General features: G+C 38.4%; 62 protein-coding genes, 9 long non-coding RNA genes and 1 other non-coding gene across 209 annotated transcripts; 34 read left to right on the top strand and 38 right to left on the bottom strand.

Moving 5' to 3' along the window:
* Positions 1 to 23768: 23768 nt before the first annotated feature.
* LOC107224702 (MAPK-interacting and spindle-stabilizing protein-like) lies at positions 23769 to 36764 on the bottom strand. Of its 8 annotated transcripts, none has more exons than XR_006902626.1 (3): positions 32855 to 33007; positions 31633 to 31811; positions 23769 to 23943 (listed from the first exon to the last, which is right to left on the bottom strand). XR_006902626.1 is itself a non-coding variant. In XM_046730354.1 (3 exons), the coding sequence occupies exons 2-3, from the start codon at positions 31702 to 31704 to the stop codon at positions 30828 to 30830; spliced, it is 789 nt and encodes a 262-aa protein (XP_046586310.1). In that variant the 5' UTR covers positions 31705 to 31811; positions 36390 to 36764; the 3' UTR covers positions 28890 to 30827. The 8 variants fall into 8 exon arrangements, 6 of the variants coding, with proteins under 6 accessions (XP_046586310.1, XP_015520358.1, XP_015520356.1 ...); XR_006902625.1 differs by having other exon boundaries at positions 23771 to 23946; positions 32855 to 33006; XM_046730354.1 differs by lacking the exons at positions 23769 to 23943; positions 32855 to 33007 and adding exons at positions 28890 to 31544; positions 36390 to 36764.
* A 3082-nt stretch (positions 36765 to 39846) lies between these two features.
* LOC107224700 lies at positions 39847 to 51934 on the bottom strand. Its single transcript, XM_015664867.2, has 4 exons — positions 51875 to 51934; positions 49166 to 49525; positions 48541 to 48979; positions 39847 to 40204 (listed from the first exon to the last, which is right to left on the bottom strand). Exons 2-4 carry the CDS (start codon positions 49518 to 49520, stop codon positions 40147 to 40149), a joined length of 852 nt encoding a protein of 283 aa, XP_015520353.2. The 5' UTR covers positions 49521 to 49525; positions 51875 to 51934; the 3' UTR covers positions 39847 to 40146.
* A 1715-nt stretch (positions 51935 to 53649) lies between these two features.
* LOC107224699 lies at positions 53650 to 57468 on the bottom strand. Of its 4 annotated transcripts, none has more exons than XM_046730357.1 (3): positions 57142 to 57468; positions 55797 to 56308; positions 53650 to 55699 (listed from the first exon to the last, which is right to left on the bottom strand). In XM_046730357.1, exons 2-3 carry the CDS (start codon positions 56296 to 56298, stop codon positions 55608 to 55610), a joined length of 594 nt encoding a protein of 197 aa, XP_046586313.1. In that variant the 5' UTR covers positions 56299 to 56308; positions 57142 to 57468; the 3' UTR covers positions 53650 to 55607. The 4 variants fall into 4 exon arrangements, with proteins under 4 accessions (XP_046586313.1, XP_046586312.1, XP_015520351.2 ...); XM_046730356.1 differs by having other exon boundaries at positions 57123 to 57468; XM_015664865.2 differs by lacking the exon at positions 57142 to 57468 and adding an exon at positions 56771 to 57101.
* Positions 57469 to 98476: 41008 nt separating this feature from the next.
* Positions 98477 to 100411, bottom strand: LOC107224221 (insulin-like growth factor-binding protein complex acid labile subunit). The gene has a single exon (XM_015664195.2). The coding sequence runs from the start codon at positions 100379 to 100381 to the stop codon at positions 98984 to 98986; it is 1398 nt and encodes a 465-aa protein (XP_015519681.1). The 5' UTR covers positions 100382 to 100411; the 3' UTR covers positions 98477 to 98983.
* A 9901-nt stretch (positions 100412 to 110312) lies between these two features.
* Positions 110313 to 118170, top strand: LOC107224227 (farnesol dehydrogenase). 3 transcript variants are annotated; one of them, XM_046731688.1, is made up of 6 exons: positions 110313 to 110397; positions 111929 to 112270; positions 113560 to 113686; positions 113769 to 113907; positions 113975 to 114118; positions 117512 to 118168. In XM_046731688.1, exons 2-6 carry the CDS (start codon positions 111955 to 111957, stop codon positions 117650 to 117652), a joined length of 867 nt encoding a protein of 288 aa, XP_046587644.1. In that variant the 5' UTR covers positions 110313 to 110397; positions 111929 to 111954; the 3' UTR covers positions 117653 to 118168. The 3 variants fall into 3 exon arrangements, with proteins under 3 accessions (XP_046587644.1, XP_015519691.1, XP_046587645.1); XM_015664205.2 differs by lacking the exon at positions 117512 to 118168 and adding an exon at positions 114717 to 117319; XM_046731689.1 differs by lacking the exon at positions 113975 to 114118 and having other exon boundaries at positions 117512 to 118170.
* Positions 118171 to 120394: 2224 nt separating this feature from the next.
* On the top strand, positions 120395 to 124050 carry LOC107224226 (myogenesis-regulating glycosidase). The gene is made up of 7 exons (XM_015664204.2): positions 120395 to 120690; positions 120825 to 120997; positions 121200 to 121619; positions 121694 to 122273; positions 122363 to 122837; positions 122914 to 123070; positions 123413 to 124050. Exons 2-7 carry the CDS (start codon positions 120835 to 120837, stop codon positions 123709 to 123711), a joined length of 2094 nt encoding a protein of 697 aa, XP_015519690.2. The 5' UTR covers positions 120395 to 120690; positions 120825 to 120834; the 3' UTR covers positions 123712 to 124050.
* Positions 124051 to 124238: 188 nt separating this feature from the next.
* On the top strand, positions 124239 to 127425 carry LOC107224220 (myogenesis-regulating glycosidase). Its single transcript, XM_015664194.2, has 6 exons — positions 124239 to 124568; positions 124779 to 125195; positions 125252 to 125831; positions 125913 to 126387; positions 126463 to 126619; positions 126915 to 127425. The coding sequence occupies exons 1-6, from the start codon at positions 124412 to 124414 to the stop codon at positions 127229 to 127231; spliced, it is 2103 nt and encodes a 700-aa protein (XP_015519680.2). The 5' UTR covers positions 124239 to 124411; the 3' UTR covers positions 127232 to 127425.
* Positions 127426 to 134453: 7028 nt separating this feature from the next.
* Positions 134454 to 137236, bottom strand: LOC107224222 (gastrula zinc finger protein XlCGF8.2DB). Of its 2 annotated transcripts, none has more exons than XM_046731674.1 (2): positions 136942 to 137236; positions 134454 to 136719 (listed from the first exon to the last, which is right to left on the bottom strand). In XM_046731674.1, exon 2 carries the CDS (start codon positions 136711 to 136713, stop codon positions 135820 to 135822), a length of 894 nt encoding a protein of 297 aa, XP_046587630.1. In that variant the 5' UTR covers positions 136714 to 136719; positions 136942 to 137236; the 3' UTR covers positions 134454 to 135819. The 2 variants fall into 2 exon arrangements, with proteins under 2 accessions (XP_046587630.1, XP_015519682.2); XM_015664196.2 differs by having other exon boundaries at positions 134456 to 136719; positions 136947 to 137235.
* A 975-nt stretch (positions 137237 to 138211) lies between these two features.
* On the top strand, positions 138212 to 140100 carry LOC107224224 (syntaxin-17). The gene is made up of 5 exons (XM_015664198.2): positions 138212 to 138583; positions 138704 to 138899; positions 139123 to 139334; positions 139423 to 139639; positions 139712 to 140100. The coding sequence occupies exons 1-5, from the start codon at positions 138449 to 138451 to the stop codon at positions 139846 to 139848; spliced, it is 897 nt and encodes a 298-aa protein (XP_015519684.2). The 5' UTR covers positions 138212 to 138448; the 3' UTR covers positions 139849 to 140100.
* A 139-nt stretch (positions 140101 to 140239) lies between these two features.
* LOC107224223 (motile sperm domain-containing protein 2) lies at positions 140240 to 146167 on the top strand. 2 transcript variants are annotated; one of them, XM_046732632.1, is made up of 10 exons: positions 140240 to 140437; positions 140629 to 141126; positions 141666 to 141812; positions 142026 to 142203; positions 142549 to 142915; positions 143809 to 143884; positions 144196 to 144302; positions 144477 to 144668; positions 144815 to 144955; positions 145060 to 146167. In XM_046732632.1, exons 2-10 carry the CDS (start codon positions 141045 to 141047, stop codon positions 145225 to 145227), a joined length of 1458 nt encoding a protein of 485 aa, XP_046588588.1. In that variant the 5' UTR covers positions 140240 to 140437; positions 140629 to 141044; the 3' UTR covers positions 145228 to 146167. The 2 variants fall into 2 exon arrangements, with proteins under 2 accessions (XP_046588588.1, XP_015519683.1); XM_015664197.2 differs by having other exon boundaries at positions 140240 to 141126.
* A 1619-nt stretch (positions 146168 to 147786) lies between these two features.
* LOC107224225 (transcriptional repressor CTCFL) lies at positions 147787 to 156531 on the top strand. Of its 11 annotated transcripts, none has more exons than XM_046732627.1 (14): positions 147787 to 147978; positions 149273 to 149449; positions 149579 to 149814; positions 149977 to 150335; positions 150454 to 150623; positions 151834 to 151970; positions 152347 to 152497; positions 152601 to 152742; positions 152848 to 153120; positions 153602 to 153652; positions 153749 to 153885; positions 154351 to 154493; positions 154595 to 154843; positions 155003 to 156531. In XM_046732627.1, the coding sequence occupies exons 2-14, from the start codon at positions 149320 to 149322 to the stop codon at positions 155060 to 155062; spliced, it is 2238 nt and encodes a 745-aa protein (XP_046588583.1). In that variant the 5' UTR covers positions 147787 to 147978; positions 149273 to 149319; the 3' UTR covers positions 155063 to 156531. The 11 variants fall into 11 exon arrangements, with proteins under 11 accessions (XP_046588583.1, XP_046588578.1, XP_046588586.1 ...); XM_046732622.1 differs by lacking the exon at positions 151834 to 151970 and adding an exon at positions 151646 to 151782 and having other exon boundaries at positions 147791 to 148083; XM_046732621.1 differs by lacking the exon at positions 151834 to 151970 and adding an exon at positions 151646 to 151782 and having other exon boundaries at positions 147792 to 147978.
* An 11071-nt stretch (positions 156532 to 167602) lies between these two features.
* Positions 167603 to 360105, top strand: LOC107224435. Its single transcript, XM_046732611.1, has 23 exons — positions 167603 to 168778; positions 198099 to 198929; positions 218881 to 219078; positions 276906 to 277085; positions 277233 to 278094; positions 289558 to 289647; positions 294717 to 294834; positions 297681 to 297774; positions 297920 to 298009; positions 298162 to 298251; positions 299521 to 299738; positions 300009 to 300147; positions 317939 to 318064; positions 353964 to 354414; positions 354514 to 354769; positions 355215 to 355290; positions 355437 to 355610; positions 355720 to 356100; positions 356214 to 356357; positions 356457 to 356670; positions 356779 to 356895; positions 357031 to 357234; positions 357337 to 360105. The coding sequence occupies exons 1-23, from the start codon at positions 168707 to 168709 to the stop codon at positions 357561 to 357563; spliced, it is 5352 nt and encodes a 1783-aa protein (XP_046588567.1). The 5' UTR covers positions 167603 to 168706; the 3' UTR covers positions 357564 to 360105.
* On the top strand, positions 226525 to 226665 carry LOC124293184. Its single transcript, XR_006903131.1, has one exon. It is a non-coding gene; the product is annotated as a U4 spliceosomal RNA (small nuclear RNA).
* A 199-nt stretch (positions 360106 to 360304) lies between the features above and the next one.
* On the bottom strand, positions 360305 to 361353 carry LOC107224436 (protein SREK1IP1). Its single transcript, XM_015664486.2, has 2 exons — positions 361158 to 361353; positions 360305 to 360956 (listed from the first exon to the last, which is right to left on the bottom strand). The coding sequence occupies exons 1-2, from the start codon at positions 361194 to 361196 to the stop codon at positions 360492 to 360494; spliced, it is 504 nt and encodes a 167-aa protein (XP_015519972.1). The 5' UTR covers positions 361197 to 361353; the 3' UTR covers positions 360305 to 360491.
* A 9329-nt stretch (positions 361354 to 370682) lies between these two features.
* LOC124293110 lies at positions 370683 to 372049 on the bottom strand. Its single transcript, XR_006903025.1, has 3 exons — positions 371855 to 372049; positions 371169 to 371312; positions 370683 to 370798 (listed from the first exon to the last, which is right to left on the bottom strand). It is a non-coding gene; the product is annotated as an uncharacterized LOC124293110 (long non-coding RNA).
* A 556-nt stretch (positions 372050 to 372605) lies between these two features.
* LOC107218642 (PR domain zinc finger protein 5-like) lies at positions 372606 to 376743 on the top strand. Of its 2 annotated transcripts, none has more exons than XM_046732619.1 (2): positions 372606 to 373363; positions 373459 to 376743. In XM_046732619.1, exons 1-2 carry the CDS (start codon positions 373058 to 373060, stop codon positions 376003 to 376005), a joined length of 2853 nt encoding a protein of 950 aa, XP_046588575.1. In that variant the 5' UTR covers positions 372606 to 373057; the 3' UTR covers positions 376006 to 376743. The 2 variants fall into 2 exon arrangements, with proteins under 2 accessions (XP_046588575.1, XP_015512060.2); XM_015656574.2 differs by having other exon boundaries at positions 372607 to 373363; positions 373462 to 376743.
* Positions 376744 to 377069: 326 nt separating this feature from the next.
* On the bottom strand, positions 377070 to 421743 carry LOC107226646 (kalirin). 6 transcript variants are annotated; one of them, XM_046732596.1, is made up of 35 exons: positions 421533 to 421742; positions 419377 to 419665; positions 419177 to 419287; positions 418373 to 418697; positions 417610 to 418268; positions 416055 to 416150; positions 415016 to 415194; positions 414330 to 414477; positions 414048 to 414239; positions 413754 to 413957; positions 413316 to 413600; positions 412904 to 413230; positions 412193 to 412604; positions 411837 to 412075; positions 411448 to 411749; positions 411086 to 411332; positions 410805 to 410996; positions 410422 to 410685; positions 409949 to 410305; positions 401076 to 401376; positions 386963 to 387035; positions 383898 to 384249; positions 383507 to 383590; positions 382749 to 383074; positions 382433 to 382592; positions 382128 to 382355; positions 381853 to 382041; positions 381438 to 381670; positions 379790 to 380048; positions 379354 to 379392; positions 378717 to 379248; positions 378076 to 378604; positions 377672 to 378007; positions 377374 to 377566; positions 377070 to 377282 (listed from the first exon to the last, which is right to left on the bottom strand). In XM_046732596.1, the coding sequence occupies exons 2-35, from the start codon at positions 419635 to 419637 to the stop codon at positions 377175 to 377177; spliced, it is 8742 nt and encodes a 2913-aa protein (XP_046588552.1). In that variant the 5' UTR covers positions 419638 to 419665; positions 421533 to 421742; the 3' UTR covers positions 377070 to 377174. The 6 variants fall into 6 exon arrangements, with proteins under 6 accessions (XP_046588552.1, XP_046588551.1, XP_046588554.1 ...); XM_046732595.1 differs by lacking the exon at positions 416055 to 416150 and adding an exon at positions 416833 to 416943; XM_046732598.1 differs by lacking the exon at positions 416055 to 416150.
* Positions 421193 to 422861, top strand: LOC107226642 (U6 snRNA-associated Sm-like protein LSm5). 2 transcript variants are annotated; one of them, XM_046732633.1, is made up of 3 exons: positions 421193 to 421358; positions 422431 to 422627; positions 422732 to 422861. In XM_046732633.1, the coding sequence occupies exons 1-3, from the start codon at positions 421337 to 421339 to the stop codon at positions 422762 to 422764; spliced, it is 252 nt and encodes an 83-aa protein (XP_046588589.1). In that variant the 5' UTR covers positions 421193 to 421336; the 3' UTR covers positions 422765 to 422861. The 2 variants fall into 2 exon arrangements, with proteins under 2 accessions (XP_046588589.1, XP_015523011.1); XM_015667525.2 differs by lacking the exon at positions 421193 to 421358 and adding an exon at positions 421968 to 422192.
* A 42-nt stretch (positions 422862 to 422903) lies between these two features.
* LOC107226645 (serine/threonine-protein kinase mos) lies at positions 422904 to 424214 on the bottom strand. The gene is made up of 4 exons (XM_015667528.2): positions 424058 to 424214; positions 423780 to 423988; positions 423305 to 423690; positions 422904 to 423238 (listed from the first exon to the last, which is right to left on the bottom strand). Exons 1-4 carry the CDS (start codon positions 424129 to 424131, stop codon positions 422924 to 422926), a joined length of 984 nt encoding a protein of 327 aa, XP_015523014.2. The 5' UTR covers positions 424132 to 424214; the 3' UTR covers positions 422904 to 422923.
* A 139-nt stretch (positions 424215 to 424353) lies between these two features.
* On the bottom strand, positions 424354 to 482330 carry LOC107226644 (band 3 anion transport protein). Of its 6 annotated transcripts, none has more exons than XM_046732616.1 (11): positions 482006 to 482330; positions 481071 to 481422; positions 458361 to 458574; positions 445272 to 445446; positions 441699 to 441780; positions 435400 to 435840; positions 431654 to 432338; positions 430397 to 430459; positions 428510 to 429104; positions 427355 to 428426; positions 424354 to 427259 (listed from the first exon to the last, which is right to left on the bottom strand). In XM_046732616.1, exons 3-11 carry the CDS (start codon positions 458433 to 458435, stop codon positions 426587 to 426589), a joined length of 3861 nt encoding a protein of 1286 aa, XP_046588572.1. In that variant the 5' UTR covers positions 458436 to 458574; positions 481071 to 481422; positions 482006 to 482330; the 3' UTR covers positions 424354 to 426586. The 6 variants fall into 6 exon arrangements, with proteins under 6 accessions (XP_046588572.1, XP_046588570.1, XP_046588569.1 ...); XM_046732614.1 differs by having other exon boundaries at positions 458361 to 458571; positions 481809 to 482330; XM_046732613.1 differs by having other exon boundaries at positions 481809 to 482330.
* Positions 477690 to 496277, top strand: LOC124293109. The gene is made up of 3 exons (XR_006903024.1): positions 477690 to 478186; positions 482844 to 482854; positions 496265 to 496277. It is a non-coding gene; the product is annotated as an uncharacterized LOC124293109 (long non-coding RNA).
* LOC107223804 (disco-interacting protein 2) lies at positions 483364 to 527597 on the bottom strand. Of its 10 annotated transcripts, none has more exons than XM_046732606.1 (13): positions 527304 to 527597; positions 510189 to 510260; positions 507199 to 507438; positions 497396 to 497527; positions 493172 to 494980; positions 492615 to 493045; positions 492277 to 492508; positions 490912 to 491042; positions 490403 to 490789; positions 489926 to 490261; positions 489483 to 489779; positions 488812 to 489365; positions 483364 to 486539 (listed from the first exon to the last, which is right to left on the bottom strand). In XM_046732606.1, exons 1-13 carry the CDS (start codon positions 527386 to 527388, stop codon positions 486287 to 486289), a joined length of 4959 nt encoding a protein of 1652 aa, XP_046588562.1. In that variant the 5' UTR covers positions 527389 to 527597; the 3' UTR covers positions 483364 to 486286. The 10 variants fall into 10 exon arrangements, with proteins under 10 accessions (XP_046588562.1, XP_046588558.1, XP_046588557.1 ...); XM_046732602.1 differs by lacking the exon at positions 527304 to 527597 and adding an exon at positions 514937 to 516528 and having other exon boundaries at positions 490912 to 491024; XM_046732601.1 differs by lacking the exon at positions 527304 to 527597 and adding an exon at positions 514937 to 516528.
* A 712-nt stretch (positions 527598 to 528309) lies between these two features.
* LOC107223802 (ATP-dependent DNA helicase Q4) lies at positions 528310 to 540798 on the top strand. The gene is made up of 10 exons (XM_015663610.2): positions 528310 to 528443; positions 534290 to 534494; positions 534603 to 536951; positions 537028 to 537139; positions 537215 to 538014; positions 538190 to 538477; positions 538571 to 538912; positions 539003 to 539165; positions 539240 to 539562; positions 539685 to 540798. The coding sequence occupies exons 2-10, from the start codon at positions 534384 to 534386 to the stop codon at positions 539913 to 539915; spliced, it is 4719 nt and encodes a 1572-aa protein (XP_015519096.2). The 5' UTR covers positions 528310 to 528443; positions 534290 to 534383; the 3' UTR covers positions 539916 to 540798.
* On the bottom strand, positions 540661 to 549949 carry LOC107223803. 2 transcript variants are annotated; one of them, XM_015663611.2, is made up of 3 exons: positions 549149 to 549949; positions 543053 to 543345; positions 540661 to 541641 (listed from the first exon to the last, which is right to left on the bottom strand). In XM_015663611.2, exons 2-3 carry the CDS (start codon positions 543227 to 543229, stop codon positions 541222 to 541224), a joined length of 597 nt encoding a protein of 198 aa, XP_015519097.1. In that variant the 5' UTR covers positions 543230 to 543345; positions 549149 to 549949; the 3' UTR covers positions 540661 to 541221. The 2 variants fall into 2 exon arrangements, with proteins under 2 accessions (XP_015519097.1, XP_015519098.1); XM_015663612.2 differs by lacking the exon at positions 549149 to 549949 and adding an exon at positions 546071 to 546230.
* A 962-nt stretch (positions 549950 to 550911) lies between these two features.
* On the bottom strand, positions 550912 to 552995 carry LOC107223801 (39S ribosomal protein L38, mitochondrial). The gene is made up of 6 exons (XM_015663609.2): positions 552820 to 552995; positions 552574 to 552729; positions 552131 to 552461; positions 551847 to 552005; positions 551619 to 551755; positions 550912 to 551280 (listed from the first exon to the last, which is right to left on the bottom strand). The coding sequence occupies exons 1-6, from the start codon at positions 552947 to 552949 to the stop codon at positions 550991 to 550993; spliced, it is 1203 nt and encodes a 400-aa protein (XP_015519095.2). The 5' UTR covers positions 552950 to 552995; the 3' UTR covers positions 550912 to 550990.
* Positions 552996 to 553153: 158 nt separating this feature from the next.
* On the top strand, positions 553154 to 583529 carry LOC107224815. Its single transcript, XM_046732631.1, has 7 exons — positions 553154 to 553791; positions 553912 to 554303; positions 557009 to 557117; positions 579266 to 579598; positions 581967 to 582199; positions 582723 to 582980; positions 583246 to 583529. Exons 2-7 carry the CDS (start codon positions 553927 to 553929, stop codon positions 583436 to 583438), a joined length of 1503 nt encoding a protein of 500 aa, XP_046588587.1. The 5' UTR covers positions 553154 to 553791; positions 553912 to 553926; the 3' UTR covers positions 583439 to 583529.
* A 3356-nt stretch (positions 583530 to 586885) lies between these two features.
* Positions 586886 to 601297, top strand: LOC107224818 (CCR4-NOT transcription complex subunit 1). 2 transcript variants are annotated; one of them, XM_015665016.2, is made up of 22 exons: positions 586886 to 587379; positions 588300 to 588512; positions 588684 to 589118; positions 589203 to 589514; positions 589630 to 590573; positions 590673 to 590820; positions 590953 to 591954; positions 592062 to 592385; positions 592467 to 592580; positions 592690 to 592938; positions 593029 to 593316; positions 593461 to 593703; positions 593783 to 594199; positions 594534 to 594797; positions 594918 to 595135; positions 595252 to 595458; positions 595893 to 596019; positions 596109 to 597637; positions 597781 to 599852; positions 599975 to 600580; positions 600683 to 601022; positions 601229 to 601297. In XM_015665016.2, exons 1-19 carry the CDS (start codon positions 587278 to 587280, stop codon positions 597857 to 597859), a joined length of 7215 nt encoding a protein of 2404 aa, XP_015520502.1. In that variant the 5' UTR covers positions 586886 to 587277; the 3' UTR covers positions 597860 to 599852; positions 599975 to 600580; positions 600683 to 601022; positions 601229 to 601297. The 2 variants fall into 2 exon arrangements, with proteins under 2 accessions (XP_015520502.1, XP_015520503.1); XM_015665017.2 differs by having other exon boundaries at positions 589218 to 589514.
* On the bottom strand, positions 598860 to 603813 carry LOC107224823 (pyruvate dehydrogenase phosphatase regulatory subunit, mitochondrial). 3 transcript variants are annotated; one of them, XM_015665023.2, is made up of 14 exons: positions 603307 to 603808; positions 603007 to 603219; positions 602696 to 602859; positions 602426 to 602589; positions 601840 to 602023; positions 601548 to 601753; positions 601123 to 601438; positions 600843 to 601000; positions 600616 to 600764; positions 600327 to 600534; positions 600136 to 600225; positions 599536 to 599715; positions 599252 to 599452; positions 598860 to 599151 (listed from the first exon to the last, which is right to left on the bottom strand). In XM_015665023.2, the coding sequence occupies exons 1-14, from the start codon at positions 603558 to 603560 to the stop codon at positions 598942 to 598944; spliced, it is 2697 nt and encodes an 898-aa protein (XP_015520509.1). In that variant the 5' UTR covers positions 603561 to 603808; the 3' UTR covers positions 598860 to 598941. The 3 variants fall into 3 exon arrangements, with proteins under 3 accessions (XP_015520509.1, XP_046587409.1, XP_046587410.1); XM_046731453.1 differs by lacking the exon at positions 600136 to 600225 and having other exon boundaries at positions 603307 to 603809; XM_046731454.1 differs by lacking the exons at positions 598860 to 599151; positions 599252 to 599452 and adding an exon at positions 599965 to 600047 and having other exon boundaries at positions 599574 to 599715; positions 603307 to 603813.
* Positions 603814 to 603884: 71 nt separating this feature from the next.
* Positions 603885 to 605149, top strand: LOC107224824 (selenoprotein F). Its single transcript, XM_015665024.2, has 4 exons — positions 603885 to 604132; positions 604315 to 604433; positions 604546 to 604664; positions 604869 to 605149. Exons 1-4 carry the CDS (start codon positions 604088 to 604090, stop codon positions 605048 to 605050), a joined length of 465 nt encoding a protein of 154 aa, XP_015520510.1. The 5' UTR covers positions 603885 to 604087; the 3' UTR covers positions 605051 to 605149.
* Positions 605150 to 605217: 68 nt separating this feature from the next.
* Positions 605218 to 611741, bottom strand: LOC107224825 (zinc finger protein on ecdysone puffs). The gene is made up of 10 exons (XM_015665025.2): positions 611597 to 611741; positions 610818 to 611056; positions 610420 to 610560; positions 609569 to 609804; positions 608052 to 608358; positions 607769 to 607927; positions 607405 to 607645; positions 607094 to 607294; positions 606820 to 607007; positions 605218 to 606630 (listed from the first exon to the last, which is right to left on the bottom strand). Exons 2-10 carry the CDS (start codon positions 611049 to 611051, stop codon positions 606157 to 606159), a joined length of 2181 nt encoding a protein of 726 aa, XP_015520511.1. The 5' UTR covers positions 611052 to 611056; positions 611597 to 611741; the 3' UTR covers positions 605218 to 606156.
* Positions 611742 to 612224: 483 nt separating this feature from the next.
* On the top strand, positions 612225 to 613821 carry LOC107224820 (3-hydroxyacyl-CoA dehydrogenase type-2). Its single transcript, XM_015665019.2, has 3 exons — positions 612225 to 612497; positions 612840 to 613004; positions 613110 to 613821. The coding sequence occupies exons 1-3, from the start codon at positions 612489 to 612491 to the stop codon at positions 613701 to 613703; spliced, it is 768 nt and encodes a 255-aa protein (XP_015520505.1). The 5' UTR covers positions 612225 to 612488; the 3' UTR covers positions 613704 to 613821.
* Positions 613822 to 613918: 97 nt separating this feature from the next.
* LOC107224819 (protein nervous wreck) lies at positions 613919 to 622796 on the bottom strand. Of its 3 annotated transcripts, XM_015665018.2 has the most exons (22): positions 622667 to 622796; positions 620905 to 621002; positions 620135 to 620180; positions 619464 to 619549; positions 619213 to 619357; positions 618972 to 619108; positions 618700 to 618763; positions 618374 to 618502; positions 618147 to 618269; positions 617952 to 618055; positions 617727 to 617871; positions 617549 to 617626; positions 617412 to 617463; positions 617155 to 617258; positions 616861 to 617020; positions 616592 to 616764; positions 616185 to 616494; positions 615886 to 616100; positions 615676 to 615775; positions 615429 to 615563; positions 615092 to 615123; positions 613919 to 614788 (listed from the first exon to the last, which is right to left on the bottom strand). In XM_015665018.2, the coding sequence occupies exons 1-22, from the start codon at positions 622685 to 622687 to the stop codon at positions 614222 to 614224; spliced, it is 3024 nt and encodes a 1007-aa protein (XP_015520504.1). In that variant the 5' UTR covers positions 622688 to 622796; the 3' UTR covers positions 613919 to 614221. The 3 variants fall into 3 exon arrangements, with proteins under 3 accessions (XP_015520504.1, XP_046587407.1, XP_046587408.1); XM_046731451.1 differs by lacking the exon at positions 620135 to 620180; XM_046731452.1 differs by lacking the exon at positions 615092 to 615123 and having other exon boundaries at positions 614646 to 614788.
* A 787-nt stretch (positions 622797 to 623583) lies between these two features.
* Positions 623584 to 629214, bottom strand: LOC107224826 (BTB/POZ domain-containing protein 10). Of its 24 annotated transcripts, none has more exons than XM_046731461.1 (8): positions 629168 to 629214; positions 628540 to 628587; positions 627478 to 627603; positions 626124 to 626219; positions 625585 to 625722; positions 625157 to 625428; positions 624278 to 624475; positions 623584 to 624139 (listed from the first exon to the last, which is right to left on the bottom strand). In XM_046731461.1, exons 3-8 carry the CDS (start codon positions 627591 to 627593, stop codon positions 623679 to 623681), a joined length of 1281 nt encoding a protein of 426 aa, XP_046587417.1. In that variant the 5' UTR covers positions 627594 to 627603; positions 628540 to 628587; positions 629168 to 629214; the 3' UTR covers positions 623584 to 623678. The 24 variants fall into 24 exon arrangements, with proteins under 24 accessions (XP_046587417.1, XP_046587413.1, XP_046587415.1 ...); XM_046731457.1 differs by having other exon boundaries at positions 628519 to 628587; XM_046731459.1 differs by lacking the exon at positions 629168 to 629214 and adding an exon at positions 629023 to 629161.
* A 512-nt stretch (positions 629215 to 629726) lies between these two features.
* Positions 629727 to 640811, top strand: LOC107224821 (tyrosine-protein kinase Abl). Of its 4 annotated transcripts, none has more exons than XM_046731448.1 (14): positions 629727 to 630447; positions 631784 to 631937; positions 632187 to 632296; positions 632485 to 632783; positions 632868 to 633009; positions 633152 to 633282; positions 633376 to 633638; positions 633731 to 633902; positions 634043 to 634298; positions 634479 to 634613; positions 634740 to 634893; positions 634983 to 635110; positions 636974 to 637185; positions 637530 to 640811. In XM_046731448.1, exons 1-14 carry the CDS (start codon positions 630321 to 630323, stop codon positions 639714 to 639716), a joined length of 4470 nt encoding a protein of 1489 aa, XP_046587404.1. In that variant the 5' UTR covers positions 629727 to 630320; the 3' UTR covers positions 639717 to 640811. The 4 variants fall into 4 exon arrangements, with proteins under 4 accessions (XP_046587404.1, XP_046587406.1, XP_046587405.1 ...); XM_046731450.1 differs by having other exon boundaries at positions 629728 to 630447; positions 634983 to 635089; XM_046731449.1 differs by having other exon boundaries at positions 629728 to 630447; positions 634740 to 634872.
* On the bottom strand, positions 639785 to 643241 carry LOC107224816 (NTF2-related export protein). The gene is made up of 4 exons (XM_015665014.2): positions 642854 to 643241; positions 642361 to 642447; positions 642019 to 642163; positions 639785 to 641918 (listed from the first exon to the last, which is right to left on the bottom strand). The coding sequence occupies exons 1-4, from the start codon at positions 642860 to 642862 to the stop codon at positions 641743 to 641745; spliced, it is 417 nt and encodes a 138-aa protein (XP_015520500.1). The 5' UTR covers positions 642863 to 643241; the 3' UTR covers positions 639785 to 641742.
* Positions 643242 to 643425: 184 nt separating this feature from the next.
* Positions 643426 to 658705, top strand: LOC107224822 (PHD finger protein rhinoceros). Of its 6 annotated transcripts, none has more exons than XM_046731445.1 (10): positions 643426 to 643444; positions 645784 to 645836; positions 645927 to 646444; positions 646797 to 646953; positions 647190 to 647342; positions 647447 to 647749; positions 647927 to 648100; positions 648223 to 648392; positions 648520 to 648643; positions 648763 to 658705. In XM_046731445.1, the coding sequence occupies exons 3-10, from the start codon at positions 645984 to 645986 to the stop codon at positions 655735 to 655737; spliced, it is 8517 nt and encodes a 2838-aa protein (XP_046587401.1). In that variant the 5' UTR covers positions 643426 to 643444; positions 645784 to 645836; positions 645927 to 645983; the 3' UTR covers positions 655738 to 658705. The 6 variants fall into 6 exon arrangements, with proteins under 6 accessions (XP_046587401.1, XP_046587398.1, XP_015520508.1 ...); XM_046731442.1 differs by lacking the exon at positions 643426 to 643444 and adding an exon at positions 643564 to 643838; XM_015665022.2 differs by lacking the exon at positions 643426 to 643444 and adding an exon at positions 643565 to 643838 and having other exon boundaries at positions 647462 to 647749.
* Positions 658706 to 667420: 8715 nt separating this feature from the next.
* On the bottom strand, positions 667421 to 669180 carry LOC124292749. Its single transcript, XR_006902656.1, has 3 exons — positions 669128 to 669180; positions 668767 to 668887; positions 667421 to 667629 (listed from the first exon to the last, which is right to left on the bottom strand). It is a non-coding gene; the product is annotated as an uncharacterized LOC124292749 (long non-coding RNA).
* Positions 669181 to 675621: 6441 nt separating this feature from the next.
* LOC124292764 lies at positions 675622 to 677051 on the top strand. The gene is made up of 2 exons (XR_006902671.1): positions 675622 to 676596; positions 676705 to 677051. It is a non-coding gene; the product is annotated as an uncharacterized LOC124292764 (long non-coding RNA).
* Positions 677052 to 691708: 14657 nt separating this feature from the next.
* Positions 691709 to 693138, bottom strand: LOC124292765. Its single transcript, XR_006902672.1, has 3 exons — positions 692798 to 693138; positions 692221 to 692399; positions 691709 to 691819 (listed from the first exon to the last, which is right to left on the bottom strand). It is a non-coding gene; the product is annotated as an uncharacterized LOC124292765 (long non-coding RNA).
* A 12-nt stretch (positions 693139 to 693150) lies between these two features.
* LOC124292763 lies at positions 693151 to 698620 on the bottom strand. Its single transcript, XR_006902670.1, has 4 exons — positions 698431 to 698620; positions 698065 to 698141; positions 696989 to 697195; positions 693151 to 693551 (listed from the first exon to the last, which is right to left on the bottom strand). It is a non-coding gene; the product is annotated as an uncharacterized LOC124292763 (long non-coding RNA).
* A 48829-nt stretch (positions 698621 to 747449) lies between these two features.
* Positions 747450 to 749481, top strand: LOC124292761. Its single transcript, XR_006902668.1, has 2 exons — positions 747450 to 747688; positions 747764 to 749481. It is a non-coding gene; the product is annotated as an uncharacterized LOC124292761 (long non-coding RNA).
* Positions 749482 to 762394: 12913 nt separating this feature from the next.
* LOC107226149 (UDP-N-acetylglucosamine--peptide N-acetylglucosaminyltransferase 110 kDa subunit) lies at positions 762395 to 801195 on the bottom strand. 4 transcript variants are annotated; one of them, XM_015666855.2, is made up of 12 exons: positions 800539 to 801195; positions 796766 to 796916; positions 796362 to 796605; positions 796064 to 796132; positions 791299 to 791495; positions 768560 to 768649; positions 768016 to 768196; positions 766097 to 766699; positions 765419 to 765933; positions 764790 to 765240; positions 764301 to 764677; positions 762395 to 763240 (listed from the first exon to the last, which is right to left on the bottom strand). In XM_015666855.2, exons 1-12 carry the CDS (start codon positions 800630 to 800632, stop codon positions 763054 to 763056), a joined length of 3159 nt encoding a protein of 1052 aa, XP_015522341.1. In that variant the 5' UTR covers positions 800633 to 801195; the 3' UTR covers positions 762395 to 763053. The 4 variants fall into 4 exon arrangements, with proteins under 4 accessions (XP_015522341.1, XP_015522340.1, XP_015522339.1 ...); XM_015666854.2 differs by lacking the exon at positions 800539 to 801195 and adding an exon at positions 797631 to 798022; XM_015666853.2 differs by lacking the exon at positions 800539 to 801195 and adding an exon at positions 797568 to 798022.
* A 359-nt stretch (positions 801196 to 801554) lies between these two features.
* Positions 801555 to 803295, top strand: LOC107226150 (nucleoside diphosphate kinase). Its single transcript, XM_015666858.2, has 3 exons — positions 801555 to 801799; positions 802675 to 802776; positions 802905 to 803295. The coding sequence occupies exons 1-3, from the start codon at positions 801671 to 801673 to the stop codon at positions 803142 to 803144; spliced, it is 471 nt and encodes a 156-aa protein (XP_015522344.1). The 5' UTR covers positions 801555 to 801670; the 3' UTR covers positions 803145 to 803295.
* Positions 803296 to 803382: 87 nt separating this feature from the next.
* On the bottom strand, positions 803383 to 809329 carry LOC107226147 (probable low-specificity L-threonine aldolase 2). 3 transcript variants are annotated; one of them, XM_046730601.1, is made up of 6 exons: positions 809133 to 809328; positions 808940 to 809013; positions 805539 to 807061; positions 805349 to 805466; positions 805173 to 805256; positions 803383 to 804891 (listed from the first exon to the last, which is right to left on the bottom strand). In XM_046730601.1, exons 3-6 carry the CDS (start codon positions 805596 to 805598, stop codon positions 804014 to 804016), a joined length of 1140 nt encoding a protein of 379 aa, XP_046586557.1. In that variant the 5' UTR covers positions 805599 to 807061; positions 808940 to 809013; positions 809133 to 809328; the 3' UTR covers positions 803383 to 804013. The 3 variants fall into 3 exon arrangements, with proteins under 3 accessions (XP_046586557.1, XP_046586558.1, XP_015522338.1); XM_046730602.1 differs by having other exon boundaries at positions 805349 to 805505; positions 806057 to 809013; positions 809133 to 809329; XM_015666852.2 differs by having other exon boundaries at positions 805539 to 809013.
* A 338-nt stretch (positions 809330 to 809667) lies between these two features.
* On the top strand, positions 809668 to 848638 carry LOC107225894 (myosin heavy chain, non-muscle). 3 transcript variants are annotated; one of them, XR_006902664.1, is made up of 12 exons: positions 809668 to 810283; positions 832739 to 832895; positions 833528 to 833646; positions 839101 to 839124; positions 839584 to 839616; positions 840460 to 840552; positions 840652 to 840814; positions 840901 to 842237; positions 842358 to 845277; positions 845374 to 845989; positions 846117 to 846183; positions 847453 to 847610. XR_006902664.1 is itself a non-coding variant. In XM_046730595.1 (11 exons), exons 1-11 carry the CDS (start codon positions 809927 to 809929, stop codon positions 847580 to 847582), a joined length of 5949 nt encoding a protein of 1982 aa, XP_046586551.1. In that variant the 5' UTR covers positions 809668 to 809926; the 3' UTR covers positions 847583 to 848638. The 3 variants fall into 3 exon arrangements, 2 of the variants coding, with proteins under 2 accessions (XP_046586551.1, XP_046586552.1); XM_046730595.1 differs by lacking the exon at positions 846117 to 846183 and having other exon boundaries at positions 847453 to 848638; XM_046730596.1 differs by lacking the exons at positions 839584 to 839616; positions 846117 to 846183 and having other exon boundaries at positions 847453 to 848638.
* LOC124292762 lies at positions 838368 to 847190 on the bottom strand. Its single transcript, XR_006902669.1, has 3 exons — positions 847146 to 847190; positions 840718 to 840802; positions 838368 to 840523 (listed from the first exon to the last, which is right to left on the bottom strand). It is a non-coding gene; the product is annotated as an uncharacterized LOC124292762 (long non-coding RNA).
* A 1216-nt stretch (positions 848639 to 849854) lies between the features above and the next one.
* LOC107225750 (26S proteasome non-ATPase regulatory subunit 10) lies at positions 849855 to 851322 on the bottom strand. 2 transcript variants are annotated; one of them, XM_015666354.2, is made up of 4 exons: positions 851187 to 851322; positions 851001 to 851099; positions 850353 to 850641; positions 849855 to 850271 (listed from the first exon to the last, which is right to left on the bottom strand). In XM_015666354.2, the coding sequence occupies exons 1-4, from the start codon at positions 851292 to 851294 to the stop codon at positions 850075 to 850077; spliced, it is 693 nt and encodes a 230-aa protein (XP_015521840.1). In that variant the 5' UTR covers positions 851295 to 851322; the 3' UTR covers positions 849855 to 850074. The 2 variants fall into 2 exon arrangements, with proteins under 2 accessions (XP_015521840.1, XP_015521917.1); XM_015666431.2 differs by lacking the exon at positions 851001 to 851099 and having other exon boundaries at positions 851187 to 851319.
* A 67-nt stretch (positions 851323 to 851389) lies between these two features.
* LOC124292760 lies at positions 851390 to 853307 on the top strand. Of its 2 annotated transcripts, none has more exons than XR_006902667.1 (5): positions 851390 to 851528; positions 851624 to 851873; positions 851957 to 852115; positions 852642 to 852806; positions 853175 to 853307. It is a non-coding gene; the product is annotated as an uncharacterized LOC124292760 (long non-coding RNA). The 2 variants fall into 2 exon arrangements; XR_006902666.1 differs by having other exon boundaries at positions 851624 to 851861.
* A 1567-nt stretch (positions 853308 to 854874) lies between these two features.
* Positions 854875 to 857266, top strand: LOC107225659. Its single transcript, XM_015666236.2, has 4 exons — positions 854875 to 855423; positions 855532 to 855698; positions 855790 to 855996; positions 856096 to 857266. The coding sequence occupies exons 1-4, from the start codon at positions 855174 to 855176 to the stop codon at positions 856435 to 856437; spliced, it is 966 nt and encodes a 321-aa protein (XP_015521722.1). The 5' UTR covers positions 854875 to 855173; the 3' UTR covers positions 856438 to 857266.
* On the bottom strand, positions 856617 to 861229 carry LOC107225570. 4 transcript variants are annotated; one of them, XR_006902665.1, is made up of 12 exons: positions 860972 to 861228; positions 860428 to 860549; positions 860120 to 860290; positions 859818 to 859915; positions 859400 to 859444; positions 858851 to 859001; positions 858633 to 858767; positions 858440 to 858574; positions 858186 to 858317; positions 857868 to 858054; positions 857466 to 857685; positions 856617 to 857364 (listed from the first exon to the last, which is right to left on the bottom strand). XR_006902665.1 is itself a non-coding variant. In XM_046730599.1 (11 exons), the coding sequence occupies exons 2-11, from the start codon at positions 860545 to 860547 to the stop codon at positions 857519 to 857521; spliced, it is 1341 nt and encodes a 446-aa protein (XP_046586555.1). In that variant the 5' UTR covers positions 860548 to 860549; positions 860972 to 861228; the 3' UTR covers positions 856617 to 857518. The 4 variants fall into 4 exon arrangements, 3 of the variants coding, with proteins under 3 accessions (XP_046586555.1, XP_015521607.1, XP_046586556.1); XM_046730599.1 differs by having other exon boundaries at positions 856617 to 857685; XM_015666121.2 differs by lacking the exon at positions 859400 to 859444 and having other exon boundaries at positions 856617 to 857685; positions 860972 to 861226.
* A 235-nt stretch (positions 861230 to 861464) lies between these two features.
* LOC107225480 (uncharacterized protein C1orf112 homolog) lies at positions 861465 to 867048 on the bottom strand. Its single transcript, XM_015666005.2, has 13 exons — positions 867030 to 867048; positions 866676 to 866781; positions 866094 to 866240; positions 865563 to 865780; positions 865255 to 865412; positions 864942 to 865138; positions 864577 to 864722; positions 864207 to 864333; positions 863908 to 864073; positions 863398 to 863599; positions 862791 to 863118; positions 862402 to 862602; positions 861465 to 862233 (listed from the first exon to the last, which is right to left on the bottom strand). Exons 2-13 carry the CDS (start codon positions 866769 to 866771, stop codon positions 861613 to 861615), a joined length of 2607 nt encoding a protein of 868 aa, XP_015521491.1. The 5' UTR covers positions 866772 to 866781; positions 867030 to 867048; the 3' UTR covers positions 861465 to 861612.
* A 3334-nt stretch (positions 867049 to 870382) lies between these two features.
* LOC107225394 lies at positions 870383 to 880940 on the top strand. Its single transcript, XM_015665886.2, has 5 exons — positions 870383 to 872207; positions 875494 to 875836; positions 878456 to 878597; positions 879069 to 879229; positions 880255 to 880940. Exons 1-5 carry the CDS (start codon positions 870383 to 870385, stop codon positions 880316 to 880318), a joined length of 2535 nt encoding a protein of 844 aa, XP_015521372.2. The 3' UTR covers positions 880319 to 880940.
* Positions 880941 to 881717: 777 nt separating this feature from the next.
* Positions 881718 to 888065, top strand: LOC107222529 (E3 ubiquitin-protein ligase LRSAM1). 4 transcript variants are annotated; one of them, XM_046730597.1, is made up of 13 exons: positions 881718 to 881974; positions 882359 to 882601; positions 883447 to 883860; positions 883950 to 883994; positions 884391 to 884492; positions 884550 to 884658; positions 884738 to 884899; positions 884977 to 885076; positions 885159 to 885402; positions 885516 to 885641; positions 885760 to 885954; positions 886045 to 886263; positions 886349 to 888065. In XM_046730597.1, exons 1-13 carry the CDS (start codon positions 881867 to 881869, stop codon positions 886472 to 886474), a joined length of 2193 nt encoding a protein of 730 aa, XP_046586553.1. In that variant the 5' UTR covers positions 881718 to 881866; the 3' UTR covers positions 886475 to 888065. The 4 variants fall into 4 exon arrangements, with proteins under 4 accessions (XP_046586553.1, XP_015517431.2, XP_015517430.2 ...); XM_015661945.2 differs by having other exon boundaries at positions 881719 to 881974; positions 883950 to 883979; XM_015661944.2 differs by lacking the exon at positions 883950 to 883994 and having other exon boundaries at positions 881719 to 881974.
* LOC107222520 (DNA polymerase epsilon subunit 3) lies at positions 887293 to 889354 on the bottom strand. The gene is made up of 2 exons (XM_015661929.2): positions 889132 to 889354; positions 887293 to 888944 (listed from the first exon to the last, which is right to left on the bottom strand). The coding sequence occupies exon 2, from the start codon at positions 888942 to 888944 to the stop codon at positions 888567 to 888569; it is 378 nt and encodes a 125-aa protein (XP_015517415.1). The 5' UTR covers positions 889132 to 889354; the 3' UTR covers positions 887293 to 888566.
* Positions 889355 to 889482: 128 nt separating this feature from the next.
* On the top strand, positions 889483 to 892772 carry LOC107222531 (gamma-soluble NSF attachment protein). Of its 2 annotated transcripts, XM_015661948.2 has the most exons (8): positions 889483 to 889677; positions 889800 to 889867; positions 889943 to 890027; positions 890236 to 890253; positions 890720 to 890927; positions 891017 to 891265; positions 891344 to 891595; positions 891721 to 892772. In XM_015661948.2, the coding sequence occupies exons 1-8, from the start codon at positions 889628 to 889630 to the stop codon at positions 891853 to 891855; spliced, it is 1065 nt and encodes a 354-aa protein (XP_015517434.2). In that variant the 5' UTR covers positions 889483 to 889627; the 3' UTR covers positions 891856 to 892772. The 2 variants fall into 2 exon arrangements, with proteins under 2 accessions (XP_015517434.2, XP_046586560.1); XM_046730604.1 differs by lacking the exons at positions 889800 to 889867; positions 889943 to 890027; positions 890236 to 890253.
* A 1554-nt stretch (positions 892773 to 894326) lies between these two features.
* Positions 894327 to 898241, top strand: LOC107222530. Of its 2 annotated transcripts, none has more exons than XM_015661947.2 (5): positions 894327 to 894725; positions 895191 to 895482; positions 895945 to 896587; positions 896790 to 897065; positions 897212 to 898241. In XM_015661947.2, exons 1-5 carry the CDS (start codon positions 894599 to 894601, stop codon positions 897908 to 897910), a joined length of 2037 nt encoding a protein of 678 aa, XP_015517433.2. In that variant the 5' UTR covers positions 894327 to 894598; the 3' UTR covers positions 897911 to 898241. The 2 variants fall into 2 exon arrangements, with proteins under 2 accessions (XP_015517433.2, XP_015517432.2); XM_015661946.2 differs by having other exon boundaries at positions 894329 to 894725; positions 895188 to 895482.
* A 75-nt stretch (positions 898242 to 898316) lies between these two features.
* LOC107222524 (protein CLEC16A homolog) lies at positions 898317 to 918378 on the bottom strand. 11 transcript variants are annotated; one of them, XM_046731273.1, is made up of 15 exons: positions 918374 to 918378; positions 903777 to 903839; positions 903395 to 903523; positions 903192 to 903325; positions 902936 to 903093; positions 902473 to 902702; positions 902118 to 902310; positions 901325 to 901963; positions 901122 to 901245; positions 900884 to 901038; positions 900610 to 900771; positions 900321 to 900459; positions 899786 to 900089; positions 899490 to 899620; positions 898318 to 899338 (listed from the first exon to the last, which is right to left on the bottom strand). In XM_046731273.1, exons 4-15 carry the CDS (start codon positions 903304 to 903306, stop codon positions 898881 to 898883), a joined length of 2808 nt encoding a protein of 935 aa, XP_046587229.1. In that variant the 5' UTR covers positions 903307 to 903325; positions 903395 to 903523; positions 903777 to 903839; positions 918374 to 918378; the 3' UTR covers positions 898318 to 898880. The 11 variants fall into 11 exon arrangements, with proteins under 11 accessions (XP_046587228.1, XP_046587229.1, XP_046587225.1 ...); XM_046731269.1 differs by lacking the exon at positions 918374 to 918378 and adding an exon at positions 904199 to 904307 and having other exon boundaries at positions 903777 to 903926; XM_046731268.1 differs by lacking the exon at positions 918374 to 918378 and adding an exon at positions 903999 to 904088 and having other exon boundaries at positions 903777 to 903926.
* On the top strand, positions 904458 to 906351 carry LOC107222525 (tRNA (cytosine(38)-C(5))-methyltransferase). Its single transcript, XM_015661934.2, has 2 exons — positions 904458 to 904595; positions 905315 to 906351. Exons 1-2 carry the CDS (start codon positions 904541 to 904543, stop codon positions 906286 to 906288), a joined length of 1029 nt encoding a protein of 342 aa, XP_015517420.2. The 5' UTR covers positions 904458 to 904540; the 3' UTR covers positions 906289 to 906351.
* On the bottom strand, positions 906703 to 908070 carry LOC107222523 (transcription factor MafK). The gene is made up of 2 exons (XM_015661932.2): positions 907859 to 908070; positions 906703 to 907207 (listed from the first exon to the last, which is right to left on the bottom strand). The coding sequence occupies exons 1-2, from the start codon at positions 907889 to 907891 to the stop codon at positions 906842 to 906844; spliced, it is 399 nt and encodes a 132-aa protein (XP_015517418.1). The 5' UTR covers positions 907892 to 908070; the 3' UTR covers positions 906703 to 906841.
* Positions 908128 to 910325, top strand: LOC107222522 (NADH dehydrogenase [ubiquinone] iron-sulfur protein 3, mitochondrial). The gene is made up of 5 exons (XM_015661931.2): positions 908128 to 908356; positions 908425 to 908508; positions 909172 to 909419; positions 909596 to 909841; positions 909970 to 910325. The coding sequence occupies exons 1-5, from the start codon at positions 908290 to 908292 to the stop codon at positions 910123 to 910125; spliced, it is 801 nt and encodes a 266-aa protein (XP_015517417.1). The 5' UTR covers positions 908128 to 908289; the 3' UTR covers positions 910126 to 910325.
* On the bottom strand, positions 910574 to 925233 carry LOC107222527 (longitudinals lacking protein, isoforms H/M/V). Of its 3 annotated transcripts, none has more exons than XM_015661936.2 (6): positions 925032 to 925233; positions 923146 to 923494; positions 922094 to 922447; positions 921410 to 921539; positions 913402 to 913979; positions 910574 to 912889 (listed from the first exon to the last, which is right to left on the bottom strand). In XM_015661936.2, exons 2-6 carry the CDS (start codon positions 923455 to 923457, stop codon positions 912617 to 912619), a joined length of 1647 nt encoding a protein of 548 aa, XP_015517422.1. In that variant the 5' UTR covers positions 923458 to 923494; positions 925032 to 925233; the 3' UTR covers positions 910574 to 912616. The 3 variants fall into 3 exon arrangements, with proteins under 3 accessions (XP_015517422.1, XP_015517421.1, XP_046587241.1); XM_015661935.2 differs by lacking the exon at positions 925032 to 925233 and adding an exon at positions 924560 to 924990; XM_046731285.1 differs by lacking the exons at positions 910574 to 912889; positions 913402 to 913979 and adding an exon at positions 914788 to 917884 and having other exon boundaries at positions 925032 to 925232.
* LOC107222513 lies at positions 924231 to 940154 on the top strand. 2 transcript variants are annotated; one of them, XM_046731284.1, is made up of 7 exons: positions 924231 to 924338; positions 925601 to 925711; positions 929272 to 929351; positions 930479 to 930572; positions 931415 to 931481; positions 931882 to 933320; positions 940143 to 940154. In XM_046731284.1, the coding sequence occupies exons 1-6, from the start codon at positions 924246 to 924248 to the stop codon at positions 933168 to 933170; spliced, it is 1734 nt and encodes a 577-aa protein (XP_046587240.1). In that variant the 5' UTR covers positions 924231 to 924245; the 3' UTR covers positions 933171 to 933320; positions 940143 to 940154. The 2 variants fall into 2 exon arrangements, with proteins under 2 accessions (XP_046587240.1, XP_015517398.2); XM_015661912.2 differs by lacking the exons at positions 924231 to 924338; positions 925601 to 925711; positions 940143 to 940154 and adding an exon at positions 927540 to 927705 and having other exon boundaries at positions 931882 to 933170.
* LOC107222521 lies at positions 933201 to 936188 on the bottom strand. Of its 2 annotated transcripts, XM_046731300.1 has the most exons (7): positions 935980 to 936187; positions 935642 to 935768; positions 935411 to 935557; positions 935173 to 935297; positions 934841 to 935079; positions 934459 to 934657; positions 933201 to 934378 (listed from the first exon to the last, which is right to left on the bottom strand). In XM_046731300.1, the coding sequence occupies exons 1-7, from the start codon at positions 936034 to 936036 to the stop codon at positions 934346 to 934348; spliced, it is 927 nt and encodes a 308-aa protein (XP_046587256.1). In that variant the 5' UTR covers positions 936037 to 936187; the 3' UTR covers positions 933201 to 934345. The 2 variants fall into 2 exon arrangements, with proteins under 2 accessions (XP_046587256.1, XP_015517416.2); XM_015661930.2 differs by having other exon boundaries at positions 933201 to 934657; positions 935980 to 936188.
* LOC107222517 (anaphase-promoting complex subunit 2) lies at positions 936567 to 940253 on the bottom strand. The gene is made up of 8 exons (XM_015661924.2): positions 940131 to 940253; positions 939377 to 939815; positions 938744 to 938982; positions 938469 to 938649; positions 938156 to 938381; positions 937881 to 938065; positions 937250 to 937795; positions 936567 to 937173 (listed from the first exon to the last, which is right to left on the bottom strand). The coding sequence occupies exons 1-8, from the start codon at positions 940230 to 940232 to the stop codon at positions 936734 to 936736; spliced, it is 2358 nt and encodes a 785-aa protein (XP_015517410.1). The 5' UTR covers positions 940233 to 940253; the 3' UTR covers positions 936567 to 936733.
* On the top strand, positions 939113 to 968104 carry LOC107222515. 4 transcript variants are annotated; one of them, XM_015661923.2, is made up of 9 exons: positions 939113 to 939155; positions 941376 to 941605; positions 941686 to 941824; positions 942271 to 942506; positions 942735 to 943246; positions 943424 to 943668; positions 943777 to 944012; positions 944099 to 944356; positions 967951 to 968104. In XM_015661923.2, exons 2-8 carry the CDS (start codon positions 941390 to 941392, stop codon positions 944342 to 944344), a joined length of 1830 nt encoding a protein of 609 aa, XP_015517409.2. In that variant the 5' UTR covers positions 939113 to 939155; positions 941376 to 941389; the 3' UTR covers positions 944345 to 944356; positions 967951 to 968104. The 4 variants fall into 4 exon arrangements, with proteins under 4 accessions (XP_015517409.2, XP_015517408.2, XP_046587238.1 ...); XM_015661922.2 differs by lacking the exon at positions 939113 to 939155 and adding an exon at positions 940291 to 940426; XM_046731282.1 differs by lacking the exons at positions 939113 to 939155; positions 967951 to 968104 and adding exons at positions 940291 to 940426; positions 957742 to 957762.
* On the bottom strand, positions 944367 to 948795 carry LOC107222512 (uncharacterized protein C1683.06c-like). Its single transcript, XM_015661911.2, has 5 exons — positions 948539 to 948795; positions 947202 to 947418; positions 945868 to 946039; positions 945263 to 945519; positions 944367 to 945142 (listed from the first exon to the last, which is right to left on the bottom strand). The coding sequence occupies exons 1-5, from the start codon at positions 948676 to 948678 to the stop codon at positions 944825 to 944827; spliced, it is 1104 nt and encodes a 367-aa protein (XP_015517397.2). The 5' UTR covers positions 948679 to 948795; the 3' UTR covers positions 944367 to 944824.
* On the bottom strand, positions 949811 to 959487 carry LOC107222511 (pyrimidine-specific ribonucleoside hydrolase RihA-like). Of its 3 annotated transcripts, none has more exons than XM_046731298.1 (5): positions 958856 to 959487; positions 956993 to 957209; positions 951045 to 951216; positions 950494 to 950750; positions 949811 to 950235 (listed from the first exon to the last, which is right to left on the bottom strand). In XM_046731298.1, exons 1-5 carry the CDS (start codon positions 958963 to 958965, stop codon positions 949918 to 949920), a joined length of 1074 nt encoding a protein of 357 aa, XP_046587254.1. In that variant the 5' UTR covers positions 958966 to 959487; the 3' UTR covers positions 949811 to 949917. The 3 variants fall into 3 exon arrangements, with proteins under 3 accessions (XP_046587254.1, XP_015517396.2, XP_046587255.1); XM_015661910.2 differs by lacking the exon at positions 958856 to 959487 and adding an exon at positions 957584 to 957893 and having other exon boundaries at positions 949812 to 950235; XM_046731299.1 differs by lacking the exons at positions 956993 to 957209; positions 958856 to 959487 and adding exons at positions 951843 to 952059; positions 953160 to 953583 and having other exon boundaries at positions 949815 to 950235.
* On the bottom strand, positions 959619 to 972800 carry LOC107222518 (sensory neuron membrane protein 2). Of its 3 annotated transcripts, none has more exons than XM_046731287.1 (9): positions 972783 to 972800; positions 969569 to 969726; positions 969210 to 969351; positions 967973 to 968242; positions 966309 to 966523; positions 965971 to 966167; positions 960746 to 960864; positions 960318 to 960443; positions 959619 to 960189 (listed from the first exon to the last, which is right to left on the bottom strand). In XM_046731287.1, exons 1-9 carry the CDS (start codon positions 972783 to 972785, stop codon positions 960001 to 960003), a joined length of 1419 nt encoding a protein of 472 aa, XP_046587243.1. In that variant the 5' UTR covers positions 972786 to 972800; the 3' UTR covers positions 959619 to 960000. The 3 variants fall into 3 exon arrangements, with proteins under 3 accessions (XP_046587243.1, XP_046587242.1, XP_015517411.2); XM_046731286.1 differs by lacking the exon at positions 972783 to 972800 and adding an exon at positions 971445 to 971480; XM_015661925.2 differs by lacking the exon at positions 972783 to 972800 and adding an exon at positions 971174 to 971479.
* A 1616-nt stretch (positions 972801 to 974416) lies between these two features.
* On the top strand, positions 974417 to 993130 carry LOC107222514 (H(+)/Cl(-) exchange transporter 3). Of its 10 annotated transcripts, XM_046731277.1 has the most exons (13): positions 974417 to 974583; positions 975165 to 975213; positions 978467 to 978591; positions 981751 to 981949; positions 988356 to 988382; positions 989474 to 989823; positions 990304 to 990465; positions 990564 to 990851; positions 990965 to 991147; positions 991256 to 991470; positions 991855 to 992415; positions 992500 to 992877; positions 993003 to 993130. In XM_046731277.1, exons 3-13 carry the CDS (start codon positions 978481 to 978483, stop codon positions 993091 to 993093), a joined length of 2565 nt encoding a protein of 854 aa, XP_046587233.1. In that variant the 5' UTR covers positions 974417 to 974583; positions 975165 to 975213; positions 978467 to 978480; the 3' UTR covers positions 993094 to 993130. The 10 variants fall into 10 exon arrangements, with proteins under 10 accessions (XP_046587233.1, XP_015517401.1, XP_015517403.1 ...); XM_015661915.2 differs by lacking the exon at positions 975165 to 975213; XM_015661917.2 differs by lacking the exon at positions 975165 to 975213 and having other exon boundaries at positions 989483 to 989823.
* Positions 993131 to 1010043: 16913 nt separating this feature from the next.
* Positions 1010044 to 1039696, top strand: LOC107222528 (nocturnin). Of its 5 annotated transcripts, none has more exons than XM_046731296.1 (5): positions 1010044 to 1010677; positions 1035964 to 1036184; positions 1036555 to 1036620; positions 1036754 to 1037341; positions 1038240 to 1039696. In XM_046731296.1, the coding sequence occupies exons 1-5, from the start codon at positions 1010454 to 1010456 to the stop codon at positions 1038536 to 1038538; spliced, it is 1398 nt and encodes a 465-aa protein (XP_046587252.1). In that variant the 5' UTR covers positions 1010044 to 1010453; the 3' UTR covers positions 1038539 to 1039696. The 5 variants fall into 5 exon arrangements, with proteins under 5 accessions (XP_046587252.1, XP_015517429.2, XP_015517424.2 ...); XM_015661943.2 differs by lacking the exon at positions 1010044 to 1010677 and adding an exon at positions 1017812 to 1018164; XM_015661938.2 differs by lacking the exon at positions 1010044 to 1010677 and adding an exon at positions 1026134 to 1026944.
* LOC107216641 (proton-coupled amino acid transporter-like protein CG1139) lies at positions 1038256 to 1056786 on the bottom strand. 4 transcript variants are annotated; one of them, XM_046731292.1, is made up of 10 exons: positions 1056660 to 1056786; positions 1049912 to 1049983; positions 1049504 to 1049623; positions 1049115 to 1049387; positions 1048856 to 1048940; positions 1048475 to 1048747; positions 1048188 to 1048366; positions 1047925 to 1048094; positions 1044850 to 1047172; positions 1038256 to 1038294 (listed from the first exon to the last, which is right to left on the bottom strand). In XM_046731292.1, exons 2-9 carry the CDS (start codon positions 1049971 to 1049973, stop codon positions 1046886 to 1046888), a joined length of 1449 nt encoding a protein of 482 aa, XP_046587248.1. In that variant the 5' UTR covers positions 1049974 to 1049983; positions 1056660 to 1056786; the 3' UTR covers positions 1038256 to 1038294; positions 1044850 to 1046885. The 4 variants fall into 4 exon arrangements, with proteins under 4 accessions (XP_046587248.1, XP_046587249.1, XP_046587247.1 ...); XM_046731293.1 differs by lacking the exon at positions 1056660 to 1056786 and adding an exon at positions 1052875 to 1053071 and having other exon boundaries at positions 1045396 to 1047172; XM_046731291.1 differs by lacking the exon at positions 1056660 to 1056786 and adding an exon at positions 1052875 to 1053071.
* On the bottom strand, positions 1055122 to 1096637 carry LOC107226820 (proton-coupled amino acid transporter-like protein CG1139). 2 transcript variants are annotated; one of them, XM_046731289.1, is made up of 9 exons: positions 1096451 to 1096636; positions 1077776 to 1078297; positions 1066486 to 1066568; positions 1065535 to 1065669; positions 1063797 to 1064069; positions 1061770 to 1061854; positions 1060759 to 1061031; positions 1060070 to 1060421; positions 1055122 to 1059231 (listed from the first exon to the last, which is right to left on the bottom strand). In XM_046731289.1, exons 2-9 carry the CDS (start codon positions 1077812 to 1077814, stop codon positions 1058969 to 1058971), a joined length of 1503 nt encoding a protein of 500 aa, XP_046587245.1. In that variant the 5' UTR covers positions 1077815 to 1078297; positions 1096451 to 1096636; the 3' UTR covers positions 1055122 to 1058968. The 2 variants fall into 2 exon arrangements, with proteins under 2 accessions (XP_046587245.1, XP_046587246.1); XM_046731290.1 differs by lacking the exon at positions 1077776 to 1078297 and having other exon boundaries at positions 1096451 to 1096637.
* Positions 1096638 to 1099895: the final 3258 nt, after the last annotated feature.

A 1099895-nucleotide genomic window follows, 5' to 3' on the forward strand; every position in this document is an offset into this window, starting at 1 on the left:
CGGTTCCTTACATGCGCCGGAAGTTCCTCAGGGAATTTGATTATTCTCAAACTTGGAACATCTCCGGTTCGACTCACTTTTTCACCGTATAGGTATTTTCCCGACGAGATAAGTTTGACCAGCAGTCGACTGGTGTCTCCGTGAAATGGACTTGGACACCATGTGGTTGGGACTTCTTGAAAACCCGAGTCAGATTACTTTGTGCACCTGTCACATCTGCCCAACGAAATACTCGCAGATATATATGCTTTCACTGCATGGGAAATAATTCAACGTTTCAACTTCGTCCGTGTAACTCTGCCAAAGTTTCAGCCTCTCAGTCAAGACGCGGGTCTAACGTACGCGCTGTGAGTAGTTCGATCCGTTTAAGACGGCTTAAAAGTCGAATTTCGAATTCCGGTCTGTAGTTTACGACGCCGATCGTGAAATGGTTCGATTGAGATTGGAACAATCTGTACAAGGTCATCGTTTCGCTCTTTCTTTCATCACCAGATGGCAACCATCATCCGACGCCGATAGAGGATCGTAATCGCTAGAAATCGACCGTTGTATAAGGATATGGGGCTTGGAGGCAAACCGAATGGTTCAAGCTTCTGGCGGAACTTGAAAAGTTTAAGCCCAGTTTCCGGTTGATTATAACATTCCGGTGTCTGCAACGTGGGGGATGGAATTAAGTGAAGTGGCACACGACATGCAGCTGGGACCATCATCAACGGTTGCGGAGAATGTGGTGCGGCAATCTGGGACACGTTTAGTGCATCGCGCGTCGCCAACCGCCCGGCAATTCCGCTCTTACGACAGGCTACCGCAAGCTCCTTCCAGACTTAACACGAGCCGAGTGTTAATGCGAGTTTAATTAGGCTTAATTGCAGTTAATTAAACACAAACGTAGCGTATTACAGGCCCGGTTGCGTTTGTCACTTGTTGTGTTCAACGGTTTATGCTAATTTTAATCACTCTCCATCCCTCATCTCTCTCCCTTCTCCAAAGTCTTATTCCAATTTACGATAATTGTCTTACACCGTTGGGAAACTTTGGCCGCGGAGAAAACTTTTAACAATTCTTATAGGCACTCGGGACTCCCAACTCGTCTCGCTCTTTCATTACGTCCACTTTGAACATCTTCAGTGCGCGAGATCTCAATCTCTCAGAATGGTTTTAACCCTCAAAACTTGGGCTGATAAGAATTTAATCTTACCTTCAGGATGCGTTCGGACGTAACTTGCTGCACGTAATATGCACAACATTGTAGCCACTTATTCACACGGGCATTTTACTCTTGCCTATGAAAAACGAATTGAGTGTGGCATTGGCAACGGTTGAAAAAATTATCGACGATGTTGTTTCACCGAGTATTTTTATACGGATTCCGTTTGCGGGTTATCCGATTGCCGAAATTCTGGCTCACCCACGTTACGCGTGTTTTTTCCAGTAATTGCATCCACCTGACTGACTGAGTCGATCCAATATTTCCCGGTACCAGCTGCTCGGGTGTCGGTATCGCGTTTCAAGCTTAGTTTTTCACGTTCACTTTTGACGTAAGTTTCTGCCTGCTGTGACAAAACCTGTTGAAATTCCTAAAACCGCACATCCTCTCCGCGACTAAGCTATGACTGTGTTTACGAATGAAGCGGCAGAACAACGATCGAGTGGCTAAAACGAAGAATCTACATCGAAACGAACGGCAATTAACCCAACACTTGTCGATGCTGGAAAGCGGCGAATATATTTTTACTCTCACAGGACTCGCACAAGTAATTCTGCACGCAGTTACGCGGGTAGAGTTATACCGCGAGTTGAGATGAGCGACGGAATTAACCCGGAGTTCTCGGGTGTACTCGGCATTCGGTAAGTGTCATTAGAATGCGACGAGGAGGTTTGCAATCAGCCGACGGTCCGGGTGGCCCGTCGAGAATTAGAAGGACCCTTGGCAACTCGGTGTGACCCGAAGACCGGTTCAATTGGTACCCAAGACACGTCGGTGTTTAACGAGATTACGACGTTTACCGGCAGGATGCAAGCGAGCTGATCAGGCTGCAGCGTAAAATTAGGGCGTCCCGGTTCCAAATTACCGGCACTGCATATCCGGCTCCGAGTCGGCAGCGGTTTTTGTTTTCCGCAAAACGATCCCGCGTGCGCGATATTTTTTGCAATCAAGTTGTAAGTCGGGTCCGGATCCCCGCTGCAGAAGGGCGCGTCGAGCCGCTGCGCGGTGGTTGAACGTGTTTTACGGAGCTTTTCCTTCCTCCAATCGAGCCGCCGGAGCTTTGCTTGCAATTTATCAAGCACCACCACCCAGCTAGAGCATTTTCCCCTTTTTTCGCCCGCCCTCTTTCATCCCCCTCTTCACCCCCCGTCTTTTTTACCACCGTCCTGTTTTTCACGGTTCTCTCCTCCTTGCCCCCAACCCCTAGTACGCAGGGTCCGGCCTGGTCCGCACTGCGTGACACTTCCGTCAGGGCTATAATCCCGTTGACAAATGATGCCGCCCTGCAACGCCGCCCCGCGACGATCTCCTCGGGAGGAATGACTACGCAGGGAAGCCGGGACAAGGTTCAAAATTGGCAAGGCTAGCGTAAAAACAGGATATTAGAGTGCCGCGAGGGCTGTACACCGTGCACGCGGTCTGCCTAAAAAAGATACAATTTACCAGGGAGAAAATTTCCCGAGATAAAAGGACCTAGGCATAACAATAACAATAATAATAACAACAACAACAGCATAGAGACGAACGGAAATGTACAACCTCTCGAGGAGGGCGAAAAGTTCATCGCGCGCTCGTCCGCTCTTCGCGTAGGTGTAATTTATTCCATTGCGAAAATATGCTGAAGACTCATTCCCGCCGTGCCAGCATCACTATTATACTTGGGGCGACGAGGATGTTCCGGCAATGTCAAACAGTAATAGCCGCTCTAATGAAGCCATCAATTACATATCTCTCTCCCTTCGCCGCAAGGATTTCACCCCTCCTGAAAAGACGAATGAATTTTTCACGTGCCCTCGCGAATGAGTATTGGAATGCGGTAACGGAAACCGCCTTTGGAATATCAGACCTTGACGATCCGATCAGGGAACGCTTGCAGCCCGAAGCGATTATCATTTTCGCAAACGAGTCGGAAACAGCTGGACCGATTTTGCTAAACATTTTGTAAGTAGTTTGCCAAATGAGCCCCAATCGGTGGCCCAGATCCCGTCTGAAGCAATTCATCCGTTGTCGAATCAGTTCTTCAACGATTCTAAACTTGTTTTCCTTCCACCGCAGGCGCGAGGTTGGAAAATACCGAGGATCACCGAAATTCACGAAGTCGTGAGCGCGCCTTAACGCAAAGGTGGAGTCCTTGCCTTCTGACTACGTCAACGGTAGGGCCATTAGCATCCTCCCTGGACATGATCGATCACTGACATCGCCTGCCAAAACGCGAGAGTCGTTACGAAACCCCGAAGGTGCGTACTTTCGGTGAGATTTTCGCCGAGTCTTCGAAAGACGGAAGTCGAGGGCTCTCTGATGAGGTTCCGAAGGATTTTCACGGATTTTCTGGATTTTTCTCCCACTTGCAAGACTGCGATACATGCCGATGTGCTCTGGTAGCGGTTCGGAAAGACTTTCCGCGGCTCTTCAGTCACCCCCTTAATGGAAGTTAGCCGGAGCTTTCATGTCGGGATGATAATTACAAGGGTAAAAGGGTGTAATGTAATAACAGCGTGACGCGAGCTGATGGAAGAAATTTTTACCCTACAATTGCCTTTTCTAAAAATCACACCAACTTCCGCTGAGGGTCTGCAGTTTCCCCGGCTCTTTACTATTATATTTTCCAACAAAGTCGTAAAAGATGATAATATGGTTAAACTTGCGAGGAAAGATTGCCTTCCGCTGCTGAGCCACGGGTGTGATGAAGAAGCCGAGGGGCTAGCAAGAAAGACCTCCTTTTTTCAACCACGTTATCTGCAAGCTTCTCGTACAATAGATGTTACAGGAACTCGGATGCTTCAGAGTCTGCGGCTACGAGCTATATAAACGGAAATTTCCAGCTTTTACCACAGCGTCACTCAGTTTGGAATATTTTAAGCCAAGGTCCGTTTTGACCCCGCCAAGGACGGAGGGAACCTGCGAACGGATGAAAAAATAGGGGATGTAAAACTATCCGCCAACATCGGCCGTCAACCATCGACACGGAGTTTACATCGCCCGTATAATTCCCGATAAACCCACTTTGCTCCTTCGGGCTAGTGCGCCCGGTATCGATAGCAGCGTAAAATATACTACCCGTAAACTCCTGCGCGTCGATTTGACTGCCGGGCACCGATACCCGCTCATTCCGAATCGACTGACGGGACATTTATACGTATCTAAAAGCAAGCGGAACGTCTGAGAAGTAAAAAATCTTCCGAGTACCGAAACAACATCACAATAGAAATACGAGAACAACTTGGGTGTTGCCAGTCTCTGTAGTGAAATCAGGAAAGAACCCCAAGTACTTCGATCTATTAGCGAGTAGATTTTACGTCGATGTCTCAGATTAGCTTTATAATTTTTGTACGAAAGTACGTGGCGAAAAACGTAGTCGCAATTTTTTTCAGAATTTTTCAACTCAGTGTGTCTGAGGTGTGATTTAAACACTGGAAAAACAAACCCACTTTCTAAAATCTGCAACAATTCGGAAAAGCTCGTTGTAATATGAACCGACAAATATCTATTCAGAGAGATATTATAATAATCTTTTATGTTTATTCTTATGTCAAAAATACAACCCAATAATAATAATCGTACCGTTAAATAAATGAAATGTGTTTTTTTGCCGACACAATCAATTTTGCATCTCAACTACTGATTGATAACAGCTCGTTCAATGTTATTAACTTATCGAATTTGGAACATTTTTTTCCTTCTGCCACTTGCAGCTCAGTTTCATGTTTTACAGAATTGAGGACTTAATGGGATCGAGTCAATTGATCGGTTAACTTCGACCATATCATCGTACTTGTATAAATGCATTACTCTGCAGGGTTCACACGTTGCGAATCTAAATTTTTGATTGTCTCATCATGTAGTCAATTTTGCATTGCATAGATGCGTTTCATTAATTTCTTTTTGATTCATGTCTCAATTGCCATTGATTGCGGTCCGAATTGCAAACTATTGTTGATCTTGCCGTTATGTTTTGAAATGTAAGCTAGCCCCCGCCATAAAAAAAATAGGACTTCGAGTAGGGTTGAAAATTCGTTGACTAAAAAAGTTTAGACGCTTGTAATTAGCTCGTAACTTCTATTTGAGGTTTTTTTTTCTTTTTTTTTTTTAGAAAACATTGATTTTCGATTCTTGGTTATTCCCACTAACTGCTTCGGGTTCCGAATTATTTCCCGTTGTATCCTGTAGAGTGAAGAAGTAGAAGAAGAAGAAGAGAAAGAGAAAAATGTGCTTACATTATCTCTGATGATAATAATGGTAAGCAAAAAATGGATAAAGCTAATTAATAACTTCACCAATTTCGATTAAACTTAAACATTGAGGTATGTGAGATTAAATCATTTCAACGACATTCTTAACCCAAACAGGCTTACGTTCAAGTGTATGTCAAGAGGATCTTATCAGACAACGAGTTATAGGCCCAAAATACTATTTACAAATATGAATCTTCCTTGTTGGTCAAGATTCCCTACGAATGGAAAGAACCAATGAGGACGTTTGTTAAAAACTGAAAACGAAAGAACGAACTCTAAGAAAAACCTTGCAGATTTATAATCCTAACCAATTTATAATCATCTAATTAAAATTTGAAAGAGAACAGATAAAATGCAGTTCAGCCTTTCAATCTTTGCATAGAAATTATCACTGTCAATACACTCGTTTTAAATCATTCAAAGTGCAAAGTGCGTAATCAAAACGAACTCAAGTTATTGAATTCCAAGTTTTGTCTTTTGTCTAAACACCATCATTTCTTTCTTTTTGATAATAACGTTTGCTGCTGTTACTTCGATTCAATTACTATTTGTCCGCAATCTTTTTTGTTCTTTCGTGCGATAACATTAATGACGTGAAAAACTTTATTCCGTAAAAAAGAGATCAATTTTGTCAACATTCAAGGGAGGAAAATTGATTATTCATCCAAGGTAAATCGTGTTCAGGGATTTGTCTTGGAACTTGGCGTTAAATTATTTTGCGAGTTGTTTTTTACTTCGAATAAGCAACGTTTTAATTCGATTCGTCGCACTTCTGTACGCAGTAAAACCATCCGCCAACATCGGCCGTCATCCATCGACACGGAGTTTACACCGCCCGTATAATTCCCGATAAACCCACTTTACTCCTTCGGGCTAGTGCACTCGGTATCGGTAGCAGCGTTGAATGCACTTTGTACCCGTAAACTCCTGCGCGTCGATATGACTGCCGGAGCATTTATACGTATAATAGCGGATAAGCCCTGGGAATGCTCGGCAGTTCGCTAGCTGTTCGAGTTTCGGAAAATCGTGTTCGAAACGCGACATCGAGTTGGGTAATCCGGTAAGAAAGCGTCGCAACGACTATTTTTCATTTCCTCTTATCGAAGATGTACGTAATAACCGTCTACAGTATTTCCAGTTTACGTACCAAGACTTGTAGCCACGTACAACGGAGCAAATTTCAATTTTTTTGATCCCTGATTTGATTTCAGACTTTAATTTTTGAAGTAGTTACCCCCTGAAGGTGAAAATAAGGGTGAGTCGGGGTAAATTTTTAGTCTTATCGATAATTGATTTGCTATAATAATACAAAAACCCTCGAGTAACAAGTTTAAACAGACTTATTTTACTTCTCGACGTTTTTATACAAGGGTGCTGAAGCCCAGTCGTAATTAGCGGTATTTGAAGCCGCCATTTTGAATCCCTAATACTAAATTTCTTAGTTCTGCTTTTAAATTTGGATTCAGTGATCCCCGAAACGGAAGTGAAAAAATTTTCGACCAAATCCATGGAGAAATATCAGAATTATTAAAAAATGTACGTATACGATCCATTGCCAGTTTAGGCACTTTCTTTCTGTACATGTATGATCCATCGCCAGCTAACCGATTAATCAGGAAGTGGAGAATTAAAGCTTGGTCATTTCGCAAATCTACAAATGCAGCTGCTTTGCCACGGCCGGGAGGCAGTGACGAATTATGGTAAAACAGTGTAGGTACCCATTCCCTTCGGTAATTAGCATGAAGCATTAGAAATATAAGAGGCAATCTTGAGCGCCATTTTTCAACATAATCTGCTCCCCGTGCGCTTCGTACCGTTTACATTCAAAAAGGCTGCAGCGATGCTGTCGAAAATTTATTTCCCCTTTCATTCTTCCCATTTTAACCGTGAACGATCGCATCTACTCGACGAGAATTCCCCTCAGCTTTCGCAGTCTCTAATTATACAAGACAAATGTCGTGAATATTACCCATCCGAAAGTTGCAAAATACCGAATAAGCAATTCGGTAAGTCGGGAGGCACGTGGGAAATCAGTCTTAGAATTTGAGCAACGCAATTCGCACACCTGGTCGACGATTAAATCGGTATATTCGCGATTCTATTCAAAGTTTGATGTTATCTAATCGCAAAAACTTGTCGACACTGCCGTCCGCGTCGTGTAGTCAAGAGAAACATGATTATGAAAATATCTTTACGATTATTTTTAACAATTGATTGTTGCGATTCTCGGAAATTTTCTCTCAATTTATACACGACTCTCGGCGTACGGCGAGAAAAGTTTCCTCGTCAATTTGACAGGAGTCTAAAACTTTCCACCGCACACTTTATTATTCCTGTTTTGTGAAACGAAACAATACGCGCAACGAGTATGTGTCCCTGGAAGAATGGCACGTTAACGAAGACCCGCATGTTCGACTCGTCAAATGCGACTATTCAATTCCGTTGTTGTGCAAATGAATAGCATCCGACTAATATTCACCTCACTAGTTTAATTATGTTTCTATCCAAAATAAAAAAAAATAAAAAATTAGCGCATCGAACACAAGGAGGAAGGAAGCGGTAACAGACAACGAATTAAAAGGAGATCGCTGAAAACCCCTGATTGAACGTCTGGAGAAAGTTTACCATCCACGTGTTTCCAGATTCGAAAACCGGTAGGCGACTAAGAAGAAAGTACAACAGTGTCTTGGTGTTGGAAACAAAGCGGACTTATCAAATAGTTCAATTCTACTGTTCTTGGGGTAATCGAGTTCTGCATTTCCACCGAACAAAGAAGCTGGATGCGTCGAGGCTTGGACAACTGGCTGCAGAGTGGAACAAGCACAACCCGCCATAGTCATCGATGTAAATCCATGCAGTCGGTATCTGCAGGTCTCACTCTTAGATCGACGAGGACTAACACTCTAAATTGGCTAACAATGCGCCATCTGTGATTTACTTCGTGTGAATCTATTTTTCAGACTCGCAGTTTCCGACGACTGCAGGGATCCTTTAATTTCATTACAGTGTGTCGGCTAAAGAACCGGAGGGAGACATTGTCTCCTGTAAATCGCATTGTTCGGTGGATGTACGAAATTACTCGATTCGATAATCAGCTTAGGAACGCGACGCCTACGGATTCTCCACATTCCTCATCGTGAATACGTAACTCCGTTTGCTTGCGAATTTTTGCTACAAAATTTAGAATGCGCTCGTGGCAGGGGTAAAAATATAAGTAGAGCCGTTGTTTCTCTTTCGTCATCTCAGACCTCGATGCTTTTGAAAACTGCCCTGACGAACAGGAGTTCGAAGTAACGCGTAGAAGATGACTGAGAAGTTTTTAAAACAATCCTGAGCAATTGTGGTAGGGTACAAAAATGCGGAAGAGCAAAAAAACTACGGGACGAAATCCCGAAAGTCAAACTACAGAACGGTTAAAAACGTAGAAGGATCGTAAATGCGATAAGATGACTTGTAGATAAACAAAAATTGAGAACGCAAAAATGTATGAATAAAACTGTACCGAAATTTTTTTTTTTTTTTTTTAATATTGGACATGACTGCGAAAGGCAAAATATTGAATTGCGAAAATACCGAAGAGCCAAAAAGCTCACTTTTCAAATGTCAGACTCGTGCCTTCGTCGATAATCTAAGAATCCGAATTTATCAATAACGGCTGACCAATGACTCGAAAGGTCGAAATCCCGAAACCCGCTAAAGACAGAATTGCCAAAATGTCGAAAGGTTGAATGTCTTCGGATTTTCAAATATTCTCTGCAACGCCACACGCATCCGATAGACGGTGTCTAGTGCCATCTAGCCTAAGTCGGCACAACTCTGAGAATTGTATCGCGACCTTTCGGCTTTCTGGCCCTTCTGCATTTTGCCGTCCGTAATTTTGCTCCTTCCGAACTTTGATTGTCGACAGCTAATTTTTTCGGTTTTACGCTTTCAATTTTTAAATTCGGAGCTTTCATTTTTCGGTATTTTCTACATTTTGTGCTTCGGTTATTTTGAACCCCGACTGTACTGAAAATACTTTTTCGAATAAGAAAGAGTGTTCGGTTAAACGAACTTTCAGGAAAGCAGTTGTTCCACTGGGTGATTTATCAAGAATCCCAGCTTCGGTACGCTGATCATTCCTCGTTTTAAAATTGGTATCTCGAAAATTTCGGGTTTTCAACCAGTCAACTTTTGTTTAATACAAGGGTTTGGCTCGGATGAATCGTTTAAAGGACCAAACTGAGTCTGCGGGATGAAAATATATATTTGAAAGTTAATTATAATAAACGAGGTAAGATAGGAAAAGTAATTGAAATCGGACGAATAATCGTGGTGTTGTAACGTGAGTAGATCTGTATAGGAAGAATCTGAAAAGTAAAGAAACAGTGTTAATTCGTTGGTGATTGAGGAGGTTTGTCCAGAGATGTAGGCACAAGTTAGTTATTTTCAAAGATGAATATACAACATATCCAGACTTAAAGGAAGCAGTACATACAATGCGATCCATGATTGTAAACGAACGAGTCGTTTAAATAAAATAGCGCGAACTAGGCGCTGTGGACAAGATTGCACGAACTGGGTGCCTTAAGATAGAGTCCACGAAATAGCGTAAATTTATACATACAGAAATTTATTAGTTTAATAATAATAAAAGAAACCATATAACTGTGAGGTTACTAAACAACTTTTTGTTCTTTATAGATTTTGACCCCCACCCGCAATTATTGAAACCAATAGATCAGCGATACTCAAAAACATGGTAGCGCTTCAGGTTGCAAAATACCATAGCTCATCCTCTGAAGAGAACCAACTCCACGTGCAGAGGCATGTATTTAATCTATACGCGTTCTTCCGTCAGCTCAAAGGTTGTTTAAGGGATCGCCGGTGAGTCGAGCTTAATTGGGTAAATGGCCGGAGGGATGACCGTCGTGTAAATACAAAGACTGCAGGGGACTTGACATCCGGTAAAACCCTCCAGATAGCCATCGCATTTTCTGCAACCAAAAAGTCTAACCTGCTACATCCTTTCCTTCCGAAATTGCAGGGGAAATTCTGATCCAAAACTGAGAAAAATTTCGTTTCTTGTAGTAACTAGAAAAATTGAATAAAACAGGTATCGATAAAAAAAAACTGTTTGAATATTGTTGGAATTACGAAAAACGAGGTACGCCTAACCATTTTGCGCTATTGTCGATCTTTTTTTGGTTATTGCAACGAAGAATCAGTTTCTGAGGTTTACTCTACTTTTTTAGTTGAACCAGGCTTTAACGTCAATTTATTCTTGCACAAGCGTTAAATTTTCGCAACATTTGCACGAAAATCTAGCAACAGTGATCGTAATGATAAAGAATAGGAACGGATACTAGACTTTCCGGTAACGGCTGGAAAACTAATTTTCATTTTCTACCTCTAACTATATTTTTCGATTGTGGTAAAATATGAAAATAGCTAAGAACTGAGCGGTAACCGGAACTAAAAAATTCTCTCACTGACGGTGAAATTCGCCCACGATTCGAGTTCGTTTTCAATAGTGAAAATCGGGATTTACGATTAGCACGAATATTACTGAGCAGCTTTCAAGCGGCGTAACTGTGGTACACAAACTGCGAATTTATCCACAGATGCCCTCGACTTCGTTGGTTACAGGCCTACAACTCCATAATTACCCCATCGTACCTGCGTTTACAGTGGTTCTCAGGACTGGCTCGTAGGCTCAACCGACCGAAACACTGTGTCAACAGGTTTGCATTAATTAAATTCACCTATGACTAATTATATAAGTGGTCCTAGTGTGTCAACGTAAATTATTCACCCTTATTTTCAAAGATTTACGGTTCTGGATAATGTAAGAATTTAAAGTATCAGCGGAATTCCGTTCCTCTTTTTTAACATGCAGCTTCCTCTTTTTTTGTGCTTGTTTCTTTTTTTTTCTCCTTTCTTTTTTTTTTTTAACGGAACATTTCTCGCCCAACGAACCGCGGCGAAACTTCCTGAAACGTTCCTGAAATATTTTCCAGTCCACTCTCGGATGTCTGAATACAAGAAAAAGGGGGAAAAAAAAAATAATCCACGGTTGTTATTCTTGCTTCACGCGTCATCAAATCGGACGCGAAAAGTTTTGGCAACTTTTCTCGCTCAAAGGACGTGACTCGGCGTACAATCGACCACAAAAGAATTGATACAACGTTCAGCGGTATAAAGGATAGAAATGAATTGTTTCAGAATTCGCATAACGGCAGGAGGCTTATAAATATTTTTGCAATTTGAAACAAAAAATTATTGTGATTAATTGTTGAACATATAAATCGAGTCAATTGGCCCGTTTGAAAGAAATCGTTTCTGAAGTGTTGAATATTTGAAAATATCGCGGCGAAAACAGGAGAGAAAAACACTTGATAAAAAATTACCATTATTAATCAACCCGCGGTAGAGAAATCGCATGCAACGAACGATCACGTCGCGTGTTCAGAACAATTTCTCCGCATTCCCTTCTCCTACTACAAATTTCGTTCAATTAATAATTATTCCAGTGCGCAAATATAACGCGTGGGCGCCCATTAACACGAGAATTCGGTAATAATTGAACGAAATTTGCATAACCCGTACCTATATTGATTGATAAATTCCGGACGATAATTTATATTCGGAGCTGGATATGCCGTAGCTTTGATATTGCTCGCGAGTTGGAAATTCGTACCCATATTACACAAGGGCAAATAGTTACAGGTTGTAATAAGGGTGGGAAAATATTTGAGCGATATTCGTAGTGGAAGCTTGATTATTTCTAAAAAAAAAAAAAAAAAAAAAAACAAACACAGCACGCCGTAATGGTAAAAAAAAATTTCGCTTAATATTCTGGCTATCGCAAAGAATAACAAAAAAAAAAAAAAAATTAAAATTAAAATTAACAAATAAAAACATTCGGTTGGAATCGCGTTAGCGATACCTAATCATTTATCCGATCAAATAACTCGGTCGTTAAAAATGCAGGCGTTAACTATTTTACGAAACACTTGACTCTCTCACTCGTGATTTAATTATATCCTACAGACTCCGTATAAGCGAGAAAAATTTTCAGCATTGCAGAAGAGAAAAAATTAACGAAAGAGGCGAGAGGGGGGGGGGGGGGGGAGAATAAAAAAGAACGACTCTACGGTCGAATATACATATTACGTGTATACGTATGTGCCTACGTGGTTGGGCCGCGTCGGATGGTGCTGTACATTAAAATTCACATTTTCTACCGGGAAAAGCCCGCAGTGGCTCATCAACATTCCCTCCGCGTAGTTTCGGCCCGGCGAAACACTTGCAACCCCGGCTACACGAGGGCTCGCGGTTCTCATGCACCACTGACGCTAGTTGGCTCGACGTTTGAATAGGATGTAGAACTGAAACTACCTAACCCCGTAACTAAACCAACTGCAATGCAACTCCAACTTCTCTAACGTTTGAAAAACAAGACAATTACCCGCCCGTCAACCCCGTTTCTACCCCGGAAACAACCGCACGCAACGCCAAGCACAGAACGCTCAAGAAATAAAACGAAAAACGTCGCACTTTGATTTTTGTTTCCGATTTTATTTTGTTTTCTTTTTTCTTTTTTTTTTTTCTTTTATCTTATTATTCGTTCGGATTTTGTTTTGAAAAGACAATTTTTCGCACGTTACGAATTGTCGTAACAATTTTGAAAGACGGTAGGGGAAAGTTTGTCAAGTTTTCCAACCGGATGTAAACACGTGTGTATATGTATATTATACACTGGGACAATCCCTTGAAACTTGAAAATCAGCCGCGCATGCGTCAAATAATTCAATCTCGTTGGTCGGTAAAATCTTCCCGCAGCGACATTCTTGTCCGCGATGCAGGCAGGCCGACATACGCAAAATGTGTACGTTTGAATTTTCAGCAAGCATAAGCGTTAAATTCCGGCCGTTCTTTGAAGAATCAACTTTCCAACCCGACAACAAATGCTTCCCAAACCTTTCCGAGTCACTGCCTCAATTATTCGAGATTCTAACCTCGAAAATTCGTATCAACCACATCGCCGGCAGAAGCAGTTTGACAGATGAAACTCGGGATGGTCAGCCTGCCCGAACAGCCGATAAAACTCGCGCATGCGCAGTTCATTTCCAAGTTTCAAGAGATCGTCCCGGTATTCGGGTTCGTTTATATTCGTGACTTCCGTTCCATTCGGCGTGTACACCGAGTTTGGATATTTTTAGAAATATAAAAAGAGATTGCATAGCTGATTTATGTAAATACGAAAGTATTCGAGTAAACGAGTCGGGCGCGTTTTATAAGCTCCCTCGGATGTATCTGCAGGGGTGCTTCGCAGTCGAGGGTAGCCGGTAGATTCGGCCTCGAGATCCCGGTTCGTACCTTCGGGTAAATATTTTCCCACGTTGTCACTCACCTTAGGATTCCACGGTAGTTCATCGTGTTTTGCCCCGGGTTGTTGCAAGTTTAACTTGGAAAATTTTCGCCGGAAAAGGAGTAGGCGCAAGGAATGGAGCGACTGCTGAACCTCTTAACTTCCATTCGCGAGTTATGACGGGTGAACAAACCACCCCTTTTCCTCCCATCGCTTTCCTCGATTCCTTCGTCAAGGCCGTTCACTACCGCCTGTATAAATACAAAATAACCTACGGACAAGCAGTTGCTGCTAATTTTACGAATTTACATACACAGGTACACGAATTACGGAGGTGGTTTCAATTTGGATGCAGTGCAGTGTGCACTAACAATAAGATGCGAAATTCGATATTTCGAGGTTCATCCTGCAATTTTTTGATTATTAGATGAAAGTCGGATGATAATTAAAACGGTATAAATATTTTAGGAATGTAGAATATATTTAGAATATCCAAGATCTTTGAAACATTTATTAATACCGATCTACTTATGATCCTATTTTCGTCCCAATACGTAAATTTTGGGACACAGAATGTCTGCTTGATCGCATAATTTTTGGTTCATAGCGTATACCGGACTGCTAATATCGAAAAAAAGGAGGGTAATTTTTTTTGTCAGTTCCTAATGTGAAGTGACGAATAAAAATTCGAAGACAAAGGCTTAATTCGAAAATCTGATAAAATTGATCAACATGTTTCTAGAAAACGGTAAAGCCTAAATACCTAAGAATTTAAGATTCTTAACCTTTACAGTGAACCATGGTTTTCGGTATACGCAAAGTGAAACATGGGGTCTTTCTTACATTTATTTTGGCAATTTAAAACGCTCCGAAAATTCTGCAAGATTCAGGCAAGTTTTTCGAGGCTCTCAGTTGAAGATCCGATAATCCCTAAGTTTTTTTTCACCGAGGGGAGAAAGCCGCGCTAATTTTTGTTTACAAAATATACACATAACAGTAAATCACGCGAGCACGAAAGAACCCACGTTTCACTTTAAAGGTTAAATACAGAAGGCAGATCAGTTTTTGTAACGATATCTGTTCTGCTGAATTTTTCTAGTTACTGTAACAAATGAAATTTTTCTCAGTGTTAAACTTCCCCGGATTTCCATTCTCCGCGATGAATGATATCGAGTGGGGATTGTCGGAGTCGTCCGGGGCCTGTATTGATATTTTGGAAGCAGGTACGCGGGGCTGTAAGAAGGGTCGATGCACTTGACTCAAGAGCTAGTTTGGCGAGGGTGGTTTGAGGGCTGGGGTCGTCGTCGGTGGTATTGCCAACGGTGCTCCGTGAGTTCCTGGTGTGAGTAACCAGAGCGTTACCGTGCCTTACAATTTCTCGAAAAGCGGTTCTCACCACGAGAGGTGCTCCCGCATCCCGAAGAACAATATTGATCATTCGCCGATTCACCGAAGGATCAACGTCGTCCCGATGAGAGTTTCGCCTCGCGTTGAAGCGTCCTCAAATTGTATTTATAAATCTCCTTGGGCGCACGCGTGCGGGGGGAGAAAATATCACAGACGTTTTACAGATAAGCGTCGTCTGTTCACGTCACATCGTTTCAGAAGCTCGATAATCGCACGGCGACGCGTATGTCGTATCGAAAGAACCGTTTCTGGACATCCCGTCCACGGATATATTTAAGAAAGCTGTTTTCTCTGCCCTCGACGCAGCCAAGTGCAGTCCGAATTTCATCTCGGAGTTTTCCGAACACCTGCAAGCAGCGTATGGTCTGCAGTACCGTCGACGGAAGCACTTCGGTCCCTGTTTTATGCCGAGGAAAACAAGACGCGGAAAACCGTTTGGCTCGCGAGGGGTCGATGTGCACCTTCAAAGCTGCAAGGTATTAGGTACGTGACGAGAGTCACGCCGATGCGATGCGCCGATAGCTGGCTAGATAGGGGAGATTGAGAAACCGAAAAGAACTCCATCCCGACGAGAAGGGTGCAGCCAACCGAGAGCGACGATTCTATCCGCGCTGACAAGATACTGCCAAGTTTCATCCGGTGAAAAGTTTTGAATATTCAATACGACTGCGAGGTAGTGGAGTGCTGCAGTTATACGCACTATATACCCACTCGCTTATTTTCTTTCCCCGTCGGGTACTCGCTCTTCTTCCTCTTCTTAATCTTTTCTTTTTTTGATTTTTCTTTATTTTTTTTTTTTTTTGTTTTTGTTTTTCTCCTATTTGCGACACGGGTGCATTTCAAGCACTGCCTAGTCTGCGAAGTCTCGGTACACCTTATACTGCAGGGACTCCCCCGGCTCATCTCAAGCGAGACTGGAATGGGCGAATGAAGAAAACTCCGACGCCTCCGTTTCGCGCAGCTCGAAGAGCGCTCGGTTCGGGATATTTCCGATAACGCCTGACTACCGTGGTATAATGTTTGTACTGGAAATTGCCGGATGTTTGACGATATTCCGATTCAAACACCCCCGACTTCCGAGTGGAAAATTTTCCAGGCGTTCTTCCAGCACCGTCGGCGAAAGCGCGAAGAGCTTGCGATGTCGTTCACCGCGTAGTTTGAGTTCCAGGAGTATCGAATACGGCAGATATAATTGCCTCTGTGAAATCGTCGTCTCAAGTGTCGATGAATTCAGAGACGGACGGATAATTCGGCTCCCTTGTTATTTGATTTTCCGAAGGTCGCAGGCGCCGAAAGGTCGAAGGTAACGAGAGGAATTCACTCGCAGTTTCTCATCTACGTCGCAGACATCGAGTACGAAATTATCATCCAATTGGCGGGGCAATATTGACCCCATTGAGATATCAACACTTTCGGATGTGGGATCATCAAACTATCCCGCACTGTCCGCTTCCTTACACTCAAATAGTTCCCAGCCACTGGCAGTTCTGCAGTAACCCGAAACCTTCGCCTTTTTCCGAAATTAATTCCCCTCCACGCCGTATAAGATACAACCTTTTAACGTCGATGGGTATACGACACTTCGGGTGTCTGTCGCTCCCAGGCCAACCATTCGCGGCTTCGCTTTCTACCCGAAAACACCATTACCACGATTCGCGGAATAAGTCGCAGCGACAAACTTGAAGGCACGCTCCGGTGAATAAATCAATTCAAGCTTGGTACTTACGGTAACGTTCATTAATGAGTTCCCGGTACCTCGTTAGTTTTTTTTTTTTTTTTATTGGAATCAAAATTGGCACGAGTTTCCTTTCAAGCAAATTTTATACGCCAATGATCAGCGACGCGATTGATCGGAAAAGCAAACGATACGTTGATCATAAACACGTAAAATTTCTATGGAACGAAATCTCGTATTCGGTTTTGATTCCGAGATAATAGTGAGCCATTGGGAAATCGATAATGAACATCGTTATACGTACATATCTATAGTAGTATTCATTAATGCCTTGACCTTACGGCTAACTTCCTTATCGCCAGTCATTGTCACCTAATTCGTATAGGATTAAACTCTCGTCTTGTTTCGGACCCATAACAAGTTAGCTGGAAGTTTGAGGCAATAATGAATATTAATATAATCTATAATAATAATTATATACCGTACCTACCTTCAAACAATTCCATTATCGAGTCTGCATCGTCAAAGAGATCCGTGAAACTTCACAATAATGATCACCACTGGTAGTAGATACAGATGTTAGCCACTGTTAATGCTATTTTCTCTCACTGTCGACGATTTGTGCAAATCACTTTCTATCTACAACGGAGGATAAAATATATGGCTTCCTTTCTCTGGCTGAACGGTTGGGATGTGCGTTGTTAATAGCAATCGGCGTATCGCCATGGAGTTTGAGCGTGTTGATCGGAAGAGAAGGACATGCACGCGGAGTGGATCCTCGGCAATTCCCGTAAAATGTAATGGACTATCTGGAAGTGGCGGTTCCTTAAGCAAATCGAATCGCTTCGAATCGAATTCAGGGAATGCATCGCCACGGCGTGACCTGGAAGGTCGAACGGACCGGATTGGGGGATGGATAGATTCTCGTTTTTGCGCTTCTCACCTCCCTCATTTCTCTCCGTTCATCTCCTCGCCCCTCAATAACGCTACACACACCAGAGATAGCGGCCATTCTCAGCCCGGCTTCGATCCTTTGAAAGGATTGCCCGGTTATCTGCTCTACAATGGTTCGGGTTCATGCATAAATACGGCATAACAATAAACGGAGGTGAGGATAGCTCGAGGGACACTGACTGTATCATACGGGAGGCCTTCCTTGTACAGCCTCTCTTTTCGACAGGAGAATCAGAAACCAATGCGAGATTCGTTTCTATGAATGATGTATTGTACCGACTCCTTTCCACCTCCGCCGAATTTGATCTATGGTTCGCGGTTGAAGGGTGCTCGACGCGCCTTCGATTTTGAATAACCATTTTTCTTCGTGGATGTCGGTGAGGGTTTGCATTCTTCGCCTCATTTTCGCCCAGATATTGCGATTTTCTTTCTCTGCTTCAATCTCGTCCTTCTCGCCTTGTTGAAACGATTCAAATCGCTGGTCCGTCCGATGATGCATGGGTTCGTACTTCGATGTAAATCGTTCCTCGGGCGCGTGGTGAAAATATAGGCTGACTAAAAAATCTTTTCATGGTTTGTAATCACGCGGCGTAAAATCGTGACCGCGAATTTGTATCAGAGAGGAGAAACGCGGCGTGAAAAAACATTTCGTCGGCTTAATTTTCACCGTTTCGCAGTGGGTATAATAAACGGGGAACGAGGATGATAGCTTGTGGTTGCTACTCGGTGTGTATAAGGAAAGCGTTAATTAAGTATAAACTTGGCGACAACTCGGGAAGGTGGGGGACGTGGGAAGAAAGAGAGGGGAGTTAGAGAATTATGGTTGATGTACTCGGAATTTATACCGCAAACGAGACAAACTCGGCGACGACTCGACGTGGATTCCTTGGTAAAACGTTGAACCCATTATCCGGCTCCGTTCTGGGTTTAGTGATTCAAATGGCTTCTACACGAATGTAGGAATTAGAGCTGAAGGAACCCGTAGCTTATTGTTAGTTTGACACCGCGAGTCGTGTTCCTGCCGTTGATACACTACAACCGAAGAGAATTCTCCTGGAATTTGGATCAAGAATATATCGGCATCGCACGATTTTCAGCGGCTTAATCAACGTCTCGGTTCTGCGAAATGGGCCATTAATTAAACCGCGAGATCCGGGCGGCTCATTCTCTTGACATGAGCGCGAAAATAGACAATTTCGGGACGCGAACGAGAAAGGCGTTTGCCTCTCTTTGCCCGTGCAAAAACCGTATGATCCAATATATGAGGGGTTGAGAATGCAAGAGGTGTAAATCGGTTTGACCTAATTTTTCAGGACAAAGAAATTTGCATTTCAGATTACTAGCAATTCTGGTGTTGCATTCCAGGAAAATTAGATTATTTTCCGTTGTACTAATAGTTCGGAATTACTGTTGCTTAAATAATAAAATTGTATTGAAACCGAAATGAATCATCACGGTACTAAATGATTTATATTACTTCCATTTTTAACCCCTGATATCACGTCGCTCGTCGATGACACTTCGCTTTCCGAGATTATAAAAATAAAGGGGCGGAGTTGAAGTTTCGATCAAAGAAAAATCGAAGTGGTGAAATTCAACCAAGTCAGATATTCAAGGAACTGAGAATCTTCGATCAATCGTAATTTCGATGTTTCGTCGACGTTTGATTACTTTACTTCAATTTTTTCCAAGAATCAAATTCGGAATTTGGTCCTTTCGCAACTTTCCAAATTCGGAATTTCAACCCCGCCCCAAAATAAGAAAATGAGAATGACGAAGCAAAGGAAAAATGGGTGAAAATTTATAACGCTGAAAAAGTGCGATCCACGAGTAGTTCGTAGCTTCCATATTCTTCCTGGAAGTCAGAGAGCCGCGGGTTGCCGGGACGGCTGGAAGAACCCCCTTGGTCGAGAATGCATTGCAGGGTATCTGTGCACTCAAAATTATTTATTTACGAAAAACAGGGTGCACGGTGGAAGGGCGGAAAGTGAGTCTGGGCATTAGCGTGATTGCGCACCGTGCAGAGCGCTCTCCGGCTCTTTTCTGCAACGTACCTGCCCCATAAACTATGCATCGTCCACCACGTGCTGCACTTTTCGTTCACCTTGCCGCTTTTGCCTTTTAAGACGCGAAATACACGCGCGACGTTTCCGGGACAGCGTGTGGGGTAAATTTCCGAGCGTGTGCTCGCGCCCTCAAAACTGAAGGGGGAAAATTCTCGGCTACCCGGAATGTAGATTAAAGCTTTCCGGCTCTTACAGGTGGTGCGGTCCTCGCACCATCGCTCCCCGGGCTTCGTATTAACGATGTCTGAAGTAGCGAAAGGGCTCCAGGAGCGCCTCTCATGTAAAGTAATTAACTGCCGCCATCCGTCGACAAATACCCACCCCCCTCCACACCCCATAACCCCAGCCACTCGCCTTGGCCGAACCCGATCTCGCACCCCCGGCCCTCTTCGCTCGACTGACCGCGTCCTCTTTCTCTTCGTGTGGGAAATACAATATGTATGAATCTATTTTACAGGGCTCTACTTCTCGTCTCGATAAGGTACGCAATATTGTCGAATAAATTTCGAGCTATGGGAATAGGGAAATATTTTGGCGGTGGTTTCTTTCCTTCGACGTTGAAAACACTGGGAATCAAAACAAAACATGATAAATACTAGACCGTTAATTATTGTGATTGAGACGGTATAAACGGAATGCCTAAATCGTCGTTTGCAACATCGGTGAAAAATTTAAGCTCCCCCAGATACATTTGTACACAACGTGACTCGAATCGGGATATTCACCCCCTGATTTTGAAAAATCGAACGAGCGAAGGCTTCAGCTTTTCTCGATGAAACGCAATTTCCTTAAAACATTTGTAGAGGCGGTTTGTGCATCATGAAGGTAATAAACAACGATTATTTCTCAGGTTTTCGGAAGGGGACATCGAATTAAAAGTGATGCGAGTAATAAATCGGCGAACGTCATAGCCTTCGAAGAGCTGCAGCCATTTCGGAAAGGAATGAGGGAGGGAGATGGGCTTAATTGAAGATGAATTGCTACAGCTTGACTTTCCGATGCGAAAGTCGAGCTTGTCCCCTCTTTGGTTTTACGCACACGGAAGGCTGGCGAGTAGATAGGTTGGTTAGGTACGTGTTGTCTCAGCCAGTAATTTCCCCCGTGGCAGGAACGGGACACAGCCACCCTCGGCTTTTCCGCTTCGCGGAAAATGGCGTTGGCACAGCCACCTACCACCCCTTAACGTTCGCAGGCTGGCTGGCGAAAGTGGAAGAAAAATTGATCGAGAATATCGAAAAAGCCGAGGGAACAGATCGCGAGGATATGACGGTAATTGGATTCTGAAGCTAGGAAATTTTTTAATTTCAAGCTAGACAGCAATTTATCTTAAGCATCTTAATTATTTTTGTTGAGAATTAGATGGCCATTTTATGGTCAGATTTTTGGCGAGACTCGGTGCCTTTGCGGCTATAAGCCCTTCGTATTTGGCGCAAAGAAGAAGGAAACGAATCGTCGGAAAGTGAAAGAAAAATTATCCAAGAGGAACAAGCGAGCAAACTTGAAAACCGATTCAGTTTTTCTGTACCGTGGTTTCTACCTGTTGGATATTTGCCGAATGAAATGATGGATTGGAAAAGAATTAAACAAAGAGATTAAATGTCCACGTGAAAATTTATATAATTCGCATGAATGTAATACGTACGTGAAATGCGAGCAGCCGTATCATGTGATCACGATACTATTACAACGAAAAATGCAAAATATACGGCATACATGCAAATTTATGATGGTTTGATTTTTCGTTGAAGTTACTCTCCGTTACCAACAATTTATCCCCTGTAACATAATATATAATCTATGAGGTAGAACGAATGACTAAATAAAATATTTATACCTATACGGGTAAATGTTTATGCATGCGACTGAGTTTGAGCTATTATCACAATTGAGCTATCGATTTTATATCTTCATCGTGCATTATACGTAAATTCCTTAACGAAGACTCACGATAAAACATTCATAGTATTATTAGTACCAATATATGCATCGAGTATAAAATATGATAGATTATACATGTATAGAATATGTAAAAGTATGTAACATAATTTTCGCCTCTCGCATGTAAGTTGATTTGACACATCATAGTGACGACGTCTTTTTCCACAGCTATCTAGCCATAAGCTTTATTCAAAAAACGATATCAACTCGCCCGCATGACCTTTCTAAGTTTGAACGCTGTACAAGTGTATCTATACGGCGAATTCTATTCAGCCTCCAATTAATTTCAATTCTTCCCATGGATTTATCGTATCGTAGGTGTAGAAAATCATATATTCTCCTACGTTTGCCGACGAACGATGAATTTGAGCAGCTTTTCTGAGAAATACTGTCAAAGGCACACGATCCCTTCACGCATAATGACAACATTATGTTTCAGCAGAATTGGCACTGAATTCACAGTTTTGCCATATACATAGGTACACAACATTTAACGGCCCAACACTTCCGTTAATCAGCGTTTACCGAGTTATCTGTTATCTGTGAAGTCGAATCTCCTAATTGGAATGGAAATATAAATCATCCAGTTACGGAATGGCACTAAAAATGATTTGAAAAAAAAGAAAAGGATTCTAGAAGATCCGAAAGTTATTTCTAATTATAAAATCCTAACACAGACTTTTGCTCGCTTCATATTTTACGATCGATGTTCATACGTAAAAGTGCTGTACATTTGACTCTGATTAAGCCTCACAATTGAAGTGTCCGGTGGTTGATCAAACCTTGTTGAAAAATTTTTACAAACCTAATAATACTGGTTTTTCATTTATAAAAAATAGCTAGTGCGCTAGCAGCGTCAGCTATAATATGCAAATAAAAATACAAAGACAAAAATTTACCATGACGTTTTGTATGAAGATCCTCCAGAGACGTAGATGTTGTACCTGCATTTGAAATATATTATAAAGCCAAGGTGGCTTATCACAAGAAACATCGCGTACAGGAAAATTGCGAAGCATATTAACGTGATCGTGACAGGTTTGCACCGCACGCCAAGCTTTTTCCATATCTCCACTGCTGTAATAAATTAGAAACGAACGTTAATTCACCCGCGCTTTTGACCGTACTGTCGTACTATGTAGGTAACCGTCAAGCCTACATGATCGAACGCATCTACAGTCTCAGGTATTTGTTAACGAAAAACTTAGTATCGAAGCGGAACTGAATTTTGATTTTCATCCTCGCAATCATACCAGAAGAGGTTTGCAATAAATGAATATTGCAAAAATGGTTATAGAGTCAATTGCTTGAAATTGAGTCACTGGCAGTAAAACCTGTCGGCGTTCGGTTACACGATAGAAAGAAATCGGTCGTTCCGTTCGTCCACTAGGATACTGATGCGTTGACGAAAAAGCGAGGTAAATTATGATTACCGAAGAGTGACTAAACGATCGTCGGTTGCAAGGAGAGAATGTAAAATCCACAGTACACCCATAAGTGATTTACCTATACGTATACCTAATCACGTTCAAAGAAGCTTTAGCGAAACGACATTACGAGTCGTTGTCGATATCGCCGAAGCAGATTTTGAGGCAGTCTAAGAAGGCGTCGCAACAGATACAACAGTTCAACGCAATGCAGCAGACGTCAGTTGTACCTGTGTCAGCATTATTCTGTACTACGTAAACCGTCTGCGGCGGAGGAACCTGGTTCTGCTGGTACTGATTCTGCACTGGATAGTACTGGTCGCCGGCACCTGACAGCGTCGGATAGATCGTACCCTGGTTCGTCGGGGGCGAATAGCGGGGGCTGACCACGGATTCGGGGGCAACTCCCGCGGGGGCCTTTGGGTACGGGGCCTCTGAGAGGGCCTCGAAAGTGGGAGCTCCGTTGGTAGGGTAGGGTGCCGGACCGGTAGGATACGGAGCCTGACCATTGACGGTGGAAGAGGTGCCGGGGTGATTTAGCCAGGCTTGGGAATCCTGCGTTACGACTGAGCTGTAAGGCGGCGGTTCCATGCTGGGTACTCCCGGATTGTACTGACCAAATTGGAGCAGGGGAGCCAAAGGGTTCGCCTGACTATCGTGATCCGACGTCGCGCCTACGTGTCCCTGCTGGAAGCGGCGGAGGATAATTCGTGTTTGTAACGTCAGGTGAAAGAGTCTTTCAAGATTCTGCCGGAGCTGTAATAATTTCGCTCACCTCTGTGGTCCTCAAGGCCTCTGTCTCTTTGCTAGACGCCATAGTGGTGCCGTTGAACCTTGACGGATCCATGATTGAATGCTGGGTGTGTGCAGGCGAATTATCTGCCACTGACGAGGGTGCAACAGGTGGTCAGGAAAATTGACAACCGATCAAGTTGCTTGGCTACGAGTTGTTAACTGAAAATATACGTTCATCAAAAACCGCAACGTTGAGTCGAATGGATTGTTATGATGATTGGATTGAATTGAGTAACACGAAAGACGGAAGCCTACGTGAAATCTAAGTAAGACCGACCGGCGCAAACGTACGAATGATATCGCATCTCGTATATGCTCCCGGAATACGAGATAAGTACGCGCGAAGCTCGAGCTGCTGTGGATAAAAGTCAAAGGGCTATGCGTCGGTGCCAACGTACTTATGTATGCATCGCTTATCTACACAAACAGTGTTGTTTTCCATCAAGAAGTCGAATAGGAAGGTAGAAAGAAGAGGACGGTGGAAGACGTAGTGAGGTAAAGAGACTGTAAAAGCGTAAAGGAAATTATCTAAATTCCCCACAAAATTTCTGTAGAGCGAGGTACAAATTTAGTTGATGATGCCAAGGTATTGCAGTGCAAGATTTAATTGGTAAACCAAAAACAGAAGAAATTTACCAATGGCAAATTTCAAATTCACCTTACCCTCACGACACGTTTTATCAATCGGCTACAGTTACACCCCGATTAGAATGTATTTCGGATCAGTATTTCACAAATTGCAACGCACCAGTGTTATCACGTCAATCTTCATCTCCGCGTTAAAGGGCTAATACGGAATCAAAATAAGAAAAAATCAATCCAGAATTTTCAGCGAGAATTAACGGACACTGTGCAACACTAAAAAAACGAACGATTATCTCCGTGAGACTAATCAGACCAGGCCTCACTAGGTCCGCTGTCGGAAAATTGCGTATCAACGCATAAGGACCATGTGCTCTGGCCGTCCGAACGAAACGTACAAGCAGTCTTGGATCAACCAGATCAATCGGCTCAATTGGCACGCGCATGCTCCGATTAGTTTTACTGTTATAACTCCAGACTTCTGGCGCCTAAAACTGACGCCATTGCCAGCCGACTTCCTTGCCTGGATCTCTGCTCTCTTCGGGCCGCCAAAAGCGTCTGTCTGGTAGGTTGTGATCAGATTTATAGGAAGACTTGATATCATTGCGCTCTTTTGCGGCTATCAGCTCTTCGTATTCGGAACAATAGATGAAAACGAATCGTCAAAAGGTGATAGAAAATTAATACAAGATGGCGCGAACATACCTGAAGATCGAATTAGTTTTTTTATTTACAGTAGTTTGCACCTGTTGGATGGTCGCCAAACGAAAAGATGGATTTCTGTCAACAAGAAAATGAAGAAAGAATTAAACAATAAAATTATTCAAAAGGCATATATGCAAATTCAACACGATATGATTATTCATTGAAGTAACTTTCCATTATCTACAATCTATCTCCTGTAACGTGATATGTATTCTGTGATGTAGAATTTATGAGTAACTACAATATTTATTATTCATACCTACATAGGTAAACGCTTCTGGATTGTGACGGAGTTTCGACCCATCATCACAATTAACCTATCAGCTCAACAATATCGACATATATACGTAGCTAGACGCTGATACGTTAACGGAATAGCGAGGTAGCTTATAATTATCCAAGATGATCGAATAATTGGCATTTACAAGGAGAGTGAAAGGCCCCCGGTATATACATGAGTAATTTAGCTGTATACCTAATCACAATTAAGGAGAGACTCCGGTGAAATTTTGATTATAGGTTTAAAATTGTCGTATAAGAAAATCCTTCCACCAATTTTCATATTATGGTAGTATAAGCTTTGAAAGAAAAATTTCGACCTCCAACGATGAAAGTGAATGCGCAAGGAATTCTTGGTAGCGGTAGGCTCAATCTCCTTCGGGAGGTTCCTTGCGCATAAATTGTCATCGCTGGAGGTTCACATTTTTTTTCAAAGTCTATACCGCCATAATTTAAAAACTGGTGGAAGGATTTCCCTTCACGAAGTTTTTTAATCAGTTCGGAATTCAAATATCTTTTTTTGGCCAAACCAAAAACAAATGTACAAGGTTCGGGTGATCATGCCATGGTATCGAAATGGAAAATAATTTAAGTCTATTGAATTCAAACGTGCGGTATCCTCTACAGTGACCGTCACAAAGTGTGTGCATCTTGACGCACAGCTATCATTGTGCCCGAATCTTATTCGTGAAAAGTTAGGTAGTTGGTCGCGTGAGTTTATCATCACTCCTTTATGGAGACGAGGATCGAAGAATACGTTGATTGGCAAACCGATCTCCTCTGGCGCGTTTCTCGTGCACTCGAAAACTTGCGAAAGCTCGGTGAAGCGAAAACTACCCTTGGGCAATTGCAATCACGGCTCGACGCGTTAACTTTAAATTGACTGAAGTTCCAAGGCATGCGCCAGAGAATCAATCAAATCAGAATCAAAGCAAACTTGGTGATCAACTCGATGCTATACAAAAAACTCTTGTATTTCGCGAAAATCTGTTATGAACCGTGCGAAGAACAATACATGAATGGGAAGTAGGCGCGATGCTCTAACGACTCGAATCGCTCGAGCCTGCGTTGGAACCAATTGCTCCAATCGCTGCAGCATTCCAATTATCCGCGACTATTACAGGAGAATCAAAACGGCTACCGCGCATCGAATTGCCACTTTCTCAGGACATTATTCAGATTCGTAGTCTCTCCACGACCTCTTTACGTCAATAGTTGGCGAAAATCCGCACCTTTTGGAAGTGGAAAAATACAAACAGACTTCTGGGCGATTCTCATCTCGCGACACTTTTACGCGATTGCTCGCTCGCGTTCCGAATAAATGTTCCTCGACAATTAAGAGCAATACTTTATGGGAATACAGCAATAATTTTTTAGCTCTCGGTGCGTTTTAAGTTCTCGACAGTTCCGTGGATCATCGGAATCGCGTCAACGTGCACGTGGCACAGGTAAGCAACCACGTAGCTCAGTCTGAACCTATCAAACGATCCGTAGTTTTTCTCACCGTAGTTCAAGTGATCGCCTGTAATCTGGAAACTGGAGAAACAATCATCGACCGTGAAATATTCGATCAAATATCCAAAAGCTCCTTCATCGCGGAATCGCTAGTGCAGCAATTGCGTTTACAGCGACACCAGGCGACGATACCAATTATCAGCGCCAGAGCTCAACAATCGGCAGTGATTCGTGACATCGAGATATTACAATTGCAATATAAAATATGATGGAATAATAAAATTGGATAGAAGCGCTCGTCATCACATCGTTCCTACCATCGTTTCGACTGCTCGTCGACGACTGACATCGTCTTCGAAAACTCAGTTTCGATGAACCTGAAACTAGCAGCCAAAATTAGCAGCCTAACGGGACAAACTTTTTGGAAAACACAAAATACAATTCAGTTTTATCCTCATAATTGTATAATACGGTAATGTATGGTCTCGTTAGGGTTCCATACCTCGATTTTGGCGTGAGTCGTCAACTCGTTTATGATGAAGGTAAGCAATAGCCACTTGCAAGTAACGTCATTGTCGTCTAAACGTATGTGGACAACATCCTGTTAGGAGCGAAGGACGTTCATTAAATTCGCGAAAAATGAGTGACCTCAATTAATTGCTCAAAGTGGGCAGCTTCCAACACTTAAAGTGGATTTCATTCCACCCGGAAGCTCTTGTTGATATTTCTCAAAACAAACAAGAAACCGCGATGTATCTAAATACTGATGACAATCCATTTTACGGACTCTTGGTACCGCGTGGAGACCATCCATCGATGGTTTTCCCTCAAGTTTATCAAACTTGAAGCAATTTCACGACAGTCATTGGACAAGCTACTGTAACGTTCGAACAATTCACGACTGTCCTAATGCAAGTAGAAGCAACGCGGAACTCTCGACTTGTTTGCCTAATCTCGGAGAATCCAAGAGATCCGAGTGCTTTGACTCCAGATTTCCTTGTCGGCTCGGCTCTAAACACAATCCTCGAGCCGTCTCTCGCAGACTTAGCGTTTCAACGTCTGTCGCATTAGCAACATTTGCGCTAAATGCTGAGACATTTTTGGAAACGCTGGGGCACGAAGTATCTCCAGTTCTACCAGAACCTCTGAAAATGGCAGTTGCAGCATTTATTGTGGCACAATGGCAGATGCGGATCCATTGTCCTCGTGAAGAACGAAAATCCACCTCCATGTATGTCGCCTCTCGTAAAATTTATAGAAGTGTATCCGGGAACCAACGGTCTTATTTGGGTTGTGACCGTTAAAACAAACTCCTCAGTGCTCACAAAACCGATTGTTAAATTGTGTGTACTCCCACTGGTCTCTCAAAAATAGTAACTCTAAGAATTCAATCGCGAATGGCGGGAGGCAAATTTTAATTTGGCGTGGTGAAGTCGTGACTGTTTGAGTTAAACTATCGTCTCGAACTCGTTATATTTTCATTTCATTCGCTAAGATCATATCTGTGTATAATCTATGTATTCACTCGATTTATCGAGCCAGTTATTGTACTGATCTCTCGCGTTACAGTTCCTATTGCTTTCTTAAACGAAGTTTGTCGAATTATTGTGTCAATAATTATCAGCTATCATTGATTACCGTCCCGCTGACTCACGCCAGTCATTTATCGCTGATTCGTAGTTCCCACGTCGATCCGCTATTATCAACTATCTCTCTAAACACACTTATATGTAACACATACACAAAATCTGAGCAATCATGTCGTCTATCAGGATAATATTTAATTACTATAAAGAATGCAAAACACATTAATGTAAATTTATCATGTTTTGATTATTCAGTGAAGTAACTCTCCATTACCTACAATCTATCCGCTATAACTTAATATGTATTCTATGAAGTAGAATGTATGAGTTAAATGTATGGGTACAATATTTATACCTGTATAGGTAGGGATATTCTGTAATGTGACTGAGTTTCGGCCCATGATCGCAAGATATAAATTTAAAATCTTCATCCCATATTATACGTAGATTCCTGAACATACGCTCACGGTAAAACAATAATAATATTAGTAGTGTTAATATATGCATCGGGTAATCATATATGATAGATTATACATGTATAGAATATTTAAAAGTATGTAATAATGTAATATAGTTTTCCCCTCTCGCATGTACGTTAATTTGACATATCATAGTGACGACGTCTTTTTCCACAGTCATGTAGCCATAAGCTTTAATGGTAAACGATTGTAGCTAATTGTGGTTCTTAAAAAAAAAAAAAAAAATAATTCCGGTCATGTCATACCAGATACTGCAGAATAATGAACTGCCCGAATAAAGCTTCTAAGTTTAAACGCGGTACAAGAGTATTTATACGGTTAATTCTATTCAGTCTCAAATCAATTTTAAATCTTCTCATGGATTTGTCGTGTTGTAGGTACAGACAATCACATATTCACCTACGATAGCGGTCAAGGGATAAATTTGAGCAGCTTTGCTGCGAAATACTTTCAAAGGCACACAATTCCGTCGCGCATATTGGCAACGTTATGTTTCCGCAGAATTGGCACCGAATTCACAGTTTTGCCATATATATATGCACACAAAATTTAACGGCCCAACATTTCCGTTAATCAGAGTTTACCAAGTTCATCAAGTCTTCTTCGAAGCGTTGACCGGGGTTAAAGTATCTTCTTGATATCTTCTAGTCATCTGTGAAATCAAATCTCCTAATATAATGGAAATATAATAAATGATCCAGTTACGGAATGGCACTATAAATTATTTCAAAAAGAAGAAAAGGATTCTAGAAGATCCGAAAGTTATTTCTGATTATAAAATCCTAACACAGACTTTTGTTCGCTTTATATTCTAAAATGGATGTTCATATGTAAAAGTGCTGTACATTTGGTTTCGATTAGGCCTCGCAATTGAAGTGTTCGGTGGTTGATCAAGGCTTTTTGTACAATTTTTACAAACCGAATAATATTCCACTTTCAGTCATAAATGATGGCAAGTGTGCTAGCAGCGTGGGCTGAAATGTGCAAATGAAGAAACGAAGAGAAAAATTTGCCATTACATTTTGTATGAAGATCTTACAGAAACGTAGATGTTGTACCTGTATCTAAAATATATTACAACGCGCAGTGTTCATCATAGGAGGTTTCTCGCAATAAAAAACGGGCATACGAAGACTGTGAAACATATTAACTTGATCGTGACGGATTCACACCACGGGCCAAGCTGTTTCCGTATCACTACCGCTGCAATAAATTACAAACGAACATTAATTCACCCGCGCTTTAGACCATACTATTGTACCATATAAGAATCCGCAAAGCTTACACGCTTGAACCAATCTATAGAGTAACGTATTTAATAACGAAAAAGTTAGAATCGAAGCGGAACTGAATTTTGATTTTCATCGTTGCAATTCAGAAACGATTCGCAATAAATGGTTATTGCAAAAATGGTTACTAATTGAATTGCTTGAAACTGATTAGCCGGCTGTAAAACCTGTCGGCATTCGGTTACATGATCGAAAAAAATCGGTCATTTCTTTCGTCCACTAAAATGCTAATACGTTGACGGAAAAATGAGGTAGATTATGATTATCGACGAGTGACTATACATTCGTCGTTTGTGAGGAGAGTGGAAAATCCCCAGTAGACGCATTAGTGGTTTCGCTGCTACACCTAACGACATTTAAGGAAGCTAAGCCGAATATATTAAATATAATATGTATTACTAGTCGGTCGAAATGCAGATTTTGAGGCACTCGCATAAGCAGTAGCAACTGGCCAAACAACAGGCCAGCATAGCGCAGTCGTCATCAGTTGTACTTGTGTCAGCGTTCTTCTGTACTACGTAAACCGTCTGCGGCGGAGGCACCTGGTTCTGCTGGTAAGGATTCTGTACCGGATAGTACTGGCCGCCGGCACCTGACTGCGTCGGATAGATCATCCCCTGGTTATTCAGGGGTTCGTACCCCGCGGGCTGGTATCCCGACGTCGCTGACTTCGGTTCCGTTGTCAGGGGATTCGTAAAGCCGATTTGTCCCCCAGTCGTCGTGATGGGCGTCGGCATCGGCATCGCGGCTACGGGATACGGCGCTTGGCTGGCGGGTCCAGGCGTGAACGTTGGCTGACTGGTGATCCCGGATACCGCTGGATAGGGTGAGCTGACCACGGGGGCTGTTGGGTACGGGGCCTTCGAGGGGACCTCGAAAGCGGGAGCTCCGTCGGTAGGGTAGGGTGCCGGACCGGTGGGATACGGAGCCTGACCATTGACGTTGGAAAAGGTGCCAGGGTGGTTATGCCAGGCTTGGGAATCCTGAGTCACGACTGAGCTGTAAGGCGGCGGTTCCATGCTGGGTACTCCCGGATTGTGCTGACCAAATTGGAGCAGGGAAGCCGAAGGATTCGTCTGGCTATCGTGGCCCGACGTGGCGCCTACGTGTCTCTGCTGGAAGCGGCGAAGGATAATTCGTGTTTGTAACGTCAGGTGAAAGAGTCTTTCAAGATTCTGCCGGAGCTGTAATAATTTCGCTCACCTCTGTGGTCCTCAAGGCCTCTGTCTCTTTGCTGGACGCCATAGTGGTGCCGTTGAACCTTGACGGATCCATGATTGAATGCTGGGTATGTGCAGGCGAATTAGCTGCCACTGACGAGGGTGCAACAGGTGGTCAGGAAAATTGACAACCGATCAAGTTGCTTGGCTACGAGTTGTTAACTGAAAATATACGTTCATCAAAAACCGCAACGTTGAGTCGAATGGATTGTTATGATGAATGGATTGAATTGAGTAACACGAAAGACGGAAGCCTACGTGAAATCTAAGTACGACCGACCGGCGCAAACGTACGAATGATATCGCATCTCGTATATGCTCCCGGAATACGAGATAAGTACGCGCGAAGCTCGAGCTGCTGTGGATAAAAGTCAAAGGGCTATGCGTCGGTGCCAACGTACTTATGTATGCATCGCTTATCTACACAAACAGTGTTGTTTTCCATCAAGAAGTCGAATAGGAAGGCAGAAAGAAGAGGACGGTGGGAGACGGAGTGAGGTAAGGAGACTGTAAAAGCGTAAAGGAAATTATCTAAATTCCCCACAAAATTTCTGTAGAGTGAGGTACAAATTCAGTTGATGATGCCAAGGTGTTGCAGTGCAAGATTTAATTGGTAAACCAAAAACAGAAGAAATTTACCAATGGCAAATTTCACATTCACTTTACCCTCACGACACGTTTTATCAATCGGCTACAGTTACACCTCGATTGGAATGTATTTCGGATCAACTTTTCACTAACTGCAAAGCGCCAGTGTTATCACGTCAACCTCTATCTCCGAGTTGGAAGGCTAACACGGAAAAAAATAAGAAAATATCAAACCACTATTATCGATGAAAGATAACGGACACTGTGCAGCACTAAAAAGAAACCACGGATTGTTCCTGTGAGAGTAATTAGGCCAGGCCTCACTAGCTCCGCGGTCGAGAAATTGCGTATCAACGCATATACACCACGTAATCGGGCACGCGCATGCGCCGAATAGTTATACTGTTATAACCACAGACTTCTGGCGCCCGAAAAGAGACGCCATTCCAAGCCGACTCCCTTGCCTATCTCTCCGCTTTCTTCCACCCGCCTCACCGTTTGTCGAGTAAGTCGCGGTAGGTCGAGCTACGAGCGATCTTACAACTCGAGAATCGCGTTGTTTTCCCAAATTCCGCGTACATCCCACGCGCGGGATGTTCGGAATATCCACCACGTACCTTTCGGCCGGTTCGCTTTCTCCCCAAGGCATTCGGCGCGGATGTCCCGAGCCCGAAATGCACCGAACGACCACCTTCGCCACCGACAAAAATAACACTACGCCTCTTCCTAGGCCGAACGCGCGCTGCAGACTTACGATAAATGCCTTCCTAGACCGACTGCACGGCCGGCATAAAGAGTAGGGGAAATGGGACGCTCGTTTCGTCGATCGCAGTGCCGAAGCCGCCGAGGGCACCGAAGGCATTTACGTTTTTCCTGCTGCTTTTCGGGGGGAAGGGGCTTGTTTTCATCCACCGAGGAGTGAGTCACCCACTGTATTACGGCCCTGCGCTTATGCCTAACGTCGGGCATCCCGGAATCCGAGAAAAGTATACTTTTCCCAAGTTTGTTCGTCCAGCGTGTTATTCCGAAAAAGTCTTCACGATCGTCGTTAATCAAAATGCTGCAGCCTTCAATGATGTCACGTTTTCGATGCCCAGTGCCACGAGATATTAATGACATTAATATTGTAATCAAATTGATGCTACTGAAGAGTATTTGATACATTTTAAACATTCACATCTTAAATTAATACAATAAATATCTTTACCTACCGTTAGAAATAGTCAACATAGTATTTGTAGCTGTGGTGTACTTTGTCTGTGCAATAATATTTCATACCATTTTGTCGAATTTTCGTTACTCAGCTTTTCGATAACGAGCCGAAAAATATTTGTAGTCCGGTAAACGACTCTCAGATAATTGCAAGGCCGGTTATACATTGCAGTGGAATAAAACTCGTCAATTATAACGATGAGTTTACTTTGGGATAGAGCGTTCTCGAATTTTCGAACACATGTGAGATAAGCTTTCCCTCTATTTTTAAATGTCGTTCGATAATTAGAAACAGAAAAATCTGCAGCTATTCTCCAACGCCCGGTAGACATAGATATGTTGGAAGATGGCTGGCTTTCAAATTCATATTATGCAAAGCCAATTTTTTTCATACTCTGTAAAATACGTAAATTTAAATTCGTAAAGTTTTTCTTTAGGTCAGGGCTTTTGAGAAGGGCCCCGAGGAAGGGTGCTCCGTCGGTAGGGTAGGGCGCCGGGATGGTGAAATACAGGGGCTGACTATTGCTGCCAAAAAACGAGCTGGGGTGATTTTTCCAAGCTTGGGTATCCTCGACTACGACCGACAAGCTGTAAGTCGATGTTCGGATTATACGAAATAGTAGAGAGAAGGTGAACCAAAGAGTTCAACTTGTATGAAGAAATCCAGAAATATAAAATGGGGCTCAATTCATGACGAGGACAGATGAATTTCGTTGAATGGAATTTAAAAAAAAATAAGAATCTATACTTGTACTGTCTGACTCGAACCTAAAACTAATACTACCAGAGATTTGGCCAGAATACAAGAGGATTACGTTGGAGTGAATTACACGAGGTAATGTCAAGTTTCAAAAAATCGTCAACTTTCAACAAATCGGAGCATTTAAGTTCCTAACCTTATTATCTTGAAGTGCTTGTCGTTAAATACCACAGCAAACAGTTCCTGCACGAAAATAAGTGTTTCCGAGTTTTACGATCAACGTTCTATATGTAATGTAAAGAACGGAATTCCAGTACTGGATTTAAGGTTTGGAAACAGCGAGGTGTGAGTTTCGAATCATGATACTCTATACCTTTAAATTTAGAATTTACTGAAATGCCGTTATCTGAGTGCATAAGTTCAGTTACTACAACGAAAATACAGACTAGGTTGGGTAATGATAATAAACTAAATAGCATGAAAACATTGTGGATTATCTACTATTATCGAAATAAACAAACGTAAATTGAAGGGGGCGGTCACTCTGTTGGGACTGGATAAGTCTGATTACTGATGCTTCGTCGATGACTAATACATCGTGCAGCTCGACAGGTCATCGCCCTTGATTACCGTCATTATAAGCACTCAGCTCGAGTGACAGTTGTCTCACACAATTCGTGTATTCTGTTGGGTGTCAAGTGTAGAAACGGAAATCCTTGGAACAATGAGTTACTCAATTCATTTTTGTGATCCGACTTTTATACATCGTTTTACTATGACAGCTTATGTAATCAATCTTGACATCAAATGTCGCTAATCAATTTATTACTTTAATAACTCAAATAAAATACACTTCAATAGCTGACCAATAGTCCTGTATACTGTTTATGAAATTATTTTTACTTTCATATCAATTCATATGTTCTAAGGAATTCGTTACTGAAATATTTTTCTTTACAGTATTTTTAAATCCCTTCATTAACGCTAATCTGTCTTTGTAACAAAAATCCCGGAAAATAGTGTCAGCGCAAATTTTAGCTCCTTATTTTGTTGTACCAACCTAATGAAATATTATGGTAACTTTTAGTATTTCCTCTGGTTACATAGCAATCGATGCAGTGAATTTTACTATTCACTACTTGTATCAGATGAAACAATGCGACAATGTGAAACAGTGAGTTGGATGAAAATATGCGATTCCGGTGGATAATCTTCACCTCGTTGTATTCGGAAGAAGAAAAGTCATATTTGAGAGAGAAAAAAAGTGTAACAAGTTGTTGATTGGTATACAATCCTTCAAAATTTGTGATAACTGATAAGTGAAAATCAATAAAAGTACACACATGTCTAATTGGGATATAATTTCACGCTGATAAAAATTAACACGAAAGACCACTTTTGACGTGCCCGTGTACCTATCAAACATAGGTTTTGTTCAATTTAACTTTTGACCGCAAAATAGTAATAATATTAAATATTCGCCGATTGTTATTGTGACCGCAGCAGCTTTCCTCCGTGAACGTTGTTGGCCTGCAAAGTGAGAAGCATGAAAAGCGCGCTGAGTGCTTTCAAGGTGATTTTCAGACAATTTTGGGATACGCGATATATAGGCCAAGGGCCATGGGAACGCCGATGCGCGCGCCTGTCGCTTTTCCCCCCTAGAACTTACCCTCTGCACGTTTTCTCCTGCGAAAGCCATGATATTGCCAACATGACGTAAGCATGTTAAAGCCTCCCGTATACGCGCTATCGCAGCTTAATCAATGAAAAAGCTTTTGCGCAGCTAATACCTTTTTCTCTCAGTGGTCCCTTACCGTGAAAACATTCAACCCCGAGGATGCAGCGAAGAACTCGCGAATATTTTCCCGCACAATTGCCAATTTATCTCACGGTATGACAGTCACCACATTCCGCGCGATTTACTCATCCGGAATACTTTGAATACTGGTAACCACCTGCAGGGTTGTTGAGTTTTCACAAGATACTTCAATTTAATATCCAACATTCATCAGAGAAGTCAATCCGTCTTGTTGTAATATTACGATAAAAAGCACTGCCAGTTTTGTAAAAACTGAATTTTTGAACCCTTTATTTTTCACTGATGATTCATACTTATTATGGGGATACAAAGTGGGCAGTATTATCTTTGTAGTATGGAATATTGAGTACTAGATCATATAAATTACAACCATGTCCAAGTCGAACATGAATAACAATATATTTATGAAAATTGAAGCTACCTTCTTATTTTCACGATCGAACTGCGTATCTGGGCAGGAAGCAGCTTGCCTCGATGATTTCGCGATTATTGGTTCAACATCATTATTAGTTTCCACCATTTCTCAGTCACAGTGAAGCGAAATATTGTTTGTCAACAGTTTTACTCATGGTGATCACTTCACATCTTCTGTCGCGGATGTCAAATCACTAAAACCCAAATACGCCGTACATCATTAACGATGAAAAGAAAAACCCCCCCAAATACGAACATGAATTTGGTTAGAGAGTAAATAACTTTGTTGGCACAATATTCATTTCACGTGGCATGTCAATATCTCCAAACACGTCCCGAATTCAAGGAGCATTCTTCTATCAGAGTTCAGTATTTATCGTTTTACAAAATGGTGCAATCGCCACAATCAGCATCATTTCCGCAACAATCGTCACCGCAACAACCGTCACCGCAACAATCATCTCCGCAACAATCATCCCCGCAACAATCGTCACCGCAACAACCGTCACCGCAACAATTATCTCCACAACAATCATCCCCGCAACAACAATCCCCGCAACAATGATCTTTGCAGCAACCATCATCGTAAGAGTTTCCACCGCCATGATATACGACGTGATGACAAGAGGGATCAGGAACCATGATCGGTAAATACTCGAATGCTTTCGGTTTATTGGGCTGGTTCTTCTTGGCTGCTTCGTCGTCAGTAGACTCGATTATGACCACATGCGGATTGGCCGATGGCGGTTCTCCCAACGCGAGGAGTGCCTCCTTGAATCCTGTCGTTGAGGTTTGCGGTTGCACGGTTATGGGAGCTGTGGGATCGACTTGGGGCTGCAATGTCTCAACCGACGGGATTCCCGGGACAGGTTGATTTTCAAGCAGGGTAGATGGTCCGATCTGATTTCTCCCCGCGATTTCATCTTGAGTCATGACCGCGCTGTAAGAAGGTGGATCCATGTCGTGGTGATCCACTGGGTTCAACAACTGCCGCGAAGGAGCAGAAGGACCAGACGACACGTTGCTGAGCTCTGAAGGATTGCCGCGTTCCTCGCTGGAGGGTAAGGATAACTGGAATCAACCCATCGACGATTACGCATTACATTCGGAATTCAGATGTGCGGATAATTTTTTACTCACCATGTCTTTCCACGACACTGCCGTGCTCGCGGTCGGCTTTGAAGGATTCATAGCCAGCGATGTGGTTGGTGGTGCAACAGGTGAAAATCACGATCGACGAATGCAGGCAAGCTTATTCATCTTTACCCATCAGCTGAAATGGAAAATAACACACATGCTTTCTCATTGTATTTGTAAAATTGGGGTTGTTATACAAAAGTCGACGGTAAAAAACTGGGCAAATTAATTCAAACCATGTATAATACCGTGATTCTATAGGCAAAATGAAAAAAGAACAGTCATCAATTTTAAAGTCAATCATCCGTATTTTAATTCAAAAAATTACAGCATCGCTCATTTTTCTCTTTAGCTTTTAAATTAACAGAAAATCGCTTCGCTGATTCAAAGAGGACAAAATTCGAGACGCTACGTTAACAAAAACATCAGATCAAAGTTTCTAAAATTCTATGAACTTCTCGATATTAGAGTTTTTGAGTTTTTTTTTCGTGAACGGACCAAGAAATGACATGAAATTATTTCACTGCGGTTTTACCAAAATAAATTACACTCGGCAAATTCACTCTGGTATCACCACAAATAAGTTTTTTTGAAAATAAAATATTTCCGCATTATTTAATTTCAGTAGGTTTCAAGTGTAATTTTAGTTACAAGTGCTCTTTACACCTTTTCGATTTCAGTATTATTCTATTGATATAGTCGAAAATTTTTATTACACTGATTTTTCGGTAGGACATTGGTACCCTTTTAATGCAATTACAGTGAAAATACAGTATAAAAAATTCTTAACTATACCATGAAATCTAAGTAAAATATAACTGTAACTTCAGTTCAATTTCAGTGGGACAAAATTCGCCAGAGTAACAAGCATAAAATGACACTTCTTACTCAAAATCACGTCAAACAGACCGACACCTAGGTAGATCTTCTATAAATATTAATTGTTCGTATAACATTAAACAAAGTAAAGAGACGAAACGAACAAATAAAGTGCGTCGGAGATTCGTCCGAAAAAGACTGAATACCTACGCTCAGGCCGCGAAGAACTGGGTAACTGATTTTTGGAAGGGAATGCGCTTGATGTTTTGCTCGACATGCTATGTATTCCCAAACTGCACACTACCGACCTCTCACCATTACGGTGGTTTTAGTCGAACAGTAACTAGTAAGACAAGGAGAGCGAATGGGTAAAGCCATTGGGACGATAGATGAAACGAAGTTCGTCAGGTTGCCAGATTGCCTTGCAGCGTTGCCAAGTATCTCACTATAGTCTGTGACTGACAACTCCTGCGACAATGATGATCGCACTTTACAAGAGTGTGATCGAGTATAGGTACCAAAAAAAGTATTTAAACAATCAGGCGAAATTACTGAACATTGACTAATTTTAAGACGGGATGTCGTCAGATTTGACGGATCATTCGATTGTCACATCACAATTCGGGATCTTTAAGTGTACTTGACGATTGCGTGGCTCATTACTGATCACGTCTTAGTATAATCTTTCAATTATTCAACGTGGGACTTGAAAAATAACGATTGTCCGTATGTTGATAACGGCGATATTCACCCAGGTGAATACTTCGTTCATTTACACAGGCTATTAACAGGCTATTAGTAGCTTATATATATATATATGAGCATTGTTGCCGTTAGTTTCCGTTCACGCGAAGGATCGAAAGTATCAGGTAGAACCGTAACCGCTGTAACGGTAAGACATGCTTTGGTATAAGTATATAAGAACCCTGATATAAACCAGGTACGAATGGTCAACGCGTTTGTGTGATTGGGAAAATTTGGCAATACATGGATTTGACAACGCAGCTACCACAATCGCTTTAATAAAGTTCTTTTACTTAGGGATTTAAGAGCTGGCTAAATTATATTGACTGACACGGCTTATAGTTAGTCGGCATTTTGAACACAAAGTGACGTTGGTAACAGCACTGTACCCGTTATCTCAATTTGTTATCTGGGGAGCAAGGTGTAGCTCGGCTTCGAGAGTTCTTACATTACATACAAACACACTAAGAACCTATCAGCTTCGTAGGTACATGCATCAATTCCATATCCTTTCCAAGCATGTGATGTTTTTTTTTCTAGTATAAATTTGTCTGCATTAACTTTGACTGAGGAACACGTATCTGCGACTACAGGTGATGACTGAAGTCGAGAAAAAATGCGGATAGGGGGTGAGGGTTGAAGACATGGGGTACGGATAGCCCGTGTTGGAGAGCGTGTTGTCAACTTTTCCATGTCTTTCATAAATTGTCTGGATGAGACCCCATGCGTTCCCATGAAGTGCATGCTGCCACGTACCGTAATGAACATCAGATGCGGTAACGAATACACACTAGCGATTCCGTGGAAAGTACGTGTCGTGGACGAAATGCGTGGTATTGAGCAACTATCACTTTCTATCACTACACTACACACTACACTACACTACACTACACACTACACACTATCACCACACAAGGGCTCCATTCGCTTATGATGGCGTCGTGTGTCCGCCTCAGTGGATCCAGTGCTGATTTTAGGTTCCTGTGTTGTCGACGCTGCTATGGGATTCCAATGAAAATGAATCGGTCATCAGGGAAGAATACCGTTTTCTCCGTGTTCTTCGTTTAGGAACAACTGGTTATGGGGGTCCCACGTAAGCCGGCGTTCGGCTTTACGTATCTTCTGTCAACATTCAAAGTAGTCCCACGAGATTAAAGAACACATCTTATCAAAGTCACAGGCATCGATAGCGCGATGAAACACAATGAAAGTAATTTGAACCCAATAAAAAACTTCTTTTAATATCGACTTTTTACTTATAATATATATCAGAGAATAGGACCCAACTTCATTAAATGGTGACTCTTTGTCAGAGTCTAGAAGTCTTCATAGCTAAAAAATAGTGCAATCCCCTGCCCAACAATTGCATCCTCTTCTCACTTCTGAGAATTACACCACTGCGATAAAATCTCGAGCATTTTTTCCTCTGTTCAATTATCTCTAGTACTTTATCAACGATATTAAAATAACACCGTGACAAGTATTTTTCGATTTAAAGTCAACAGAGTGCCAATTAATAACCGCAAAGAATACAAGATTCTTTTCATTGTCACGAGCAAGTGGGTCCTGTAATTATGAATTGACACCATTTAAAAATTAGCCCGATCTAGTATGTAGGAAGATGTCCGTTTAACCGTAGCCGCAAATTTTGGCAATTCTGCATTACCTTATTTCAGTTGCCTTTGATTATTCTAACGTAAGCATTGGTCTTTCTCTTAATATCTCTCTTTGCCTTGCGATATCTCTTGTACCTGTATTGTTTCTTATCTTGTGTGGTCACTTCACCGTCGGAAAGGAGTATGGGTGACTTGTTGACGAATCAACATTCTCAAACGTTACCATAAAAAGCTCAACTGAATTACATACTCGTAATAACTACTTGGTACAGTATAATTTACGCTACAGCAAATTACGAAACAATATCCAATCTTGAGAAGTCGGTCTTGATCAAGGTAACGGGTCTTCCCGAAGTTAGCCGTCGCAGCAATCTCCCGAGGGGCAGTCTATCTCTGAACAGCACTTGTGGAAAAGAAAATAGTAGAGGATTTCACATAAGTACTGGTAACAACAACCTCGACAAGTTTCATCGTCGTCTCTTCGACTGGAACTCTCAGGCGCAAAGGTAGCTCCTCGGATCTGTCTGTTCGGATTTGAAACTAACTGACTGATCTCGTTACGTCGACGACTGTCGGCTGATTTATTTTCGATGAGCTCGATCAGGTCTTGACGTAAATCTCGAATATTCGTGCTTTGTATTCAGAACAGTTTGCACACCAACTGCTTCGGTAAAAATCAACCTGAGCTGCGAGAGGGTGGATTCAAAACTCTGTCCACTGGTTCCGAAGCATTGGTCTGCAAATGTGGAGCAATAGAAACTGACGATCGTTAAGTAAGGTCTGCAGGATCATATAGTGAAGATTTTTTGATTACAAGGTAAAAACCCCTAAATTCAGCATTTCACTGGATACCTGCGTAAGCTCGGAGGGCTCAGAGACTTTGGGAAGCGGTTCTGTTCTGGCGGTTGGCTTTGAAGGATTCATAGCTTGCAGCGTGGCTGTCGATGCAACAGGTGGAAAGGACAATCAAAGGCTGAAAAACTTGTTCGGCTACACGTTGACTACAAAAATTCAAACACTTGTACCTTCACTGCGTCTCTCGGTTCCGTGAGAACAAACCCGATATCGGGTCATTGAGACCGTATAAGATATCGATGATACATTGAAATGGAATGGCGTTAAGGAAACATTATTAATCAAGTAAAAACGATCAAGAATTGAGCAAATCTGGTGATACTGGATCTGACAAAGTCCGTATGAAAATCTCAACGATTCGTTCCCATTGCTATTCGAACTGTCGAAATGGGTAGAAGGATCACTTATATTTACAAATTGATCTCCAGCATAGAAAGCTTGTTCGTGATCTATCCGTTATCTGTCGTTTAGCCGTCACTGTACGGTTAGATAATGCGTAGCGCAGTCTTGGGCAGTTTCCAACTACCACAACTCTATACACGGCAGTGATTATTGCGTAACAGTACTTTGCAGCCGCGCCGACGTTGAACATCGTGAAACGTGACGCAGAGTTGAATATTTTTGTCGACTTACAATTAACAGAAACCCTGACCTTCCTCAACTCAACGACCTCAACGCTATGACGTGTCATTCCAACGAGACACTAGACGCTGTCCTTGACTATATTAATACAACAGCAGCCACTCCTATCTGACGAACGGACATTCATGAATGGTTAATGAAATGCGGTCACCGATCAGAGCCGTTATCGGAAACTGGATAAACTGCACATTGCCGAGGATCCGCAACCGCAAGGAAACATTTATTTATTGCAAGGCTGAAACCTGGCCCATAAGGCCCATTAAATAATGTTCGAAAACCTTGATTCGATTCGATTGTAGATATGAAAGTCGGTTCTGTATTCCTACGTATATACATATATATGAGGAAACTAAAGTGGCAGAGTAGATTTTATCAACGCTAATTTGAGCATGTATAAAAAATGTCAGTTTTTCTGAAAGGATATCGCCATCGATTTTCTGAGCTTTTTCAAAACTCTTGAATTCTGAAATTCAAGGTCCTACAGTCCTTTCCTCCGAACGGCAAATGGCGATTAGAACAATAACGTGGAGATTCTTTGGCGACCATTATAACTTTCCTGCGATGTGATGATTCAGCGACGCCGCTCAGCGAGCTTCTCATTGTGCTTCTCAGCCTCCCATTATTACCTCCGGGGGAAGTCTTGATATTGCCAAAATGACGCGGCATGTTAAAGGTTCCCGAGTATTACATGCGATATCGCGGGTTAATCAATGAAAAAGATTTTGCGCAGAAAATGTGCGCCTTGCAGTTATTCCGTCTTAAATGTTATCTCCGTCGAACTTTGATCCGCCAACTCACGTCTTATTCCGTATTGTCTCAAGCGGCTAATTGGCTGATTGGAATAAACGGAGCTCTCGCAGAGTATTTTGCGACTAACTTTCCTTGAAATCGAACGAGTTTTTTAAGGGGTTTGTCAATTTCTGAGTACGAAAAAATGGCTATATAGTCCAACAAACGAGTATGAAAGGTAGTATCATTTTTAGTATAAATCCGGAAACTCGATCTAAGGGTAATTCATTATTAAAAAAAAAAACGGTTCAACCGTTCAATTCGCAATCTAATAACTTTATGAAAAAATTTCTCAAACACAAGTTGTTGGGGACAAAAAAAAAAAAACACTCATTTTCGTATTTTCCAAAATAAGGGAAAAAGAACTAAAATCCATCAAAATAGCGGGGCGAAAACCTCAAAGGTTTAAGTAATAAAAAAAGAGTATTAAAATCGTATACACGAGACAGACATATCTTGACTGAAGAAAAATTTAGTTTAACAATCAGTTTTCATTCGCCTTTTTCTCTATTATTTTTGAAGATACGAAGATGAAAATGGAATGCTTTGCGTTTTTTTTTTTTTTTTTTTCAACAACAACTTTTGTTTGACATATTTTTTGACAAAGTCTTTAAATTTCGAGTTAAACGGTTTAACCCTTTTTTTTGTACAACGATCACGGGGGTTTATTGGAAAATTATTATCACCATTTGATTCAGCGTCATCGAATCACCCTTAGATTGAGTTTGCGGATTCGTACCAAAAAAGTTCTACCTTTCGATTTTACACGACCGACCCGAACGTCGATCGTTGCACCTTGCATCTCGAAGCATTTCCTCCGTAGTTACCCGGCATCACACTCTTTCTTCTTCCGCGTTCTCCTTATTTCGGGGGCTGTCTCACTCCCTGCTCGTTTCGAGACTCCTATCTCTTAAACTCGGTCTCAGAGCAAGAGCAGCCATACTTTACGCGAAGTGCGGCAGTAAAAATGTGTTACTACCGACCGCAGCGGAATTGCCTGGAACGAGAGGTGGCGGTGCATCGAATGAAATCCCGCGAATAGAGCCGTTTCAAATCCTCAACTATCCTTCGCTCCTTCGTCCTCTCTTTCCCCGGCTTCCGCGTATTCCCTAGGCTGCCTTTTTCGTTTTTATTTCTCTCTCTCTCTCTCTCTCTCTCTTCCTCTGTCTTTCTTTTTCTTTTCTTTTCAACCCGGATAGTGCCCGGTTTCCACCGCTCGTTACACCGAACAGTAACTACCCAGCAACCCTCCGTAAATTGTTGAAAATGTGGCGATTGTTTCGTTCCTCGAAACTCGATTCCGGACCAAATATCCCCGATTGCTTTTCCCGCACATGGAAGCAGCTTGCGCGACAAGAATTTCTTCCGCAAGCTTTTAAAACCTAAATAAATGCACGGCCTTCATCGCCTGTATCGATTAAAAATTTCTCCCGATCCAATCTCTTTCCTCCTATTTTTTATCCGACGGTTTGCTTCGAACAACAAAAGCCACCGACTTTATTTCACCCTGCTGCTCGGCTCGGGATTCGACGGACCACCCGGCCAACGGAGAACAAAGAAAAGGAAACAACCCTAGCTGTCACTACTCCTTTACGGGCGAGGGTTAATTTCTGTGTGGTGCAGGGAACGCCGCGATCCATGGTGAAAGAGAGACGAAAGACTTTGTGCCGCGTTAAAAAATTTCAACGGGTAAAATTCAGCACGAAACAATCAATTTTTGGTTTATTTTCACCATTTTTGATCCGTCGCTCTTTTTCCGAGCACCGACGACTTTCCTCCCCCTATCTTGAAGGTATAAAGCCTCGTCACGGAGGATTAGCTCGAGCTTCCCGAGTCCCACCTTTTCCATATTTTTTTCTTACCTTTAACGTCTTCTTACCCCCTTTTATTCAATCTAGGTCCTAATCTATTATTATATACCGACGTGTATATAGCGTTCCTTAAGTAAAATGACATCTAGGTTCGGAGAAACATCTTATCTTGTACAAACATTATTTTCCGCATCGACCGGAAGTTCGTCTTCTCGTGTTTTCAGATCCGCTTCATCTTCCGCAACTCGATTCCCGTTGTTTTTACCCTCAACCCGATTTAATCTGCTTACGTTTCGTTCAATTCGACCACCGAAGCAACGATACTATTTTATTTCTATGCTAGGAAATTCTTATCTTTTTCCTAGAAGACGAGGGAGAATAAATTCAATCGAACAGCTGTCTATATGTACCAAAAAATTGTAATTACGAACGCTACAGATCAATATATTACATCTCTTTCTAGCACCTACGTCAGAAGGGAAATTTGATTGACAATATTTGCGTCGCGATATCTTACGTTCAACGCCTTGAAGGGATTCGAGTGATATTAGATTTTGAGTCGTTCGCCAAGGACTCGTCAAAGCGAGTGTCTTACTAATTTGAATTAATTTCCTGCTACTTTGAAGAGAGGATCGCGTCCTTAATGGAAAGTAGCTCTCAATTTTAGAACGATATTAATTGGCTGGAATTCAAAGAGGTGTAAATTTTCGTGTATATTGTGTAATTTATTATACGTATGAATAAGCATTTGCTAATTCATTTCAGAAGAATAAAATGTAAATTTTTAAATATATATATATATGTAATATTTATAAATAATATAATATATATATGTATCAAAATCAACACGGAATAAAATTTCATTTCATTTATTCAAATTGGATACTACGTGCACGTAAAATATTCAGTCAACTCGACGGAATCACGTGCGATCTTACGCTCAAAGTTCACGTAAATAGCTTTCGTCGATTTTCGTCATCGTATTTTTTTGTCCTTCGCGGTCACATGGTTCACAATTTTTTGCGGACTGTCATCGTTGAAAATAGAGCAATATGTGAATATCAGAGGCATTGAGGAATAGAGCGTATTAGTTAGTCGCGGAAGCAACGAGCTAAATTTAAAATCGTTCGTATAAATTTTCTCGTTATTACCATAAAACTTCCCCCGCAACAGATACGGGAAAATTAAATAAGAACAAGGAAAGGAATCAGCGAGAAAGTATTTTTCTTGCGATCGTTGAAGAAGATACGGAGGGGAAATTCAAGAAGTATATATGTAGCAGAGACACAATTTAACTTGTGGCCGATCAAGATCGAGCCAGAGATAATCTAATCTACAATCGACCCCTCCGTCTTGGCGAGTTACATTGATTTTTTACGACGTCGTAAAAACAGGGAAATGAGCACCGTCGGCTGAAACGAACTCTTTAGTAAATCGACTAAATTGAACTCCGCCTATTTTTCTGTTTTGTTTTTCTTTCATTATATATCGCATAACTACACAGTTTCAGCTGTTAATTTTCTCTCTTGTTCCGGAAAATTCAGAAACCTTTGGAAAATAAAATCGGAGTTTCACTTCTTCGAACAAATTATACGAGTTTCGTTAGGAATTAAGTTAGGTAACGAATTGAATATGGGGGTGTCCATTGATTGCGCGATCTTAGAATGGGGGGAAGAAGGGTTCGGAAAAATCTCACCAAATCTCATTTAAAGGGAGGGGGGATGGTCGTTACTGCAACAGATAGAAAATATTAAATATAAACAATATCGAATAAATTTAATCATTTAAAAATTACAGGGTCAATCTCACCGCGGAGAGAAAGGGGGGGGTTCAAATTTTAAAAAAACACACACCTCACGTAATTAATGGACGCCCCTTATCTGTAAAATTTTGCATTTACCAAGATTTTCGGGAAGTCAAAAAAAAAGCCTTCATTTTCCGTTCTCGAGATGAAGTCGAAGGGGAACTAGAAAGACTTAGGGAGCGATCGAGGATTAAACGAGAGGCGGCAACCGCCCGGTAAATGGATCAGAAAAATGCGGTGAAGGAAGAGAACGAACATGAAAGCTGAATTGGAATTAGTATTTTAGTGCGAGGTCATAAGCTGAGGTACCGACGAAACGGTCGGTGAAGGAGGAAACATTTGTTCGTATTTATTCAGTGTTTCAGATTCAAGCACGTTTATCTCGTTGAATTTTGCTCCGCTTTGTATATATATATATATATATATATATATATATATATATATATATATATATATATATATATGTATATATATATATATACACACATCGTATCTCTCTGTCACTCGCGTCATGCACCGTAAATACGTTACAATTTTACCGCGTTTTATACGCGCGAATAAATCTGTTCGCATAAATTCGAATCCGAATGAACTGGTATTTACAATTTAACGCCCCCGCCCTCGGAATTTAATTACAGGATGATTATATACCTGTCGTTACTACTGTCATCAGTGACCGCAGGGAAAATCACTAAAGAGAAATCGATACTTGTAATTTTTTTTTAAATTTCCAGAAAATCAGTTACCAGATTTTGATTTTGTTAGTGAATTGATCTGTCGAAATATTGTTCCAAAATTTATTTTATGGTTTTACTTGTACTTTGACTGCTTTGTTTGTACTCCTTGTCGTCACCGTCATTAATCTACAACACAAATGTCTACTGTGTAAGAGTATATATGGGCCTGGAAAATATATATACATCTGTTTATCACACGCAGGTATCTAAGTACGCACGTGTATAATTACATCCCTATCTTGTGTACTCGAAACATAGATATATGTAGGTATATTTATAACGATATGTATAAGATACAGAAAGCATTGGCGGGATTTATGTCTTTCAATACACATGTCGAATCTATTCGTAATATAAAGATTATCGATGAAAAAAACCTCGTGTAATCGTGTGTATAGTAAAATTCTGAACGATGTTTAAATAACTCGCTGTCTAAAAATATAAAATACATACAGCAAAAAAAAAAAATCTTCAATCCGTCACGCTGCACTTCATTTCGTATTCAATGAAAGAATATTTATAATTTTTTTTTGTTTTTTTGGAAGATTTGAATAACTATTTGTGAAACAAAACTGTTAACATACGGAAATTTAAGAAACATTCGTCAATACTCATATTCAATAGGTTTGATGTAAGTTCAAGACTGATTCCAGCCTGACTCTATTTTGCGCGACCGATATGCCAAAGTTTGTATTACCGGTCTACGTTGCGTCTGAACATTCCCAGGTATCGAAACCACGTACTTGATAACGAATACGCCGTTTATATCGTCGAAACTTAGGCAGCAGGCTACTTGGCTCAAGTAGTTGTAAGCGATACTTGAACTAATCGAGCTAATCATCACGGTATGCAGGACTTCGCGAATCACCGAGGCAACGGCGTAACCACGAAACCGTCGAGAGCTTACGATACATTTCCTGTGATCAATTAGTACCCCAGACTATCGCAAGCGCGGTTGTGAATCGGCGAATTATAAACTGCCTGCGATTTTCTATTTCGTTAAACTGTTATACAGATCCTCGCGAAGAACCATCTGCACTGCACAAGTACCGCAACACGCGTTAAGTATTAATGGTTAATCGGTGTACATCGTGACGTGTAACGAACAGACGGAGACACTTGAGGGGCACGTTATTTTCTCAACACAAAGTAAGCATCACTCCTTAAAGTCACAAATCTGACAGCCGATGACTAAGTTGTATACCTCTTCACATGCCCCTGCAGACGTTTGTTCATGGTGTTCCGTTTGAAGAGAGAGTGACCGAATCTGTGGTCCGCGTCGTAAACGGTTGGTCGACTGTCCAAGTTTTTCAACTGAGGCAATTGCTTAACGAAACTGATTGCGGCCCTGTTCAAAGCCTCAAAATCGTAGTCACGATTTGGCAGCACCGAAGTTATCGAACGCTTGTACCGGTTCCCACCAGAATTCCACATTATGGGATCCTCGAACTCTCGCCGAAAATGATCGTAGTCGTTGAAATCGCCACGATCGCCAAGTTCCTCTTGTATTTGCCTGCGCAGTACTTTGTGCGCCCTCTTCTGCTGCAGTTGTCTCTCCTGAGTTCTTTGATGCATCCTCGAACCGACACCGATCATGATGAATATCGCTCCTATCGCTGCCAAGACCGTCAAGTACCGAGATCCTGGTCAAATTGAAAAATTGTCATCTGAATCAGGTGGACCAGTACCTATCATCTCAATAAGCCACTGATACCATCAACCCTAATTGTATGATTGTATTCCAGTCTAAGGGATCAAGCGAGTTCATCCCAGTGCTAAAGTCTAAAAAAGAACAGTACAAACTCCAGATGCAAAACAACAACAATTACTTTTGCTCCTTGAATTGGTGGCTTGGGAAGAAGCCACGATCGTCCGATTTGGAGTAATTACATGGACTACCGGAGGTTCGTTCACGATGGGAGCGTAAGTCGTTGAGGCGTAAGGGGTAATGTTGAATCCAGGTTGTGACATCGGTTTTCCATTCTCCATCGGCACCTGGTTAACGGGGTTGTAGTACGATGTGGTGTCCTGCTGAACCGGCACCGTCGTGGGATAGGGTGCAGGTTGACTGGATTCCATCGGTACCGGGACGTAAGTCCCCTGGGACTGCGAGGCCATGAGACTGGAGTACGAAGGTGGCGGTGAATCAGGTTCCGGCGCGCTTGGTTCCGGTTTGTCCGGCATGACTGCTGAAAAAATTCAGATGAGCGTGACGTCGTCCAACAGCTTGGTGTGAAAGTGAACACTGGTACATGGACAGCTGTCTTTCCTACGGTGTCGCGATTCCGATCCGCGAAACGGTGCTTCTTCTCTCCTCCGGTGGCCGGGATCAACTGCGCGCTATTTCTCGTCGACTAGGCGAGACTCGCGCGAGTAAAATAAAATCCTTTCAGCACCGCGTGATTCAACTTGAAGCGTGTTATTCTGGCGCGACTGTTTGGTATCCAATAGCGTGAAGAGACCGCGATTGTACGCGGCGAGGGAAACAGATTCGCAGCCAGTTTATCGCCGGTCTTTTTGCTGTAACCAGCGTCTTGTGCATGACCTTGTGAATTATTGAACGAGTCATGGATATACATGGGAATATGAATAAATGACGCAAGCTGAGAGACCCGCTTGGCTCTTCACACACTGACCTGATCGATCCCTTTTATCAGCTGTGACGGTGGTATCACTGTCAGCAACGTATTTGCCCGTCAAAGAACCCCCGGTACTGAGAGATATTCATTACGTGGACACCAACGTGTCGCACACTTTTCGTCTCGATTGACCGGAACTTGGTCCCAGAATACACTGACTTTCACAGGCTTTATGCGCAGCTCTCGATCCCGATTGCTATTTTAACGTTTTGCTACAAGGCCACACACATGACTGGTCCATACTCAGTTCACGATAAGTCGATTGGCGCTAGAACAAGCTGATACCTTGTGTGTTTGTAAAACGTATGACGGAATTAACAAATAAGAAATGATTCGGGCTCCTCACTGTTCTCGCAATTCCAGGTTCTTCCAAGACGCAATTCGGCATTGAAACTCCAATGTTTTTCAGACCATACACGGAATTCTGATAGCCTTCAAGTTTTTTTTTACTTTATTTTTGTTGTGTTCGTGGGCCTGTTTATCCTCAGCTAGAAATCGCCAGGTACAATTTATTCCAGTACGTGTTCGATTGACGTCAACGGAATACCGCAATCCAGTGACTATATCAGATCAAAATAAAAACCACAAGCTTTTGGAGCTTCGCTGTTGGTCGTATGTCTAGCTATTTGAACGAGTCCGTAAAATTTGCGCAAGTCCCGCGAGTTCTGTGGACCAAGACGACTGATTTATTCAACGAATGGATAGCACTCCACCACACCTCAGAGTCGTGAACAAAATAACCGGACATCAAACGGAGTGAATCGATATGCGAGATAATTTGGTTGGCTAGAATGCCCTTGAACATGTCGTTCGTACAAAGCATTCATTATGGAAGATGTTCACACCTTACATGCGTAAAACAAACCCCGAAACGACTGGTACCCGAAATATAACTTTCAATTTCCCCTTTAAATAATAATTCTGTTTTTTAGGTATTTAGGTATGTTGAATTAAAATATAGCGCTATGTTTTCTCAGCACATCGACATTTTTTTCTTCTACGATAGTATTCAAGACCAAGAACTCTCTGACTTTTGCTATAACGTACTCACCATTTCCGTTGACGCTTGATATTACGGGGATTCAATGGTCAACCCGCACAACACACACCACCGCAATCTTATCACTAACGAACAGGAAGTTCACTCCGTTCACGCCGAGCACTCTTCTAACTACCTGTACAGATGGTAAATTTGATGTGCCTAAAACCAACTACAACCAATCCTCAGAGTGGGAGTTGCAGACTTGCCAATGATTCCCATTGGCTGTGTGACACGCTTCGGAGCGTATCGCGACTACGCGCGAAATCCGGATTCGGTGATTAGGGAACGTTTAAAAACCAGGTGGATCGTTTAGGATAGATGGGGGAGGGGGGCAAAAAGTTACTTAAGGACCACCTTAGGATTGTAATTTTCCATTCTCGTATGGAAAGCATTTGTTGAAATATGTTGTTTTTTTTCGTATCACACTTTTAAACCACTTTTTAACTCAGATGATGCAGAGTGCCAGACTTTCAACGACTTCCGAGTCTACCGATAATGCTAGATCGTATGATAAAAATTATTAAATAAGGTCTGGTTGACGACACATCTGTAATCACTTATACCGAAATAAAATGCGAGTATCAAATGCTAATCAATTCCGTGTCAAACGAGTGACTATTTTCGACACTGGTAATGAGTGAAAATTCCTATCTGACCAACGATCTAACTTCCGAGAATGAAACGTAAGTAATGGTTACTGCGTTTACAACCATTAATTGCACAAGACAATTGTGACTCAACAATAAGCAGCTTGATGCTAAACGACTTTTGATCTTAAATTGCAAAATGTGTCTGTGACTCAGGAATTACAAGTTCGACGAAAAGAATAGTGTGAAAACGAAAACATGCTTACTTACAATTAGATTTCACAAGCGTAAACGCAACTGCGTAAGCGTCCTGCGTCGACAAAATGCTGGGACGAACTGCTAAGTTAGAATCAAAGGATAGTGTCTAGGATAGAGGCGGTCGCCATACTAATTGGCCAAACAAAACCTTAAGAAACACCGTCAGAGGGCAGCCGCCACGCGTACGTTACATTGGATCCCTACCTAAGCAAGATTCCAGCGACAATGGGGTTCCCTTTGTCTATGAGGTAACGGGATTGTTTATCAGTGCTGCAGGAAAAGGGCGTGTCAACACACGCTGATAGTATTGATTCATAGACAACGGGGATGTCAGTGCATCACACTCTAAAAGTCATGTCGAAATATCGTTCGTCATTTAAGGAGGCAGCACACATCCTGGTGTCACGTCGCCATTCCTTTTGCTATGTGCGAATGGCTATCCGATCTGCTTTGGTTTCTCCGTCTAATCCAGCAGCCAGCTGAGATACTCAAAATGTATGCGGTTTCACATTCGTTGAATTGATAAGCAGCATATGTGAATCGTCACTCCAACTTTTTACTAGATCGAGCCTCTTGGCTTCGACCTCAGGTTGCGAATATTTCTTGGATTCACTCTTTGCGTGTTCGACAACTTCAATTTACAATTATACACGATATTGATGGATCCGGAAATTGGTTAATGATTCTACGAAAGTGAGATTCACTTTCTACGAAACTGTGTCACATTTTTTTATCTGGAAGCTTGAAAGACACTGTTCGGTTCTTATCTAATCTTCCTGGTGTATGGGAGAAATGTACACCGCTTGTAAATTACTTTCACACTGATTTGACTCTGATTATTTCCATCGTTCTTGCTAGACGTCGTGTGCATCTACCTCTAATGGGGTTAAGATGAAGAGAATTTTTCTAATGTACATTATCAATTTCTTTAGACAATAATACAGTTTTAAACAAGCAATGCTTATTGATATTCATCATCATCTGATATTAAAAAACAAACAGCTGTGTACTCTGTGAAATCACAAAAGCGCTGCCTGTGTGAAAAACTGCGGCCGCAAACTGTAATCTCACTATTTCTTCCTACTTAGCACGAGTAACAATAATTCACTTCATATACAGTACAATAATATTCTGTATAGTACAGGTTTACAAAACACATTCATATCTCCTAACAAGATATTATTTCAATGAAACGTACATAAAATAAGTTGTAGAGTGCGAAAAAATAATTGATTCGAGGAATATCACCGCGTATCAAGTATTTTGATTACTTCTCCACGTTCTTCGAAATCATTTACATCACGTTGCAACAGTGAAACATTTTCCTTGTTACGTCATCTCATCCGTCATGAACATAGCACGAATAAGATCCTAGTAACGTAATTTCGTAACAAGTTCACAAAGAATCTGCATGCGAACTTATCAAATTGATAAAAAACGTTCAATACAATTATGAAAAATACACTGAGACAGAAGCAACTCACTCCCTTCTATTTGTTTAATAATTTAACAAGATTATTGACAATTTATACAGAATTATATTTTATTTTGAATTGCTTCTACTCGACGCGGCCTGGGTCAAGTGCTGTCGAGGCTCAGACAATTTTATTATGTTATGTTGGGCGCCAGTTAATTATCAAAATTAACGAAAACGAAATAACGGCTAAGCTCAGTAGGCTAACAAATAACAATAAATAGTTACAATTATAGACTCTATTCGCAAGGGAGTTCATTTGGGGACCCAAGGAAGGGAGAATCTAAATTTACAAGAGTATAGAAAGAAAGAATTGGATAGAATATACAATTTTATTTGTACTCACAAATTGTTGTCGAAATCCGACTCTCAGAACTGTTCGAAGAATACGACGCTGGTCGTCAATAATTTTCACAGAGACACTGTTATTTATAATTTCGGTTACAAATGAGCAATATAATCAGAACGCGAACAGCGTCAAGCGACAAAGATTGACGAAATGGATTGACGCAACAGTCAAATTACAAAACTGTGTACTATGTACGAGGGTCGACACAAGAGTGGTTGTGCCGGCTCGTACCGCACGTGGCTTGGGTCGATAATTCGCTCGACAATTTGAAGCCTGCGCGTTAGCCTAAATTTCAATGTCTGTACCCTATTCGTCTCGAGTTAATACGGCGTAGCGGCGCGTAATATTTGAATGATTTTAAGTGACTCGGAAGCTATTTATTAATTATGGATAACCTTATAATTAGGGATTTCGATTCTGTCGCTGAGTTGGATACGATTATTCTATGTTCCTGTTACAACACTATCAATAAAATAAGTTCATACAGCAAAAAACTTTGGATCTATGACAGTAAGGAATGTAGTCGAAAAAATGGAACACTACAGACGATCAACTGTCTCAATATCAATGATAGTAAAATTACTTATAAACGTGACGTAGCCAATGACCTCGACCAATTAACCATATCGACTCTTGAGGTCCTTCAAGAGTTAGACTGAGGATGCAGGACTCATTGGAACGTGATGGTCATAATAAAATGATTCTTAGTCACCGTCTGGAAAAAGGGATTAACCAATTTCTGCCAATCCCATAAAACAGTGTCGAAAAGGTTGTCAAGGTGACATCACTTACTCAATCTAACAAAAATCCATGTCCGTCACAAAATGTAAAATAACTTCACTTTTATAAACTCATAAAAATACATCCGATTATCCACGCAACATCGTATTTTACATTCATTGAACTACCTGTCTAAAAACGGTGTTGGTGGACCGGAAAAGGGAATTTTTAATCCAAACTAGAAACCCCGAACACCTTCAAGGTATCATTTTGGGGCCTCGAATGTTTATACAATGATCTCTCTATCATTCGGCACTGCGCCGATCCAGTTTCTCCAATAGTCCAGCGTTTTCGGAAGAACGAATGGAAAATTTTTGTTACAACGTAAACCTAACGCAAGCCTTGTTAAGGTTTTTTAAACTACAGAAATAATCAATATCTTGTTTCGTATTTTTTTCAGGACTCCAATTTCCATTTCAGTATATTTCTTTATATTTTGAGCGACGAACATACGATTTGCGATTGAAATGCGTTTTTGTTTCTCTCGCCACTATTATTTTCTACACATATGTAAATGATTATTTATGAATCGAAATAAGCCTGCGTACAGGTAACCTATTCTTTAATAAAAACATTTTGTTATGGTCTTCCGAATCCATAGAAGACATACGCTACATTCACGTTCTGAAATGAAAACATCTTAAGCAGAGCCTCGGGGAGCAAATTTTTACGTGCGAGTAATAGTCCGGTCATTATATACATTTGGAAATGCAAATGAACCGGAAAGGCTGATTTTTATGTATTGTATAATGCGGGTTTAAAAAAATTTACCCTCAAATTATCAATCAATATATTCATCTTGGAAAACACGTTTTGTTAAATATCTCGCAAACCGTGCATCGTGCGACAAAAACAGTAGAAACCTTACTTGTAGGCAATAAAATTCTCGACAACTTTGATGGCGGAACTTTTTTTTTACTTATGATTTTTGTTTAATTTTTATTTGAACAATTATAAAATGATTAAAATACTTGCAGATATCTGTGTTTAAGTAAAAAAATTGTTAATGGATTTTTAGGGGCATATTTAAGCTATGAAAAATTGTTCAAAGTTTGAACTGCTGATTGCAGATGGAATTAGAAAAATGGTCAAGTACCTCCCAAATCCGAACGCCTACAGGCTATAGCCCGACAAGCCCAAGCCTAAAGACGGTGTTGACGAATTCCCCTTATCATGACTGATATGGCAATTAGAACTCCACACATGACTAAGCCAATCGCGAAGGCACAGCACACTGAAAAACAAATTTTCAACGATCAAGTTCGGATTTCATGTATACCTTTTTCAGATATGCAAAACGAATTAACATTTCACGAGGATCATTAATTTACGTGTTGGTTTGTAGTCAGAGGTTTCCTGTTCCTGTGTAAAAACATGGACAGTTTGATCTCTGAAGGACGACTCAAGGCTGACGTCTGTCACACGAGTAGCCACTGCAGGATTGTAATCAGTGCCTGAGCGATTATGACCGTGGTCAGTGGTACTGAACGTCTCGGCAATCCCGTAACTGGTGGTTGTGCTTTCCCTGGGTTCATGGTCGTCGAAGTGCGACTCGTAGGTGATTCGGGACTCTGGCATCGGCATCGGCATCGACATCGGCATCGGCATCGGCATCGGCATGGAAGTAGGCATGGACATTGGCATTGGTACCGGCATCGGCATCGGCATCCGTTGAAACGTCTCTGTGTGATCCATCGTCACGGGATATGGTGCAGAGGCTGAAGACTGCTGGATTCCGAAACCATATCGGTGTGACCGTTCATCAACAACGGTAGAGTACGAGGGTGGCGGAGTGATTGGCTCCTCGCCGGTGTTTTTTTTTGGTTGGTTCATCTGACGAGCTCTGAAAATCGAATGAAATTGGTTATGGTCATCATGCTCCGTACGCAGCGTTCGACAATCGGATCGTGAGAGTATCAAAACAGGATGAAGGATCAAGGAAGCACAACGCGATAAAACCATCGGATTATTGAGAATACGAATGACTTGGAGTGCAAAGCTTGACACCGGTTGCCCAGACGCAGGCGCTTCGTACTAAAGCATAACGGTGAAAAAGTATCAGCCAAATCCGTTCGGTACGCGATAGCGCTGAATACCGTGCACGGTTTAGATACAATGTGACCCGTTCGCAAAGATCCGATGCGCAGAAAAACTAGAATAGTTGATTTATTGCCAAATGGATGAACAACGACAACGCACAAACTTCGCTTGTCACCCGACGAAGATTCGATAGTCCCTTCGCTAGTTTTTCCTGTTTTTTTTTTTTCTCACTGGATTGGAAAGGACGGTGTAAATGTGAACACACCTCGACCTCTAGAGCAGTCGCGTCCAACGACAACGAAGCGTTGGGAAGGACTGCGTCACTTCTGAATGCGGCGCCGAAGCGCACCAGACGTGGAATCGCATTCTAGACAAGCTCAAGGTCGGTCGACACGCGATCCAGACGACGTCTAAGGCTTTACGTCGAATCGGTTCAACCTACGAGAATCATCGCTGCGATCCGAGTTAGTTTAAACGCGTGACATCATCGCCGTCATGCGCGGTTTGGGATACAAGAACCTCATCATGCGTTACGTCACGGCATCACATGATTCGCTACGAAATAATTAAACTCCGTTCGTCATTGTTACACTCTGCGTCAATGGATGTACACTCACAATGTACTGTCACACTCACTGCGTTAACTGCGCCCCGCAGCTATTACACGATGACGTTTGCGGTGAGATTCTTTCAACACATCATCGATCTTGCCGTGTTTTTAACTACCAATTTCAGCAATATAGATCAACGGTTGATCGGGAAGCATTGTATTTGACATGGTAGTCCACCGGTTCTATTGAAGCACAAGCAGTCCTTCATTTCTCGAAGTAAATATCATACGTTCAACGATGACAACTTGACTCCAATTCAGCGTGTCAAGTAATGACAATACACAAATAGAACGACAAGTACAATTAACAAATTCGTCGACGTGGATAGCACTGATATCACGACAGTGTTTCCATAACTGAGCCTGCGCACTGTGTTTCTCACAGAATGGTGGGGTCGAAGGCGTGAGAAGAGCAAAGGAGTGTAAAACACACTAAACAGACGCTGACCGCAGAAACCGGCAAGACCCATGGTATGCGATAAGACCGTGCCTCGGAAGTAACAATGCGATTATGAGGGCGACAGCATATAATATGCAACGAGACCTGCATCATACCGGAAGTGGGCGGGGGGCGAATTGCGAAAGATCCACAGATCACAAGATCGTCTGCAAAAAAAAAAATAGAAAAAATGTGCGAAATGTTTTTTTCCCACGAATTAAAAAGGCAATAGATCCCGTCTTTTCGGTTTTTAGCTCTTGATTCATAAAATTTATCGCGTTTGTTTTACGGCTTTTGGAATTTCCAGACAGGTGATCGATCAGAAACGAATGGACAAAAATGAATTGGTCTGGTAAAAGTTAGAACAATGTTCAAACGATTGATTGAAAGCGAAGAATAAGGTATTGTTAAAAAGATTTCCAATAACGATCAAATGCTCAGAAAAGTTAAAATAAATTAACGGTGTAAAATTTCAAGAGCAATTATGTTATAATGGAAAATTCCCAATGTCCTTGATGACAGCATTAAAAATTTTCCCAAACATTCTTCGAGGTGGAGAGAAATCCCCTTCAAAACGCAATTAATGTCGTATGAAGAAAAAAAAAAAAAAAAAGTAAAGAAAACGAAAGAGATTTGCGAAACAATGCTTGCTTAATAAGTTATCACTGATTCTGGAATGAAACCGAATGAAATTAACAGAATGAAATGGAATTTTGAAAAATGTGAGTCGGTACGTAACACGGTGGTGGTGAGCTTGTGATGGAGAAACTCTTCAATACATATTCATGGGGCAATAAGCCGACTGCTGATCATCCGGGGAAGGTGGAACAACAAGGGAAGAATGAAAAGCAGGGTGAAATAAGGGGCGCGTGGATCCCGTTAGCCAGAAGAATCCCCGAACCCTTTAGCGTCGTTTTCTCGCCACACTCGAAGTTCTTCTCCCGTTTATCTGCGCGGCCACGTTTCCTTCGTTGTAACATTAATCAACCCCTGTGCAGCAGTGGCGATATTATACGGATTTCCCACCCTTGAACAGACCGTGATTCCGGCGCCCCTGAGCACTCGGCGATAGGTGGAAAAATTCCGATTTCCGAGTGTTCAAAAACGCGTCACCGTAACTCACCTAGCGCCTTTTGATTGGCCTCGTAAAACTCGCGCCACCCTAACTTCCCGGATTTTCCACCCTGCACTGCAATCAGCCGAAAGTTTTGCACCTCGTAAATCGCAGCGTGAATTTCTCGGTGTTGAATTATGACGCGTTGACGGGCGAGTGTCAAATGTGGATGGTGGTTATTCCGTCTCTCTATTTACGGGCATCCAGTTTTCCCAATGTCAAATGGTCCGCGGCGCCGTTTTCCCATAGAGATTACACCCCTCGCCAACACTCGCTGTGCTTTTATCTCAGCGAGAATGTGAATCGGGCGCATTTCCGCTGCGCTAAGAATCTAAGATCCATCTCCACAAAATACGCGGGCATAAATTAACGCGCGGAGTAAAAAGAAAAAAAAAAAAGGGGGGGGGGGGAGGAAGACGGTTGTTGCGAAAGAATTAGGTGAACAAGATCCACGATTTCGCCCATCGAACGGTTATAAACGGATAACGCAACGCGTCGTTCGGATTCTTTGAGCCGGATTATCTCATCTCGTCATCTGACCGATTGGCTCTGGAAAATATCTGTTTGGTAAGCTCTCGCAAGGGGGGGAAAAGCGCGAGCCAGAGGTAGAAAATTTACGGGGAAAAAAGTGTGTGTGTGTGTGTGAAGGCGACGACGAAACTTCGGATAAACCCGTCGTCGTCAGGGCTCGCGGAAGGGTTTCTTTCTTGATAAAATCCTCGGTTCCCTTCGTTCCACCCCCTCCGTTTCACCCCCCACCCGCCACGCATCATCTTTTCACCACAGAAATCAGCAATTTCTGCCGGCGACGTGGTTCAGCAGATAATTTCCGCCGGTCTGATATACCGCAAAACGAATATACACGCACGTTATTTACTCTCCGGAGGAAATATGACACGGAAAAAAGAAAGTTTGAATGAATTTTTTCCCCCCACAGTTGTTGCAGAAAAGATACTTTCGAGCCGTTCGGATCATCTCGAGCAGAAATTTTCTGATTGCAGATAATATTCGAGAGTCAATTTTTCAGAATGCAATCTAACAAAGGCAATTCAGACATTGTCCATGATTTTTTCTCCAAGCGATTAGTGAGGGATTAATTCTATGCCGCTCGAAACAGTCCTGAATCCGAGAGGAAAAAAAAAACTCAGCCACTTGTCGACCAAGGTGAGGAAAGGGTGGAGTGGGTCAGAAACTGCGATAACCTGGACCACTTCTAAAAGCTTTCAAGTGACAGTTTTAAGTCCACTCGACATATTTATGGGACCAAGGGTTGGCCTCTGGGGTGGCGATTCGAAATGGCAAGCCCAACTTCCCGGCACTTTAGATATACCTGTATATATGTATAGGTATATAAAGCACAGAGCAGAGACTAATGCGAGCGTAAATCAAGCCGCGTCTCAGGTTGTCGTATGAAAAATTCACCGAGAAACCAGGACGCGTTTAAGCCGCTTTCAAAGGCGGCCCATGTTTCGCGTACTTTTTCGCTCCAGTTCCTGGGGGTCACGACCCCATCATTAGCCAGAAACCCGTCGGCCAGCAGTCGTTATAAGACGTTCCACGTCGTGGCTGTTGGGGAATTCCTGATGCACGGAGTACACTGAGAAAATTTTCATTTCTTACAGTAACTAAAAAAATTCAGTGAAACAGGTGTCGTTGAAAATACTGTTTGAATATTGTTGGAATTACGAAAAACATTTTGCGCTATCGTCGATCCTTTTTTGGTTATTGCAACACAAGATCAGTTTCTGAGGTTTACTCTACTTTTTCAGTTAAACAAGGCTTTAACGTCAATTTATTCTTGGACAAGCGTTAAATTTTCGCAACAGTTGCTGGAAAATATAGCAACAGCGATCGTAATGAGAAAGAATAGTAACGGATACCAGACTTTCCGGTAACGGCTATAAAACTAATTTTCATTTTCTACCTGGAACTATATTTTTCGATTGTGGTAAAAAATGAAAATAGTTAAGAACCGAGCGGTAACTGGAACTAAAAATTTCTCTCAGTGTAGAATCGACCCACCATCTTATAAGCCTTCCATGAATTGCATATTTGCGTATATTACACTACGATTTCAGTGAAACTGAACGGATAGGCACGACTTTCCTCGCGTCGAAGTCAACGGTCGATGCCGCGACGCTGCAGGGCGGAATCGTTAAGGCGTCGATAAAACTGCACGGATTGATGGTTGACCGTTAAAAGAACATTTATTCCCTCGTCAACCGATCCCCGCAGCCAGCTTGGGCTGAATCGTTAGCCGCTTGCAGATTTGGACTGTGCAATGTCCTTCTTGGGCCTGGGGTTTGAACACCGGGGAAACAGGACGTTGCCCCTTTTACGGTGGAAGGTATATCGGGCGAAAAGGTGGGGGGATTGCACCCCCACATCGGGAGTCGACGAACGTCTGATGTACGTCAGCAAATTTCTCACGTTCTGCCGACTCGTGCGGGCCGTCCTGATCCAAGCCGGGATTTTTTCCCGACTCTCTGTTTCCTCTGTGGCAGTATTCCTCCCTCCCCCAATTCGCTCGATCACGTCCGATCGAAAGCGGGAATTCCGATAATCGTCGTAGACTTCGTCATCGTCGTCGCGAACTACAGGCTTGTTATTATTTTCTGAGTGAAAAAATTGCCCCCGGTTAAAGATCTTGGCAATATATAATAATCCATAATAACGGAAACAATACAAAGGTAACACGAATCGCGGGATGTAATCGTCCGGCGTCGATTTGTTCCCTGCAGCTGTTAAATGACTTGTTTATGTCCGATAACCGGTACCGACGTCTGTAAGAACCTACCTGTCTCTAATATCGTGATATAGTATTATTCCTCCTTTATATATCTATCATAAATATAAATTGTCACCACCGTCTCTGAAGTAACGGCCTCCCGGGTAAGTTATGATAGAAAAAGCGAAACTCTAACAGATATTATATACCTCGATATTATATACCTATAAAGAGAGAGAAAAATCGTCTAAGGGTCAATTCTCAGCCTGCCTGTATGATCGAGGTTCGCAAAATCCAAGTTCAAACAAAAAAAAAAAAAAAAGCACCTCACCGTTCCTTCTCGATGACCGGTACCCCAATTATTATTATTATTGTAGTTATTATTATTATTATTAGTATTGTGTAAACGCGTAAGGCACAAGGTCGAGGTTGCAGAAGGTCTGAATTATGGAGCTTCAAAGACGCCCGTAGGCAACTGATAGACTCGCTGTCCTCGCGCCCCCTTTCTGGACCAATATATTTGCGACGCAAACACGGCAAGCATCTGTCAGCCTCCCCGGTCTCATCCAATAGGACGCGATGTGAATATCAAACACCCTCCACCCATTCGGTTTTCACCCCCTCCCCCCCCCCCCCCCCCTCCACCCCAGGTTCGCCTGTGCGAACCGAATACCGAATATTACATCTGCATCTGATCAATAACCAAAGAGATATTTTTCCGTCTTACGAATCGATCAGCGCTACTTGTCGCCTTCCAATCGAATATCAAGAGTCCCGAACATAGGTAGAAGAATTCTCTTTTCACATTTTTTCTTTTTCTCTTTTCTCCTCCCTACTTTCCATCGGGCTTTCTTTTCTCTCCACGAACACTGGCGCATTTAAAATTCATTCTCTAGTTTCGCTTTTATCTTTGAACATGGTTTTTCGTAATGGTACGATATTAACATCAAACGATGATAAATCGCAAACGGCCGATCTCTGATAAACGAGTGCTCGCTACGAGGGTGCTCATTCGGTTTTAAAACTTTCTCATCTTTTTGGGACACGAATCTCTTCACCTCCTCGTTGGTTGCGGCAGGTGAAGAGAGGGGTCGAAGTTTTAATTAGTTTAGGAATGTCGAGGAGGTAGTAAGTATCTAGGGTATATGTATAGGCAGGTATAGGTGGTACAGGGAAAGAAACCGCCTGACATTGACGATGACAAACAACAGTTTGGTCGAGGGTTTTGCGCCTGCCTAGCCGCAAGATCGGGTCCTCTTGTATTACGCGGTGAAAGGGTGAAGTGCGCTTCGAGCTTGGTCCCCCACCCCCTGGTTCGTGTGTCCTAGCGATACGGTGATGAGGGAGAAGGGCATTTTCCCTGCGGGTCGATTCACCCCCACAAGCTCCAAAAGCACCTATCCAACGATCTACCTTACCGACCGGATGATTGGCTTGTAATGTCATCGGAAAAAAATGTTGGCCCCGAAACACTTCTGAGCAATCATGGGAATAATTCGCGGATGAGAATTATCGAGTGTTTTGGTTCGAATTTGTGGGTATAGTTTGAACTTGAGGATTACGAAGTTGTTTCTAATATTGAAAATTTCAAGTGTTCCAGTTTCTGCAGTGCAAGGAATTGTAAATTTGCGAGTAACGTTGAGACAATTTTTGAGGCACAGGGATTTTCGGCCGGGAAAAGAACTTGAGGGATGTCGGGGACAAATGTTAATTCCCGGTATTTTAAGAGGATAAGGATAAGGATAAGGTATGGGAAGCGAGAGAAGGTGAGGAAAAAAAAGCCGTTAACCAAACGTCAAGAGTCTTGTCGTGCGGGGAGGTGGGCGGGCAAGGCAAACTGAGCGAAGCAGAAAATTACACGATATCTAAAGCCCGAATTCGGGGTTTCTCCCCGGAAAAAAGTAGGATGTCATGAATACGAAATTAGGCCCGATGCCTCGCGGCGACAACCGCGCGCCGCACGGATCGGCGAGATCGTCCAACTTGCAGGAATATCTTCTCCGAGCTTCTTATTCCTTCTTCTTGCTCTTCCGCTTCGCGCCCTAGCCCTAGTTATCTCAAAGTTCTCCGACACGGCCGTAGAATTTTATGCGGTACAGACCACACTCCACCTACCCCGCAACCCAATCCCTGAAAGTTCAACTTTTCGTTACGGAAGTTTCGGCCGTAATCACCAGACGAGAGGAGATCTGAATCTGAATTAAGCTGTCGGGATATTGTCTTCGCCACAACGGCCACTTACCTCTCTCCCTTTTCCAACACGCCACGGAAACAACAAACAGCGGATCGACTTCCGGATCAATTTTGAACCATAAGTGTTGTCAACTTTGAAACGAATGATCCAACTTTTACCTTCAATCTCCTGCTATCCAATTATACAGTCGATCCCACTTCATACCCGAGTCCATGGTATTGGAATCCCGCAAGGAGTTCAGATGCTCTGCCATTTTCTGAACCCAGAAACTGGTCCAATCATTCAATTCACGATTCAACTTGTACCTTGAATCTCTAGCTGTCCGTTTAATCTCAATCGCACTTTGTACCCAAGTCCATGGTCTTGGAATCCCACAACGAGTTCAAATATCGTACTTTTTTCTGAATCCAGAAACTAGTCCAACCGTCTGATTCAGACTTGCTTACTTCAACCTCCACCCACCGTCAAAACAATGAAGAGCATACTGACCTTTGAATCAATTTCTAGTACTCACGAGTGTAGTCGACTTTGAAACGACCGTTCCGACTGGTACCTTTCATACTCGTTACCGAACGGTGAATAACAGACTCAACACCCAAGTCCACTGTCTCGGAATCCAGACACCGCGCCTTTTTCGTAACCACGGACCAGTCCAACCAACCGTTTAATTCATCCCTGCAGACCAAAACCTGGGGTTATAGATCTAAGGTAAGTGGGAAATCTAAACTGTCGAGAGACGAACTGCAGTTCGAACAGTAAATCTCAGCGTGCTGCAGATATTGCCAAGGCGAGTAAAACGACAGTCGAAGTTGGAACGGTGTTGACGTACGAGCGTAATAGTTCCTACGGGCCCGCGGGGTTGATAAATCGACGCTGGTAGCGGGCGCCAAGCTACGATCAGGAAACTGGAGTCGGAGCCGTTCGAATCGGTTTCAAACGGTCCCCGGTGGCACGGATGGTCACAGCTGGTTCGCGATGAATTTTGATGGACCCTGCAAGTGGTCGAAGCACAGTCGCTCGACACGGAACGACGCTCAAGAGAACCAGCTCTTGGTCTTTCCTTTCTTCCGATTTCTCGAAATACCTGCACCATGCGTGGGAGGGATGATCTGGAACTTGTCCTCGTCTAGCCTCTCGAACGTAATTGGTTCTTGTCCGCGGTCTCTTCGGGCTGATCCTCGATCCTTCGTTAGGTAAATTGACCCTTCGAAGCGACTCCTCTATCCTCGAATCGAAAGTCCGCCAACCGATCGGAGCATTGTAAGAAAAATGCTCTGTGGACTTCGGCGGACTATAATTTCGTGTCAATCCAAAGCTATTTCACGGCAATCCGATACGTCGCGTCGTGAGATTGAAGTTGTTTTCGTCTGACGGATCGTGTGTTGCCTCGGAATTAAAAAGACCCTAACCGTGGAGCAATTTCTTTTTGCTTTAATTAGTCAGCGAGGTTGTTCGCTGCAGGATGTGGAAAATAACGAAGGTTGCATTCAGCCGTGATACCCGCTGGGTGAATGTATTAAAACCGATATTTCATAAGCGGGGAGACGCGGAGCCGAGCGAAGGAGGATACCTACACCTTATACCTACGATACCCGGACCGTAAACCGCGTCGAAGCAGTAAAAAGTTGGCAGCATCATTCCGACCCCCAACCCCCCCCCCCCCTCCCACCCTGTTTTTTTTATACCCCAACTAATAATATTTACTATTCAAACTTTTCTCATATTATACCTTACCCAACGTTTGCGGGGTAGGTGTAATAAACTTTAATATACGCCGGACGAAAAATGGACAGAATTTCGCCGTTTTATCACGCGTTTTAGCTGCATCTCCTCTCCGTTAATCCGTCGAAGATGTCTTTTTCAATTTTTTTTTTTTTATTTTCAATAACTTACAGACACCTCGATGCTCGATTCGTGCAGGTATAACAGCTGATGAGTCGTCGGGCTCGGTCAGTTGAAACTTGTTAAATCTCTTCCCGGGAAACTAACAATGAATTAATTACCCAGGCAGAGGATCTAGCGTGAATAGAACGGATCAGATTCATTAGACTAGACACCCGGGATCCCGACGGTTTCGCGCGTGGTCTTGCTTACCGCCGACGGATTTCACCACCCCGGCATCTTGGGGCACCATGCATGTCGCGAAAACTATATCAATGCTTTCACCCGCTCCGTTTAAACTCCTCAAACTCAAACTCATCGCTGTGCCAACACCCGGCTCTATTCTATCCGTGTAACACGCCTGCATTATACAACAACCCCTTTCTACCTTTCTCCCATTTATTAAACTGAGTGAAATTTTTAGTTCCGGTTACCGCTCGGTCCTTTAACTATTTTCATTTTTTACCAGAATCGAAAAATATAGTTCCAGGTAGAAAATGAAAATTAGTTTTATAGCCGTTACCGGAAAGTCTGGTATCCGTTACTACTCTTCATCATTACGATCACCGTTGCTACATTTTCTTGCAACTGTTGCGAAAATTTAACGCTCGTGCAACGATGAATTGACGTTAAAGACTTGTTTAACTAAAAAAGTAGAGTAAACCTCAGAAACTGATTTTGCGTTCCAATAACCAAAAAAGGATCGACGATAGCGCAAAATGGTTAGGCGTACCTCGTTTATCGTAATTCCAACAATATTCAAACAGTTTTTTCAACGACACCTGTTTTACTCAATTTTTCTAGTTAATGTAACAAATGAAATTTTTCTCAGTATACTCGCAAGGCGCGGGAGCGACTCTTCTTAATTCCTCGTTCGCATCTCCCTCTTTTGATTACCTTATTCATCTCCTAATTATTTTATACAACTGTATTTTTCTACCTGGATAAATCGATTGCTGTGAACTTGTGAAACACGGTTGATCCCCCCCCCCCCATTGGAATTAGGAACGCATCCTACGGACGATTGGGGACAAGAGTGTTTTATGGGGATGTCCGGCCGAAGCGTGGATGCTGGACGTCCAGGGTTTCGGGATTTGGAGGAAATTTTCAGGAGAAACGAGGTTTTCCAGAAAGACTGACTAATGCGAGGGGACTTCGAGTGACTGGCAGTGAGTGGCAGCTCGCTTAGTCTTTGTCCTCGGACTGCGGCACTGATACCCATCCATCCGAGTGTATATATCTCTTCTACCTTTTCGTCCTCCGCCCACGGTGCCTATTCTTTAAGGGCAATCTACCGTGTTCCTCGTTTTTTTTTTTTTTAACTTAGAACGCCCGCGTTTCCAAAGAGAAGCTGAAATTGATGCTTTGTACTCTTAAATTGCACGGGAAGCTTCTTTTATCAAGAAATGTGTAAGAAGATGGCACTTGGCTGCTCTTAGAGGAAAACCTCTCGCAAAGTTTCGCTCACTCCGTTGTTTTCATGATACATCTCAGAAACAACTGCAAGTTTAACGTATAGAATCTTTAATCCTGGAGACGTTTCGTCACTCTCAATAAGTAAAACAGTTTTATTAGATAAAGTTTGTTTTTGTAGAAACCAGAACGATATTTTGGATTTTAAGAAAAATTGCCTATTGTCGCAAACGTTTATTGTGAATAACAACTAAACAAAGTTTAGTTTTGCATTTGTATCACATTTATTCGCAAATAATAATTTATAATAAACTATAAATGTAAAAGAATTGCTAAACAAGGTTTAAAAATGAATATTTTTCGTACTTTTTTCTATTTTCGCATAGACTTTCTCCTATCAAACCCCAAACGCGATCTCCCATTATGCTATCATTACACTGGCCGTGATAACGGTAATAACGATAAAATTCTTCACATCTCGGTGAAAACGTTTCCCTTTCCACTTGAACAGGCACCCATATCAGCAAACAACCAAAAACTACAAGACTTATTTATCAACGTAAAAACGACGAAAACAAACTTTGCAACTAATAAATAAAAGTTTTGGTTATTACTCGATGCATAGAATCGAAATTTATCCATCCGAATAGAAACTTTGAAAGAAATTTTTTTTTCTTTTTTTTTCTTCTTGTTAACCTGTGCAATCTTTTCTCGAAATTGATATCACCAGCGTTCGCTGCGCACGGAGAATATGCCACTTTGTCAGAACAGTGAGACCATCCGCTTAGAACAATGATCCAGCCCCGTCACTGTTTCGACTTTCATTTCCGCTGTTTAAATATGTCCAAGCCGTTGAGGTGCGACGATTTCGTCGTATTCGCCGCGTTACCATAGCCGGAAACGAGTGCGGAACAGAGGGTTTAGTCAGACAACGAGCACAGAGAGTAATACGCAGACATTGGCCAGGGTAATTTGGCGTTGCTGCGCCCGTCCGCCCGTCTCACTCGCTGTTCGCGAGTAGTTACCGTAAAAGTTCACGTCGCCATTAGGGTGTTTTTGCCAGGACGAAAATAGTCCCCGCGGTAAGAACTGCCGACGAGTTGACTGAGCCGCGGGGGTGAGAGGGGGGGGGGGGGGGCTTCGAGCATGAGGAAACAACAATATTCGCGATACAAGTACAGGTATACAAGTGTGCATAAAATTCCGCTCCCCCCGATGTTTGTATTTTTTACCAATGATACTACGGCCCGGTAGTTTGTTGCGGTTTGAGCTTGCGCACGCTTACGTCAAGCTCGCCGTTTTCCCTCTGCCCGACGTTTTTCGTTTAGCGCCATCCTCCGGTACTTGCAAGTTTATGGAGTGATTTGACTATTTTATTAATACCAGTCAGACCCTTGTCAAATCCGCGACACCGCCCGAGGACGCAAAAAAATTGACAAACTTTTCCCGGGTCCTAAGTAGGGGCGGCACTCTTGACTCGCTTGATAAATTGTCAGCTTCCAGCCTCACCCCCCCCCCCCCCCCCCCCAACTGCCGGGGGACTCATCGCTAACTTGAAATTTTTAACCCTCCTTATACCTATACGCGATCTCTCTCTCTCTCTCTCTCTCTCTGCTAACTCTGAGAAGGCTGTAATGAAACGACGCGTATACGCGAGTCTAACAGAGTTTACCGCACCTTATATAAAGGGTCAAAATGGTCTCGATGTTTTTCAAATATCAACGCCGTCCTTCCGGGATTGCGGGAATTTTTTGAACCGCTATTCGTTAGAGGTACGGAGGACTATCGACGTGTATAAAATGTGTCCTTAAAATAGATTACAATTAAGATGGCGTTGCTGGGGCGAAAGTTTCACATTTAAAAGACAGCGCCAATCAGATTGAAACTTGATTGTTGATTAACTTTTTGGTCGACACTTTTTCAGTTGATAATCCATATGGGATACTTCTCCTTACTTTACCCTCCGTTAACCGTTCGAAGAAACTTTAACAGATATCGGTTTTTTGATTCTCAAGCTCAATCTCAGTCGCTCTGGATTACACCGTAGGTCTGGAAAATAATATTTGATTTCAGTTTTGTGGGATGTTTTTGGTAAATGTCATATTTTCGAGTGTGCTGAATCGAAAAATCACTTCCATTTCCCTCCACCACATACAGTATTTGTGCAAAATACAAGGTGTTTGCATAAAAAAAAGCATAATAATAATGAAAAAACTACCAATTTATTACAACGAACTGAACAATATTTCTTATAAAATTAAATAAACGATTTCTTGATGAAATTTACTTGACATTCCGTGTTCATTCTTTTTCTCTATGAAACCTTTTCTTCTTCTCTTTTATACTTCTCCGAACACGCTTCCGCATTCCATTTTCTCTTTTCCTGTTTGTATTTATTCTTCAGTGTCACTCTAATCCATATCAAATGAACATAAGAAATAACTTTGGCACAGGATTTTCAGAATCAAGAAAAGGACACCAGATTTCGAGTGAAACGGGAATTTCACTCCAAACGAAACTACAAACACGAGTTCAAAAAAAAAAAATAAAATGAACCCAACGTGATGGAATCTTTTGAGTATTTTTCCCGGTTTCAGTGAGTAAAAATCTATAAGAAACAGCATAAAAAACCAGTGTAATTTTTTTCGTCGCAGACCCGTGGATTATCGATTTTTTGTAAAAGTCAATCTCTACCGGGCGTAAAAATAGTTGCGTGACTCCGGTCGCTGAAAATGCTTTCTCGGAAGCTTTCAGTGCGCATTAGGTACACCGAGGAGGATATTGCAGCTTGTAAATAAGGGGGGAGGCGAAGAACGGAGCCAGACAAGGGTCGCGTACTCTGCAACGATAAATCCGAATTTACACAGCGTACCTCTGCGTTGTATACGTATAAGCTGTATACATGTATAAGAAAGGGTAAGTATAGAAGATAAAAAATCGCTGCTCTGCGCTACGCCGCTCCTGCTGCAGGCTAAAAACCTGTAGTGAGAGCTGTTTGCTGGTGCAGCTTGTGTGCATCAGCGCTGCAGTAACGACCGCTCGCTATTTCAGCATTAGGAACCTGTATCTACCTCCTCCTTTTCCGGGCCTCACTCTTCGGCTCTGATAAGCTCGGTATAAACTGAGCTTTCGGTATAAAGATTGATCTTTATTCCATTCTCGACAAGTCTGCGTTTAATTTTTCATGCGTGTCGATGGAAACCGTTTTTATTTTTTTTTTCTTTCTTTCTTTTTTCCGTCTTCTACGTATTTTGAGAACGACACAGGTTTGATTCTTATTAACATATATTCGGAAAAGCTGGAATATTGGTAGAAATTTTGACGGAAATATAAATTGCATTGTAAATCACTGCTTCTACGATTATATTAACTATCGCGTAAAGAGAAGGTGAGCAAATGTATAATAATTTGCAATAAACGTTTATTTTTTTATCACGCTTCCTTTCCATTACAGAATCCATTGTTATTCGCAGACTAAATCCGTCGCGCTATAATAGTACGTATGTGTTGTTATACGAAAAAAGTAAGGTGCGAATAATAAAACATTCGAAGAAATGTAAAAGTGAGCATATTTTTTTTCCTCCCTTGATTTTCTCATTCTTATTCTACCTTTTCCGAGATATAAAAATAAAATATAAATTCCTTCTCGTTGGGCAGGTGGCTTTGTATAAATGGTTAAAAAAAAAAAAAAAAAAGAAATTCGTATATTCGCCAAGTGGGCGATAAACTCGTGCTTATTGTAAGCCGCTGTAGGCTACCTGTGGAAAAAGTGTCTCGTTTAGAAATGAAATAAGAAAAGAATAAAGAAAAAAAAGGTGAAGGAAAGGAAGTGGAAGTGAAAGTGGAATAAAATAAAAATTTTCGTCACTACCCCCGCAAGCCGAGCTGGGTTCTACGTATTCTGGGGTATATTGTGTATATATATGTATGTATAATATGTATAAAGGGGAGAGGACGAGACGTATACATTCTAAAAATGCTTATCCTCTCCCGGTCTCATAATAACCTCTCAAAATTCATGCGACAAAATTTCCCTCCGAAACGCCTCATCCTCGTGTATTTTCACCCTCCCCTTTAAGCCCTCGGATCTTTGCCGGTATTTTCCAGCATCACTGCAGCGGATTCACCGTCAACAGTGATGAAGTAAGAACAAGACGAGCACTACTCCGCACCTTCTGCCGTACGGAAATTACCACACTGCTTACTTTTGATATTCAAATGTCATCGAGTTTAATATGCGACTCGACATCTCGAGGCAATCAAACTTGAGCGAGTGGCGTCTGGTTTTAAGTCGCGTACGAAGAGGCGCAGCTTCACTACCGCCTTTACCCCCTCCTTCGTATTTTAATCCCAACAAGACGGAGAGAGAGAGAGAGAGAGGGAAAGAAAAACGGGAACAGCTGGGAATCGATGGAGATTCAATTAAAAATCCTCTCGGACCGAAGCGACGGTAAGAGGTGGAAAAAAGAAAAGGAATTCCGTAAAAAAGATGTGAAAGAAGTAGAAGAAGAAGAAGAAGAAGACACGGAGAGAGCCGCGTAGCTCTGCCAAATTTCTTGATTTGATTTCTAATTAAATTTAATTAAATGAATTTTAGCCCCAGCACTCGTCCTAACCGAGCGAGGCTGCATTTAAATGCTAATAGAAAGATTCTTCCGGTACTTCCGAGTGGAATTCGTACACCTAACTAAGTCCTCGTGATCCCGTCTCGTCTCCTGTTCACCAGCCGGCGATCTCTTACACGATTATAAACTCAAACTTGACTCTGCGGCAAAGTTCTAATTTGCGCGTGATTTCAAACACGGTCGATTAATTATCATCCGAACTTTCGACGTATATAATTAATTCAAACAGCTTATAATACTTATTGTTTACCGGTTAATTATAGTATTTTTATTATTGGACAGTATAAAAATCAAAACAGAGATCCACAATGGATTTTATTGTATATAATATTTTTTTCAACTTGAAGCAATATGTGTTACGTGAGATTGTACAAACAATCACCCGATCATTCGTTCATTCATTCCGTACATAGAGTATTGATCCAAAAGATGTGTCACGTTGAAAATTGTAAATTTAAACGATCAGATTATCAATAGAATTGTCTCGCTGTTCTTTCTTTACTTATTTATAAATAATCTCTCTTGAATTTTTATAGGTTTCGTGGAAGTTTTGTTTCTTTGATGTTTAAAATGGTTTTCTCAGTAATGACTTAACTTTTGATAACCCCTACCGAAGGTCTGTTATTAATAGCGATACGTTCGTTGAAAGCGTATATTAACGTTCTTTCGTTCTCTGAGATGTCTTACAAGATTTACCGTACACTGTTCAAAATTCGGTATAGCACCGAAAATATTCTATAAAAGTCCACGCTATTTTGGTATTCATTTTAAGACCAGTCAGTGTAAAGAATCGAACGATTTAAACTGGTGATATTTAATTTTAAACTAATCGGTATGGATTTTTATCCGCACCGTGAATTTTCTGACTGTTTACAACTTTACACTGAACTAGTGACTATTTAACAAATCTCTTCGTTTAAATGTTTTATGCGAGAAAGGTACTATATTTATTACCAAAGTCAAATTGTTCGAAAATATAGAAGACAGTTATAAGAGACGAAAATTCGGCACGTTGTGCTCTGAAGAGAGCTTGTTTCCGAGGCGACAAATGTAAAAGTTAATTACAACCGAGAGGATACTTTTTTCAATTTCCGGTGGAGATATTTAAATCGTTACAAAATATAGATCCATTTGATTTCCGTGTGTGTGTGCGAGTGAAATGACTGAAAAGAAAAAAGCCTCACCTCGGTGTTGGAATGTTTTCAACCGCGCTGTGTCCCGAAGCTAATCCCCGTGGTGAATATAAGAACGAGAATTATTTTCAGTCTCTAATTAGTGCGTGGCTGACAGCGACTGACAGCTTAAACAATGCCGTTTATAACAAACTGATTTCCCGCGTTATACCCGACCAGGTTTTTGTCTCGCGCCCGGGATTAAGGAAATTAGCGAAAAGCTCCCCGGGTAATTGGGACGATTGAATGAAACGAGAAGAGCGTGACACGCGTGGAGCTTGCGGTTTAATACCGTTGAGAATTAAAAAGGAGGCATTTAAATCGGCGCTAAATATATGCGATCCCGGTTGATCACGCCGAAGGATAGACGCGTCGCATTATGCAGCCCGAAACTAGTATAATAATCTTACGGGTCCGCTAATTTATCGTCAAACATCCGCGTCCCGCATGTTTACGCCTCGGTCACGATTTTATCATTGATAATAAAGCGTGTTATTGATTGCCCGCGAGTCCGAAGCCCCTTTAAATTATATACGTATAACCGTGCATAATATACGTACGTAACTACACACACACACACACAGACACACGATCAGGATCCTGCTGGAATAACGTAAATTATTAATGGCCTTGCAGCGGCACGCCGACTCGAATTACGACGCTTAAATTTCATTGTTTGCCTACCACCGACTATCATTCCCCGTGCATTAATTCACGGCTCACGCTAGATATCCGCCATACATGTATATATATATATATATATATATATATATATATGTGTGTATATAGATATGTATACATATCTCGTGCGTTACCCGCCGGCACGACTATCGCATTGTTTTATTCCCGGTGTGTAATGAACAAACAGACCGATTTCTCTCGCTCGAAATTATTCCCGCCAGCATTAATCTGAGCGCAGATGTAAAATTGGTGGTAAAAAAGCTTGAAACGTTTCGTACAATCAGCCAAAATGTCGAAAAGAAATACATTTTAAGGGAAAAAACATTCCAGATAAATGAAACTCGATTTTTCAGGCTCTCGAATTACTTTTCTCGTGGAATTCAGAACTGTCAGATTTTTTTTTTAATTCGTTACTTCTTCTCGATTAGATTTTTCAACTAGCTTTCATTTACCACGATCGCTTTTACGTACAATGGCGACGTATAAGATAAATGCAGAATACCGTTTCCGGAAGCGTATTATGCATTATATACAATATGCATATATATATGTGTGTGTGTGTGTGTGTATGTATAGATAAATGCAGGGTGCAACGCCCCCGATATTGCATTTAATTTATTTTACGACGAGACTACGCCGGGTTCTAAATGGGTTTTGTTATGATGCCACATCCCGACGGTTAAGGTGCATATGGGATAAAGATGCCGTAGGGTATACATATGTACGTATAAATAACGTGCGTGGTGGAAACGGAACCGGAAGTCGAGTCGTCCGAGCTCCGCGAGTTCGCGATTACGATTTCGACCTCTTATCGAAGTGCCTGTAATAGCTAAAGCATTGGATTGTTAAGGTGCACTTCTGAGTTTTTTGGTGGCGAAACTTAAAGTAAAGAAATCAATCAATCAATTTCGAATGATCCCAAACCCGACGCTCAAAGTTTCGAAAGTGCGAAAATGATAAACATTAAAAATCCGAAACATCGAAATTCCGAATGATCGAAGATTTTCAGTTACGTGAATTTCTGTCTTCGCGAAACTTCACCTCTTTGATATTTCTTTTTTTTTCTGATTTTTCACACCCCCTCGTTGAGTAAACTACGCTGTGTGATTATATTTTAATATTCGTAATTTCACTCCATCGAATCTTCATTTTTCGGAATTTTCCTCTGTCGGAAGTTTGCTTTTCGAAACTTTGCTCAATCGTAACTTGAACGTTCTAATTCTTGTATTTCGGAACTTTGAGCCGTCGGTTTTCCGACCATTCGAAACTTTGTTGTTTCTTCAAAGTTTGATTTCTTCACTTTAACTTTCGTCATCAACCAACTCGGACTTGGGCGCTTTCGGAGCTTTTCAAATTTGGAACTTCAACCCCGCACCGTGGAAACAGACAGAATTTTTCAAGCACCATACAGGACTCGTCGACTCCGTCCAGTAACCGGAAGCTCCGCCGTGGACGAACAAAATAATAACGAGGAAGAGCGTAAGAGTCCTTTCGGAGTCGAAAGCTCGAGTGGTTATTCTTCGGGCAGCGGTCACCGCGACACGTATGCCGACTTTCCTCCACAGGGTGTGTATAAAGCTCGTCTAGAGTGCCCCGAGATCCCAGTTATTTCCGTCCTCGTCACTGTGCAAGCTCTCGATTTCCGGTCCGTCGGAGAATTCGCCTGCGAGCCGCGAATTTTCGTCACTCCTAGACGGCTGCATGCATATCCTCCCTCCCCCCCCCCCCCCCCCCCCCCCCCCCCCCCCAAGCCTCGAGGATTCCGCTCGCGTTTCTGCATCGGGCAATTCCTGTCGTTGAGCAGAATTTCCGCACGGCTTGCGACGGCTTTTTGAATGCATTTGGATCCTCGAGATGATCACTGAAGCCTGCATCTTGTCCGCACCGCAATCTAAACTTCGCAAAGTCGATGGCCGACTGCTCGGACCTTGATCAGTTCCGTTCAGACTGCGCTTAACGTTAATTCCATCGTTTCGGAAGTTCCGAGACTCCCGAAGTTTGTAATCGTCGCGTGGCGGAAAAATCAAGTTGCGATTCCGAAGGCGGTGTAAATTTTTTCGAAATCTTTCAACCGAGTAAACATCGATCACTGTTATGATTTTTCGGTTATAGAATCCGCAACTAATTCTGGTACGATCCGATTGCCGACAATGAGTTGCAAAGTTTTAATTCAATTGTCACAAATCTGACTGAAAAAATATTCCTGACAAAATTCAAAATTCACACAGTGATCGGAATCGAGGTGTAATTTACAATAAACTTTTCACCATGAAAATTCACGTCCTATTTTTGGAGTGAGAAAATTGAACAGCATCCGTTTCGTACAACGATAATTTAATTTTTTAACATAACGCCTCGACCGTTCGAAGTAATTGTTTAATTGTATCTTCAGTATTATATAAGCGAGGCAAAAACCAAGTCGGAGAAAAAGCCGCGGCAATGTCGTTGGGCGGGGGGGGGGGGGAGGGGCGGGTTGGTTGTGTAAGTCGTGGGGATGCAGAGCAATATATCAGAGTCGGTGGGATTTAAGAGTCGCGAAAAAGACAAGATGACAAACCGCGGTAATAAGAATGGGAATAAAAATAAGAATAAGAAGGGGATATAAGGAGACCGAGGTGAGGGGGAAAAAAACCGAGAGGCACGGTTGTTAGACTCTTCGCGCATTGCGTAATGAATGTAAAATAAAAAATGCCCCGCATTTATTCTGTAAATTGCTCGTAACTTGGCTCCGTTTTTCATAACTTCAAGTCTGATTAATGCCCCCTCATCGCTCCTCCTCCCCCCCCCACTCGCCCACCCAACTCTTGTTCAAATACAATATTTCATGTATCAAGGTCACCCCTTCTCTCTCTCTCTCTCTCTGTCTGGACGATTAAATCCTTGATGGAAAAGTTTTTCAACCGATTCGCCTGCTTTTCTCAGCTCGGCTCGTGAACCAACCAAATGTTGAACTTGACCTCATCTCAAGCGTAAACAAAGGCTTGTAAAAAATGACGAATAGCGCCTTTTCTCTGCAATCGAGTCTCGTCCTCCTTACTCGAACAGTCCCAGAGTTGCGAATTTCGCATAAAAGCTCGCGGATTCGTTTGCGTTTGGCCAAATTTCGCGCTAGGGGCACGTGGCGAGAAGGTCGTTAAATAATTTATTCGACGTAAAAGCTTGTCCCGTGAAAGGAAGAAGAAGGCGGGGGCGATGTCATCGGCCTCCAATCTTAGTGAAAATGATTTCCCCGGAGACAGGACGGCGTGTCTTACATTACCCCGCTCCCTCCCCCTCTCCTCTCCTCCTTCACCCCCCCTCACCTAGGTCCCTCGGAAAGTCCTCGCCTCTTCGTTTAGGACTGCCTTTCCCCTAAATTCGTGCGGAATATAAATGCCGAAAATTAGTGTTACTTTTTCCTCTCTTTCCTTCTCTCTCTCTCTCTCTCTCTCTCTCTCTCTCTCTCCGATTTATTCCGCCCTCCGGCACGCCGGCCTCGTAAACTACATAATCAGGAATCAGAGATTAGACCCTCTCGCAGCAGCTAACTCGACCCATAAATTAAATTCACAGCCAGGATGTAAACCGGGCTGGAAGAAAAAACTACGAGGTCTGACGAGGGAGGCTGGACGGTGATGTGAAAAATCTGGAAAAATAATCGGAATCGGAATCGGGATCTGGAAATGATTCTGTGGCTTCGGTGGCTGCTCGGCGATCCAAGGAGAAAGTGCAGAAGTACGGAGAAGGAGGAGATCGGAGGTAGTTGTAAATTAGTTTTCGGGCGTTGTTTCGTTGATAAATGAGCTCGTTAAGGAGAAAACGTGCTGCCGACGTGATTATTTAGCAGTGTGACATCATCTATTATATATGTACACGATCCGTCCCCCCTCCGAACATTTGTCTCCTGGCCTTACTTACCGCGACTCCTCCTTCGTCTCGTTTTCGGTTAAAAGCTCGCGTCGCTGCCACGCGATATCTAAATTGCAAATTTTGTTTTCAAATCTCGATCGCACGGTTCAGGATAAGAAACCTGTAGTCCACGCGCGGACCGCGTGGAGCCTAATGCATTATTTACTCACAAATAGTCGTCCGCCGCCGTAACGCTTTCGGACAGATTTTCCCGTGATTGGTAAAATTTGAAAAAAATTTCATCCACCCCCGGACGTACGTCTTCGATTGTTTTAAAGCTCGAGCTTTCCTCCCACCGTTTCGACGGTTAAAGCTACGCTCCCTACGTGGAAACGCCGCAGGCCGTGGAGGAAGAATGCATTAATCAAACAACAACTCTCCAAAGTTTTCCCTTTTGGAAAGTCGTTTTGTGTTTTTGCGACCGTCGAGTCAGCCGCTTGACAAAGGTCAGACTGATATTAATCAAATAGTCTAATGTCGAGCACCGGCTCTCCGAACCCGCGTTCATCCAGCTCTCGCAAAAAGACTCTCTCCGTGATCATCGCTCAATGTATCGACGAACCGCTTTTAGACCTCACCGCATGAGATATTTTGGAAAAACTGGAAGAAGAAGTGGCCGTCAACCTACCGACGCGCCCGTCATTCCTCGGCCCACTTATTTCCTCTCTTCTTGAAAGATTAAGGACTTCTCTTTGATCGTGAAAGCCAGTCAGGGTTTTCCCGGAACTCGATGCAGTTTGATGGATCGGATATTTCCGAGTTTAAAGAGCTCAAGAGAGAGAGAGAGAGAGTGAGTGGCTAAGGGCCAATGGCGGCTGTCCTCCCTCGGTTCACGATTTTGTATTTTTTCTTTCTATTTTTTTCCTGCTTTCTTTCGCTAGCGTGAAGCGGACTTCTGGGTCTGATTTGTTCCAGGTTTACGAGGGCTTTATATTTTCGCGTAAAAAGTTCGGTTAACGATCACTGCAATAGTACAACGTCGAACCTTTGAAAGGGCGTGACCACTTGCAAGGGAAGTGCATGAAATGCACGTCATGGATTTTCTTAATTCCGCGACATGTTGTACTGCGTTAAAAAACATGATACACAAATTTTTTTTACGAGCCAATTCGGTTAAAAAGGTAAGAATCGACGCTAAAATCGACCGCAAGAATCGATTTTTCTGAACGAACTCACGATGAAGACGTAGAATTGTTCTAGGAATTCAATTATTGGACATTATTCACCAACAACACAGCGTGTAGCGTTTTTATTCTTTCGGGATAAGTTTCAAGGGTGGTTTCACCTCTTAAACGGCCGGATTGGCACCTGAAAAAAACTTCGCGTCTGATGTTTTTCGATGCGCTACGACGTATCGCAAAACGAAGAAAATCGGCGAGTTACATCTCGGGTATCTACTTTCCTTGGGGAGTCCTTGACGAGGTTAATTCATTCGTTATCCAGTCTTTTCCATAACTCCCGAGGATCTTTGCTGCGCACTGTTATTTCGTCGGGCATAATTTTTCAGACGAGAATTACGTGTCCTCGTTAAGCTCCCCCAGCGACGCTATTTGATCGAGTGCTTTCCTTTCCCTTCCTCTCCCTTTCTTCCCTTAAATTCCATCCTTCTTTTTTGAAGAGGGATTTTTGCGATACCTACACCATCTCTGCCGATTCGTTTTCACCGTTATACCGAATGGGGAACACAGCCTAGCTTCCGCATCCGGCCGCCATTCACTGGAGGCAGAAACACGCCGAAGGTCAGTTAGAAAATTCGGTTTGACAAAGGGACCGAGGTCCTTCACCCGAGTCGCATTATGAGCCCCCAAATGGTTCCTCGAGGATCAAACTCCGTTGCTTTAGACACGAGAGACGTGACCCAATCTTGCAGGCAGTGATCGCCCGGAGTTTCGAACAAAACTCCAGTCCACACCTGACGCCATTAATCCGTCAGCGTCGTTTTTTATGTTCCTTCCAGTTTGGCAAATGGTATTGTAGAAAGGGTCTCCTCGCTCCTCTCCGTCAATCACGAGCTTCAATTTATTCCCGCATCGGAATGAGCCACGTTTTATTTGGAACGACGAAACTGAGGTTAGGGTCGCGTATTGTCAGACTTGTTCGCGACAGCGCATGCGCGGAGTGCAGAAAAGACCACTTTCAACACTTGGGACTAAAATGTGGTATTTTCTGTACTCCGCGCATGCGCATTAGCTGACTCACTCAATCGTTGTGGAAACGGGTACTTTGTGTACGGAAATTACGCACGGAAAAACGCGTAAAACACGCTTCGTGGCTCGGGGGGAATTCCTCATATATACTCAGCTGCCCGGTATTTGGTATATCTGTGTGCAGCCATCTTATCCTTGAGAACTGTTCAGCCAAGGAGCCGTGTCAGTACGTGCAGGCTTTATTTATCTTGGCCGCAAGTTTGGTTTTCCTCGATTGCCGCAGTAAACCTGCAGGTCACGTATTGGCCAGTCCAGCGTTTCCTTGAAGCCAGCTGTAATTCCGATTTTTATAGAGATTCCGGCTGCAGCTTCAGTCTTCTTTATCCGATATTCGCTCACCGCGATTATCTGCGCACAGCTTCGCCAATTCCAGCCTCTTATTTTCGCAATATCTGAATCGCGCGGTTGCGAATCGGATTATGATTTCCAAAGCCTCTTTTTCACACCTGACTCGCTCGGGATTCACGCAGCGATATCAAATATTTCACTATCTGATATAACGTGCTTATAGCCTCATGAAAAAGTGAAAACAATTACAGTCATATCACGCATCGAAACGCTCCATATTCGCAAATCACAATTTTCAATTGCGGATGACTGCACATCCGCATACAGGAAAGCTCGGAAGAGCTGTCACGCGCATTAACAATCATCCCGCGGATTTGATCAGCCCGAAAATCCCTGACACATCCCATCGGATGCTTTCGTGTTGATGCGATTTAACGGAATCTGGGCATCGCGTCGAATTCACGTCTACAGCTTGTTCCAAAATCATCGATAAGGGTTATCGGTTCGTTTTTGGATTCGACGGGCCGCGAATATGTACCCATATTTGTTTAAAAAAATTAATCCACGTTACACAAACGTCTCCACACGTAAAGTAGACGGTGAAAGTGACGATTTATCGCGGAATGAATAATTTCCGCGTACGCGAATCGTTTGTGCGAATAATTCGGGAAGGGGATGATCGATTTTGGGAGGGGAGAAAAGCTTCGGGTACGGATAGGAAATCGCGGTTGGTTCACAAATGAACAGAACTCGAACGGACAATCAGGGGATACTGTCGATCAATCATCGGCGCAACCATTAATTGAAGGGAAATTTGAGGGGGATGAAGCCCAGGAATGAACCCTTGACCGATCGCCCAGGACGCTAAGTACAGTGCTGAAACAATTAAGCCTCCGCGTCCGGCGCGTCACGACTCGGTTCAACGCGCTCAAAATAACCCCCCAAACCCCATTCGGATCCACGATCGAGCCCAGGTGCAGTGCAGACTGCACGTAGCGGAATTTCAAACCATGTGGAATATCCGCATCGCAAAGCAGCTTCGAGAGGGTAAAGCGGAGGTGAATACCTGCGTCAGGAGTGAAAGGAAAATTTTTTAGATAAAATTTTGTTTGTTTTTCAATTTTTCTTGTTCCGTTTCTTATTTTTCAATTCTGTCACACGGAATTTCCCTGTTACGAATGGATTTTACTCCGCGAAGTTTAGGCTTATTCAAATACTTTAGATATTGCTAGATTAGACATAGAGATATTGCTTTCCAATCAAAATAACAATTATACAGGCTTTAAAGATTGATTGATCTTTTTATTTTTTTTGTCATGTCTAAAATGTCTGCGAGGTAGAATCGCTGAGTTTTTTTTTTTTTTTTTGTGACCCTTTTAACCTTCGATCGGTCTTAGAGCTTGCGAGAGAAAACCTTTTTTGCAGGAAAATGTATAAAAACTTTGACGCCTGTTCAAGCAAATTTTCGATCCTTCCAACGGACGGTGTAACGAGGATTGTTGAAAAATGTATAAAAGATCAGGATCCATTTAACGGAGGATTGCCTGTTGGAATGAAAACTTGGGATTGAACATTTCTGCGTTCGTTTTTCATCAACGATCGCTGTGCCATGGAGAAAAGTAATTTCAAGCTAGGCAAACTTCTGGCTAAACGGATGGTGAAGAGCTGGCGTGGCTTCGAATGCTTTGGTGCAAATTGCTTTACAAAGTACAACTTGCGCGTGTTCCGTAAGGTGGAAGGATACAGAACCCAGATGTATGTGGGGCATTCCATCCCAACTCGGTAAACGATTGACCGTGACATTTTTTCATTTCAACAAGGACTTTTCCGTCGTTAGTACGACCCCTGAAGAGGTTCCAAAAAAAATTTCAAGTTCTTTCAATCACTCGTCTTTAACCTATGATTTTTTAAACCCATCTCAAAGACACCCGAATTGATTTTTATGATACAAGAAACAAAAAAACATTTCGTTTCCGAAATGAAACATTTTCGCGCAAGATTCGGAATGGGACCGCGTTTTTTTCCATGTTTTAAATCATTGTTTCTATTTTTTTGAACGTTTTACATAGACACCACATCTAAGATTTCATTGCTGATGTTTTTGTTTTATTGCTTCTCTGGTTCTAAAACGAATTCACGATTTATTTCGAAATTTTTCTGTTAAAAATTTAACAGACGTGAGAATGTGAATAACGGTTTACAATAAAAAAAAAAAAAATTAAAAGAAACGAGTTCCCACATTGAATCTTGCGTGTAAATGTTTCATTTCGGAAACCAAACATTTTTTTTTTTTGTTTTTTTCTCGTTTCACGAAAATCAATTTCGGTGTTTTTCAGATAGGTTTAAAAAATCACAGGGTAAAGACGACGGTACAAAGAAGTGTGAAATCTTTTTTGAAATCTTTTCAGGTGTCTTACTAACGTAGGGAAAATTCTAGGTAAAATAAAAAAATGTAACGGTCAACCATTTACCGAGTTGGCATAGAATGCCCCATATATACCTAGGCATGTGCAACCTCCGCACCTGTAGGCCGGCTGGCCGGGTAGTTAATAACAAGTCTTGGAGCTTTGCAGCCGTGTCGAGATTCTAATGGTTTTATAATATCGAGAAAGACTTATCACGGGCAATTGGCTGGAGTTGAAAGGTTGTAGAACGAGGCGTTGAGTAGTTGTTACAACGGGGAAAGCGGCGAGCAGCTTCTCGGGTTCGGCACACCTATAACCGGCTCTTTAATCACGAACTGCTTTAACCGGCTCCTTGTTGTTCCATGCAGAACAGCCCGCGGCTCTTCTTTGTCTGCCCTGCTGTGGACGTCTATACCTTGGTTTATCGATTTTCGATCGGAGCTACCGAACGGTTGGCTCCGAAGAACCCGAAGCTCGAGCTTCGCCGGCAGCAGAGGTGATAATGTTGCCAATATCGTAAACGATAATTTAACATGATGCGAGCCAGTCTTTTCCTGCGGCAAACACTCTTCTCCGATCATTTGCCACATGGTGGATATTTTGACAGAAAAATAAGAAGGAGTTTGAAAGAGCTGCTTTTCGACACTTGCTCGTCAATTTTTGTCGAAAAATTCTGAGCACGTGTTTAACAAGCTTTCATGGAATATTTTGAAGGAGGAGATCTCTCTGTATTTTCAAACTTTTCAATCAACTACCATTTTTTGGTTATTCATTAAACTTAGAAAAATAAATGGTGGTTGAAGGGGAAAAATTGAACACCGAACGGTTGAAAGTAGAATATCTTTCCCAACAATGAAATTTTTATCACGAGTTTCTCTGTTCGTACGAAACCGTTTTTTTTTTCTCGCATGATCAGAGATCCTGAAAATTGTACCAAATAAGAACTGAATAACTTATCTGAAGAATTGTTTCCAATTCCAATTCGTGCATTGGTACACGAACGGAAAGCGAAACAAGTTAATCAATAGATGCAAGCCTCGATTGAAGCGACTGATTCCTTCCGTGCAATTTCTCCGAATAAAAATCATATCTGACCGTACCATTTTTCCCACTTATGAATTTTCACCCGGTGCACCGTGTCCCTGAGGAAGTTATAAGAGAGGGGAATGAAAGAGGCCGCCTCTCGGTTGTCTTGAGCACGGTTTAGCACTTGACTATATTAGTTAGCGGGTCGCCGGCCGGTAACTGAAACTCGAATAAACGGAACAGACTTCCTTCCCTTATAACGTTTCGCAAGTCGAGCTTTTATTCCCGTCCCGCGATTCTCGTCTCGGAGGGCCGGCACTATCTAAATTAAAAATACATGAGCCCGGCTCTCCGGGTGCAGGATGTTCATTCTTTTCTTCTTCGGCGAGAGCGCGACTTAATTACAAATGTCGAGAGAGAGGCGAGGGGGGGGAAAAGGTGGAGGAGGAGGAGGAGGAGGAGGAGCCAAAGAAGTAAGGGAGCTGGCGAAGGGAGGTGTTAATTAACTACTCGCGCCGCGTCACAGACATTCAGCGAAAGCTCGATTTAACTCGGCTGTACTGGCTGTCTCTCTCCTCTCTCCTTCTCTCTCTCTCTCCTTTCTCTCGTCCCGTTCTCGATGCGAGAGAGCGACGCAACCTAATATGAAAACGAAACATTGTACCGAAAGCGAAATTCAATTTCACCCTTGAAAAAGACATTTATTGAGAGTCACCGTCCCCTCGACGTGTTCGCGACGTCGTCCGTCGACGGTGAATATCGCACGCCAATAATGTCGAACTTAAAAGGTAGGTAGGTACATTATTGACGCCAGACTTGTACCTATAGGTTTAACCCTCGAACCGTTCAAACGGCAATTTCATATCGTTTCGAAGAAACGCACCCTGCGGAATAACGAGGCAATTTTTATTTCTTTTTATCTCGGTTAGGTACTTCTTGTTTGCCTGAGTATAAGTAACGAATATAACAACAATGCGAATTTTGTCAGCACTTCGCTTATTTTTCAACTAATCTTTCCAAACTGGTCGAATCTTCGAGAGAATTATTATTTCTCTTCGTTACGAGCCGCGATTTCTGTCGTTTCGATCACGCGATTGGTATATACGAATCGGAAAAACACAGATCGATTTATGTAATTGGTGCGAAGATCATCGGAACTATGATAAATGGTCTTGTTGAACGGGTTTTATCACTCCATCATAGCCGAGGGTCAGGTGTCTGGAGCTTTCAGCGTATCTCGATCCTTTGAATCGCTGTATTGTATGTTATATCCTTGCACAATGCGTGTATAAAAGAGGCGAAGTTTTCGTTGAATATTATCTAGCGATATTCAAAACACAACTTCGATCCTGCGGTCAGAATACAAAAAGATTCGTCGACGTATTTTCATCCCGTTGTACGACAGGATGAATCACGCGCGGCTCTGTATTCTCGATACGGATCGATATATCATGCGAGAATATAAGTGCGGCCGCAGGAACGGAATATTTGTCGAACCTTCAAATTTGGGTTCAAGTCTGCGCGCTTTAACCATCCTGAAAATTTAACGGCTGAGAACAGTCGGTGAAAATCAAGAACTCGTCGGAGACTTTTAAGTAATTTGCAGACCAATTGAAATTCCGAATTTTAAAAGTTCCGAGAGCGCCGAATTCCGAACTCTTTGATGGTGAAACGTCAAAGTTCCGAAAGGGCAGAAATGAGAAAGTTTAAAAAACTGAAACATCGCAATTCCGAATGATCGAAGATTTTCAGGTCCGTGAATGTCTGGATTTGGGAAATTTCACCACTTTGGTCTTTCTTTGTTTTGGATTTTCGATATTTTTACGGTCGGAATCCTGATTAATCTGATTTTCGGTTTTTCTGATTTTTTATACCCACTCGTCGAGCAAACTACGCTCTGTGAGTATATTTTAACTTTCGGAATTTTACTCCATCGAATTTTTATTTTTCACAATTTTGCTTAATCGTAACTTAAATTTTCGAAATCTTGCATTTCGGGACTTTGAGCCGTCGGCTTTCCGACCACTTGAAATCTTGTCGTTTCTTCCAAGTTTGAATTCCGTACTTCAAGCTTCGCCACCAAATAATTCGAAATCAGGCGCTCTCGGAACTTTTCAAATTCGGAACTTCAACCCAGGCCAGCAACGAGCAATTCCTTTGGGCAGAAAGTTAGCGAAAGAATAAAAAACGAATAAACAAGAACGCGGGCTCCTCTCGTCCTCGCATTCTGATTTAGCAAAGAGCGAAAATGGATCCGTCTTTTTTCGCCGGCCATTAAGAGGCCACGCAACCCTTAATTTACCCTGGAATAAATTTAGGACAAACCGCCGGTTTCCATGTGCGACATCCACGGAAAAAGGTCGGCCTAGCGCCCATTCTTACCCCGACGATTAATTTTTCCACTAAATTAGCTCCTGTACTGCAAATCCTCGAATCCCCGTTCTCTATTCCGGTTTTCCCACGGAAGCTGAACTTGGCACTTTTTCCCCCCGCGACGCGGTCCTTCGTTACGAATTTTCGGCCGCGTCGAGCTCCAAACGCGGCCTGGATTTGTATGCCTGGGATCCATGAAGTGGCCCAGGACGTATCCTCTCGTCCTCGACGACCAGCCTCCCTCAATTTTGCCAACGAGACCGTAATTTGCCGTATGCATGCATTCAGAGACGGATAGACGCCGCCCGGCGGACCGGAGATCTATGGATTTATGCAAATATAGGCAGTTAGAGTCCCGAACAGCCTCCGCGGTTGAATAATGCGTTGATAAGATTGGGAACCGTGCGCACACATTTGCGTCCATGCATGCGCATAGCCTCGAAAATTCAGCCAAGAACCGATATCAACTTTTTAAGGACGTAACGTACGTATATGTAATCAATTTGTTTATCCGACGATATCTCCAGAACGAGTTACCGCATTTCAATGATTTTCATCTCAATCGACGTGGCTTTTCCAAACTGAAAACTGATTAGATTTTGGCTTTGAACGGTTCGCTACTTTTTCAATTATTTAAATAACAAAATTTCGAAAAAATCAAATTACAACGGTTATATCTTGATGATGGATGAACGGATTCGAATGAAAAGTGGCACCGTGAGGTTTTTTGGGGTCAGATTTAGAAAATTTAAATTTGTCATATTCGATAAGCTGAAAAAAGCTAAAAGCATTTGGATTATGACGAAAATTGGTACTGGTCGGTTTGTTGAGTGGTTGATAACGAATCTGAAGTCAGATGGCGAGATCCGAAATGGCGATCTAATATGGTGAATGAATTAAGTAAACTAGTGTATAATGAAATCTAACGAAATTGTTAATAGATTACGACCGTTTTGAAACCACTTGAAATAAAGCATCGATATCGAAGCATTTGTTTATAATTCTAATATACTTCCTACTTTCATATTCTTCAAGAGATCTTAGCTCGGCGCAGTTTACACATGTGATAATTCGATAAATACTCAAAGCATTTTTATGGCTTAACTTTTTACGCAAAACTATTCTCGATCTGTCCAAAAACCCTGCAAAACCATATCGAATTTGCAGGATTCGTATTTTCAGGACGACCGAGATATTCGAAAATTGACCCTGCCCCGTTTCCTCAGGCTCCGCAGCATTTCCGCTCCCTCCGCTGCTATTCAGAGAAGAAGAGTCCATGGAACGGGCAGCGAGCGATTTATATATGAAATTCCAGTGTCTATCAGCTCCTTCGGGGAGAAGATCGAAAAAAGGACAAAAGCGAGAAAGGCAGGCCGAAGAAATTGCAGACCGCGTGTCTCGTTTAATTCAGTCGACGTCTCGAATAATCGGGCGGTCGATTTTACGCAGGATTCAAGGACGCTGACAATTTTTGTTTTTATTTTTTATTTTCTTGTCTCTTCTCTTTCTCAGTTAACGTTTCTTCGAATTGAAGATGCAACGTTTTCCTTGTAGCGTAATCAAGGCTGCACTTTTGGCGATGAGAGAAAATACGATGAGATAGGTAAAAAATGAAAATGAATTCTACTCGTAACATAGACAAAGTTTTCCTCGGTGCTCCAGACTCCCCGTCACCCCGCCTCTTTTACGTTATACGGCAAAGCGATGCCCAGTCGAGGATCGGGAGAGACGAGGGGGAGAAAAAAGGATGATAGGATGAAGGGAGAAGGGAGGCTGCTGGTATCAGGAGTGGTGTAAGCGGCTTACGTCATTTTTCAAACTGGTCACGTCCCCGACGGGGATATACGTGCGTAATAAGGACTTTAGCGGGATCTACATGAATCGGGACTTCCGCCGTGGCCGACCAGACTCCGGTATTACTACGTACCAGCCGAGATTCAGCCTCGACGCAAATTCGTTCGTTAACCGCAAGGAAGACGGCTCCGTTATGAGAGAAGCGGAATTCTTACTTTCCAACGTGTCATCTGGTGGAAAAAACGACAATCTAACGCAACCAGGCTGACAGCTGATTGTTTTGACCGTAACAAGCGTATCACACATGTCTGCAAAGAAATATTTTATTTCAACTGCACGGAATGTTTTTGGTAAATATTATGTTTTCGAGTGTGCTGCATTTTTGCAAAATACAAATTGTTTGCATAAAAAAAACATAAGAATAATGAAAAAACTACCAATTCCTTTCAACGAACTGAACAATATTTCTTATAAAATTAAACAAACGATTTCTTGATGAAATTTACTTGACATTCCGTGTTCGTTCTTTTTCAGTATGAAACCTTTTCTTCCTCTCTTTTATACTTCTCCGAACACGCTTCCGCTTTCCATTTTCTCATTCCCTGTTCGTATTCATTCTCGAGTCTCACTCTAATACATATTAAATGAAAGTAAGAAATCACTTTTGCGTAAGATTTTCTGAATCGAGAATAGGATGCCAGATTTCGAGTCAAACGGGAGTTTCACTCTAAATGAAACTACGAACACGGATTCAAGAAAAAATCAGACGTGATGAAATTTTTGGAGTACTTGTACCTGTTTCAGTGAGTAAAAATCTTCAGGTACCGGTATAAAAAATCTATGCAGTTTTCTGGTTGCAGATCTGTGTCGTTAATTACGTTTAATTAACTTATATGACACGAGTAATCTGAAAGCTCATGAATTACAATTTTCCTGGATTAAAATTAAAAACTTGGATTACGTGGTGATAAAATGGCACCGTCAACCAACCTCTGACCTCGTGAGGACATTTTCCAATACTAACGTCCTGCGATGTTCACAGCTGTCACAGATTTTCGGAGACGTCTAAACGAGACTTGCGTCCATCCAAAGCCTCGAGAATCATGACCTCTAATTTTCTCCCAACAATTTTAATCCATTCCCGATCCAATCGTTCCGACTCGTCAATCTGTGCGTCGACATCGAATTCCGTAAGATCGAAGCTCGTCGTCTCCGTCGGCGAAACGTCTTCTTCACGGTCTTTCGGGGTCTTTGGGTCAGAGGCTTCGATCGGCTTCGCCGCCTTTTTGGAGGATTGATGACCGCCGAGTCCGGATCCGCGCTTTCAGAGGAAACGTGGAGGATCAATACAACCCGAATCTCTCAATTCATTAGCGTCGACAAACGGATCAACTGCATTATCAAGAGCTGACGAACCCCGGAAAAACGATCCACCAGCCGTGATGATATCCTCTTTTATACGGCGTGGAATTCACGCGATTAAGGACGGTCGAAATTGCCAAGCCAATCGCAGATCAACTTCTCCTGATCGAACTCCTTCCCAATTGGACACCGAAAGTCGTCTTTCCACCATTTTTACTCACAAACTTTCACAAGGTTTTATTACAAGTTTCTTAACTATCCGAATACTTGGCATCCGATACCAGGATCGGCGTATAGTATCCTGGAAACTGTGATCACGGTAGGAAAAACTCGATCCTCGCTGACAGTAAAAGATCTCAGGATCAAAGCCCGATGGAGAAAACGAACAAGGATCAACAAAACTTGTATTACACTTGATGGGTCGAATTTGACCCCGAGCTGAATAGATCATTGATGAAAGGCGAGAATCGAAACGCACGGAACCTTTCTCCGGAATGAAATCGAAATGTTTATTTTCCAGTCGTGTTCAAGATTACGAATTACAGAGCGACGGATATTTTACCTCGAGAAAAAACACGTGAAATTAAACCCCTACTTAAGCATCACTGGACGGTGTTCTTATATTTCTGTGTATTCGCCACTCAACTCTGCAGCTAGATGGTATGTTTTCCTGCTTTTTCTGATCCCCGCCGAATGTTTGGGTTGAAACGGCATACCGTGTGTTGATATTCCCCTGTGAGATATCAACGTTTATACACCAACCTCGTACACTTACGCCAGACGCTGGATCATCTCCCGAAAGCGCTGCATTATCCCGGAGCTCGATCCCTATCCTACGTTTATCCCGCCCATTATTCGCTTTCGGTTTACATTGCCTAAAGACCGCCGGCAAAGGAATATCAAGAGCGAAAGTGCACCGATTCCGCAATCCGGGGATCGAGAGAACGAAGCTTTAGACTCTGCTGCTGCACTCGCAGCGTCGCAGTCTTCGCTGTTTTACATTTGTGTGAAGACTGAGTCTTTTAGGAAACAGTGCGTTTTCTGAATATCAATTTTTATGAACAATACTTGAAAACATTTCTGTCTACCAACTTTTGGATAATGTAGTTAACGCTTTCGGAAGCAGTCCTGAATTTATTCCGATTTCTTGAAAGCCTGGAACACTTCGAAAAAAGGTGTAAAAAGCAAGTCGTACGGAGAGTTGATTTAAGCACAGTTTGCAAAATTTTATCTAGTTACGTTTATTCTATTATCCTTATTATTTTTAATACCTGTGCTTCAGGAATCACGTTTTTCACGCGATTTCGTCTCTCGCAACAGATTCCACGAACCTATTATCTTCTGGGTGCCGAATTATCCAAGTTCGATGCGGTAATTAACGCGGGTATTAAACCTGTCATCCAGAAATCACAGGATTGCTCCTTACTCGATACCGATAGGTTCGTCAAAGGCGAGATTCTCGTTACCTGACCAAAATTGGCGAGTTGAATTCTAGTCAAATCATCATAATTTTGTAAATTAACGGGTTTCGATATATCTTGAGTGTCACGTCGCTACATGGATGATTTGACGAGGAATTTTGCGAGGAATTCAACTCGCCAATTTTGGTCAGGTAATGAGAATCTCGTCTTTGACGTGGGCGGCGGTTTAGGGGTGGAAATTTCAATAATTACACCACTAACAGAGAACAGGCTAGCTCTGATCCTCTCTCGACTATTTCGGTCTGGCATCGCAGACACTTCGCACTCCTACACTGAGAAAAATTTCATTTGTTAGAGTAACTAGAAGAATTCAGTAAGACATGTATCGTTAAAAAAACTGTTTGAATATTGTTGGAATTACGAAAAACGAGGTACGCCTAACCATTTTGCGCTATTGTCGATTCTTTTTCGGTTATTGTAACGCAATATCAGTTTCTGAGGTTTACTCTACTTTTTTAGTTAAACAAGTCTTTAACGTCAATTTATCGTTGCACAAGCGTTGAATTTTCGCAACGGTTGCAAGAAAATATAGCAACAGCGATCGTAATGAGAAAGAATAGTAACGGATTTCAGACTTTCCGGTTAAGGCTAGAAAACTAATTTTCATTTTCTACCTAGAACAATATTTTTCGATTGTGGTAAAAAATGAAAATAGTTAAGGACTGAGCGGTGACCGGAACTAAAAATTTTCCACAGCAAATTTTTATTCTCTTCCTCAATTCGTCCCGATTGTGGTTACTTAATCTAACGATACTGAGTCATCGGGACGAATTGAATCCTGCAAGCAAACCTGACAAAAACCCCTGGATGTAAAACTGGGATCCCTCCGCAGTTATTAGCCGTAAAGTTGAGCTTGCTGAGCTCTCTCAGTTGCGTCTGAGGTGGCATTTACTCGCATCTCCGAAGTGAATCGAGGCTGTCAACTTTGGTAGTATACGTACAACTTTGATTCCGTCCTTTCGCAGGAAGTATTAATAGGGAAAATTCAACGGATCGAGACCGGGATCCTTCGCGTTGCGCGCCCGTCAAACCGCCGGTTTTCAATTCAGAACTCAAGTCGTAGCTGAAACTTTGCCTTCGTCCCGTCAGCAGCAGACGGGCTCTCGTCTCGTCTCTCTGCGTCAAATTAATTATCATTCGGTGTGATTTCGCAACGAAGAGTTTTTCCCTTTCTCTCTCTCTCTCTCTCTCTCTCTCTCTCTCTCTTTCTTATTTTCAACCGGCGGTATAAATTCTCTGGAAAACTCGAGGGGTATGCATAATTATTGAAATATTATCATCCGAGAATAAAGTTGCATTAACTTCAGACTGCAATAACAATATTCATCGATATAAGATAGCGGCAACTTTCGCCTTATTTTCAACAGAAATATCCGATTTCTGAAGCCCTTTTTCCACGGTGTTATTTTTCACGAGTTTATATACGGTGCTGAGTTTTCTTACGGCTCGTTAAGTAACACAGTTACTCGGTGAATGTCTTAAATGAAGCAAAAGCAGGCCAACGTTGAACCTCGCGATGCTTTTTCAGCAAGCTTTTCACCATTTTGGTGGTAAAAATACTAAGGAAAGCTCCGCCGAGGCACCGAGATTTTCACCGTCCCTCATTCCCGGGTGAAAATTCGTCCCCTGAAATCAAGAACGAGACGTTACATTTTTCGGTTCACGTAACAAGTGTCAGCGTATCGCTGCATCGACGTCTTTCGCAGAGCTTGCGTGACTATTTGCCAATCGGAAACCGGCCTCCGTATCGATCCTCCGCGGTTACCATTCTAATAATTCGTCACCGCGTGTCAAGTTATCGGGAATAGATTTTGTCGCCAGAAGTGATAGGTGCCGGGTGAGAGGAAGAGGAGTCTGAATCTGATTTCCATTTTACGTCTTGTAACTAATAGCTCGTCTCGAGCCAGTCGATGCATAATGCATCTCGCCTCAGATTCCATCCCCAAGGCTCGGAGCCGCATAGGCGATGTATGCAGAAGTGTAAATGCCACGGTAATTGAGCTCTGATTACATCAAAGACCGTAAACTTGCCGCAAATTGATATTTCCATAAATTTACGGGGTCGCTCGCAGTGCAAGTCTATTCGGAACGTAATTCAACTTCCTCTCTCTCTCTCTCTCACTATTATTCAAAGCTGCGAATAGATAAACGAAAATATTTTATCGCGCTCGATTATATGATCCCCGTTTTTAACGCTCCAATGGAAAACAGCGGGTGTTTTATCCACGTTAAATGTGTACGTACGTATATAGACATTTTTTACACGCGCGTACATGCGATCCGCATGCGAATAGCCGACGGCAATTACGTAATCGGCTTACCGTAATACGCTTAAAATACAGGCTTTTCCTTGGCAAGAGCTTTGCAAGCGACCTCTGCACTCCAGCTTCGGGTTTATTGCTCTCTATTTCGCGAACAGGTGGCCAATGCGTCGAGGACCGCAAAACGAAGGGTGGAAATCAACCCGCGGGGTGTTTAAAAACCCTCATCTTATTCGCCGGCTTGAATGATCATTGGAATATTTTCTCCTCCTGTTTACCGATTCAAAAATTGTTCCTCTCCTCGAATATAATTGTATAGCTGTAGGAATTAGGGTCGCTGTTATTTATTTTAAATGCACCCTCTTATAGACACGTACGAGAATTGAGATGAAAATCTGAAAAATTTACAGAATTGTTTTTCAATTATTGTAAGTTGATTTTGAGCCGAAGCCAAGAAAAAAATCAACAACCTAAATAAAATTCGTGCTACCGAAAAATACAACATTAATTCGCTAACTTTTATACCGCAGTGCGACGACTGAATAATTTAATTTCTTATACAGCTTGCTGTATAAATTGCGTTCGCACGGGCATCGGGGTGCCATTATTACAAACGCGGGCTGCAAAGCCCAGAGGATATGTGCTCTCCGCTAGTTTCCCAACTATCTTCAACTGTGATTTCGAGAACCGGAAGCTTCAGCACAGAGATTTTCCCGTCGCTGATACTAGCAGTGTATCAAAAATGGAGATTATTCTCCCACGAGAGAGGAAAAAAATTAATTAATATCTAAACAGGTACAAAATTTACCTCTTCGTATAAAATTAAACTATAAATCGATGGATTAATTAACCCTTTGAATCATAGTGCGATAAGTATTCTTACCACCTATTTTAAATACATTTTTTGTATATTCAGAGAACTTTGAAAACATGTTTCTATTCGGTTTTCTGCTATTCCTGATAGTATACCGATAGGCTTCCAGTACTCGAGAATAATTATTGTAATTTGACGTAAAGTATTATTGTTGGAAGCGAATTGATTGAAAAAAATCTTGAAAATTGAAGGAATAATTGATTTCCGAGAAAGTTACCCCTCTACACGTATACGTGCTTTGCATAAATTATAAGTTTTTGGGGTCGCTGATTACGAATCTGAAATCAGATTTTGAAAATTCATTATAGCGATTCCAATCAGCAGCTCTGAAAACCCTTCCGTACAGTTTTTTGACCGTATTCGATCAAATTTGAAATTTTTCTCCACTGTACTGGATCCGCTATCCTGAAGTTTTGAATTTTGATTTCAGATTCGTAATCAGTGATTCCCAAAAAGCACGGAATATTATCTTGTTACAAAAGTTGACTAGCCACAACAACGTGTGACTCAAAGGGTTGAACAGAGATAAAATTTGCATAAAATTATATCTGTTTCATTTTATTCCGGATTATGCAGATTACCGTGCGCTGCAATATTCGCAGATGTAAATCTTTAGCCGATGTACTTCATCGAGACGCAGGGAAGGATTCTTGCATTCCGGTTCCTCGCGGTTGTCACGGGAATTAGTGCAGTACAGGCCTCGGTGTTTCAAGCACGCGAGCAATTTCCCGCCTTGATGTGCGACGCGAGCTTATCCTGCACTATTCGAGCGATCCATATTATTCCGCGATATTAATCGACCCGATACTATGACAAACTCGTGCCGACAAGACATGCCCCAGCTGTGCATTTAATATATAATCCGACCGCAGGAGAATTCGTTATCGAATTAATTCCATAGAAGTTAGCAGTTTGCAGTGCGAAACTAATCCATTGCCCGGAGCTTTGGCGAAGCCGCGAAATGTCAAACCTTGGACCCGAAATTCGTCATCGATTTCTTGATGAACAAAAAACCCGACGACGGTAGATTTGCACGAGGGAGTCCCAGACGATCGTCCGACCTCGTCGATAATTGGCTGTAACATGATTTTCGAAAAATTCCGTGATGCTGGTTCAAGTTAAACTTTCGATTCGGGAGTTGATTCCCCCGACGCTTAAACTATCGGTTAAATTCAACTCTCTAGAATGAGGAAAAGGCCGGTTGCTGGTTATAGCGATGGTCGGTCGTAACTTCTTGCCCAATAATTACCAGTTGTTACATGGCCGCGATGAAAGCTCGACTGCATCTCTCATCTTGGATCGATTAACCGCGCTGCGGGAGTTAGAATCTGTCAAAGATATTGCCGATCGAATTTACACGTTCAAAACTAGCGATGGAAGAAGATCTGACTTCTATTTTTCCGTTTGAAACTTATCCTCTAAGATAAATATTGAAATTGATTATTTTACGAAGATCATTTACCAATTTACGTTTATTTGTATTCGTCAATTTTATTTAAATCTTTGTTAGTTTAATTCTGTGCAATTGAATTTTGGAAGTCTTTTTATTCTTTTACGATATTCACAAGTTTAGCGAATCTATCAATTGCGCTTTTAATCTTGAGGAAGAATAACGAGGATAAAAAAGCTTCTATCAAATACACTGATTTCTTTGCAACTAGTTGTTTGCAGAAGTAATTGCTCTTCAAAAGTTACTTTTATTCATTCACAAATCTCTCTTTCTCTTATTTTATCTTTTTTCAACTGCTTCTTATTTCCGACAATCCCGAGATAAAGTAGCGAGTTGTTTATAAAATCTGAACTTAAATTTATCCGAATAATAAATCATATCGAAACTCTAAACAAAGTTAAAACTATTTAAATTAGAAAACAAATAGTTTGTTATTAATTCTCGCATTCTCATCATTGCAAGTTCTTCCGGAATTGAATGAAACTTGAGAAAAATAAGAAGAAGGAAACGGTTATAGATTTCTCCTCTCGTGTTGTGGAGAAGATGACATAATTTCTTGACATTCCAGTCGGAATGACATCAAGAAAAATTTCTGCATTGTAATATATTGCCTTAATTTTTCCGGAGTAAGATTCTTCAACTCCTAATAAAGAATTTAATAACCAAAACGGTAAGTCAATTAAGACGAGCATAAATTGTACAATAACAAAAGAAAACCCTCCTTTACAAGGCCTGAAGGAAAAATCCCGGAAAATCATTATTTTCCGGGAAAATTAAGAAAAAGCTCGAAAGCTGCGCGGCTGAGCCGATGAAGGGAGCATTTACGGGCTAATTGCATTTTCGTACACTTTCATCCCTCCTCTGGATGGGCGCGTATCGATTTTGCCCTTAAAAAAATTTTTCGGTGTCGAAAATCTTTAATTTGTATGAGTTTGCGTAATGCAACACTTTAAGAATTTAAACTTTAAATGCATTTTTCTTCACTTTTGATGTTTCAAAACTGCGCGCAGGGTTTCTTCTACAGTTTCTGACCGATTCGCCTGAAATTTTTACAATTAGTTTTTTTTTTCAACTAGTTTTCACGCATTGTCATAGAGTTTTGCCAAAATTCTCACCTGAAAGTGAGATACCCTAAATTTTGTGTTGAAAAACGGTTCATTTTTTGTCACGTTTTTAAAATATGATCGACTTTCTTTCAAAATGAAACTATTGAAAAGACCCGTACGCCAAGCTACAAATGCCTTGCGCGCAATGAATTTTCACCTTTTTACACTCTATTAAAATTGTACTTCGTGCATCAACTTGATACATTTAAATGAGGATCCAACGAGGCAAATTTACTCTGAAAAATATGTAAGAAATGCATAGCTAAAACATGTATAAGCATTTTTTACAATCTTCCTGAATGAGAAAAAAACGAACTAAAATTCCTGTAAATGTCCCCTGAATGAGAATTCACTGGAAATCGGTCGGCGTCTGGAGAGACGACGCATGGTTTTTGGCTCTGGACGAGGAAGAGGACAAGAGGACGAGGAGAGGAGGAGAAGGCGACAAGGATGGCGGTGCCAGTGGCGGGTCCCTGAATATTAAAGGGTTTCGCGCGTGAATTACGAGGCGTATTACAACGCGCCGGCACTTAATTGGCGGGCGGATAATGCACGCGCTTGTTAAACGCATTGTCAGCCTGAGTTATAGTTGGGTTCGAATTCTCCCGTCCTCTACCGCCGACGACGATAACGCACTCGACTATTAACTCGAGTACATACCTATAACCCGTTACCCGGAAGCTAACTGTAAACCCGTGCGGAATCGATCATCCGGGAATTCAATCGAGCGATTTTACTCGGCCCATCAGCTCGGTGAATAGAAGCCGGCGTTGAAATTCCCTTGAAAACTGACTTCCAAAAGCACCGACAATAATTTAATCATCTCTTACCCTTTCGGCGCCAAATTGCTATTTCCCTCTTAAGGAGCTTGGCGATTTGAAATTCAATACCTTTTTCTTAATTCCATTTTTACGAGGCGATGGAACATTCGGAATTTATTAAATTTTTACAATCTTGAGTTAGGATGATTTTTCGCAGAATTTATGAAAAAAAAAAACAACTCACTTTTTCATTTCAAATCACTTGAAATTTATTGGAAATCTATCAGATTCGTTCGTATCGAATTTAGTATTTAATATTCCTTTTCCATGCTAAATCAAATCAGTGCACAATGTTAGAAAATTTAATATTTACCGATAGCAACGTGATAAAAGAAGCGTTCGATTGTCGGTGGAATTGTGACTGAGAATATCTCAACAAGATAAATTATCGCGGAATCAGATCGAACGAATCCCCTCAGATTTTAGACCATTTCAAAGTGATTTAAAACAAATATATTCTTCTCAGCAATTTTTATAAGAAAAATCATCGTATTTCACAAACATGTGAATTCGACAGGGTCTTAATTTCGGATTATCTCGTGGTAAGCTAACAAGTGAAACAGTATCATTAACGAACACACTGAGAAAAAGAAGATTTTCATTCGGACAATAAAGTGCATCAACGTAAAGCATTAAACTTGTCAGGCTGGAGCGACGCGAGGACCTTTTAACGCATTCATTTAGCTGCAGACGTGGAAAGATAAAGGGAAACGGAGAACGGAGGTGAGGGAGAGGATAAGAGGGGGGAGTCGGGACACGAGTATACATGGGTATCTGTGCATGAATGCCTATTTACAGGCCTTGGTCAGCCCTAATGGAGGAACGAATGGCCCGAGGTTTCGGGGTACGTAGGATGGCGGAAACTCGAAGTCCCTCTGCAAGGGCTACCTGTGGTTTTACTCGGAGAATGAAAGGAGAGAAACCAAATGCCGGGTCGAGGTCCGAGCTTACGGCCGGCAGCCCTTACTTTTGACCCTCGACCCCGGCAGCAGCCGCTTTCACTCTCGACCCTGCAATGCGTAGCAGCTAGTCGACGACACGCCTTTGTTCAGCAATTCGGTTTGCCTCTGCGTTTCCACCTCTGATTCTCAGTATCTTCCTCCAATCAGTTCGTTTTATGCGTATTACAATTCGCACTGATTTGCCAATCCCAAAGAAGTGCCTGTAAAATCGCACCCACTGAGAAGAAAAGTATCCCAAGTCGACCTCTCCGATTTGATTTCTTTTGTGATATGATATGGTAAACTGAAAACTAAGCGACACGAATTTTTCTTCATCTGCCATTAAACACTCAAAGAGGGTGAAGCCACCCTTCAAACTAAGGCATGTCAAATGGCGATTTGGCGGTTTCACGCGCAAGAATATAATATTTTTTTTGACCGATCCAACTGAAAAAGTTTTCTCATAACGAGAAATGAAAAAAAAAAAAAAAAACTACTTTAATTGGAGGGTAGTTTCGCCCCTGAAATTGCTTAACGGCAGAGAGAAAAAAACACACGTGTCGCTTAGTCTTTGGTCTACTATGACATATCGGAAAAGAAATCAAATCGGAGAGATCAATCTGAGAAATTATACCTTCCGCGTAAGTTTTGTGGTGCATTATACAAGTTCTACTATGTATTTTCTCCATCAGGCAAGCTGTTGCTTATCAACATACTTTGGTTAGCATTATGATCCATAAAAGATTCCAGCATTACTTGTCTCGATGCTTACTTAAGACTCGGTGTCGAGAATGGAGCGTCTTTTGGTGCAAGGATGGATTCATGTAACACGTTGAATGAGAACAAGATGTTCTTGGTGCCAGGCACCGATTTATATATTTGCAAAACGCTTTGGTTGAAGAATATATTACAATGTGCAAGATTATATGTATAATACATGCAGAGAGGTACATGAGTGTTCGTCTATTCGCTAAATGAAATTTTCGCGACACGTTGCGTGTCTTTTTCTTTATCAAGATATCGCACATCGAGAGATAACTGTACAAGTGTAGGTATGTAACATATCTTACCTTATCGTCGTTTGATATTCTTAACTCTGTTATATATGACTAATGATTTACGATTGTCTCTAGATATGTATGCGTGCAACACTATTTGGGGAGAGTGTGCCGTCATCGGTTAAAATAATAGCGATAGCACTGATTAAGAAACTGCAAGGTAACTCACAAATCAACTGCCGATGCTAATCCTTATAATCTTCTACGCGAACAATGGGATCGGGGTGAAAAATAAACTCGTGCAGTGAAAATGAAAGTCTTGCGCGCGGGGTATCGAGTATCGGTATCAAGTTATCTTGAGCTTTTCAATGGAGACGAGAACCCTCGAGACGTCGTCCGGTAATACTTCAAGTCTGTTTTTGTAAAGGTCCAGATCCCTGACCCGTTCGACACCCTTGAAAACAGCAGCATCCAGCTGGCTTATTTTGTTATAGGAAAGATTGAGAACGGCGAGGGAATCGAGACCGAGGAAAGCTCCCTCAGGTATGTTAACGAGGTAGTTCCAGTTGAGCTTGAGCTCGTTGAGTTTTGCCAATCCCTGAAAAGCACCCGGCGCGATATCGGCGATGACGTTGTTAGATAGAATCAATTTAACGAGAGATCCAAGCTCGGAAAAGAGGCCCTTCTGAACACCGTGTATGCCGTTCCTGCTAAGATCGAGTTCCTCGAGGTGTTTCAGCCCAATGAAAGTCCCGGGATTCAGACCCTCGGAGAGTTTATTCCATGACAGATTGAGATGCGTGAGAGACCGAGTACCGACGAAGACCTCGTCGGGGAGCTGAGCGATTTGATTCCTGCTCAAATTAAGGTCCCTCAGGTTATCCAGTCGCTCAAAGGCGTTCGTCTCGACGTCGGCGATGTCGTTGTAGCACAGAACGAGTTTCTTGACTTTCACCAGTGGGCGAAAGACCCCGTCGGGTACGCAGGTCAATTGATTCCTGTTCAACTCGAGAACCTCGAGGCATTCCAGCCCCTCAAACGCTCCCGACGCGATGGTATCGAGCTTTCCCCATGACAGAGTGAGCTTAACGAGTTTCGAAAGGTTGCCAAAGACGCGCTCCTTCAGCTCGGTTATCCTAACCAGATGCAGGTCCAGCTCTCTCAGCCTTCGCAGGTTCCCAAAGGTCCCGGCGTTCACCTCGGATATCCCGTTGCACGAGAGCCTGAGGGACTCGAGGGACGCGAGGTCCTCAAAGACAGAACCGTGCAGGGTGCAGATATTGTTGTTGCTCAGATCAAGTTCCCGCAGCCTTCCAAGGCCTCGGAAAGCCTCCGGGTCCACTTGGGATATCTCGTTGTGCGATAGGTTCAGGCTCGCCAGAAACGGCGTCCCGACGAAACAGCGAGCCGGGAGTTCCTCTATCTTATTCCGGGTGAGCCGCAGCTCCCGAAGGTTCGCCAATCCGGCCAACGCGCCACCGCCGATCTGGCCGATCTTGTTACGGGACAAGAGCAAGGTGCTGACCCTCGAAAGCCCGACGAAGAGTCCCGAGGGCAACTCGGCTATCCCGTTGTCTCGCAGGTCGACGCAGTCCAGGTCGGACGGCGCCTCGGCGAAGGCGTTTACGGCTATGCGGCCGATCCCCCGGTTCTGCAGCCGCAACTCTCGGCCCCCGTCGGCCTTCCACGAAACCCGGAGAACCGATCCCTCGCGGATTTCTGCCTCCTGCACGTCCTCCGCCATCGCGGAACCGGAGACACTGCCGACCCGGGAGACCAGCGACGTTTATCGCCGCGTTTATCTCCCCAGCGTGGAACCGCGTTATCAGCTCTCATACGCCGGTTATATCGGCCTCGCCCTCGAATCACTCGCTCGAACTCTTTGTTTCCGCGAGTTTTTACCGCGCGTATCGTAATCGGCGTCGTTCAAACATATTGTTATTGAAAACGAGTGGCGGTGAAGATGAGGAAATATGAGGCGAATTTTAAATAAACCGCGAAATTTGGTTTTCCACAAACTTTACGACGTGAAAATTCGCACTCTGACAATTCGCTGTTACTTCGACTATTTATCACTTTCACTTTGTAGAATTACAATGTATAATTCGCTTTTGAAATATCCGATATTATTGTATTTTTCTATTTCCTGATCACTCGACATTTTTATTCCCACCTATTCCAACTGAGCCGGATTTTCAAATTTTACTAGCAACGCATTTTTTTTTTTTTCAACCCCAAATAGTTGCAACAATTTTCATAGTCATACATTCTGTTTTGTTTTTGCTTCATTCACTACTCCGCGTTTATCAGCACAGTGTAACAACCGACTGTATCTTTTTATACAGCATCGCAAGCCGCGCTGATAATATTATTATTGTATTGTGCAAGGGTGTTGATTGACTTAGTCATACTGTGAGAATAGTGTACAGTGGATACTCATAATTGCAGCACAAAAAGTGGAATGTATAATCTACCTCCTCTATCCACCCGGCTGAGACCTGTTGAAACTGAATTCCCGGGAAATTTGATCCAGGGTAGGGAGAAAAAATTCGAAGAGGCACTCCGGCATTCCCCTTATCGTTTTCCTGTTTAGATAGCACTTGAAACGTCGAGATTTTCAACATTGTACAGCACCGCGTCGCCTCGGTTTCTACTTAGTTATAATCTTATACGTCGAATCAAATGAGAGTATGTAGGTCAAACCGGAAGTTGTCACTTAGTTTCCTGCATCACCCATTAAACACATCGTACAATTGGGGTAAAAGCTTCTCAGCCAAAATTTGTTAACACAACTGGATATAAAAATTGAATTCACGCTGATCAGCCTGATGAGTGGCAGTAACGAAATTAAGAAGCTGATCAATCTTTCGATTTAGTAACTCAATAAAAAAAAAAATTCGTAGGACTCAAATTTTCCAGAGATTAAACGCTTAACAGCAAATCAATCAATGTACGTACATTTATCTATCGCCAATTCCAAAGTGTCGCACGTAATCAGCCGGCAGCTGTTTTTAGCCGAACGATATCTGAACAAAGATCGGGGCTGATAGCGACGAGATTTAGATGGGTATACATACGTGTAAGGGGAATGTGGGAATGTTCACAAAGGTAGAGCTGGCATCGTTTTTGGGGGTTGAATACTGGGCGGAGGAATGAAAAAAGTTTTCGGTTACGGACAGCCGGGCTCAGGGCATGCGAAAAACAATCCACGTATGTGTATTGCACACGTGATATAGCGTAGTTAAAGGGAAGTCTGGCTCCGGGATGAAACTTTGGACATACTTCAGGATCCGTGAGAGAGACGAAGCACCTTCGAAAACATTATATCTATCTCCACCTACGCGCGACATGATGATAACGAGAGAATACGCACGTGTCTCGTGACGCGAAGCGCCTCTGCAGATGGAAAAGTCTGGGAAATATTCTCGGCCGAATTCAGGGCGCGTTCAGGACCAGAAAAGGCGCGTGACTCTGGGAGGTATCGGGTCTTGAGCAAAAAAAAAAAACACTCACCAGTACCGTAATAAGGAAAGTTCTGCGCACAGATTCCAATATCGATGTATTACCAACACTGTATCCGCTTCGCAGCTCAGACGCAAACCCTTTTTTTTCGATGATCGGTAAAGTCGAACAGAGCGGGGATTACTCTCACACGAAAAAAGGGTTTGTGTCTAAGCTGTGAAGCGGCTAAAGTGCCGGTAAGACGTCGGTGTCGGGATCTGCACGCAGAATTCTCTTTATTAAGCTACTTTCAACCCTCTAAGCATTTGGCTAGGAGTATAATTTTGCGGGTCTTAATTTTTTCGCAACTCGCGATCAAAATTTACTCCCAGGCTCGAGTCTCCGATGATCGAGTCGACGATCCGAGAGTCACGATCGTGGCTTAATCTCACCGCAGCAGAGGAGTCAAGAGGGGGTTTGAGGTTGCGGTGGTTTATGTGTGTTATGTCCGCAGTTCGGGGTTTATGACTCCTGAGAGGAGCCACCACTTCAGGGTCCTGGTGCAGGTATGCGCTGTATATTTCGCGTGTTCGCCGCAACTGCGAAAGAATGGAAAAGTTTGCCAAGGATACCGTACTCAGGGGTGGTGAACAGAAGAGAACGGAACGGAAAGCGGAAGTCTGGTTGAAAGGGGTTGCCAACCTTCATTTCGGCGGCAACACTCGTCGGCTGGTTTATAATTTGCGGGACATTCTTCCCCCGGGTAATCTGGTTGATTTCGAGTTGTTTTTTTTTTTTCTTCAGCTTCTATTTTTAATTTTAACCTTCTCCATACATCTTCTCTGCTCATACTCTTTGCAGCCTCGAGTACCTAATCCACGGTTCAATTTTCACCGTTAAAGTAAAACCCCGCGGAACGATATTGATCCTCTCGACGAAGTGACGCACGACGTCGGTTAGCTCCTCGGTGGCATTAGGTTACTCTACTTTGGGCCGAGGACTGATCGCCCTCACCTTCAGCCGGGCACGTTTCGACCCCCCAGCATATCCACATCCTTCCTCCCTCCATCCCTCGGCTCGGCTTAGCTGAACCCTCGCCTGCCTTCGCCTTCCTCTTCTCGTCGCGTGGTTTTCCTGTGTGGTTGCTGCGTCTTGGAGTATATTAAAGGACGAGCTTTGTTTACGGGAAAAAATCGGTGACACCTTCGCCCCATCGACCCCAAGTCTCGCTCGTCATTCGCGGAAGTAGAACAAGAAGCACAGTATAAAAGGATGAAATCGTATCGATATTGCAATGATCCGAAAATCTCAATCGCGGAACTTCGAAGTATGGAAAAGCAAAGTGTAGCAAGTGAAAATATAAAATCTTCAGAGTACCAAGACAAAAGGTAGAATCATTGAAATTCTTACGATTCTATACTTTGTTTTTCTATATTTTACTTTTCAGCACTTTGAATCTACCATAATTCGAATTTGTACATTTTAGAATCGTCTAAAATAGATTTTTACGTTCTTTAATATCCGATATGGTGACCCTTTAATTGTGTAACCATTCTACTTTTTGACTCCATGCCAATAATCAAATACGAACGAACGAATAATGTTACATTGGAAAACTCTGTCTACTCAATTATTGATAAACCTACAAATCATACAGGATGCAGTACTAAAACACGTCTATTTCAACACAGTAATCTGTAAACTATTGCAAAATATCAGGACATGTTAATTACAAATAACAGACCTCTTGGTGCTGTTGAATGACGCTGGTCTTAATAATGGTGTTAATATATGGTGTCCCCTGATTAACAGCGTGTTTTGGATCTCATTAGTAGGGACGGCGAAAACGCGGTCGGATCAAAATGTCCACTGGTTCGAATTTGGAAAGGTACAAATTCCCGATGAGTCAACATTCCACACACGTAGTCCCAAGTTGTATAGTATAATCGACGATTTACTTTCGGAACATCGATCTTCATGAAATTGGAACCGCGGGTCAGAATTTGGACCATTTGATCCGACGAGATTCGACGCAATGCAATCACCCCGAATGGTCGACCATTCGAAATTTGCATCCGGAAGGCACGTAAAACTCGAGGAAAAAAACAAGCAGTGCAAATAATGCTTTGGAAATGATCACGCTACACAAAATCAAGATTCCACCTCACAGTTACTCTTTGCTTCATCTCGCTGTGTCGGCCCGAATCCTCCTGCAGAAATTGGGATCTCCGAGAGTGAATTGGCGCCATCGAAGCGCAACTTCGCTTAGGCTAAGAGATAATTTGGCAGTGGGAAATTGGGCTGCGACGATTAGAGCGCGGTTCGCGGCGGTATGTCACTGAAGAAGCGAGAGCAGCGGGGCTCAGGTTCAGGAAGTAGTTCACGGGGGTTATATGAGCCACTTATCGCTGAGCTGCTCGATCCCTTCATCCGGGTTATGCCTAAATCACGATCCTTAAACCGTGCGACCAATCTCTTCGCAGTTCTCTCTCTTGATGGGGCATCAAGACACCGTAAATGTCAACCGGCTCCCCCCTCCGGTGGTTTAATGCTTGCATTTCGCTCACCGCATTGTCGAGAAAAAGAATTTCGAAGCGCCGGCTTCCTCGCACGAAAAGTCAAAACCGTGGTTTCGAGTCACTAAAATCCGAACAAACGAATGTTACATGGGGTCATTTTTGGAAGCTGCGATTTTCGTTTATCTCTTCTCTACCACTTATAATATCGACAAGAACCCCCCGGCAACTTTATGGAAATTGGCTGGATTTTCAGTATATTGTAGTAAATATCCTTCCGATCAAAATTTCTCATCGACACAAGTCTCAAAAATCAGTACTTTCCAAAGTAGAGGCTTCGGAAGAAAGGTGTCCAGATTTTTTGATATCTACGGATTTCGTGATTTTCATGAATTATGAAGCTTCAAGGGGAATTTAAATCGAACAAATCACTCGAACAACTGTATGGTTGATTCTTAAAGATAGGAAGGACGCTGTGATTGATTACATAGATGCATCGATTCCATCCATGAACTCGCTGGTTTACCGGAAGAATGTGCAACGTCAGATTTTGCGTAAAGAAAGAGACTCTCAGACTCAGTTTTAAACATGTGCGGAGTCTCTGCCAATCGGCGGCGCAGTTCAAGCGATACATTCGACTTCAAGTCCCTCTTGAAGCTTTGTAATTCATAAAAATGACGAAATCCATAGATATAAAAAAATCTGGACACCTTTCTTTCGAAGCTAAGTATATTTCGGAAACTAATGATTTTTTGGACTAGTGTCTACACTGTGAAAAATTTCATTTGTTACAGTAGCTAGAAAAATTGAGTCAAACAGGTATCGTTAAAAAAACTGTTTGAATATTGTTGGAATTAGGAAAAACGAGGTACGGCTAACCATTTTGCGCTGTCGTCGATCCTTTTTTGGTAATTGCAACGCAAAATCAGTTTCTGAGGATTACTCTACTTTTTTAGTTGAACAAGGCTTTAACGTCAATTTATCGTTGCACAAGCGTTAAATTTTCGCAACAGTTGCACGAAAATACAGTAACAGCGATCGTAATGAGAAAGAATAGTAACGGATACTAGACTTCCCGGTAACAGATGGAAGACTAATTTTCATTTTGTACCGAGAACTATATTTTTCGATTGTGGTAAACAATGAAATGAGTTAAGGACTGAACGGAAACCGGAACTAAAAATTTCTCTCAGTGCATGAGAGCTTTTCGGATCGGGAAGATATGTACCGTAACATACCGGTAAATCCAGCCAACATGGATTTTTTTCAGGATTCTGCGAGGTCCTTTCGCGCTACAGCGAATTCGTTCGTCACGTTACAACAAATTCATGAAAATCCGAACTCCCGACGATTTGACGATCCGATCAAGAACCTTCGATTCCTGCTCCGCCGCATTGTTCGCTTCCCTTTAAATGTCGCCAAAGGCTAGGTTTGACTATACCTGCGGCATCCCGAGGCAACCGCGAAAGGGTCCGTCGGCTCTGCGGGATGGCGAAGGATCGGAGAGAGGGTAGAAGGTGCTCCTTACACTTGCCAAAGTTGTTAAGTGGTTAAGATTTGAGGGAAGCCCAGCCCAGCTCAACTCGACTACATCTCGAGCCGAATCTTAATCGGATAGTTCGTATTATGTAGATTGGAGCATTATATTCCCAACGGTCCAAGATCGGCGAGACCAAATTTTGAAAATTGCGTTTCCGCGGCCAAGTTTTTACCGCGGGACGAAAGTTTCGGTCGAGTGGTAAGAATAAAAAAGTCTAACTACCGTAGCGGAAAGGCGATTTGGAGTTTCCCTTTCTTCGGGAAAATTGGAAATCGGGTTTGCGCGCGGACTTCGCTTCGGACGTCCTTCATCGCCTTCCTTCGAATCTCCTTCGCGGATTTTCGCGTCCGGTGAAAACGGCCTCTTCGCTGCGGGGAAACAAATCCGCGTTTTACGGTCCGACGGATTCTGCCAGCGGAAGAAGGAAGAAAAGCAAATCCAAAGGATGCAGGTCTTGCTGCAAGATCCTTCGGCTCAGTCTGATCCTGTTACCTACCATCCTTCCGCGTACGCGTCCTCCACTGGCGTCGGCACTGCGCTCTCTTTGTTTCGAAGAAATCGTCACCGACAGGCTCTGTTTTCTCATATTTTCACGTCGCTAAACATCGGCTGAAACCCGGGAGCCGTTCGTCCCTGAAATCGGAGGCTGCGTCTCTTTCGTGCTGATATCTTTCCTTTTTTGTTTTTGAAAAATTCATGGAATCGACGGAAGCTTCCCGAAATCGTGAAACGCTGATCCTTTATCGGTATCTAATATATTATTCTCAGAAGGTACGATGCGGAAACTCGAATTCAAAATTGCACGCTCCGTAACTGAGCCGTGAGGAAGTGGCAGAAATGAATCTGGATAATCGTTGAGAAAATACGGTACCTCGTACACGAATCAAGAGTCCATCGACCGAATTGATATACGGAAAGCGTCTTCGCCGGGAGTAAAACCGTTTCTATACGAGCCGGGTAGAGTGGAGTATTGATCTGTGAAGCTCATCACCTGGTGCCTGCAGCTTTCGCCAAAGAGAATTTGGGGGAGTCGAAGACATTTTTCTTCCACCCTTATTTCGGGAGACTTGCCAAGAGGGCGAAAAAGAAAACAGATCCGCGCAGGAGAGAATTGGAAAAAATTCACCTGTCCTTTTTCTGCGTCAGTTATACCTGCTGATGTACGAAATTCACTTTCAACCCTGAACTCGATGGTTTCCTTCAAGCTGTGAAATTTGCTGCACTGAGAAAAATTCCATTTGTTACGGTCACTGGAAATATTCAATAAAACAAGTATCGTTAAAAAAAACTGTTCGAATATTGTTGAAATTACGAAAAACGAGGTACGCCTAACCATTTTGCGTTATTGTCGATCTTTTTTTGGTTGTTGCAACGCAAAATCAGTTTCTGAGGTTTACTCTACTTTTTTAGTTAAACAAGTCTTTAACGTCAATTTATTCTTGCACAAGAGTGAAATTTTCGCAACAGTTGCAAGAAAATATAGCAACAGTGATAGTAATGAGAAAGAATAGTACTAGAAAACTAATTTGCATTTTCTACCTAGAACTATATTTTTCGATCGTGGTAAAAAATGAAAATAGTCAAGAACTGAGCGGTAACCGGAACTAAAAATTTCTCTCAGTGTGGCGAAAAGATCGTTGACGTTACTGCGGTAAGTATCCAATCAGAGAACAGCGATTCAGCTGCTGGAAATTTGGCACGAAAATAATTTTGAGGGGGGAGGGATGGTGATAAACGAGCCGGCCTCGTAAACCGGGGATATTTTTCTGATCTCCAGACAAAAGTATAATACGGCGAGCCGGTATATTTCACGGGGGTAAGTATAGTGTCCGTCGGCTGTAAAACGGTGCGAGAAAATTTATCGGAACTATGATCGTAAAATATAGAAGGAAACATCCGTTGCTTAGCCAAACGTCACTCGTAAAGAGTATGAACGGTGAAAGCCAGTTTCACCGATAAAATACAACTCGGACATTTTTATTCCGGACGCGCTGAGCAGTTTTTCTATCCTTCCTTTCCCAGCAATTTTCACCAAACGTGGAACGGATTCGACAGCTGCGTTAAAGACTTTAGATCGGAATTTCGTCGGAGAAAGTTTCACCTGTTTCTTTTTTTTTTGAGGCAGGGTTGAAGAATTTGGATTTTCCGGAAGCGCCTAATTCCGAATTATTCAACGGCGAAAGTTGAAGTAAAGAAAACAAACTTTGAAGAAACAACAAAGTTTCGAATGGTCGAACGGCCGACGGCTCAAAGCTCCGAAATGCAAAATTACGAAAATTCAAGTTACGATTGAGCAAAGTTCCGAAAATTGAAGTTCCGATAGAGAAAAATTCCGAAAAATAAAGTTTAGTTTACTCAACGAGTGGGTGTAAAAAATGAGAAAAACCAAAAATCGTAATGACCAGGATTCCGAAAATAAAAATATCGAAAATCCAAAACAAAGAACGATCAAAGAGGTGAAATTTCACGAAGACAGAAATTCACGGAACTGAAAATCTTGGATGATTTAAATTTTCTCGTTTCCGCAGGTTCGGAAGTTTGATTTGTCGAAGTTACACGTTTTCGGCATCTTGTCCTTTCGGAATTTTGAGCGTCGTGTTTTGGACCATTCGAAACTTTCACGTTTCATCAAAGTTTGATTTCTTTACTTTAAGTCTCACGACCAAAAATTCGGAATCTCATCCGCGCCCCTTTGTTCAGCGACTCGCCCAATTACGGGAAATCCGATTTTTGAACATTTTTTGATACCGAATAATTACGGGTGCCGGTCCATTTTCCTTCGCATTGAGTTAAAGGCAACTTGTAGAAAAGTCGGTTCTAATCAAACTCGGCAAATTACGCAAGTCTCTTCTAATCTCGAAGCCATCAATTTCCGTCGCTCCCTCGTCAGCGTAAGATTCGTGAATCACCGTGGACGGCCTGCATATCCAGAACCGATCGCACCGTTAATAATTAACAAATTCACCTCACAACGCGAAACTTCAACAATCTCGAAAAGGTCTTCAACCTTGACTCTGAACAGTGAAGTGCGCGTAATCAAACGAAACGTGTAAATTTGAAGTGATAAAATAAGTCCAAATTTCTCGACAGACACCTACGCAAAATTTTCTGCAATTTGTAAAGTCAACGAGCGTTGGTAATTTCTCTTGTCTTTCAGGGCGAAACGAGCATGCAGAGACGTCAATTCTCCGAACATTCAAAGTCTGCCCTCGGGGAAGAGGTTTGCCGTTTTCCTAACCGAATTTTAACGCCCGTCGCGTGTGTACTTAGACCTGCGATAAATTGTCGCTTTCTACGGCAGCTGAGAGACGAGGGTTGGTGGTTCCATTTCCCATTTCATCCCGACTCCTTTATACCGAATCCGCTCTACCAACGCCGCCAGTTTCCTGAGTTTATTTAATACGCCCCCACCTCCCCCCCTTTCGCAACTCTGTTTTCATATTTTTCACCTAAAAGCATTTGTCCAACGCCAATTGGGTCTTCCGAATGTCATAATACCCGCCCACCGTCGCCTAGCCGAGGCTTTTTAATAAAAAAAAAAACTCAATTTAAAAGCCATGGTTATAACTTTTTGTGTAATTCCACTTGTTTCAAACTGGAATCGCGGTATTGTTTTATCAGTTTCTGAAAACTTTCAATTATACATTCATTGTCGAACTTTCCACGCCACAAGCGAAAAAATTGAAATCATATTTTACGAACATTAGCTTCTGATCCGACAAAATTAAACGAACAGTTCATTTTCAATATCGAAAAAGAAGAAAAAAAATAAATGAACAACGATTCTGTTATCCTCAGTCACACTTTTTTGAACATTTTACAGGACCGCACAATTTATCTTCTTTTTAGAACTTTCCTGACTCCAGAAAATTTACGCTCGACGTTACAGGCGTCATTGAGACGTCTCACATTCCAAAACGTAAACCAAACTACCAATTAAACTGCATAAAAAGTACAACGATTCAATCAAGCCTGATTCAAAAGCTGACCGACAAACGACCGATCGTCTCGCGTATATTTGTGCTCGGTACGCCGTTCCTCTCAGCAATGAATCGAGAACAAGACCAGCGAGTAAGACTCGTCACCATAGCAAAGCGAGCATTGTTATGTATGGATGAAAGTCGTTAACCCCACTCCATAAACCGCCCGGCAAACGCTCAGCCTTCAGACTTATCAGTTGTGAGAGTTGAGTCTTGACGCGAGGAAGTGTTATTTCCATTTCGTTCAGCGGTCGGTTCGCGGCTACAGCATTTCCAAGAGCAAGTAAGTCGTTTCAAGTGTGTCTTCTTTGCGGTGAACCAAACGCGAGAGTTCATCTCGACTGATAAGGTTTCACCTCCCGAGTCCTATCAGAATCTTGAGAGAGCTGTTTCTCATAATTGGATCCCTTGCGGACGTTAACGTCCTGTTATAAACTATTCTGGCACTCGGTGTGATACTCCTCTCATGTTAGAGCCTGTTTTATGTTTCGAGCTCCTCAGAAAGTACTGCAATATTGTCTGGTTTGGTGATAATATTATTCTACTTGCTCGGAATAATTATATGCGATAAGGAACCAAGGTTTCGAAAGTATAATAATTCGAATAGTAATGCGTTATCTCTTACCAAAATAATAAACAATGCCCCAAACCTAAGATCTTCAATCACCCGAAAAATTAAATAACACAACTGATGATTGTCAGAGTATGAAAAATGAATTTGAATCACAATAATTATTACCAAAGTAATGAGTAATGGATTGAAATCGAAGATGGTGACATTTGGACGCTGGGTAGATTTATTTGGACAGCTCCATATGTAGTTACTAAAATATTATTTTAAGTTGAAGTAAGTTCCTTATTTTTCAAGTTTATGGAAAAAAACAAAACAAGGTTGAAAACAAACTGTAAAAGTCATTAGAAGTAAGAGAATTAAATTTAAGTGTCGTGACAAATTGAATAATATGAACACAATACTTACCATTATACTTCGTAAGATTCGACATAAATGTATGAAAATAAATCTTCCCTATATTTTTTACCATCAATAATTGTGTCTACGATTCATCGCTTTTAATTTAGAGATGATTCTTAACGCCAGGAAAATAAACTCGACCAATTCCAGCTATTAAATATTACACGATTAACACTTCAATTTGGTATTACTACTCACACGTCGATCAATCTAAATATCGAAATCAAATTCAAGTATTGATCTTAATATTCAATGAATGAAATTTCACATTCTATGGTAGAGGTCTTGAGGCTATAGAGGACCAATAGAAATTTCAAATATGTGCTACTTTAAACCTAAACGTGGAAGAAAGGGAAATATCGGCCAAGATTAGGTCTAGAATAGATTCTCCTTTCAACACAAAGTTAGTCCACCACTTGTCCTACTACGACCTACCAAACGTTGGATTTGTAGGCGAACACGAGGGTCTAAATTTCGACTCGGGCTGACACGGTTGTGTAAACAGCTGATCAGTGTTTACGAATCAACCGGCAGCGAACTCTTGTAATAAAGATGAATTAACCGAAAGTTAGGAAAGTAGAAAGGGACGGTTTGAATAACATCTTTGAACAACGTTCATACTTCGTAACAGGAATGAAATTTGAACAAATTCGAATGACGCGCAATTAGTTAATATACCAACGATGTCAGAAAACGTTTTGTAACTTTGATGTTTTTTGTCCAATTCAACTGCTTTGATGTGCTCACTTTGGCAGCTGACCGCAGAAATTCCCTTGTAAGACTCGAGTGCGAATGATTGAACCTTGACGTCAATTCGCAAGCATAATTTCTCGTTCTCCAGGCGATACTCCAGGCGCTCTAATTCCGATGAATCGATGGCGAGGAAAGACGGCCGTGGTGACTGGAGCGGCGTCTGGGATCGGTTTGGCGATTACCGAGAGACTAATCGAGGAGGGAATGAACGTTGCTGCCTTTGACATCCAGTACCAACGTCTGAGAGACAGGGAAATAGAGATGAGAAGTAGAGGGGAGTCGGAAGGTCGGGGTAAACTTTTCCCGGTCAAGTGCGACTTGACGAACGAGAGGGACATCCTTGCTGGGTTTGAATGGGTGGCGGAGAACCTGGGAGGAGTCGACGTCGTCGTCAACAACGCCGGGATCACCCACTACTCGAAAGTGATCGGTATTCGTTTATCAATTATCGAACTGTTGTTCTTAGTTGGGAACGTTGATGGGATTAAGAGGGTTTGTCGTACGAATGAATATAAGACGGCCGTAAAAGCGGATGAATTTCCAGAACTTACCTCTTAACCAGTAATTATTCAATTCGATTTGGTTCATTTACATATTTCTTTCTTTTATCACGCAGAATGATTTACGCTCAGCGTCCCATCTTTTTTTCAGTTTTATATAAGCTGCTTTTTTGGTAACAACTGGCAAGTTTTTTGGTTCCACGTGGCCCGTGAAATATTTTTTAGTCCAGAACAAATATGAAATTTATTTATTTATTTAGTGCGAAAATAGCACATGTAAACAAATGGTCGAAATTTGTACTTTTTTAAGAAAAAAATTATTTTCTCTTAACCTGGAAGTCAATTTTTACACAAACTTAATAAGCGCGAAAAAAAATTTTCCTTCTATTGGTTTTGGTTGTCCGCCGTTATGAAATTTTGAATTTCGAGTTCAGATTCGTAATTAGCGACCCAAAGCGCCCGTAAATGAAAAATTTCACGTGAATTGCATGTAAGAAAAAATGCATGCATGAAAGGGTTAATAGGAAGAATAATTGTTATTGACGATAACTCGTCAACCACACTAAAAGAAATTTTTAGTTCCGGTTACCGCTCAGTCCTTTAACTATTTTCATTTTTTACCACAATTTAAAAATATAGTTCTAGGTATAAAATGAAAATTAGTTTTCTAGCTGTTACCGGAAAGTCTAGTATCCGTTACTATTCTTTATCACTACGATCACTGTTGCTATATTTTCTTGCAACTGTTGCGAAAATTTAACGCTCGTGCAACGATAAATTGACGTTAAAGCCTTGTTTAACTAAAAAAGTAGAGTGAACCTCAGAAACTGATTCAGCGTTGCAATAACCAAAAAAGGATAGACGATAGCGCAAAATGGTTAGGCGTACCTCGTTTTTCGTAATTCCAACAATATTCAAACAGTTTTTTTAACGATACGTGTTTTACTCAATTTTTCTAGTTACTGTAACAAATGAAATCTTTCTCACTACATGTTTTACTTCAAGTTTGGAGACATGCTTGTACAGCTTATCCTCCTTACCACCATTCCGTTTTTCTTCTAAATTTATTCTATGTTTTTTGTTCGTAAGAAAAAACAAGTCGAAAGTTGCGGCCAAAAAATCTTTGTTGAAAAACTAAAAAACACAAAAACACCTTTCGAAGATGGAATCAAATGTGTTCCAGTATTCGTGCAGGGTCATGTGAATCTGTATTTTTCAGAAAGCGACACCGACGTATTCAGGCGGATGCTGGACGTGAACGTCTTGGCAGTCGCCATTTGCACGAGAGAATCTGTGTCGTCGATGCGCGCCAGGAACGTCGAAGGCCACGTCTTCAACATCAACAGGTCAGAAGCCCGATCACCTCTTATTTTAGGATCGTCACCTCCGAAGTCTCCTCCACCATATGCGTAATAATACATCCTTCAGCATTCTGGGCCACGAAATTCCCGAAGGCGTTCTTCACCGGGGCTGGAACTTGTATCCCAGTTGCAAGCACGCCACGGTAGCGATGTCCAGCATTGTGCGCCGGGAGCTGATCGACGTCAAGGCCAAAGTCAGGATGACCGTGAGTATGGTTGGGATTTTCCCTAAGGATCTCGGGAATTTCACCCGCAATTATATTCCCCTTTAAGAGCGTTAGTCCGGGGCTTGTCAAGACGGAGATAACGTCCGGCACTCCGGAACTGAGCAACTTGTTCGAAAGAATTCCGACTCTCGAGCCAGCTGACGTGGCTGACGCGGTTGCCTACGCTTTGGGCACTCGGCCGGAAGTCCAGGTAGAGAAAGGTTCAATTTATTTACATTTAACTGACGATTCTATTGAAACGGGTATCGCTGCAATGACAGTTTAAATGTTGTTGATATGTTGCAAGCAAATTTGGTACACGTTACTATTTGAGGTGACTTATCGGTGTCCGTACTGCATTTTCTAGTCATTGCAACATTTCTGTTGTTTGTCTACTTCGCTACATTTTCATTTTAATCAAACAAAGCTTGAACGTTAATTTATTGCCACGCCAACTTCAAATTGTCCCAGCTACGTATGAACAAATATCGTACAACTCACCGTTATCTAAAATAATAGTAGCATGTATCAGGGCTGTGTGATTAATCGATTAATCGAGTTTTCCAATCGGTTTATGAATGGAAACCGTCGATTAATCGATGAATTGGGAAAACGGTTAATCGAAAAACTCAATTAATCGATTAACCGATGAATCACACAGCAGTCGTACGTCTACTAACTTTTCTAATCGCAATGACAAAAATCATTTTTATATCGTAGATAAATCTGTATTCGATTACGGCAAAAACTGAAAGTATTAAAAAAAAAAACAACTTTTCGTCAACCACAACTGAAAATTTTTCTCCCAGGTCACCGAATTAACCATCAGACGCACCGGAGAACCGTGAAGTAATTGCTGAGCGACGGTTTGTCCGAGTTCCGGAAGTGTACTATTTCCGAGAATAAAGTGAAACCTAGGCCGAGTAACGCGGTGGATTCTAATTCTCTGACGCTCCTGTCAATTTCCTTCTCTCTCGTAACACTTTTGAATATTTATTTGAACACCGATACACCTTACGCGAGATATTTGGTCCACGATTCTTGCGGGAAGATCGTTTGTACGTCAAAGAAAACGGGGGAGTCTTTAGCGGAGATTTTTCTCGACTCGCGTTGAGAGCCTTACATGACTCACGGCACCGCGAAAGGAACATAAAAGGGATCGCAAAAAATTCACGGGCACGAGGGATACGTAAAGGAAATATAAGTATACAGTCGAGCCGAAAAACGCAGGACAAAGGGATTTAAGGAACCCTGGAGGGCCGGGAGGAGAGAGTGAAACGCATTCACCCTCACCCCTCACCCTCCCCCCCCCTCCCTCCCCGCCGGAGAAAAATGATCCAGATAATATTACCCAGATCTCCTTTCATCCGGCGCACGTGACGACGACGCGTGTGCCGCGTTCGTTCGCTGTGTACATTTCATTATCGCTCCTTCGCTTTCTTTATTTGACTTTTTCGCGATATTCCCCACTCTGATTATTGTTTGTTTTATATATTAATCAGATCGCGGCTCGAAGACCTAGCCTGCGGATACGTGGTGAAATTACAGCCTCTTATAACATCTGCCTTGTCTTGGGTCCGCCTCGTAAACTCTCTTCTACCCTTATTACACCTACAACGCGATGCCCGTCGCATTGATGAGATTAAGCATCGGTAACCGCTGCATCCATCCCCTGATATCGCCGGGTCGTTCAAGTCGCCCTCTCTTTTCAAATATACCGTTTATATGTAGAAGTTTCTCCCCTGGTACGAATTATTTTCGACGATTTTCTACGAATTTTGTGGAGAAATCGGGACATTTCGTACAATATTGTGCTAAAAATAGTTTTCATGAAAAATTGTAGTTATGCATAGTTTCTCGTAAAAACTTGTTGATTTTCATGAAAATTTGTGTTTTTTTTTAGCTACTCCATGTTTTAACGAAAATTAACAACTCTTTGCGAAAAAACTATGCATGTTTACAATTTTGTAAGAAATATGTAATACGAAATGTTTTAATTTCTGTAAAAATTCGTAGTAGTAGAAATTTTCATCAGGATCGGCTGTGAAACCAGCGTGATTTTCGAAAGCTACTCCACGATTGTACCTTCGAGCGCATGTTTAATCGTAAAGCGTAACGACTGTGAAAATGTACATATTTGTATATTTTTATTTACTTATTTATTTTTCATCTTCTCTAAACTTTTAATACTTTTATATACCCTGAAACACTTTAACGGCACTGCGTTTTATAATTTTTATTGTCTTTCGTTTACATATTTTTACTTACTTTTGTGATCACTGACACGTTGTCACTTTTATTCCTTGTACATCAGATGATGGTCATATTATGGTCTTGGCCAAGCTGTAATTTGTGTTATCACAGACTGCTTGAACTTTGAATCATGAACCTCCACTCTGGAAATGTCATTAGTCCGATATTAATAAACTTCTCCCTCTCTCTCTCTCTCTGTCTCTTCCACGTGCGCCCTTCCGCAAGCCACTCATTTCGGCTTGCTCTCTGCTTCTGCCTCGCTCTTTTCTGCGCTTTTCCTGCCTCTATCCAGCTGCTGGCAGGCCAAAATAAACTGTCACCGTACGCCTGAATTCTCGTGCTCTCTCTCACCCACCAACTTCGTCACGTCGCTCCGCTGGTGGCTTTATCTCCGTAATGTTGTTAGTACTTCTCTACTATGCATACAAATCGCTTATACCACGGGTCAATTATAGCGAGATGGACAACCGGATTTATCACTGATTCTATATCCTATATAGGTAAACCAAAAAGCGGAGATATGGTTTGAATGAGAATAAAAATTCTTGATCGATCTAACGATTTCGACGACGTTGCAAATATTACAAATGGTATATTTCGGCTCGCCGTGCATCGATCGTATTGACATAGGGCTTGATTGAAAGCTCTTGAAATATATAAGCGTATAAAACTTGTCAAATGTCGGAGTTTAACGTGAGAGGGGATAAATATGTGATATAATATTTTCACCTGGTTAAAAAAAAAATCTCCCAAAATGACTTTAATGAAGGGATTGTTCTCCAGTACGCTGGAAACTTGAACTTTTACCAAAAAAAACTGTGTTCCAAATTTTATAAAAAAAAAAAAAAAAAAAAAAAAAACCTCCAAATCTCACTGGAAAAATTGAATATCCAGCGGTCGCTGAATACCGACACAAAATCATATAAATCATACGTAATTACAGTCGCCCCGACAATCGCCCTCTATATTTATTCCTACTCGATATGATTGAGCAATAACAACCCCTAAAAAAATGAATTGATTCCATTTAAATTTCGTGTGTACTGAGGGATGTCGAGTTGGAGTAAGTATGAGGTGTAAGAGCCGGGGGTAGTTGACATTTTTTTACATTTCGACGAAATAATTTCGATTGAAGCCGTAATTAGAAAGAGAGAGCAGCAGCTGGGGCCGGACCTCTCACTCTAATCGTACACTTGGCGGGAGAAACATATTTATACAAGTATACCTCCCCGCTTGCCTTATTCTTTTCATCTCTTTCTAATTACGAAAAATAAATATCTATCTCTCTCATCACCCTTACAACAAACTGCCGCCGCGGTTGCTTTTATTCCTCCCTTTGTTTTTTTCCCAGAGAACCTTCTTCTTCCACTTCATTAGATTTCGGAGAAACAAGAGAGGGGCAGATGCGATATTGATTTCAAATTCCACTTTTTTTTTTTTATTCGCATTATATCGTGGAAAGAGAAAAAAAATTAAGAACAGAAAAGAATAGGAGAAAAGAAGTCGTCTATCGGATTCTGGCTTCAATATTTTCGGAAGAACTTTTCCACGGTTCTGTATGGTTGGATCTCATCTTATTGCATCGGTGTTAAGGCGGGCAAAGAAAGAACGTGCTGTATGTGGAGGTGTATGGAAGAGGATAAAAAGTGGTAAAAATGGAGGGAGAGGAAAAAGGAAGAAGCAAAAAATAAATAAAGGACGTATACCTTTAAGCGGGTAACCAGAACAACGGGCTATATCGGTGAAACGCGGTGGAATAACACCCTAATTTATGGTCGTCACACAATAACCATCATAAATTGCATCTGAGCCCACCAACCAACGAAACGAGCGACCGAACGAACGAACGAACGAATGAACGAGCGAAGGGCGAGGAACAGCTCGCGATAGTCGCGATCGCCTATATTTTACATCACGAGCGAGGAGCCCGATGTACAAAACCGGGGCATAATTTATCTGTTTTCAAATATACGCTACGATAAATTTGCATATTTTAATATAAATTCCCGACTACCGAAGAGTGGATGTGTATAGGAATTTTTATCGATCCTTGCATTTTTATTTTATTTTTATTTGTTTTTTTTTCAATACTTTTCCATCTTGTCGGTAGAGGGTCGTATCTCCTGTAGTAAACATACACCGTCGAATCATATTTGACTTGTATTGTTCGTGAAATATTAAGTCAAGTATTTCAAGCAGACGTGAACAATCTTTTCGAACCTCCAAAAATCGCAAAGAAGTTCTGGTTAAACGGTTGAAATTTACGTTTACTTTTGTAGAAAAATTTCAATTTATTCATATTCTCGCAAGTGTTGATCCTGGAATGTTCAAAACGTGTTAATACTTAAATAATGATACCTTTGGTAACTTGCACATACCGGTGGACAGTTTCTCTGAGTTGAATTTTTCTATGAGTTCCAAACCGAAGATACAAGAATGAAGAAAATATGAGAAACTTTTTAATTTGCTCAATTTGTAAGTAAAGACGAGAAAGAAATAGATGGTGTATTTTTGTTGATACGCATGTGATTAATAACATTTCGTATTTGATAAATGTTGCAAAATTTATTTTACATCAGCGTATAATTTGAACGTCAATTAATAATCGTTATTCGAAAACATACACTAACACCAGTCATACATTAATTATCTCGTTTTACACTCGTGGAAATTATTAATTTTTCGTGTAATTAGATCTTACCATAAGAGAGCCAGCCTGAGGCAATTTGGTGTTGGTTGACGGTAAGATGAGACGTTGGTATAGGTGTTGCGTCGATAACTCTACGTTTTCTATCTTCGTCTGAAGCGTGAGATAAGAAAGGACAAGGCATTGACATCAGTATATCAGTGAGCATTCCGGCATTGCAGAATGCATATTTACTGGCTATTCTTTGAAATGTCGGTAACTTACTATTCGATCTTATCGATCCACGCGCTGTCTTAATGCTCAAAAATGCCCGACTCCTAAATTTCACGCAATTTACGCCAAATAGCAATATCCTAAACCTAAACCTAATGGATAAACATGATGGATTAAGGTTTAATTGGATGAACGAAGCTTAAATTAGTATAAATAAATTATCAAATGAATTATGATAACGTCCACTGAGGGATGATAGTTGACGAGAGGGTTGACATGTCTGACTCACAATCAGTGATTGAGGTTAATATGTGATTCCATTCGATAAGACAAAGATTCAAATACAAAAAAAAGGTAAGGCGAGCTTTTTTCCTTTGAACTTTCGTTTCATTCTGTTCACTTCACTCCTTCATTTTTATTATTAAATTTCAATATTGATTGTTCCTACTCCATTGATTAAATTTTCACTACTCAACTTTTCGATTTTAACTCAACTGTTCTTTTTCTCGTTTTGCAGTTTTCTTTGGCTCCCTCTAATTCTTTCTCAACCAACTCTACTCTCTCGTTGCCAAATCCGTTCGGTTCTGCACTCTTCGACACTCTGACTTCCAAGAAACATAGGAATCACATCGTATCTTATCCTCATCTTTAAGGAGCAAATTTGCATATATCCTGACCTGAAATCGGCAAAAGAGAACCCTTCAATTCACCGCTAAATTCATGCCACATCTGTCAGTATAAGAGTCGCTGAATTGCTGCACATGTACATTATCGTACATGTGGATTTGCCCGCATGAACACATTGAGCAGACTTTGCTCGCACGTATTCAGGAGCGAGTGGCTCAAATGAGCATGCTTACGTTGGCAGTGTTCCGCTAATGAACCAGGTGTGGTAGCTCAGCCATTCTCAGCTTGTAGGGAATGGGTTTACCTCCCACCTTCACCCAGAAACCCGGCAATCCCTTTCCTCCCCGATCCTCGGTCGCAAATATAGAAGCCGCAGAACTCCGGACCGAGATCTCGCCCGAACCTTATTGCGCCAGGAAACTGCACTGAATTCTTGAGCTGATTGTGAGCTCATAGAAACTGCTGCCAGACCGAGCTGCACACCACGTAGCGGGTCCCGCAGACATGGAATACCGCTCAACTCACTTCTCCGCAATGTAGGACTGCCTCAAATTGCCTGTAATCCCGTTCAATCAATTTCAACGAAGAACATACCTTTCGGTATGAAATTATTTCATGCCGTGATGAACGAGATTACAAAATTGCCACTTGTTCTTTTTCCCCGACTTATGTGTACCGACAATTTGACGTAACAATGTCAACTTGCTCGCCCCAATTCATTTTAACAAGTAGAAATTCGTCAGAGCTGATCTTGACAGCCGTAAACCTCACCAGTCATATTTCCTGATAACGTTATTATTGTACCAATAGAATTTGATTGCAAGATTTGCGATGGGATACAAAAGACACGCGGTACTACTTGAGGATAAAAATGTTACCTTTAAAAAAGTTGACAGGAATCATGAATAATGTAGAATACGTCGGAACGCAAAAACATCGTTACGTTACCACATAGAAAGTATTCCCGAATGGATAGGTACCAGAAATTTATCATCAGGCTGCTTATGGAGTCTGAACTTGGATTAATCCCCGGGAAATCAAATGTGAGTCGATCTACTGGCATGCACCAACGAAAAACTCTGTTATCGTCAAAGTTAGACACGCCAGGGCTGAGCTTAGCAGATAATACTAATCGCTGACAAAGGATATAAAAGTAAACTTAGCTCTTCTCGAACAGTTACACGGTTATGTGGGTAAGCAGCATGTGGTGGCCAGTGTTGTTTCTATGCGCTGCTTTCGGCGCGGTTTTCGGCAACGAAGTTACGTTGCCGGTCTCTGTGAAGTTTGGTGATGGCCTCCTAAGCTTTTCCAAAAATACCAACGGACTTTTTTACACCATTAACGAACAAGGTAAGACAGTCAAAATCGTTTTTCTTATGAGTATTGATCAGAACACCGTACAACTACACAGTCTGAGCTTTCACAAGAGTGAGAAGCAATAGAACAGATCGATTCGGTACACCGACGTTCATATCATCTACACTTACTATAAAGGGTGAATTTTCTGCACCCACATGTGCTGCTTAACGGTATTTTTTCCTCTTTCAAATAGATGGACTTACCGTGGAGAACAGCATTTCCACTGGAGAATCTAACGTAGCCAGGAATAATCAAGAATACACATTGACGGAGTGTTCGACTAATGAAGAAGCCTGCGTTGAATTTATCATAAACGACGTGAATGTCATCCTGAAAAAGGACCTGAGCAATCGAGCTTCGTCTGTCTCGCATGTCGTTGTAAACTCGAGTACTGATGGTGTGAGAATTGGTGCTTGCGTCGAACTTGGCGATGGCGTTGATTGGTTCGGCGGTCCAGAGGCTAAGTACCAGCTATGGCCGGTTCAAGATGCTCAATGGAACTACACAGCTTACTATACGAAGGAGGACGACGCCGTTGCAATAGCAGAACCATACTGGCTCAGTAGCCAGGGGACGTATTTGTACGTCAATCCTGCCACATCCATGTTCATAGGTGAGTTCTTAAATCGACACAACCGGTCGAAGGTTTTTTTGAATTGGAACCAAATAATGCACTATGTCTTTTAGATCAAAACTATCTCAACGAAGGATCACTCTGCATTTACGCGGAGAATGTGACCCCGTACAGAGAACGGAATTACACCAGCCTCGAGTATTGGATTGGTAGGTACGAAGACCCTAGAACAGCCCACGAAGCCGCAGTGGAGGAATTCTTCGCTAAGCCGACCGATGTCCCGGACGAACGGATGATCGCTCAGCCAGTCTGGTCCACGTGGGCGCGGTACAAAATCTACGTGAATGACACGATCGTGCGACAATACGCCCAGGAGATCCTCGACAACGGGTTCAACCACAGCCAGCTGGAGATAGACGACTTCTGGGAAACCTGTTACGGCAGCCTGACCTTCAACACCAGCGATGAGAAGTTCCCCGACATCAAGGGCCTCACCGACGACCTCCACGATCTCGGGTTCAGGGTCACTCTCTGGGTTCACCCCTTCATCAATGTCGACTGCACGGAGTACTACTCGATCGCCGAGAGCGCCGGGTACTTCGCTAAGGATGTTAACGGAACAATACTGACCACGTGGTGGCAAGGAGAAAACGCCTCTGTTATCGACTTCACCAACGAGGCTGCGGTCGAATGGTAGCAATCAGTTGCCTGATTCTCATCTCACAGTTGTACCAAACTTCTGCCTCCTACAACCCTTCCATAATGTCCGTCAAATTTCGCAGGTTTACCTCGAGGTTGACAGCTCTGCAGGCCAGCGCCGGAATCGATTCGTTCAAATTCGACGCTGGCGAGGCATCCTGGGCACCGGAACCAGCCGTCCTGACTGGTAACGTGGAAGAATCACCGAGCATCTACACCTACCAGTTCGCCAGGGCTTTGGCAACGTTCGGGAACGGCATCGAAGTCCGTACAGGCTGGCAGACTCAGGATCTGGCCATATTCGTTAGGATGTTGGACAAGGATACCTCCTGGACTTTCGAAAATGGCCTGCCAACTTTGATCACCACTCTTTTGGTCATGAACCTTGCTGGCTACGGATTTGTGCTTCCCGACATGGTGGGCGGAAATGGCTACATTGACGGCGTACTCGTCTCGACCCAGTACCCGAGCAAGGAGCTGTTCATCAGGTGGCTGCAGGCGAACACATTCATGCCGTCGATCCAGTACTCCTTCGTGCCGTGGGACTACGACAACGAGGTAGGCGTCGCAGTGATGAATGAACGCCGATATCCGATATCATTCTAAGTTTTTCATGCAATTTTTTCCCCCACAGACTGTCGAGATCTGTCGCACGTACACCGAACTCCATGAGGCGTACGCCCCGACGATAATCGAGGCGATGAACGCGCTCGTGGCCAACGGGACCCCCGTCAATCCTCCGGTTTGGTGGCTCGACCCAACCAACAGTGAAGCCTATAATATTTCAGATGGTAATCAGATCGACCGCTATCACATATCAAGACCGCTTACATGTACTCAAAGCAATTTTAGATAACGCCGCGTGTCATAGTCAATTGGCAGTATTGAATTCACCGCTTGTAATTGTGAGGCGAAGGTGAAGTGTGATATTCGATGATATCTACAAAATTTATGATTATTCTCTATGCCCCAAACAAGATCCACCTACTTAGTTCCATTGAACAGGTGACTTATCGTTAGTACCCACATTTGACCACGATCCGATATTCTATCCAGCTTGCATAGGCGTTACGCAATAGCGGATCAGGGTGAAAATTATTCGACAACAAAACGATGTGGATTTTATTCTGCAGAATACCTTCTCGGCGAAGTAATCCTGGTGGCTCCAGTTGTCGTGGAGGGTGCCGTGACGAGAGACATCTTCTTGCCCAACGGAACATGGCGAGACGCCACCTACGGCACGTATGACATCTACGAGGGTCCGACCTGGATCTACGACTACCCGGCTCCACTAGAGGTCTTACCCTACTTCGTTGAATCAAGTTACTGGGAGACGCTGAGTGCAGGGAGCGGAGCTTTTCTTCCATCGTCCAGTCTAACAGCGATCTATACGTCAGCAATTTTAGCTCTGCTCATACAACTTTTCAATTAATCACCAGCAACGTTATAGTCAATCCATTTCAAATTTGAAGCCATGAATAGATACGAACGGAACAATTATATTTGCTCTGACGAATGCTCGCTCTTTCATGATAAAAAATTATTGCATAGCCTTCACACGTCATACATCTATAACTTACCTGACGTTTTGTAAATATTATGTAACTAATTTAGAAATATAAGATAATGGATAAATGTATATCGGTACCAGCCATCATCGTCTCAAACATGTAACTTGAGGTCATGCCACATTGCAAAGCAGCTTTATCTAATAATAAGGGCTAACAAGTCCCGAACGTTACTGATCATTAAAATTATACTCGTTATTCGAGTCTTGTCATTATTTTTATCGCGACAACCCATTTCATTGACACCATAATCAGCAGTATCCTAATCGTTTTAGAAATATACGAAGCGTGTGTAACCAATTGCCGAATCTTTCGCTTTGCGATAGGAATTGAGTGTCAAGGTACCTATCTGTAAACATTCTTATCGACGAAACTCTGATTGATTTCATAAGTGGAGAACTCTATAAGGCACACTTTCAGTTTATCAAATTCCCAAACTGAATTGATTGCATCTAACAAGGTAGGATTGCTTTCATTAGGTAAAGAGGGTGAAGATAGTCCCAGTGCAACAACGGCTATAAAAGAGAGGGCTGTGTATTTCTCAAACAGTATACAGTGCATAAAATGCGCGGCATGTGGAGCTCGGTATTGACTCTATGGTTAATCGGTGGTGCGATCTCCACTTCCGAAATCACGTTACCTTTATCCGTGAAATTCGGCCATGGCTTGGTAACTTTCTCAGAAGAAACTAACGGGGTGTTTTACACGATCTCCGAAGAAGGTGGGCTGTTCAAAGAGTTATAAAATATATTTTTACATCTAAAATTATTGTCATTTGTTATTTAACGAGGACATACTCAAATACCAGTGACCATTATTACAATTCTTTTTCACGAGCTGAACCAAACTCTAGACTAGACGTTACCGCTTGAAATCATTAGTTTTTTCACACACTAATTTTCCACCTATTCTTTTACGCATTTTGAAATAGATAAGCCAACGATCAGGAGTACCTTTGTCACGGATGAATCGTCTTGGGCGAAGAGTGATCAAGAATATTCGGTAACTGACTGCACGACGGACGAGGAAGCCTGTCTCATATTCGTCGTGAATGACGTGACTCTGGTTCTAACAAGAGAAGTCAGCTCTCGAGTTGGGTACACACACGCAAGTTTAAATGCCACCAGCGACAACACCACGGTTGGAACTTGTCTGGAACTTGTCGATGGGGTAGATTGGTTCGGTGGACCAGAACAGTGGACACAAATTTGGCCCGTTCAAAATGACCAGTGGAACTACACCGCCTACTATACGAAAGAGGACGATGCAGTCGCGATAGCAGAACCGTACTGGGTCAGCAGTGAGGGAACGTACCTCTACGCGAATCCGGCGACATCTCTGTTCATAGGTGAGTTCTGGCGGTGACGAATCCGAACCGGTGAAATAGCTGGTCGTATTTTTCAGATCAAAACCACCTTCACGACGGATTCCTTTGCTTGTACGCACAGAACGTGAGCCCGTACAGAGCTCGGAATTACACCAGCCTTGAGTATTGGATTGGTAGATACGATGATCCGAAAACTGCCCACGAAGCTGCAGTGGAGAAATTTTTTACGAAGCCAACTGACATCCCAGATGAACAGATGATCGCCTTACCGATCTGGTCGACTTGGGCGAGGTACAAGGTTAACGTGAACGACAGCATCGTTCGTGAATACGCCCAGGAAATTCTCGACAACGGGTTCAATCACAGTCAGGTGGAGATAGACGACTACTGGGAAACGTGCTACGGCAGTTTAACTTTCAATACGAGCGACAGTAAGTTTCCGGACATCAAGAACTTGACCGATGATCTCCACGATCTTGGATTCAGAGTAACCCTCTGGATCCACCCGTTCATAAACGTCGAGTGTGACGAGTGGTACGCCATCGCCGAGAGTGCCGGGTACTTCGTTAAAGACGAGAGTGGAAATATGCTGACCACGTGGTGGCGGGGGGAAAACGCATCCCTCATAGACTTCACCAACGAAGATGCTGTGACATGGTAACCAGCAAATAAGTACATTCCACTCTGTATTAATGGTTCTGCCAAATAGCCATCGAACGAAATGGTGTATGTTCACAGGTTCAGCGCGAGATTGACTGCGCTGAAGGAAAGTGCCGGTATTGACTCGTTCAAATTCGATGCGGGCGAAGCGTCCTGGGCCCCGGAACCAGCGGTCCTCACAGGCAACATCGAAGAGTCACCCGGGATCCTGACATACCAGTACACAAGAGCCGTAGCGGCGTTTGGAACCGCAATCGAGGTGCGTACGGGATGGCAGACTCAGGACCTTCCAATCTTCGTCAGAATGCTGGACAAGGAGACTTCCTGGACCATAGACAACGGCTTGCCGACACTGATCACGACTTTACTGGCCATGAACCTGGCCGGCTATGGGTTCGTACTTCCAGACATGGTGGGTGGCAACGGTTACATCAACAGCTCCAGCACCCTGACCGAGTACCCGAGCAAGGAACTGTTCATCAGGTGGCTGCAGGCCAACACATTCATGCCCTCGATCCAGTACTCTTTTGTTCCCTGGGACTACGACAACGAAGTAAGCGTCGCGGCGACAAATGGACTCTGATATCCGATATCATCCAGTGTCTTTCATATCATTTTTCTCCCGTAGACTGTCGAGATTTGTCGCACGTACACCGACCTCCACGAGGAGTATGCTCCGACAATAATCGAGGCAATGAACGCCCTCGTGGCCAATGGGACCCCCGTCAATCCTCCGGTTTGGTGGCTCGATCCAAAAAACAGTGAAGCCTTCAACATTTCCGACGGTAATCAAGCCTGCGCTTATCTCCCAAATGTTCTAAATATATTGTTCACGCGTTAAAAGCGGCGCTAGATCGCATATCAGGAATTTACAACATCGCAATTAACCTATCAGGCAATATGTATTACGGAAGTTTTCGATAAGATCATACGTTACCACATTATTGACCCGGTTCCAGCAAACGAATATCTAAAGTCCTTTACAACAGGCCGTATTCAGTTCTTCTTTTTCCGTATTATATCAGTATCACTTTTCAAGCCTCTTCATCATAACTGAAGCGAAATCGACTCCGTTCGCAGAGTACCTTCTGGGTGAAGTAATTCTGGTGGCTCCAGTCATCGAAGAGGGTGCCGTGACCAGAGACATCTTTTTGCCCAGCGGTACTTGGCGTGACGCTTCCTACAGTCCGTATCAAACTTACGAGGGTCCAACCTGGATCTATAACTACCCAGCACCCTTGGAGATCTTACCCTATTTCGTAGAAGCAAGTTATTGGGAAGAGTTGGGTAAGGACACCACCAGTGAAACCACCAGTGGTGGATTCACTCTCTCGTCCAGTCCAACAGTCCTTTGCGCATCCGTGATCTTGGCACTAACCACAAAACTTTTCAACTAATAATCAACGGCATTCAGGTACATTGATCACATTCCCATTACACAATAATCAGATTTCGCTGAGACCGCCCAGAGTTGCGACTCTACCATAAATGTTCAAATAATTCGTCACATCGGTATATCAACTCCTCTGTAAATATTGTAACTCATGATCAGTTATCAACCGTCAATAAAATATCGCCAGTTTTATCGATATCCAATATTCACTTACTCTGTATTTGAGGCAAATGCACATCATCCGCGTTTTCCCCTTTTCCCCATAAGGCCTGAATAATGAAAAGTAATTATACTTCTCTTTGACACCCATTAGTAGTTGGCAATATCACCGAAGATCAAGACAGGGAGCTGCTACGACAGTAGCGACTGCAAAATATCGGAGTATTTCTGTTAATAGTTCAACGGTTGAACCGCACTGCAACACGCTCCGTCATGGTAAGAAGCGATACTTTGCCAACACGTTGAAAGCAGAGGCACGTGACTTATCAGTGGCGATGCTTGACGCTACATCGCAAAGTTCATTATGTTAACGATAAGTAGGTAACAGTTTAGAAACTCGCAGTGCCAGAGACGTTCGTCTTAACACTGAAGAAACTTGCGAGACACGTTGCGTATAATTGCGGTGAAGTGATTTGCGAATGGTGGTTATACTAAATGAGCCATTGCGAAGACGGCTGTATAAGGGGCCGTCCATTAATCACGTGATCTTTTTTTAAGCATTTTTCAACCCCTCCTCCCCCTTGGTGATACGCGGTGAGGTTTAAGACTACCCCCCCACCCCCCACCCAACATCACGTGTATTTTTAGTATCCAAAAAAAAATCTAAAATTTTTCAGAATATCTTAGAATATTATCCTAAGTACAGATATAAAATATAATTTTATCTTATTCTGATATTAAGGACCATGATAAAAATGTCTAGATAGAAAGGTTAATAATGAAAAAATAAATACACGTGATATCTTATTACACCCCCCCCCCCCCCCCCCCCTTGTGACATTTAGTGATTTTTGTCAACCCCCCCCTCCGCCCCTTTCAAGCCTCACGTGATTAATGGACGGCCCCTAAGTCAAATTGATGTGCCGGTAGTATTTAAATGAGTTAAAAACCCTATCAACGTAACAAGTGCAAAGATTGAATTTGAGAAATGATAAAATTCCAAAGCATCAGAATACAGGGTCGTAAAACAATTCAACGATTTCCGCTCTCTTGTACCTCGTGTTGTACGTCGATCCAAAAAGCGGTGTTGCGTGGGCGAAGAAAACTAGGACAAACCGTCGAGGCATCTACCCGCGTTGACTGGGGGAGGTACAGGAAGGGTGGAAAAGGAAACAGGATGGTCTCATTTCCATAGCAGCAATCCAGGAAGCACGTTTCCCAAATTAACTCGTGCGCGAGAGAATTAACTCGCTTGAAATTCATCCTTTTGTTGCCGCATGTTAATTTCCCTCCACGCTATAGAACCGAGCAAAATAGAGGAGGTGGCGAGGGTGGCGGGAGGGGGGGGGGGGGGGGCACAGCCACATCTTCCCCAAACGCTAATACACCCGCCATGAAATCCCCGCATCGAAAATTGAAGGACCTCAAAAATTGCGCGATGTCGCATCGCGTGAACCACGTTAAAGGTTTTCATTAATTTTCATATCACGTGCTATAGTATTTTTTCACAGGAAATATTCCTGCGGTAATATTCGTCCCGAATATTACCACCATCTAGACTTATAGAAAACAATTGCTGCAGTGCATACAGCCCGTGTGTATATATAGGTAGACATACCACATTTGTTATTGAGGGAAAATATTTTTCTGAAATTTAATAAAGACCCTCAGAGGAGCGCGGACCTCATCTCTCGAAGGTCCTCGAACTAGGGGGTGGCTCGGTGGTATAGGTATAGATAGGGTCACTCTCATAAACCGAGTAAGTCGGCCTCTCCCGTCCTCGCGTCCATAAAACTCGACGACTAAGGTCCCTTTGTGCTCCACCTCTGCCTTATTCTTGCGCAGAGGAAAGGGACAAGCGTGGAGGATGCGGAGGGCGAGGAAGCGGAGAGAAATAAGGGTGAGAGGAAGGGTGGCGGGGCGGGGAGAGGGGGGTCGGCAAACACTCGACACACAGGTCAACCGGGTCCAAGTGTCTCCTAGCTGGAGCCAGCGGGTGCAATTGATTATTTAAGCTCTTTCAGATGTCTCTTTGCCTGAACCCTCGCGTCTCTCTCGTCCCAGTAGCTCCTCTCCTTGATCGCTGCTAATCCTTTCTTTTTGAGAAAGCACCCGGGGCGCGTCTTCCGTCGTCCGCGCCTTCTCGTATATTTGTAAATTCAATGACGCCACCTCGGCTCGACGCGGTAAAACCCGAGACTTTGATGCCTCAAAGAGTTCAAAGACGCCTCGAGAGCTCCGGCTCTGTGTACTTGAATAGACCGAAAGGCTTTTCTCGCCGCGACCCTCGATTCTTGATCTTGTTTTTCAACCGGAAGTATAGCTGGACACACCTCGACCTATCGTTTCGCAATCTTGACGCGTTGGTGATAATTATACCGTCGAGCATCCGGCGTCGATCGGTTTTCATTACTAAGGACTAATTTTTAAAATGATTTTCATACATTCTTTATTGTGTTTAAGTTTTACTGTGTTTAAACTCCTCAAAAAAATTCAATCAAGTGTAGTTCGTACAGAAGAATGACATGTCCTTAAAGTAAATTTGAATATACGTATAAAATGTTCTCTAAGTTTCAATAAATTATATACATTCCTTTCTTGCCAAAAAAATTCATGAAAATCACTAAAATTAAAAAAACGTAGTCCCAAACCTATTTCTCCCCTTAAAGTGCCTCATGGATGCCTCACACCGTCACAAATCGCGGCTTCATGATCGGGCTTGCCAATTTTGTTTTTCGGGCTGAAGAAAGTTCCGGGCGAATTTTTCAATCACGATGCAATTCCACTTGATTGAACCGGCTGGTTATTTACCGGGAAAACGTTATAAAACTTCACGCCGAGGAAGATTTGAGCACAATTTACGCGCGACAATGGAGTGGAGTGTCGATTGTATCGTTTTCAAATGACACATCACTTCACCGATTCAGATGAATTAGATTCGGTATTGCCTCGAGGAGGGACAATTTTTCATACCGCCACTTTTCGAAATTTAATAAACCGTTTTTTCGGTTACACGCAAGAGTCGTTCAAACCGCGTTTCTGAGAAGCAATGGAGCCGTCTTTTTTATTCTGAAAAATTAATTTTCCAGCCAGGCTTCACTCGAGAAGCCGGAGGCGAGAGATTGCCATTACATGTAAACACACTGGTATACTTGATTCACGCGTCAAATGTATAACAAAAGTTTTTACCGTTTTCCTTATACCGATGGCTACAGAGCAGCCAGCAATTCAACCTTTCAGCTTTCTCCCTCTTTCTCTCTCTCTCGCTCTCTCTCTCTCTCTCTCTCTCTCTCTCTCTCTCTCTCTCTCGTTTTCCGCCCGTTTCCGCGAGTCGAGTTTTCATTTAATTTAATAATTTCGGTCTCAGAATCACTGCGCGCAAATATTTACTCGAACGACCCTTATTTCGACTGGTTAAATTTTCAATTCCCCGGTAACATTACTATTCAGGCGTAATAGCTCATACGGTGGGACTCATTCCGCAATGTAATATACTTTGCCATCAAGTTGCACGTAGCTAAAGCCTAAAACCGGAAACCGTACATAATGCAATTAATATAGGTCAATAGAAAAATTTTTTTTTTCCTTGAGTTTCTATTGTGATAAATAAATTTTGATTCTATACATCAAATAATAAACAAAACCTTTACTTATTAATCATAAAGTTTGTTTTTATCGTTTGTACGTTGGTAAATAAGTCTTGAAGTTTTTGGTTGATGGGTAATATGGGTGCCTGTGAGGAAGAAAAAGGAAATCGTTGTCACCAAGATGTGATGGACTTTATTGTTATTAACCTTATCAGGCGCAGTGTAATGGAACCACGATGGGAGATTACGTTTGGAGTTTGATACGAGAAAGTCCATGCGAAAATAAAAGAAGTACGAAAAATATTCATTTTTAAACTCTGTTTATCAATTCTTTCACATTTGCAGTTGATTATTAATCATCATTTTTGAACAAAAGTGATTTAAATACAAAACTGAAGTTTATTTAATTTTTATTTACAATAAATTGTTGAGAAAATGGGTAATTTTTTTTTAAATCCTTAATACCGTTTTGGCTTCTACAAAAACAAACTTCATCCAATAAAACTAATTTTTCTCTCATTAATTGCATAAAAGAAATCAAAATTTGACATCTAGAACTTAGACTCAAAATTCTTTTCGCACAGCAAGTTCCATCCCGTATCGGTCGCGAGTCTCGCACATATCATATTACTGCAAGCAATTTCATTACGCGGGTTGAACAGGGTGATGTTCCTTACCGCGAAAAGGCGCAAGGTACTCGCCGTTCTCTCAGCTGAGAGAAATGAAGTCTCGCGGACCATTACGCAGCAGCCTCCAGGCTTAGGCACTACCGACTAACTTGCGTGGCTCATCTTGTCCTCGTGTTTCAGCCCCTCCCCGAGCACCCAGGCTTTACTTTATTTATCTCAGTTTCTGTAGACGCCACCTTTATCGCCGCCATCCCTTCGACCCTGCTGTCAAGGGAACGACCATCTTTGTGTCTAGGGCTCTACGCGGAATTGTGTGCTCTCAGAATTGCGGAGTGAAACGGGCATATCAGGTGATAATACGTTCTTGTTGCAGCAGACAATTTATCGTTTGAGGTGAAATTCGCTTGTAAATAAAACGAATGATTCCTATTCGTTAAAATGTATTTAGAGCTATTTCCATTGACTTACAATGTTAACCCGACTTTGAGCGGTAACTGGATTGGACAGAATACGCAGAGAATCGCTACAAATACTGAAAGTCTATCGCTGTCACGTGCTTGCGAGTGATCAGCAATTATTTTCAATGATTTGACTTATCTCGATTGATTTTTCGTTATTTCGTAGAAAATTTTGGTCGGTCAAGTTCTTTTGTCTCGCTGATTGTTCTTCAATCGTTAAATGTATCGCAATGAATCTTGTCTAAAGAGAATAGGAGCTCCTTGAATGAGCAATAATCTAGCAAAAATTGCTTACGTGCAGGACGGACACTGCCATTGAAAACCCATGCCTATTATACCCGTACACAGCTTCGACGATGAAATGAAAAAAATGAAAGGGATCGTCGGGAGAGAAGAAAGAGGAGGAAGAAGCACGAAAACGCAATACAAAATCCTCCGCGCTTTTCCGTCTGACTGGAATATAAAAAATACGCTTTATAGTGTCCCTCCAGTGTATGAAAACACGGGGGCGGAAGCATGGCTGCGGTATATGAAAAATATCAATGACGGTGCAGGCGTCGGACCAATAACACTTGGACGTGGCGTTTGTCTCGCAGTGTGTAAAAAGTCAACGACCTTTGTATTGTATTGGCGAAGACCTGCAGTCCTGCGTAACTGCTTGCCTTCGGGCTTATTTCACTCTTGTATCATAGCTGGTACGTGTTAGTGATGACCACCAAGCTTAAAACAATCGATGAATCGATTGATCGAGTGAAAAAAAATAATCGAACACGATTCGATTTAAACGGTAAAAATCAATCGATTCATCGATTAGGTATTTCGTATTTTCTTAAAATGGTGCGTATGAAACTAAAATTTCATAAATATAAGTATGTAGTCTTAATGGTGGAAACATTTTTTTATAATTTATAATTTCGTTTAAAACATTTTTCAATTTCAGGTAAAAATATTCAGTTATTTTTCACTTATTACATCAAATAGGCACTTGGTAAGTATGGCAATGATAATAATAATTGATACTTTAATCACATAAATTGAGGAATAAAAAGTAAAAACCGATTACGAGCAAAAATAACCGAGTCTACGAAACAATCGATTATACTCGATTAATCGGGAAAAAGTAATCGATTATTTTTTCTCATTTATTCTTAGTCTGCGTGTGTATTCCCGGCTGACATACACCCGCCGTTTTCACTCCAGATCGGCAGGAAAACGCGAAAGCTCGCCTATCGTAAGATTTAGAAACATCGAAATGGACCGGTGACGTCACGTTAGACGGACCTTTTGATGGATCGCAGCTTTTAACGTCAAATATATAGGTACATAGGTACAGCTCACACCGCAAGCAAGATGATTCATAATTATTAATAGAGCAGCACGAAAAGTGTAAGCCTTGGTCCCGGAATGTTTATGCTCTCTTCGGTGCAACAAACCCTTCATCATTCCCTCGGAGAAGTCAAGCGAATGCCGAGTGTCACAGTTCTAGATGCGACAGAAGGGTGAAATGTATTTTCAGTAGTACGGCTGCGGTAGGGTCAGACACACAGCGCCTCGACGCTTATAAAGATCTTATAATTCAAGCCTGGCATCGTTCCTATAAATGTCCCCGCTTTCAGCTCATATATAACGGCAGAATATCTGTTTTACGCAACACGAATGGAAGGAAAGTTGTTAGAAAATTGTAAAAATGGTATATTTTAGAATAAAGGAATTCCTACTGTGTGTATGATCTGCGATTTTACGTGTTTCCTGGGAGAACAGTTGTTGAATAAGATTTTCACGAGATGAAATAAACATCGCAAACGAAGAACAATGAGAAAACGCGGATTTCATTCTATACGCTCCACTGCAACGCCTTTCCTTTATTGACGCAGAATTTAATATCGCACTTGAACTTGTTGGAGGTTCTATATTGTATATTAAGTATCTGTAAAGTCTCTTTCAAATGCATTCAGCCGATTTAACGTTGTCAAATTATACCATGCTTCGTATAATATCTTGAAGAGGATTCGTGAATTTCGAGTTAAGTAGAATTCAGGAAAAATCATTCCAGAGTAAAAATCAGTCAGTCGTCGTCCCTGATTCAATGGAAAAGCGTACCAATCAATACGGTTTTCGTTACTGTTTGTCGGCTCCTTCAGAATTAGCGACCAAATTCGTTCCTACCGCGTTGTTAGAGTGTTTTTTCAGTTGATTCTAAAATAAGTGATACTAAAGTGATATTTCAGGTAATAACTCAAATTTCACTCGATTCTTCGGTGCAGTTGTAACATTTCTCCACTGCGGTTTTACTAAAATTAAACTCAGATAATCCACTCTGGTATCACTAAAATATCACTGCTAAGTTTTTTTTTTTTTTTTAATACAAACTTTCCGCATTATTTAATTTCAGTAGATTTCACGTGTGATTTCAGTTATAAATATGAATATAGAATTCAGTATAATTTCAGTGGAGTTAGAAATCCTTTAAATTTTAGTGTTATTCTAGTGATGGAGACGAAATTTTGGATATTTTCATATGCTTTCGATGGAATTACAGTGAGAATACCGTGTAATAAAATCCTTAACTACACCATGAAATCTAAGTTCAAATTCATTTCAATTTCAATGAGACGGAATCCGCCATGATATATTATTGGCAAGTAAGTTTTACAGGTGGGTAATGATGTTAGAACGAGATAGGTATACATAAACATGTGCAGTACACAAGTGTGGCTGTTCAAACTCATCTTGCCGCCCCCCCAAAGCAAGGCGTAATTGCGAAACATTTTCCTCGACAATTTCCCGCAGTTGCGACTCGAGGGTGTTTGAAGCCAGATGGTACGCGAGGTATTGGATAAAAGTTCTCGGAGTCACGGGAAAATAATTTCGCGGGGAAATCTGGCTTCGAGTTCGAGGGAAACTGCCCTCCGAGGAGGATGTCTGGAAGAAGATTTTCTTTTCTAGCTAGTTGTCGACTATTTCTGATCTTTTCCATGTACACCCAGACACAGTATATAGACGCAAGTGAGCACCGTCTGGCACCTGACACGATCGCACGGGCTCTGAAGATTCTCCTATAAAACTTTTACCTCTTCCAACAATACGGTCGTGGTGTAAGGTAAGGTGTCGCATTGAATTGAAATCACGCAATATCTTTGACGCTCTCTTGTCGCCATAAGGCCGAATTTCTTTTCTCAGTGAGTATGGTACACAGATTTTTTACTAAAAGGAAACTTGTCGCGGGATCGTAGAATTTTAAACTTCAGAGATCCTGTACGAGAAGATGTTCGCTTTCCAGAATGATGAATATTTATTTAAAGATTCGAGATTGTTGTTATTTAATTAGAAAATATCATTGAATTATGGATGTTTTTTTTTTGGGTTCACTGCGAGCAATCAACATCTACCAATGGATTACTAACATATCGAAAGAAGTGAGACATGATTCGGTGGATAAAATGTATAAATGTATAAATACACTCAAAATATTGTATCTACCTAAGATAATTCAACGAATTAGTACGTGATTGAATAAATAAATAAATAAATAAATAAATAAATAAATAGAGGCATCTCTATCAGATTGGTACAATTTCACAGATATTGTATCTGATAGTGAGCCCCACAAAGTAGATAAAAATTTATACAACGTGTGGTATCCTTAAATATAAAAATCAGCGGTATCGATTCTAATAAATAAATTTCACTTCATTGCCTCACTTAAATATACAGTAAATAGGAAATACTTTTGAACAAAACCTTCGTATTTGATGCCAGCTACTTGAGCTCGATTGAATTGGAATGTACTTTCATGTGTCCGTTCAAATGGCGTTTGGTTATAAATTCTTGATTACATATCCTACAAGTCGGCAAGTCCCTGTTATCCTGACCGTTGACCTGTTTCACACTACAGGCGTGAATTCGCAAATTATGGGTAGTCAGATGGTGTTTGAGGGAAAATTCTTTCCCACACAAATCGCACTTAAAGTCTCTTTCGCCTGTGTGGAGTTTCATGTGGTTTTTCAAGTGAGTTTTTTGCCTAAACTCTTTGCTGCAAATTGTGCACTTGAAATCTCTCAAACCTGTGTGAATCTTGGTGTGATATAGGAAGTGATCTTTTCTAACAAATTCTTTGGTGCATATCTGACATTTAAAATATCTCTTCGGGCCACCGACAACATGCTGCATATTGCATGTGTGTATCTTTGAATTGTGAGTGGTCAAGTGATGCTTAAGGACAAAGTCTTTGCCGCAAACTTGGCACTTAAACTCCCTCTCGCCGGTATGAACCTTTTTATGATTACGCAGGTGGACTCGCTGTCGAAACTCTTTGTTGCAAACGTCGCATTTAAAATCCTTGAAACCGGCATGAATTTTCATGTGGTAATTCAGGTGATCTTTCCTTGCGTACTCCTTGCTGCATAAAGGACATCGAAAACTCCTCTTCAACGAACTTATTTCCACACTGATATCGTCGCCACGATTCTTCACCCTCTCAGACAAAAGCGATATATTATGATCCAATCTACTGCTCGGCTCCTCATACAATTCCTCAGAGTGCTCCTCTTTCATCAATATCGTTGCGTAGAATTGCGGATTGTCCACTTCTTCTAATGCCAGCACCTCTTCCCCAACTAATCTGTTATCTGTCGCATCAAATTCGGTATCCATCGGAACCTTTGAAAATTAAAATGATGAATATCGCAGCGCTTGTGAATTTTTTGCTTCTATTTTAAAGTTAAAATACTTTCCAGCCCTATTTTTGCATGTATTGACATAGTTTCAGCAATTGCAGTATAAAATCGAATACCCACACATTGTTATTTGTGTGCAGAAAATATCAACAGAACGTGAAGTTTGGTTAAACTGTAATAACATGTAATTATATTTATTTATTACCGCACCACTTCAATTTCCGGGAATTCGACAAGCGGTTCTACTTTGATGCACCGGGAATTCATCGTCAGCCCCGAGCTGGTGATATCACATCAATTTCTTCATCACTTATTTCTATCTTCTACTTCTCTTTGTTCTTCTGTCTTTTATTTGACTATCAATTTCCAAGTCCGGAAGCCATTCACCAATTCAATTATATTTCGATTTTCTTGTCCCGATATAGAATGTTTTGACGTTTCTACTGTCAAAACATCACGATGCATAAACACATGTCAAAGTGTCTAACGGGCGAAAACTGGGTAACAAATACGCCGTTGCTAATGTCGCGCTCTCTTACATCTGCCGTCCGACCAATCCTAAGCGTTTAGTTTCCGTTCGATCCGTACGTGAATAACATGAAGTTAGCCGCCCGTGCTATCAGCGATCTCCTATTTCTCTCACCCTATCGATCAGGCGCGTAGCTCTAACTCCGTTTTATGGTGTTTTCAAATGGCTACACTGCGTGCAATTTATCCTTATTTTTCACTCAATAGCGAGGACGAAATCCTAGGGAAAATGCATTCGTGGGCACTCTGGCTCCCAGTTGAAAATGAAAACACCTCTAAGTGCGTTCCGAAATTAGCTGCCAGTGTACTATCAACAATCTATTACCTCTCTTGCGCTACTGAGTTCTTGAGTAGCTCTGCCCAGCCCCCTGACACTCGCCACTGCTCGCATACTAAAAAATTGTACGCGTTTTGTCCCCGTTTTTTAGTTCCTCTACGTAGCGCCAGTAGATTTCTGACACGCTCGCTGCCCTCGCTGACCGCGCGCAAGCGTGTCAGATAACTACTAGCGTCACTAGTGGTGGAAATTGGCGGCAGAATCGAGGAACATCTTGCGAACCACTTTTAGCAGCGTGTGTCAAGGGGCTGGCTCTGCCTCCATCCTAGGGATTTTACTGGTGCCAACTAGTTTCGGAACGCATCTTTTGACTCGACAGGGGTGCCTAACAATCGAATAAAGCCCGCAATATTTTTATTGTCCTACCAGCATCAAAAGGTAGATTTTTCTTCGCTAAAATTTAAAAACAAATACATAACCTAAAAAACTGCACAAGGAAGAAGGGCCTTGACCTGTTCAGTTCGATATAGCGGTCTCTCTCTTTTCTCAGTCTCTCTCTGTTGCCCATCTTAGCGACAGCAGCACTCCTATCGAATTTAACGCTAAAAATGTACTCCACTTTCATAGACCACGTTCCCAGTACAGCGTTCGGTCTCCTTCTCTCTAGTCTTCATGTCTAGGGGTGTACCTTGATACATACGCCAATGGAAAGAGAAATAACAAAGAAGAAAAACAACTTTCAGTGCGCCTGGTGCTAAAATCTGCAGTTTCAAGTAACTAGAAAGCAATAAAATCAAACCAACGAACTACGTCGTTTTGTGACTGAAAAGGATCAGCAATAAACAAGCGCTGTCAGACGATAATTTAGCAGCTAACGTCTTCTTGGGTTAAAACACGTAGGCAAACCATGTCGTTGCACAGTGAAACCGTAGGAAATAAGCAACCAATCAAACGGCTGGAAATACCAATTAGCAAATTCAATGACGTCGCAATACCACATCACTTAGGAATGCTCAGAAGACATAAGACTAATATCGCCAAGGTTGAATTTTTTTCATACATCGATAACCCAATCTCCCATCTGCCCGATATTTTGCTCATGAGAAGAAAAACGGCAGCTAACATGATCAGTAATCTTGATCATCATGGTCTTACTTTTTAGCTAAAACAAACCGGAGACTGGGACCGTATCTATAAAGAACAGACGAATGCTTCTCGTCTGGTCAAACAGCTTAAACAGTTATTGTACGAAATGGATGTTCTGCGAGGCCAAGTACAAGACAGCGATATCGCTAAGTTCGATCAACTCACAGCATACTCTAGAGCAAGTACAATGAATGCCATCAAAGAATATTTGGGTAAGCATTGAATAATTTTCGCATTGTTCAAATTTTTTGGACATCTGCTGACTGAAAACTAAAAACTAAAAAGTAAAGCAGATATTGTAAGATGGAAATGATTAAATTCTAGCCATGTTATAAATAATTTGTTTATTCTTCCATACTATTAATAATGATAATAATAATAATAACAGCAATAATAATAATAATAACAACAATACTCAGTTATCAATAATTGCAGCGCTGGACCTCAATCTGCCTACAATGAACCGTTTGTCAACCAAAGATGAAGATGAGGCCACAAACCACCCATTTCAGGATGGCAATATCCAACTGCACGCAGAAGAGAAAGAATTGGAAAGGCAGCAGGCCTGTCTGCATGCTTGGAACTCTCTGCAGGATGATATGATACAGCTGCATCAATTGTTCGTAGACTTTAATCAACTTGTTCACGTGAGTTTAACTTTTGAGAAATTTGCTTCTACTACTGTTTGAAAATTCTTTCAAATAATATTTCAACGTTTTGTTCAAACTTTCACAGGATCAAAAAGAGTTTGTAAACAGAATAGAAGAAAATACTGAAGAGACTGAAGTAAATGTCACGGAAGGTACAAAGTTCCTAGAGAAAGCAGGAAAATACAAAATAGCGGCATACCCAATAGCTGGGGCTCTAATTGGAACCTGTCTTGGAGGTCCAGTTGGTTTAATCGCTGGTTTAAAATTTGGTGGTCTCACGGCGATTGGTTGTGGGTTGTTAGGTAAAAGTTATTCGTGTAATGAAGTCGTCAATATCATTACAAGTTGTAATATCGCTTTTGTTTTTCTAATAGGTTTTACTGGAGGAACGCTTTTGAAGAAAAAAACTATAAAATCAAGTACGGAAAGCCAAGCAGAAAACAGACTTGAACGTGTTCATGGTTCTGATTTGCCGTCAGAAAATATAAAAGCTAGCAATAAACAACTTTGACCATTACAAGTTAAACGCAAAAAGTGTAAGTTGCATTGCTCCATGATGTAGAGGTGAAGGAACGGTTAAAAAGCAAGTAGCACCGTAAAATCCGCACTAAAAATAAAAAGGATATGAATACGGAACGAATATATGGCTTGATAATAAGATAGCCTTCCTCAAAATGTACCTAACTGTGATCTAAATTGTAATTAACCATGTACAAATATTTTACTAATTGAATAAAATCACTCGCTATTTTATACATTCAAATTCAGGACTATGCATAACGTCCAATCGGAGTCTCATTGAAATAAGTAAATAATTCTACCTAATTAATGTTCGGAATGCGGTTCCTTAAAAGCTTTGACGTACAAAATATTCCCGTACCTTCTGTCAAGGGGATGGTGGTGATGATGATCAAGACTTTTTTAATTCTGCGATCCAAGATAAATTCAATTTTCGCGGTTAACGGTGCAGGCTGTCAACCGTGACGACTGAAACAAGTGCCACTAGATGCTGCGACTCTACAGGTACAGTCGATTATAGAAACCACCAATTGAAACAACTGTGAACTTATTCAATTGTTAACCGTTAAGTTCAATCGTTGGTGCGTAGTTTGTTGTGTATATTTACGAAAAACCGACCTCGTGCTAGATCAGAGCCATTCGATGTGTCACATTGAATATATGTATTCATAGTCAATGAATTAAAATTGTTCCTTCTTTAAAAACTACCGCTCAATCCAGCAAATTGAACACAGAATACTGTTTTAAGGGAGCTTTTTTCTTTTTCGTACAGTGTTTTCGCCTTTCTCCAATCCCCCCTCCCCCCTTCTCATCATCCAATTTGTTTTATCATCTACACAGTTCGTGGTTATCTCGCCCACTCCGAGCGGCAAAGGTATGTTTGGGTCGAAGGGGGGGGAGGGAGTGAGATTGGATGGACTTTGACAGCAATTGCATATCGGCACAAGACGTAGACCGGGAGCGGCGTAAGTTTTCGTTACGATAAATCAGTAATTTATCGCACGTTTCGCGGTCAATTTTAGCTGGTGAATTCGTCGCGTACAAACCACTGCTTGTGTTATTGTTTAACCACCTGCCGACGTCCCGAGACATTCGAAACTCACGATTGAAATATACGTGGATACAATTCGGTTACGCTTCGCAAAGTGTGCTTCGTGTGAGAAGAAAAGATTAATAAATTGATTAATCATGGAGGTGTCTGCTCAACTCATTACTGACCTCAGAAATAAATTTTTCAAGAAACTCGAGGCAGACGGCGCACCAGACCCTGGTAGGTAACCCCATTCTTTTTACTACCTTTGTTTTCCCCTTTAAGTTATCACAAACAAGGGGCAAAAGAAAACGGAATCATTAGCACTGGCAGCAATCATTAGCACTGGCAGCAATCATTAGCCTCTTAACCCTAGCACAATGTAAAAGGAACATACTTGTCGGAGCCAGTTTTTCAAGATCATAACTGAAATATAAACTTGCAATTACCATGAATGAACGAAGTTTTCACAGTTGACATTGATATCTAACTTAATTATTTGCAACATTATGATAACTAGCTTTCCCAAATTAAATTGCAATACTTTTATCGCACTTGCTGAACTTTTTATCCGTCGGTTCTATGACTTTCCAGCTGATTGTGTCAGATTTATTTTTGAGGCCTACTTGAGGATTCCAAGCATGAAATACCTACCTTAAGACTATCCCCACCTTAGAGAGAAATGAAGAGTTTTCTCCTACAGTTTTCTAATTGAATATTCAGAAATTGGAATGCGAACAACGCGACTGGAAGTTTATATTGCTGTTATATCATTCCAGATGGCTTCCATCCGGCTGATATTGCCAGAATACGAGATACGGATAACTGGCTGAAGAGGTTTTTACAACACAACGAACTGAACGTACAAGAAGCACTGAATATGCTTTGGGATTCGTGCGACTGGAGGAAAAAATTTGGTTGTAATGGTAATATAGGATTTTTTACAATGTCAGTGTATACTTCATATGTCGATCCTTTACTTTGACGCCTTTCATTTACGTTGGTCAAGGATAATTAAACTCTGTAACAGAATCAGAATTATTATGCTGGCGCAAGACCAAAAAACTGATTGGAACTTTGATCGCACAGAGTGCTAACCTTGTAAGATTTCTACTAGCTGCAAATAATTACTGTTATAGACATCACTGAAAACAACGTTAGGAGGGATTATTTAGAGGAAGGAATCTTCTTTCCTCACAACAAAGATAAGGATGGGAAAACGCTGCTTATTTTTAAATCTAAACTACATTTCAAGGGCACTAAAGACTTTGGAGAATTACAACGATGCATCGTATACTGGTTCGAAAGATTGGAAAGGTAGAATATTTGAAGTTCTGTTCGTATCACAAGTATATATACCGTGCCTCTGGTCGTCGGCGTTTTGCTGATTGTGTTCCCTGTTCCATATCACCTGACAAATTTATTAATAAATGCAGAAACGGTGTTATGTTTCATTTATTTGCAGTTATGGTCGAAAATATCATATTTCCAACTTGTTAATCGTGCGATAATGTTTCTTTAACTGAGCAATTCATAAATTGAAGAACATGGGGTACAAGTGATAAATAGAATATTCGCGATTACAAATGTTCTTTTTGTCCACAAATTAATAACTTAAGGGTAGAAATCGGTACAGACAGTTTCCGTTATTTTATGTTATAGACAAGACAAAGGAACCCAAATATCTGTGTTCTTTGATATGGCGGACACTGGTCTTTCGAATCTAGACATGGAGTTCACCAAGTACTTGATAGGTCTTTTTAAAACCTATTATCCGAATTTTCTCAACTACATAATCATCTATGAGATGCCTTGGGTCCTAAACACCGCTTTTAAAATAATAAAGTCCTGGCTGCCGGCGAAGGCAATTCAGAAAATCAAATTTGTCAACAAATCGACTCTGAAGGAATATGTGGATGCAGATAACGCTCTGTCTGCATGGGGAGGAAATGATGATTATTCTTTCACATTCGTCCCCGAGGAACGAGCAACAACCACGTCAAATAATGGCAAACTGGAGAACAAGAAGGTATGAAGTACTTCTCAATGTCAATTCGAATTCGCGAAAATTTTCGCAAAATAAGCTGCATAAAATCTACAAAGTCTAAAGAAATTTGAATGGAAATTATTCGTTCAGGGCTGTTATATTTTAATGGAACTCAGATATATGTTTGAAAAGCAGAGGATATGTTAATAAAAATGAATTTTTTATTTGAATAAACGATTAAAGGTTTTGTTTCTCACCTGTACAAACATTCATTTTGAAAATAGTTTCACTCGTCGGTACTTTGACATATCACTAATTGGTTCCTGAAATTGATGGAATTGACAATATCTTGTGCGCACTTTAATTAGGTCCTTTTATCAAGCTGTCTGATATGTCAGTAGGGTCTTCGACCTAGATTGCCTATATTGATGGAAACCCCACTACCCTCTTCCCCCACTCAACCTAATTGTGGCATTTTGCTGAAAGGTCAGATTCGAGCGTGAACTATTCACGGTTACTAGTGACTCAGCAGTGGCTGAGTTTACCTTGCACTCAGTCCGTCTACCCTGCTTGTCAAATTGACAAGTATACCATTTATACCACTACTTTTTATCGCCGAGTTGCTTGTGTCATACATAGATTCATTCGTCTTTGGACATGGAACAAACTCCAAAGGTATCAACGGCCAGTTATGTAACACTAAACTTGGTCTTTTGCATCCTGCTGAATAAGAGTCTAGCATCACGTATTCATAGATTTGTAATCTTATTACTTTACGTCATAAATTTTTTTAATCTGAATATACGTACCTTTTTTTTACAACTATGATGGTGGCAGTATAACACTTATTAAAAAATGTTTCAATAGCCTCGCTACTATTTTCAATCTATACTCGTTACTTTATGTCCCTTCATAACTGATAGATACTTTTTCAGGTTCACTTTGTCGATGGATCGCCAATGACTGAACAGGGACCTAGCGGAATTGGGGATCACGAAAATGAAGAATCTTGTAAGTAAATTCAGATCATATTTAACAATATTATAACTGTTTAAAAAAGCAGCAGGATATACGTATACATTGCTGCCCAGTAAAGTTGAAAATATTTTTAATTATACAAAAAGTCTCATTTAATTCTGTGAAATCAAATGATGTATATAATGTTTTGCAACTTATAAATGTGTTGGCAAATTAAAAACGCTGACGTAGCCTGGAGATATGCTTGTCATGTGTGATACTAGAATTGTGAAATTCAAATGAATACAAGTACAACAAATCAATGATATTTTTTAAATTCATGTGGATAATATTCATTTTTACAGTATTATCTATCGATTCTGAAGTAATAACGTTTAAGAAGGATAAAAATGAATACTCTGGAACAATAACATTCAAAAACATTTCCTTGGATAAATGCATTTCATACAAGGTAATATCATGCAATTAGCAATTTATTTTCGTTGATTAATAAACTAATCTTTACATATTTAGACTAAATATTCCAAATTTTATTTATTTATTTTAAACGATTTACAAATTAGTATTCGTCAATTTTAATTTTAAAAAATTGATCGATAAAACTGTTGTGAATTTTTTATTTCAGATCAAGACAACATCCCCAGATAAATTCAGAGTTCGCCCTAGCATGGGAGTTTTACAACCTGCGCAAATTGCTCAGGTGACCGTAATGTTGCAGCCCGGTTATGCGTTGCATGGACTTCCTCGCAACGATAAATTTCTAGTCATGTGTTTACCGATGAAAGATTTGAACGCCTCTATACCAGATCTTTGGAAGGTATTAATATAAGCTCACCAAAATGTAATGTCTCAAGTTTTTAGAGTATTAATCATTTTCTTCTCAGCTTTTATTGAAAATTTTTCAATTTTCTCCCATTACTTTGAGTCTCATCAATAATTATATGATCATTTATTCTCTTACAGACTTCGGGAAAAAGTGCACAGCAACATAGATTGAGATGCGCAGGTCTAGGTTCAGAAAATGGAGACACTTCAAAATCGAATTTTTTTGCAAACAATTCGGGTTCGAGTGGGGATAGATCTTTGGATAGACTGTTTTCAAAGGTGAGAACAATCGGGATATAAATTTAACCAGTCTTCACGAACCTAAAACATCTTTATTTTACTGTTCAGATTTATGAATATCTTTTCTTGTTTTCTATTTCTAGGTATCGCAGTTAGAAGACTGTCAAAATAAACTCCATGGAGATTTAGTATTCTCAAAAAGATTACAGTTGATATCAATTGCCCTAACCGTTCTCATGGCAATAGCGATCATCTACATTTTGAGATCGGATATTAGAAACGCAGCTGAACAGGTGTGTTATCACCGATAACATGTACAGTATGTAAAATTGAAATGGAACGAAATAACAATACCTGAATCTAACAAATGAGTAAGCATTATTTTCGTGGGTGCTGTTAACACGCTAGGTATACACGGCCATACGACAACTTAATTCATTTGTTACATCCATAGTTTGACATAGTTCATCTCTTGATTAAAATTGTCAACTTGAAATTCGTGCCTAAAAGAAACTTAGCGTAGCCAAATTATTGTAATTTTTGCTGAAAGTTTAGTTGAGTGGGCTGAGTTGTCGCAATGATCTCTGAGCAAGCCCAATTCATCCAAGTTTAGATTACGATGTAAATGTTACGGTATCTTAGATGTGCAACTGTGTCCGACCCAAGGAGTTTGATTATTGCCATTTCTTACATAACATTCCGCAGCTACGTGCTAAACTAACTTTCATTCGTAAAAATATGACGTAACACATGCATGTCATACATACTCGTAAGACGACCATTCTTACTATTACTACGTAAATTTATTGAATATACTGTAAAAAGAATACGGGAAGAAAAAAATTTAAAACCGAGCGAGTATTTGTGTATGCTATTCATATTATGATTTGTCCAAATTATTTTAGCTTTTAGCACCATTAGAATAATACTGAATTTCATATCTATTTTTCATTGGGTTTGTTATCTATATTCAGTCTTAGAACTACTTCGTTTTAGAAATTCAATAAAATTTTATTTAGAAAGTGTTCGACTATTATGTTTTTCATATTTTGCGCACAACTGAAATGCAATTTCGCACTCGTACATGCGTTAATTAAAAATCAACTCAACTTCGTCAAAAATTTACGATACGTTTTGTAATATGAGAAATGACTGTAACTTCACTAAATCAAACTAACTAAGTGAGAGAACCTTTTCATACATATGATTAACGTAATAATAATACTAATTAAAAAAAGAAAAAAAAAAAAACACATGAAAGATGTACAACTCATTAAACGTGCTATTTAAGCTTGAAATTTTCATTACACATATTTTTATAAGCTTTTTTATATACTACCTATGTAACTTGATGTATGCTACCATTGTATTAATTCAAAATGCGTGTTTCTATACGCTATTGTCACATAACTCATAACATTGTAGGCAATTTGATTTTTGAAAAAGTATGTCATTATATTTTGGATATTTTGTTGATTTTTGTTTCTGTTTTGTATATCTGTCCATCTATATAACATCACATAAAGTTACTCATTTACGATATTTTCTAATTTTTCAATTGTATGTCTTCGAATACCGAGTTACCTTTTACACATTTACTTTTTATCATTTATGTAAACCTCTCCTTGTATAATACCTGTACTTATACCTAATCAAACGTTATGACTTCCGTAATATGCAGTAACTATTGATGAGATTTGAATCATTTTTTCGTTTCTAACTCTCCCGCCTTAGAGCAGTATGAAAAAAACGAAATACTCAATAATAAGGAAAACTTTTGGATTGTAAGTGACAAACCGTTTCTATCATACTGATCTACATCTCTCTCTCTCTCTCTCTCTCTATCGTGATACCTACTAAGCTTGTGAAGTTGCTCTGTTTCTTCATCATTTTATTTACATCTCGTAATTATACTGCTATGAATAATTTCAGTACAAACTAAATAGAAAAAAATTTTTAGTAATATACGTAATTGTATTTTTCAATTCTGTGTCTAGGCTGCAATATAAATAATATACGTATAAATATTATTATTTATGCTGTGTATTGGAGTATTAGAATAATCTGTATTAAATAATGTTACACCATGCGACCTAAAATGTATCAAAGAAGAAGAATCGGGAAAAGATTAAACAGAAAACCGTTGATATCATTTATTTTATGTTCGGTCTAGAGTACCACCAAAATATATACATATATAAAAAAAAAATATATATCCAAATGTTACGTAATATGAAACGTGTTTCAATCGTTTATTCCTTTGTATCTCCACCCCGTGCCGATCAACGAACATGACCAGATGAATAAACGATTCAATACATTTACGTAGCAGTATGCGTAGAATTTTTTGTCTGCTAAGTGTTCAATTAATTTTACTCTTCATGCAAAATATACGTCGGAAATAAAAATGCTCAAATCGGGTATGTAAATTAGAACGAAATTAATCTAACGTTTTTCAGCAATCGTATGGGTATGAGAATTTCATAAATAATTATTTATTTACAAATGACCGTGTCCCCACTCCACAACAAGATCGTGCGTCATCTTTTTCCCCTTAATTTCCCGCCCAAATTTCGTGTTGGCGTCAATCGGATGTGTATACATACTTATACAGTATAATATGACGCGTAGATTTTTTAAAAATTTTGTCGGGTAAAGAAAAGTGAAAATCGCGTTGAGTAGTATTGGGAGACGGAGCAGCGTTATCGCGAAATACATAATATTGTATCGGCAAAGCGAGCGGATCATGCGTCGGTTAGAAGTAGCAAGCCGGGAGAGGAGCCGTACGATAAGTGTGCAGAATTCTGGTTAGCCAGTCGTCCAGTTTGGGGGCAAATGCATTCGAACCTCTGCGCATGTTCGGTCGCGCAGCATTTGAACTTTCGTAGTCGATTGTCGCCATATTGGCTTGTAGCTCTTACACAACGCCCTCACACGAATAATTTCGAGTTAAAAGGTAAGCGAATATTATCGGGAATAACGATTTGGAAGTGCAGTGTTAATGTGATAATCCGCGTACTAAGTGAGCGTGTGAAACTCCGTGCGGCATCGAACTATTCACGGTGAGTAGAACCCCGCAGTATTACGGTAAATGCTTCGGTCCGTTGTGGCGGAGGACGGAACGCATCCTCCTAGCTGCGCCCTCCATATTGATGACAGCGCCGACGGTGATAATTTTCTGAAATTTTTGCCGTTAATGCCCCCTGTGTCCTGAAATCCAAAGCATGATATTGTCTTAAAAGCTATCCGGCAGAATGCGCGATTTCTTATCCAACCTGCGGCCTCCCGCTGAAAGAGGATCGAAGAATTTTTTCATCGCTAACCCAATCCTGACCCTCTCCTCGCCCCGACGCCTATCGCCTACGATAATGCCGCTCTGCCCATGGCGTCCGAGTCATGCCTGCTCGCCTGTCTGACGTCCCGTTCTCTGCCTTTCCTCCTATCGCCACGCTATGCTCTTAACTACTCGCCGTTCCTCCTTTACCGCACCGATTTTCCTTTGGCCGATGCTTGACGCCGCTCGGCGTTCTCGGCTTCGCTGATCATCTGGAGCATCTATCGGTCGGAATACGGGTGTCCGAACGAATATGTCGAGGCCCCGCGTAATCGGCACGTTGTTGCGTTGCTGCGTGTGCGTATATCCGTTCCGTATTCGGTGGAATGAAATTTTTTCTTTCCCCTCTCTCTCTATTGATTTTTCCCCATCAACCCACGAATTCCCCAAATTACAACATCATGCAGCTCACAACGCTGGCCCAGAATATTTTCACCCTAACGATGTAGGAACGTGGTGTCACGTTGCCGTTGATACGCAAATTTACCTGATTCGATACATGTTTTGTTCTTCACTGCTGCTGATTCCTTACGGAATTTTTTCCTCATCACTTTGTATTTTCGCTGCAGTGAATTTTGGTTCAGGATAAAACGTAACTATAGCTCCTGATGATTTCTTCGGACTTTGAGATGGTATATGGATGTGAAAGTTAGTCCCAACATACAATACACAGCATGAAAACGCACTGCATATTTGACACGTTTGTCCACTGATAACAGCAGATAAACATTGTAGCTGTACACACAGTAACAATTCAGGGTTGAAAAACATGCACATGTTTTGTTGGAAAATAAATTGTTCGTTCTTCTTCAAGCCATGCCAAAATAAATTACATTCCATTAATCCATCGGTGGAATTAAAAACAAAATACATGCGCAGCACTGTTCTCTGGTAATCCATTCAGAAGATGAATTGGCGGTACTTAATACGGGTTAGCCAAGACATTTGAAGTAATCTACCAACAGATTCATAGAAAGCATATTAAAACCATAAATAAAATGAACTTCTCAATTGTGTTGCAGGTGAAGAATATTGAGGACCGAGGAGCACTAGCGTATGGTTACACACGATGTCCGGTAACGTAGCTGCGATTAAGTTGGAAGAGGGGCAAGAGTCTGTCACGGAGATACAGACGTACCTCGAGACATTCAACAAAGAAATTGAGGGAGGCCAGGGCGAACAGCTTCAGCATGTACAACGTGAGCACAGCTATAAGCCTAATTTTCCCCGCTTCGGTTCAAGTTCAAATTGAAAATTTCACCAAGATTTATCCATCGCTGAATTTCTTTCTTTCGATACGATCACCTGAGAATTTTGATTTCTGATAGTGCAACAAGTTGAGGGTCTCACCGGTGGGGACGACGGTGGCACCTACTTTGTCGATCAATCTGGCCAGTACTATTATCAAGCCAGTAGCGACGACCCACCAGTCATGACTCAAGTACAAATTCAAGAAGCAGACGATGGGGAAGGTCAGAACGACGGCGAAGATGGTCAGGATGAACAGTACCACGAAATAGAAGAGCTTGAGAATGTGCAGAGTGGAGAGAATGCGAGTAAACAGGTTCGTCAGATTTCAGGCTTCAAATAAAAAGTTGAAAACTTCGTCAACTAGATGGAATAGAAACGGAATTACTATATGACCACTCATGATTACTTTTCAGACAACTGTAATCGGTTTTATAATTCCATCTGCAAGAACTCAACACTTTTATTCTTTTATCAGGGTACAGTATCCACGAATGGAAATAGCCAAGTGGTTATTAACTCTGGTGACGCGTATCAAACAGTGACAATTGTGCCGTCAGATACAAACCCAGGAGAAGTTAGCTACGTGTTAATCGTGCAGCAGCCTGAATCTGAGGAAAAAGATGGTCGAACGGAAGACGTGGAAGTGGGCGAAGGTGAGGAAGGGGAACAAGATTTAACTGTTTATGACTTCGAGGACAATGAGGACAACGACGCACCTGTTGAGTCCGAAGCTGAAGATGATAAGACAAAAATAATCAAATTCATCCCTAAGAAATCACAGACCGTGACACAGGCTCACATGTGTAACTACTGCAATTACACAAGTCCCAAGCGGTGAGAAATATTCATAATTTCTCTACTTAATCTGCATATCGTTTAATGTTGAACCGCTTTAGTCGGTTTGCTATCGTTTCATATCGGCCACATGATACTAAGCCTATTTTATAAACAGATATCTCTTATCTCGCCACATGAAATCTCACTCCGAGGAAAGACCACATAAATGTAGCGTTTGTGAAAGAGGCTTTAAGACTTTGGCTTCCCTGCAGAACCACGTTAACACACATACGGGAACAAAACCTCATCACTGCAAGTTCTGCGACAGCGCTTTCACTACGTCTGGTATGATATATTTTTATAAATTTTATCACGTTTTCTTGCAAATTTGTCATGAACTGGTACAACATTTCATCTTCTTGCAATAATAATTGGTAATACTAGAATCGACATCAGTTGAATCACTTTAGAAAATTGTATGCATGTTTCTAAAGCAGTCCCTGCCTGTTTGACCGTCATATCTAACTTACGATGCATTGAAGTTTATCAGCAAAAAGTGTTTATTATTTCGTAGTATTCGAAAAGAGTTTAAATATTACACAATTCAAGTCAAAATTCATGAAAACAAAGGTCTCATCTTGATCGAAACGAAGTGGAATGTTCATACTGTGTACCATGAATTGTATCTGCTCTTTGTATACTTTGTAAATGTTGTCATGCTTGTGAATTTGTGTGTATATCTGCATGCGTTGTGTGTACCGACATGTTTTTTTTTTTTTTCTGGAGGCCTTGGACAGTTTTGGTAATCACATTTTGCTTAACACTTCTTATCCCTGTGCCATTCTAATGAAGCCGTGTAATAAAATGTCTCACAATATCTTTTCTTTTTTTATTTTTTATAACTTCTCCAGTTCAATTTTTCTTCCTGAACATCAACTTTGAGAAATATTGTTGTTACTAAATTACAAAACCTTATAATTTTCTGGATTAATTCGACAAAACATCCTTACTTGTTGCCAGCTGTACGTGGCTTGAAAAGTTCAATTCTATTCACAGTAACCATATGTGCTTATATAATATAGATCCCAACTCCTCGTGCATGTCTATCACCAGATACTTTGCTTTCAAGGTCCATTCCACGCTTTGAAATAAAAAAAAACCACATTATCGTTGTAGAAACTTGTACCGATAACACTTAGAAATACATCCCAGTGCGCAAAATCAGCACGTGGCTTATATCGTACTGTGCTTAAACTATCATCTTTCTAGTCTTATTCCCATTCTTGTATAAAATAATTTGAATGTGAAATAAAAAAGCTGTGAGTAAGACTGGCGATTATAGTGTGGGTCTCTATCTTTGGTTGCAGGTGAACTTGTAAGACATGTTCGGTACAGACATACCCATGAAAAGCCGCACAAATGTCATGAGTGTGATTACGCCTCGGTTGAGTTGTCCAAACTTAAACGACACATTAGGTGCCACACTGGAGAACGTCCCTATCAGGTACGTCCCTTTATTACTTTATACAATTTTCTTTTTCTTTTCATTATTCAGGGGAACTGGTTCGTCACACTCGGTACATGCACACACGCGACAAACCCCACAAATGTACCATTTGCGATTACGCTAGTGTTGAGAAGAACAAACTGCATCATCACATGCGCATTCACACGGGAGAACGTCCATACGAGGTTTTTCATCCTATAACGTTCTTTACCTCACAGTTCACCTAGTCTAATGAGTGAAAAACGGATTTCTTTGCCTTTCTTTCAAGAATAGGATGGTCGAAAAGATCCTTCCTTATCACGGATTTGTGGAATGGCTTACGCATTTATTGAAAAAATTTCAAAAATTCTAGCCAAATTTTACCAACTTAAGTTGCTTTTTTGCGAAAAATATAAATTATTAACAAAACTTGTCTGCTTCATGCAAAACAATTTGTTCTCATTGCAATTTACATAATTGAATTAGCAAATCAAAAATTCATTGTAACAGCAATTTTGAATATATTCCTGTAAATAATGATAGATCTTCATTGTTTTCATTCGTATATTTTTCTTGATATAGTGTCCACATTGTACGTATGCAAGTCCAGACACCTTCAAGCTGAAACGTCATTTGCGCATTCATACGGGCGAAAAACCATACGAATGTGATATTTGCCAAGCAAGATTTACACAGTCCAACAGTTTGAAGGCTCACAAGCTAGTTCACAACGGTGAGTAGAAAAAAAATTCTTGAACCTGTTACCTTCTTCTTTTTTTTCTGTTTTCGTCTGCGACTGAGCGTTATTTAATCAGCTGTCACTTTTTTTTATTCAGTTGGAGATAAGCCCGTATTTCAATGTGAATTATGCCCAACAACGTGCGGAAGAAAAACTGACCTCAGAATTCACGTTCAAAAGTTACACACTTCTGATAAGCCGTTGAAATGCAAGAGATGTGGCAAGACATTCCCTGACAGGTGAGAATCTGATGTGTTATGACAAATCTTAATATAATCGATGGCTACTTCACTTCTTGGTACTTGATATTCAATGATGACATAAATCGCGGATTTATGTTACAGGTATAGTTACAAACTTCACAATAAAACGCATGAAGGTGAGAAATGTTACAAGTGCGACCTCTGCCCGTACGCTTCAATATCAGCTCGTCACCTTGAGAGTCACATGCTCATTCATACGGATCAAAAACCATATCAGTGTGATCATTGCTATCAATCATTTAGGCAAAAACAATTGCTTAAACGCCACTGTAATCTATACCACAATCCTTCCTACGTACCACCACCACCTCAAGAGAAGACGCATCAATGTCCAGAGTGCGAAAGACCGTTCAGGTATAAAATTATGTTATTAATCATACGTATATACATGTATTTTTTTCTCGATTGTTAAATAAAATCATCGATACTAAATTAATTCGTCATTCTAAATTCAAAAGAACTTTTAGAATGCGGATGGTTATCGTTTTTCAATCGAGAATTAGAATGTTTACAAATCTCATTATAAATTATTAACCAACTAAAAATAATATGGCAACTGCGACTGAAGCGTGGTTGTAATAAATCTCGAATATCTTACAATTAAATACTGTTAAAATGAGTATGTGATCAATTGTTTGAAACGAATTATTAATTTTTTTCTTTACAATTAATAACATTGTTAGTCAGTAGTTAATTGACCCCTTCACTATTGCAAAACAAAAAAAAAAGTTATGAATATAGAAAGAATGAACAAATAAAAACAATGTCAAATGTCAGAGTCGTAAGTGTAGAAATTATTACGATGAAAATGTATTTGTATTTTTCTGATCAACAGCTGCAACCCGGTTATGGGTTGGAAAGTGTCTTGTTCTGGTGCTAAATACAGGTGAATATTTGCTGATAGCGAAGGGGTTCAAAGAAGTCGAATGCAATCTGATAGAATGTTAGTAGATGAATAAATCAATGTTTGATATTTGAATAGGCACAAAGGAAACCTCATACGACACATGGCTGTTCATGATCCTGAATCGTCCCTTCAAGAAAAACAACTGGCCCTTAAAATTGGACGTCAAAAGAAGATACAAATCATTGATGGCCAAAGGGTTGAAGTTATGACTGGTAAGTCGAAGTTTTTGAACCGGTAATTTGATTCATTTTACTATTCAGCCGGTTTCACACAAATGGATAAATTTCGTTAATTTCCACCCAAACTTTCTTTGAAGTATGTTGGCACAAGTTATCATTCTTCAGAACTACATTGCGTTGTTTTTAAGAGAACGGTGTCATTATGTAACTCCTTACCTTCTAAATCTGCTGTTTCTAATCTGATACCAAATTCAAGAAATTTAAACGTTGAGAAATATTCTTAAAAGTTGTCCATACGATGAGAATTTTAATCTTGGACTAGAAATGGCTGATTTAAGGAGTGTGACATCGAAAAATGTAGACCCATTTTCTCAACGCTTCAACTATTCCGATTGCGTGTGGGGTATGGATTCTCTACACTAAGATTATTTTCGCAAGGATGCTTACGATATGATGAAGATCATTGACTAATCTCCATGTGTTGTGTTGCCGTGGCAGGAGACTTAGCTTCTAAACTTAAAGGTTACGATGACGAAGATGAAGAAGACGAGGATGAGATGATGGCCGTCGAAGGAAGCGACGGGCAGCAATATGTCGTCTTGGAAGTGATCCAGTTAGCAGATAATCAAGGAACTGATCAGGTATATTATTGATTGAATTAAAACAAACTTGAAATGAAATACCTGTTTCTGAAAATAATTTATACGTTTGTATAATTAATTACTTTCTTTCCTCCTAACAGATGGCTGTTGTTGCTAGCGAAGATGGAGATTTGGTGATGCAAGATCCTTTGAGTCAGGACGAAGTAGTGGGTGGAACGGAAGAAGGTGAGGAGGAAGAAGAAGAGGAAGTAGAAGAACATCAAGAAACCATCGAATTGAAACTAGAAGATAGTACCCATAATACCAGAAAATCAACACGATTGTCCGAATCATCGCAAAACGATCCAAAGCTACAAAAAGACATGGAAACCTGCTTCGGTTTTGACGAGGTAAATTGACTAACTAATTATTTCAGTTCAATGCCGCGTGAAAAAACGAAATAAATTGAATTCTTAATTTCTGAGTGACAACTTCATACTCACATTAATTGTGATCCGTTGTTTTCCCTAAATGATAATAATTTTTCACTATTTTTTCCTCGTACATAGGAAGAGGAAGAGGACGAGGAAGACGATAGCAATATTCATCTATTACAGACAATATCGTAATAAAGAAACACCGGGGGTAATGTACCTATACATAGCTACCTACCTACTTAATAGTCAAATATTTTTCTCTTCAAATATGTTACATATAACTATACATAAGTGATAAGCAGTGACATTGCAGAGACTGTGAGAACAGATTAGATCATACACCCACAGATAAACACCCATATTATAATAATTTATAGATATGTAGTAATTTTAAGCTTTTACATTGGATAATAATTGTAATGATGACCTTATTATTAATGTTGTTATTATTTTTATTATGAAATATGAGGTACTACTTAGGTTATGCAACAATTGTAATATGTAAAGCGAGCGCGGCGAAAATGATGTTGGAACATATTTACATCGTGCTCAGTAATTCTTTTAAAGTGGATAGCAAGAAGTTAGATTTACAGTTAAATTGAATACATGTTAGCGGTACGATATACGGTATAATAGTTTGAAATTTGTTATTTCAAAACACAGGTGATTTGATGGTATTGAAAAGTGTTATATGTAAGCATTATCATCCACCATACATTGAAATTACCAATTTCATCTTGGGTACAAAAATGAAGTCTCGTCGAAAATTTGACGAACTTACAAAATTGAAACAAGTTCAATGCGCTTTGTAAATAAGTGCTTATTATGATTATGTTACCTATATTTCAAGTAAGATTTGGGCCGATAGATGTACATAAAGTACATCAAATATACAAACAAAACTTGGACAAGATATATTCTGATTCAATGGTGTATCATGTGTCTACTGGCACGATTACGTAATTGGGTTTATCTGATATCGCGACGAACGTAATTTCCAATTTTCAATGCACTCACAAAAAATTTTAGATTTTCTGAATGGTCTCATATTAATTAAAACGATGATGAAATAATGGCAATGTGTTATCAAAGTAAGACAATCGATTTCCTGGTATTCACAAACGTTATCATAGAACTTACTCTATTTTTTCAGTCGTGGAAACATTATTTGAATGTTCTTCACTGTTATCTCTATCATTTTTCTGCCGAGGCTGCATCTGATATTACCACTTTCTTGTGACTAAGATGAAGTTATACCGCACAATATTTATCATATCAGGGATCACCTGACTCGCCATTACATCTACAGATTCTGTTTCATTTTTTTTCCCTTGAACCGAGTTTTAATTTTTAGGACTTCGTTCCAGGTTAAATAAAAATAAGTTCTAAAGTTTCGGTACAGTGTAAGATAAGATAAACTCAATTTATTCATATGTACAGAAACAAAATATTCAAGAAAAGGGAAAAAAAAAATTGAATAAGAACAAACCCATAAACAATGTAATAACTATAGTAAATCGTAAGTAATCAGGTAGAAAAACAATTTCGTTCGATGCACGAATGTTTAGTTCATATTTCTGTTTAGATAGCACGATTTTTTCACATGCAAATTAACCTAGTGTTAAAGAAATCAAAAAAAGAATAAAAGAATATTATATTAATTCATTAAAGTTATTGCGACAGATAAAAGTATCTGATAATATTATTATCCGATCGTTTTACGTGTCGTAATTATTAATTTATGTGTTTCTTCTATACTTACTATCAATAATATTATTATCAACTCGGTACAGGTTTAACAGAATCATTCATTGCCGGACGATGTAAATGTTACTTGTTCTTCTGCTCGTTACTAACAACTTATAATGTTACAAGTAGCGTGGGGAATGAAAAAACAAAATAAGATTAAAACTGATCGACACAACGCAAAAGCAAAACAAACTATGTAAAAAGTACGTACGAGTTTTTCTTACAATTATAGTAATTGTACATAATTTAGATGGCTTATTATTATTACTATTAAGATAATTATTATTGTATTCTGGTGTCACAAAATTGTACACACTTTCTTACGTTTATTCCAAAGAGAAGTGTAGTGATTTCTCAACAATACATGTTAACTAATCAATAACTGCCTGAATGATTTTGCCATTCCAATGAAAAGGCTAAGTAAATGAATGTTAAAATTGTTCATAATATTGTTCGGGTACTTTTCAATTTTCAACGCCGAAACGAAATCCAAAAACTTAATTCGGCGGCATGAAGATACTATTTCTCTGTACAATATTAGTGTACGTATTTTCCCTTAAAAATAACCGGACATCCGAATCGAATTCGCCGTCAGAACTTGTCGCTGAACACAATTTTCTCCCTCGAGAGACTGCGAGTCGATCTCCACACGGGGTCATTGCCGGTCGGTGAGTAACCCTTGCCTGTCGAGTCTGCTCAACAGATGGAGCGACCAACGGAAGTCGCGCCGATCGTCACTCATCGTGATCCTGCACGCTGCAACGCTGATTAACGACTGGTGACCAAGACGCTTGCGACCCTCGGTTCCCCCTCCTTCGTCGCAACTATATGGCTGAAGTGCTGGAAGAGGAAGGAGGAATTGATTGATTGCAGATTTTCGAGACTTTTCAGTCCCGTTGATTACAATTAACAACTAGTTAGTCTGATCAAAATAGGTCTGAATTAAAAATATTCGGGATATTGCTGCATTCTCGTACAACAGGGGTTTTCGACCCTCACGAACTCAAATGCGAAGTCAGTTTTGAGCTGGATAGCCGGTGTTTCGAGAAATGAGGAAAATTTGACATCTTTTGTGTTTTCCTCAAAAACTGCTATCGATAGATGAAAAATGACTTGACCGTCGTGTAGAGCGGAAAATTCTACGTCGAATTGTGTCCTCGTTTGTCGGAGACGGAATCGGATTAATAAATTGATAAAAAAGAATTTTGGTGAAATAATTTCTTTTTTCCTAATTTGATAATCCGGCTCCGTTTCCTACATGTGAGGACATAATTCGATGCAAAATTTTTCGCTGTATACGATGGTTAAGTCATTTTTCATCTATCGATAGCAGTTTTTGAGAAAAACTAAAAAAACGTCAAATCTTTCCGTTTTCTCGAAACGTCTACTATCCAGCTCAAAAGTGACTTCAGATTCGAGTTCCTGAATGTCGATAACTAGCACACAAAAATGTAGCCATATCCCGAATATTTTTAACTCAGACCTACTTTGACTCGACTGTAATTAGCAACCAACTAAACTAACGAGCATTTGGAAATTATCACGAATCTCATTGCATTATTAGCTCAGATACGTATAACGCGAAAAAATGTTTGGCGAATGATTCTCTTATCTCTGGTGAATATATCCTGCGTTCAAGTACGCGGGGATGGAAAATGTACTAATTTACTTGTTTTCTCATTATCTGACGTAGGGGATGACGATCGAGTTAATTGCAACTTTCGACCCCTCCCGTCGGTCCAGAAAGGTGCAGATTACGTGCCCAGGTGCCGTGGGCATTAGTCTTCGCGAGACAGACGCCACCTTCTATCCCTTAGCGATATTACGGCGGCGCCACACCCACCGGATGGTCAACAACCCCAGATCCACCCTCTCTACGCTGGCTATCCGAGCTTTATTTATAGAACCAACAATGAACGGCCGGGTATCGCCGAACCCATGAAGACACGATTGACGTTGTGGAGGATCCATTGCGCCCTGGAGGACGAGGGTTGATTCGAGTGCGAGTTACGCCGCGCTTACGTAAGCAGGATTAAATTACCCTATCCGTATAATTGGGACCGAAAACTTATATCCTACATCCGCGGATAATAACCTCTGTTACACTGAGAGAAATTTCATTTGTATAGTAACTAGAAAAATTGAGTAAAACATTTCCCTAAAAATTCGAAGAAATCGTAGAAATCATCTTCACCATTGCAGCGTACACTAAACGATTAAAGTTGAACGTTCCGTATCACGTATAACAGCTGATTGTGACCGCCGAATGTTTTACCCCCGCGATATTTACATATATGCTTTTTAAACCGTGTTAGTCAGAATCGTTGTTACTATCATAGGCTTTATACCTATACTTATTAGCCTATTAACGCGTGGCTATTTTTATCCGGATTTAGAACAAAAGACCCGAGCGGTTCGTTGCGCCGTGGCCTGTTACACCGCATTGCACATGTATGCGTGTATTTATGTATGCCCATTGTACGTACGTGTAAATACGTGTAAATAGGTGTAAATACGTGATCCTATTGCGACTAGCGCGTTTAATTTACGACACCGCTGACGAAACCCTCGAGATAGACTGGCTGGCCTGCATTATGCGGAGAGAACACAATACCCTTGGATCAGTGTCGCTGTCACCTTCTCTATCGCTGATCTATTTCCTAAGGCTTAAGGTCTAGACACGCGTGTATCCGCCAGCGAATACGGAAGGGGTGACTAACGGTATCGCAACTGTATAACAACGCGTGTATCCTCGGGATTCAAGAGAACCAGCAGCAAGCCGAATTTTGATAACAAAAAAATCCTTGCTGTCGAATAATTTTTGAATACGAGGTACTGTAATTTCTTACGCAAGCACGATGTGCCGATTTTTTGGGAATTTTTCAGCAACTCAATCGCAAGTGGTTAATTTGTTTATTCGATCGTGTAAACGGTGTCCCAAAATTCACGCAAGTAATTTTGAGAGAAAACATAGGTTTTCGATTAAAAATTGTCATTTTTTTTTTCCTTGAAATTTTCATGATCATAACTTTTGTTTTCTATGAAAATTACTTCTTGCGTGAATTTTGTAACACCCTTTATAACATCGTTGAATTAGATTTTCGTCTATTCCTGCATAGGAGCCGCGCGATGCGACGACTTCGTCACTCTTATGCAACCTATGGATAAAGCGGCAGAGCGACGTCCCGTAGTTTTTCTCTTATACCGCTGTTGCGTTATTAAAATATATTATACGATCTCATGAAGCATAAAGCCTGCACGGCATCTGCGTGGGTCGTAGATTACGGTATAACGCATCTGCGTCGTTTATGGACACAAGTCTCGCGGCGTACACTGTGCGCATTATTATATACCTCGGCTTGCACGCTGCACCGCGGTGTTTGTAACAAGCAAACTTTCGGGTATCAGGTTAAGAAGAATTCAAGCATTCGAGATAAGACGAAGATAAGCGCCCCTGCACCGCAGTCGTACTATTTTGTAATTTGCGCAACGCGGCCGCAGACTTGGGATATACTTACTTACGATACCCACGATACAATTTATTCGGTGCACTGATTGGAGGAGATATTTCTAGATTGGGTCTTTAACTATCTTCGTTTTACAATCGAACATGTAGTTCCAGCTACAAAATAAAAATTCATTACGGTCACTCGAACTATATTTTTTCGTAACACATTGGGGACAATTTCAAGTGCGAGTCAAATAAATTGTTGCCAAGGCTTCGCTTGACCGAATGAAAATGTAACAAACTGAAGAAACAGATTTAATTTTGCAATAACCATAAAATATGGCATTTAAAACTATAATCGCACCGAATACTCGTTATACCTGTACCAAATTTTCCTGTAATTTCAAAAATGTTATCGTAACGTTACTCGTTCTACCGAAATGTTCTGGCATATAACTGTAACAAACGAAACTATTCTCTTTGTATAACATGTGTCTAGGAAAAAAGAGACGCGAGTTTCACTTGCTGAACTCTGCGTTAATCATCGCGACATGTTCAGGTGCGCACCTAATAAGCAAGCCGTAGGCAGCGTAAGTAGTCCGTCATTGTCGCAGGGCGAGTAGCGGAGCACGCGGATAAATAACGAGATTATTTTCAATTAAGCGAAGTTTCAAGCTATCCTGCAAGAGTTGAGGTTGAAATGTGTCCGTTGCAGTAACTGCGGTGGGCAGGCTCGTTTGTTTCGCTATAGTGCGCACGTATGTATATATTGTATAAGTATACCTAACGCGGCGTAAAAGTTTGGCTCTATTTATCCGCTATGCGCCGACAAAGGCAGATTTTATTTCCTCGTTCCTCGCTCCGTATACGTAATATGAATACGAGAGAGTTGGTACCCTTATTCATCTGCCAGTGCCAACCTTCACTGCACTGCTATAACCTGGATGGACGTGGGAATCTCCCCTCATTCGTATACCTACAGAATGAATTCCTAACGACTGCATCGTCTGCTAAAATTTAATGCGCATGCGCTACGATCTGAGAACGGCTGCTTGCCAGGGTGACCAACTCCCGCGCTTTGTGTAAACTCAAAAATTTTCACAGCTGTCGTTGGCCCGTGTGCTCAATTACCAATTGTAAAAATTTTTGATGCTACACAAGTCGCGGCGCACCGTCGCTCAAATTTATGATGGTTGGTAGTCCTGGCTAACAACCGCTCTCGGATTGTAGCGCATGCGCACCAGTGTTGCCAACACGTAACTGTGTAGTACATGTAGTACCATAATTTGGCCATTTCACAATTTATATTAGAGTTTGTACCGTAATTTCGGAAATATAATATATTTGTTTGTTCATTTTTTTCTCCTTCAAAGAGCAACTATGATGAGTATTGTTCGATGTTTTATTCAAATGAATACGTGTTCGAAGACAAAAAATTATGAACATCATCCACTCGTTATCTTGCTCTCCTTCCCTAGTATGATTTGTACCATGAAAATACTATGATTTTACGGCCCTGATTCCATAATAAAATAAAATAATTTTGGCAACGCTGATGCGCATCAAATTTTAGCAGACGACGGCCTATGCAGTGGTTAAGAATTCACTGTCTATATTATATACCTCCTCTTTCTTGTACATACACACAAAATTTAGATATCTTCCTGCAGACCTGTGAATTATATGTTTATTTTAAAAGATTTCGGTAAATGTATGTACAGCGATATATTTTTTTTACTTCGACAGTCTTACGTTCGATCCAAATTGCATTTAAGATCATGATCGATGGAAAAACACCGTCTTTAAAACTTTCATCTCTGCATGAAATATGGAATACTAAATAGCACCTACTTCGAAGATTTTCAATTCTTCTCGTGCACCGTCTGCAAGGCGTGTCTTATAGGTACATAACCTATGTAAATTTGTGAGCGATACGTGACCAAGTACATTCATATAATGCACGGGAAGTTCGTTCTCACGTTTATACATAATACCTAGTGAGGAAATATCGATCAACATTTCGCAATCAGCCACCGCCGGCGGTATATGTATAAATCATAATTATATACCTACCGGTTTATAGCTACATAAGCTTCGAGTCAATAACCATTAAAGCGAGCATCTGCAGCAGCGGCTGCACTTTACGGTGGGGCAGAAATGTGACGAGCTGCAGGGGAAGATAATGGCGAGCTAATTGCCTCCTAGTCATCGTCGTTCACCGCGTTGTTCTACAGGTAATATTGAAATTAGGAGATGATCCGGAGACGTAATAAACGGACGGTAAAAAAATTCCCTCCTATTCAACATAATTTATGCATTAAAATGCACGTCGCGTATGTACATACAGGGTGAGGAAAAAGTATGGAAACCCGTAGAAATCTCACGGGGTTCGGTGAAAAAAAAATTGACAACGTTAAATCTCAGGTAATTTTAAACAAGGAATTCAATAGTGACTTTTGATTTGACTTTGAACCTCATCTTCAAGGTCATTTTCAGATTAATTTTCATTTTCCAACGCTCGTTTTTCGTGCCAGAAGCGGTAAGAGCGGGAAATTTGGATTCTGGTACCAAAAATGGGATTTCCGTGTGAAAAATCAAAGTTTATCTCAAAACGACATTGAAGATTAGGTTCAAAGTCAAATCAAAGGTCACCGTTGAATCCCGTGTTAAAAATTACTCAAGATCTAACCTTGATCATCTTTTCTTCTCACCGAACCCTGCGAGATTTCTATGGGCTTCCATAATTTTTCCTCGCACTGTACACGTATGAATTAGGTATAGACGGCCGCAGTATGCATGCGCACACCTTTGTTCACCGTCGAGTGTAAAATGTCTCATGAAACACGTAAGTATTTCTTTCCTAACATCGCCGAGCCACGCGGAGTCTGCTGCGGCTCTAGTGCGAATGAGTCATTCCTTTTTCTTTTCTTTTTTTAAACCTTTTGCAATACGCGACCGGATCTTGCATCGCGTGTCGCTGGTTATACAATCTATACCGAAAATAATCGGCAAGCTTGTTATGGGATTTCTTATTTATATGTATACAGAGTGAATTCCTAAGGACTTTACGGTCAGTCGTTTGCTAAAATGTAATGCGCATGCGCTTATAGAATCCGGGAGCAGCTGTTTGCCAGGGTGACCAACCCGCATAAATGTAACCTTAAAAATTTTGACCATTATCGCTAGTACTTGCGATCGATTCGCTACTGTGGAAAATTTTTGTGGTTGGTAACCTTGGCAAACAGTCGCTATCGGATTGTAGCGCATGCGCATTCAATATTAGCGGATGTCGGACCATGCAGTCTTTAGGAACTCACTCTGCGTAACGTTAATACATCATACAATATTCCATATACGTATATCGCAATATAGTTTCTTTTCAATTCTGCAACTGAGAAAATTCTCAGGCGTTTTCGGTTTATTCCTGAATTAGACGATAAACATTTCACGTTTATTACTTGATTTTGTTTCAGTTTTACTTATACGTTATTTTCATTTTTATTCTTTTAATTTAAGCGAATCTTGTTTTTTCTCGTTTTATTCGCTAAATTGCGATAATCCTTTATCTTAATTTCGTACCTGCATTACGTATGTACGTAAAATCGTACGTAAAATCAAATTTTGGAAAGAGCAAACGCCCAGCTGCCGGCGGCTTGCAACGTACTAGGTGTTTAATATTAAATAGCGAGCGCGATCTCGGCTCGGACCGGACGGACCGCATTAATGTTTAATAAATTCAAGCCCCTCTGATCGAAGTTCTTGGCTCCGGATAGAAGTCCCCGCGGTATCGTGGTCGTGGTGCGGGAAAAAAGGAAGTCGATTAAACCGATTCACTCTCTCTCTCCCTGCCTCTTATACCGCACTTCGAAGCACACGTATACAAACCGCAATACTGACAAATTTTTTTTCATTAAATATACGTCATACAGTACGCGCGTAGCGTGATATATATATATATATGTATACGTCACAGACGCGATTATCTACAATTTATAGTTTGCAAAAGTCAAGGACGCGCGTTTCTCGTTTCGCGTTTGCATATTGCACCTATAACGCGTGACAGATGTTACACCTGATATGTATAGATCCCAGGCAACGAACACGTTACAATTGTAGCGCTGACAAATGATACCAATTATTTTTATTCCTACACTTCTATTTCGTGACAGCCGACCGGGCTTTCTATAGCTCATTTGTAACTTATGCAAATTTTCGTCGACGTACCTCATTTTGCAATTCATTCTTCGTAAGAGAACAAGTTGCATGTTGAACCAAATCTTTCGGAGAAAAAAAATCATGCATTCTGCACATATCTGCATGCATACATACATGTTCTACATATAGGTATATAAAAATTTGTCATTAATTCATTTGCAGATTTTCTTTTCTCGGCGAATGAAATTCGATACGAAATGCGAAGAAATAACAGAACCCTCTTGCAGGTTTCCGTCCCTGCATTGCTGCAGCGTGGACTTTTTTTTTCTTTATTTCCCCGGTTCCACGTACAGCTCTGCAGTATAAGTATAAATGTCTGTAGTAGGGTCAGGATTGCCTGACTCGCCGCTTAACTTATGAACGAACCGTCGAATGAACGAACGAGAAGCCGAGGAAGGAAGGAAAGGCAAGGTGCGGTGGACACGTGAAAGAGGCAAGAAATGCATCGGTGCAGACACCCGCTAGACCCAAAGTCCCGGTGAGCCTTAATAATCCACCGGGCGTAGCGAATCGTGAAAGAGGCCCGTTCATCCAGCACAATTTTATCCGCTGCCCTTTGGGACCGACAGCCGCGGCCGGGCGAATCGAAGGAACTTGAAACGATATAATAATTGTATAAGTTGTCTGCGTAACTTCTTTGCAAATGTCTTTGCAAATTTTGATAAAAATCGTTGGTGTGTTTTAGAACTGAAGGAAAAATTCCAAAAAATCACTAATCGAATCGGAGCGTGAAAATTTTCATTTCGGAAATCAAATGTTTTCTCTTTCATGTTTCTTAAAATTTAATTTAGGTGCTTCTGAGATGGGTTTAACAATATCATAGGATAAAGACGACTGATTAAACAAAATTTGAACATTTTTTTGCAAGCCTTCCAGGTGTCGTACCAACGTAGATAAAATGCTTGGTGAAATCAAATAATGTCACGGTCAACCGTTTGCCGAGTTGGCGTAGAATGCCCCATGCGTAAAGGTAATACACACGTGAGTTAATTCTTCCGATCGTTTACACGTTATCGCAATACGATATTGTAGATTTTACAGTAACTTAAACCCCCGATGCACAGGCAGATATTGTACAAGCTCACAATTTATATAATATATTACAACAACTTATATCGTCAGGGATAAATTTATAGGTACACATATATACATACCTATACATATAATACGTTACGGCGAAGGTGGAGCTAGCAGAGGCAGATAAACAGATATATGTATATGTATAATGTATATATATGTATATATATATATATATATCTATATAATATATAAGAGTCCGCGGCAGCAGGAAGGTATAATTTATTAATGATATGTTATTTTTTGGGCGTGCCTTTAACCGGGAGGAGAAAAAGTTCGGTAGAGCTGCATGTACGTGCAGTAGACGTGCCGAAGTGCGGGATATGCACCCTGCTCCGTGGGCACCTCGTTCGTTCAGGGAACTCGAGGTCCTTACCTGTTGAATCCCCGGGACCGAGGACCGAGCCGGTGCCCGTCTGTGACCCGGGATACAGTTTAGTCACGTAAGACGAAATCCCATCGAGACAGACCTGTTTTTTTTTTATTTTTTTTCTATTTTTTTACCCACCCCTGCAGGGCCGATGCCTTTCATCCCCGTAGCGGGGTCGCGTCTCCACACTTTGCCCCTTTTCTCATCCCAGGAATTATTATATTCAAAGCTTTTTCACTCCGCGGGGATGCCGGCGAAATGCTTTATTTATGCACGATAATACTGCTCAAAGGGTAGGTTGACGCATACGAAATTTATTGGGGGATCCTTCATATCTTGAAATTGATTGTATGCGTGTAGCAACGGGACTCCTGCAGTTATGAAAAACTAGGTAAAATATCCTCGAATTTTACTCTTTTCCTGGAAATATTCAGACATTTTCCTACTCAATCACAGCAGTATTGTTCAGAGATCTAGGATATAATAGATAACAGTTTCGTATTGGTCGTTTTGTTTATTATACAGTATCAAAGATGATTACAATCACAATATGCAAGTCAGCCTCCTTCGCGTATTATATAATACATCTGTTTTATTTAATTTTATTCCTGAAGAATTAGAAACTTTATATCGGTATTATATGTTATATATCATACGTGTATACCTTATATACGTGTAATTTTGAAATTCTCGGAAGTTGATTACTTAATTAAAAACGAAACACTTCCTTAATTGCGGAGAAATTGCTCGGTTGTTTCGTTGAATGAAACTTAATCGTATAATCCTGAAGATAGACCTTTCCATTAAACCTATACAACTCTGTGTAAGTACACCAACTTGTACGGGCGTTTGTATGTAAAATTTATTTCACGGAAGAAGTATATATAATATACCAACATCGTACAAATCCGGGACTAATAAAAAATTTCCCATCCGTTCTGCGCGGATAGAGGTACGAGATACGGAATATATAATATATAGATTGTAATGAACGGTAATGAGAATAAACACAGTTTTATTAATTGATTAAAACTAAGATTCAAGGAGAGGAGGTATCCTATTCGCTATGTAAAAAAAAGAACACTTGAAATTGCAATTTTTCGATAGCACTACTTTCCTTTTCTGATCCTTGGAGGGATATCATTATTATTAGTATAAATCCAGAGCCTAGACAAGTAATTGATACATCCAACCAGTTGTAGAGAATTAAATTTCCCACAAGTTTGGTTATGACCATTTTTAGTCACATGTTGAAAATGGACGAGTTATTTGACACAAACAAATTCTCCCATAAATCCAAGTCGGCGGTTGAAGCCAATACCGAATTTGGTGAAAACGTTGAATTTAAACTACCAATAACGACCGCCCAAAAGATGAGAAGAATAAAATAGCGGAGCGGAAAAATAGCAATTTCAAACGTACATCCCGACCGGACTGTAGAGCCGATCGTCGAGAAGAGTTGGCATGCGCGCGTTTCCGCCGTGCATTTTCTTATCCCCGATCCGCGGGTGAGACTCGGACTCGCGATTAGTGAGAACAGTCGAGTCCCTTTATTCTTTGCTCCGCGTGGTGCGCGAAGAGGCATTGTTTCAGCACCCACGCGATGCCGCGACGTAGGCTACACTCTAACAGACGTTTCAGTACTCGGTGGTGGAAGAAGAACAATCGTCGCTGGATGGGCGGATGGTGAGCTCGCCTCGGCCCTGCGGACACTCTAACAATCAGGTAGCGTCGGCGCCGGTCGTCGAAGCGAAGATAGATGCGGCAAACAGACACGCCTGTAAAGCCACGCGGAGTTATAGTCGAGTCGCGAGTCTCTTATGTCGCGTGTTTAGTCATTACCCGGCAGCCACCGCCGCCAGTCGCCGTCGAGCGCGATTCCTTGATTCCTTCCTCAAAACAAAGGAAGAACGGATCTTGCCTGATCGCTAAAAACGCCACGGTCGTCATCCGTGTCACATCGTCAGCTCGCAGTCTGACAAACAGAATTTGTCGAACCATAATCCGAAATCTGAAAACGGAAAAGCCCGCGTCGGGTCAATCGTCGCGAATCGAATCACCGGGGGATTCCGAAATCGCGAACTAACCCCGCAGATTAAAGTTCGACGCCTGTCGCAGTCGATTCTCTCCTGCCGCTCTTAGCATCGTCCTGAAGTTTGCCGCGTTCGAAAAATCGTCAACCGGCGTTTAAGCCGCCCGCCTCGAGTCCCGGCGACAGTTGAGCGTCGGGTTCGGCCGATCGCGGAGTGTTTCGCGTCTGTTCCTTTCCCTCGATAATCGTATCGCGTTTCGGGGGAGTGTTTTTCTCTTGTTTAAACGTTATTATCGTATCACAGTTTTCGTTGTTGTTGTTGTTATAATAGTTTCTTCTTTCTTTTCCATTTGAGACGTTGATAATTCGAACAAATCTTTGTAGTTCGTTCGTTCAGTGTTTTGTGATTGTTTGGAAGGTTTTTTTCGCCGTGTTATAAATGCGTCAGAGGGGGGGAGGACGAGGAAAAACAAAGACAATATCCTCCCCGCTCGTGTTTGCTGTTTATTTCCGACGACGATGCAGAGATCATCGAGTAGTTTGCGTTGGTGCGGGTAACGTAGACGCTAATTGAGGAATTGACATTTGTCTCTCGCGTCGAATAGTTGCTCTCACTAATTCTACCTGCACATGATACGTATCTGACCGTCTGTTGCGTAACACATACGAGATCGGATTCGTCCACGGTTGATGGAAGTTACGAAACTGTGATGAATTAACGTCATTTATGACTAATTCACAAGTTGCAGAATCGAAACGCGTCGCGCGGCGTGTTAATATTGTGCGTGGCTATGGTCTTTGCCAAATCTACGCTTAATGCGTTAAAATTATACGACGTGCGTGCTGTGATGTTTGTAATCAAATGTGCATTTTTCAAGTTTACAAAGTGAAATTTTTGTTATTATTATTCTTACTCGTCCTCGAGCAATAACTCGCCTCGTCGTCATGGCATACGTACTTTGGAGAGTCTTCATGAAAAAGTACACCAAGGTCCGATTGGGAATTAGGAATCTACCGGTGAGTTTTCAGTTTAACGATATTATGCAATATTTAACGAGACAATTTGTACGTTGTCTTGTCTACAAGCGATCAAATACTAAACGCGATATCAGCTGTTAGATAATTATTGATTCAGATCCTGCTGAAGTTAGTAACGTTGTTCTAACGATTCATGCTGAGGAAAAACCGTTGATTCGTAATTTTTGAATCGTTCCAAAATTCAGTCAACCGTAATAGAACGAAATAAACTCATATTTTGCAATCCTAGTTCTTTCGAAATCTTTATAAAAATAAGAAAATTGTAATCTTTTCTCAACCTTTCGTTACGATAACTTCAAACTCGTTAATTCGCAGAGGGTGGTAAAAAATACATAATAGTCTTTCCTTTTTTTAATCGTTATTCATTCGTCTCTACGAATGAATATGTATATTATCTAGATCATAAAAAAAGTTATTCTAGTCAAAGCTTATATATATATATCTATAAATTAGGTTGGTCCAAAAAAATATGCAATTCTTTTTTTCTACACAAATGTCCCATACATATTCTCGTAGGGAGTTTAATGCTCCGCAAAAAAGGTCTCTTATAATTTTTTGTTAGTTAAACTCTTTCAAAAGTTATTCAAGGTCAAAGTTGAAACTCTGAAAAAATTCACTTCTTTTCGAGTTTAACAGCGAAAATTCTAGACTCATCACATTTTTTTTAGTAAAGCATTTTAACCGCTATAAAATCATGTCATTCGGTTAATTTTCAATTTGAGCAAATTTATTTTGTAATTATTACAGGTAATAATATGTAATATATGTAATTGTAAAAATGATTTTACAGTGGTTGAAATACTTTATAAAAAAAAACCCACAATATGGTGTGAGAAGCTTAGTATTATAATATATATATATATATGTGTGTGTGTATCGAATTGTGAAAGTATGTATACGTATGAGAAATCGTTCAACACCGATTTTCGGTTTATTAGTGCGCACTTCTTCGTAATATTCAATTTCACGAAGTTGTGTGCTAGTAGAGGTCGATTTCTTTCTCCCCTTTTATATTCAGAGTCCGTGGTCGATGTTGTTGATAGTTTTTTTTTTTTTTGCTACCGTAGCTTCTTCACTTTCGTTGAAAAAATTTTCTTTCTTTTTCCTTGATCTGATTACGATTATACTACGGTTGGTATTTAAATATGTAGGTACGTATTCGTCACGCACAATTATTCATCGATTCTTTACGGCGGATTGAGGAGATGCATAAAAAACGAACGAGACGTATTGTTATAAATAAACTGGGACAAAAAAAGGCCTCGCCGTAAGATGTATTACCCATGCAGTATGTGTGTGTGCGTGTGTGTGTGTATTGATTGCAGGATATTATAACGCGTGGAACGAAACTCGAGGGCATAACATTGCAAAATCACGAATTAAGCAACCTGTATGCGTGTATTGTGACTTGAATTATCGCACGATGCGACGCAGGCTCGGCTAGAACAACGACAAAAGCTACGTTACAACTACCATACAGCGTAATACATTTAATGTCGGAATTGAAAGTCACCTTCTTTTCGATTCAAAGAGGCGGAAGGAACGAACACCCTTTTCTCTCTGCGTTGCAAATTCTATTACAATACAGCTGTGTGCACGGAGATTTATTTTCTGCAGAAATTTACAGAGGAAAAGAAACGCAGATATCGAGAGTACAAGTCTTCACCTCGTTGAACGAGGCAAAAAGAGATCAATCATCGAGTATACGTAGGAATGATGCGAAAGACGCGAGTGACGCGATCGTAGACCTATAATGATACGGTTGATTTCAGGTTACGGTCGTTTCATTTCACCTCTTTGTTTTTTTTTATTCATTTTGCATGCAGTCATTACTGATTCGTTATTTTATTTTAACTTCAATCATTTTTCATAAGTCTATTTATGTACAACTAAGAAGAAAGAAATACGCGTAAGGATAAGTTTAAACGCCGTTGCATCGAACGATGTGATTTATACGTTGGACTGAAAATGAAAATTTGTGATATGCTATTTTTTACACGAATGCGACTCACAAATATTGGATAAAAATACAAAGAATGATGAGAATAATTTCAAGAAAATATATATATATATATATATATATATATATATATATATATATATATAAAACTCAAAGCATTTTTAAATTTTCAAAAATTTTTTAGGGTACCCATTTGACCCACAATTTCCGGACTTTTCATGTAATGACGTTGCGGGTAAAATGAGCACCCTAAAAAATTGTTTAAAATTTTAAAAATGTTTTCAATTTATTTTCGTACTTACTTTAGAATACTTTCAATATGAGATTAGCTATACGTATAAGAGACTAGTGGATGAAAGGCGGGAAAAATGGGCCAATGTTCAAACAACATGTTTCAAAGTTTTGCGCAAATTTTTAGGTGTGCTCGTTTTGCTCGCCTTATCCTAAGTTCTCAAGATACACGTATAGTTTATTTCGTGTTTGAAGTTTGCTATTATAGAGCAAGCGAATAATGAAATTTAGAATGTTTTTCAAAATTTAAGACAAAACTAGGACAAATTTTCAGGGTTGTTCACTCTGCCCGTCCATCTTCTGTATATTATATAGAAAGGAATCGTACGCGGTCGGTTACTTTTCCGGACTTACATTTCCGGTAAAGGAGAAGACGGGGAAGGTGGAAGTGGGACTCGGTACTAATCCTCTCCCTCTCCGCAACTCTTCACGTTTTATAATTATGATCGACGCGATGCTCGCTGCAACTTTGCCGATCGCGCATTGGATAAACAGCTCACGTTTTCACCGCCATGCGTTTTATACGCGGACGTGCCTCAAGTGTGAAATTGAAACTGTTATGCGTCCCGCCCTCGCGATGCAAAGGGGAAAAGATGCGCCTTCCGTCGTCTTGTAGAAGAAGAAGAAGAAGAAGAAGAAGAAGAATAATGCACACCTGCGGTAGCACGCCTCTGGAGAAATAATACATATCTACGTACGCGACATGCGGAGAGAATTTTCAAATCGAGACTGCGACAGAGAAGAGCCGACGAATCTTGAATAAATCATCATTCAAATCTTCTCGATCGAATACGTATTAGGATCTCAAGAAATACTCGATAAAAAAACGGAACGGGGTTTAAATTCCAATTTTGAATAGTTCCGAAAGCGTGAAATTCCGAATTTTCAACTGGCGAAACTTGAGTAAAGTAATCAAACTTTGACGAGACATTAGATGTTCGAATGGTTCAAAGTTCCGAAAGGACAAAATGTCGAAAAGTCGTAACTTCGACGATTCAAAGTTCCGAAAGTGCGATAATGAGGAAGTTTAGAAAGCTGAAATACCGAAATTCCGAATGATCGAAGATTTTCAGTTCGTTGAACGTCTGGCTTTGTGAAATTTCACTCGCCACTTTGATCTTGAGTAAACTACGCCGTGTGAGTACGTTTTAATATACGGAATTTTACCCCATCGTAACTTTATTTTTTGTAATTTTCCTCCATCGTAACTTTACTTTTCAGAACTTTGCTCAATCGTAACTTGAATCATCGTAATCTTGCAAACTTTGTTGTTTCTTCAAACTTTGATATCTTCACTTCAAGTTTCGCCAAAAAATAATTCGGAGTTGAACGTTTTTGGAACTTTTCAAATTCAGAACTTCAGCCCCGCCTCCAACGATAAAAAGGCGAAAATTTACGCTGGAAATTTTCATCCGATCTTTTCCTTCGTATTAAGAAGATGAATAAATTCTGTCTTACAGATTTCTCGGTGATATCATTCGTACAGCAAAGTTTTCTTTCATCTACAACTCTTATCGAATCCAGCATTGAACTTCCCGCATCTGCCGAACTTGCGGCATGCACGTTCCACTCCGCGACCTTCGACCTAATTGTAGCCGCTCATCTTTTTGCACACGCTAGAAACGAAGGATAATTAATATTGTTGCCGCTATCGCGTAAATACAATAGCGATGCAATGGCGAAGCTTCGCGTTTGCTAATTATATCTGCCTCGGTGTGTTTACGTACGTTCTTTAACCAGTGTACGTATCTGTTCTCTGACAAGTGTATCATCATTGATGTGCAGACATCGGCGTTGGAAGGCCGGGCAATTCCCCTTCTTCGTAACGCGATGCTAGTAATTGTCGGACCGTAACTCGGCCTAATTTACACCGCCGCGTTGTATAAAATTGTATAATTTAAAACTGCTTTACTTTACCGCGAATCTCAAGGATATATAATTGTAAGCAGCATTTGAGGCACCCGTATGTTCGTAACTAGATTCAGCAAATCACTGATTAGAAAAGGAATTCGTGATGTCCTTGAATTTTGGTTCGAATTTGACAATTTTTCTAGAATTCGGTTACAAGTTCACGTTTGTTAAACAAATTGGAGTTGGTCACGTTAATGTAACGCGAAATATAGAAATTTTAAAATCATTGTTTTAAAAATTTTTTATTACTCTAAAGGAGTTTAATTTTTGCAAAATATCAATACACTAATAGATTATTCAAAGTTTGAAAGACAATTTTACAATTGTGAAATAATGATTTTTCCTAAAAACGGATCGTTACATTAACGTTAAGAACTTCGATCTCTTGTTTATTAAGAACTTTGGTCAAAACTTGCAAATTTTTTTGCAGACGGGCATAAACTTGACAAACATCAACATTATTTTTTAGTATCTTTTCGCCACTTGATCACTCTACACTTTTCGTAAGATTTCTAATAAGTTTCAAAAATCTTTCGCTATATGATATATACACGTATAATATGCAGCACCTTCGAGTCCAGCATTAAATTATACCGACATGTAATTGCAATTGCTGAATTTTAGACGGATAATCAATGCAAAATGCAATGCAGTGTTTTTATGTACATTTGAAAAGGGCAGTATAATTATAATGCGGATTTTATTACCTTCGTCTCATAAGAACCAGATTACAAAAATTTTATATCGTACGTATAAAACAGTTGAACGACGTTACTGGAGGCAATGCGTTTTAGCTAAATAATAAACTAGAACTACCAAACTACCTACAAGTTGCAACGGTGTATGTATACCTAGATGTACGTAGTACAAGTATAAAAGAACCTCGCGCCGTTATGTCACAGCTTGGCAATCTAAACTCGGTGTCCAGATGATCCGCAAAAACTGTATAAGAGCTAAAGAAGCGAAGCTAAAGAAATGTTGAAAATGGACGACACCATCGATCAACGCCACATCGTTATAGCCCAAGGCCTTTCTTACGTATCCTCATCCTTCTCGTAACCCTTCGAGTCGAACGTTATTGTGCCGAGTCAATTTAACTCTTGTAACAAGATAATATTTCGTGATTTTTGGGGTAGCTGATTGCGAATCTGAAATCAGATTTTGAAAATTCGAGGACGCAAAATTTCGAATTTTATCGAAAACGGTCAAAAAACTTTAAGCAGAGATTTTCGGGGTCGCTGATTGGATTCGTCGTACCGAATTTTCGAAATCTGATTTCACGTTTGTAATCAGGAACCTCAAAAATTCCTGGTCAAGAGTTTTTTTCCGGATTCGATCGAACTTGAAATTTTCATCCGCCATATTGGATTCGCAACCTTGAATTATTTTATATCCGATTTCAGATTCGTAATCAGCCGCACCAAGAACTTATAATTTATGTTAAACATGTTGTACGTGTGTGAGGTGTAACTTTGACGGAAATTAATTATTCCTTCAATTTACACGATTTTTTTCGATTCATTTGTTTCTAATAATAATAATTTACATTACATCGCAATCGTTACTTTCGAGTATTGAAAATCTATCGGTATACTGTCAGAAATAGTAAAAAAAACCGCGAAGAAATATGTTTTCAAAGTTAATAATCGATAACAAGTTACTCGCAATAAAATTCGACATTATGTAAAGAAAAGTATTGTTTTTAACGCGGTGTAACGTGCAAAAAATTGAAAAATCGAACCAGTTCATATTCACCCCTGTACGTCGATTCGTCCCTTCGCGAGTTTGAAACTACTTGCAGTAGTAGAAGAAAGGGTGCATAGTTTATAAGTGAAGTTTTTAAGACGTGGTAGGAGCAGCAGGACAGAACAGAACGGTTAGCGGTCAGACTCCCTTGACCGTGAACCTAGGTTGACCCGCGACACAAACGCACAACAAAACACTCCTCCATAAATCTACCCGTAGGACCAACGTCGTCCTGCATGCAAGCCTCCATCGTTACGATGCAGCTATGCCGCATTCCCTTTTATATTCGACACCGACAATGAGAGAAATTTTTAGTTCCGGTTACCGCTCAGTCCTTGACTATTTTCATTTTTTACCACAATAGAAAAAATATTGTTCCAGGTAGAATATGAAAATTAGTTTTCTAGCCGTTACCGGATAGTCTGGAATCCGTTACTATTCTTTCTCACTACGATCGCTGTTGCTATATTTTCTTGCAACTGTTGCGAAAATTTAACGCTCGTGCAACGATAAATTGACGTTAAAGCCTTGTTTAACTAAAAAAGTAGAGTAAACCTCAGAAACTGATTCTGCTTTGCAATAGCCAAAAAAGGATCGACGATAGCGCAAAATGGTTAGGCGTACCTCGTTTTTCCTAATTCCAACAATATTCAAACAGTTTTTTTAACGATACCTGTTTTACTCAATTTTTCTAGTTACTATACATATGAAATTTTTATATATATATGTATATTTATATACACATAGTAACTGATCATTAAAAAGCAGGAAATCAAATTTGGTTTTCTTTATTATAAACCACGTCTTAATTTTTTTCAAATTCCTTCAATGACGTGAGAACGAAATATCGATTTACTTATCATACGTATATTATACAGCTATACATATATGGCTGGTGAAAATGTGGGTAATGAGGGCTGATGTGAAAATTTCTGAATTGTATTACATTAAACATCTTTCAAAAAATTGGGTCACGGACGGAATTGTTCGAACCCTGGTCATTAGCCACGATCTATTTTTTCGACCCATTATATGACTCCAATACTAAAGCAGGGATATATTATCATCGTAGTTTTTTTTTTTTTTTCACCTACAGAGTTTGATTGTCATTTTAGTTTCTCGATAAAGTTAATGCGAAATTTATTTTTAAAAGTGATAACGAACGAAAACGACAGCAATTAAATCCGTTGAAAGTTAGTCTGACAGATAACATGTATAAATGAATAATTGTCGACGAAAAATCTCGAAGAAAATACGATCCATTATCGTAGTTACAACTGATGTAAATGTAAATTTGTATTGAAAATAATTCTATCATAAAAATGTTGTATATGTATGTATATTATATCTGTATATATATAATCTCACCTCGATTATCCGGACGGAAATAAACAAGACGACGACGCTTGAGAACACGCCGTGAAAACGATGAATGGAGTTCGTAGATAGGGATTGGTGGTGGTGTTTTTTCTCACCTGGTCAAAGTTCGCGGTTGTTCTCTTTTTTTCTTCTTCATCTTCTTCTTCCTCTTCTTTCTCTCGTTTCTTTTTCGGTGCACGTTTATGTATTGAGGATACTGAATGAACGGAATCGCGGTCGGGAGAATAAATAAAGAGCACGCGGATCGTCGACGAGACGTCGAGAAGACCTTCTCTCTTTAGTTTACTTTTTTTTTATTTTTTTTTTTCTGTATTTCACATTCTCGTTACAAATTGAACTTCAAAATCGATCGCCTTATAACGGTTCTCCACGGTCGGTTTTACATCGACGCTTTAGATAGTCGAAATTCAATGACTTTTCCTCAATTTCCAGATTACAAAATGAATTTTCGAACTTTAAAAATTTATCAAATTTATTTATCCCGTAAGATACGGTAATTTTTGTGTACAAGTTTAAGAAAATTATGTACCACAATTTTTATGTTCAGAACTTGGAGACCGATTTTTTTACTTCCAATCGCTTGAGTTAGTAACCTTATCGCAATGATTCGTGTTTCGGAAAACGAGTTGTTTGGTAATTTTAGGAATCTCCGAAACGAAGCAAATTATAACGAGGCAAAAGTATTTCATATTTTCAAAAATTTAAGTCACTTCAAATTCACTACAAAAATTGCAAAACAGTGATTCGTACATTCCCAATATGTTTCGTTACGATAAAGTTACCAACTTCAGCCTCGTAAATCTTGTACATTTGTTCGGTTGCACTCTACGACGTTTTTTTTTCTCGATAAAGAACATTTCTTGTCACAAATTTAATCAAACAATTATTTGTTCGTTATCAATATTCTCCCCGTTCCGTCGAATGGAAAAACTTGTCATCGCTACTGTATAAACCGAAACAGTATTTAATACTAGTATAACAGTCTGCTCGTATCACATGCGAATTATAATTTCCTTGTACAATTGGACTCATGGGAACTTTTTGTAATTTCTTGCTCTTTCTTCCCTCTTTTACAGGTATACAATTATAATACGTATAATGAACGCGATACGCGAATCTTTATTATATCGTTCATGTCCGTGCAACATATTGCACAGGTACGGTATATTCTTTATGCGTATACCTATTCAGTTCGCAAACTCACTGGCAAACTACTTTTATCATTGTCTCTGTTGTACCGAAGCTATTCCCGCCTCGGTGTTTTCTGTAATAGATTTTCTCTCCTCCGTACTTGGCAAGAACCTTTTTTAGCACACCCAGAGACACGATTACCGTCACCTTACACCACCTCCTACCTTACGCTACATCCGGCTGACTTTGCCTCAACCGACAAACGATTTTTCCTCTTCCTTAATTCTCCCCCTCCTCTCTCCTTATTTCGTCCACCTCGCGTCGAGACATTTTCACCATCGTTTTTACCGAAAATTAAATGTTATCGTTAAAATTTTGCATTACGCGTGCCGAATAAAGAGAGGAATCTACGCTAGTTAAACACTGGCAGAATGCTGCCGGTGTTGCGTAATGCTGAATAATGGCGAACCGTTGACTCTGTTAGCGACGCGACGGTCCAGCTGATTTACGTTTTTTATTTGTATACCTGTAAAACATCCTATACGACGCGATCATCATTTGCGTCAAGGTCTCTTGACGCCACGGATTACTTACGCTGACTCGAACTGCGTGCGGTGTTCGCTCAGGGATTTTTTTAAAATCCTGGTCAAAAAACCTATCGCCGTGCGAAAAAAAACCCGATTCCTTAATTATTTGTAGTAATATGCATTCGTCGGAATTTTAACTGCGTCGCGAACTCCTGTAAAATTATTGCATACGCACAGAATTTTTCAACACGTCACGTTGCATTGTGCAAGTTATTGTACGATTGAAGAAACCAAAAAAAAAAAAAAAAACTTTTGATTAAACTTTTAATCAAAAATACAATTCAAGAATGGAAAAAAAAAAAAAAGGAAATGTCTTGACTGTATCGTTATAAATTAAGAGACTCCTGTGTAATAATTTGGGAGAAGAAAGAAGCTGGTGAAAGAAGATAAAGAAAAAAAAAAAAAAAAAACTTTACGTAGTGTCTGAATCGACGAAAAAACTTTGATACGGTTAAAATATCGAGTATAATTTAAACGCGAATCTTGATCATTTTCATTGCGAAAAATGTACACATTATATTTCTCGTAGTTTAGAAAAAAAAAAAAAAAATGAGGGGCAAACGTGAAAAAAAGCAACAAAAAATTGAGCATAGTAGCAACGAGGAAACGAAAATGTAAAATCCGTTTCTCGTGCACTGTAAATTAGAATTTCCGTAAGCAAAAGTCGTATTATTCGGTAGAATTATTCGAAAAATCTACCGGTCAAAAAGTTCTACGGGAATTTTGACTTTTTCTACGTGTTTTCTTCGTTACCGCGATAAAAATCAGACGCGTTAAAAATGGTAAAAAGTGATTATGGAATTAGTCCGAGGTTACAGCTGCAGCGAATCTTTGTATTGTACCTTTACCGCAAGCTTGTAAGAACGAAATGTTCGCCGCGTTACGTAATCGGTCGCGATTGTAGAAAACGTGCGTGCGTGTGCGTTTGTCTCTACTTACTTACCATTCGCACGTTTGCTCCATTGTCTATCTTCCTCCCTCACTCCCCGGCTAATTTCCCCTCCGCGAATCGCGTTTCCTATTTCATTCATTTTTATTCACGGCACGAAACTTCTAACTCTGCATAACACACACGACACACACACATTTATCACGCAAATGTATATTTATACGTACATATATATATATATTAAAAATTAGCGACTTTATTCGCTCGGCCCTTATTTGAATAAAATTCGCTACGCTATACGGGGTGGAACAAAAGAGATAATTTATACCTCCCAACATTTGTTTATCAACTGTCGTAAATTCTCCTACGTTTCGCTTATTTATTTGTTTACTTATTTATTTCCCATGCTACGGAGATTCGAAATTTGGATTTTTCATATTTGACGATTTATTTCCGTATAAGCCGCCTAACATATATCCTCGGGTTTTTAGTCTTATGACCTCGAATTCAAGGCTGAAGGCTAATCGATGCATTTTTTTCACTGATAACAACACCGGTTGTATCTACGCACGTAAATCCATTGTGCAAACATAGATTGCAGATAAATAGATAAATAGATAGAGAGGGTGAGAAAGACGGCTTTGAAAAGCCCTTGAAAAGCGAAACTCGGTTCGCACGAGTCTTAAACTCTGCAGCAGACAAGTTAACGATTTCTTTTTTTCTGCAAAATTGTTGCTTCTGCGAAATTCTAAATCACCATCTGTTGCGCAATTCATTACGTTATAAACGTGTCATATATATAGATAGATATAGAGGAAAACATTCAAATGATCGAAAAGAAGGAAGTGATTTATTGATTATGAATCCAATCGATATGAAGAGAATATATGTAATGTTTTTAAACTTTTACAACAACACGGTATTCTACGGTTTTTGTGCTCTCCGATTACGAATCTGAAATTAGATTTGAAAAATTGCAAATAGATTCAATACGGTGGACGAAAATTTCAAATTTCATGGAATATAGTGAAAAAAAACTCCATGCAGTGGTTTTTGAGGTCGCTGATTGGATCTGCCATACTGAATTTTCAAAATCTGACTTCAGGTTCGTAATCAGCGACCCCAAAAACTTATAATTTATGTAAAACATGTATTCGGAAATTAATTATTCCTTCAATCTTTACGATTTCTTTCAATCAATTTGCTTCCAACAATAACAATTTACATTATATCGCAATAATTACTCTAAATTTCTCTAAATATTTAAAAAATGGATACGAAATAGGAGGTAAGAATACTTCCCACCATGACTCGAAGGGTTATAAACCCACTGATGTTTTTCTCTGCATTTATAAATCGAATATTATTGTATAATAATGTGCAACGTTCTTGTAACGAAGCTGTGAATGACGATTTTTTTTTACACCCAACCGTATTATTGTTAGAATAAGTAAGAAACAAAATTCGCGGCGAGATATTCGAACATGTGTTCGTTGTACGGTGAAAAATCGAAGCGGCAGGTGCTGCGAGAATCATTTTTCTTTTTTATAACATTTGTCGATTCAATCACGTTTCGCCAGTCATCGAACAAATCGGGCATCTTTTATTCCACTCTCAAACGGCACTTGACACTCGAGTGTAACAACGTGTTTTTCCTGTACATACGTATACGAGTGAGAAAGAATTCGCACGGTAAAAATTTCTTTCAACTTCTTCGTACAATAGCTTTGTAATGTTGTACGTATAGATGCGATTACCGTTCTAGCGGTATTTTTAGTTAAATTTAACTTCTAACAAAAGTAATCCTGAAGAATTATAATTGACGAAGGAACGGTTTTTGGGGAATTCAATACAATAGTAACTTTTTTACGGTCAAAGTAGAAATGTACAGAAGCGATATAATCGATCGAAATAACAATCGACGATCAGGTGGCGTGTTGAAATTAAAAATCACTTGTCAGTAAACAATGAATTGAATAATACAGTGTGTGTGTGTGTGTGTGTGTATTCAGTTCAAGATTTAAATAAAAAGTAACAATGAAAAATAAAATAATCATTCAAATTTTCCTCCAAGACAGAAAATCGTCCAAATTTATTTTTTTCATTTCTATTATTTTGTTTCTTTTTTTTTTTTTGTTTTTGCACTTTGTGGTATAATTTTCCAGTTCATCGAACAGTTTATTCTGCAAAACAATGTCAACCTTCTACGGTCATTATCTCTTATTCGTTATAAAATTTTGATTCAAAATTCCGATTGCAGCATCTTGCAGATCTATGAATTATAAGTACAATTGTAACGATTAGTCTTGCAGTTGATAATACGGAAAACGATAATTCAGTGAAATAAGGAAAATGAAACGATGCGCGTAAAAAAAAAAAAAAATAAATAAACCGGAGAATTAAAATTTACTTGTACACCGATTATTTCCAAGATTTAAATTACAGGCTCTTGGGACATCCTGTACATGATAATTACGTTATGTCTTGTATTGACGCAAGTGTACGGTATACGTACGTAAGTCGATCGTCAGCTGATTCCGGCATGCATTCATAGGATCACAAACGTATTGGTATAAAGTAATTATAATTGGGTCGTTAACCGAAGCCGGAAACGTGAATGGAAATTAATTGAAATTAAATCAAGTTCGATATGTTGTAGCATACCTGTAAATAATGACAAATTCCTCCGCACGCCAATTATCTTATTTACATAATATCCCGTATCGTATGCACCAGCCACCTGACACATATACATATACATATATATACATATATATATATAACTGTAGGTACATACGTTATATATTATGTAATCGGTATAATTGTCGAACACACGCGACGCGTCTTGTTATGCTGATTTTTTAATCGCCATTTATTACACACATTACGCAGACCTAACGGGAAAATTTATCCTCCTTTCAATCATTCGATTATTATTTATTTGTCAAGTCGAGACGGATGACGCGCGGAAATTAAAAAGTATCCGGATCTTTGCATTTTTTCATCCCCGTCTTTGATGACGACATATATATATATATATATATATATATATATATATATATGTATATATAGGTATAAGATTACAGATACTCGTCTCGTAGACCACGTGTGTTATTAGCATATCATTAGGGAATCATCTGCAGGACAGATAAACGACGTTAAATTATAGTTCGTATCTCCTGGACGAAAGTCTCGGGTGATGGTTAATTTAATGTACCTACCATCGGCGTTTCGATAGGAAGAAAAATTCGCATACAACAACAACAACAACAGCAGCAGCAGAAGCAACGATAATACTAGTCATTAATAATAAGAATAAAAATATTTCGCTACGCATTTTGGACTCGAAACAAACAATTTTAATTTTCAAATTTGAAATTCGAAAGAGTAATTAAACGTATAATCATATTTAACAGAGGGAAGTTCGTAACGTTAAAGGGGGAGGAGGGGGGTACAGTTTAAACGGTTTAAAATCATACCTATTTTTAGGAGCCGTCATTTTGTTATTAATTTGAACGAAGAAATTCTAAGATCTTGTTTAAACTATAAATAATAAAACCCTGAAACACATTTTTAGGTAAAATCATCATTTCGCAACTGTAAGATCGTCTAGAATTGAACAATTAATTTTTAAAAAGCAAAGTGTGTTCAGATTTAAAAAATTGAACTCTTTTAAAGTCGTTCTAGACTTTCGAAACAATGATTTTAGTTTCAATATTTCGTATTACAGATTAACGTTAGTATCTTGAAACTGGTTTGTATTTCGATTCAATTAAAAAACTATGTGCGTTATATGTTACAGAATTAATTTCTCGTAGGATATCTTTGTATGGAAAATTACTCGTTACAGTTATTATCGTTATAAATTTATCAAATTTATTGTTATATATGTATATGCGTGTTTAATGATGAGAAAAAATTTCCCTCTACATTCTGCAGAAACTTGGGATCTTACGTTGGCGATACGATATATGTGTATAATATTACAGACTTTGTTCTTGTTGAATTAACCGATCAAATCGTGGGAAAATTTACCTCTATTGAACGATCGAAATCTTTCCTACGATTATTTATAATAATAGCGTTATACGTCGACTATATAATAGCTGCGACAGTTATATTCTTGTAAACACTTTCGTCGTCGAGAGTTGTTGGCGATTGAAAGGGGCGATTATAGCCCCATTCTTGTTTCCTTATTCCTATTAGATGTATAAATAATACACCGTGCCGGAAATAATATATTTATACGGTAGATACGTTGTAATAAGAATAACGCTAGATACCACGCACGAGGAATGTAAAGATTTTCTTTCGCGTGTAACATTAAGTTGCAAATATTTGCGCATATTGAAGAAAGGAAATTAAAAAGGAAAGAAAAAATGAAGGATCGTAAAGTTTATATTGTTTTAAGATGTGTTTGCGTGCGCGCGTAATTGGATGACGATAAATATCGCTGTATATTCACAAATCACAATGTTGTGCATAATCAGGGGAACAAAAAAAAATCACAAGACTAATAATATGCCTTTTTTAATGATTAATTGGTGAACTCGTTATTTTAAATTTTCAATCAAGTATCAACGATACAATTTTTAATAAACTTTAATTCGCACTTATCGCGTAATTGGTTTCGAGTTTATTTTATATTCTGTATATTAGTTAATTAATTTGCAGTATATCTAATTTATTTACAACGGTTGTATGAATATACAAATATGAATGTATCGTTGTTATAATAATATTTCCTGCGTTCTCATTGTAAAAACTTGTACAATAAGCGATAATTCAACGACGTTGAATATTAAACAATTCTGTTCCGCGTGCGATAAGAAGAAAAAAAAAAAGAAAAAATTATGTCTACATATTTTCTTCTGAGAGAAATTTCGTCAAGTCAGAAGATAAGAGAGAAAATGAAATCGTTCGAAGGCTTGTCACTTGTACGTATTTTAAGACACTTCAACGTCACAAGTGGCGTATAAATAACAAATTTCTCTTCATAATCTTACGACCACTCTTATAATCCATCAAATATTCCCGACAATCGGTTAGCAGGGGTGAAATTCTAATTACGAGGCGTCATTAGGCGCGTCCAATTTTTCTTCGACTCGTGCCGTAAACAAGGAAATAAAACATTTAACGCACTTTAAACGAAATATTTTCACCGCCGTCAAAATCACGCATTTCAAAACTGAGAAATTGAACTGTTCAACGCGACGATTAATTTTTAGTAAAAATCATTATTGTTTCCCAACTTTAGGATCGTCTCTCAAATTTTGAGTTATATATTTTGGAAGTTAAGCTCCTTTAAAGTCGTTCTAAACTTTCGAAACATCGATTTTAGTTTCAATATTTGGTTACATTAAAGTTATTAATTTCAATCTGGTTTGAAATTGGCAATTTTTATTTCTTTTTTTCATCCCACCGTTATTCGTGCGAAACTTTTACACACACCCATTTTGTAAAACTCATCACGCAAATTTCTCTTTTGTTGTTTTCACAATCAGTGGTGAAAATCCGTGATGTAGAAAGCTTACGTGATGTTTTGTTTCTGTTGTAAAATAATTCCCATCATATGCGGTGAAATAATTTTGTTTTCTTAATAATATTTCAAGTAAAATATTATAAGTATATTTTTATATTGTACTATAATATATACGGAAAATATTATTTCGTCATGTTTCGAGTACAACACTGAGAAAAATTGAGTAAAACAGGTATCGTTAAAAATACTGTTTGAATATTGTTGGAATTGCGAAAAACGAGGTACGCCTAAACATTTTGCGCTATCGTCGATCCTTTTTTGGCAATTGCAACGCAAAATCAGTTTTTTCGGTTTACTCTACTTTTTTAGTCAAACAAGGCTTTAACGTCAATTTATCTTTGCACGAGCGTTAAATTTTCGCAAAAGTTGCAAGAAAATCTAGCAACAGTGATCGTAATGAGAAAGAATAGTAACGGAACTAAAAATTTCTCTCAGTGTATAATTTTTATCGTAACACCCACTGTAATTTTAATGTATCGAACTAACTTGTATCGGATCGCATAATCGTGTAGTGAACATGCAATTGCAATTTACCGGCTATCTCGTCGTCCTGCAATTGTAGTCGACGATAAATTGTGAGAAAGTATGAAGTAGGCCAAGTTTGTACGGATTAATTAAATGCTGCTCAAACGCCTCTCGTATAGTACAATACAGTACATGCCGCGTGTTTACACACGAGTAGGCATAAATGTACATGTATACATATATATATGCATACACCTACACCTCTATTAGGTACGCAAATGTAGGTATGTATGGGATGTACACGCGTTAACGTCAGTTCTGTATTAATAACAGGTTTGTTAAGCGATATAATTATCATCATCGTATGCAGACAGGCTTGTGCGGTGTGTAAAAGAAAAGAGTTTAAAAAAAAAAAAAAAAAAAAAGAAAAAAGTGAAAAAAAGCAGCAGAAGATCGTGTTATAGTCTCGTGTATTAATACGATTGCATACATATGTAGCATTAAACGCTTGGCAGGTTTAATCGTTTGGCGTTTGGATATGCTGATCTGAAATATCGTTGTCAGATTTAATAAAATCTCTGCGTGAGGAAAGTAGTTTCTTTGATACTCGCAATCATATTTATTTTACATACGTATGTTACAAACGCACAGTCACACACGTATAATTTATGGAATTAATTAACGACGTTTCTGAGTTTTTAGAAACATTTTTTATGGATTCGGCTGGTTTACTACGTCAAAGTGGAGATAATCATTGTTACATAATATTAAAGCCCTGAAAAAATAAGGTGAGAAAAAACTGCCAGAGAATTCTGCGATTGAAAATGCAAGTGCATTACGTATTATTGTACGCATAGGTATACGGTCGCGAATATCTTCAACGTATATCATTTCACGCAGTGGGGGGTTGATTGGAGTTGAAGTTCCGAAAGTGTCTAATTCCGAATTATTTTATGGCGAAACTTGAAGTCAGGATATCGAACTTTAATGAAACAACATGGTTTCGTAGGGTCGGAAAGGCGACGACGGCTCAAAGTTTCGAAATCTAAGATTACGAAAATTCAAGTTACGATCGAGCAAAGTTCCGAAAATTAAAATATACTCGCACAGCGTAGTTTACTGAACGAGTGGGCGTAAAAAATGAGAAATACCGAAAGTCAAAAATGGTGAAATTTCACTTATTGTTAACCAGAAATTCACGGAACTGAAAATCTTCGATCATACGGAATTTCGATGTTTCAGACTTTTAAATTTCCTCATTTTCCCACTTTCGCAACTCTTAACTTTCGGCTTTCGAACCTTTGACGTTTCGTCAAAGATCGATTTCTTCACTCAAATTTCCGCCATCAAAAAATCCCCTTTTTAAAAGTTGTTCCATCCACCGATACGGCGTCGCAACTGCATTTATGACGAGTTTTTCACAACATTTTTCACACTGTTATTCAAAATCGGCATTAATACAGTTTCTAATCGCACACCGTGCGCGCGTATTGCGCCTGGTTTGTTTATATCTATCGTCTAATTAGGCTCGTAATTACCTCGAGATTATTTCGAACGCTCTCTAGATCGGCGCGTGATAAATCTCGAAACGAATAACCCTCCTGTATCCGCCGATCTATGCCCCATTCGTACACAATACCCGTAAGAACCGAGATTCAGCCAACTCCACGCATACTCTTCGCCATTAGGGCTTAATGCGGGATTCGAGATTAAGCCAGACTCCGGATTACACGCTCCGAGTTGTTGCGAACTGTTGTACGTCACCCTATACAGGGTGGTCCATTCGAGTCGACGCAGCGAAATATATCGAGAACCAGCCGTTTTAGGGAAAGATTTTCGAAATAAAAGTTTTCCGGTTCTAAGGGGGAAAAAACACCGTGCCGTCGTACTTTTGATTTGGTGGAGGTTTACAAGGTCGTTCGGAGGTCAACATTGTTTTTATTTTAAATCGGACCGTTTACTTTTTGTTTTTTTCACAGACTTGCATTTCACATCAATTTTTCCAAGGTAAATTTAATATTGCGAAAATGAGCAATAAATTACAATTAAAAAAAAAAAAAAAAAAAGAAGAAAAAAAAGAAACAATGTTTACCTACAAATGACTGGTTCTCGAGATATTCTGCTGTGTCAACTTGAACGGATCACCCTGTATATACACACACACGCATATACGGTAGACCCTTCGAGTTACAGACTCGCCGGGTAATCAATGATCACCGATCGGCCGTATATCGATCACTCCTGATGATCTATACGGAACAATGGATCACTGACATTCGTAAGATGTAACGCGTATGCCTGTAAGCAGTAGGTGTACACCGATCGGTTGTTGGAGTCCGGGGAGAATCGAAATCAGGCCTTTCGCTCCGCGATTTCTTACACGCGTCTAGCGGTAATGGTTTTTTTTTTATTTATTTTGTTCTTTATTTTTACAATTTCTTTCTTATTTCCATACGGGATAGATTTTACGAGCGAGAAAAATCGGGTCCGGCTGTATCACGAACGGATTTTTACAACGATTCAGGTTGTAATACAGCTGCGCACCGGTGCTTGGGATATTACAGGATTTGTACCGTGTAATTTATGGGTATTCAATTATGTCGGGGAGGAGATGTTTGAAAAGTAGTTCGCACTTCGATCTGACAATTTGATTACCATTAACCGGTAGGGTTATCTTTATCTAGCCTACGGTAATTCGTGCATTAAGTTTATACGAAAAAAAATTGTAAACCAGATGCGTTCTAATGTACGAGATTCGTTCGCCGAGGGAAATTTATGTGGATATGGTAATATACGCGTATTCGTCTCTCTATGGTCGGCAACTCGTGCGTCTTTATGCGTTATTTTACGCGTTAAAGGAAAGTGAACCAGCTTTTGCATAGCTGCCCATCCGTAATACACATTATTTACAATAAACGCAGCTCGCAGGAATTATAAACACGTAGGTGCGCAATATCACGCGGATGCACGTTGGCTTGGAATCGCTTGTACGTTCATTTTACTCCTAGATTTCCCTTATAGTCGCAAATACGCGCTTTATGGCAATTTCAGTAATTGAAATTATACTTTTGTAGATAGGTTACGTTTGTACCTCGGTACCGGAATCGCACTTTTTGTAACTTTGTTGATTGTTGTTGTTGTGATTTTTATGTAACAAAATATACACAGTATATCACGTGTACGATGATACAAGAACGTATAACGCGTCAAAGGGAGGAATTTTTAGGATTAGAAATTATTCATTGAGTTAAAAGATCTACTTTTTTAAGCCGAGAAAAAAAAATTGGCTTAAACTCACTTTTTTTTTTTGTATAATCTTATATTTTATCTCAATTCGTATTTAATCCGAACCGAATATAGAGTTAATTAATAAGCCGAACGATTTAGGTTTTAGTAAGTTACCAGAACTGGGAAAATGTCAAGGAAAACTGGGTCTTAGATCCTGGAATATCTGAAGATGTGATGGAATTTTTTTTTATTTTTCTTAAAAAAATTCGTGCCTGACCTGTTAAATAAGAGATCGAAATTTCATCGTCCTCTGTGTAATAATCGTTTTCTATGATCGTTGTTACACATGTTACTATAAAAATTGAAAAACCGAGAGGGACAAAAACGAAGTCAGACTGATTATTATTAAATTTGATAAAAAATTTAATGTAAATATTAAAAATATTAAGGGTTTGTTTTTCATTTTACGTTTAGGAACAAGTACGCAAATTGATCCTCGGTGCTCGATGCGCTTATAACTTTGGCACTCTTCGTTTTATACGTATGCACGTAAAATCTAAAGCGTCATCCATTGTTAACACGATGTTCAACCTTTCACCCATAGATGGCACCATTCGCTCGCCGTGGGAGCAGAGAGGAGTTCATTCTTTGATAATACAGCGAACTGACTGTAAGAAGATCCGAAAGTTATTTAAAAATTTAATAAACAGATTAAACCGAACATTCATACGTCGAATCACGTAACGTTTTTAAAGTTTAAGTTCGATAAAATATGTAAGAAACTATTTTATTATATGATTTTTGATCTATCCGATGATTCGTGCTTTTTGTAATTTATTATGTGACTTCTTGTATGTTTTATTTTATTTAGAAAGTGAATCGTGTAATAAATTACATGTATACGCTGAATATTTTTTTAAAAAATATTACATTATTTAACAGATGAACATTTTCAGTAGGGTTATGATTAAATTGAGTAACGTTAACGTTGCATGGAATTGGATTAAATTATCGATTGAGTTGCGCAAGTAAGCGAGGAAGAAGAATACTTTCATTTCTTTTTCTCTTTTTTTTTTTTTTTTTTTACATCATTTTTCTACTCAATACAGATTTTCGAAATTTAATTATTGATAACTACCAGCATTGCAAGTTATCTAAAATGAGAGTACTAAAGTTTGGTATTCAATTTTCTTTAATTATCTTGTTTCTTAAGTTAATTCAAGTTTCGTCCAGCAAAATTACATACTTCGAAAGGTATGCGTTGTACGAAATTTGCGAAAGTAAAGAGGCGAGATATCATTATAATATGCATCGATGTATCCGTGCGATATTTAAAATCCTATTCGAGACCAGACGATCATCGTATAAAGGACTTGCAACTTATACGGTCAAAGTACAATAGCCTGGGTAGAATCGAGGTACATATATACGATCTTTTGTAATACGATCAGCAGGTATATGAACTAGCGAAAGGATCGGGAATCGTGAAAAAAACCGTATCGATGTACCGTTTTTTTCTTCCTTTTTTTTTCCTCTTCTTCTCCTTCTCCTCTTTTTCTTCTCTCTCTCTCTCTCTCTCTCTCTCTAGTCTCGCCATCTCTGCAGTCTCTCGTCAAGAATTGTTGTTCGTCAAGAATTCATGTACCCGGTGTTGGCGAAAAAATAAGATAAAAAAAAACAACAAATTTTGATTCTATATCTTCATTTATTACTTATAAAGTTTGCTTTTGTATTTTAAACATTGATAAATAACACCGGTCAATACAAGTTTCGAATTTGGGTTCTAGATGTGAAATTTTGATTTCTTCCACGTAACTGATAAAAGAAGAAACAATTTCATTAGATAAAGTTTGCTTTTTTAGAAACCAGAACGATATTTCGGATGTAAAGAAAAACGATCTATTTTCTCATACACTTATTGTAAATAACAATTACAAAAAACGTCAGTTTCGCGTTTAAATTACTTTTCATCAAAAACTTGAATGCTGAACCGAAGTTTGTTCATTCGTTATTTACAACGAGTATTTGAGAAGATAGGTAATTTTTTCCTAAATTCCGAAATATCTTTCTTGTCTCTAGAAAAGCAAAAATTACCTAATAAAATTATTTTTCCTTTTTTCTTTCCATTGGAATAAATAAAAATTCACACCATGTTTATATATTCACACGATACAGACACTTCGTTTCCGTCCCGATTCTCCATACCTCGGCAACACCTTGTACAACCCGTGTTTACGATATCGCTGGTTCACGCCTTGCGGCAAACGTATAATAATTACAAAATCGGAACTTGAGAGCGTTTGAACACGACGCGACGCGATCGCGGTTTTGAGGTTGCCGCGTATCGTAAAGATCTGCCAGCTGACCGTCGCGTCGTCGGTTATTCATACCTACTCGAATGATTAAACAATCCCAACTAATTCTCTCGTCGACGATTGGCCGGCGGGAGGTTACGTACCCACCAATGCCTGAAAAATAATTCATAAGCGTGTAAAAAAACTTCTCGTCGTCGGTTGCAGAGTCGCTCGCTGACGACGGCAGACGAGAACTTAAAGAGAGAGAGACGCGCAGGCGTCGAGACGTCGAGAAGCGATCGCATTGGTGTGGCCGAACTCGTCGGTGCTCCACCTTCGCAGTCGTCGAAAACGCGCAACCCTCGAAACCGGGATCAAACGGTGGTCGTTGGCCTACGTCGGAGGAGACGAAGGGCGGTTTTTCCGCCTTCACTCCTCCGCGTTTTCTTAGCTTAGAGGTTCGCGATAACGGAACGTCGATTAACGCGTGTGCAAAAAGTGCCGTCGACGTCGCTACGACGTAACGCGAAAACTGCCACCCCCTGTATTCCGAATTGCGCGTTTCGGTCTTGAGGGCGAATCGGGTCACTCAATAATCTCGCACCGTTCTCGTAAATCTAGACGTGAATTCGAAGATGGTTGCACGTGCCGAAGAAAATTATTTTCGTTTAATTATTCAATCATTCGTCTATTTATTGTTATTACGCGAATTGTAATCGGGGACAAAATGTGTAGCGATTGAAAAGTGATCGATTATATGTTTGTCATGGATCTCGAAACCGGGGCTGCTGGATCGTTCCGCGTTTTTGCTTCGTTTGTCGAAGTTTGTGGACGGTGGAATGAACGCGGATGATTTTTAAACGTTCAAGTTTCACGATCTTTCTCGCGTCAGACTGCGTGGGAATAAATTGGAGCAATTCTCTCGGGTATTTTCTTCGGGTACCGCGATTATCCTGCAGATCTGCAGTATTTCGACTGTGGGCTGAGGATTTATAAACGCAGAAACAGGATGAGTCACTTTGAGTGGAAATTACTACGCAGGAAGAAGGTATATGTAACGCATCGTTTATATGCCTACTTGTATAAATGTATGTATGCGTGATGCAACGTTGCCCGCGTTGATGAATAATTATTTCATCCCACATTTATTTACGATGATAAAACGATAAAATTTCTTTGTTGAATATTATTTACAGTTATTGGTTCGTACGAATTGTTACTCACGTTTTGTTTCCCGGTTCAGTTTTATGTTTTATCGAAACAGGATAAAGTACGGATGTGTTATTCCGTTTTACATAGATTATACAGGAGAGGCAATTGACGTTTTATCTTTTCCAGTATAGATTTCTTTCTTTGTTTTTATCGTGAATTACACGTATAATGCGTGTATCGAAGGGCGAGATTGAAAGTTCCGAAAGCGCCTAATTCGGAATTATTTTGTGGCGAAACTTGAAGTAAAGATACCAAACTTTGAAGAAACGACAAAGTTTCGAATGGTCGGAAAACCTATGGGCTCAAAGTTCCGAAACGCAAGATTCTGACACTTTAAGTTATCACAGAGCAAAGTTCCGAAAAGTAAATTTCCGGTAGGGAAAAATTACGAAAGATAAAGTTTCGGATATTAAAATGTAATCACACAGCGTAGTTTACTTAACGAGTGGGTGTAAAAAATGAGAAAAACCGAAAATCAGAATTACCAGGATTCCGAAAGTAAAAATATCGAACATCCAAAAAAGAAAAGAAAAATCAAAGAGGTGAAATTTCGATGTTTCAGATTTTTAAACTTTCTAATCTTTGCCTTTTCGGAACTTTGCAGTTTAAGAACTTTGAGCCGTCGGGTTTCGGTCCATTCGATGCTTTGATGTTTCGTCAAAGTTTAAGTTCTTTACTTACAGTTTCGCCACCAAAAAATTGGGAGTTTACCACTTTCGGAAAATTTTAAATTCAGAATTTCAACCCTTCCCTGAGAGGAATTTTCTCGACCGCGAGTGATGATTATGATTCACAAACACTTTTCCCTGTAAAAGTTTTCGCCAATTTTTGTAAACCATGCAAGTTCTAATTATTTCACCCAATTCGAATTTACGGTGAAAATCGTTAACGATAGCGTGTAAATTGACTTGATTAACCGTCGCCTGCGGTCGATATATCGGCGTTACATTATTATTATACACTGTAAAAGTAATTCGGGATGCCCTCACACGTATTATTACCGAGGGACTTACGCACATAACTTACGGCTAAAATATACGGTGCCCGGTTAATAGAGTTGCAGAGCAAGTTGGTATTACATAATCCTACGCACCAATTCCACGTTTTTCCACTTGTTTATTTTTTCTTCTTTCTAATCGTTAACGTTCATCCGCGCCACGGCGGCTCAAATCTAACGTCGTTAATTTCAGTCAATGATCTTATGCGTGTATCTTTACATACACACGTTGTACGTATACTTGTATACTTTGGTATTTTAAACACAGCTGCTTGCGGCGCATGCGATCGATTCAAAAAAACGTTCGAAACGTCGAGAGTTCAAATTCGAGGGGGAAAAAAAAAGTTTCTCGGATTAATCGAAAGAATAATTCTTCGATTTTAGGAATAATCAATCTTTTCCAAATAGAGAAATAGTAGATTGAAATCGTTTTTAACATCTTCCTAGAAACTCTTTTCGCTTCGTTTATCGTAACTACAGTGTTTCAATCACCGAATTAAGAATCAGACGGCACGCGCATCTAAATGCATAATATAAATTCGTGCCAGATATCTACTTACACAACATTATATATGTATATATGCATATGTATATATATTAATATACATACGTACACACGTAGGTAATAATTTTCAATTGACAGTAGTTAAATCAAACGACGAGATATCAGGTCACGTACTATTAAGAGCTTCCAGCTAATGCATAATTCGTATTAATAATACACAACGCGCATCACGTCCGTATTCGGTACTAACTATAATATAATACGTATAATGCCCAGATGACACTGTTTAACTGTTCAACAGTGCGACAACTTGCGCGTGGAGACGTCGTTTCTCGGTCTCTCTATGTATGTAATAATGTGATTGACAAATCAGAGCGAGGATTTCTGCATGGCTATAAATTGCGCGCTGTTGTATACCGGGACAATCTCTTGAAACTTGAAAATCAACCGCGCATGCGCCAAATAATTAAATCTCATTGGTCGGCGAAATCTTGTCTGCGATGCAGGCGGGCCAACTTACGCAAAATGTCTACGTTTCAATTTTCAAAGAGCATAAGCGTTAAATTCCGGCCGTTCTTTGAAGAATCAACTTTCCAACCCGATAACAAACGCTTCCAAAAACTTTTCGAGTCACCGCCTCGATTATTTGAGATCCTAACCTCGAAAATTCGTATCAACTGCATCGCCGGCAGAAACAGTTTGACAGTCGATAAAACTCGCGCATGCGCGGTTGATTTTCAAGTTTCAAGAGATTGTCCCGGTATATGTAATAAACAGGATCAGTGAGAGTAATAATAAAAATTATTCTCACTATATATCATGTATACATATTAGCGATAATTTCGTCACCGTTTATTTGGTGTATACATATATTATATAAGGCCCGATTTTTAAACTTTCTACATGGGTATAATTTCACGGTGTATAACTCCGGGTCACGCGATATCCAGGAAAGGTGGAAATGGGTTGAGGAACAGGAAACGAGCTGGTTAGGTAGGTCAGGAAATACACGCTTTTTTTCCTTCTCAAGGATCCTTTGGTATTTTTATACTGTAAACCTCGTTTTTCGTTTTTGCTTCTTTGGGAGTTACTTTTTTTGACGTATTTCGTAAAAAAAATTGCAAGCTTATGCACAGGGTGTATAATAAATACACAGTATCTGAAAGCAGTTCAAAAATCATCCTGCGCACTGTGCAATCCTGCATAGGTTCCTGAATAGCGATTCTTTTGCTTATTTATTACACGATGCATATTTGGGATAAATCGTTGCTTCGCACCTTTAGGAATGTATGAAATTTAGTAAAGCATGATAAAAAAAATATACTCTTATCTTGAAAAACCTACTCCTTGATAGTCGTTCCAAAATTGCGAGTTTGTGATTTTCTTACCTAACGTTTCGTTACGTCAACGTTACTAACTTTGGTCTCATGCTTATTATTGTATACCTGCTTTCAAGAGCCCCCTCCCCCCTCTTATACAAGTTTGTGTTTACATATAGCAGCGCATCGCAGTTATAGGAGGCATCGTTTCACGCGGCTATCGATTTCTGTATGAATACATACTGTACTCATACATATAGGTGTATATACCTATATACATATAACGTGTACGTGGGCCGAGCGATCCTCCCTCTTATTTCCCCTCTTCGTCGACGATTCCCCTCGCGAAAATTTTCCAATCGAACTTGAATGGCAACGGTATTGATGTCGTCGCTATGAAGCGCCCCAAAAGGTTATACGATTCGGAAAATTGATTCATGGCTGACAACGTCAACTCAAATTCATTTCACGTATTGAGCAGTTCTTGCGTATCGGTAAAACAATTATTATACATACTACAATAAAATTAATGGTGAAAAATTTTCTTGCCATTTATGTGAATGGTTAAAAATTGAAGTGATAATCAATAAAATTCTGATATTTAATTGAACCGGGTGTTGAAATTCCGGTAATTATAGCACGGAATTACAATTACAAGCGTAATACTCGGGAAACTAGGACGCAGTTATTCACAGTACTAATTGTGATGAACGGTGCATCTGAGTTTCATTTTATTAATTAATTTTTATTAGCCTTCCACGTGCTGTACGAGGACTCCGTCTCATGTATGGGTGATCGTTGAATGAACTTTAAGCGTGGTTTGGTTGGAATCGACGTGTAGTAAGTGCGTCACACAAATATAAACTAGGTGGTGTGCAGAGGACGAAGCAGAGGAGTGAGATCGGGCCCTAATGGCACTGTCAACACTTTTTACTTCACTTTTTACGGCTTTGCCTACGCCCACGTGCCACCGCTCTTTATACATCCAAGTAAATAACCCCGCAGCGTTTCATTGCTCCCCTATACTCGACCAGCCCACCCTGATCGTTACGACAAGGTCCGATCCGTTCTTTCTCTGGGTTAGCTTCTTGCTTTTTACTATCTTTTTCGCATCACGCAATGGTCATTGGACTATGCAGCGAGTGACGAAAGTTACAGGTTCCGCAAGAGTTGGAAGACCTTCAACCGAACCGCTAGAAACCAACGTCGACTATTTTCTACTCGATGGTTGACGAAGTTCCAACTTTTCTGAATAAAGTCATTTGCTGAGTGGTTGCATTTTTCTTTACCATTTTTTTTTTTTTTTTTTTTGCAAGGTTTCATGTATGTGCGAAAGTCGAGAAAACGCGATGCCGTTACAAGGAACAATTCCGTCTGCATCTGGGGTATCGAGAAAACGAACGAGAGAATGGAATACCAACGGTAAATGGCTAATTGAATATACGTCTTGTCAGGTATAAAACTGCCCTCGTTGTCAGAGGTATACACTCCGCAAGTCGTATGTGGTTGTATAAGTGCACGGTGAACTGGGTCAGTCGAAGGGATCGATAGGTGGAATCTGTTTGTCTGGTGACTGGTACGGTGACGCCCATAATGCATTGCTTTGCCTCGGTTCGTAACAGGTGGAGGGTAAAAATTACAGCACCACGCAACAAGGTAAAAGTGGAAGCCTGTCAACAAGGAACGCCGGCGATAACCTTCGGTTAATCGTGTCAGGAGAAGATTTTTACGGTTCGAAGATTTGACGATGATGGAACGAGGAGCCAAAAGCTACAAGTGTACGTTTGAATCAGAGTTCAAGGTGGAAATATACGAATCCAAAACTATGCATCGATCCTTTGTTTATAGTTCCTACTTGGGTATGGTTGTCGAGAAGAGAGAAGTAGGCAAAGGACGAAATGAAAGTAAGGAGGAACGGAAAAGAAAATTAGAAATTGCCCTGGAGTTGATCAACGGTCATCTACTGATGATGAATCGAACTCGGTATCTGTCGATCGAGCAAAAGATTCGTTTCTTAAAAAAAAAAAAAAGAATCTCGCAACGAATCTGATCGAGCAGTAAATTCTGAGCGGAGGTGAAGTCTCAGCTCCGCTGTTGTTGGATACATTGCCGGTGTGTGCGTCCTGGTTGGATTGATTTCTTTTTCCATCACTGGATCACACGGTGTGTCCGTCTGTTCTTGGCGGTGTCAGAACAGCTCTGCTATCTTAGCAGGTGGTCGCTCACTTTGCGGATTGGAATTATCGTTGGCTGACAACTCGTCGTCGATGACGGGTAACGAACGATTTTCTATCTCTGTATATTCTTGTTCCCCTTTTCTTTTTCTTTCTTTACAACTACGAACAAAGCTTGGACAGGCACAGATTGAAATATCCTCGTAACTGGTTTCTCTGGGTTGAAAGATTACCTCAACCCGATTCTCGAAGTCCTCGAAGATATTTCGAGACTTGAGCTCCTGGGCTCCCGTTTCCTTCGCCCCATCACGCCCCGATCGATGAATCTCTCATTTCCTATGTTTTTAACGGGACCGGAACCGCTTCGCCTCGCCTCCGCTGCGATACCAAACTCATTGATTTTTGGTCCCACGCACTGCCGACAGCGAGTCAAAGAGAGAAAAAAGAAGTCAACCGCTGCCAGCACGCACGGCTTATGGTACACATATACTTAGGTTTACCTACCTACCTTTGCCCGGAATGTATTACGCCGTAACTCTATACCTCTTCTTATCTCTCGCGACAAACTGAAATTGTAAATTCGCAATGATCCCTATCGATAATGATCGAGTCAGGAGAAACTCTCGGTGTGCTCGGATGGTTTCGAATTACATCAAGTCGCACTTCGCAGTAGGTACCTACAGTATATAGTACCTGTCATCGTGCTCCCATATACTTCTCCATAAAAACAACTCGATTCCTCAAAAATATGTACCGTTCGATCCCTTTCACTTGGCGACGATGACTGATGGAAGATCGAATTTTTTGAACGTTAACGGTTACTCGAAGTCGAAAGGTATATCATGGGCTTGAAGTTGGTAACGTTACATTAACGATGCATGTTTAGGAAAATCCTTACTTCGCAACCTTAGGATTGTCTGAAATTCAACCAGTCAATCAAACCAAAGGAGACATGTTCATATTTTGAAAAACGTACTCCTTGGAAGTCGTTCTAAAATTGTGCAACGATTTATTCCATGATGTTTCGTTACGTTAACGTTACTAACTTCGACATGGTGATGTATTCCCATCGGCGGTCCTCAGATCAGTTCGAAATCTCCTCCCTTGATTATTATTCGTCCATGGATTGATCTTGTGCTTGCAATTATCATCGATGATAGCTCCAATGCACTTTTTCACACCTTGTGATCCTTTGCGTCACAATTCCAGCTGATTGTGGTACGTTACTTATTAGTTTCCTAGGGCAACCCAGAAGTGCACCACGTCGAGTATGTCAGCGGCTGCGTTATGCGTATCTATGATGCGGATGTCTGTGTAATATTTCGCGCGAATGTAATCGCAGCAGGTACTGCCATCACGTCGTTCATCATCGCACGGTCGAGATTTCATCTATTTTCTACAGTCTATACGCGTATATCTATACTGTTGCTGCATCATGTGCCAAGTTGAAAAGTTTTCCAGTACTTGTATACAGCTTGAGTACCTACTCGGTACACTCTACCTATCGGAAGATGAAAGTTGGCATGAATCTGTCGGACCATGCGTCGATTACCGCCGGTGCCTATCTCCAATTACTGATCGACATTTCTTAACTTCCGCGAATTCAAATCGCTGCCGACGCGTTTAAACGACCCAATACTAACGGACGAATCGCTTTCGGTGTTTCAGGTGAATCCGGCCGAGCGTCAGGCCCCGGAAAAGGAGGAAACCTGGACCTTGGCGTCGGAGAATCATCACCAGGAGACGGTGGATGAAAAGAAAGGGGCATCGCACTCGGTGGTCACGCCCTGCGATTACGAGCCTAATCTACCGCGTAGCCACGAAACCCGAAAGAGCAAGACCAAAAGGGTGAAGAATTATTTGAGGAAAAAGTGCAAGGACGCTCTTTCCAAGTCAGAGGATGCGGCAGGAGCCGAGAAACGAAGGGACCAGAAGTGCACCTCTTGGTACGTCGACGAAAAATGTAGCGAGGAGGAATTCATGCGCGATCATTTGGACTCTTCGTCTCTTGATCGAACCGCCGATCGCCGAGTCTGCGAATCGGTTGAAAAAATCCAATCCAGAGGGAGCAGATCTTCGCTCTACGAGGACGCTACCGACGTCTTATTGGCCCAGGATGAAAACGTCCTCGCCGTTCCTTCCGTGAATTCTCAGGAAACATCCCGTGGGTTGAAACCTCTTCCAGCCTCATCTGCGGAGACTCTAGTTTCGGATGGTGTTAACCTACATTGTGTTCTCGACAAGTGCGAATCCAGTGACACTTTAGTGCCTGAATTATTGTCAACGGAAACTACGATCGTTGTCGCGAAGTATTCTTCTAGTCGCAAGAGTAATGACGGTTCTGCGATTGAATGTGGTGCCGATTGTGATGCGGCTACGTTTTGCGAGAGTCCCGATGAAGACGTACCTCGAGATCGAACCAACCGTAACAACGAAGCGGAAGTTGTTGCACCCTCTTCTCTCAGCATCGGTGAACCCGTTCAGCATTCGATACTCGGGGTGAGTTTACTTTTCATTTAGTTATTCAAGTTAAGGACCTTGAAGTGTTGAGTTGAAAAAAAAAATGCGAATGGTTGGGAAAGTTCTGCAAAAAATTTGGTGACAATGTTTTTAACTTCGAGGTGACTGAACACGTTGAGAGAAAATTAATATTTTTCAACTTATGGAATGATTTTGAACGCGGTGTATTTGCTAAATTTCAGTATAATGTTTCGATCTATTAAACTTGACTACATCTTAGACAGTTCTAAAATTACTAAATTGGGATTCTTTCGAAAAACTTATCGTCACATTAACTTTGTGAATTTTAACCTCATAATAACACATCGAAGTTGAACTTTTCTATACTTTTGTCAACTCTTGAAATAGGAACATTTGGAAGATGAAACAATTGGGTTTGACTTGTTATAACTTGGAAAATTGATAGAGTATTGGTGAAAATTTATTTATAAATGTGTGGTATTCGGTACAATAACAACGAAGAGTTTCCAAAAAAAATATATGTATATATACATATATATATATATAAACGTATTCACATTTTTCGAATCTCACGCCATCAAAGTCATTCTGAAGTTGCAGAATAGTGATTTTTTCATTCAACTTTCGATCGTTACGCTAACGTTACTGCAACTTTAACCTCATGGCACAGCAGGGTCAGATCGGACTCGACGTCTGGTTAAGTAAGACGTATCTGTAGGTAGAAATACACGCATATACCTACACCTTTGGGAGAGTATGTGTCGTGGTAGAGAGAGAGAGAGAGAGAGAGAGAGCAACGAAGACGAATAGAAAGAGAAGAAAGAGAGGAGGAGAGGGTGGAGGGTGTGTATGGGAATCACGGGTCGTGCTCATTAATTATATCGGACTGATCTATTGGGATCAGAGTATAGGCTAATAGGCTAATAGCCTGAAACTCAACTCTGTATTCACTTTCCTGTCTCCGGTTATCTAGCTGCAGCGCGGTGAGTGTCTCTTGGATATATTACACTTACTTGGTGAAGAAAAATAAAAAAAAAATAAAAAATTCCCTCGCCGTGTGTATCGCGACGACGACGACGGTTGTCGTCGACGATTGTCTGACGTAAGTTAACTATTCGTAGGTGTTGTGTGTGTACAACGTACACGTATACGTATGTACGTATGTATGCAAACGGCGCAACGCCGCAGCGTTAAACTTTTTCGTCCCACGCCACAGTTTTATTAACTCGTGACACGCTCTTGATTAAAATCTATCGAACTAACCAGACTAAACAATACCCCATATCCTACTTACCAGTAATATCGATACATCCGCACGATCTTATACCACCCACCCACCGACCAACCCGCAATGCGGGTTATAGAGCCAATCTAATCGCATGCCGCGTGCATGCACGTTATTCCCGTTTCAAGTCACCTTGTTAAATCTATAACACGGCATATAATACCAATTATTTTAACGCAAACCTAGCCTATTGGAATATATATATATATATATATACCTATTCTTCGATGCGGATATATGCAATTGACGACAATTATCTCCTTGTATTACGTACACGATCAGTTTCCTTCAAGTAGTTTCGTGTTATTATGTTTGGACTCGTTTTTTTTTTTTTTTTTTTAACTCCGTCAAAAATTCGTTATTACGAAATATAAGCATGTAGCCAGTGAAATGTTAATCTGGTGTAATTCATTTTAACTGCGAAGTCTTTGAACGTTTCTCAGTTATAAAATCTCGTTATCAATCACCGGCTTTTTCGTGTCACGATATTTTCGCAAAGGAATGGAAAGGCTTATTAATCGTTTTGGTTTTTTTTTTTTTATTTTATTTTATTTTTGCAAATTCCAAGTGAAATTATTCGTGGAGAAAAAAAACTTGTTCCTTTAAGCAACTGTTGCGGTAACTAAAATTGTCCATACCTAGAGATCTGTTATATTTTATACCGATATGAAAGTCGCACGTGTACTCGAGGTGTTATGTAATAATTTTCAGAGTTTTACATACATGTACGTAACGTGATATATGCTTACCTGTCTATCGGACTTTCTCGACTGATGATCGGGTGAAGCTGCCATGCAGGAACAATTTTAATGCAGTTCGCTGTGAGCATAGTGATCGTTTCTGTCAGCAAACTGACAGATTTATAGTTCGCATCACGCGTGCGCGCGCGCGCTGCGCTAACAGCAGCAAGTCAACAACGCCAGTATATACGTACACATGCATATATATGTATAAAGATTTGCGATTTATCGTGAAAAACAAAATTCATCTAACGCACACGCAGAACCGTTTTTTACTGTGTGAGAAATACGAGAGCGCAAGTACATATATAAGGTATAATTCACGTCGCGAAAGGGAATCTCTGCAACAGAAGAGACTGTATTCTGCTCAGAATGCAAAATAAGAATATGAAGTAAAAAAAAAAAAAAAAAAATACAAATAAAGTGACCAAAAAATAAATGGATTCCGCGAGACCAAAGTCTGGAAAATAATTCCTTTGCAACGAAGTTCTTCAATTCTCGCCTCGAACGCTTCAGAGAGCGATGCGGGGTGTAATTAGCGCGAGAGTAGCGCAGTGGAGCGCAGAGCGAACGGAGGAGGCGAATCAACGCAAAATGAGCAAATGCCAAACGCTTTCCGCGTGAGTGAAAAGAAAATCGCCCAAGGTTGTTAATGCAGGCGTCGATAACGACGCGCGCACGCGTTTCGCTTTCGCGCACGCGCGCTTTATGCTTGATGGCCATTAGCGTTACACTCAAAGATGGTATAATTTTCACGCGTATTCTTCTCTGGACTGACCATGTTGGTGATGTTGGACTTGGTACACTTGATAAACAAACAGCCTTCCTCGGCGGACACGCGCCGAAATTAAATCTCTTCACCATCGAGCCGCATAACCAGTCAGCCATAAATCACCAGCACCCACCGTTGAGGAGTATGGATTATCCATCGTACACTACTGGAACCAACAGAGTAGAGCGACGTTGGCACATCACTAAAGCTACACGTAACACTGAAACTCGTCAACGTTGAAACCACCAGTAGAGTGACGTTAGCACATCACTAAAGGCCACACATGAAGCTGAAACTCGGACCTCGGTATTTTCGCAACGTATCTCTGACGGATTGCTTCAAGTCAAGTGATGTGTTCTATCTCAGAACAGCAGGGTACCACAGAAGCCATGGAAGTCATGTAGGAATATTTTGATCAAATGTCAAAAGCTTCGTCGTTCACCAGATTTGGAGGTGCCGGTCAAGAATCTAACCTTGAGATTCATTTCCTTCGTGATTCACAGTCGGATAAGCTGTATCAGAGATGTGCACTTACGATTTCTTACTGATTGGAAAAGAATGAACCGAGGATGATTTTTACCCTGAAAATAAAGTAGTTCATCATCATTCATCAGAGAAACGTAGGTATAGGATAACCCTGCGTAATGTAAAAGTGGCGTGACTTTAGGGACCGAGTAAGAGGAGCGACTTTGCAAGGATGATGTAACGATCCTGAACACCCCTAAGAAATGACTAATGCGCACCCGATGACGTGTAATAACGGATCCAATTAAAATTTCGTTCGAGGGATAAGCGTGCGTACAAGTTGATCGTACATAACGTATATCAATGCGGGTACGCATTGTTAACCACGCGATAATCAATAACAAGGTACGAAACTACGGGGCCGGAGTTTTTTTTTTTTTTGCTGCGTGTCAGTACAAATGTATGAACACACAAATGTTACCATCATCCGCAACAGCCACTCGTCCATGAGGAGTCGGCTACACGCATGGTACACGAAACTCTCGTATCCTAAACTCGAATGCCTGCCGGTATAAACGCGTACATAGAGATCCGGAGATAAGCGCGGATATGGACGAGACCAGGGGATACAACACGTGTATAGATATATATTATTAGCCTCTTTTGACGGACGCGTGTCACGGCGGTACCACATGTGGCGATCGTCAGAATTATTGAAATTGAACACCATATCGTGCCGCCTCGCATGTTATCCTCGCTCAATTTCACCGCATGATCTTTCAACCTCCGTTCTCTTCGTTGTTCGTCATGCGATATCGCTCTGTTGTTAGCCCTGGTTAACCGAAGCATCCCCCTTCCCCTGTCATATCGTTCAATTCATCCTTAATCCAACGTCTGATCATCAGACCAACAGAAGTTCACTGCTAGCAGACTCACCCAAAAACTTCAGTGCATAACGACAGTAAAAGATGTGTTGTACCAAAAGGGAAGGACAATATTTACACCTGTTGAACAGTGTGTAGATCTGCCAAGTGATGTTTGGCACCGAACGGTGGAGTTCATTAAATCGGTACTAGACAGGCTGGTGCGGGTGATGATCATCGACTGCATGCTGGGTGTGAGATGAAGAAGAAGAAGACGAATAAGCTCGATGAAATGGAACGAGCTAGGGTGTGAATATAAACTTACCGTCGCCGCAATGTCTGATAGATGAAAATCGTCGTTATATGGTACGTGCTGCATACTACTTAACGGCGGAGAAAGTGGTCGGCGGGTAGGCGAGGGTAACCATAACGATGGTCTGTCGGTGATATTGGATCGAGTGGGACTGCACGTTGCAATTCAATGCGAAGGGGGCGAGTTTAGATCATCGACGTGCCGCATAGGTATATCTATACATGTCGGTATGTGTAGTAGAGGAGACATCGTGTGGTGCCGGTTATCATGCCGGATTAGGTCACGTTTCCGGTAATTAATGGCTCACGTCATCTCTATACTCGATCGGGAATTACACAGATCGTTTGTTCGATCGTATAGATCGTCCTCCTCCTCAGGACTTCGATGTCGTCGTTCGTTCGTTTTCTGTTTATATTTTACTACCAGCTATTTCCACCGTCGAGCATGAAATGGACAATGAAGAACTTACCTATATGGCACTTGTGATCCTCGCTCCTGCATATGGGGCTGCGTGGCGTTTCGTATGCGCTCTCAACTGTTGCGCCTTACCATTATATCCACCTATAACCCTATTCGTCGAGAGGAGGACTATTCGTTTCCTTATACACATTTAACGACTTATGGGCGCACGTGAAGTTTATGTTTCGTACGCGATTCTATCGTGTCGCGCAGACTCGAATTTCTTCTCATCTTCATTCCATTGCTGGTACTATCAATACCGTATGGTTAGCTTTGTTACTTTTAGCCTCATATTACTTGTACAACTGACCGAACACCTCAACGTTAAGTACGTAATACTTAAGCTTTTTATACAATTGCTGGATAATTTTGGCTAGTATAAACGAGGGTTGAGATTCGACCATGTTATTGAAACGACTCTAAGATCCGTGGTGGTAGTTTTAAATTCCAACTCTTTGAATATACGTATAGTTTAACGAATACGACGATACTCTTCAGATTATGATTTTACACGTCGATTCAAGCGACCGGTTCACTTACAATCAAACAATTCGAAAGGATTTTCAAAATCCTATTCCATTTATTTAACCGCAGTTCTTGACTTTCAAAATTGGTAACCGTTGATTTTCGATCTACCGTATCGATGTATCCTGACGGTGCTGCAGCACATCAATGCTCGACGTCGTACAACTCCTAAAGGCCGGGGTGCAGTGGTTAGGTTCTTGCCTCAAGCCGTACACGAAGAAAGGTAATAAATAATGAGGCAATCCGGGGAAATGAAGGCAGCGGCACAAGCGGGAGCAGCGGCAGCGGCATCGCGTCGTGACGCTCGGAGGTGAGATGACCCGTGACCTCCTCTTCGCTCACCCCAGTCTCTGATCTCAGCCCAACTAAGACCCAGCCTACGGTGCATAGGTATGAGCCTACCTCGACTGGCAATCAGCCGAGGCATGCCTGCCTCGCGCTGAAATTTTTACTCCCTTTAGGAGCGAGAACCTCGCCTAGAACCATGCTCTAGCCACCACACCATGGGGACACGGAGAAATCGGTTTGGTAATTAACTCCATCCCTGTGATATTATCTCTTGCGAGACTTGCTTCGCTGTTTCATCCGGTCATGCCGAAGGTAAAAGTCTCGGCTCGGCGGGGTTGGGAAATAAGGATCTTTGGTACAAAATTGATGTTTTGTGAATCTGGCGAATTGTCACTTTCAACAGACGGTGTTGAAGTTAGTAGTTACGTTATCGTAACGAAAGATTGGAACTTTATTATCTTAGAATGACTTTGAACGAATTATGATTTCGAAACATGACGAACGTCTCTTATTTTATTACAATTTTCATAAATTTCAGACAGTTCCAAAGTCGTGAAATAATGATTTTTGCCTCAATACATGAAACGTTCCAATAACGTTACCAACTTTAACATGATACTTTCAGTTGATAGTGTAATATGTAACCAATTTTAATCTCGTATTTCAAGTCTGTCCAAATTTTTCTTTCTTCATACTATTAGTATCATGTAGTCGATTGTTTTTTTAAGCGTACCGTACATCGTTTTCATAATATAATGCGACGAAGCTTAGCTCTTAATTTATCCGTAGAGCTATCCAGATGGATCATAATTCTGCACGGTTGCATTAGCGTTTCATTCAGAAATCCAGTGAAAGGAAGGAATAAGAAATTGCAGAACGATAACACGGGTTTAAGCACTTTGTGTCGTCGCGTGGGAGGATTCAGGGTGTAATGGAGTTCTCGGGCGTTGTATTCACAGTTTGTGCAACGTCTGGTATAAGTATAAGTGGCGAGGAGGAATTTGCACACTCAAGATTGGAGTCAGCGGACAGAACCCTGGCAATTACGCTCGGGATAGTACAAGGTATTATACGTACATATATGTACGGTAAGGTACACGTACAAGCGAGAAACCGCGATGCATGGATATATCGCGGATTGTAAACGGCGATAAGTGAGACACGGGAAAGTCAAGAGGGATAATTGCGACGATGTGGGTTAAAACCTCACTCGCTCGCACGCTCGCCGTTTCATTCGCCTTGGGACGCGACGCCCGACTGACTTCAAACGTCGTTCGTTTCTTACCACGGCGACTTGACAGCCGGTTGTAATCGCGAACTTTAACCGTCGACGGCACGCCGATCTTCCATTCTCGTCGCCTTTACCTCCATTCCACTCACTCGCTCTTCGCATCATCATCCCGACGATGTATCCTGGTCCTTCGTCCTCTTTCTACATGAATATTATACGCCTGTGTGACATTGACGCTGTGACTATCGTAGGGACGAAAACCATTCCAAGGACTCGTATACTTGCCGACGAAGCTGAAGTTCGTAGCCAAACGTGTTAAACTTTTATTGGAAATGGAAATATGAAGTTCAGATTTAAACCAGAAATCAAACTCTATGAAAGCATTTGGGCATTCAAGGCTTGTCGCAAAATTTTCATTCTTCGACTTTACCACCTTGTTCGAACGAACGTTACAACGTTTTACTGCTAATTCTGGCTGCCGGCTTCAGCGTCGTTGCTTGGTGGGTGAAGGATGGTCGTGACGGGTGTAACTCACACCTTATGTATACACCGGTAGCTTTGCAAAGGTTAATCGCCAAAGCCGAGGAAATTCGAAATGAAAGATGCCAGGATGCTCGCCGGATGACGGGTCAATTTCTCGTCGAGACGAGATGCGAGGTTATACAGGTACGATGTGCTTTCGTCGAGGTCAGTCGGGGTCAAAGGTCAGTCGGCGCGGGATGATGAGTCGGGAAAGTTTCGGAATATACCCGCTCGTAGCATGGCTGCCAGTGTAACGAGATGGATTGAACCGGTCAAAACGAATTTTCAGTCTGGGTTTTACGATAGATGATGTCAAATAGATAAAAATTTGTTTTTTTTTTTTCTTCCCCCCTTCTAGAAACCAGAAAGATATTTTGGATTTTAAGAAATATTACCCATATTTTCTCAAACATTTGTTGCAAATAACAATGAAATAAAGTTCAATTTTGCGTTTAATTCACTTTTATTCTGAAATAATAATTGATAATAAACTGCAAATGTCTAAAAGAATTGATAAACAAAGTTTAAATATAAATATTTTTCGTACTTTATCTATTTTCGCATGGACTTTCTCGTGTCAACTCCCAAACGTAATAATCCATCATGCTGTAATTACACTGAAATTTATTTACATAAGTAGAAGCTCAATTAAAATTTTTATTTTTTTTTTCTGTTTATCCGCGTCATTCAAGTTCTTCGTACCATTTTTGAGAACCCCTTTAGCCATCTTCTCAGATTTATATCGCACGCTTTGAATCATCCACTTTTTTCCAAGTATCTTGCAATATTTTTTCTCTTTCTTATTACATCTTTAAAACCGTTCTTCCGAGTTACGCAAAAATCGTCCCACTATGTTCACTACCATAAACAGATACGACGAACCGTTTTAAAGTTTCGCTTTAAGGTACCGCTCTCGGCGCGCTATCATCGTGTATTCTTTTCTATCGTGTAAGCAATTCGTCCGGGTTACAGTTACAACGATATTCATACAACGGTTCATCGTATGTGTTTTCTTAGCTCACGCAGATCTCGACTCTGGCAAACTACACCGTATCATCCTTTCCACTTTTTTTTTTCCCCTCTCTTTTTCAAAGACTCACTTCTACGGTCGAATGAATTGGCTAAGTGGGAAGAACAAACTGGACAATGGTCGTAAAATGTTGCCGCCTTGCTTCCTTCGGTACAAGAAATTGAAATTTTGACTTTCAGTGATCCTTTTTCCCCATTTTCTTTGTTGGGATCCTTTAAACGTACCATGTAATGTATATATATATATGTCTTTATCGATTCAGGTACTTTTCGCTTCTCACATCGACTGTTTTAGAAGATTATGTAGACGCATTTATGCCGTAGCCGTTTATAGACAGAGTTCTAGAAGAATCGTGTTGGGTTCTTACAGTCGTAATATCGGATATCTCATGACGGGTGCGGCGCAAGAAGGAAGATTTCACGACTCCAGGTTAAAAACCGTCATAAACGTGCCTTACCGTCGCCTCGGTCCCGTCGGTGTAATGAAATGGAAGACAAAAATGGCCCGATAGAAAATAAAACCGACAATTTATTTCTCCCGCGCTCTTTACGCGTCTCGCATCCTTTCCCTCTACGTGCAATGTGTAAAACCTTCAACGATCACCAATTATAGGTAACTAATTTCATCCTGAATAATTTTCAGCAGTTTGCAATTTCTTTTATAGCATCCGTTGCAGATCCACCTTAAATACAACGCCCCACTCTAACTGCCGAAAAACAAAAAAAAAAATTTCAAATTGGAGCACTTAATTTTTTCGGGTGTTCTTACACTACAGGACCAACTGGATATTGTTTTTATGACCCTAAAATATTGTTTAAGCCAAAAGAAATCGTATTTTCCAAAGTCCCAGTGTGGTGTTACCCCTTCATTTAATTACGTTTTCAAACTTTTTAACGCAAACACTTGGAAGTAGAAAATTCTCTCGAGGGGAAAACAGTCGGGTTCAAGGCAATGCGCGTGCGTCTGCCGACCGGAGGAAATTCGAAGACGTAGGCGAGGCTTAGACCTCGACGGCGCATAAATTACCGGGCGTACTCGCAGCCACCCAAGGCGCATTTCTTCAACCTTCTCGCCGCGCTATCAGCAAGCTTTTATTCGTAACTGGAATATTAATCAAGAAACTTGACGTACGCTTTATACCAAGCGCCCCAGCTCTTCTTCTTGAATGCCTGAATGGGTTTCAGTTCAAGCTGATCGTTAATAATATTCCCGATTATTTAAGGACGCATGTCAGGATTTACATGTGGTTAGGTGTAAATATGTCGAAACAAAAATATCTACAAACTGTGATTTCAATATTGCAGGTGAATTAAATAACACTAGTGACCTGTGAATTTTTGCATTTTTTTGTTTTTTAAATTTTTTTGAAAAAACATCGATTTTTTACTGTAAATAGCTTGTTATACAAAACTTTAACTCGCACCTTGGGGTCGTTCGTAAACTAAAACTTTTTTATCAAGAATTTCGTAACTTGAAAGTTTGAAAATGTGATAAAATTTTTTTAGCATTTTAAAATTAAAAATTCAATGTTGCGACCTTTTTATCTTGTAAAAGACAGGAATGCCAAAAAAACACAACAACAACAACAACAACTTCAAGACAAAATATTAAATTTTTTCGTTACAGCAAGCAATTTTTGGTTGGGGGCTTCAACGACCCCAAAGTGCCAGCTAAAGTTTAATAAAGCAAGGTATTTAGAGTTTCAATATTCAATAAAGAATTCAATGTTTTTTTTTTCTTTGTATAAAAAAAATAAAAACTCTCTGTATTTAATTTCGTATAAAATGAATTCATTGATTTTTCTGAATATCTGTGAATTTTTTTGAAATTTTCGGCAATTTTGAATAATTCCATTTTCCAAAACTTTCCAACCCTCCATTTGTGAAACTATTCGTTCCTTGCCTGTAAAACTTCTTCAGTGTAATGTATAACCATTTACGAAAATATATCCAAAAATTCAGGACTTCTGATCTAGCATGTTTATCAAAATTTTTTAAATTCTCGAAAACGGGTGTTTTTTTTTCTTACAAAATCGCCGAAATTCCAAAAGAATTCATAGCTATTCAGAAAAAATTAATGAATTCATTTTGTATGAAATTTCAAAAATTTCACCAGAGATATGTTGAAGAAATTTTCGTTCAAACACTTTATTAAAAACGTTTTGACATCATTATTATTATTGAAAAGAAATTATCTTATCAACTTGGTTACGACTGATTTTTTCTTTAGACCTTTATCTCATCGCGAAGTGTTCAATACTCTCACCCGAGACTCTCTTTTTCTTGGTAATATCCGTCCGATAAAACCTTAAACCTCCATCAGGTGCAGTTTTAAATATCAGCGAAACAAAAAGGCAATTTCGATGATTTTGTAAGTTCGATGAGCGAATACAGTCATGACAGTTGCAATTCCTTCCCTTTCCGTCATCGGCGAACTCCACAGGTATGCAAGGCTGCGGGTTTAACAAACACTCGGCGATGTTTATAGCGGGTTGATCTCTCGCACACGCCGGAGTCACAAAGGGCATGGGAGCGACACACCCACCGGATGTACTTTATATATATACATATTATATATATGCTCGCGTTCGTAGGTGACGTCGCGTTACCGGTCTATATTGCCCAGGGTGCGGCAATTTTGGGGATTCATTTCTTCCCTTTCCTCATTTTTCTTCCACCCTTCCTTCCATCCTTATACGCGAACCCTTGGTTTTTTTTTTTAATTTTTTTTTTTCGCAATTTCTGAATTTTCCGCAACGAATAAGATTATTAATTCATTCGTTTGTGCATTCGTTCGTCGTGAATTGTAAAAAGATACTCGTTCTTCTAAAAGGCCAATAAAAAGCATATTTATTGTAATTTATTTATTTTCACTCTCTTCATAGAATTATTTCATTCAAGCTTTAATAAGCATATAAATCAATAAAGAACAATATGTGAACAATATTTTATGAAATTTTCATTCTAATATTTTGATTATCGTTATGGTGGGCAGGATAACTCACGATAGTTTTAGCTGAAATCAAAAAACTAAATGTTTTCTGTTAGTAGGTGAGTATAGCGAATGATTGAACGAAGGATTTTATTATTATTTTTTTTTTTCTTTACAATGCAGCACATGGTGTAAATTTGCGTACGACTCTGAAAAAGATGTTGAATTTAATTTTTTTTTCTAATCCTTCGCTCAATCACTGTCTACAATCACCTACTGACAGAAAATATTAGATTTTTTTTACTTCGGATACAAAATCCACTTCTCGTCGTCTGAATTTTCTAAAATTTTTGCATGAGAATTTTATGAAATATCGTTCAACTACTGTTCTTCTTTATGCTTAATGTTTCAATACAATAATTCTTTTTTTACATTACCAAAAACAAATTTTTTTAAAAAATATATATATATATACTAGAAAATATGCCTTTTTTTATATTATATCCATGCAATAGTGCGTGATCTTTGAAACTCACGGAGATTCAAAACCCTGCCAAAATCTTAATAAGCCCGTGCTGTAACGATCCGTTAAACCTCGCGTGTCGGCCGGTGCAGGTGGGTATATATTTCATGAATGAACGCCCACTCGCTATTTCGCCACACTGACTATGAAGCGAAGTGATCGCTTGTCCCCCTCAAATTGTCCCTTAATGAGATATATCTTGGGCAACTTATGCAGGTGCCCACCTACGCAGCCTCGTACTTTGACAAATTTTACCTTCTTCTTCACAGTCGCTCCGACTTCAATTATTACTGGAGGGAAGGTTATTCAGCTTGGATGGTATAAAATGGTACCTATTTTTAGGAACTTGTTGTATCTTTTTTCTTTTTTTTGAAGATAATTAAAAAACGGAGCGATCTGTGTTTAGGGGCTTTATTATTTATAGTTTCAAGAGCATTTTAGAATTTTTTCGTTGAAATTAATAACAAAATAACGGCATGGCGCATATAAGTATCTAACGACCACGGTTTCAATCCGATGGCGCGGATTCCTCGGGTCAATTTTCATACGGTCGGCTTGAAATTATCTCACAAGCTTTAAAACTTGTTTATCGATTCGTGCTCGTGGCTAGATTTTTGAATTTCAATCCAAACATATTTGTGTAAAATTTTTTTTCAACTATTCTTTGGTTGAAAAATGAAATTTTTTGTTCCTGATCGCGTATATATTTGTATATTATTATTTTTTTTTTCTTCTCAACATTCGGGCTATAAGCTCCAACTTGAAACGGTGTATTTGACTCGTAAAAAATTTTTCCATCTGTTACAAGTTGGACAGTGATGTCAGGAGATGCGACACCGCAAAAGTTCTCGAGTTCGGAGTCGTTCGCTACTTATACGCGCCATGCCGCCATTTTGTTATTAATTTCGATGAAAAAATTCTGAAACGTTGTCGAAACAATTAATAATAAAACCCTGAAACTCGATTTGCTCTGACTGTTGGCATTTGTTTGAAAAAAAAACAAACAAAGTAAAAAAAAAAAAAAACTGCTAAATGTAGGTATGATTTTAGACCGTCCCAACTGTACCTCCTCCCCTTTAATCACGAAAAATTTTCAAACCATCCATTTTACGATTCGTTCAATTTTTTCCGCACGCACAAAGTTTCCGATCAACAGGTTTTACCGCCCAATATTCGCGGTAGTTTTTAATTCTCAATCAAAATTCCGTTCCCTTAAAAATTTGCGTTTTTGTATATAATTCAGCGATTTCATCGCAAAATCGTTTCTTATCCCCCCCCCCCCCCCCCCCAGTCAATGCAACGCGACTGGTGAATTTTTCTGTAAACTTTTCACGAGAAGATTTCTTTGCGAGTCAAGTTGTGTGTTAAATTTTTACTTCTCAAGGATAAAAATTATTTCAAATGAAGCCGTGCTGGTAAAACAAGGTATTCAAATCAATTTTGCTCCAGTATTTCAGTTTTAAACGTTTATTTTACACTGTATAATAGTCGTGACGCTTTGCGAATAGATATATGCATAATGTGTATATATATATATATATATATATATATGTACAGTGTACACACACGCACACACCTGCAAAAATTTTTACCCATTCACCGGCACATTAATCAAGCCGCAATAATTAGCAGAAACGGCAAATTAACACGTGCCTTAAAGTTAACGAGGCGAGTTACTTCGCTACTATATCTTGACCAACTGATATATGTATATATATACACGGGTTAAAGGTTACGGTGCTGCTGTTCTGCACGACTAGATTCGTTCTGCACGTTACCGCATATTCCACGTGTGTCACACTAGCATTTGTAAAATTTGCTAAATGTGACCGAGATGAAAAGAAAAATGTCACCGTACATTGTTTTTTTTTTTTTTTTATTTTTCCTTTTTCATTTTCCTCGGTATCTAAATGAGCGATAATTAAATGATATAATATGAGGCAGGGGGGAGGGGGGTTGGAAATTTTTTAATCAAATCGCCCGCGCCGTGCTGCAGCTTTTATATTTCCTCATACGAATCGCGACGCAACTCGATAATCACTTACGCGTGGGTTTTGATTAATGTGCGTTTCCAATTACTTGGCAAAGTCTACCCCCTCCAGTTACTACTACTTCTACTACTACTACTACTTTTGCTGCACGGCAACGTATATACGTATATAGGTACAAGGTACCTTTTCGTTCCATCGATCGATTAATCACGCCGACTTAACGCTCGTTTTAACCATTAGATTTGAGCATTATTTAACGGAAGAATTAAGCCGTGAACGTTTTGTGAATTTTAAACCGTGCGCGTGCTTGTACCCCTTTTGGTTTGTTCATAAAAATTCATCAAGCCAGCAGAGAATAAGTTACGGATAGTCAACTTCTCTATTTACAATGCTTTCTACGTATATCGAGCGTGTCGGCAAAAACTAGATATCGTATAACGAGAAATAAAACGTGATGGATTTTTTATTTATTAATTTTTTTTTTTTTTACTTCTAATAATCTTTGTCGAGTTTCGATGGAAGTATCGAACGAAAAAAGTTTGGTTACCTACACGGATTTGAATTACTACACTCGGACATTTCGGAAGACCGACAGACGGGAATTCGAGGCAGCCATGATCGGATGCTATGCAACGAAAGTGGAAGTGATTGATCCATGGATCCTTGAATGGAGGATTTTTATTTTTTCTCTACCGACGTTGTTGCTGCTGCTGCTGCTAGACGTTTAAAACCTCCGTAAATGTGCATACTGCATGTACATATGTACGTATGTATTGTGTTATTACACATTGTAAGCTGTGCACGTTTCATATTCAGGAGAACGAGGAGAATTCGTGGGCTGCAATGTAATTGTCAGGTGGCAGGTGCCGGTCAGAGTGATATCCTGTCTGTACCACGAATTCTCTCTCTCTCTCTCTCTCTCTCTCTCTCTGTATTAAATTATATTCCATACGACGCGGTGCAGTTGACATGAAGAATGCCAAACGGATGCAGCGCACTTCACTGGCTCATACGTACATGTATAATATATAATATGACGTGTATACCGATTGGCGGCAGAATATCGCGTTAATCCATAATAGGCGCGTTTATAAAGAAGCTACCTTCCACCTAAATGACACTGCATATTTCTTTCTTTCGTATTTCATAAGAATTTATATTAAATAACGGTTTAATCAGACGGTCGATTAATCAAACTGATCGTCGAGTAGAGACCATTATGTGTACGGTATAAAAGAAACGGGTAAATACAAAAATATTCAGAGTTGTGTTGGATTTTTTTTTTTTTTCTTACTTTCTTACTTTTATTGTGTTTTGAAACATTTGCGTTTTACAACTTTACTTGGATATAATATTAGGGGCGGTCTACGTCAACTCCACCACTTGCCACCGTAATTTGTTATATGGTAGTACAGTGGGAGAAATTTTTATTTTCGGTTACCGCTCGGTCCCCCTAACTATTTTCATTTTTTATCACAATCGAAAAATATAGTTCTAGGTAGAAAATGAAAATTAGTTTTCTAGCTGTTACCGGAAAGTCTGGTATCCGTTACTATTCTTTATCGTTACTATCATTGTTGCTATATTTTCCTGCAACTGTTGCGAAAATTTAACGCTCGTGCAATGATAAATTGACGTTAAAGCCTTGTTTAACTAAAAAAGTAGAGTAAACCGAAGAAACCGATTTTGCGTTGCGATAACCAAAAAAGGATCGACGATAGCGCAAAATGTTTAGGCGTACCTCGTTTTTCGTAATTCCAACAACATTCAAACACTTTTTTTAACGATACCTGTTTTACTCAATTTTTCTAGTTACTGTAACAAATGAAATCTTTCTCACTGTAGCATCAATTTAAATAAAAAAAGTGAAAAATCGAGCGAGTGCCATCTTAAATGTAACGTACTACGCTCATCGTTCGAGAGAATCTTTCTTTTAATCCAAACACATTTTTCAGAGGATGCCACGATAGAAATTTCCAAATTTCTCTTTCGTCCAGCACCCCAATATAATACATATATCGGATGTTTTTTTTTTTTTTTTTTTTCACCTCATGTTCCCTTCGAAAAGTTAGTTTTTAGTCTCAAACGAAACCTCGTGAATCCGAACTCGGTAGCAAAATTCTAAAACGTGACTAATCCGGTTTGAATTTTTCAGACACTCTAACGGAAATATCCTGAAAACTATACTAGTTGGGAAACCGTTTTTGGTTTCATTTTTTAGGCAATCAAATTTTCTGTAAAAAAAAGTTGAGACTAATATACACCTAAATGTTCATCTTGTATTCGATACGATCGTTTAAAGTTGAGTACGTTGAATAAATGAATAAAGATGCTTATCATACACACACACACACACATATATATGTATATATAACCAGTTGAACAACTCTTCAAGGGAATGATTCAATATTAAGACAGAATGGCTCGTCGTTAGGTGAAGAGGCTGAAAGTACCAGAGGATCAAGCATGTAGATAGTTCGTTAACTCCTTTCACGAAGTTCGTCCGCGTCTGCAAGCTTTCGAAAACGAATTAATGAATCTACCAGAGTAGAAATATCGCAGATTTAGTTTTGTACCTAGTACCTAATACAATAAGCTTGTAATTATTAAGAGTGGAAAAAAAAATTATACAAGTACCGAATTTAATATCGCTACAATTAATGTACGAAAGCTCTGATTTAAACTTGTTGCAAGAATTAAGAGAAAGTGAAGATTTACCGAATAAACAAGTGAATTAAAAAAAACAAAAAAAAAAAAAAATCGAAACGAATGAATAATGAATTAATAAAAAAGGAAAAAAAATATTCATGGGATGAGAAGGAGCGAATAAATTTTACGAAGGGCCGAACGGCGCGTGGCTTCGGAAACGAATGATTAAATCCATTCATGGGCGTAACGTAGAGCGTGCAATATATGAGCCTGTCTAGTCGCACGCGTGCGTCGCGCGTTAAACCTGTCCAAACATCCTACTTGGTATAAAACTACCCACATACGATACGCTGGATATGTACACGTTATATATATATGTATATTCCGAGCGAATATCACGCGGAGAATGAGAGAGAATTTATCACGTGCGTTTGGTACGGACATAAATTCGTACCGCTGCAAAGCTGCAGAGTCCGTGCAGGGGTGCAAAAGCTCTAAAAAGCCGGGCAAAATTCACAACTTTTTTTTTTTTTCTCCTCAAGGCGATACGAGAGGATAAATTCAATATCATATTTTGATGATTTATTATTACGAAAGATAGAAAAAAAAAAACAGATAACAAATAACAGATGAATGGTAAAATTGTAGAACAAAAGTTTAGATGCAGGTTTTATATTTGATATACCTATATATTTTTAAAACGATTAAGAATTTTGGATATTCATTTGAGCTTCACTTGACGAGGGCTTATTATTTTGTTGGGGAAATTGTTTTAGCGCAAAGTTACTGTTACAGATTTATATTTGGGTGAAACGGTGAGTTTGATGTCGCGGTTTGTGGTAAATATCGATTTCAATGAAATATTGAAGGATTGAAAATGCACGAATACCAAGAATATATAGTCTTCTTAATAAAATAAGCTATCGTCGAAATCTAACAAATAGATAGTAGATATTTTTATAAGTGATTTTGAAGCGATTTGAAATGCACAGTCAACATGTAGGCTCTATAATAGTTGATAATTCTGTAATTATTATTACCTTTTTCTTATATTTTCAAACAAATGTTCTTCGTTTATATCGTGAATATGTGTAAATTCTCGCTAATCCGTAAACAGCGACTATCTCGTAATAAAATAATCAGGAATAAAGTATCGGTTCTCGACCCTTTGAGTCACACATTATTATGCTGAGTAAATTTTTTTTCAATCAATTCGTTTCCAACAATAATAATTTACATTACGTCGCAATAATTACTCTCGAGTACTGAAAACCTGTTAGCATACTATCGGAATTAGGAAAAAACCGCAAAGAATATACAAAAAATGGATATAAATTAAGTGGGAAAAATACTTTTACCGCACTACGAGTGAAAGGGTTAAACGAGCGTTAATATTTCGCTTCTCGTTCTCACCGTTCGTCGTGCAGTCTAGTCATGAGGGCGGAAGTCGATTGCGGGTGGGCGAAAATCGGTACGCGATATCGAAACGCGGGTAGTTTGCGGCTTTTGAAGCACAGTTCGCGTATTGTTACGTAACACGTACCGCAGGATGCGGCGCACAATGAACCCTCATTGCGGTGGGAATCCGTATCTCTGTGGGATTGAAGCTGCAGCATCCTGCGGGGGATGGAGGAACATCGGGGCTTGCACCCTTCGTCCGGACCCTGACAAAACGACCCTCCGAATTATACTGTATACACATATCCTTGTAATCAATACGTTCGTAGATCCTCTCAGCAAACTTACGACGAATTGGCCAATTTATTCGCTACTCACTGGGAGGGGACGAAATGCATTTTCATTTCTACTTGATTCATCCATTCATTATATTTATCCGTTGAGGCAAGCTGAGCAGAATATATGTACAGTTTTTTTTTTTTTTGGTTTTTTGGAAAATTGACCTTCAACCGTCTGCTTTCCGATAATTTTTTTTTTTCCTGTAGGCGAATTCGAAGATTCGCGTTTGGCTTTTCGTAAAATACTGATCGAAAAATGCGGATTTTCATTATTTCTTATTACATTAACATTTACGTGTTTTTGGGATACGGTGTGGACGATTTGCAATCTATTGAAATGTAATATTTTTTTGTAAATCTTCGTATTTCTTTGAGTAATTCTATCTTTTTTTCTCTCCTCTCTTTTAAACCTTTTTTAGTCGATTAATTCAGTATTCCAAGTTTCATCTATGTTTCGAAATTTCATCTTGAGATCGGGTTGATACTTTTCTTTGATTATTACGACAGCGTTATACCTACGAATTTTCCCTAAAGAGTAAATTAAATTACCTCCATATCGTGGTGAGCGTAACCGAAAGTTTTCCTATATTTTTCTCGGGTTGGCTAGCCATTCAATTGACTTGTTTCCACGTCCTTGTTATTAAGTCATCCAAATTGAATAGTCTGGATTTTGCAAAGCTTAACTTGAAATTCACTGATTCGCTCTCAGCACTCTCGCGTCCCATTGAATTTTGCTACCTCTTATTATTTTGCGCTCATTAACTGTAAGCATGTAATTTGGGAAGACGAGACCTACAGGTAATCGCGTCATTTGCAAGACACACGCCAGATTTCAGAGCTAAGACACGTGGGAAAAATAAAAAAAAAAAGAAATGATAAAATAACAACTAGGCTAAAAAATAACAAACACGTTTGTTATTATACGACTCCACGCGTCTTTGCAACTTGAATTTTGATACGTACGGAATTTCTCGCATGTATGTACATTATGTATGTAATACGTCACGAAACACGGGCGTGTTTTATAACTTATGCGCATAAATATATATTTGCATTAGTAATGAACGTCTTCTCGTACGACTTGTACTATATAATTACCGGATCGCCGAACCTTTGATTTTAGCGTCAAAATTATTATTGTTACATCCGCATCTCACCCACCAAAAAAAAAATGATATACCTTTGTTAATGAACATTGAATTGAAAAAAAAAAAAAAATGAAATACGTGTCGATTGTTTTTCGTAGTTTTATCTGACTGATCTGATTACGTCTTACGTCTTGTGTAGCATATTATACAAACTGTTTCTGCCGGCGATGTAGTTGATACGAATTTTCGAGGTTAGAATCTTAAATAATTGAGGCGGCGGCGAGGAAAGGTTTGGGAAGCATTTGTTATCGGGCCGGAAAGTTGATTCTTCAAAGAACGGTGGGAATTTAAAGCTTTACGCTCTTTGAAACTTCAGACGCACACATTTTGCGTAGGTTTGCCCGCCTGCGTCGCAGACAAGATTTCGCCGACCAATGAGATTTAATTATTCGACGCATGTGCGGTTGGTTTTCAAGTTTCAAGAGAGATTGTCCCGGTATATATAACGCGCGTCACTGTCTAACAATTATCATATATCTAATCTGATTTTCTTTTCAGGGACGGTACGACGTCGCGACGTTGGTTAAAAATCTCCTCGGACCAATATACGGTAACGGAGTCCTCGACCTACTGACCAGACAGGCGCGAGACATCCTGGTATGCGCTTATCACGGGAATCTTGATGAATTTTTAAAGTCCTTCTTATCGCCGGCAGCCACGCTCCTCGCCGAGGTCAAGGAAGTAGCCATGAAAAATGTGAGTATTTTCATCAAATTTAAACAAATAAAACGATTGTGCGAAAAAGCTTTATATATATATATATATAATATATATATATATATATATATATATATATATATATGTATGTATTTACATTACATTACGTTACTCGACTTTTATTTTATGACTACGCGAAAAGAGCTACATTCGAGTTTTCCGGTCGCGAATTTACTCCCTGAACTTGAATACTCTCCGCGGGTGGTGTCGCGACAACGAATTATGGGGGAGACCAGGCTGTGAAATCGTTCAGAAACAGGCGTAATCCTTCCCCCCCTCTCCCTCCCTGTACCTCTCGACAGTCACGTTTACACGTGCCGACGTCGCGGCGTCGGGCCGCACCGCGACGACGTTGACACTCCAAAAGCCACGTGCTCCTCCTCCTCCACATCCTCTTCATCTTTCCTGCAGCTTTTCAACAGCTATACAACGTAATCGTCGAGAGTCGCGGCTTACCGCTAACTGGATTATTCCGACAACAGAGGGCGGCTCTTGCTCATATTCTATCCGGGGTTTCGTGTCGCTTGTTAATCGATCCGCCCGCACCAGGGGATTTTATAGTGTTATTGCATGGGGGGGGGGGATCGAATCCGGATCTATAATTTTGAAAAAGAGATTCGTTCTGAAAAGTCGTCAATGTTTTGTTGGTTTTTTTTTTAAATCATGAAATTGATACAAAAGAGCCAGGTAGAATTATTTTTGGTTAACAAGCAGATAGAACAAGGCAAAAAATCAGTTATGCTTTGTATCGTGACAACATGACCCTAAAAAAAAGCTCATTGGATTTGGGAACAAAATCATAGGTATGCCCGAGTAAAGAGAAAAGCAGAAAATGAGCTTGCAAATAGCGTGATTAGAATTAGATGGGAATTTCCGAAAGGGAGTTACGAATTACCCTCATTAGTCTGATGTGTGTAGGTAGGTAGTATGAGGCTGTACCTACACAGGTGCATAGAATACTCGAGAAAAGTCAAAGCGTAAACCGCAAGATACATTTGAGGAGGTAAGACCTTCGGCAAAACAACCGTAATCGTGATAAAAATGTGGTTCATCTTCTTTATATATTTATACAATTTACGCCAATTATAATAACATTTGCCCGCCTGGAGATTTCTTCGAGTAAGTTCATCATCTTGGCCAGGGTTGTGACTTGGCGTGGTGTTGGATACGTTCTTCAGTACTTGTACGTGTGTGGGTTTGTAGGTACATATAAAGTATGTAACATACCTGTGATATTCCCAGAAAGAACATTAAAGACTTCGAACGACGACGCCCACGCGACAAAATAACTGACATTGAGCGAACCTGGATAAAGTGCTGGGGTGCAAAGAGCAAGGAGAAGAGAATTTTCCATCTTTGAAACACCGCTCACACGGTTACAGTAATGTTCAGAAAATTCAATTTGATGGTTAATTTCTTCGTTGCAATCTAACGCAACGCTTTGTTGGCTATTTTTAGAGGTAGTACTTTGCATGTTGTGTCCTTTTAACGTTTAAAATCGTAATCGTGTATCGCATGGTTGTGTTGAAGATGAAGCTAGCAGCCAGAATCAGCAGTCAAATGCAGTTCAGTTTTATCCTCATATTTCTATCAAAGTATGGAGGTACAAAAGTAGGGGTGTGGTTGTAGCCAGTATGAAATTTCTCACGAGTAATGAGGTACCTACACCGGTTAAAGTTCGATGGCACGGCGAGACTGTGAGCAACCTAAGAAAACTATCCGCAAACACTGTGTTTACATATTCTCAAGTTCCAGTTAGCTACGGACTCCCATATACTCCCGTATTGGATATCGTATAGAGACGTTCGTCTCACCATTGGGCACGGTCAAAGTGGATGAAACCTTATACCGGTGATAGAATGTAATAGGTTCACCCACCACGAGGCTGAAGCTAGCAGCAAGAATTAGCAGCCAAACGTTTTAACGTTCATTCGAATAAGGTAGTAAAGTCCGGAAATCACAATTTTGTGACATACCTTGAACCCCGATACTTTTATACAACTATGAGGATAAAACTGAAGCGCATTTTTCTATTTCCAAAAAGTTTGTCACGTTTAGCTGCTAACTTTGGCTGCTAGCTTCAGGTTCATTCACCCATCAACTCAACTTACGCTCCTATTTTTACCCCGTTCCATATTGCAAATCGTACAGTGATAAAATCGGACCGAATGCAATGATTATGCGAACGATAAGTGATAAGGATCCTGACAAGCCACGGGCACCGTGGTTTTTTTCATGGTTTTCCATTATGTACTATACCAGGCAATGTATACTCGCAACTGCGTGTCCTACTATTCAGTTATCGACGTAGGACTCGAGTGTTCCCGAGTCTCAACCCAGCTGCGTATCGAAGCTATTCCAACGGTCTGGATGGCAAAAGATCATGCACCAGTCGTAAAGTCTCCAGTCTCCTCCAGTGTTCAAGGCCTGCGGTCCTGTGCCCAGGTTACCGTAAACGTTTTTATATTCTGGCACACAACGCGGTGACTTTTATAGTGACGTCGAAAGACTGTGAATCGCTTCCATTTAGGGAACTCACGATTTCCGGATGACCGGAATCGAATCGGAAGAAAAATCATCATCAGGGTTTTGGTACTAGAAACTGTGCAGGCTTACAAGTCGAGGAAGGGTGAGGTAGGCTGAGGAAGGAGGATGCAACGGAGCCGTTCTCACGTCAGTTTCGACGTTCAACATTGTTGACACTCCTCGCCCACTGGCCCCAGCCAGCCTCGCCTGCTTGCTATCCTGGGAATATTCCCGAGCTGCCTGACTGCAAGCGCCCACGCAACCGTTGGGTGACCGGATTCTGAGAGTAGTTGGCTCCCGGGGTCGGAGCCTACTGTGCAGGATCCAACGGAGCCGGCCGTGGATGAACAACTTTAACGGAAAATATACGTCGTCCTCTGCCTGCATCCCTTGCACAAGGAGTGTGTGCCTGCGTCGAAGTCAGGACGGGTTACAGAGATTAGTCCATCTTCACACTCGTGCAGAGATGCAGAATTTATACTGTAACGAGTAGACTTTTCTGGTTTCGGTTGATGTAAAACACCAAGGTTCGTTGTATACGACAGTAGCACAAGCATTCTAGGTATAAGGTACGAACTGGTGGTAGACGTTATCGTAATAGTGGAAACGGGACTGTCGCCTTTCGGTATATGCAGTATGTGGATGTGGATGTGGGTGTGTTTCAGGTATCGTAACTATCTACCTGCATAACCCGCGGGAAGGAATGTCAGGGGGAAGAGGATGTTTGTGCGATGACGTAACGGTGCCGCGTTATTCTATCCTGATTGACAATGATTGAAGGTTTCTTGTGTATGCGCTCATACGTAGATGATGCAGGACTGTATCCGCAGTTGGCTTACACGTTGTACCCTGTACAAGTAGACGTTTACACGTGAATACCCGTGTAACGTCTTCACCCGCAACCCGATCACCGTCTTTCTGTGCACTCCACAGGGTCGCGCCGCGCCGTTTCGGCCCATTGGAACCCGCGAGGATCACATCCACCTCCATCCTCTTCTGCATTTTAACATTTTGAACTCTGAACCCTCGACCACCGTAGGCATGACCATCGCGAGATAAATTCGAAGCCAGGAGAAATTTCTCGACCTCTGCGTAGCAGAGATAGAGTCAGCTTGTCCCACCGTGGTAGCATGCACGTGGTGGATGAGGTAGTTGGAACACTCTCGGTATTCCGTTTCGGTTTTTCCCGATAAAACCTACAACCGGAATACCGATTTTTAGTCGCTCGGTGCGACTCGCTTCCGACGGAGTTGACACTCCGAGCACGGCCTGCACTTACGACACTTATCGCTTACGACCATGCAGCGGATCTCGACCCTGTCTTCTTTATCCCCACACTTTGGCGGCGACTTATTAAACCGGGGATTAGGAATAGGACTCGACCCAGTTCCTTCGGGGTCCGGTCCACGCTCCCTTCCCTCCATAGATTTCATCGCTTTCATGGGTTCCGCCTCGGACAAAGGGGTTCACTTTCTTTCCAAGACGAATGAATCTAACTGCTTTTTCGTGTAATTCGTCAAAGTCATGCATCCGAATTATTTTAAGCATTGTTTATATCGACTCAGGATCGCAGCCATTTTCATCGCGATTCTCGGTTCACAACACACGGTAGCAGTATGCAGGAATTTGCTTTGATCCTTGGTGTGGGGCTCGCATTGTCCCGACGAAGAACCGGAAGTCACGGTATTGAAATTAACACCTGAATATATGCCTCGCGCGACCGGCGCTGCTGCTGCTGCTGTTGCTGCTGATACACGTGCTCGCGTGATCACCGTGTATATTCATCCGAACGTGCGAGCGCGAGATTCGAGATTTTGATAAGATGGTCATCGCCAGTTGTCCTCGCGCCGACTATCGTTTCTTGGCCTATCCGACTCGCCTCGTCGCATCGTTGCAGGTAAAGCACCATGATTCTTGAGGCACTCTGGACAAGCGCTTCATCAATTTTCCGTTCATTCCGCTATACGTGTTTATTTTTTCCCCCTCATTTCTCTTCCTGCTCACGCTCAGTGACTGTTATTTCTTTTATTTCTTTTTATTTTGGTCATTTGTTTTTCCTGTCTCACTTCGATGCCGATAGTCAATCACACGGCCTTAGACATCTTCTTATTCTTCCGCTTCATCTTCATCTTTTGATATAGGTTGCTGGATAGATGGTAGATGAATGGACAGAAGAAGGTTAGGATGTTTGCTGTGCAGCTCCTTAATGACCGTGTCTCCTGGATTACCCAATACTCTGGAATCGTGGAATTCATGGTTGAGCATTGACCGTAATTCATTTGTGGTTTACGGCTTTGGGTACGGGATTTCGAAAGCTCGATCTTCCAAGACCGTTAATAATGGTACGAGAGTCAATTACGGCATGGCATGTGACATTCAATTAGCGTACGCCTACTAGAACTTGCTTAAGAAATTGTAATAAACAATACGGAAAACGATCTTACTGCGTTTTGCTCCCAGTTTTTTACGTATACTCTCGTCTATAAAGTAAATACAGCATGTCTACTTCCATCTTTGCTATTCCGAAGATTGATATGCATGCCTGCAAATACATGCATATACAGTACGGGTTAAAGGTACGCGGGAGAGAGTTTTTGTACCACCCGTTCCTTCGTACGTCCTTCAATGGTCAATAAATTAATCTGCTGATAGGCCAATGGTTATACCCTGCACGTTATACCTTGCAAAAACTGATACACGGACAGTACTAGCAAAAAGCTCAGACGCTTCGTTCTTCATGCTACTCCTCGTCTTGTTAATAACGAATGGTGCGCGTAACTGCTAAGTGGAAACCTGGCGAGATAGAGAGAGAGAGAGAGAGAGAGAGAGAAAAGTAAAATTCTAGCCATGTTCTAGATTGGTTAATTGAACATAACCCGAAAGAGGTTTGGTTCACTTACCAGCAAAGCCGCGTAAGAATTTAACTCAGTCTACGGCGATCAAAGAGGCATGAAACCCTTTCGTACCGATCAGACTAGTTGTAAAAGTTACTTCTTCTTGGTGGCGGGTGCATTCGGCTCCTGAAAGACGGACGTGGATAGACAGATAGACAGACGAACGCGTGCAGTATCCGAACTCCTATCTTGAACTGGTCGTCGTTGCTCTCGCCTACTTCCTCCTCCTTCTCGATTCTTCTGATGTGTTCAATAGATGCTGGATGCGCTTGTACGTCGTAGGCTGCACGTTGTTATATAGACAAGTATGCGGTTCGTTCACGTCGCATATGCAGTGATTACCTGTATTAGGATCGTAATGAAATATTGGAGGGTATATATCCTTCACCTTCAATAGTTATTACCCCATTCATGAATATTTTATGTATATGGTACGCAGTATTCAGGTCTTCGGAAGTCGTGATTCGACCGCCTCCGCGTAACCCACAATTTTCATTCCCATGGTCTTCTTCTTCCTCTTCTTCTTCTGTCGTGAAAGATATTGAAGTCAGGATTCTCACTAGGGCGAGTAGATATTCATGGAAATTCTTTTCCTGTTAATACAATAAGCTTCAAATACAATTCACGATGAAACGATTTAGTTCGTATGGTGTAGACGATGCAATTGAAGACTGAAAAGTGATTTCAAGGAACGATTCACGCGTATGAGTCCAGCAGTTTCATTACAGCTTAATCGATGACGATTTATCCGGTTAACAGAGTATTAAAAATAAAACAATGAGTTGAAGGAGGTGATTAAGCTAATGAACCGAAAGAACATTCCTCCAAACTGCCTCGAGGCATTTTACTTTTGGGAGGGGATTGAAATGGGACGATAGAAAATCTGAACTAGAAGAGACACCGGTTTTCCAATCGGAAACTTGACGTGCCAGAAAGTGTTTCTGTTAAAGACAGATGCGATAATAGCGTAACAACGCGTTCCGAGGGTTCAAAGACGGCGCTGATAAGTCATGTGGGAAGGTATGGCAGGTATATAATGCATATGTATAAAACATTTCAGAGATACGTAGGTACATATTTACGTTTTGAGCTCGTGCTCCTCTTCATATAAAATCGGCCCCGGGGCGAGTCTTTCGATGCTTTCTACCTTCGAGCTGATCTCATGAATCTGATCTTTCGGGTGCAGGATGCGGACGGGAGCGCCGACTTCCAACCACTCGTAATATCATGGGGAGGGTAGGGACGAGGGGAGGAGGACTATTTATAGTCAATGAAATATACTTTTACGACTATGGGTCCTAGCTAGCTTCGATCGATACTTCTATGCACTTACTTCTTCTTCTTCTTCACTCGTGATTGGGGGCTTAAACTCACAGAGTCTAGAATGATTTATCACCACCACCCCGAGCTACGATTCAAACTGTTGGCTCAATTTCAATTCTGTTCTCTGTCTCTCTCTCTCCCTCTCTTTCTCTTGCAACTCTATTGTACCTTCAGCCATAATTTCACAAACATGAACCCGAAATTGATTCTAGTTTTATTTCGGTTTTATTTCCTTTTCTTCGATCTTTATTACCGGTACTCAAATAACAAGTTACTGAAAGGGTCTTGTTTAGAAATTAATTATACCGTAATAAAATTGATCTATGATTTTTTTTTACGGGTATCGGTAGTATCTGAACATGGTAAACGTATAGTTCAATGAATTCGCTTCGATAAACTTCGCTTTCGGCCAAATTGTAGATCCTGCATTTTTCTGCACTGCGAAATGATAACTCTACAACAAATGTGTAAGTTCCGCACACGAGAATCCCCGTTTTGCAATTTTTAATTTTTACCGTGCAATGGCGTCACTGCAAACGGTACGACTCATTTGTACTATCGGGTGAACAGATATCTTCTTTACCTCGAGTGTTCTGAAATTCACCACCGGGTGGCGACAATTCTCGCGGTGAAATACTGACTACATTTCTTATGGATAGGGCTTATAGTCCAAAGTTTTATCAGCTTTGCGCAGTGGCGATATCGTAACCAATGAGGTTCTACCGAGGTGCGATTTTTGCTAGTTGAAAACTTTTACCAATATCCCGCCAAGACGATGTGAAAAACCATCGGCGATGGCAATTTTTGATGGCTCCTACGGGGGCTGATTAATCATTACTCAAACTCAAGAACTTTGATCGGACAACCACCCTCAAGTATAAAAAAAATTTCTCTGATTAGCTGTCGACTTCGTATCTGTACTTAAGATTTGCGAACGATCTCGCAAGCATTGCGCAAAACCAGAAACGCAACTCACTAAACTTGGGAGGATTGAGGTCGTGCAATAATCTAGTGAACGGATTTCTCTATTTTAATTGGCTTGGAACGGAAACAATTATCGTTCTCCGGAGTTTGAGTTATAATTAATTTCGTCGAATAAATTTAAAGTTGACATATCGTCGTCGACGAAAAATTCTTATGTGTAGGAATATGACTTGACATTACCGTAAATTAATTTTTTGATTTCGTAAACGTTCTCGAAGTGAGAAATTGATCGCAACGTTATGGCATGGTGGTTACGAACTCAACTTTTACTACTTAGTCTTTGCATTATTTACTTTTTTTTTTTCTTACTATTTTCTGTCACAATTATCTATCATTCATTGAAGCTTGAGGTTCGAATAGAAAATATTATACCTAATTAAGAAAGGAAAAACGAAAAAAATAGTAATTTTCATGGAAATGAAAGTTCTCTCACGTATCTGTAAACGAATTTGAAAATTTCGACTGTAGCAGAATAATTCCGGGCATTGTTTGAAAGAAAGGATAGAAAAAAAAAAAAAAAAAAAATGAGGAAAAGTGAGAGTGGTTTGCCGGTTTAGTTAGTTCAACTTAACTGGTAATGCCCGCAAATAGGTATACCGAATCTAAGTATACATGGACTACATACTCGCCAATTAATGCTTCAACCTAATTACGTCACCAGGTGCTAACCAAGTGATCGTGCAATTAATAAAACACCGTGTCAAATGTCACTCTGTTGCTACTATTTCCAGCTTATAGGAACTCGTTGCGAAATGAAATGTTGTAACGATTGTTTTCCTCCTTTTTTTTTCGATTCTTCGTATCCCTCATCTTTCTCTGCAGTACCGTATAAAGATACTTCAGCGTTACAAAATAATCTCGATACGTTTAATTAAATTCAGGAAGTCGGTGATACACAGATTCATGAAGTAACTATTTTTTTTTTTTTTCACGGCGGCAATTTTCACCGGTCAATTACGTATTGAATAACCTTTGTCCCTCGCCCCATATTTTTTAACCACTTTTCCTGCATTTAATTCCCTCGTCATTAAACGCAGGCGCCAACCGTTTAAACGATCGATTAAACCAACAAAAACGAATGCTTCTGTTTCTCTATTTTTCTCCCTCTTACTATTTCTAATTCCGATTGAACGGGAATTCCAACGGTCGTAATTTCTTTCGCTTTGTTGCGTGCTTAATGCATCGGATTCAGCCTGAGCAGGTCGAGGTCACTCTTTAATGCTGTATGATCGGCCATGCAAACTATTTCCACCCAGTGAACACGATCAATAGGATAGATTCGTGTGTGCGTCATGCACATCACCCGCATAAGCACATTCGCATCCGTAACTAGTAGGTAACTAGAGTCGATTGTCGGTATATCTAGTCCTTTATTACTCGTAGATATTTATAGCCTTAAGACTCGTTCATCCGTGGCTGGTTAAACAAATGCGGTTGTAGGAAAGAAAGAAAAAAAAAAATTACAACAAAGGTATAACGCAAAAAGGTGAAAAAATCAAAATTACACCGCGATAAAAGATAAGGGAAGGCTACGAAGGACCTGCGAAAATAAAAGTTGAACGAAATATACCGTAAGCTGAAAAATTTAAGTTTCAGAACCTTATCTTACCGTACCACGTGTCGAGACTTACCTGCTCACTTAATTTTATCGCTACTCTGCCGTGCAATTTTATTGTCGAGCAATTAAAACTTCTTCCTCAATTATACCACGAGCGTCTCTACCTTCTGCAATGGAATACACGCCTTATCTTCATCTTCTTATTCTTTGTGTTTTTTTTTTTTGTTTTTTTCTTATTTACCTTTTGCTGCACCCTGATTTAACAATTTTCACCACTTTACGTTTCACGTTTCGGATTACGTGGAGAGAAGAAATTTCGGGAAAGTTTTTCGATACGCGCGAAAGTTGCAAAATTTTTCCTGAGAATTACAGTTTCGAACATGCGGAATGTGTAGCGTGTTTACACGATTAATCGACACAGAATTAACAACGATTTACCCAGGTCAATTTTAAATAGATGACGAAACGTCAGATGAGGAAATATTTCGAGGCAATTTCTCTTGTAGGTAAGAATTTCTCCACCAAAATACCATCGCCGTTATATTATTATACAATATATACCGTATGCCTGTAACTTTCGCAAAAATTATGTACGCCCGTTAGTTGAAAAGTGGGTAGCAAAAAAAAAAAAAAAGAGCGCAATTTTTATCACTCTCGGGCGTCTAATTCGCGTGATTTCTTTCTCTCGCCTACTATATTAATATATAATATATATATATATAGATATAGGTCAGAATCCCAGCTTTGCTTCCCATCATACCGAAAACAATGTTTGGGCGGGTTCGCGTGGCTAATCTATCAATAGACAAACAATGTTCACTGAATATCCAACAAGCAGAAAGTGTCAATTCTTTAGATCCAGATCAAAGATTGGTAGGTAAAAAGGAATAGAGTTCCGATGCTCGACGAGGAGGAAGAAAATTTCTTGACGTATCAGCGGTTATTTTGCAGTTTTTTTTTTTTTTTCTTCTAAAATTTTATTATTATTGCTATTATTGTTATTCATAGATTGTCGTCACTTTATCACGACGCAATAAACACGGAATTATTATCATTCACATTACACGGGGTTCATTTCAATTCCGTTTTTGCAATTCCGATCCGTACCGCTCCGCATTATACATATTATAAAATCATTCAGCTTGTGTCTCTTTCGAGCCGTTTTCTTTTTCTTCTTCTTCTTCTTCCCGTGTCTGGTCCCGTAATGCAAATTACAATATCTGGGCGTGCGTGACGGATTGAGAAGAATCGAGCCGCTAAACCGAGTCTTTCTGCGCAACTAATGATAGGATAATATGAATAGGAGTAACCGTTTTATGCAAAATTATGAGAATAAAAAGAAAAAAGAAGTTTCTACGAGTCGTAGCGCACGACTTCGCTGGTTTGATCAAAAACTGCGTCTGTCGGGAACAGAAGAAAAATAAATGAAGAATTGTATTTTCTGCTTCGTAATTTTAATTATTCGGCGTGATCAATTATTCCGCAATGCAATTATCGTGTACGTTTGTATATAAATCTGTATATATGAATTTTTCTTCTTTTGTTATTGCTTTGGATTGGCAAATTAAGTTAACTGTATTTGCGTAGCTCTGAAAACAAAGATTTATTTCATTAATTACAAGTTGCGTTTACGTTATTCACTGAAACTCTTATCTGGAAACAAAAAAAGACATTCAAGTTTTTCATTTCGATTTTCGCTTACTTTTTTCAATCTTTATCATTTAATTGCGATTCAATTTTCCTTATACATCACACATGATATCGTTAATTCTATAGACATGGTTCTTTACTTTACTTTAGTCATACGAAGCGCGGCAAAATTCAAAACTGATGAAACACATTTTCCTTCATCTTCTTCACTTTAAATGTGATTGTGCATGTAATTTAAAATTAAACGTCACGAACGCGGCAGCATGTGCAGTTGAAATGCTTGGAATATGCGGATGTAAAAATACAATCAATCGGTCAATTTATCAGATATATCAATAAACACCGCAATGCTGTCCATTTAACTAATTCCAGTCACTAATTGCAGCGTGACTTAGTCGCGTTTAACGATAAAATTTATATTTACTCATTGTCATGTAAAAATACTGAAAAAATATTTTCTCTCATACCGAACTTGGCGAGTATGGTTTAGACAATCGGAATTTTGTCATCGGAGAGTGAAAGAGTTTGGGATAAATTTTGAGGGGGTGGGGGGGGGATACATTCGTACGAATATATGATAAAACAACGCTGCAAGACTTTCGCGACAGTTTTTTTTTTTTTTTATTTCTCTTTCTCGACATCTTCACTGACTCCATAATTTGTACAAAATATATCAACAACGAAAAGTCAGCGAACTTGTCGATTTTTTCGACTACACGTACCTAAATATCTGAAATGAAAATATTCAAGAATAAATTTATATATTTTAATTTTTTGTTCTTTTTGAATCGTTCAGCACAACCCGATGCTTTGTGCTATAAAAATTCCAACAGGGTGGCTGTTCCTGCACAATCTAATACACGTTGTACAGACATTACCTTACATCGAATGTGTGTGGGGCAACATAAATTCCGGTATTAGACACTGTCGTAATTCTCATGCTTATGCGTTTATATAACGTCAACTGACGATGCCGGGGGTAACGCGATAGTTCATCCAACCCGAGGGATTTGTGCAGAGTACCACCTGGCACGGTAGTTTTTTAACTCCACCATTTACCTTCTTCTTCTTCTTCTTCTTCTTCTTCTTCTTCTTCTTCCTCTTTCTGCATGCACTTGCGCCGTAGACGTTGCAGGCTGCCTTATTACACTTTTATGCATACGAAGAACCGCCGGAGATTTATTCGATAAAGGTGGAAAAAAAAATAATTATTCGCCGGATACGACGAGAAAGAAATTTCGAAATAACTCCAACGGTGAATAAGTTTTTCAACACAGTTCGCCAAGGAAATTTAGAAAATTCTTGCTTACTCCATTTTTCATCTTAATTTACTCACAAATTTTCGCTTTATGTATTAATTGAAAATTTTTGTATTAAAACTATTCATATATTCACGGTTTACACGGTTCTTTTTTTTTCTTGTTTTTTTTTCCACAGGAATTTAATAAAACGATTTTCTTTGACTGAGAGACAAAAAAAAATGAACGGACAATTTTCAGTGTCATTATTACAAGAATATGAAAGCAAAAAAAAAAAAAAAGGGGGGGAAGAGAAAAATCGTAAAATGAACTCAACTTTTATCGTCTCTCGAATATGTATGTATACGTCTATTTATTTGTTTATTATTATTATTGTTATTATTATTTTTTTTTTTTACCACGTGTACCTCGTCGTGACTTTTACGATAACCGAAAAGTCTATAAATTTTTCTCACCGCGGTGTTTCCTCTTTATCTCGCTCTTTTTCACCGCTTTGCCCGCTCCGCGTTCCGTAATAAACAATTTTTTCCCTTCTTTCTTGTATATTCTATCCTTTACGAAAGTTCGTCGCACGTTGCCAGGAGTAGAAGACGTGTAACGAGATGAATGCAGAAACTGAAACGTAGGTAAACCGGACCTCGAGTCGGCTGCAGGTCTTTCGGAATAGCCGGTTTAACACCCCCATAAATGTAAATGCCAGGCTGCCGCCGCTGTGTTTCGCCTTTTGGGTTATCCTTGCTTCAGAATTGTCGCGACGCTCGGCATCGTCGAGGGAGAAAGAAACGGGTCGCTATAGATTATTATCAAGGGTGGCCACTCGCCTGGAAACCATGAAAAACCTGGAAATATCGGGGTATTTATAGGGAGTCATGGAAAACCGGCAATTGTCGGGGAATTTTTTACATCAGTCACGGTAGTAACCGAAACTATCAGTTTTCTATCGTGGGAATTGGAAATAATTTTTTTAGGTGAAGGAATTTACTTTTTTACGTCGAGAAAAAAATTTGGCCTTAGCTGATTATTTTTTTATTTTATTTTTTTTCTTTCACGTTATATTTTATTTCCATTCGTATTTAATTCAAACCGATTACAGAGTTAACAAACTGAACTATTTAGGTTTTAGTTACTTTACTAGGAACTGGGAAAATGTCCTGGAAAATCTGGACATGTCGTGGAACTTTTTTTTTTTTTCAAAAATTTCTGGCCAGCCTCGTTGTACGAAATAAAAAGAAAAAAATAAAAAAAAGATGACGAATTCTTAGCGAACGAATTCGAGACGAAAACGTTTCACGTGCGCCAGTCAGACTTACTGAAAATACCGCTTCTCCCGTGTCAGCGACTTTCCCTCAAATTATCCCTCAGGCTTTACAGGTCTTGCAATATTTTTCTCTCATCATCGTTATTCATACGCGTAATATAGGTATGCAAAGTACGTGGCGTAATTATTAACGAGCATATTTATAGGTCGAACGATTGTTGCGCAATGATCCGTCAATACGGAGTTTTTTCAAACGAACAAGTAATTTTACCACTTCATTTAAAACTGCCTTTACACGTTACTTCTCTTAATTGTTAATCACTTTTATGGTTGTATCACGTGTCAAAGGTATATCATCATACCACAGGCTCGGATTATGCATTCACTGATTCGATATATTCATTAAACTTGCAAATTCATCAATAATCGATCAAACGATAAAGTTCAACGTGTAATTAGTTCAACCTAATTACCGTACTGTCGGAACTAGCGTAAAAACCGTGAAGAAACATATTGAAAAGTTTTCTAAACATACGAAGCCATAAAAAAAAAAATAAAAAAAATGATATGAAACAGGTGGTGAGAATACCCACCAACTATGACTCAAAGGGTTTAACGACGGAATTTCCTGTATACAATAAGTATAAACTCGTTGCCTTACGACTATACTTGAAATGTGACAACGCACGTTCGCATGCACATGTACCTGTAATAATAGCAACGTCCCTCTGGGTCACGTTTGCGTCTTATTATAAGCGTCGCGGCGCTTCGGATCGGGGAGAGGGGGGGGGGGGGGGATGCCTGCAGCCCGACGGCGAAGGGAGGGGAGGGGGAATACAAACCGCCGCCGCGACGCTCGGTATCGAAGTCGAGGCATTGCCACTCAGGCCATCCGAAAGGTACGATCGTCGCGCTTGTCGTATTTCTACGGAGCTGTAAACGGTGCGGCGATACAAAAACACGTGCACGGAGTCTCGGCGCTTATATACGTACGTCTAGAAAACATACGACGACGCGTTTCTCTCGTTTGCGAAAAATTTTTACGCTTTGACATTTTTTTTTTTTTTAGTTTATTTAAAAGAAAAATTTTTTTTTTTTCAAATTTCATCTTCGTACGCATCTGTTTCCTTGTTTTGGTTTTTTTTTTGTTTTTGTGATTCATAATTCGCCCCGAGTCGAGAGGACATTTTGGTTCGTTTGTCTACTACAGATATCTAACAAGTACGTACTGTAGTAAACGAATGATCAATTAACCACGGTGCAATAATCGTGAATAATTATCATTCATTACTTGTGATTGATTTTTATTTTTCTTTTTATCAATATCGTGCGTCAAATTTTCGTGCGGTAATTAATTAATCGGTCGACCAATCATCGACTAATACAAAAAAATTCAAGAAATTAAAACCATTTGTTACAGGATAAAAAAAAAAAAAAAGACAGACTCCGACCATTGAGAGGGGAAAAATTTCGGAGTAACGAGTTTTAAATACAACGTGTTCGGTTTACCGTAAATTATAAACATTGTTTAAATCGAATGAAAATTAAACGTAGTTTTTGTATTTTTTTTATTTTCTTCTCCTCCTCGTAATTACTTCAGTGGTGTTTGTTGAAAATTATTTTTCATCGTGAATCGTCTGATATTAAAGCAAAATGTATGAAAGTAGTAGCTAAAAGAATGAAAAAAAATAAATAAAATTGTTTCAAACTTTATCCGTATCATCAGATTATATATTAAAATTAAAAACTCTCGATACGGTATGCGATAAAATTGAGCGTGTCTTTTTTTTTTAAAAAACTTCTTTTCGAATAACTTTTACTCAGTTTTTTCTGGGTCACGATACACCTGCAGCATGTTTGTTCGATAATTCGAGACTATAATACAATATCAATATCATATCTACGATTAAATGATCGCGTGTGTAATACGTACGACGATATTTCGACATATCGCAGATTGAATAAATTCCAAGTTAATTATAATACGAAACGTATAGGAAATTTGCATATTCGTTTTTATCAATTAACTGATCGCTGCCATGTTAATACACCTATATTACGAACGAAAAAACAATTTAAAAAATTGAGAGAGATTCAGCCGTGTCGTCAAGTGTGGTGTAATAATAATATTAATAATAATAATCGGTGATCGATACTATTATTTACCTTTATTATTAACGCATGTTTTTATTTATCTTTATTTTACACAACGCTTACATAATACGGTATGACACGTACATGGTGTAACGTCGTATTACAAATATATATATATATATATATATGTTTATAATATGCGTTACATAACGTGTTAATGAAAATTTGACGTCTTGGGCGATAGTTGGTTATATCGATCGACTAAAATAGAGAATTCTTCTCTGTAGGTAAAAAAAAAAGTGAAAACAATAAGAAAGAAAGTATGAAAAATTTAAATTGAAAAAATAAAATAAAGTGCTTGGACGAAAGAGTGTGTTGTGACTTTTGCAAGTATTAAACGAGACTGAAATCTACGCAAGGAATCATCGAATATTTTAATCTTCTGCTGCTGCTGCTGCTGCTGCTGCTGCTGCTGCAAGACTGCAGGAATATATTCAATCAAGGAATATTTTGAAACACCTGTAGAGAAATATCTGAGAAGAAATTCCTCGGGACGGTGAGTGATTAGCCCAGGCTATAACAGTTCTGCTCTGTAGCAACGATTTGAAAAAGCGAGACAAGTATCTCACCTCTCTTTTTCTATATTTCTCTTTCACTCGATCGTTGATTCGTCGGTCATTCTATTAATTGGTCATCATACAACTACCGGATCGTATTGCTGCTGTACATCTTCAGCCATCGCACCGTAATTGTAAGTTATATATATATATATACATATATATATATGTGAGCGAAGTTGTCACATGGCCGCGGGATATATCGACAAATGTCTCTGGATCAAGAAAATTCAATCATTAAGTGGTAAAACCACGCATGTGTCTTTTCAATTATACTCTTATCCGAAACGAATTGCTACCGTTGGTGGTGAAGGATTTTGCGAAATTGTTTAAATCGCGTTTTATTGTTTAAAGCAACGAGTTTGGGATTTATGTAACTTTTTTTAGCGCATTTTTTTACGATAAAAAATAAAAAAAAAAAAAGAAAAGAAAAAGAAGACGGTTCATCATCCGTTTCAATGGTGCTTCCCATTCCTTTTGTTTTTTTTTTTATTTTGCATACATACGGCTTAAGAATTGGGCAAGTTGGAGAGCAAGCAAGCGCGGGTCATGGAGATAGACAAATTTCATTCTTTTACCGTAATATGTACGCACGTATAAGGTTGACACGTTTGAAATGAATTGCGTTGATTGGCTGGGTGAAAATTGCATTGCGAAATTAGACGACGACGACTACGCGCTAAATGCGACGGTGAGTGACATTAATTAAAACTCATGGTACGGAGAAAAGAAGTTGCAACGGAAGGAGGAGGAACGTAAGAATTAAAGAAACAACGACCTTTGCGCAATTGCGGTCTTTGCGTTTATCCCTGTGTGTGTGTGTGTTCATTTTGTCCCAGAGTATAATAGACGACTTCTAGGAGATTCTGGAACGACGTTTTATTGCTAAGAGTCGCAAGTTGAAAGTTGTTGCCTGAGAATAGGGGCGGGGTTGAAATTTCAGATTTGAAAAGTCTCGAAAGCGCCAAATTCTGAATTGTTTGGCGGCGAAACTTGAGGTAAAGAAATCAGACTTTCACGAAACATTGAAATTTCCGAAAGGACAAAATGCCGAAAAGGCGTAACTTCGACAATTCAATGTTCCGAAAATGCGAAAATGAGGAGATTTAAAAATCTGAAACATTGAGATTCCGAACGATCGAAGATTTTCACTCCCCTGATTTTCGGCATTTTTACGTTCGGAATTCTGGTGATTTTTATTTTCAGTTTTTTTGATCTTTTACACCCGCTCGTCGAGTAAACTACGCTGTTTGAGTATATTTTAATTTTCGGACTTTACTCCATTGAAACTTTATTTTTCCGAATTCCGCTATTTCGGAACTTGAATTATCATAATCTTGTATTTCGGAACTTTGATCCGTCGTATTTTCGACCATTCGAAACTTTGTCGATTCTTCAAAGTTTGTTCTCTTTGCCTCAATATCCGCCGGCAAATAATTCGGAATTACGCGCTTTCGGAAATTTCAAAACTCGTAACTTCAACCCCGCCCCTGAGAATAGACATGGAAATCACACGTCGTGTGTCAACCTAATTCGATTTTATCTCTGATCGTAAGCTTTTCTAATTTTCGGTGAGAAGGGAATAAAAAATCGCCGAAAAACAAACAAAGAAAAAAGAAAAAAGGGACTTATTCGAAGAAACCAAAGAAGCATTTAAAGCTCCACTTATAATATCGTATAACTCTTCTTATCGCCAGTCTAGACGATTTTATCACCTCCGTTAGGTGAAGGTATAAATTTCATTGCTGGGGAAGAGTTTGAAAAAAAAAAAAAAAAAAATTAAAAAAAAACGCGCAAAATATATATATACATATAATAAGAGGGGTAGTGAAATTGAAAATATGCATTGTTAAACGAGGGTAATTCGGTTCGCTCACGATCAGTTAAACCCCCCCGTCATACGTACCTCGAGTACGCATGCGAGCTGATAAGGTGTTATTAGCGCGAATGATTTTCGCCGTATAGTCGAGAGACGAGACCTTTTGATGCTGGTGCTGCCGCCGCTTCGGGGGTGCCGATTACCGTAATTATACCAAAATAATTCTACATCGCTAGTCGGTTTATTTTATTCCCTCGTTATTATCTCATAACATAAGCGTGATTATAACGTGCGAGTAGCTCGTAATTCTGATTTATCGCGTCGTCAGAGACTCGGCATAATAACAATAACAACAACAACAACAACAAGAACAACAATAATAATAATAATAATAATAACGCGTAACGTAACAGACCGTTAAAATCAACCTCCACCGGGTTTCTTTCAAAGTTCAACGACAACATTCGAGATACGGTGACGGTGAAATTACTTCGAACAGCCGAACTTTTTACCACTCCATATTACCGCAATGTGAAAAGCTTCTGTGAACGTAACAAAGAATTAATTACGCGTACAAATTGATCTCACCGAAGTCATTTCTTCAATTTATTTCCTCTTCCACGCCTCGGAACCTTTTTTCTTCTTCTCCTCTTATTCTTCTTCTCGATATTATTATTATTATTATTATTATTATTATTAATATTAATATTGTTGTCGTTGTTATTTTTGCCGCCTCATCTCGTTACTCGGTGACTTGAGGAGGGGGCGTTGCGAGGATACATCGCGATATCAGATATTGTTGCACCCAGCATCGGAACTCACTGTAACTTCTGCAGCTGCGGTATTACATGCAAGAAGCTTCTCCACTCAAGGAGAGCTAATATTTTCTTCCCCCCCTTCCTCCATCCCCTTGCGTATCTCATTGTTATTACCACTTATGTACGTGCTCGGTACGTGCTTCAAGAGAATCGAGCTAATAATAATATCCGCAGTAAATGATTCTGTCGAATACGAGTTATTACTTTCCACCTATAATATGCTGTCTCTCTTTTCGTTCTCCACGCCCTTTTAATCGAAAATGTTTTTTTTTTTTTTTTATCAATCTTCCGTGTATTTTTAGGGCAGCAGTGTTTTAATGCCGTTTTACAATTTAAACAGTATCAACGTGTATATACGGATTTACAATCTGACGAGGAATAATTTATAATTCGAAATTGTCAAATCATGTTTTTGAATAGTCTCACTTCACGTTAGAAATTTTTGTTCAATCCTTTGAGTCACAGTGATAAGTATTCTTGCCATCTATTTTATATCGATTTTTTTTTGTATGCTTAGAGAACTTTTAAACATATTTCTTTGCGGTTTTTTTTTTCTTTTTTGCCATGTTCGGTAGTATACTAATAGGTTTTCAATTCTCGAGAGTAATTATTGCGATACAATGTAAGTTGTTATTGTTGGAAACAAATTAATTGACAAACATCGTAAAAATTGAAGGAATAATTAATTTTCGAGAAAGTTAACCCACTGCGCGTATGCACGTTTCACACAAATCATAAGTTTTTGGAGTCGTTGATTACGAATCTGAAATAGGATTTATAAAATTAAAGATTGCGGATCACATTTGGCTGACAAAAAATTTCAAATTCGATCCAATACGGAAAAAAAAGTCTGTCCAGGAGATTACAAGCGTCGTAAATCGTTTGTTGTATATACCTTGTACCTGGAGGGGTGGGGGGGTTTCTTTTTTCATTTCGATTTGCGGAAGTCTTGACGAATCACAGACGCGAGCATAAAATTTTACGACACTGCAGACTACCGGTGATCGACTTATTTTTTTTTTTTTGTTTTACGTTTTATGTTTTATTTATTTATTTGTCTAACCTAAGCACCGGTATAACTACAAGTACCGATCCACTTTGCGGCTTTACATTAAAACCTGTATGCAGCTATGCACCAGCTGTAACCGCTCGTTTATTGCCGTAATATCAATACGCAGACGATAGACGGAATTATCTAATCGCGAATCGTAGGCGTGTTCCTCAAGCGAGCAGCCGCCGCTGGCCTTTGAACACAGCCTGCTTCGACTCCTCCCAGTAAACGACCGTCGACGTCATGAATCCGTCGTCATCGTCGTCTGCACTTGCGTGAATAAAATAAAAAAAAAAAAAACAAGAAAAACAAAAGCTAATAACGAAATATAAAACGTCGACGAACAGTGACGACCTGGAGGCAAAATTACAAACTTGTATCCGCGCGAGAAGTGAAAGATGGGAAAATTTCGGGATTCAAAAATTGTTATTCATCGAATCTAAAGTAAAATAGAATCAAAGAAGATGAAAATAAAGATTCACGATTGCCAAAATATTGCCCTTCTAACCGTCGGAAGATTTTAATTGTACAAGGTGGTGATAACTTGTGACGGGATTGAGGATGGAAATATGTAAAAAAAATATATATATATATATATATATAGTACGTTCTAAGGGTTCTGGTATCACATGTACGTGGGCAAAAATATTTCTATACACGTGTAAAGAAACTCGCCAAGTGTAGAACCGCGAATGAATTCGTATATCACAAGGTATGATAACTACATACGTGATACGTATCGTATGTATGTGTATGATACAGGAATTTTGGAAGAATGAAAAAATTGACAAAACGACAAATGACACAAATTCACAAGCACCGGAATGCGGATCGTTATCTACGGCTCGCGTTCACGTCGTGTATCTACATTCTGCATTCTCTTGCAACGCTGCTGTTGCTGCAAAGAGTTGGAACAAACCCATGGACAAGGGACCACTCCTTACCAACGCTCGTAAGAATGCGATTCTACGCAAGTGTACGTATATAATTCGCGTAACGTAAAATAATGTGAGTAAGCGATCGTTACGAGGTAGGTATGAGAGAGGTGTGTATTCAGTCGGGTGCTTGTAATAGCCGCATTTATGTATACATACACATACATACGTGCAATGCGTATGTTTCATTTGATTCGTCGCCGGGTGTACAACATTGGCAAAACGATCGATTTTATCAGAGGATTACGAATTTTCCCGCCGCCTTGCGGGAATATAATGTAAAACCCCGCACGACTCACGTGCGGTTAAATTAGTCCCGCTAATAATAACCGGTCGTGAATTATATCGTGCGATACGTGACAGCAATTCTTACACGTGTGTATAATATGTACCGTATACAAGTGCGCGGCTGGAAAACGATTGCGAGCCTACTGCCGCATCGTTATTTCTATCTCTATTTTTCGCGCCAACTCGGTAAAAGGTTAACCGTGTGGACGTTTTTATTTTTTTTTTTTTTTTTTTTTTCACTTCGCCAACGATTTCTTCCCACGTTACTACGATCCCTGAAAGTGTTTCGAAAAATATTCATACGATTTTCTAAACCCATCTCAAGATCGCTAGCACTCAGATTTATGAAACAAGAAAAAAAACAAAAAACATTTGGTTTCCGAAATGAAACATTTTCACGCAATATTTAAAGTGGGATCTGGTTTATTTTTTTAATCGGTTTTTCCTATTTATTATTATTATTATTATCACTATTTCTTTTATCACCTACAGTGAAAAATCGACGCGTTCAATAAATTGCTAATTATTAGGGGAAAAACAAAAATTGACCATACGCATCTGCCTGTTAGAGACAGGTTATTAAAAATATAACGCACAACTAGCAGGAATGTATTATAATTTGTCGTTTATTAAATCCACGAACGCTGTAAATGAAGGTATTGAATATCAATAATAATAATGATAACGACGATGGTTACAACGGCTGTGTAATGACGATAATTTATTACCACAGTCGTAGAATAACGAAAGGTTCCGCCGTTCTCTCAAAGCTCAAACCTCTCTTCTCTACGCCTGGTCTATAAAATCAAGATTGAATATGTCCTGCATTATTGATGAACTGCACCTCAAGTGCACTTGTATTATACATATTGCTTTATAGCTGGTCTCTTACCTCTCTTCCGTGATGTATAGCACGCGTGTTGTCTGTGACGGTTGTGCAATGTGGCAATCAATGCAGTTACTCTATTCGCTGCTTCTAATTTCTTCGATACTTTGTATCCTTGAAATTTTCGACAATTTTTATCTCGTTATTGTACAAACACAATCGGAGTCGTTGTTGTGAAAGACGAATTTGCGGTCCATTTGACGGATTTCCAATGATTATCAACCATTTTATCCTTCTTCGTACAAAATTTTTTTATATCGAAAGGATATTTGCTCGAAAATGAGTTGATTCGGCTCGGTACTGATTCGTTAAGACTGTTCAGCATGTCATGTGATGCATGTTCGATAGAAATTTCACCGCAGCGTAATCTCCTCGATGCAACAGTAATAAAAAAAAAAAAAAAGAAATCGTACGTGCGCTATCTGTCGAAAAATTTCGTTACACCAACGTTTGCGAATACACGATCGTATCATCTAACGACGAGACACAATCCGTCACGCATTTCAATCATCAGCGGTTACGAGAAGCTGCCATAAGTTTATATATCATATTTCGCCTCGTCGTAAAGATGAATCGTTACCCTTTTTGTTCCTGGAACGAATTCGTCACATTGACAATTCGCCGAGTTATCAGTTGTAGTTATTCGTCAGGTTTAAATCACTTCGAGCTACTATCTATGAGACGGTTATCAATTCTTGAAATTTCTTTCGATTTATATACGACAGAAATGTGCGTGGTGCAATAACAAACGTACAAAAATGCTACCAATGGATTTTGGAGGAGGCTGAAGCTGGTAACTAAATCACTGATTTACAATATTACAGTTAAATGTGGAAGTTTAGTTTTCAAAATATGAACACATTTCTCCTTACTATAATTTATCGCATCGTCAAATATTCGAAAATTGTGGAATAACGATTTTTTTTCCGAAACGCGAATCGTTACCAACTTCAATCAACTTCACGATTCTCGATTCTGTGTTGGGGTGGCGTTTGTATTACTGTACGTTGTACACGCGTTACGCGAGTAGATCCCTCGACGAAAAATTAATAGGAGTCATTAGGGTGGCTTGTAATAGAGGCGGACAATGCCCGCGATTGGCAGGGATGAGTGGACCACGAGGAGGGGAAAAAGAAGCGTCTATGGAGTTAAACGCTGCCCTTTCAAAACCCGTTGTCGAGTCTTGTTTGTACATTAAATATATCGCACACTCAACGAGTCGGTCGGATGAAATGGATAATTGAAGAGCGTGGCTTGTTCGTTACTCATTTCCATCTGTCAGTCTCGCTTCTCGACTAACTCTTCCTCCATCCACTATGTACGTACGCGCCGCTCGGTCAACGGTCAAAACATGACGTATAGTGTATCATACTAACACCCTTCCAAAATAAACTATGATCGAAGCTTTTTTGCCGATTCGGTTATCAGGAGAATCTCGGTGAAACTTGGTAGCAGGCCCCTTTTCTTACTTTTTTACCGATATGACATTTTTGCCATTCAGGTATATCCTTTTTCGATTTTTCTCGTGCAAAGTGCAACGGTTCTTGATTTATTGGATTAAGTAGAGTTGAAAACTGGCCAACTTCAGCTAACTTTCTTTGTATACATGTAACAGCTCTTCCGATGTGTCAAATTAATATCCCACTTATGTAATGTCTGTAATACGAACTTACGAAGAGGTTGAATTTAGTAACGTTAACTTCACGAAACTTCAAATAGAAATTCAACAACATCTCCAAAACGGAGATTTGTTGGCCTTTGAAAAATATACGTATGTTTGATTAAATGTGGTTTCCTAAATTTCTGACCATTCTAATGTTTGCGAAGTAAAGATAATTCTTGAAGACCGATCGTTACGGTAACGTTACGGTCATTTCATCGTCTTACGAAGCTCCATCGATGGTTAAAATTTCTTGTCAATCGAGGAACACGTTTCAAGTTTCCCTGACATTCAGATTTCTATTGACTATGAAATCTCTACCTCGATTTTTGCCTCGCTATTTCTCGAATTCATACACTCGTAATGTACGGTTGAACAAGGAGCAGGCAGCCAACTCTGAGACACACGGAGCTGGTCAGTAAGAAGAAAATGGAGAAAGACAATCGCTTGCCCGTCAGATCGAACAATACCTTGGCAATTAGTTGTGTGTAACATATTATATTGTGTGTAGGTTATACGGATAGGTGGTTAATGGTACGTTAAGGTAAATTGTAAACCACCGTCAAGTAGCCATTACACGTGTGTTGTATGGATGCACGCATGAATGCTAGCCAGCTAGCTCCATTGCTACTGCTACTGGCTGCTGCTGCTGCATTGTCCGAGTTAATCTTACGTTTGTACGAATACTTCTTAAGCTTAAGTAGAAGTACGCCTTATCCAGCTTGTAAATACGGCGGTCTCCGCCCCTCCGTGTAATTGTTACTTGGAAATACTTTGAACAATTTCTACGACGGATAACAATCGGCTTTAGCTTTGCGCGAGTTACTTATCCTTATTGCTTCACCTGCAAAAAGTATCCATTCAAGATGGTCAGTGGTCAGGGAATTCTGGAAAACTTGGAAACGTCATGGAATTTTGAAATTCTGGAACATTCAGGGAAATTAGGGAATCGTTTATTATATTTTTTTTCGCACAAATACGTCCTACGATTCTTTAAAGCTTTGGATAAATTAGATCGAATAGAGTTTTTTTTTTTTTTTACCATTGCCGGATGGTTCTCTTCAAACTTTGAATATTCCTAAATATTATCTTACGATTTTTTTCAATTTGCTATAACCAATTTATTCGAATTGGTCAGGTAAAATTGTAAGATATTTGTCTGGAAAATCTGGAAAAGTTGAGGAATTTTAACGACGGCGATTTAGTGACCACCCTGTATATGTACTTCGGATAATTTATCACCGACTTTAGGATGTTCTGCAGTTATTGTCGGCATTTTGGATACTTGTCATATGTCAGTATTTGTTGTTGCACTCGATTAAAATCACACGGAATAATCGGAAAGTTTCAACATCGACTTTGCAACGTCTATGGAATATGAATCCTGATTTAGTGATATTTTTGGAAAGTATACGTCAACGCCAAATCCGTGTTTTCGAAGACTTTCACTTTTAATCGATTACGGTGAAAATCGATCCGCGTATAATTTTCAACGGTGATACTTGTATCGCTTGTTGTGTTCAAACGGACACTGTGACGAAGCACGTAATTTAAAAGAGAGAGATAAAGAAAAGTCGACTGAACGTCATTCTTCGACGATTGCTGGGGAAACTGATCGCTGATTGAATCTCTGTACAGCTGTTTGTTGCCGCTTGTCGTCATTGAAACACGTCGCGTGTGCAACGAATTAAGAATGTCCTTGTTGAATGAATAATGCGTAGTAAAATAATAAAGGTGGGTGAATCGATACCGATACCGACCGCAACTCCAGGCTTTTGATTATCTGGCCAACTGGACATTCATTAAAGTCGACATGTCGGTACCAAGTCACTTTCGCTTTTCAAGTTCATTGCCACACCGATGTTGACGACATCACGTCAATCGCGTATAACGTTCGGCAAATTGACGACTTACCGACCGACTGCTGGGCCGATTGATCGATTGGTCGATTGATTTATCGCTCCATCGATCCATTTATGCTTGAACAATTTGCTGGCGAACGTTGTATCATACGAAGACGCGGTCTTTTCCTCTTGTTGTCACGTTCGTTTCACGCATTTATTCAAAGTGATTGAAAAATATTTCATAACGATTTCAAGAAGAAAAAACAACAATGCGAGGTTTCACACTTTTTAACGGACATAGAAAATCATCGCGTCACTGACCAGCGCAACTCTCACTGTTCAAGTAAGAATCTTGCTTCGGATAATCGACCAAAAGGTTTATCCTTGTAAAATCGGACGACTTTACGGATTGGACTAGTGGAATTTAGCACGTGCATGCGTAACATTCGGGGATGGACGAATGAATAAAATGATGACCCGTGGTGAATTTTTAACCGACGTTGCGTGAGAGCTGCGGTAAAACGCACAACATCTCGCGTTTCTCGCACGTGCGAATTCAATTGCGGTCATATGGGTATTACAACGCGTTGTTATATCTTCGTAGGTGGCCTGAAGTTTGCGTGTTCAAGCTGTGACGTGACGCTGCCATTAATATAATATTCGTTCCTGTTACCTTACAATTAGCCATAAAACATGTGCTCGGACATTTGTTCCTGAAGTACACCGTATGCGGTACCTACACCTTGTACAGAGCTATACCACGTTACATAGCCGGTGTTGGTACTCCGCTTACGGTTGCGTCTCAGGAGCATATCTGAATCTCTCTTCGTCGTAGGCGTCCGATAATTTTTCATCGGTTAAAAAAAAAAAAAAAAAATGCGATCCCGGAATGAAAAATCTCGGCGTTAATTGCCAGTTGTATCGTCGTAAGATGCCTCTTAATCCCAACAGGTCACTCTGGGTTAATTTTACTAGAAAAATTACACAAGTTATCTTAACTTTCCCGATGTTTTCACGATGTTTAAACAATCAATTTTGGTTAGGAAAACTAACTAGTTTTTCTTTTAGAACACATTCTTTAAGCAGGATATCACTTTTTGACTTATTAGAGTTAAACAATTCGTTTCGAAGCCGCATCGTGCAGGTATGCGAATAATAATTTGTTCAATAAGTTACTCCTAATTTTCATCATCGTTTTTACGCAATAGGATTTTAGACGCTGCAAAGTATCACGCACACGTGTATGTATAGGTATACAGAAGCGAGACGATTTTCAATGATCCGAAGTTATTCGAAGTACGTCTCTCGGGGAATGGAATCCCGCAGGGAATTCCAATTCCAACAGCAGCAGCATCGAAGAGACTTGCGGAAGAGCCTTGATATCGTATAGGTATGTAGTAGGTACCAACCTCTATACCTACTCGTATCGTAGGTTCGTCGAGTGGTTGACCCCTCTAAAATGGTGTAAGAGTGGAGAGCTCTTGTCAAGGCTCGGGAGGGAGTCGCTTCGTCGTTCGCAAACTCCTGGAACTCTCATCTCATCCGTCGTTGCGTAACATGAGAAAATAGTGCACCGTGTACGTCAGGCAATGCGTTTAACGCTTTTACACCCAGCCAAACCATCGGTATCGGTATAGGAATGCATTCGTGTTGGTGAACTCGTTCGCACGAGACACACGCGCCATGTCTCTCTTTGGCATGCCGATCTTGCCAAGCCATAACCATTCGAATCGCGGCGCCGACAAACCGGACGAAGACTAAGAAGCAGGTAGTCAGTCTAGAGTCGTTAGTTCGTCCTGCCTTCGTGATATCTCTGCACGCGTCTCGTCATTCAATGCGGCAGCGTTTTAACAGCGACAAAGGTTCAAATCGATCCGCGGAACGACGATCGGATGGAATTAAAACTCGTGGAACGTGGAACATCCAAGGTTGTTGATTTCTTTTTTACCCAAGGAATACGTGTCAAGCTTCCAAAATACTCGTATCTCTCTCACTTTACAATTTCTACATTGTGTGATCTTTTACTTTACCTTAATAAAAATCGTTGGGGCTTTTTTACGCGTTCGATGTTTCATCGAGACAAGTCGGAAATCGTGTACGCTTGTACCGGGAGAATCTCATGAAACTTGAAAATCAATCGCGCATGCGCCAAATGATTCAATCTCATTGGTCGGCGAAATCTTCCCGCCGCGATGTTCTTGTCTGCGACGCAGGCGGGCCAACCTACGCAAAATTTGTACGTTTGAATTTTCAAAGAGCGTAAGCGTTAAGTTCCGACCGTTCTTTGAAGAGTCAACTTTCCGACACGATAACAAATGCTTCCCAAACCTTTCCGAGTCACTGCCTCAATTATTTGCGATTCTAACCTCGAAAATTCGTATCAACTACGTCGCCGCCAGAAACAGTTTGACAGCTGAAACTCGGGATGGCCAGCCTGCGCGAACAGCCGATAAAACGTATGGCGCATGCGCGGTTGATTTTCAAGTTTTAAGAGATTGTCCCGGTAGAAGTAATCGATGAATTCGATTTACCATCGCAATATTGCTGCAGGCCCGTTATTAATCAATCGTTTGAAATAGATATTTCGTTGAGCTTATATAGACTTGTAAGCCATTACATTAATAACACACTGAATTTACAAGTACACATCTAACGTGTTCGTAAATACAGATACGTTGGAATTTTTGCGTGGGCGGGGATGTATGGTGAACTTTCTTTGAATTTCGAAAGGTGTTGCATGCGGATAGAGAGAGAGAGACAGAGAGAGAAAGAGAGAAAGGTACAAGGGCCTGGCTAGGCCAGATTTAGACACCGTTACTTAATCCCGGTTCAAAAAAAATAATATTTACTTTTATTTAACTACGTTTAATAACACACACTCACACACAAACAGACGCGATGCTGCACACTAAAAGATTTTCTATTCCTAACCCACGTTTATGTGGATTGTGAAATTTGGGCACGCTGAGTGGTGGCAAAAATCTTGCAATCGTGCTGATTTTAGTCGGGGAGGGGGGGGGGGGGGGGGGGGGGATAAAAAAAGGAAATTCAATCGTGCCGCGACGGCTCGAGATCTATCTCGTTCAACGTGTAGAGAATCATGAAAGCTAGACGAGCCATAAATCACTACAGTAAATTCCTGACCCAATACCTCGAAAGTTATTCTCGGCTGATAGCTTTTAATCCGGTTCTGCATTCCGCAAACAAAAACGATAAATAAACAAACGCATGTAGAATTTAACACTTACAGGTTACGAGATTGGCCGATATATTATTTTCGTTGACGGTGAAAAATTTTTGTACACGAAGGAAGCTTTTAAAAAACACTTTTATATCACACCACGTATTATCGCGAACGGTGTAGAAGCGTGCAACAGTGAATTTGCCTTATGACAACGTATATATTACCTCGGAAGACTTTTACTATGGCGCGCAAACTGCGCAGAAGCAGTGAATTGAAGATAATTGGGTGATTATTGTCAAATAAACTTGAATAACAAATCATGAAAAGGTATTATAGGTATGCGTGTAAGCATCGCGGTTCGTTGAACGGCAATGCAGTGGTGTACACATGAATTACAACCTCTCGCGCGAATGAATTGCGCGTTCATAATAGCGAATGCCATGTTCGGTTTTCAGCCAAGCTCAAGCTACCGCACTTAAACAAACTGAACCGTAGCCAAAGCGTTCCGCTGATACCAGGTCAATAACATTTGCCATGTAACGATAAGGAGCCGTAATAACATGGAAAGAATCCGAGTGAACGCGCAGTTTTCTCATTCGCGAATCTCATTGTATGAGACAGTCTCTGGATAGGAGGACGGACTTTGCACCGTGTCTTGAAAATCAACGCAAAAGACACTTTTGTTTAGACTACTACCGAGTTCTAGTTCTGGGCAAACAGATCAGACTTTAATTCTGATAATCCTTTCACCGATCGATGGATATTTTCAGCATCCTGAAGATGTGGTATTCTTACAAGGAAGATGTATCCAAGGTCGATCTCTCCGATTTGATTTTTTTTTTTTTTGCAACATGTTATAGTGGACTAAAAACTGAGCCACAACTATTTCTTTTTATCTGCCATTAAACACTTTAACGGGGTGAAACCACCCTCAAAAGTAAGGCATGCCAAGGTGCGATTTGGCAGTTTTGTTCTTTTATTGAAAAAATTACATTATTCATTTCTCGTCAAGAGAAAATTTTTCCAATTGGATCGGTTAAAAAAATATTATGTTCTCGTACGGTGAAACTGCCAAATAGCCATTCGACATGCCTTACTTTGGAGGGTAGTTTCACCCCCTTGGAGTGTTTAATGACAGAAAAAAAAAAAAAGTGAGACGCTTAGTTTGTATTCTACTATAACATATTACAAAAAATAATAAAACGAAGAGACTCACCTGGGATACCTTCGAGGCTAATTTTTTTTTTTTTTTTTTTGTTTTTTGCTATCGTGTATTTTAGGGTGCATAGTGTTGCAGCTTTTATCGTGGAACATACAGGCATGGCAATGTCTTCAGGGTATCCTATATAGCTCGAGTAAACAGAGGGTCTGACCAGCAGCCAGCCAGCGAGGCGACCGGCCGGACGGCAGGATCTCAGGAGCGTCGTTCGAAAGAGTTATGGGTGCATTGTATGTTAATCGGGGCGAGGGACGTGCGGGGCCCCCGTATATAGTTGGTTTTAAAAATAACCTCTAGTCTCCTCCTCCCCCCCCCCCCCCCCCCCCAGCCCCGCTTGTGCAGTCTCTTTTGTGTAGGTCGGTGTATCCAATCACGGATTTTACCTGAACCTCGCGGTGTGGAGAGTCTGTCCCTTTTCACTCTCCCTCTTCTCTTCTCTTCTCTTATCTTTTCTTTTCTTCCTTCCGTTGAACAAATTTCGGGACCAATTTGCCGCGAGGATATTGTGTCAGCGACACGAACTGAACCCTTTGTTAACAACACCCGTCTGTGTTCTTTGCGTTTATGGTACAGCTACTTGTTTTTCTTTCCTCGGTGAATGATTTTCCGAAAGTAGATTTCAGTCACTCTTATCCTTCCAATTCTAATCTATGCAATCAGCTATTTATTATCGTCGTTCTCTTCATTCTCTTGGCGTTCGCTTCAGCCAATAATCACGTATCGGTTTGCATTCCACTTGGAGTCCTGCGCTGTGGTCCTCCACACATGCCTTTCGCACTGACAACCCAATTTATCCAGCTCACTCTCTGGTTCCGAGATTGCATCCAATCAATGAATTCGGACGTTGATCGACTCCCCGTGAAACTGGGTCGAACGTTCCTGCTCCTCGAGGCATGCCAACAAATATCTCCGATACCCATTTCCTGCATTGCATGATGATGATGATTGTGATGGTGCAGATTTTCACAGTCAACACGCTACCACCGTTTGATCTGCTCTGCATTCATGCAAATACTTACGAGCTTTGGCTGGCAGGTTCACATAAAAAACCATCGAGGCTGATCGCAATTTTTCGTGAAAACTTCGCTTCCATCGAACCCATTTGAAACCTTGCTCCGTTTCGTCTGACAAGGGGAGTGTCAAACTTGGGAATCACAGATTTCCATCACTTTTATATATATTGTAGGGCAGGGTCCCCTCAATAAATATATAAAGCGGCAAGACGCCATTCGTTTTTATTATTGAGAAATTTCAACTCAAAGTTCTATATGTAAGTTAAGTAGAAGGAACCTTTTTACCGGTTGCAGCAATAGTTCCGTGGCATAGCGGTAACGCTCTTGCTTACTGAGCGACTTTATTTTTGATAATATTGATTACTTTGTTATTATAATTATTACAAATCCTATTTTTATCATTTTTTGTATTTTTTCCTAACTTAAAAATAAAAAAATAATTTATAGAAATATTAATTATTAATTATTTATTTTTGTATTAAATAATTTATAAAAAAAAAAAAAAAAAGTAACTCTAACGGAACTTGAACAGCCGTTCGGTCCCTCAGTAAGCAAGAGCGTTACCGCTACGCCACGGAACTATTGCTGCAACCGGTAAAAGGTTCCTTTTACTTAAGTTACATATAGAACTTTGAGTTGAAATTTCTCAATAATAAAAACGAATGGCGTCTTGCCGCTTTATATATTTATTGAGGGGACCCTGCCCTACAATATATATAAAAGTGATGGAAATCTGTGATTCCCAAGTTTGACACTCCCCTTGTGAGATCCGCCTGCACTATTTGCTGTAAAAACTTGCCTGTGGCATGGATTCCGATTACGATTCCAAAGCCAGGGTCTATAACTCTGAGAGTGACACCCGTGAACCCCGATGCGAGTAGTGCTTGCGATGCACCGGCCTAATGCATTTTGGGTAAATATAACCACCGCTTCGACGTTCTGATCGTCGTCGTAGTCTCCGTATCCCGAGGTGTATATTTAAACTCCAGCAAGTGCGTGACACACATGCGCATGTTTTAGATACCCAGAAGTACGTATAGCTCCGATGGATACGGGTGTATAACGCTTGTGTCACATCTACGCACCAATCACTTGTTGTACGTATACGAGAAGAGCGTAAGCTAGTCTCTCTTTTTACGTTGGTAGTTGGGTAGGTAGGGTCGTCTAACACTAAAGCGGGAGTGCAGTGTCCCCGTGGGTTATTCACGCGAACGCGTACATACTAAGTCGATTATATTTAGCGTTAGCTAACTTTTCAACGAACACAGACACGCTTCGCCTCACGATGTCGAGAAGATCAGGGGGCACCCTGCCAACTCCAGAATCTGTGTACCTCTCTTCTATTCGCTTGCATTAATTTAGCCTTTGGTTCAAAATAACTCTCTACTATATTCTGACGTGTTACTCGTTCATTCCTAAAACTGCATCGCCACGCCGTTGCGCTATTGAACCCATTCTAGGTTTGAACGACTCGAACGTTCTACCGTTTGCACTTGCACTCTTGTTTTCCTTTTAACGTGACCGTTAATTACTGTCACTAATTTCAACTAACAGTTAATCACTACCGAGAAACAAACCTCGGTGATTCCTCCTGCAATGGGCTTGAGGATCTTTTAACTGTTCCTGACTTCCGTCACCGGCACTTTTTTCGTTACTGGTAATGATAATCAATCGGAAAAGTGACACGCTCTCGGTTGTGTGGGAAATTTCGTAAGACTTTGAAAGTCACGAATCAAAAGGACAAATTCCGAGAGTAAGCACGTAGTTGTAATGTATGATTACTAAAAATATATTCATACATATTTGCAGGTGGTCCTTTCGCCTCGCGAGAGTTGTTAGACAATTAGTTAGACTCTTTGTAGAGATCACGGATTCGTGACCTTTCTTCCGCAAGACCTTTCCCTGGGTTTGTGTGTGTGTGTGTGTGTATGTATGCATATAATATACGTACAGTGATTCTGTCACGTAGTGCAACGATATTCGTCGCAATTGAACAAGATTGACTTAAAGTCGGCATTAAATCGTGCAGCCGAGAGTTCCTTTCGCCGCAAGTGAAATTTGACTATCACACGATTCGATTTTCGACGCCTTGAATTCAACGTTTTATTGTACCAGCGATCTTTTGATTATTTTTTTTCTATTTATTTATTTATTTATTTTTTTTCACCCTTTTTTTCGACCAAGCCCCGGAAATCCAAGGAGAATTACAATTTACTCGAATAACGAACGTGATCTTTTTACCGTCGCTAAATGCTTCAATTAATTTTGTCAAAGACTCGCTCTGTTTTTTTCTTCTTCTCGTACCCTCAGGCTCATTCAAAATTTTCTCGCTCCTGAAAGTATCGCGTTTGCATTTTTGCCCCCAGGTGCAATTAGACTCGGTGTTTCTGTTTTGTATGCGAGTCGTCTCGAGATTAGTCAGGGGAGAAAATTACTCCAAGAACATCTCGCGTGAACCAGATTGCTTCGGTTAAATTGAACAATTGCAGACAATGGATGTTAAAGCTACTAAACACTTTGAATCGAGTTGTTTTTCTTCCCACGCAAAATCCGATCGGCGTAGTCACTCGAGTAGTTCTCCTTGCTCTTCTCCCGGTTCTCATTCTTAAGATAGAAATTTTATCCTCCTCTGCAGCTCCGCGTGCTTCTGTACTGCATCATCGGACGTCGACCTAGTCGGTTGTGAATTGAATGGAATGGAATGATAGTGATAAGACTTGGATTGAAAAAATTTCAAAATTCAATTTCTGAGCAATGTTTAACATATCGTTATTACGCAACCAACGATTTTTTGCATATACTTACGTATATATAAATTCACTTGGGAATATGAATAAAATTGAGCTGAGAACAGAAAGAAAAAGAAACTTACGACGAAAAAGTAAAAAAGAATTATTGAAAGAAGTCTTGTTGGTAAGGAGCAACTACAAAAGGTGATGTTAATATCGCTCGGCATCGCCTGGCTCGACCTACGAACTCTAAACCGTTTTAAACACGCGGCGGTTTGATCTGTGTAGAACAAATAACCGGAAATTCAGCCTTTCCATTACGTTATTGAAAGTGAATGAGTCGAACGAGCGGGTTCAAAGTATCCGAGTAAGATTTCATCTTTGCAGTTATACTTATAAACGCCGAGCGTCAATTTCTCTCCTCGTGCTCACAGCTCTGTTGCTCTCAAGTCAAGTTAGAGAAAATACATAACTGAACCTATTTATTATTTGTTGGCTGGTATGCGTGTAGGTATGCGGCATAATGTCACGTTTACACAATTGACAATCTCCGTTGTGTTCACGTATTCATTTAACCGACTTCCATTTGCACTGGCAAACGTTTTCGCTTTGCTTTGTCGATCATCATTTCTTCTCTCTCGTTTCTTCACCTACCAGCACGGTTGTTATTGCCTCACAGAACCGTCGATTTCTGTCCGTTAGAAAAGTCAGGAAAGCATTGGGAAGTTTAGATGAATAGTTAAAAAAAAAAAAAAGAAGTCATTTCGTCAAACCGTTTAAACCAAGAACTCGGTTGAATGGTCAGCCTTCTTCGAGTTTCTCGCTAATTTGACCACGGTATAAATATTTTGATTACAAAAATCGTGACCAGGTATCTTTCAGTAAACACCAGTGTTTACCTTGTCCAAATCCGGTTCAAAGTTTATCTAAACAAAAAAAAAAGACAACCAAAAAAATATAAAAAAATGCTTCGCGTATTCTTTTCTTGGATTCATCACTGAGCACGTGCCTGCCAGACGAATGTCGGACAGACGGACGTGATGAGATGGTGCCATGGTCGCGGTTCCCAGCAAGAGAATATATGCCTACATTCGCGAGACAAATCCATGAATATGGATCGAGCCTCGTCGGATAATTCAGTCCATAGACAAAGCCGAAGTCCAACGGATTGCAAATACAAATTTTTCCCTTGCTATAGATGCTTATAGGCATCCGAGCCGTGAAGAGATGAGTTTTAGGTGAAAACTATACAAAGGATGTGTTAGTTCGTATGAGCGTAATTAGTGCGGCAATTGAAGTCCTCGTGAAGTCGGAGAAGTTCCAACTTCATGATGTCCAGTGGTCCTGGATATATCCTTAAATTTCGCTTGTCATTCAAAAGTCTTGGAAACTGTCCTAGAATCTTTCTTCTATCCTGGAAATAATCTATTTATAATGTCCGTGAATTTTTTTATGGATTTTTGACTGGGCACCGTGTGAAAACTGACTACGTTCACTGAATACTCCTTGACTTCGCTTCACTTTGAGTAAATCGAACCAAACATTTGACCAAGCGTACATACCTACATATGACTCGAGATAAAGTCAACCCCTGGAAGATCCGAGTCCCATGATTTCCGAGCATCAATGCATGGCTTACGCACAAGTAATTGTGTAGAAGTGCACGATTCCATTTGCCTCACGGGTTTTGGTTCCCTTGGTTCTGACCTCGGTGATTTACAGCTGAGAGAGAGAGAGGGAATAACAACACCATTGAAGTATGATAATTTATGCTTCGTGTTTATATATATATATATATATATTGCCTTATATATATAAGGCAATAATAAATATTCGGATTTTCCGGAGGGCAAATATCGTACGATATCGTATACCTACTATATACGCACGAGATGTGCTGCGCGTTACCTTTCGTGGGTACAAAGTATATCGTTATTCTCATTTTTTACCATTCACGAGGCGGGTTTTGATTTACCACCACGTGACAGCCGGACCCCGCGAGATGACCTCGCGACTGCCGAGGGAACGGTAAGGAATCGCCGCTCCTTACTTCCAAGGGGTAAATAAACCTGGATTACAAACTGCGGCAGCGCGGAAACCGATCCTCATCCACCTTTATGAGTCCCATCCTGACCCAGACTCCCGGCTCCCGCACCGGACAATCCGGGACTCGAGTTGTGTTACCTACTCTTCGTGGTACCAGGAGACGAATCTAGATCCACGCGCGCGCGCCCCGGTGATTCCGATCTGTCGTGCATGCCGTTATAGCCGCTCTGCGCTGCGCCGTCTTTCCGTTACCTCGGACCTTGGCTATTCGCGGATATATCACAATATGCGCATTGTACACGTTACAGTGAATCCTAGGCGATTCTAACGATTCACGTTTCACTCGACCCAATGAGAGAACGCGTGATAAGGGGGCTATACGACGTATACCAACGGAACTTTGCACGGTGAAGTGAGTTACCGTTTTTTTTTTATCGCGTGCTTCACGACCCTTTCACTAATCTCGCGAAAGATGTACTCGCGGGGTTTACGTTTGACCGTAACTACGGTAAACAGCTCGATTCCCACAATTTAAAACGATATCGTGGTTCTTCACTTTGACGGAGTCTCTCTCTTCCTTCCTCACTTACAACTGGTCGACTGTTTCGACTCAACCGCTGCACGTATTTACCTTAACTTTTATATCATCCAACTACGTAACGAGGTTCGGTATTTGCATAGGGTACCCTGTACAAGTGTGCTCCACAGCTATGTACGCATTTCTTTATCTGCAGACATGCAACCGAGCTGATTGTATATCTGCGTTACAAAAGCGCGGTGGTAAAATTCGTGGCGATAATATACGAGTAGAAAGACTCTCGAAGCAGGCAGACCTTGGCGCAGTTCTTAGGTTTTTGATTCGCTCTCTCGTGAATACAAAATAATAGTAATTTCAACACAATGTTACAGCTTGAAAGATCAGATTTTTCGGTGACGATGACCGATAATTCTCATCTCTGCATCATCGCGTAATTCGTCAATGTACACCGTATGCCGCAAATTTCATTTCTCCTTAAACAATCCTCCGAAGATCACGAAACCTGTAACCACGGGGATCGCCACTCCTGGATGCACCATCGGTCCGGTGTCCAGGATCACCGTTAGAAGTTACGATCATCCCAACCTCTCCGTCACGGCCCCTCGGTGACCCTTGTCCTTTGCTTTTCTCAATTTTTACCCTCATCCCGTATCGCTGAGAGGTTCCTCAGGTAGACCCGGCAAGCTTTGTTGCGAATTTAAAACCGCGTCCGATCGAAGACGATGAGAAGGGAGACACTCCGAGTCCGGTACCGCAATTTTACCATCTGAGAAATCGTTAGCTTTCTCATTCCGGTTCCGAAAACGGTTTTCCATGCCCACTCGGTGAACCTGAGACGAAATGGTGCTGCGATGCGTCGAAATCTACGGCATCATGCACACGTAGGTATAATTAATATCCCATCGCCCACGGTCGATGATGGGCCGGGTCGGAGATTCGTCGAAATGTTTGAAGGGCCCTCGTGACCGGAAGTCGTACCGTTAGGCGCGGGGCTTGGTCGCCGGTAAGGCCCCGGTTCAGGTTATTTTACCGGCCTTACGGACCCGGCACCAGGAGTTCATTAACACCACGTTGACATAGGTGCGTCGCGCCCAAGGAGTCGGGTTGCTGCTGTTGCTGTTGCTGCATAGAATCCCGGTTCGTTGCAGAGGAGGAGTACCGCACGATTATCATTCCCCGGTGTCGTTGTACCGCAGTGGCACGCTAAACTTTTCGCATGCAAATGACCGCACTCGTCATGACGAGAAGACTCGGGATGCGTGATACAGGCGTGAAGGGATTTTCTTTCCTTACCCGTTATCCTTCCTTTTCCTTTTACATCAACGTTGTTATAACGCGGAGCTAATTGTGATTAATGCCAAGTTTTGAACCCCGGGCGGTTTTAGTCGTGCAACATCCATGGACAGATACAATTATAACACAAGAGAATTCGCAATGTAACATACCGGTATATGGTTATATGGAACGTACACGATATCATAGTTCATCGTGATTGCGAATTTCCCTCGACTATGATGCGTGCAGCTTTACCTCACGTACCTGTAATTATACCAATTATCGATACTACGGATTTACTTTCTTTTCGTCATTTCTTCCGCTTCATACACGTGCAATTATTCACTTTGTTATTATTACAACAATTGATTTTCTCGATACTGCCCAACGTGTATAAAGAACCAATGACGCTTCCCACGATCCACGTACAAAATCGAACGATTCTCAATGTGTGTCTGTGTGTGTGTTCAGTATTTGTGTATGGAGATACACGGGCAAACGGAACAAGCGTGTTATTGAAATCGTCCTCGTCCAGGGAAATGGAAATGGCCAAACAAACCTGTGCGGATAGAGAATCGCGCCGCCGTGAACTAGACACGACAGGAAACAATCCAGGCTGGGTTAGGTTAGGCAAAGCCAGAGATCAGAGGATCGTGTGATACTCGTGTGACTTAATTATTTTCTCCCGATAGTCACAGCTGTACTTGAAATGTTTCTGCGATTTTTGTCTCGCATAAAAATGACGATAGAAAAGACATAAGGTAAAGGTGAAAATTATGAAATTGGACATTGATCAGGATGACCTCTTAACAACTTGCGGTATGTAACCTTCATGGCGTATAGAATTTCGTTGAAATGTCAAGGCGTACATCGTAGGACGGTGAATGGGAGCCATAAGACTCTATGCAACTCTTCGCATAGAAAAGTGATCATTGCGGTATTGGATTCTTGTATTATTTTTCATCTCTATATTCCTGCGGGCAACTGAATGTATGATAAAGAACCGGTGGGTCCTCCTCAGACACTTCGGGTTAGTTCCGCTTTTGTCCCCCATGAAAGCACTGTCACTTTCATTCCGGCGTTTGTCCTCCAACCCCCTCCTTCTGTACCCTTTCCTTCCACTCTTTCCTCTTGCGACCGACAAAAGGAAACAGTGCCGTTCCGGCGTCGTGTTCTCCTTCTTCTTCTTCTTCTTCTTCTTCTTCTTATTCTTATTCCGATTCTTTTTCTCCCCTGGGAGAGAGGAAATCACCTTCTCTTTTATGCCGTGCTCAACACGGAGCGTCGCGCGCTGCTCCCGCAGCCTCATAGACATTCATTTATTCGGAGGACGCCGAGGCCGGCGTTCTCTTCCTCTTCTGGCTTCTAAGAATACGGGCATTAGAAACCGGTAGATCGATAATGACGTCCTATTCCGCCAAGAGCCAGAAGCTAAGTGTCAGCCGAGAACTGCACGGGGGATTGGAGAACTCGAGTCTCCTACCTCAGCTTCGTCTTCTTGTCCTTTCTCATCTTCTTCCTCTTACTTACTCCTCCATCTCTCGTTCTTCACGGAGAGATTCTCCTCTTGCACTGCTCAGGGGCGTACACCTCCTCTAGTCTTGTATTCCACGAACGTCAGTGCAGGCTTATAGAAGGCATGTGTCGACATGTTCGAAAGCAGTTTAGAGAAGAAAAATAGAGGAGATATAAAATGGAACGACGAAGGCGGTGTCTAATACATTATATATATGACGAGCGGCAGGAGGGTTATTAACGTCATTCTGCGTCCGTTCGGCTCGCGGTGAGTGAAAAAAAGAGAGAAAAAAAAAAGAAAGAAATTGAAAATAATAAAATTCAAACACCCTATACTACCGAACACGTTAATAACGACCGAAAATAAAAGTATAACGTATTCAGCGGCATAGGGTATAATTGATAATGGAGAAAAAAATTTTTAGAACCCGAGAAAGTGTTTCGAAATGCACGTCCAGGTTGAGGATCCCTCCGACTGTGCACCCCGTAGCGAAGAAGGTGAACCTTCTCTTACCTTCGCAGTCGGAGCCGTCAATCATGTTGCTTCTCTCGCGGTATGTCGGGAGAATTTTTTGATGCTGATGCACCGCCACCTGTGATGCAGCTAGCTGATGATTACAGACTGAAACTGATTTCTTGGAAGATTCTTTCGAAATAGTTAAATTTACTGCCGAATGGGGCGGAAACTCATTCGCGAATCTGATGCGAGTTATAATACGTCCGAATCTGAGAACTTGGAGCAACGTTAAGAACCCCTGTATCATAGTCGCGGTGTGCACGTATTTATTATCGCGGTCGATTTGTTACCTCGGAGTACAATCTGCCACGGGCTGAAGAAGATCAGCGCATTCTTGCCGAGGAATAGGTAAGAGGTGAGAGGAAGAAGGAGGGAATATACACCGCAAAGTAAACGTGGCAAGAAGAGGAGTCGAGTTGTTTGTCCCGTCCGTCTGTCCGCTTGCCCGCCCGCTATTGAAGCGCCAGTCGAGTCATTCCTGGCTGCATCCATGTGAACAGAGTGGATGGAAAGGATGCAGTCAGTCAGCCAGCCAACCAGCCAGCCAGGAAGGAAGGTTGCCGGTACAAGGGGGATCGGTGGTGGGCATAAGTACCCGCGGACCATTCGAACGCAGATAAATATTGCATGACGTCGGGATGTCGAATAGAAAATGCCGTAAATAATACTCCATTTGTAATTTACGGTCAACCACGTCGACTGACGTACAAGAGACGCCTTCTTCCCTTCTCTATCCAATGAACGAACTCTCTACCTTGCAAACAGCCACAAGATATCACAGACAAAGAGGACCAAGTCTTTACCTAAAGTAGTTGAACTACCTCGTTGGGGGTCAACGTCGTTAATAATTAGCTGTGCTTATGTGTGATTAGTTTTAGTTACCTAGGTACCAGGGTGAATGCGCCATTTGTGGTTACATTAAAAATTCTACATTCATCGATGTCACTGTTCAGCTGCTCAATTCGTTACTCAAATCCTACTTCGAGCAACTTTTAGACAGAAGTTCTTCTTCTCAACTCGTGGTGCATTTTATCATTTATAAAGATTGGCGCGTAATTATACGGATCAAAACATTTGATTACAGGTCATGATCACGGCCAAAATTAATACGTCTACCATGTATCGTGAGATGTGGGAGTGAATCCGGTCAGTCCCATTGACGGTGACGTGTGTTCGCTGAGCGAGCAGGTAGTTTCGAGTTTTTGGGGGCCTTTCTGCGTTCGATTGGAAGGTTTTCCAGGCAGTTCTCGGAAGCCTGTCTGGCCTATTGTCGGAGGAACTTTGACTTCGCTCATTGGAGTTGGTACACAACCATTGTTTGGGATTGCCGGGATAGTCGTCGAGTCGCGAAGAAGAGACGTGCGTGGGTTCCGGGAACCTCGAGAGGTTGGAGGAGGGCAGTCCAGAGTGCCTGTTGGGATGTTCGTGTACCGGTCGCGTGGCCTTCGACGTGCGTCGAATCCCGAATGATCCCTTGGGAAGAAGAGAAGCGACGAAAGACGGCTCAGAGAGACTACGGTCACTATTTATTTTTTTTACCACGTCGTCGCATTTAGCAATTATCACCAAACGACGTGCGAAACGCCTCCAAAAATTTCTACGACATCGATATACCGATATGGTGCTGAGGGATAGATTCGTCACCTTACTTGAACACGTTTCCTTGCCTCGTTAGCGAAGCTTACACCGCGGCGAGGTGAGGAGACCGAGCCGAAGTATCCTCGACGTTATACGTCCTCCGGGTTACAAGAACTGGAAACTTCATGGCCTCCCTCCCGTATTTCTTCTACCTACCAGCCGCTCGAGATGTCCGATGATTATCGCTCTGGCTACGAAGACGTTTCTCCGACTTGAGATCGTCGCTTTCGTTCCTCTTATTCCATGTACCACCGATCATGGTCTATTTATACTATTTATTCCGACAAACAGAGATCGTTATAAATATTTATCGCCGGATATAATACTTGCCTGGTATATATACATATACATATATATGTCACCTATGCCTGATTTATTATACCGTCAGGCTTTCCAATATTGCAACAAAAAAACAAAAAAAAAAAAAAACATACTCGCTAATCAATTATTATTCTTTTTTTTTTGGCTGGTTAACAATCCAAAAACGAAACTGTCGAAGCGGCGAGACACGCGTTGGGAGGTAAGGAAATAAAACGGTCTGCAGCCGGCACCTTGTTTATTGAATCTTGAATATCATCTTATTAGACCGTTTATGTACTAGTATTTATAATGCGCACCGAAGGCGGGTAACGCTACTATTAATCAACGCCAAGTGAAACGCGATTTACGACTCCTGGTTAACCCGCAATTAGAACACGGTGTTGAACGCACTTCGTCAACCTGTCAAAAAACGATTTCCAGCCTTATTCGATTTATTTAGCTTATAGTTCCGTGCACTCGACTTGTCAAATTATATAGAAACTGTTGAAAATAATAGGAAAATGGTAAATCTTTTTGGATAAGTTGTACGTGTTACGTCGATCCTCGATCCACCGGATTATTTTCTCATGCGATTTTAGTTACACGGTTTCGAGAGGATAGAGGTACCCAAGGATAGGTACCTGTATTAAGTCGCGAAGCTTGTTTTTAAAAAACATATTTCAAGCCGTTGAGCAGTTCCAAGCTTAACTAGGAGATGCTCATTACGTAGGAAATTGTTGCCTCGATGGTTTTAACACCACGCTTGAATGACCGCAGCTAATTATATAAACGGCTGGACGACGAAGGCGAAAGGATATAAGGAAGAAGAGATCGGTGGTTGAGCTTCAAGTTCTTCAGCAAGGATCGCAAACGCGGTGCGAACTTTATCGCATTTCGATTTCCTTTAGAATACCACCTCGACTCGTTTTAATAACCTGAGGAAAAAATCTCATCGTCTACAAGCCGTCCTATAATTGCACGGACCCCTTGAGGCCACCAAAGGTCCCCTCCCATTTTCATTTTCATTATGCCTCGCGATGCGATCGCATCCGATAACCCTTGAGTTAGACAGACTTTGTCAAGCGGGGTTACGAAGTTTTGCTTAACCCGGAACGCGATTATCCCGTCGTTGTCGTCGTCGTCGCTATGCCGCTCTCTGATCCGACAGCAGCTGCTTCCTTATGGGCCCGGTCTATTGACGTTGGTTCTGCGTACCTACAACCTATCCCCGTGCACCTCCTATCACCTTATTATCGCTATTATTGTTATTAACCAACGGAAACTGCGTCTCGCACGGCGTTCAGTGTGCGAGTATAATGTGCATGTAGCTACCTACCTTCGTATGCAATGTGCAGCTTGCCCGAGCAGCAGAAGTGCGATAACTCCTGGCCGGCATCTATGAAACGAACAAACGACCAGTCGGCCGCAGAATCGCAGACCGTGAATGATAAATGGATTTATAACTAGAATTGCAAGCGTCGAAAATCACGGCTGGTGCTTAAAAAACAAACAAACACGCGTTATACTGGCTGTCCGTATGCACCAAGGATCGAAACAACACGCCTTTCGTTAGAACGTACGATTAAACTACGAATTTGCAAACCTCGAGCATATAGAACCAACGATCTCGACGACCGAGTGCCTGCGGAAGGTGCGGATACGGGATCATCGGCGACGCGTTCTATCGCCATCCTCGGGAGACGTGGGGGGTTTTAAAAAATGAAAATTGGACGCAGGCCGCTCGTCGCAGTACAGTTATGTTTCCTATTGAGAATCTCGGCGCGCCACGGCAACGCGGGTCAGAGTTCACACCTGGGGTCCGGCCGGGGACATTCCCGGAGGGGGGAAAGACAAGTCCTTCCTTTCAATACAACGGGAAAAGGATGGATATTAGGTCGAACGTTCGAGGACCTGGGACAAAAATGATGGGGGGAACGGAATTAAAATTACAGGTGATCGGTGAAGGAGAACGTAGAACTGCAAGATAGGAATGCTAGAGCGAAGATTATATTTAGTGGGTGAGGTAAGTAAGTGTAACAGTTATCGAGACGTTTAGAACCAATTACTGACCCTTTTATTTTACAAAATTATAAATTGACCGCGTAGGTTGTCAAGTTCTCGACGACCAAAACCAATTGCTAGATGATTGGATACTACAAATTTATTTTTTGGCAATTTTGGAACTCAGTGTCAAACAGATACAGCCAAGAAAGATCAATAATTGGGACAGGGTCAATGACTGGTACCCTTACCTTTAGCCCACTGTGCATTGTGACCTACGCCCCACCTTCTGGTGTATAGTCTTTGTGTATCTACTCGTTGCACAGAGGCGGTTGTGAACCTCCAGGATGGGAGGCAGAATCGAGATAATCTTTCCTACGTCAATGATAAATTGGCGAGGAAATTATCTCGAGGCTTCTGGGAGCGGAAAAGACGAGGCTAAATAATTGTCACGCGGATATTCATTTATTTCTATGAAAACTGCATCGTCTCAACTCTGACCCATCGTATCTTGTTTCACTGCTATCTAGATTCTTATTCTTCTTCTTCTTCTTCTTCTTCTTATGGTTTCTTTTTCTACTTCTCGGTCTTTTGCAACCGCTACTGCTTCTTCTTCTTCTTCTTTTGCAACCTCTTCTTCCTCTTCCTGACTTCCAGATTCAGTCTCCCTTAACTCCGAGCTGTGAAACCTAGCTACCGACTAACAACACGCGAGTAGTGATTCAGTCCGCTACTGCGAAAACAAGTCACGAACCAAACAACTCTGACGAGTCTCATAATTTCCCATCTTGCAATCAGATCAGACACAACCAATGTTAATAATTTATGCGATGGAATTTGACGTGCACATCAAAAAGCTGGTCTCATATTTTCATGGTGAATACGTACGATCGGATATCTGCTAAAAAAAAGTATGAATGGCTGTATCAAAAGAGAATAATTCAAGGACTATTGCTGTTTGTTGATACTTAAATTTTTCTATTTTTTATACTCAATTTTTAAATATTGCTTTCCTATGTTTCGTGATTCCTGCTGTTGTTGTTCTTGTGTGTTCATCTTTTCTTTTTTCTTTTCTAATGAATGATAAATTCGCAGTATAATTGGGTCTTGTTCTGGTCTCGGCAGGAGCCTAGTCAAGGTGTACGGATGCCTTGGTTATAATATGCTTCCCTATGAGCATGACGATGACCAATCAAGTTACCGGGGTAATCAATCCGTAATTGAGTTTATTAAACGAGCCTTGGTTTAATCCTGTAAAAGCACAGTTAGTCTTCCGCTAAGTTTTAACCGGTATGACCGTGACAGGTGCCCGCGTATAATGGGGGCCAGAATAATCTCACCCCGATTGTTTGGCGCCTGTAAAAACCTGCCACTGGATCGCATTCCTCGCCCGGACGGTTACTCGATCATCGTTCCTCGATTTTCTGCATTTATCGAACTGCGGCAGAAAATCTTCTACGAATTCGTAGACAAAATTATAGATCCAACCGAATCGGATGCCGTTTTGTAAACTTGATTGATTACATGCGTATTCGACAAAAAATACAAGGTTATACTTTTTCATAAAACGCAAAATTTCGTGAATTCAGTTTCCGAATTATTGTTCCAACGATTTTTGTTCAACGGATTTTCACTGATTTATATCCGGAATTATTATTCACCTGTTCCTCGTTATTTGTACACTCCTTATCTCTGCACGATTCACGTGATCGTTGATCGGTACCTCTCTCTTTCTTTTTATACCTATCTCGCTTTCAGAAGCGTGTGAATACCGTCGTTAGAAATTCATGAAATCAAGTACCTAATAACTATGATCAACCGATCGTTCCTACGGTACATCGTGGAAATGTCTGTTTCCGGTCAAACAACAACCCGCGCGTATTTCCGGTTCCGTAAACACCTTTCCTGGTTTCTTCTCTTTCAATGCGGCATACGCGTACATACGTAGTACACACATAATCAAAAAATGCACGCTGCAATTCTCAAACTTTCTTTTCCACTGTGTAAACTCGTACATCTCCTATAAAATATCTACGAATCAATGTATACCTCTTCTCTCTCGCTCTCTCGCTTCCTCTCACTCTATTTCTTAATCGATTTTTTAAAATCATACAACGGTACGATCTTGTTCGTTCAAACAAAGCAACATGGTGGGTGCGCGAAATTGTACGGGGTAAAAAATATGTAAATACGCTCGAGGCTTTCCGATCAACGGTACGTCGTAACGCTACAGACACACCGTATGGTACATATTCGAACAACAGCTAATTTTTTGGGTCTGCAAATGCGATGTGAAACAATTAAAAGACTGTCTAGATTCTGGGACGTTGAACTTGATCAGGCAGACCGTGGAGCCGAACAGTTCGATGGTTGCGGTTCATTGCCGTTATGACCTAGCTCTGTTGGCTTGTGCATGTGATCGCGCCAAAATATCGTGTGACTCTTTATTCTTATGACCCGAATGTGCCGGATGGACTCTTTTCGTACCGAGTGCGTCAGGTGCGACAGATGAATGTAGGGTTACAATTCGATCCTTTGTCCAAGAGTTTCCTGCGGAGCACTATGACCCTCCGTGTAATCTATAGGTATACCAACGAGAAGTTGTTGTTGAAGACCATGGTGTGGAAGTACGCAGCCAGGCTGGATGATGATGATTGCGTCGTTTCTTTGATCGTCCCCGCGGAAACCCGGTGTAATAATTCTTCGTCATTTTACGCGAGTATCTTGTATACCTGTAACGTCCGGCTCTATGCATATCGTGTATTAAGGATCTTGCAGTGATGCAGTTTGCTAAACGAGACCTTTTACGGGAACTACGCAGCAGCCTACATTGAATCGTGACTCTATTACCCCTTGATTCATTTATAAATATAACCTGTACAATTGTGCGTCTATTGGTATATATGATTGTGAGTGTGGTCTGATGTTTCTCACTGGTGTTTTTTTTTTACACATTTTTTTTTTTTTGTTTTGCAGTCAGATTCCCGTGACTAAAGTATGTTGTACGAAAATTTATCAAGACGGAAATGTGCTCCAGAAAGTTAACGACGCTGAAGGAAGTTATATGCGATTGTTGTTTAGGTTTAGAGGTATGACAAAATATCGTGAGAACAGAGAGCCGGGCACGATGTATGATGATTTGTTCTCTTTGAGACAGACGTATTGTTATATGCGACGGTGTATAAATACAACTTGACGAGAAAAGATTCGATATTCACTATAAGACGTGAGAGACCTCTTCATGAATAAGTTATAATCGAAATTTGAACGTGCCAACTTGACCTGCTTATACATCTTGATGCATATGCATATTTTTCGAAGAGGTTTTTTTCTCTTTTTCTATCACTCATGCGGAATAGAAAAAAATGAAGAAGAAGAAGAAGAAGAAGAGAATCCCTTTGACGGAACAATTTTGGAATAGATTATACGCGCGTTGTGGTTATGGTCCCGGGATGATTTGTCGGATTTTAAATCTCGCGGACGTCGAAAGTTAGGTGAGAGTAAATCAATCAAGACGTATGTACGGTGCTAGACGTTTTACAAAGACGTCCTTTTCATTTTATTGCTTCGTCTCTCGCGCGCGTGTAGCTCTCTTGAATCACGACGACGGCCTCCGAGGTGTCATTTCGCTCGTACGAACCACCCACGTGGCTAGGAGCCGATCCCGGCGATCCCGGCGATCCCCGCGATCCTTTTCTTCCTAAACGAGCGTTTCAAGGGCCCCAGGTTAAGCCCCGTGCCCCGGTCTGTACGTGTCTGTGTGCATGTCGCGCCCTCCTCGTCCATTCTACTCCCCCGACTTCGCTCCCTTCACAAACGCCTTGTGTGGTCTTGCACACGGGCCTTTGTTGTTGCTATTGTACCCACGCCGTGTGCTCCTTATCGCATAAGATACGATAACCGATTGCGTTACTGCCACTTTTCCCAGCCACTCATCACGCCTCGTATCTCGCTAATAACAACTTTATTCCTTTTATTTTTTACACTTTCTTCTCTTCCAGGTAAGAGAATCAACCACTAGCTGATCGTTCTTTACCAGTCGGATACAATGTACCACTTGCAAAATAGATTTCGATCGATCTCACTCCTCAAACTTTACTTACTGCTCGAATTAAGTTTGTTCCCGGAGTTGAGAGTTGGGCGAAAAGAATCGAAAGTGCTTCATTAGTATCGCGGCTTGATCTCTTCTCCTAATTTCTTTACCGGATCGATATCTCACGTGTGGTTACCCGCATCTCATCCGCAAGGGCCATCAGACTTGCATTAGTCTAATTCGTTACTATAGTCGCTTTATCAAACCCCAGAAGGTTTTTATTGACGTGGAAAACGAGCCAGAAGCAACGGCCTATCTACTTTTGTCGGAGATGAACGGAGGTACTGACAACAAACGGAAATTCACTCGGCACAGTTAATGAGATCACGAAACGGTCATCAATCACAGACACGCGCTGCACCGCTCTCGTTCGAAACGTATAACATCGTCACGAATTTCACCGTAAAATCGATCTCAATTATTTACGAAGAAAGAGAAAAGCTGCGGAGGCGGTTAACCAGTCTGTGATAAATGCGAAACAATTTCAGTCGGGTTTTACTGCTCCATTGCTTTCTTGAAGATTTTTCAACCGACTTCTGCACAGAATCGATTACGTACAGCTGGCGAAAGGAGGTTTTGTACATTCGAAAACCTCGAAATCTTGGTTATAAATTTGTTTTTATCGGAAGTTTGTTTATCATCCGACTGACGCAACTGTCAAAGGCTGAAAATGGAGAGTCTTACTTCAAGCAGGAGAGATTCGTGAAGCGTTTGATGATGACATAGTAGGGTCTGAGGATGAGATGGGAGGAGTGGATTCTCGCCACCCATGAATGATCATTACACGAGCATTACTTATGAATCTACGGTATTTTAGCAATAATTTACCCGCTCGTAATTCTCAACTAACTATCAGTTGGCGCAAGTGGGGTTATACCGTCATTCGGTTTTATGAGTTCAAGGGGCCATTTCCCACGGGCTGATATTTGCCGAGAGCCTAAGCTCCGACCACAACAAGCCTGTATATGTATAGCAACCGGAGTGACTCGTCCGCTCGTGGCTTATTCGCCCCCATGGGAGGTCGTCGAGGATTCCCCCAGCTTTAAAATACGCTCATCTTATAATATAACCTGTACTTTGGGAGTGTCATCGTTAGGATAGAACGCCCGGTTGAACTTACCAAGATTTCCAACCTAATCGATGCCCTGCCTAATTGCCTCCTCTTTACTCTTTACTGCCCCGTTTTCGATTCTCTTGAAACTACCACCGGTCTTAATCGATCTCTTATTGCGTCCACGGGGATTTCACAAACCTACTTTGAGGGTGCGTTAAACCCTCTAAAAGCACTGATCTGATTAGATGAGACCAAACGTGGCGCATTCACGAGAGCAGCAGTCCTTCAATCGAATCTTAAGTACCCACGCTGCGCGACTCGATCAGCGATTTACGAAATCATCCCACTTCATCTTCGTCGAAAGAGGTCGAGCTTGCAGGCTGCGCATGATTTGCCTCGATCAGGATTCCGCAGTATGTCTCGATGACGACGTTTACCGTGAAAGGCAGAGCCCAGCCTCCGTTAGCTCTGCATTATCTTATTACACCCTGGCAGCAGCAGCAGCGGCACGTAGTCATCCTACATACGTCTGGTACTAAGAAGCTTGTTTATCCTCTCCCATGGGCGGTTTCCCACGACGAGAATTTTCAGATTACACCTTGTTTCGTACGTACGCATGCATGTGAATTTAGCCATCATCTCCAACACACCAATGAACCTGCGCTGAGAAAAATTACATTTGTTACAGTATCTAGAAAAATTCAGTAAAACAGGTACCGTTGAGAAAAACTGTTTGATTATTGTTGGTATTACGAAAAACGAGGTACGCCTAACCATTTTGCGCTATCGTCGATCCTTTTTTGGTAATTGCAACGCAAAATCAGTTTGTGAGGTTTACTCTACTTTTTTAGTTAAACAAGGCTTTAACGTCAATTTATCGTTGCACAAGCATTAAATTTTCGCAACAGTTGCAAGAAAATATAGCAACGGTGATCGTAATGAGAAAGAATAGTAACGGATACTAGACTTTCCGGTAACAACTAGAAAACTAATTTTCATTATCTACCTAGAACTATATTTTCTGATTGTGGTAAAAAATGAAAATAGTTAAGGACTGAGCGGTAACCGGAACTAAAAATTTCTCCCAGTGTGGTATACTCGATGACCGGAAACGTGCAGAACGCCTATGATGATTAGGTTTGTCCGCTGATCTGCACCGCTTCGGTTCGACGTTAAAAATCATTCTTCAAGCCCATATATCAAGCGCCGTTTACCCCACGAGGACGACGGTCCTGATTTCTTCATACCGAATGGCACCTCGCACCACCTTCACGTTTCTGTCTTATTTCTCACGTTATATCCGGTTTGATTTCCTTTCTCTCTCTCTCTCTCTCTCTCTCCTACTTGTGATGTTAATCATACCTTACGTTTGACAGGATTGAATCGTTCGCGTTTGATTGTTTAATGTGGACCTTGTTGGCCTGTGACTATCCCTACCAAGACCGACCGACCTTAAACCACAACTTTTCCCAGATAAAACGGAGTTAATGACGGGTTGTACTTTTGCTCGACGATCTGTTCCTCGTCTTTATGTATCTTTTTATCTTATTTTCATCCTGTTTCTTTTCTTTATACTTATCTGTTCACTAGAAGCTGCAAGTGAGATATTGACAATTTGACCAAAAATTTCGAATTAAACATGTACTAAAAATAATAAAATAAAATATTTACCGTGGTGTTCTTCATATCTAATCTTCCAAGCGGTAAAAATTTTCTCGTAACTATACATACACTTCTCTCGCAATTCTACATTGCGATATGTACACGTTATGTATGCTATGCCGGGAATAATTATCATTTCTTTTATACCAGTAGTTAATTTCTCGCACAGCGCGGTGCGACACAAGTTTAAAGCCCTCGAGCATTTTACTCTGTAAGAATAAATTTCGCCGGTATGGCAATTGCGTATAATACATATGTAAATGAATTTTCCAAATACGGGATTAGTCGGGTTACATATCCAAAGTCCGTTTATGCATAGGAGCAGGTGGGAATTTAGCTCTTTACCTAACTTGTCGAATAAAAATCTATTAACGCTCGACCGATGTCTCATAATTTGATCATATTTCGACAGAATTTTTTTTATTTTATGTTTGAATCACCGATCTCTGGTCTTGAACTAAGATTGGTTTGTGGGTGAGGCTGCTGTATGGCGTTATTCTCTCGTTTATTACAGTCGTACCCGGAAGTCCTTAGCGTTGTGATAATTTATTACCAGGTACATAAAACAAGGGGAATAAAATATGAAGCGTGTAAAGCAAGAGTCCAAAGGTATGGGGAATATATAAGTTTTAACGACGAGACTGAGCTCGTTTCTACCAGCTCTTATACTACCTGATACAGTGTTGCAGTGAAGACGAATGAAATCGGAGGAGAGCATTCTCATTGAATACAAAAAAAAACAAAAAAAAAAACAACGTCCTGCAGTGCTCCACCTGCGATATCAGCCTCGGTGTTATTACTGTATACCCTTCGCACTTCACACCGCGATGCATAAAGAAAAGGTTATCGATTACCACTCGGCAATTAGCTCGCCAACCGATCGGTCGGGTGTTGTGCGGTTTAAGTGGTTTGCGCCATAATACCGGAGCCAGCATCTCATTTCTGAATTCAGTTCAAGCCACTTAAGTAGGAAGGCAGTTACCTACTTTGATAGAGTACCCATTTACCGAACGTTTGCTTAGCGTTTGGGCGATGGTTCGGCTACCTGCGATCAGACGTGTCTATGGGGCACCATTCGTCGCACGTTACGCATACTCCCATACGGGGTCAATTGTGTTACACCTTTCACTGTATCTTTGGCTCTCATAGATTACCGGAGAAACCGGAAACTCCCGTCAACCATTATTCCTGATTGATATTCGTCGGCTTTCAAACTCCAGGTCAATATGTATTACGAATAACTTGTTTACTCTTACTAAAATTTCATTGGGTTGAACGCCAATGACCAACGTGGAAGTTGAAAGAGAGAAGAGATGGTCGCAGATGTGGAAATCAAAGAGAGTCGCACTTAATCGTCACTATGCAGACGACAGAAGTCGACCTATGAAGTCCAAGCAAAAGTTCTATGTTCAAGTAAACCACGTCCAGGCTGGACAAGCGTAATGGTATAAGATACCGATAAATGGAGGCACACGCACCACTCGGAGGTTCGATGGGGCCCCATGGTAAACGGACAATCAAACCCGGAACTGCGGTTTGCTGAGGTACACTTGCATAATAATCTCCGGCGTCGAACGAACGAATGAACGAATGAACGTGGTCACGCTCGGCCGGGACTTGCCGCCTGCCATGCACGCAATAGACCAACAAGCCGTAAGTATACTTGAGGTAATGACTATATGTGGAGTTGCGATGCGTACGGCCGTACAACTGTTGGCTGCTTTCGTATCTACCTGGGTACCTGGGATGCTGCCCGCGGCCATAGCAGCTCATCGCTCATCCAGGAATCAGGATTCAGCGCCAACGCCAAGAAACCCCGAAGAGTTCAAACCTATTGGTTCAAAGCTAAATGCGGTAATACCATTTGTTCAACGGTGTATTGATGACAAGATTTAATCAAACTTTGGAAAGTTTAACAAAAAAAAATCAAACGATTTTTGGACCTGTGCGTCTGTCTATAGGTCTAGATGAGAGTATGAGACGTGTCAAGTGAAGACGGTGGTAATGACCTCTTGGTCCGTAGTTTGTAATCTTAAACAGGAAATGCCTGTCTGCGCTTTGTTTGACGACGGAATGAGGGAGACGGTAAATTGATTGGCAGTTTGCTAATTAACCAGCGCTCATCATGTATATTGTTTATCATACGCCGTTATGCGTATAGACAAGCTTTGACGTCGTTATATAAATAGAACTCATAAACGGTGACCGTATAACTTCGTGGATCACTGAACTCTCTCTTTTTCTTCTCTGTCTCTCTCTCAACGATTCGGAAAAATGAGAAAAGCGGATGTTTACTTGCGAGCATTTATTTTTCAAAAACAGAGGTATAATATTTACGAAATAAAAAATTGCATCCATATATCGCATTACCAAATATTCTACGTATTCTCGATTTTTCCACTTGTCAACGGGGGATAATCGTTTGCTGAATAGCGACCTGTTGACTCGAGTTAGAAACCAGATAAAGATCTGGATAATTATACGACTGCAGGAGCGAGGAACAATCGAGCAGTAACTGAGAAGATGAATCGTTTGGATAATAAATAGGTACTTACCTAGCCTGTTCATATTTTCGCATGAAATGTCACTACAGTGAAAATTCTCTGAGGAGTAGTGTAGGTATAAGAATGAACGAGAAGCGGGAATGTGAAAAAAATAAATCGAGAATACAAAAGTACAGTATCGCTGTCTCGTTTCTTTACTATACAGAATTGATATATACAACAGGCACTACGACAGAGCAATAAATAATAGCTATGGCAAATCGTGCCGCGTCTCGAAGAGAAGAGAAAATATCAAAGTCGAGACTCGTCAGTTCCAATGCTGCTGCACAAAGTTTCACAATCCGTGTTCTATGGAACGAACGGCTAATCTGCATATCTCAGGGACGAGGTGATGATCGGTATTCTTGGGGTGCAAAAAAATAAATAAATGAATAAAAACCAACGACGAAGAATAAAAAGAATTAGCCGTGTAATTCCTGGGTTGGGACGGCTGAACAGCTGTTGCTGTTGATGCTGCGTTCGGTCTCCTCTTCTCCTTTCTCTGCACGGTCTGTCGAGCTTGGCGCATTATAAACTCGGTGCAAGAAGTTAAGAGGTAGCATTTAAGGAGTAAACGTAATTATTATCGCCCGAGAATCTCTCACTCTTCTTCATCTTCTTCTTTTGCTCCGGCTTCTGCGTCTTCTTCTTCTTCTTCTTCTTAGGCAAGCGCCGGTATTAGATTATGAATTATAGTCGATCAAACGGCAAGCAGTCACCGTTAAGGAGACCATTACAAGAGGAAGACCTGAACTTACCGGCGGTAGCATCTACTCCCGGGTTCGCCGATGGGTCTACGAAGTCCCGTTTTCATCTCGTGTGCACACCTCGGTATAACTCGTGATTGCTGTTTAGACGCGATTAACACGTCAGATAGAGAAGATCACTTGTCACAACGACACGTCCGGAGTCTCTCACAATCAGCTCGACGTCTCACTATTATAAAGCAGCCTCGAGTCTTATAATCCACGTGCACGTTTGCTTCCCGTAATTTACCCATCAAGTCTTTACATGCATACGTACATGATGTGCAATACTGTCGAAAAAACTGCTTCACTCGGTTTCTTCAACGCAATGTTATAATCAGTCGGAAGGGCTGGGTGAGAAATCAGAGTCACCAGGTATAATCGGACGAACGAACGAACCTAGCTTATGCTAATGAGGTGAATGTTATTAATCGTGTTGCAATAGATCGATATTGCACCATGACACCAATGCGAAATGACGGTCTTAGAACCCCCGGGGACATCAGAGGTCGGGAACCGATCACCTGACTCGGAAAAGGTTAACGTAGGTTCACAGCTACGCAGTTTTTGCGACATCGTGAAGGAGTGGAATGGATTGGGATAGAATGAAATGGAATGGAATGGAATGGAATGGAGTTCCGATCGGATGTGTGCTGACGCAATTCGACCCAGAATCAGGCGGGCGCCAGGCGTGACCCGACCTGGGCCAACGATAGTCGTCGAGGATGGAGTAACATATTCGCAAGCACGTAGGAATCAGCATGAGAATATAAAGGCGACATTGTGATAAGGATACAATATCAAAGGCGGCGTTGAGGCTTAACGAACCGAGAAATACGACCTCTCAGATGCGAAACTGGTACATTTCGTATTGTATAATTAGCAAGGTTAATTGTAATTAGTCAGGCGGTACCGCAGAATTCATGAATCTTAGCTAGCCTAGCTGCCTTTCTTCTCGGTATTCGCGCCATTGAACCGACCGACTGGACTCTCGAAGATAACGGAGTCGATATCAGCTGCTGGTTTTAATTAGCGCGTTATTATAGTCCCTGCATTATCGATGTCGGTGTTCATTCAACTCTTGTACATGCGATAGGCAGTTCTCTGAAGAAAACCGCTGCCAGTTTGTTGTGGCTTGACTGACGCTGTTGGATCGAGAACGTCCGGTGGGATTTAGCGTGGTGAATTAATCATGCAAATGAGTGAAGATGAAAATTTTTATATTTCAAGATAAAAAATCGTTTTCTCTCGTAGCCGTATACGAGTGTCTATCATCCTCGCACTTTGATCCGCAAGCTGTAATCTTGCACATCCTCTTTGTCCTTTTTGTACAAGTACGTGAGATCTATAGCACCTCTATTCGATAGTGAGTGCAGAGTGAGAGTTTCTACATTGTCATTAAATGGCCGTTTAACAGAAGAGATGCAAGTCTTTTAAAGAGGCAGAACTGACTGGGCCACAGCGCTGGTATAAGAATCGCGTGCCGCCTTTCAGAACGTTCTCCAATAATTTTCTTGCCAAGGAAACGACGTGTGCTAGAGAGGCAGTTTATCGTCTACTAGGATAGCTTCCGAGGAGTGTTATAAGAGGGTAACCTTATGACCTCGTTTGTCGCAAAACACTCTTATACATATACATATACGACGCATGCATGTTGCCGGAGTTTCCTATTAAGGGAAACAAAACGCAGTCGCAGTTTCCATCCTTTCTCCCCGTTCGGCGAACGTCACTGCCATTGCCATTGCCATTGCCGCAGCACATATAACGTATATAACGCAGAGGAAAACGACGGGCAAAAGCGGGGGCCGATAACTTTTGCATTCCTGTTGGCACTCGCGATCGCGCCCAGCGATTAAATGAACCGTTTTGCCCAACTACGGAGCGCGCACAGGCGATCTCAAATATTCACCCTTTATGGAAGTGTGTCGCGATTTCTAAGGAGGGCAACGACGTCGAGTCGGAACCGAAACCCGGATCGTCGAGGCCTTTGGACGATCGAATTATGCCCTGGTTCAACGTCGGAGTGCGCCGTTCGAATATCGGCTAGAAACGCAGCCAGCGGAGAGAACGCCCCTCCTGCATGGGCGAACCCTGCTGCATGATTAGAGTAGTGCAGCGGCGATATGGTCGAAGACAAGGGAAGGTCTAATCTACATTTCAAATGAGCCTCCAGTCGGTTTGTCGGTCCGTCCATATCGGTTACCGGCTCTATTCACACCGTGTTATTATTGAGGCGTAAAATATGCACCGCGCTTTGTGCACCGCACGTCGTTCATGCATCCATGCACCGCACCTACACCGTGCGGACCTTACGGTGTTGTGTGCAACTCGGACGACGTGCATCGCCCTGTACGATCTACGTATCAACGCGGTTCTTATGGTTGCGGGCAGTGCAGGAGGAACGGGCCGATCAAAGCGCATACCTACCTACCTAGCTACATGCCTTGGTTTCCTCCTGAGAAAAGGTTGCGTCGTCGACGCTGATGCTTGGCCCGTGATCTTGGAGGTCAGAAAAAATTTGCACAGAGTGACGCACGTCACAGTTATCATTTCCCTATCTCGAACGCTGGGCTTAGGAAATTTCTTGGAAACCATTCCGCATGCTGGGCTATTGTGATCACGTTCAGAGACACCACGTGTGTGATCTCTTTCTCCTCGATTCAACCGCCGTGTAGCGCGGCGCGCGATCGACAGACAGAAGTGCTTACCTGCATTGAGAAGCTGATGATTGTTTTGATTGCGAGTCGCCCCGGGACATGAAGGCGGTAGATGAGGCCTCATTAGTTGTCGGTTGTAAGGCGGCACGGGGCGGTCAATCGATCGATCGATTACTCTTTCGCTCGTCACGTGAAACTCGACCCACACCGTACGCCGTTATGAGTGTCCGCGAAAGTGCCCCGAGATCCGATCTCAACCTGCTTGTCGCGAAATGGAAAAAGGAAACATCTCGCGCTCGCCGCTGATATCGGGTTCCAAAAACCGTCAAATTTTCTCTATTCTGGGTCACTGCATAGTTCTACCACTAACGTCGACGTTCCAAGGGTCAAACGAAGCCAGAACAGTTACTGCAAACTTCCCGTGCAAATATCGGTGCATTGACTCATCCCACATCGCGTTCAACTCTGGCTCACAACCGGCTGTGCTAATTATTCCCTGAAACAATCTTTCAGCACCGTGAGTATAAATAACCTGAACAAAGTAGGTAGGTAATCCGTGAATGAACGGATACAGTATAAAACCCGTTGAAACATTCTCGTGGTACCCACGTAAGTTTGGCGAAGGAAATGAAAAATATCCCGATAAGCCCAGTGTACAGGATTTTGCCCTAATGAATATTGAAAGGACAGTTGTCAGATGATCCTCGCTTCTCATCTAGTCACATCCGCCTCGTACAGTAGAAGCATGTGTTTAAAACTTCCGTGAATCACTTGTGATATCTGATTGCCAGTGAAAGTATGTATGAGTATAACCAATATGAAATTGGCTTCAGCCGACTGTGCGAGAGTCAGAAATGATCCGGACGCTGTGATCTATCATCTAAAACCTTTGAAGAAGAAAAAAAGAAAAAGAAAACAAAACGAAGGAGGGGGATATTTAACGAGGTAATGGTACGCCGCCAGCAGGCGGTGACAGAAGCTGACTCTTTATCATGCTCGGATCGTTGTACGTATGTACCTACCCACTTATGCGCAGCATCGTCGTCGTCGTTGTCGTTCACGTTATCATAAATGGTTCCGGGCCGGGGCGTCGCGGTCTCGTCAGGGTGCCGACAATGAGGCATTCAGTTTCTACATGTAGAACCAATACACATATTGTACGCATATTTCCACCCGCCACCGCCGCAACGTGATGAAATTTCGCGATATCCCTTCCCTCGGGATTCCGTGTGTGTTGGTGCCAATGACGCCGCCACCCGGTGTTCGTTTATCTGGGACAGTTCCTTGTCCGCTCGGCCATACCTGCTTTACAGCTAGGCTAAATCCCCCACCGGACCTCACCCTGTAACCTGCGTGCCTTGATTTTCACCGTGGAACATGATTGTGCGTAGGCTGTGCAGAGAAAAGAGAGTACCGCGGTGAAGGTGTTTTCAGATTACCTTATGACGTTCTTGAGGGCTCGCTCGACGAACCGTCAGTCACTAGATCGATCGAAGAGCTGTACATACGTTACATACTAACTTGTACTGCAGCAGTAGTGTCTTCTCATGTTCCAATCCCAATTATCATATCCAGCAGCATTTCTGAGCAGTGTTTTCGCTTTTTGATGCAGGGTAACGAGTCCGTGGTTCCGAAAGGGTGGCCCTTGACACTCGGTGAAATCGGTCTGGTGATCCACCTGGGTGAATTGGAGGCTTCGGCGCTACGCGTCGGGGAATGCTACCTCTGCGCGAGGAAACCACGGGGGAGGAGCACAGACCCTAGTTCGAATCTCGTCCAGGAACCCGTCGAAGTAAGTTTATACCTTGAGTACGCGGCACAAGTTTTGCCAAGTTACGCAAAACTCGAAACTTGCATCTTGACTCGGTGGCGTTGGTAACAAGTCCCCGGCTTTCCAAACTCCAGCCAATCCGACTGACGCGACTCTATTCTCTTCCAGATAGCCCTGGTGTGGCGATCGTCAATGCGGGCCCCAGGGATCCTCGGCTGGGACCGCGAGGACGAGTTCATGGACTGGCGGGACTCGCACAAGCGGAGAACGGGGGCCAGCGAGTCGGTCGCTCGGCCGCGTCGCCGGTCTCGCGATGACCTGGCTCAGGGTGACGCTCCGAGCGACGTCGAGGTGGTGAGCAACGGGGCGAGAGGCGAGGAGCCGGTTCGTCGACGGCCAGACTCCGCCGACCGGATCGGACGACAGCCAAATTTGGCCCTGGCCAAATCCAGGTCCACGTCGAGCGTCGACTCCTGGCAGGAGGAGGCGAAGACGGAGCGACGGCGACGTCCGGGCGACGGTGTCGATGTCCCGAGGTCCGAAGGTGCCAGGATCAAGCGGGGGACGAGCGTCTCGCCGATGACCGTTGAGAACTGGAAGGAGAGCAACTCCAGGTGGGAACCGAAAACGCGAACACTCGCTCCCCGTGACCTGAAAACACCCTTCGCCCTCGAGGCGGTCGTAGCCGAGTCTGAGAGGGAGAAGGACGCCAGTGATCACCTGCAGGACCTTCGTCCCGACGCCGTCTCGGACGAGGATCTTCCGGGGTACATCGGCACCCTCTTGGTCAGCATCGAACGCGCCATAGAGAGGGTGTCTATCGACGATTTACCCTTTCCCTGTCCGTCCTGCAGACACGGCGACACCGACGATCCTCTTCTCGGATGCAAGTGCGGATCGCAATCCTGCGGCTGTTCCAACGATTACTGTGGATGCGCCACTAACCAGCCCGAGGAGTCTCACACCTTTGAAGTCGCTGGGATTAAACACATCGACAGCGACGATGAGGAGGAAGTCCGGATGGGATTTGGTGAGTCTTATCTTTTTTTTTTTTTGCAACATTTAGTTCTGTTTATTCTGTGATAGGTATTAATGATTTTTCAACGATTTAACCTACCGAGCGCGGTACATTCTCAATCTATTCATTGTTCGTGATTTTCAATTCCCTATTCACGTCATCTGTGTAAATGGAGTCTGGCATAGTCATCGGTATTATGCGTACTCGTAGTGACAATCGGACATTTACTCTGACAATAAGCTAGGAGCTTGAATGATGGTAGAAAAAAAATCTCCGACAGTGAATAACAGTAATATTACAATCGCACATTTACCTGTAGACGGCATAACCCCACCTAGGGACAACATTATACATGAACACAGACAGGGTATGTGAACACCGAATGCATGCCGCACGTACACACCGTTCTACATCGGTTGTCACATTTCATTAGCAGACCCGACGGCGTCATTGAGAAAGGTATTACCAGCTGCAGGCAACGCGGCAGGCTTACCTGGGGATCATCCAATTCTGCCAAGACTTTGCGTAGGACTTCCGGTTACAGTTTATTCAAGACACTCTTATACCATTGGTTTAACATTTTCGATCGTAGGCATTAGCTCCATGCCAAGTTACTCGCTGGGCGTGTATCCAGGAATCGATCGAAGATCGATTACACCCTTTGAGGTAGTTATTCACCACTGTGTTTATTCGCCAACTTTTCACGATATCCTGCATGCCCACGGTTCGGCCACACCTTCTCCGTCGGCGGTGCTCTTGTTCACCGCCTTCCTGAAGCCAGCTTGACGTACATGTGTACATATCAACGTACCATGCGTCCGTTTGATCCGTGAGGGGGGGGGGGGGGAGGGTCAACAGTCTCGCTCGTTTCCAGCGTTATAATACCGTTCACGTGACAACTGCAATTTATTCGCGGGTCGTTTAGAGCCGAACAACGACGCGTGTTCCCGCGTGCATATCACCACGTTTAAAACGACATGCGTAGGTACGCGTGTAATACTCCGCTTGTTACATACGCCCTGCGTCGAGGCTCTCTATACCGAAGTCCGTCGTGGAACGGAACGGAACGGAACAGAACAGACCAGCTGACCGACCAGGAAACACGCGTTGAAATTGCGTTTAATTTATTACCTACGTCAAGACGCGCGCTTTGTTCCCGGAGATAATCCCTCCCGTATCCCGGGTACACAACCAGCAACGCACTATAACCATGACCGGAACACACCGTTGGTCCAGCACCGCGGTGATGGATTTGAAAAAACCCGCTTTAAAGACTACTCTCCCTATTTACGCCTTATTTACCATCTCGATTCTCCCACGGGCTCGCACAGCTTACAACCACTCGATCGATCAGCCAGTGGTGAACAGTGGTAACTAAACTGTAATACATTTTACTCTCATTATCAAACAGAGTTATTCACATCCTGAGATTGAGGGTCGTTCGCGTAATTTTGGATCTTTTTTATCTACTGATTAAGCTACTGTCTTTTGATAATCCTGCGGCGTAATTTATGACGAACCTCGTCATCGTTCCATAGGTACGTACATACATTAATGGGCGTGTATTAACGCAGTAGCGTTTGGCCTAGACGCTTACCAATCGGTCGACCGTTAATCAACTTTGTTAATTACGCATTGCACCGTGTAGACGGCGTTCAACAGCCCGGCTACAAGAGCTATGTGTACGTTGACAGGCGCCAGCCGTTAAATTTAATCTTGGCGTACGGCTTGACTCACCCACGCAAGTTATTTCAAAGCTTGCGCAGGTTGATCTGAGGCCACTTCAGACTGATGAAGTAAATGCACGTACACACTTATACCTATGTAAGTACACGGGGTGGTTAACCGCTCAATGAACACCCGCTATGTAGGTACATCATAACACTCGGGCAACACTTTGAACGTGAAATACTTGGTTCGAGACAGAAGAGTTATGGGTGTAATATGTGCACCTATTTTTCCAACTTTAATCTCATACTCCGGAATATCTTTCTTATACATTGGAACAAAAAAAAAAAACTTGTCGAACGGTGCTTGTTTGAACTAGATGTGCCTTTGGGTGAAAGGGAGATGAAATTGCGTGATGATTTCTTTAACGTCAAAAGAGCGCCGTCGGACACCCTGTATAACCACCTGCCTGCCCACAACCGCGGTCGCTAAGTGGTTCATTGATCGTTGTAGGTACGGGCGGGAGCAAAACCCCTCAATCATGCCTTGCGCCGGAGTAGCTAGCCTCGACAATGGAGGCTGTTCACCTCCTCAGTAGACTGACACAACCGGTGCCACGACCGCGATGCCAAAGGCAATTTCTTAGCTTTGATTTTACCACGGAGTATGTATAAGGAGCACCCATGACGACGACGTTTCTCGGTGAAATTGTGAGATGAGATTTTTTTGTTTTCTTTTACATCGGTGTACAAAGAGACGAGAGTTATCGTAACTTCCAATTTACTTCGAGTTTCATTTTTATCACTCTATTTACGGCATCGCACGATTTATACAGTCTAAATTTATCGCTATTGAAGCCGGTTATTGAATATCCCTTATCTCGTTTACTTCTTGGCAAAGCGTCATCTTCCCGAGAAGGATAAAGTAGATTCGTCCTTTCTTCTCGAGGCTTGCGGCATGTAGTTTTGACCGTTTAAATGTCCGAAGTCAGCTACCGTGACCGTGCAACCGACCGACCACCGCCGATCGTCAACGAGCCAAATAAACGTTTCGATATTACACGGTTTGTTAAGCACTCACTTTACCCCTGCGGTAAATGCCTTGAACGGTGAACATCGCGAGGCTTACACGGTTCTCAAATCCGGTATTTTTCCAATTCATATCGGACGAGTACCTGGGAGTTTTTTAATCCCGATCTGACAATTTGAATATTGCATCTAGCGAGCGTCGATGAAGTGAAAAGTGATTTTGTTGGGTGGAAAACACAGGTCTGCAAAAAAAAAAAAAAAAAAATTACAGCTGCATGGGATGTTTTTGGTAAATATCACGTTCTCGAGTATGCTAAATCCAAAAATCATTTCCATTTCCGTCCATCACGTACAGTATTATTGCAAAATACGTGGTGTTTGCATAAAAAAAAAAGTATAAGAATAATGAAAAAAGCACCATTTCATTACAATGAACTAAACAATATTTCTTGTAAATTGAAGCAAACAATTTCTTCATGAAATGTACTTAACATTCCGTGTTCATTCTTTTTCTCTATGAAACCTTTTCTTCTTCTCTTTTATAAGACACAGTACGAAAAACCTGTGGAGTTTTTTTGGTTGCAGACCTGTGATATTGCCGTGATCGAAGCGTTTCCGCAGGTACTGTACCTCGTTAAACGTGGATCACATAGCGCCGTGGTTTGCGTTATTATATACTGGTTTTCGAGCCGGGATTACTTATAATCCAGCATGTATACGTATATCGTGCATTGTCCTGACTGCGCGCGGAAGTGCAGCGGCCGGGTGATGGTGACTAAAATGGAAACTGGAAAGATATTCGCGCACCGTACCTGGTTGAAGATCAAGGGGAGCTACCAGAGACCTCTCTGCATACCAACGACGTCTTCGTCTTCGTCTTCGTCTTCGGATCCTGCTGCGTCTCTACGTGATTGCTGCTGAATCACTGTACCTAAGCGTAATTCCAATTAGTCAAGTCAAGAGTCAGGAACGCCTCCCAGTGGATCCTGCGCATTACTATAACTTCTGGAGTAGCGGGTAAGGTTGCAAAAAAACCAGCCGTGCCTTTCCAGATCGCCTGTTCATCCATCCTCACTTGATAATTTACAAAACTGAATCAGAACTGTGAATTGTATCTAACGTCGAACCTGACGACGTCAAGGCTTTTTGAAAAAGTTCGATCATTGATTATCGGGCAAGTTCTACCTACCTACATGCCAGTTTCACGATGAATTATAAAAATGTCATAACTCTCTGCGGAGCTGAGATCCCATCAGTTTCTTACACCGATCTCTATATGCATACGACAACGACGACTCAATCAACTCTTGGATCCCGGCGAGAATAATTAATTTATGCTAATTTATTGGCCAGTGATACTAATAAGACGATGTCTTCTCGGCGCGCCCGGAGCGATGCCATCTGCGATACATATGTACTGTTGCGTATGTAAAAATCGTGCGTCTGGTGTCGTTTTGAAATATTGGGTAGAACAGAACATGGTTTCTTTGGACTTTTAATGTAGAAAAATTCGCAATTCGTATAGTTGATATCAATCAAATATTGGAACAAATGAAAGTCTGTACAATCTCTATAATACAGTTGATTCCAGCTGGTGGTAACGATAATTACACCCGTAGTTACATGTGTGGAACGTACACTCATGAGGAACGCTCGTTTCGCCGGTCGATATTTAGGTTGTACAATCGTAATTGGATCTCAAATGTAACGAGATCATTGCTCGCTGCGCCGCGTTGGGTTGCTGCTGTTGCTTGATTTAACTCTGCGAAGTCATTCATGCCGAAGATAATCGTCGCGCATCTACGCGCTCATACATGCCTGCTTAGCCCACCTTTTCACCCATTCAGATAACCGGGGCGCACCTCTTCTACATGTTCCTGATCAAACCTGATAGGTTGATTTCCGCGGAATTATGATAATGGTAGATGGTTTGTTTTTTTCTTGCCTCGTTTGCTCCTTTGGTTTGCAATCCATTCGATGAACCACCGCATGGAGTAATTATCAATCAGATTCTCTTGCGATAGATTCCGTTCATTGAGTCAAGTAAACACCCATCGAATCCAACCTAAGCAGCTGAATCCAAGTTTTGAATGTAGGTCAGGCGTAAAAAAAGAACTCTGGGAATCCATCAGAGTATAGCAACGCCGTATCGGCTGCAGAGTCGAAACAGGGAGGTAAGAGATGGATCTGAGAACGTAGGCCGAGTTCTATTCAGCCTAGCTGCAAGGAGCGATACCGATCTGTGCATTGATGAACGAAACGCAACGCAACGTAGCACAACGCGAATCGCTGAGGGCTAGAAGATTTGCTCGTGGCATAATAAGATGTACGGTTCACAAAGGCACAGGGTCCTGCACTGCACGTTCACATGTGGAATTGCATTCCAAGGCGGACGCAAAAGTACCAAGAAACATCGGCGATATCACGATAACGCGCTCTGGGCTAACGGCATGTGTTATGCCTATTAAACCCTGCATTGGGTACACGCGTAGATGCATACTTCTATTCGTGCCATCTAACCATCAGGTGAATTCATCCATTCGATTGGATATCGCCGTGAGAATACTCGCCGCGCTTAAAGTAAAAAAAAAAAGGAATTTCACTAATTCCAGTCGGGTTTCCATCCATGTTCGTCTTTCACCATGGTGTCCAGTGATCCTGAAAATGTCCTCAAATTTTACTTGTCCTTCAAAAGTCTTGGATACTATCTTTGAACTTTTTTCTGGATCCTAGATGTATTCTATTTTTAATGTCCATGAATTTGCTACGGATTTTTTGACCGGACACATCATTTTTCCGGATCCCATTCATTTCGCTGATTTCTGTTCAATCCACGTGGATGCTGCGCAACTGCTGAACCGTGAACTGAATCTTCTCCCCGGCTATTCTTAGTTCGATAAAAATAGGCATACAGGAAATTGCAGTTATTTGTCACTGCCGTTGTGTCGTATCGCTTCTTTTCGATTCAACGATAAAAATGGACACGTGACTGCCGAGCTGCAGCAACCTCGTAAAATCAGAGACCAGTCTCTCTTTCTCTCTCTCTCTCCCTCTCTCTATGTATGTATCTTTTTTCTTACGCGCTCTTTGTTCGTGTAGGTATTATAGGCACACAGGTATGACCATAGTCGCTGTATACCGCGTATTTACCCGCTGCAGCACTTGATTACGTATCGTTGACCTCGATGCACCTATATACTTATAACGCTTTTTATACCTCTTTTTCTTCATTATTCGCATTCATTTGTAATGTTGTTATACCTGCCGCGGCGTAAGTAGGTAGCTTATACCTATACCTAGTTGTTCAGGATCAGGTTAATCATGCGGATTGTCCAGCGTTGGTCCTTCACACGGATTGCGTCACTCGCAGCCCTTGTTCACAACCGATAGATGAATCACGTAGTTCACAAAAAAAAAAAAAAAAAAAATGTTCCACTTTTATACTCTCAAACGTTTCCATTGAAAGGCACGAAATATTTCAAAATGTCTTTAACGCAACGAGAGGAAATTTTTCCTCTCATCTCGCACATCCTTAAAAATAGTAGCTATGATACAACAAATATGAGAAGTTTCCAGATTAGACACTTATATAAACGCGATGTCGAGTCGACACAGTTATGTTTCCCTCTAACCGCAGGATCTTCATATTATAACCTGGTGCATATTGTCTCAATTTATGGTTACCATATAGACGCGAGCTGTATATAATAATAGCTTCACCTACTCCGACAGCCACCTTTTTCAATCAAACAATTGTCCCAGCTTCGAGTCGTGAAATGAAACGGAGAGAAGAAAATAACTATGTACCTGTTAAAATATTTTCTCACAGTCAGGGATGTCTAAGGTCGGTTTTAAGCCACCGTGGATCACGAATATGTTGAGGAAGGTTGGAGACCCCTGAATCGAAGGTGCATTATGCATTACCTTACAGTGCATATAATGCATATTTATGCCGTGGGGATGACGTCAGCGTCCCGTGTCGCCCCGATTGCGTGACCAAAAGTCATTCTCGAGTCGGTCCGAGCGTGTTCGCGACCTCGCGCAAAGGTGTAAATGATTATTATCATTATTTTTCTTTATTACCAGGCAAACAGAAATAATATGAAAATTTTCTTCAATTTATATTCTTATGTTCATTTCTCGAGCGCAAAAGAGGGCGAGAGAGGAAAAAGATGAAAAAAGAATAAAATGAATCGAAAATTTTCTTCGAATTTTCTTCAACAACTCATTTATCGTGTGTTTATGGAGATCCCATCTCGAAAATTACACATATTAAGTGAAATTGTCTCCAGGTTTTCGAAAAAAATATTGAAAAATATTTCATAATTTGGGAAAGACGAAAACAATGCTTTTTAGACTTTAAGCTCAACGTTGAGAGCCTTTCACGAGCATGAACGAAGAAAAAAAGAATGAATAAAATCAGTATGACAATATAACATGGAATGCCCCGTACAATGACATTGAAAGATAAAAAAAAGGGTAAAAAATCTGAAAACTTTGACTTTCGGTAGAAAAAAAAAAATTCGAAAAGATCTGAGGGGAATGAAGCTGGATCCGATGTCAGTAATTGGTATACCTGCTCATATGTATTCCAAGTTGTTATATTCTTATTCCACATTTCCTTTTATGAATTTTATCAACCCGACCCCACGACGGACTAACATAATCAAAATCCCAGAAAGTCTCTTGAGCTATGTTACGTTACGTAAACTCCCAAGAGATGCTGGGGTATGCCGGCGGCACCGGCACCACTAGCAGCAGCGTCATTAACTCGTAGGTAATAAACGTCTCGTAATGAATCTGGAATATGTTGAAATCCTATATACTGCACCGCGTTACCCGCGCGAAAAAGTTTTCGCGACAACGCCGCATTACGTCTAGGCATATATAACAACGTACTCTCGACCGGTATACACGTTACAAACTGCATGTGTATTTCGCTCTCAATCCGTGTGCCAATTTCTTGTGTGCTTACGTTCGACTCATTGTCTTTGCTTTTTTTTTTTTTTTTATTTTCATTTTTATTTTTTTCTTATTCATCGTCTCAAATTTGAAAGTAACGTGCGTGAGCGAAGTTTGATAATAACTTACGATTAACTAAAACTTTGCACAAGAGATATTACATTATAACGATGCAAATATTGTGCAAAGTATATTTCATTAGAATATAACATTTAAAAGTGTCGAGGCGTATATTTATACCTTCTCCTTATCGTTTATCGTCATATTTTCACGCAATTTGTAAACACTTCGACCGTCACGATAACACGATAAATCGGTCCCCTTGATTGTATATCAGCAAGTATTCTTTCTATTTATTTATTTGTTTATTTCTTTTTTTTTTTATTTTTTTTTTTTTTTGCGATCACACCGTTCGCGACGAGGTTAACGCCTCAATCAGTTACTCAACATCCTCCGATCCTTGTTCGCGACCGGCTATATTCATCGCTACGTATTGCGTCCATTCGGACGGATACGTACGTGTGTACCTACGTACTACGCTACGAACGACCGTTGTTAATACATGTACCCGATTGCGGCGAGTATCGAGCGCGTTGCATCGCCCGCAGTCGGCGACCCGCCCTGACCCCGATACCACGATCCCACGTGGCGCCACGATGCACTTCCATAGGCTTATAGATCCGTATTATATGCCTGCATTTTCCAATGCATATGTATAATAATGCACGTTAGTACCGGACGTGTGCATACCTGGGTAAGTATTCACATCGCGAACTCTATCCCTCGGAATTCCCACGATTCTTCGACTTTTTCTCTCTGTTATAGATTATATGCATTATTGTGTATTACATACTGTTTGTGTCGTTGATACTTTTTTTTTTTTTTTTTATTACAATTTTTTTTATCGCCGTGACGATACTGCATTCGACATATCGTGACGTATTACAATATTAATACAGAAACGGTCGTTTTATATTATTAGTGTTTCTTTGCGTAAACGATCTTTACATTATATAAAAATAGATTGATAACGATTTTTAACGGTTCTTTCTCCATCTCTTTTTTTTTTTTTTTGTAACGAGATCATTGCGACTTGATAAAATTTTTATGTTTTTATAGGCTATCAATTAGCGTTAATAACGAAAAAAAAAAATATACCACAATCTTGACGGTATATATTTGTGAGATTTTTTGTGAAAAATTCGAAACTTTTCAGGCTGACCATAAAATTCACGCATTTAATACAGCTAGAATATTCTCGATTTATTATTTATTCGTTTATTTATTGATTGTTCTTACGTTTTTAATCCCTATATATTCATCGCAGAAGGCTAATATTGATAATCTCTGGCCGAGGATTTTTGTGCCAACAATGTTAAATAATTCTATATCAATGTAACAGCCCTCATAGTTCGGAGAAAACACGCGTCGGTATTAAATGCATCTCGACGAGAACGATATTAGACCTAGTACATGATATATCTAGTTATACGAGTATACTTACAGAGATTCTACGTAGAGATAATAATTACACAGATCCTCGTTGCGCACGCTTTGTACGCATCAACATAACATTTCATTCATATCATCCGATTCTCGCGGCTTACAATAATATTCTTTACGAAACGCACGGTGATCATCTAATACGATTTATGCTGGTATAAGGCAGGTAGCCGAGATTCAAAGGAATGCCTAATCGTAATCGGATATCATTTTTTTCCGAGTAATTCTCAAAAAGTTTTACCTAAGTTCGACCTCGACCTTGTCGAATACTATTTTATAACTTGCCACTACCATCCAATTTACACGCTGCCACAAAAGCGCATCAAAAGGCTTGTGAAAGCTCAACATTTATTTCGCGTTATTAGCGTTGCCTCGAATTGAAATGAAATTTAGAAAAAGAAAAAAAAAAAAAAAACACGAAGCTCGTGAAATAATTGTAAATAATCCAACTACATCGTTCGGTTTCTACATTTAAAATCATTTCTAAACGTCGTGTTTCGCTCTCTGATAACTATGGTATATAATTGTTTTAACATTTATGCAATTTAAAGTCACAAACGTAAAGTTTTGTGTGTTTAGCATTAATAATTTAAGAAACACGCTGTTTACGATAAATGTTAAAAAAATTTCATCCGCCTATTTGAAATTTAACTAAACTACATACATTCGGACAAATTTTGTTAACCAGCAGACACTGTCTAACGAAAAACGAATTAGGTATTAGTCAAGCGTAATGAACATCACACACGAAATTTTTCTTCATTAAAATAAAAAAACAACAAAAAAAAGCTACAACATCTGTTCCTAATTTATTTTCAGTATCGAGCTTTTTCGACCATTTTCTTGATTATCATACTACCTACACTAATATCGTTGAATTTAATGGCGTTTAAACCAGATACTCAACCGCTCGCATCACTGTCGAGCTTGCAGTCTTCTTTACTCCCCCCCCCCCCCCCCACCTATACTTCATTCCGTTAACGACGCGTGAAAAATTTCATCGCGTCTCGCGATTCGCAAAGCCCGTAAAACCCTCCCCGTCCAATGCGTAGAACGTAATACTTTCTACGCAAATTACGGCCCGCATCGTATCCGCAGGCACGCGTGAACAGCCAGGGAAACACGTCGACTACGCTGGCGTTTTCCATAGGTAGGTGTGGTTTTAGAAAACGTATTATTGATATCGTGTTTCACCCGCTCGACGCTCGGGATTTCTATGCGAGCAACCTGCCCCCGCCGCCTGACTTAACTACCTGTCGCGGATTATCGGATGGTGTACGGAAACTTGAGGAATTTCTATCTCCTTGATTTTTTTATTTTTTTTTTTTTTTCTTTATTTTTATTTTTTTTTTTTTTTTGCGTCTGATCAGGACATGTCACTAGCAGCAGCTGCGCAACTCGCGCCACGTTTCAGGCCTCAAACAACCGTTAGTTACACGCAACTGATTCCGGCTATAATTACTGCCATATCATTAAGAACGTACGATTTATATATATATATATATGGCAAATTTTCATCACGCCTGTTCAGCGATGTTTCCTTATTTTTTTTTTTTTTTTTTTTTCTCCCATGTCCTTTTAAATTCGAGACTGTTATTCTTTTTAGAAACTTATACGTCTTACAATTAATCGAAATCGTTTCTATCCAGTTTGCAGATAACGACCTCTTTTTTTTTTTTTTTTTTTTTTTTTTATGCACTCTTTTCTATTTTCCCCACAATTTTCACATCTCGTATAATTTCTGCTGACTGGTCAAAGAAGAAAATACTACACGATGTGTATAATATTACATACACAACGACTATTGCGTATAAACGCGGAACATGCGTTACGGAGATTCGTTTGAAGAAGAACACGATCTGTGTGTGTATAAATATTGTATTGAATGTCATATCAAAGCAAGCACAGCTGTTAGAAATTTGCTGGCTAATGTATAACGTGTACATACATACATGTATATATATATGCAAACGGAGGGAGACATTATATACCTGTATGTACCATGATGTTAAATGCACACATGTGTATATATGTATATATTTCATAACGATTCACTCTCTATTTCTCTCACGTCCGTATCGAGTTACCGATCATTTTTCCTCCCGATTGCAAAATATCTCTTCCCTTTTTATTAATCCTCTCGAGGCAACGTTGCGGCTGTTTCCAGGCAGTATGAAAATGCGTGTGAAAAAATATTAATTATACACGGGATTTCAAATCGTATGTTGAAAATAATTTGTTCCGTATTCGAGTATGTTTGTGTAAATGATTTAATAGGTTTATTAATCTGGATGAAATTTCGGATTGTTTTCAGGCGCGAGGAAAAAAGGGCAAGACCTCACGCCACCGCGGAGTATTCACGACCTGCCGGATCACCTGCTTACCTGCGGTCTCACGTTACCAGGTAAATTGAAATTCCTCGTTGTAAATTGTACAATTATGTAACAATGAGATTTATAATTACCCTCGAACAACCCGAATGGTGCATGCACACACATATATTATATATATGTGTGTTATTACAACCGCCTGGTATGGTATAACTAATTACACACCAGGGGGGATGATTATTATTTATTTCTGTGCAGCATATCGTACGCGTCTATATTTACATTGCGAAAGTAACATTACGCGTTTCTTGATGTCCCCGAAATCTGAAACTTGTGGAAAAAAAAATTAAAGAAAGTCTCTAATAGGTTACAATAGCAAAACATTAAACCAACCTGTAATGAAACTTGGACAAGAAAATGCAAAAACTTGGAAATGAAGTACGGAACTTTGCGCAGTTCGCTGCGGTATCTTTGATGCAACATCGCGTGACGACGCTTCCTCTGCAATGAGAAGTACGAAAGTTTGCAATATGGGGCGCTGCGCCAAAGCTGCAAGATTTATCGCGTTCTGAAGCGTAAATATATACAAATTATATTCGGATCATACGCGGAACGGTAATCGTGCCACTTGAAGTTTTCGCAAAATTTTACTAACGATCTCAACACCACGCTCGGTCTACAATTTCATAAATCGTTGGGAACGGGTGGCAAAATTACGAACTAACCAAAACCCGTCACCTCGGAGTTTTCTTCGTCGTTTACGGATTAACCAAGATCGTGAGAAGCAATTTGAGGCTTGAAATACGATCGACTTCCGTGAACCATTCTATAACAGGTGGCCAATTTAACCATCGACAATGTATGATAAATCGAAGATTGAGGTTAGGTGGATAATGAAAGATTCCCGAGTGTCTGATTATGATGATCGCGGTTCCGGTTCTTCTGACAGTTGAAACGCATCGTTGTGCCGGTGAATGCAAATGGTTCGAGCGAGAAAATGAGGCATAAGTAGACATAAGTGGCGGTAAACGGCAGCGGTAGCCAGACGTTTTATACACCGAATAGACGAACCGGCATCGGGCTGCAGAGAGTTGACCGAGGGTCCGAGGAGGAGTATAATGCGGAAGCCGAGACACACCCACACACGGAATACACGAATACGCGATTCACACGGCACAGTTGCGGAGACTATTTGCGACATGCACTCCATCGCATGGTTGTGTGAAACTTTACAGTACCTGCCTTATACAGCGATCGAGTATCCGCAACAGTTCCTTGGCTGCCGGCCTTGAGGGTTCGCCGCGTGCCTTAAACCACCATTATACGCGTCTAAACGCGTTCCACCCTGTAACGTTCCTCCAGCACCATGAACACATCGCGTGTATAACTGTACAATATTCCATTAAAATAGAAACACTGCGCCCGCCTTTACCTGCTACTTACCACAAGATTTAAATTAAGACCTTCTTCTTCGGCTACGGGAGCTCTAACTCCAGGACGTCTGATACACTCCCCGGGTGTCTTGCTTACCGGTCGTCGGTGATAAAACCGATCTTTCATCTAGGTGTACTGTTTCAACGAAAAACACCCGGGGTGTTCAAACGTTTTTGAAGTTCATGAAACGATGTTACAACCTTACTTTTCTTCCTTTGTAACTGTATAACGACGGGTAGTTTAGTGAAAGAAGAAATGGGTTTGGTCCATTTTTCAGCTTCATCCACCTTCTCGATTTGACATCCTCTCCTTATCGCTTCTCCCACCGTGCACACTTCGCGCGCATTTAATTGCTCGACCTTTTTCGAGGGTGAGAGGCGGCAGGCTTCAGGCTTGTGAACATGTGTACCGTGTGAAAGACCCGACGACGTGGAAGATTGTAAGGATAATTAATATCTGGCAATAAATTACTGCCCTACCCCCTTCCCACCCGTTGTCACAACTCATGCACCATAACTATACGGTGAATGGGTGGGCTCGCAGGTCAGCTCTGCACTTTTCTTCTTCTAATAATAATAATGATAAATTTTTATAATTAACAAAAATCTTTTCTCATTCCACCGGGTATAAGTGGTCGCTCTTAATAAACCCGAAGAAGCACTCGAGGCAGTCACAACTTATTATACGACTTGAAATCACATAACTTGAACGATTTTCAGATCGTTACTCCCGATTGTACGAAGAACCAGTAACAGTAATTAGCGAGTTGTTACTATTGCACGGCTCTTTCGTATCTTGTGGCGGTGGCGAAACTTTGACTTTAACAACGCTGATGGTTCTGATAGTACAAGGAAACTACACCGCGTTATTGCAGTATTCCCGACTCTTAGCGGTGTACGAGTCCAACCAGCTATAGGGAACGTGCCGTAAATTATCGGGCACCGTACTTCACGCCGGTACAATATGACGCCTCTGACCTCCTTAGCCACCTAGCCACGCGACCCCTTTTGACTCCTTTTAACAAGCTAAATATCTTTCTTGTGGTATTTTTTTTTTTCTTTTTTTTTTTTTCTTTTTTGAAAAATGGATCGCGAGACAAAAATTTCTAAACTTCTTTCTATACGTTCAAACATCCTGAACCCTTTTCCAACGGGTGTGTAATATGTATTTATATTTTTTCACCCGGGTATCGAGACGCCCCAAGTTAATATGGTCAACGATAAGCAGCTGGGAGGAGTTGTGACCCTGTGGCTAATGGATAATTTCTCATCCTGTATTACCGATACAATCTCTTCTCTCTCTCTCGCTATCGCTCTCTTTCTCTCATTCTCTCTCTCATCCCATCTCATCTCTGCATATTGCCGAGGAACGGCTGTTCGCTTCGATGTTGTATGCATTCGATGTACATGTGGCAGGGGTGAAACTGTGTCGTGGGAAGCGTGAACGCATCGCCACGCAGCGAATCGGCACGGTGTTGATGGAAAAAAAATTCAAAAATCAAAGTAAAAATAAGAAAAAAAAGAAAGAAAAAAAAATGATAAATTCATCGGAGATTCTTCATTCGGTTACCTGCGGATTCTTAATTCGAATATGCTAAATTGGTGCCGCAATAATTAATACAGTTATTGAGGTAGTAATTATGAAAACGGTAGAAATTTCGCAAGATAGTGAAAAATGATAAAAAAAAAAAAAAAAATTAATCAACAAAATGGTGGAAATCACACGTTTCACGTAGGATAATATCTCGATACGTCTTGTAGGATAAATACTTGATACCTACGTGCGAAGTTGCAGCGGGTCGTGCAAAACCTTCGAGGACTTAATTTCACTTCGGTCCGCGACCACGCGATTAATTCGCCTTGTTCTCCAAGGAAGGCACGCCATCCTTGGCGCACGCGGGTCCAAAGCGGGGGCGTGGGAGTTCTCCAGTTCGAGTCGAAGAGTCGCATCTGCACTCCAGCGGCAGCTGACTTCGACTTATTTATCCCGTGAACGGTACTCTTCTACGTGGCTACTCCAACGTACCTTTTCCTACCTACGCGCAACAACGATTTACCGTGTATATATATATATATATATATATATATATATATATATACCGAATATGCAGTAGAATAACCAGGCATATAATCAGACCGCACGTGTTTGTTATTACTGCACGAGATGATGCTGCCACGAGTTCAGGTAGAAACTGCAATCTCTAACTGGATTAGGAGAATGTTTATAGGTATAGGTGTACACTGGAAAAAATTTCATTTGTTACAGTAACTAGAAAAATTAAGTAAAACAGGTATCGTTAAAAGAACTGTTTGAATATTGTTGGAATTGCGAAAAACGAGGTACGCCTAACCATTTTGCGCTATTGTCGATTCTATTTTGGTTATTGCAACGCAAAATCAGTTTCTGAGGTTTACTCTACTTTTTTAGTTGAACAAGGCTTTAACGTCAATTTATCGTTGCACGAGCGTTAAATTTTCGCAGCAGTTGCAAGAAAATATAGCAATAGTGATCGTAATGAGAAAGAATAGTAACGGATACTAGACTTTCCGGTAACGGCTAAAAAACTAATTTTCATTTTCTGCCTAGAACTATATTTTTGCGTTGTGGTAAAAAATGAAAATAGTTAAGAACCGAGCGGTAACCGGAACTAAAAATTTCTCTCAGAGTACTGCAGCGATGCCCACTGAGCTAAGAACAATCGATGCATCGATTAATCGAATCAAAAAGCAAATAATCAAGCACGACTCGATTGAATCGTAATCGTGAAAAAAAATCGATTGCGTTTGGTCATTCTTAATAGGTAGAAGTAGACGGGATCAATCAACGATTTGCGAAACGTTTTTTGAAAACAAACACAGGTTTTCAACATTCTCTGCACAAAAAATTTACCAAATATCATGGTCAAATATAGCGAAAGAAATTGCTTTTTTTTTTAAATTCAGAATAACAATTTTGGTTAATTTACTGAAAATATAGATTTGTATTTGAATTGTAACTATAAAACATTTTTATCGTCGTATTTGATCGACATATTTGGTAAATTTTTGTATAATTATTGTCATTAAAGTATGTCGAGTTAGTTGTCAATGTTGTTCTTCAGTCTCATAAATTCAACTGTAATATACATAATTATTATAACCGTCAATTTGCTGTGTATAAATCTGGATAAATGCATGATTTTAATTTTTATTATCAACCGTGAATGAAAAGCAACGATTGATGAACCGAACGAACGGACTGTTTATAAGTCTAAGCCGCAGATGCAACGAAATGCGTGCACTGCAAATTAATGTGAGAAGAGATGCGTTCGTTCAGTCAAGGCGAATCAATTTCATCATTCATTCATGATCCAAGATGCAGCATGCGCTTCTATATTACGTACCTATTTATATGCATATGTGTGCCCGGTCGTTCCCTGCAGAATTGCACAACACCCTGTTATTCGGATATTATTTATTTATACCTGTGGACGCATTATTCTTGCTTTATGTTTTGAAATCAGGTTTCGTGCTCGGTTTGTTCGTTGTTTTTTTTTTTTTTTTTTGTCCATTTAAACTATTTTTTTTTGAAAATATGTGTGTAAATCGTAAAAATCTTGCAATAAATAGAATAAAAATAAAAACTTGAATATTTAGAACTATAATGACGATGAGGAGAATAATGAGGGATGATGTATTTAATTTCATTCTTTTTTTTTAATCTGTTTCAGGGTACAAAGACTGTGCCGACAGACCTGTCATCGAATACGACAGCACTGTGTCACCGACGGAGGCTATTTCGCCGGTCGAAATCGCCTGTTTTATTCTCTACCTCGTTCACCTACCCAGGTTCGTAGAATAAATTTATTCAAATTCATTCTACGCCGTGAATGATTCTTAATCGAATCGACGCAGCTTCCATTCGTTTCGAGAGAAAATGTAGTCGGAGAATAATATCAAATACAAATTTAAAAAATTCATCGCCCTCTTGTACCACGGCATAATAAATTTACAAAAGATGCATGGTATAATCACGGGGACGTGGAGGTATACGGTAACTTGCACCATAATATAAGGGAAAGTAGGTATATTATTTGCTGCAGTTGTAAAGATGTGCCGTGCTGCAGTGCGGTGTATTACATTAAGATATTAAAATTAATGATCGATATCGATAGGTATGGAGGGAGTCGCGAATAGGTTATTTATTAATTATCCTGAAAGTAATATCCATGCATGCACCCGACAGTATCGTCGACCCTTACAATTATACCAGCGCAACGTAGGTACTTTCTAGTCGACGAATATCATTATAGGTACTGTATTTATAGACATAATATGTATACCCGTAACGCGCATATACTATGGTGTGTATATATATATATATATTATATCCACCGCAGTATCAATTATTATTGTTTACACATGCAAATTGCCCTGCGCGCACTCTTCCGCATGATATAAATCAATAAAGGTAGGTAGGTATATATATGCATGTCAAGAAAGACACCGCAACTTCATTTCGATTAGGTACATTACCTTATACAAGTAGATATGTAAGACCGTTTCAGTGTACAGATTCCGATACCGACATCTTATCGACATTTTCAGCCGTTTCACAGCTCAGACACAAACCCGTTTTTCGGGTGGAGGGTATCCCCACACTGGTCAACTTTATCGATCGTCGATAAAATTCATCGATATCGTCGGTAAAGTTGACCAGTTTTGGTATAAACTCCACCCGAAAAAAAGGGTTTGTATCTGAGCTGTCGGTATCGGAATCTGTACGCAGAACCGGCCTTATATATATGTATATCTATTTATACACCACCAGATATGAGTATAAAAAAGGGGCAACCCTGTTTTACACGATGTTGTACATTTTTAAAGCGTACGTTTAGAAATAGAGTTCGGCAGAGCTATTATAATGCAAGGAAACTGCGGTAAATTTGGTAAATTTTTTCGAACAAAGATGAGTCTTTCAGAACCTCGCTTTCGTTTTATTGCTAGCAAGTCGTATATATCATAATAGAAATGCTACCGGATCGTACAGAGAAAAGTAGTCACGCGGTGTGTCTCGAGATCCAAAGATATATACAAAGGTTCTCGCACTTGCCGACTTGTCGAGTTGATCTAGTTTTGCACACTTGACCGCATTTCCACCACCGTTGGGTATATATATATATTTTTTTTTTGTATAATACATTTTTAATCTTTCCCCATGCTCATGCTCATTGCCTGCCTGCACGTTTCTTGTATTCAATTGAATCTCTGTGCAGACATACCTGTTTCTATAGATCATGTTTTTCCTCGCTGCGCGTTGCAGTGCGGGACTTCTTCTTTGGTAAAAGGGGTTTTCGGTTTCTTCTCTGCATATCAAACCATCGTCATATATAAGGTCACGTTCTAGCTCTCGGTCCAACCTGTCACTGCCATTATACCTACCTACCTACCTACCTATATACCCTGGGAAAATTCTTTCGGGGTTAAATTTTATAACCATAAACGCCTCGCCGCAATGGCCCACCCAAGGCGAAGCTAAACCGCGTCAAGTTCCATCCTCGATCCTCTCATCCAAGTCGCACGTGCGTCTCACGCAGACATTGGGGTGCATAATACCGGCGGCCCGACTTACAATAGTGCTAATGCACCGCTGTAAAAGCATTTTAGAGAAAAAGAAAAAAATCCAGAGGCGTAGGATAAGCGAAAACTTTACGTAGATACTTTTTTCATCGATCCATTTTCACGCTGAACATAAGAAAAATTTCACGGGGCCGTAACGAAATTTATACCTTATACGTTTACAACCGGTCAGGAACAAATACAGGGTATTTTGCTTGGACAGTAAATTTTTTTCTATTTAGTCTCGTTGTACGCGAAAATACTTGTAAATAGTGAGAGAAGATTTCCGTTAGCGAAAGGATGTCTCTGGGATGAAATTTTAAAAGGTCGGTTAAAATATTCTTGTAAAATCAATAATTTGAAAGACTGTCAAAGATTAGTATTTGTGCAAAATACTTCCAGGATAAAGTCAACTCCTTGTCGTAATATAAAATTGTCGGATTTGCGAGATATCCTTTCGCGAAGATTTTTTTTCCTATTATGTAAAACAGTTTTTTATTGTAGGAACAAGATGAAAAGTTGTCGCTTCCAAACGAAAAACCTTAATCCGCGTATAGTTTTTTTTTTTTTCTCCCTGCAAAATTTATCCGTTTCCTTCTTTCGTCTCAATTTTCACCTACGGATTGTATCAAGAGTGTTACGCCAATGCAATGGCGTCTACGTGGGTGTTACAGGAGCAGCGTGAGAAATATACCCAGATAGACTCACGTGTCATAAGTTAATATAACGTCAGTCGCATGCGGTGCTGTTAAGCTAGCATTTTTATCGCGCTTGTACTGCAGCCTGTATAGGGTTACTTGTTCCATGAGCGCGTGTCCTCGCCTATCTAAGAAATCCTTTTTTCCTTATTTACCTTTCTTTTCTTTTATTGTCACCTTCTGTAACAGGTTTTCTACGAAGAAAGGAAGATAGAGGAGAGAGAGAGCGAAAAAAGAACAAATTTATCGTTTTTCGTCGGTCAATAACAGGCTAGGAGCTAGCCTAAATTTTCTTCGATTTTATCTATTTTTAAACACCGGTATTCCCGATAGTCTCAGATAATTTATCTCATTCGGAATTCCCTATTTTTGCCACAGTTCCGACCGATCAGATACCGAATTCACGTTACTCGTGACTGGCCAGCCGTCCGAAGAATTGGATCTTCTCGACAACGCGTTTCACCTCCTGCAGGTAACTCATCCGAGTCATTTTCTGTTCTTTTTTTGCTTATTTTTCTTCACATAATAAATACTTAACGAAACAATTATTTTCGAATGTATAAAGTAATATTATAGTAAAAGTCAGCGAACTTCAATACGTTGTTTTCCTTATTTAGCGTACATTGAGAGTTTCTCAAGCCTTGGTGCTTCGAAATTCATGTGACGAGGCACCCGGCAGGCCGCTTTTACCCCGCAGTCAAATCAAGGTAAGTCGTTGCTTTTCAAATACTTCTCATCGCGATTTAAACGCCTGTTTGAATAAAGTCAGCTATTGCGTAGAGTTTAATCGTCGACTTTTATTTCTCTCTTATTTAATTTTTATTTGCTGATTTAATATACAATGGTTATTCTTTTTCAGGTTGTATTCGTAGACGAGGAAACTATTTCCAAACACATCTCAAACCGCCATCAAAAATCCGATCATCTTCAATGGATATCATTTTTCAAGGTATGCAAAAAACGAAAAATTTTCTTCGACACCAAATACGTAACCGAATATAATTGCAATTCATTTCTCTGCTTTCTTCTATCGTATAAAATTCCATTAACACCGGTCAGTTTTCAAGAAAAAATTAGTGCAAAATCTCTAAGTAGTTTAAATATCGCCGTAGAATTCTGTATCGAAAATATCCTCTCCAAGTTATCCCTCAAAATTCTTGATCAATATGACAAAATTCCAATCCAAATGAAAAGTCTTCATATTTCGTTCCGTTGAAACCTGATTTGAGCAACCGAATTTCCATCGATACAATAATATATTCACAGTTCGAAAATCAGTACCGCGTTACTCGAGTCGGCAACCAGAAATTCGTCTCCGCAAAGCGGGTTGCGAATTGAGATGACAAGGCGCAAGAGACAAACAGGTGGACGAATTTCGTAGAATTAATTAAGAATTGAATTGACTTTACACCGCTCGCAGGTAGAAACCATGGTTAGAAAAATCTCCGCGTTCAAGGAATCCTCGAGTCGATGAGAAGGAGAAGAGCGTTCCAACCTCCAACCTAACTCAATGTAACTTGAAAATCAACCCGACCGTTTGAGGTACACCGATTGTCCCTCCTTCGTAATTTACCCCCAAGGGATATAACGCGCATACGACGAATTCCACCGTGTCTCCATCGACCCGCCAGTAGCTGCTACCACGGCACGTTCCGATTAACCGGTTTTAATTGACAGTGGTTCTCATCGATCTGGCGGTTCGTTAATTTAAACGTAAAAAAGCTGGCGTGACCAGAATTACTGTAATATAATTGTTTATTGTTACGCCGCCTTCTTATCTTGCAACATTTTCTCGAGAACGTGAAATGAAAACAATTTGCGAATATCGCGCAACTTTCTTCTCAATTTTTATCTCCGTTTTCTCTGTATTGGGAAATCTGACTCGTGACGTCAAAGCCGGATTATCGGCGCCATTTTGACGCCACATAACCTATAAGTTTTCAATTTCCATTGATGCAAATCGTGATTGTTCTTCGAGTATCAAATTAGTGTAATGTCTGGTCAATTAGTGACACGTAATAGGTAATAGACTAGTTCAATTCAACGAATTACATGCGAAAAACACGATCAATTATCAGTTATCAGCTTGGATGCATTACTTTGATTCTTTTCCCACCAACGTCGCATTGCAAACTGACTATTTCAATATTATATAACGTTTAATTAACGCATATTCTTTACATTTAGTTATTTAATTTGTCCTTTCTATGTTATTCAGGAATACGACACGGTGATGTCGAAGTGGCAGGCTGCGGGTCGAAAGCTCGCCATGGCCATGTCGGAATTAAAGGAGTGTGCGATTATTCCGCAACCGTTGGTTCCGCTCAGTCGTCTGCTGACAGATCCTACAGTAAAACGCACACCGGCTGATGCCAACGAGGTGATCGCCCTCCTCGAGGAACGCTCCCAAAACATTCGCCACGTCGAGCAAGTCAGGTAAAATTTCTGAATTTCTGTACATCCGTGTCTGTAATGCGTTTGGTAAAATCGGTTTTTTTCTTTTTTCACTTTCATACGTGCGAAATGATGAATTGTTAGAAAAATCTTCTATTTTAGATCTATCGTATTATCACTGTAATCAGTTTTATTGCGTTCGGAATAGCCAAGACTTTTCATCTGGACGAGTTTCCTTGTGCTTATTGAAACAGTGATCATCCTTATCGACATTTCGACTAATATTCGCTTTCCTCTGTAAATTATATCCAGGCTATCCCTGGATCGGGCTCGTCGACTGCTAACGGAAGTCAGTAATGCAGCGACGAGGCTTGAATCGTCCTGCGAATCTCGACGAGCTACGATCAGGAATTTAACCATCCTCAGAAACATCGAGGACCAGGCGCGCGAGGTGAGTAATGAAGAAAAAACGCTAACACAACTTGACGAATTCACACTACGCGTTACGTACACATTCTCTCACTACGAAGGTGAATCGATGAACATGCAGTAAAAATCATTGAAAGCGGTTCGGTAATCAAATGAAAATCCGTTGTCTTCTAGTTTAATTTCGTGTTAATTTCCCTTGATTTGTCGACAATGTTTTCATTTTTAATTATAGAAACACTCTTAATCCTAAATCAATCTCCCGATCTATAATGGCGTCGTTCACGTGCCAGGAATGCACTTGACCTTGAAACGATAATTACGTTATCATTTCACTTCGCTGGCCTTCCTCCTTGATCCTCGCGATCTCCCCGCAAGTCCATGCCGACATGTGGAAATTATACACGAGCAAAATACATGAGCGGGGGGAGTAAAAGAGGAGAAGAAAGTTGGCGCTGATTGTGTTTCCTTTATTCCTTTATACACGCATAGGTATTTATCTTCGAGTTAAGCTCGAGATAAAATATTGATTGATAATCGTTTAAGAAGAAAATAAGAAGGGTTGAAAAAAAAATAAATAAAACGTTGAGACTAAATAAAATCGTACAGCCGTATTATATACTTTGTAATCCTGCATTGTATTACACTGATCGCATTATACGTGATATTTTATATACATGGTATAGGACGTGTGCATCAACGATAATCACGTACCTATATAAACGCGAGCCACCGCGTACGACCATTCGCGATACTCACGATTCAGCTTTCTCAGCGATCATCATCATCATCATCATCATTTTGATCACTTCTATACACTGCACCTCGGTATTGTATATATTCTACCACACCGGGAACAAGAAGCAGTACATACTCTTTAATGTTTGACTACTGCACTTGTGACTGTCTCAAATAAAATTTGGGTTAACCCTGCGACATAGAATGTACATGTACTGTACGAACTGTAAAGATATGAATCAATTATTGGTACCTGGAGCGACGATTTATTTAATATATGTATACATGTATCCCCTTGTGCTATAATAGCGATAGAGCTATTACAATAAAAATGAAAACGAATTAGCTACCTGATCGTTGAAATATTAAACAAAGCACAAATTTAAATCTAGCGCATCCTTTTTTTTTTAAGGCAAGGATTAACTTTTTGTTTCTGTTGGATTCGAAATTTCAAACCTGTTTCATATAATGTTTAATAAAAATTAATATACAAAATTATCACACCGTTGTAGCGAGATATTTACCTGTTATACTCGATGTACGCACCAAGTGAATGAAAAAGCTTCGATGCAGGGCCAACTTTCACTTCTCGGATTGGTTTATATTGTACCAGTTTCAGATTAGCTAGATTAGGTTGATTGGTCGGCCCTATATATGTATAATTGATGGGCGGATTCCTGTTCCATCCGAATAAGGAAGCGCCGGCATTGCCGATTGTCGCGTGCTAATAGATAATCAAAGGCTCGAGATTGGACGCAGGTGTTGTATAACTCCCGCCCATCTATAGGTATACACGCTTCCGCACAACGTGGCTAAAACAAGTAACCGATGACGTTAATCAGGTTAATCAGCCTTCGAGATTGGCTCGCGTTAATTTGTGTGTTGTAAGTATACGGGATATGTAGTATACTACGGTAATGTAAGCACGCTGAAACTCGCGTTCCAATTTCCTGTCTTCTTCCTAGCGAAATCGAGGAAATAAAAATAGAGCCGGAAAAGATTAACCCAAATTTCTTATTACGCGGGCTTTTGAATTTTTATATTCATTTCCAAATCCGTGTTTAATATTGTGACTTATAGATATATACGTATAAGTTTCGATATTTTATTCACCGTTAGACGCAAAATAGAAAAATTAAAAAAAGAGAAACTTTCAGGGATAGAAGATGACGATTGTATGTGTGTAAGAAAAAAAAAATCTGGATGTTGAGGAAACAATCGATTGCAAGTAAAACCGGTGCTAAGGAAATTTGTTAAAATTTTGAGCATGCGTAACGATTCTTGTTTAGATTGTAACTTGTTAACTTCTTTTTATACACTCTTCGCGCATCGCCTGTGGCGAAATTCCTCCGATATTAGCTCCCGCATGATCGTCGCGAGAGAAAGGAAGAGCCTCGGAGGAAAAGAGAAAGGAGATTAGATAGCTAAACTAAATGATACAGCGGAAATACTTGCGAGTTGATATAAATAAATAAATAACGTAACGTAACATCGAAATAAGATGCAATAAAATTATGATAACGATTTAGAGATTATACGAACGCTGAAAAAAGAAAGAAGGAAAAATGAAACGTAGTCAGGCGAGTTATGTAAAGTCATGTCGAGTCGATTTAATTATCAACGTTGATTATGTAAATTGCAAATTTGAAAAATGAAAAAAAAAAAAACTGAATAAAATTAAAATTAGAAGAATAAAAAAACACACACACTCGTTAAAGAAAAATTAGAAACTGTGTCAAGGCGCAGATGATCGTTAGCCGCGTTGTCTCGAGGCTCTCGACCCGCCAAAAACCTTTAATTTCATAAATCTCGCAGACATTTTTTGCACATCTATTATAATAGCCGAGCAGCTTTTTCTAGTCCACTCGATAATATTTGCGTACGCCAAATAGGTACGCGCGTCTAATTTTCTCTGGTTCGCACGGCACGGATCATTCGTAACCACATTTGGATGAAAAAATTAAACCACAATCTCTCTTCCGCCGACATTGAAATCACCCGTGGCTATGCTTGCATGCGTGCGTGCAAATTAACGCAGTCTAATTGCGAATACAGCAATAGAAAAGCAAAAAAAGAAATAGTTCGCAAAAACAAAGAAGAATGGAAATCGACAAAAAAAAAAAAAAAAACGGAGGAATAATAATCACACGAAGCACGAAATCAATTGAAGGATCGAACGAATGCGAAAATTACCCCAGGAATTGGGTGATGGATACGAGATCAATGCTGTAAATGAAACGAAATACTGGCACATTTTTTCGCGTTTTTTTTTTTTTTTTGTTGTAAAAAAAATTTGAGAATCGAATAATGTTGGTTATAAACGATGATAAATCAACTTGTACAGTGTCTTTGTATAATATATTTGAAATTGAAACTTGTCATCGTTGGAAAAAAACGTGTGTTTTGTGTGCACTGAGTGAAATTTTTAGTTCCGGTTACCGCTCAGTCCTTAACTGATTTCATTTTTTACCACAATCGAAAAATATAGTTTTAGGTAGAAAATGAAAATTAGTTTTGTAGCCGTTACCGGAAATTCTAGTATTCTATACTATTCTTTCTCATTACGATCACTGTTGCTATATTTTCTTGCAACTGTTGCGAAAATTTAACGCTCGTGCAACGATAAATTGACGTTGAAGCCTTGTTTAACTAAAAAAGTAGAGTAAACCTCAGAAACTGATTCAGCGTTGCAATAACCAAAAAAAGGATCGACGATAGCGCAAAATGGTTAGGCGTACCTCGTTTTTCGTAATCCCAACAATATTCAAACAGCTTTTTTAACGATACCTGTTTTATTCAATTTTTCTAGTTACTGTAACAAGTGAAATTTTTCTTAATGTGCGATTTTGGAATGGGCACTGAAGTCGCTCGCTCTCTACCGCATCACGTATAATAATTATAACATGATGGATTGAGAAGGTGAACTTTGCCGCCTAATTATGATAAAACCGAGGATACACCGCATCCGTGCATCACGTTTCGAACGAAATAGTCTGCTTTCCACTAACGATTGCCTCCGACCCTCGTTCAGCGAACCTAATATTACCCGACCGCTGCGCGTATTAGAGTTTAACAATTGCATATATTACCGAGGTATTAACTGCGTTGCGGCCGTTTTCATCGCGGCGTAGCGCACGAATCACACGTCGTTCCATTAGAGTTGAAACGCGTTGTATACCTCATACACTTCGAAACTACGATCGCGAATCGAAGTCGAGCTTTCCTTATATTCTACACCTACTGCACGCCGTTATAATTTGTTATACCACCTCCAATGCAGACCCCGGATTTGAAGCTTTGTACGCCCCTGATTGCGCTCTCTTAATATTTGCCAATTTGAGGAAATGTAAGTGTAAGCTTCGCCCGGACGTTCGATTGCCGGTCATTATGTGGTTGCTCTATGCATGGATACTTATTTATACGTATAACCGCTTTGGGAGGAGTTACTGCATTTCTCGATGCATGCCCTGTTAAATCGATTCCCACTTCTCTACATCGCAGCTATATTCGTATATTTTCTGGTTTCACAATACCGTTCTCTTCAATTTTCTTTCCTTTTTGTCACGTCAAATCGACCAGGGTCTGGCTCTCTCAAGTTTGGACCCAGAATGTGTGTCTTTTTGAGCCGTTTGAAGTAAAAAAAAGTGGACCAAAATTAAATAACGGATAGATGGTTAAAAATTTTTTATACATAATGTAAGATTTTTAGTAGTTTTTTCAGATTTTCGCTGAAAAAAAAAAAAAAAAAAACGGTCGTTTTCAATAATTAGTGGAATAGCAAAGCCCCTTTCTCAACACAGATTCCTATACCGACATTTTACCGACACTTAGCCAAGACGCAAGCCTTTTTCGAGAATGTTTTATCATTAAAATAGCTATCTCCGAACTGCCGAACATTCTAGAAAAAGGTTTGTGTCTTGGCTAAGCGTCGGTAAAATGACGGTACAGGAATCTGCGTCCAGAACCGGCTGTGCTATTCTACTCATGTTTTTTAGCGTGAATAAAAAGAGCTCAGGAACAATGAAAATACAATTTGCGTGCGTGTAAAGGAATAACGCAGCAACTGCGGATATAATTGTTGCGAAACTCGGAAATCGGTTTTAACCGATCGTCGTTGGGTTTCCTCTCGCTTTTGTATCGCCGTTTTTAGACAGCAGCAGCCCTGCGGATCGAGTCTTTACGGCGCTAAACCAGCATCGCATCTTATACCGCAAGCCAGCGAAGTTGCTGCGCTTAAGATTCAAAGAGATTCCGCGATTTCCTCATTTGCATGCGTATGCACGCTGTACGTATCCCAACAATGGTAAATAGCTTTAGCTAGGTATACATACCTACGTAGGTATATCGGAACAAGATGCACGTTCCGTATGGACCGCGAGTCGCGGATGCTGCGAGGATTATTAAAACCCGAGATGAATTACCATCTGTTATTTTTTCACGCCATTTTCGAAATCATCGTAAAACGGGACGAATGAACAAATCTTCGACGTGCAACCGACATTTTTTTTGTTTTTTTTTTTTCTTCGTTCACCTCTCACGTTGTAATAATATTCATGCGGAAACGTCGACGGGCAAAATTTACACCTTTCGTTTCGTTGAATCATTCAAATTTTCATTCTTCCTTGACACTCATTTTTCCAGTCAATTTGACAAGTTCTTCAATCTTTTTTATCTTACCACGAAAGTGAACCGTTGGACTTATTTTTTCTACTTTCTGACGTCTTCAAATTCGATCGATTCACATCTCGGAGAAATTTTCAAAGAACGTGACTTAGTCGATTCTCCAGCAGCAGTATTTGGATTTTTTTACCGACTTGGAAAGAGAAGGATATAGAGAGGGAGTACGCAAAGGACAAAGGCACTCGTGTAAAGCACAGAGAATCCTGCGTAGACAATAACAACGGGGAGGAAGAATTAAAAAGCACCTCGAGTTCGCCTTCGTTGACTATGCACCACCATTTCAGCATCTTGGGCTTATCAGATCAAAAGACGCCGCTGGTTTTCTTATGACTCCCTCGTAATACGAAGTGCAGCTCGAGGAACGCAAACTGTTTGACTTGTCGCACTTTACCATGTAAGTACTTATGAAAAAAAATTTATTCACGTGAAAAAATTATTAACGAAGACACGTGTTTAAATAATTTCCTATGAAAATTAACACAACTCGAATTCCGTAAAGCTACTTATGCTTTTTAAAGTGGTTTTTAATGCGAATAATATTCTTTCAAAGTATATTATCGCTTATTCGATACACACGAAACGTGTTTTTGGAGAAAAATTTCGATAAAAAACGGATTTACGTTGATAAATTCTCATCGCAAATGCTAAGCACATTTGCATATATATGCGAGTATACCACGTATATAATTTATAGGTTAAAATCATCGTCCAGGTATACAGATTGAATTGAATTGAATGATTGCAAGAATAACTGGTTACCGTGCAAGTGTAATTTGTGTATAATTGTGATTGCGGTGTTCGGATCGGCTTGACAAACTTGTAGGTAAAAAATATCCCACGGGATTACGCAGTGGGGCTGCAAAGAGGGACTTAATGAAAGGCATAATATTTGATAAAATTTTTAATTTTTCCTTACCGCATCCGCGTGTATAATACGGTTGAATTATATCGCGTATCTGATTATTATAGCTACAAATCGCGTGTGCAGTGCCGTAGAAAATTACACGGCATCTCCGCAAAAGGATTAGCGAGTCTTTGACAGATCGAATTAAAACTGTGTAGTGCAAATAAATTATCGACTACTTTGTACTTTATTTACTTTGCTTTACGAGTTGTGCAGGCTACATACTGTAATTATCAATTATTTATACATGAAGCGGAATTTCTAGAACTCGTTTCCCGTTACGCATTCATGTAATTCAATGTGCCGTCATATTAAAAAAAAAATCTGCAACAACTTTTATCACTGACACAGTGTTTGTATTTTTTCTTTTTTTTTTTTTTTCTTTTCATTTTAAAATCTGAAAAATTTCATTTTATTTTACTATCCCCTTAACGATAATTCTGTCCTTCCTCTCTCGACGACGATGTGCACATACCATGGTATCAACGTATAATATAAGGCGAGAAAAGGGTGTATTAAACAAATATTTACACCATGGTCGCGTTAGTTGTGTAATCAAGCTGCACGTTATGGCTATCTATATACCGTCTCGACTCCAGACTTCTTTGAAGGACTTTTTATTTCATTTACCGTTCATTACAATTTCCTGGAATTTATTACAAGACATATTCATCTTATTTCTATTCTTTAACATCTCGACCGGCTTGACTTGACTAATTTTAAACAATAATATCTAAAAGACAAGTGACTTGCAGTATGAAGTGTGTAACAATTTCGTACCATTGATAAAACGCAACACTGCTAATGAAAGGAGTTAACCTTGGTGCCGTTGTACATTTTGGTTTTTGTAATCTCTGAATTCATCGTCTTATCCTCAACGAAGATACGGCTTTGAACCTCGGCAGGTGAACGAACCCTGAAATATAATTACGTCTCACTTCCTTTCTCTCTCTCTCTCTTTTTTCTTGTCATTTTCTCTCTCTCCCCCGAGAATACACTCATTACCCCTCGAATCTACGTAGCTGATCCGTGAGTCTCGAGTGTACCGCAATCTCCAGTGTCTAATTATTAGAATCGGATCGTAATGGGATCGAATATCGATCTTGACGCGCCGCGGAGCGTATTTCCAGGTACATATATAAGCGTTGAGGTGCAATCGGAGCCATGCGTGCATGTATACGTACATGCGTGCCGAACTGCACTCCACCTTCTCAAGAGCCAGCATCTTATAACGTGCATCTTGGTCCGATGCCTCTTTCGAAAGTGAAATATAACGAATCTTGTACGAGAGACTGCCTGTCCGTCAACGTCACCTCCGTCAATTGCCGCCCTTCCTTTACTACTCTTCTCCATCATCTTCTATAAGTTATAAAAACCAACCGCGAGGAACCGGAGGAACCGACTAACTAGTTACATACTGGCCGATGGACTCCGAGATGCGATCAGTAATCGGCCGAGGATTGTGCAACTACGCCTCTGCCCATTATTCTTTACACTTTTCTTTTTACTCTTTTCTTTCGTCCTTTCTTTCTTATACTCTCACTTTTCTCCTTCGAATTATCGGAACGCAACGCCTGAAAACCGTGGCAAAGCCATCATGCGCGCGTAAGGGACCTCCTCGTTTGTACAACTCCATCAATTCGCATTCTGTCCTCGCGATTTTTCGACGATGCGGACGTGCGGAGAAAAACTTGACCGTTCTTACGTGAATTCCAATTTCACCGACTGATTTATCAGGTGACATTGCACGAAAGTTATTCATATATTTTATCCAAGTTCATTTTATTTCACGTTGCAATACCTTGTACAACTCTTAAAGTGATACGTGGAATATTAAAGACTCGGGTAAATAATAAAACATACTTGTTTTTCGAATTCAGCTTTGCTTTTCCACACTGAGAAAAATTTCATTTGTTACAGTAACTAGAAAAATTGAGTAAAACAGGTATCGTTGAAAAAAAGTGTTTGAATATTGTTGGAATTGCGAAAAACGAGGTACGCCTAATCATTTTTTGCGCTGTCGTCGATCCTTTTTTGGTTATCGCAACGCTGAATCAGTTTCTGAGGTTTACTCTACTTTTTTAGTTAAACAAGGCTTTAACGTCAATTTATCGTCGCATGAGCGTTAAATTTTCGCAACAGTTGCAAGAAAATATATCAACAGCGATCGTAATGAGAAAGAATAGTAACGGATTCCAGACTGTCCGGTAACGGCTAGAAAACTAATTTTCATATTCTACCTAGAACTATATTTTTCGATTGTGGTAAAAAATAAAAACAGTTAAGGACCGAGCGGTGGCCGGAACTAAAAATTTCTCTCAATGCATCGATTTTACGATACTTGCTCCGAATTCCTGCTGGTAGTCTTGATTTTTAAAAAGTTTACACACTCTAAGGTTCTCTCCTCAAGGCACTTTTTTCGCCGTGTGCACGCGCCTCGCCAGGACAGATATTACGTATGCGCCCATTAAAATTTGCCTCCTCTTTTTACTCCTTCGTAACAATTTTCTTCCTCCCTTCGTTTCTTTTTTAACCCCCATTTTGCTCCGGCTTGTCCCGGACGGAGGTATTTTCTTTACGTTACAATTTGCACCTGCACTTGATTCTCGGCTGTAATATCTCTCTCTCTCTCTCTCTCTCTTTGGACGTGGAATTTTTTCTCGCAAGTATGTATAACGCACTTACGTGCCCTTACCGCGTATAATATACCTTTATCGACACGGTCGATCTTCTCGTCCGATTACGCATTCAAAACGCGAAGCGAAACGTCCTCCGGCTCTTCGCGGCGCTTCGTCTTACCTTATATTCTCGTATCCTCGATTAAACTTCACCCGCGAAGTTACGTGCGGAAATTTTTCAACCACCCCTACCGATTCAACGCTCGCTTTGCGCAAGCTAAAAATCATTCTTCATACAAATTTTGCAACTTTCCTATTTTTCTCAGTCTCTTATCCACGCCGTGTATCATTACCGTTATTTTTATTAATAAATATTCATGTCCAACGTACCTTATTCATCCTTTATTCATCCTTACAATTCGTATTTCAAATTCAATTTCAGCAGCACACGTAGGTACGGCAGCCGCAAAGTAAATTATACCTACAACGTACAATCAGAGACGCAACAAAGTTGCAGTTATGGGATTGAATTTCCGAATCTTTTTATTTCGTACTTACTTTTTCTTCATCCTCTTCCCCTTCGTCTTTTGTCGTTCAATTTTCACCTCGACTTGCAAGTACTCTCTCATATCGTCGCACAGTACTCTCTCTGTACGCTTTGTATCTACCTGCAGCTTTGCGAATTTTTTCCCCATGAGTTACTCACCGTTGCACGTACACCTCGCTTATAGTGCAGCGTTCGCGAATTTCTTCGCTCCATCGTCACGTCGTCGTTCCCGGAAGGCCCTGGTATGCTAAAATTGCGTCCAGATACGCCTACCAACATTCACCTGAACCTCGTCCGTTTTTTTTTATTTTTTTTTTATTACTAGTTCAAACAGTGTGAATATTTCAAAAAATTTAATCGTAAATTTTGGCGAATGTTTTTCCCTTTTTGTTTTTATTTTTTCTTCATGCGGAGACGCCGAGAGATTTTTACGAAACGTACGTAACAATAATGATAACAGTAATAGTAATAAACAATCGTATCGCGAAGAGTTTATAAAAAGGGGAAAGAGAAAATCTTCGTCGACTTGTTAACAACTGTGTATACGGTATACAATACGTACGATGCGCGATATAAATTCTGCGAATTCCCTTCGTTTCTTCATGATAATAACAGTAACAATCATTTATTACAAAAAGGGCACGGTGAACGGTTTCACGTATACATTATGCATACCACTTTTTTTGCAGAGACGGTGAACAAAGCCCATTTCCCCATTAAAAGTTCACCCAGGTGTTGTAAGTAAAGACGTGCGAATCGACGAATTAATTTGCTATAAAAACATCAAAAAAAAAAAAAAAGAAAAAAAAATGAGGCCAAATAATTACAAATAAAGAAAAATAGTCAGCCCTCAATTGTTTAATAACCTCTCAGGAGCAGTCGGTACGAGATTATTAAAGATCACGGAAAGTCCCGTGGCATGTTTGAGGCCCGGATCGGTCCGTCGTAAAGAATTTCTCGAAAGTGATTAACCCCTCGAACTGGCCGATCAATCGTCGACGTAACAATAACGAAGCTCGTTAAGCAGCTAGCTCGTGTCGGATCAAACGACCCGAAGATACGTACAATCCGATACAGCCGGTCGTGCCTTTGGGTGCCATAACTCGGTTTTAATCGACAACTAATTCAGCCAGGCCGAAGCCTCTGATCGGTATTGAAAAGCGAGTTCCCTCAGCGTCGCGATCAAAAGCAAGAGGGCGTGGGTGCCACGATGCATAAAACGTTGTAAGACCGCGTGCCGTCGATGCACGCATATTTTTTACGTCTCCCGAGCAGCGCGACGACGGCGAAGACAATTTACATTTTGATTTACGAGGGCCGCCGGACCTCGGCAATTGAACGATACGGGAAATAGGGATGGAATCACCTGCTCCGACGGCTTGCTTATGCCGTAGTTTACGCGGCGGATGAACAGGTATAATGCGCTCGGTTATTCTTGAGAGTATACGTATGAGGTTGAGGAATGGGTTCGATCCTGTCACTTACTCTCATCTTGAGAGGAAACTCGAGTCTGGAATAATTTATTATTGAGAAAGACTTGTTAAGGACTATGGAGCGGACTTGTAGGCGTGCAACATTCTTTAAGGACGAACGGGCTTTGACCCTCGACTTATAACGTCGGAGACAAAAGTTGAGAAATGAGATGAAACCGGTCCTTCCTTAACTCATCCTTACTTCAAACAGGACCAAGAAGTACTCGTATAAGATTCTTTAAGGATCAAAATTCGAGGTGAGAAAAGAAACCGGGGTTTCCTTAATTCATCCTCAGGCAAAAAAGAACTGAGGACGTACAGGCGTATCGGATTGTTTAAGGACGAATAGGCGTCTTATACCATCGGTATCAAAAGTTGGCAAAAAAAAAGCAGAAAATGATTTTTCCTTAATTTATCCTTATTAAAAAAATTATCAAAGAGTAGACGTACACAGGCGTTCAGGATTCTTTAATAACGAATGGGTCCCTTATTCCATCGGTACCTATGAAAAGTTAAGAAAAGAGAAGAAACCGGTATTTCCTTAATTCGTCCTTGGTCAAAAAAAAAAAAAAATCAAAATAAATAAACAAATAAATAGCCACAGATATATATATATATATTCGTTTATACAACGTTTGTTTTACGAATTCCTCGCGTGCGACGAGAAATTAAGCTTCTTTAACCGCGACGCGATAATTTTGGAAATTTCATTTACACCCGACGAGATTTTCATATTTTTTTTCCACTTATAAATTTACGCACACGCGACACGTGCGTCCTCGTAATCCAGACATAGGGTGCATGACGTGCGGATTATCGTTGCAGTCGTTACACCTTGCGTACCGGGCACTTCGGGCTTTCGGAGTCGGCCGTCCTCTTATTGTGGAAATGGAGGGGCCGACAACGGCGATCGCAGCGGCTGTTCGACGTCGTGGACCAGTAAGTCTCTCGCGGTCGCAGCATCCGAACGCTCTCTCTCTCTCTCTCTCTCTGCATTTCTCGATAAGAAATAGCAACCGGCAAGTCGAACCAAATAACCCTTAAATTCGACGCCGAAATGACGAGGAAAGTTTTTTTACCCCGCTACCGCGCTGTGCTAAACTTTTATGCTATAACCGTTTATTGATTGAGAAAAAAAAATAATTTAATCACTTTTTTTGTTTTTGTTGTATTTCGCTGATCTCTAACACAACGTCATAAACAAGTGATTACCAATTGGTTTCGGTTCGTGAATGAATGGATTGATTGACTTTCCAGGCATCAGGTATACATGTATATATAATACAATTTGTGAAGTGTTTTGACATCAAGTTTTATTCGTACAGTTCGACGTTTTCTTCGTTTTTCTCGGATTACTTTTATCGTGTAAGGTTATAATCCATTTTTTTTTCTCTCTTTTTTTTTTCAAATCCATCCAACTTATTCGTCGTACCTGCTTGTTTACTGGCGACGATCACCCGCCGCCTGCAGATCATTAAATTCGATGATTGATCGTCACGGTAAATTAACAGGGTGCATGTAGTGTGAAAAGTGTCGCGTTTGGCCCGGAAGAGATCGGATCTCCCAAGGCCGGTGAATATATATATATATATATAATATATAGTAAATGAAACCGCAAAACTATTACGGTAACAGTACACGATATCCGAATAAGACGATGTACGCGATTGATTGGCAAAAAAGTGCAGAATGTCCGACGGTAAGTTAGTCGGAAATCTTTTTTCGTTACACCTGTAATACCTTTCTCTCGTGATCGTTCATTTTCATTTAGGTATCATACAACCGTGCCGTTTTGTACGCTCGAGGTTTATGCGACGCCTCCGTGTACACCATGATATATCGATATGCATATAACTATATACGTATACGCGATGACCTCAAAGCATACTTTAAACTTATTCATCCGCCCTAAATTTCGCACCTGTCGTTTACGCATCGAATTGAAACCGCGAGGCGGCAATATCAGCCTTCTTCGATCAGCGTGCTGATCCGTATTTTTGCAAAATAAAAAAAATTACAAAAAATATCTCTCTTTTTTTTTTTAATCCAAACGAAAATGAATTTAAAAAAAATTATAATCACGACGATCCTCATACGCTCGACGACACCATGCGTACCTGGATAGGTATGTACATACAATGAGAAAAATTTGATGTGTTATGGTAACTAAAAAAATTCAGTAAAACAGGTATCGTGAACAAAAACGTTTGAATATTGTTGGAATAACGAAAAACGAGGTACGCGTAACCATTTTGCGTTATCGTCGATCCTTTTTTGGTTATTGCAACGCTGAATCAGTTTCCGAGGTTTACCCTACTTTTTTAGTTAAACAAGGCTTTAACGTCAATTTGTCGTTGCACGAGCGTTAAATTTTTGCAACAGTTGCAAGAAAATATAGAAACGGCGATCGTAATGAGAAAGAATAGTAACGGATACTAGAAAACTAATTTTCATTTTCTACCTGGAACTATATTTTTCGATTTTGGTAAAAAATGAAAATAGTTAAGGACCGAGCGGTAACCGGAACTAAAAATTTCTCTCAGTGTATAACACCATTGTCATGCTCGAATCGTACGTTGGCCGGGAAAACAATGAGTACCCTTGTAGTCTGTCGTGCGCAGCTTGCAGGGTGTATAAAGAGGAGGGAGAGATAGATAAATAGATAGATAGATAGATAGATAGACAGAGGTGCAATCTACCAACCATCTACCTAAATGTGACTCGAAATTTTCAGGTGAATATACGACGAGCTTGAAAGGGTTACGACAAGGTATACGAGATTAAGAGTCAAATACTTCACGCCTCTCTTTCTCTGTCTCTCTTTCTCACACACTCTGTAACTTATGCGAGCTTATCTTATCATCCAACTATACGTGATAGAGATGAGCGTGTGTTGTACCCAAAAGTTTTAAAACTTAGAATTTTAAAAAGTCTAAATTTCCCGTGTTTAAAATTAACGAAATTCACGGGGGGTGTTTGTTCGAATAAAATTAGAAGACGAAAAAATGAACACGAATGAAATTGGAAATCTGAAAAACTTGTCAGCGAATAAAGTGGAATTCATTTCTTATCCCCGTATATTTCGCAGTAAAGATATTATACGTATATTTCGTGACTGTATAACGGTTTGTAATTTCGTAACAAACTTGCCGCGTTTAAGGTACCCACCCATATACGTATCAACGGCAGATACACGTGTGTAAGTAGATGTTGTTGCAATTTCGTTAACGTTTGGAAAAAAACGAAAGAAGATAGAAAAAAACGAGTGGAAGTTGAGATGATGAACGGAGAGTTGAATAAAAGTTACGGGGATGGTAAAAGAGAGGAGAAGAAAAATTGTAAAATAAAATTAAAATAAGACACATACGCGCGCGCGCATACATATATCTTATACTTAATTACGAAATAAGCGCAGGATACTTTATTTCACCGGTTGGAAGGGCGCGGAGACAGCCGCGATGTATATATCCATCCAACCTAAGGAAAGCCTTACAAGGCGCGCGAGAAGAAACGCGGCTTGGCTCGTAAAATATTACACTCTGTATACACGTGTACATACATATCTATCTACATGTCTACCGTACACGTTGGACTTTTTTTTTTCTTTTCTTTTTTTTTTTTCTTTTTGTTACGAGTTAATCGTATCTCTCGCTCTTTAATAGGTCGCCGCTTGGGGGTTGAGGAAGCGCTTGTCGAGGCGTTAATTAACGCTCTGTTTTAACGCCGCGGTGGTTACACCTTTCGCAACTGTCGTCGTAAACCTCGGACTCACCCGCAAAATTTGACCGAAGGCAACGGTGTATTTTTGAATAAAATTTCAATTTTCACCTTACCAAACAATTTTTCTTTCACTAATCGCCGTTTTTTCGATATTCTTTCGCGTGTTGGGAATTTGTTATTTTACCAATGTGAAATTCGAGATCGATTCAATTATTGTCGAATTTTCATTCCACTCTGGTAGGATTATTTCACAACGTACACTTACGAAATGTCTACATTTTAACAAGAATGTAAAAATTTGGCAAAAATTGGTCCAGAATCGGTGAATTCTCGAATAAATCATTGTCGGTAATTTTTCACCGTCGATAATAAAATCGATGTACCCGTTTCTTCGTACAAAAATTCTAGCCTCGAAAAATTGGGCAAAAATTGTTTCAGAATCGGTCAATTCGAACCAAAATCATCGTCGATAATTTTGCTGATCGGAAGTGGTAGCGATGCGGTTTATTTCTTAGTTTATAAAACAGCTTGGGGCGGGGGTGGAAAATCAAGATCGACTCACGGACATCGCACATGTGTCCGTCTGGTGGGTTCATTGATGCAATTGTTGTAACAAACTCGTTCGATGATCATTCTCAGCCCGATATCGTGCGGCATTCGGCACGTGGGCAGAAGGCTGAACGAGTCGAACGATAGCGAGGTGATTCGACGTGGGCGAACTGCCGGCAAACCCGCCATCAGTTTCAACCGAACCCGATCGGAATTACGAGCCTATGTTTTACACACACGTGAATGCGCGTGTGTAACGCACGCGTATGTTTTATACGAGGAGGAAAACGCGGTGTTGCGACATTTTTGCCGATAAGATCAAAAACCGAATAGAAAGAGAGAGAGAGAGAGAGAGAGAGAGAGAGGACGGTAAATCACTCGAAACTCGATAAATCCTGCAGTAGTAATACAGATACAAACGAATCTCTGTGAGGAACATGTTCGGGCAGAGAACCGTTGTAGAATTACTCTATTCGAATTTATATCGCGACATATCTTGCACAGGGTATATTTTCGACGTATTTTTATCATATCAATTGATCGTGTAACACGTTACAGCGATAGAGGATAATTATAGAATTTTCAAGCTATTCGATACGCGCATACAAATTTCAGCGTATAATGAGCGAAGTGTCGATAAGTAGTTGATATATTTATATACATTGACAGTTGAAAAATTTTTTTAACTCGGTATCTGAGAGATTTAAAAAGAAAATTTATACCCGCAAGTGGGGATAAAATTTTCAACGACTCGATAAATGCAGGTTTATTTCGTTGAAAAAATTATCTCGACTTTAATTTATTTCGATGTATTGTACAGATCGTATGTACGTTAGCGTAAAATAATTCAAACTCGATGATCATTCGAAACGAAATTTACGAGTCGGGAGACAAACTTTCAGAACTGTATTTCAACTTTTGCTTTATCAACCAGCTTCAGATAAAAAAAAAAAGAACCGAAAAGAATATATAAAAAATCGTTGCGATTGTTATCTGTAACTATTAAATTAATGAAACTGATTTTATTTTCACCTATTTGAAATTTGATTCATTTGAACTAATTAATTTTAACCAATACTTAGATTTTTGAAAAATTCTTTACAATTAAATTTTAGGTAAATAAATATATTATAAATATCTATGCAATTATCTAAAGAATAGGATTTTTCCAAACATCGTGTTCCGTCATCTCGAATTTTAATTTTCTTCCGCACAGTTGTTTCGATCGAATGATTTTAATAAATAAATTTAATAAAGAGAAACATTTCGGGACGAAAAATCAGAGTGCGTTTTACAGTTGGGGGAGAAAAATGAATCAAAAAGATCCGAGATAGTCGAAAGGGTTAAAGGCTAGTCTCGAGTCAGCTTGAAATGCTCCGTATGTAATAAATTCTGAAGCGGAAAGCGTCAAACACCGTCGGCGTCTTTTCAAGACCTCTGAATATAATATATTGCATCACATAGTGCATGTATACATGTATATATACGAGTACATATATATCTATAGCGTGTGAATATGCATGCAGTCGACTTTGCGCGGGACAGACAATCGAATTGAAGTCACAATGAGCTCCTTGGAACGATCGACCCAATATCTATAACCTAGTTTCTGTACTATATCAAAGGAAAATAATAAATGCATGATCAGAAGTTCCGGATTTCTCTTTTTTATTCTCCACGAAATATTGGAATGGAAATTTTCTTTTCAACAATATCGGTGATAATGTATTACAGATAAACGCAATATTTTCCGACTAATTTCCATCCGATTTTTTTACCTTTTTCTTTTTCCAACCATCTGCTTGAAATTATTATCCTCAAGTAAATTATCATTATACACGAAATAAGATTGTATGAATTTGTTGAAATTTATTTGAAGTAAAAAGAAAAGGAACAATTTTCACCTCTCCCATCGCGTGAAATTTAATTTCAATCGAAAGTGAATTGGTTTTGTTACGATGAAACGGATGAAGAACGCGCGTATTCATGATCTAGGCAGAAAGTCGATTTCTTTTGAAACAAAATTTGAAGAAGAAAAAACAAAAACATTTCTCCCTTTTCAAACTGATTGAAAGAAGGAGAAGGCACGATTTTCTGAAAATCACGCGTGAAAAGTCTTACAATGTTTTTTTTTTTTTTTTTTTTTTTTACGGGACTATTTTGCGGTTTTTGATACGACGACGTACCTGCAACTTCGTCGCGACGACCTTATTGCCCCGTGCGGAGGAATAATCGCAGGGCGACGTTCTCTCGTTCCTCGGTTGCCCGAGTGACCTGGTTAAACCCGACTGAAAATGAGATCCATCCAATGAGCCGGAGAATTGCGCGGCGATATTCACCTAGGCCGTATTTCGCCCGACGCGATTATAATTCGCCAACGTAATTCGTTTGTAGTCGATTGTCCGCGTCGCGAAACTTTCCTCTTCCTTCCTTCCTTCCTTTCTTCATTTATTCACATCTTCCTTTCATCCTTCTGATATACCAATTTTTTTTATATCAGCCACGCTGTGTCAGAACGACTCTCGAAATGAATTGCCGTTTGACCGTCTTATATAATTCTCCCAATTTTTTTCATTATTATGCTTCAGGTTTTATCCTGGCTCTGCAAAAAGGGCGAGGAAACACTTTCGAGACACTCCAGACCATCGGCCACCAATCTTCCGGCAGCCAAAATCCACGAACGTGATTTCGAAAAGTTTTACTTCACGTCGATGGTGAGTTTTTGATGTATACAAATATTATACGCTTACTTTTACATTTGCTCGTTTAAAAATAGACAAAATAATAATGATAATAATAATAATAATAATAACAACAAGGTGTTACGCGATGCGAAAAATAAATTTCCACCCATTATTTTCGATTATATGCAAATCAAATCTTGAAGGCGAATGTTTCGAGCGATGAAAAAAAAAAATAAATAAATAAAATAAAATCGATATAGGACAGGTACAATCTTATCAATTACCCGTAATGATAAAATTATACAAAAATTAAATCTGCACGGATTTAATTAATTGAAAGAGTATCGGGGGGAAAAAAAAAACTATTCAAAATTCCCGCTCCTTGCACTCGGGCGCATTGGAATGTGAGCGTTGAGCTTTGCCTCGATAGGCGGCGCCATCTACCATTGAATTCTGAAAGCGTGAATACCGATCTGCGCGATTGTTTTACCGCCGTAGATACATAGGCATAAAACAGGTGTTTATATATATATATATATATATATATATATATATATATATATATATATATATATATATATATATATATATATATATATATATGTATGTATATGTATGTATATGTATGTATGTATGTATGTATGTATGTATAAATAATTGAAATAGTTTGAAAGTTCCCGTCACTGAATGCATGCAGAGCAGCGCCGTGCATTCGAACGAATTTAACTTATAAATAACGATTCGGAGATAAAAAGTTTTGATCGAATAAATTTTACCCAACGCGGTAGACGATTAATTACGATTTAATTTTACCCGGGTAGATATTCTTAGCGAATTTTCAATCAGAAACCTCGTAGAAACTTTTAAAAGCGTTCCAACGATGCGAGCTTACTTACTTTCCGACTTTTTCAATTAAGTATCGAATTAGCTTATCTACGTAATAGAAATAGCCTTTATATAACTCCTTATCGGGGGGGGGGGGGGGGGAACTATTCCACTTTACATGCTACCTTCGTAAAGGCATCGACGATTCTTTTGTATCTTTTTTACAAATCGTTGTTTTCACAGACTCGGGAAAATTCTTATGTTCATATTTTATTCTATTACCGGAATTAACGCGCGAGAAAATTTTTATAAATATACATAAATGGTTCCTTTTGTTTTTTTGTTTTTTTTTTCGACGTAGAGTTATTCCCGGGAATTTTAATATTTGTTTCGAAGCTCTTTACTTTTCGACCGATTTTTTCCTCGCTGAGTTATATTCCTTTAGACTATTATTATTATCGTTATTATTATTTATTGAAAAACTTGGATCGTTGAATAAGACGAACTTATTAACTGTACAACGCTAATGAATCCTCATCTTTTTTTCCATTCACGCCTTCACTTTATTGTGCAATTCACAGACAGGATAATTACATCGTCGTTTTATAACATCGCTTTCAAACTTCTCTGCGGAGAGATGCGTTGATTGATTTTGGGAAAAAAAAAAAGAAAAAGAAAAAAAAACGTGAAAGAATAAATTTATTTCGGTAGTTTCCAAAATCTCATACATATGTAGTTTGACATTTCACGTTTTGAACTGCTGAAATTATTTGTTGAAAATAAAACAACTTGTTCTTCCTTATGCCAAAGATGAAATATAGTTTTTATCTCATATCGAGATGAAAAATCGTTATTTCCAAAATAAAAATGTCGACAAACGATGGTTCGAACAAATGAATACGCGGGTTTGAATGATTTACATTTATTATCGCTACGTAATTACGAACCTCCTCGAAACCGAAGCCATCGACTGCATTGCTAAAGGTGTGCCGATTCAGTGACCCAATGGCCTCTTTGAACGACATTAGCGCATTTAATCAATTGATCGGGATTAATAATTAGCCGTTCGGTACTTTTGAACCTCCGCGGTTTCTTCACTCCAATGTCGCATTAAAACCTCTCGTCATGCCTCCCGTGTGTAAAACGCGATTTATCGCAACGTTACGTACGTCTATATATATATATATATACTTTACGCTGCAAACGTCAAGGGTCGTTAACACTTCGTTTATACCTGTATATATATATATATATAGAGGAGCTCTGCAACTTTTTTTTATTCGTTTCTTAATCCGCTGCATGCGTGCAAAGTGTCAAAAGTAATTCTACAGGTGCGGACTGTAATTTTCATACGAATAAATTGATGATAAATAAACCGCGTCTTTACGGTTCAGATTCACCGAGAAGATCATAAATAATATCGCGTTTCATACAAGGTGGTTTTCATTGATTTTCACTAATTTCTAATTTTTAAATCGACGTTTTTATATCCGGGAACTCTGCAGCGTGAGGCGAGAATTATGCAAGAAACTTACGCCAGTGTTATATACGCGTGTAGAGCAATTACAAAGGAAAGTCAGACAAGATAATTTTTCTTTATGCTTGCAACAAGTGCATGTGTGCATATGCTTCGGGTAACAAGCATAACCGCCTTGTGCCAATTTGAAATTTCGCCATTGCTCGCGTACATTGAGAAAAATTTCATTTGTTACAGTAACTAGAAAAATTGAGTAAAACGTTAAAAAAAATGTTTGAATAATGTTGGAATTGCGAAAAACGAGGTACGCCTAAACATTTTGCGCTATCGTCGATCCTTTTTTGTTTGTTGCGACGCGAAATCAGTTTCTGAGGTTTAGTCTAATTTTTTAGTTAAACAAGGCTTTAACGTCAATTTATTCTCGCACGAGCGTTAAATTTTCGCAACGGTTGCAAGAAAATCTAGCAACGGTGATTGTAATGAGAAAGAATAGTAACGGATACTAGAAAACTAATTTTCATTTTCTACCTAAAACTATATTTTTCGATTTTGGTAAAAAATAAAAACTCGAAACGATTTTCCGATGTGGTTGTACAGAAAATCTTTTCACAATTAATCCCGACGAGTCGAGCCGTGATTCAGCCGAATTCCCTGAGATTTTAACGAACTTCATTAGGATTATGCTTATTTAATCGCATCCGGATTATCATGATCAATTACAAACTTAGACGAACTTTGATCTGAATTTAAGAAAAATACATACTCGAGACTTAATCGTAGTGACACCTGGTATTTTTCCAAATTATACATTATCAATCTTCAATATTTCCGTCACAAATCGTATCGCAGTAATTTTCCATCGTCTGCCGCGTATAATTCCAGTAAATTAGAAAGCAGGTGCGAATAATTCCCTTTTTTACTTTTTTCAATACCGTATTAATTAACAATTAAAACGCTCCGGTCGTATCACATCGTATACACACGTACGTATAATCTAGGATACATCGACCTCTATTACAAAAAGCTTCAAGCCCGCACGGAAATAGATGAAACGCGCGTTTTCCTTTTGAGGTATTTGTACAGCAGATCATACAGTGTGAAAAATGAAGCGTATACATGGTTTAAGCGTAAAATATACACGATGATCAAGTAAAAACTGGTCACGTAAGCACAACTCGATGCCAAAAAGGCAACGGGACAATTTGCCGGATACGAAAGTATGGTTTCATTATAATATAATAATGATTTCGTCATTTGTCCTGATAATATTTTCAAATATTACGACGGTTTTGTCATTAACGAAATTAACGCCCGAACTCAATGTTTCCCGTTCACCGGCAACGTCGATTATTCAACGGCGCACAAAACATAAACCAAATAAAATAACGACACAAAACGAAAATTGTGAAGAAAAAACGATCGGAAAGAAAAAAATTTATTTTGTAACGGGAAATTGGGAACAAAATTTACTGTAACCACGTTTTTTGATCAGCCGCAATGATTTTGAAAAAAGAAAAACAAAAACACTTTTATATTACGGTGGAATTGTTATTTCATGTTAAGATAATTAATAACGACACTGTAATTCCTAAGTTTTCGTTTTTCCATTATTTCCGAATTGGTCCCATTTTTTATACATCGGGGTGTGGAGGAGGAAAATAAAAAACAAAAACCGGAAACGGAACACTCGAAGCAGCGAGGATAAATTCCTGTATAAAATACCGATCGTTATCTTACATCAGCGTTCTTGAGATGCTTTCCGCTTCTCGCAGGTTACGTGATTAACGGCTTCATTAAGCACGAACAATAACAAGCCGCATGCGCGTAATCAAACTCGTATAGGTGGGTACCTGCATTACAGGATGCATTATAATGCACAATGGCGGAGCTGAGAGGAAAGTCTTTTACGATCGTTGTAATCCGGGTTTATATCATATCCTACAAGATACGCGGTGCTCGCAGATATTGCGCAGAGTCCGCAGGCTAATTCCGCTTATATGCAAATCTTCAACTATCATTCGGTCAACTACGAATATCACACTGTTTTGTACACGCGTGTGGGAATATTGGTATAATATAATATATTGTGCATGTTGGATTGTCAAAATTCGAGTCGAAAATATTGTTCGAAATGACGAAATAAAAATGCTGTCAAAGTTTCAGCTCTTGATATTAATATTTAAAGTTGCCTAATCGCGATTTTCTACTTCTCGTTTAAATAACGTGGGAAAAATTTGCTTCGAACTTTGGAATTTTATAACTCGTCGACGCATTGGTCGATTCATAAAACCAGAACGCATTTTTGCAGGGAATTGAACGGTCTACAAAAACGGTTTCTTCACATTTTATGATAAATCTACTCTTTCAAAAGTTATTTAAGGTCAAAGTTTTAAAAAAAAAAAAAAATGTCACACGTCATTTAAATGAGAAACAAAAAATCGCGATGAGGAATCTCTAAGTATTAATATTAATTAAGAGCTGAAACTTGGATACCATCTTTTTTTTCATCATTTCGAACGATATTTTAAATTTTTTGATATATATATATATGAAAAAGTTAACATAAAGTGAGAAATTTTTGTACCTCAGGTCGAATTGTTCCTACAGAAAGAAATTCGAGGAATGTTGCGTGTATTTGAATCAGAAATTCTTTGATACAGCGGTTATAAGTATAAGCGAGCGGAGCTGTTTAAAATTAGCTTGAATATAACGAGATAAGACGAAAGAAATAGAGATTTGTATTTCTTTTTAACAAACGTCGCAACACACGGAAGAGAGTGAAACTTGCGTTAGCGGACGAATAATGTATGGCTAAATTAGTGATAGAAGAAGAGAAGGACGAAAGATTTAGTCTGCATCGAGATTTAATAGCGCAGTTTGGTAGTGTAAATATTATAAAAAAAATTTTAATATTACTCGGACGTAACTCGTTTCGGCGTAAATTTAGGTTATTATAAAAAGCACGATGTTGTAGCTGCTGCACACGAGCTGCATGAATCGCGGGTTCATCGACTCTGTGGAATTTGGTATAACACTGTAACCGATGCGTGTTATTGTACGAACAACAAAAAATAAAAAATAAAACAGAAAAAAAAAGAAACTAAAAAAGAAGATCGGCGAAAAGTTGGGTAAATTGATAATTATCTCGACAAAAAACTGTCAAGTTGAAAAAATTTCTTACTATTCTTAAACATTCCTTTTCTTCTTCTTCTTCTTCTTCTTATCCGGTATAATCTTGTATTAATCGCGAATCGAGAATTTGAAAAGAGGGACGTAATTTACTTGCCGAGGACAGAGAGAGGAGACTGTAAACACGGTGGAAACGTGACTCTGGATTATCGCGAATGCGATTATGCAAAATTGAGTTTTGCTGATTCTCCATCTCGTCGCTTTTCTTATTTCGCTAACGCGTTGTTCTCTCAGTTCTCGGTGACTAAGGTGATGATCTTTGAAACTGCGAAGGAAAATCAAATGTAATCTTGAACCTCGTACCTAGATTCTCCATTTTTGTATCGTTAAAAAAAAACGTCGCAATTATCGTCGACGATCCAGCATCGTAATCTCAGTTTAATTGGTCGTTTGACCTTTGGTAATTAGTGTGATATACAATTATCGACAAAGCTCGACGAGTTATTAGTTTAGTATTACATTTAGTATTACTATATTATATATATAGTATTAGTTGACCAAGATTAACGGCAGGATTAATCGTGAAAATATTTTGCAACTGACGCAGCAATTCATCTTCTTCTTGCTGGTTAGTTATGAAATTATTATTCTTTATAATTTGATAAGATGGTTTGTTTTTAACGAACTTTCAGAAAATCGTATAACTCTTTAACCGTACCTGTACGATAATTGAGGAGCTGCGAGCTTGTTTTAACGTTTCGCCTTTTTTGCGATCTTTATTGCAAACCGGTTTTACTATGACGAATGAAAAATGAAGAAAAAATATGAAAATTGTGAAAAAAAACGTATATATGTATACACATGTATGCACGAGTGTAAAAAAAACCTTGCCGCACACGACATCGTTGAAGAATTCGACAAATTTCATATGAGATTTTGAAGCAACGCTGAAAGAAGTTTTTAATTCCGGTTACCGCTCAGTCCTTAACTATTTTCATTTTTTACGATGAGCGGTTCAGAGAAAAAAAAAAATATTTCAAAAGATCCGTGATTCGTTTTTGCTCATTGTCAGAGTCGCGATTTCACGCCGCCGCATGTCATGCAAAATTGTACACTCGATAGTATTATAATATATATATATATATGTATACACACATATGTATACGTAGGCATGCGCGTGTGAGAAAACAGGTTGCTGGTAGTTATAGGTCAGCGAGTGAACGTGATCAAAACTGTGCGGAATGCGACGATGGCTGGTTGGTGCAGAATAACGAAGGTGTTTGCGTGTCTGTATAATATCGACGCACACCTTTAGCATCCTTGGATCACGTTCCTTATTGATTTTTCTTCACTGTGATCTCGTTGCTACTTCTAATTCGCTCGTTTATTTTTCTAATTATCTTTTTTTTTCCCCCCCCTCATTCACCCGTCTTCGATTCTCCTTTTATATTGTCTAATAATTGCCTTTATTCAAACCATAATTCACCCTATACATATACATGTTGGTACATTTATATATATATACGTATATATGATCGAACGTGATTTTTTAGCCAGCGGCGTAAAGAGAAGAATTTGAAAGGCGAGCAACACGACGGATTTAATTCATTTTATTTATTTATTTCTTTTTTTTTTCTCTCTCTTTCAGTCATTTTTCTTACCTGATATTTACGTAATCTTACGCGTAACATTGCTTCTTATTACAGTATTATATAGACAGAATAATAATCCATGTGTGAAATTTATACTCTTTTCAAATTATCCGTGCGACACTTATAAATAGTGGAAAAAAAAAAAAAAGTTTAGCATCAAAGTTATTTTGTACCAAATTCATGTTCAATTAACGTTGTCGGAAATACAACGAGACTCGTAAATTCGATAACCTTTCAGGAATGTTTAATTCGATCCCGTTAATAACAACTACAAAGAAAAAAAAAAAAAAAGATAAAACAAAAAACAACACATATTCGCTAAAGGCGAAACCTTTTTTTCTTGGTTGTTAATCGACGGCGTAAATGCGGATAAAAAACTTGCCTTGAAACTATACGTGCGATAGATGTATAAATCTTGATGTTAGTTTTTTCCCCTGACGTTTGGATCGATTATCGACTCTGACAAATGACCTTTCCTAATTATTGTTTAATACAATTCTCATTTTCTTCTTCTGTGTCTATATATATAGTTATTCCTCTTATATATACCGATAGCAATGCAGGTTCAAGAAACTTTCAAGAAGTTCGAAATTTTACCTCCCTGCCTTATTTTAAGCGGGCATCGTAATTTTCGCTGCGCATGTTTAGCCTAGGTTTAACCTGACCGTAGTAGGTAATTAGTTAACATGATTTTGGTTCTTGCGATGATCTGTACAAACCGACGAGTGGGTTTGAAATAGCTGTCACAGAGATGGAGATAAATAATCGTCGTTGAAATTTACGTCGTTGGTTATTCGAACGATCAGATCCTTCAGTTTTGAAAATTAACCGAAAACTGTGGGAATCGGATAATTTATGGTCGGTTTTACCGATTTACCGTTGATTATTAAATTCCTTTACACGATCCTTTTGTTCTAATTCGAGTTGAAATTTATGAAAATTTACTTATCCCAATATCGGTCTTGTATACGCGTCCATTTTCAATTTTCGAAAATCGAAGTGTTCAGTTCGGATGATAAGATCGTTGTGAATTTAATTCGAATGAAAAGTTTTCTAACTTTTAAATTGGCAACCGAACTCTTCCGCCTTCGGAAAAATCATCGCGTGTCTCACGCAATTCTTCTATCGTGTAACAATATCACCTGTTACTCAACTGTCGGTAATATTCAATGAATGCAATATATCGCTTTAGGTATTTAACCGGATAATAATAAAAGAAAACTTTCACCGAACCTCGGTAATAGATATTACAGGTATTACAACGTGATTGTCATCGATGTATGATTGTTTATTTTTTCTTTTATTTTTTTTTTCTCTTCACTTCTTCCTTTCATTCCAACGTTGATAGGAAAAATTGCTGCAAAACATTAACCGTTACGTGATTTTCGGTATTTGAAGAAAACGACGTGTATGTAATACACGATATAGGTACAGGTATGCAGTATACAATCGGTTTCTTCTAACTACCGAACGGTTGTTTCCTGTGAACGTAACGATTTTCGACCGAGGTTTTAAAAACCCAGAGATTATCTCTCTGCGTGTACAATTGGTGTAATTACCGTCTGCCGAATATGCCGTTAATCGATTAAGTGCGCAAAATTAGAGATTACAATACGCGTTTGAAATACATATTACAGTTGCGGACAAATTTGAAAACAAAAAGAACAAGAAAATTGGCGTTACTGATTTAATATATTCCTTTTTTTTTTTTTTTGCCTTTCTTTCTTTCTTTAACTCTCTTTGATTTTCTCCGTCTCTCTTATAATAATATTAACTATTGATAAAGGATGGTACAGTTCAATTTGTGAAAAATTTATAATATCGAAGACTGTAAGAATCGAGTCTCGGAGAATAATTTGAACGCTTCTTGCGAAACACGTTAGATCTACGTTGGTATACAATAAATATCTACTGTAATAATAAACTCTAGAGTTGTAGACTGACCGCGAAGGAAGTGAACGCCTTCACCGGCAACTGTAACGATCGTTTCACGTGGTATAATATATATATATATATATATATATACATATATATACATACACGCGTGTGTCGATTAGATATATATCGCGAAAACTGAACGATCGACTTTCCAAGCTCGCAGAACTTGGGTGCACGTATAGCTATCGGTAATTTCCAGTAACCTAAGGCGACCGATTAAATTCGATTTCACACCTTCGAGTTAACTGAAAGTTAAATGAAAAGAAAATAAACAGATCTCACGATCCAAAAATCGCTTGGTATAATACAGGAAATTGTAGCAGAAATTGAATTAATCCTCGAATAGAAATGAAACGAGCAGAAAAAAAATGAAGACTTGTTTTAAGTTATTTGAAAAAGTGTACAAAAAGAGAATTTTACAATTTCGCTAAATAACTATAGATCTGACCAAGATCTAAGGTAGACGAAACCGAAGTAACTAGATTCGTCTAAATCGATTCATCGGTTTTTGACTTACCGTCGTACGAAGAATCGATATATTTGCGATCATGAAATCTGTACGAGTTCAGTAAATTTTGACGAAAATCTAATCAGATCTAAGACACAAATAACCGCATTGCTTGAGACGCTGTAATTGATCAAAGGTTTAATTTTCGAAGTGACAATATAACGACTTACATTCTTCTTTGTGGAGTACAAAAAAAAAAAAAAACGGAGCTTGACGAAAAAATATGAAACATACAGTTAGAGAGAGGAGGAATCACGTATAATTACAAAGTTTCTGGGACAAATTTTTTTGAAAAAACGAAATGCAGATCGAACGTCAAATTTTCATCATACTGAAGTTAGTAACGATTCATGCTGAGTAAAAACCGTTATTAAGCAATTTTGGAATTTTCTGAAATTCGGCAAACCGTAATAAAACAAAACACACTCATAATTCGAATTATTAGTTTTCAAAAAATCGGGTTTCCGGTCTATATGTCTCTGAACTAAATTTTCCCGGACTTAATTTTCCGGGCAAAATCTTCCCGTACAATTTTCCCCGGCTAATAAAAACCTCCAGGATAATAAATGATGAACAAACATACCAAGTGTGCGAAAAAAAACTAATGAAATTAAAATTTTTTTCGAGGGGAATCGATTCCGGGGATCGTACACTGAGAAAAAATTTCATTTGTTACAGTAAGTAGAAAAATTGAGTGAAACAGGTATCGTCAAAAAAACTTTTTTTTTTTGTCCGGGGTGAATCAATCCAGAGAAATTTTCTCCCTAGAATCATAAAAAAATCATTGTAAAGTTAAGAAAATCGTATTTCTGTCGTTTTTTTTTTTTGTTCTTCTTTTTTTTTTTTGCAACAACGTCGATAACTCGAACCTCGCAACTTTTTCAATCTTCGTCGAGCATCGCACGCGATTCATTGTTAGTCTCGTAATTTCTACGACACTCCGTATACCGATTGGCCAGGATATACAACGGAGGGGGCGTCGCGACGCCACGCATGGCACTCGAAGGCTGGCTGGCCGGATAGCGAGAGTGGAATCCAGCCTTGCTCACAACTAAACTCTACTCAGTAGGGCAACGGCTCGCGCGCAGGCCGTTCGCTCGCTTTGCTCGCTTCGCGTTTACATTCCCGTAGCCGAAAATCCCCGACCTACGCAAGTGACGCTGCTGCTGCTGCTGCTGTTGCCGAGATTCCATCGGCTACCTGGACCCCATTTTGCTCCTTTTCTCGAGTCAATTGAAAAAAAGGATCAGCTCCTGGTTCAGGATTCTGAAATTGTGTGCCGTTATTTTATCAACCATTTTTTCTCATCCTTTCTTCGAACACACGTATCGTCGTCGTAGCCGTTCGATATCGCGCAGTGATTGATTTGTGATCGTTAATGTATGATGTTTGAACAAATGAGTTTGAAAATATCGGCAGTCATCGCTTTCGTCCAAAGTGCGGATTTCACGTAGTTATTGGATTCGGATGGTGCTGTAACTTCTTCTTCTTTTCCTTTTTTTTTTTTTTTTTTTCTTCTTATGACACTAAAGCGACGTGCGCGAGTTTTTTATTGAGCAAGAATCGAACGACAGCGGTCGTCGTGAGGTTGTTTAAAAAACAAAAAAAAAAAAAAAAAATGCGATAACCCGGCAGACCCTGAAGAAAACGAACGATGTTTTATCTGTCTTAGGCAGCGAGGATAAGTGATCCGCATCGAATCGTAGAAGAGTAGAGCAATTAGTAAAGAAAGTTGGACTATTTATCGTATCGTAACACGGAGTTGAAAAATTCCAAGCCGTTGAAAAGAAAAAAGCACGTGCAGGGGATTGGTTTCGGGCTTTTTTTTTTTTTTTTTTTTGAATGACGTCAAATTTCGTCTATTTCGGATGCTGGTTACCGAAGAGGAAACTGCTGGGAGCAGTGCCAACGGCTGTCGACTGATAGCCGTAAGGCGTTGCGTCGATTCAGTCAGCCGCGATCATCGACGCGAAGAAGAAGAAGAAGAAGAAGAAGAAGAAGAAGAGGAGGAGGAGGAGGAGGAGGAGGAGGAAGAGGAAGACGACGAAGAGGAGGAAAAACGACGGCAGGAATATTCGAAAAGCAATCCGCAAATCGCAAAGCGCGATGCTCGAAACAGTTTTTCCGCACCTCCCTCGATCCGCCGAATTGGCGAGACGGTTGTGAGGCGTTCCAATTCTCTCGAGATACCGAAGGATCCGCTCCATATTTCCTCGTCCTGCTATTATCCTTTGCCCGCTTCCGGCATAGCCGAGAAAGTCGAAGCGATGCGGTCCAGCGGCGTAGCCGGCGTAGACGAGGACTCCGGATGCGTCCTGCTTCGCGTAAGGAATCTCGATCAGACGCCGAGGACTCAGGGTGGAATCATCGCTCGACAGGACGAAAGGGCGACAAGGAGGGACAGGGAACGCGCGAGACTTCTTCGACGACGTAAAGTCGCCGGGAGATCCGCGTCCGTTCCCAGACTTTATCAAGTGAGTTCGTATTTAGAGTTTTTTTTTTTTTTTTTTTTTTTTTTTTTTTTTTTTTTTTTTTTTTACCATGTTTCTATCGAGTGATGATTATAATTTAAAAAAAAAAAAAAAAACAAAATAAAGAAAAGAAATATCGCAACGGTGCAACGGAATTTAGTCGGATTGGATTAAACCTTGAGTTGAACTGAGAAATGAGGTTGGCGAGTGGAGGACTGTGTTTTAAAAAGAGACAGTCGCTTCATTAAGTATTAATCAAATTCACGCTATTGCTAATAATTATTAGGTAAATTGAACGTTGTTTGCCGTAAAATGTAGATGGGCGTGAAAATAATTGCAAGATTGTTAACTAAAATATGGACATCTGATTTTTGTTTCGATATAATAGTTTGAAATTTTTTTTTGTTCTACGATGGCTTGTTTTTTTTTTTTTTTTTTTTTTTCCCTCGTCGCCGAGAAAAATATTTAATATCCGCGAGTCTTTTTCGAGAATATTCCGTGTAAAATTATATCGTTAGAAATTTATACGGTCTTTTTCTATTAAATTTGCGTAAGCTGATATAACCGATAAAACAAGTCGTCGCAGAGATGAGGAAAAAAAACTTGAATACTAAATTATTACTGTAAAAATCGCGTGCAAATTGTTTGAAGCTCTGCTCGAGATATTTTCTCGAGCTAGTTCGTTGGACGCATAGTTGATGAAAAAAAAAAAATAAAATAAAAAAAACCGACGCGTACAATCGTTATAAATTACAACCGATAAACTTGTCGGTGGGTAATAAATACTCGATTGTTCTTATCTAAAATCTAACTATTAACGAATATTAGGTAAGAAAGTAAAGAAAGTCAGGAAGCGTAAAGCATTCTGTTTAAAATTTTGAGTAATCGATCGAGAAATTGACGTTGAGGTTGTCGCTAATTTTTAGTTACGTAGTTGGCTAAAATTATTAAAAAAAAAAAAAAAAAAAAAACGTAATAGAAAGAAAATCTCCAATACATAGGATTATTTTGTACTTGAAGAAAAATTAAGATTCTTGATATCAATTTCACGTACACAGGTATACAGTTATATTATTATACATGTGTAAGCGTATAGGTACGTACGTCATAGCTTGTTATAATAGTAGAAGCTAACCGCGAGATGAATCTTTGGGCCGGGAGTTGTTTATTCTATTATTTAATTGGCTACACGAGCTTCGAATGGTTTATCCGTCCTATATCTTAACGTCTGTTCGTCTCTGCGTTTCTACGCGCAGAGGTATGGAGGGATTATTTACGCCCGTGATCTTTCTTACAAACTCTCCGTTTTCTGGCTATATTTAAAACCTTGAAGAGCTTGTGAATGCAGCGGCGACGCCAAGCTTATATATACGCGACGCCTTCTCCTGTGGAATGCGTACGTTTATACCTAGGTAAATATATACAGGTATATATTCATATACACATGAAACGTTGCGTCATTCCCGCCATCGCGAGTACGATGATGATTATCATGATGATGATGATGATGATGATGATGATGATGATGATGATGATGACACGCGAAAGGGTGCTAAAGCGACGGAAATTAAAAAATCACGTGCAACCGAGTGAAGTCGCTAATTAATTTAAAAGAATTTTTGATTCATTCGATTTAATTTTTTTTTTTTTGTTTTTTTTTTTTATAGTTTCTTGTTTTATCATTAACGCATATGTAACATGTCTACCCGTACAATCGTTCCTCTTGCATCAAAAAAAAACCCATTATAAACAACGGTGCTGAGAATTTTGTGTCGTCTCGATAGCGTATGAAAAGAAAAACAACCATACGTGTGTTAAGGATGAATCGGCCGGATCGTCTGAATCAAAAATATGAGGAGAAGAGAGATGACTGTTTTTAAAAATATTCCAGCAATTTTATATCCCCACAATGATGGTTAATATGAATGAAAACGAGACGTTTCTACCACGTAACAGAAATCAATTTAAATTGATTCGAATAACGCAATAATAACGATTGAATGTTTAGAGAATTTGAAAAGAGATAAAGATGTTGTTTCTCACGCATTTTCACCGTAATTGACTCGAGTAACCTTGCTGAAGATTGTTTAAACGTTCACATTTCTTTGATAACTTTTGATTCGGACGGTCCAGACGATTCGCACTCAAGTTCGTTGACTCTTTTGCATTCGGAACGCGACATCTGTTGGAGAAAGAATAAATAAATAAATAAGAAAAAAACAACATCGAAGACAAGAGACGAGGTAAAATTTTGTTTAAATTTTGTCTACACCAAAAGTGATGTGGTCCGATTTTCATTACGCATTGCTCAGAGGTAACAAGAGAGACTCGAAGGTATCGGAATCTGCGTCTCACGTTCGAGGAGAGAGAAAGAGAAGGAGAGACTGGTTTCTTGTTCGAGTGGAAATTTGCATACCTATGTAGATTTAAATCACACCGCGTTGACGTCACTGTTATAATAACCGAGAAGAAATAGCTTCATAGGCGTTGTACGTAGGCATATATCGGTATATTTTATTTCATTCTTGTCGACAAACGCGACGCGTTTTAGCATAAGAAGGTTTTTTTCGTAAGCCGATATACCCGCGTCTCCTTATCTCGACATCTCGTAAAATGACGCCTCCACCTATTCGAAATGTTGGGTTTCGTTCTCTCGCATTTGTAATATCTTGATCATATTTTTTTCGTAGAATTTAAGCCTTTCGAAACTTATTTTACACTATAGAATCCAAAAAAAGTTCTAACGATGTGACGGACGAGTTGGTCTGTTTCGTTCCCATTAATGCATAAAATTTTCATACAAGTACAGTTCTTGTATTGTTAGAATTGTTTCGGCAAAAAAGTGTACAAACTTTGCTTCGAAGGGAAGATTGAGAAGACTTTCTTTTTTTTTTTTTTATATATATATATTTTGGCCAATAGATCGTTTTACTTCAATATAATACGAAACAAATTATATCCATAAATTACACGGAAATGATAGATTATTAATATCAACAAATATTTTTCCCCCGTTCCGAACTGATTGTAAGAAATAAAATATAAAAAATACAGTTGCGTTGTAACTTCGATGAAACGAGGTCTCTTCGCAAAAGTCTTGGAATCTTTCAAGCAAAACTAGCTGTATTATTACAAGAGTTTTCTACGACCAGCGTCGCGTAAATTTTGTACAACGTATAGCTGTGTATGTAAACGTATTTATCAAGGTGCAACGGCGTGTTCGGATAATTGATTTCCCGAGGACGATGACGAGGTTCGGTGAAAATATCACTCGGCTAACTCTACAGTCTGATTGTCTCTGCATTCAATTAGGGATAGAAAGTCAATGGGATATACGTGTTTCGGTCAACCCAAATACGTCGTCAACTACATCCTCGCATTCTCTCGGCGTACGTTTCACCTGTAACGGAAATAGGGCGGGGTTCGAGTTCCGAATTTGAAAAGCTCCGAAATCGTCTAATTCAGACTTATTTGCTGGCGAAGCTTGAAGTGGAGGAATGAAATTTTGATGAAACAGCAATGTTTCGAACGGTCGGAAAGCCGACGCGGGTCAAAGTTCCCAAATGCAAGATTATGAGAATTCAAGTTACGGTAGAGCAAAGTTCCGAGAGAGAAAAATTATGAAAAATAAAGTTTCGACGGAGTGAAATTCCAAAAATTGAAATATACTCGCACAGCGTAGTTTACTCCACGAGTGGGTGTAAAAAATTTAAAGAAAAACTGAAAATCAAAACTACCAGGATTCCGAACGTAAAAATATCAAAATCCAAAATACAGAAAGATCAATTTTACCGAGACATTCGAAATTTTTAAGTTTTCGCACTTTCGGAACTCTGACATTTTCGGACCATTCCCAACTTTGATGTGATCGTCGAAGTTCGATTTCTTTACTTTAAGTTTCGCCACAAAAAAAAAAAAAAAAAAAAAAAAATCGGTATTCAGCGCTTTCGGAACTTTTCAAATTCGGAGTTTCAACTCCGCCTCAAGCAAATAATAGCTATCGGTCTCTGTGCAGAAACTGCCGTAATACGAGGCTCGCCAAAGAGCGGCCAAAGAGACATCATCAGGTGAGAAAATCGTTGAATGGAATGGAATTCAGGCCAGAAACCAAACATGTGTAACAAACACATCCGCAAATGCGACACGAGCATTACGAGATTGGCGCGATTAGCTAATGCGAAATCGAAACGTACACAACATCGGAGTATATTTGCCCAACGTGAAAGCTGACGATCTCTTATTCGTCACCGCACTCTGACAAATTCTCGTTCAAACGTTCTTGGATTTTTATTTATTCCTTATTTTCTATTCCATTATTTATCGTTTCCTCAACTTTTTTTTTCATCCGCGGTTTAGGATGTCCGTTATGGGTTTGGAGAGAATTAAAATCCTCGATTAGCCATGCCTTATGCAATTCGATTATAACATCCAAATCGTCATCCGTTCATTCTCTGTGCTAAAAGATTGTAAACGCCGTTTTTTCTCCCTGGTTCTTACCGTTAAAATCGAGTTTCAATTTTCTATTCCTCGAACTTACGCATTTATTTGCGCGAATGTGAAGATTGAACTGTTGAAACACGATCAAATATCGTTTTAACATTGACCCCAAAAAAATTTAAAAAAACGAGATCGTTTCAAAAAATTAACTCCATACAAACAATGATTTTATTCCTTTCAAAGACTAAAGTCCTGAATAAAGTTTGAATCTTACTAAATCGCTGACCGAAATAATTACTCAGACCTTGATTGTGAGGAAATGAAAAATTGTTCTTTATCAACGAGTTTAAGGTGCATGGACACGTGATGATCGCTAATTGTGTAAGTGCTCCGTTGACACAGATATCCTTGTATCTCTATTTTCGCACGCCTCGCATCGTCGTCACTCGCGCGGCTCTTCAAGTCCTTATTCTCATTCTTACATTCTTATTCTCGCTAATCTTTCGTAGACAAAACGCGCCTTCCTTTACACATTGTATATTGTGTATATATAATTATATATACCTGTACACGCGATACGTGTAATATTAGCCAATTGTAAATAGATGCGAGGCACGAGTTACGGATAACTGATTGCGACCATCGATTGTGGTTATCAGTTTTTTTTATTTTTTTTTTTAAATCCATTTTGTCACCAATTTTATCAATGTAATAACAGCCCGCAACTCGTTGCAATAAAATATATAATGGGTAAAAAATACACCGCTGTTATATCTCCAGCAATAAATACAATTACTGTAATAAACGGTGATCGAATACGCGTATTTTAGTAAAAAATAAAACAACGTCCTCGATAGAAACGTGATTTGGAGAAATAAAAAAGAAAAAAAGAAGGATTATTGAAACGGTGTAAAAATCGACGATAATAATCGTTGTTGCTACACGTTTGTTCATATCGCTTACAACTGTAAATGTATATCATGCAACGAATCAGTTCGCACCTACAATTATGTATAAAATTAAACATCGCGATATATTTTCTTGATAATTATAATTGTATCGATAGTCTCCGTTAAATCGTTACTTTGTTTAATTGGAATGTGGACAATAGTTCGTTGAATATTTATGTCTGTAAATATACAGTTATAATTTGATTTACGAAAAAAAACAAAAAAAAAAAAAACGAAAATTGTTTCAATATTTAACGCGAGTTGCGATTTAACCAGAAAATGATTTTTAACGGTATCTAATTACGGACATAACTTTGTGAAAAGAATTTTAAAAATGACCTGATTTTTGGTTGATAATTAAAACACGAGGGCTTCTCGATTCGCTGAGGAAATTTATGCCGGTCGATACGACGGCATGAGAAATTACGCAAAGCTTGATTTACGTCGGGAAATTTTTATTGAATTGGGACTATGCGGGTGACCCGCGTGAATATGACAAACTCGTAACGTAATTTCGCAATGCGGAATGGGAATTTGTTGTTATACATACTCATACAGGCGTTTGAGAGGCTAAAAGAAACTTTCTACAAATTCAATCGATAATTACACAAGTTTGTAACTAAAAAAAACTGCGCAGATTCCTTTTTTTTTTTTTTTATACTGTTTCTGAGAGGTTTTTACTCACTGAAAACAGGAAAAATATTCAAAAAATTCCATCAAATCAGATTTTTTTCTCGAACTCGTGTTTGCAGTTTCGTTTGGAGTTTAGAGTGAAACTCCCGTTTAACTCGAAATCTAGTATCCTATTCCTGATTCGAAAAATCCTCCGCAAAAATCATTTCTTACTTTCATTTAATTAATACGTATTAGAGTGAGACTCGATAATAAATAGACACAGGGAAATAGAAAATGGAAAGCGGAAGCGTCTTCGGAGAAGTATAAAAGCAAAGAAGAAAAGGTTTCGTAGGGAAAAAAGACTGAACACGGAATGTCGAGTAAATTTCATGCATTTCAATCGTTTGTTCAATTTTACAAGATATATCGTTTAATTCGTTGTAACGAATCGGCGGTTTCTCAATTATTGTTACACTTTTTTTTATGCAAACCCCTCATATTTTGTAAAAATACCGTACACGAGGGAGGGATTTTTGGATTCAGCACACTCGAAAACATATTATTTACCAAAAACCATTCCATGCGGCTGAAATAACATTTTTTTTTTTTTTTTTTTTCTTCTGCAGACCCGTGTTATTGCTGAATTTTTAATCACGGGTACCGCACGTAACTACCTTATACCTTCACAACGATCGTACCGTATGCACTACTCTACACAAATAGATGACATTCGTACGTAAATATGTATTTATACCTGCGGCTATTCGGTTTCTCTCCAAGATATTGTAAATTAGTGCGTGGCAGGCTGCGGTTGCCTTTATTCCAAACAGCATTCTTTGCCATTCCAGATGCGAAGAAAGAAAAGTCACTGCACCTTTGACTCTCTCTCTCTCTCTCTCTCTCTCTCTCCCCTCTCTCTCTCCTCTCTCTCTCTCTCTCTCTCTCTCTCTCTCTCTCTCTCTCTCTCTCTCCTCTCCTCTCTCTCTCTCTCTCTCTCTCTCTCTCCTCTCTCTCTCTCTCTCTCTCTCTCTCTCTCTCTCCTCTCTCTCTCTCTCTCTCTCTCTCTCTCTCTCTCTCTCTCTCTCTCTCCTCCTCTCTCTCTCTCTCTCTCTCTCTCTCTCTCTCTCTCTCTCTCTCTCTCTCTCTCTCTCTCTCTCTCTCTCTCTCTCTCTCTCTCTCTCTCTCTGTGTTGGCACGTATTTACTATACTCTATATGTATTTTCAGACATGACTCAACACCCTTTTCGGTCTGTTTCACTTATTATACACCTTAATTTAGCCTGCTAGCTACGGTGCAGATTTTCACCCGTTACTAAAATAACTCGTGGAATTTCATGCTGGTTTTCAATCCTGCGGATCTTTAATCAGCGATCGGTTATACGCGATTGGTTCGATAAAAATTCAGGCAACTTGCTTGTTTCACGGTGAAACGGTTCCATTGTCGTTGGCAGTCCGTTGTTTATAAGGGAAAATCCTTTTGTTGGTTCGAAAAACATTTAGATTTGGTAAGCTCAGTCAACTAGTTGTAAAAAGAACTCGATTCCCTTTAACCCTAAAACAAAAAAAATACCCTCGTCATTGATTCTTGAGTGACGAAAAAACAGCCGATCAAGTTCACTTCCCACCGTCGTTCAATTTCAGAGACCGGATAAAAAGGCAATTAGCAGTCGGACGACTGTATCATGTATTATGTATAAATAATATAAAAGCCGGTTGATCAACGGTCCGTGAGGAATGAGGTGTATAAAACCAGTTCTCTACTTGCGAACAATCTAAGCCTGCAACTATAGGTATAATAATACCTCTTGTTTCACGATTTACAACGTTTTATTTCTTTTATTTTCTTTTTCTTTTTTTTTACTCCTTGCCCTCTCCATTTATCTCGCCTCACGATTCGCTCGGATCGATTCAAAAGCGAAACCGAAAGGCTTAGGAACAAACGCCAAGGCTGTTGAGGTAGAAGTACGTCGGAGGATCGTCGATCGGTTTAAATATTGTATCGAATTAACGAACGTTGTTTGTTTGACAATTAAACAGCGAGGCGACAATATACGTCGCTTCTTTCTCTCACGGTCGAAACTTATATCCAACTCTTGAGTCGCGTAGACAAAACGAACGATATCGATCCCGGAAGTGAGCGATCGGAGCGTAAAAATACCACGATATTACCAGACCTTGGATGAGGAAAATTATGTTACAAGATTACGAACGTCTGAGGTTGAAAAAAAAAACAAAAAAAAAAGAAAAAATTAAAACCGATTCATGCGACTGCGTCTAAACAGCATCCGTGTGGGATTCGAACGAGATTCAAGAACCGGCGCCTTTCCATCACTCTCCGGATTGCGTAACGATCCGTGGAATGCCGATCGAGATCCCATGACGCCGTTCGCTAGCTCGCTTCCAGTCGTGTTCTCCAGGCTATCCTATTTTTCTATTTCTTCCTCTCCTAGTCGACGTCGTACGTTGTAGAACCGCAGGCTTTGATCGTAACGACAAATTGAATCACTCTTACTCTCCACTTGGAGTCGGTGCTCTTCCTTTTCGATCATCTTACACAGACGTTGTCTCATCTCTCGTGCTGTTCGCGAGTTTGACTTTTATTTTATTTTTTTTTTTTTTTTTTTAACATCCGTAATTGCACGTTCAGCCAGCCAGTGTCTTTGCGTATTAATTATTATTCTCAACGCCGACTGATCGACGTTGTAATTCATGCGCGCATCTGGACCATAACCGTAACCATAATCGTCGCTACGAAATCGGCATCTGGCACTCGAAGTCGTTTTTTTTTTTTTTTCATCAAATCGACGGCCGCATTATTTCCCACGTGGCCGAATGATCGAGCCGCTCGAATATTCGCTAATTGCAATTTGTACGTTGATATTCGCCTTGGAATATATGTATATGGGGCATCCCACGTAAAATTTGTAACCCATGTACCTCACGCCCCTTCGATTTTGATCAGTTTTCACTAAGATGTTGCAAGTTACCCAATTACGGTCTCGGAATTGTATTCAGATTTTTTTAATCACCAATGAGATTTGAAAAAAAAAAAAAAAATGAAAAATCAATTCAGAAAACCTCAATTTCAAGAGTCTGAGAAAATTCACATTGACTTTTTAAGATTTAAAATATGATTTTTAACCACGACACGATAATGAGAACTCAATATTTACAATTTTTTTTTTTCTATTCCCCGATTGAAACGGATCACTGAATCGTCGTGAAAATAATGCGATACCGTAATATATTTGGATCGAGGAATAGAAGAAAAAAAAACCAATTCCGGCATAAAGAAACTAAAAACTTGCAAAAGAAAATAGTTAATATTGAGATCCCGTCATCGTGGCATGTTTAAAAATCATATTTTACCATCAAATCTTCATATGTTAAAAAAGGGCGTTTGCGGAGTTGATTTCTGATTTTTTTGAAAAATTTAATTGGTGGTTGAAAAAAAAAATTGAAAAAAAATTCCGAGACCCTTTTGGGTCGGTTGCAACATCGTACGAATAAATGATCGGAACCCATGGAAGTGAGATACAACGGGGGTTGGAAATTTGACGCGGAATGCCCCATATACGTGTACAAGGAGTCTTACGCGGATAATGGAGAGTGTCTCCGGGCTTCGACCTTGACCGTAGGCGTTTTTAAAGCGTTGTTTACGTTGCCATTGGTTTTTCGGAACTAGCGTGTAACAGCAAAGAACCAGATCCGTGGATCCATGAAAGGTTTGCGCGCGGGTAATGAATATTTTATTATAGAGGCGAGCGGTGTATTGCGGGTGATTTATGCAGCTGGGATTATGTAACGATCACGAACGAGGCGACAAGCGAAATATTCAAATAATACTCCAGCTAACGAGATAATGTAGTCGATAACTTTGTTATTTAGATTACCGATGCGTGCGTTATACGCAACGAGAGCTTTTGTCACTCGATTTTTATACCGCGTTGTTATACGTCGGTACCCACACACGTCACTCCAAGCCGAATGTGTCTCTTCTTCGACTGGTCCTCGGACCATTCGCGTCTCTGTTGAAAATTGAGGGTTGATCGATTCCGTTGGGTAAAATTAAATGTTATCCGATACCGAATCCAACACGCAACGAAATAGGTTTACCCGGAATTCTGTGATCGTGGCGTTCAAGAATTTAAATATCACTCGGCATTCGTCTAAAATTACTTTACATTAAGCTTAACGTTCACCCGGAATCGCCTAAGAAAACTTGGCATTCGTCTGAAATCACTTCAAGTTCGTCTCAACCGCTTTCAATGATTTGGCCTTCGCTTAAAATGGCTTGGAACAACTTGGCATTCGTCTGAAAAGACTTGAAATTCATCTCAACCACTTCGAATGATTTCCCCTTCACCTAAAAGGGCTTCAAATCACTTGGCAATAATGCATGATGAGGGTGAACAGCTTTTCAGTGAAAATGATATTGCCCGTCCCGAGGTAACTCTCTGTACAGGAATGATGTGAGTAAAAATCGACTGTATATTCCAAGATAGTGCTCTTACTAGCCGTTCAGGTTACGGACCGAAAACGAGTCGTTTCTATTCGAATCACGTTTAACCGCCCCGTTACTGCGTAACCCAACTGTGGGTGTACAAAAGTCGACGATGCTCGGCGAGGACGAATCGTGACGTTTGAATTAAGAACACACCGCACCGCTACACAACATCTTCAGCAGCATCTAAGGCGAATTAAAACCTGAGAGCCCGAAAAACGGAGCGAGAATATATTTTACCGCGTACAACGAAACTGGCAATTATTATATAGTATATTATTTCTGAATGACGTCGTCGTCTTACGAAAAAAACATTATTAATATCAAGTATAATTTGCAATTCAGTCGCAGCTCTATAGAATAGAAAATTATCACTAGCTTCGTGCGGGGGTTCACGAACTGCTGATTCGGTGACTTTTTCGGATTAAAACTTGCCTCGCATGCCTGACTTCTTACGCAAGAGAGAAGAATCTAAAAAAAAAAAAAAAATACTTGGTTTTTTCGTTAACCGTTACTTTTTTTTTTTTTTTTTTCTTCTTCTTCTTTTTTTGCCGGTAATAACGAATTCATCGAAATTTACACACGATTACGAACGATTCGACGACCTCGCGACGACCTCGTCCGGGAAGATTCGAGGACTCGAGAAAATCGATTCGTTCGTTACGCAATTTTGTCGAAATTTGCACAACGTTCGCTCAGCTTGTATATCGTTACTAAACACGCTGATTTGGATGGGCAATGTTATAAAATTCTTTCGTCGTTCAACGCGATGCATGAAATTTTCCGTTTCTTTTAGACGCCTGGCGTCCGTTTGTCACGCGTTGAAATTTCGTTCACGTGAAATCGACGAGTCCTTGGGGGACACGGACTTTTTTCTTTTTTTTTTTTCCTTTGCTTTTACCGTATCTACACAGAATTAAACGCTCGTTGAATGTCGAATTGGAAAGTTCTAATCCTCGCCGAAAGATGATCGTATACAGTGACGAAAATCGGTGAAGCGCATTCCGACGCATCCGAAACATTCCTCCTCCCGCGGCGTGTATCACGTGTGTATTTAAGAACTATATTTCTAGCGCTTGCAATATCGTTGTACCGTAATGTTTATACGCTTATAAACTAAGCTTAAACACGCCACTCGGGATTAGATCGTTGAAATTTCAAACAATGCCGCATTCCTTCCGGTGAACCAGAAGTTTGTTTAGGTATAAAAGTTGCTGACTACGCGGTTCGGGTGCAGCGTCGTTATCGGTATGAGATTGACGAAAATAAACTGCCGAAAGAAGCCATTAGTCATAAAGAAAGACGGAGACCGCTCCCTAACCGATCGAACACAAGATTTCGATTATCGAGGTGAGAAATTAACTTTTTTACGTCGAGAAAAAACAAAAAAAAAAAAAAAACAAAATTGGCTTGAACTGACTTTTTTCAATTCAAATTGAATCCGAATAGAATGTAGAATCAATAAGTTGAACGATTTAGGTTTTATTAACTTGCTAGAAGTGGGAAAATGTCGTGGAAAACTAGGTCTCAAGTCCTGGAAAACCTGGAATCGTCATGAAATTTTTACCCTAAAAAATTTGCGGCAAACCTAAAGATAAAGTTAAATAATAAAAATAGAGAAATGTCGAAAAAGAAAAAAATTAGCTGAAAATGTGAGAAGCCAAAATGTACGTAGAATCATCAGAAATTTAATATTTCGGATCTATTCGTTCAAGCTTGTTTTATTTTTCGTTTCAAAATTCTGTAAATTTCGTCTGAAATCTTTGAAAATTTAATATACCGCGAACCTCGAATCCTAGGATGTTTCTATTCTTCTTCCGATCCTCCTCCCAAGAAAATTCTAATCATTTCGTAATTGCATTTCGGTCCCTAAATTTGTCCCGATTCCGAAAATAAACGTTAGCTAAAAGCAAACAGCGAACCACGCCCTGTTATTTGTTATAATAATCGGCGCGGGCGATGAGTGACCCACTGAACCAAAATAACCGGCTAGTTTACTGTTGGTTTTTCACTACCGGCAAAGACAATCGCCGTAAAGCAACGGGCAGGCGACGCGAATTGAATGACGATAAGTTCTGACATCAATTTGCACTTTAACGTCGTGAATCGACAAGCGATTCTTTCCTCCAGTAACGATCGGCTTCTTCGCGTGAGTTATTCGAAGCACGTTAGGGTGTCAGTGTTTCATGCGCATCCTGTTTAGGCGATTAAACTCCGGGAGAAAACAATTAGCCTCTTTTTTGTTAAAGGGAGAGGGCGGGGGGAGGAATCCTCTGATACCGCGCGTTTAAGATATTTTTTTCTAAATAGTTTTTTTCCAAGTAAAAACTTGTAAGAAACTTTCATTGGCTATCTATATTTTTGGTTATTATTAGACGAGGAAGATAAATTTTACTACCATCGTTATAATTATACTCGAGCTAATTGCGTCTCGGGTATATTTAAAACAACGAAACGAGCTCGAGATTACACAAATTATAACTTGTTGTTGTTCTTCTGTTAACACTGATATAGGTGCCGGAGATAATTACCGTGACATTGTTATTTTGTAAAAATATCGACGCGGTGTGAAAATTAAACGACAACGCTGCTATTACCGTTTTGACTTTTGACTCGTTCTATTTCTGAACGCACAGCAAGAATTTTCTGCAACAAAGACGTGAGAAAAAATATTATCCAGCGATCAATGACCGAACGTTAATATTCACCCACTTTGCTGTCTTTGTATTCGTATAAGCTTGTAATTGAATTTGCAAATTTACTCTTTCACTTTCGAGTTTCAACTCGCGCTGTTACTAGATTTTCCGGTAAGACCTAGAAAACTAATTTTCATTTTCTACCCAGAAGTATATTTTTCGATCATGGTAAAAAATGAAAATAGTTAAGGACCGAGCGGTAAAGGGCCCTTAAAATTTCTCTCATTGTCAGTGTAGTGAGTCTGATTTCCTCTACCAATCGCGCGCTTACATCCGGTCGTCGTTTTTCTTCTTTCTTTTTCTCCGGCGTATTTCTAATCGATCCCGATGTCGTTACATTTATTTATGCACATAATGCATCGAAAGAAAATTTTCACGCACACACGCCTAGTTTGCACGAGATGTTTAAAGGGTACACTTTCACTTACGGTCGGTTTCTCGCGATTAACTCGAACCGTTGAACCGTCGGTGAGACGTGAAAATTCCCCGGGCATTATATACATATATATACCGTTTGAAATTTGAAAACCGGTAAATTTGTGCGCCGATGATCGTTGTAATTTTGATTCTATTACTGTAGCTGTAGGCCAACTATCGAGAAATATGAATGACCGATTATCGTGTTCGGTCAATTTTACAGCGACTAGTAATTTTCGAGTTCGACGTTCACTTTCACCGTGAGCCGATATGCAGCAGAACGATCGTTAAGACGGAAGTTCAAAGAACCCATCAGCGCGCTGAATTTCTGCACCTAACAGTAAATCGTTCCTTTGACGTCTGTTACGATAAATCAAACAATTTTTAACGCAAAAAGAAAAAATGAAAAACTTTGAATTCGTTTTTCAGCACCTGATCCAAATCATTGTAACTTTGCAGAGCGTTGCTCGTCGTTCGCGCGGAGCTTTAAAACTTGAGCTTTAAATAATAAGGGCGTTTGAAGGACGCGGGGCAACCGTACGAATGATAAACCGATAACCATCCGACCTCTCTGTAAAATGCCAAGACTGTAACGGGCAAGTTGAATCAAACACGCCTACCTTTTTTTTTTCTATGTTTTTTACGGATTCCGTGTTCAAGGAAAATTTCGCACGCTTCGTAATAACGAAAATGGCACGTTTGTCAGGCCGCTGACTCTCTAGCTTTGAAATAATGACGAAATTCACCGAGTAACCTAATTGCATACCTCTCAACCTTGTTGTATATACTTACGTACCTCTCGGTAACTATACTTGGTCATGCAGTGCGTTTAACGCACTCGAGTATAAAGGGTGTCCAGTTAAAAGTGTCAAAGAAACCGACCGCAGTTAAATTTTCCGATTCAAATTCCACGTCCATTAATAGTTAAAATTCAACAACAAATTATTAATTCTGTATCATTGATTTTCTTAGCTGTAGATAATTTGCTTGCAAATCCCTTCTTTTTTTTTTCTTTAATTTTTTGTTTTCTTTTCGTTCTATACAGTGCAATAAAATTAATTCTTACATTACACAGCGTCGTTGCACGCACTTGTCTCTTCTTATGTTTTGTCCCAGTTAATTTGATAATCATCTAAACCTTCGCTAATAGAATTAATTAGAAAGTTACGCGGCACCGTGACTTGTGAGTTAAATCTGCGCTTTAAATGTGACCTATAATTGAATAATTTAATAACCGCTTGAGTATAACGTTATCGAAGAACCGGAAAACAGCGGCTATAACATTGTAATCGGAATTGCATCGTTAACTGGATGTATTTAAACCAAGAATTGGCAAAAATCTATCACGCAAATTTATACCGTTTGTGTCCTGTTAATTAATGACGTAAGTTTTCACGCTCGAACGCGTAAAATATATTTCCCTACCTGTATAATACGCCATAAAAATTTCTCGCCATATTAGTCACGAAACTCATGTATCGTTATTTACGAATGTTAAAATTAGCTGTGACCGTTTAATTTTCTTTCCTTCTCTCTCCTCTTTTCTTTTACAACAACATTATTTTACACTGCTTGGGAAGATGAATTGTCCACGAACAATTTACGTAACTCGCGGAGTCACGGCCTCGGGCGAAAAATGCCGAGGTATTTATTATAGCGATAAATTTGGAACCAAGGTTGATGAATAGAAAAAAAGATGTCCGTTACGAAAAAAAAAAACAAAAAACAACAAAAAACGAAAATAGTGTTACACACAACTACAAGCATTGTAAAATTACGCGCACGACTTGGCCTTATTTCTACGTAAAATTTCGCATGCCGCGCAACTGAATCACAACGCCAATGATCCTGAAACGCTTTATATCATCACCCAGAGAATAAACGCATCTGTCAATTTCCAAAATCTATACCGACTCGTGTTCATCGTGCTTGTTGCAAAGCCTTGATGTCTTTGAGATTTTCAAAATTCGATAAAAGTTTGACTGATTTATCTACTCGAAAAATATCTCAATCAAATTGACTCTCAAACATGTAGATCATTAATTAAACAAGGTTAATTACGCTCGGATTAACATGATCTTAAATACCGACTATGTGCGTGCGTGTGTGTGTGTGTACGTTTTTTTTTTTTAATAAACAATCGGCACACGAGTACAATTTTCGTCGTTTATTCCCTCCCGGTTACACGATTGAAAGACATCTGTTCCTCTCGAGCAAATCTATTGTACCGATACACGCGGCTCGTACCTTATTGTGTATAATACCCACTAGGAGCATTTATTCAATCGTCGTTGGTGCAGCGCAAAAGTGCATCACTCTCGATGCAGTCGTCGGGTAATTGGACAAGTAGAGGGAGCGAGGAAACGCCGGTTTCCAGTCCTTGTGATCTCGATCGGTCGCAGAACATTCAGACGAAACTTCATCCCGTGCACTCACTGCACTCTGCACGTGCGAATCGCAAAGTTCTCCCGATCGGATGCAGTAATTATTATTATTATTGTCGTCGTCGTCGAAGGCAGGGGCAAATAACGTCTGACCCTCCCCGCCAATTAACCTTTGTGCAATAATTGCAATGATTGGGTGCTATGGATTTTAATGTAACTCTACTCGTGCTGGGGGGGACAGGGTTGAAGTACCAAAAGCGCCTGATTACGATTTATTTGGTGGTGAAACTTGAAGTGAAGAAACGAAAAATTTGAGGAAACGACAAAGTTCCGAAATTTATGATTCTGATAATTCAAGGTACGATACAGCAAAGTTACGAAAATTAAAGTTTCGATGGAGGAAAGTTCCGTAAATTATAACAAAATATGTTCACACACTCGCCTGGTTTACTCGACGAGAGGGTGTAAAAAATCAGAATGAGCAGGATTCCGAACGTAAAAATCTTCAAACAGTCTTTTTTAACGATACCTGTTTTACTCAATTTTTCTAGTCACTGTGAGAAATGAAATTTTTCTCAGTGTTCGCCCTTTCGGAATCTTGCCACTTCGTAACTTTTCGCTTTCGTTTCGGACCGTTCGCAACTCCGACGTTTCCTCGTAGTTTGATTTCTTTACTTGAATTTTCTCCGTGAATATATTCTAAATCCGGCACCTTTGGAACTTCAACCCCGCTCCATGGTGGGTCAGCCTCCCTTGCAGAATCTCATATTTCAAACGGCGAAATTAGAAGCCTTGGGTCAACGGCGAACTCGAATGCGATTTTATCCATTATCCCGACACCTGGACCTTAAACGTTGTTACGGGCCTTCGTAACTGTGTGCACACACTTCTCGATTTCTATTACTTAATGCCCCGTGCGTGTAGTGCCTGTCACTTGGGTCCATTGTATACTTTCTACTCGTGCAGCGGAAATATTTCATCAATTTCGTACAGCTTGTAATACAGGGATTAAATACACACCTAGGTACGTGTATACAATGTCGGCATACAGCTGCTGTTATTATTATATACCCGATGAATCGTCGCATTTTCAAAGGGTCAGCTGTTCTCCGACTATGATCGAATGAACGCGCGTTTTTGTCGTGAAAATCATTTTATTCGATCGGTTATTTTACGTGTTCTTTTTTTTTTTTTTTTTTTTTAATAGCTAATCGATACGTACGAAACTCGACAGTTTTTATCAATTTTAATCTATGATAATAAGTGCCCTAAGGAATTTTTAGAAAATCGCAGTTGTCGTAGAGTTAAATCGAAATGAAACAACTAGATTTTCAAACAGTTGAAAAACGATTAAAAACGAAGCATCGATGTGTATAAGCTTTTTTTTACGCTTCTAGTATCTTCTATTTTTGTTATTTTTAAATACATTCTAATAATTTGCAAACGATATGCGACTATCTGGTAAATAAATTAATGAAAAGTATCTATTTTTGGAGAAACAATTTTCTTAAAATTACATTTGCTAATTTTTTCTTCTTCGTCGAACGAATAGGAGATACTGTCCTTTTTCAACAAATATTTGTGTCTGTGTGTGTGTGAAATTTCGCAAAATCGTAAAATAAAATATAAATTGTGAGTCAGGTATCTTTTACACGCGACTCGAATCGGCAGATTCGATGCAATGCGATAAACTACTTGCATTGATAAAAAAAAAAAAATCCCAATCGATCTTTACCACCGTTATAATATCTCTGTGCTAATTGGTCTTGATTCTCTGTATTTGGTAACAGCAGGTATGACTGTGCGATCGATTTTAATCCGAATTCGTTTATTATGTCTATATATGTATTTTCTTCTCGTTCTCTTGAAATTTTTTTACAAATCGACTTATAGCTTTTCCCATAGAAAATATTTCCTAGGTTGCGGCAACCTTTCTCTTTACCTTCTATATATCCATCCACCTGAGCCGAGATCTTTCTCTCCCGTTAAAGTTTCCCCCCGTATAAGATTGTCGTGTATAACCTTACCTTGCCTACCTGCAGTATTCCAGCTGATTATTCAATCATATACAGTGACTCGTCTACTGCAGCACGACGGTCCCGGATAATAAAACGCGATTCAATTAGGTTCGCTAAAAAAATTATTCAACTTTTTTAAAATAAAATTTAAAAATTATAAGAAGAAAATATTGTATCGAAGTATATGAAATTGAGAAAAAAATTGTTACATTTAATTTATAAATCATACGATTTTATTGAATATACACTGTGAGAAATTTTTAGTTCCGGTTACCGGCTCAGTTCTTAACTATTTTCATTTTTTACCACAATCGAAAAATGTAGCAATACAAACAGTTTTTTCAACGATACCTGTTTTACTCAATTTTTATAGTTACCGTAACAAACGAAATTGTTCTCACTGTATGCATGACACAAATCAGCTGGAGATTCGCTCCAATATTCCGACGATGATTGAATAACACATTTTTCTCTCTCGAGGTTCGATCTTGCGATTAGCGACAAATTCCAATTGTAATTGCCGCGAAGCGTGAAACGTTGATCTCTATTCGTTCCTAGCTGTGCTAGGTACTTGCACGACAAAATCCTAAAGCGATTGTATCTTGGGGCAAAAAATATCGTGAGAAAATGATGACATAGAATCGTTTTGCTTCTCGATCGGCACCTGCAGGAGGAGAAAATCCCTGATTGACAAGGTGGTCAACGTCCAGGCGGAAAGTTAACGAGAGTTGAATGCGGACGTCTTATGTCGCAATAGCTGCCTCGCATGGATTTATTTCAGTCGGAAAACCGCCGTCAGGATTCGCGAGATTTACCGCGAGTGAAAGTCACAGCTGTTTGCTTCTTCGTCGTCATCGTCATCATCGTCATCATCATCATCATCATTCGCATCTTCTTGCTCTTTTATCCGAAGGAAGGAACTTGCTGCATTTACATTGCGACAAAATTAGTGGAAAGTCGGTAATTAGCGACTCGATCCGAAATTTAGAAGATCTAAAAATGACCGTCCGTCGAATGAAAATCCAAGTTCTTGGATACAACGCGAAACATCAATCACGAGGAATGAGTTTCGATGCTCTCTTAGTTTCCCCGGAGACTTTGGAAGTTTCATTTCACACGCGATCATCCTGACCCGAAATTCTTTGTCCGAGTGAAATTTTTTATGGTATACGTCGAGCGTCCGACGAGGGAAAAGGACAGAGAACTAATGACTCTTTCACAAAGCTTCCTTGCTACTCGATTGGCCGAATATACGAACACTTGAAAAGAAACGCGAGATTACGGTTCAGTGGCACCAATAATTCCTGCATCATAGAGGATATTACAGAGATCGGCAGTGTGTCCACGCAACTTTCCTTACCGGCATTCCTGTCGGTCAGCAACCCATACTTTGGATAATATCCCATTCGGCGTTGCCTTTCGATGATTGTTGCGACAGGAATCGCAATTTTAAGGTCAATTGTAATTACCTTAACGAGTCGTAACCGTCCTCACACTTGCTTTTTAAGCGTAATCGACGCTCACTAAACGGACCTTGTTTCCTCTTCATCTTTATTCGAACATCTTTGAATTATCGAGTCCTTCGTCTCGAATAGTCCGGTCAAAATAGGTGGGAATTAAAAGTATTCGGGATATGACTGCATTTTTGTCTACAGGGTTTACCGAACCTCGTGAATTCAAATATGAAATCATTTTTGAACCGCATAGTCGCATGTTTCGAGAAAACAGCAAAATTTAACGTTTTCTACGTTTTCTTCAAAAACTGCTATCGATAGGTGAAAAATGACTTGATCATCGTGTATAGCGGAAAATTCTACATCAAATTATATCCTCATATGTCGGAAACGACGTCGGATTAACAAATTGATAAGAAAGAAATTCTACTTATCGACGGTATCTGGGGAATTTTAGTGACATAATTTCTTTTCTCTCAACTTGTTAATCCGACTCAATTTTCGACATACGAGGACATAATTCGATGTAGAATTTTCCGCTCTACACGATGGTCAAGTCGTTTTTCATCTATCGATGCCAGTTTTTCAGAAAACCATGAAAAACGTCAAATTTTGCTGTTTTCTCGAAACGTCGATTTTGCAGCTCAAAAATGACTTCAGATTTGAATTCCTGCAGAGACACGAAAACCCCTGTACACAAAAGTGTAGTCATATCCCGAATATTTTTAATTCAGACCTATTTTGACTGGATTACAATGATTTCTTACAAACGAACAACCGGTAGTGCACATACAGGTACTCATTTTCTGTCAATTTCTGCGACGTTGAGCAGCCGATTTCGTCGACTTCGTTATGTCTTTCGTAAACGTCAGTCGGTAACCTTTGTGCATTTTTGCAAAACCATTTCATCTCCTACTCGTTATTATAGCTTTCTCCCGTAGCGAACTTTGCTCACTGCAGATGCACGCTCGAATTATAGATAGAGGTAGAAGGACGCTGCGGAATATGTTTTCTGACATGATTCAGCCCGACATAAACTTCGTGCTTTTAGCGAGAATTAGTTGGCAACTTTTTTTAAATTTTTATAAATTTTGAATAATTCGTACATGGTGAATACTTTACTTCTTTACTTGACGATTAGATTATCTAGATACTCTGAAGGATCCGATCAGTCTTGAATCCATTAACCTTTATTTATCTTTACATGTTCTTTCCAATTATACTATAAATTGTTGATTAATCACCGAAGTATAAATTCATTTATGCATATTGTATAAATGATAATTATTTTACACGCCGATTTGTATACGTGATTTTAATTTGCCCACGTAACGAAACATTTGTTCTTGTATAATGAACGTGAGAATTAGACGAAACCGTTAATTTTGCTTTTTTTAACGATAACCAATAAAGAAAAAGTAATCGCTTCTAAATCCCACACGTCACGTACAGACACGAAAATAATCGTGCAAAACCTTCCGAAATGAAATGATGGAAACACGATTATTGTAAGCAAACTGGTTCACATTCCAAATAAAAAATTGAAATTGCTGTTCGAGTCGCGCAACACATCGCATGACGTGCTGTAAAATTCGTCCTCATTCCTTTCGCCTTTTTTTTCCGTTAACATCGTTTCTTTTCTTCCTTTCGGCACAGGTGTACAGTCTTTTACTTTTGCTACAGGCATACATTCATCAATCTTAGCAAAGTATGTTATACATACCTATACGCGTATGGAAAGTTGTTCAGATTCTGAACGATCGTGTACGTTCGAAAATGAATTTGCACAATGTGTATGTACCTATAAATATAATACAGCAGATTTTTCTTTTCCTCGCTTCTAATTTCATTGCAATATACTCTCTGGTATATAATAACAATATGTCTGTTTTAATTAAACATGCCTCAATGTAATCAGACCTTGACTCAGATATAGTGGCTCGTTTTTATGTCTATACACACGTTAACGAGTGAACGTCGAACGCATATTAGTCCAATGAACATGCTAATTTCTTGTAAATTGTATAGTGCGGTTAAATCGCAATTTCTCGAACTTTCGTCAAGAGACTTGGCGAATTTTAATCATAGCTTTATCGGTCTTAATTTTTCCGTAAGAAACAAATTCCATATAAACAAGAGAGAATTTCGATAAACAATTTCCGGCGCCCCCTTTGTTTATATATCGTAGCCCTCGTAAGCCAGCTTCAGCTTATATGTACGCCGGCACGTGTATTAAATTTACCAAATTCAATAACTACCCCAGCTTGTTTGTATCATATGGTTAAGTGCCTTTCACGCCCCGCACTTGGGCGTTTTCACAATGCATTCGTTCATCCGTCGACTTGCATATAGATACACTATCTACGCGCACGATGGCGTGGAAATTGGGATTTATGGAGCCCCAAAAATAAAATATCCCCCCCAAGAGACAGAGAAAAGGGGGACGGGGATCGTTCAGCCCGAAAGTTTTCCCTCGTGCCGAAAGGGCGGCCCATATTTCATGCCCAAACCGCAACATGCGGTTTTCTCGCAGAGTGCAAACAAGACCCGCAAGTTTCATCCTCCCCCCCCCCCCCCCCCTCCCTCCTAAAAATACAATGTTTAATTTAATTTGATACTTTCGATTCTTCTCGGTGCTCTTCTCTATATTTATGACCGAATAAAATTCCCCTAATCAAACATCGTTACCAGGCTCATTGTGGTTGACCGTAATATTTACGAGCTTGCAAAGGACACGCGACTGGAAACTGGGCCGGTCGGATTTTTCTACCCTTGTACAATAAAGGAGGATAAGGGGTGGGAAAAAGCTCCTGAGAACGCTAAGCGATTCCCTTTGTAATTATTCGATGCGTGATTTGAATTCCAACTAGGTATGTGTACCTAGCGTCCTCCGACTTTCGCAAGAGGGGAAAATTGCGAATTTCTAAGCATGTTTCAACCGAGGTTTGCGATTAAGGTGAACACGACGCGTGCTCGTCCCTCCGTCCAAGCGTATCGCTGACAATGAACAGATTTTCCGGTTCCCTGAGCTCACACGGCTGTAACTTGTACTACGAAGTTTGCGGCTCGCACAGTTTATGCCATTGAAATGTGTTCACCGATTGTGACAAGTATTTCATTTATTGCTACGGTAGCTTTAAAAAATTTTTAGCAAAATTTCTTTGGTTACGATAGCGGTTTAAACATTGTTGAAAATGAAAAAAAAAAAAGTTGTATTCGATAATACCGCATTTTTTGGTTAGTGCTGCAAAAACTCGTTTTCACTTCGTATCTTTCCGGAACTCTAATTTTCGGTCATGGTAAAAAATTATTATACAGTTAAGGACTGTGCTTAGAGTGACTGAAACTAAAAAATTTCTCTCGGTATGTGAAAAACAAATTTGCCGGACTACGTCCTCTAACAATAAGCCGAAGAACCGGGAGAAATCAAACCCCGCGTGTATAACGCGTCGATTTGTACGGCCTCTGGCTATTTCCGGTGACGAGGGAAATTAACTTCTTCACTTTTGCACCGTTCAGCTTCGCGTTATTCAGCCTCTCATACAGCACGCTCACCGTCAATCAGATATCGCGATTATCACGATATGTCTGTGTATGTACGTACATATATTATTACATTCGCGTAAATCCGCTAAGGATCTATGCATGATCGTCTTCAAGGTAATTTGCGGTTTCTTATTCGTCTTTATTCACCGAGTTTGCCTATATATGTTAAAAAAAAAAAAAAAAAAAAACTTTCGCATTTTCAAGTAGCTACGCTAGACGACTGAGACACTGACAAAATACCTATCACAAAATTGTACCAAATAGTCGCTCGATCAACGTTTAATCCTAACAGAAGTTATCGTTAATCGAGTACAATTTATATGTACGAAGATGAGCAGCCGATGGTCGTTACAGTTGATGGAGGCATCCTGGCTCGTCTATTGTTCGGTTACATCCCCTTTTGGTTCATCATGTGTTCTTTCTTTCCATGTGATATCACAAAAGCTCCCCGACCGCGAAGATGATCGATGATTAATCGGCCAATGAACGCTTGTGTACCCCCTTAGGTTCCATCGCCATCGAGGGTGAACCCGCAGTATCAAAAGAACCCTTACAAATTCGAAACATCCCGCATCATTATCGATCCTCGGTATTGTCGGCTTTTTTTTATTAATCCGACATTCACCGCTTCCTCCTGATTTCCTCGCTAATACCTCTGCGCATCAGGGCGAAACCTCAATGTCCCTAAAAACCTCTGAAAGCAGATGTCACCTCCTCCCCTCTTGAATCGCATCGCGTGTCGTAGATGACGTTTTTTCGACACCTCGTGTTTTCGGATCTCTGAAATGTGAAAAAGGCGAAAATAGGTTTCAGCTGCGACAATGCCAAATGGTCTTCAAACGTGAATCCCACCCGTCGATTGTCGCTAACCTTCGTTTAATTCTCCCTTATTTTACTCTCTTTTCAGAAACACCTGGACAAGGGTAGCGACCTCGCGGAGGCGGCGAACACGAGCGGTCTCCGGGAGTTGGCGCGTTCCCTGAAACAGCATCTACGTGGTTTCGGTTCGCGTCTAGAGGACACGAGGGAGCGTCTGGAGGACACTTCGCGATGTTTTCTGCTCCTGGACCGAGCCTACGAATGGGCACTGGAGGCTACGAGGGTGGTCGGCGATCGTCGTGCCCAGCAGTTTCTTATGGCGAGGCCGCCGCTTCCCCAGGAACATTTCGCCGAGATGGTTACCCTCGCTGAAAAACTCGGCAACGAATCACTCCTGGAGCAGTGTCGCGTAGCCAGAAACAGGTGCGCCGAAGCTCTCGAGTTGACGAGGTCTCAATCAGCTCCCGGAAGTCCTGCCAGGAGAAGATCCTTCGCCGCTACCGGATCTGCCGCTTCCTGGGACGACAGCCTGACGAAACGTTAGTTATCAGGGATTTTTCTTTATGGAAACAATGCTGCGATTAATCGCCGAATAATAATTATCCTGTAATTCATTTTCTTATTTCGATTTACTTCAGGCACTTCCTGGGACGACAGCGACAGCGCTTCCTGTTCCTGTCCCGTTGACGGCGGCGTCGGTTCGGGATCAGGAAACGGCGGTCGTCCTGCCCTCGACAACATCGCCGAGCTTCGCGAAAGCGCCGAACAGCTTCTTGACTCCTCTCCACCACGTTCACCGCCCCGATCACCGGCGCCTCGACGCCTTGCAAAACCACCCGTCAATTCGCACCTGCACCGAGCACCCAGTATTGCGCCTGGAATGAAAGCTAAGAAGTATGTTGTGACGCAAATATTAAAACATCTTACGTGTAAACGTTTTTATAAAGTAAATTTCTTCATCGATTATTGCTGGAAGCTATTGTCTCTTCGACATTTTCTATCTCCATGACGCTTTCTGTGAAGTAGAAGATTTTTTTTTTTTTTCTCTTGGGACCTGTACGTGGAAAAATATCCAATTTTTGTATGTTTATAAGACGCAGAGAAACGTTAAATAATTATTTGATTTTATTTTTTTCAATTTTCTCTACCAACGGATGGATTACGGATTTTATACGAGCAATTGAATTTTATTGCTTGATAATATAAGTACCTACATATAGTTTACTTATTAATCTACTGCCATGTCCTTGCATCAATTTTTGTTTTATCGAAGAAACACAAAACTAATTATTTTCCGTTTCTATATCATATAACTAACGAAATGTTTCCGTGCTTACAGAACAATACTGCTCATAATGAGGGAGATGATACAGACTGAACGAGATTACGTGAAATCACTTGAGTACATAATAGAGGTAATACATCAAGAATAACAAACTTGTAGTCTAGACAGTTTGTAGGTATAATGGCAGTTTTTGAATCGACTTTCCTCGAGATTAAAATAACTCACTCGTTTGGTAATATTTATGGACTTAAATTTCATTTTCTTTTGAAACTACAGAATTACATTCCGGAACTGGTGCGGGAAGACATTCCGCAGGCTCTTCGGGGGCAGAGGAACGTTATATTTGGCAATGTTGAAAAAATATACGAATTTCATAGCCAACATTTCCTCCGGGAATTAGAACAGTGCGAACAGTGTCCAATGTTCGTTGGACAGTGCTTCATAAGACACGTAAGTTAACTTATTGAATTTAGCATTGATTATTCTGGTTTAATTAGTTAGTATCGTCACTAGAATATTGCCACTCAACTTCAGCTAATTACGGCCTTTCGTTTTACAGGAGAAAAAGTTTTACCTTTACGCACTTTACAACAAAAATAAGCCCAACTCTGACTCTCTGATGGCCGAGTATGGGACAGCATTTTTCAAAACAAAACAGTTGGAGCTTGGAGATAAGATGGACTTGGCGAGCTACTTGCTGAAACCGGTGCAGCGGATGGGGAAATACGCTCTGCTTTTGCAGCAGCTCGTCAAAGCTGGCACCGATCTCTCCGATCAGATAGCCAATAAAGACGAGAAAGAAGACAAAGAGGAAAAGGAAGAAGAACCGAAACCTCTCGTCGAGGGGGAAGCGGATCTGAGAGCCGCCGAACAAATGGTACGATTCCAACTACGCCATGGCAACGATCTCCTTGCTATGGACTCTCTGCGAGATTGTGACGTAAGTATTCTTTCTTTATTTACTTTTGTCACTTCGCATTTATAGATGAATTGTGCATTCGTCATTTTAGTTACCAAATCTTTATCTCGGTTTCTCATTCCCTCTCTCTCCAGGTTAACGTCAAGGAACAGGGGAGGTTGCTAAGGCAAAACGAATTCCTCGTTTGGCAAGGAAAGGGTAAAAAGTGCCTGAGACAAGTGTTTCTTTTCGAGGATCTGATACTGTTCAGCAAGGCCAGAAGATTCCCGGATAGAAAGGTACGGAAATGCCCATTGTTATAGTGATAATTATTTTTAAAAAATGAAAACTCGATGCTGTACAAATTGTATCTATTATTTTATTTTTACCAATTCCAGAACCTTGACATATATATCTACAAAAATAGCATCAAAACGACTGACATAGGATTGACAGCTGTGATAGCCGATTCACCGACTAAATTTGAAATCTGGTTCCGCAAGAGAAAACCCGGGGATACCTACACCTTGCAATGTGCCAACGAAGATATTAAAAAGACCTGGACTGAGGAGCTTAGCAATCTTCTCTGGAAACAGGCGCTCCGAAACAGAGGTAAACTCATACACTCTGTTTGTACAGTATAATTACATGATTTCACACTGGTTTTTCAATTCACTTTTTTTCCTTTGCCACTAATTGAATATTATTATGATATTACAGAAGTGCGCCTGGCAGAGATGTCGAGTATGGGCATTGGCAACAAACCGTGTCTTGACATCAGGCCAAGTGCCGACCAGATCAACGATCGTTCGATCAGCGTTGCTCAGCTTTCCAAAAGTATGTATACGGTATACACCGATTTGTTTCTGGCGTTATTTTTGTCTAAAAACCAATGACGACTATTTTTTTACCAACGTTTGTATAAAAATCATATTTTTACTGCAAGTGTAATATTTATTTATCGACAAACAGCTCCGAGGTTCAGAAACTCCATAGCAGTCTCAGTTTCGGAGGATTCTGGTCGCTGTAGTCGAAGGCCACACAGCGTAATCTCTGTTAGCTCTTCATCGAGCAGTGGCGGGAGCAGCGGACCCACAGCAACGCTGCATTTAGGGCTGGACACAAGTCCTCGTCCGCATCACCGAAGCACCACATTGAACAGTCAGTGCAGCGTCGGTGAGTTGACTGAGAAAGAAAAAAATCGCCTCATTTCCTTATTCCAAAAGTTTTACCTGACTTGTTGTTATTATTATGTTTGTTTTTTGTTTCGTTTCCTAGAAAGTGGCATAATCGCCGATATTTCAATCGTATCCGACGACGGTGGCGAGGGTACTGAAAGAAACCACTGGAATTCCTCACTGGAAAGTCCAACGTCTCACCTACCAGCTACGTCAACTCCGCTCCAATCGCCAACGAACGCGACTTCGGTTCCAGTAACAATGCAGCCGTCCGTTTCTGACAGTAATCTGACACCTTATGACCAGGATATCTCAATTAATTTGTAATTATTAGGTAATAACCTATAGCCCAGTGACACGCGAGTTTAAAAATGCGATTGAAATTATCATCTATAGTTATACATGTGTATGTGAATCGATTCACTTGTGACAAAATGCATCATAATTTTTCTACGCGATTTACACTGGTATTAATATAGCTATATATTCAATTAATACTTATAGAAGATCACGTTTCATCTATTGATTATTATCGTAACGACGCAAGTAATTGTCCTACGCTTTGATTCTCTTGTCATGGGATTTAGAAAATATCATGAGGGAACAAACGGCAACTGTAAGGGGTTACGCGTAATTAAATTACGTAATTGGTTAACGTTTGTATTGCATTCTATTGTTATACAAAGTGAATCGATACTTAACTTTTCATCAGGCATAGATACTTCGGTCCAATTTGTCTACGACGTAACATAATGTCTTACAATTGAGCATCGAACTAGCTCAAACATGTTTTTACAGACAGGAAAAAAGTAAGCTGAATTTAGAGCTGTTGTAGTATGATTAATGCGAAAAAGGGTAGCTGAAAGTAATTGTTTTATATCTAATAATAAAATGGTCACACATCTGACTGCAAAAAAATATTTTTCACGTATAAATGATTTCTTTGAATAAGACATTGATTGTTTTTTCACAGATTGTTAGAGCTGATTTAAATGTCGATCCTCCCGATCGAGATTATAATATAAACGTATTATTCTTCGTCTGGACCAAAGATTCAAAACCATTTTCACAAAGTTTCTTAATCTTCATTGTGCAAACAAAATATGACAACCAAAAAATCTTGCCTAGCTGTGTGTTTTTAAAATTCGAACGTTAATTACAATGTTTTTAGTTATCGCGGCCGAATATCTTGGACATATACTACGAATAATTATTCAAAAAAATCCGTGATTCGTTCAGGAGGATCAACAATACGCACACGTACATAAACACATATATACATACATACATACCACTTTGTATTATATTGTAATATTGAAATTTATACTATACAGCCATAATTGATAGAAACAACCATAGTCTATTATCATTTCCAGATTATATATTAAATATAGAATATATCAGATTTTTCATAAATGATATGTATGTCAGTTTATTTGTACAACCTTTAATTACTCTTAGTTTAATAGTATATTAGCATTAACTCTGGCCTGTACACAGAAGCCAAATTTTTATTTCATAGATTTTATGTTTAATACTACAAATAGATATACATAGGTATATATAAATTCAAACATATGCACATACACATATAAGTTAAAGTCTACGCGTGTGGTCGCTAGTTTTAGAGCAGCTTAGAGAAAAGTTTAATCAAACAAATTATAAGCTCATCTTAAGACAGAGGCCACAAGTCCTTGAACTATTTGATAAATTAGACGCGATTGGTTCGGACAAACATTTGTTCAGATTTGCCATTCTGTATTTTTCTTTTATGCAATAGATTCCTCTTATATAACGTCATTATAATTAAAAATAAATGATTTTGTGTATTCGGCTTTACGTTGTGTACAGAAATTTACGGACCTAATTACAATAAACAAAATTTATATTTTTGTACTGTAATACAATTGATAAATAACTGAGGTGTGTTTGTCTGAACTATGAGAGATTGGAATGAAATGAATTTGAACCTTTTATTTGGGTCATTCCAACAATACAAAATCACTGTATCATCGCACGTATAATTCAAGCAGCTATAGCTAGCGTTCTCGTGCAGCCATTTTTTTCCATTTTATTTTAGTTTAATTTAATGGTCTGCCAAGGTATTGCAATATATCTTATGGAAAGTGACCGTAGTTGAAATGCGTTTTCTTTTACGTGTCAGATTATTGAAATTATAGGATAATAAATCGTAAAACTGTCAACTTAGCGCGTTGCAATTTGCAAAAATAACATCGTCCCAGTCTGATGCACCTGAATAATTCGATGGTAATGGATCAAATCATGCAAATGTTGAATTGAGGAAATTTTATTTGTGTATTAAATTGAAATCAAAATTATTTTCAAACAGATTCGTTGAAAATATACGTATTTATATAACGGTAGTTTGAAAATAGAAGTTGGTGCACTTGGCTGAGCACGTTCTCATAAGTTTCAAATAACCGAACTAGATCAAGAATACAAAATATCATAGAAACGATAACTATTTTTTACCATTTTCTTCGTACCACGTTTTAGTACTATACAAACTTTTTCACAAGTTATTACCGAAGTGATATGCCGTACATGTCGGTAGTACCTTGTAAAGTATTGTTGTACCAATAGTCATTTAACATTGATGTACTTTTAAGGTATTTATTATTCATATTATTTTTTGTTTTTAGACAGTTAGTTTTGAATATGTACCTACCTTGAGATCTTAATCTTATCTTACAATTAATCAATTGTATATATACATATATATATATATACATATATATATATAAAAAATATTATATATAAACACATGATTATCTCAGTATTGTACTGTGTCTAACACCGATGTATTTTATTACTTGATTAAATATATTATATTGGGTGCCTTTTGTAGCGAATTCAGTCTTTTTCTATTATCTTGGTCGTCGTACAATCAGACAGATTACCAGATTATTGCTTGTGGACAAACTCCTTTCCAGAACTGGAAATTTCCTTATAAAATTATATTTTCGCATTGTATTTTGCGTTATCACGCAAGTACTTACGTATTATATTATTCGGAAATTGCAAGGCGATCATGAAAAGCTCAGATATAAAAAAGTAAAATATTTATTCCACAGAATTCGATATTCTCAATCGTCACATGCCGCATAGAGCGATGTAACCGAATTTACCACGTAATTGTATAAAACTAAGTTTAAATATTTACAATAACATACTTCCTAAATCAGTTCATATTAATTCATTATTTCTAAAAATTACATGTGGTAGTTCAAAATTTCAATCAGAGTCGCTGTCGCTATCAGAATCGGAGGAGCTGTGCTTATTCTGTTTTTTGTGTTTTGATTTTTTACTCTTTTTCTTGTATTTCTTTTTCTTTTTCTCTGAAGATTCGGATTCGGAATCAGAGCTCTCTGATCTAGATCTGGATCTCGACCGTTTGCGTTTGGATGATTTTTTTTTTAGCTTCTTTTCCTTCTTTTTCTTTTTCTTTGCTTTCTTCTGTTTCTTTTTTAGTTCCTTTTCGCGCAACTCAGTCAGTGGAGATAGATAATTTTCATCACTATCAGAGCTCGTGCTACTGACGTCCAATACTATTTCCTTGTTTGGATCAACCTTTATGAAATTCCTGCATTGAAATGTCAGGTGACCAGCATAGCCACATTTCTTGCACGCCGGTCGAACTTGTTCCTTGTTTTGTGGAATTAATCTGGATAAGAATTCGGGATCCATTACGGCTTGCGTCTGCAAATATATATAATTTTGACAATTGCGAACAATTCTAAGTATGCTATTGAATGAAACAGAAAGTTTTCACTTTAATCAAAGTGGAAACCTTAATGTTGGCGGGAATAAATCATCGTGATCCCTGTGGAAGAGTCCACTCGATTCTGACAACTAACATTATGCAATCAACCTCACCGAAAATTATTGGACAGTACTCACAGTGACAGTATTACTGTTATGATTTGAACTCATAGACATGCTTGCGATCTAGACGTGTATTCTCAGCACGACACTTTTATTAACTTAAATTAATGTGAACAAACTTATAAAGCTCTTATTCCTTGCAACCTATTTCGTACTAGTGACCGTTTGCTGTTGTTAGTCAAACACACGGTCCTACATACAGGTGTTGCAACGAACCTGGTGGGGGGTTGTCAGTTCACGTCCGAAACAAAAGTACAACTTATGGCCACAGGAGCGGCGCTGCGAGTTATTCATAAGCTTATTATTATTATTTGGCCGAACCCTAACCAATCTTTTTGATATTCATAGAATAACTGACAGTGCCGCGTAGTGGCCAGTAGTGGCAAAAAAAATCTGAACAATAACGCGGCTACCCTCACCACTCAAATTTCAGTTCGTTGCAGGACCTGTATGTAAGACCCATCTATATTATTAATATTTTCTTGTTTACATAATTGTTATATCTACATTTTTTTTAAATTACAGCTCTCTTTATTTTTGTGTGGACCTATACACACTAGCGCTCAAACCAAAACTTAGATACACTAGAAAAAATGGAAACTTGCGTTCTATTTCGCCAGACGGTACTTTAAACATAGAACGCTCATTAGTCTTGTGCAGTTTGTTACATTCGGGAACAGCGCAAGCTCTCCCCATTTTTCACTCGCGATAATTTTTTTCGACTTACATAAACTTTGAACGGTAATTATTATCAAGAGATACAATGTACAGCGTATACAGCAATACTTGGAAAATAGAGGTTATGTTCTCAGCATAAGCAAGCCATTAGTACTTTTAAAAAATACCCCTAGATCGTTGCGCTTAACACGGTCAGAAAGTGAAATGCAAAAACGAGTGACGTTCTGGACCCTTCCCCCACCGTCGGAGCTGCCGTACCAGTATGTAAGACCGTGGTTCACACTCAGTGCAACTAGTAAAAAACGCTATGGAAGAAAACATATCGGCCAACTAGGTTGTAGCGAAAGAAAGACTGGTTGTGCGCACAGTGGCGTGGCATGTATGCTCTATCTCACTCCTCCGCCGTACTTTTTGTACCAATGGTAGTATATACTCTGGAGCAGCACCTGCTTCTACAGGATTCCAGGGATATTCAGGATTTGTGGGTAATTCACCTGGTGGACAGGGAACATGCCAGGAAAAATTGTTCCCCATCCAGCTCGATACTATCTAGCTTATAGACATGACATAGCATCCCAAGGCTAGATTTTCACTCGCAGCGAGATTCTGTGGCAATATTTAGCGTCGGTTTTTTCTTCATTTTTAGAACCAAAAATTTTTCGTCTCAGACTCGATTTGTATGACCCTTTCCTGACTAATTGAACCACCAAGAACTCGAAAAACGCGATGAAAACAGCATCAGATCAACGGCAGAGAAATAACGAAGGAAAAAGTACCTGCTGAAATATGTCGAAAACACAGGTCTCGTTTTTTGGCTGTAACTTTTGATGCATTGATCGCAGCGTATTCGGACTGCACCCAATCGAATTCTCTCGCAAAATTACGTCGGAAAAGTGCTCAGGAGAATTTCTTCCAGCACTTTTCAAAATCGCGAAAATTTTCGTCAAAAACACAAAGGGGTTAGCCTTACTTTTTTTTTGGGCGAAAAACTTTTGGTCTGAGATTCGATTTGAATGACACTGTCTTGACTAATTGGACCCCCAGCAACTCAGAAAACGCAGCTAAAGCAGCGTAGGACCAACAGCAGAGAAATGACGACGAAAGAAGCACCAGTCAAAAAATGTGGAAATCACAGGTTCTTGTTTTTTGGCTCTAACTTTTGATCCGTTGCTCGCAGCGTATTCGGACTGCGCCCAATCGATTTCTCTCGGAAAATTACGTCGGAATAGTGCACGAAAGAATTTATTGCAGCACTTTTCAAAATCGCGAAAATTTTCGCCAAAAATGCAAAGGGGTTAGCCTTACTTTTTTTTTGGGCAAAAAACTTTTGGTCTCAGATTCGATTCAAATGACCCTTTCCTGACTAATTGGACCCCCAGGAACTCGGAAAACGCAGCAAAAGCAACGTAGGACCAACAGCAGAGAAATGACGACGGAAAAAGCACCGGTCAAAAAATGTGGAAATCAAAGGTTCTTGTTTTTTGGCTGTAACTTTTGATGCGTTGATCGCAGCGTATCGGGACTGCGCCCAATCGATTTCTCTCCCAAAATTACGTCGGAATAGTGCACGAAAGAATTTATTGCAGCACTTTTCAAAATCGCGAAAATTTTCGCCAAAAATGCAAAGGGGTTAGCCTTACTTTTTTTTTGGGCAAAAAACTTTTGGTCTCAGATTCGATTCAAATGACCCTTTCCTGACTAATTGGACCCCCAGGAACTCGGAAAACGCAGCAAAAGCAACGTAGGACCAACAGCAGAGAAATGACGACGGAAAAAGCACCGGTCAGAAAATGTGGAAATCACAGGTTCTTGTTTTTTGGCTGTAACTTTTGATGCGTTGATCGCAGCGTATCGGGACTGCGCCCAATCGATTTCTCTCCCAAAATTACGTCGGAATAGTGCACGAAAGAATTTATTGCAGCACTTTTCAAAATCGCGAAAATTTTCGCCAAAAATGTAAAGGGGTTAGCCTTACTTTTTTTTTGGGCAAAAAACTTTTGGTCTCAGATTCGATTCAAATGACCCTTTCCTGACTAATTGGACCCCCAGGAACTCGGAAAACGCAGCAAAAGCAACGTAGGACCAACAGCAGAGAAATGACGACGGAAAAAGCACCGGTCAGAAAATGCGGAAATCACAGGTTCTTGTTTTTTGGCTCTAACTCTTGATCCGTTGCTCGCAGCGTATTCGGACTGTGCCCAATCGATTTCTCTCGGAAAATTACGTCGGAAAAGTGCACGAAGGAATTTATTGCAGCACTTTTCAAAATCGCGAAAATTTTCGCCAAAAATGCAAAGGGGTTAGCCTTACTTTTTTTTTGGGCAAAAAACTTTTGGTCTCAGATTCGATTTAAATGACCCTTTCCTGACTAATTGGACCCCCAGGAACTCGGAAAACGCAGCAAAAGCAACGTAGGACCAACAGCAGAGAAATGACGACGGAAAAAGCACCGGTCAAAAAATGTGGAAATCACAGGTTCTTGTTTTTCGGCTCTAACTCTTGATCCGTTGCTCGCAGCGTATTCGGACTGTGCCCAATCGATTTCTCTCGGAAAATTACGTCGGAAAAGTGCACGAAAGAATTTATTGCAGCACTTTTCAAAATCGCGAAAATTTTCGCCAAAAATGCAAAGGGGTTAGCCTTACTTTTTTTTTGGGCAAAAAACTTTTGGTCTCAGATTCGATTCAAATGACCCTTTCCTGACTAATTGGACCCCCAGGAACTCGGAAAACGCAGCAAAAGCAACGTAGGACCAACAGCAGAGAAATGACGACGGAAAAAGCACCGGTCAGAAAATGCGGAAATCACAGGTTCTTGTTTTTTGGCTCTAACTCTTGATCCGTTGCTCGCAGCGTATTCGGACTGTGCCCAATCGATTTCTCTCGGAAAATTACGTCGGAAAAGTGCACGAAGGAATTTATTGCAGCACTTTTCAAAATCGCGAAAATTTTCGCCAAAAATGCAAAGGGGTTAGCCTTACTTTTTTTTTGGGCAAAAAACTTTTGGTCTCAGATTCGATTCAAATGACCCTTTCCTGACTAATTGGACCCCCAGGAACTCGGAAAACGCAGCAAAAGCAACGTAGGACCAACAGCAGAGAAATGACGACGGAAAAAGCACCGGTCCAAAAATGTGTAAATCACAGGTTCTTGTTTTTTGGCTGTAACTTTTGATGCGTTGATCGCAGCGTATCGGGACTGCGCCCAATCGATTTCTCTCCCAAAATTACGTCGGAATAGTGCACGAAAGAATTTATTGCAGCACTTTTCAAAATCGCGAAAATTTTCGCCAAAAATGCAAAGGGGTTAGCCTTACTTTTTTTTTGGGCAAAAAACTTTTGGTCTCAGATTCGATTCAAATGACCCTTTCCTGACTAATTGGACCCCCAGGAACTCGGAAAACGCAGCAAAAGCAACGTAGGACCAACAGCAGAGAAATGACGACGGAAAAAGCACCGGTCAAAAAATGTGGAAATCAAAGGTTCTTGTTTTTTGGCTGTAACTTTTGATGCGTTGATCGCAGCGTATCGGGACTGCGCCCAATCGATTTCTCTCCCAAAATTACGTCGGAATAGTGCACGAAAGAATTTATTGCAGCACTTTTCAAAATCGCGAAAATTTTCGCCAAAAATGCAAAGGGGTTAGCCTTACTTTTTTTTTGGGCAAAAAACTTTTGGTCTCAGATTCGATTCAAATGACCCTTTCCTGACTAATTGGACCCCCAGGAACTCGGAAAACGCAGCAAAAGCAACGTAGGACCAACAGCAGAGAAATGACGACGGAAAAAGCACCGGTCAAAAAATGTGGAAATCACAGGTTCTTGTTTTTTGGCTGTAACTTTTGATGCGTTGATCGCAGCGTATCGGGACTGCGCCCAATCGATTTCTCTCCCAAAATTACGTCGGAATAGTGCACGAAAGAATTTATTGCAGCACTTTTCAAAATCGCGAAAATTTTCGCCAAAAATGCAAAGGGGTTAGCCTTACTTTTTTTTTGGGCAAAAAACTTTTGGTCTCAGATTCGATTCAAATGACCCTTTCCTGACTAATTGGACCCCCAGGAACTCGGAAAACGCAGCAAAAGCAACGTAGGACCAACAGCAGAGAAATGACGACGGAAAAAGCACCGGTCAGAAAATGTGGAAATCACAGGTTCTTGTTTTTTGGCTGTAACTTTTGATGCGTTGATCGCAGCGTATCGGGACTGCGCCCAATCGATTTCTCTCCCAAGATTACGTCGGAATAGTGCACGAAAGAATTTATTGCAGCACTTTTCAAAATCGCGAATATTTTCGCCAAAAATGTAAAGGGGTTAGCCTTACTTTTTTTTTGGGCAAAAAACTTTTGGTCTCAGATTCGATTCAAATGACCCTTTCCTGACTAATTGGACCCCCAGGAACTCGGAAAACGCAGCAAAAGCAACGTAGGACCAACAGCAGAGAAATGACGACGGAAAAAGCACCGGTCAGAAAATGCGGAAATCACAGGTTCTTGTTTTTTGGCTCTAACTCTTGATCCGTTGCTCGCAGCGTATTCGGACTGTGCCCAATCGATTTCTCTCGGAAAATTACGTCGGAAAAGTGCACGAAGGAATTTATTGCAGCACTTTTCAAAATCGCGAAAATTTTCGCCAAAAATGCAAAGGGGTTAGCCTTACTTTTTTTTTGGGCAGAAAACTTTTGGTCTCAGATTCGATTTAAATGACCCTTTCCTGACTAATTGGACCCCCAGGAACTCGGAAAACGCAGCAAAAGCAACGTAGGACCAACAGCAGAGAAATGACGACGGAAAAAGCACCGGTCAAAAAATGTGGAAATCACAGGTTCTTGTTTTTCGGCTCTAACTCTTGATCCGTTGCTCGCAGCGTATTCGGACTGTGCCCAATCGATTTCTCTCGGAAAATTACGTCGGAAAAGTGCACGAAAGAATTTATTGCAGCACTTTTCAAAATCGCGAAAATTTTCGCCAAAAATGCAAAGGGGTTAGCCTTACTTTTTTTTTGGGCAAAAAACTTTTGGTCTCAGATTCGATTCAAATGACCCTTTCCTGACTAATTGGACCCCCAGGAACTCGGAAAACGCAGCAAAAGCAACGTAGGACCAACAGCAGAGAAATGACGAAGGAAAAAGCACCGGTCAGAAAATGCGGAAATCACAGGTTCTTGTTTTTTGGCTCTAACTCTTGATCCGTTGCTCGCAGCGTATTCGGACTGTGCCCAATCGATTTCTCTCGGAAAATTACGTCGGAAAAGTGCACGAAGGAATTTATTGCAGCACTTTTCAAAATCGCGAAAATTTTCGCCAAAAATGCAAAGGGGTTAGCCTTACTTTTTTTTTGGGCAAAAAACTTTTGGTCTCAGATTCGATTCAAATGACCCTTTCCTGACTAATTGGACCCCCAGGAACTCGGAAAACGCAGCAAAAGCAACGTAGGACCAACAGCAGAGAAATGACGACGGAAAAAGCACCGGTCCAAAAATGTGTAAATCACAGGTTCTTGTTTTTTGGCTGTAACTTTTGATGCGTTGATCGCAGCGTATCGGGACTGCGCCCAATCGATTTCTCTCCCAAAATTACGTCGGAATAGTGCACGAAAGAATTTATTGCAGCACTTTTCAAAATCGCGAAAATTTTCGCCAAAAATGCAAAGGGGTTAGCCTTACTTTTTTTTTGGGCAAAAAACTTTTGGTCTCAGATTCGATTTAAATGACCCTTTCCTGACTAATTGGACCCCCAGGAACTCGGAAAACGCAGCAAAAGCAACGTAGGACCAACAGCAGAGAAATGACGACGGAAAAAGCACCGGTCAAAAAATGTGGAAATCACAGGTTCTTGTTTTTCGGCTCTAACTCTTGATCCGTTGCTCGCAGCGTATTCGGACTGTGCCCAATCGATTTCTCTCGGAAAATTACGTCGGAAAAGTGCACGAAAGAATTTATTGCAGCACTTTTCAAAATCGCGAAAATTTTCGCCAAAAATGCAAAGGGGTTAGCCTTACTTTTTTTTTGGGCAAAAAACTTTTGGTCTCAGATTCGATTCAAATGACCCTTTCCTGACTAATTGGACCCCCAGGAACTCGGAAAACGCAGCAAAAGCAACGTAGGACCAACAGCAGAGAAATGACGACGGAAAAAGCACCGGTCAGAAAATGCGGAAATCACAGGTTCTTGTTTTTTGGCTCTAACTCTTGATCCGTTGCTCGCAGCGTATTCGGACTGTGCCCAATCGATTTCTCTCGGAAAATTACGTCGGAAAAGTGCACGAAGGAATTTATTGCAGCACTTTTCAAAATCGCGAAAATTTTCGCCAAAAATGCAAAGGGGTTAGCCTTACTTTTTTTTTGGGCAAAAAACTTTTGGTCTCAGATTCGATTCAAATGACCCTTTCCTGACTAATTGGACCCCCAGGAACTCGGAAAACGCAGCAAAAGCAACGTAGGACCAACAGCAGAGAAATGACGACGGAAAAAGCACCGGTCAGAAAATGTGGAAATCACAGGTTCTTGTTTTTTGGCTGTAACTTTTGATGCGTTGATCGCAGCGTATCGGGACTGCGCCCAATCGATTTCTCTCCCAAAATTACGTCGGAATAGTGCACGAAAGAATTTATTGCAGCACTTTTCAAAATCGCGAATATTTTCGCCAAAAATGTAAAGGGGTTAGCCTTACTTTTTTTTTGGGCAAAAAACTTTTGGTCTCAGATTCGATTTAAATGACCCTTTCCTGACTAATTGGACCCCCAGGAACTCGGAAAACGCAGCAAAAGCAACGTAGGACCAACAGCAGAGAAATGACGACGGAAAAAGCACCGGTCAGAAAATGCGGAAATCACAGGTTCTTGTTTTTTGGCTCTAACTCTTGATCCGTTGCTCGCAGCGTATTCGGACTGTGCCCAATCGATTTCTCTCGGAAAATTACGTCGGAAAAGTGCACGAAGGAATTTATTGCAGCACTTTTCAAAATCGCGAAAATTTTCGCCAAAAATGCAAAGGGGTTAGCCTTACTTTTTTTTTGGGCAAAAAACTTTTGGTCTCAGATTCGATTTAAATGACCCTTTCCTGACTAATTGGACCCCCAGGAACTCGGAAAACGCAGCAAAAGCAACGTAGGACCAACAGCAGAGAAATGACGACGGAAAAAGCACCGGTCAAAAAATGTGGAAATCACAGGTTCTTGTTTTTCGGCTCTAACTCTTGATCCGTTGCTCGCAGCGTATTCGGACTGTGCCCAATCGATTTCTCTCGGAAAATTACGTCGGAAAAGTGCACGAAAGAATTTATTGCAGCACTTTTCAAAATCGCGAAAATTTTCGCCAAAAATGCAAAGGGGTTAGCCTTACTTTTTTTTTGGGCAAAAAACTTTTGGTCTCAGATTCGATTCAAATGACCCTTTCCTGACTAATTGGACCCCCAGGAACTCGGAAAACGCAGCAAAAGCAACGTAGGACCAACAGCAGAGAAATGACGACGGAAAAAGCACCGGTCAGAAAATGTGGAAATCACAGGTTCTTGTTTTTTGGCTGTAACTTTTGATGCGTTGATCGCAGCGTATCGGGACTGCGCCCAATCGATTTCTCTCCCAAAATTACGTCGGAATAGTGCACGAAAGAATTTATTGCAGCACTTTTCAAAATCGCGAAAATTTTCGCCAAAAATGCAAAGGGGTTAGCCTCACTTTTTTTTTGGGCAAAAAACTTTTGGTCTCAGATTCGATTCAAATGACCCTTTCCTGACTAATTGGACCCCCAGGAACTCGGAAAACGCAGCAAAAGCAACGTAGGACCAACAGCAGAGAAATGACGACGGAAAAAGCACCGGTCAGAAAATGCGGAAATCACAGGTTCTTGTTTTTTGGCTCTAACTCTTGATCCGTTGCTCGCAGCGTATTCGGACTGTGCCCAATCGATTTCTCTCGGAAAATTACGTCGGAAAAGTGCACGAAGGAATTTATTGCAGCACTTTTCAAAATCGCGAAAATTTTCGCCAAAAATGCAAAGGGGTTAGCCTCACTTTTTTTTTGGGCAAAAAACTTCTGGTCTCAGATTCGATTTAAATGACCCTTTTCTGACTAATTGGACCCCCAGGAACTCGGAAAACGCAGCAAAAGCACCTTAGGACCAACAGCAGAGAAATGCCGACGGAAAAAGCACCGGTCAAAAAATGTGGAAATCACGGGTTCTTGTTTTTTGGCTCTAACTTTTGATCCGTTGCTCGCAGCGTATTCGGACTGTGCCCAATCGATTTCTCTCGGAAAATTACGTCGGAAAGGTGCACGAAAGAATTTATTGCAGCACTTTTCGAAATCGCGAAAATTTTCGCCAAAAACACAAAGGGGTTAGCCTTACTTTTTTTTTGGGCCAAAAACTTTCGATCTCAGATTCGATTTAAATGACCCTTTTCTGACTTATTGGACCCTCAGGAACTCAGAAAACGCAGCAAAAGCAGCGTAGGACCAACAGCAGAGAAATGACGACGGAAAAAGTAAAAAAATGTGGAACTCACAGGTTTTTGTTTTTTGGCTCTAACTTTTGATTCGTTGCTCGCAGCGTATTCGGACTGCGCACAATCGATTCCTCTCGGAAAATTACGTCGATACAGTGCATCAATAAACTGATTTCAGCATTTTTGCAAATCGTCGAAAATTTCACCATAAATCCAGCAAAAACGCCGAGGGGTTTTACTCGTGATTTCTAGAGCAAAAAGTTTTTGAACTCAGTATTGACTTGAACGATACATGTCAGATTAAGGGGGGAACCTGCTTTAGAGGCTTTAAACAATCGGTTTTTTCAAGGATTTTTTTGGGAAGGAAAGAAATATCCGAATAAAACAAAACTCTCAGGGTTCATTTTTATGTATTTCAACACTCTTCTCGAATTTTTTCACTAGGATACATGTCATATTATGCCTGGTACAAGCATTTCACCGAGGCGTCTCGAGTATGCATTTGTCGTGCGGCCGGAAAGGTGCAGGTCGCAATTTCCATCTGAAACAAAGAAACCAAAAAAATTTTTACTTTTCAATAGTATAGCTTCTAGTTAAACCAAGAAAATTCCCCAAAAAGTGAAAAATTCAATAATTTTTCGCAAATTAAAAAAAAAAATTCATTTTTCTCGCGAAAAGAATTCACTTTAGATTGTTTAAAAAGTGGGTTAATCTTAACTTTCTTAAGGTTTTTTAGGTTCAACTAGAAGAGAATTTCATCCCGAGTACAATGCAATTTTTCTCGTTTCGAAAGGACGTTTAGTTTTTTCCCTATCTTTCCCGCCAATTAGGAAAAAGCGTAAAAATGAAAAACGGAGAAATCGTGCGTCAAAGTTTTCGTACATAAAAAATTGTAATTTTCTTGAACTTACCGCATTAATATGCTAATCGGCGATTCCTGGTCAATAGAGTTGCCCTTCAGATCTTGAAAAAACTGGTTCAGACTCTTCAAAAAACTGGTTGAAAACTTCAAAAAACCGCTCGTATACCTGCTGGACGCTTGCTCACTATTTCTTCTGTAACTCCGAAAATGTTTCGAATTTGCGACTGAAATTTTAGGGACACATTCTTGGATAGTTTGTGTAGACATTTATGCAAAAAAAAAAATCGGTTTTTTGAAGCCTCTAAAGCAGGCTCCCCCCTTAAATGGACACTGAAATATGTGAAAAACACATCCAAAACAGCGTCAGATAATTTTTTTCCATTCGAACACTTTTCGAAAAACAATTCTGTTTCTCTACCCAACGTACATACTTCACTTGCGACTAGCTAAAACAACGTTTCGATTCTATACCTACGAAAATTCAAAATCGAGAGAACAAATGAAAAGTTGTTGTAATAATTATGAATATTAATGTTATGGAATTCATCGAGCGCGTGTCGAATAGAATCCCATTTCGAAATGAATAATTCTTCTAATTTCATATTATAGCCGTATTATTGTAGATAATCTAGTTTGTCTCCAGGAAAATTATTAAATTTACGGTATGCACCACGTATCAATCGTACATGGATCATATATAATAATATCGTACATGGACCGCATATACATACATACTTCTTGGTCTCAGCATCATTATTACATCTGATCTATTATTATTTATGATCTATGTATACATTCTGCTCTCGGGTACCTATACTTCAATCAAATCACTGTTTTCAGGGTTCGTACGCTTTTTGGAACCCGAAATTCCGTGACTTTTCGAGGTGTTCCAGCCTGAAAATAGGATTTTTTTCAGTAACCTTCCAAGAAATATGCTGCTGGTTAATGACAATTTTTTTGCTTAATAATACTAATACCTTGAATATTACCTAGTAATTAATTTACTGTCCGACTACTAATTTACAAACAACATCCAGCGATTTTCAGTAAGAAAAAAAAGAAAGTAGGTTTGATATCAAGTAATGTACGTATAAGAACGAATTTCTCCAAGAAACTTAAAATTCCAGTCTTATTTTCGAAATTCCCTGACTTTTCTCTGCTGTAAGAAACTCCCTGAGTTTTCTCAGTTTTTCAGGTTTTCCCTGTGCGTACGAACACTGTGTTTTGCTACAAATTTTGGAAGAAATTTACTCCCATTATTAATTTCTTGTATCGCCGACAAGGTGATAAGTACACACAGGCTAAGTACCGGCTTGGGCTTACCATTTCGAAGACAGTGTTACTCGGAAGGTGGATGCAGCCAGCATTATCTCGAAATCGGCAACTCTCTGATGTTCTGCACATAAGTTCTCAACTCTACCGTTGGAACATCTGAAGGGGCGCAAGCGCACGACAATTTTCGCTTGTCACACCAAAGCTCATTGGGGCAACCAGGGGCAACTGTCTTTATAATTTTCAGTGAACGATCTAGTATAGCATTTTGTACAAAGTTCAAATGTCTGACTGAAAAAATTTAAAGGGCCGTTCCACTCATCTGAAATCGTGACGATCACTACAGTACCGCAGCCAAGGATGATAGTAACTGCCGTATAGTTTCTCATTTATTGAAAAACTTTGCTTCCGTGTTTTTTCCCCACCATCCGTATCAAACTTCAATGTTATTAGAGCGATCAGAGCTCGTTGGTGCCAGTTGTAATGTTAGGTTATGTATGTCGTTTGAGGTTAATTACCGGACATATTCAGTAATTTACGTAGTGTGGAATGTATAAAATCGTACTTGCATCGGTGAAGCGTACAACTTGAAATTGGTAATATTTCATAAAGTTCTTTAGTATCGCGGTATTGAGTAAAACGAGTTTCATAAAAGTGTATTTTGCAATGACCGAACCGAACACCGAGCGATGCAGTTACATCAATTGTGGTAAACAACGGCTTGGACAACAATTTCATTATCTGCCACTGAAAAATTCGAGCCTTTGTGTGAAGTGGTTGATAAACAGCGGGCGGGAGGATTTGCTTACACGTGAGACTCCTGCATTAGAATCATTGAAACTTGCTATTTGTAGCAACCATTTCCATGATGATGACTACCTCCTAGGAGGAGCTTTGAAGGAAGACGCAGTTCCAATTCAATATTGGGATCTCGGCTACTCTATTGAAATTGGTGGAATGAAAAATGCTGACGTAAGTTACAACAGTTGTGCGATGTTAATAAATTGTTGCATTCCAAATGCTATAAAGGTTATTATTTTTATTTTAACTTTTATTATTTGTCTCAGCAGATTGATCAGCAAACACAGAATAACAGCATTGAGAGCCTCTCCACTACAGGATCTGAAACTGATTCCAATTTAGGATCTGACAATAAATTCCGAACTCAATTAGGCAACAAAATAGAGGCTGTATTAAATTCAGTCCAGAATTTCCATGGTCAATCAGCAAGTACTGAGAATTTGGATTTTGAGCATTCGGTACAAAATTTGTGCACAAAGCTGAAGTTAAATTCCGTTGGATATAATGATGATCGAAACCACCTGACATCGACGAGTGATTTGATGAAATTGAAGAGAACTATCAAAAACATGTGTAGAACGTGTGCAAGGAAGAAAAATAATCTAGTCAATATAGTTGATGAAACGACACGCTCTTCCAACAGTATATTGACGAAATTAAAACTGCTTATAGAAATTAAGAACAGTGATGATCTGCCGAAAAAAATATGCCACGAATGTCTTGCAAAACTGGAACAGTCGTATAAATTTTTTCAACAAATATACAAAGCAGACAGTACTCTACGTGGTATGCTATTTGAATGTAAACAAGAAAGCGAATCTCTTTTTAACCGTCATAATAAATGCAATGGTGATGTAGCTTGTTCTCGAAATCCTAAGACTTCGGATAAACTCGTTAGTAAGGCACAGAAGTTTCGATTGAAAGTAAATAATCTATCGCTTAAAAATAATTTGAATACTACATGGATGGATAGTGAAGTTGCTAAATTTGATGAGATTATGAAGAATAACGATAATATTCTAGAAAAAATTAGTTTGAATAGCGAAATTTATTCAAGTGAAAATACTGAAAACACTGTGAGCTACTTACTGTCAGACTGTAGTAACAACGATGCTGCATTGAACTGGCTCGACGTTGTGGGTACAATAAAGAAAGAACATAAACCAAATGCATCAAAATCTAATACAGCTGTAGAGAAATCACCAGTTGCTGCTTTTCGAATTCAATGCAAACATTGTGACCGTACTTTCAAATTACGACGACAATTAAAAACCCATATAGCAATGAATCATTCTTCGCCGATAAACTATACGTGTGAACATTGCAGTGTTTCCTGCACGAGTAAAAAATCTTTGTCAGAACATTATGTTCAGGCTCATCCTGGACAGAGATACAATAGTAATAATTGCGACAGTACAGTCTCAAAGAAAGATGAGTTACTGTCACACATCGAGCAATTCGACTCAAGAAAATCCATTATACCTGAAAAAAATAGTTACACGAATCCACATCTTGATCAAACATTTGCCTGTGATGACTGTGAGAAAACATTTTCCTGCAAGCAAACTCTTTGTAAACATATTCACAGACTACATCCACCTTTTGCTTATACTTGCACAATTTGCAACAATGTGATGTACAGCGAGGCTGCTACTTATAAACACATGACAACTCACGATAAAGCCCCGCTATTTCCATGCCATGATTGTGGCAGAATGTTTTACAGCACCAAGAAATTAGAGAAGCATAAAAGCATACATGATAGTGACACATGGAATAAAAGGAAAAAGGTCTGGTTCCATTGTCAGTTGTGCGATGCTTCATATACAATAGCTGAGGAATTAATTAAACACATAGAATCTCATTCTTCAGAGGATTGGGAAAAGTATAGAACTAAAATTTTATATTGCGGTGAATGTAATGCCAGATTAATAGGTAAGGAAAAGTTCCGAATTCATAAAATGAAGTACCATCTTAGCAAAAGGGGTGATTTCATTTGTCTACTTTGCGATGGAGTTACCCAAGATTTTCAATCATTCGTGGAGTATGAAAAACATATCAAATCGCATTCTAATGAGCTTCAACATTTGCTTTTGAAAAATTTCAAATGTGAGCATTGTCGAAAGGCTTTCAACTCAAATTCTAGTCGAATAAATCACATAGATTTATATCATTCCGATGTTATGCATTCTTGTCCCATTTGCAATCTCAAAATAAAACGTGAAGATCATCTGAGAAATCATATCACCACTGTTCACAATTCCAACAGACAAAGTTCAAGTAAAGCGCAAAACTTTTTAGAAGAAAAGTGTTCAAGTTCCAAAAACCAAAGGAGCGATCATAATGAAGAAGATCAAGAACCGTTTAAAAATTTGGAGAAATTATTTCCTTGGGCCCAAAGATATTCATGCGACCATTGCAGTATGAAATTCTATTACATGCACAAACTACGGCAGCATCTTCTCAGTGAACACGGAGATAAAGAGAATGCAGCAATTATTCAAACATTGGAGAAATATCGAAAATTTAAATGCACAGAGTGTGAAGCAACTTTTAAGCACAAGAGCGGCCTAGATACACATATGAAACGAATTCATTCTGACACAGAACACACATGTTATATTTGTGGACTCAAATTAAAATTAGCAAAGGATTTGTGTGACCATTTGCTCACGCATGACAAAGATATGCAACTTCACAAATGCCAATACTGTGAAAAACAGTTTGAACATGAGGAAGATAAAATAAATCACGAAGATAATCACCATGCAAAACGGTTTAAAAGTGATTCGTTCGATTGTGACAGTGAATAAATTATATAATTCCAATACTTATTGCATCAATTTCAGTCAAAGCTTAGCACTAGTATAATTGGAATATTGAGTGACTGGCAATACATTCAATTAATTGAGATCAGTTACCACATATCTTGGTATGTATTGTTATTATTACGTTATTTTGAATTGCTCAGGTTAAAAACAAAGTACCATCAAGTCGAATATTTTTCTAGATATTGTATAATTAATATAATTAAAAAATAATTCATTTGTATATACAGTTGCCACCGATTATTTCCATAATTACATCAGCTATGTCGACATCAGCTATGTCGGTGGTAACTTTCGTACTATGAGGAATTAGATTTTTTTTAAATACCAAACCTTATGAGAATGAGACATATCGCTGAGACTAGTGATTGTCATTTGCAGTTCACACACCATCATTATCTATTATTAGTTTTTAAAATGAGTTTCATTTGTTTCATCAATTTCTTTTAAGTACTTTTTCCTGCTTATTTGTTAGTACCTATGTGTAATATATGCATTTTCTATACGTATAATAGTTGTACTATTGATGTATTATATATTTGAATTACTTTCTATTGATGAACCCAAGAGATTTGAAACAAAAATCACATACAAATGAACCTTTGATTGGGCCCAAACAGTTCAGAAAAGTTAAGGGTAAAAAATCTTTTTATGTATTAATTTTCTAACTGTCATATATTCAGCATTTTGGGGTAATGACGAAAATACAAGGTTTTTAAATCACTTATCGATTGTTTTTTCTCTGCCATACTCAACCCTGTAATCTTTATATTATTGTCGGAAATTCTTGACAATATTCATTTTACTTTATTCTAAATTTTTCAGACCGTATTACAAACAAATCAGTCCACTTATACGTTGTGAAATATCAAAACGTATCGTGTCTTCGTCATTTTTGATTGATGATTAATAATTATGTTGTAAATTATAATAAGAAAATAATGAGACAATAATAATAACAATACTACAACGTTTTAGCTTGCTTTGTGGTAAAGATTTTTCGCAATTCTAACAAATTAAAAAAGACGGATTATGAATATGAAACAACATTCGAGGTATACAAATTTAAATATATCTTTGTTATTTACATGTCACTTTTTGCATTTCCTTATAAACTGTTAATAGGATATAACACTCTGGACCAATATGTATTGTTAAGAATAAAAACTATCGTTATGGTCTTGATGTGATTTGGAACAATGTGCCCGACGCTCTGTGAATGCTGCCATTCGAGATGATGGTATCGTAGTGCCTTTGGGAATCTAAAAAAGTATGCATAAGAAAAGTTACTCACTCCCTCCTTCGTCAGTCATGTTTTAATTTACAATTAAAAAAATGAATTCTGACTATCACCTTAAACCACGGAGATTCTAAGCAATTCTCTGCTGACGCACGATCTTCTCCATGCAGGCAGAGCAATCTTCCGAGAAGATCTTTTGCATCATTTGAAACCTTCTTGAAATATTCATCAGGAAAGCAAAAATCACATTTTAATATATTTGCTGTCGTTTCCTCGACCGAATCATCCAGGAACGGTGACAAGCCACTGAAACATTCGGCAGCAATCAGTACAAAAATTCGATGAATATCAAAACCTGCCCTATGGAAGCAATGTATATTACTCAACAGCTCTATGAAACGCATAACGCACCTTAGCAACACATAAATGAATACTCCAGTTGCCCACATATCAGTGTGACGACCAGTAGGTCTGCCAAGGACTAATTCAGGAGCTGCAAACTCTAAGTCAGCAGGCGGTACTACTTCCTCGACAGGCCCTCGAACAGCTTCACCCAAGTCAACAAGCTTGACAATTTCTGTTTCTTGGTCGACCAGGACATTTTCAGGTTTCACATCGAGATGAGCAAAGTGTCGGGTATGTAACCAATCCAGAGCGGAAAGCAATTGGCTGGTATATTTGCTGGCAGCTGCTTCGGTATATTCTTTCTTCTCACATAGGTATGTGAACAGCATCGGACCCCGAACTCTTAAATAAAGCATCGATTACTTACTGTTCAATCAGTTAGAATAATAACAATCTTTCGTTGTACTCACAACTCAAGTACGATTGTGTCTACTCCAGGCTGTGGAGCATTTTCAAAAAGGGCAAATGCCCTTACGATGTTTGCGTGATGCGTTGAAGCCAGTAAATCGTATTCTGAACGAGTGAATGATCTAGATTGTTTGTGACGTGGTGTTTGTTTAAGTGCAACTTCATGACCAGTACCGCGGTCTCTGGCGCGCCGTACGACTGCAAACCTCCCCTTTCCCAGCTCATCCAACTCCAGATATCGTCCGACGAATTGCTCAGCTTCCCAGCTTATTCCCTCATCCATGGGCAATGTTATCACAGCTGAAGGTGATGTCGCGTTTCCAGTCTTTGCAACTATTCTAAAACTGTACGAAGTCCCAGGTAGTAATTCCAGGACTGTCGGACGCGTTTTGACTTCTTTTATAATAGTTATCCATTCTAACGATGGTATTGTTCTGTATTCCAAGTTACAGGACCCAGTATCATGGCACTCCCAATCTACTTCAACCTTTGTGGTGCCCAAAATACGTGCCCACGTTGTTCCGTTTCCTCCTATTTTTTGAAGTCAAGAAAATATACTTGTAGTTTGTAGTTGTAGTAATAAATTTAGTATGTAATTTAATTATGTTATTTCACTGACGTGCATACACACGGCATTACAAACCTGTTACATTGAGTGAGATTTTCGTGGAACAGGAACCATTATCACACTGTATACTACAAATATATGCACCAGAATCCACCGGACGACAACGAGAAATTTCGAGATATATAAATCCCGAATTATGGTAAAGCCTATGGCGTTCGCTCGGTACAATATCATGAGATTCTCCCTCCTTCCGCCAAACAATCGTGGCACCTTCAGCCCGTGCAACTTCTATGGAAAGTCTGGCTACCTCGCCGGCAGTAACTCTTACAGGTGTTAAAACACTGAGTACTTTTGGTGGCATTTTTTCTCCAAGCCCCTTCTGCGGACTAGACACTGCTTGATCTGGGTCTATTTTTCTCGGGCGAAACGACCATGCTCTGCTGATTGATGAGTTGGGAATGAAACTAGCTGGAATCCACAATTCTTCCTTTGCATCAATAGGAGAAACGACTAGCCCTGGTCCATCTAAGTGAGATACGACCAATTCGTCTCCAGCGTGTAGTTTGACCCAGTCAGCGGCTAATCGTACGCGAGCACCTGGAGCCACCTGAGGAATCGCCGCATTAAAGAGAATCCCTTTGCTTTCTGGCAACATTCCCGGCTTCGTCATGCGATTTTTATTCATATACGTGCATCAGAATTTCATGCTCACCCAACAGTAGGATGTACAGTAGAACCACCACCCATCGTGCTAGTTAGTTCAGAACCAATACTTTTTTTCTGAATTTTTTTTCATCTCATTTTTTTCTAGCATTTCTAGTTTATCTTTTGACAATGGATAATGTCTTAATTCTTCTACAAAGTGGAACTATAGGCATACGTATTTGTACTTTAGGGGCATACGGTATTTCTTTTTTTCTGTCTGTTTATTTTTTTTTTTTTTGTTATTTTTGTTATCTTTTCTTTTATTTTTTCAATAGTACAAGAGCGAGAGTTTGCCATTGCAACAACAGAAGGCAATGCAATAGATAGCGGATAGCGAGAGACATCAAGAGGAAGAAGCGGAAGAGTCCATTGGCTGTAAGTAAGAATGCTATAACAGTCTTGGGCTCCACTTCATTTCATAGCAGAGAGGGATTGGGGCTCACCGGAATTGAGTTGTTGCGAACTGGCGAACGTGCTCGCAGAGTGTTCCTGAACCCTTCTAAGAAGTTAAGTCTACTCTTAGTAGGGCTGGGTGTCCGAGGAGGCAGTGCATCGCCATCTAAGCCACCCGCGGTGTGTGACCGCTGAATCAGCTGCGTTTTACGTTGATTGCTTCTTTCCTTATTTGCTGCTCCAGACACTGTCAGCATTGGGGGAACTGACACCGCTGCTTGAATGACTGGTTCCGGTGTCGAGCCACGGCTGTACGCCAGCAAATTAAAAATGAATAGAAAACACAGTACTACAGATCAAATTTTTCCTACATTATTCAATCGATGTTAACCATATCAGTCGTCACGATTATGTTTTTTCTTGCTATCTAACAGTGAAATTGAAAATGATTTTATTAATGAGGGAAAATGTTGACCAGAACAGAAGCTGTGTCTGTTGCTTTTTTATCCAGCAAGGTAGTAATATAATGTAAGTTATTTCAAGCGCATCGCAGGTCAAGGAAAAAAGCTCTTGGATTTGCTTAAATTAAGTCGCCAAGACCTCTGGATAGAGTTATAAAATATAAAGCATGATTAATGTGCACCGTTCGTTTCTTATTGCTTTTTCGTGCATAGTCAAGCAATTAATGTTAATGTGAAAGTTACTCCTGAATCGATGGTTAAATGTTATAAAATTTGTATATTTGTCGAATTTATTATTAAGGTAATGTTGAATAGCTTTTGAGTATAGGTTTCAAGGTGTGGGTGAGATACAGAAAAATTTCACTACGGTAAATTTGCTTATTCAATTGCATAATCGCACACCCACGACTTTATTTATTGAAATGATAGTTATTTACCTTGGTGAAAGGGTGTAATTATTGCAAGTGGACATTGGGTAAGAAAGATCGATTTGATATTGTAGTACTGTGTTTTTGGTAAATCATAAAATAACAAGCAGTTAGTTAGGGTGCACCGGCATTAGGGGAATAGGGATTACGATGCATCACAATGACATTCTCAATCAATTTACGTTTTTATTCTAAACAAAATTTTTATGCGCAGGAGTTGATTATTATAGTAGTTTTTTTTTTTTTGTTTTTTTTTGTTTTTAGTTTTCCAATAATATGTATTATGTACACGCACTGCAGCTCGTTCACTTCAGCGCCATTATAAACGTTATTAAAATTATTATAAATATATCGTACATTTTGCATTATAATAATAACCAATTTCATTACTGTATGCTCTCTTGAGCGCCTCACTTTATTATTTAATTTATACATATATATATTATTATTATATATATATATATTATATAATATATTATATTAATATATATATATGAATTTTTTTATATATATATATATATGTCTATATGTATATATGCACATTGGAACGGATTAGCACACGTGACAGGCTCAGGGAGCGAGAGTAAGTAAAAAGACTAATAATTAGAGAGAAGATTCAGAGAAGCTAAAGAGCAGGGCGAAAGACGAGGGGTACGAAAGGATAAGTTTGGGGTAAAGACAAGGAGACACTACCATTAACTAGCTTACAGCGTTCGTATTTTTATAAAATATACAAAAATATGTTGAAACGAATATTCACAGGTTGAGTGTTAAATGTCAGTAAGAGTTGAGTAGTTGGAGACGCTTACAGTGGGTCTTTGGTAAGTTCCTTTTGGTAGGCAATTGGGGACTGTATTGCCTTAAGGAAATCGCGCTGTGTTTGCAGGATCGCTGTTATCGTATCCACCCATTCCTGTTTTCGCGCCTCATTCTCGTCCACTGCTGCGCACGAGAATCCCAAGCCTGGCTTGCGAGGATCCGTCGAACGGATCACGAACCTTTCAGGGTCATCTCCCAACTCGTCGAGACTCATTTTGTTCACCTGTATTGCGTTATTGGAAAGTTACAAGAGAAAATTTGTGTTATTCATCCATATTTACCACCCTGTTGATGGGCTTGATTCCGAGTCTAACATTCAACCGACTGTTAAGAAGCAGCTGCTTGCGACAGTATCTCAATTGAATCTAACAACCCAAGTTTTTGCAAATAAGAAACCGAACCTACCTGTATGTGAGCTTTGTATATGTAAGCGGGATTAGTGAACTGGGTTTTTTTCCCGACTGCCTCACTGAATATAATATTCTGCTCAAATAGAAAAACCTGCCATTCTCTTCCGCGAACAGGTACATTTCCTATTTCAGAAACTAACAGCGGGCCATGGAGTAGTAGTTTTCCCTGGGCGGTAATCTTACCCTGAAAACATCGAACCCTTAAATATTAAATCACCGAAGCTAGGAAGCAAACGTGAATAAGTGAAGAACAGGAAAAGATTGACCTACATCAAAGCCCTGTAATCTTCCTACGTCCATCATGTCATTGGCTGCTTTGGGAATGATGTGCATAACATGTGCTGCCGCACGAAGACCTTCTATCTCTGAGTGATTTTGCGTCTTTTCCGTTAATCTTAACGCCTCGCGCAGCAGCAATTGATACTTCATTATTCGCTGTACAGGCTTGATCAGTAAGTCGCATAACTGAAGCCTGTGACCCAACTTTTGCCGCAATTCCTGTAAATTTTAAGTTAACTTAGACATAGAATTCGATTGACGCTTCAAATGAGACTGTATATTTCTATAATAATTACCTCAAAGTATGTGTCGATGTGTTCAGATACAATATACTCGGAAACTGGCTTATTTTGACAATAGACAACATACATGTGCAATTTTCTCTCATACTTTTTGAACAGTGGACCCAAATCTTGTGGTCTCTCCAGGCAATGCTCCAACGCTTTGAGGAAAAAACTGCAATTCAAAATAGTGTTAAATTTCAAATATCGGGAGACCTTTGCATTTAGAAAAGACAATTTCATCAAAGCAGAAAATACGTCTAGCATGAAAAATTAGATTGAAATTTAATTAACATTGATACTATAAATCAGAAGTATAAATAATACTCACTCTCTGTGCCACTCATAAATTGCTTCTATATTGCCAAACACCATTTTGTCTTTTCCACCACGCAGATCTTCGGGTAGAGGAATTTCGCTGTCAGGATCTCTCATGAGCGCCATGTATCCCTCAACGATCTGCTTCAAATCACTGACGTAGAGTTTTTCAGTCTCAACTAACTCACTTATGACAAACTGTCTCTTAACGATTGCTGCACTTTCTGGATCTGTCTCTTCTACTGCTGACACACCAAGGCTGACTCCATCTTCGCTGCCCGTTGCTTTACTAGGCACTCGTTGCAAACTGTTCCTCTCTTGGTTTTCCGTATGTTGTTCCTGTTACATTTAGCCGATGTAATATATCCATAAGATAAAGTCCGATAGAAATAGTTAGAAGGTATATAGTACGATGAATTTGTTTATTGCAGGCCTTCCATTTATTTCTAGTTTCAAAAAAAAAATCAATGAAAAAACCCAGTAACAATTCAAATAGTTATCATGACAGAGAGTATTATAAGACACAAGTTTTTCAGATTATCCCTTTATTTTTTCTCTTACATGCGTTGGACTTTAGAAGATGGAATGTGATAGAATAAAATGTAACTAATGAGAATACTTCGTATTGAAAAACTGTCTTCCCCTGGTTAAGTAGTAACAAAAAGTGACGGGAAATAATTAAGAAATAGCAAATTGAGTGGAAGGTCTGTTAAAACACGTTTGTACAACGCCTGACGAGTATGCAGAAAAATAATCTTGCACCGAACTCACCATTCTCTCTTTGACTATTTGCTCGATTTCTGCAAGATCGGCCGACGTAGCACCGTCCAAACTACTCATGGAATTCTCGGAACCCTGCAATCGCAAAATGGTACACATAAATATAAATTATAGGTGTAAAATAAAATTCGCGATGAAAATGCAAATATCGTTTCGTTCCGCAATTAACTTCACCTTGATTGTATCGATAAACGCGGCATAAAAAAAAAAAATAATAATAAATAAAATTACAGTCTCGGATAAAATGGCGTCGATTAAGTGCACCCACACCGACGTTATCTGGCATATACGTAAGTATAATATCAGCGTGTAAAAGTCAATTTCCGTCAGGGAAAATTGGGTGAGAAAAAAATGAAATTAACCCTCATCGGATTAGGCTTACTCTTTTTCCAGACAATTCGTCGGGGATCGTTGAACCGGGTGGTCCGTTTCCCGTGACGACGACAATTGGCTCTGTTATCGGTTTCATCGGCGGCGGTAGCTCGAGATCATCCTCCCCATCCTCGCCCCCGTTTTGTTCCAAGAAAGCCGGCGTCTCGCCGTCTTCGCCCTCGACGTCTTCTTCCTCTTCGCCCTCTGAGGCCGCTCTTCCGGATTTGTCACCACTCGGTAATTTGAACCGTTTGTCTGATCCGGTTTTCTTCAGAGGCGGCAGTCTGTCCGGCGTCGATGCCGATGACTTTTCTACCTTCCCTTGACTCAACTTGCGCAGCGGTGGCGGCAGCCATTTTCTCCTGAAAATCAAATTGAATAAACATTGAAGAAACACGTTTTGCCACTTTAGATTTCTCACATGAGCATCATTAAAGGATTTATGTAAGCTATTTCGACATCTCAAATTGAATACATTTTTTTTACGAAATCCAGGAAAATCAATCACAAACTATTCAAGTTTTATGAAATTGAATACGCTGCAGCGTATTTTTTGTTTTTTGGTTCAATGTTTCTCAATTCATCAACTATTATTATCATATTACATCCTGACCTATCGTGAACAGTTTTTTAATAACGAGAAAAATAATTGAATCCAAGGAGAATTATTTTAGGCGAATCGGCAATGCAATTAATTTGTAGAAAAAACAAAGAGTGTGAAAACCCGAACAAAGATGTCGATGATGATGATGATGATGATGATGTTGGTTTAAAAACCGCGATGCGGTGTCACGCCGCTAAAGACCGGCTCTACGCCTATATATGAACAATAAACTCTGCCTCGTGTAATCATAAAGAAAGGAGGAGGAGAACATACAACAATTGTGTTGAACAGGATCTTCGTTTAACCGATCGGAAACACCAGCCTGCTCGTCAAGCATGTCGGGTTAAATTTTTTTTTAATTTTTTACGAAATTGCTGCACAGATAAAAAAAAACAGAGAGCGTCTTATCAAAAGTGCGTCGTCAACTGCAGTATTTATTTATATTCGTAAACTTGGGGATGCATCAGAATCCGGTTAACTCAGAAACGATAAGAACTGCCACATTCATATGGAACGATGAGACATCGGATGTTCTGAGGACTTGCAATAATCGCGCAATACAATTTTCTCGCAAGACAAATATCAACAGCATCCTCGGAGTTGCGAACATCACTCGACAAGGACACAGGCTGCGATTTAGCGATAAAATTAACCCAATGCATAATTTTATCTAATAAAACAACATTTGTAATCAAGTTAAATTCACAAGCAATTTTACTATAGTTTAAAAAAAAAAAAAAAAACCTGCAGCACATAAAAATTGGTCATTTTTCTATCAAAATCCCATCCGTCATTCCCAAAACTTGGAGTTTAGTTCGTTCGTTAATGGAAACACCCATATGAATGGGCGTGAAAAGACACAAACGTGTATTCTGCACGTATAATTGTTTAACCGGTAATCGTATCGAAAAAAAATTCCCCCACATCAAGGTACATACATATTATTATGCAAGCGTAAATACATCGCGTGTGTTCCGTGAAGAAATTAAATGACTGTATGTAAGTATATATATATATATATATATATTACAAATAATAATTACGACGAAGCGATCCAGAACGCGTTGTAACGTTTTACATAGTTTAACCCGTACAGTCGGTTTATTTACAAATGGCATATTAATCACACCGCGAGATTACAGATTTGCATACACGTATACGTATAAATATCGTGTGTATTAAATTGATTAAATTTATTGATATTAATTTCAGTAATATGCATATAATTACCCGCGTCAATCTATTAAATAACGCGGATATCGTTCTTGACACGCGATCGGAAATTCGTCCATGTAAATATTTTTTTTAACCACATAAATACATATAGTATATTATATATATATATATATATATATATATATACTTCTATACTGTTTTTCCTTCATTGATTTCTTCACTCTCTCTCTCTCTCTCTCTAAGAAAAAACAGAAGCAATAATTGCCTAATTTATACACGGCTTTTCTGACGTACATATATACTATGATAATATCTCAAATATTATACCTATATTGTCAAATGCTAAATCTGAATTTTCACGTGCCGATCAGGTTCATGAATCGCGGTGAAACTCACATACTAGTATAATTTCGCACTTTATTTCCGGATATAATATTTTCAACGTCACGGTATAATACATATTTTTTTATATATATTTTTTTTCTTTCTTCATTTACAGTAGAATGAAATCGTGATGATTTAACCGCGTTTGTCGTACAACAGAGTTACTGATTTCCGTCTACCTATACATGCAGTACACAATAAATCGTTCAGATAAATTTATAACTACGTGTACTACTACGTTAATTTTTATCGATAGATAAAACACACGGTGCGTATACTGTATATGTACAACTATACACAGGTACGCGTGTGATTGCATTGAGAAAAATTCGTAGCAAGAGAAACGTTAAAAACAAAATATATAAGTGTATATTAAAACGTTCAGTAAAGAAATTGTTTAAATCGCAATCTTTGACTTGTTATCTCACATCTAAATAAACTTATTTCATTATTTTCTTTCCCACAGTGGTAAAAATATTTACGTCTCTTTACAATACCTAAGCGAATATACTTAATCACTGAGTTCAATAAATTCGTCAAGGAAATTCTAGCTGAATCGTGATTATCGTGGTAGGATATCCGTCGCTTTATCATCACTACCTCACTGATTGGTGTTTTTAGAGTACTATAAATGTGAAATTACGTAGAGTGGTATACATAAAATAACAGTGTTTATTTTTTCTCTTCAATCGTAATTGCTTTTAAATGAAAATCTCTGAAGCAAATAAGACTTGTTATACACTGTATTATTATAATTTAAATTCTCCGTTCGCGGTTGCAGTAAAATATCATATCCTTCTAAACGTTAAACGGATTAAAACGTAACCCGGAAATACTTGTCGAATTTGAAAAATGGCTCGTGAGAGAGTGAAAGAAAAAAAAAAAACAAAGAATAAGAAACTTGTACTCACCCGCTGAAAACTCGCCGTTTGTTCCCAGGTGAGCTTGTGCTTGCAGAACCGCCTCCGTCGCTGGTTCCCAGTTCTAAAACATCGTACAACACATTTTGAAACATGTTAACGGTATTTGCACAAACGCGCGTCACCTTTATACGAAATTTATTCACTTTTTTCCCTTCAATTTTGCACACTAAATCCCTGTACATCAATTGTATTATATCTTGTAAATTTCTTTAAATCCCTGCGACTCGATCATTTCCGCACCCTTTTCACACCACAGGTAGAAACAAACCAAAAAAAAAAAAAAAAAGCAAAGAAAAAAAAATGCAACACTGTTTTCAATCCCAAATCGCAGCACCATAGAATCGAATATATTTCTTCCTTCTCCGCGTAACAAGTGTTAACTATTCTTAATACATCACGAGTAATTAACCAATTAATGATAGCCGTCTGTGCACCAGGTATTTTATATAAACTTTTACGTGTAGCCAGACAGGTCAAGCAGAGAGCGTCCAATATCGCGGACGATGTATTTCTGATAACGCGTGCCTCTGGTATAAAGCTCTCAGTTATGCGAGCAAAGGGGTTCTCCCTACTTCTTCACCTCGGCGTATATAACTAACGGCTTGAAACCGCAGCGGGTTGGTCTATTGCTCAAAGATCATTGAAGAGAAAAAGGAAAAAGAAAAAGAACCGTGGAGGGGGAAATTGAGATAGCAATGTTAAAAACTGACTCACTTCACGCACGCTCTACATAAATTGCGTTATTGCATTATAAAATAGACGTTCGCAAGTTAAAGCGTGACCAAAATGATCCAGTTTTCGCGCTCTGCCCTGGATCATGATCGAGGAAACTTTATTCGTCGACCTGCATCTCTCGGCGGCTCCCGGATGTCGCGACGCAAGACACGCGTCCTCTTCTCGCCTCTCATCTTTTAAACTCGACGATCAGAAATAGGCGTCCCTCACCGCCTTTTTGCTGCATCTCTTGGTGCGATTCCAATAAAATATACTTTTTATACATATAATATAATATGATATATTATAATTCGGAGACCGCCGTTTTTCGTCTATTATATTTATAGAATATAATATACGTGTAATTAATTAACAAAGTTAATCGCGGAACAGCTGAAATATAGGCTGCATTTTTATATATATTTTATATATATATATATATTTTATATATATATAAACGTTGAAACGATGTAAGATTTAAAAAAAATACATCCTTTCGACGACTGTAAAATATTAGACCTACATGTGTTACGAAAAACCCATCGAATATTCCACGAATCTAATGTATAGTAGACACGCTGTATTAATCCTCACTGTATAAACGATGAGAACACAGAACCCGCTAGCTTGTGGCTCTGTAACTTCCGGTAGGGAATTTCCGTAGTCGATTCGAGGCTCATCGTAATTTTAAAATAATGTATAACTCATTAGACCGATTTGCACTTGAACGCAAAAATTTCCATGTCCTAGCCTTGTCACAGTTTATTTATAACTTCGAGTGATCTTCGTTACTTCTTATAACCCCAAAAACCCCCGAGTAACAACTTCCGGTCAGAATCATCGAATTTTGATAGTTTTCTCGATTTTCAATCCGCCATATTGGATTCGCTATATTGTATTCGCCATATTGAATCCGTCATCTTCGATTTAGAAATAATCAAATTCGAACATGAGATTCGTGATCAGCGACCGGAAAAACCCCCGAGTAAAAAAATTCAGGTGAAAATATTTAGTTGAAAAATGTTTTTACTAAAAGAGTTGATTGGATTTCTTTGTTAATTTCTGAAGTATTGATTTTGAATTGTTTGCAATAAAAGAAAAAATGAAGAATCGCGAGAACGATTCAAACGACTTTCTTAGAATTTGATATACATTTTAACTTGTCCTTCTTTGCATCAGTTTCACGGGATGAAAAATTCGACAACGTTACACGAGGAATTAACATCATTCATTCAGACCGAGAAATTCGCAATTTTATATTTAGGAAGAAAATATAATATTCAAGGACATGTTATATGTATCTCTAAACAATTCTGAGCAGTTTGAAATATATAATTCTCTTACAGGTAAAAACTGAGAACACGGTTTTTATTCGTTATTAAAGTTGCTTCATCGTGTGAAATATCTCGTGGATATATTTCGTTGAAGAGATTGCGTTAACTTTCCTTAGAAAATGAGGAAATTAATTATCAGAAGACAATACAGCGGCGTGCAAGTTTTGCGGTAATCGCTAATAATCCATAATTGAGAGAAACGGATAATGCAATATTGCACCGCATAATTACGGATTTCGCAAAAAAATATCGACTTCGTATCAAGTTCGCCGAATAAAATCATTATATTGTCTCTTCACAACAATATCGTAACAAGTTTAATAACTATTTTGCTGTAAATATGAATTTAGAACGAAACAGATACGATCTGACCCCGACAAGAAATTATCGAAACTGTGGAAAATCTCGGTAAAATTAATAAAACCAGCATCCAGAATTTTGAATAAAATTATCAAACGAACTATCATAAGTAACAAAAATAAATAAATGAAAGAATGATTATTATTCTCACCGGCAAATCAAAGTAGCAACATAATTATCAAAAGTGACCCATGCCTTATTTTAAATAATTATATACAAATAATATCAGAGAAAAACTTTTTCCTGCCAGAAAAAAAAAAAAAAATGCAAGAAATGTTACGTTATATTTAACAAGAGGTAAATTTTGGCAATACAATAACATTCGACATATATTGGGAAACCGGGCAGCATAGCAGAAACGTCCAGCTATATAATGTACCGTACGAAGAGTTTCCAACGAAAATAAATTAATATTTCAGATACTGCGCACAGCACAAATTGTAACAATAACGAACCCTTGAGACCGAGCAAGCACATGTTCACCCTATAATATACGATTTTCACTGAATATTCCGTGCAGCCGCGCCAATTAATCGGAAATAAAACTTCGCTAATACACGCGTATGCATATTATATGTATATAAACATATATAACATGTAAATCGTATACAGGTATCTAAAATTTGGCCAGAAGCCACGTGGCTGTGGCCTTGCGACGTTGCCGCCCGTTGAACTTTTCATAATTTGTTTTTTTTCCATATTTCATTTATTGTATTATTATATAACTCCCCCGCTTTTTGCACGCAAAAATCGGGAAATAATAACAATAACAATAATAATAATAATAATAAAAACTCGCCGTCGAATTGAAAAAGAATTTGTAAATTGCGATTTAAATAATTTGTGGGTTAACCTGACGGGATTTTTTTTATCATCTAAACAGGCCAGAATGCGGTCTGGCCGTTGCCGGTAAAACACGAGCACGAGGTCGTAGAATCGCTTATATATATATATATATATATATAAGCAGGCGGTTTTCGTCATCGTCGTCGTCGCATAAAGTCGTTCTGATTAAATGCGACAGCGAAATTACACGCAGCGTTATTCTGATATTATACAAATATTAAGGTTAAATTTCAACCCGTGAAACCGAATTCGAACTAAGAAAGTAAAAACGATTTTCGTATACTTGAACGCTGGCAAAAATCTTTCGATGCACATTGTGCAGCTTGTTATACTTATTTACAATGTAAATGGTAATTGGAAAAGCTCGAGGTTTCAATTAGCGTATATATTTATAAATACGCTGTATAAATACGCTAAAGGAAAAAAAATGTTAAAAATTTCGTACTGGTAATATATATATATATATATATATGTGTATATATATATATCAGATTCGATTAGTGTAAAGTTCGGTAATTTCGATTTACAGTTTACAAATTGATATTATAAGAAAAATTCCTTAATGCCAACACGTTCCGACATAATATATAATGTGAATTCGAGGTGAATTTAGATAAAAAGAAAAGAAAAGAAAAAAAAAAGGAGAACATCAAATTTTTCGCAAATGTTTGTTTTTCCCTCGAAACTTACATACCTTACTTCTTTTACCCTGACCTTTTTCCCCAGTTTTCCCAACACTGACGGTGATCACATATGACGTATGTATATTTATTATACAATTTACGTTTGCACGCAGCTCGGCGGCGGTTGCAATGACGATAGTTTCGAAAAGAGCTTATACGTTGAAAGAATTCATTTTGTCACAGTTTATCCTGTACTTATATGTATATACTGACAACATACGCGATTACAAATTTTTCACAGAAGATATGAAAAAAAAAAGAAAAAAAGAAAGGAAATAAAGAAAAAAGAAACAAGCAAATAAATGCGTATAACACATGTAGTTTTTTTAAAAGGTGTTGTTTTTCTTTGTTGTATCTTTTCTCAGAATTTGTATAAATTCGAGTTATACTAGTTGCAAAATCTTCGCCGTTATCAAACGTCAAGGATCTGGAGCAGAGAGTTTGGCGATCACGTACTAGTCACAAATTATTAGTACAACTATCACTATTATTATTATTGTTATTATTACTATTATTATTATTACACATGTGTAACAAACGTTTTACCCAGGCACAGCCCATATGCACATAATATACATTACACGCGAAAATCTGAGAACGATTAAACCCGGATTAGACCCACAAGGACGTTATAATAATAGTAATAATAAAATAACATCTATATTTAAATATTACACCGTATTATTATACACATACTTGTGTAGGGGAATATTTTTTTTTATTCTCCTTCATTTTCTTTCATTTTACACCCCACCGAAGATAATCACCTTTGTTATAACAACCGTATATACGCTGCGTGATATAATAATACGAAAGTTACAGCGATAAAATCCAAAGGCGAGGAATTTGAATTCCAAAGTATCAATCACTCTTGACGAACCCTTCACGATATCAATATAATTATACATGTGTGTATATGTGTGTATATATATATATATATATTATTTACAAGTTTCAAAATAGAATTCGAACATCAAAGTATAACGTGCAGATTTTTTACCGCATCCTCATCTTCAACATCTTTATACATATACATATGTATAGTACATATACACACTTTAATCGACCTCGATAATTTTGTTTTTTCACACATATATATATATATATATATATATACATTTTTTGTTTCTATTACACAAGTGGATGTGGTAGAAGAATGAAAATAAAATTGAGCGAAAAAAAAAAAAAGAAACTTCCGAACGAGAAAACCGAGCCGTGAAGTTTCGTTCAAATAATTTCCGAGCAACACTCGTTGACTATTTTCCACTTGACTGTCCGTAATTTTTTTTTTTTTTTTTCTCTCTGCCATTCCTTTCGGAATTCTTTCCGTCACCGAAAACGGGGTCACACGGGGATGGTGGAGGTAGGTAAGGAAAGAGAGGGGAGAAGAGGAGGAGGAGGAGGAAGGAGGAGAGAGAAAAAAAAAGTAGTGCAGCGCAGGAGATGATTTTCTACCCTAGGATGGATAGATAGGGAGGGTGGGAGGGTTGCGATAGGTCGCGCAGCCGGACGGACATCCGCGGGAGGCTGCGAACACTGGTCAAGGACACGCGTATTGATCGAGGAACGAAGGGGGAGAGGAGAGGAGAGGAGAGGAGAGGAGAGGAGAGGAGAGGAGAGGAGAGGAGAGGAGAGACCTGCCTGCCTCTCTTCTCGTCGCCGGTTACACCCACTTCTCGCCGTTTCGCGTGCCTACGTATATCACGTATGTGCTTTTTATTTATTCTTGTACCTACGATGGAAATTAGGAGGGCAATTGTTGTAAAATTTTTCGAAATTTTATCTGGACGCTGGTTCCAAATTAAGAAAGAATAGAATCGTCGAAATATTGTCTCTGATTGTTAACCCTAAATCCTCTCGCTGTGTCTTCCGTCAACTTTGATATTTTTTACTACATGTATGTATAAAGATATAAAGTAACGAGAAAGCTATTGTATATTTTACTAAATATATTATTACGAATGCGAAAATTGAATTTTATGATTTTTTTTTTCTTTTTTTTTCCATACCCTTTGCGGCGTAGCGTCTCGTATATGAGGCATCTTTTTTGAACAGGTTGTTCAAGATTTATACACAATTTTTGACATATCGCTGTCTTTCAGACTTAAGATGTCAACGTTGATGTTTCAAAAGGGATTATACAACGATTCCGCGAATAAAATGAGCGCTATAAATGAACAGAGTGTTGAAAATGCCTGTTTTTACAGAATAAATGTAATTGTGGAAAGTTTATGGGGACTGGAAAAGTGAAACTCGGTAATCATCGGTTTTTGTGTCGCTAAAAACGAATTCGATGTAAAAATTTCAAAATTCAAGATGGCGGGTCAAATATGGCGGACTGAAAATATAAATATTGATCGTGTTCGCTGATATGAGATCTGCCATTCTGAGCTTTGAAAATTTCTCAGCTCTAGGCCTATTTCTTAAATCAGACAACAAGAAGAAACGTATGCTGCAAAGGGTCGAAGAGTTCGAAAAGTGCGAGACAATTCTTCCTACGGTATGGTTTCTGATCGAATGTAACAGAAATGATAATAATGATAATCACGTTCGTGCGAAAGGGATCGCGAGAAAATTAGGTGAAAAGGGGACGGAGAAAATCGAATTGGGCCAAAGGACGAAGGGCATTTAGAACCAACCCCTATACTTACATAGATGGCGAATTAGCTTCAAGGATGTCAGAGTGTAAGAAAGATTTGTGCAATATGCACAAGACATTTTTGTATTTCTTTACGCGCAATGTATTATAGATTGATTCAATTGTATAATAATGAAAATTGATGACGTAAAAAAGTGTATATATATACATATATATATATATATATATTTGCAGACTAAAGTTTATTTCGAATTATTGTTTGTCCATGAAGAAGAGAAAACACGCCCCTGTACTAGAAATAAGAATAAATTCTGTGCAATTCAATTCCCTGAAAAATCATGCATCGGACATTTATCTACATTGCCTCGTTACTCAGTTACAAAATTCAAAATGAAAGTAAAATTATTTTCGCGTTTTAATCAAATGGAAAATGAAAAATGGCATTCAAAAACCAGTAAATATCAACGTTAAGGGCTCAAATTTCAACAGGCGTTTTATTTCCACTTCTTACAACTATCGAAGTTGTAAATTTGAAAAAAAGATTTTTTTGATTTTTTTTTTGAACCACTTTAATAAACGTGTCGATGAAAAGATTCAATCTCGATTGAATAAATTACGCGATCCGAACAGGTACGAGTAAAATAAGAAAGAAATTTTGTTGTCAGATTGAAATTTCGCAAACTGACAACGCAAAGTTGATAGCCTGATACGTATAAATATTGTGAAAATAAAAATATTTATAAAATCGACATTACCGTTTGGAATATCTTTGTTGTCATTCCGCTGCCGTGACGAAAACGAACGACGACATTTGAAGAGGATGCAATTTCCCAACAAATACTTGGAAAAATTGTAACGATTTTCATTCGTACGACGCGATGAGGCGAATAATTGATGGCGAGGCCGGTGAACTTTATCTAAAACATCAACTACACGATTCCGTCTCGACGATGACGATTCGTCCGTCGAACTCGGTGTAAATCTCTTCGGTTTCATGACGACTCAATTCGTTTCAATCACAACAACGAAGTGGACGACATGCCTTTCCCCGCACTTGCACTCGAACTCGTAAGATATTATTATAATGTCGAATAATCGCCCGGCGTAAGACATTTTGAAAAAAGAATCGAAACGGATAATTTGACTTCAACGCACGAGTTCTTGACTCAACCAGAGGTAGAAACTCAACTAACTTTCGCACAAACGCACGGCTGTATTTATGGTAAAAATTTTCGTACAACGTAGAGGGTTTCGATAGCTCTGATTGGTTGCCGACTATTTTTCGGCAACCAATCCGACTGCGGGACATTCAATTCTATTGAAAACAAACTATTCCGTTAATGAGGTCATTTATTACCACCCATAAAGTGTATGTTCTCGAAAAATCCACGAAGAGCCTAAAATGCGTACAAAGGGTTCTACGGAGTGAATCATAGCTTTACCTGGAATAGAAACAATTTCAAACTCCAGGTATATGTGACGATAAAGGTTGACCCCTAATTTCAAGAAAATTGGGTCTGGTATTGTGTATCAGCTATATAATACAACGGTCATATCACAGGGTGAGCCGATATATCGGTTTTCCGGTCCTCTAGAGGTTAACGATCACCAGTGCAGTACAATTGCAGGTTCAGATGTACAATTTTAAACAACTTTGTCAGCTTTTATTTTTTGGATATATATTTATTCAATATTCGTCGTGTAACTAACGTGATCAGGTATACCGGGACAATCTCTTGAAATTTGAAAATGAACCGCGCATGCGCGAATTTTATCGGCTGTTCGCGCAGGCTGGCCATCCCGAGTTTCATCTGTCAAACTCTGTCAAAAACTGGAAGACCAATGAGATTGAATTATTTGACGGATGCGCGGTTGATTTCCAAGTTTCAAGAGATTGTCCCGGTATAAGTAAAATGCGAGATCGAAACACGACGATATTCTACTTTTATTTCTTCATTATATTCCTATTATATGTATACTTCTATTCAACTGCACTTATTGTTTTTTCAATTCATGTGTATTCATTACATGATCTGTGCAAAGTCTGAACACGATATAAGAATAAAATGAGATTAAACGCGTATTAATTGAATGAAAATATGCAGTTACAAACTGCACGCGCGCATCTGTTGCACAATTGAGTAAATTAATTCCGCATACGATAATACAATGATAAAGAATTCAATTAAACATTCGATAAAACGCTACAATATAATTATACTAACAATTAAAAAGAAAGAAGAAAAAAAAAAAGAAAAAGAGACAAATTCAGCCGCTCAAATCGCCGCGCTTATCTCGACTACGATAATTACTCTAACCTAAGAGAAATGTAATAAAATACATGAAATGGCAAAAGCATTCGTGACTTATCGGTATAGAGAAGATATCGTTAAGTGTAGAAGTAAAGCGGTTAGATAGATGGGTGCAGATAAAGACGGTCTAGAGCGCAAAGTGTACGAGGAGGAGGAAATACGGGAAAAGACGGAGCGCCGGAAACTCAAACAACCCCCTTTCCACCCCTTGCCCGAAACACTTCGTTGTCACGAGTAGGCAACACTCGTCGGGATAAGAGGCACGGAGTTGTTTCACCACTCTCATTGACGTTTCAGAGGGTTAGTCGGGAGCTCGTAGAAATTTGCCAAGAAAGTTTCAGTCTAATTGGGTACCTGGATTACCCTGCGTGATAACGAGCCCTAAACGATATTCTCGATTATACGGTTCAACGATTTTCACATCTCTCAAGCAAATTGGTTATACCCAAAACTATAACGAGATATTTGTCATTAATTTTACGAGGATATAATCGTAAAAGATTGAATCTTTGTCAAATTATTATATCTTTAACCCTCTGAGTCATTGGGGTAAGTATTCTTACCATGTATTTTATATACATTTTTTGTATAATTAGAGAACTTTTCAACGTATTTCTTTGCGGTTTTTTGCTATTTCTGATAGTATACTAGTACATTTTCAATACTCGAGAGTAATTGTTGCGATATAGTGTAAATTATTATTATTGGAAGCGAATTAATTGAAAAAAATCGTGAGAATTGAAGGCATAATTCATTTCCGAGAAAGTTACTTCTCTACACGTATACATGTTTTACGTAAATTATAAGTTTTTTGGGTCGCTGATAGCGAATCTGAAATCGGATTTTATAAATTCAAAATGGCGGATCCAATACGGCGGACAAAAAATTAAAATTCGATCGAATCCCGAGAACAAAAACTCTGTCCAGAGGTTTTTGGGGTCACTGATTACGAATCTGAAATCAGATTTTGAAAACTCATTACGGCGGTTTCAATCAGCGATCCCGAAAACTCCTGCATAGAGTTTTTTGACCTTATTCGATCAAATTTGAAATTTTCGTCCACCATATTGGATCCACCATCTCGAATTATCAAAGCTGATTTTGGATTCGTAACCAACAACCCCGAAGACCATAAACCACTATCTTGCAATAAAACCTGACTCAGCACAACAATGGGTGACTCAGAGGGTTAATCCTTGGCAAATAAATAAAACTGCAAACACTGAAATTATGAACCAAAGCTCAGACACCCAAACGTCAAAGTTCAAGTCGTTAAAAGTCTATTAGATTCGTTCCGATTTTATTTGCAATACTATATTTTAGACGGATTTATTTCATGTTTTCATTATTTATTTATTTATTGCCATTTGCCGATCGTATGAATAAATGTCGGTAAAGAAAAGCCTAAATTTTTTTCCCCGAATCAACGTCCTCGACGTTAGTCCAGTTTCGTCCTTTGCGACGATCCATTTCGCGGATTATCTGATACAGGATGAAATGTCCTGTTTCAACAAACCCAATTGAGGATAAAAGGCGGACGGGCGCCTGATCGCCTCGGCCATCACGCAGCTCTGCGATATCAATCATCGATCCGTTCTTTATCATTCCGCGTCAATCAGGGACACGAGTTACTTATTAGGAAAACAGTCGCTTGTACCGCGGGGCGTGATTTTCAATTTCGTTACGACCTATTTTTCCTTTCGCCAACTTCGTGCCGAAATTCAACAAAGATTCAGCTGAAAACGATCGTTGCTTTAAATTTATTTTTATTGTTCCGTATTTAAAAATTCAACAATCACTCCTCGTAACCATAATTCTAATCCGATGTATAATAATAGATATAATGAAAATTTTCGAGAATTTGAACATTTTCCTCTTGACTTATGCGGTGAACTAGTTTCATGGTATAATTGTAAATAAAAGAATTTTTTCCGCAAATATAATGAGTAATGAGAAAATAAATGTGGAAAAGTTCTTGGCAATTGCAACGCGAAATCAGTTTCTTCGGTTTGCTCTACTCTTTTAGTTAAACAAAGCTTGAACATCAATTTATCGTTGCACAAGCGTTAAATTCTCGCAACTGTTACAAGAAAATATAGCAACAGTAATCGTAATGAGAAAGATTAGTAACGGATTCTAGACTTTCCGGTAACAGCTAGAAAAATAATTTTCATTTTCTACCTAGAACTATATTTTTTGATTGTGGTAAAGAATGAAAATAGTTGAGGACCGAGCGGTAACCGGAACTAAAAATTTTTCTCAGTTTAGCTTGGGAAATACACCGGCGCAAAGATTTTACAAGCTTGCATAGAAAACGCGGATTTATTCGAATGATCGAAGAAGTGAAAAGAGACTTTCAAGAAATTCGACAACTTTTTTTTCTTTTTTTTACATAAGAGTCGGCACGTCGCGGAGTTCAACAATTTTCGATTTGATCCATTAACAACTTTATAGCGTTCCGAGTTTTAATCGATCTCCCGCACTTTTGTAATCGAAAATATAAATTCCGTAACACCGTTTAATAATATCTGATTGCGAGATGCTCTGTAACGAGTATCTACAATAAGAGATATCGCAAATAGGCTATCTTGTCTTCGTTTCTGTTTGCAATACGTATCATTGTGTCAAACGCATTTGCCAACCAGACGCTGCGACGAGACTCTCAATTTTTCTCTCAACGATGTTCATACCACCAGTATATTCGTGAATTTATACAATCACTCAAGATATCGAATCGATACGTAGTTACACACGTTGTACGTATAATAAACGAGTATACCACAGGAAAATTACTGATTGATAAATCGCAACGAATAAAAAGTGATATAAAATTTATGTATTTATTACAAGACAAATTTATTCTAGTTTCTTTTCTCTAAATTTCTTTTACCCGATCATTGCTTAACTCAAACACAAATTGAGGTGATGGATTACGAAAAGAAAAGGAGAAAAAACATCGAAATATGAGTATCGGTTATTTTTTTTTCGCATGTAAGATCGTAAACATACCGCACCGATAAAAAATAGAATTGGTATCGAGAAAATTAAATCTATATTCCATTAACTACAGAATCAGGCATATATTCGTTGCTGCAGTTCGGCGATAAGTTTGTTAAAAATTAATTGAACCGCGGTTCGGATTCACCGAGCAGTATTCATACAATTTAGTTCTGCAATTATTTCTCTCTCTCTCTCTCTCTCTCTCTCTTCATACATATACATATATAGATTTGCTGATGAGAAATTGAACGAAATCATCCAAGTCCATACGTCGCTTAAGGGGGGAAACCAGTTTAGACCGATCGAAAAATCGTCTTTTCTTTATTGCATGAACCGTTAGTACAACTATTCAAGAATATATGGTCAAAATTTCAAAGCAAATTTCCCGTTAGTTCGAATGCAATGAGCACTTAAGTGACCGCCCGTCGGTTCTGTGAAGAAGCGCACGGTAATTATAACGGAGCGGTCGCCCAGGCCCTTCTTTTCCAGCTACCTGCCTCAAATACCGCTGTGCTATTGAATAATAGAAAGAGGGATTGCTATACGGTGCTGGAATAGCTGATTAACCGATGAGCATTTTTTATAATTAATTACTGCCTTGAATTTCTCGTTTCCGCTACATTTTATTTCAAACGCGTTTTTCTCGAAACGACTTTTTTTCGACTTGCGTACATTCTAGCTCAAAAAAGTTATTGATCAATCGTTCTGAAATTTGGTGCAGATATTCTTTATTCAATTCCACGTGACATGAACCAAATTCGGGGATTATATTGTTATTAAAAATATATGTTTTTATGCAAGAAAGATGAAACAATATAGTATAAAAACATGACATTGTGTTCAAACACCTCAAAAACATGCAATTTTCAATTTGTTTGATCATAATTAGGTTCGTATTCTTAGAAAATATGTTTTTAATGAAAAAAAAAACAAATCCTGATGATTACAGATAAAAATTGCGACGTCAGGGATGTACGCCAGCCAAATGCTCGGATGGCAATCGACCATGGACTGCAACTCCACTATTTCCGGCGGAAATCGTTTGAAAAAATTTTAAAGTGTAGTTGAAAACATAAATAAAATATCCTCCAAGTTTAAACAATTTGTGATTATTCCTTACTGGTTAAAGAAAATCATGAAAAACAGCAAAATTTCGACCTCATAAACCGGTTTCCCCCCTTAATATACATAAAAAAAATATGCATCGACAAGTTGGCTTAAATATTTTATCAAATTCTTACGAATATACCCTTCATGATATATTTTTTTTCATATCTTCTCCGCGTTACTTGAAAGGTTTGTCAAAAGAAAAACGAAAAATTCGCAGTTGCTATTCGGACGCTAAACTGCAATGAAACACAAAGTATACCGCAAAATTAAAAGAAGAATCAAATAAACAGTAAATGACGATAGCTCGTGCGGACGATAAAAACAAAGCAGTTAAATTGAATGGAAATAAAGAACGAAAGGCGAAGTCTGAAATACAGCGAAGCTTAACTTCCGGTGCGCAAAATTAGGAGGACGTTTAAACGTCGAGTCTGGTGGACGGAATGAATGTAAAACGAATGACAAATTTTCGCCAATATCTAAATTCCTTGGAAAACGGCAATACATGTTGCATAAGTGATAACAAAGTGAAAATCCAACTCGATACGTTTTCTTACAAAGAGTGCGGAATGTTCTTCTTAAAATTTTTAATTTTCGTTTATTTTTATTATTTTTATTTTATATTAATTTAAAGACTTGGCAAAATGACACCAAAGATTAATGTAGTTAAAAAGGTTTAAAGTTATTAAAAAGATTTTTTAAAGATTCCACATTGGACGTCGCAGGGTTTATGAAAAACATTTCACGTGATTTGGATTTTGTTTTTTTTTTTTAAGACACATCGCTCCAGAAAATTTTTTACAGACTCTCAGGTGATTTCAGGATATTCCAGGGATGATAAATTCTTGACGATTCAAGTTCGCAGGTTCGTTGACGAAAACTCGATAAATTTCATCAATTTCATTACGATCAACAATTTGTTACGTAGCTATAACCGATTTTTTTTCCAATTTCCAGCAGTTGATTCCAACTATTTTCTATAAATCGTTAAAAGAGACCTTCGCAGCTTAATAAAAACATAATAATCCAACGATTGGGAAACGTTGACAACCTATAAATCTGAATAAAATTGACGATGTTAAAAAAAAAAAAAAAAACATCGACCTTCGCCTGAATTTGGATAAAAATAATCGATTTTTGACTCACCGGTGTCTTCGGCGTTGACGGATTGTTGAGCAACGGGTATCGTCGATTGTGACGGAGCCTTCCTGGACGGTGAAGTTTTGCAGGCTGTTGTAGGCGGCTGCTTGAGAACGGCGGTTGGAACGAGACCCTCGAGAGGAGGATTATCGGATTGTCCAGGTGCGACCGAGAGTCTAACAAGAGTCCATTCCCCGGTACCGTTTTCGAGCACCTCGACTTGCTGCCCCTTGGAAACGGTCAATTCCCTCGATCCCGGTGCTGCCGAATGATCAGCGACCACCCATGTCATTTCCGCGACTCCGGTCTGGGAGGAAGAGAAAAATTGATAGCGTGAGATGGATACGGAAGTACGGAGGTTTGAAAAGAAATAAAGAAAAAATAAAAAAAAAAACTGGAAACAAATAACAATTTATCGTTCAATCTATAGGTATGTAAAAAATGGCCTACGGGATGCAATCGCATTATGTGCTGTTTTTTTTTTTTTTTTAATTTTTTACCTATTTATTTTTTCTAAAGGAAGAAATTCGGTCAGAGTAAAAAATCAACCGTATAATAACGGAAATAAGTCGAAGCTTGACGATTTTCCAATTTTCATTTATATACACGGTATACCGTGTAAAAGGTTTTGAAACATTTTCGTTAAACCGAGGTGCAAAAAAAAAAAAAAAAAAACAAAGATCGAATTTTAATTCCCATAACTTTTGACGTTTCATAAAAAGCGTTGGTTCCAAAATAGCAAAACTTTCAAAATTTCTCCCACAACGACAGCGCAATTAACCTCAACTTTGTTTTTCGTTTTTATTTTTTCTTTTTTTTTTTTCCTTTCCACCATTTTCCAATGTGTGGAACGCGATGATATGAACGCGGAGATAAGGTCGAAAAAACTGGCATAAATTCTGAAACAATTGCAACTTCGTTGCATCGTTTATGATACTCGATGAAACCCGTAGATTGATACGTAAAAATCAGACAATGGACTTGATCCCGAGAAAATTTATACCCACGGCACCGACGTAAATACGCACGCAGGCACGAATGATGTGTGCGTAAGTGTGTCTCGGTGTTTGTGTGTGAGTGTGTGTGCGTGTGTGTACATCTGCGGTGTTTCCTTGATTGAAACGATCTTAAGATCTAAAAATAAAGTAATACGGTATACAAACACGGATCGGAAATAGAAATAGAAATAGTCGTAAGTATAAAAATATATCTATAAATATATGCATACATATAAATATATATACACACACATATATATATATATATATATATATATATAATTTCTGTATCCTGAAATAATACTGTATCATTACATTCAGACCGGTGCATCGAGATCCAGCTTGAAGTCATCCAGATGAACTTGCCCGAGGTTTAGTAAGTTATATAATTAGAGTAAAAAAAATTAGCATGAATTGACGTCAGATTTAGGGGGGGGGGGGGAATTTCGCATTTGAAAAGTTCCTTCTTTGGTGGTAAAACTTAAAATAAAATACTCAATTTTTCTAGTTACTGTAACGAAGTGACAGTGTAATTTGAATTTTCGAAATCTTGCATTTCGTAACTTTGAGCCGTCGACTTTCCGGCCATTCGAAACTGTATCGTTTCATCGAAGTTCGATTTCTTTATTTCAAATTTCGCCACCAAACAATTCGGAATTAGGCGCTTTCGTGACGTTTCAAGTTCGGAATGAAAATTGATCGAGAGGCAGACAGGTCGGTTTTTCCTTGCAACTTATTCAAGCCGCCTAATGTTTATTGAGGTTTTGACAACCGCGAGCGGCCTCCGATTATACGTAATACGAGCGACATCGGCGATATCGGTAAAACGTGTTAGTCGCTCGACGAACCGTGAATTCAAAGGGTTGAAACCTTTCGCCTCCATTCGCCCAGTGTCGTCGCTGCTTCTGCCGTTGATACCAGTTTCTGACAGCTTTTCCCCTGACAATTTATCGACCCCGAACGACCATCGACAATGTGTTCATGGTCCCACGGATTTCACCCCGCAGCTTACGTGACTTATTTTTATATTTTTTACACGTAAACGAATAGATTACTGGTTGCAAAAATATTTTCTTAGATAAAACTAACTCTAACGCGTCGTTCGTAAATTTTGCGAAACTTTTGCATAAATTGACCTGTCGTTTAATCGTGCATATGATTAAATGCAGTTTTTTTTCAAATTTTCTAGTTTCCGTATTTTCCCGCAAATTCATCTAAATCTTAGTTCATCTACCATACACTGAGAAAAATTTCATTTATTTACAGTAACTAGAAAAATTCAATAAAACAGATATCCTTGAAAAAGGTGTTTGGATATTGTTGGAATTACGAAAAACGAGCTACGCCTAACCATTTTGCGCTATTGTCGATCCTTTTTTGTTAATTGCAACGCAAAATCAGTTTCTGAAGTTTACTCTACTTTTTTTAGTCAAACAAGGCTTCAACGTCAATTTATTCTTGCACGAGCGTTAAATTTTAGCAACAGTTGCAAGAAAATACAGCAACAGTGATCGTAATGATAAACAATAGTAACGGATACTAGACTTTCCGGCAACAGCTAGAAAACTAATTTTCATTCTCTACCTAGAACAATATTTTTCGATTGTGGCAAAAAATGAAAATAGTTAAGGACCGAGCGGTAACCGGAACTTGAAATTTCTCTCAGTGTACAATTCGATTCAATTAATACAGTCCTAAAAATTTATACCTTGTCTTTTAAATGGATAAAAACAAAGAAGATAATTAAATAACGATCGTCATTCGTCAGGCTAAGTACATTCTCGTAAAATAATTTCGTCTTAATTTCTTCATTGTGAAAATCATCGTATATAGTATATATGTATATATATATATATATATATATATATATATTATACGGTCCCTCAAACACAATTAGCAAGATCCTCGGCGCTTTGATAATTGTGATATAAAGTACGAGAGGCACCGACGTTAGTTATATTCGCAAGGGGATGACGTATTCGTAAATTCGTGTACTAGGCAGGGCGGAGAACGTGATAAGAGAGCGAGAGAATTAGAGAATTAGAGAACGAGAGAATGAAAAGGGAGGTAGGGGAGAGAGATGGACAGGAGTCGACGCAGAAAGCGGAATTTCATTAACTCCGACCAGTGGTGGTGGTGGGGGGGGGGGGGGTTGAAACGTATAAATTCCGATTAAGTTTATACACCGAGGTGCGCGTTTACGTTTAATTCGGATACCAGCCGAGAGCCGTGCGTGAGAGAGCCAAGCTGCTGCACCGTAGGTGAAAAATTAGCGAAAAATAACTGTCTCGCTGTCCACTGCAGACCTGCCTGCAACAGATCCGAGTGGTAACATCGGACGTTTTTTTTTATTTTCGGTAACAATTTCGTTACGTCATTCCTACCACGCGTACAAAACGGATATATAGAGAGAGAGAAAGAGAGAGAGAGAGAGAGAGAGAGAGAGAGAGAGAGAGAGAGAGAGAGAGAAGAAAAAGAATGAAAAAATAACCTAGACGCTAAAAAAAATATATCACCGTTCCCTTTTACTTCCCGAACATTGTAAAGAACGTAGGTTTTTTGCCAACGTGTTATTAATAATAATACGAAAATTATATAAGCCTGTACACCTAATAATACGTGTTTCAATTTCAGTTAAAAACTGATTTTGTATTTGGTTTTGTTTTTTTTTTTTCCCCCTTTTCTTCATCCGTATTACAACATTACAACGCATCGCGCACGTAATTGCGAACAATATCTGCATCGATGAGTTTGTATACAGTGAAAATTGTAATGTATGTCCCTGTGCAGCTTAAAAACTGTACACATACAAACCTAGGATAGATATATAAACGTTAGTTTGAAACTAAAGTAAACCGAGAGATATTTATAGTCAACGGTTTACGGTTTGATTATTCCAAACTCATACCATACATACGTCTGTTTTACACACACATATATATGTTATACGCACGAAATGACATTGCAGGAACAATCCCCCCCCCCTCCCCCGTTATAAATATTTTAACGTGTTTAAAAAAATTCTCTCAACCCTTGCAGATTGTTACTATTAATATTATAATTATTTTCTTTTTTTGTCATTTTTCATCTTTCTTTCAAATGTATGCTCCACCGGTTATATCGGACGTATTATATTACATCGTATTATATAATAGTATATCGTATTATATAATAGTATACATACACGCGTAAATTTTTAATCTCTGCGATTGATGGTATGTACCCAACGTTTTACAGATAGATATTAGCCAGGTAAGCGGCGTTAATGACTCTAACGTAACAGGTATGTATAAAAACGCAGCGCATATGGATACGCGTGTTAAAACTGTGTATATATGTATCAAGCCATAAGGCGCACGTCGACGTCTGACATCTGTCATCTGTCAAACTAGTGACGGCACACCTACACGCGATATTACGAGGGTATACGTAAACGGACGTATTATTATAGTTAACAGACAAGAAACTACGATTTTTCCAATGGCAAAATTAGTCGCAAATGCACTGATTGTGAGAGAAATTTCATTTGTTACGGTGACTAGAAAAATTGAGTAACAATGGTATCGTTGAAGAAACTGTTTGAATATTGTTGCAATTGCGAAAAACGAGGTACGCCCAACCAGTTTGCGCTGTCGTTGATCCTTTTTTGGTTATTGAAACGGAAAATCAGTTTCTGAGGTTTACTCTACTTTTTTAGTTAAACGAGACTTTAACGTCAATTTATCGGTGCACAAGCGTTAAATTTTCGCTACAGTCGCAAGAAAATATAGCAACAGTGATCGTAATGAGAAAGAATAGTAACGGATTCTAGACTTTCCGGTAACAGCTAGAAAACTAATTTTCATTCTCTACCTAGAAGTATATTTTTCGATTGTGATAAAAAATGAAAATAGTTAAGGACTGAGCGGTAACTGGGACTAAAAATTTCTCTCAGTGTGGCAATGGAAAAGTTAAAACATTACAATATCGTTTTGTGTGATTTGAATTTAAAAATTGAATATTGTTCCATCTCTCTCCCTCTCCCTCTCCCTCCCTCTCTCTCTCTCTCTCTCTCTCTCTGTACAGCGATACGGTTTTAGATTAATTGCGCATAACTTGTACAAACATAGAGAATTTCATACACATCGTTATAACTATTGCATTCTAAACTCAGAGTCGCGTACTATCTATTTCCAAAGAAACTCAGCTGCATGGACATTTGTATACGTGCAACGCGGTTTATTTATACTTCCGTAAAAGGCGACAGTAGTCGGTGCATTTCTCACGATTATACACTTATAAATCACGTATTCAAACATTGCTGTGATATCACAAATTCAAACACAAACGAACTTCGGATCCGTGAAAATAATTGTAGGATGACGGATTTGTTTTATTTCATTTTTTTTATTTATATTCAATTTTCAAAAAAAAAATAATAATATTCATTTCATACGGTAAATTGAGAAGTTTCAATTTTTTTTCAGATAATGCGATAGAAAAATGACAGTGTAATTATTATTAGGTGTGCAATTAATCGTTGCAACATGCAACAGGGTTTACGGACGTTTTATCAGTCTTGTTTCAGATATATATATATGTGTGTATATATATATATATATGTACATATAAATATATACAAAGCTGGATCGAGGAGATCCCCCCGTATCGCGCGACAAGGTCGAGATGATCCGCCGCATCTGCGACCCGGTGTCCCCTTTCCTTACCAAGTTCACCCTTCGCCGACGAAGGTCAAACGCATCCGCGTTAAGCCATCCGTAGTGCGAATGTGTTCGAAACAAATAATAAAATGTAATTCGTAAAAACAATTGAATCAAACTCGTTCCTTCTAGATATTCGAAAAAAAAAAACAAAAAAAGGAAAAGGAAAGTAAAACAAAACTTACTTTCTTTCTTTCTTTCCGGAAAAAATTTTGGAAAAACCAACGAAAGATTCCTGGTACGCATAATATTTTTACAACGGTCGCAATATTCAAGGACTTGGGTAGGAATTTTTGGGGTATCAAAAAAAATCAGATAACGAAATAGCGCAAAGATAAAAAAGAAAGGCACGATAGACCGAGCGTGTGTGTGCGCTTGTGGACTTCTGTCTCTCTACCTGGGAAAGGGAAGGTTGCCGTCGAAGAAGTCTTGCCTGAAAGGAACCGGGTGTATCGATGGTGTGTTGCCTTGCAAGAGCGGGGTGCGGCGGAGCAACGGAACCCTGACGAAACCATGGTAGAGATATTTTCCGTCTGGCCTTTTGGGCGATGGAAGAAGTCTTGCTGGTCGAGGACGAAGACATGACAGGTTAATATCACCACCGCCGTTTTTACCACTCAACCAACAAACAAAAACACCGGGTTTTTGCAGACCCGAAATAATCCCCGATCGCGAGTCAACTCGACTCTGATTTAAAATTCATCGGTTATACCGGTGAGCGTAAAAAACGACCTGAACGAGCCGGCGCACCTCGAGCACCCGTCAGGACAACGACGAGGAGGTGAATCCCTTATCATCATCGTCACCGAGATCATCTCCTGCATTTCAGATTTGAGAAAAAGTGTCCGCGTCTCGCTCGATTGACGGAAAAAAAAAGAAGATGCAAACGACAAATCGACTCTACGATTGACGACAGCGATTCGAGCTAGGGCAATTTGGACTTTCCTTCGTTGACCGTGATCTTCCTAGTTTTTTTTTTCTGTACCTTCGACTCACCGTACCCGTAAGTATCTCTGACAAATGTTCAACGTTACGTTAAAATAAACGTTTAATAATTACGGTAATTGAATTGGCATCGTTAGACCGCAATGTGCGTATGAGAATGGAGTTGATTATTATCTGTATATACATATATACATATGTTAGGATAAACTAGCGCACATATGTAAGACGGGGAGCGGATCGGTCGCTCCGGAGGTTCCGAGAGTCGCGGTGACACTGATCGGTCGGTCCCTGAAAGGTTCCTCGACGTTCTCCGGAGCCGGCGTCGTCGCCCGGGCGGAGGCCTGACGCCGCAGCCTGAGCCACCGCGCATATCACCTAGTGTTAGATATATAGTAACGACGCTTAGCGCCGTCGATGGCGCGGTCACGACGCTGCCGTCGGCGTCGGCGTCGGCGTCGGCTTCGTCGGTCCTGCGGGGAACGCTTGGCTTTACGGTTTTACATACACAGCCGCCCCCTTATCGTCGCCTGTGTAACGGACGGTTGGAGGTTCAGGTTGAGGTAGCACGGGGAAAGAGGCGTTTCGAAAGGATCGATCCGTTAGGTGAAGAACCCCCGCGCAGCTGCCTCCTTCAACGGGGAAAGGGGGGAAGGTAGGGGTGGTTACTTCTACCACTCGTCGGCTGTCTCTTTCCCTATGGCTATATCTCCACTGACGATGATAAAAAAGGATTAAACATAAAGAGAAATTAAAAAAAAAAAAAAATTACGATAAAAAATATAGATCTACACGGAGAAAGCGAAGATGAAGAGGGATTCATTTGCACGTTTCGTGTGGATCTAAGTTATACCTTATTACTAGGTATTGATGATCAGACGGTTCATCGTCAATCTCGCATTCAGTACTTTACAATTGCATAACAGATACGACGATGGTGATGGGGAAAAAAATCTGAGAAACTAAAACGAGATTAAGGATCGAGAAAAGCTCCGTCCCATATCCAGTTTCCATGATTTGATATGGATGTTTTGAAATTCTGAGATTAAGTTTGATATATGATAAGCAAATTATCGGATTCGTCATATGATATGCATATGCATTTTTCATACGATATCGATTCAATTGATTCTGGTACGCAGTTTTGTATAACTAAGAAACTTGAGAAATTTACCAAAATGCGAGTCGACCGATCTCGCCTATCGGATTTAACGGAGAAATTTGTGACGATTCACGATTTTCATGAAGACAATATATAGAGTAGTATGCTTAAGGGTGGAATTACTTTTGGTATCAACAGATTTATTCTCCCAGTATGTTTTTAAGGATCTTTCCGTTTTTCTATTGCGAAAGTAATACGAAATTCTCAATGAGCTGTGCATTACCAAACGATTGTAAGAGTAATGTGGAGTAAAATTTTCAATCTCTGGACGATATTTATTCACTGTGAAAGACTTTCAACGTTTCCAGTTAGTTTAAAGACAATTGGGACGCAAAGAAACGATCATAGAGAATTTTTATCCCTTAAAGAAGTTCACACGAATAACAGTAACCATAATGAATAATAAATAAACAAAGAAAAGTAAAAACGTTGGGAAAAAACCTGAGTTCCTTCGTTTTTCTTACATGTTCCAAACCACAAACCATCAAGAAGGGTCTAGAGATAAGAAAACGAAACCGGATATGCTTATTCGTAAGTGTGAGCATTGTCTGTACATGCCTATAAGCGTATAAAGCTTATCACGCCTGACCTGATCGCATAAATTATAGTGTACGTGTGGAAATTGGCACGACTCACGTGGATCAAAAAATACACGTATAATACAACAGAGATAAAATTGTGGAGGTGTCCGTTGGCGAAAAACATTTTCTTTGAAATTTACGATCCTGGTGGATTGCAAAGTATTCCAGGCTCTTGTCTGACGGACAGTGCGAGCTAAATGTTTATTGTAAACACGACTGGCGAGGCTTGTGTATCTAAGAATAATAAGACCACAGTCAGTAGAATTGGGGCTTCGGTTATATTTTACCGTTAATTTATCGCTACCAGCGAAAAAAATATACTTATGCAATACGACATTCTCAACCCAAGGTGTGCAATTTAGAGTATTTTTTTAACACTTAATACAACGTCGAACGCGGCGATGTTTATATTTTTTTTTAAGCGGACTTGCATTTCCTAGTTTACCGCTCGAATCAGATCTAATGAAATTTGGAAAACCGTTGTAGATTCTCTTACCTTGTCGGAGTCCGTCGTATTTGTGGATCCAAATGACGCAAGGGAGTTTCGATCGAGATTTTCAACGCTGTCGTCCAGGGATGCACACTCCTCGAGGTCTCTGCTGGATCGTTGACTGGAACTCTTCTTCGCAGGACTCTTGGGCATGCTCAAACTGAAATACGTCTCCTGAATGACCTCGCGTAGCCTCTTCACCCACAACTGTTTCGCCTCCAAGGAATTGGCCCTCAAAACAACCCGAGTATCGCTGGTCGGCGCCCGTCCTGTCCAAACTGCAAACTTGCACTCGTCACCCTCGATGTGCTCCGTTACTCCCAGCTCAGAAGTCATCAGGCGACTCTTGTAGATGTACTTGACCTGCAGGTTATTTGGAAAACACTATCATAGTAAAATAAAAAAAAGAGGAAAAAAATTGTTTTGACGGTGTAAACTGGATAATCTTTTGACGTCAGCTTCTTCGATTGTTAACTAACCTTTCCAGCTGAATCTTTGACCTCTTTACTGAACAGCAAGTACAATTCAAAAAGGAATATGTGCCGATCTCGACCCTTTCTGATCAGCTGTTTAGGGTCCCAAACTGTGAAAGAGTCCTGAAGTACTACGTCTCCTAGTGTATCTATTCTGACGTCGCAGCCCTCCAGAAGACTCAAATGTAAAGCATCGTTTGCTTTTTTAGGCACGTTTAGCATTACTTCTAAACCATCTTTTATCTCACCCTGACCTTCCTGGCAACAGGCCTGTCAAAATAATAAAAAAAAATTACCGCACCATTCGTACGCATACGCGATTTGTTTCAGCAATAGAAATCGTCGCTTTTGGGTAATTGCAAAGTACAAAACATCATTGTGCTCTGTACCTGAAGGTCTTTTAAGAGTAGTTGGTACTTTGTGATCCTTTGAACAGGTTTAATCAGATACGCGGCGATGGGATGTTCGACTCTGTGCTTTCGCTGTAAATCTTCAAACCACGTTCCCCCGTGTGCGACTAGTAGTTGATTGCTCTCTGGCTTGTTTTTACAATATGTAACATACATGTCGAATTTTGCAGCCTGGAGAGAGGATCATCGATTATTAATAACGAGTTAGTGAAATTGGGCATCGAGCAAACAATTAACAAAAAGTGCATGACAAATTTTACCCAGGTAACAAAACAGTGACCAACATCCTCTGGCATAGTTTCATATTTTTCCAATTCACGTAAGAATATATCGCTGTGGAATTGGTAAATCTCTTCCATGTTACTGAATATCATTGATTCTCTTCCCTGTAGTCCGGCAGGAACGTTACCTCGTCCACTTCTCGTTTCCTCAAAGAAGCATCGAATACATGTTTCCAAATCTTTAACATAGGTTCGCTCGGTTTGTAAGAGTTCGGCCATGATGAACCTGGAAATGAAATATATCTAGTTATAGCCAAAATTTAATTTTCCTACAATTTTATGCTGAGTGTAGACTTGCGCGAAAATCATGAATATTTTGCAATCTTTCTCCATAAACTCACTCTTTTCGACGAGCAGATCGTCTCTTCTCTTCATTTAGCTCTTTCAAATCTTTTCCTTTGATTTTTTCTTCCAGAAGAGGATCCGAGTTTCTATCAATTGCCAGATCCTTGTGACCGTCATCAGATTGTATTCCCAGATCTCCTTCGATTTGAGTTTTGTAACAATCCATGCGCAAACTAAAGTCCTTGTAGCGTTGATCCACCTCAGCAACAGATTGCTTAATCGCAGCGGCATGAGCATGTCCTTTTTCAACAAGATTGTCAGCTAGCTGAATAAGCAGTTTAACCCTCTCTCGAGTTTCCTGAATGTAAAACGACGATTTCATATGCTATGATTGAACACACTCCGCAGTGTTAATATGTATTTTATAGCCCAGTAAATTTCCAACCTTTGCAGCTCCTTTAAATTCATTGTGTTCCTGCAGTAGCTGTTCATTTTCCGCGCGATTTTTTCCAACATTTGTATGCGTAGCGAGATAGAGTTCTCCAGTTTCCCGAATCCATTCTAGAGCCTGCTTTGCACTGCGTTCGAACAATACATATTGATGGCACTGATCAAGGCGCTTCTTTCGCTGTGTCCAGTGCTCCAGAACTTTATTCTCCTTGCTCAGTAGCTCCTCCAGAATACCTATAATATTATCAAGGATGCGAATATTCAAAGGTAAGAAAAGGTTTTGATTCAACAAAGAAAATGGATGAGTAATTTTCATTATTATTTCTGATGAACTGTTTGAATGTCACTAACTTTTAACTTTGCCCTCAGAGCCGGCACTGCTTGTCTGGTAGCTATAAAATTGTAAACTCCGATTGGTGTATTTGAGGAAAGTTTCTGCAGTACGACGGACCAAAGTGCAAGCTTTAAGAAATGCTTCTTTCTGCTCCTGATGTTTGCCAACCAAAGTAGGAACTTGTCCTCCTTTATCCCCGCTAGCACACCAATCTTCGTCTCGTCTATATTCTCTCTCCAGACTGTCAAGGACCGATCGAACTTGTTCGGCTGTTTTGTAAAAGTTTATACTAGCTGTGACGAGCTTGTGTCTTTCCTCGGCGCACGTAACCAGCTGTTGCCATCGTTTCGTTACGTCTTCTGCCACATCTCGTATACTCTTTGGATCATAGTGGTTTGCGCTTACCAATGCATCCGCTCTGTGTTTTACCTGTACATAAAAAAAAAATCAATGCAAGTGTAATAAATAATAGTACTCCTGCTAACAGATCTTGGAGCTCTCCTACCAATTAAAGAACTTCAATAGTCTGTGTAGCTCGGTGTATTGATATATACATGTAGTTAAATGAGTACCGAGTATACAAAGACTAGCTGTACTGTCTCCTGTTTGTCAACGAAACATCAAGGTTTGCATGAGTTGTACCATAGTTGACGCATTCACCGACAATGATGCAATGTAACATTATCGGTACGGGAGAGTATTGTGGAAAAAAAAAATTTTATTCCTACCTGAACAGCGGATGTATGAGTCTTCTCGATAGCGACTTGGAACTGCTCGTGTTCTAGCCTGAGTTGTTCGGCATCTTGTAAATTTTCCGGTACCCTGAGAGACGCCAGAAGCATAGCTTCTCCGTTGCGAATCCAATTAGCAACATGGGTTGCATCCGCTTGAAGTTGAACAAGCTGAGCCGCCTGCTCTAAACGAACCCGACGCATCTCGGCGAGATCTTCCGCATCCATTTCTCGCTCGTTTAAAAATTCTAAAAGTACTTGAACCCTGGCTGCAGCACTGTGCTGTCCGTCTGCCATGACACATACGCCAGCTTGCTCGAGAACCTGTGAATTTTTTAAGGATTGTTGATTAATTCCGAGTAAACGTTGACGAAATGCAGAAAAACGCAAGACACTCTACTCCACGTACCTGTGCGAGCTCTTGACCCTGTTGCAAAACTTGAAAAGCGGTATTTTGCATATGCGCAACACCGTCGTTGTGTACGCGCAACAATTGTTCTGGTGAGCCCTCTCGAGGAGGGCCTTGCAACTCTTGGGCCCACATTTCCAGCTGCCCGCTGGCTTCTAGTGCGTCTCTTTCAAAAACTCGCAACCGCAGACAGAGTTCCAATCTCAATTTTCTGGTCGCCCAAAGCTCCTCAAGCTCCTGACGAAGCCCTGATAGACGATCCAGAGCTGCTTCAACTGCAGAAACCTGAACACATATTCACATTCAAATCACTTACAGAGACTTTGTATTCAACCTTGAATCTTCTTCAGATTCTTGCAAACTGCTCTTCAAGCTGGCGGTAATAATGACAATGATGTTGATAATAGTAATAACAAATTACAAATAAAACTAACTAACCGATCCCGTTGTGTCTGGGGCGTCAGTAGAATCTCTCAGTTCCTGAAGAAGGGCTTCTCCCTGAGCAATCGTCGAGGCACAAGCTTCGAGACAAGAGGATCTGTGCTGGGCACATTGATCCAATAACCTTTCCGCTGTTTCAAGACTCTCTGCTACCTCATCTTGCTGGAGTTCTTGTCGCAATTCATCTACCCATCCAGAGAGCTGTAGATAGGTGATAATGAGGAATCGTTAGGTGAGAAATTTTCGAGAGACTTTATATACGAAATCATGTTTCTTCTTCGATACACTCACCTCTTTCTCATGAGTATAAAAAACAACTGCCAAATCAAGTCTACGACGTCTCTGTTCTACCCTGGCTGCAAAACTGCTGACATGCGCCTCTAGTTCCTGAGCTACGGCATAAATTTCATCCGCTGCACATTCTCCAGTGTGTGCAAGTTCCTCGGCTGCTGTTAGTAGCTTGGTGGCATTTGTATAAGTGTTCTGTAAAGGAAATGTTTTGTAAGGTCAGATTGCAGTTTTATATACAGCTTCATTCCAACTGCGAATTATTAACAAGCAATCGGTCGTTACCTGTGCAACATTTTCAAAGTGTTCGTGACTCTTTTGGTATACTCTAGCTTTTTGCAGATTTCTACCGACTCCTGTATTTTTTCTAATGAAAACTTCACCGTGATTTGTTAGCCAGTCCAAAACCTGCTTCACATCTTCTTGAAATAATCTGCACAACAATAATAGTAACATTAAAACATTAATAACATAAGTGTAAAATATTAATAATATAAGAGAATATTTGAAGAAAATCAGATAGCCACACTAAAATTTTCGAAATAATGTAACTTGAAAAGTTATAAAACGGAAGCTAATCAGAACTGTGTACAACTGATAATTACCTACTGTGAAATCATCGAATCATAAGCAATGTAAACGAGATAATTGCGGACAGAGACAAAATACATATTATCAATAAAATAGAATAATCTTCAAGCGATAAAAGGAGTATATTAATTTTCAACCATTTGTAAAGTGATTTATTGGCTACTTTGAATAAAAATTTCAATTATATTTCACGCTTGTGGGAAGAAAGTAAAAAAACACATTCTCATGCATACTTCTTCAAGAGTAAGAAGAAAAATTTGTACACAAATTTTACATAGAGCATTTGTGAATTTTATGAAAAGACTATGATTATGATTAGTGAAAGACAAAGATGAAAGAGAAGATGAAATAATGGCATGAAATGTGACCAAACACCATACCTCAAAGCAAGACGCTGATGCAACTTGACTTTGCGGGAATGCCATCGAGCCTCCAAAGCTCTGTGATGACCAAGGATCTGATGTATGACAGCTAGGACATGAGATGCACCTGCACTGTAATCTTCAGCTGGGTTTCCACTCATACCTCCTCGTCCATCCATAACGTGCCCTTCTTGACTCTACCCAATTTTTAATCTTCATTTTATTCACTCATACAGAACACCGTATTTCATACACAAGTGTGTATAGATTGTCTAATCTCAAAATACGTCTTGTGCCAATATAAAACAACACATAAAAACACCCATGCAAAGTTTCAACGAATCTAACAATAACAAACAGTTATTCCAGATTGTTAATTAGATAGACTTTACAACCTATTTTTTGACTAGCATTGACAATAGTAATTATTTATGTACCACTTATACAGAGCTAAGGGTTGGCATGCACATTGAATACAAAGGAGAATGGAAGAAAAGAACATGTTCCACTGTAGGAAAAATTATTTCATAAATCCAAGTCAAGTCACCTTAACCAATTAAAATTTCAATTTTATTAAAAGAGCAAAGAAAAAAAAAACAGTGATTTCACTCTTGCACTTGATACAGTATAATACAAAGGAAAAAACACCACCCTTGAAATAAAACACAATTTATTAAAGAAACAGTGTCAGCCAGTTTATCAACCTAAAAATATGTTAAAAATGTGAGAATTGGCACTGTATATTTATTAATGGAATATTGCATGTTACACAGTGACTTAAAAACAAAAAAAAATGAGCATCCAAGTGCATGTAATACTCGAATTTCGTGAAAATTCCAATTTTTTCAGGACTCCAGATTTTGCGTCAATTCCGTTCAGAACTGCAAATTCTCATCACTACTATTGAAAATTAGTGAATAACCATTATCTGCAGAGTTAATAATAGATGATTATAAAATAAGATAAATAACAAGCGAGTAAAAAATTATAGCAAGGTAGGAAACATAAGCAAATGCACACACAAACGTCAAACTAGCAAGCAGACGGACACACATACATGTTTTCTGATGGCGTGGTCAATCCCTTGAGGTTGGTTACAGACTTGAACAAGGTGATCCAGCTGGTAAAGGAGCTTCTTACTGGTACTGTGTACCTAAACAATATCACCATCCATACCCAAATTTTAGTAGATTCAACTTTGGTAAATATTAAACCACCTTTACCTCGGCCACAACCTGTACAGTACATAATTACGCTACAACTGATTTAATTTGTAGTTTATTCTTTTTCTATCAGGGATAAGTTTACTATTGATATATTGAACATCTCACAGCGCTAACGAGCCAAAACCAGTGTCATCTACTCTATTTACATATACGTATAGTAACTTCTTTAAAAAAATGTATGACTCTCTACTATTGAAAGTGAAAAAGAGATTGCGCAGGTTTGACATTCCAGTTGACTGGCGAAATATATATGCAACGGTTATTAGCTCGTCAGAAAAACATTGCTACAGAACCAGGAAGACAGGACATCAAATATGTATTCAGTGGAACATAATGACGAAAATACAAAAATATTTCGAAAGAAATGAGTATTTGAAAAATTCGTAAGCAAAAACGTGATTGAGAACGTGGGTTTATATATTTTATTTTTCGTCATTACGTTCTACCCGAACTGGAATAATTATCTGTGGTAAGGTATAATAATACTTTCCGAGTGTTATTTTGATGCATGGGAAAATTGGATTATTAGGATATATTTCCAATAGCACCGGGATACCAAGCTAGCATTGGACAGCCACCAGCTAGAAACTATAAAAAAATATTTCGTACATAATTGACGTGAAATTCATCCACCCCAGTGCTGCTGGTTGTACTTGCGCTATGGCAAACGTGGAGCATTGAGCCCAGCCCACTCAAAAGCGCTTGATACGCGTTGTATACCTGTTAAATATGACAATGACTTACCAAACAGACGTTGCGGTCTATTTGAATTAAAATTTACACAATAACTTTAAAATAACAATGGTAAAAAAGAAAGTTGAAATAAAACATAGTAAGAAAAAATATGCGCCATGCAATCCGTTATGCCATTTGTTTACTTTGTACTGCATTTTGGTTAAGATTACTTAAATGATCTTGATTTAAACCATCGTAACGTAAATAAACATAATGCTATTTATGCTATATCTTGTCAAACCACCAAAGCACCTAATCCTGATCATGAACCATTGAATATAACTGAATATACATTTGCCCAGATTTTGATTTTTTGCAATCAAATTCAGAAAAATGTACAAGCAATGGTTATAAAAATATAGGTGAATACAAAAGAGAGGATCAATAAAACAGCAGTGAGCTAGTTATTTGCAAGCCAATGTCAATGAAAATATAAAAACCTTTAAATTTTGATGATTGCATCATAAGATTAAAATTATGGAACAATAATGTGTTGCTCAGTAATTACCTCACTAATAGTTTTCATTTCAGCCATTCACCATAAATAATCATTCGAATTAATGATATTACCCAAAACAAGAATAAGTTTCATACAATTCTGTAAACCACTGTAGTAAATTACAGAATTGCAGTGAAAAATTTTAAACTCACCTCGGTGTAAGCCTGACACATAGCTTCGTAGAGAGTTTGATGCTGTCTGATGTGAGATTCAAGAACTGCAATTTCACTGGGTAAATTTGTTGCATCGCATGCTTGACTCCATCCGGCAACGCTATCTACGTATTGCTCTGCCTTGTGATGAAAGACAACGCTCAAACCAAGAACTGCGGTACGCTCGTCGAGTCCTGCCGCAAATTCTTTCCAAGCTCTGTCCAGTCTTCCAGCAACGGCGCGAACGTGACCAGCCGCGTAATGTTGAGTTTCTAGAAGTCTACCAGCCATCGTTAATATTCTATTAATATTAACGTAAACGTTCATCGAACTCATAGTATCGTGCTTGTGATTTTCTTGCAATGTTTTAGCTGCTTGATAAGATCTACCAATCTCCACGTAATTTTTGAGAAATTCTTCCCTGTTGTGGCATATCCAATCAAACATTTTCTCGCAATCTTGCTCGAACAAGCGAAGTTGGAAGCACTGGTCTAATTTCATCTTCTTTATGTGCCAAAGTTGCAGAAGATGTTGCTGCGCTGCGTGAACGGAATCCAAATGCTGGATAACCAGTGCAGCCAGGGCCCGGCCATCGGGATCTGCTCCACCAGTGGCTCCAGCCTCAATACTGCCGCCTTCTCCGCCTGTTCCGCTCATTCCTAGACACCAATAATTGACCAAAGGATCTAAATAAACTGTACTGCTACTTTTGAGTGAATTTCACCACTTAGCAGTGTACACTGAGAGTGTAATTTTTACATACCGCTGTTGAAGCGTTGAAGCAGACGTTGTCCGACTACTTCAACCTCTTCGACAGGTACTTTCATGATTTTCTTCTTCATTTCATTGTGAAGATCGATGCCATGTTTAGCACCTCCAACATCATCGGCAAAGTCATTGCGACTCAGATCCTCTTGCAGATCGTCCAATCTGTCGAGCAGGTCTGCGGCCTGCCAAGTAAAATCCTCTACAGCGAGCCGAGTGTCGATCCATTGAGCGTGATCGTACTGAAACGTTCCATCTAAATCGGCAGTGAGCTGAGAGGGTTCTATCACCTTGCTCAATGCTTCAAGGCTGATCATGTTGGTCTGAAAGTGAAAAAAAGAAAAATCGATGTGTTATTATGAGTAACACGTCAATCGCTAAAAGTAATTGTCAATCGTTTATTTATATCCACCTGTAATTGAAAGAAAGATATGCTGCTGACGCAATTACATGAGGATTCATGCGATATAGACAAACGAGTTGCATATTGGTTTTTAAAGGTCAGCTCCTCTACCAAAGTGTAATCCGGTGCTCGAGACATGCGTGTGAATGCAAGTGAGATTGTGAATGTGAAGTTCAATAATGCTGCAATGTATTTACTCTTGGCACCAATGTTTGCGGTACAATGGGGAGGAGGGCTTCACATTTTGCTGCATCAGTGAATTCAATGAACGCTCCATACAAAACTGACATTGTGCCAAACTAGGGCACAAGACCCTGCTGCTACTGCAGCAGAGGCCTTGCACAATTCCTATATAGCTCTGCTATTCACCCCTTACCTATTATTGATTCTAATATTTACCTCAAACTTGTATTTGTGGCTGCCCAACGAGGTCCTTTGTTTCTGCCAAAAGTTGTCAGGCTTTATGATAAAGGCAACATGTACTGATCCGGGAAAATGTTCGTGTAAAACCTGAAAGTGTCAATTAAAATTTATTGTCGTACAGCCAAATATTTGCATTGTCACAATTACGCTCAAGTCTCAGTTTTCTATAAACAAACCTTGAGAATTGGTTTCACTGTGCCCCAGGTAGCTCCACGCATATCAACGACGACGGTGAAACCAAGCCCCCTTGCTTCGTCATTAGGAATGGCTAGAAGATACTGTAAAAGACGACGATAATCTTCTGGTTTAGCACGTTCTCGTCTCGGAGTTGTAGGAAAGACGAGAACGGGACCGCCGCGGCGATCGCGTCCACCCGGTAATATCGCTAGTCGTTCTTGTAGCAGAGGAAGTACCTCTGCCGCTCGAGTGCCATCCATTTCGTCGGTACCCTAGTGAGCATCCGACCTGAAAATCAACTGATGAATAACAAGTTCAATGCAGGGAAAGGAATGGAAGTAACATTAGAGGATGAGACATAATGAGACATAATGAGACAAATGATAAAGAACGGACTGTATTTTTAGTAGATCCATTGAAATCAGGAAAATTCATCAATTTTATTCGACATCAAAGAATAGTAAAAGAATGAATTAAAATAAGAGAAAATCACGTTCCTGTCCTTTTCGGTGCTGAAACAGTTCACTGCCACAAAAGCTGATAAGATAAACTTGAGTAAAATTGGATAGCCTGACCAGAAACGGTCAGAGAGTACTGCAGAAAGGGCGAAGAATTCTGATGAAAAACTTTTCTACTTACTCAATATTAGCGATCAAAGTGACTAACAAAATACTTGGTATTTTAACATATGACTGTGTTAAAATAGATCATTAGCAGTAAGCCTTGGATGTTCTTTGAACTGAGTATCACATCGCTGATAAGTCAATGGTTTCACACAAAGAAGTACGGAAATGTTACACGTACAATATACAATATAACAATGAAATAACATCTAGTGAATAAAGATTAATGCAGAAAATTTTTTCCTTTAAATGTAACTCACTCACATAAGACTGAATGAAAAATTATGGTACAATCATTAACTTTATTTATATATATTTAAGAACATACAGATTGTATTTTCCACGTTCAAACAATTCTAGCAAATAATGAATTCAACAATGAAAGTACTTTAACATTTGTCAAAAATGCCTGAGATGGCCTTGATATGTTAAATATAGTATGCAGCAAGAGGCAACATCATTTCTGAAAATTAATATCTACGAGAAACGTGTTCCCTGGTAAAAGATTGTTATTGTTATTATTATGATTATTCTGAGCAGGACAAAGATTCTAGGAAATTTTTCATTCTTCACGAGTCAAGAGGTAATTCTCATACAGGGAAACGAGGCACAAAGAACAACGAGATGAGAATAATAATCGTTTCCAGATGGGTGAAAATTAATAAAATTTGTAACTGGCGAAATATTTGGGAAAATAGTTTTCATGGTTTAAATGAGATTATGAGGTAAGAGCTGGGGTAGTTGAGCGGTGTGTGATAGATAAATAATATTAGTATTGATTGAAATTCGATTAAATAAATCGTGAAATTTACACCTGTTGAATGGAATTATTTAAATTAGCAATTCGCGAGCAGCGTGCGACGAATTGCGAGGACAAGTAGTCAAATTTGGTCCGAAGATAGAATAAGAATAATAATACGAACGTTGAATGCAAAATGGAATATGTATTTGGCGTGTTCGTACGCATGCATACACGCACGTATATATGTGCGTAATAAATTTGTAGAGGCGAAAATTGTGCGGCAACCGGAATATGAGGTGATAGAATAGAACATTTCGATGGTATCATAACAGAAGACGGGGTGTTTTTGTTATCATTTTTTCATCATTTTCAACGGATAATATACCATGTGTAAATTAGGATGGAAGAGTGACTAGGTATCCAGATACCAAGTCCATTCGGTGAGTGTTCACGGGGCAAATCAATCGGGAAGTCTGTACGTTAGCGAGAAAGAGAGAAAAAGAAAAAAAAAATCGCGTGGTCAGGGAGCTGGGTAGACAGCCTCTGAAGTAGGTATATACAGCGTGAACAAAACGTCCCCTTTGACATTGTTTGATGATACATCTAACAAAGCGACGTGCGTATTATACATAACCGTTGTTGTTTCATTACAACGATATTATAATTAGATACTAGAAGTTGCATGTAGATATATATGTATTAATAGCTATGTATCTACGGATAGTAGAGAGCTTGTCAAATCCACCCCATCGGACACAACAATTAAAATGAATATTGTGATATCTCTTACCTCGGTACAGTTAACTCCGGGAAATCACTTTGAATCACTAACTTAATACAATTGTCATGTCTAATTGGAAAATAACTTTTAACGTAACTCATATTGCTCGCACATTGGCACATTTACAAAATCACACAAATAACGAAAGAGTTATACTTCTGCCATGTTCGGCTACAAATTCTACATTGCTGCTGAACCTCGCCGCTGATACCTTCTGCTTCTCCCGTCGACCGTCGCGGCGGCGCTGCTGTCGACATCGAATCATCACTGAATAATATGCGCCAAATGGGCAACGGCCAAAGGGCAATGCCAGTATACTCTGTCTCTCTTTCTCTACACTCTGATTGGCTGAGCATTACGAGATATGCGCGTTCGGCCAATCGCAGCGCAGAGCGAGAGAGACAGAGTGTACGGCAATTGCCTTTTACTGGGAAGCCACCTCCATGCGATATAAGCACGACGGCAACGGCAATGTGCGCGCAACTACCGGTGTTTCGAATCCAACGACGCGTAGTCATTTTACAGGACGTCCGGATTGCCGTCCCGCTTAATTAGTTGATTGTTAGTTGGTTAAAAAGTGAGGGTATATTAATACCGATTGACGAGACTATTCTGTTCCCAAAATGACTAGCTCTGTGACTACGAATCCATCCACGCTTTTGCCGCTAGGTAAATAAATAAAATAATAACGAAATTTTTCCTAACCTCTATGATCTAACGACAGAACGACGTTGTTTATTATTTATTTTTTGTGTATTTTTAAAATACGTTTTAAAATATATGCCATTAGTTCGGGGTAGTCCACGTGTCTTTTACATTCTCGTATTTTCTGCAACCTTGCTCATTATCGATCATCTTAATTTTCTCTATTAACTGATGTTTTATTTCATTGAATTTTACTTTACAGAATTGGTGGACAAGTGCATCGGCTCCCGCATTCACATTATCATGAAAAATGATAAAGAAATTGTGGGTACATTACAAGGATTTGATGACTTTGTGAATATGTTATTGGATGATGTGACTGAAAGCGAAGCAACACCCGAGGGACGCAGAGTTACAAAATTGGATCAGATCCTCCTCAATGGAAATAACATTACGATGGTTAATATGGAAATACAAATACATTTCGATAGCATGATGTGTTTAAAATGCACAACAAGGTTTATTGCAACAGTTTGACTATCATTTTTTCTTTCCTGTTTCAGTTAGTACCTGGAGGTGATATGCCAGAAACATAATCTCATCCCCTGTGATTTCATGTATAATACTTTTGACATTTACTGCTATGTGATTGTAAAAATTTATTCAAATAACAATGATTTTCTTTTGTAAACATTTCTGCATTGTCTTCCTTTTATCCCGTATCATCATTGAGCCTTTGCCATTTCTAATTAACTTCAACACTTTGCTTCGACCTCTAAATCTTGAAGCTCCGTTGCAACTCCATCTATACTGGGTCTATCTGTTTTTTCAAATGACCACATCTTTGAATACAACGCTTTATACTTGCCACCTAAATTATCATCCAGCATTGAATCCTCCGGTTTTATACCTTTCCCAGTGAGATACAAAATAGCGTGAGGATGGAGGTCAGCGAATGGCAAAGTCCTGCTTAGCATTTGCCAGGCCAAAATTCCCAGGGAATATATGTCTGAAGGTGGAGAGGGTAATTCCCCTCTGATTACTTCTGGGGCTACATAACCAGGTGTACCCTGAAAATATGGCATAAACCTGGTGATTTAGGGAATGAAATCGTGATGCAAAACTAAAAAACCTACTCGAATTCCTGTATATGTGTCTTCTTCCCCCAAAAGAACGGAGCTACCAAAATCTGCTAATTTTGGGTTGCCATCTGCGGCCATGAGAATATTTTTTGGCTTCACATCGGCATGAACCACGCCAGCTCGGTGACAGAATTGAATAGCGAAAGTAATTGCCTTGAAGATATTTAATCGCTCTTGACAGTTCAATGGTCCCTCATCCAGTCTTTCTTGCAGAGATTTACCACACAATTCCATAGTAATCATTGAGAAAACTTCTCCCTGTTCAATGCCCAGTATCCTGATGACATTAGCATGTCTCAAAGTGGTGGCATGTTTCTCTGATATCACGGAGTTATCACTGTCTTTCCTTCTTCTAAGTATTTTCGCAGCCACCTGATCACCTGTTATATATGATATGATAAAATCAGGATAGGAAAAAAATATCGGCTCCCTTTCATCAAGTGACCGCATTTCACAATATTCTTCAAACCTTTGTAAGATGCTTGAATCACGGTTCCAAATCCACCACTGCCGAGAATCTTTCTTGTACAGTGGGTAAGTCCAGTATTTAAAATTTTCTTTCGGTTTGGAGTATCGACATTGACTAGCGACAATGTACATGGTTTTGTATTTATTTTCGCTTCCACACAGTCTGTGCTCAAATTGTTCCGGAGAGGTGATTTTGGACTACTTGTAAATCTTTGAACATTGTAAATACATATGTATTACATTTGCAGTTTTAGCGACCAAGTATTAATAATAACACACCTTATATTTTGAACAATTTGAGGCGACCGTGGTGCCAGCCTTCCGATCTCAAAAATTCCTCTTGGAGAAGCCATTCGAAATATATTGTATTATATTTCTTCTGCAGGTAGAATGAACAACTTGACCAATTACAGTGATTGACATAAATATATACCTCTATGTGTCTACCGGAAGACTAAACACACAACTCAAAACAAATATTATGAAGGGTATTATTGAACTTGATGCATGTTTATGTATTATGTACAGATATTTTTTTTTCTTTTCAATTCTAAGATGAAGGTGAATGACTGACGTATTTTAAATATTTTCTTTATTCTCTAAACTTAAGGCATAATCCAGCTGCTACGAGCCTATTACTAATTATTACTTTTAATACTGTATTTTTAACTTGATTATTTACAATAACGTTTTCACTATTTAATAACAAGGATGATTGTAATAATCTCTCAATATAGGTAATATCTGTGGTGTGGCTATAATAACATGTCTCAATGATATACTGTAGATGTAAAGCCGTATACCTAATGAAATCTAATTTATTAGATAGTTAACAATAATAAGTACCGTTAGTTTAGAGCAACACGGTTTTCTATCACAATCATCTAGGAGAATTTATTACCATTTCTCAATTATTTGTGTTACGTGAATAACAATAGTTAAGTAATTTCGTTTTTCATTCTCTGTTCTTTTTTTAAATGGTTGTACTACGTGTTGGATCGAAGGAGTGTCAATAATGATTTTCAACTTTCAATAAGAACATATTGATTAGTAAAATACTCTACGGAATCAAAATACAATATTTTCTTTGCTTCTTATTTTGTATCGTATATATCATATCTAATACATTATATCTGCTTTATTGCGATACATCATTGGATGACTATCACTTTGATTTTGGTTCAAAATGTTTATGCCTTCGTATATTATAATTCTCGAAAGAGTTCGTTCATAAGCATACACGATTCTTATTTATCGAAAAATATAAGAATTTCCATATTATTTATACCTGCACGATATGTAATTCAAATTACACAAACAGATTTTTGTCAAGAGTTAGAATTTTATGGAAATCCCTCCTTTGTTTATCCGTACCGTACTAATATTTCCCATTCATCTCCAACAAAGCTCATATCTAATCCTGCTGCATACATTCACCAATCAGGTACTTGTGTATACACAGTTTTATACATATAGCACCAACTTTATTGTCTTACTAAAAAAAAAAATGCCTACCCAAATGCAACCCTACGCTCATACCCTATTACGCCAAAAAATTGGCTATACTTTTAACAAAGATCACATGCAATCCTCTTGGTCAATTTTAATCATCCCCTGGCGCCATGCACCAATCTCGTGTTGCATCTATTGGTACTCTCCTGACAAAGGCCTGAACATCATGAACCAACTTAGTTTAATAACATGCATGAGATGCCACACGGACAATTTCGGTTTACCAGTTTCGTAAAACCGTCTATACTTAACAATAGTTAATTTCTCGTGGATCTTGTCTGTTCCCATAGAGGTAGCGTGAATAAAGTACAAATGGAAATGATCGTCAGATAAATAGGAACGATCAGGGTATCAAAAAGTTTGGTGTTTTTAAACTCTTACTGTGATAGCTGAGACTTTAAAATGATCAAACTAATTGAACGCTGTGAATCGCAACAGAATTACACGTCTGCTATCATTAGGGATTCATAAAAAAATATTTAGAATACTGTACATACTGATCAATCTTCCTGCGTATTATTGACAATCGCGTAACAATAAATGGTTGAACGAATTCCTTTTGGCACTCTTACCCCCGAATTCATGACCGTCCGTTAAACGGTTAACGGGTGTAATATATAACAGCCCGTTATAATCATCTGCTCTTATTGTTGTTGATCTTACAAAACGTATAACCAGCGTAAATTTGACAGTCAACAATAATAAAAATAGAAGATTATAACGGGCCGTTATACATTGAGCGCATTAAACGTTAAACGGTCGTTCATGAATTCGGAAATAATTCATTTTCAATTTGTAATGCTTATGTGAAATGTAAAGAACGCTGATAATGCTATTAAATAATTGATTTATATTCTTTTTCGAATGAATTTCAGACAATCTCTAGACTAGCTAAAAATGAAATGTTACCGATACCACAAACGTTACATGCCCGCAATAAATCAGAACCAAAATTAATATGTTTCAAATTACAACTAGTCTAAGTAAAATAAGAATTAACTATAAATATATGTATGTACCTATACTTATATTGTATAATACTAGATTTCTTTTTCGTCCGTAAGTAAACTCTTACTATATTAAACTATGTCAAACCCCGTAACATTCATATCAAATATATTCTTTGTTCGCGTCAATAAGGGTAAAGATATGTTAAAAACAGCAAAAACTTTTTGAGTCACCCTGAATGTCGAGGTTTTCACGGGAAAAACTTGGATTATCTAACAAACGCCGTCAATGGATACAACAAGGGCAGTATGAAGGTAATTAATTGGACAAGGTAAGGTAAGGCACAGTCTAGCCAGGGAGGGGTGCTTCTTCATAAAAGTCTGGCTCATCCTGATTGCTCTCCATTTCTGGTTCTTTAGTATCGAGAGCACGTAGTTCCGCAGGTGTAAAATAACGCTTCATTTGAGCACGCAACGGTATCATCAGGATCAAAAAGAATGGGAAAGCCAAGGAGATTGCGGTGCTTTTAACAGCCCAAAGGACCGAGAGACAAAATATTTGAATCAAAGTGAATATGTGCATCTTATAGGTTTGAACTCTGCGTACATAATTCGCAGTACCATGGTGCTTAACAGGCATAAAGAATAACTTTATACGATCAAACAGCTGAACGCCGTTGGTTGACGATACGCCCATGTACAGAAAAACTCCAATCAACACTGCCATGGGAACACGTCTTAGTAGCGGTGCCATCAAAATACTCAGACCGATGAGGATCGCGACTAAGAGACCGCTCACTCTTTGTTCTTTGACCTCAACAATGTGAGGCTTGTCACCAGGAGCATGGTTCGTTGACATTATTGTAACTGCGGATACATGGGTCAGAGAACGCACCGATGCTGCGCAACACCAGGGCATACCGATGAACCCACAGCCAACGTTCATCAAGCTGACAACAACAATGTCCATGTGATAGCCGTTGCCTTTACGCAGCTTGCGTTCTTTCTTGTCAATGATGAGCCTGGTTGGGTGATAAAAAGAAAATTTGATTAAGAATAGTCAATTCAGATTTCTTTTAATATACTATTTTCAAAGTTTAATTAAAATAAGACTCACTCAGATATTTGGGTTTCCATGAAGATAAGGATGTAAACTAGAAGAGCCGGCACCACGCAAACAAGTGCCAACCAAACGGGAACGGATTGTTTTTCACCCCCTAGCGGTATTAGCCATCCTCTCTTGTCGGGATCTGAAGGACTCAAGCCGTCGGGTACGAGGAGTTTCTCGGTCTTAACTTGAGCGAGAAAATCGATCAAGACAAAAATTACGATGCTTATTGGAACTCCAAAGTCACCAAAAGCTCTTCTCGCGCTGCGACCCAGATAGTGACTGTTACGAAATATGCGCAGGTAGTACGCACCAAGGAAAGTTCCCAAGCAAAGAATTGTACACATGAGAGCAGTATTTGGTTGATTTATAAGGCCATGACCGTTACTGTCAGGAAGCCAATTCATCTGCTGAGAGTTGTCACACACAGCCGTCACATTCGTGTCAGTATTGTTAGAACTGGTGTCATTTTCGTGTGGGGCGAAGCAGTAATCAGGAAGAAGTGGATTTATTAAAAAGTATTTATAGATCTTTTGGAAGGCCTCGACGATATAGAGAATTGATATCAATCCGGTAAATATTTCTTCCGTAAAACGTGTGAATAGTTTTACAAGTACTGAACCTTCGACGCAAGCAATGATCAATGCAATCACACCGAGCCAAACGCCGACGTATATCCGGACCGTTAAGAACTCGAATTCATAGGCATTACACATTTTGTACAAGCTTTCATCGAAGAGAAGAAGCGGTCCAGTTGTACCGATAATGACGAGAGGTTGCGTGGCAAAAAGAGCCATTATCACTCCTGTCCATGAGGCAGAAATTAAAGTCTCTGAGATGCCTATTAAATTGTTTGTTTTGTCACTTATCAGACCGCCAAATGTGATAGCGGTACAAAGAGCAGCAAAGTACATGAAGATGGCTGCCGCAACGCTAGAGGAGTTCAATCCATCCGTGAAATCAGATAAATAAAGAGGGTAGCGTCTCTTGATATCGTTAATAAGCCCACCAAAAGGACGCCTAGTTCTACACAGCGGATCATCATCTGGGGGTTTTTTCTCATCTTCACCAGCTAAAAGAGCTGTAAACAATTATAAGATTGTGTTAAAAAATGGGATGGTATAATTGATCGAGTAATTGTTTCGGAAGATAAAGAATACGAACCTTTCTTAATAGCGGCATCGCTTTGTGTCTGCGGTGAAATTCTTTCCAATGCTTTAGCTTTGCGTTTTCTTATAGCTTCGCTCTTTGCCTTGAGTTCGTCGAATGGTAAAAGTGCTTGTCTTTCCCAATCGCCTGGTGGCAGCACGATCGAATCATCCAAAAACTCATTGATTGCCGATAACAGTTCTCGTCTTTCGTTAGCTTTGTAGGCAATCTTGTGAAATGAGGTATTGGCCATCAGCGTTGAGATGGATCGACCGACCTCGTGGTAGTCAAGATCGGCATTTCGTGGCCCCAGAAGAATAAACATAAATCGAACAGGAATGGTAACTTCTGTCAAAGAGGGCATGAAAACACCTTCTGCCAGCCGAACAAATGCTATCGTAGGTTGATCAAGGAAATCTACGGCACCTACAAGTACCGTAGTTGCCTCAGCGCCGACGGGAATTCTTTTCAATATATAATCATTGTGCCCTTTCTTCAAGTCCTCGTTACTACTCGTGTAGGTCAACTCTTCTTTTATATCAACCGCTGTATGGTTGCTGTCCAGAGCCAAGGTGGACGATACGATCTTTGGTTTAGAATCGCTCAGGTTCTGTGGAAATGATAAGAGCCAATTAGGTAAAATCAATATAAGACATCGACAGAAACTAATGCTGGGAATTTGGTACGTATATACATGGTGTCAGCGAAAACTATGCATAGGCTTTCTTACAATCAGAGGAGAGTTTGACAGATCAACATCATCCGTTTATAGTACATCAGAGAGAAGAGAAACGAAGACAATAAGATTGGAACGAACATGTTCCACTGTGAGGCAACGGAAAACACTAGATCGGAGGATAGTGAGATTTGTCAGTCTCTCCAATATTTGCTAAAATACTTGCACAGCGAGTATTTCACATTACAATACCTTCGAAATTTATAGGACAACGAGAATAAACATTGACAAAGAATACAATGAGGAGTTTCTACTTGAAAAACTTCTCGGTGAGCCAAAATGATTCTACGTGAAATTATGCTGCTAATTATGACAAGAGGGACAAAAACTATATTGCATTTTAATGTAGGAATGATAACTTCCGTTCTTGCAAACGTAAAAATTCTTCATCATTTGCATGAAGAACATGCGAATCATTTCAAACGTCAAGGTTAGTATTGGGTATCACACATATTCTACTCGGTTACTGTTATTTTTTTTTTTTTTCTTCTTTCTATATTCATTATGTACCAAAATGTGAAAGTACCGTAGATGGCCAATAAAATGAAATTGACAAGAATTAATCAAGAAAACCTATGCTATGTTTCTGATGGTCCATAAAGTGGTATACTGCATTATATATCATGTGTGTCTAAACCTAGGAATCAGTTGTAAAAAAATGTCAATTATACATGGGGGAGAAAGACATAAGGTGCGATACTTAATACAACCATGCGCAGGCTGTTGTTGCTATCAAATATCGACAACCCATTAGAATGGAATGATGAGTGGAAGTGAAGTGTAGGTGATTCATCGGCAAAATTAAATCAAACAAAACAAAAAAATTAGTCAAAACTCAAGCTGCAACGAGGAGGTGCTACGATATAGCTTCATGGACTTGCAAATACTGTAGAATCGTTTTTCGGTAGAATTTTTCGTCACATTGTAACATGTAGTTAAAATTAGAGTAAGGCATTCGAAAATCTCGTTAGAAAACGAGAGTGAAAAACCTTCACTAACACCGTACAGTTTCTCTGTAAGTTCATGAGCTAATTTTGTTTCGTTTAAGTCATTTTTGTTTTATTATTTAAACAGTGTTAACGACGGCAGACGCCTATTTACGAGGGCAGTGGGGCAAAGACAGATGAGCTAGCGATAAAATTTGTGTTTTGGGAAACGAGATTTACATGTTGCTTCACATGGTTCTCGGTCGGATCTCGAGCAGCCTCTTCCTCCTCCAGCCAGATAGACTACGGAAACAATATTAGCATCCGTCAGTCAAATCGTTTCTGAAGTTTTCAATAGCGTATTCCACCTCTACCTCGGCTTAAACAATTCCTCGTATACTCATCCTCTAGATTTGCGAGGTTTCTAAACCGCAGACGGTATAAAGAGAACATCTAACGAAGTAGAGGTGGAAACGCATATTTCTTTCATCTTCTTTTCTATGTATCTAATCTCTATTTGTCTTTAATCTGCGCAGCACAAACATTATGTCTTATAATTCACACTGTAATGTTCATCAGTTACAGGAGGAGATCGTACCTATTATACTGTTTCCTTATTTTGTCCTCAGATTTTTAATACTATGAAGTTTCGCCCAGAGTTTGACTAATCCTAATGAGGGTTTGATAGGTAATTGGAAAAATTCAATCGGATTTCAATAGGTAGTTTATACTGTGACAAGGATATCGGGGTTTCCACAACGACCGCATAGATATCTTTAATTTGGTAGCCAATTTTACAATCCTTCGCGGATTTGCTTAAAATTTTATAAACATCAACATTAATTCCTCGTAATCATGCCCTTGCGACTGCTAATTGACCAATCTATAGACTTCCGTACGCAAATAAATTCAAACGAGTATCAATAAAGTAGAATTCAGTTTTTCAGCATCATCACCATTAGCCTGATGATATAGATAGAGTAAATGTCTTTAGAAAAAGTTAGGTACAAGTATAGTAATTCCTGAAGAGATTGAATAATTTCAGAAAGTTCAACACTAATCAAGGAATGAAATTAATTTAAAAACACTACTTCCTTCAGTCGGTAAAAAAATGCGGGATAATATGTAGATCGGGAAGTTTCACGGAAGAAAAAGAACTTTCATCGTTTCATAAAGTAAAGTAGAGTTTCAAAATAATAAAATCGTACCTTTTGATTTTCGTTAAAAACTATGATTGCCAATTATATGCAATTGAATTTCGAATACGGTGAGCACGTTAGTTTTTGCCCAACTATACTAAAATACGAAATATTTATTTAAAAAAAAAAAAAAAAAAAAAAAGCAATCCATTAAACTTCCCTGATTCATCTTATCCACACCATAAATTGGTTTTCAATCTATGTTCCATTACTCCGATCATCCCTGAATTCTTGAATAAAAATAATAATGAACAGAAATTGTAAAAAAAAAAAAAAAAGTAAAAGATGAAAACATTACCTGCAGACTGGTGTAACTGGCGTAATTCCTCTTCCCCCCAAATCGAAATCTATCATGTTCATTGACGTGCCTGTGCCTTAGAAGCAGAGCCCTCATAACGACGGGTCGATCTTCGGGGAGTATCAACTCCTCGACGACCATCTGCTCGACGACCCTGTAAGCTACGCCGGGAAGATCACGTTCCTCGAGATCAAGGAGGCAAACACCGGTCTCGAGGCATCGCCGTAGGTTTAGAAGCGAGTGAAAGCTAAGCGATGCGACGTGTGGTCTCCCCCACCGGTCCGCACCCTCTTCAACGTCTTCCTCGTACTTTATCCACCTCGCCGTTTCCCGCCATTCGCGATCCTCGCCCATTCCGTGGAGTTCATCGAGCTGGACGAATACCTCGTGGGGCGAATGATCGTACATCTTTTTGAAGGTGTCGTGGAATATACCCCCGACCATTTTTCGCCCGATGTGAACCGTCGAGTGACCCGTCTTGTGACGACGCATACCCCGGGGATCGTCGCTCCTGTGGGACTCCAGGCCGTCTATGTCCAGCTCCTGGAGGGTGCTTGCCTCGTCGGGCTGGACGCTGACTCGACGTCCCATCGCGTTGTTTCCGTCCGTGATACCGGCACCCGAGCGTTTCCTCCATTGCGGATCTTCCTGGAGCGAATACTTTCTCGACTTGTGATGGTGCCGTCTGGAAAAAGAATATAATATTTTATATATTTTACAGCATTTTTGCGTAACGTAACAAGAATTGTTCTCATTTTCTTTCTCCTTTCTTTCTTCAAAGCAAAATCTGTCCAGTTATTTGCATGTACAGAAAAAAGTAATCGTCCGTAAAAATTTATCTCTAAGCATAATAATGACGATAAATAAAAATATAGTCAAAAATATTCACCTTGAAAATTCAATTTTCAAAACATTGTTTTAGCAGTTTAGAAAACGTTTAAAAAAAGAATCGAATCTGGCATACGATTCGAAGTATGCTGTGGTTTCTAAATCAATTTAAAGGACGACTTTTGTTTGTTTGTTCGTTTTTTTTTTGGTTTTTTTTTTTTTTCAACTTTCGATAGAGAAAGAAAAAAAACTTTAAAGTTGATTGTTCAGCAGCTTCTATTTCCAAACGTTTCGAAAGTAAGAAATCGGATCAAAAATAAGAAATTCGAAAATCAAAACTACACCTTGAGTCTACGAAAAAAGAAAAAAAATGCGTATAATTATTCGAATTTTACTCAGGTATTGAAACAAGGTGAAGAGTAAATTTTTAGAATATAACATATTAATACACGTATTATATTGTTGAAATCAAAGTAGAAATTTTACAGCGGGAAATAATAATCGATTCTTTAAACATCCTTGACGCTGTACCCAAGGTTTGTTATATATTCTTTTTTTTCAATTTATTCTTGGTTTTTTTCCCTGCTATGTATACATACGAAAATCTTATAATAACTAATGTAATTTCAAGGATTCATACGAGTCACAAATTCTCGAATAATATATTGTGTATCGACGCGTTGACGTCGCGACGCAACCCCGCAAAGCGTTTCAAGACGTCGACGTCGCGTGACAAGGTCGAACGCGTGCCAATTTTGCTAACGAAGAATTTAACCCTGGCATTGAGAAGCGGAGGAGGCTCAACCTTTTCCGTTCACATCGTTAAACTACCCGTTTCACGATCCGTTACCAAGCAACAAAAACTAATTATTCCCTGATCTTTCCATTCGCTTGTTACGCATCGTTTTTCTCTTCGTTAATAATTAAAAATCACTCAAATTTATATAATAAACGAATAAATGAATAAATAAAAATTACTCTCCCAAATTTTCTACGATTGTTTCGAGAAATTTTATAAGTAGAAAAAAATACAGTTCGAATCCAGGATTGTGAAAATATCGATCAATTTATATCGTCAATAAAAACGATTCAACTTCCGTCGTTTGATTTTCTTTTTCTTTTTTTAATTTCATTCCCACACCGCGACCCATCAATTACTATTAATTTACAATCGTTCTTTTTCCCTTCTATTCTTTCACATAACATTTATAATCACGTCAACTTCCGTCTGCGGTTTGACTCATTTTATCTCCGCGTGTGCTGGCTTTCTACGATACGAAGAAACAACTTCCAACTCGGAACACGTTACACCAAACACACGTTACAGACAAGTAACTACAACGACGCAATTATTGCACGACGATAATAATGAGGTACGACTTGCAAAAAAAATAAAAAAAAAAAATAAAAAAAATCCCAACAAAAACACCAACAATGTGATTAATTATTCTTTATCGGATTATATACCGTCGAAAGTTACCGATACGATCCTGGGATCGTTCGTACGAGACGGGCATTGCTGATGGCAAGTGGCAGACGCCTATACCTAAACTAGCCTGCCTGGCCGTTGGCTGGCACGAGCTTAGAAGACACGACGACTCGATTATTCCCGACCCAATTATACGTATATCTATACACATATATGTATTATTATGTACAAATAAATAAGCACGGGTAAATATATAAGTGTGTGTGTGTGTGTGTGTGTGTGTATATAAATATATAAATATATATATATATATAAAACGAAGAAGATAATGGCTGTGTAGGTACATCCGAAGGCCATGGCACCATCCCGTCCCAATCGCGACGTTTGGTTCTGGTTATGTAGTTATGTATTGTAACTGTAATCTAGTTGAACGAGTGGGTATAAGGTATCTAATTGTATACTATACATAGGTACATATTTAGGGGCTGCGCCGGGAACTGCCGAGATTTATTTATTTCCCCCTATTCGTTTCGTTCGTTTCCCCTGAATTACCTGATACAAATTAGGAGACACGCTTACGGTACGGAATCCCCATCGCGTTTAAACTGCAACCCGCTGCTGGCAAGTAGGCAAAAATTCAAGGAGAAAGAATTTCCGCATTGCGGTCACGAGATCGGGAGAATAAGGATCGAAAATACCGAGTCCATTTAATTAATGGTAATAATTTTGTCTGTCAATATTGCTGTTGTTCGAAGTGACGAATCTTCAAACTTCTTTATTGCTTGCTTTTTGTCGATTGTGGAATACGATTCTAGTTTCATCTACTTGTTGGTTTTTATAAGAAAAATTAGCAATATTCCGGCGTTTTCTTCGGTTTGAATGAAAAAATTGACGGGATTTGTTTTTTTTAAATTCACGTACATTTGGATAATTATTACTGACTGGTCGAGATAAAAAATCAGGATGTAAGATTCTTACAACAATATCAATATAGCGATGAATAATTTTAATATAAATTTACCGTCTTCACGCATCTTCCAACAATTCAATAACAGGGTGTATAGGTAACGCGATAAACGTTCAGATCCAATGAAAATATAAAAAACAATCACATATATTTAGTTACATCACACACGGAAAAAACACCCGATAATCAAGATCAACAACTCCTCGGGGTGCAAAAGTTACCCAATTACTATAAAAAAAAAAAGAAAAGAAAAGTGAAATCATAATTCAATCGATCACTCAACACAGACTAAACTTTCGAATTTCATATTTCCCATATAATCGTTGCGTCATAAGTAGGAATCTGTGAACCAAAACGCAAGTTTGATAAGAATATATCGGAATGACGCTTGCACCGCACGTTTCATACCTTGTGAGTTACACAACAGGAATATTCAACGAATGATAAAGAACAATAAATGGCACAAAAAAAAAAAGGAAACGAGAAAACAAACCGTTGAAGATAAATAATCGCGAGGCTTACTTGTGGTCGTGTTTGTGAAGCCGTCGAGGTTTCCGGTCCTCGTCACCGGGTGGCGTTTCCGGTTGCGGACTGGCCGCGCCCTCTTCTCTAATCTTTTCGAACTGAACTCTAGGACTTCCGAGTGCCGGACTTTCGCTGTATCCCGACGCCGCTCTCTCGGATATCGGCGCCTCGCTTTCGCTGCTCAAAACTGCTTCCCCGTCGTCGGGAATCGGCCGTTCGTCGTTCTCGATACCCTGCGAAACGTAGTTCGGAGCCTCGCCGCCCTGCTGTTGGCGATGACCTCCGCCGTTTATCAACGCGTCGACTTCCTCTTCCTCCTCCTCCTCCTCCTCCTCTTCCACCTCATCGTCGGGTTCTTCCCCGTTACCGGCCGACGAGATCGGATGATCGTTCAAGGGGTGATCTTCCTCCGGTCCAGGTTCGGTCACGGATCCCTCCCTGTTTCGTGGGATAAAAAGAATTCGTTAATCTCGCTGTGTGATAAATTCGTCTTAGATTAATTATTTGTATAAAATATTGCGTATAACTTTGTATTATTGAAATAATTTGAAAACGATGAGATTTTTCAAAATGACAAATGTCGCGTAGATTTGAACCAAAATCATTAAAATCCATTGATCCGTTCTCGATATATCACGAGTTGAAGTTTTTTTGTTATTCTTAATTTCTTTCCGTCATTCGAATAACTCGAAAACTACCGTACTAATGAAATCCAAAGTCAAGCCTATTTTGAGTTAAGAAAAGAAGCGTCAATTGAGAGAAAAAGCATCGAAATTCATTCGTTTGTAATCGAGATAACGTCGAACAAAATTTTCATCAGACATCTATTTGAAATGACCAGAGGTTCATTTTATGAATCTTGAAAACTCGATTATTAATTTTCGGGGTGGTAATAGAATAACGTTTCTTCTTCTCTTTTTTTTCTCCTCTGAAAATAGAGGAACAGGAATGAAAAAAAATTCAATCGTTACTTTGATTTGATCTTGATTGACTTGCTTTTCTTTACATTATTTCCCGTGTTTGAAAAATTTTTGTACAAGTCTCGAGTATAAAGAGTATTTTGGTAACGATTTTCTTTCAAACAGCTTAAATCGTGCATGATCGCTACACGATTATAGAATCCCGGAGAAAAATCGATGGATTTCAAATCTGCTTATAGAATCGCGATGCAATCGAGCTTTTTTCGTTCATCGAAAACTGGGCGGGTGAGATACACGAGGAAAAAGCTGGAAGGAATCGAGGTACAAAAATAGCACAAGATGGAAGAGGAAAGCTACTGCTGATCAGGGATACAAATGACAGACAGACCAGTTGACAGACGGACGAGACGAAGGTCCCAAGACACTCGGAGAGGTAAGAAGGTAAGTTGCAAAGGTAAGAAGAAAAATAAAGGGAGGAAAATTTGACGCGAGAGAAACAGAAAGGCTTATCCTAGCTGATTTTTCATCTAACTATACACGTACGAAATGTCATATACATGTATGACTGCGAGAAAGCGTAAGAGGAATAAGATATGAAAACAGAACGATTAGAGATAACCGTTGTTACGTATGTAAGCAGCACGGGTAATTCAGTTTAATTTGAAAACGATGTTGTTTGTTTCCCGAATTCTTTTCCCGGCGAGACATTATCGCCTGCGATTCTCGTTAAGAAAGTAAAAAAAAATAAATTGCGATGCGAAGATTTCATTCTGAATAATGCTATAATAATTGTTAACAACCGTCGACTTGCCCGACTTGAAAAATGATAATAGATATTATACATGTACAAATTATAATAAATCGATCGTTAGTTGCGTGCGGCGATGAGCCGAAAAAAGGATAAAAAGAGTATTTTAACTCTTTGAGTCATGCATTATTGCGCCGAGTCACCTTTTGTAATAAGATAGTATTCTATGGTTTTTGGGTCGCTGAATACGAATCTCAAATCGGATTTGTAAAATTCAAGATGGCGGATACAATATGGCGGAAGAAAATTTCAAATTTGATCGAATACGGTCAAAAAAACTCTATGCAGGGGTTTTCGGGGTCGCTGATTGGATTCGCAATACTGAATTTTCAAAACGTGATTTCAGATTCGTAATCAGCCACACCAAGAACTTATAATTTATGTAAAACACGCATACGTGCAGAGTGATAACTTTCTCAGAAATTAATTATTCTTTCAATTTTCACGATTTTTTTCAAACAATTTCTTTCCAACAATAATAATTTAGATTATATGGCATTAATTAGTCTCGAGTATTGAAAACCTATTAGTATACTATGAGAAATCGCGAAACACCGCAAAGAAATATAACTCAAAGAGTTAAGCCAGTGTTCAGGAGTATTTGGCAGAATCCATGTAAAGTAATTCGAGCAAGCAAATTTCTAATTCCTGGCAAATATTTGACGACAATTTCGAGTTCACTCGAGAAGAAGGATTCATAAAAAGAACAAAGATATGTCTAACAAATATTTTAGAAACAATGCCGAATAATATTGTGGTGCTGAAGTGAGGCGTGTCAGTATCATCGCGATCTCTCGGTAAATATTCCCAAGAGATCCTTGAAACGGTCTTTATATTCTATATAAAAAACTCAACCCCTCCTAGAAACGAGTGCCGAAACTTTTGACGTTTTTACAGTGGTTTTCAACCGCCTCCTAACCTCAAAGTTCACCTTTCGACGTAATCTCGATTTCGCCCCCAATGCAAAAGACAAGCCTTACAGACTATATTAGGGAGAAGAAGGAAAGAAAAAAAAAAGAAAAAACAACCCCGAACATTTTTCAACGCCTTCAACAGCGATTCAAATTCATTTTCAACTATTATTTTTGCATCGAAGTTGCGTGAAGACAAATACCAATATCGTATTAGGTTGTATTAATAATTTCGCGAAAAAATTATGAACAAGGAATGAAATTCTTCCAACAAAATTTAATACAAATTCGCTGACCCGTTTTTAAAATACACAAATGCGCGTACAAATTTTGCGTAGGTTGGCCCGCCTGCATCACAGACATGAATATCGTTGCGTAAATATTTCGCCGGCCAATGAGATTGAATTATTTGACGCATGCGCGGTTGATTGTCAAGTTTCAAGAGATTGTCCCTGTATAAGTCAGATAGGCTGGACGTTTCCATTAATAATCGAACAATAATTTACTTCTCAATGTTAACACGGAGTGCTTCTGTTTCTGTTCATGATGTCGGTTGCATTATAGGGCAGAAGTAATGCGTCTCTTGTACCATACGCAATAATTTATCCCCATATTATCGATCCAACCTGCCAACCGTTAGGCATTCAATGGACGATGCATACTGCAATAATTTATAATCGTATCGTTGTTGATCAAGGTTAAAGGATATTGCGTATATAAAATCTTTATGAATTGTACGGTGACGTTGATGTTAAACAATTGAAAAAATAGTACAATAAATTTTCTCCCTTATTTCTACCTTTGTCCTTCGTCGCGTTGATCGATTAATCGTAAAATTAGACAGACTATTTATCCGTAGCGTTGCAAGGACACGACGACTAAGCGAAGCGTTAATTTCCGCTCTTCAATTTACCCGCAATATATACGCACATATACACACGTATTGTATACATAAAGGTGTTAATTTCTCACAAATGTTAGTCGTTCGTCTCGTTGTTCATTCGCAGCCTTCATATAATATTAATTAATCAAACCGCCACCCTTATGATGACTAAATCGCACGCTGTTAATCCGATGGATGCTTCCTATTACATACACAAGCTAATCCGCTATGCGATGACGTCAACTCGGCGGTTAGAACAAATTTATAGCAAGCAAGTGGCATTTCGTAAATAAATAAGTATACACACGCGTATATATGGGTTATTCCATGTCAACTCGAGCAATGATTTTCCCTCACAATTTTTGATTTACTTCAGAATTTTTCATACGATTCTCCGGTCAGAAAAAAGCACTCCTGAATTTTTTCACATTTTTTACTATAACCGTTCATTTTTTATGATTATTCAAACCAATGTAAAATATTGGCATTTTTTTTTTAAATATCATCAAGATTTTCAAAAATCTTAATTTTCATCCCGATCGTGCTGACATGTTTCAAAGTTGAGAAAATTCTCAAAAAAATACCAAAAATTCTGCGTCTTTTGCGTCGAACGATTCAAAATTGAACGCAGAATTTTTGGTAATTTTTTGAGAACTTTTTGAACCTTGAAATACGGTCTTTTGTTTCTTCAAGATTTTTAAAGCGCTAAAAAAAATCGAGCAAAAAATCACCCCATCATGGAGCGAGGTCAGAATGATCGAAATTGACAACAGGATTTTTGAGACTTACAAAAAAAAAAAGCCAGTTTTTAAATAGTTTCGCATAATTATAAAAAATTAACGGTTGTACTAAGAAATTTTAAAAAATTCAAGAGTGCTTTTTTGTCGTCGGACAATCTTATAAAAAATCCTGAATCAAATGAAAAATTGCGAGGGAAAATCATTGGTCGAGTTGACATGGAACGACCCATAGTCCGTTGTCATATACTGTTTACATATGTATTATAGGCGAAAAATTAGAAATATAAGGATAATTTAGAGACACGCGATCGCCAAGAAGCACGAACGATTTTATATTTATTACACTTATACAGTATATGTATATGTATATGCAATGTGACTCGTAGACTGAAGAACGATTCGCGGACATTTATTTCCCCGCGGAATTCCTCGGACGGATGATAAACAATTTAATACAGTATAATTGTTTAGTTATACTCGGTCTCATCTCATCGTGGATCTATAATAAGTGACGAAAAAATTACCGAATTAATTATACTCATCGTCGATTGTTTATATAATATGTATGCTTAAGTGAAATAAAAATGACGACGAAACTGATAATTCTAACGATAGCAAGAGAGAATTATTTTAGCTTGAAAAAGAAATTTTCATCGATTTAGCGAAAATTCAAAAACTGTGGTTAAAAAAAATCTTTTACACAAGTATATCTCTGCGACAAGTTTTTAAGACGTAAAAAAATGTTCATATCTCGTAACTCGCCGAATACAACAACGCTGACAAATTATTCCATAATTCTATACAGTTTGTAAGAAAGAAGGAAAAAGAAAAACAAAAACAATATCACCACTTTGTCAGAGCATGTTTGCACTTTTTAAATTTATTTGCAAAACGGGAGAAAAAAAAAAAAGAATATAAATCGCACGCCGAAAATCAAACTGTAACAGTCGAACAAAAAAAAAAAATCTAATTTCTTCAAAATCTTTCACAAAAACTCATGTAGTACCATTTATACTTTGATATAAACACAAATTCGTAAGAAGAATTAGATATATATATATATATTTGTCAAGATATAATAATAAAAGGTTAAAGAAATTGTTAAACAGGAATTAATTCCGAATTGAAAAGTAAAATATCCTTTTTTTTTCATCCCCCTTATTACTGAAACATGTTAGATGCTTTGCGCTTATTGGATTATATGCAGATGTCGATGAGCTTCGACGTTACACCGAGAGTTACGCGATTTAAGACTGCACCCGGAAATTATCGAGGAATCGGTATCTTGAAGAGTATGATTAAAACTAGAATAAAGCCAGTTATCGTTGAATCGACGTCATATTGTTATTATATTAGTTTACGGACCTTCGGATACAAAAAAGTGACACGTTAAGGTCCTTAGTTATACCTTTAACGACGGGTATGTTTGATCAGAGTAATAATGACATATATCAACGTATACATATACGTGTAATATTAGCGATATATCTGTAGGTCCAAACGGTTATTCACGCGGATTATCATCGAGCACGAGATAAATATCAATCATGATTTCGTTCCGACTGACGCGTGCCCTTTGGAAACGGTGATAAGTAATAAAATATTGACAGCAAAAAAATATTCGCGATACGTTGAAATTTTTATACGTTGTGGCTATTTTTGTTTCTTAATCGAGTTCATGGAAAAAAAAAAAACAATAATTAACGATTTTCTGACGTGACACCCTCTGAAAAGTTTGTTGCCATTATGGATAATCGCGAATTATATTTCGGCGGTGCGCATTTTGTCAAAACCCCGGCCCGTCTCAATTACACGAAAGAAGAAGAAGAAGAATATGAATAAGAAAAACTTTCGACGTTGATCAATTTTTGTAGGTAAAAATATGAAAAATCAAATTCTTACGAAACTTAATTTATAAGAAACGAGATAGAGAAGGAAGGAAAAATATTCTATCAATTATATTTCGAGGTAAGAATTTTCGTTGGAAAATTATTTGGAATCAATCGTGTACAAGATAATAATTAATATACTCACGGTGAAAGATGCCGCCTCATTGACCTTGAATGAAGACTTTTCAATGGCATGTGGGGATGAGGGTAACTTCGTTTCCGATGTTCTGGAAAGACGAAGAAAAATACAATTAAACCTTGCTTGTTGTACTGTAATGTAAAAAAATAATATAAAAAAAAGTGACGGTACAAGCGAAACTTTGACAAATATTGCTGTAAATTTTACCACGTAATTTGAAGAATGATACAAAGAAAAGCTGACAATAAGTTCATCATGTTATTGGAAAATTAGAATCAAATATTGATTAAGAAATTTTAGCCACTTTGATGCCTGTCGATTTTTTTTTTATACTGTCCTCAATTTTAATTACACGAAATAATTTCGTGTCCCGAAAAAATTCAAAACTGCAGAAATGCAATTTCACATCGACGACCGATTATTGCAATAACATGTATTTACAAAATTTTTCTTCCTTGGCGTACTTTGCTTTATCCGTAAGACTTTTTTCTACGATCAAAAGTTTATTACACGCAGAAAAATATGAACAGTGAAACCCATTCTAGTTGTAATATATATAATTTTGTTCCATGATAGGAAAGAATGTAAACGAGTAGATGTCAGAAATTACAACTCATCGAAAATATTGGTTGGCTGTAAAAAAAAAAAAAAAGAAAAAAGAAGCAACAAAGTTTACGATAATTTGATATTGTGAATAACAGGATCAAGATAGATGTTTTCTTTCTTATTCTTTGCCACAGTAATTTATCATCATACTTTCAAAACCGTCAACTTTTACAAAATATGTGTATTATGCGACATATATTCACGTGACATGTAACAAATTTATCGTCCGATAAATTTTTCATTGCTTTTTTCCCCTCTTCCTCTCCCTCTCTCTCTCTCTCTCTAATAATAATACAAACAGTCTGCAGCTATTATAACTATTCTAAAAATCCACCCGTTTTGCAGTATAAAATAATTTATTTTACCGGTTTTTGTATATGAAATTTTTGTTGCATTGTAAATTCATATTTACACAAAACAATATCATAACGTAACTCGTATAATAATTAATAGTTCTTTATTACGTATTTTATGTTATATTATATTATATTATATTATATTATATTATATTATATTATATTATATTATATTACGGACGGTCAAGAAAAGTTTGTTTTGTACAAGGAACCGATTTCAAAGTTTTCTTCAATTCCACGAAATGTTAAATAGAAAAAGTAGTTAGTTTCAAGGATTGATTTGTAAAGTTTATCGTCGTCCTAACAACGTCGCCCCCTTACATAAGTAACTCTATACCCTTAACAACAATAATACCGACCATTACACACTCGCACATACAATGTATAGGTTTATAAAAACTGCCCGACTTATCGTCGCAATAATAGATGGGAGAAAAGACGAAAAAGAAGCCCGATAAAAATCGACAAGCAATATATAGGAGAAGAAAAACCGAAACTTCCATTCAGACTCTCGCTGCGTTATATTTTCCCCATTATATATATATATATATGTACATTTATATATATACGTATACCTTGTAATCTCCGTGATTCCGCAGAAATTAAATGTCTGAGTATAATGAATGTTATTGCAATTATTATTATTGTTATTATTGTCGTTATTACGGTTGGATATATATTTTTCGTAACCACGAAACGGATGCGGCGATAGAAAAACTATGAAAAAAAAAAAGAAAAGGGAACAACGATGCAACGAAAAATCCATTAACACTAATGCGATAATAATCGTCGTATAAAAATCGAATAACAATCGAATGCACGCGACGTCATAATATATATATATATAATATGTGTGTATATATGTAAAGATACGATTAAGTCTCACAAATCGAAATAATCGTTGCCGATTAACGACGTTTAAATCCAATGACGACGTCTTACGAGTTTTTTTTTAAATTTTTTTTATGGTTTTTGTTAAATAATAATAAATCACACGTGCGTTACGTACAATGAATTATATAAGAAACGCGTTGCTGCAGGTCTGGTAATAAAATATAATATAGTGTACCTGTAAATAATGATAAAGTGAAGTATAAAATAATATATACACTGCTGCAGATTATCGTTGATTAAAAATCGATTTACTCCGTAACGCGAATCAACGAGATTACACATAATACAATATAAATTGGACATAGGTTTTGTGTGTAATTCGACGTTGAAAAAACGTTCGTATATCGCTGTTTGTTTGATTTATTTTGCATTCTTACTTTCAACTTTTGCGTATTGTTTTTATCTGCGTAATACTCGTTATAATACTAATAATAATAATAATACTAATAACAATAACGAGTAAATTCGTAAGGATTGATCGACAATGAAACAGAGAAGAACGGAACGTGATTTTCAGTGAGAGTAAAACAAGTGGGAGTTCATTTATCCGATGCGAGAGACGATTGAAAACCTCGAGTCTAACGCACCTGATATAAGAACGATTATTTCTCTCCGCGCGTCTCGAATTCGCACTCCGTCAGAGCCAGGCAATAGAAATAGTAAATCAGCAATAGGAATAGTAGTAGAAGTGGTAGAAGTGGCGAGTAATACCATCGACGTTCCGTCTACGTGAGGTAGACGTAAGAAATCCAATTCAATTTGCGAACAAAATTACTCGATCAATCAAATCGGGCTTTCTTTAAGGAGGTTGGTCTTACAAGGAAGAAGAAAAATAAAAAAGAAGCTATTTGTCAATTTTCTTAAGAGACGATCGTGCGTTTCGAGTATTAATCAAATTATTATTTTCGTAGGCAACGAATGTTCGTCTGAAAAAAAATAAAAAAAAAAAGAAACGGAAATACAAAAAATACCGAAATCGTAAACGAAAGATTGGATATTTTTCAATATTTATACATAAATAAACACCGCCGGCCAAAAGTTTAAGTACTTTAGTAGAAATTTCTTGCCCCGTTAAAAGTTGAACAAGTTTTCAAAGAGAAAAAAATTTACCTTCATTTTGCATTTTTAGAAAATTCTCTACGATGGTTTCGTTTTTTTTATTTTATTTTATTGTTCTCTTCTTGCCCCGGTACGTATTTTTGAACATGGCCACATTTTTCGGCTGTTATTTAGCCATCGAAAATTAACCCCACAGCACGGGAAATATTTTTACTTCGCTTTTTTTTTTTTGTTTATGATAAACTTAAAAAGGATATCGAAAAATTGACTGTTGAAAAATGAGAAAATCCGTTTCAAAGACTTTTGCGGAAAATAATTTTCTGCAAATCGAACGTATTTAACGAATTTTTATAGCAATTTTCAAACGATGTCAAAGGAAACATGATTGAAGCATATCAGCTTTTATTTATAATTTCAGTGTTTTTTATTCACATACCTCCAGACTGTATATAAAATAACTTGATAAACTGAATAGCATCGCGTTTAATAATATTTGACGTTTCGAAAGTTATCAATTTGTAATTCAACCTTCGAATATCGCGTCACGTATAATGATATTAGTTTGCGCCTAGATGGAGGTTTGAAAAATTTTAAGAATTTTATTCATACGTATCTCGAATGTTTGGGCAAAGTAAAAAAATAAACTGCGATGAAAAAGGCTTACGATTAAAGTCACGCTCTCCGTATCTAGGCGGCGCTCCTCGTTCTCGATCCGATCCAGCCGATTCCGAGGGAGATCCAAGCCGTGAAACGTTGAACTTCTCCCCCATATCCATTGCGAAAACCTTCTCCATCTCCTCGTCGAGTTCCGGTCCCGTTTCCGTGCCATGCCCGTCGATCTGAACAATCGCCAAGAGAAATTTAGTAAAATTATTGACTAACTGCAAGCGCGCCGTTTGTCGAAACGACTGACGAAATTAATGTAAAGAAATCAAACTCTAACGAAACGCCAAAGTTTCGAATGGTCCTAAACCGGAAAGAGCAAAATTTCGAAAAGACGTAACTTTGAACTTTCTTTATTTTGGATTTTCCATATCCCAACGTTCGGAATCCTGGTAATTTTGATCTGTGCGAGTATATTTTAACTTTCGAAATTTTACTGCATCGAAAATTTATTTATTTTATTTTTTCAGGACTTTGCTCTGTCGTAACTTGAATTTTTGGAATCTTGCGATTCGGAACATTGAGCCTTAAAGTTACGCCACTAAATAATTCGCGATTAAGCGCTTTCGAAACTTTTCAGATTCGAAATTTCACCCCCGCCCCAAATCACCCTATTATGGAAATAATAAACGGACAAGGTGTTGTCCGCATAAATATGGATAAAACGGCATAAAAAGAATTGGCGGGAAAATTATCGTCCGCGGTTATTTTCACGAGCATTATAACGGCTGTTAGATGTTATGTTTCAAATCATCTTAATTATTATTGTATTTATCGTCGCCTCCTCATCATCATTACATTTACCTACATCAGAGATGAACGGAATGGATTCTTACGTATGTAAATATTTACGTGTTTTATTTTTAGATCGTTATGCAGTAAAGATGTACTATTGTTATTGCTTCTACATGTGAATAATACAAGTTTATTTGCTTTTCTGCTCATCATCTTCTTCTTCACCCTCTTTTTTCTCAGTTTTATTTTCACGATTATGACTTTAAAAAATCACGAGACCTATATACCGCGTGACGAGAAAATTGTCATCAAACAATCGAACGAACAATCGCTGCAACAATGCGGTTACCGTGTCAACGTTTTTCCTAAATTAAAATAATCTCTCAGATTTGCTGTCTCGGAATTTTTCATACATTCTGCTACACTGACAGTACCCGTAAAATAAAGTTGACAAGAATTTCAAAATCGTATCACAATAATTTATTATTCATTGATGAAAAAGAGGGGGGGGGGGGGGGGATAAAAACGAGAAATTGAAATTAGGAACGATTGAAAAAAAAAACTGGTATAAACATAATGCATACAAGGAAAACAAATTACAAAAAAAAAAATTAAACTCTGCAACATAAATTTCAAAGTAAAAAACAAAAAAAATATTACTCAACGACACGCATAATGTGTACCAATATCGACGATACACAAGCGTAACTCTGCCGACATGTTCTAAACACATTAAGTGATTGTATAAAAATTTTACGCGAGTCAAATACTCAAATTATGTTATTTACAAAATCATTCCTAACGATATAATTCTCAGGGATAATCCTCTGTATTCGGTATAGTAATAATAATAATAATAATGATGATGATGATGATGATGATGATGATGATGATGATGATGATGATGATGATGATGATGATGATAATAATAATAATAAATTTAAAAAATAACTCATCGTTGAAAGATGTTGTGAATACGAATTCGGTGCAAGTGTTGTTCAACAGTAGAAAAAATTGACACAACAATGATTTTACTGCATACTTCATGATTACGTAAATTTTACAGAAGTGATTACGAGAGATTATATTGAAAAATAATTTTATTTTGATATCTCAGTATTTCACAACGACTTCCCAAGATTACAAAGAGATCTCTTTAATACTACTAAATAATTTCTCACGACTACCGACGATCGCCAATGTAAAATTTTACTTCAATATCAGTGTTTTCAGTGTGATTTCGGAGATTACAAAATGATTTCGAACGATACCGAAACCATGGATACCTCAAGTGAAACATCCCTTGATTCGTTCACGGGTGGAAATAGAGCAGCATGTGAGGAATAAAAAACAAAAAAAAAAAAAAAACATTCGTCGCAACGAATCGTACGAAAGACAGAACTGAATGTGAATAACTAATAGATTATATAATAATTTAGATATTCTAAATTAAACATAATTCTTTGAGCAAAAAAAAATCTGAAATGCGGCAGAAATTTCCCTAGCACCAGTACAGTAAGTATACACTCTTTTCAATTATACACCGTATGTATAATATTGTTAATTAAAGGAGGAAAATATTGAATAAAAAAATTGCAAAAAAAAAAGAAGAAATCCCGTAGCGTTTAAACGATCACCTCACATGTTTAAAAAACTTTTTCGTCACATGCCCCACTCGACAGCCTCGGTTTTAATTAACGACGTCGACGACAGTTTCGTTTACTTATCTTTACTTCGTATTTTTCATTTCTATTATTGTAAATATCCCGCGACAAAAACGTTTCCGTATTTCGAATGAAACGGACCTGGGGCGTCCTGAGGGAACGTCGAAGCCAGCGCAGGACCTTGCCGCCAGCCCTTTGAAGGAATGACTTCCCGGAGGAACTGCCACCAGCCTCGGGCATGGCATCCCGGGCTGAAATGAGCTTCCGCTGCCTCCGGAGTTCCTCTTCGCCGAACCCCCGAGAGTCGTCGAGTCGCGCCGCCTGCTGACGGGTCGATAACAACCCCCAACATTCGCCCAAACGGAGAGGAGGGGGGAGGAGAGAGAGAGAGAGAGCGAGGGGATGCTGTGCTGTATCCCACTCTTATATGTATACATATATATACACATCTCACTCGCTCTCTCTCTTTCTCTCTTGGGGCGACGGAGCGTGGGAGAGAAAAGCCGAACGATTTCGGGACGATTCAAGGGTTTAAGGGAGTCAAAGGTGGATCCCTTTGAAAAATCGGTGGTGAATTTTATTTTCAACGATATCAGTGATCGCGCATTGAACGACTCCTGCATTCTTCTTTGCATGCTACGATCGTTCGATAGATGTGAGTGATTGTGATCAAGTTTAGGGTCGGTACAAACACGCGCGATTAATTTCTAATTACTAAATACTTTTTACAATTAGGAATTTTTTCAGTAATATATTATCCAGGCTAGCCGTTTCGGTCAAACATTATCGGATCCAATATGGCGGACGAAAATTTCAAATTTGATCGAATACGGTTAAAAAAATTCTACGCTGGGGTTTTCGGGGTCGCTGATTGGATTCGCCGTACGGAATTTCGAAATATTATTTCAGATTCGTAATTACCGACCCCAAAAACTCCTGGACAGAGTTTCTTTTTACGGATTCGATCGAACTTGAAATTTTTTTCCGCCATATTCGATCCGCCATTCTGAACGTTTCAAATCCGGTTTCAGATTCTTAATCAGCGAGCCCAAACACTTACAATTTATGCAAAACACGTACACGTGTATAAGGGTAAATTTCTCGTAAATCAATTATTCCTGTAATTTTCACGACTTTATTCAATCAATTTGTTTCTCACGATGATAAGTAATTTTCGCAAACGATGAAATGAAACAACCCGACTAACTGGAAAGGAAAAAAAAAAGAAAAAAAAACTATAATAAATATAAAAATAAGAATTCTAATAACGAGAGGAAAAAACGAGGATCGGTATTTCTGGGTTGAAATTATTAAAAAAAAAAAAAACTTCTCTTCCGGTCGTTACTTCGTCGGAGGATAATCGAAAATCTGCAGCCGGTTCTTAGCTCTGCTGATGCCGCAATGTCCCGGTACGCTTGGCCCTGACCCAGGAAACCGTGTCTCCGGAGTTCTCCGGAGGCTCGCCGCGTTATCGAACGCCACTTGAAATGCCTCGTTTGTTGTTACGCCGAAAGGAAACATTGAAGACCTTATCCGGGGCCGTTTACACAGTCTCACTTCAAAATTCACGGCTAATTCTTTGCTCATTTTAATATAACACGGACGTTGAAGAGCGTCGCTAATTACATGTTCGATAAACTTTTTCATCTTTTTTTTTTTTTTTTTTTTGTTTTTCTTTCGACGTGGCAAAGTGACTAGAAAAAATAAAACGAGGTTTAAATCGGTAACTTTATCGTGACGAAACCTCTGGGGCGAAAAACTGACTGTTTTCTTAATTTTGTAACGATTGTGAATGAACTAAGATTCCGAAATATGCGAGTGTGTTTTGTTTTATTACGATTTATCGAATTTCAAACAATTCTAGAATTGTGAAGTAACGCTTTTTCTTCAGCATGTATCGTATACGATAACGTTACCAGCTTCGATATGATCGTAAAAAGTCCCTTGCGGAATTTCAAAGGATTGGGTAAAGATGTTAATTTTTGAATCGAGTATGTGTATGCATGTGTGTAAAATAAAAAAAAAATAAAACAACTAACTATCAACGGAACAAAACGAGCGGATTTAGGCTGGCTGTGAATCAACCCTTGAATTTTACATTTTCACACTGCAAATACCAAGAAATTTTACAGAAAACATAAAATGCTAACATCCAATTCGAATTTCGAACTGCAAATTCAGATTCGTCGTTAACGATTTTCAAGCCCTCGGGTGCCGTATTGCATGGAAATGTGACAATTTTAATTCAATTTTACAACCATTGTAACGGGGATCCACCGTTACAAATTTTGGAAGTCTGACCTTGCATTCGTCATCGAAATATTTTTATAATTTTCTCCAGCATATTGGATCGACATTTTGGATTTCGCAATCTGACTTCAGATTCGTGATCAGCGACCCAAAAAACCGACGAGTACAAATTTTTATCAAAATCCAAACGTTTTCATTATTTTTCAGCTCATCGAATACGCCAAATTTAAATTTTGCAAATTTAACCTTAGATTCGTGATCAGTGACGCAGAAAACTTCACGGTACCAATTTTCATTCGAATCCATTCATCCACTCTCAATATATCGTCATTTATATACGATTTTTTAGAATTTTGTTGTTTAAATAATTGGAAAAGTACCGAACCGATCAAAGTCAAAATCTAATCGATTCTAAGTTTGGAAAAGCCGCGTCGATTGAGACCAAACTCGTTGAAACCCGGTAACTCGTTTCTCAAAATATCGTTTGACAAAAAAATCGATCACACACACACACACCCACAGACGTCCATCTGAAAATAACTGGAGGCGATTCTCTAATCTGCAAAACGTAGAAATCTAGTAAAAACTCGACTTATCATTTTCTGGGTGATAACAGTAACTACCTTTTTACTCTAAGAACAGAGAAACGGGAATTGAAGAAATGCACGATCGGATATATTGTTTTATTCTCATTCAAAACATAGATACGAATATCCGCTCGAATCAAAGGTCTCTTGAGCGCTGATCTTGTAAATTAATATACATACACACAATGTGTAATAGCTTTCATACGTAAAAGAAACGTAAAGTATGTTAAAACTATTTAGAAAAACGCAATAGAACGAGAAAGAAAAAAAACAACGATCAATCGGCTGCATGTGGCGACTCTCGGTGTTGAAAAATAGGAAACTGGACGACTCCGACAGCGCTGAATGCAGCAACAAGTGGCGTTTCATAGAGAGGATGAAACGTTAAAGAAGAAAGAAGGACGGACGGGCGTTGGCAGGTCACGTGAATGTAGAAGAGAGGAGAGGAGAGGAGAGGAGAGGGGAGGTAAGGCGAGCCTCCGCCGCTTTGCCGGCGTAATAAACGTGGGGAAGTCGGTGGTTGTTGAGCCGGGTGAAGGTAGGCCTAGGTCAGAGCGTATCGACCGGGTGATTCGAGCGCCGGCAATCAGGCAACCAGCCGAGCACGTCAGGCCTCGAATCCTCGGCGACCTTGAACCTGAAAACAAATGAAAGCCACGTTGCCGGGCGGCGACGCCTGACGCGTAGGCAACGCGCGTGCACGGTTACGAAAGAGGGACACGCGGGATTATTTTATTTTCATTTACTCGACGAAGAAGCGACGGAGGCTCAACGCTTTTGCAGAAAATTTTATTCGCAGACTTATCGGCGATTTTAGACATTAAACACGTCGTTTATGACGTGCGTTGTGATCGTTCGAGTCGTGGCGGGAAGCCATATTATTTGAAAAAATATCGTGGTAGGAGATGTGACGAAGAGTTTTAAACGATAGTTTGGATATTGATGAAATACTTTGTTGTAAATCGGTTGAAAATTGATTTAAACAAAAATCAGAGAGATCTTATGGATTTTATTTTACGATGGGTTATTTTTACAGCTGGAATACTGTATGAATTTTTACAATTTTGTTGCAAACACTTTTTCTCTGTCGCGTCGGCATCGTTGAATATTTTGTGGCTATTGAAAAACGAGGAAAATCTGTTTGATTGAATTTACGGATAATATTTTTGATTTTCAACCGTTTTACGGTGATCGTATAAACGAAGCATTGATACGCATCTTTTGTAATTCCAGTATTTTTTTTTTTATCGCGTTACTATTCAAAATCACTGCGTTAGTCGTTCGAAAGCACCTAACATACACGTAGCGGTGAAAAAATCCCGAGAATCGGGCGGGTTTGAAATTCCGAATTTGAAAATCGAAAAATCTGAAACGTCGAAATTCCGAATGATCCAAGATTTTCCGTTTCGTGAATTTCTCTGGCTCGGTGAAATTTCACCACTTCGATCGTTCTTTGTTTTGGATTTTCGATATTTTTATTCCCAGCATTCCAAGTAATTTTAAATCATTTTTTCACCGCGTGTACGGCGATTCCATGAAACCAGAAATTCGCTGAAAATACCCTGGAACGCAACGCTTTTGAAACCGCAAGAAATCATCGGAAGTAATATTGAAAGTAATTCGATCCACTATAAATCAGCGATAAAAACTAGAATTCTCGTCGCTTTGTTCGGCGATGATGAGACAAAAATAAATAGGAAAAAAATAAAAAAAACCAAGAATAAATTATTTCAAACAACGAATCGTCAATAATGCCAACTCGGTGGAATTACCTTTACGATAACACCCGTCTCTCCGTATATAAATGCACGTGGCTCATCGACACGTTGCACGGTAAATTCTCAACAACAATAAAGAATCCAATCACCAATAACCGTTCATCGTACGATAGAATTCAATTCGCAATAAAAGATGTTAATCAATTTCGTACCGCGGAATGCGAGCGATTAATCGTATAAGCTTAGCCGCAAATGCCAGCAGCGTAGACTTTTCAAATACTGTATCGTATAATATATATATGTATATATATATGTGTGTGTGTACAAAATACAATCATAAAACAGAACTTTCTCAACAAGGAAAAAAATTTTTAACACATAATAATTTTTTCCTCTTTCTTATTTTCGTAACACGTATCGCAACATCTATTCGCGCTAATTAATTAAGTAATAACGATGATGACGGTACAACGGGGAAATTTTTTTTTTCATAAACCACGGTATTTTTCATAAACACACATATATATATATATATATATATATATATATTGGCACATACGTCATTTACCGGCATAGCCGGAATTGATAATGTTACGAATTACTTGGTGTACAAATCAATCATCGCGCAATGGTCGAGATTTTTCCGTACCAACTTGCGACGACGCTTCCAGACCACATCAGGGTTCGCAATTGTGAAATACATATTTGTTCATCGTCCTAATAATTATCACGTAGATGTACATACGCATACATACGTAAGCCGTATACAAATAGATCGTTAACGGAAGGGTTAAGACTGTAAGGAAAAGAAGCGAGAGAAAAAAAAAAAAATACCAAGAACAGAAAGGAACGAAAAAAAAAGGAACAGGAAACGCGGCGCGATTTTTCGCCCGCGTTTTCTCTCTTCTTTTTCCGTCAAATCGCGATGGTTGAAACGACGAAACGAGATGAAAAAAAAAAGAAAAAAAAAAATCAAAAAACAAGAAACACGGACGTAACACGATCGAGGAGATGAATGTTGCGTATATTTGCCCGCGTTCTCGTTCTGCGATTTGAAATATTATAAAAACGACCTCGGTGAGAGACACCGTCGAACGCACGGCCTGATTGTTGGTTGGCGGCCACCGCCGCTTGGTGTCAACCATCCATTTAACTCCTTACACATTTTTTAACATCGTCAAAAAACACAAGCATACACGATACACACACACACACACACACACATATATATATATATATATAAACGCACAATAAACACATGTCGACTTACTATAAACCTGACGCAATACGACACGTATTAATAATGTGTTGTGTGAAAATTGCAGCTGTGACATGTGTAATAACAATAATAACGATAACAACGACATATACAACAATGATTTTGATAACGGTAACGATTGTGAGGAAAAAATTTTAGCCTTTTTGTCAAGTTTCCGTTGGGTTTGGTGTTGATTAAAAAAGAATGAAAAGAAAAGAAACCACGTATAATTATGCGTATACACGCATAATTGGATTTTGCGATGACTGTAGTTACAAATTTTGTACGTGAACATGTTATTGTTACTAGTATTATTATACACGTACGCGTATAAAATCTACAATAGTATACGTATAACTTGACACACTTTGAGCGTGTAAGTAAATTGCGTAAAACGAATAACTAAAGTGAATATTAGACGGAGCAGAGAGTATATAATGACAAAAGCGACTGATAATAGCTGTGTCAAAAGTAAGTATATTAACGACGAAATTAAAACAACGTTGCCTATAGTAATTATAACGAGAATGTGGAAAGAAAGAAGAAGATGAAGAAGAAGAAATAAAACAATTGAAAAAAAATATTACCACAACAAAACAAAAAGTTTCTAATTCTATAGGTCAGATACGTTGCTGTACAGTCTTTAACTGTTTTCAATGTTTGCACTATCAACGATAAATGATTTTTAGTTTTTTGGGTAGGGATGACAAGAAAAAAAAAAAAAAAAACGAATGAACGAGAAATGACTTTTCAACGATATTTAAACCGTAACACGATGTCCGTTTTAATAAAATTTTCCTAGTTATTGTAACGATATAACGCAAATATTTATTTATAAAAAAAAAAAAAACAAAGAATTCCACGACATTTTCAGATTTTCCATAACGTAAAACCCAGTTCTACCAAACATCTTCCCCAGTTCTAGTAACTTACTAGAACCTGAATCGTTCAGCTTATTAACTGATATTTTCAGTTTTCTTTTTTTTCCATTTAAAAAATTCAAAATTCCAAAACAATTGCAGGTTTTCCACGAACCGTTTCAAATACCCTGAAATTTCCAGGTTTTCCAGGTATGCGACCATCCCGTTGGATATGTCCAACCTTTCTTGAAGGAATAAAACATGTAAAAAAAAAAAAAAAAGTGCCACTTCCTGCAGCGAGATAAGAAAAATGAGAGAGAAAGAGAAGAAGATTGTAGGAAATTCCCTTGGCTCCTAGTGTAACATTGCTGAGTCCTTATCAGTCGTCGAAACTCAGATACGAGCTTAATCCGCACCGCTGCTACATCTTTATTTTTATTTTATTTTTTTTTTGCTTTTCCCCCCTTTTTTGCAAATACATGGTCACAGATATACAATTAGCCAGCAAAAGTAGAAGCAATTCTATGTTGTATTAATATAACAACAAGGCGACTGGTCATGAAAGCAAGTGAAAAAAAAAAAATTTTTTTAATTAAACTGTCGCCCCCCTCCTCCACCTGACACTAACGATAATCCATAATTTAGGTATAATTGATCGGTTACAAAGAATTATCTGATTACAGTGTACCCGGTGTGATAACATTAGAGAAAAATACAGTCGCTTGATTGTTCGCGCAATTTTTTTTCGCCCAACTTTCGTATTATATCATGTATATATATATATATATGTATAAATATTACGTTTATCTGTATATTAAAGAATTGTATTTCAGGAACAGAGATAGAATTTCAATTTTACATTCGTTTGTTACAACGTAATTGTTGTTATCAGTTTCGGATATCGATTTTCATTCAACTTTCTTACCGCGTTAGATAAAAATTTTTTCTCTATCTATGCGATTAGATTTTTATAGGTATACGTTAACCATAAAATTGAGTCTTCGCGTTAGCTGTAATATTATAATCCTTACGTTGTGATATCCGATCAATCGAAACGCAAGCGCGCGCACACGAAACTTCTGTAAATTAAAAAGAGTTTATTTACCTGCAGCGTTTAAAAACGATTCGATGAATATTGCGTAAACAAAAGCAAAATTAAATCGGAACGTACGCGGATTGCAACTTTTTTTTTTTTTTTTTTTATTTGTGCCTTAACGTTCGTTTGTTTGTTTTTTTTTTGTTTCTCCTCTCTTTCTTCCGACAACGAACGAAAATTTCGCCGCACAGAAGTTTGCAAATAAAATCAATATAATTATATCATGTATAATATTGAAAGATGTACATAGTTGAATATACAATAACGCAGTATATAATATTATTACAGCATCGCGACTGAATGAGAAAAAGAGAATTGGGGATAGAAAAACGGCTTTTCAAATTTTGCAAAAAATACGATCAAGGGCAAACGCCAAAGCCTTAACCCAATACGTGCGCACATTTTTACAATCACGTCGCGTTTGAGAGATTTTTCTCGATCTCTCGATCCCACGTGCTTAAGACAAACAGTATCGTATACATACACACACATATATATATATAAAGTAATATAAGATAATATATATATTATATATGTATATATATATGCTCCTAATCGTCCTTGTTCTCCTTTAACGGTCTTTGTTTATACATGTTGAATATTACAGGTTCATATTCATTGTACTTTACACGAATTGTGCAGTACAAAAAACCTTAGGTTACAATTTGTTTGTTTGTTTGTTTGTTTGTTTTTTTCTTCTATTTTTTCTTGCTAAAACGACGAAGAATTCGAATATCGTAGATTTTTTTTCCACGAGACGATCTTACGATTCGAACGACGATTAAAATCGTTTCGTATTATAAACGAACACCGAGTTTCCTTTTCTTTCTTTTTAGTTTGTTTCTTTTCTCACGGTAATTAATTATTACGCGGATAGCAAGAAGAAAAAAAGAAATTGGTTACATCGTCATCGGCAGACGTGTTTGTGTTGAAACGTGTACGTTGAAAAACGAATCTCATATTGATTGAATAATAATTAATCGATCGGTTTCATTCTCGCGCGTGTACAAGATACGTGAAAGTTGAATTTATTTATTAATCCCCCCCCCCCCCATTTATGTTCAACACTGCAGAAACGTGGGGAAAATTTACCGTCATCGACAAGTATACTGATTATTACCACAATTCAACGAAACTCTCGAATCGGTGGAAAGAAAAAAAAAAATCAATGATTTATTTACGAAATTGTACGTTACGTTAGCTCAATTCTACCATGTACGTACGAAATAATATTATAACTGTAAAATGGAAACCCCCGTTGATGATAGTTGGTTAATTTTCGTTTAGCCAAGTTTTTTCTTCCTTCTTTTTATTTATTCTATTACTTCCTTCGTTTGGTTCACTTGTTTGTGTTTTTTTTTTTAAATTTTTTTACACAAGCGTTATAAACCATGGCGTAAATTTTTTCGGGTAATTAAAATCGTCACTCGGTCAAATTATATCGCGCTCAATACAATCATCGACGAGTATACGCACAAGCGGACAAACAAATGTATTATACATGTGTACGTGCGTACGAGTTTCAACCAATTATTTCTTCCAATTACTTCTACTTGCGCTTCTTCTCCGTATTTTATACTAAGAGACAAATCCATACCTCGAATCTCTTATATTATATAATTATTATTATTATATAGTTATTATTATTACACCGCGAACACGAGCATAACGAATATTATATATTATATATATTATGATAAATTCCTCATTTTAATTCTTGACTGCACAGTATCTGTGTATTATATAATAAATGTATACATATGTATATATATACCTATAATACTCTCAAGAAGACGAAGAATAAGAATCGTGCGGCACGCGAGCTCGTTAAATTCGGATTTGTATCGTCAACAGTTATAAACTCTCCAATAAACCGTTCCGCAAACCGTTTATACCTACTTATAGACAAACGCGCGCACACGCACGCATTCACATAAAATTTATATACTCATATTACCGTATTCTGTATCAAACTCCGATATTACGACCGACCGAATTCTCGAGTCAAATATAAATACTGGTGCATTTCATTTTATTTTTCATGCACGCGCGGACGCAAATGAAGATGGTATAACAAGAAATGAGAATGAGGAATAAAATAAATCCGATCCTTGCGGCGTAATTTTTTTACAAGTAATAACGGAAATGACATTTTTTTTTTTTTTTAATTTTGACGTTAGAAAATAAAAGGGTTGGCGAAAATCTATTTTTTTTTTTTATACGAATAAATATAATTTCAAAACGTATATAAAAAAAACAACGCGTGTCTACGCGTAACGCATTGATAGAAAAAAATAAAGACCTTCAACCTATAATCTATATTTGCGAATTTCGATGTCTGTGTAAATTCGGAAAAAAAAAAAAAAAACAAACACTTTTTGAACGATTTTGAGATATTTCGGACATGTTTCAGAAATTGTGTGTGTTTTTTTTTTTTTTTTATTTTTCACGTTTTGCGTATTTCTCGCAACGCGCGAACAATTCTAGAAAATAAATAGCGGCAATCGATTTGTCGGAAAATTTTCCTCCTATTTCATACGTACAATACTTGAGAATTATTTAATAAAATGCAGTATATCTCGAGAAAATAAAGATTGGACGATACGGTGTACAAAATAATAATAACAACAACAACAACAACAACAATAACAAGCGAATAGTTTAACAATAATTCTGAACTTCAACAACTCGCGCCGCGAACAAAAGCAATGTAAGGCATGTAAGTGTTATAAATAATTGACCCTTTTATTTTTCAAAATTATCAAATTTGCGGCAGAAATTGCGAATACCTCGACGACTAAGACAAAGTTCCGGAGGGTTGTAGGCTCGAAACGGATACAACCCAGGGAAAAGTTAAGTAACCGTAAAACTCGGCTTACGTGTAACAACGTATATTGGAAAGAAGAAAAAAATGAAACTCACCGAGCTCCGTTTGCCAAATCCAAGAAAGGACAACTTGCGCTTGGTCCCCGGTGTACGTTTGTCGGGGTTATCCATCGCGGCTGTATAATCCTTGTCGACAAGGACTAGGGATGCAGATTGATCTTTTTTCTGGGTGCTCGGCCAATCCTAAGCTGGGACGGAGATGTCCACATGTGGAGGAGACGCTGGGATGGCAACTCCGTCCTGCTAGCTGCTGCAACAGAAGTTTAACGACTGACTGAGCGAATGACTCGAGTTTCCGGAGTGACTGACTGACTACTCCGAAGGGAATCGAGTGCAGGTAACAACGTGACTACGAGTAACAACCGAGACTGGCTGGCTCTACGATCAGTGATCGCGAGTCTGGCGGCTAAAGGAGGGGGAGTGTCGTTGATTCGGTGAAATATAAAAAAAAGACACTTTTTTTTTAAACATTTTTTTCACGAGACAGAGGCAATTTATTTTAAATTAACCGATTGCGGTATTGCAGTGTAACGTTTCGAGAATAGTTTCTATAAAATTTCGGTGGAAAATATTAAAAACTAAGCCGTTGGCGGCAAATCTCCGGTGACGTTTCAAAAAAAAAAAAAAATTTGTTTTGCGGCGACGGTTGTAGCTCGGTTGTCAGAAGATTAAATTGATTTCGTTAGTTTACGAGTTTCCGCAGGTAACGCTGTTGAGTTTTTTTTTTACTTTTTTGTTTTTTTTTTTAGCGAAATTCGCGTTTTTGACTTTCCGGTGTTACCAAAAGTTGAAGGAATAATGGAAAAAAAAAAACCGAAATTTTTAGAAAATATTCTTGATACGTTGCTGTACAATGCTGTAATCGGTTAATTTGAAATACATCGCCTGTATCTTGTAAAAAAATGTTTAAAAAAATTTTTTTTTTTTGGTTTCGCAATTTTTCACCATGTTTCGTGTACCTACCATCTTGGGAATTGAAAGAACCTCGAATCTGATACTTTCGAGCCATTAAAGTATACTAACTAACGTATTTTTTGGAAATTTTTGCATTCCACTTAACGTTAGCTAAAGTATTTTCAAAAGTTTATTGATAAATCGATTAATAGCCCGTAAATGTCAGAAATGTCATTCAAAGTTACATTCTGATCAATTTATTCCTATGCTCAATTAGATATTTATTATTATTAATTATTAACACACATTATTAACGTGTTAAATAAAACGTGAATTCATTATTCGTTGAGTATTAAATACATTTTATATTGTCTTTCTTCTTGAATCCATGCAATAAACGTTACATTTGCCAAGATATTGTTATCGAGCAATTCCTGCATTGTTAACAACTCCTTTTAAGGAAATTTCATGATTATTCTCAAGCAGGCGGCTTCGTGTTGGCTTTCGGCACGCCCTTCGAATTTCCCGTGTCAACTAAAGCTTGCCTGGAATGCCTAATACTATAGATTAACATTTGATAACGTTTCTACGAGTGGCGTGCCCTTGTTCAAGCGTTAGTTAATACTTGAATGGCCACTTAAGAATGAATGGACTGTATAATCGTCCGAGAAGAAGGATGCCCGAGATCTGGACGATGAATTTTGTTAAAATTTCTAGGACGGTTTCCTTGAGGCAAAATGTAAAGTCTGCGACATGTATTTCATCAACTTGTAGTCGTCTTTTCATTCCAGACGAAGTTCATTGTATCGGTAATTTAATGAGTGAAATGTCGTAATGAATAAAACCCGTTGCGCGTATCGTTCTTAATATAAATATGAATCTCCGTTGTTATCCGATCAATTTTCATACGACAGGATTTTACAGACTGAATTGTAAACGGATTTATCGTTATTTCATTTCGATAGTCAAATATAAGCTTTGTAAATCTTCGATGCATAATCCGATACGGTAGCTAAATTTATCCAAGAGAGTAAGAGGCTCAATAGATGAACCTGCACATCGGAAGCTCTCCATATATTAGGCTAAATAAATACGAAGATGGAAAAACCGTTTAAAAAATCTCCGGAATTCTACGTTATTTTCACGGGTAACAGTAAAGCAAAAACTAATCAAACAACATCCTTAGTGTGCGATAAAAATGAATCCGGGCAAATTAAACTAACCCAAGATATAAGATGTCTGGCAATTTGAAAGAAAAGTTTAATTATTCACACTTGAAAAAAAGCGCAGGATTGATCGAAGAAATGACTATCGTCGATCCTTTTTTAGTTATTGCAAAGCAAAATCAGTTTCTTCGGTTGACTCTACTTTTATAGTCAAACAAGGCGTGGTAAAAAAAAAAATGAAAATAGGATAATAAAATAAAAAAAAAAATAGGAAAAAATGAAATAACAGTAACTAAAAATTTCTCTCAGTGTGTAGAATATTTGAAAAAATTTTCGCACGAGCGGAGAGAAGGTCGGCGTATACGTAGTTACGTCACAGATACAGAGGTATGCGTATCAATGCCACGGCTAGAAGGCCGATCGAGGAGTTTGAGTCTTCCTCGGGATGATCGGTTGATCCAGACGTTGATAATGAACCTCGTTTACAGTGACACGCATGGGCACGGGCGCCAAATTGTTGGGTTTCGGTGTAATGCAGGGGGGGGTGAGGAGGGAGAGGGAGAGGAATTACGTTGTCTTTGTCAAATATCTCGCGACTCGCGGATTAAAATTGTCAGAAGCCTCGATGCGCGATTAAAACGCGCGTCTGATCAATACGTAGGAGTGTATGTGTGTGTGTGTGTGTGTGTATTGACAGAGAGAGAGAGAGAGAGAGAGAATTCGTAAACACTCTATCTATGCATACGTTGTTCGTGTGTAGATAGATAATTGTACACTGTGTATATAAATTCGAAATCAAACAGCTCTCGGCAATATCAACGATCGGACTCTGCAGTGACAATTCTGTGATAACGATCCCAGAAATTGATGAAAATATGATCAATCCGTGAATATTTCTGACGGATGAATATACGAGTATATATATCACTGACGATACGTGTTACGTTATTTATGTTACGTTTCAATGCCGTTACGGAGGCAACGGGAGGGGGAGAGAAAATGGTCGTTTGGATTCTTCAGATTTTAATTATTATTCTACGCACGTTGAATCTCGATAAGACGGAATTAACTTCCCGTTTCTTTGTTTTCAGGGAAAAAACGAAGTTGTAATTACTTCGATAATGAAAAGTCGTGTCCACGTTTTGAAGATTAGAGAATCACCTCTCATCATTTTCAGATGGACGTCTCTCTCTCTCTGTGTGTGTGTGTGTGATCAATTTTTAGTCCGACGATACTTTGAGAAACGAGTTACCGGATTTCAATGATTTTGATCTCAACAGACGCGGCTTTTACAAACTCAGAACTGATTAGATTTTGGCTCTGATCGGTTCGGAACTTTTTTAATTATTTAAACAACAAAATTCTAAAAAATCGAATACAAATGACGATACATTGAGAACGGACGAATGGATTCGAATGAAATTTGCAAAATTGGCAATGGTGCGAAATAAAAAAAGTCGTCCTATCACCATGTAACACGGTATCCGAGAGCTTTGAAAGCGTTAATCACGAACCCGAATTTATTGTTTGAAATTCGAATCGGATATTATTCTTTTTTTTCACTCTATGAACTTGAAACCTGCAATGTGAGAATGAAAAATTTGAGGGCTGGCTCATGGCCAGTTTAAAGCTGCCTGTTTTACGCAGATACATTAATCACCGAAATTTCAGTGAATAATCTGTCAACTTTTCAACAATAATTTCCTGCAACTATTCCCGCGTATCTTTGCGATATGTTTACATAAAGAAAATGATCTTGTAAAAATGATTGACCAACGTTACGTTATGTAAGTAAAATTGTGTAAACCTAAGTAATTATTAAGTAAGGTATTTTATTACATTTATATATATATATAATATATACACTTAATCCCTGCCTTACATTACACAACCGGGAAAATAATTCGAGATCTTTCAACGTACATCAGAGCTGCGTATATTTTTGTACCACGGGAACGAGAAGATGCCGCCACAATTCGCAAGCGGCTTGTTTTGTCATAAGTTTAAAAATAGCCATAATAATAGCTGCGATTTTCGGGATAAGACGTAAGCTAATTGTTGTTGTATTAGAATATTGCCGCATTACGTTCTTCTCAGTTTTGCACGTATCCTTTTCCTCCCCCCTTAATACGTAACTTACGTGTACGCGCGTAGATACGACGTACGATTAATCGCACGTGTATAAATGTTTCCATAGATCGAATTTTTGATGAAAACCTACCGTCGTCGATAATTCATAATTATTATTACCATCACGAGCGATATATCGTTCCACCTGCGGCACAAAGTGATCTGTGCATGTGCATAGCTGCTGTAGTATGCATTATATGTATTATTATTGCACCTTATATATATAAAAAATTGCCGCATGCGCACGGCTGTGTAATAATTGTCTGGCGATGTTCAAGGTGTACCAACTTTTGTCCAACCAATTGTTGTACGTTTTAAAGACTATTAAAGAGACAATTGCAATATTCGTCGTTGCATCAATTCCACGCAGTCGCGTCGTCTGCGGTAAGTTTTCAATTAGGTATTTAATAATAACGGTGATAAACAGGTGATTTTTTTTTTTTTTTCATACAATTATTGTACAGCTGCGCAAGTTTATTATCGTATAATTTCAACATTGTTTAACTTGGGCGTATTTCAAAGGACGCCACTTTTTTTCCTTTTTCTTTTTTTTTTTTTTTATCTACTCTTTTTTTCATCTTTAATAGTTACTGTATAAAGAATTCAATAATAGTTGTTCAGTTTACAACATTCCTTCTTTCGGTTGAACAAAGATTTTTCGTCAACGAATTCTCGCACCAATATCAAATTATCGAAATCGTTAAAAAAAAAATCATGTTTTTCATTTCTTACCCAGACTGTAACATATTTTTCAGTTACGGTAGAAAAAATAAAAAAATAAAAAAAAAATTAAAAATCGTCACGGACTGTAAGAAATTACTTTCAGTTTGTTAAGAACGTGTTATAAAATCGAGAGAATGTTTTGGCATTCCCGTGAAAGTTCGCGGTGCGAAACTGCAACGGAAAATTCAACAAAAGCGTACATTTTCAGGTCAGAGTGTAACGGGGCGAGGACGAATATGGGAAACTGGATACTGCCAGCCGTTGAAACGATGATCATCGGTGCAACACGTCGGTGCAGCTGCAGCCAACAGCCTCTGCATTGTATCGTGTGACAAAACACCTGCTCCTACTTTTTTCTTTATACTCTAGCACCAATTTACACGGGTCACAACTTTTCATACGCCGTTAGTTGAAAAATACAACGTACGACCCTTCGATCGATCGGTTTATCAGCGGTTGAATAAAAATTTTCGAGTTGCAGACTAACGTCCAGTCGATAAACAGTCGGTGCAGATTCCTCCTTTTACTTTTTTCATTTTTACTTATAGCAGCAGTTTACATGGGTTAGAAATTCTAAAAACATTCCATTCCCCGTTGGTTGAAAAATGAATTGTGTGACCGATCGATCGATCGGTACAACTATAATTTAATAAAAGTTTTCAAGTTACAGACTGATTTCCGGTCGATAAGCGGTCGGTGCAGGTTCCTTCTTTTACTTTTTTTCTCTTTACTGTAAAAGAAGACCGCGTAAAAACTGCAAATACGATATTTCCCGTAATATTTTTTTGCCACTATGTGGATAGTGAACATATTTTGTGATCCTGCGCGGTTTGCTGTCAACGCGGACGTTATCCGTCAAAGAGAAGGAGATAAAAAGAGAAAGAAAAAGAAGAAGAAGAAGAAGAAGAGAAGAGGGTAATAAAAGCTTATCGTATAAACACGTGATATAGGTACACGTAAAATAGAAACGATCGGATCATTGGATTTTCCCACTTTCAAAGAATTCTCTTTGATGAAACTTCGACTGACACGATATGCCCTGAAGCAGCGGAGAGAAGAAGAGAGAGGTGAGAAGGTGAATTATTACAAATGGGCGATGTTAAGGTTGCGAGAAGGTGAAGAAGCGACAAGCCTGCACCTCAAAGTAAACGAAGGCAGGTCGGAAATAGAAGAAATTTATGCATCAACTATTATGATAAAAGATGGAATATAACGTCTTTTCACTTTCCCAAATTCAACATTTTCTCTGACTATTATTTTATAGCGTATAAATAACAATATGGACGGCATCGACTCCGTAAAATGTACGATGAGAAGGAAGTCCGATATATCGGGGAATGAAGCAAACATTTTTATGGAACGTCATTAATTTTCATGTCTCACACGTGTTGATTGAAAATTTATTACAAAAAACACGAGATTGAAGTTTCCAACGTTATAACGTACAACGAAACATCTTGAGCAACAAATCACTATTTTACAACTTTAGATTACTGACTTTGAAGGAGTTAAAGTACGTACTAAATAAATTTCAACCAACGGTATAAATAAGTCGCAAAATAACGATTTTTCGTAAAATCAAGGTAATCTCGTCGGAAATCAATCAATTCGTTACAAAATTTCCAGCTTTTATCGCACCAACTCGAGTGTACCATGAAAATTCAGTAATTAACGGAGTCGTTCGAGACACCACCGATATCGCGAATGGAAAAGCATGCGAGTCTCGCGTAGAATTTACACGCGTACAATTCCACCGCCATGCGTCATCACGACGTTAAAACGCCCAGAAAATCATATCTTTCGTTTTCTCCATTTGTTAAATCGTGCGTTAAGCAATACCTATCTAGGCCAAAGTTGAATGCCAACGGTGACTGTCCGGCCAGAACGTTTTGGTGGAAAATTCCATGGCCCACACCCAACGAACCATCCATTCATCCATCCATCCAGCTGAAACGTGTCCACCGACTACCTGCCTCGAGCCTCTGGTCAATTCTCCGGATGTCGGAGAAGGTATTGTTCCGCGACATCGCGTGGAGGATACGTATAAATCGAGGATCTGGTAAGGAGGAAGGGATGCAGCATGGGAGTTGCAAGGATCGGAGTACAGCTGAGTCGAGAGAATGGGAGAAGGAGGTGTAGAGAGGTGGAGAGTGCGAAATGGGCTGCGTACCTACGGCATTATACATACACCACGAATAAATCGCGTATGTGTATGTACGGGGTGTCTTAATTTAAAAGACGCATCACGTTTTCACCCGACCTAATCGTTCGATTGGAAAATGTGTCCTACCAAAGTTGTACGATTCAAAAGGAGAACGCGTGAAGAATATTTTTCATACAGTCCGGCATCGTAACCGGTGATGCTGCGGAGGATGGACCGGTATTTTTAAATGGAATCGTAAATTTTTGTTTCAACTCAAATATTCTTTATTCAAAAACGTGCAACTTCGTCGGGAAATTTTTTTTACGAAGTGAATAGTTCGTGAGTTACAAGAAAAAATGAAACTCTGCGAGACACGAGGAGGTGGATTCAAAAGGATCGCCCTTGGAATTGCTCTGCACGCTTTAGTAATTCTATTCATTGTGTCTCAACCTCTCCGCGTCCCGCGGAATTTCATTTCTTGTCGTAACTCACCAACTATTCGCTTTATAAAAAAATTTCCCAAGAAAGTTGTACGTTTTCGAGTAAAGAATATTTGAGTTGAATCAAAAATTTATGATTCCATTTAAAAAAAAACTGGTCCATCCTCCGCAGCATCACCGGTTGCGATGCTCGACCTCGCGAAGAAAATTCTTCACGCGTTCCCCTCTGAAACGTACAAACTTTTGTAGGACACGTTTTCCAATTAAACCATTAGGTCGGTTGAAAGCGTAAGGCGTCTTTCAAATCAGGAGACACCCTGTATATGCATAATTATATACATATATAAATAATGCGACGCCTCGGGGCGACCGTTGGATTTATAAATCCAGGTCAAAAACCTCGAGGCCTATGTTACATATGTAACACCGTGGTCTGGGTACTGACGTGAAGTGTCTCGACACCTTATGGCTTGTGATTCATATCGATGTATGGACATGCCGCTGCACCGACGGCTGATCGGGTTGCATAACCTTGTGCCACAAATAAGGGGGAGTATGGAGGGACGAAGGGAGGGAGAGGGAAGAGTCAAAGGAACCAATCGCATCACGTGCAGCCTTTCTCTCCTCTCACAATCAGTTGTTGTGTACCGATCCTACGATCGTCCATGTCGTACCTTGTACATGCGTACCTACCAACCTGACTGTGATAAAAATTATACACCGACAACATCACGAGCAGAGGATGTTCGAATCAAACAGTGTAAACCATCCACGTGTTTTTGTTTTACGATTTTACACTGTTATACGATAAATTAAATTCAGTGGGAATGATTCCATTCCCAGACAAATCGAGTTCGAATTTCCCGCTAATTATACACATACAAGGTGGAATTATTATTTTCGCAGAATATCCGATCAAATTGATGTACGAGTAAAGAGAATTCCATCAAAGTTCAAGGTTTACTTTTCGAGCGATTTTATCCTTGATTATACATTTTTTCCGTATACGACGCGTATTTAAATATTCGGAGAACAACTTTTTTTCCCTCTACATTCTGTGAAACGGTTACGTATCATTTACTCCAGTTTCGATACTTGGAGATGTTTTTTTTTTTTTTCTCGCAATCACGTCGACCAAAAAGAAAAGCTGTTTTTACTTCGCGATTAGTGAAAGAAAAAAAAATATCATCCTCAAAGCTCTGTACAGGATGCGGAAACGAAACTATATCAAACGTTTGAATATTTATGTACGCGTGCAGCTGAGCTGCGTTATACGTGATAAAAAAAAAAAAAATCGAAAGATTCTTGAGGAAGGAAAAAAGAGTGCAAAATCACTGGAAATATTTTCAAAATTTATCGAATTCAATCAACTATACCGTACGTTGTACTGCATAGGTTGGCCAAATTCACAAACAATTACATCAGCTGATACGAGATTCTTTTTCAGTTCAATAAGTGACGATGACAACTGGTCAAAGAAAAAATAAAAAAAAATAAAAAAAAACCGTCTGGCAATTAGCCTATATTTGTTATTCCAACGTTGTGAAAATTTCGAGCTGATCGTGATACGAGTCTACCGTATTACGGATCACAAACGATTTCTCAGCGGTTGATCATGAGCCACCCTTTCAATTGACCGGTGTAACAACAACAACGACAACAACAACAATAGCCATGCCTGAAGACGCGTTTCGAGTAGAAGGAGGAGGAGAGAGGAAGTTAATTAGACGATTGTTAAAGTTGAAATAAACAAGGCTCGTTAATCCGACACGATTGTGATGTCGGTTATTATACGACGACGTTTTGTCAACGTCACCGACAGAGAACTGCGTGCAGGCCTCAACGTTTAATTTGACCAATTAACCGCGATAATTGTTGTTTGCCGATGTTCTTGCCGCTGGACGCGAACCCCGATCGTCGTCAAGAAGCTTCAACTTGACAGAATTACACCGTGCACCTAACTCTTACAGAAACACGTGGTTAATTATACATTTCAATCTCCTAATTTTTCCTAAATTCATACATTATCGCTGATTTATTTCTATAAAAGTAAACTGCAATGGGTCAACCACTCACGTCAACGTCAACATTTTTTTCTACAGGTCAATATATTATTATTATTGTTGTTGTTGTTGTTGTTGTTGTTGTTGTTGTTATTATTATATTAGACGTTATTTTCGAAAGATCCGTTACTTCGCCGATATCATACAAAGTTACGTACAATTCGGCAACAAAATAGTAACAAAGCATTAGCAAGATATTGCATTTTTATGCATGTATATTTATTTAGCAAACTCGACTGCTTTAAAGTCGTTCTAAAGTTGCGATATAATTAACGATACTATTTTCCTTTCTTACGATTTAATTACTTGATATAAACAATTCCAACGACGTGTAAGTAAATTGCGATATTAAAACTGAAATTTATATATATATATATACCGTTCTTCGATCATACACTGAGAAAAATTTCATTTGTACAGTGACTAGAAAAATTGAGTTAAACGGGTATCGTTATAAAAACTGTTTGAATATTGTCGGAATTACCGAAAAACGAGGTACGCCTAAACATTTTGCGCTGTCGTCGATCATTTTTTGGTTATTGCGAAGCAAAATCAGTTTCTGAGGTTTACTCTACTTTTTTAGTCAAACAAGGCTTTAACGTCAATTTATCGTTGCACGAGCGTTAAATTTTCGCAACAGTTGCACGAAAATATAGCAACAGCGATCGTAATGAGAAAGAATAGTAACGGATACTAGAGTTTCCGATAACGGCTAGAAAACTAATTTTCATTTTCTACCTAGAACTATATTTTTCGATCGTGGTAAAAAATGAAAGTAGTTAAGGACCGAGCGGTAACCGGGACTGAAAATTTCTCTCAGTGTATAAATTGCAAGAGTCGCAAATAGTTTTCTCGCCGATTTCAAGGACGCGGTTATCCACTAAGTATAGATAATACCTAACCTGACTATAATTCAATTATGAATAACCGTACGCGGAGTCGTCGCGGGTGACTGTATAATATAACAGACACATGGTATTACAAACATACCTGGAGGCTATAACGTAACACGAAGCCACGTGTCATATATTACACGTAACCACGACCGTTACGTTTATTAGTTTACTTTTTGTTAGTATTGCGAATTATCACTCGTTTAGTGGGTATCGATTATTACGCGCAAGTAGTATATATATATATGTATATATGGAGCATTCCACGTAAACTCTGCCAATGATTTCTTTTTTTTCCTCACGATTCATTGATTCTCTTCTCAATTTTTTGTACGGATTTTAACAGTCTCAAACTCAGCACTTCTGAATTTTGTTAAAATTTTTATCTCCGATCGTGAATTTTCTATGATTATTCAAACCCATCTACGAAATCGGCTTTTTTTTTAAACATCTCAAAAACTCTTACTTAACATTCCGCGATTTTTTCTTCTATTTTTTTTTTTTTTTTTGTTTTTTCAAAGCACCTCGAACATTTTGGACAAACAGAACACCACGTTTCAACGATCCGTTAACTTCCAAAAAATTATCAATAATTCTGCACAGAATGTTTGGAATTCTTTTCTTCTGTACAAAATTTTGGGGATTTGAAAGAAAAGTTTTCGGAACATTGAAACATCGTGTGTCCTTTGTACAAAATGATTAAAGTGCTGTAAGTAAAAAATAGTGAAAAAATTATCTCATTATGAGACAGATGTCAAAATGATTGGAATGGGAAGTAAGATTTTTGACAATTTTCTTAAAGTTCTGACAAAATACCGTTTTTTTTTTTTTAGATGGGATTGAATAATCAAAAAAAATTCATGACTGGAGATAAAATACTGAAAAAATTGAAGAGTGCTTTTTTGAGAGGGGAAAATTGTATGAAAAATTGCGAAAGGAATAAAAAATAGTGAGGGGAAAATCATTGGTCGATATATATATACACATGTATGAAATAATAATATTATATGTGTATAATGGATACATAACACGTTTGTAAGGTTGATGGATTTTCCACTCATGCGGAATAAGGTTCTTTATGCGGTCGCTAATCTGCAGACACTTGTTACAGTATTTGCATTGTTTACCTTGTTTCGCTCTTTTACGAGTTTTCATGATAATAAACTTAGTAACGTTGGTGTAACGATGAATGTTTCGGAAAAATTGTTACTTCGCATCTTTGGGAACGTCTGAAATTTAGTAAACCACGATAAAAAAAAGATACCATTATTTTGAAGAACCGACTTCTAGAAAATCATTATAAAATTGTGCGACAATGATTTTTTCCCTGATGTTTCGTTACGTTAACGTTGCTAACTTCAGCCTCGTGAATTTTCAAAATATCACATCGTGCGGTTTTCGAATCTCATTCATATTGCTGCAGGTTTGATTTGAGAAAAAAATAAATATACAAATAAATATCGCTGTGCGGTACGATCAACTTCAATCAATCACGTTCTCCGACGGTTGCGTTTTTTATTTTTGCATTTTAATCGTTCAATTGGAAAATGTGTCCTACCAATGTTGTACGATTCAGAAGGAGAAAACGTGAAGAATATATTTCACGCGGTCCGGTCACGTAACCGGTGATGCTGCGGAGGATGGACCGGTATTTTTAAATGGAATCGTAAATTTTTGTTTCAACTCAAATATTCTTTATTCAAAAACGTGCAACTTCGTCGGGAAATTTTTTTTACGAAGTGAATAGTTCGTGAGTTACAAGAAAAAATGAAACTCTGCGAGACACGGGGAGGTGGATTCAAAAGGATCGCCCTTGGAATTGCTCTGCACGCTTTAGTAATTCTATTCATTGTGTCTCAACCTCTCCGCGTCCCGCGGAATTTCATTTCTTGTAACTCACCAACTATTCGCTTTATAAAAAAATTTCCCAAGAAAGTTGTACGTTTTCGAATAAAGAATATTTGAGTTGAATCAAAAATTTATGATTCCATTTAAAAAAAAACTGGTCCATCCTCCGCAGCATCACCGGTTGCGATGCTCGACCTCGCGAAGAAAATTCTTCACGCGTTCCCCTCTGAAACGTACAAATTTTTGTAGGACACATTTTCCAATTAAACCATTAGGTCGGTTGAAAGCGTAAGGCGTCTTTCAAATCAGGAGACACCCTGTATATGCAACATACATAATATATGTATACAATATACATCTTGAACAAGTTTGAACGAATAAAATTCATACTACACACGGAGATTGAAAGAAGAAAAAACGAGTCACGATCAACCAAACCTCCGAGACGTCGTTTTTTCACTTTTGTCACAGCTGAAACACTCTTCTATCTATACATAATGCGATTGCGATTGACTTGAAGAAAAAAAAAACCAAGGTGTATGTAAAACGAAATTCTTCTTCTCGAGTTCGTTAATTTCTTTATGTACGCATAGCTGTAACGATCGATTTGAATTCAATTGAAATCGTCCAAAGGTTTGGAAAAAAAATGAACAAAGAATGAAAAAAAAAAAAAAATATCCGAAGATCGTTTGCTTGCCCGTGTTCGTTAATACTGTGAGTCACAGAAATTTTTATTATTTCCCTTCTACGTACGGAAATACCTGCATGCTATAATATATATACATATATACACATTCATAAGTGCATACATTCGTATTGTAACGAAAACAACACGACTGTCGATGAAACTTGCCCGTTTTTGTTTTGCGCGAAGGATACCGTGTGTCGTTTCATTATTATTATTATTATTGTTATTGTTATTAATATACATAATTACGCATACTATATGTATACCTATGTAAATGTATTATTATACCGTTAATTTTCAATGCGTATTGTACCCTGAATCATATTTTTCTCACCTTCGCACATCGATCTGTATTTTTTCAAACGTCGTCGTTTCTTTTATTACTACCTTCGTGTATAATATAATAAACTGCGTGTAAGACGTAAAACGTTACCGTGTAATACAATGCAACGGAGAGACGATGCGTCGATTATATACAGACTGGGAAAAAGAAGGGAAGAAGAAGAAAAAAAATTATTTCCAACAAGAAAATAATATTCTACACATACGTCGGTCTTAATCAAGCAGACTGGAATATTTTTTCCTCGACAACAATACGTGTTGTATATTATTAGACTGTGTCAAAAAAATCGACTGTTTTTTTTTTTAAATAACTTTTAAAAGAGTAGATTTATCGCAAAACGATGGCATAACTTTTTTGTAGTGCGTTAAATTCCCTATAAAAAAAACGTTCGGGTCTCAACGGTACGCTAAATGCCTTGACGAGTTATAAAATTCCAAAGTTAAAATAAAAAATAATATTATTACTATAATATTAAATTGTTATTATTATTATTATTATTATTATAAATCCCAAAGTATTCGAACGAGAAATATAAAATCCCAATGATTCACCTTTGAATATTAATATTAAGAGCTTAAACTCGGACAGCATTCTTTTTTCGATTTGAATTTTGAAAAAAAAAAAAAAAAAACGATGTTCGATTTTTTTATACAATCTAGTGTATAATATAACAGACATGTGCGTACCTAGATATTTCATTTTACACACATATCGAGACGCATGAAAACCTAGAGAGCATACCAAGGCACGCACGTAGATTCATTTGTTTTTAATTATTTTTGATTTCATTTATTTTTTGCTACTTTTGCGTATAATACTTATCTGCGAAATTGATTACAGGCAAACACATTAAACACATCTGTATATCCTACATGGGTATATTATACGATTATTAGTTTTCGCCCGCAGAATTGTTCGGTTTTCTGCAGCTTGTGTGAAAAAAAAAAAAAATAAGAATTCCGTCAAAATATGATGATCGCGGGTCGAGTGAAAGACTAGGGTAATTATGCACGTACGAATTTTTGTCAAAGACAGATGTGTGTGCTGCGGACGAGAGTAAAAGCTGCTGAGGCAGCTATTATTGACGGTTATTAAGAAGATGGAAGAAAAAAAAAAAACAGAAAAAAATACGTTACAAAGAATTAAAGACCAATTATACGTCGTTAAAAATGAATTCTCTGCATGCGTGGGCATACGTATGAAAATACAAACAGCGTGTCAGATAAATATTTCTTTTTTCTTCTACGATTGTAATAGTAAAAAGATGAGAACGAAAATAACTTTTGATTCTACTCAAACGATGAGCTATCACTTTTTTTACAAAAAATAACGAGCAAACGACACGATTCGGGCATCTAAAAAGATAGATATTATTATAGGATAGATAACGCCGTACTTGTGAATTTTTTACAAGTCACATGACTGTACATATGTTTATATTGTGTGTTATATATATACTCGTATACTTAGTTTTTTGTGATAAAATTGCCCGTCTCTTAAAAATTTTCCAGTCAAAAATCATTTCAATTTTCCAGACAATTTTTCTATCAGTGCAATAAATAAAATAAACATAAAATTCGAAACATTGAACATAAAAGAAATTTAATATACCGTTGCAAATGACGATTAATTTATTTCAAAGTCTACTTTACTATTGTAAACTGGAAATTTTTTTCTCAAATACAAACAATTGTAATCAGGTATCGCAAAAACTGTTGCATAATAATATTTGAAAGGATATAACGAAGAATTCAATTTTTATATTTCAATTTTTCGCGAAAATTTGGACAACCAAAAAATTACAATATACTATCCGTTATTTTTTCACGTAAACGAAGAATCCCCGTAACAATTCACCGACATTCATACACGGGACGGTAATTTTTTTTATTTTTATCGAAACATCGAGCGAAGTCGTAGAGTGAAAAAAATTAAACAAACAAAAAGAAAAAAAAAAAAGGAAAAATAATTCACGGGCAAGGAGGGAATAACAATCGAAATTTCAATCGTTGAACTAACAACGAGTCGCAGGCATTGCCTGTAATTCGTGAGAGGCGTTGATACGTTTTGCATGAATAACGCATGGGAAAAGGATTGTATCGGATCAAGACGCGGTTCGCACCCATTATTAGTAGTAGTACGTAGTAGCGGTCGTAGTGGAACCCAGGGAACGGAGGCCAGGGTCGCGTACGTTATTCCAGGCGACGAGACGTCAGCTGGCAACCAACAATAAGCCGGCATTACTAGGGTGGCCTCTAAACACGGGGTGTAGGTTGGTAGGGAGTGTCAATCGATAATACATACTAAACAGAAAACAGTCTTCGTCGTCGTTGCTGTCGTTTCCGTTTAAACACGTGGAAACGCCGTCGCGTTACACGGATTTACAACCGCGTTGGAAGGAGAGAAAGAGAGAGAGAGAGAGAGAGAGCGAAGAAAGGGGAAGAAAAAAAACTGGCAACGATATTCAAATAGTTTTTTTAACGATACCCGTTTTACTAAATTTTTGTAGTTACGGTAACAAATGAAATTTTTCTCAGTGTACATATCGAAATCTTACTTTCTTAAAAATCGTTGCAAGACTAAGAAAATCGTGATTTTTTTTTTCTTTCCAACGTTTCGTTGCGACGACGTTAGGTGCTGACTTCAAGCTCCGTTCTTGCGCCAAGCGTCCCTTTCTTCAAATGGCGACGAGGCAACAACGAACGGTTCAACTAAGAAATGGCAAATGATAAATACGGCTGTTCGTACGGTAAATCTTACGGAGTGCGGATCATATGATCGACGATTATAAACGTAAGCTTATCGATGTATATACGTGTAATACATATATCTTCTCATTTCTAATGCTTCCTGTACATGTAAGTATATAAGTGTAGTCTGCACTGTACTTTCGATGTGTTGGGTCAGGTCAGAACTGCGTTCTCAACTTTCGGAATGTCAGAATCACACACACAAACACACATAGACAGGACAGCGTTGTCCGCATTTTACACTCTGCAAACGAACGAAGAAAATCAAAGTATAATATTCTGAGCGTGCGACACAGATACCTGTTAAACATACCCAATTAGATAATTGTCGCACGGATGATTTGAGCGTTTAATTTTGTCAATACCTCGTCGAGAAGTGAAGGAAACACTTGAATCGGGTCACGAGTACGTAAAACCGTAAATCCTCAATGATCTTGGATCAAGATCCGTCGAACGTCACGAATAAGACTGAACAATGACTCCGCCGCAGATAGTCTTCGCACGTTACGTGTATCCAAAGCAAAAGGAGCGTCGGTTTAAAAGAAGCAAAAACACCGAACCGCGATTTCCTAACCCGACGGTTAGAAGCGTCGTTGCAGAGCTTAGGTATCGATAAACGACGGCGAGTATCGTCACGGTTGATGGGAGATGCAATTTTCTTACCTTCACAGACGGACGGCGATGCCCTCGGCGTTTGTTTTGCGGCGAGATTATTTATTCTCCGGAGGTTGCGGCAGTCCGGTGGAAAAACCGAGGTTCACGCGACGCGGCCGAATCGGTCCGTCGGATAGCCGACGCGAAGCGACGTCGACGACGACGAGCTAGCGGAGGAGTCGGACTTTGTAAACGGCTTGACGACGACAAAGCGACGCTCTACTCGGCGATCGCGATCCGGCGAGCAAAGGAAGCCTTTTCCTCCTCTTCTCTACCTGTGCTTGCTTAGCACACTGACCGGCGAGACGCCCGGCGACCGGTCAAAGCCGACCCCCACCATGCACGGAGCTACACCCTCCTTTTCGAACGTATAAAATGTAACGTGGCGCATGGCGAGCGAATCGCTAGCTAGGAGCCTAGATACACCCTGAGAAAAATTTCATTTCTTACAGTGACTAGAAAAATTGAGTAAAACGGGTGTCGTTGAAAATACTGTTTGAATATTGTTGGAATTGCGAAAAACGAGATACGCCTAACCATTTTGCGCTGTCGTCGATCCTTTTTTGGTTATTGCAACGCAGAATGTCAGGTTCATGGCGCCCGTTTGTTGCTGCTTGTATCGCATTTCCCTGCTTGAATTTGAAAAATCTGATATCAGCAGCTCTAGCGCCTCTGGTGTAGAAAAAACTTTGTTCAACATTTATAACAAGATGGTGTTCTAACGTTTTTGGGGTCCATGATTAAAAAGCGGAATCCGGATATAAAAAATTAAAGATGGCGGATCCATTATGGCCCGACGAAAATTTCAAACTCAAAATATGGTTTACACTCGAGACTACAACAATCACGTGACAATTTTACTCACTGACGTCACTCTGCACGCAACTATCGTACTTATTACAGTAACAAAATCGTCATCTCACCTCATGTCATCCAGAATAATCGTACATATCACGATTCACGCTATAATAATTAGCCGATGAACGATGGACGATCTAAAATCATACCTATATTTAGGTTTTTTTTTTTTACGAAAATGAAAAAGCTTGTTATTAATTTCGATGAAAAATTTTCAGAATGTTCTTGAAACTATAAATAATAAAGCCCTCGAACTCAAATTGCTCCAAGTGCTCCCAATTTCTTTAAAAAAAAAAAAAACTCATAAATATAGATATGCTTTTAGACAGCCCAAACTTTAAACCCCCCCCTTCAGGTTTGCACTTACACCTCTGCGACCGATTATCCTTTTTATCGAAGAAATAATAGGTATAACACATAAAGTATGTGTATCGAATACGCGCAGCAATTGATCCGGTTCCCATTTCCCCGTGCGCACGTTCAAAGAATACTTATCCGAACAATATGTATTACGGTACGTCACATACATATTACATGTTATAACGATCGAAAATAAACTTGAACCTCGGTGAAGCGCCTGAGTATGCTGCAGTTATCAGTATGTATAATAATATTCTTCTCAAGTTACGTAGCCAACTTATATGCACATCGGTGTAACCGCGATTCAAATACGTATGCGATCCATCCATCGTGCATACTTGTAACTGTGTAATCGGAATCGACTGCTGAACTGCAGCGTAAGTAACTACATGTGTCATATATTATAATATACACACAGTGTATTTAAATTTTCTAGGTGTACTGGGACAATTAAAATTATACCCCGACGACGACGTATGAAAGTGAAGTTAAAAGTAAATGAAATAATTTCAATAATTATGTACATGATACTTCAGCATTTTCATATTTCTCTCAGCATGCTGTACGCCAAATGAACTTCGTATTTGATCTTGAAGCAAGAATTTTTTTTATCCGTCGATTTTCAAATTCACCACATATCATATGTCTACGATTCAAATAGATATTCCATTATTTAACAGGTATGTATAAACATATATACATATATATATATATACATACAGTAGTTTGCCTCTCATTGAGCCAAATTCAACTTTCACGCAGCAAAATGTTACATCTATTATTTATATACGTATAGTATATACTATAATATAGATACACAAGATTGTTCCACAGGCGAAATAGGAACACAGATATATATAGGTATGTATATGGATGTAGAGGTCGAATTGCAAAATATTTTTTTGCTTCACGTACAGTCGAATTACCATAGCGAGTTTGTTTTTTTTATTCTCCTTTTCTCGATGGTCGATTTTTTTCTTCTCTCGATCTTTCTTTCTTTCTTTTACATTCCCAATCGGTACTCCGTGTGTCGTTATACATACGATACGCGTTAAATGTGTGCCTGTCTATTTCGCGAAAATATCTCACGTTTGTGTTGCGACTCTGCAATAATAATTACCAACACTTACGCAAAGGTAAGCGGTATTTTACTCACCGGGCTATGCAAAAGTTACCCGTCCGCATATAAGTACGTGTTTTATACTATCGCATCGCCGATGCACGATTAGAATACGAAAATTAAGCGAAAGCGATAATTTAACGATCCGTCATGCGCCACGCTTAAACCACGATTATAAACTACGTATATATATATAGCCGCGTGGTGTTAAATAATATTTGATCTGTACAGTCACGGTGTCGAACCGGTGTTCGTGATACACACCTATGTTCGTGTAATTAGATTTCCTCAAGCGTGATTATAATCAATATAAATCAATTTATACACATAAACGTCAACGTGTGTAATTTTGGATCTATGCAAATGAATTTTATCGACAAAATTTGGCCAGACAATCTCTTGAAATTTGAAAATCAACTGCGCATGCGCGAGTCTTAATCGTCTGTTTGTGCAAGCTGGCCATCCCGAGTTTCATCTGTCAAACCGTTTCTACCGGCGATGTAGTTGAAAATATAAATTATCGAGGTTAGAATCTCAAATAACTGAGTCAGTGACTCGGAAAGGTTTGGGAAGAATTTGTTATCGGGTCGGAAAGTTGATTCTTCAAAGAACGGTCGGAATTTAAGACTTATGCTCTTTGAAAATTCAAACGTACACATTTTGCGTAGGTTGGCCCACCTGCATCGCAAACAAGAATATCGCCGCGGGAAGATTTAGCCGACCAATGAGATTGAATTATTAGGCGCATGCGCGGTTGATTTTCAAGTTTCAAGAGATTGTCCCGGTATAGTTGTGTTGTAAGAACGTGAATATATATGCGGAGCAGCAGAGCTATTTGTATGTAATATAATAAACTATGAGGCCCGCATATGTATCGCGTCATGTATGACAGAAGAGAATTATGTACTGTAGTTAGAGAAGAGGGAAGAAAAAGAAAAAAAAAACGTTTTAGTGGGAGAAAGGAATGTGTCTCCTCGAAGAATGCTTCTATACGTATTGTCTACGTATTCTACGCGGTTGACTAACTCTTAGAATTATTTGTAGCGACCACGTTTGCGCGAATGCAATACACACATATTACAAAGATGGAGGAACATATGCGTGATTATGTATGGGAATTTAATAATTATTCCGCTAGAATCGTCCACGATAAGTACGTAAGAGAAGAATAGAAGAGAATATCGAGAACAGATTCAAAGTGTGAAATTTCCCGATTCCCAGTATTTTCAACAAGTGCGATTTAACTAATTCTCAAGTCGTCGTGGCAACTGTTTTAGTACGTGTTAACGAATAACTATACGTATATTGTTAATAACAATATCTACGCAATAATAATATCTTTCCGCGCGTGAGAGAACCGTGCAATAATGGATATAACGTGTGTTCGCACTTCTGTTTGTTGTCCGACCAACGCAGACGAAGTAATGGATCGAGGCGGAGGCGACATTCGATATTCCGTTAAAGAATATATTACGGTGAGAGATATCGAGTGCGTCTTATTGTATATACTTGGAAGCGCGTGACGAACACGTCAGTCCGGAGTTTTAAATTGAGTTAATATATACATATATGTGAGTATGTGTGTATGCATGTGCGTAAGCACACAAGTTGGATTTAAAAAAAAAAACGTCGAATGGAAATCAGATATCAGGACAAAAAACGTGCATTGAACGAATATCTGTAAAAACAAAAAGAAAAGAAAAAAGTAAACACCTTATGCCTCGATTTATAAATTTGAACCTTTGCAGATGTTCGATTAATATGATTTGAGAAATTTGTGTCCGCATCGTAGGTAGGCAGTAGTAGATGTCTTGGATATAACGTCGACTGGAATGGTAACGAAGGAGGCGTGTGTGTAATAATATGCATATGTACCCATTTGGCATCGAGGATTAAATCGAATTGCATGACACGCATAGCCACTATTATAATACCGGTCTGTTGTTATAACAGACGTCGCCGTCGACTAAATAAGTTACATCACGATCATCGCGTATCTCTCTATATCTCTTTCTCTCTTTACACTGTACAGCAACAATTGACACCAATGAATCTACTCCGGTCCAAAGACTCGAACGGTACACATATACATGTAATAAAGTATACTTCATGTATACGTGTATTAATTATTGTAAGTGGGAAATCAAATTGAACGGGACGTTATTTGGCTCTACATGTATGTTTATATAGTAAAGCTTCGATTGACTTTATCTGGCTGCAGTACAGTTCTCGGCGTTACTGGTTTCCTGTATTTACACAATCTGTGGTTAGAAAAGCGATAGCAATTTCGTTACCAAGTACGTAAATATAAAGGAGCGCACGTGCCTTCGATTTTCAGCTAGTTAGAACAAAAACTCTTTTCCTTCTAGACTTCCGCGAGATTCGTTGATACGTGAATTAAATTATCGTTGAGCATGGAAATATACAAGTTTTTGTGTTAATTGAATACTTTCATCAGTTGTATCCTGGCGGTAAAATTTTTTTAAGCATCTTTCCTAGAAACCAGTTAACGCCGCGTCATCTTTACAGGTATAGTAGCTGCTCCCGTTTGCCAATTGGCAAACTTAGCATACGACGGATACTATATTAAGATTCAAAAATCTCCATCTATTTTCATGTGTAGAATTTGCATAGGCATTACGATGCCTGATATATAAATGCGATACACGTGCCGAGATATGCGCGAATTTTGTATGAAATTTTTAATCTTCCCAGTTTTTCGCGACAGCCGTGTAAATAGTGTGTATATGTATGATTATATTCTAAAGTTACGAGTTTTCTTCAAATCAACCCAGAATAGTAATTCCAATTATTCTGCAAAGAATATATTTCCTTATATCTCCGTTTTCATAATTATAGTATATAATGCAGTGTCGTAAGTTTGCTTTAATTCGCTGCAAAAACTACATGAACCTGATTTTTTTTTTATTCTCTATGTTATTTTTCTTTATATTTAAAGCAACTAATCGATTAGTTGATAAGAACTTGCCTCACGTAGAAACGGCAAAAAAAAATTCAACAGAAAAACGAACGCCAGAACCTCTAGATTTCTGTAGCCTCCACACACGACAAAATTTCAATCAACAATTTATACGTCCCGATATTGGCAAATCGTTACGAATAACACGTCGTGACTTGATGGTTTTACCTACAATCATCTAAGTAAAATCAACGTTTCCCTTCTTCCACGTTTTTTCCCCCATGCCATTGCCGCGGCAATCGATGCTCGCGTTCCCGGAATTCCTGCGGAGTTTAGATTCTTGGCGGGAGTCTGTCTGTTATCCGCATGGTTTTATCACAGCTATAGACACACATCTCTCACAACACACCTCGGTCAGAATTAGCAATTCGCCACGCGGTCCTCTCTCCTAATATCATGACAACATCACGACACATGTGCAGTGTAAATACGCACCATCGTACAACATATCTAAAAAAAACATAACGTAAGACAAGAGATATAAAGAAGTTTGATCAGCGGGATGACGAACCCCGCGACATTCGAATCGTCGAATCGCGATCAGGGGCTCTTCAATTAATTTGTATTTATTTACTCGCCTCGATATTGAAGTTTGCCAAGCAGTATCCGCGCAGCCTTGGCAAAAAGGACGAAACGAAATTAGGCCTGTGTTTCTAGGGTTGTGTGTAACGATAAGTGTGCGTTGGTACGTACCTCTGACTCCGGCCTCGGTACGGTTAAACCCGGTACCGGACTTTCACCCGAACGCTTCGACGCCGCGGGTCGCACTAGCGATGCCGCAAGAGACGGCGCTTGCCTATTGTCAGTATTATATGCGGTGTCTGATGGACGAGTCCTTTGACTCCGTCGAGAGGAACGGAGCGCCGCTTCAACGCCTCGACGCTACTCGTAATGACGTCTCTCTCTCTCTTTCTCTCTCTGTTTGTCTCTCTGTCGTTCCTCAAGGCTTCCTCAGGGCCCGGCCGGCCAGGAACATCTCCTCGTCGTTCTTGGCCCGCGTCTGAGGTTCGTGAAGAAAGACCTCGAAACTTCTCGCGTTGTTTCCCTGTTTAAAAAGGTAGAAAGGAAGAAGTAATGAACGATTCCTTCACAACCCTTGTATGTAATTTATAACGTATTTTTATCAGGCTGAAGTTTGTAACGTCATTGTAGTAATGCAACTTTAGAAAACCTAGTTATTTTGAAACTTTAAAGTATAACCGGAAATTCAGGAAACCGTTAATAAAGCACGAACAAACTCAGATTTTGAAAATTCAACTTTTCGAGTTAATCTAACAAGATGCAAAATGGTAATTTTTTTTTCAACGGTTCGATACGGTAACGTTACTAACTTCAGGCTCGTACGTATTTCATATTTTCTCAGGCACGTGTCTATCATTATCATCACGCTCACGGTCCGATACATTTTATGTTACGTTATATCGTACATACCTACACCAAACTCGTGAGAAAACAAACGGCATAACTCTCCCAACTACATGCACAAATTTCTCTACGTATGGTTTACACATCAGACGAGAGTCCGGTGAACGAGCGGTGTAGCGATAGGTTATAAATAAATTCTTTATTTTTGTTCGGGAACGAAAAGCCCAGTTTTACGTATGTAATTATTACAGAGACGACGTTACCTCGACGTGTCTGTCCGTCGCGGTTATGTCACCACTTTATCCGTTCTTATTTTCGTTCTGCTTTTAACCACTGTTTTTCCCTCCAATTTTTCACGGTCGAGTTCAAGGCTTCACGATGGGGGGGAGAAGGACGGGAAGTGAGGAAAAGTTAACCGAAGAAATAGACCACCGTACGGTTCGCAAACAATTTATCGCATGCACCAAACAGATTTTATATACACGAAGCACACGATAGTTTACGAATGAAATGCAGCCGCGTTGCCATGTTAAAATTTTACCACCCGTATTCCAGTGAGATTGCCTAGCGGTTGTTACACCGTTGATCTTTATGTGCTGCTAGCTGCTACCGCCGGCACAGACTGAGCAACGTGTCGATACCGAACTGTAAATTTTTATACCTACTGGAAATAAAAAACGTCGTCGGAGACTTAGATGCGGCGTAAAACGACACCGCATATGTATATGTATGTATGTATGTACAATATCATACCGTATGTATGTACATAAGTATATACAAGAAACCACGATTAAACGACGCACAACTTTTTTATTTCACGAATGAATACCAGCGTGATGTTTTTTTTTCCCCCGTGGAGCGATCGGCATCGCGAATAATTTTTAACCGTCTGATTGTGCAGGCATGCGTGCGTGCAGATATTTACACGGTTGCAAGCATTTACATACTTATGCAAGATATAAACACCGCTAACAAGCCGGGCGAACGTCTCTCGCCTCGTAGATCGCGTCTGTTTAACTCGTCGAGCGAACAACGCGAGGCGTGCTTTTCAAAAATCCCCGGAGACTCGGTAACGCCCGGGAGGAGTCTGGAAATCGAGAGTCAAATTTCCGGTTCTCTAGTATCGTGCTGACGCGGATATCCCATTTCAGCCTCACTTCAAGTGACGCAGCAAATACACATCACAGTGTATATTCTATAACGGGAAAAAAAGTGAGATGAGAAAAAAAAAAAAATGAAGTACGTATTGAATATACGTTTGTGACCATGTTCAAAGCCTTGCCTAAATACATATACATGATATGTATGTATATTGTACACGGATTACCGTGACGAATACTATATTACTACAACCACGTGCACACCACGCGTTCACAGCGTCAAGAACAACGCATGGTGCCTACGTGCAGTTTCCGGTGTTAATTTTTTTTTTTTTTTTTTTTTTCATTTATAGTTGTGGGAAATTATGATGAAGGGTAAATAGCAGTAAATAAATAAATATCGTGCCGTTTTTTTCCCCAGAAAACAAATTTCATTGGAACAATGCCAATGACCCGCTGGACAATAATCGTTTAGGGATAATGTGACAAGCTAGAAATAAAATAATATACCTAACGCGGTATAAAAATGTACAATTACGTTTATTGATGATTGGCTGCTATATGCATTCATGTATTTACTAACGTACTTCGTATGTAATACAATGTCGATTACAAATTGTGTGTTACTTGGATGTAAATTTAAAGAGTTTGGGTTTGGGAATTGGAAATTTAGCTATAATTCTATGTATATATGTATATGATCTATCTCATTATTATAGAAAACACTACGAGCCGCAAAATTTTAACGGCCTCAATCTGTTATCTTTTCGTATATAATGTATTTAATAGATACATCAATGGGATTTTTATGATTTAATGGAGAGGGAATAATGGGGAAGAAAGTGATGAACGAGTGAACATTAATTATTGAAGATAATAACGCTACGCAACATATAATAATGATAATAATAACTCATATTATTATCATATTATTATTGATTTTTTTTTTTTTTTTACGTAAACTTAAAAATTATATTATATATACTTAACTTTAACGCGCGGTTGTTGTGCTTTATATACACAGTGTTAAGGGTGGGATGGATGGGTATTGGAAAAGTGAGGAAAGATAAAACGGGTAGAAAATGGGAATTAAGGACTTTGGATTTTAGGGTAATAAAGAGAATTGCCTACTAAGGATATCGGAAAACTATGATGACGTAGTACAAGTATACCCTAACGAGTTAAACTACTAACTAGTATCAACATTTATACATAACACAACCAAATTCCTCATGTATTCTCTCACTATGGGGTAGTAAGGTAGTTTCTATAAAGCACTTGACGAACAAGTCCAAACGAGATGGAGATGAGACGAGATGAAATGGCACGTTTTAATCTTAAAATTGTCACAAACAGATCCCTTCCTCTAGTCGTTCTCCGGTCACTCTAGTAACCCTAAAAAATCTTAACAGCATAGAGCGATCCTAGACTATGACAGACAATTGGCGTGATAATTTTGAAAAAATTTTTAAGCTCAATCGTTTTGTTACACACCCTTCTACTTCTTTTGGCTCATCATTCCTATCATTTTCTATGTACAAAAAAAAAAAAAAAAAATATCTGTCATGTCGAATTTCAAGATTTTACACAGATATTTTATATTATTATGTATATAGGTATGTATGTTTGTATTCATGTATATGTATACGTATATTGCACTAACGAAACGACAATAATATATTGGTACTCATGTAAGGTATGTGTTAATAAAAATAAACATAAAATATAAAACTATAAAACTATTAACAAATATACATTCCAATAGAGTCCCAACATAAAAGTAGAAATGAAAATTTTTGAAAACAAGTACGCATTTATTGTAGAAGATACGGCATGCGTATACTTTAGATTTGAGCTTTCGTCAAATAAAAGTTTTTATCTAGGATTTTTGTCCGTGTGAATTTTTATTTTTCACTGAATAAAACGTTCATTTCTCTTCCAATTTTTATGTGTTTTCCTTTTACATATTTAAATATTTGTAAATATTCGTGCGCATTTTTTGTGCGATTCTTCATATACATATTTATAATGGTATATAATTATATATAAAATAGAAAACACATCAACTTCAATTTTTGCTACGACGACAATGTGAGCTAATAAAGCGAGCCTGAACCGTCGGTGTAATACAATTGCTATTGTTTTAAGTCTATTACAAAAGGCAAATACTGCGACTATATATCTTTCTCAGCCATAGTAAAGAAAGATTATATAACAGATTATAAAGTAGTTGATAAGTGATAAAATGAGCTGCTCTTTAAATTCTGCGTAAGTCCTAGTAGTATAAATTCTAAAACTAAACGATTAGACAAAAAAAATAATAATGATAATAATAATAATAAAATGACAGTAGTGCGTTATAGCATTGAAACACCAAACGATATTCCAATCGAGAGAATCAAGGGTTTTGAGAATAAATACCTATCCTGCTTGGTCGATCACGTATTTCAATTAACTTACTAGTTGTGTGCAATTTGAGATAAAGCTTTCTCAAGGGAAACACGCTTCCTTCATAAATATCGAATTGTAAATTAACGCGCAAATCAAGAGTCGTGAAATTTGTAGATTTTTTTGATATTAAAAAATGCGATATCATTTTCTCTTACAATTATCTTTATACTGATTGAATAATCAGAGTCTCAATTGTGAGAATTAATTTAAATATAATAATATACGAAATTGAGTCTTCGAATCGAATTATTACGGATTCAATTCGACGCTAAAGTTTCGTCACTGTGACCAAAGACTTGAAATTTCAGTAACGACAATAATCTTATAAATGCGTTCGAGGTTTCAAAGTTTAGTTTTGTTAGTGCACTGAAACTTGATAAAATGGAATTCTGAAAATAGGCGATGACAAAGTACAGCGACGTATGATTGGCTAATTGATAGATGGAGCTTAGGAAAATAATGCGCATTGCGATATTCTCATCATTTGGTACCTTAGCACCCAGTGCGAGCTTGGTTCCTTGAAAAGAGAAAAAAAAAACCGAACCAGCTGTGAATTATTAAAAAGCTTTTTCATCCAACGAAGTGTCCCTCAGGGAGACTACGACGTTAACGACAACGATTTATGTCTGCCTTATAAAAGCGTATAAAAAACTTTTGTCACGATTTTGAAATACCTGTGATATACGATACATCTACCAAAATATTAATATTTACCTTATACACATACATACGTAGATATATCATCACACGAGTTACCAATCCTTTCAGTTTTTTCATGAAAACAAAGACAATTGCCACGATTCACTGCGTCATAAATTTCTCTGGTCGACCTATGTTTCTTTTACTTATGTCATCACCTTTGCCTGATCAACTATAGTTTCAAGTCGATTGACTCCCTGGGTAGTAGATATCATGTATAGTATATATATATATATATATATATAAATCACAAAAAGTCGTATTAAATCGTTCGTGAAATCGTGAATACAAGATTCACATATTGTACGCGACGTATATAGGGTCTAATTGATCTGCAAGGAAACCGTCACGAAGGTGCATTCGTTGTTTCTCGCCGCGAGAGTTTATTGGTACGACGCCAGGATCGACGACAACAACTACTCCGACAACTAAATGATGTTCCTCAAGAACAGCGCTTGTCACCAGAGCTACCAAGTCCAGGGCTTCGCTTTCACTTCCGTCCAACTCGACAACGACCACCAGGAGATTCGTCCACGTGAATACGGCGCTGTAACAGAAGAATACGATATAAGATACCGATTACTCAACACCCGCGATAAATTGTTAACTAAGCTTTTCACGTTACCAGGTCTCATTTTTTCTTATCGCTGCATGATCAATTTTCATGAGACTTAAACAGGTTCAACAACTTGTTGACGTTTTATTCTCACTTAATATCCCATCTTAACAATCCATTTTTCATACAATTCAAACAGCAGATTTTATCGTAGAGAGATAACGGACCATAAAATTTCGGTTTATTCAATAATAACAGCAGATTTGAAAAAAAAGAAACAAACGTCTGAGTTTTAGAAGTTTCATAGATGTAAAGTTGTTCAAGACTTTTGGCAGTTTAAAAATAAAGGAAGAAAAAAAAATAACGGATAATGATCCACGGTACAATAAACTACGCCCACTACAGTCTCTCTGAAAAACTTGTTGTATTTTTGTTCTCGTTATGCAAACGTAGACTGTACAAGCCTCTCATTGTCGGTGTTTTGTTTTCAAGGATAATTGGCACATTGCCCATTTGACTTGATTGGACAGAAGTGCAGCCAGGTTGTTGTTACTACGACTGTTGTATCAATTATAAAAAATTACGTAAAACTACAGTCAGTCAGTCAGTGGCACTTTTTTTTTCTTCTACAAGATAACAGTCCATAAATAAATATGATACAGTATGTGAAAGGTGACAACTGATGCTATTTAAGGGAACAGTTAATAAGCTAATGTTCTTTCACACACACAGCTGGGATTTAATTACAGACACCAAAGACTATCTCTTGGATGCGGGTTGTTATAAGTTATACATCGCAGGTGCCTATTTCCAGACTTCATTCAATTGATATTCAAATCGCATTGGCATTTAAATTAGACGACATTGCACTCAGTAAGGGGTAATCGGCGTGAATTCAAAGTTACGTAATTCGTTGGATAATAATCTTTACTGTAATTAGAATTAACCGAAACATCATTGATAGATAGAGATAATTACTGAAGTGTTTCACTTCAGAAGGCAGGGTAATTAGTAAATTACCCGAGTTCGATTATCGCGACGACGATCTCGGTCAAAACGAGACATCAACAACGAATGTCCGTTCATGTTTATTCATCTGAGCACCCACCTACTTCTCTCATAATAATAGATACTCGATTCACAATTTACTAAGTGACATAAATCAATATCAATTGAAGGCCATTAAATAACTGGACTGAATTTCTTTAGATCTATTCAACAGCTAATGCATTCAAAAATGCATTGAAAGATATACAGTTGAGCGGTGTAAAATTTCTTTAAAAAGGAAAAAATTTTTAATTCTATCCAACATTTTATGTAACACTATACAACGAAATTAATATTATCGATTTACGCTCGTAGGATGAGTTACGTATTAAATAGCAGTGTAAAAATAACGATTATCTAATCACGCGCGAGTCTGGGTTTCAAGAGCCACATAATTCACGGTCATAATTCCTCTAAGTTATTTCATTGATAATTATTCGGTAGGCTCGTTAATCTTGTTTTATCCCTGTTATATATATGCATCTTTTTGAATGATGATTTAAGAAACTTATCGTGAAACTTGATCGGGCAGCTGGAATTTAACATTTCTAGCAAGTCGAAAAGTATCAGACTCCACGGAATTCAACGCCAACCGTTAGAAAAAAGAACTTAATTGCGTCATTGTAAATATTGATCGATGCTTTTCACCAGACGTTTATTGTTAGCGAGTCTGGTGTGTAAAAGATGAAACTGGTTTCGGCTATTAAACAAACACTTACATTGATCAATTCGGTGCAAGCACACGATTAAAAAAAAGATTTATCTCGCGAATATACACATACAGATGCATGGAAAAACACAATCGCGTAAATTTACGGGAAACCGGTAAGAGAAAAAAAACAAAATTTCAGCAATAACAACTCTTCGTCTTGCAGCACAATCAATGACGGTATAAAAATAGTATATCTCGTTCTAAAATAACATCCTTACGATCCCGTATTTCGACGATCTTGTGCAAACGTTTTTCCAAAGACTCGACGTTTACTTTTCATCCATGCAATATTTCTAAGTAGATTTTTATCTACTACGGGTACAGGAACAAATCGACTATTCAATATCGTAATGGCTACGTTCCTTCTGTAAACTTGTAAGCTTCGTGTAAAAATCTCCATTCATGGAAAATACATCTATTCTTTTTATCCAGAAAATTTTTTTTCGCAGCTAGACAATTTGACTACAAATTATTTATTTACGTCGAGTAAATGTTGGGTCTTACCATTCAGCGATCTTCTTGTGACACCTCATGACGCTGTTTTCGATATCGATGGGATGATACCTCATTCCTCGGAGTAAAATTGCCTCATCAAGAGCACCAACGACGAATACAGCGTCGTGGAGTTCCGCGTCAACAGGCGGACCTTCGGCGTCGGAAGCCGAGCTGTCCCCAGTTGTGTCACCGACAGCAGACTGTTGGACGCTCTCGGTACGCCTGAGGAAGCCGAGATATCCAGTCCGCGCGTAAACTTCGCCGGTATTTCCAGTTACGAGACGAGCGTTAAAGTGGTCCGCATAGTCGCTTTCGTCGCCGTAAATCGTGAAGTAACCGCTGGCGTTGTGCGACGACTGAACCCATATTTCACCTAAATGCGAGTCCCCGCACTGACCCTTGGTCTCCGGATTCGCGATGATCACCTTCACTCCTGGCAAAAGTTTGCCTGACTCCATCAAGCAGAGAGAGTGCGGACTGCCTCTTTCCACCAACGAAACCCTATCGTTCCTCAGCGCCCGTAAATCTACATAAACTGTTGACGGTTCTGGACTAGATGCTCCCTGTTTTGAACGAAAATTTCCAAGATTGCTTGTAAAATTAGCATTGGTGAACTTTATAACATCCATTCTGTCGGTTATTCGTCAATTTAACCGTCAGATTTTTCTCCTTTTACTAACCTGAAGACATATGGCTGTGTTTACTCTGCAGCCGAAAGACGTTGAGACTGCACGAGGGCTCAATCCAAGTGCGGAAAATAGTTTGCTGAAGCTGGTCGTCAAGGCTATTCGTGGTCGCTCTTCGGCAACGACAACGCAGGTTCTAACACAGGCGAGACTGACCCCGCGAGCTTTAAGAGCATGCACCGAAGAGCCCAAACCTTTTGTACACAACTCCATTACACCGTAGGAACAGAAAGTGTCTCTGACCCTGTGCTGGCTCACGGCGGACAACCAAGAGGCCGGATTTGCTTCGACCTACACATAGTTGTTGGTAAAATTTTTTATGCTTTTCCTTCAAGGATTTTAATTTCTTGTTCTCGTGTGTTTACCGTGATTCCATTCGACGAATCAGAAAATAACGATAAATTATTTACTATGCAAGTAACGTTTGGGCGATTTACCTCTGATGGCGGTATGAGAATTGAATGATGGCCGCTGTATATGCTGCTCAAACACCACAACGCAAATCCGAGACCAGAGTACGGGTCTAAACACAAAGCTATATGGCGCGACGGGTATAATTCACAGGCGAGCTTCATCGCTCGGCACAACGAAGTCACTGCCGCATGCGACATTTTGATTCCCGCAAGCATTCCCGTTGTTGATACACTAAAATCTAGATACGCCAACATCTCTGCTGTCGGAGCCCTGTACATAACGGGAAGTTTCTTTTTCGGCATATCGTCCATGTCCAACGTCGTTGGCCAAGTTTTCATGTCGACTACGTTGTTTGCTTCCTGTTGAGTTTGAAACAAAAAATATTAAGTCATTATATCCAGAAGTTGAAAGTATTCGGAAAACTGTTGGGAGATATGACAATGATAATTTCAAAACTGACAAAATCTTGAACTCTAGACAACGGATGCATAGATTTGTACCTTCGATTTCAGAAGCTTCAGCAGATTTTGATTAGATAATACGAGTACGGATTTGCTGACGTCAACGATCATTCTAACAGTTGGCAGAGTAGTTTGAAGATTCTGTGGATGAGGTGGCCTGATTGTGACCGGAACAGCACCGACGTACAAGCACCCGTAAAAAGCACAAATCAGATCTATACCAGGAGGGAATATAAGCGCTACGTGATCCCCGGTATTGATCCGTCCACGATCGAGCAGCAAATTTCCAATTCTCTCTGCTTTTTTATGCAGTTGTGAACACGAGAGCGACGTCGCGATTGCACCCTTTGCATTCAATAACGTGAATATCACGTGATCCGAGGTGCTGGCGGCCCGCCACCGAAGAATCTCGGATATAAACTGGTACTGAAAATAAAATAAGTTTGGAATAATTTTCAGGAATGTGCAAATTCACACTGTGTAAGTCAGTTTGGCATGCATTGTCAGACATAATGCAGAGTATAAATGACAAATACATAGACACGAACCTTCTTAGCACTATCGCTGTCTTCGTCAAGGATCCCCATGTCGCGCCCCTGTGCCGAAGCCAACCGATTACCCTGTACGATGTTGCCAACCATGACGCTCGCTGGGCCGACGTCTGCAACAGAATCCCCCGCTACACGCCCCCGCACCATTCCGTTAGTAAACCAACACAAACACTCAACCCAGTAATGAGTACCTCGCACACTCTCCCCTGACTGAGGCCGGAAAATAAAAGTTAGCAAACAGGCGGTGTATTCTGTTCTGTGTTGGATTTTTCTTTGACGATAATCAATGATACATTGTTCAACAGTGTAGAATAGTACAGGTTTGGGATAAAAGGACCATTCAGGGCTCAGCCAACAGAAAGAGGAATGTAAAAAAAAAATCATTAAAAAAAAATTATAATAACTATAACTCATGGAGTACACATGCTAAGCACTGGATTTATAAGGGTACACAATATGACGCAGTGCGCAAGGGTGGCAAGCTAGGAAGTAAAGCTAATGTGGTGCTTCTAACATTTTGTTCGATACTTTGGCATTTTAAACATTAAGGACAAACAAATTTGACACTTCACCATGAGCCAGATTCATTGCTGGATAAAAACTTTGATCACTGTGTACATTTAAATGGAGAAAATATTGTCAACTGATTGGTTTGATGACTCGGTATCATGGCTTGTAGAACAATATTTACAGTAGGCTTACAAAAAGGGGACTTGGAAAGATCAGTTTTGCGTGTGTAAAAAGGATATGAACATTATTTTTATACTTATAGTATCGAGTGAATACTAACAAAACGTTCAATTGTTAAATACTCGACAGTCAGATAGATAATGAAACAATACAGTGTAATAATTAGTGTGAAAATAAGAAGCAATAGAAAAACGTAGAGCTAGTCGATTCATTTGATTCACACTGTTATATATCATATCTGAAATATACAAATACGAGTACAAACAAGTAGCAACATTTACTTCAATAGTGAGTCAAGAAGCTTTTAAAACTCGCCAGTGAACATTAAATACAAGAAAATATCCTGGAACATTTACGAATTGGTAACATAATATTTGATCACGATCCAGAACAGATGATCGAAAATACGTGCAATTGAAACATATTTTCGTAAGTAATTCGTTGTACTATAGCCTATAGGATACTTTCATTGGTATTAAATTTCTTTAAGAAAAAAAAAAAAACAAACTTGTGTCAAAGCTAGACACATCGAGTATTGGTTGTCCTGTAGCCAATGTTCACGATGAAGCAAAAGTATTTACTTACATGATTCACGTAATCTGATTGGAAATCGCGTTTACACACCTGATCCCTACAGATGATTTATGACATAGGCTGGACTGTATTGCTTACCCGAATGTACTTCGCGAGGTTTTGGTAAGTTGGTCACGCAAGTGTGCGGACAAAGTAATACATTTGCAGGATGCAACGCTCCCTCGAGGAAACGACGTTTTGTCTCGGACAAATGGATTCCTCCTAGAGGCGTTTTGGGAAGATAATTAGGTGGCACTAAAGCGAGACAATAAATGCCAACCGCGTGAATCGAGTCGACGGCTTGCAGTACCCTGGACATCCACTGGAAACTCTGTAATAAAAAAATATTTTCAACTCGCATCGTTTGACAAACGAAAGTAGATAAAAAATTTTTAAAATTAACTAAGATCAACTGAAGATAAGCAGCAGCTGCTCACCTCTTCTTCGCTGCAGTCTGGTCTCTGTTCCGCGACAACGCATATCCTTTCATCTCTGAGTACCCTGACGCTGAAGACTGCGATTCTACCTCGATAAATAAACTTCATTGGTTCAACAGCGAGTACCGTAGCGATAATATCATCCGCGTTGTGCTTTCTTCCCGTAACAGTCATCAGGCCGTCTCGCGAACCACAAACAAAAACGAGACCTCCAGGTCCGAGAAAACCGAGCAGTCCTGATCTTGCGTATTCAACTTCACCCTGCGGCGTTCCATCTGGTAGTAAAGGCGATACTTTAAACGTGTTGTTAGTCAATCCTTGGAGCCCCCAATACTGGCTACCCGTCGCAGAACTATGTACACATATCTCTCCAACTTCGTCAGTTTTGCAAATGAATGGCTGCCCTTCCATTTTGACAACCACAACGACACCTGGAATTGAAAACGAACGGATAAATCACTGTGATCAAGCTTGGGACAACGTAACGACTCTGCGATGATACCGTAGTACCAGAATATTCTTTAAACATTCGGTGAATAAATTATCCTTCAACTTACTTCCGGGCATAACCTGTCCGCAGTCCTGAAGAGTGAGCGAAGTGAGAGAATTTTCCTGGTCGACACGTACGACTCCATAACTCAAACCAGACATGGACAATACGCCTCTTCCAGTGGCGTTGACACCGGCACGTCCGGGTCTCCTAACCGATACAGTGAGTGCTTCGCTGGACGAAGCGCAGGGACAGACGGCGTCTGGTCTGAGACCCTTGGATTGAAAGACAGACAAAAACTGATCGCAGGATGACAATGACCACGGATTGGCGCCGTCGGCAACGAGCAGCAGTCTGAGCGACGACAGTGAAATATCCTTGTGATCCTTGGTAGCGAGTAAACCCCAGTGTAAGTCTCTCGACTTGACGACAGCGACGCTGGCCCGATGTTTCGTAATCATTTGCATCCAGCTAGCGGGACTGACCTTCATCAGAGCGTAAGGAATAAAGACAACGTGCATGCCGTTAAGAATACTGGTCAAAGTGCTGTGCCACAATCCGACTTCTCGCTTGAAATCCAAAACGCAAACGGCGTTCTCGCCCTCCGTGTAACCGCAGGCCATTGTCAGAGCCCTGCAATTAGCCAGCATAGCTGCTCTGGTGACAGTGACTCCCATGACGGATCCATCCTTGTCGGTAGTGTACTCTATGTAGGCAGGAGTGTCGTCGGTAAGCCTCGGCGGCGGCATCCAATCCTTGGGCGTCTTTCCAAGATGCTCGGTAACGAACCAGTGCAGCTTCGGCCATCCCTTAAACGCTACAACCTCGCCTGCAGCGGTCTTGGGCAACCCCTTTAGACAAGCCTCGCTGGTAAGAGCGACCTGGATCCCGCAGCTACCCAGTAAAAATCCAATCTGCTGAGAACCGGCGTCGCGTCTCGTCAACGGGACCTCGATAGGAACGGGAACAATCCCAGCCTGAAGACATCCGTAAAACGCGCACATAAAGCTTATCGGATCATTATTCGGATAGACGAGAGCTATCCGGTCCCCGGGTTTGAGACAACAATCACCACTCCGACTGAGCGCCTTGTTTAACAGCGTGTAAGCTATCTTGTGGGACCTGCTGAGTAGCTTCCCGTAGGTCAAAGGTACCGATGGCTTTCCATTGGGGTCCAAAACGGTGGCGGCCGGTGCCTTATAGCTGGCAGATCCGTACCGTTGAATGGCGGCTTCGAGTGACCTGGGCAGTCCCGATGGAACGGAAAGCGGTTCACCAACGGCGGATGTCATGGATCCGCCCTCTGGTTTCGGTGCGTTAGGATCCTTCGGGTTGGCCGCGATCTCCAGCTCGATGTCGTCGTCCTCGTAGAACTCAGGCAGCGGTCTCCGCTTCGGTCTCTTCAGTGTGTTCAGCAGCTGCTGGATCTTGGCCGATACCTTCCACCGTCCAGTGGTCCCCGTGTTGTCCTCGACGACGTGGTACCGGTTCACCCGGTCGGCACCCGGCCTCCTGGACTGCGTCGTGTGCGTCACGTCGGGTGGTTGGATGTTGCAGTAGGCGTGGGGTGCGTACTCGGCGATGTCCGTTATGTCCGCGGGCGGCCTCCTGGCCGGCGGCCTCGGGGGCGGCGGCGTGTCTCGTGCCGATCCCGTGCTGCTCGTGTCCGAGAGACCGGTTCCAGTCGGTCCCCCAGCCCCGGGACTCTCCTCGGTGACGACGCTGTCCTCGTCGCTGCTCGACTCGCCGCTGTCGCGACGTTCTCGATCCGGACTCCTGGCCATCACCGACGTACGCTTAGACGGCATCGGGAGAGAGGGTTTCGGACGACCCTGCATCGCGGCTAGTGCCTGCTGGACCGCCTCTTGGCGCACCTCTGGACAACCAAACACCTTGCGTTAATCATATACCATGAGAAACACTTTCGGCGAAACGTTTGCTATTCTTTCATCGAGTTGTCACGATCACGGTGTCACGTGACCGACTCAAAGAGTATATATAGTTTACGAGATTCCGTATAATATTTTTCACAACCGTCTGATCGATTTCCAAATTTTTGTCAAGGGATCATCTTAGTCTAGCGGACTGTTTTTTTTTTTATCTCAAATCAAAGCTCTCGTGAAGAAGAGGAAATAATTTTTAAACGTTACATATTCGTTTACGTTTTTCGATTTCAATCGAATTTAAAATCGAACCGATGTTTTATTTAGTTATTAAAAATTAGTACCGAATCTCATAAATACTCTGAAATCGGTCACGTGACACAGTGCTTAAAATACCTCGAATGGGAAAAGACTACTTTGTTATTTTAAACACTAATATTAAACACCAACTTCATTCTCTCCAGTTCAAACGTCAAACGAGTTACACATAGACATGTTCAGATACGCTACAAGGAGTGAAGGTTATCGTCGAAGAAAATTTCCTTCACTCCGATAATTGTAGCGTTATGTATTTAAATATTACATAAAATCACAACAATGGCAGCGACGAGTTTTTATTTATTTAATTTTTATTTGTTGGTTTTTTTTTTTTTTTTTAAGCAAAACACAGCGACATCTAGGCTCGTTAATTAATTAACTTCGCATCTTCGTTTTTTTTTTTTTCCAATAATTTCAATTTTCACAAGATTTTAGAACGATTAATGATGCAGAAAACAATAACAACGATTAGGGAAACAGAAAATTTTTTGTGGGTACAGTTAACATGGTTATTTATGTATGTATTTACTGAACAGGGTATATATCAATGTATAATTATAGACACATGCAACGTCAAAATATGAAATATATATGTATATATATATCATTGGCATGATCCACAATAAATAACAATTATTTTTAATAAATAATGCAGTAATAATAATAACAACAATAATTACACATTTAGCCGAACAACAAATAGACAATGCAGATTATCCAGCTTATACATGCAGTAATAACACTACATTCGTATGTAGCGCTGAAAAATTCCTCCCCTTTTTCTATATTTCATTATTATAATTATATCTTACTTATTTATATAGGCTGACCGTTTGATACGGCATAATTGCGTTTTCAATCTCACATTGGGCACACCGCTCGTGGATAAAAATATAGCGTTATAAGTGAATATAACTGCTCTTACGATACGCGCGTTATCTAATCGTAAGTAAGACAAGATGAAAAAAGAAATATCCAGTTAAAGTATCCTACTTTTTCAGTCCTTCATCTCTCTATTTTCTCTCCCTTTTAAGATATAGTATAATGCCTATAATTAGTCGATCTGTTTATCTACGTGCCTGTAAGAGATACCCGGAACGGCGTGATAATGAATTTGCGATTAACGTGTCGAGGTCGCAAGTATAATGAATCATTTCGCGATAAGCTCTTGAATAGAAGATAAGGCAAAAAATTTACCGACGATTCCAAGATTTACGGATTAGTCAGACTTCAGTTTCCCGTTTGCAATTTCGCAGTGAAATTGGATCGATTGTCGATCGGTCATGACCTTATAATCGTGAGTAATTCTATATCATAAGCGAATCGCAAAAAGAGGGGTCAAACCTTTGAGTCATAGTGCGGTAAGTATTCTTATCACCTATTTTATATACATTTTTCGTATATTTATAGAACTTTGCAAAACATTTCTTTGCGGTTTTTTGCTGTTTCTGATAGTATACTAACAGGTTTTCAATACACGAGAGTAATTATTGCGATATAATGTAAGTTGTTATTACTAGAAACAAATTGATTGAAAAAAATCGTGACAATTGATGGAATAATTCATTTCCGAAAAAATTACCCCGTTCTACACGTACACATGTTTTACATAAATTATAAGTGTTTGGGTTCGCTGATAACGAATCTGAAATCGGGTTTAAAAAATTCAAAATGGCGGATCGAATATGGTGGACGAAAATTTCAAGTTCGATCAAATCCGGGGAAAAAACTCTGTTCCAAGGTTTTTAGGATCGCTAATTACGAATCTGAAATCAGATTTCGAAAATTCGCCACAGCGAATCCAATCAGCGATCCCGAAAATTTCTGCATAGAGTTTCTTTGACCACATTCGATCAAATTTGAAATTTTCCTCCACCATCTTGAATTCTCAAAATCTGATTTCGTATCTTGTTACAAAAGTTGACTCGACACGGAAATGTGACTCAAAGGGTTGAATTGAAAAAAAAAAAAAAACCAGCGAATGATAAAATTTCGCTCGTAATCGTTGATCTCCCTCATCTCCTCTCTCGTCTCTTCTATTTTCTCACTCCTTGTGTTTTCTTTCTCTCTTTTTTATGTCATATACTCACCGGAATGGTAGCGACTTTCATTGCGCGTAAGTCTTCGATTTCCGCGTCTGGCAGCTGCCGTGTTTGTATTCGCAGCATTCCCTGAACCGGCGGAGCCCGAGGGACTCGCTATTCCTGGGGCCAGACGGCCTCCTGCATGCAACAACAACAACAACAATCTAACAACAACAGCAACGGCAGCACCAGCGGCAACGACGATAATTTAAAAACCGGAAAGCAAGAATTATTCAACCAATATTATTACGCTGATTCGACAATTTATTGTAAAACCTACGGGAAATTATACCGCGCGAAGTGATTCAAGTAATTTTATACGTACATATAAATGTAATAATGAAATTTCCGTATATTCAATATTATTTCTATATATTACGACTGTTCTTATTGTTCTCGACAAAAATTCATCACGTATATACGAACATAATTATTACTGTTCAAATCATACTTTCGAGCTCAAAGTTAAAACTGAATCACCTCGTAGATATAAAAACGCCTTTCAAAATCGTATTATATTTATTTTATTATTATTATTATTATTCTTTTTTTTCCTGTCACCATTAGTTGTGTATATATAAAAAGAAAAATAATAATTAGAACCCTAATTCATTCTTGCTGTTGTATAATATCGAATAATCCTTCCCATTCATTTAAAAATTTTTATTTACGTTGTTAAGTACCATGTAATATATATTTTCTTTAAAAATCATCACCACCACCACCACCACCACCACTACCACCACCACCATCACTGCTTTTGTATGTAATACATACATTATTGAATACGGTATGCGTAGGTAATTAACTACAGCGAAATTTATATATACATACATATATATATATATTGTATATATATACAAATTTTAATCGTGCATCATTGTGCATGCAATATGATACAACAATACCATCGCCTTAAGAAATTCTATAATTGCTAAATTATGTACCAAATAATTATACCTACGTATATTTATAATATATAGAATTGTACAGACGGTGTGACGAAATGTAAGTATATACAGTAAGAAAACCGCAACCCGCGATACCACCAGAACGCAACAATGAACACAAATATTTATACCCACATCGTATCTATTCTAAATTTACATAAGTTTTTCATAAATATCGTTATACGTATACTTGTCAAGCAAGGTTGTTGAATATTATTAATACTCGCAGCCTGAATTCAGAATAAAACGAATAAACGAGAATAGAGGTAAGTATAATTTTTTTAAAAGCGTTCAATACTATGTATAAAAAAAATAAAAGTTGTTACAATGTATATGAAGCATTTTACGAAGTATCGATCGAGATCGGAAATTGATATTTCCGATTTCATTTAATATTTTTTTTTTCGAAAGTACTGGTCAGAAAACAAAGAGGTGATTTTTTGAAAAAAAAAAATTCTTAGAAAATATTACAAAATTTTACATTCATCACAGCGAAGGTTGAAAAATTTCAAAAATTACTTCCGGGATGCGAAAAAATTTTCTCATATTTTCCTGGAAGTTCCCAAATTTTTTCAGACTAATCTCGAACACGAATGATTGAAAACTTGGAAAAAAAAAATCAAAGAGTTGTTTTTCGACCAGTACTTTCGCAGAAAAAGGTTCGGATGAAATCGGAAATATCGATTTCCGAGTTTGATCGATACTTCGTGGAATGCCCCATATACATATACATACACAATATGCAGGTATAGTTTGTCGAAAGGAATTGACACCGGGTTGTAAATTATTCTTCTGACCGCAGCCCGCAGTTGTTAAACGATTACGCTTTAAACACGCGTGCACGCACTATACATGGTATACGGTACGGGATAGCTGTATACAGGTATAGCAACTTTTTGTTGAATCTCTACTTACTTATATTGAATTTCTATTCTCTGAACGATTTCCCGCTATGTAATACCTACCGTATTGCAGTCAGTGCGATAATTGCGCGGCCTGCATAAGCCAACTGCAAAATTATCGGACAATGTTACCGATTATAGAATAAAGGCGGAAAACCAGTTTTTTTCCCGATACTTTTCATCGCCGTGAAAGAAAAAGAGAGAAAAAAAAAAGCCTGTCGATCTGTCCGAAAAACTTCTGCGACGATCTTGAAAATGATCGAGAGAAAAATCTTAAACCGACAGGACTTGGCAGCCAAATGAAAAAGTTTTGAATGAGAAAGTTGGAAAAAATAAACATTCTGAAAAACAGAATATTTGTAAATGAAAAAAACTGGGAAAAATATAATCGTTTACTCGGAGAAAATGATAAGAAGGAAAATTTATAAATTTATCGGTAAAACTTTGAAAATCGATTCATTTCCGGTATAACCGGAGGTTCGAATTAAACGTTTAGAAACGTAAGGATTCGTTGAAATTAGAGAAAGTGATTTGAGACAGTAAACAATACTTTTCTTATGCCGCCAAAGGTGAACGAAAAGTAGAGAATAAAAAAAAAATTGAGGAAAGAACGAAAGAAACAAGAAACCGTGTTGAAGAATCGAATTCAACTGCTCAGGCGGTTGTTGTATAAAAATTGAAAAAAAGTTACGTTTGACTGGCCAAATAGCTAATTTCAAATCGCACAAGCTGCGATTTATATAATTATCGAATAATTATCGAAAGTGTCGTACAATCTAAAAAGAAAAATAAAAAGAAACAAATTGCGATCGCATTTACAATGTGACTAACATTTTTTTCACATAAAATTCCCCAACTTTACTCGTCTAATCTCGTAAATAATTACAAATCGCAAAATACGATTACCGAAAATCAATTTAACTGAATTTACGAAGCATTATAGCTGAAGTTTGAAAACTATTTATAAAAAAAAAAAAGAAAAAAAAAAAACTTACGCTTTTTTGCATGTTTCATCATAATTCCCCAACTTTTCCTTGACATTCCTCGATAGACGAAATTCCCTGACTATTCCTCGTTTTCCCGGAAATATCGCCGCGCCAATTTAATCTACAATAAGCGTGAATGGCGGGTGAGTTTAACTAAGCAATTCGCAGTTTTCATCCGTATTTTGATACCGAGGTGAGGATCGATTAGCATCCTAGTCTGCGCCTCTATTATTCTATTCATGGCCAATCCGCTAATGGAGAGAGAGCCGAATATCTGCTGGGGTAGGAGCGAAATAGCCGGAGGAAGTTGGTGTTGAAAAAACACCCTGCTGATTAGCCGGGGAGAAACGAAATGGAGCATTCCGGTTGTAATCGATCTGACTTGAGAAAAACTTTGCAGGAAAATCACTCGACAGCGCGTTTCGAATTTGGTGAATATTTTTTTATTTATTTTTTTTTTTCTATTAATCAAGAAGATCTTAGTTTCTCGAATTTCTGTAAAAGCATACGTTTCATTAGTCTCACAATCTAATTGTAAGAATATTTCTGAGAATTAGTGCAGATAAATTAAAAAAATGAAATATACAAATTTCATTACAGGGCTACATTTAGTTGAAAAAATGTATGAATTGTTGTACTTTGTATGAGTCACTGTTTTACAATCGTGCCGATTATAAACGTGGAATGCACCGTACGTTATGAGTAATCCACACCCTCGGTCAGCCGGTGTGATTATTATTCGATTCTTAAGTGACGTCGGCGGTAAAAAAAAAAAAAGATAAAAATAAATTTACCGAGTGCAGTAAGATTTCCCGCACGTTTCTAAAAAAAAAAAAACACATCGATACAATTCCAGGACTTCTATTTATCGGTAAAGATAAGCAGTTTCGAAACTGAGATTACAAAAATTAAGAATCACAATAATTGTGGGAAAATTCGTGATACACACGATACTCATACTTTATACAGCGTTTCATTTGAAACTTTAGTTTAGAATAAAAGTTGACGATATTTGTTACATTATTAACCTTATATGTAATATTGTATACCGGGACAATATCTTGAAACATGGAAATCAACCGCGCATGCGCCAAATAATTAAATCTCATTGGTCGGCGAAATCTTGTTTGCGATTCAGGCGGGCCAACCTACGCAAAATGTCTACGTTTGAATTTTCAAAGAGCTTAAGCGTTAAATCCCGACCGTTCTTCGAAGAATCAACTTTCCGACCCGATAACAAATGCTTCCCAAACCTTTCCGAGTGACCGCCTCAATTATTTGATATTCTAACCTCGAAAATTCGTATCAACTGCATCGCCGGCAGAAACAGTTTGACAGCCGATAAAACTCGCGCATGCGCGTTTGATTTTCAAATTTCAAGAGATTATTCCGGTATACTGTAATGTAAAATACATTTTGTTGACACTATCTTCCTTTCTTTTTTTTTTGGAATTCCGGATAAATTATACGGCCGTTCTATCGGTAAAAGAAACACATAATGGACACCCGGATAACATATCGGTAAGATCTATGACCAAATAGTTAGGTGTGCCTTATTCGGAGAATCAGGGTCAAATGAGAACAATTTTCTACGCACTTAGGCGCGCGCTTGTTTTACCATCCTAGAAATTGTACAGTAGGCATAATGAGATAAGAAATTGTATCCTCTCACAATATTCGTCACGCATATACATATACATATGCACATATAGATACATATATATATATAGTATATAAACATCTGCAGCAGCTTTACTTTCAAGATTTTACTCCTCTCGTACATAAGAAAATGTCTGAAAACTTTCCCTCGACATCCTGTAGCTTTTCGTAACGAAACGGATGTAAGTAAGTAAGTGATTAAGTATATAAGGTAGGTATTATAAACGCATATAATGTGTGTGTGTGTGTGCGTGTGTATAATGCATGGGATGTAAATATGTATCGTTATTCTCAAATATAATAATGATATGACAAAATTCTAAGAAGGAAGTCGTATCGTTGCATCATTATTGTTACACAGTCATTACATTTCTCTTGTATTTCTTATTTTTCTTATAACTCCGGAGGAAAAAAGAAAGTAGAAAAAAAAAAGCACGGCGCGTCAAGTTTTTCGGCAAACCTTTTATCCGTTATACGATATATCTTACGAACTCAGTCCCAAATCGTTTATAATTATATATTTTATCTTCAATACGATTTACAGAAATGAATTTCTGTTTGTGAATATTGTTCTTTTGATTATTTTTCTTTTTTTCAATCGAGACTACGCACGTGAAAAAGAGAAAAGCTTAGCCGGGAATTACAAAATATAGTGAGAGTAAAAAATAACGGATATGGGAAACTTGACGTAACTGGTTTTTGGATGAGAGAGAAAAAAAAAATTGGCTCAATAAGATTAATTTATTTCCTTACCTCTCTTCTTTCGAGATACGTAGAACATTTATAATCCTGTTAGTTGCAATAATCCCTTTTTATAATCGTCGATGAAAAATGTTTTCGCGGATACACACACGCACACACATATACATATATATATATATGTATATTATTAGGTAAAGTAATACATTAATTCACATTTTTAACGGAGCTTATTGTCTGCATCGATGCGAACTGTACCGATGATAATCAACGTGTAACACGGAACGTAGGATGCATGGATATGACGCGTGACGTGACATGGATTAACATTTACTTCAATACCACGAATATAAACGTGACAAATAAAGGAAAGAGGCAAGCTACGGGAGGAGAAGTGGGAGAAGAAGGATGAGGAGGGAATTTCAGGAAGTTACATTGGAAAATACTTTGTACAACTTTTCCTAGTTTTTGAAAGTCGGATTTCTCAGATAAGATAATAAATAACCAAACGCGATAAACGTAAATATAAAATAATACAATAAAGAAAAGTGAAAAATAAGATGGAAAGCTCATCTTTTCACAGATTCTTTCCTTTAACCTGAACAAAACAGTTTTGAAGGGTGTCGGGGTGGAAAATGGTAAATTATTTTTTTCTCAAACATTCTAATATAAACGTGTATGTTTTAACATAACATCTGATCTGTTTGTAAATCACTCTGCAGTAGCATATCTGTATTACAGAGTGAAAATAACAGGATCTCTCTATGACACGTTATGCCGTCTGTTCGTTTTTAATTTTTTTTTTTTTTAATTTTTTTTTCTACTCCCCCGTCAGCGTCAAGTTTGTTCTTCTAGCTGTTTTTTTTTTCCCCCTTATACATGCATCAAGGTTGAAGCGTATTACAATATAATGTGAAAACTTGATACCGTTGCACAGAAATTGCGCGTACAAAGCGTGACAAATTTGTTCCCCGTGTGATAATAAAATTCGAAGAAAGCTACGCCTACGTGAAGAAACATATTTCCTTACTTTTAAACTTATTTCTAAATTGTGTATAAATAGATATATATCATCAAGTATGTGCATATACATATATATGTATACACATGTATGTACATTATTATCTATTCAAAGCGTGTATAATAATATACCGTTACGCAGCAGAGCAAGTCGACCGTAAACGTATATATTATACATGCAATATACAAACGCAGGGTGTCAATTCGCAATTTGCAATAATTTGAAATTCGCTTTGCACTCGAATGCGCCCTGTATACAATATATGTCTCTGATCGCAGGTAAAACGAGTTGCGGAAGAATAGAGAAAAAAAAAAGAACAGCAACAAAAAATAAAGAAAAAAAAAACCGACCGAACGGAAGTTAATCAGCCGCATCCGAATCGGGGAAAAAAAATTTCACACTTCGGCACTATTTTTGCAGCCTTTCCCTTTCCCCTGATTTTACTCCCTATTTTTTTTTTTTTTTTTTTTTTATAATGAATTGTGGAAAAAGTAGAGAAAAAGAAAAAAAAAAAAAAAAGTAAAATCGACAATAACGGTGAAAATACGAAAAACAAACGGACAAAGTGAGAAGAGAAAAAAGGACGTACGCGCATACATTGCACACGTATATTTGTATTACGACAGAGTTGAAGGAACTGCGATTAATTGGAATCGCTATGACGGCATCGCTACGTGACTCATTATATGTGCTGCACACATACATTAAAACAACCGTGACGAGTTGATTATTTCTCATTTTACACGACATTTACGTATACGTATACAATACAATAGATGAAAAACTAACAACGTTGGTTAAAAATTGAAAAAAATTTGAAGAAATAAAAACGCACACGTACATGAGTAATATTGAGCTGGGTTTATCGGGAAGACGACAAATTTCCGTCCCAATTTGTTCTCGTCATTTTTCAATTAAATTTGACAAGAATTTATTACAATACAAGGAAAAATTTTTCATTTCTCACGATTAGTTTTCCACATTTACAACCAAGGGGTTGGCCACTCGGAAAAAAGTGACACAGTGATTGCAGACTCTACAGAGATTACGGAAAATTTTTCAAGATCGCAAAAGATTTCCCCTTTTAAGTATAAAAATCTGATTACATATGACTGCGGACAAATTTCATGACTACCGCGATAAAGGAAAGTAAATGAAAATAAAAAGCAATCATATGTAATCGTCTGTAATCGTCGGTAATTTTTTTTTTCACGAGTTAAATAATGTATACCAAAGTACGTGCAGTGCATACTCTTTTCGCCTAGCTGAAAACGAGCAGCGAGACGGGAAGATTAACAGCATTCTCTGTTACAATATTTTTTTTTATTGTTTTTCAAAAAACGAGGAACGAATAAATCTCTTATTTGGACGATTTTTAAATTTCACATCATCGAGGTTTTGAAGATTTCGTCATTACTGTAATCACAATGACTACGATATGGTGGCAAATGACTACAATTTAAAAAAAAAAATGACTGTTGGATTACAGACGTTTATTTGCAAAATGATTACAGTAACGGATGACAACAATGAATGCTTCGGTGGCTAAACCCTTGATTTATCTACATAAAACTAGTTCGCGGTACAGAAAAATTAACTATGTTTCAAGACGAATAAGAAGTTCGAAAAAGAGAAACGGATATCTAATATTATATGTATTTGTATTGCACAGAAAATATTACTTCGTTTTTTTTTTCTAACTAAATGCATATGTATATATATATATATATATATATATATATATATATATATATATATATATATATATATGTATGTATACATACAATACATACACTTACATTTGCCTGTATACATTACATTCAAAGACATTAAATAGCGCTGAACTCTCCATTACGTATAAATTAAACGCCGTCTTAGCAGCCACGCTGTTGTAGCAATCAACGAGTGATTGACCGTAATTTCATACTTACAACAGTATGTATATTGTACATACAGCAATATGGCCTATACATGTTCGGTCCTATCCTGCACTGTGCGCTCAGTGAGAAACTGTAATGCAAGTATATGTATGTATATGGGGCATTCCACGTCAAATTAGCAGCCCATGTACCGCACCCGTTTGGATTTTAACAATTTTTTTTTTCTATGATGTTCTCATTGGACCAAAAGGGTTTCGGAGAATTTTTTGTACACACATGTATCATAATCCGTGACATATTAGTGTATGTGGTTACCCATGCACGTATATACGCGTAGGCGATAAAACGACGACTTACACTATGAGCTACACTCGCTACGATGTGTAACTACGCATTGTTGTTTATGTATAGAATAAAATATTGAAATGGAAATAAGAAAAATGGAAAACTACAATGCAATTATGATAACATTAACAGTAATAACAACACGCCTTTAATACGTGTAATATATTACACGAACGTACATATATACCAGCTACCGAGGGGTGATTCACTCTAGTTTTTTTTTAATTGCTTTTCTCTGACCCCTAATATCGGAATTAGGTATCTTGTTCTCAAATGAAATTTCAAGTGATTCGAGGTGATTTAGAATGCGATTGAAACAGCATTATACGGGTGACGGAGGTATACCAGCCAGAAGACGTAATCTTTTAATCATTAATCGTAAGAAGTGAAATTCCCCTCGGAATTAACATCATACTACAAGTTACGTTATACGCGTTTCAATAGTAAAAACCTACCTGCAGCGATTAATTTTATGCCTAAACCGACATAGGAGGTTTGAAAATCGAGGAAATTTCAACTATAATAATATAGCGAGAAAAAGGCTGAAGAAGAGAAAGAGAAAGAGGGGTGAGGACGAGAGAGAAAAAGAGAGAGAGAAAGAACACACACAAACCGAAGCGACAACCGCGTGTATGATAAATTAAAGCCGATCACGACAAAGCTATAGGTATATAGGTATAATATACAATGTTACGGGTATATCCATATATTATTAATACAAATGTGCTGATCCGCGACGCAAAATTTTTCCGTTTCGAAAAATCTTACCGAAAGCCGGAGAAACGATCCACATAATATATAATCATCAATATACCCATATAAATGTACACTTGGGGACAATGAATCTGAGGCTGATAATTTTTTCCACTAGACAGTTACGTTGGCAACACAGTGAAACCTACAGCGCCACCGTCGGCCGAGCGCGAAACAAACTCAATCTCAATACACGTAACATAACCCATGACCGCCGAATCTAACCTTAGAATACCGCGGGGATAATGACTTGTTGAATTGACACGTATTCTATTCTAAGTTTAGATTCGACGGTCATGGGTTATGTTAAGTTTATTGAGATTGAGTTTGTTTCGCGCTCGGCCGACGGTGGCGCTGTAGGTTTCACTGTGTCGCCAACGTAACTGTCTAGTGTAAAAAATATGTCGTCTCAGATTCGTTGTCCCAAAGTGTACCTACGTAAAACAACAGTGCACGGTGAAGACACTATTTGAGAAATTATGATGTGATACCTAACATGTATTAGGTATATACATTGTACATATATGCAGACAAGAAAGGGAGCGAATTCATAAGCGAGGGAAACGAGGGAGAAAGGTGGCGACAGAGAAAGAGAGAGAGAGAATACCAGCTACCTGAGTGATAGCGTTTCTCCGAGTGTGTGACGCGACGCTGAGTGCGACGGGCGCGTGGTTGGGGGCGTCCGCCTCCACCTCCGCCGCCTCCACCGCCTCCGGCATATCCGGTTCCGCCACTGCCGCCTCTTTCGGCAGGGCCAACAACCCCAACGACGGCGTTGCCTGCACCACCGCCACCATCCGCACCTCCACCTCCACCAACACCAACACCAACACCGACACCGACTCCACCAATCCCTGCGAGAGCCGCACGCGAAAGGCACGAATAGAAATATGGATAGGTGTGACAGTATGGGTTTGCGATAATTTTTCTCATTCATCAGTGAATAATGAACGACGCTTCGTCGTTTTTACGTTCGCTCTACACGCGAACCGGACAATGGCAGATATGTTTTAGAAGACAGTTCGTAAAGTACGACGGATTTTCTTCAGCAGTAGCGAATTCATTTCTTATTTTCATTGCTTTGAAATGCTCAACGTGACGCGCGCACTGTGTTGAGAAAAAAGAATTTTGACATCATTCCCGAGACGCTGGTAGATAGGTAAAGCAGGCTTCTCGGTACAGATTCCGTTACCGACACTTAGCCAAGCCACAAACCTTTCTCTAGAATCCTCGAAGGTGGGACGTATCTACTTTCAGGATTGATTCTCAGGTTTATTGTAAATTTAATCTCAGGACCTGATTTATTTATTTTTTTTCTTCAAGGACATAAATCTAATACATAAATCTAATTATTCTAATACTTTATGATTGCCGCAAAAATCAAGTTGTCTTATCAAATTCCGAAGAAGGATCTTTTCCTTTTTAATGTTTCGGTATCTCGACGCGACTACATCTGCGACAACTTCGTTATACGTTTTAGCACACATTTACCGCTTGTATAGCCGAGAGGGTTAAACTACCATACCGATTGAACATTATACATTGATATGCGGTTGTATTTATAATGTGCACTACATATTGAATTATTTATTCAAATTACTCCACTGTTCACAATCTCATGTACCGCACCGCAATTGTTATACATGCAGATTCCACAGGATCAGCTGCTGATGCAAAGTTCGAAATTTTCTCATGCAAATTGAATTTGAAACCATTATACACACGTTTTACAAATATCTGATATATATAAGGATCTGTGCAAATTTTTTGCTCGTATTCAAATCATACAAAATGTAGACTGTGTAAGAACACTTTAAGCTGACTATTACCCGTGTTGAAACGGATTTTTTATTATATATTTTTCTCTTGCTAAAATGCGTTTGTCAGGGTTTTGTTGGTCAATTTACACTGCATACACTAACTACGCATGTAATAATAAACTACCTAATCTACGTTCTACGGACGATTGCAAAACAGTATAAAATGAATCTGCTGCGGCAAAAACGTATAAGGTAGGTATATAAAATATACGCAGTAAACATACCGTAAACGATAAAATGTTACACAGGTATAAAGCCAACTTTCTACTTGTCAATTACTGTAATATGATAATATAATGTGTGCATACTTTTTTCCACTATATAAATATAGTGTATGTTGAATTTCAAGGCTAAAGCAGCATGAAGAGTTTGCTTGTATAAATATGGCGTGCGAATGAAATAACAATGTGTTATTGAAAAATACTTGTACCCATGTATGTGATATTATAAATGTGTTTACATATTAGATAATCAACTCGTGTATGAATGAATTAACGAAATCGAGTTAAAAACAGATGAATATGTTCGTAGATTATTACACTACAATACGGTTTGCGATTATACATGTATATATAAAATATGTGATATGCAGCTGCTGCGTGTGTAAAAAAAAAAGTGTAAAAGATGAAGAGAAATATCAACCGTTATTATACACTATAAATATTTAAAAAAAAAAAAAAAAAAAAAAAAACGAGTGTAACGTATAAAACAATTAGGTGTGAAAAATAATCAGCGTTGAGTAAATTTTTTTCTTTTCTCTTTTCTGTTTTTGTTTAGATATAATTTATAGTAACGATAGGAATTTCGCAATTCCACAGTAGGAAAAAATGTAGTAAATTATTTTCAAACCTCAAGTACATTGAAATAAAACTATTCACATATAATATGTAATAATAATAATACTTTATGCATAAATTAATAATATAACTACACCGCGTTATTAATATAAATGCGTTTTCACTTTTTTTTTCTCACTGATCGAGAGATCTGCCATTGTTCGTTTCGCGTGTTAACTTCGCCTCGGCTCGCCCGCCTATAACTAAGTATACATATATATATATATGTGTAATATACAGTTTGAATGTTATATATATATGTATGTAGGTGTTATCGTTTATCACATATTGCATAAAAAAAAAAGTTTTATGTAAAGTGGATATAATAATAAATATATAAATGGGTATACATGTATGTATGTAATGTATAAACGCGTAGAGAAAACTCTTTTTATATGTATGTAGGTACATTATTATGCAGAAAAGGGAATCCAAGGCGAATATATTCTCGTGTAATTATTTAATTATCTGTGTGAGAATTGTGACGAGGGAACAAGGTGTAAGTATACGGCTGTTATACGCAATTATTCAATTTTCACATTTGCTACGAGTTGATAATAATCACCTCTTGTGCAAAAGCGAATTGGTGTGGACTCGGAAGAGGAGAAAAGAAAATAAAAACAGAATGGAACGCGATTGTTAAAAAACGTTCATAAAATTATAGATAATATTATAGATATTAATAGATAAAATATTTCGTATTTTGTGCGTCTCGAATAAAAAAAAAAAAATCAAGACATGTGGAATAAAAAGAGTCAATTCGCTTTTCCACGAGATATTATAACTATAAATAATTTTCAGAATGTTATGATGATAGCCATGGAGGTAATAAAAATATGAAATGTAGCGGATGAATAAGTTTCTTTCAATTCCTTTGGTAATGTGAGTAAAATTTAGTATAACTATTTGCGATCCTTTCTCGTCATGCCGATAATCTGTAGGACTTACCCTGCTGTTTGGAGGTGTACTGCTGGAGCAGCCGCGTCCTCTTTTTCTCATATCCTTTTTGCGTAATGTCCCCTGCGACAGAGAGAATAAAGAAAAGAAAAATTAGCATCCATTAAATGTTTAATGCGCGCTTCTTCCTTTCCTCGCGATTTCTCTCTCGCGATTTTGAGTGAGGAGGATAAAGAAGAACGGGTGCCAACGTAGTCCAGTCAAATTGGGTCTGAATTAAAGATATTCGAGACGTAGCTGCATTTATGTGTACAGGGTTTTCGACGGCGTTTCGATAAAACAGCAAGATTTAACGTTTTTTTTCGTTTTTTTCCGAGAACTGCTATCGATCAATGAAAAATGACTTAACCATCGTGTAAAGAGGAAAATTCTACATCGAATTATGTCCTCGTATGTCGGAAATTGAATCGTCTTAACAAATTAAGAAAACAGAAATTATTTCACCAAAATTCCCTAGATGCCGTCGATAAGTAGAATTTCATTCTTATCAATATGTTAATCCGACGCCGTTTCCGACATACGAAGACATAATTCTATGTAGAATTTCCCGTCCTACACGATGGTCAAGTCATTTTTCATCCATCGATAGCAGTGATTGAGGAAAACGCAAAAAACGTCAAATTTAGCTGTTTTCTTAAAACGCCGGTTGTGCAGCTCAAAAATGACTTCAGATTTGAATTCCTAAGGGTCGAAAACCCCTAGACACGAAAACGCAGCCATATCCCGAATATTTTTAATTCAGACCTACTTGACTGGACTAAACGAGGAGAGAAGCATGAGGATCATCGTCCTCTGCGTGATTACTAAACTACAGTGACAGGGAATTATAAGATAAATATGTGTGTCAGGCTGAAATAGTGTCAATCTCGGTAGGGTCGTTATAAATTATACAGCTCAGAAAGGGAGAGATAGAGAGAGATTACATGGAGTAATGGGTATGAAGTACATGCAATTTATAGGCGAGGTACATATTCCACGCTAACTCGACAAATGATTTTACCTTGCCATTTCTTATTTTGTTAATAATTTTTCATACGATTGTCCCAACTCTTAATAGCATTCCTGAATTATATCACTTTTTTCTCTCCAACCGTTATTATATTCAAATTCCCAAAAACTCTTCGATCAGAAACAATCAGTTGATGCCAAATCCGGAAGTAAATATTCCTGAAGTGTAAAATAAAAATTTCTGAATTTTTCTGGGATACCTCCGGATTTGGCCTCAAATGATCATCTTTGATCGAATAATTTCTGAGAATCTTTTGGAAAATATCAAAAATGTAATTCTGTTTTGATTCTTAAAAGTTGAAAAAAAAAAAAAAAAAGGAAAAAACAGTTGGAGTTAAAAATTGAAAATAAATCAGTAGTGCTATTCGGATTTAGGACAATCGTGTAAAAAATTATAAACGAAATCAAAAACGGTGGTGAAAAATCATCTGTCAAGTTGGCGTGGAATACCTTCGTGCGAATACCTATCCATCTGTCTTTCGTATTAGCATATATCGGTGCATAACGGACTGCGGATGGTGAGTAAAATTTCTACGGATGTAAACCGTTGAAACGGTAACACGCTGTGAGAAAATTGCACGTATATAAGTGCAGGATGAAAACTGCAGGAGGAACGCAGAAACGCGTCGAAAATCCGCATCGGTAGTAATAATCGAGACCTGCAATGTCTCGTCTAAAACGATGCACGTTGCATTTGAAGAATACGACGACGAGACGGTGGTTTCGTTTGCCAGCGTTTGTGCAGGATTTTACGAAGTTAAACGGAAGTTGAAGTGGTTTATTACGGGTATTTTTCTCGCCCTAATTTCTACCAATAGAAAAATTCTCCTGCATCACGCCGTTTTGCATCGCCGAGAGTATTCTTTAGACGGAGAGAAGAATAATTAGAAGAATAACCGGGTCGTTGGCCTTTCTTGCAGCCCACATCGTCTTTCATCGTGATCGTGCTGTAATCATCGCATCATCATCATCATCGTCGTCGTCGCAGATTATAGAGAACGAGAAGTTTGCACGTCTGAACAACGACGGATTTTCATTGGATACAGGGCAAAATACCATGATTTTTTACCAACCTTTTCATTCGCACAAATATGATGATGCATAAATTGCGTTTTCGAAACGCCGTTATTATTTTTTTCAAACGTCGTAAAAAGGATCAACGAATCAAGTCAAGTGTAAAGATTATACCGTACATTAAAAAAATGGAAAGTTCGAATATTGAACAGTTTTTGTATCTTCCGGAAATCTGATGCGATCTGTCGTTGTAAGTGAAACTTGAAAGCTTACAGGATAAAAGCATAAAGTAATTTAACCTTTCACCATGTCAAGGAATAATTATTAATTAGTCTATCAATTAGCCGTCGTTGGTATAAAATTGGTTTAATTTAACCAGACGAGCCAGATGAATTTTTATACCATAAGAATTTCTAACTTTAATCCTGCGCAAGTTTAATCAATCCTCTCAATATGTTTCGCATAAATTGAAAAATTCTCCGTAATATCACGTGAGTTAACATTGCCCTAAACCTACAGCCTTGTTTTCTACCTATGTGTGTATATGTATTATTTATTCAGTGGAAACGTTGAAAAGTTTCTTATCTCTCTACGCATCACGTGGTTAATGATATAATAAATGCACTCGGCACGTTGCTTTACTTCAACTTTCTAAAACTCCAATTTATCCAATATTCCGACCTGAAAGTCTCTGCACGGTTTCTAAAATTTTTTTAAGAAATCGTAAATACGTTGTTCCTGATATATACATACATACATATATATATATATGAAAAGCAAAGTGTGAATCGAACAAAACAAAACTAAATAACGCACGACACGTTTTTCTTTTTTATAACTAACGAAGTTGTAACAAATTTTTGCGTTACAAAACGTTAGCGAATATCGTATCGTTTTGTAGGTGAAATCGATCAAACGGTCTAACAACAACGAATAGTTTCTCACGATTAAGCAACGGCATCTCGTTTCTCCGTCATTCGAAGGGGGAATAAACAAAAAATATAAGACGATAACAAAAAAACTTCCGAGCACCAAAGTCGGCATTACACGACGATGCCGCATCAGTAACGACAAGAAAGTGTTCCGTAAGAATAAACTTTTTTGCAGTCCGGAGTAAAAGAGCAACGCAAGCTTTTACGCTACTAGATACCCTGGAGAGTCTTGGAAGCCGATAAGGACGACTTGAGACGCGGGGCGTCAAATTCTGCGGATTCTGGTGAGAATAATTGAAAACCAGTTTCACGATCTGGTGAACGCTTAGCGAAGCGTTGTGACACAGATTACGAGAGTAGTAGGTATGATAACGATCGCGTATATACAGTATATAAAACCACGAGAATGTTTACCCGATTCTTCACTCGACCGTGATGTGCTCGCTCAATTCTTGCGGCGAGTTTCGGTTGAACGAACCTTCGCCTTGTGAGTTATAGGTACAATATCGCGTGTCCGATAGTGTAGGGACGTATGGACTGTTATACGACCTTTCACCACGCGTAAGGTTAAAAACGCGTATTTTTATCTGCTTTGTGCATTAAAAAAACATTGGAATTGAAAAATGGATATCAATTAACGGTGAAAGGTCGTAGGTACTGTCGATTATGACCCTTCATCGCGAACTTTATGAAAATTAATCAGGTTCGCTATAATGGTGTAAGGTCGAATGTGCCTAAATACGACCCCGTACATTTACGTTTGATATAATTTTTTGAGAGAAAGTAAAAAATTTTAAACATTATTACCGAAATCGACGAATCTTTCCGTATCAAATGTTTTTAAAGCGTTTGCGAAAGAATAAAATTGGCTAAGTTCGACGCCGTTTTTTGAGGAATAGAAATTTATATGTTTAGAAGGTTTTCGCATCGTTTACGAAGAAAATACAAAACTGGCGTATACGAACTTATGTCATTTACGAATTTGATAAATAGGAATATATTTTGGTGCCGAAACCGCATATCCACCAAAGATAAGGCCATTTATATTTTTACCATCAAAAAGTGTACATAACGTCACGCAGGTTGTAATGATCGTAGGACGATCTGCAGTTTCAATAAATCCATAAATGATATGAAGGTGAAGTTAGTACCGTTAACATAACGAAACATCAGATAAAATAATCATAGTCGCGCAATTTAAGAACGACTTCAAGGAGTTGGCTTTACAAACTATAAAAGAGTTAGTTTTGTTTATCATGTTTACTAAACTTCACACATTCCTAAGGGTGCAAAGTAACGATTTTTCCTAAACATGCACCGTTACACTAACGTTCCTGTCTTCTTGCTCATTAAACGGCAGTGTCTATAAACGGAGAGAAAATTTGAACTGATTTACGTCGATACCCTTGGATTGTATTTACTTCAATCGACGCGCCAGACATCGACGATCGAGGAGTCGTACTTCAACAGATTCTTTAACAGAGAATTTCAACGCTCCAACTCAGGGAATTGGCAGAATTCACGCCAATCTGTTGAAGTACGACACGTCGATATATTCCCATTGAAATACTCCGCCTTCATTATTCACCTTTTTTGGTCAATGGTCTACTTCTACTACTTCGTTAAGGAGTTGACGTTATTTAATCCAAAGTACTTAACGTGGAACACTTGAAATTTTCCCTCCATGCGACAAGCTCTGATCAAACCGCGAAGGAACGAACCCTGCGTACACCGACGACACGCAGTCGTCAATCAACAACTACGAAAAAGAACTGCTACACTCACGACTGGCGGGTCTTCGTCTGAGAGATGAGCATTTTCTAACGAGATAAACGGGTTGTCCGCTAGCCCGAGTCCGTTGAAGCTGAGACCTCCGTCTGAGGGGTCTTCGCCGTTGTTGATGATTGTGGTGTCTCTGATCGGCGGTCGGCGTACCACGTCGTATTTTCGACCGATTTTTATCATCTGAACCGATGACCAAACAAGGCGATGCCCGATCGACGATATTCCCAGCAGCGGTATCAACGGCAGCAGCGTTAACCTCGGAGTCACTTTCACTGGTACAATAGCAGCAGCAGGACCGTCGATTGTGAGAATCGCGTCGTCGCCTGATCGCTCGACAATGTGACTGGGCCTTGCACCGGTAGATCGGTAAACAGTCCGAACTGTTCTGTTCATCCTCAGGTTCGTGTCCCTCGCGGTGTATGAAGTCTGCAAAATTTCTAGTGGCGAAATAATTGTTGGTGATATCAGGACGCCAGCTTGGCCGTTTCGCCAGAGCACCGGAGACCCTGAGTTCGGCCGAGACGAGTTTGTCCTCGTTGAAATCGCTGATCTTAACAACGAGACCCGAGTAGTTGTTACGCCGACCTGATGCGGACGAATAAGATGGCGAGGAGGAGCCAGAAGGCGAAGCCGTGCGCCCGACAGACTTCGACTCGTTACCCTCGGACCATGGTCTCTGATTAAAGTCACCGGACAAGAGTAGCTTCTGATCGTCGAATTCGTCCGAGTGATTAGATGCCGTATCATCGATGTGGTTTTCGGTCCCCGGTGTGGAGGGTAGACATCGAACCTCCCTCCAGACGCGTCTCTGCCTCCTAGACCGCCTGCGTTCCGGAGGAACGAACCATACGGGACTAAGCGATCGATCAGGATTGGAAACCGCCGAGTCGTTTCTCCGAGTGCGGATTGATCCTGAAGCAGCAACACCAGCGGCTGCGTTTTTAGTCTGTTCGAATTTTCGCCCAGACGATCTCCGCCCCTTTCGTTGTTTAACCGACGAGGCTGATTTCCGCGGTGACGAAGTACGCTTGAAGTAACCATCGGGGCTTACGCTGAGAGCTGGTTTCGGGCAGGTGGTCTTTTTCCTAAAGAAGCCATTCCTCGACCTCCTGAACGCGGCCAACCGCGATATCGACAGGGAGAATCCGAAGCCCTGATTAGCTGTGTCGGTTTCAGCAGCATCCTCCCTTACACTAACATGGCATTTTTCCGGTGCGGAAACGGTCCTAGCAACAGTCGGTTGGGGCTTCCGTTGCTGGTTGATGCAACTGTCGAGCGAATGATGAGGCCCCAAATTCGAGACAGGTATACCGTCCCTCCATATCCTGCCTAGACTGATGCTAACGCTGGGCGAAACTCCAGCCACCGTCATCGTCGTCGTCGTCGTCGTCTGCTGATCGGCAATGACTTGCGAGGTCTGATCCGAGGTAGTCTTCTCTTTGGGGATCTGCAGACATTCCGTACTATTGCCCGTGCGAGTCGCGCGTCTTCCAACGACGGGAGATTTCTCGAGCTTAAGAACCTCAAAGCCGTTGACGAGGTCGACGCTGATGGAGTTCCTCGACTCCGGACCGGCGTCCTGAGCCGACGTCGCTCTGACCCCGTGAAGCCATTCGCCGTAGCCGATGACGGTGCCGTCGCGAGATGATGCGGACACCTTGGGCTCGGCATCTTCGAGCTTCAGGAGCGGTTGTTGCTGCTCTTCAACGGCGGCTGCAGCCTTCTTCTCCGCGGCATTCTTCTGCTGAAGCTTTTGACGCCTTTTACCCCGGTCCAAGTAGCTCTTGCGTATCGATATCCTCTTGAAGGACTCGCTCCGCTTGAACGACGGCTCGTCCCTGTCTTTACCCCGGCCCACCAGCCTCCTAAGGTTCTCGAACGACAGAGGCCTCATGAACACACCCGCGATGGCTGTCCCGCCTGCTGCCCACCACCCCTAGGCTGTATCCTTCAATACCGCATTCCAGCGGAGGCCCCACACGTTATACGCTTCGATACTCTTCTCTCCTCGACTTGCCTCCTCCTTTTTCCTCTTCTTCCCTCCCTCCTCTCTCTGACTCTCCGCCCTTCGCCGACTCAGCTCGACTCGGCCCGGGTATAACGCGGTACAGAGTCCGATATCCGATCGTCGGAGTATCGTATCAACGGTTCGGAGTGTAACAGGACTGCGAAGTACAATCGACGAAGGCAGAAAAGCTCGACTCGTTCCTATGCGTACCACTACTTTTGCAGTTCACACCTCCTCCTTGTCGACACTGCACGATTTCGCGTTATTTTTTCCTCTTCTTTCCGCACCGCCACAATCACCACCACCAGCACCGCCACCAGCACGTCAATCTTGTAATAACAAAACTTGTTTGAACGACACTTGTTGACATTCATCACTATCTTTATATACACAAGTAAAAAGAGAAAGAAAGAAGAAAAAGAAAAACGCACACTCGCGCGATAACAAGCTCTGTTACCGTGCGGCAGAAGGACCGATCACAAGCCGGAATGTAAAAGGTCCGAGGGATCGAAGCCCCGGAGCACTAAACCGAAAACTATAGACGGTTAAGCCAGCGACACTGGAGCGAGTCCGTTTCTTCCTCCTCTCGTGATTACGGTGGAACCCGTGCGGCTCGTGCTCGTGGCTGGTTACACACTCTCGGTGAATTCGTGGATTCGTTGTTGTGGACGGACGGACGGACGGCGATGGTGGTGGTGGTGGTGGTGGTTCGTGGTGGTGGCAAGTCGCTTGGCCACTCTCTCCGACGACGTGGGGGCCGCCGTTCCTCCTGTTACTGGTACTGTTGCGCTTTGCTTTTGCCCTCGACGTTGCTGCCGCTGTACCGGCATCTTCTTCTTCCTCCTTCTTCCCACCTAAGTGATGCAGCCGAGCATCTTCGCAAGTCGGAGAAAGCCTCTCTTCTTCTCTTCTGTACACCAATGTGATCTAGGCAGGTTTCGTCACTCGAGGATGATCGTCGTCGAGACGTCGTCAACAACACTACGTGTCCGTAAGAGCTCTTGAGCAAAACCATCTGAGGCAGACGGACGGATAGCAGGAGCGGAGGAGAGGAATCAAGGAAGAGTAGGCAGCGATCAGGAGTTTGCCTGACTCCTTCCTCTCTCCTTCTCCTCCTCGTTTGAGTGGGTCGATGAGCTGCTGCATGGACCAGTCGTCTGCGCCTCCATCGCATGCTTCGCAGCCCGCGCGATCGGTATTATAATACATTACACCTATACAGGTATATCTCTGCCGTTGCAGAGGAACTCGATGAGGAGGAGTAGGAGGAGGAGGAGGAATAGCTGACTGAATGATCCATCCTGCAGCAGCACCGACGAGGGGAACGGGAATGGAAGCAAAATACCTTCTACCGCATCCCATCCTCGTTTGGACCTCACGGTCTTCTTCTTCCATCTCTCGCTCGAGGTATGTGTACATAGATATAACATGGATTAGATTATACATTCGAGTGTATATATGTCGAGCAGTTTCTCCTCGATCACGTGACATTTACACACATATACATATGTGGTATATATTGTAACCCTGCGCATTGGAAACAAACTCGATGCAGTGGTATGTGTGCCCCATGCAGTTTTAATTCAAATTATAATCCCGTGTGAAACATCATCGGAAGAATTTCTTGCTGAATTTATTACAGCGTTTTCATTTCCGGGTATTTCGAACCATCTTTTCGTATTACCGCGTATCCTTCCTTTTTCTTTTCAACTTCTCTCTCTCTGTTTCCTTCTAGCTATAGGTATTAAACCTCTGCCCCATTCGTCCACGAGGTATATAAAATACATCGTCCAAGTAATAAAATCCGTCGTGCTTGACAATGAACTGAATTCATTCCTGATCGTAAGCTGTGTTATCATCGAATTTCGATACCGATATAACACCATGAATAAATAAGTACCTCCAACGTTTCTTCTGCAGCTGTGAGAGCGTAACCGTATAGGTATGTGCATGTAACACACCTAGAGGTGTACACGCCTTTCTTTACGGCTCTACACTGTTAAACTTGTACCAAGGAGACCCTTTCTCCGGTATATAGATAATATTGAGTCTCCGCAGCAGCAGCAACGGCAGCAACGCAGCGGAGGAACTCGATCAGTGTTACTTTATGGGTACAGAGTTTACAAAGCCTACATGCGGTTGTTGTAAACTCGCTGCATGATTGTGCAGGCCGTGATACAAAAGTGGCGCACGGGGTGATAGATGGAAAGAATAGCGAAATTAAGGTCAATCCAATCCCCCATCACCTGCTGCAGGGAGGGAATCTAAAAGGCTACTGCAAATTTTTTCAGGACAAATCACGTCCGGTAGAATCGATTATTATACTACCATTTTTTAGTAGCCAAATGTTCCAATGGAATAAGGTAGTGAAGTTCAAAAATTTTTTAATTTCGTGAAATACCTTGAACCCTCCATACTTTTATAGAATTGTAATGGTAAAACTGAACTGCATTTTTCTATTTCGAAAAAGTTTGACATATTTGACTAATAACTCTGGCTGCTAGCTTGAGCTTCATATTTCTTTCAAGATAGTGTTCGGTGACCAGAAGAGATAGAGATGAAACAAGGAAATACAACTGTAAACAGGGTGTCCATAAAAATTCCTGAACATTCGTAACATTATTTTCAGCTGTATAACGACAGAATATTATTCGTTTTAAATAGTAATCTTTAAATGCGCATGATACTTATTGTAAATAATATGCTCGTCGATGAATATAAATTTCCGAATCAGTTGAATCCCCCCCCAAAAAAGGGTTAAACATCCCTATGCCCTGCTTAAGACATGTATCTACGGTAGTTGCAGGTATATGAGATGTGGTGAGGATATTGACGCGAAAAAAGAATAAATTCTTCGCATTGCCGCGAAGAATTATATTTCTTAATAATATAACTATAGTAGATTGAATTATGATATAATATTTCGAAGATACGATTTTAATGTGAAATGAGTTGAGTAAGAGCTCTCATGATTAGACCTAGGACGAAATTTTACGCAAGTTCAATTGGATGAAAAAATTCCCGATTGCTATATGAAATTCCCCAATATTTCACGCATTTTCAAGAGCACTTTCGAATTCCCGTATAATTCCCGGTTCTCCAGGAATTCCCGGGCGCCTGACACCCTGTATAAATTAAATCTTCTACAAATTTATATTTCATACGTTTTTTCTCACTGTTAGCGTACTCGTTTCGCCTGTAGCTTCTAACCCAAAAGCTCTCCCACTTCCAGCTTGGACTCAAACTTTTCGTTCTTTAACAAAGAATTCTTGAAAAAAATTACACCCAATCGATTACGACTATATTCATTCGAAACTTGGGTTTTCATATTTTTCAGAGCATTAAAAATCAAACCCGGTGACGGATGTTGGTGTTTTTTTTTTTTTTTTTTTGACGCTACACCATGCTCAAAAATGAAAAAAAAAAAAAAAAAAAATTCGCCGACGGTGAGGATCATACGTATGTATAAATAATATACCTATACTTGCTATCAACGGGTATAAAAAGAGTTATTTTTCACATCTTCTTCTCGCAGTTCTTTTCGTTCGTTTAATTTGAATTTATATAACTTAAACGGGAAATATCCCAGTGATTCCCACCCACGTATATGTACATAACATTAAAATATGTATTTGGACACACGCGCGGAGAGAGAAAGAATTTCGTACAACATAAATCCATATACGTAGGCTGCCCGTATGCATGTATATGTATATATAGATGTTTTATTTATACGAGGATCGGATCGCAGTTAACCGATGTCGCCGTAAGTCGCCCACCTTTGAAGCTACGACAGACCGCGTTAAATCGTTTCAACTTTCCGCGGTGGGCGGCGATGATGGCGGGGAGGGAGGGGGATCGACTTGAGGTTCTTCATCGCTCTTGCTTTCTTTCTCCCGAGGATTTTGCGCGGCGGTTTCACTTTTTTTCTATTACAGGTATACCAGTTTCTATCGGCATCTCATTATCATACTTGAGCGGTATCGTAATCGTTACACCCACGCAACATATTTACTTCCCGCTTCTTCTACATACATGTAATGTGAAATACAATATCGTATACATATATTGCGATGAATGTGTAATTACGATAATCTCGATTTGGCGATCAACGAGCTGACGTACACGTGCTACAACAGCAGCACCCGTATAACTTGACACTACGTGCATGAAAGTGTGTTTGGTCACGGCGATCGAGTAACGTAAGAAGTGTCACACCTGCGGGATGATGAACGAACGTCGTCTACTTCCGCCCGTTTACTGCACGCGTTAACGGACACGTGGTATATACACGAGATATTATTATTAACGGGGATGAAAACATCCGTACTGTGCTTATAAGAAGACAAGCGTTATTAAATCGGGGTTGAAATTCCGAATTTGTAAAGTTCCGAAAGGATAAAATGCCGAAAATATGAAAATCTGAAACATCAAAATTCCGAATGAGTTTCCGACCATTCGAAACTTTGTCGTTTCTTCAAAGTTCGATTTCTTTACTTCAAGTTTCGCCGCAAAATAATTCGGAATTAGGCGTTTTCGAAGCTTTTCAAATTCGGAACTTCAACCCCGCACCATCAACGTCTGGCTGCCTTATACGGGCGTATCAAGTGTCTCCTAATCCATCCAGCACCCCGTATGGTGTATAAATGTACTTGTAGGATAAAAAAAAGAAAAAAAAAAAAAAACAGTTGCAGGACTTCGCACTGCTGTTTCAATGCCATACGACCGTCTGTACGACGACGAAATGAACAATTCACGTCGTATAATGAGAAATAAAGTTTTGGAAAGAAGGGCTCCATTGAATTGTAAAATTAAGGAAGCAGCAAGAAACGATCGATATATATTCATACATACAATACATTGTGTATGAAAAAATGGTGGTTTCGAAATTTCAATTTCAAAACCATGTTTACAAAACAACTTGAAATTTCAACATCCAGCCTTTACAGTCGCTGTAAGAGCTTTATACCTTATCATACTTTACAATACACTGTATAATTGGTACAGTGAAAAAAAGAATTTTAGACATAAAAGGAAGAATGAAAAGAAATTAAAAATATAATCAACGAGGGAATGAAATCCGCGAGAGCAGAATACGCTACATTTTCCAAAAGATCCACGTAATACGATTTACGATAGGTATTGATAAATTCCCCAATCCCGACTATCGAAAATTTCGTTTCTGGTCAAACTTTCCAACTGTAGCGAAATTGTTTTTCTCGTTTTTCACCCTCTTCCCTCGGACAGTTGTTGCTGAGAAATTATTTCCTCGACAGACGCGTCGGACGGCGTTATACACGGAATGTGCGATATCCGGGTTACCCATACTTTTAGATACGTACGGATAGATCTACGTGGTTACGATGGAATTCAGCTTAGAGGCAACGAACGAACGAACGAGCATCGTGTGGGAAGAAGAAGCAGCGGCGACGACGAAGTTGCAACATCGAGAAGCGTACACAGGTATCAGTAAAGGTATGGTAGGTATAGCCGAGTACTCAAGGCGTTTTGAGGACGTTTACCCAACGAAGAACGACCTTGATCTCCAAGAGGAGGTGGTAGGTGGTCCACGGGCGTGCAACGCGGCGAAACTCGGTGTGCCTCAGCACCGTTTCGATCCTAAGAGAGTGAATTGTTCTTAACGTTAATGCAACGATTCCTTTTTAGGAACAAATCATTCGTAACTGTGTAGGATCGTCTAAAATTGAGTGATATATTTTTAAAAAGCAAAGTGTATTCGGATGTCGTAAATTAAACTACCTTAAAGTCGTTGGAAATTTTCAGAACAATGATTTTAGTTTCGATATTTCGTTGCGTTAACGTTGCTAACTTTGATATGGTTGGATCATTTTTTTCCTATCACGGGCAACGCCTGGAGGCTCGAAATACGTGTGATAATGATTAGTTAATACAACAGGATCTTTACCTATCACGTATTTTCTATCTTCGTTTATACAGCTAAAAATTCATCAAATGATGTTCAAACGTGTTCGGTTATTTTCGCATATCCTCTTATTTTTACCTCAAAAATAGGTAATTTAAGCCCGTGTGAAAATTATAACCGTTCATGTATGAATTAAAGTGTATAATATTAGGGTGTTTCGGAAAAAAAATAATTTTCGATTTTCCACCATAGCACCCTCTTGAAAGTTTGTTTATATCAAATGAAAGATTCTGTGAAAAGATGAGCGTTCTGCGTTAAATGTGGAAGATCGCGATCGTGTGATTTTACACTTTCTTTTCACATTTTTTTGAATTCGTAGCAGCACTTCAATTATTACTTCTTTCTCGAAATTTATATTCAACCCAAACATCACGATCCACAACGCAACGATATATCGTCCGTCAATCTTATGCTCCTAAATTAAAACTTCGTGTTAAATTAAAACTACTTTATGAGATTAAATTAATAATGAAAAAGTCGTCAGATACGCTTGTCAAACATAAAACGAAGGCTTGATATTACAAGTGTGGGTCTTCTTAGTGACCTAAATTGATATTACGATTGATGTAAGCAATAAGTAAGAAATTATTCACGATACTTCATCAATTTAAATAAATGCATAAAAGTGATAAATCAACTGAGCGCGATCTCCCGGATAACGTAGAGCGCTCATATTTTCACAGAATCTTTCTTTTATCTTGAAAAAACTTTACTTTAAAGAGAGTGCTACGGTGGAAAATCGCCAATTTTTTTTCTAAAACACCCTAACATTGTACAAATTATACAAGGTACACAACGATAATACACATGTTAACATTTACCCCCGCGTTTAGTGTGAATTATTTTTAACATACGTTTTTAAAACATATTTCATATCGCTGATACAAAAAAGATGTTGTCGGCTCGAAACTTTCGTAATTCGGTGTTGTCGTTTCCCTTCTTTCTTTATCCTAGAATTTAGTTTAGATTACGAATAAAATAAATATAAAAAAATCGATGGATTAATAATGCCGAAAGATACAAGTGAAAAATAGTTTACTCTTCTGCTATAACGGGATCGCGTTTGAAACCTTTGCAGAGATATTTTGAAAACGACAATTGAATAACCGAATACCGGAGGTATATTAAACGTAAAAATATAAAAGGTACTATTTATCACATAGGCGATACACGTACTTATGTATGCGAAAATTGGAATGAGAGAAGAGGGTAAAAAAAAAAAAAAAAAAAGAAAAAATGGATGGAAAAAACGTCGCGCAAGTATGAATAGGAAGTAATACGTCACCGGTTCTGAATAGATAATGTGATATACCGTCGATTTGCTGCCAGCACCGGCGGCTCGCGTTATACGGAAGAGAGCGCAGAGAATATACCGCAAGCAAACACGTGCCGTGCAGCTCCGCATGAGGAGGCAGCAAGGCCCCGTTGTGTAATAATTTTTGTCACCCTATCTAGGGGCCTTGCCTGTTATAGGAAGTTGCCTGTGTAATATTGACAATGCGCTCCAGGATGTTTAAAAATTGATACACGCGTTTCTACCTGCCGCGTTAGAATTAAGACAGACTTATGTCGCATGTACAGTGTGAGTCAATCGAAACTCTTGATTGGCTGAGGGACACGACCTAATTCATCAACTATATAAGCTCCTCCCATTCTCGGAGTTTCAATTGACTCACTCTGTACATATATATATATATATTAGGGTGTTTGAAATTTTTCTTTTTTCCCTCCAAACAGTTTCAATAGTTCCATTTAGGTATAAAGATACGCCTGTTAAAATTTGAAATTTTAATGTTAACATTAAGAGGTTGCGCGTCGCACTTTTCTATTTTCCATAGAATGAACACGGGGAAAAAGGTCTCTTATTATTTTCTGATAAATTCACTCGTTGAAAATTTATTTAAGGTCCTTAAATAACTTTTGAAAGAATAGACATTTGTCATAAAATGACGAGAGACCTTTTTTGAAGATATTAAATTAAAATATATTATATATATATATACGTGGTGTTGTAAGTAATTCGATTTTAGAATTGCGCACATACCCCCGAATTTTTTTAATCAAGGATGTCACGTTGAAGTTAGTGGCGTTAACGTAACGAAACATCAGGGAAAAAATCGTTAGTGGGCAATTTTAGAACAACTTTCGAGTAGTCGGTTTCTCAAAATAAGAGGATGGATGTAATTGTTTATCCATGTTTACTAAGTTTCAGACATTCCCAATGATACGAAGTAACGACTTTTCCTAAACATGCATCGTTACGGTAACGTAACTAACTTCATACTCACAAGTTAGTAAAGTTATCGTAACGATTCGTGCTGATAGCGGAAAAAAAACCGTTATTTCGCAATTTTCGAACCGTTTGAAATTCTGTAAACCGTAACAACCAAAATATACTCATATTCTGCAATCCCAGTTCCTTCTCAAATCATTGCAAAGATAAGAAAATAGTGATTTTTTCTCCTCAACGTTTTGTTACGATATAATGTTACTGACTTGAACCTCGTTCGAGGATCGAAATATCCAGGATTAACAAAACAAATTTTATAATTATAATCTGCCGGCTTACTAATTAAATACGGTGACTCGTGTGAAATTTTATTCCAAGTATAATTTCAACAGTAATTCAAACCGTTTTTCCAACGATACATTTATTTTCCAAAAACTTTCCGTAGTAACTACAGAAAGAATGAAATTTTTCTCTATGTAACGTCACCGCTGTGATTAAACGTCGAATTCGATGCTAACAAGTGTCTATCTATCCACCCATCCGTCTATGCATGCACAACAAAACATACGGTGTGTATATATATATATATGCATGTGTGTATACAAGCCGTAACATCTGTCAGACACGCGGGTTTTGTAACTCGTTGGTAATGGGATCACGATGGTAAAGATAAACGGTGTAAAAAAAAAAAACGAGATAAATAAAATAAAAAAAAAAAAAATTGGGACGAAACGAAGAAGACGAATATTTCGTAATAACTATTATCATCGGCGGGTAGCCGCTGTGTGCGTAAAAAGCGGATGCGGAAATATTGGATGATGTTTGGTTTTAGGCAACGTAAATAAAATGCAACCAGGGCAGTGCTTGTACACTTTGGACGGTTATAAAATCTAAAAATAGTGTGCGAGTGCACGCTCCTGAAAGGAGAGATATTAATTTAATAATTTAACACGAGGATGACGCGTTTGGAGTGTAGCTGCAACGGCAGAAACTAAGCGGCTGAATAAGGGAATAAAGAAAGAGAGACAAGTGGGTAATTGGCGTTGGTAATACACGAATGCGAAAGCGAATATAAACGTGAATATGAATATGAATATGAATATGAATATTTTTGTCGATCTTTCCGAACTTCTGAAGATCAACCGTCATTGAACATCTTTTTCTTCGGTTTATAGCTGGACTGATTGTGAGAGTTGTCGGATATTGCAAATTTTCATTTCCCTCGGTCGGGTAAACGCTTCGTACCTACGAACGGGGCTGAAGTTAGTAACGCGATCGTAACGAAACGTTGAGAAAAAAAAATCACTATTTTCTTTATCTTTTCTAGGATTGCGGAATATGAAACGTTTTTTTCTCAGTATGAATAGTTACCAACTTCAACACGATATCCTTGACTAAAAATATTCACGAGGCTGAAGTTAGTGACGTTATTGTAATGATTAACGGTTCGGAGAAACGTTATTTCAAAATTGCAGGAACGTCTGAAATTCGGCAAATCATAACAAGGCAAGATTTATTCATATTTCGAAAACTCAACTACTTAAAAGTCACTAACTATAAACTTGCAGTAACGTTAACGTTACTAACTTCAGCCTCGTTCGCACCTGCAGCCCAGTGACGTCACACACGTACGTCTACTCGTCTCGAGGATTATGAGAGGACCTGCCAGACGGTGCTGCGAAGGAAACGCGGGGTAGCAACGAGTGTGACACAATAGAGCGGTCGGACAAAAGAATCGTTAAAGAGACGAGAGTGGTTCTTCTCCTGGCAAAGGAAGAAAAAAAAGGAAGGAAGGACTATTTGACCGTCTAACCTGCAGGGATTAAAGGATTTTTCGCCCGATTATCGAACGTCGTCGACGGAGATGAAAAATTGAAAATAACGTCGAGGTGCGGTTCGCGTTAGAGGTTCCACCGGGGGTTCAATTAGAGGCTCGTAAGCGGTAATTAAGCGCGGTTGGAACGAGCCGAGGGACCAGGCCGCACCTTTGGGCTTCTGGCGATGAGGTGGTGGGCATTATTCGGGTGAATTAAAATGGCAAGAGTGGAATATTATCGATTAATCGGAGGCGGCAGCCGCCGCTTTCGGCCGCTCAGCTCGCTCGCTGCGGGATTCGTACGCGGTGAGTCAGAAGGGGTTACCTTTCGGAATTGGGCACTTGCACTTCGGCGCGGCGACACCTTACCTTCGGATAGCTCGAGATCCAGCTCCGCAAGCTTTTCCCTAACGTCCTCCGGGAGCTTGCTCACGTCGATGTTAAACTCGGCCATCGCTAGGCCATCTGCGCTTTACCGAAATCTCCAATTTTTCCTACCGCACATTCCACAACCCGTTTAACACTACTTGGCCATCTTGCTTTTTACTCAAACGGTTTCGAACGCCCGACGCCAGACGGAGACACACGGCAGATGTGTCAACCTCGGAAACAGGTGATCTTCGATACCTTGCTTGATTTTTACCGTTCACCTTCACCAACCGTCGCAGACTGGCGAACGTGGCGCTGCCTCCGTCCCGGCATTCACGGGATTGAAGTTAGTAACGTTATCGTAGTAACGAAACAGTGGGGAGAAAATCGATATTTTCTTCATTTTACTGTGATTTTTAACGAACTAAGATTTCGAAATATCAGTGAGGTTTGTTTTATCACGGTTTGCTAGATTTCAGACAATTCTAAAATCGCGAAATAACGGTTTTTTTCTCAGCATCAATCCTTACTATAACGTTACTAACTTCAATACGATTCGCGTTCGCCGCTTTGTCGAACTTTCGGCATGTATCAACGATGAAAACTGACATGTCGATTCGTTTTAAAGCGGTGTTTAAAAGCGCCGTGCGACGTCCCGATAAAACCATAATTACCACTCACTTATCACGTTGTGCGTTGTTAATTAACAATAAGAAGCAAGCAACCGCGGACCAGCTCTATATCTCATTCGCCATCCCGCTCTGCTTTTGTTTCGATTCGATTCTTCGATATGTTCGAAATCTCACAGCCGCATAGTTGCCAATACTTATATACGAAGTTACGAAAGTCTCACGAGAAATCTGAATTTTGTGAATTCTACGTCTTGCAAATATTACTTGCACATTTCTTCGCTTACACAGTATTGTCACGTCTCAAGGAATTCACTGAATTGTCGGAAGAAACACTTTGTTTGACAAATAGTGATGGATCAAACGATTTATAAAGAATTCACTTACAGCTTCAATCGCAGAATGACCAACATTGCGAATTTAGTGCGAGTTTAACCAAGAATCGAAATGCGTTATCGATAAGAACGAATATTAGAATACTGATCGTTTATTGGCCACAAAAATCTTACAGGTTAGTATCGATCATCCCCCTGACACTCACCACTGCTCGCAGAGATGAGTAGGGAGATCTCCAACGCTCGGCTTTTCGTGATACCAGCTAGGTTGGAGCGTCGACGTGACACCTAGGCGGCCACGCACCGAAGGTGGCCCATTTCCGACCTGACACCTAGGCGGCCATGCACCGAAGGTGGCCCACAATCGTGCATATATAGATATACTCGGTCGCTCGAGCAAGCGGTTGCCAATCGCATCCTTGTCCCCGCTCGCACAAATGTTTCCAGGAATGCAAGAATTGGGATTTTTTTGTTTCAATTATGAATGTCAGCGAATAAAAGTATCTCCAGATTTGATAAATTTTGGATTCAATTAGCGGACGTTGAACCAAAATAATTAACCATTCCCAGCCCGAATGCTTTTTTTTTTTTTTTTTTTTTAATAAATATTATTTTTTTATTGATGTGAAAATATGTGACGCCTGGTGTTCTCGAATATTTGTATACGCAGTCTATGGAAAAATATACGAAGCCAGCTCGATAACATTTATGCAAAATGTGCAATGGGCAAGTGGTTGGAGGAAATTTTTTTTTTCTCGAACTGAATCTTCCAGAGAACCATCAGCGAATTCCAAGCAAGCTCCATAAACATACCGAGCAAACGCGCGATCACGGACGTAGCTGTGGTGTGGCTGAGTGGATACCACATGAGGATGAATTTTCAATGACAGGTTTTTGCGCGAAGTTTTCCTGTATTTAAGTTAATTACTGCTGCCTTTGCTATAATACTGCATTCAAGTCTTAAACAAAACACTAAAAAATTGGTTAACCAATTAATGTAAAACAACATGTTAGATTGAGCTTAAAATTTAAGCCGGAGTTACATAAACTAAGATAATTACAAGTGCAATATTGTAAATTTGAGCATTTATTGTTCATTTAAATAAATATGGTTTCCTCCTCAAAAAAAAAAAAAAAAAAAAACATGAGGATGGAGTGATGCGGGACACGGGTTCGATCGCAGTTCACTCTTTTTTTTTTTTATTTTTAAATTCAATCCCGGCTTTTTTTTTGTATTTTCGGAGAGAAAAAACAAATCAAAGAAAGAAAATTTCGAGAGCCGGTCGATTTTTTCCTTCTTTCCTTTTGCTTTTTTTTTACTGAACCCACCTTTTTTGTAGTGGGGGTAACCCAGAAGAGAACAAATAATTGAAACAATAAAATTCCGAGAGCGAATCGATTTGTTCCCCGTTTTTGGCGCCTCTTTTTTGACAAGGAAAAGTTTTGACAGTAATGTAAAATAGAGATTACTAAACACAAATGTATTGTTTTTTAATAACACCGGCCCACAAACAAAAAAGTGGTCTGTACTTTTGACCGGACCTACCTATCTTTATGTATTTTGACGCGCTGAATCCGAATCTGAAGTCAGTTTTGCCCGTACACCCTCAAAATTTTGAGTAAATTGCAAAAAACCATAAAAATCGCCAAAAATTAGCATTTTTGGTAAGAAAAAAATTTATGGAAGTATAGACCAAGTATGATTTTTATGCATTTTGGTCCGCTAAACCCAAATCTGAAGTTTATTCAACCATAAGCCTTTTAAAATTTAATTGGGCCGGTGTTATTAAAAAACGATACATTTGTTTTTAGAAATCTCTATTTTCCAATACTGTCAAAACTTTTCCTTATTAAAAAAAAAAACGCCCATTTTATATCAGTCTTGACGAGCATTTCTTAAGAAGTTTGAGAAATGCGAGATCGGAACGACAAAATTATTTCAGTAGCAACAATGTATGGACCCCTCTCCTTTTCTGATATTGGTAGCCAGTTAAGAGGCTTCACAGTGTTCAGTTTAGTGCCAGCAGCTCTCGAGGTAGCAAGATGGTAAGTGAATTACATAATTATTTTACATGTGTGGAAAAACCGGCAGGTTTGACGATCGTCTATTTACTTTATAGATTAAGAAGAGAAAAAAAGGGAAGGACCTGTAGTCGTATTTTATACTTTATTTAATTTTCCTTGAATTGTCAGACGTTTTTATTTTTGATTGTATAGGAAGAAGATGTGTGGGGAATTCCATTCTAGTGCCCAAGAATATAGTACACATTTTCGATCATTTTTTCTTTTTGGAAAACATTTTCCTCAATTTCCAAATTTCCTTAATTTTTTGGTATTCAAAATGATTCTTAACAATTTTGCGCACAGGTGGGATTTCTTTAATTATTTTTTCCCTAATCCTGAGGATATTTCCTATCTGAGACCACTGTCAATAGGCGAGATTCCGAATATCATAAAATTACCTTTTTTTCTAATTAAAAAGAAAATCACATAAGGCCACTAAGAACTCGAAATGAAAATCTGAAAAAATTAGAGATGTTTTTTTATATTCTAAGCCATTAACGTAAATAATCCGTTTAACGACCATCCTAATAGATATACATTGTATATAGGGCATTCCGCGTCAAATTTGCAACCCATGTACCTCACCCTCTTCGATTTCGATAATTCTTTAGTATGATGTTAAAACCACGGTTTCAATCAACTTGAAACAGTGTTGGAATTTTTCGCAGATTTCTTTAGCCACCACTGAAATAGAAAAAAATTGTAAAACCAATTCCGAAAAAGCTTCTTTTAAAATTCTGAAGAAATTCACACTAATTTTATAATTAAGAATATTATTTGTAAGTACGACACGATAACGTGATCTCAACATCTACTACTTTTCTAGCAAGTTTTTTTTTCTCATGCCGGAATTGGAGTTTCTATTTATTTGTTCGGTCATAAATTTCTCTATTATTAATGGATTTCAATTTTTCTGAAATTTAGAGGAATGCCAGAAGGCCTGAATACAGTTCATACCATTTCATTCTTTTTTTTTAAGTTATCCAAAGATCCAAGAAAACTAAAAACTTGCTAGAAAAGTAGTAGATATTGAGATCCCGTTATCGTGTCGTGCTTACAAATAATATTCTTAATTATAAAATTAGTGTGAATTTCTTCAGAATTTTAAAAGAAGCTTTTTCGGAATTGGTTTTACAATTTTTTTCTATTTCAGTGGTGGCTAAAGAAATCTGCGAAAAATTCCAACACTGTTTCAAGTCGATTGAAACCGTGGTTTTAACATCATACTAAAGAATTATCGAAATCGAAGAGGGTGAGGTACATGGGTTGCAAATTTGACGCGGAATGCCCTATATACAATGTATATCTATTAGGATGGTCGTTAAACGGATTATTTACGTTAATGGCTTAGAATATAAAAAAACATCTCTAATTTTTTCAGATTTTCATTTCGAGTTCTTAGTGGCCTTATGTGATTTTCTTTTTAATTAGAAAAAAAGGTAATTTTATGATATTCGGAATCTCGCCTATTGACAGTGGTCTCAGATAGGAAATATCCTCAGGATTAGGGAAAAAATAATTAAAGAAATCCCACCTGTGCGCAAAATTGTTAAGAATCGATTTGAATACCAAAAAATTAAGGAAATTTGGAAATTGAGGAAAATGTTTTCCAAAAAGAAAAAATCATCGAAAATGTGTACTATATTCTTGGGCACCAGAATGGAAATCCCCACACATCTTCTTCCTATACAATCAAAAATAAAAACGTCTGACAATTCAAGGAAAATTAAATAAAGTATAAAATACGACTACAGGTCCTTCCCTTTTTGCTCTTCTTAATCTATAAAGTAAATAGATGATCGTCAAACCTGCCGGTTTTTCCATACATGTAAAATAATTATGTAATTCACTTACCATCTTGCTACCTCGAGAGCTGCTGGCACTAAACTGAACACTGTGAAGCCTCTTAACTGGCTGCCAATATCAGAAAAGGAGAGGGGTCCATACATTGTTGCTACTGAAATAATTTTGACGTTCCGATCTCGCATCTCTCAAACTTCTTAAGAAATGCTCGTCAAGACTGATATAAAATGGGCGTTTTTTTTTTAATAAGGAAAAGTTTTGACAGTAATGGAAAATAGAGATTACTAAAAACAAATGTATTGTTTTTTAATAACACCGGCCCAATTAAATTTTAAAAGGCTTATGGTTGAATAAACTTCAGATTTGGGTTTAGCGGACCAAAATGCATAAAAATCATACTTGGTCTATTGTTCCATAAATTTTTTTCTTACCAAAAATGCTAATTTTTGGCGATTTTTATGGTTTTTTGCAATTTACTCAAAATTTTGAGGGTGTACGGGCAAAACTGACTTCAGATTCGGATTCAGCGCGTCAAAATACATAAAGATAGGTAGGTCCGGTCAAAAGTACAGACCACTTTTTTTTTTGTGGGCCGGTGTTATTAAAAAACAATACATTTGCGTTTAGTAATCTCTATTTTCCATTACTGTCAAAACTTTTCCTTGTCAAAAAAGAGGCGCCAAAAACGGGGAACAAATCGATTCGCTCTCGGAATTTTATTGTTTCAATTATTTGTTCTCTTCCGGGTTACCCCCACTACAAAAAAGGTGGGTTCAGTAAAAAAAAAAAGTAAAAGGAAAGAAGGAAAAAATCGACCGGCTCTCGAAATTTTCTTTCTTTGATTTGTTTTTTCTCTCCGAAAATACAAAAAAAAAGCCGGGATTGAATTTAAAAATAAAAAAAAAAAAGAGTGAACTGCGATCGAACCCGTGTCCCGCATCACTCCATCCTCATGTTTTTTTTTTTTTTTTTTTTTGAGGAGGAAACCATATTTATTTAAATGAACAATAAATGCTCAAATTTACAATATTGCACTTGTAATTATCTTAGTTTATGTAACTCCGGCTTAAATTTTAAGCTCAATCTAACATGTTGTTTTACATTAATTGGTTAACCAATTTTTTAGTGTTTTGTTTAAGACTTGAATGCAGTATTATAGCAAAGGCAGCAGTAATTAACTTAAATACAGGAAAACTTCGCGCAAAAACCTGTCATTGAAAATTCATCCTCATGTGGTATCCACTCAGCCACACCACAGCTACGTCCGTGATCGCGCGTTTGCTCGGTATGTTTATGGAGCTTGCTTGGAATTCGCTGATGGTTCTCTGGAAGATTCAGTTCGAGAAAAAAAAAATTTCCTCCAACCACTTGCCCATTGCACATTTTGCATAAATGTTATCGAGCTGGCTTCGTATATTTTTCCATAGACTGCGTATACAAATATTCGAGAACACCAGGCGTCACATATTTTCACATCAATAAAAAAATAATATTTATTAAAAAAAAAAAAAAAAAAAAGTATTCGGGCTGGGAATGGTTAATTATTTTGGTTCAACGTCCGCTAATTGAATCCAAAATTTATCAAATCTGGAGATACTTTTATTCGCTGACATTCATAATTGAAACAAAAAAATCCCAATTCTTGCATTCCTGGAAACATTTGTGCGAGCGGGGACAAGGATGCGATTGGCAACCGCTTGCTCGAGCGACCGAGTATATCTATATATGCACGATTGTGGGCCACCTTCGGTGCATGGCCGCCTAGGTGTCAGGTCGGAAATGGGCCACCTTCGGTGCGTGGCCGCCTAGGTGTCACGTCGACGCTCCAACCTAGCTGGTATCACGAAAAGCCGAGCGTTGGAGATCTCCCTACTCATCTCTGCTGCTCGTATATAGAAAATTGTACGCGTTTTGTCCCCGTTTTTCAGTTGCTCTACAAGGCGCTAGTAGACTTTTGACACGCTCGCTGCCCTCGCTGATCGCGCGCAAGCTTGTTAGACAGCTACTAGCGCCACTAGTGGTGGAGATTGGCGGCAGAATCGAGGGACATTTTGCGAACCACTGTTAGCAGCGTGTGTCAGGGGGCTGGTATCGACAATTCGGCGCGTTAAACTGTCAAATGATAACTGTCTTCACTTTATAATCTACGGTGCAGGCACAGCTGACTAACCCAAAACGTGATGTTGATTTCGATAAGCTGAGCTTATCGGTTGATCTTGAATACAGTGATTTTCAAGCACTGGAACAATATGGATCTCCTAGATGATCGGACGCTCAAAAACAAATATCAAAAGTCAAAACTGAGGGTAAAACTATGGGAAAGTGACTTTATGGAAAAATATGGACGGAAACCTAACAAGGTGCGTAAACTCAAAGTTTTCAACGTATTATGATCTCAATCGAAGCTGTTAATTTTTTACTCCTCGTTTCCAAGCATCTTGAACTAACCTTTAATATGTTATTCACAGAACGACATCAAGGATGCAGACGTGACCATAAGAGACGCATACAAAATGTACTGGAAGTTGAAAACTCGAGCCTTAGAGGCGACCCTGACAGACATAACATTCTCCGATGATATCCAAGCCAATATATCGACCACTTCAACGTTGAACACAGCTGCTGTAGAAAACGATTGCAATAAGCATAATACCCCACAGTCCGATACGCGCGATTCAGAAAATCTTAAACCAGAGTCTGTCCCAGCGATGAAAAACAGCGAATTCGAGGCAGTGCCTTTCGCGGAGGGATTAAATCCTGATGGTGCATGGGGCGATCATTTGAACAAGAAAAAGCTGCCTACGCCAAAAAAGAAACAAAATTTACTTGTCGGTAGATCGTCTTCGTTTCAATTGTCCCAAAAAATGTTCAATAGTACTAGTTTCACCAAAAGAAATCCTAGAAAGTCGCTGTCGATGGTCAAATCCAAGAGCAGATCGGAATTGGAAAACAGTAACACATCCTTAACTTCTCTGAAAGACGGTACTGCAAATAAGGCAGAGGATGGATTTGACCCAAGTGACATTTTCAAGCCGATGTTTGGGGACAAGATGAAAGTTGTTCAGGCTGAAAATAAAGTAGTCACCCAGTCTGTGAGTGCCATTCGTCAGCTGATAGATGGCAAGACGATCAATGTTTGTAGGAAACTAGACGCCGGATGGATAGATAGATGCTCAAAGCAGAATAATCTTGAACCCCTCTCAGGAAACATGAATAGATTGTCCGGGACCAGTGATTCTGGAGTTGAATCGTTGGAGGCAAGCTTGTATTCGCCTTATTACTCAACTTCTGTAACTAGCTCGCAAACTCCGCAGTCTTTTTCAGATGAAGAAGATTTCATATGTAACAGTGATTCGGAAGGGGAACGTAAAAACAAACGTATCAGAAACAAAAGGAAAAGTTACAATGCTGCAGAAAGCCAGATGGCTAAACGGCCCTGCATTGATTCTTATCAGGCAAATTCCCAAGATTTTACAACACCCGAAGACCCATCACAAAATCTTTCTCACTCTGAGAGACCTGCCGACGTTGTGAAAATTGATGCAAAACAAGAATTGATTACAAGAACTGATGAATCAGGAGTGCGTAAAACGAACAAAGAGGATATTATCGATGTCACAAGACCTTCACCTGCTGATGAAAAAAATAAATCCTTAGTTGTTGAGACCGAAGATCCTCCACCTGAGAATTCTTTGCCAGAAAATCCTCCTTTATTAAATAGACAAACCAGAGGAAAAGTTTATAGAAATATTAAGCATAATGTTGTCAATGATACAGAAACTGTAGACAATGATGTAAAAGATCAGAAGAAAATAGTTGGTAAACCAAGGAGAACACGAGTAGTACATAGTGTAAGAAAGCAGCCGACAAGAAGCGTTAAGAAAAAAAATGATGAAACTGATTCGGAGGATGAAAATATAGGAAATCATAGAGAAACTGCAGATGATGATGTAGAAGAAGAAAAGGAGATTGTTAGAAAGCCAAGGAGGACACAAGCAGTACGGGGTGCCAGAAAACAGCTGACAAGAAACAGTAAGAAAAAAATTGATGAAACTGATTCAGTGGATGAAAATGTGCGAGAAACTCCAATTTATGGAGTAGAGACAGTTAATGCAGTGCCTCGATTCTCCTTACCAACAGTTGAGAGCGGAGATTTAGTTGCCGATTTCTCACAAATTATTGCGAATGAAGATTCGAAAAATGAAAAGAACTCCAGTACGGGCATAAAATTGAAAAAAAAGTTAACAGATAAGGAAAAGTTGGAACAGAAAGTAGCAGCTGGAAATATAAACGAAAACTTTGTGAGAATAAATTTGAAAAAGAAGGTATTTGTCCGTGGAAAGAAGACAATGACCTTTCAGAAGTACAAAAAAAATCAGTGGAAGCAAAAGAAGAAAGAGCTGGCATCTGGGGAAGGTGGCTTGGACTTGGCTGACTTGGTTGAGAAGAAAGGAGTCTTAACTTGCTTCAAATGCGGCGATATCGGACATTTTTCAAAAGAATGTAGATCACTGAAATCCGCCGATCTCTTGCCACTGGCTGCTGATGAAGAGCCATCTGAATATCCGACGCTTGAAGAAGCAGCTAAGATGGCAAACGAAGCTGTTCTTGGCGCGCACAGAAACAGACTGAATCTTATCCCGCAAACTGCTTCTCGACCCATCGACACAACGATACCGAAAGAGAAAGTAGATGGAAATGATGTACCAAATGATTCAGAAGAACTTGAAGCAGTTCTGTTTAACGACGAAAACCTCACCGATAACTTGGACGATCTTGATTTCGAGGAGGATCTTGAATACCAAGAACCGAAAACTGTAAGTCAGGCACTTCATTTCTAACTTCCGAGCAAAAAATGATGGGGAAGTCGTAAAAATATGCTCATTTTTCCAGCACGTCCCTTCAAGCCACAAGGTACCCGAGCACTTGCTGGCACAACTGCTTCGTCCAGAAGTGGGACCTGTAAAACCTTTGTATCCCATGGGGTCGATCGACGAGCCCAGTGGTAACATTTTTGTTTTTTCTTCAGACAACCATTTATCGAACTGTATGTTTGCTTAACTGCTGTTTGATTTTTCAGTAACGCCAAATGAAGTGTTAGACGCATTAAAGAAGTTTGGCCATGAGAGCTTCAGACCTGGTCAAGAGAAAGCTGTGATGAGAATATTGACAGGCCAGTCTACTTTAGTCACTCTGTCGACTGGGTCCGGAAAAAGTTTGTGCTACCAGCTCCCTGCTTATCTTTATGCCAAGCATTCGCCGTGCATCACCCTGGTCATATCTCCACTGGTATCTTTGATGGATGACCAGGTAACCGGTGTTCCAAAGTTCCTGTCCGCGGCCTGCCTTCACACTGCGATGGGGGCAAAGCAACGTACAAAAGTAATGGACATGGTTAAGGAGGGAACCCTAAATATTCTTCTCGTCTCTCCGGAGGCTGTCGTTGCTGGCGAAAAATCGACAGGCTTTGGCGCCTTGTTGAGGCAGCTTCCTCCCATTGCTTTTGCTTGCATTGACGAAGCTCATTGCATATCTCAGTGGTCGCACAATTTCCGACCGTCTTATCTGATGGTTAGCAAAGTATTGAGAGAAAAGTTAGGTGTTAAAACTGTCTTGGGTCTCACTGCCACAGCCACAAAATCAACAGCCGAGAGTATTGTGAATCATTTGAGAATTCCAGACGGTATGGCTGGAGTCATTTCCGATACCCCCTTGCCCCGAAACTTGACATTGACTGTATCGAAAGATGCTTATCGAGATCGTGCACTAGTGGCTCTCCTGGAAAGCGGCCGTTTCAAAGATTTGGATTCTATAATTGTTTACTGCACTCGCCGAGACGAGTGTGTCAGACTCGCTGCACTATTGAGAACATCCTTATTTGTGAGTACATATTCAGGTATTATACATATCATAAAAGTAAATATTTCGAAAAAATAAGTTGAAAATTTATTTAGTCTATCCCACTTCAAGACACTCATTCCTTGTTAGATTCTGTGAGGAATAATATCAATCATCAAAATTCTCTGCAAATACCTAGTAAATTGTTCTTCAACAGAATCCCAAACGACATTCAAGAGCCGATGAAAAAGTATCTGCCATAGCAGAAGCCTACCATGCAGGCTTGTCTGCTAGTCGGCGCAAGGTTGTACAAAAAGCTTTCATGAACGGAGAAACTAGGATTGTGGTTGCTACAGTTGCCTTTGGAATGGGTATCAATAAGCCCGACATCAGGGCAGTTATTCATTTCAACATGCCTTCAAGTTTTGAGGGATACGTACAGGAGGTTGGACGTTCCGGGAGGGATGGTCTCCCAGCCCATTGCCACCTGTTCATAAGCTCACAGGTGAGAAACTTTACTGACTGTTGAATCGAGCACTTCTTTAAGCACACTTTTTTTTTTAGGCGCATCTTTTTCACTTTATTTATCTCTTTTCAGGAAGCAGCTGATAAGTCTGAGCTACGTCGTCACATCTACGCCAACGGTGTTGACAGACACATGGTTAGGCGTTTGTTACAGAAAGTATTTGTTCCTTGTTCTTGCACGAAAACTGGCTCTAAGTATAGTCAAGTGAACAAAAGATGTCCTGGACACGAAGTCGCGATACCTGTAGACGAAACTGTAAAGCTATTGGACATTCCTCAAGAAATTATCTCTACTCTACTTTGCTACCTGGAACTTCATCCAAAAAAATTCATCACCTCTTTACCATCAGTTTACGTTAACGCCAAAGTAACAAGCTACGCCGGTCCCAACGCACTGAAAGCTGCTGCTCAATCTGTAAGGAAAAATTAGAACTTGACTAGCATCTGATTTAAATTGTGATCTGTGAGGTAGCAAACTTCTAAGATTTAACATTTCTGTTACTAGTCAGCACCACTGGCCATGGCGATTGCTCTAGATCTACAGCGAGGTAAATCTCATGATGACAGCTCAATCATAGAGTTTCCGGTCGTTGATGTCGCAGCTGCTATTGGATGGGACAGTGGAGTAGTCAAAGGTCACTTGAAGGATCTCGAGTGGAAAACCACAGGTATTTTCACAATATTTCCGTTACTCCTCTCCTTATAAAGATCGATTACATTCTTGTTGCACGTATTGTGACAGACACGGGCGGCTGGAAACGGAGCGCGATATCGGTAACATTCGACACGCTCGGCTTCAGAGTAAAAGCACCAGGAGATCTTTCAAATGCAGAGTTGGATGAAGCTCTAGATGCGTTAGCTGATCGTGCAATGAATCAGCAGCGCACGAGCCTTTGTCAGCTGGAGTCAATATACTCTGCGTTAACAGAAGTTGGCGTAGATTCTGTGAGGCAATGTCAAGAACTCACTGAAGAACTAACGATTAAGTCTGATACTCTAAAGACGACAATCAGGAGTTACTTCCAGTCGGAAAATCCCATGGAAAATACAGACTTGACACTTGAGGTGTGTTTACAACTTTTATTCAATCACACTTGTCACGATTATCTTTTAACATATTATAAAACATGTACGAATATTTTTCCAGATACTATCAAATTTATTTCATGTGCATTTCAAATTCGCAGACAAAGCTGCTTAACGAAGACCAGATTGCAAGTGACGTTCGCAGCCTGGTCCAATGTTATAGGGACAATAATTTTACGGGGCGAGCGGTTGCTCGGATTTTCCACGGGATTCAAAGCCCCAATTATCCAGCTATGGTATGGTCTCGCTGCCGCTTTTGGAGAGCTCATCTCGCCTCGAATTTCGAGCTCATTTGTCAAGTAGCTACACGTGAGATTTTAGCAATGCGATAGCACGCGTGCACGCAAAATCTACAATTGTAATTAGTTATCACTCTACGATCTGTCAGTATCGAACGACTTGCGAATGACTGGTACATTTTATAACTTATTTAATTTCCTAATTTATTATCTCGCGATCATAAAATCAGAGGGTGTAGCAATAGTGATCACAAAGGGTTCGCTCGTTACCTCTGGTTTGTTATTTGAAAACTTGACAAATTCGGAACGAGTTTGACTGAATTTATTACTTGCGTATTCAGCCCTCTACAAAGTAATTTGAGAACATGAGATTTTTATCTCTTTAGTCAATTGAAGTGGTAATATGGCATACATTGTGAAACGAACGCTGGTCTACCGAAATATCAGCATGTTTTGTTATCTGGTGCCTTTTGCCGGTAGACCTGTGTATTTATGTACAAATTTTTAAAACCTCGCGGTTAATAGCAGTATCTGTATATTTTAATACGTATAGAATAGAATTACATTTAAATATTTGAGTTGCTAATAAAATGGGATGCGAACTACACGAACAATTTTACGCGTGTATTTTTTTCTATGCACCCGAGCAAATTGAATAACAATTTAAAATAAGGAGTGGTTGAACTTTTGCACGCGTTACACAGCAATTCGGAGAAACTGGAAGAAAAAATTGCATACACGAAGACTATAATTGTATATTTTCTAATATCTATTATACGCTAGACGAAAAGTTGTATTTATTACTAGAAAAAAGGCACAAAAAACAAGTAGGCAAGACTAAAGTCAAAGATCATGGCTATATTGAATTATTTACAATTTCGTCAGGTTGCATTGAATTCTAAAGCATGTCGTTTTCATAGCTGTGCAGAACCTCATTCGCTCGTCGGCCTCACGTAATCTACACAAATTACATATATGCCTGCGTAAAAAAAGAAATTCATTATGTACATCAATCACATGTTATACAAAAGCGTAAAAATAGTTGGATTCGACTATTTATCGCACTCGTTAAACCGAGCAGGACTTATTATTTACGTTGAATATAAGTTCCAAATCCGATAGTATAGCTAACAGTGTTGATAAAAAGCACGCAACTTTTTACCGGAACAACTTGTTCAAGTACGGAACTTACGTAAAACATTTTCCGATCTTTCGAGACGCTCGCGGGGTCCAACATAAGTGTTGAACTGATATATGTATACACATAATTTCATATGTACGTACCGCGTACACATGTATATATACATATGAATATCATTAATATATGTACGTATGCAGGAAAACATTGTTTTGATGGGATTCTTTTCTGTTTAACGATTACTCAGGTGGCTAGGGTCAATCAGGTAACGACTCTCTTCATGTAATTGCACTGTCGTAAAAATTTCCCTGCTCGTATCTCCTGCATTTTTCCCACCCTATCCATGCACGTTTCGCTTTGGCACAATGCGCAAAATTCCGAAGTGATGGAATGAAACGGAGATCTGAAATAGACGTCCGCATTTTTGAGGTGTTTGTTCTTGTGGTGGGCCCACACGTGAAGAAACACTTCTAGGCACATCAGTATCGCGATTACCCAACGAAAATAAAATACTAGGGGTATAAGTAGCATTGTTGGATTCGTTTGGCCGAATGGTTCGCTTCGCCTTAGAACCCGTTTTACTACTCGTGAACATTCGTGATTATCTTGATGTATGTGATCTGCTGTTCGTTCCTCCTCCTCCTCCTCTCCGCTATCTTGCCTCTGTAGTGCACGAGGTATCTGGAAAATTACAAGGTACACCTTATCATTATCATCACTATTATTGTCATCTTCATAATCGTTTTTTTATCTGCAAATATGTGCTACGCAATTTCTGCACAGTCAATTTATTGTCGTGGCGTCTATTTTTGGACTCAATTCCATATCCCGTCATTATCGCTACTGGTATTAATAACGAGTTACCTATCAGGATATGTATGTGTGCTTGTAATATATTATGTAAATTTAACAAGTATCAATCACGTATAAAATAAGGATGTTGTATCTTATTATTCTCTCTATCTCTCTCTCTCCAAATGATGATGCAAGTATTGCAACATCATTCAATGCGATCGTTCTGTTATTCACGCCGACATATTGTGGTGCAATATTTCACGCATGATTAAAAACTTTTGCTATCCACTCTTATAGGTTTGTTTTCGAATTCGACGCAAACCGTCCGTATTTCAATTTTGAAACAAATGCCTCCTAGCCGTTTCTTCTTTAATCACGTCGCCAACGTCGACGTATTCACTCTTGAATTTTTATTAATTTTTTTTTACATACTAACTCTTCACGCAACACGACCAGCTGTCGTAATTATGAGTTTCGCACGATGTGTGGTGAACACCGTCATAATGGAATAACCACACGAAGACATAAAGTCGGTGTTAATAAATAAAATTATCGGAATGAAACGCAGGAAGTGCATAAGCGTGTAACATCTGAAAATTTACGAATATGGATGTATGTATGTACTTGGATTGGGGGGGGTTTTGCTTGGATGGTCTAAAATCATACCTATATTTAGCATTTTGTTTTTTTTAACAAAATGAAAACCCTTACAACAATTTGAATTCGAGGAATTTATTATTTATAGTTTAAGAAAAAAAATGTACAATTTTTTCATTGAAATTAATAGCAAAATGCCGGCATGACGAATATAAGTAGCGAACGACCACGTTGTCAATCCAGTGACGAAGATTCCTAGCTCAATTTTTATCAAAACGACTGAAATTTTGACACAATCTTTAAAACTTGTCTATCGATGCGAGCTTGTGGTTAGATTTTTGAATTTCGAGTCCAACATTTTTTAACAAAAATATTTTTCAACGTTTGGGATACGAGCTCGAACCTGAAAAGGTGTTTTTGAGTCGACAAAATTTTTCCATATGTGTTCCAAGTTGGACAGTGATGTCAGGAGATGCGCCACCGCAAAAACCATCAAGTTTCGATTCGTTCGCTACTTATACGCGCCATGCCGCCATTTTGTTGTCAATCTGAATGAAAAAGTTCTAAAATGTTCCTGAAACTATAAACAATAAAGCCCTCAAACTCAAATTGCTCAAGTTCTAATGATAACTTGCATTTTCATAAGAAATAACAGACTTTGACTTCTTACAGGAACAATCTTTCCTCAACTTTTACCTACCTGGAAGGGAACCCGTCGGCGAACAATTCGACCGTTTCCAGGGTCTTCCTCAGGTTCCCCAGTTTCGAGATTATTGTTTTCGGGATCGGTGAAGTTTAGAGTCAGCGACTGGCCGGCTCCTCGCAGCGCCACGCTTTCGAGGCTTTCCCCTGTTTCTTCGTCTACGAAAACGTCCATTCTTAAAGCTCTGCTTTTGCGCTCGTAAGCTCGACAGACACCAAGTCCGCCTTGCGAGTCTCGACAAAGCCTCCGGGGTCGCTGGGGTCACTTCCCGGAAACTGGCTCGCGGTATGCTAATGAAAGAAATTATAATTACACACATGAGATGGACGGATGGCTGGTCGACGACTGCTGTCGGACTTTGTACGGAAAGAAACGAGAATTCCTGAGAAAAGATCACGAATCAGCGGATGTCTGCGTGGAAAAAAATTTAAGATAGATTTTACATTTGTCGTGGGGAATATATATGGACAACACTTTTTCCAGTCAAATCTACGTATCGATTGTGATGGATCTACCTAAAAGCATATCGTAACTCTTACCATTGGTTTTGTAACTCTTATTATCGGATTTGTAAATTGTTTTACCCACATGAGATTCACCACATGAGATGTAAACTTTACAATATTTTTCTGACCGTGTGCTCCCTGTTTTCTTAACCGACCTCATTTCTACCATTCTTTTTTTTCCGATTATACTTATGTGGCGGGAAACTGTAAAAATTCTACCATCGTACGTCAAAACGTTGATAATATCGAGATTATCAGTTTATACTTTCATCAAAGTATTTCTCGTTTCTTTTGCAAAATTGCAGTTCGTTTTATTCGACGATTTGTGCTCACTTAGCCAATTATTGTTGTAAAATTCTAGACGGTCAAACCGATTATAATACCGCAAATTACTGTAAAAATTCGATCACGAAAGAAAAATTGACATCTTTTGAAAAACTACAGTAGAGCAAGTGTTGAAAATAAATCACCGTTATAACGAATCTTCCTTTTATCTGCGAGTCGAATTTTTATAATCCGACGCAGACTTTTCTAACAAAAATCAATCAATCGATCGATCATTATGAAACAATTTCAGTTGTTAAAAAAAAAAGATTAGACAATTTTTCAAAGTCAAACTTCTCAAGGAAATCGATATTATCCCAGTGATATAAAAATCCGTTGATTCTATACTTGAACGTTGAAAAATAATCGTCAAACCGCGGACGAATAGACTAATCGTAACGACCTTCCGAAAATTTTAATTCTTGTAGCGTAATAGGAGAAAAAAAAAAAACAGTTATCACGTGATTCTTAATCGTATTCGGTACCTGCTCCCATTTGTTCAATCGCGACAATGAATTACAATCAGCTTGGTATCGCACAATCGGTATTCTTTTAAATTTCATTGCTATAAACGAGCTATTATTGGCCTGCATTTGTGACGTCGAATAAAGTCTCGGCTTCTGACTATGAGACAAGTTAATTCAAAGACTTTGAAACGTGTATACGTCACATATATTTCCTTCGAAGATACCTTGATTATAATTTACCGCAGTGGCGTTATACACACATATATCATAACATGGTCCGTTTGTTAATTATTATACCCCGTCGGTTTCTTGCGTGATCTACGTAACACAACCAACAGCTATCAATTGAAATTTTAATCTCTTATTCTTTTCCCCTGCCATCAAACACGTGCTCACTTGTCTGTTATAGATTGTCGATGCAGGTAACACGTTAAAAATTGAGATGAGCGAGGGTCAAAACTTAACGATAACCACTGGGCAAAAAAAATAATCGATGCATCGATTAATCGAGTAATCGATCATTTCGTATTTTTTGAATCTGTGCATTTGAAACTGAAATTTCGTAAATTTCAGTATATGGTCTTAGTGGGGGAAAATTTTTTTGTTGATTTATAGTTTAGTTCGCAACATTTGTCAATTTCAGATAAAAATATTCATTTATCTTACAATTATTATATTAAATAGGTACTAATTAAGTAACGCAATGATAATAATTGATACTCCAATCGCACAAATTAATATTGCATTGCATCGTTGATGGGAGTGAAAAACAAAAACCGATTGCGAGGAAAATAATCGATTAATTTTGGTCATTCTTAGGGTCCGTCGGCGAAATTATATTTCAACATAGTTATACATAAATTCGCACGATATAAATATACAAAGGTAAGGAATATAACGTTCACACGGGAAGCTGGCCAATTAACCTTGGCAAGGAACTTGACTTGGGTTTCTTTTCTGCGCGGTAAAAGTAAACTGTACAGTAGCATATATTACAAAAGGATGATTACCATCTTTTCCGAGTCTATCAAACATACAATTAAAATGTACGCGATTGATTTTATTGACGTTTGAAATTTTCCCGGTACATGAGCACATCATCATTCGCGTTCAGGTAGACAGGCGAGAAGAAAAAAAAAACATCTGAGTGACTATGAAAACGATAAAATTTCACAAGTATGTATGTACAATTATTGTAACAGCTAATCAGTACCATTATAACAATAAAATGGTTGATTGCGGGAGACAAGAGATTCAGAGTGATTATAAATCACATTAGACCTTTGCACGTGAAGAAATAATGGAGATATAGAAATTTTACGAGTATCACGTAAATAAAATCGTGACCGTTATAAATTTTGAATAAAAAAAAGAAACGAAGGAAATAAAGATAGGTAGAAATCTCTGCAAATTGTCGCACAATTCGAATTACATTACAAATATATAACTATAACAAATTGAAAACTAATCGTATTGAAGTTAGTAACGTTATCGTAACGATTTCATGCGGAAGAAAAATCGGTTATTTCGATATTTTGGAATTGCTCTGAATTTCTTTGAACCGTAATAAAACGAAACACACCTATATTTCGTAATGCTAGTTCATGAAAAAATCATTGTAAAATTGAGAAAATAATAATTTTTTTCCCCCAAAGTTTCGTTACGGTAACGTTACTAAAACTTCAATCTCGTTAAACACTAGGGAATTATCGAAATACCGTAGCTCCTGCAGCTGGGAACAGAGAATCAATCGCTGCGTAATCCTTGTCGTTGGTTACGAATTTTTCGCATTAAACAGAAACATCGCATAAGTGAATAATATATAAAAAAAAAAAGAAAGAAAAAAGAAAAGAAAAGTAGAAATTTCCACGAAATACAAAAATGGCGGATTATAGAAAGTCGGGCGTCAATATCACACCGAGGAACTTTTACACTGACTGCTGACCTTAACGGAGTTGATGCGATGACTGTAACCGGCGCTGCCTTTGTTTTTTCCCACTTTGCGTCGCCTTTCTGCGTCTCGTGTGCGTTAGTTTTAATGTGCATACGTATTGCACCGCGAGGAAATATACACGCTGAAGAAAATTAATCTTCCCGCGAAGATTTGTCACTGCGAGAAATTATTGTGACAATATTTTAAGTATAATATTAATAATGCACGCGATGCGGTCAGCGGTGTGATTCTACGTAGTAAACTTCTTCCTCTGATTCTTCCTGCTCGCAACAGTTGCAGAATGCGAACCCGCAACGTCTGCAAGAGTTCGCTAAGCAGTAGCAAAACGCTTCTAATATGCAACACATCGTCGTAAACTAAAACACCTCGTAACTAACTGTCCGCAAATTTTTAATCATTTATTTTTCTACAAACATTTTTTTTTTTTTTTTATTTCATTTGAATTTATCACCACAATGTTTCTTATGTGTACCGTAAGTTCTCGTTTTGCGACGTGGAGAGATGAATTTATCGATAGATGAAAGTACCACATCCAAGTTCGAGAAATATTCAATCGATTCACGATATTTTACATTGTACGATCGGCACGTTTATACGCGGTGACAAAAAAAAAAAGGAAAATACACAAAATTGTGTCGTGTACAGATATTTTGTTATCAGGCTTGAAGACGCTCAAATCGAAGTGGCGTAAGGTGTTGTAAGTTTGTTGTGCCTGCTCTGAAAAAATTGCGACTTTTCATATTAGATGTATAAATTATACGGGCTCGATAATCTGAACCGTATAACCGGTTCGAATAATATACAATACTTGTGTATATAATACAAGTATAATTTCGCCCATCGAGAAAAAAAAATAAAATAAAATGAAATAGAAAAACATTTTTATTATATTATGTTTAGAGTATTTTTGCGTGTTGCCTGTAATAATATTCTTTCTATAATAAAATACATACCTATGTAATATACGCGTATAAGTTTACGATGTTCGTGCCATTTTAAACGTATGGCAGAGACTCGAATCCACGAAAAAACATCTACGCCCGCAAAGAGCCATTTATATTTATATTTCTTCATGGTGATCGTACACGGTATATAAAAACGTTTGGGTTAATGATTTCCCTGAAAATACCTCAACTCATCAGCAAACAATTACGTGCACTATATGCTCGTCATTGTATTATTATACTGCGTGCAGTACGGTGCGATACCTGTATATGTAACACAATTTCTGTATATAACGTACATGTGTGTGTGTATATATATATTTTTTATACGTATATATGTATATGTGTATATATAATATCGATTAAATTTCAAAATTCGCACCTACGCTGTACATACACGATGATGGATTCATACATACGACATGAGCTATACGAATGGCGCGAACATTTTATATCATCTTGTAATAAAACATTCTATCTACCTGCGAATAATCGCTGTTAATTATACGTCTATACGGAAACGAATGTGTTATGTATAACATACCTACGCAAATGGTCGTATAATATATACTTATAATTAATCGCCGACGTGACAAGAGGTGGAAATAATTGTAAAATTGTACGGAAAAAAGATTCCACTTGACATACGGTGGTAATGCATATATAGATACACCGTTAGCATATCATCAAGTATGCTGCAATATATTATGTATATCGTGTTATTGTGGGATTTTATTTCCATAATCACGGGTGCAGTTTTTGCCTTACAGGCAATTGTGAAATATGCCTATGTTATAGAGGTATTGATACCGATAGTCATTACACTATACCGGTACCTACGTGTGAGGTACAAAATAGTATATTGTGTAACGAGCAGGCAAACTTGGTCCTCTAGGGCCGAGCGTAAGTTTTCAATATGAGTCGTAGGTGTCGAGACGAAGACGAATATTGAAAATGCGCGAGGCGAAAAGACCGTCGCCTCCTTATTGCACACGATTCTTTATATAACAAGAGTACGTTACGCGTTTTTTCATGAAGCGCGAAATTGAGGTTAGGATTGCGTGAAGTCAAATTTGTTCGCTAAAGCGCCTGCGCGCAGTGCAGAAAAGAACACTTTTAACTCCTAGGACTTAAAATTGGTCTTTTCTTTACTCCGGTTAAACGCATTCGCAGCCTCACTCAACAGTTATAGAAACGGGTACTTTGTGTACGGAGAACACGTATGGAAAAACGCGTGAAACATGCTCGCGTTATATAAACATATTTTATAAAATAGATAAGGAGGCGCAGAGCTCTCTCTGATACTCGTATGAATTCAAATTTGACATCCTCGCAAGGTCGGTTTGGTAATGAAATCTCAACGTTGTTTTAATGCCTGTAATATAGTCGCGCAGATGGAATTATACTACACGATTCCACGACGCATCCGTACAACGGTAAATCATTGAGAAAAATACTAAAATTTGTCCGCACCATTATCGTCCAATGCACCTGACACAACGAACTGCAGATAATAACGGAATATACCTTATCGTACGAGTTGCACGTGCGATGTTCAAATATGTGTATTAAACGGTTATACCTGCAATAAAAATTAACTGTTTGTCGTTGTCAAATAGAGAAACGCACACACACACACATGCACATAAACGTTGTGATAATTATTGAATTTCAATTTGCTGCCGAGTTTAATTCAGAATTATTGATAACGACAATAGAGATAATCGCGCGTAAAGTCAGCGACTTGAACACCTGCGATGTATTCACGACTTCTTGCGAAATTAGTTGGTAGAAAAAAAAAAAAAAAAATTAAATAATTAAAAATAATAACTAATCGCCGTCACGTAACGAATATGTGAAAATCGATGTACAAAACGCAGAACAAAGCGTAATCTTACCTGACTGTGAAATGAACCCGGATCACTGCAGAACTTGCATGTAACCGACTCGATTTTATTTGCCACGAATTATTTATTCTTCCAATTTAAAACGATGTAAAACAATGGCGACTCACGTTCGCATCACCTCAGATTTGTTTATTTGTTTATTTATTTATTTTTACAGTTTTAGGCGAACGTATAATTAGAATAAAAATAGAGCATTGCACAACGGTAAAACTACATATGCGAGTATTGTCTTTTGTTGCACAAGATATTCGTCAATGTTCATTGAATTTGATAACGCTGTCGGAGGTAAAATTTTCAAATTACTTATAAAAACTAACTAATTAACGAAACGCGACACATTTCTACGAAAAAAGCTAACAATGCTATCGGGAATCTGAATCCTCGATTAAATATAATTAGCTGTCACTTCGGACGTACCGTCGGGCTCCGAATACCGAGCGACAATGCCTTCGGCCAACGGCGTGCAAATATATCGTCATTCTTCCCCAACCTTGACACTTCCGAAGATTTGCACTCGCGCATATACACCTGTTAATATCATATGTATGTATGTGGAAACTTGGGTACCTGCTTCACACAGTGTGTGTGTGTGTCAGGTGTCAGTTATACCAAAGATAAAAGGTAATCTTTTCGTATTTTTCGGCAACGCAGTCATTTTTGGACGAGTATAATGTAGGTGTATGTGTGTGATAAATTATATCGGTAGACGATTAGATCTCCTACAACTTCAAGATATAATTACAATAACAATAATAATAATAATAATAAGTTCTAACAACGATGAATTACATAACTTATGAACTGGTACAGGTACGTACTTACACAATGCATAAATGATTAATTATTGACAGCCACGTAAAAATCAAATGGTAAAAAGTAACGGCGCATAATAGAGAGCCGAGAAATTGACTGATCGTATCTTGATTACGCTTACTTAAAAACTTGGCGTAAATTCTATACAAAGAAACACACGTACGCAAAATGATTGTTGCGTAATGCGTATAGTTACGCCGTCGTTCTATTGCGATTAATGCGTAAAAAGATCTCCTTGGCCATTTCCATACTCTTTGCCGCGTGTACTCAATTATTTTCACCGTGTTTACAATTTGACATTGAGAATACTACCAGACGATACAGGTTTGTGTAAACAATATTTCTCCTTGTACTCAGTTTTACGCAATTGTCAATTAATTAACGAATATCCCTGAACTTAAATATCTATATCGAAATATCGTAGAATCGGACGAGGTAGTAAGATTTTTAGAACAAACTGGTAGACGCTTTGATTATTCAAGAATTTATCAGAATAGCGGAATTGTTTAGGTAAGATAGTCGTCCGTTTTATTATCAAATACAAGCTAATCGCGTGTGGTAATCGGAACACTCGGGTTAGAAGTGGTGAAAAAATAAAGTACCTGTTCTCAAAAAATAATAAATTGTATGTTCATTTGTTACTCTTTTTTTCCTCTCCGTCTAATTACAGGTGATTTTTATACAAGGAAGTGTTATTTTGATGCGTGACCGCAAAAACAGAACGACGGTAATTACTAGTCCTTCATTTTTGGTAGCTTAAATAGGAGCTGGCACTGTTACATGATTGATTCATGTACAATAAGACGAAGAAACTTCAAGATTCGCCTTTTCGATGTGTTGACACACACTCACTGCTGCGTATGTTAAACGCATTTCTGTTTTTTTTTTTTGAAAGATTGAAATGAAAACGATGCGATAAACTGCTAAAGTATAGACTTTTATGACGTTTTACAGTTGAAAAAAAAAAGAAAAATAATATTCATACATTATGTAATGTTAACACCTATGATGTTGAAAAACCTAAACATCATTGATTCGTCCCCAGCCCAGGCGATCTTTTCTGATTTCAAGGTTCAACCAGGAAGGAACGCTACGATCAATGTATTGAGCATTTGGATAGCGCAGAGGTGCTTCTGGCTCTTTAAATGGATGAGCTTTCTTCAATTTTTTCAACAAATATTCTTTGTGAATTTGCTTTGGATCTCGATACTTGTCCATGTACAGATTGAACGGCATTCTCAGAGGGAACCACCTCTGTTTAGCAATATAAGGTGGTGGGAAATCGTACTCAAATGTGGGCTCCTTTGTACCTGTAATGAAACGATCCGTCACATTCAACCATAACATTTTTTTCGGCTAATAAAAAGTGAGCACAAGTATTGGATGGTTTGTTTTCACAAAGAATAGCTACGAAATTTTTTCATCATTGTTTAAAGTTTTGTATGAAAAACAGAGACAACACATCAGTTAAATGGTTAAACGGCAAGAATAGAATCTCGGTGCTAGCTGACAGGTTTTCTTTGCATTATTTTATGTTCAGATTCTTCATTAAAGTTAATTTTAATTCTTTTTCCTCAAAAGTTGTGTCAATGCAAGTCATGCTACTTGCGTAATAATAAATTGTAATTTAATTGAATACATAATTTACCAAGAGTTTCGTGGAAAAAGTCTTTGACGGAGGGATCCCAGTCAGCTTGAAAAAAGGAGAGCCCAGCAGGCGTCAAAACGTCCTGATGATCTTTGTAGAAATTGTAAGTGTTCCAGTTACGTTCCTTCAAGGAAAGGCTTGAAACAGAGAAAAGCTAAGTACCATAGTTTCAAAGCCAGAGGTAACAGTCCTTTTACTCATTTGCAAATTAAGAATATCGCTACTCACCATGGCTGTTCCTTCTTAAAAGCTGAAAAATCAAGTTGCTTATCTTGTTTATAAAGAATGAAAATGTATCTATGGTAGCCAGTTCCGCTTAGCGGAATGGGCTTCAGGTAATCCATCAACAGCTCGCCTTTTTCCACATCGCTTCCAGGAATATTACCACTGAAATTAATAATCTGTTATTACGCGTGAATCGAGTAGAATATAATTTGAAACACGGTATGATCTGGGTTAACCATCGATAATAAATAACGGTACAATTTTGTTCAGTAATTTTTGAAACTTACATAAACCAATGGCAATATTCGCTATTCTCCTCAACCAAGTTTCCATCTGGGCAAGTCAGCAGCAGCGTCCACAAGGTGTTTGGGTCGGACTCGTATGCAACTTGAGGTGATTTGCTAGTTTCGAGAGGCTTAAGAATATTTCCCCTAAAAACCTTTGAGACATCTCCATCATCATTAATGGTGTAACTGATGTTCAGTGGGACTCTGGGAGTGAAATAAGCATCTCCATAAAGGTCTTTGAAGATGCCATAGTGATCAGCAATTTTACGACAGTCATCAGCTGCGGAAGTCTGCTGCCATATCTTTTGTGTCTCATCTAGATCAATTCTAACTGAAAGGTAAAAATTAAACGAAAGATTAGCAGGTTCCGCGCGATTCAATGAATTTTTATCAACTAAGAAACAAGGCGACAGTCGTGAGATAGAATAAATAAATAATCTTACGCTGCAAGTGTCGTGCAAGTCGTTCCAAGTTGGGATCTGACTGGATTTTCTTGCGACGTTCGAGCTGCTGAGCAAGAATTTCACTTCTAGATCTTCGAACAGCCGGTAATCCAATATCCACTTTGAAGTTTAGCGCAGGGTCATATGGTCTGAGTTCTGAAAATTATTCACCGTTTGTAAAGTCAATATTTCGATGATATTTTGAGGTTAGACCGCAACAATTAATCGGCGATAAAACAATATAACCTTCAAGTCGTTGTTCCAAGCTCCTTGCTACTCCGGGCGGTTTCCCTCGCATTCTGTGCCCATAACGTATCTGCTGACCTTTAGTAGCTATCAACTCGCTCGAAATTATCCTAAATAACGCGTTCGCCATTTTTCAAACTTCGTCTGCTACCCCCGTAAACATACTTTTTCCTTTTTTCAGTTCAATTAAGTTCCGGCAGATGTCGTTCACCGCCGTGCAAACAGAAGATCCGTCTAACTAGCCGGTAGCGGTGCCTGCGCCATTTTTGAAATCTCAGTTGCTATACTATGGTTATTATTGTTGTCGTACGGCAATCGACGCGACTACGGTGAACGTTTCGAGTGCGATAGAGTTCGGAGGGAGTTGGGCGACAGTTCGCACCAGTTGGCAGGTAAACGTCGAAGGTGTCGCGTCACGGAAAGAGATGGAGCGCGAATACCCGTATCGAAAATGAACGATACGTAAAATACCGAGTGAGTAACATTGTCGTGTCCGCGAATTTTAGGCAGCTGTGAAGAATAATATTTTTTATACTTCGTAACGTTAAAATGTTATAAAAAAAAAGTGGTGCATTTTCCAAAGTGTCAACAGTGTTCGTGACGAACGAAGAAAAGTAAGAAAAGATAAAATAGTTCATAAAAAAAAAAAGACCCACACCAAAACACAAAACAAAAGAACAACGTAAAGAGACGTAAAATGTTACGGAAGGTTTTTATCGGCGCGTAACAAAAAAAAAACAAACAAACGACAAACCACGGGACTGACTGCCTATCTCTTCTTAATGTTAAAGCCGATAATGCAAAAAGATATATTGATTAATAGGCCGTTCAATCACACAGGGTGCTGACGGTTGAGGGGGAGTTCAGAAATAAAAGTGAAAAGTGTCAAAGTAAATGTGATCGTGATTTAAAACACCGTGACGTAACTTGTGGAAAAACAACAGAGAAAGAAACTACAGGAGTTTATAACAGGTGTGCGCCGCGTCACGAACGCCCGAAACACGCCCCCCCCCCCCCCGCCCCTCTTCACCCTCTTCTCGTCTTACTTCTCCTCCTCTAACTGTCATTCATTTTTCCTTCGCTAATTCACAGAGCTCGTGCAGCGCAATGACGGACCTATTGATCGGGATAGCGGGCAGCGCTTTCGTTTGCCCTGGAAGTAATCACGGGAATGGCGAGGTGGTTTACAGGAACGGCGGCAGCGGCGGCGGCGGCGGCGGCGGGAGCGGTGGAAGCGCCTTCAGAAACTCGGAGATGCGACATTCTCGCAGCGAGGATCTCCTTGGCTCCGGACGCCCCCTCAGCCCCATGCTCGCCGCCGCCTCGGAGGACGACCTGGTCGCATCCACCGCTCTCCACGAATGCTCGAGCCCCCCGTCAACGCCGGGATGCTACCGAACCCCCGGACCTCCCGGCGTTCTAGCCGATCGCGTTGACCCCGAAGATTCCATCCGTGATATCGTCACCGAAAACGATTTGTACAGGTTCGTTTCTTTCCCGTTACTTGTGTATTTTAAATCTTCCGATTACTCTCGGTCACGGAGCAATATAAATATACCATCGTTGAGTTACTTCAATTTCCTTCCACCCAGAGTCAAGAATTTGAACAATGCTTTAGAACAGCGCTTGTTTCAAATAATTATAACGCATTATTTGAGTTGGATGTGCAAACAGTTGCCTGTCTTTTTGTTTTCAGCAGTTTATCGACAGAGTGTGCAAGAATTATTTCAATTTCCATACAATATATGAAATTTTTGAATAACTTTATTGTTAACGAATCTGCAAACAGTCGGCTTTGTTTTGTTTTTTTTTTGTTTTTTCTACCACTACCTTACCGACAGAGGGAGCCAGAATTTTTTTTCAAATTTTTATCGATATCTGTAGCAAGGACCGTTCCGTTTGTCGTTCATTCTTGAATATCAGATGAAATACTCTGTTTTATTATCACTTTGGTCAGGCATAATCCGAAAACTGGTCTCAGAGTAGCACGCAGCCGCTTAATTAATCTTGTATCTTGAATTCCTCGCTGATGGTTGATGCTGAGATAGATCTGATGGATCGTCGGATTAGATTATTACTCATATAATATATTGTACACGGGTATGCATGTATCAGAGTATCATTATTTTTCGCGTCGCAAATTGGCCAAAACAAAATTCATTTCGACCTTAAATACGTGAGGAATAATATCGGTAATCGGAGTTTGCGAGTGATTACATTTACGCTTGTACAATACTAATGTAGTTGAATCTAATCAATTACGTACGTTTCGAAGAGTGCGTAAACGAAGAAGGAATCATCTATGAATATAAATAATCATCAATTTTGTCCGCCGCATTGTCATCAAGATTTCATTCTACGACGAACATTCTTTAACCCACTCGTGGTTGGCGATTACCATAAACTGACAATGAAGGGAAAACGAGCGCGCTAATTTGCATGATAAATAAATACTCGTGAAATGTAAACAAGTGTCGTGTACATTGGACTGTATCAACATAAAATCGACTATTTATTATTTTTCAAACTTCATGTCGAAAATATTCGTCCAAATGACAAAAAAAAGATGTTGCCCAAGTTTCAACTCTTAGTATTAATATTTAGAGATGCCTCGTCGGGATTTTCTATTTAAACAATATGAGACTTTTTTTTTTTAACTTTGCATTTTATAACTCGTCAACGCATTGCTGTACTGATAAGAACAGAACGTATTTTTGTAGGGAATTGAACGCTCTACAAAAAAGGTCTGCTATCTTTTTATGATAAATCTACTCTTTCAAGAGTTATTTGAGTTCAAAGGTCAACAAAGAACCTTGACTAACTTTCGAAAGAGTAGATTTATGATAAAACGATAGAAGACCTTTTTTTTACAGCATTGAATTCCCTACAAAAATACGTTCCGGTTTTATGAATAAACTAATGCGTTGACGAGTTATCAAATTCCAAAGTTTAAATAACAAATTTTTTCGATTTTATATAAATGGGAAATAGAAAATCGCGTTGAGGCTTTTCTAAATATTAATATTAAGAGCTGAAACTTGGACAGCAGCTTATTTTCGTAATTTGGAACAATATTTTCGACTTGAGCTTTGCAAAAAAAAAAACAAAAATAGCTCATTTTTTTGATAGAGTCTAATGTATATACGAACCTAATTTTAATCTCGATTACAATTTTTAGCACGGAAAAGTCAAGGGTATGCAGAGTAAGCGAGTGCAACGATACAAGTACAGTTTAGAGTGAACTCGTACATCCAAGTCACGTCGAGTATTTATATGCAGGACTATCTTTAGCGCGTTGCGAATAAGAAAAATGACAGAAAAATAGAACGAAACATACTTTGCAAAGGTTTGAATTCCTCGCTGAGTGTGCATACAATTATATACATATATCGTATTTGGTTATGTACATATGTATAACGTACATATACACGCGTATCTATTTTGCGATGCAGGATGCGCAAAAATCTCTCCGGCGCATGACGTCACTCTTAGAAAACCGCAGGCCGTTAATTAAACATCGTTCTTAGTTTCGCGGATTATCCCGCTGAACGATGAAAAGGTCGGATCATTTCACCCACTCATTCCATAATCAGCTCCTTCTTCGTTTTACGAAAAGAAATCTCTCACCGTTTTAGTAACATTTTTTTTCCAGAATCACAAGAAACGGAATATTTTTTCAATCGTTTAATCTCATGGGAATCGATTTGCAACCCTCCAGAAATTTATAATATACACACTAATAATATAGTAACAATGCATGAATTTTTATGTTATATGTATATATATGTATATTGTTATTGTATATACATGAACCAAAGGTGCTCACTTTGTACAGTGAGGGATAAAAGAGCATTCATACGGATAATATTAAATAAAATAAGTAATAATTCTTTTTTTTTTTTCATCAACAATTTATTTATTGAAACGTGTGCTGTTTTATATCATGCCAGGGCACTAACGTAAACAAACAAACAAACAACCGTATAGAATCGGACTTGTTTATCTTATGTTCCGTAGTGAAAAAAAAAAAAAACAACCACTCCCCATTACGGCAAGGCCAAAAGTATTCGTACACCGTGTTTTTACAACGAATGTAGGAATACTTTTTTCCCTCGACATGCCTTGACCCTGTAGTACTCACCTTGTACGTATGTAACAATCGTATCATCCATCCCTTTGTACTCTACAGATTCGTCCTCTTCAAACGTCACTACGACAAGTACGTCGCTCTGGCCGCAAGGTACGAGGAAGCAAGAGGGGTAGCCTACTACTTGGAAGAGCGTTACCACGAGGTCAAGGTACGTCGATGTATTATATACGCTTGCATTTGGGTGTGTAATAATATTGTCAGTGTGTTTGAAAACCGGTTGGTATTAATACAGTGATCCTGAAACCCGTATAATATACATGAGTTATAAAAATTGCCTTGAAATTTCCGACGATTCTACGCGTATCTGCATTTTTATTATTTTTATTTTTTTTCATTTTTTATATTTCCTCTTTCAATTTTTCTCTACGTCTAGTTGGATAAAATAATGATAAATCTTGAACGCGGTCAATTTTGTCAGCAACGGTATGGGTTTTATATTACGCAGATTTGTTGTTCCGATTGTACCGGGACAATCACTTGAAAGTTGAAAATCAGCCGCGCATGCGCCGAATAATTCAATCTCATTGGTCGGCGAAATCATCCCGCAGCGATATTCTTGTCTGCGATGCAGGCGTGCCAACCTACGCAAAATTTGTACGTTTGAATCTTCAATGAGAGTAAAGCGTTGAATTTCCGACCGTTCCGACATTATTACACTTACAATAAATTAAATACTGAGAAAAAATGTTTTTCTGACTGACATTTTAGTGTTGAGGTAAAAATCTTTAAAAAATTATACAGTTCTTCCAATCATTTAAAATTGATTTGGGGGGGGGGATTCGTCAACACCGTAGACACGGACCACCCTAATACGTATATGTATATAAATATCTATAAATACACGCACACTGCGATGATATTCGCGATTTATCTGTTACATATACCTAAAAATATATAGACGGAAATCCGTTTATACAGTAAAATACGCGTTTGCAGTCAGTCGCAGTGCAGCGGCTTAATTTTACGGTTGAATTGAACAATAACCAGTCTGTATTATAACTGTGCATTTAATTACTAGTGCATTTACAAACACACAGGCACAGACACCAGTCTATCTGTAATTCTATCCTTGGCCGCTTAAGAATCTTGCGAATTTGCAAGTTTCTCGAATCTCTGCACAGCAGCGCGAGATCATACACTTTATGTATAAATAATACTGTATAACTATAACTAGGACCCGGATTAATATGTAAATAAATATATTTTATTCGAATCATTTTCCTTATTTGATATTTCATTTAACGTCGTTTGTTGTTTGCTTCAAGCCAGAGAATACGGATTTAAGTTTCCATATTTTTTCTTCATATTCTTGTTTTATTAACCCTATATTATAACGATGTACATATTTTGTAATTTTGAATACATATTTATCCGGGCCTTAATTATTGAACACTTTATAAAAACGTTTGATTTGTTTTCAATTCCTCGCTATTTCCATGCGCGTTAGGGATGCGTTTGTAATCCTACGATTACTGCGGTAATTAATACAACGAACCGTGGATGAATTAGCGCGCCAATATAAATGCCGAGTCAAATTTTCACCGGCTCGTTTTACCGTTGTTGCTAAAATTATATATAATACCGGTGTTTGAAGTGAGCTTGTGCAATCTTTGGATTCGCTTTCGCGTTCACTTCCACAGCTTGAAACGCGGTCCCGCTAATCGCTCGCGGGCTTCGCGTAATCATTCAGAGTACGTAGGTAGGTTTAAGGTACACTTCTAATCGATGATCGGATCGATCAATTGTAGCCGCGCGTGACAAGCGTAAAAATTTATCAAATGTTACAATATCGTGTATAAAATGATACGTTATAATAAAGAAATTTTACTTCCTCATGCATTGCTTTCGCAGTAGTTTGTTACGTATGGATATATAAGGCATTCCACTTTAAATCGACCTACGTCTGACTCTCACCGTCGGTGATTTAATTTATTTCTAAGTATGGTATACAGTGTGCGAAAAAAAATCATCTTTCACGGATTTATAGATTTTTTGGATCACGGATTTGATTTTTACTGCTACCAAAAATACGAAAACTGAAATTTTTAATCAATAGCTGTTATCTATTAGCTTTAAGCTATTTTCATTCATTTTTTTAATTTTTTTTTTATTTTTAACGAAGTTAATGTTGAGACCACGATCAAAGTGATATATATGTACCGGAACAATCTCTTGAAAGCTGAAAATCAACCGCGCATGCGCGAGTTTTATCGGCTGTCAAACTGTTTCTGCCGGCAATGCAGTTGATACGAATTTTCGAGGTTAGAATCTCAAATAATCGAGGCAGCGATTCGGAAAGGTTTGGGAAGCATTTGTTGTCGGGTCGGAAAGTCGATTCTTCGAAGAACGGTCGGAATTTAACGCTTACGCTCTTTGAAAATTCAAACGTACAAATTTTGCGTAGGTTGGCCCGCCTGCATCGCAGACAAGAATTTCGCCGCGGGAATATTTCGCCGACCAATGAGATTGAATTATTTGGCGCATGCGCGGTTGATTTTCAACTTTCAAGAGATCGTCCCGGTATAACAACGTGAAATATTCAGATGAGAAAACATCTGCGAGTAGATTTAGGGAAAAAATCGCTGTTATAGGTATAACTTTTACAACTTCCTGCACTCGGTACGAATATTTGCATTTCGGAACGGAAGAACGTGTCGTAAATGTACGTGTGCACCGGTTGTGTGCCACTACTTCCGGTAAGCTCAACTCTGCCACGGGAATCTCCCACGTTATACGTAACTAACGAACCTGCGGTATCTACTTCGGTGCATCGTGTATATTATATATAGATAATGTAGGTGCATAGGTAGAGAGTTGCGCTGCATCCGCCATTGCAGATGCCTTTCTTTCTTCGCTCTGCAAGTTGCAATGCAAAGGATATTGGAGGGGGATTAGAAGTGATTCGTGAGAGAACGCGGTGTTCTCTTCCGGTGGCACAGTTGCGGATCAAATTTTCCTCGTTCGTTTTGTTATTTGTATTATCATAACTGCTATTTTACTGTTTACGGTAAAACGAGGATGATGATAATTGTTGAAGTAATATTACAGCAAAGACATTCGGCTCGAATGGAGTAATAGAGGCGGGGTTGAAGTTCCGAGTTTGAAATTTTGCTAAGGTGCCTAATTCTGGATTATTTTATGGCGAAACTTGAAGTATAGAAATCTAACTTTGAGGAAACGACTAAGTTTCGAATTGCTGGACAGCCGACGGCTCAAAGTTCCGAAATGCGAGATTCCGATAATTCAAGTTACGATTGAGCAAAGTTTCGAAAAGTAAAGTTCTGATGGAGAAATATTGCGGAAAATAAAGTTTCGATGGAGTAAAATTCCAAAAATTAAAATATACTCACACGGCGTAGTTTACTCAAAAAGTGAGTTTAAAGAATCAGAAAAACCGAAGGATTCCGAACGCAAAAATATCGAAAATCAAAAACAAAGAAATATGAAAGTGGTGAAATCTCGATTTTTCAGATTTTTTAAATTTTCCCATCTTCGCACTTTCGTAACTTTGCGCCTCGGTTTTCGGTCCATTCGAAACTTAGACGTATCGTCAAAGTTTGATTTCTCTACTTCAAGTTTCGCCACAAAAAAAAAAAAAAAACCGTAACTCGGCATTTTCGGAACCTTTCAAAGTCGGAATTTCAATCCCGCCCCGAATAATAATAAACCAATAATTTATTTCCCTTCGGTTAGTTTCTCACGGTCAATTCGTCGATGCTTTCTCCACTGCTGCAAACTGTCTATAATTATATATTACACGATGTAAATTCTTGAAAATGTAATTACCGTTGCGTTCACATATGTACGTAAATAATTTATTCGTTATCGATAAAAGATTATGTGTAATATCAAGAATGCAATTTAAAAAAAAAAAAAAAAACAACATCTAATGGGATATTTTTTTTAGTAGCTTATATTACAACATCGATAAACGATACCTATAAAGTGTATCGAATAAATTAACTCGCTGTAGAGAATTTCATCCTTGAAAGAAGTTTTGACGTTACGATTTTTGGATAGTTAAAGCCTCGGCACGTCGGTCTATAATTATTATTAATATCGTTAGATAATAAGCGGGACCCGCGATTTCCTTACGCCTCGACTCTCGAGTATCGGTATACATAATTATCAATTACGATGGACACGATACGTGATATGACGTAACAATGAACCGATCTCGATAAGTCGAAAAAAACTTACAGCGATATTTGGCGGGGGTTTGACGATTCGGAAAATTTTTTTATTTTATACAGGAAAAATTGAGGGGGAGAGGGGGGTGGGGACAAAAAATCTTTCAAACCTGTTTTACAACCGTACAGTAAAATGTCTGCTTTATCGACCTGCGCGAATCACTTTCTTTCTTCTTAGGGTTTTGTATATTGTATACAAATATCTGTATACGCATTCGTACATACATGTATATGTATGTATAAATGTTCGTTATACTTGCAACGATAAGCCAGGCATGCATTGTTCTGCACTCTGCAGAAAGTTCCTTTCAATTACCTGCTCAGAGCTTCTCTCTACTCGTTGCGTCAGGTACATGGTGTGTATATATATATATATATATATATATATATATGTATGTATGTATGTATGTATGTATGCATGTATATAATGGATATAAATAAATACGTTCACACACACGTATACAAGTAAATAAAGACGTGTTACATATTATACACTATACTCATACAGTTTCAATATCCGCTTTTACTGCATCGCTAACGATATGAAAGTTTTGTTGTTTTACATCTTATAAATGTTTGTTTTTCCATTTTATCGCCCATCATCCTATACATACGCATTTGTATATGTATGTACATATAACGTTAACTGTATGACTGGAAACTCGTTGAATAAATACTCGTATATATATATTAATCACCGTGTCCTAAAATTCTTGTTAAAAAAAAAAAAAAAAAAAAGAAAGAAAGAATCCTTCTTTTTCTTTCATTTTACTCTTCCTCCCTCACTTTCTCAAGTTTCTCATCTCTCTTGTGTTTATTATATTTCAACTCATTCGGATTACCTTTACGAACAACGGAAATAATAATTTAAGACGCGAATTAATACACACGCTAATGTGATGTGTGTATATTTATATATATATGCCATATTGAATATAGATATAAGTGTAAGATTATGACGCGATTGACTTGCGTTGACACACTTTGCGCAGCACGCATCTTTTACCATTTTATAACAATTATACGTCTTTATTATACATTATACATATACAGGTGTCCGGTAAAAACAGAAATTTCTAAATATCGAACATTGAAATTTTCTATCATGCAGAGAAATTCGAAAGAAAGTAGAAAAAATACACACACACACAAAAATATATGAATGGGGGTCAATAGTTGGAAGGAATTGCCGATATATGGAAATTTCAAACATACTTATCAGTGACACTTTCAAAAATCGAGATTTCGAAAAATTCATCATTCGTTATTTTATTTTCGCATGTTTGAAGCTGCTGTAATATATCAGCCATTCCAAATATTGAACCTTCCAAGTTTCGACCATCAACCAAAAGTATATGGATATTGTTTAATAAGAAAATTCGACATATTCCGAGTCGAAACATCAGACGCCATTTGCATAAATACATAGATAGCCTTTTATTATTATCAGCCTTGTATACTCGTTTATAATTTGCAATATAAATTTTTTTCATCAATATCGAATCATTATACGATCTCTATTACACACTATGTATATTACATCTACAACCGTGAATACCTTGAAAAGTACAAGTCGCTTCAGCTTCGAGCAAACGCGTATTATCTTCTTCTTTTTCTGTTTTTTTTTTCATCAACATTCGTGCTATTATACAAACCGGGAAGAGTTTGTTTAATCTTTATACCACGTACCATCATGCGGCTTGAGAGGTACTTGTATTATATATAGCTTGACAATATCACACAGTGTGCTATATATTTAATAATACCTACTTGAAAAAGTTACAAGTTACAACGATCACGTAGAGTAAACACCCACACGCGTACACAAACACACGATCATCGTCTTATCTGTAATCCATAACTATTTGAAACGATGATAAGGGTGGTAGTGCATTTTATTTATCGTTACTGTACGTATTTATTTTTTTTTCTCCTTCTATTTTGTTTTTTTGGGAATATCCGAACTGCGGATGAGGAACAATTATAATCTGTATCTATGACATAGATACGTACACATGTGCAACGTGTAATAAATATGCTTCCATCTATTTATAACACGTTATAATCTCTGCATGATAATTATATGTGTTTCCGTGTATAAATTTCATAATTAATCTTTATCATTTTCTTTACTCACTTTTCTTTTACTTTTTCTTTTATAACATGTCATCGTGCGTGTGTATTATACGTAATATTATACCTATATGTGTACCCACATTATATCGAATTGAAACACGCTGCGCATCGCGATGTTAATTAATAAATTTGATAACGCTTCGTGACATCTACTATATATATATATATATATACAATTCTTCATTATCTGTGATGTATTATTCTTCGTATAATGCGAGTTTTCACAGTATAATATTATACTCAGCCTGTATCTTCGTCGTGGTACATTTGACACGCAGTTTCCGTGTTTGTCTTTTACTCATATTTCTTTATTTATTTATTTATTTATTTATTTTGTTTTCTCATCCATTAATCACCGTTCTGTTCGTTTTTTTTTTTCTGTTCATTCTCGAGAAAAAGAGCACGACACACGTATACACGTATACGTACACACGTGTACGTATAACGTTTAACGATCGTACGTACGTTTTGCCGGACGACACGGAAAACACGCGATTACTCACTATACCCAGCATAAGCTGTTACAACCGCGTATAATTACGTTTAACCAACGCTCGGACGTTTACAGTACAGGTATAACATGCATGATCTGTATAATGTAACACGGTCAGTTTCCCTCCCCATGACTTATCCCCCCCCCCTCCAACGACTATTCTCTATGTCATGTATTGAATTTTTTATTTTTATTTTTTATTTGCTCTTTCTTTCTCCCCCCCCCCCCTTTTTTTACGACGTATAGATCGTGTCTGTATTTTGTACACACACACACACACACACACACACACACACACACACACACACGCCTCTCGTTTTCCGCATGAAAGAATAACGCCGCGCGGACTTCCGCTCGGGTTTCACGCGGCTCGATCTTTTCTTACACTTAACGTACCTTCGCGTAAAAGCTTTTGCCGTTGCTGCTGCTTCTGCCGCTGTTGGAATTTCGTCCCCTTAAGTCGATTATAGGGTTTTAAAGCACACATCACCCTTGGTAAAAGAAAATGACGATAAAAGGCGAACAAAAAGATGGAAGAAAAAAGAGAGATCTATGGAAATTTGTTGTTGTTGAGATTGTGCGTGGAAGAAGAAAAAGAAGGAGGCGGGATATCTTGTAAGATGGGACGTTTTTTAAGAAAATACAACCGCTAGTTTCTCTTCGTTTTTTTTTTACAAATTTTTAAACATCGAAACAGAACAGAACGGCATGTTTGAAGTTTCCGAAAAAATTCTCAACAATTCGTCGATTAAATACGATCATTCGAGACTAAATCCGGAAGTGAAAACCAACCATTATTTTTACACCTAATAGTCTACTTTCGAAAAGATGAAAGATCCTAAATTCTTTTAGAATACTTGAGAATTTGGCTTCAAATAATCGTCTTTAATCGTAGAATTTTTAAGTATTATTTCGGAAAACTTGAAAAATGCCGTTCTGTTTGGATCTTTGAAAATTTGTTTCAATAATTTCCTTTGTCAAATTGGCGTGGAATACCTTATATTTTTATACAGCACACATGACATATTTATATACGTTTGGAACTCGCACGTGATGTTACTACAACAACATTGTATAGGTATGAATATAATTTTATTGCCAGATGGCATTATGCAATAATGAGAAATATTATTACCGATGGAACATTACATATGATTCATGGATCGTAATATCAGCAGGATATGACGTTATTAATTGTACGACGAAATAATTCCAGGCAAAGATTATTGTTTATTTTCAATTTGCAGGCTGTATAAATAACAAGCGCGAATCGAACGACCTTAATTGACGTTTCCTTATCATCTATGTATACGTACATTCGTTACACGTATTTATTGAAGCTTTCATTCGTCTATCGACCAAACGTTGCACATAAATAATTACTAATTGTAAGAGAAGGAGAGATAGATATATAGATGTAAAGAAATAGAGAGACGTCTGTACATAAGTTGAACATGCGGCACGAGTTATTCGTGAAAGCAATAAATCGCAGCGTGACATTTCCCGTCCTGCACTGCACGTTAAATGTTGCAAAGCGTAAATTCATATTATACCTCGTTACACCTATTTAGATAGGTACACGTTAACGACAACACCGATATGGACGCCATAATTGACTGACAATAATGGTGGTTCATTAACACCTTGCAGGGCTTACGTCTAACTTGTTTAGTTTACGGTCCTAAACAAAACGCGTGTTCGACTCTGTACAAATTACGTGAAAATGACTTCCAATCTCTCACTTTGTTACCGCATAATTCGTACATTACATAGAATCAATTGCTCGCATTTTTTTTTCGATCCGAAAAATCGTGACGAAGTTTGTAACGTTAATGTAATGATTTATCTTTGTCGAAAGTGATTATTTTTTCAACTTTATAGTGATATTTGTTTCAATTTCTTAAGTTTCGATAATACGTTAACGTTACTGACTTCAGTCCCGTATTCGAAAACAAGTTAGTCGTAAGCCCGAAGCATTGACGAACTTTATTATCCATACTTATCCACACGTGTCCCCGTAAAAAAAAAGTCACTATGTACAGGTAAAGGAAGCTACATAGACGATGGCTTATGGATAATTGTAAGTAAACCCCGTCGACGACTTTCTTTCCCTTCAGCTCCAGCGGTCGTTGAGTCGTCGTTAAAGGGATTCCCACCACCCTAACCTAACCTAACCTAACCTAACCAACTCGTTATACTTCCCGACACACCCACACACGTATGTTTAACACTTCGTGTAATACCTGAATTTGGGTGTGTGTGGTTACTGTATTCATAGCATCCCTCGTCACGGTCTATTCAGCAGGGTGCATTAACCGGGACCCTCCCTTATTCGCTACTCTTTCAATCCATTCTCCCGCACCCTTGTCAAGGATATTAGAAAATAGCTGGACTACACGCGAGGATTTTTACTCGAAACCTGTGCGGCACGTTCTGTTCCTAAAAGTTGTACCGGTTCGACAACCGCGGAATAAAAAAAATATCTTATGATTTTCGATGTGGTCATTAACGTGTAACACGTGGTCTTGAATTAAATCGACGTGCCTTTCTTAAATTGAACAATGTATTTCATTAAAAGTTTGATAATCAAAGTACGGAGTTTTTCACGTTAAATAAACAACAGGTCCGCTGGTGATGATCGGATATTCTCCATTATATACACGTATAATGATCCTTTGTTGTTGTGATTAAAAAAAAAAAAATGTTACAATAGATAGACGGAGTTAAGAATACTGTACAAATCGAGTGGCAGATACATATCGGGATCTAGAAGCATTGCTCGCGTGTAATACGTGCTTTACCAGCGACATAGCTAAACTTATTTAACGTTTTTAAGTCTGGTTTATCAAGAATTTCAAAGATATTTGGGTAGTTGTTGTCTTGCGAAGCGGCGGATTAGAAGCACACTTGCTTTTATTTTGGAGTCGTAAACACACGATTAACATGTGGAGAAGTCCGTCACGTTTATCACAAAGCGGCGGTGCGAAATGTACGAAAATCAAGAGACAAATGAACTATCAATTATTCTGGTAGCATTTAGATTCAACGGTCTAATTTGAACAATCGTATTTTTTTTTTTTTTTTTTGCAGGTCAATTTTTATATTCATTTATTTTGCATCATCTGTTACATAATCGCGAATCAATTGCAACGATCTTCTTTCTGCGCTGTTCTTTTACACTGCAAGACGTGAAGTTTTCATTTCATTCATCATCATCCATGGTAGGATCGTGTATAATCTCATAAAAAACGTATCAATATTTTTTAACAAGAGTGCAACAGTGCTGAGATAGTAAAAACTCTTACTACGTAACAGTTTAGAAGGTCGCGTTATACTTGCAAATCTGATTCTCATGCCGCTGCACCTTCAATCCCGAGTCTGATTGATCACTGTACAACGGATGAGATAATCGCGTCGCGTGTGGGAGTTGAAGAAACGTTCGAGAGTTGCAAAAATTAAGCAAATGTTTGGTTTAAAATTATCTCGGATGAGTATAAATGATAAATAATAACAACAACCTACCAAACTGTTGACACGACTGTAATTTCTTAGACGGTTGAAAATCTTGTTGGGCGTTGTTTACAGACAAAACTACCGATATTATATCATCCGCAAAATCTTTAGTCTCGTCATCGGCTCCTACGCGTGTTGTTTTCGTCATCATCCTCATCATCGACATCACCTGTTTCCGAATGGTTTTCAAATCTTCGCAAGTTAGCCGGTTCCTCTTTTATCTACTGCCGCATTATGTATCCTCAAGCGTGTATAAATTGGGCTCGTTTCAAGAGACGAATCGTCATTTGGATCAGTCGAACACCGCGTACAAGGCTTTAATAAAGTCGTCTGGGATCGTGGCCTGCCTGCTAAGACGCCGATTTATGTTCTCTGCAATGGCGCAATTATTACACGTGCCACGTAGCTTCACCTCGAAATCTTGCTCTATGGTCGAGGAACGTATCGCTCGTCTCTGAAACTACATCGTTTATACATACCTGCTATGTACGTGTAATGTCGTATTGCTGTGACGTCTGCGAGCACACCCATCAACCAGGTCGATATTGCTGCAGGTACAGTCGGGTTAAGGCAGATGGATAGAAGGATAGATAGATACATGTATGGATAGATAGATAGATATGTACATAGATAGACGGATCCATGTTTTATTATACGAGGGTAGTGACCCGTAACTGCAAACGAGCAATTATACAGAGAAAGTAAACTTAGGATTAAGTTAGTACATATACCAAGTACGTATAATTTATAGTATAGCAATCTACATTATCCTGTGTAAACTACTGAACGGTATATATATACATTAAAAGGGTATGAAAAAACGGTGGTCGAGGAAAACGTTCGGAGCATTTTTAGTCAGACGTATCTGGAATTATCTGTTATTATTAGAATCTACGTAGAAGCCAAGAGTTTTTCATGCCGTGATCATCATTTTTTCCGTATTATATATCGCTGTGTACGCATTTTAGTCGTTTATTTTCACGAGAATGATCCCTGTATGACTCAGGTGTAGATCCGAGGGTTAACGAAACTGTAGGTACGCTTCATCTTCTATAATACACCATTTTAATTATAACCACTTATAGCCGGTTGGGTATTCGGGCAAAGGTCAAATTTTGCGATAAAGGTAACTATGCACTGGTGTTTAATCTATCTGTTGTTTATACAAAGTCCCTGTAAACGTTACTTCCACAAACTGTCGGCTTAATACACAGAAATGTATAATTAAGGAGAATTCCATGGTTAGCGAACCAACGTCTGATACTCGACACTTGTAATGTTGTTTAAAAAAAAAATTTGTACAATTTTCCCAACTCTGAAACAGTAACCTAAATTTTTTCAGAATCTTTATTCACTGCTCAATTATTTGTAAATATTTAAAGTGATTTTGAAAAGAAGCTTTTAAATTTTTTTGGTCAGCTAAAACATTGTTTAAATGGTATAAAAATTTCCGTAAAATTCTCACATCTTCCGTTTTTCACTTAGAACATTTATGATCCGGTACCCATTACGAAACGATTTTTGTATATTTATTTCGTTGTTGCATGTATTAAATTTTTTTTGTTTTTTTTTATCAACTTCACAAAGGAACTAGTTTAGTAATGTTCTGAGTGAAAAATCGAAGTTTCGACAATTATTTCATGAATTTTTAAACCGCTTAAACAATGCTTTAGTTGATCCAAAAAAATTACATCCGTCACGGGTCCGGTTTTGAAATGTTTGCAAGAGAAAATACAATTTTTTTAGATTTTTTAAAGAATTTTCCAAAAGGTCCTTTTCAAAATCGTTCGATATTTATAAACAATTAACCAGTTGAGTAAAAAAATCTGAAAAAATTCAGTGGAACGCTTTAGAGTTAGGAGTTGGGAAAATCTTGGACACAGCTTTGACTGAAGAAAAAGAAAAGTATTTTTTTTTTTTTTTTGTTTCTCTCCTTCCGACTTTAAAAAGTATCCGTACGCGAAGGCCAGTATTTTCTAAATAAAAAAAAAAAAAAAATGACACTCGCTGGCGGCCTTTTTTAATTCTCCTCCTCGCTCGGTCGGCAAGGAAGAACGCGGCTGTAACGACGGGCGTTTAGTCGGTGGTAATCAACGGACCGTGAGAGGTGACCTCACCGTCGTGTTTCGAGGCCGCAGGTAACAGTACCGTAGAGGAAAAGAGCCACCCACCCACTATGTTCTCTATTTATTTCTTATGCCTAGTTTTAACGTACGACGTATAGTATGCATGATGGATGCAATTTTTCGAACAACTATACGCGATATAAATATTACGAAAATACGTGTCAAGGTTTCGACAACGTTTTACCCGCATCGAATGTATCTAGGGAAAAAATGGGGCCGAGCCTAGTAACTTTAACGTAACGAAACACTGGGATTACTATTTTGCAAATTTATAGTGACTTTGAAGCAGTAATGTTTTCGAAATTGTTTTTTACGATTCGCCGTATTTCAAACGTTAATCGTTACGATAACGTTGCTAACTTGAAACTCGTTAGGAATTAGAAGCGACGCGAATCTACGAATCAGGTTAAAATATATGAATTTTAAAAGTCCTTGCAATCTGGCGAAACTAAATGATGAAACGCCAAATTTCAATTCGTGCATGTAATGACCTTGTTACGTATCTTAATGACGTCAGAGAGATCGGGTTATTCTATACTATTTTTTTCACCAAGGAATCGTCGTGCCAAGAGATTCTCGCCCGGTTTTAACAAAAACTTACACGTATAAGCTCATTTTATTTGAAATCGAATTTCAAATTAATAGGTATGCACGTGACGAAGATAAAAGGTCGTCGCTTTTGCTATTGCAATTCAAAAGCGACGGCCACTAACAATGAGCTAAAATTAATCGATTTCGAAATATTAATCGAACACGACTCGGTTGAATCGGTAAAAACTCGATTGATTAATCGTTTATTTCGTATTTTGTTCTTTTTACTTGAAACTCTGCGTATGAAACAAAAATTTCGCAAATATCACTACATGGTCTTAACCACGGAAAAGTTTTATTGATAATTTAAAAATGTTCTTTCGTCATTCACTTATTACATCAAATTGGTATCTTAGTAAGTTAGACAATGATAATAATCGACACTCTAATCACATAAATTGATATTGTATTGCCTCGTTGATGGGAGTAAAAATAATCGAGTCGGTCGGTTAATCGACTTTGAAAAATGATCGAAAATAGATGACTATTGGTCATTAATCTTATCCCGCATGCAACTCCGACAGAGAAACGAACGCGTATGCTTGACGATGTGCGGCAGGAGAATGAGGAGTAATGACTCTGGAATTTTCATTACGAAATTCCACGGTGCGAGACTCGGTTCTTTTCCTTCTCAGTTTCATTATTATAATTATCTGTATATATAATAATATATATATATATATATATATAATATATATATACACATGTATTATACCAACCTGCACGTATGTATAAATACGCAATGACGATGCCCTTTCAATATTAATTACAGAACAATAAACGGCGAAGGCTCAATCGATTTGTATTAAAATTCTGATGATGTAGGATTATTATTCTTATTCGTGCGATTGACCGATTCGAAAACGGAAACGGAGAAACAGAGTGTGAATATCTCTTATTATTTTTTTTTTTTTATTATTCAATACAAATCTCATTCTCTCTACTCGTTTTCACTTATATTTTCTCTAATTTAAATTGATTCACGCCTCGAGTTACCGGCCGTCCGAAAGTTGAGTTGCATTCGAATTGTAGAAATAATTGCAGAGCATTATACGTATGGATCGGAATTATTCATCGATGAAATCATCGCGTTTCTATTATAACGTACAAGCGTTACAGGATCAGGATTCAGATCCTCTCTGTAAGAAATCATTTCAAAAAAAAAAAACAAAAAAAATGTCTCGTCAGTCAACTTGAGTTGTATATGAATAACATATAATTGACGTGATTACGAAACTTGATCCGCGTGAAATGAGGGATAATTTGTGAAGTTGATCGATTTTTCATACGATTCCACGTACCGATATAACAATCGATTGATATTAATTGACGAATTTAAATTAACTCTGAGGTGATAATTCGCTTTTTACTATTTAATTCAGATTTCTTTTTTTTCTTGTTCCTTTTTATTTATCGCACTCAGAGATCGTACGTTTCATTGTTTCGATCGAACAGAATAGAATTTAAGATATCTGTTATATAATAACAAATGATATATTTGCAAACATTTCGACGAGGGTAAAATTATAATTGTACGTATACGCGTTCCACGTGTCGTCGTCCACGTGACGCATAAATAATTTCGTCGATAATATAAAACCTGACCAACGTTTGAAACACGAATACTTCTCGGCGGCATGTTTCTCAGCATATTAACGGCATGATACGTTACGTTTAACAGACTTTGACCCCGTGACCCGTAAACAAAGCGTGCACTTACCAAATTCCTCGCTTGCAGCACGTGGCAGAAATAAAACATGTGTATATATATATATATATATATTAGGGTGTTGAAAGAAAAAAAACAATTTTTGTCTAATCGCGAATCAAAATTTCGATAGAGCATCTCAAATAGAATATCTCACAATCAGACAAATATGAGCTCTTAATATCGATATTTTGAGTCACCTATTTTATTTTATCCATTTTCCATCTGAACGGCCCGTGAAAAAAAAAAAAAAATGGGGAAATCCTCGTCTGTGATATCATAATTCAATATTTACAGGCAAATATCACTTAGTCGGTTAGAGTTGGGAAAATTGTATCTCGGTAGTATTTTTTTCAAATAGTATTTACACAGTTCAAGAGCTCGTATTTGGCTGAGACATTCTACCTGAGATGATCTATCAAAATTTTAATGTACGTTTAAAGGAAAGAAAAATGTTGTTGTCCTTTGTTTTTCACAACACCCCCAATATATGTACATACCTGTTAGTATATGTAATATAATACCGATTCCGAGATATCAGCTTCGCGATTATTGACATGATTGAAAATAATTTCGTAACTACGTAAGTGTAATTAATTGTTTTTTTTTTATTTATTTATTTTTTTTTTTTTTATGAGTAGGTATAATAAAAAGTGGACACCCGGTATAATGTTTATACCGCACGCGATAATTATGCTCATTTCTTAAACGTATGCACGTACAATGTGTGTATATGTAATAATCTTCGTACATGTATGTAATACATATTATATACGCGTGTAATAAAAAGTTTTCAAGTACAATTTACGGTCTACGGCTTATACTGTATAATGTACCATTATATTATATCCCAACGAGGCAGCCGGATCAACGTAACTTTATTATAACCTACATACTTGTACGATAAACAAGTTTACTGCACTTATAGACTGTATTATACCTATATTCACGAACCTTACTGTATTAAATTTTTATAAATTTCTGTGGGCAGGGTTGATAATTCGAATTTGTAAAATTCCAATATCGCCAAATTCCGAATCTTTTCGAAAATTTATCGTTTCATAAAAGTGGGCCTAGGTAAAAAACTAGAATGACCGATCGATGGAGGGATCGTGACGTCGAATTTTCAAAAACGCGAAAATCTATTTCGTAGAATTATCAAAAATTTCAAAAGTCCAAGCTAGAAAATTGAAAATATAGAAAATCGAAGTACAGATAAACGAAATATAAAAATGTCGGAACGTAAAACAACAAAATCTAACATCCCTACACGTTTCCATAATATTATCGAGACGAATTCCGACGATTCTACATTTTGGCATTCTATATTCTGAACTTTGAATTTTTTTTCACTTGTCCATACTTTGGCTATTTTCTACATTTTTCAATTGTATAAATCGACTTTTCGCTTCTTTGGGAATTCGATACTGTGCCCCTTCTATAATCCTCAGATCCTTCTACATTTTTTCCAACCACTCTAAATATATAGAAGCAACTGTATAATCGTTGCACTTTCCAAAGAGTTTTTACAGACACGGACTGCAGACGTGCAGCCTGAAACCGCGTCTGCTGCACTTTTCAGGATCTAACCGACGATGTTATTGGGTGTATATATATATATATATATATATATACGAACCTGCCGGCTCCGCAAAGTATCGAATTACTTCCGCTTGACAACTTTGCTTTCTACCATTCCTGCATCAGCAGCTGCAGCAGCAGCCACAGCGGTGGTCTTGATTTTTCTTCTATCGATGAAAAATAAGTAAAGAATGTACACGAGGGAAAAAAAATACAAGGAGAACAGAAGCGTCGCTCTGCAGTTCTGCCTTGTGCATATATTATAACACCTAAACTTAACCCTTGGAGTCATAGTGGCAAATATTCTAATCACCTGTTTTATACCCATTTTTTTGTATGTTTAGAGAACTTTAGGAACATATTTCTTTGCAGCTTTTTCTATTTGCGACATTGTACCAAGAGGTTTTCAATACTCGAGAGTAATCATTGCGATATAATGAGAATTGTTGTTGTTTGAAAAAAATTGTTTGAAAATAAATGATGATTATCGAAGGAATAATTCATTTCCGAGAAAGTTACTCCTCTATACGTGTACATTTTTTACGTAAATTATTAGTTTTTCGGATCGCTGGTTACGAATCTGAAATCGGATTTAAAGATTTCAAGATGGCGGATCCAATATGGCGGGCAAAAATTTCACGTTCGATCGAATCTGGAGAAAAAAAATTGTGTCCAGGGATTTTTTGGGTCGCTGATAACTAACCTGAGGTGAGATTTTGAAAATTCGTTGCGGCAAATCCATTCACCTACCCTAAAAACCTGAATGCATAGAGTTTTTATAACGCATTCGATCAAATTTAAAATTTTCGTCCGCAAAGTTGAATTTTTTAAATTCGATTTCAGATTCGTAATTATCTATCTCGTTATAAAATTTGACTCAGCAAAATGACGTGTGACTAAAAAGATTAAATCTGATTCCCGTTATAATTTAGGTATTTTATGTAGGGCTAAACCTTTACGATAATCGCATTAGACATGTAAAGAAAATTTCTTAAAGGAATTCAGGCAGCACAATTGTTAATGACATAGTCCGATTATTCGATCTACAATTTTTATTTTTTTTTCTTCAATTTTCTAAAATCCTTTCCTTCATGATTAATGACAATTTTCCCTTCCTTCGGGTTAGGGAAATCGGGTTCCTTAATTTTACACCGACAATGAGCAATAATTTCGCTACGCTATGCAGCTGCAGCATCAGCTCTCGTCAAAATTGCGTTACACGATTTGTCGTACATGGCGTGAAAAACCGGTATTTCGAGTTACTCGGAACGAACAAGTACACGTTCGATATATTTGCGTATGTGTGTGTATTTCGTGCCTATCTGCAGCCAGAAAATACATTTTACATTTCTACATGGATAGGTGTAACAGGTATACGTACAATTCAGACATGCCTGCATACATAACGCGTAACATATTGCGGTATAACGTGAATTAACGGTGTGACGCATGACGATTCGAGATCTCCGTACTTTCGAAGAAACTGGGTCGATCTAAAAGGATCTCTATAAAAATTGACAACCATCCATATCCTTGATTACCTATCTCTGCTGTCTGTCTGAATTCACAGTTCGAATTACATACGCCGGGACAATCTCTTGAAACTTGAAAATCAACCGCGCATGCGCGAGTTTTATCGGCTGTCGAACCGTTTCTGCCGGCGATGCGGTTGATACGAATTTTCGAGGTTAGGATTTCAAATAATTGATGCGGCGACTCGGAAAGGTTTGGGAAGCGTTTGTTATCGGGTCGGAAAGTCGATTCTTCGAAGAACGGTCGGAATTTAACGCTTATGCTTTTTGAAAACTCAAACGTAGACATTTTGCGTAGGTTGGCCCGCCTGCATCGCAGACAAGATTTCACCGACCAATGAGATTTAATTATTTCCGCATGCGCGGTTGATTTTCAAATTTCAAGAGATTCTCCCGGTATACCTGCTGAGATTGCAGGTTTCATCGCTGACAAAATTTCAATCAGTAAAATCGAGCCTCTGGCTGCGGTATTACAGTTTTTTTGTATGTTTGGAATTTTTAAATAATCAACTGGTTTTCGGGAATTCTTCAGATCGTTTCTTTCTTGTTGAAAAGAATAGTTGGATTGACTCGGCGCAGAGTAACGATCTAGAAAGAGAAAGAAATTAGGGAGAACAACGATATTTATCGAGATTTTGGATGAAAAATATCGCTGACGAATTATTCTCTACCAGAGGAAAAAAACAATGTCTTATTGTTAATGAGAAGTCGAAACGCCTGCTGTACCGTTAAAAGTTGAAAATATGCTCGACACGTCGTACATAAATGAATATTATACATGTAAGATTGAGGAACGAAAAGGAAAAAAACAAACTAACATTTCATGCGCTGCATAAATGTGCAAAATTACAAACGCACGTGAACGTATAAATTGACTTATTCCCGAGTGTCCGAATCGCGGACGACGTGCAGTTTTTGCAATTCGTAAAAAATGCGCAGACGGTCATATTACGTATATACCTATACACATATGTGTAGCAATTTTTTGCAGGTGCAAGATTGATCAATATCGAGAAATCTGCGAATCGGATGAATTGATCAGGGTATATAAATTGCAAGCAAATTAATCACTGAATCGCGAATGATTACAGCAAAGTGGAATTTTCCATATAAATCAATCGCGTATCTAAACCGTGGTTGAATAGTACGTAATTGAAATTACAGTTCATCGCTGTGAAGTGCATATTTTATACAGTAAAATTTTAAGTGCATTACAGTAAAATCTTCGATAATCGTATAACATAATATGCAGTTATTTAGAACTACGGAGATAATATAACTATATGTTGAAATTTCTATGTAAATATGATCAATGTAATAAATATTATATACATGCCCGTATTATCGTCACGACTTAAACGGATCGAGGATTCGAACCGCTTCTGCACCGTAATTACATGCTTTAATTACGATAATTACCGCCTCAGCGTTCCAGATCCGTACGCTCTTCGTTCGATCAATGATCCAGTTATATACTGTATTATATGTAGGTATACATACGTTATATATACGTGTCTAGACACGCGGTTGCTAGGAAATATTGTCTGCGTTAACAGATTTCACTAAACTCGACTTACTGGTTAGTTGAGTTTGGTTAAGGAAAAATTTTTACTCGACAACCATTCTCTGGAAAAGCTTCACGAATTAACCGATTCATCGCTCAGAGAAATGATTAATCGAATTTTCCAAAACACGGTGATAAAATATGTATGCAGTAGACGAATGAAATGTTTTTTTTTGATTCAACAAAAACAAGTCTTCGGAACGTAATAATTGAGGCTTATATATTTGCAGCAAATCAAAGAACTTCATGAAATTAATTTAAAAAAATCATTTTATATAATTCGAGCTCGTTTTACGCGTTTTTCCATACGTGCTTTCCGTTCGCAAAGTACCCGAATGCGCATGAGCGGAGTAGAGAAAATACCACTTTTACGTCCTAGGGGTTAAAAGTGGTCTTCTCTGTACTCCGCGCATGCGCTGTAGCGAATAAATCTGACATTACGCGACCCTAACCTCAATTTCTTGCTTCGTCAAAAAATGCGTAACGTACTTGTTACTTGTTACATAAAGAATCGTGTGCAACAATCGTCTTCGGCTCACCTAAGACTCATATTGCAAACTTAGGCTTATCGTTAGGCCAAAAACAGCGAGTTTGCTTCCTCGTTGCAAAATATACTATTTTTGTCATATGTCATAAATTCAACGGAAAAAATAAAATGTTCAAAAAAAAATGTCTACACCTGCGAGTATATTAATGTAGGAAAATACTGTAATTTTTGCTGCAGACAAAATTGGATCGGGAATTGTTTTGCACGTTTGATCGATTGAATCTCTGTACACGTAGCGTTGATACATCTACCTATACATATATACGAGGAAAAAGGCGGGAGAGAATGCTCCGAGAATTATACATTAGTGCTTATGGGTATGTATCGATATATGTTATATGTATACGTACGTGTACGTAGGCGAGTTGCAGTCGTATACCTTACATCTGCGGTACTTTGAACTCGGCCTACAGCTGAGAAGAGTTGTTGGCGACACACCAGTTTTGCGGGAGAGTAGTAAGCTCTCGATCCGGATCTCACGCGATTTAAAAATGGGTCAAGATGCGGTATTTTGCACTCAGGACTGAATAAAATACCTCCGTTGTCCTCCTCCTCCTCCACTTCCATTCCCCGTAGCGATCGACTCGCCATCGACAAATATATCCTTAATTTTTATTAGTAAAGGTATCGCCTCGGCGTAATTGATGCTATACCTGCAGATATCCCGCAGCATCAAATCTGCACAGAAGTTGTTTGTTTATTTCTTTCTTTCTTCCTTTCTTTTTTTTTTCATTTTTTATTTTATTCATCAAAATTGTAGGATAGGAACTGATTTCTTTGAAATTAGCATATTCATGTCATTTATACTTTCGAATAAGCCTCCAGAAGGCGAAAAGGTCCGGGAGTTTGGATTATTAGTTAGGAAAGATGATCCGATGTTGCGGTCACTCCTTCTTCGATCTACTTCTTATATTATTATACCTACTGTCTGGCAATTTATTAATTTTTGATTAAATATAGATGATAATTAGTTGAAATAGAATTATTTATTAAGGAGGCATTTACAGGAATTTCAGTTAATTATTTTTCTCATGCCTTAGGTATGCATTTTTATTTAGATCTTTTAGAGTAAATTTGCCTTGTTAGATCCTCATTTAAATGTATCAGGGTGATGCACGGAGTGCAATTTTAATAGAGTGTGTAAAAAGGTGAATATTCATTCCGCGCAAGATTTCTTATTGCATAGAGATTTTCCTGGCACAATCTTACTTGCAAATATTCCACAAATTGTTAAAGGATTTTTTCAATGGCTTCGTTTTGAAAGAAAACAGATCATTTTCTAGATTCATGACAAAAAACGAGCCGTTATTCGATATAAAATTTAGAGTATCTCACTCCTCGGTGAGAATGTGGGAAAAACTTGTAACAATGTGTGAAAAATACTGAAATAAAACGTGTAAAAGTTTCAGATGAATCGGTCACAAAAATTTAGGAGAAATCAGAAGTGAAGAAATATGCATTTAAAGTTTAAATTCTCAACGAGTCGCAGAACGCAGACTCATGCAAGTTAAAAATACAAAGAACCGAAAATCGATTTTTTGACCGTAAATGCCTGCAAATAATCGGGATGATCCGCTGCCTGGTGTATAATAATTATTCCCTAATTTTCTCTTCCTGTTAATAATCTGCACGTCATTGCGCCGTTTGCGATGATTGACAATTTATTATATTTGTTTGTTTGTATCGTGAAAGAATTATCGCCGGTATCGTGACCCGGATAAATTATCGCGAGACTTTTATAATATATGACCTCTTCACCCGCAAAGCGTGGGAGTTTCCGACGTTCTCTTAAGGAGAATAAAAAAATAAAAATCTAAAATTGCGTGCGAAAATCTGTACAGTATAACGGAGTATTCGTGGCGACGTTTTATACCTTTTTTTTTTTTTTTTTTAAACTAGTATTTAAAAAGAAAAAAAGAATGAAAAAACAAATATGCAAGTATAATTATATTACGTACAGGCAAGCATAGATTATTTATACATGTATACACGCGATGCTGATTACGTCGTGAAAAAATTCATCTTGCCTATAATATTCGGACATCGACGATGTACGAATTCGCATCGCTAATATTAAATTCCACGTTTAAAACTGATTAGAATTTTTTTTTCAAGTATATAAAAGGTGATTTTTCAAACTGTTGTCTAACGAGAAATTCAAAATTAAAAAGTTGAACAATCGGAAGATTCTGCAGCTGAATTTATCAATGACGAAAGTTTTTCATTTCTCAAGTCGGCCAATATTTTTTCTTTTCTTTTTTTTTTTCACCTCTATTTTCGCATAAAACGAGGAATCGTTTCTTCTATTTCTTCAGGCTGAAAAGGACAAGCTAGAGGCCCGTCGAATTGCTCTGGAGAAAAGGCTCGAGGGATGCGAATCGGAGCTGCGCGAAAAGGAGGAGGAGCTCTTCCTTCAGCTGGAGCGAAGCCTTCGGCTCGACGACGAGGTCGAACGCATCCGGAACGACCGGGACGCCTGCGTCGCGGCGCGTGACCGACTAGAGGAAGAACGAGCCGCGGCACTGCGCCAACTCAAACTCCAAGACTCGCAGAGCGAGGCGACCAGGCGGACCCTCGAAAGAGCTCGCCAGGATGTCATAAAGCAAGCCACCGTCATCCGGGCGGAGCGAGACGCCCTCGAACTCGAGGCAAGATCACGGAAACCTCTCCTAACCCGGTCGGAATGGACGTGATAATGCAAAAAAAAAAAAAGAAACACCTTGGACTTTTAGATACCCAGGGTGGTCGTTGGTCAGGGAATTTTGGAAAACCTGAAAATTTTATGGGATTCTTATATTCTGGAATGTTCAGGGAAATGTTGGGGGTTTTTGCGGAAAGTCAGGGAATCGTTTACTATATTTTATTTTATTTTATTTTATTTTTTTTTTTTCATACAAATACGTTCCGCACTGAAAAAAATTTTCATTGTCATAGAAACTGGAAAAATTGAGTAAAACAGCTATCGTTAAAAAAAAAAAACTGTTTGAATATTGTTGGAATTACGAAAAACGAGGTACGCCTAAACATTTTGCGCTATTGTCGATGCTTTTTTCGGTTATTGCAACGCAAAATCAGTTTCTGAGGCTTAGTCTACTTTTTTGGTTAAATAAAGCACATAAATTCAAGATGGCGGCCGTAGTTAATGCAGAGTCTGAGTGAAATTTTAGATTTTTATTACCAACGACCCCCTTATTAACGATTAGCAATAATAATATAGTGGTATAGAAAAATTGCAATTTCGAATCTACATTCCGACTGGATTATTCTGTACGTTCCTCTTTTTCATTCTGTCGAGAAATCCTTCCCAATTTGCTTGTTTACACGAGACTCTGTTGAATTTACCAAAGACGACGAAAGAAGCGGTTCTTTTGTATTTAGTTTTTATTTTACACGAAGAAATTGTGTCGTTTGATTCGACAACGACAAAAAAAGTGATTAAAACAGAAATTGGGGTTATTGAGGTAAATAATTACAATTTTTTCACCGTATTTGGTAAATTAGACCATTTATTTTTTTCTTTTAATTGTGTAGAAGGGTCAAAATATCGAATTTTCAAGAAGGCAAAATTCTGTTTTATCAAATTTACGAAATTTGGAAAGCCGTAATAGAAAAAATGCTGTAAATGTAAACAGATGGAGTAAGTATATAAAATCGTTTCAACTCCTATATATATTCCTATTAAATCTGACAATTCTACATTTTGATTTTTCTATACGTCAACTTCCTACATTTTCAAACTTGTGCATTGCGATCCTTCTACCTTCTATGTATTATTAATTTCTCTACTAACTATGTTATTTCCTCTTCCAGTTTACCACATATTTGCAATTTTCTACGATTCCGGAAATTCTTAGAGTTGATATTGTATGTATATGTGAGATTCGTCAAACAACCAAATTCCTTACGACAATTTTTCCTCGTGATAAAATCTTTCTCTTGATCCCTTAAATCAATTTTTTTTCCTTCGTTATCGCATTTAAGCTACAGAGGCATGCATTGATCTTTGTAAGAATGTTGAAAATTTCATACCTTTTTTTCAAATTAATACATCCACGTTCAAATGTATACCGATGCGGTATTTGCAAAGCGCTTACGAGCAGATGTAAGACGACCATAAATCTTGTCAATCTTGACATTGAACTTGAGAAATCTGTGCCTGATTTGTGCGAAACCTAAACACACGTATTCGACGCCTTGCTTGCTTTTTTCTACGCTTTCTTTCAAATTCGTGTTACTTTTTTCTCAATTCGTTTACGGTAGCGCGAAAAAATTCAACTTTCGGCGTAAACAGACGCGTTAGTTTAATGACAATAATAATGTACACACTGTATCGAATCGTAGTATAAAACGGCGGTGAATTAGGTCTCATTCGCTTCTCCGTTATCTCGTCGTCGTTCTTGACGAAGCAACTTTCGAAGTTGAAGAAGAAGCAGCGTGAAAAATCGACAGGCGACCGAAAGGTTTTTTCTCTCTCTTTCTCTCTCTCTCTCTCTTATTATCACTATTATCACTATTATTTCTTCACTGTTTTTTTTTTTTCAACCTCTTGTTCGTGTTTCACCGTAGAGAAATCAGCAAAATATATAGTTTATAATAAAAACGTCGTTTTGCGTATGCAAGAGCATAATTGAATTCGGGCTATCGTTATTTTTTTTTTTTTTTCTTTCTTTTTTCTTTCTTTTTTCTCTCCAAGAAACTGATCAATCGATTCTTGCAACAATTTTCTTGCCAAGTATAGTCAGGCAAAAAATTTAAAATCTAAAGCTATGACGATCGAAAAAGCAAACTGTGTCATTTAATTACAACCGGCAGATTGGAATGAATTGTTATTCAGATTTTTTTTCTTTTTTCATTTCCACTTTCCTTTCGCACAGCTAACGCCATGTGGTAAAAAACATTAAACGAAATCCATGTTTGAATTATCTGGTTAAAAAAAAAAAACGCATTCCTATAATGGTTTTAATAATTTTTATCCGTACTCCCTACTTATAATGTGTGATTTTTTCTTTTGCACAGAATGAAATACTGAAGGAAAGGCTGAGGGCCGAGCAAGGAGAATTGGGCGCTGAACGTCGTCGTCGCGAGGAAGGCGTCGCGGCGCTTAGCCACGAGGCTGCGACTCTGCGGCATGCCGCTCGTCATCTAAGAGCCGCAGCTTTACACGCGACGGCTTGTCGACGTCGGCGTCGTTGTTCTGTATGCGTTTATGCTAAACGCACATTTGGCGACGTCGAAGACTTTCGCGACGAGTAAGTATACCGCGGTATTCGCTTTCTTACTTCAATTTTCATCCAACAATTCCGAGGATATTGTATTTCGTCACTTCTACAGCGTGGTAAACGGACGGAGTGAGAAAACAAAAAAAAAAAAACAAATAAAAAAAATTATTGCGTTCGGTCGGTAATGTTAATTCTAATGAAAACCTCTACCGTTACTCATTGTTGTAGTTAAGATGTCGACTCAAATTAAATTGGTGATACAAACTTAGGCGATTAGCTGCGACCCGTATCGTAGGTACTTTTATCTTGCGAATAGTATACCTAAAAGGACTTACAGCTCTGTAGATTGCTAATTGCTTGTTAGCAGGGACAGTTAACACAGGCAAGTTATAAGCGTAGCAGAGGTTGATGAACTTTCAGCCTGATTGCAGGCCCTAATTTGATGATAGAAATTCAGTTTAAGTGCCGTAGAGACGTCTGTGGTCAAAGAACCGAGCAGTCATGCTTGGTTATTTCAGTATAGTATATGTGTTCGATTTTTTTTTTGTCACAGTGGGAAACTCTTCAGGTGCCTTCAAGCCCCTCTACAGGATTTACGCACGTGGTTACGGCCCAGTGCAACTGTAACCAACGCCGCGCTTCCTCCGTTGAGAACCAGCTCGCCGATGGACCGAGGAATCAGTTTCATTGACGATTCAAGCAGCATTTCCGAGGATGAAGTTTACCCCAATACTCCAGTTGCTGACGTTTCGCTATCCTCGACTAATTCAAACGCGCCGCAAACTGCCAGGGCATTCTCCTCCGACTCTGGGTAATTGTCAGCGTCGTTTTATGCATTGATCACTCTATTGTTCTAAAACTGTAATTGAATAGCGGGCTGAGCTATTAATTGGTGCAATAGAATTATTTAGCGGAGTGCAAAGATCAATTCTCGATTATCGATTAGTATTTTGGAACAACGTAGAGTATTTTAACTGTTCTTATGTATTTGTTCTAGTTAAGGTGCAAGTTAAGAAGAAATGCCTCGATGGGAAATCCTTCAACATCTTAATAACAAATGTCGTTCTATTCTACAGATTTTCGTCGGAAATGGGTGATCGTAGGTCGCGCTCTTACGAAGGTGGCAACAATAGCCGAAAGATCAGTGAATCTTCGAGCAACGAACCCGAAGGTCCAAGGAATGGTGGAGGGTTCAATCGTTCTCGATGGACATCCTCTTTTCGCAAACTACTAGGGCGCAAGTCGAAGGCCAAACCTACTGCCGATTAATCCTCCCAAGTGACCTTTATATAATAAATAAATTCTCCTATGTACACATACGTTGTAGGTATGATATGTTATAAAAGGCCTGTGCAAATTTTATGACGATGCATTTATTATAGTGCCGTTATTTGTTGCAAGAGTTAAAATGTTACGTGGTACAATTACTACATGTAGGTATTTGGCTATATAAACTTTGTTAAGATTTGAGAATGAAATGTTTTGCTCGGGCCCGAATCCAAGTAGGAGTTAGAGTGTTGGATGCTATTAAAAGTGTATTAGGCAAAATTGAATTCTATTGCGATATTAAAAAAAAATTTGATTATAATCATTTTTCCAAGAACATGAATTATATAATTATAAACTATGAATTTTTAGGTAAACGTTAAAATATGTAAAATATATGCGGTGAAAAAAGAGAAACGAATTTCGGTTCAGGGTTGTTGTCATTGAATTAAATTTATAAACTGGAAACATTTCAAACCAGAAGCTTCCCTCGTCAGCCGGAACACTTTTCTATCATCACATTAACGATACTCATATGAAACGCCTGTACATCTTCAAAACTACCGAGAAGTTCTGATATTTTGTGATTTACTGCAAATCTGGCTGCATATGGGATCGTGGTGATTTTATAAGAATCAACGGCTATGGCGCAACAGTCTCCGGTTGACGTACAAAATTTCATAAATAAATTACATTTAGATTAAGTAGATGAATAAATTTGAAGCAATAACCAGTAAGGGTTGCAAGAATACCACGATATATTCTGAATTGTGCCCAAATATTGTACTTACATTTTTTGTTCTTATTACTTTTGCAAATCATCTTGCCATTTATTTGTCATTAAGGAACAACAATTGATCATTTCATACATCACTCTTCTCCTAATTTTTAGGTATATACATAAACCAATTGCCAATGGAATTATTAGCATATGCCAACACAATTAATTCGTAAGTTGCGCGCAGGGTGTGGTTCCTATTCCAATTATATTTATCAAAAGAAAAAAAAAATTGTTTTTTTAAGTTATGATATCAAAATAATTTCCTGTAATGCTATATATTTAAGCGCTATGTGAATTAATAACTTTACATGAAGAAAGTATACAACTACGCGTAATATTTATCTTCAACATACCAGAAGCAATTTTATGGTTGCGCGAGGAATTTTTTTTCGAGGTGTTACTTATATTACAGATAATTGACCATTTGTTTATTTTATATTCGACAATACTCAACGCGACCAATTTCAATGTAAGTTACACGTCTCGACTTTATGTATTTCAGCCCTTCCTGCACTCGAATGCCTATAATAAGTTTTCATTTAAATTCAATATAATTTCCTACAAACCTGAAATATTTTACTTAGCGGATAATAATTAAATTTATTCTAATATTTCCAAATCGTTATCCATACACTTTTTGCAGAAGAAAAACTGGAAATTGAACGCATTTTGAATATTAACATTCAAAGTTGACAAGGTAGATCGAATCAAGCGAAACAAATAGTTTTATTTCACACTAAGATTTCTATTTACATTTGCCAACGTATTATTCTTCTTTTATTTTATTTCCTGTTATGTTTAAATTAAACATCTTTGGTTAATTAACTACAGAATAAATCGTATTCAGCGATAAAATTATACCACAGGTTTTATCACATACCTTCGTTTATAAAGTTGAGATAGACGCCTTGTAGATTACAGATATACAAAATTCGTTTCAAAGCGCGTGACTTATGAAACAAAAATATTAGGTTTAAGAAGAAGAAAAATTCAATAAAAATTTATTGAATTGTTAAAACCATTGGATTAGAGTTATTTATTATAGACGAAGGAACGTAATACTTGACTAACCGAACGATCATATTACCAAAAGGAGAACCGAATTTGAAAATATGTAAACGCAGAGACATATACAAAACCTTCTACAAGGCAATATGTCGTGCTCGATAATTCTGGTGTAATTCTTGCCAGTTGTTTGATGTTTATGATAGAATAATTGTCAAGCTGCATTATTACAGCAAAGAAAATTCGTAGATTAATATAATAGAAATATAATTGGATAAAAACGTGCTACGCAATGCAGATTTTGTTTTTTTTCATTGAGCTACCAAATGCTGACGCGAAATCGGCATTACGTAACGCGTAAAAATACGTATACAGGTATAGTCGCAGGATAGATACTGTTAATAAATTGTCATTACCACTAGAACTTATACTCTGCCGTAGTTCTGATTGAATATGATGAATTTTGGAACGAAAATATGCAGACGTCAATATTTTACATCACATGCAGTCAATTTACAGCTGTGCTACAATACCAGCGTTAAAGATTTTGCAAATGCCAAACTTGAATTGATACGCAACAACAGTAGAGACATTCGATGTGATTTGGCGTGATCATATAATTGGCAGAATATACGATACGTTGATAAATATCTGTTGCCTTTTTTTTCATATTAAATATATTTACATTGTTTTAAAGTGACCTTTCTCTATCAAATGTTTGAAGGCTGCGGGCATTTTATTGGAAAAAATTTTTCTGGCGAGGCAGCATTTATAAATATTAAAATAAGCAGAAAAAATTCCTGCGATTCTATTACTATTATGATTTTTGAACCAATCGTTCATCTCTATATTTATTGCATTAAAAAAAAAAATTTCGTAGTTTTATTATTATTATCATACGAATTACGAACGACTATCATTTAACCATTATTGTTTTTATTTCCATGAAAACTTTTAGCGTACATAATTTTGATCCTACATGATAATAATTTGTTTTTGTATTTGCATATAAATTCACACGTGAGATTGTAGCGGAGCGGACCTCTTGCCTCCCTCTGCTAGAACGAGGGAGATCCAGAGGATAGACTTGAATCAGTTTATTTTTATTTTTGTTGTTATCACTAGATATACCCATTGTATCGTTACAATGAATTTACGAAGAAATAAACAAACAAAAATAAAATAACGTTATAGTATTGTGAATATGTATGAAACATAAAAAATCATGTGGATCTTGCGGATTATACTTAATGTCATTGTTCCAAACTAATAGTATTGTTATCTACGTATAAAAACTTTTTTTTTCGTGTTTACGTATACAAATTCAATGCGAATCTGAAGATAAAAACCTGTTGCATTCCACACGATTATTGTGAAAATAAATAAAAATCGAATTCAATTTGGAAAAAATGAAGTATTTCATGAATTTTACTACCAATAACTTTATTTCAATCTTCATCTCATTGGAACGCTGGTGGATTTTTCTTCCGGTTCCAAATTCAAATCAATGACAAACGAATGTCGCGACGGCAATGAAAATTTTGCGCTAGGTAATCAAGAGCCACCTGGCGGCCAAGATTGTACTAGAAAAGGAAGCATCCGTTTGGCAAATGTGCTAAAGTCACGGCGGATATCAGCGCCACCGAGGCACCAACAGTAAATGAGAAATCGCTGACGAACTAGCCAGCCAGCTATCTCTCTGCCTGGGAGCGAGAAGAAGAGACAGATTGTGTGAAAAAAGAAAAAGAAAAGGAGAAACGCTAAATAAGAAAGAAAGGATATTAAAAAAAAAAGCGGAACGAGGGAGAAGTAGAGTGGATTGTGTGGTGCGATTTCGTGGTGGTATCACCGTTTTTCGCGTTTTCTTTTTGTGTTCCTTTCGCCATGACGTTGATCTGAAATTGTGTTTAAAAATAATAATCCCGATGTTGGTCGTAGGACTGTACAAATGTAGTTTTCATGCTTTTAACAAGGAGAAAATCCGGGGAAGCAATTCGTGGATACCGAAGAAAGCTTCAAACGTGTTTGAAGCTTTCGAGGTCGTATTCATGGAACTATGAACCTGGACTCGTTGTCTTTTACTTTGTCACAAATCAGTTATTTGGTTGCAAATTTGAACAAGAAAAATTTTCGAGAAAGCGCTCAGGAAATATCAGTTGTGAGTAAAACTATCTCTTATTATACCGTTTATATTCAGTTTTTACCCCTCCTCTCTTCACCGCTCCTTTTCCAACGCCCGTATGCTCGTCGTCGAGTCGTGACGTTGTACCTCATCCGAATCAACGCAATATGCTTGCTAAGCATTTTTCACTCCTCCGCGTCTCTTTGACCCCTTTTCAACGAATTCTCGAACCCAACACCTCGCAAAAGTCTGCATAATGCGTAGAGTCTCCTGTTACCATATATCGCATTTCGCAGGATAAATTCGACATATATGCGTGAAATGATGAAAATATTGCTAACTGTAAATTTGGCGGTAACAACTTCAGAGCTTGCTATTCATCTGGTCAACGTCACGTACCTGAGGTAGCAACAAACAAGCTCATGGCTCACTCATTGCCTTGGGAATAGTTGTCGGTGTTTGTACTTGTATATGCTAAGTAAAGCCGTGCGAGGTCAGATACCGGCGAAAAAAAATGAGAGATAAACTATAAATGGAGAATTTGAACTACCTTAACACAGTTAGGTTAAGTTTCAATTTTTATCCCTCCTAGCGACACTGAAAAAAAGGAAATGATTCACCATCCCCGATAATTGGTTGAAAAAAAAACACATCTTCCTAAAAAAGAACATTTGAAATTTAATGCCTACAGATACCAGCGACGTTGTGATACTTATTTTAATATTTTGATAAAAATTATGAATCGAATATATGATACAAATTATCTATTAAACTTTTTATCTTTACTATGTCTTTAAGTTTATTTACTTTTTTTAAGAAAGCAGAGGACTCACATCCTGTTTTCATTATTTACAATTTATACGAATAGCGAATCTTATTTTCATATTGCATTATTCAAAACCCAATCGAGTTCTACATCATCGATGTCTGAGAATTATTCTCTATGTTTTGAACAGTTGGTGCAGTGGAAGGGTCTGGAGGCGGACAGACACTTGCTGCGCTGTTTGTTCTCACATGTCAACTTTTCAACGGGAGAGCAGCCAGAGCCCAACGCAAAAGATTATTATCAAGCTCAGTTGCTCACCCAAGAGTGCATTAATCTTCTCAGCAAGCCGTCCTTCATATCAAACCTCTGTTACGCCATTGATCGCCCCTTACATCAACAAAAAGTAAGTTTAAATGTAAAGAAATATAACACAGAATCATATTTAACTTGTTGTAAAGAAATATAACACAGGATAATTTTTAACTTGTTACATCTGGAAATTTGCTGTAATTAAAGTAATTCTCTATAATTAAAGATGAGCTACAAACATTCAGTTATTCATTTTTTATTTCAGAGCTTAAATCCATCATCAAAATTTTTTCTCAATCTTCGCAAGGTTCTGAAATTGACATCTGTACAAGAAGTTGCCTTCGCGATAGCGTTGTTGCATTCTGAAAATCCAGATATCCAGACGTTAGCATTGGAACACATTAAAAAACAGCTACCTGAATTGATAAAGAATTACATAAACTCGGAAATAAGCAATAAACACCACGAAGGAGGTCTTCACGATTCGTCACCTGAGGTTCTACATCTCATACTGTCGCAGGCATTTCACGAACCCAACCAGTTTGGCCTGCCTATCGAAGCAAAGGAAAAATTTCTCAAGAATTTAAGGCGTGATTTTCCCCGTGAGCTGGTACCGGTGGTGCTAGCACCACTCTTGTATCCAGGCGACGGGGAAATTCCGCAAGCAGCAATTGAATTAAACATGGCTTCCAATCCAATGGTAAATTTTCCATTTACATACATTCAGCTATACGTTATTTGTGCAAAGAAACTTTACTAAGAAACAGTAAAAATTTACTTATAGGGATTTCCCTTTCAGGATGGAAATGCTTTGGTCGAGATGATTATGGAACTCGGATATGGGTTCACCAGTAGCGTTGACGAATGCCGCTCCGCCCTTGCTGGACTGGGGGCCCGAGAAATTACACCAACCGCAGCTGCTCGGGTGTTATCCCTCATGGCTCGTACATGTTCCGGTCTTGATGATGCTGGTGGTTTACAGTCATTCTGGGGAGGTTCCGGTGGCAATCAAGATTCCAGTAAAGAGAAATCTTCTGACGGCAGTACACCTACTACATGGAACGTCGAAGTGTTCATTCAGACTCTGAAAGATCTTGTAAGTAATTATTCCTATAATATTCTGTACAGATGAAGTTTACTTTAATTAAAATTATTATATTTTTTCATTGTCATAGTATAATAATAATAGTATCCATTTCCTTATGTTGCAGCAATCTACTTTATCATGGAATGAGATCATAGTTAAACTTGACCACACTGATTTTATAATCAAGGACAGACAAGGCTTAAACCTGCTAATAACAGGCCTGCGTCTAGGTCTTCAGCATCTAGGATATCCTCTGGATATGTTCCCTGTTGAGTTATTTTACCGACATTGGGATAATGTAGAAGGTCAATTCTCATTGGTACAGCAAGTTCTGAAAAATCCGGACATATTTTGTTTTGCTGATTACCCGTACCATTCGGTAACAGTTGATGTTCTCAAAGCTGCACCAGAAGGCGACAGCAAGGAAGCCGGAACCTGGCGATCACTGAATGTAGTCGAACTTCTGCTTCACATGGCTGAACGAGGTTTATACGGCGCAGTTCAGGAAACATTCAAATGGCCTATTCAACATTGTCCGGACGTTCTCGTCCTGGCCCTACTTCAGATCAATCCCCCACTCACGATACTCCGGCAGGAATTGCTCAGCACTTTGATGCCGATTTTCCTTGGCAATCATCCGAATTCCGCTGTTATTTTACACCATGCTTGGCACGCCAACAATATTCCAATCAAGCCGATAATAATGCATGCCATGGCCGAGTGGTATTTGCGTGGGGAATATGATCAAACAAGGCTATCTCGAATCCTAGATGTGGCTCAGGATTTGAAGGCTCTTTCGATGCTTCTGAACGCCCAATCTTTTCCTTTTGTTATCGATCTGGCCTGTCTAGCCTCACGAAGAGAATATTTGAAACTGGAAAAGTGGCTTACAGATAAGATTAGAGATCACGGAGAATTGTTTGTTGCTGCTTGCGTAAAATTCCTACAACGAAGATGTCCGCACATTATGGGGCCCACTATGAAAGAAGACCCTTCAACTCCGAAGGCTACTCAACTTCCTCAGGAAACACTCAATACCATTCTTGCTTGCCTGCAAGTCTGCGCTGGGTATGCCATTTTGATTATTCATACTTTTTACCAATTTCAAAACTTTATGAAACAAAATTCAGAGTATCGCTGTAATATTCCTATCACTTTCGATTGCAGAAATGTGTCTCAAGATTGTTCCGATGCGATTATGACAATGGTTCAGAACTGCAATCTAATGCTTAGTAAAGCAAGCCTAAGCAGACCACCTCCTGTCATTAGACACAGAGCGCTTGAACCGTTCAATCCTGCTACTTTAGGAGGACAGGTAAGCCCCAGAGTTTGTGCTATTTTGGACTAATTAAAGTTTTGTGTCACAGTAAATTATATTTGAACGTATAATAATTCTCTTATAAGTAAGCCAAAGACTTTATAAAATCATGATCAAACGTTATTACAGCTCTTTTCGTCATCGCAAGTTGATCCATTGGGAAATCTCAGCTCAAGTTTAGCTTCTATGGGCTTGAGCTCTAGTTTGGGACCTCCTAGCAGTTCTGCTTTTAATCTTCCTGGGGCCCTTGGTCCTTTGGTTTCTGCACCTGGTTCACCCTCACGCTTAATGGGTCCATCACCGAGCCCATTCCCTTTGATGCCGCTTTCCGCCCAGCTTCACGCAGGGCCCGTTGGAACGCAAGGACCATCAGTTGTACCGGGTGGTACAACGATAGCAGGATTAAGCCGTCTTGGTCCACCAAGTGGTATTGAAAAGGCTAGATTGCCAGAGACTTCGAATTTGTTTCCTGATATGTCGCAGAATGTATCTAAAGAAATTGAAGACGAAGCGAACAGCTATTTTCAACGCATATACAATCACCCTCCACATCCCACATTGTCGATTGACGAAGTACTTGAAATGTTGAAAAAATTTCAAGATTCCGGTAGCAAAAGAGAGCGTGATGTGTTCAACTGCATGTTGCGCAATTTGTTTGAAGAGTACCGTTTCTTTCCGCAATATCCTGATAAGGAATTGCATATAACAGCTCAATTGTTTGGAGGTATTATTGAGAGAGGGCTTGTTAACACTTATGTCGCCTTGGGATTGGCGTTACGCTGTGTTCTTGACGCTTTGAGAAAACCGGAGGCTAGTAAAATGTATTATTTTGGAATCGCTGCATTGGACCGCTTCAAAAGTCGGTTAAAGGAATATCAGAAGTATTGCGAACATGTCAGGGCTATCCAACACTTCAGTGAATTCCCACCACATCTTATCGAGTATGTCGAATATGGCCTCCAGGGACAAGAACCTCCCACCAGACCTCAGGGTCAAGTACTTCCAAAGTCAATAGCTGCCATGCTAGCACCAGCTACTATTCCTTACAAAACTATCACTACAACGACTGTTACAACAACTACTACCCAAGCCAAACCATCTACAACTCCCACTACGTCGCTCTCTGCCAGGGTAAGACTTGAGACATTAAATCATTATGTGAGAACTTGAACAATGAGCAAATTTAACCATCTACTGGTTGTATACATTCATTGTGGTATTTTGTTTGCTTGTTTTAGCCATCAATTGCAAATGCGACCAACATAGACACATTGCTTGTTGCCACGGATAAGGAGGAGAAGATTACAGCACCACCGGAAAGTTTGCAAGATAAAACTGCATTTATATTCAATAATTTGAGTCAGCTTAATCTGCAACAGAAATGTGATGAAATTCGAGAGATAGTTACCGAAGAGTACTGGCCATGGATGGCTCAGTATTTAGTTATGAAACGTGCTAGCATTGAATTGAATTTCCATGCCCTTTATTCCAACTTTCTTGACTGTCTTAAAGTACCCGATGTGAATAAAATGGTCACCAGAGAAACTTTCCGAAACATCAAGGTGGGTTCTACATTTCTTTATTGAATTCATAAACAAATTGATGGATAAATGTACCTACATTTAATTTTTGTATACTTTCAGGTACTGCTACGAAGCGACAAAGGAATAGCAAACTTTTCTGACCGCTCTCTATTGAAGAACTTGGGTCATTGGCTGGGAATGCTGACATTAGGAAGAAACAATCCAATCTTCCATGTAACCACAACCTTACCTATTTTCTTAAATATTTGTGTAGCATATCTGTAAATTCCAGATTATCTTGGAGGAATGTTACTTAGAAAAATTATTTCTATTTTATTTACAGATTGATATAGATTTGAAAAGCTTACTTGTCGAGGCGTATCACAAAGGTCAACAAGAACTCTTGTATGTTGTGCCATTCGTAGCTAAAGTATTGGAAAGCTGTGCAAAAAGCCGTGTCTTTCGTCCTCCCAATCCCTGGACTATGGCAATAATGAATGTTTTGGCTGAGTTACATCAGGAACCTGATCTAAAACTGAATCTGAAATTTGAAATTGAGGTGCTCTGCAAGAATCTGAGTATCGACGTATCCGTGAGTTTTCCTTCGTTTATTACTGTTATAGAAATTGAGAAATAGATAGAATCAACCTCATTTCAATGTACAAAATTTACTCTATTTTAGGAATTGAAGCCAGCCATCTATTTGAAAGATCCCGAAAAACTGAGAAACTTGGAATACCAATTATCACACCCGAATAAGAAACCAGAAGTCGCTGCAAATCCGCTCCCACCACAGCCTCCTGCTGAGGAACTTGTCAGACCAACAACAACTGGAACTGTAGTCCCACAACAGGCACCTCCTGTAAATACAACACCTTCATTGCCGACTAGTCCACCCGAACCACGATTCAATTACATGGATATATCAGTGACTGGTATTGCTTCACAGCACATCACTATCAACAACCAGGTGAATTACGCTTTCAAATATACCGTGATGTAAATAAAATCAGAAGTCTAAATGAACTAAAAAGTCATGATAGCACGGTGACTCAGACCAGATGCAATTAGCAAAAATATTTTTTCTCATAAAATGTTTGTGTCTTATTATTAGCTGCCACTTTTCCAAGCACACCCACACCTCAAACAATTTGTGCGTTCCGCTGTTGAACGAGCTATTCAAGAGTGGATTCACCCTGTCGTAGATAGATCAATAAAAATAGCATTGACAACAAGTGAACAAATTGTCAGAAAAGATTTTGCACTCGACCCCGAAGAGATCAGGATGCGTACTGCTGCCCGTCATATGGTGCGCAATCTCACTGCTGGAATGGCCATGATAACGTGCCGAGAACAGGTATGAATTACTAAGTCATACGGAAATTAGATATCTCATTGATTAGGGTGATGTACTAATTATCAACTCGTCAATCCAGGTACTCACTTCAATCAGCACAAACCTGAAGCAATCATTTGTAGCTGCACTGATGGGAACTACTCCACAACAAAAGGAGCTAGCTGAACAAGCGGCGAGTATAGTGGCTGCTGATAACATGGAACTTGCGTGCGCATTTGTACAGAAAACAGCGATTGAAAAAGCTATTCCTGAGATGGATAAGAGACTACTAAATGAGATAGAACTACGTAAGATTGCTAGACAAGAAGGAAGGAGGTACTGTGATCCCTTAGCTAAATATCAGGCAGAGAGAATGCCTGAACAAATAAGACTTAAAGTCGGAGGAGTTACTCCACAACAAATGGCTGTTTATGAGGAATTCGCAAGGAACATTCCAGGGTTTCTACCTCTTTCTGAACGTGACACTCAAGCTCTCTTTATGCCTAAGCCGGTCACTGTGAGTATATTATTATTCCGTTTTATAAATCCTTCAGCATCAAATATTATGTATGTAGATAAAATTGTATGCCGATGCGTAGTGAGGAAAATATGAAAAAGAGTAAAAACCTCCATCTCCTATTTTACAAAGTCACTCCGAGTGAATCCCTTCCAGCATGGTACCTCAACTTGGTAAATTAAAGGTGAAAGACCCATTACTCGATTATTAAATTACCTACGTATTTATAGTAAATACAGAAAATCGTTCAGGAAAAAAAAAGAAAGAGGCCGAAAATGGTAAATTTAAATAACCATTAGGATTAAGGGACAAAATTTCTATTGTAATGTTGAAGGAACCTGCTGCTACAGCATTCGCGGCAAATCCGGCAGTTGCAGTTGCTACACCTCAGCAAGTCGCAGCATATGCAGCTGCTGTTAACAATGACGAAGTTGGTGCCATGTTAGAAAAACTTGCCACAGAAGTAGATCTACTTTTGGCAGCTATGGGTCCAGGTGTTCCGCCACCACAACACGCTGCGCTACATGCACTTCTCGATTCTATCATCCTTACCAGAAGATCCAGGGACACTGGTGCTGCTATGGCGCTATTGAAAAAGGTAATTAACTCATAACTGCCAAAAAAATGTTATCTATGTTATTTCTGCAGTACAAGTTTCACGCAAACTTAATATAATACTTTCTTCTTCAGTAAAATAAATTTTTTTGAATGTGTCTAGGCTGTAGAAGGATTGCTAGATGGTCCCACCATTTCAACTGGTGTTAATGATGGAGAAATAATGCTGCGATACAGGGAATTACATCTTCGTATCCTTAAGTGCCTTCAAGATCCACGAGCTTATGGCATGCAGTGGACAAACAAACATGTAACTCGATGTTTAACGGAATGCAGAGAAGAGTTCCGTTACAATTTTGAAGCTGTCGATTACTTGATAAGGTGAGTTCTGTTTTTTTCAAACAGTCAGAACATAATCATTGCTGAGGCAAGTTAGTGTTAACGCGGTTTTCACATTAAATAATGATTCTTTGTAATAATCAATACAATTCTTCCAGATCTCACTTGTTGAACCTACCGCAATTTGATTACGCTCTGGCTCAGGCAATGGATGCTGGTGCTGCCATGGCTACTGCTTTTGCTATGCAACTAGTGCAGCTCTATCTAATTGATGAGAGACAAACTACTCATGTTACGGAATCTGACTTATTCAATACAATTGAAATTCTAGCTAGAATGGCACATCATCGAGCACCACCTGAAGGGTTAGTGTACATTTAGTAAAACTATAATATTATAATTACAAGACTATTTGATGCAAATTTTTTTTTATCTGAAGAAACGATATTAAATACGTGAACTGAGCTAGTTGTTGCTTGAGAGTTTAACTACTGCTTACCAGGATAACAAACTTCATTACCATTATCATTAATCATGGTAGAAATATAGATTTTGCAAATGGTTAAAAATAAATCACGAACAAGCGTAATTTAATAAGGATAGGTTTTTCATCTAATGTAAATGGTTATTGCTATTTTTATATTCCTTTCTGTCATAGACAGCAGTTGATTTTAAAGTATTTATACAGCTGACAATGAGTTGTAGAGATAGAAACCTTGAAATAGTAATAGCTTGATCGTAGGCAGGCTCCTTGATTCCTTATTTACTTAAACCTCACATTGGACATCTTTCTGTGCAGGATTTCAATATTCAGGCTTACGAGTTTGATAGAATCATTACGGGCTAATCATGACCCAGCTGTACTGGCAGACAGAGCCCCAGCTGGACCAACTGCTCATATTCACTCAGGGATTCTCCAGGTGAGAGTAAGTAAACTTCGCAAATTCATCCACACTTGAATAATAAATTATGCGACTACTGCAGCAAACTTAAGCCGAAAATTTATCCCTTTCAGACTCGGGATTTCGACGATCCTCCTGGACTGATGGAAAAGACCGAATACTTGTTACGTGAATGGGTATCCATGCACCACAATCCAACGCACGCCCGTGATCCAACAAAAGCATTCGGAATGTTTGTCCACCAGATGAATATTCACGGAATATTAAAAACTGACGATCTCATTACACGATTCTTCAAGCTCAGTACACAAATGTGCGTTGATCTCTGCTACAGAGCACTGGGTGAACCAAATGCTGCTCCTTCTGTGGTGCGTGCGAAGTGCTTCCATACATTGGATGCCTTTGTTCGTCTTGTTGCGCTTTTGGTAAAGCATTCAGGGGACACTGCAAATACGCACACTAAAATCAACCTCCTGAACAAGGTTCTGGGCATTGTCGCCGGTGTTCTTCTGCAAGATCATGAAATGCGCGGAACGGACTTTCAACAGCTACCTTATCATCGAATATTTGTTATGCTGTTCCTTGAGCTGTGTGCTCCCGAACCTGTGCTTGAGGCCGTTAATTACCAAGTACTGACTGCCTTCTGCCACACGCTGCACATATTACGTCCAGCAAAGGCCTCAGGCTTTTGTTACGCTTGGTTGGAGCTGGTTTCGCACCGAGTATTTATTGGTCGTATGCTCGCTATTACTCCACAACAAAAATGCTGGGGCATGTACGCTCAGTTGCTCATTGATCTCTTCAAGTATCTTGCACCATATCTGCGCAATGCTGAGCTAGCAAAGCCAGTAACTCTCTTATACAAGGGGACGCTGCGAGTACTGTTGGTTTTATTACATGACTTCCCAGAATTTTTATGCGACTATCATTACGGATTCTGCGATGTGATACCCCCAAATTGTATTCAAATGAGAAACCTCATTCTCAGTGCTTTCCCGAGAAATATGCGCCTCCCCGATCCTTTTACCCCGAATTTGAAAGTCGACATGCTGCAAGAAATCGCCCATGCACCAAGAGTTCTATCGAACTTTGCCTCTATGATACAACCGCTTAGTTTCAAGAAAGAATTGGATTCATACTTGAAAGCCAGAGCCCCTGTTACTTTCCTTTCAGAACTTCGCAGTAACTTGCAGGTTTCACAGGAGGCTGGAATGCGCTACAATATTCAATTGATGAACGCCCTTGTTCTGTATGTCGGGACACAGGCTATAGCATTCATTCGTAGCAAAGGACATACTCCCAACATGTCGACAATTGCTCATGCCGCACACATGGATATATTCCAAAATCTAGCTGTTGATCTCGATACAGAAGGGCGTTACTTATTCCTAAATGCAATTGCAAATCAGTTGCGATATCCCAACAGTCATACGCATTATTTCAGTTGTACCTTGTTGTACCTATTCGCTGAAGCTAACACTGAAGCTATTCAAGAACAAATAACACGAGTCCTTCTTGAAAGGCTGATTGTCAACAGACCACATCCCTGGGGACTTCTCATTACCTTTATTGAACTCATTAAAAATCCTACCTACAACTTCTGGAAGCATGAGTTTGTCCACTGTGCACCAGAAATCGAAAAGTAAGTATCTAGTGCCAGTATTATAATTTAATGTTTACGAAAATTAAATTGACCTTCCTTTCGAAATTATTTTTTTTTTTTTTGTCACATATTCGACGGAAAATTATTGGTTGCCCAATTAATCTGGGATTTTTTATTTACAGATTATTCGAATCAGTGGCTCGATCGTGTATGGTACAGAAACAGGTCCAGCCACCTCCAGAACCGGAGATCCCAGAGTGATAAAACGTTTTATACTTGAAAATATCGATTTGTGTACAGTAAATTGGTAAATAAGAATCGCGTGTAAAAAGTTGTTGATCTACGAATAGATGTACTATAATAATAACTTGGGCTTAACGTATTAATGATTTTCTTGGTGAAGAATGAAAAATAATCTTATAGTGACTGTAATAATAACAATAATAATAACAACAATAATAATAATTAAAAAATAGTGTAAGTGAAGTAACAAGTAATTAAAATGTCAATATTTTAATAAACTCTATCTTGCATCGGTGAAGATGCAACGAACAATTCAGCTATAGAAAAAACTTTCTTTTGAATAATTGATGAAAAGAAGACTTGGTTGATATCAGTTGCATTATAAATATTAAATAGTACAATGCAGCGCATAATCATGCAATTGAAAATAGCTGAAATGTGTAATAATGGTGTTCAGTAGTATATAATATAAGGAGTTTTTTTCATTAGCACATAATGGACCGACCAATGAACTGAAAAAGTTTCAAACTAAATGGTGCAAAGTTATATGTTTATGTAAGTGAAAAATAAATTTGTACCATATCTATATCAGAAGTACATTGGTGGCCAATGAGGGTTTCAGTTGACTAATGTTTGCTAAATATAGATATGTACATGTATATCAATCACTCTGACGAGTGGTGTATGCAATTATGGTACCACGCAATTTTAATATAATTTTGTCTTTGAAACAAGTTCAAACTCATGAAATAAACATTCTTTTCGTTTTGTATACTAAAACCTATCCAATTGCCACAATTTTTTATGCATGCATTTCTATATTCGGATGAAGGTTCTGAAGATTTATGTAACTGTTTATGAGAATATAATAGAATTAAATTACTTTCTGAATAACGCCAAAGCACACTTTTATCAAATACTCTCCCAGACGCCGTTGTAGTAGCATACTATACGGTTTTAAAATGACAATAAGTATTATATAATATAAAGACCAATAAAGTAAAACCCCCGGATAAAATAATTTATAAATATTAAATAATTTATTCATATGAAATATATACATTATTTGTACAACTTGTAACAAATATTAATTCAATACGTTATGTGCTTTGTAAATCACGGGTAGCGTGATATGAGTCTCTCTCTGTGTCTGGGAACTTGGTTGGTAGATTGGGACTGTGGAGGTGACATTTTGCATGAAATTTGATACCTGAGATATCAATTTCATAGTCCCCAGATAAAACATATTCATTTGACACATCTTGAGTTTTTCCGTTCTCGTCTAAATTTTGTACAAAACCAAGACAAACCTGAAACACATTATAGTTTGATTAATCAATGAATCGGGTTTTCAATTATGATTCAAGAAAATTTTATTCATTTTCCATTATCATCAGAAAAGTGACATACTTGTTTCTTGAACGTAAAACCGTATCCAGTTGTTGTAGTCATGCCACAATATTTTCCATCTCGGTAAATAGGCTCCCCACCCCAACACCAGGGATCAATATCAGGGTCATGATCAGTAACTAATAATTGAACATACTTGCGACGGACGCCGTCTTCTCTTTGTTTCAATAAAGCATCTCGACCAATGAAGTCTACGCTTTTCTATAAAATTGGTTTCAAACATTTTTGTAATCAAATTATTATCATGTTGGATATGCAATAACGTTTGTTTCGATTAGGCTTACATCGAATTTCACACGCCAGGCTCTACCACATTCCAATGGTGTAGTAAACGTGTCCAAATCTTGACCCCAAAAAGCATAAAACTTTTCAACACGAAGAGCCCTCGTAGCATAATAACCAGCGTGCATTATCCCGTATTTCTCTCCTGCTTCTATCAGCCTGGTATAGACATGTAAAGCAAACTGCGACACACGGAAAAGTTATTACTTACATAAATGGTTCAATTATATGAACATGTTGATGATTTTCGAGCTATCATTCACAGAAAATAATTATAGTGATGATGAACAAGAATAGCTACAGGTTTGGCTGAAAAATGGTGAGTAAGCATGTGTGACCGAGTGCTACATGTTTACCATTGGTGCTATTTATTAACAAAGCCGAACTTCAACCAAATTCTACAGTGTATTGATAGGAAAATAATTAATTACCATTCACTAGTTTCAGGACCTATTGGATAACGTGGGGACATCAGAAAGGAGAATTTCCATTTCGCTTTTGTTGGACAAACAAACTAGGATAGTATTGAATCAATGTCCTGCTATTAGCTGTACAAATTTTAAGTAAGAGTAGCGGAACGCTACTGCTGATTTTACACGTACCTCATTTGGTATATACAGGACATACCCGAGCTCTCCCGTGTGTGTGAGGTTCATCGCTCTTATACCATTGGCTAAGCCGACGTCGAGTTCCTAAACAGCATCAATAGTTATGCAATAGTTTCTAATTCACTGTCTATTATCACTTCTAGAAATTCTAAAAGTAATAAACTTTGTAACCTCAGGTATAATACCTTGAAAGTGAAAAAGGGAAAGTTCTTTGCATTTAGATCTGTATCTGTAAGTTCAGACAGCAATTCTCGAGTGGCAGGACCCATAATACAAATAGCTGTGTAAGCTGAGGTGACATCTGATACCGCTACTGATCCGTCAGAAGGTAAATGACGTCGAATCCAGTTTTTGCAGCGAGTTTGTTGTATTGTTGGGGCAATCATCATATAGCTGGATATAATTACCAAGATACATTTTTTGTAGACATAATATACTGGTGAGACTGTCAAAATTTTATAAATAGATACTCACTGATTCACAGCAATTCTTGCTAAGCTACAATCATTTTCATAACCACCCAAATGATTTTGCATTCCAGTATGAATGATGCTGCCAACTGGTACGTCAACGTCATTGGAACACAAATACTGAAGCAAGTCCACAACTTCTGTACTGTTCGACTATGAGAATCAATAATGATTGAGAATTTAGACTAAATGGAAGTGTGTAAAACTTGAGAAAAAAATATATATTTATACCCATAAATCGATTTTCGTAAAAGACGAGTAGTCACTCAGCCCAACTGTTTCACGACAAGCTGCATACTCGTTTGCAACATAATCAAACCAGGGCGGCTTACCAAATGTGTTCGTGTATGCAATTTTGTATTTCCGCGATCCGTCAATCGGGTCTATGTCTAAATGGAATTCAAATACCAGGTTTGTTTATCTTTCTTAAATTTTAAACATTAACCAAGCCCATACATGCATACTTTTATTCTCAAAGCCGTATTTGCAATGCTAAGACCTGAATTGTTACCATTTTCATCTGCTGGTTGAAACCAAGATGGTCTTTCGTATCCCATTACTTGCCCGAATACAGCACCAGCTTCTCTTAATTTTGGATATATTGGCGACATTCGCAGATTTCTGCCAGTTTGAAACTCGTGTTGGGGATATTGCAATGCGTAATGCATACCAGGAACTTCTTTTACTCGATCTCGCAAAAATTTTCGATTGTTATGGAGCCCAAGAAAACGAGAAACGTCCAGTTCATACATATCGAGCGACGTAGAACCATTTACTATCAGCTCAGCTGTTGCCTGACCGATTCCTCCAGCAGCTGATATGCCAACCTGATGATAAAGTAATTTTTAATTGTGATATAAAATAGTTATCAAATATAAGTGGAAAATATCGGTACAGTATAAATGTTAGTTATATATGTTAAAGCTCTAAACTTACAGTCTTCATTCCAGCAGCAATGTAATAATTTTGTATTTCAGGAGCCTCTCCTACAATCCACTTGCAATCTGGTGAGAATGCCTCTGGGCCATTACATAATCTTTCAAGCACAACATTTCCTAAACTAGGCATTCGATGGAGCATTTGTTCCAGTAATACATGGAAATGATCCCAATCTTCAGGTAAATATCGCTCGTTAGTATTACCTACGTTTAAGATGTGCAAAAATAATTATTTAGCTGCAAGAAACTAAATCTCTTAATTTACTTCGAAACTTGGAAACATGATCTACCAGGGATTATTCCATTTTCAAAGGCTGGCTTGGCGACAGGTTCAAATCCACCAGCCAGTAGTCGACCGTTATTTTCACGGAAGTATATGTATCCATCCAAGTCACGAATAACCGGTGTCATTGGATCTAAACCTACCATTGGTTTTGTATGCAGATAATAGTGTTCCACTGGATGCAAAGGAACCTACAAATCACGAGTTTTCATTACAATGAAATAATACTATTGTTAATCATCCTAAGGTGAATAATTACCAGCTGACCCTCTAGATGTACTTTATCACATCATAAATCAGCAGAATTAAAATGGTATATTCTACTAATTCTAAATAATTAAAAATTAACTGCAGTTTTTTTACAACGAGCAATTTTTCACTTTAGGATTTCCTATTGAAAGTTAGATGAAGCATGCTGTGAGCCAAACTTATGGAGCAAGAGATATCCTTCTATTGGCAGAATACATTCTACTGCATTAAATGGAATTGAAATTTACAGTGCATGAGTGACAGATGAGAGAGTCAGAGAAATTGAAAGAAGGGAACCTTTAGCTACCAGTTTATCTTACATCGTGCAGTGAGGTAACACTAACTTTGACAAAAGGCTCACTTAGTTTCCCAACACTTCGTGCCCAGAAACCAGCACAGTTAACAAAGAACTGGCATTCAATAGTGCCGCATGTTGTTTCAACAGCCTCAATAGAGTTTTCTTTGTTGACTATGTGCGTCACTTTGCAGTTTTCGTACACCCTAACACCTAACAAATAGTTCAATTATTTTCCTGAAATTCCCTTAATGTTTTAGAAAGTATTTATTCTCATAAGAGCATTAAGACATTGAAGAGTGAAGAACAACAGAAATACCCTTCTCTTGAGCCTCTGTTATCAATGAAATACAAGTTTGATATGGATCACCGACACCGTCTCCAGGAATCCATAAAGCACCAGCCAAGTCATCTACTCTTAGCATGGGACACAATTGTGTAACATCTTCTGCAGATATCAGTTCACATTCTATATTCCAGGAGCTAAAAATGAAGAGGATTAAAATCTGATCGATCCCATTTCAACCATCATATTAAATGTTACTAAATGTTTTATAAAACAGATAAAATCACATTCGGTGTTTTAGTTAAAGACATGTGAATGATGTGGCATCATTACAACGAACTTACACAGACTGTGCTTTCATCCTGCGAAATACAGTCATACGATCTTTGGTGCGCGCAAGAGAAAGACTTCCACATTGTTTCCACCCAGTAGGTCTCCCAATTTTCTCCAATGCTTTGTACAACGCAATACTGTTTTGAGCTAATTTTAATTGAGCAAGACTCGGTTTAAATGCTCCAATCAAGCCGGAAGAATGCCATGTCGTACCACCCCCCAATCTAGATGCAAAACAACATAAATTCAATAATTCGTTTTTGTGTGTCTTAGACATTTCATTTACATATGTGAAAAAGTTAATACTCCACCTGCCACCTTCAACTATAATTGTCTGGGGTCCCCATCCCATCTGAGCAAGATGATAAGCAACAGCCGCCCCCACAACACCTCCTCCGCAAATAACAACACGAGCTTCTTTTGGAGGTACTGATATAACATTTGGATGTGAATTGTCTTCGAGTCTTGAAGTTGTAGAACTTATACCTCGACGATATGTATTCCATGGCAAATAGAATTTTCGCAAATGCGATCTTCCAGGGTACAACTTTGGTTGACACCACATCGTTGCGCGTTTTCAACGAATTACGTTTCTCATCCTCATCTGTCTGACGAATGTAAGGTGATTCGTTTCTTCAAATGAAATACTTATGCTTCAAGGTGTGGGGACGGTTTGAACAAAATGAAAATTATTGTTTTCGTACGTAGTGTGAATCTTCCTTAAATTTCTACTTCGCATCTACCTAAGTATGTACAATACTACATAACATTTCCAACTGTCAAAAATAACCAAAAATAACGATTCGAATACATATATATCATGGAGACTAAATATACCTATGTATGTATACATAGGTATGTATTTCCACCGATTAGTTAGGAGTATGGCATTGCTGCACTTGGAGGGTAAAGAAGTGTCAGAATCATCTGATATCCGTGTAGTGATCTGGCAGTTGCAAGTGGTTCAAACTGATCTACTGGCTGTAATTGAACGGTCTTCGTTGTCTCGCTGGTATTCTGGCCAGTTTTCGAATAATACTTTTCACGGATGTTGCTTAAACGCAGATTATAGTAATTATCATTGAATTAAAAATGTCCGGTCCTAAAATGACTCTCACGGTGTTTTTCGTAGTGCTGGTAAGTTAATTTAAACTGAATTTACCCTAACCTCTCATTTTGTAAAGTCCACTTTATCCGTTAACACCAAAAGCAATCATTCGGAAACACTTTGATGGCTGCTTTTAATTGTTTTATTGTAACACATAGACCTCTTTTACACGTCTTTCTAACAAATATCTTGGCGCCATTTATGCTTGCAGGTAACCATTGCTTCGTCAGAATTTACACCTGAAGATTGTAAAATTTTGGGATTTAATAAGGCCAATTTGTTATGCTCAACGTGTGACAATTTAAACAATTTCAAACTGAATGATATAGAGTTAGTAAAATACACTAAGAATTTTTTAATTAGATAATAAAGTATACAAGAACTTTTTTACCCTCAATTCATTTTCGATAAAGATATCCCTTCTAATTTTGAAATCTTTTAGAGAAAAGTGCAGAGAGTGCTGCTTGAAAGATGATGATGATGGTTCCAGTCTAAGAAGATATCCTAAGGCAATACTTGAAGTTTGCACTTGTAAATTTGGGGCATATCCACAAATTCAAGGTACTCTAATCATGAATTATTATTTTTCTGTATTTGCATGTTTCCAGGTTCATTGTATTGAAAGCTACAAATTGATCTAGGAAAATCTACATTGATTCAAATAATTCGGAGTGCTTGTAACATATCAATGTACTATATTTTATATCAGTCGTTTTTTAAGTTGACCAAATATTGAATCGTTGCATATTCAATTCTTCTATGCAGCATTCATCAAGAGTGATAGACCTAGCAAGTTCAAGAATCTACAAATCAAATATCTTCGTGGATTGGATCCTGTTATTAAGTTGCTTGATGAGGATGGTAAGGTTGAAGATGTCCTTGATATTCACAAATGGGACACTGACTCAGTAGATGAATTTCTGTCGACGCATCTAGTTGTGGATTAGTAACAGTGAATACATCGTAAGTTTTTTTCTAAATCTGTTATCTGTTATTATCATCACTATTTGTAATACACGGTAATATACTATGAGATTTAGCTATTATGTATTACCTTTTGCAAAACACCCACTTCACATTCGAAACTGTAGCGAGGATTCAAAATAAGTAAACATCTTTTCAAAATTTGTTTATTTCACAGTTTTGTCAAATATGAAAAATAAAATGAGTCAAGTGTGCAGTCACTCAGAAAAAATCAAAACCTAACCTTGTTCAGTAGTCACGAAAGTACTGATTCATATAACCTTTAAAAATAACAGGCTACTAATTCAATACTTAAATTAGTTGAAACAAATAAGAAAAAAATTACCATTCATTACCACGATTTCAAACCTACTATAGAATCTCGTTAATCATTGCTTTGTCTTCTGCCTGTAATATTACACTGTGAGATATATAAACGAATATATAATTATAACGATAGAAATTTGTTCTAACTCTCGTTGCATAAAAACAGAATATCATGATCTCCTCGGAATCATAATTGTTAAAAAATAAACCTAAATGATTAAAGTTTTCGTACGAACGAAACAATTGACTGTGATATACCATAGCCATGTAATTTCTACGAATTGCTAAATTACGCGGCTTTGCTAGTTTAATGTAACAATGGCATACATAAAAATTTCATCAACAACCAAATGTTACAAAACATTTTCCCACCATTCAAGATTTCATATACAATGAATTTCTATCAGGTATATTTATCAATAATAATAAATAATACGCATACCGATATGTGTACAACAATAGGTACGGACAAAAGCTCATATTGTCTGCGTGACAACATACATAAAAAAAAGTTATCACTGCTTTTATAATTTAAATGAGATACGACCGTGTTTGAATACCTATAGTCTTTGTTGGATTTTCTGTCGAACTGTGCTACCATCTTTTTTTCTTAGATTCGAACATAAACAGCAAATCGTAGATCGGCATATGTTTCACACTGATAAAGTCATATTATTTCTTCTGTTAACGATCCCGTGAAATCTGCTATCGGTCAATGGAATATGAGGAATAAATCATGTCCATTATATGTTGAGCATGTTTTTCAACGACGCGATCTCCGCGCTCGGTTTCCACGCGAACGGTAACCACCACCACGTCCGCGTGGTAAGTTTTGATTGGTAGACTTGATAATTGGAGTAGTTTCTTTTTCTAATTTCTGTGGTGTATTTTCAGGTTCTAAAATCGACACTTTCTCCTCGCCGGTATCGTCTTCGAGTAAATTGCCAATTTCAACATCAATGTCATTATCCATATCAGCCCACATTTTTTCGGCGGATGATTTTTTTCCCTCACCCTCGTGATTCTCATCTTCACTTTCAGCATCAGCCTCCAACGGATCATATTTTTTGTCACCATCGGTTGGTTTTACTGCGGTAGATATTTCAATATCGTTTTCTACATTTGGCTTTTTAGGATCTGAATCATCTTCGTCTTCTGAATGTACTGTTTTACGCCGTTTCCAATTACCCTCGTATTCCTCGCTGTCCTTTTCAATCTTATCTTGGTCCTTGTCTGCCTATAATCGAAATAAATTGGTTTCCCTCAGCCAGAGCTTATATGATTCACAGACTTGGAATGCTGAACGTTGAGAAAGTATTATGCTCAATACACAAAAATTCAATAGTTTCTCTCTACATTTGATACTCTGGGAACCATAAACATTATTCATGAAGTACAGTAATACTTATTCAACTAATGAACATACTTCGGGTTCTTCTGTAGTTTTTGCAGCGGCGTCAGTCATGGATTTAGATATCTGAGATTTAACTTCTTGTACGAAGTTACGATAATGGGTGATTCCGCGTAAATGGGCAGTCATGTCATCAGATGTAAGCATGAAGCGACGGCATTTCTCACAATAATACCCATTAACTTCTCTCACCATTGACTTCCCTGTGAATCAGAATAAAATTCAGTTGGTATCATCGCTTACTAAACTTGTGTTATGAACTGAGATACATTCAATCATAGATTCTTACCGATAGTGATTTGCTTGTTTCGGCATTGTTTAAAGGTTGGTATTTTGTATTGAGGATCGCTCGTGACATCGGCAAAGTCAACTATGAGTGGAGTACTTTCAGGCAATTCTTCTTCTTTGTCATTCTTTGCTTCTGCTTTTAGAACTTCTTTTTCCTCGTCTTCGACAGTACTTACTTCAGATTCTCCCTTGGGTAGTTTTTCTGTTGTATAAATTACAAATAAAGATATTGTACCAAGACAATTTGAGAGCAACGTTGTAGTCATTTCGAATTGGATGCACGAAAAAATTATACTTGGTGGTACAACTCACCTTTCTTTTTGCTTTTCCGTTGATTTTCAAGTGGTACTATCAATTTCATGTGGGTCGGTGTAAGACAATGTTCATCATACTCGATGCGAGATGGAAATTCCTTGGCACATTCTAGACAACGCGGATGTAAAAATGTCTTCAGTTGTTGATGCTTCTCACTTTTACGATGGATCGACAATGTTCCATAAAAATTGAGATCACACATTGTACAGTACTCTCGAACACTCAGATCAACAGAAACCTGGAAGAAAAATATTTACTCATGAATATATTAATATTTGAGTCAGCTTTAATCTAAAATTAAGTGCTAAAACTTTATTGTCATTAATATAAATATGATAAAATTCTCATCAAATTCTTATACCTTTTTGCCACGACGTTTTGAATTGGTCAAACTAAGTTCGCGTTGCTCCTCGGCTACACGCAAATCATGTCTCATCAAATCTACCTTCAGTTTATAAGATTCATCCAGTTTATCCATCATCAACTGATGTGCACGTCCGCGAAGATGGTTTTCGAAAGACTGAAATCCATTTAATTTGTGATGATACGAAATAATAATTGAAAGATAATGAATAAATATCGGATTGGTGAATACGAAAGAGATAAGAAATATTCTGATTTATATTATGGAGGACTTAACTTACATAACCGTCCCACATATGCTTATTGCAGACATGACAAAACATGCGGGTCATGGGAACATCGGCATAACGGCTCTCCGCATGCCGAATTTCGCACTTTTTGCCACTTCCTTTTCCTTCCTTATCAGTAGATGCAGTTGCGGTATCTCCATCTTTTGGAGGTTCTGTAGCCGATGTTTTTTCTGGAGACAGAGTGTCTTCGTGTTGGCCCAGATCTTCCGCAGTTTCAGATTTATTTGATAGTGTAGATTCTTTTGTTTTTTCATCTTTCCAATCGCGTTTTTTAGTGTCAACATCGTCGGTTTCTTCACTATTAGCAAAATTAAATAATCTTTAATTACCACATATATTTATTTTTTCAATGTTTGGTTGACTTCTTCATCCCTATTAAAGAGTTAAGAGATCAATTTCGTTAATTGCTTATCAACATGACACTAAAATACATATCTGTTGAAATGTAATTGTATTGAAAAATTCACAATAAAATGTATTAGAAAAATTCAGTAACTTTCTACAGTCAATAAGCTTAACACCAATTGTATCAACAGTTAGTAGTCACTGAGTTCAGTTTTGATCCTATTCAAGAATATACATATAATTACCTTTTTTGCTACACAAATTACATCGCGTTATCAGTGAATTCCAGGGAAGAATAAATATAACAGCTTTTCAACAAGCCGACTATGTAGATGAGGAATTCCATCTTTAAATATATGAAGATTCATTAGACCAACGAAACTCTAAAAGGGTTTGTTTTGCAATAGCCACGTACGATAATTATAAATCTAAACTTGAATCATTAACAGATGCCCATTAACTCGAGGATGAAATCCGACTCGGCCATGAGTGAAGTTTGATTGAAATCCATCTCAAATGTTACTGATAACATTCAAACTTTAAATAATCATAAACGTCAAATACTCAGGCATAATCCATTTAGAGAACGACGCTGCACGCAAAATATTGAACAAACTAAAGAGTTCGAATCCTGAAGCAGACTGAATGATGTTTTATATGCTTGTATGTAATCGACACTTGGATTTCAGTTTAAATAATAACAACAATTGATATAGCAAGTCATCTGTCGAAAATGGAAAATTTGGGAGAATGTCTCATTAGCTGAAGATTATGTAAACTGAAGTGCATACATTCCTTGGATAATCGAAGATTGGCGATTTCGTAGGAGAACTTTCAAATGTAACGAAGATAGAGTATAGGAATGGTTGGATGCAAGGAATCATGGCATTATCAATTTTGATTTTTTTCTCCATTAGCAGATGTAACTGATTTAATTTCCTGCAAAGTTCCATAAACTCTTGCTAAGGGAAAATATTTTTCTTGTTTTACATAGTCAACGTAGATGACAATGGTCCATTGACTAAGATAATGTGGTCGGTAGGAGAGAAAGGTTTGGCGATTGCGTTTTTCGTTTAATTGTTTGGGGAAGAAACACCCAAGAAGATGATAGAGTAAGACTGGCTGAAGACTGAAGAAGCTATTCGCAATCACCAGCTGCTTACCTTTTCAAATCAGATGTATCTGCTTTTTCAATATCAGAAGTCTTAACATCCTGTGATTCCTTTTTGACAGTGGCAGTTTGATTTTGCTTAGAGGCAGGATTTGGTTTAGAAGATTTATCGTTGCGATGCTGATTTTGGTTTCCATTGATACGTTGATTGCCGGACTGGTTTGCACGAGATTGTTGCGCAGATTGGCCACGTCGCCCAGCAGGGCCATCGCGGGCGCGAGGGCCCATCTAATCATTTGGGTTAAATGACCAAATGGTCATAAGAAGTTTCTGATTGGCCGTGAAACGATTCTTCTTGAATCGAATTTGATTCTTATATAACCAAGTGGATATTTAGGGCAGGAAAATACATGCCCGTGTAAGAAGGTTGAGTGTAATAACATAAACCAATTAGGGAAGTTTTTCTCAGTTGATAGAAAGATAAAGAGATTGAATGCGTGTATGTGTGCGCATTTGTGTCTAATACTATCGGAGATTCGTTTTACATGTTTGTGGGGCAACAAAAGCAAATACTTGCAATTTTCCACTTTTGTCTAAGAAACAAATGATGGTTATGCAGATACCATATATCTGCGCATGAGCAGGAGTGAATGTCCACCAAACTACATAAAAGTTGAACAGATCAAAATGAAGACAAGTTTCACATATTCAAAGATTATTCTTGAAGCTTCTATCCAACAATTCTTCGTGAGAACCAGGACTCGAGAGAGGAAGGAAGAGAGAGAAAGAAAAAACACTGTAGTTAAAAGTTTCTTCAACTCGTCACATTGAGGAATGATATCGAAAAATTTACTGTAAAATTCACAAGAATGAAATAATCAGCATATTCATTTCAATTCATACCTTGTAGGGCTCTGAGCGACGGTTCTCCATCGGACGACGCATTGGACGGTCATTAAAACGACCAGGTCCGAAAGGTTGTTGACCTCGAAAATTTGGCCCTGGCCCACCAAAGTTGTTTCCAAGACTTAACAACGAAGGCACCTAACATGTACAGGACAAAACTTAAATCAAAACATTTATTGATGTTCTAAATCAAATTGAGTATGTTACAATAAATTCAAAAATAACGTCAATATAGGTAAAAAAAAAAAAAAAAAAAAAAAAACGGCACTCAAATAGAATGAATACGATTCTCAAATAGTTGAGCTGGAAATGTTCGGAGCTGACTTACTCACTGCTGTTTTCCTTAAAACTCTGAGATTGACAAATCTTTGGAATCCTGAGAGTTAAAATATTACCTGCGGTTGTACATCTTGTTGACCACGGAGTAGATTAGAGAGAAGATTGCTGGCTATCGCAAGTTGAGCCTGCGGTGAAGCAAGAGCAAGGTTGTTGTTTGGTGTAGGCAAAATTCCACGCCCAGGCATCATGCCTCCTTCCCAAGGATTAACCCCGCCCCCAGCATTTCCAGGATTCCGATTGAATCCACGATTCCCGAAAGCATCCCTCTTTGTTCCTCGGTTGAACGACATGTTGTCTGAAACAAAAATACCTCTATATTCGTATCATATCATAGCATGGCAAATAGCAACTTCGTTCTTATGCACCGCTAGTTATAGCTGAGCCAAGGCGAAGCGAACAGCTGCTACCATATGTGATTAAATATTATGTTAAACCTTCAGTATTAGCCTAATGTATGAAAAAACTTTGGTGCACTGGAAAAATAGTTGCTTTTTTTTACTTAAAATAAGATTGCTGAGTCTTTATGCGAATTTCGGCAAGAATATCTTTGAGTGAAAAAATTCCACAGAAATAGATTATGCGGGAAAAAGCTTGAATTCTTCGTGACTTGATTCACGCTATAATAGAAGGAAAAGAAAGAATGTGCATGCTGTGAACCTTGGTAAAAGTAGCAGGTATACTAAAGTTGCAAATGGTTGCCGACAGATAGCTTGGATATAACCAAGACGATTGAAAAGAATGTTTAAAAAAAATGTAAAGTAATCACGAATGCCGAGTCAATGCCGGATGTCTGTGGTTTATTTTTCGTCACACATTAAAAACAACATCTACTCACCAAAAAAATGATATTTTTTCCGTCACAATAATCTCAGGTCAGGTATAAATATCAAATTAAAGATGACACAAACGGAAGCTTCGTGCAGGAAAAAATGGAGGACAACCCGCCGGGTCAATAACGTCCTCAACCCACTCAATTCACTTCAAGTTGGCCAACCTCAACACGATCGCTCATTGGTAGCGGGGAAATAAGAGAGTCAACCATTGCACAAACAAAGTACATATAAGATGAATAATGAAAAATAGAAAGGTATGTTTCGAATTTGGACTATAGAAATAAATCCGGGAACCGAAATCCATTGCTCAAGTTCGACCTGAAAATTTCGTCTTACGTACGAGAACATATTCGCCAATTCGACAGTTAGATAGGTAGCTTTAATAGGTAGATTCCAAAGCGTCTCTATACCGAACATTAACATGGCCGATATTTACGGGTTCTGTTTCGTTATTTTATCGATATTACGTGCAAAATAAAGTGACAATGTGACTATTATTTAGATGTGATTTTGCTTCCGATAAAACCTACAAATACATTCTGTTTAGAAACATTTTCATGTTGCTTACCTCATTTCTGGCCACGCCTATTCAATAGTTGTCCAATTGTCTGTGAATTACTTTCGTGTCTCAAATCACCAGTGATTAGTGAGTGGAGAATCGACCCTTCGAGATACAACACATCACACGCGCTAGTTAGACATGTAGTAAAATCACGGAGTAGTAAAGTGTAATTGAAGGACACGTGGTTTGTAGAAGTGGAAAAAATAAACAGCTTAATCATGTTTTGATAAGAACTGAATAATTATCGTCAGTACAACGAGAACGATCTAGTTAAGAACCAGTATCATTTTGATCCGTCATTGTTGAACCAACTTTTCTACCGCAGACGGAACATGTTGAAGGTATGATAAATTTTAACTAAGTCAATTATGTCTGACCAACAGCCGAACGCCGGTATGTTCATCTTTTTTGAAAAATGCATATTGAATTATGAATGTAACGCTTATCGTTGAAAGAGTGAATTCTCACGATGCTTAGATTACCCACCTTCCATCCCTGCAAATAAAAATTACTAGATGGTCGATTGTTGTAATAATCGCGCCTAAGAGTGCAATAGTTCAATAATATATTAGGCGTTTTCTCATTTTGTTCGACCTATGAACTTGACTGGGGGGCAAAAATCTGCAAGTTTTTTCTGCGACGATTGAGTACTTTATTTGGGCTTTTATCAATTGTCTCAACAGGGAGCTGTTGCTTTAGTGACTGGAGGGGGATCCGGCCTGGGTTTGGCGACGGTCGAAAGATTTGTGAAGCAAGGGTCAAAAGTTGTCATTGCTGATCTTGCCACATCTAAATCACATGAGATAGCAGATCAGCTTGGACCATCTGCAGCATTTTCCCCAACTGATGTAAATTTTCAATTGAATCATAAGTTGATGTTTCAAAAATTATAGTTTATAATATATTAGGTATGATCTTTATTGAAAATATTGAAATGAACAACATATTCCCAGGTAAGATCAGAGGAAGATGTCAAAACAGCATTGAACTTGGTGAAGGAAAAGTTTGGTAAATTAGATGTGGTCGTAAACTGTGCTGGTATCGGGATAGCTTATAAAACATACAATTTCAATAAGAAGAGGGCTCATGAATTGAGTGATTTTGAAAATGTACTGATGGTCAACACTGTCGGAACATTTAACGTAATTCGATTGGCAGCTGGTCTTATCGGCGAGAATGTACCTAACGAAGATGGGCAGCGGGGAGTCATAGTCAACACGTCTAGCATAGCAGCTTTCGATGGACAGATCGGCCAGGCTGCGTATGCAGCAAGCAAAGCTGCTGTGGCTGGCATGACTCTTCCCATTGCCAGAGATCTTTCAACTCAAGGTATTCGCGTTGTGACTATTGCACCTGGGTTGTTCGATACGCCACTGTTACAAGGACTGCCTGAGAAAGTGAGAAATTTTCTGGCAAACTCGATACCCTTTCCTCCAAGACTGGGAACTCCTGCTGAATATGCACAATTTGTAGAATCGGTTATCGAGAGTCCAGTTCTTAATGGCGAAGTCATAAGACTGGACGGTGCCTTGAGAATGCAGGCATAAAGTAAATGGGTTCTCCTTTTATTACAGATCTATTTATTACGTTGAATAAATTATGTGAATAATTGTTATTAATAAATAAATGGATCTGAGCTAGCAGCTCGAGTCATACAGACATTGATTGAGATATTCCACTTGAAATGCGGAAAGCCACCACCCGTACAATCCTAATCCCACAAGACTTATGAAGGCGTTCGGAAAATTATCTGAGAGCTATATTACAGGTATCGACAATTCTCTTTATTACTTGAAGTCTGTATATTAATATCTTGTAAATATGTTGCAAAAATCGCAACTTACTTTTTAACTATTTTCACCTAGAGTATTAGCTAGCAAAAATTGTGTACATAATATTAACATAAAAATATTTAGTTACAGTATGATTAGTCTTTTTTTCCAAGAACCTCAGGAGAATTCCAAAATTCCAACAAGTGCTGAAATTTGTACTGATGATTTTTCGGAAGAGCCAATTTTTCTGTTAAGGCGGGACATTCTGTTGTTTCTCCGAGGCCAGGTCAATCCTAGGCATTAGATTCTTTCAAGTTTTGAAGTTTTTCTAATTGATCTGGTTGTAGTTCGTCTGGAATGCTCGCTCTTCCTCCAACGATTACCTTTTCTTGGACAATGTCTGGCATATCTGCCACTTGAGAATCAATTTCTGTGTCACGCGTCACCAAAGACTGTGAGTTCTCAGCAGTGCTGGGCCCAGATGTTGAATCCGCCTCACTACCAGAGCTGCTGCTTACTGGAAAGGGGGCTGAATCAGCAGAGAAATCGTCGACGACAGATTTTTCATCAGTTTCCTCTACTACCTCCACCTCGTCTCGTTGTTGTACGTCAACTTGTTCCTGAAGGTCACTTTCTGCTGTTTTCTTAACTGAATCTTTTGAAGATTTTTTAGCTTTGTCCTTTGTTTCCTCGGAAGCTTCGTCCCCATTACTAGGAAACGATCGCTCGATTTCTTCCATAGGCGTAGCTGCGGTAATAACTATCTGTGCTACACCCAAACCAAACTCGTCAGTTTCTTGAGAGGACACTATCCTTTGAACTTCCACATCAGATTCTTGCTCTTGTTGATTCTCATCTTCCTACGATCCAAAGTTAAGTCATAATTTACAATATGTTAGACAGGATCTATAGCTTTATGCGCAATTTCTAAAGTGGAATAAGATTCTGTTGAGACATTTCCTCTACTGTCTGATATTATACACATTTGTGTGCACGATTGTTTTTACTACTCTGACTTGACTAATGTTTTGGTCCAATATTATTTCTTACAATTTTGTTAGCCAAGATTCCAGTGATACATCACTGGATTTGTCTGAACATTTTTTTTTTTACTGATGTCAAAATCTTACTTGGGAGTTATTTCAGTATAATTCTTGATTTACCTGAGGAACCGATTCATCAGTAACTTCCACAACTTGAGCAGCGAGAGAATATTTATTATTGAAAATGTAAACACATGAAAAACATCGGCTACCACATGAATAAATAAAAAGAGAACGAGAGAGAAAATAAAATGATATTCTATGAACTTGCATACCAAAAGAAAAGAGTATTCTATGTAAGTTATTTTATCGATAAAAATGATTATTTGAAAAATTTACTTCGTTGCCAAAAATTGATGAATTCTAGGACTTCAACTTTGGTACTCTTCAAGTACATACAGGATCCCAACGAAAAAAATCAACGTGCACTCGGTGTATTTGTCATTTTTGAAAGTACCTATTATTCCTGGTGGCTGGGTATCAACATCGTCTCCAAACTGTGACCCGTAATGGTCGTGTTGATTCTTAGATAATTTGATTGCAAAGCCCTGTTGATCGCTCATCACTTGACTCGGCATATTTTCAGAAAACTCTACACAAACAGAGCGATGAGGAATAAAGGAATTTCATAGGTCTTTACTGTAGGATAAATGTGAATGTCATCTTTGTTAGACGTTCACTTAGTTAATAATATTTGTTATTACCAGGTGGAATAGGTTGAGTGATGTCATCAGATAACAAAAACTCTGGTATTTCAGGTGGTGTAAATACAGGTGGTGCTGAACTTGGCGGTGTGTTGTCCTCCTGTAATGAAATCAAAATGATTTCACTATTTCTATGAGTTTTACATGTCATATCTTGATTTAGATTGGTCTCAAAATTTTCTATCGAATCAAATCCTGTTCAAAGTTTACCTGCGGTGTCAAGGGCGATCCATCAGCGGCACATGGTTCAACTATGAGAGATGGAAAAATGCCACATTGGCCACGTAGTTCTCCTTCCCACCAGCCATCATCGACATCGTGTGGTTCTTTTCTTAAAACTCGCATCACATCTCCTTCCATGAAACTGAGCTCTTCAGCACTGTTGGCATCATAATCGTACAACGCTATGCAGTACTGTGATGTACCTGGAATGCATTTTAAATGTAGGATTGCTCTACTAGTAACACAGTCCAAGTCAGAAATGATTAATGAATATCATTAATAATTACCATTTATGTGGGTTTCTATGACTGTGTTTTCAGTTGTGTCCTGTAAATTCATATCAGGGTCAACAGCGTCATGGTCATCAATAGTATAATCTACTGAGGAGAATGAGATTTGCTGAACAAGAGTTCCAGGTCCTTGTGAACTTAAACCAGTTGTAGTGTCGACGTCTCTTTCAACATCTAGATAATTCTGAGGCACAAATCCCTCTTCACCACGGTAGTTTCGTGCTCGAAGCCATCCATCTCCATCACCCTCACCGACAACGTCGAGTTGCTCACTTTCAACAATCGATAGTTCATCAGGGTTTTGTGCCTAGGTGAAAATCAGTTTTTTATTCACCCATTACTCCACCATCTTGTTCGTTAGTAAGTCTTTATTAATTTACACTTCAGAATACGAATATACTGACTGTGTATGAATAAAGTGCTGTGCATTTGTATATTTGCTGGTTAGAAGCGACCTCTGATGACTCTTGCGCTTGATTTGCATCAGCTTTGTCATCGTCATCCCAGTCGACTGCAGTTGCATCATCCCAACCAGCAGTGAGTTGCTCTATTCGTTGCTGTTCTTGTTCCAACATTGCTTAAAAAAAATTTTTTCAAGTAATCAGCAATGAATAACGTAACAGCTAAGAACTTAGTAGTCAACGATTAGGAACAATTTTTTTCTGTCCTTTACCATCAACTTCTGTACTGTCATGCCTTTGCCTATCTGCCTCTTCCGCATTCTCTTCAGATTGTTCTATGGCGCCATGATTCGTGCCTGGCCTTTCAACTGTAGTGAGATCACTGCCACCGTCACCATCACTGTCATAAAACGAATCTGAGGACGGATGTTCCTGAAAATATCCTTATTCTCCACATTGTTGCACTTGATGTTCTTGGAAATTAGGTGAGAAGGAATAAAAGCAAACTTATAAACTTTTGATAGTAATTTTGATGCATTAAGCACAAAATAATTGCTCAAGCGTACCGCTACTCCAGATGCATCAGTGCGAAATGATATAGAGCTGGCGGAACGAGGCATATCTTGCACACTCAACGTTTCAGCTTCTTGTAACAGTTCATCAATGTTGACTATAACAAATTAATACTTTTGAACACGAGGGAAAACTTATATTGAATACATCTTGTCGAATTTATGAGAAACACAGAATTTTAGTGCTTTTAAATAGCCCGGAGAACATTATCCCCATGAACGAAATATTCATTCTATATTACTTAACTCACCACCACCGTTGCGAAGACATTCGAGCCGCGCTTCAGCCTTCATCTTTGCCGTCTGCACGATAAAAATGAACAATATTATGTTAAGTTGTAGAAAACAAGTTTACAGTTGCAATTATATGATTTGTGTGAAAACGTACTTCTGAGCGTCTGATAGTCTGTTTCAATTCATCCATCTTTGTATCCAGATCAGGTCCATTCGGATCATTAGGATCCGACTACAATTGAAAATGCGTTTATTTAATGATCACCTATTTTCACAAACTTTATCATCACGGCATAAATGGTAAAAGACTTCAAATTCTGTTGAAGTTTTACCTTTTGTCCAGATTCTTTGAGCTGTTGTACAAATTGCAATTTTTTAGTAGCTTCTCTTATAGTATTCCCTTCTCTGGCCATTCTTGTTGCCCATCGCCGAGCTTCTTTTCCTAATGTTAACGACGCCGAATGGTCTGCCGTAACTCTGAACATGACAGATGTTATTACTATCTAACTGATCGTGCCCACGTAGAGTAGAGTTGTGAATCATATAAGTTCTCTTACCTGTTGACTGGGTCACTATCGCAAGGTTCAAATTCATATTGTATATGTTGTTTCAATACTGGATAGTACAGGTAACAACATTGTAAGTTATACTCCCGGGTAAGCTGTGGAATCAAAATACCTTAAGCAACTCTTGAACCAACCGTCGAGTAATTACGTAGTATAGTATTCTAAATTTTGAGAAAATAATAGCACCTGTTGAGCTTGATCACGGATTTTACCAAAACTGTTCTGTGTTGCTAAGCATGTGAGGAGTTCTGTGCGGCCCATGAGTGTTAGGTATTCGGCTACTTTGTCATAAACGCCTTGTTCTAGGAACTGTAATTACGATTCGTCAAACAACTTGAAGCGGATAAAATAGAGAAGAGACATCAAATAGGACAATGATCTTGATGCAATATTCATATATATGTAGAATATACCTGCATCGTTGTCTGCAAGTCCACTACAAAATATCTGTTTTGATGAGCGTTAGCAGCAGCGAGGCTAAGTAGATAATCATTACGTGCTCCAGTAGATTTCTCCTCCAAAGCATCCCGCTTTGAACTGACCTACGTTGGCAGATATAGAGGGACATTGATTATTCTGAATCGGCTTGAAGTAAGGTATGAAATGTACAAAGTAAATGAAAACAAGGAAAAGTGTGTTTAAAAATGAACATGTCACCTGAAAAAATTATTTTTACATCATACTTTTGGCTTCATCTATTATAACTATTTTTAAATTTACACATCGTTTCTGAAAATACCTTGGCACTATTTTTTTGCAGTGATGTTATTGACTGGAAGAACGATCCCTTCTTTTTCTTGAGCCTGGAATGATGTGTAATACAAATTAACCTTTACGAATGTAATAGCAGACATTGCGTAATTAACAAAACTTGTCCATGATTGTTGAAATAAGAAAATGCGACACGAATTAGGGTGAATCGTGAATTTAAAATTTGAGAAACATTCCGCTTGAGTATTGAATTTACAAGTATAACAAGATGTAAAGTTTTAATTAAAAATTTCCACCCACTTTTCCTCGATATCCTTGGCTTTGTCGCGGACATCATGAGCACTGTGCTCTTCGTCAAAATAAAACTTTTTTGTCTTATCAACATCTTGTACGCAAGTTTGAAGCTCTTTTTGTACCATCATTAATTGGTCGATAGCCTGAAACAGGTGATTCAGTTGCATATAATTTGCGTCGTGAATAACGTGTTTAGATATTATCGATACGTTGTAAATCATTCATTTCACATTATATTTCATTATACCTTTTTAGAAATTTGAACTTTGTGCAACTTCAAACTCTTTGCATCGTCGGCAATTTGTTGTTGAAAGACTTCGATTGCTGCCAAACGTGCTCTAGCTAGTTTCTCGTTTTCTTCTAATACTGTTCTCCAAACATTCCACATGTTCCTATGAATCATTTAAAATTACTTCGCAATGTTGAAGTGCGACGTTACAAAATTTTTTGTTCTGCATTTTCTTTAAAAAAAATGTCAATGGAAACATATATAATTACCATTTTTCTTCTCCACCCTCGATTTTGATATCAGGTATATTTGGAATCTTTTTATTCAAGTATGCCGAAGATATTTTAAGTAACGCCTGAAAAATAATTCGAAATCTGAGTCACTATAACACACCTGCTTTATGTGCGGAAACATATAAACTATTTCATGGCAACGTCCGAAGAAAAATTCTCGTATTTCTTCTCTTCTTTTTTTAGAATAGACCAGTTATACGTTAAAAAATAAAACGCATACCTATACAAATGACTCTCATAAATCACATAACAAACCCGAGGAAATACATACGATTTCACAATTTGGATTTGAATGAAAACTTTTTACCTCACAATGTGAAGAGAAAAACGATCAATGGCATAGTATTGGAACGTTGATCATTTAGTAAACAGAATTTGTACAACAGGGTGTGTTGATGTGATGAAATAGTATGCAAATATAGATATAAAGTTGGAACATTTACAGCGTAATGTATGCTTCGGTATATAATATATTGACGAATGTATTTTTATACGTAGTCGGACCGAATGGGGATGCTACCCATTCATAAATTAGGAACCAAGTATATATGAAAGAAGGAACGTAAACCGGAAATTACAACAGAAACAGGCAGATCGATGATTGGGTAATTATTAATAACTATACTACAATGGTAACTGAAACTCACCTCAGAATAGGACTTTTCGATTGCAGATTTCTTAATCGTGAAATTTCTGTACAATTAAATATTAATTGAATATTTTAATTATAATGAAGATGTACAAATTGATAAAGCTATATATCGTTACAGTAATATAATATGATGTATACAAGAACGAAACAAAAATTTGCGGCAGTAATTTCAAAACGCAAGATATTCCATCCGTTATATATAATATTATTTTGTACAAAATATGAAATTCGTTCAAATTTATACAACATGATATATAATTATTTTTCTTACACTATACATATGTATATTCAGTATAATGATACATGCGCTTTGAAAATATAGACAGATTCTTGCGTGAATCTAAATATATCAAATAAAATTTTTTTTTTTTATTTGTCAGAAGCGTTTTCTCACTTTTATGACTGATGGCACGGCTTTCGGTACTCAATTCTAATCGATCAGAAATCAATTCTGATGAAACCTTGAGGATATTATACTTTATACTTATCATGCTATTGCATTACCTTGATAAGTTTCAAATCAAGCAACGCTTCAGATAGTATCAAATGTGATTGATAGGGTAATATAACAACGTTTAATATACGTATTTAGTTTATTTATAGCCATCAGCCATAACACGTGAATATTGAGCGGCAAAAAAACAAACGAAAAAAAAACTACGCTAAAATGCCGTAACAATGATCTCCTAAAATTTCTGCGAGCGAACAAAAAAAAAAAAAAAACACATATGACGCAGCGTTATATCTAATTGTAATCAAGCTCACCGTATATCCTCCAACAAATCGCATTCATGTTGATTTTTTGCCTGCAGTTTCGCTGCCTGTTCGGTATGCAAGTTTTTCAAAAACTTTGCATAATTTCCCTGTACGAAAAATATTCATACGTTTCTTTAAAACAGTAATTACCTGCATTCGGTTATAATTGGTATGGGATTGGAATGCGCGTCAATCACGACGTACTTTGCCCTTTTCGCTTTTCATAATTATACCGTACGAACCGCATTACGAGAGTATACCCACAGAGAATCTTGCCTATATCCTAGTTTCTCAACGAATATCGATCATAGATATAAGGCATATGCGGATTATTTTAAACGACGACGATGTGAAGTTACGATGATGGTGAAGTGGGACAATCACTGATTGTACACGGTAAGAGAAACGTGCCAAATACTTCTTTCCTTATCGCGACGATGTTCCGCAGATAGTCGTTTGCTAAATTTTCAGTTTTTCAATTCCTTCAATTCATACTTACGGGCTTACGCTTACATAACGATAACATGAAACAGTTACAATTTATACATACACACATATATATATACACACATATTTATACTCTTCCGAATTCACAGCGCACGCCTCACGTAATCAATGATATTATATGATTTCAAAATATATATGACTCCATTTTTTTTCCAAGATAATTCAATATTCGGCACTAAAATAGCGTATTACTGAAAATAAGATTCGCTGATTTGCACTCTGATATAGAATTATTTGAAAACTGCAGCAGTACGGTGTGCGGAAAATAATTATTTAGGTATTTAGAAAAAAGAATTGAGTAACATCGGCGTGACATATACCTATGCATAAATACCGAAGCGCAGATTGTATATATGTAGGTTTATATATTCACATAATGTACATAATCGCATTAAATTTTCCTTAGACTCTTCACCTTGAGAAAAAGCTCTGACGTGAATTAAGGAAGTGGGTAATGCAGAGGTTTTTTTTTTTTTACTAGCTCCAGGACTGCTCGTCTTACTTGTATAATTATGGACGAAGGATGAGATTAAAGTCCACCAATCTAACGAAGGATTTCGGTCATACCTGCGATTTATAAATCTCATTCGAAATGTATAAACGGCCATTTTTTCATTCAAGAATGAAGCATCACTGCATCAAACGTGCACTAGGTCATCATTTGTAGGTAGATATTTACCACATATCCACTATGTACAGCCAAGGCCGATCATGTATTTTGAAGATAATTGTGCATGCGATCCATATCAAACCTACATCACGAACGATGACGGATGTATTCACGAGTGAAGATCGTTTTGCGATAGTTGCGATAATTTGAATTTGAATAACGATTCGGTTTAATCTTCGATTCATTGCAAAGTCCCTTGCATATTATTCTAGACGAAAATTCGAGAGTTTGAACGATTATTACATTGATAACGAAACAACCCAGAAAATGAAAGGTGCGAAAGTAAAATATAGTATTCGTGTAAAATTTTGCGGAGGTAAAAGACCCGGGCATTGATTTTCCCGGTTAGTGTGTCGGTGGTATCAATTTTATATTTGGTACCCAGAATCAATAAGGCAGGTCGGAAACCCCCGCGTGTATATTGTATTCGATTATACGGTTGATATGTAAAAGTAAACAGTAAACTTGACCGCGATTCGCAGGGCGAGGGGGATGAAATGTTTAATTAATAAATCCAGTCTTCGCCGTAAATTTGTGGGTAGGTACACGCCTTTCGGGTATCGTTCGCCTTTTAATCGGCGATAATGCACTTACTTTTCTTGGGGGCGGCTGCATGCTGAACACACTTGGCTGCTGCAGCCTCGCCACTAAGTACTGTAATTTTTTGGAAATGCCTTCACTGGTTACCAACCCGTATACTACTGCTCTCTTGCCCTCGTCTCAACCTATTTATTGATCGAACCGACGCTTGCGCCCGGAGGTGTGTTTTCGTCGGTCCACGATATACGCGCGAGACCATCAAACCCGCCTACTCTTCTTCTCCACTTTGCTCTCTATCACGAGATACCTTCTCTATTTTCTTCTCTCCTCTTTCTAATTTCGCTTGGACTTCGAATAACTGAATGAATAAATGCGAAAATAAATTTAAAGCGGATTGAAAAAAAGAAATAATCATCATCAACAGCGGGTGATAATTTCAACCCTCCGCAATTGATAATGGGACAAAGAGGGAAAACACGCGTGAAAAATTTGAGATTTTGTTTTTTTCACTTCAATAATTATGTAACGTGTTCGTGTATAATATGGATAATATGTAACACTCGTTTTAAGGTGACGCTACATTTTTCTACAGTTCGATTAGAGGAGATGAATAAGGATACTAGCGCGCTTGTACGCATGATTAGACTGTTCCGTTTGCTAACGCTCATTTGTGCGTAAATTATCATCTATTATAATTTATAATGTATCAAAGGATCAATCGCTAACTGATCCCAAGGCCGATCTATTTTTGTTCAAAGAACCCCTACGTCTATTGGTACCTCGATTTTCAGATCCAGTGATTTTTCACCTACACTTTAACATCACGGGAAACGTAAGCGTTCGTAAAATTTTTTAAAGTTTAAACAATTGTGGCTAATCTCTATCGTCCCTCGATTTTTACTCGCACATTCGATTATTACTATAAATAACGCTAGGGTGAGAATTGAGGTGTGAATGATAGAGCGGGTCAGTATGTTGTTTGAAAATTTTATTAAATATATTTCAAAGTGTATAAACAGGTATAGATAATGTGTCAGATTTGTTCTTACTGGTATAATTATATCATTTAAGAGGTTTCGTCGGGTAATAATTGGTTGAGATCCGAGTCCGCTGGTAATCCAACGGCTCCTTCAGCGTCAGTATCAATGCCCATGGGATTAGCTGCTAATGGTTGAGGTATAGGATCCATGCCGATTGCCGTTATGGGATTTTCTCCAGCATCCAGTACAGGATCTGCTGTAGCCTCGGCAAGATTTGTTACAGACTTAGATTTCAGGCATTGAAAATCGACGTGACGGCTCTTGGCTTCTTCTTTCTCCCATGACATGTGAATAAAAGGACGTTGGACGTAATTATATATAACTTCCGCACGGCCGTCCGCTCTCTTCTTCACCTTCTCCTTGTACGTTGGGTATCCCTCGATCCCCAAGCGTATTTTTTTCAGTCCTCGTTCTTTCATCACTTGTTTGGCCACATCTCGATTTTCAATGTATTTAAAAAATCGGTACATGGCCGTGCTGTTCACCGCTACGAAAAAACAACGATTCGGTTCATTACAAAGTAAGGCATTTCGGGATTTCGTTATCGCGTCTGTGAGAAACAAATTCGGGAAGTGAAAGATGTGAATCGCGAATTGTGCATATTTTATATCAAATCATTTATTACTCTGTGAGTATTCCTCGCCCATTTGGGGTGGATATTCTTCATCCCAGTCTACGACGTCATCTTCGAGTAAAACTACGACGTGGCATTCTCTGTCTCCTCGTTGCGCACTGTTAACCATTAGTGGTAATATCAAGTCTTCGAGAAAAACTTCAAACTGGCAGCGAGCTCCTTCATTAGACAATTCGTGAAGCAGTCCCCCTGTAACACATTTCAATTCATATTTGGATGCAGGTAAAAAATTTTTTTCTCCAAGCTTTATAGAATTTAGATGTTGAGATACCGTAGTGTATTCATTTTTCTCAAGCATCATTCGATTTTATAAAGTCAATGAGATGTTTCATAAGTGAATATCTTACGTTTTTGGATACCACTTTCTGCACAGTATACTAAAAATACACTGAATTTCATAAAGTTATTATTTTGTTCGAACAAAAAGAATTGTTAAAGAATAGATTCGAATAGTTGGGGTGACTTGAAACCTAACTTGGAACCACGCGTTTCTAGAAATGTAAAACTTCAAACGAATCTGTGCCTCTTAAATTTTCACCTTCGTAGGAGAAAGCAAAAACTCATTGACAATCTTTGTCCCATTTACTATCTCGTGACTTTAGATGTTTTTTTCAACCTCAATAATACACCCTATATACAATCCCAATTTTATTGCCTGAAACTTTGCTCAAATACCTACTTGTAATTAGTTTCTCGTGGCATTGGTGATACGTGATGGAGTTTAAAGTTTTAAAACCCCTTAAATATTTTAACTCTAATAATAACTACTGAAACTTGATTGTATCAGTAAAAAAAAAATCCAATTGTATATCACTTTTTTAGAGTGATTGTAGTTTGCTTTTAAATTGGGCAGTGCAGTTCAAAACTTACGCAAATTTTGGCATTTAACTGTGTTGGCATCAAACGGTACCAGAAGATAATCGCAAGCTTCGTGAAGTTCTTGTACAGTAACGGTAGGAGGGCACCGAATTACGCCTTCTTTATAGTACTCCAAAATGGCTCTGAACACCATGGCAGAAATTCCATCCGCAAGTTCGTGTTCACCTCTTTCATTTGGCAGAGCAAATTCGATGCCGGAACTGAACATACGGCCCAGCATCGTATTTGGATAAGCAGTGAATAATGCCGGATCTAAAATGAATCTATAAAGCATTCAACAGTCGTTATAACATCGTACAATAGGCAGTTAATTTTTCTCGATTGGGACACAAATGCTAATTTCTCGTATAATTCATGAACATTTCATCTGACTGGGATTGAAATTCTTCGATAAACAAGCATTGAATGTTATCTATTACCTAGTATTATCAACAATGAGCGTTATCCGCTCTTCACTGGCTGGTGCACCACTCATGCCGGATGCAACTCCCGGCGCTGATACTTTATCATGAGTTTGGTTAGGCTGAGGTTTTGCAAACCCGACTGATGAACGCATTCTGTAACAGTAGAGTATAAAAGGATAGCTCAATACTAAGTATGTATAATATTCGGCAATGACACACAGCAGAATGGCTTTTGCGTGACCCCTTTACTTTGGAAATTTGGTAGGTACATGAGATTTGAGAAAAGATATCGTAGCAATTGACGCATGTAAACATACCTGACGCGCTACCAGCTGTTGGTCTCACCTAGTTCCTCGGAACCTTATCCTCGAAGATGAATAACTTTACAGTGGCAACAGTAAGAGTGGATAGATCAAATGATTATCAAAACTGAGTTCGATTACGAGTGATTAATTTTTATACTGACAACACTTTAGAAGTAATCGACAGATATTATCATCAAGCTAGACCAACTACTGTTTTTATTCTTTACCTTTCTTATCTATTTCACTTACGTGCTTTGTCTTTCTGGATTGAGGGAACGACAGTGCTGGTCGTTGCTTCCATCCCGCTGTACCAGACAAGGTTTTGGTTTGGTTGAGCCACCACAACTACATGCAAAACAACCATATTTTCTTACTAATCTTCTACTAATATCAAGCAATCCAAGGACTACCAGTACCTGGTTATTTAACACGAGAGAGTGCTAAGAGAAACTTTCTAAAAATAAGCGTACAGTGAACAACTTATAATCAAGATAATGTCACAACATAACGTGACAACAACGAATGACAACACCTTTGAAATATCGAAAATAAGTACTATTATACGATTCTCAACGACCATTTCATCAAGCTAGTACATTTGATTAATCGTCGGAAGTTCCGCTTTTCCTAAACGCACTACCTAAACCCAGCATAGAGTAAAGTGAATGACAAGGAAAACGAACTGATTCTAACTCTTAGGGTTTTATATCGGAAATTATGGAGAAATGGATGATAATGGAATAGAAAAATAGTAATGAAATATTATTCAGACCACCTACAGCGCATGAAGCTAATTTTCGAATGTATTTTTGGTTGATTTTATCGGGTGGAAAAGTAATAAAATTCGTGTCGATACCAAGAATCAGAGACAAGCCACAAGAAGTTTCGTACCTGAAATTGTAATGTTGTATAAAATTAAACTTACATTTATACCGTTTGATAATGGTTGATAAAAACAACCATCCACTGATGTTTTCTACATTTTACCCAGATTCACGTAGTCATTTTCTGATTCGTTGCAGAATATTTCTACCAAATTTCAAGAGGGCTTTGTTAAATCATTTGACCTACTGTACCATTTGATGACCATTTGTCCTTTCTGGCTGTGCCAAGAATAAATTTTGCTACTCGTTATAACGTCAAACGATACTCAGTAAATATTCGTTTGTACACCCATTTAAACAAGTCATCAATCCTCTATTTTAATCTGATCTTGCTAATATACTTCAGAAAACAATCAAATATTAAATTATTTTCTACAGCTAATAGCGTGCTTAATGTTATTCACTTGCTTGTTTCTACCATAGACACATTATTCTTGTTCAGAAAAAGATTTATTATAGTAGATAATTTATATTCATTCTGAACAAATAACGTACGAACATGCAGAGAATTCTAAAGCTACAATTAAACTACTATCTTCTATGTAATAATAACATCAATACTCAACGACGTGTACAATATTTTTTATTTACTTTGAACATTCTCTTTACGACCTCACATCATATTAAGAGAACAATTTATAGCTTAGGAAATTTTGATACGTTTACTACGTCGTATCATTATTCAGACCGTTTATCTTTAGTATCAGAATCCAACCTACCCAAATCTGTTCTTGTATACGCGGTGGCGACCGCGGCTATCCGTTTCCTTGTAGTCTGTCTCTGTATCGCTGCTACTATCTTGCACATAACTTAAACGATCTCCAGGATTTGACATGTCAGGCCAGCTAGTAGAATGATGAAAGAAAAAAACCAGAAAAATATTCATTAATCACTGACTGTAAAATACTTTAAAGTTTTACGACAATGAGCTACATGACTAGGTGATCTGAATGAAGACGGCAAATCTGAATTTGCATGATTTCCGAGCGGGATGAAAAATTTACAGTATAGAAAAATCTTACAGTGAAATTGATGTTTTATCCATTGAGAAAGAGATATGAAGAAACAGGATTCCAAGGTGACCTTGTCAACTTAGCAATGAAATAACAAGTAAACTACTCCGCGTTTATTTAGTTGCCTTGAACACTTTGTAAAAATATTCTTCTTTTAGAAATTTCAATGTTTGATGAACAATTATAAACGATGCATGAAAAGTTTGGACAACGTTATGCTTTCAAGTCAAACTTGACTGCGGTAATAATAAGAGAATACAGAAGCTGTGGCGTGTCTCGAGTCTCAAAATAAATTGAAGTAAGTTCATTTGCCAAAAGTAATCACGTATCATCGTACTTGCATACGTATATTCAAGACTTTATATTAATAGATCACAGGATCATCACAAAGGTAATGAAATGTTATACAACACTTCACTCGACAACAGAGAAGCATGCCTTGCTTGTACGACGCAGTCGTATTATTGATAAGTGAGATGACGAATCGTACGAGTAACAACCTATAATAACAGTAAAACGTGCCACTCCCTATTTTTTATCTTTCTTTCTTCGTAATCCTAATTTCTTTTATTCACAACGGTTGGAAATCTCGTGGGGAGAAATAAGGAAAATATGTTGACAAGAACATAGATCCAACGATTTTTGTTGGAATCCCTTGAATAGAGTACAGCTAGCATTGTTGGGACTATGAAGTTTAGTTACTGAGAAATACTAGAGGTCTGGTTGTTGTGTGTATAATGTACTTACGAATGATAAAATGGTAAATACCACTCTATTTTCTCCAATAGCCACTTTAATGAGGAGCAAATTTGAACGCTGCAAAAGTAAAACCTAACCTGTCTAGTTTTTTTTACAGTAAATCGCATTCCAAACCAACGGTTAATACCCTTAAAGGTTGTCTGATATTTCTCAATTACCTGATAGACTAGGCCATTTGTTATGGTTTTTTCTGCAATAACTTTATTCTTGTCTGTTCTACGGATCCCGAAACTTCGGCAGACAAAGGTACATATGTTCGGAAGGAGATGCAGAAACAATTACTAGCCGTGACTAAGTTAGTGTTTTTTTTTTTTTTTGGTTTTTCTTTCTTTTATTATACTTTTCTCATTACGAACAGAACGCACAGGTAGAATGATAATTAATATCAAATTGACAATATTTTTTCTTTTTTTGTTTTTCCTAACTCCGTCTGTCACTCCTAATAAATAAACTGTATTCTCGTGTCATATGAATCACTTAAATCGAACTTACGGCACTCTTTTGGCCCGTATTGACGTGCCAATGATTATTTTAACGACAGTCTACTGGCTCAAAAAGACAACATGGTATTAACATTTGATTTGGAACTGTCAAAGAACTCCCCGTTAGCAACTAAGGACTATTTCACGGTCTATACCGGACGGGGTTCAATGGTTGGTCAGGAGAAATCCCTTTGGCTGAAACTTGGAGCATATACTACTGGAGGGAGCTACCTATTCCATCGACCTCGCGATAGTTGCAGCCCGAGTAATGAGAGAGACAGGTTATAACCAACATACACCTCTCTCTCTCACTCCTTTGCTGCACTTTCTGTGTACGCTAACCAGTAGTATGACATACTCTAAGGGCTGAAAGGACTTAAATCAGACAGGCGCGCAGACGCGGGGAATTCTCGAAGCTGGGCAAAGATACCGATGTAGTTATGTAGTGTACTCTTAGCATTTTCTGAATTAGAAGGAATAAATTCTAGGTATGTAACATACATAGATGCGTACATACGTCGTCGATTTATTTCGACGGTAAACCGTGATTGGAGTAATAACAATTCTTCGGAGTGTAAAATCGATTACGATTTCGGTCATTAAACCCTCAACGCATCAATCGATAGCGTTAAAATTTGTCGACTCCTCATTGGTCGAACTTGGTACGTCGACCGGCTCGCTTTTGGCTCCTCAGTCGCTTTGTCGCCCCATCTGGAGAGGGTCGAATGCTCGGATGAAATAAAAAACTGGCGACTGGGATGGCAGTCTTTTCTCGTACTACTACTGCACATCGTATCGTGATTATATCTGTATTAAAATGAAAGTAATTTTTATTGTTGCCAGTAATGCGAGATTTGCTGTTCAATATTTTGTCAGCGTGTTTGATCCCGTGTAGAGAATCGATACCGCTTATCGTATATGCAAAGTCGACTGCTTCAACCCTGGTTTTGATTAATCCGAGTTCTATCTCATTCATAACAACATATCGAAGCAGTTGCACATTTTACTCCCTGGCTGCACCACCTCCACTTCGTCACCGTGCTGCCCCGCATTAATGCACTGACAAACTAAATAATCGACGTCAAAGCTGTCAAACATGGCGAACGGTCTGTGATATCTAATTGACATGTAAAAATGTGAGCGAGCACGGGGAGGAAGCAGTTCGCGGTTCAGTTCTTGTTTAAACTATTCACAAACTCCCGTATAATGTAAATGTATCAAGTGCTCCTGGAGGTTGATGCGCGAAGCAGTTGACCTCGGCGTACTTTCAGCCGGGGCAGAATATAAGGGTATGTTAAACGAGGAACTATGGGTGCTCAACAGACTAAGGATAGAGTGATTCCCACCGGGTCTGCCGTACGACAAACTCGGAAACAGCCCAGAAACCCGAAGGAATCCAGGCTCATTGGATCGAACATTTTTACGGAACACAGCGGTAAGCTGATCTCCATTTTCATTGTAAGACTCTACCCCTCCCTTTTTCCTGTTTTAACAGTTTCATTTTTCTTCTCATTTCATTCAATCGCACTTCCTACACGCACTCATTGTTACTCTTTCCTTCTTTTTTCCTTACCTTTTCCGTTTTCATTGACAACCTTCATCTCATCACAACGTTATGTACTAATATCACACATTGCATAAGTCCAATTTCGAATACAATTATTTTATCCATTTGTTTGCCAAATGAAACATGGAATAGAGACTCGCAATGAAGTTCCTCGCAGATAAAATCACATCGATACAGAATGAATTCATCTCTGATTTACTGCTATTATTTCATTATAGTCAATTCAGAGCCAATGTAATTGTACAAATTTCGATATTATCTTCCATTCCTCGACACAGTGTGTTAATTTATGTCCACCTTCGAATTTCCTTATTCGGGTTTATTTACACAGAATTAAATTTTTCAATCGAACTTCTATACTTATAAGAATTTTATATTAATGGAATCGATTACTTGGAAAAAAAAATGTACTCATTTGTTACAATGGAATTTAGTTTGTCGTACACAGCTATATTTAATACAACATGAAGCAAAACAAACGAGAAACGGCGTGAATCGTGTTATATGACTTCCTTTTGCAGTTATTTTTAACTCTGTGTTCGATATTTCTTTATCAAAGTTTTTTGATTCTGATTAATAAAATTTGCAATGCAACGATTATAAATAGAATATTCTTTATTATCAGTGAACAGTAGCTGTTCATTTCCTGCAACTAGTTCTAATGTATGTGGTCCGAATAATCAGTAATGAATTCTTTAATTGCATTTGTCCGTGTCGCAGATCATTTCTTTTAAAGTTGAATTTATCGGAACAAAATTACAGTAGATTTTGCCCTTAATTCTGAGCTGCACAAATTTTTTGAGAAGCAGTATTTAATTCTTATTCAGGAACAAATTGTGCCGAACTATAATATGTCCTTGTTAGAATGATCAGTTTATTATAAGACTGTTGGAAAACAAACAAAATCGAACAAAGTTCAGATCTTTTCAAACCATTGGAAAGTTAGAGAAACGGGAATATTCACAAATTACAAACTTGCAATATAGCATCAATATCCTTTACAAAATGCATTTTCTTTGTTTTATAACTGAAAATATGTAATTAATGATATCATTCATTTATCGTTTGAGTCTATGTATACTTGCATTGAAAAAAAGGCGGTTAAATTCATTTGACTTCTGTTATTCAATTACTCATACCGATATTCTAGATCTAACGTTGCTTGTCTTGAGGCAAGATGTGACTGATGATCATACATTTTCAGAGGCATTACTACAGAGTAGACCTCTACCTCATATACCAGCCTTACCTGAAGGAGATCCACCTAGCAGTTCAAGTTCTCAATCACTTTCCCAACAGTCCAGCCTGCAGCAGCATAGTAGCGTCACTACTACAGGACTTCTGGAAGCTGCTAATCGGTAAAATATATTGCAAATTATAATTTCATTATATTGTTCCCAATGCAATAGAACATAATATGAGGAAATATTATATTAACCAAAATTTGGATATTTCAATTCATGGGCTTAATTTCATTTGAATAGAACATATTTTCAAATAATTTTCAAATTTAAAACAATCATCACCCAGCCCTAAAAAATGACGAGTTGCCATATGTGCTTCGATGAACATAATATGAGAAACTGTTTACTTACCCTTGATTGTAGATGGACAAGCAAAGAAAATCTTCTGGCTCAAGAAGAAGATGATCCGCAATTATTTGTAGCGTTATATGACTTCCAAGCTGGTGGTGAAAATCAACTTAGCCTTAAAAAAGGTAATTTCTGGGATTTTTTTCCATTCCATCTACAGTATCAATTATTTCTTCACTTGGGTACTATAATCTCGTCACTGCATACATTATACTCTTGACTTGAGGAGATTTAATTTAATTTCAAATTGTAGTTTCAAAATGAAAAAAAAAAAATGTATTCTGAAGTTACTATTGGAAATATATTTATATAGGGGAACAAGTTCGTATATCAAGTTACAACAAGAGTGGAGAATGGTGCGAAGCCCACTCCAGTACAGGCCAAGTTGGCTGGGTTCCTTCAAATTACGTAACCCCCGTGAATTCGCTGGAAAAACATTCGTGGTACCATGGGCGAATATCAAGAAATGCTGCAGAGTATCTGCTCAGTTCGGGTATAAACGGAAGTTTCTTAGTTAGAGAATCAGAGAGCAGTCCTGGGCAACGAAGTATTTCATTACGATATGAAGGGCGCGTTTATCATTACAGAATAAATGAAGACAGTGAAGGAAAGGTCGGTAATGACTCTAGTATAATAACATATCTCGTAGACATCATCTTATGGTAAATTCAAATTTCAAACAAACTACTGTTCTAGATGTTTGTTACAACGGAGAGTAAATTCAATACGTTAGCTGAGTTAGTTCATCATCATTCCATGCTGGCCGATGGTCTGATTACTCAGCTACTTTATCCAGCCCCCAAGCGCAACAAACCTACCGTTTTCCCACTAAGTCCAGGTAAGATACGAAGGAACGGGTTAAAGTATCTTCAATTATTACTAACAAAGTTATCCAAGTCATTGGTTATGTGTGAGCGTAATCTATAAACATTTGGATTCGTACTATGACAAACTCTAATTGCTATTTGTAAAAATTTTAGAACCAGACGAGTGGGAAATTAATCGGACAGACATAGTAATGAAGCATAAATTAGGCGGGGGCCAATATGGCGATGTATACGAGGCATTATGGAAAAGATATAACATGACAGTCGCAGTGAAAACGCTGAAGGTGAGATGCAAAGTGCTTTATCACTGCGTTGTTACTTTTAGTAAAATTTTGTAATATTTCCATAACGTAAAACACACTTTTGCCATTCTCCAGGAGGACACAATGGCATTGAAAGACTTTTTGGAAGAAGCGGCGATAATGAAAGAGATGAAACATCGAAACTTGGTACAGTTGATAGGCGTCTGTACGCGAGAGCCCCCATTTTATATAATTACTGAATTTATGAGCAAGGGAAACCTTCTCGACTATTTACGAAACGAGAGTAAACACCAAATCAATGCTGTTGCCCTAATGCACATGGCTACACAGATAGCCAGCGGTATGAGCTACTTGGAAAGTAGGAACTTCATTCACAGGTAAAAAACCTCATGGCCTTACCCTCAATACAATCTTCAAGCCCTTAATAAATCTTAGCATTTTATACACATGGTTGAATTTGGTCAACTAGGGATTTAGCTGCACGTAACTGCTTAGTTGGAGAAAATCATCTAGTGAAAGTTGCAGACTTCGGTTTAGCTCGACTTATGAGAGACGACACTTATACAGCCCATGCAGGTGCGAAATTCCCGATTAAATGGACTGCTCCAGAAGGATTAGCTTACAACAAATTTTCAACAAAAGTACGTAATTATTCAGATTTTTGTTGATGTGTATTTTTGTTTGACCATTGAATAAAAAATATGTATAAATCATACGGTCGGTAGTTTGTATATTTGAGTGAATTTTATGAAAATTTTTGTGTATTTTTTTCCATGCGCAGTCAGACGTGTGGGCTTTTGGAATATTACTGTGGGAAATAGCAACCTATGGAATGTCTCCATATCCAGGTGTCGATTTAACCGATGTTTACCACATGCTGGAAAAAGGCTATCGCATGGAATGTCCACCCGGCTGCCCACCGAAAGTGTACGAATTGATGAGGCAGTGCTGGAAATGGTCTGCTTCAGAACGTCCATCTTTTAAGGAGATACATCATTCTCTGGAAAATATGTTTCAAGAATCAAGCATTACAGAGGGTAATAACTGTAAAACATGAAATCATATTTCAGTTTCTTGTGTAGAAACGATAACATTCGATCACTTTGCGCATCTTGTATTAGTAATTGAATTTTAACATGAGTCATTGTCAACTAAATATCGTTTTACGTATGGTAAAATTAAAGAAAGTAATAATATTATTTCATGATGCTGTTTAGAGGTAGAGAAGCAGCTGCAAGGAGGCGGTGAAATCCCATTACTTTCCTACAAAAAATCTCAGACTGGAAGTACCGGAAACATTCATGGACTGGTTCTTGTCACAGATCAATTATCTTCCTCAAGTTTGATTCAAGGTGAGTTTGAAATTCACCCGCCAGACATACTCCATTGACAACTGGCTTGTAAGTTTTGTTTCTTATTTTACAAAATCAGAGTCATACAAGCGTATTTCTTGGTCTGAAGTCTTTACCTGGTTTCAGATAATGCGTCGGTCAACAAACTAAGTACATTCATGGGAGGTTTGTCAAGCAAAAGTAATAGTAATATTGTACAAATGCGCCGTTCCACAAATAAAAAAGGGAAACAGGCACCAGCGCCGCCGAAACGCACCAGGTATATTGAAACGCCTCTGATGTAAATATATTTTGAACACAACTGCTATTATGTATCCATATTCGTTATTGTACTCACTTCTTTATACACTTTATTTCGCTATGTTACAGCTTGTTGTCTTCGTGTAGTTCTTTTCGTGACTCAGCGTATCAAGAGCAAGATCAACAAAATACGGAGTTGGGGACAGTTACGCTTGATGACGGCACAGATCTAAATGGTATTGATAAGATTTTTGAAGGTATTCAATTACAATGATTAAGCGTAATGATGTATGCACGTTCTGCTTAAATTGCTATTCTTGTGTTATTTTATTTTAATTTTTTTATTTCGCATTCCAATCATCACTAGCAGATAAACCTAACAGTAGATGGGTCATTCTCCAGAAATTGGGTAACATGGATAAATTGAAGTAAGAATTACAAGCTTTGTTTTACATATGTATATCTTATTAAACATTCCCATTATATATTTAAAACAAAAAGATGAAACACTGGTACTATATCTATGTAACATTTAGGTAACTTGACAAGTTTGCATGTGATTGACACTAACAATAATTTCGATGTAGAAGTATTTACGTACTACTGCTTTTCTATAGTCGTATTTGCTTTGAGCCTAAATTGATGTACAATGACATTCGACTTAGTTTATTTGCTCATTTAACCAGTGTAAAAGTTTCATCAAATTCTTTTCAACATTCGTTTCATTACAAGAACATATCACGCTCAATATTGGGATGACAGTTTGAGCATTTGTTATTGTAAATACAATATCACAATACCACGCAATCGAATATTTACTGAGTTTTTATATCTTGCGTATATTCGACACGTATGATTCAGCTAGCATACCTTGTCCATACATATTTATATATTCATATAGACTTTCCCATCATAAATTACATGAACAATTAAACATAATTGTAGTACCTTTGTACAATTTTGTACAGTGGTATATATTATGCACACACATATATATATATATGCACACACACATATATATTAAATTAAACATTTGTCAGACATAAAATATTTTGAAGGTGTTTCATTTCTGTCCACCGGCAGTAAAATTTTATGTACTAAAGTTTTACAAATGTTTTTATTTTTGCCGATTTTCGTAATTGATATTTCCAATAAAAATTAATTTTCAGTTTTCCGTTCTTTATATTCACAGTCGAGTTTCTATTCTCCACTTTTTTTCTTATGCATCTGCAATCTAATTTCTGTTGCAGTATACTCGATTTGGTTATTTACTTTCCATCAACAGTAGAAACTTCAGTTATTTTGTATTTTTTTTTCTTTTTTTTTTTTGTCATCGGCACATTAAATCAAAAAAGCAGTTTCATCATAAATATCAAGCAGTGTTACATGAGTTTACCAATCGCAATGCATATGTAATAATGTAATCTATACAGAAGTTATTACAAGAGTATCATCGATTTGCTGCCTATTTTATAATAGCTATAGGTATTCAGGCATAACATAATTTTTTTACATTTATACATTTAGATTGCCACCGAAGTGTCATATCAGTGCGATTTAATGAATGTTTAGCATCTTCGTAACTCTGATATATTTTCAATTTGCTTCTTATAAATGAAAATATAATAATTATTTCAGATTGGCATTTACAGCAACATATCGTCCTGTTCTTGTATACAATATAGGGAGAATGACCTGAATGAAAACGGACAAAGCTTACAATTAAAGCGGGTGTCAATAATGAATAATTTAGCATGAATTCTTACTACAGATGAATTTATACCTAATTAAATGAAACGCGAAAATTTCATGTGTGTGATAATATTTTCATAAAATATTGTTGCTACTTGCATGGCTAAATATCGCATACTTTCATCTGAAAATTAATACTTGTCACCCGACATGAAGTGCTCTTGCACGAAATATGGTAAATCGTGAGAAGTAGATCCTGACTATTTTCAAATCAGCTAATAAATTGAGTTCAAAATTCAGGACTGTTATCCAGAAGGCACATCAGACGCATAAAACGCTTTCACAGTACACAAACTTTAACCAAATATCACAGACATTCCCAATGTATAGTATACCTTATTTTTTTTTTTTATTGAATGACAACTCAGGTATCACACGAGATCTTGTGACAATGGCTACACAGTCTATTACCACAGGAGGTTGTGAAGCAGACGATGATGGAGATGGATCACAGGAAACGGCGGAGCATAATTATGTTCCACAGCCATCAACCTCGCCAGAACTTTTAACCAACGCACAGAGCAATCAGAAACAAATAAAAACACGACCGTACCCATCTAAGGACACCCTACCACAGAAGGTATAATAGATGTTGCGTGGTATAGGTAAATGCTATCTCAGCCTAAAGCTCTTTGTCACAGAAAAGAATTTCATCAAGTGGTGTAATTTCTTTAGTGACAAGATACTTGTGTTAGCATAAATTGTTATACGAGTATAACAATCTTTAATTATATGTATTTCGTTTCATTTTTTTTCTTTGCTTTGTGACCGTTTGTCGCAATCTAATAAATGTGAATAACACGTTATTCGTTTTATACTTTACATTGCTACGTATGCAAAAACGAACGGTAAATGCACACAGCACTGCTTGAATAATTTTTTCAATCGTACAATCTTAAGTTTAACGTTTGGAATTTGTTACAGCTAGTGCAAGTAGGAGCTCTGGAGGTGCAAAATGTTAAAAGGGCAATTAATCGATACGGCACTTTACCTAAGGGTGCACGGATTGGGGCGTACTTGGAATCTCTGCGACAGAGCGGAATTCCATCAAATCAGGAAGGAGTCGTTGCGTCGACTGCTTTAGCTACATCGATCGAGCAGCATGAAATTGCTAATTCATTGGACACTCCTCAACATCGCTCACTCTCCCCACGCCAAAACAATTTACGCAATCAGCCACAAATGACTCGCAGCAATTCTTCCAGCGGTGTCGTTAGCACCTATCAGCCTCCCAGCTCTCCTCGGAGCAGGGCGGTTACAGCTCGTAAGACTAATTCTGAAGGTGTAGGTTTCAGAACATTTCGAGCCCCAAATACTTCTACTTTTAGAACTGCTAGTCCCTCAAGAGCAGTTCAACCAACACTTGCGGACTTGGAATTCCCACCGCCACCTTTAGATTTGCCACCACCGCCTTGCGACATGTTCAGCACAAGCAATCCTTGCGACTTATTACCACCAGTGAGCGCATCTCCAGGAAGTGACACGTCACACGCAAAAATAGCTGGTTCACCTATCGGTATAAGAAAAGCAAACAACGAGCGAAAATCTAAGGATGACTCGAACGAAGACCCCGATGAAAGAAATAACGACGTTAGGAATACAGAGCCGTCAGTGAGAGAAGCCAGCTCCAGATTTGGTGTCAGTTTAAGGCGCAGAGAGCCTTCTAGCGACCTAGGTTCCAATGCAGGCAAACCAGCGGAAGAGAAGAAAGGTACGTTTAAAACTAAAGAATCCTCTAGTTTCAAAATGGAAGCTATTAGTTCCATTTCCCCACCTGAAGAAGCGCCTCCTCCACCACCACCACCTCCACCTCTTCCTTTGGCTGAAGATAGCGTTGATACATTCATTTCAAAGCCGGGAATGAAGGAAATGTTAGAACTAAAGTTAATCAACGAGATTAAACAAAGTGCAGACATGAAGTATGGTAATCCGACAAAAAAAACTAACAATCCGAATAACTCGTCTTCGGCACCATTAGATCCTGCGTCTCAATTGCTTTCTGAACTATGTGCAAGTTTTAGCATGGACACCAACAGACAGAACCTACAGAACGAATACGCGACTACTACTCCAAAAAATGTTGAAGCACCAGGCAGTGTGCACGATCGCGTAGTAAATTCGCGGAGTTCGACGGAAAAATATGGGACCTACAAGGACACGCGTGTATCGTCACCAATTACAGAGGGCATTTTGAACGCAGGAAATGTTGGTTTCAAATTGAAAAAAGTTGACAAAAGAAGTAACTCTCAAAAGGACGAAGTTGTCGAAGGGCAGATAATTGATTTCAAAGCAAGACTGAGAAAAGTAGATAATGCTGATAAGTCTGATGAAAAGAGTAAACGTTCCGACGAAATGGGTGGGAGCATGTTGGTGGAATCTGTTGCAGAATCAATAACTGACGATCAAATGGATGACAAACGACGAAGTACTGGGAGCATAAGTAGTTTAAAGAAGTTGTGGGAAAACAAAGAAGCATCTGGCGATAATCAAGCGCTTAGTCCTAAATTGAGTACCAAGGGTGGTAGCAGGCAAGATATAGATCCTGGTGAGGATTCTCCTGAAGATCACAGTGCGGCTTCAACACGCAGTTCAACCAGCAAGGGAGACCCCAGAGTCTGGCCACCGACGTCATCAACAGACATTGAAAAACCTGTTGTTCCTGCCAAACCAGCAAAACCCTTGGTATCCACCAGCAAGCATTTCGGTTCTTCAATTTACGCAACACCAAATTGTAATAAATTTTCATTACCTTCCGAAGAGGAAACGTGCAAGCAAAGCAACGACTCTAAAAGTGTTAAGAATAATGTATTGGAAATATCAAACGCTATTGAATCCAGTATACTAAATTTAAAAGGAAGCCCGACTATTGTAATAGCCAATTGGCTACAACTTTCTGACAAAGTTGGACTTCTACACGGAAAATGTGCGAACCTTACCGATGTTGTTATAGCACCGCAAGCAAGGTTTCAATTTCGTGACTTACTTACTCGGCTTGAATTACAAGCCAGGCAATTGAGAGCTGCTGGTACGCGAAACGTGACAGAGAATTCAAGACTTCTTGGTGAAGTACAGAACACGATAAAAGATGTACTGAACACAGTGCAAAGATAAAGATATTGATAGCAAAGAAATCAAATACGTTGTTTAAACCAGTTCTTTTATCATTTTTGCGTGAGGTCAACAAGAGAGAGGACTATTGTATTGATTGACTTGACGGCGTATCTAAGTCACTAGTAATGTTGTCCATACATGGACTAATTCTCCTCCTGATAAGCAGAAACCGCGATTTATTTCGCGACATCGAATATTAACTAATGTGAATAAATCTTAAAATTTATTAATTTTACAACAATAAATAATAATCATCTGTACCAAGTATTATTCAAGGGAAATTAATATTTCTCTGAATCCAAAACTCAAAGATCCGATAAGATAATTTTCAAAGCCCAACGTTTGAGATGAATTGTTCTCTATTATATTCGTTCCTATTTACTTCTAATGAGCGTCTCATACTAGTTTCACGTAACTGATTTCATTCATTGTCTCCGAGAAGAAATCGATTTCTTATTGTTTTAATTTTATCTCAGTATTGATTCGAATTTATTATTCTTTACAAATGTCTATTCCGAAGGGTAAACACAAAGTTGAAAAATATGCACGCATTTTCTGTGTGGTCCGAATTTAAAATTCAACATTTCAAACTGTTGATAGAGTGAAAAAAGGATACCATATCGCAGGTTAGATATAGGAAACACAAATAGAACGTTATTAAACATAATTCGGACCAAAGCCATTAAATACTGCTAGGTATTAGTTATTTTAAAGAAATTTTTTTTATACTTAGGTTGCTGATTACCTATGATCATAAACCATCCCATTTTACATGTAACTTTTATACACATACGTGAATATCGCTTAGACTATTATATGCGAGATTTTAGACTAGATTATTATAAATACGGAAGATACTTGTTAAGTCATTTTATGTGTACCGTGGGACAATATAACACTTTTGTATTTGTATAGAACAATTGTATAAGTATACATATAACAATGGCTATATTAATTCGATGCCTAGGCATATAAATTATCTGGAAATCAATTTAAATACGATTATACAGGACCTTAGTGTAAACGTGCTGTAATTTTCATCAGGGGAATAGAAACAAATGTTCTTCCAAATTATGAGGAATGCAATAGTACTCTTGGTTCGAAAAAAATTGTTTTGAATTGGTCAGATTATACTAATTTTTTTATGACACTGCCTATTATCATCCCATAATGTGATTGATGTTTGAATGCATCAATCAACGCCGTAACATTATTCCATATAAGAATAATACTTCGGTTCCCTCTCCCAGTTTAATTATATTATTTATACCTGTGATAAACTTACCCAATTTTTCAATTTTTTTGTTTTCTTTTTTTAATCGAAGAATTATGCTCAACTTATTCGCAAGAAAAAAAAATTAATAAATAAAAATCGTTTCAAATATTATTCCTAAGTCATTGAAATTACACTTGAATGACGTTGTATTATTGAGAGATATGAAAATCAATGTCTTATATAATAATGTATTATAGTAAATTTATGATTATTTATATGTATATTTATTTTATAATTTTTCCATGAAATTATCCCTGTTAAAAAAAAAAAAATGACCAACATCTGATCCGCCGACAGACACTTTAAAAAAATTTTAATAATCCTTTATACATTGACATATATAAGAATAAAAATAAATACCAAATTGTAAGAGTTGTTAATTTATCATTATGTATGCCGAAAAACCAAATTCTAAATATCATAGAATAACTGGAAATGAATTTCATTAATAGCAACTTTATTTATAGCAAATTTAATTTTTAAATAGGTAATTATAAAATGTAATTATTCAATGCATTGTCTCGGGAATTTATCACACTTGATTAATTCTGCTCATTATGTAAAAAATGACGAACGGCTTACAATTAAATGATAATCCTGTATCCGCTGTTTTGCTATGTCAAAATTTGACAAGTGCAATGTATAAACTAGGTATAATCTAAATTAGGAATATTAGACCTAGCTTTATTTAGTCTTGCCAAATACTACGGTTTGCGAACAGTCAAGTTTATTTCACTAGTAATTCAATTCCTACGTAGTGCTGTCCAGAGCTTCTTGTACTCTGAAACAATCACTAACGATTTTCCATTTGTCTCCCACTGCGGTGATTAGAAAATTTTGATTAAATGGTTTTGAAGGTTTATCCTGGAACTTGACTTGGCCGCTAACTTTTATTAGAAATGTTGGCTGGTTTCCAACTGCTGCACCTGTTAATTGATGAAATAAAAGTATGGCATCAGACATGTTCAACTAAAGGCTTTCTATTGCAATTTGAGTATACTGCTATTTTGAAATATATGTATTTACCAGTAACAGGTTGAGCATCAAGTGTCGTGGTCGAGTGATCAGAGGCTGGGAGGTCCATCCAAAATTTTTGAATTTGATCTTTAGCTACAATGCCATTTCCATTCCAAATTAAGATCCCCGTGTCTAGGTACAATTTTGATATCATCTGGAACCAAAATGAACAGCCGCAATTTGATTGTATCATTGTATTAAGATAAATAAATCTTTTTTCCATAAAAGAAATACAAATTCAATTAAGGAAGATTTGTACAAAGCTTTCAGAGAGTTTCTATATGCAACATTAGGAAGCATTGTCTCAGGTCAAACCATAATGTTTTAAATAATTACGAAATGCCAACTTACATATCTCTGTTTATCAATGGCTTTATAATATAATTTGGTAAATTCTTCAGCCGTTCGACATGCTTCGTCGATCTTTGATTTGATATCCTGAAATGATAATAATCAGGATAGTTATAATCGGTTGCATGATTATCACCTTGTTTAAAAGTTAATCATAAAAATGGGAATAACTTAATAACACAAAATAGTGAAATGAACTATGAATTCAAGGAATCGAAACTCTGAATAGTGTAGACTGTGTAATTGGAATTATTTAAACTGTAACTAACAAAAGTGAAATTTTCGTCCAATTCAAGCCTATAGTATTGCGTTCCTAACCTATAAATTGAAATAGACCTATACTTCTGACATATACGCAACCAGTGTGCAACGCAATATTGAGATGCAATTTTCATTGCAACTACATGAAGCGTGGCTATCTTACATTTAAGACTAAAACACGCGCAAGTGATAAATATTGAAAAGTCGAGTGCGAAGGTTATTAAATTGCTACCTGTTCCATTTTCCACGCTACTTCCGCCGCTGGTTTTCGAGTATATACGTCCTCGGATAATGAGATAATATGAACACGTTTCAAAAATAATCCTGAGCAGCTATGACGTTCCGTGTCGTTTACCCCCGGAATTTAGCGCTAGTCGATGCAACAAAATGCAGTATCCATTTAATCTGACTACGTATGTATGAACACAGAAATCCGGGGATATACAAATCAATAGATGCGAGCAACGGTGACTAAGATTCCTTCGCAATCAAATTAATAAGTACAAATACAACGATATGTAGTTATATTCCAATTTTTAGTTCGAAAATGCTATATGCCAGTAATTTGCTTTAAAATATCGAAGTTATTTAAGATTGCAATCTATGGACGTATTGAGTGGGAGTGAGAGGATGAGAGAGAGAGAAGGCGAAAGACGGGTCGTCGGGGCATAATCCGTACATCGGCGTCGGAGAGCCAATAAAATAGTCAGATTCGTAAACGTCACTAACGTCACCAACGTGACGTTTGCGCGCCACGAGCCGAAGAGCGTCGAAGAGCGAAGGCAAAGACAGGCAGGGTAACCATGCAGGCACGAAGAACCCAGTAAGAGGAATAATTAAAGTACATAGAGAAAAATCGAAATAAACCGCGCGCTAGGACGAGCTTCGTTAATAATGGGGCACCGTGATACACGCCGTGAGAAGGGGGCGTACCGTACCGGTCGAGCTGCTATAGGGCTATTGCTCATTAATAGAATTTCGATCTCTTTTGATCTATAATCTGTGAATACGAATTGCGAGATCTCGTTTTGATGTCACGTGACTTTGGTATACTTCTACAGTTATTTTTTCAGGCATGATGGCGCCAAACGCTAGTATCACCATTTATGTAAATATATTATTGATTTGGTGAAAATATTATTTGAAATGAATCGTTATTCAAGAGACCCAGGGAAATAGGATTTAAAAGTAATACTGATACGTAGGATCTTTGGAGAGTGAGTATGGATTGACTATATGTTGGTGGAATAACTAATGAGGACATGTTGGTTAGGCTGCTGACAGAGACGTACGCATTTAACGTTTACGGAGTTGCGGTATTAAAAACGGGCCCATACATTTAAAATAATAGATTTAGCAGTGGACATATTTAATTTTGGTTACTTATCACCCTAAAAGTATATTCGGCTAATAGATCAATAATAAGGTATTTAATGGATTTCGAGTGTGTAGACTGTGTGGATTGAGCGGGTGCTGCCATCTATATTGTCAATGTTGTTGGGCAGCAGCATAATGGAGCCGTGAGCATTTTCTCCGTGTGAACACACTAATTTCTGTAGTTTTGTGTATATCATGCGATTTTATGCCGATTGTCGTGTCGTTGTTATTCAGTTTGTGCAGTGAGTGATAGATATTTACAAACAATACGCTATTTATTACACGATATCGCTTCGTCTCAATGTTTACATGCTTTTAGGATGGGAGCAACCTTTTTACGATTTTAATCTATTCTATCATTTTTTCAATAAATTCATCAACTGCATTAAAAAAAAACCACTAAACTGATACGTTTTATCGGTATACACGCGAGTGGGGGTGTATTTACCCGGATAACAGTGACTTTTTTATAACCTCTTTTTCTTTATTCGCATCCAACTAACAGGACCCAATTCTCTTCATCTAGTCATCAGGAATGTGTTATGGTGACTATTCCTACCATTACTGCCTCTCAACTACAATATCTCGATGCAAATACCAATTGGATATTCCTATTTTCTTCACCCAAATATTGGCTCTTACCCTAAAACCCCTAGGGATTAACATACCGATATTACCCGATCGAATAACCTGCGCACCGATAAGTTATGAATAACTAACTTAGTCTGTCCATAACCTATTTTTTTCATTTCATTGCAAACAAGTTCTGCAAACCACCTGTTTTAAGATATCTTAATTTTTAAACAGTCTCACAACTATTGTCGTCTTGACCTACCGTCTTCTCAGCCAAAAATCATTCACAAGCGCTATGTGAAACTCTTCTTTGATTTTCTCTCATTTAATGCTTCATATGTAACACTAATTCATGTCATTCTGTACTAATGATTCTTTGAATCCATAGTTACTTACAATTATAAATAGATATTAACTGGTGTTTGCTATTCCAACTCCTTGTAATGTTCTACGGGTAAACTTTATACCCGTGCTTACAACCTTTGTTTACATTCATCGAAAGTCCGCTGCCTTTTTTTTTCAAATGTTCAAATTAAACTCTGTTATCTATTGTTAATTATATTATTGCCGAATCAAATCGTGCGGTCCATTACTAGGGTATTTTCGAAATACTGACCTTTTAGTTGAAATAACCTACTGCGCTGTGAATATCGATTAAGCAGTATGAACCACAGATTTGCTTGTGTAAACAACATGAAAAATAGAATTACTTGTGTGTGTTAGAGCTGTACATTGCTTCCAAAAGATGTATATTAAAATATCATATATTTGGTTGAAACTTAGTAACTTATTTTTCTAGTATAAGTTTAAATTTTTCACAAGACACTCATTGTAGACCTGTCACGTAATGTAATCATATCATTTTTAAACTTTATTTCCATCTGCATCCAAATAAGGCTTTTTGCGAATCCATGTCTAAATAGAGTTGCAAAACTAGGTATATGTAACTCTGGTAAAACTTGGTACTTGTAAAATACATTGAGAGTTGAATCGATCACTGCATCTGCAATAGTAATTATGAGTAGATGTGACAAATATATTGTTTTGGCTAGTCGCTTAAAAAGCGGTTGTTTAACATGAGTTATTTTATCGTAACTTATTAATGTTCTTAGAAATCGCATACTTTAAATACGTAGTTTGTATAAGTTTCTCCATCTTCACCATCGTATTTTACTATATCTGACCATTCCTTTTTTTCTGATTTTCTTCCAGTTCTAAAGGACGTTCAGTTTCAAGATAATAAATATCCTATGGACAGCTATGTAGTGAGTATTCAATAATTTGTACAATCACTGTGATCTTTCATGCTCTGTTTCCACGGAAAAACCAAAAATTGTTTTATTATTATTTTTCAGGGTGTGCACAGCTCACCTGCATGTGCCACGTATCACTAGCTTATTTGGTCTAGTAGAATGGCACAACGAGGCAAGAGAATAAACAGAAGCGACAATGATCCGGCGTCTTGTCCGGGCGCGATTAAAAGACGTAAATGCCGCCTGGGCCCAGCAGTCCCAAGCTCATTGGCGGCAGCAGCAGCTTTGGGGCCCTCTGAGGAGGAGGAAACGATGGCGTCATCCAGTCAAGGGGGGGCCTCCTGGACCCCCCGCCCCCTCAGCGATATCAAGTCTACTATTTACAATCGTTCCGCAACAGAAGCTCCAGCTGAATTGTTCCGCAAAGATCTGATCAGTGCTATGAAATTACCGGACAGTGAACCTCTAAGTCCGAATGAATATTGGGTAATCACAGATCAGTGGAAACAAGAATGGGAAAGAGGCGTTCAGGTGCCTGTTAATCCAGACTCTCTTCCTGAACCTGCGGTCACTGTCACTCAAACTTCACCATCTAACAAACTGCATGGTGAATTTAAACTGTGAGTAAAACTTTCTTCATTTATATTCCTATGATATTGTTATATATCGAAATATCAGATTTATGGATGAATAAAAATCATCGAACTAACTTAGGTATCCTTCTTTCTTTCTCTTTTCTCTTCTTCTAATTATATTATTGTAAAAGCATTACAGATTCTGTGTGGAATGAATTTCTTAAATTAAAAAATAGATACTCCGCAGATATTGATAGTTATTGTCGTGCCTTAAACCAGGATTCTATCCGTTCTAATGTGTTTTATGCTTGTCTTTCTTATATTCGTATTTAAGTCATAGTATTTTTTTCAATTATATCTTCTTTTTATCAAATCCTAACTTTGAATTTGTTTTCAGGCCAAAAAAGTTTATAAGAATATCTCGGGATGATTGGTTTAATTCAGAAGATCATCATTTGAGTACCACACCTGCACGTGCAGAGAAAGCATGTGCATATGATCTTGATGACACCGATATTGCATGGCTTGGAGTGCTCAACGGGGAAAGGGCGCAGGTAAAATGAAAATTTGTTTAAATCAGTAAAATACAGTTTTAAAACTGTATTTTGTACTCTAATACAGGTAATTAAAACTTTCGGATATTTCTTGTTATATCGTTCCAGCAACCAGATATTTAGAATTGTAATTATTTGATACAGATCATAATAATTAATTGATATTTGTCGTAGTAAAGATGGCATAAAATCCCAAATTTTTTTATACTAAACTTTAAAAATATCCTCATTTTTAGGCTGGTCAATCGTCTATAACTGAACCGCAACTGGAGCGTGTCATCGAAGAGCTTGAAGTTTGTTGTTGGGAGCGAATTCAAACGATTGTAAAAAATGAAGAAGGTCTTGGCATCGAATTTGACGAAAATGTCATCTGCGATGTTTGTAGATCTGTGAGTATATTATGTGAAATTACTAGAAAAACGAATTTTTCCAACAACAGTTACATCATTTGGATTGGATGCTTATAGTACAATAGTTGATGGTACATGAGCAGAACGTTTGGTTACAGCCTGATTCCGAAGAAGGTAACGAGATGGTGTTCTGCGATTGCTGCAACATTTGCGTACACCAGGCCTGTTATGGGATCACTTCAATACCTGAGGGCTCCTGGTTGTGTAGGACATGTTCTCTGAGTCAACGTCCGGATTGTGTTTTGTGTCCAAACAAAGGTGGTGCAATGAAATGTACACGAAGTGGACAAAAATGGGCACACGTTTCTTGCGCTTTGTGGATACCTGAAGTCAGCATTGGTTGTGTTGAAAGAATGGAGCCAATCACCAAAATATCTAGTATTCCGGTAGGTTTAGATATGTTTAAATTTCTGTTGGGGTAAATGATTTTCGAGTATCATAAGCCGTAGTTCGTTATGAGCAGTGTAAAATCTATGGAATAGATTGTCTAGCAGAAAATATTGGAGCCACATATGCCAGATATGTTTTAAAGATAATTAACATATAACAATAAATTTTTATAGCAAAGCAGATGGGCACTCATATGCGTGTTGTGTCGCGAACGCGTTGGTGCTTGCATTCAATGCAGCATAAAAACTTGTAAAACAGCGTATCACGTTACTTGTGCTTTCAAACACGGACTTGAGATGAAGGCAATAATCGAAGACGAAATGGCAGATGATGGTGTTAAATTAAGAGTAAGCATGTTTGTTCACAGAATTTTTACAAAACCCGTATTGATTGATTAGTTTATGTTAAAACGACATTTTTTTTTGTACTAGTAAAGGTCAATTAAAAATTAAACAAAATTGCTTCACAGTCATACTGTCAGAAGCATAGTAGAACCAACACTAAAGACAAAGTTGGCGTCGGAGGAGCTGTAGGTGGTAGTAGTGGGAAAGGTGCTTCCGATTCTGAAGACGGTGAGGCGAGGAAACGAAAGCGCAAGGATATGACGTCGGAAGAAAAGAATCAAGCACGTGCAGCTAAGTATGTGAAAGTGTTTACCAGCCTCTAGTATGTGAAACTTTAGTCACTGAATGACGTGAACTTACAGAGAATTGAAAATATCCATATGAACTCGATAATTGCTAATCGAAATTGTCTTTTTGTATAGGCTGCAAGAAATTGAAGCAGAGTTCGATAAGCATGTCAGTCTCAAAGACATTACTTCTCAACAACTAGACGTTGACCCAGATGGCATTGTTTATATTTATAATTACTGGAAGTTGAAGAGAAGAGTAAGTTTCATTTATTTTTTCTTCCCTATTTATACTGAAATCACTTATTACTTTTTACTAATAATATAATAAGTACGTCAGTACAAACTTGACTCGTTAACGTTAACGAATATTTACAGGCTGGACATAATAAGCCATTATTGGCACCACGATGCGGTGAACTATCAGGTGCTGGTGCTCGAGCTCAAGGACAAGCTGCGGATTTGGAAAAAATGCGTACGTTTGTACAGCTACGTCAAGACCTTGAACGCGTAAGGAATCTTTGTTACATGGTGGGAAGACGTGAGAAACTATGTCGTACATTCTTGAAACTACGCGAGCAAACTTTTCATAAGCAAGCTCTGATTATGTCTGGGTCATTGTTACCTCCGACTGCAGCAGCTGCGGTACTAGAAGCTAATCATGGGCCTTCGATATACGATCGCTTGTACTCTGATCCGTACTCCAATGATCATACACATGATTTTGATGTTATCGTTGCAAGAATTGCAGGGATCAAATCCCCCACGCCAGTATCTAGCGACGAGAAGAAAATTCAAACTGATTTTAACGGAGCGTCGAAAGAAAATTCTAAAATAGATAATCCGTATAAGAGGCTATACCTGAACGGCTCGGTGAGAAGAAAAAGTTTATACGACAGTGATTTGTCATCCATTAGCCATAGCGAAACGGATACCGCTAAACCAACAGTTAAATCGCCAAATAAAAATTTGAACAAAACACCGAAGCTTGAACTAAACACTGATACAAGTACAGAAGAAGAGTCTGCTCCATCTAAACCACAAACCAATAGGAGAAAAAATAAGAAAACTAATGTTCCTGGTCGTTCTCGGACTGCACTACATGACAGTAGTGAAAGCGACAAAACGGATACGCACGTAGGCAAGTTACGTACCTTGCAACAAATGGAGAGGGAGCTTGAAGGAGGCGGTTCTGCTAGTGACAGTGATGACCTGCTACCGCTTGGTAGTACATCTACCTCACGTCTTGGTCCGTCTCACGCTGCTGCCATATACTCAGATACTGATTCCGATTCACAGGAGCATGCACACGGAGCTGTTCTTCGAACGAAGGCTGCTGTAAAGGAATTTTCAGCCGCCGATATATCGAAAAATTCGCAAAAGAATTTTGCCACTAAAGATACATCACGTCAAGATCATTCAGCAGATGAAATTCCCAAGAGCAAGGATAATAATGCAAAGGTGTCGAAGAAGAAGGAATATGTTCCAACTGCTTTGATAGTACCGCAAAGGCAAGCAGCTAAAAAGGCATCCGAAATTATGCAAAGATCTCAGAGCAAAAAGGATCCTTCGATAGAGCCAGATATGACAAAATCTCCTACGGATGAAGTAAAGGTTGCTAAACCTGTGAAGCAGAAATCAAGTAAACCGAGGGATGGTAAAGTTAATAAGGATTCTAAAAATAACGATATTTATGATTTTGATAAAGAGTTTGGGGATGGTTCGGAAATTCTTGCATATGTACCGCAAAGGCAAGCAGCCAAAAAAGCAGCAGAACATATTAAAAGTGGCATGGGTACAAAGGTTGGTCAACCAGAGGTGGCAGAGATACCTGAAGTGAAAACGAAGAAAGATTCTCCAGAACAACCTAGGAAGAAGGAATTGAAAAAAGAAGAAACACCGAAGAAAGAAGAGGCATCGAAGAAAACGAGAAAATTGCAGCAGGAAAGTTTGGTACCTTCAATATTGTCCAGTAACAGTGATAGTAGTAGCAGTAGTAGTTGCAGTAGTTCTTCCGACAGTAGTAGCGACTCTGACGAGTGCAAAACTACTGCACAAAATGTTCCTACTACACCTGCTATTGAGCTAGCTAACTCACCATCTACCTCCTCCGATACAGATAACAGTAACGAAGTTAAAGCAAAGACGCTCAATAAACGGCATTACAACAAAACTGCAGATAATGCAACGGATTCCGATACTACGCAGAAAAAGTCGGTTGGCCGAAAAGTCAAAAAGCTGCCCGATAAGAAGCTTAAAACTTCCGACGGGCGGCATGGACCCGAATTTCAGCCGCCGCCTTTTGAGAGAGAAGAATCAAGTAGATTCTCAGCGTCCAAAGAACATCAACCTCAACACCCACCAGCACCACAACAACAACAACAACAACAACCACATGATAGAAAGTCAGATCAAAGAGAATCGACCAAAAAAGTTATCACCCCACAACATCAGCATTCAAACCAGAGCAGTCCACTCAGTGGGAGTCGAGATAATGATGGGGCACGAAATCTACTTGGGCCCAAGTCTGCAAAGAAAACAAATCAGATTTCCAAACAGCCACATCAGCAGCAATCAACTTCAACAAGAAAAGACGAAGCAAGTGCCATTACAAAAACAAAAGTTGATGCTCGTAAACGAAAATCAAGCGAAGTACCTCAAAAAGAGGAAAAGAACAGCAAAAGTCTGGCTTCGCTCAAGAAAATAGAGAAGAAGGTAACTGACACTCGACAGATAGAAACTGAAAAGTGTGACAGCAAAAATGACACTAATATTAGTGAACTAGACACATCTAAAAACCTACTAGAAGAGACCGCCCTAAAGACTGATGATAAAAAATACAAAAAGACTGCTGCAAAAAGCTCAGTCAATACATTAGAGGAAGAAATAAAGCAAAGGAAAGCTGAACGAGATAGTCCCAAGAAATCATCCAGAGGTTTAGACAAACTTCTCGAAAAAAGAGAACACCTCGATAAGTTATCTAAAGCCAAGAACTCTGATGTTAAGATAGAGAAAGAAATTCGCAAGGATTCTGAAAGTATACACAAGGACGAATACCATCCAAAGATTGTTACAACAGAATCAGTTAAGAATGAGCATTACAAACATCATCCAGGTAGCAATAATGATGTAGGAACTACATTACCAGATGTTGATAGGAGGTCGAGTGATTTTAGTGAAATAATATCTGATCAATATCCAGAGTGTAAGAAGAAAAGTGAAGACAAAATTGATACGCGCACAGAAATATCAATCCAAGATACTGAGATGTCGACAGCAAATGTTGACACGAAAGAAACTAGAGACAACACTGTGTCAAAATGTACATCGGAGAAGCTTGAAGCAAGTGAAAAAGACTGCCATAAACGAAGAAAATCTACGAATCGTTCGATATTTTCACCCCAGCATGCAGGAAAAGATCCGAGTGTATCTGAATTTTTCGACTTTGAACATGATATATTAACTGTCGATGATATGGTAAATGATGATGGGTTCGGTATACCACGTGATCCAGAAGAACGCGCTCCGCCACTCACGTTTTCCTTTAATAACGAACTTTGGTTCAAGGAAGACTCTAAGGAAGATAGCGCAAGAGAAACTCTACATCTGGTTGAAAAATTGAGAATGGAGCTATCGAAAAAATCAAATACTGGACAACCTGAGCTGGAATCTGTAGCGATAGAAGAGGAGGTTAAGAAAGAAGAGATTCTACTGGAAAAGCCTACAGAACAAATTTCATCGAACAAGGAACTTAAGTTAAAAGAGCCGGAACCCGAACCTATGTCTGATGTGAAACATAATGATAGTATTAACCAAATATCTGATGACTTGGATTGCAAAAATCAAAGTATAGAGGAAAAAGACAAATCATGTTATACACATAATAATGAGCCCTATGCACCATACAATAACGAAGGACGTGAAACTGGGAAGGTCACTGTTGCAGAAAGAGAAAAGTTGGATAGGGCTGAAGCTGATGAACGATGGGTACCGCCGAGTATGGAAAATTTCAATCCTAACGAAGTGCATCTCAACACGCTTATAGAAAGTCAGAATCATCGCTACAGTGGACATGAATATCCGAATGATGCTGTAATGTCAGAAAGCAATAATGAGGTGCTTGTGCATCCACAAATTAATATGAATATTCAAGAACAGTATCAGCTGTTTCAGCAAACGCATCAGCTCATGCACCCAGCGCAACATGTCGATCCACATCCCGAGGCCAGAGTGCCACCAATTCAAATTATTGATCAACAAGTTGGACAATTACCAAGTCAAATCGTTGATGAAATAACACCAATGGAAATGGTGAACAGACATCTGATCGAACCACCCAACTCGGAGGAAGATCAAGTTAATGATATTGAAGCTCAAGTCTTAGAAAAAGACGAAATGTCGTCGGACATGAGGCAGGATTATAATCAAGGCGGATCACCTTACAATGATATTAGCAACTCACGTCAGGATACTAGGTGGGCAGAGAGCCAAGTATTACCTTCACGTCGTTCTACGTCATCGTCAATTACATCTGCTTCCTCGAATGAAGATCCCTCTACTATTCCATCGTACAAAAATATGGCTCCAATTCCTTTCCCGCCACGTTCTATGGAGACGGGAGCCTATCATTCCTATTCGGAGCCAAGTACGTATGCTGGTCCAGTTTCATTATTTCCACCTCAGTCCTGTGCAGCATCATTACCGTATCCGTCACCAGGCACAGGCATGTTTCCTCCACCTTTTGGAGCACCTTTTCCCACCTCTGGATCTCTCTTACCACATGTATCAAAGCCTCTGGAGGATTCTCTCAATATGCAAGCATCACCACTTACAGCAGCATTTACCTCTTCATCTCATAATATGGCTCTGACCGCAGCCATGGTATCACCTACAAAGATTCCAACTCCTCCACCACCACCACCTATAATCTCGGAACAAGAACAGACTCAGGAAGTACATCAACAGCAACAATTGCAACAGCAACAACTTCAAGAATTACAACAACAGCCAAGTCCTCCTGTGGTGCCAATGCCTTTCTTGAACAATATGTCTGAAACCCCAGTGTCCGACTCAGTTGTCGATACCCTTCAGGAGATGTTAATTGAAAATAAATCTACGCAACCAGGAAAGAAATCTCCTGCAAAACCAACGAGATCTTCAGCCAGAGTAACGTCCTTACAGGGAAAATCTCCTGGAAAGTCACCACGTCAAGAAGCTTCAAAGACTGTTCCAGCTTCTAAAGCACGTAGCAGAGCTTCGAAATCTTCGCAACAAGCCGGTTACAGGAATCGTGGACGAGGCCGAGGTCGGGGACGCGGACGCGGTAGTCATGGAACAACTGCAATGTCGAATGTCAATATTGTGAATGCAATGCACAATAACGAAGATACCATACGTAGCAAGTTAGTGGGAACTGTGTATGATTTTGATTCCGATGAAGATTCTACAAATGAAACAAACATCGCAGACCTGCGTACTATGCGCGAGAGGAAGAAATCCACGGATGTAAACGACAAACGGGAAAGTTTGAGTATACTAAATGAGGGCTTACAAACTTCTCATTTATCTAGTCCTACTTTACATAAGAAATATAATGATGAGAGAAGGCTGTCATCGCCAACAGCTCATGACAGTGCTGGCATAGGAGATTCTGAAGCTACAACAGGGCAGCCATTTACTGACACCGTATTACCGCTGCTACCAGGACCAGTTGATATGAGAACCTATAACTCAACAATTGATGCACAAACATCGTCGATACACACACAAGCATATGCAAATCATTTACTAGGCCCCTTTACAAGTGGATCTGCGGACCAATCATTACCGGATATTGATGAAGACCTAGAGAAAGAATTACATTCCGCTCTTATAGCAAGCAAGCAATCTGACCCATGCAGAGATGGCCATATATCCAATCCAACTGCAGAAGCACCTTCGTCAAACATAAATGAGTCCAATAAAGTACTGCTTACAGATTCTCGTAATCAGTTGAAAGTTAAAATTAAGGGCCCATTCTTGGACGCTAATTATGTACCCGCGACTTCTGCACCTCCACTTGCACAACAAGCACCCGTTATTATAACTCCTGCAGCAACTAACGCCTCAGTTGCTTCGGGAACGTCGAATCTGCGTAGAATGAGAAAAAAAGAACTCTTACGGCAGTACTGTACTCAAGATATGAACATGGAAGATTCGACTTGTGGCAATATAACTTCGGCACCAATTACAATACCACCTGTTAGTCGAAATGTAATTACTATTCCTAAGGCAGTTGCATCTATGACTAGCTTCCCAACTAGGGAGGATTACAAAGCAGTCGTCGATGCAAACATGGAGAAAAAAAGAAGAAAGGAAAGAGGGGGAAGTTTCCTTGATTTACCTGACGAAGAAGGTGCGTCGGACAGGCGGCGTGGTGTAGGTGCCAGTAATATAGATAGAAGAAGAGGAAGACAAACAAGACCTTCAGCAACCACAGTAACAAATAGCGGTCTTGCTCCTAAGCTTAAAATAAAAATCGGCAATAGCATAATTGGACAGGAATTGGGCAACGTGCAACAAGATGATCGTAGTAGAATAAGACCGCCAAAGAAAAGATTAAGCAGTATTTCTAGCTTGCCGACAATGGAAGAATTAAAAAGAGAATCGATGAAATTCCGTCGAATGATTATGGCGGGATTCGATAACGACGAGAAGCCTAAAGTCAAGAGTAAAAAAGATAAGAATGGTAAGAGGAAAAAGAAACAATCTAACAAAAAAGAGGGACATGTAGAAATTGTGGGCGATGGCCCTGCCCCTCCAAAATTGATCATTAGATTAGGGAAAGGCACCAACTCAGCAACTAATGTTCACGAAACTACGTCAAATGAGGTGCCCAGCATCAATCCGGTTGGCATAGTTGACGGAGACAAGGCAAGCAGAGTCAATCATCCTGATAACCAAGACAGTCGAGTTGGTCCTCCGCCACCTGAACCGTCGAAGGAAGAAGTGGGCTACCCCCTGGATAGTCGAGTTGATGAAAAATTGCCAACTGATCCAAATGCCAGTATAACTTCATTAAGGAATGTCCGTTCTGCAAAAGTCACACCCATAAGGTTAAAATTAACTAGATGCCAAGAAGGATATGAACTGAAAGCACCGGTGGTCAGTAGTGCGTGCGACGACAGTGGTAAAGTGACCTCAAATTTAATATCCAGAGGGGAAGATGTGGCCGTTGTTGATAAGGAGAGCGAGGAATCCTCAACAAAGCAATCTTCCAAGGAGGACGATATTCCTATGCTGCCTCAACATACTGCTCACAACTCTCCAGGCTGTCCGCCTGCACCACTCCCACAGGGATGCCAAGTTAGGTGATAATAATTGTATAATACAGTAATTAATGGTTCTTATTATTATTATTATTATTATTATTATTATTATTATTATTATTAAAAAAATTTAACAAAAAAACCACAAAAAATGATGTATATTATATTAATGTTGAGACAGAGACTCACTAGAAAAAGTTTTGTGTAATATATATTACTAATGGCATGTAAATGATGATCTGATGACGGGTGAAGTGAAATGTCACAAAGTGCCCAAAACGAAAAAATACACCACAATTAGCATGTGCATTGCAAGAGTAAAGTGCAGGTTGTTAATTAAGGTATCATTCATTTGTCGTACTGTACAATGTAACGTCATTTCAAACTCATATTCTTATAAAGGCAATTAAAAATGATTTTATTCAAATAACGTTTGATACCGTTCTGGGCACCCTAAATTTTAATGAAAAAATGAAAATAAATAAATACCCTGTACAAATATTCAGAAAATCACAGTTTAAAATCGTGATTTTAAACACATTACATATAATTACTTTTAATAAAATACTATACATATAAATATATTTCCGAAGACTATTATTAACGTTTAATAAAATATATATATACAATATATACATATATATATGTTGTATATGAATATATATTTATATATATATTATACATATTAATCGAGGAATAATAATAGTAATGAAAGAAATCACTTTTTATTTCTAAAAGAATTTAGATTATCAGTTTATTTAAAGAAGAAAATCCATTCACATCAATTTATATAGATAATCATTTTTATTGCTATATAACATGCAGAGTATCATGACGTGTGTCTTTTAAATAACTACTACAATCAATGTACCATGTGGTAAAATTTGCTTAAAGTTTAAACGAATAATAATCAGCCCAACTGAGTCATTAAATTAAGTGTCCACGATTTTTTTATCACTATTTTATGTATAGTTGCAGCTATTATGTAATCTATTCGAAAGGCGTATATCTTATTTTAGTTAACACCCAGTTGTTGAGTATTTTTTTAAACTTGTTTTGTGAACTTTCGTAACTCTGCAGTGTATAGCATATATATTTATTTATGAACACAGCTATGCAGATCATATTATTTATTTGAGATGAAAAGCTTAATTGAAAAAGATTTATATATTTTGTCAATCAATTTCAACATCAAACTATGCTACTGTGTGTGTAATTGGATTTGCGACTGCCTAAGTGCACAGAGATTCTAGATCATCTAAAGCGTAACAGTTAGTTTTAGCAATCAGTATTGGGTGTTGGGTCAGTATCAATTTTTAATGACTAAAAATTCTATGATTTAAAAAAAAAAATAACTTATGAATTGAACTCAACTCCCTTACACGGTAGATAAAAATCCACAATCTGCTTATTTAGCACGACTAATAAATTTGACTAACCAATTTCCAACAAAATAGTATAACTGTTGATATTGTGCAAAAATTTGTAATCATATTAGTTATTGTTTCGAATCCTACTTCTAAAATGTACATTTGTTAATAATGCAAAAATTTTGTCTTTCTTTTTTTGTACTGATTTTTTACACCATGTTGAATTTTAGATAATTGTGATAAAATAAGAGGGCACTCCATTACATTTCAGTAGCAAAGTACAAAAGTTGGTGATTGCTCCAGAATATACAGATCTTTTTTTCCGCTTACTAAAACTACTTGCTGCTAAGACGTAATGAATATATATCTAATTTTACTGGAATGTGATGCTATAGAAGAGTAAGAATTCAGTTTTAGCCGAAAGTTGTTGGTATTAATACATGCGTCAGTTTTTGATCGCTATAAATGATTGAATATTATTTGGGTATAAAATATAGTGAGATTGATTATGCATTTAATAACTTTTTAAAATAAATTTTTGTATAAAATACTTCTGTATCATTTATATTTTATTTTGCATTGTTGTGGGTTTCCGTTTTCTGGCCAAAAAAAAACCGTACTAACCAATTACCACGTGTAATCAACCCGCTATATTTTATCAGAAAAGTAATTAGTATATGCAATAAGTGAAAGACTCACGTATGTAAACTTTCAGCTGTAAGTGAAATCTCGTTTTGAATTTCGCAAAATAGTCGGCATGTAAATTTTCAATCGAAAGATTAAATAATTGTATATATTGTATTTTGCTGAATCTTTACTTATCATTAATTCGTAATATGATTGGTATAAAGTTTTTGACGGCTGTGTAAAGTTGTATGGTCTTATCTTCCAACTATTTTGTTACTATAGTTAAAGTGTTTGTCTCGATGATTAGATTACCATAGGCCAAGAGAATTACTTGGTAAAATGTCGCGGTTTGAACATTTTTTATCCTCTCTTTGTCAATTTGGCAATATTATTTCATCACAGAGTAACTGACATGGGCGAGTAATTATTTACTGCCCTAAGAGTTTTTCTTGAAACCTGTAGAACGTTTAGGTACTTGATATTAATTGCGGAGTTCGCAAAATTGTTGCACACCCACAACACATTCATTGTCAGTTCTCTTGGCCTCGGCAAGGACTTGCAATATTTGTGAAAAAAATATCAACTATTTGATAATTCAGTAAGACGTCGCGATTATAATTTTTGAATATTCCCTATGCAATTCCTTTCGTTAGCTGCATATATGCTCCGCGAATTACTATACAATTTGCAAATCTGCACTTCATACCCTACAGTGTGTACTGTACATTGTCAGTGATAAGAGATCAAGTTTTAAAAGCCTATATTGTACAGAATGTAATATAAATATTGGTTAATTTTCGATTGTTTCGTACACATAATTGATAATAATAATAAATTTAATATTATATAGTTTTATTATAATATAAATGAAGTACTATGATATTTAGTTATTGTATATAGTGTACAAGAGAAGCTGGTCTTGTAAGATAAAGATAAGGTGTTTTAATGTGCACATAGCCGCGTCATTGTCAATAATCATATTACTACGATTAATAATAATTACAGTTTTTTAAATTCTGTCTCTTGTGACTCAGTTATTACATATTTTGTTAATTGATTACATACTCTTACCCACATTGTTATAACTATATACATAGGAACGGATGCTAAACGATACAATTTTTCTGAGCACAGTTTTACCTTACTTTTCACATGTGTGAAACCAATAATAATACATCGTGTGCAATCCCGATCGGGTATTTTGGCAGATTGAGGAAACGGCTCGAACTTCTGACAATGTCAGTATTATCAATATTCGGTTTGATCTAGACTGTTGATCAATTCTAGATCGATTTGCTAAATATATATATATAGATCTTGTCTAATACTTAATTTGAATAATCTGCTAATAAGAATACAGTTATTTGGTTTTGATATATTCAGTTAACAAACGAGTATCTGTTGATAGTTGTTTTTTTTGAAATATTGCGAAATTCATGATTGGTATCTACTAATTTGAACAAAAATTGGAGAATTATTGCAATACATATCATACGATTCGTTTCATAAATGAGGCCGTTTTCGATTTTAAACTTCAAAAGTGAGAGATGATTTAGTTCTATTTGAATCATAAGAATGCATAGCATCGTACTCTAGCGGAACATAGAAATGTATATGCTTAGTTGAGAAATCGATGCTAGTGGTTGGTTCTCAAATAACCAATGAAAATATGGTAAAACCCTTGCTTGCGATTAAACAAGATTAATGATTTTCGTTTGATAACGAAGAATACTATAATATAGTACGTAAGGTGTAGTTGTGTGTAAATTTCTCCAGTCGATCGATTCTAAAGGTACTAAAACGCTAATCCGTTAAGCCCCTGATCACGGGCAATTCAATGTACTTCAGACTGAAATTCTTTTCTACAGAGTTGACTGAAGATCGCTGAAGACAGCCATACATGGATATTCTTTTAACGCGAGCAAAAGGGCGTGACGGGTGTAGGGGTAATGGCAGTACCTTACTCTTACCGACTCGGTTGTAAGGCTTACAATGTTAACTGAGTAGGTAACGGTAGGATATTTCTGTAGCAAAGCTCCCTCACCGTCTCTCTCTTAGTTATTAAGAATATAAAGAGGGATACCCCTGGGTAAATTTTTGTGTCCACTTTTCGTCGGGAGAGTGGGCCCAGGAGGGCCTGGGAACGTAGGAGGGTTCTGCTCTATCGACTCTACCTAACAGGCTCGCAACGACATTCGTAGCAGCCAAAGTAGTATCGGTATGGATGCCTGAAGTTGAGTAGGTACAAAATGAACGCGTGAGACTACTCATCAAGTGCGAATTAGAAATGTCGATCTGCTCGATCGTTGACTGACGAATATTGCAGAACATCAGAGACTTACCAATTTCGACATGAAGCCGGCTGCATTCATCTTCCAAGTAACACAGTCTTCGCAATGGTAAGCCCAAGCCGGTACTTAGCCTGTGTGTACTTATCAACTTGTCGGCGATACAAGAAATTAATAATGAGAATAAATTTCTTCCAAAATTCGTAGCATAACACAGGATTCGTACCCACAGGGAAACCCTGAAGAACCGGGAAAACTCAGGGAGTTTCTTACAGCAGGTAGAAGTCAGGGAATTTCGAAAATGAGACTGGAATTTTAAGTTTCTTGGAGAAATTAACTCGTTCTTATACGTACATTACTTGATATCAAACCTCCTTTCGTTTTTTTCTTACTGAAAATCGCTGGCTGTTATTTGTAAATTAGTAGTCGGACACTAAATTGATTACTAGGTAATATTGAAGGTATTAGTATTATTAAGCAGAAAAATTGTCATTAACCAGCAGCATATTTCTTGGAAGGTTACTGAAAAAAATCCTATTTTCAGGCTGGAACACCTCGAAAAGTCGAGGAATTTTGGGTTCCAAAAAGCGTACGAACCCTGAAAACAGTGATTTAATTAAAGTATAGGTACCCAAGAGAAGAATGTATACATATATCATAAATAATAATAGATCAGATGTAATAATGATGCTGAGACCAAAAGTATGTATGTATATGCGGTCCATGTACGATATTATTATAATGATCCGTTTATGATTAATGAGTGATGCATGCCGTAAATTTTATAATTTTCCTGGAGACAAACTAGATTATCGACGATAGTACGGCTATAATATGAAATTAGAAGAATTATTCATTTCGACATGGGATTCTATTTGACACGCGCTCAATGAATTCCGTAACATTAATATTCATAATTATTACAACAACTTTTCATTTCTTCTCTCGATCTTGAATTTTCGTAGGCATAGAATCGAAACGCTGTTTTAGCTAGTCGCAAGTGAAGTATCTACGTTGGGTAGAGAAGCAGAAGTGTTTTTCGAAAAGTGTTCGTATGGAAAAAAATTCAGAGTAACTATAATACATCACGGATGCACAAATTTTGATCGAGATGAAATGGATGCTCCGGATATGAGACGGTATTTAACGCAGTGTCCCCATTTGAAGACTTAAAAAGGTGATGGTCGGCGACTTTTTTTTCTTTTGATAGAGAGATAAAAGAACGAACCTTCTTAGAACTTCCAGTGTATTTTAACACACATTTGAAATGTACGCGCAAACATTTTTATCATCCAACTGTCGCAGAACGGCAGCGTTACTAGCTGACCCGTTAACTGAAGAATGAATCCTTAGCCCACGGCTGACCATCGAATGGCCAAGCCGCTTGAGTCTGCAATCGGGAGAAAAGATGGCAGTGCGTATTTCTTGTCTGAAGTGTAAAAACTGAAATCATTATACATCGTATCATATTGTATCATCATATCATACGTATCATACATATCATGTATAATACATCATACGTAGTATTGAAGTTGAAAACCAAAGTTTGGATGTTCGGATAATCAGAAAGTGACGTCATCCAAAATTTTTTTTCTCTGAGCCTTACTTTTTCTTCGTTTTTGGAGCCGAGAATTTGTAGTCCCAGATTCGATTTGAATGACCCTTTCCTGACTAATTGGACCCCCAGGAACTCAGAAATCGCAGCGAAAAGAGCGTGGGATCTACAGGAGAGAAATTACGAAAGAAAAAGCACCTGCTGAAATATGTCGAAAACGCAGGTCTCGTTTTTTGGCTGTAACTTTTGATGCGTTGATCGCAGCGTATCGGGACTGCGCCCAATCGATTTCTCTCGCAAAATTACATCGGAATAGTGCATGAAAAAAATGATTCCGGCACTTTTCAAAATCGTGAAAATTTTCGCCAAAAATGCAAAGGGGTTAGCCTTACTTTTTTTTTGGGCAAAAAACTTTCGGTCTCAGATTGGATTTGAATGACCCTTACCTGACTAATTGGACCCTCAGAAACTCAGAAAACGCAGCGAAAAGAGCGTAGGACCAACAGGAGAAAAACGGCGAGCGAAAAAGCACCTGCTGAAATATGTCGAAAACGCAGGTCTCGTTTTTTGGCTGTAACTTTTGATGCGTTGATCGCAGCGTATCGGGACTGTGCCCAATCGATTTCTCTCGCAAAATTACGTCGGAATAGTGCATGAAAGAATTTATTCCAGCACTTTTCAAAATCGCGAAAATTTTCGCCAAAAATGCAAAGGGGTTAGCCTTACTTTTTTTTTGAGCAAAAAACTTTCGGTCTCAGATTCGATTTAAATGACCCTTTCCTGACTAATTGGACCCTCAGAAACTCAGAAAACGCAGCGAAAAGAGCGTAGGACCAACAGGAGAAAAACGGCGAGCGAAAAAGCACCTGCTGAAATATGTCGAAAACGCAGGTCTCGTTTTTTGGCTGTAACTTTTGATGCGTTGATCGCAGCGTATCGGGACTGCGCCCAATCGATTTCTCTCGCAAAATTACGTCGGAATAGTGCATGAAAAAAATGATTCCGGCACTTCTCAAAATCGTGAAAATTTTCGCCAAAAATGCAAAGGGGTTAGCCTTACTTTTTTTTTTGGGCAAAAAACTTTCGGTCTCAGATTGGATTTGAATGACCCTTACCTGACTAATTGGACCCTCAGAAACTCAGAAAACGCAGCGAAAAGAGCGTAGGACCAACAGGAGAAAAACGGCGAGCGAAAAAGCACCTGCTGAAATATGTCGAAAACGCAGGTCTCGTTTTTTGGCTGTAACTTTTGATGCGTTGATCGCAGCGTATCGGGACTGCGCTGAATCAATTTCTCTCGCAAAATTACGTCGGAATAGTGAATGAAAGAAATGATTCCGGCACTTCTCAAAATCGTGAAAATTTTCGCCAAAAATGCAAAGGGGTTAGCCTTACTTTTTTTTTTGGGCAAAAAACTTTCGGTCTCAGATTCGATTTGAATGACCTTTACCTGACTAATTGGACCCTCAGGAACTCAGAAAACGCAGCGAAAAGAGCGTAGGACCAACAGGAGAAAAACGGCGAGCGAAAAAGCACCTGCTGAAATATGTCGAAAACGCAGGTCTCGTTTTTTGGCTGTAACTTTTGATGCGTTGATCGCAGCGTATCGGGACTGCGCCCAATCGATTTCTTTCGCAAAATTACGTCGGAATAGTGCATGAAAGAATTTATTCCGGCACTTTTCAAAATCGCGAAAATTTTCGCCAAAAATGCAAAGGGGTTAGCCTTCCTTTTTTTTTGGGCAAAAAACTTTTGGTCTCAGATTCGATTTAAATGACCCTTTCCTGACTAATTGGACCCTCAGGAACTCAGAAATCGCAGCGAAAAGAGCGTGGGATCTACAGGAGAGAAATTACGAAAGAAAAAGCACCTGCTGAAATATGTCGAAAACGCAGGTCTCGTTTTTTGGCTGTAACTTTTGATGCGTTGATCGCAGCGTATCGGGACTGTGCCCAATCGATTTCTCTCGCAAAATTACGTCGGAATAGTGCATGAAAGAATTTATTCCAGCACTTTTCAAAATCGCGAAAATTTTCGCCAAAAATGCAAAGGGGTTAGCCTTACTTTTTTTTTGAGCAAAAAACTTTCGGTCTCAGATTCGATTTAAATGACCCTTTCCTGACTAATTGGACCCTCAGAAACTCAGAAAACGCAGCGAAAAGAGCGTAGGACCAACAGGAGAAAAACGGCGAGCGAAAAAGCACCTGCTGAAATATGTCGAAAATGCAGGTCTCGTTTTTTGGCTGTAACTTTTGATGCGTTGATCGCAGCGTATCGGGACTGCGCCGAATCAATTTCTCTCGCAAAATTACGTCGGAATAGTGAATGAAAGAAATGATTCCGGCACTTCTCAAAATCGTGAAAATTTTCGCCAAAAATGCAAAGGGGTTAGCCTTACTTTTTTTTTTGGGCAAAAAACTTTCGGTCTCAGATTCGATTTGAATGACCTTTACCTGACTAATTGGACCCTCAGAAACTCAGAAAACGCAGCGAAAAGAGCGTAGGACCAACAGGAGAAAAACGGCGAGCGAAAAAGCACCTGCTGAAATATGTCGAAAACGCAGGTCTCGTTTTTTGGCTGTAACTTTTGATGCGTTGATCGCAGCGTATCGGGACTGCGCCCAATCGATTTCTCTCGCAAAATTACGTCGGAATAGTGCATGAAAGAATTTATTCCAGCACTTTTCAAAATTGCGAAAATTTTCGCCAAAAATGCAAAGGGGTTAGCCTTACTTTTTTTTTTGGGCAAAAAACTTTCGGTCTCAGATTCGATTTGAATGACCCTTACCTGACTAATTGGACCCTCAGAAACTCAGAAAACGCAGCGAAAAGAGCGTAGAACCAACAGGAGAAAAACGGCGAGCGAAAAAGCACCTGCTGAAATATGTCGAAAACGCAGGTCTCGTTTTTTGGCTGTAACTTTTGATGCGTTGATCGCAGCGTATCGGGACTGTGCCCAATCGATTTCTCTCGCAAAATTACGTCCGAATAGTGCATGAAAGAATTCATTCCAGCACTTTCCAAAATCGCGAAAATTTTCGCCAAAAATGCAAAGGGGTTAGCCTTCCTTTTTTTTTGGGCAAAAAACTTTTGGTCTCAGATTCGATTTAAATGACCCTTTCCTGACTAATTGGACCCTCAGGAACTCAGAAATCGCAGTGAAAAGAGCGTGGGATCTACAGGAGAGAAATTACGAAAGAAAAAGCACCTGCTGAAATATGTCGAAAACGCAGGTCTCGTTTTTTGGCTGTAACTTTTGATGCGTTGATCGCAGCGTATCGGGACTGCGCTGAATCAATTTCTCTCGCAAAATTACGTCGGAATAGTGAATGAAAGAAATGATTCCGGCACTTCTCAAAATCGTGAAAATTTTCGCCAAAAATGCAAAGGGGTTAGCCTTACTTTTTTTTTTGGGCAAAAAACTTTCGGTCTCAGATTCGATTTGAATGACCTTTACCTGACTAATTGGACCCTCAGGAACTCAGAAAACGCAGCGAAAAGAGCGTAGGACCAACAGGAGAAAAACGGCGAGCGAAAAAGCACCTGCTGAAATATGTCGAAAACGCAGGTCTCGTTTTTTGGCTGTAACTTTTGATGCGTTGATCGCAGCGTATCGGGACTGCGCCCAATCGATTTCTTTCGCAAAATTACGTCGGAATAGTGCATGAAAGAATTTATTCCGGCACTTTTCAAAATCGCGAAAATTTTCGCCAAAAATGCAAAGGGGTTAGCCTTCCTTTTTTTTTGGGCAAAAAACTTTTGGTCTCAGATTCGATTTAAATGACCCTTTCCTGACTAATTGGACCCTCAGGAACTCAGAAATCGCAGCGAAAAGAGCGTAGGACTAACAGGAGAAAAACGGCGAGCGAAAAAGCACCTGCTGAAATATGTCGAAAACGCAGGTCTCGTTTTTTGGCTGTAACTTTTGATGCGTTGATCGCAGCGTATCGGGACTGCGCCCAATCGATTTCTTTCGCAAAATTACGTCGGAATAGTGCATGAAAGAATTTATTCCGGCACTTTTCAAAATCGCGAAAATTTTCGCCAAAAATGCAAAGGGGTTAGCCTTCCTTTTTTTTTGGGCAAAAAACTTTTGGTCTCAGATTCGATTTAAATGACCCTTTCCTGACTAATTGGACCCTCAGGAACTCAGAAATCGCAGCGAAAAGAGCGTGGGATCTACAGGAGAGAAATTACGAAAGAAAAAGCACCTGCTGAAATATGTCGAAAACGCAGGTCTCGTTTTTTGGCTGTAACTTTTGATGCGTTGATCGCAGCGTATCGGGACTGTGCCCAATCGATTTCTCTCGCAAAATTACGTCGGAATAGTGCATGAAAGAATTTATTCCAGCACTTTTCAAAATCGCGAAAATTTTCGCCAAAAATGCAAAGGGGTTAGCCTTACTTTTTTTTTGAGCAAAAAACTTTCGGTCTCAGATTCGATTTAAATGACCCTTTCCTGACTAATTGGACCCTCAGAAACTCAGAAAACGCAGCGAAAAGAGCGTAGGACCAACAGGAGAAAAACGGCGAGCGAAAAAGCACCTGCTGAAATATGTCGAAAATGCAGGTCTCGTTTTTTGGCTGTAACTTTTGATGCGTTGATCGCAGCGTATCGGGACTGTGCCCAATCGATTTCTCTCGCAAAATTACGTCGGAATAGTGCATGAAAGAATTCATTCCAGCACTTTCCAAAATCGCGAAAATTTTCGCCAAAAATGCAAAGGGGTTAGCCTTCCTTTTTTTTTGGGCAAAAAACTTTTGGTCTCAGATTCGATTTAAATGACCCTTTCCTGACTAATTGGACCCTCAGGAACTCAGAAATCTCAGCGAAAAGAGCGTGGGATCTACAGGAGAGAAATTACGAAAGAAAAAGCACCTGCTGAAATATGTCGAAAACGCAGGTCTCGTTTTTTGGCTGTAACTTTTGATGCGTTGATCGCAGCGTATCGGGACTGTGCCCAATCGATTTCTCTCGCAAAATTACGTCGGAATAGTGAATGAAAGAAATGATTCCGGCACTTTTCAAAATCGTGAAAATTTTAGTCTCATATTCGATTAGTATGCCCGTTACACCAATTGGACCCACAGGAACGCAAAAATATCATAAAAAAGAGCGTAGGATCAGCAGCAGGGGAACTACTAACGGAATCTTCTATTTTTTGTCCGCTGCTCTTGGTGTGTTCCTCGCAGCGTATTGGAACCGCTTCGAATCGACTTCTCTCAGTAAACGACGTCGATGTACCGTATGAAGAGATTGATTTCAGCATTGTCCAAAATTCATAAACAGCGGATAGAAAAAAACTGACGAGGTCTACCTCCTTTTTTTTCCAGCGGATAATTTTTCGTCATAGAATTAATCCGAACGACCCTTTTCCAGACTCATTGGAACTCTAGTATTACCAAAAGGTATTTGGAGCCTCGTGGGACCAATACCGGAGAAGATACGAAAAAATTACGGAGAAATTACAGTAGGTGTTATTCAATTTATTCAATATTACATATAATAGTAATACAACATTACACATCTTGAATCCTGCAGAGGTGCATTCTAGCTTTTAGCATTGTAGGTACTCAGACTGGAACCCAAGCTGCGTTTACAAACAACATTAATAACTATTTTATACAACATTGTTTATGTTCTGCTCAATGCAATATATATCGCAGTATTTATTCTATATAGAAATAACATGCTAATTATATTAATGAGAATATTATTATAGTAATTATCGGTATAAAATCATTAGTATAATGTACTAGTATAACATAATAGATTCATAGTATTTGGTAACTTGGTAAAGTAGTATACACTGACACCTGAACACTTGTACTACATTGAATAAACTGGAACTGGAACTGGAACTTTGTCCCTACGAGTTTGTGATTTTCCTTTCCCACCTCGTTAAAAATCCAGTGCAAATTTGATGTTTTTCAGCCGTAAGTTTTGATTCGTTGCAAAATTATGTTGATACTGGGTGTGAATAAATCGATATCAGCATATCCCAAAATCAGCCAAAAATTTGCGACTCTCGGAGTTTGGAAACTTTTCGTCGTAAAATCGTTTTGCAGGACTCTTTTTAAATCAGATAATTCTAACCCTGAAAAATGCCGAAAAGACATTTAATAAAGCGTGTATAGGACCAACAGCAGAGGAATTACGAACAAAATCTTACGTCTTCGGCTGTACTTTTGATACTTCGCTCGCAGTGTATTCCACAAAACTTTTTTATAAGCTCTATGAGTAGCTGTTAGAGATATGAGAAAAAAAATCTAATTCATTCTCATTATTCTAGAATCGTCATACATGTAATGCCGTGAAATGAATAAAGTGTTAATATCTTTTTCATTTTTGTTTATTGTTCAAAAGAAAGGCCCTGGACACACCGCAATGTTTTCAGTGTAGACCATGCGGTAATAAACGTATGAAAAGGCATGATAATTATGCACGAGTGCACGATTCTGGAATATGTAATGAGAATAAATTGGATCATTTTCTCACCTCAAAAAACTGCTAACGTTTAAATTGATTTCCTTTTTGCTTCTTCATTATCTCCGTTTGTTCAAATTTCAAATTAACAATCCTAGATTTTTCGATTCTTAGGATAAAAACGCAACAGTACCACTGACTCAACCACATAGTTTTGACCACGGTCTTACTAGTCCGGGAGCCGACCGCACCATATCTTCCCTCATCGAACATACGACCAAAATGCATATGAATCGATGGGGAATATAATGGTCAATATGGTGACAGACTTTATAGACAATGGATCCTGTCCGGAGTGTCAAAAAAAATGTTACTTTCGGTCAGTTTTTTCGAGGTTATCTTCCGTCATCGAACATACGATTGAAACTAGTACCAGTCGATAGGGGAGGTCGAGTACTTCAAGAAAAAACCGGGAGCAACCCCCCACCCAGTCCGGGGGGGGGGGGGGGCAGCCACCCCTAAGTGTAGGCTTTTTTGGTCCATAACTTCCCTCATCGAACATACGATTTTTTTTTTTTTTTTAATTGAAGATTGAACCTCCCCGAACCTGAAAAAACTTCTTCCACTCTTTCTTTCACTTTAGATCCTACTCCTGATCTTACTCCTACTCCTACTCCTGATCCTACTCCTACTCCTACTCCTACTCCTACTCCTACTCCTGATCCTACTTTTTCTTCTACTCCTACTCCTGATCCTACTCCTGATCCTACTCCTACTCCATTAAATATCATAAAAATTTTATACACACAGTGTACAAATCCTCGACTTCCTCGTCCACCTTGTTCTCCTCGTCCACCTCCGACAACCTCAAACCACCGCCAACCACCTCCAACAATCACCGATAAGCACCTCGGGTTACCTGGATATTGCTGGAATAGTAATAAATATCCTCAGTATAAGAACACATCAAAAATATTATGTAAGGATTAATCTAATTAAGTAATCATTTCATAATATAATAAATTTTATCAGCGCATTTATAGCTACTGAATTTGTGCTTGCGCGAAAATTCAGTTGAAATAATTTATTGTAAACATGACAGGTTTCAAAAATCTTAGATACAATATAATTACAATTGCCATTAAATATTATAAAAATATTAAACTCACCGAGCACAAATCCTCGTCCTCCTCGTCCACCTTGTTCTCTCCGTCTTCCTCGTCCTCCTCTTCGTCCACCTCCGACCACCTCCAACCACCGCCGACCACCTCCAACAACCAGCGATAACCACCTGGGGTTATACCTCGAATAGTAATAAGTATTTTCAGTATGAAAACACATCAAAAATATTATGTAAGGATTAATATAATTAATTACTTAATCAATAATATAATAAATTTTGTTAGCGCATTTACAGATACTGAATTTGTGCTTGCGCGAAAAATGAATTGAAATAATTTATTGTAAACATGAAACTGGAACCACGGAGCGTTTGTCTTGCAAGTCTAGTTTCACAAGATAGCGTACCTGGAGCGTAGAAACTACGGAGCGCTTGTCCCTGAAGTCGAGTTTCACCGGGAAGTTGACCTGGAGCGCAGAAACTACGCTGCGCTTGGTCAAAAGTCACCAGGCCAAGAACCTGGACGGCCAGAACTACGGAGCGCATGTCCCGGAAATCGAATTTCACCAGGTACCGGACCTGGAGCGCAGAAACTACGGAGCACTTGTCCCTGAAGTCGAGTTTCACCAGGTTGCGGACCTGGAACGCAAAAACTACGGAGCGCTTGTCCCGGAAATCGAGTTTCACCAGGTAGCGGATCTGGAGCGCAGAAACTACGGAGCGCTTATCCTAGAAGTCGAGTTGCACGAGGAAGCGGACCCGGAGCGCAGGATCTAGGAGGTACAGAACCCGATACTCGAAATCTGCGGAGCGCGATTCTCATCCGTCCGCTCTACTGCGCGGTTATTTCCAGACTGAGTAATTCGGCTAGCTGATTTTAAATCGACGACGTTGAGAGGAAAAAAATTTTGGGTGACGTCACTTTCTGATTATCCGAACATCCAAACTTTGGTTTTCAACTTCAATACTACGTATGATGTATTATACATGATATGTATGATACGTATGATATGATGATACAATATGATACGATGTATAATGATTTCAGTTTTTACACTTCAGACAAGAAATACGCACTGCCATCTTTTCTCCCGATTGCAGACTCAAGCGGCTTGGCCATTCGATGGTCAGCCGTGGGCTAAGGATTCATTCTTCAGTTAACGGGTCAGCTAGTAACGCTGCCGTTCTGCGACAGTTGGATGATAAAAATGTTTGCGCGTACATTTCAAATGTGTGTTAAAATACACTGGAAGTTCTAAGAAGGTTCGTTCTTTTATCTCTCTATCAAAAGAAAAAAAAGTCGCCGACCATCACCTTTTTAAGTCTTCAAATGGGGACACTGCGTTAAATACCGTCTCATATCCGGAGCATCCATTTCATCTCGATCAAAATTTGTGCATCCGTGATGTATTACAGTTACTCTGAATGTTTTTCCATACGAACACTTTTCGAAAAACAATTCTGCTTCTCTACCCAACGTAGATACTTCACTTGCGACTAGCTAAAACAGCGTTTCGATTCTATGCCTACGAAAATTCAAAATCGAGAGAAGAAATGAAAAGTTGTTGTAATAATTATGAATATTAATGTTACGGAATTCATCGAGCGCGTGTCAAATAGAATCCCATTTCGAAATGAATAATTCTTCTAATTTCATATTATAGCCGTACTATTGTCGATAATCTAGTTTGTCTCCAGGAAAATTATAAAATTTACGGCACGCATCACTCATTAATCATAAACGGATCATTATAATAATATCGTACATGGACCGCATATACATACATACTTTTGGTCTCAGCATCGTTATTACATCTGATCTATTATTATTTATGATCTATGTATACATTCTTCTCTTGGGTACCTATAATTATAATTATAATTAAATCACTGTTTTGCTACGAATTTTGGGAGAAATTTATTCTCATTATTAATTTCTTGTATCGCCGACAAGTTGATAAGTACACACAGGCTAAGTACTGGCTTGGGCTTACCATTGCGACGACTGTATTACTCGGAAGATGAATGCAGCCAACACCATGTCGACATCGGTAACTCTCTGATGTTCTGCAATAAGTTCTCAACACTATCTTTGTAACATCTCAGGGGGCGCAAGCGCACGATGATTTTCGGTTGTCATACCATAGCCATTAGTGCAACTGTCTTTACATTCCTCAGTCAACGGTTATATATACCGCGCTTCAAAATGCCCAGTTAAGTTGGCTACTGACCGGCTACCAACAAACTTTAGTTATCGCCGGACTAGCTGTCAATCACTATAGATATAGATGTAAAGAATGTTAGCTCTGGGGTATTTTTCGTGATGGTTTGCCGAGTTCGGACAGGTATGGGGGTAATTTTGCTACCCTGCACTTACGAATTCGTTTTATTGGATCCTAATGTAAGATTGAGTCAGCACGGCAGAATACTTTAATTTTCTTCCCCGCTCTCCATCCCCCCTTATCAGTACGCTAATATCTACGGGACAAGAAATCTTAATATGTCTTCAAAGTCGACGCTTAACCTTAATTTTAGTGGACGCCCTGTAGAAGGTATCCACGAGGTCAAAGTGCAACTAAACTGATGTCTCTTACGCATTTCTGAGGGTTCAACGTGTGGAAAAAAGTCCTGCAAATCAATTCTGAAACAAAATGTTTCCGAGCCCTGAACGTCTTAAAAAAGCATAGCTAACCACTTCGGATTTTTAAAGTCGAAATTTGGTCGATTTTCAAAAACTGTCGAATGAATTCTTTGATACACGATGTAGACGTAATTTTACGAGATGAGTCGATTGCGCCAAATTCGAATACTTGACTTCGCTTTTTCATTTCCACAATTTTTCACGTTTTCCATTAACAATTCTAAATTTTTAATTTCCTCGAATAAAAATGTAATTCAGATCCATTGACCTAAGAACGTGTTTTCCGACGCACGGCATTTTACCGTTGTGTCAGCAGCAGTACCCGTATTCATGAGCGACTTTTCCCGCCGACGGCGTGGCGCTGTCACGTCAAGTTGCCGTCGCGTCAATTTGACGCCCGTGAAAATCCAGCCTGAAGTAGAGCATTGTAATCTTGTTACCCACCAAACAGTTACCGACCACTATCTCCCGCATTGTGTGAACAGGTAACACACTGTTGTAGTCTAATCGGCTGCGCCATTGCAGCTCGAATATTGTCTAAGCGTCTCTTAGATGGCAGCATAGGGCTATGCGACAACAAGGTTTCTTAAATTCGAGTAGCGAGCACAGCTCTCCCGTTGAAGAATTCTGCGCAGCATAAGTTGACTCCGTGAAAGCCGAGGCACTCACTTATATGGTATATAGTAAACCTGCAATTTACGAAAGAATTAAAAATTCAAAAACTCCATAGATGAAAGAGGCTACAAAACATCCCCACCGACATATATTTTTCACGCCATCAAGTTATACGATCCGTAAATGAACCGAACTATCTTAAATCGCCTTGCTATGAAAATAACCACCTATCACCAGGCTGTGATAGATCTATGCGGTTATTATTATTAAAGATTATTTTCACCATTTCAACGCGTGTTATGTAGCCCCTGTAAACTTGTTATGTAGCCGTAAATGATGCCGCTCAAAAAATTGAACGCGGTTAAAATGTAATGATAATAATGACAGTAACACGCCGTTCTGTCGAAGCTGGTGGCAATGAACGTAACGGACGTTACGCATGATTAAACAGGTAGGCATAAAGTGTTTAGCTCGTAGAAAGCACTTTTTGTGTATAAAACGGGCTTTGAAAATCACTTGAAAATATGATGGATCATAGTCGCAATGCAGAAATCTCTGTGTATATGACCGGTGACTACTCGATTTTTTAAGTCTTATTGTTGCTTTAACGAAACTTAAGAATGAGAAGTAATATTTCTCAACGATATACCGATTCGATGATCAATCCATGACCGGTATTTGCGCGGCTCATTGCCATAGTATTTCGTGTAATCAGTAGTGGGAGCGCAAATCCAGATTCTTGTGATACCAATAACAATAATTACTATAATTAGTTGACGGTACACATAAGGACACGGCTTATAAGTCTTCGTATCGGTAGCCGTGGCATTGTTGTAGAATTTATCACATAGTACGTTGAAGAACGCGTTATGCATCTGGATAGTCGTTAATCGACGAATGTATAATAAATTGAAACCTTCGGATGCGTCGTAACGCCATAGAATCGATAACGCACGTCCGAAAGCGCGGTGGCAGGTTGCGTCACAAATTACCCGGGAGTTTTATTTTAAACGTGAAAGATCGCCTTTCGAACCACACGCTGAAGCGTTCCAGTTCCAGTTTCAGTTCCTGTTCCTATTGTCGAGAGTAAGAGTAATTGAACGCGTTGACCTTGAAAACTGAAAGTGCACCAGGCGAGCGAGCACTGCACTCTCGTCGTCCCCTGCATCCCGTAGGCTTTCAACCCGAGAGCTGCATGTATGTACATACATTGTACACATGTAAAGTGAAGAAGCATGGGGCTTGACGTAGCGTGCCTAGGCGCGATGAAGCATCCGTCGATTTTTACGATATTTGTAATCGCAGTCATCAGCGATCACGCGGCGTGAGATTACACCTTATACCCAGCATTCCACGCGGTGACCTCGATGTTGTTACTCAATTGTTCACAGCGCGTGCGTTTTTTACATTACTGGATTAATGATAGGACTTAGAAAAGAGAGGCGTTGCACGACACGATCATTGCACATCGCACACGCGCATGTCGCTGCATCTGCGTCGTATAAATTCAAGTAATAGAATGCTCGGTTATTACGGAACGTCGATGATTATTCTCGATATAGAATTAATCGCTACATTGCTAATAATAACTGATCGCGTTTTGAGTGTCACACATGTAGAATCGCGTTGGAAAGATACGACGACGATCGATTCTTATATCCTATACCGAGAAGCAGATCGTATATACATAGGCATAAACTACGTTGGCCTTCGGTGACACGTGGCGAGGCCTAAAACTGTGCGCCGATAATTTCGAGTATCATAGATAAACCTATACAGCCAAGAGTTTTGATCGCAGGCCAACGGAGCACGAAATCGAATTTTCGTTTTAGTTTCGCGTCACGTGTCCCTCCTCGCCGGTTATACAAACTACGTATATGTATATGCCTCGGAAATTTTCCTTGCCACGCATGCTCGTACGTATTTATTCTCATGAAACGTACGCGAACGGGGGCTCCTCGGACATATGCAGCACTCCTCGAATGTATGTATGTACATATAATACATCACCACGTTCTCAATCTTCTATAAGAATTAGCCGTTCGTATCTATCGTGCCAAGTTTGAAAAAAGTAATTTTAGCCATTAGTCTGAATTATGGCGGAACGGCTAAATCGCTATTAAAAATAATTACACGACGAGCAATAAATACATCTCGTATTATTTTGAACGATGACACATTCACTGTATAGTCAGCGTCTACGCCATTGGTAGTTTGTTAGTAGAATTAAAAATTGGAGTGCATATCTGCAGTACTTACGATTCCTTTTGCATTAATCAATCTATTGAATAAACAATCAGCGCAGAGGCCCAAATGAGCTTCTAAACGCTGAATGAAGAATACGTATATATATATATATATATATATATATATATATATAATATATCTATGCGGAGAAGAATGCAGTTTGTATCCGAAGAAGTGAGGGAACTAGATTTCCTTCCACACATTTCTTACTTGAATGGCAATAATTTTATCTAGAGGTGTATGCAAGCAATGACAAAGGACGGCTCCCGATCGAGGTCCGTATAATAAAACGACCTTCCCTGTTTACGAATGCAGTTCGAGATCCTACGTAGAGCGCTGCAGACAGACCCCAAATGGACCAGAGGCATTTAAACATCACAAAACTAAGCAGCTGCGGATCGGTGCTCTCTTCCGTTTCCGGGCATGAAAAACAAAACGGTAATGCAGTATGCACACGGAGTCGACAGGTAGTCTCGTTTCACGCAGGAAGGGAAACAATACTTTTCTCTATTTTCTCTTTACTCTCCTTTATTCAGGTTGTTATCTCTGCAGAAAATTAATTACCGCTTTAAAATATCTTTCAATTAAGCATCGTTACTTGATCGATGATATCAAGCTGATGGTGTTATCTTCACACCTATCTTGATTCCTTGGAAGCAATGCAAAAGGTCACGTAGCTGTAAGCCACGGACTCGAAGAGATAAGTGGATGTCAATTAGTGCAGGCATTATTTTAAGTACAAGTAAGCATAAACTATATGACAATTGTTCGGCCGTTATCTCCGTTTCACCGGTACGATAAAAGCGAGCTTGAACAATAATTCCTTCGTCCGTCTTCCTCGCAACCAATGACCGGCGCACACGGTTGCGCAACATGTTTATGTGAACGTAAACGTATTTCACCGATTCCAATTACGGACACCCCCTTTGTTACGAGCTATCGCCGGGATCGGGGAATTCATCATAATCATCAACAGGTTATAAGCAGATTCGAGTAGGTGAGAGCGAAGAAGTCTAGCCTAGCCCAGCTCGTCCACCTACTCTGCTCTCGTCTCTCGGCACTTCGCAGTGGCGTGGTAACTCATCACGCGTCGTGTAACGTACGTTCAAAACGCGTCGCGGTGCGTATCGGGCCGACTCGGCGCTAGCGTTGCGCGCGCGGCATTGTGGGAACGAACTGGTCGGCCATCTTGGTTTTGTGTGATGTCACGGCGTGGCCTACTTTGCGCCGCTCCACGTGTGCGGGTCAACGACCTCTCCCCTCGCCTATGCTACGGGTGGCCTGTGCTAGTACTATACCACGCTGCCGTGCCACCTAGCTCGTGTTTCTATGCTCCTCTCGGGCTCTGCCTTGCCTTGCCTCGCCTTGCATACGATCACGACTGACTCGCAGGCCGCGCTGCACTGGGAAAACTCACTCGATCGAAACCCTTAAGGAAGCGTGCACACTGGGACTTGGATGTACGACCTCGAGCTGCCGAGCCACCGTAACGATTGCGCTGCTCCGAAGGGGACCGAGTCGAGCGCCACCTCACCTTTCCTTTCCATTAAGCAGGACAATGCGACGACATAGTCGATTCTCCGAGTTTTTCTTACATTTTTCTCCCCTCCCCCCCTTTCACTGCTTTCATTCGGTTTTCAATCTCCCCACTTGTTCCCATTCAGCCAAAGACTCCTATGCACATTCCGTGATGTCTCGTCTAATACAAGTCTCTTCTTTGAGCTGTGTATTTCGGAAAGATGAATTCGTGTACCTTAGATACCTGACTACGGGATGAGAGAGTCGAGTAATAACCATAGGCAATAACGCATTTAAAAATATCCCAATACCTGATGAATATGTGTAATGTGATAGTTGGCGAAATTTCTGACCCCTGCAGGCCAAGAAATGCCCTTTTTTTACATCGAAGCGTGTTACGATCGAGTTCAGAAATTTTACAATGGTCGATACCTGGACGGATTAACAAATGTACATACATCGGTGTTATTCAACGAACTTCATATTTATTTTCAAAAGTAATTTAATTTTACAGTCTCAGTATCATAGTACAAGGCTTCATGATGGAAATTGAATTTTTCATTAAAAAAAAAAAAATCAATGCTGCTTACTTACTGTACTTTAAGTTTTGCAGGCTGAACGGAAATAGCAGCGATTTGAGAGGAGAGTAAAAAATTAGTCCTCCGTCTTCGTGGTGCATATTTCTTCAAGTTCCAATTTCAGAACTACGTGACGAACCATATTACACCTACCGTTGCAGCGGGCGAGTTTCTCATATAGCGGACCGTCACCTGCATTTTTCTGAAAAAATGAAAAACAAGATGAGAAAATAAAATTTAGGTTCCAATATACCGGCGCCAGACGTGATTAGGGTTTTTAAATAAAATTATGTTATGTATACGTTTACGTTACAAAATACAGAAAGTGCGAAAGTTGACGAGCAGGTTTTGGGTTTTGAATATTTTGATTAGCTCTCTCACGGAAAAAAACCTCAACTTAGATGTGATTTCGTATCCTCAACTTTTTTCCTGAGGGAATTTAGCATTATTATCTATTCGGGAGCTATTATAGCTTTCGATCTGAAACGAGTTGTACCATTGCCTGCACGGTTTAAATTTTGGGTGCTCTTAAAGCCTAAAAGTAATGCATAGAGTGAATTGCTAACGTCTGAATGGTTGCAAAGGTGGTCGCAGATGACCGACATTTTTGATAATTTTTGAGGTTACATACATCGCGGTAAAATGTTATCTGAATTTATGAATATTGGTCACCCTGATAAAAACACTGCACTTGTTCTCGAATTTTCAGCGCATGCGCATTAAATCATTCAATCGTTAGCAATTTACTCCATATATTGGACTGAGTGAAAACTGAATAAGATGTGTAAAAGTACAAACAACCGAAAAAAAGAGCAGAATCAAGAAAGATAGCTTTCCAACTTGCCGTTACGTTATTATGATCGTTAGAAGCACAACAATATTATACATCGCAGAAGTTAGCATCATGCAAGACGGCTATTGATCCATTGTAATTAGCAACGTGACAGCTATAATAAAAGTAACTACGTGTAAAAAATCTTGTTATCATGTTCTTACGCAGAAAAGTTATAAGGATGATTTCCACCCAAGTCCCAAACTAAGGTGATCGTTAGCAAAAAATGAAGAAAAAGAAAAAAATGTCTCCTTCTCTCGTGTTCTGACAATCGTTACTCTCCGACAAACTGTGTGTACATAAATGTATATGTGTGTATACAAGATCGCGGATATTACTGTTACATATACGCATAGATGGATATAGAAGTTCGAGGTGGCCCCAGGAAATTGCGCCACTTCTACTTCAGATCTGCGAAACCCAACGGACAGAAGATATACGTACATACATGAAATAAAATAAGAACCAAAAGTCTGTAAACGAATACGTAGTTTATTAAACGCATGGCGCGCAAAAATTAATTGCAAAACATCTCACGAAGTATGGCCGGTGTACAATTTACTTTATTACACACATGTACATGTATATACATAACATCGTGCGGTTATCGCACAGATTCTTTTCCCCCGCATATATGACCTAACGAATACGGTAAAAAAGAATCTTATCAAGCTTACCAGTTGCGTTAATTTACGTTTGAGTTCGCGATACTTCGTATTCGTTCACTCGTTCGTTTGTTTACTTGGAATACGATAATATTTCTAGATCCACATGCCCAGCACATTTCGCACCGCGTAGATTTTTCCAGAATGATTTGCGGCTTAATTACCCGGTTGGTATTATCGAAGATATCACATAAATCGTGACCACAACGGTTTCGAGAGCGAGAACAGTAAAAGAGAAAAAAATTGTATCATATGTTATCACGTTTTTAATCCTCCGTGGTCATACTTCATGCATGTAACATTTTGGTCAGAAAGGGTTGGAAGGACCCCAATCGTCTTTAAATAGCTGTCGCACGAACAGTATCGCCTCTATCGACTCATAGAATTTAAGGGATGCACTTTGGACACTGCGAATTAAGGATCAATCGTTGTTATGCGTAAAATCAAATGATAAAGTGGCTGAAAAAAATCTTGAATGTGTAAAAGTGTGAAAAATGCTTTTTTTTTTACTAAAAAATTCATACCTTTTGCGTTATTCAATATTTTATTATGAACTTTATGGGTAATACTCTTTAAACGTGGTACTTTCAAGGAAAAAATAGCTTGATGGTGAACAATCTAAAAAAGGGTTTATTTTGGAGTGAAGTAAAAACGGAAAATTATTAAAAGCTCGAGTCATTTTATTAAATATTCTTATAGGAATAGGTTATCATATCAATTACGAACAAAAGGTATTGCAGTACTCCAGTCCCGTATAGTCAATGCACAAAATGTTCGATTAGCGGTCAGTTTTTTGGGGACACATCACGAAGTAAGGTGTCTCGAAACATGCGACTTCGTAAATTGTACACCATCTGATTACAAATATCGCAGTAAGTGCGCGTAATATACTTGTTAGGAAAAAAAGGGTTATCATATTAATACTTACGTTTCCTTTAGCTACTCCGGTGTTGAAAAAACAACAAAAATAAAACACGATTTTCACGAAACAGTTCTTCGTAAGTCGCCATGGGGCCAGTATGACCCCAACACGCACGCAATGTTTTCTCAACGATTTTTGCACGGATATTAACAGGCTCGGAGGACACTTCAAAACGCTACCAGATAGCGAACAAACTTCATTCAACAACAACAACTTGTTGTTATATGTCGTTAAAGTTGAGAGTGAGGTCATTTTGACCTCCATAGACCGCGGTGTGTTAATTGGCATGAATTTTGGTTACGGTGAAATATATCGTGTAATAAATTTTATCGGCTCTTGCAACGAGAGCGAGGTTTCTTACCGCATAATCAAGTTCGTCTATCATCGGTATGTGAAAATATAAATAAAAGACTATACGTTGCTTCCATTAGGTACAGAAGTGAAATAATCACGTTCGTGTACTTGGAGGTGGCCCTGATGAATCGGCTGCTAAGTGTGTATCACATGTTGATTCTGAGGCCTGTACTTACACATATATTATTTCAACACTCTCCACCCACAATCGAGTGGTGAATGACTATATGTGCCTGCCTGCCTTCCAAGCCTAGCAATGCTGCAGCTTGACTTATGCGATTAGTCCATACTTGATACGACAACGACCATAGGCATCAATAACCCTTTTATGTTTTGTAAATATCCTAGCGAGAAACATCCGCTTGCATCACGTCGCGCGGGGGTTGGACGTATATATATACAATAAATATGTACAATAAATATACGTGATTTGTTATCATATATCTTTCGCTTTTGACTCCTACGTTATGTGCGGTCCGATGGCATAATATGCAGAGAATGGCACGAACGGGGCTTATAAAGGATGAATAGACCGTTGTTGACTGAATCGGAAGTTGACAGGAAAAGAGAAAATACCGTTTAAGATATCTCCAGCGTGGTTATTTTCGCCAACGGTAGTGAACGATAATTAAATAAACTCCCTGTCTGTCTAATGGAAATTAAATGAATGGACTTTCCTCCGTCTTAAGAGTTACGACAAGAGGTAAATCGTATCCGTAGAGAACATCCTGATTCAAGAGACTTATTTTAAGCTCTAATATTACATCGATATTTAGAGAAGTACTAATACGTTCTCATCGTACTGATTCTGATTTCCCTTAAAATGTCGTTTTATATCAAATGAAAATCAGTGGAGGGTATAGCTATTGAAAATTGCATCAGGTTCTGGTGCCAAATACTGAAATAGAAACACACCGTCCGGGAGCTGAGACTAGCCGAATATTTCCGGTGAATTAAATTCACAGATGTTACACAGAGAAAGAATGAAATTTTTGTGCTTTTAACGACCACCTAATTCCACTGTTGAAAGGCATGGTAAAGATAGAAAAGAAAAAAAAAAGAATTTCCGTAGATAGCGAAAGTCCTGGCAAAGGTGAAAGGAGTTCTTTGAATTGGGCTTTATAAAAAAAATTCCACGATTTATAATGTTTGCTCTGTATTGTGAGGATACACTTGTGTATGACATGTCCGTGTATCCAGGAACGTATCTGTTATATACCTCGTCGAGTAAAATTTATGCCCATATGGAAGTTGTCCAGGTGTTTCACACTGTCCTTTGCTGGTTTCACGCGATATTTATAGTCGTTATGTATGTGTGTGTCCAGCTGGTCCGTGATCGAGCAGCTTTTCAGGAAACCTTAGTATATTCGCTTCGATTACAACAAACTAAGTGAATAAGTATGAATAAGTAAGAGCGTGAAAAACCTCCGAGAAGGAGAATAAAGACGAAAAAAGAGGCAGCTCGAGTAGACGAATAAACTTTTTATACAAGAAAAACCTAAGTAACGGTGTGCCTCGCTTTCAAACTTTCAAACATTATCGCGGTGGTACAGTTTTCAATGCATGCGGCTATACATTCAACTGCGATAAAAAAGGTGTAAAGCATACTTGAGACTTTGAAGAACAAAAGAGCGAGAAAGAAATATGTTACGGATGCACCGTACGCCGAGAAGATGTATCGCGAATTATACCCAACGGATTTCGTTTGGCATTGGTGGAAATCCTCAAAGGAATTCCCTGACAAGTTACCGCGTAGGTATAATAAAGGAGCGAGGCAGTCATCGATGTATAAAACGTATTAAACACGTATGCTTACGCCACGGTTTGTCGTTACGATTGATTCGGGTACTTGAAGAAGCGATGATACTATCGGTCTACAGGAACCGTATCTCTCCCACGGGTTCTGAGAGAGTTTGAGCCAAGTATATAAGAAGTTATTTCTAAAAATAACAAGCAGAAACCGAAGCGTTAGTGATTCGTATGCACGCACATGTGCCACGGTTATACGTATTACGTAGATACCTGACTGATCTCAAGATCCTGCAGTCAACGAATGTGTAACCGAATGTAAATATTAATATTGTGATCGTACGACTTTTCCCACTTGACGTATATCATTCGGCTTTTCGACGGTTTTACAACCGTTCACTCCGCGCCACTTAAATCCGACGAAATTCAACCCCTGTAAGCAAAACATTGAATCACCTTACACGTCGCATCGCTAGGCAGGCGGATAATTGAATTTTTTTTAAACAAGGAACCCAGCCGTTTCATTTTACCTTTACAAATGGAAAGAAAAGTCCGGATTAGTATAAATTCGGTTGTAATATATAAATTTTTCAACATATTTTATCTGTAAAACAACGGCGACTGTAATAAGTATCGATGATGCATCGAGCTATAAGTCGATTTGGTTTATCGATTATCAGTGATGAAATTTTACAGATTAGGAAGAAAGTTTTTTTTTTTTTTTATCGTGTTTGGGAATTCTCGGACGATTCAGAAATTTGGACTTGGATCGCAGCGATTTTGACCTTAAGCGAATGCTGTCAGATTTCCAGAGCGATGTCGAATTACCTTGGCGCGTGTCGGGAATAAAATTGGCTGTAATTTAGACCTGAAAAAGAGGGTCGCGGTATTGTGCACAATGAGGAGTTCGCGTGGAGGGCTGGAAAAACAAGGGAAAATTGGGCGCCGAGGTTGGATCAATGAAAGAGGCGACCTGGTGACCCATATATGACCCAGATTTGACCCAGATCCCGGGTCTCCGTAGCCTCGATAGATCCGCCCTGAACGACCTCGCCCCCGGGGCCCTATGTAACCCGGAAAATACGCTTGACTCCATCCCCGAAAAGTCTACTCTAATTTCGCTTTGATCGATTCAATTTGTTTTATCTTACCCCGGCATCGCACCGAAGAATACCAGGGCTTACTGCGGGTATAAACTTTTCCGATACACCTAACTCTGACACACCCTCGAGCGGGGGGGGGGGGGGGGATGAAATTACGAATTTTAAAAGTTCCGAAAGCGACAAATTCCGAATTTTTTGGTAGCGAAACTTAAACTAAAGAAATAGAACTCTGACGAAACATCAAAGTTTCGAATGGTCCGAAACCCGAGGCTCAAAGTTACGAAAGTGCAAAGTTCCGAAAGGACAAAATGCCGAAAGAGCGTAACTCTGAAAAGTCAAAGTTCCGAAAGGGCGAAGATGAGAAAATTTAAAAATCTTAAACATCGAAATTCTGAATTATCGAAGATTTTCAGTTGCGTGAATTTCTGGATCGGTAGAATTTCACCACTTTGATCTTTCTTCGTTTTCGATTTTCGATATTTTTAATTTTTTTTCAAGATTTTTGAAAATTGAGATTTTCGACAAAGGCCATTTGCTCCAGAACATAAAATTTTTTTTTCATACATATTGATAGATGATCGACGATTCATTCAATACAGGTAGAATTAAATGGTGCAGTTATTTGAAAAAAAAAAATTGTAAAATTTTTGGAGGGGGTCCGTCCTGTCCCGGAATTTATTTTTTTTTGTTGTTTTTTTTTTCTCTTAATTATGGCAAAACGATGACGAAACGACTTGGCCCTTTCAGACAAACGATGGACGCGAAAACACGAGTACAGTTTTGAAGTACTTGACACACAAGTCTGTGGATCATCGTACGTGAAGGCAGTATTCCCGTTGATCCCCCCGCTCATATGTTATGAAAAAATAAATAAATAAAAAAAAAAAAAAAAACGCCGATACGCGACGTACACCAGATTCATCTAGTTTTTCCGAAATTGGCTTAGGACGCGTGCCGGCCGCCCTGGGGAGTTAATTACCCAATTACGCCGGCGTCACGGCGCGTCGCGGCGATTCGATCAACGTAGGATATATATGTAAGATCGTAAAACCGACTTAGTGAATTATACACGAAGATAGATACGGTTCAGAAGTCTATGGGGATTCCCCTTACTTTCCCGCAACCCGTTTGACGCGAGCAACATAACGAAACAAGTTTCTGCCGATTAGCTGGAGCGGGGCGTTTAAACTTTTATGGTTTTTATCACGGTCGTATGCCGTGTCCTGCACTGTTGCAAACCGAATTGGAAATGTTGCATTGCGGTGATATTACGCCCGTTGGACAGCTGTCGAAGAGTCTGGAGGAGCAATACACGTCGGTGGGAAAACAAAAACACATACGTGTATAATTTCACGTCCGTGAGCGTGTCGCTGCGAGGTACTCTAAGAGCGATTTAAATTGTGATATAAAATTTTTTTGCCCCGTTTATCTAAGCGCGTCAAATCGTATCTTTCATATACGTTATACACGTAGGTATAACATAGGTTTAACGCATAAACCACGCATGATGTTATAATAAAAATGATTCGTGTTCCCTTTTAATGGTTAACTGGGCTGCGCCGCTTTTGTCTCCTTGACAAAGATGCTCTGCGCGGATAAGTCCCCGCGCATTGCCATCTATTCGAGGGAACCCTCGACGCCGCTTTTGTAGCGCCAGGTAAAAACGCCTGACGGTGAGAAAATGATGAATTTTTATTTTCTTTTTTTCTTTAACCAAACTTTCGATGGGAGACAGGGTAAGGGGGTCGGATATAAACTATAAAATTTCAAGGGCCTTATGTACACTCTACGGCGGACCCGCCGGATATAAAGATATGAGACACGCACACGATTACGTCACGCTGCACACTATAACGACACTACGGAACGAGGGAGACTGCATAAGGAGAAAGACTGCTGCGAGAGAGAGAGAGAGAGAGAGGGACCCGGGGGTATACAGGGTGTCCGAATCCGTAAATGAACCACCTCCCCCCCCTCCTCTCCTCCCCCACACTGAGAGAAATTTTTAGTTCCGGTTACCGCTCAGTCCTTGACTATTTTCATTTTTTTTTTACCACAATCACTCCGTTAAATTCAATATCGTGAACCTAATTATTTCTCTCGTCCCATTGTCTTCAAATCTTTATTTTTGAATATTAGCGCCAAAAATAGAAATCTGCTTTGTTATTAGCGCAATCGATTATCGATCTACGGAATCAAAAAAAAAAAAGGAAAGATTCGATTAACTCTTAAATTCACTTCCTGCTTACCAAATGCAAAACAACATTTATCTCTGGAATCAAAGCAAAAAGTTACAGTATGATTAAATATTCATTTATTCAGCTGAAATGTACTGGTAGTTATTTCTTTAAATAAAGACAATATTATAGAGCATCGAAATTCATACAACCTTAGTATTTAATTATTCGTATGACTTTGGACTCTAAAAACGATGCCATAAACTTGTAACTTTACTGAGATTGAACGGTATCGAATTTGCTCGAAGTCTCTATGTAAACTTGTTGTATACCGAGACAATCGCTTTTTACATCACAAAATGCCAAGATTTGTGGCTTATTTGATCAAGAACATGCGTAATAAATCGACAACTTGCAACTCTTCGCAAGAACTGATTGTTTCAATTTTCTTTACGCTGAGAAAAATGTGGCCTGAACTTCCGACAGATTTTCATGGTACAAGGTTTTGCAATAGAGGATAGAGTCAGCTGCTTTTCATTGTGAAGAAGAGTTGTATTTCGATTTTATTTAATTTCAAAAAAAAAAAGTACAAAAATTTCAAAAACTGCTTGAATTTCGGATTAGCCTGAAGCTAGACTCGGATTTTTACGAGCTGGCAACAGTGAGTAAAAACCGCGTCTCGATGTTTCTTCGATTTACTTTTTTTTTTGTTTTTATCTTTTTGTCGATATACACGCACGTGTATCCGAGAATAATTGTGGACGGAAAAGCGTGATTACCGAGTGAAACTAGCGTTGCATGCAATGAAATTAGAATAAAAACTTTTTATTTTTACGAACAACCGTCAGTTAGTCGAACGTCGCGAGAAGTATAAGTGGTATATTATACCCAACAACTCGTCTCCTACGGTTATATGAAGTACAGTTCATGGATATTATTGTAGCGTTGTAGGGGGTACGTACATGGATACACACTCACAAGCATACAATAAGGTGTTATACAGATAAACTTCCCATGTATACCTACAACCACTTTCTAATATTGCTTCATCGTTATTTTCCGTTCCCTGCAACTAACTTTTTTCCGCACGCGGTATATTACAAAGCCAGATACATACGTACGTATAGGTATAACAGTGTAATACCTTTTATATATATATTTTTATATTTATATATATATATATATATATATATATATATATATATATTAATATATGTATGCACACACACACACTCTTGTACTCGAGCATGACAACGGATTTTTAAAAGCACAATGACCTCGTACTATTTTATGACCCCGCAGGTACAGTTTCAATCGCCTGGTACTCTTATTATATTACGTACGTCTACCTACATATAAATGATCATGTTTTTACATCAAGACGGAGATAAGTGCCGGGGACATAGAGCAACTTTTATCCCTTAAAATCTTATCTCTGAAGACCGGATCAGTCGCAATCGCGCTTTTTTTTAATATACTCGCCAGATCTAATCCCAGCTCGATCAGGTTTAACTCGCGGTGCATCGCAGAATTGTTCATCCGCCAAGAGATACAATAATTGTCTTTATAACGGATTTGATGTAGTACCTATAAGGAATGGACATTCTTTTTAGACTAAAGATCGTTTTAGTCTAAGCCACGAAGCTGGCTCGATTAAGAACGCCGTGTTTTCTAACGACAAAAACGGACAAATCAGGGTGCATTAAACCCGGAATGGATAGAGCTCGTTCGATTGGGTCGAACAATGATGGATCTTCGTCATTGTGCGGTACAGATACGCACGATTTGTGGTTACCTTACCTCGTTCCTGTAATACACGCACTCTGATAGCTCATTTATTTACACACCGATGGCCAATGCCCAAGACTTTGCCGCTTTGCGTCTCTGGAATTGTTACTTTACGCGGCAGAAGGTGGATGTATATACTAGGGTGTTTCAGGAGAAAATAATTTTGCGATTTTCAGGTCAAGAGAAAGTTTCTGGAAAAAGATGACCGTGTATGCGTGATGATGCGTGATGATACGTGTAATATCGCGCTCGGTTGATTTTTCAATTTATTAAATTTTTTTTTTAATTTATGAAGAATCGTAAATAAAAATTTTTTTTTTCGTTGCTTACATCAATCGTAATATCAATTTACGTCGCTGAGAAGACCCACACTTGTGATATCAAGTCTCCAATTGATGTTTGAGAAGCGTATCTGACGACTTTTTCATTATTAATTCAATCTCATAAAATACTTACAATTTCATATGAACTTTCAATTTAGAAGAATAAGATTCCCGATTGATAAAGCATTGTGTTATGGATCGTGATTTTCGGTTTGAATATAAATAAGTCAGGAAAGAAATAATAATTAAAGTGCTATAACGTGTTTCTTCAGAAATTCAAAAAAATGTGAAAAAAGCGAAAAATAAATTGAGCACGATCTTCCGCATAACGTAGAACGCTCATCGTTTCACAGAATCTTTCTTTTGACCCAAGCAAACTTTTTAGGGGTGCGACGGTAGAAAGTGGCAAATTATTTTTTTGTAAAACACCCTAACGTATGCCCATGCCTGCGTACTGTATACGTGCATTATAATTGTGAGATTGATTTTGAACCGGAAGTAATAGTTGGACAAGTCATTTAGGTTGGGCGAATGTTGCGGGCAATGCTAAACGACTTGTCCAACTATCACTTCCGTTTCAGAATCAATCTCACTGATCGTGAGTGTATTCAAAGACGAAGCAAATATATTTATTGTACACAATAAATGACACGATTCTTTCAAATAGAAGAACATTGAAAACGGGTTACGGATTTTCTTTCTCACGTAAGTTGAGAACCTCTGATTTAATTTGACTAAACCGGGAGGTTACGTAAGTGATATTTTACCATACGTATACCGGTAATAGGTATGCCCACAATACTTGTTATAAATCAATATTTTCCTGTCGGTTTCGATAGTCTGACCATCGTATCATGGATTTCAAGGAACGAGCCTTGACGTAATATTATGCAACAATATAGAAGATATTTTCGTTGTAAAAATATATCATCCACCGAAAGATAAAATGCATGTATAATATAATAATCTATTGTACTACAGACGATACGTTTTTATCTTCGATCAAGGGAGGCGGAAATTTTTATATTAACTAACGTTTTTGCCATCCGCCCGCCAACCGTACAGCAGATAAGTTTCGCGGTTGAAGAAAAAAACAAAAAATTATAACAACAATAATAGTAAAAGAAAAAAGAAAAGAACGTACATACGAATCGCGAGATCATGTAAAGTGCAAAACGCGCGGGTGGGTCCAAGGACTTCGAGGCGATATTATCGCAGTTCATGCGACGAGGTCCGTGCGGGTTTTAAAACCAAACTTTCAGTTTCAATATACATACGTACGAGTGTGCTCTTGCCCGACGTAATGATAAGCAGACAAAGTGTAGACCGACATTGAAGGTAACTGGACTAAACGTAGTCTGCTGCGGCATTCGTGCCTCTGAATACGTTGGAAAATATTATAGGTAGGCGCCTATACGTGTATATATAGGTGTGTATGTATATTAGGTACCGAATGTTCAACAAGGTGCGCCGAGGAACAACTGGAATAATTTGTTACACGGTTACATGTACACAAGCTTCAGTTTATAAAACGGTCCGCGACATTGACTAGAGGTCCATAGGTAGGTAAACTTGGGGACAATGAATCTGAGACGGATCATTTTTTACACTAGACAGTTACATTGACACACAGAAAAAGCTGCAGCGCCACATTCGGTTGAGCGCGAAACAAACTCAATCTCAATAAACTTAACATAACCCATGGCCGCCGAATCTAACCTTAGAATACCGCGGGAATAATGACTTGTTAGATTGACACGTATTCTAAGGTTAGATTCGGCGGCCATGGGTTATGTTAAGTTTATTGAGATTGAGTTTGTTTCGCGCTCAACCGAATGTGGCGCTGTAGCTTTCTCTGTGTTGCCAACGTAACTATCTAGTGGAAAAAATTAGCCGTCTCAGATTCATTGTCTCCTAGTGTACCTTGTACTGTTGAATTTGTAAAACGTTGAGTAAAGCGGAATTCGGAGTAGATGAAAACGCGATAATTCATCATTCTCGGTGTAATTACACGTGTCGCAAGATGAATTTTAGCAACCTTTTTAGAACGTTTGATCGCTTTATAGGTATACTTGATAATTATGTATTTGCAGATTAGGAAAAAAATGAGGAAAGTAGAAACCGTGTTCGAATGGGATCATGTGTATGTGTAACAGGATTTTGAATCAGTTATCTGATCGTGTAATTTCGAATACAATGTACACAATTAGTTGTAGAATACCACGTATGGGTCTAATTACGTTTGCGTTGCCGCTATAACCTCTGACGTTTTCCAATTTTCGATTTTCACCGAACAAGAAAGTCTCGTCTCATACGCTGAACACTGTTTCACATTTATTTCCATAATTGAAGTATTTGATTATGCATGTGCTACTTGTCAATGGCTGAAATAAATTTACGGTTGAGACTCAATTGTGGCTATATTCAAAACAGTTATGTCCTATTTCAAGCTATTGTGTTATTTTTGAGTTCCACTCATTCGTTGCGAGATTTCGTTGAAGAAAAATATTTCGATTGTAAAATTTTATCCAATACGTTGGAGAGGCTGATTGCGAGCTCTACTTTCATCATTCTTGAGTTATTAATCTTTGCAGAAAATGTACAGAAGCCTGGAAATTGAAACAAGATTGGCAGTTTAATTCGAATAATATTTGTTCGCGCAGGTTAAAAATATATTTAATAATTATATATAAGTCTGAAAACGACAATCAATATTATACGTGTGTATTGAGGTATCTGGATATTGTGGAAACTTTCATTAAAAGTAAATAGTCGTACGTTTGCCGAGCGATGTATACCTAGATGTGCGTATGGTTTACATATAATTAAGGTTACTGTCAGTCTACCACGGGCGAATATATAAATTACTTTCTAAAATGCTTGTACGTATATTTATCGCAATAGAGTCTCCATACTTGTGCCTCTGCACTAATCACTGTATTACAAATCCTGATATAAATTGCATACCTAGTATATGTATAATAACATTAACCCTGCGGCATGTAAAATATCCGCAATATTCTATACAGCTGCACGACGCGATTATACAACGGTGAATTATATGGTATTACAAAGCTGAGGAAATGGAATTGAAAGAGGTCGTAGTTATCAACTCGACAACGACCTTGGGCTAGTTTCATATCGCTTGATTAGACGCTACACGCAGACTGAACTCGTGCGAAAGTCCACTTAGTCGCGTTACTTATATCTGTAAACGTATATTCACTAAGAGTATAGTCAAAGAATTGACCAGCGAAATTTAAGGTGCGTGGATTACGTAGGCTTCATATCAGCTCTGTGATAACCACGTACAGAAGGCTTTCTGCGATGTGTATCAATTTACATCTGTGTAATTGCTTTATTGAAATTCGTAATAAACGTTTACTTACTTACATGAGCTTGCATCGCGGTTGAGCAAGCTATTGGCATAGATAATTATGAATATTTCCCAATTCTTGCAATCATGTCGAATGAGAAAGTGTGTACACAAAGAATACGAAGAATGTAACCACTCGCTATCCTGCACGAGGGCCCTTCAAAAGTGCTTATAGAGTGGACTTTATTCTATCGGTAATCACTCGGCGAAAGATTTATAAGATGTCGGGATACTCAAGTAGAATCGATGTATCACCTTCGACGATATTCGTTTATCGCATTTTTAACTATTACGGAATGGCGGTTAGAAGAACTTCTGCTGGTTGCACAATGAGTTGAGAATGATGGAACGAAACCGATCAACGCTAGAAGCGATTTCTCTTGGAAAGAGTAAATGCGGTTAAGGATAATTTGATCGCTTCTGTTTAACATTAAAAATTGAATTCGTTCTGTAAAGATTAACGACGACGTTACTACGTGACTGATCTACTTCATTACAAATAAGTACCAACCAGTAAGAAGCTGAGCAATGCATAAAAGGGTAGGGAGTTTCAAAGAATCGTCCACGCATTGATGGTGTGAAAAAGATAATTTCGGTCGTTGGTATAATATTTAGCGTGGTGGAATGTCAACCCTTGGACCGGAGTTTTTCGTGGGGTATCGTCTCCGGGTTGGGGGATGTTTCGAACCCCTGCAGCTTAGCTGGGATAATAGATTTGGGGTCAGGGAAAACTCGCGGAGCACGTCCGTGGTCCGGTTTGACCACTGCTACTACCTGGGGCGAAAAATGAGCTCTCTCTCTGTCTCTCTTTCTCTCTCTGGTGGGGTTACGAGCTACAATGTTCCACCGAGTTGACCGCCTGCAGGGGGGTCGATCGATTCCATCATCCCCTGCTGCATGCCGCAGGACTCTATGGTGCCTCGCGTTAACGGGACACGTCAATTCGTTGCAGGGTAAGACCTGGGCAATAATTTTATCCACGCCCTTCGGAGGTGCAGGGGTGCCTCCTTTCTGCACCCGTGACAAAAGGATAAGGAAACAAGAAGAGTAAGATACGGAAAACACGGAATCGCGTGAGAGCGAGGAATGCACAAGTCCTTGTGCTGTATTACCTCGGGACATAATCTGCAGCTCGCTGAGCCGAGCTGCTTCACCAGCTAACCGTTGGGGAGGTCCGAGGGTGAGATTTTCGACGCGTCGCTAGACCGGCGTAGTTATGCTTTGTACATAATAAGTTACGTTGGGGTTGGTCGCGAACTGACCAGTACCGCAGAGCTTCCCTCTGAATGCAGGGTGTGAATGTATGATAGATAATTAATGCGTATGTACCGTTAAAGCTGTGCAGTCAAATAATCGGAATATTTAAAACCATCAGTCCAGCCGTGTCGGGTTTTTGAATCTCACTTAAGCCAACCATACGGTTCTGTGTAACGACGCATCGCGTGCTACGCGATACCTGTCATAAGTTTTCTTATTTTAATTCATTTTGTTTTATCTTTGTAGGTGTATGCATCGGAACATCTGGAAGTTACAAATTTTTACTAATGGATGTACTATAGGTTAGATGTTTGTTTGACAATTATAAAAACTTTGTACAAGCCTAGAGGTAATTATAGGATTTCTAATTGCTCATTAGCGACCGTTTGATCTGTTCTATTTGGATGCATGTAATACACGTGCCGGCAATCAACCGAGGACATGACTATTTACATCAGAGTTGACATACTATACCTCCATGCTTCCAAGAGATTGCGAGAGAAAATTCTCTGACCTATTTCTGGAATCACTCTCTGCGGTGTTACGCAAGCTACGAATAAGGCTGTGGCGTGGCCACGACTTCCGTGCAATCTAATCTGCAACGGCAAAAATGGATTAGGACGGTGTATGATTCGTCGAGCTGTTTACGCTTGTTTTACAGGACATGCAACAAGAGAACGGTTGATACTATGGAGAGGTACTCTTCACGGTATGAATTATGCTGTCAGTGAATTTGCCAGGGTAGACAAGAAGTCCATTTACTCAAATTTGACTGAAACAATATCGCATCGATTGCATTTAATGACAAACTTATCCATGCAGTTATGGACAACTCGGAAAGTGAAACGAGCGGAAGTAACAATCATCGTCTCTTTCAATTTTTGATTAGAAAAAATGCTGGCCCTTGTTTTGAGCATGATATTAGACTGACGTCATTTTTTGTGAATAATGATTTCTCGGGCTCACAAGTCGCTGTCATCAACCACAAAAAACTTACAGCGAAAACGCTAAGAAACGTCGCATTCTCGCTGCATGCTGTTAATCCTACGATATTACAGACGTAATTTTTGAATTTCAGCGGATCGAATTAATGACAAACGGGTTCCTGACTTAAGAGGGTGTCCTAGTCCATTTCGACGTTGACGTATATATCGCCAAATATCGAAGTCCATGTATCTGAAACGTGAGAAATGGCTTGACAGCTCCATTCTATACACAATCCTGAATAAAAACACTTCAATACAAATTCAATTGATGCTGGAATAAAGAAATGGCACGGACTCTACGAAATTGCAATACAAAAAAAAACAATGAACTAATATATATATATATATAAGTCCGTAAGGTGTGCACATAAAAATAAATAAAAAATATTACAATAATTGGTAGCGACCGCTAAATATTTTCCTACCTTCACCAGGTAGGCACCTTGAAAAAAAAACTTAAAAAATGAACCACTCTCTTGAAGACATATAAAAAATCCCGCATCGACTTTGGCCACTAGTAATCATTCCAGCAGGATTGAACATTCAAACAAGTTACATCTGAAGACTGTAACAAATTTTGAGCGTCACCTCGCAGGTTCTTCCGTGGTGTTGTGGTGTTTTTTAGTGCCAACCTGCCGAGAGTGCAATTTCGCCAGTTCTTCGTCACCAGGAAATAATATACTTATTCCTAATGGCGGAGGATTGGGTACATTTAAGTGTGATGAAATCCGCCGCCTCCGCTGTACGTAATACGCGTCTTCACGTGGCGAAGCGAAGCGGCGGTTTCGAAACAGTGTCAAACGGCAATGAGCGATGTGGACTTTCCGCGGTACTACAGTTAAGACGATCCGAGGTACGAGTCTTCTTCCCTCGCCTCTAACACATACCGCAAACACCTCATACACATCCAGAGGTCTTTTCAATTTATTTCTATCCACCTCTTGACACGGCACCGCGACTCGCGCGGGAACGAAACGCGGCTGCGGCCTCTTGAGCGCGTGCGGAGCGGATTGGTAGCCTCGTTTCCGAGCAAGAGTCCGGCACCTCTCCTCTTCTCTCCTCGAGCCGCTAATGAACTGTGCATCAGAGTCATCCATCCAGGCATCCCTCTTATAGCCTCTTCGCGTTACTAACTAGGGGTGCAACCTGTAATTCTGCGCCCCCTCGCACCTCCTGCGAGTTTCTGCTCCATTTCTTTCTTCCGTCGTTGTTTCTTGCGTGTACCATCACAAGCCAAGTCAGAAAGTGGAGATTTATTCCAAAAACTAGTCTCCGATTTATTTTCCGCACCCTTAAATCTAGCGAACGGGGTGAGCAGGTCAACCTCTACTGACCTACCTACCTGTGGACGTAAAATGGGATTTTTAATAACGAGTTACCGTACACGACTATTGTAACCTGAATTTAAAAATAGTTAGGCTAAGGTCTGACGGACAAGTTAGTCACATAGGTGTGTGTACGAAACATCCTCTCTGAATAACCAACCTTCTATGACCGATGGATAAGAGGCGTCAGTTCGTGAAAAATACGCGTAATGTAAACATATGCAAAAGCTTGATATTCATTAATGAATATTACTTGTTCTAATATGAACTCCTGTGAATCTTTATTGGGCCGATTAACCTCTCAGAGATACCACGCAACTATGTTTCGAAATTACATTTTATTATTTGTTTCAATTCAGTGGGAAGCGGTGTCGTAAGACATGAACGATTTTCATTCTGACACGCGTCATGCGGTTGTCTGCTTTCTGTTTCTCTTCAATCCATCGGTTATACCACGATTAAAATTAAAATCTAACAACGGATATTCTGATAATTAATTACCCTTTCGAATATAGAGTCGGCAGGAAATTTGTATCTTCCAAATAACTCCGGTTATTATTAATTCTCATCGCTTATAATACACATGATGTGCCTCCGTAGCAACGCGGGGTCAATGAGAGCTTTCATCGTTCGCCGTTCGTGATGTTGAAATAAACTTATAAACTGTTACAGGTACGGGTTTGCAAGCCAGCAGTTTTTCCCCTTTGGTTCACGTATAGCTCGTACTCTCTCTCTCTCTCTCTCTCTCTCTCTCTCTCTCTCTCTCTCTCTCTCTCTCTCTCTCTCTCTCTCTCTCTCTCTCTCTCTCTCTCTCTCTCTCTTGCTCTTTTCCGCGCCCGCGCAATCGCCAGCTCTTTCAGAGTCCTGCACCCTCTTTATCCATCCACCAATCCATCTCTCTCTCTCTCTCTCTCTCTTTCTCTCTGAGATGAGAGAGGGCGAGGAGGGGGCGCGAAAAAGCGCCCGGGGCTGCATAGTATTGATCCATACTCGTGGTTGACACATTTCCCGAAAGCTCGCTGCCTGCTCTACTTTCGAGTGAAATGGCGTAAAAACAACCCGAGAGACTGCCGTCGCGGCGCCGTTTTCAGGTCGATCGCGCGCTGGACTTGCTTTCGCTCTCTTTGTTCCCCCCTCACCGACGATATATATATATCAGGGAAGAATGAAAAAAAGATCGAACAAAAATCAACTATTTACGATATATGTATATCGCCGGGACTCGTAAACATATTTTCCAACCAATACAAGTTCTCAAAATACGGAAATCGATGATACGTCCGTTCTTTTATGTATTCGGCTTGGTGCTTATACACACGGTCTCAATCTATCGCTAGTTATCCTTATAAAGTTGCTTGATCGATCGATGCCTGCATACATAAACTGCTGTGGATCATTTTTGGTTTCAAGATTCGATGCGGTGATAAAGTAGATTCTTGTGGTAAATAAAGTGTGGACAAAACTAGGCCACTCGATCTATTATACTATGTAGTCGTTCAAAATATTTTCACTGCTACGAATGAAATTACTAGATAATATCGGAAAAAAACAAACAACACAAAAGGAATTGGGATGCAGGAGAAAAGGTAAAAAATCTGCTGTCAACGCTTCGGAATCTTGAAAGTGACCGTACACTCACCTACGCAAGAGAAAAGTTCGTATACAGATTCGAGATATCGAATTCTTTGATGTAAAAAAGGATGGAAACTCGGGGTATAAGTTTGGTATCAGGGTTCGTACGCTTTTCGGAATCTAAAATTTCCCAACTTTTCCAGGTATTTCAGCTTGGAAATAGAATTCTTCCAGTAACCTTTCGAGAAATATAAAGCTGACTAATGAAAATCTTTTTTTACACCTCAATACTAATACCTAACAAGTATCTTACTGTCTGACTGTAAATTTAAAAACAACAGGCTGCGATTTTCCGTAAGAAGAAACTAAGGGAGGTTTTCGTTATTGAGTGATGTAGATAGAATTTACGAAGTGGTACGCGACGAAACAAAATTTGAATTACCATTAATTTTTTTCTTAAGATCGATAGTACTTTGTACAAGAACGACTCTATTTCTCCGACAGACAAAAAATTCCCTGATTTTTTCCCTGTGCGCGCGAACCCTGAATATGCACAATTGATCGATGATTGATGATATTTAGTTCAGCGTTCGATCCGAGCGTAAATAGTAAGGGTGTATAAAAAATCTGTAAAGATGAATTCGGGCGTCCCGGTAGCTGGCTCCGTGTAGGCACGCATAATGATCGGACGGTTCGACGCGACGCGACGCCGGAACTTCACCTCGAGCTTGGGAATGCTGCCAAATGGGTCAGAGCTTGCGTAGGGTTGGTTGCGGGCCCGGGTCTGCGCGGATGTGAAGTAGGCAGGCACCGTGGGAGTCGGGTTTGATCAATACCGAAGCCCGCGTCGCGACGCCGCCCGCGCCCTGCAACCTGCCGGGCGCAAACATTGCGACTCGGCATGGTAACAGAAAACCGAAGGACTGAACACGCATCTTCCAGGCGCCTGAGAAATGCGTAAACGTCTTGAGGGGTTATACCTAGTCAGGAAACCGAAGAGAGCGATTTTTCAAGGATTTTACAAGAAGAGACATTTCAATTTATTAGTATAAAAATTTATGTATGTACGATCGTCGAGAACAGCTCTAAAAAAGGTGTATTGCGGTGAGCAAAATATCTCTAAACTGGATCATCCGAAATAATGAGACAAAAAAGATTTAGGTAATATAAGGTGTTGTCTGGTCTTTAAACGACGGAATAAGCAATATGTTAATTTTTAACAAAACGGCAGCTTCTCAGAAAAAAAATTTCGATTTTTCATAAAAATTTTCGGCTTAGTTTGTTCATAAAATGGAAAATATTTATCGGCGAAAAAAAACCTGCTATCAAGGAATGAATAATATATTCGAAAAGCTTGTGTAAAAATTTCGGTTCAGCTCATTCCGAGAAATTTCGCTTACCGACTTTGAAAACATAGTTTTCTGTACATATACTTGAATGTACGTAAATTACGAAAATGAAATGAAAAAAAAACGGTATTCGAAAAATTCTGGCTAGGTACAACCCCTTAAGCAATCTTGCTGACTCTGAGTTACTTTCGTTTCCACTATTCGCATCGATCGCGAAATCCCTGCAGTAATTTTCGAAAGAATAACATAGTGTCATAGGTTTTGTTGAGTACGTCACCTTTATGTAGAGATTAATGACCTAGATATGTACGAAAAAATTATTATCTCTGACATTCAGGACAAAACTGTTACTTATCAGTAGCTAAGATACGAAATGTTATGATTAAGCGTTTGAAATTTGAAAAAACCGCGCGCGGGAAATTTGAACGTCTACCGTTAGGGATTCCGAGTATTTGGACAAAGGGAATTCAGGGAATGCTCAAGGCTAGGAGTTCCTGATAGATTGGAGATCAATAGACTTGCGTGAGGCACACCTGCTTAAGTTCTCGAGCTTCCGTCGTTTAGTCGGTTATTTCAAATACAGAATTCGGACTGGGCGTGGGAAGAGTCACGTGCAAGCGTCTAAATGGCAGTACTCTGCACGTTCGCACCTAGCCTCGATCCACCTGGTGCCCCTGGTTACTCTGGATGACGGTGCCTGTTCGTCACAGTTGCAACTTTGCCAAGTAGTTTGGGCACGCCTAGAAATAGCACAAATAGTCAGTCTCCAGACTTTAGAGAGAGTTTCTTGTAAGAAGGAATTACGATTTGGTGCGCAGCGTTGGTCACGACTTAGAATGACGGGTTATGTTTTCCTGACTTACGCTCTTATATCACGTTTGTGGAAATGGAAAAGAGGCATAATGCTTCGTAATATGTATTTTCATGGGGTAGCTGAACCGTCTGTGGATTCCTATTTTGACTGAACAAGTGTTGTTACCAATTACAAGATAACGACTCTTTTTCCAGTTCGAATTTTATTCCAAAATGTGAACAAATTTGAAAGTAGCACATGTCCGATCATCAGGACCCGGGATAAATAGGCCAGGTCTGCCTATTGATGAAGCCGTAATGAGACAGGTGATGGAATTAAGAAACCAGTTAATTCGCGTTTGATGGTAGGCAGCTGCGCTAATTAGCGACACGCAGGTCTGATTTCCCAAATTACTTCTCAACTCTATTACATGTGAAAAATGATAATACCTGTAAAGCTTATGAATAACGCGTCTATACTGTAGGTGAATGAGCAATTGCGTATTATGCGTTTGAAAGATGTTTTCTCGTTTCTCAGTAGTGAAAATAAACGGGTTTTTTTCTCTTGTTAACAACTCACGAAATACATGTGCGTAACGTAAAACGTTCGATATCGTACAACACGAACAACAAAAGATATTTATCTTTGTCAACACCGAGTATAATCACAAAGTCAATATTTGACATAAGCACTCAAAATTCGGTCCTACACACATGCCTATGCCAGTCGACGTATGGCGCGGACACCCACTACTCGCCTGTTCATTCTGACGTTTGAAGTAAGGTTTCGCAAGTATGCTCACCGAGTTCTACCTACCTACTTTCTGGCTGAAAGATGTAAACTTTTGAATCAACGACCACGCCATTCCTGCCGGTAGATGCACCTCCCTCACACTGTAATCATGCAGAGGCATTTACTGTGTTTTAATCAGCTCGTTACGTCACACGCCGAGTTATAACGATGATGAAGAACCGGAATGTGAGATGGTATCAGAAGCCATTCGGAGTCTGAAATCCCACCATCGGAAATGAACACATTTCAAGAGGGACAAAACACTCGGTCCGACTGGTTGTTAACATTTGGTTAACACGATGGTTGGGGGCGCAATTAGTAGCTCGTAAATTTGCTAATGGATGTAATCGAATTTGGGCTTAACTTGGATCGACTAGAAGTAAATTATACCGATTAGTTATCACGTGGAGTAATACGGCGAGTAGTGATCAGCAGCCCAGGGAGCCCCATTAGACACTCCAAACTACTTCGGCAGGCTCTGGCACCCGGCTACCACGTAAGCTCGATGCTTAGGCAAGTGCTGCAAGTTTGCCTTGGATCGTTGAACCGTTACTTGTATTCCTACTCCGCAAGGTCTTTCAGCCGGGTTTCCGTTATCCGAAAGAGTTAGAATTTGACTACACCGAAGTCGATGGTGAATTTTCTCCAACTTGTACAATTCCATCTTGTTCCTTCTCATTCTCATCCTCGCTTTCGACTCGCCCACTTTACTCCTTCTGTTCCTCACTCTTTGCCAAGTTCAATCGTGCGCAGCCAAGTAGAATAATATATACTCATCCTAGGTATGGCCGCATCCTTCCACGCCATTTCGTACTGAATTCATACGTTTGGTGTTATCAATCGATACAAGTCCGAGTGCAGTTCGAACTCCCTCGGCCCCACGTGCCAGTTATATCGATAACACTTTGGCATTTCATCGTCCGAGACACACCACGGTTTTTTCTTCCTCTCTTTCTGACATCTTTTTCCCGTCTTATTCTTCTTTCGCTCCCTTCAAATTCCCTCTTGTACTCCCGATACCAATCTCACTCCGTGTAGCTTCTCGACGTTGCCTCACGCCTCCGATACACCCGAGTGATTCCGCGTTGCTTCCCTGCGAGTTATTCTCTGTTCAACTTGCTCGTTGTTGTCAGTTACAATCGCGTCCCGATGTTACGGGGGAGTTTCTTTCACGGCTGTCCAAGTCCGGAATTATCTGTGATTCGGTTCGTGCACAGCTTGAAACGTCAGGTTACCCTGTTCGGGAAAAGTTACTCGAGTGACGAGCGTCGAGTATTTTGTTCAAAATACATCACTTTATAATTATACAGTAAAAAACCCATGCTAGAACAGCATTTTGTAAATACCAGAGAAATTCTATGCTTCAAGTTTCTTGAACTCTGACTGCAAGCTTTCATCCATTCATTGTACTGGGATTAAGGTTAGTGGAAAAATTCCAATTTCGTACGAACATTCTGAAAACCTTGACTTTTGACACGCAATGTTCATTCCCATTCATTTACCATTATGCCCTCAAACTAAACGCGCGTAATTTCTGGCCCGTTTGTATTATTCACCGTTTTCGATGTAAATATTCTTGTTTCTCTACGAACTCGTCCAGCCTACTCAATTGACCCAAAAACCTTCGAGTTTTAGAACGCGACGCTCGTTTCAGTCAAGAATTATGCCCCTGGGTCCAAAGCCAATGATTTCTCATGTAGTCTTGCCGTTCACACAGACAAAGATCCACCATTTTTCAAGGATCTTCGCGTTGTCCGTTCTTCCTTTTCTTTATGTATATCTTCGATTTGCTGCGGCCTATTCGGCTATTTCGAAACCTTTGACATTTAAAACGTTGTTCTCATTCCGGTTGAGAAGAATTATGTCCGTGAATTAAAAATTTATGGATTTCCGTCGAACCCCGCTGATTACCTATGCGCATAACTGTACGTGTGTGTTGAAAGATTTACTAGGTATATTCTCAAGAAATACCTTTTATATTTATGCAGATTACAGAATCACTTTACGAAAAATATACTTTCCAGCATGTAATCAAACGGTTGCAGAATCGTCTGTGTTGCTCTTTCAGTCGTCATTCAGAAATTTAAAGAGAATAAATAAATAAAAACCCATTTCATAGTCAGCCAAGAAATTAGGCTGTAAGTACAAGAATCCAAGAACTCAAATATTCTCTGAAGACTCGATGGAGGAAATGGAATTACGGTATTGAACCTATCCAGCTGCTGTGTAGATACTCGTGATTGCCTGCGGGTTCACTCGTCCAGATAAACCCAGAGAAATCCCCACGTTACACAATCAGTGCACATCCGTTGAAACGGCCTTCGGAACCTTTAACACCGTAGTACAATGTACATTGATCAAATATTGACTTTTACTCGGTATAACAAGTCGAGGAGTTCATAAGACGGCTGAAAGGAAGAGGGGAAAGAAAGAGGAAAGAAAGAAAGGAATGATCCATGTTCAACCTTGGGGTCAAGTGTCACGTGGGGCCTGATTGAGTCCTACGTGACTCCGTACACAGAACACACCAGTGACCTGGCTTGCTTTTCTCCTATCGAAGCGACCGTACGACAAGACCGTGGTCTAAGCAGCCCTCCCCAGTTGTAATTTACGGGAGAACGGACCTCGGTGATCAGGCACAAATGAGGTACAACTGCAGGTGAAGCACGCGTGTACTTTCCCGATATGGTTAACGCGGAGAAAAAACAAGCTCGACAATTTCCCCGGACTTAGGAATGATACGACGGATACTATACGGGGTGCCCAAGCCTCGTGCCGGAATCCTGAAGGGCTGGCTGTCTTACACCCCACGTTCGTAAGAAGGAAAGAGGCGGTAGGGCGCAGCGCCTGCAGGATGGAACAGCTAGTGCAGCACGTGGCAACGCGCACGTGTCCAAAGGTCGTCGATCCCGGGTTGGATTAAATTTGATTTCCTTCCGAGCGTAACGCGCGGTGCAGGAGAGAATGCACGATGGGTTGCACTCTAGGAAGTGTTCACGAGGGCGCAGAGCGACGTCCTATAGATATATGCGAAGAACCTTCTCGCCCCGCGGTGGGAACCGAGTTAAAAGAAAAAAAAAGTGACGGCGAAAAAATTGTAAAAGGGCAGAAAGTTCTTGGGTACTGCAGTGATAATCGATGGTTCAAATACGTGGATCACGTCGCGTGATCCGCTTGACGGCTTATACGTGTACAGTAGCTTTGCATCGCTGGCAGAAAAGGGATCTCGACTCTTGGTCATTATCATTCCGGACCGCTGAGGACTGAAAAACAAAGGACTATTCACCCCGAGAGCTTTTCACTTTCAAGCTTCACCTCAAACAGCTCATCTGGAGTTACAAAGAGAAGAAGACGAATAAGAAGAAGAAGAACTTGAAGGCCGTACAGGGCCATGTTTTATTGAGGTGAAGTGGCTGTTGCATGAAAAATTTATTCCTGAAAAATCGATGCCACCAAGTTTGGCGAACTGAGCGCTTCGTGTAGCAAAAAAAAAAAAAAACAGCATCGAACGGCTATTAACCTCGACAACTTCCTTCTGCGATCAAATCTCTTCAGGTCCTCCACTGGCTTTTCTTTTATTTCTTTTTTTTCTTTCTCTTCTTCCTTCCTCCGGAGGATAGGCTCTTCCGTTTTTTCGAGGCTTCGTGTTGACCGTGTTTGTTTCGGACACGTGCTTTCGAGGAGTGTTATTTGATTTGGGTTGGATAACGGTCTTAGATCACGAGGCACTTCAGCGGCTGTTTGGAAAAGGGAAAGAGAGAGAGAGTTTTGACACATCGCTTCGCACTGCTTCTATCCCGTTTCTGTTTTTCCCTTTTTCTCTTCTTTCCCCCTCACCGGTAGGAAATAATGATATTCAGGTAAAATTTTGTCAGACGATTAAGGATCGACTGCTACCGATCCTCCGTCGAAACCCGTGGGCCTCAACGTGAACCAAAGGAAGCCGAAGTAACGGGGGCAATAGAACCCGCCCGTTTCATAACCGGGGTTGCCAGGGTAACTGCATCGACCGATGCTATCCAACCCCGTAACGCAGCATCTCGGCTACTGTAAGCCGAGCAAGCACTACTCTTCTTCCTCTTCTTCATCTCCTTCTCGAAGTCCAAATCTACTCTCCTCGTACCCCACGAATCGTATTCAGTTTTATGAAAAAATGATATCCGGTTGATGCGTTACACTGGATACGACAGGGGTGGTCCTATATTGAAACTCCCCGGAGAATCCGTGGAACCTCAATAAACACCGTGTTCTACCAACATGTTGTTTCTCAAAGTTGCAATTCGGAGATTTCCATCCATGGCACCATTGCATTATAAACCTGATTCGCACGGGCTCTGAATTCGATGCGTTTATAAATGTTATATACCCCAACAATGAAAGTCGACCCGGCGATATTAGTAATCTGTACAAACCAAAAGCTACTGCACGTCCAAGTAGCAGGATCCAGCGACCGCTGCACCATGGCTTACTGAAAGGTTTTGCTGTTTCCTGTCTTGTTACCACACCTGCCCGATGGTCAAAAGGTTCAAGTTTATATCGAGCCGAGGAGAGCATGCATGGCAGGGCGCTGTGCACATGTCTGCTGAAGTCACGGACAATCCTGAAGATGAAACTACGCACGTTATAACGTACATACGTACCCGTATAGGATAAAAATGTATAAGCTGTAACATTCACCTACTTACGACGTGAATGCATCTGGGTAATAAGAATAAAAACATAAGGCAGCTCGTATGGTTTTGTGCATACAGAGTTCAAAGCCACCCTTAAAGTGCCAGTGCAGCGGAGTAACGAATTTGATTTTATTCCTTCAGATCGAAGCATAGATTTGACTGAAAATTTTTGATTTCACATTTTTCACCACGAGCAAGTATATCGTACATGTAATAAATCTATATTATAACATACGCTAGGTTGGAACGAACTATCTACCTCAGCCAACGATGACTTGCACAATTTTCCTCGGCTGCAGCAGCGTGTCAGTCGAGCAGGTGAAGGTCTTTTTAAACAAAGTTGCTTCATTGACATGCCACACTTGGCGCGATACGGAACTCGTCGTATATAAATCCGTGTCATAGCCGTCCATTAGCATTTCACTGTGCGATGCGAGGGCGTCGCAGTGATCGCTCTCGTCTCTTATCACAACAGAACTTTTAAATTGTGCCGAGCGTTCGTTTTCCACTTGACCCGATAAAATATTCCGCGGTAAAGAAAAAAAAAAGAAAAATTCGACAAGACAAAAAACAATGCGTAAAAATTAAGAACCTATAAATTGGGTTTCAACAGACGACAACAGTTATTTATATATTTACATATATTAAACAGTAGCGTCTGTGTCTCTACACGAGGAATATATATATATATAAATCAGTCACGGGACTATTACTGTATAAAATAGAATTTTTTTTCAGAATACCAAGATCTACATCATATCAAAAACCCGGACGATTTCACTGAAACCCAATTCCCATAAGATTATTACGGGATTCTTTGGAGAGCTGCCTTGTTGGGATTACGTGTAAGCTTGGGGGAAAAGTTAAATAGATGCGAAAAAAGAAAAGGAGGGGAAAAGATGGTAAATTTTACGTTTCAAATTTTACGGCTTAAAGCTATTAATAACGTATTCGAGACACCTAACGGTATATAACCGTGGACCCCGCAAACGTATAGAGAGAAATAATACACGTGTATTCGTGGCAGATTTGTAGCCCGCGAGAGCCAACTGCCGCTAGATTGAGGCTAGATTGCCCAATCGTTGTTCGCACACATGTAGATAGATATGGATATGTGGACAACCGCGTTAGAAGGACGGATGCGTATTTACTCACACCCGCATAGCCGTACATGCGATACAAGCCAAGGCACACACACCCGGGCCCAGCCTCAAACTGTTTGACTAGTTTAACCTAAAAACGGCTGAGTTGCGTGCCGCCTCGCGTGGGACGAGGAAACTAGGGCAAAAAGAGGACAGAACCAACCCGAAACGAGGGCAAAACTGAATGATAGCAGAACCGGGGCTCTGGGCTTGGCCCAACGACTAATTCCTGCATTTCTCAAATGAATTCAGACGCCTTCCACTCGGTTTAACCCTAGAACGGTAACGGAAGGGGGGGATTAAAAAAATACCCCACGCGAATTTAAATTTTCCACCGCAAGAGAACGGCTTACGTTTTCGACTCGAGACACCGAAATAAATAACATTATTGTTCTAGGGTTAAGATAATTATAAATATTCACTGTGTATGTACTCTATCGTCGGCCCAAATCGGACAGGAATCACATTAGAGTGCAGCAAAGAACACCCAGTTAAGCTCCATTCTCGTAAAAGAGAAATTCTTTCTAATACGATTCTAATTTCTAATTTCTATTGTGTGTAGTATTTGGCTCAAGACTGTACAGAGTATCTTGATTCGGTTTTAAAATCACGTTGGTCTCCGTTCGAAAAAAGTTGGTAATATGGTACATGTAGAATATATACTTGTATATATGTATATGATGCAATCACAAAAAGAAGATTTTTGACTTTTTTAAAATTGCAAAAACTACGTTTTATGTATACGTTTAGGTACACAAGCAAAACAAGAATGGAAGAGATAACGTTTTCATTTGTGTAACAAAAAATCACGACATCTACGGCGATAATGGAAAGAATCAATTATGATCGTAGAGTGCCTCTAAAGTCTTTCTCGCAGAGCCGCTTGTTTATAGCGAGCTGTTCCCGCGATTAAGACGCGTGAAATAGTGAGTCGATGTCACACCACATAAGCTCCTAGACTAGTGTTGAGCTAATATTTGGTCCTGGCAAAGAGAAAGGGCTGTATATAGCCGGTAATCAGTGGCGTAACAACTACAGGGAAAAGATTTTGTGGCAGCAATGCGATCGCAATGCATTTCACTTCGCGTATCACGTGTTAAATGTATCCAAAAATTGAATCAATTTTAACAAGATGCAGGGAAAAATTTAAAGTGCAGATTTATCGTGAAAATTTAGCATTCAGAAGTTTATTGAATTCATTGTATAAGTATTTTCTTCGCGAAGCTTTCTCGAATCAAAGATACGTGATAGATATATTTTTTTTTCAATAGAAAACTTTACCATTGTTAATAAATCTAGGATAATTTTGTTCTAATTAAGGCAAATTTAATCAAGCATACTTACTGTAGATTCGTAGGGTAAAAAATGAAAAAAGAACTTGCACATTTGGTCAAACCGTTGTTTGATAATTCAATAATTCTCGCCTAAGATTGTTCGCTAAAGAACACGACAAAACTCTTGTTCATAATGCACTTTATACTACGCACGCTTATAGCTACGCCACTGCAGGTACAAATTTCCTGTAAAACCTTTTCAAATATTAGTACAAACTTAGGGAAAGAATATGTACATAACCTGTATTATTATATTCTTTGAGTTGGCCAGTGTCGAATATCACATGCCATACCTGTCTATGATACAGCTATCAAGTGATACGATATATGTTCGGATCATAATAACAAACATATACAGCTTCTGTATAAAAGTAAACGTCTACCGCAACAGACTGTGGAAAAAAAAAATTAAAAAAAAAGACATAAAGGAAAACCGGCGTTATGACTGCACTTTGATCTAGAATTCGCGTTATATCCAGTACGAAGGTACATGGAACGAGATATTGTTATTTATACACGGACATTAATGGTGAACAGATTTCTTACGTAACGACATTTATATCACAAGCCATAATTGTTCCGATTATTACCTTTCATTTTTCACAACTTGTGTATAAGCATCGTATTCGATATTTGCGCAAGATTGTACGATTTTCGATTAATCCTGCAAACGTCCGTAACATTATTACCGAACACATATGATTTACGACTAAGGTTTCCTGCACCGTTCGACCGTAATTAATATAAATAGATTTCTTTGTTTCACACAGTTTTGATTCCAACGAATTTTGTTTATTACCTAGAGCCGAAGTTCGGGCACGTCTTGGCTTTCCCGCTCGCTTTATAACCCAAGAATTCTCCACATAACGCCACACAGGCAACTGTGAAAAAACCGTTGGTATAAGTAAAGAAAGCTGCGCACTGTTCTTTCGAAACTTGTATAAACGGTATAGATTATACGGTATACGCGACCAGCCTTAAGCGAGCAACGATAGAAAGAAATAAAGAGAGAATGAAAAAGGGAATGGAAGAAAAAAATAAAACTTCTACTCAAATATATGTTACTCCAGTGTGTAGAATACGCGTCGCTGTTATATATGCGTATACCGTGAGTGCGTGAACACTCCACTGTACGCAGGCATATATAGGAGATCGAAAGTGAAATTTATTTTCTAGCGTAACCGAGTAGCAGTGACTCTTTTTTCTTCTTCTCCTCTTCGTCCTCTTTCCTTTTATTATTTCTTTTTTTTTTGTTTTTTGTCTCCTCATTTAAACGTCCGAGCACGTATTCCCACGTCATTTGAACAACGCGCCCTGCATTACTACACCCACACTTATATCGCGCTGTTTGCGTGTATGCGTAATTGTGCATAATCTCAATTTGGCTGTAGAGACGATGGTAAGATAGGGTACTCGAGGAGAGGTGAAGACACTGCAGGTGTATTCTAAACCGTGTTTCTTCCTCCATAATTATTACCAAGACTCATTGCGCAAAGTTGTTTGAAGTTTTATTGGTAAATTTTTAATTATAGATACCTCAATAATTATATGACACTTGATGCAGTGAAATAACAAACGCACAGTTACTAGAAATTTGAATTATTAATGACCGAATGACGGGAAAAAAATCTCTTAGCAATTTGATAGTATTTTTAATTGCACAGAATATATGGGAATAAAAAGTTTTTTGTTTAAAAAATTTGGAGAGATCGTTTGTTGTAACAATGTTACGTGCAGCAGCATTGACTATTGGGCATCTTTTCCTCGTCTATTGGCCCATCGGCTCGTCACCTATCAGCATCTTCTATTTTTAGAAACTGGTACCTCGAGGCCAAGCCTCAATTGGGCAACCTCACTTTCATTTCATAGGATTCGAGTCGAGTAGAGTCGAGTCGAGTCGAGAGTTAACTCTCATACCGTATACTATCCTTTTGATGTCTCCCCGCTAAGCTGCGAGACCCCTTCTCATTTTTCTCTTCTATCATACGTCCAGGCTGCTTGAGAAATCCAGCCATGAATAAGTGAAGGTTGAAACGGTGTATTATCGGCCCGTTATAATTGCAGTCCTATAGGTGTAATGCATGTGTACCTATGTATCGATGTAGCATTGAACTATCGGGTAATTACACCCAAGTGCATCATGCGTGAAAGGAACACTGCGTCAATAAATTCATGCAAGAATGAAGAAGTTGGTAACCATGCTCCCGATATAAAATACTCAAGCAATAAAGAATACTCAAAATTTTCTAGATTCTTGCAGAACAGAAATTACAACTATTATTCGCCAAGGTGTAGGTATAACATTGCGCCGAACGATCACGCGATAATCAACATTTAAAATGCAAACCTGGTCAGGCTCGAATCTACAGATAGGAAAGATAAGGAAATCATTCAGCCGGATTCAATTTCAAGAAAAGTCACAGCTGAGTCTGGTGGAATTGTTCGTGTATAATTTGGCTGGTCGCTGCAAGGTAAGAATGCAGGTTTTGCATGGATATACGATCTACTCCACGTAGCATCTGTCCCAGAATTCAATTGTAGTGAAAAAGAATAACAAAGAGGGAAAAAAAGAGAAAAAACATGAATAAAATTTGAAAGCAAAAGATCGGACGTCCTGCGCTCACTTTTTCTCACAATCAGTCACGCGCAAGGTTGATTCTATGATGGTAGATTACAGGAATAAAGCTACGGCATAATAAGGTCGAGAAAATTTCCGATAAAGACAAAGTGTCAAATTAATTGTGACCTGCCTCCTGAATACATACCCACGATCATCGAGCTAAATCGCGTCGGAATAAAATTACTTGTTGATTGTTTTCAACTTTCCTCTTTTATAGCATGGGATGAAAGATACCCGCAACAGTTTGGGAATTTTGCAACAAGAAAATTTCTCTCGTACTTCTGCAACGTCCTTATCTCACCCCGATCTCTGACCACTGAACTGTGCAAGCCTTCTTGTTCTTGCTGCCGAATGTCCCATGACTCATCCCTTGGAGTTGCCACGTTTCTCCGGGTCACGGATTCCCCGGTCCATATATGACCAACTTCCGCTATCGTCTGATAAGTTTCTGTCGTACCGCATCTGCGGCATTTTGATTATTATACAGAAACACCACATTTGTAATCACCGATAAAATCTAGTATAGTTAACATTGTGATAAATGTTCAAAATTTGAGTTCGGATAATCAGAGTTCGGATGCAAGAATCGGTGCTTAAAGGGTTCAGAGCCTAGGTATTCGAGTTTCATGTACAACCTGCCAACCGACCGCGAACAATGCGAATCTTTGAATCGAAACACTCGCTTTGGCGGTGTACTTAGCATCTGCTTCTAATTGCATAATTAATTATCGACCTGGGTATAACCGCCCAACCGACTCCCTTCCTGCCTGTGTAGTAACCATGCAGGCCCGGTTAATTGAACACATTCATGCAGCTACTCTGCAGCACCGACCACACACAAGCTCGCATTACGGTTCATTCAGTATCAATCCCGCACACGAGTGTGATAGAGAACCGTGCCGATCGCTGATCGGTGATTGTAGAGACTTTCCGTTCCTATCTGATCTATACGCAACATCAAAGGTGCCGACCTTGAATTACAAATTAAAATCTTTCACTAAACGCGAGCATGTTCAACGCGTTTTTCATGGTTGTTTTCCGTACATAAAGTACCCGTTTCTATGACGGTCGAGTGAGTCTGCGAATGCGCATACGCGGAGTACCGAAAATACCACTTTTCAAGTCCTAGGAGTTGAAAGTGGTAGTTTCTGTACTGCGCGCATGCGCTGTCGCGAACAAATCTGATATTACGGATCCCTAACCTCAATTTCGTGCTTCGTGAGGAAAAGCGTAACGTACTCTTGTTATGTAAAGAATCGTGTGCAACAAGGAGATAACGGTCTTTCGACTCGCGTATTTGCAACATTCGTCTTTGGCTAACCTACAAACTTACGTTCGGCCCGAAAAGACCGAGTTTGCTTCATTGTTACACAATATACTACTACACTTCCCCTGCCACTCCGCTCTAACGGGTTAGTAAATAGAGGTATTAACGAGAGAAGGAATGAGTACGCGAATGTGACAGAAGCTTGCAGTGCGGATGAAAAAAGGCACTTGAAGACAAACGCGATGCGATCGTGATTTTTCAATCCCATCCAGTAAGATTGGTAAATTCGTATAATTGGTGATACGGCATTGAATATGAACGTGCAGCTTACCGGTACATCTGTGTAAATGTAAGGAATTAGTTACTGCGGGAGCAGAACTAAAAATCGATTATGCACAAGAAAGTAGTATTTTCAGGTATATGACGATGATGATATCTACCGCAGGTGTCTTAGAATTTCATTGATTCCTCATTTCCCCTCATGAAAACGACACGAACGATTGTTCCCGCAACCAATAATGAAATAGTCTCGTAAACCGCGACGTTTCTGAATTTTTATCACCAAATACCAACATCGGTTAATCCTTAACTCTCTTTAATCACAAGTTTGTCCGCATTACCTGCAACAGCGGAAGTTGCGTCTATCTCTACTATCTAATTCGTAAAAAAAATTCTATACATGAACAGTAAAATGTGTCTCGACATTTTCAATCCCGGTTGCATATAATACATCTCATTTGCCACATTATCTTAATCAAATCCATCCCATCAGAGCTGGTACTACACCCCGTTGTAACCCTTCGTCGAAACAATACATGAATATAATCATGTCGTAGGGAGGACGAGCATGAACTAAGGAGCTAGGTTACGAGATATGCCTCGGATGCTTCGAGCAGCGTAGGGATGCGACTGCAAAGACCCCCGCAGTTAGCCAGGCACAATGGAACTATGGACCGACTCGCTCTTACACGCTCCGATGCAGCAGGGCATGTGCCTAGATATACGCGCGTCTTCGGTAAGGACTAAGGGCGCACATGCATCACGTTGGTACCACGCGAAACGGTGGCGAGGTGGGGGCACCACGTGACTACCCTTCCTTTCAGGACTGTCAACCATCCCTGACGCGTAGCGCGAGCACGTGGCTCCCCACCATCTTACGTAGAACGAGGATTAAGCGCGAAGGCAGTGAGGGGCGGCTGGGGTCGATAGCTGCTGGTGTTGGTTGTGTAACAAAGGAACCTGCACCACCAGCTCTCGTGTCCGTAATACTCGCAGGCCTCCTCCAGCGGTTTCTTCTTTTCATCCAGGATAAGAACGAGGTACTGCTGCTGATGACGGTGCTGATCACGATGATGGTACTCCGCATTACGTGCGTATTTTTCACCGCGTTACAAGGAGGTCGCGAAATTTTAGTTGGGTAATTCAACGTTTCGAATTAAACCTGCGCGATGAACACTTATACTTCATGTACCTCTTCGACCACTGTCGTGTCCTCGTCCAGGATGACGAACCGTTTATAGGTCGATAACTGTACGATCCTCTCTCCTGGACTGCGAGAATTTCTTTTACTTTAGGAGTCGATCTTACCAAGCTTCACGGGCCATCAAAAATTCCTTGGTCTTTGAACAGCCGTTAAACCGAATCTATTATTCCAGAATATTCACAATTACTGAATTGACCCTGATAAATCTACTTTGTTTCCAACTACAACAATCTCACGAAACAGGTATATGCCATTAAGTATATTTCGCAAAGCATGATCAAAACGTCAGAGCCGGTTTGTGCAATAACTTATAGTTTTACTTACACATCAGTATAGTTACATAGGTGTAACAGGCGATTAATCATGAGTCTGAATTATCGCCTCAGTGGACAAGGACGGTTGTGTCTATGTGTCAGATATCCCTTCACATGTATGTATAACCGCAGTTCGTCCGTGTCTGTGTCCATGTACCTAGATTCTATCCGATATAATGCATGATAAATTCTCCTCCCCACGACGCACACACGCGTTCAGACGTTACACGTACGTGAAGCCTGTATGGGGAGGCTGCAGGGTGCTTAGAGCCAGGCTAACCCTTCCTTCGGCACCCCGCTCGCTGCATAATGTGGTGTATAGAAACATTCAAGGAAGTGCACCTTGTGCGTATCGTAGATTACAGTATCATTATGTGTTTCACTGTCACTGATTATCGTCTCATCCTTCTTGTCCTAGTTGAAAGATTCTTAAGCTGTTGGGTTTTAGTAATTTAATATCCTCGATCAAGCGGAGGGTTCCTAGAATTATACATGTACCAAGATTAGTATATTGTGTTACAAGTGTGGAAAGTGAGCGATTTCCGACGAGTGTGACGTTTGCAGCGTGAGCCGAAATCGAGTGCTGCAATTGGTCGAGTACTAATGTAAACGCAGCATAAGCCAATTAGGCGGCCGCTGTAGGCACACGAGTCAAATATCACCCATCCGCACATATACAGTATACACGGGATATTTTTTCCAACACCTGTGAAGGAAAATTTGATTTGAGAGGCAAATGAATGTAATATAATGACTTAAAATAAGTATATCAAGGGCAATCAAGAGGTATAGGCCGGGTTTCGTAAACCTAACCTAAATGCGAAAACTTCAAGTAGAATTCAGCCCGATGGCGTCACTGGCGGTGCGTAAAGTCCGTGCGTTAAAATTAAGTAAGTGGAAAGTGCGCATGCACCAGGAAGGCCATAGTGCGTAAAATAGAGAATTTGACTTAAGGAAACAGGGAAATTTACGCACACTCCACAGGCTTAGGAAATGTAACTTTCCAAGCATGTGTTGGAGGAACATTATATAATCTCTGGATTCCACGACCCTGAACATCGGCTTACCTAACCGACCTACTGAACTTCCTTGTAAGTTGGAAAAAAAGAAGAGAAGAACAGAAAATTAAAAGGTACGAGCGCAGATCGTATTACGCTTTAGTAGGTATCATACATCATATACACGATAAAGGTGCGTGAGAAAAGTACAGCAGCATTTATAAGATGCAATTACAACCGTGTTAAAAGTGAGTCTGTACGGCAGTCAACATAGGTACAGTGAACTTGACATTGCGGCAGAGAGAGAAACATGATTTGCAAATTCATGTTGCGGGTGTAGCGGGCCTCGCTTTCGTCCTCGCGTTCTTTTTTTCTTTTCGTTTCATTCGATACCCTGTACAACGTTTCCTTAAAACACAGGAAGAGCAAAAGGCAATGCTACATGGGATTCAAGACACTACGGACCTGCAGTGTTAATGCGTGATAGAGAGAGAGCGGGAGGAATTAGTTTGCGGGTAAAACAAACCGGTGAAAATTGTAGAACATGTCGTAGAGCCGCGAGGATAAAGTGCGTGAACTAGACAAAGACTATAGTCCTCGACGAACTCCTTCTTCTCATCTGCTCCTCCTTTCTGCTTCTCGACACAAAGGCCCCTTTACACTTTGAAGAACCTCGTCGTCCCCGTCATTGCGGTACGCAGGCATATATGTACGTGTGGAATCGACAAGGACCACCTGCTACCAGAGGCTCGGGCTTTCCGGGCATGGAGCGATCCAGGACTCTGGAATACAGGGGCGTTCGGTTCGAGTTAGGGTAGAGTGAAGGACGAAGAGGGGGGGTAGCTGCGCGAGCCGGCTGCGCGATGAGCGGAAACGGTTTTGCCGCGCGCGCCGTTAGCGCCAGTCGGTGGTAGAGTCTAAATTCCACTGGTTCGTTTTATGCGTGGCATGTCGCTTGCGAAGTAGATGGACAAACTGAGACGGGCACCGAGCGAGAAATCTGGAAACTTCAGAAGGACGTATCGACGAGGGGGGGCGTTGCAGATCAAGGTATGGGAACCGATTTCTTTCAACGCAACCACCCGGAGAACCCGCAAGAAATTTCAAAATCCCTGCAGTTGCGCCACTTTCGAGCCCAGCCAATAACGCGAAATATTAAACTCACGTGATACCTGCACTCTACCCCTACAGTCCGATCGCCAAATTCAAATTCAAACGCAACGCGTCTACCAATATCCGTAATTTTTATACCAATACACACGCGTGTTTTGAAAAAAACTTTACATTGGGCTCAAAACGCATTGCGGAACAAAGAGTGGGGACAAACTAGCACCGCCGCGATGAATTTACGATCGCATTTAACCCGATCGCGGTAATAAAAGGCTTCGTTACTGTGCAGCGATTTTTTCCACCACTTCTTCAAATCGTGTTTCCAAATAACGCTACATGGTACCTACTATTTTCGAGTATTTTCAAACTACTCAAGTCCTTCAGTACTTCGATTTATTTAGTATTTCTTAGCCGATCATCGAGTCACTATTTCACCATTCTATTTAGTATACCCTTGACGTTCCAGCTCGGATGTGATTGTTCCATGGGCACACGAGTTACATAACCAACAACTCTCTCCACCCCCCACCCCCCTCTCCCCCTCCTCCTCTTCACGCGCTCACTCTCTTCTTTTATAGCAGATAAGACTCAGTCAGCAGCTTATCTAAACCACGTGGCCATTAGGGCAATATCGGTGAACGTATTAGTGTGTACGTACCTACTATTAAACTATAGCAACACCACGCAGGTGATACAATACAAACATCATTGCATTCACTGTGAAAGGCTTAGCTTTAATTATGTTATGCATTAATTACGACATCGATTTTAATCCAATATGAAGCTTATATTAATCACCTTTGATGCGGATAAATTTTCCGATACTTGCGAACAGTCTTACACAAGGGAAAATAAGGAAATCGAATAAAACTGTACAAGTAGTATTCCACGAATACAGTCACCGTCACATGAGTCTTGTAATATATCATATATAATATCTCTAATAGCGTATACAATTAAATCGTATAATTATCTCGCTCGAGCGATTCGACATTTATCGTACCGTTAATTCCACTCGTCCTCCCCCCCAACCCCCCTCCTTCAACTCCCGAGTCGTTATATTGCATCCTGTAGAGATTTTCTTCCTTTTTATTACCCCACATTTATCGATGAAAGGTTTTTTTCGTAGTTTATATTTGTTTTATATTCCGTATTACGAGAAGTAGTGATTCGGTCGTAGAAGTCCGTTAAGCTCGAGGGGCGTGGGGAGGGGGTTGCGCGGGGGAGCAAGCAAGGTAATTAGAAGTTGGCTATGTTCGTCGACGCTTATAGTGCTTGGACCACCGGAAGTAGGGAACCACAATATGATTGCGTAGTTTCCTGCAGCGTGCGTTACCAGCTTTACACACGAGTTTAATACAAACTCCGTATGCCACGTAAGATAGAAATTGCATGTAATACATTAGCCGTATTCAAGATACTCATGAGATTTGTGACGAAGTTGAGAATTCTAGTATAATAACCTATCTAGGTTACAGTTGGTCGTGGTGCAAGGCAACTGCTGCAGACTACTATGCTTACAGTCACTGTACCCTCCATTCCTAGAATTCACTCTCTCTTCAACTGCACAACTATCCGTATATACACGTCGCGACAGTATAATACGTAATCATTAAATCACCAGTTTCCCTCCCCCCGCCCCCCAATCATCCTTTTCCACCTCATCAGCTACATTTTCCGTCGTTTCTCTACGGTTTCATATACACGATCCAGCTATCTTCATATTTCGTAGAATTGTATGCATTCTTTTTTCTCTCTCCTCAGATGACGAAAGAATAAACGTCTTTTCCCGCGAGATCAATTCCATCCTTCATGTACACGATACATGTACACACATACTTGTAATACCGTTATACGTAATAACTCATTTCCTTTATTGTATATGTGTATCATATACGTATATATTACATAGTATAGAAAGTCGCTGCTGTATAACAGTGTGCGATCGCGGTGGAGCTGCAGTCGCTTGATATATGAAGTGATCAAATTTACTCTTTATTCAAATTGAGCGTACATATGCACAGTCTACACAAATTGATTTTCGTGATTGAGTATTCGATTTTGTCCGAGAAAATAAAATCGTAGGTATATATTGCAATACCCGATCTTCTATAAATTATCTTGTCCATGGATTTGATCAAAATTAGCCAGAATACGATATGTGTGTATCTGAAAAACTTTAGGAATATATTATTACGTATTATAATAGAAATTGAGGCCATGCGAGAATGTAAGATTCAGTCTCTAAAAAGTCTTTAATATACTTTCATCGTTTTGTACATACGTAGGTATATAATACACATACATGTAGACACTTCGTGATGCAAAATTTTAGAAAGCAGTCGAAAAAAATAACGCAACGCATCTTATATTTCCTTATGGCAATAGTAATACGCGGCGGTAAATAACATCTGGAATTATTTATATACAAATCTGTACACACGCGAGTCTCTTTTTTTTTTTTTTTTTTTAATTTTTGTCAACTTTACTCATCTCATTTTTTTCCTCAACTTTATTCGGTGGAATTCTATCCCCTCTTGTTCTACTTTATTGCATTAATATATATTGCGTTTTTAAACATCTCGTGAATAATTCGTTCTATGTCCCACACGACCGAGCGCACCTGTTTTCCCTACGTTCTTTCCATCCAAGTAGAGGGTAACCCTTTCGTGCGATGAAAACTCGTGCCTGATATGTTCGCGAGAATACTTACATAGATGCGACACCTAGTTTTGAAAATAACGCGACTTTACAATACGTAATTTGATTTTCTGCAAAGAATCGTCTAATCTTTGTTTAGGTTGTATATGTATACGTCGGAGATTTGGGACCGGAAAGCAATCTAACTGTACGTGAAACGTGCGGTTTGAAGATATAATTTGTCTTGGCGCGTGCAGTAGATGATAAATAGAGGAAAATAGATTGGCGGGATATTTTATTGAATATTTCATCGCCCCGCTTTCGTACTCCTGTAGGTAATCTAAAACAGCCGAGTGACCCCCTTCATTTATAATTATGACGCGTATAATAGTTGTCTTGTCTTATTCCGTTCATGGCAGCAGCACTGCAATGGTACCAGTAGCAACAGTAGCAGCGGCAGTTCGTCACGGCGTTAGCGATGTGTAGGTATAGGTTATATAAAACAGAGAGAAGCGTTGCTCAACGAGCCTAGGCCTGACCCAATTGGCGCTTAAATAGCCCGCAGTGGCGGCCGTCACACGGTCTTCCGCCAGGCACGATCAATACTCGACGGTGTCTAAACGCGCGGCCTGCATCTTTTATGAGATACACATGCATATATACAGTAGGTACGAGTATGTGCGTATAGTCGTATATATGCCTATGGATTTCTTAACACGATTTCCCAAGGAGCGCGTAGATGGTGAAAATTTCTTCCCGTCTGCACCGCAACAAAATTCCGCGAATGACATTGAACACGTTCGAACCATCCAACGGTTCTGTTTGAACACTCTTTGAGTTGATTTGCAATCACAGGAATGGAGTTAAGATTGTAACGTGGAAATTAATCGAGCGATGTTCGTTTTTATTTTATTTCTTTCGATTGAGCGGGGAAAGAATAAAGAGATAAGCTAATCAACGGATGAGTTTCAGCGCTATGCGGATAAAATTGAAATTCAGCGAGTGTAACGGGCAAGGCCGACAAGGAAATGACATCATGGTTGAGATCGGCGATAACCTTTAACTCTCGGTTCTACCATATCTTGACGTATTTTTTCATCGTACGTTCTTGTAACGAGTATCGTGTGAGGGCAACCCGTCGTTCGTGTTACATGCGCGTACATTTACTGTGATTATAAACGATCCTCGTGGAGCGACACACGCGGCTTCGTGGCCTCCACTCGGTGTACAATATGGTATGTTACGTACGTAACAGTCGACACGTGCAGCAGAGGAGATATACTATATGTGTACGAGTATATATACGAGTTGCGTATTTAGATTTCTTTATGTACACGCACAAACCGCGGATATAAAATGTATTTCTAAGGCACACAGAGTGTGTTCAGCTCGTTAAATTGTTACTCGGGTTGGTATTTGTTAGGGGCTGAAGTTTGTAACATTATTGTAATGATGCATCTTTGAAAAAAGTCGTTATTTTGCAACTTTGGGATTACTTGAAATTCAGTAAACTGTTAATACAGCGTCAACAAACTCGAATGTTGAAAATTGAACTTCTTCAGGTATTCTAAAGGTGCCAAATATTGATTCTTGTTTTACCATTTAGATACATTAACGTTACCAACTTCAGTCCTCGTTTGAATACTGGCTAATGTAGAGTTCAGCTCCTACGCCGATGTCTGTTATTCTCAACTACTACTGTACGGTGAGCTACACCGTTAACAAAGAGCACTGATGTACTGCTGCTGCTGCTGCTGCGCGGTACACCTAGCTCTACTTACTCACAATGGGACCAGGTTTCGGGTGACCGTGTCGCGTGAGAAACATACCGAAACGCGTCCCGATTATTACACGTAATACAGTGTACCCCGTCTTCTTTCTCCAGTTCCAACACGAACGTCGAATATCTTATAATTTTCGAATCGCATAAATTAAGTAGCGGTTCGAAGAAGAGGAGGAAAAAAAAGATACCGCCACAGGGCCGATCTCGATACCCCGGGTTGCGAAAGAAATAACGAAACAACGAGAAGTAGCTGCGAAAGGATCTTCTCGAATCGTTCAAGTAGATACCTTTCATTATCCCGAGGTGAGTTTTACCGCAGGTCAGCAATTAGCACGCTTGGGATACCCCCGTGTATTCATATCGCATATGTACACGCTCTTTTATTGGTAGCCGTGTCGAGCTTGTCTTTGCGTGATCATTTATGCACAATACATACATATTCGCGTGTAGCTTACACGCAATGCGTGGAAACACATAGCAATATCCTTAGAAGCAGCCAAGTTGTGTGTGCGTGAAGAGAACTGGGGATTTTCGTTCTTTCGTCGTTTGTCTCCTCCTCTCACTCCCTCTCTTGCACACACTCGGAGAAGAACAAAGAGCCGCGGCGACCGGCAATGCGGCAACGCAACGCGCATGCGCGAGTCGCTATGTGAGTCAAGGACGACACGTGCGGCTCTGAGCGACCTACTTACAGCCTCACTTCGTGCAGGATCGGCCCGCTCTCGAGCAGCACCGAACACGAAAATAGGACGCGCACTTGGTACCAGTGGCTCCTCCCCCGTCGGCACTACTTTTTTCCGCACCGCAACGCTTTTTCTTCTTCTTCTCACGTAGTTGTTATCCTTTTTCCGGTTATCCACTTCATCCACGGAAACTCCGCGCGTAGTTTACAAGTGATACGCTCGGTCGTTGGTATAAATTTGAAATTTCTCATGCGTTACCTTCGCTTAAGATTCGGTTCTGAAACACCGCCATAGATTTCGTGAATAGACTGAGAAAAGCGTATTGCACTCGATATTTTTATCGAGCCTCACGCGTATCGAGATAATCATCCTCGCATACCATTGCTACTTTATACTCATGGAGATATATTTTTTTCTAACGGTATAAGTTTTCTCGATCGGCGAATGAACCTGGTCAGAGCAGTGTGAGTGGCTGGCATGCCTGAGTACCGTACAATATTACAAGCGAGAGGATTGCGGCGAGTCGTGGCATGGCATGGCATGTAGCAATCAGCAATCAACGAGCGAACGTGTCATGAGATACGGAGTAGTAGCCGTACCCTCCTCGGTAGGGACCCGAGTATTATAGAGCACGAGATTACGGAGTGGGATTCGTAGTAGTGGTGGTATATGGTGGCATGGGCGTTAAATAGCGATTACGAAATCGCTCTCTTTCTCTCTCTCTCTCTCTCTCTTTCGCTCAGATAGGGAGTGGCGGAAATTACTATGGCAGCGGCCATTTTACCGTCCTACTTTCCACGTGGGAAATCGATGGAAAAATAGGTCATAGATGGCCGCGTGCGCGCGCGCGCTTTTCGGTTATCTCTGTGTAGGTGGCGTGGGAGGGCAAGCAAAATTTGTGCCAGCTTGAGTAGGGGCGGAGGGACTGGAGTCCGGGGCCGGGGTCAGTGGCGGAGGTGGAGTTGCTACGATCGGGAATAAAGGAGGGCGGAGAGCGAGCGAGTAGGGGAAGGAAAAGGCCGTATTGCGGTGGGGCGATGCGATGGGGCGGTGGTCTTTCTGCGCGTTTCGTTCGGCAATCCGTGGCACTTGCTTTTCGGAGTTCGAACGGTGAGCACCTATCGCATTTTCCCGGGCCGTTGACCGAGCGCGCCGAGTGCCAGCGCGTCGCGCGCCCCTCAGGGGGGTTTTTCCTACCCGAAGAAAACCGGAAAAAAAACCATCAACGAACGAAAATTATCCGAGCTATTTTCCCCCTCCGAATCACTGTCTGAACGTATAAGTAGAGCGCATTTGACGCGTGGTACGACCAGTTGCCATTCGACCGCGCTTCGCGCCTGGCGTTCCACTATCCGCGCGTCATGTCATGTGACTCTATCTCGCTCTCGCTATCTTCGTCTAGCGCGCGCGCGCGCGCGTGAGCCAACCAGGAAGTGAAACCGAGTGGTGGTGGACCAATGAGAGTGCGATATTTGTGCGAGAGTGCGCAAGGCTAGCATCTGGGTGTCCGGTGGTGGGAGATTGGCAGAGTGCGCCGGTGGCTAAGCGAAATACAACATCCTCGTTCGCCGCTGCCCGTCGAGGGGGTCGGTTCTCCGCGATCTGCTGCCTCGCTCGCAGGTTCTCTTTATCGTGCTCTCGCAGTACCGCACGTAACACGAATAAACTTCCGTCGACTTGTACGCAATGCCGGGAATTCACGCTGAAGAAAGAGAAAAAGAAGTCGGTCAATGGGCAGCAGCGACTAGTTGTTAATAAAATATAACAAGTTAAATTACACAAATCATGTGATTTTTCTATACATTAATAACCTTCGATAAATGATTTTTAATAAATTTCGTTATCGCATTCTACCAAAAAACCGTGTTAATATACCGTGGAATAAAATTACGGAAGACTACGTTGCGCGCAAGTGGTTCGGTTGAAACGGTATATAATTAATTTTATATCTATTTACCCGTTTTTTTTTTTTTAATCAGATCTCACCTCTTGACGTACATCGAAGCTCTGTAATATGCAGGCGACGTTCGTGATCCACGAAATTACTCTAATATCTAACTACTACGATCGAACTTAAGTCGGTGTGCCGCGCGTGAAGAACACGTACGGAATTATCGGCAACCAACGGTACTTCCGCATTGTTCGAATCTCACAACTTGGCGAACGAGAGCCGCCATCTTGAATGCATCAAGTGGGTCACCGCGATTACTGACCACATCTTTCTTCTTTTATTTTCGGATCGTAATTCTGTTCGAATTCCGTCTATTGCGTACACCGAAACTCGTGAGTTGTTATTTTGTTTTTCTCCGTTTTGTTCCGGAAGACTGTTGATTACGGTACCTGTTCCATTCACAGTAACTGTGGTTCACATCCCCCCACCAGCTGCACCCACCCTTCACCTGCAGAACTGGAACCAGTAGCAGTGCAGTTTTAAAATATATACATATACATATATATAATATTCGTGTGTTGTTGATGACCTAACGTGAAATCAATGTCGTGAAAACTGATTGTGCGCTGTTACATTTATAGAGTAAAACAAAAAGCAAAGATGAGAAAAAATTAAATATGAAACTGCGTCGCGTCACGGAAGAATAAATGAATATTGGGAATTTACTCTTGTGCATAGTAACTGGTAAAAAGAGAAGAAGAGAGCGATAAAAAAAAAAGAAATATTTGAAACGTGTCATACACACACGCACGGAGATGACGTTTGCAAATGTGTATCTATATATTTATCTAACTCTACCTATTGCCGTCCGTTGTTCTTCTACTGGGTAAAGATGGCCGCCCGGTTCGCCGTAGCTGGTGGTGTGGGGCAATCGAGTAGAGTGACGCAATCATCACGTGACGAGGCCGTGGCTAGTCGTCTTTTTAGCCAGGCTAGTGTGTGATCTAGCATTTTACCGATCGGACGTCGAAGGGAAGGACGACGAGTTGTTCTCACCCGCCGCAGCAGCTAAAGAACAAAGAAGACATATATCGTCCGCTACATTTTTATAATCCGTCGCTGGGTCAGTGGGGGTGAGAAACTGGCTTGGCTCTGCTTTAGCAGTCAGTCTTTTTCTCTCTCCTATCGACACAATGACTTATCATCCGGCAGAGGTACGCCCCGTTTTTTTTGTTTTTCTGTTCTTCTTACGCGTATATATGTAAATGGTATATATATATACACATATAATGACTGTATTGGACAGAAAAGATGGTGTTGTGCCCTGTCGATGCTTTGCGCCCAAATATTCGAGTCACGTGTACGATAGCGTGATTAAAGGCCAGACTCAGCAGTGAAAACTGTGTTTCCTTTGCTGTCAGAATTGCAGAGGCTCTGGAATCATGGAATCCACTGCAGCGAGTTTTAGCCAGACATCAAATGAAAAGATATTAACATTTCAAGATATACGTTCCGTAATTGGTAATTCGTTAGAAGAAAAGTCCTGCGATATTTATTGTTATGTACAAAGCAGTGTGTGCGGAGGTGACGATTTGCCTGTGTGTTCTCTTATACGCAAAATCGGAATAACATTGCCAATATGGAAACGCAAACGGAGATACTTATAATAACGCTGATACCTGCAAAGGTTGGTTTTGGTGTATGCTGCAATGAACCATTCTCTCAAAGCTTGCCCCGCCAACATTATCGTACCTACCGCGTACTTTCTAATCCGTTGAGTTGGTACATGCAACGTACCGCGTTATATACTTTCGTAACAAAACACAGCGCTGCATGGCGGCAGTGGTGGTAGTGGTAGCGGAAGGCGATTCCGCTTCTCGGCATCTGTGTCGAGAGTAAAAGTCACGTAGTCTCGAGTTGTCCCCTCAAATCGGCGGGAAAATAAAACCGAGCGTGGGTCTGTCGATTCAAGAAGCATTAGTTTTGCCGCAACTTCTTACTCAACCAACATGATCGCGCACTGTTCGGAAGATACAATATACGTAAATACGCAACAGCTATACAATGTGAGAGCTGGAAAGTGAAATTGAGAAAGATGAAACGAACCATTCAGAAAACGTATACACACCTTAGAGCGGCAACTCGCACTCTCGAAACACCGGCTTTCCTCGCGAGGCTGAAGTTAGTAACGAAATAGCGTAACGAAACATTGGCGGGGGGAAAAACACTAGTTTGCAATTTTTTAGTGATTTTGAAGTGCCCAAGTTTTGCAAATATGAATAACATTTGCCTTATTATAATTTACTGCATTTCAGAGATTCCTAAAACTCCGAAATAACCGGTTTCCCGAAACACGAATCATTGCAATAACGTTACTAACTCAGCCTCGTCTTTCCTCGTAATTCTTCTTCCGACGCTTATTACACGTATACCATGCATCTCGAATATACATAGAACTACTCAAGAACAAAACGAGCAGCATGTGTTTGCGTTGATGTGGGGGGGGGGGGGGGGTTGGCTGTGTGGAAATCTGGCGCTGGTTCCACTTCGTGTGTGCGAATGACGCTGGACGATCGGGGAGGGGGGATCTTTCGAGCATCTCTTTCGCACACGTAGGTACCGCGTATGTGTGCAGATGTGCTGCCCGGTACGCGGTGAGAGAGAAGACGGAATTTTTTCGGCGAACGTATATTATACGCGTGTGCGGAGAACCGCCATTTTCTTCTTCTCCTCGGACCGGCCCGAACCGACCCAACCTGACGCCGACAGAGTACGACGGCCATCTTTGCCACGCGGCACCTAGGAAATCGAATATTTCCGAGGCACCGATACACCCATTTACCTAACCTCACCTAACCCTAACCCTAACCTTACCACCTACCGTTCCGCGAAATCCTTATGCACATGCACACGCGTTGACTTTTCCAGTGCCCGCGGATATGCATCGGAAATTAATTTTTTTTATTGTAATGGCATGGTGTGTATTATATCTTTTTGTACGGTTTTGGATACGTGACTTTCGTAATTCGTTTATATATCTGCATCTCAGTATACTTGGAAATTTGTGTCCACTCCAGGTTGTCTTCTAGTACAACTAGGGTGTGACTTTCTTCCGCGCTATTCCCAAAGAAAAGAAAAATTAATTTGATATATTCACTAAAATTTCAGTTAGTTCGAGCTGAGGTTATTATACCACTCTCGATTTCAATACTGCTAATTTACGATAATCGAATGGCTGCAAATATTATCAACTGAAAAAGTTCAAAGCAATATCGCAGAAAACACATCGCGCATACCCCGCATTAAACTGAAAATTTTTTTTACAATTTGTTCAGACTTTTATACTCGGTGACGCATATTGGTATGGAACTGTATGAAACAACCGCACAATGAATATTATACGATAACTTGCTGATAGAAACTTCTTCAAGGAACCAAATTAAAGCCTGAACTCCAAGTTGTAATTTGAGTCTTCGATTAGGCTTCCAAGATTCTTGGTTACAAAGATATTCGTGTTTGAGGATCAGGCAGAAATCGGACGTTTCTTAGTGGTTTGAATAACAACCATATTCAATACTACCTTCTAAAGTTTTAGGTTACATTGATGAATCAATTATTACAATGCACAAATTATAGTTCATCTTGAAAAGCGGAACGAAACATTGTTCATGATCACAATTCAAATTGATCGTTCCATCCTCTCCGGACTCAGACGCATCGTTTGAATCGTTTTCTGTTTTTGTTAACATTAATTCCACTTCTTCTAATGATCCAAGTATTGTAGTTCTTTGTTTTTAAGTGATACCCGACGCTTTGTGAGTCATTGTCATTATAGGTCCGAGAGCGAAGAGGAATCTAATGAAAATTCTTGATTGCATAGTGATTTATGAAGATTTCGAATTCAATGCGTAAAAGGGAATTCACGAATTTCAAACTCGACAGATATTCATACTATCTTATTATAATATTTTCTTTGAGGCTTTAATCACAAATCTTGTACTTTATCTGAAAAACAAACGCCAATACGTAAATTACCAGAACAAGTAGAATAATCGTTGTTTAAAAAAAGCCATGAAACGATCAAAACGATGAGTCTAATAAAACAATTTGAAAATATAAATGATTTCAAACTATTTGACGTGCAATGTAATGGTTGTTACATCAAATAAATAAATATGTGTTTTAAAATGTCCGATTTATTTCATCTTGAAATGCAAATATCTTTGTAGCAGTTGACAATCGCCAACTGTTACAATTTCGTATCTACGATGACACTTCATCATTTCTACGTCGTCAAACAAAGCTATTTAAATTCTATTGGAACAAAAAGGGTCTTATTTCGTCAATTGGTAAAATTATAACTGACGATGATTTCTATAGGAACCAAAATCGCTATGCATACGTAGCATTGGAAAGGGAAAAGGAAGTAAATAGATACAGGCAAAACTACGAAATTCTTGGTCGATTATTGCGAACAAAAACTTCATGAGATTCGAAGTGATTGAAACCGTGTTCTCATACGAGTGCTCGTTTCTGTCTAACGAAAATGTCAATAATTACCCGAAATTCGTACGCAAGCATTTACTTAACTTTTACTTCTGTTAGGGTTAGTGTACCAGTTATGAACACGTTTAGACCCAATTATTAACCCCTTTATTTTGCAAAATTATAAATTAACCGGACAAATTGTGCATTCCTCGATGGCTAAAACCAATTGGTCGCAGGTTAGACGCTACAAAGTTATTTTTTGGTAACTTTAGAACTAAGGATCGAACAGATAAAACCAAAAAAGGTCATCAATTGGGACAGGGTTAATAACCGGCACACATACCTTACCGATGTGAGACGGTTCTTTGCCCTTGCAATTAGTCCACAGTAGTTAGCTTCTTTGAAACTAGGTGGTCGAATCATGTAACTGCATGCTATAGGTTACACGGTCCAGCGCATATACATGGAACGCCCGGTACTAGGAAAATTTCAATTTCTTAAGCGTAAAAATTTGGAAAACTCGACTGGCCGTCAAATGCTTAATTTAAGTTCCACAGCGTATTAATTTTCTCATACATGTCATAATTCGCCGTGGTATACACAAGCTGTGAGTGTGTGTGTGTGTGTGCGATAACCGGCGTCGTCCAAGGCCTCCTTACACATACACGCCAAGGGTAATGAAATTGAAGTCCATCATGATACGTTCCATACATCTATTATATTACATAAGTAATACAAACGAGGCGTGTAAAAGACATTAAAATTATAATATAAACAGCGAGGTCGCGGGCATCGATGTCGTCGACACTCTGTAATACATATTACATATATGTTACATTGCGCCAGCAATAAATTTAGAAAATTGAATGGGAAATTCAAAAAATTGAAACGCAATGACGATATAATTTAATAATAATAACAACGACAGTAATTGTGTTACACGAAAGGGCAATTTATTTATTGTCCAATTCTAACAAGACCACCACCACCACCGAGTGGCCGATTCGAGTCGTCCACCTACGTCTATGTATAATCGAAGCCTTATCAGGCAATGGGGAAATGGCGAATTCTGCGTGTAACACGCGCGTGTGTAAGTGTGTGGAGGAATAAACATATATCGTGCAGATGTAAAGGCACAACGCATCGGGACGCTTTGCCGGTGTGCAAAATCGTTGACCGTGAGAATATTCAACTCGACCGTTCTTGCGGCCAAGCGCGTGCGGCACGTGCAACGATACGTAAGTATGCGTTGCTCGTGCGTGTGTTCTTTTTATTTTACACACGCACATACGTGTCTACACATTAGCGCCGTATGCGTATAATGTATGTATTATCTACGCGATCTATGGGGCGAGTGTTTAGGCGCAGCGATAAGATTGCCACAAGCATCCGCCGTCTTCTAATTCGCTAAACCAACTGCGCCCAGGCGCCGTTTTTAACCCTTCGTTGGTGGCCACCTAGGAAGAATTCTTCCTAGTCGTACTTTTTCTGGAATGGTTGCTCGACTCGATTTCTTGTTGTTTAGTCATTTTTATTTATTGCGTGACTAAATATTTTATTATTCCGACTGTCGGGATACCGAAAAGAAACCTCGAACTAGTTACCAAGAAATTTTTAGAATTTTTGCTCATTCCTGAGTAGGTAAAAAACAGCCCAGAACGAATTCCTCCTGGTTGGCCAACGAAGGGTCAAGTCCATGGATGATAAAAATACGATTAGACTGCATACGAGTTAGAGTATGTATCAAAGTGTAGGATTTAAGTCGAAAGAAATCTTTAGAATTGTTCTCTTCTGTACAATGTATGATTGTGCACACTGTTTAAAATAAATGTGTTTTTAACTATTCAACATTGCACCGTGAATTTCAATATTATCACCTTTTATTTTATCTTGCTGAAATGTTTATACATTGACAAGCGTATTTTTATACATCCTATTTTATATGCTTTCCAAAGTTCATCCGAGCAACAATTTCGACCAATACTCGTCCTACTTTGGTCGTAATATCGTCAATGAAGTTTTTTCACAAGTTTACCTATCCGCAAGGAAAATATCTATTTCACTATATTGAACAAAAGAATAAAATGTAAATTAACTAGGAATAATTATTCTTGTTTGAAATCTCTAATGTACGGTATTTTAGAACGAATACCGATCACGTTTAGCTGCCGAAATCCACAGAGCGTCGCGGAATTCGCGGTACACGTAATCTATTTTTAGTTACTGTAATACTATATCTACGTTAAACCCAGGAATTTCTATGTATCTAAAATAGGCATTCGCGTCCCTGCACATGCTGTTTGTTAATGAATAACTACAAGTACGTTACATGCGTACCAAAAATAAGGTCTCGCGACATAAGCTGGCAGCTACGCGGTCCAACACTAACAGACAATCTTTCACCTACACAGTCGCATTGGAATTCTGCAATTATTAATTCGCAACGATTGTGCGAATTATAAGCGTTGAATTGCGGTTATAATACGTAGGTATATATTAGGAATGTATTAATACGTTGCTCCGATTAGCGTTCTGTTTGCAGATCGCAGCACTTTTCACTTCATGTATCCTGCCAGTTATACGTATCATTTCTGCCGTTTTAGTCCAACGACCTTACGGAGTGAACTGCAGGCAATACACGTATGTACATATATACATATACATATATATATCCATATATATGTGTGTGCGAGCACTTTCCGTGCCGTGAATTCTCAGTTGGTAGCCGTCCATCTGCAGAAGTGAAGTCATAGCTAAACGACTTTTGCCGTCATTTTGTTTTCCATAAAACATCGCTCGATAATAAGCAAGTGCCGGAAATGAGCGTGCATTTATAATGAAACGGCAAGCGTGTTAACAGCGCGCGGCCATCTTGGTTTTGTATTAGCCATGGTTTCAGTTCGGATGTCTGATATTTTTTTTCATTACACCTACAACTTTAGCCTGCAACCTGACTGTGAGACGTTTGAGATATGCGAAACGCATTTGCAACAGAATTAAAATCATTTATGATATTAATTTTAGGTATATTATAATACTAGACGGTTTCAGAAGATAAATGTTTAAAAATTATAGGAGTATCGCGTTGCGTCAGCTTGCTGATCAAAGTGCAGTAATATCGCTAATATATGTATATTTGCAATGGTTCGGGCCGCAATCAACATTATATATTTAGTTGGCTTATTGCACCAACCGCGTCGCGGTAAACGAGAAACTTCCTCATCTCCAGAAAACGAAACACGAAACTGCACTTATAGGGTGAAATCACCCGTTTGCCCGCCTTTCTATTGATCTAGCAGTCATCGTACATAAAAGACGTGAAAGATCTCTCATATATTATAAAATGTACAAGGTTGCCGCGTCAATCATCATTATTGTAAAAACAGTCTTGCTGCCGACTTTAAACTGTAAGCACGCATTTTGCCCGTTAAACAATTTTTCTCCAAACATTTAATTTTGCTACCTGATAATTCGTTTAATAAGCTCACGAACCCAATTATTAATTCTGTAACGCCCAGTCCGTTACAATATGTATACCTACTAAAAGCTCGCTGCATATAATGTGATGCAAAAACCTACAGCTGTCCACATTGCAGGCACGTCATATGTTACATACGGATACCTATACGTGCGAACTGCAGACACCCTTTTCGGTGGATCTAACCTAACCTAATCTCTTATAATTCAGCAACCGTAATCAGATACGCTTAAAAACTTTGATCGCAACGCGTTCGCAGATATATGAACTTACAAAGCCCCGTTTTGCGGACAGCAAAACCTAAGCTAATCTCGCCACCTGCACGGCGAACTCGGAGTGAAAATGAATAAACTAAATAATTCTCGTCTTCCATGTACGCGTATATTATTCATAAAAATGTGGACATATACTGTGACCTTGTGTATATACTGAAAAAGCGTACCTATATATGTTACATTATACACGGTGGCAAACTAATTTTCGGGGAAAAGGTGACTCAGCGCCGTGAAGTTTATGATTCCAATTACTAACCCGCGCTAGCTGAACTTCTGCTGCATATATGTATACACATAGTCGCGTATAGTGACCGCAGAAATGGGGGAATGGGGAAACAAAGAACAATACGAGTTTCAAATAAAAAGTTTTGCAGAGTTACCAACTTAACCCTTCTCATCAATGGTGATGTGGGTCAATTAATTTGTCCGGTTTGGATCGGCTTCGCATAATCTCGTGTATAATTATAGGATAATTCTTAATTATTCTTAGGCGTATTGTCACAGTAAACGACTAATCAACGGTTTCATATCATGAATAATAATTACTTATTCTTATCCCGCAACACCTTGGCAATCATTCATAAATCTTGGGTACACATGTGGTATACGTATAATTCGCGTCGCCGCGTGGGTAAAAAGCTCGAGGCTGCCGGGTGGCAACCGCGCCGGCAACGTGGCAGACATTTTGAATTGGTCCTCGAGTTCGCGTCCCCCTTTCTCCCCGGTTTAGTATACCATATGTATGCTTACAACGTAGGTAGGTATACATATAACGGGGTTTATATAAGCAATCCGACGGCTCCGCAATGGCAGCAAGAGGAACAACAGCAGCAGCAGCAGCAGCAGCAGCAGGAGGAGGAGCAGGAACAGCGACCTAGGTTGCGGATCGCGGAAAGAGAATTAATCTGCGCGTGTTATACGAAGAAAAGAAAGATAGACGAGAGGTGGAAAAAAAGAGCGCGATTTGAGAAAAATAAGGTGAAAAAGTTTGAGAGAGGAGGGGGGGGCCGCAGCCTGGACTCGAATGGACCGGATCCCTTTTCAACCGCGTGAACTTCGCTACCAAAGCGGCGCGTCGGTTCGTCCGCAAAAAAATCCACGGAGATGACGTCATGCTGCGCTGCCTCGGCGTTATTCACCAACAACGATGGTCGGGAGCAAGCCGAGATGCTCCGTTGGAAAAGAAGGATCGTTAAACGTTTCTACGTTCGCACATCTACACGTGTACATTGTCTATGCCGCGCGGTGCTGGGAGGAACGGATCGGAACGGAGCGGAACGGAACGGAGCGAAACGCGGCTTTGGCGAACCTCCAGTTGTCGGGAGAGGGGAGGGGAGGGGGGGTGGAAAGTTGGTGTGACGCCGACGGTTGGGTGAGTTAGCCTTGAACAGCTGGTGTGGACAAGAAATCATCCGTGTGTGTTTCTCGCACGGCGTAGGTATTTCCGAACGCGAAACTAGAATTCACTGCTTTTATACGGATGATACACTCGTTATATTTCTATTTGTATGCATATGCATTTCTCCCTGTGAATAAACGACACTACATATGTATGTAAAAATGCAGATAAACGCGACGCCACGTGCCTTTACAGGGAAATAAAGAATCTTATAGATATCGAAGATATATTATATGCTATTGACATTATTTATAGTGGTACTTTGATATCGCAATCGTGATCGGTTCAGACTGATTACCGAACCGGTGATCAGCTTGACTTGTCGATTTTACCTGCAGTGCATACAAGGAATATGCATTAAATAGTTCATGAGAAAACATAATTTTTTTTTGTGCTATAATTTGTTTTTTAATTTAATCTTTAATCTTCCACGATATAAAGGTTTGAGAGAAAAAAAAAAAAAAAGAAAACCAATTCCGAAACGAGTAAATTGAAAAATCTGAAAAAATTTGTCTGATATAAATCTGAAATTCTGACAACGAACGTAACGATAAGAATTTTTCGAGTAATATAGTTGGGTGTATATAATCTATGCCACAATAAACTTGCAACCTTTTTCGGAAGTGATTTATTATTCGGGGATCAAGAACTGACTAAAACAAAACTGATTTTCACACAATGATCAAGCGATCTATTATTGTACAAGTTATATTCATTGCCCGAAATATTCCCCAGTTTTATTTACATCTTGGGACAGCCCAATATATATTATACGGAATTAGGAGCGACGAAAATGATCGAATTGGAGACACTGGTCGGTTCGGGATAAAATTGCAGACAGTCGAGCAAAAAATTTGCCGGTGACGTGCGTTCTAATTGTGTATATAAAATAAGCGCGGAGCGCGGCATAGAAGGCAAGTGGGTTTGTGGTTCCAGTAGGTATGTACACACGACATGTGTACCTAATATCCGCGTGGTTCTGGATAAACCTGTAACTAACTGGGCGGCAGCGGTCGAGGCGCGGCGTAACATCCGCACGGTGACGCAACTGCAGCGGCAACAGCAGCAGATCGTCGAGGACGCGTTGTTATACGCTAAGAGATCATTTTATAGATATATGGATCTCCACGGCGTATGCAGTACGATAAGAAATATTATTGTTACATAGGGTGAAATCACCCGTTTTACCCACTTTTTAATGATCTAGTAGTCATCGTGGATAAAAGAATTTTATAAACGTCTTATGTCTTAAAATGAATAAGGTTGCTGTTGTTGCTTTTCAGCGGCTTCTACGTTATTCCGTAACGTCTTAAAACGTTACAGTATATTGTGCAACAAGGAGGCAAACTCGGTCTTTTTGGGTTGAGCGTAAGTTTCCAATATAATGAGTCGTGGATGAGCCGGAGACGAATATTGAAAATACGCGAGGCGAAAAGATCGTTGCCTCCTTGTTGCACACGATTCTTTATATAACAAGAGTACGTTACGCGTTTTTTCGCGAAACACGAAATTGAGGTTAGGGTCGCGTAACGTCAGATTTGTTCGCGTCAGCGCATGCGCGGAGTACGGAAAATACCACTTTCAACTCCTAGGACTTACAAGTGGTACTTTCGATACTGCGCGCATGCGCATTCGCAGACTCAATCGACTGTCACAGAAACGGGTACTTTGCGTACGGATGGAAAAACGCTTAAAACATGCTCGCGTTGTATAAAAGCACATAATCCGTAGGACGAATTTCCAGTGTAGGTAGGTATAATCGTCTGTAGGAAAAATCTCTCACGGACAATACACATTATACTTATTATACTCATCTTTGCGCAGCCAGTAATGCCGCATATATACATGATGGAGTTCTCCTTTGGGTTGCAAATATTATTATACCCTTGCTCTTTGAATTGCGATCACGTAATCCGTGGGGTATGTATGACATCACGCGTCGACGATCATGGCGTTAGATATATTCACATACCTATGTACAAAGGTTTAACTTCGCCATGCTAACTAACTCGAGTTTTATAACAATTTTCTGCGATTTATAAATAATATTAAATATGTTTCCAAAGTAAATATCCTTAAAAAATTCCTGCAAAGAATCGTGTATTACAACGGACGTGTAATTTTTATTTTACTTAGTAAATTACGATTCATTTGTATTTATTATTCGTTGTTGCGTAAAAGCTACAAGATAGCTCGCAGCACGTTAGTATAAACAATTGATGCGACATGATCGAAAATGGAGAATTGTCGAAATATCGTGGTGCGCCTGTATCCGGCGTCCCTAGTCGTCAACCCCTAACCCCCAGAGGAGTGTAAGCATCGCCCTCTGCACCCGGGTCAGATATTCAAGATGGCGTTAGGCATCCTGAAACGCGGGGGTGCGTAGGCCACGCCCTGGCCGGGTGCCCGCTCGGCTGTTTGGTTATACGGCCATCTCCCGATTGTGGGGGTGAAACTCTAGTCCCGTCCCATCACGTCCCATCACCTCCCGTCCCACGGAGAGCGCACGAAACCCTCCGTCGGCTAATGCCTCCGCACCACGCCAAGGATACCCCAAGGACACGTGTAGAGGAATAGCTGGCTGGCTAGAGAGGGAGAGGGGAGGAGGAGGAGGAGGAGGAGGAGGAAGAGAGAGGGAGGCATGAGTCGCGGAGAGGAGAGAAGAGCACGCTGCGCGAGTATAACATTTGCCCGCCGGGGACCGGAAGTCGCTGTAATCTGCCGGCACACATATGACGCTGCGAATATGGTGGAGGTGTTACGCGAGAAGCTGGGTTCACGAAGCTTTCTGCGTGCGGGAACGGACGCGCGGTTTCTCTTTGAGAGGTGTATAGGTTATAGAGTTACCGTACAAGGTTGGCAGGCATGCGATGCAGGTACGTACGTACCTACACATTCACGGAGGGACAAGGAAGCGGGAAACTGGGATGGATGTGTTTGGTTTGTGATTAGATATAGACGACGCAACGCCCCCAGACGGCGATACACGCGTGCATAACACGCGTAGGTACGTACGCGTTTCGATTACGTTCTCAAAGTGTGCGGACAGCACAATTCTGCCATGTGTCTCTGTAGGGCATTAGCTCTGATATAAGTAGGGCGCAACTGCAGGGCCGCAAGTAGGACGAGGTGGTGGGGCACCGACGGCCCAGTAGCCTTAATTCTGCAGTCTGCCTAGCTTATAATACGACGGTTATACGGTGGCAAAATGGCGTCGTCCTCGCCTAAACCGCGCGACTATTTTCAGCTTACGTGTAACAGGAATTTAGTAGTCAGCTATTGTACTTTTGGATATTTAAAACCTGGCTGCTTTTATTACAGCTAACCGATGTCGTTTGCACTTTCGAACGGTGGGAGGTCAACAGTCGGAAGAGTCGATATTCGGAACGGCCGATATATATCGAAATTTCAAACATGCGAAAATAAAATAACTAGAGATGAATTTTTCGAAATCTTCATTTTTAAAAGTGTCACTCATTGGTATGTTCGAAATTTTGATATATGGGCCTTTCCAAGTATTAATCCTTCCAAGTTTTGACACCCACCTCTTTCGAACTGTTCAGAATGTCATTTCTGTGAAGGTTACAATCGAATATGATAACTAGGTATGTCTAACTTGTAGAGTTATTACTTACGGTACGGTTTGAAGACGGCTGACATTGTTTGAACTAAGATTCCAATCGGAAGTAGTCCTTTATGGCTACATCTTCAGCCGTGTCATAAATCTTTTGATATCAAGAATAATTCGTATCATACACGTTGCATGAGTTGAGCGTGAAATAGAAATCAAGTTAAAATTGAATGAACAGTCAAAGGGACACCCCATTAATATTCTGACAGGGAGAAAATTCTGATGTATTTGGTATATTAATTGTCACCTCATCTGTGAAAACATCGAATTTTCTCGTACCTACTTCTTATACTTGAATGTGTTAAAACCCAAGTACGTTTTCATTGCGATACGTTATCGAAAATTTCACATTATCATACCGAATAAAGCCCTGCGAAGGTTGGAGCGACTGAACAAAACAGAACGAACTCTAACGATAATTGAATTCATGATGTGTACGCCAAGACTTCCGGATCACGAACGCGGGATGTGACGTAAGATATGAAATACGTGTCAGCGTAACTCGCTGCGAAATAATTAAACGAGCCGTAACAGCTTACCCATGCCGTAAGTTACTTCTGGGCGAATCACCCGTATATTGTGTACAGTGTAATATACACAGCATAATTCGAACAGGTTCGATGTAACCTCCGTGACGACTTTTAGTCGTTCTATCTTATTCTACGATACCGTTTAACTGTCGTAAGATTTAAAGTCTGTAACCCAATTTGCATAGAGAAAAACCTCGTGTGACTGTATATTGTATAAAAAGTAAAGATATGTAGGTACAGAACCTCGGATTGATTCTGACACGTTCAAGGCCACCAATGGCGTCTGTTTTCCACGCCAAGCGAGTGGTGTATCGGACTCTACCGCTGGTCTTGAATGCGTCCGAATTAATCGAAAAGTCTGTACATGCGAGTCTACAGGGGATACTATAGGTATAATGTATGGCGTTATAATGTACAGTAAGTTCGGCGCAGTCGCAAGGTCAACTACTTGACTGAAATTACTGTACTGCACAGTCAGTTTGGACGGATCACCGTAGTGGCGCGGCAATTCAGGATATATAATACAGTTGCCGTCAGAGAAAAGAAACGAGAAAAGAGCTGAGACCCTCGACCGATCGGAAAGAAGAACGGCAAAAATGAGAAAGAAAAAAAGAATGGAATTAACTTCGCGTCACCGCTCAAACTTCGTTCCCGTAATTAATCTGCCTTTTACGTATATATATATATATTATTATGTATTGTTGTATCAATGTTTGTTTTTCTGCTGGCAATTTGTCGATGCAACAATATCTTCCACGCAGCTTGCAAGGACCGATATTGAGAGGAAAGAAACAGAAAGTATAGAGCAGCAATGCGGATAGATTGCGAGAGAGTGTCACGTGATGGGTTCTAAAACAACAGAATAGCGTGAAAAACTGCAACTCTGTATAATAAAATATTTTCAAAAAAGATTCACATTGTTGTATATACATCGAATAAAAGAATCGGCATGTAATGCAAATAGGTATGAATTACTCATAGAGAATACCGGTATTGGGTTTTGGGTAATGGCGAAATCGGAAATAACTGCAGAAGTAGGTACGCGTTTGTGGGAAAAGTTAGGTTAGGTTCAGGACAGGGTATCCCTTTGCAACACAGTGTCTAGTATATGAGACAACTCTTTTGAATCGGTTATTTAAGTTTGACATTCAATTTTTGAGATATCGCTGTCACTTTTTTTGCATAATTATAAAAGAGTTTATGGGAACTAGAAGAGTGGAACTTGGTAATTTCGTAAAAATTTCAAAATTCAAAATAGCAGATCCAATATGGCGGACTGAAAGTATAAAAATTGATCCGATTCGCTTGGAATTCATCAACCGGGGGGTTTTCGAGGTCGCTGAAAACGAATTCAATGTCACAATTGTGAAATTCAAAGTGACGGATCCAATATGGCGGACTGAAAATATGAAAACCGATCTGATTTGCTTGAAATTTGCCACTCGAGCCGGTTTTCGAAGTCGATGAAATTGAATTCAACGTAAAAATTACAAAATTCAAAACGCGGAATGCATTTTAATTCCACCATTTTGAATTTTGAAAATTTCTCATATCCGACCCCGTTTAAAAAAAAAAAAAAAACCCCTTGTGCTCCCAGTTTCAAGTAACTTTACTAAAAAGGGAAAATGCATGCTTCAAAGTGGTACACGTAGTTCGTCGATGTTTTGGGTTCCGGATGCGATCTCGCCCAGTGAGAATCGAGGGATAGAACATAAGCCGAAATAATGGCGGACGGTGAGGGGCTAGAGCTACGACAGCTACGGCTATGTTTAACCATGCCGCTGCGGGGGAGGCGAGGAGGGGCTGCCGCTATCCAAGGGGAGGGGTTTTTGCCGCCTGAGCGTGTGTGTTCAACACCGGTTTGCCTTGATCCTCCGAATAACCGGTCGTCTTGTTCTTACGTAAGCCGCACGCCTCGCCTCTCTATTTTCCTCCTTCACACATGCGAAGCATCCCGAGAGAAGTTATCGGTGCACGCCGGCGAGAGGGAGGGAGGGGGAGAGAGAGAGAGAGAGAGAGAGAGAGAGAGAGAGAGAGAGAGAGAGAAAGAGGGTGAAGGAGGGGAGGGAGAGGAAGATCGCGAGATACACACTCTCTTCTAGGAAAAATTCTCCGCCGCGCATTATGAGAGGCCTGAAAACCAGCGTCGTCAGCTCAGACCCGACGCTCCGCGACGCGCGAAGCGGGGAGAAACCGACGTCTCCGTGTATCATCTCCGCTCAAAGAACTATTGTCCCCCCCCCCCCCCAATGGTGATGTCATCCGCTTTGCAGAATATATCTATATGATAGTATGCGAGAGATATTGTATGTATATACGAACATCTAGAGTTTTTCTCGAAGTCTAATACTATTATCATCATTACGCCGCAATTCATAGAAGTTTGTCATAAATTTTTCACAGTATAATCTACTGCTATACATGTAAGTATATATATATATATATATATATATATATATGTTTATAAATTAGGGTGGTTCGTATATAGGGTGTTGACGACTGTTTGCTGCACCGACCACCAAATATATTTCAAATGATTGAAAAACAATTGGCTAATTTTTTCAGATGTTTGTCTCGAATTTATTATAACTCCCCCCCCTGTTTAAAACAGACGTGTTGCAGATACATATTGTCGGTATAATATATTTTATTTCACGAATAACAATGTTCAAGAAAATCTGTAACTGCGAGGTTTTAGTGGGGATTGGTGCTACTAACTGAGCTGATATTATCATTCTTACAATAAAATGTATATATACCGAGAATGTATCCGAAACACGTTTATTTTAAACGGGGAAATCCACTCTCTTACAGGCAAAGATTCAGAGTTGAGATAAAAATTTGAGAAAAATTAAAGTATTGTTTTTGAATTAATTGATACGTCCTTACCCTTATGAATTTTATGTCAAAAATCCTTGTCTTTGTCAACGATAAAAAATCGTCGAGATTATAATATATCTACTGGCATGACCCCTGATCGACTGTATCTTACGATGAGGTAGAAATTAGTAACGTTATCGTAACGAAAAATTGGGGGAAAAATCGCTGTTTTATTAATCTTACAATAATATTTAAGGAACTAAGATTTCGAAATATGCGTGTCTTTTGTTTCAGCATGTTTTGTAATACGCGTTCAGCGATTAATAATAGGTATGTATACCGGCCACTTTTTGCAATAATTTCTATCAAGTTATTTTTAGATTACAATAGCCAATTTTTCGTCGCCGACTCCACGATTACCGTTTTTATCGATTCTAAAATCACGTACGACAGCTAGGCACGACCTTACTGACAAAAACGTGGGTGTGCTTCTGTTACACACCGTAAAAATAAATTGACGGTTATTCTTCGATCTGCGGATCTAATTGCAAGTCAAAACATGCGGTGTTGTAACATTTGAAAGAGGTCAGGGAGGCTCTCAAGTATCTTTAAGGCATTTCTAAAAAGCCTTGTGATTTCTCACAGGTAAATAAGTTGAATTTCAGCTAGCCCAAAGTCCTCTTCCTACAATCTCTGCGTAAATTATTATCACGCCTTGTTATCTAAATAACTATAACTATATTTTTCGATTGTGGTAAAAAATGAAACGAACTAAAAATTTCTCTCAGTGAATTACGAAGCCGTGCCAAATCTGTTCAGCCTGCAGATTTCAACCCTTCCGAAATTTATAGAGATAGATACGAAGTTTGACGTATGATTGGACGCGAGGCGCCCCCAGAGCGGATAACAAGTTCCGTAGACCGGAACCCGTTAATTGGAGAATTTTGTTCCTCCTACGTACAACAACGCGCTTTACCATACGGTCAGTGGTAATCAATAACGCGGCTTTCCCTTGGCCCAAAATCCCCGTCTATAATGGATCTCGGCGTAAGCACATTTCAGGATATAGAACGCGTGTTATGTACGTATATATGCCCATGTCGCGAATCAATCACGCCACGAACTTATCCAATAACGTACACGTGTACATTATATACATATAACAACGTTCCGTAGTATACATCGGACATTCCACGTCAAATTAGCAGTTCGTGTACCTCACCCTCTTCGATTTTCATAATTTTTTAGTACGATGTTTACATCTACCCAAAAAGGTCTTGGATTTTTTTCACTTTTTTTTATTTTAGCAGGGGGTGAAATTTGAAAAAACCGTTAAAGCCTCGTTTAACTAAAAAAGTAGAGTAAACCGAACAAACTGATTCTGCGTTGCAATAACCAAAAAAGGATCGACGATAGCGCAAAATGGTTAGGCGTACCTCGTTTTTCCTAATTCCAACAACATTCAAACAGTTTTTTCAACGATTTTTCTCAGTGTCTGTTCACCCGTTTGTTTTTTATTTTTTAATCACTCGACTTTCACTGAATTATAATTACGTTCACGTGCACGTACTCGACGGTATTTTCATCGGATGTATACTGTAACGGCATTGCAAGCTTTGGTTAAAAAACAACGAGGAGGGAAAAAATTGGCCGGGACAAGGTCGAATCGAAGGGCGTAAATCTGCATTTACATACGTGACCACAGCAATTGCTATATATACATATAAAAATACGTATCATTGCATAGACATATAATAATTGCGCGTGCAGGGAAGAAGGCGTTAAACCGCGTGTACGCAGATATATTGGCTAATTGGCTTTGCCGTAAATCCGCGTGTACTCGACGCACGTACATTCAGTCATCGACTATACATCCATGTATAGATGGTTCTGTACATCGATTGTACATACAAGCCTGTGTATACGTATACCTAGATGGACATGCGGATATTTATTGCGGACGTGCCTGTAACAATATCGGGTCTAATTGTAAACGGTCGTTATTGGTATATGTACTATATATGTTACTATTAATTCGTTGTGCGGTATTTGCGCGGCTTTGTAATTTGTTATACACACGATTGAAATCGAACAATCGAACAACCGCAGTGCGTCTATAATAGTATTGATAAAGTTTGTAACCCTCTGAGTCGCACGTTGTTGTGCCGGATCATCTTTTATAACAAAATACTATTCCGTGGTTTTTGCGATTACTGATTACGATTTGGAATCAGATGTTGAAAATCGAAGGTGGCGGATCCAATATGGTGGACAAAAATTTCAAATTTGATCGAATACGGTCAAAAAAATGTATGCAAGGGTTTTCCGGGTCGCCGATTGGATTTGCTACACTGAATTTTTTAAATCTGATTTCAGATTCGTAATCAGCGACCCCAAAAACCCCTGAACAGAGTTTTTTCTCCAGATTCGATCGAATTTGAAATCTTCGTCCGCCATATTGAAGCCGCCATCTTGAAATTTTTAAATCCGCTTCCAGCTTTGTAATCGGCGAGCCCAAAGATTTATAATTTATGTAACTTTCTCGGAAATGAATTATTCCATCAATTATCACGATTTTTGTTTTATTCAATTTTTTTCTAACAGTAATAATCTAATTGGAATATCAAAATCTCAATCAACAGAGTTAAAGAATTCACCGTATTTGCAGTATCTGATCTAACGATATACATAAATTTATTTTTCAACCAAAGTTACGCACAATATTGTAATTGAGTTTTTGATCATTGATCGAATATCGATGAATCTATCAGCTTCTCAAACCTCAACAAATTCGAGTATATAATACTAAGTATTCAATTTTTTAATTTTATTCAATTTTTTCTAACTTGTATATTCAATTTAAAACGGAGCAGATCTCGTATTTACAACAGCGTGTTTCAATTATAGTCAAACCGCAAAATGATCACTGCGTCCTATACGATGCTGGGTTGCAGTGTTTTTACAATGTGAGACCTGCCTTGCTTTGAAACTGCTGACTGTGAATCATTTACATATGGACTTACGCATACACGTACCTACCAATGCAAAGCACTCGTAAAAAGTTAGCCTCTTTTATATATATATATATATATATATATATATATATATATATATGACATGTCATATATATGTATAATAATTTATTATTATATATAATTTGGATATAGATGTACATCCATGCTGTTGACATTGCACATCTCCAAGCTAAAGCAATCATTTCGCTATTTCGCTGATCTCGCGTGTATCGAGCAATTATTATTATTATAATATTATTATTACAACAATTATGCGTATTTTTTTTTCTAATAAATATGAATTTTCTATACACAATAGGTATACGTATGTAAAAATAAGTACACTCGAATTATTTGTATCTTAGTATACTGCAATTTGCATAAAACGAAATTAAACGTATGTGTTAATTAATTCCACAGTTTTAAAACCAGCCGAGACTGTGTTGTAAATCATTCCGTTAATATATACAATCCAATTATTCGTACGTACAGTGGTAAGCTGTTTATATATATTCTTTGTATTTTAATTTCAATCTCATATTGAGCCGCATTTTTCATTATTTCATCGCCAACGTTGACTCCCGATTGAAAATATCAGTTCTCGTGAAAAGTTAACCAGGTGGAAAAACGACGAAACCGCATTACAAGCGCGTTACCGGATTCATACATATATATAAATGTATAATACGAGTATATTAACATACTAGACAGTTATTAATTATTCCCACGCGGTAATTACCAACCTCATGTCCGGTTTTACTCAAGCATCCTTTGGATACGCGTATCATACAATGTATCGTACGCGGATAAGCGTTTACGAAATCCTAATTAAATACTAATTTAGTAATTAAAAATATACGGTGCACGATATAAATTCTTTACGTTACTTTAACGGCGGTTTTGCACGTATCTACATGCAACTATGTTATAATTACACAGATAAAATCCCGAAAAAAAAATCGCCTTATCACAATATATGTTACAACGGAAGCAAGCAAGTTTGCAATTCGCGAAAAAAAATTTAAGGAGGTAAAAAAAATTTTCCTCGTGCACGATAATTGCCATCTCGCGTTGTGAGATTGCTCGCGCTGCTGTGCGAGATTTTTTTTTTTACTTTATTTTTTATGAACAACACTTTTAACAATTATAAAAAAGTTTTGATTAATTCTGTCGAAAGAATCGCTGGGCAAACCGATATAACTGCACGTTGGTTGTCATTGCGCGCAGTTTTCGATACGAAGTTACTATGGAAACTGAAATTTTCTTCGTTTATTTAGGTATCAATGATATCTCTCTGTATAAACGGCTTGACTTTTTATTACCCAACCACGTAGTGTGTGTGCGCGTGTATATATATATTTTATTATGAGTAGATATACATGAATATTTTATACGTATATATAATACGTATATGGAAATAATTAGGTGTATCCATACGTGTCTAGCCTACCGCTTATACACGTACGGCATATAACTGAGCGAAGACGAAATACGTATGCCTGACTCCACACACACACACACACACACGTACGTATACGTTACGCAACAAAACGTTCGACGGTATTAAGTCTCTAGCCTTGAGCTGGCAAGCCGCTTTGCTAGCTCGAGTCGCTCACGCATGCGTTTAGCCTGCGTTTTGTCGCGAGCGAGAGCAAAGTGGTGGTCCAACCGTAAGATGACTATTGCTGTTCCTCCAGCCATATACATATATATATATATATATATATTTTTTCCAATCATTTAACCATTTTTTTGGAAAAATTTTAGTGAACCTCCTGGGATATTTTTTTTTTCAGACTGTGCAGGCGTGGATATACCTCCGTAAAAGTTTGATCGTGTATGAAAAAATATTTATTTACAATATATCTTGTTATACTCTTTACCGAACTAGTCAATTGGGTTGCTAAACGTTGTGTATTATAGAATTCTACGCAACTTTGAATATCAACAATCGTAGCTGGGGCATTTTATTATTACGTGAAAAATTTCCAGCAGTCATTTATTCATCGACACAATTTTTCAGCTTGACAGGTAAGTGCAGTTATTTTCCATTCCAGAGGGAATAAGAATAAAAGTATTAAGTCTAACAATAAGGGTCCGATTCGACCGGTTCAGCCGACTTCGTCCGCTTACGTAAACCGTATACCTACTCCTGCAAGTTATATACGAAACCAAGGATATCTCTGCATCCGAATATATTTTGGCCAATAGGAATTCTCCGTTCTCCGTGTTTTCGGTGTTTTGTTCTCGCGTCGTCTGGACGACCAGAAAGAGAAGAAGAGTACGAGTTTTAATAACGAAACTTATAAGTAGGTAGGTACACCCGCGAATTTAGCTGCTAAAGAAAATGATCTACAAAATGATTAAGATAACAGGGAAGAGAACGTGATTATTACAGATCTGTATTGAACTTATTTGAAACAATTCTTTGAATGCAAATAATACGAATTTAGATCTACGATAAATAAGTATAACCACTCGAACGACGATAGTGGAATAAAACATCTAATATAATTGTCATGAATATGAATTATGCGTCCGGTTTTAAACGTTCCGCATCCCCATTTTACACACACGACAGCCTACGATCCGATGTATTTAATTATTATATATCCGTTCAGCCACGCAAGCTGATAGTTCAGCATGTAATTCCGAGCGGTAAGCATTAGCTCAGGAATTATGCACGCCTTACACAATCCCGCGTGTTCGCGTCTCTTGGTCTTTTACACACGCGTGCGTACCTTTGCTCGCCAACATCCCCATATAGGTTGAAAAATAGTAAACTGTAGGTATTTATGCGCTGCTGGCGCGCAAACCGCAAACCGAGTGCCAGGTGCTGACGGTGCTTGTCGTGAAAAAGAAGGCACTTGGCCTTCGCCCGATTACCACACACACACACGCATACTTGTGTCTAAACACATACACCTGTATGTTTACACGCATACTGTATACACCGATGTGGAGACAGTGTTTGCATAGGTGTGCCTACGATATTCTGCGTGCGCCAAATTTAAGTCCCGTATATACAGACGATTATTCGCGAATTCGTGACTCGCGGAATTCAGGCGTGAAAATTGTGTTTCGAAAAAAATGATGTCTTTCTTTTTTCCCTTTTCTTTTTATTAAAAATGAGTATGAAAAACAAAAAAGAATAGAACAAACCGAATCAACGCAGAAATTGCCAGGAATCTAAGGTAAAGTCGTTTTCCTGATGGAGACCGTGTATATGTCGTATATACTTGGAAAAAATTGAAGCCGCATTCCGTCTTAGGTGAACGAGATGAGCGAAAAGGGAGGAAAAAAAAAAAAAAATCCGAGACTGATGAAAAAAGGAAGAAAAAAGAAAGAACGACGTAGAGGGCGGGGAAAGACGAAGAACAAGGATAGATATAGACATATCCCTAGCCGCGTTGCGACCGTAGATAATAATCGGCGTACTTCACGCCGCGGATTCCTCGACGAATCATAAAATACTGTTCGTAGCATATATACCTAATGTGTAATCTATTAACGCGTCCGCATAGATAAGTTACAGCGATGATTGTAAATTACTCTATCTTAATAGGAGAAGAAATGCGTACAGCATATAGGCGTACACACACGCACGCACGCACGCACGCACGCACGCACACACACATTATGCGATAATTAATTATGACTAGACGTTACACAGCTTATCGTTAGTTAGAAAGCATAATATTATATCAATTTCTTTTACATTGTATTATACTTACAAAGGCGTCGAAGAAAAACAAAAAAAAAGCGCGCGAACGAAATATCCCGTAGAAACTTTTGATATACACGTACCCTATAAACCCGTGAGAATTCGACTGGTGGGCAATTTTGCCTCTCCGTTTGGAAAATGGCAAAATCGTAAAATAAATATGACGTATAAAGTAGACAATGGACGGATCTTTCTTCGGACTGAAAAAACGCACGATAATAACAACGATTTTAATACGAAGGCGGGATAAATTATACCCAACTCTGTAAGTCTGACACGTAGGTATATATGTATGTATAATAAATGTGTATCGTGAAATTAACTCTCCTCCGGATGCATGGTTGCAGATTTGACTAATTTATAAAACGGGTGGAGATTTAGAGTCGTCTTTTGTTTGAGAATAATTACCATCCTCGAGAGCCTCGCGGGCATGTATAATTCCAGCTCTGCTGAGTTTATACGTACCTATAAGAGAGGCGGAGTAATTTCGCGAGCCGAGTCCATCTCCTAGTTGATAACTTATCGCTTCGGTGTGCTGCAGCTTCGCTCGCATTCTCGGAGCAGAGAGGGGGGGGGGGGGGGGGGAGAGAGAGAGTGAGAGAGAGAAGGCTAGATTACAGAGAGAGTGCCGAGCACTGCTGCACACGGAATAAGGAACAATGTTTCGTTGTTAAACGGAACGCTGTCGCAACACAGGTATATGTATCGGGATTGTGTTTACGTGCACTGTAGGTATAACAGGGTACATACGTTACCCACACACACATATACACATATATATAATATTCGCACGATTTTTGCGAATGCGATTGTCACAAATACTTCATATTTTGCTTATAAAAATTGTGAAAATAATATTAAATAAGCCAAAAAACGTTAGTTTGATGATGAAATTTTATTATAAAAGTTTTTCTTTAAGGTCGAATCACGCTCTAGCCTAAAAATGAATTTTTTTTTCTGTTATCAATTTGTCGTTAAGTAATCAAACAAGCAATCGGCTTGGTTCGGATCAGTTCGGCAATTTCCGGAACAAGTTTGCAAACTGTGCCAATCTATGCGTGCGACTAGCACGGTGTGCCCGAGGGTCAATGAATAGTCAATTTTTAGCCGTAGAGAAATGATGCTAGATTTAAAAACTTGTTGGATTTTTTGAAAATTTACATTCGTTACGTCGCTAGTACATACAGAGTAAATTCCTAACGACCGCATGGTCCGTCGTTCGTTTAAGGTTAAATACGCACGCGCTACAATCCGCGAGCAATTGTTTGCCAGGTTCGCCAACTGTTTCTAACCTCGAAAATTGGTGACAGTTGCGCTCGACTCACTGCATTTTCGGCTACGTCGCCGCGCCGGTTGGTAACCCTGGAAAATAATCGCTCTCGGATCGTATCAGCGCACGCGCGTCAAATTCTAGCAAACGACGAACCTTGCGGTCGTTAGGAATTCACTCCGCACATGTAGCGAGAAGCATAGTTACGCTCGCTTCTGCAGTAATTACCAACCGCCCCGAGCATCTTTTCGGTTGGTTATAGCCGTTGCTCCGTGGGTCGTTGGGTCGAAGCCTGTTACGTAAAACCTTTGATGTATATTCGTCCCATAAATTGGAAGCTGCCGGGGCTTATTTGCCCTCGCAGATTCTGCACCAGCCCACGCGCACAACTTATCGTCCATATCCGAGTAATTAGGATCAATATTGTATATTCGCGAACGCGCTAATAAACCCGCCTCCGCCTGCAAACTCGGAGAATATTACAGTGCATATTACAGTTAATTTTTAATATAAATATCACGTACTCTCGGTCTCGATGGAAAGCGTTTGTTACTTTTAATTATTTCTCATATTTTTCTTTTCTTGTTAATACTTTTCGTTGCCGAAAATTATAACGCCGCAGGCTTTCTCAACTTTGTAACGCGATCATCGTTTGTCCAACTCTCAAAACTTGAATGAGTTTCGTTAAATTTCGACCCACGATCGCGGTTGGGATCCCTAATATATGGGGCGTGGCTGAACAATATGGCGTCGAAAAAAGGCTATAATCAGTTTAAACTCAAATTATACGTGTAAACGCATAGCCATAAAAAAAACCTCGTACTAACTGTCAGAATTTTGATTTGTACTACACACGTTAAGTCAGTGCAGAGAGAAAAATGCGATGTATAACTAGTTTTATCGTTATTTTATTGTACCTAAGCGAAGTGATTCAAATTTCCCGCCATTTTGACAGATAAACAGCCGACGTATGTTGAAACTCTAATACGCATATCGGTAGGTATCTTGAATAATTAATTCTTTAATGTTCTTCAATTTTTTTTTTTTCAGCAATTCTTTGACCATCGTATACGTGACCTTCATATATGTATAATCACTTCGTAAATATGCCTTAAAAAAAAAAGAGATTCATCCTTGAAATTAATCTTTCTTTCAACAATTATAACACAAATCGTTCCCAATTCCTCTCAATGATCATCCACATCGCCTGTACCATTGCGTAACAGGATATATTTGAAACGAGCCATATCGGGTTTGGGCTATAAAAGTTAGGTTAAGTTGGGTAAAGTGAAGTTAGGGTTGCGCTAGGGTTAAGTTACATTAGATTGGGTTAGGTTAGGCTGGTTGCCATGGGAACGGGAACGTGAACCCCTGCCGGTTATGCAGGTTAAAACGACGACGACGACGACGAGGGTTCGGTATTTTTGCGTCAAGGCTACCCGGACATGCCGACACGCGGATCAGCGCGCCTCTTGTGCGTGGGACTCCGAGGTGCTCCTAGATTAGCTCGAGCTCAAAGAAAACTCTTCCTACGTGCAAGAGCTATGGTATTACACACCGAAAGGTATACGAACAAGGTACATCCACACTCGTGAAAAGATTGCCAGGCAAAACGGGTATCAGGGACTGTGCGGTAACCAGATTCTCTCCAGAAAAAAGAACCTCGAAAAAGAGAGGACGAAATGTGGAGGAAAAAAAAAAAAAACAAATGGACAGCTGCAGCAAAGCGCGTATATATATACATATATGTATAAGATTGTTCACGGATAGATTACTGTATCCAAAGTAAGGTGCAAGTCAATTTTATGATACGTGTGTAGACAGGGAGTCGATATAAAAACTTGAGAAGCTAAAATAATGAAAAAAGCCCTGACGAATTCTCTCTCTTTCTCGTTCTCATCCCTCGAAAATTTCTTCCCCCTTTTTTCACCAATACTTCATACCCTCGATTCGTTGCGGTCAACTCTTTCATGGATAAATTTTATCTTAAATGCGACTCACTTGAAATTTTGCATGCACGAGCTTTTGGAGTCGGTGATTACGAATCTGAACTCGAAATTCAAAAATTCAAAATGACGAATCCAATATGGCGGCCAAACAAAAACGACACGAAAAATTTTGAAAAAATTCTACAAGTTTTTTTGGTGCGTACTGAGTTTGTGTAAAAATTGGCATTCGGATTTTCACGGTAGATTATAGCAGAAATTTTTTTTTTTTTTTCGTGAAAAAGCACGAGTTTCGACCATTTGTTTACACGTGTTATTTTTGCAATAAATAAATCAATTTCACATTATTTTCAGACTTACGAGATATTGCAGGGACCATGTGGATCCAAAAAAACTCGACAGTTGTTACAAAAAATGTAGTTTCGATGAATAAAAAGCTGGCAAGAAGAAAAAATGAAGAAAAAAAAAAAAACTGAGACGCTGATGGTCCCAGCGTGAATTAAAGGCTTAAATAAGAGGCGATCGGTCCTGCAAAATGGCAAAGTAGCCGAGATGGAATGCAGGGGGTTCTGGGTGGCACACCGAGTCTAGGATTCTGGTCGGCGTCCGGTCGACCTTCGGGCCTTCGATCGACGCCGAATTCTGAATGGCTCGTCGCAGCGGCGTCGGCGTGATCGTTGTTGCCCGCACGTTCATCCGACATCCATACCCTAGCTAACCTCGAAGAGGAAGACAACGGACGCCAGGGTAACGGTTATCCCTCGCGGCGCTGGCGTTTCGATCGCCTCGCCCCAGGGAAAGGAGCCAAGACTAAGGAGAAACTGCCAAAAAAGGGAACGCCCCCTCACTTTTCGAGTACAGGAAGCACCGTCTATGTATAAGCGGCTACGGTATATTCCTGCCCACCTTCCTCGTTCGTTCCCTTTATCGCGGCGTAAAAACGTCTCGACGCATGCTGCTTACTTCTTACTTACTTATATATGTAACCTGCACGTATTGACGTAGGCTGTATAATATTAATAATATACGGATGCGGTAAAAGTAGCTAGGCGAAATGCGAGAGGCGAGAAACAACTTCGCTCCTGCCTTTTTCTCACTATTTCATTGCGCGAGGATCGAAATGACCAGATATTAGGTATGTTACACGATACGGTTACATTCACGCTGCGTATTTAAGAGACAGCCAGCTACTATAAACCAGAATTTGTAGGTGCAGTTCGATTCGATTGCCTGGAGATGCAGCGAGGATATTGGGTAAAGAATATAGAATTAACGTGTGATATTTTGCGGCGATGACGTCACCGCAATACGAAACTGGTCACGTAAACTCGTTCTAAAACCGTATTACTAGCTAATTTTATTTGCCAAATGTCACATGCACTCTGCACGTAAAATCATATCACACGGAGAGTATAAAAGACCAGATTTTACTCAAAACTGCTGGAAAAAGAAGGACGCGTCAGATTTTTTGGTAGAATATAATAGTTATAATAATAGGTTTTTGGTGAAAACCACTGTGTGCACAGAGTAACATCTGCTACATTTATAGTAAAAAATATGGTTGACGGGGAAACTTTTCACCAAAAAACCTGATGAAACGTCCCTCTTTTCCTGCAGTTTTCAATAAAATCTGCTTTTTTTCTTCTCTCCGTATAGAACTTCCAAAATATGTATAATTGTCCGTCTTACAAGGTTCGACTGTATATTCGTTAAAATCACTGTACAGTATACTCCTGCTCAGGTCTCTGCGTTTACTGCACGCGGCACCCGGTATACCACACGTGCATATCCCCCGATAAATTCGTAATGTATCAAACTTCCGGCGGGTTCAAATCGAATAAAGTTACTCCGGTTTATACACACGGTGTGCATATACACCTATATTAACACAGTAAATGAGAGAGACAATCGGCTTGTCTATAATGTTACTACGAAGTAATATCTACCTATAATTTATACACGTACACTTGGGGAGAATGAATCTGAGACGGCTAATTTTTCACACTAGATAGTTAAGTTGGCAACACAGAGATACCTACAGCGCCACAGTCGGTCGAGCGCGAAACAAACTCAATCTCAATAAACACAACATAACCCATGACTGTCGAATCTAACCTTAAAATACGCGTCAATCTAACAAGTCATTATTCCCGCGGTATTCTAAGGTGAGATTCAACGGCCATGGGTTATGTTACGTTTATTGAGATTGAGTTTGTTTCGCGCTCGGCCGACTGTGGCGCTGTAGGTTTCACTGTGTTGCCAACCTAACTGTCTGGTGGAAAAAATAAGCCATCTCAGATTCATTGTCCCCAAGTGTACCTGCAACATATGTAAATATATTTAATAGTTTTTCATTTGTATACATTATTTTTAATTTCAATATGTGACCAGATAACGTACACGATATTATTGGATCTACCCTCATTGATCGATGGATAAAACTTTTTTGCCAATGGACAGAGAGGACTTTTATACGTACAAAAATTACACTAGCCAACATGGGAACCAAAAATAGTGATATGCAACATGCGAAGGGTGGAGTTCACCGTTCACCATGACCCACCTACCTATAGTAATACGAGGGGCTGGGGTGACGACCATGGGAAGACCCTTCGGACAGGGGGAGGAATTGGGGCGAGGCCGAGAGCGTGGCTTCCAAAGGTTGAGGCGGGCACGGAAGTGGGTTAGAAAATGTACCCCCTGTGCCATAAATTCTATTATGATGTGTAAGAATCACAGAACGTCGTGATTTGTATTCTTATAATGTATTGTCGCAGCACCATTGGATTGAAAGTGAACTGGAATTGTTATACAAATATACACGATGTATCGACGGTATTTAATTAGATGAACATATGTGTATAATACACGTGTATGTGTATCTGACTGCATCGTTTTAACAATATAACACAACCCAGGCAAATGTTACCAACGATGTTAATTTTTACGCGTTATTATCCGAAGTTTGGTAAAAATTGTACCTGTAAATAGAGTATTTTTTCACGCAATTGTTTTAATTGTAATAAATTATCAATTTGAGATGAATTATCTGGTTTCGAAAATCAATGCAAAAAAAAAAAAATACTCAATTCGTTGTAATATTATAACCAGCGTCCAACCATGGCATGCAGAGAATAATTACAATCCTTCGATATTATTCCCAGAAATATATACTATAAACTCCATGAATTACACTTGAAGAGAGAAAAAAAAATATCTTAAGTACGAAGTTAGGTTAGGTTATCGGTACAAGGATGATCAGGCAGTTAAGTTCGTTTTTTTCCTGGTTCAAGTTTTACAACGTCGAGAACGAGAGTCTATACATCGCGTGATTGGTTAATTGACGGAGAGATCTCTTTAATTGGCATGACGTAAATAACGGCTCTTTGTATTCCTCTTCTCGTGTTGTTCCGCTGCATGGATGCGGGGTGCGGGATGACATAACGAATGACGGTTTAGAATTTTGACGGACTGGTAAAATGGTAAGAACTTAGTGAAAAAACGAATATCTATATATGCGTCGTGAGAATCACGGGTGTAACAGAGACCCGCGATTCTAGGGCGCCAGTTTGGGAAACTAGAACACGATTACGGGAGCCGAGAGGCGGGTCTGCACAGCGTCGGAGAAGGCGTCTCGATCAATGGCGTCGTCATGGCTACGGGCGCCGCGATGCTCTACTCCTGATTATTTATGTCAAGGATCCCGTAGCACCGCAACCACCGCCAGAACCAGAACCAGAACCAGAACCAGCGACGTTTGCGAGAAACCCGATGAGCATTTGATCGCTGCGCTGCGGGGGTGGTCCATGGTGTAAAGTATAGTAGGGTGAACCAAGGAAACTAACCTATCGAATATATGGTCTTAAAAGGATCTAACATATTTACTAAGAAAAAAATTCTGCTATTGGGAAAAATTTTTAGCACAATTTTAAAAGATGGCGGTGACTATTCGAAATTTCCCACTTAAACAACACGCAGAAAAAATTTTTTTCATTAAAAATCCAGTAACTGTTGAACCGTTTGAGATAAAAAAAAATTTCCAGGCATATTCTTGTAGAGCGTTAAATTCTCTAAAAAAAAGACCCCGGAGTTGATTTTTTTATCTCAAACGGTTCAAAAGTTATAGGATTTTTACTGAAAAAAATTTTTTTTGCTTGTCATTTGAATGGGAAATTTTAAATGGCCACCGACATTTTTTGAAATTGTGAGCTAAAAATTTTTCCCAATGGGAGAATTTTTTTCTTAGTAAATAGGTCCTTTTAAGACCATAAATTCGATTGATTAGTTTCTTTGGCTCACCCTAAAGTATAGGTTTACCATCGCAAATATACATAAAATTTTTTATTTTTTTTTTTCACTTCCAAGCAAGTTCAAAAGTTCCATTTAGGTATAAAAATACGCCTGTTAAAATTCGAGCGACGATGCGTGGTACAGAAAATTCACAGGCACAATTTTCTAGAGAATTGAACGCTCTTCAAAAAAGGTCTTTTATTATTTTCTGATAAATTGACTCGTTCAAAAATTATTCAAAGTCAGATGTTATTCCAGGACCATTAAATAACTTTTGAAAGAGTAGATTTATCGTAAAATGATAAAAGAGCAGTTTTCTAGAACGTTCAATTCGCTACAAAAATATGTCTGTCAATTTCCTGTACGACGCATCGTTAGCTAGTTATAAAACTCAGAAGAAACAAAAACCATATTTCCCGTGTTATTCTCATGAAAAATAGAAAAGTGCGATGCGCAACCTCTTAATGTTAATATTAAGAGCTCAAATTTGAACAGGCGTATTTTCATACCCAAATGGATCTTTTGAACCTGTTTCAAAGACAAAAAAAATATTCTTTTCTTTTTTTGAATACCCTAATATATATAATATATTATATACAGGGAAGAGAAGGAGTTATATGAGCGGGTATGATAGTTTCGACCTAGTTACCCCCTGCAGTAGTTCCGCACCAATCGATATCACCTTGAGTCTTTACAGCCCCGACCGCAAGATGCTGCTTACGATGAGGAAGCTATACCCAGGTTATAACATATATTCAGGCGGACTTTAATCGTAATTTAGCTAGCCGAGAAAAAATAGAAAAGGACTAGATATCTGCACGTTATATTAGTACGCGAATGTTTGAAGAAGAATTGGCATACATCGTCTCAATTGCAAGTCAACTTTTTTTATAAATTTATAAAACGTTTGCACTTCGATCGTATATGACAGAATTTTTCTACAATTCGCGTAGGTAAATATTATATAAATATATGTATCAATTAACTTGCTGATTTTAGGGGTTTGGAACGTGAAAATAATATAAAGGGTGATAATTTTCTGCCTGATTTCAATGGATTTCAACGGATTTCAACGATGATTATATTAATTTAAACAAGAAAAACGCGTTATATATCGTTAACTCGACGATAAATATGAATTCGATGTGAATAAATTTATAGGTAAATTTTCAAATTAAGTTTTGCGATGATTATTATTAATTGTGATTACTTTTTGGTACAGTGTAACATCTGTAACTGTGAACGGATCTTGACGTGAAAAACTGTACGGTATCAAGTATCGGTATCAAGTTTTCGGTTAAATAACTTTCCTTCTTTCTAAACGACGATCTTTACTCATATCGTATATATATATTAGCGTGGTCCTTATTTGGGAGTCGAAAAAATTTTCGTTGGGACGCCCCCTAGATCTGTTCCGAATCGATAAAAAAAAAAAACAATTCGTGTAAAGTTTTCACCCTCTACGTCAAATGTACAACGTGCCTCTAAGCTCCGAAATTTTTAAATATAAAATACATGTAGCTTTTACATAACCAGTTATTTCGTTTTGTATGAGTTTGGTACAACTTGAGGGACCGATTTGAAACTTGGCAGAGTAGTTGCTTTTAATGGTAGGAACAAACCGTGAAAATTTCAAGGTTTTATAATTATTATTCTATCACATACAAGCCTAATAAAACGTGATGCTATTAAGTTTATATAAAAAAAGAAATATACTATAAAATTACGATAAAATTTTAAAATTTTCACGGTTTGTTCCTATCATTATAAGCAACAACTCTGGCGAAGTTTCAAATCGGTCCCTTAATTTATACCAAAGTCATACAAAACGTAATAACTGGTTTAAAAACTACATGTATATCACATTTGAAACTTTCGTAGCTTAGAGGCAGGTGTTCTAGTTGACGTAGAGGCTTGAAACTTTACACAGATATTTTTTTAAATAATTTGGAACAAATTTAGGGGGGGGGGGTCGCAATGAATATTTTTCCAACCCCCAAATAAGAACCATCTTCACATATATAGTTACACCGTAAGTACTTACTGTATTTCATGAACATAAATACGACGCGGTAATAATAATTCCGCATACAAATAAGTGCCGAATATGGCGGACGGATTCGACCGTTGTCTTTTTTCTTTTTTGTTCTGTTTCCTGCAGAAAAAAATTTTCGCAACGAGAAAGGCTTGCGTGCGTGAGTTATTTCAGCCACGGGAATATATATATGTATGTAATACCGTACACTATTAAACGTCGATCCATAGGATAATATATAATGGCTACATTATAACCGTCAAGCTAAACCGCCTATGATGATTTCAGATGAATTTAGCGCGGGCGATTGCTGCATAACGCGCGGTTCGTATAATTTTAGAAATCCTGACCGAACCGCGCACATTATACTTAATTATTTTTCGTCAACTTTTTCTTCTTCTCATCGCGTTCGGCTCCTTCATCTCATCCCTTCCTCTATCCTTCCTTCGCCTATTCCCCGCGCCTCTCGCGATCGACGTTTTTTATAGGTATATATGTATATGCAGCGGATACATGGTATAATGTATACATAATATAGTTAGGTGTATACGTTTAATGGCATGTATAATTTTTCGGCGAAAGCCTGCAGGACGTATATAACCGCATATTTATACATCGGCGACGAGGTGTGTGGGTATATTTTACCAGGAAATGGATACGCTGCACGCAGGTAAGTACATACCGGGAGAATCTCTTGAAACTTGAAAATCATCCGCGCATGCGCCGAATAATTCAATCTCATTGGTCGGCGAAATATTCCCGCGGCGATATTCTTGTCCGCGATGCAGGCGGGCCAACCTGCGCAAAATGTGTACGTTTGAGTTTTCAAAGAGCGTAAGCGTTGAATCCCGACCGTTCTTTGAAGAATCGACTTTCCGACCCGCTAACAAATGCTTCCCAAACCTTTCCGAGTCGCCGCCTCAATTATTTGAGATTCTAACCTCGAAAATTCGTATCAACCACATCGCCGGCAGAAACAGTTTGACAGCTGAAACTCGGGATGGCTAAACTGCACGAACAGCCGATAAAACTGGCGCGTGCGCGGTTGATTTTCAAGTTTCAAGAGATTGTCCCGGTATATAATAGACGATATCTTCTCTTTTCATTCCTTCCCTTCTCATCGTCACTTCTCTGTACATACAGTATAAAACCGATCCTCAAAGTCTCTCCGTCTATCTGTCTGTACGTTCGTTTATAACTCCAAAATACTGCTGGACCGTTTTTGATACTTTTCTATTCGATGGATAGTTACAACGTCAGGCCAGATTTTAGGCTATACTTCGTTACAACCAGACCAATAGCCTCGGATGTATAACGATATGTCAGCCACTTATGCAAACGCCAACTAAACTCTCAAAGATTTAGAGAAAAGTAATGTCCAAGAGTTTTCAACTTCTCGAGGAGCTCTACTAAAAAGTCCGCGAAAACATACCGTTGTCTGACAATTTTGCCAAAAAAAGCATTTGCAAATATTTTTGATTGGATTCGCAACGGAATGCCATCATTCATCTTTTAACTTTTTATTTTTTAAGTTGCGAATCGAAAAATTTGTGTAAAAAAACTGGAATAAAAAAAACAGTCATAAAACCCGGAGGAGGTAGGAAAATATTTACAATAATATTTGTTTCTTATATTATGGTCCAATTAATCGATCACCAATCAACAGCAAACTGCGCCAAACAATTCCACAGTTGCGGATGTTGTCCTGGTCTTTCATCAGAAAGATTAATCGTCTCGGAGAAATTTGGATAGAAATTTTTGTTACCGAAAGATGAGTATTCGCAATATCTTAATGTCCCTGTTTCGTTTCAGTACTGATTTTTCATGAGCAATGATTAATTGGACCACGATACGAATAAAATAAACTAATGTATTCATACAAGTCGTTAAGGTGTACACGTAAAGATAAATTAAAAAAATATGACAATAATTGGTAGCCACCTCTTTCGACAGGCATCCCCCCCCCCAAAGTATTTCAGAGGGGATTTTGATTTTGGGGAACCAGTCTAATGTATATTCTAGACAAAAGAGGAGGGCGTGATCTCCGCAGACTTCCACTAACCTGCCGACCAGGTAGGTATATATGTATATATATATATATGCGTATCATGCCCACCCAACGACTCATCTTATTATACCTGGCAAAGGTATAACGTATAAATGCCTATGTAGTTCGGAGTCGCATGTGTATTAAACATGCAGACCTTTTCTAATAGGTTGCCGTAAAGCGTCCTACCGGGTTAGTCCTTGGATTTTCGTCCGTGGCCCAATGGTTTCCTCGCTTTCCAGGTACAGGAGCCGCACACAGTCGGCGTTTATATTCTCCTCTTATTTCGCTCTGCAGTCAAACCTAGGCGGAGGGTGGATCCTGGGCCCAGGATACGGTCCACCAGACCCGCAAAGGCGAACCGCCCCTGCGACCTTCGACGTGATTTATGATCCTTCGGGAGCGGCTCGCGCTCCGAAACATTCGAAAGAATTGTTCTAGGCACGGGAGAATAGGGAGAATTGACGCGGATAACCTCGCGGTTTGCAGAAACGCGGAGTGGGGAAAACCGGGGAAAATTGTTTTCCTTTCGAGGTCATTTTTTTCTTTCGTACCTTATTTTGCACACCGCTGTCGGCGATACAAAATACATCCGTACGGAAATACCTTAACGCTAATTCGAGTTTATAATATTCTTACAACTATTTATACAATAAAATCTGCAGCGATGCGATTATTCGATAATACGCACAAAAAGTTAAACAATTATTTTATATTCTCCGTGTATAATGTGAAATTATTGTATGCTTCGCAATATCATTATATACCTATACCTATATGTATAATATAATATGTATGATATACATACTAGGCAAGATAATTGGACTCCAGTCATCGCTGCAGGTATTATTATTATTATTATAGTTGTTGTTGTTGTTATTGTTATATGTATATATATATACATTATTATATATCTCCCGCGGCTTTCCGGCCCGCAGATGTTAATGGAACCAGTTTTAACTTGAAACTAAGGAGAGGTCACCGAGGCCCGTTGACCCCTCGGTACTCTTCCGATGTATAACTCATTTTTCAATCATATTACTAAGTAATTCTCGCTCCCCCCGTAGACGCAAATAAAGATGCGGCGGCTCTTGCACGTATATTCGTCACGGCTGTGTAGGGTCTGACAAAATTACAGAAATCGAGCTCCAAGAAGATTCGTCATGCTGTGAACAACGTTGGCGTCTTTTGGTCAAGGTGGGTATAACATTATAGGTATATCATATACATATTATACGTACATAGTTTTTCATTAAAACGACAATCGAGATACACGATGACGTGAATGCAAAACTTGTTATCTTCCATTTTGTTAATACAATTCATTCGAGCCTCTTTATAATATCGCTCTGAATTTTGAGTTTTAATTTGATTGAGAGTAACGAAACTATTTTAATGCCGACAATATTACATGGGAACTAATAATTACTGTAACGTTGTCAGTTACTCAATTTTTGATATCAACCCTGGAAACTGGTCGAGTGTTCCCCCTAACGTGATATGGGTATACACGCATGTGAAACGGAATCCGTTATACGTGCGTTTAGGTGTAGGCCTGTAGGTGCAATAAAGTTCTGCGATTCCCCCGTTTTAACGAACTTTTGAAAAGCCGCAACATATCGTACATGTAGTATACATACCGCGTCTCTGCATCCCGTTCGAAAGTTATAAGTCTGTTAAACGACGTGTATTTCTGCGAATTTGTTCGAATTTTAAGTACGTTAAGAAACGCATCTATTCACGATTAGCCCGACTAATTATTCAAAATAGCTGCCCGTGACATTTTGCACGCCTGCGGTAATTGCGTTATATAGACTTCACGCAAGTGTAATGTATACTTATACTATACACACACGCACACATACAGATTTTGGTGTACGAATTTTATGTGCATGTAATTGCATATACCGACAAACTTGCGCGCAACGATCATTACTACAGAATCGTGCCTCTAATTACACAATTAGCCAATTAGCCAATTAGCCAATTACCCTAATCCTCGAAACGATGTGCGATTACATTCAAACGGTTACACGTCGTTACTCAGTGAAAACTGTCATACTTCTCCATTACCTATACCACATATAATGAGCTAAACGAAAGTTAGCCGAACGAATGATATATGTCTGGCAGAAATTAAGTTGCTGTAATTAACTCTGAATATCGTATACCTATTGCACCTCGAAATTTTATACCAAAAAAATTGTATCGAATAATAGTAATAAGTGGAGGAACAATACATGCTATATACTTTTTCACGGCTATTGTATTCAAGGATATAATTCCTGGAGTAAAATACCTAAGTATGGGCAGGATACGTCCGTAGACGTCCAAGCTTCGGTGCATATGTATATACGTGTGTCGTAATATGTGTATATGAAAAGAAAAAATATGTTCAGCTTCTCCACGGCACGCAATCTATTATTAACACACTGGATAACGCACGCATGATGAGAAAACGAGTAACATTTGGAAGCACCCTTGTTTCCGGTCCCCCTCCTTGTGCCCTCCCCCCCCCCCCTGCTCGGAATTTTATTAGAACTAAATTACAAAGATCGCAGATTTAAGGCTGTATTAGGATGAAAAATCAAAGGCCAGGTAGATTCTAAGAAGTTGGAAATATTTCCGAGTTCTTCGTAATTCTCGACAACGATTAAAGATTGAGAAAAATTGCTGCATGCATTGCAGTCTTATCACTTCGACGATCTTTAGTGCAGATTATAAAAATTTCCGCTTCGCCGAGGCGCCTTACGATACGTATGTATGGATGTATATGCGCATACGGAGAACATAAATTGAGAGGTAAATGTAAATGTTTAACAAAAGCGCGGCGCCTATATACATGCACGCGAAGGCGGGACTTTCCCACGCATTCTCGCCCCTGAAGGTCATCGGGACAGCGCACTCTCCTCGCCCTCTGAATCACGACAATAAAACTCCATACCAATGATACCCTGGTTGACGCAAGCTTTTTGCCATAAAAGCACAAGTCACCTGATCGCGGTCACATGAAAGAGGAAGATAAGGGAAACCGATTAATTCGGATGGATGTTATATAAGTTAGCGTTAGTCTGCGCAATGGGTTCAAGACCGCATTGAATACGTAAGTTCGATAAAAATAATGCAATAATGCCAGAATACCGAAGATAAGAATAATTTGTAATCACGAAATTAGTCCAAATTCTTTTACATTGATTTGTTCACACTACTTGATATTTCGATTCCTCTGATCAGGATTCAAGTTTTATCGTACAGGTTAAATTGAATCTCTGACCTTACGATTCGGGTTCTGATTACAGGATTTCGGTATTCAAGTAAATTGAAAATACCATATACTAGAGAACCGAAATCCCGTTCAAAACTGAATTGAGATTAATCAATCCCTAAGTTTGACTGATTGAAACCTGAAGTCTGATTAGAAAGTCGGAATTTGTCAACGGCTACTAGGACTTTGCGATTAATCGATTAAAAGTAACGTCGATTATTCGTTTTCCGAATTAAGTGATAAACCGATTGATCGATTGTTAGAAAAAATAAATAATCGTAGTCTACGATTAATAGAAAAAACAATTAACCGAAGTCTACGGTTAATACATAAATAGAGAAACCAATTAATTAAACGTAACGATTAATCACACAGCCCCTAACGTATGCAAAAACTTACCGACAATAACTTGATATATTCGATAAAACAAATAAACGAAGAACTAGAAGGCTAAATTTAAATACAGTACATCTCTGCGGAAGTAATACAGTATTTTCGAAGGAAGAATTCGTAGATTTTGGTAATTGTAGACTTTAGTCTCAGGACAAGATTTGCTGATAAAAAAGTCTACAATGCCCAAAATCAACGAATTCTTCCTTCGTACATCCTCCGTGGTTGAAACTTCAGATTGGTATGTATTTTTGTTACGAAAAGCGGATCGATGCCCGTCGATGCCGGTACGTATAAATACCGTTTCGTCGATAAGTAACCGAAAATATCGAGCAGCCCTTGTAGGTGCCGGGAGGCGTAACGGGGCAGCGATTTCGAGTATGTGGTAGGTGCGCTACGGATGTGACCCAGGCCACTGCGGCACCCGCAGTCTGCAGGTGTCGCTCAGCATAGCAGCCGCAGGTCATACACGTGGAAGGCCAAGGCGCGACGCCGTTCGTGCCTGGCTCCCAGCGTCTCGCTTTCCGCCTCTAATCTCCGCGTCGTCGCGGCGCCCGTCGCTGGTCCGGCGCTTCCGTTAAACACTCCTATTCGTATGTGCAGCAGCAGAGCATCGCTATGTTTCCTAGGAGAGGAGCGAAGAGAGAAGAGGAGAGGAGAGGAGAGGAGAGGAGAGGAGATGAGATGAGAGGAGGCAACTCTGCGGCTTGGATTCTATAACCGGGGTACGACGCCTCGGGCCCCGTCTAGATTTGGATTAACGGGACGCCCGCCTCTCCGTTGGGTAAACGCAAACGACGTGTGTGTGTATGCATATATTATAAATCTACGATATGTACTTACGCACCTCGTTCGAAATTGTCGAATCCACGCACGACGTACCGCCGCCGCCGCTGCCGCCAAAAAAACCGTTCTTCGTTGGTTAACAGCCGGATATTACTTGCGGAGACCCGTGAAATTGATCTGCAGATGGACGTGTGTGCGGTTTTTGGGATCGAAGGCGTCAGATTCCGTCACTCCTGCCTGAGATCTGCGATGAAAAGAAGCAAATTAATAACGTAATAAGAACAACTGCAAGATAATAATTAAGAAAACCGTGTAAAAAGTTCCATTACTTTTATATAATAGAATTTTTTCTCCAACGCAAGACCCACTCAACGTCGCAATAGTAACGCCATCTTGTAAGAAGTAACCCTCGAGTTTTATTATTGTTATTCTTTTTTCAGGGTAGGTATATCACCGGTATTGTACCAGCGTACTTTCATTGAAATTATTTTATCATAATAAACACGCTTTGTACAAATATAGAGACGTGTGAAATGTCTGTCGAATATTTATTCACGCACAACTTATGTTCAGTTGTTTCCGATGAGGAGTTGCTAAATTTCGCCGCTAATCACATAAGCGCCACTTGATCGGATTATGCTTGTCAGCGAACCTAGGCGGATGTATGCATGTATGTATGTACGATCGTTTGACAATTTTTTTTCTTTTCGGCCAGTGTATCACCGCATAAAATGATCTAAGCGTGACGCGAACAGAATATGTAACGCAGAGCACTGAACAGCCCAGAAAATATCCTTTAATTGTTTTTGTATCTTTCTCCATATTTCGTACTCATAATATGAATGTCGATGAAGTACAGACGCGACATGTATCGATGCCAGGTCAAGGTATCCAGAGCACGATGCAATAATTCCAAACAATTGAAATGAATTGATATGCACGTTAGTATTACCACACACACCGAGTATATGGTCGATTTCCAATGCTACATGTGTCCTATGTCTTATATTCTAAACGAAGTTATCCTGTCGGGAATTTGAGTACGTACCTATTAGTACGGCAGTAATATACGACAACGATCGCATACAGCGCATTCTTACCGGAACCTATGACTATCACGTTGATTTTTCCGTTCCGACAAAGGAACTGGAAGGAATCCGTGGATAAAATGATTCCAGTTTTTCAACCGACTGAAAATACATTCAACAGCACAGCGGGTAACGTTCGTTAACACCGTTTATCCTCTGAAGATATTATCCGGACTGAAAACATCCGCGAGAATCTAGAGGGCGCTGCTGCGACCAAACAAATGTATTATTACATTACTTAGCCGCTAGCAAGATTCGCGTTGATTTGAACAGAATGTGTTCTCTTTCTTCGATAAAAATTTCAATTCTACGTTTAAAAATGTTGTTGGTATCTCTTAAATCGGTTCACGAATAGACGAAGATATCTTTCGCTATTTGAAATTCAACGAAGATCGAAGGAGTTGATAATTAGGCTTAACCGTTACCATATACCCATATACTAATCAACGCGTCATTTGCAAAAATTTTGGTGAATGATCTTACGTGGATAGACGGGCAGTACGTGCGAAACTGTATAGAACTTCTGCCAATTCGCCATGTGTGCGAATAATGCGCAGCAATGCCGACGATGATGTCTAACTATACCCCCGTGGCGGCCATTTTGTTTAGTACACGAAGCCACTACCAGGTCTCGCATTGAATGTTTATCTTCAGAATAGTACCTATAAAAAGGAGGGTAATTTTATCATCTCTTTTTTTAATTCTTTTGCGTTGCGTTATGAGTATGAAAATCATAAGCAGTCAGGAAATCGTGTTTCGTAAATTATCATAGCGAGTTACAGAATAAAATTTGCAAATATTAGATACTAATACAGGTACATCAGTTGCATTTTAGTCTATCGATGTATGCGCTTTCGAAAGAAAAAATAAATGAGATTAATCGTATCATAGACACAGTTGCGAACAACCTAAATGTGAATAGTTTTTTTTTCCTCATAGAACTCTACAATCAATTTCACAGAATATCTACGCAAGTGCTCGAGAATTAGAAGAAAAAAATTTTATAGGTGAAATCTGAATAATTACAGGAACGTACGTTCAAAAAGATGATAAGAATATCATCGGGAAATTGCCGGGATTTCATTAAAACCAATATTTTGTCGACTTGAAAATAATTGCCAATCAAAACTTTGAGTGACTAATTTGATGAACAATATTATCGAAATATCTGTTACGCATAAATAAGTTTCAATGGGTGGTATTATAAGTTTTTTTCTGAACCCATCGGAGAAAACCCCGTACAGTATAAATTCACTTGTCTGACGGTGACGCTCTCATGAATCTCACGAAATTCTTCAAAATGCAAAACTCGGTTTCAAAAACTGAGCCACGCTAAGTCAACCCTTTGTCAAACGATTTTTTAGTACATTTTCCAGTGAAACTGGAATTAAATTTTTTTCAATAATTCCATGGGGTACACCTGACGTACCCTGCAGTTACATAGAAACTGCCAATCACAGAGTCGAAGAGGATATACGGATTTAGAAGTACCACCCATATATAAGATGGGTAAAATTATTTGACTGTTATGAAAAAATAAATTTTACACATTTTATATATATATATTTTTTTTCTTCTCTTCATCAACTTACATCAGAGTATATTATGTATGGTGGTGTCAGTATTACAATGTTTCCATACCTTTCAAACACACATTCGAACTTCCAATTGATTCTATAAACTATCAAGTTAAAATAATAATTAATAATTAATAATAATAATAATAATAATAATATATTTTAACTATGTACAAGTTTGGTATATCAATAATAGCGTCGACCAAATATGATACAATCATAATAGTAAGTTTTGGATCGTTGGTGACGAATAGCGTTGCGACGATACTCGCTCACATTGATTGAATGTTTAGAGGGATAAGTTAAGTTGCTTCTTGTGTCTATTATATCTAGTCCTAGAAAGTCAGTTTATATATGTATTTATTTGTGTGTGTGTGTGTGTGTGTGTGTGTGTGCGTGCGCGCGCGCGTGCGACATAGTAACTAATCAGCGAAACGAAAGTGTCACATAAAGCCCCGCGAGTTTCACGGTTCAAGCATAATAATAGAGGTCAGCTTGCGTACAATTACAATATTACTACACTCAATCTTGACGTGAAATTGTACAAAAATCAAAGTACCGCATTGGCACTTAATCGTACCCGCGTCAGTATGGATATTAGAGGAAATCAGTTCCGGCGTAGACACGTTATAATAAATCATCATTATCGATAACTAGCGCGTCGTCGCTCGCCGCTGGACGTACAACCGAAAACAGTTGATAAACGATTATAATATATAAATTAGGAATTACAGGTCTAATAATCTAAACTCGCCCCGTTACTATACAACGAAAAATTTTCTGCTTTATCATCTTGTCATTTCATGTTTTTTCTTTCTTTTTCAACCGACGATCATCAGAACTACTGCGCGCGTTGAATAGAAGGCTAAGCTTTCACAGTAGGAGGTCGAGGCTAGGTTAAACTAGGCTAAGTGCGCTCGCCAAGTAACTGTCGCTGTAAACAGATTGCAAGAATTACTCTCCAGAGATCGAATACAACAGCAAAGAAACAACGGTCATCGACCGTATCCCAAATGGCCTATCTAGTCAGACATTTGGTTCTGGTTTTCTGACTTCTCGATAGCTGCTACGTGGTCCGGCTTCTCTCCTAGCGCGTACCTCTCCCACATTCGATGATACAGCATTTCCATCCCGTGTGCATACATTTTGCAGTTGAACAGTGGACTCTCTGATCGTGCCTTCCAAACTTTGGCGCGAATCCCTTTCAAACTGTGGAGGTGGAAAAAAACAAGATTGACTTACACAAATCGAACGGATGGAACTGTGAAATTCGATACAACACAAACAGCTTTAGGCAGACCGTGAGCCAGCCCTCGAACTTCCCGTTTGCATACTGCCGGTGCCAAGGTCACAAACAGAAAATATTAATATCTAATTCGAATTTCGAACTACCGATTCAGATTCGTAATGAACGATTCAAAATCCCTCAGGTTGCACATTACACAATATGACGATTCTTGATATTTTTAACCACTATGGTGGATCCACCATTACAAAATTTGGAAGTCTCGCCTTGGATTCGTTATCGGTGACCTAAGAAACTTCCACCTACCGATTTCTATCAAAATTCGAATATTGTTAGATTTTTCCCACTGTATTGGATTTACCATTTTTGATTTCGCAAATTTGACTTCAGATTCGTGATCAGCGGCCCAAAAATCTTCGTGGAACCAATTTTCGTTAAAATCCGTTCATCCATTCTCAAGATATCGTCATTTTAATTTTATTTTTTAGAATATTGTTAACACATTAACGACCGGTAGCCTATTAATAGGCTTGAGCGGCCGGTCGGACGTGCGTATACTGTTGAAATGCTAGCGGTCGGTAAAGTGTTAAAAAGTGCTCAACCGATCAAAGCCAGAATCTAATCGCTTGTAAGTTTGAAAAAACCTCGTCAATTGAGACCAAAATCCTTGAAATCCCATAACTCGTTCTGGAGATAACGTCCGATAAAAAAATTATCACATAGGTATGTACGCACACACAAACATTTATCGAAAAATAGTCGGAGGCAATTCTCTACATCTCAAAATGTCGAAATCTAGTAAAATCTCAACTTTAACAATCTTTTTTTCTCTGAAAACAGAGAAACGGGAAGCTAAAAAACGATAGCTACCATTCTTTTCCTCTGCACCAAGCAACTTCACTCGCAACAAAAATTCTCTAACACTATCCTAGGTTTCTAATGTGCATATCCTCGCAGCCGATAATTTCAAGCATCATCGTCAAAGGAAACACCCGTATAAGCGTAATTTTGTCTTGTACTTACAATTCACGATCGGTTCCAAGCCGCACTGCGATATCCTGATACTCCTGGCGCGTTCTTGCGACAAGTTCGGGGGCTCCAAGAGTGTTCAATTGGCTAGCAGCGACACGAGATGCTAAAGTTTCACCGGGCAGTGTAACGACCGGTGTTCCAGTCCACAAAACATCCATACTCGTCGTGTGACCGTTGCAGAGAGGGGTGTCAAGACAGACATCGGCGAGTTGTCCACGCCTCACGTGTTCCTCCTTCGCAGCGACGTTGCTGAACAGAATTCTACCGGGTGCAAGACCAAGTTGCTGGGCTGTGGCTTGTAGATTCGGTTCTCCGACAGCTGGGAATCGAAGTAGCCAAAGAACAGAGTTCGGCACGTGTTTCAGAATCTGTAGAAGAGAATGTGTTTCAGGGGATTTCTTGTCTTCCGTGTCCGCGTTGGTCGTAAAAACTGATTTGGAAAGCTAAAAAAAAAAAAAAATCCAACTTGTGCAAACTTACGTGTGCCCACATGTGAAGAGTGAGAGGATCGATTTTGTAGAGTTGATTGAAGTTGCAGTAGACAACCGCGTCCTCCGGCAGTCCGTATTGCTGTCTTGTTGTGATGACGATATTTTGCGGCACCTCTTCGCCGGTTGCGGTTTTGTTGTTAACCTGCGTAGTCGCCATTCCATTCTGAACGACTACCCCGTTCACGGACATTTGACACTGACCAGAAGCGATCATTGTCTCGATCGGTGTTGTCGTTGGTAGTTCGGCAACTTTGAGTGAAATTTCTAACGGTTTCTTAGAATCCGGTACGATTACCTCGCGGATTTCTTTTATCAATGTACTTTCCATCATCGGGGAAAGATCGGTGGCGTTTATCACCGCCACGTTGTCGGCAACCTTTCCTTTAGAGTTCAGTTTGTCCGTTAAAATCAAACGTTCCTTCAAATGGGGGAACATTTGTCTGGAAAACAAATTTTTTGCATCGATTATCGAGACTGGAATTCGTACGCATATACATTACGTAATTTCTCAGTTTCTTTCGCTTACGAACGAAGAAAAATTCAAATTCTAACACAATGTTGCAGGACTCATTGTCAAATTATTCAAATGACGATTACGATGAACATGAATTTGCCTACCTGTGATCTCCGATAAAATATGTATGCGGCATGTAAGCGAGTTTTTCGCTGTACTGATTGGCGAGTTCAAGTGGTGAAGTCACTTCATCTGTGATGAGATAGTCCATGAAGCTGGCACCGGAAGTTCCTGGATAGCCGAGCCACATAACTTGAACAGGGGCGGGTCTGAGAGCGAATATTTCATTCCTGGCACCTTTGGTATAGCCGTTCATATTGACGAGAATGTGAATTCCATCGGCGTTTATACGATCGGCGGCTTTGCCATTGCACGGAATCTGCGAAAGATCTATGAAATGTTCTGCTTCCCTCGCTATCTTGGCACGAAACGCTGTGCCGTCGTCAACGCTCAAGGCATAACAAAATATCTCAACGTTATTCTTCTCGTGAAGACCGGGAATCGATTGCATCAAGTGACTGGTCGGATGATTTCCAAAGTCGGATGACACGTAGCCAATCTTTAGACGTGATCCAATTTCCCGTGGGTATTTGTAGGGCTGTTTGTGCAATACGTGGATCTGAAATAAAGGTCATCCGGTTATCGGCGCATTCTGAGGTCTTGCGAAAAATCACAGAAATGAGAAAATGTGGCTTCTAAAACAAGCGACTCTAGAGCATCTCGCAAGACTTCAACCAAAAAGGAATTTGGTGGAAAATGATGAGACAAAACTATTCATCTACCTTCTCGATGCACAAGTTTGCGTGTCTAGCGGCGATGGCCTTCCTGAATTCGTGAGAAAGCGGATAAAGCATGGAATGATGAGGATGAACGCTGGGCAGCCTGTTCTTGTCCAGTTGTTCCGCGACAATGGATACGAGCTTCTTCATTCTGGCCTCGTAATCAGTCCAATCGCAAACGATTTGTAGACAATGAGCGAGGTTGCAATAAGCGTCAGGAAAATCCGGCTTCAGTTTAAGAGCGGTTCTGTAAGATTGTATAGCCTCGGGAATATTTCCGGAGTCTTTGTGAATCGATGCCAAATTTGAATGGGCATCGGCAAATGCAGGATTAATCTGTATAGCTCTTGTGTAACACTGAAGGGCTCCCTGGATGTCCTGCATCTCCTTCAGGGTGTTTCCCATGTTTGAATACGCGTCAGCAAAAGTTGGCTGTATGCGTATTGCCTCCTTGTAATGCATTAGTGCTTCGTTTAGTTTTCCTTGCTGCTGTAAAACTGAAGCTAAATTGCTGTGAGCCGCCGCAAATTCGGGAAACACTTCTAACGCCTTCAAGTACAAACGTGTCGCCTCTTCTATGTATCCCTGTTCTCGTTTTATGTTGGCCTGTAAACGAGAAAAAACAAAACAAAAATCATTCACAAGCAGTGTCAAAATATTGAAGAAACTTGACTGCCATTGGTGTTTCTCACAATAATTTGCATGCATTTCGTAAGTGGCTGTTTACTCGTGATTGGAATAAGTGAAATTAATATTAGCATCTCTTGAAACGTTTCAACTTTTTCAAGTTCACCGAGTTTTTGCAATATTTCATATTCAGGTCGTTTGCGATTTCCAATCTCCAAGCGAGAAGCGACGCAATGCAAATACTATTGTTATCATCTATCTTCAAGAAAACGATAATTTTATTACAAAACATTATTCATACCATATAAGTCATGACATTGTAACCGTCCCATTTTGCATTGTGAAACATTTTTTACGATTTGATTACAACTTTCGTTTTAAACAAGTATATTAACACAGGATTCAAATCTTTTTGAAACAGGTAAAACCTTCCGTAACTAGTTACACGTAAAAAAAAAATATCGCGATTATGTTATCACGGGATGGTTTTTTCTTTCATTTTCCTCTCTTTTCTCTTTTCTTATTTCGGATTTTTTTATTGGGTACCATCTAAGTGCGGAAAAAAAGGAAATTGCGAATAAAAGAAATAAACAAATAAAGTATTGTTCAGTAAGAATTAAACGTAAAAATAACAACAACAACGACAATAATAATAATAATAATAATAATAGGAAAGGAGACGAAACGGGAAGAAGATTGTTGTAGAAATTGTATCCTAACTTTGTTCTAACTATAAATAGAAATGAGATAGAGAAGAGGGGAGAAAAAAAATAGATGAATGCAATAGATCGCGTCAGTGATAAGGCGGCATGGCAATCCGATTTCCGAGAGAACGTGAACACGGCGACAGACGATAATGTCGGTACACGGTGCAGGGAAGCGAGTAGCTTACTGTTTAAACCGAAGTTGTGCTAATTGAGAAATTACAAAATTGAAATATACAGCAAAGCTTGGTGAGATGATGATGATGGTGGTGGTCGTGGTGGTGGTGGTACTGGATGCTGCGAAATATTCTGAAACCTATCCGTGGGTAGTAACGCAGACTCAAAGCAGCGGAACCGTTATTGCATCATCACCCCTCTTCTTTTATCATAACTGTATTTTAGAAAGGCTTTGTCATATCCGTCAGCGTTTTTATTTTTTTTTTTCACGTCACGGCGATTAAATTTGTACGAGAGATTTCTGAACAATTGACCGGTTAAATTTGCTCAGCAACGCGTGAAGGTCCTGAAAAACCTACGCGAAAAATATTTTTTAAAGAAATAACTGCTTCTTATTGCAATATTATAACTAACCAGATTGTTAAGGGAGTCTGCGTGAGTCGGGCAAAGACGCAATGCCGTGTTGTAACATTCCTCGGCCTCAACGACTTGGCCCTTTTCTTTAAGCGCGTTCGCCAGATTGCAATAAGCATCTGGGAAGTTTGGCTGAAGTTCAATCGCCCGGCGATAAGTGTCGATCGCAAGGTCGATGAGTCTGAAAAATATAGAAATTAGACAATCATAAAGAAATATTTCTAAATCTGATAACTCCAAAGTCATAAGCTATGACAATTTTTTTTTTTTTTTCAATCATTATTCTCATTTTTAAAGAACAGATTTAACTAAGTAAAGTAAGTAAATTTAATATTCGAAACTAATAATCACACTAAATAGTTAGTTGCAGTAACATTATTTTCTTGAATCTTCAATAACATTAAAACCGTGTATTGTAAAGATTATATTACACCCACATTTTATCGGAAATTATCTATCAACTCGAAGAAATAAAAAAAAAAAATTTTTTTCCGAGTATTGTCATTCCGTGCAAAAATATGTTACTCTCCTAAAGTTTACTTACCCCTGTTCGTAGTAGACGCAGGCCAAATTTCCATGTACCACTGCATTGTTCGGGCTGAGATTTAGTGCTCGAAGGTAGGCAGCAACAGCTCTAAAACAAAAAGACATCGTTCGTTAAAATTAGTTTCAGTAGCGCACTTGAAAAGAACAAGAGAATAAAAAATAATAATAATAACAACAACAACAATAATAATAATGTCGGGGAGTAAAAGTTGAAAATCACCCGTCCATCAGATTATCGTCAACATTTTCCGAAGATATACGCTGATGAGAAAAAACAAGAAAGCTAATAAACTCTCGGCGCGCACTGATCGTGTGAAATCGAAGGTTACGACACTTGAGAGCGGCTACGCATAAATTTCAACCACCGACTGGAATTTCCAAAATTTTCCTCGCAGATTATCGATTTGACAATATTTTACGCTGAATTATTACACAGAATTCAATATACTGAATTTCATTTCAGTAGTTCGACATTTTTGAACGAAACGCTCTGTTGTTGAATAAATTCTTGTAAACTAATACAACAATAGATTAGTTATTGATGTCTTGTTAAGAAAGTACAGAAGTAAATAAAATAAAAGAAAAAAAAGAAAACAAAAAGTGAATGAATAAATAATGAAAACGGACCGGTTTTCCGTTTAACGGTTGAAGTTTGATCGCGTACAATTTTTACCGCAAATAGAATAAAATAATATATACGCGGTTTAATTAACTCTGAAAAATTGAAAAAGGAGACGCGTATGCCAAGTGATGATGAACCTCTTAATCCAGGACTTGATCCAGGAAATGCATCCCGGAGGTGTTGGCCGAGATATGGTGCTTTCCAGCTGAAGGCGAAAGGACGGTGCAACCGTAGTCGATGGTGAAATCACCGTATAAACTATGACACACTGGTAATCCATTCCTTATCCATCGCTACCACGCGATCATCACGCGATCATGTGTATAAACTCAAGAATTACTATTATTATTTTTCCCTTCCAAATGTACAAAAGGTTTCACGTATATGTAATACGTGTTTGTAAATACAATTTTACGCGATTATTACAATATGTACCAAATATATGTTTGGAATACCTTGTTTAGCGATTTATTATAACAGACGTAAAAAACATAATTTTTATCTCACAGCAATCGTTTGTTTTTAATTTGTTTAATTTTAAATTCTTAAAAGGCTCTCGTCGTCTTTTCTTTTAGTTTTTCTTTATTTCCTCACACATTCAACAATCGATCGATACGGTATGTTATACGATTATAAATATAATATTTATCACCATTTAATACGTACATACGGTATATATATGTATATATATAATATGTAACATTGAGCTTGTTTCGCAGTTTTTGTAATATACATATATATTATACGATTCAGTCTCTTGGGTGCGATAGTTGTGATGTTGGGGTTGGAAAAAAAAAAAAAAAAAAACTTCACTCGAGACGATAAAAAAAAAAAAAAAAAAAAAAAAAATTAAAAATACGACACAAACTCGAGTTATACGTATCTGATAATTATTATATCGTCAGAGTTTTTATTGTAATTATACGTTGAAGCTCGAAAAGTCGATTTCCTCTTTCATCGTAATGGAAAATTTTCATTCCGCACTGCGATCAGTCTTCGTAAAGTATTTAATATAGGTGCTAAAATATTTAATCGCACTTTTTATCCTCTTTTAATACAAGCTCGATAAGACGTAATTACAGGGATTGTTTTCCTGGCAGAGTTTAAAACCGTGTCGAAAATTTGAGTAATTATTGTTATCGTTTATTGTTGTTTATCGTTATTATTGTCGTTGACAGAATTATGAAATTGATTTGTATAATTTGGTTGTTTTTTTTGTTTTTTTATCGCGATTTGAATGTTTATTTTTTCTTTTATTTTCTTTTCTACACACTCTTCGAAGAAAATAAAAATTATAAATCTTTACGTTCAAATTGATTGTTCTATACCAACTTGCGATAATTGCAACCAGTCAATATGTAATATCAATTGGACAATATTACATCGGCATTAAATATACAGTAACGAACTCTTCATTCTCGCTGGTTAGCTGTAATCATTTTTATTACACATCGTTACTTTCGGCGAAAATATATAATGTGATCATTCGTCCGTTAATTACGGTCATTAGGCGCATAAATTACAGCAGACATGACATAGAACAGCGGCTATTTCATTTCATTTCATTTCGTTTTATACGTTTTATCCTTTTTTACGATGTAACGACATAATTATCGCGATTTTTATCCGACGCAATGAAACGAAATTACAACGTGTGACGTAAACACTTACGTTAAACGAGAGCAGGCGATAAAAAAATTTTAGTGCATCGACATTCCGGAGAAAATTTCTTTCTAAAACGTAAAAGAAATATTTCAATTCAAACATCAACGATAATGAAAGATGTTCGTTTCTAGATCGCGGCAGAAAATTGATTTCAAACAAACGAAATACTTATGCAAATATCATGAACAATTCTTTATGAATCACAAAGAGATCGGTGCACGGATTCGTTTGTATTTTATATAATAATACATACAAACACGCAATAGACACTCTCCATAGTTTTCTATACACACGAGTATATAAAATTACGACATATCACACGTATCTGTACGTATTCAATAAACAAGACGAAAATCTATTTGTTTTTTTTTTGCTTTCTCCTTTTCAATACGACAAATATTAGACGGCAGCTGCATTTGGATTATACAGTATTAATATATCAATATACAATGACGAGCTACTAAAAATCGTCGTATTTTCGCGACGCATATACGAGTTCATATATATTTTTTTTCTTATGTTATAATACGATACTTGGATGCAAAATTCAACGACTAAAAATATGCAATATTGTGTGTATAAATAATAAGTGTCGAAGCTCTCCAAAATTTATTCATCTTCTCTTCTTCTTCTTCTTCTTTTTTTTTTCAACTTACGATTAGTTTAAGAAAAATCACAACAAACGAACGCGATGATTTCAAATGTCTTTTTATCTCCTTTATTTTTGTCTCTTTTCATTATTTACTCGTTTGTTTACGCATTAAAACAAGACGGTGATATATGAGAACGATACGATCGAAGGGTGATGTTACTGTTATTATAATTATTGTATATATGTACAGAGAGAGAGCGAGAGATAGACAGAGATAAAGAGAGATCCTGATATAAGGAGACAGACGGCGTGTTGCGGAGGCTGCGAACTAAACTACTGGTTGGTTGGCCGTCGGTGCGGCAGTGGCGTTGGTGCGTCGCGACGCTCGGCGTCGAAAGGCGGCGAGGAACGTTGGAGGGGAGATCGCGAACGGTTGCTAGGCGACAAGTTTTTTTCTTTTTTTTTTCTCTCTCTTCTTCTTCTCCTTCCCTTTTCTTTAATCTCTCTTACTTTCCGTCCCTTCCATTTTCATTTTCATTTTATTTTCTCTTCACCGTATATATTTGTTAAAATGATAAATAAATAAAATGAATAATAAAAAAAAAGAAAATCCATTTTACTCTATACTCCTCTATCTTTCCGTTGCACGCGTCCGATGCGTTCCTTTTATATTAAACGCCCGATTAAGCCCGATAATATTGCACAATCGATTCATTCCGTTCGTATATTTTCCGTGCTATATTTCAACCGTGATAAAAACGGCAATTTATATATATGTATACATGAAATGATGATAAAATTTGTGATATGATTTTTACTTACACCTTTTCAAATCTACAGTTAACGCGTTGCGTTTCATGTTGCGTTTTCGTAGTAAACATAGAAATATAATATATCTAGATTGTGTAACGAGGTGTTCGAGTTTCAAGATGATTTGTTACACCGGCGCCACGCAGTCGCCGAGAAGAGAAATTTTTCAATTTCGATGTAAGTAAAGAAGCAAACGAAACAAAAAAATAAATAAAAATACGTTGTTAAAAAGATGGAAGAAAGAAAACTCTACCAATAATGTATTATCAGTGAAAATTTATGGCTTGTTTTTCGGTTTAATATCTTTGTTTCGGGAATGAAAAGAATATAGCTTGTAAAAACTGCAAGTATATTCATTATACACAACATTGAATGTGATTGAAAAACGAAATGATAAGATATTAAAACCTTGTTTGAAATTTCAATGAAACAAGCTTTTTCTTCCACTATATTGTACATATGTACACAGTATTTTATTCAAATTTATTTTACCCAACGGTGGTAAAATAAGACCCCGAAATCCGGTTTAACAACGTAAATGTGTTTATACGCTGACAGGTTTGCGTAAATGAGAGCAACGCGTTTGTATAAAACACAGAAAGTCACTCGCGGATAGCGGGAGACCTTTTTTTCCAACTTTTTTGCGACACAACTAAAATCTGCGAGATTAGTCAAGTTCGCGTACCGTAACATTAAAAGGGGATTAAGAATGCTGGTATTGCAGCATTTATACGGCTATATATTAAATACGGGTAAACATAGAAAAGAGCGTGGCGAATCTGTCGTTGTATTAAAAATGATGAACGAGTCCGGAACAAAAAAAAAGCAAAGAAGTCAAAAAAAGATATCGCGATGTATTTCAACTTGGAAAAAAAAAAAAGTACAATTCGTTTTGTCGATACTATCTTTGAACCTATCGATTTTCACTTGGATTTCTTTTTCGCATCTTTTAAACATAAATTTCTCCGTCCACGATTAGCGAGAGAAAGAAAAAATTGATATGTACCTTGAGCCTAAATATTTATATCGCAATAAACATTTGTAACCAGAGCAGACTAAAAATGATAGTCTAAATAATGAAATAGACCAGACGCGTAATTTATTTGTTTGTAAAAACAAATTGTAGTTTCCCCTTCTTTTTTTCTGCGATTATTTTTGCAATCTCTTATTATCTGTTTTCACTCAAAATCGGTATTAAACTATATCATTTTATTGCACGATTTTAAATCAACAAAGAGATAAAAGAAATGAATTGAAAATAAAATAGAAAACAAATCAATTACGCTGTTGGAAATGCATAAAGTCGTGTATCTACATACTGATAACAGTGAAAAACGAGACACGAAATAGGCACGATAAATTCATAAATCATTGACGGAGATGATTTTAATACACCATGTGAGAATAAAATGATTAAAAGCTGAGAATGATTGTTTATATCTATAAAAATGAATCTCATCGCCTAGCGATTAAAAAATATTTGTAAATATGAAACGTAACGAGATTTTTCTCAACGAAATCTCGAATCTGTCGCATCAGCCGATAATTTCCACAGTACCCTACGGTAAATTAATTATCCCTTAAATATTATAACTTCGTCTCAACAATTTCCGGGCAATATTCAACGACGAGGGGGTAACAATTTGCGATTGTAACTCGACAATTTAATTAACAGCGAGGCCTCGGAGAGCCTTGAGAGAGCTCGACATTTGGCCGAATTCAATAATATTTTGGAAAGGTTCGATTCAGCTCCAGCTTCCCTGGGCAAAGTGGCGCAGAGCGCTTTTCCTATAATCCTCCAATTTCCTACTGTAGCAACAACACGGCTCGCTGCATCCGTCCTGAACAGTTATACGTACAGTTCACATACAGCGATCGATATTGAACTCTGATAAAAAATTTGTTGCACGGTAAATGAAAATCGCGTTTGACGAATCATTGGCTTATCGACATCGACGCGTCACTGATTTCGAGACGTATTTGTTATATCTTGATTAATTATACACACCTTATTACATAAAAAAAAAATAAATAAATAAAAATACTGCCTTTTTCAGCAGAATTTTCGCGAGACATTTTTCTTAACCCTTGGAGTCATACATTATCGTGCCGAGTTAACTTTCATTACAAAATAGTTACGGTTATTGGGGTCGCTGATTACGAATCTGAAATCAGATTTGAAAAATTCAAGATGGGCGATCCAATATGGTGGACGAACATTTTAAATTTGATCGAATACGGATTTTTCGGAGTCACTGATTGGATTCTCTATACCGAATTTTCACAATCTGATTTCAGATTCGTAAATCAGCGACCCGAAAAACCCCTGGACAGAGTTTTTTCCCCGGATTCGATGGAATTTAAAATTTTCGTCCGGCGTGTTAAATCCGCCATCTTGAATTTTCTAAATCCAATTTCAGATTCGTATTCAGCGACCCAAAAAACTTGTAATTTATGTAAAACATGTACACGTGTAGAGGGAGGGTAACAAAATTTTTTTTCAATCAATTTTGCTTCCAACAATAATAATTTACATAATATCGCAATAATGGCTCTCGATAATTGAAAACCTCTTCGTATACCACCATAAATAGCCGAAAACCGCGCCCGTCATCGTTTTACGCGAATAAATAACTTTCAAGTGCATAAACACTGCCGTGGCAACTTCACGGCGAGTGAAATTGAACCATTAATTTTCATAAGGCGAACTATGAAGTTACATACGTATACAGTACGTAGGCATACATATATCTATACGACGAATAAGGTTGTGTCTATACTCGCGTATAGATCGACGAAAAACTTCTCAGACTGACAACTTTTATACACATTGTATATATGTATATATGTATATACGTATATACATACCTGCGCGTAAAAATAGTACGATAATCATGAAATACGACTTTGAAGTATAATAACGGATCGAGTTTTTCTCCTTCATACTTTCGAGTTTCGCAACTTTTTTCACGCTTTTTTTTCATTTTTTCCCCCCTCACTTTATAAAACTCATGAAAAAAAAATTCACCCTCCAGCCGAAGAAAACTTGCCTAGACATGTTTTAACAATATACTTTCGCATCTTCGTATCTTCTGTATATTTTTCTATACACACATACGCTTGGGTAACTTTTGTAAACGCAACCTACATCTACCTGTGAAATAAACTTGTGCGCACAATTTTCGCAATTGCGTTGTAAATGGAGAATAAACCGTATCGATTCGATTAATTCGCGTGTCGAGTCAAGTTATATACACATAATAGATCTCTGTGTACATATGTACATTTACGCAATGTATGTAAATACATATAGCACGCGGATTGAATTCTTCCAGCAACGTTCTACACAGATGCAGATTCCAATCTACGCGTTCGCAAAAAAAAAAAAAAAAAAAAAAAAAAATAATCAGGAATTACGTCAGTTAAATTTTCATTCGTTTAATCACGCGGTGAGCGGATCAATAAAGTTTTATACCACCTCCTCCTCCTCCTCCTCCCTTTCCCCGATTGGCTAAAAACTTCTTTTTCTCCATTTCCATCATTTCTCTTTCCGTACTAAATAAACTGCCGAATACTTTCTCTCTTTATTACTACGTTATGTGTTTGTTTTCCTTTTCTCCGCATTTCTGTTTTCTCTACCGAGGTACATTCTCGCCGTTAAAACAAAAAGGAATTAAAAGATGAGGGAAAGAAAGAGCCGGCAGTTAAGTCCGAGGCTCGATAAAGTTGGCAACAATGATGATGATAATAATGATGATGACGATACCTAAAACCGAGCCATAAAAATAAAGAAATTTCCGTCGCCGTATATTTTCGGATTTAAGCAGATATATATACATATATACATATATATATATGTCGGAGTATCACAAATCTCGTTTAATAATTCCATTTTAAAATGTATTTAGTGAATAAAAGGATATTTCTTTTGAATATGAAACTAAACTAAATGAGCGTCAAGCGTTATTAGCAAGCTAAGAGTATAGCTGAATGACGGAATCTTAGCAACAAACAAATGGTTTGTTTATAACAACGCTTGGATGAAATCGACAGTCACGGGTTAGCTAGAGAGCATACCAGACGTGTCGTGATCGTCACGCTAAATATGAATAATCAACGCCCAAAAGAACGCTTTACATCCTCTCCGCCTTTCCGAGGCTTTACGCCGACATATATATAGGTATATGGGTATCATATGTGTACATAAATTCGAATTGTATTTCCCGGCTCGAGAATCGTGTCGTTTATTGTTTTCCGGTCTGTTATACGGCACGAATAAATGGTTAGACTTCAAGTGAAGAATGAAAGTGATGAGTGGTGAGCAAGTGGCAGAAAAAAAATATCGCCACAACTTCGTAATGCTTTTAGTAATAAGAAACTCGACTCATATCGGGGCAAACAAGAAAAGAAACAAACAAACAAACAAACAAACAAACAAACAGAGAAAGAATGAAACAAGGATAACTGAGGGTATAGAGAAAAAAATAAGTTTCTCAACATTTCTCTCTCTCTCTCTATATATATATATATATAGTTCAGAAACTTATTTTTTATTAGCAGCGAGGAACGGGAAATCTGCCGATATTAATTATACTTTACAGCTGCTACATAAAGTATATATAATAATAAATCGTAGAAATAAAATGACGTTAAAGAGAGAAAAAAAAAAGAAAGAAAATGAAAAATTGAAGGAAAAAAAAACCTAAATAATTTGCAAAACGATTTTTCAAATCTGTACTCTATGAGAATAAAAGTTTCGAATAATTAGCGGTGAAATTTGTTTAAACGATCATCTGCACGAGAAAAATATTGTACAAATATGTATAGTAAAAATGAAGCGTTTCGATTTTCTCACATTCCAGGGATTTCCGTGCAATTTTGTCTCTTTTCCGGAGATATTATAATCGTATTAGAAAGGTAAATGCAATATTACACGAAGTATACATAAACCGCAAATTATAGTTACGCGTGTAGCGCAAAGTTTCGGCTAATTGCGCAAGTTTGCGGTGACCAAGGCAACGCCTGATGGCGAACCTGGCCAGATATTTTCACCTCTCCCTGATCCCTCGGTGGTTAATTAATTCTATTCTAAGCGAAAATTCGCCCGCTCGCTCATTTTGCAAGGAACGAATATTATACCGTTATAATACTGTATACATAACCATATACGGTTATACTCTAGTCCTTTATAATCTCGGCGCAATTACCCAGCCCACATACCTCGACATGCGTACAATTATTATAATAATTTAAATTAGCAATGATGGTATAAGAAAAAAGATAAATACAGTTCATTGTACGAATAATAGAAATTTTTTATGAATTTTAGTGTTTTGAGAACGTAGAAATCAGGAATAAAATCACAATTATATTACACTCTGCTTATAGTTTTTATGTTGTTGTAGTATTGTTAGGAGGTGGATGGATTCTAATATAATCATGATTTTATTCGTCAATTCTTCATTCTCAAACGTTCACGGAAAAAATTGGGGCAATTTAAAAAAAAAATTATTCTTTCTTTCTTTCTTCTTCTTCTTTTTTTTTTTTTTTTTTTTTTGTTACAACGTGCAGTATTTTTTCTAACAGACTTTAGGTATTACAAAAGAAAGAAATAATTTCATCTGAATATTGGTTTTTTGGAGCGATGTATGAAAATGTCGATAAAATAAACAAATGGAGCCGATATAGAAAACCACGCTTACTCCCAAGATCGTTGAAATCGAATGTTAATAAGACCGATCAAATGTCAATTATTAAAACGGATATCGAATGAACGATTGTCAAAATTGAAGTATAATTCAATTTTGCGTTATGTATAAAGAACAAAAAATATAAAATAAAAAAAAAGAAGCAGCAGTTTCAGAATTTTCTTGTTCGAATTTTCGAAGTGTTTAGGATTAGCAGCTCAGTGTTAATCAATTTCACATTTATACTCCCCGCAGCGTGTATTTTTCTAACCTCCGGTATGTCCGTAGCGAGAATTTCAAAGGCAAATATTATTATACGCGCGGCAAGCGTTCGCATTTCTATCTTGAATATTACCGTGGCTTTTGCTTGCGGAAAAAGATAGAGAGAGAAGTGAAGAGAGAAACTTCACTGAGATTAGGGAATTTCGGGGCATGAGGTATAATTTTGGGAAAACCGGCATCGCGGCACAAATTGACGGGAATATTCTGCGATAACATTGAGAGAAACGGTAAGAAAATAATCGAATCCATTATTATTGTTATTATTGTTATTATTATTGTTTTATCGAAAAAGAAAAAACGTACAACCTATTTATTTTTCGTTTCTCAATATTGTCTTTGTTATACGTCCGTGTAATCGGTATATTATTAATAAACAGTGAAATATCGATGAAAAATATTTCTGGTAAATTTTCACCGACCGATATTCATATCCGACAATACCTATTTCCTTTTCATTTTCTTCTATTTCTAATTCTCTTGTCTGTTTGAGAAGACCGCGCAGCTGCTATTATAACAAGTATATATATATATATATATATATATATATACATAATAAACCAATCCCGGTAGTCCTGGCAATTTTCCAAACTTCCAAAAGCTAACTCTCAATTCCTGCCGCCATTGTTTTATATATATATCCATACATATATATATATATCCATATATATATAAGGAATAGAAGTTTTCTTAAACCCCTAAGACAGAAAAGCTGACAATGAAAAATCTCTCGTGGAAATTTGTATGATGTACGAGTTATACAACGCTCTAGAAAAAGTACAGATTAAAATATCATCTCGGATCGCTTATACATACATATATATTCATTCTTCGATATCGAACCGAATTTCGTATATTTTTTTTTTCCTAAAACGAAAAAAAAAATATGTATATATATATATATATATATATATTTGTATATTTGACGCAGATGCCTAATTTTCAGCAAATTTCAAAAAAATGATCAAGAATAAAAGAGAGGAAAATTTTCACTCCGTTAAATATTGTATAAATCAAGATGCGTATTTTTCACCCACGGCTATTTCATGTTCGCAAAATCCTCGCGATTTTCTTAAAAGCAAAATCTGGTCTTGGGGATGTTTTTTCTTACTTACTTTCTTTTCAATCGGATTGATAAATACTCGGGGGTAAATATTCGCGTCGACGAGACAGCATTATACGCACTGAGAAAAATTTCATTTGTTACACCTAGTGACTAGAAAAATTTAGTAAAACAGGTATCGTTAAAAAAAAAACTGTGTTGAATATTGTTGGAATTACGAAAAACGATTTACGCCTAACCATTTCGCGATGTCGTCGATCCTTTTTTGGTTATCGCAACGCAAAATCAGTTCGTTCGGTTTACTCTACTTTTTTAGTTAAACAAGGCTTTAACGTCAATTCATTCTTGCACGAGCATTAAATTATCGCAACGGTTGCGAGAAAATATAGCAACAGTGATCGTAAGGAGAAAGAATACCCGGAATGAAAAATTTCTCTCAGTGCATATTACAACAAGGCTGACGACAAGTGAAGGAGACGGATTATAAAGAGAAAATTGAAGAAAGAAAATATGCTTTCATTCTTTGATTTTAAAGCGATTTACCGTGGAGTTTTCCCTAAGGATTACATGTACATCGTACACGTATACAAACTGATGCAAATCACGTCGTTTAAATTTGACAAATTATTCTTGTCCTTCTTCCATTTTTTCCTTTTCCTTTCCATTTTCTCTTTCAAGAGTACGAGAAGCGTGTAATTGCTTGTATAGGCGTACATTCAAAATATACAGAAAAATCTAAACGAAAGAGCTTTGAGGATTTCAAATAATTTAATTTAACGAGCTTTCGAGGGGGGCGGGGGAGGGGGGGGGGGGGGGGGGGGTTAAATTACTTTCCACGTGAAGCGATGAGCGGGGAAAAAAAATGCGAGAAAAATTTCAACATTTCCGACATAGTCTCGTTAGCGAGTTTTATTATATCTGTGTACGTCAACATTTACACAGCATACGTAAAATTTTTGGGATAATTGTACGTAACGCAATGCGTCTGTGTTGGAAAGAAATGGGATGAGAGAAATAAGGCTAAGAAAGATGAATCGTGCAATTAGAAATTTTTAATATTTCGTCGAGCTGAGCATCGTTTCTTACATAATTAACGTAGAAAAAACAAATCATTGTAAAGTTTAAAGTCAACGGAGGGACCAAAGATAACTTTTCGAATAGTAGATTTATCATAAAGTTACAAAGGACCTTTTTTTTTCTTATAGAGCATTCAATTCCCTACAAAAATACGTTCCGGTCCTATCGGTACGTTAATGCGTTGACGAGTTGCAAAATTCCAAAGTTCAAACAAATAACAATTTTTCATTTCACATAAATGGGAAACAGAAAATCGCTATCCGACACCTCTAAATAATAATATTAAGAGCTGTAATTTGAACAATGTTTTCAACGTGAATGTTGAATTAAAAAAAAAAAAAAAAAAAACACGTCGTTTTTTTTTATACAGTCTTTGTACATGAAAGGTAAACAACGTCCTTTTTTGTACAAGATAAAAGATGAATATTTTCTTCGCGGTATCGCATTAATCTCTGTACGTAGTAATGAAACAAACCGCGGAAGCAGCAGCAGCAGCTGAAATCTGATTTTACGAATCGTCAAGTTTTAACATAAAGGTCCATTTCACCAAAACCCTCCCCTCGCAGTCAGATTACGAGACGCTCGTCGTTATTCTTTCTCTTTTAGCTTTAGACGCAGTTTAAAATCCGCAACCTACGTCTCAACTCAAATACTCTGGTAATAAAAATACAATATTTCTATTTAAAATATTGTTTTCACTATAAATTTACTAATTCTTGTATCACATTAATTTCGTAGGATTTACATATGATCGAAAGAAGATTGAAAAATTATAAAAAAAAAAAAGTAAGAAATAAATCGGGAACTTATTTTTTTTTTTTATCGTTTTCAAAATCGTACATCGGGTATATATATAAAAAAAAAAAAAAGGAATTGTAGGGCCGATATGAAAATCCCCCGGGATCTAAAGTAGGAATTCCACGGAGGATGGCTGTGGCCCGCATCGCATCAAAGGCGTATAATTTGGCACAGACTTTAAAATTGAAGCCCACATTTGACGGGGCATCAATTGATCAAACTGTGCGTTGGGAGACAGTTGAGAAATTCCTCTTTGTTTATATATTATTATTATTATCAATCGTTTACGTTCTTTGTAATTCACGGATGATTCAGGCTAAATTATTCGCTAGTCTGATGAATAGATTTATTGAATATACGCGAAACAAAGAGAGAGAGAGAGAGAGAGAGAGAAAAGAAGAGACGAAACGTTTCGATTTATGCTATATACGTATATTTATGATAAGAAAAAGGTTACGAAATCTTACCTTTTTCTTATCCGATCAGGAATATGTATGTTGGATATAGATAGGCTAGATATATATATATATAAAATGTAATAGAGAAGAATCAAGTATGTAATAAATATGAGAAGAGCGAATGATTTGATTTTGTACGTAGTTTTTACATCGCAATGTTTGCCATATTGTTTACTTTCGATTTTGTATATGCGGGTTACGAATTATCCGAAAAAACGTGTGGAGCAGAAAAATAAATGAAGAGAAAATTTTCATCTGCATAAAATGATAACTCATACGTGTAGGGGAAAAATGAAATTTTCAAGAGAAATAAAGGTTCGAGGATAAAAAGCATCGCCGCCGGCAGGCAAGCGGAAAATTGATGGAAAAAAATTTTCACCTCTCTATAAATATTCATGCATCGAAAAGTATGCAGGGTAACAATATAAAATATAAAATATAAAAAAAAAAAACGCATACACGCATACACGAGCAAAGAATTAAATTCTTGGGTACAGAGAGAAGTTCGCGAAAGACACAGAGATCCCTGAATCAATGTACGAATTCATGCTTCCGAATGGTTTTTCCATGGTAAAAGGCAGTAGAAAAAAAAAAAAATAGAAAAGAGAAGAAAAGGACGTAAATGATATATTGATAAATCAATCAAAAAATGAAAATTAGGTTCCATATTATTTCGAAAGTCAAAATATGAATAATCCAAAACGAAGAAAGAATTTCACCGAGCCAGAAATTTGAGGAACCGAATGAAAACCTTCGATCGTTCGGAATTTCGATGTTTGAGATATGTTAATTTTCTCATTCACGCACTTTCGGAACCTTTACTTGTCGGACTTACGCCCTTTCGGAATTTTGCGCTTTGGGATGTTTTCAAATTCGGAATTTCAATGAAAATTCTACCTACGTATAAGCGGTACTTGCCGGATTAATTTTGTGAACCTCAGTACGCCACTGCTAACGAATGAAAGGAAATATTTGCCGATGATAAATCGTGCAGCGGGGCGTAAAGCCGCTCCTTAAATCCTCCGAAGACCGGAAAGTTAATTATTCCCGAGTAAATGGCCGCCGGGGGTAACATATCTATATTTATATATACGTGTATACATTTATACACCTTACGTACAATATATATGCCCGAGTGTTTTCGTATCACGTATACCGAATCACCTTCCGCATCGATATTCCCGCCGAGGTAAACAGTTTCGGAAAAACACGAAAGCGTAATTCTTTCCGTTATATAGAATTTAGGGTGATTCTTATTTTGGTCATGTCGGAATCTGCCCCCCGTCCATAAAGTAATCAACATATATAAAAAGAAAATCTGGTTAAATCCCAGAAATTTTCCGATATTAAAACTCTAACACACCCCGCCAAGCAGTCGAGTTTTTATATGGAAAAATTTGTACGTTTGAAATTTTTTTGTTAAGACAACTGTTAATTACTCTGAAACTATATATTATGAAAAAAATTCTTCCGAGTATATTGTTAGAAATTGAATGCTCTTAGAAAAAGAAAATATAAACATAAACTCGGTTAAAAACAAATAGCTAGTCATTGGCTAAGAACGGCTCAATTCGGGATATAAAAAAGGAATGACTTAAGATCATTAGAAATGAAATGAACAATGTAATTTGCGGTAGAAATGGTCTTATCGAATAATTTTCGAGTTGTAAATTTGACGCTTCAAAATTCATCAAAATCGACGAATATTTCAGTCTTTTCTTCTTTCAAAATTTTTTCTCAAAAGGAGTATCCATTTGTCGCCAGACAACCTCTTTCAACGGTTGACAAGGTGCCGTAAAAATTGACTACGTAGTATAATTATATGCATTGATTATTTCGAGACATGAAGGTAAAAATAAAAAAAATTCTGGATATCGACGAGCGTTGAATTTCAAAGAACACGCGGCAAAGGATGTGGAAGAACGAGGCGAAAAAGAGCGAAAGAGAGAGAAAACAAAAAATAAATAATCTAATAATTATACATCACTCAGAGAATTTCTGCTCTATTGTAGAAGATCTCTCTTGATAAGTGGAAAATTCCCTCGTACTCTTTGACTGAGAATAATACGATATTTTCTTATAGTTATGATGAAAAAAGTTCTAGAAAGGGGAGGAAAAAAAAACTCAAAAAAAAATAAAAATTTATAGTACAAGTGACCGTAATAAAAAAAGATAAGATTTTCAGATTACAGCTACAAAACTAATTTTCATTTTACACGCATAACTGTACTTTTTTGGTAATGGTAAAAATTGAATTAAAAGCTAGAAATTTCCTTCGGCGTATCTTAGTTTCCCTTATCGCAAGCCTTTCAAAACATGCGACTTTCACTATCGGGACAACTTTCAAGGAAACTTACGATAAAGTCACACCAACATCGCACAGAGAGAGAAAGAGAGAGAAACATTTACAAGTCCGGTGCGACAATGACAGGCGTAGTAGAAAATAAATAACCGACACGTTGACCGTCCCTTATTATACACGAAGAGAATGACGATGATAACAACAACAATAATAATAGTGATAATAGTAATAAGTCCCAGGGAAGAGGAAGATGGTGATATAAAGTATGCATACGTCACCCCTTTATATAACCTTGGTTAGCTACGGCTGAAACGATGTAATTTCTACGGAAATATTAACACTTCTGCAAAGATTTACGAGTGTCCTCCAAATTATACGACGATGAAGAAACTCGTCTCAGCAGACTAACATCCTTATTCTTACCCTCCGCTCAAAGAGTTTGCCAAATATACTGTTTATATATGACACGTGTAATGGTGTATTATCGAGGTTAGTTTTAACGTTTCATTGGCAAGCACTGGTAAAAACCAGCATTTCACCTTATTCATTGGTCTCGGTAAAGTTGGTTGTAAAAACTGAACTCGTACCAATGCAAGGGTATAAAAAATATAAACTCGAGAATAATTCGTGAATTGCCGATAGAGAGAAATTGAACTACACCTCGCTTCGCACATATAATTGATTGGTCACCGTATGTATTAAAAAAGAACCAAAACTGCGATTCGTCTATCGACATAAATCCAACCCCAATACGGTTCTCTCTGAATAATGGAATTTTAGATTTATGCAGAATCTGCAAAGAAATAGAAAGAGAGAAAAGGAATGGAATTCGCAATAAGAGCCAAGAAATTTTTAGCATTTCACGAATTCCTATTGTATATTGTACAAGAGATATTCCGCGAGACAAGCGAGTCAACGCTAATCTTCTTCTTCTCGACTGCAATAAAAATTTGCCGTCCAACAAATTGTTGGAATAAATTAAGTTCCATGAGTAGCGAAATCTTCAAAGCGGAGTCGCTTCCGCGTCGAGTCTCAAAAATTTTACGTCCAATAAATTAACCCTGAAACATCGGTAGGCGGAAGGAAGGGTAGACATCGTGAGATCAACGGTTTAGGGAAGCCGAGCACTGGATCTGGTTACAATCCAGCTGGTTACAAGCTCCAAGATTCACATACGCAGCGCGCCATTATCCCTCGAATCTCTCGTCGTCTGACGGTGTAAACCGCGACTATACGACCCGAACGAATCGAAGGTTCACGGGCGTGGTTTTGAACCTGACAAAAGCCGGCGGTGTCGGTGCCAAAGAATATATTATACTTCCCCTCTGGGAAAGGGAGAAGAGATACACGATGATAAAGAGGTTTCGATCAGAAAAAAATTTTCTATTTCTTCCACATAAATTTTCCAACGTCGATTTATAGCTTCGGTAACAGATAGTTTTCTCGATACCTTTTTCGCAAGTTGGATAGAGAATTTATTAACTTTATATTGTTATTGTTGTTTTTGTTTTCAACGAAAGTTTACAGTCTCGAATTTCTTTTACGCAGGAAACATAAATTCCCGTTGGAGATTTTCCAACATTTACATCTTGCGAAAGGTTCTTGTCAAGCCCGTTCTCTCGTAAATTTGCCTTGTATAGCTGTCGTGATACGTAATGATTTGAAAATTGTTCGGTGTTAAGCCATTTTTATTTATACAACGCGAGCATGGTTTACCCGTTTTTCCATGCGTGTTTTCCGTACGCAAAGTAACAGTTTCTGTGACGGTCGTGCGAGTCTGCGAATGCGGATGCGCGGAGTAGAGAAAATACCACTTTCAAGTCCTAGGAATTAAAAGTGGTCATTTCTGCACTGCGCGCATGCGCTGTTGCGAACAAATCTGACATTACGCGACCCTAACCTCAATTTCGTGCTGGGTGAAAAAACGCGTAACGTACTCTCGTTATGTAAAGAATCGCTTGCAACAATGAGGCGACGGTCTTTTCGCCTAGAGTATTTTCAATATTCGTCTTCGTCTCACCTACGACTCATATTGCAAACTTACGCTCGGCCGGAAAATACAATTTCCTTCTGGTAACACAATATATTATTCTATTCAAATACGCCAGTCAATAAATCAGAAATTCGAAATCACCCGAGGATTTACCATATTTTCAAACTTTACGTTTAATCTTTCTCCCAATCGTTTCGAAAATTCCCAAATAACAGGTATTTTCGTTTACAGCAAATTTTCTACGGTTGAAGAAAATTCTGCCTGTTACACGATTAATCGGGTCAGTCAATCGTTAAGATACCAACTTCAGTCTCGTGGGAAAATTCACGGAACGAAACGAATATCCTATATATTTAGTCTACTCTTGAAGCATGAGTAACGATGGTTAAACAACACCGTACAGGTTCGTATCGTGGAAACGGAATGTGCGTTTCAAGCTTTCGTCGAACTGCACTCTTCTCCTATTCGGGTGACTAAGCCATGAAGGAGGAAAGGAATGTTGCTGGGTTTCCTGGCCTCCTATTACCCGCAGCCCGGAGATCGGCGTTATTGATTCGAGGAGTGTAGGTATCGCCCTTGCCACCGCTCGGCTGCTGGGTCATAAGCTTCGAGGAGGGTAGGTATTGGCGAACTGGCGACCGATGTCGCGACGCCGTCATCTCTCGTGTCAGAGAGAGAGAAAGCGAGAGAGAAGAGAAAGAGAGAGGAGAGAGGGAGAGAGAGAGAGAAAAAAAAGACCGAAGATCACAGAATGAACAGAAGCCCGGAGGCTGCAGGCTACAATTTTCCTGCACCCCAACTCGAGCTTTCCGTAGAGAACCAAAGCCAGTCTTTCAAAGAGTGTTCGTAGTAGCGATGTAACGAATGTAAATTTTTAAGTATTAGCGAATGCGAATATACATTTTTGAATCTGGCGCCATTTCTCTGTGGCTAAGGGTTGACAATTGATTGACCGAGAGGTACACCATGCAAGTCACACGCAGATATTAGCGCCGTTTCCATCTTATTCCGGAAATTGCCGAGCTGATTCGAACAAAGCCGATCGTTTGTTTGATTATTTAACGACAAATTTATAACGGTAACAAAATAATTTTGAGGTTGGAGTGTGATTCAAACGTGAAGACAAAATTTAATAATAAAGTTCATTACCAAACTAATGTTTTTTGTCTTAGTTATTATTATTTGCACCATTGTAGTTCTGGATAGAAAATGAAAATTAGTTTTCTAGTTCTATAACTTGTGAAAAATCTGGTACCTGTTACTTAGTAGTATAATAGTAGTATTTTTCATGATGGTTGATACTAATGTTGACAGAATATTCCAGTAACTTTAAGAATGGAATTTATTTCAGTCTACCTACCACATCTCAAAAATGAAACCTATTTCCTCGATGAAAAAGTAAGTGTACATTTCGATTAGAATTTCAAAGATAAAGACAATAATGTATCGATATTGAGTATGGGTTGTGTAAACCTTGTTTCCAGTCAACAGAGATTTTTCCAGATGAAGAGATTTTTCGTACTGATCCAATAACCGGATACAAGTATTCCCAGCTATTGAATAAGAGACCGAGGGTTGCAGAATTGAATCAAAGCGGGTTCATCCGATTCGAACAGAAGATAAGAGCTTTTTTCGTTCTGTATCTTCGGTACCCTGTGTCTAAACGAAGTCTGAGATGGATATCCTCCATGGAACTTTAGCGCGATCTTATTACCCATATACCTAACTTGAGGCTTATGTAATCAAAAGTTTAACGCTCTGCATTGAGATGAAAAAAAAAAAAGTTTACGTTGATATATACAGAGACCCTAAACCCAAATGACCATGTATTATACATGACGTAAGGGTCGGTCCCTGGTAGGCAAAGAGAGCGATATAATCGCGGTTGTTGAATAGGCAAGTATAGAAGAAGGACATTCAATTACGTACAGGGTGAGAGACCATCCCCAAGCCGCAACTCTCGGACCGCTCAATCTCATCCTCGTAGAAACCTCGAGTGCTTTGCCAATAAGTCCTTAGACTCCAGAGACCAAATAGTCGATCGAGAAACCGTCCCCTCGAGGAAACACGGATCAACCCTTAACGTGCAATCCATTTCATGTAGACAACTTGTCTGCTATATGTCTTACAATCGCTTTGTGGATGTAAAAGGCAAACGGTATTATACCGAGGTAGTTTGTTACCTAGGGTACCTATTGTTACAGATTTAGTGGCGGTTCTCAAAGATAGCAAAGATAAAAAGAAACACAGTGTGTGTGTATTTCTCGCGGTAAATAACCATTTTATTGGAGACCAGACAGAGAAGCGACCAGAATCGCTTAAAGATGAACGGCCTAGATTGTTTCAATTAAAAGTTGGAAGGAAAAACGGAACATTTTAAGTAAAATATCGCCAGCAATATCATTTGTGACTATCACTGTGTTCACGCGAATCATTAAACAGACCTACTACGAGAGAGAAATGAATCCGAAGAAATTTGATCGAGACAATCTAAGATGTCGAAAATTTGAGAAAAGGTTCTAAATGTAATGGAAAACGTGAAAATGTTTAAGCTCTGGGATTTTTATCCGATTCTAAAGTTCTTTGACTAATTTCACTCATTGACCAGATGCCAAAAAATTTTCTAAAAAAATATTCTGCAATCTCGTGTTCTCTAATTTTCGATTCAGACGATGAGATCCATTCGTCGTAGAGTATAAAGTATTATCTCATCAGACGTTGGATGTGCTTTTTTTCCCCTCAACCCAATCAGACGGCGTTCGTAGTCTTCAAATCGATCGATTGACTGCTCGGATATCATAATAATCAACCTGACAAGTGCGAGACGTATCCTGAAAACGACCCGAGGCCGAAAAATGAAGAGCAAGAGAAGAAAAAAAAAAGAAAGAAAGAAGGAAGCAAAAGAATTGTCCGGAATTTATTTTCTCGATAAAGTTCATTCGACGTGGGTATCATCATCGTCGTGAATAATATACACCACGGAGCTTTCGTTCGTATGAAAATAGGAAAATATATTCTATGAATTACATATCACCCGACTCAGCACTCAACTTTGTCTAACCGTCTCGAGTCACGTGATATACATCGTATTTGTCCTCTTCTCTTCTCGCATGCGTCACGCATGTGTAGCTTTACTTCAACTTCGCGAAATACCTCTATGCATATAATACATAGTCGTACATACATGGATGCATGTATAAAAGGTGAAATTCGAGATGACGCAAGCATTCTTCAGAGTCAAGTGTTAACCCAGCCGCTGGTCGCGTGGATTAGTCTGAAGTTAGCAAGGTTATTGTAGTGATTCGTATTTCGGAAAATCCGTTATTTTGTATTTTTCGGAATCTCTGAAACGCAGTAAATTACAACAAGGCAAAAGTAATTCACATTTTCAAAATTTAGCCACTTCAGTCACGACAAAATTGCAAAATAGTGATTTTATTACCCCAATATTTGGTTACGCTAGTTCGCTACTAATTTCAGCCCCATGCGCTTCAGGGGGACAAAACTCACGGTCCAAAAGTGATAAAAATCGACTTTATAGAATAAGTAATGTTTCCTTCTGCACGAAGATAAGGTAAATAGAAGAAAGAAGGAGGATAAGGTTGCTTTTAAGTAGCAAAATTGCTGCGTTTGAATCGTGTACCTCTTCAAAAGTGTAAATAGATGAATAACCAGCCGTTACAATCGCCTTTTTCCCCCCACGAGGCTGAAGTTAGTAACATTAGCGTAACGAAACATTGAGGGGGAAAAAAATCACTATTTTGCAATTTTCTAGTGACTTCGCCGTGGCTAAATTTTTAAAATATGACAAAATTTTGCCTTATTATAATTTACTGCGTTTCAGAGATTCCTAAAATTACGAAATCACGGATTCTTCGAAACGCGAAATTCGTCCTCATTTTTTCCCTATCTTTTTTCTTTCCGTAAAAATTTTCCAACTAACCGACTAAAATAACGCTTCAATCACCGCATTTTACTGTCGTTAATTCGTCTTCCCTGAATACACTACTTTCAATTTTTCATGAGGCAATATCCGACTCTTCATTGACCAATGATCGCTATTCCACGCTGACATTTACAGAGGTTCGATATCGTTCTCCGTCACGAATGGGGGCGATAGTCATATATACGTACATTGTCTTTCACGTTTATTCGCACCATCCCCTTTATCGGAATAATAAAATTCTTTCGATTCCTATTTCTGGCGTATTTTTCCGTCTTATACGTCGAAACTTATCCGGCTTCACGCCGCCTACAGTCACCTAAATAATTCATCAGGCAATCTCTCGCCTTTCTTTTACAGCAGTTCGAAATTAAATTAATAACTTATCTATATTATGTTCTCGAGGAGAATATTAAATACGAAAAAAGTTATCACAATATCGGGGTATAATTACAATTATAAGTATATAAACCGGAGAGAGAAAGTTATTCATCGATTTAGAAAATGAAGAGTAGGTACATTTTGTACACACATACATGCACACAGGATTGGACAACGTCTAAGAAGAGAATCAAAAGCAGCCAGAGAAATGCGTCATTTTTTTTAATGAAAAAAGCGTCGTTGTTTAAAAATAAATCTTTAAATTACCACATCTGCGATTTATTGTTAGTATTTTTCCCGCAGTGCCTACAGGCCGTAAATGCGATTAGAGATTAGCTTGATTTAGTGAGTAGTAGCAGCAGAGGTAAAGTAATAAAATCCTGAAACGTAAGGTTTACTTTGCGTTATTATATTCAGACCGCGTACGAAACTAAGGAGAACGAACGCGGTGTTATAAAACTGTAAAATAAAATATCTCGAGGGCGTTTTTGTCGAGGATTACAAGGAAATTTAGCAAGCTAGGGACTTCGTGCCCTGAAGTTCTAAAAAAAAATTATTCCTCGCACGATACGACCGTGCTTTTTTTTTCTTTCTTCCTTTCTTCCGTTCATTTTATAAGATCTAAAACCGCTCACGTCCCTCCCATCTTTCAATTTTCATTCTATTTTTTTTTTCCGTCACATCCGCTCGCCTTTTTATATTCTCTCTGCGACAAAACACATCTCCAACTTTTCTACCTTCTTCTTCATTGTGGATTCCGCTACCGTATTCTAGACTCCGATTTAATAATAAACCGTGTTGAAAATTAGATAGATAGAGAGCTGTGAATTTCCACATCAAGAATGAGAAGAGATACATTGAAAATTCTTTCAGTATACATAATATTTCATTCCATCGCGGAAAGTTGCTAATCAACTACATATACACAATCCACGCGCTTCACAATCTTAATTTAAAAAATATTGCTGGTTTTGCGTTACTTGTCAATTACGCAGACAACAATAAAGTTGAGAGTACGTTAGTTGTTGGATAAATGTATAACAAAGTTAAAAACTTCATCGTCTTACCTGTCGAATATTCTTGCCTCCTTCAATACATTGCCAAGATTGATGTAAGCGTCCAAAAAATTAGGATCCAAAGCGACAGCCTTCTCGAAGTGATGTATTGCCAGCCATATTTCACCCTGAGCATTAAAGACGCAGCCAAGATTGCTCCAAGCGACAGCGAAATCGGGTCTGGTTTCGATGGCCTTCAGGTAGCAAGCCTAGAGATGAAAAAAAGAAAAAGGGGAAAATATATTAGTAAATAATATTCGCGATTCAGTTATTGATGCGCCGCGCCATTTGCCCAACCTCTCTCTTTTTCTCTTTCTCGCTTGCTTTCTTACTTTCTCGCTTGCTATCTTTCTTTCTTTCTCTTTTCCCCCGCGCACAGCTGCTTCCCAAGTATCGAACTCGCCAAAATTATCGCACAGAGCAATAACTCTTGATAACAATTCGAATGACAGAAAGTAAAGAAGTCGAGCTAAATCCTTACACCATACAACCACTGCGCACCGCTTTATCATTATTTACATCATTATACATAACAGGGGCTGCAGTAATCCGGATTCAATTATTGTGTTGTGGCTCTATGATTTTTTAGATCCGCTCGACTCATTTTTAGCTGTAAGTTTTTCACCGCCCGATAGTGAATGCTTATTTTACAACAAGAAACTGGAACTCTCGAGATAACGCGACAATTGTTCGAAGAGAAAAAGTGAATCTTGTTTAATTAAGATTAAACAAATTTTTCCAAAAGATATATAGACACACACACGAAGAATAGAAACAACGATAGGATAAAGTATGAGGATAATATAGTGAGGAAAAATTGATGTTGAAAAATCGATGATTTTTGGCGAGCACAAGACAATATCGAGAAGCTTGTAAAATATATTAAAAAAAAGAAACAAACAAAATTTGGAAAAAAAAAAGAAAGAAAATAATCCATAAATCGCAATGATGAAACACAGTATTTCACATGTTTTGTGTACGATCAACTCTACAATCCAAGTATGTGGCATCGTTGTCACACTCGGTGTTACGTGCTTAGAACTTTACTTAAGTACGGATAAGAAGTGAGAAGTTATATTTGGTTAATTAGTTAAACCTGTCTGTAGTAGCGATATCGATTAAATAATACGTGACATATAAATTCCAAGTTGCGCTACGCGAGTGTGACGATAAAATAAGAACCGTTCATTGTTTACAGTTTCGAGTTGTGAGTCTACACAGGTTTAGACCATACCTAAAACAGAAATACGTATGGTTAGGAATAGTCTGCGATTCTCTGATGAGGCGATAATTGTTGCGATGCGCGCAACAAGTACGGTGAAAAAAATATCACATTTGTATTTTTCTCACAGCGACAAGCTTCTTTCAGAGAATATGAGATATCTCCTTTCGTATAGTAATATATGTATAAATATATTTCCATTATTTCATCACCAGAAACAATATCTACAGAATATTAGTGAAAGGTATACGTAAACAAACAACGCGCTTGAAGCGTCATATAAACGTGGTGCTAAAGATTCTCCGGAATGCGTCCGGCGGAATAGTTGGCACCAATATACTAATCATTTGATTTTTTTATCATCTATCTGTGTTGCATTCAATACAATGGAGAAAAAACTGGCGCTACGAACAGTGAATTTTACATTATACTTCATTTCATTCTATAGATTTTACGTTGCGACTGATTTTATATCGGCTTTTCAGAGATTCGATAAAAATCTTCATGTGATATAAAATTTTGAATCTATCAATCACCAGACAAAAAATTGTAATCGTCGGACTGTTGATTACAATCCAGCCAACGCTTTGACATTGTTCGTTTAGTAGTAACGACAACTTGAAAACAGATAGAAGAGAGAAATGACAGTTACTTGCTAGAGAATTTGATAGAATCACAAGTTTGGAAGAAAAAATCAAACTTTCAGTCCTTTTATATCAATTAAAATATCCACTTTTCCCGCCAAAAAATAACATCATTCGATAAAATACAATGACGCTCCATTCAAAAAGCATGAGTATGAGTCGCGCACGCAGAGAGGTGTGGGCGGCGTTAAAAACATTATAATTCCGTGCCTATGAAATAAATTTTTTAAAAACAGGATTTTCAGTTGGCTCGGTCTCTAAACAGGCAAGGCTTCCTGAACTGTGGACGTTTATGCGAAACGGAACGAGACGAGACAAAGCAGCCGACATCCAAGTCTTACAAGTATTCAATACATTTCCATTTCACTTGATAATCAAGTGTTTACTCATTCGTTTTAACTGCGGAGAACTCGATATTCAATTCAATTTCAGTGCTTTTTCTTGACAAAGATTAATCTTTTGCCACCAAAGTTTGACGGTTGCAATAAAAGTAAGCAATTGTAATTAATAAAGTTTTTTCAGACAGTTACGACGAGCGCGGAAAGATATTGGATACTTTTTCGACTTGAGGATCAAGCTTTTGTCGATGGAAAGTATTGGGATAGGATAGAGACCGGCCGCGGGAGCTACTTTACCTTCAGAGTACCCTTCGGTAGGTTGATGGTAGGTATGGGTCGAAATCTCTCATAATAAACATAGACTGAGAGTGTGTTACTGAATAACCAGATTCAGATTTTCACCCTTTGACGAAGTAACCAGCACGGATACCGACCATTTGCATAGCGCCGATCTCCCCTCCTAGAGCTGTTCATTCCATCCACAACAACAAGACAGCTGCGTTAATCTCTTTTCACTACTATATTACCTCAACTTTTTTTTTAGTTGCTCATAATTTAAGTTTTGCTTTGGTGTTTTCAAATTTTTAATTTATTTTTTTTCACAATAATCAGCGAACAAAGAGGAATCTCAATTAATACTCTACTTTGATATTATTATTCACACAAATTCTTGAGAAAAAAAAAAAGAAGGTAAATAAAGATTTTAAATTGGCAACTGTGACGAAGAAAAACTATTGTAGTTATTTATTTCATCAAGTCGAACTTATTGTCATTATTTTTTCTGATCGGAATATGTAATTGTAAGGTCACTAAGTATGATAAATTAGATCAAATAAACTTGAATGCTAGACTCGGAATTTAAATTTTAGGATATCGGTTCGACTGCTGAGCTGTCGAAATATTTTCTTTTAAAATCAAATTACTAGGCAATTTTTTTCAAATTCTAGCTCAATAAGTTGACGAAAAAAAAAAATCTATCTTTCTGACTTGTTTTAAAAGGTGGCTGATGGAGATGGAAGTTGGAATAATGAGATGCTAGTGAGTTCTTGGGAATGGCGATAATAGTTGCAGAAAACTTCCCTCATTGCCGATATGCTCTGAATTGAAATTTTATGCTCAAAAGGTAAGTCTGACATATTCATAGAATAACTTACTCAGCTTTGTTTAGCCATCTATCAAGATACAACGTTTAATGTTAATTTTACGCAGTTTGAAGCATACTTTCTATTCAGTTCACAGATTTATCGAAGATCGCAAGCACCGCGCCGCAGCAGATTCGTTGACTAGGTCAGCCATTACTTGCGTCACATTTTCACCCTTTTACTAACAGGTTATATTTGTTAGATATACAATTGTTCTTCACCGATAAAAACAATTTTGCATTAAGTGATTGAAAAATAAATTAAGCTAGAAATTCAGCAGAGTATGAAATTGTGACACAGTAATGGCTGTCGAAAAATCCTGTCAAGTAACCTCGCGCCAATACAAACAGTTGAAATCAACCGTTGTATGGATGTAAGAAAGCGCTGTACAAAAAAAAAAAAGAAAAAAACAGAAATTGTAGGAACAAACATTCAGGAAAAACTTACATACTACACGCGCGCTGCTGATCCTGTTTCATGCTACACATCGATTTGACTATTTTCAGATAGGAAATTACTTTACACATTGTGACAACTTGCATGTAGCAAGTGTTTAGGAAAAAAAAAAAATCTTTTAGTGGCATGATGAATATTGTCAGGATCAACAAAGAGGTATTTGAAATCAATTGTTGTAGCACCATTTAGAGTGATCGTAATTAATGGCGTTGCATCAATTCGCGCATTGTTGACGTTGTTTCCGCGCCTCCTCCAACAACTTCACAAACCTAAACCCATTAACCATGTCTGACACAAATTTTACCACCGCTTTTTTCGGGACTTGCAAGTTTGAAACATTTGTTGAATATAATGAAAAATTGAAAAAAAGTTTTTGCCAACGAACAGGCGTCAAACATGGTAAACCCAAAATTCCCAAAAGCAAGAGTACACAACAATATTTCGTCTGCAATCAAAACGTTAAATGCTGAAACAAGAGAATGGAAAATGTAAACATGTTTTTATTTTGATGGCAGATCGCGCGCCGCGCAGCAGCTTTTCTTTATAATATCGTTATTGTGGCAAAGAAAGACAGCTTTCTGCATGAGCTAAATATACACAAACATTCGCTCTACACATTCCTCAGAACTACACTAACCAGGAGACACGAGACACCTATATGCCTTTGTACGAGTTTGAAGTTCCGAAAATTGAAAAAAAAAACACGCGTTAATTTCTATATTTAACAGCTTCTAAGTTTATAGGAATCTTACTCCGAAGTAACAAATAGAAAATGCCTGCTTCTGCTAGTCGGAAAACGGTTTCAACAACGCATTTTAAACTCACGAGAATTAATTATTCGTAGCGATACTTTGATCATCGTAAAACGACTTCAAGTGTAGTTTTACGCACTATTCAACAGTGGTACAAAAACATATAGGATGTAGCGTGTAGGATTAGTGTCTAAACTTACACAGGGTTTGAACGTCAACTTACCTTGGCCTCATCAAGCCTTGCTAATGCTTTCAAAAGATTACCAAGATCGCTGCGCACACAGTAGAGATCCTGTAACAAATTGCATACCATGTGTTAGACAAAACTGGCCTCGAATACCGTAAGATTTATATTATTAACAAATTTCTTTTCAATGTATTCGAACACAGCAGCAGGTATTCAAGTTCTCTTTCTTCAATCATACAAGAATGACTTATTGAGTCGTAAGAAACTTTCAGTTAATTCGAGCACAACAAATCACAGAAAAACCATTCAAATTAATCAACGATAATCCACTTACGGGATTGTATTGCAGAGCGGTAACGTAGGCCTGGACCGCTTGTTCCATATCACCGGCAGCGACCAATGCAGCTGCGAGATTGATGTACCCATCGATGAAGTCGGGCTTGAGCCTGACAGCATGACGATAATTTTCCAAAGCCTCTTGTAGCTGGCCACGCTCTTTGAAAACGTTACCCAAGTTGCTGTACGCCTCCGCGAGTAACGGATTTTGCTTTATAGCCAGTGAGCTGAAGTGTGCAGACCTTAAAAGAAAAGGTCTCAGGTTAATAAAAAAAAAAAACGCATTTACAAGTCGGCCGTCAACAATGAATATACAATTCTCTTTGGATATGAATTCTAATTTCCTTCAACTACACCGAGTAGTATAATATTTTCCAAAATATTTATTTGCATAAAACATACTTATCGAGCCTTCGACATTGGAAGTGAATAGAAGACAGGAGAAGAAGAACGCCAGTGTTGTTGGTCTCTTGCCTCCATAACTGCATGCAATGTCTTTCCGCATTTTCGTAATCTCCTGCCTGGTACTCTCTATGCGCCAATTCCAACAACCCTGTAATGAGAAAAGAGAAAGCATGAATATGAATTGACCAGAATAAAAGTCGACGAAATTTCATTGTAGTTCGGAATACTATAGTCGCTAACTTTTTAGTAAGTTATCTAAAAACTTTTGCAAATCTTTCATCAAACGTAGGAAGAAAAAGTTCCACTGTATTTCTTGGCAGAGAAAATATTTTCGAGTAATTTAAAAATTATTCTTAAACCCCTGAGCAGGATAATCTTAGAACGGAAATATCTGGACAGAAACGATTCGTTAGGTTCACTTGGAGAGAGGTTACAATTTCTTATTTTTTTTTTTTCTCTGCTACAAGGAATCGGAGCGTGAATAATTTCCACCGAGACAAACTGTTACTTGAAATCTGAGTTCATTTAATCGCATCTACACATTTTTTTATTCAAAATTTTAATCAACTGTGAGGTGACCGGAAAAGTGAAAGAAAAGAGGGTACAGGATAAAATTTGTGGAATAAATCTCCATCGATAAAATTGATGAAAAGTAAGAATTTCTATAACCAGTACTGTAAATATTATCGGACACTGAAAGGTGATGTCGAATCTATAGCGACTACAAAAAAAAGAGGCAGTTTGAAAGCGACGGATATAAGGATGAGAAAAAAAAAAAACGAGGAAATGGAATACGAACAATACGAATCTAGGGTGAGGTTAACAATCGTTTGTTCGTCAGCGACGGCAAGAACCTCCTTGCCTTGTGCGTCCTGCGTAACGACCAACATGTTCTGGCCGTTTTGAAGAGTGTGAATACTTTGTAGAGTACCGCTATCGGGGTTAATCACAAGGCTGTTAACGGCCGTAACACCCTTCGGATCGTTGTTTACGTTGCCGCGATTTTGCACCTGGCTGCTCATCATATTTAACCGCGCTCGAGGATGATTCTCTTTATCTACTTAATCAGTTTTATTAATTATCTTTTTATCAAAAATCCGGCACGCGAGAAAAACGAGCGAGAAACAACGAAGACGCGCGACGTGAAACACACCGTGAAACAAGTTCGACGTCAATCTCGGGATAACTTCACACCGCGTATTTAATTCCGGACTCGACGTTCTCCGTCTGTAAGCCGCTTGATGCTAGCTGGCCTCTGTGCGATGGGGGCCAAAGCCCAAAGTAGGGGTGAGCAAGGTGATGGGATTGGAAGGAGGGGAGGACGGAGGAAACAGGGCCGAACCTACACGTCGAGGCGGTTGGTGTTCGCCGGCAAACGCAGAAAGCAAATGAAAATTAAATCTCCTTGCCGATAACGAGTACTCGTAATGATGATCCGAAGACGAATTTTATTTTCTCTTACAAAGAGACGTTAGAGGTACGTACATTCGTACAAACTTGATAAGATCTTGTTAGCAAAGCATGAAAAGAAAAAAAACAAGTAGGATGTACCTATATCTCTTACCGAAATCCCCCTGCATTTCGGCAATTGATAGTACGTCATTTGTCTCGTCGTTCACCCGTAAAATTCATCGTATTGAAGTTAGTAACGTTATCGAAACGCGATTTGTGACGAGGAAAAACCGTTATTTCGAAATTTTGGAACTCTTTGAAAATCAGTAAACCGCTATAAAATGAAATGAACTCATATTTTTCAATCCTGGTTCCTTAAAAATCATTGTAAAAATAAGAAAATAGTGATTTTTTTCTCAACGTTTCGTTACGATGACTTTACTAACTTCAACCTCGTTAAAATTACTGTTCAATTGCTGTTCCTACGTAACGTATACAGACTTCGGGCAAACAACGATTATGCAATTTCGTGTAAGACGCGTTGCAAGTACGTAATATAAATTTCCAACAAAAAGTGTTCCGACCTATGGTGCTCGAAATCATGATACTTTGCTGGCGGTGAGGGGAAGAGGGGTTAACCCGACGAAAGGACGAGGGGACCCTGCCCCCCTTTCGCCGCGCTGCCGGGGCCGGTGAGCAGATGGCATAGTCGGTGGAGTACGCAGTGGAATATTCCATCGGTTTTGACAGTGGCGACGGGTTGCGAGCAGCCAACCGTTTCGCTCGGTCGCACGGCTAGGAAGGGAGGGAGAAGTTTCACTGGCGAGGGGAATAGCGGAAAAAAACCAAGAAACTAAAATAAAAAGACGAAAAAAGAAAACATCAACTTGCGACAAGGAACAAAGAGATTTCCGATCAAGGAAACTGCTAACGATAAGAATTAACAAATGAATGTTAGGTATTTCGGAAGGATTTACATTTGGGATGTTCTTACAGCGAAGAAATACAAAACTTGGAATTGCGTTGATTGTAAATATCTACGATTAGGTACTATTTTTATTCGTGAAATTCAAATAATAGTATCATTTTTATTGATATTGTTCATTTTGAACGAGAATTAAGTTTCTCCTCGTGCGAAGACTCGTGTACCTATCTATAGATTTTCGACTGACCACACGTTGTGGTTTTTTTTACATATTTGTCCCTCCGATTATTAGCGAGATTTTAACTAACGACGGATAGCGACGGGTCAACAAACCTCGTGCTGAATTTATACCATTTCTCGTACGAGCATCATGCCGATAAGCCGCAATGACGTTACTCTATGTCAATATCGTGAGCAGCAGGTGACAGATAACCATACGTATCAATGACCATATTGCGGGTCCTAGAAAAGCATTTTTGTTTTATCGATTATCGATTTTTGCGTGCCGCCACGCGTGTCCAAACCTGCAATGCCGCAGGCAAATTTTTTTGCAGAGTTTTAACGCAAGTTTCGCAAGCGTGAATAGGCCTCTAGAAAATTTTATCTGAACGTTCGAACAACTCAATTGCGCAACTCGGATATTTCCAAGTTCAATATTACGACCTCGCGTGGTTATCGCGCAGCGGAGCGAAGCTCGGACGATGAAGATGCGATTTATTCCCGCGGAGTTGCAAATACAAAATGATTTCCAAATGTGAGAACATGGTATGACAAATGGAAACGAGACAGATGGGTACATGTTGGATATTCTACGGGACGGGTACAGCTCACGGCTGACTGCGTGATCGGCTTACGAAAAACTGAACCAGTCGATTACTCCTCGCGTTGCGGCAACCACGTGGTGGGAATGTAAGGAGTAAAATAAAGAACAGGAAAAACGATTGATGAAAGGCTAGGTGCAGAGTCTTTTCTCCCTCATACGAAATCTATAAAACTGCGCAGGTTTAGTTCGTGCAAATAATTACACACCGAAGTAACAGCAAAATTATAACAAGGAGTAAGAGGAGGCCATTTTGGATTCGATATAATCATAACTCGTCTACTTGTATATCTATATATATTTAGTAAACTGGTGGAAAACTTTTACCTATCCCAAAATAGCCGAGGAATTATATCGTCAGAGTCACGTGGGCTCGAGTAATAGACAGGAATTCTTAAATTATCCCTACATTCGGGTAAATTGGTAAATCGAAAGAACACCTCGGAGCCATTTTGACCCAACAATATGCCCCGAAAAAATTTCCGTGATTGTCTTTTGTTGTCATGTCTTCCCTATTTGTTTTTCGTTTTAGGTACGGAATTTAGACACTGAGTTTTCTGACCCAACATCGAAGGGAATTTGGAGCACCGAGGCAGCGGAACCTGCATCGAAAAAAAGAGTAGTTCGACTCACCGACTGTTGACAACTGCTGAATTTCATTCATTTTAAGTATGACATTTGTTCCGGCAATTTGCTGGTGTCCTTGCTGTTGCTGCTGGGCTTGCATCGAAACTCGTGACGGTGAAAATTTCCTCTATCCCGTAAATCGCGGGAAAAAATACAATCCAGGTCCGTCGTTTAGCCTTGATGCTGATACTTCGTGGGCTGAATCTTCGTCCGCAAGGTCGCGTCACGATTAAACTTTATCCACAGACGTACTCGACGTACGCAGCAACTTCGCTAACAGGCCAATTGATAAAAGAAAACAATATCTATCGCGATATATGACTTCATCGGCCAGAACAAGAACGCGATCGTTGTACGGCGGCCATTTTGAATTCGGTCGAGACACCGGGTTAAAAATTTTTTAAAACTATCACTTTCACGGATTCTCGTTCGTGTCCGAGCTCGTTAATTACTAATTTTCACTTTAAGCTACTCAGAGTCAACAGAAGCAAGTCTGTAATCGTTTTAAACCTGATTATAAGCACTGCAGTACGCCTGGGTTTGAGACTTTAGTGACGAGCTAACGACACGTGACGTCAGTATCGACAAGCATGGAGTCAGGTCAACTTCCGGCGGTGAATAGAAGGCTCGTATCTAACAGCTCGGGGGCCCGTGGCTTAGTTATCTTCCGACAATTATTAGGTTTGCAAAATGTTTTGAAATCCAGTTTGTGGGCGTGGTCTAGCAATGACATGCAAGAACGATATGATGGCTCGATGTTTCGGGTGAATTATTTAAGAATATGAGAAGACTTCGTGCAGGGTGTTGGACTTCTATTCTGTTACATCGATTGGTGACTCGGAAAACAAAACACTAACGACTGATTAGATTGCTTTAGAATTTACGTCGAATAGAAATTTAATTTCGTAGCGATTTCGCTCGAGGCGTATTGAGGGCATTTTCACCATCCTGATGGTGAAAACGATTCACGTGCCTTGGACTGTACGCCCCTGATTGAAAACAGCGAATCCTCCCGGCTTCGAGACGGCAACAGCAGTCATCCCGTTCTCACTCTCCTGTGGCTCGCCGGCGAAGTTTTGTCTCACCTCTTGTGCCCGTTGCCTTGCCAATTTCCTCTGCTAAATAACCGACAATAACAATGGGCGATAACAAAGAGCAAACCTTCATCATGATCAAGCCCGACGGCGTGCAGCGCGGGCTTGTAGGAAAGATAATCCAACGGTTTGAGCAAAAAGGCTTCAAGCTCGTCGCCCTCAAGATGGTCTGGGTAAGTCTCGGAACTGTATGATCTCTGGCATCGCGGCCATCATTGTCAGGCAACACGTGGTCAAGGTGTCTCTGTATCGACTGGAGATATTTGCCCTTAACTGCCTCGTTATTTCGTAACCAAATTACGGTATTTGTGTTGCATATGAGCCAACTTTATGCGGCGACAATGTCCCTTCGACTATGTCGATAATTGGTTGAAAAAAACGCATCGCCTGACGCGGAAGGGGCATTTTTCAAGTAGAGCATTTTTGTTCGATCTCGATACTTACGTGGCCATCTAGTCCAATTTGTCGCTGTTCGTTCAGATCATAGTTCTAACAATAAACCTCTGATCTAATCAAATGGAATCGGATTATCCAGGGCAATCGATACAGCTGCACATAGGTATACACACTGGATGGAATAATCTCGACCTTCGATACGCAACCAAGGTTAATTAGTAGTAGAGTCATTTTATTGTGTTTTCAATCCAGATTAAGGATGAAATACCTAGGAAAATTTAGTGGGGGAAATTATTTTGGATTGTGAGAAAATTTAAGAACTTTCAGTAAGATAATTCACCTCGATATCTGACGCTTCTTTCAGTCACAGTATCTATTCCTGAAACTTTCACATTTGTTCAGTTTGTCGAAAAGTTTCTCAATTTTTATCTAAAAACTTGCAGTAATAAATGACCCGTCGTTAACCGATCAGCGCATAATCAATTTATTTATCAAGATCTCGTTCTAGAATCAATGAAACCGCCAGTTGATCGAAATTCTATTGCCTCTTGTATGATTTTCTAATTCGTAGGCCTGATACTTCTTGGGTTGTTCAATCTCATCGTCGTAATTTATTTTCTTATTAACCGTGATCATTGTATTTATTTTCCAGCCTTCGGAGGACCTTCTCAAGCAGCACTACGCTGACTTGGCTGCAAGACCCTTCTTCCCAGGTCTTGTCAAGTACATGAGTTCCGGTCCAGTCGTACCAATGGTAATTATAAAAAAAGTTGTAAAATCCATTCACCAGTTACTCAACTTAGAAACGTTAAAAACAGAAAGATTTTTTCTGTGCGTTGAAATTTGAGCCAGTTCCTGACCATGTATCTTTCTTTCAATTAGGTTTGGGAGGGTCTGAATGCGGTCAAAACTGGTCGCGTTATGCTGGGTGAAACTAACCCAAAGGATTCAGCACCAGGAACAATCCGTGGTGATTTCTGCATCCAGGTAGGACGCAACATAATCCATGGATCCGACTCAGTTGAATCTGCCAACAAGGAGATCAAACTGTGGTTCGGAGAGAAGGAAAAGAAAGACGTTGTCGACTGGTCTTCTTGGGCTGAGAAATGGATCTACGAATAGATTACCGTCCAATAAAACAGTAACATTCTCACACCTCCCAGTTTCCTACTTCAGTTCACAGTATACCCATTGCTGGAGATACGTGGGTGCGACTATAACTGTACATACAAGAACAACCCAAAAAGTCCAAAAATAAAAACGTTAAACAAAAGGGGAAGAATCTACCTCACCTGTACCAGTTTTCCAAACTGAAAATCTACATTTGCTTCCTCTTCCTCACCGCTTTTTCAATAGAATGAAAACAGTGCCGAATCACTTGTTTCGTCAACAGGTATGAAGATTTGGTTGCAGTTGGAATAATTTAATTAGAAAGATTTCATTCGATTTAATTGAAATTCATTATTATTCTGACAAAGTTGAAGTGTGTAAAGTCTAGTTTCCAGTTCACCCGACTATTCTTAATTTGTATTTGGCACTTTGACCAAAAAAAAGATGTGTTGGAAATTTATTAGAACGTCGTTATTTTATTATACATAATATTTTCAACACTTGATAGCCTGGTATTCCTATTGTAATTTATATCGAAGATATAATATGTAGTGTTTGTCTGGGGCTTCTTTTATGCTACGGCTGAGTACATACATACTTTAATAAACGATGAGCTGAGCAAGTGTGTGTATATATGTAATAAGAAAAAAAAAACAAAAAAAAAAAAAATGCAAGCACGCCTTGATAAATGTAACAACAATCACATCGAGGAATGATTATATTTTACTATTACTTCATTATCATTCAATATCAACCAGACGTCGGAGAACGCGAGAGGACGTTTTTCACGGTCGAGACAATTCATTATTATTATCATCAACAATGCATCGCTTGAATTACGTATTTCAGGACAATCTGGAAGGATGAAAAACGACGAGTCGCTAAACTGTGGCGTCGAGCTTCCCAATGACATGACAAATTTTTCTCCCAGCTCTCTCTACCGCCTCATCATCGATCTCGTAATAGAAGACAAACCTGACGAGTCTGGAGTTGATCGCCAAGCTTCGCACGATGGTTCGATCATCCTGCACGTCGTCGATGACCCATTCCAACCTGTCGACAAAATTTTGTGCGGTAATGTCCTCGGAATTGATATTGACCATGACCATGTTTGTCGCGGTGGTTTTCAGGTTGACTGAAAACGTCTTGGAACCCAAACTGTTAATGGTTTCTCCAATGAGAAAAGCTCGCCTGTGGTCCTCCTTCAGGAGCTGAACACCTTGTTCCAATGCTATCAGTCCGGCCGCGGCCAAAACGCCTACCTGCCGCATCCCGCCACCCAGAACTTTCCTGATCCTCCGCGCCTTTTCGACGAAGGATCTGCTTCCACAGAGGAGGGAACCGGCAGGGGCTCCAAGTCCCTTGCTCAGGCAAAATGTTACGGAATCGCAACCGCGGACGATCTCTTTCGCCGGAATGCCCGAGCCGATTGCGGCGTTCCAGATTCTGGCGCCGTCCATGTGTAGCTTGAGGTTGTTCTCCTTTGCGAATATAGACACTTCGTCAATCCAGGATTGCGGCAATATCTTCCCGTTGAACGTGTTCTCGATGAGGACGAGGCGTGAGATCGGCTCGTGTAGACGGTCCGATCGCAGCCGGTTTTTCAAAGTCTTCAGGTCGAAGGTCCCGTCCGCGTTGTTTGGCAACGTACAGAGCATTACTCCGGCCAACTGAGCCGCTCCACCCTGCTCGTGCAGAAACGTGTGAGATTCTTCGCCGCAGTAAGCCTCACTTCCTCGCTCGTTGCAGTGGTTCATTACTTGTAAAATAAGAAACGTATAATGAAATTGGCGCATCTCTACTTTGGGTTTGTTGCGGATTGCTGGAAGTCGCGGAATTTGAATTGTAATCTGGAATCGAGGTAATACAAGAATCATGAAGCATGTACCATGACGAACTCCACGACCGAAACTTATGAAATTTTGAAATTTCTATATATTTTCGTTACCTATAATATAAGTCTGCGTTTCGCAGGGCTTATATCAATTTGCGATAGCTATAAAAATGGGAACTGCGCTGATTAGTCGTTCATGTACTTACTCGCTATGAGATTCCCCATGGTACCGGAAACAACGAATAAGGCGGCCTCCTTGCCGAGGAGAGCAGCAGCCTTATCCTGAAGTTCTGTAACAAACGAAACAGATATTTTCTCTCATTGTTAGTTACGAAAAATGGAAAACAGTTTTAACCCCACGGAGATGACCAAAAACACGTACCTACAACGGTAGGATCTTCCTCGTACACGTCATCGCCAACTTCGGCATTAAACATGGCCTGCCGCATGGCGAGTGAAGGCCTCGAAAGCGTATCGCTTCGCAGATCGACGATGGTGGCCTGGATCACAGATCATCGTTGAAGGAACATTGTACAGATCTAGAGAGTGTGAAAACCGAGGTGATAACTCACATTTTTCTCGTCGGCATAGGAGTATATCTGATTTCCGGCGATCCCTCCGTAGGACGACATTTTCTCTTCGATTTAACGTCTGTGGTCACAACTAGTTTGCTCAGTGGTGCGGGGACTACTGTATGAAAATTGCAATAGCCGCTATGGTCGTGATGAACGCAACAGCGCGATAAGTAATCAAACCGTTACGAAAATACAACTGATAATTCCTACAACTAAGCGTGGAAACGTCACATAGACAAATTTATGCAGCCAGAATCGGAGATACGATCAGCGTCAAAGTACAGCGTTGGACAAGAAATATGGACGGGCTGCGGTCAGAGATACATGACATGTACGTATCCGAAGAAGAACGTAAACCGCAACAGTACTACGTAATATCATCCGAGCTCTACAACCGGGGATGCGCAATTGAATTTGTCGTTGAACATGATCCGGTGATGCGAGGAGGTGTGGCCAACGCTGTGCAGCGAACGCGATAAAGGTCGTTGCTACGCCTGGACCATATGGTATACTACCTTATTGGTTAAGGTCCGGGACCAGCCGTCTGTATCTGCACAAGCCTGTGTCAAGTGCTCCCCTCAACCATATGCAGGCGATCGGAACAATCATTCGCGGACTTGTATAATCAAGTTGCGAAATTATCTCCTCGGGGGCTGAATCGTAAACGAGAGGTCAACGCATGACTCGAACTCGTAAATGAGGTTGAAGGAATAGAAAAAAAAATGTTTTTATTGCCTATGATATCATTGTATGTATGTGCATTCTATAAACACGCATGCATAACGTTCAGACTATGGGGTATCAATTATTGTACTCATCCCATTTTATTTCCAGGAAGAAAGATATTTATCAGTTTATAAAAATGTTTATATTATGATAAAATCTGCGTGGCTAGAAGTGATATTTAAATCCTTGTAAATTACAAGGATCAAAGTATTGGTTCAAAGTCGAAATTTATGGAAAATAAAGGGCCTGTTTTTACGGTTCGCTAATTATCGTAGGAGGCGACGAAAATCACGTCGCTTCACGGCAACACGTGACATCGAGGAGGAAAGGAAGTCAAAAAAATTTGAATAAGCGTATCTACGTTTGCATAGTTTTAGCATAAATTGCGTCAGATTAGTCGTGGATATTTGAATGAGTTATCTTGGATTTAGGATAAAATGGTACGGGAGAGCGACTTGTTGGCGCGTTAATTTCGACGAGTATTTGAACGACGAGACTGGTAATCGTGTTAACGGGTGAGTTTTACGTTGTAAAGAATTGAATTTAAATTTGAAAACCGACGAACCGCCATTATAACGATATCACGTGATCCAGTCGCAGCCTGCACGTAGAGGCAACAAGAAGCCCGCGACTAATTCAAATTGAGAAGTACGGCATGATAGGCAACGGCCATAATGATCGTTCTGAATAACAGACAATATAATCTTATCAATGACGTTTATTCAAGCCACCGCTATATTCGCTCATTTAGTTCTGCAGCCCAAATTGGTATATATAAATACTCCATTGATTATCTGAAATCAAACCACGGTTATTTTCGCAAACAATTCAACACGTATACGTGAGCTGTGATCAATCTTGACAAATATGGAGCTAACGCATTTATATAGCCGTCATTATGAGCAGTTTAGAGTTTAGACAGTTCAATTTATATACCGCCTGGTTGCCTGCTCGCCCTCCCGCCGCGTCTTGTAGCCCCGACCGCAATTCGTTTAGTTCTGTAAGTACGAGGTAAAAATATTGCTCCATTGGTAGAAGTACGACGATAAATAAAACGAACTTAAATTCAAGATAAAATGTGAATTATTTTGTTATATTTATATTTTATTTTCCAACTAGAAACGGACAGCAATGGAATACGAGATCGTTTTACCGTTCTCAGCTGATGTCATGTCTGGGCACTCATATACCAAAAAGAGCGATACACACGCACTTGATACAGTAATGCGGTTTCGCCGAATGCTGGAAATGACCGCGGCGTCGAATTGTAGTAGGAGAATTGCATGTCGGGAACGACAAAGACATAACTTTCTCGGCTCGACTGGTGCAGATTTCACAATATTATACGTATACATACATACACGTATTACCGCCGTTGAGCTTAGCTTGCCCAAATATGGTCGCTTATTCGTAATGGACGACGAAAAACCATCGTGCATGATTAAGCGCTGGATGTGTACAAGATTATATGCATAATATATATGAGAATACGAACGATGAATCCATGGCCTTAAATCGCACGAAAAATGAGCTCCGATTTGGCACATCCTATCCTATATGTATAACAGCTGCTTTCGATGTTTCGCCATTGAATAGACTACCGCGCAAAGAGAAAAGAGAGAGAAAAAAAAATCATACAAAATTCGTTACGCAAACGATCCGCGTTTCAAATTGCACTGCGGTTATATGTATACATACGGTATACGAACTTCGCAGTAGTCCAAAAAGGGTCTGAAGGATCGTGAAACTTGCGGAATTTGACGCGCGTGTATATATCGACTGTGTGTGTGTACATAGCTGTTGACACACACGTTGTTACAATATATGTTGCGTCATAAAATAAAACCGACATATCTTCCATATTTGGAAACGAGACATGAGTCACGAGTTTTAACCGCCTCTATACATACTAGAAACCAGGTTAAGACGATCGTATACATTATATACGTATATATATTTTTCCCTCTGGTTGTAAGAAATTGTAATGTAATTCATCGCAGGTATTCGCACACGTAGTCGCGACATAGTCCCACATATCCATTTTCGGAATTTCGCCAATTATAATTATAGCTATATCGCGACTCCTAGTCCAGAATGTAAAAATCTATTTCATTCTTCTCGCTAGAATTCATGTCTTTCTTTTCAGAGAATTTTAAAAAAAGTATGTCAAATAGGATTGTAAAGAATTCGCTACTTTGTTTTCAATGAAAATACTCTATACACATCAATATGAAAGGTATGTACATACATATACATACAATTGAACAATTCAAAATGCGATACTATACGCAACTTCCCGATGTTTCGTATCGAATACCTACGAATGAATACAGGTTTAGTTTGACACAGGCAAAAGTCCGTTGAACCGTTTGAATTTCGAGTTTGCGTCAACGGATCGAACGTTCGAAACAATTGGCAAAGCGCGTTTGGCGGTAATTCGTAATTAGAATGAGCGCAGCATATAAGATTCGCGGTATGGAATATGCGGCGTATGCGATAAAACATCATAATTGCCTTATTATGTATTTAATTCAACGAGTTTCTGAGCCACAAATTCGTTTAAATCGACTTCAGCGCGCTCTGAACCTGGTTTCGTGAAGTTTGAACTTCGGGAGTGGCAAGCGTGGCGAGTTTGACGGTCTGCAACAGACGTTAACGAATATTTCGATCACCTGGCGTTAGGAGAGCCAAGAACTTCCGCTGAGACGGCTGAGACCTTCTCGCGGCATCCAGGACTTGAAATATTCTGAAATGAAAAGACAAAGAAAATAAGTAAAACTACAGATGGTGCGTCGTCACGCGTTCGTCGAATCGTTTTAAGTATAAAATTCCGCGTGCTAAAATCGACGCTTCCCTGCAGCTCACCTGTAAAGCCGAAACTGTCGTTAGCAGTGTCTTAATTGTCGATTTTTGTTGAGGGGCTGGAGGGAAGAGACGGTTCTCAACAGTTCAATTAGCCAAACGATCAAGCTTCACGTTCGTGCGTGTGTTGTACAACGCAACACGTGACACACGAATAACCGCACCCGGCGATTAATCGAAACGTGGTGTGCAGCGTAAAGGCCGTTGTTTGACCCATGAATAATAATCCAACAAGAGGGTAAACTCGATCTATTAACCAAGATCGGGGTAAGCTACGATCGATTTGCGATCGTGTGATTGCGTAGGCGGATAAATTCGTGCTTGATTATCTGCGGGAACGCGTTTAACGCGGTCAGTTTTGCAGAATTTTCACGAGGTAAATAATCGAGGGTCCGGAATCGAGAGTCGCCCGACGGACGACACACGGACGACACACGGACGAAGGCACGCACACAGACGCAAAAGAGCGGCGACAGCCGCGCGGTGGCTCGGCCGACGGGCAGAGCGACAGGCAGCGAGAAGGCAGGCGAGAGTCGGAGAGTAAGACTCGCAGAAGTAGAGTGGCAACGGTGGAGTCCGGTGGGTTTGAAGTTGAACGCGAAGGGAAAGAGAAGTGTTGTCTTGGTCCCGCGATCGCAATCGGGGCTCGATATCGCAACGCGGCGTATTTGAGGGAGTGACCGACCGGTTGTCCGAAGGAAGCGTCGCGTGAACCGGCGGGTAAAAATCGTTCGTATTTTAAACGGGGGAAAAACGGTGTTCGTGCGGCTACTGGCGCATTGTCGCGCTAAACAAAAATGGCGGACGGCGACTCGAGGGTGGACCGGTCTGATCCCGAGCTGAAATACCTCTCCGTTGATAGGAACAGCTTCAACGATCCGGCCACGCAGGCGGAATGGACGCAGAAGAAACTTGTCTGGGTGCCGCACGAGTCCCAGGGATTCGTTGCCGCCGGTATAAAGGGCGAACGCGGCGACGAAGTCGAGGTCGAGGTCGCCGAGACCGGGAAACGCGTACTAGTCGCCAAAGATGACATACAGAAGATGAATCCGCCGAAATTTGACAAGGTCGAGGACATGGCCGAGTTGACCTGTCTCAACGAGGCGTCCGTGCTCCATAACCTCAAAGATCGCTACTACTCGGGACTGATTTACGTGAGTACTCGCTTCCTTCCTTTCCTTCTTTCTTTCTCATCTTCTACACGCTCTCTTCAAGATATCGTCCCGTTCCTCGCCTTCTCTCATTTCTCTGATCCTCCAATTCTTGCCTCTCCCCACCTCCTCAGTCAGTCTCCTCTCATCTCCTCGCCTCGCCGCTACTCCTGTGTTTACGCGAATGTTTACCGTCGGCTCCTCCTTCCGTCTCATCTCGTTATTCCTTAAAGTACATACAATATCCACGATCGCAAGACAAGGAGCCGAAATAAGACTTAAGAGTACAGAGTGATACGGTGTGTTCCTAAAACTGGTTTCGTGTCGTTTGATAACGCGACTAGTAACAGAGAAAAGAGAGAGAGAGAGATAGAGTGATAGAGGAGAAAAAAAGAAACAGGTGATTGCGGCTTTCTTTCCCACAAATTCCAAGTTCCGTGTGACAAACCTGCTTAAAGTTGAATCATCGTACCGCGATGCGTCAGAGTTTCGGATAGAATATTTTACAGTTACTTTTCGTCACCCGCAGAGAAACAGAATGCGATGTGTATATGTAAAAGTGGTGAATGGACATTCAAATTTTCCCGCCAGCTGGTAATTTTTCGCTAAATAATTCATTTGCCAATTTGCGGGATTATTCTAGCTGTCGGAATCGGCAGGACACTTTGTCGTCTGTTGTCACCGGCGACGATACGTTATCAGTCGAGTCTCGGTGCCAGAGCCACCTTGTACAACGAACTAATCGTCGTGAGTCAGTTTTGCAAGTGAAATTATTGCGGGAAGTTGAAACGTACTTCTTATCGCGATCGAACTCGAATCCCTGATAAGGTGACGATAGAAAAAAAAACTTGCTTATCCGAGCGAGAGTGAGCTTTTTCACACAACGCGTGCGACGCCTCTCTCCTTCTTTCTCTCTCTTTTTCTTTCTTTCTTTCTCTTTTTCGCTCTCTCTGATCCCGAGAGAGGATAGAGACTCTCCTCGATGACGACCGTCTTTGTTCGGGGGCTCCGCCCATCCGTACTGCACCGATATTTCGTTCGTTACCCTCGTGCTTTATTTCTTCATCTTCTTCTTCTTCTTCTTCTGCCTTCTTTCCAACAAAAAAAATCCAATAAAGAGATGCACGTCGGCGGATCGACCTGAGAATTTATTTATCCGCTGTTCGCAACAACTTCGCGTCTCGATCTTATCTAAATATCTGATTTCTCTCTCGCTTTGTTCTTTTGCTTTCAGGTGTTTCACGTGAAAAAGATATCGTATTGAAGTTAGTAACGTTATCGTAACGATTCATGCTGAGGAAAAACCGTTATTTCGATGAGGCTGAAGTTAGTAACGAACTAGCGTAACGAAACATTGCGGGAATAAAAACACTACTTTGCAATTTTAGTGACTTTGAAGGTGCTAAGTTTTGAAAACATGAATTGCTTTTGACTTGGTATAATTTACTGCATTTCAGAGATTCCTACAATTAAAACTTTTTTGAATTATCTGAATGTCAGTATACCGTAATAAAAGAAAAAATACTCATACCTACTTCAAAAATCTTAGTTCTTTAAAAATCATTGTGTAAAATTAAGAAAATAGTGATTTTTGTCCCCAATGTTTCGTTACGATAACGTTGATAACTTCAACCTTGTAAAAAAGAACAGCAATAAAGCCCGTCAATTTATCTCGAGGTTCTCCCTAATCGCCAAATCCCCAATCGAATTCTGCTTACTACATGTGACTCACTCGTAGATCAACCTAGAGATTTCTCATCTGAGAAATCGTTTAAAATACATTTTCAATCATTCTCGAGTATGTAGTTTCGATATCCAGAGACAGCCAGTCAGTCGATGACTTCAATCAAATTTCCCGGAACTCGCTGTCATTAGTCGTCCGATTTTGCTCCGTAAATTCTTCACATCTTTTCTGGGATTTGATTTTTCATCGCGGTTTTTCCAAAATTTAAAGATCCCACGGACTCTCAAAAAACTCCAATGTCCTCTATTTTAGTTTTTTGATCTTCTTTACCTTTCCCCACCCTTTTATTCTATTCATTCATTTATTATACATCGTTGCAGTAGCCACGACTAAATATGTGCACGATTTGAACGCGGCTGTCAGCCTGACAGATTCTCTCTATCGTCTCCTCTCTTCGTCTCAGCTTCTCTTCTCTTCTTCAGCTTCGATGCTGCAAAGCGTCTTATAATACTGCACGTATCTCATCTCTCGAAACGACGTCGCGCCTCTTCAATGTTTACATACACACACACACACACGATTCTTCTTCGGTGTATATGTAGCTAATTCTGTTTGCACGTCGGTTATTATTAATAACGATGTATTGGTTTATAACAAGTACAGCACATCGGATTCATAATACTACGTTATACCGACATCTGGCTACTAATGAATCACGATGCAAAATGGGGGAGTGAAAAAAAAAAATATTACTGTTATCTAAAAAAGGCTCAGCTGCAGGACCGTACAAGTTAATCTAGAATGGGAGAGGTGAGAGCGAGAAAATCGTGAATTTTTTCAACGGCAGAATCCGGTTAATGATTACATCGCATCACTATTTTCTTTTATTTCTTGACGATAAATTATTGTATAATATTTTGTACAATTTTCGTCGCTTGTAACCAGATGGATTTTTGCAATTAGCTTTCTGACTATAATTAATCGATCATGAGATAGAGAAAAGTGGAAGAAAAACGCTTGAAAGCAGTTCGCATACATTACGACACATGTGCGTAATTACATTTTGGACAATTTTTAAAAACTATCGATTCGTTTATCGAGAAAATCCGCCTACAAAGTCAATTCGTCAAACGATGTTAGCTAGTCGAACGAACGGATAACGTATCGTCGGCATTCATTTCATAGAAGAAAAAGTAAAACCAATCGCTATCCCTGTCTCGCAAGAAGTTAGAAGGTGAAAAACGATATGCGACCTACGATTGTACGATATATCTATATTTATTCCGCCTAAACATATGACGATTACGTATCGAATTTTAATAACGCTTGGTACAATAAAAAGAGAGAGAAAAGGACACGAGATAAGATAAGGAATTCCTCGTGTATTTAAACAGCTAGCGTCAACAGCTGTTTCCTGAAAATTCTCTTCTTTTCTTTTCTTTTTCCTCTCTTTTGTTTGTTTTATTTTTCGTTTCATTGATATTCTGTTATATACCAACCAACCACCCACAATGAAAACGCTACCGACTTGTGCTTACTCTATCTCTATAAATAGGTATATATAGGTATACAATACACGTATTATGTGTGTATGATGAACTTACGCCTACTATGGCTGTTCCATATGTCGTGTTGTTATTATTATTGTTGTTGTAATCACTACGGAAACTTGTATTTTACATATACAAGTACCATTAACAATTCAAACATTTTCGTAATTCCGGTTATTACACGTAAATGAAAAAAAAGAAGAGAAAATTAAACAACAGAAAAAAGAACAACAAAAAACAACAGAATTTGCCATAAAAAAGCTGAACACTCCTTTTCGGAATATGGATAAGGATGTCTTTTTTTTTTTTTACTTTTGAGAGTTTACCGTTCAGGTTCTTCAGGGTGCGGTGAATTTATTTAATATCTTTAACGAATTTTAAGCTTCTTCTCCTTTTTTTTTTTTAACCCGTCAAATTGAGACGCATGAGAGAAGTTTACTTTTCCGACTCATGTTTCTTTTATCTTTATATCGTAATTTCGATGATCTAAGATGTTTTATTTTTGCTTCATGATTGTTTTACAATCGCAAGTTTAAAATTTTTAAACAATGTTTTGTGTACTTTTTACCTGATTCGTTGATTTCAGTCTTATCGCTTTTGTAAGTGCATTTGCACTGGCTTAAGAAGATGCTAGCTATAATGAGTATTCACCGATTGAAAAAATAATAGGACAAGTTCCGTTATTATAATCCTCACGACTTTAATATTTCAATTTCTTTTTTTCTTCTTACATCCTTTCTTTCATTTTCGTTGTTCTTTTTTTTTATAGATTTTCATCGGTATAACGAATTCCTGAATCTTCCTTAATTCTTGAACAATAAGACATGCGGCATCGGTTTGGTTGAATGAAAATATCTCTTTAATTTTCGAAATTTAAATTCAAACTTTGTTTAAGATATAAAAATCGTATTTATTATAATATACGGGAGTTTTATGCTATAATAAATAAATTCATTCTTAGACAAATCGCGCGGATTTTCTCTCACGAACAACCGAATGCCCTTTTTAAATTAAAAATAGCTAAGCAATGACGAGATGAGCGAAAAAATGATTAGAACAGACAAAAAAAAAAACCGTCAAATATTTGCTCCAACTATTTCATCCTCCAGATGAGTCCTCTCCTGTCTCTAACGGCTTCTGGTTCTCCTTCTCCTTCTTCTTCTCCTTCTTCTCATGCTCATGTTGACTGAATCACTCATCCATGACTCACGAATATCACCAAGAAGAACGCCCTGGTCGATAAAGATTGCTTAGCAGACCGCGTCTTGTTATTCTCCTTTTTTATTTTTTATTTTTTTTTTATTATTAGATCCTATTATTCGTAGTCAATTCGTAACTGTTCAATCAGGGTGGACACACACCTGAAAAACCTGAAATTGTCTTGGGATTTTTAATTTGATCATGGAAAAAAACTGAAAATATCAGTTTTCCATAACGGAGATTAGAAATTATTTTTTTTTTATTTAGGTAACAAGTTTACTTTTTTTCTTCAGATTGTTTCCTTGTCCGTAAAAAATCTCGTTCGAGTGAGAAAATACTATTTTACACTTTTTCTTTATATTTCATAGGTAAAGAAATCGTTTCAAACACTTGGCAATTGTTTCTTCATTACGCGATCACTGAATGAAAAATACCACAATTGAAAAAAAAAACTTACAAAAACACTATAAAAAATACACGCAGCTGATGATTTTCAATCACTTTTAGCTTGTGAAAAACTCTCTATTTTTCGTACTCTTTCTTAAATTTGGCGAAAAATTTTTAGTAAAATAAGTTATGCTTAATATCTCTGTGTTGCTAGTTCCGATAGTATACTGATAGGTTTTCAATACTCGAGAGTAATTGTTGCGATTTTATGTAAATTATTATTGTTAGAAACAAATCGACGCAAAACAGTCGTGAAAATTGAAGCAACGATTCATTTCCGAGAAATGATTTCTTTTTTAGGCCTCACTGATTACGAATCCGAAGTCGGATTTAAAAAATTTAAGACGGTGGATCCAATATGGCGAACGAAACTTTGAAATTCGATCGAATCAGGAGAAAAAACTCGGTTCAGGGGTTTTTGGGGTCGCTGATTTCGAATCTGAAGCCAGATTACGAATATTCATTACGGCGAATCCAATCAGCGAGCTCAAAAACCTCTGCATAGAGTTTTTTGACCGTGTTTGATCAAATTTGAAATTCTTTTTCCATAATTGCACATTGGATCCAGCATCTTGAATTTTTGAAATCTGATTACAAATTCGTAATCAGCGAATATTATTTCTTCACAAAAGTTGACTCAGCACAATAATGTGTGAATCAAATGGGTTAAGGTTCGACGTATCACGTTGGTAGCACCCTTAAGGTAAGGTCGGTTCGCCGAGGCCAGACTCGTCGGCCATACTCGACGTCTGGTGCTTAGTTGGAAGGCTTGGGGTGGTTGCCAGGGGTTAACGCACCCTTGAATCATTCGTGCAGGCGTCGTTTCGTCCAGTCGTCGTTGCGCTAGGTTAAGAACGAATGGGATCCACGGTCCGAATCGGATATTGGAAGAAGCGCGGAAAATGATCTTTAACGAATCTCAAGGAATTTTATTTAAGATATCGAAATAGTGAAAACGATGAAACAACATTTTTACTCTGACAAATAAAAATTAGCACCACACATTCGAACGATACCAAGTAATAAAAATTTTATATAAAATTTCAAAATTTTGAAAAATAAGAATAATCTTTCAATTTCAACAAATTCACGCAAGGTAGGATGACGAAAAAAAAAAAAAAAAGAAGTGAAAATATGAGTACGACGTTTCGGATCTAATTTTGTACATTACACTCTCTATTTATGTTATATACACACTTTGTGTGTTTGGATGATGCGATGCTTTCGTTCGTTCGCACGTATAATAAACCCACGTGGTCTCTAACGGGAAGAAAATAGAACGTTTTATTTTTATAAATAGAACTATACGGAGTATATTTACGAAGCGGTAAAGTTCGAAAATATCGAAATTCCCCCTCGCTCAATGCTGTTTTCTGTTGTTGCTGATGCTGCTGTTGCCGTTGCCACTCCACCAAATCAACTCGAACTCGTCTCTTTTGTGCTAAGATTATAAATAACGACATAAACAACCGGTTGCAATTATTTATATTGAGATATACGTATAGGGGTAAAATAACTTGGCCCCGGGTAAAACATTCCAGTGTCTCGTTTTTTTTTATCTTGTTTTATATAAATCTCGAAATAATTACGAATTATTGTCGATAATATTGTTATTGTTATTAATATATAAATATATATACGTATATAATTTAATTGAACTATTTTGATTAATATTGAATTTGAGAATATAGTCGTAAAATACAATGTACATCGTTGTACAGTTCGAGAAAAGAAATCTGCTAGATTTTGATGATTACAATAACTGCGAATACTCGATGATAATGATAAAATTTTGACGGATTCATAATTACACAACGTTCGAATTGCATCCACCGCGGCAAATTATTTGAGATGAGATGACAGGCTCGCTGCGGTGTATTATTAAAAACAACAATAATAACGATAATAATAAGAATATCTAGACCAAGTCTTTGCTCATTCAGTATTATATGTTTAAATGAACGTAGGCATATTACGTCAATTTAAATGTCGTGCCGAATGATTGTGCAGAGGAGATTTTAAACTGACCTATGATCACGTTTTCGACTTAATAATAACGAACGAGCGTTGTGTAAAAAAAATTTTAAAAGATAAAAAAAGAAAATTAGGACAAGCATACGTCAACCGTTCTCTTCTTCTCTCTTTTTTCCCCATATCATTGCCATTGATCGCTTTACTCTCGGGCCATACGTGCGTGAATATTGCACACGTTCGGCGAGAGAGAGAGAGAGAGAGAGATACGATTTAATTCGTTACCTTAAATGGGCCGAATTGATCTCTCGCGGTCAGCAGCTTCTTTGAGAGTGAACCGAGATCTCTGGCTGCGATTGGCAGCTCCTAATATGCCGTAAAAATTCAATGCTTACCACGATCCACTCTCTTATACTTCTCCTTGTTTCTTCTGTGATTTAGTAATTTCGTTTTAACGACGAGGGCGATAATGATTATGATAATGATAGTGATAACGATAATGATGGCGATGCAGGTATGCGACGAGATTTGATTCGAGGAAATTGGTTGGCTAAACATCGATAATACGATATTTATCAATATCATTGCGAGATATAAATTGTATTGATTGAATATTTATCTTGTTGTTACATACATCGCGGCCGGGTTGAGGTTCCGAATTTGAAAAACTTTACGAAAGCGCCTGATTGAAAAATGAAAATAGTTAAGGACCGGGCGGTAACCGGAACTAAAAAATTCTCCCAGTGCAAGGTTCCGAAAATTCAAATTACGTTTGCGCAAAGTTCCGAAGAGTAAAAAAGTTCCGATAGAGATAAATTACGAAAAATAAAGTTCGATGGAGTCAAATTCGAAATATTAAAATATACCCACACAGCGTAGTTTACTCAAACAGTGGGTGTAAAAAATCGGAATGATGACCTGAATTCCAAACGTTAAAATATCGAAAATCCAAAACAAAGAAAGATCCAAGTGGTGAAATTTCACCGAGACAGAAATTCACGCAACTGAAAATCTTCAATCATTCGGAATTTCGATGTTTTAGATTTTTAAATTTTCTCAATTTCGGAACTTTGAGCGTCGTGTTTTGGGACCATTCGAAACTTTGTTATTTCTTCAGTTAGATATCTTTACTTGAAGTTTCGCCGCGAAAAAATTCGGAATTAAACCCGTTCGGAACTTTTCAAATTTGAAATTTCAACCCCCTACCTACATTTCCAATTAAGCTATACGAAGAAGAATCTCTTTAACAATAAAAAAATCGAAAATATATCGGGCCTGTAAAGGTGAGCTTAGATCGCATCGATTCTTCGATTCAAATCGCTTTTAGAATTTTTGAAATTCTTCCTAACTGATAAGAATAACAATAATTTGACAATTATACCCAATTTGCACGATTATATCGTAATAAAAACCAATATTAGAAGTACACGTAAAATGCGTTCTCGTTACGTCAATCGACGCTCCTAATCACTTTAAACTCTTATTTACTCGCACCTAGTTTATGTATACAAGTATATATCATTATATACGTGTGTGTGTGTGTGTGTGTGTTTGTATATATAATCAATCAATTAAACGTCACAACGGGGTTTATCCTCTCCTCCTTTGGTTACCTCATCGCATATTATCGTTATTACCATTATCATTATCGTCATCATCATCATCATAAGCCAACCGTTCTCAACGATTCAAACGACTCGTCCAAATTCAATTATGTATATTGATACGGAAAAGTAACCGACGATCATTTCAATATTCAGAGTGCGTTGCACTCCGATGGCGTCTGACGTTTGTGATTCAACGGTTATTCCACCAATTTTTCAACACATACGCTATAACGGTCTGTAATCATTGATGACTGCAGAGTATGTCGAATATGAGTCAGAGACTTTCACGGATGTGGATAAAAAAAAAAAAAAAAAAAAAAAACATGAGAACCCTTACTTTCTATTTGAGATTACGTGTTACGTTGAAATTGATTGAAAAAATTTTCAACGTTCGAAAACTAGGTTTGTCAATTACAATAGTCGTGATTAATGAAATGATCGAGTTGTGACTAAGAAAAAATAAGATGATGGAAAAAAAAAAAAAAGAAAAGAAACGAACGGAATTTGAACGACTTGGTTTACTTTCCTTTTCTCGGGTGCATAAATCTCTTCGTTATTTGTAACACAAATTAAATCCGTCGATTTTAATTAACAAAAATAATACGGTGATTTTCTTTTTCTTTTATTTTTCATAATTGTCGCTACATTTTGCGAATATTCATACTTTTCCACTTCATCTTAGTTTTTTCTTTCTTTCTTTCTTTCTTTCTTTTTTTTTTTTATTATTTTTTTTTTACTCCAGTACGCGTTACGCGCGATACATCCCTACGAACGTTTGTCGTACTCTGGAGTACGCGTGTAAATCACAGGTATGTCGTTGCAACGTGTCGTACTATGAACGATGACGTCACGCCGACGAAACGCAGACCGTACTATACGCGTTTTTGCCTTACACACGGCGAACAACGGCCACATTTTTTTTTTCACACACTCCCGTCTCCGCGCGTGTAAAATTACAAAATATACACATATCGTACAGGGTTCGCATGTAGGTGTGTATCGTTTACGCGCTTTTACACGAGAGAACCGCGATGCGGACGACACGATTGGTGAGGAGGAGGAGGAAGAACGTCTGTGCGTTGTATTATCAATACCTACGTCCGTTTACATATACACGTATTCCTATCCAACGAACTACGATGATGTCATTACCGGCTTCGAACACGCTGTAAAAACATTTACGTTCGTATCACGTTATTCTGTCTATGTATTTCTTTATTCTTCTTCTTCTCTCCTTTTTTTTCCCCTTACTTTCCTTCCATCTCCTTTCCCACCAAGTCTTTCGTCGATGACTGCAAAGAAGAAACGATATATACATATATTGATTGAATTATACGTACCTTCATATTATATCGAAAAACTCGAATCCATACGTTACATGCATACACGTATGCATATATATATATACACACACACACACATATGTCAGGTAACACGTATTTTGGCGATTATATTGTTGTGTTAGCGTATGTATGTAACGTATGTATTCATGTGTGTACCATACTTCGTATGCAAAAAAGGAGATATTGTTCGTCTTATCCAATTCTTGTTACGTTTGGATATCTATATTGAGGTGATGTATGTATACGTATAATAGTTGCGTACATATGTAGGTATAGTATAAAATTATGCGCCACATTTGTACATTGTACATCCATACGTACGTCCTTGCCGTCCTTTTCATTATTATACATACATATATATATATATATGCATATTTGTATATTATGTATAATGAATACCTGTAGTATGATGGACATTTGTACACGTTATCCTCATTATCGTCTGATAGGTGTTTGTTTGGTTTCTTTTATCATTTCATTCCTGCGCCATTTGAACAACGACAGATTCTTTTCTATTTATTTATTTTTTCCTTTTGGTTCCTTTTACTCTTTATATTCTTCGTATATATCAATATTGTCGCTAACGACCGGATGTGCGCGTACCTCTGTCGGCGAATAGATATTGATTGAATATACGCGAGGAATCAATTTTACAATACTTATTTGCAGACATTGCGATATTGTCGAAAGTTTAATTCCTGTACAATTATTGCTGGTTGGAAGAAAAATGTCTGGGAGACGTGAAGGCGGGATAGGTTGCGGGGGAAAAAAAAAACAAAAACAAAAACAATCACAATCAAGAAAGCAACCGACCGGAATTGTAACTCGATACTCACAAAAATTTACACAGTTCAATTCACAAACCCCTCGATTCATTTATCTCGAATCTCGTTCGCTTCTCGTCAAAGTTGAAACAGGAAATAATCTAAATTTAACACAAATTTAATGCAAATTGCGTGTGCGCGTGTGTATATATAATGTATTTAAGTTTATAGCTTGACAAAATTTATTCTCTGTAATTGATAAATTGACGGTTATAAAATTGACAATTTGTATCACAAGTAGGTTTACATATAAACGTGTAACATGTATCTGACAGAATTTTATTTTGAGTGTATTGTTGTTATTATTATTGTCATCATCATCATCATTATCATTGTTATTTTTATGACGGTTTAAGGGTTTTTTTTCTGTCTTCTCTTCACTTTTTTTTTTTTTTTTCGTTTTTGCTCCTTCGAGTGCGTACAAAAATTGTATATCGTTGTAATTTTACGTAAGTATATGTAATGAATTTTGCACTCCCAATGATAAATGATTCACCTTTCGTTAATTGCGAGTCCGTTTTATCTGAGATAAGTGACAATGAATTATTGGTGAAAACATTATGGCGCGCGATGCGTAACCGAAACTTAACACATACGTCGTGTACGTGTAATACATAGGCAAGTCTCATACTTGTGTACATATACGTGTGATTCAACAGCGCGGACGGCGTTGTTTCGCGTCTATGTGGTTTTTTTTTTTTTTTATTTTTTTTTCCCCTTTAAATCATCATCTTATAAACATGCATACGCCTGTTGAATATACATAGGTACGTGTGTAATATGTATTGTAATTACAATGACGATAACGATCCTTCCTTGTTGTTGAATTGTTCATATTTTTGCAACAATCATTCTTGCAGGCTGCTCGAAATATTGATGATAATGCACGTATGAAAGTATGAACACGAATGACGAGTTTTTACAACCTTTTACGCCTATTGTTTTATAACAATTAATCGATCAGTCAATTAGAAATAAGCTTTTTACAACCGTCGCACGTTTTTGCAGTATAATCATATGGTAAAAATTACTTATAAGCTGGTGGGATAGAAAAAAAAATATGAAAAAGCAAAAAAGAAATGGACAAAACCATTACAATCGGCAGGGAATGCCCCGTACGTAATTATAATTGTATACACGCACTGTACATACCAAATAGTTGATAAACAAAGGAATTGAAGCTGGTATACAATGCCCAGCAGGCAGCGTGTCAGGTTGTGGGTGCGGTATGTTGTACACGCAACACACACATGCATATGTATACGAATGTCGGGTATGGGTGTTAAAATGATAAAACACCAATAGGAAAATCGTGTTCCAGGTACGCTTCGCCTGCTAACCTGCACCCATCTCGACGTTTGTTAACAAGTACTAAAACCTGCATCGTGTGTGTGTGTGTGTGTGTGTGTGTGTGTGTGTGTGTGTGTGTGTGTGTGTGTGTGTGTGTATATACACAATACATACATCTACGTACATACGCCGGGACAATCTCTTGAAACTTGAAAATGAACCGCGCATGCGCGAGTTTTATCGGCTGTTCGCGCAGGCTGGCCAACCCGAGTTTCATCCGTCAAACTGTTTCCGCCGGCGATGTGGTTGATACGAATTTTCGAGGTTAGAATCTCAAATAATTGAGGCGGCGACTCGGAAAGGTTTGGGAAGCATTTCGTTATCGGGTCGGAAAGTTGATTCTTCAAAGAGCGGTCGGGATTCAACGCTTACGCTCTTTGAAAATTCAAACGTACACATTTTGCGTAGGTTGGCTCGCCTGCATCGCGGACAAGAGTATCGCTGCGGGAATATTTCGCCGACCAATGAGATTGAATTATTCGGCGCATGCGCGGATGATTTTCAAGTTTCAAGAGATTGTTCCGGTATGTACACGTACAGTGTATTTACCCACCTGCCTCGGACCTGTGGGCATTACTCGCGTGTATGCACGTGTACATGTGTGTACGCACACGTACAGTAAAATCACACAGGCATTCCTGCCTACCTGCGCATCGCTGCTACATGGACACCTTTAACGAATATAAAACTGGTTGCCCGACGAACCGCGAGTAAACGCATAGCCGGAAAAAATCCTAAAACCATAAACGACTGGATGGGATGGGAACCGATGTGCCGGGGATTAATGTTTACCTTTCAGAGTGTATATTCGTTGTGTGATATGTGTGTATGCATGTCACGAGTTGTACCTACGTAGCAGGGTTTTGCAAACATCCCCTGGAACCTTTTTTTTTTCTCTCCTTTCACTCTTTCTTTCTTTCAATCTTTCCTACTTTCCTCCTTCTTCTTAATTTACGGTCGCAAGGGAAAGCCTGAGAAATTATTACCGGTCACGTATTGTACAAACGATACCTACGGGAAACCATTTTTATCTTCTTTTTTTTCCCTTTCATTCGGTGTTTACATGTTCCGTTCGATGAAAAGAAACAAACGCTTTTTAAGTTTCGTCATCACGCGAATATGTCATTCCAGGATTGTACTGTATATAACAAGCGGGACGAACAAATTAAACTATATAGTAGAATAGACGCGATTGATACGTATGAAAATAATATATTATGCATAATAGCGGGACTTTAAAACCTGCGAAGATCGCGTCTCTGGTTGAAAGAAGATCACTCGTAAATACGTACGTTTGTTCTATATGAAAATGGTTGGGGAAGAAAAAAGAGGAGAAAAGTAATAATGAAAAAAAGTCGAAAAAAAGAAAATGAAAAAAAAATCAAATTAAATCGATGTTTACACAATAACGTGATTATATCGTTACGCTTCTATGAAATATGAATAATTGTCGCGAACAGTCGGTGTCAACGTGCAGCTGATCAGTTCAAGTTATTATCGTCGCGACTTGCGGGGTTCGTAAGTTCATAAGTTCAAAGTCCGTTGCTGAAACGATCATTATTACCACACGGTATATACGTAAACGTTAACACACGCAACACGCGAACGTAATACCTATTAGCTCGTTATTCTTAACGACGAAACTTGATCTTGTATACCTACCTTACCCATAAAGAGGGTGCAAACTAGAAACAGAAGCGCTTATACTTGCGTATAATAATAATAAATCGAAGGTATAACCTTAAGTTTGTAAAATGTAATCTCGAGTCTGGGGGATAATATTTTTTTTCTTTTTTTCCTTCATTTTTCTTTCCTCCTTATTTTCAGTTAAAATCCTGAAGTCGGGTTATCTTTTTTTCTTACTTACTTTCGTACGGCGCGAGTGCCAAAGTTATAAAAAAAAAAAAAATTATTTACAGATCAGGTTATTGTATATTGTATTATGTATACATGTACAAATTGTATAATACGTACAAGATCCTCATTCGTCGGTAGTAGATTTTTTCTCGAAATAGTAATAAAATAAAAAAAAAAAATAATGAATGATAAATATTAATCGACCTAAAAATTTTACCTTCTCTCGATTAATTTTTCTTTTTCTTTTTCTTTTATTTCGCTCTTATTTCGTACGAATGCAAATTCACGTGAAATATGTGAAACATATGTATGTATAAATCGCTCGAGTTGCGTACAGTCTAAATTAGTAATTACGCCCTGAAGTTTCATAATCATCATCGGCATTATTCGCTTGACAGGCCATTTAAAAATGGTAAGCTTTATGTCGGTACATGTAATGATGATGATGATGACGATGATGATGTTGATAATAAGGTAGAGTTTAACATGTGTGTGACATAATTAGGTACGTGTGGCGTTGCTTTGTCACACACACACACACATATATATATATATATATATATATATATATATAGGTTGACGAGAGTCTTCTCGTGGCGTTTAAGCTCCGCGGGCAAAGACGCCTCCTTATAAGGGAAAGCGTCCTTAACCCGGTTCGACGTCGCGTCGGCCGATCGGAGGAAGAGAAAAGGATATTATTATACGTATAAACGGCGAGGAAAGGAAATTTTTACCCGGTTGTTTAATACAGAGTTGTTTACTTAACGAGTCGCCGCTGCGGCCAATCCGCGAAGAAGAATAAGAATAAGAATAAGAAGAAGAAGAAGAAGAAGAAGAAGAAGAAGAAGATGAAAATCCCGCGGCCGCGCCGCGATCAGCACGAAGTTTTAAAAGTCTCGCCAAGAGAATGAGAGGAGAATTACGCTTGCCGCGAGCAAAGCCCATCGGCAACGGGCTGCCTTATATGGTCGCCCTATTTACTTACCTCCTCTCATTGTCAGACTCTCTCACTCTCGTTCGCCATTCGCACGGAGACGTTAAACTTTTCTGCGATGCTTACGGATTATTGACGAATGGCGTTTTTTTTTTTTTTTTATTTTTATCTTCCACGTCGAGTAATATCCGTGAAATCGTTGGTTTTTCAAACTGTTGAGACAGGCGAGACGTGCGATTACGATCAGAGAATGTCGACGACTAACAGAGGATGCGTAATTAGATTTAAATATATTTACGGTTGTGCTGTTACTGTTATTGACAATAATCATTGATGAATTTCTTTTTTCAATTACCGCTTTGAGTCGTTGTGATAATTTTTTTTTTTTTTTTTTCTCCACATTTTCGATACAATCACTCACACTTTTCTTCTACTTTCACAAAACAATATCCCAGGTCGTTCCGAGATATTCGTCGAAATAATAAATAACACATTAAAATTCGATGAGCAATTAAAATATATATTTATATATTATATATATATATATATATATATATAAAGATCACATATGTCAAGTTGCCGAATATCCGAGGGTTGTTCTGGAATTTTTTCAACAACGTCATCGGCGGGCATATAATAATAATAATATTTACCACATGCAGGATGCGCTCATGCATACCTTCGTACTTACGTGTGTACATACAAATATATATATATATATATATATATATGTGTGTGTACGTAGGTGTACATACTTGTACCCGCGTCGATTACGCATATGATACGTATATATGTATATATTTATATATATATCTACATAACTTGTGTAAACTTATGGATGCATACGTTTAACCGTGGATGTATAACGTAAGCTAAGGAGGAATGTTGGACAGGTCGTCGACATTCGGGCTTGGGGACCGGTTTCAGGGTCTTCGAAGCGACAGATCTCAAAATCCGACGACGAAAGAATACCAATTCAGGCGAAATTAGCCGAGATCGTTCGGGGTCCGAGTGAGCGGTCTGCCTGCATAAATTCGAGTCGCGTCGCGAGACGGAAGAAAAAAACACGACGGGAACGAGCGATAAATAAAGAAAATAAAAAAACAACAGCATCGGATAATAATATCGAAAATAATATTAACGTATAGATATTGACGTTGTATTATTTATCTAACGTATTATATATTATTCGGTATTGATTCTCGTTTTTTCTTTCTCATTTTCTCTCTGCATCTATTTTTATACCGCTGTATTTAAAACCCCGTTAAAATTGTTTTTTCATTATCGTTTTGTTGTTGTTGTTGTTGTTGTTGTTGTTGTTATTATTATTATTATTGGCTCCGAACTTTTATTCTCGTTTATGAATCGTTGGTAGTTTTTTTTTTTTTTTTTTTTTTTTCTGTTCCCCCAATGCTTACAGAATTATAAATTATATATATTGTAATAACACACGCTCGTGATTTTGATTTCACTGCAGCAAAGAAATTTTGGCAATTATTATTACGAGATCGTATGCGGATAAGAGAGATTATTTTGTAATTGATTAGACCGCGATTAGAAATTTTGCAATTTGCAATTTTTTGCTTCCCGATTTTTCGCGCGCAGCGTTGCAATAAATTGATCAAGTACGGACAGATTTTCGGTCAACGATATATTTATTTTTCTTCTTCTTTTTCGCGTATCCGAAGTATTTTCAAGTAGTACGTCGAATTTTCGCAGCGCTAAATGCAAACAAACCAAAGATCAATTCTTCAGATCCGTTTATCAAGAAGAGAAGTGAAGAAGAAAAAAAAGAAAAAAAAAAAGAAAAGAACATTGTACACCTCGTTGAAAAATTCATCATGCATTAATTATATGTATCCAAAGTCACTGATATTAATACCTATTTATTACATTGCACAACGTTCGATGAGATCAAATTTTCTTGAAAGAGCGGTCGAACAATTGGAAAATATATTAAAAAGAAAAAAAAAAAAACAGAAGAACAAACATTTTCACCGTTAGCAACTGTACCAAATAATTGCCTTTTTTTTTTCTTCCTCTTACCTTCCTGTCGAAGGACTGGAAACAGAAGGAAAAAAAAAAAAAAATTAAAAAATATCAAATAAAAGATGGAAAAGAAAAATTGAAAAATTTGCCCAAAAATTTGTTGGCTTTTTTTTTTTTTTTTTTTTTTTTTATTTTACTTTCATCCTTTTCGTCAACATCTACACGCCCCGCGGAATCGTCACTGCGAGTGACACGTGTGGGCCGAGAAAGAAAATACTGTGCAATGTAAACGTGCGCAGAGTAGAATTGTTCATGGTTATACGGTTAGCGGTATTTATACAACTCTCTGTCTCTATTCGATTCCGTGCGTACGTGCGTATATATATATATATATATATACATATATATGGCGGTCAGCATGGATGACGAATAGAATCGATCTTGCGATTACATGGGCACAGGTATACATACACTATACATGCATACATATATGTATAAATTTTATGTTTACGTACAAACGCACACGCACAAAGTTGACTCTTTAATATTATCGTCATCGTCATCGTCATTATTATTATTATTATCATTATCATCATTGCGCACACACGTATGGTCGCATATGTAATCCACAAGTGTTTGGTTTTATCTACAATACACTGACGAATATACCTGCCAGGGTTGCTGCCTGCATGCCTGCCTCTATCAGGGGAATGTATTTAATGCGATGATTCACGTTAGGAGAGGAGAAGAGAAGTGAAGTGAATAATGATAATAAAAATAACAATAACAATAATAATAATAATAAGAATTCCGGCGATACGTAGAGCTGCAGTAATATTCAAGGTGAAATAAGAAGGTAGAAGAAGGTCGTCGGTCGGTCCTTATCTTACTCGCGCTAATCGTAAAGAAGCGAAGAAAGAACTTCGGTACATGCATACCTTGATGCATTTTTTTTTCTTCGAAATGCTCGTGCATGTGATCACGAATTCCACGAGAATAATCTCCCGAAACGTTTTTAACGGGGTTACACATTTGTTTTTTTTTCTTCCAAACATCTCTTTGCCGCCGTCTATTTACCAGACGTGATTTTCGAAATCGACGAGACGTCTTTAAACTTCTTACAGGCGAGTTGTAATTTTCTTCAACGGTCGTTGAATACGAACGATCTTTTTGTTATCGATGAATTTTGGATCATTTTTTGTTTTACCGCTTTTTCTTTCCAGCTTCTTAACGACGATCATCTTTTTCCCCGTATAATTAGTTGAGCTTTCGAGATTCCATGAAACACGGCGATTAGTTCGCGATTCGTATGATTTTTCTCGAAAGAAAAGAAAGAAAAAAAAAAAAAACAGCCGGATTTTGAAAGAAAATCTTGAATTTACACAGATAATTCCTTCGATGTTTGCGCGGTATCTAAAATCCTGGAATTTCGTCTGTCGTGAGTAAATTTTCTTGTTAAATGTTTTATTTTATTGTTTTTGTCTTTTTGAAGAAATCTTCCGGTGATCTTCACGTAATGAGAATGCTCATTCGTCATTATATCAGGTTGCTCTTTATTTGGGAGTCGGACAAAATTTTCACCGGGACGCCGCCTAGTTTTTTTTCGAAATCATAAAACAAAAAATATCTGTATACAGTTTGAAGCCTCTATTTCAACTGGAACAGTTTTAAATGTAACATACGTGTAGTTTTTATACAACCAGTTAATTCGTTACAATGACAGGAACAAACCGTGAAAATTTCAAAAGTTTATCATAATTTTATAACATATTTCTTTTTTTATGTCATTTTATGCTTTTACACTTTGTGAATGCGTTACTTATTCGACACCGTGTTCGTTGTATCAGCGACTAGATAACTCGTCGTGTTCGTGGAAATGATAATTGTACGGAGGTTTTATACCTACGCGATAGATATATACATGCCGCCTGGATAGATAGATAGATAGATAGAAAGAATCAACCTCGTTATTATAGCGGTACGATAACACGGAAAGCGATTTCGTTTACGGACTCACGAAATGCGGGCTTTCATCCATTCCAGACATGCTCGAATGTGTAATACGAGAGAGAAAAAATGTCGTTTCTTGAGATTGGGATTTTTTTTTTTTTTTTAGAGGAGAAACGATTTTTCACGCAACTGTAGTTTGGTCGAAATTCAATTTCTTCTTCTTTTTTCCTCTCTCGGTGAACATTAATTTCGCAAGAAAGTTTTAAAGGCAACGGAATTTAGATGCCGATGAGAAGAAGAACACAATACCGAAGATGGAATAATTTCGAAAAAAATCATTCCTCTTCTTTTTCTTTTCACGGAAAAAGCTTGTTCGTCAAAATAATGTCACGTGGAAATTCGATACCGCCAATTCCTTTTTTCTCACCTCAAATTGAAGAGGAATGAGAGAAAAAAAATAGAAGAAATTGTAATAAAATTAAACCGATGCGGTCGGACGTCGAGTTTAACACATTTTGTGAAAATTTTGTTTCTCAACTTTTTTTTCTTTCTCATTTATATACGTGCGTGGAAAGCACGTTCTTTAAGAATTGTATTACATATATATATATATATATACGTATATAGTATAAGTTGTAATTTATTGTTAGTAACAACGGAGTACCCGGCGTATAAATTTATATTCGAAATGCACTTGCCAAGCGTATTAATATGTATAAATTATACACCGTAATGGGATTTAGAGATTATAAATATATTGTACGACTGGCGGAATGTTGAATCAATTACGTCACTGCTTCTGTTTCTGCTTCCAATGGCGGTGCAGCGCTGAGGTATGTAATTGCTGCCATATCATATTATACATGAGGCGAGAGAAAAAACCTCGTGACGTATATGGATCTATGTAGGTACATACGTACAATGTATAAATGAATAATACGCGTGTGCAGTGTATCGGATTTACTGTATTAACCGTAACTCGACGATCCGATATGCCGATAATGAATTTCTCTCATCATTATACGATAGCACAATAAATGTGTATAACTCTATGCATGTAGAGAAATTTTTGGTTAACTATTTTCATTTTTTTACCACGACTTCATTTTTTTAAAACTCTATGCAGGGGTTTTCGGGATCGCTGATTGGATTTGGCACACTGAATTTTCAAAATCTTACTTCAGATTCGTACTCAGCGACATCCGATAGAACGCATTTATTATTATTATTGTTATTATTATTTTTTTTTTCATTCGATCAGTGAAATTTCAAATGTTATTTGTTTTTTTCGCTGTATACGTACGCTTGTATCTGCAACGTACTTTCATACGAACGAATATTTAGGAGCAACATGTATATTAGCGCTATTTGGTACACCTACCTACTGTATTAGAACTTTGCAATTCTTATCTTCTAGGCGTGGCAAGCAACAGGTGAATACCTCGATGGTGTTCAATTGATCGGGCGAGAATTAAATTCATGTTAACTAAACTTTTGTCTAGCTTAAAATACGTCGTGTAGGTGCAATATGTAACGTAGATACATACGTAGGTAACATATTTCTATTGCGCAACGATATACAGCGTGTTTGTTTAAAAAAAAAAATTCGTCATCGTCCATCTCTTGCGAGACATTGAAATTCTGTAATATTTATTTATTTTTTTTTTCCACACCAAGCGTGTATGTTTAGAAATAATTGAGTTTGAAAAATTTTTCTTTTTTCAATTTTGTCTTCTTCCAACGATGAATAAATAATTAATCGATTCATTATCCACGAACAAGTATTGTCGCGGCAATTTTGCAGTAAACTTCATTGTAAATTTCTTGCTTGCTTTTCTTGATCACGTCCGGACGATATTTGCACGCGATAAATTTGATATCTTATTTGCGCGGATTTCTTGGCGAATTCCTTGTAACTCGTGTGAATTATATATTTCTTTGGAAAAGAAAAACAGATTTTGAATTTCTGCAGCGGTTGATGTTCTATCATCAAGTTTCCGAGTGTGAGTGTGTATACGTAAGTACGTATAAATATAGATTAATTCCGCGAGGCGATGAGGGAGAGAATGAGAGGGAATGAGAGAGAAAGAGAGAGAGAGAGAGAGAGAGAGAGATGAGATGTTCTTCTTGCAGGCAAATATCTTCAATGCGTGCCTGCAGCCTGCAGAAAGGCTAATTTTGGTCTAATGCATCTTGATCGGTGAAACGCTTCGTGATTATCATCTTAACCGTCTTATTTTCAAACGGCTATTTTATTGATTTATCGTTTATTCTTATCGTTATTTTATTACTACGTATATATTATCGCAATTAACGACCCGACACATTATCAACCTACATCGAGAATTATTATAAACAACTCTTCTCGGTCTTATTATAACGCATAATACACGACGATAAACAATTAACCGAATGACCGGCCGTTCTTGCACTCGCTGCATTTACACACACACATATATATATATATGTGTATATATGTATTCAGGATTGGCCGTTCGATGAAATGTTTATGCGACAAGTTGAAAAATCTTGAGTTGATCTTGATGAAAAGAAAATCCTCAAAGTTTCGATGCTCTATCTGACTATTAAATTTTTTTTTTTTTTTCGACGCCATGTTGAATATTCCATGATGAAAAATTGAAAATGCTTGAGTAAAATGTATTTTCAATCTATTTGTCCACCATTTGATATTTTTGAATCGTTATAAAATTTAAAAAGATCAAGGTGCGAATGAAGATAAATAAAATGTTATTTTTTAAGAAAACAATAAAAAAACAAATCTCCGTCGTATGTATACGAAAGATCGTATTTGCTGTTTCGTGCAATTTTATTACATGTACATATTATAATGTTCACAGCACAGAGGTGAAAAGAAAAATTAAGTTTTGACGAAAGATGACTTTGATTGGGTGGACAAAAAAAAAAAACAACTGGATTTTTTAATATTATAGATTAAAATATGCTTGTACACGTATCGTTAAATCACTCCTTTGAACCGGTAAATACATCGCGTGCATTTTGCATCGCCGTAAATTCATATCCGTTGAAAAATCGCTAAAACGTCGTTCCGCGTTCGCGGTTTTAATGTACACCAAAAATACGCACAAAGGTGGAAGAAAAAGAGAAGGAAAAATAAGCAAAAAAAAAAAAAAAGAATTCATTAATCCGGATTCTCCGATTATGCGAAATAATTGACATGAATTAACAAATCAAACCGGTTTGTTAAAAATACTATACCTATCAAAGAAAATTTGGGGTTATTGTTACATCGTTGAGGGTTAACCGGACACCCGGTATATTGATTACACATTTCTTGACTAGGTGTGTTGGCTCCGCGTGTATATCCGGTTGTTTCCACCGTGTACGTAATGAAATCATTTCAGGCTCGATTAATTATACCGATTAACGAATTTCTTATTGCCTCAGCTAATTATACGATCGACGTTAATTAGGCATATCCCAATTATTCGCTCCGAAAAATTGTCCTTGATATATTATATACATACACATGATGTATAATCGTTTAAATAAACTGGTTTTTCTTTTTTTTTTCTCTTCCTTGCTTCTTTTTCTTCCTTCCTCGCACTTATAAGATAAAATTTCTTTTCCTCCTTTTATTCAAGCATTTGCCTGCAATAAATTTTGAATATTCATTACACGTGATGATTGAACGAAATTTTACGCGTAGAAAATATAAATGCAGTGTTTATTACAACGACGATGATTTATTTTTTTCATCTTATATTTTTCAGACCTACTCCGGCCTCTTCTGCGTCGTCGTGAATCCCTACAAGAGACTGCCGATTTATACAGAAAAAATAATGGAGAGGTATAAGGGTATAAAACGTCACGAAGTACCGCCGCACGTTTTCGCCATAACCGATACGGCCTATCGTTCGATGCTTCAAGGTAAACCTTTTTTTATTTTTTTATTTTCAAGTCTCAAAGTGATACAAGATTTATTTATTTATTTATTGTAAAAATAGCACATGTAACGAAATGTTGGAAATTTTTACTTCTCCACGAAAATCCGTATGAAAATTCTTAATACATGCCCAAAAGTTTTACAGAATTTTTTAAACATTCTCCCTGTTGGTTTTGTTTGTCCGCCATATTGGATCCGCCATTTTGAATTTTCGAACTTCGAGTTCAGATTCGTTATCAGCGACCCCTAAACCACATAAATGCAAAATTTCATGCGAATCGCATCTAAGGAAAATGTATGCATGAAAAGTTTAAGATAGATAATAATAATAATATGGCAGACTTTTAAAATTTTTTAATTTTATATCCAGTTTTTATAAAGCTAACGCGGTTGCCGTGAGGATAAATTAATCCGAAGGAAATAAAGTCGTTGGTTCGCTGTTCAGTTAAATTCGCAACTGATCGATAAAACTTGCAGATTCACGGTGTTGCAGTTATCGTCATTACGAATAATCCGTTTTTACAGCTGAAGAAATTTTATTCTCTATTTAACTACGTATCATGTATATTATATTCTTTCACTTCTTCCTTTTATCCCTGTTGTTGTTCTTTTGCAGATCGGGAGGATCAGGCGATTTTATGCACGGGTGAATCCGGTGCCGGTAAAACAGAGAACACGAAAAAGGTGATCCAGTATTTGGCATACGTGGCTGCCTCCAAACCAAAATCAAACGCGGTAAGTTTAAACTTTCATCGAAAGTTTATATAATTTACAAAGTTTGAATAATAAAAATCAATTAATGTGTAAGAAATATATCGATGTATATAAATTTAAAAAATTCTCCCATCAGTTTTGAATAACTACGGACCTGCGATGATATCGTAACGTTCGACTAGCACGAATTACTTTTGATTCGCGTGTATTATAACTGTATCATTTACAGTCAGCGTAATTCAATACTTTGCAAAGGCTGCAGCCGCTACGGCAATATGACTAAACCGAGCCTATCGCACATCCGAGAATAATAATAAAATCTAAAGTCGCGGTTTGCCAATTCAAAGTAAATATGAAATTCATGTGGACAAGTGTGTTAATTATTATCAGGGTGGCGGCATTTCCCGGTAAAACCGAAAATAGTCAGGGAATCACGATGGATCACAGGGAAAAACGTAGTTTAATTGTAAATCCTTTTCAAACTTCAGCTACGCTTCGTAAATGGTATTGTTCAATTTCCAATTATTTGTGCGAAACGAAGCAATGCTGTGTGGTTTTTTAGATCCAAGTTTATATATTCAAGGTACAAAACTTTTTGAGCTTTAGGTTATAAACCTGCCCAACATTACCTAAGTTTCATGGGAAAAAGTCGAGAAATTTTATTTGAACACAATTGTTACCACCACGATTATGATATACCGGCAAAATGTCCTGAAACTTGAAAATCAACCGCGCATGCGCGATTTTCATCGTCTGTTCGCGCAGGCTGGCCATCCCGAGTTTCAGCTGTCACACTGTTTCTGCCGGCGATGTAATAGATACGAATTTTCGAGGTTAGAATCTCAAATAATTGAGGCGGCGACTCGGAAAGGTTTGGGAAGCATTTGTTATCGGGTCGGAAAGTTGATTCTTCAAAGAACGGTCGGAATTTAACGCTTACGCTCTTTGAAAATTCAAACGTACACATTTTGCGTATGTTGGCCCGCCTGCATCGCGGACAAGAATATCGCTGCGGGAATATTTCGCCGACCAATGAGATTGAATTATTCGGCGCATGCGCGGTTGATTTTCAAGTCCCAAGAGATTGTTTCGGTACATGTTCAGGATGTCTTATACTGTGCTTATTATAGTCTCCGTGAAAAAAATTTGAAAAACAACCTTACACTTTGTCTCTATCGTGATTCAGTATTGTAATAATATATTTAATTTAATGAATAATCATTGCAATTTAAATGTGAATGAAACTGCAAACGTTTCGAGGATCATTGAAACATAAATTGTAATGAAAGAAATAAGAAACGGAACATGGAGAAATATGCGAGAGATTAACGCGTGAGTTGAATTTAACCGCTTGAACCGCAATCCGGAAAAGGTCTCCGCAGGGCGTGTAATAATGAGAAAAACGTTCATAAATCTTACCAACTTACCTTAGATGGTATGATCGTGAGATCATTTCACACTTAACAATCGAGACTCGGCTTAAACGATCCTCTATAGCTGCTCATTCCGTAGCGATAATGAAAAATTTTTGTGAAATCCGTTGAAAGAGCCGGAAACGTTTTTTTTATTTTTAACACAATACACTTACGTAAATCGACAATTTTAGTTATAATAACATTCAGTTTTGAGCGAGTCGTATTGTTTCGCAAAAGAATGTATTTTTTTCTACACATGAATTATTTTTGTCGGTACTTTAAATTCCAAAAAAAAAAAGAGAAAAGAAAAAAAGGATATTCGATCAATTCGAAATTGAACAATACCGTAAATTACATGCTTCCGGCTGACAGAGAAGTAGACCGATGGGTATTGAAGAATGCTGTAATTATTGACTGATTCAACCTGTTTCAAACAAATATATATATATATATACTTAGACGCAATAAAGTATTCTTTAACCGATAACATAAGAGGTTTCGACGTTACGAACAACGTTTAAAATTATACCTCCTACTTGAAAATGACGCAATAATTACACATTAAAGTGTTTCGACAATGAGCGCGGTTTTTCATTTATTATATACGCGTATATGCATATTACATATTATATGTATGTGTTACATACTTGCGGTATACGTATCTCTTCTTTTTCCGTGAAAAAATTATGGGTATCACTTGATTGCACAGTATTCTGGCATTTCTGTACGTAACATACATTTGTGTACAAATATGATAATAAAAATAAATAAATATTTTTTTCATCCATACCCGCCATCACGTGCATAACTTGGCTGCAATATATATACATACATATATATAGAATATCTGTAGAATATTTGCACAGATGTTACACCATCAACTTGAGCGTTATATTTAATATTTTATTCGTTCGCGTATGATATTATATACGGAGTAAACTGCGAAATGAACACGGTTACTTTATACAGGTAGCTTATATTGAATAGGAAATAGATCGTTGGAGTTTTTCGTGATTTTTTAAATACGAAATTGAAGCATTGTTGTTATTTGCTTATTTTTATCTATTTTTCTTGTTAGTTTATATGCCTTTATTTTGTTTATGAAATTCCAATTCTTAGTCTGTAAAAAATATTATATCCTCAGGTTGAAGAAAACTCTGTAACGTGCAATATCCGAAATTCGGAAATTCCAATGGATTTGAAACAATTTTGAAATCTTAGAATTCACGATATGCGATAATTAAAGGCAGGCTTATTTTTATTGTGTTATATATACACCGTAGCGTTTGTTTACCGTTTCAATTTGAGTACATAGTTTAAAGATCGCAAGCGAGATTCGGTTGAGTCGGGTTAGTTTCATTAGCTCTTTAATTTGCATATATACTGTACGGAAATATTTTTTTACACATATCAAAATCATTGCCCATATATTTATACATACACACGTATATGCGACAAGTTTTTTTTTTTTTTCTTTATTCCTCATCCTGATATGAAAATTACAACAATGCTAACCGATTCGAAAATTACACAAACTGAGGACTGAAAAAAATGTTCGGTATATAATATTATGTTTGCAAAAAAACTGCTGAGAGTCCTCGGTTTTTTTTTTCCTAATTTTTTTCTCTTTCTTTTTCTTCTACGCAAGAAAGAATAGGTTGCATAAAAAAACAAAACAAATAACAACAATCATAACGCGGACCAGTTTCGCAGCACATTGTCGTATAAAAAGCTGCGGGTAGTAAATGGCAATGATCGTAAAAGCGAATGGCCAAGATTTGACCTTTGACTTTGACGGTTGCGGCGGAATTCGATTGTTCTTAAATATACACGTAGTAACATACCTTTGATTATACCTAGGTATGTACAAACACTCGGTCTAATTTCTTTGACGACGTTCTGCAGATGTAACTCGTTGATACGTAAATTTATTTGTTAAAATGTTTTATTGATAAAATAGCTATTATATGAGGAAAATTGCATTATTATTATTATTATTATTATTATTATTATTATTATTATTACTATTATATATAATATTATAATAATCATGTGCGTGGCTTGCGGAATTCTTATGTACATTATTACAAACCATATAAGTCGCGTTACAATTTCACAATTTGCAGTTTTATGTTCATCAATGGACGTTCTTGCAGACTCGTAATGTATATAAGAACGTACGTATAGTATACGTGCAATGGTATTTTTATAATCCTGCAACCTCGACATACATCGAATATATTGAGATCGCCTCGCGAATTGATTAACGAGAGTATGTATCCCTCAATATATATATACATATACACATATATAGGTATACCTATAAGGTGCGTGTACCGCTTCAGGTGTATTCTTTCCTTTTTCTTCTTCTTCTTCGTTCACTCCGGCGATTACGAGCATTTTCTTTTTTTTTTCTTTTTTTTTTTTCTTACATTTTTTAAGGACCCACTGTAAATTCGTTGGTCTCAACGTCAGCTGTTGCAGCAGCGGGGCAGGTTTTATGTGTAGTGTTCCCCCCCCCCCCCCCCCCTTTTTTTTTAACTCTTTCCGTTTACGTTCATTTTACACATCGCGCTTTGAAAAGGTCTCAGACGTTGAGTCACTCGCCCCGGCTTGTATATTAATATTATTGTTATTATCGTTATTACATACCTGAGATACGAAATTCCCGAGTCTCTCTGCAGTCTCCAACAGTCGACAATAATAAGAATTTAAAAATGAGAAAAAAAAAGAAAAAAAAGGTAACCGAAATAATCCGAGGAATTAAAAAACATTCGTCGTACGAGAAACAGAGTTATAGACAATATTGTACATACATAATAATAGTAATAATAATGATTAACCTGTGAACAATAAAGTTGTATAATAAATTGTATATTACATTCAGACAAGTGCAGACAGGAATATTGTGGCGCATAAATTATCTTCGTTGACCGGATAAATTATAACAAGTCTTTAACGACGATATTAACATAGGACAGAAAATTGACCACAGCATGGGACTTTGACGTGGTCGGTAATGCGTAACCGTTAAGTAATTTACTTTTATTGCTCTCTTCTTCTTACATTCTTTCCTTTCTTTCTTACCTCTCTTATCTATAATATACAGGAAGTCGTGACTCCGGTTTAGAAAATTCATCGTCTATAAGTAACAATTAGCATTTATCGTCGAGATGATATTAATATAAGCATATAATTGTGTAATTATCAATTATCAGAGTATCGTTATTATAATCATGTTTACGATGATAAGTAATTATTATCTATACACACGTATTTACAAATTTTACAAGGCGTTGAAGTAAATTGAGAAATCACATCGATCTATATTTAATGTGACTAATCGAATTTGCACTCGGATGCTTCGTTTGATCCGGGATGGTTTTTTTTTTTTTTTTTTTTTTTGCTTTCTTTTATTCGTTTAGCAATCTGTACGGAATTTTGTAAAATAGTTGTAAAAGTATTTACCGATTATTACTATTATTTTTCTTGCTACTTGTTCCAATTATTATTATTGTTATTGTTGTTGTTGTTGTCATTATTATCGTAATTATTCAACTACGCGGTACTTGGTTCGCATCGCGTGCCGCACATTATGAAATTAGATTAGGAGCAACACCGTCAATCATTATTATACGAGATAGTTATCGTTAATTGCATTATGAATGCACTTTACGCAATTCATCGCGCACACCTTTGCGTGTTCCCAATTTCTTGCCCCCCCTGCCCCTCTTTTTTTGTAAGAAGCACAAAAAATATAAATGAATTGTACACAGGGTTACCCGCACAATGTTAAATCCGTCTTAATTTTCACGATTGGTTTTTCATACTTGTAATTTATTTTTTTCCACGAAGAATGTATGTGAAAATTTTTTATTTAATTTATTTTTTTTTTATCCTAATTTACGAAGTTTAGATAATCAAACGCATATAATACGTGTAAGTTATATAAGCAAAAATGTTTTAGAAATTACGTTATATTCTGTGTAAAGAGACGAGTGAATCTAATGTTTAAAATTTCTTTTATTCTCGGTGGTGACATTTCCGGATCCACCCACAGACTCCAAGTCCGGCGTTGATCATTGTAAGTTGAAATATTAAATATGAACAGCCAAATCAGGTTTAACGTATTATATAGGTATATAATTTATACACCATTCCTTAGATGCGACGCTTTATTAGAAACGAGAAGAAAGAAAAATAATTTTTTAATAATTATTTAGGTTTCGACCGTTTTTTAACACGTCTACGGAATTTACCAGATTTTTTCTCCTCTTGTTTTTTATATATATATAGGTATATAATTAACAAATATATGTGGCTGTGTTTTTTTTCAGTTTTTCCAAATTTTGGCCTAAGTATTAACAGTATCATTGTTTCGTGTTGCTTTTTTTTCTCACATCAATATTCATTATTACTACAATTTTGTAACAAATTCATTTGTGAAAGTAACAAAAAATAATGACATCTAATTATGGGTTGTTGTTGTCTTTTTTTTTTGTTTTGTTTTGTTCACTCGCTTTCCTGCTCATCGTAAATGAAGTCACCTACAGGGACGCTTACGGAAAAATTTTCGGTAATTAACACTGATCATTATATACGAACACACGTGTAATTTATTATATATAATTATCATATGCATAACGATGGTGCTGCCTGCTTGATATTTTTTAATGTGGTTATTTATATCCTGAAAATTGCTTTTTCTTTTCTCTTTGTACAATCTTAAAACAGGGTAGTTTATTTGAAAAAAAAAAAGTGCAGAATTAATGCTTGCTATAATTTTTAACTCTCTGTGTCTTCTGATATATTTCATGTGCGGACGATAATAATTGTTGCCTGAGGGTATATATTACCTGTGTTGCAACGTGGGCAACTTTTTTTTTTTATCGCATTCCTTACATATATGTATATGTGTATCTGCAGTGCTTGCAAAATTCGTAAACATTCTGCATCGGTCGCTGTGCCGTATCATGTTGTACGTTTGAAGTTCTTTTTCCTATCTGTATTTAAAATTCTTTGTCGTTACCAATACTGATACAAAAAATATGAGTTCAGAGTAAAATATAGAAAAAAAACGTAGTATTGCAAGAAAGTAATTTTTCTTCAATCATATTCCAGCATGTGTGTAAAACTTCAATATTTTCACCGATCAAACAGATTTTTGTTTTATGACGTCCAAAATATTTACCAGTAGAACGATTCTGTATGAGAGTTGGTATTTTTTTTATTATTTGTAATGAAAATTTGATACGGTACAAGTGTCGTGTAAAGTTACTCTAGGTAATCGCATGTGGAATTTTTAATTAATTTTCACTGCAAAAGGAGGGAATTTTGGTAAAATTTTGCACTCTGTAGTCTCGAATTATTTCTGTTATTATTCGCAGATTTTTAACTTGTGACTGAATCTGTTTCGCAGGGTGAACTGGAACAACAATTACTGCAAGCCAATCCCATCTTGGAGGCCTTTGGAAATGCGAAAACTGTCAAGAATGACAATTCATCACGTTTTGTAAGAATAAAATCCTTATTTAACATAAAAAAAAATCGATTCCATTAGTTTACTCAACATTGCAGTGCAACTAAATTTATGCACTTTGTACACTTCCAGGGAAAATTCATCAGGATCAACTTTGATGCATCTGGTTACATTGCCGGAGCCAACATCGAAACTTACCTGCTTGAAAAATCCAGGGCTATCCGTCAGGCCAAGGACGAGAGAACCTTCCACATATTTTATCAACTTCTAGCCGGCGCCTCACCTGAACAGAAAAGTAAGTGTGGAGTAATCTTCTTACCGAGTAGTTTGATATTGCAATAGAATTTTAAAATTAAAATTCTTTCCATTTCTCATTTTCAGAGGAATTCATTCTGGAAGATCCCAAAAACTATCTCTTCCTGTCCAACGGATCGCTGCCAGTGCCTGGCTTTGACGATTCTGCCGAGTTTCAGTCGACGGTAAAATCAATGAACATAATGGGCATGACGAGCGAAGATTTTTCATCGATATTCAGAATTGTGTCGGCTGTGATGTTGTTCGGGTCGATGCAGTTTCGACAGGAGAGAAATTCCGACCAAGCGACACTCCCCGACAATACCGTCGCCCAGAAAGTTTCTCACTTGTTGGGTCTGAGCGTGACAGAAATGACGAAGGCATTCCTCAAACCGAGAATCAAAGTTGGCAGAGACTTTGTGACCAAAGCGCAGACAAAAGAACAGGTCGAATTTGCGGTCGAGGCCATTTCCAAAGCCTGCTACGAGAGAATGTTCAGATGGCTTGTCAACAGGATAAACAGATCCTTGGACAGAACGAAGCGACAGGGAGCAAGCTTCATCGGCATACTGGATATGGCTGGTTTTGAAATATTCGAATTGAATTCCTTCGAACAGTTGTGCATCAACTACACCAACGAGAAACTGCAGCAACTGTTCAACCACACCATGTTCATCCTCGAGCAGGAAGAGTATCAGCGAGAAGGTATCGAGTGGAAGTTCATCGATTTTGGCCTCGATCTCCAGCCGACAATCGACCTTATCGACAAACCTATGGGCATAATGGCTCTGCTCGACGAAGAATGCTGGTTCCCGAAAGCAACGGACAAAACGTTCGTTGAAAAATTGGTCGGAGCTCACAGCGTTCATCCGAAATTCATGAAGACCGATTTCCGCGGTGTCGCAGATTTCGCGATAATTCATTACGCTGGTAAGGTCGATTATTCGGCCGCCAAATGGCTCATGAAGAATATGGATCCTCTGAACGAAAACGTCGTCAGTCTTTTGCAGCAGTCTCAGGATCAGTTTGTGTGCCACATTTGGAAGGATGCAGAAATCGTTGGAATGGCGCAGCAAGCCCTCACCGATACGCAGTTCGGGGCGAGAACTCGGAAAGGAATGTTCAGGACCGTTTCTCAGCTGTACAAAGAACAGTTGGCCAAGCTTATGGTCACTCTGCGTAACACGAATCCGAACTTCGTCAGATGCATTATACCGAATCACGAGAAACGGGCTGGAAAAATTGACGCTCCTCTCGTACTTGATCAGCTGAGATGCAACGGTGTTCTCGAAGGAATTCGTATATGCCGTCAAGGCTTCCCCAACAGAATACCCTTCCAGGAGTTCAGGCAACGCTACGAACTCCTCACTCCCAATGTTATTCCGAAAGGATTTATGGATGGCAAAAAGGCTTGTGAAAAAATGGTAAGTGTCGAGATTTTCGGGTTCGGTTTAGTTGTAGATTTTTATTCCGAAAATGATAATTACAAGCTGTATAGTCATGTAGAATATTTAATAAAACTTGTTTTTGTCGCGTTTTTACAGATTCAAGCCTTGGAATTGGATCCGAATCTTTACCGCGTTGGTCAGTCGAAGATATTTTTCCGAGCAGGAGTGCTGGCGCAGCTTGAGGAGGAAAGAGATTACAAAATCACTGATCTGATTGTGAATTTCCAGGCGTTCTGTCGCGGTTTCTTGGCCCGCAGGAATTATCAAAAACGTTTACAACAGTTGAACGCTATACGTATTATACAGAGGAACTGTGCAGCGTACTTGAAACTTCGCAACTGGCAATGGTGGAGGTTGTACACGAAGGTTAAGCCACTTCTTGAAGTTACCAAGCAAGAGGAGAAGCTCACGCAGAAGGAAGATGAGCTGAAACAAGTCCGGGATAAGCTTGAGATGCAGCTTCATTCGGCTCAAGAGTACGAGCGAAAGTATCAGATGGCTATTGAGGAAAAAACGGTTCTAGCCGAACAGTTGCAGGCTGAAGTCGAGCTCTGTGCCGAAGCTGAGGAAATGAGGGCGAGACTTGCTGCGAGAAAACAGGAGCTGGAAGAAATATTACACGACTTGGAGGCTCGGATAGAAGAAGAAGAGGAACGAAGCACCGGCCTAACGCAAGAAAAGAAAAAGTTGCAGTTAAACATAAGTGATCTTGAAGAACAATTAGAGGAGGAAGAGGCTGCTAGGCAAAAGTTACAGCTTGAAAAGGTTCAGTGTGATGCTAAAATAAAGAAGCTCGAAGAAGATCTTGCGCTGTCGGACGATACTAATCAAAAATTGCTCAAAGAAAAGAAGATTCTTGAGGAGAGATCAAACGATTTGTCGCAAACTCTTGCCGAGGAAGAGGAGAAGGCTAAGCATCTTTCGAAATTGAAAGCAAAACACGAGGCGACAATCGCCGATCTTGAGGAAAGATTGCTCAAGGATCATCAGCAGCGACAAGAGGTGGACAGGTCTAAGCGTAAGGTAGAAACCGAAGTTTCGGACTTGAAAGAACAGCTCACTGAGCGTAGGACGCAGTTTGAGGAGCTTCAATTACAGCTGGGTAAACGCGAGGAAGAGTTAGCTCAGGCTATGATGAAAATCGACGAGGAAGGAGCTGCCAAAGCACAGGCTCAGAAAGCTCTCAGGGAACTGGAATCGCAACTCGCAGAATTACAGGAAGACTTGGAGGCTGAAAAAATAGCCAGAAGTAAGGCGGAGAAATTGAAACGAGACCTTAACGAGGAATTGGAGGCCTTGAAAAACGAGTTACTCGACTCTTTGGACGTTACAGCGGCACAACAGGAACTTAGAGGTAAAAGGGAACAAGAATTAGCGACGTTAAAGAAAAATCTTGAAGAAGAGACATCCATGCATGAAGGTACTTTGGCCGATATGCGCCATAAACATTCTCACGAATTGACGGTAATTAACGAGCAGATGGATGCGCTGAAGAAGGCTAAAGTCGCTTTAGAAAAGGCAAAGTCGACCCTGGAAGCTGAGAATGCCGATCTAACCACCGAACTAAGGTCCGTTGGTGCGAGTAGACAGGAATCTGACCGAAGGCGCAAACAAGCCGAACAACAGTTAGCCGAATTAAATGCTAAAGTTGCGGAAGTTGAGAGGGCCAAACAGGAACTGGCTGAAAGAGCTGCAAAATTGCAGCAGGAAGCGGAGAGTGTTTCTCAACAGCTGGAAGCTGCCGAATTGAAGGCGTCCGCTGCACTGAAAGCGGCCACTACTTGCGAGTCGCAATTTGCCGAGATTCAACAGCAACTAGAAGAGGAGACAAGGCAAAAACTTGCCCTCAGTTCCAAGCTGAGAGCACTTGAAGGTGAAAAGGAGAGTCTTCAAGAGCAGTTGGACGAGGAGGAGGAAGCCAAACGATCTTTGGACAAGCAAGTACAAAGTCTGACCATGTTGTTAGCCGAGGCAAAGAAACGTGGCGACGAGGAGGCCGAGGCTGCGGTGGCTTTGGAAGAGGCGAGAAAACGCTGTTTGAAAGACATCGAAGCCCTTCAAAGGCAAGTTGAGGAACTACAAGCGGCAAACGACAAATTGGACAAGTCTAAGAAGAAGATTCAAGCTGAATTGGAAGACAGTAATATCGAGCTGGAAGTACAGCGGGCGAAGGTGATGGAGCTGGAAAAGAAACAGAAGAACTTTGACAAGGTACTTGCGGAAGAAAAGGCGATATCTGAACAGTATGCTGAACAACGTGACGCCGCTGAACGGGAAGCGCGAGAAAAGGAAACCAGGGTACTTTCGTTGACTCGTCAATTGGACGAGATGAATGATAAGGTTGAAGAGCTTGAGCGGGGCAGACGGGGACTTCAGGCTGAGCTCGACGAACTGGTGAACAACCAGGGTACCGCCGACAAGAACGTACACGAGCTCGAGAAAGCTAAACGCGCACTCGAATCCCAGTTGGCTGAGCAAAGATCTCAAGTTGAGGAGATGGAGGATGAGCTTCAGTTTACCGAAGACGCAAAGTTGCGACTAGAGGTAAACATGCAGGCACTCAGGGCGCAATTTGAACGTGATCTCCAAGCCAAAGAGGAACAGGCTGAAGAAAAACGTAGAGGTTTGGTCAAGCAGTTGCGGGATCTCGAAGCCGAACTTGAGGATGAGAGGAAGCAGCGTGCTGCAGCCATTGTACAGCGTAAAAAGATGGAAGCTGATTATAAGGACATTGAACAACAGTTGGAAATGCATAACAAGGTCAAGGAAGATGCTCTTAAACAACTTAAGAAACTTCAGGCACAGGTCAAAGACTGTGCAAGAGAAACCGAGGAAGCCAGAGCTGCGCGAGATGACTTGGCCGCTAGCGCCAAGGAAACCGAGAGAAAAGTCAAGAGTTTAGAAGCCGAACTTATGCAACTCACGGAAGATTTGGCAAGCAGCGAAAGAAATCGGCGTACTGCTGAGAGCGAGAGGGATGAATTTCAAGAGGAAATCAACAACAATGCCAATAAGGGTACAATGCGTTTCCTGTTTTACAATTTTGCAATTTGTTTTGTTCCTGATAGTATTTTAAGAATGTTTTTAATGAAGCAATTTTCGATTATTTAAGGTACCTTGCTACTAGACGAAAAACGTAGATTGGAAGCGAGAATTGCGACCTTAGAAGAAGAGCTGGAGGAGGAGCAATCTAACAGTGAGATTTTGATGGACCGAGCCAGGAAAGGACAGATCAATATTGAACAGCTTACGACAGATTTGGCGACGGAACGTTCGACGACCCAAAAACTTGAAACTCACAGAATGTTACTGGAGAGGCAGAACAAAGAATTGAAGGCGAAATTGGCCGAGCTGGAAACTGCACAACGTACAAAAACCAAAGCAACGATTCAAGCTTTGGAGTCGAAGATAAATAATCTTGATGAACAGCTCGAAGCTGAAGGCAAAGAACGGTTTGCACAGCAGAAAATCAACAGAAAGTTAGACAAGAAGTACAAGGAGGTGGTTATACAGCTCGAGGATGAGCGAAGAAACGCTGATCAATATAAGGAACAGGTTGAAAAGGTCAATGTAAGAATGAAGGCTTTGAAGAGACAGCTAGATGAAGCTGAGGAAGAAGTAACTAGAGAAAAAACTCAGAAACGAAAGGCACAACGGGACTTGGAGGACATGATGGAGTCTCACGAATCGCTGACTCGTGAGGTTGCCAACTTGAGGAATAAATGGAGGTAGTTATACTCCCCTTTTCTATTCTCTTAACTCTTACCATCTGTGTATTAAAGGGTGGCTTGGTAATTACTATTCAATTTACTTGTTGATATCCATTTTACAATGTATATCGTCGATTGATTTTAGTTCCTACTGATCTTGGAAAACAGGCAAAAGAGCAGTCGCTGCTTCAATAATACAATTGAAACCCAAGGTGCATTTCGTCGAATTGTAAATTAAGTTATCAATTTGTGATATATGTGTATATCCCTATATATTTAGGAATCAATGACGTAGGTGATTAATCAGGTGATCATCGTTAAAAAGAATAATTATCATTGAATGAGCTTACATCCCAATCGTGATAAAGAATATTTAGAGTAAGTTATCACATTATCTCTTAAAGACGGTTAAACTGTTTTTCTAACTATTCAACCAGTGGAGACAGATTACGATTCGTAATGTCGGAAGTAAAAAAAATTTAATCCTGACTGAACTTTTATAAGCTTAACGAATCATGACTGAATTAATAACTAATTTTATATGTGAATCTGCATAACTGATTAACTGTAAGCTGGGAGACAATTTTTATCTCATGACAAGTTGGTGATTCAACTCTCAAATATTATTACAGCCCAGTCTATATTTGGTTTATTTCAATGCTTGTCATTCATTTTCTTCATTACATCGCAACTGTATAGGACAGAAATAATTTGCTTCTTAGCTGCGGGTGATATTTAGGGAAAAACAATTCCACTGCCTTTTCTCTGAAAGGAGGCTGATGCTTTTATGACTGCCATCCATACCCTCTATGTTCTGTTGCTGATATCTTCCTATTCCATGTGTCAAATCCTCCCAGCATATAATAATGTACGAAATTGTATCAAATCAAATATATCGAACGTTATTGCATATTTTATTTCTCTCTCTCTCTCTCTCTCTCTTTCTCTTTCTTTCTCTTTCACATATCTCTATTTCTCTTAATCCTCAATATAATAGAATGTTTATTAGTATTGACATTTTTCAAAAATAAACTTTGTTTTACTCTTTGAGAAATATGAAGAGTATAGAATACGTAATATTGGCAAAAGTTTTACATCGTACAATGATATCAGACATTTATAATTTTCTGTTCAATTCCTACATCGATTAAAAGATCGGGAGAAAATTACTTACTAGCATTCTCTCTTTCTCTACCTATGGGCTTCAAAAAAGGAATGAAAAATGCAGAAGTCACGTGACGCTGCAGATACAAAAAGCGGGCTATTTTTAGAATGAGGTTCATATACCATGAAGGCACTACCAAGCATATCATTGATATACGAGCAGGGATAATATTAGATCCACTACTGTATTTAAAAATTGTTGAACAATGATTTTTTTATAATTTTTTTTGTATATTCCAAGTATGGTGAAAAATTTTTGAAGTTTTATCCGTCAAGAGTAAGACGTTTGACTAATTTAAATTTGTATTTTTTTTAAGACGAACGCCAGGAATTGGTCTCAGCTCTACTACTCGTCTCACAAAACGAGGTTCCTCGCAGACCGGTGGCTCCGGTGACGATTCAACAACCCAGGACGAAAGTATGGATGGCGAAGAAGCTGCGAATTAAAGTGGCCATGGATCTTCCTTTTTAACAATATAATACAATATACTGTTATTATGTCGTAACGCATAATGCATACAGACCATCTGGAGAAATGAAAGTAATGTGGTCTTAAAAAGATATATGAAGATGATACTAGAGTTAAGCGAACCATTGGATGATTCGTCGATTAGCCATTTTTCAACGATAGAAAAGATATACAAATAATAAAATGGTTTGCCATCTCCGAGCTGATGTTAAATTAATTTTTTTAATTTTTTTTTTTTTTTTTCCAACCACTAATACAGTCATAGATATGCGAAAGAGAGTAAAGAGGGTAGATACATAGGTAGAGATAGAGTTCAATACAAGGCTTCAATCTGAGTTGCCATTGAAAAAAAAATGAGAAAAAGTAATAAGAAAAAGCAAGTTCTTTTTTTTCATGAAAGAAAATAAAGAGTTAAAATAAAAAATCTACAATCTGTACATAACTTTACACCTTACTAATGAGATCACGAATTGAATAACGATAATAATTATAAATGAAGGAATACGAATTTTGATGAATTGAAAACTGAACCATTTGATCCCCGACTCTTTAATAGTACCAATTGCATATGGACTAAAAAATTTGTAAAACTTAAATTAAGTTGGATTTAAAAGATTTCATGAAGTAGATAAAAAATACTGCATAATTAGAGGAAGAAACACGAATAACACATTTAGTGTAAATCGTTGATAACCGTAAATTATTTCGCATATATTATTATGGTTATTAAATATTTTAATAATTGACCAATAATATACACGCGACGCATCATTCACGGGCTAGTAGTTTCATTTTAAAAGGTTTTATGTCTTATGATTTTTTCAGTATTTTTCTTCTTCGTTAACAATTCTTTTTTTTTCCTGTTATTTCGAAAACCATTTAGTATACATACCTACATACGCATTTATATATACATATATTATTATTATGATTATTATTATTTTTGGCATGATTATATAATATATTTCATAAAACCATAGAATAAGTCCTTTATATATTATTCCGAAAAAAAGCAAATAAAATACTTAAAAATTGTTATCATTATTTATATATTTTTTAAAACTGAATACAGTACTTAATTGACATTTAATTTTCCCATTTCCGGGATCATATCATTTCCTAACCTCTTGAAATAAAATTTCACCGGGTCAGGCATACAAACACATAACGTTATTCAAAAGCAATTGCGGCCAAATGAAAAAAAGACGAAGAAATCAAATAAAGATTCGCAAGAAATATACTAATTTGACTGATAAAAAATTCAGAATAACTTTTACTATTGGACAAATAATAGGCATTATAACCCTTGAGAAATGAAAGAATAACATTTTATACAACAATTATATAGTAGTTTGTGTATTCGAATAAGAATTAAACGTGCATTTTTATGCAGTAAGCATTTTACAAGCTGTCGTTTAGAATGATTTACACTTAGAAAGCGGTGAAACATTTCATCACCTCTTAATGAAAGGATAATATATTTTGTAATTGTGAGAAATATTAATATTAATCAATATGTAAAGACATTTAAGTAGTGATGAAAAGGATTAAAAAAAATAGAAATTGATCGAATAAACGAAGCAGGAAGTATCCAAAATGGCATTCTAAAGGCTAAGAATTTAGATCGAGTAATTTTAGAAAGTTGTAATGTTTGTTGGTTTTGAAGAGAACACAGAGTTATTGGATATAGAGCTGGAGTTAATTTTTTATTAGTTTAACCGATGATGAGTAATTGATGCCGTCTTCCCAGCCAACTAATGAATCATACTGGCAAGGAGATTTACTGAAACTCTAAATCCACTATCTCCCAAGCGTGAATAGTAGGATTTTTAAGAGGATAACGTGAAAGAGTACTGAATGACTAAGAGACAAAGACGAACATTTTGTCACTCTGTTTTCCTAATAATTTGTAATTTAAGATACAACGCTCTTTTCCTTTACTCTTCAATTAGCGAAAGTATTTTGTAAATATGTTTACGCAGGATATTTTATTCAGGGAAGCTAATTATATTAATTTTTCTTCGAAAATGTTATGATCAGATGTTGTATATCTTTCTTTTTTGTTTTTTCCTGTCTTCATTATTATGTGGTATGTCATTGGTAAGGTGATTGAGAGTGAAATTGTTGAACAGAAAGGAAACTAGGAGAAAACCTTTCAATAACTTTTTATATTATACATAATAATTGAAATAGAAAGCATGCAACTTTTACTTCAGCTGAATGTTAGGTTTAGAAAATAAAACATGCTGATTAAAATTTGTAATGAAAAAAGTAAACGATCCTTTTATTTGCCACAAGTTATGTACATATATGGTCCAAGGCATGCATAGGTTGTAGCAAACTTATATCATGTATAACTTAATTATTGTAAGTATACTTTCGCACGAATCTTGACACATTCAATATTATAAATTCAATTTCATGCATAAATTACAGCACGTCGCAGATCTTTACTTCATCTTCTCATTTTTCAAACTAGTGAATTCTTATCGTGAAGTTCTTTCAGCTGTTTGGCGAATACAACATTACATAACTCCAACGGTGTTTTACGATCTTTATTCGTCAATTCAATCGAAGCACCGTTTGAAACCAATACTTTAGCTTCTTCTTGTCTGTCTTCTTCGCATGCCAAATGTAACGCACTATTACCATACGCGTCTCTCTGATCTGGATTTGAAAACAAAAAGTTACGGATGCATATAAATTCTATAGTAAAATAAAGTAATATTTTTGTGAAATTCAACCTACCGATTTTCAGCTGTTTTCCGTACTCCAGGAGAAGTTTTACGATCGCTAAATTTCCTTTTGACGCGCTTCGGTGAAGAGGCGTTGATCCCCGCTTGTCGGCGATATTTATATCTGCATTTCGTTCAAGCAGCGCGGCACATATTGTTTTCCAATTTTTCGAAGCTGCATATTGAAGCGCTGAATGACCATCGTTCGTCTGAGCGTTTACATTAGCGCCTTGGCTCAACAGTAGGTTCACCACTTTTTCACGACCCCCCGAAGCTGCAAGAATTAGCGGCGTCATTTCCATCTGTCAAACAATAAGACAAATTTGAAAAAATTATAGTTTTCCATTCGTTCAATCGTTTTTAAATAAGCTACGATAATTCATAAGCATTGCGACCCTACGTATGGATTTGCATTTCCATATTGGTCACATGATCAAACAGCGTTCTACTTAAGCGACGGGCGAAATGAAGCCTTATCATTGGCTCCGTATGACAGAAACTTTTCATCTTGTTGGGTATTCGTTTTCCAGTTGCTACACTCGGTACAATTGTTATCAGGCTTTAAGAAATGGCGACGAACCAAGATTACGCATAACTGGCGTGTAAAATAGCGTACAACGGGTATTGCCGATATGAACATATTTTCTCCCGGAATACTCACATCATCTTTTGGATCCGTTGGAAAACCTAGCGACAGAAGGTACGAGACCAGATCATCGTGTCCCCCTAAAGCAGCCCAATGAATGAGCATTCTGCCATTCTATACGCCGTGTGATGGATGAGCGTTACTTTGGTATAAACATGTATCTGCGGTTCAGGTGAAAGAAACTGTAGATGCAGTGCTTACCGCGTCCATGTCGGTTTTGAGTTTTGGATTTTCATTGATAAGTATTTTTACGGCTTCTGTTTTGCCTCGATAAGCCAAATCGTATACAGATGATACCGGCGGCCCCATTTTTGACTGGAATTTTATGACTTTCACTAATTTGAACCAGATTCCGTCGACTAAAGAATATAAAGACAGTTGTCCTTATGGGTTTGGTGTGACAACCGAAAATCTTCGTGCGCTTGCGCCCCCTGAGATGTTTTAACGGTAGAGTTGAGAACTTATTGCCGAACATTAGAGAGTTACCGATGTCGACATGATCCTGGCTGCATTCACCTTCCGAGTAACACTGTCTTCGAAATGGTAAGCCCAAGCCGGTACTTGCCTGTGTGTACTTATCACCTTGTCGGCGATACAAGAAATTAATAATGAGAGTAAATTTCTTCCAAAATTTGTAGCAAAACACAGTGTTTGTACGCACAGGGAAAACCTGAAAAACTGGGAAAACTCAGGGAGTTTTTTACAGCAGAGAGAAGTCAGGGAATTTCGAAAATAGGACTGGAATTTTAAGTTTCTTGGAGAAATTCGTTCTTATACGTACATTACTTGATATCAAACCTACTTTCTTTTTTTTCTTACTGAAAATCGCTGGCTGTTGTTTGTAAATTAGTAGTCGGACAGTAAATTAATTACTAGGTAATATTAAAGGTATTAGTATTATTAAGCAAAAAAATTGTCATTAACCAGCAGCATATTTCTTGGAAGGTTACTGAAAAAAATCTTATTTTCAGGCTGGAACACCTCGAAAAGTCAGGGAATTTCGGGTTCCAAAAAGCGTACAAACCCTGAAAACAGTGATTTAATTGAAGTATAGGTACCCGAGAGCAGAATGTATACATAGATCATAAATAATAATAGATCAGATGTAATAATGATGCTGAGACCAAGAAGTATGTATGTATATGCGGTCCATGTACGATATTATTATCCATGTACGATTGATACGTCGTGCATACCGTAAATTTTATAATTTTCCTAGAGACAAACTAGATTATCTACAATAATACGGCTATAATATGAAATTAGAAGAATTATTCATTTCGAAATGGGATTCTATTCGACACGCGCTCGATGAATTCCATAACATTAATATTCATAATTATTACAACAACTTTTCATTTCTTCTCTCGATCTTGAATTTCCGTAGGCATGGAATCGAAACGCTGTTTTAGCTAGTCGCAAGTGAAGTATCTACGTTGGGTAGAGAAGCAGAATTGTTTTTCGAAAAGTGTTCGAATGGAAAAAAATTATCCGACGCTGTTTTGGATGTGTTTTTCACATATTTCAGTGTCCATTTAAGCCTGCTTTAGAGGCTTCAAAAAACCGATTTTTTTTTGCATAGATGTCTACCCAAACTATCCAAGAATGTGTCCCTAAAATTTCAGTCGCAAATTCAAAATATTTTCGGAGTTACAGAAGAAATAGTGAGCAAGCGTCCAGCAGGTATACGAGCGGTTTTTTGAAGTTTTCAACCAGTTTTTTGAAGAGTCTGAACCAGTTTTTTGAAGTTTTGAACCAGTTCTTTGAAGATCTGAAGGGCAACTCTATGGACCAGGAATCGCCGATTAGCATATTAATGCGGTAAGTTCAAGAAAATTACGATTTTTTATGTACGAAAACTTTGACGCACGATTTCTCCGTTTTTCATTTTTACGCTTTTTCCTAATTGGCGGGAAAGATAGGAAAAAAACTAAACGTCCTTTCGAAACGAGACAAATTGCATTGTACTCGGGATGAAATTCTCTTCTAGTTGAACCTAAAAAACCTTGAGAAAGTTGAGATTAACCCACTTTTTAAAGAATCTAAAGTGAATTATTTTCGCAAGAAAAATGAATTTTTTTTTCCTTTGCGAAAAATTGTTGAATTTTTCACTTTTTGCGGAATTTTCTTGGTTTAACTAGAAGCTATACTATTGAGAAGTAAAAATTTTTTTGGTTTCTTTGTTTCAGATGGAAATTGCGACCTGCACCTTTCCGGCCGCACGACAAATGCATACTGGAGACGCCTCGGTGAAATGCTTGTACCAGGCATAATATAACATGTATCCTAATAAAAAAATTCGAGAAGACTGTTGAAATACATAACAATGAATCCTGGAAGTTTTGTTTTAATCGGATATTTCTTTCCTTCCCAAAAAAATCCTCGAAAAAACCGATTTTTTGAAGCCTCTAAAGCAGGTTCCCCCCTTAATCTGACATGTATCGTTCAAGTCAATACTGAGTTCAAAAACTTTTTGCTCTGGAAATCACGAGTAAAAAACCCCTCAGCGTTTTTGCTGGATTTATGGTGAAATTTTCGACGATTTGCAAAATTGCTGAAATCTGTTTATTGATGCACTGTATCGACGTAATATTGCGAGGGAAATCGATTGGGCGCAGTCCCAATACGCTGCGATCAACGCATCAAAAGTTACAGCCAAAAAACGAGACCTGTGTTTTCGACATATTTCAGCAGGTGCTTTTTCCTTCGTCATTTCTCTGCTGTTGGTCCTACGCTGCTTTTGCTGCGTTTTCTGGGTTGCTGGGGGTCCAATTAGTCAAGAAAGAGTCATCCAAATCGAATCTGAGACCAAAAGTTTTTTGCCCAAAAAAAAAGTAAGGCTAACCCCTTTGTGTTTTTGACGAAAATTTTCGCGATTTTGAAAAATGCTGCAATAAATTCTTTCGTACACTTTTCCGACGTAATTTTCCGAGAGAAATCGATTGGGCGCAGTCCGGATACGCTGCGAGCAACGGATCAAAAGTTAGAGCGAAAAAACAAGGACCTGCGATTTCCACATTTTTTGACTGGTGTTTTTTCCGTCGTCATTTCTCTGCTGTTGGTCCTACGCTGCTTTTGCTGCGTTTTCTGGGTTGCTGGGGGTCCAATTAGTCAAGAAAGAGTCATCCAAATCGAATCTGAGACCAAAAGTTTTTTGCCCAAAAAAAAAGTAAGGCTAACCCCTTTGTGTTTTTGACGAAAATTTTCGCGATTTTGAAAAATGCTGATATAAATTCTTTCGTGCACTTTTCCGACGTAATTTTCCGAGAGAAATCGATTGGGCGCAGTCCGGATACGCTGCGAGCAACGGATCAAAAGTTAGAGCCAAAAAACAAGAACCTGTGATTTCCACATTTTTTGACTGGTGCTTTTTCCGTCGTCATTTCTCTACTGTTGGTCCTACGCTGCTTTTGCTGCGTTTTCTGGGTTGCTGGGGGTCCAATTAGTCAAGAAAGAGTCATCCAAATCGAATCTGAGACCAAAAGTTTTTTGCCCAAAAAAAAAGTAAGGCTAACCCCTTTGTGTTTTTGGCGAAAATTTTCGCGATTTTGAAAAGTGCTGCAATAAATTCTTTCGTGCACTTTTCCGACGTAATTTTCCGAGAGAAATCGATTGGGCGCAGTCCGAATACGCTGCGAGCAACGGATCAAAAGTTACAGCCAAAAAACGAGACCTGTGTTTTCGACATATTTCAGCAGGTACTTTTTCCTTCGTTATTTCTCTGCCGTTGATCTCACGTTGTTTTCGCTGCGTTTTTTGAGTTCTTGGTGGTCCAATTAGTCAGGAAAGGGTCATACAAATAGAGCGAAAAACGACCGGTCATACGACCAAACTTGTAGCCACCTAGCGACAACGCGACACACGACAGACAACACAAAGACGAATGGAGGCATCAGGAGACATGAGCCACGCGTCAAGCGTACTCCTCTGTTATAATAATAAAGTGCTCATTTATTACACATGACGCCATGCGATACGTGACTGTGTCGTGATGTGTGAGACGTCCATTGAACATTAACGAAGTAACGGAAAAGACCAAATTATTTTAACAAAAGACTAATATATGTATTTTATTTATTTAATTCTTATTATTGCATAGATTCAGACTTGATACAGCAGGGGATTAATATTTTTTAAAACTTGTTTGTCTCAGCACGTCACACAGTAATCATAATTTTCTATATCAAAATGAGTGAGACAGAATCAAAAGATGACTTAGAATCTGTCATTAAGATCCAGACCTTTGTATTTTTTGATTTGGAGACGACAGGTTTCATTCATGGCTCTAGTGTGCCCAGAATAACCGAAATATCTCTCATTGCAACTGCAAGAGATTCCTTACTCAGTACGGACCTTACCTTGCCCAGAGTTTTGCACAAGCTCCTAATCCCGCTGCAACCTATGCGACTCATTCCATTGGAAATTTCTAAAATAACAGGTTACTACATACCACAAACGTTTGTTATCATCTAATGAGACTCCCTTAAACAGTAACTAAACAGTAATTAAACAGTACTGAAATACTAAATGATTCTCTTAATTCCAGGTCTCTACAACGATTTACTGGAACATGAGAAGTCGTTTGATCACCATGCATCCGACTTATTGAACTCTTTTATCAGTAGGCTACATCCTCCGGTATGTTTTGTGGCTCACAATGGAAACAGATTTGACTACCCGATTATTTTGTCTGAGTTGAATCGCATCGGAGGGGTAATTCACCACGATTAATTCCTTTATTGATTAAAGTTTCATGCACATCATCATCTCAATATTCGATGACCTGTTGTTTTCATTTTCACAGACTTTATCCAAGAATATTTTATGCGTTGATTCGTTAGATGCGTTTAAAAATTTCTTTAACCACGGTCATCCTGACGAAAGTAAAAAACCTGTTGCTCCGTTAATTGTATCCAGCAATGAGAGTACAACATTCTTTGATGACGGATGCGACGCAGAACTCTCTGCAGCCCTCGATGCATATGAGGTCTCTTCGACGTCTCTAAGAAATGTAAGAGATCTTAAAACAATTAAACTATTAATTTGATCAAATATTTAGAAAATGTCTAATCTAAATAGCATTTTGACAAGTTTTGCTTTTTTTTATTAGGAGTGCGTTGATGTAAAATACGTACAGTCAAGGCAAAAATTAAATGAGACAACACCAACGCATCAGAAAAGCAATCCAATGAATATTAAACCACGTAAGCCCTTCAAGAACAAAGATGGATCACTAGCTAAAAAACGATTGCCATTTACCTATGGTCCGCCCACTAATTTCAAATTGGAAACACTATATAGGCACCTCATAGGTGTTGATCCACGCAATTCTCACTCTGCAGAGGATGATTCTTTATCGCTGCTTACCTGCGTACTCAAAATTGGTGTTTCGTTCGTTTCTTGGGCAGACCGCAATGCTGGTCCATTGATTCGATGTGCAATAAAAAAGTAATACAGCTTCATCTTTTACATGGAGTTTTATTATTATGAGATCTCAGTACCAAAAGAAGCTGTGAATGTTGCTGTTAAAATAAATATAGCATGCTAGTTAGAGTTGCTGCTGAATAAAAGTTATTCAGAACAGGAATGTAAACTATGCAGATACAATGCATAGCATTTTTGCTGTACTAAGTTAAGTTGGGTTGAAAGAGAAATTTGAAGTTATTGCAAAAATGGATTTATCCTTCATAATGAATGTTCTGTGATATGCAATCTTCTACCATCGATTACTCTAATTTTTATCAGATTTTACCTATTTAAAATTCATATATATTTTTAATTAAAACTAAGTCATATTTGGGTTTGCCAGACAAAAAATCTACAATTGATTTTCGCGTATATTACTTCATGCATGTACAAAAATCTTATATCTAATAAAACCAATGTGTACGGGGTAAAAAAATATTTTACATATCCTACCTATAATTAAAAATGATTAAAAGTAGCTATAAAGTCATAACAGCTGAAACACGTATTAAATATAAAATATTTATAAAATATGTGATCGGATAAAGGCTGAAACAAATTTTAAACAAATAGTTTTTATATGGATAAAATTTTCTAACTAAAATAGTTTGTATAACTGTAATAAAAATATTTTTAAAAAACCTTTTATAAACCTACGATATTAACGAGATTTTAACATATTATTGTTACATGAATTCCTAATTTACAATTTTTTCCCGATAATGTACAATATCTAAAACTCCCGCTGACATTTATGCAACATCCGCACTTTTATGTACAGTGACGAATATCGTGCTGTACATGTGTACGTCAAATATGCTTATAAAAAAGTACAATAATAAAACATTGCTTTCGGTAGCAATTTATCTTCCAATTTGGTTTGTTGACTGCTATTCGAAGTGCTACGTGATACCTGTACCAGTGTAAAATTTATATAATCTATTAATATATACCCAAGTATATCTTCGTTTATAGTTTACTGAACACTTGATCCTTGAGTAATGCAAAAGTTACCTATGCATAAGCATCAAGAAAAATCTGCTGCATTAATGCACACTCTATCGTCGTTATTGAATTGCAGGATTCGGGGCTGAAATATTCCAATAGGTGTTCCATAGACTTGATAAAATACCATTATTTTGAGAAGTTGATGCTGATGCGGATTCGATTCTCATTTCTGTCATCGCAGAAGAAAGCATTGACGTTTTCAACTTTGCCAATTCGTCTTTGTTCACTGTAAAATCAGATACATCTTGAATTAGAAGGTGGAAGGTATTATTTACAGGCTGATATCAAAATATTCTTATTTTGATTTGTAACAATTTCCTTTCTAGTTAAAATTTCTGTACATTAATCATCAAAATTTCGTATCTGCTCTTTCGATACTAAGAAATTTTCCAACAATTTAAAACTTACGTATGTATTCTGCAATGATATACTCATCGCTCTGAATTTTTTTATCGATATCTTTGATTATTTTATTCAATCTGTCATTTATGTTTGACATTTCTTTCTGGCTAATGCTGACCAACAGATTGTTTGTCGGATTCCAAAAATCGTATATTATACCTTTTCCAGTCGCTTCTTGAAATTTTTTCAACATCTGGAATATTTATTAAGCTAAAGTGAATTTTGAAAACATTTAAAACTGGCAGTAATAGGAAGAAATCACAAAATTACGGCTGTAGGAATTACTAATTGTTGACAGTGCAATAAACAAATAGATGTACTTACATAGTAAAATATCCACGTGGATGGTAATCTTTGAAAATCGGAACTATAATTTTGGTTCTCCAATTCCCGAAGGAACAAAGTTTTTATGAAGTAACTAGCGATGCTTTTAAAGTTTTGGGTATCCCTCAATTTCTAAACAAAGAAGGACAAATTTGAGGATCTTAAATTTGGATGTATTGAAAAACCAAGTTTCTTAAGACAAAAAAGGATAAATAATGGTATTAATTTTTACGGCAATATTCAATAATTAGTACCTTCATCTGTCTGATGACTTGTTTAATACTGCCTTTAAGCAGTTCCTGTTCTCTTTCGTAGAAGCTTGGTCTCCACAGTATATGATTATTGGAACAATTCTGTAATGGTTTCGATACGGCGAACCAATTCTTCTTCTGTAATTATAAAAACTTGTTGCATAGTCAGTTTGAGAAATATTTGATTTTGTATTACCTTAGTGTGACTCCTGAATGGTCGAGGAGGTGCGGTCAGAAATTCAAGGACTGGAACGAGATCCACATCTACGTTGTGTCCGTTCGGTATGTTTATTTTCAACGTTAGTGCTGGGCCACTTTTTTTTTGACGCAGCTGAAATAAGTGATGTATAATTATTTTACATTTTCCTGAGACTTAGAAGTAACAGATCTGGTAACAGCATTTATTTTACTTACTGTATATTTTATTCCATCCACTGATAAAATGTACTCATTGTTAGCTGGAGTTGGAAATGATTGGAACACCCTACTCGCAACCGATTCGAACCACTGACGGAATTGGTTTTGATCAAGATACATTGATTTGTCAAACCACTTATCCATAACTCTGAAGATAAAAAATAATACATCAATTAAATATACGTGTAGTAAAGTCTTGAATAAATAAGCCAAAGTATGTTATATGGGAAGTGATGGTTCTCTCGGATATTTTTCTCGGAAAACATCATATGCTACTCAAAACTTAATAGAATAAAGTTCGGAAAAGTCAGTTCAAACAGTGTTTGCTTTCCTGAAAATAAGGTAAAATAAATGACGGGAAAATTAAATTTAACCAAGTACAGGCATCAGAACTATGGTGAAAAAAACTTGTTTCACATTGCATAGACCTAAAGAAAAACAAAATCATGAGCAAATCTGAGCTTTGACAACCGTGAAAATCAAATATGAGCAAGATTATAAAACCCTGTCTTCTTATTGATTAGGTTTGCAGGTAACTTGACTCACAACTTTCTATATCTCTGCCTTTGATAAACAGCTGCACAAGGTCTCCTAAAAGAATTTTCATTCCGAATTTGATCAATCTTCGAACATATATTATAATTATTGCTAGCATATGTTTCTTCATAACAGGTATTCACAAATTGGATTGCTGCATCCAACTGATAGGATGAAACCTTGACTTGAAATTGAAAAAAAAGCGTTTTATTATTCAGTTTGCTTGTAATCAGATCAGAAGAAATTTGTCTTAATAATACTGATCTCCAAGATATTATGAGTCTGAATGTATTTCACGATTATAGCTGCAGGGGCATATTTTTTGATAGTAGCAATATCTATAACATCTAACTGAGAGGTGCGAGTCTCACTGTATATAAATTGATATTATAGTTTAATATTAACTCAGAACGTGGATAAAACTTACTTATACTCAGACCATCTAGGTTGTTTTCTTAAGTTTGGTAGAACATCTGACATTGCTTTAATTTTCACATATCCTGGCTTCTCGGAAGCTATTAAAATCTATCAAGCAAAAGACGAAAACTAGATTAAAACAAAATTTTCATCAAATATTTGCAAATTTATTTTTCCTTCGTCTCTAAAAATTATTTCTCAATGAACAATTTCAAAGCACATTTGTACGTAAGGTTTGGTCAATAAAAAGAGTGACCTTTCAATATACATCAACGAAAGCATAAGAAGAAACTTAATATTTGGGCTTCTTACGTTCAAAGTCTTGTAGTCGATTGGTAGATTTATGATAACATTTAAATCATACTCTTCCGGCTTGCCTACTTTAAGGCCTTCATAATAACTGCCCACATAAACAATCCGCCGATAACATGCATTGAATAGTGGATCCTTTTCTTTCATTCTTTCAATGAACGTCGACAAGACCTATATATCACAATTGTAAATACTGATTTCCATTTGCGATCGTTTATTTATTTATTTTTACCAACTATTATTTTGTATGTCTAACAAAGGTAATTTTTTGAAATTTTCGTAAAGTACCACAATATAATAATACACACCCTTTGTAAATGGGCATTGTATTCCTTTGTTTCGCCAGGTTTCAATGTGACAAATTGTTTATTTATTTCATTGAAAATGCGGTCTGATTTAAATCTTGGATCGACAGGTATAGGCGCCATGTCTGTAATCAGTTGAAATAAAATACGTAACTCCGTCTGTTATTCTGTCAACAGTTTCCTAATATAGACTATCAATTGTATATTCCTTGAAACATATTTATACAAAAGTCGTTTCTATCCAAGTTTGATGTCATCTCAAATACGTCTATAAGTATACAGAAATCGCGGTAATTTGCCTATTGGCAGCTCCTAATTAAACCCAAATATAAATTAAATTTTTAGCAAACTTGAATTCAAATATTTGAACTATCACCAACAACTAATCAGATATCCATAATTATACAATGTTTCACAAAGTTAGTTAAAAGTGGTTAAAAATTAAAGCTTGGTATTCGCAAACGCGCGGCTCAATGATCAATTCATTGTCGAAAATTTGTAGACTAGTTAATGATAGTCAATGCGAAATAATGTAAAAGAAACGTACCATTTGATTGTTGGAAAGAATTTCTTTGAAAACCTGAGTGCGTACTGTTATACTTGAATTCTCCCGGCGTTATGTGACATATATCGAACCACGTACCGAACACTCGTTAAACAAACAATAGACAGAAGTGTGTTTCCTTGAATTTTCCTTTCGATTGTTTTATACACGAAGTTGTACGCCGTTATAGGATTCCCCGGGTTTATAAATGATCAAAACAGACCGGAATCAATCCATCTCACGACACGTAGACGGTTCTGGATCGAATGATGTTTTCCTGCATTGAAAGCTCAACGTCAAACCGGATTCATAAAGCAGCACGCAGCCGGCATTTCCGCCAATCGCAAAGATCGCAACTCGCCATGAGGCGGTATTAAGGCGGGTTTGCACGACAAATTCGATTCGAAATTATACGCACAGGAGAGGCGCATTGTCAATTGTAATCTTTTTTCATACCAGAATTATAATTTTTTTTTTTTTCAAAATATTTATTTTATCACTTCATTTTTTTTTTATCCCATGGTTTCAGGTTCTTATTTACTGCGTTTTTTCTTGTTATAAATAAATATAGATTACGATATTGTAAAGCTTAGCAACTATCTCGAAACATGTGTGTTGTACTGGATGAATTCATATTTTCAAAATCATCCTTCATGGTGAGAAGAAGAAATTATTTTATTAGCTATGACGCCGAGTCTATTTAACGAAAATTCGGTCAGATCTTGCTTTCGTGATAATATGTGATCAATATCGTCGGATAATCTATCGATCCGGTATCGAATATCTTCTGGAGTCCCCGGCCTCGTTCGCGGGGCAGCTTCAAGTTTCCGGCGTTTCTCTTCTCTGTGGGATTCCCCGTGATCGGTACAAGCGTGATTCCCCGCCGTACTTCGTCTATAGACTTGGAATAATTGTCTAAGGAACGATTCCGGCGATGTAAATCCTCGCAGATTATCCAACGGAGTCCGAGATAGATAAAAGGAAACGCTATCGCGTACTTTTGGAACGCCAGCGACTGCATCTATGATTCCTAACGCCAACTCTTTGCGTGACGCGCTAGTTACGTGTGCAAGACTTTCCAATGCTTCCTCTCTACTCCGCGGATTTGAATCTTCCAACAGTGAACAGTAAAGATTCGACAATGCTTCTTCCGTCTTCGAGCCGCTTTTTTCAAAATTCTCTGTTGATTCCTTCAGGTAATTCGACACGCGAACTCGCAGACATGGAGCTATTTGAGGGACCAGAGACGTGAGTGTTGACAGTATCTATGAAAGTAAGATCAAAGGAAGAAAAAACATTATTTAATTTTCCAATTTTCATCTATTATTAACAAGTTTCGTTGATTCGTTTGAAATGGATTATTGTACAATATTTTTCTTGAAAAAAAAAGTCTTTCAAACAGGAAAGTTAATTGAAATTTTCTTCTCACTTACAGCGCAGTGATCTTTGTCGCGATCTTGGAGTATTAGTGTAGCCTCAAAGAGAACAGCAGTCAGCTGAGTGATAATATGCAAATGTATACCGTGAAACTCGTCCATTGATTTCCCCAGGAAGTTCCATATTTCAATTAGAGTTCTGACAATTTCTTCATTTTGGTATTGACCGAAAGTTCCGACAATAGCCAACTGATTTACCTGTTTTTACGAAAAATTATTCAATACAGAACGTCAACAATTCCTACAAAATACGAAATTCTTTACAGATGATTACTGCATCTGCACATTTATAAAGGAATCAGTTTATATGTTGTTTTTTTTTTTAATTCGTTTATTTATTGAAAACTAAAGAGCGGCTGAGAGAATAAGTTAAATTAAAAACTCACAAGACGAGACCAGTTCGCAACGGAGGGTTGCTTGTGAAGGGTTTCCCAAGTCGTGGCAATACTTTCAACTTCCAGCGAAGTCAACTCGTACAAAAACATTTTATCGCTTTGGGAAATACAACGTCTTAAAGGTTTCCAAAAACGGGCCTTATTTGTCTCGAATTTGTCGATTAGACGATTTTTCGTTTCACACGGCGATTGGACGTAAAGTCGAAATATCAGATTCTCCAACATCACAGCCTCAAGAGAGGTGTTTCGGTTTTTTAAATGTTCATATACAGACAACAAGTACGTAAGGTGGTTGTAGCACAGGTCTGAAGACGCGTACCTGAATGATATAAAATTAAAGAAACATGTTAAAAGCGGAAGTGCTGTAATTTTTAAACTATGAGTGGAATTTAAAGACCTGACAACTTTTTGGATTTCGTGTAATTTTTTTTTTTTTTTTATAAAATATGGATGAGTTTCAAAAAACTAGAAAAGTTACTGGTGGTAAGGTTTGGTGTATCATATCCGATAGTGAAAATACGAAGAAGTACGTGATAAACAGTGAGATCCAAGAAGATCTCTAATTCAAGAGAAACATACACCCTGTAGACATACTGACTTTTCAACGAAACACCAAACGTCCGCGGCCATTAGAGAACACCATAGATTTCCACCCAAAAGATTCTTCAAGAGGAGAATTTCGAGGGATGCAAAATCTTCGTCTCTCGTCGAAGCTACCAGGCCGCAGATCGCGATTAAGGTAGCATCGTAAAGCGGCAGATTTCCCAAATAAAGTTCCCCCGCAAAAAGTTCTTCTTGTACTTAAAAATAAAGAAGAAAAGAAGCATATGAATTTATAGTTTTAATTCATTGAATTCGACCCAAATCCCATGGAAAAATGGTGAAAAGGTAATAATATCTATGCATCTAATATTTAATTTCATTCTCATCTTTTTCCTATTTATTAACGCCGTCAAACATGCTGGATACAATTCTAACTTCTGATATGACTCGTTGTTTTTGCAATACGGCTGTTTTTGTGCCAAAACTTCAACAACGCCAAAGACGAACAGTTTCGGTAGTACAAATAACGTCGATACACCATTTGACGCATTAATATGATACTTACGAAGGTTGACATTTGTAAAAGCTACTTCCAAAATATCGTATGGTGACTTCCGCCATAAGCGTTCTGATTCGCTAGAACTTGCAATCAGTTTATTCACTACGTTTACTGTTAAAAAATAATATCCAATATCATCCGCGGTGCCGTTCGATTGGTACGTGAAAAGAGCCTGCAAAGATTAATTACAGATATGTACAACGCATGTTGTAAAAATTTCGTAAAAAAAAAAATAAATATATATATATACGTACAATAGACATGATACGACAATAAATTTGACAGAATATCGATTGATCACAAACCTGCTTAAGTTCCGAGTCGGTGATAACGGTGTCTAATAATTGATCTATACTTGATGTAAAATTAGCCTCAATAGAGTCGACAATTTCAAGTTGAATGTCCAGCATTTTTAGACAGGATCGCGAATACCTGTTCGATAAGAGAGTGAGCAGAAAAAGTGAAAGGCAGCCTTGAAGCATACGTAATGAAAATATGTAACTCTTAGTATGAACAGTAAAAATATTAATTCTGAATGTATAATGAAAACAGAACGACTGACCAAATTCAACTATAATATTAGATATTTGAACGGTTTGCATTGTTCCAATGTTTATATTCATATAATTTTCCTATATATTCAGCAATGTAAGTAACAAGAATTGTAATATCAACCTATGAAGTTGAACAAGCAGTCGAAGCACGGCTGAGGCAGCAACGTTTCCCAAATATCCTGAATAATAACCGCAAAGTTTGTGCAAAATTTTCAATAAGAGTTTATGCAACCTTATCGATCGCTCGACGTATCCTTGGTCAGCTTCCTACGCAGGCATAAATATTTGTCGCAATAAAAGTCATTACTAATTCATTTACAATTCTAGAAATAAAAAAAAGGTTTCTCCCAACATGCGTGAATTTTGTGTATTTTTTTTTTAGTGATCATACATCGCTCGGTGATAAAATTTTTCCATGTAGAGATATTCCATTTGCGAAACCTTTTTCACACCTCCTTAATTTTGTATATCATTGAATTTGCCTACTTCTACTATCGTTCGAACAGACGAAGAAACCACATCTGCGAGTGAAGCCAAGTGTGGAGCTACACAAGGCGGTGAAAATGTCTTCAAGTCCTTGCAATAAATTACCGCGATTTTAGTAAATCCCTTCCAACATTCTACCATACTTTTCGTATCCAATCCGTCGATCAGCAAGCAGATATCGCCCGATACGCTGACAGCTGCCGAAAAGAACGATAAGAAATGTAAAATAAAATACCAGCGATACTCGAACTGTTTTGTGTCTCATTGCAGTAACCGCAAGTGTTTACGAAAGCTACACAATAACAATGCTCACCTTTAGCTAGTGCTGATAATTCAGATTTGGCATCGTTATCAAATACGATTGCACGTTCTAGAATGTGACAAAATAATTTTTGAACCTCGTTAGTTTTTCGAAACAGCGTCGTCAACCTTTCGTTAACCTTTTCGAAAAAAACTCCGTACGCTTCTTCGCTGTTGAAAAATCGGCTCGTTAAACATACATGAATTAGCAATAAAATATCACTGTTCCAATCGTTTTCGACTATAATTGCTAATTTTGCGGTTCGAGGTACGAGAAAAACGTTTGAATGGGGGAAAAAAAAAAAATTCACCAACACTGACCTTGTTTTGCAATGTTCGAAGGACCGTTTTATTACATCGACAACATTTTCCAAAACCGCTCGTACTTGTAGAGCAGGTAATTTTCCAAGCTTGCATAGTTGGACGAGACACTGAGTCCAACATTCCATCAAATCCTCACAGCATTCCAATTTTCCTCTAACATCATCCAGGACATCGAATGTCGCTGATGCTACCAGTCCGTCTACCTCGTCGACGGTCTGTAAATCGATCGTTTCATTTCTTTCCCTCAACAATAAATCACATTCAAGTATAGATATATACTATATAAGAATGCTTTCCCGCGGTAGGAATTTCGCTAATCTTTATAGCACGCTGTTATCGGAAAACAATTATTATTAAAAGATTTATATTTTATGTATAGTGCAATAAATATTCAGTCACTGGTAAATGCTGTGTTCTTGACTACCATTATTGTTTACTTTAATTTCTCTACAATTACATCAAAATATATACATTGAAATTATCGGAAAAAGCATTAGCTACAAATGCTTGTTGGCACATGTAAATTACCTCGAAGAATAATCGTCGCGCTACAGGAGTTGCATCGTCTAAAATTGTCTCGCCTAGTAAATTTGGTGAGCAAATTGCCATACATGGTCCCAACAATGTCCTGATGGCCGTCAGCTGAACTCGGCGATCAGTTTCTCTAAGAAAATCGTGGATCGTGCTTTAAGGATCAACATATCGTAGACATATTCAAGCTCGGCAGCACTGGCTGACTAATCTGGTGTGATTCCTGAATTGGATAAATGAATATACCGGAAAATGAATGGACGCTCAAGTTCACTAGGAATAAGATTTTTACATTTTCCTGGATTATACAATCACTGATTAACAATCTCTAATTTTAGAAAAGAAAACACGAAATGTAAGGTCCGGACAATTGCCTGGTATTTCGGGTTTTTCTCATGACTGATCTCTCATGAACTCATTTAAGATAAGATATCTCGTACGGTTCCAGAACCGAGTTTATAATATATGTTTTTTCCTTATTCGGAAGGCCAGAGGTGTAATCAGAAGCGAGTACGTCAGCACTTGCCGTTATCGAACATAGTTTAGAAATATATTCATGCGATACATAAAAAAGGATATTTTAAGCCTTGGCAGAAGTGCTTGGAAATTACGTTCATCAACGGAAAAGCAGCCGTCGGACGTCTGTGATAACGATCCTAGGCGTTGGCTGCCCATTGTGCTTTGTCTGAAAAAATATGCAAGTAATTCATGTGGTATGAATACGGATAGAGTAAAGATTGCGATATCGTAGAAACGAACGCGACAGATCATTAGAAATATTAAATTTACCACGAAAACCATATTTCCTCATTTGCGATGAGAAGAAAGAGGAAAAACATTCGCAAACTAATTAAAAAGTAAGATTATTACACTGTGTAATTATGTCAATGATATGCATATACGTATATTGTAGATAAAAAATACCATAATTACCTCTCGGACAAGAGATATTTGTTTCGTCTATCGTAAAAAGGTTGCCGTCAGCTCATTATTAGTTTTTAATGTTCCTGTGCTGATAGCAGCTGATAATCAATATCGATATTGCATTATAAAGCCTAATCGATTTTTCCATGAAGGTGTAAGTGAAATTGAACAAAAAAAAAATTTCTCTACAAAAGTCAAACAATACTATACAAGGATTGTTTGTTTTTTTATAAGATATGAAATCATTATTTCAATCGTAAAAAAGAAGGGCGTAGCTATGCGCAGTTCTTTTATCGCAGTTCGTACAATTAAGGTATGAAACGAAGTTCTCAGCAGCTGCAGTTGAACAGCAGTCCCCATTTCTCTCTCGACCCTTGCTCTTTTGATCTAATTTTGCCGAAGTCGTTCACCCTACCCTCCCGTGTACAGTCGCTACTTTTAGCTCTGCAACTCGAGCGAACGAATACGCGAAACCAGTTTCTTCGAATTATTATTCATTATTTTTTATTATTAGTACCAACGTTCCGTCCATTGCAAGATCTTGAATTCCAGTTTAGCGTATGACTGTATTTGTCAAGACGCGTGTACCACAATCAGTATATCCGGAATCGTCAAATTGAAGCACCGAGTTGATCGGTACAACGACGGTACTGTCAAGACCGTTCAAAGGTACAGAGAAAGACGAACAGTTGCCACGCAAATTTTCTTATCATATTCTATCAAGAGTTCTTTTAAGTATTTCTTAGTAAGAATAGGAAAATTTAGTATTCTCTATAACATTATTGATTACAAAAAATAGAACAATGATCGCCAGTTTTCATGGATACTGTCCGATATATTTTGCAGGTTCTTTAGTAGAAGGAGAAATATAACGGGAGATATAATATCAGGCTAACTTAACTGATAGCTTATCGACTACTCATACGGAATCCAAGAAAACTGAAGATCACTGTTCCGACTGGATAAATTGAACGAGTTCTACTGGTTGTTTCATCAATAGAATCAACGTGTAATGTCAGTAGCATTTACTTGTAGGATAAAAATGATAAAAGTAAACAGAAGGTTCAACGAACCGAATAAGATGATTGATTTTTCCAGTAAATGATATGGAAAGGAAATAATTTACGATATGATAAACGCGTCTGTAGAGTGAAAACGGTGTTTAACCTTGGGCAGAAGTTTACGTTGAGGAAAGATCGGGATCGAAGATACATGAGTTGTTTCACGGGTTGGCCTCTGTTTAATTAGAAGTGCCAGCCCACACTATACATACAGAGGTACTAACTACACTTGGATGACTGTGCAATCTGATAGAGAAACACCTACAGTGCGAATACGTGCAGATCAAAGTAACGTCTCAGTTACAGCCTACCACACGTTTATCACATATGCACGCGGCCACGAAGATAATCCATTAAGAAAAGTCGTTCCCTGCGGTTAATGATCGGTTAACAATTGGTAGATGAGATGTTTGGAAGATCCAAACCCCTCGCGTCAGTGAATCTAGATAAGCATTGCCAATTAAAGTAAGTTTGTAATTGGCAGACTTGATTCCCATCGAGGAATCGAAGTGAAGGTATAAGTTTTCAGGCTTCCGAGTTGTGGGTTGCATTATAAGGTAAAATTGTTCCTCCACAAAGTTTTGGCGGAAGAGTGGATGGGAAGGGTGGTTGTAAGGAAGGGAGCGAAGAGGAGAGGAGGAGAAACAGGGCAAGGAGGGTATACGGAATAGCTGGAGCGATTTGAATGATCGGTGAGCGATGCCATGGTAACTATGGACAACAAGCTGTCAGATGATAGGTAAAGTTTTGATCAATAACAGGTGACTACTAGAGTTGAGTCGAGTTCGGGTATTGTTGTAGCCGCCGTATAGTACTGGCACTCGTGTTCCTCCTTCGTCTAAATCATACTATTGGCAACGATGTACGATATACTACACGCCGAGCACCAAAGTATTAGTAGTGATGGTAACAGCAGTCCTTGTCCTACCCCTTCTTCGCCACCTTCTCCTCGGTGAGGAGGAAGGCGATGGTGAGGTTTGAACCTGAGGAGGGCGGCAGAAAAGCGGGGTGGTTTACAGAAGGGTTGCTGGTCGCATTCAGTCAGTCGGCGTGTGCCAGCGGCCCAGGACGACTCCGGGTCGACCCGACCTGCCCGCCGAACAAACCGCGTGTCCCACAACCGCCTGGAGGAGGTACGTGGACCGTGCGATTCGATGATTCATGAAACGCGGGGACAGCAACGAGTCAGGGAATTGAGCGTTATATAATTACGGCCGCGCTGCTCTGCAGAGGTAAAGTCGCCAAAGAGTTCCAGTCTCATTCTACGTCTCGTATAACATGATTTCACCCCATGATAAGCCACGATATTGCGGTTTGGTGGCGCCGTTTTTCCTTTTGCGGCGTTGTTCTTTCGATACCGTACAAATTTTTCGTTTCGATTAATTAAATCTCCTCATCGTCATCACTTTAACGCAGTATTTGCACTGATTTCTTCATCATTTAATTGCTAGTATGGGAAGACATCTTTTGATTTACTAATTTTAGCGTAGAAGTACGACGATTGTCCAGCTTTGCGTGTAAAATGGGCCCCATGTACAATGAAGTGGGATTTAAAAAAATGTTCATAACGCTTGAAATGTAAGACGAAAAAATAATTGCGTTTTCGAAATTGGTCTAACGTTATTCCACCCTTAAGGAGCCCATTTTGCCCGCTGTTTCCCTATATAACCGCCCTAAAGGCCCTGATCAGTGAAAAAGCACAACATGATCCTTCCTAGCTGGTACCGCACGCGAACCTCGAATAAAAAATCAGAGATAGAACTGCGACTGTTCTGTTTCGCAGGTAACGACGGTCGGCGAATTTTTATAGCTCAAAAATACAGGTATAGATATACAATATAGATCAGCAATCCGGAGGTATAAACGAGGTAGTCAATCATTACGCGGATTGTAAAACTGCGTCAATTTTCGTCTGTGATAATATCGAGAGTCTTAACAACCCCACGCTAACCAATCCAAGTACAGTGCGAAACGAGTCACACCAGCTGCAACCCTATATGAGTTCAGTGAACTTGGTACGATATTCATTAATGCATGCACAACAGACCGCGGTAGGGTAAGAAAAATCGAAGACCGTGATATATAATTGCGAGTGAAGTGTCCTAACGACAGTTCAAATAAGAGGCTTTGATTAAGCAGCACCATCACGACTAATCGTAAAATGTAGACATGTAAAGCATCGTCTGTAAAGATGGATAGGGATGGATTTTACTAAAATTAGGAAACCGATCGTGATCTTGCTCTTCGTCTGGGCAGTAGTTTCAAGGGAGTCGATAATGACCATCTTATACCAATCCTAGAATGTCGAACCTACGACGTCCTCCTGGTCCAGTGCGTCAGTTGTCGCTGCAGCAGCCTCCGCGACGTCAACAAGTGCGACGTCAGCGATCGGCGGAGGAGGACAACAAGCCACTGCAGGTGTTCGCGAATCCGATACGAAATCGGCTTCAGTGTCAAGATGGAAAGGTGGACCCGGGCCGTCCGAAAGTGCGAGTTGCGTGGGACGACAACAATCAGGATTCGGTGGAGAACGATGTGGCGGTTATCGCGAGGCAGATACCGGGGAAGCTGAGACCGCCAACGGCCAGGACGAAGGTCACGACTCGTCCAGCGATTAGCGAAAAAGCCTCGATCCTGTACTCGAGACAAGAATTGGCCGAGAGGTTACGCCTCGCGTGGAAACAGCGCGAGGAGAACAGAGCAAACATTGATATATTCCTCGCCCAAAACGCCGTCGAGTCAAACTGCGACTCCAGACCATCGTCCTGCGCCGCTTCGGCACCATCTTCGGGAATCAGAAGACGAGAGACGGTCACCGAGCCGCGGACCAACAGGATAAGCTCCAGAGTGACGCCGAGCAGCGAAACAACGTCTTGCACATCCGTAACAATGACGACACCTGAAAAAGCGTACCACCAAGGAGAAAACATCGCTACAAGTTTGAAACCATCATTGAATGCGATGCAGGAATCAGAGAACGGAATCATCGCCGTGACAAAGGTACCGACGGACGCTCTAATGGAGAAACTTGAAATATCCACGGAAAGGGCATCTGATCAAGGTTTGATTCGTGTTCAACCCGCTCCTAATTCAGGCACCATTGACGCAGTTGCGATTTTTGAAGACATCGAAGAGGGCAGGGTCAGTATTCCAGATGATGATAAAATAGGACCGAGTCGAGAACCGCTGCAGCAGGATCGAGATGAGCATCAGGACGTGGTGGAGGGTGAGTCGAGACCCAATGGAAATGTGACAGTGGATGACGTGCCATCTTCCTTTACTTCAATTCCAAAAAAGAGGGAGCAGGATGGCGGTGGCGTCAAGGAGTCGTTAGCGACATCGTCGACGATGAGCGCGAAGGCTAAGCGAGCAAATTTTTCAAACAATTCGCTTCACTCGCAAAGAGTTTCAACGAGCGGATCAGCAACGGTAACTCCTGGGCAAAGTACAACAGAGCGACGGGAAAGGATCCAAGTCCCAACTCAGATTACCAGGGAGCATAATTACGGTTCTAGTGGTGTGATTTCAATGGTGGAAACGGGTCGAATGCGGCGAACAAATTCGGCACCACCGGTCCAGCATCGTCGACAATCGTCCGGAGCTCATAGCGCAGGAGCAGGTGGTCGAACCCAAGTCAGCATAGTAATCGACGCGCCGTCAATCGGGCCGTCGTCGTCTTCGTCGTCGCAGGAAACCAAGCCGGAATTGGGGGCAGCGAGCGAAGCGCTGGTAAAAGGATCACCGTCAATTTCCAATCGGGCGATAAAATCAGCTCCGATAATAAAAAGGCGAGCGAAAAGCGGCAAGCGGCGATCGGGCGGAAGTGGCGGAGGTAGGATCAGCGACGGTGGCGAAGAAGAAGCCCAGAATTCGGACGGTAAGTCCCGACGTTCCGGTGGTCGGGGACGGCCCTCGCTCCAGACGAAGGTTCCCGACGTTGTCACGATGGTGTCCCTCGTCAGTTCGGCCGACAGCGACAGCGACATCGACCAGAATTCACCGAGGGACGACAAGCTCATTCACGAGCTCAGAAACAAGCTGCCAACCACGCCCATCATCAAGACCTCATCGACTGCCGGATGTACGTCAATGGCTTCGACGCTTCAGAGGAAACCCATCAAGTCAGGTAAAACACTTAAAGATAAAAGGAATTGTCAAAGTTCAGACTGACCTTTATGACGAATGATCGAAATTACGAATGGTTGGAAACGTTCATCGCATTTGTGGAGGTTGTTAATGTTCAGAACTTCGAACGTTGGAAAAACTTTGACCCTTCGGAATTTCGACCAATCGGAATTTTGGCCCAATGATCTGTAACGGCCAGTACGCACTTCGAAAATTCGGAACGTTGATATGCACTCAAAATCAACACTATATAATTGATATGTTGCTGAACATTGGGTACCAAAATTGATCCTTGCGATTTGGCGAGGTGTCGATTTAATAAGAAACACGCAAAGACGTTATTATATTGTTCACTTCCCATAATGGCAGAGGTGTGGCAAAGTGCCGGCGGTAATAATTGGCCGGAGTTAATTAGACCCTAGATGACGACACGCAACCACCGCATTCCACCTTCTTCTTCGTTGACACACAACCTCGCGTAATAATTATCATCCCTCTTGCGCCGTGTATACGTATAATCCACGTGCATACGTAAAATATTTGTAAAATACTCGTCACACTTATCTTACTTATCTTATCCATTACAGTTCATCATACACGCGCACAACTTTATCCGATCGTTCGAATCAGTAACTTTTTCTTTCCTCGATATCTCAGATATACGTACAAGTACAAACAACATGTCCACAAATATTAATTTCCAGCTTCGTTAAGAATTATAACGTCTCAACTTGACGGTCATTGCTATACTCTTCAGACTCGAACCTTGAAAGCGTGAATAACTTTTGCAGATTTATATTTATATTTATATTTGTATTCCAAACATGTATATATCAAGACTCGGGATGTATTCGGAAGAAATCATCGACGGTATGATAAGTGGTGTGCAGTGAAAAGTTGTGGATCGAAACCGCCTCGATGAATGAATTATATAATAGGTACAGTTATTAACAGATTCCATCAACCTGTCGTCCCTGACCCAATTTTTAACAAACGTTTTGCAGAACCGTCAAACGCTAATAAACCGGTCACGAGATAAAAGTTTCCCGTACGTTATACCCGTCTATTGTATCCCTATAACAACTGCAGTGTGACGGGCACAACATGATGAGCAGAGCTTTTCCTTTTCATAAGAGGAAGAAAGGAGAAGAAAATTATCGCGAATAATTTCATGAGTGACTATAGCGACAACTGAATCAAGGGGGGCAAATTATTGAGGATGGAACGAAATTCGCGGTTAAATTCGTGCAACGAACTTGATACCGACTCACAATCAGTTCACTCTCCGCAATTTAACTACACGTACACACCTACCTGTATCTATAACAGCTTCAAGTTAATATTAAAATCGATGCGCATAATAATTTTCACCCTGCGTCAATCAGGCACATCCATCAATGCCGGGGTGCAGTTCGTACAAGTGAAAGTTTCATTTGCAACCGAATTACGTGTAACATAGGAAGCAGACAAAACGAGGTACCATAGACGGATAAGGATATGGGGTGGATGTATGTAAAAGGGTTAAATTCTTTCTTTGAAAACCTCGAAATGGTTGAAATCTTTTGAATCGTATTCGAGACTAAGCGGCGAGCTTCGTTATCGATGCGAAAATTTATCGCAACATCGATTGCGGTTTAAAGCCAGGAGAAAATATAATCTTATCGCGTTACGCAGCTCGAGTTCTTACAAGTTCTACTTGAATACAAATTGCGAATCAACCCATCACGCGATACACATCAATATTAAAGTGTTTAACCCTTTGAGCCATAGTGGTAAGTATTTTTACCACCTGTTTTATATCCATTTTTTATATATTCAGAGAAATTTTCAACGTATTTCTTTCAAGTTTTTTGATATTTCCCGTAGTATAATAATACGATTTTAATACTCGAGAGTAATTATTACGATATAATTTAAATTATTATCGTTAGAAACAAATTTATTGAAAATAATCGTGCAAATTGATGGTATAATTAATTTCCGAGAAAGTTACCCCTCTATACGTATACATGTTTTACATAAATTATAAGTTTTTGGGGTCGGTGATTACGAATCTGAGATGGGAATTTAAACTTAAAAATGGCGGATCCAATATGGCGGACGAAAATTTCAAATTCGATCTAATCCGGATAAAAAACTCTGTCCAGGGGTTTTCGGGGTATCTGATTACGAATCTGAAATCAGATTTTCAAGATCTATTACGGTAAATCCAATTTTTTTCACCGGATTCGATCAAATTTGAAATTTTCGTCCGCCATATTGGATCCGCCATTTTGAATTTTTTAAATCTGATTTGAGATTCGTAATCAGCGTCCCCGAAAATCGTGGAACACTATCTTGTAGTAGTTTACTATAAATGATTTATAAAAGTTGAATCGGCACAATAATTCGTGATTCAAATGATTAATACACGTATAAGTATGTATACCTATACACAGTGGAGAATTTCACTTGCACTAAAGTTGAAACGATCCAAGTACGCGAGAAACAGCAAAGTTATAAGCTGTTGAAAAATAGATTTTTCGTGCAGCTTGCAAACTTTTTCAACTCCGTAAAAAGTTTCGTTATTAGTAGTAATTAGCATACACAAAACACGTGTCAAAAGTATATCGCATTGAAGCAGGTTTGTCAAACTGTTGCATCTTCTTCAAACAATTACTGCAGATAGCTTAGCAGGTTAAGTTTTTAGTGTGATTCAATTGACAGATGTTTTTAATGCATAAAAATACTTGCTGGATTCTCTTTTTACCGGCAACGCCGGGCATACAGTAAGAAAATCATAAACAAGTACGAACCGACAGGTATTTCAGCTGTGATCGATCGGACGCAACAATTATATTATGAAAATAGATAACGCGTTTTCACGGATACACGAAACATATCTTATATTGTTGAAGGAATTGTCAGTTGATTTGATTTTATAGCAGAGCGTTCCTTCTTACTAAATGATGTATAACGAGTCCTTTCAGCATTTGTAGTTAATGGGATGCTCGACGTGCATGTTGCGTTGGATTTTGCCTATCGATCGATCCGTGATACCATCGCGATTCAATCCGCTAATGAATATCGATGAAACGCGAAATCGCAAAAATAAAATATCAGTTTTATCAAAATAATGTAAAGTACGATTATCAATGTCCATAAGAGCAAAGCCAAAGATACTGCCGATAATATAATTTAACGCGGGATATTCCCAGAACGGTTGTCACGTTTCAAAACAACATCAATCGAACAAATCCGAACCTCTAAACCTAAAGGTGTTTAATTCATATTTTCCCCGGATGCAGTGTCCTTTCAACAGGAATCGTTCGACTTTGAAAGGGACGAAAATCCGAAGGATGAACGGAAATGGGGAGTGGTCGGAGTGTTCGGACAGCAAAAATTTCCTGTCGTATGCCGAAGCGGAGGAAGTGCCCTTCCAACACCGGAAGAAGCGACGAGTTGGAAATCCGACGACGCTCCGTCGCTCTCGTCGACGACCGCGAGAAACGAGTTTACTGATCCAGAGGACGCTTTTATCGCCCCGGTAACCGATCGGGAGAAAAGATGCCTGGCTGTTCCGATCGGGGATCCGATTCGCGACAAGAAACGGAGGCTTCTGCGGACGAAAAGTACGCCGCCGCATCCCTGGTAAGCTTTTATTTCAAACATTAGGAGAGCAAAGATATTGTAATATTATAATTAAAAGCATTGAATAACCAACGGGAAAATTCTCTGCACATTTCACATGCGAAAGAAAAAAAAGAAGATTAGTAATTTACCGGATATGGTGACGAAACAGGTATGAGGTTTGAAGTTGCGAAAGCGCTTAATTCCGAATTATTTGTTGCTGGTGAAACTTGAAGTAAAGAAATCAAACTTTGAAGAAATAACAAAGTTTCGAATGGTCGGAAAACCGACGGCTCAAACTTCCGAAATGGAAGATTCCGCTGTTTAATAAACGTTTAAATGTATCGTTACATCAAGTAAATACGATTTCCCTCGATAACACAAATTATTAACTCGACCACTACTTTGTCAGTGTGGAAAAAAAAAATGACATTTCTTTAATTTGAAACAGTATTTTCTTTCGCCATACTTGATCGCAGTGTGCAGTTTTAATACCGTGATTTTACATCCTCTTAAACAATATATTATATCTGTTAGAAAATATTTATGGATCGAAGTACGTTGAATACTCGACGATTAAGGAGAGTAAACAAGAAAAGAAAAGAGACAAAAAAATAAAATAATATAAATAAAAACAGCAACAAAAAAAAAAGGGTGAAAAAATAGGGGGTGGTGCTGGGTCGAAACTGGCTCGTGGAAATCGTATGCAAATATTTCGGCGCCGAGGATCGAGGTGGTACAAGCGTATAATAAATCTGCGAAATAGAATAAGAATAAGGGATAAGGATAATTCCACGGCCTCGTTTATATTCATTCCATCGTTGTTTTAAAATCGCGAAGGTATCACGAAGTCGGCGATTCCCGGTCTTCTTGTTATACTACATACTCAGATCTGCATGATAGGTTCGATTCGTTCTGATTTACGAGGACCGCGAGCCAAAAATGGAACGCTTCACCGAGTCGTGTTACTTCTGCAGGTGAGTGTACGTATATATATATATATATATATATATATATATATATATACCCTCGACCATTCGCCAAGCGGAAGATAATATCTTCGAATTAAGTATAGCTGATATCCTTGTATAATATAACCGCGCGAGATTAAACTTAGTAACGTTAATGTAATGAAATATTGAAATTGAAATAATTGCTTTGAAAATTTAGAACGAGTTTAAAGGAGTTTAATTTTTCAAAATCTGTATACACTTTACTTTTTAAAAATAAATTACTCGATTTGGGACGATCAGACCAGTTGCGAAATAATGATTTCTGATCATTTTCAATGTACTATTATCCGATTATTTCAAATCAACTTTCAGATAAATTTTCGTTACATTTTGTCCCTACAAGCCTGTGTAGGATTACATAAAAAACTTTAGCTTTTCAATATGGGAATAACTATAATATTGATTAGGCAAACTTTGAAAAAGAATATTTCCTACATCGACAAAAACTTCGATTACAGATATTGTTTCCATTCCTACGTTTTCTTCTTCTTCTTTTTTTTTTTTTTCCTCATTACTCGCACAGTTTTTGACGGAGGTTTAACAAGTTACTTCTGAATTGTTTGCTCTTTTCGATGCCGATTACGTGGCGAGTTTAGTCAATCATTAATCACTCTACATAGGTACATCGTTAATCTCTAAGGGACATGTATACGCGAGTATATATATACACATTTATTTACATATATATGTTGTTGGCATAACTGCTTTATCATTTTTCGCAATTATTTCTCATCGGCATCACAAATTATAGATAGGCGTATTACGGTGCGATCGAAAATCCCTCCAAAGTTAGTTACAACTTACATTCCCCAAAGACATACGGGAACAAAAGTGATCCAATTGATCGCGTGTATTATATATACATATAATTATACAACGAATGACAGGGAAAGTGACTTGGCGTAAAACCTGTCACAAAACTTTATAACTCAAGAGTTTTTAAACTCTATATTTTTCTCTTTTTACCTCATGCATTGCCATACTCACAATTTAATAATAATAATAATAATAATAATGGTAATCATATCGACGATGACGATGACGATGATGATGATGAATTTGTAAAACCATCGAGTCAATTAATCTCTTGACCTATATTTTTCCATGACACATGATTTCTGTTAAACTTTAATTGATTCAACTCTCAACATATAACGCATTGTCGTGATGTAGGTGTTGATAAGAGAAAAAAATTCTGCATTTGACAGTCTGCAGTGAAAGAAATTGCTTTTATTTACTGTCAATCATACGGATTTTATATGTATGTACCTATAATGCACTTGAGGTGAAATGATCGAAGCTAAGCGCTACGCAACATGAATAATAAATGCATGTGTGTGTGTGTCTAAACACGTACTCGTGTCTGAGAGTGGAAAGATGGGGCAGGTATATTTCTACAGAGATATTGTAAAAGAACGACAATGATTATTCAGTTTCGTAAGTGGAACTGGGACAATCGATTAAATACATTCCGTAGCTCCGGTTAATCCCGGTGTATTTAGCCTACGTATATACATAACGTATACATGTTCATATGCATATATAGATGGAATTATGAAAAGCATGATGAGAGGAGAAAATAATGATCGGCAGCGATTTTTATTATTCTCTTATTTTCCGCTTTCAGTGCTGCCGACGAGAGACTTTTGAATTCTCCGGTTACACCTGCCGCAGAAAATTCGACTTTGAGAACAGTTAGAGATCAAGATGTTGCAATTGACAAGACGACCGCTTTTTCAGCCGCGAGTAACGAACTTCCGGTGCCTAAGGTGAGTTTCGATGGAAATTTATTTTCGTGAAAACTGTGTGTTTATTTGATAAGACTGTCATTCGAGAAAAAGAATAATATGTAAAAATGAATCTCAGTTGAAAAGTAGACCGTTTCCATTTTCGAATTATCATTGGAAAATAATTTTTTACCGCAAACTAGACCCCAAAAAAAGATATTTAAAAATTCTTGGAGTCAAAAATCACTTGGCGATTTTTCTTCCTTTTTCTTCAAAAATTGAAGTGACCTCAAAATCGTGGATGTTTCTTCCCGATAATCGTCTATGAGGTAAATTTAAACGATAAAAAATAAACGCTGAAGGGTGGCTGTAAACCAATGTTGAAGTACGCATAAAACATGTCACTGATAAAGTTATACATGTCTACATATTACTGATTTGGTGGGTAATTCTCGGAATGTGATTAATTGACGATATTCGTGTAATTTTTTTTCATTCCAATTACGATATCAGACCGATGCAAAGGGCGAGATACTCGGATTGGACCCGGAACCGGAAACCCCTACGTCTTCCTCTGAGCCGCAATTTCAAACGAGAAAAGAACGCGAATGCTGGCATCTGTACAGAAGGATGTGCGATAAAGGGGTCTACGTATCGTTCGACACTGTTCTCAGGTTCGCAGTAATCAAATTTATACCAAATAAACAATTGCATTCTTATCGCGACAAAAAGCGCAAATTGAATTCCCAATACGTTTGTAAAAAAATAGTATGCTGTGTAACAAAGAGCGTAAGTTTGCAATACGAGTCGTTGGTGAAGTCGAAGACGAATATTGCATATACGCGAGACGAAAAGACCGTCGCCTGCTTGTTGCACACGATTCTTTGTATAATAAGAGTACGTTAGGCGTTTTTTCGCGAAGCACGAAATTGAGGTTAGGGTCGCGTAATGTCAGATTTTTGTTTGCGTCAGCGCATGCGCGCAGTGCAGAAACTACCACTTTCAACTCCTGGGACTTAAAAGTGGTTTTTTCGGTACTTCGCGCGTGCGAATTCGCTGTCATAGAAACGGGCGCTTTGTGTACGGAAAACATGCCTGAAAAAAAATAAATATGCTCGCGTTGAGTAATAAAAATGTCCTGCTCGCTGTACTGTATTAAGAGGATGTATAAAACGATAGATAAGATAGGCCTCGACGAGTTCGCGAGTCAGACATACTTTTACTTATAATGTGTTTTACATTCGACGTGCCGATTGCCTACAATTAGCGCATCCGTCAAAATGACAGGCTGGTCAAAATATTATCGAAAATACAAAAATTATGTCAAGCTGAGAACCGATCGTCAAGTTACCCGAGGTGTAAATTTTTATTGCAATAACGTCCCCTTCGTTTCGCTGAACAGATTTTCAATAACTTTCGGTTCTACCTCTATTTATAAAATTTTTTAAGCGGACAATATATATTTATCTTTAAACACGTTCTTTTACTTGTAATTCCAAGTGTCCCAGTTATTTATCTGTAGATGCATCCGAAGGCTGAAACTGTTTTAGTCGAATTCAATTCAACGAATATCAGTTGCACCTTGTGAACTGAACATTATTATTTCGTCAGTTTATTCTTCCTTTGGTTCGATAATTTTTCGAACAGACTGTACACTCGATATCAGCTTGAGCCTGAAAGCATACTTTGTATGTTTCAGAGGAATGCTGACACCAACGGAATACCGATTACGGCAAAAGGAAGCATCGCCGTCTGATTGCTGACGTGGCCAGCGTAGGACCAAAGAGTTTTACCCCTATGGATTTCATATGGGAAAATGGCCAACGAAAACAAAGAGCGATATAAAAATTACCAGACGAATTCACTGACAAGAATAATAAAAATAATACACGTACCAACGTAGATGTACCGACACGTAAGATTTTCAATTTGTCAAGAGAATTAAAAACAAAACATACATATATAATATAATTGCAGTATTAATCAGAAATTATTTTTTTTCACATAAAGCTAACAATTGAAAGTATCTTTGTACGCAAGATTGATGCGGTGGATTAATGATTTTGTGATTTTTCTTATACTTTAATTTTTGTTTTACGTACGACGTGTTTGTTTCGACAATGCGTATAAATTATTACGAATTCACGCAGTAGAACCGTGCGATTTCACTTCTTATATCATCAATCGCTTTAACATAGATATATAAATTATTATTACCTATGTATACGTTGAAAAATTCTCGAGCGTGGTAAAACTCGTTGGGTGCGTTGGAAGTGGATAATTCGAAGATGAAAAGAGATCGAGGTAATAAAAAAAAAAAAAAAAATCCGATTGAAAATTAGCGGTAACGAGCTTTGGTTTAAAACTGCCTATTTTTAGAACGTACATACCTAGATATGTACATATGTATGTACATACATACGCAACACTGTAGAAGTGTAGAGACTGTTGTTACTAATATATTATATTATTATATAATATAGATGTGGTAGCTGTATAACAATTTGCCAAGAATTTATTCATTCATTTAAAAGAAAGAAAGAAAAACTGAGAATGAAATTCTATAATACCCGAATCTAGTATTATACTGTATATTATACGTGTCTTTGCTGTTATTATTATTATTATTATTATTTGTATAAAGATTTTTACCACTCGACTCATTTTGTAATTGAAGTATCGCCTTGCTCAATAAAACAGTTGACTCGTTGTTACAATACGATTTTTAATCCCCATCAGTATACTGATTGTTACGAATTTACTGCGATGTTATCCCGAAAATAAATCTCAGCCGAAGAACATTGGGTTCGCTGCTTAATTGATTGTATTTAATGTCGAGCTCAATGTTTTCAGCATTGATACCAGCATTACCAAATTATTTAGTATGAATTTCAAATTTATAAAGAATCATTTCTGATAATTTGGGAATGAAAGATGAAAGTAAGAAAACGTTTTAATACCGATACCATCTGTTGGTAAGTCTGAAAATTAGCAAACAACAACTGTAATACCGGTAGTCGATAAGACTGTGAAATCCTGCATTATCGACGATCAAAGATGAGGAATTCAGAAATTACCAACAGAAAACGGTTATTGTTTAGATATTTTGTACTCAGAATTTTAATGCGGTTTACGCTAGGTTTATGCATGTTGATAAACGCTGCGAATGGAAGGGCGGAGAAAGAAGAGGGGGGTGATCGTTAGTGTTGGTTTAGTTTTAAGAAAAACGTAATAAACTTAAATGTCAGAATCCGAGATATGTCTTAAATTCATTGCAATGGCACGATGACACGTGCTGAGGTGTATTCGTCATGTTTTTTTGCTGCTTTCACATCGAATCAATCATGTCAAATTTGGGAAAATATGGAAATAAAGTCCAAGTCGACTACAAAGCTCGCCTCGAACACAAATTGTATCTGGTAAGTGTCGTTTCTTTCGTTTCAGAAGCATTTCTACATTTATGCATCAGTATTTATACATTTCGAGATTGAAAACAACGATCAGCTAGCTGTTATTTTGGAAAAGCGACATCACGATTTATCGTATTGCGCGCTAATATTTAACCATTCCAAAGTGAAAATATACGAATAAAAATAACGTACAAACTAATGACACACATATTTCATCAACCGTTGATAATAAACCTACGAGTCATGACGTAATTGAGTTGTTTATTCAGATGTGGAAATGAGTGAATGCAAGGAAAAAAGAGCAGAAGGGAAAACGAGAAATTATGCAAGTTGCATTACACATAAAAAAAATGATCGATTTATGTAAGATTTACATAATGTTTTTTTTTCCAGGCTCGAGAAAATCCAGAGCCGGTATTTGATATATCGGAATGTGCGCTGAAGAATGTTCCGTCTGGTATATATTCTCTGTGTAAAGTATTTAGGAAAAAAGTTCTGTGGATGCAATGCAACAAGTTAAGTTCGCTGTCAGGAGGTGGTGCCTTAAGCGATCTATCCCTTCTCACAGTATTGGATCTACACGACAACTGCTTTACTTTTTTACCGAGCGATATAGCTTACCTTACATCGCTCAAGGTAATCTAATGCAATTCGGAAAACGCGATTGCGACTCGCTCTACTAATTTATTGAAATGCAGATTCAGTCACCTTGAGAACATTTTTTTTTAAACTCTGATAATTTCAAGGATGCGTCTGAAATTTCAATCGAGCAAGCTTGATCAAAAACACGAGTTGCCACTGATAGTGAGTTACGATTATGAATTCCGGAGGTGTGAATGAAACCAAGTAAAATTATGGTTAAAAATTGTGCTAATCTATTAATTTATTGTTGGAACTTGTTTAGATCAAGCTTGATCAATTAAAGTGTTCAGGTACATAAAAGAAATCAGCGATGTGAATAGACATTCAAGCTTTCTAAAATATCGTTAATTGGAAAAACTTTGATAACATTTTTACCAACGAAGTGAATCCTAAAAAAACGTGATTTTTCTCAGTTAAAAATTTTTTTTCTATTTAGAATTACAGTTTCTTCGTGCAATAAAAATAACATCTCAAACATAGGCTTTTTTCTAGCATTATTACAAAATCAATGTATTAAAGTAAACGCCTGCGATTCTACAAATTTCGTGAAAACCAAGTTATCTTTGTAAAAACCTTCAATTTGTTTGATCTAGCCAACCATCGTCAGTTGCCAATAACAATAATAAATGACAGAAATAACTTTCCCAAAACCCTATATCTTTATGAGTGACATAAACGTTTTTTTATTATGTGAGTAATAAATTTTGTATGTACTCAATTTATCAAAAGTAATTCATAGTGGTTCTTTCAATGAGACATCGATAATGTCACTAACAAATGTGGATACTGCACAACCGTACAGTACGAATGTAAATTGTTGATTATTTTTTTGCTTGCAGGAACTGTATCTACAAAATAATACGATCAGGAAGTTACCAATTGAAATACTCAATCTAACAAATTTATCAGTTCTGAATGTCGCTCAAAATAACTTGAAATATTTACCGGAACCAATGGGAGAGCTACGCCGGCTCACCGTGCTTGACATAAGCCATAACAAACACCTCGATAAGCTACCAAAATCACTAGGTTACTCACAGTTGTTATCAGAGATAAAAATTGAAGGACTGACACTTTCTTACCCACCACAGGACGTAATATCTGGTGGCGTTGTTATGATAGTTGCTTTTCTGGCTAAGGAATCTGGAGTTGAATACACCCCGGAAAATTGTATCCAAACAACGAACACCAGTCGAAATTCAAGCTCTGACAATAGACAAATGAGCTATCAGAATGTAGACAATGATATTCAGGTTCAACTTATTGATATTTTTCATCGATGGATCTATGTTGTAACCACTGCACCGCCATAGTTAATCATTTTATAATTTTCCATTTTTAGGCGACGTTAATGAAGTTAGAAAAAAACAAGGCATGTTTTTACGTTGTTCGTAAGCTTCATTTATTTTTCATTGCAACATTATCCTCATAGCTTAACGCACATTGTAGGTTCCAAATTATTGCTCACTGTTCATACATAATTAATATTTACTCATAACTACCTATTTCAATTTTCATATTTTATACGTATTCGGTAACCCAAGGTAAATTTCTGAAAATAGTCGTTGAAGAAATGTAAGAACGTTATCATTCGTGAGAATTTTACTTTACCAGTTTAAATGATCAATTCATTTGCTATTCATTCCTTCATTGCACACTTTTTGTTTCTCTTTGGATGTAGTAATGTGAGCGTTTTGTTTTCTCAGCACTTTCAATTTGGGTGCCGAAATTAGCTTGATGTGTAGCACAAATTTACTCTACTAACAATATGTATTTAATTCAGGAACACCGACAACACGCGCTTTTAGAAGTGGAGAAAAATATTCGCGAGCAACAAAAATATGAGCACGAATTGCAGTCCTCAATAAAAGCTCACAGAGAAAAGGTGAGAAAAACTTGTTGAAATCCAATTTCCATTTTATTTAATACTACGAATTCAAAGCTACTGGAGGATTTGGCGTTGCAACAAACACAGTTGGAGCAAGAAATCGAAAAGGTTCAACAGGAAAGAGACAATGATCGGGCACGCTTGCTATCTTATATTTATAATGGTAAAGCACTGGTTATTGACGACTGTAATATAAAAAAAAAATTTTTTAGATAAAAACTCATACTCCAATGATATTTCAGCTGAAAAAGAAGCTGACAATGTGATCAAGGAATTCCTGCATCATAGCGAAGAAGAGAGACAGAGCCAGGCAGAACTTTTGGAGAAAGAAAAACTCGAGGAAGTTCAATTGCTGGCGGCAAGTCATTCGGCACAATTCAATTTGCGTACAAAAGACACCCTCAGTAAGTTAGAAGATTTTTGTACAACAATACTGATACATTTTGACATGAAATAAAATTCCTATATATTATTTTTTCAGGCGCTATGGAAGAGTTGCTGGGACAGGAACTGCTAACTGAACAAAAACTTGAAGAGTATACCAAATTCCGTGATTATACCGCCCAATCTTTACTGGGCTTGTAAGCATTGAAAAGAAAAACTGATTATCATCTTCAGACTATTTAATTTCACGAGACTATTAATTTCTAAATTTCATTACAGAGAAGTAAGAAACAATGATCACTTAACGCAGATAGTACAAGATCAAGAAAGAACAAGGCAAGATTTAGTAATCAGTCTGCGTAAAGATGAAGCACTACAAAAGGCTGCTGTCACTGCGTTACTTGAACGCAGTGATACACGCTCCTGGAGTATCGTGCAACAAGTTAATCTTGTTCAAGCGCAGCTTGCGAATCTCACCGCCATTGAGTTGGAAAAACGAAAATTAGAAACAAACCAGCAGATCGTAAGAAATTCAATTACTGCAATCATCCGTGAAAATTTATCTAGATTATTGCAACTCCTATGACATACAAAAGCAAATATCCAATTAATCATATTTGAAACTTTCTCTTTCAGAATGATATCGCTGACAAAAGGGTGACCTTGAGTATCATTCTTATGGACTTGTTACAGCAGCAGGAAAATCGGAGACAACAGCTAATAGAAACCATTAATCAAATTGCGCAACAGCAACATACAGATGTAATATATTTAATATCTTCTTCCACATTTGAAACTTTTCAAGTTTTGAGCATAGATTTGTGCGGTAATTGTGGTATCGAGCAAAAATAACTGAACATTTACGTTTTTACTATTAAAGAGTTCAAGAAGAGGCAGCCAATTCTGGCTAATGCAATACCAATCACTCATGGAAACCAGGCCTCAAGGCTTACTGGAGACACTGGAGCCAATGTTAGTCAGACATTTAGCTATTGCAGGAGTGATGCATTGTCTCCCATTTTTGAGTACAATACAGTCACTTTTGCCACATATTACTCATGAGGATCTAATAGAGGTGAGGACATAAAATTATCAAAGAAAATGGAAAACTATGAATCGAAATCAACTTCAAAAACTGAATAATTTGGCAATTGTTTTTTCACAGGTTGGAATCAAGAGCGCAAATGATCGAACAGCAATCATATTAGCTACAGAAAATTATCTAGCAGAGAAAAAGCTGCATGCTAGCGAGCATTTACACGAGATACCATCTGTCGTACCGTCTGCTCCAGAAGACGAAGTTGGCACAAGTTCTAAGATGGATAAAAACGAAGATTCACAGGGCATAAATTCCACGGAATGTGTTATCTGCCTCGACATGGCTGTGAGTTTCATAATATTCAGTTTCAAAATTGAAAATTTAACATGTTTCCTTGTAATGCGACAACCTGTTTCATTGCATATTTCAGTGTCAAGTTATTTTCCTTCCCTGCGGACACATGTGCTGTTGCACAGAATGTGCGAATAAAGTAGCAACGGAGTGTCCAATGTGTCGCAGTGTTGTTGAGCGTAGAATAAGAGTTTTAACAACATGATCACAGCGATATGTTCTACAAAACTCGCACAACATTTGAAGAATGTTTTAATTAGTCAGACGATTTGGTGAACTGCAAAGTGTGAAAGAAAACAACGCCATACCCCTGTTTTGTATTATGAAGACATAAAAGTTGGTTTGTAAAAATATTCTATCTTTTATTTTAAAATATCTATTGTGTTATGGTTGATGCAAGTAGATCCTTGGATAAAATTTTCATACTTGCATCACTATACAGACTAGACTTAATGTGCGAAGCTCAAGAGAACATGATGTTTCCAAGAAAATCATTGCATATTTATCCAGTATTTAAAAATAGTGTGAACATCTCAGAAAGCCAATGATAAAAATGCTTGGATAATATCTTGTTATTTCTACAGCTTTCTTTGTGTACTGAAATAGAGACAGAATTGAATGTGCAAGACAAACAATTTTTATTATAAAAACCATTGATATTTTTCATGGTGATGTATATTTCATTCTCAAGTTAAGTATCAAAATATTGGACAAGTTTCAACCAAAATCTATGATTCAAGTTGATGAGCACTTATCGAAAATGCAAATCATAAATATCTATGTATAATATTTATATACATTTGATATAGAATTTTTAATGTCTATTTGCTTATAAATTTTTCTATCAAAATTACATTTCTCAAAGAACGATATTAAAGAATTTAAATGTCCTTAAAAGTTTCTAAACTACTGTTAAAATATGAATAGTAAAGCCAAGTATGAATACAATTACTAATGCAGGATATGAAAATGATCCGAAATTATTCTAAACTACGAGTAATGGTAAATTTTTGCTAAATAACATTTAAGTGGTACTACTCGTTAAGAATGCCTAACTATTGGAAGGCGATGCTATATATATATACATCGCAGTTAATTCAGATGAAAAATTCTTTGATTACTAGAAATAATTAGAATTCGTTCAATTTTAATAAACAGCGCTGATCAAGAAAGGACGGCTTGAGTAGTCAATAATTTTATGCTAGTCTTTCTTTGCCTGTTTTGTAAACATAAAGTGCCATATATACACATACAATTAATTCTTACATATAAGATATTATTGCGATGTGTTTACCTATGTAAAGTAAGTAAACGGAACTGAGATATAAGCTAGGCATAAGATATAACTTTATAATATAGTGAAGGAGAAAACACAAAGTAAACCAATATTACAGAGCGAAATATGGATTCGATAGGCATGTCTCTAATTGATTAGACTTGCTACTATTGTTAAACAGAATACTAAACACTGTTCGTAGTGAAATGAAAAATTCCATTAATTTAGCATAGAATGTTCGAATTGTAGTCATTTCCTATACTGCACATTCTGCACTTGATTTAAAAATCCACATAGAAAGAACATTGCTAATCTTTCTTATTCTCATACGGAGTTTTAGAACATGCGGAGTAAATGTTTTTTAACCCTATAGTCTATACCTACCATTACTGTAAGCTCGCAAGATTGTTCAATTATTGATCTAATGATATTGAATGAAAAAAAAAAAGAAAACTACATATATATGTATATATATATTACTATGTATATTATTATGTACCCATTGAGATACACACTTTTACGAACGATTTCTGCATAAATATTATGTAATCTATTTACTCTCACACCAATATTGTCTTATATACAATTAATAAAATTTTCTGAGACTGTTTGCATATTGTTCGTCATACAATTCAATGCCACAAACTATTGAATTCGTGATACAATTCAAAAAAGCGGAAGCCTGGTGACTCACCAAAACTTTGTCAGAATAGTATGCAACCCTTCCATCACACGACCCACTTGTACAAAATGTATTGCAGTAATGATTTTGTAAAAGCACAGGTGTCACATTAACGATTCATAATAATGTCAATTTGGAAAAGGAGAAAGTAATAAAACATAAGTAGATACTTCGAGGGGAAAAATAATAATAATAATCAGGATTTGAGTGAAAAAAAAAAATATTCTTATATTATTCAATATAAATTGTGGTTTACACACAGCCTATACATATACTTAAGTTAAAAATCCGATGTATTAAATAGTGTGTGAATGTAAAAAATGCAAAAAAAAGTAGAAGCTACTCAGCGTCTTCGCAAACGATTTCTTCCACTTCTTCGTCATCTTTCTTCTGTTGTTTTCTCTTTGTAGTCGCATCCTTTTTTTCCTTTTGTGACTTTTTGAAATTTTCCAATGCCTCTTGGAGCGGTTCAAGAAATTGGTCAAACTCAATTTCTTCAATAGCTTGAATAACGTCAGTACCACTGATAGTTTTTCTTTTTCCTTTTTTAGCGATTGTATTGGCAGTTGACGTAATGTACAATATAAAAATCGAAGCAGCTTTTGCGACCGCCGCTCGTGCTTCCTTGCCAATATTGACTCCGTCCGGCAGAGATTCCTTAATTATTCTTGTTACAACAGCATTAGGGAGATTCAAGTCTTCTAATCTCTCAGCCATCTATTGAGGTGAAGCATTATTCGTTAATTCGCGAAGAGAGAATTTCAAAATTATATTGTCGTGAAATATTAAAACACGTTTTACAATGGCAGAAAAGTCGTCGAAAAAAGTGAGAGAAATTTTGAGGTTATAAAAACTACGATACCGAGAATTTAGACAACGTGATGAGAAAAATTGATGTACTTACCTTTAGCTTTTACGATTGAATGATTTTCAACGGAAGGTAAATAAAAAGTAGAATATCAGCAAGTGGTGACGTTTCAATTGAGTTTTACTTCGTTTTCGCCGATATTTCAATCAGATTTTATAAGTAATTATTGTATCACCGAGGGACGCGACTGTGAATTTGAAAATCAAATATAAACATGTCGTGTATTCGCTCCATAAACTTCATTCGCGGTAGGGTGATGTTTTTTATTTTATTTTTTTTTTTCCATCATGCGATCCTGAGACGCCATCTACAGGATTTTACAAAGTACCATATTTTCGTCTAGTTTTCGTGACTCATTGTCAGGACATTTGCAAATGAGTTTACGAACACGCCCAAGGTTTCTGCTTCGTAGTACGGAATACGTCGTCTGCATTTCACGGATTGAATTGATTTGACACAAGAAAATTTGACAGTAATATTTTTGCGGAAAAACAAAGTGATTTTACAAACGTGAGCCAACATTTTGAGAAAAATGTCGAAAATGGAGGAAGGAATGGCCCACATTCGGCAGGCCGAAAAAAGGTGAGATTTTTTTCTTAGTACATCAATCCAAATTAGAAAAGAATTTGATCATTTTAATTCCCTAACCAGTAAAAACGTACCATTAATTTAGATCATAATAATTTATTAATTTTCTCCCCTAGTTTAAAAACGTCACTTTTAAAGTGGAGACCTGATTTTGAAATCGCTGCTGATGAATACTCCCATGCGGGTAAATATACCATGCGATAATATATTTGCGCGCCTCATTACTGTCAATATTTAATCTTCTCCTTCCACTCAACAGCCACCTGTTTTCGAAATGCAAAAGCTTTTCAACAGTGCAAGGAATGCCTAATGAAGGCTTCAGACTGTCACAAACAGAACAGATCGTATCCTTTCAGACATCGATCGGTGTTTTTTGAATTTTCATGGTTTACTTTTTTATTAACGATGAATTCTATACATAATTTTCTTATGTCGAAATCGAAAGTTCTTGAATCAGTATAAAACATGCAGATCATGCGTCATAGTTTTCATCTGTTTCGACGAAACAATTTTTTCTCTGGTTTATAGTTAAATCCTTAATTAGTTTAATAGATGGTTTCACGCTGCAAAGTAAGTATGGCCAATTGACTCAAAGACTCAAGCAGACTTTAAAACTTGGAAAACGATGCTTGGTTTATAGAAACTGAACATACGGTATTTTATCAAGTGGATGAAAAAAAGCGAAAATGAAAAATATTTTCCAAATACAGAATGATAAAAACCAATGTATGCAAATCAACATTGTTTTTGTTTCAAACAATTATCTCAAGTGTTAAAATAATTTACCGAACCATATTCGTTTTAATTTGATCCAGATCTAGATCAAACCTAGATCAGATCTAGTCTTAGCATTCTTTGCCATGGCTATGATTTTACTCCCAAATTGTACGAAATTGATATAAAACAAATATCCGTTTTCATAAGTATAAAAGGCTTTCTAAAAATAGTTTGCATAAGCACCTTCAAAAAAAAAAAATGTTGAGCATACAAATAGTGGTTTCATAAACTAAATAAAGTGACTAAAAATGTTGTGTAGGAGTATGGAACAGGCACTTCTAGTGTGCAAGGAATTAGGAAATTTAACCGAAGTACCGAAATTGGCACATTCTGCATGTTCGTTATATCAGCAACACGGCTCACCTGAATCAGGTGCTTCGGTACTGGATAAAGCAGCTAAATTATTGGAAGCTACTGAACCCGCACAAGCTCTGGAGTTGTACAAGCGTGCAGCTGATGTTGTTATGGTATAAGAAATAATTTCATAATGACAAAAAGCCTGATAGTATTTCCAGCGTTAGAGATTAAAAAATAATACGGCTATAAAATGTTACAGAGTGAAGACAGTCCGAGACAAGCGGCTGAATACATGAGCAAAGTAGCTAGAATTCTAGTAAAACTAAAAATGTACGATCAAGCTGCAGACGCGATTCGTAGGGAGATTGGAATGCATCAACAGATAGATCACACTCCGTCTGTAGGACGACTAGCGGTAGCACTAGTATTGGTTCAACTCGCCAGAGGGGATCAAGTGGCAGCAGAAAAGGCGTTCAAAGAATGGGGAAACTACTGCGACGTTCCCGAGGCAAGTAGACTAAAGGAATCGTTATTAATTAAGGCATGTAAAGGACGTATAATAATGTAAAATTGGCATTTTCCACAGGTACAAACTCTGGAAATGCTACTACAGGCCTACGACAACGAGGATGCAGATTCTGCAAGGTCAGCATTGAACAGTCCTTTCATCAAACACATGGATGTAGAATACGCCAAATTAGCAAGAGGGCTTCCTCTGCCGCAAGTAGAATATGCAGTTCCACCGGCTGGTGTTCGACCAAATGCCGCAGCTTCTTACATATCCCCAAATGCTACCAAACTTACTAGCCAAGCGACGGTTGAGGCTGAAGTTAATCAGGTAATAGTCGCTGGGCTCGAGTTACATTTTGTGAACAGCTGTTGAGTACAACTCTCGATGTGTTCATCTGAAGTAAGGTTTATCACCATAAATTGTTAAAGACGATATATTCTTTTTTGCAACAGGAAGACAATGCTGCAGACGTTGCTAGTGGACAAGTCGGTCAAGGCAATCCAAAAGCAAATCCGATCATAGAGCCAAAAGAAAGTTCAACAAAAGAAGAAGAGCCGGAAGATGAGTATGAAGGGGGACTTTGCTGATTTGTTAAATTTTGACTGACGCTATTGTTTAAGTATAAGAATCCGTAGTAACATAAAGTAACTGTCGATAGGTGGTTATTGTTTGTGAATTATTAGCTACTCAATATCTTCCGCTTTACTCTGCATTTATATTTACTACTATCCAAATAGTGTATAAACTGTTGCATTGACGTTTGCATCTATTACCTATGATTCAAATAGCGCCAATGGTGCAATACTCGTATGCAGAGATAAATTTGTACAACGATATGTTGATTATTGTAGATGCCTGGCAAAAATACAAATATTTCTGTCGCGCACGTGATTTAAATAATATGCACAGAAAAATTATGCAACTTACATTTTGCAGTAAGATTTTCTCCATTATCCTTGAAATTTTAAATGCGAATATTTCTTAAACAGTTGTTTCAAATTTTTGTTAGTAGTCTATTTTGTTTAAATAGTCTTAATGTATCGATAATGATGAAGCGCGAACTTTCATCCATGATCGGCGAGACATTTAAATATTCCAATTACATGAGAAAGAAATCATAGTGAAAGATTTTTACTATGCAAGATGATTGAAAATCTGGACATTTGCCTACAGTTATGCCAATCAGAGGATTTGATTAGAAACCGTTTTGCCGGAGTGATTAATTATTTGTAACTTTATGAAAATGAAAAGATTAATCAAACATAGGAGTAATAAAGTGAATCTAATATGTATCGCTTTAATTTATTTAAATATACTGTACGATAAGTAATGTTTGATTTTTAATTGTAAAACAACTAATGTATGTCACATAACAATTCCTTGTCAAGACAAAATAAATAAAATAAAGTTATTCAGTGATTCTAAAAATAAAATTCACTTCCATCATCGAGCCTTCGGGGATTCATTCAAACTCACATGCATGTAATTTTTGGCTATTGTTAGTCGGTCGAGTCAAAAAAGATGCGAAGAAAAGGTTTAAAATGTGAAAATGTGGATGATCGAGTTCAATTTCATTGAATCGATATTTGTTTTGTACAAACAAAACGCAAAAACCAATATTTTTTATTTATAAACTCAGTTATTAACAACTTCAGAGAGAGCTCGTATGGTTGAACATTTTCCTTTTTTACGCCAACTTTCAAAAATTTCTGTACATTTCATTTGTAAATGGATATTCTACAAATCATACCTAAGATATATTTTTGATAATAACATCATAAAATAATTATTGTTTAAATAATTTGTAGAATATTCATTTACAGAGTGAGCGATAATACATCGAAATTGAACCGTTGACATGGTTTTGACCATTTTTCGAATATATCATATTCCGAAACTTGTTTTCAAGAAGTTTTCTAAAAAGGGTATAAATATAACGCTTCAATAATATTTACCCAACTTTGCGTGAAATTCAAAACTTTAATACTCTGTCAATAGGTTACGTTTCAGTGGTCACACGCGGCTCAATGCACATATATTATACAGATGTAAACATGCCGAGATTTGAAAATTACTCACCCGTTCTTGCTATGAAAAATCTGTTGACATTAGCTAGTAAAATTCCACGTTCGTCGAGTTTTATCACCGGATCACTTTATAGCCTTTATGTTCACTTATCCACAATTGCAAAATCAGATATCAGAATTGTTCAGAATTCATGAAAAACCCGCGGGAACCTCTAAATACCTAGCCACATCTTTCAGCTCACTACCACACACTACTCACTACGTAATTCGTGTCTGCCTATGGTTCTGCCGTGTCCGCCACGGTGCTCGCACCGAATGGCACCGAACTGAACTGAAATTACTGAAATGAACGGAGTGTGGGTTCCCTAGAATTAGAATCCACGGTGAAAACTGGCGTAGAGTGCAGCACCGTCAAGAGTTGTTGCGTTCCACCCGAGTTTTAGATACCAATATTTAACGTATGTGTGAGATAAACCAGCACTGCAAAACAAAAATTATCGTCATATGTCAGTCTAATCATGTTTTTTTATATTACTATTTATTTAAACTATCTGTAAGGGCGGTTCGGACGGTTTAAGGAATATAACACATTACCTGAAAGAACGTGCGTTCGGAAACTAATTGGCAGCGCTAAAAACTCTCTAGAACAGAGGCAAGGTCCGTAGATAGACGAGTGGACATTGGAAACAGCCCCCTGACACTCACCACTCCTCGTATACTAAAAAATTGTACGCGTCTTGTCCCCGTTTTTAGTTCCTCTACGTGGCGTTAGTAGTAGACTTCTGACACGCTCGCTGCCCTCGCTGACTGCGCGCAAGCTCGTCAGATAACTACTAGCGCCACTAGTGGTCGAAATTGGCGGCAGAATCGAGGGACATTATGCAAACCACTTTTAGCACCGTGTGTCAGGGGGCTGATTGGAAAGATTGGAAGGTCTTTGCGTGGTCGCCAATTTTGTTCCAATTTGCGTATAGTGTGTACATTTTATACTACAGTCTGACAATGGAATCGCTATTTTTGTTCCTACGGAAACTTCCTTATGCACAGACCTTCCTTTGTCCACTCGTCTATCTACAAAACTTGGACAGAGGCAGAGCTACCCCGAACTTAGCAGCGCAAAAGTGATGAAATATTGTTGACAGAGTACCTGGAAGCTAGTTTTTTTGGAATGCACCTTTTAAGATTCGATTCGCCGGATGGTAAGGTTTTTGGATGCTACCTCCATGTGTACCTATATGCTCGATGAATAACGTTGGTAACTCGGAAATACACGGGGAATCCCCATCTTTCCCATTTTCCGTGTATGCATGTCTATGACGCAGGATGCATAGGTGATTCGCTGGGTCGATTGGGATATTATTTAGCTCAAGCGTTACAACAATTCCAAAAACTTAGAATCATGAGTGATATAACCGCGGATGAAGAAACAGGTATTTAATCAACATTTTAATTTACATTTAAGCGACTCGATATTCAACAGTAGGCATTACTCTACGTGGTCCCTACATGTATGTATGTACGTACGTAACCACCTCTGCGCAGTGAAGCTTAGATCACCCGTTTTCAAACAAAAATGAGCATCCTTGAATTTTTTCAAGATGCAATGAACCGAAATGACAGTCAAACTTATTGTTCAATACAAAAAGTATTCTATCGAAATTCGTGGCTTTGTGTGAACGTAATGCTTCGACTTTTTTTTTTTTAAGTTTGTACGATAATGATCAGGTTATAGTATATAGGCGGCTATTTTGTTGACATTTCGCGGTCTAACGTAATTAATTTAGGTAGAATAATTTTTATATTGATGTCTCAATAAAATCGAAGTTCACCATATTGGTCAAGAAGACTCAGAATAATTAATAATGCTGGCATAACTTTTTAATGTTTTATAGTAGTTTCCTCTGCATCTCAGGAAAGTTTGGAAATTGATACGAATCGTCAATTTAGAATGGAACTCAGCTGTCCGTTCACTTGGGACATGGAGGATACTATTAAAAGTCGAATTAAATTACTGGACACAATCGAATATCGTTTGGAAACTGTTACTGATATACAAGACGATTTTCCAGAATTTGTAGTGATATATCATCTTTTGCTAGTGTACGAAAATACATTAAATGATGAGCTGTCGGCTGCCACCCAATGCATTATGGATGCTGAAAAGTGTTTGACAGATATTAAAGAAAAGTTTGTACCCAAATTTCCGTTTTAACAATCTAGTATCACCAATATAAGTTTATATGTTGTGGCTTGTTGCACTTCAGAGTGAATTCACATGGATCGCTTCAGATATTTCAAATATTTGCGTGTCCTTAATTTTTGACTGATCCATATGTTTATTTAAATAGTTTACCAGAACTGGTTATAAAACCGGTCAAGCTTACCAAATTACATTATATGAGGTTGAAGATAGTAACGTTAATGTAACGAAACATCTAGTGAAAAAATCATAAATGCGCAATTTTAGAATAACTTTAAGGAAGTTGGCTTTTCAAAATAAGAGTATGTTTTGTTTATCATGGTTTACTAAATTTCATACATTTCTAAAGGTGCAAAGTAACGATTTTTCCTAAACATGCATCGTTACAGTAATGTTACTGACTTATTCATGCTTCATTTTATTACTGAAATTTTCTCTTTCAATACCAGGAAAACACTTGTAAACGTAGAAAACGTTTTGCAACATATTTTAATTGGAACGAAATACCATGTGCTCACGAAGCTGGAACAGTTGAAAGAAACGAATGACCTTTTGAAGAGGATTTGTCCTATTGATGGCATGAATAACGTGGAATTGGCTATGTTGAATGGATGCAAGTGTTTAGCCTGGTCACTGTATAATGCAACCGACAAATTGAAGGCGATAACATATGCACAGAAAGCTATTGAATACGAAACTGACAATGGCAAATGGTATTTTTTGTTGGGAAAAAATTACAGAAGATTGAGAAGGAGGGATAATTCTCTAGCTAACTGGCCAAATCAACAAGAAGCAAAAGCCTTCGAGACAGCTTACAAATTTTCAAAAAGAGTTTTGTTCGGTGTATCTTTGGCTCAAATGTATCGAGAGTCTGGAAACTACGATGAAGCTAATAAAATCTATGAGCAAATTTATGCTCTTAAACCGAATTGCACCAAAGTGCAACTGCAATTGGCCCTTGGTTTTATACGAATGAAAAAATGTCGATTGGCAAAAAATTGTTTGGATTTTGTAGCTGAAAAGATGCCTAACTCTCCGGCATATGCACACTACATGGGTATATATGAGGAAAAGTGCAACAGAAATTTTGAAGTAATGGGTTATAAATTATGTCCAGTAAATGCCAATCCGTCCTTACTTGCTTTATTAATATTTCAGCTGGGTGTTTTCTGCATTGATTTAAACCAAAGTATCATTGCAAATTACGAAAAATATAATATCTAAAATATTATTGTCCATAGATACGTGAAAAGCAGAAGAATAACCGTTTAATAATTATTGATTGAATTTCTAGGCTGCCCTTCCATATTATACAACAGCAATACAGGGCACAAATTTTGCGGCAGAGTGCCAATACATGAAATGTAAGAAAATCGTTGAAGGTGTTTGGGATCCACTACCGTACATGTTGGAATTGTTGAATAAATACGCACAAGACTCTGATCATGTAAAACAACAGATAAACATTACAATTGGATCGTATTATCTCTTTGAAATGCAGGACATTTTAAATGCATGTCAATATATTACCAATGCTATAAAAATTAAACCAAATGCTAAGGCACTAAGGGTATGTAATTAATGTACAGACATTATCAATGCATTCCAAATATGAACATATGATATGAATCATTTCAAAATGTTCACGTTTAATATTAATCATAAAACCAAAAAATTATATGAATAATTTTAACATTTGGATTTTTCGCATTTCAGGAACATTTTGATTTATTCCGTGGATACAGAGTGAATATATACCATGTATTGGCAAAAGAAATTGCATTCGTAAAACAAACCAAGTCGACAATTTTCAGTGATGATGAAATGGAAATATTGAACGACACAGTGCAGCTCTGTAATAGGAATTGTGAAGATTTACCTTCAATCTCTACATCTGAATTACACACGTCGAGTCAACCATCGGCAAAGAGCTTCCACGATTATCATCGAGGTTCTGTCAATGCGAAAGGGAATAACAGAAGTGAAAGAGGTCGTACAAATCGAGGCTCTGCACCAAATGTTACTCCGAGGTGGCCGGCTCGTGACACCCAAAATTATGCCAGAGGATTTCATCAAGGTTCTGTGAATGCAGAAGGGATTACCAGACGTGGTCGTACATCAAATCGTGGCTCTATACCCAATCATATTCCGAGAAATGTTGATAATACCCAGGGGCGTGCTCAAGGATGCGGGAGGACAAGCCGTGAGTTGCAGAGTAACCGAGGCAGTTGTAAGGAATCGCATTCGTTGAGTGCAACCAGAAATACAGGAGGGTCCGGATTCACAAATCGTGAGCAAGGCGTGCAAAAAATGAGATCTTTAAGTCATAACGTCTCATTGTCAGACAACGACGGTGAAGCAATGGTATCGTGTTCCCTTGTGAGAACCTTTAAAAATCTAGATATGCAAAAGTGAGTTTACCTCACGGTAATCACTTTGAACGTTCGGCTGAAATCATGATGTAAACCATTATTACGAATTCTATGAAAATATTTCAGGTTGAATTCTTTAACGCACAAAGTTATTTCGTGTGTATAAAATATCATGCTCAGCAAATATCTGAATCTGAAAAAGTTTCATACTGTTGAGTATTATGTTTTGTTTCTAATATCTATTTTTACTGAAGAGTGTTTATTTTGTAAGATAAATTTGAAAGTGTATCGTTAATATTCATATATTTTCCTGTGTAGTTTTTTTATTAATTAAGAGAGAAAAAAAAAACAAATAAAATTTATATCAACAGTTAACAAATACGTTATACTGAATTAATTTATTTAATACAAGTTTAGAATGAATGCTAAATCGAAGCATCGGTAATAAACAATTAATAAATTTTATATACACATTTTAATTACATACGTAGTCAGTAACTTATTATTAGACAACAATGTGCCACCATTCTTTTTTACAAGGCTAAAAAGCAATGATCGAGTTTTGCTATCATACAAAATGATACGCTATCACATACCCGTAAAGATTCACAATAAAATGCCGTATTTGGATGCTCGCACGTAGGTACATTCACATATCGCCGCCATGATTCTATTGGATTACAAATCAATGCAGTTCAATGCATTATATTGATCAATGAACAATATTTTACAGTGTAGGGGATTCAAATAAAAAACTTTTCAGCAAATGCAACGTTTTTTTTTTAACAATATAATTAAAGAGGACTTTGCTAAGCAATTCATTATTTTGAGTATTGATATGTAGGGATGCATCAGTAACATGAGCTTGATAATTGCAAAAGAACGTCATGAATTTGTGTAATGTTACATTGATTATAGCCGTGATTCCTATGATACCCGAATCGTCAAATAATTCATTATGACTTCTCTTGAATTTGATAAATTTTCATGTTTTTTTACATTGCGGATAAAGATCAAACAGTTTCAACCTGACCCTTTCTACGCGGTTTTGGCTCTCCTTGATTTTGAGGTGACGTGAACGAAGTTTCTTCAGACGATTTTCTCAGTACTGGAGATGTGTCAGATAGAGGAGGTGTGTTGGTGATTGTGACATCTATTCTCTCCTGAATTGCTATGGGGAGGCAAGTGACATTTTTCCCTAGAGACGCATTTCTACTACGCATATCTTCAAGTGGAATCTCCTCACTTCTTGGTCTTGGCAATTTCGGCGAATGTTCGCGAGACTTCAGACCATTTTCGCACACTTTGCCGTTCGGACTACTATCAGAACGTTTACCGGTCGCTGCAGATTGCCCAGCAACGGAACGTGCCGAACTATCGCGTCGCATTTGAGCTGCAAATCCTGGGACTTTATTTACTGTAAACATGGGTCTTGGATGGTCTTTTTGTTTTTGTCCTCTTCCTGTTGTACCTGATGGCAGATTGAACACTCTTAATACAGGTGCTACATACTCTCTATTTTCGAATGGAAAACTACAAAATAAAATATCAGACGTAATAAGGGAATAAAAGAAGAGAATTAAAAAACCTATTACGAACTTTCTAAACAGGCGGCAACTCACGTTCTTGTCTTACATTGAGCAATGTATAATTCGGAGGTGTGGGACAGTGCGGAATGCCAGTTGGAATATCTAGCAGCCTCGCTATTTGACTCATTTTTTTTTGTCTCGCCTTGATTCTTCCTTTTGTCAATCTGAAGTAATAGATCCACATTCAATGATAAACGAGATGCATAGCACATTGATTCGAAGGTACTAAATCAATCGTTGCAATGCTAATTTGTATACATATAAATTACCTAATATTTCACATGTTTTTTTTTTTTTTGCTAAGTCAATTATCGAAATTTCATAATCACCTCTGTTTAGCTGCCATACATCTTATGTGATCATCGAGAATACATTTTGCCGAAAGCAAGGGTACCCTATTGGTAGCACTGCTGCTTAAAGGTCGGTGAATTGTCAAATGGAGGCATCTGGAATCATCTTTATCACCTGTAACTTCTATGTCTTGTAGTAGGCCGACTAATTTCGCTACCCCCCATCCTAACTTCCTCGTATCTGGTTCGACAAGAATTATTTGAATTAAGTCCATCACTAAGAATCGTCGAATTTTTTGCCCATCTTTTGCAACAATGGTGCAGGAAATGAGATCTGTATTGTCTGTAAAATTCATTCGAAAAGGAAGTGGTTAACAAAGATGTCAAGTGCAAAGGGTGTAGTTTATATTTTTTGTCAGATATTTCGATGTCGCTTTTGAAACTGTACGTAATTTCTGTTTTCGTTCATCAAATTTAATATTTGTGGGATTTTACATGAAAATTTTGTATTGAAAAGAAGTCAACATCGTACGCGACAATTTTAAATTGTAAGGAAAAAGAAAATGACTTGTACTTAGATCAAGGACGTTGTTAACCTGGACGCAGGTTGCTAAATTTGTTAAGGGTAGATGCGTCTCTGGCTGTCCACTAAGTGTTAACGATAATTCCCTGATCAAAAAGAATATTCTTATCGCTCTCCTTGCTCTTTCCACCTGAAGCGATCAAATTTATCAGTTAATTGCGCGAGTTATTAAGTTGCCATTTTGTTTAATAGCTAAGAAATAACGAACGCATAATTACACTTAGCACATGTCAATTATTCGATTAACTGTAGCCAAAATTGATTTTAAACAGAAGTATACCTCGCCACATGGTAGTCGTTTGCTGAATTCAATGCCAGTCATCGGAGTTCCGGTGGGCGGAAGCAATATGTTGCTATCCATCATCAACCACTCAACATTCAAAGGCCTTTTTTGTAACTCGCTATACTCATCTTCAAACATATCTAAAAATATGTCTTCGCTCTGCAAGAACCAAGCGTTTAATACGGTTAATTGTTTAATTGTGCGATATATATATTTCAACTTATTTTAACTATTAATAAATGCTCCAAAACTGAATGCAGAAATTTCACACCTTATAAAAATTCCTAAGTAACGAAGTACTTTGTTCTTTAGCAGATTCAATGGCTGCTAAATGACAATCTTGCAGCAAACTCTGACCATCTGACATGACTAATTGTAGAAGTAGCTTGATCGATAAATCCAGAGTGACTAACCGTACCTTAGTGTCTGAAAAAAATGTCACTTTCTACTAATACCCAGCAACAACACTCTAGCGTCATAACTGAATACAGACATAAGTGTGAACTAACTTGTTTGACAACTCAACGTGATTATCTGGATCAGTCTATCTACAAGAATTTCATTATACCAATTTTTCGTAGATGTTTTTTGTGACGGGGATAATACAAGGTCCAACATTTCAGGCTTGATTCCCTGAAATCGAAAGTTTGTTTTCCAAATTAATTCTTCTACTAGTTTCATTACGAAAACGATTTGTAATGACTAGTCATACCTGATTATTAGCTAATGCGTACAGTAAACATAATGAAAATAATGCTGCATAGTCATTTTCCGTAGAGCTCAAAGCATTTAATATAGCTTCCAAGAATGGTTTATTAGCCAAGGATTCCTGTACATCACTCGACGATTGCTGAGGTGTTAATGGGCTTTCGAGAGCCAGCCGCTGTTCCTTCTCTTCATCTGTCACATTAAGGTTCTTTATTTTATTTAGTGTATTGTTTGAAATGTCAATATTTAGAACTTCAGGTCGTGGCAAAGTTTTTGACATATTACTGGAAGTGCTTGGTTCAACTGAAGGTGGATTGTCAGTCAGTTCACATTCTGTGGTTTTCTCAATTGTATCTGCGGCAGTAAACTCAATCTCCGACACCGCCTCGTCACTCTGTGTTTCGTTCAAACTTTCGAGCGATTTTTGTAGGCTTTCCTGCGGCTGTACAAATGCTATTTTGTCACCTGCGGACACATTTGTATATTCCTCCAGTAATTTACTTGCACCATTTTCGATTATATCTAAATCAGACTTCAATATTATAGCGGCCAAAGTGTGAACAAGTGGTCCATGCGATATAATCAAGAATACTTGTGAAAGTAGAAACAAAGATACAACGGCACTGACGTGTTTTTTCTTCTCCTGAAAATTAATGAAATGAAGTTAACAGAATTCATTATTGTCATTGGGTCTTATAAGTCTTTATCTTGTAAGTTCAAAGTGGTAAATATTGAATGGTTATTTTCGTTTTTATTTTTATCTATAAACCGACAAGAAACACTCGTTGACAACATACCTTAGTTTGAAAAAATTGTGACTTATGCCTGGTTAACGAATATACGTACAAAGGCACCAATAATTTGTGAAGCAAGTGTTCGGTAAGAACTTGATTTAAATCCGGTATATCCAGGCAAAGAATGTCGTTCAAGTAATGAAGATGATCGAGATGTTCAGCTACTAAATCCGAGAGCCTATTCTGACTCTGGTGACTAAAATGGACATTAACTATGAAATAGTAGAGTTTGTGGGTCATCATTATTCTGGTTAAATATCAGCTAATTACTCGTTAAATTCGGTATTAACGACAAAAAAATATTTCATGGGATATTTCGTAAGTAATGCATGTTTAACTCTAAATATGACAAACTTACTCAGCATCGTTTCTAACACAAGTATCTAGTTCAATGATGTGATTTCCAATAAACCAAACAAGATTACTGAAATATGGAGCTGCTGTCCTATCTCTGATGAATGCCAGCATTGAAGCATCCTCAACACGATACACATTTAGCGTCAAAGTGCGCACTGCAATGCGCACCATGCCCTCGGTGTGATTGAAGAATTTGATAGCTTCGGTGTATAGTGGGAAATCGTTCGTATGCTGAAATTAAGATGTCAAGATATATGGAAGAATCTGTAAACGAAATCTGGATAGTGAGAAAGTGTAGTGCGTTTAGAAAGTTGTTGTTAAGTATTGCATTAATCTAGAAGGTCATTGAGAAAAAGTACATTGAAGCATCTGCAACTAAATAATATTCTTATCTCGGTTGTTACTGAAAAATCATGAAATCATGTAAAATTGAGGAAATAAAATATGCAGAGTGTTCTGTGTACCTCGTTTACCTCGTTATAGAAGAAGTGAATAGTATGCACGTTCAGTTTTAAGCTCAAAGTTTTGAGAAAGCTTATGTAGTAAGCCATGACTTCTTCGTCACTGAAGTCAAATTTGTGAACTATTATACTATTTACATGGTTGTTGCTCAATAAGTAATCTGAAATGAAAATTGAATAAATTGATAGTAAACAGACTCGTGACGAGAATAAACGTTTTATCAATAGTCGAATACATGGTTGAAAAAACGTAACTTACACAAAGATGTTTCGTTGCGAATATTCTCAAACAAGATATTGAGCGTTTGGAGGAGTTGAACACATACGTAGCTACCACATTTCTGTTTCATTATCCGAAGAAAAAATGAAAGCATATTTTTCTCCAGGAAAAAACTGAAATCACATTAAATCAACAAAATGGAATACCTTCCCAATACAAGAAACATAGTTTTCATAACATACTCGAACACACTGCTATCATTTTGATCACCCCAGATCAAAATTTCAGCTATCGAACGCAAGGTCTCAACCAGTAGGCCTCTGTTATTCTCGGAGACAGTATGATTCTTAGATAAAACGTTGTAAAGATATCTGAAAAGTGTTAAATTAATAGTAATATCATTCCTCTTGACACAAATAAATAATCCAATTTAAAAATAATTTGAATGTAAAACCATTACATAACTACAAAAAAAAATCCGATATTCTATGTAATTCTTAAGAAGTTTCAATTTACATAAGCGACGTTAAGATTTTGGTAATGAGCAGACAATTTGCTGTCTGTTATACTAAAAAAATTATGATGCTTGGATACAAAAGAATATACCTAATACGGCAGACTTACTTTAGATGTTCGAGGGAATGTGGATTTTTAGGTTTCCAAAGGCCCCCGCCAAACCAGCTACGACTTCGAAACATCGTCTCTCCTTGAAGAATCCAATTTCAGGGTGTGTCTTCTCATTTACCCAAATCACCTCACAGTGTTTGAGATTGCCTGATTATTGGGTGGAATATTTTCCTGATTTTATTCTTCCGTATTGCGATACTATTTGTAATTTTTTACTACCTGTGACGAATTCTCGAAGGTTATAATCACATCACATAGTTAAGGTTAGAAATTGGCTATTTAATACTACGGATTCGTCGTCGCGTCTCACCGACCTACATTTCGATTATTTTTAATTCTCATTACCGAAGACAACAATTAACTAGTCGTAGAACGGGTTACACGTGGAATGATTTAGGTAAATAAAAATATTCACGCACCGAGTTACTGTTTGTCGTCTGCGATCATGGGACTGACGTATGAACGTGACATCTTTGCGAAGGTTATTTTATTTTTCTTTAAATAGGTAACAGTATCTTACAGAGAAGAGGGCTGCCGCAATTATCGACGTATGTAACCGGATACCGTATCTTAGCCTTATCGAAAAATCGGTGTTATTGTAAAAAGAATTCTTCAAAAATATACGCTCAAATTTCGTTTCCCATACGAATTACGTGCACACACAGCGAATTGAACTACCAGCCTGCCATTGTTGTTTTGACAACCACGAACTACCGCACGTTTCGCTGCTGTTGTTAATAAAATCTACCGCATAAAAGGATATGAAGGTCTTAGAATTATACAGCGGAGTCGGGGGGATGCATTTCGCTTTGCGAGGTAATTTCTTCAACTAGATAACTATCTATTATGCATATGAACGCGTGTGATCCTGTTGCGCGTGGCCAAACTCTACTCATATTCACAATCATTTCCAAATATATTGACCCTTTTACGTGTTTCCTATCTCTATCGAATCTTGATGTCGAGTGCGAAGCTTTTTCGAAATCAGTTTATTCAATCTAATACACCGACGCCCAAATTATTTGAACTCAACCAACGGATTCCACAGCTTTGCGCAAACTGGATTCACCTTGTTCAGATCGGATCAATTCGTAGAAATATTGAAATTTGAGGTTACTAAATGCACGTGTAACGTGTTTACGAAACCACCGACTCACAGTCAATGAATTCGTGAATAAGACTAAAACAAATACGATGTATTTTTAATATAGCATTTGATAGCTGATTCAGTTTTTCGAAGAACGTAAATAAAAATAACTAAAAATAATCTTCATGTATTTATATTCTACGGAATTACTAAAAATTCGGATTTTTCTTCTCGTTACATTGTCTGATCTCTAATGACAGATGCGTTTTGAATGAGTCATTTTTTTTGTCTCAATTTCACTGGTTATCTTGAAGTTCTGCAATTACAACGTTGATGAATGATCCATTATGAGAAACAAAAGAAACTCAGATTTCTGTTAAAAAATTGTAGTAATGGCAGTTTCAGTTTTAAAATGACAATAACTGCTAACGTTTGTTTTCCTTTTCAGAAAGCGGTATCCAGTATAATGTCCTTACTTCGATTGACATAAACACGGCAGCGAACGAAGTTTACCGTGAAAACTTTCCCGATACTGTGAATTTGGGGCGTAATATACAATCGTTTGACATAGAACAGATAAGAAAGCTATCTGTAGATACCATACTGATGAGTCCTCCTTGTCAACCATTCACCAGAGTTGGTTTAAAAAAGGATATATTGGACAACAGAACAGATTCTTTTTTACACGTTTTAGAGTTAATTCCACAGATTTCAACGCTGAATTATATTTTAGTCGAGAATGTAAAAGGTTTCGAAACATCTCAAGCCAGAGATAAATTAGTAGAATGTATTGTTAACTCTGGATTCAATTACAAAGAATTTTTATTGAGTCCGTGTCAATTTGGAATACCCAACACGCGCCAGAGATATTATATGATAGCAAAAAGGAAAGAACTTCAGTTCTTTTTCACTGATCCATCTTTGACAAAATTTTATCCCAAGGAATTATTAGAAGATGTTAAAGATGCCAAGAGAATTTTAAATATCTTGGAGGATAACATTGATGAGAACAACTATCTTATTTCTACTAAAATATTAGCGAAACATGCCGGAGTCCTTGACATTCGGACAGCAGCGTCGACCAAATCTTGTTGTTTCACAAAAGCTTACGGTCGTTATGTAGAAGGCACCGGATCTGTTTTTTGTCCAATGTCAGAGGAGCTAGTTTCAGAGAAGTACTTAGAATCTAAAATGCACGGAGACGATATCGAAAAGAAGGCAGAAGTATTGAATAGTTTGAAATTGCGTTACTTTACACCCCGTGAGATTGCTAGATTAATGTGTTTTCCGGAAGACTTTCACTTTCCAAAGACTACGACGACGAAACAAAAGTACAGACTACTGGGAAACTCGATAAACGTCTTTGTCGTTTGCCAATTAATTAAATTATTGAAATATGGCGACGCTGATGCGTTGGATTGAGACATTATTAGAACAATAATATTTCCGTGATCTGATGTGAATAAAAACATACATTTTATCAAATGATCATCTTTTGCTTAGATTTTTTTTTCGTTTTACTGATACCTCTTCAATATGGGTGGGTAGTTATTGAGCAAGAAAACAGAATAATTTTAACATAATATAGCACGGAATGCAACTAGTTTAATAGTTTTATTTACAAAGAAAAGCTGTTTCAATGAATGATTTAACTAAGAGCCTCTACCGGCCTTCCATTTAAAACCTCAGAAATGGCAAATAATTTGAGTAACTTTTTGATGGCCACTCTGCTAATACATCTTTCAAATCTATGAGTGATCATGATAATTTTGTGTTCAGTTTTAAAATCAATACTAGCTTTAAATTAAACTAAAATTGAGTAAAAGGCTTGTCATATATCTGCCGGATAATATTTATTCAGTATAATTTGAGTTGATTCAAGTGTGCTATTCATTTCTTTATTTATTTTTTTTATTAGGGAAACTATAGCAAAGAAAAGTTCAAGTTCGTATGGAAATATGAAATTGGAAATATTCTACATTGTTTCTAACTCTGCAGGAATGTGGATCTTTCTACCTAAGGCAAACTTTTTTAGTGCTTCGTATTTGCTGTGCCACGATTCTATTTCCTCTCTCATAGAGTTGTTATCATCCTGCATGTCCTCCATGTCTCTATACTCCTGAGTTTTTTCTGTTTCAAGCTCATCCTTCTGTTCGATACGTTTGATACGACAGCTTGCTGCATAGCCACGATTCTTCAGTGTTCGCCTGCGCTGTTTCATTCGAACTATTTCATCCCTCGTCAATCCGCGAAGTTTCAGCTGACGATTCAAGTCACGAACTGTAATCGTCACCAGCTCGTCATCGCTTATGTCTAAGCAAGGTCCTGGTGACAGGGGATCCTGAAATCATCACATAAATTTATTGTTCGAAAAACATATTTAAGTGTGATATTGAATACTGGACAAAGAATACATGACATTTTTCTAACATTCTGGTTTTCTTCATACTTCCTGAATCACAGATACTAATCATATGAATGAAAATTTAGTCACTCTGTGATTCTATATTATAAATTCGTAGAACAGAAAATACAACAATTTTAATCATAGTAAAGTTGGTTTAAAGATGATGTTTAATCAGAGTAAAAAATTGTTTATCAACGATTAGCAACATTTCCTAGAGAAAGACGATTTCAGACGATATACATAACAGACAAGGCAGAGGAATGACAAGATAGGAATGTCAATATAATTGATATCGTTGTGCAAACAGCTGGTCTAGGCACCCTTGAAGCGATGCAAAGACTCTCAGCTACTTAGGTTATGAACAAGGAAACGTGAAAACATACGATAATAATAGAAATTAAGAAAACTGTAGCCGCGAACTGTAATCGTCACTCGAATCGAACGTTGTATTACAATATTGAACGAGTGACACGCCTATCGTAATTACAAACAAGGTGTAGTTCTATCAATGAGCGTGTAGGCATTTGGAATTTACGGGGGGAAGTTGATCAGAGAATTTTCATATCTTGGAATAAGACAACTTACCATATCGATCATTCTTTTGCCTTCGGAAGGCATGATCAGCTTCGTTTCAGGAGTTGGACAGTACAATGAACGAGCTACTTTTTCCTAGCTCTCCGTTTTTCACAATATTATGCTTTGTCATCGTGAAAGACGGCTCCCCAGCTTCGAAATTGTCGATTCGTACACCAAGCAGCCAGTCATCGTATGGCTCGAAGCTGGTCCGTAGTCGAAGTAACGCGATCGATTTCGAAATCTATGATGATAACAGGAGTATAACTTATGACCGTCGTGAACATAGCTGCGCAGCTGATTTAGCAGACGATTGCCAGTGCTGGCTGGCTGAAAAAGGGACGTAGCAAATGTGCGGATTTGTTGTAATCGAGGAAAATTAATGGAGTGACCAGAATTCTCAATTGAGAACTAAAATTAACTGATAATCGCGTCACTCCAAAATGGCCACAATAATAATGAGAAATTTTCGGGCCATCGCTAGCCTAGCCTCAGTAGCAGCTCCGAAACGTAAAAATTTTAACCTTACGGTTAACAATATCACGTACTGTTTTAAGTTATATAAACTTCAATTGCAGGTTGTATTTCCGCCTTTCCTGCGCTAAGAAATCAAGCTCAGCCGCCAACTGCACCACCGGCTGAAAAAACAGAAGAAACACGTCGTAAGGTTTCATACATCAAGTTCAATTCTCACTATTTTTTATAACACTTGTCTAATGGGCTGCGGAATAACTGTCTTGTTAGCGAAGAGAGATTTCACAGTCAGAGAGATCAAATTTGATGCAAATTTTGTGAGTGGTAACAGGGCCAACATGAATAGACACATATCGCCATTTGAATGAATAAGTTTTCGTTGCCGTAGAACAAGATATTTCAAAGATGTACCTAGTATCTTATAAAAAGTTCCAGATTTTCACAAGGTATGAAAATGTTAGAGATTTACTTGATTGAGTTTTTCTGATATTCAAGTCATTTCTAAATACTTTTCACCTAGTAGAAGCTGGATATTTAAAGAAATGCGACTCCAAACTGCTGCATTTATTTAAACATTGCTCCACAGGTATCTACCCAAAAATTATTACTGCAGTCTAAAGATTGACATTATTTCTTCCTCACAAAAACTTTGAATCGAATTCAACTCCCCGTGCTCTGTGACATTTTATGCTAACTTATTCCATGTAAAATGATGTGATAATGTTGATGTAATCGATTTATCAATTGTTCACATGGTAGCGGAATCACCACATTATATATTTTAATATTTCTTCTCTGAGGAATGGGATTTTTGTGCATCGCAAATTTTTAAAAACGGAATTATTTTTCAGCTACTGTTCGCAAAGTTGACCACGTTGCTCGCAGTCAGTTAACAGACTTTGGTCGCTACGTTGCTGACTGCGTTCCTAAGTATGTACAAAAGATTCAACTGACAGCAGGAGATGAACTGGAAGTCTTGATAGCACCGGAAGGAGTTGTTCCAGTTTTAAGTTTCCTCAAAGATCATCAAAATGCTCAATTTCTGAACATAGTAGACATTACCGCAATCGACGTTCCAAGCAGAGACAACAGATTTGAGGTACCATTTGATAATTGTTTATAAAATTACAATGTGGCAATAAAGTGGAAAATTTTCATTCAAGTATTCGAAAGTGTTCAAAACATCTTTAATTAGGTTAGTCTCAATTTACTTGAGACTGTTTCCTGCATCATACTTTTATTCATGTATGTTCTCCAATAATCACTTATCCACAGCTCATATACAATCTTCTCTCGCTGCGCTACAATGCTAGAATTCGAGTCAAGACATACACGGATGAGCTGTCGCCAGTTGACTCAGCCTGCGAAGTGTTCAAGGGTGCCAATTGGTATGAACGTGAAATATGGGATATGTTTGGTGTATTCTTTGCCAATCATCCTGATCTACGCAGAATTCTCACCGACTACGGTTTCGAAGGGCATCCTCTTAGAAAGGATTTCCCATTGAGCGGATACGTCGAGGTATACACATTTTTTTTATGATCATCCACTCCAACGTTCCCTAATAGAGCTTCAAAGAAGCAATGAAAATCTTTACCCTTCTCTAACTGTGTGTTTTCACAATTATCTATAACATGTCAATTATTCAGGTACGTTATGACGACGAAAAGAAAAGAGTGGTTGCAGAGCCACTTGAAATGGCTCAAGAATTCCGAAGATTTGAATTGGCTGCTCCGTGGGAACAGTTTCCTAACTTCCGAGGTGCACCTCCCAGTTCTGAGGAGATACCAGTCGACAAGAAGTAAGCATGTATTATTGCTCTGATATAGTATACACAATAAACATGGATTGATTGTCACCAGATTGTATTAGTTGCTGTAGTTGTTTATTTACAATTCAAGTTCTCTAATATTCTTCTCAAATCTGATTTTACCAGATAATAGCGTACGCCGGTGTTGATGTATAACAACTGTACAATTTTACATTAAAAACTTTTGTTCGAGAAGTTCATATTATTTTGAATGTGTCTCTGCCAACATACGTGTATAATACATGTAATTGGTTTACCGTTCACTTGAGTTTCCATTCTAGAAATATTAAAACGATTATGCTGTTTTGTTACATGCAAATCATTCAAATAAACGCATATCGTAAATAATTGAACAGCCAGAGAGAAAAAGAGTGTGAGAAAGAGAGAAAGCGAAAGCCGTATGTGAAAATAATCGTTGAAAAATAAATGATACACAATTGCTATAAATTTATTGTTAATTATTTATTTCATTCTCAATTCGTGTGTGTTTCCTATACCCCAAATTTCAACACATCAATTAATCAAAATTTTAATGACTATCGAAGAGGCAAATTATATTGGAGATGAAGCGTTTTCATTTTCGGTAGTATAACGATAAATATTTTAATAACATATACGTAATGAATAGACAAATTTTTGTTCAAAACACTTGCTCGCGTGAAATCAATAAACAACAACAGAGTAGATGTGTTTGCGTTATCTAAAACCCCCGTGCATTCTAGTGCCAACAAGACGCACGTAATTAATATACAGTTATAAATAATATATTAAGTTTATGGCTTGAAAAAAAAAATCTGAAATACTAAGATTGTTACAATTATATACAATAAATTGTACTTTGTTGCTTTTTTATAAGATTGCAACTTGTCATGACCTACAGTGCAAGTTTTAGATTCAAAATATTCGTTCGGTTTTATCAGACAAGTGGTTGGTGGCCTAGAATTATTTTCACGTAATGAATAAACTGTGTATTTGAACTGACGATGAGCTTATCTAACATGTAATATATAATTTGCCAAAAATATATTTTGTTTTGTATTATAATGCAGTATTTCCAGTTTGGGATTTACATCGTATTGATCCCAGATTAAACCTACATCAAAACTTGCTTACATAAATGCACTGATATATACATTGCCATATTTATACCTACATAAATTTTTGAATTTTTCATAAATCAATTCGTGCAGATTTTGCGAAAACATATTTCAAGTAGTTATAAAATTTCCAATCAACATTAAAAATACAAATTTATAAGTAATTCCGTACTTTTGCAATCGATACACTGAAATGAATTATATCAACATGATAAAATGGAAGAAAAATGTCATAATACAAATGATACACTGATTGAGTACAAAATTATTTCATACATAAAATTTTTCATGTCGAAAAAATTAGCTTATCTAAGTTTGAAGAATTATACACCGAAGATGTATTCAACAAAATAAAACTCCTCATATCCGTGACTTGAACAGGTCTAGAAGTCTTTTTTCAATTAAATACTAAACTTTGTGGCTTTGGATATGAGTAGCTTAGTTTTGCACTACTTTTATTATTAATACAATAACATATCAATGGTTATTACCAACTGGATATTCACCAATTGATTAATATTTACAAATGGTTCATGTTTACACTACAAATAGTGAATTTGCAATGTCTCGTAATTGAAGCTGCGATTCATCACCACCGTCAAACCAATTTTATCCATAAATATAGCCACAACTATACTTTTCGTCTTTTAATTGTGCTTGAGACTTGGTACTATGGTTGTGCATTTTTTTATATCAAATATTCTAAGTTTAAATTAATTGTCTGTAAAAACATTTGGATGATTTCAAAACTCTGCAAGGTCATATGTAAGATTTAAAGATATTCTGTAGCATGCTGAGGAGTTGCGGCTATCAGGATATTTGCAGAGCCACCTAGATTTTTAAGATTATTGGTACCGTGGATGATGTTCGTTGTCTGTCTATTATCTTTAGAACATAATCGTGTCATTTGAGAGGTATTACAAAACGTAATTAGAACTTTTAATTCGTTAGTAACACAAGGGATAAATTTTATCTTCAGTAATAGGATGTCGATTTGATTAAAATATTGATTTTCATTGAGAATTGTTTGTTCGTTGACAAACTTCTGTAATATACTCGTTTCTTAGCTACTTGGAAAAAATGGGAAAACCAGTAAAAACCATAATACAGTACTATCATTACCTACAACGGTAACGAAAGTAAAACTTTACTGCAATGCAAATGAAAATTGCTTGGTACGTATCCAATTTGTATCCTTGCCTCGTCGTTACTTTCCTCGATACAGTTAGTAATATATAAACAAATTATACAGTAATATTCGGTAACTTTTAACACATATGATTAAATTGTACACGCTCACCTTTGTACACGCTGAATTCCAGCTGAAATTTAATCATTGCAAAACAAAAAGTCATTGCCGTAAAATATAGATGAAAATGAATAATAAAATTATATAGAACTAGTTTTTGGTAGAGGTCTTAAGGTAGAGACTTCTCTTTGTCGTTCATGGAATTCTTGGAAGCAGGGTACAATGCAGAGATTAGTTTGGCATTCGGGACAGTGATATTTAGTCTTCCTCCTCAGTATCCTACCATGCGCGTCTATCGTGTTCCAACAATGATTGCAACCCAAAGCTGGTCCAGGTCGTTGTACCGGACAATGACCAAGTCGTTGATCGCTTGATCCTTCTCGAGACAGTCGCGATTCACTTCTGACTCCAGTCTGTTGGAGAAAGCTATGTTTTTACATTTTTTCTTCAATTTATACACAGTGATTTTCCACAGTTATCGTTCGTGTATGTCATACCATTCAATAATTTATTGAACTTTTGGTCAAATCACTTTAAAATTCAACCCGTTCGGTTATAAGAATTCTAGGTGACATGTCACTTTCAAACATACCGCTGACATTGTTGTCGATCGTCGTAAGAAATGTATCATGCAACATTCAACATTACAATAGTTTGAGGAGATTCAACATAGCTTGAGTATTTTGAATATCTGCCTGATTTACAGGGTATTGCGTAATTGCTCAACAAATGAGTTAATGAACCAAGACCGAACTAAAACATCTTAGGGGAGAGATATTAGACGGAATAGAAAGTCATATGAGAACTCTGACGGCATAAAGATCGTTCAACTGCTTAGAAATTTGGCTCAGGGTGTGATCGTCTCCAAACAACAAACTCAAGGTACGTAAATCACCTCTCCAAGACTTTACTAATTAATACCAACCTGCGGGGAAGAAGAACTTCGCCTCAACTCAGCTGTCCTTACTCTTAATCCGCCCATACTGCTTCCAGGCTCTCTGATATCTCTTCCTTCGCCGTGACTACTGTCTTCTGTCTTTATGAATGGTGCGTGTTCTATTATGATACTAGGACTAGTCGATCTTCCAGGATATTCAGGGTTCGAATGTTGTCTATGTATCAAATGACCGCCGGACACGCTCTGCTGTTGACTCGGTAAAAGTGGATGGGAATGCTGTTTGACTAAGTAGGAAGGTTGCGGGACGGTTAGAAGATTTGTCGCTGTGTTGGCCGTCGATAAGTTCTGTTGGTTAACCACAGCAATGTGAGGCGAAGGTGTTCTCTGAGTCTCCTCCCATGCTTGAGAAGATTGCGGAAGGTTTAGAATTGGGGTAGATGGATGAGAAGACGTAGGAGTGTAGGAGCTCGACGGAGAGGCAACAATGTGAGGAGAGCCTGGTTCGCTATCTGGCGACGGATGACCTGGTTCTGATTCTTTTTTTACACGGGGTTGACGCATTAGTAGCCGACCACGTTTTGTTCCTGTCTGTTTGCATTGGACAGCTGAAATTTGCAGTAGAAATAAAGTATGAGTCGTCTACCTATTCACCATTTAGCTATCTGTAATCGGATGATGAAAAAACAACATGACATGGGTGCGCATTAATCGTTTCATGTTTCGATAGTGTGATGATGGATGGAAAGGAATGGGGGTATGCGGAGCTAAACCATCTTTCAGACAAGCTCCATGTCTATAGGTTTGCATGACAAATTATGAATCGTACAGTTATTCTGTGATGTTATATACCAAGCGTTATGTATGATTTGTGCATGAGTATTAAAATGCATATAATTTATGTACAATGCGTTGAAGAATAAAACAGAGGATAGTTATATTGAATGGAATCATACCCTTTGGTACTTTAAACAATGGATAATTTCAATTTAGCGTTATGGTATCAATTTTGAGATGAAAAGTGTCTTATGAGGCCAAGTGTTTGTTATTAGAATGCTCATGTGAAAGAAAAAAAAAATAAAAATAAATAAAACGTTACGTCTATATACGCAAGTCCGAAGCAGACTATTGGATACTATCGATTATGTTTCAACTTGGTTTTTCCATATTTGAACTAGCAACGAACCAAATCTTTGCCATAAGAAAACGCTACTTTTTATCTGTATGTAAGAAAATATGGTATATACTGCGATAGTATAGAACAAAGGTATAGCAAAGGTAGATCAAACCGATGGATTCGTAGAAGTAAATAATTATGTTTATTTTTATTGCTCTAAATATGAAAAGCAAAATCCTGCCATAAATTTTTCTCACATTTGCACAAAAATTCTAACAACTAAGTTACCAGATCTATTCCTATACTACTCTGAATAACAAAGTTTTTTTTTTTTTTTTTTTTTATATATATGAATAATTAGTGAACATGGATAATCATTATTGAACAATTAAAATTCATACTACATGTAGCTAGTATAATATACGTACAAAGACGCCCTAATGTGTATTATTGAAACTTGTTACGACTTTCAAAACTATTTACACAATTCAATAAATAGCGTCCTAGAGAATATACACATTTTCTCGCATGGTTGGTTTCATTATTTTCTTCTTCTTCTTTCTTCTTCTTATTATTATTATTATTATTTTAATTTTTTTTTTTCTCAAACACTATTTGCCAAGGACAGATATTCAGCGATAATTTGGAAGCTATATTGTTAATGAATCATCATCTTCTTAATGTTAGATAGATTTGTTGTACTGTAAAATGAGGCGTATTAATACTTTAACTGCATGATCAAGTGGAATGTTTATTTGTTTATATGATGTTGATTAGGAAAGTCCATACATAAATTGCAAAGCACAGTTGCAACTTGGTAATTTTCTATCCATCTGAAGACTTTAGCTAATTCCAGTAATTGAGTTGTCATGATCAGTACAATTTATGCCCACAAAATATGATGAAATTTCAAAATCAGAGTGCTCGGATCAACCAATAGAATGTGCGTTGATAATAAAGAATCACCAAACTTACTGACACACTGAATTCGATTTCACACACAGTAAGAATTTTCAAATTCAGATAAAACAATTTTTCGCAATCTTTCCGCAGGTAAGCTAAACAAGAGAGAGACCATGTTCCTTTTCATATGGTCATCAGATTTTTACTCACGATGCTTATATGAAGTAAATATGAGGAAGAGTTACAATAAAAAAAAAAGCAAGGCTGTTCGCCGGTGCGCTGTTTCTAATGTATTATCGATAAAATTGAATGTTGCTAACTGCGCTATTTCTTTGATAAAAATATAGCGACCAAAATACCTCTGATTGTGCGCATACATAATAGATACTATTTCTGTAAGCTTTGCCAAAATCTAACGATACAACTAAGCACATAAGTACAATAGTAATTTTACAATAATTTTGAATTGCATAAAAGGAAGAGAAATGAGAAATGAAAAAAATAAAAAAATGTGTATATATATTATATATATATATACATATATATATATATATGTGTGTGTATATGTCAACAATGATAGGAAGGTAATAACCATTAATGTAATCGGAGACATTAGCCATTGCTTGATTAATAAGAAATTAGACGTCCCTAAGATGTTTACAAAAAGGTTTACACGCTTGCTTAGTTAGGTACTAACAACACTTATATAAATACGCAATTCAAGACGATGAGACATCGTTCACAACAGCAGCAGATTCTCACAGGCTACATAAAAGGTATATGTAAATATGCTTTTAATTTTGATACTGGGTGAAATGTGAAGCAAAACGGAAATACTTTTTAGTAACTGATAGCTGAAAAAAAAAGGAAAGTATTATCTCGACTCTCTGCTGGTGATCATGTCTTTAAATACGTATCTCGTCATGCAATATTTATTTTATAGGGTTATTTATCAGTTGTTGAACACACCTGATACTTGGAACGAGACGGTGCCGTTTACAAGGACTTGAGGTAAAATCTATGCGTTAGTAGCATTTGCGATCACCAACTGATAAATGATCGTGTATATGTATAATTATTATATTCTAACTGATATAAAGCAAAGCACCTGAAAAAAACGTACAGTTTTAGTAAGAACAGGAAAAAAAAATTTTTTTCATTAAGAGCCGTTCAATCACCTGGATCGTACTTTAATTTGGATTATTTTCATACCATCAACGGTATGACAAAAAGATAAAAATTGTATATTTCTTTTTTTCTTCCACACGAGAATTAATTAACATCTGAGGAAAAAAGTTGATAAGATTTAGATTGCACAAAGAAAAAGTAAATATTTTATAACTCTATTACGGAATAGAAAGTAAAAATTATTTTAAAGGTAAAAAGTATAGATGCATTGAAATAACAAAATTGAAAAAAAAGAAATATATATATTAAACAGTTCGGAAATATACGTAAAAAAAATGTATCATCCATAGACTAAATTGAATGTACAAAGTTGTGCGAATTTTAAAATGATTGGAGAAAGTTATTTCTTTGTCATTGTGTTAATAATAAGGAATAACACTTTTCATATAGTTCAAACTCAACGTTGTGGGAAGAAAGAAAATATTTTAAAAAAAAAGACGAACCCCCCCCCCCACAATATCGTACAGAGACATTATCACAAGCAGGTATACTTGTTTTTCTTTTTAACTAAATGAAAAGTATGGTTTGTCAGATTTTAATAACGATACTGGGTTTTGTCCGAATTTAGTTCAGTTCACATGGAATTATAATTGACACCGTGTAAATTGATAGGCATCGCTGTACTCTGAAGGGCAAAATCGCTATGCCTGTTGTCTAGATAACCACTGAGCATGGTGTGCGGTGTATGCGCCATATGCATTGTATGCGTGGTATGAGCATTCAGAGTACTATGCGGCGTAGACGGCGGCCCCATGGGCGAAGGACTTTGCGAATTGATGGGCTGACTGAGCTGAGTCGGAGGCGGCGGCGAAGCGTTAACTTCTTGTTTAACTCTGGATTTCACACTGGGACGATTGTTGGGGTATCCTCGCTTCTTATACTCGAGCCAAAGAGTTCGATTGTTAACACCAAACATACGTGCCGCCTTGCAAAAACCTATACCTCCGTACCGTACGGCGTCGAGAGCTCTAATAAAATTTTCATCAGCTTGTGGATTTGTAGATCTTTTTCGCTTGTTTGCGGTTTGTGGGCTAGCGCAGGGACTTTGGCAGTTTGTTGTACACGGCGCCGGTGGCGTTGTCCCGCCTGAGGAGTGTTGAACCGTTGAATGAGAAGAGTTTGAATAGTTGGTCAGGGCGCAGCTAGATGCGGTCGTGTTCGTAGTCGAGTACTGACCACTGACCGGTGGCGGCGTTGTTATTTCAGGTGTCGTAAAAGCTGATGGTGCTTGGATCGACAGATTCGTTTGACATGAGGACAGAGCGAAACGGGGATACGTGTGCTCCATTATTGTCCATTGCAGTCCTGCGGGACAGACCAATTTTTTTTTTTGGTCAGGATAATGATCGTTGCGAATTTTATAAAAATTATGAATAATTTTTTTTTTTTTAAGTCATTTTCAAAGGCCGGACATGCGTTTTGTTGAAATATATGATTGTGTGATTGTGATGAGAATTAAAATAATTATCCAGTGACTAAATTAAATATAAGTAGATGAGGTACAAGGATTAAGCATTATAATTCAATGTATTTTACTAAAATTAATTTAGCAATATATTCCAAAGAAAAGAAAGATCGAATCAGTAATTAAACCTGTTTCAGCAATTTTTTTTCTCATAAACTCCAATTTTTATATCACATCCGCCGTTGAATAATTCATAAAACAAAAATGACCGCAATTAAAGTAATTGTAAGTAGAAAAATTATGGCATGGCACAGATACATTTTCAAGCACAAAATATTCGCAAAAACAATCTTAATGTTTTTGTTTCTATCAAAAATTAAGGCCAAGACAGAGCACACATACGCACATAGTGACAAGAGAGACTGTACATATACTTATCATAAATGTGACGGAGAAGAGAGAAAAAAAAAAAAAAAAATTAAAAAATTCTGTGTGCTATGTATCTGCGTGCCATGATGATTTTGTGAATGAAAATTATTTATATTCATAAGTGTATGCATATATATACATCTAGTGTATATATATGTATATGCGTACTTTTTAATATAATTTCAAGTTTGGATCTATCATCGATCTATTATCATGTCAAACGTCTGTTGATCCAATGTGCAACATACTTGAACGCATCTGTGCCAGCATATGTAATATATTCTAATATCTATGTAACATAATAAAATAGTAACATGCAATCAAGATATACCTACCACGAGAGAAATATTGCTCGAGTAATAATAAATTTTAAATACAACTGGAAAATATTTGTAGAAACTTTTCGTTATTATCCAGCTCTGCTATAGAAGATATATATTTATAAATAAATCATTGAGACTTGCAGGCATTGTAACGCGACGCTAGTGTTAAATTTAAATTTATGATTTCGAAAGTAGCATAATATATCATCGATGCCAAGATATCGCGAACAATTATTATACACTCATCGCCAATTCACACACCCTAATGAAGTTTCAAAATTTTCTGAATTTTTATGATAACAAGAAGAAAATGAATGAATAGTAAAGTAATGGTGATAAGTCTTTGAAGAGCACAATAATTGTACGTACTAATGAAGAGCAATGAATCCAATATAATATACCAAATGAAAATTGTAAACGACTTTGAGGAAAGGAAATAAAAATTATGACTATGACAGCATTATGCTATTATGAAATGATTCGCCATGGGCGCAAGGACAAGGGGTGCCGTTTGTGGCTGAAGGAGGTAAGTTTAATAGGATACTAGAGAGCATCTTTCATGGGTCGACACGACTGAAAAAAGGATATTTATGTTACCAATAGCCATGAATTTATCATTGTTTCCAGAGGATGAAGAAAGTTAAGAAACTTATGTCGCGACACTAACGATTCTTTCAAAGTAACGTACTTATTTATTTAGCAGGAGCCGACTTATGAGTCTCATAGTACTTAAACTATTTCCATACAGATCCTGTTTACTTAGCATTGGCACGAAAAAATTATCCAAAATACGTGGCTATTTGTTGGTTACATGTTCCCTCATTAAGTATGATATACTAGGGTATTGTAGGAAAAAATATTTAGCGATTTTCTACCGTGGCACACCCTAAAAAGTTTGTTTAGGTCAAAAGAAATATTCTGTAAAAAGATCAGTATACTATGTTATGTGGAAGATTGCGCTTATGGTAATTTTTCGCTTATTGTCACATTTTTTTGAAATGAAGAAACACGTAGTATCACTTCAATTATTATTTCGTTCCTGACATTTATATTCAGTCAAAAAATCACGATTCATAACACAACGATATATCAACTCGGGAATCTTATTCTGCTAAATCAAAAGATCGTAATAAATTGTAACTATTTCATGAGATTGAATTAATAACGAAAAAGGCGTCAGATCCACTTCTCAAACATCGACTGGAAACTTAATATTAAACGTGTGGGTCTTCTTAGTGACGTAAATTGATATTCACGGTTCTTCATAAATTTAGAAAAAATTTATAACTTTGAATGATGAACTGAGCGTGATCTTCCATATAACGTAGAACGCTCATCTTTTGCCAGAACCTTTCTTTTAACCCAAACAAATTTTGCAGGGGTATCATTGTGGAAGATCGCAATCATTTTTTTCTGAAATACCCTAATAATATATACCCATAAGGAGTCATGCATGATTCTTTTACCAAATTTGCAGTAGGAGAGTGGAACTCAGATGGACTGGTCATTATTTAGATGGTGAATATGAAAAAATGGACTATCTTCACACCACCAATTTGGATGCTTATTACATGAGATGACGAGATGTTGCAAAGGTAAACACTGTTTTTACGATGCCAATATAAAACTTTGTACTACTATTAATAACAATAATAATAATAATAATAAAATAATAAAATAACAACAAAAACAACAACAACAACAACAATAACAATAATAATAGGCATGTAAAAATTAACAAATATTGATGCGGAAGTAAGAACTGTACATTAATAGAAATGAATTTTGAGGATTCTATGAAACCAGACCCTCAAGCTAATGCAGAGACAATTTATAATATTCAGAGTGATGTATTAAGTCATCTCAAGTGACTTGAGAATCTCACTTCAGGAAACCCCAATAGTATATCAACTACTGATTTGTTCTTCATCTTTTTTTTTTGTTTGACTTTACCAAAGAAATCTTCTCTGTGTTCATGGTTTTTGAAAATGTAGAACCATTTTCCAGTGAGGCAGATATTTTTGAATAGAACAATTATATCGGTTCAAAATGTAAAGGCCATTCAAGCTAAATTCAGCTAGGCTGTAACCCTTGTGATATTAGAATTTGTTGTACATTTTTTTATGAACAATACCGGTGTCAAAATGGTTTTTTATGAATTTTTTCAGCTTTTCGTCGTAATATCTTCACCGGATTTGAATTACGAGAATAACTACTCTCCCGCGAATATGAATGTTACAATGGATGTACTTGAGTGTTTAGAAATTGTATCGCAACGAGTCTGAAGGGAAAATTGCAACAAAAGAGAATTTTGAGGTTTCATTAGGAATAAGAATAAAGAAAAAGAAACAAAAAAACGTTTTCCATCGCAAAGAATGCATGAGAATTATTTTCGAAACATATTTTCATGAGGATGCGTAAAATTTAAAACTTAAAACAAAATCGAATGTCACAAGGTTCGTGGGCTAACTAAAGTGGGCAAAAATATCCTACATATAGTATGATTATTTGTGAGGTGGATTTCTATTAGCTTGGGACTTTGTATGAATTATTGTCATTACGAAAGTAAAACTATCGAATGTGGTGATGTTATTTTTTGAATATTCAAAAGACCGTTTATTATTCAGACAACGATTAATAGAAGAGGGAAAAACATTTTTCAATGTATCCTACCTTGATGGGCTGGCGGCTGGGAAACAGCTGAACTCTGTGCTGCATTAGCCCCGGATTGTTGACTTATATCTTGCATCGATGCTTCACTCTGCGCCGGTGTATTAGCAGAACTGCTTTCCATATTGCTCATCTGCAGTAAACATCCGACACTGAATTACATCACAAAAATGTCGCGACATGTCGAATAAAATCATAATCATCTATCGTAATCAGTAAACGTGAATACATCAACTGTTGACAATGACATGAATTTTTATAGATGTAGCAACACCCATGAAAATGACTTAAATATTTTTGACAAAGAACGTTTCATGCACTGACTTTCTTAAATTATTAGCAAGCTATAAAATATATTTTGTTACAGGCTTTCTACTAATTTTTTTCCTAAAAGAAAGAGCGACGAAAGAGAATTCTGGATCAATTGTCGAATGTGTTGAACAATATTCATACTTGATTTGACCAATTTATTCCTGGACTTGATCAGGGCGTTTCGTTAATAATGAATAGTAAAAAAAACCTCCGTGTTTAATCTGAAATAAGTGGTAAATAGTCAGGTTGAATTTTTAAAAATAGGCTACAAAGCTGTGCTTAGGGACTTGAGTGGAAAGCCTGTATTACGAATAATCGTAGAGTAAGAGTCTGTGCACTTCTGACGACTATAAGGCAATACATTTGTCAACTTACAATTGATATCTGGTCTTCGTCGATACTTCCTTGTGATTCCGTGCTAGCGTTCAAAGGTCGTCGTAAGTGTTCGCCAGTTTCTTGAGACATCATTGACGGCTCAGGTTTGATGACGTTGGTCGCTACCAGTGTTATCTCATTAATTTCCTCCGACTTTTCACCTGAACCAGAAGTTGAACCAGTAGATGTTTTCCTTAGACGTTTTCGTCGCAACGACGGTGACAATGGCGATGGACTGGGAGAACAAGATTCACCTCGATCTCCTCCACCGGGTTCACTGCTTCCACTTGGCCACTTGGTTACAGAGGCTGTATGCATTTCAGCAAGGCCCTTAATCTTTAGACTTTCGGCAGTCTGTAATAATCAATGAATAGCTTTTTGGCAATTTCCTGGCTGGCTACGACAAGAAATTTCACAGCAATTGTAAAATCTAACCGTAATAATTTAAATTCGATCCCACTTTCACATTTTCGTCCAGGATTCATAGGGAGTTTATTGTTTATGACAAGTAGACTTTAACAATTACCAAAACTAATTCAGTTAATTGTTTAACTTTAATCTTCACCCCAGCTATGCTCTTTCAAAATCTATCTGATCCTTATTTTTACTGTTTCTTTGTACTGTAGGTGAAAAAAATTGCTTACACATTTTCGTCAACAAATTGCTGTTACAGGACTTAAAAAATTTCCCACATTGCAATATTTTCTAATAGCGTTTTGCTTGCTAAGTATTCATATTAAGTGAAGTCGTAGATCGTAAAAATTGGAATGAAATGTGGTCAATTAGAAAAATAAGACAGAAAAAAAAAATAAGCTAGGTATGAGATTTCATTACTTCTTTGCAGTGAAATGATCTAAGGTCTTTGGAATGAGTAACCTAATCTCATTAATCTCCCTGGTAAATTAGATATTAAAAATTACACGATACGCATAACTTGGATGAAGTTTGATAGTGTGCGATATGTTAGAATGTGGAAAAAAAAAATTAAATAAAATTAAGTGCAGCATTGTACGGCAAATATGACTTGCTACCAGCCCTGTAATAATATTTACCTTAATGATGGAGGGCAGTTGATCTTGGGACACGTTGACTTCTCCGTAGTACATAAAATCGACCATTATTTTCAGATCGGAAAACTTGACGTCTTTTAATATGACGATCGGATGCTGACAAGGATTGACGGTGAACAACGATTGGAAGTATGTACTGCAGGCCGATAGTACAACTTTATGCGCTTGGAGATGTCTGCCTTCAGCTGCCAATGTTACGTCAACCAATGTCTCGTTGTTCAATAGGTTTGAGAAAACTGATATGAAATTTGGCTGATGATTGTTCCATCGGAGGCAAAACTGCTGCATCGACATCCTTAATACGGTTTCCGTTGTGACGCTTGAAATTTAACTGAAAGTTCAGAAAAATGAGGAAAAAAAATTGATAACAAAATAATCTACATGTCTCACACACACCGTCACGTGCAGAAATGATTAACAAAAATAAATAAAATAAAATGAGGAATGAAATACAATGAAGAACAATTAGTTAAAACAGGGCTGGTAGCAGGTGAATTATTCAAAAAAAATTTAGAAGACTAAATCACTATGTCTCTATGTTCATTATTCTCGATATTTTTAATAACTTTATTCGTAGAGTTGTTGCGTGAAATAATGTTGTAAGGATATGATTCGTGAAATATTAGTGAAATTGCATGTTTCAATATGTATTTGACCAAGTTTGATTTATACTATTTCTTGTGATATGAAAAGGGAAAATTTGATGAATTTTATTTACAGTTTAGCCATTACACGACGCACGACATATCTCGCACAGCAATTTTTCACAGATTTTTCCCTGCCAGTTAGTAATATCGCTTAAAACGCACGGCTCGGAAAGTATGAAATGTGGATGAGAAAATTTACAAAGGATTCTTATTTAAATTTGCAATTACTCCAATCAAAGTAGTGTAAAATTTTCAAATCTTGTTTCAAACAAAATGACATCATAACTCTGGGATAAACAAAGCGGCGTCGTTAATCTCACCGACAAAATTGAACGTCGAATAACATGAGCAAAGCTTGAGATTGCGGTACGTAGAATTACAGTAGATACAAAAAAAAAAAAAAAAATTCCCAAAAAAGATAATTCAAACAAGTCTATGAAAAATTTGACAATAAAATTCAAATCGGAAATAGCAAAAGTGACTAAAGTGACGAAAAGTGACTTGCTACCAGCCCTGCTCGTTGACAATGTAAGTTATAATAATTATTATAATTATTATTATTATTATTTTCTCTTCCAGTTATTAAAGGGTCGCGATAATGATTCAATGCCCAATGTAACACTGTATATATCGATGTAAAAACGTTTAAGATTGAAGCAGGCATGTATTCGGAGTATATATTAAATGAAAATGAAATGAGTAGAGAATAGTTCGATTGTATGAATATGACGATTGTTATTTGAACCAACCTATTTAAGCGAGTGCAGGCCGATTTGCTAGGTAACTCGGGGTTAACGGCTACAAGGAGAATAAGATGAGACGGAAACTGTGTAACAAAGTGCAGAAAGACGGGCGACGGTAAGAATATAAGTATCACTGAATTTATCGAATCCGACGACGCAAGCAAGCGGAGGTGCGGACTTGGGAGAGAAAATGGTTGAAATGATGATCGAGTTCGTATTATCGATCACTTGAACGCCATAGGATTGTTTATGACCAGCAGTCTGTTTACATGCTATATTGATGAGCAGTTTTACGCGATCGCTAAAGTCGGTCCGAAAAGCAACGGGGGTTAAGAGGGGAGTTCGGCCGAGGCTGAACAAAATGGTTCTTTGATAAACGGAGCCTGTTTCCCACGGTATTCGCCTATCTTCGAACTAACTGTCCTCTGAGGTCCGTACGAATCGCGAACGGGATTTTATTAATTTTATTGCAAGTTACCTTGATCTGGTAAATTTTCCACAATAGACTGTCCGATGACGCTGGTGTAACTCACGAATGACGTCATAAGCCAACCTATTACGTAGTTGTAATATCCCCGGATTATTTTAACTCTTTTTAACACCGAAATTGATATTTTTTATAAGTATCAACGGATGACACGTCAATTCGTTCGACGCTAAGATTACCTGCATTAATAAAGTCTAACTTGATCAATATATTTACCATTCGTGTTTGTGCTGCCATCTCTCGTCAATTTTGCAAACTTCACTTCCATGGCGCACGCACTCAAGTTCAATTTCCCGATTGATTATATCAACGAGCGTATACGATTTTCAAATCCATTACGACAGAAAATTATTCCTCAATTCGATCATTTCTTACAACGTTATAAATAAATTTTTCTAGGTTAGGTGATCTTTTCTAAATCGTCTTTGTAGTTCGTTGATCTGTAAGCCGTAATTCTGCTTTTAACGATCGTCATTTGACCCTGTTATTTCAGAACGTTGAATAATGAAAACGAAAATTACAGTTGGAGTTTATTATGACGTATAATGCATTATTTTCAGTTTATTTGTGGACGGAGTAAAGGAGAAAAGAAGAGATTGGTGGAGCTCATTGATTTTTTCGATGGGGCTGACGACGAGTGGATCGCCATTTTCAAGCCGGAACTGGTGGAGGTCTGAAATTTTTCACTACACGCGATCCGTACCGTTGACTGAAAAATGATCATGAATGGACATAATCGATGCGTCTTCTCTGAACAACATTTTTTGCAGTGGCATGTGCTTGAAAAATTTTATATTAGAATGGTTGGAAATATATTGTCTATCATGAAATGGAAGCCTGCATAGCGAAGCAAATTAACAGCAGTTGTTAGTCATGACCAATACCTTATATTAATTTTCCGCATTACTGGCTTGAAATTCCAGTGTAGCCGCTTGGCGAAAATCAGCAAACCATCGATTCGTTGTCGAAAGGGAATTTGATTTTACTCGCTTTCACAATTATTTTTATTTATTTTGTGTGCATTATTCACAGCTCCGTTGAGAAACTAATGGTAGAAATTCAAATAGATGAGCAAATTAATATACCACAAGTTCGAAAGTATAACTGCTGATTAATGGACATGAATAATTTCTTATCTCTATTTATTTTCACTTGGGACAAATATTATATGTATGTATAGTTTATTCATTTTCAAGATTCGGTTATAATGTATCTGATTTGACGTGACATTAATTTTATGGAATTACAATTGTAATAAACAATTTTGAAAATGATGAATTAAGTATATTTTACGATTCAATAATTTACGGGGATATATTTTGTATAACTATATATTAACATTATACATCCTATATAAAACTGTTGAAAATAAGTGAAATTCAGTTATTCCGGTGCCGTAGAAAACGAGAGCTTTACTTCGCGCATGGCGGCAGATATAAATCTGATTGGTTTCAACTGAATCGTACACAATTTCGCTTCAGGTCTCGAAGTTGCATATACTATATAAGCTAATTGCAGGCCGGTATAACAAATTACGTATCGTAAGTTGTGTTGAATGAAATTCAATTTTCTGGTCGAGCACTCGTTATGATTATGATTGCCGAAACTTGCAATAAGTCGAATAAAGTGAGCGTGGTATTTCAATTGTTAAACGGTTGTTACGCGACCGCGCGAATCCGCCGAAGCATCAAGTTTAGGAAACGGCGTCCTATAGATTGATGCATAGTTGCAGGTGCAGAAAGTGGCGAAGCAAATCATAACCATGGCAAGACGCGTTAAACTAAACATCGGTAGATCAGTCGGAATGTACATTTGAAATTATAACTTTTCAATACCACTATTTTCTTTTTCTAAAATTCCTTGGAGGGCAGGGAGGGGGGTCATGGGTAGTCTAAATAAAAATTTCTTACCAGATTTGGCAGGAGTGTCGACCGCCATCTTGAATTTATGGAAGGATTCATTGTTGTCAAATAACTCCCCATTTGCAACATTTGACTAAAAATTGTCACAACTAAATTTATAGAAAATTTAATTCTCTTACAACTTTGCTCGTGACAAATTTTTGTATACAACAACCGATATTCCCCGACTTAAGCCATAAATTCAAGATGGCGGCCAAAGCTACTTCGGAATATGGTCGAAATCCTGGATCTGGACCAATTTGGACCGAGAATGATCCCCCACCCCTCCTCTCCATTTCTCTCTTTCCGAAAGCTTAGCAAAAAAAAAAAAAAAATGGTGGTATCTAAAAATTGTAATTTCAGATGTTTATTCGGACATTCCGATTGGACTGGAAGAACTTTCTTTTCACTGGACAGATCGGAGAAGCTCGCGATTCATCGGCAGACGTGCGTCGCGGTGCCGCTGCAGGGGATTTAATCCTGCAGTCATTATACCGATTCAGACGCGTTACACCCGCGAGATTGGAGAAACGGGAGGTGGATCTCATCGCGTCTAACTTTGATGTAAACTAAGTGGAGCGTGTAACAACCGTAAAGATGATAAACAAAAGACCGCGTCTCCTCGGGTCGCAGCTCATTTTCATACGCGCCCGCCTCGGCGAAACAGCGGGATCCTGCTCCGAAGACGAAGTGAACATACGTGTACCAATAATATAGATATATCTGCAGTGTTTTGCCAAGACAAAATGCGATTCCAAATCGCGGTACGAAGATCATTAGAATTATACACGTTTTTTGATATTTTGTTTTTGGTTTCTTGATTCTTGTTTTGTCAATTTCAACAGTTTGTGATCACTGCGTGCATATTATATTTACATCGCGCACGATCTCGAAGTTTTTAAAATTTTAGAGAGTGTTGAAAAATTATATTAATCTACAATTACATCACTGTGCGTGTGGGATGAAACTCCTCGAGTGTATGAATATTCATTGAGATTAGTGCTGAATATATTAAGGGGCTGGGATTATGGGCAACCGTTATATTGCGAATGGACAAAGAAAATTGTTAATTATAAGAAAAATCAATCGCGAGTCTATGTTGTGATGTTAAAATGTAAAGCGAAGTATTATGACCTCTTCATGTGTAGGTGGCAAATATTGTTAGTCGTTATATACGGGATCAAAATATCAAATTTTGACAGTTCGCTCAGAACGATCGTGAGAATACGTAGGAAACATGATCTAATACGTCAATTATTGTATTGTAATAAAATTGCTGTCAATTTGATCGGAACTTATTGCTCCAAGTCACTATATTTGTACCACTGAAATATAGAAATACTATTTCAGTGATTTATACCTACATTCATTTGATTTACTGTTCACATTAATTTTTGTTATGTGATCACTTGCGTAAATATTATTAGAGTATATAAATCACAATCTTGCAAACAGTACATAAGCTTCATCAACACTGTAAATTATTTGAGGATATTCTGTACAATGTACAAACGGTTGAGATATGATCTTCACGAGTATGAAGTTATTAACTCTATCGTAGAACAAATTACGATTTTCTAAATTTATAATGATTTTTAACGAACTAAGATTTTTAAATGTGAGTGTGTTTTGTTTTATTACGGTTTACTGAATTTCAAACAATTGCGAAAACGCGAAATAACGGTTTTTCCTCAGCATGAATCGTTACGATAACGTTACTAACTTCAATACGATTGATCTTCAAGTATTTCGCTATTGACAATCGGTTATTTTGTATAAAAATCTTTCTCCCTGTCTACGGAACTAAACGTATTTTTATTGCTGTTGTTAATTGTTACCTGTAACATTCAGCATTCTTGAACAATGAAATTCACGCTAGGGTTGTAAAAGTATTATGTCTCTTCAAAAAGATCACTTTGAAGTTGGCAACGTTATCGTAACCATTCATGCTGAGAAAAAATTGTTATTTCGCAATTTTCGAATTGTTTGAAATTCAGTAAACCCTAACAAAGCGAAATATAGTTATGTTTACCAATCCTAGTTCCACCAAAATCCCCAGAAAAATAAGAAAATAATGATTTTCTCTCAAAGTTTCGTTAAGTAAAGTTACTAACTTCAACCTCGTTCAAACAGGGCAAAACTGTACAAAACGTTGACGAAAAGCCTAGAACCATGCGTCATCAACTCGTCTAGAATAATTTTTTTCGTTCGTGATTAACAATTAGTAGCTTTGAAAATTATAAAAAATATTTCACGAAAGACGGAGAGTCCTTATAGTTCAGTTAATCATTGTAAGCCCTAGAAAAATCAATCATTCGTTACTGTTCCAGAGCTTGCGGTGGGTTTCATTGTTGGTGATTAATTTAATTAGTCACGGATTCACAGCTGAGCAAAAGAAGCAGGATTTCACGTAAGTTATACATACCTGTATAGAATACACTTGTGATCTTAGTAAATAAAAAATACGACGGTAATAGGACCAGTACCAATGACGAATGATAGCTGAAAGGATAAATATGATGTTAGATTCAAACGGTTACGATTATGATCCACTGCACGACGTTTTCGTGCGCAAAGGTATATAAACTTTATGCAATCAAAAGGAAACCCTATAATATAAATCTTTGCTGGATAAAATATTTCAAGCATTTTTCTTAGATACATTACCTACATAATTTATGCACCAACATCCACACGGACACTCCTTATATCCTCTTATCTTAATAAATATGTGCGTAAAGTTAATGTACAGGTATAATCCATTGTTAGTACGATTCTGGTGAAATTCAGGGCAAAAAATAAACATGAAGAAGTATAGTAGCAGTGTAATGTCACGATTAAAATCTACTTCGACATGGTATTTGTGTGGTAAATGAATGCGTGTATATTTGTATAATTGTGTACATGTCATGGATACATGTGGCCCGCTAGTGCCAGTTACCCGTTATGTTAATTCCTCAACGGTGAGAGAATAATATGACACGACTCAGTGCTGCACCTCTGCTTCTTCTCTTCGTTTTTACAAACACGTAAAAGATCGTTCACGCTTGATTATTTATATTTATTCGAACAGTCACGGTATAGTTCTTCATTTTCTAATCATTCGGTTTAAAGAGATCAGAGCACGGCTGTTCGTTTTTTCAAAACATACAGAATTTCAGGCCAATTAACGATCAACTCGAAACCTTGCTAATAATCAAATAATTTTACTGTATAATTTTGACTATTTTTTTTGTTTCTTGTAACAACTATCATTGATTACAGGCAATGAGTTACCAAATTGAATTACAATAAACATCAATTAGGCTGAAAAAGTATAAATTTTCTCGTATCAGAAACCAAATAAAAAAAAAATAATCAAAAAATTTCGCTCATACTGTTTACACACGTATATACCGTGAGAAAATCGTCACAGGACGTAATTTCTTGCGCGACAAACCGATCGCTTTACGTTCGAGTATACTTTCACGCTATTTAAACGTTGCAGTACTGTACAAGGTAAATTCTTATAATGTATAGGTTTCATATCATTTGCAGAAAAACGCTGCCTCGTCCGAACTCGCTGATGGATAAAATGATGAAGAAATACTCTTACCCGAAAAGCGAAGTCACTGCGGGCGTTGGATACGGAGTAAGTTGTTTTTTCACTTTGTCTTAACTTTCTTGGCGAAATACGGCATGAAGCTTTCGACCGGCTGATTGTGCATGTATGTAAAATAATTTACGATTTTCTTTCGACTTAATACTACAAGTGTGGATCTTCTTTGTGACGTAAATTGATATTACGATTGATGTAAGCGATAAAAAAAATGTATTCACGTTTCTTCGTGAACTTAAAAAAATGTATAAAGGCGAAAAATTATCTGAGCGTGATCTTCCACATAACGTAGGACGCTCATCTTTTGCCAGAATTTTTCTTTTAACTTAAACAAACTTTTTAGGGATTGCCATGGCAGAAAATGACAAAATATTTTTTTCAGAAACATCCTGATGCACGTACTTTGATGTTATAGACTAGTTTGTAATCATTGAAAGTATCTCGATTCGAATGATACTGCGTATAATATAACAAGTGGTCCGTTATTTCTGACGAAGTTTTCTTCTATTTTTTAAATTCGCCGAGAAAGTGTGAAGGTACGGACGTGCCTAGAATGCTGAAACTAATCGAGGAAGTATCACAATCGTTCTTTATCTAGTCTCAGGCTAATTATTCGGATCATTCTTGAAATTGAACTAGATTCCGAATAAAATGATCGTCACACTACGTCAGCTCGAGAAATCCCTTTCCAATTTACATCCATGATGCGTAATTAATGATATATGCGCTACGGCGTAACCGGTTGATACCGTGTACAAATTATTATAATTAAATGCTGAACCTTGGCATGTGTTTACGACTTATCGCAAAGCTCATCTACAAAGTACCATACACGATTGACCATGCAATTGTGAATTTCAAGCTTTAATTTATAGCATCATCTACATCCGCTCTACTATCAGGGAGAGAAGGAAATGATGTATCCTTGTGCCGTCGAGTGCGGTGAGTATCGTTAAGGTTCAAAATGTTAAAATATCCTTACGTACTACCGCATGTTTTTAGAAGACCACGTAATACCTAAATTTGTGAACGTCAGTCGGAAAAAATTCTATTTCAATAAGTCCATGCATGAATTGAAGAAGTGTTACATAAGTTTGAGGCCATTCAAGTATTAGCTATCGCATTTTTTGCAAACTTTTTGACAAGTTTATTGAAAAATCGATTCGTTACCTGGGAATGGCAGAAATCTTATTTACAGTCACATCGTGATCAACTACCTTTTAGCTAGTTTTAGCGCTAGCTGATACTTGAATGGTCCTTTTTAGAAAAAGTATCACCGATAAAATTTGTTTTAAATATTCGAACCCTTTAATCAAAGTGAAAAATTTTCAATCGCAAATAGGTGAATGGGAGGCAATGGACTCTGGAGAGAGTATAAATGAGGCCAGCAGTAACGTTGACATGGTGACGACGCATCCGGACATGTCCGCAATCGATATCACGACCCCAAAATCTCGAACTTACAAGGACATATCGTTCTTGCGTCCGAAGAAGTACAATTCGGCAACATCGTCAGCGACGTTTTCGACGGATTCTGCGTCCTCGAAGCCGGACATGTACAGCGATTTTGGTATCCGCGACTCGAAGGGTGCAGGTATACAGATACTTCCGCAGAAAGTGAAGAGCGGATATAACGAAGACGACGCTGAGGATACGAAGATCCCGAATGACGGCTCACTCTACGAGAAATATCGCGACAGCCTTTTGAGCAGGTTCAACAGCGGATTGCCGGAAACCGGTAACGGTGGTTCCAAGGAGAATGAGTACTATGACCCCATGGCGGAAACCATGGGGTATAACCCGCCCTCATTCGATGACGCCGATGACGAAGATGTCAGAGGGGGGCGACTTTATCGGCCTAAAGACTACAACGATTTCCTCCATCCGAAGCGAGAAATGATTGAGGAGAAGTACGTGAAGCATGACGTCAGGGAAGAACGTCTGGAGGATGTCAGGACGAACAGCTTCGGGGTTCCTGGCGGAGGCGATGATTACTCGTGGGACTCAAATCCTGGACTCCGGGAGCCAACGAAATACGTTGATGATTATGCCGCGCCCCAAATCCACAAAGGGAATCTGGAACAGGGAAGAAAACGGCATCCTTATCGCGGCGGGTATCTAAGATCCAATTATTTTAATTATGGGACCAATGGCAAGCCAATTTATGGTCATAAACAGCAGCAGAAAAAAAATCCAACCGTCGGTCGAAGGCCTCCGAGTTACGGAAGACAGAGGAAGTACCCTTCGACTTCTTGGATTGGTCGATCTCTTGGATCAAGCTCGCAGAAAACGCAGTACCGCGATGCTTATCAGAGGCGGCCGAATTCCTACCATCCTTACAGTTCTAGACCCGTGTATTCTGCTCGCGGGCGTTTCGGTTCTGGGGGAATTCAAGTTGTTCAACCGCCTCAGAGACCGCCTACGCATTCATATCAGCAGCAGAGATACCCCGATCATAACATTAAAGGATTTGCTAATTCACCGTACGCCGTAGGACACAGAGTTACTTACAAACGACATATCCCGCAGAAAAATGGTTTCACAAAGATTATAAAGCGGTATAAATCATTCGTCAATCACATGCCAAAGAAGTACGTCATCTCTGGTGAACCGTATCAATTAGGACGTTGAGTCCGGAATGTTCAATTTTGATTCATTTGATTTGTACACGGACTGCGGTAACTTGCTGCATTTATTGACACCAAGCAATCCTTGCTATTTATTGTAAGATGTGATTTGGTGCTGGAGGCCGGAAAACGAAAGGGCTCAGAAGATCGGCGAGTCATTTGTATTAATTAACGCTATTGTTAGAAATGGTGTTTTGCAACATTTTTAAACAACGATTTCCTTGTTTTTACGCACGTTCAATTATATCAAGAGTATATTAACGCGTAAGCGATTGACTATAATTATAGTATATCTATAGTTTTGAGAGTATTGATTATTTCATGAACTTTTAAAAATGTCAGATCAATGCGCGTGAAAGTGTGTATGTACATAATTATTTCCGAACTATAAAATATATTGTATTTGATAAAAGTGTTATAAGTAGATAAATAATTTTCATCGTGTAATTACAGTGTACGTGAATTATACAGCATCTAATAATATCTAGAAGAAACAGAAAATTAGACGATTCTTGCTCTCCATACGCCTCTTCAACATCATTGAATAATAAATTATGATATGGATTTTTTCACTCTTCTAATTATGCGACACAAGTGATATCGTATACTTTCAATATCTTTTTAATTGTCTATTAAAATTAAAGAATATATGAAATACCTATAGATGAAATTACGTAGTTTAGGAACAGGGACTCATTGTCACACATGCAGAAGACACTTTCTTAATAATATGTGCAACGACACTAGCTACAGCTTAGGATTTCACTATTGAAATATAAATAGAGATCTCCACACTGAATCAATCACAAAAATTGTTGACCGCGTTTTGTATTCATCTCAGTTTTTTAAGCAGAAATGGTAACTAGAAGAAATAATTTCACTTTGTCGAAGAATATGAAGTACCTATCTGTGTACTACAGATTATAAGAATTGAAATTATTCGTTTTGACTGATAGTTGTAAAGAGATGAGTTAATTTTCTAGAGAAATTCCCATGATCGCAACTTAAAACCACAAATCATACCGCACCTCACTAGTAAAGGAAAATACAACTGTGCTCTGATACCTGTTACTATTTTTCAGTTGGTATTCGTTTGATGTGATAACATAGAGTTGTCCAGTAATCGTTGAATACAACATGCCCTTCCTATGATTCTATAGACTAATATCCTCCTTCCTTTCATAGCTCTGTTGACTCTTCTTCAAACTTGGCCTTAAAGGTAAAGTTGGATTATATAGACTCTGCTGTTGCCGGGTAGATTGAGAATCCGTTGCATTTTTCAAACCAGTTACCGTCGATGTTGGACTGTAATCAGGATCTGGAATATCCCTCAAAATCGGCTTTCTCCATGTATCCAATGGTGAAATATTCGAAATTGGAGATTGCAGTTCGCTTCTAGTGTCTTGATGATTCACATAATAACTATGGAGCGTTGGAATTGTTGAAATATTTGTTTTCTTTGAGTTTGTGTTGAGCAAAAGCGACGTTGGCCTAAATAAACGAAAGCACAATTCGATCGTTTTACAAAAGAAAGCATATCAACCATAGTCATGTAGGCTGTTCACTTAAATGTCCATTAATAGTTTTGGATAGTCTTTTCCATTGGTCATATCCAATTGATAGATTAAATATTATATATGTCAGGAATCATAAGGATAAAAAATTGGAAATTACCTTGGCACTTCAATTGGTGCAAAACCATCGATTGGATTTTGGTCAAGAAATCCAGCTCTTTCCAAAAACAGTGGCTTACGATCATCTTTGTGTTTCACAAAGTTGTGCAATGCAACTATAGCGAATATACTGCCAATAAAATTTATTACCCATAAAGCGCCACCTTTCACGCTTAAAATCATCATGGCAAAAGGAACAACAGGCACCAGCGATGTTCCATAGATTTCGGAAGCATTGGACTATAAAAAATTTTAAATTAGTACATTTAGTGTGGATCCTGAACCTTAACACAACATTCGACGTCATTTGAATAAGCATGCAACAATACTTACAATAAGATCGGTGAAATCAAATCCGAAGTAGACAGCTAATACGAGATCCATCGTACAATTTCCAAGTGTTAGTATAATCCAACATGGGAGGAAGTAATGCAGAATTTTTTTTCTGTACACACATCCTACGCAAAATTATAAACTCATGTTCTAAGCTAGGGTCACAATAATTCGGTAACTGGAGTACACAATGCATGTATGTCGCAATTTCGTAAAAAGTTAATATTCCAGTACATACCGCTCATTATCAGTGTACTAAAGATGATCCAGAGTCCAGAAACTCCAACGTAAACTGCCATCCAAATAAACAGCCATTCTGGTGTGACAAGGTTTAAAAAGTAATCGTCTGAAAGTACCGTAGTGTTGTAGACCTGACATTCTGCCCCTGTAATGAGAAATGTTGGTGTTATTATACTTTGCATACTTCAGTGAAGTACCAATGATTTTTAATCAGCAATTGTAGAATTACCTTGAAAGTATAGTCCTACTACAAGCGGTACAAAAGTGCTGAAAGTTTCATCGGAATCCACTGTGATTACACAAAGATGTACCAGAACACCCAATAGAGTGAGTATACAGAGTATCAATCCTTGTACCTAAGCCATAAATTTTTACACATGCACAGAGTTTAATATAAAAGAGTTCAAAAATTGATTAACACATATCGGTACAATAATGTGAAGCACGTTTACGAATCCATTTTTTTCACATCATCTGAAAGTTCGTGCGGTTTAATTTCGTTCATAAGTTTGATAGCGCTTATTGTTTTAGAATATATTATGAAATACAGTATAATTAGACTCTTACCAATCCCAATGTGCCTAAACAAAGGCACAAAGGTCGAACAAGTGACGAGACCGCCATTTGGCAATCGACTCTCTATCTGCTGAATTTGCCTCCTGTTAATTGTAATACGTTTTACGCCTTTTGATATGCGGGAATACTGCAAATATCTAATCAATGCTCAATAAATGATCTCACATCAAGACACCCACCCACTCACACTGACTGACGCTGATATCATGGTATCTGGATTTTTCTGATAAAACTCAGTTATTGTGTTTCAATACGATATTTATCTCTTAGAGGTTTCATACTTTACCTACTGAATTTCATACTACGATTTCATACTACGATTACGAACATCTCTTTATGTGTAGAGTTGCAGCTTGATAAATCAGAAAGTTTGCAGTAAAAAATCAATATTAATGTAATACGACAGCTCATTTAAACTTTGATAACAGTTTACTCCTTACTTTCAACAATAAATTTCCAAAAAATAAGATGATTGTAAAATAGTTATCAAGAATTATTTTTACAATTATTCAATAAGCTTGAATTTTAAGCTGTACGAAAATAAGTAGGAAAAAACTTTGTCAAAAAATTACAATTTACTATTTGTAAGGTATATTTTCTATACAAAAACTAAACCAATAATTATTACACTTTGATGATGATAAAAAAATTGTCATAGTCGAATCAATATGATTTCTTTGGCTTACAAAAGGCCTACAATTATTTTATATTTTTAATTATTTTTCGGTCATCGTAAAGACAATCATTACGATTTAGGCAATTTATATAATCCACCAGAAAATAACAGCTGATGTTCTCTAACTTTTTTGTCCAAGAAATGTCTCAATTCTGGTAAACCACATTCCACAGCACCTGGCCCTTGTGAGGCAAACATTTTCAACATTTGGTGTATTCGCTCCAAGGGCATAGAATCCAAATTCGTCAGCATTCCAACGATGTATGACCAAAATACTTGTAATTCCTCCTCCCTCTGATCACTAGCCGAAGCCATTGCACTTTCTACTTCCTCTTCTTCAACAATTTCAGCTGTCGACCGATTTTTAGTTGCACTTTCTTCTTGTAGTAAAAACTTATCGCTTGAGATCTCTTTCAAAACTCCTTGGGATACCCAGAACGTTATTTTACGACGGAGTACAGTTGCTGGGACGTGCATTGCTTCACTCAGTTCGTCGATCGTCCATTCATCTTGAGATACAAATATTAACATGGTTAATAAGTAATAAGATCTTCACCGTATTTACAAACGTGCTTTAGTACTCACTTTTATTTTGAAAGTGTATAATGATTGTAGCGTGGATAGGTGTGACATTCATGTTCAATTTCCTGTCTTTCAATTCTATTTCCAGGTTTACATTTCCTAAATGAGGCTTCCAGCATAGCGTTCTGTTCCCTTTAAGAGCTTCAAATGCTTTCATGTACTTAGCTAGCTGATCCTGAACAGCTTTTGGCAATTCTAATTTCCACTCTTCCTTGAAAGGCGGCCAAAATTGAGCCGATAGAATGAGCGCAGAGGTAGGGAAAAGGTGTGCTTCGACACAGTAACTGGAATCCGACTGTATATTCCCATCTATCCTTTTTGAGTCGTAAACGTCTTTGAGCATCACTTCACAATAGTGTAATTGATTTTCTCCAAAACGTCTTTTGAGCAATTCCAAATGACGAATTTCTCTTTCAGTATGATAATTTAGCTGTGAAAGTAGTCTATCTGCTAATAAAGTTCTATATTCATTAACGAACAGGTCTTGGCTTCCGTAAACATTAACCAGCATGGAAATTATATCCGATACTCGGCGTTGGGATGATTTGGCTGAAAATTAGGATCACACAAAGATCGGGTTACAAAAATATAAAACTTATGCAGCTTCTCATATTAAAATGCAAACCTAGCTTACAAGGATCTGCATCGACTGGATCTGGCATCCACTTTTCCCAGTCTTCGTCTTCCTCGTCGACTGAACTTTCTTCCAGCTGCAACGATTCGCCCTTCACCAATTCATCAGCTAAGTCGCTAGGGGAATCATCCAACAAACCACTAACCACGCATCTTACCGTGTCTTCTCTACTCCTCAGGTATTGCCTGGTTGTAAGTAAGAGATAAATTTGTTGTAATATACTGGAGATGTGGGTATTTAATCTGACCTGAGAGGGTAATAGAATATTAACTTACTTTACTGGTTGCGTAACAGTTTCCAAAAGAACGCCGGTTGGATCTAACTGTCTCAAAGCTTTTATGGCTGCTATGTACGCCGTTAAAATATCAGGGGTATTTACACCTGGATGTAGTAGCCTTGTTTTCAGAGCATCTTGTAAACTTTCAACCAACGTCTTGCGTAGATCTGTTCGTTCCAAACCAACTCGTAAGTCTTCTATTGCCGGCTGTGACTCAGGGTATTCTAAAATTTCGAAATATATTTACCTGGCTTGGAAATATCACGGTATTTGTGCAAGTAGATACTTAATCACGGTTATTGTTTCCTTACCTATAATGATGTTGAACAGCTGATCAATTCTCGTTCGCGTATATGTTTCGTAAAGGAAATGGGACAATTTGTATTTGAATTTATTAATTGTCTCGCGCGTTTTACTGCTCAAAGAAGGGGATTTTGAAGAGCCTCCAGAATATATTCTTGTTAGCCAGCTCATAACAACTGTTTCGAGCCACTGTGGAATACAAAGTATTGTTATTCTAGGCAATAGTGTTGTTTCGGTGAGCGAGTCGATGTTTCACAAAAATTTCAGACTCTTGTACACTTACGTTTTCCAAAAACGTTAATTGTGATACATCAAAACTGCTCTCACACGCTTTATTGACATGACTCTCAATGCGGATATTTATCAGCGAAGTCAAGACATTTCCAACTAATCGCTCGAGCAGTTCAAGCTCGATTAACTTCCGATTTGTTTCATGAAATATGTATACTATTGCTTGGCACTGACAGTCATCTATTTCCCGATTGCAACCTTTGCAGAGGCTGTGACTACCAATTGAATCATCTGCACGAAAAATAATTCTGTCATTAAGTGGATCCAAGGCGATGAGGAACAAGATAGGTTTACTCTTTTCAGTAGAAAAATTGGGGTGGAATAGATTGGAAGCTGATAAATAGCGCTGAAGCAAAGCGTTTTGAAGAATTTGAATATTGATTGAAACTATCGACTGAATCATTGTACGTTTACAAGTTGCAGACTGGTCTTGTAACTCATTAATACTAATTGGTGTGTAATCTGGAACTTAACACTGACTGATGATCGGAATTTGTTAAAATTAGATTTACTACAGCCAGTTGAATTAGAAATTTTCATACTTGTTATACCAAGTGATCGATTAATAGAGCAGAAATAGTGAAAAGAGCAATTACTTCTTTTTCCCTTAATTCAAACAACTCACCTTGCGGTGAGGTGTCAGTATTACAGAACACATTGAATGCAATTCTATAGAAGTGTTCTATGATTATTTCATGATTCAATGCAAGTTGACTCAATAACGTAGCTTTAACAATAAGTTTAAACTGTCCTAAAATATTGTTTTCCCCATAGAACGATCCATCAGACTCCTTGCTTTGTACAAGTTGTTCTAGTCGTTTTAACATCGGTAGAAACTCTATTAAGCTGGAATACAAGCCGTCAACGGCGTTTTTGAAGCATTCAAATCCATGTTGTTCATTTGTTGTACTGCTAAAATTACTCCAGAAGTCTGGAGCTACGTGTTGACGAATATAGTATTCTATACTTTGTATAACTATTTCCTCAATTCTTCCCAACAGTTTCAAATCATTTATTTGCTTGAGTATATCGGTAAACTGTTCGTCAGAACATTCGCTGAGTACCTGTATAATAATGGAATGACAGGTACGATTACTCTCCGATATGAAGATTTCAAACAAATAATGAGAACCTTGACAAAATTTAAAACTATCTTAATTCGATCCAATAATATATTTGTAATCCTCGTAATTAGCCGTAGATAACGATATTAGATGACAACAGTGTAAATGTTTGAGTTTGAAAATTCATAACGCAGATCGTAAACATAACCTTAACAAAATCGAAAACCGTGCCTAAAGATTGACGACTCTTTGATTAGACTAAATAACTAGTGATGATACACCAACGAAAAATAGAGGGATGAGTAATTGAAATACCTTCTGTCTGAGGATCGGAAAAGCATATTCGATTTTTAAGAGTACGTCCTGCTCAGACGCGGCATTTATTGCCGCCATATCCATATCTGCAGCAATGTTCATACAGTTTGGCAGGTGTTTAGTGATCCTAATGTCAATTCGACGTGCATTTTGTAAACAGCTGTTGCCTACTTCACTCGTGTGTGACCAAGTTTTTATTTCAACAACTTCAGTTTGACCTTATATATTATCTTACGGACATTTTCACGTTCATTTGTTGTGTTTTTCCACACATTCCAATATGGAGTGTCTCGTCGGTAAGTTGTTTCGAATCGAAAAGCATATTATTATAATAAATTTTGATAAAACTGCCTGATTCTTCTGAATTCTACCGAGAATCATTAGTTAAGACACAAGGTTAAATTATGCACCTATAAATGCGGGAAGACTCAACGTCAAGCAGTAATACGCGATGCAATAATAATGTTTACGGTTATTTTGTATTGTAGATAGACGTAATAGGTTATGCGATGTATTTTAACTCTGCTAAGCGGGGAATTCCGTACCGTTAAAAAAAAAAAAAAACAAAAAAACAAAAATGCTATTGTTCGAGTATGAGTATCGGAGGTTTTCTGATTCCGCTTGAACACGGATTGAACCGAGGAATAATATAGGTATAACGTCTCTTTACCATTCAACTGTGTAGATATCTGTTTTTTTCATCGTGATACTGATAGCAGTAACAAGTTTTGTTAAAATTTGAATTCATTTTTGTAGTAAATGCCATTTCATTACTTTAAAATCGTTAAATTTTTAGAGGAAAATTTATTCTCTTATTCCGTTCAGGAGTAATCCAAAAACGTATTCAGAAGGCAAGAAGTTTTATCACCTGTCGAATGTTAGCAATAATCTATGTAAGTTGGTTCAATTTGAATTGTGATCTTTTCATGAATTCGAATCCACTTGCAGAAAAATACATGAACTACAGAATAGTGATAAAAGTGTGCATCGAATATTTCCATAATTCTGTCTTACGTAAACAATTTGCCTTAGAAGAGAAATCGTTTTGTCAATTTAATTTATGATTAATTTCGTAGAACTGTCTCAGGGATAACTTCAGTCAGTGGAGTATGAATTAGTATATAGCACCACACTCGTAATATGAAATATATTTGCATGCCTACAAAAAAATAATGAATTAAGGATTGTTGAATAAAAGAAATTGTACCTTTTAATTCACATACTCATGGTAACTTGAATCTTCAGGCAATACCTCGGAAATGATGTTTCAAACCGCCGACGAAAGTAGCTACAAGTGTGATGAAAACAGGCAGTTGCACTGCCAGGAACTGATTGAGTTGAATGATCAAATTGCTCAAGATAATGTTGCAAGTCACATGAACGACTATGCAATTTTACCCGCAGTTAATTTGTGTCCGATATGGGGAATCAGCAATTTGGAAGTAGTTGAGACTGGGCAAAGTGGATTTGTAGAGGTAAGAATAGGACTGTTTGAAGAAACTTTGAAGTTACGCCGGAACTGTTAAGTCATGTTATTATCCATTTATATTCACAGGTTGGCAACGTTGCAACTAGTTCTGTTCCAACATCTACTGGTAGGCCGAGAAGAAAGCCGAGGCCGTATTCTCCCTCAGATCTGACTACAGGCAGTAAGAAACAGAGGCAGAAGCCCAAAGTAATTCGAGTACAGCGAAGTAAGTGAAAAATATCAAATGGGACAATGTCAGGAGCAGTTTTATTACAGTGTTCTAAGAAAAAATTTATACCATTCTCATGAATTTCTTGAACCTAATCTAATATTTGACTTTCATAAAAGCAACAAGCAACAAAAAAAATGAGGGGATCGTTGGGAAAAAGGAAACTGTAGAAAAATTGACCAAATCAAATAGAAAACTTTTTTGGGATAATATTCAATTTGAACAACGTATTAACTGTATTTATTGACTTGACTTGCCTTGACATTATAAACGGTCAAATTGAATCCGTTAGTTTCGCACTTTTGATTCTACAGAATTGAGACATTAAATTTTGAAGCAGGAAATAAGCATAAAAGAGCTGTCCAGTCCGTTTTCCCTTATAACTAATCAACTTGCATGTAACAGTATTGAATTAATTCGTTCATAACATTCTGATTTTGTAGTCAATTCGTCCAACGATGTTTACATCGACAAGAGAACTGGTCTACCATTTTCTTGCGACAAATGTGAATCACCGCATATTGTCGATCCGACACGATGCAGTCCTGGAAATCGGAAGCGGCCACCAATGCCCAGAAAGTATGTCGATCCCGTTAGTGGCAGGATTATGATGCTATGCAATGCTTGTGGAATTGCAGCCAAGACGAATCGTAAAGATCGACCAGCTAAGGTGATCCATGTACGTAATTAAATACACCAATTGCTTTTGTAACAGGCTTAATTCTGAAGTTTTGTCTTTCTGAATGATCGTTTGATACTCAATTTCTGTGTGCCTAAAGTACATCCCAGTTTTTGAAAAAGATTGAGATTTTATGGAAGAATAAAAATTTCCCAGATAAATATGGTAGAAACCAAAATTTCACTACAATAAATATGCAACTTGTACAGTTTTTTTATTTTTGTGTAGGATGCCGAAAAGTTGCTGCAACTTAAAAATGATTATCTTACCGAGTCAATGAACTTTGCGAAGAAGCTTTCACTTGACTGTAATGAACCAGATTTGGCGATGTTGTACTGTCCATCATTCAGTGTTAAGGGTTGTGGTTGCATAGAGAAATATTTGTTTTCTGAAGCGAATTCGGCGACTCATGAAACACAGCTGAAAGCACTGGACCTGTTGAGCTACCATCGCAGGGCAGAAGAGTTGAACAGAAATGGAAAATTCTCAAACGCCAGCGAAGACGACTACTGCAATGTTCACTCGGAGAACGAACTCCACATCGACGAGTGTGAAGATAACTTGATTGAAGGATTCCGCAAGCCACATTATAAATGCAAAAGTAGAGACTTTGAGAAGTTTGTTCTCAGTTCAAGGATCAAATTGAGGACAGAATATGCGTTGTGTGAAAAGGCTACAAAGAAAATTTTGATGTATTCCAATAATTTCTTGCACAAGGAATCAAAAACCGCACCTCAGAGGTATCGCATTATTTAATATGAATAAAATTGTTCCACTGTTTTACTGATAATGTTTTGAGTATTTTTGACATGTTTCAATGACATTTATAAAATTCGTTTCTTCGATATTTAATCAGAAATGTGTAAATTATCCTGTTTTGAAACAGTTACCGATCCAATTGATCTGTCCATTTGCAGAGGGCCCAGAGTGGATAAGGTAATTAAAAGAACTGCGCGTCTGAAGCCGATATCTGAAATGTATAAGGAGCATTGCTGCAGCAACGGGTGTACAAGGATAGCATTAAGCCATGTCAATCTTCTAGAAGACTGGCGGAAACGGGCATCAGTTTGTCAAAAGGATGCCAGAAGAGTGATTGCTGAAATGTTGACTCCAACTGGAGGGACAAAGGCTAATTGTTACCGTTTCATTAAAATGGTTACTGGTAAGCAATCTACTTGCAGTGAAACTATTTTATACGCGGTATGACAAAATTATATCTTCAAATAGTTTGTAGATTAGGTACAGTAAACGTAAAATACATACTTACCAGGAAGCTGTGTAGCTACGATATTCTTGGTCAACGATCATATGAAAAAAACTAAAGGAGATCGAGAGCCTCCAGAGCACGGATTGAAAAGGTACTGGCGGCGGAATTCAAAATCACATAAAGCGACGTCGAAAATTGGCGAAAGCACCTCTTCTAGTACAAATTTACTGTTCGAACCAACTCTAATTCCATCGGATGAAGAACTGTTATCCATGGGAACAGAGGCAGCTTCTACTTTGGTGAGAATAGTTGGTTTTTTCATTGATATTCAATACCAAAAACGAAATTTCTCATCACATTCACGCGTTCTTTTTGCTCACTTCAGCTCCAAGCAAAGAAACAACAACTGGAATATTTGCAAAGCAAATTACAGAAAGCTGAATTGAGGCTGAAGGCAGCTGCTGAAATAACAACGGTGGTAGCACAAGAAAACATACCGCAAATTTTGGTCAACGAACTCCGAGACGAAGTACAGAACAACATTTTCATTCTTGGGCAAGATGGGGTAATTCGTCCTTGGAAGGCAGATCCACAGTATGTGCACATCACTGCTGCACAGGATAACACATGATTCAACCGACAAGTTAGTGCGACAATTTATGTTTATTAATTTTTCTAAGTTGCGTAATGCGACGTTAATCATTCGTAAGGTTAAGGATATCGCAGATGTAACCATGATCTGTGCCAAATCGGTGCACTGACACTTATGGCTTAATTATTCAGTCATTCTTTTTATCCCTTACCAATTTCATAATATTTACGATATACAGGTTGCGTGTTAAAGAGTGATCAACGTCTGACACGGCTTTTCTTTTGAACTCTTCTTTCACTTGTGACCTCTTAACGAGATTGCAAAGAACAGTTACTCTTCTCGAGGCAAAGATAACGAAAACGGTTAGTTTTTGAGAAATTCGCCGAACTCTGACAGTAGTTGGATCCTGATATATGATTGGCATTTGTACTCCATGAAAATGGATTAGCTGACATTTTTGCGAGGGTATAACTAGCAGAGTCAATAAGCTGATCAAATAGAGCTGACTGTGAAATTCTGCTAGTTCAAAAGTGTCAGCAACATGTTTTTAAATTCGTTGGCGTCTACGTCCTGGATCAGATTTGTGTTTGGTGCTTTTTGCGTGAGGTTTGAATAGTCTATTGCAACCATCCCGGCTGTTAGCGATCCTTCGTGAATGGCATTTGAGTACAGGCTCTTTGATTTTGTCACGATTGTGCCAGAAGTTAGGGCGACAGCCGCAGCCACACCATCAGCACACTCCCAGTATTCACTGTCGGGATTCAGTGTAACAGATTCGGCAGAATTGATTAACCAAACCTTTGGGTTGTCGGTCGCATTCCATGAAGTTCTGAAAGCCTGAAATCAAACCAATTGTCTTTATTGTCATATGGTTAAATATTTAACTCTTTCATCCCCGGTTTGTTTTTTGGGTACTATTTATCACAGTGATCGTAGTTGCAAAGGTGTCCACTTCACCATTGTTGTCTTGGCTCGCTCCGATGTCTCGTACGGTAGTAGAATGGCAGGCTTTGACATCGACGCGTTAAGTACGATGTAATTGGCCGCAGGATCGACTGCGAAGTTGTATTCAATTCCAGGTCGCACGTTTCCTACTCCCTCGCTGCTTCCGCCCAGGATTATGAGTTGCTGAAGTTCGTCAATAAACGATGAGTACATCCTGATTGCCATAGCGACATTTGTCAGTGGTCCCAAAGCGAGGAGCGTTATTTCACCTAGTCAATTACAAGTCAACTTACTTTTGGTTTGTTCTACATTTTGGATCGGATATTGAGTATCAGATGATAGGAAAGGAGGAAAAACTATCTCAAAAATCCACAGCAGTGTTATTCGTGCCAATAATAGTAGATAATAGAAATGAGACTTATTGCGGGCAAATTTGAATAACACCAGCTAAGATATCAACAATTTGAGATAAAGGTTGTATATTTCGAATATTCAAAATAATTAAACTCTGGTGTCTTCCACACCATTTTTGTTTTGCTCGTTTCACAACGTTTGATTAGGATTTTAACGACTATCTTTGATGGATTCAACGCTGTATTATAAAATAACGTCTTTACCTGGGTTTGCTTTTACAAGATCAATCATTGCGTTCACTGCATGTTTCTCTTGAACCAAATCCGTCGACGGAGGATCAGGATATTCAAAATCCCCAAAGCCATCTGTGCCGAAGTAATCCGTTTTTTCATCATTTAACAACAACGGCTGATGCGAACCTTTGTAGACAGGTACCTGTTTAGAAAGAAAACCGTGAACGATACCTTAAATTTACACTGGAGGAAGGTCGCAGGATATATGATAAAATGTTAATGTCAATCCATGCAATTTGACGGTGCCTATTATCGGAAGTAACATTGGAACGTTCCTGATGGAGAAACGCCTATTATTGAAATTTCTGCATGATGCAGTTGTCTTGGAAATGTTTGAAAGATTTTTAGGAGCAAGTTTCTCCGGCAAGAAATAATCCCTATCATTCCAATTTTTTAGATATTGATAAAAAATCTTTTATGTTCCAAATATCTTCCAAATTTTTTCATTGAAAATTTATCTAGTCAATTACTATGTAAAAAAATTTATTTGATTCAATGAAACGGTTCACTTTTAACAAAATTCCAGTTTATCTAACAAAATGACTTTATTACCGGCGGTGAATCAAATATTTAGTAAATTTTGCATTATAATGTATGTACGTTAAACTCACGGAATATATGATGAGGGTCCTAAAATTAACGAAAACAAATATTGGAATTATAAACAAGTGATTATACATCGATTTGTAATTCTTCGAATATCGAAAAAATATACCAGATTCATTTCATTTCGCTGTGCAATGACTAATTCATTCAGAAGACTTTTTTCTGCAATCCAATTAAGTGAGACACTTTTCTTCATCGCATTGGTATGGAATTGAATATTGATGAAAAAAAAAGACCCCCGTTTCAATGAATCTGTAAAACACAACTTGCTTAACAAAGGTACCATATTTCTTTTTATGACTTCTAAGCAATTTGAAATTAAAAATAAATATCTAAGCTCCTGATGTTCCAAATTTAAGACTTATTTTGCTTTGCATTTTAATGAAAAAATTATATTAGCTTCTGCGACTGTATTAATTTAATGAATATTTAAAACGCGTGACTGTCTCGTAATCAAATTAATAAAAAGTATTAACTTTTGACTAGGCAATTTCCTCTACACGCTCAAATAACACGTCATTTCGTAGTCAGCGTAAAAAACGTTTACAACCGCATATGCAGATACAGTTATTATTTCCTTGACTATCGATAAATATCTCCTTTTTTTTTTTTTTTTACTCTTTCGTGTTCAGTGTAATTTTTTAACTGCTTTCCCGCACCTCTCGTGTAATTTACGAGTATACCTCGTATTAACTTACGTCAAGTCTGTCGACGATCTTCAGGGTCTTCAGTACGTTTAGGACGACGTTGTCAACGTAGGTGTTTCCATTTACGCATGTTATTCCCACCACGTTTGCATCACCGTAAAGTTTTTGCGATTGCAAAGCCATGAGAATGGCAATCGCATCGTCGGCGCCGGCATCCGTGTCGATTAAAAGTTTTCCCACTTTCGTTATGTTTCCTACGTCCGCGGTACTAAACACAACGAAATTAGATTGAAATTTCCACTGTCTATAGGCTTTCAATTAAAATGCACCAACTGTCGAGTCTGACAATCAGTATCCAATTAAATATCGAATCTTGGTTGGATGTTTTGCATCGTAGAGGATTATTTTGATCAGAAATGATATTTATATGGGACGTTTCAACGTCAAACCAACGGGTCATCGACCTGACCCACTAGGATTTTGATGTCAGATGGATGTTTTTTTTGTTTGTTTCGGTCAAAAATGATATCTCTAATTTTTTTGAAATTTTTCCACGGCATTTTGTAAAAGTGTTGCCATCCGAAATATCCTTAACGCGAAGACGAACATTTTAAAAATCGATGAAACTTTTTTGTAAAATCATAAACTTAAAAACACATATTCTTATCATAATTCGAAAGTGGAATGAAAATGCTAAACATTTTTTTTTTTTTTTTTTGAATTTGTGTTTTTCAAACAAAAATAAAAATTATTTTTTTTCCTTGGAATTTATTTTTAACGATGGATTCCTTTTTTTTTTGAAGAGTAAAACTAAGGAAACGATGCTGAATTCGAAAAAATAAAAATTCGTTCTCTTCGTTTTACCGACCGAAACAAACCAAAAAATCCATTGGACATGAGCCGTTGGTTTGACGTGGAATGCCCCATAAAGATCGATGAATTCGTCACGTTTTTGAACAACCCGCGCCAATTCAAATGACGCGCAGAGAATTTACCTTTGACTTATAAACCCGTTGTAATCGTCACGTGTTCAACACCCGAAATAACTACAAGCATTCAGCGAGTGGGAGAATATCGTCGTTATCGAACGATCAAATCGTCCAATGTTGTACATACATAATTTCGATAAACTCAAGTATATACAGTGTTATTATCCAATCGGTGAAATCCATGATCGAAGTCATTATACGTGTAAATATATACCTTTAAGAAAATTGAAACTAGACTGATTGCTAGACGTACAGATTTACCATTGGCAGAATGAATCCAACCAATGATTGCTGGTCGTGTGATTCACGGTCAATTGCACTCGGGCATCAGAATGATATGAACGATTATCAAAACGCTATAATGCAAATATCGCACGTACACCGACATTAAACACTTACCTTCCGCATATCAGAAGACATGTGATCAGGGCAACTCCAATCCCAACTCCCAGTGATGTAGCCATTTCGATTCTTACGGACTTTGACAAGGAGACGAACGTTTTGTCAGGGCTGTTATCGTTGGTTTGAAATTTACACATCACACCTCCCACTGGCCCTATCACGGCAGTCTTCTACACTGTACATTGAGTTGTTTATGATCCATGATAGGGGCCTGACTGGATTAACATCGTGGGGAATTTGCTACAGTGGCGCAACAACGGCATTGGGTTTACGATGACATGCGCACTGCCAGAATTAGCAGTCAAACGATCTCATGTTCGTTCAAATCGGGTAGTGAAGTACAAAAATCTTCATTCTGTTAGATACCTTGAATCTCCGATACTTTTATGGAATTATGAGGGTAAAGCTGAACTGCATTTCTCGATTTTCAGAAAGTTAAACACGTTTCGCTGCTAACTCTGGCCGCACAGCCCTGGTCATTTTTCTTAGCGAAGGTTTCGAAACGCGAGGTACAGAATTTTTATTCTTTCTTATTTATTCTTATTGATGGAATTTTGGAATTGATTATAGGCAAGTTACTGTTGTGTAGTCGTATCGCACATTATGAATTTGTGGGGAATGGAAATGACGTTTAACCATGTCAGTTCATCTTTCGAGACGAGCAATGTGCAGCTTATGTCGTCTTCGCCCATTGCTTTGACTTTTGAAGTTTTGCTGTTGCAGAGAAATTTCAAGTTATAGTCCAGTGAAAGTAGAAAGAAAATATCGGATACGGAGTCGGCGAGTTTAATTAATAAATTAAGAAAAGAGAAATCCTACTTATCGACAGCGTCTGGGGAATTTTGGTGAAATAATTTCTTTTTTCTTAAATTGTTAATTCGTTTCCTTTTCCGACAGATGAGGACATAATTCGATGTAGAATTTACCGCTCTACACGATGGCCAAGTCGTCTTTCATCTATCTATAGCAGTTTTTGAGAAAACAAGCAAAAAAAACGTCAAATTTTGTTGTTGTCTTGAAACGCGGGCTATGCAGCTAAAAAATGATTTCAAATTTGAGTTCCCTAGGGTCGGAAATCTCTATACATATACAAAAATGCAGCCATATCTCGAATATTTTTAATTCAGACCTATTTTGACTGGACTATCAATAGCTGATGATTTTACACCGAAAAAGCATATATCATATACATGCAGTTCTCATTCTCACAGGACACTTTTTAATACGAGTGGTAGTTGGATGAAAAGAAGTAGTTGGGACCGAAATTATCAAAACATACAGAATTTTGTCAAGTTTTTCCGATTTATCTATAATTTATTCATCATTTAAAATTTAACTAAAAATTATATTGAAATTACAACAAGGAAGTAAATAAATCAACTCAAATATTTTGAAAGTAAATCCAAGTAAATGCTTTCGTTCACTTCCTGTACCAAGTAAGTGTTGGGGGTATGTTTGGTGATATTCGTATAGTCGACGATAATCATTCCCGCCGTTTTTGTTCCGTCATAAATAGCTTCCGAAAAGAAAGTATTCGACTTTGTCACAATGGAACCGGAAGTCAGGGCCACGGATGCAGCAACTGAATCAGACCAGTACGAGAACTCGTCGCTCGGTTTCAGGGTCAAAGCCGTCGCAGACTCGATTAGCCAGGTTTTTCTATTGTTCGACTTGAACAACGAATTCCTTAATCTCTGACGAAATAAAGTGAAAAGATTAGTTTTTCGATTTTGTTCTCTTCTTCACGGAAGAAATTCCCTTTCTGTTTTACCACGTTTAGATTTATCACCATGCGCAATGTTTTATTTAGACCGTTCACCCGAAGATTGAAAATGTCATTTCTTATTTTCACACCGTGTATTATTGCGTATTTCACAGCAAATTTTCGTACGCAATATGAGACAGGATCTATGGTGAAACTGTTTCTTTCTCTGTGTCGCTACATGACTTACCATTGGCACACCGGCTCTTTTCGTTGTTTCCAAAGATATCAGGGTCGTCGGCCTTGGCGTTGATGAGTTGAACACGATGAAGTTTGCCACGGGGTCGGCAGCAAAGTTGAATTCCATTCCAGGCTGCGCGTTTCCTCGACCTTCGGTACTTCCGCCCATGACGATCAGCTGCTGCAGCTTCTCCAGGAATTCGGGATAGATTCTAATAGCTAGGGCGATGTTCGTCAGTGGTCCCAAAGCTAGGATCGTGACCTCGCCTGTTGAGAAGGAAACCGCAACTCTTGACGTCGAGTTATTACGGTCCGGGACTTGGAATCAAGTTTCTGCGCCAATGTCAAACCGACGGATTACTGACAGATTTTCGAGCAAGCGAAAGGGACTCATTTCTCCCTATCAGCATCTCGAATGGCATCGCAGAGTCGAAGTGTAAAAATGCGGCAGGGATTTCGTGGGCGACTGACAATTAGCTTTCACTCGCGGTGTTATTCGGAAACCTGAAGTCGAGTATGAAGACTTGCGAATTGAAAGGATTCACCGTTCTTCGAACTCACCTGGATGCTGCTTTACGAGTTCAATCATCGCGCTCACAGCGTCCTTCTGGTTGATCAAGTCAGTCGAGGGAGGATCAGGGTAGTAAAAGTCCCCGAAACCATCCTGGCCAAAATAGTGATCTTTCACATCAGGTAACAGCAGCGGATGAGATGCACCCTTGTAGACTGGAATCTGTGCGAAAATCATAGATGACGCCAAATTACGATGATCTTCGATAGAAAAATAGTACTTTCGTGGAATGAAGTGTTTGGTATTATTGTTAAATTGTAATTGCAATCCGAGTTCTTCCAAATTCGAACCCCTGACTCTAGTCGTATCTTCTTCAGTTTAATACGAAACGCACTTCAAAGTGCTAGTCGGGCTTGGATTTTTCATCGTTATTTCACTTTGTTATACTAACATAAACATGGAGTATTACACGCCGGCCCAGTAAACGGTTAACCATGACATTTTGTAATTTCACGAAGCATTTTTCCTACATTAGTAAGACTCCTGAAAAGTTTTCGAAAAAATTTTCACATTTTTTTAATCACTCGTCTTTACGCCAAGATTCTTTAAACCTATCTAAAAAACAACCAATTTCATTTTTATGAAACGAGAAGAAAACAACATTTGGTTTCCTAAATGAAGCATCTTCACGCAATATTCATAGTGAGGCCTCGTTTGTTTCTATTGTTTCAAAATCATTTTTCTATTCTTTTGATCATTTTTTTCTACTTTCATACCTGTTCAAAATACGTGATAAAATTTTGAAAAAAAAATAAATAAATAAATTGCGAGTGCGTTTTAGAACTTACGTCGAGCCTGTCAAGGACTTTTAGTGTCTTGAGAACGTTCAGGGCGACGGTGTCGACGTAAGCGTTACCGTTTACGCATGTTATGCCAATTATTTTCGTACACCCGTTCCATTTTTCGTTCTCCACAGCCATGGAAAGGGCGATTGCATCGTCGCCACCTGCATCGGTGTCTATTATCATTTTGTTTACTGCAGTTATTACATCGGCGTTCGTGCAGCTGGAACAACATTGGCAAAAAGATGGTTTTGAAGGTGACGAGTTGAAGCGTAACAAATCATCGTCGGGATGGGTTCGGATTTTGTAACGATAAACTTTGAAGTGATCCAGTGCTTCAATTCTTGATTCAATCCATCGCATGTTGTGCTTAGTAAATCGATTAGAATGAACTGAGAAGTATTTCACGAGAAGATGGCTTCACGTTAATATGCAAGATGTTGGAAGGCTGATCAGTTTTCCAAGTTGACTAGTATTCACAGAATTTCATCAAAGTGAAGTGAATTTTCTTTTACAAATTTCTTACACTTTTTTTGAAGCAACTTTTTCAAACTTTGTTTACAGTAATCTGCATATTGCCGTATAGAGAGAATTTTAGTATTATTATCGACATTGTTTATATTAAAACAAAGTAATACAGAAGTAGTGTTATGCTACTGTTATATCTAATACTAATATCAGCTCGAGGAAGTTAAGAATTTTTGTTTTCCGCCAGCCGTCAAGAGTGGTGAAAAAATGCCACTTGGTCGGAATTTCGTTCCAACAAAAATTAAGAATTAGAAATTCGAGCTGCTTGCATCGACAGACATTCGACGAATACTTGATCCGGACTGTTATACAGTTCGAAAAAATTTTTGACTTTATTACGTCCAATCGAGACAGTTCAATTTTTATACTAAAAGTTGTTGGAGGTTTGAAGATTAAATAAATTAATTAATTGTCTACATCTTTCCACTGCTCTTATTTTTCTTGTTTTCTTTTTTTTTGTTCTTATTAAGTACATTTCAATGTGAAGAATTCACATTCTTTATAAGTTCGATGACTCGAATTGGCGTTCGGCAGTTGAAGATAGTAGTTCAATATTATATCTATACTGTAATCAGGGGAAATCGTCGACATGAAGAAATTTATATGGCGAAACTATGTGAGGTAAAAAAACAAAAAAAAAAAAAATAAATAATAAATAATACCTTTCATTTATTTTGACTCAAAAAATGAAAGGAAAAATTAGAAATAAATCGAAAATATTTAGATTCGAACTTCGGTCGAGCTGATTTTGTGCAGGTATAATATTTGAGAAAATTATTATCCTTTCGATCTCACCTTATTGAGAGGAATCCAAAAAACAATGCGATGCCGCATACGGATATTTTATACCCCATGATGTTTGTCGAATTTTACTCCGCAATATTGTGATAATTATATGAACATATAATTGAACACCCGTTCAAGACAAGATTGGTGGACTTACTGAGCCGATTGAGTGTCACACTCAGAATTTTCGTACTATTCGTAAATACAATATTTATACAGCTTGTATTTTTATTTTAAGTTCAGTGCCGCGTTACAGAGAATTCCGTTATATCGGTAATGAACGCGAATCTGCAAACTTTATACTTGCCTAAATGACTGTGTAATTAAACATCTATTGACTATACATTCCCAACCAAAAGTGAATCTCGTCGACAATATTGAATGCTTTGTGATAAGATAAACATCTGAAAAAAATCAACCACAATAAAGACGAAAAGAAAATCAAATTTGAATAATAATGATTGTCCAAAATTTATCAATAAATTTTTACGGAATGTTCTTTTTTTATTTGTCATGCGAGACGAATTCGTTGATTTTTCTGAACACACATGATTGAAATAAAAAAATTTCTCATTATTTTAAAATTTCCGTTTTCAAAATAATGAGAAAATTCTTTAAAAATTCACGTGTATTTAGAAAAATAAATTAATTTATTTTACATGACAAAGAAAAAAAAAACATTCCCTGAAAATTTATCGAACAATGTTTTGTTTAAACAATTTACTGACAACTTTTGGGCATTATTATTAATCAAATTTAATTTTCTCATCGTTTTTATTGTGGTTGATTTTTTTCAGATTTTTAACTTACCGTAAAGTATTAAATATTGCCGACGAGACTCACTTTTGGTTGAGAATGTACAGCTAATACATCCTTAATTCGTGTATTGAGTACCAAATTTTAAACCAGCGAAGAAATTTTTCCTGCAAGTCAAAGAGGAATTAAACTAAACAGATTAAAAGTTAAAACGTTTGCAACGAATCTGTAACTTGCAACATTCTTGCAAAAAAAAAAGAAAGAGTATCTTGAATTCATAAAACAACCAGCGTTCGAAATTTGGAAAGGCAGTTTTTTCTTCCGCATTTATAAAACTTGGAGTTTTCGATAACGAGATAGTATAGTATAGTATTCTGTCGTATGAACACTATAATTAAAAATGTTGACACAGCTGAATAGAATCAACTGTTAAACTCTGTACACAGTAATTATAAACGAGGTTCAACAATTAATTGTCATTTTAATTAAAAACCTAGCACTCACGATTTTCAATTAACCAATGAACTTACCTGAAAAAAAAAGTCGCCGAACACACCAATGTACTAAATTGACTTTGAGATACGGACTCGTTTGTAGTAGTTTTTACTCATTTTGCAGTAATTCTGAACGTCAAGTAGGAACACATGTCATGGCACGTATTGCTGATAATTATTCACCGATCTATTTGCCCAGCAATTAATAGAACAATTGGACATTGTCACGCGGTACCTGCGTCGTTCCAATTTGCCAAAGTGTTGTGCAACGGTCGATTGTGCAGGCCGTCGAATTGTTAGTTTACGTCTATTATATATAGTAAAAAAGGGCGGAAGTACGGAAAACTACGCAGTAAATGTAACATATTAAACATCTGCAGATTTTCCTGCGTTGTGTAAACATTTTTAATCCTGGACCCCAATCATTGATTGGATCATTGTTTCGATTAAACGATAACGTTTCGGCCATGTTTCTTGCGTAACAGTCGCTGTTTACTGGAAAAGTCTAGCAAGCAGGTAATCCAGTTGTTCATGTGTAGAATAAGATGTGAATTCTTGATAATTGGTATTCGATAATGTTGCAACTAACGTAGCTACGACCAAGGGTGGTGGAGTAGGAAATGAATACATGGATTGAATTTAATTTGGATGCATTCAAGGTGTCATAGAAATTCGAACTATATGTATACAGAGTTTTTGTGGTACGAGAGTAGTTAATCTGACGACACTCGTGTCACGACTGACCTCCTGGTTCATCAGCTCGTTCTTAGACCACTATGACAACACTCGCACAAATACATTCCTACGTTACACAAGGCATCATATTGCTTGTAACAAATGATTACCGGGAATCTTACAATGTCCATTCTGCGTTTGTAACGTGAAATTTTGCGTGTTGACTGAGGATAATATTTGAATCGTCTTAATATTAACAGCGAATTCCGTTAAATTAACAATTTTTAGTACCAAAAGATCCTAAAAAGAGTGGCTAGTCCGATTCATTATAATTACAGGAAGTATCTTGAAAGTAGTTGCAGGTAAACGGTCGCGTTTACGTTTTGAATGACGTTCGTGTTGGCAGCGTTCTTGGTGATGTTTGTGTAGTCGACCACGATCATCCCAGCAGTTTTCGTGCCCTCGTAAATAGCGTCCGAATAGTAGGCTTCCGACTCGGTCACGATGCTACCGGAAGTCAGGGCGACAGCGGCGGCTACCGCGTCTGGCCAATACGAGTAGGTTGCGTTCGGTTTCGTAGTCGAGGCCATTGCAGAATCGATTAAACAAATTTTTGTATTATTTGAATTGGACAAGGACTTCCTGAAACTCTGAAGAAAAGGGTGTGAAGATCGGTACGCGAAGTGCCAGAATTATATGAGCACGATTAAAAGCAACATTTATACTCTGATCACTTTTCCGTAATCTGTCTTTCATTCTCCTGGTTTCTTCTTATTGTACCTTACGTATCCCTTTCGCCACTCCTGAGATTTCTACCTACGAAGCTGATGCTTGCGTGGTCGCTGACTTACCGTCGGTACCCCGGCTCTTCGAGTCGTTTCCCGAGATATCAGGGTCGTCGGCCTTGACGTTGACGAGTTGAACACGATGAAGTTTGCCGCGGGGTCGGCAGCAAAGTTGAATTCGATTCCAGGCTGCGTGTTTCCTCGACCTTCGGTACTTCCGCCCATGACGATCAGCTGCTGCAGCTTCTCCAGGAATTCGGGATAGATTCTAATAGCTAGGGCGATGTTCGTCAGTGGTCCCAAAGCTAGGATCGTGACCTCGCCTGTTGAGAAGGAAACCGCAACTCTTGACGTCGAGTTATTACGGTCCGGGGCTTGGAATCAAGTTTCTGCGCCAATGTCAAACCGACGGATTACTGAAAGATTTTCGAGCAAGCGAAAGGGACTCATTTCTCCCTATCAGCATCTCGAATGGCATCGCAGAGTCGAAGTGTAAAAATGCGGCAGGGATTTCGTGGGCGACTGAGAATTAGCTTTCACTCGCGGTGTTATTCGGAAACCCGAAGTCGAGTATGAAGGCTTGCGAATTGAAAGGATTCACCGTTCTTCGAACTCACCTGGATGCTGCTTTACGAGTTCAATCATCGCGCTCACAGCGTCCTTCTGGTTGATCAAGTCAGTCGAGGGTGGATCAGGGTAGTAAAATTCTCCGAATCCATCGTGACCGAAATAGCGCTTGTTCTGATCAGGCAACAGCAATGGATGGGACGCACCCTTGTAGACTGGAATCTTCAAAAGTCATACAAGCTATGTTATGTACGGTAAAATCAATCACCCAGTTAAAAAAATGCCAGGTATATATATCGTAACCATGAGCATTAGGGAGATTCTAAAATAACTCATCTGTGTCATTCACTATCAGCTTGGGTACAAAATGCGACAGATAGCTAGTCACTATCGCAAGTATGTTTGAACCTCTAGAGGAAAACCCATTTATCAGTTCACCCTGTGATATGAACTCTGTATACATATAGTTGATACATGATACCAGACACTAATTTGGGCACTTTTCGAGAGCGATTTTTACTCTCAAATCCCAGCCGTCTAAAGGTTAATTGGTCGTTCGACTTACGTCGAGTCTGTTTACGGTCTTGAGAGTCTTGAGGACGTTCAGGGCGATCATGTCGACGTCAGCATTTCCATTCACGCATGTAATGCCAACAATTTCCGGTCCCTCGTTCAGATTTTCGGATTCCGTCGCCATGATGATGGCGACCGCATCGTCAGCTCCCGCGTCCGTGTCGATTAGCATTTTCTTTACTGGCGTTATCACAGACGAGATGACGCAACTGAAATAACGTTAGAAACAAAGCAGTCTCATGAAGATGAATTATGCGAAGCGTTAAGTAAAAACGAATATCATGAAAAGTTCGAGTTTCGTAATGATTAACAGAAGCTGCGAACACAGTCCAGAATCTATTTTCTCTGTGGCACAATTAGTCATCTCTCACAAATATTTAACTTCAGAAAAATTCGCCAGTGCGCGTACGAATTTTGGCAATAAACGAAATTGGAAATTAAAAAGTGTTTGTTCTGGTATTATCCGAATATTTCATCCTCGAAACGCGACGCGATATAATCCCGTGATAATTATGGTCATGATATAGTTTGGTTAAATAATTAAACGTCAATGATAACTGGTAAACTAAATTGGTGTTCTTACCTCAAAGTATAGAAGAAAAGCATCAGTAGTATGCTGATTTTAAAATTACCCATCATGGTAGAGAAATTGATACGCCCTCGAAAAGAATTTACCAAGATTTATTTAAATCCGTGAGGCCTTCGCGTACTTTTATATGTTTAGTCTTCTCACAATTACAGATTAGTCGCAGTTGAGAAGATCGAGAAAACGAATAGTGAAAACCAAGTAACGCCTAGAGAACAGTTTTAATACTAAACATGCATTTTCAAGGATCGGGAAAGTGGGCGGCGTCTTCTCTTGAAGCTGTCAGCAGGAATGTCGACTTTTGACCGGTGTCTTCCGAGTCTCCAGCTCTTCCTCTTCTGATTGGTGAAGGCAAGGTTCAGTAATCTCCCTAATGCCTTCCCCTTCCGGCTAACTTGTTCGCGGGACGAAACGAAATGCGAGTCTCGATTCTATACGAAGTACGTGACAATGACTGGCGATGCAGCCAACGTGAGAGATTGGGAGTCATTGTCACATAATTCATATAGAATCGAGTCTTGCATTTTGTTTCGTTCCGCAAACAAGTTTGCCGGAGGACAAGGCATCAATGAACATTATACCGAATAAGAAATATAAGAATCCGCGGGGATAATGACTTGTTGGATTGACGTGTATTTTATGGTTAGATTCGACGGTCATGGGTTATGTTACGTTTATTGAGATTGAGTTTGTTTCGCGCTCGGCCGACTGTGGCGCTGTAGGTTTCTCTGTGTTGCCAACGTAACTGTCTAGTGTAATAAATTATTCGTCTCAGATTCACTGTCGCCAGATGTACATGGTGGTCCTGGTAGAGGGGATGATTCAATTACACGACAATTACTCATTTTTCAGTACAATTTTTCAATGATGAGAAACTTAAATATCTGCAGAGTATATCCAGAGCTGTAATCAATCGGTGACCATGAGGGTCAAAAGTGTCATATCGACACCCGATGTATTGAAAAATATTCTAATACGCAAATGCAAAATTAACCTTGCGTGTGTGTGAATCTAAATAAATTTCCCAGAATTAATAGTATTATCTCGGAATAGAAATGGCCATCAAACACCCCTACCAATGATGGTATGCTGATTTTAAATTTAAAACGCGTCACTAGGATGCCTAAATTTTATTATATCGTTATTCAATCTGCCAACACCTGTTCAGCTTATAATTATATTGGTTACGAACCACCCAAAGTAGTGATCCACAAGGTAAACGACTTGTATGTAGATATCCACGCATTTTTATTTTGTGAATATTCTCACCTTATAAACCAATCTGGCAAAAAGCAGATCCAAGAAGCTACGCAGTGTTGAGAGTAAATTTTTTTCTTTTTAACTTTTGTGCTAATTATAACCGTCGCCATTTTGTTCATTCCTTATCAATTTATGCAGAGTAAGCTACATTCCGGTATCTTATGATATGTTTGTTTTTCCACCATTTACACTCGACAATGCGACATTGGATGATATTTAACGAACGATTATTCGAATCGTTTACGTTTATTCGACAAAAATATGGTTATTGATTATTAATATTTCCGCCACCTTGACGCACTTTTTCTTTGTCATTCGTTACGCGTCCCTGGACGATAAAAAAAACTATACAACCATATGTACAACTATATTGGTTAGTATCTTTACAAAATTTCAAACATCAACTACGTTCAGTGTCCGAAAAATTACACACTGAAATAGTAGTTCGTCATTATAAAACCAGTAGTACGTCATTCGAAGGGGGATATTAATCGGCTTAGATAAATTATTCCATCTATCTGCAATATCTTATCAAATATTTTAACGAGTACAAAATACCGAGTAACTGTGTCACGATCAAGAACTCGCACTTGGCCCGAATTATCGCTAGGAGAAAATGATATTACATAAAATAGGGAAGCTAATAAGTATATTTGACTTATTTTGATCGTTGTTCGACCATGAGTATGTAGGTCGTTGTGACACTGAACTGTTTCCAACAAACTTTATCAATCGGTAGATTAACATAAAAGTTCATCAAAAGATGCAGGCATTCCAATTAAAACACATTTATTGTGCGATAATGTCGTACAAGCATTCTTTCTTGTTAGCTTAAAAGTGGGATATTAATTTTTTACTACTCTTTCTTCGGAAATCGTGTAGAACTTTTATAATACGTTTCTCTTACAGTGACGATACACGATAACATGTTTCTACTATAACGTAGTATATAACAATTTAGTTAATCCAAAATGGAACATTTTTTCATTACATTAGCACAGCGGTAAATACTTATAGTATTATCATTATTATTATCATCATTATACGGAAGTGGATTTTAATAATTAATTTAATAACTAATATACTAGAGGTAAAAAAAAAATTTTGATTCTTTAAACGTATTTATACAACAGATAAAAATATACGAGCGTAGATTATGAACCCACTTTGTTAGCAGGTGCTGAACGAGACCGGCAGCAGGATATTAGCATCCAGACAAATCCAATCACGAACAAAACCGCCCCACCGGCTATGACACCCCATAAGATAGTATTAACGAGATCCAAGACGTCGAAAAGACTTGCGTTTAGTTCATCGATCAATTCGTCGGTCAATTCGACGCTCTGCAAAGTAAAGTTTTGATAAATAATAATTACTGCCTGTGCACAAATCGAAAATTATATTCTGATTTGACGAAAATTCGCCGCACGATTCTTCAAACCGCAATCGAATCGAAAAGCTAGAGACTTACCTCGTCGATCCATACAATAGGCATCAGTGTAGTGGGCAGATTAGTCGTCAAACTAATGCGCGAGATTGGTCTGAGGAAGATGTTGAATTGCACTCTTTTGCTTCCACGGAGAAGAGTTCCAGTTATCTGTGAAAGTATCGTACAAAGTTAAAGCGTCTTTTTTCTACTCGTTTCTCACAACGTCAGTCATTTTGGATCTACACCGATTTTTTTATTTTTATTTTTCTTTTTCTTTTTACTTGTACAAGTGATTCAAGTTCACAGATACTTCTGTCCATAATTGTCAAAGGTGTTTTACAAGTGACTCCTCCAACATTAGCGGCCAGAGTTGTATAAATCTGCCTATTCCAGCAGACGTATCAGATTCACTTTGCCTACACCAGATAATATATTGTTTAGACGCAGGACTAGGTTTGCTATCGCCATACCGGTTCCAATTCCAAGAAGATTTCGTGCAAGGATCTGTTCGGGCTAAGTCCATCGACGCCATTTTGGTACGATTCGTCCGCAAGGTAGAAATGAGGATGTGAAAGAACGACCGGTGCACCTGTGAATCATTAGGTTAATTAACAATCATCGATTTGGCGAGTCTAATTAAAAGCCAATCATTTATATTATTCGCGTAAACTTGTTGTGCTGTAGCTAATATGGAAAAACTATGCCACAGATGCAACTAAGTATAAATTAACGATGTGATTGATGCGTCTTTATGCGTATTCGAAATGATTATTAAATCTTCAAGTTATGTCATCTTTCCACTACATCGTATATATACGTATTTAATCCCAGCGCTATTAACGCAGTGACACGATATGTTATTGTGCCGTTATGTATCACACCTAAATTACCTTAAAATTCCGTAATCAGAGTTTTCCATCATCTTCTATGCGCTAATGCACGAAACGGTTTGACAGGTATTTTGTTATACGCATCTCGCATACGGCACTTAAGTTTTACGACCGGTAATAAAAACGGTATGTTTATTTACTCTTTTCACCCGTGGTCCCCTTATTGTAGAGAGCGATATATTAATTGTTTGAATTAATGCATGTTAAATGTGTTAGAGGGCTATACATACGTCATATTTTTTCGAATTAACTATTTATCCTTCCGAATTAAACGATCGATCGAGATTACTCTATTTATTCATATGTTCTTAGTCACTTTATATATATCTTCTAACAATAAATTAAATTTTCGCAAAAAGTAGTCCGGTTATAACGAGACTTATTTGTCTTGATCTCTTTCTTTCATACCGTATTATAAATCTTGAAATACGAAACAAAGAGCAACAACGAATATTTGTACAAACATTGAACTAGAAACAAATTCAGAAAATCTACTTCAAAGTTTACATAAAATTGACTACTGCACGACCACCATCGACATGTAACAACTGCAGTCAACACTATATTTTACTTCCGTTAGTTAAAGGTATTTTTTGTCATACATGTTCCTCCGCGGTTCACCAATCATCGATCTTTTACCCTCTCAGAATTTAGAGGTCGTTTTCATCGATCTCGTAGTCGTCGAAACACCCGGAAACGTATCTCTCCGCCCTTGGGCCCCGGCACCGTCCGTAAACGGCCCAGGCGTTGAAACCGTCGCCCGATAGTCGTTGGTGCTCCTCGTATATGACCCGCATGCACCGCATGTCGTTCGCGATGTCCTCGTCCCTGAGAGACGCGCAGGCCAAGCCGCAGGCTCCGCCAATCCTGTTCCGTCCGCACCAGTACCGATCGCTCAGTTGGAACAGACCGTGGTCCCAGGACCAGTCCCCGTTTCCTCGGCCGATAGCCGAGGTGTCGAACCTCGATTCGTGGTAGGCGATGCAGACCCAGGTCGCAACGTGCTCCGGAATTACCCCCGGCATGTCCCTCAACTCCCGAGCTAGTTCGCAACGGTTGTAAACCTTCCCCGTGCAGCCGATCGCAAGGCTCACCGTGAGCAGAGTTAGAAGGGTGAAGCCGTTTATCGTCATGCTCGAACCGTTTCCCGTATTTATTTATCGAGACCACCGCGATTTTCCTACGCGAAATTCAGTCTTTTACAAATATCTCCGAATATTCTCCCCAAAATCGATGCGAGATAGGTGATATTGCAACGATTTATACGGTTTTGTCCTATGTTCTTTGTTCTTTCGTAAGATTTCCTCTCTCGATGTTAGGTGCTCCGCGACTGATCGAACGACAGTGCCACCTAGCGGCGAGTAACGGACGTGAAACGCGGTTTCGGACCTACTGCAGCGTGTCGAAGCTGAGGAGACGATTTGCGGCGTGTCCCGAGACTCTTCGGTTTTATACCCGCTCCGCAGGTGAATGAAGAAACAGTGGAGGTGTAGGGGGATTAATCATGGGACAAAGACTTGTAGAGAGAGGAAACGCGTCTTGGTTCGAGTCTACGATGATCGCGGTATCGGGGAAGGGAGACGGGCGCATGGTTGGATGACCCGTACCTGTTGTAACGTTCTACGTTGTACAGTTTATTGTAGAAGCGCACGTGTTCCGATCGCGAACACGTTGTCCGTTGGCCATTATTGCTATTTTTGGCATCGTTACTTGCCGAATTCTTCTTTCGAGACGTTTGACATTTCTCGTTTTTGTTAATGAATGACTGGAAAATTTTTATTGCTGATTCAATCACGGGACCCAATCTCTCTCTTCACCGAATACCAAAATTCAATGAACATATCGCCTCACGTATACCAGGCTATAAAGTTTCTGGACCTGACGATAGATCGGCGTTAACTAGCATCTGACAAGTTTGGAATGTTACGCTATTTTTTTGTTTTTCTACTGACGATAAACTGGGAGCTAGTTACTATCACTCCGAGATTAAAAAGTTGATTTCTTACCGTATCTACTCCTTTTGAGCTCCAGATAATCCGTTCAACGATATTTCGAGATGATTTTGGTTCTTAATAACGTAGAACTAGTTCAATTGCGACTAAAATAATCCACCTTTTTTGGGTTATTCGCAAAAATGAGGTTTCCTTTATCGAGGAATAACACGAAAACTGGTGGAACAATTCAGATATAATTTTGTCCGTTGGTTTTGCTTCATTAAACTTAGAACTGATTAGATTTTGAATAAAATCAGCCAGGCTGCATTCCGATCATTTCAAAAATAAAAAACGAGATGTTCTAGGAATAGTTCTTTTAGGTGAGTAGATTTTTCCTGCTTGTTTTTTTTTTATTTGACTTGTGGTTAATCAATTTTAAGCTAATGATTGCATCATTTTCGTCGGTTGGTAGAATAAAAAGGGAGCATTCCTCGTCAACTTGATGTTCCTGTGATTTTGGCTAGCTAGTTCGGTTGCTTCGTCCAGTCATGAATATACATGTATGAATTTATATACGTACTTACCTCTACTTATATATATCAGTATTTACATGTTATATAGTTTTTTTGCCAACGAATTTCATTGCTTCTCGGAAAGCAGATACGAGGTATTTTTTCTTTCTTCGTTTTTTAGTTTTTGGTCTTTTATCTGCTTTTGTATTTTTCTCCCAGTTCATTGATTTTCTTGGTAAACAATTTTAGCGTTTCATGACGAAATATTGAAACGTGATTGCAGTATAAATGCATTGGCCGTTATTTCTCGACATAATCACAGGTTGAGCAACCTTGTTAAATTGCAGTTCAAATGAACGATATTGACCAAGAAAAAATTCTTTCAGGTCCAATCAATTCGCATTTTACATCCCAATAAACTACGCGTTATGATAACGAGACAATGATACACAATTAAATTAATTGCCATAAAATGTCCGAAGAAAAATTCTTGAAATAAAAGTGTCTTGCAAAATAATCTCGCATAGTGAAATTAAACAACCCCAATGCATAAATTTTTCTTCAAACTTTTGACATTTGCTGTAAAATCAGGGGAATTTCTCCTAAACGATCGATTGCCGGTATTCGCAATATTTTTGCAAGAAACCTGAATATACGTGGGTACCCACGGTTATCGATTTATTGAATTTATTCATTTTCTCATTGGTCTCAATCGCGATGGTTTACAGAATTCTAGAAATCATATTTTACCGGCTATTTCCTAGCAGCTCGTGTATTTATACTTCTTGTTTCATCACGCGACGATACGTGAAGAGAAAACATAAAATAACGACGATTCGACAGACGCGCTGTCTCGCTTGGGCATTGAGGGCTTCAGGCCATCGGGTCAAGTGCAACAAGTCCGAGGCGGTCATGGAAATAATTCATCCACACGTGGGAGTGTATGAGACAAGTTTGCGTGATAAGATGTGACCGTGTAGATTTTGCGTATACATAGACACACACACAGATTTGAATCGAATTGGTCGGAAGATACCGAAAGTATCACACTTCCTTGTACAATCCCCAAGGCGATCCTCATACTTAATGACGAGAGTCGATCTTCACCGATTTTTATACGACGAGCAACCTTATAGATGAGGGGAATAAAGGCGTATGCAGCCTGCTCAAAGTCTTCTGTGGTTCTATATTCGTATAAATCATCTCAAACGATCAGCCTGATAACTATTTTCGGAGCTGTATGGATATTTGTTAATTTTTGAATGTAGGTTTTAGCACCGCATCGCGATCAGCTGCCTTCGGATTGGTCAGTCAGATGAGAAGACGCGTAATTATACAAAATTTTTTCACAAGCGTTTACCTAATTGTACAAAAATGTGGTTTTCCGTGATGCGTATACTGTTGTTATTCCGCATTAAGATATCTGTAATGTCAGACACTCGTGAAAAAGTGTCTATAAATACCCGAGTGCAAAGAGAACCGATTGTAATACTAAACGTGTATAAATAATATTGCAACACCGAGTCGTATTTGGAACGGATGAGAAATTTTGATAAGAAAATTATTTTCTTTTCTTCGGTTCAAAGTCAGATAAGTGAATTAGAAACGTTCGAGATAGCAATCGATTACAGATACGTACATCAAACGTAATATCGCATATCTGGTACAGATATTACAATTAATGTACACATTCATGATTGTTTGCTTTATTAATACAATCTCCTTTATTATTACTCTTCTTATCTTTTAATTTTTCTCTCGGATAATAATTATAACTCTGTTCTGACACAGTGAGAAAAACGGAAAAAAATTTTCAATCGAGTGTGGAGTAAGAGAAAAAGAAAAAACAAAACACGGAAGGTAAAAACGTTGGCGTTAGTACCGAACTCTGTACACAGTGTTAGAAAAAATATATCTATGTAATAAAATGAAAAGTTAAAGTGTGACATTATCCCTATCGGAATATCACCCTCTAGTATTATAAAGCTTCGGAAGCGATATGAGATTGCTTTGATAACTTCCTAATTGGTATTATCTCCACAGATATACCTTGTGCTGTTTATCCACGCCTAGACCGACATCAGGCACCCGTGTAAACCTGAGATAACAGGTTTTTGTACGTTACTGGACCCACGTTAATGGACGCGGCATAGCTACTCGCTCTGCGCATAGTTTATAAGCCTGCTGATTACCATAAAGAACCTGAACGTGTCTAGAAATAGCCAATAATCCTCTCGAGAGTCGCCTACTCGTCTGTTATTCCCATGTAAATACCCCAAAGGAGGGGGGGAGGGGAGGACACGCAAGACGGTAATATTTCGAATACGATAAAACGTCTGAAACACAGATGACGGCTCACCTTGACAGTCCCAAAGCTCCATAGCGCCGTCCAACAGACAGCCATCGGTGCCTCTTATTCCCTGGGTACGATTTAGGCAGAAGCATTGGTTTTCCGGATTTGTTAACGGCGATGAGAGCATGTCTTTGCCAACCTCGTATTTGTAACTCTCGATGCCGGAGAAACTGGATACCTCCGAAAAGTCGACCCTCACTGACCTGTCGATCATGATAGAACTTCGTTCGAACGGATCCTCGGTATCGTTATAATTTAATCGTTCGACTTGTGCAATAACATTAGATTGGAATGACGTTATCATTCTTCGGTCAATCGTATGCAGACTAGAGTTCGAGCCATACCTGCAGATGTCGGTGCTGAAAATGTTCACGCTTGATCCCTGGGTTCGGAAAGGTGGATAGAGACTCGCATCGCAACCGACTATGTCGTTACAAGTACCGTCTTCACCCCACGTATCCAAGACGCTTGAGTTCTCCCAGGCAAGGATTTCTCCCAGCTGAGAAACGTCGTTCAGACCGCTGTTGATCGAGTAGTAACCGTCGTTTGTGTCATTTTTCTGTAAAAGAGCGGGGACTTGAGAATTAAAGGAACAGTACATTGTGTAACAAGGAGGCAAACTCGGTCTTTTCGAGACTAATGTAAGTGTGCTATGTGAGTCGCAGGTTGAGCCGAAGACGAATATTGCAAATACGCGAAGCGAAAAGATCATCGCCTCCTTGTTGCACACGATTCTTTACATAACAAGAGTACGTTACGCGTTTTTTCACGAAGCACGAAATTGAGGTTAGGGTCGCGTAATGTAAGATTTGTTCGCGACAGCGCATGCGCGGAGTGCAGAAAAGACCACTTTCAACTCCTAGGACTTGAAAGCATTCGCAGCTAACTCGATCGTCATAGAAACGGGCACTTTGTGCACGGAAAACCCGCATCGCAACATGCGTAAAACATGCTCGTATTGTATAAAAAAAGATCGAACCACGCCGATTTCTCGATTCCTATAGGAATTTTTCCAAGTAGTAATAAATCAATGCACGCGTGTACAAATACACATACGTTTATACATGTCTGAATGTTTACCACTTGCGTGAGAAAAGGTGAATGGATCATATATGTAATTAACGATATTGTAATATGCTAAAAACGAATCCGATGCCAAAGTTGTTTCTGTACACTGTAATGAATGTTGTGCGTAAAAGAACGAGAGAAATATTCATTAGGCATGGTGACAACTACACAGCTGCGGTGATCGTTCGTATTTAGCATACTCGGTGATACACTACTGGATATAACTGAAACCGTTTAGAAATGGCTAATATATGCGTTTTGCGGTGTGTCAAAAAACTCGGATGATTCTCAGAGATACGTACTTATGAGATTGGCTCAGGTTTATTCGTATTCATGGATCATATATGTCAGAGGTATATTCTTATCGCAAAGACGATAATCTTCACCGCGAGAAGAGACACTATATACACACGTATATATTAATTATGACAGAATTAACTTTAGCGTGTTATGTAATCTTACGTGAAATTGTGTAATTGCAAATCGTTTTTAAATTTACTCTGTACATGCTTGAGATGAAAGAGAAACATTCGAGAATTTAACGGCGTGCATAATATGTTTGCAATCTTATTTCGAAATAAGAACCATTGAATTGTATTCAATGTTATTAAAAATCCTTAATGTATTAATAGACAAGTAGATTGAGAAGAATGCTAACCGCATTGAAATATCGATAAGAATTATCCTGGAATTTTCCTTATTATTCCAGGATGTTGTATGCTTGAAATATTTTATAAAGTGTATTTATAAACTAGCTTGACAAAATAGTTATCAGCCCGCGGGTTCAATTACGGTAAAACGTTTAGCACCGATTGAACGACGGATTGAGATATAAGATTGAAGTTGATTCATGCATGAGTTGGCATTTGTTGAATGTTTATTCTAGTTGACCACATAAAACTGAATCCTGGGTTTCAGGTGATCAACGAATTACACTTACGTGGCTTAAGAGAGAGAACTTGAACCGGCCGTCCGACAGGCGAGGCATCGTTACCGGGGCATAATTCTCAATTTGATTGCATACAAGGCTGTTGATGATGCCGGTGGAGTTGCAGTATACGTAGACACCGTCGAAGAGGAAGTCCCTCGGTGTCGTCGTCAGGAATACCGAGGTTGGACTTTGGAAGATCGTTGAGATAGCCGAGTTCAATAGAGTCAGTTGGGAAAGAAGAGCCGATCCTGAGTTGTACTCTGCCACCGTTGCAATCGACTGCGGAAAATTTGAATCTTCAAATTGCTGACCGAAACCTGAGAGCATGAAGGTAAAACGACTTCAAAAAAAAAAAAAATATAGAAACAGTGTTTGCTCAACTAGTGCGCATACTACTTTACCTAACTGAGTGCGCAAAATTCTATTTTGCGTACCCAAATGAGTGCGAAAAATATTACATTCCCACACTAGTGCCGGAATTGAATTGAAATATCTTTTCTTGTGTGTAACAATATATTTTTTGTAACAGCTGCATGAGAAGTTCGATTTCGCGTATTGAAAAGTATGCGCGATGCGCTCGATTTCCCTACATTTCAAAAAGCGTTAGGTAATGTTCGTTATGATACAGTTTTCAGAGTTAAACTAGCGCTATCGGACGTGATGAGTCGTGACTACAATCGCGTCAGTGTGTTGCAGTAACGCGCCCACGTTCAGGTTATACTACCACGGTTTTAATTCTCTCGAGAACGAACTTCCGATTACAGGTGTTAAAAAAAATACTATACGATACGCGTGCGCGTATGTGACCCTCGAAATCGTTTTTGGTCGCCCTCGCTTCGCTCAGCTGACAAACTACCCTCGTGCAAGAATCACATACTTTGTGCACTTGTAGCGTAACGTACTATTCCGATTCAATTCACGCACTAGTGCGGGAATTTAATACTTTCCGCACTCATTTGGGTACGGAAAATCTAATTTTTCGCACTTGGTCAGGGAAAAAAAAACTTGGCTATGATCTGCAGGGAAATTCAGATGCAAGAGAGTACATAAATATTACGATTACGGATAATGAAAAAGATGCTGCTGTCTGGGTACACGAAATCCCGAATCATTAAAACTCCTCGATAAATTCTACGAACATTGTATTCGGTCAGCGGAAACAAATCGAATTTCTACTAATGAAATGACGAAACTTTCGTCAAGTGACGGAATTTCGTGTATTTTTATCTTTTGTACGGGCACTCACCATGAGGGGTAAATTAACGACAGTTATGTCATCGTATTCCGTTAACGGTGCCGACGCTTCCTCGTCGAATTCGTAAAGCTGGTGCTGATAATAGGAAAGCACATCATCCGCCGCTGCGATATTTATCTTCGTTCTGTACTGCCTGCAAAGATATCAACGGATTTCACAAACTAATCCAAACTGTGCAGGGTCATCTTTTATCTCTTTCAGTTATCGGTCAATATTACGATTGCTTATGCCTCACGCGTCCACTCGATTAGGTTTACCGATCCTTATCCTTACTTCGATTAATTGTCTTACACTTGGCAAATGTATATTGAATAATCGAGTATAAAAATCGGGTATAATTCGAAACTTACTTGTAAACGTAAGGGCCGATTTCCTCGACAATTGGCTGCAATCCATTCTGTACATCATCCGGATTGCTCACGTTGAAGAAGTAAATTTTATATAAAACTGGTACCGGCACATTTTGCCATCTTTCAAACGCGTCCGAACCCTCCACCAGCTTCACAGACTGTAAAATTGAACTTTTGTAAGTGTCTGATGTATAATTCAATAATTAATTTCAGTTATACTTTGAAAATATCGAGATAATCATGGTTTTTTTGGGATAAGGCCCGGTTACAGAAATGTAAAAAAAAAAAAATACCCAACGTTGTTTTCCAACGGTTAGTAAACTTGTGCTAGTCTATCATGGAGATAGACGCATCGTTATGATAATTGTCTGCCTCATGGGGTAACCGGAATAGAAAAATTATCAAGGATTTTGACTAGGCGTTGTTTACTCGTTCACTTATATTTAAGTACTTGTGGTTTTTCAGTGACTGTGTTTGCACAGCCACGCACTCAAGTTTCGCGTTCGGAAATAATGCCAATGCGTGAATTTTTTTACACTGATCATTCATATTTTCGCACGTCGTTATTATATACCGTATAAATTACGTAAGAATGATCGCTTCGCCGAAGAAGGGCTCGCTTAAAATATTACTTTAACGACTGATTGAAATGCACACAATAAAACATCTTTTAACCAGAAGAAAAAAATTCATGTTTAAAACCGCAGCAAAATACCCGCCTATATAATCTCTCCTACCAGAATAACAGTTGATTCTTTTAAAAGCGTTTCCTTCGTTATTTGCCAAAAATTTCTCAAATCGGAAATTTGATACTCGGCCTAATCTGAACTGTTCAATTAATTGGTTGACGCCGATAACGATATAGTTGTTTGTCCTCAATTATTAATATTTTATAAGCTATCCAGATGTGACGTTATTTATCTTTTTTTTTCTTCTCCTTTCATGAAAGGAATTTGCTTTATCCGTTTGTATGATTCCGAAAACACGAAAATGATACTACGGAAAGTTTTATTTTCAGTGCAAATTTACCGTAATTAAATCTAAGCTACTCGTCACAGCTAACGGGTTTTTGTTTTTGTTTTTTTTGTAGAAAATGCTTGTCACCACAAACCTTAACGATATTTTAATCCCGGAATTCTTTATTTAATCAAAAGCTTATTTAACAGGCAATTTTCAAATTAAACATCACTCGCATTGATGTGGCTGATTTGTTGACAAATACGGATGGGTCTGCAAAGTTTGAAATGAAAACTTGTCAAATTACCTTTTGCTAAGTTTTATTCAATCATGCGAACGTCACTTTACTATACGGATGCTGCAAATGTATATTGAGCAATAGTTTTTGTCAAATTTTCGAGAAAAGTTTTATTAAAATTGTAAGCTTTTGCAATAACGAGAAACGTTTCAAGGCTTCTACCATCGAGTTTAACAAAGCAGATATTTTATTTGAAAATTGAAACGTGAAAAGTGCATTGTTTAATTTTCTCGCACTGATCAGTGAGCCAAATTTATACTTGGGCCGGATTTACTCTATAGATTCGCAAAATCTTATAACTCTATGAAAAAGGTGTTTGAAATTGACCACCGATAATTCACGTAAGTTACCTCTTCGACTCGTTCATCGATGATATCGGGTATAACAAGATATCCAACGAGACCACCAGCGACGGCTATCACGGCACCAATTACCGTGATGACAATTGCCACGCAAGAAACCATGTTTGGAAACAGAGCGGATAAAGAAACAGGAAAAAAAAATGAAAAGAAAAAGAAAAAACACCGAGCTACAAATCTATTTGTTCTTCTTTACAAAAATCCTCTAAATGCTTTCCCCGGGCTTACAATTAGAGTAACACTTGTAACACAGTTACTAAACCTCAGACAACATCTGCCTCCGGCACTTCACTCTGTGCTTACTCTTTGGCATTGGTATGAGGATCGGTATATCTAGGTCGGGTTATCAAAATTTCGATCCACCAGTGCCAGATAGTTAAACGTGTTTCCTGATAGTAGGAGTGAAAAGCAATAATAATAATAAATGAATAAGTGCGTCGATTACAAGAAACATGAGAAATGAGTACTTGATCTTTACATTAATCATGCTGCCGTGATCATGACGCCGTTTGCAATATAATCCTGATACGATCGATCAATGATGTATGATATTTTTGCAAACAACACTTACGCATCTTCGTATCTAAATTGTCAAGTCTTACGGACCCCACGCCTATAATCAAACAAAGAAACTCAAACAAACTTTTGACTCCAAATTTTTCTGTCACTGTTTTTTTTTTCACTCGATAGGTAACGTTGAACGTGGTGGTGTTTTTTTTTTTTCTTTTTTTACAATTATTCTTTACTGAATTCATATTTGGGAAATAGTATTCGGAATTTTTTCACACAGGGACTCTGAGGGAGTGAAATTTTTTTTTTTGCTACTGTTTCTCGCAAGGTTATTAATATTTTTTCCCACATTTATAGTTCAGTCTTTGTAAAATGCGTCGTAATTCGACTACTGTGAAGTTCAGAATGAAATGACGAAAGGGGAAAAAAATGATTTTCTGTCGATATTGTATAAATTTGTTTTGTCTACTGTTTTTACGTATATATCCGTCAGAGGTCGACGATATGAGGCTGAGCAGGACGTTTTATCGTGTGATATATGATATATTTTTGTGATACTACAGAAACAACAAGAGGATACGATTAAATATTATGTATAGTTCGATTCGAAAATTGTAAAAATTGTATTATTTTGCGCTCCTTCACGACGAAATTGTTACTAAATATGCCGATTATATTTTTTTTCAATATGAAATTACACAATGCTCAACCGAAGTTTAATAATCAATCGTCGCTGTAGGGTGAAAAAAATTCATCAGACTTGAGATCATCACTCGTAAAGAATTCTTCCATCCTATAACTTGGACGCAAGATTTACGGTGTCCATTCAGCGTTTAGACGATTTTTTCGACACTCATCATTCAGCAAACTTACATTCGTGTTTTTTTTTTTTTTTCTTTTTTTACTATTTGCAACAGCTCTTGTATATTCAAATGTATAGTCGTTATCCGGAAATTCCAGTCTTTTCATTATACCAGTCTTGCGGCCTTCGAGTCGAGTTCTTTCTTTTTTTTTTCATTCATCTTATCTACTAATATGCGTACATAATTTTATACGCATCTGGTAGCAGCGTCCAACAGATGTTAATTACCATATGCGAACAATAGTCGGTGAAATATTGTACGTTTCATTTGGAGCAACTCACGGTGAAGTAAATCACGAGAAGTGATTGAACACTAGCGGGATTAACTTATACGTATAAATCAAGGAAAGTCATCAATAACATCCGCGATTAAGTGCAAACACGAAAGATAATGCGCAGTGATGATGTTAAATCATAATTCCACGAATGGTGTAAACTGTTCTTTTATTGCGAAATTAATTTTTCCACGACATCGATCATCGTAAAATTGATTCAAAGTCCGTTATAACAGGAACGGATAATTTTCCCTCGTTACAATTAAAATTGTACATAGTAATCAAAAGTCGTGTATAAACAGTATTAGTGGTTAAAGTTCAAACATATTAATTTACATAGGTGATCAAACAGTTACGGTAAAGTATACACTTTATTCTACTTATGAGCAGTTCCGTTCAAAATCCTGTTAAAAAATTCAGAAAGCTCACGAAGCTATGACTTACTAAACCGAAAATTTAAGGTAAGTTGCTAGTTATAAGTTCTTTAATCCATTTTAAGATTATTGTGATCACCGGCGATCGGTTGATCAGATTGATGGCGACAATTCTGATTAAAAAACACGGGAAACTAGTACTAGTTTTGATTCATTATCCCTTAGTAATTACTGAAGTTTTGCAAAACATCGTCTCGGCTTTAATTCAGCTTGATATAATGCGCTATTTTTAAATGATCAGATATTGCAGAAATATTAATACATGTCATGTATTTATTATACATTAATTTAATTTAGCCTAGAATGATGGTGTCTTCTGAAAGTAAAATCTTGGATAAAAATGTTTTCCAATACACCGAAGCGTCTCTGAGATATCTTCGGAATGTTCGTTACAGTTGATGAATTATTTTGCTCATTAGTAATCCACTCATTATCTCAAAGTAACTGTGATTCGATTCCGCGGTTGGAATTTGAATTTGAGTCAAGAAAAGGATCTACTATACTCACGTTCGAGATAGCCTCCAACCATGATTGCTCTGGCGGCACGATTGTTTCTACATCGGTAAGAGCAGTTCAGAAAACTGCAGTGCCTTTACCGTCCCGCTGTTTCAACTAGTTTACCAAGTAGCTCAAAGATGGCGTCACTGAAAGAAGGACCTGATAAATTCGATGTGAAATTCATACACCAGGCAGCGGTAGAGTTGCGGCAGTTGCGGAAATATTCTAAAGTCCCTAGAATCTTAAATGCTCGTCAGAGTCAATGGCGTTTCGTAGTTTCGAATTGTGAGATTGTAAGATTATTGTCAGTTTCAATCCCTCTCTTCGTCCAGCAATTCAGTAATAACGTTCCAACTGCACGTAGGAGTCCATTTTCTCTAGGAATCTGCTTTTATCGTGGGTTGAAAACTGTGGAAATAGCATTCAGTATAGGCAGTCGAAAACTAATCTGCGCACCAAATGCGACTCTTCCAAGATCCTGCATCTGCCATTGGTGGAAAACTGGGGAAATTACACCGAGTGTGCACCGAGCGTAGTCAACGAAAAATACAATTCGCTTGCAGTTGTCAACAAAATCTAGGGACCCTAGGGTGTGTTGATGTGGGCGTTTATGACCTGTCTCATCTATAGAGCGCGTGCTCAATGCTCGATCTATCGCGAAAGGGGAGTTGAAGCGACTAGCATCTCGGCTACGTGCCTATCGCATCCTCTCACTTGAAACGTCGTAGATTCTAGTCAATAAAATACCAACGCATAAGTAATGATCGAGTGAAAAAAGTGTTCTCAGATCATCAGGCGTGTGCACTATCGGTCAAAAGAAACGTAATTATACATACATAGCGTGTAGTCACGCATCTTTCGTACGTGTCTGCGTATACCTATTGTACAAAATACATAACTGTCATAGCTGCATGCGCGTAGTGTTATTATTAATTTAGTAGCCGATTTGAGTTGCGCGTGGCGCTGAACGGGCAGGAGGGATGACGGTGGGTGACTGACGGAAAAAGATTTATATATAAACAAAAAAAAAAAAAAACATAGTAAAACAAAACAAAAAAAAAAAAACAAAGCAAATGGCGTGAACGAAAGCCTGAAATTTATAAATACAAAAGAAGTGTTGACTCTGCCAGTAAATAAAAATAATTGAACCCTTGACAAAGTCTGTCATATGATCAGAGTGGTTATGCATTTGCAGTTACCTGTAGTGCCGTCGCTTCCGTGAAGAGTTATTATTATTATTTAATTGTATGCACATACTTGCATAGTGTAACGTATTTATTCTCTTTTCCATCCTGAGGATAGAATTATATTTTGGTGAATCCCTTCGCGTAAAATAAAACATACCAACCCACCACTTCAGCCATAAGTTTACGTTACAACGTTAGTTATTTTTGTTGGTGAAGGTTAAATGATACCCACGGAATTTCTACCTGTGGATATTTAACAATCATGGTGAGTTGCTTGCTCTTTGTACGGTGATATTTTTCGATGGCACACAGTGATACTTTGCTCTCTTATCTCTCTTCACGTACCTACTACTATTTGTTTTTTATGTTTGACTTATCCACCACGTATACGTGTCGTGTTGCCTGATTTGCACAGGGCTGTTCTGCATCATCGCATACACGCATAATCATTAGCTAGTTTTTTTTAAACCTTTTCTACACTAAAATAGTCACCCAATTCTTCATACATCGTTGCGATTCTCCAATTTCAACTCCTTCGTGGTCGATTATTTGCTCGGATGCGTGATTCTGTTGATTGCATCATTCGCCTCAGAGGTGATAAACGTCATTTTGACCAAATCATCGGTACATCCTCGAATGTAGCGGCAAATAATATCATTCAGTTTCGTCGCAATTTTAAACGCGATTTGTTGGAATATTTATATGCGACTCGCACAGCTGTCAATGCGTATCAGCCAGTCGCGTATTTCTTGGTCAAATTTTCATCTGAGGATTATCATCCCGATCCGCTAATCGGGTCACTGAACGACCTATTTGACAATAAAAGTTTACACCAGTTACAAAAGTTCAGATCACGGTCGGATACATGCGATCAGTCGGATTCGCTTTGTAAGTGCGTAGTTCTAATGTTTTTTTTTTACTTCAAGTTCTCGACACCAGAAACTAGAGGATTATGCGGTGTAATATTAGAGTGGGCGAAGTTGTTCGGTTGTATATTGTATAAGCGGATTTGTATTTGTGTAATACGCTCCAAAATCTGATACGTATTTTCATACAACTCGCCTTTTCCGTTATCTTTGAACTGTGGTGTGTATATGAACAAAATAAAATAAGATTGAAGCTAGTAACATTATCGTAAAGAAACATTTGGGAAAAATCACTATTTTCTGAATTTTATTAAGGAACTGAGATTTCGAACTATGAGAGTGTTTTGTTTTATTATGGTTTACGGAATTTCACACAATTCCAAAATCGCGAAGTAACGGCATTTTCCTCAGCATGAATCGTTACGATAATGAAATTCACAGTTAATTTAGGGATACGCTGATTGTCGTGCAACCAGATCCACGGTCGAGTTTCTGGTGATTGTCGCGATTCTTGACTGGAATTACAATCAAGCATGTACCGTCAAACTGCATGTTACACACTTGATTCTAATCAAGAGTCAAGGTATATACGGGACATTCCATATCAAATTAGAAGCCCACATACCTTACCGTCTTCGATTTTAATCATTTTTTACTATGATGCTTGTAACGACCCTAAAAGGTCTCGGAATTTTTTATCAAATTTTTTTAACCACCGGTGAAATTTATAAAAAACAATCGAAAAACCCACTATGAAAGCGCCATTTTTTTTAAACCTGAAAAAATTCACAGTTCACAATGGGATCTCAATATTTATCAACTTTTTTTTCGCAAGTTTTTCGTTTATCCGTGTCGGAATTAAAATTTTTTTGTTTTTATTTTTCTATTCCTCAATTCAAATAAATCACGGAATCATGAAAATAATGTGATTCTGCCATATGTTTATATCGAGGCACATAAAGAAAAAAAAAAAATCAACAATTCCGACATAGAAAATGTAAAAACTTGTCAAAAGAAAACCATGGTAAATATAGAGATCCCATTATCGTTCGGTGCTCAAAAATTTCATTTCGAATCATGGAATCACTGTGAATTTTTTAAGATTCTTAAGAACGGTGTTTTTGTCATTGGTTTTGCAATTTTGTATTTCACCGGTGGTTAAAGAAAATCTGAAAAAATTCCCGAGACCCTTTTGGGTCGGAAAGAACATAGTACCAAAAAATGATCAGAATCGAAGAGAGTGAGGTGCACAGACTGCTAATTTGACGTGGAATGCCCCGTACTTATTGCGAAAATATACCAGTGGCAGGTGTTCCAACGCTGCGTTGAGCACGCTCCGTGTTTCCTTTTACGAAATTTTCTCAGAACCGATAAAAACTCGGAAGGCTATTAAAGAATTCTTTACAAAAATTGACACAGAGAGAAACTCGTCAATCCGTACGTAGAGTACAGAATTGTAAGATTAAAAAATCGCGGCATAAGAATCTTCTGCTAAAGGAAACTATCGAATTCGGTACAATTTCTATTATCTACACATATACATACGCATGCTTCCGGCGAGCGTGACAAGTTTTTTACATCGGTAGATCAAACACGCTTATCATTAGGTCAATAATAAATTAAGCGTGTCAAAGTTCCTTGCACCTCGATCACGGTGCTTCAAGAAATCGATATAATCATTAGGTTTTTTCAAAACCCTCGTTTACTGCTTGCTGTACACGTTTTATATTATTTTTTGGAGTCTGGAGACTATATATAGAAACAGGTATAGCAGAAGGTTTTTCATTATTTACTCTAGAAATGTTATCGCAGAATTGTTCAAGTTGAAAAAATTAGCATTGTCAGCAGTCTCGAAATACGTACGCAAGCTGTAATATCCCGTTTAAAGCATTTTTAAACTTTTGGTTACGAATTTTCGGTCCCTTCTCTTTCTCTGTCTCTGTCAATCTTAATAGATTAGATAAGAAAATAGGTATATCAGCTGTCTGCATTGAGAATTACGTACAACGTCGACGATTCATCTATAAAACTGAGATATACATTAATAAACGAAAAGTATTCCGATAACCGTAATTTTGATTTCACGCGTTTAATAGCTGTGAATATAGATACGAAAACAGCGAGAACTTGATTCTAAATCAAGCTGAAGTTGGTAAGCTTAGCGTAACTAAACATTGGGGGGAAAAAAAAATCACTATTTTGCAATTTTTTAGTAACTTTGAAGTTACCAAGTTTTGAAAACATGAATTACTTTTGAGTTATTATAATTTACTGCATTTCAGAGATTCCTGAAATAACGGATAACGGTTTTTCCGAAAAACGAATAACTACAATAACGTTACTAACTTCAGCCTCGCAATTCTCAAGCATATGAGAACGGTTTAACAAATCGCTAAAACAATTTAATTACACACGATTCAGCGATTCTCACAAATATGTTTATTTTTATTTTGACACGAGCATGCCGATATTCGATAAAATCTTTTTACTATGTGTATTTAATCCTACCTGCCCGAACGTGTTGTTATCTCGAACCTTTTATCGTAGACGTACGACAGGCATGTATATGTGATTATTGATAGGGAATATCGTCCTGAGATGTGTTTTTTTGTAATCCTGCAAGACATGTTGCCTGTGTATATGTAATAACAGTTGTACGCGAAACGATGGAGAAATTTCCGCTGAAGGGTACGGTAACCTCGTCAACGGCAACCTCGTCCTTCGGCCCTGCACAGTTGAGCACAACGCCCACCATGTATCACTCTGTCGATGCCAAGGTAGGCATCCGTTACTCGTTATTCCATTCTCTTTCTTTCTTTCTTACTTTCTTACTTTTATCATCCTCGATTCTCATTTCACATTTTATTACAGGTGCAATGACTAAATATTATCTTATCACACTTTATTACGAATGTATATTTGTATGTATTTGTTATTACACTTGTTTATTGTTTGGCGCACACGAGGCCTTCCATTCATAAAGAAGCAAGGGAAAGTTAGGTTTGTCAGTTGTTTTTTTCACTACCAAAAGTGAAAGACTTGATAAACCTCACATGAGGAGCGACATTATTCTGCAAAACTTTTAATCACCGGAGAATTTTAATCTACACCGATTTAGATTTTTTTCATTCGTTCTTCTTTCAATTTTTACCTCGACATTGCGAACGTTTCGTGCAAAATTTCATTGTGAATATTGAGAATAGACGAGGTGAAGGAAAAAAAAAAAAGAAGAAACTGTTGAATAATTGATGTTGCGGAAAAAATTAGAAAGTCAAAGGTAATATCTCGGAGCTTCGCGGAAATATTGAGCATATGAGCCATATTTTCTACTGTATTATATATTATACATTTAAAAATGCTCGTTCAGTTTTCATCGCATGAAAACGCCTGTGGATAAATTCATCGAGTTTTGTGAACAAGTTTTTTTTTACGGCAAATCAGCTGAAAATTACTCGAATCTAATAACGTATAGTCTAGATGTTTTAATTGAGATTGATTGATTTTATTCGCCAGAAAAAGTGACGAATGGAAGGCTTGTATGATTATCTGTACAAAGTTGTATATGTATCATGTACATAAATATCTGTTTCCCCTAACAACTAACACAAAATGCTAGCATTCCATTTCTATAATTTTCATTTATTTTCCGCATTTTCGCGGAATATGAAACGTCCTAAATATTGCAAGCCACCAAAATATGCGGTATAATAATATAAAAATATGTATGTCTCTACAGATTGACACGTCGTGATATATAATGCAATTTGTATATTTTAAACAATGAGAGATTCGTTAGTTGTTGAGTACATTACATTATATTTTTATTTTGTAAATAACGAAAATCGTATTTCACGTGATTCATAATTCTAATCGCGATCGGTTTACAGAGTTTTAAGTGCTTAAATGCTTTGACTACCTGCAAAAATATCAGACGAGATAGGTACGCATGTAGGTTATACGTATATACAGGGTGTCCCATTTAAATTGACACAACAGAATAATTTTCAGATAGTTTTGAATAATGATGAAAAATTAACGTTAGTAAAAAAGAATGTAAAAAAATTCAGGAGTGCTTTTTTGTGATTGTAGAATCGTCTAAAAAATCCTGAAGAAAATTAAAAATGGTGAGGGAAAATCATAGGTCGAGTTGACATGGAATGCCTCATATACATTTATTCGCGATTCAGAATCACAATGAATAAATTGATTTCGTCTGGAATGTAATTAGCAAATTCAACGAACAACGTTTTGTTAAACGGTATTTTTGCTTGGTTTTTCCTTACTTGTATGTTTTTGCATAATTTCCGTAGCGTAGTCGTCTGTTTTCAATTGAGGAACGGCTGCTCCACATTTTTTAGCGAGCAACGATGTATATTACGCACCAGAAATATATTTTTTGAGCCGACGACGTTCGGATAATTGAGGGTTCGGATAGTCGAGATTCTACCGTACACCGAAACGTGCACAATAATTTTTGTTACCAACAATAAAACCACCCAGTCTGATTTATCTGGTATTAAGTACCGGGTGGTTGACTTCCTGATGCAGCCATATGTGATTTATAAGGCAAATATCATACTTTTTCCTCAATCTGTGATCTCTTGGTAGTGTTTGACCGGTTTTAAAATTTCAAGGCTCGCTATCGCGTTGGTATTATAATTTCAATCCAAAGTTTCCTCTAAACTCAACTGAATTATACTTATAGTTTGAATTTCGACTGAGTAATTTAGAGTAATTCAACTGTTTTACACGTCTAAATTCATTATTATAACGAATTTCAGCGGAAACCACCATTCGTATTTTATTATATGTGTAAAACTTCGCCCATGGATAACATAATTACGTTAAAAAATTAATCGGCTTTACAATAACGCGAGTTTATACCTTGATAACAAACGTAAGGAAATTTTTAACATGAATTATAATTAGATAAGATCAAACTTTTCTTTATAATTTACCAATTTTATAAAAAAAAAAAAAAAAAAGTTATACATACATTTATAATTATTTTACAAGTGATTGTATAAATTGTACAATACACGCCATTTATCGTCCGGTAGACAGGGTATCGTATAATGATGCGCATTATGGTGGACTTGAGGAGATTAAATTTCAGAGAGATAAGCGTGAATTAAAATGGAATATGACTACCGACTTCTTTATCCGAAGGGAATTAATTCGATGGATATTCTACGTAGGTGACAGGGAGGTCCATTGTTTTTACTAACATCATACCTGTTCATTGTTACTTATCTCATTAATAACCGTTGAAACCTTTCTGTTCACCCAATTGAAGTTTTGCACGATAATGAATTATAGGTATACACATATACTCATATAACATACGAATAAAGGTAAGAGTTGGAAAATAAATAGTTTTTATCATTACACGCGTAGGTATAGCTGTTTATCGCTTTTAAATCTGCACCGGACAAGAATCAATTTCACCTAAATATTTTTTTGTTTTGATTTTTTTTTCATACTAACAATAAATGTGATATGTCAAATGAAGCTTAGTGCGTGTAACAATTAATATTAAAATTTCCATAGTTACAATATGAATGACTTAGTCTTATCGAGGAAGTTTTTTTTTTTTTTGCATCATATAAGTTAAATTCAGCCACACGAGCTTTCTTTTGCATTGCTTGGAAGACAGTAAAACTTTTCAAAAAAAAAAAAAAAACGACTGAATTTTAAAGCGCGAATAAAACTGCATACGTTGATCTTATTTGAATATATTTGTTTGGTTGAGATAAAAAATTGTGTGTGAAAAAAACATGTTGACGGCGCGACAGCCAATTGAGGCGTTAATCCATTTATCAGTTTGATGGTATACAATTAATAGACAATATCCGTCTTCGATGTTTTCACACTGCGAGCCGAGTCAGCTTTAACAATACCTTAATCGCGGGGATCTTTTAAATTGAAATTTACAGAACGGAAATGGAGTAGAGGGCGGAAGTTTAAGCGACGCCCGTTTACGACCTACGGGCCTTACCAATAGGGGAGCGATAATTAGTAGCGACGAAGACATGCAGCAGGACGTTAATCACCATCACCACGGGACGTCCCAACTCTCTGGGAACAACGCCTATCTCGACCGTAACGTCAGGCTAGACGATGGAACGTCTCACTGTGAGTTTGCCCTTTATATTAATTTTCATTTTATACGGATATCTTACAGTTTCGTTCGTATCTTTGTGGTTATTATTGCGATCGTTTGGAATGATTGTCCTTCAGACTAGATTGTGGAAAGTGGCTTTCGGCACATTATTGTAATTTCAAAATGCGTCTATACCGTTTATAAACTTGAATAATGAGACAAATTGTTATTAATCCTACACAAGTTACAAATATAACGTTTGTAAAAATCTTTAAATTTAATACGGTGATCAATTGGTTTTAAATATTGTTAAGAAAAAAACAATAATAATTGGATCGAATAAATGATACATACATATTAATTATATTTGAAAATTGGAATTGGTCGAAAGAAAGATATCAATTACTTGCAAAAATTGTAATTAAATTTAAATTAACCAATCATTTGTTATAAATGAAATTTGCATTTTATTTCGCGCTAGTTACAAAACAAAAATTTAATTTGTATAAACTGAAGTGTAAAATTGTACATACACGTGTAATTTGCAATTCGAATGTAATTAATTATAAATAGTAATTAAGCGATGCCCGATAGTGCGATAGTGATGTTATTTGGACTCATTGCTACTATCATCATTATCATTAATATTTTTACAAACGAACCACAAAGATTGCATAATTAATAACAAATGCTGAATGTTCGTAAGGCAACCGCGTAATTTCATGTAGAACAATAGATACATGTGTTTATGAGAGAAAAAGCAGTGCACCTGAAAGTTGCGTAGATACAGTGTCTTATAATCGGTTGTCGGGTCGACAAAGCAGATTTCTGCATCTGGTGATCGATGGATCAGTGTAAATGAGTATTTTTCACTTAACAACGATTATAATTGTCGTGCCATCTTCGAAATGCATCAGGTAATCGTTTATCACGATTTTTTCTCGAGTCTTGTACGCATACGTGTTTGTGAATCTATTTCAATAAGAACGCCTATAGTTTTTACATTTTTTGAAAGAAATTTGAAAAATGATGTGCTAGGTAACAGTTTTGAGCTATAGTCGAGGAAATGGAACTGAGTTTTTTTTTAAGACAAAAAAAAAAAAACAAACAAAACCCGTAAAGTAGGAGTTGGAAAATAAATTGTAGTTTCCCATTTTCCAATCTTGAAGAACGCAGAGTTTCGGATATTCTTCACAGCAGTCTGATCGCAACGCTTAAGAGATGTTTATTGTGCAGTAGAACCTTGAAAATTCGTTTTAGCTCATACATAAATGCATGGCTTGTCGCTCACAGCGACTTTAGCTCATAGCGGAAAGCCTATGATACTGATAGGATCTGTAATGTTACATCGAACGCCAATAACTAGGGATTACTTGATATCCACGTAAATCCGAGGGAGTATTTTATTCTCAAATAAACATCTAACAATTTATCAATTAGAAATTTGATTCGTGCATAAAACTACGTTCCGCTCACTTCTACCATTAGATACTTGTATATTATATGACGGTTGGCAGGAAAAATCTAGGGATATTTTACGCCCGAACAACCGATTGTTCTCCAACGCTTGGCAGCACTGACTCGAACGTTATACAGGGTGTTTATGCGTAACCTACTCGTATCGGTGTACCACATACATTTGCGTACACGCGTCACGTATTTACGTATGCCTTGAGAGCAAGTTGCGATCAGTCGACGCAAAGCGTTCGCGGTTCACGGTTCGCCGCTGCCGTTCATGCAAACGGCCTACGTATTATTATACTTACGTATTGCGTACCTATATGGTAGATCTACACGTGTTTCGCTCAGCGCGTTCGCAATAATTATTTTTGCAGCGGTGGAGAAACTTGCATTATAACCTTACAACTTTTCAATTTGTCGGTGTAGGGTTTTTTTTTTTTCTTTCTTACCGACCTAAATACTCGTACTGTTTACTGTCTGTCCGATCGACTCTGATTCCGCTCAAAAGTTACTTTCAAGCCGTACAACTGAATGAAAGGTTTTTCACGGTTCAACGAACGATTAAATTAATAAATGTAGTACGGATAGGGAAAGAATGGAAATAGGTAACAGACATTCGATAGTTTCATATCCCTGACTTGACTCACGGAGGATAAACTCTGTCGGCATTCCTCAGCCTCGATACCTGCTGCAAGGGTTAATAATGAATTTCATCGTGTCAATATAATTCGACGAAAATATTGTCGTTAGATCAGAAGAAATTCAAACAAACCAACGAAGAGTATCAATATCCTTGTTGCACGTTACGTTACTTATACTCGAATGTATAGTTATCGAACCTTAAATTTCTCTGCACATTATCGTACGATAATTCTCAGTATACTCAAATCGTTCGTCTTTTTTCTAACGATTATTATACATCTATAACGAGGCAGGTAATTCGTCAGTCACAACATATTATCGCGAGATCCGTGGATGCCGGAGAGTCTGGCGGTGGAATCTGCAATTCGAGAGTCGGTAAAACCGGTTCGACGTTTGGAAATTTTGCCACATGCATGTCAAAGCTGTTTCTCGTTCCGGTTTAAAATAGGAATTGGGACCCTGTGAGGTAGACCATGTTACACATGAATATCAGCTTGTGGTCTTCAAATCTCACGAGATTGAAGTTAGTAACGTTATCGTAACGAAACATTGGAAAAAATCACTATTTTCATATTTTCACACCATGACATTGAAGGAACGAACATTTCAAATAATTCGAAAATCACGAAGTAACGGTTTTTCCTCATCACGAATCGTTACGATAACGCTACCAACTTCAGTATGGTCAAATCTTACGGTTCTTGTCATATCGTGAGCTAGACAAAGTAAAACCGATCGAGAACCGCGTTCTGACGCGTTTTTCCGCCGCTATCTTCAGCCTACTACCTACTCGATACAACCGCTCCAAATTCCCAGAGTGCAACGCGTGATGTGTATCAAGTGTGTGAAGTGAGCCACCAGACAGTTTGAACAGTGCTGCGCTGAGAGATATTTTCTTATCTCGTGTCATGTCGACAAGTACGGCAGCCGGCAAAGTGGGAGTGAAACGAGTTCTTCCTTAATGAGATCCCGGATCGATTGCGCTGTTTTATCTTTTTTTTCTTGTTCAAGGGTTAAAATCGTACATTCGTATTTATTTAGTATCACCAAAACTTTCCGGAATATCCCCAGACTCTTCTGTTTCTGCCTTTCTTACGATATTGATGTTGTTTTTTTTTCCAGCGTTCTCCTTTCTTATCTTACTTTCTTACTCAATGGCTGCAGGCGAATGTTTTCACCGTCAGTACTGCTGAACGTTCGTCGTGTCGTGTATACGATTGGAATTATATTTATTACTATTATTATCACTGTTTCCGGAATCGACAAACTTGCAATAAAAACGTAATGAATTATTATTGTTCGTCTCATTCAGGACTCTTTTAGCCATTTTTCATTACAAAAGGAAAAGAGAAAAAACTTGTTGAAAGTAACGAGTTATCAATCGAATATTTGATTTTTTCGGAGTGTAATAACGTTCGCCAATTTTAGGACTGCAAACTTGAGGTGGAAATTGGTTTTTACGATATTTGCTATCACCGGTGCAAACTTTGGAGTAAAATCAACACGCCGGCCGCTGTCAGACCCACTTTTATTTTTATTTTGACTCTTTGGAAATATTTGGCGCTCGTTCGATATCAAATTTTATTTTACGCCAAATAAAGTAACAGCTGAAATAGCTGAAGTGGAATGTCGCCTTTAACTGATAAAATATCTTGGAATCCGGTCAACGAAACTTGAGAGTTTCATGCGCGGCAAATAAAAAAAAAAAAACAAAAGGTTCTGAATTTGATTGTCTTTTTTTTTCTTTTATTTCGATATTAGTGATATAGTGTGATCATTTACGATTATCCGTCCATACTTCTCCGAACCATAAAAATGATTCCAGTCAAAAATATGAACTATCCTTAATTGTAAGTCAATTCTATGCATAATTATCATCGACTTGTTGTAACAGATGGAAAAATTTCTTTTTAAAATCGCATATAGCGATGTGAAAAACAAAACTTCTATCTATAGACATATAATTTACATTTTTAACGAAATGCGTTCCGTAGAGAGACCAATTATTTTTTAAAAAATTTTGTACTTTCAAAAAACTAGTGCTCTAAAATGTGACGTGCAACGTCAGGTGTTTGATGAAAGAAATTGATTGCAGATTTGATGTTAAGCAATCTCATTCGACGTGCTACTTATGGTATCGTGTACGTGTTGTGCATGAGAATATGCCAGGCTACGGATATCTCACAGTAACATAATTTATACGCAACATTCGGATATACGTGCGATAAACGAATTTTCAAACCTCAATAGCATACCCTCATTCTGTAAAGTTGACAAATAAGTAGCAACTATGGGCTCAGCTGTATACATAATGAAACGGTGGTGTCACTTGCGTTCCTACTCCTGATCTATATCTCCGCCGATAAATCGTCTAGACCTGATGGTATACCTACATTATACTTTCAGACATTCGACTGTTTGAATTTATCGGCGAAATACAGATTGATCCGTGAACCAAATCTCTCCTTTCACTATTCAAACTATCAACCATAACTTCCGTCGGTCTATAGCGTACAGATTTCCCTCTTATATGCCCTGAAATGATCGCTGGTCAGTGTAACAAGCACGGATACGTATAATAGTACTCTAAAGTAAAAGAACAAGTGACCGCTGATGACAATGTGAAAATGACGAGGTAACCAGTACCGTCTAGCGTCTGTAATAAATAACAACCGTGATCGTTATACGCAACTCATCGAGCATCGAAGCTATTCCGTGAAATAATGAAGAAGAAAGCTTGATAACTTTACAAGAACGCCGAAATCAGAGTGCTTGGGAACAGGAAGCGTTGGGGTTGATGTGTCGTTAGTGTGGGTCGAAGTCCCGTATGAAGATTGGAAAGTGAACTTGTAGGATTTCTTGGGGTTGGTATAGATCGGTTGTTGGAGGAGGAAGAGGAGGAGGAGACGACGACACCAGTCGACAGTCGGCAGGGAGAAAAAGGGAAGAGAGACACTCTTCCGACCCATGGGAACCGGTGTTTTGGAACAATTCACCGATGTCGCGCGATTATGCATACGCCTACTCAAAAAGTGATTCAACATTTATTTCATAATCCGTATCTCAGTCGAGTCGTTGACGTTGACCAATTCGGAGTCAATTCCAATATCTTGGTAATGCTGCAAGGTTCAGCCGAGCGGTGAATGCCTCAAATAAAACTTGAAGTCTGATATTATATGAAGCGCGTTCGTTCATTCTCCAGTCGAGTATATCATCTTTACTCAAATATTAATAAAATCGGTTATTCCTCGGTATTATTTCGTCGATTTAAACTAGCAAATACCAGAATTTGCCTGTTGACGATAATCCTGAAGTTATTCGGTGACGAATTTTTTAAAAAAGTACACCGTCCGTTAATCAATGCTTGGATTTCTAATCTAGATATTCGAGGCGCTCTATAGATATTCATCTCAGACTACGCGGATCTTATGGATTTCTATTAAATTTTCTGCAACTCCTTTGACATGGAATTATGTAGAATCAAAGTTTACCACTTGATGAGAAAACCTACTTTTTAATCGTTGAAAATTTTTATACCTGAACTTTTTTTTTCGATTCCGAAAAAAAAAAAACGCAAGTGTTCTGAGGTGGTGAACTTTACTTGTTTTTGTATTACAAAGTGATTCCGACTAAGAGGCGTATCTCGCAAATCGTTGATGTAGAGAATGAAGATAAGGTTAGATATTCAATACTTCGAATTGGTCAACCTCACAATTAGAATGTCGTATATATAATTATCTTACATCAGTCATGGTATCGTGTTTTAACGCGAACGGAAGAAATAATGCAACAAGAGAAGAAGAAAAAAGTATAGAGCGAAATGTCGTCGATGTTCGTTGAATATTTTCGCATCGCCTCTTCGTGAAATCTTATATTTGTGCAAGTAATCTGCGGTGATTGCAAAATGCGGTTGCGGTTTAGAATAATACAATTCCTACGGTATTAATCCTTCGACTTTGCAATAATTCTTCAAAATCGATTTGCAGATTTATTATCGTGTTATAACAATTGTGTAGTTTGTCCGTCCAAAACTCCTGAAAACGTATGCAAACACAACGCAAAGTATAGATAATAAAGTAACGAATTTATATTCGGTACGGTGATTTATTGCCGTTTATATTTTTTACGTGCAAATCACACAATTCACTGCAGGCATATTTGACATAATGATTGTTATCATTATCCAACAATCGTTAGGCATCAGTTTTGATTTTATGCAACTAACAATATAAAATTTACAAATTTAGGCAAACTCATACGAATTATCTTTTGCTATGCAACTAATGATTGAAGAGAATATTTTAAGAATTCAGAGCTTTATTCTCTATGTTCAAGGTGGGATTACTTTTTCTGGGATGCAGGGTAAGTCGATTTCGAAAGGAAATGACGCTTATCTGTACGCTTACTCTGCATGGAATTAGATGTTGCTGTTAGGAAAGAAAGAGAAAAAAAAAAAAAAATTCTACAGTATACATATTTGTTTTATTAAGTGGCGTTTAAATTTTTCACTATTATCAACCTTTGACTTTGCTCTTCAAATTATAGGCTTACCGGTAGTTTTTATCTTATTTACAATTATACGATAACGATTGACGAGCTTATTTATTGTTCAGTTTCATTTTTTCTTGCTATTCGTTATTCGAAGAATTTAAATGTATTTCAAGCAGTGTGTTGTGAATTTGAACTCAAGCCTATATAGCGATCCAGTAGAAAATAAATTTCGTAAACGGTAGAAAAAGTTTATTGTAATATTAATCCCTTGATTTTTTAATCGTTCGCTTAAAAAATTAATCTCATTCGCAAAAGTTAATTACAAATTAATGTGCAAGTCCTCGGTATCCCTATTAATTGTGAAAGTTCATTGATTTGATTCGCGCGTTGTTAAAGAAATAAAAACAGATTAATAAAAAAAAAAAACTTGAAGATAGAATATAAAATAAAAGTCGTAATAATAATAAAAATAATATTAATAATAATCATGTGTCTGCATTCATTCACAACTGTCGGAAATTACCAACCAATTTACTGTCACAAATTTCGCAAGGAAATTCCGGTATCGATGTAGTTATGCTACGGTTGCAGCAATCGTATGAATATTTTATAGAAGATGAAAATGTCGACGTGTGCATTTGACATGCGTACGTGAAGTAACTCGTGACATGTATACATCGAAACACGGGGTTTTGTTGTACGCTCGAATGTGATGGAAATTATTTTTTTTTATACCTTTAACAAAGAAGTGTCAATTGCCTTACCGATTACAATACATTATCACGTGCATACCTGTGTTATTAAATGCTATTAAGTTGATTGGGCCGTGTTGAAATTGCGAATTTTAAAAGTTGAAATGCGCACTTGAGCGCATCTGGGTGAATATGAAATAATCGCTTGTACACGTGTGTTTATTAATTATATGTGTATATATGTATATTTTTTCTCCTTGACACGTGTAGTTTCAGCAGACTCGGATGACATTCCCGGTATCGGTCAGTACGATGACTTTCACACTATCGACTGGCAGCGCGATATCGCCAGGGATCGTATGCGTCATCGGTATATTGTTAAAAAGAAGCATGATTCCATGTGGGACTTGATCAAGGGAGCCCATGACGCCTGGTCGGGATGGCTCTGCGTTTTATTCGTTGGATTATTCACGGGGGTTGCCGCTGGTGTGATAGACATCGGTGCCTCGTGGATGACCGATCTCAAATTTGGAATATGTCCTCAAGCCTTTTGGCTCAACAAAGAACAGTGCTGCTGGAGTTACAATGAAACTACATTCGACGGTGGAAATTGTTCACAGGTCAGTAGTACGATACGCAAATGCAATGAAAAAAAGTCACGAATTTAACCGCTGGATCTCACGTATTACTTGAGCATAATTTGAAATAACCAGACATTAATAGGGGTAACTTAAAGGACTGGAAATCATTTCGAATCACTTGAAAACATTAAATGTAGTACCGAAGAAATCGCGCTACAAGTACGAAACAACCGTTATACTGACGTGCAATCGGCAAGATTTTATCATCGACCAAAGTAACAGGAATATTGTGCGGTGCGAAAAAGCATTTCCTTTTCCCACTTTTGTTAATTCTGTAAGACTTTGATTCGCAAGTATGAATCTTATATAAGAATATCTCTTTTAAAAACATCTTTTTGCTGTTGGTGTAGGAACTTGAAACGACTTTATAAAGCTCAGATATTTTTTCCTCTTATGTCAGTCAGAAAAACAGTAAAACCCATTTGAAAAACATCATTATTTTTTTTTTTTTTTTTACAGTGGTGGACGTGGCCTGAAGTATTCAGTCAATCGAAGACTGGAGCCGGATCATACGTAATCTCTTATATGTTTTACATAGCCTGGGCTCTTTTATTTGCTTCGTTGTCAGCCTCGTTAGTCAGAATGTTTGCGCCTTATGCCTGCGGCTCTGGTATACCTGAGGTATAGTAATCGTGAAAATCATCAAGTATTTGTATCATTACAGTCTTAATTTAAGGCAATTTGGATAAAGCGTTTCGATAACCCGATTAATTTTCCAGATTAAAACCATACTGAGTGGGTTCATAATCCGCGGGTACTTGGGAAAGTGGACATTGATAATAAAATCCGTCGGTCTCATTTTGTCCGTATCGGCAGGTCTCAGTTTGGGCAAGGAGGGACCCATGGTCCACATAGCATGTTGCATCGGAAACATATTTTCATACTTGTTTCCAAAATACGGAAGAAACGAAGCGAAAAAGCGTGAAATTTTATCCGCTGCCGCTGCTGCAGGTGTATCGGTTGCCTTCGGCGCACCGATTGGTGGTGTTTTGTTCAGTTTAGAAGAGGTAAGCTGTGGTAAAAAACAAACGCCTTGAAAACTTGAATTTCTATAAGAAAAATATTACAGTGGGATAAAACGTCGAGCGAAGTGTAATTGTTTTTAACACTTTATTTACAGGTCAGCTACTATTTCCCGCTGAAGACACTATGGCGTTCCTTCTTTTGTGCACTCATAGCAGCTTTCGTATTGAGATCTATAAATCCGTTCGGCAATGAACACTCGGTACTCTTTTTCGTAGAGTACAACAAACCGTGGATATTTTTCGAACTGGTTCCCTTCGTGATGCTCGGTATAATGGGAGTAAGTACTTAGAAAGTAACGATTGTAATGATTGCTTTGCCAGTGAGTGGAACAAAGTATGTATCGCAATTATTTAAATTACTTAACGAAACTGATGAATTGTTTCAGGGTATTATTGCAACGTTATTCATTAAAGCAAATCTGTACTGGTGTCGTTATCGAAAAACATCTAAACTTGGTCAATATCCTGTGACCGAGGTTTTGGTTGTGACTGTTGCTACGGCCATTATTGCTTATCCAAATCCTTACACACGAATGAATACCAGTCAGCTGATTTACTTACTATTCAGCCAGTGTGGAGTATCTAATGCTGATATGCTATGGTGAGTATGACAATTGTTTGTAGACATTTTATATGCAACGAAAATAAGCATCGAGTCATGAAAATTGGACTAACGATATGCCTATGACATATACGACTGAAAGAATTATTATTATGTCTTTGCAATTCGCAATTGTGGTTTTTCCGAATTTTTACCATGCTAGAAATTGTTGATCTTTTATAATTTTTTCATTTCATAATTTTTTGTCTCTCCGTCACAGCTTTGAGGTGATTTTATTTTTAGATTTGAAGCACTTTAATTGGATTATACCTTTACAGCCAAGTGTTACTAAATGTAGATATCGATGTGCTTAGAGCCCTGTTGGAAAACCTGCAATCGAAATTGCAGCACGACCTAAATGAATTTGAATTTTCTTTTTTGCAGCGACTACGACAGAAATTTCACTGACGTCAATTCTGCGATTGAAATAGCAGCTGCTGGTCCGAGAGTTTATCAAGCAGTTTGGTTGTTGGTCTTAGCACTAATTCTGAAACTGATAATGACCATATTTACATTCGGTATGAAAGTACCTTGCGGATTATTCATCCCGTCACTTTGCCTGGGTGCGATAATGGGCCGCATCGTAGGCATCGGTATGGAACAACTCGCATACAAGTACCCTCACATTTGGGTGTTCAGCGAGGAATGTTCGACTGGCGTCGATTGCATAACGCCTGGTCTTTATGCCATGGTTGGGGCAGCTGCAGTCCTGGGCGGTGTTACAAGAATGACAGTGTCCTTGGTTGTTATCATGTTTGAATTAACAGGTGGGGTCAGGTACATTGTTCCCTTAATGGCAGCTGCTATGGCAAGTAAATGGGTCGGAGATGCGTTGGGTAAACAAGGCATCTACGATGCGCACATCGGATTGAACGGATATCCATTCTTAGACAGTAAAGACGAATTTCAACATACGAGTTTGGCAGCGGACGTCATGCAGCCAAAGTGAGTTGAGAATTTTTAGGTAAAATTGGACACGTTGTTTTGTGATTATTTTTTCTCTATTTCATTTTTTACCATTCTTCTTAGGCGCAACGAAGCTCTGAACGTCCTCACTCAAGACTCTATGACAGTCGACGACGTTGACACTTTACTTAAAGAAACTGAACACAATGGTTTTCCAGTCATTGTTTCAAGAGAATCACAATACTTGGTAGGCTTCGTGCTACGCAGGGACTTGAATCTCGCTATAGCCAATGCAAGACGGCTAATGGAGGGAATAACTGGACAGTCTCTTGTCATTTTCACAAGCGGTAGTAATGTTCAGACGCATGGTCCACCCCCACTAAAATTGAAGAAGATATTAGATATGGCGCCGATCACTATCACCGATCAAACGCCGATGGAAACCGTCGTCGACATGTTCCGTAAACTGGGACTCAGGCAAACGCTCGTCACGCATAACGGGTGAGAACTTACTACACAATTAATTATAATGACTATTAAAAAAGTAATTATAACAACTCGCTTTATTCTTCAATCCTATTTACAAAGTATCTCTGTTTGACCAGATTACGTATTTTCTTTTTCAGGCGGCTTCTAGGCGTTATAACAAAGAAGGATGTCTTAAGACATGTCAAACAACTTGACAACGAAGATCCGAGCTCTGTTCTGTTCAATTAAATTGTAATTAATTAAATCGCGAAATTCTTAAACCTTATCCTGGTTATATTGTTGTTATTTTTATTAATTACAATCATTCGATTGTTTTTACGCGTGTTAAAACTGACTTCCAGGGCCGTTGCTCCTCGTTAATGAATTTTAGTATTCATACAAATTTCTTAAAGTAAATTGGTCACGTGATAATAGTAATAAATAGATATTTTTTTTTTTTTGCTGTATTAATTTCAACGTTTCCAAACCTCGGGGAAGACAGGAAATTTCAACTATTGTCTAAATGTGTTTCGTTAAATTTTTCGAATGAATGAATGATATTCGGTATTATATATAGATGTATAGTCATTGTGAACTAGTAATGATAGTTCAATCCTACAATACGATTGTTTGCGCTTAACTGAAATTCCTACCGGTAAAACTACGTAGTCTTATCAATTTTTATCTGGCATGCATCTGTCGATGTATGTATGTATCTATAACAGCCCGCAATTGTATTTTATATTCAGAGTATAACTTGAGGTAGCTCAAATTTTAAATCACATCACCAGTTAATGCAACGTGCTAATTTACAGGTATTACCTGAGTATGCGAATGTATATACCTATACACACGTTAGATTGTGTCTATTTGCATAATAATAACAAACGAGGGACCTTTATACGATTCCTCGTCACCCTAGTTATATCAGAATTTAAATATTTTTTTTGTTGTATTTTTTTTTTTGTTTATTCGTTTACTCGATCAGGTTACATGTGATTGAAACTAAAAGAAAAGTCCGTCGATGAAGTTCTAGGATTAAAATTTACGACCGACGTATCGAAATTTCACCGTTACCCGTGCATGTAAATTATATTTTTCAATTTTCCACTTGTATTGTTACAATACTTACTATCAATACTATTGTTACTGTTGGCCGATTTGTGTACGTATTGATATGTCGTAAACGTTTTGCTTAGAATGACACTAGGCCGACCATGCTGCATTGGTTGTTGACCAGAGTATAATTAATCAAGATATATACCGAATCTTTGAAAGTATTTAAGCCGATATAACGGCGATGGTGAATCTGTCCGAATCCGAGAAAAAGAAATTAATTAATGTTTCAGTCGATCAATATTCATAGATATAAATATATGTATATAATTATAATTTTAGCCATCTGTGTATAGCAATTACATATGATCATACCTAATAATGTTTACGGTATTGTAACGCAATTTTTTTCATACTAACTTGTTCAATTCACGGTTGACTCACGTTCTTAAAATATCAATTTCCCATCCATAAACTAAATATGCCGACATTTTTTTTTCCTATATATTGTTCGTTCGTGTCACCTGTACAACTGCAGCTTATTATTAAAAATATAATCGTTGCGATAAGAAAGCGAACGAAAGATAATTGAAGCAGGCAAAAATGCGATAAGAAAAAAAAAAATTTATCTCTGAAATTTATAGTAGAATACCAGTAATACTCGAATACGTTTGCGGAAATTCATTGTCGTGAAAAGTTTTTCATTTATCTAAGAAACTGATAAAAATAATAAAAAAAAAAAAAAAAAACAGCGACAACTGCGATTATTCTCAAAAATGGCACAACGCGACGTGCATTTGCTTTGCACATTATTTACGTATAATGACGATGAAATAAGATTTGCATATTACAAGTAATGATAATAATAATAATGACGCTATTGATTAATGTGTGTGATAAGACCATGTGCATGTATTCGTAGTAATTCTAGCCAGTGTACTAAAAATCCGTGTGTGTATTTACAGGGTAAACAATTTTAATTGAAACGTGCAACTTGTTTATTCTTCAGATTCTACGGCGTCGGATTGCAAAACTGTAATTAACGTTTTTTTGGAACTCCGTTGCGGCCCGAGTTTTACACAAATGTACAAATTAATTCGATACAAAATAGTTGAAAAGTAAAAAAAAAAAAAAAAGAATTATTCAGACACAAGATATTACAGTAATTCTACGCAATAATTTTACGACGTAACACTTGTTCAATGTGCAAACAACAATTTCCTACATGTGTAACGTGTTTAAGGAGAAAAAGGAGATCATGGTAAACTTTAAAGCTTGAAAGATGAGGCGTCGAATATCAGCCACTACAAAATTCTGCCATTAAACTGAATGAATTTTCAATTTCATTCAATTGTTCTGTTTTATATTTATCCGACCTTGTTTCAAATGTCCGGAAATCACGGAATAATCGAGAAACAAGTGAAATAAAAGTCTGAACCGAAACGAATAAACTAATGAAACAATTTTGAAAATTCGATGCACTCTGCCTTGGATTAAATAATTTTTGGATAAATTTGGAAAAACTTACGGCGTATTAAAATACAAGTACGATAATCTTTTCCACTGTACGAATGTTAAATGAAAAACAAAAAGATGAGGCTTTAGACGAAGGAAGAAAAAGGGTGAAAAAAGAATCAAGAGACGTAATCGAAGACTATAAGAATAACGACAAGAAAACGAGGATCGATAAACGAATCCGTTTACTCGGAGTGTTAAACGGTCGAAACAAAAATTGGAACGGCAGAACTTGAATCTGAAAGCTAATGATTACAGAGTCAAGAGAATAAAAAGATTTTAAGTATGTTGGTACCTGTTATATACACTGATATTGGTAGGATTTGCAAATGTTTGGGGTGATGTGATATATAGTGGTAATATGAAAAATATAAGAATGATCTAGTGCTAAAATGAAAAAGTGAAGGGAAAATACGCAGCACAAATAATGCGAATGAAGAATAACTGCATCAATGTGAAAGAATAATTAAAAAAAAATAAATAAATAAAATAACAACATTGATGATATTGTTGCAAAATGAACGGTGCAAAAGAGAAAAAGATTCCTTGAGCCGATCCAGAATTTATCATTCGTATTTACGGTGTATCAATTCACGGATGGAAATCTGATTGCAAATTATTCACAGCCTTATATTTTTTGTTTCCTTTATTTTGTGATCATCGAACATTTCGACTTGAAATATATCTATACACACTAATAAATGAAAGTGATTCAGATTTAAAGGGTGCATCCATTTTACACGTTACTTATACCGTTGTTCGTATTTTTATTGTTGCAATTTTTATTTTTTTTTTTTTTCGTTACTTATCAAAGAATTATTAGTGAGTGGATAAGCATTATATCATCTTCTGTTGTGTATACCTATAATCAACCACGACCTGAGAAACAGTGACGTGATTTTGACTCCGAGAGATAAAAAAAAGTGTTTTATCAAATTTTCAAATTCCGTATAAAACAATTGTTTCAGATTTCATAATATTTCGTAAATATTTTCCTTACGTACTATATCATTGGTTTAGAAATACGTATCTGCATGTATGAAAACAATTGACCTTTTTGGTAAGTATATACTTATATGCGTACATGTATGTTGTAAAATACGTTTTTTCTACTCGGCCGCGACGATGTTTATATTAAGTATAGTATACGGTAATGAACTTAATAAATTCGTATAAGAATGATGAAAGTTGGATTGATAGTAAAATTGAATAACTTATCGTTCGTTTTCGGAAAGTGGTAGAGAAAAAAAAAAAGAAAAACGACGACTGTATAACGATCGAAGAAATGACTAGGAACTTTAAAAGTGTAAAATTAATCAATCAATCAACAGCAAGCGGATATTATGACGCTTTTTGAATGTACCAGAATGTTATAAAAAAAAAACATAAGAAATCACTTCGTCAATCAATCTTAGATTATGCGTATAAACCCAATCGCTTTATCCAATTTAGACAATACGTTTATAAATAGATATTAATGCTCGTAATGTTAGTCAAAGGAAAAAGAAAAAAAAATGATAGATTGTAATTGCCTCCCGCTGGAAATAATCTTTGGACAATAATTCGTGTATTAAGTTCTTGTAAATTAGTAATACATATAACGTATGTATAAATTGTAATCCAGAGTTTATGGTAACCGGTAGTTTTTCTTTTATTTTTTCAACTGCCTTTATCGATCATTCAAATTTTGGATTAATTACCGTGTAGAATCTTCCAGTTCTTTTGCCTCGAGATAACGTTGTTTATTATGGAACATTATATAATTTACTTAACACGTGGCATATGGTATTCGTTATTCGTACGGTAAACAGGCAACAACCTTTGGTCCGGAATGTGTGTTGTTTTTTCTTTTCTTTTCTTTGTTTTTTTCCTGGTTGGCCTAATCATCGATGTATCTTTTTTTTCCTGATTCTCACTTGTTCATTGACCCGTGTATTATTACCAAATATTTAAACCATTAAGATCAATTTTATAACATGGCTCAACGCTCTAGTTACGCAATAACGACAAACCTTGGTCCGAAAGTATTATATATTGTTCATAGTTTGTTGGCGATCAATTGTAAATAAGATAATGCACGCAATGCACGCGTGTATTTATTTCGTCGGCGTGATTTTAAATCTATCATGTTTTCGAAACCAGTTCCGAGGCTCTACAAATATGTACTTGTCTCTCCGCAACGGGGTTACCTAGATTTTTATTCCAGGTCGTATGAATTTTCTTCGTATTTCTGTTTAACACGTGAATCGACGTTCCAAATTGAAAAAAGTTGCGACGAATGAATACTCCGCATCCCGTATCGGATCGTTAAAATTAAAGAAGTAGGAAACGAGCAATATACTAATTATTAGCTCAAGTATAGCCGGGTACGTGTAATATCGGACGTCAGAAAAGAAGCCTCGGGATAATTCGAAGTGCGCGCAGGCTTGTTCAAATTTATTCGAATGTTCTCACGTTGTCACTGTTTTTTCATTATCTATTTAAAAAAACAAATTTAACCGACTAACATTCGCCGTTCATGATTTTAGGGAAAAGATCTTCACCGGAGTGTAAATATTAAATAATTATCAAGAGCCAAAGTAGTCGGTGCAAAGAGGTATGAATCAAAATCCGGGTAAAGTCGTATTTCGATGGACGCGGAATTTTAATCAAGTTTTAAAATACGAGACTGTCAACAAATCATACGTAATTATGTCCGAAGATATTAGATACGCGTTATTACAGACATGTGCGAGCGTATATTAAATTGTTACACTTACCTTCCTGTGTATAACTTTTGCGTATCGCTGCAGAGATAATTATTAACCGATCTGGAAATTGTGCGCCAATTGGCGACCCTTGAACCGAAACAGTCACGATTAGTGACACCCGCAGGAATCGTGCTCGTTGATAAACTATAGAAATAACACACGCTAAGGCGAAGGGTCAAAGGTCTTTGCTTCTGTCTCCGTTCGACACGTCTGGACCCCCCAACAGTCTGTGTGACGTCTCGATCTACATATTACGAGATAAAACGGATCTTCTCGCTGAGACAGCAGTATTTTTATTTTTCTTTTTTCATATTGGATCCGCCATCTTGAATTTTCAAAATCCAATCCCAGATTTGTAATCAGCGACCCTAAAAACTCACGATTTATTAATTATTCCTTCAATTTTCACGATTTTTCTCAATCAATTTGCTTCTAACAATAACAATTTAGAATATACCGAAATAATACTCTCGAGTATTGAAAACCTATTATTATATTAACAGATATAAAAAAAAAGCGCAAAGAATCATGTTGAAAAGTTCTCTAAATATACAAAAAATGGATGTAAAATTGGTGGTAAGAATACTTATCATTGTGACTCAAAGGCTTAATATGCCTATCATTGATCGAATGCACGCGATTATTAAGCCTCATATTTTACGCCAAACAAAACTAGAGCAAGCATATAGTTTATAGTCGTTAATTGACCTTTAATTAACAGAAGTAACTACATCGGAAAGAACGAATAAAAATTTAGACAGCTTGTTTTTGCACCATTATACAATGCCGTGTGATCATATTTTTGACAATTGATTATAAGCATATAATTTTGCAATTGTTTGAAAATTTGTTACATGATTTTACTTTCTTTACATACCATTTCTTTACTTATTGCTAAGATTCTTTCATCAACAGGAAATTTAATGTCACTGACTGTATTCATAATAACGATGTATGAGCAAAGTCCAGCTCAATAATTTAGGATTTCAAATTTACCTAGTTTAAACACCGTAAATATGTGGGATTAGAGACAAAATTAAAAAAACTTCAAGTAACGAGACGTACTTTACATGTATAAACTTTAGTCACCGCTATCGTTTCATTGCATTATACTTTTCCGTAGCTTTAAAGCTACAGTTGACGATAAAATTTCCTATCACTTATCAAATATATCATTACATCTAGCGAATCATCGCTTGATCATTACAATCATAAACCGCACATGTTAACATTACAATTTTCCTATTATACTTCTTTCATTTTTATCTGAAATTTTTGCGTTACGAAACGTTAGGGAAATTAGCGAAGTAAAAATCTGTTTCGATTGTCAAGGAGTCGCATAATAATTTATTGTCAGTTAGAAATTATGCAGGAAATAACAAGCATTTAGCATGCATGTAAGCTTGACTAATCGTAAGATTGAATAATTCATACTTACGTTTCGATATCGATTGGTGTTTCGAATTTTGAAGGTGTGTTGCTCTTTTTTTTTTTTTTTCTCTTACCATAATTGTTATATTTATAAAGAGCGTGTACAAGTCGTGTTACATATAATGCAAAATGTCGATGAATGCCAGAGGAATTCGTTTCGTATCTAAGAATTGATAACGTGAGTAGAGTCGATGCCCAGCGAAGAGTCCGTGCTGCAGATCGTATATACTTTCAGTATGACTAAAGTGACGCGTGAACTACGACATGGTCTGTTTCTAGCTGGCGGACGAACCGTTGTTATAAGTGCAGAGGCCCTTCTTTAAATCCGATATTGAATCGCGATCGAAATCCAAAGCTGACAAAGTGCCTATTTGACCCTAGAAATTTTCATTCGATAGAATATATAATTTGCATAACGTTAACACCTGACCCTGTTTTAGATATTTGTTTAAACGCGTCGAGTGTTCGATACTTACTTGCGTTAGTTGCTCTGCGAGAGCAGCAAAATCCATTTATAACCTCGGAGGAAGGTTGAAGAATCTAGAGCAAGGTTTTGTGAGCAGCGTATATATATTGAGGGACTTTGACATGGTGAGCGCATCTGAAATATTGCTTGATTTTCTCCTCAGCGCGAATCGGACGGAGGTTTTAAAAAGCCACGTCGTCGTTTCGGTAACTCGTAGGGAATTTATCAAATTCTCATTCGTTTGAAAAAGAAATCTCGACCGTTCGATTTTTTACCAAAAATGATAAGGAGAGTTTTTTTTTTTTTTTTTTTTTTTTTTTTTAACGCGGTAGTTTACGACCTGACTTTGACACGCTACGAAACAGTTTCGTTACACGCGTTCAACGGTTTCAAAGCTAGTCGTGAGTTATAATTACGATGCGGTTTAAATAATGTTCGTATCACTTTATGTGTATTTTTTTTTTTTTTTTTAATTATTATTGTTATGATTATTACCCGCAGGGTTAACAGGGGAAATAGTTTGAACCAAAAAGTGAAGTGAAGGCTTCTTGCTTCAAGGTTGATAATTGCTGTAAAATTAGTCTGCGGTTTTAGTGGGGAAATCCCAAACAGCTTTAATATTCTATTATTGACTAACATTACGTGCCTAGTTTTATTGCCAACTTGTTAGCGCTCGTCTTTATTTTATTTATATTTTTATTTCACTTCTTTAAGACAATGCAGAAGAGTGCGGATGATGCAAATCTTTTGCAAACATATTTACGAGTACTAAAAGGATATGACTATTTTTTATTAAATCGCATGTTACAAGATTAATGCGCGGTGCTTAATTTGAACGTTTTTCTCGTTGTACCGTGTAAATAATCTTCTGAAACCGTTGAACCAATATTCTTCGTAATTGTTTTGGTTTATATTTAACTTACTTACATGTACTGTAATCAGCTATTATACAATTCGTATTTTGCCATTGCCATTGCCGCTGCCGATGTTCGTGTTCGTCTGTCATGCCTTCGCAGATGATCAGACTCAAATTTGTAATTATCATACGTATAAATGAAGATTAAAATTCAGCCGAAGGATAATGTTACGTAATATGTAAGGATATCGTCTATACACGTGCATACCTACAAATCAACACCTAGTAAAAAATCCTGATCCTGTCGCATTAAATGCTGCATATACGTGCCCTTCGAAAATGCGAACAACGCGTAATTATAATCGGCCAAATCGTTGCAAGTGCGTAAATACGCATATCCTTCTATATACGCTTGCTACCGATCTGCTAGACTCGATTGCTGTTTAATGATGCATCTGTAGCTCATTGGCATTTTGTTATTCATTCATTTCCATTTGGGTGCTAATAGCATCGGGCCTATGTATTTTTCACCTACGTCAAACGTGCGGCGATAGTTTCGTTGCGGTCGCATATTATTAAAAACACTCGCTGTATACCGGGACGATCTCTTGAAAGCTGAATATCAACCGCGCATGAGCGAGTTTTATCGGCTATTCGCGCAGGCTGGCCAACCCGAGTTTCATCTGTCAAACTGTTTCTGCCAGCGATGTTGTTGATACGAGTTTTCGAGGTTAGAATCTCAAATAATTGAGGCAGCGACTCGGAAAGGTTTGGGAAGCATTTGTTATCGGGTCGGAAAGTCGATTCTTCAAAGACCGGTCGGAATTTAACGCTTACGCTCTTTGAAAATTCAAACGCACACATTTTGCGTAGGTTGGCCCGCCTGCATCGCAGACAAGAATATCGCCGCGGGAAGATTTCGCCGACCAATGAGATTGAATTATTTGGCGCATGCGCGGTCGATTTTCAAGCTTCAAGAGATTCTCCCGGTATAACAACGTGAGATAATTAGATTTGAAACGCGGAAATTTCAACGTCACTATCCGTCTTGGGAGATATTGCAATGTTCTGTCGAAATAAATTACTGCACTCGTATACCTTGTGAAAACTTGCTTTTATTTATGCAGGGATTACACATATATATATATATATATATACATACGCATGTGTGCATATAATGCGCAGTCATTCCGCAGCGAGTCGAGAGAATCGATGATGAAAAAAAGGGCACCCTTCGCTTCTCCAGACGTCATGTCAGACGCATTGCACAATGGGATATCGCGTTATATGTATTGTAAATATGAATATGTAACGTCTATAAGAGGCTGCATAATAATTATTAATGATATGCCGAGTGTCGGTGCTGCGATATTGTTGTACGGACTATAATGGCGAGGTACCGGGGTATGGGAACAAAATAATACATACTATATGCGACCTACATCGTCGTGCATCGTAAAAAAAAAACAAAAAGTAAATAAATAAATACCGTACTGGTTCACAGATGGCTTGAGCTAGATTTTTTAAATCAGACCACGGCCACGTGTATTGTGGGAGGATTATGGAAGCGAAACCCAACTAAGTCTTTATGTTTAATTATGAATTGAAAATTGACCGGAAGATCGGATATTTTTATACCATACACAAGATTCGACTATGCAATATTTTAATAACGATAAACTGGTCGTACGGTTATATTTATAGAGAGAAAAGTAAAGATAGATCAAAAGTTTACAATAACGGTTTAGAGGGCGCAGCCAAAGTCGAGGGAATCGAATTGGGTTAAAACAACGTCCCCACACTTGATATTTCCGTTGATTAGATCGCTGGCAATTTTTTTCCTTATTCAAATTTTTTTCCATCTACAGGGGGGAATATGAACTGATCGAGATAAGTTGGTCCGTACGATTTTTTTCATGTTTTTTTGAACATCCGTTAGAGTAAATTAAATGAATTTTGCAGTTACTCGTTGTCTCGAAGTTCATTGCTTTTCAGACGCATGCATCGCAACTTTACGATACAAAATTCGCGAACTTGTTCAACTGGTTTTCTTATTGTCATTTCTTTTATTAGTCATCGGATTGAACAGAAAATTTTCATTCGCAGTACGCATAAAAAAATTCAAAGCGAAAACATTCACGTTATTGCTGCCGTATAAAATTTCACTCACTGCAGCGGTTCATATTTTTTTATTAAGATTATAAAACTACCACGATAAGTTTCACAAATACATCTGATCGTAACTTCTGAGTTAACTAACGATTGAATTCTCACACAGATGACGCATAATGTGCTGGAAAAATGTAGACTTTGGATTAATCTGTAAATGAGATTAAATTAATTTCATAATTAACGCAATTATGTAAGTGTTGATAACACCGTGCATGTGTAATGTACGTATAATAGAGATATACGCGTAAAGTGTATAAAGAAACATATCGTGCTAGATTTTCGATACTCGTAGTTTTTTTCACCCGTTGGCGTGAATCTTGTTCAGTTTCTCAGCTGTTTAATTCCACTGCTTGATTTGATGTTTATGATTTATTACGACCACGTGTAATTTTTATATTTCAAGCGCGTGTAAGGTTATACATTTATACGTAAGGATACGTGTATTTCATTATATTTTATTTCATTTTTTCTCTCCCCCCTCCCCCTCTCTCTCTCTCTCTCTCTTCAACTTCATACATTTTCATACTTCATAGTTTCATTTGTCAAATGTAGCATGATACCGCAAAAACGATTTGTACGTTTTATATGCTCAATTTGCATTTTACGTTTATTTTGCAGCGAAATCCATCGATCAATTGTCTTCTTTTTTTTCATCTTCTTTTCAATGCTGTTTTTGTCGAATAATCGACAAAATTTATTTGATTTCTTTTTTTAAATCAGTTTACAATACCCGAGCGAATGTTAATAAACATGTTTGCCATTGGCCAGTTTCTTCATCGCTGGGATTCGTCTATAGTCCTGATAATATTTTTTAACCTTACTTAAAAGTTAGAAGTTACTTCAGTATTCTTTGGTTGAAAGAAATTTCCTTTTTATCGCCTCTCAAGGAGGTTGTACGGTTAAAAAGCCACAGGTTTTTAGATCATTTATTCCAAAATAATCGCACCTTGAGTGTTTATCAAATTGCTACATCCGTAAACTTCCGTGTTTGTCCTAGAAGTGTAAAAAAAAAAGAAACTAAAATAGACTTCAGTTGTAAGCTAGAGCTTTGATATAGATTTTTTTATTCAAAACTATTTAATAACGCTGAAAAATCTTATTCGATTTCACTACACGATGGTTAATTTTGTTTGGAAAATCGGTTTTCGCAAATTCACCGAACAAATTTCTTTTCCCCTTCCCTCAAAAGTCAATTCAGTATTTACATTTGTTCATCAAAATCAATAGCGGTGCAATTTTGAAAAATGAAATATCCCAGGATACTGATATGATGAACGAAAGAAGAAGAAGAAAAAAAAAAACGAATAGAATTTTCCACGGTTGAATTGTAGAGAATAATCTTGTGGATAAAAAATGACTCATCGCAGCGTGAAATCGAACAGATTTGCTAATTTTTTCCTATCATTTTCAAGAGGTTCGAATTGAATAATCAATATCGTAACTTTTGTTCGTATTTTTAGCCTGTTCTTTTTTCACTGGATTATTAAGAGAAACACCATTACTTACGAATGTAATAAATTGACTTTTAACTGTAAAAGATTTTCAAATTGTCTCATATTCACGGCTATTGCAGGTTGTATTACAGCCACTGATACATCTAGCCTCGAATTAGCATCGATTTCTATTAACATGGGACTTTGAGCCGGGTGCATAATTGATAGCCGTATGAATTACGAGACGTTTGCTCATCGCGTTACACTCGAAGTTTCGCAAAAATTGGTGACGTAGTTGTAAAAAACGGTTTCAGGTAATATCGTATAAAAAAAATCAAACTAAAATTCAACGCGATATCCGTCGGTGTATCATACAATTTTTTCTGCAATTTTTACACGTTTTCGAGTTTCAAGAAAATCGCGCAACAAGCCTACGCGGAATTTTAACCGTAGAAATTTTTTGCAGACTCATACACGATGCTCATCCTTTAACGAATGCAGAATTTACCAGAATTAGTCATCGAATCTCCATTGGTTTATAACTTGAAACCGCAAATTTAGTCTTGATAGAAATAAAGAAATTGAGAAAGTTTCGCGCGGTCTTACGATCGGCTGAATTCGCAAATAACGTGCTTTACCAACAAACTGCACCAATAAATGACGCGAGTAAGAGTTTTATTCGCACATGTTGATGGATCTATTGATGGAGATTAGAAATTAATTACGTGGTTCCTTTTTGCGACTTTTTAATTATCAGCTCGTCCCGCATGCTTGGACGAAGAGTTTGAAGCATTGATTGATTTTACTGTAGTCGTAAAAATTACAGTCAACTTTTAATTTAACAAAAAATTACTTTTAATCTCGGAGGTGGTGAATCACGCGTCATTTTCTCGTTACGCCGAGTACAATATTCCGTGAACGTGAATTACGTCAAGTTGACACATAATGGTAATTTTGACCCGCTCTTGTCAGAAGATACATTGAAAAAAAAAAGGTTTTAAAAAAAATTTCATGAGTCAAAAACCGATGCATGTAATTAAATAATATTTCAAGCATATTTGGTCGACTGTTAAAATTAACGGGTCTTCATTGGATAGACTGATTGGATGGAGAAAATGAGAGGAAATAATATTTTATGCAATTTTTGTTCTTCGTCTTAAAATTAATTTCAATCATATTTTATTCGACGTGTATAAATTGGTGGGGAAGAACAAAAGTGTCGATTTTTTGACAATTTGTTTTTTCTTATTCCTGAAACAAATTGTCACGCATCACGTATGGAGTCAACGATGCAATGCGAGTGTGAAATATTTTCAATCGATGTACCATCGAAACGTTGAACGCGCGTTAAAAATTAACATATTTTGTTTTTCAAACATTTCACCATGAAATTATACAAAATTATCAACGATAAAAAAAAATCAGCGTGTTTGCGCAGGTGCGATTGGACACAAACGAGCTGCTTGTTGGCAAATAATTTCCATTATAACGCGATACTCCTCCTGCCCGGAGGCTGTGAGCATGGGATCATCATGGGATCATAGTTCGAAGAACGAATGGCCCGCAGCGAGTTTATAAATATATACGATATCTAACAATACGTGAAAAAAAAAAAAAATAGGTACGATTATTTCCTCTTCACGTCTCTTTCACCTATTATTATTTTGTTCCTTTTAAAAATGCGTAGTACCACGATCTGCATTACTTCAAATTTTGTTACGAAAAATTCCGGCCAAATACCCATTTCGATTTTTATTTTTTTCATTCATTTTTGCGGTCGAGTTATCAGTTATTTTCTCAATTCATTTTATTTTTATTTTTTATTTTTTTTTTTAAATAGATTACGGATTCTTAGAAATAATGTACTGTATAAAAACGATGAGATTTTTTTCCAGACATTACGGATATAAATTGGATTCAATACTTCGCGTTTAGAATTGCACGCTGATTAAACAAAGTTCAGTCAATTTCATTTCAAATATTTATCACACACTCGCTAACCAGAAACGTAAAAATCATGTCTCTAAATGTGTTACCATCACAGATCTAAAAAGTTCAAAAATATTCTCAGAAAGTATCTTACCCATTTTATTATAAGTCAAAGTTTAACGCAAAGCGCGTCCGTCGAATTCACGTTATTTATTTATTTTTAAACATTTTTTCTAGCGAATCACTTGAAATTTTCAGTATCATAAAAATGTTTAAATTAACATTCATACTTTTTCCTACACTCCGCAGGAGGGGAAAACAAATTGTTGCCTAAGGTCAGATTCGTTATTTTTCAACGTTTTTTTCTCCGGTGAACGTGTCTGAATGCATGCCTGCAGGTTACTTCGGATGATATATTCCGCGGTAAAGGTATAATGAAAACTTCTTACGTGGCGATAATTTCATGTAATTTTATCGACTTCGTGTGCACGTATCAACGCATAAACGTCGTTATATGGTAAACTAAGCAAATTGCCTTATTCGTTCTTCCATTTGTTTTGTTTATCAGTTTTTCTTCAGTCTAAAAATATAATTGAATATGATTGTATCAATATGTTTATATCGCTTCTTTAAATCGCGAGTTGAAGCAAACGATCATATTTATTATTCGAAATAAAATTATGCACAGCTTACGTGGATACCGTGCCTCATCTAAATGTTTATTTCGTCAAACTCTGCGAATAATTGAGATTACAATTGAGTTTACCGATTGGAATCAAACGACGATAAGTCGATTTGTTTATTTCTCACCGTCTGTAGCGAATGAAATTTCACCACGCGTGAAACGGATAAGCTTCTGCATTGCTTGAGACGAAGTGAAAAATTGTTGTTTGTACAATGCGGTTGCTCCGATGATAAATGATAAGAATAAAAGAAGAGACGCGAAATCGTTTGTCACCACAATGACACTGTAACATTTCGACAAATCCGAAATCGCATGAGTTTCATCCGCAGTATATATACGCATGAATGAGCCATACGTGCCTTTCATCAGGCTGGATTCTGCAATATGGCACTAGATACCTCTGTCACGTCTTGGTTCATCCTCTCAAGTGCAGACCAAAGTCAAGGGCAAGCATAAGCGAGGTGAAAAAGTAATTCACTTTATACGAACAGTCTAGACGATCTCTAACGGATGGACGTTGATGTTCTACATGCGTGTAATTTCTGAAGTCGGATTTAAAAACTTCAAAATGCCGGATCCAATATGGCGGACGAAAATTTTAAATCCAATCGAATCCGGAGTAAAAACTCTGTCCACGGGTTTTCGGGGCCGATAATTACGGATCTGAAATCAGATTTTGAAAATACAATACTGCGAATCCAACCAGCGACCCTGAAAATCCCTGCGTAGATTTTTTTGACCGTGTTCGATCGAGTTTGAAATTTTTGTCCGCCGTATTGGATACGCCATTTGGAACATTTGAAATCTGATTTCAGATTCGTAATCAGTAAGCATGAAAGACCACGCAATACTATCTTGTTATAAAAGTTGATACACAATTGGCAAAATAACGTCTGACTCAAAGGGTTAATAACGGTAATTCGAACGATTATGTACCGCGAAAAGGTCACCTTTTTATATTCCGAACATTTAGAAACCGTGTCTGGTATGTAACGCCCTGGAATTATGTACTAACAAACTAATACGAGGTTAAAAATAGCAGAGGTCATGGCCTGGAACGCCCTATATTCTTGCCAGCATCCGCAAACAGACATGTGTGTACAGCATGGGTTTATTGTATGCATAACGTGCCTGTACCAACTAATAATAACTGACCTTGTTTAATCGAGCATAATGAAAAGCGACAAAAGTTGTATGCATTCACGCATATATACACACAATGGTGGAAAAAAGACAATAAAAGAACTTAGTCCTAATCACTTTTGAAGGCAACTGTACGTCGGACGGAAGTTGTCGGAAGGGCGTCGCGACGCCTGAGGATATTCTGCAATTTAATACCAAATACACGGACACTCGAGTCGCAGTATTGGTATTGTATAAAAAATCACATTTCTTGCGGTTGCCGGGAAAAATTCTACCAGTTTCGGCATCGTTTTGAAAAAAGTTTAAATATTTTTTGACTTGGAAGAAAATATTGTTTAACATATGCAACCATTTATTCCACGATCATATTGGTCAATGACAGGTAGATTTTCTCGTTATTGCATCGCGCGATCAAATTTTTCGTTTAATAAAGCACCCAACATCAATTCATTGTCGTTTAGCCATTTGAAATTAAAAAATCTTACTCCCACCATTGAGAGTCTTTTTTTTCAAGTCGACACCTTGTTAGCTGCGTATCGTTTGGCATACGGTATAAATAATGTGGCGTCGCATTTAAAGCTATATGTATACATATATGCCATATTTTGTTTACATGTGAATTGCGCACGCGTGTGTGTAAATAATTCGGATTTACAATTAGACATTGTTTGCTTGGTTTGTTTTGCTGTTTTGTCACGTTTATACATGTACTTGTTTCAACGATACGCATTGTATGATCGCTCGTCGATTGGTCGAGCGATGAGTGAAAAAAGTTTAACAATTACCTTGTTAACTTGACATTTATTTGATTTTTGAGTTTCAATTGAGGTACGTCTTGAAGTAAAAAAATTGAAATCTGTATGTTTGAAACAGCCGTTAGCATGGTAAAAGGGTTTTTTCGCGTTGGCGAAAAGAGGATTGTTGGAAAAATTCTCGAGTTATAATTGAGAGGTGCGCGGTGCTTTTTTCGACCGTAATTACACGCCAAACATCGCGGTTAACGCTGATTTGATTCGTCTGTCGTCACGACATCGTAAATACGATCCGATTGTGCGCATAAAGCCGAGTCGCAATTACCGAGCTGATGTTCAATAATATTCGAGACGACGAGGCACGCGGTTTATTATACATGTGGATAAACAAACGCGTTAAATAGAGAATTACCATTTAATTATCCCCGTTCGTACCGTAATGCGGTTGTAATTTACAGACAGTTGGATAATAATGGGAGGGTAAATATGATCGATCGTCAATTAATCGCCGTTCCGTAGGCGTGAATAATAATTTGAACAAGGAAGGAATAAGAAAAAAAGCCTAGACAAGGTATACCAAAATATTATTCTCTGCTTGTCGATTAGTAAAAAATAACGGTGCTTGATCGCCGATTAAAACGATGCGCAAACCTGTGAATGAAAATTTATAATAAACGACGAAAAACGACGATAATTTATCACCTCCGGGTCGGTGTAAATTGGACTAGACGCTAATTAGATTATCCACATTTCGAGTATAAACACGGTCCCGAGGATTCGGCTTGGCTTCAGTTGAGCGTTGGATCTGCAACCGGATTCCGGCGAGCAAAATAACGATCCTCTTTTTCTTGTTCTTCTTCTTACTCTTATTCTTCGTCTGTTGATTATCATCGTTATTCTCGTCGTTAATTACTCGCGTTTTCGGCGTACGAAAATCCGGCGTGGGGAGAACCGATCGGTTCGACTCGTTACTCCCGAGTAAAACGAGACACGCCGGGTCGTTGCCGATCATGGAGAGGCGAGCGAGCGTATAAAGTTGAAGAGAGTGACCGCCGGCATAATACCGGATGGCCTGGAGCAATCGCTGACGTGCCTTTATCTTCACGGCGCTATTTCCGTCCGGAGAACCTGCCGAGATAGTCAGTCGATCCTGAATCTCCGACCGACCACCACCACCACCACCAACAGCAGCAGCAGCAGCAGCAGCAGCAGCAGCAGCAACAGCATCGCGATCAGTAATCGGTACGAAATTACTCAAGAGACCGGAACTGAGCTTTTACGGTGGCTAATAACGTCGTTCGCGGTGAAACGATCAACGCGTGGTGAACAAAAGCACCGAAACGAGTGAAAGCTCCGCGCAGGATATCATTTTATCACCGGAATATTGCCTCGAGAGTTAAAAAGACAACTGCAGCCGTTAAATGGAAACCAAATTGACCATGGCCACGGAAGAAACACGCCAAGTGGCACCGAACTTGGCAAAGATTCGCGAGTCTTTGGCTCTCGCCGAGACTTTGGCCAGAGCTTCGCTCATGACATCGCCGGCTGCCAAGAGGCGGTTGGCTGCGAGAAGCATCGAGATGGGAGAATACGGATCGTCCGGAGAATACGTACCGCCCAAGGCGCTGCTCCTTTACTTAGTCAGGTAAAAGCACATTTATTTTCCTCGTTGTTGCGTCGCTGTTGGGATCGGAATTAAAAGGGTCTTTAAAAGATGATCCTAGAACACGTCGATTTAGCAATCGTGACACTTGACGCCGCGATGTACGTCAAAATTCAACACCCGACGTCGAGAAGAGAGGAGGAAGAAGAAAACATCGATCGTGACGACGACGTCTAAAAGTCACGTTTATGGTACCACGTAAATATCCGACCTTTCGTCGATATTCACTGATTGATGTGCCTACTCGGCTGTTTAATCAAGTTCGTTTGTCATCAAGTACACCTAATATCTTCATCACGACACCAATCGAAATGGCACTGTTAATACATATTATTACAGCTTGATCGGTTGATTGATCGGTTCTGAACGTTTGGTGGTTGGTTTTTGTCGATTTGTAACCGGTGGAAGTCGTGCAGCGAGCACTTGTCCCGTAATCGCATCCTTCAAGGTGTGCTTTACAAATTTATCGTCGAACCTTATTACAGAGTCGAATGTTCGTTATTACACCTACGCCAGACCTTGATAACTCAGCCTTCTCCGTCACCTGCGTCACCGTCGTCATCGTCATCTTTCTTTCTTTCTCATGAATGTACTTTGCTTAACTACATTACCTACTCATTACGCGACGGTAAAGTTAAAGCTGAACACTTTCCAGATTTCAGTAATCGAGGACGTGTGTTTACAACAAGCATGGACAGTTATACGTATACCGCGTTTATACGTTAAGGATAAGAGCAACAAACGGTATATTTTGTCGGCCATGATTAATTCCGAATAAGTTGCAAAACTCATTAACATCCTCGATACCGGAGTGTATCAACCTGTTGTTTGCATAGACTTAAATTTGTGGGACAACCGTTCGGCTCGTTGTTGTTTGACCCAACTTTTTCTGTTTACCCATCGAAATGATTTCATTCCGATCGTTAGCAGCGGCAAATGATCTACAAAACATTGCGCGGTTTCTGGCACGAGCTGAGGACATTATTTAATACCGACAGGCGATTTCTTTTTTTGAAAAAAAATGAAAATTACTCGTTTGTTGCGCGACGATGAACTGTTGTTTTTTTCACTGTCACGAACAGACGGTTTCACGTGTGTGGAAAAAATAATTAACGTTTTCCATTTCTTTCTTTAAAATTGTTTTCCTTCTAATACATCGCAGCTACTGACGTTATGTAACTTTAAAATTCGTTACGAATGTGATGTTGGTTTTGCCAAAAAAAAAAAAAAAAAAAATACTGTTTCATTAGCATACACGGGTCATAAGTGATTGTCAACTTATGTGTCGTATTTGCGACGTCTGATACTTGTTTTTCAAATTTTACCTTCCGAACGTTTGCGAATATGAGATAAAGTGTTAAAAGTTGACACGATATTCCTGAATCTATTTTTAACATTCTTTTTTTCATGCTTCTCGGTTGGTTCAATATTTTGACTGTGTTGTGTTTTATTGTGAGACCAAAAAAAAAAAAGAAGAAAAATCAATCTTTTCACCGAAAAGCGGATAGCAATTGTAATTGTAAGTGTTGAGTAAGAGCGTCGTGACAAAAGAAGATATGTACGATTAAACGAATGCTCTGCATCGGGAATTTTACCGATAAACAATTATCGTCGAATCGATTGACTTTGCCTGAAACAAGGGATAATTAATTACTAAGTAGTCGCATGGCGTGATCGGGAATGTGAATCAACTCCCGGAAACAATTGTCTGATGAACGCAAAGTGGTTTTTGTTATAGTATTGTTTATATTTCTCCGGTAGTCGTTACCGTTAAAGGTATTCCACAATTATTTATTTACACAACAGCAGACCAGGATCCGGGAAAGTCACGTTGGATAATTCTCACTAATTAAGCTCCTGTACCACGACTTGATTATTAATTAACCTCTCGTTAGTTTGTTAAACGTGACTTGAAACACGTAGACTTGAGTCACTGATCGGTGACGAGTATTTATTTTCTTCCGTTGCGTTCTTTCTCGACTTTGTTCTTAGATGTGAAAAAAACTTTGATTAGGTCGATAAAAAAAAAAAAAAAAGATCCTGTACATTCTGTATGGTGGAAAATCGCAAATTATTCTTTTCTGAAACACCCTAGTAAATATAGTTATAAATTATAATGTGTATTTGATTTCTTCTTGATTTTGGAAAATATTATTTTTGAATATCAACAGCGTTATGGGGTCAATGTAATTATTATTCAACTACAGCGTAACTTGTTTACAAATCCGTTGCCAATCGGACGCGTCATGAGAATAACTTATAATATTCAAATATTGAAATTTCAGTTACATGCCATCATTTTGACGTGCGCCAATAATTCTCAATAATTAGGAATACTTGTATTTTCTCACCGTACAAATCCATAGAAAGTATTTGAATATTGTGTACAAGAGAGCAAAGGAAAATGACGTGCATTAAATTTATACAGTTTCTTAAAGTTGCATTTCGCAACTTTTAAACCCTTACGTCAAATGGAGAATTAACTCAAGCTTTAAAATTTTTACCAAATTTTGCGATTTGAAAAAGATTTATTAGCCTTATAAGATTTAGCGCCGCATAGTCTTGTATATTATGCATGTAATTTCTGCAGATGAAGGTCTAAGGTTCGAACATTAATCAAATGGTATTCACAGTGGTTTGAAAATTTTCCAGGATATTGTTATTATTTCCATGCAAATGAAATTTTATTATACTCGTCGTTTCGCTACTTCTTTGCCCCCCACTCTCTCTCTTTACAACAAAGTATAAAACTTGGGAAAAATTCATCAACAACGATATAAATCTCGTACGTTTTGTGAATTTTCGACTGTCTGATATCAGAATTAATTATAAAAAAATAAATAAATAAGTAAAACGTAAAATCGACACGTCAAGAGAAAAAGTAAAGTTATGCATCGATATTTCAGATTATACAATAACATCAGGAATCTTTCAAAGGCTTGTATTAATCGATGTTGAACGATGTTCAATAAATCATTCGCGTCTCGTTCTTAAAATGGCAAGAAAAAAAGAAGGGAAAAAAACAAAGTCAGCTGGGGTTATACGATAAAAAGTGCGTGCGTCTATAGACGTAACAATTACTTGATATATTTTTAACCTGCGATAATTTGCCGTAACGTTTTTTTAAGTATGTAACGTGTGATAAAATATGCTGATTCACGAGTTGTTAGAGGTGAAAAATGAACCGGAGAATCGGTACAAATCGCGATTATTATCGTTAGCCAGTAACGATGATATTACAAGTCTAATATTCGTGAAATCTGTTGATTTTACAGTAAAATTATAAAATTAATTGGCGTATGAATTGTATCATTTTTAATAGGGAAAAATTTCACCATACGTATAAGATTTTAACATTTTCACGCAATTACGTCACGTGTCATTAATTTTCAACAGCGTATGCAAAGTTATTTTCAAATATTTTGATTTTCGGTTATTTTTCTCCGAGCAAAATAGAAAAAAAAAAAAAACAGAATCAATTAAGTATGGATAAAATGTAAGTTCGTTTGCATACGGAGAGGAGATATTTATTCGTTTGGAGGATTGTTGTTTATTTAACTTTGCCTTTTACGGCGATGTACGAGTGTTTTCTTATTTTTCAACAAATATTTCCATGCTAGTTGTGTAAAGCGTATTTTATTCAAAAAAATTTATTCAAATCAACTGACAAACACTTGAATCGAAGTGTTTCTTTTTTTTTTTTTTTTCAACTATACTTCGTGCAATACCGTCCTTGTTTTGATCGCTGATTCGTAGAATACAAAAAACCATTGTGGTTTTTTTATTTGGTACTATTTGACTGATTCATCAGGCCAATAGCCTCGCTTTGCATAGCAAGTGGAAGTTCGCGTGCATTGTGATTCCGGTATACAACCGAAAGACTTTTTAAATGGTCGTGGTAATATTTTGTCGAATTATACAGGGTGGGACAAAAAAAAAAAAAAAACGGGGCTGATTTGAAACGTGAATAAAATCCGAACGTGTTGACTGATTTGCGAAAACTTTATCTTGCTTCAAACTAGAGGATTGAATCTTTCATATCGCGTTTAAAAAGTTCAATATTCTATAATATTAATTTTATCCTGTCTTTCAGCGACTTTATCAATACCCGTTTTTCAGGAGTATGAATCTCAACAAGGGATAAAGATTTTTCAGATTTTCAAACGCGAAATGAAAGATTCGCTCTTCTAATTTAGAAAAAGTTTTTAATAATCGGCCGACACGTTTGGATTTTATTCACGTTTCAAATCGGGACCGTTTTTTCGGCCCACCTTGTATATTATATAGAAATATTGGAATAGGTTGGCTCAATTCTTGAAAATAATTGATCAGTATATAAAAACCCAGTATGGTTGTCATTTATATTTATACTTATATTTATCTATCCGTTTACTAAGCATGTTGAAAAACTGGTTTAGGTCTGTTTTCTTATTTCCTCAGCAAGGTTTGTTTTTATTTTTATTTCGCTTTGAGAGAATATTACAAGGTCTTGTGATTACGATATTGCGGTATGAAATCAATTAAAATAAACTCTGCAGTTACGAAGATGGCTTTATGAAATATTTCAAAATACGATCCGGGTATTTCACAGTAAAATTGTAAGTCCGAACGGTATTGTTTTTGTACGTACAAGACACAAGGTATAATATCGAGTTCAGAATAAGTTACTCTTTCTAACTTTCTGTTGAAAATGTATTATTTTTTCTTTATTTGTTTCGAATCGAAATCTATTTCGAAAGTCTTGTATCAAATTTGATATCCTGTCGAGATACGAAATTGTAGTTAACAAAACAAATCAACCACCCGTGACTTTAAATCAATTGTTAATAAACGCATTTCTGAAATATTCCTCTCGTAATTATTTCTTGAAGATGTTGTATTTTTCAGATCTCTTCTCGTGATTATTCGCGATTTTCTAAACTGTTGGTAATTTGTTGACGATCATGTTTGTAAGGAATGAATAAATTTCCATTTATTATTAAAATGACTCTGTTGTGTTGAGTAAATCTCAATTTCATGTTGATCATTTGTTTCATTTTCAACCAGGCGCTCGTTAAGATTTTTATTTCTTTGAAAAAGAAGATAATTCTACGTTTTGAAAGCCAAGTGAATTTAACACGTGTACTTAAAGGTGTATTTAAATTTTTGAAAAAAACTAAGATGCAATTATCGCAAAGAATCCACTTTTTTGGAACAGCTAGCAGTATATAAACAAATCAACATGTTATTATGTTCAAAAATTTCTGCATTCAGCACACGTGTACTTAAAATTTTGGTGTTCTTTGGTGAAAATATTGATCTAATTGTTCGGCACCTTTATTACATATTGGCAAAAGCCAAATACAATCGAAAAATATTTGCTTTAAATATACCGTAGCAGCACTACTCAGCATACCTAATATATAAAATTGATGTCAGCGACAGAAAGAAACCGTCCTGGGAAAAATTATACGGCTTACAAGTTCATTATACATATTTATTTATTACTTGAATATTTCGAGTTCGTCATAGTTTGTATTAAAAAATTTCACGCAGAATGTAAATTTTTCTATTTGTTTGTCCAATTGGTCGAACTTGATCGTTAATTACTTACAATTTTATTTTACAACTTTGTTTCGCGAAAAAAGCTAACACACAAAAAAAAAAAAAAAACAAAACAAAACCAAACAAGTAGTCATTTTATAATATTGTACAACCAGTTATAGCAGTTAACCGTAATTTTTCGCCGTACGAATTCTTCAAAAGTTATACAGTTGTACACAATACAGGTTTACATATAATAATAACGATTATAAATGCTGGTACAGCTTCGCGAGGTGTTCTTCTGCCAACAATGATACGCTTAACAAAAAGCATTGCGAGCTGCTGCGGTATTTTTAAAATCATGTATAAATATTATTCTCTGTCACTCGTTTGTGACGATGATGAAAATATCACACGAGTTTTTTTTTTGTCGTTCAATGTTTGAATCTTTCTTTTTTTCTTTTCTTACCCCTCTTTACACCTTGTGTCAAATAATTATAAATACATGAAACGTCTGCACGATAATATCGTTCAATTTTTTAACAGGATGGAAGTTTCGTATAAGAGTTGTAACATTTTGGCCGTGTTCGTAAATTGACTGCCAGTACTGAAAATTCCCTAGGACAGAGACAGAGCTGTCCATGAACTCGGCAGCGCAAATGAGATAAAAGATTGCTGACAGTACTGTCAGTCAATTTTCGAACACGGCCTTTATTAGAAAAAATAGTCAAAAAGCAGCGTTAAAAGTTCCCTAGGACAATGACAGAGCTAGTTTGAAACGCGGTAACGCAAAAGAGATGAAAGATTTTCGTCTTAACTGGAAGCTAATTTCCGAACGCACACAATATCGTTATTCAGGGCCAAAAATTTTACCCTAGATTTCGTAACGTAACCGTCGTGTGGTCCATGACGTCATAGAGCACGTACCAAAAATGCGACGAGAAATTGCGTCACCGACCAATACGCGAAACTTATCGGTCATGCACGTGCGATTATATACACGATTCTCCTTATGTATTGTAGTCCAGTTGTGTACGTATTACGTGTATAACCTTATACCTATAATGGAGGTACATAATGGGATGTTACTTATACAGAGAGACGTTATGAAGGAGGCAATGAATTACGACCCAGTTTCGTTGGCTCGCTATAATATACCTTACCTACCTACTTTTGCGCAACACGGTGCACGTTTAAACTCTTGTCGGTCTGTTTTTTTTTCTTTTCTTATGTTTTTTTTATTTCGTTCTTTCTTTCTTCTCGTGTTTTGAAGTTACAACTCCTTTGCTTCTTCCGATTCGAAACGTGGGCGTGATTGCAAAACAATATGGCGTCGCGCTGGTCTATCAACTGATCGTTTTAGGTAATCAATTACGCCTTTATAGAGATACGAAAAATCTCGTGCAAGTTTTTGGATTTTCATTTCGTTACTTGAAGCTGGTTCGAAGTGAAATTTATGCGAAAAATGAATTTTATCTTCGCATATGACCGGTAAGGCAGTCTTATACTTTTCTGCCACCAGATGGCAGTAAATTATTCTACACGGCTTATCGGCGGCGGCTCTGGCAAACGTTTTTAATGGTTTACCTCTACACGTAGCTGAAAAATATTGCACCCAACTTATCTTAAGGTTAAAAACTAGAAACGCTTGCAGGGATATCATTTGATATTCACGATCGGTGAAAATTTGTCACTTGAACGGTGCCACTTGATAGCCAGTCCGGTTCTAGACGAGGGCAGGTAGAAATTCTACAATTTGAGAACAACAGGCCAGCCAGCCCGAAGACTGTGAACTTCCGGGAGAGAATACAAGCCTTTTTTTTTACTCTTACTTTTCATCCGATTTACTCGTTCGACATGTCGTCGGCAACGAAAAGCTTACTCAGATGCAAATCAGCAATATCGTTCGCGCACAGGAAGTTTTCCAATCTTCTACTACAGCCAAGGTAAGAACCACTTTTCTAACCTAAAAAATTGCACGCCTTAAATTGGTTCTCTGCACGCAAACAGATAATTGGAAAAAATCGACTTAATACGAAATGTCGTCACTAGATACGACAAGTATGCATGACGATCACGAAGTAAACATAATTCTCCGACAGAAATAATTATTCACGGTTAGGAATTCATATCAAATTGAAGTTAGTAACGATTCATGCTGTGGAAAAACCCTTATTTTACAATATTGGGACTGTTTGAGACACAGTAAAGCGTGATAAAACGAAATATTCTCATATTTTGCAATCCCAGTTACTTCATGATCAATTTCAAAATAAGAAAACAGTGATTTTTTTCGATATTTCGTTACAATAACTCTGTTAACTTGAACCTCGTGATTTTGCTCCGACACTGAATTCTACCATATATTAGCGAAGTGTAAGTTACAATTACCCGTTGTATGTACGTAGATCATGAACATCCGTTATTTTCATCGCCATATATTAACGACACGGATGTGGATTCGCGCAATTACCACCATGTACAAAGAAACAGATCAATGATCACGCGACACGTAAGTTAGGTAATCAAACCGCAAGGAAAAAGGGAAAATGTATGTAAATTACGGAAATTTATTCCATGAAAGAGAGAGAGAGAGAGAGAGAGAGAGAGAGAGAGAGAGAGAGAAGCGGTTTTATTACAAGTCCTAGGGCATTGCAATCCTGTAAGGACTACGTAGCGAGTAAAAAAAAAAGAGATAAATCATTAAAAAATAAATAAAAGAAATTATTAAAACAGGTAAAGGTAATAGTAAAAACAAAGAGTAGTTATCAAATAAAATAAATACAAAATTCGTTAAACTTGCCGCGGGAATCGAGTTCAGCAATGGAACCTGAATCATGTAAGAAAACTCCATATGAACAACTCTACTTTGTCTTAAATTACCGCTGCATTAACCGTTTCGAGTTAAAAGGACGAAATTTCACAATAAGCTGTATCAAATTCATTACCAGCACTTCGATTTAATCCCCGATTTCATTACACCGCGGTATAATATTTTTCCGTATCGCGACATTTCAACGAAATGTGTATGATCGATGCCGATAAATATTATCCATAGAACGTAGAATAAATTAACATTTGAAAAACATTTAGAGATGCACGAGTCTGGTTGAAGCCGCATTCCCGGCATTATTAGAATTTTTCTATTACGTGCATCGTCGCTGTACTTGTTACATATGTATGCTGTATGTATTCGTACGCGTGCAAAGAAATATCAAGGTACGACATAGTTGAACGGTAATTGTTTCATCGGCTATACAATAAAATATCCGCTTGTATGCATATTACGTCTACAACATCGGCACGATAATTCAAGGATACATTCATCTAGACATTCGAAATATTACAACAGAGGTCAGCAACCAGATTACAACCTTCCTACCGGATTACATACGTCGATATCACAAGCAGCGTATTAATTAATTCGCAGTTCCGTATGCTGCACTATTTTCATTCAATATTTTTACTCAATATTTAACTTAAAAAAACAATCTATTTATCTTCGATTTCTTTTGCACTCCATTTTTCGCACTGATCTTTTTTATTTACTCCTTTGTTTTTCGTTTTATTTAGGTACGTTATCATATGTTATATGTCTATATATATATATATATGCCATTAGCGACTCGGGTCATCTTACGTAATATTATCCCGACACGTGGATCTGTGCGGTTTTAGAATAGATTTAGCGAAATTAACGTGGCGATAGATACACATAATACGCATGATGTTATACCGATACGTGACATATCACAAGGTGAGAAAAGAGGGGGGAAGAAAGGAAAAAAAAATTGAGGAAAAAACACCACCAGATTGAAGAAATGACGGAGTCGACTTCGCGAGATTCTCCGATGATTTATGAGAAACTGATATTACAGTGAGCTTTGTGGTAATGGAAGGAAATTAGGAGAAAGTAATTGTAACAACAGCAAGAACGATAGTTATTAACTGAATAATACATCGATGTAAATGTATAAATTTTTTGTCTCTCTCTCTCTCTGTCATCAGTCGACAGAATGAATTTTCATATAACGCAGAAATAATTAAACTGAGAGTTAAATCAAGTATTATATATTATATATCTATTGAAAATATCGTTGAAAAGCGTATAAAGTAATTTTTTTAACGTAAAAGTCCAAATCGGATAGAAAAATATGATTCCATGTCTGTAAAACGATGAAAAATTTAGTTGGTGAGACACGAAATGTAATTACATATAATATATTTATGATTATATTATATACCTGATCAAATTCCAGTCAACTGATTCAATTTTGATAACACCAAAAAAAAAATCTGACTGCGAGTAGTAAATTATTTTACGACGGTTTTAAAATATTTTTCAAATACATATACGAAATCTAAGTTAGACGTTTATGTGATGCTATCCGTAATCGACATCAAGTTACGTAAAATGTAATTGGATAATTTAATATAACGAGCTGGTTATCGCTTGCAGATTAATTTGGAAATATCACGATATCACAGCGGTATTTTACACATTAAAAAACAAAAATTATTTACCGTTAAATAATAATTTAAGGTCTATGTATAATGTATATAGTTGGCGTCTGACGCCTGCATGAAAAATACTTCGTGATTAGCATCAACTCTGGTACGGCTTCTCCCTTGTATAATTAATCATTGATGTTGCTAATTGGAACACTGAGAAAAATTTCATTTGCAACAGTAACTAGAAAAATTCAGTAAAACCGGTATCGTTTAAAAAAAACTGTTTGAATATTGTTGGAATTACGAAAAACGAGGCACCCCCAACCATTTTGCGCTATCGTCGATCCTTTTTTGGTTATTGCAACGCAAAATCAATTTCTGAGGCTTACTCTACTTTTTTAGTTAAACAAGGCTTCAACGTCAATTCATCCTCACGAACCTTGAATGAACGGAACTGTGTTAGACCTCAAGATTAAATAACACAGAGTAAACCTGAACAGCATGATTTATGCAAAGTAGTAGCGAGATCTGAATGAGCGAGAAAGTTTTACTCCTGATCTGATTATCAGAGTAATTTCGTATGTTTTCATCCGGTCGTTTTATGTAAGAAATTAATTTATTTCAGACTGCAGAATCACTCCAGCTGCTAAAAGCTGTAGGAAATGATGTACGTGGGTTTTTTTTATCTCGTTATTAAATCATTTCAACATTACGAATTTTCCCGTGGTTCTTTTACGTGTTGCAAATGCTATTTAAGGTTAATCCCGTATGTTTCCAACATTCTCATTATCACACCGTATTAATCATACAAAAATTCTCTCAACGACTGCATCGTTATCCCACTTTTTTTTTGTAACTATCGTATTTAATTATATCCCCGAGGATACGTAACGACGAATATAAATGATTCATAATTTTTCTTATCAAGTGATAATCTCTGAGTAAGAAACGCGTTTCTCATGTGACAATAGCTAACCGATCTGATATAAAAAATCCACGTTTAGCAACGATGAAAAGTCACGTGACGTTGAGGAATTAGGAAGTGAGCGGGGTAAACGTAAAACAAACTCTTATAATTGTGTATAGAAATCGTGAGAAGAAGCAAATGAGAAAAAAAAAAAAAGTGTAATCGAAATTATCGAATCGTAGGTTGTAACTTTCGCATATAAGGATAAAGACATTTTTGCGGAGGAATTATTTTCGACTCGTGTTACAACATTCGTAGTAAGGTGAGAAGAAAATGGTAGCGGGAAGTAAAAAAAAAAAAAAAAACTTCCAGAGAAGGCGAATTCCGGAGTAGTATTAAAAAAAGGCATATTTATTTTTATTTTATTTTTTTAATCAAAAAAATCAACATCAAAAATTGTACGCGCGGCCGTATTTGATTCTCCTTTTAAACGAAGATAAAAAAAAAAAGAAAAAAGTAACCACGCGTAAAGTAAACGTACGATTATACCGTCGTACACGTGACGCGTACAGCGTAAAGTTTTAAGGGGTAAACAAAACGTCATAGGGTATTATTTGTGAGGCCGCCTGTTTTTTTTTTTTTTTTTTTTTACGCCATTGTACCGAAAATGGAAATTTACAGGATTTCCTTCGCCCGTGTTTGTAAGTATTATTTGTACGGTAGGTGAGGTATTGAAAACGGGCGCGAGATCTTTGCAAAGATTCGATTGAACGTATCGACGACGTAACTGAAAAAAACGCTTTGCGCAAATAGGTACACGTATGTACGTTGTGTACACGCGTGTGTGCGTACGCTGATCCCTTTTAGGAGATATTATTTATTATACCACGTGTCGGTTCGTACGACAATGAAAAATCCTTACAAAAGGGCCTCGTCAAATCTACGACGTCCCAGTTCGTTCGTTTCTTTTTTTCGAACAATGTCTTCCTCTTATCGTTCCTCGATCATTTCGCGTTACAGGCGTATGGGGGACCTGTAACCTCGCGTACAAGTACGTACGTACATCATTGTAAGAAGAAGCCTTTGACGCTCAAGGTGGCGATTCTTTCATACCGTAATGTTATGACTACCTTATATCACATCCTATTATACGCTTATCCCTTGGATCTTGGATTCATTTATGCATGTATGTGTAACAATCTGGGTACGTTGTGCGCGGCTTGCCGGAGATGTTTTCTCGTCTTCATGCTCGGCAGAGAACTGGAAAATAACCGAAACACATTTGTTCCCTTCGATTGTTTTGGATTTTTCCCAACGATTGTTAAGGGGCTAATTTTTAATGGAAAATCTAGGAAGGTGTTGTCCGATTTAGTCAAACGGACGAAAATGGAACGGTCCGTTTCTTGTTCTTCGGACCTGTGGATTTCACGTGTGTATTCCATACCTGTCGCAGGCTCGATTGTATCGTTATTATACGATATTGGAAAATTCGTGATCGTTCGTGGAAAAAACAGCTCGTTAATGAAAGTATTTTAGTGTTGTTCCGTTCGCATCTCGGCGAGTTTTTCATACGAATCAAGACACATCGGTGTTACACCGTTTAAAACCCGTGAAACTACAATTCAAGTCGATGTAAATTGATTGTTGAAAGAATTTTGCCCAGGATTTCCAAAGGTTAAAATTATTTATTCGAAACTTGACGCAGAGGTTCGAATAAATCGTAATTCATTGTAATTGTCAGGTGTATGTGATTCGCTATAAAATTTTTATCAAATCTCGAACGACTTTTACCCTCACGGAAAAACAAAAAAACCCAACTTGGATGTAAATTCGTACCCCTAATTTTTTGTCTTACGGGAAATTTACACTCAAGTTAGGGTTTTTTTTCCACGAGGGTGTCACGAGAAAAAGAAGAGAAAATTTTTCAAAAATCATTCGTCATTACTGCAGAATAGAAAAATTTCCGTCGTCGTTGCTTTTTCGGCGCAAAAACTTTGGTGATTAAAAAATACGAGTAACGGCATGGTTATTTTGAGAAATAATTATTGTTCGTATTATCTGTTCCGTAATAACTGGGAATAACATCGATGTTTCCAAATTGATTTCTCATCGTGAATGATTCAGTGCTCGAGTAATTATGAAACGCTACAATGAACCTATTTTACATTCATAATTTTCTTGCCCGTTTTTTTTTTTTTGTATTATTTACATAACAAGAAATTTATTGTTAACTAAATATAACAGTAAAATTTTCGAATTGCGATAGAAGAAAGGAAAACAGTTAAAAACGTTCAGTTCATACATCAAATCGTTACTCTCAAATTAGGCGTATTCGAAGAAATTTGAAATTTCCTTATATTATGTAGAGATTTCGATGTGTCCTTTTTTTCCGAATCACGTGTACTTTTCACTTAATCCGTTCACATCAAAATGCAAACATTTAGTCCAAATGTTTTTTTACCTTGCGCATAGAAACACTTTTCGAACGATTTTCAACGTTCATCCCGGAATGTGAGAATAATTGTACTAAAAAATTTGTCAGATAATTTTACCACTAATTCGTATACTTGACAATTATTTAATAACGAGACTACACACAGCATATATCTCGAGAAAATGGTAAAAAAGCAAAGATCAAGATTGCACGCTGTGTGGTGTAAAAAAAAAAAAAAAAAAAAAAAAAAAATGAAGTAAACGGACGATCAAATTCTGTTCTATTAAATCGCGTTTAATAAGAAAAAATATGCATTGTACCGTTGCAATGCAACAAGTACACGCGTTGTATGTCACGCGGACATTGCGCATGACGGTAACATTCACCTTGGGCCTTGGCAATAAAATTTTACGTCGTAGTAAACGTTCGCCGAACGCACACAAGAGCATCGATTTCTCTATCAATCCACGTGTAATCGGTCATATGAAACAACCGATGATGAGTTGACTTGTAGGAATTCCGTTGACCTTAACCAATAGACCGTTGCACCGACGATGCAGTGCAATTTATATATTGTACGGATTAGAAGTTAATTAATTATTCGATTCAACTTATTCGCAATACGAATCTGTGCGGAAAAATTAATTTTCCAAATTTCAAACATTCACGTTTTTACTTATTTCGTCGTTCCGTAATATCTTGTATTTCATTTTCTTACAATTGTTGAAGAAAATTTCGTCTCCTTTCAGCTCCGTCTTTAATTCGTATTTTTTTTTAATTTTTTTTTTTTTTATTTTTTATTCATTCATTAATTTTTTTTTCTCCTTCCTATCCAACACGTCACGAGTGTCCGTACCGCAGTATCCTCGTTTAGCGTTAAACGTATTGCATCATCCAGAAGCTCTTGGAAGATTATGAAAATGATTCATGATCTGCGCGTGATTGTTTTTCATTGTTTGTAAAAAAAAAAAAAAAAATAAATAAAATAAAATCAAGGAAGTCTGGAAGTTATTCCTGATTATCTTACGTTTGTCTCTGTCAATTTGCCAATGGTTGAAATACAGTCGGCCGACCGAATAAAAACAAAAAAAAACTTCTTTTTCACACCGTATTTTTCCATTCTTGAAGTAATACATAATAATAATAATAATAATAATAATAACAACAATATCATGCGCGCGGTTATAATACGAGAGTTGTGTATCAACCATTGTAAAATTATGCATTTTTCGTTTCCGTGAAGAAGAAAAGACAAAAAAATAAAAAAATAAACAAATAAATAAATTTCTACACGCACACGTTGAAAACTTTTCTTATCTTTTTTTTTTTTCTTACACACATGCAGTGTGCGAAGAAAAAAATTCATCAGGAATTCGTTATTGCAGTCGCGGTTTTTAACTTTCTCTGTGAGTGAATCGACGCCGTTTTGAAATGGAATTATTAATCGGGAAGAAATTCACTTTTACGCGACTTTCCGCGCAAGCGATTCGTTTGGGTTTTTTTTTTTTTTTTTTTTTGTCCATATCATCTGAAAACGAATTCGCGAATGGCAATTCCGGCGATGGAGCGGAAATACAAATTGTTCGAACAATTTCTAATTTTTGAATTATGTATACATGTACATGCAGAGTGTGCAAAACGGACGTAAAAAAAGAGTAAACAAGGCTCGAGCAATTGCGGAAGAAAAATTGAAACGCGACAAATGCAAGGATTGAATTAAAATCGACGAAAATTTGTCGCAGAATCGAATGCGAAGAAAATTCGACGAATAAATGACGGTGGTAATTTGGCACGGTAAAATGATTTTCACAACTGTTGAAATGGTGTGAAAATCGCGACGGAAAATTCAAATTCGGACGAACGACAGGTGCCTGGATAACGAACATAAATAATAAGAATGAATAATAAAACTGCAAACAGGTTGCGAGTGACTTCTCGTCAGAGAAAGCTAACTTGTGCACTGTAAAACGGTGGGGAATACGGGAAGAACGAGAGAGCGGGAGAAAGAGAAATAAATAAAGAGAGAGAGAGAGCGAATCATTGGAGGGGGAAGGCGAGCGAAGATGTCAAAGCTCGAGATCGGTATAAGAGTCGGGCCCCCAGAGTGTAAAGAGTCAGTCTGTAAACTAACGTAAACGGGGTTTGAAGGAATCGTTCGAAAATCGATTTCTCATTTCGTTCTTTACCGTAATTTGAGTCGAATGAAAGTGGCGATTTTTATTTTCATTAATTTTATTTCATACGTACGGTGAATTCCATGAGTATCGATAAACAAAAATTAATATTACAATAATCGGTGAGATAATAGTAATAATAATAGTAATAATAATAACAAAAACAACAACAACGTATTAAAATATCCTCAGTGTATTCCAGTGAGTGATAATTTCGTCTGAATATAATTACAACGTATAAGCGCAATTGGTGTGAAAAAAAATGTTGAAAAGTTGAGAAAGAATATTGTTTACGATCGATTAAAAAGTAAATTAATGTTATAGGATAAAATTGACAGTTTTGTACCAGTGTAAAGTTGAGGATAAAAATTTTTATTCTCATCCGTGCATTGATATAATTGATGAGTAGATTGAATGTGGATCGATACACTTTGACGAGTGTTCGAGTATAAAATTGTAATCGACAATTTGAGAGTAAAGAAGTTTTAAAGTATTTCTTCGGTGAGATATCTCGCGTTACAGCGAGACAGGAGGATTAAAATCTGGCTAATTTCGCTGTATGATTGCGAAATTGACTTGGTAGTATAAAAAAAGAAAAAGTTAAAAATCGTATATCAAGTGACGCGGCGCAGCGATGTCTTCGCAAATGATGTTTCTAACGCTGCGAAATGACGAGACACTCGCCATTACGCCCGCGCCGTCAACCGCAAAAGAAGATAGCCTTAAACCGTATCATTTGCAACATTTCATTATTCAACGGTAAGACGGAGAGAAAGAGAAAGAGAGAAAGAGAGAGAGAGAGAGAGAGAGAGAGAGAGAGAGAGAGACAGAGAGAGAGAGAGATGCCGAGGAGACAAGATTGTTCCTCAACTTTTGTGTATTGTAATTTAAGTTTAGGTTTATGCCTTTGGAATGTTGCTTTCGTTTATTATTCGCATATCGACGCGCGCGAAAATTTTAATCTTCTAAAATAATGAAGAGGCGAATCTTCTCGACTTGACGTCGCGTCGTGCGGATATTGCCAAATTAATATACTGCGGAAGTGTATTTTGCAATTTATTTGCCAATGTGTGAAAGTCGTAACTCAATTATACAGGCAGGAAATTAAATCAGTAATTTATGCGTACAGTGTGGATGTAACAGCGCGTTCATCTTTTTTTTTTTCGTTTTTTTTTGTGCGAATTTTGGTAAATCAATATGACTGCATATATATATATATATATATATATATATATAGTTGCAAAAAAAAATTTAGGCTTCTTTAGACTTGGAATAAATTATTGCCTAACCATTTCGAATTTTCAAGGCGATGACGGATTTCAACTGTCAAAGTTACGAAAACTTGGTTGAAAATTTCTGAAAAACTTAAAAACTGCGATGATTGATCAAAGCTTTCTCGGAACTACTTGACATGAAATAATTTTGCGAAGACTTATCCTCTTTTACTTGTGATGCGGTAGTTTTTTTTTTTTTTTTTTGATTCTTTTTTTTACAGAATTACAAATCCTAACAGTAACTGAAAATCGTATCGTGTGATAATTGACTTGAAAACTCGTATGAAAATCGCTCGAAATTTCCATTAAACATTATCATCTGGTTTGTCTGGACAGTAATCATCGGTTTCTGTATACGTTGAAAATACTGAATCGAATTTTTGGACGCTAAAAAAAAAAAAAAAAAAAGAAGAAAAAGAATCAACCATCAAAAAACATTTGAATGATATTTTGACTTGAAGAGAGTGCATTGAACCGATACATAATATTAATAAGTTTTTAACGTATGTTTTAACCGCGAGTAATCAACGGGTCAATTATTGCGACAATAATTGAAGTCCTCGATGTGACCGGAAAATAAAACCGGCTCTATCTCGACTCGAGTTAAAAATCCGTGGTATTTGAAAGTTGTATCACGCCTCTGATTCACCAATTTACTCTTCTAATAGATGCGATCAGCAGTTGTTATTACTCATTGGATCGAAACTCTGAATTGATGGATTGAAAATTTCCAAGATATACGCGTCATCGAATTTGGCGGCTGATTAGAAAAATGACAATAAAAAAAAAAAAAAAATACCGGTTACGATTACACGGCGATAGGAATTCAACGTAATACAAGTTCGCTGTTATATTCGTCTGCTCTTTATTTTTCGGGGTTACCGCTAATCAGCCATGTGACGTATCCGCATATCTCGAATCGGTTTACTCTGTGAAAAGAGGCGGAATGACGAAATTAACGTAATGTTACATATTTCCGCAGATAGATAAAAAAAAAGGTTTAAAAGAAGAAAAAAAAAAAAAAAAAAAAACAAAACTGTATCGCTGCAAAGTCCGCATCGGTTTCGAAATTTATGACTTTGTATGTATACATATATAGTACCGCATTTCGAATGGTACTCAACTTGTCGGGTTTCATCAATCGATCAATACACATGTACGTATGTGTGGTGTATTTTTTCATTTTTCTCTTCTTCTTTTTTTTCTTTTAATTAATATTGACAACGTTGTTATCAAGGAGGATGTTGTATACGTTAATACTATTGTCATTGTCGGCAGACAATCTGGTTTACTACATCCGAAGATAATAGAAATTATCGATTGATTGATAAGTCTCGCGTATCTGTGATATAGATATAATCCAGGCTCGAATCAGCCGTAAGGCTAAAAAGGCTATGGACTCAGGCCCTCGAAATATTCTGCCTTTCGATTTTCAAAATTAAATTTTTCAAAATAGTACCTAGATTTAAAAAAATGGTGGTATTCAAACTCTCAATCTTGACGAATAAAGAATCGCACGAATATCAACGTCTCGCTGCAAGCCGATTACAAAGAATTTTCTGCACAAAGTTCGGGAATTTTGTAAACTATTCATCATCGTAATACAAAATTTGTTTCCCCATGCAATATTATTTTATACAAACTTAATTGCGTAAGAGAAATATTATAATAAAAATATTTTTCTTAACCTTAGTCGATTTAATTTTCCGTCACCGACATTCGGTCTTTTTTTGCAACGTGCATCCTTAATCCGCGCCCGAGTCTCATATTCATCACTAGGCATCTCTAAGCAATTGGTGACAGCACGCTGCAACTCGTAGGATATTTTGAAATCAACCTTGAGCTAATTGGAAAAAATTAATGCAGCGGGTATCTTGTGTATAGTGTATATTTATCGGCGAAGGCTTGATTAGTCGTCGTTCGAAATGTCATTATTGTAGAAATTCAGCCGAATAAAATCTCGTAACGCGGATAGTCAATTGCACGATAAAAATAAAGCCGACTTATTATTAACTGCACGACTCACAGCTTTCGTAATTTTTAATTAATTTCGCCGACGATTTATTGAAACGTAAATTATTCTATACCAAAGAAATTGTGACAAAAAGTTTGTAGGGAATTTTGTGGATTGAAAATTGCCGGGGAAAACATCGAAGGAATATTTACAATTACAGATGAATTCTATGTTTCTGTCTTTAAATATATATATATATATTTTTTTTTGTGAAAAATGTGCTTTTACCGAATTCTGCAAGTTTACATAAAATAGTATATCCACCTACGGTGGTATCTGATTTCTTCATTCCTGCCAAAATGCAAATCGGCAGGTTATTATTTTGTCCGCTGACTATTGAATATTCGAAAGGGTAAACAAAATGATGCATTCAGTTCAAGGAGAAATATATTTGAAAGAAACGGAGACTCCTGCAGTTGGTAGCGTAAATAATTTTTTTTTTTTATCAAGAATCGATTTCAAAATTTATAAAACACTGATCCTTTCCAGTGAAGTATGCTACAGAAAATGTTCGCGCCGAATTGGTCACAACGCATCATCAAATAGTGTTAGATCGATGTCAAATTCTAGTTCAATTGAGTGTCCACATCGTATTTTTGTCTGAAACAGATTCAACAAATTTTTCATCACCACGCATTGGGTTCTTTATAACGAGCAAACGTAGATATGATATAATTGCTTTGCTGACAAATATTCGTTCGGTAAAAATCCAACGAGATAAGACCTCTGCACGTCGGTAATTTCCTACAAAACCTCACCGCTTTTGTTTCTCGTGACGTTTCGCGCGTTCGGCGTGCCGCTGTGACGTCACTCGCGTCATCCTGTGTCTGCGGTTGCGTTTGCGCCTGCGCAGAGCGAGTTGCCTCAGAGCCAGAAACGCGTTTGACGGAGGTTTCGGAAGTATCCGAAGCTGGTAGCCGACGGCGGACGGCTTGCTACCTGTCGGATATTCGTGTTTGACGGGTTTTCGCGTGCGTGAGATTAATTTCACAAGAGTTTATTTACCGCAACGTTCGTAAGCGTCACGCGTGCAGTTTTATTTACCGTGGAACCTGAATTTCAACGCCGAGTTTGTTCGGCTCGTTTATTGAGTGCAGAGAGACGCCCGCCCACGTATTTTACATGAGATATCTCAGGACAGCCCTCGTCCGTTTCAGGTAACAACACGGTGTGCGTGTCGTTCAACTGTTTTATCAGATAATCTTTATCTAATTATCTCAGCCAACTTCAAGTTTATCGCGTTATCGCAGGTCGCGGGTATACTTATATTTACCTGTTGTACGTGCATACGTGACGTTGAGATATTTAAATCGTGAAAACGTGTCGCAACAGGTGAACTTGGCCTATTTTTTTTACCCCAAACTACTGCGAAAATGCTCTATTTGCTACTCACGTGACGACTGGCCAATTTGTAAGTTTGAATCCGTGAACTTGAGAGCGGAATCGGTGCGATTTAAACTTGTTCGATACTGTGGTTGTTTTGCATACGTATCTGATATCTGTTTAGTACATCGACTCTTGATACTCGTATCTGTAACTGGTTGTGGTGGATTACTAGTTTTTTTGAATGGTTAAATGATCACAGGGCATTGCCTGCAAAGGTTTTCAGTCGAGAAACGGATTTTTATGAATACCTTATGAATAACTTGTATTACGTATAGAAAAATAATATCTTTCAACGATCATCTGTTGGAAACTAAAAGAAACTGTGAACAGTCATTTTGACTGATAAAATAACGTTATACACTTAATGATATACGAGAATTCAATAACGAGGAGACTCGATTCTAAAATACCTAATTATTATATCAAGTTTTAGTTTTTCGTTTTAACAAAATTAATCACCGAGTTTCAATAGTGTCGTAGCATTTATTATCGTGCACCAGTCAAACAAGGGATTAACTATTCACAGATGAAAGTTTCACAAGGTTAAATTAGAAAGCCTTTCAGGAAACAGGTAATTCACGACTCGGTAAAGGATTATGATAAGGATTAAATCGTGTTCAGGTTTACTTCCACTTATAATTTTGTCTCTCTAGAAGCATTCAGTCCAGGCTATTTGTACTTATCGAGAGGTTTAACGGTTTTCACCAAATTCCTGTACGGCTGCATCGGTTCAGCTTAATGATTGCCGGCGGCACAATTCTCTTGGTAAATTCTACACGAATCCCGAGTTTTATTTTTTCGGAAATTTTAACACCACACTCGAAGCCGTTACAATAGAAGACTTCCTGATTTTCTAGAAAATTCTAAGCAAAACGAACCGCGATTGACACGACCTTAATCTCAATTGCTAAACAGCTACTTCAGTAAACGGTCAATGAATGTTATTGTGTATTCTGAAACCTGTAGAAATACGCGTTTGTCCAAGCATTCAGACAGTTTTGTAATGAAAGTAAATTCTGACATTCGACTGACAAAATTTTCCTAAAGTGAAAATCCTGCGTCACGCTGCCAGTTTTTACATGATTAATTTCTAATTTTACAACGTCTCGTCATCATGTGTACAAGTATACCTACTCGCAATTAGTATGTTTACAAACATCTTATTTTATACCCCTATAAACAATTTATCCGCATCTTTGCGTTTTAATAATAAACACACGTGATATAAAAAGCCGGTAGTCTTTTGTAAATTATTTTTCATAGCTATTTTTGAACGTTTAACGATTAAAGTTGAATATATTGTAAGACGAAATTTTTTATTGACAGTTATTACACTTATTTTAATTTAAATAAATTGTCTAGGAAACCTGTAAAATGACTTGAGGCACGTGTAAAACTTTGGAATTCATCCTTCGTTCAATTTCAATACCCAAGAAGATATCTCTTGATCTTTGGCTCCAAAAAATATAGTGCTCACTAAGGGATGCTCCTGCAAATGGAATATTTTCATGAAAATTTTCATGGCAAAGATTTCTTTTTTCGTACGAGTCAGGAACCTCGTTACGATCAACTTGTAATAATTTGAGAGTTGAGAAAACTTGACATTAATCCCAAAGCTTTGTTCGTACATCGGAGAGCTTTTTGAGCCGGACGATGGAAACTTGAACCGCGTAAGCGTTGTTTTGTTTCTCGCAAGGTGTTTTCCTCCGAGTAACCTAGATCCGATTTCTGTCGGTGCCAGGAAATCTCTCGTGTCTATACGCACACCCATTATACGCAATTATTCCTATTCTCGTTATCGTAAACACGCATCAGGTGTATAACACAATTTCCACACATATATATATATATATATATATGTATATATATATTCAACGCCGTGTCGTCTTTAGCGTTTGGATTGGAAAGCAGCATCTGTAAAGACGACAAGTGGACTTAAAATAGGCACGGCCAATCGGCTGCAGTGCATGCGTCTCGCTAGGGCTTGCTTAACGAGATTTCCTTCCGTATGACATTGAACTACAACGACCTTGTCGCGTTGCCAGAGCCACGGTGACTCTAGGTCATCCTGTGCCAGCCACGGCCACGGCTTAAAGCCCGTCTCGCACGGCTCGATTAAAGCTCGTCTGATCCGAAGCTAGTTTTTTCACTTCGGTTTGTTCTCGGATCGGCGGTGAGTCGAGAATTTATACTTTACGTAACGCGAGCATGTTTTACGCGTTTTTCCACGCGTGTTCTCCGTACACAAAGTATCCGTTTCCATGACGGTCGAGTGAGTCTGCGAATGCGCATGCGCGGAGTACTGAAAATACCGCTTTTAAGTCCCAGGGGTTGAAAGTGGTCTTTTCCGCACTGCGCGCATGCGCTGTTGCGAACAAATGTGACATTACGCGACTCTAACCTCGATTTCGCGCTTCGTGAAAAACGCATAACATACTATTGTTATATCAAGAATCGTATGCCACCAGGAAGCGACGGTTCTTTCGGATCGCTTATTTGCGATATTCGTCTTCGGCTCATCTACGACTCGTCTTGCAAATTTACGCTCGAAAAGACCGAGTTTGCCTCCTTGACACCCAATGTAATATTGTCGCAGGTCGAGGTGTTGTCAAATATTCACGTAATAAAATGGATATTCCATATTTTTATTTCGAAACACTTTGCAATCGTTAAATATTCTAATAGATTTATTTTCGCGATTTTGAAGCGGTGTTAAATGAAAAATTGATGCACAAATTTTTCTTTAGAATTTTAGTATTTGATTCTCTCGAATTTTTCTAAAATTATCGTAGCTTAGAAATGTACAATTCAGTCAAATTTTCAATGTTCGATCCCCTCGTAATTAAAGTAACGAAAAGATATTTAATTACGACTTGTTGTTAGCATCTTTCTGTTATAAACATGTTATACGTTTGTCGACTGGCTGTTGAAACATTTCTCCGTGTTTTTTCCTTGACAATAATTATACTCGCATTGTTAGGTTGCGATTTCTGATTCGCTTGTTGACGCGAATATTTTTTCTTCCATTTTGCACGTGACTTTCACCGTCATTACGAGCCTGTTTATAAAACAGTGAAAAACGGAAAATCATGAGTTGCATTCGAGCTTCCAAGTCGAGAACAGTGACGTAATTACTCGATAAGCATATGCCAAGAACGTGGATACTTTTTTCACACGATTTTTGAGATATTAAAAATTCAAATACACCTTAACACTGAAGTTTGATATTTTCTTTCGAAACACGAGTTCAAATATCTGATCTGAAACGTTCGATTGACTAATCGTAATCATTAAAGAATGCAGGAATCCATTATTTGTGAGACTTGAAGTGTGTAAGAAATTTGTAAAACAAGTGGAACATTTTTAAATCAACGATTACAAAATCATCGATTGCAACGTTCAAGACAAACACATCCGCTTACGTTTATTATTCATAACTGTTGCATCGTAATCTCAATCATATTAAGAAGCAAGCGATCGACATTAAAGGACGTTGATGAACGAAGAACCTCAACTTGGCAGATCGTATGAATTTGTTGATGTTATTGAAATGGAAAGGAGCGGCGGAATTGTTGAACAGAACAGGTTATGTTTCGATTCGATAAATCATTCTCCGAAGCTGGTATTTCGGGTGTTTTTTTTTATTTTTTTTCATTTTTTATCTTCTTATTTTTCAATCGTTACCGATCGCGTCTTACGAGCCGGAAGCGATGATACAGTGACTGGGTCGCAACGTTGATCGCGATGCGACAAGGAAGTAGCCGATCCACGACGATGTTTGCGTGCAAAGAAAGCAAAACCGGTTAAATATACGACAGGTAGGCATAATGCGAATATCGGTAAGGCGCACCGACGATCTGCAGGAAATCGAACCCTGAGGACAGGTCAGGAATTTAAATGCCGTTCCGTAATACGCGCGCGGTACTGTGCATAAAACCTTTGGAAGGTTGCGCAGAGACGAGGAACTCCGCATTTAAAAGTCCGTACGTCTTACGCAATAAGTAAGACAAAACCGGATTACCTACAACTTCTCAGCGACACGGTGTTTAGAATATACGGGAAACTATCCGTTGCATTTATTTATTGCTTGCTTAGTCGGAAACTTGCTTAAAGTATACTTTCGAATTTCGGGCTTGTTGATATCTAACCGATAATAATCGATGAGTGTGTGTATATAATATATATATATGTGTGTATAAGTAATAAGGCAGCAGTAACCGTAGTGTTTAGAAAGTTTGGTATACATAATATGACACACGCAGTACGCATTAAGTCAGATAATGTATCGTTACACAAGGAAGTCGAGGGGGTCGTCTAGAGTGCAAAGGCTGTTCGTTTAAACGTTTTCTTAGGTATTTTTTTAAATACGAAGTATTGAAATTAAATTTTTCATAATTTTTACATTGTATTTATTGATGTTTAAACAAACTTTGTGAATTTTTTTGGAGACGAAATAGTGAGTATAACCTAACGTTTACTGGCTCGATAGAAACGCAGGTGAAACATAGTGTAGACATGATATCTCAAGAAGCAACAGCATTGCTTTGGTAGTTTTTGTTTGACAAAAAAAAAATCGTAATTTGCATTTCTTTCACGTTTGCTTAGCTCGTAAAAGAAGAACTACCAAAGCAATCGTAATTATTCTAGTTTAGGCGATAGGTATAGGTATTTAATAATAAAGATGACGTAAGAAGATGCTTTTTGAGATATCTTGACTACAATTTTTTTTTTCATACGTTCCTATCTTTCGTATTGCGCAATATACATTAAGTTATACGCACTACTTTACCGTCAAAAAAATGCACAAAGTTTGTTTAAATGTCAACAAATGTGATGTGAAAATTATGAGAAATTTTAGTTGAATGATTTGTCTTAAAAAATAGTGAAACAAAACCTTTAGAAAAACAGTATTTTCACTAAACAACCCCTTGAAACGCGTTGCGACATAATTCAAGATTATTCTTAATGATCGACGTTGTTCGAAAACCAGTAAGAGAAAAAAGAAAAGTAGAAATAGTTATCCGTTGGGTAATTTTATTTTACGACATAGCGATTGGTAGTGAGATTATATTCCTAACATGTTTTATCCATTAAAAATTTTCAGGATGGGGAGTTTCACGTCGTCGCCTAAAATTCTAAACGAGGATGCCCAGGACTCGGACATTAATCTACCGGCTAGAATGACTCGCTCGGAAATGCTCGATCGGTGTCGATGCGAAGGCGTTCAGCCACTTTTGAAACGACATTTCAAAGGCGCGATCAAAGATGTCGGCGTCAATACTGCGGACGATTTTAAAATGCTACAAATCAATGCTGTTAAAAAAAGTTAGTATAACTGTGCAGTCTGTGTATTTTTAATTTCCCGAAGGGGAAAAATGACGTATGTACATTAGGGTGTTCCAGAAAAAAATCGTGGAAAATCGTGGATTATGTTTTTTCCTGAAGCATCCTAATGTATATTCATCATATTCCAAAATTATTCCAAAACCTTTCAGTTATTGATAATATTATCTCATCTTACAAATTTAATTGATCATCGATTATTTCACATTCTTGTTTCCGTATTCAGACTTATCGGTACGTTTCTACTTACGCTTTCCGTTCAATAAACTACACTGCAATCGTGTTTCTTCCAATCAACGATTTTCAATTCCATCTACATCGATCGACGATTAATTAATTAATGTCCTTTCAGCTTGCGTGCAGCCGTTGAAGAGCCCAAACAAGATACGAGTATTCCAGTGGAACGTATTGTCGCAATGTAAGTCGATCCGTTAGTAAAAATCGCGGCTTTCCAGCTGCATTTGTGTGTCGTCAACTTCTTGGCTTCACATGTGACAGTCCACGTGTACTTCCTATTAACAATAAAGATGTAATCATTCGATGTTCAACAGCACTGGGAACAACAAACGACAGTTTCGTCTGTTGTCCGGAAGATGCTCTGGAATGGGGAAACAGGCGATATCAGATCGTCCAGGAGATCCTGGAATACGCACCGGATGTAATCTGCCTCCAGGAGGTGGACCACTTCAACTTCCTGAAGGCCTGCCTGGAGACCCAAGGATACACCGGCACCTTCTTCCCGAAACCGGATTCGCCCTGCCTTTACCTCGACGGCAACAACGGGCCTGACGGATGCGCGCTTTTCTACAGACGCGAAAAGTTCGACTTTGTCAAGTCCGACACCAGGGTGCTGGAGGTCTGGCGAGTCCAGAGTAACCAAGTCGCCGTAGTCGCCGTTCTCAGGGTCCGGGAAACCGGCAGGGAGTTTTTGGTAGCCGGTACTCATCTCAAAGCCAGAAAAGGCGCCCTCTTATCGACCCTCAGGAACGAACAGGGCAAGGACCTCCTCGATTTCGTCCATTCCAGCGCGGAAGGAAGGCCCGTTATTCTTTGTGGAGATTTCAACGCGGAACCGACGGAACCGATCTACAGGACAGTCTTGGGATATCCGGGACTTAATTTAGGAAGCGCTTATGCAGGTGCGATCAATCGTCGTCGGACAATGTTTACTTCGTTTACGAGTTGGGCTTTCCGTACCCAGCTCTCGAACAATCTTCGTAAATAGATGCTAATTTAAACGTTTGCCCGAACATTGCCGCGAAAGTTGACGCTGAACGTTTCTAATCGAACTTTTCTAAACAAAGCTCAAACACCCGCGAACGATTTAAACATGCTGCAATATTCATCCTATTGACAATTCATTCTCGTTATATTTTTCCTAATGATTTTCAAACTCGCGTTTCGTTCATCGCTGAAATTAGACGAGTTTTTTTCTAAACGATCTCTCCAACTCGTTTTCGTCTTTGGATTCGAAACACTCGACGTATCAAATATATGCCCACAAGTTTGTACTGCAGAAGAAAGCAATGATCGAGTCTGAAGAATCTAGACACGTTTTGATCTGTTAATATTCATCAGAATTAAGACACTTTGATCGAATTGTAACAAATTTCCAAAGCTTTGAAAACTTTGTCGGCTTACCCTCATCTCCCATGTCATGAGATTTTTACATGAGTCATTTTCAATATCTTGTACGTGAGTTACGATGAAAACGTAAAATTGAAGACCAATGTCCGGCAGAAACTTGTTCATTACATGTATACACGTAAATTTCTCCTTTATCAATGCACGGTCACTTGTACACATTATACGTTACACGGTGAAAGTTTCAAGTAGTCGCAACTGAACACGAAAGACTTCTGGGTATAAACAGGCGTGAGATCATTCGCTTCAGTTCCTCCTCTCATTCCGGACTTCCTGTTCGCGTTCCACTTGGTCTCGGTTTTTTGTTTTTTACTTTTTGTAGTTGTACTCGCCATACCTTGTACCGTTTTTCTACTTTTGTGCCAATTTGTTAACGTGCAGATCGACTTGCAGATTTTTCACCCAACAAGGATGTCCCTTCGATGGACAGAGAGCCACCCTACACGACCTGGAAGGTCCGAGACGAGGGCGAAGTCTGTCACACCATCGATTACGTATTTTACAACAAAGACGCCTTCGTGGTGAACGCCGTTCTCCAGTTTCCAACATCCGATGACATCGGCGAAGGTCGCGTGCCGTCCTACCAATATCCCAGCGACCATTTCTCCCTTTGCTGTGACTTCCGGTTTCAGGATCAAGAGAAAACTGGTCAGGCGCATATAGAGGAGCTCAAAGGCGTCAGTAGCTTATAAATAATACTGTAGCGTTATTCTCGCAACAATCGTCTCGCCATTATTCGCGATTAATAGGTACCGCAGTTATTTGCGGCATGTATAGGTATAGTGTTGATGTTCATGTTTGTAACTAAGACACTTCACGAATTAATTAATTAATCGATCAAGAGGCAATCAACCGTTGCGATCACGATTTTCAATCGATACGGACGATTAGGTCTCTGAGATTTTTTACTCTCGTATCGCAATTTGGCAGGCAGTTTCTGATCTTTTATTTTCGTACTGGTTTCGTTGACTCGCGTTATTAGACGTTACGGAAATTTGCGATCGGAATGCTAATCGCGATACCTCCGGAGATGACACAATCTAGGTGTATTATTAATTAAGAAACGTGCCTTTTTTTTTATTACCACTACTATATGTTGAACGAACGAATAAGCAAAAGTTGGATCTTAGTCGTCGATCTCATACTCATTTAATGACAGTTGACAGGACTAGAGAAATTGAAGTTTCAAGAGAATTGCTAGTTTTGTGCCTGGTACAATGATTGAAAAGATTGCGAGGCGATGCGACTGACTTGGTTCACGACGAAAACGCAGGATTTAACTTTTCCGGTTTTGTTCCTTGATGAGAAAAAAAAAATAAATAAAACACACAAAATCACAGACAAATATTTCTGTCAGTTGTCTGCTAGTTTCTCTTATTTTAAATTACTTGTTGTATATATTGATACTGTAATACTTAGTAACGTGATAGTTCCATGCAGACCGTGTATGACATTGTATTTAGATATACGACGAAAGTAGGAAATATGAATTTTTTTTTAATGATTATGTAATTACAATATGCATCAACATTGACAATGGTTCGCGATCACGAACGTCAGAAAATTTTATTGGATAGTTGACCAAAAAAAAGTCCCTAGCTATTCGATTCTTTTTTTTCATTTATCCGTTCTAATGGAAATCAAACAAAATATGCGATCTTATTATTAACCCCCTAGCTTTCTAAGATACGTTTAACTTTTTTCTTTTACAAATGGCGTAATATACTGTGACTGTTGACCTATGTGATTATTTTTTGATGTACAGAACAAATTGAAGAGGATTGAAAAAGAATGAAGCGTTATAAATACAGGTTGAAACGCTACGATAATAAACAGTAATCGACAAATTATTGCTAAGTATGTCATTTATATGAATATTTCTTTTCGTTTTACTGATTACGGTCATATGATATGAGGATCTATGTGTAGTAAGGGGATATAGTCGCGGCCTCATGTATCACGTTTGCGTGAAACTATGTTACATCATGTATATTACGTCGTTTGAACAAATTTTTTCTTGATTCGCGTTATTCTACTATTGTTGTTCGATGATGTTGCAATGATTTAACTACCATTGTACAACAAGGATGGATGAATGAATATCGACGTATTGTCGCGATAGGTGTGAACGATAATATTGAATGAGTGATTCCACTAGATGTTGTCTCCTATACAACGGTCCGGAAGAATTGTGATTTAGTCGTTAATTCAGAAGATTATGAGGATATATCATGTATTATTATATCTTGTATGTGTATATTGAATGATATTTTTATTAAAATGATGTTCTATTCATCGTTAATTGTCTACGTTCTCCTTCATCTCTGGTTAGTAATGATTAGCATGAAGTAGAAAAACATTGGCGCTATGTGATCTAAAGCTCCTGATCCCCCTCGCTATATGAAGTTGACATACTGCGACGTAGGATCAATTCCAGAGCAGAACGGACAGCAGATAAATAACATGAACAATCATTCGTTTCTTGGGTGCAACTCTGGATGCGTTGCTTGCCGCCTGATCGAACTCCGCTTACGTCGAGATAAAGCCTGAAAGAATGATTTTCGGCGATTTTCAGAATCATCGAAATTTTAAGACAGATTAATAGGGGTGAGCCTGACCTTTGATTTGCGTGACAAAATCTTACGTCGGAAAATCGATTCGCATGGCTGTGCTTGGAATAGTTGGACCCTCCGGAATGCACAAAACGTAGTGAAAAGGTCGTAGGACGAACGGGAGCGGATTTACGAAGGGAAGAATAGCAGTGCAGAAAGTACAGAAACGAATCTTTGGTTTTTCAGCTGTAACTTTTGATCCGATGCTCGCAGCCCATTGGGACCGTGCTCATTCGATTTCGCTCGCAAAACTACGTCGGAATAGCGCATCAAATAATTCATTCGAGCACTTTCCAAAATCGTCGAATTTTTGCCAAAAATACAAAGGGGTTAGCCTTACTTTTTTTTTGGCCAAAAAATTTTGCGTCTCAGAATCGATTCGTGTGGCCCTGTTTGGAGTAACTGGACCCTCAGGATTGCAGAAAACGCTGCGAAAAGGTCGTAGGACGAACGGGAGCGGATTTACGAAGGAAAGAAGAGCAGTGCAGAAAGTACAGAAACGAATCTTTGGTTTTTCAGCTGTAACTTTTGATCCGATGCTCGCAGCCCATTGGGACCGTGCTTATTCGATTTCGCTCGCAAAACTACGTCGGAATAGCGCATCAAATAATTTATTCGAGCACTTTCCAGAATCGTCAAATTTCTGCCAAAAATACAAAGGGGTTAGCCTTACTTTTTCTTTGGCTAAAAAATTTTGCGTCTCAGAATCGATTCGTGTGGCCCTGTTTGGAGTAATTGGACCCTCAGGATTGCAGAAAACGCTGCGAAAAGGTCGTAGGACGAACGGGAGCGGATTTACGAAGGAACGAAGAGCAGTGCAGAAAGTACAGTAACGAATCTTTGGTTTTTCAGCTGTAACTTTTGATCCGATGCTCGCAGCCCATTGGGACCGTGCTCATTCGATTTCGCTCGCAAAACTACGTCGGAATAGCACATCAAATAATTTATTCGAGCATTTTCCAAAATCGTCAAATTTTTGCCAAAAATACAAAGGGGTTAGCCTTACTTTTTTTTTGGCCAAAAAATTTTGCGTCTCAGAATCGATTCGTGTGGCCCTGTTTGGAGTAATTGGACCCTCAGGATTGCAGAAAACGCTGCGAAAAGGTCGTAGGACGAACGGGAGCGGATTTACGAAGGAAAGAAGAGCAGTGCAGAAAGTACAGAAACGAATCTTTGGTTTTTCAGCTGTAACTTTTGATCCGATGCTCGCAGCCCATTGGGACCGTGCTCATTCGATTTCGCTCGCAAAACTACGTCGGAATAGCGCATCAAATAATTTATTCAAGCACTTTCCAAAATCGTCAAATTTTTGCCAAAAATACAAAGGGGTTAGCCTTACTTTTTTTTTGGCCAAAAAATTTTGCGTCTCAGAATCGATTCGTGTGGCCCTGTTTGGAGTAATTGGACCCTCAGGATTGCAGAAAACGCTGCGAAAAGGTCGTAGGACGAACGGGAGCGGATTTACGAAGGAACGAAGAGCAGTGCAGAAAGTACAGTAACGAATCTTTGGTTTTTCAGCTGTAACTTTTGATCCGATGCTCGCAGCCCATTGGGACCGTGCCCATTCGATTTCGCTCGCAAAACTACGTCGGAATAGCGCATCAAATAATTTATTCGAGCACTTTCCAGAATCGTCAAATTTTTGTCAAAAATACAAAGGGGTTAGCCTTACTTTTTTTTTGGCCAAAAAATTTTGCGTCTCAGAATCGATTCGTGTGGCCCTGTTTGGAGTAATTGGACCCTCAGGATTGCAGAAAACGCTGCGAAAAGGTCGTAGGACGAACGGGAGCGGATTTACGAAGGAAAGAAGAGCAGTGCAGAAAGTACAGAAACGAATCTTTGGTTTTTCAGCTGTAACTTTTGATCCGATGCTCGCAGCCCATTGGGACCGTGCTCATTCGATTTCGCTCGCAAAACTACTTCGGAATAGCGCATCAAATAATTTATTCAAGCACTTTCCAAAATCGTCAAATTTTTGCCAAAAATACAAAGGGGTTAGCCTTACTTTTTTTTTGGCCAAAAAATTTTGCGTCTCAGAATCGATTCGTGTGGCCCTGTTTGGAGTAATTGGACCCTCAGGATTGCAGAAAACGCTGCGAAAAGGTCGTAGGACGAACGGGAGCGGATTTACGAAGGAACGAAGAGCAGTGCAGAAAGTACAGTAACGAATCTTTGGTTTTTCAGCTGTAACTTTTGATCCGATGCTCGCAGCCCATTGGGACCGTGCCCATTCGATTTCGCTCGCAAAACTACGTCGGAATAGCGCATCAAATAATTTATTCGAGCACTTTCCAGAATCGTCAAATTTTTGTCAAAAATACAAAGGGGTTAGCCTTACTTTTTTTTTGGCCAAAAAATTTTGCGTCTCAGAATCGATTCGTGTGGCCCTGTTTGGAGTAATTGGACCCTCAGGATTGCAGAAAACGCTGCGAATAGGTCGTAGGACGAACGGGAGCGGATTTACGAAGGAAAGAAGAGCAGTGCAGAAAGTACAGAAACGAATCTTTGGTTTTTCAGCTGTAACTTTTGATCCGATGCTCGCAGCCCATTGGGACCGTGCTCATTCGATTTCGCTCGCAAAACTACGTCGGAATAGCGCATCAAATAATTTATTCGAGCATTTTCCAAAATCGTCAAATTTTTGTCAAAAATACAAAGGGGTTAGCCTTACTTTTTTTGTGGCCAAAAAATTTTGCGTCTCAGAATCGATTCGTGTGGCCCTGTTTGGAGTAATTGGACCCTCAGGATTGCAGAAAACGCTGCGAAAAGGTCGTAGGACGAACGGGAGCGGATTTACGAAGGAAAGAAGAGCAGTGCAGAAAGTACAGAAACGAATCTTTGGTTTTTCAGCTGTAACTTTTGATCCGATGCTCGCAGCCCATTGGGACCGTGCTTATTCGATTTCGCTCGCAAAACTACGTCGGAATAGCGCATCAAATAATTTATTCGAGCACTTTCCAGAATCGTCAAATTTTTGCCAAAAATACAAAGGGGTTAGCCTTACTTTTTTTTTGGCCAAAAAATTTTGCGTCTCAGAATCGATTCGTGTGGCCCTGTTTGGAGTAATTGGACCCTCAGGATTGCAGAAAACGCTGCGAAAAGGTCGTAGGACGAACGGGAGCGGATTTACGAAGGAAAGAAGAGCAGTGCAGAAAGTACAGAAACGAATCTTTGGTTTTTCAGCTGTAACTTTTGATCCGATGCTCGCAGCCCATTGGGACCGTGCTTATTCGATTTCGCTCGCAAAACTACGTCGGAATAGCGCATCAAATAATTTATTCGAGCACTTTCCAGAATCGTCAAATTTCTGCCAAAAATACAAAGGGGTTAGCCTTACTTTTTCTTTGGCTAAAAAATTTTGCGTCTCAGAATCGATTCGTGTGGCCCTGTTTGGAGTAATTGGACCCTCAGGATTGCAGAAAACGCTGCGAAAAGGTCGTAGGACGAACGGGAGCGGATTTACGAATGAAAGAAGAGCAGTGCAGAAAGTACAGAAACGAATCTTTGGTTTTTCAGCTGTAACTTTTGATCCGATGCTCGCAGCCCATTGGGACCGTGCCCATTCGATTTCGCTCGCAAAACTACGTCGGAATAGCGCATCAAATAATTTATTCGAGCACTTTCCAGAATCGTCAAATTTTTTGCCAAAAATACAAAGGGGTTAGCCTTACTTTTTTTTTGGCCAAAAAATTTTGCGTCTCAGAATCGATTCGTGTGGCCCTGTTTGGAGTAATTGGACCCTCAGGATTGCAGAAAACGCTGCGAATAGGTCGTAGGACGAACGGGAGCGGATTTACGAAGGAACGAAGAGCAGTGCAGAAAGTACAGAAACGAATCTTTGGTTTTTCAGCTGTAACTTTTGATCCGATGCTCGCAGCCCATTGGGACCGTGCTCATTCGATTTCGCTCGCAAAACTACGTCGGAATAGCGCATCAAATAATTTATTCGAGCACTTTCCAGAATCGTCAAATTTTTGCCAAAAATACAAAGGAGTTTGTCTCAATCATTCCGTCACTGTCGAGTCACAACCCTCTTATCTCGGCATTGGTCTGCATCACTCATTCCCGACGTCATCGAGCCTTGAGGAATAAAAAAGTGCATAGCCGACAGGACTAGACCAACACGGAAGACTGAATCATTCAAATAATCAGCCCTTATCTCATTAGAATTCATTCGGAATTAAAATGCTTTAATTTCACAAATGAATCAGCTGTGTGTCAGACAGAGACCTTAGTAGTCGTAATTCAATCCTTTAATGATCGTCGCAGCGATTCACTAACAATTGTACATATTTTTTCCCATTCACTTTTGTTAATGCTTGACATAGTCCTATTACTGGTGCATGTCTCACATACATCGTATGAGCTAGAGTAACTCAAACTTAACAAACGTTCCTTTTAACAATATATTTTTGTCAACCATTTAACAATATTCCGTAACAATATAATTCCAATCTCATTATCACTTGTGCTCAACCAATACTGAAGAACCTCCTCCTTGGTGATGTATCTCAAACGACGAATTTCTAAAATGCGCATCGAAGTCATCATATATGCAATATTCTGCGGCTTTTCGTTATCATCGACCATTTCATTGTTCCAATATTGTAGATGCGAATTATTCATCGTCTCATACGTAGAGCAGGCCAATGTCGTAATAACAAAATTACTAACAATATTTCTTCAAGTCAAATTTCAAAGCTTTTTCTGTCCACTCATCATTCAGCAATTGTCAACATACCACATGGAATAAAAACACGTTTACCAACACCACATGATCGGCTCGTACCAATGATATATTCTCAATAGAAATTTGATACCTAATTAAAGCTCTTATTGTCTAGTCGTATAATGGTAATAACAATCTCTATACCGTACTAAAACTAGTCAACTTTCTTGTATACTCTATTAGAAAAAAACTTTGGGTTTGAGTCCACCCTCTACCCTAATGCTATGCTCAACTCTCAAGAACAAGCGCTTTTATTACGTTCACTTTGTGAGAAAACTGATCGTATGAATAAAAATAAAGTGCCACCCAACTATCAAGTTGAATTCTTATATAAACAGTAGCGGGAGTAACCCGGAACAATAAAAATTATCGTGGCAGTCTACATTTAATCACGAAATTAATCACGCCGTAACCAGTGCATATCCTAGTTTTTCAATACTTTTTCTACACGATGGATTCATTCGTGATCACTTTTAGCCATCAATATTTTTATAACTACATGCTTCTACGATTGCACTGAGAGCGTATCTTTGCATACAGTCATCAGATAAGCTGTCTTTTCATCAAATTTGCAAATTTTCGGTATATCCAAATTCATTCACAACAGTTCGACTATTCAAGTCCCTCGATTTTAAAAAAGGCGTTTCTGATCTGTTCATGTTCCTACATTATAGATAAAAACCAATCAGCTACTTTCAATTTTAACATTGCTTCCACTATCCCACCTTATATAGAATATTATATTTACTTAATATACTATACATATACTTTCATGTGTTGAGCCATCTAGGCTCACAAACAATTTTCGCAAATATTTAACACAATCTCAAAAACAACAAAGTTATATTGGCACAGCGTGAAAAAAATATACCTTATTCATGCAATTATGCATATGATATAATAGTAGCCATAAAGGAAAGTCGTGCGATGTACGGAAAATACCAAAGTGCGTACTTCATCTCTAAGTCAAGTTCAAAGTAAACTTCGGTCACGCATATTCATATTCTTCAAATTTCACCATAGCACCGCAATCTTAGCCACTTTCCTTTACGTTACGTGTTGCGTGATAAACGCCAGCGCAACATTTTCAACACAGATACCTTTTGGTTTCTTTGGTCATTGAGTTTTATAGTGTATATACTTTGGTCTAAATTACAGCGTTAATATAAGCGGTGTAAAAGTCTTTTCTCAAAATTTATCACTTTCGAATCCTCAGTAGAACGTTGAACGCACTTCAAGTCACGCAAATTTTTAACATTTTATTATCGACACATCTAATCGACATAGAATTTCCAACCCATACCAATTCTTTCTAATGTATAAATATCACATCTAATGATCGATATAATTTCGTAGCGTATTCGAAAAAGCGACGCCGATGTAAATATCTGATAATGATAAAATTTTCAACGCGAAATTTTCGCCATTTTCACAAATAAAGAATCTCCGAAGCGCTTTTTACACGCCTAAATCCGCGATACTATCCATGGCAGTTCCGTACGAACAATGGCTAATGAAACTTGAAACATGTTTATTCTACAGAGTGGCTTTTTGTTGACATCGTCCCACTGAGCGCCAGAATTTTTCTCTCCAACAGCCCCGAAAGCGGGCATTTATCGAGAGTCGACCGCAGCTACACGTAGTCACGATAGTCAACGCGACTGATGTTAATTTCACTAGTAGCACATATTGCAGTCCTTATTGATGTAAGTCTGACGAATTTGCTATTATTGTACTGTTCACTGGCGCTGCGAAGGAATTCACGATGTCCACAAGGCTCACATAGGTTCCAACCACGAGCCCCACAATTCCGAATAATATTAGGAAGATGTTCTTGATCAAGGACGACATGCCGGGTCCCATGTCGGGCCACATAACGCATATCTCGATTATGGCAGGAAAGGCGAGTCCTAGTGCCGAAAGACACAAGGCTCCAAACAGCGAGATGAAGAGACCCAGACGCGGCACAGCGATCGCCAGTATAACTGAAAAGCGGTTAAGATTTTGTATCAAGAAATGCAGGAATCGTTTTTCCCGCTTGCTTCGAAGTCGAATGATTTCATGTCCAAGTGACATTGTAACAAGAAGTTTTAGACCGGACATGAGTCAGCCCTTGAACTTCCTGTTTTCACGCTGCAGGTTCCAAGTTCATGGAGAAAAAAAAGAATTATGTCCAATTCACATTTCGAACTACAAAATTAGATTTGTGATTAACGATTTTGAAGCCTAATAAATTCATCGTTACAAATTTTGGATGTCTGACCTTGCATTCGTTATCGGTAATCCAAAAAACCTTCGGCTAGCAATTTCTGCCAAAATCGGGATATTTTCAGATTTGCGTTCAACTATTCAACAAACCGACAAGTGCGAATGTTCATCAAAATCCAAATGTTTTTAGTATTTTTTCCAGCTTATCGAATACACCAAATTTTAATTTAGCAAGTCTGGCCTTAGATTCGTGATTAGCGACCCAAAAAACCTCACGGTACCAATTTTCATTCAAATCCATTCATCGTCTCAACTATCATCGTTATTATTTGATTTTTTGGAACTTTTTCATTTAAATAATTGAAAACGTACCGAACCGATCAGTGCCAAAATGTAATCAGTTCTAAGTTTGGAGAAGCCACGTCGATTGAGATCAAAATCATTGAAATCCGGTAACTCGTTTTCGAGCTATCGTCGAAGAAACAGGAAGTTAAAAATGTTCACCTGACTCCCTAAAGCGTCAACTTACAGGTGGCAATGGTGACGATTGTCCTCAGGACGTACTCCCAGAAAAGTTTGTTCTTAGGAATACGACGATCCAGGTAGGTGTTCCAGATGATCTCAACGGGCACGTAGCCTTGGAGGGCGTAAGTTATGAATATCGCGATGGCGAACATTATTTTTATGGCCTGTGCCATCCTGTGGGCGGAAACAGATAAAGAGAAATAAACATTGGGTCGATTATGGTGATTCAAGTGCGAATAGTGCGTAGCATTTGGAACATCGACATACACGTCCCCTTTAGGAAGATTCAAAGTAATGCTCCCTTCGGCTGCCGCCCCGTATTTGATATAACCGAAAACTCCGACCAGAATGTACAAGATCACGATGACGGTCATCCCGATGTTCAGTACGCCAAAGTAACCACCAAAGTTCTGGGGAGTCTTCATGTTGTTTTCCAAAGCTATGATCTATCGGTGACAGAAGAAGTGGTACAAGGTTTCTTTTCATGTAGATGAACTATTTCGAGGTGGACAATTGATTTTCAGTTAGGGTCATGAGGTTATAAAATAACTCACCACTCCGACAGCTTCCAAGGCAAATAACGTGGTACCAAAGTACAGGGAAAAGTTTCTCAACGAGCCGTACAATTCCCTTTCGCTAACGGACGGAAGATCGTCAAAAACGTAATACAGGATCATTGATAGACCAACGAAAGTGATGACATTCGCCAGGGAGGAGAATGGCGCAAGCACTTTCAAGTTCCTAATGTAGTTTATCAATGTCAGTGGTACGAGCAAAATCAGCATGTGCAATTTCGCATCTATTGGAGGCCAATACTGATCGGTTACCTGGCAACGGATCGTCGAAAAATGATTAGCTTTCGCATACTGCGTTAAACGGAGGCTTGAAGACAAGTTAAAAAGTAAAATTTCTCTCTCAAGGCTTCCGGAAACTACCTGCTTTATATTCTCCGCGACAAAGACGATGTAGACGCAGCAAATTCCCAGTTGATATGCTATTAGAAACCCATCGACGAGACCTCTGAAAGACGTTGTTACCTAACTTTATACGTCTATAAAAAATCTGAATAACGTTCAAAAATAACTTTGGAATATTAACATTTTTCTACATCCGCAAGTTGATTCGCATTTGAACGCTAAAAATAAAAAAGCTGTGAACATTTTCTGCCACGTATAGAGAATTACAGATACTCACGGCGCGGAGGGTGCGAACATTTTACACCATCGTGGCCCTTGTTCCAAAGCGTACTTCATGCTCATCGGATAACTCAAAATGGGGACCTTCATTCTTTTGCACAATTTGTACTGCGCTTTTACGAGAACGTGCAAGCAGTAGGTGCATAAAATACCGATGAGAATCGTTGCTATGACGCCGGTGACCAGACCACTGTTGTAAAAGGCATTCGGCATTGCCAGAATCCCAGTCCCCAGGCTGCCCTTCAGCAGATGGATCAACGTCTCGGAGTTCCTGAAACCAGATCAAGTTCAAGTTCTTTCACGTAGGTCTACTAACCGTGCGGTACAACCCATTCGACCCAATTCTTCTCTCCGAAAGTGCTTTTAACTCGATGACGATATACTCACGAGGTGGGATTCGGCCTGTTCCGATGTTTGTGCGGATCATACGACTCATCCGAATCCGATACTGGCGATCCTCCGTCTCCACTTTTCAGGAAATTCCCATCTGGCGTTTGTTTTTCCCCGCTGCAATGATTACAGACCATTATTACCTCGTCTAACGTGCGCTGGTCGAACGGATTCTAGTCCGATGTTTTCCTTGTGGTATTAAATTAATGGGACGAGAACGCACTCGTTGTCATATAAGAGCCGTCAGTGTATCCCATTACAAATCACTGCTAAGATATTATAATCCGCGCGCACATCCCAACGATCGACGTGTTCGACACACTTTGACCGAGTGGCAAGGTGAAACGATAGTCTGTCTATTTTGAAATTCGCGTAGCTTTAACCGTCTCTGAAATCAGAACTCACTTGAAGGAGCTCTGCCCAGTCATCAACTGCATGTTGATAGTTTCCCCATTCTTTTCCTCCATGGTGACGTTTCTGGAACAGAAACGAGGTCGTCGACCAATGATCGATGTGCACAAGTCTTACGATAAATAGAGTGAAAAATTTGTCATGTCGGAAGGTATTTGATTTGTTGTGGTGTGTGGTTTTCTCGATGTTTTACTTCCGAAAGTGCCAAAGCTTTTTTTGGATCCGAATAGATCTTCTTCAGGAACGCGAGTTGACGATGCGATGCATCCGGAGCATTGCGGAGGATGCATCTGCATCTTCGCTCACGTCACGCTTATTAATCATGTCACCGATTGCATCGATTGCGAGTAACCCAGAAGCGCGAGCAATGACGTCGAGTCCATTCATGCTTTGCTCGGTGCGTTCTGTGTATTTGCAAAAACAAATATTCATCCCGATCAAGTATCAATTGCCAATCAGAAGAATTAGGATTCGCTGGTTATTGGAGTGGATTTAAATTACCTAATCAAAATCCGCAATGCATATATTAAAGCCTTGGCGCATTCTGCATATTAACTGATTGGCTTAATCGGTACATTGGGGTCAAATGCAGTCAACTGTATCTGTACGACACAAATAATGTATTCCTTGCTTATGTTTCGTACGTGAAAAAACTGTTTTCTGCTACCCTCAAGACGCTCGATGCTACCATTTACCGAGTTGATCAAAGACGGAGTAAATCCTTGCGACCACGTTCGCCAACCCTTATTTTCGTCTACTATAAGAATAAATTTAATGGCTGAGTCGTATTCGATTTTCACTTAACACACCGTCAAAGTTTATGACACTGAGTTTTGCTTCGTTCCACTTGGGAAACAAAATTAAACCTCGGGTTGTGCTAGGTAATTACTCAATAAATACTCAACCCAGATAACTCGAAGACAAGTAACAACTCTCGCGAGCCAATATTCACGAGCGTGGGTGCGAGTTACATAAAAGGATAACGTGTGTACGAATTACGATTATAATACCTCGGTCGTTAGAAACGATGTTTCGACACGGTAATTTCGTTTCAATTTAGACCCATATGCAGCTTTGCCCAGTCGCGATTTTTGGCTTTAATAACGCGTCAATAACGCCAATCGCATGTTAAAGTCACAAGGCATCAAAATAAAAAAAAAAAAAAAAAAAAACACTTTAAAAATAATTACAGCTGAATTGGTTTTGGTTTACCTAAATAATTTCGGAGGAATGTGGAATGGATTTGAACGACATGAACTTTCGCGTCTGTCCGATTTAGAAAATCCTAACTTTATTATTATGTAAAAGTTCTGCAGGGGACGAGAAGAAGAAACAACGGGCATCTCAATTCCTCTTGTAGGTCAGTGCACGAGGCGATAAATCAGGAATTTCGGCATTCACTCGTATATTTAGATCCAGTGTCCGAAATCGTTACGACCGCAATACCAATAGCTTGCTCAAACTTGTAAAAACCAAAGATTGCACAGGTCTGCAACCAAAAAACTGCACGAGTTTTACTCACTGAAACCGGGAAAAATTATTCAAATAATTCCATCGCGTTAGATTTTTTATTGAACTCGTGTTTGTAATTTCATTTAGAGTGAAACTCCCTTTTAACTCGAGATCTGGTATCCTATTATTGATTCTAAAAATCCTATGCAAAAGTGATTTCGCACTTTCATTTAATATGTAGGTATTAGATCCAGACACAAGAATAAATATAAACAGGGAAACAGAAAATGGAAAGCGGAAGCGCGTTCGGAGAAGTATAAAACAGAAGCAGAAATGGAATATTAAGTACATTTCACCAAGAAATTGTTTGTTTCATTTCATAAGAAATATTGTTTAATTCATTGTAATGAAATGGTGTTTGTTTTTTTTTTCTCTTTTCATTATTCTTATACTTTTTTTTTATGCAAACACATTGTATTTTGCAAAAATACTTTACGTGATGGAGGGTAATGGAAGTGATTTTTGGATTCGGCACACTCGAAAACGTAATATTTACCAAAAACATGCCATGCAGCTGAAAAAAAAAAAAAAAAAAAAATTTCTTTGCAGACCTGTGTTATGAAACATCTCGTACCGATTGGTATTCAAATTTCCAAAAATAATTCCCACAGTTAAAAACCAAGCATAATAGTCTCGGTTTTGACGTGCACAATTTTAAACCGAAATTTAAATTGACCGAATAAAATGTCTAAAAATTTTTGCATTTACTATTATTCATTTATTTCTCGCGCAAATATATTCGCACTTTCCAAGCTTTAATTGTACGTTTCCCGTTGGTCCAAGAGCGGTAACTCATGATGCAGTTCCTTCGCAGAGTGCAAAATCAGTGCCGATCTAAATATAACTCGACGGCGGTTACAATTGTATCGTTGGGCTCTAGCTGCATACCCTCCGCATCTCCAGCTGCGACCAGGAAGTTCAAATTACAATTTCGATTACGGCATTAACCGACGGCAGGGAAAACTTGCCGGGCCGATACTTGATCGAAAGCCGGAAATCGCGTCTGAAATTTCCGGATATACGTGCACGAAAATATTATATATAAATTTCAAACGTATTTGACTAACATTTTTCGACCGAATTCATTGACGTTAAAAAAATGATCGCCGTTTCTATTACGTATACATATACAATTATATATGATTTTTAGATTCTCTTCCATAGCTTCGTTCTTCGTCGTTATTTCAGGTTTTTCCCGTCTCGTCGACGATGAGAAAAAAAAAAAAAAAAAAGAAAAAAAGTTCAGTACCAACGATGGGAAAAACAATTTGTTCACGTTCAAATTTGGCTAACGATATTTACACACTTCTAAACGAGTAAATATTATACAAGACGACGACGGGCTTTTGGTTTTCTGTTTCGTTTTTTCTTTCATCTTGACATTTAATTAACTCGATCGACTCGAGTCACACATTTTCGCGCGCGATGCGAAATTAAGGACTTACCTGGTCACCGTTCGTCAGTGTTGTACCTATCGAAATATCCTCGGCGTCCCTGAATCGCGTTTAACCCAAACACCTCGGTGAAAAACCAAGGTGCTTTGTCAAAACTTTTCACGTATGCCAAGTTGCGAATATAATGCTACCGCGATGAGCGATTTCTCTCGACTGTCTGCAGCCACAGGGCGCAACGCAATCACGACATTTTATTATCTCATCTCTGAGCACTGCAGCAGCCTCGACCAACTGTTCTATTATATTTATAATCACGTGGTCCAGTGACGCTTCCAAGTAAATTTTTCCGAGGAATTCTCCTCGTCGTCGCTGTCGATTCCTTTCAGAAATCTTCTCACCGATATACGAAGCTTGCTCCGAATTTAACCCTAGAACGGTTCCGGATGGGGGCGAAAAAATACTCAATTGGAATTTAAGTTACCCGCAGCGTTTTCTTTTTTTTTTTCTTCTTTTGACTCGACACGCATTAATTTTTTTCACCACTTTTTTTCGAACTTGTGGAAAAAGATTTTTGTCCCACGTGATTCCTCGTTTAAAAACTAAGAAAACGAGACGATGTAGGACCCTTAAGTTAAAAATAAAAAAGAAAGTAAAATATGTCACCGTTTTAGGGTCGATAAAGCTGATTGATCACCGGCTCGTTGTAATTCTTTAATCGATTCTACGTTCGCAAGAAATTTGCAACGAATCAACGAGCCGATTTCAACGAGCGTTTTTTCAGTTAACGGAAGTAGTGCCGATTCCTACAAGTCACGTCCCTCGTACCAAATAATAAGCAAGGGAGGTTTTTTAACAAACAGATAATCGTTGGCTTGCTGTCTCAGGTCTTGAATTCAATCCGTCAACTTTCGTCGATCTATCCAGGCACGAGAAAATAAACGAAACAATTGTAGAAGTAATTGAGGAGGAATGCCAGGAGTACGCTATATTCGTAAACATATAGAGAGTCGGAAAGTATAGTTCGATTATTGCACCATAGGTTATAACTGACAATGAGTCTGACATAACTGCGTCAGTACGAGTTAATGCAATTGCAGAATGCAGGAGTGGTCGTGTATCGTAGCCGATAATGCTGCCAATTCGTTTCGCAAATTATTGAGCAAGCTTTAGTGGAGCTAGAGATTTTCATTCGTTAATGGCATACGTAAGCTGACAACGACGATTACTACGCCAAGATATTCTCATTAAGCAAATTATCGTATACTGTATACGTACGCAGATCGTACGGAGTTAAAATTGAAGGCTGCGTGTCTGTTGAACTCGCGAAAAAATAACGCGGGAAAAGCAACTGTAACGCAAATATCCAGGTAAGAAATAATACTCAAACACAAATATCCCGGTACGAAACATTTCGTATCTGCAATGTTGTGTGTGTTATGATTTTCGGAAATTCGTGCTAAAGTTATTTTATCGCGAATTCGATAAAACTGTCAACGAATCGAAACTGTAAATATTTTCCACAAATCGTAATGTATGGGGTGTAAATTGAGCTATGGAAGTAAAAAAAAAAAGACTGACCTAAAATTGAATCAACGGTTAAATCCGCGGCCGGTGCAGGAGCATCGATCGGCCCCAATGACGTCATCTGCAAAAGTGCATGACCCGAAACTACGGAGTTCATACGCTGCGGGATTGCACGCGATTTTACACTTGCCTTGGTCCGTTTGAAAAAATTAGGATATTTTTAAGTTGGAACAGAAAAAAAGAAAAAAAACACCGTAACTAATTATATATTTGTAGATGTATTGAAATGAATGAAACGTAATCTGTGTTTTAATTTTCTTTTTATTTTTTGTCATTTTTCTTTCTTTTTTTTTTCCGCTGTCATAATTAATATTATTTTCATTGTTATTACTATACGAGAAGTATTCTTATAACAAAGCCATCCGTCGCTCTTATTTACATTTTCGCTTGTGGTAAAATCAAGTATATGTGTACGTGTGTATGTAGTGTACTTTTAAAATAACAAAATCGATTGAAAATTAATTTTACCTATTGCAATTTATGTAATATGGTTCTATGTGTGTATTTGTGTGAGTTATTAAACGAGGAAAAATTAGTCGTGCAAAATTTGAACAAATTTTGAAACATAGCTCGAACTCTGTATCCGTATTATAAATGATTAAAGTAATTTGTATGATTACGGTAGATAAACATTCTATTTCTTACAAATTTGAATTATTTTTTTGTTCTCGATATCGTTTCGTCTCTTTTTTTCTTCAACACATATTTTCCGGAGTTATCGTTACGAACTATTTACATTAATTTACTTAATAATTCAATCACGCAATCATAGATCATTCGACACCTTTCTCACGATGGCGACTTGTTGACTTGTTTTTAATTTATTTTTTTTTTTTTTTCGTGTGCGTGTGTTTTTTTTTTTCGTTTTTTGCAACTATTTACAGACTGCCATTCTCTACTTTGTATATAATAAAAATAATAACAATCTAAAGTCTTATCGGATGTTGTTTTCCCCGATTGAATATCAAAGGAAAGTTTTCCTACACCCTATCTTAATTAATTATGAATACATACTATAATGTGGATATAACATCTGTATCTGTATCATGTATATGTATATATGTATACATCCTGCAATATCTAGGCATCTATTCTAAATTTATTCATCGTGTGTTTATAAATCGTAGATTCTGTAAGTGTAACCGGTTATAAAAATTTTTTATTTCTCCAGTTGAGAATTTTTGCTGTACAATATTATATATACATAGATACCGATGCAGTAAATTTCTTTACAAACAATATATTTTAATAATAATAATAATAATAATAATAATAATAATAATAATAATAATAATAATAATAATAATAATTTTCGAAAAAAATAACAATAACAAACACATCGGTCAACCGACGTGAGTTTATATCTTATTTATTATAATACGAGCGTACATAAACTACTTGCACCGGGAATTATTTGCGCTAAGACAATCAATGCGTAAAAACAGTTTCTTCTTCTTATTTTTTTTTTTTTAATGTTTTTGTTTTCTAGACAAGTCTTTGCGGCTTGGTAAGGGACTAGGTTCATTTTTGGAGCTTCAAACGTCGCGTCATTATTATAAAAATAATTTTTAACCAATTTCAATTTCTTTCTCAGACTGTCAAATTTTCCGAATGCACAATATCGATATTAATATTCGTCGAAATGTTTCGAAAATTTTCATTGTTTTTCATTCACTCGCCACGTGCGAGAGAGAGGGAAAAAAAAAAAAAAAAAATCAACACATTCTTTGTAAAATATCCACCGCGGAATTCCGTGCTGGTGAAAATTCAAATCGAAACTGTACACATATATATATATGTATGGTTCTAAGTATAGGTGTATGTATATATACATATATTTATTTGTTAGATGAAACACGTGTGTATATATATTTATTACTAAAATGACTGTAACGCACCATCGCATAACTATTCGACCCGCGAATTCGACACAGACAATATTTTCGCCCTTTAATTATTTATTTATCGATTTATTATCATATAGCGAAATATTCGTTCTTTGACGTTTCTTCACCCTCTCTATTTTTAGGAAAACTCTCGTTAATTTTATCGAACAAACCCGCGTAGCTGTTAACAAAATCTCTACAAGCGTATAGTAAATTCAAGCTTAATTAAGCGGGGTACGGTTGAAGTGAAGAACAAAAAAAAAATAAGAAATAAAAAATAAAAATTAATAAAAAAAAAAAAGAAAACAAACGAGCGAAGAAAAGGAGACTAAAATGTAAATTTAAATAAAGAAAAGCTTCACTCACCCCGGGAAACTTGAGCTGTGTATTAAATTAGCGAAATGTCACCCCCGCATAACGCGAAATCAATTTGTTAGACAGGTGATACGGGATTTTCGGTGCACCGCGTGTCGCACTGTCACCAGAATACCTAGAATAGCGTCTAACTCCGTTTTACCCCGATCCATATGCCCGCCTCAACGATTCTATTGACACCTGACGGTGAGCTTGCGAAACCGTCAAGAATTTCATGCCGAAATACCGCCGATAGCGTAGACGCAAATTTTACGCATATTTCCAGGAAAAAAAAAAAAAATCGAACCGTTATACTTTTCGCCTCGGTGTATCAAAATTGCTTCAATTTTGTTTCAAATATTCTCGCTGTAATTTTGACAAGAACAAAAAAAAAAAAAATAAAATAAACGAATTACGTACTGCGATTAATTTTGAAGCTATGCATATTTTCATGAGTAATGATAATGCTATTGGATATTATCAGGTATTTGTATGTTTTTTTTTTCTCCGTTGGCCGTCTATCAATTTACTTTACTTTCACCACTTGGGATGAGAATGGAAAAAAAAAAAAAATTTCTAAACAGGAACTAATCGTCTAATTCGTTTTAGTGTTAATGTTTAGTTTTAATGTTTTCTGATGCGTCATTTCTTTTTTTTTTTTTCTTGTAGGATTCGTAACTCTGTTAATATTGTATCGGAAATAAATATCTCTTACCTTGATATATATCGTAAATGATGCGTATCGTATATGTATGTGTGTTTTTAGGTGTGAACATGCTATATGCATGCAACATAGTGTGCGTATCTAATATCGCATTTATATATGCTAAATCGGACACGTTAATGTAAATAATCACAACCTTTACTATATATATATTCATACGTTATCGCTTTCGCTGTAGAAGGAAAATTTTTGCGCACATTGAAAGAAGATAAAAAATAAGAAAAAAAATTGTCGAATACCAAGAAAATATTTATTCAAATACAACTTGGCAGGTATTTGATTGTTTCAATGGTTATCTACTTCCGGCAAGAAAAGTTCGTTTGGTATAAAATTCTTTTTAAACTTTTTATTTTTTTGAATCGTCGTATCGTCTGCTACGTATTATTGAAATAAATATTATCTTTCGTTCGACTATTTTTTTGCTTCAGTGCATATTCAATGTAGTACAATAATAATAATAATAATAATAATAATATTATAGTTTCACGGAATTTTTAGCGCTAAATTCTGCACAGAATGTGTGATTTGCAAAATGTCGCAGGTTGTATATCGACACCATTTATACGCAACGTATATCTCAATGGTATAAATTCATCATCGCTAGCGATAACTTTGAATTAGGAACTTGCGTGATTGATTATTGATATTAATACTTTTCTATATGCGTATAATACCGCCACTTTCTTTAATCGTATACTTATCGGCGTTATGCATCAATGATTACAAGTTCATGACGATGTTGTTTCATTTGTTGTTCTTATTATCATTGTTATTATATAATTTAATATATTTAAACATATGTATGCGTGTGTATATATTATATTGTGTATTTTTATTTTTTTTTAATCTCGTTTATCATTTTGCGTGGCTCGAATTCAAAGAACGAAGACGTTTCATAAATTCAAAACGAGACAAAAATTCGATGTTTATTTTGGCAGGAGTTAAATTTTTTATTTATTTATTTATTTATTTTTTTTTTCGATCTAACAACGATAACCTTTTTTAATTTTTTTTACTCACGGATTTCGAGTAACGAATAAATCGCCCGTTAATGGAAGAGATATTTCTGTTAAATACTGTACAGTTTTCAGGCAAAACACCAAACTCAATTTTTAAAATATTCAAATTTCCGTACGTTTTATGAGATATTTCGAAATATCCCCGATACTGTGTAGAATTTCAACCCATACTATCTATTTACATGATACAGTAAGATTTTTTCGATTTTGTACAACCGCAAACGACGTAAACGAGACGAAAGTTGAAAAATTTTCGCGCACTTTGATTTAAATAAATTCTGTAAAAAATTTCAAACCAAAGCTCTTCATATTTACGATAGTATAAAACATTTCTATCCGATTGTTGAGTCAAGATAGATAATGAAATTCACGAGGCTCAATTTACTCATTTCTCATTCTCTCTTTCTCTCTCTCTCTCTCTCTCTCTCTCTCTCTCTCTCTCTCAATGAAAAAGTGACAACTTCACGATTCGGACGAGCATTCGAATATCTCCGAAAAAATATCGACGACGCTCGACGAAAGCTCGTTCTCACAAATATTCCTAACAGAGAATTTTCTTTTCCCACCGTAACTATACCTCAAGGCGACACATCCATGGACTTGAAGTAATTTATAATCTGCAAAAGACTCGTGTAAGTCCCGGCGATCAGGCCGAGAAAACCAAAAGCGACGACTGCCGAATTTTTCGCTATCATTATGATCTTCTCGGTGCGATTCGTTACGTTCCAGAATGTGCAGGTGTAGATTATCGCCGGAAATGCGAGGCCAAGTCCCGATAAGGAGAGGGCACCGATCAGCGATATGAAATACTCCAGTTTCGGAATTGCAACCGCGAAGAGAACTGCGGATTGGGAATAGAGAAAAAAATATATAAAAATTACAAGTACATTAAAAAAACGGTCGACGATTATACATCATATTATCATCGGAATATTTAACACTGACGCTTTGCGCAAAGAAAAACAAACATTGGCAAGATATACGAAAAAAAAAAATTGCTTTCCGACTTAAAACTTGTTGAAAAAAAAAGAAACAAATCGTTGTGACGATTTCTCGACAAATATTTTTTGCAAATTTCCTCGCATATCTGTAATCGACGGATTTCTTTCGCTTGTCTGTAAACACAATTCTAAACTATAAAAAATAAAAAAAAAAAATAAAAATACCAATTTAATTCGATCTGTTACATTGGCTAGATTCGACTTAAAGTTCAAAGAAGTTCGATGACTCGGTTTTGAAAACCTTTCTCTCCTCAGTTTGAAATTGAGATACTCTGTACGTAAAAAGGGTCGACAGAAAATTCGAAAATTTGAAACGAATCGATTTTTTGTTTGTTTGTGGTTTTTTTTTTTCTTTTAGTCAATGAATCTGCGAGGAAATTTTTTGCACGTAGCATAAAAAATGGTGAAATTTGGACACGGTATTGTGAAAAACATTGCAAATAGCTTGAATGTATTTTACGAAAGAGGCTAAAATGTCTAAAGAGTTTTTTGCACATTATCAGATTCGCTAAGATGAGCGAACGTTTTTAAAATTTCAGACGCGAAAATGTCAAGGGTCGTAGAGAAAAAAAAAAAAAAAGAAAAAAAAAGAACATTCACTGGCATAGAAAAACAAAAAAAAAAAAAATGAATCAAATCGATTGAAAACTTGAATTAAATTCAGGATAATGTACTCACAGGTGACAACGACGAGGCATGTCCTCATAACGTATTCCCAAAATAGCCTGTGGGAATTCTTTTCAAGAACGGGACCCAGGTAATCGCTCCACGTGATGTCGACGGCTACGTAACACTGAAGAGCGTGCGTCACGTATATGGCAAGGGCCAAAAGTACCTGGGCAACTTTGGCGGGTGTTTCGTCGGGAAGATTGAGGGTGATGCTGCCCTTGATGAGGTCTGCGTATCGGATGTAACCGAAGAATCCCATCCCCAGGTAGAGGAATATCACGGTGATCATTCCCACATTTAAAACACCGCAGGGACTCCCGAACGATTTTGGCGTCTTCATTTCGTTCTCCAGGGGAAGAATCTAATTTTTTTTTTTTTTTTTTTTTTGCAAGAGAGATTAGTTGGATTAGATTAGTTAATTTATCACGTCCATGACAATGCTGGACAAGTACAAGAAAGCTGCAGAGAATTCTCAAGACTACTGACAAACCAACTAACAAAAGAAATGAAAAAACATAAGGAAAAAGAAAAAAAGAGAAAGAGAGAGAGAGAGAGAGAGAGGGAAAGAAAATAGTACAATTGTTTTTTATCAACCGTTGGAGAGCGTTTTTGTTTTCTCTTATATGCGATTTCAGTATCAATTTTTGACAACTCTGATGTTATCCAATTACTGTTATCGATTGAAAAATAATTCTTACCACACCGATCGCTTCGAGGGCGAATAAAACCGTGCCGAAAAATAGGGGAAAGTTTTGAACGTCTCCAACCGGTGCTCGACCCTCAAAATCCAAAGGTTCCCTGAACAGGTAGTAGAGGATTATACCGAAGCTGGCGAAGGTTATGCCGTTTGCAACGGTCGAGAATGGCACCAAGTACTTCAGATTTCTAACCCAGTTTATCAGGATCAGCGGCAGCAGCAGCATCAGCATGTACCACCTCGTGTCGATTTCCATAACGTGACCCTCCAAAGCCTGTAAATATTTCACGTTGAAATTTACAATTACAAGCTTACAATTATCCTGATGAACTAATAAATACACCAATGACAGTTGGACGCAACGATATTTTTCCGTCGAATTCTGCTGAGTTAGCGAACAGATGCAACATGGCGCCGCATCGAGTAATCAGCTGATCGTTTTAGTTTAATTTTACAAACGCAAAGACACGGACAAATTTTCTGCAACCTATCGAGCTTTCATTTTGTTACGTTGATTCGACGTCGAGTGAAAAATACGATGCGAAACGACCGTTATAATTATATACGACGAGGTTGAAAATTTTCGTCACCAGGTGGCGCGGATTCCCCAACTTCGGGTGGAAAAATGTACGACTCTGAACTGTAAAAGACTTATATTCGCATTGGTTGTAGCCTAATTAATAGCCACATGTATCTTGTTATTGAATAAAGTAATATAGTAAGTGTTTTTTTTTTTTTTTTTTTTTTTTTTCTGCCGTGCCAAATTTATAGAGCGTCCTTGACCGACAAATAATACGAACGAGCGACTAGCCGAAAACGAGTAATGGTGTAAAAATTTCCTGATATTAAAAATAAAAAAGCACGAAGGAATAAATTATTTGGCGTATTGCCAAATTTATAGAGCTGCTTTAGAATCTGACTAACTTTATTCGCGTAAATAAACTTGCATCCGTATAAAGTGTGATGTAGAGAGGAAACCGTAGGTGTAATATACATAATTAGGTATACTCACAGATTTAATATTGTCAGCGATGAAAACCACGTAGACGCAGCAGCATCCCAGCTGATATATCAACAAAAATACGTTGATTACGTGCCTATCGTAAAAACAAGAATAAATATAATCAGGGTAACGATTTTTTTTTTTTTTTTCATTTTTGTTTGTTTTTTTTCTCCATTTTTATTCCAATTCGTGGTTTCAAATCATCATTATTATCATCCAAACAGTGTATCAGACGTGAGGAAATTCCGTGTACGCTTTTAGAACAATGCTTAGCAATGTGGCTTTGTTTTACAACGCCAAGATGAATATCTCGAGTATAATTCGGTCGAATCGTAAAACTGTAAACTCTTCTAATAACGACGTCCAAGGGATAGATGGAAGGCAAAAAACAAAAAAAAAACAAAGAAGAAGAAATGGAATCTTGACGAAAAATTCGTCGAAAACTTGATTCCATCGAATCGTTGAAACGGATGGAAACGTTATCACATATGTATCATATACAAAAGATACATTTTGTAAACGATGTTCCCAAAGCTTCGCTAAGCCGTTATATACTTAAGGTACTTTACAGAGGCGAAATATAATACGCAGTTACATACGACGTGTCGTTCGAGAGTATTTAAGCATAATGCAAACATCGTCAAGCAAATATTATGACAACAGTCGTTTCCTGTACTGGATCTCCGAGAGAAAAATGAAAGAGGAATATTTTTTGTTCCTCGATATCTTGTACATAGTATATACTTACTACGTATGACGGAGATTGAACGACATTTTTTCTCGCGTAATAATACGTATGATACACAATGAAAAGACACGCGTGCGTCTCTATGGGTAATAAAAATTTGCACGTCCCAAGCGGCGTTTGTTACGTATACAGAATACGTCGACGTTTATTTTAAACCCTCTGCGAATCGAAATAGTCGCTCGAATCTCGCCTATTTCGCATTTATCTGCCACCAAAGAGGCGTCGACTATTTTTTAACTACACGTAGGTAGGTGTATAAAAAAAAATTGACTGCATCGAAGGATGAAATTTTTCAAATTTTCATCGTTCTACAAGAACTCGAACTGCGACTTTCGAATCAATTTCTAAAAGCACATTTCTCACTTTTTCTCTTACGACTGTTTATGGAGCATTTCATATGTACAATTTCGACCTGGGCCTGACCCTTGAACTCTCGATTTTTTATATGATTGTTCTCACTTTGCAAGTTACTCGGTTTTTGTTATACATTTTTTGCGTTAGATTTGAATTTTCTAAAATTTTTTCAAACGATTTTATTGCTTGGTTAAGCCTAAAAATCGGAAAAAATTCTGAAAAATCGCGTGTCAACAAAATTTTTAAGCCTAGACCCGGAGTGGTGAAATTCTTCCTTGTTATAGCTTTCAACCTTTTCCCGAAAAAAAACGTTAAAAAAATTAGAAGCGGGAGTCATTTTGCTGTGAATGGTTGCTGAAACATTTTCGTAACTCGCACCGGATTTTAAAAATTTTCCGGAACCATTTGACCGGTTACAATTTTCTCTATCGGCAAAATAAAGAAGAAAAACAATCTCAGGCGAAAAATCATTTCGATTGTTCGAAACTTTTTCAGATTTTTAAGTTGTATCGATCGATGAAGTCGTTTCAAAAAAATTGTAAAAAATTCAAATCGAGTCGACAAAAAAATCTTTAAAAAAAAAAAAAAAAACTTTGCGCCTTTCGAAATGAGAACAATCGTATAAAAAATCGCTGGCCTGATTCCGAGAGGTCAAAGGTCAAAATGTTACGTACGGACTTCCCCTTAAATACAAGCAAAGTTCAACTTTTTTCACGTTAAAAGCCACGTCGCGATTATTTGACTGTTTTGTCAAAAAAATAAAACCTGTTTCAGAAAATGTAAGCGTCGATAAAATCACTTCGATATCCGTACACTTCTGATTTTTTTTTTTTTGTAACTATTCAGGTGAAATCCGAAATTTATTAAACACCTGTATCTTACAGTCGATAGAATGATTGTTAGTTTGTAATGATATCAGGGTGAAAGTGCTTACACGGAACTCCTGGAGAAGCATCTGAAGCAAGAGGGTCCCTCGCGAAAGGCGTTTTCGGCGGTGGTCGGATAAGTCAGAGAAGGAACTTTCTTGCGTCTACAAAGTTCGTACTCCGATTTCACCAGGAGATGAATGCAGTAGGTGCAAAGAAGACCGATGGCCAATGTTCCGACAAGTCCGACAGCGTAACCTGCATTTTTGAAGGCCATCGGCATCGCCAGGATTCCTGTACCAAGACTGCCCTTCAGAAGATGAAGAAGCGTCTCGCTGTTACTGCAATTTGTTATTAATTCAATGTGTAATAGTAATGATTTGACATTCTTCCCTTCTTTCGTTTTCGGTTAATTTCGCGTTTTTTTTTTCAACTCGTATGGCAGTTCGAACTGTGTCACGGACATTTATTAATAGATTTCTGCGCAACGATTCGTTTCGTTGTCATTAAGGATGAATCGACTCCAACGTTTGATTGAAGATTTGTAAGAGTGAGAGAAAGAAATAAATTGTTTCAAAAATTAAAAGGTACAAAGCGACTCGTTCTCTTTTCCTCGCTCATCGGATTTCCAAAAATCAACGGTAAAAACATTTTAGTAATATTTTAGAAAATCCTGGGTAAAATGAAAAATTAATCGGTCCTGCTTCGTGCCGAGTTTTTACTTATTTTCAGCAGCCAAATGTGATGATAATAATACGATTGGAATGTTTTCGCCCGATCCTAATCTCGCCGTAACATTTTAAATCAAAACAAGCCTCAATTACACGATGAGTTTGATCCTGAGTTTCGCGTTTCATTATCGCCAAAGCCGAGATATTAATTGAAGCTATGACATCATGTCTTAAGATCTCATTCGTTAAGCCAGTATTCTTTATTTCACAAAAATCAGTTAATCACGTTGTAAGAACAGCCAGCGAGTTCAACAATTTAGCAAATGTTAAAAAAAAATTTTCAACCGTAATAAATTAAGCTGTATACATTGTCTCTTGATTTTTATTAATTCTGAATTACCAATTGTTCTTGACATATAAATTATAATACAATATAATTTTATTAAAAGGAAGAAGAATGCAACGAAAGAAACAAAAAAAAAAAAATTAGGTAAACCAGAAAAAAGCTCTTTACACACTCGAAGTTGAGGAGAAAATTTATTCACTCGGTGTTTTTGGCACGCTACACCGTAATGTCCGTAAATAATTACAGAATACCACAGCAGACTGTAAAAATATAACTTTCATAGCAAGCAAGTATAGTATACATAACTATGTACATGATAATGTATCCGAGCAACTGTTCGATGATAATAATAATAAGGAAAAAAAAAAAGAAAAAAAAAATGCTGCTTTGCAGAAAAAGCAATTGAGACAAGTATTTGCATAGCTGTTCCAAAAGTACAACAATACAACCGACAATAATAATCGTATTGGCCGACGTGCAAGATATTTTTCAATAATCGCCGCATTTATCGAACTACCGCATCATTGGGAGAGAGAGAGAGAGAGAGAGAGAGAAGGAATTTCTAAACTCAAAAACAAAACTGACGTTGATATCCTTGAAAAGGTACTCGAGAAAAATTCTGAAAATTAATTTACTTCAATTGGTTTGTGGATGTTGATTGACAAATGCATTTTATCCGGAGTCGAATAACCCCGACGCATTGCGGCGTTACGATTCTGATTCTTTTCTTCTTCCCTTCTCCCATGTCTTAATTTAAATTGAATAATTTCGCTTTAAAACACAACTTACGTAGTTGGGTGCTCAACTTCCCTGTGACAATAGGGATCATATTCTTCGGTTTCTGATCCCACCGACGCGTGTTTCTTCTTCTTGTCTTGAAGTTCGACGACGTATATCCCGCTGCTGATTTCGTTCCGGCCATTACTGTTTTGCAAAGTGAGAAACGTGTAATTAACGGTGGTCGGTTCCACATCAATATACATATATATCATATACATATATATATAATTTACACCGTAAAAGATATTCGAGTATCCTCAAGAGTGTTCAGGCTTCAAGGCTTGTGCTAATTTTATACAACGTATGAGAAAAAAATTACACACAGTAATTTCGCTGAAAACTTGACACAAATGCCGGTGAACTCGAAATTTTTAAATATAAAAATTTTCGCAAGACTTGTGCGCTATTTTTGGAAAATGGTAAAAAATTTATTTGCATCAATTCGCTTGGAGGAAAACAAATCTCAAGTTCTGAATTATAATCAACGTTAAAAATATATCGATAACTTCGTTATACACTGAGAGAAATTTTTAGTTCCGCTTGTCGCTCAGTTCTCAATTATTTTCATTTTTTACCACAATCGAAAAATATAGTTCTAGGTAGAAAATGAAAATTAGATTTCTAGTATCCGTTGCTATTCTTTCTCATTACGATCGCTGTTGCTATATTTTCTTGCAACTGTTGCGAAAATTTAACGCTTGTGCAAGAATAAATTGACGTTAAGCCTTGTTTAACTAAAAAAGTAGAGTAAACCTCAGAAACTGATTCAGCGTTGCAATAACCAAAAAAGGATCGACGATAGCGCAAAATGTTTACGCGCACCTCGTTTTTCGTAATTCCAACAATATTCAAACAGTTTTTCTTAACGATACCTGATTTACTGAATTTTTCTAGTTACCGTAACAAATGAAATTTTTCTCAGTGTTGATTTTCGGAACTTTTTTCATACAGTCAACTTACCTCGTCGGGGTTTCTTTTCCTTTGGAATGCGTAATCTTCACCTTCATATCCGGCGGCGAATCTTTCCGAGTGTATACGGCATTCTGGGGGAATAAAATAAATAAATATACATTTAAATACGTAGCGTAAGTAGTAAGTGAAATAACACAAAAGTCGAGTTGGGTTTAATTTAGAAAGTCAATTAATATATTAGTCAATTAAGTAATATATTTTACGTACAGAGAATACAGACACGTTGCGAGAATAAAAAAAATTAAAAATTGAAGAACTTCGTTTTCGAGATACACGAAAGTCTTGAAAAATACCAAATCGATATTTTGGAATGTCATAAGTAGTTAAACATGCAAACACGCGATGCACCGCAATTCGTTTATAAATAATGTATTACACCTAAGTATTTGGAAGCTCTCGTTTTCTCCTCTCACCAAATTTCGAATGGCGATTATTTGTTCACGCCAACTTATTGAAACCCCGTAAAATCTGGTCAGTCACATATATATAGTGTATACACACACACACACACACACACACATATGAATATGCAGATGAATGTTCGAACGTTTTCATTTCTCGATTATCATCCCAGATTGCGTTTGAAACGCGACAATCAACTTCTGCGCAACTATCTGCAGGCAATTAATTATTAAATCGCTAACAGATTGCTGATTCTAGGGATACGCGTATAATCGTTAGACGTTTCGATTGATACACATTATTGGTTTAATCGCCTAAACGACGTCTAGCCTTCAAATCAATGATGTTACCAACAATTAAAGGCTTATACTTTATCTTTAATACGGTCTCACCTAGACAAAAAAACCGACGAAATTTTACGCTAGTCACGAAATATTTGCCGCTACTTTAACAATCGAAACTTATCTTATCGTTAGCGAATAATAAAAAAAAAAAAAAAACAAAAAACAAAAAAACGTATCGTTCCATCTGGCTTTCGATGTACGATTTATAACCTGAACTGCTCTTTAACTCGATGTGAAAACGTGCGGTGATAGCTGATTTGACGTTCGTTAAACAAAATAAAAAAAAACAAAAAAAAAAAAAAAAAAGATCCGTCGATTTCGCCGACTTGCGACTCGCAACCTGTAACCGATTAAAACCGGCCTGATAATTAGCGATCAATACAAATTGCGCGAGACGACCGGGTTCGATGCAGTTACGATCGTATCCATAGTCGAGAATCCAGTTTGTATCCAGTTTAAAGTAAAAGGAGAAGATGAAAAAAAAAAAAAAAATAATATATACACACAACACGACAAAAAACATTATCCAACCAAGGCTCGCTTACGCACAAGGCACGTGTGTGGTTTATTTACTGTAATTATTAACCTGTCGTTAAGAAGGCGGCAGGTAACTTAAAAATCGACCACGTGGTACGTCAGAGAGTTTACGTTACGTGCACAACAAAATTTTTCCCACATTTTTTATTTTTTTTTTTTTTAGCACCGTATTACGTAACCGAAATAAAATAGAATAATTTTCGCGATCAAAGTTCGCAGTTGTTGCCAATCTTTGATTCGTTTGTAAAGATTTTTTGCACAAATTTAACCGAAATTCGTGAATATTAAACACGTTATTGAATTTGTTTCGTATTTCGTAAGAAAATCTACAAAAAAAAAAACAAAAAATTATACATCAATTTTTGTTGAATCAAATTTTTTTTTTAAACGAGCAGGATCTCACAGCTTCCGTTCCTTCGTTGAAAAATAAATATTGATGCTAAAAATTTGTATCCCTAATATCGTGTCGGGAATTCGTTTCAGATTCGTCAACGGTTTTCATATTTTTTTTATGTAAAATATCAATTACCTACTAAGTAAAGCGATACCGGAGCCCATATAAATAGATCAAAACAATTTCCACTCTAGGATTGAATCCTGATTTGTGAATTAGCATGATTTAAAAAATATTCCGCGTCGCGTTAGACAATAAAAAAAAAAAAAAAAAAAAAAAACTCGTCAAACGGTTCAAATTCCAGAGAATCGGCAGCAGCGGATGCAGCGTTGTGAGCATTACCTGCGGTGTAAAACGAAACGATTGCCCGTTGGATAAATGGGCCAACCGGTACCTGTGTTTGTGTGTGTGTGTATGTGTGCGTGTGCGTGGAACAGTTTACGCGAATGAAACGCAACCGAGCTGAAAAAGGAGGAGAAATAAAAATAGTAGAAATAAATTGGAATAAAACGAAAAAAAAAAAACAAAAAAAAAAAAAAAAATCGCGTACACGCGGACCGAGAACAGAGAGAGAGAGAGAGAGAGAGAGAAGGGAAAAGAGAGAGACACGAAACGCGTCAAGTCGTGAGACAGAGTGGAAATTTCCTACCCTCCAGGGCTCACTCTCGCTCGCCTTGATTCATGCATGTATTTATGTGCGTACAATGATCGGACAAGCGTAATGCGTTTCAACGTCTCTGCATTTGGTTTCACTAGGTGATCCATTAGTTACATACCTGCGGACAGATCGAACGCGACATAATCTAAGAATGACGACGTATAATCGATTCGTCGATTAAATCCATTATTTTTCAATCTCGGTTGATCGAACGACTAGATTATTTTTTCATCACGATCGGTTTTTGTTTTTCAACTCCCATCAACGACTCGATGCAATGTCAGTTTGGACGGTTGATGTGTCGGTCATTGTCGTCTTCTCACTTACTGTGTATGATAGCTATTTGATACGATAAGCGAAAGATAAATGAATATTTTCGTTTGAAATTGTAAAATATATTCGATGAATTTGTGAATTTTAGGAAAACACTCTTCTGCTATCAAGACTGCGTTATGAAATTTACGAAATTTCGGTCTCATAAGCACAGTTTGAAAAAAAAAGTACTAAAACGATCGATCAATCGATTAATTTTTACCGATTCAATCCAGTAGCGTACGATTATTATTTCGGACTCGATCAAACGACGCATCGATTATTTTCAGCATACAATTATTGGCCGTAGAATTAATATATACGTATCTGTCATCATTGGTGGCCTGATATGCGCATAACACATTATATCTGTTATATATCAATTATCAATTCCAATGGCGATCCTGATACATCACATATTATGTCACGCGTATGAATAACGAATCTGAATGCAAGATTTGTTCGCGTTCGAGGCGATATCGTGTTAACGACGTGTAATACGACACGAAATAACGCGCGGCGCGTTAATCATCGCGAGATCAATCGTCTCGTACGTGTATTCCTGTTTTTCTTTAAATCTAGCTTCTGTATCTCTTGAATACCGGTAAACACGCCTTGACATACTAGAGTTTACGCTAGATTGATAGCGCCAGACTTCAGTTCCCGAGGAGACATCCTGTAAGTGGAACAACTCGGATAATAAGCCTAACCCTGACCATCTCAGGGAACTGACCCTGATCCTCTTTTTCATTCGTCTAAGTTCTGTCCCGGCGTCCGCTTTCACATTTTTACGGATTCCTTTATTTATCGTCAAAGTAAACGTTGGACGTTTAATTATAACGAGGATTTTCAACTTCTGGTAAAATATCAATTTTCTTTTCTTTCACTCGTTCGACCGGCTTCGGGGAAATTTTAACTAACCGCAGCCTAACGGTACCGATAAATCCTAGGATTTTTTTAAACTTCAAACGGTTATCATAGAAAAAAAAAAAAGAAAGAAAGAAAAACGGTAACGCGATTAAACAACGAATTTTCCATTTGACAGATTTTCATTATTTTTTTTCAAAATACTATTTATCAACGATTCGTCAATATCGATCGTTAAAATCGCTAAATTGACGCTCCCGAAGTCGGTTAAATCAGTACAGTAGGAAGAAAATAGTGCAACACTTTCAATGATTGCCATCGATTTCAAATTTTGTTAAAATTTCAAAACTGATCGTTATTCAAAGCTTGAAAAAAAATATATCCAAAATGTGAATAACAAATTTCAAAGAAGCGTGAATGCATTTCGAGAGCCTGCCAAATTATATAATAAAACAAAAAAAATTAGTTAAATCCTGAACCGGATATTTTATTACGAACCAAGTATATCCATGATGAAATAAACTGAATTGAAAAAGAGTTATAATAATAGTAATAAAATACATTTCTAACCATTTTTACCGCCAGGCAACGTAATATATATATATATATAATATACATACAACTTTTCGCCAACTTTGAGTGCGTTGACATTACGTGTATATATAATATATATATATATATATATGTATATGTACACACACATGTATACGTACATCACATTTTTCTGTTTCGACGCGAACCGCAAAAGAATTGGAAAGAAGCCAGAGCCGGTACAATTTTTCATCAGTTATTTCACGTCTGGCAATTCTTAAGGCATGAACGGTTATTGCATAATGTAAAAGTTGAAGGTTTTCCATGATCGCTGACGCCAAATAATATGTATTTTCACGAAGATGCTTCTTACAGTTTCTCTCTCTCTTTCGCGTTTTTTTTTTTTTTTTTTTTGTTTTTTCTTTTTCTCTTTTTTTGTCTTCCAGAGACCGAGACGCTATCTCTTTAGGTTCAATTATACACGAGTTATTACCATTATCTTTATTCGCCGTCTATAATAGTATTTGCCCACCGTTAACAAGATACGCACATATTTAATATATATATACATATATATATATATATATATATACAGGTATAATGGTTGCGGTGTTAAGTCACAAAAATAACAGAGACAGTGGAAAAATTCTCTTCTCGTTTCCTTTTTTGTTTGTTTTCTTTTCTCTCTTTTTAGTTCTTATTTTTTATTTTACCCGTTCGGATTTAACAAAGTTGTTGTCAAGTAACAAGAACCAAGCAACCGGAGTCGTTGTACGAAATTCCAACGTAATCAATCAAAACTGGTCTGTATAATTAATTATAAATATAAAGTTAAAATAAATATCAGACAAGTTTAACGAATTCTTTTTTTTTTCGCCAACCCCTGAGTAAATATTTTCCTAAGCTTTCTGAGAAATAAAATAGATTTTGTGCATTATTATTACAATTAACTGACTGATCAAACAATTTGTCGTTATATGAAAATTATCCAGTAAATTGTACGAAGTAAAAACTTCTCACTGCTCTGGTTAATCGACGAAACTGTATACACTTCGTTATTATTTGAAAGTAACTAAAGTTATTATTCGTGTACCGCGTACTTTGATTATACAGTTTCACCTTTTATACGTCGTTGAATTGTCGCAAACGTTGAGATAAACAATCCTCGATAAATTTTAAGTAAAAAAGAAATTGTACACAGTTTGTAATTATATCAACTCATTAATCACCTGCTCAGAGTGACTAAAATTTTATTACCCGACAATAGCATTGAAAATTATTTCCTTATATACGATAGAAAGAAACGTGATTTTATTCGACAAAAAGCAAAATTTCATTTCCGTTATTAAATTCCGACCGAACTACCCTCGTCAAAATGAAAAATCCAATCGATATTTCAACAGCGTTCGTAACTCAAGTACTTACTTAAAATTAGTAAATTGATGACATAACGCGATTAGCGAAGCGTTGTTTATATTCAGTTGCGAAATGAGAAGGTCAATGAATTATTCAGTTAATTTATACGTTTACGAATATGTCCTGCGTATATTATTTATTCAATCAATTTTTTTTCTTCTTTACCTTCTTCTTTTTACTACCGATCGAGTGGATAAGAACGACGGTTTAGCAATCGTCGCGCAAAACGAGGACTGATATATAATCAATGTTCGCCTAACGTCGCATTACACATTTTTACACGATGGATTAAATCAGTGTTTACTAAACTGTTATTACGCCGCTTACCAGACTGACTATAATTCGTTCTAATTCGTGCTAACTCAAAGTTTTTTTTTCTCACATAATCAGTGCAGATTCGTTTAGCATCATTCTTACGGAGCGTTAAGTGTAATAAAAATGACCGTCACATGCACGCGCAATTCCCGCGTCAATTAGAAATCACGACGCGAATGGATATTATCATTGAATTATTGCAAAATTATTCGCCTACACAACCCAGAGACAAATATATTACATATATATGGGAGATTCCAGGCGAAATCAACAAACTTCTGACCCTCGGTATTTTTCAATTTTTTCAAAAAATTTTCCCACAATTTTTCCAACTCTGAAACAGTGTTGTCAATTTTTTTTTTTTTTAGATTTTTTATTCAACTGCTCGATTACTTATAAATGTTTAATCTGATTTTGAAAAGAACCTTTTTTAAAATTCTCAGACTAAATTTCCTAGTCCAAATAATTTCAGACCGTGTCCATTATGGGCCAATTTTTTTCCACCTTTCAATGTTTTTGTTTAACTAAAGCATCGGTTAAACCGTCTGAAAATTACGCCAAAAAATTCTCAAAACTTTTATTTTTCACTTACAACATTTCTAAACCGGTTTCATTGCGAAATTGAGGAAACAAATTTGAATGTGCCAAAAAAATAGACAAAGTCTATCCGCATTTTTTGGAAATTTTCAGACCGTTAAACCAATGTTTTAATTGAACACAAAAAAAAAATTGAAAAAAATTGTTTTGAATAAAAGACTAATTGAGCAGTTGAATAAAAACTGTGAAAAAATTCAGGGTCCAACTTTAGAGTTGGAAGAATTGCGGAAATGTTTTTAAACAAAATCAGAAATGTCGAGGATCGAACGTCGGTCGGATTCGCATGGAATTCTCCATATGTAAATCCATTTGCCATATCGGGTGACGAATCGATCACCGTGGCCTAGAAATTGTTTATTCATGAAGCGCGCATAAACGATCAAAGTTGCGAAAATATTTCGTTAATGTTTAGCCTGGAATACGAGACACTCGCGAAATGTATTACAACGATTTTTAAGGATTCGTTCTAAACGTTGCGTAAATATTGAACGCGCAAGGCTTTCGGGCCGAAATCGTCTGCAGGCTTTGTAACACGTGACAGGCACGTGAGTTTCTTCAGCACTCGCGTGCGTTTAAAACTGACGTGTCGAAAGCAGGAATCCATCATTACCCGTAACAGGCATTCCAAACCGATTTATCATCCACCTGCAATTATTTTACCCGTCGCGTTGTATGAAAATGCGTCGTAGTGGCAGGAAAGTCTACATCGCCTTTACAATCGTCTACGACATTCATTTTTTTTAATGCCAGTTTAATTGATGCTCGACGATAATAGTCTCGATTAAATTTTCCAACTTGCGTGAAGAATAGATACGTTGTAATGTTTCTTATTTTTTTTTTTTCAGATAAATAACACTTATTTACCGCTTTGACAGACTGATTGTTCGCTGTAACGATTTTTTTTCCATGGAATTTATGCAAATATGTTTGATGAGAAAAAAAAATAAATAAAACTCGACGAAAGACGATTAAAAAAGAATCTGTATCAATTTCATCTGGACTTAAACATCAAGTTGACAAATACTGTCCATTAGGGTGTTTCGGAAAAAAAAAAAATAATTCGCAATTTTTCACCGTGGCACACCCTAAAAAGTCTGTTTGGGTAAAAAGAATGGTTCCGGAGTTGAATTTTCAATTTTACACATTTTTTTTTTAAATTTATGAAGAATCGTGAATAAACATTTTTTTTTACAGCTAGCATCAATCTTAGTATCAATTTACGTGACTAAGAAGACCGACGCTTTTAATATCAAGTCTCCGGTTGATGTTTGAAAATCGTATCTGTCGACTTTTTCATTGTAAATTCAATCCGATGAAATAGTCACGATTTAATATGAACTTTTAATTTAGGAGAATAAGATCCCCGGTCGATATATCGTTGTGTTACGGATCGTGATCTTTGGGTTGAACATAAATAAGTCGGGAAATAAATAATAATTGAAGTGCGGCAACGTGTTTCATCGCAAAGTCAAAAAAATGTTAACAAAAGAAAGTGAAAAATCAAATGAGCTCGATCTTTCACACTTAATGTAGAACGCTCATGTTTTTTACAGAATCTTTGTTTTGACCTGAACAAACTTTTTAGGAAGTGAAATTATTGTTTTCCGAAACACCATAATATCTGCGGAAAAATATTCGCACGGTTTCTCGCGCTCGTCGAATATCAGTTTATGTGAAGTTGAATTTACCTGTTACGTCAAGCGTCGGATCGTCATTAGGCGAGAGCCTTAGCGAAACTTATCGTTAACTTCCGTCGCATAAGAACCGCAATTAACTGTACAATCGCGCCTGCCTCGGTATAATAACGTCGTTAAGCGCTCCGGTTGGTTGATCCCGAACAAAGTATGGGCCTAAATAGAGTTATAGATTTATATACTCTACGCAATATTCGTGTCGGCTGGTTGCATAGTACAAACCGACTTTCGATCAAGTGTCGCAAAAAAACAAAGGAAGAAATTGAAACGACAGTAACAACCTAATTTTACGATCCGCATTCGGAAATGAGAGAAACTAGGTATAATCAAAAAGCAAGATAAATTCACCGGACATTTATCTTGGCGATAGAAGTGCGGAACAAATTGGTGTCGTTAAAGGAGAAGAAAAAACAAATCATTTATAATTAACTCCGCGTAAAATTTATCTCGTCTATATTAAGTGTGAAATTTTTTAATTACGATGATGATGATGATGGTGATGATGATTGCACTGCATTTCTTAAACGTATGTCATAATTGCACTATACTTGTGTACTTAAGCATACGGTTACGTTTTAGGATTAGCAAAAGAAAAGAAAAAACAATTAGCGTCGAGGAATTGTTTGGGTTAAAAAAGAACAAAATGTAAGTTGGTTGTAACGAATTTATCGTCGTACAGACCAATGTCGTAACAACTAAAAGTGTAAAGTGTATTACGTAATTACCAAACAATGATGATAATCACTCTGATCACTTGTTTGTACCATATCAACTTGTTTTTCAAACAATCATATCAACGAATAATTTTAAATTAGTCCCGTTAATTTTACTGTCTTTATCTTTTATTTTTTTTATTTTTTCAACTATGAATAATACAGTTTCGTGGAATAGTATACAAAACATTTTTTGAGGTTGATATTTTGTTGCAAAGAATGGCTCAAGGTTCAAGTTCAAGGCCGAAAAAAATGGCTATTGAATAATAATCATTCTAAGGATAAACCTTGAAAATGGCGAGTCGGGGTCAGGGTTGAAGTTTCGATAGGGCAAAATTATGAAAGTTGAAATATACTCACAGAGCTTAGTTTACTCGACGAGTGGGCGTAAAAAATCAAAAAAAAAAAAAAAAAAAAACCAAAAATCAGAATGACCTGGATTCCGAACGTAAAATAATATGAAAAATCCAAAACAAAGAAAGATCAAAGCGGTGAAATTTCACCGAGCCAGAAATTCACGGAACTGAAAATCTTCGATGGTTCAGATTTTCAAATTTTCTCATTCTCGCACTTTCGGAACATTGAGCCGTCGGCTTTCCGACCATTCGAAACTTCGTCGTTTCTTCAAAGTTTGATTTCTTTACTTCAAGTTTCGCCGACAAAAAATTCAAAATCACACGCTTTCGAAACTAATTGTTAAATTCGTAATTTCTTCCCCGCGCGGCAGTGGAAAAAGACCGAAGTAGACGATCGAATCGATCGCGATGCGCTAAATCGAGCGGCGGTGAGTAGAAAGCGCGAGTATTTGGTCAGCCGGCCGAGTGGCTGCATCTTGTTTCGACGCGGCCGTCCGTTCATAATCGGCGTTACTACTTCGGGCTTCGCGTTCCGTTCGACTGCATGCGATGCCTCATTTCGGACGACACATACGGGCATCTATCACTACTTGGATTCGCCGTACGGCGGAATCGTTATTTGTCATAATTCCCGATCCCGGTTTCACAAGGAATATTATTCTTCCCGATGTACGGTGTTTTCTTTTTTCTAGCTAGCAAAGTATCTGGCGTGCAAAATATTTCAATAAACACACTGCGGTGAAGGAGATAAGATGTTCACCGATATACGTTTCTCACGTGAATTTCACCGAATGAATGATTAAATTTTAAAAACGAAGAGGATTGAGGATAATATTCGGAAGGCGGCCAATTTGAGTGAGGAAAATATAGTTACCGACGACTTTGAGAATATCGCAGAATTGTCTCTATGTACGAATTATTGCCTGAAGTGGATATTTCGATTATTCCTTTGTTTTTTTTTTCCATTCTTTTAATCGAGTTCAAGTTAGTTCATTTTTAATAATCGATGAGATAAGCAAAGATATTGCAGATTCTCGAAGTATTCTATAAAGCGATTGGTCCAAAATCAAGAATAACGAAACTTTTTCAGTTCAGATTCATGAATTTTCAAATTCTTCTTTCATATTAAACTTCAATTGCATTGATTCAGTTCAAAATAATCGTCACTAATCACAAATTTTAAAACTATGTTTGTTATTTGTTTTTCTCCTCTGGATTGACACTTTTTTCGTTCAGAACGTAAACCGGATACGTATGTGCGCCAATAAATGGTAAATCGAAGAAACAAACGCGCGGAACAACTGTAATTGAATTAAAAACGCAGAAATAATGTACATATAAACAATGTATACATATTTATAAGGAAATTATAAGAATTGGCATCATTAAATCGTTAAATCGATTTACCTGAAACAATCGATAAACACGGAAAACACGCGCATTGCGGTATTTCTCTTGACATGGCCAAGTCGTGTTACAAACGATTATAATACCATATATATCTAATACATTACTCAACGGAAGTTCAGCAATACGTGATGTTGACACAGATATTGTCATATTATTAACTTTTGAATAGATTTCGAGCTAATCGTCTAATTACAAAAATAATGCGGTGTTCGGGAAATTAGATAAGATAGAGTGTCAAATTAAAACGAAAGAGAGAAAAACGATCAAAGCGATAAAATTTATTATACAAATTAACGTGAATATTGTTATCGAGACGATTTTGATCCTAAATTTACAACTTTCATTTTCACAAATTCGTCTTTTCAAATATTGCATTAATTTTCACGAAAATTCAAAACATTATTATTCTCAAACCGTAAACTTGATCAGAGATTCGCAGCTATTTAAATATCCACTTACTCTGTCATTATAAAAAAGTAAAAATACAGCCAGCCGTAAGATGTCGCTGTTAATTTAGAGGCACCCGTAACAGTAATTCGTTCGAACAAGAATAAACAAACTAATTAAAAATCATTAACCTATCACGAGTCGAAGCTAAGTTTGAAGTCGGAGTCAAAACGACCAGGATGCAAAATTTGTTAAATGAAAAAAATAAAAAAAAAAAAAAAACACTAACTCCCCTTATAGAAAACGACGAACAAAAGAAAGAAAACGATCGATGAATCGACTCACCGTGCTCGAAGTAAATCCGAGATTGTCGTGAGACGTCATTTTTGAAATCCGTGTCGACTCTCTTCGTCTTTCACTGTTTCCGTAGCAATAATATTACAACAATATCCTCGTTATCATTGATCCGTGGATCGATTAGCACGTGAGTAAGATCGTCAACCGGCGGTTTCACGTAATCAGCCTGGCAAAATCGGATCGATCGTGCGATCCCGATATCTTCGTATCGTCGGGGGAACTCCTTTCGGTTCGGAATTGGACGAGATCGGCCTCGTTACGAGGTGCGGCAGGTGCGGTGGTCGCGGGCTGACTGGACTCCACTCTCGTGCCAACTATTATATTTATATAGCGCCTTGCACAGAGCCGCGTCTCGACGACGGTTAGTGCCTCCCGTCATTTAATTCGTAGACCTACGATCTGCGCACTCCTCTGTCAACCTCACCGACACATTTCCATTATACAGGATCCCAGGCTTCTGACTACCGGAAGCGGGCGGATCGCACGAATTTAAAGAATGTCACAGGATTCCTGGAACAATTACAAAGTACACGTTTCAAACGACGCAACGATTAGCCAAACATTTCGACTTTTCGATCATTTTTTTTTTTTTTTTTCGTCAAATTGTTTGAATACATTGAAATAAAAAATATACTGGAATGAGAAACAAAAGCTCGAATATCGATGCTCGATCGGTTAAAATCGCTTCAAAATTCTTAAAAACGTAATAGATTCGTTCGATTTTCATTCGTACTTTTCGATAATCTTTAATTGATACTTGTTCGTCTGATTATTGTGATCGTAAGCTACGAACATGAGCTATTTGAATACACTGAAATAAAAAATATACTGGAATGAGATATCAAATCGTTTCAAAATTTTTAAAAACGTAATAGATTCGTTCGATTTCAATTTATAGGATTACTTGAGGTAGTTCATACGATTGAATTAGTACTTTTCTAATTAATGCCGTACGCAATAATCGCATATTGAATAATAATAGCAATCATCTACTCGTAAGCTGAAAGAATTTCCTTTGAATCTCGCGAAAAATAATCTTAAAATTGTAAGCAATAGCTTAGATGTGAATTTTTCATTTCAAAGTGTTTTAAAATTAAGAAAAAAACAATGAGATTCGATCGATTTCATTCTAACTTGGCTCGTTTTGTTCAGTCAATTATTTTCCCCAACTTCACCGAGACTCAATTTTTGATATAAAATTTTTCTGTCCAATATTCCAAGCTCTGTATTCGGGAATTCGATTTCTCACAAAAGAGCAATTTTGTTTTTTCTCCTCGAAATTTCAGTAAGTGCTAAAAATATGGTACTTTACAGATGACACGGGTTTCAAACTCGAGCATGTATCTCGACACTTTTGAGATATCGAGAAACTGAATACAGTTTACGACGAAATTAATACATTGAACAAAGTGAATATTACCTCTGTTAGAAAAAATTCACTCGTCTTTATAAACTGAACTCAATTTGCTTGATTATATAAACAATAACTCATCTCATTCTGATTATTTAATAATAAATCTGGAAGTACAGTAAAGAACGAATTGAAATTTGCTAAAAGTTTCAAACATGTTCATAAGCAATGGCTACAAATATTTATTTACCTGAGACTATGTAACTTCTAATGCAAATTGCGTCAAAATAAATTTCAGCATTATCAAGAAAATGAAAATCTGATTCATGCTTGATTCATTTCCTTTCTGTAACATCCTGAGTTGCACCTTTCTCCGGTTATTCGATTAATTGACTCGGGGATTGAGAGGGAAAAACAGAAAGACAAACCGTGTGTAATGAAAAGTAAGGTTGACGGGGAATTTCCAGTATTTATGCTCGCGCACTTGGACGCAATTCAGATTTAAACTCGTAACACAAATTATCGTCCGTTTTTATTATATTTCCGCGTGGATTGTTCTGATATTACGTAAGGATAAAAGGTCAGGTTATGTTGCGATAAAACCTCGTAACGAGGAATTAATTATTAAGAAAAAGCTGTGCAGAATTGCCGGTGGTATTTATTCTTTTTATGACAATTGCAAAAATTGATGTATATGGAATTTACAGTCAGGTAAGAGATGTGCTGGAACAAAAAATATGACAATTCAACGATTAAAAAAGTGTGCAACTGAAGTTAGAATAAATTTCAAAAATAATCCGAACAAAATGTTCAGAAACTAAATGTTAACTGTGAACACCAATTATTATTAACAAAGTCACAGAGAAATAACTTTGTTCTACTATAGAGACCGTAATTCGTTCGTTTGAAATGAAAAATAGCTCAAAGATTTAAATTTCAAATACTTCAAATTGTCTTAAAAATAAGACAGATTTTTCGTCAAGACCAACAATTGTTTTGAAATTAGATACGTGTAACAAATATTAGAAAATTTCTGCCCAAATAAAACAAAGCTATTGTACAACTGAAAAACAATATTGATTTTTTGGTCAAAAAAATTGTAGAATAATGTGATTTCTCTGTCGTTGTTAATAATGTGGTATTTGCTATTAAAATTCACTGTTTTAACAATGTCGTCTACGTTATCGTAGGATTGTTTTCAACAAGGTGTAAATTGGTCAACTTCTTTCGGCACACTTTCCAAACCTTTGTTCTATCGCGTTTACGTTTAACGCCTTTTTGGCCTGACTGTACATCCCACAAATCCTTAAATATTATACCGCTGGGCATTGTTTCGGACCATTCGAAACTTTGATGTTTCGTAAAAGTTTGATTCCTTTACTTCGAGTAATCGTTTCGTTACCAAAACATTCGGAATTTGGCGCTTTCGGAACTATTCAAATTCGGAATTTCAACCCCGCCTCTTTGTGTCATGTGCGTGGTTTGCCTTCAGTGCGAAGAAGATAATTAACGATTGAAATAGACTCGCAAAATCATTTTACAGTGATGTTGGAATATGCAGATTTACCATTTCACAATAGGCTAAGTTTATTGTCAGCCTTCCTGAAACCTCGAATCTATGTGGAATCGTAATCTGGGCTAATTTATAATTCTATAATTAACCAACCCGGATTTGAAACAAAAAACAGAGATTCATATCAGAGTTGGAATGTCAATCTTCTCATATCGTATTTACGAGGAAATAATCAGCGAAACATTAATCACGTGAAATGAAGAAATCCGAAGATGTTTGTCTATAGACAGAATTCCTTTATTTTCAATCAACAGTAATGAAATAAAATGAGTTCAATTCGATCAGGGCATTTTTTAAAAAGTAAGTGATTTCGATTACAGCACAATCAAACCTGCGATTAGTGAAAAAAAAAACAAGTGCAAAATTGTAGAAACAATCAGAAACTTTTGTTCTCCGGTAAAAAATATTGAAGAAAAATTTCGTATAAATCGATCTCAAAATTTCTGCAGTAAGTGAAGAATTTTTATTTCAATGTTACTGACAAAACTAGCAAGAAACGAGACTGCAAAATTAGTCACAAAATTTCCCATCAAATCACAAACACTATTTGTTGAAATGTCGCATTTGTTATGGCACAAAGAAGATTTGAAAATCATTAATCAAAGTAAAATTTGAATGATTTTCTAGTAAAAATATATGTCTGTTGAAATTTTTTTAATATAATCCATTTGGTCATTTTTTTCAGTGGACAATTATCGTCGAGCCGAGGAGTGAGGGAGTAAAGTTGCCGCATATACATTACGCACGAGTGTCGTATTCAAATGTAAAGGCCCCGACATTGACGTTTCCTTTACATACCTCCAGAATGATAATTGCAAGTTTCCACTGTAACCGTGCGTATAAGGGTCTGAAATATAGCTTGTTTAAACTACTTGAGCCACTTGAGAATAAACGAACCGTTGTTTGATGAGATTTCTTCACGGACTTAAATATACCTCGTTATATAAAGCAGGGCCAGCATCTGTACAGCATGAATCTTGTGGGTGCCTTGTTTTCATGCTACGCGTATAATAGACGATGATAATGACGATGTCTTACAGGTACAGTTTTCATTTTCACTTTCATAATATTGAAATTCGCAATGAATCGCGTGATTAATAAACTGCCGAGTCATCGGTGAACGTATGTAAGTCTTATGTAGTATATATGAATACCTGCTAAAGATAGCGAACAAAAGATGAAGAAAATAGTTCCGAGTCTCCGAATCGGAGGCCTATCGATTACCTTGAAGGAATCGAGTCACCTTTATCGTATCCTTTTCCTCTTCGTACTCATCTGCACCTGGACACATCAACTAGTCATAGTGCCTCAGTCTTATCACAGTTTATTTACAACTTCAAATGATCTTTGTTACTTCGCATAGCCTCAAAAACCCCTCCGATTAACAAGTTTCGACCAGAATCATCGAATTTTTATAATTCATCGATTTTGCATCCACCATATTGGATCCGCCATCTTGGATTTAGAAGTTCTCAACTTCTGACGTCAGATTTGTGATCAGCGATCCCAAAAAGCCCCGAATAACAAAACTCAGGTCAAAATATTGACTTGAAAAACGTGTGACTGAAAAAGTTAACGTGCTGATCATTGTCCCTAAACCATGAGATATGGTTTTTCCCTTCATTCCAAAAAAAGAAAGGCAAAAATTCATATCATCCTCCGTGCCTGTTTTCCTCTCATAATTGATATATAACACTCAATTATTAGTCCAACTGTCTAAATGTGGGCTAAAAAAATTTTGCAAAAAAAAAAAAGATACAGTGGCAACGCAACGGTTCATCAACAACGATATGTTTTCTTTCCCCAATTTGTTTATTTACAATCTTTCACTAACTCTTGCCTATTTCGTATAATATAGCTATATTTTATTACCTCATGTATCTAAATGGTCATTTTTTATACCAACGAATTAGAGTTTACGATGTTTTTATACGATTTTAAGAAATATTTACATCTGAGATTTAGAGATACTTGATTCGGGATTTAGCATGAACGGCAATTAATTTCACAACTCAAAGGTGAACCCTTTCGGTCACACATTTTTAAACACAATATATTGGCCTGAATTTTATTACCCGGGGGTTTTAAGGGTCGCTGATCACGAATCTGAAGTCAGCATTTGATAACTTGTAAATCCAAGATGGCGGATCCAATATGGCGGATGTAAAATCGAAGAAACTATCAAAATTTGATGATTCTTGCCGAAACTTGTTACTCGAGGGTTTTTGGGCTTATACGGAGTAACAAAGATCATTTGAAGTTGTAAAAAAACTGTGACGAGGCTACGACATGGAAATCTTTGGAGTGGGACGTGGAACGGCTACACGATGGAAAAAAACCGGGCTTAAAATTTCACGCGAGAGTATAAAAATATTGACAATATTTAAAACGACCAAGTTCGTAATTCCAGTCAAGAGGAGAACCGGAAGACCGGTTTCCGGGAGTAGATTCCAAGAAGCCTCGCATTCCTAGATCATCAATCAGCGAATATCGAAATCCTTGGCTCGAATCGATGGTCAAATCTTGTCCCACGCTGGCGCCGCGCAGATGTGCCAAATGCTAAAATTGCGAGGATCGCGTGGGTCATTCCTGTTTTGTTGCAAAATTAAAATTGCGTGCGTTTTTTCGTCCGATCTGAAATCTTTCCCTTTAAATCCGTCGTAAAATCGATCCCTCAACGCTGCAGGAATTAAATATATGTACCTACGTCCTCGACGTTTCCTACTATGGCTTTACTTGGGCAATAATGTTCGTCTATACGTACGGATGCAGCGCTGGTTCATCACTTTCCACCGTGTCGTTGTAACGCGGTGAACGTAACTTGGACCAGATAAAATTTCCACTATTCCTCAAGGAAAACTTGTTTTGCGAAACATGCGAATTCCCCGGTAAATTTTACGACTCTCTACCTTGCGCGGTTTGTGCTTATGCAAAAACACAACTACAACGTACGAAGTGATCGACAAACGTAATCAGACTCCTGGTTTCAATGTCGAATGTTAATACTTGTATTTGAATTTATTTACTTTTTGTCTTCTTCGATTTATTTAATCACCAATCAACACCGAGCATAGAACCGTGCGATTAATCGATTAATCGGAAAAATGATTAACCAAAAATGCTGATCGATCGATTAATCCTACAGCACTAACTTAGTGTTCTAAACGACGTTTTTTCGTTCCTGATTCGATCTTCCAGCAATTTTCATCTTTCAACTTCCTATTTCTAAATTCTCAGCTGCACGGTTCACAGTGCAAAATGTTCATTTAATTCATAAATGTATGCAGATTGGTTATAAACGTGCGGAGGAAATTCAAGTCCTCGTTTAAATGCTCCTATCACGTGATGACAATTGTTCGACTCTTGTATGAGAAGGACGTCCAGTTGTCATTAAAATTCTGTAATATACTGTGTGAAGTTTGGTATTCCTTTTTGTTTGAACTGCAAAAAGGTTGAATTTCTAAATAACACAAGGAAAAGCTCGTAATTCAAGACCTTCGTGAAATACGCGTTCATTCTTACGCGACATAAATTCAACTCCCAGAACAGATATCAGGCACAAGGTGCCGGTAGTGAGCTGATTTCCAATCGATTATTATTTCCCGTCAAGCGGAATTTGTTGAAAAAAAAAGAACACGCATAAATTTATTTACTATTCAGAGTAGATGAAATATCTGAAACTCTAATACGAGTGATAATAAAAAGAAAGTAAAAAATTCTGCATAATAATTTCATCGAAGAAGAATATCTGATTGACTTTATATAAACAGGCATATCACTACTCACTTAACTGTGAATACATTAACAAATCGTAGTTTAATGTTTATGTACTGTTATTATTATATTTTTTTTATTAGTTATATTTCTAGGTGTCTTTTTGTTAGTAGAATGCAATGTTTGTCGTACCTGGTCTCCGATCGTTGCATGTATCGTATATCATTTATACGATTTGGATTTCAATAAATAAAATAAATTTCTGTTACCAAAAGACCCGATGAAATAAAAATTATTTCTCGGTTTTCAAATCGTAGTAAATATCCAGGCTGCGAAGTTGCGCAGGACATCATTCGACTAAAACGGTAAAGAAAATAACCCGACCAACTGACCTCGAGTACGCCTTGACGCCTCATGAAATTTGAATAAAACGTCAGTAAAACGTGAAAGGAAAGGCCTGCATAAATTTCTTCCGAAGAACGGATAAGCCTGTATTTGAAAACGTTCTTCCGATTTTCCAAGGCAATGAAAGGCGTCGCGATCGATATGAAAAATGTCGGTAAAATCCGAAGCTAATTAAATCCCCCTACTTATTGTTATCGGCTTATCGAACTGTTTGTTTTTGTTTTATTTTTCACTTTTTATTCGACTCTTCTTTGCTTTAGATATGATAATGAAATCGTCGTAAAGAGAATTGATATAGATATCGTTTTGTCGATGGAATAAAACCCGAAAGATCGAACCTCCAGACAATTATGATATTGATCTGTACAGGAATGTTGGTAAAAACGGATTTTTCACACTTCAAACAATGCCTAATCTATAAAATGACAGGGCTCTTTTTTTAACCTGCATTTACGCAGGCTGTAACTTATGTCTTAGCCTTGTTCGATATAATTTGTTCCTATCTCGTCGAAGCCCCGACGTCACGAATGATTGTAGGAAATTCACGGCGACTCTTTCTTCACGATTATATTATTTTATCTCTTTCTCTTGAAAGAGGACCTCGTATCTGCATGCGCGAATAATATATATATATATATATATGTATATATACATATAAATGTGACACGATGCGTAACTAAATAAATAAAGTGGCCTACAATTGGAAGGATTCATGGTCTTGCGGTCTGTCGTGTCTGCAATTGGTGCAAATTGAGGCTCACTTCTTGAGTTAAGGTGCCGGACGGCCATTGGAGAAGGAGGAACAAAGAACACCTACGAATGTTTTATTACTTATTTTCTTGCCAAAAATCGTCAGCCGTGATATTGGAATTTAAACTTCTTTCTAAATTTCAAGGCGCTGAAAACGAAACCGTGAACATGATACGCTCCTTTTCTCTTGAAAATTGATTATACAGGTCGAAAGAATTTTTTTTTTTTTTGTCGAATTTATATTTAAATTAACAAATTTTGATTCTGTACATCGAATAATAACCATAATCTTCATTTATTACTTGTAAAGTTTGCTTTTGTCTTTTTTACGTTGACAAATAACACCGGTGAACGCGATTTTTGAGTCTGAGTTCTGGACGTATCAATTTTGATATCTTCCACGTGAAGAATACAAGAAAAAATAGTTTTATCGGATAAAGTTTGATTTTGTAAAACCAAGAACGATATTGCGGATTTTAAGAAAGATTACCCATTTTATCAAACATTTATTCTACGTAATAATTGAACAAACTTCTGTTTAGCATTCGAATTACCTTTATTCAAAAATTTTTATGCGAAACAGAAGTTTGTTTAATTGATATTTACAAGAAATGTTTGACAAAACGGGTAATTCTTCTTAAAATCCGAAACATTGTTCTGGTTACTATAAATATGCAAACTTTATCTAATAAAACTATATTTTCTATTATCAGATGCGTGAAGGAACTCAAAATTTGACATCTAGAACCCAGACTCAAAATTTGCGTTGTCCGATGTTATATTTGGAGTAATATTTCCTGGTTCGAAATCAAAGGACCAAAACCACGACACATTCGTGGCCTTTATAAGTGTGAAGAAGCGTATTCAACCGAGAAGATGACGAATGGTTAGTTCACTCTCAATCTTCAGAACCATAACTGACCTAACTCACAAGTCGAGCTTGACACAAAACGGCGCGAAGTTACTGCGGTAATTGAAAATAGGTATAAATTTTTACTTCTTTAATCTATAAGCTACAAGATGCGGTCAGATTGTTGTAACTGAATTCCGAAATGAATACAGGCTGCGGTTATCACACAAGTAGGTACCTGAAGATAACAATCGATGTGATCTTGAGAGTAATTTTATCGCGAAGAAAACATTCGATTACAGTAAAATTCCTCTCGACCTTAACGCGAAAAGCTTCCCAGCGTAATAAAAATCACGGTTTTTATTCGTCAAATTTTAAATATTATGCAAGCGCAGCTCGTCACGTGCGTTTAAAATTCGCTGCGCGAATGCGATCGCTAAAATTTAATAACAAATTCGTGTGAAGAAGCACACGTGACCAAAGTGCATTCAGCTCTCCGAAAGCTCGTTCTTAAACTGCACTTGAGCCGTTCGTCGGCTGACCTCTGAAATGAGAAAAGAGGGGGCTCAACGTTGCGAATCGTGACATTGAAGCTCGTGAGTTTCATTCTTTTATTCAGCTGGATCAGTTCCGGTCCGTTCGAAGGTTGAACTCGAAATTTTCGTATGAAATTGCGTGTCACGTTTTTTGATGTCGTACGCCTGGTAATTCCAGCAGCTGATTAAACACGAGGATAATTATACAGGCGCAATATCGTTGCTAACAAGCCTTGTTACCCGACAAAAATTGATAAAAAGCGAGAAAAAGAGGAAGAAAAAAAAAACTTGAAACGATATTGGAACAAGTTACGAGATAAGAACGTAGCTGGTCAGTTCAGAGATATTGACATTTGAAATTGTAATCATTCGTCAAACATGTACGTTAATAATGAAAAAAAAAAAAAAAAATTGACAAGCATACGTTACGTGTTACAACTTACGTATGTAATGTCATAGAATCGATTACGGATAACCGTATATTTGCTAAATATGTACAAGTTGTTTGCTACTCGAGCTGTTGGTGGAAAATTCTACTTGACTTGTTTACTTCTGGCTAGACAGTTGTCACACTTATACACGTAGTTATGGAAATTTATCTATTCTTCTTGAGAAAGAAATTAAATAAATAACAAAAACACCTGACATGTCGATCGAAAATCTACGGCTGAAACTAGTAATAAACTAAAAGTAATCGATGCGTCGATTAATCCGAGTCCAAAAAAATAATCGAACACGACTCGATTGAATCGGTAAAAATTAATCCGTTATTTTTATTTTTTTTTTTTGAAAATTTCGTAAAATTCAATACGCAGTCTTAATAGCAGAAAAGTATTTTGAAAATTTATAGTTACATTGAAAATATTTTTGAATTTCATGTGAAAATATTCGTTTATCTTTTACTTATTGCATCAAATAGGTATCGTACTTAGTAAATAAGACAACGATAATGATTGATACTTTAATTACATAATTAGGGAGTAAAAAACAAAAACAGATCGTGATGAAAAATAATCGATTATACTCGATTAATCGGGGGGGGGGGGGGGGGGGAATGGTTTTAATCGAAAATCGATTATTTTTGTTAGTTTTGTTGGATTGCCGATGACGACATAAAAGCTAAACTTGAACCACTTGTAGCAGCTTCTGGCGAGAAATGTTGCACAACCGTTTAGCGGACAAGTGAAGGGATGTCGGACCCGTATTTAGTACGGAAATACCGCGTGCAATGCAACATGGGTATAAATAACAAAGGCAGGGAAGCTGAGACAGGGAGATGCGGATAGAAAAGGGCCTTGTAAGCTCTTAGAATTGCGACGTGAACGAAAAACGAATGAGATTTAAATTAGGTACCTTAAGAAACGGGACTGGGTCAAACGGGTTAGGAAAGTACTCCAGCTCATTTTGCTCCTTGCTATTTGCCGCGTGCCCTCAATTTATAAATTGTTTATCAGCCAGTTTGTACGGTGAGGATGTATAAAGGTGACAATAATTTAGCAATCAGCGGTAAGAATAATATGATTCGTGATTGCTAACTAAATTCCTGAACCGTCAGTGACGATAATTAATTCACAAAACCAGAAACTCGTCTCAAGTTATTCGGATAGGGAAATTTTTTATCTATTTTATAACGATCGTAAAATTTAAAGAATATCGACGAGTTCGATGCGCTTAATATTACATGCGTGAAAATATTCTTGAGAAATCAAAACGTCAATGCTTGCAGGACTGTAAAAAATTATAAACATTAATTGCCAAAGTTTTAATTATCATTCTATACATTCGGAAGGTAATTATTAAACTAATTCAAATAAAATGATGTTTAAGTATTAACGGACTAATTCGATCGCATTTTACGATGTTGATTTTTTTTCTCGATAATTAACGAAATAAAACTTACCTATTATTTTCGCAAATCAATCTTCAGGTAGACGACTTTGTGCGAAAGAAAATCGCTTGAAGCAGCTTTCTTTCGTCTCTGAAGACTCAAATGCGTGATATTGAAAAATATCGAACACCATGAAGTGAAGGAACAAGTGAGAACTGTAATTTACCGCAACGAGCGATCGAATATGTCTGTAATACAGATTAAAAACGGTGATCGTGAAGGGAAAAAATTTTGATTGCCTGTAGCATGTCGACACGATTAAATGAGTGGAAAAGAAAATATATAACAAGGAAACCGAATGGCTTGCATGCGAGACAGGATCGTTATGAAATCGGGTAATGATAACGATTATATTTACGCAGAATATAACGCAACGTCATCAATCCGCTAGTCAATTTTTTAATACCACATGATATAAAAATGGATGCAAGCTAATCTGTTATTTAATTAACGTGTCAACTAATAACGCAGTCATTCAGACCGAACGATTGGGCAAGTTTCATTCTCGGCTTACGTATATCATTTTTTTTTTTTTTTTTGTACTCTATACGGGCAAAAATTGAGCAGGAGACATTTTGCAAGATAATAATTGTGCCGAGTTTTAAACGAGCCATGCACTTATGTGGGGCAGGGTTGATATTCCAAATTTGAAAAGTTCCGAAAGTGCCTAATTTCCGAATTTTTTGGCCGCGAAACTGAAAGTAAAGAAATCAAACTTTGACGACACATCAAAGTCTTGAATGGTTTTGGATTTTCCATATTTTTACGATCGGAATTCTGGTCGTTCCTATTCTCGGTTTTTCCGATTTCTTACACCGACTCATCGAGTAAAATACGCTGTGTAATTATATATCAATTTTCGGAATTTTACCGTGTCGAAACTTTATTTATCGGAATTTTGAATTTTCGGAATCTTTCACTTCGTTACTTTGAGCCATCGGCTTTCCAACCATTCGAAACTTTGTTGTTTCTTCAAAGTTTGATTTCTTTACTTCAAAGTTTCGATACGAAATAATTCGGAATCAGGCGCTTTCGAAACTTTTCAAATTCGAACCTTCAACCTCGCCCCTCGGCTATCGAAACACGATCAGCTATATCCGAAAACGCACTCTTGGCTAATGTCGATTGCATTAAGCGGCTGTATCAACATAACGCCTGTCAAAAATGCTCTTGACTACCTTGAGATAGCTTAAAGCCCGGTCTGCATATTACACACATTCAAAATTACCGAATTAATGATCAGGATTAAACGATTATTAATCACATACATGATAGTAAATCATCTCGTTCTATCTCACTTATCTCTCGAGTCATCGCGTCCTAGGACTAATCCTGTACAATGCAATCCAACGAACCTCTAAATCTCGGGCTCCAGCGGACGTGACATTGGCATTGAACGCTTTTGACAAGTGGTTCGGCAATTTGGCCATCCTCATTCTACCCGTATTAATTTATTGACGGAACTTTAAAATAATACCCCAACTGTCAAAGCCAAGTGTCATGTAGTACCCACTCGGCTTGTCTGTTCACGATACAAGTATGATTGATACGAATATCCTGATACTATTGTCGAAACGTACCCCAGAAGTTTGGATCCAAAGCTCGAGTGGTCGCTACCGCGAAATATCAACGAAGAAAGGAATATTTAACTCGGTAAAACGTTTAGTCTCAAACGAATTTACCAATCGATTCATTTACTCCTAAAAGAACTTATTGTCATAACGCAACATCAGCGGGTTCTCGATGGAGTTCGATCGATGAAAACTTGGGTAATACTTGTAAAAATAAATACCATCATGCTTGTAATTATAGATAAAAGCGTCGCCTTGATTCATGTAAAAATATAAAAAAAAAAAACACAACAGCAACACACCAGATTAGTTCGACGATTGTTGTAGCACGACGTAAAATCGTTGCACACGCAACGCGTTATGCGGAATATAAATCAGCGTAATCTCCGTAAGTGGAGGAGGTCGAACTCCTCGAACGCGTCACGTGTGACGTATTTATTAACACGTATCCAGGTACATGTGTACCAACACAAAAACACGTAGGTATCGCAGATCACGGTATTAGTATAGGTAGTACAAAGACGAGAGACACTTGGACGAGGATTGTAATGAAACATTCAACCATTACGTTCCTGAAGTAGGTAGTCAGTCGTTCCCTGCAGCACGATAAAGCTTGCCAAGTGGATAAGTGTAGATCTAGGTACGTACGCGTGTGCGAAGTGAACGCGCGTATGGAACTCGATTTGCCTCATTGCCTCTTGGCCTTTCCTTTTCTCGCCCATTGTTCCATCCTGCCTCGGCCAATGCTCTTTAGCCATGACAGTTTCGATTGGAACCCACGTGATAACCCTTCGATGACCGTGTTGGACTCTTTCCACCGTCAAGCGAGTCGCGAAGACTTGACCACCCAAGTGAGATCCTTCCGAAAACCTCCGAGCCGTTCAAGAATTCTTGTAACTTTGACTAAATTTTTAGTTTCGGTTACCGCTCGGTCCTTGACTATTTTCATTTTTTTACCACGATCGAAAAATATACTTCTAAGTAGAAAATGAAAATCAGTTTTCTAGCTCTTACCGGAAACTCTGGTACCCGTTGCTGTTCTTTCTCACTACGATCGCTGTTGCTAGATTTTCTTGCAACTGTTGCGAAAATTTAACGCTCGTGCAAGGATAAATTGACGTTAAGCCTCGTTTAACTAAAAAAGTAGAGTGAATCGAAGAAACTGATTTTGCGTTGCAATAATCAAAAAAGGATCGACGATAGCGCAAAATGTTTAGGCGCACCTCGTTTTTCGTAATTCCAACAATATTCAAACAGTTTTTTAACGATACCTGTTTGACCGAATTTCTCCAGTTACTGTAACAAATGAAATTTTTCTCAGTGCGTATAAATTACCGCGTGGGCTTTCGGCTCTTCCGGTTCGCTCCATTACACATGGGACCCAGGTGACGTCCACAATCTACGTTTCGCGTAATCACTGCGAGGCGTCGCTTTAACGTCATTCCAACAATTGCTTAACAGTACCTCAGTCTTCAAGGACGTTTCGAAGTGTGGGACGACGATTTGCGACTTGGCTGTTCGACGAGTCTGAAATTTGATATCGACTCGATAGTTGACGGGTGTTTTGAAACAGTATCCTCGAGAGATTCTCTGAAGCAATTCAGCTTCTTCTTTCGGTCGGAACATCGAGCATGCAACTCTAGATCAGAATTTCCTCGCCAATCAATCGTTATTATAAAAATTGCCGAGGATCCTTTCTTAGAAGGAAAGATTATTCTTGACAGAAATAACCCAACACGATGAGTAAACGTATGATTTGAATTTCATTCTCCGATGACCTTCCACACCGTGCTTCCAAACACCATTCTTCCAAGACCTTAGCTTTTACCTCGAATTCAAGGTGTACCAGATTGAAATTAACGTCAAATTTTTGCATTCCGCCAGGATTATAAGGATCTTTGCAAAAATTGGTTTTACAGTCTGCATAATTCTAATACAATCAAACGATAAAACGAGTTTAACGGTAATTTCTTTGCGTTAATATCGATAACTTTATTCAGCGATCGAAGCGAAAGGAGTACAATTATAATTCACCAGAGGCCGGTGTGATAATACGTTCAACGATCCCGTGAGAAAAGGATTTGGCAACTTGAGTTACTTTTAACCTGCGGCAAATCAGCTCTCAAATCACTAAACACGCAGACTTCATCCGGCACCTGTTTCGTAGTACTTATCGAGAAGCTTATCGTATTCTCATTACTCTCAAGATCGGTATCGAACAAATGTTTCCCAACAAGCAATTGGTTATTTTTTTATTTTTTTTTATTTATTTTTTCCCTCTCTGCGTTCAGAATTGAAATTTGTCCTAGTATAATTTATACATTCACTTCACGCGGATATTGCGACTGGATAATTAATCAATTTCATTAATTTCGTACGGTTCGTTCTCTCTCCGGTGCAGTAAAAAAATGGCCTCAACAATACCCTCTCGATTCGATGCAACAACGATACCGATAAGTAATTTCTACACGAACCATTTATCAGCCTGGAAACTCGGCGGTACTCGAATATAAAGATTTATCTAGATCCGTACCGACTAAATGATGAAACAGACGTAAACCGTGTATCGGAAATGAGGAACGAAGCGAATTACGTAAAATGGTTGTAAAAAATGTCAGTTAACATTGTCGCGTACATTTGTGTACATTTGAGAGATCAGTATCGCGCTTCTGTGCGAAGAATTTCTGATAGTCGTGACGAGTTACAAAAGCAATTGTTACAACATCGGCATCCAGACGTAGATACTACGAACATCTCGTTGCGTAACCTTTTACTAATTGTCTGCTTCACTTCGGCTCGAGTTAACTTCTCGATACATCGTCGAGTTGGAAGTAATCGCGTTTTTTCCAAAACTCACATCGCCGCACAATTTTTAATAAATCAAAATTCACCTTCAACCACTCGTGTGTGTGTGTATTCGATGTCGATGATATAACAGCGAAAATTTGCACCTACTTTATTGTACACACGTGTCAGCAAATACGAGCCGTTAATTGGTTTAATTATTTCATAGTTGCAACACGTGAGACTATCTCGACTCTGTGTATCGAGCCACCCACACATGCAGAATCAATAACAAAGCGGCGAAAGAGAACAGCAATAACAAATCAGTCGGTAGTCGTTCTCAGTTCAACGATGCAATCCTAAAGACGCAGGCACGATTTTTTATATAATATGGCGATTATCGGAGTAGAATAAAATATTGTTTCTCTCCAAGCTAAAGTCGAGTCTGGATCTAGCATGATTAACATCACCCGACGATGACTATGCGCGTTAATTGCTAATTGCTCTACACAACAGACAGTAATTTGAGAAATTGACAGTTCGAATTGAAACTTCAAGTTTTGAAGAGTAGATATAACCCGGTGAAATTTGGAGAGCTTGCCTAACGCGGTATAAATATAGAACCGTAAACGAAGGAAATGATTAGCATTTCTACTTTACGTTTAATGAGAAACAAAATTCGCCGCTATCGCTGAAATGGTCCAGTTTTCGCAATTTCATTTTATAACATCGTCGAACACTTTTTTGCATTGTTCGTGAAAGTTGTAGAAAAATTTCATCCTGAACACTGTATTTTGGATATCTTTGGATATCAATTTTGTAATTTCAATCTTGTTTCTTTTTTTTTTTTCTCTCTTCTCTCCCAAGTTTAATTAGTCGATTACTCAAAAGAATCGACGCCACCGAATGATGACGCAATCGTTGTGCCTCGGCAATTCAGGACGTCCAACAGCATTGAACACAATCGCTTGTAAGTTAGGATCGTGCGATTTATGCGGACCAGCAAAACGTATAACACCTATATTACAGAGGCATGTGAATGCGTTCTCTATTGCCGAGATTCGACCTCCGTGATAGAAAAGTTGTAAGAACCGCGGTCTCTCGCCTTATAATAAGTTAGTTCCTCGGCAAGGAACGGCGAACACCCGCAAGGGGCCTTGAATCATCGGACACGAGACCTTCTCTCTTGGGTGTAGCTGATGTCGTACGTCATCGTCGCGTATCCTGGACCTGGTGAACAATTTCGTACCTATTCGACTTTCTTGAAGGAACAAAAAAATATTCGCCAAAGGCGATCCGGGCTTCGGGCAGGCTATGCGTCATCATTCCCTTGTACGAAGAATATGTGATGCTTTTATCTGACGATAAAAGAGGTGTGCGATTTGAAATTGGGTAAAACGGAGATACCCGAATGAATTTCGGAACATTGCGTGATACGAGTACTTTCTTTTTTTTAAATTTGAATTTGGAGAATATGTGGGAAAGGAAACGGAAACGCTGATGATACGTATTATTGAGTGATGTAATTGGGCGAGGAATATAATTGCTGAAATTACGATTGTCGAGATTTTAACGTGACAAAAGAACCTAATTGTGCCTTTAACGATTATGTGCACAATAGTCGCAAAAACGTTGCGACCATTATTGTAGACATTAATAAAATTTGTCCTCGGTTGAAACGGCGTTTGGAATGCCGTGTAATAGGTATTCAAATATCCACCTCGGGTACTGTTTATATTATATTTATTTATTCATTTTTCTTCGCATACCTTGTAGACGGAGATAGGCGCGTTATATATTTATGCAGTGTTGATAAAAATATGTCACGTAGATACGCTTGTATCGCCGAAAGATTATTACAGAAACGGCGGATATTACGTCGAGGGGAGAGAGATAGGTATAAAATAACAATTGACACGCGTTTATGAACTCTTAATTTATAGTTGCCAGGAATATGATGTTCATTTACCGTACGTACACGATGGACTGAACAATAATGCAATATCACGTGACGCCCGCAACGCGAAAGGCTGCATTCGCTGCCGAGTAATAACAGGCTGTGCGTATAAATAAAAACAAACGGCTTAATTTGCATCTACGCGACACGTTTGTGGAAATATTTTCCACCCTCCTCCACCCCCTCGACCGGGGGGAAGAAAACTGTATTTTTCCATCATCTGGCTATACAACGCAACTGTACGTACATCCACACTTGTATTTATAATTCCAGGGTGGAAATTTTTCCCAGTGAATAATTATTCCATGCACGTCTGCGAAGTTATTGGCACTCTAAGTAATAAAAAAAAAATTAAAATTTTCTTCATTACCTTGACACGATTTTAATATTGATACGATATAGACACGTGTCGAATTAGATTTCTGTGGAACTGGAGGTTTTCGAGACGTTTGAAAAAAAAACAAGATTCTCAACGTAACAGATCGCGTGTTGAAAATCTACTGGGTTCCGGAAAAAAGTCGATACTCTTATTTCAAACATCTAGAAGCTCGATCGCGCGGTGAATTTTTCAAAAAATAAAAAAAACAAAAAAAAACAAAGTAGACACTTTCAGGAGTCTTCCGAAAGACAATTCAACGGTTCTTTTTTCTTTTTCACCGCGCTGTTACTCGATCCGAATTACAACAGACCTGAGAACTAGAAGAGAAGTTTTAAAGCTTTTTTAAAAAAAAGCTCTCACAAAATTTTCCCCGTACGTAAACATCGCGCATGACCATCTCTTTCTTCGTCCGATTATACGTAGCTTTTCACACAGTCGAGTACATTTGCCAAGCCATTTGTGTACGCGTAAGTGTACAAGGCATCGAGTTATCATACGTGCGTTGTTGTCAAAACACGACGGTGTCTACACAATAAAATCGCTCAACACTGACTCAAAATTGAAGAAATTGAACCTTTATTGCACGATACAATGAACAAACAGCACAATTTCTTCCCTTATGGGGTGAATTTCATCTCCGAAAAAGTAATCGGAATTTCAATTCGGATTATAATAATAATAATTGTTATTATTATTGTATTAAACACTTTTTTGCACTGCAATGTATGCGACGTGAAATCAATTATATGTCTAAAAATATTTGTGACAATTACACTGAGAGAAATTCCAACAATATTCAAACAGTTTTGTTCAACGATACCAGTTTTACTGAATTCTTCCAGTTACCGTAACAAATGAAATTTTTCTCAGTGTAAGAATGTTTGAAAATGGATCGACTCACTTACCTCTGTTTCGATTTAATGTAATTCCAGAGAGTCGTGGGTGGTTGGATGTTGAGGTGTCCGCTATTAGAAAATCACTCTGTACAACGTAGGTTGTATCGTCACTCGGCGAGAGTCACGAAATCGCGATATTATTGCACACCCACGGGTTTCGCGTCGAACGAAGGAATGACAGATGATCCGTGCAACTCGTTACGGTCGACGTTGAACGTGGCCTTCCGTCGTACGGTGCCATATTGACTTTCCGTATTTACAATTCACGATCGGACAGACGATCCGCCGTTTGCAAATCTTCTCCAATGATGTTACTCGCCGAGAGCCAAACTTTCCTCGTGTTACGCATTCGAAGGTGCGACGCTACGTCTCGTTCACACCGCTTGGCTGTATTGTTGTCCCGTAGGACGATCGACGCCTTGTTGTTTCACGTCTGGACGGCTGAAAGCTGCCGAATTACATCTCTGAACCAGCGTGATCGGGTAGTCGATTTTTTATTGGATACAAAAAAAGATGATGCGGCTTTGGAATGGCCGTGAGCCAGCCCTCGAGTGAAATTCGGATCAGTGATTAACGATTTTAAAGACCTCGGATACCGTATTACGTGAAAATATTATCATTTTTTTTTAATATTAAACAACTGTAATGGATTCGTCGTTACAAATTTTGGAAGTCTGACCTTGGATTCGTTATCGGTGACCCAAAAAACCTCCGCCTACCAATTTCCGCCGAAATCGGAATATTTTTAGATTTTTCCCCACGATATTGGATCCCCATTTTGGATTTTACAATCTGACTTCAGATTCGTGATCAGGCATAAATTTTCATTAAAATCCATTCATCCGTTCTCAAGATATCATCATTCTTATTCGATTTTTTGAAATTTTCTTATTTAAATAACTGAAAATTCACCGAACCAATCAAAGGCAAAATCTAATCAGTTCTAATTGTAAGATTGTAAGAGCCGCCTCGATTGAGACCAAAATCAATGAAACTTCTCATTTACGGGGTAGTTACAATAACTTCCTTTCTTATCTGAAAACAGAAACGGAAAGTCAACAAAATTAGGAAGGATAGATTAGCCAGAAATCCGCTCTCTTTGATAATTTAATTACGACGTAGTCGCGCATTGAGTATTCATAAAGATACTGTCATTTAAAAGCTACAAAGCTCGCTTGAAATATTATGCAAAGATATGTATTAAATACAAAAATTATCATCAAATGTTTACGTAACGATGCTTGATTTCAAATCGCTTCAAAATTGTTTGAAATCTAGTAGAATTGATCGATTTCACTCTTCGATTGTACGTTTTATGCGTAAGACCATTTTTCTATAAATTTACTGAAAAGTACTTTCTTCTATATCATATTGACATCGGTAAGTATAATATTTAATTTTACAACATCGCACAGTTTATCAAAATTTATCGCAGTGGGAGGAAAAAAAAAATGTAAATATCATATATTTCGGTAACCTCGTTGAAAATAGTTTTCTAAATAAAATGAGCCATCGTCGAGTACAAAAACAGAACGAATCTATCAGATTCTGAATTTCTTCGAAACAATCCGAAACAAATTATCGATATCTAATTGCAAGTTTTTTGTTTATAAATCTCTGTATTTGCACTATCGAAGAATCTTGGTATGTAACAGGTATGACAATGCAATAAATACTCGATGTGCGATCGTGTCCTGATAAAATTATGAAAAAATAAAATTTATTATAATAAAAAAAAGTCTACAAAAAATGTAGAAACAAATTCGTCGAAGGTTTCGATGCTTCCGCAAACTTTTATTTATATTTTTCTATTTTCACCAACGGCACTTTTTTTTTTTATACAGTACAGCGAAAGCGTAAAGAAAAAATGAACCGCCGCGTGTAGAAATCTTTGGCTTTAGGTTAAAAAATTGGAATGTCAGGTTCGCGGCGACGACGGCGCCGTATCGAAATAGAAATCGAAAGTGGGCGTAGAGTGCGGAGGGTTTTTATACATTGAAATACAAATGCTTGATGCGTACGTGAATACAGTCGGCAGCAACAAATAATTTATCGACGTATTTCACGTTCAATATCAACTCGCGATACACAATGACGTATATTTTGAGCTAACGCACCTTGACGGAAATAGTCACTGCACGGTACAAGTGTTGACTTTTTTCAGCCGTAATTCTTAACAATTTCAGCTTTCCTTGCACGGATTTTTAAAAGTTGAAAAATTACACCCACAAGCCTGAATGACGCGACAGCGAACAGTCGCTGTTTCTAATTCATCCAAGTTTTTTTCCCTTATTTTTACAGACAAATCCGTATCTTTACAAAGCAACTGTTAATTTTTACTCAAACTGGAATTACGTTTTAAACAATTTTAGCCATGATTTAACCACGTACCGATGTACTTTCGTTCACTCGTTAAGTTAACAACGTTTTATAATTGAAAGTAGTATCGGTTAGGAATACGGATGGCGAAATGCAGATTGAAGTAACAGATGTAATTTAGATTACGAAAGATTCGGCGACGATCTTCAGCTGCTATTTCGAGGGTTGCTAGAACCTTGGCAATTACTTGAGCAGTGTCGTGTTTTTCTTCTTCTTTTTTAAACTTTTATATTTCTCGTTGTCTTCTTTTTTTCGATCCTCTTTCGACCTTGGCTATGGTATATAATTGCCAAAAGCCACGCGAGCCGGACAATTAACATCTGTGTGCTTGAAAGTACCGACTTGAAATAGAACGAGCCTACATAACGGACACGTAACAAAGTTTCCGAAATTTTTTCCGCGAGCGATCACGAAAATTTCTCTCCACCCACTCAAGGAAATTACTAAACACTTTGGGAACTTTTCCCAGATTCGTCAAAATTTCATCACTCGAGTCATTCGAATAGTCTGTATGGTGAAAAAAAAGACGTTATTTTTCTTAATCATTTTTTACATCAATCAAATACGGTAATAAAAAAAAAAAAAAAAAACCGTTCCTTGCCGTATATTTTCCACTCGTCATCAGTCAAATGAAGATCAGTTTTTACAACGAACTTCTTCTCTGTGTTTAAAGAGGAATCACAAATTATCCTCGTGACTGACATGTTTATACCGATTATCAACATGTCGTTTATATATGTATTATTCAGGTAACGAGAAAACGAGACGACGAGACTTTGACCATTAACGATTTTCAAAATTCTTAAATTTAGCCTCAATCTTTTTTTTCCCGTTCCGCACGTGAATCCGAGTAAGGAAATAAACCTCGTATAAACAATGTATAAAAAATCGCTACGTGACGGTTAACAACATAAATAACTCACGGCTGAGCAGATAACGAAAAACTTTTTAAAAGTCGCTAAAGAATTGACTCGGAGGATTACTAATTGGCTTTTTTTTTTTTAAAATCGAGAACCAATACGACGGATTTTCCGTTCCGTTTACCTAACGATGTGCTAATTGAAAATCGGCAAAT

This window comes from Neodiprion lecontei, chromosome 2 (assembly GCF_021901455.1).
Source record: "Neodiprion lecontei isolate iyNeoLeco1 chromosome 2, iyNeoLeco1.1, whole genome shotgun sequence".
Taxonomy (NCBI): Eukaryota; Metazoa; Arthropoda; class Insecta; order Hymenoptera; family Diprionidae; genus Neodiprion; species Neodiprion lecontei.

What these genes read in the sequence shown, in the direction of transcription:
- LOC107224702 (XM_046730354.1), bottom strand. Translation starts at nt 31,704, where the DNA reads ATGGATCCGTCAAGGTTCAACGGCACCACTATGGCGTCCAGCAAAGAG. An exon ending in AGGCCTTGAGGACCACAGAG is followed by an intron (nt 31,545 to 31,632) that starts GTGAGCGAAATT and finishes CGCCGCTTCCAG; the next exon opens with CAGAGACACGTAGGCGCCAC.
- LOC107224700 (XM_015664867.2), bottom strand. Translation starts at nt 49,520, where the DNA reads ATGCCGGACAAACCGGAACCAAGCGCGCCGGAACCTGATTCACCGCCA. An exon ending in CACCAATTCAAGGAGCAAAA is followed by an intron (nt 48,980 to 49,165) that starts GTAATTGTTGTT and finishes CAATTTGACCAG; the next exon opens with GATCTCGGTACTTGACGGTC. An exon ending in CTGCAGGGGCATGTGAAGAG is followed by an intron (nt 40,205 to 48,540) that starts GTATACAACTTA and finishes GAATGTTGACAG; the next exon opens with AAGATACGTAAAGCCGAACG.
- LOC107224699 (XM_046730357.1), bottom strand. Translation starts at nt 56,298, where the DNA reads ATGAACCAACCAAAAAAAAACACCGGCGAGGAGCCAATCACTCCGCCA. An exon ending in CTCTGACTACAAACCAACAC is followed by an intron (nt 55,700 to 55,796) that starts GTAAATTAATGA and finishes TTTGTTTTTCAG; the next exon opens with TGTGCTGTGCCTTCGCGATT.
- LOC107224221 (XM_015664195.2), bottom strand. Translation starts at nt 100,381, where the DNA reads ATGGCGGAGGACGTGCAGGAGGCAGAAATCCGCGAGGGATCGGTTCTC.
- LOC107224227 (XM_046731688.1), top strand. Translation starts at nt 111,955, where the DNA reads ATGAATCGATGGCGAGGAAAGACGGCCGTGGTGACTGGAGCGGCGTCT. An exon ending in CCACTACTCGAAAGTGATCG is followed by an intron (nt 112,271 to 113,559) that starts GTATTCGTTTAT and finishes TGTATTTTTCAG; the next exon opens with AAAGCGACACCGACGTATTC. An exon ending in GCACTCGGCCGGAAGTCCAG is followed by an intron (nt 114,119 to 117,511) that starts GTAGAGAAAGGT and finishes TTTTTTTCCCAG; the next exon opens with AGAACCTTCTTCTTCCACTT.
- LOC107224226 (XM_015664204.2), top strand. Translation starts at nt 120,835, where the DNA reads ATGTGGGTAAGCAGCATGTGGTGGCCAGTGTTGTTTCTATGCGCTGCT. An exon ending in TTACACCATTAACGAACAAG is followed by an intron (nt 120,998 to 121,199) that starts GTAAGACAGTCA and finishes TCTTTCAAATAG; the next exon opens with ATGGACTTACCGTGGAGAAC. An exon ending in CGTGGGACTACGACAACGAG is followed by an intron (nt 122,838 to 122,913) that starts GTAGGCGTCGCA and finishes TTTCCCCCACAG; the next exon opens with ACTGTCGAGATCTGTCGCAC.
- LOC107224220 (XM_015664194.2), top strand. Translation starts at nt 124,412, where the DNA reads ATGCGCGGCATGTGGAGCTCGGTATTGACTCTATGGTTAATCGGTGGT. An exon ending in TTACACGATCTCCGAAGAAG is followed by an intron (nt 124,569 to 124,778) that starts GTGGGCTGTTCA and finishes ATTTTGAAATAG; the next exon opens with ATAAGCCAACGATCAGGAGT. An exon ending in GGCGACATCTCTGTTCATAG is followed by an intron (nt 125,196 to 125,251) that starts GTGAGTTCTGGC and finishes CGTATTTTTCAG; the next exon opens with ATCAAAACCACCTTCACGAC.
- LOC107224222 (XM_015664196.2), bottom strand. Translation starts at nt 137,003, where the DNA reads ATGAATTCCCGGTGCATCAAAGTAGAACCGCTTGTCGAATTCCCGGAA. An exon ending in AATTCCCGGAAATTGAAGTG is followed by an intron (nt 136,720 to 136,946) that starts GTGCGGTAATAA and finishes TAATTTTCAAAG; the next exon opens with GTTCCGATGGATACCGAATT.
- LOC107224224 (XM_015664198.2), top strand. Translation starts at nt 138,449, where the DNA reads ATGTCGTTGCACAGTGAAACCGTAGGAAATAAGCAACCAATCAAACGG. An exon ending in ATAAGACTAATATCGCCAAG is followed by an intron (nt 138,584 to 138,703) that starts GTTGAATTTTTT and finishes CTTACTTTTTAG; the next exon opens with CTAAAACAAACCGGAGACTG. An exon ending in ACTTTAATCAACTTGTTCAC is followed by an intron (nt 139,335 to 139,422) that starts GTGAGTTTAACT and finishes AAACTTTCACAG; the next exon opens with GATCAAAAAGAGTTTGTAAA.
- LOC107224223 (XM_015664197.2), top strand. Translation starts at nt 141,045, where the DNA reads ATGGAGGTGTCTGCTCAACTCATTACTGACCTCAGAAATAAATTTTTC. An exon ending in AGACGGCGCACCAGACCCTG is followed by an intron (nt 141,127 to 141,665) that starts GTAGGTAACCCC and finishes ATATCATTCCAG; the next exon opens with ATGGCTTCCATCCGGCTGAT. An exon ending in ATAAATGCATTTCATACAAG is followed by an intron (nt 144,303 to 144,476) that starts GTAATATCATGC and finishes TTTTTATTTCAG; the next exon opens with ATCAAGACAACATCCCCAGA.
- LOC107224225 (XM_046732627.1), top strand. Translation starts at nt 149,320, where the DNA reads ATGTCCGGTAACGTAGCTGCGATTAAGTTGGAAGAGGGGCAAGAGTCT. An exon ending in ACAGCTTCAGCATGTACAAC is followed by an intron (nt 149,450 to 149,578) that starts GTGAGCACAGCT and finishes GATTTCTGATAG; the next exon opens with TGCAACAAGTTGAGGGTCTC. An exon ending in AATTACACAAGTCCCAAGCG is followed by an intron (nt 150,336 to 150,453) that starts GTGAGAAATATT and finishes TTTTATAAACAG; the next exon opens with ATATCTCTTATCTCGCCACA.
- LOC107224435 (XM_046732611.1), top strand. Translation starts at nt 168,707, where the DNA reads ATGGCATACGTACTTTGGAGAGTCTTCATGAAAAAGTACACCAAGGTC. An exon ending in TCGAGGACCAGGCGCGCGAG is followed by an intron (nt 300,148 to 317,938) that starts GTGAGTAATGAA and finishes ATTATGCTTCAG; the next exon opens with GTTTTATCCTGGCTCTGCAA. An exon ending in CCTGGAATGAAAGCTAAGAA is followed by an intron (nt 354,770 to 355,214) that starts GTATGTTGTGAC and finishes CCGTGCTTACAG; the next exon opens with AACAATACTGCTCATAATGA.
- LOC107224436 (XM_015664486.2), bottom strand. Translation starts at nt 361,196, where the DNA reads ATGTCTATGAGTTCAAATCATAACAGTAATACTGTCACT. An exon ending in ATAACAGTAATACTGTCACT is followed by an intron (nt 360,957 to 361,157) that starts GTGAGTACTGTC and finishes ATATATTTGCAG; the next exon opens with ACGCAAGCCGTAATGGATCC.
- LOC107218642 (XM_046732619.1), top strand. Translation starts at nt 373,058, where the DNA reads ATGACCGAACCGAACACCGAGCGATGCAGTTACATCAATTGTGGTAAA. An exon ending in GTGGAATGAAAAATGCTGAC is followed by an intron (nt 373,364 to 373,458) that starts GTAAGTTACAAC and finishes TATTTGTCTCAG; the next exon opens with CAGATTGATCAGCAAACACA.
- LOC107226646 (XM_046732595.1), bottom strand. Translation starts at nt 419,637, where the DNA reads ATGGATGGCACTCGAGCGGCAGAGGTACTTCCTCTGCTACAAGAACGA. An exon ending in TTTATACTCATGAGAAAGAG is followed by an intron (nt 413,958 to 414,047) that starts GTGAGTGTATCG and finishes ACCTATCTACAG; the next exon opens with CTCTCTGGATGGGTAGATGA. An exon ending in CTCTGAGGGCAAAGTTAAAA is followed by an intron (nt 412,076 to 412,192) that starts GTTAGTGACATT and finishes ATAATATTATAG; the next exon opens with GTATTCTGGAGGAGCTACTG.
- LOC107226642 (XM_015667525.2), top strand. Translation starts at nt 422,147, where the DNA reads ATGACTAGCTCTGTGACTACGAATCCATCCACGCTTTTGCCGCTAG. An exon ending in ATCCACGCTTTTGCCGCTAG is followed by an intron (nt 422,193 to 422,430) that starts GTAAATAAATAA and finishes TTTACTTTACAG; the next exon opens with AATTGGTGGACAAGTGCATC. An exon ending in ATGGAAATAACATTACGATG is followed by an intron (nt 422,628 to 422,731) that starts GTTAATATGGAA and finishes TTCCTGTTTCAG; the next exon opens with TTAGTACCTGGAGGTGATAT.
- LOC107226645 (XM_015667528.2), bottom strand. Translation starts at nt 424,131, where the DNA reads ATGGCTTCTCCAAGAGGAATTTTTGAGATCGGAAGGCTGGCACCACGG. An exon ending in GATTCAAGCATCTTACAAAG is followed by an intron (nt 423,691 to 423,779) that starts GTTTGAAGAATA and finishes CATATATAACAG; the next exon opens with GTGATCAGGTGGCTGCGAAA. An exon ending in ACACATATACAGGAATTCGA is followed by an intron (nt 423,239 to 423,304) that starts GTAGGTTTTTTA and finishes CCATATTTTCAG; the next exon opens with GGTACACCTGGTTATGTAGC.
- LOC107226644 (XM_046732612.1), bottom strand. Translation starts at nt 447,909, where the DNA reads ATGCCCGAGGCTGGTGGCAGTTCCTCCGGGAAGTCATTCCTTCAAAGG. An exon ending in GTTCCCTCAGGACGCCCCAG is followed by an intron (nt 445,447 to 447,810) that starts GTCCGTTTCATT and finishes GCGATTGTTCAG; the next exon opens with ATCGACGGGCATGGCACGGA. An exon ending in CCAGTTACACCAGTCTGCAG is followed by an intron (nt 430,460 to 431,653) that starts GTAATGTTTTCA and finishes TTGTTTCCGTAG; the next exon opens with TCTATCTGGCTGGAGGAGGA.
- LOC107223804 (XM_046732601.1), bottom strand. Translation starts at nt 516,308, where the DNA reads ATGACGGTGGCTGGAGTTTCGCCCAGCGTTAGCATCAGTCTAGGCAGG. An exon ending in CGGACAGGTTATGCCCGGAA is followed by an intron (nt 493,046 to 493,171) that starts GTAAGTTGAAGG and finishes TTTCAATTCCAG; the next exon opens with GTGTCGTTGTGGTTGTCAAA. An exon ending in ACAGCGATAGTGCTAAGAAG is followed by an intron (nt 490,790 to 490,911) that starts GTTCGTGTCTAT and finishes TTTTATTTTCAG; the next exon opens with TACCAGTTTATATCCGAGAT.
- LOC107223802 (XM_015663610.2), top strand. Translation starts at nt 534,384, where the DNA reads ATGGATCTCCTAGATGATCGGACGCTCAAAAACAAATATCAAAAGTCA. An exon ending in GTCGATCGACGAGCCCAGTG is followed by an intron (nt 537,140 to 537,214) that starts GTAACATTTTTG and finishes TTGATTTTTCAG; the next exon opens with TAACGCCAAATGAAGTGTTA. An exon ending in TCTCGAGTGGAAAACCACAG is followed by an intron (nt 539,166 to 539,239) that starts GTATTTTCACAA and finishes GTATTGTGACAG; the next exon opens with ACACGGGCGGCTGGAAACGG.
- LOC107223803 (XM_015663611.2), bottom strand. Translation starts at nt 543,229, where the DNA reads ATGGACGTTTTCGTAGACGAAGAAACAGGGGAAAGCCTCGAAAGCGTG. An exon ending in GCCGACGGGTTCCCTTCCAG is followed by an intron (nt 541,642 to 543,052) that starts GTAGGTAAAAGT and finishes GTAATTTTCCAG; the next exon opens with ATACCTCGTGCACTACAGAG.
- LOC107223801 (XM_015663609.2), bottom strand. Translation starts at nt 552,949, where the DNA reads ATGGCGAACGCGTTATTTAGGATAATTTCGAGCGAGTTGATAGCTACT. An exon ending in TTTAAGAAGGAACAGCCATG is followed by an intron (nt 551,756 to 551,846) that starts GTGAGTAGCGAT and finishes CTCTGTTTCAAG; the next exon opens with CCTTTCCTTGAAGGAACGTA. An exon ending in CTTTTTCCACGAAACTCTTG is followed by an intron (nt 551,281 to 551,618) that starts GTAAATTATGTA and finishes GTTTCATTACAG; the next exon opens with GTACAAAGGAGCCCACATTT.
- LOC107224815 (XM_046732631.1), top strand. Translation starts at nt 553,927, where the DNA reads ATGACGGACCTATTGATCGGGATAGCGGGCAGCGCTTTCGTTTGCCCT. An exon ending in GTCGAAGACTTTCGCGACGA is followed by an intron (nt 582,200 to 582,722) that starts GTAAGTATACCG and finishes TTTTTGTCACAG; the next exon opens with TGGGAAACTCTTCAGGTGCC. An exon ending in GCATTCTCCTCCGACTCTGG is followed by an intron (nt 582,981 to 583,245) that starts GTAATTGTCAGC and finishes TCTATTCTACAG; the next exon opens with ATTTTCGTCGGAAATGGGTG.
- LOC107224818 (XM_015665016.2), top strand. Translation starts at nt 587,278, where the DNA reads ATGAACCTGGACTCGTTGTCTTTTACTTTGTCACAAATCAGTTATTTG. An exon ending in TTCAGACTCTGAAAGATCTT is followed by an intron (nt 589,515 to 589,629) that starts GTAAGTAATTAT and finishes CTTATGTTGCAG; the next exon opens with CAATCTACTTTATCATGGAA. An exon ending in ACATCACTATCAACAACCAG is followed by an intron (nt 593,317 to 593,460) that starts GTGAATTACGCT and finishes TCTTATTATTAG; the next exon opens with CTGCCACTTTTCCAAGCACA.
- LOC107224823 (XM_015665023.2), bottom strand. Translation starts at nt 603,560, where the DNA reads ATGTGGTGTCAACCAAAGTTGTACCCTGGAAGATCGCATTTGCGAAAA. An exon ending in GCAAGAATTGCTGTGAATCA is followed by an intron (nt 600,535 to 600,615) that starts GTGAGTATCTAT and finishes AATTATATCCAG; the next exon opens with CTATATGATGATTGCCCCAA. An exon ending in GTTTTACGTTCAAGAAACAA is followed by an intron (nt 599,152 to 599,251) that starts GTATGTCACTTT and finishes AATGTGTTTCAG; the next exon opens with GTTTGTCTTGGTTTTGTACA.
- LOC107224824 (XM_015665024.2), top strand. Translation starts at nt 604,088, where the DNA reads ATGTCCGGTCCTAAAATGACTCTCACGGTGTTTTTCGTAGTGCTG. An exon ending in CGGTGTTTTTCGTAGTGCTG is followed by an intron (nt 604,133 to 604,314) that starts GTAAGTTAATTT and finishes TTATGCTTGCAG; the next exon opens with GTAACCATTGCTTCGTCAGA. An exon ending in TTCAAACTGAATGATATAGA is followed by an intron (nt 604,434 to 604,545) that starts GTTAGTAAAATA and finishes GAAATCTTTTAG; the next exon opens with AGAAAAGTGCAGAGAGTGCT.
- LOC107224825 (XM_015665025.2), bottom strand. Translation starts at nt 611,051, where the DNA reads ATGTCGTTCAACCGAGGAACAAAGAGGGATGCTTTCGGGAATCGTGGA. An exon ending in GTCGCTCAGAGCCCTACAAG is followed by an intron (nt 609,805 to 610,419) that starts GTATGAATTGAA and finishes CCAAATGATTAG; the next exon opens with ATGGGCCCTCGCGCCCGCGA. An exon ending in AAACTACAGAAGAACCCGAA is followed by an intron (nt 606,631 to 606,819) that starts GTATGTTCATTA and finishes TTTCGATTATAG; the next exon opens with GCAGACAAGGACCAAGATAA.
- LOC107224820 (XM_015665019.2), top strand. An exon ending in CAGCATTTTCCCCAACTGAT is followed by an intron (nt 613,005 to 613,109) that starts GTAAATTTTCAA and finishes ACATATTCCCAG; the next exon opens with GTAAGATCAGAGGAAGATGT.
- LOC107224819 (XM_015665018.2), bottom strand. Translation starts at nt 622,687, where the DNA reads ATGCAGCCGCCCCCAAGAAAA. An exon ending in GATTTGTTGGAGGATATACG is followed by an intron (nt 620,181 to 620,904) that starts GTGAGCTTGATT and finishes TTAATTGTACAG; the next exon opens with AAATTTCACGATTAAGAAAT. An exon ending in GCCAAGGATATCGAGGAAAA is followed by an intron (nt 618,764 to 618,971) that starts GTGGGTGGAAAT and finishes ACATCATTCCAG; the next exon opens with GCTCAAGAAAAAGAAGGGAT.
- LOC107224826 (XM_015665026.2), bottom strand. Translation starts at nt 628,637, where the DNA reads ATGCGATTTACTGTAAAAAAAACTAGACAGGTTAGGTTTTACTTTTGC. An exon ending in TATTTACCATTTTATCATTC is followed by an intron (nt 627,604 to 628,518) that starts GTAAGTACATTA and finishes TCATTCTACTAG; the next exon opens with CTGGCCTGACATGTCAAATC. An exon ending in GTATACAAGAACAGATTTGG is followed by an intron (nt 626,220 to 627,477) that starts GTAGGTTGGATT and finishes TTTTGCATGTAG; the next exon opens with TTGTGGTGGCTCAACCAAAC.
- LOC107224821 (XM_046731448.1), top strand. Translation starts at nt 630,321, where the DNA reads ATGGGTGCTCAACAGACTAAGGATAGAGTGATTCCCACCGGGTCTGCC. An exon ending in AGAATCAAGCATTACAGAGG is followed by an intron (nt 634,299 to 634,478) that starts GTAATAACTGTA and finishes GATGCTGTTTAG; the next exon opens with AGGTAGAGAAGCAGCTGCAA. An exon ending in TTCCTCAAGTTTGATTCAAG is followed by an intron (nt 634,614 to 634,739) that starts GTGAGTTTGAAA and finishes ACCTGGTTTCAG; the next exon opens with ATAATGCGTCGGTCAACAAA.
- LOC107224816 (XM_015665014.2), bottom strand. An exon ending in CCATTGATAAACAGAGATAT is followed by an intron (nt 642,164 to 642,360) that starts GTAAGTTGGCAT and finishes TTTTGGTTCCAG; the next exon opens with ATGATATCAAAATTGTACCT. An exon ending in TGATGCTCAACCTGTTACTG is followed by an intron (nt 641,919 to 642,018) that starts GTAAATACATAT and finishes ATCAATTAACAG; the next exon opens with GTGCAGCAGTTGGAAACCAG.
- LOC107224822 (XM_046731445.1), top strand. Translation starts at nt 645,984, where the DNA reads ATGGCACAACGAGGCAAGAGAATAAACAGAAGCGACAATGATCCGGCG. An exon ending in CTGCATGGTGAATTTAAACT is followed by an intron (nt 646,445 to 646,796) that starts GTGAGTAAAACT and finishes ATTTGTTTTCAG; the next exon opens with GCCAAAAAAGTTTATAAGAA. An exon ending in ACTGGAAGTTGAAGAGAAGA is followed by an intron (nt 648,644 to 648,762) that starts GTAAGTTTCATT and finishes GAATATTTACAG; the next exon opens with GCTGGACATAATAAGCCATT.
- LOC107226149 (XM_015666853.2), bottom strand. Translation starts at nt 797,793, where the DNA reads ATGATGAGCAGCCAGGTGCAAAATCGCGGCAACGTAAACAACGATCCG. An exon ending in CAATGTCGAAGGCTCGATAA is followed by an intron (nt 796,606 to 796,765) that starts GTATGTTTTATG and finishes TTTTCTTTTAAG; the next exon opens with GTCTGCACACTTCAGCTCAC. An exon ending in CTTGGAACCGATCGTGAATT is followed by an intron (nt 763,241 to 764,300) that starts GTAAGTACAAGA and finishes CCACCTCCACAG; the next exon opens with TTTGAAAGGGATTCGCGCCA.
- LOC107226150 (XM_015666858.2), top strand. Translation starts at nt 801,671, where the DNA reads ATGGGCGATAACAAAGAGCAAACCTTCATCATGATCAAGCCCGACGGC. An exon ending in TCGCCCTCAAGATGGTCTGG is followed by an intron (nt 801,800 to 802,674) that starts GTAAGTCTCGGA and finishes TTTATTTTCCAG; the next exon opens with CCTTCGGAGGACCTTCTCAA. An exon ending in CCGGTCCAGTCGTACCAATG is followed by an intron (nt 802,777 to 802,904) that starts GTAATTATAAAA and finishes TCTTTCAATTAG; the next exon opens with GTTTGGGAGGGTCTGAATGC.
- LOC107226147 (XM_046730601.1), bottom strand. Translation starts at nt 805,598, where the DNA reads ATGTCGTCCTACGGAGGGATCGCCGGAAATCAGATATACTCCTATGCC. An exon ending in GGAAGATCCTACCGTTGTAG is followed by an intron (nt 805,257 to 805,348) that starts GTACGTGTTTTT and finishes CGTTTGTTACAG; the next exon opens with AACTTCAGGATAAGGCTGCT. An exon ending in CATGGGGAATCTCATAGCGA is followed by an intron (nt 804,892 to 805,172) that starts GTAAGTACATGA and finishes TTATTTTACAAG; the next exon opens with TAATGAACCACTGCAACGAG.
- LOC107225894 (XM_046730595.1), top strand. Translation starts at nt 809,927, where the DNA reads ATGGCGGACGGCGACTCGAGGGTGGACCGGTCTGATCCCGAGCTGAAA. An exon ending in CCAAACCAAAATCAAACGCG is followed by an intron (nt 833,647 to 839,100) that starts GTAAGTTTAAAC and finishes ATCCACCCACAG; the next exon opens with ACTCCAAGTCCGGCGTTGAT. An exon ending in CAACAACAATGCCAATAAGG is followed by an intron (nt 845,278 to 845,373) that starts GTACAATGCGTT and finishes CGATTATTTAAG; the next exon opens with GTACCTTGCTACTAGACGAA.
- LOC107225750 (XM_015666354.2), bottom strand. Translation starts at nt 851,294, where the DNA reads ATGGGGCCGCCGGTATCATCTGTATACGATTTGGCTTATCGAGGCAAA. An exon ending in TCAAAACCGACATGGACGCG is followed by an intron (nt 851,100 to 851,186) that starts GTAAGCACTGCA and finishes CACGGCGTATAG; the next exon opens with AATGGCAGAATGCTCATTCA. An exon ending in CAACGGATCCAAAAGATGAT is followed by an intron (nt 850,642 to 851,000) that starts GTGAGTATTCCG and finishes ATTGTTTGACAG; the next exon opens with ATGGAAATGACGCCGCTAAT.
- LOC107225659 (XM_015666236.2), top strand. Translation starts at nt 855,174, where the DNA reads ATGAGTGAGACAGAATCAAAAGATGACTTAGAATCTGTCATTAAGATC. An exon ending in GGAAATTTCTAAAATAACAG is followed by an intron (nt 855,424 to 855,531) that starts GTTACTACATAC and finishes TCTTAATTCCAG; the next exon opens with GTCTCTACAACGATTTACTG. An exon ending in AGTTGAATCGCATCGGAGGG is followed by an intron (nt 855,699 to 855,789) that starts GTAATTCACCAC and finishes TCATTTTCACAG; the next exon opens with ACTTTATCCAAGAATATTTT.
- LOC107225570 (XM_046730599.1), bottom strand. Translation starts at nt 860,547, where the DNA reads ATGGCGCCTATACCTGTCGATCCAAGATTTAAATCAGACCGCATTTTC. An exon ending in ACAATGCCCATTTACAAAGG is followed by an intron (nt 860,291 to 860,427) that starts GTGTGTATTATT and finishes TGTGATATATAG; the next exon opens with GTCTTGTCGACGTTCATTGA. An exon ending in AAGTCATCAGACAGATGAAG is followed by an intron (nt 858,318 to 858,439) that starts GTACTAATTATT and finishes TTCTTTGTTTAG; the next exon opens with AAATTGAGGGATACCCAAAA.
- LOC107225480 (XM_015666005.2), bottom strand. Translation starts at nt 866,771, where the DNA reads ATGGGCAGCCAACGCCTAGGATCGTTATCACAGACGTCCGACGGCTGC. An exon ending in GTTTGGTGTTTCGTTGAAAA is followed by an intron (nt 863,119 to 863,397) that starts GTCAGTATGTCT and finishes TATATCATTCAG; the next exon opens with GTACGCGTCTTCAGACCTGT. An exon ending in GCGACAAAGATCACTGCGCT is followed by an intron (nt 862,234 to 862,401) that starts GTAAGTGAGAAG and finishes TTACTTTCATAG; the next exon opens with ATACTGTCAACACTCACGTC.
- LOC107225394 (XM_015665886.2), top strand. Translation starts at nt 870,383, where the DNA reads ATGTCGAACCTACGACGTCCTCCTGGTCCAGTGCGTCAGTTGTCGCTG. An exon ending in ACGAACTTCCGGTGCCTAAG is followed by an intron (nt 878,598 to 879,068) that starts GTGAGTTTCGAT and finishes TTACGATATCAG; the next exon opens with ACCGATGCAAAGGGCGAGAT. An exon ending in TCGTTCGACACTGTTCTCAG is followed by an intron (nt 879,230 to 880,254) that starts GTTCGCAGTAAT and finishes TGTATGTTTCAG; the next exon opens with AGGAATGCTGACACCAACGG.
- LOC107222529 (XM_046730597.1), top strand. Translation starts at nt 881,867, where the DNA reads ATGTTTTTTTGCTGCTTTCACATCGAATCAATCATGTCAAATTTGGGA. An exon ending in TAAAAGCTCACAGAGAAAAG is followed by an intron (nt 884,493 to 884,549) that starts GTGAGAAAAACT and finishes ACGAATTCAAAG; the next exon opens with CTACTGGAGGATTTGGCGTT. An exon ending in GCGTACAAAAGACACCCTCA is followed by an intron (nt 884,900 to 884,976) that starts GTAAGTTAGAAG and finishes TTATTTTTTCAG; the next exon opens with GCGCTATGGAAGAGTTGCTG.
- LOC107222520 (XM_015661929.2), bottom strand. Translation starts at nt 888,944, where the DNA reads ATGGCTGAGAGATTAGAAGACTTGAATCTCCCTAATGCTGTTGTAACA.
- LOC107222531 (XM_015661948.2), top strand. Translation starts at nt 889,628, where the DNA reads ATGTCGAAAATGGAGGAAGGAATGGCCCACATTCGGCAGGCCGAAAAA. An exon ending in GTGCAGCTGATGTTGTTATG is followed by an intron (nt 890,928 to 891,016) that starts GTATAAGAAATA and finishes AAAATGTTACAG; the next exon opens with AGTGAAGACAGTCCGAGACA. An exon ending in TTGAGGCTGAAGTTAATCAG is followed by an intron (nt 891,596 to 891,720) that starts GTAATAGTCGCT and finishes TTTTTGCAACAG; the next exon opens with GAAGACAATGCTGCAGACGT.
- LOC107222530 (XM_015661946.2), top strand. Translation starts at nt 894,599, where the DNA reads ATGCATGTCTATGACGCAGGATGCATAGGTGATTCGCTGGGTCGATTG. An exon ending in AACCGCGGATGAAGAAACAG is followed by an intron (nt 894,726 to 895,187) that starts GTATTTAATCAA and finishes AATGTTTTATAG; the next exon opens with TAGTTTCCTCTGCATCTCAG. An exon ending in AGTGCAACAGAAATTTTGAA is followed by an intron (nt 896,588 to 896,789) that starts GTAATGGGTTAT and finishes TTGAATTTCTAG; the next exon opens with GCTGCCCTTCCATATTATAC.
- LOC107222524 (XM_046731269.1), bottom strand. Translation starts at nt 903,850, where the DNA reads ATGTTTCGAAGTCGTAGCTGGTTTGGCGGGGGCCTTTGGAAACCTAAA. An exon ending in TACTTAGGAATTTTTATAAG is followed by an intron (nt 900,772 to 900,883) that starts GTGTGAAATTTC and finishes TGGTTCTTGCAG; the next exon opens with AGCGAAGACATATTTTTAGA. An exon ending in AACGACTACCATGTGGCGAG is followed by an intron (nt 900,460 to 900,609) that starts GTATACTTCTGT and finishes TGATCGCTTCAG; the next exon opens with GTGGAAAGAGCAAGGAGAGC.
- LOC107222525 (XM_015661934.2), top strand. Translation starts at nt 904,541, where the DNA reads ATGAAGGTCTTAGAATTATACAGCGGAGTCGGGGGGATGCATTTCGCT. An exon ending in GATGCATTTCGCTTTGCGAG is followed by an intron (nt 904,596 to 905,314) that starts GTAATTTCTTCA and finishes TTTCCTTTTCAG; the next exon opens with AAAGCGGTATCCAGTATAAT.
- LOC107222523 (XM_015661932.2), bottom strand. Translation starts at nt 907,891, where the DNA reads ATGCCTTCCGAAGGCAAAAGAATGATCGATATG. An exon ending in GCAAAAGAATGATCGATATG is followed by an intron (nt 907,208 to 907,858) that starts GTAAGTTGTCTT and finishes TGATGATTTCAG; the next exon opens with GATCCCCTGTCACCAGGACC.
- LOC107222522 (XM_015661931.2), top strand. Translation starts at nt 908,290, where the DNA reads ATGGCCACAATAATAATGAGAAATTTTCGGGCCATCGCTAGCCTAGCC. An exon ending in CTCAGTAGCAGCTCCGAAAC is followed by an intron (nt 908,357 to 908,424) that starts GTAAAAATTTTA and finishes CTTCAATTGCAG; the next exon opens with GTTGTATTTCCGCCTTTCCT. An exon ending in GCAGAGACAACAGATTTGAG is followed by an intron (nt 909,420 to 909,595) that starts GTACCATTTGAT and finishes ACTTATCCACAG; the next exon opens with CTCATATACAATCTTCTCTC.
- LOC107222527 (XM_015661936.2), bottom strand. Translation starts at nt 923,457, where the DNA reads ATGTCGATGCAGCAGTTTTGCCTCCGATGGAACAATCATCAGCCAAAT. An exon ending in CCAGCCGCCAGCCCATCAAG is followed by an intron (nt 913,980 to 921,409) that starts GTAGGATACATT and finishes TGCAAATTTCAG; the next exon opens with CTGTCCAATGCAAACAGACA. An exon ending in GAAGTTCTTCTTCCCCGCAG is followed by an intron (nt 912,890 to 913,401) that starts GTTGGTATTAAT and finishes TTTCTCCAACAG; the next exon opens with ACTGGAGTCAGAAGTGAATC.
- LOC107222513 (XM_046731284.1), top strand. Translation starts at nt 924,246, where the DNA reads ATGAAAAATTTGACAATAAAATTCAAATCGGAAATAGCAAAAGTGACT. An exon ending in TCAAGCCGGAACTGGTGGAG is followed by an intron (nt 925,712 to 929,271) that starts GTCTGAAATTTT and finishes TTACTGTTCCAG; the next exon opens with AGCTTGCGGTGGGTTTCATT. An exon ending in CTGCGGGCGTTGGATACGGA is followed by an intron (nt 930,573 to 931,414) that starts GTAAGTTGTTTT and finishes TTTAATTTATAG; the next exon opens with CATCATCTACATCCGCTCTA.
- LOC107222521 (XM_015661930.2), bottom strand. Translation starts at nt 936,036, where the DNA reads ATGGCGGTCTCGTCACTTGTTCGACCTTTGTGCCTTTGTTTAGGCACA. An exon ending in AGTAGGACTATACTTTCAAG is followed by an intron (nt 935,558 to 935,641) that starts GTAATTCTACAA and finishes TTCTCATTACAG; the next exon opens with GGGCAGAATGTCAGGTCTAC. An exon ending in TTGATTTCACCGATCTTATT is followed by an intron (nt 935,080 to 935,172) that starts GTAAGTATTGTT and finishes AATTTTTTATAG; the next exon opens with TCCAATGCTTCCGAAATCTA.
- LOC107222517 (XM_015661924.2), bottom strand. Translation starts at nt 940,232, where the DNA reads ATGAACATTGCTGCAGATATGGATATGGCGGCAATAAATGCCGCGTCT. An exon ending in TTCCGATCCTCAGACAGAAG is followed by an intron (nt 939,816 to 940,130) that starts GTATTTCAATTA and finishes ATTATTATACAG; the next exon opens with GTACTCAGCGAATGTTCTGA. An exon ending in TACTGACACCTCACCGCAAG is followed by an intron (nt 938,983 to 939,376) that starts GTGAGTTGTTTG and finishes TTTTTCGTGCAG; the next exon opens with ATGATTCAATTGGTAGTCAC.
- LOC107222515 (XM_015661922.2), top strand. An exon ending in GGCAAAGTGGATTTGTAGAG is followed by an intron (nt 941,606 to 941,685) that starts GTAAGAATAGGA and finishes TTATATTCACAG; the next exon opens with GTTGGCAACGTTGCAACTAG. An exon ending in CAGAGGCAGCTTCTACTTTG is followed by an intron (nt 944,013 to 944,098) that starts GTGAGAATAGTT and finishes TGCTCACTTCAG; the next exon opens with CTCCAAGCAAAGAAACAACA.
- LOC107222512 (XM_015661911.2), bottom strand. Translation starts at nt 948,678, where the DNA reads ATGTGTAAATTTCAAACCAACGATAACAGCCCTGACAAAACGTTCGTC. An exon ending in TGTCTTCTGATATGCGGAAG is followed by an intron (nt 947,419 to 948,538) that starts GTAAGTGTTTAA and finishes CGTTGTGTTTAG; the next exon opens with TACCGCGGACGTAGGAAACA. An exon ending in AGCGAGCCAAGACAACAATG is followed by an intron (nt 945,143 to 945,262) that starts GTGAAGTGGACA and finishes GTTTGATTTCAG; the next exon opens with GCTTTCAGAACTTCATGGAA.
- LOC107222511 (XM_046731298.1), bottom strand. Translation starts at nt 958,965, where the DNA reads ATGAACAAAATGGCGACGGTTATAATTAGCACAAAAGTTAAAAAGAAA. An exon ending in TTGCCAGATTGGTTTATAAG is followed by an intron (nt 957,210 to 958,855) that starts GTGAGAATATTC and finishes ACGTTATTTCAG; the next exon opens with TTGCGTCATCTCGTCTGTGA. An exon ending in AGACCGTAAACAGACTCGAC is followed by an intron (nt 951,217 to 956,992) that starts GTAAGTCGAACG and finishes ATTTTCGCACAG; the next exon opens with ATTCCAGTCTACAAGGGTGC.
- LOC107222518 (XM_015661925.2), bottom strand. Translation starts at nt 971,287, where the DNA reads ATGGTTTCTTGCGTGGCAATTGTCATCACGGTAATTGGTGCCGTGATA. An exon ending in ATCGGCCCTTACGTTTACAA is followed by an intron (nt 969,352 to 969,568) that starts GTAAGTTTCGAA and finishes ATATCTTTGCAG; the next exon opens with GCAGTACAGAACGAAGATAA. An exon ending in CTATTGTATGGATCGACGAG is followed by an intron (nt 960,190 to 960,317) that starts GTAAGTCTCTAG and finishes TTTACTTTGCAG; the next exon opens with AGCGTCGAATTGACCGACGA.
- LOC107222514 (XM_046731277.1), top strand. Translation starts at nt 978,481, where the DNA reads ATGGAGAAATTTCCGCTGAAGGGTACGGTAACCTCGTCAACGGCAACC. An exon ending in GCGGACGTCATGCAGCCAAA is followed by an intron (nt 992,416 to 992,499) that starts GTGAGTTGAGAA and finishes CATTCTTCTTAG; the next exon opens with GCGCAACGAAGCTCTGAACG. An exon ending in ACGCTCGTCACGCATAACGG is followed by an intron (nt 992,878 to 993,002) that starts GTGAGAACTTAC and finishes TTTCTTTTTCAG; the next exon opens with GCGGCTTCTAGGCGTTATAA.
- LOC107222528 (XM_046731296.1), top strand. Translation starts at nt 1,010,454, where the DNA reads ATGGAAACCAAATTGACCATGGCCACGGAAGAAACACGCCAAGTGGCA. An exon ending in GTGGAACGTATTGTCGCAAT is followed by an intron (nt 1,036,621 to 1,036,753) that starts GTAAGTCGATCC and finishes GATGTTCAACAG; the next exon opens with CACTGGGAACAACAAACGAC. An exon ending in TTTAGGAAGCGCTTATGCAG is followed by an intron (nt 1,037,342 to 1,038,239) that starts GTGCGATCAATC and finishes ATCGACTTGCAG; the next exon opens with ATTTTTCACCCAACAAGGAT.
- LOC107216641 (XM_046731292.1), bottom strand. Translation starts at nt 1,049,973, where the DNA reads ATGGAGGAAAAGAATGGGGAAACTATCAACATGCAGTTGATGACTGGG. An exon ending in AACAGGCCGAATCCCACCTC is followed by an intron (nt 1,049,388 to 1,049,503) that starts GTGAGTATATCG and finishes ATCTGGTTTCAG; the next exon opens with GAACTCCGAGACGTTGATCC. An exon ending in AATCGTCACCATTGCCACCT is followed by an intron (nt 1,047,173 to 1,047,924) that starts GTAAGTTGACGC and finishes ACCGCTTTTCAG; the next exon opens with TTATACTGGCGATCGCTGTG.
- LOC107226820 (XM_046731289.1), bottom strand. Translation starts at nt 1,077,814, where the DNA reads ATGACGTCTCACGACAATCTCGGATTTACTTCGAGCACG. An exon ending in TCGGATTTACTTCGAGCACG is followed by an intron (nt 1,066,569 to 1,077,775) that starts GTGAGTCGATTC and finishes TTATTCCCCCAG; the next exon opens with AATGCCGTATACACTCGGAA. An exon ending in TCGCTGACAATATTAAATCT is followed by an intron (nt 1,061,032 to 1,061,769) that starts GTGAGTATACCT and finishes AAATATTTACAG; the next exon opens with GCTTTGGAGGGTCACGTTAT.